This window comes from Martes martes, assembly GCF_963455335.1.
Source record: "Martes martes genome assembly, chromosome: 3".
Lineage (NCBI taxonomy): Eukaryota > Metazoa > Chordata > Mammalia > Carnivora > Mustelidae > Martes > Martes martes.
Window position 1 is genome coordinate 44,832,768 of NC_137890.1, and position 1,153,433 is coordinate 45,986,200.

The 1,153,433-nt window shown below is 38.0% G+C and overlaps 3 protein-coding genes and 1 pseudogene across 8 annotated transcripts; 2 read left to right on the forward strand and 2 right to left on the reverse strand.

The window, feature by feature from the left end:
• Positions 1-3,680: 3,680 nt before the first annotated feature.
• TDRD3 (tudor domain containing 3) lies at positions 3,681-165,676 on the reverse strand. Of its 2 annotated transcripts, XM_080798603.1 has the most exons (15): positions 165,392-165,676; positions 109,542-109,626; positions 103,982-104,047; positions 90,690-90,850; positions 84,613-84,754; positions 76,157-76,228; positions 73,749-73,898; positions 67,969-68,109; positions 65,025-65,181; positions 64,012-64,137; positions 43,276-44,126; positions 39,785-39,910; positions 28,443-28,528; positions 9,016-9,141; positions 3,681-3,938 (listed from the first exon to the last, which is right to left on the reverse strand). In XM_080798603.1, the coding sequence occupies exons 1-15, from the start codon at positions 165,430-165,432 to the stop codon at positions 3,908-3,910; spliced, it is 2,361 nt and encodes a 786-aa protein (XP_080654729.1). In that variant the 5' UTR covers positions 165,433-165,676; the 3' UTR covers positions 3,681-3,907. The 2 variants fall into 2 exon arrangements, with proteins under 2 accessions (XP_080654729.1, XP_080654730.1); XM_080798604.1 differs by lacking the exon at positions 28,443-28,528 and having other exon boundaries at positions 165,392-165,635.
• A 105,942-nt stretch (positions 165,677-271,618) lies between these two features.
• LOC308340218 (protein BEX1-like) lies at positions 271,619-272,025 on the forward strand (annotated as a pseudogene). The gene has a single exon. The product of its transcript is annotated as a protein BEX1-like (transcript).
• A 108,233-nt stretch (positions 272,026-380,258) lies between these two features.
• Positions 380,259-876,891, forward strand: DIAPH3 (diaphanous related formin 3; the record flags this gene model as incomplete). 4 transcript variants are annotated; one of them, XM_080798920.1, is made up of 28 exons in its annotated part: positions 380,279-380,640; positions 408,409-408,441; positions 428,133-428,300; positions 460,063-460,167; positions 505,293-505,423; positions 529,329-529,403; positions 529,494-529,563; positions 533,957-534,093; positions 536,133-536,238; positions 551,533-551,643; positions 551,930-552,043; positions 552,868-552,989; positions 557,143-557,261; positions 559,237-559,301; positions 565,348-565,452; positions 568,686-568,994; positions 569,763-569,877; positions 605,894-605,989; positions 612,273-612,367; positions 616,660-616,761; positions 654,009-654,248; positions 669,722-669,851; positions 687,601-687,727; positions 695,758-695,920; positions 717,291-717,426; positions 751,665-751,760; positions 752,242-752,301; positions 875,630-876,891. In XM_080798920.1, the coding sequence occupies 28 exons, from the start codon at positions 380,464-380,466 to the stop codon at positions 875,890-875,892; spliced, it is 3,570 nt and encodes a 1,189-aa protein (XP_080655046.1). In that variant the 3' UTR covers positions 875,893-876,891. The 4 variants fall into 4 exon arrangements, with proteins under 4 accessions (XP_080655047.1, XP_080655046.1, XP_080655048.1 ...); XM_080798921.1 differs by lacking the exon at positions 408,409-408,441 and having other exon boundaries at positions 380,259-380,640; XM_080798922.1 differs by lacking the exons at positions 408,409-408,441; positions 460,063-460,167 and having other exon boundaries at positions 380,297-380,640.
• An 89,726-nt stretch (positions 876,892-966,617) lies between these two features.
• On the reverse strand, positions 966,618-967,060 carry LOC308340407 (small ribosomal subunit protein eS24-like; the record flags this gene model as incomplete). The annotated part of the gene is made up of 1 exon (XM_080799585.1): positions 966,618-967,060. One exon carries the CDS (start codon positions 967,058-967,060, stop codon positions 966,665-966,667), a length of 396 nt encoding a protein of 131 aa, XP_080655711.1. The 3' UTR covers positions 966,618-966,664.
• Between the last annotated feature and the right edge of the window lie 186,373 nt (positions 967,061-1,153,433).

The window sequence follows — 1,153,433 nt, forward strand, 5'->3', positions numbered from 1 at the left end:
GTATTTTTCCTAACTACAGCTGTTCTAAATTTATCATTAAATAAACCCCAACAAACCCTACCTAGAACCCACAAGATGGGAAGCTAGTCTCTTAGAGCCTTGTATAAGACTCACTGAGCGGGCTCCAGCAGTCTCTGAGGTGAATCATTGTATTATTTCACTTAAGACCACCTTAATATGAAACAAAATATGATGTCATTATAGTTCTCTTAAATTATAATGTTTACTACCCTGGATTATATAGTGTGTACCTGACAATACTAGCAAGCAATGTCTTGAGATTTTAACCTACATTATCAGTCTAACCATGGTCATAAACTTTGCTATCTGGAAGGAAGGCAGATGGAAAATTGGCAAACAAAAGAGAAAGGAGTTAACATGTGCCAGAATAATCCAACCACTGTCCAGAGACCACCCTCAGATCATTTAGCAAACTCTTAACAGAAGAACTAATCATTCTAGGATTTCTACATTCTGGGTGGGGTTGGGAATTCTCCAATATGCAGGTGGCCTCATCTCTTGGAGAATGAGAGCTGTCACACACGGACAGGATCTTGTTCTCCTGCATGGGCCAGTCGCGGACAGGGATTGTCACAGGGCAAGCGCCTCTCTGACGAGTACCAGGCATTTTCCTCCTTGTGGTTAGTCCTTGCAGTCAGCTGAACTAGACACGGGGTTAGGGATGGTGTGTTAGCTGAGTCATGAAGAAAGGCCCACAGGAGATGTAACTATAGAAACACTAGAAAAATATATGAGCCTGGAGGTGTTGCCCTTATGGCCCAAGCCTGGAAGGTCAAGTAAGCTACAAACTCGTTATTTAATGGGATAGAGACAGTCTTTCCATGCTATTAGTCCTAAAAACTTGAAGTGAATAATTAGGGAAAGAGAAGGAGGGAAGGAAAGAAAGGGTGAGAGGAAGAAATAGGGAGGGTAGGAGGGAGGGAAAAGAAGATAGGAGGGGCTCAAGGGAATTCTCTTCTGGCCAAAATAAGTGATAAAATTTTGTGCCCTGCTTTGAAGAAGAGGGCCCAAGAAATTCTCTCAACTCTTAGTTTTCTTCACTTTTTAGCCAATAGTTGTTTCTACAGTATCTTACTAAGTGCAAGTGGTATGGGGGGTAAAGACAAGGTTAGCGGCACTGACCACCCCTCATATCATGCGTCAGGTCCACCTGGAGAAGTGGTGGAAGTCGGTGGGGAGCCTCAGGTGCTTCCCCAAACTTTGAAGACCCTTTTCAGAAAACTAATACCCACAGCCCAGAGGGGGAAAATATTTTAAAATTAAAAAACACTAAAAAAAATAATAGAGAACAGAAGGTAAAAATATTAAAACTATAAATGGATAATTTTTAGAAGTTTAGCAAAAATAAAAATCAACAAAAAACATTTAAGAGATGCCATTTATAATAAATAGAAGAAATGTGAAAAAGGATAATATGCAGATGCAAAGCAAACTGATAAAGGGAGCTATACCGTGAGTACTATGAGACTGGAGATTGTGTTGGTCTTGTTTACAGCATAGAGCCCAGGACACTGTCAGGTCTCAGTAAATAGCTACTGAACAAATAAGTAAACATTAATTTTTGAACTGTAATTAAAACCATTTTTTTTCTTTGAAAGGAGAAAAAAGAATTTGAGCTAAGAATATGGAGATGGAAAATCAAAGGAAAAGGAGGGTTTGCCGCAAGAGGGACAATGGGAAGAAAGGAGAGGGTGAGCGGGTTTCTAACCAAATTCCTTGGGGGTACTGCCTGCTTTGAATCCTGACTCTAACACTTGTACTTTGTGTCCTGGAGTGAGGATCTCTCCAAAGGAGCTACCAGAGCTACAGAATGGAGACAGAAATGCGTTCCTCATAGAATTGTGGTGAAGATTACAAATGGTAATGAAGGAAGAGAATTTAAGCCAATGCTAGCATGTAGGAAAAGTTTGCAAAGAATAATGAGTATTTTAGGATTGTACACCCCATCCTCACATCCAGGCCCGCAGAAGGCCTTTAATAACAGAAAGTCACGGAGAAGCTTAGCTTTTTGTACAGTTAGCCCAGCATATCGTGCTCTGTCAGCAAGGGACTCCTTCCCCTCAGTGCACCAGCAGCCACCAGCAGCCAGGAGCACAGGGAGGCTGGCCCATTTGCTGTCTAACTTAAACCTTTCTTGAGATCTTCAGGGCAAATCAGACATTGCTCAAATTGTCATTCAGAACTGTTCTTAGGGACTGAGTGCATCCACTGAGGGTCTATTCCAGGGAACACTGGGTGTTATTAGGTATTACTGTTTCCATCTGTTAAACAAGAAAGTGTGTAGAACTAGTACCTCTATTGAAGCTCTTCTGGCTCTTCCCTCATTGACCTATTAGCTGTCAAATTCATTAAAACTACCATGGGTCTTCCTCTGATTCTCAATCCAGGACACACTTTATAGTTTACTTGGAGATCTTTTAAAAAACACCATGCCCAAGCCATCCCCTTCCATAGCTATGATGCACAGCAATGAAAAAGAACAAAAAACAAAAAACTCAACACTGTTAGCCATGTCATTTTCATCTGTATCCTTTCACTTATTATGATGCTATAGAAACAATCAACTGTGGGTTAATAAAGAAACTGCAGAATTCACAGGCCCTGAGTAAGAGCCTGAGCCCTCCCCTTCAAAGCCAAGTAGGACATTCTCTTAATTACTTTGGCCAGAGGATTTGTTTTCTCCTTCCTTCCTTCCTCTGCCTTCCTTCCTTCTCCCTGCCACCCCCCTTCCCTCTTATTCTTTCTTTTTAACTGTTCTCTTCTGGCTTCACAAACTGAGACTACGGGAAGATTGTCTTTGTCATATTACACGAAGTTTGTAGTTCAGACATAACTCCTCTCTGTAATGGACGTTCTGGTCTCCCTTTCCTTTGGCAAGAACCTTGGCTTGTGGACACATGTCTTCTGTCTGGAAACATGCTTCTGCCCCCACTTGTAATGTCGGGGCACTAATCCACAGACCCTTGCTGAAGTCACTGGTTCACAGGCAGGGAAGCAGCACAGCCTCAGGAGAAAGGCTTCTTTTCTCTTCTGAGTGCCCTTCTGGAAGTGACCCTAAGCCCATCCCCGGAATCAGTAGCTCTGGGAGTTGAAACCATCTCATGATCCCATGGGGCAGCCTACTGTAGAATGCAGTGGACGCCAGAGAAAGCAGAAATGAAAGATGCAAAGGATCAGGGTCTTTTGTGACAACTCTGCATCACTGAATCAGCTGAAACCTACTGAGCTTCTGGTAGTTCAGTGAGCCAGTAAATTCCCTTTAGTGTTTAAGCCGGATTGAATGGGGTTTTCCATTATCAGCAACCAGATACATCTTGAAAGATCCGTCACAAATTTTAAAAGGAAGGGAATGCTTGGTTTTGAGTTGAAATACACTCCAAAAAGCTAGCCGAGTGCTAAAAATAATACATTCAAACTTTAAATACTTTTTGCTAACATACTTAGCAGCTACTACCTTACTAAGAACTGCTATCCAGTTGCAGGTTGTTTTGCAGGAAATGTGGCAAGCTGTGTCCGTCATTTTATCTTGTAATTACCGTGGTGGTGGTGGGGGGACTTCAGTATCCTGTGATTGTTACTGCATTCTATACTATGGGATTAATATCAGACGAACAAGAAAGATACCATTCAGCAAAGAAAACATACAGTAAAACAATGTATATAACAGCGCATTGGTTTTATTGATGGCAGAAGAAAAGATTCTCTTTCACTTGTAAAAGGTACTTGCTCTAGTTAACTTAGTATTTTTTCCCCATTCTTTGTGTGAGCTGGATTGTATCCCCTTTAAAATCTGCTTTTCCATTCTCCAATAATAATATTCATCATGGCTGCACCTTATTCTGAAGGGAAAGTAGGAAGTCTATCAACAGGTCTTGACCAGGATGTTTCAGTCAATGGCTCCTTTCTTCACAAAGACTCTATTTAAAAAGAGAGGAGAAAAGTGAGATTGGATCCTCAAATTGACTCTTCTGTACTCAAGATACACTTCTGCTGAAACATATGTACATGTGAAGTGCTTGTATAAATGTTAATAGATCCCAAGTAGAAAAAATTGCACACTGTTGTCTAGTTTATAAACATAATTTCTATAAATCAGAATATAAACAAAAAGCAAAATCAAAATAATTTTTCTTCCTGAAATTCTTAGAGTACATCTCTGTCATTGTGAGCCCCATTATTGCTGGCATGTCAGTTTCGGGAATTTGGATTAACTAAATGGTATTTAACATAGGATGACCTGGAGAAGATGCAGTCTGCCAACAGGCCACTTCCACCCCCATCCCACCCACCTCCAATTTCCCCCTGGATTGGTTCTGGCTGCACAGGTAATTCACATGAGTCTGTGACCTGCTCCTGCCTGCTCCCAACATTTACCGGCATGGCTCCAGTAGAAGTACTTTGGGGGGTGACCACGGACAGAGCTGAGAGAAGTGGGTAGAGAAGCCTGTGTGCCAGAGCCCTGTTTCAGCTGCCTGCGGGAAACTGCACTGGGCCAGCAAAGGCACAGCGCCCCCCACTGCATACCAGCAGCTCCTACCTCTTCAAAGCAAATAGTCTCTTGGCCAGAAAATGAAGCCTACCTATCCTGCGGGCACCAGAGGGTTCTGCAACAGCTATCTTTATAGCAATCACTTCCTTGACCTTGATTTCAAAAGTTTTACAAAGGGACGCTGGACCAGATTGTTTAAAAAAAAAAAAAAAAGACATTAAAAAATGTATCTTTTTTTTTTTTTAAACCAGCTGAAAATGCTGTTAAAACCTGTATTTTAGAAAATAAAATCATGACATTTCTGTAGTAGTCAATGCTTAGCTCTTGGCTTCAAGGTTTCTGGTTGATATGTGAAATTGTGAGGACTGTTCTTTCATCAAACAAGAAACTAGCAGTGAATCCTCAGAGTGACTCAGCATTCATTAAACTATTTTCCATGTGGAGTCCTAAATTTGGTGGCCCTGGGGGCTCCAGAGTCTCCCCACACAGGTCATTTCTGTCTTTTCACAGCAGGATGTGACACTCTAACCATGCCTCGACTGACTACTACAAGAGCTTCTTAGCTTCTTCCCCTCCTGGTGCTGTAATCCAATATCTGACAGCAATACCGCCTAAGCTTAAGTTTGATCGTATTAGTCTAATTTGAAGTTCATTGCCACCAATACAGCTAAAGCTACACTCTTGTGTCACCACCAATACATATGCCGAATATCTGCTGAAGCTGTGAACTCTGCTTCTTTCCCTCTTTTTTTTTTTTTTAAAGATTTTATTTATTTGACAGACAGATCACAAGTAGGCAGAGAGGCAGGCAGAGAGAGAAGGGAGGAAGCAGGCTCCCCGCTGAGCAGAGAGCCCAATGCGGGGCTCGATCCCAGGACTCTGGGATCATGACCTGAGCCGAAGGCAGCGGCTTTAACCCACTGAGCCATCCAGGCGCCCCTGCTTCTTCCCCTCTTTAAGCATTCCTTAGCCTTTAGAATGTCTTCAGGGGACTCTACTCCACCACAAAAATGAAGCTTCCGATTTATTTCCGAGACCTGCCCCTACTAATTGGTATCCAGTTTCCAGGACTCCAGTCGTGTCAGAAACCTCTTCAAATGCACATAGTTTTGGCCAGTTTCACGGATTAAAGAACTATGAATATTTCTTCTATCCATATCTACTCATATTTATGAGTTATCTGGGATGATTATGACAAGTCTAGGAACTAGAAGTTTGGAGTTTGAGCCCTCATTCCCTCATGGCTCAGATCTGACTTACCACGACTTTGTCCCAGACTTGGGCCCATTTCCCCACATTGCTCCTCAACACCTCCTTCTCTCACCCATCCTGGACTCCGAGGCATCTCCTGCTTTTGCTAGTCATTAATGTTGTGCTTAGTACCAAGTAGAATCCAGATTCCTCTCCACCTTGGGTGAAGTATATATGCACGTGCAAGGAGGTGGTGGTGGGATAAAGGGCTTGTAAAGAAAACTTTTTAGGACAATCAAAGAATGTGTAAATTACACACCAAAAACTTTATCAAAATATACTAATTTAATAAACATTTACTGAACAGGTGCTATATGTCATTCATCATCTAGAAAAGTACCCAAAACACTATTAAAAAAAAGTATGACTATGAAATTAGGGTTTTTAAGTGAGAACAGAAAGTGCCTTAAGTGTTTCTTATATTGAATAATTTTAGATAACAAAACCTGAGAAAAATTTCAGCATATATTAGAATTCATACTTATATTTGCTGGGAAGTCAAATGGCAGGCAACAATGTGTATCTTTTTAAACACTTAAGTTAATGGAAACCAGGAATGAGGAAACAAAAAAATCTTTCCGCTCAAGAATAACATATTTTCGGGATGTCTGGGTGGCTCAGTTGGTTGAGCGGCTGCCTTTAGCTCGGGTCATGATCCCAGCGTCCTGGGATCGAGTCCCACATTGGGCTCCCTGCTCAGCAGGGAGACTGCTTCTCCCTCTGCCTCTGCCAGCCACTCTGTCTGCCTGTGCTCACTCTCTCTGAAAAATAAATAAATAAAATCTTAAAAAAAAAAAAAAAGAATAACATATTTTCAAGAACAAAAGGTATAATTCTTATTATTGGTGAACCTCCCATTCAAAGGTAGTATATCAAAAAGAAAATTCTACTTCATAATCTTTCATGTTTAAATTAAAATTTAAAAATTACTAATTTTTTCAACCAAGAGCACATGTGTTTTGCTTATTTATTTATTTTTCAGAGTAAATTTTGCAATGAGAGGTTTTTTTTATGATATCATCATGAGATTGTCCCCCTTTCTTCCCCCACACAGCAAAATTAATTTTTTTTAAAGATTTTATTTATTTACTTGACAGAGATCAAAAGTCGGCAGAGAGGCAGACAGAGAGAGAGGAGGAAGCAGGCTCCCTGCTGAGCAGAGAGCCTGATGCGGGTCTCCATCCCAGGACCCTGGGATCATGATCTGAGTTGAAGGCAGAGGCTTTAACCCACAGAGCCACCCAGGCGCCCGCAAAATTAATTTTCTTATCAATGTCAGGAATCCAAAATCTGTCACACATTTCCCACATCAACAGTACAATTCAAAGCAAGCAAGCATTTTGACTTAGGGAACAGAGAAAACCACTAACATTGTGATGTTTCAGTTGATTGGAAGTAGCCTGCATCATAGTATTTGGTATTGACGAGCTATAATTACCATGGAGCTACGGTTTCTGATTTACTTTAAGTAGTATGTTCTTTTTCAGAGGGTATTTTCTGTGGAAGCCTAATCTAGAAAACATAACGAAAGAAACTGAAGAAGGGCTGAGAGGATGGGAGTTCCAGCCCTGCCAGGCCCTATCCACCTTCTACCCTGCGGCCTCGGGATATCGCTGAAAAGTATTAGTCCTGCATCCACTGTTAGGCAACCTAGGGCAATCAGGGAGTTGAGAACCTTTGGCTTTATTTTAAAACATTGGTTTAACCAATTTAGAAGCCCTCAGGAAGCTATGAGGGAATTTCCAGTTTTCATTCACCTTAATTTTAAGCACCCTGAACTTATGTTCAAAGTGGATGTTCAATCTCACACAATGTAAAGTTGTGTAAGTCCTTACATACACTCGGAGTCTGCTCTGGTCAGTGCTTGCTACGGAAAAAAGCCCAATGTCGTGAAGCAGTCCTTCTGTGATAATTTGGACGGTAGGTCCTGGGTGTTTACTCAGTGGCCTTGTATTAAGCACGAAGAAAAGCCAGTGATAAGACAAAGAAGATGCCACTCTGGCCCACTGGGGTAAATCAGAAGTCAGATAGCATTGGACTTCCGCTCCAGGCAGACTACTTCATAAGGAGCTAATGACTAGAACATAGAAGAAAACATTCCTTCACTAAGGTGACAGAGCTAATTTGTAACCAGTGAACGAGCTTTGGGAAAGCTGAAGGAGATCTAAGACTCCGGGACAGTGCTGCCTAGCACAAATACAATGTGAGACACATATGCGATTTTAAGTTTTCCATTAGTCACATTTTAAAAAGTACAAATAGGTGAAGTTAGCTTTAGTAACATATTTTATTTACTCTATCAGAAATAGTCTCATTTCAATACATAAACAATACAAATTATTGATATTTTTTTTCCTAAGTCTTTAAAATCTGATATGTATTTTTCATTTATAGCACATCTCAATTCAGACCAGCTGCATTTCAAGTGCTAAAAATCCACAGCTGGTTTGAAAAATTGAGGGGGTCACTTAGCAGGGGGAAAATACAATGTGGATAACAGCCTTAGCAAAATGAAGAGCTGAAATGAGAAATTGAGAACAATTTCTTAAAAATTCTCAATGGTCTTGTTAGTGAGAAGAAACTGAGAAAAAGGATACAGTTAAGTCTAAAATACTCTCATAGTCTTTTGAGTGATATGTAACAAAAGCTGTAATGGGAAAACTCTCAAAATATTCAAAAGTCCTAGCATAAATAAAAAATAGAAATGTTACTAAAGGTGACAAAAGTATTTTTTTCTTATATTTCTCAACCTTCCTATTGAAGATGATTTCAGAGAGCAACTCTCTGAAACTCTAAGATGAAAGTTTCTGGATCAATAGCACAGGGCCCCCAATCCCATCTCTATAAGCAATCACATTATCTTCATCTAATTCCTGAAGATACACTATGAAAACATTTCCTCTTTCTTAAAAAGGACTGAAATTAATTAAATAATAAAAAACTTAATTATCCAAGTTGGTGATTATCTGGTCCTTTGTTTCCTTTTATTTTCTTCCTGCTTTCAAACTTAAAGACATTTCACTGGTTGGCATCACCTCCAATAGAAGAAAGTGGGTATAGAGAAAAAAATAGGGGTAGAGGTAGCATTTGTGGGGAAAGTTTTGGTGGAGAAGTAGGTTGTAGCCATGGTATAATCTTATATACTTCATAACTGAAAGGTTTGAAACATCAGTTTTTTCTATTATATTATGATGAATTATTAACAATTAGATTTACATATCCAACATAAATCCGTCTCACAATGCCAATTTTACCTTCTCATATTAGTTCCGGGCCCGGGGAGGTTGGTAAAACTGCTGGGTGGGCCGAGTGGATCTTCTTGGCTGGCCATCACCTCCTCTACGGAACTCAAGTGTTTGGTCATAGGTGCCTTCTTCCTCCTATTTGCAAAGAGTAGTGAATTAAACATGTTCAGAATAGCTTAAAGTTTCCTAAGTTAAATACTTTATGGTGCTGATTTTGATACGCCCTCTTAAGCTGCCCTGGGATTCACATCTGTCAACTTTTATAACAGAGGGAAGCAAGGGGAAGGGAAAAAAAAAAAAGCAGGGACATTGTTAAAACTCTTTGGTTCTTGATAATAGAAGAATGAACTTGACAGTGGTAAGATTAGAATCAAATTTAATTCTAGAAGAGGAAACTATTTCCACATAATAGCATGATTATCTCACCAAATGACTTGACACAAGGGGGTGAAATCACAGAAAAGCAAGCATTATAATAAAAATTTTCCTGAATATTTGGGCTTCTTAATATTTCTAGGTATTTGTCATGGAAAGGGATTTTGGTAAGATGGAAAAGGGGTTGAAGAGCCAGAGAACGTTCACCAGCTGTCTGTCCTCATCTGATGAAATCTCCAACATCGTTAAGAACCTTACATCTGGAGACAGGAAAAAATAATGGGTTGGAATGAGGAGGGAATACAATTTACATATAAAGAAGCTTCATGCAAGACATAGCAATGGCCACAGTAAGACACAAACCATTTTCTTCTCATTTTCTTTCTTACTGAGGGGATAGATCTATCAGCTCAAGGAATAGCATGAAAAATTAGGATAAGCAGATTAAATAGCAGAAAGAATACAGTTAATTATAATATTTGAAAAGAACTTAGAAGCAACAGAAACGTAGCCAAAGCCACACTGGTTTCTTACTGAGTGCTGCCACCCTGTTATTTTAGTATTTTTAAATTAATGCAGCTATGAAGTATGTTCCCTTTTAAAGACAGGAAAAAAAAAAAACCCTGGCTCTCAGTTTTGTTTATGAAAGAAACAGCATCTATTTCAAAAGTAGGGTTTACATTCCAACTGAATTATCAGAGCACAATCATTTGCATCATTTTGGAAATGTATCCCACTTCTTTCTCCTCCTCCTCACATTATCTCTGAACCTTCTTTCCCAAAAGATTGCTTTCCTTTGACCCTATTAATACCATAAAAAGTTATACAAGAGACTGAGTTCTATTCTTCAAATTTTACAGACCCAACTACTGCAATTTTACCTGAGAGAAGCAGAAAGATGCTAAGATAATTTGATAAAATCCTATCATTTAGAAATGATATTTAATATGTGGCACGAACGTAACTCTCATTATCAGGCATCCTCCATAGTATTCTTAAGAAAAAAAACCATTATTTCCATTTTATACAAAGGACACTGAAGCCCAGGAAAACTTTGTGACCTTGCCCTGATACTTCTAAGGTAAACCTGATACTTCTAAGGTAAACCTTTGATTCAGATGAAACTGCTTAAATCTTTACATTTCAGTCTGCATGTCAAAGAAATAAACCAACAGCCAAAAATTAATGATCATCCTTAGGGGCCATCATCACCTAAATAAGAGAATGGAGAAATGTGACAATCTATCAACATCACTCAATAACTACATTTTAGAGACAAACTTCCAGATTAGCTCTGCTTTCTCTACGCCCCTTTCATTAACAGTCTCAAAATGGTTAAAAGTGTCAGGTATTATGTCTATAATTTAGTAAAGCAATTAAATGCAGGAAGAAAAATTAAAAAGTGTTCAGGAAAGGAGAGAATTATTTTTCATTATTCTGGTTGCTGTTCTGAATGATGATTGTCAAGTATTATAGCTAAATTTGAAAAGGAGCTATTTAATTTTATGACATATAACAACATTGAAGCTCTGCATTTAACTGAGAAGAATGAAAATATATTTGCTACTGTAGTAGATGAAGTAATTATTTCAGGAATTTGAATTTTTTTTCTCCACACCCAGCCGTAGAACTGGCTAGAGGACATCTAAAAATCTATCCTTTATCAATAAAAAACACTGTTAAAGGTAGGAAACTACATTTGCTGAGGGAGGGAGCTGGACTTATATAATATGGCATTGGTATTTGAAAAGCGGTCTCTACTGTGTTTAAAGACTCACAGACTGTACTAGCCAGAGCCAATTAAATGGTTTTGTAAAGATGACTGACCATGAGATTTCTTTCACATTATCTGATGTCTTCACAATCTTTTTATACAAAGTAGGAGAAAAAATAAAAATGATTCTGACAGCTTGGTTGGTTTTCAGTTATTGTCAAAGGCATGGTCTTGCTTTTTTAACTTTTAAATATTTCTCTTGCAGAATACTCGAGGGCAAAACTGGTCACCCATAGAAACTACTTCCTATAGCATAGCTAGTAATTGTTAGCACTGCATGAGTACCTCTTTCCATTTTATATAATACATAGCTCAATTTAATAGATGAGTTTATTTGGAGTCATCTTTTGATGGCATTTATACCTATTTCTTCCTTCTAACTAGCTTCTTCCTTTAGGTATCGCTACTCTGTAACAGATTTAAAATTTTAAAAAATTTAAAAATTTTATAGTTCATAAACATTTTTAAAAATCTTGAAAATTAAAAAAAAAAATAATGGGGCACCTGGGTGGCTCAGTGGGTTAAAGCCTCTGCCTTTGGCTCAGGTCATGGCCCCAGAGTCCTGGTATCGAGCCCCACATCGGGCTCTCTGCTCAGCGGGGAGCCTGCTTCCCCCTCTCTCTCTGCCTGCCTCTCTGCCTACTTGTGATCTCTGTCTGTCAAATAAATAAATAAAAATCTTAAAAAAAAAAATAACAACATTCTGTTTGAGTTGGCATAGTCCTGGAAGGCCATACAGTCTGTCCCTCCCCTTAGATCTGAAAACGAGGAATCTCTAAAGCCTGAGAGGTGAACTCATTTTCCCATATCACAGGGCTTATTCAAGGAAGAGTCCAGACTGGGGTCATTTTGTTTCTGACTCTCAGGCAAGATACTTTAAAAAGCTTGTGATACCTTTCATAAAATGAAACTGACCAAAGTCATCTTCATCCAACCTTTGAGATTCAGAACTATTTTATTGGGACTCAGACTTTTGACCACCTAAATCCGGTTTAAAAATACTAAATAACTAAAATTTGAATATCTACATGCCCTCTTTTCATACCAATATTTACTAATTTATTGTTCCTTTTAATGAGAAGATACAAAATGCAATAATCATTGTGACATTAGGCATGAATGAATTATTTTGAAGAAAACAGAAGAGTTCCAGCACCAATGCATAAAGAAGATGTACAACTTCACTTATAAAACATGTTCAACAGGTCACAACATCGTTTTGTGAATCACCTTCAGTGTATACTATATCTGGAGTGAGAACACAGACAAATACATAATCCCTCATTTATAAGTGAGCTGTGGTATAAAAGCTCATTGTAAGTCAGTCACTCGGAACCTGGAACATATCTCAGTAAAAGGTACGTAACATTAAATAGCAGTTGGGTTTTCTCATTTTTCAAGGTGAAGTGCAACTAAGTGTACAAACCAGTATTTGAGGGAACGTGCTAGGTCGGCGGTTCTCAACTGGGAGTGATTTTTCCCCCATTGTCTGGTGACATTTTTGGCAGCCACATCTGAGGCGTGCTACTGGCATCTAGAGGGGCTAGAAATATTTTTGGTTCTTACAAACTGAGGGGCTAGGGTGTGGGGGAGCTGTTACTACATCTAGGGGGTGGAGGCCAGTGATGCTGCTAAGCATCCAAAAAGCCCACACAACAAAAAATCACTGAGTTTTAATGCCAACAGTGCCCAGGTGAGAAACCCTGGTAGGCCAATGAAGGAGGAAGAAACTTCCTACTCCTAAGTGCCAGGGCAGCCTGGAAAATAATTCTGAAATTCAGGAAGTTTGGGCTTGCTACCCTTCCACTTTTTCTTTTGGAACATTTCTTCTGCCTCTGTCTCTAAGGCCTGAACTCTGACCCAAATTCTCTATGGAACTTTTGGGGGATGGAGGGCTCTATATGCCCATAATGTTACATTTTCCTCTGTTCCAGCAACACATTCATATTATCTTGCCTTAAATTACTTCAGCATTTTCCCATGGCTATAACTCTATGAGGAGACAATCAGAGATTATTTGGTTGGTGAGAGTGGGGAGAAGGAATGGACATTCTCTTCATTAAAAAAAACTAGAAAAACTTATTAATACTGTCATGTGTCCTTTAATAGCTATCTTGTGTGCAACTTAATAATGTTTCTTCTAGTCCGTCCCTTCTAACAGAATTTGTGTAGTAGTTACAAAAACATAATCCAGTATATGAACTGCATACCGTGTACTCTCAACAATAAGCCCTGAAATTTAGGGTATTCTGAATAATGAAATACTCATGAGTAGATATCTCCTTCAGTGATTCACATATGAGCTACTCACTCTGTGAATTTCCAGGCCACCTTTTATTTGCCTCAGGAGCTAGCGTAGTCAGTTTATAGAAATACAAACTGATTTTAATATAAAACCTAAGCAAAAGTTAAAAGACAAACTTGCTTTCCCAAAACATCATGTAATAAAGGCAAAACTACGCAGATAATAAAAAGATTAGTGGTTGCCCAGGTTAGGGGGAGCAAAGAAATGAACAGGCAGAGCACAGGCAGTAAAACCATTCTGTTATGATACTACTACGGTAGATAGGTGTTATATTATACATTTGTCCAAAACTGAATCTTAATGTAAACTATGGACCCTGAGCAATAATGTGTCAGTGTAGATTTATCAGTTACTACAAAAGCACTGTCCTGGAGGGAGATACTGATAATGTGGGAGGCTGGGGGGCGGGCAGTGCAGGGAGCATAGGAAAAGTCTCTGTACCCTCTGTTCCGAGGTACTGCTCTAAAAAAAACAAAGCCCATTAAAAAAAATAGACTGTAAAATAGGCCATGTCAGTGGGATACTTTGTGCCTTGTATAGTGCTGATGATATGGTAGGTCCTTAATATTTGATGAAATATTTCTTGACCTGCCTTCTTAAAATGACACATTTTCAATCCATTCAGATTCTTCCTGTGGTTATCAGTAACTAGAATACGACAATTAAATTCCTTTCATCCTTGGGATGCCAAGAGAATTAATTAATGTGTGAAAATCACTTTGAAGTTTACTGAGCTTTCTGAATTGGTTCTAGGTTGTCCTTAATTTTGATTATACCTTGGATATTCATAACATTTCCTCTTTGTTTCCACTGAAAAACTCTGACCTTTGATTTTACGTCTCAGTCCAAACAGTGAAATAAGGTATCTCTGCCCCATTCAAAAACAAAAAAAGAAAAAAAAAATCACGTAATGGACCCGGAAAGTAGAACTTAAAATATTTTTAAGTAATCTGTTTTAGATCAATTATACTAATATTCTACTATATCAGAGTAACTTAAAATTGAAAGTAAAAGCTGGATCGGCTTTTATTTTCTGTGAAGGTTACGGGTAACACCTGAGCCCACAAGAATCATGTATTCTGATCAACGCTGAACTTTAGTTTACCAATTATTCTCATTTAAGAAATATATTCCAAGTGAATATTTATAGCTCTATCACAAAATAAACCAGGCTTATGGTAGTCTAGAACCACAAAATATAAAACAGAAGTTTCTGTAAAGAAGGGTAATCCAAAAAACTAAGAAACGATTATTTGTTCAAGTAAGTAGTACCATAACCTGAGGTAGAACACAGGTCTTATAATTCATAGTCCTGTCTGCCCTTCACTCTGCCCCCAGGTCATGAGGGTGAGGAATACAGTTACAGTGAATTTCAGAATTGGAAGGGGAAATTGGAGATAATCTGAGCAGATTAAATTTAAAAAATATTATTATTATTATTTGTATTTTGGGTAAATGTGACACTCTTCTTTCAAATGAAATTTTACATAGAATTTCAAAATAAAGTAGGTGGGCCGAGGTTAGAGTGAGTATATGCAAGCAGTACCGCCTTGGCTTTCTCTTCCTCAGTCCCTCCATGCTCTGTAACTCCCAAAGGGACAAAAATTAAAACCTCATCTACTCCAGCCTCTGCTGTACTCTAGCAACTAGCTGGGTTGACTGACCTGTGTAATATAAGAAAGCGAGGAGATGGGAGAATAGGAACCGAAATGCAGGCCTCTAACTCTGAGCTGAGCCCTTTTCACCTTTGCCTTCTACCACAGAGAAAACCTAAACTCTTCTTTCCACTTCTATGAACTAAATGTCTTATCTGATATTAAAAACATACCTAAGTGTGTGTGGGGGGGGGGGGGATGCAGATTTTATTAACATATGAGAAAGTCATTATATAAAACCAAAATAAGTAAATTTTATAATAGACTTATTTCTTTGTTTTTGAAACTTTGAGTAAAATAAGATACCATTTGAGAATAAAATATAATGGGGAATTATAGTCTCCCCTTCAGAGCAGATCTAAGATCATCTCTTTAATATGTACCATGTCCAGGAATATTTTATTTAAACCACATATTTTATAGCAGAAAAGAAAAACACTGATTCTGGACACCCACCCCCAAAAAATCTGATTCAAAATCTAATTACTAAACAACTATTCCAAAATGCATGGCTGATAGAACACAATGTTTTTGTTCCTGTATCATGCAGGATTTCATAACTGTGAGACATTTCATTGTGGTTCTGATCTCCTTTCAGAGAAGACTACATTTTCTAGAGTTACATAAAAATTGAAACTGTTGATGATTCTACAAGACATTAGGAAATCAATACCTAGTTCAAAGATTTACTCTATGCTCTGTGAACAAACACACAGTACTTTGCATCACAGTCCTTCCTCTAATATCATTAAGACCAACTACCCCTTAACACAGAGTAAACAAGCTATTTTTGGCAGCTTAGGCACCCAAGGAAATTGAACTAATCTTCAAGAGGCTGCATCCATAGTTTAACTATGAGAATATAATATGAAAAAGAGACTAGTAAATATGTTACCCTTATTAAACCGCAAATGATAAAAGTATAGACACTCTTTCATTCAAAAACACACCTGAGTTTACCCAAAACTTGGAACGTAGAAAAAGGGAATGAATGTTTATTTCACCATGTGTCTGACATTGTGCATTATATCTCATTTAATCCTTCCAACAATGCTTTGAACTACTTCCGCTCACCATTCTACAGATGAAGAAAAGGCGGCTCAGGGTAATTTACCCAAAGTTATGTAAGTTATGTAAGTGGCCATGCCTGTGGCTGTCTACTCCAAAATTCTTTCCATTGCGTCACATAGTATATATTTACCTATCTTGCTTCAGACAGTTTTGCGAATTTTTTCTGATAGCTAGCTCAAGAACATTTTCAAGTAAATGGATGGCCTCTGCCCTGAGGCCTAGCATAAACATTGTTAACTGGTCATAATCTTTGTTGAAATACTAAGTCCAAAGAATGAATATACATTTTCTGAAAATATACACCTCTTTAAAACTCATTGATTATTTCAGCTGAAGGTTAAACAGATTCCAAAAGCTTGCCCAGAAATCAAGGCAGAGAGAGTATCCTGCTCCCAAATATGCCAGTCGACAAGATTTCCTTGAGATATACTTCATGACATGGGTATTTGAGACTTCGGTCTCTTCAGTAAGATTTAAGTCTGAGTTTAGACTCTACCACTTCTAAGCATATTGCTCACTTCTCCTGATTCCAGTTTTCTGACACAGAAAACAGTAATGAACTCAGAGGTTTACATGGAGAGCTGCAGGAGGTAATACCTATGAAGGGTTTATGAAATAAGCCTTCTATGTTGTCTACTATTCTGAAATAAAGAACCCTTTGACAATATAATATACATGCCCATTTCAATCAAACTATCTAGACCCATGGACTTCATTAAAATTTAGGAAGTTTGTTGCTAAAGTATTCCTCAAATTGCTTTGGGCAGACAAGGAAAGTGGAAAAGCCACTGGGAAAAATGAAAGAGCAAATGCAAGAAGGATTCTTGTACCTGCTCTCCGTTTATTTCTAAGGAAATTAAAAAAAAAACAACAAACAACTATGCACTAAAACTAATAATTGAATATTCTAAATCACTCTATTGTTACCATTAGTTTTGTTTCTTTGAAAGGAGGTCTTTTTTTTTTTTTAAGATTTTGTTTATTTATTTGACAGAGAGAGAGAGAGAGATCACAAGCAGGCAGAGAGGCAGGCAGAGAGAGAGGAGGAAACAGGCTCCCCACTGAGCAGAGAGCCCGATGCAGGGCTCAATCCCAGGACCCTGAGATCATGACCTGAGCCAAAGGCAGAGGCTTAACCCACTGAGTCACCCAGGCGCCCCTCTTTTTTTTTTTAATTACAGATAGAAACGGCAGACAGAACAAAAAAGGGGGGGGAGGAAATTAGCAAAGAAGCATTCTTGAAATCAATCAAAAGTTATAGATACTATTTGCATAAAATCTGAATATTTTAAGAGGAAGCCAAAAATAACTTAACATGATCAACCTCTTTGAATATCCTGCCTTTTTAGATCATACCCTTGGAATTTTGGTAAATGCTATAAAAAAGAACCAGTTAGAAACACTGCTTAAAAAGTGGAAGTACAGGGCACCTGTGTGGCTCAGTTGGTTGAGCCCCCTGCCTTTGGCTCAGATCATGATCCCAGAGTGCCGGGATCGAGTCCCACATTGGGCTCCCAGCTCCACGGGGAGTCTGCTTCTCCCTCTTACCTTCTCCTTTCTCATGCTCTCTCTCACTCTCTCTCTCTCAAATGGATAAATAAAATCTTTAAAAAAAAAAAAGTGGAAGTACAGCAATGACTATTAGTAATAGAAAATGCCTATCTATGTTGCTACGCTTTCAGGTCAATGACTACAAACTATCTTTGCAAAAACAACTGCTTTCTTATATATGCTAACCGAACAAATGTGTTTTAGAATATTTTATGGTTAGACATATGAGCATTAATCACAACTGGTTAATCATTTCACTCTCATAATTTATATCATTTCTACATCTTAAATGGGCAGGCTAATACAATTTAAGATAGGTTAACTCACTCTTTCTCTAGGTAATAATTACTGCACAATCATGCCAAACTATTTCTTTCTCTCAAAGTCAGCCCAATGCATATTATGTAACTGACCACCTGAGACAGTTACGGTATGCTACAGTGACCTGTAATATAGATTTAAGAAACAGAGATAGAAAAAACAAAACAAAACAAACCTTTCATGTCAAATTGATGAAATACAGACCAGATCTTTGCCATTAAAAAGTAGAGAGGGTTGGAGTGGGGATGGGACACATGATTTGACATGCTTTATATAACTATAAGAAAAGAACTGTCATGCCTAATAACACAGAAATAAAATCACTGCTGATGTTTTCATCCACTTAGTGAAAGTAAAGGAACATAAGACTAACAGGAAAAGAATTAAACATTTAAATCTTAAAGCAGATAGCACCCAATGTGACGAACATCATTTCTGCATTTAAATTCCACTCACACCTAAAAACCCACACTAACAAAGTCTGCATAATGAACTAAAAATATTTCTCTTTGGTGAAACATAATGATAACAGATGTTTAGAAACTCTTATCAATTAACAGGCTAGTTAGCAAAGCCACAGTTTTAGAAATGTGAAGTAGTCCAGGAGCCAGTGATCTGATGTCCATGGTTCAAGATCCACCCACCACCTTCAGAGAACTCCGGTGAGAGGAACTCAGGCTTCCTCAGGCAGCCAACTCCACTGCTCTGTGTCCTGTACAACAAAGGACAAATCTGCATTTCTACCTACATTTTCTCACTGAGCCTGTTTCCTTTGCCATATGAAAGACTATAAGCCATTTTAAAACAAGTATTAGTTTTCTATTTTCTAGAATTAAAAGACTCAACTCTTGGAATCACTTGTCAAATACCATTATTTCCAGAATCTCCCATCATCTTGATCATCTTTTCCTTTATGCATTTTAATATTTACTCTTCTATGTAACCTAGTTTTCAGAATAACATTCCAAGTAGGGTCTGCTTGGAACATAATACTATTATTTCCCATGATGAGCAAACTCTGTATAATCTGTAAGTGTAATCTAACCTTATTTTAATGTTTTTAGCAGATGCCCAATCACTTCTTGTTCATATTGTGCTTGTCATCAAGTAAAATCACTACAACCTCCTCCTCGGTCTACGTCATTCTATATTTGAAAATAATTGTTTTCACAATCTAAATCTAAATCTTAAACTTAACCACAGTTGAAACCCATACACTAATGAAAGATATTATTTTGGCACAGTATTACCATTGGTTTATTCTGAATAACTATAACATTTAAGTCAGTTTTTGGACAAGTTATTTTGATTTTTTTTTAATAGGGAAAATTAGAGAACTATCATGTAAAAGGGTAGAACCTAAATAGATGACTAAAATGTCATTTAACCTTGAAACTAGATTCCAGGGAAATTTAGAAGATGAAAAGAGTCTTGGTGTGAGATTAAACTCTCTTACCAAGAGAATAGTAGGTTAAAGGAATAGGTTGATTTTTCTCTGCCCTATGGAAAATGCTGTCTAGCCTCTTGAGAAATATGAGCTGATACTTGTACCGCATATATCTTCATTTTTTAATTTAAAATTTTCTAAATTCATAAGAATTAAGATTGAACTAGACGTTTGAAAGATACCTTAAATTGGTATATCACACACTGAGCACAAACTTACTACAATGCTGATTATTTTTATATACTACTTCATTAAGCTCACACAAAAATCCTCAAGTAGCTTGGTATCATTTATCTTCATTTACAGGTAAAATGTAGGATCACGTGCTATGGTGTTAATAGGTTGAAACTTGAAAATCAGCTCTGCAGCTTACTAACTCAATGATTTTAGGCAAGTTACTTTATGACTCTGAAACTATATTTGTTGTTTTGCTTGTGTGTAAAATGGGAATACTAATAATTATTTCATAGGTTTCTATAGATATTAAATCGATTAATGCAGGTCAAGAGTTATACAAGGTGCCTGGTGGGTAAGTGTTCTAGTTATAATCAGGTTCTAAAAAGAAGGACTCTAATTTTCATATTCTCAACCATTTATTCCCTTAACCTCAAAGTGTTAGTAGAGAAATAAAATATCATCTTGCTGTTATAGAAATATAAATTACTCCCAGTATGCTTAAATTTATGGATTTCTTTTCCTCATGTTGAGATTTCAAAATGTTCAGTATATGAAGAGTTAGCTTATTCTAAAAAAAAAAAAAAAATTATTCTCTTTCCAAGTTTAGGAGACCTTCTCAATCATTTTTGACGGTTAGATGGTTGAGGAAAGAGAAAGGAATCACAAAGATTTTCTCCAAGAATAATAAGGGAGAGAAACTTATCTCTGTCAACTTAGGTAAAGGAAAATTATACAGTGTATGTGACCTGATCTAATTAAGGCTATTAAACATACTATATTTTCCTGTAATAATTTCTAGATTTACTGAAATTCAGGAACCCTGCTTCATATATTCAACACAGGCTAGAGGAACTGATAACATACGCTTGAGAGTAATTTGCTCATCATTTTATACAAAGGGAGAACATAGTAAATGTTTATTCCTGTTAAATATGTGTTTTGTTCTTGTTGTTCAAGAATGAAGCTATTTCTCCTTGTCCATAGAGCCACAGTGGAACAACAACAGCAAGGACAAGTTAGGAAGTATTACAGAGTCAGGAGATTTTCTTAGGTTTTTCAAACACTTAATATGTACTTTTCTGAAAAGTATTAAGGTAAAACAATCAACTTTTTAAAAAATTCTAAATTCATCGAGATTATTTAGTATAACTACTTTATGCAACTTAAAACTCCTTCCCTCTTCTCTCCCCCCACCCAACCCCACACACAATGTATGAAAATAAAAAGTAAGGCAAGTAGATCCTACTGGACTAGAAGAAAAAGGACAGGAGACAACCAATGATAATGTCATTATTGTACAGGAATTTGTAAAACTGAGGATTACTAATTAAGGCTTAGTGAAAAATCAGTAAGACTAGGAAAGTTTACGGTATTCTTAATAGTTTATAAACTCTGAAAGTTATAAAGTGTATGATGATAGTCAAATTCTACCTTCATTATCTATGAATAAGGATGTGACAGTCTTTTAAAAGCTGAATTGAAATGAGGAGAAAAGCCTGTCCAGGGTTAAACACTAATTTATGCAATCCCCGGTTTCGACAAGAATCCTGTCAATGTCAAGCAGCAGGTACACTGACAGCAGGATGGGCTGAACAGCTTTGTGTCAGAACTAGGACGGAAGTCACCAATTTATGAAGGCTGTTACAAACATAGGACTTCAAAAGTGTGAAGAAAAACGATTTTGCATAAAGAAAATGATGGGAATTTTTATAACTTTGCAGGCAATACTATTACCTTAAAGGAACACAGTTCTTTCATTTTGCGGGAAAAACTAGTATACTTTAAATAAAGATTTATGGATTTTTATTTTAGGCCTGCATTTTAGGAGTCCTAATATAGAAATTCATTATACTAGTAACATACATTGTAGTTGAAAAGAAAATTTTAAAAGGAAATATAAGAGAAAAAGGAGTTAATTCAAAGAAAAAGATGGTGCAAAGAAGCAGTTTGGGTTTCCTTCCAAGAGAGATAATTTGGGATGCATGCCCAACTCTTGGTTTGAAAGTTCCAATCAGCAGCTGCTGGTGTTGCAGTCCAGGGTCAGCAAACATCACTTTGAAAAGATGGACAATAAGGGAAGCTGCTCTTACCAAAGCCTTGAAAGAAAGCTAAAGAAGTGGAATCAACATTAATTAAGAATCTATGTGCCAGGCATTTCAATTATTCAATGACTGAATAAAATGTTTATTGAGCAGTTACTATGAACTTTTCAGCAACTCTATAAAATTGCATATTTTTGTCGCTATTTTTCAGAGGAGAAAACAAAAGTGAGGTTAAAAAAGGATAATATATCTTGCCCAGGTTATGTTGCTCTTTCCGCACATCCCAGTGGATGCTGAAGGAGAGAATTAGATTGATCATGGGAAAGTCTTGGAGGCGTATAGAAATAGATCAAAATCAAGTGTTTTCCACCTCACTTGCATTTTAAACACATCATGAAATTTATAAAGGAGGTATAATAACATTTAGGTGCTACCTTTCTTGCTGTAGAATAAATTATCCATAATGCTAGCTACTCTGCAGGGCTCAATTGAGGGAACAAACGGCCCTGAGATGGCTATACTCTCTGTAAACAGTTACTATACTTTAAATGAATTAATGTAAGTAAAGAGCTTAGAATAACATCTGCTGCAAAATTAAGTGTTCAATAAAGTGTGCTATTATTACTACTTCACAAATGTAAAGTTCTATTCTTTATAATGTCACATAAAACATAAACAGTTTTTTCCACTGGTTTGAGTCAAGCGATTTGATTGTATTATCCTAGTGAATTACAGAGGTTGAAAACCTAACACCCAATGCTAAATGAGCCTTTAGGTGGCACTTTACATTTCCAAAGTGATTTTTAAGTTATTGGTATTAATAACCAATGTGACATAAAAGAGAGGCTAAGAAATCTGGTCAATTAGCAAAATGTTCATTTTTCTTCCAATGAAAACAGAACCCAGAGGCAATCATCTTTACTGGGGCAAATCTTACTAGCTTACCAAATATAGTAATTGTCTTTACAAAATTCATCCAAGTTAATGTTCCCCATCTTGGTATCTATGGACAAGGAGCATTAACTCCCCAGAGAACATGACTCCTAAGAGGGAAAGTATAATAAAGCAGTAAAATGTACCAATACAAACTATTATATGTTCCAAGATATTTATCCTCAGAAGCTTAGGTGAACACAAATCATTCTGTCGTATACTTGACCGTCAATGTCCTAACTTTACCTAAAAACTTAGAGCTATAATATATTTTAAACAAGGGATATTCTTTAATTTCATAATTTGATAAACTTCACAATATTGTTATGCTTTTCTGAGTGTTATCACATTCAGCAACATAAACTTAGAGAGACACTATTTTTCTTTTTTCTCTCTCAAGATTTTATTTAAATGCAAGATAGTTCACATATAGGGTAGTATTAGTTTTGGGAATAGAATTTAGTGATTCAGCAGTTGCATATAACACCTAGTGCTCATTACATTAAGTGTCCTCCTTAATGCCCATAACCCAGTTACCCCATCCCCCCACACAACTCCCCTCCAGCAACCCTGTTTTGTTCCCTATATTTGAGGCTCTTATGATTTGCCTCCCTGGAGACACTATTTTTCTAAGTGCTCTCTGGTCTCTGGGAGAGTCTATATATTATTTAGGCTCTTTTTAAAAACTTTATCAATAGTGTGGTGTGGTATGTCCATGATGGGCCATCCCCTTCAATGCCAGAACAAGAATATTCCATGGTAGTTGATAGGTTGACTCTATAATCACGAAGAGCATATGTTCTTAACAGGATTACCTAGTTTCTTATTTAGATTTTGTTTTATATTTCCACAGCTAGTAGGGGACAATTCTTTATAAGTGTCATGAAAAATTATGAAGAGCATTAAAAAAAAGTCCTCATTTAAAACTGTGTTGGTGTTAGGAAAATCTCTCTCCGCGAATAGGCCAGGAATAGATGGATAGATCACAGATAAATAAGGTCTCATGAGATTAAATGTTTTTTCTTTTATTTCCTACCTTATTTTGTTCTCTAAATGAAAAATTTAGTAACTATCACAGCTTTTTAAACACTGATATCTTTCATGTGTTTCCATGTGTACACACACACACACACACACACGTGTCTTAGAATGTTCAAGTACCCACTTAACATTTTTATCTATTTAATACATTACTACCTGGCATGAAGATGAGTTCAAGAAGCTTGGTAATAGTCCTAGGATTATATTAATGGTAACGGTTTATGCATAAATGCCCACCTTCACAGAGCATTTTCCAATACTGAATTTCACCAAAGTCGTAGGGCAATAATATAGTCATTACGTTTAGGCAAAAACTTTCAAATACCAGGTTCCTAGTGAGAGCCTCTACCGAAAACTGGCTAGGGGTTAATTAACTATTAGCTTCTGCTTAATAAACATGGGAAGTTCTCATTTGTATATACATTTAAACTTTTCTAGTAGCTACTAAAAGACTAGAAACTGAGAGTGAACTATCATAGTATGCTTTACACATGATTTTTACTAAGGGTTGAAAATTTTTGCTGTGAAAATACACTCTTGATCAACTCCCTCTGCCATGTTCCTGGGCAGTTTCTAAATCTTTATTTTACTCTTCAAAATTCCTCTCCAATTCTTGACCTCATTATTTTCAACTGATGACCTGCTTTTACTTCACGGAGAAGAGAGTTCATTAGAATTATCCAGCTTCCTTCCCTGAAACCCAACAATTTAACCTCACCACATCTATATTTACTTCTCTCTCCTCCTCTCCCTAGTGTTCCTCAAATACCCAAAGTCACATGTGAGTGTGCCCCACTTTCTTATCATGACCTGGGTTTTTAAAAACCTTTACTCCTATTATTACGACTCTCCTTCTCTCTTTGCTTTGCTGTGCCTTTGATGTAAACAGGCTTGGGTTTTTACCCTGAGTTCTTTTACTCTTTATTCTCATCCTCTATGCTTTTTATCTTCACAACCAAGATCGTAAAAATAGCCTACACTTCATTTTCTTATTTCCCACTCATTCTCAAGAAACCGTAAGTTGCGATACACATGCATCATTCCACTGGAAATGCATTCTACAGCTACCAGTCACCTACTGATAGCCAAATCCAACAGGTGCTTTCCAGTTCTTCTCTTTCCTGATGTTTCCAACACTAGATATTATGTATTCAGCACCCATTCCTGCTGTCCTCCTGGCTATACCTTCTCAGTTTCCCTTCCCACCGCTTAACTGTGAAATTCCCCAGGAGTCTGACCCCAGTCCTTGTCTTTCTCTTTTTGCACATTTTCTCTAGGCAATCTCACCCATACTCTTTATTTTTACCTAAATGCTGATGACTCCCAGGTCCTCACCTCTTGCCTTAACTATTGTAATAACTGGTCTCCACACTCTCTGCTTTCACTGAAACCCATTTTCTATACTAGGGCAATAATCTCTCTCTCAGATTTTATTTATCTGAGAGAGAGAGAGCAGTGGGTGGGTGGTGGGGGGAGCAAAGGGAGAGGGAGAAGCAGACTCTCCTGAGCAGGGAGCCCGATGTGATTGCGGGGCTCGATCCTAGAACCCTGAGATTGTGACCTGAGCTGAAGGCAGATGCTTAATTGACTGAGCCACCCAGATGCCCCAGGGCAATAATCTCTTAAAGCAAAGATCACATTATGACACTCTCTGCTGAATATCTTTCAGCAGTCCCTATTCTGAGGGATGAAATTCCAACTTCTTACCATAACCCACCTTCCTCTTTACCCTGTGGCCCCACATGCCTTTTCAGCCTCATCTACTGACATCAATACATAGACCTGTTCTGTTGCCAATATACCTCCCTCTACTGTGCCCTCTAGAATTTCCCTGACTTTACCCTTTTCTTACTTTCCTCCCCTTTCCCCCAAGCTAAATCCTAACTACTCTTCAAGACTTTCAAGACTCACATTAAACTTCAGTTATCCAGATATAACAAATATTTATTGAGGGTGCCTTATTTTCCAGGTACTGTTCTGGATGCTGAAGTATTAAGCTGAGACAAGGTACCTGTTCTCAAACGGATTTAATCTAGGGGTTGGAGCCGGAGCAAGATATGCAGAAAACAAAGCAGGTCAAAGGGGCTAGAGAATTTGTGTGATGGCACACTGCTGTTTTATAATCGGATGATCAGGAGGGCCTTGATTCCTCCATGAGTCAGTTCTAGACTGAGTTAGGTAACTCTGTGCTCTGCTCATATAAACAGATGCTGGCTTACTTCCCGGGCTAGTCCGGGACTCCTTGAGAGCAGAGACTGCTCATCTATGCATTTCTGTTGTCTAGCACATAATCATTCTAAGGACATGTACCCAGCACTGTTCTGGGTGGAGAGGTCAAGCCACATAATAAGTGCTCGAAAAAACAATGTTTGGAATAGACTGATACATATTTGAAATGATAACAGGAGAACCTCAAATATAAAAATTTCACTTTATACTTAATATTTCAATAATATATCAATACTAAAACAGGGACAAAGAGTTAAACAAAATAGTAACATATTCCTGAAATTATGCATGGTAGGGAAGTACAGATTCAAGAAACATTTCATAGGAGAAATGTATTTTGCTCTGTATTTTAAAGCACTTGGAAAAGACTAAATACTAAGGTGTGTTAAGAATTTTGGAAACAATGTAATTAAGGGAGAATTTTGTAAGGAGTTGGGAAATAGGTTGATGTATAGAGTGAAAGTAGGTGATAAGACTGTATAGGTAACTCTATTTGTTTAGTTGTGGGAGTATTTCATTTACTAATGATAGATAGGAACAAATAAGGCTAATGGTATTTTATCATGAAAAACCATAATCATGTTGCTGTTAACCTCACTGAAAGCAAAGGCAAAATTAAAAACTGAAAGGTGATGTTTTATCTTATTTTTTTCCTCCTATATTTTCAGATCCTTTTTGTAAATTTCTGGCATTTTTTTTAAGACTAAAACTCCCTAATTATGATCAACTTTCTTCTTGCTAATTTTATTTTGCTTGGTTTTACTTTTTCCAATAAAAAATGTAACTCAAAATTACAGAAAGTGTATAAAATTGAGAAAAAAATGTATGTATACACACACTTAGAGTATATATACTTCTACTACACTAAACCACTTCACCTTGAGTAATTTCTCATTCAAGTCTATACATTGCTTTTATTCACTCATCATAAATATTTCTATTGATATTACAGCCTTCATAATGATCTTTCACCACAGCTGTAAAATATTTCATCCAGCAGATGGAAGATCACTTATTTTACCATTCTCTTATTGTTAGGCATTTAGGTAACAATGTTGCAATGATTATCTCTTAGCAATTAGCTTATTTCCTTTGCTCTTTCCCTAGGAGAGATTAACAACTGTGGGATTATTGGTTTAAAGGGTATGAACACTTTTAAGGTTTGGGAAAAAATCAGAAGGATCACATCAATTTACACTGCCATCACCAATGTATAAAAGTACTCACATCACTGCATCCTTGCCAGTATGAGAATTATCTAATTTTTTCCCATTCACTCATACATTTAACACTGTACTTAATTGTTTCAATTTGTATTTGAATACTACTAGAGTTCAATATTTCTTTCTAATTTTTAGTTATGAAAGATGACACTGCTACTTCAGCAAGAAACCATATTGAGCATAAGTCAACGGTTCAAGGCCATAAAAATAAAATAAAATAAAAATGTTTAAGTTAATTTAATCATGGCATGATTAACTGTTATTGTGCTCCATGATAATTAGGCATTAATGGCAAGCAGTTCATGTAAGTGGCTATTATTACTATTATTTACACATAGCCAGATCAAGCATCCTTAGATTAAGGGAGGGCTGGACCAAGTAGGGATATAAGGTTTTTTTAGGCCCCCATAAAGATCCCTTGATCTGGAACCAGATGTGACCCAGAAGGCAAGTTCTCTTTCTTCCTTAGCTCAACAAAGCCTCTATAAACCAAGCACCCAGAAAGATCACAGGCACTATGAACATAGTCTGGCTGAAGGTAGACTAGAACTTACTTTATTGACAAGCAAAGATGAGGCCCAGTCAGATATAACTCAAAGAGTTGACCAAAGAAATGCCCATTAAATCTCTTGTCTCCTCTTTCTATGATTATTCCTTAAGCTAAGGATCTAGGTTTTCAGCAAGACTTCTGAAGAACTTTTAAATCCTGAATTATTTCCATCTCCTTTCCCATAGAGAAAAAGAAAGGACCAGAGGCTCAACATATTCCCATTTTCCCAATCAACCTTATTAACTTATGCAGGTGGGATCTGGGTAACAGGATTTAAAGGACTTCCCTCTGCCAAAAACCCTTCTCTCCAACACTGTCTGAATGCCCATGCATTAGATTCTTGATGTTTCTAAGCACATAATTCTGGGAAAATTAGAGAAAGTTAGGTGTATGAAGGGTAAGAAGGGGTAACAGTAACCCACACTTCACTGTGAAATTAATTTAACTAGACTGATTTTATGTTCTTAGAATACTTTACTCTGAAGCATGCAGAGGACAGGAATAAGAATTCCAATATGGAGAGGACGTAGTGAGAAGCAAAACGAATTAAGTCATTTTGAGGTTGCTTAAAAAATAACATAGCTGAGGACAGTATACTACAGAAGGCCAAGCTTTTGATAATAGAAAAGTATGTTTCCATACACCTTGGGAGTTTACAAAGCCCATTACCATTTACCATACTACTTAATCCTCAGAACAACCCTGTACTGAAACTGAGACCCAGAGATATTGAGTAACTTACCCAAAGTCACATAGGTAGTAAGTGGCAGAGCCGGGACTCGACCCAGGTCTTCTGATTCCTCCTGTGCATTTCCAGCTCCCCTGGAGCTGAAGCAGGGGCAGAAAGGGAGGTGGAAGTAATTTGCCCAAAACCAGCCTTGCCCTCTCCCCTTCTTTTAAAGGCCAAGCAGAGCAGACATTTAACTCTTGCAGTGACCCCTTTTTATCAAATTCTCTCAGGATACAGCACACAGAAATCTGAAAATGTATCTCAGCCTTGGACTCAAGAATGGCAGTAAGTAGTAAATGATGTCAGAAGAAATTTTGGCAGTACTTTGCCACTGATGTGAAATTTACTGGAATCTCAAAGTATAGTAAATCTCATTTTAGAAAGCAAAACTTATTTTTATAAGTGAAATTATTTAAAGCGTATGTTTGAATTTTTTTGTTTAGCAGTTTCAGTCATACCTTTCAAATTATACCATTATAAACATTATTTTGAAAAATATCTAAGAACCAAGACACCACTTCTACATTTAACCTACTCTATGGCCATTTTTGTTTACCTTAATGATCTTTCCTCAGTGATTATTTTCACTAGAGCAATTAAAATAATTAGAATGGACAGAATATTCAATCTTTTTATAGCCAATTTCAAGTATTTTCAACAAATTAATAGGAAAGTGTATCATCTTCTTGAGATGTAAGTCTTATGTTCATTTCTAAATTATATCTAAAATGTTCCTAATGTAACCTTTTATAATTAATTTTCTATGACAAAATTTAGAGTTTTCAGTCTCCAATTTCTTGAATAGTTCCCTAATTTTTCTTAGGGAATTATATATTTTAATTTCTGATCTCAATTACTCACATTTCTAATACATTTTAAATACATTCAGTGAGAAATTTTTCTCTTCTTTGCTTATTTCCTAAGAGTGCAAGGATACAATTTAAATCAACTGGGCACATTGATTTGATAACAACTTTTTACCATTTCTAGATGTTTTTGTACTCAGCTCCAGTACATCTGAGTCTCTAACAGTCTTTGCATTTATGAGAACTACTATCAGTAGGGCTAGGTGTTAAGTAAGCATCAATTATAAACAGAGATTATAAAAGATCAACCAGGAATATCAGTTTATTTGTGGCCAAAGCTTTTAGAGGCTTTTGAACTTGAAAAGATGCCCTATTCAACCAGACCTCATTTGAGGATCAGTCTTGTCTGAGATGGAACATACTCAACCTAATATAATAGTTAAAAGCTATGTGAAACCTTTAAGATGAATAAAAAAGCAAATATTTGACATAAAAACAAAAAAGGAAGAGGACAAGGAGGAGGAGTCTGGATAAGGAGGAAGAGGAAAAGAAGAGAAGGGGAACAAAACAGAAGAGAAAAAAATGCTTACCTAGAATAAACAAAAAAATTTGAATAAGTACTAACACGCTCAAACTCTTGATATGCCTTCCTTTTCCCCTTGCTTTAAGACTTCAATTCCATATTTTAAAAATTTAATTGTTTTGCATACTCATGGTCAAATTCAGTAATTCCTAATAATAATAATATTTATATTCTCTGATCATTTTATGAGGTAAAAAAGGGTACTTTTTCCATGTTATTTTCAGCCTTATTTACATAAGTCTCTTCAAGATAAAGGATCATTGTATTCTCTCAGATCATTCATTACATAGTACTAAAAGTGGTTACCAACATTAAAAAGAAGAACACAAGTCCATACATCTTAAAATTTGAACCATACAGAAACAGAATTAAACTGACTCCTAATATCTTACTTTGTATAATAAGTTCATATCTTATCTTATCCTAATATCTTACTTTGTATAATAAGTTAAGCATGACCAAGAGGGCTTACCCTAATTTCTTAATCACATGATCTGGGGGAAAATGAGCATACTTCAGGCAAGATAAAAATGCCAATAAGAGGTCATTAAAAAGTTAATACTAGTTTTGGAAAGTCAATGTTAGCTTTCCCAACTTACTTCCTTCTCGTTATCCTATTCTTTTAATGTGCATAACAAAACTGTAATCAAGAACCATGCCAACAATGGTTCCCAGACTGGAACAATCTCAGTCTGATGGAGGCCTTATTAATATTTATTAGGTGGCTTCTGGAAGGAAAGAAATATATATCTTCTACTTCTCTTATATCTTTTTAATCCCTTGGGTATATAGGGTAATCTGCTGTCCAAAATAGCTTTGCTACAAAAAGCATCAGAGAATATTTATTGAAAAACTATCCTATTAAACTGTTACCCTTGGGTTTGATGTCTGACAAAGGACTCTTCAGTAATAAAGGTGACCACCAGAACTGCATAAATCATTCAACACATAATTTCTGACCTCCTTCCACTGTTTTAGTTATCAGGACACTTCATGTGCTCACTGAAAACTCTAATCCCTTCAAGCTCTAAAAGACCTGGTACTTACAGTATGTATCTACCCCTTATTTATAGAGTTCCTATGCACTCCCACTAGCTATTACCCAACCATAAATTCTGCCCTTGCTTATAATTGTAAGTACCTGAAAAGTGCAGGTTTCTTAAAATAAGAATTTTTTTAAAAATTAGAATTTTTGCCCCTCCAGATCACTCAGGTGAGCTCTGGAATTACATCCAAGATTATCAATTCATCTCACTTAATTGCTGGTACCAGGAAAACAGAACAGAAGATCAAGAGCAGTAAAATACAAGAGCCTGCTCATTTTCTAGGAGGTTTTTAACAAGCTTTTAACTAATTAAAACAATGTTACTGAAAAGCTTTAGGACATGCCAGCATATTAGTAAAAAAGCAATATAAATGTTGAAACAAAATAGAATTTTTAGTCTTTGAGGATTCTCCTTCACTTAAGAATGTTCACTTACCCAGTGGAATTAACCTGCTTTGACACTTTCTTTTGAAATGTCATCTTAACAAAAAAAGGGATTTCACATTTTGCCTTAGACTAGTTTATTGGAGAATAACAAATACAAAACCCAAGTAAATGGTGAAAATGCATTACTGCTGGAACATGTAAATATCATGTGGGTTATTAGGTGAGAATTACAGAGAAGGACAGCAATATTATAAAAGCTATAATGGTAGTCTTCACAAATGACAATTTCTAAAAGTTAATAAATACACGTTTTCAGAATCAGAGTTAATATAAAATTAAAAGACCAGTGAGTTATGTATTTGCAACATAAGATCTTAATTTTATTTTTATGTAATAAAACACTATTAAAATGACACAAGTACTTAGAAGGGACCTAAAATTTCAGGAATATATTCTGTCCTCTATTCAAAGAAAGGTTAAGAATCTAAAAACATATTTGAGGATAAATTGTCTTTTATATATTTAGTCTCTATTTGTAACACAAAAATTGAATATTATGTTACTAATAAGACGTTTGGAACATCTAAAACAATATATTTAAACATAAATCTTCATCCTATTTTAAAGCTGGGAAATTTGAAAACTAGAAGGAAAGTAACAAGACAGCTAAGATCTTTTCCAAAATATATCCCATAGACTTTCTGTCAGGTTAAAAAATAAACAAACAAACAAAACCCCAAAGAATTCCATGAGCAAATAGGTTTGTGAAGCAATATGCACTACTTCTCTCTCTTAGAGATTAAAATACATATCACTGGTATGAATGTTCAACAGTAATTTCTAAATAAAAATAATCAAAAATAAAAGCACTCAAAGCTAATAAACATAAGCTCATAGATCTAATAAGTGATTTAGCAAGGTTGCAGGATAACTACAAATCACTGAGGAAGGAAATTATAGAAGACCTAAGCAAACGGAAAAAAAACAAAACAAAATAAAATACATATTGTCTTGATAAGTCCCATAATAAAAAAAGCAAACTTAATTTTAACCCAGCATTTTCCAAATTTATTTAACCAGAAAGTGGAACTAATGTTCTTAGAACACACTTCAGAAAACCCTGAGCTAAATGAACTAGACATTAAAAAATATACACAGAAAATTAGCGGCTTTTGTATTCTTATCGTGGTTTAAGTTGCTTAACTAGAGCCTCTTCAATTATGTTTACTCTTTTTGAAGATTTTAGCGAGAGAGGGAACACAAGCAGGGGGAGTGGGAGAGGGAGAAGCAGGTTTCCCGCTTAGCAGGGAGCCCAATGTGGGAGCTCCATCCCAGGACCCCGGGATCATGACCTGAGCCCTGAGGCAGATGCTTAACGACTGAGCCACTGAGGCACCCCCAATTATGTTTACTCTTAATAAACTATGGGTTTCTTTTTAAGGCAAATAAAATGTACTCACTGTTGTAGTACTTCCTTTCCCTTCTGAATGGAGCTCTCAGTCAATGACAGGTTGCTAAGGGAGTTATTTCAAGTCAAGCTGTAAACTCTTGCTAGTAGTTCTCAAGTTTAAAAGAATTGGAAGCTCTATAACACTGGAGTATTTCTCTCAGGGAGACAGATCAACTCCACTCTCTCCTAGAGATGTGATAGTGAAGCCTATTGCTCATGATTCTAGAATAAATAGTACATGTCCAGTAAAGTTCAGAAAATTAAGATCAGGAGGAAGGGTAGTCCATATACATCAAAAGATACCACCTTCTTCTAAAGGTTAAAAAAAAGCCAAGAGGATACAAGGCTGTTTTGAAAATAGAGTGAAAGAAGAGAGATATGACTAATAAATGAGATGGCCAAAGTTAAGAATATAGAAAAACAGTATTAAGTAGAGACACAAGATGACCATGTAAAATTAACAAAGAGAATCAACAACTGACAACTGACTATGGTATGCAGTTAAATATGTATCCTAAGTCCCCTTGTAGCCAGTCACCATCAGGGTTCACAATCACTGACTTCAGAGGAGATGTGCTGCGTGCGCTCCATCTGAAAGTGAATAAAGTCTGTGGCACAATGAGCAATATTCTTTTTCTGCTTTTTTAGGTGCAGATGGAAGAGGGTCAGAAATTTACTCAAAACTACAATAGAACTGAGTGCATTTTTAAAATTCAAGAATGCCCCTTCAAATTTATAACAATCTTTAAAATACACTGACATGAGTGTCTAGTCAAGGTAACATGCCCAATGGAAAAGTGACATATTTGGAAACAGAAATAAAATCAAACAAAAATATTCCTCAGATTCATTTATTTTACTACTTTATTTCCTGTGCAGTGAGTATATTAGCAAGTCTTTTGCATTATACGCAAAGGAATGGTAAAATTCAGTGCAGTTTAAAATTACAGTTTTAAAAGTCCTGGTAAATAAAATAAATGAAAAAACAAAAATTTACACTTAGAAGAAAGCAAGGCTTGAGCCCTACTTAATCAAAAAAGTCAAAGGAAAAATACTTCACCTGACAATCCCAGCACCCTTCAGCTAAAGGTCTCACCCATGATGCCTCCTTATGACTACTTTGAAGGAAAAAGTAAATCATATAATATTCAGCATAAATCTAAAGCATCATGGATTCAATTCCTAATTAACGAACATCATAATTCAGGGTTCCACACTTTAGGTTGCTATTAATAAAGGTGAGACTTAGAAGAGAAAAGATTAACATATTATCTACTGGCATTCACTTATACAAAAAGAAAATGTTGCAGATTTTTCAGTTATGCTAACTTGATTCTTAATGTTAATATTCAAATAATTTAAGGCTTGAATTGCTTTATGAGTTATAATTAAAGTTAGAAACAAAATCATAGTATGACTATAGTAACTTTAAAAAGACAGACAGCACATCTTCGGTAATATCGACATGTTACTTCACTTTGGAAGTTATTTCACCTTCGGAAAAAGTAACATGAAATAATAATATAACCTGTACATTCATTGCTCAGTAAAGAACAACTCAGATTACCCAGAAATCTTTTAAAGATGTTTTGATATATATAGTTCCTTTGAGTAGATCACAATATATTAAGTTATCAAATAGCAAAATTCAAACAATACTTTTTGTACAGGCTCTTAAAATTATTAGCTAGCATATTATTCTCTTAGTATTAATTTAAATGGTGAAATAAAATGTCTCTATTGAATAATAGAGCAGGGACAAAACTAGATGTCAACATTTTCATAATAATCTGTTAGGTTTGGCCATCACAAATGAAATATGGGCTTCAGGGGGTAGATACCAACAGTATTAAGTTGACATATCTATGCATATGGCATGCATTTATGAATGAATAATCTTTCCCTCTATGTGAGCAGCTTTCATATCTCCAGTAAAGTCCTGAATATTCTACTACCTCCAGTGGGAATTGTGAAAGGCTGGGTCACTGATGAAGAAATAAAGGCTATCAAATACAACCAAACTTTGTTAAATCAAAACTTGAAGATATTGCATGGAATCCCCAACTGCATCATCTGTGATTTGAAAATTGTGTTCTTAAATGGGGCTAAGCTAGCTGTACAGTTTCATTCTGATTAACTCTGTTTACAGCACAACAAAACAAAACAGAACACAATGAGTTCTGCCCACATGACAATGTTTGAAAGGAAAGTTTCCTGAGATAGGTCTGGTGGAAGAAAATGTATTTCAGTGTTTCAGTGACCTTAATCAACTTATGCTTTTAGTGCAGAAATTTAAGTATGGTAAATTATACCCACTAATTTATTTAAGAATTATCAGCAAGAATGAAAAACCTCTGGACTATGATCAAATATGTGCTTGTACTTTTTATTGGATACTAATTAGCAGAACCTCACTGTTACATAATTCTAATTTTCCTTTGAAGTTAATGATTTCTATAACAATTGTCCTCTTTTTAATATCTATTATGATCTTTTGATATCAAATACAAACTAGTTATAGCCTAACTTTATCACTACATCATTAAAATTACTAACATGACCTTGTTCTAATACATTTAGGATCCATTTTAACTCATTAATTTATGTATCATAACTCTCAATCTCCTTCCTCATTAAACAGCTTAGGGCTTTTTTGATTATATGTTTCTTTTTAATATTTTTATTAGTGATAGAATAATTTATAGTTTTTTGTGAACATCATTTGAATTTAAAAAGATAACTTTCAAATGTGCTCCGAGGATGTCATTACAAAATATTTGTGCAAAGTTACTTCAAAAGTAAAACCTGAGATAGCTTCTTTTGTAAAGTATACTAAAACTGAAAAAAATATATATGTATCATAATTCTTAAAAAAAACAGAACCCAAACCCTCCTAAAAACAAATTTTACTTTTTAAATAGATAAGAACTTTTAAAATAGAAAAAAATCATTAAGCCATACTTTTTTCTTCCACATCAATTTTATATTCAAACTAAGGTGGAATAAAGACCTAAACATTATTTAAATTACAACTTCAGGAAACAAGATTTTTTCCACTTGTATTTTATCTTAAAGCTTCAAGAAGAAATAAAAAAGGCCCTCATGAGATATTTGTTTGTTTCACGTAACTGGAACTATAACTTTCTTCTCACTTTGTGCAGTGCACACAGATTTTTGTGTGTTTTGTGCACTAACATATATCCGTCACCTAGAGCAGTGCAGCACCTAATAGATGTACAATGAATATTTGTTGAATAGATGAAAACAGAAAAACATTTAAAATAGGATGATCATCTAAAAGGCAATAATAATCCATCTGTCTAAAATTAATGCGTAATCGCTTCTCGGCCTTTTGGCTAAGATCAAGTGTAAAATTAATGCCTAAGATGGTGTATATGTTAAGGCCTTAGAACTAAGCATTATCTACATAATCACAATTATTTTTGTTGAAACAATAGCTGAACCAGATCTTTTCCTGATATTAAGAAGTACTATGAATTTATAAAAAAAAGTTTAGAAACCAGCAAGTTCAAAAACATTTCTTGGGATATAAAAGCCTCCACAGAATCCAGGTCATAAAAATACTTGGAAAATCAAGACCTGACAAGTGTCTCTCCAGGGTTAGGAAAGCAATTCAGAAGCAACTACACTTTAAAAACACAAAAGGTTTGTCTCAGCAGCAGCACCAGGGTATTTTACAGTAATTCCAAATTGCCTGTGGCATCTTTTTACTGGTTTCCCGGTATAGGCTTTAGAGTTAAAAGGAACCAATTTGGAAAGGGCCTGCAGGAAACACAAATAGCAATTTGCTCTGCTCCTAATGTTTTCTCATACAGTCACCAGAAATAGAAAATAATGCACTTTTCTTCCTATATAATTTTACAAATAATATGAAACTCACTAATGCTTCATCTACTTTGGAAAAATAAGGTAAATCGTATAATGTTTAAAGAACATTGGGGGGAAAAAGTGACAGCATTCATCCAGTTAAGAAAAGTTATGAACCCCACCCTATGTGGGATATTTAGAGAGCTCATTATAATAAAGACACTAAATTTAAAAGCTAATATTTAATGACAGCTAAAAGAACCAGGTGAAATCTAGCTAGAACACAAAAAAATCAAAGATGACTTACCAAAAAGTTTACTGAATCATTTCAGAGGAAATAAAACATTTAATCATAATTAGAGCATGTATTTTCACCATCTAAAATATCATCATTGATTATGTTCTGGAAATAAAAAGATGTATCCAAATGGAAAGGGAAAATAAGTATTTAGTCTACAGAGCAAAGGTGAATAACTCCTAAACTTCATGAGAAAAATATTAACTCTTGGATTTAAAGTATTAAATTGATTTTTATTTTAATTTTCCATACGAGAGACTATGAACTTAGTCTCTGAGTCTCTTTGATTTCATGCTTTTTATTTAATGATTTATCCTTATGCCTTTAAGAGACATTACAGGCAACTGATTTCTATAAAAGCTTTTGGTTTTTATGCAAGTTTTTGGGTTGTTTTTCCAGCAAACTATTAGAAAACTCTTCAATGAATGATCATTGCTACATTTAGGAAAATGAGGTTCTTCCAAAATCTTACACCAATAACAAACAAAACACTTTCATAAAAGATACAATATAATATCATAATTAAAAATAGTGCAAGAGTTAAAAATTAAAAATTACACAATCCATGGTGTGAGTGAACAACTGTGTTAAGGCTTCTAAAAACTTCACTGTACCTTTGCAGCCCTTTAATTTTTCTAGTAGGACTTGTCAATTAGCATTATCTTCTTATTGATTTAGTGAATATTTGCTTCTGATTAATTTAAAACTCGTCACAAAGAAAAAGTGCTCATAGACTCCAACATTAATACTCTCAGAGGCCAGGAGAACACAACACTAACTCTACATTAAATGTACTGACAACTGCATGCACTCTTTTTCTTCAGGGGCTTTTTATGGATATATGCACATATGTATTTTTTTTTAAATGGAGATGAATGAAGATGATGGTGACATCATCTGCATATCAAGGAGATGCTTCTACAAACTAAGTCAGTTATTCAAGCAGATAAAGAAGAATGATCTTGTCTCCCAAAACAATGTTTATGATGCAAAAATATCTGCTATATTAATTTACGCAAAATCATAAAATATCAACAATCACAGGAGAGAAAAATACCAAAATCTTCAAAAGATTTAGTGATTCTATCCTGCTTCTTTCTGTAAAATACTTCAAGCATTTTACAAGATTTTTAAGCTGATTGCAAAAAAGTAAATTGGTAAAAAAATGGAATAAAGCATAGATGAATATTCACAAATGGGTAGAAAGAATATGAAAGTATTGCTGTGGTTCAGAATCACTACATGGGCTGTGACATCTGATAAAGTTATTGTCCAGCTAAATTTACATGGACTTAAAATCAATGATAAAGCAATGAAGATTATCAAGGCGGGGAAAGGCAAAGCCACTGACTGTAGAAAGAAAATTATCACTCAGTACCAAACACCTTTGAATGGAAGAGCTACAGTGAGGAATGACAAATGTGCTCATCAGTTATGGCCACCCTGAAACAGAAAACGGAAGTAGAAAAGAGGTGAAGTAAGGAAGCAAAATTTTCCTCTAGGGAGAAAAGAATAAAATCAATCTCTTATCAAATCCTCTAAAAAATTAAAAAAAAAGCTAAAAGTAAAAACTCTATTTTGACTCTTTGGCTGTAATAGTTAAACACATTTGAAAGCACACTATGAACACCAAACCCAGACTCATCTTCTAGAAATACAGACTTAATAGTTACTTTTACCATCAAAATAAGATTAAGAGGTATTAATGGAAAAAAGAGAATGAAAATAGCCAGTCATATGAGAATCAGAAGGGCAAAGATATGGTTACATCAAGTTTCCCCAAGAAAAGAAAGACATAAATTAAGTACTGATGGTATTTTAGTCTTTTAGAGAAAAAGTGTCTAAACTTTAGACAATGAAAGTGAGGGGAAAGATCTCTTATTAAATATATGAAACATTAGTAATATGTTATAAAATATGAAATGATAAATTATCTAGAAAATGATAGTTTTTCTAGAATAAAAAGGTAAAGAATAAAGTTCCATAGCCCAAAGCACAATTACTGGTACTAGGCTTTTTGTTGTTTTATTTCTCTTGAGGAGAAGGGATGGGGTAGGGGTAGATGACACTGAGGTGGTGACAAAAAAATGTAAGAAGACCAAAACTAAACTAAAGTCAGCAAATGAGAAACACTACATATTTCAATGATAAGGCTAATGTTTGAATAATACAATTTCACAGTATATTTTGATATTTTAGAGAAATAGAAACAAATTAAACTTCTAACGATAAGTTTATTAACAGCTACCTATAAATTAGAGAAGGGAAATTAAAAAAAAAACTGTATGAAACTAATTTTAATATGCCTTACCCTCCTGATTTTCTTGAAATGTAGCTGAGAATCTACCTATATAAAGTCACATAAGTCCTTATATGAAATAGACTCCCATAAGGCCAATAGTTCTAAATTACATCATCAAAATTATCACAGAACTTTGTCATACATTGGGCAACAAAATCAAATAATTATTAAACAGATACTATAATCAATCTGTACATACACATATGTAAATATATATGTAGTAAATGCAGCATGACTTCATGTATAATTTAAAGTGTTTTTCTTAATTTGATATGTAACTAAAAAAATAAAGAATATACACGTATCCAACAGGGATTTAAATCTGACAACTGCTGCACATAATTTAGTCAAATTTAAAGGAACAAGCGAGGAAGGAACAAAATATGCACAAAAACTTGCAAACGTAAAAAAGGGCACCTATTTCCAAAGCATAATATAACAAAGCATTACACAAGAAAAGTTAATTCCAATGCATTCACTTTTATTGTAGTTCAGTGCAACCAATTAGAATTTTATTTTAGGAGTAGCCAGTTTCAAGCAAATTCAAAATATTTTTTTCCACTGGCAAATTTTTTTATTGCTATGACTAATCTTTTAGAGCTACGCATTTTCTTCAAAATAGCTTATGCCTCCGTACAGAATTTGGATCACGTACCCATGCCTCTGTCTGAATGGGCCTGACGTTGCTTAGTAGCACCTCTTCATAGTTTCCATAATCAATGAATTTAACAACCGCTGTCATACCTGAAGAATGGAGAGCTTCGACTTCTGCTCGGTAAAACTGAGGAGACAAAAACCAGTTTTAAATATGACAATCGATATTGTCTACAAAGGGCAATGTTTGATGGAAATGTAAATACTCAAAGTGTTACAATGTGCATTTTTTTGAAAGCTCATTTTTTAAGATTAATTTTTAGTGAAATACATATATATTGTGAAATGATTACCACAGTAAGTTTAGTTAAAGTCCATCACCACACACAGTTAACAAAGCTTTTCTTCTTGTGCTGAAAACTTTCAGATCTACTCTCTAAGCAACTTTCAAACACACAATACTTGAAAGAAAATTTTTAAGGGAATAATATTTTTAAGAAAGAAAACTTACCTTTAGATAATCATAAGTTGTCTAAAAAAAGGAGAGAAATGCTCTCAGCCATAGGAGTTCTGACATTAATTAAGATTTCAGGACAGAAGGTAGAGGGTCAGTAGAGAAGACTATTCACATGTTAATGGGTATAAAAAGAACTAGTGTTATGTTTTGTTGTTAGCCACTGAAGCCCTTTGACAACATTAGTAAGACAATTCTTAGTCCTGATCAGAAAATATAACTATGGAGCAATTTATGTAACAAACAGAAATAGACTACAAAAATAAATCTCAAAGAAAAAGGCTCACTGCCACAGTCGCTGCAGGCAGCTGGGGTGAAGTAGGGATATCAGATAAGGAGTAAACACATTACTTAGATCCAGGATTTACAGGATTCGACACACTGCAAGACCAGACAACTTTATTTTATCAGTTTACCTAATGTAATTTGGCTCTGGAAACTAATTCACATTAACAAACTCACAAGGAACTGATTTACATTACAATAACAATCAAATTTTTTTTCTGTTAAGGTAACTAGAAGTAGGTCAATTAACTAATTGAAGTACTTCTCTACCACAGGTCAACCCATTCGGGACCCAAATTATAGGTCTGAATGTTGCTTAGTGAAGATGAAATGAAAACAAAAAACTATTTACTTTTAAGGACTATTTCTTTCAAACTATGGCAGTTGGATGCTCTTATTATAACACCACCTACTCTAACAGTATCTCTTCATAAGCTCACCAAAATAGAAAATTGTTAAAGACAACACAAATTCTTATTGTCTACATCCTTCTAAAAGACATTATCCTGACTAAACCAGGGAAAAAATATCTGTTTTTACTGATTAACGTCACAAAGTTTATTAAGTTAATCTATAGTGTTTCTTTCCTAGGTCTGGATGCTGGCAAGTTTAGAGACACCATGTTGGAATTTTTCTTTTCTTTCTTTCTTTTCTTCCCCCTCCCTCCCTTCCTTCCTTCCTTTTTTCCTTCCCTTTCTTTCCCCTTCCCTTTTCCCTACCCTCCTCCTTTCCCCTCCCCTTCCCCCCCTTCTCCTCCTGTCCCCTCTCCTCTCCTTTCCTTTCCTTTGGAAGTTTTCTTATATTAGAGTTCTTGATATATGTTCACATCTCTCTATCCCTCCTTTATTTCTTAACCTCAAACTTCCGTGATCTGTGAATTGCTGTATTTCTGGACCTATGCTTCAATTGTAAGCTTCTCGGATAATTATGTCAGTTCTGTGAGCTCAACAAACAAGAGTTATAATATATCCGAGGAAAACAAATAAGCTGACATCCTTTTAGAAGCTTAAAGTCTAATAAAAACAATCTGTGGAAAAAATGCCCTCTATATAACGTGGACTGCACTGTACTAATGGTGCAGTAATACCGCACTTAATAAGGCTGAGGAGTTTGGGAAGAACTTGCTGGAGCAGATGACAATGGCTCTAGTCTTCAAGGATGAAGAAGGTTTAGCTAAGTAAAAAAATTGAGGAGGGAGTTCCACAGAAAGTTAATGAGACATAAAATATGGAGATGAGTGCAGGAAACTGGAAAAAGTTTAGAGTTAATTATGGCATGATGTGAGAAGGGCCAACCAATAGGAAATTAGATGGGACAAGAAGATAAGGGCCAGGAGATGGAGGATCTGTATGCATGCTATAGCCTAGATTTGTTTCACAGGTGACAGATTTTAACTAGAAAGAATGACATGGTATAAGGCCAGGATCAGTGATAGTAGTTTCAATGAGAAATTGAAGAATAAGGTTTAAGACAAGAAAACCATTTTGGAGGTTGGTACAGTATTCCAGTTGAGAGGTCAGAAAGAACTGAACTAATTATGTCAGTGGAGAGAGAAGGAGAATTGTCCCAAATTCTCAAATCCTTCTATGGAAATAAAGGTTGAGAGAAGGCAAGATACTGTGAGGAACTTTTTAAATGATAGATTATACTAATTAGTTGATTATCTTCATTATAGCACTATAATGCAATTAAGATTACAGTTTCTTAACAGCAGTTATAACTCATGTCTTTCTTAAATCTTTGTCTTGGTTGGTCTCTGGTTAGAAAATTGGAAAACTGATTATTCTTGATAAAACACTTAAAAGCTATCTTTTAAATTAGGTGTTTTCAGAAGACAAGTAATCCCATCTCTTTCAGAGGGTGGATATTATTTGTTTAAGGGTTTAATTTTAGAGAGCCCACAGTCCCTCACTCTAAAATGAGAGTACACATTCAATTAAAACCAAAATAGTCACCCTAGATCATCCAATTATTCTAAGAATACTCTAAAAGCTCAAAACATTTTGGGAATTGTTAGGTACTCTCTTTCACAAACTACATGCCATTATATTAAGTATATTTAGAAAAGGCAACAGATGAATTCAGTATTATTTGATTTTTTGAGATAACTAGTTAAAAATAAAGCTTTATTAATAATTTCATCTGATCCACTGTATTCCTTCTTAACTTAGTATGTCTTTCCCTTCCCTTTCTCCATGATTTCTTGCTTTCTACTATAGCCAGCATATAACATAGAACTAAATAATGTTTAAATTATTGGATTAATAATTATCATTAATGTTAGCTAAATAATTAACCTTCCTGTCTTATTTTTTAAGTAGGCCAATTGCATATTTTCTTCAATTTAAAAACGAAATCCGCAGAATTTAACTCTGTATCACTCAACTCATTTTCTTCCTTGTGAATCAGTATAACTTTACTAGAAAGAAAAGTAAACATTGATAGGTCAGTTGATGATAAATGAAGTAACTGATCAACTTCACTTAATTACTTTTAAATACTGTTCTGATATACAATCTAAAATCAAACCTTACCTAACCAAATTTTGAGATCGATTCTCCCTAACCATTCATAAAAATATTAGATATTTTATTTTTCCTTTTATAAATTACATATCTATAAATCTGTCCAAAGACTTTAAACAGTTATGGCCATAGAACAAAACTCACAGTCCCAAAGCATGGCCTTCTACACTCTCACTGGAATGTGACATTTAGCAATATTAGTATATGATAACTTCAGTGCATGCATACCTTGTTGTCTTCCCAGTAAAGTGCAAAACATTCATCTCCAGGTTTCCACAATTTTGCATACTCCATAGGAATAGATGATTCTAGTACTTTCTCTGGTTTAATAGGCCCAGATCTTCTTTTGGGCCCACTACTGTAAAACACTTTATCATCATAGGGCGTAGCTGTGATGGGTCCTGCTGGCTTAATAGGTCCTACTCGCCGGCCCTTCAGTGGCATGTCTGTCTCTCCATTTGGAACACCAACGAAACTATTAGTTCGGACAGGATTCTGGAAATCAGTATTTACATTAAAAGGTTTTTCAATTTTTACACCACTGAAAGTTTCGTTAGTTATTGTTCGTGGTTTCCTGTCATAAAAATGATCAGGATTTGCTGTTTGGTTTTCTCTTTTCCCACGTTTTTGATTATTATAATCAGTGGATTCTTGAGGAAGTGGATTTTCTTTTGCCTCTGCATAGGACGGACCTTTTCCTGATCTGCTTTGCATAGAGTTATCCCTTTTTTTGAAAGCACCATCACTGTGCTGAGAACTTATAGGGTATGAAGTATCTTTAGTTCTGTCATATCTAGAATAGGGTCTATCACACTTGATTCTCTCTTCAGCCCATACTTCAGATCCTGAAGAAGTACTTGGTCTTTCAGAACCTCTGTTTCTAGGTAATCCACTGCCTTCTAAAACCGACTTTGAATTTTGGGTGTCTCTTTGAAAACGAGGAGGTTTCTCATTTCTTGGCTGTCTGGTATCATTTCGAGGAAGATACCTTGGTTGATTATTATCTTTTACTCCATTTTGCTCAGTATTTGACAATCTGTATTGTCCCTGATGAAGCTGCTGCAGCTGTGATTTAGGTTCTGAAAAATAAAAGTTTATTATATATGTATTAAATGAAGGCTCTGCATTAGAACTGAATTATTTAAAAATATCTAACAATTGTTATGTTAATATGAATTATCAAGCTACTTATTCTACCACCTTCCACTATCTCCCCACCTCGTTATCTTAATCCCTCTCTGCTTCCTTCAAGTTCTGTATTCCTAATGTATTTCTTTTTTTTTTTTTAAGATTTATTTATTTGACAGACAGAGATCACAAGTAGGCAGAGAGATAGAGAGAAAGATAGAGAGAGGAAGAAGCAGGCTTTTTTTTTTTTTTAAGATTTATTTATTTGACAGATAGAGATCACAAGTAGGCAGAGAGAGATAGAGAGATAGAGAGAGAGGAAGAAGCAGGCTCCTGGTAAGCAGAGAGCCCGATGCGGGGCTTGATCCCAGGACCCTGGGATCATGACCTGAGCCGAAGGCAGAGGCTTTAACCCACTGAGCCACCCAGGCACCCTCCTAATGTATTTCTAATTTACAGTTTTCACTAATGTGGCTGGCTAGCCACATCAGTGAAGTAAAACAATGATGTGAACCATGAGACAATGGTGGAAATCTAGAAGGAATCTGTCTTTGTCCTTGAATGTTTGCATTCTTGTAATATAGCTAACTATATATGCTATTCTAGTAATTCATTTTCCAAGACATTAATGAAACAGAATTGCAAACTGCTAAGAAGCTGCTATGAAACTGTACAACTATTGCTCAACTCTTCCCAAAATTCCACTTCAATTTAAATACATATGCTATCATTGTCTGTCAAGTTCTAGCCTCTGCAAAAATGTTACTTCTCAACTCTGTCTGGATCTGGAATTGTTACGTGTTCAGATTATAAATAGATACCCTACCATAGAAAAGAATAAATAATTTTTTTGACTTATCAAAGTAATTAAGAGCTGGTAATACTTGGAAATTCAGAAAAAAATGTCAAAAATATGAGTAAGCACAATAGTGCAGAGATAATGTCCAACTAGTAACCCAAAGCAGTAACATAGTAAATAACATACTAATGGATAATTTACTGTCTATATTTCATGTAGTGATTTTTATTCTACTTCAATCTATAACTTGTCATTTATACTTTCTTCATTGTTTCACACAGCATGTTTACAACCTCATTACCAAACATATTGACTGGCCTTTGGTGTACATGTCTTGTTTCTCTTGTCATATACAAGGGTTACCGTATTTCTCAACAGTGGCCTATTGACATTTTGAGTGAGACGCTTTCCTGCTTTTTAAGAAAATTAACCTTTCTCATATCCAAGCACTAAATCCCAACGCATCCTCCCTAGTCACTCTGACGTCCAAAACTTTTTCCATACATTTTCAAACACCCACTGAAGGCAAAGGGTACCAGGTAAAATGTCTCAAATGACAGGAAAAAGAGAAGACCCTTAAAAGCTCCTGAGTGACAAAGTAAGTCACAGACTAAAGATGAAGACTCAAAATGGCAAGATACTTCTCAATACAACCACTGGAAGCCAAAGCCAATCTAATAGGCTTTACATGTCTTTGAAATTAAAGGAAAATTATTTCCTAAGTACAATTCTATACCCAGCCAAATCACCCATTAATTTTGACAAAGAATACACATTTTTTCAAATATGCAAGATCTCAAAGAGTAGCCAAGACTATTTACAGAGATAATTTTTAAAAATCGCCCTTTCTCAAGATCTGCTTTATAAATATAACACAAGTATCTTATTTTTAACCACTGCAGTCAATATTATATTTTTCTTTAGAGAGAAGAAAAATGGTCACCTTTAGTTTCTGCTGGCACTACTATCCAAGAATGATAATTGAGGGAGACAAGAAGAGTGAACATAAGTAGGACACAAATGAGCATTTTCAGCAGAAAGCATGTACTGGCATTTGTTCCAGTCATTCTTAGAGAATAAAAACAGCAGTTGCCTCTTGCTGACTATCTGCTATGTATTAGGCACCACACACCGGCCTTTATATACATTATCAATAGTCCTCACAGTAGTCTCAAGATGTTAAGATTTATGTAACAGAGAGAGGTCCCTTGCAGAGTGCACTGAAGGAAATTTTCAGCCTCCGAAACAAGTAAAATATGAAGGTATTTTATTTGCTGTCAATTAGGTTTGAATAGATATTTGAGTAGTATGAATTTTAGAACTGCTATGTTTAGGAATCAATTTTTAAGTTATTCCAATTAGGGCCACCAATATCTATGATGGTCAGGAAGTACAAATAACTTAGGGCACCACGAGAGCAACCAAGTATCCTGGATTACAGATAGGGATCTGGATAATCATGTATATATAAAAAAAAAAAAGAAAAAAAAAAAAACAATGGACAATCATGTATACAGAATGTAGGTATGGGAGAGTTTGATTTCAGTTCTTCTAAAAGAAAAAAAAAGGACAAGATTTCCATATTTATTTGATGATGTACATTAGATTATAGAATAAAAAAGTAATTTACTAATTTTGAATATACTTTATTATGCTGAGATAATAATAGTGAGAGAAGAATTCCTACAGAAAATTATTGTTTAAAATAAAAATTGCTCTTAGAAATAAACCTATTTTAATAAGGCAGAAAATACAACTGTGCTTTTAAAAGAACACAGTTTTCACATACAACCATTTTTTTCAAAAAAAGAATAACAGTAAGTCAAGAAAGGAAGGTCCTTAAATGTTTCATCGTTCTTGAATGTGCTTAAATCTGGTATCTTTTCTTAGGGTGTTATATAATGAAGTGAGATACAAAGTAAGTATTTTCAAAGTGAGCTAACCTATTAAATAAGTAACAGAATATGCTCAATTACTAAATTGTGGAAAATTTGATTTTAAATAAAGAAATAGCCCAAAAATCAAACAGAAATAAATCTCCATAGTTCTCCGCTCAGAATCTAATTGCTCTCTGCCACACTTCTTCAGAAGGCATGATGATTTCAAACCACCCAAAATACTACTCAACACCCCATGCCACTCTAGTAATAAATATACTGAGATATTTTTCTATATAGGCAGTGGGATAAAATGCAGGGTTTTTTTTTTTTTTTAAATGACCTGAAGAAGAAACATGAAACAAAAACATATATAGAAATCGGTAACATTTAATTTTAAGTAGGAGAAAAAAGGGGGAGATTAGCAAAAACAATGGAAAAATTCATCAAAAAATGGACAAAAATGTGAAAACATCTAAAAGATCAACGTGATACCCTCTTTTTTTTTTTTTTTAAGTGGGCTCCTCACCCAGTGTGAGGCTTGAACTCATGACCCTCAGATGGAGAGTCACATGCCCCACTGACTGAACCAGCCAGGAGCCCCTAAAAGAGCAAAGGGATAAAAGCTCAAATGAAGAAACTAACAAAAGATTGCTGTATGAGTTTAGTCTGACTTGTGATAAAATTTTCCTATCACACCAGACCATTAGTTTCTAATGTATGTTTTTAAGATAATTGATTACAATGTTTTACATTCTCATGATTTGAAATGTAAGGGTCATTAAAAATGAATTTGCTAAAAAAAAAAAATTTACTAATCGCCACAAATTATTTGGGTTTGTATATAGGAATGTGCTGAATTAATCGGGCATCTTAAAATATTAATACTTCCTCACTGAATATTCATTTTCCAGTATTAGTTGTACCTGCATTTTATAATTAAAAATCTGGTATATTTTGTTTCCTGATGATTCTTCAACTTATTCTGAGATATCTACCAGAAGTGACTTAATATTTATTAAGATTTTACTATGTGCCTGACTCTACTCTGAAGGTCTTTTGCCTATATTATTTCATGTAATTCTCATATTCACCCTGAAGAGCAATATCATCTTTATTTTCCAAATAAAGAAACAAAGAAGGCTAGAAGCTAGAGAATGTTGATGCCAGAATTTAAACTCAATTCTACCTGAAGCCACTATTTTCCACTATGCCAAGCTGCCTGCCCAGAGAAACAAAACAGAATGCAACCAACGTGTTGGCTACAATTTTATCCCCTACATCTGTTCACTTCTGGTGAGATGCAGAAATCACAAAGGCTTTTTCCCAATCCCTGATGGGCTGAAAAAATAAATCTGGATACTAGGAAAATTTGGATACTACCAGAATCCTGACCTAAAATTTTAAGTCTTTTATCAATGCAGAAAAAACCTAAAACCCTTATTAAGAGTTGGACTGGTATCTGGAATCTCACAAACTGACAGAGACAGGACTGTGTCGGGTACAATCTCTGGAGAAGGACTGCATAGGTTATAACACAGCTCGGACAGGTAATAGTTTTGTAATCTTCAACAAGAGATAACTTTTCAGAGCCCCCTCTTTAAGACAGGGATAACAGAGGATTAACTAAGTTAATATATGCAAAGTACTTATGACAATACCTGGCTTTAATAAGCATGCAGGAAATGTGAACTGTCACTGTTACTATTATGATTATTATTAGCATTATATTAATGCAAAAAAATTTAAATACTTGGATGATAAGTTGCTTCCCTATTTACACATCTCCCCTACTTCCAACCCCTACCTCTAGTTAGGATCCTTTCTTTGCTTTATTTATTTTTTTCTTTGTGCTTCTTTTTGTTGTTGTTGTTGAAAATAGGGCAGAAAGAATGCTTTAGTAAAAACTTCACTGTCAAATTATAAAAAATCATATTATAGAGAAAATTCAGATAGATCAGGAAATCAAAATCTTACTCTAATACTGTTTTTCACTTAAAATATTATAAACATTCTCCAGATAAAATTCTCTTATACACCCTTTGAAATTTTTCTATATTAAAAAATACTAAGAAATACTTTTTAAAAAAGTAAAAAATCACTCATAATCCTATCATAAGAAATACAAATAGAATGAAAGTACTACCTTCTGCCTACCCATGCCCACCTCTAGGGATAGCCAATATTAACATTTTCAGAGGTTATTTTTCCTTTTTATATAAATTCATACAGACATATCTATGCATATTTTATTTATTTTTAAGCCAAAAAAGCAGACTCATGCACATCTCAACAGCTGCTGTATACTTTTTAAATCAACTATATATCAAGGCCATCTTCCCATTTTCCATGCCCAGAGGCATCTCATTCATTTTGACATTCCATGTTCTTTTTTTTTTTTTTTTAAGAAGGTACTTTAAATATTATTATGTATTAACCAAAATGAGGGTGGGGTGTAAGTTTTACTCAGTATTGTTTTTTCTAGTACCTAGCTGTAATATAGTCAAACAAATGGTATTCAGTAAGTATTTATTAAAGGACAGATAGAGTTACTAAAAACAATGGGAATGGGATAGCTTCTAAGTTCAAAATCATTACCTGTTTAACACTGTCACCTGGGCTCAGCTAAGGGGGCAACACTGAAATAGAAAATACACTTTCTGTAAGAAAGGTTTGCATCAAAGCACATTAGGACAGAGATCGAGTTCAGTGATTATAGAGAAACACTGCACAACATAAAAACACTGAGCTCAAGCCAAACAAGTTCATTCTCCTACTTCTGAGTGATGCATCTTTGACAAAGTCACAAAGAGCCCCAGTTTCTTCATCTGGAAAGTGTGGATAATTATAATTATTACAAGATTATGGTGAAGAATCAATTAGGAAGTAGTTGTGAAATTGCCTTTCTCATGGTCCGGATGCGGTCTTTGGAATTAGACTGACAATTGGAATTAAATCCCAGCCTTACCACCAAGCAACTGTGTGACCTTTTAAAATTGGAATAATGCTACCTACATATTTCCTTCATTCAGTTATTCCATACTATAGTTAGGTGAGCATGGACTCTGGAAAAGCATCAACACTGCTCTAGTCACTTTATACAAAGCAGTGGTAACACTCATAATTTATCCTGTGGTGCTTTAGGTATAATGGGAAGAAGCAGACAACAAATAAGTAAACTAATAACAGTTTAAAATTGTGATAATGACTAAGAGGGAAATATATAGACTTCTGTATAAAACTGGGAGGGGTGGGAGTATACCAATTTAGGAGGAAAAGTTCTGTGAAGAAGTGTGCTTTGGCTGCACCCTAAAGAATGAGAAGCAATACAATTAAAGTCAAGAAGAGTAATCCAAGAAGCAACACCACACATAAAAGTCCTGGGCTGGAAACTTGCCTCATAATGTGTCCCTGAAAAAATCCTTGCAGGCAGAATTTTAGATAAAAACATAATCACCACTAATTATTAATTTCAAGGGGGAAAAGGTTACATATACATATCAATACCCCAAAATTGATGTCCATTATGCTATATAAAAACAGCAAATCCCAGGAACCCCTGGGTGGCTCAGTTGGTTGAGTGTCCGTTTTTGGCTCGGGTCATGATCCCAGGGTCCTAGGTTCAAGCCCCATCGCCGGGCTCCATGCTTCTCCTTCTCCCTCTACCATTCCCTCCACTTAGACTCTCTGGTTCTCCCTATCTCTCTGTCAAATAAAGAAATAAAATCTAAAAAACAAACAAAAAACAAAAACGCCAGCAAACCCCAGAATAAAGGACACAAAAATGAACACTGGTAATCTAACATGGCATTTTTTTTTCATTATTCAAAGATATAGTTTTTTTATTCTCATGATATTTTTTCATAATTGTGACACACATTAAGCTTAAGGCTAATCTCACAAATAAACCTATTTATCATACTCAGTGTTCACAGAATTAATCCTTTAGTATCTCAAATCCCCTTTAAAAAGAGAAAGAAAAGTCACTGAAAAAAGAGGGGGGCGTGAAGCATAAAATCATTGCTGCTATAAATGAACAAATATGAGAACACTGAGAAAACACACAACACGCATCAGTGATACACCTGCAAAGATGTTCCTTCTCCAGTCATACTCAAAAGGCATGCAAACTCCAAGCCAGTTCTTACAAACGCAAAAGAAAACAAAAAAAAAGTTTAGCTTGGGGAGTACATAAAATTCCTCATATAGTTAAAAGACCAAATGAACTTAGCTCAGGGTACAACTATAATAACATTCCCATTTTACAAGTAAAGAAGTTGGAGAAGCTTGACCAGGGTCATACAACTAACTTGGGTAGAGCTGGGATTAACCAAGCAGTCAGGTTCCAGACTCCAGTATTAACTTCCCTGCTATACCTCCTCAACAAAGATACCATTGTGCTAGTAGCATTAAATCATTAGTAATCATGAGTCATTTTCAGTATTTCCTCATGGAACACAGGTTAGGACTACCATAAAAATATAAATCAATTCATTAAATGAGAATACATATGTTTAACTTGGCTGATTTTCCTTCTTTATAAACAAATTGTAGGAATATGGCTACATCTCAAGTTTCATACGTAAAATATGTCACTGGATTAATTTTCCTTCTACCTCTAAACACATTAAAAATTTTGTTACATCCTAGCCAGAGGGCATTTCTAGCCACAATTTGGCCTTTTCTCCATTATTAACTGAGAGATATCCTAAAACAGAGTTTCGCTTCCTGGAAAATGAGAAAAGTCATGTTCTGAGTATTTTCAGTGTATTATGATCACACATGCATCCATGCCTGCACAGTGCCTGAACATGTCCCAGGAGTCTTCCCTCTAGCCTCTCTCTGGTTCTCAGCTTGATTTCACTTTTCCTGGGAGGTCCTTCTCCTCCAACCCCACAGAGACTGAGCCAAGCACCCTCGCTCTGTGCATAGCAATGTACACAACAGCACAGAAGAGAACAGCCAGAATCTCTCTCCTGCGCTAGACTTTAATATCTCTGAACTGTGTTTTTTTACCAATATATCCCTTCTAACATAGTATCATGCCACAAGTTAATATTGTAGAATGAATAAATGATCATTCACTCTTTCCCAGATTGAATATACACAGCTCTTATAAAAGAGAAACCATTTTAAAAAATAAAGGGCTGGTTTTGGTAATTACTACTGTATGTTCATACCACCATGGTAGCATAATCTCTTATAATCTGTATTTTCTAACAATTTCAAGAAGAAAAAACATTTTCTGGGTCACCCCTCTATGGGTATAATGCTTGTTTCTTCTAACGAAGGAGCATTAGAGAAGATGAGGTAATGGGGTATGGTGACACTGCTTTGTGGAGCCTAACGTGTTCCCTGTAGCTGTGCCATTTTATCTGAGTCATCAGAGCTCTTAATCCTAATGCATTAAACACTAAACTATAAAGGACCGTTCCTTATTTCTTTTCTTTCAACCAACTCTGATAGCGAAATAAGCTCTGTCAGTCACATTTCTGTGTTTTTTTTTTTTTAAAGATTTTATTTATTTACTTGACAGACAGAGATCACAGGTAGGCAGAGAGGCAGGCAGAGAGAGAGGAAGGGAAGCAGGCTCCCTGCCGAGCAGAGAGCCCGATGCGGGGCTCGATCCCAGGACCCTGGGATCATGACCTGAGCCGAAGGCAGAGGCTTTAACCCACTGAGCCACCCAGGTGCCCCATTTCTGTGTTTCTTATAAAACTCCTCAGAAACTGGATTATTTCATCTTCCTAGCATATCCTGGACATATAATAAACACAAGAATTTTTTTTTAAGATTTTATTTATTTGACAGAGAGATCACAAGTAGGCAGAGAGGCAAGCAGAGAGATGGGGGGAAGGAGGATCCCTGTCAAGCAGAGAGTCTGTTGTGGGGCTCGATCCCTAGGACCCTGAGATCATGACCTGAGCTGAAGGCAGAGGCTTAACCCACTGAGCCACCCAGGTGCCCCATAAACACAAGAATTTTTAATCAAACGTAACACTGCATTCTTACTCTCATCCCATACTACTCACTGCCATTAACGCCCTTAGTTCAATTGTGCACTAGTGGACTTGTGCAAGTCAGGTAATGTTCCCTTCCTGATAAACTGGGCATTTATACAAGAGATGCTAAACTTGTAAGTCAGAAACCATTTAGAAATAACAATTTATATTATTTTTGCCTTAACTCAAATATCAATGTTTACTGCAGAAAATACACTGGAAACACCAACTAAAATGTCACGTATTATCAAACTTGCAAAAACCAAAAGGATAATGCGTCAAAACAACTAAAGCTCTCATATAGGAAGCATCAGTCAAACGTAAGAAACTAAACTTAACTTGTGTAATATTTTCTTCCAAGCTGATTAAAATTTCCCAGGATCATGAGTATGATAATTTTAGATTCTACATTATCTTTGTAACACATTTCTTGCAAATTTTATAGAAAACTATAGCAAAACAAAAATGAGAACTCTTACAACTTGAAGTCAAAATATGCTAGTGAAATTTAAAGCTACTTTATTTTCAGGGACAAAAAAAAGAAAGTAAAGAGGATTTTTATAAAGAAAAAGCAAAGGAATGTCCACTTTTGGCTAGAACACTGTTTTTTAAAAAGCCACAGTACCATGGTACAACAGGTTACCTACTGATGTCTAAAATGATTCAAGTTGAATAGCTGAAACTACTGCAGAGTAATCCTCCAAGAAGCAAAACAAAACAGAAATAAATCATTAAAGGTATTTGTTACAAAAAGCTGGTCTCAACTAACTGGTATGTGAATTCACATTATAACTGAAGCATAACACTTTCTAATATTTCTATGTCTATATTTCAGCCACTTTATACATAATTTTTTTTACCTCAAAATTTTCAACAATACAAATCAGGACTTTTTGTATAAAATATCTTTAGATGTTATGTATATTCTGTAATGATCATAAAGTTCTTTAGCTCTAAAAATTTGTCTGTCAGCTCGAAATTTATATACTTGTTTCCTCAATAAAAAATGACTTCCTCTACAAATTTATTCTGTATGAATTCTGACTTAGATTATAAAATATAAGACTAAGGATTATGTCTCATGCCTTGCAGGTACATATAAACAGAAGTAGTTATTAAATGATTGTTTTCCATATATCATAAAAATAAAATACAACCTTTTAAAAATATAATGTGATAGGCAGCAAGAAAAATCACCCATCATCCCAAGCATACAGCTTAACACATAACTTAAATATGCTCTTTCTAACCAGTCTCTTCAAAATAATCATTTTATTGTCCCTATAACATTTATCTACTGGATATTCTTCAGCTTGTCTTCTAACTCCACCACTTCACTGGCAATATTTTCGTCAAGGTCTTCAATCAGTGGTATGCTAGAACAAACTTAAACATTGTACTACAACTGACATTAAATTTTCAGAAAAATCTGGAAGCCATTTGTTAAACTACTGATAGTCTGAAATTGGCAGCAGTGAAAATATTTACACCACAGAAATCAGGAAAAGCTAAAAAACAAGGACATTCCCCCGCCCCCACCTCTTCTCCCAGAGCCTGCTGTTAAACATTCACCTGTACACTGCTGATGCTCAGTAAACTCAATGGACACTTTCCATCCTTATCTCTCACTTTCTCCCATACTCCTACTTCTTTGGCAACTGGCTTCTCAGCTTCCTCTACTGGCTCCTCCACCCCTACTTGATCTCTAAATTTTACTGCATGCTTGATGTCTCTCCTTGATTTTTAATAATTAATGTATCTTAAAATTAAACTCCTGACTGCTCTTCCCCTCTAAAACCAATTGGTGCTTCGAAATGGAGCACCATAGAAAGAGTTCTGAGTTAGGAATCAGACAGACAAGGGGCCACGTTCCACTTCTTGAATTCTTATGGGTAATATGTTTTATCCCCTCTAGCCTATTACTTATATGTCAAATGGAAATAACAACATACATTTTTTATTTGCAGATGATTAAATGAATTAACAGTATGCAAAGCACCTAGAACAGTTCCTAGCATATAGAAGATGCTCAGTAATGGCTACTTATTCTATTTTTATGGTCAATAAATGCTTAAATGAATGGACCATTAATTAAGGAGGAAGAGCAAAATAGAAGAATGGGAAAAATGAAAAAGAGGCTAGTGTGTCCCAGCATCCTGACAAAACCTATATCTATCTTCTATAGATCTAAATACCAAATAAAATCAATTATATATCACAACAGATAGCATGGTTAACAAATCTTAAAACTATGTATGCCAAATAATTTGATTCCTATACATTTTCCTGAAAAAACAACTATCACGATGTAAATAATTTAACTAAAATATTATTTTGGCAGGTTATTGTTATAGCAGAGTTTAGAAACTTTTAAATTACTAACAACATCAATGGAATAATAATTGATTACTATGGAGCCATTAAAAATTATGCTGGCAGGAATATATAATTACATAGAAATATGGTTATATTTTATTGTTAGGACAAAAAGCATCTGTATATAAAAATGATCTCAAACAGAAACAAAAACAGAATATGGTGATGACATCATGGGCCATTTTCCTTTTCTTTTATTACTTATATTTTTAATTTAGTTTTTTCCTAAATTTATCAATTAACATCTATACAACAGGAAACAACACACTTCTGCAGTACCTGATCAAGACATTTATTAACCTCAATTTTTGGTTTTCTATTCTTAAAATGCCCTTCTAAGATATGTTTTTAAAAAGTGCATTTCAAATTTGTGGTAAGCTGATTTAAACCAATTTTTCTTTGTATTTCCTTTAAAATTTTTCACTAAGATTATCCCTAAATTCATATACAGTATTTTACATATAATTATTAAATTCAAATCACTACCAAATTTACATACATAGTCGGGACATTACATGTGCAGCAGCACTGTAGCATATTTTTTATTTCACTATTCCATAGATTATGTGAGATATTCAACACTTTGTTAAAGAATAAGCTTTGTATTAGATAATTTTGCTCAACTCTAAGCTAATATAAGTGTTCCGAGGACATTTAAGTTAAGCTAGGCTAAGGTGTATTAAATGCATTTTGACTTATGGTATTTTCAACTTAAAACGGGTTTATTAGGTTGTAACTTTATCTTAAGTCAAGGAAGATCTGTATTTGGGTGATCCTTTCTTGAGGAAACCCTTCACAAGAACATCTGGCCTAAAACATACATATTCTCTTTGACTTAGTTTCCCACCTTTCCAATTAAGCCATTACTACTATATCAGATTTCCCTCCTACAGCCCCTTCTTCCTCAGTTTTCTTAATTTGAGCTACAAATCTTTAAGTCAAACTATTTAAGCTGATTTGAAACTTGATTAAAATAAAACAAAAACAAAAAAGATACCTAACAACTATCAAAAGCCTACAATGTCATGTCAATTACCCATCAAACCACCAATAATATATCTGTTAACATCTAAATATATTATTCATCTCTCAGTATTATGCAGAATTCAAAATTATGCAGTAATGTTAATTAAGTAAATGCTACTTCTCACAAAATTCACAGGAAATAGTGATGGAACACCACAAAAACAGTGTATGTAGTGGAATCTGAATATTTTTCTCCCACTGGAAAGAGATAATGGAGCATTTTAAGCAAGGGGGTAGTAGGATCAAATTCATGTTTTTGCTTTGTTTTTTAAAGATTTTATTTATTTATTTGAGAGAGAGTGAGATCACGAACAGGGGGGAAGGGTAGAGGGAGAAGCAAACTCCCCGCTAAGCAGGTAGCCCAATGTAGAACTTGATCCCAGGACTTAGGAATCATGACCTGAGCTGAAGTTAGATGCTTAACCAACGAAGCCAACCAGGCGCCCTCAAATTTTTAAAAGATGACTGACCACGCTATAGAGAATAGGATGATAAAGATCTGCAAAGATTCAGTGGAGCACTGATGAAGGCCTGGAGTAAGATAGTAGGGGTGGAGATGAGGGGATGATGAGTGGAGGAGGCTGTTGCTGCTACTGCTAATCATGACGATGATGATGAATGTGGTGGTCGTGGTAGAACCGCCTTTATAAGGAGCCTTATGTGCCAAGCACTATGCTTAGCACTTTATGTGCATTAACTAATTGATCTTTTCAACAACCTTGCAACTTAGGTGCTGCTACTATTTCCCAATAAACATATTAAGGTTTAAGAGGTTATGTAACTTGCCCAAAGACATACAACTGGTAAATACAGAAGTTGTGACTCGGGGCGCCTGGGTAGTTCAGTTTTAAATCTTAAAAATAAAGATTTGTGAGTGAAGTTAGTAAAAGAATCAGTCGTTATTTATCTGCACCAGAATCCTATCCAAGTCTCTCCTTCTTTTGATAACAGAATCCTGCTTTGAAGGGGAAGGTAGTTGTGGGAACTACTCCTTCCTCTTTACATATAATACTGATGCAATCAATTAAATCAATTAATCAATTAAGATGTCCTGTGCTTTCCTGACCTACAGGCCTTTCCTGACTAAGAAGGCCTTTTCCTGTCTGACTTCCCAGGTACGAGGACCATTTCCTTGTTTCTGAAATATATTTTTTTTAGTTACCTTTTATCTCATATTATAAATGAAGATTTGACACACCCATACCTAGTGTGCTCATTCCCCAAGTTCTTTGGGCTTCTATCCTAGCCACTCCATATACATGAATGCCAAAATCCCCAGTAGGACTCAGTTGAGCTTGGGTAACCAATAATTATATGATTAAAGATATTTATCTTTGCCCCCTCAAAATTTCTTTGCAAAGTTGAGTCTTTTTACCTCCATATATGCCATTATATATTGGCATTATGTTACATCTGGAGCTACCTGAGTCAATCATTGCTACCATGTGGAGACACTCTGTCAACAACAACAAAACAGCAGAATGCAGAGATAGAAAGATTTCCCAGTTACCGAGCAAAAAAATTCTTTTTTTGCTTATTTGCGTTTCTTCAGCTTATATCTTAAAGCAAACTAATTTAGAAGTTGGTGCCAGAAAATAGGATGATATAAGTGACAGAATCTCTAATGTAAAATGTTTTAGCAAAGAAAGAGTGCAGGAGAGTGAAAATCTCCTCATCCCCTAACAGGAAATTGGAACTCTTTACTGTGCATTTAAACTGTAGCCTATTGTCTTGAAACTGAGTCTGTCTGCCTAACTAAGGACACTGACGCTTTAAAAGAATGTGGTATGAAAAGAAGGTGCTGGTTTTTTCTTACTGCCTTCATGCCCTACAAGAAAGACACAAGTCACCAACTTTGGAAGTACAAGGGACACAGATACAACTAGGTAAGAGGTGCTCTTCTCAATTACCACCAATAAGCCAAAAAGGCAGAATCAGATAATCACACTTCTTGAGGAATTAAGAACTCTATGAACCAGGAAACAAAAGAGGGAAAGCGGGAGATAAGACTGGATCCTGGAAAGAGGAAGCTTGATCACCTATGACTATGTCCAACATTAATAAATGTCGGGTGAGTTCTTAGTTCCTATATTTATTTAATTTAAATCTTATCCTTCTCCTAAAAACATCTCTATTTGAATTCTCTTCATATTTTTTAAGTGTTTACTCTGCATATAACTAGGTTATATTCTTTATTCTGCTTTCTAAAATTTTGATGCAAAATATGAAGAAACATATATAAAACTGACAACATAAAATTTAGGAATAAACTACACAAAAAAGGGAATGGTAGATTAATACAGATGTAAGAGAGTTACTATGTCTACTATTCTCACAATGCCTCTTGTTCCCCATTCAGAACAAATTAAGGTTATCCTGTTCTTATTTAGATGTAGAAAGTTAAAAGAGTAAAGTCACTATCTCAAGGCATTCCTACCCCCATCTCTGGCCAACCTAACTATCTTCCATAATAATAGAAAGAACCAAACCTACTCTTTCTGTCTCAAGTTGAAATTTAAAATACATATTCTCAGTGGACATCGTTTTAAGTGGTAGTTATATATGGAACAAAAATTGATTTTTGAAAGTTGGCTTCATTATCTAGCCACCAATTATAATATCTAGTCTGTAAAACCAAATCCAAAAAGAAAAATCTATATACAAGAGCCTTTTGGAACACAACCCTATCACAAGCTGATCAATTAAATCTTCCCAAGTTGACATCAAGTCATTACATATCACATAGAAACACTTTAATTAGTGATTACTCTCAGAGAATAATGTAATCCAACCTCATTTTTTTTCAGAATACTGATAAAAATGTCAACTAGAATTATGTTTGATTCCAATTTAAATGTTATAAGAAAATGTCTAAGTACATGTGATGATCAATGACCTCTGACAGAACTTTTAAAAAATTAGAATAAAGAAATGATGGCACCCTTTTAGAGAGGATTATATGATATAATATTAAGGTAAATGTGTTACTAACCTGCCTTAAATTTGTCAGAAGTATATTCTTAAAGGATGCATTTTTTCCCCCAAGAAGCCTGACACATTACACAGAATCTGCTATGATAATAACAAGTCCATCCAGGCCTACATTTACTCAGCTAAAAGATTATTTTTAGGGTATTAAAATTAAACAAAATCCTGACATAGTTCATATTATACAAAACATAGAAGCAAGAAAGATTTGGGCACCTGGGTAGCTCAGTGGGTTGAGCCTCTGCCTTCGGCTCAGGTCATGATCTCAGGGTTCTGGGATCGAGCCCCATATTGGGCTCTCTGCTCAGCAGGGAGTCTGCTTCCCCCTCTCTCTCTGCCTGCCTCTCTGCCTACTTGTGACCTCTCTCTCTCTCTCTCAAATAAATAAATAAAATCTTAAAAAAAAAAGTAGCAAGAAAGATTTGATAATTCAACTAAATTAGAAACAAAAATGTAAAAACCCCAAATAAATGTATCACTCAGTCATGATTATTTATAATCAATCTGGGACCATAACAGACCCATATAATGACACCAACATTATGAACATTGAAATTATAATATCCTCACTTCTTTCATTAGTTGTTCATGAAGCATTCAACTCTTATTTTCAGCACAGAGCAGACTTTATCCTGAAAAGCCTCCTAAATTTTCCTTATAAAAATGGCCAACACTTTCTCCCATCAATAGAGTCAATTTTAGAACTCAAGATTTATAGAACAATGACCAAATTCTGAGAGAACACCAAAGTGGAGATTCAATTTTATGAAAGTAAAAAGTTATTTTAGGCTTTGTTTCCAATTTAGAAAACACATAAAATCATAAAATGAGCAGAAAAACAATTCAGTGCATTTCAACAATTCAATCCATTTACTTACTATGAACCCCAGTTTACCTAAGAAAACTGTAGTAGCTTTGAGGTTGGCAACCACAAGCGAGCATTCACATCTCTCCTGTCACCTTCACTGTAATAGGATTGATTACATGAAGGCAGAGCCATGGCAATGTAAGAAACATCTATGAGTACAATAACCTTCAGTGTATATGTGATACATACCAATTTATCGTCTAGCTGTTTATGGTCATGTGTGTTATAATCAATCTCTTACGAGTCAACATCATCAAAGAAAAAGTTTTGGGTAGGAAGAGCCGCTACTGACAGAATCAGCTTTTGGTCAAACATTTAAAACAATGAAATATTAAACCAAAGAGTATTTTCAAGTCTGTCTGATTAAAGTATTACCCAGCCATTCAAAATAACTGATTGGTCTTATTTTGGCAATAAAACTTTGAAGTAGAAGATTAAATATTATTAAAGATTATAGGAATACCTCATTTTATTGCACTTCACAGATATTACTTTTTTTTTTTTTTTTTACAAATTGAAGGTGTGTGGCAACCCTCCTAATCTACTAGTTTACTAGCACCATTTTTCCAACAGCATTTGCTCACTTCATGTCTCTGTCTCTCATTTTGGTAATTCTCACAATATTTTAAACTTATTCATTATTATTATATTTGTTATGGTGATCTGTGATCAGTGATTATGACCTTCTGAAAGCTCAGATAACAGCAGTTTTTAGCAATAAAGTACTTTTAATCAAGGTAAGTTATTGTTTTCTAGACATAAGGCAATTGCACATTTAATAGTCTACAGTAAAGTATAAACATAACTTTTGTATGCATTGAAAAACCAAAAAATTTATTTGACCCACTTTTTTATGATATTCACTTTATTGCACTATAAGCTTTAGTGTGGTGGTCTGGAACTGAACCTACAATGTCTCCAAGGTATGCCTGGAGAAATATGTATCATGTCTGATTGCTGTATTCATAACTGCTTCTACTAAGCCTTTACATTTTGTTCAGTGTTGTTTACACTAAGTAAATGATAAATCCTTTCTAATAAGTATTTCTATGCCCCTTTAATTTGTGTTTTTTTCTGTCTCACAAACTAGACAATAAGCTTCTTTGGGGCGAGAGCTACAAGATCCCTCTATTTCCCCTAATGTTTAGAAAAAGCTGTTTTATTATGTCCTGTATCCCCACCACTAGCCATAGACCTGGTATAAATAAATACTACATAAAATACATTTATAGAATGAAGAATTCCTCGTAACCCATAGAATGCAGTCTTGCTTCAGTCTCAATCCCATTTTCCACCTTGCAGAAGGAGAAAAAAAAAATTGTTTTCATGAAGGCACCAAACAAACTTCATTGCTCTCATGCCAAAAACCCTTTCACAGTTTTGCACTGCCATCTAGATAAAATAAAAATTCTGTAGGGCAAAATCCTCTGTATCTGTCCCAGCTTACCACTTCTATCTCTGGCCCTCTATCCTCATCTCTCCCACACTGTCCCAAAGACAGGAAACTGCTGTACTGCTGTCTCCAAGCCTAGACACACAGAGCTCCCTCTACTTGGACTGTCCTTGATCCAGCATTGCTCTGTGGATTTGTCTAAGATGCCACCTCCTCCAAGAAGCGTTCTGCTCATCTCCCATCTTTTTTAGCTGGCTTGCCCTCACAGTGCTTCTAGGAAAGAATGAAAATTTTGCTTCTCTGAGAATAGTGGTCACCAAATAGGACAGAAAACGAAGGTGCACCTGGGTGGCCTAGTCGGTTAAGCATCTGACCCTTGATTTTGGCTCAAGTCATGATCCCAGGGTCATGAGATCAATCCTTGCATTGGGCTCTGCACTGGGTGTAAAGCCTGCTTTAGATTCTCCCTTTTCCTCTGCCCCTCTCCCATGCTTATGTTCTCTCTCTCTTCAAAACCAAAATAAAAACAAAAACAAAAACTAATATAAGTTGGAGGGGGTAATTTCTGGTGTTAGGATGACTGCAGAACATGTGATTTGGGATCAAATTTAGAGGCTGTACTGTACAAATATTAAAATATATAATTTCTTGAATTTAGGAATTTATGAAGGTCACAGATTATATTCTCTGTAAAAACTAAGGATCTGGAATATTACATATATTTTATAATGTCTGTATTTTTCTCACATGCTAGGAGATTCTGTCATATTAATAACAGTGACATAAAGAAAACACATCTATTAAAACACTCGCCTGTATTACCATATGCATTCATAAATTTCTGTCTCCTTAGAAGCCAATCTCTCTAACACTGATTTTTTTAGTGTAGTACTTATGTCATGTATCTTAACTTTGATAACTTTTTGCAAATGGAATGCTAATATTATTTCATTTTGTTGGTATAAAATATGCTCTGTGAGAACTGAAGCCTTATAGGTACACAAGTCACCATAAAATTACCATTTTCGGTCTCAACCTCATTATGATTTTGGAGACACTCAGGAATCAAAAGCAAATGTACAGAAACAGAAGGATAAGCGAAAATCACAGAAGTTCTGATTGGGAGAGTATAAAGGAAGTTGTGATAAAAATATCAGGAAGTCAGAGATTTGAAGAAGCAGTACAGAGTCTCTTGTTGGCTTTATAGAAGCAAAGAAACCTGTTGTGAACTGCTTATGGAGGGGGTCAGGTGGCAAGAACCCGACAACTTCCCAGAGCTGAAAGCCTCCCCAGGCAACATCAAGCAAGAAAACGGGAACCGTGATCTTAATCTGTAAGGAACTAAGTTTTGCTAACAACCATTGAGTGTGTAAGAGGGTCTTAAGCCTCTGCTAATATCATAGCCCCAACTGAAATCTTAAGCAAAGGCCTCAACTAAGTTTGCTTAGACTCCTGACCCATAGAAACTATGAAATAATTTGCATTGTTTTAAGTCACTGGCTTCATGGTAATTTATTAAACAGCAATGAAAAACCACTACCTTATGCTTTATAACCAAGAATATATTACTGTTACATGTGTCTGCTTACAAATCACATCTACATCGAACATTTTTTTTTTTCAAAATACACTGCCTTATCTTTATAATCTAGCAATAGGCTTCCATTTTCATGAAATCTGGACACTGAATTTGTTATCAAAGCATTTTATCTCCAAGCTTTCATTTAATTAAAAATATATCTGAAAGAGAAAACTTAATTTAAAAGTGTATTTCCCTAGTTTTTGGAATCATATTTTATTTTTGGGGGGCAGGGGGTGCTGGAGGAAGGGGCAGAGAGAGAGAGAAGATCTTAAGCAGGCTCCATGCCCAGCGCAGAGCCCAACATACGGCTGAATCTCACAACCTGAGCCAAAATCAAGAGTTGGATGGTTAAACAACTGAGCCACCAAGGCGCCTCTGGAGTCGTATTTTAAAAACATGTTATTTTAGAAAACATCTATTATATCCTATGCTTAGAAAAATACGTACTTATTTATCTTTTCAGTATTTAGGATAATCACTAAAATATATCATATTAAGGAATACATCATATTGTGACAGCATATTGACTCATTGTGTGAACATTTTCATATGATATATAATATATGGACAAAGAAGAGATAGACGATTCACAGTCAAAATGTCATATAAGATTATATAATATAAATTCTCCAACATAACCATCTGTTTTCATAGCTAAATCTGTCATCTAGTAAAGGTGGGGGAAAGAGTTTGGTGATATCACCCTTCATACAATTAGAGGGCAAAATAAGCTATCTTTTAGTATTTTCAGAATGTAACAATTCAAATTTTATTCTGTGCTTCTGTCAAACAGGAAATTTGTAACTAAAATTTTTAACACCCACAACAGAGGTTTGTATTGTTAATTGCTTTATTAACCTTTTTTTTGTAGAATTCCAAATAAAGTTTGGTCTTTTAAAAAGAAATCTACTTTAAGTTAGCCTACCTTCCACACTCAATGTCCCCATTTTAGACTCCAGGAAATCAAATAATGTGCTTGGTGCCGATGGCCTTGCATTTCCCAGTTCCTCTTCTTCTTCAGATCTTATCCTCCCCCTTCCTTTTCCTTTGCCTTAAGAAGTAAAGCAAGATATATTTATTGTGCATGCAAAAACAAAAGGAGAAAACACACCAAAATATAATCATCAGTCACCTTAAGTTTGATTTTGTATTTCTTTTCATATTTTTCTGTATATTCTGTATCTTTTAAATTAAAAAGTTTTTAAACGTAATATACGTATTTTAAAGATTTTATTTATTTATTTATTTATTTGTCAGAGAGAGAGAGAAAGAGAGAGAGGGAGGACAAGCAGGAGGAATAGCAGGCAGAGGAAGAAGCAGGCTCCATGCTGACCAAGGAGCCCAGTGTGGGACTTGATCCTAGGACGCTGGGATCATGACCCAAGCCAAAGGGAGATGCTCAAACAACTGAGCCACCCAGGCATTCCTTTAAATGATTATATTAACTAACACCTTTAGTCCTCTAAATGATCTATTTGGAAATTTGAATTTGTTCATGTTCTTTTATCTTCTAAGAGAAAAAAATCATTTTTATAAAATTTTTCTTTAAACGCTTATCCTTTCAAAGAATATAGGATTAAGGCTTGAATGACTAAAGAATAACACTAAGTAAAAGTTATGCACTTGTTAATTTTAAAGTTTACAAACTAGTCATTTATGTAAGGGGCATAGTTTAGAAATTATGAATAGATCTACTCACTTCATATCCTATTTTCTCTACTGCTTATCATAACCCTGTTAAATATTATTAGACCTACTGTACACAAAGATGAAGATAAACAGACTTAGAGCAAGTTAAACAAGTCTCTGTGGTTCCAAAATTGGCGTTCCTTCCACTTACCACAAATAGAAATGAATTTATAACTCCCACTCCCTCATGACAAACCCCAGCCAAAAAAGCAACCAATATTATCTGGCACATTGTTTAATAAATTCTACCTCTCAGAGGTGGTCCTGTAACAGGTTTGTGTTTATTGCTGTTAAGAAGTACATTCAGTGCTGCTTCTAAGTTGTTGTCATTATCCATAAGAGCTTGCCTCGATGCTTCTTTACTGAAGCCCATTTCTGTTATGTGTTTCAGAGCCTTCTCATCAACCTGTAAGAAATTAAGAGCAAAGCTGTGCTGATGACCATAAATAAACAAGGTGTAAGTTTTTAACTCTATACTGTTTTTTAACTAAAAATTACATCTCCTGCTTATGGAAAAATGTCATACTAATACATCACTCACTTTCTGCTTTTTTCATATCAACAGTTAAGAAAAAATCTATATGATATGTGGGGTTGTGCCTCTAGTACTCTTTGACTTCACAACTACCATAACAAATGCAAGAAAGAAGGAAAGGAAGAACATATACATGCAAAAGAATTTGGTACTTAGTCATTAGAATAATTTATGTACATTCAAATTTACAGTGGTATTTCCTTTTGATGGTCTCCTTCAGTTTTGAATAATAGCTTTGTTGGATAATAATTCTTGGTTAACAGGTTTTTTTTTTCCCCCTTTCAGTACTTTCAAGTTATCATCCCACTGAGTTCTTGCTTTCATAGTTTCTGATCAGATATTGGTCATATATCTTATTCAGGATCTACTGAATTTGATGAATTGCTCCTCTCTCACAGCTTTTAAGATTTCTCTGTCTTTAGCTTTCAGCAACTTGATTATGTGTCTTGGTGTGTCTCTCTCCCTAATTTTATCCTATTGGAGTTCACTGAACTTCTCAGATTTGTAGATTCATAATTTCATTGAACTGAGGAATTGGGGGCCATTATTTCTTCAGATAGTCTTTCTGTTCCTCTGTCTCTTCTCTTATTCGGATTCCCATACATAATGTATATGTTGGCACATTTGATGATACTCCGTTAAGCCCCTTAGCCTCTATTTTTCTTCACTCTTCTCTCTTTCTGCATCTTAGACCTAATAATTTCAATACCCTATATTAAAGTTCACCAATACTTTCCCGTACCTATTCCAGTCTGATGTTGAATCTGCTAATTAGATTTTTTTATTTCAGCTTCTATACTTTTATGCTTCAGTAATCCTATTTGGTTTCCTTTTATAATTTCTCTTTTTTTTCTTATTATATTCAGTTAGCCAACATATAGTACAGGATTAGTTTTTGGTGTAGTGTTCAATGGTTCATTAGCTGCTTATAACAACAAGTGCTCAGGTTCCCTACTTGTTCATATATAATTTTCTCGATTTCTTTTAGTTCTTTGTCAATAGTCCCCTTCAGACCTTTGAGCATACTTAAGATAGTTTGTTTAAAGCCTTTGTTTAGTAGGTCCAATGTCTGGGCTTCTTCAGGGATGATTTCTCTCATTTCTTTTTTTTCCTATGAATGGGTCATAGTTTGCTCGTTTTTGATATGCTTTCTAATTTATTGTTGTTGTTGAGAATTAGACATTTTGAATACTGTAATGGCAATAATTTGGGAAATCAGATTCTCCCTCCACTTCAGAGACTGCTATTGCTACTAGATGAAAGCTGACATTGTGAGGTTGTTCAGTGTCTTTTCCAGACTTTCTTTGCAAGGATTATATTCCTTGAAGTCTCTGTCCCATTATCACCATGGTCAGCCAGTAACCAGCCTCTTTAATCATCACTCACTATTCTGGATACTTAAGTGTCTGACTACCAGGCTCCAGAGTTTTAAAATAGTTGTTTCAAAGAGTACTTGTCAGCTCAACAGTTGTTTGGGTGGCGGGGCCAATTCCTGGAGCTCTCTACTCCACCATCTTTTTGATGTCACTCTCTTTATGTGTTTAATCCTCACCACAACCCCAGACTGCTGGTCTCTGATGTTCTATGGCAAGACATTCCTTAAAGCAGTATTCTCAATTTACTAAAGTTTGAAGACTTCTTTAGTTAGGGACCGTATTTTTTCAGCTCACTGTATCTACTCTAACCTGAATATGTTCAAGGGTGAGACAGCTTGGCCCACATTTATAAACCCATTATCCTTGGCCAATGACTGATTTAGAAGCAGACATGTGACCTAGCTCTAGTCAAAAAGACATGAATGGAATTTTCTGAAGATTTCAGAAAATATTTTCTTATCTGATAAAATAGACCCATACCCTTTCCTTCCTGCCTTTGAACTTTTTGTGTGAAGTTTTAACACACAGAGAATCCTATAACCCTGAGAAGAAAGCCAAAAAATCACAGAGATTCCCACCAGAGCTTCAACATTGTTATACTGCTGAATTTATCAAACTTTATAACCATCTACTTCTGAATTTTTAGTTATGTGAAATAATAAATCCCTATTATTTAAGCCAGCCTTAGTATTCTGTGCCCTACAAATAAAATCACCTAAAGTCATTTAACTTCTAAAGGCAGAGCAAAATGAATTCTTGTCAGTTCCCTTATATCTGAGGACACTGCAGCATACCAGAAATAACACTGACGCCTACATTTATCTTAAAAATCCAGGTATATCTTGCAAATGAGACCATAATATACATGAACTTGTTCTAATATATTTTTCCCAAGGAGTGAAGCAAAGCAAAACAAAATTACTTCAGACAAAATGTGAGAAAGATGTGGGGAAGGGAAGGGATGAACCTGGTGCATCATCTCATAGACTATAATCTCTATTAAATGTCCTCTATTTAATTTGATGGCTTTTTATCAATCCATTCCAAAAGGTGTTATTTGGACATTAGAAATTTAAGTAAAATGGAGGTTTTAAGTAAATCATCTTTCAAATAATCCAAATTTTCTATAGATTAACTATAATCCTTAATGAAAACCTTCTTAGAATTGTGAAATCTGTCCATAATACACTGAACAAAGCCAGTGGTAGTCACGAGAGAGAATAGAGAAATCATCAAGGCAAGGAAGAACACATTAATTTTGTGGTTGATTCTTTAGCCTTACCAGTTCTCTATAAACACCTTCATGTTTCCCCTCAGATTTGGTTGACTTTTCCTTTTGTAAAATTTCCCTATTTCGGTTACCAGCAGCACTCATGTTGAGATTACTTCTAGCACCACCACCACCTCCTCCAAATGTCTTGGTCTTGTAATAAGAGAAAAACAAAAGAGATGTAAGTAAATAACATTTAAAAATAGCTCTAAAGACTAATCTACAACGAAAAACACCTAGTAAAACTGAAGCACCTAAAAGCTTCTTGATTATGTTTTACATGAAAAAAATAAAATGTTAACATTATTTTTAAACAAATACCTACTGGCCATAATCTCTTCTTTCTACATGTCCAGACGAAGCAATAAAAAAATTACATTAATTGAAATCTTTAAATCTTCTAGGCAAATCATCAGTATAAACTTAAGTAGACAACAATATAGAAAAAAATAAAATAGTACCAGCATCATGGACATTAGGTGTTAAAATTCTAGGGTATAATACTTTACTGATATCATGAGACCTGGGTTGTATAGCAAGTCTATCTTTAGCAAGGCACTAAACATGTCTAGGAATCAGCTACATTATGTCTGTAATCCAGTAATATGGTTATATAATCTTTTTTTAAAAGACTTTATTTATTTGAGACAGAGAGAGTGCGTGCGTATGAGTGGGGGAGGAGCAGAGGGACAAGTAGACTCCTCACTGAGTGGAGAGCTCATTGTGGGGCTCAATCCCAGGATCCTGAGATCATGACCTGAGCTGAAGTCAGATACTTAAACAACTGACAGCTTAACCCAGGTGACCCTGACTGCATGATCTTAAAAAGTAAACAAATATTATGAATTTTAATACTAGATTAAAATCCTCATTACTGATTTATTACTTACATTAATTATATAATATGCCATCTTACCAACTATGTATAAAAACTTTAAAGTCCATTATTTATTTTGCCTGATTTGCTTGACTAATTATGTTTAATCACCTCTGAAAATCAGATTTGATCTCATTTTTATTAAAACTATAGTGAAAAGACCAGAATGTAAAGAACATTAGTTTGGAAAGATACAAAATCATGACTGAAAAGCAACCCACAAGCTGTTACTTGTACAATATCAAATTAAACATCTGGTTATACAATATCTTTATAGTTCTAAGAGATCTAATAAAAGAGGAAGAAGTGAACAGTTGCTTTTTATTAGTGATAATAGTAGTTTTACACATGTTTTAAAATGACGACACTAAGAAAACATCCTAGATATACATTTACATAACACCGGGAAATTGTTTTGAATCAGATGAAAATATAAAGAAACAAAACCTGAGAAATAGAAAAATAGTATGAGATAAGCATTAACTACTGATTAGGAGTTGATGCGCCACAATATTTAAATTTGATTTAAACCAAAATTAAAATCACATCTTCAAAGACCATTCATTCTTTGTTTATGCAATAGATTTGGAATGTCTTGAGGGTCATCACTTATAAAACCATAATGAAAAAATGTGAGTTTATATAACTGTGATCTAAAGTTAATTGGACTGGAAGATGGTACAGTATAGTTAAGAACACAGGCTTTGGAACTTGACAAGACTGGGACTAAATCTTTACTCAAACAGTTCCTATCTCCTGCCTTGAGGCAAGTTACTTCTACCTTTCATAAGACAGGTTTCTCATTCTTAAAACAGGGATGAGAAAACCTACCTAATTGGGACATTGTAAGAATTAAATGACACTAACACCACAAAGTGATCAATTTAGTAACTGGCACATGGTAAACACTCACAATCCATGGCAACATTAACTGTTTTGCTTAATATATTAAAACATAGTTACCTGGGAACTCTGGACACTGATGTATTCCAAATTAAATATATTTCTGGAATTTAAATTCCATAACTCCAAAAGTACTCTTTCTTTGGGTACTAGTGAAGCAGTCCCATCTTCTGGATGCTTTTCTTTATTATTTTCTTCCCATTTTTATGGATTAAATGATAGGATAAATTTTCAGAATTGCTTTTCACTGTTTTATAACAGTTGCCACTCACTAAACATATAAATACCTAGAAACAACACAACTTAAACATTATCCATAAGGTAAATGGTGTTGTCCTTTATGAGTGACACCATCTTGTCGATACTGTACAATTTAGGAATCCGTGAAATCATCATGACCATGACATTCAAGTGGACCCTTAATGCTCCCTAGCAATCTTACTATATTTCCCTAGCCCAATTACCTTCCCCGTCTACTAGACTGCTACTTTACATATTCCCCTTACTCCTCAAACCTCCAACATCTTCTCCTCCATTGTTACTATTGACCTTGCTTACTACCTCACTGAAAAAAATGAAATAATCATTACAGAACTTGCATAGATTTTCACCACATCAACCCACCCACCAATATCTGCATACTCACTTTCTCTTAGCACTGTATATTTTATCTTACTACCATCCACATGAATGTCTAGAGGAATCTAGAGGAAATGAATCCCCCAACTCTACATTATTTCTCAGACCACATCTTACACGATCTTTCAAAAGCTTTTGACGAGTTCAATACCCCTTTCTCCATGATGCAATTTCTGTATTCTTTTGTTTTGATCCTATCTTCCTGGTTGCACCTTGGCTGGTTCAATCTCTTTCACACAACCTCTAGTGCTACAAGGGCTCATTTGTTACCCCTTTTATTTTCCCGTCAGCACTCATTTGGTGATCTCATTTGGCCTCATGATTTTCAAAAGGCATCCATATATGTCTACAACTTCCAAACGTGTATTTCTTCCAAAGCTTACTTTTTCAATTATACTCTCCTGTCTCACTGCCTATGAAGCCACATGGATGTCTCACAGGCACACTTTGACATTAGTATGTTCAAAACAGAATACCAAATCTTTATCCTCAAACCCATCCCTCCATAGTCTTCTCCAATTCAAAGTAAGCAACTCTAACCTGCCAACTTCCTAGGGCAAAACACTTGGAATTTTTCATGACACCTGTTCTCAGGTACCACATTCAATATCTCAGAAATCACGATAGCTCTACTTCTAAAATTCCAGGATCTGACCACTTGGCACCACCTATACAGCTGCCATCATCATCCTGGCTACCATTATTTTTCCCTCCCTGGATTACTTTAATAATTTCCTAATCATTTGATTCAATTTTCTCTAAAATCCACTGTGAACCTAGCAGCCAGAATTAGCTTTTTAAAGTTGATGTTACCACTGTGCTGAAAACCCTCTAAAGACTCTCATTTCTCTCTGAATAAAGGTCACTGTTTTTAACATGACTTAGAGAGACCTGCATAAGCTGACCTCCATTATCACCCTTGACTTTATATTCTACCTCTGGTCCCTTTGTTCTCTCTGCTTCCACTGGCTACCTTTCTATTCCATGAACATATACTCTTGCTTTAGAACCTTTGCAAAGGCTTTTTCTTCTCATGTAACCATATAGCTAATTCTCTTACCTCCTTTAAGTCTTGGCTCAAATCTCATCATCCTGAGACCTAATCAAATTACTATATTTAAAACTGAAATCTACAACTTACTTATTTAGCATGTTTATATTAGTGTCCTTACTAGAATGTAAACTGTAAAAAATTTTAAAAGAATTTTCAATTTCTGACCATCCTATTTTATTTATTTTTTTTAAAAGATTTTATTATTTATTTGACACAGCGAGAAAGATAGTGAACGAGAGAGCACGAGCAGGCGTAGTGGCACACAGACAGAGGAGAAGTAGGCTCCTGGCTGAGCAAGAAACCTGATGCAGGCTCAATCCCATAACCATGGGATCATGACCTGAGCCAAAGGTAGCCACTAAACCAACTGAGCCACCCAGGCCAGGTGCCCCTGACCATTGTATTTTAAAGTGCACCCTACTCTCAACTGGCACTCCCAACTTCCCAATCTACTCTCTTTTTTCTTCCTATTGCACTTAACCAACATCTAACCTACCACTTAACTTACTTACTCAGTGCGCTAATAGTTTGTCTCCTTTACTAAATATATAAGCTTAATATGGGCAGGGATCTTTTGTCTATTTTGTTCATTGATTTAACCTAAGCATTTAAAACACTCCCTAGGGGGCACCTGGGTGGCTCAGTTGGTTAAGTGTCCAACTCTTGATTTCGGCTCAGGTCATGCATGATCTCAGGGTCATGAGATTGAGCCCTTGTGTCAGGCTGGGCATGGAGTCTGCTTAAGATTCTCTCTCTCTCCCTCCCTCTGCCCCTCCTCACCCCTCCATGCTCGTTCTCTTTCTCTCTCTCTCAAAAATACAAAATAAAATATAAAACACTTCCCAGCATATAGATTTTCAAAAGATATTTGCTGATTAAGGAATAAAGGAAAAATAAATGAAAATCATGGCTTGATCATGTTCAGTAGACTCCACCAAATCCATGTGTTTAAATAGATATCACAAAACATCTTTTCAGAACAATTACAGTGTTATATCATTTTGCTGTTCAGACATTTAAATATAAATCTGTATGTGTGTGTGTGCATGCAAGCATACTTACCTATATAGAAGGATATATAGATATTGGGATAATGTACTACAATGCACATAGGGTTAGTCCTAGATTTGCAAGTAACACTAAGCAAGTTCGGTTAGTTTTGAGCCAACAGCAGCTCTCTCATACACAAATTGAGAAGTTTGAAGTTTTTTCAGAAAACTAGAATTCTTTACTTATCAAATAGTATGGAAAATATAATGTGATCAAATGTGACTTTAAAAAAATGAAGCATATTACAGTATAACTATATTCCAGTAAATAGCTATAACCATATCAAATAAAATTTTGGGAGGAAAGTTTGTGTGAGAAAAATGTGCACCAAAAGAACAACTTTCCTATAATCATTAAGGAATTGATATATACCCAATATACTCTTTTTAAACTTCATAATTTTAATAGCTTTTTGGGAAAGAAGACATTTACTTTATATGAACTATGCAAAATGCATTAATTTCAGAATCATGAAAAGTGATTTTTTAAAAAATGTACCTGAGCACATAGGAAATACTGAAGAATAGCAATAGTCACATCTATTGAGTGCTTTTAGTGAAGGAAAATTTGATCTGTGCCATGCAGGATTCTAAATGTTTTAAAGATTATCAATTTAATTCTCACAGCAACCTTATGAAGTGGGTACCATTATTATCCTCTTTTCATAGATGAAGGAAAATAAGGCACAAAAAACTAAGTAATCTAACAGCAGGGTATGCTTCTGGGCTGTCTGATTCCAGAGCTTGTGCTCTTGGACTCTACAAGTGACAGATGATGGAAAGACATTGCAGGAAGGGAGATAAGGGTAGTCTGTTAGCAAGAATTGTCAAGGAGAGGGGTCTGGATAGCTCAGTGGGTTAAGTGTCCGCCTTCAGCTCAGGTCGTGATCCTGGAGTTCTGGAGTCCTGGGATCCAGTCCTGCATCCTGAATCGGGCTCTCTGCTCAGCAGAGAGTCTGCTTCTCCCTCTCCCTTGTCAGCTCCTCCCCCCATCCACCCCATGACTCATGCTCTCTCTCTAACTCACTCTCTCTGTCACAAGAAAAAAAAAGAATTGTCAAGGAGATTAAGAAAAAGAACAAAGGAGCAAAATGTGTAAGCTTAAGACTCCAAAAGTTACTGTGGCATTTCTATTGATAAAATATGCAAGAAGAAATTTAATTTTGTTGAATTAGTTACCTTACATGAAAAGACAATAATGATTATGAGTAACCTAAATAGAACATACTGACAAGAAATAAGAGAAATTTATAATGATTTAGTTTCTTACTTCTTTGCTCTTTGCAACTTCTGCAATAGCAGCAGTCCTTTGCTTTTCAAATTCATCATTATCATTTGTAGGTTTGACAGGCATTGTAACTTGCAATGTCTTTCTTCGGTCAAGTTCTCTACTATCCACTTGGACATGAGATATGCACTTCTGGTAATAATAAATAAAAACAAAACACTTCAGTATTTCCAAAAGAGATTCAAGTTTTTCATAAGAAAGGAATACCTTAAAAGAACTGTTTGTGTCACTGACAACTGAGAGCTCATAAAACTATAATTCTTTCTCACAGATTAAAAAAAAGGTATAAAAGTGATTAAATTAACTTTTAAATAAATGTAATAGGTAAATAAAATGTAGAGCTACATAAAAGTGTGGCTATCTAAAATAGGGCACATATTTAAAATACACATTGAACCAAGAGATTTAAGTTGCATTTGAAACAACTGAAACTTGAAACAATTATAAATTTCAAACAGTCTATACTACTGTACAAGAAGAGATAAGGTCAGTTTTTTATTAAGAGTTTGATTTCTGTATTATGCCACAATATGCATATGAGGATTATTTTAAGTAGGGTTATTTTAAATATAAAGAGCTGTCTCTGAACTTATAAACCAAAAACTAAAAACATACCTGTTCTCTCAATCAGGCTACAAAGTTTTTGATTCTTAGTTTCATAAGATAAATTAAGAAAGCTATCACTGCCTAAAAGTAAGCCCCGAGTTCTGCTCTCCCTTCTAATCCTCGCAGTAAAAATCCTATAAAATGAACTTTGTCTCAATTTAATAATAAAAAGGAAAACATGCTCTCAAACAAATATGTTAAGCAAATACAGATTTTCAGCAATATAAATATATCCTGTTGATAGCAGAACACATCCAGCATTATCTATCTTTAACCCATGTACAAGGCTAAGATAAACTGAATAAGAATTTTTCAGAATGGACTTAATAAAAAATAATATGACTGAAACCATAACTTTTATTATATTTCCTAATTTAAAAAACTAAAAAACACTCTTCATAATCTTGAAAATAGATTATAAGTCTCTCTCAGCAATTCATGAAAGAAATATTATCACCAAAATGTTTAAAAGGAAAGCAAGTTCTTGCAAACATGTATTTATTAGATTCAAATGAAAATTATTAGACTGTTTATGCTCTGTTTCCATTCTGAAGGTTTACTACATTGGTAGAAGAGAGAACAGCATCAACATGGGTCAGACTATAGGGCATCATGCCTCCTTTCATTTTGACAATGCCTGGCTCCAAAGTACGGTAAAATTGGCATATTTTTAAAGTATTTTCAAAATAGTCATGATGCATGAATGACTTTAATTTTGAGTTGACCCTACAAAAATATTTTTGGAAAAGGATGCCAGTCAACTGACTGTACCCATTTATCTGCTGATCAGCCAGATGTTTTTTTTTTTTTTTTTTTTTCACAACAAACCAAACCAAAACAAAACTGTTATGATGTAGCTCTATTTCCCACCTGTTGTGTCCCCAACTCATCTTCACTCTGAGCTAGCACTCTCGAAGAAAAATAAAGAGCAAATGTAAGGCAGATTACTAACAGCTAAATGCTGGTGCCATCATGAAGTAAAGAAAAAGCTGCCACAGGCATTATTCTCACACTCAGCAGGGATAAAGTAGGGAAAGGCTGCAGGAGACTGTTGTGAATACAATTTGATGCTGAGTACAATCAGGACGACCCAAGATACACGCCAGCCAAGGTGTTACTTCAGTGTAACATTTTGCAGAGGCTGGGTTGAAAAATAGGAAGTTGCACACTTTTAGCGTTTTTGAGAGAAGGATCAGGGCTGCTGTGGTTTAAAAAAATAAGCACCAAATAGAAATGAAATTAAGTTCTCGCCTGAGATGGGTATTTGGATCAAGGCAGAAGAACAGAATCCAGGGGAGGACAGCTGGGACAGCAGGCCCCACTGAAGTGCAATGAGGCCCTTCCCTGCCTCTGCGTTCTCAAGTTTATGTCTCATCCTTCTGATGAAATGTTCATTTTCTCTCTCTCTCTTGTGTTTCTATGACAAAGTGGGAAATTACAGCATACATTTGTCCTCTTACTCTTGAATTTCTTCTCTCTCTCTCAAAAAAAAAAAAAAAAAAAAAGCCACCCCATCCTATCTTAATTAATTCTAAGTTGCTGCTCTTCAGGTGTGCCTCTTAATTGTTTCAATCTCTGGGTTAACAAGCACTTGGGAAAAGAATCTACACCAACAATTTAATTAAGAAACTCCACAATTATTAAATTTCTGTATTTAATATATTTCCACATAACTCCCATGACCTCTAAATGAATAGTTCAGCATAAAACTAAACAAGTTTGAATACAAATGAAAAACAATTTTTTGCTGATTAAAATTCATCTGCCAACATGAAAGTCATTACCTGTCCAAAAGGCACAAAAGGAGGTGGTCCACCTTCAGTTCCAATATTACTTCTATTGTGTTTTGACAAGCTCTGTGAGAAAAGTGAGTCACAAAAGAGAAATTATACCATTTACAATGTACCAGGAATCCACTTACTTTAGTAGATTATACAGAACAGGAAAAAAAGCCTTCTATAAATTATTTCAAACCACATAAAATATTTTATGTAATTAGGCAATAACTAGGCAAACGTTCTCCTCTCACCTCCCCATATTAAACTACACAATCAAATACAATTTTGAGAAGCACCTATTAACCTACTCCCATAAAAGGAAAACTTAACTAGTTAAAAAGAACAAAACAAAACAAAACCCTCCTCAACAAGGGGTAAATTCAAGACAACAAACATTGGTAATAAGAATTTTACTTTAAAGCATATTAAAACTATAATCTGGCAGACAAACATTACCTGGAAATGATCTTCAAAATAAATTTTTAGATATAAAAACTATTAGCAAACAACATACTTGTGATAGTGTGATAAAAAAAAAATATATATATATATGTGTATATATATATATACTTGGTCCTCCTCCCCAGTTCCTGGAACAGAGCTCCTAAAACTCTTTGAATTTCCTGAGTGATAGGGGTGAGAGGAGCATTTTCTGTTACTCATAATAAGCTTCTTTGAGGATACCTGAGTTTATGCTAATGAGGCAACTATTGATGGGTCCCCCCAGTAGCTCCAGGATGGGGGCTGGTTGCTAGAGGCACCAATAATGTGATTAGAAGGTAGAAGACTAACAAGATGGGATCGGGAGGGAGACAAACCATAAGAGACTCTTAATCTCACAAAACAAACTGAGGGTTGTCGGGGGAGGGGGGTAGGGAGAGGGCGGTGGGGTTATGGACACTGGAGAGGGTATGTGCTATGGTGAGTGCTGTGAAGTGCGTAAACCTGGCAATTCACAGACCTGTACCCCTGGGGTTAATAATACATTATATGTTTATAAAAAAATTAAAAACACACACACAAAAAAGACACACACAAACAACAAAAAAGAAGGTAGAAGACTGAACTAATCACCAGTGTCCAGTGGTTTAGCCAATTATGCCTATATAATGCACCTCCTCTGAAACCCTAAACAACAAAGTTCAGAGAGTTTCCAGGCTGGTGAACATATCCATGTGCTGGGAGGGTAGAACACACCCAATTCTAGAAGGACAGAAACTCCTGAGCTAGGGACGCTTCTAGGCCTTGTACTTCTTCATCTGGCTGTTCATTTGGATCTTTTGTAATATCCTTTATCATAAACCTGTAATAGAAAGTAAAGTGTTTCCCTGAATTCTGTGGGCCTTTATAGCAAATTATCAAAACTGAGCAGGGAGTCATGAGTAACCCTAATTTGTAACCACACTGGACTGAACCTGGGGACCCACTATCTGCAACTAGCATCTGAAGTGGTGGACCAATCTTGTGAGATTGAGTCCTTAAGCTGTGGGGTCTGTACTAACCGCGGGTAGTGTCAAAATTGAATTAAATTTTAGGATATCCATGTGGTGTCTATAGAGAAGCGGAGAATTGCTTGGTGTGGAAAGTACATATAGTTGGTGTCAAAGTGTGATTAGCAACAGTTCTTAGGGATACTTACGATAAAAGTGATTTCTAATTATTTAAAGAGATCATATTATTGTAGTTTCTGATATGGAGGTTACTTTAAATTATGGTTAAATTCCCTCAATAAAGTCTTGTTTTTCAAATCAATTTATACTTTGAAGAAGTAATCAGCCCACTGTTCTTTAATAAAAATAAGCTTCCAAACCCCACCAATTTGTTTCCTTTATCTCCTTCTTGCATTTAAGACTAGAGAGATAACAGTGCATTATAAAAATGGGGAAAAAAGATCCTCCTAGTAAAACAATTTCTCACATCATAAAATCTTTCGAAAACATCACAAGGAATCCTCTGAAGGATTCCTTTCAGTCAATTCCTCTTATGTTTTATTTTTGAGGTGTTAACAAATGTCTGTTAAGCACTAGTTGTCATTTAATACATCTTTTCAACTTTAAATTTTTTGTGCACCTTTAATAATTATCATTAGAAGTTGCTATGTTTAAAATATGTTGTTAAATAGTGGGTGGAAAGAAGTTTTAAAAAATCATCATGTGCACTTTTCAAACATGTTCTAGAGTTCCCAAATTATATAAAGAATGCTATGCATTTTAGGTAATTTATATAACGAATGCTAAGACTAGGGGTGCCTGGGTTGCTCAGTTGGTTAAGTGTCCAACTTAAGAGATGGTCCAACTTATAAGATGGAGTACCACATTGGGCTCCGAGCTCAGTGGGGAGTCTGCTTGAGTTTCTCTCTCTCTCTGCCACTTCCCCCATTCACGCTTTCTCTGTCTCTCAAATAAATAAATAAATCTTTTAAAAAAGAATGCTAAGACTGAAGGCAGTAATACTATTCAGTTGATTAAGCAGAGTAATTTAAACTGCATAGGAATTTCATATTTCTTTACAAGCTAAACTTAAGATTTTAAACTACTTTAAAAAAAACAGCAAATGCATACAATTATCTAGGGTCCTTTTCTCAGCTTCAGTTTAGATATAAGAATAGGATTATTCAAACATCAATCATTTCAATTTATACTATAATTTCCTCAAAAAACTCACATAAGCTGCTAATAATACCATCTCCCAATATACATTATATAATTCAAACATAGAATTTCTACTTCTCATCCTGACAAATGCACAAAAGTCAGACTTCATCTCCCTCTATAAACAAGTAGGAATCTGGACAAGATGTAAGAACCAACTGTTTGAAGGCACAGGACAGTAAGTATTGCAGGACTATGATCCCTGAAAGAAAGAGAAAAAAACAAAACAAAACAAAATAGATGAGCTCAGCATTTCTGCTCAGAAACACGATGCAGATAGAGAGCACAGAGAGCAACACTGAGAAAATGAATTTCGTAATACACGCAGGCTGACGCAACTTGAAGTTGTAGGGCAGAGTTTTGTAAAAGAGGGACCTGTAGAGAAAAGAGGCTCCAGAAACCAACATATGAATTCACCGAAGTCATTACTGAGAACCAGAATGAATGAAAAACAAGAGCAAGTTGTAAACTTCCATTTATAATAGCATCAAAAATACTTAGGGATAAACTTAAGTAAAGAAACCTATAGACTGAAAACTATAAAAAATGCTGAAAGAAATTAAAGATGATAACAGTAAATGTAAGATATCTTGTGGTCATGGATTGAAAGAATATTGTTAAGATGTCGATATTACTCAAAGTGGTCTAGAGATTCAATGCAATCCCTATCAAAATCCCAAAAATTTTTTTTTGCAGATACAGAAAAATTCATCCTACAATTCATATGGAATCTCAAGGGACTGTGAATAGCCATAACTATCCAAAAAAGGGCTCACACTTCTCAATTATACAACTTACCACACATTACTATAATCAAAATAGCACGGTACTGGCATAAAGACACACATATGGAATAAAAGAATAAGGAACCCAGCATAAACCCTTGCTTGCATATATGGTCAAATGATTTCTGATGAGGGTGGACAAGACCATTTATTGGGAGGAGAGAAATGGTGCTGGGAAAATGGGTATCCACATGCAAAACAATGAAACTGGACCCTTAACTTGTATCATATAAAACATTAATTTAAAATGGATCAAATACTAAATTCAAACCCATAAAAGTCTTAAAAGAAAACAGAGAAGTGAAGTTTCAGGACCCTGGATTTAGCAATGATTTCTTAGATGTGACACCAAAAGCACAGGTAACAACAACAACAAAAAAAACCCTTGAAATTAAACTTGACCAAAATTAAAAACCTTTATGCATCAGAGGACACTACTGACAGAGCAAAAGGCAACTCACAAATATGAAAAAATATTTGTAAGTCATCCATCTGTTAAAGAACTGATATCCAGAAAATACTAAGAATTCATACGATAAAAAACTAAACAAACCAGTTAAAAAATGGACAAGGACTTAAACATTTCTCCAAAGAAGATAAACAAATGGCCTGTGAAAGGCTACTAAATATCACTAAGAATTAAGGAAATGCAAATCAAAACTACAATGAGATTTCACTTCACACCTATTAAGATGATTATTATAAAGATAAGATAAAATAAAAATGATTGGCAAGGATGTGGAGAAATTAGATCTGTTGTGCATTGCTGATGGGAATATAAAATGGTATAATCACTGTTGAAAACAATATGGCAGTTACTCTAAAAATTAAACATAGAATTACCACATGACTCAGTAATTCTACTTCTGGGTTACATGTCCAAAAGAACTGAAAGCAGAAACCTGAAAAGATATTTGCACAACCAAGTTCATAACAGCACTGTTCACAATTAGCCAATAGAAACAACTCTAATGTCCATCCATGGATGAATGAGGAAAATGTGTGTACACACACACACATACACACACACACACACACACACACACACACACACACAAATGGCATAGTGTTCAGCTTTAAAAAGCCAGACAATTCTGACACATTCTATAACATGGCTGAACCTTGAAAACATTATGCAAGTGAAATAAGCCAGACACTAAAGACCAAATATCCTATGATTCCACTTATATGAAGTACCTAGAGTAGTTGAATTCATAAGGACAAAAGTAGCATGGTGACTACAAGAGACCAGGGGTGGCTGTAGGAGGGTTGTGAATTTACTTCTTGGGTATACAGTTTGAGTTTTGGAAGACAGAAAATCTAGATATGGATGGTTGTGATAGTTGTATTAACAATATAAATGTATTTAATGCCACTGAATTTTACACTTAAAATGGTTAAAATGTCAAATTTTATGTTATGTATACATTACCATACATATATACCAAAGAAAATAACTAACCCAGATCTGTCATGGGAACAGGCTGAGGGGCACTAAAATGTTATAGAAACGACATTACTTGGTAAATTACATTTGGTTTAGAAATCTCTAGAACTTGTCTTTGTCCAACATACAAAACATTTTGAGGTTTGAGTTTTTTTTCTATTCATCACCTACGACCAATTTGTTACAGCTATAACACCTGCACATGGTTTAAGTACTACCCAGTGGGGCACCTGGGTGGCTCAGTCATTAATGTCTGCCTTCCACTTAGTTCATGATCTCAGGGTCCTGGGATAGAGCCAGGACCTGCTCAGCTGGGAGCCTGCTTCTCCCTCTCCCACTCCCCCTGCTTGTGTTCCCTCTTTCACTGTTTCTCTCTCTGTCAAATAAATAAAATCTTAAATAAATAAATAAATAAATACTGCCCAATGTCCCCTATTTATTTTACAAAACAGTTAGGGCCCTCTTTCAAAATTAACTCTATGGTTTATGGTTTCTTTGTGTACATCTAATTTCTAAGTGTACCACCTGCCAGATGCTTATTAAGTAATTGAATTCTCCATGGTTTCTACATCACTATGGTTACCAAATCAAAACAGCAATAACAACTATGAAACCAAAGAGAACTATAATCGTATTAAGATGTTTTTTAATGCTTTTTAATGTAAATTTTTATTGCCTCCTAACAAGAAAAATAACACAGCTTTCAGGAAACAAAATGCAAACATAATATAATAAAACATTACAAGGATAACTATCAAACTACTACTAATGTGTGTGTGTATGCGTGTGTAGTGTATGTTTTAGGGGTGAGGAAGTTTCTAGAAATGTTTAACTGACTTATAGTTAGTGAAGTAGTTCGCCAGCTGGGGTTGGGTAAATAAGGCACTGGTCTGACTTGAGAGCATCTTAACACATTTTAAAAAATCTCTAATAATAAAAAAAATAATTTATTAACTTGTGAATAGAGCAATAGGAAATGGGTGGGATTTCTTTAGGAAATTCAAAGTTCATAAACGTGGCTATTTATGTAAAAGTATCAAGCCACTTCTGAATTACTTGTTTTTGAACACTTTAAACTAAACAATGCAGTTATGGAACATTATCTTATACTGCATAGTACTTCAGGCCTAAATGTAGCACATTACTATCATAAGTAATGCATCCTAAGGAATAAAAAATATCCCTAAATTTCTTTACTATTTACCTCCCGAAAAGAGGCACTTTCAAACTATGAAAATAGAAAAGAATAACATACCATAAAAAAGCAAAAGCTTCTATTGCTAGGCCCCTTGGCTCATTCTAGGTAACAGGCAAGATTTGAGGGTAGCATAAGAACATCAGTTTTATCAAGGAGTAGTTAGTCTTATGGGTTTGTAACTTATTCATTCCACAATCATTCGTTATAATGTTTTTTGTATGTAAGGATCAGGGTTCTGCTTTAGATACCAGAAGTCTGAGATCTATCACCTACTAGCTCTCTAATCATAAAATACATTATTTAACAGTTCTTTAAGTCCATTTCTAGTCTATATGGACATAATATTCCCTCATAAGACTGTTAGGAGGATTACATGGTATACTGATGCAAGAGTCCAGCACAATACTACAGACTGGGGAACCTGGGTGGCTCAGTGGGTTAAAGCCTCTGCTTTCGGGACGCCTGGGTGGCTCAGTTGGTTAAGCAGCTGCCTTCGGCTCAGGTCATGATCCCAGCGTCCTGGGATCGAGTCCCACATCGGGCTCCTTGCTCGGCGGGAAGCCTGCTTCTCCCTCTGCCTGCCACTCTGTCTGCTTGTGCTCACTCTCGCTCCTCTCTCTCTCTCTCTCTGACAAATAAATAAATAAATAAATAAATAAATCTTTAAAGCCTCTGCTTTCGGCTCAGGTCATGATCCCAGGGTCCTGGGATCGGGTCCCGCATTGGGCTCTCTGCTCAACAGGGAGCCTGCTTCCTCCTCTCTCTCTGCCTGCCTCTCTGCCTACTTGCGATCTCTGTCTGTCAAATAAATAAATAAAATCTTTAAAAAAAAAAAACCAATACTACAGACTGTTCAACAAATACTCAAGGAATTGAACAAAGGCACAAACAATTCTGACCTAAAAAAGCTTGCAATCTATTAAAGAAGTTCAGTAGGGGCGCCTGGGTGGCTCAGTGGGTTAAAGCCTCTGCCTTCGGCTCAGGTGATGATCCCAGAACCCTGGGATCGAGCCCCACATCAGGCTCTCTGCTTAGCAGGGAGCCTGCTTCCTCCTCTCTCTCTGCCTGCTTCTCTGCTTACTTGTGATCTCTGTCTGTCAAGTAAATAAATAAATAAAATCTTTAAAAAAAAAAAAAAAGAAGTTCAGTAAACATAATTTTAGTGTTAAGTAAAAAATAATATGCTTCCTGATAGAAATAAAATGGTCCAAGAATTCCATAAGGAGAAACTACTTCACTTGGTAAAGAAGCAAGCATTTGACCAGGGTATAAAAGTGTGGGGACAATTTGGCCATGCAGAGATCAAGAGAAAGAAAACAAGATAAATAATATAAATGTGGGGAAAGCTTTTCCCCCCAAAAGTATAACTGAGGAAAGCATAGAGAATCAAAGAAAGAGTAAGTAGTTCCATTTGGCTACAACAAAATCCATGTAAAATAATTTAGAAAGTTAAAAAAGAAAACTGGAACCAGGGCTAGATTGTAAACAGCCTCTAATGCCAAATTAAGGCATTTGAAATAAAAGCAGGGTATGTTGTGTTCTGAGTGATGCTGAAGGAAGATAATCTTGAATAAATAAATAAAATAAATTAGAAGATGGTGAAAGGGTATATGGAGAGACCAGCGAAAAGGCTACGGCAATAGTTCAGGTGAGATATGCAAAAGACTTAAAGTAATCGAGTTGTGAATATTTTTAAAAATTTAAAAAATAGGCTAAAAAAACAAACAAACAAAAAAACAAACTATAGCAACAGCAATGGACCTGGAGAGCAAAGGACCAATTTAAGGTCTGACTGCAGTGGATCTACAGAATTGATTGCTGGAAGCAAACCAGAGACAAAATCACTAGATAACCTGGATGACTCGGAGAATGAAGATATCACCAATATAAATGGGGAAAACACCAATTAACACGCCTAGGAAGACAACGTGATAATGATCTCTCCATTAATGTGAAAATCTATAAATACAACTTGCTTTCAGTTGTATATATGTGTGATTGTACATTAAGACAAATACACATTATATACATGTATATCTACAAACACTGGTTTTTTGCAGAATTATACACAGATACATTATACATAGTTTATAAATGGTATCTTGGGAGTTTTGAAAACTTGTCAGTAAAGAATTACTTTTTAAAATATGTAATAAAATGTAGTAAATACTGAAAAATGACATCTGCTCAAGACGAAGAATATACTTAGATAAAGGTAGATAGTTTTCTGTAAAGATCACTGTCTTCCATTTGATTCAACTCTGACACAAGAGACTAGTTTTACTGTTCATTAAGGGACAATCTCCTTAAAACACAGAATGCCATAAAAAAAAGTGAAGTTTTTTTAGAAGTTCAAGCCATTTTTCTTAGTTTACACTTACTCTCTGTAATTCCCATTTCTCAATAAGGTGTTCTACTTCACCACCAAGAACTGTAGTGTTAGAGTCATTCAAGAGCAGGAATCCATTTTTTACATCCACAATGCCTGAGAGCTTCACTTTAGTTCCAGGTGGTGTGTTCAGGCTAAAGAAAGGAGGGAGAAAAAAAAAAAAAAAGAGTTAAAACACACTGCAGCTCCTTCCCCAAACTCAAATTTAGTCCTGAATCTGGTCAAGTTCTTCAAAACACACTCATACAAACACTTTTTTTTTTTTTCAGGAGACACTGGCTATACAGTGCAAATAGATTATGTATAGGTAAGAGGTCAGAAGACCAGGTCCAAGGCTGTCACTTTTTACCTTACTGACAAATGAACTTCAGTTTCCCCATTAAAAACAAAACAAAACAAAACAAAAAAAACCTCACAATGTGGACAATAAAAATCACACCTCAGAAACTTGTAAATATGAGTTATGAAAGTACCTTCTCATGCTGTACTCAGCATGCTGTGCAAAGAAAAGATTTGTCATTTTTCCCTCTGAGCTTTGACAATGCATTGCAAAGATATACTATGTGCAAAATTAAGTTTCAGTACACAAAAAGATATCTGACCAGTAATAATCCTAGGAATTTTACATCTTTATGAGCTACCATAATCCATATAAACAATGCTCTTTTTCTTAGTTTACACTTACTGTCTCTAACTCCCATTTCTCAAAAAGGTGTTCTACTTCACCACCAAGAGCTGTAGTGTTAGAGTCATTCAAGAGCAGGAATCCATTTTTTATATCCACAATGCCTGAGAGCTTCATTTTAGTTCCAGGTGGAACAATGCTCTTTTTTGTTAACCATTTAGTTAAAGATCAAATGAGTTGTTTAATTTAGTTTAATTTAATCTTAAAAGAACTTGTCTGTAATAGGCTAAATATTATTAGACTTAAGGCAAACAGTACACCATGATCCGTTTTACAAAAACCAGAGAGAAAATGTTTATACCCCTACCAACTGTTCGTTAGAAGAAATAGTGGAAGGAACCATTTCATTACTGAGATTTATCCTAAAGTAAAAGCACAGATACTGAGTTCCACCCCATCTCTTTGCATATGCGGCAAGGGATCAAGTACTCTCAACAGGAGTAAAGACCATTCCCGAATACTTAGGACAAATTAGAAAATAAGTCTGAAATGGTTTCACGTTGTCCACATTTTTAAAGCTCAGCATATTCACCATGTGCTGATATATGCAACAGCAAAATCAGTGGAAAGCATCAATATCGTCAGTCTATTTTGAAAAAAAGATGGTTTTAAAACAGTTATTAACAAGAAGAAATAGAATCCACCTGTTTTTAAAGCCTCAACGATCTCATAGAAAGTAAGACATTATCTGGTAAAAACTATTCTGAGGATCTCAAGCTTTGTCATCACATGTAATTCATAGAACAAATGGTCATGAACAGCCATGCCTAACCTAACCCTTAAGTGGAGAGCTCTGTGGTGGTAAATAACCAAGGACAATATTTATCAGACTTCAGTATCAGCAGCAGTTGAATACAGTTACACTAAGTGAAGAAGTTTTTCTCAATTTTAGGCATTCAGCAGATCCAGATTTTCATAACTCTGTATCAAAAAAAGTTTCAACTACAGATGCCACACTCTTTACTTTAAAGAAACTACTCTAATTACTGAATTGTATCATTTACATAAGACTTATACTTCAAAACCATTTTTAGCCAATAATTTCTTACAAACTGATGAAGTTGAAAATGCAATGAAAATCTAGAAACATAAATTAGCAGTAAAAGAAACTACATAAGAACTTAAAAGACCAGATGCAAATTACAGGGACATTTAAGTTGTGATAATATAACTTGAAAACTAAAAGCTAATCTGAAAACAAATGATAAACTAATTTTTGTATGAAGTGACTGTACCTTTCTCAAACTCTCCTTAAAGGTTAAGAGAAAAAGTTGTCAAATTATTTGAAGATGTACTTAAAATTTCATTAGGATAACTGATAAAAAGTTCCACTCACCAGATTAAATGATAGTCCTATTCCCACAAAAGGATAAATAAATGTTAAAATTTTAATATAATTTTTAATATAAATCGCTGCCAAGGCCCTAACTAACCCTTATTCAGAGAGCATATTGTGATTTAATTACTATTTTTATTGGCACCCCAAAATGCCTCTACTCTCTCTTCAATGCAATTTTTAAAAAGCTATAACAAGACAAATAAACATAAAAACAGTGAGAACTGGGTGTTTAAAAGTTGAAGCCAATCAGGAAGTAGAACAGAAGAATTGAAAAAAGCACCCCAAAGAAAGGTAATGTCCACTGAAGACAACACAGTCCCCATCAGATCCTGGTGTATCCTCTCTACTGAATTATTCTACTTTGCTTCTAAGCTAACCACTAACCAATTACTTTGATAAAATTCTCCCAGATATTCACATGTAAAAACATTTCTGCAGGCTGTTGTTTTCACAGCAGCAAAAGTAGACATGCTACTTGGACGATAAGTCAATGAGCAAGTGGTAGTATTTTTTTTTTTTCTCCAATTGTCAAATTGCAATAAATTTAACAAAAGAAAACAGTTAACACCATAAGGGACTCTCCTTCCTGGACGATCTTGTGTCTTCACTTAGCTCAGAGAAATACAGAGCAGTAAAATCAGACAAGTCAAGTCTTATACGGCAAGTTTTTCTGAATCATTTGTGAACTCCTTTGTGGGGGCTTTGACTGAATTTGTCAAAGGAGAAGAGGCTGTCTTTCACCACAAAAGTAGGAAACCTTCCACTCTTCAAAAAGACAACAGGGGCACCTGGGTGGCTAAGTCAGTTAAATGTCCAACTCCTGATCTCAGTTCACGTCTTGATCTCAGGGTTGTGAGTTCAAGACCTGCACTGGGCTCCATGCTGAACGTGGAGCCTACTTAAAAAAAAACAAAAACAAAAAAACCCATAATGCAAAATCAATAAAACCTGCTTTGTATATGAAAACCAGCATTTCAGGGGCACCTGGGTGGCTCAGTTGGTTAAGCGACTGCCTTCAGCCCAGGTCATGATCCCAAGGTCCTGGGATCAAGCCCCACGTTGGGCTCCCTGCTCAGAGGGAGTCTGCTTCTCCCTCTTTCTCTGCTTGCTGCTCTACCTGCTTGTGCTCTCTCTCTTTCAATAAATAAAAGCTTTTTTAAAAAAAAAATCAGTATTTCAGACAAATATCTATCTTCTAAGGAAGGAACTTCCTTTACCAGAGGCAGATACAGATTGAAGAAAGAATAAAAAGAAGAAAGAAATTATTGAGCATGGCTTAGAGGCCTCAACCAATCACATTTCTTCCCATATACCACCACCCCAAATCACCAAAGCTCTTCCAAATGGAACTTTTCACTCATTTGTTTTCGGAACAACATGTCTCTGCATGCACTATTCCCCCCTCACTAGTCTCGAAATACTCATATTTTAAGTCTTATTCCTGGCTCCCTTCAGTAGAGTAAATTTTCTAGACTCCTAATTCTTTTTTTTTATTTTCAATTTTTTTTAAAGATTTTATTTATTTGTCAGAGAGAGAGAGAGAGAGTGAGGGCAAGAGAATGGCAGGTAGAGGGAGAAGGAGGTTCCCTGCTGAACAAGGAGCCTGATGTGGGACTCCATCCCAGGACCCTGAGATCATGACCTGAGCTGAATGTAGACACTTAACTGAATGAGCCACCCAGGTGTCCCAACTCCTAATCCTTTTAGTTGACATATTTATTATAACTTATATGCTTATGTGCCTACCTCATTAGCAGAGGAGCTATTTGGGGGCAAAAGTCTAAACTTTTTTTTTTTTTTTTTACTTTTGTGCCCTAGTACCAGATAAAGGGGCTAGAACACAGCAGATGCTAAACACTTGTTAAATGCTCACTGAGGACAGAAATATGGTCTAGGAGTTTACATTAAGTGAGAAAGCTCAAAGGACCCAGAGCAGCAAACATGAGCATACAGAACACCACTACAAATATCCAATGAAAATTCCCACCTTGGAAAATTGCTCAAACTGAATAGTGGGGACACTGATGTTAAAGGAAACATTTCCCCCTTCTTTCTCACTGCTTTTCTCCATCCCAACAGGAATGCCAACTCTAAAAAGTTTCTCACAGAAATACACAGAGAACGGTGAAATTGGACCACTGTCTCACAATACTCACAAAAATTAACTTGTAATGGATCAAGGCCTTTAATATAAAGCATGCTACCTAAGGCTCCTAGAATAAGACACAGAGAAGAAGCTTATCAGTGTTGGTCTTGGCAATGATTTTGTAGACATGACACCAAAAGTACAACAACAAAAGCAAAAAATCAATAAATGGAACTACATCAAACTCAAAAGCTTCTGCACAGCAAAAGAAACAAAATGAAAAGAAAATGTACAGAATGGGAGATAATTTTTGCAAACCATATATTAGATAAGGGGTTAATATCCAAAATAAATGAAGAACTCTGTCAACATAATAAAAAAAAAAACAAAACTGATTCAAAAATGAGAAGAACTAAGCAGACATTTTTCCAAAGCGGACAGCAAAATGACCAAAAGGCAGGTGAAAGCTACTCAACATTATTACTCATCAGGGAAATGCAAATCAAAACCACATGAGCTATCACCTTACCTCTCTTAGATTGGTTTTCATCAAGAACACAAAAGACAAGAGATGCTGGCGAAGATGTGGTGAAAGGGGAACTCAAAAATTGTTGGTAGAAATGTAAACTGGTTCAACCAGTATGGTAAACAATATGCAGATTCTTCAAAAACTTAAAAATAGATCTACCATATAATCCAGCAATTCCATTTCTGGGTATATACCCAAAGGAAATGAAAGCAGGATTTTTTTTTTTTTAAGATTTTATTTATTTATTTGACAGACAGAGATCACAAGTAGGCAGAGAGGCAGGCAGAGAGAGAGCAAGGGAAGCAGACTCCCCGCTGAGCAGAGAGCCCGATGCGGGGCTTGATTCCAGGACCCTGGGATCATGACCTGAGCCGAAGGCAGAGGCTTTAACCCACTGAGCCACCCAGGTGCCCCTGAAAGCAGGATTTTGACCAGAAATACATACTCTCAAGTTTACTGCAACATTATTCATAATAGCCAAGATTTGGAAACAACTCGAATGAATGGATAAAAAAGATGTGGTATATATATATATATATACAATGTAATATTATTCAGCATGAGAAAGGAGAATATCTTTCCATTTGCAAAAACATGAATGGACCTTAAACTATTATGCTAAGCAAGATAATTCAGACAGAGAAAGACTATATGATATCATTTATATGTGGAATCCAAGTAAGTTAAATCTGTAAAAAGAATAAAATGGTGGCTATCAGAAAATGGTGGGGAGGGATAAGATTAAAGCAGTTTAAGGGTACCAATTTGTAATGAGCCACAGAGATCTAACACACAGTCTAATAAACACAGACAACAATATTATACTCTAATTATACAATGCAATAAATATTGTTATTAGGGATATTATATAAGGGTATCAAAGTAAAATGCTATACAATTTAAACTTATACAATGTTACACATCAAATTTATGCAAATAAAAATAAAAAGTTCTCATAAAAATAGCCAAAGAAGAATTTGGAAAATTGTTCCTTATGGAGTTCCTTGTCCTCTCAGAAAGTAGAATGGCACATGTCTCTGGTTTCAATAATTTCCTAAGAAAATTCATTAGTCTATAAAACTTTTCTAGTGTGATGGACACAGCTGCTGAAGAAGAAATGGTAACATATTCAGAGAAATTGTTCCTGGAAATTTCTGACCTAAAATTTACTGAAAAAAACAGAAATGATTACTTTCCATACAAAACCACCTTGAATTTTTAAAAAAGTAATTAACATTTAAGGAAAGAGTAACTCCATTCCTATTTTCCTATACAGATGAAGTAGAAATATAAATTCTTTACTTTCTTTTGAAAAATCATAACAGGCACTTATAATAGTTCATTACTTCTTTCTAAAATTCGTAAAACAAAATCCATTTTGAATAGCACCTTCACACTGCAACACATACAGAAATTAAAGTGTCAATCACCTTATTTTTGACATATAACTAAATTCCACAGCTGTGCAACTTATATGCCCATCAGTCATCTGCAAACGCAGCATTCTTGGTGCAGCCTGAGATTCTTCATTGTCTTTTGGTGCAGCAACATTGCGAATTTTTTGAATTTGCAAAACACATGGACCTTCAAGCTGTCAAAATACAAAGGAATAAATATCACTTTCTAGTCATGGCATTGTTTTCATTTATTCTGTTTCCCTCTTCCTTAATGGTCATACTTCATGATTTATAATAATTTCAATTAAATAAGGTCAAAAGTAAAATTACATAACATACATCAGGATTTGGGGAGATTTAAAGATAAAACTTCAAAAGGGTCTCCTGAATTCATTAATTCTGAATGTATTTTCAGAAAGTAATGGGAAAACCAAGTTATATCTCTGGATTAAAGGTGTATTAATAGCTGTTTTTAGTATTATGTGCTCTAAATTATTCATAAGCAACTCCCCCCAATCTTCTCCCATGTACATTAAGGGACAATCTAGAATTAAAGAACTTGGTAATATATTTTTTAGAGATTTTATTTATTTGACAGAGAGAGAGAGATCACAAGCAGGCAGAGAGGCAGGGGGATGTGGGGGGGAGAAACAGGCTCCCTGCTGAGCAGAGAGCTAGATGCAGGGCTCTATCCCAGGACCCTGGGATCATGACCTGAGCCAAAGGCAGAGGCTTAACCCACTGAGCCACCCAGGCATCCCTAAGAACTTGGTAATTTTTTAAAGGACATCAACTTAACACCACCAGTTGGAAGGAGTATATACTGTTTAAAAACAGCAGGTTTAAAGCATGCCCTCTTCTGGCATTAATGAAGAATACAATACTCCAAAATTTAAACAATATAAAGTTCAAAAAGTGTGAGCTGTACTGGATGTATTTTCACATTATCTTTTTAAGTAAATTTAAATCTAATGCTGTATTACATGCCTGGCACTAAAGAGAAGAAATGCTCTCTCTGTTCACATTTCAATCAAAGCCAAAATAAAACTGATGGACTAATAAGCTCTTAAAAATTTTATATAATAAAATGCCTATGATATAATTGGGAAATGCTGGTAAAATCTGTTTACATGGCTGAAAAATAACTTTATTACAAAGTAATATTTTCTACATTATAAAATATTATACCTTTCAGTAGTATCATACCTACAAAGGAAAAAAAAAGGCTACTTTTTTGTTATATAGTGTTAAGTAAAATCTTTCTGTGCATAATAATTTATATTTTCAGCAAAGAAAAATGTGAAATGACTGACAAACATTTACACTTAATTTCTTGAGTAAGCATGTCCCAAATTAACAAATTTCTACTTCACATTTACTAGTATTTTGCCTATAGAGAAATAATTTTGATATATATTTAGTCCTAAAGAATATAATTAGAAAAAAGAGACTACAATTTCTTTTTTTTAAAAGAGACTACAATTTCATCTAATTTTCAGTTACAAAAAAAAAAAAATTCCAACTTAAAACAAGTCCAAAATCTTTAATAAGTACAGATAAGCTGTGAATTCAGGATGAACTTTTTCTTTTGCTTTGTTAATGTCATTAAAATAAGGACATTTAAATTAAACCATAGACAGGTTATAGTTATTATAATGTTTACCATTCTCTTTTCTTTTTCTACTCCTAATATTTTTAACTTAGACATTAATGAATATACAGCTTGTGCTGTCCAACCATATGTGACTACCTAAATTTATATTTTTTTTTTTTTTTAAGATTTTATTATTTATTTATTTGACAGAGAGAGAGAGATCACAAGTAGGCAGAGAGGCAGGCAGAGAGAGAGGGGGAAGCAGGCTCCCTGCTGAGCAGAGAGCCCGATGCAGGGCTTGATCCCAGGACCCTGAGATCACGACCTGAGCTGAAGGCAGAGGCTTAACCCACTGAGCCACCCAGGCACCCCCTAAATTTATATTTAAATTAATTAAGTGAAATTTAAAATTCAACTCTTGAGTAACATTATCCATATTTCAACCATATGCAACTCTCGAGTAACATTATCCATATTTCAAATGTTCTGTATCTGGACAACACAGATATAAACTACCTACATCACTACAAAAAGTTCTATTAGATGATCGATGATCTAGATTTATGTGTTCCAAAGTGAGACACATGTATTTTAGGGAGAGCACATCCATTGAATTGTGACAGGAAAACTTTTGCTTCTGTTTAATTCTTAGTAAGAAAGAAATTAAACTTTCCTAGGATTTCTTATCCAGCATGACAAGGGCACCCTAACTTGGTCATATGAAATACAGATCACAATGTATCTTTATGGAATTGCGGAGTCCTACAACCCTGCTAAGACATTGATTTTAGACTTCTGGCCTACAGAAATGTGAGAGAATAAATTTTTGTGTTTCACACCACCAAGTTTGTGGTAATTTGTTACAGGAACCTTAGGAAATGAATATACCCACTCATGGAATGACTTATCTGATTGGGAAAAATATACCATATATACTGGACTCAAACTGGGCTCATCCTCACCCTTCTTTTTCTTGGGATCTAGCTAGGAACTCTGAGGATTTACTCAGGCTCTTCGCTGGATTGACACTACCATGAAGGAATGTCTAAGTCTGTTTGGTTTGTGGTTCAGATAGTCCATTCACCTCTCCCACTAAACCACATCTTTCAAAGTAATTTTCATTAATAATAAAGTTGATACTTTGGCCCACATCTCCCACACTTTACTTCTCAACTGATTCAAAAGCAAAGCAGAAAAGGAGGTACTATTTATTCGATTCTTCTTAGAAGAGTCTACAATCTTTTCATGGTCACTTCTCCATGAGAATCATCAAGCCTTAATATTAGTTATTCCACAATTCAGAAATGTTCTATATGTGAGCCAACAGATATAATGAATATTTTCATTATTATGTTTACAAAATTCAGTTTATTATACTCTGTAGTAAACAAAATACTAGAAGTATGAGACCTAAATAAAACACAAATAGTAGGATAAAATGCTATAGTTCTAAGATTATAAATCCTAACTTTATTATTATTTTTTTAAAGATTTTATTTATTTATTTGACAGACAGAGATCACAAGTAAGCAGAGAGGCAGGCAGAGAGAGAGAAGGAAGTAGGCTCCCTGCTGAGCAGAGAGCCCGATGTGGGGCTCGATCCCAGGACCCTGGGACCATGACCTGAGCCGAAGGCAAGGCTTTAACCCAGTGAGCCACCCAGGCGCCCCTAAATACTAACTTTAAATCCTGAATCTAAAATCATCTAAAGGTGGGCGCCTAAGTGACTGAGCTGGTTGAGCATCCAACTCTTAATTTTGGTTCAGGTTAAGATCTCAGCATCATGAGATCAAATCCAGCTTTGGGTTCCATGCTCAGTGGGGAATCTGCTTTCCCCTCTCCCTCTGCCTCTCCCCCTGCTTGTGCATTCTCTTTTTCTCTCTCTCTAAAATAAATAGATAAATCTTAAAAAAATAAATAAAACCATCTAAAGGCATCCACAATAATGAATGAAAATTAACCTCAAAATCTGTGTCCAACTAGTGTCAAGGGCAACCCCAAAGTAAAAAAAAGATATAAATTCTAGATGAAAATAATAAAAAACAAAGATTAATCTGCATACAGTGTTAGAAATTTCAGAACATTGGTCACATTATCCATTCAGGCATCTACAGTAAACCTCAATTTAGTGGACATTTTCCACCAGAGAAGATCTATGTGTGCTTCTGGCAGTAACAATCCTGCAATTGAGAGAGCCTCGACTTTGGGCTAGTTGAAAAGTAGCAAAATTAATCTTAGCCAAAACCTCATAGCACCCCCACTAGCTCCAGATATCCCTTCTAGAAGAAAGCACTGTTGATTCAGGTGCCCATAATTCCCCATAGACAGATCAAGAAACATGAAATCACAAGAAAATATCAAGAGACTCATAAGGAAACAAGCCATAAAGCATGAGAATCATAGAAAAATTAAAAATTAAAAAAATTAAGTCTCCAAGGCCTGGGGAATTTGGAATTATCAAAAACAGACTACAAAATAATAAGCCTGGTCTAGAGAATTTATATAGCTTGTATTAGAAGAGAGAGAAGAAAATTAATGAGCTAAACTAACAAGTTATGAAAAGAACAACAGACTGAGCTCAAATGAGGTAGAAGAAAGAAGATAATATAGAGAAATTAATGAAATAACAAACAAATTCAAGCTTAGCAAAGACTAGTGTTGATTCTTCACAAAGACTAATGAAACTGATACTGAACAGGACTGATCAAGAAGCAGAGAGTAAAGATGCCAATCAGTGACTTAAGAGATAATATTAATAAAAACATTCAACATACTTTCATCAGCAGTAAAAAAATACAAGAGAACTATGCAGAGCAGTCTAAATATCTATCAACTAGTAAATGAAAAGAAGAAAGTGGTATATCCTTACAAAGGAATACTACTCAGCAATAAATAGAAACAAACTACTGACATATTAACCTCAAAAACATTCACTAAGTTAAAGACGCCAGATACAAGAAAGTATATACAGTGTGTTTCCACTCATGTGAAATGTCAACAAAAGGCAAATTTACAAAGAAAGCATAAAAGAATATACAGATATAATATTAAGAATAATAAGTACAAGTTAGCAGAATTTAAGATCAATAGACAATTATCAGAGAGAAAAATCAGTAATTTTTTAAAAACACCATTTACAGCAGCAAAAATAAAATACTCCAGGAATAAAGCTTACAAAAGATACATGGGGCGCCTGGGTGGCTCAGTGGGTTAAGGCCTCTGCCTTTGGCTCAGGTCATGATCCCAGGGTTCTGGGATCGAGCCCCGCATTGGGCTCTCTGCTCAGCGGGGAGCCTGCTTCCCTTCCTCTCTGTCTCTGCCTGCCTCTCTGCCTACTTGTGATCTCTGTCTGTCAAATAAATAAATAAAATATTTTAAAAAAAGATACAAGAACTCTATACTTTCATAAATTATAAAACTATGGAAAAACTAAATAAATGAAGAGATACATCTAAGAGTGTGCTAGAGGCAGCTCATACCAGTTCACAAGACCCTATTATGCACATTTCTTCCCAATTCTGGCATCAGTGATGTCATGGTGTAGCTTATAATCAGCCATGGTGATAATACTCTTGCTACGAAAAGTAGCAAATGCTATGCATTAGGGCTTTTTTCTTCTCTTCACAGAGGCAGCTTATAAGCATTTCACTGATAATATGGTAACATAATGATATCAATTGTCTTTAAACTGATTGGCCCAACAGACACATGAAAAAGTGCTCCACATCACTCGGCATCAGGGAAATACAAATCAAAACCACAATGAGATACCACCTCACACCAGTCAGAATGGCTAAAATTAACAAGTCAGGAAATGACAGATGTTGGCAAGGATGTGGAGAAAGGGGAACCCTCCTACACTGTTGGTGGGAATGCAAGCTAGTGCAACCACTCTGGAAAACAGCATGGAGGTTCCTCAAAAAGTTGAAAATAGAGCTACCTTATGACCCAGCAATTGCACTACTGGGTATTTACCCTAAAGATACAAATGTAGTGATCTGAAGGGGCACATGCACCCGAATGTTTATGGCGGCAATGTCCACAATAGCCAAACTATGGAAAGAACCTACATGTCCATCAACAGATGAATGGATAAAGAAGAGGTGGTATATATATACAATAGAATACTATGCAGCCATCAAAAGAAATGAAATCTCGCCATTTGCGACGACATGGATGGAACTAGAGGGTATTATGCTCAGCAAAATAAGTCAATCGGAGAAAGACAACTGTCATATGCTCTCCCTGATATGAGGAAGTAGAGATACAACGTGGGAGGTTTGGGGGATGGGAAAAGAATAAATGAAACAAGATGGGATCGGGAGGGAGGCAAACCATAAGAGACTCTTAATCTCACAAAACAAACTGAGGGTTATCAGGGCGAGGGGGGTAGGGAGAGAGTGGTGGGGTTATGGACATTGGGGAGGGTATGTGCTATGGTGAGTGCTGTGAAGTGTGTAAACCTGGCGATTCACAGCCTTGTACCCCTGGGGCGAATAATACATTATATGTTAATAAAAATTGAAAAAAAAAACGGATTGGTAAATTCAGTGCAATTTCAATCAAACTCCACATCTTTTTTTTTTCTTTTTTAAGATTTTATTTACTTATTTATTTGACAGAGAGAAAGATCACAAGTAGGCAGAGAGGCAGGCAGAGAGAGAGGGGGGAAGCAGGCTCCCTGCTGAGCAGAGAGACTGTTCTGGGGCTCGATCCCAGGACCCTGAGATCATGACCTAAGCCGAAGACAGAGGCTTAACCCACTGAGCCACCCAGGTGCCCCAAAACTCCAACATCTTCTAAGAACTTGATCATTTGATTCTAAAATGTATACCAGTGTGGGGGTGGGCAAGGACAGAATAGCCTAAGGAAGAGTAACATATTTTACAACCACAAGATCAGAAAAATTTGATCATTTCAAGTGCCACAAATGATAGAGATTAATGGTATCTCACACATACTACTGAAGGTAACATAAATTTGGTGCAACTACTTTAATAAATAATTTGGCATAATCTTATAAAGTTCAATACTGGCTTAGCACTAGAACATAATAATTCAATCCCTGGTTATGTTCCCCACAAAAACTCTTACATACATGCCTCAAGAAAAATACACAAATTTGTTCCTAAAAGTAGTGCATCTATTATAAAAACAAAAGAAAAAGAAAAGCATTTAAATATCCATTAACAGGAGAATGAATAAGTAAACTGAAGTATATTTACACAGTTTAGTATTATATAAAAGAGAAAAATGAATGCATAACAGATATATGCCACTTGGACACCTATTAGACACAGAGCACTGAATAATAGAAGCAAATTACAGCAGACAGTATGTTAACGTTTTATAAAGCTTAAAAATAAAAATATATATTGTTCATGAACAATGCCATATGACTAAAATATTTTTAAAAGTAAAGTTAAACTCAAAATTCACAACAATCTGCTCTTGGTGTGGGAGGGAGGAAGCGCTAGGACACCCAGGTAGGCAGAGTGGTGCTGTAACGTTCTAGTTCTTCTACCAGGCTGAGACTTCAGACGTGTTCACTTTATTATTAAGCTTAAAGCATATATGTTTGTATATGTTAAATATTACATTAAAATAGTTCAAATAGTTTACATATATTTTGAAATTAAGACATTGGGTAGTTCACAGAAATATCAGGAGAATTAAAGAACTAGGTCTGCTGCCTACACAGAGAGAAAAAACACGCATAATCAAACCATAGAAATGGTTTAGTGGCCATGGTGTGTTGGTAAAACAACAGTTCTTGGATGGGGAGGGTAGAGGAGAAGCCTTAATATTTGTAGCATCTGCCAACTTTCATGGCTGATTTCAACTACCAAGATGTTACTGAACTCTAAACTAGGAAGACATGCTGACAGTCAGCGTTTGTGAGCTCCAACGAATGGGACCCAGCACGCTCCAAGCGTCTAGGTGTACACCTGTTCCATCAGCCTCACTGGCCCTAGACACACCTACCCCAGGACTGCTGCAGCTACTACCCTAGAAACTCAAACTCGCTGTAGCTTCTACCACTAGCATTCACTATGGTTCCTGCTTATTTGAATGATTAGCCCAAGTCCATAGAGGCTACAGATGACTAGCAAGAGCTGAGGTACATATGCATGGCATAGTTGCAATGGAGGCTGCAGAAAATGTGTCTGGCATTTTCCTTCTCTCCACCACCATGACTGGAAAGATGGGACATTCCCACACATACAGGAAGAGAACTCAGGTTCTAGGAATCACAAATGTCCACTATACTTATCTTCCGTGTATTGTTATCAGTCAAGAATTTGTCAAGCTGTTTTTTATAGTTTGTACAATAAACCTTTTCATTGTATATATCGTATATATATAGTATTATATAATATGTATTGTTATAATATATATTATACTAGTGCGTGTGTATATATGTATATATATACACCTATACGCACATTCACTCTCCTATCCTAAGATTTTGAATATGCCCCCAAATGGGGATCTGCCCACTATTACCTCACTGGGAAGCACTCCTCTAAAAACTAATGGTCTAGCAAGAAAAGCAACCTCCCCACCTCACCAAGCTGAGACAGCTGCCCTTTCTTTACAAGTACTTCTGACATAATATTGATTTCACTACATGAACACGTAAGTTTCTTGATCTCTCATTAGGTTATGTGCTCCAACAAGGCAGGGGCTGTCCTGTTGATAGCTGCATCCCTTGAACTTAGCACAAATGTGCATTCAAAATTCCTTGATAAATACAGTATTTCCTTTGTCTTCAAAATAATTTGCCTTAGTTTACCTCCAGATCTATAAAGTGTGATAGGATCACTTGTGTATCTTAAATGAGAAAACTGAGAGCAGAGGGTAATGTATTCTGCCAGATGTTATTCAGCTAGTAGGAGGGAGAAATAGGATTCAGATTGAGATCTGTCTTATACCAAAGTCTGTCGTCTTTCTTTTTTTTTTTTTAAAGATCTTTTTTAAATTTCTTTTATTTGACAGACAGAGATTACAAGTTGGCAGAGAGGCAGGCAGAGAGAGGAGGAAGCAGGCTCCCTGCTGAGCAGTGAGCCCAATGCGGGGCTCGATCCCAGGACCCTGGGATCATGACCTGAGTTGAAGGCAGAGGCTTTAACCCACTGAGCCACCCAGGTGCCCCCTGTCATCTTTCTATTACGCATTTTAAAACTATAACAAAATTTGTTTACAAAGCAAAAGCAGATACAGGTCTAAAGGGCAATGGAAATACTGATGCTTAAAAATTAATTCTGCTCAAAAGGGGTCAAGAAAATTAGGAGAGAAGTGGAATATGAATGGGGATTTACAGAATAAATAGCAGTTTGCCTGGAAGCATAGACAGATTTTAAGGAAGTTAAGTTCCTTCATCTCTGCAGTAAAAAGAGGGCAGTAATCACTTCTGTTTTTCTGAAGACTACAAAAATAGCGCATATAAACTGCTTAGCATTGGATATAGCAGACCAGATTTTCAGTAAGAAGGAGGAGGAGAAGAAAAAGAAGAGTTTGCTGGAAATCAGGGCTCTCCCAGATAAGTTAGAAGCTTGTACCAAAAAAGATCAAGAAAAAAGTAAGTCAAACGCACTGGGAATGCTGGAAAAAACAGCTTTGCAAAGGTAGTCCCTCATCCCTATCTCAAATTTTTCAAGCTATATTCACATACAGCGAGAGTATAAATGTAAAAAAAAAAATTATAGGGGCGCCTGGGTGGCTCAGTGGGTTAAAGCCTCTGCCTTCGGCTCGGGTCGTGATCCCAGGGTCCTGGGATCGAGCCCCGCGTTGGGCCTTCTGCTCAGCGGGAAGCCTGCTTCCTCCCCTCTCTCTGCCTGCCTCTCTGCCTACTTGTGGTCTCTCTCTGTCAAATAAATAAATAAAATCTTTAAAAAAAATTATAAACAACAGTAAAAAGAAAATTTCTGAATCCTAAATATGGTAATACCTTTACTAGAAGACGACCTAAAAGATTCCACTCCTCAGACATTTTAAAAACAGAGTATCATAAAAGCTTATTAAGTGAGAAATAGATATAATCTTGAATAGGTTCTTCCAAACTTGAGATCCCCTGTGAAAAGCATCAATTTATACATCGAAGTATGTAGCACAGAACATAATTTCTCTTATTCAATCATTCAGTGCAATTATAGCAAATGAAATATGAGGAAAACACTGTGGGGACCCCCTCCGTCAAAGGTAACCCTTCTACTACGGTATCATTGGCCTATTTCCACACCTCTATCCTTCACCTTTTTAGCTTTTTGTTCTCTGGGAGAATTTAAAAAAAAAAAAAAAAAAAGGTGAACAGTTTGTTTTTCAATTATCAGAAGACTATTTGCCTATTATATATTGTTTAGTACAGTCATTTTTAAACTCCACAGAAACTCCACAGAAGTTCTACTAATATTTGCCAATAAACACTTGTAAATAAAGCAAAGTAAAATCAATATTTCAGAGTAATCCATTGTTCTGAAAAGTAAGAGTGCATGTTTAATTTTAATAACTCACCAGAAGGAACACTGACAAATTGTATTATTTACCAGAGAATAAATTAACATACATAAAACATGATATGATTTTATTTAAATTAAAACTTAAAACTTTTTTCAATTATTTTTCTTTTGAAAAACATCTAATTTTCTAGACTGATGGTGAAAGGGCATTCACTTTGAATTTTAAGGCAGCAAAGCCATCTTGTGGTTGATGTCGGTACTGCTAGAGCTTTGAGTGCATCCCTCCCATTTGTAAAATTAGGTCTTTAATCACAGTTTGACCTTTAAAAAGGCATACACAACCTGTCATTTTTAAAACTTAGAATGAAAAAATACAGACCTGAAAGTCTTTCCTTTTTAGGGTTCCACAGTAATGCATAAGGTCATCACGTAGCTGGACTGGTAAAGTATTTTTATAATAACCTCTATAATTCTATACTTTGGTTCAGAGGCTTAAGCTATGAAAATCACTACTGCAAAATATTAAGCTTAAAAAAAGAATATGAAAAATACTAAACAGTTTTGTAGAAATAATAGTTTTACTTCTTTTTTTGTAATGACTTTGTTCCATGATTTTTAGCTTATAAGCCACCAGGTTCCAAGAACTTATAATATCTAAGAAATGCAAAGTCTGCCCTAAAACACTCAGAAAAAAAGTTGCAAAGGTAGCTTCCCCACCACACCTCCCTCCACTCTCACAATCTAAACCTCAAAGATAAACTGCCTATGGGAAGACATGGCTTAGGCTTGGAAGCCTGGAGACAGCAGTCATCTTCCCCCTCAGCACTTTTTTTTCCTTTTTAAGTATTTTTCTTTTTTCTTTTTTTAACACCCTGGGAGTGGGCGTTAAACTCATGACCCTGAGACCAAGACCTGAGCTGAGAGCAAGAGTCAAACACTCAACTGACACCCAGGCACCCCATTCCCCTTCGGCATTTTTAAAATTTGTTTGAAACCTTTTCATTAAGGTCATGGGCAACCTTAGGGAGAAAATATAGGAACTGAAAAACAATGTTAAGAGAATGGAAGGAAAGAGAAAAGAACCTGAACAAAACTATTATATTAATTAATGATTAAGTTACTTGTACTTTTTGCCATTCTACTTTCTTCCAAATTAACAGTGATAACTAAAAACAATTATTAAGACTTCAGCCTCACACCCCAGATGACAATGCCTTTCTGAAGGCCCCAGATTTGTCTTAGAACAAAAAAAGATGTAAATTCAATGCATCCAGGATTAACTGTCTTCTAACTACAGGCCCACAATCTTTCTTACCTGATCACAGTTCAATCAGCTCTCCATTTTTCCTTTCCACTCTCAAATTCCTAAATGCTAAAAATGGTATTATCCAAGACTTAGTAAATATATTAACAGTACACACCATGTGAGCATTTACTTTTGGCCTCTTTTGGGAGAAGTCTGAAGACTCTTCTCTACACTCCTTTAATCTACCTCCAAAGAGGATTACTGCTTTGATGTTAGTCACTTTTCCTATAAAGAACACTTGTACTCATAAGACCTATCCAAGACTGCTGCCTAATCTGGGATTCTATAGTCCAGAAACTTGCTAAGTATGCTTCCCAGACCACCAGAATCAACATCCCATGGAAACTTGTCCAAAATACAGATTCTCAGGCTCTATCCTAATTCAATGGAATCAGAAACTGGGGGAATCAGGGGGTAAAGGGGAGGGGCTGGCCATCTGTGTTTTATCCAAGTTTCACGGTGATTCTGGTATACGATGAAGTCTGAAAACTACTACCAAAACCAAAAAAAGAGATGTATGGAAACTGGAGAGAACTCTGAGAACAATGAAGTTGAATGGAAAATTTGAGACAGAATAAACAAAGGAATCAAGATAACTAGCTTTAGCAAAAGAAAACTGTGGCAATGACATTTACAAGTCCTCAAATATATGAAGAATTATTCTCAAGAGAAAGTAAGCAGATGTTCTCCATTCCCTCTGAGGGAAGATCAAGAAGACATTACGAACTTTAAGTTGTAGCATAAGAAATTTAGATTAGGGGCGCCTGGGTGGCTCAGTGGGTTAAAGCCTCTGCCTTCAGCTCAGGTCGTGATCCCAGGGTCTGGGATCGAGCCCCGCATCGGGATCTCTGCTCGGCGGGGATCCTGCTTCCTCCCCTCTCTCTCTGCCTGCTTCTCTGCCTACTTGTGATCTCTGTCAAATAAATAAATAAAATCTTTAAAAAAAAAAAAAAAGAAATTTAGATTAAAGTAAAATTAAAGTTTGCTGACACAGAGTATTGTTAAATATTAAAATGAATTGCTGAGGAGTTTATAGAACCTCTTCTCTGAGTATCTGTCCAAAAAATGAGAGTAGATTAGAATTCTCATATGGCTCTTTCCAGCAAAATGATTACCATCATTTATATAAACAGATTAATACTTAGAAAATGTGAGAAACCTTTTTACACTATATACCTTTTACAATTATCTAATACCGAAGTGTTAAAATGGTAAGAGTATTTATCCAAACACAAAACATACACACTGAAAGTTTTTTTTTTATAGATAATGACGTTCTTTAATAGTTCAAAAAATGACCAATAGCACATAAAATCCTTGGCTGACACAATTCACATGTATTTTCAAATAAAAGAAGAAATACATGTAAAAAAGAAGTGAAAGATTGAGTCGTTGGTATCTAAAAACTGTATCCCTGCACAATTAAAAAAGATCACTGCACAATTCATAATATGAATATATATATGAAATTATTGAATCTATATGACATGTATAATACATACATATTATGTATACTATGCACTAATAAATATATGTGGTACAAAATGGAAGCAATAACCAAATGCACAGCTTTGATGAACTGCTCTTAATAACCTCTCACAATCTTACAATTTTATAAAATAAGTTCATTAAATAAACATGGAAATAGGTAACTAAAATTAAAAGGTACAAAAAGGCCCTTGTCCTGTATTCTAGCAATATTTGCTAAGTCTCACATTAATGAGCATATAATTCCTGAAACTGACAGGTTTTTTTTTTAAATGTTTTAAAGTCACCAAAAGTTTAGAACTTCAAGTCAATAATTTTCCATTTGTACAGAAAGTCACTAGGATAACTCTGTGACCTAGTCACTTCTAAAATATTTTGCAGTTGCAGTCTTTACTGACAAAATATAATTCCAATAATTTAGTAAATGTTCATATTTATTGTAGTTAGCATAATTTAGGAAGTTAATGTTTTTCTTTACCTTTTCTACCTTTCCACCATTGATGTCACTGGGGAGGAATTTCTTGCCAATTGTTCTTAAGTCTGTCTAAAATAAAAATATTATTATTAAAATATAATTATAGAGAAAAGTAAATCTAAATCTAATCTTACTCATAAACAAAAGATGAAATTTACTAACACCTGTAGAATAAAATTTAAATCAGTATCTTTTAGCTGATTATGAGATCTATACATACAATCGATCTTTTCAAGTAACATAGTACCATACATATGTTATTGCACACTGGTAAGCTGAACAGTAATGTTTAAGGCCTTAGTTCTGGTTATATTCCTTTCAATAACTTACTAAATCTTCTCTATTAAAACCTAATACTTGAATTTATATTACTGTAGTCTTACTAAAAAAATAATGCCCCAACCCGAGGCCAACTGACTACTTTTAAGTATATAAACAGAATATATTTTTGATAACTGAATCCTATATAACACTCATATGAAGAGTCATGAAAACACATTATTCTTTTGGCTGTGATACCTATTACAAAGCTATGTAACATACAAATATCCTAGGGAACAACACCACTGCAAAAGCAAGAATAGGAAGACTTTACTATAGTAAAAGTCCGTATTATTTGCTTAAACAAATTACAGAAGTCAAAGTTAGTGAACAAATGACTAAGTATATGAAAGTGCAAACCTGGGCAAAGCAAAAATGAAAACATATGAACTAACAAACAAAGTTACAGCATTTCTGATATAAAAACAAAACTTCAACTATACAATTTACAAAAAAGCAGAACTTTTAAGGATATTGTCCTCTTTAGGAAGTAAAAACTGAAGGAACAATAAGAAACTTGCTCAGAGGAAAATCAATACTCATGAAGAAGGCCTAATTATTTAAGCTAAGAAATTATCTTGATGACAGAGTGTGAGGTTAGACTGATAACTGAATTTATATTGTTCCATTTTTCTTTAAAATATAACAAGAGCTCTTCATCTTCTTCAGAGCAGAATAAAAGAAAATAGACTTAGAGTGCATTTAATCACAAAAACTGTAAGGCAGAAATTCATGTTAGACTTAGGGGGAAAACACTAGATGATTAAAATTACTGTGACATAAAATGAAGACATGGAGAGAAGTAGGATAACAATCTACAATAACAGAATGTCCTCTTATTTTAAATATCAGTATGTGGTCAGTTTAAGAAATGAGCATGTAAATTACACAATCCCCACAGATCTTTCTAGTCTTTTACTACCTTAATTCATATTTTAATTCTCAATGTAAAGCAAGCTAAGCTAAAACTCACCAAGTGGAGCTGCCAGGCAAACTAAGCCCCAAATCCAAAACACTTGTGTAATAATATGTTAGCTTTATCATCTTTGCAGCCTCCATTCAGTAACAGAGTGAAATTATAAGCATACCTTTTCACTCTGAAAATACTGAGTAGCAATGGGAAAAAAATATTTTTATACTAGCCTTCTATATATTAGGATTGTTTTATTCCTAATGTTAATTACACATGAAGTACTTGGTACAACGAATTGCAAAGAGTAAACACTTAATGAATGTTAACTATCATGTTTACTTGTTAATATAAATATGTACATTTTGTTATCTGAACATGAATAATCATCAAGTTAGTAATACAACTAACAGTTCATAAAAATATAGGCATCATTTTGAAGTCACTCAAAGGCTCAAATATTTAAATATGTATGCAAAACAGAATATGTACAAATTTTATGATATACCACTGTTTCTCATTTCTGGTTTTTAGCAATAATTATGAAATTTAATTTAAACCAAAATGAGGCATCAATATAAAGTTGAAATAAACACTAAATTAAAATCCTAAACTCTGAATCATTACAAACTGTAATTAACTAATAGGACCATGGACACCGCCACAAATTCTCTAAATCCAGCTTATTCCTCTATAAAATGGAAAAAATATCACCAAGCTTATCTCATAAAGTTGTTATCAGGCTAAACATTATATTCAAAGACATTATATTCAAAGTTTATATGACTTTTAAAGTGCTAAACACATATATAATGAATATTATTTCATTATTCTCTGAGCAAGATGAAAATGACCTACCAAATCTTTAAACATCTTAAAATCAAAATCAAACTCTAAGTACTCCAAAGGCAATTTCATGATTCAGATGCCAATATATGAGGATCACTAGTAAAACTGGGTCCAAAAATGCATTTATATTGGACATAAAAAAATTACGCAGGAGAAATATTTAATCTATAACAACATATGCACTTGTGCACACATACAAAAGATTCCTGACTATTTACTCGAGTAAGTTCAATGGAATATCTATTTGACAAGTCATTTCATATTATGCAGAATCTTAAAAGAAATTTTTGAAAATCTGTTTTTAAATTTTTACTAATACATAGTATTCAGTAATTTAAGACTGAGCTATCACTTAATTTACTTGTGAATAATTCAGGTATTTAAGCCCAAAACTACATGCTGGATTTTAATGTCATTTCTTAGTATTTTTACTCCCCATTCTACAGAGCAAAAAATTAAGAACCCTCCTTTCAACATAAAAATCTATACAGAAATGAGTTATACAGCAGCTCTGAGGCTGCTCTTTTTAGAAGGGCTTACTTTTACAAGGTTGGCTCTAGGCTGGAATGTGGGAACTTGCACTTGAACATTTCCTAACTGAAAATGTGGTTCACTGCCTAGACTATTTATATAAACAGTGTGATTTGCGGTGAACACCTGCTTTTTGGGGGGGAGGAGTCTTACAACTGTTCATTTAGGCAGAGAGTGTCTCTATAAGCAGACCAATAAATGCACTGGGTGCGAGTCCCTAGTGGACTTCCCTGGGCAGAAACACTGTACAGTTACCCTTGCTTTTCAAAAGTTCACATTATGCCACTTTGCTTTTACAGAAGACCTACACGAGTTTTTGCTAAATGAAAGAAATTCAAAGATTTTCATTTTATAGGCAAAGGAGAAAAGCAAAAAAAGTGTTCAGTGATTTTATTATATTGAGCATTTATAGAAACAGAATGCACCCCAAACAGCGAGAGGGGCACTACCAAGCTTCTTCCCCAGGAACTATACTCAGCATCTCAGCATCAAGCTGCAAGAGTTTTGAACTGTGTTCTGGGCATCTGTGCTTTCTCTTGATTTATTTTGTGTATCCTTTAGCAAGATATGCCCTAAGGTAACAGAAAAACCTGAGAGGTTACTTTTTGGGTCTGGGAATGCTCTAAAATCTTTCCATATAAATTAATGGTAATTACTTCTTCATTCTACACCATTTTGGCTTACAAAAGGTTTTGCCCGAATGTCTACATATTTTTTTTAATTTTACTTTTTTTTTTTTTTTTTTTTTTGAGAGAGAGAAAGCGCGCACACACATGAGCTGGAAGAGTCGGGGTGGAGGGATAGAAGGAGAAGGAGAAAGAGACTCTTAGGCAGGCTCCACACCCAGCGCGGAACTCAAGAGTCAGATGTTCAACTGACTAAGCCACCCACATGCCCCAGGAATGTTCTACTTTTGGGTAGCGCGGAAAACCTATACATATATTATTGCATTTTCATTGCTAGATAAAGGAACAAGCTCAGTGTGTCCCGAATGGGAGGAGGGGGTCATAAGAAAGCTTATGAATGGATTATTCTCCCAATATGTAATAAGTTATATATAATAAGAATCAATAATACAACTCTTTTTTAACAAATGACTAATAGCCCCTAATCTTTCAAAAGCTGAAAAAAATTCCACAGAAATACTACAAATGCCTGACTTTATTTAAAGGTCATAAGCTTGAAAGGTAAATTATCTGTCTGGTATAGACTTCATCCTAATTAAAGGTAATTCTTTTTCCTATTGTATGGCATGAAAGCTTGGACTGGCATATTCAACCATATATTTCAGAGAAAATTATAAAGACAAATTAATTCATAAAATAATGGTCATCATGTACCTCTTATATACATAGGACAAATACTTCATCTTGATTTACTTTATTTATAGTTTCACATCCAATTATAGAGAGATCATTGCTATTTACCGAAGTTCATAAATAAGAAAAAGAAGAGCAAAAATAAAAAGAAAAAAAAAAGGAAAGGAAGAGAAGACTGTCACAAAATCTTCATCATCTTTAGAATTTTTCTTTAATGAGTTCTTTCAATATTTTTTAAAAGTAGAACTCACTTATTAGGGTACAAATTTAAAAAAAAAGTTAAAGTGTATAGGGAATATTTCCATTTGTAGTCATAGACAACATGCATAATTTCTAAAGTTTACTTTTTTTTTTTTAAGATTTTTATTTTATTTACTTGACAGACAGAGATCACAAGTAGGCAGAGATGCAGGCAGAGACAGAGTGGGAAGTAGACTTCCTGCTGAGCAGAAAGCCCGATGCAGGGCTCAATCCCAGGACCCTGAGATGATAACCTGAGCCAAAGGCAGAGGCTTAACCCACTGAGCCACCCAAGTGCTCCTCTAAAGCTCGCTTTAAAAAATTTTATTCTTTTATTAAAAACCTACATTCTTAGCTCAGAAACAAAAAATGACCTTGTTAATTTTATTGAACAAAATTCAAAGAAGCTGAAAAAAATGACAGAATTCAAAACATAAATTTTATCTAAGTCCATTTAATGGTATATAAATTAACATAAAAAGAAAAACTTATACACAGTTATATATTTATTCATATTTTAAATGTTATCAGTTGCTGCCATTTCTGCTTCACATTATACCTGTGTTGCAGTGATATGGTGGATCTGTCATTCTCTTATGAATAAGAGAATAAGTAATTCTCTTATGAATTTTGTTGACTACTTATCACAATGTATAAATTTAATTTATAAATTATACATTTAATAGACTGTTATTATACAGATAATTTGAAAATGCTCCCAATGGGGTAACTGGAAAGATGAAAAAAAGAATATTCATTTACTTACACCTAAATTTCAAACAATTTTTATAACTCTTCAAAAAAATCCAAAAGCCAATCCCAATTATGGAAAAGATACAGCTATAGAGATACGTTAGAAGGACAGAGATTGAAAAGAAATATATATACAACATAACTGTAACTATGGATAGCCTTAATTTTCTTATTTTACTTTTATTTTCTGAAGTGTTCTACAATATACATTACTTTTATCAACAGGATAAGTTATTTTGAAACAAAAAATACAACTGTCAAAAAGCTATAACCTACCTGGAGTTCCTATGTTAATAAAGTGATTTGTTTTAATAAATATGAACAGCAGTTTCTGCTATTATATATCTAATGTAAATGTTATGAAAGTCTCTGATCACTGGGGGGAAATGGGAATCTTAATTGCATTTTTTTCCTTTCTTATTGGACTCTATATAACAGTTGTTATAAGAAACATAAATTTCTAAAAATTGGGTTGATATGAGATTACCGAATTCAAAAAACATCACTGTAACTTAAAATACACAGTAAAACCAAAAGATGTCCTCCATATACTTTTCTCAAAATCCAGATTATTCTGTAAGACATTTTTCATGAAAGCTTCTAGATTTAAAATGTTTATAAGTTAATAAATAAAACCTACATTGAGAGCAATCAGGATGATGTCATTTATATTGACTTTGTCAGGAGAACTTGTGCAAGCTTCAATGCCTTCATCTGAAAGATACCTGTTAAAATAAAATAAATGACTTAATATTTCCTAAAATCAAAATTAACCAAATTATATTCTTTAGTCAACACGCAATTTTGTTCCATACTATAAAAAGCTTCTACCATAAATATTAGGGAAAGAGCTCTGGATATTCCATTTATTTACCATTTCTGATAGAACAAATGTGTAACACAAATTTTCCCTCTTTTGTATCCTTAAAGGGATGCTGTATTAATAAAATTATCCATACGCTTTCTGAGAAAAGCCATTTAAATATCAAAATACTTCTTAATGAATGTATGAGCTACTCTTACTCTTATGCAAATATAGTATCTGTCTTAAATATTTGTTAATACAGAAGTTCTTAGAGACTTGAGATGTGCTATAAAAATAGAACTAAAAATAACAGATTTAAACTTAATCCATGACAATTTCCTATCTGCTACTTTCTTATATTATCTTCTCAGATTCCCTTTCCTGGACATAACATTCCTGAGAAAGATTTAGTAAATATTATTGACTTAAAGTGGCACACAGATAGGCAACTTTTTAGCTTATACCTTTTACTTTTCCTGTTCTCTTTCAGTTTTTTTACTCATTGTCTTATTGCCTTTTGATCTTTTATTCAGTCTAAACCAGTATCACATCTGTTGCAGACAATAATTAATTCAAGAGTAAAAAGATTATTGATTCCAGGGAGAGAATCATTTCTACCCATTCATTCATGCTCAATGCAGGCATTTTAAAATTCTTTGATAAATTCTAGAATTCAGGTATTATCTCCCCCAAAATCCACCCATACAAATGCCCATTAACATCTCACATCTTTTACTTTTTTTAAGATTTTATTTTTAAGTAATCTCTATACCCAACATGGGGCTCAAGAGTCGCACACTCTACCAACTGAGTCAGCCAGGCACCACCCATCTCACATCTTTTATAATCAGTATCAACTACTTTAACAAAAGGGCTGGTGCCAACATTGCCGCTGCAGGCATTCTCCCACTGAAAAGATACAGGAGTGTTAATCTGACAGCAAGCTCATTCCTGGTAGCCAGCAATTCGACCACCAATACCCAACATTGGAGTGATTCTAAGACACGTATCAATTTAACTCTACCTGGAGACAACAACCAACGAGTCTTTAAGGAACACAGACTGAATAATTTCTCAAAAATGAAGGAGCAAGTGAAAAGAAATGTAAATTGAAGAATGCAAAAGAACAATAAGAGATTAAAGTTGATAAGCCTAGAACAAGACCAGGGAGATAAAAGTATACATATCAAAGCAAGAATGTATTAAAACAATTATATAGTATTGTTTTACAATGATGAAAGAAGGCAAGTAGTTAACCAGAAGTGTTAAGTATGTACATGAGTCAGTAAGAATGAATGCAGGGGAGACAGTAATATCATAGTACACAAGTGATCAGGGAATACAAATGTCTATAGTCAGCATAGACGGTTGAAACACTGCTTTAATTAAAAATGGCTGTTAATTTCCTTACTATGTTGTTAAATTTTCATTGGGCCTATCCACTGACTATATGTCATTAATCATCTTACAAATTCAGTTTTAGAAATATTAAGTCCCTATTCCTGTGAAAGGTAGTATGTGAGTCAGTAATAAGATTAGTAAAATGATGAAAATTAAACACCTGCCTTCAAGGAGTTCACTGCCTCATAAACAGCACAACACAATAAATATATAAACATGCAAGGCCAAAATATTATAAATGAAACATTACAGGGACTCAAAGCAGCTAGGGGATGGGAAACAATGCACAAAAGGGAATAGTATAAGCAACAACATAAAAGTAAAAAGAGTAAAGTAGATTCTAGTGATAATAACCTGTAATATTCTGGCTGGAAAATGGGGAAGAAATGAGAGACGAGTATAGATTGAGATGGATTATAGAAAGCAACAGTACACAAAGAGATATGGTGATTGATCAGATATGCTGATTGAGTAATTACAAAAACACAACTTTCAAAATTCCTACACAATGTGGAAATAATATGCGATGACTAATAAAATACTTCGTTTTTCTAGAAAGGTATACCTTTAGAATTTAAAAGGTCATAGGAAGTTAGATGATCTGGAATAAATCTTTAAAATAATCAAAATTTGGGGCACCTGGGTGGTTCAGTGGGTTAAAGCCTCTGCCTTCGGCTTAGGTCATGATCCCAGGGTCCTGGGATTGAGCTCTCTGCTCAGCAGGGAGCCTGCTTGCCTTCTGCTCTCTCTCTGCCTGCCTCTCTGCCTACTTGTGATCTCAGTCAAATAAATAAATAAAATCTTAAAAAAAAAAAATCAAAATTTACCTCTTCAGTTCTAGAGATGAGGAAAAGAAGGCCTAAAGATGTTAACAGAACTTCCCCCAAATAGAAAATTAAGTGACACAAAGTTAAAACAAGAATGCCCCCTGACTCCCAGTTCACCAGTCTTTTCATTACAACATACAATTCTTACTTACCAACTACAACTGCTAAAGTTAGAAATAAGATCTTTTGACAAATGTAAGCCAGTATCCGCACAAATCAATTTCCTGGTCCACTAGACAATTTTACCAAACACACAAAAAGGGACAACTAGGCAAACTCAATCAGTGAGCTCCACAATATATTAAAGAAGAATATATCTAGGGGCATCTGCGTGGCACAGGTCCTGATCTCATGGTCATTAGATTGAGCCCTGCATCTGGCTACATGCTCAGCACTAAGTCTGCTTAAAATATTCTCTCCCTTTTCCTCTGCCCCTTGCCCCTGAGTGCTCTCTTTCTCCCTCAAATAAATAAATCAATCTTTAAAAAAAAAAAAAAAAAGTCTAGTTTCATAGTAAAAGATGAGAGAACTAATACTAATAATTAGAGATTAAAAAATTGTAAAAACATAAAAATACCTATCTCTACATAATATAAAAAGGAAAACTCTAAAATTGTAAAGATAGAAGCCATAAAGAAGGGGAAATTTGACTTTATACATGTGTAAGTCAACTATCATGTGATTTCTTTCAAATAATGCCTATTAAATGCCTCCTGAATATAACAAATTTTAAAATATGGCTCAGTCTCAATTTCCACATCTTACAAGTCTCTCTTACTCACCCTTCATATTTTGAAAAATCAAAGGATTTGAGCCTTACAGCTATACTCCTATCAAGGAACAGTAGACCTATTCATAGCTCTCCCCAGTAACATCTTGGTGATCCTTCTATAAATACTGTACCATTTCCACTGAAGGACTGCATGAAAATTAACCATAACTTGGGACTTACAAATTCATCTTGTTTTTATAAACATTTAAAACTCCAACACTATCAATGAATAAAACAAATAAAAACTAATAACTAATAAAAGTCAAATTCCCAAATTGGCTTCAACTTGTGTGACAGTAACGCAATAACTGAAAGACACAAAATTCAGCAGTCTTAATGTGAGAAATTTGGGGAAAGACAAGAATTGAAAAATTAGAGCAAGCGTGCCAGATCTGATCCCTGTACACGTCTGCACGATGGACCTGGAGGGAAGAGAATTATAATCAGTTTCCATGTACCATCTCAGAGCACGTAAAACCCAAGGGCATACAGACCTTAAAGAAGAAACAAACCCCAGAGAGCTCTTGTTTACTAAAACAGCAAAAGCACATATTTTTCCATTCTAGTAGAGATTTTGGAACAGTGATGTTATAAAATCATTCATTACTATTCTGTACTAAAAATACACTGAAATACGTTTTATTGACATGCAAGGCACTAAGGGCTAAATTTCTTCATGATACAGAATAGACTAACATTTCTCACTAATTTTAATTTCAAATAATGTCATTTTAAGTCACAGTTTAATAAGTGCTCAAATTAAAAAAGAGATTTTAGAAACTTCTTCCTTTTTTTCATAGATAGAACATATAAAAAGTCCATCTTACTCAGAGTCACTTAATTTGTAATCCTGAGCAACTCTTTTCACTTTAGAAGTGAAAGCTTCAAAATTATTATCCACCAATTTGGGGAGAGGGATTTCCTATTACAAATAACAAATATATATTCAATGAGAAGGGTCACACACAGCCTAAGCACTACTACCAGAACCCTCTTCATTTCATGTTCAAAAGTCACCTGGGCATAAAACAAACAAACAAAAAAACCAACCATGCCCAAACTACACTTCAAGAATCTCAAATGATAGAAAACTGTGATAAAACAAATATTTTAATTATTTTTAATTATTTTAATCTCATTTATTTGATTGAGATAGTGGATCACCATTAACACCTCTTATTACTAATAAGGGAAAAAGACAGCCAATTTCCCTTTCATTCATTCCTCTGAAGCAGGTAAAATCCTTGAGCCTAACTTATTCGCTGGCTATGATGGGCACAGAATGTGGAGGACAAGGACAAACTGAATACTACATGCCTCATCTACAGGGAGCAGCCTTAACTTGCCTCTAGTTGACTATCTGTAGGAGGACAGGTAAAGCAGTTAGTATTAGAGCTTCTCATTTTTAGCTTTTAGTTTTTTGTAAAGCAATATATAAGCCAAACAAAACAGAGTTCAGCCTGCATGTGGAACACACACTGTTACTTTGTACTTACTAATCATAGTAGTTTATTAAAATTATCTGCTTATTTGTTCCTGTATATTTTGTCTATCTTTCGCATGCAAGTTTATACCAAAGTGTCTCTCAAATGATGTAATATTCATGGCTGACTTGGGTCACTTTGTATGACTTGTAGAAAGCAATGAACACAACTATGTAGGTAACAAATGCTCTTACCAGAGTTCTCTACATCAGACTACAAAATGTCAAATCATTTAGTTTGGCGGAAATATTTTACAAACTGGACATATATGGAATTGATCCTTATTTCAGATTTCCAGACTATATAGGGTTTTTTTGTTCTGTTTTGTTTTGTTTTTGTTTTAGGGAAGAAGAATATTCTAATTAATTGGCCAGAAACCCTAATAAGCAAACATTGGTTTTCTTCCCCTCCACCCACTTCATCCATTCAAGCAGTTTGAACTAAGACCTGAATTCCTAAAGTAATGAAAGACAGAATCTATTACTGCACATACAAATTAAGTTGATGATACAAGAAAATTCTTTAAAATGCCAATGAGAAAACTAAGAATGAAAACATTCTTCCCAAATGGATAGAACAAAATAAAAAAATAATGGACATATCTGGACAAAAACTTACACAGTAGTCTTAACTATCTCTGAATAAAATCCAAATCAAATGGCCTCATATGGTTTTAGTGGTATTTGATCTATATATGATTATTTGTTACCACATTGAGATGAACAGACCAAATATGTAATCTGAATATCAAAATGGGAATTTTAACAAGTGAATTCTTGTTTAAACACAAAGAAAAATAACTAACTTTCAATTACCTAAGCTCATATGGGGAAAGAAGAGGATAAAATATGAAATAATTAAAAAAAAAAGTTACATTCAAAGGTATCTTTGGTCCTGTCTAATATGGAAGTTGACAACCTACTGCAAATTCTCAAAACATTAGAAAATATATATATATATATATATATATATTTTTTTTTTAAGTAAACTCTACTCCCAACATGGGGTTTGAATTCACAACCCCAAGATCAAAAGTCACATGCTCTACCAACTAAGCTAGCCAGGTGCCCCCTCAACACATTAAAAAATATTTTACAAAATTGCCTGAATAAAGAGCTCTCTATTCTCTCTGCCTATCCTGTTTCCATTCCCATTGTGTAAGTGGACTGTAACATGCTTGCCAAAAAATTCAGTTCTTGCTATTATTCTTATACCCCAGAGACACTGAAATAATAACTTGCTAATTTCCTCCTCTAGGGCAGGAGAAAATGACTTATAAATACCTATTTGTGAATACAATTTGGGAAAATATAATGCAGGCATACTTTGTTTTACTGTACTTTGCTATACTGTGCTTTGCAGATATCGTACTTTTTACAAATAGAAGGTTTTTGGCAACCCCGTGTTGAGCGTCTATTGGTATCATTTTTTCCAATAGCATTTGTGTACTTCATATCTGTTGTTATACTCACATTCTCACATTATTTTAAACTTTTTAAAAATAATATTTTATTTATTTATTTGAGAGACAGAGTGAGTGAGCAAGAGAGAGAGAGCACAAGCTGGAGGAGGGGCAGAGGGAGAGGGAGAAGCAGACTCCCTGCTGAGCAGTGAGCCTGACATGGGTCTGGATCCCAGGATGCCAGGACCATGATCTGAACCAAAGGCAACCGCTTAACTGACTGAGCCACCCAGATGTCCCAATATTACAAACGTTTTCATCATTATCATATTTGTGATGGTGATCTGTGATGATGATCTTTGATGTTACTATTGTAATTGCTTTGGGGTGCCATGAACCACACCCATATAAGAAGGTGAACTTAATCGATAAATGTGTGTTTCCTGATGGCTCCACCAACCATTGCTCTCTCCTGTCTCTCCCTTCTCCTTGGGCCTTCCTATTCTCTGAGATACAATGCTGAAATTAAGCCAATTAATAACCTCACATTGGCCTCTCAGTGTTCAAGCAAAAGGAAGAGTCACCTGTCTCTCACTTTAAATCAAAAGCTAAACATGGTTAAACTTAGTGGGGAAGGCATGTAGAGCGCTGAGACAGGCTGAAAGCTAGGTCACTGCACCAGTTAGCTGAGTTGTAAATTTAAAAAACAGTTGTTAAAGGAAATTAAAAGTGCTATTCCAATGAACACACAAATGATAAGAAAGTGACACAGCCTTATTGCTGATATGGAGAAAGTTTTATGTTTGGATAGAAGATCAAATCAGTCACAACATTCTCTTAAGCCAAAGCCTAATCCAGAGCAAGCCCCAAACTCTCTTCAATTGTATGAAGACTGAGAGAGATGAAAAGCTGCAGAATTAGTTTGAACTAGCAAAGGTTGGTTCATGAGGTTTAAGGGAAAAAGCTGTCTCTGTAACATTAAAGTGCAAGGGGAAGCAGCAAGTACTGATGGAGAAGATGCAACAAGTGACCCGGAAGATCTAGCTAAAATCATTAATGAAGGTGGCTACACCAAGGAACAGATTTTCAATATAGATGAAACACCCTTCTACTCGAAGAAGATGCCATCTTGGACTTCCATAGCTAGAGAGGAGAAGTCCATGACTGGCTTCAAAGGTTCAAGGAATAAATAGGCTGGCTCTCTTTTTAGGGGCTAATAACACCACTGGTGATTTTAACATGTAGTCAATGCTCGTTTACTGTTCTGAAAATCCTATGGCCCTTAAGAATTACAGTAAATCTACTATGCCTATGTTCTACAAATAAAACCACAAAACCTGGATGACAGCACATCCTTTTACAACATGGTTTATTGAATATTTTCAGCCCAATGTTGAAATTTTCTGCTCAGTAAAAAAGATTCCTTTCAAATTACTACTAACTGAATGCACCTGGTCACCTAAGATCTTTGATGGAGATGTACAAGATTAATGTTGTTTTCATGCCTGCTAATACAACATCTATTCTCAATCCAGTCTGCAGTCAAGGAATAATTTAGACTTTCAAGTTTGTTATTTAAGAAATAAATTTGAAAAAAAAAAAAGGAAAAAGAAATATAATTTGCAAAGCTATAGCTGCCATACATAGTGATTCCTCTGATGGATTTGGCAAAGTAAATTGAAGACCTGTAAAGGATGCGCCATTCCAGATGCCATTAAGAACATTCCTGATTCATGCAACAGGTCAAAATACTAACATTCACAGGAGTATGGAAGAGGTTGATTCCAACCCTCTTGGATGACTTTGAGGGGTTCAAGACTTCAGCGCAAGAAGTAACTGCAGATGTGGTAGCAATAGCAAGAAAAACAGAATTAGAAGTAGAGCCTGAAGATGGGACTGAATTGCTGCAATCTCATGATAAAACTTGAACAGATGAAGGCTTAATTCTTATCAATGAGCGAAGAAAGTGGTTTCTTGAGATGGAATCTGTTCCTGGTAAAGATACTGTGAAGATGATTATAGTGAAGACAACTTTTATATGCACTGGGAAACCAAAAAATTAATTTTACTTGTTTTATTGTGATATTTGTTTTACTGTGGTGATACGAAACCAAACCCACAATATCTCTGAAGTATGCCAGTATTTAACCACGTTGAATAACAAGATTAGTAAGATAACAAAGCTAATAAAAAATTTGCTTCGGATCACTTGGTACAGATGAAATTAATATATTCATGATAGTTTATAGATACACTGGGGTAAAAAAAATCACTTTTTAAAATTTTTATTTATTATTTATTTGACAGACAGAGAGAGAGAGAGATCACAAATAGGCAGAAAGGTAGGCAGAGAAAGAAGGGGAAGCAGGCTCCCTGCTGAGCAGAGAGCCCGATGCAGGGCTCTATCCCAGGACCTTGAGATCATGACCTGAGCCGAAGGCAGAGGCTTAACCCACTGAGCCACCCAGGTGCCCCAAAAAAATCATTTTTGAAAACACAAATTGATATGCCCACAGAAAGCTGAATGAACCCACGGGATTCTTTGTCCAAATCCCTTTTAAGCAAATAATTAGGAGGACCAAAACACAGTAATTAGGAGGACCAAAACACTAAAGATAAGAGGACAAACCATAACACAGAAAAGGTAAAAATCTAAAAAAAGGTCTTTTACTGCATTTCCATTAACAACCAAGTCTGAAATCTACCATCTTCTTTCTTTCTTTAGGTAAAGTAGCCATCTACTTTATGCTAAAATAAATACCACTGAATTCTTGGAATCTCTATTGCAACAATTATAATAAGGACCTGAATCAAAACTAGCTTAAAATTTAATTTTCTCTATGGTTTATGTATGAATGTATCAGATGAGTAAAGTTATATATTATTTAAAGTACTTCTAAGTACAATCACTTACTGTTGATCTTAATCAATATAGTAAACTACTTTTAATACAAAATTTATTTTATCCAGAAATAAATTATTTTTAAAACTACATTAATTTTTCAGTTTTCACTTTTTATGATTTCTTTACATATATAAAGGTACACTATTTACGTTTGGTTAACCTATGACATTAAATTTCTTCTACATGTACAAACTTACTCACATCTCAGTAAATCTATTTTAATTTCTTTTACAATTTTTCAAATTGTTACATCATCAAAATAGCAATACCAAAAGCAAAGATATCAAAGATATTTAATATTTTAAATGCAATTTTTTCATAAAATAAACTGGCACAAAAACTGAGGATGAATATGCAAAAATTAAAAAGAGAAAATTTACTTAGTACTAGAGAAGCATTTTTTTCCCTAAACAAACAACTTCTTGATATTTGAAGCATTATGAAAAGCCCTGATATACACCATGATCAATACCCTACCTCAAATATTTCAGTGACCAGACAAAAATTTTTTGACCCAACGTTAAACACTGAAAGTTGGAAATTAGAAAAAATTATAAGGAAAATCCTTCGAAAAGTTATATCTAATTTAAAACACTTTGAAGGGTGCCTGGGTGGCTCAGTGGGTTAAGCCTTTGCCTTCAGCTCCGGTCATGATCTCAGGGTCCTGGGATCGAGCCTTGCATGGGTCTCTCTGCTCAGCAGAGAGCCTGCTTTCTCCTCTCTCTCTGCCTGCCTCTCTGCCTACTTGTGATCTGTGTCTGTCAAATAAATAAATAAAATCTTAAAAAAAAAAAAAACACTTTAAATTCTGAAAAACTGAAACCTACGTTTATTTTTGTTAGGCACTTCCCTTTAAAATACTGAAGATTTATTAGCAAAATCTGAAGGCTGTACTACTTGAAAACACCACTAGGTGATAACCTTGCTTCACAAAGTGAAATACCATCGCACCACTACTGAAAGGTAAACCTTCAAAGTGTACTAAACTAGCTTTCAAATAAAGGATCTGACATTTACCGGCTTTTAAGGGGTAGGAGAGATATCAAAGAAAATAAAATACACTATTACAATTTTAAAATTTGTATTTGCTATAAAGATCACTCAGGGTTTAAAAACAAACTCATTTAGCAAGCATTTAAGAGATCTCTCAAGAAGAAAAAATTCATTATCAAAAGGTAATTTTCTCTTGTATTGTCTCCTATGTGCATCCTTTGAAAACAGAGACTTATAAAAAGTACACATAAATTATTAGAGAATAAGGCTTTTTTGCTGTGGAGTAGTCACAAAGAGTATTTTCAACATTATTTCAATAGTTGCTTTTCTCTGACATCAAAATAAATAAGCATGACAATTTTAAGATAATAACCATAAGAGGATAGGTAACAATAAACTACAAGCTTCTATTTTTTATAACCCATTTCCAGATATTAAAATATTTTCCCTATACATAAACTAACCTATGATGATATTAATCCTGGAATGCTTATTTAGTATAAAAAATTTTTACCAGCTGAGCAACTAAAACTTTGTAAATAATTCCTAGGAAATTCCATAATAGATATATTACAAAGAATAGTGGCAATGGGAACCTATCTATGTTATTATTCATTTTTGCTAACCAAGCCTTCACATAAATTTAAAAGTATAAAATGAAGCCTATATATTTTTACTTTCATTGGAGGTTATAATTTATATCCTTATCCTTATATAACTTATATCCTAATTCAACATTTTCATACCTTAATTCAGAAGCAGAGCTAAGGTTATGTTCTAGTAACTCATATTTTAAAGTGCAAGAGTATTTGATATTTCTATCATCTTTTCCTCAGCACAAAGGTGACAGCTATAAAACTATATACCAGGTGGAAAGCCTCACTTCAGGTCCCACGTCCTGTGCACTGACTATGGCAAGAGAGGATCAGTTCCTGCATAGTCTATGCCAAGAGCCTCCCCAGATTAATCACGGGAGATTGCATACTCAGGTTTGTATAAGAAATGTTATTTAAAAATATAAGATATATAGCAAAAATTAGAAGGCATTTTTATGAAAAGCTTGGAGAGATTATCATGCGATCTGTTTAGTAAAGCAGAACTAGATGCTCATCTCAGTCTCACCCTCGAATACAGTGGAATTTCAGGCAATTTAAATTTCTGCACCTCTGTTTATTTTCCTAAGGAAAAAAAATGGAGATCATACTGAAAATATTGATATACAGAGTTATGCTCAAGAATAAATGAGACAGCAATGAAAAACCTAGCATATGCTTGGTATAATGTAGATGCTAAATAAAATACTTGTTTTCTTCCTTCTTAAACACTGTACCCTTGGTGTTCTGGAAAATGTTTTCAGAACATGATACTCAAAGATGTCTTTGGGTTCTTAGAAGAAAGAAAAATAAGAATTGACAAACAAACAAAAACAAACAAAAAAAGAATTGACAAACAACAAAGGGAATTTCCTTAACGGCTACAACTAATAGTCAGAGGTGTGTGTGTGTGTTTCTGTATGGTTCTTTATAGGAAGCCTGAACTACACATTTCTAACATATTTAGAAAGTTCACTGAGAATAGAGGATAAGTGTCAGCAAAGGAATTTCATTATTTAATTTGTGGATATCTTCCAATTTTGCATACAGATAAATATATACAGTTTATAACAATAAGAAAATAAGTTACTCCATGAGACTGTGCAATTATTTCTGCCCAAAACAGAATTTCCAATGCAAAATACACTGCCATCATTTTTGTCCAATCTGCTATTTACATCAAAATTTAAAACACTGTCAAGAAATAGCTGGTGAGTAATAATCTTAAAATTCTTTAGCACAGAATTATAGTTGTAATAACTAATTTTAAAATTAGGCATTTTATAATTTACTTATAATTTATTTAAATGCCATTAATACATTTATTTAATGGTTTTTATTTAAAACTTTAAAAATGAAAATCTACTTCAATTATCATAAGCAATTATGGCAAATACCTACTCATTCGTAGTATATGTAATCATATATTTTACCATCTAATAGTATAACAATTCTCCATAAATTAAAATGAAATGAAAATGAAAGAGGCCTAAAATAAAAAGAGCAGTCACTTAAATATGCTACCAAATCAAGTAAATATTAAACAAATAAATGACTTATTTGCCAAAACAGTGGTGCATATATATATGCCTTCATATATATATATCCCATTTATATATATCTTAGCCCATAAGATATATATTAGTCAATAAATATGGATTCTAGCTTTCATTTCTTTAAAATAAAAACTGAAGAGAGGTATAATTAAAAGCTGGAAGTGGCCCCTCCCCAATTTTCCTTCTAAAAAATAAACAGTATTAACAATCTTAGACCTTGTATATCCTTGTAATATATATACACATAAACTGGAGTGGAATTTAGAAGAAAGTATTTGCTTATAAAAATTAATCATTTTACATAAAAATTTTTGCAGTAATTTTTTTCATTTAAGAATATATCACAGCCAACTTTCATTTCAAGCACATAGATTATCCCATCTCATCCTTTTCAATAGATGCAAAGTATTCCTTTCCACATAGGGGCTATAACAAAATTTAATTTAACTATTCAGGATGTTTCTAATTTTCTGTTAACAATAATTCCTTGAGTATATTTGTAGATACACAATAGAGGACAAATATTAGTATTTTTATAAGAGGTGTTTCTAAAAGTGGTACTGCTATGTGATATTATATGTGTCAGGACAGAGAAAAAGAACTTTAAACTTTGAAATTATGAAACATTTTGTGCTTCTGGAAATAATTAAATGTTTTAATAAAAATGATTGTTTATAAAAAATTTCTAATTTTAAGAAATCTTACTTGATGAAAAAATATCCCTAAAGAGTTTTACAATTAACAAAGCACTCTCAATGACTGAATAAGAATTTAGGTAAATGACACGATCCCTCCTTACCCTCTCTCTGAGTCTTGTGTGCTGAAGTTTACATACTCGACTCCTGGGATTCCCATACCTATTAGTTTGTGTGTGTGTGCGTGTGTGTGTGTGTGTGAGAGAGAGAGAGAGAGAGAGAAAACACCACTTAAAAAGACAGGAATCAATATATATTCTTTAAAGCGCCAGTTCTGGGTATGATGGAGTAAGAACCTACTAGATGTATGATGATACCCTCTGCCCCCTGCAGAAAATATCCAAAAAGGTAGAAAAAATACAAAAATCAACTCCAGTTACTGCAAAGTGAACAGAAAATACTGATGGGGAACGCATGCTCATTTGGATGTGGAAGACTGGGAGCTACAAGTTACTTATGGTCTCTGGTGCTTTAAAATCTAGGACAGAGTGCAGTCCAAATGGCAGACCAGCAGCAGGTGTGTACAAGGACATACTGATAATCTTTATGCTCTGGGGAACAGAAAAAGGAAGTAAAGAAACCAGGTCCACTGAAGAGTGGGGGAAATCTGGTAAGGGAAAAACCCAAAAAGGGGTCTACAGACTCTGGCTACCCTCCTCTCTGATGACCTCAGAATGACCCACGTGCAGAACACTCACAGAAATCCAGATAAAGACAAAAGATTTGAACAGAGAATGGAATTGCTGAACAAATTAAGACTCTACAGTTCATGCCTGTGAAAAAAGGTGCCATCTACAACTTAGGAAACAATATCATTGGTGAAAAGCAGCAGGATCAAAATCTCCACCACTCAACAATTCATAACACCAAGAATACAATCCAAAATTACCCAACAAAGAACCGAAAAAAAAAAAAAAACCCCACATTCTCTAGAAAAAAGAAAATCAATCAGATTTGAACCAAGATGAACCAGATGCTAGAACTAGAAGACAAAAATATTAAAATAAATGTTGTTACTACTCTCAATTAAGAAAAGATGCCTTCAATACATTAAATCTCAGCAGACAGATGATGTTTCAGCTGAGAGAGAGAAACAATCAAAAAATCAAGTGGAAGTTCTAGAATAGAAAACTAGTTCTGAAATAAAATGAAGTTAACAGCAGGATGAACATAGTGGAAAGAGTAAGTGAATTATAAGACAGATGTTACAATATTTCTATATTTTAGTTAAAGTAGTACAACTATTAACAGTAAAGGCACTATGAAAAGTTAAGAATATTACCTAACACAATCCTCAGCAAAATCACCATAAAAATAATGTAAAAGAGAAACAATAGCATATGTCTACACAAAAATGTATACATGAATGTTCAAAGCATCATTATTTATAATTGCAATAACTATAAGTAACCCAAAAGTCCATCAACTGGTAAATGGACTTTCTTAAAATTGCAATATATTTATACCACAATAAAAAGAAACAAAATACAAATACACACAATGGTGTGAGTGAATCTCAAAAACATTATTCCAAGTGAAAGAGGGCAACATACAAAAGACCACACACAGTATGTGATTCCATTTAGATAAAATTTTAGAAAGCAAAACTATCTGACAGAAAGTAGATCAGAGTTTGCCTGGGGTTGGGATAAGGAAGGACATCAAATACAAAGGAGTTGGAAGGTAAGAAATCCCTTTACACAGGGGCGCCTGGGTGGCTGAGTGGGTTAAGCCTCTGCTTTCAGCTCAGGTCATGATCTCAGGGCCCTGGAATGGAGCCTCACATCGGGCTCTCTGCTCAGCAGGGAGCCTGCTTCCCCCTCTCTCTCTGCTTTGCCCACCTGTGATCTCTGACTGTCAAATAAATAAATAAAATCTTGGGAGGCCTGGGTGGCTCAGTTGGTTAAGCAGCTGCCTTTGGCTCGGGTCATGATCCCAGCGTCCTGGGATCGAGTCCCACATCGGGCTCCTTTTCTCGGCAGGGAGCCTGCTTCTCCCTCTGCCTCTGTCTGCCAGTGCTCACTCTCTCTCTCTCTCTGACAAATAAATAAATAAAATCTTTAAAAAAAAAAAGCCATTTACACAACTAAATATGTTACCAAATCCATCAAACTGTACTTTTAAGATTGGTGAATTTAATTGTATGTAAACAATACCTTAGTAAACAGAAGACAGGAGAATTTCAGAGAAGTTTGCTAATTTACTGATACCTAGAAAGTGGCAACAATGGATAAAACAAAAACCTTTGAATCCTTAGTCCAGAGCAGCCTTACAGCATTTTTTATTGAAAATGATGACGAATACATTCAAAATATAAAACTTAATCAAGGTATGAGCCTAAAATTAAGTACAATTAGAAAGAAGCCAATTATCTATATGTTAAATAAAAAATGTAACCACACTAAAATAAAAAGCTAATCCTGTAAACATTAAATTAAACATTTAAATTAAACATTAAAAACTCTAAGCAAATCTTGAACTCTAGCAGTTTTCTTTTTCCACAGTGGTATAGTTGTAGCACTCTGAAACTACTCTGAGCAAATAAGTAAATACACTGATGATGTTAGGAATCAGGGTTCTCAGTGTTGGAGACGGGAGATACAAATATAGATGGTAGAAGGCTAGAAATAAACATCTGGTGTTGGACTAGAAATAGTAGTTTCAGGATAAACTCATGATTTTATATTTATATATCAACTTATTCGTTCTCATGTGTGTGGATTGTCCAGAAACAGCACTCCCTCATGTAACAGTTATATTTTTATTAATTTCATCATGAAAGAAGCCTTGATATGACTTTCAATTTTAAAAGGGCAATAACAGGGGCACCTGGGTGGCTCAGTGGGTTAAGCTTCTGCCTTCTTCCCAGGTCACAATCCCAGGGTCCTGGGCTTGAGCCCCGCATCGGGCTCTCTGCTCAGCAGGGAGCCTGCTTCCTCCTCTCTCTCTGCCTGCCTCTCTGCCTGCTTGTGATCTGTCAAATAAATTTAAAAAAAAAATCTTTTAAAAAAAAGGGCAATAACACATTTTTAAAACAATATTTGGCATATAAAACTCAATTGTTACAGATTACTAAAACCTGAACATTTCTAAGCCATCACCATTTTACAATAAAAACATTTTCCCACTTTAAAGATGTACACGTCAACAAAGATAATATTTACCTAAATAATAGTCACAAATAACTAAATATATGCATTTCTATAAAATATATGTTAATAATAATCTTAAACTGAATAAAAGTCAAAAAGTCAGACTGGCAAGAGGTCAGGTTATTCAGCGAAGTATTATTTTAAAAACACACCTACACAAAAACTGTATGTTTGTGTTTTTTTAAGGATTTTATTTATTTATATGAGAAAGAAAGAGTGAGAGAGAGAGCATGAGAGGGGAGAGGGCCAGAGGGAGAAGCAGGACTAGATCCCAGGACCCCAGGATCATGACCCGAGCTGAAGGCAGTTGCCAAACCAAATGAGCCACCCAGGAGACCACAAAAACTGTATGTGGACAAAATGTATTTTGTGAATCTATCCTTTTAACTTCCATAATTTAATAATAATTTTATAATTTCAAAACTTTCATAATTTAGTAAATATGAAACCCATATTTTGACAGTACATTAATCCTGTAGGTAATGTTAAATAAATATTCTGACCTTGTTATTTTATCTGTCAAAAAATCTGAAACTTCACTACCAGTGGATATAGACACAACTATAGTTTCTGGTGTGTGTAATAGCACTCATATATCAATTAGTTTACAGGAATTAGGTTACAAGAATTTGGCCTTTTACAGGACCAAAAACATTAAGAAATATTTTTTCTTAAGTTTCCTTAAAGCTAATTCAGCCTCATGAATTATTTTTTCCTTCCTTCAGCAAAATTTTTATTTGGGACTTATTTGGCACTACAAGTAATATAAAGTTAAAAGTTCAGACACATCTTCAAGAAGTTGATGGTCCAGTGAACAGGCAGCCATGAAAGCAAAAAATTATAATGAACAGAAACAAAAAATTCTAATGTACCCTGTATGAATAAGATGAACTGGGCAGTTAAGTCTGCATGGAAAGATCAGGGTAGCTTCTGAGAAGGAAGCAGTATCATGAGCTGAGATTAGAAATAACACAACCAACTGTCACTCATTTCTGTGCATGATAAACCTCGCATGAGTGCAAAAAGTGCTGAGTTGTGAAACAGATAGGCAAATTGTGTAGTCAAAAGTATTTTCTATATCCAAACTGTAACATCAGTAGTACATTCCATAACTGCAATGTTAAACTGGTATATAGCATCATAAAGTCTTTGATAAGTAAGAAAGGTATTGTTTGTTGATTTTATACCTTTCTCAATTAGCAGTTTTCTTATTTTACAAATATGAAATTTCTTACACCATCCGCCCTAATAAAAGATTTCATTTATAATTGAGACATGCTAATATAATTCTAAGACAGATGATTATTATTCTACAAAACCCAGTAGATCACCATTTGCCAAAACAGCTAGTCTCTGGATCAGTCTGGCTAGTTACCATATTGCCCCTTAAGAAAGTCACAAGACAAGCTAACATAATTTATTAAATGCTCTGAAGAGTCCTGTAATCAACAACCTGTTTCTTTTTTACTTTTTTAAAAAATTTACTTATTTATTTGACAGCAACAGAGAGATAGCAAGGTAAAGAAGACAAGAAGGGGGAGTGGCAGGCAGAGAGAGAGGGAGAAGTAAGCTCCCGTTGGACAAGGAGCCCGACCCGGGGTTTGATCCCAGGATTCCAGGATCATGACCTGAGCTGAAGGCAGATACTTAACCAACTGAGGATGGGGAACCACCCAGTTCCCCATTCCTCTCTATTTTTTTTAAATACAGAGTTAATCAGACAAGGGAACCTAACTTCGCCATTTAACATACTTAGAACATATTTTATATTAACATATTACTGTGACAATTTAACACTATTTGTAAGTAACCCAGTAAGTCTCAACATAATAGTGTGTAATTTTGCTAAATCACAAATTTCAAGCCCATCTGCTGAGTGGCTGCTTAATAGGAATGAGTCACAGAAGAATTCTGCCAACCACTGCATCTCAGAGCAGCTCTTCAGTACTCTACAGTGGTATTCATAAGAAATCAGGTCATATTCCTCACCGATAACAGAGGTAACTATAATCCTTGTACACAAGTGTACAACTATAACACCTGCACCATGGCTATTTCCTTACATTGTAAAATGAAAATATTAAGTAACATGGTGTATAAATTAGGCCACAGGCATAATTAAATTCAGGATGCCTTACATTAATATATGACAACAGTGCTAATGCTTTTTACTATGTGCTAGACATTGTTTTAAGTGCTTTGTTTATATTAACTTATTTAATCCTCACATCAACTTTGTGAGGTATGTACTGGCATTACACACTTTTCGGCTGAGGAACCTCAAATATGAAGAGCTTAATTAAACTTTCTCATGGACACACAGTTTACAAAAGACAGAGCTAGAATGCTATCTTCAGGAGTCTGGTCCCAGTCTATGCTCTGATTAACCACACTTAAACCCAGAGTAAAAAAAAAATGCTCAAAGTCCACAATCTGGTTTCAGCACTAACTCAGAGTGTGACCTGTGCTGTTTCAGGTCACTCATATATAAAATTAGAGAACTGGAAGAGATAATCTTTAATGTCTCCTCTGGGTCTCAGTCATTAAAGACTTCTAAAGTCCTATGAGGCCTTTTCCAGCTTCCGACAACTATAGGTCCACCTTTCTAGGCTTGATGGTCCTTTTCCTTTGTTTCTCTAACCGTTTTCCTGAAAGCACCTCATCATGCCACCATAAAACTTGAATTTTAACAGTCAGGATAACATTGTGAGAAGCTTTGCTTTTGCAGGAAAAAAAAAAAAAAAGAAAAGTCTTTTCCTCAGACCTCTTCCTTTTCTTTAACTATCATGTGGATAAACTAGGAATGTGTTAGCTGTGTACAACAGAAAACCAGATTCGGAGGGAAGAAATATTGGAGGTTGAGACACTGATTAGGAAGCCACTACATCAATCCAAATCAGAGATGAAGATGGCCTAGAACAGGGCAGTGACAAGGAGGGTATAGATAAGCAGCAAGATGCAAGGAGCACTTAGTGATCAAATTCTATAGTACCTGGTGACTCAGGGGAAATTAGGGAGAGTGAGGATGGATGATGAGAGTTAACAGAAAGTTTCTGGAGAAAGATGAGTTCAGTGTGGGGAAGGTGTGATTTGATGTGTCTGCAAGATGGCAGACATTCAAAAAAGGTGTCTGAGCTGGAGATAAACAGGGGAGTAAGGGGAGGGGGAAAATGGTACAGGAGAAAAATGGCTGACATTCTCTTACCCACCACCTCCCATACTCAAGGGCATACATTCAAATTCTGGCAACCAGGCTGCAATATAAAATAAACACAAAAACAAGAAAAGAGAAGAGAAGAGGAACACATAAAATCAGGGTTTTTCTTTAAGAAGCCAAATGATTCCTTTGGGAAGACCCAAGATGGCAAATAAGGACACTAGGTACCACAAAACAAACCAGCTCACCCCACTGCAGCATTTACAGGTCCTAAAGTGAGTTATTAAGTAATCCTCTTGGTCACTCCAGAGCAAAGCCTTTTGGTCTAAGAGTCCCGCCTAGGTATACATACTTTTTCTCCTGGCTCATTTTAATCTGTGAACTAATAACCAAATACCAAGGAAAATTGGGAAAAGCCTATAACATGAAACAGAGACCAAGAACAACAAACAGGAAAAAAAATGGCACTAGAGGAAACAGAAATGATTCCAAAAGGGAAAAGACCTTTGATTACTTCCCTCAGAATCAAAAGATCAAAGAAAAACAGAGCACCATGAAAAATATTAAAGCATCCATTAAAGAAGACTCTATAAAAGAAGAATAGGGTATTATGAAAAAACGTTAAAGGGGGTTCCTAGAAATTAAAAATATTTACCCAAATTAAAAACCCAATAGTAAGTTTCAAAAAAGTTAAGGAACTCTCTCAGGAAGAAAAACAAAAAAACCTTATCTCAATAAATTATTTTTTTAAAAGAAGGAATAACTGGCTAATATAACTTAAAATCCGAGGTTAACTCTTTAAAGTGTCAGGCAGGAATGGATCCTGGGGCTATAGATTATCATTCTGAAAAGCAGATAGTCTCAAAGAAAGAAGGATAAAACTATAGGTCCAGGATGCAGAGCATTCAAAGGAAGGAACACAAAATGGAAAAATTTATCAAGAGAACTTATTTTAAAATCATGATTTTAAAAGTTAAAAATTTTAGGGGCGCCTGTGTGGCTCAGTGGGTTAAACCTCTACCTTCAGCTCAGGTCATGATCTCAAGGTCCTGGGAATGAGGCCCGCATCAGGCTCTCTGCTCAGCAGGGAGTCTGTTTCCCTCTCTGCCTGCCCGCCTCTCTGTCTACTTGTGATCTCTCTCTCTCTCTCTGTCAAATAAATAAATAAAATCTTTAAAAAAAAAAGTTAAAAAGTTTAAATTTATTTCCTACAATCCAACAATTCCAACTCTAGGTAAGCAATCTTGATAAAATCTGAAACACAAGTATAAAGAGACGCATATAAGGGGGCTTCACAACACTGTTTATAATAAGAAGCATGGAAATTAGAAATGATCTAAATTGTCAATCTGTATGGGAATGAATATATAAAATGTGATATGCAGTATATTCACATAGTTACTACTACATAGCAGTTAAAAATACACTATACTGATTCATTTAAGAAATACACATCGAGTGCTAGCTGTATGTCAGTTACTGATCTAGGTGCAAGTGATTTCACAATGAGCAAGACAGTCCTTGCTTCTAGGGAATTTACAAATAGGTCTACATACACCAGCACAGACACAGGATGGAGAGTAAGCTGTGAAATATTAACTATATAAATTCTTAAATTATTCACTGAGCAATCCTACATATTATTTATGTACACATATAGGTAAATGTATTCTTTAATGATCTTAGAGAATACATGCAAAAATCATAGTAAGGTTGCTTCTGAAAAGGCAAAGAAGGAGAGAGAATCGAAGATGTGGATCAAAGGGAACTTCTATCTGAAAGTTCTGTTTTTTGTTAGGAAAAAAGTCAATTTACCAACTAATAATAGTCAGTTCTGGGTATATCCAACATTCGTATTTATTTTATTAACCTCTCTGCTTTATTTACTGCCAAAAAGTAAGAGGCCTAAAGAAATAATCCAGAGGGTCCTATAACCAGTTAATAAAGGTTCTAAAAAGAGTAGAGTATAGAGGAAATTGCAAGGAAAAAATATAAGAGAATTTCCCAAAGCTAAAGATATAAATAATGACACTGAAAGAACTCAGTAAAAGAAAAGTTCCCAATACAATAAATGGAGGAAAAAATACCCAGATACTTAATTGTGAATTTTCAGGATGCCAGGGATATAAAAGAGGACTCTAAAACACATAGCAAATAAGAAGGAAGAAGGAAAAAGGAAGAAGAAATAAGAATGAGGCTGGCACCAGACTTTTTTGATTAATGCCCTCAAAATTGGGAAAAAAATGGTTTCCACTGGTAATTCTACAACTATCCAAAACATCATTCAGGTGTGAGGGCAAGATAAATACAGTTTCAGACATGTAACACCTAAGAAAATTTACTTTTATCCATCCATTCACAGGAAATTGAACTACATAAGGATGTGAACTAACAAGGAAATAGAATAAACTAAAAAAGAAAATGGAGGGGCACCTGGGTGGCTCAGTGGTTTAGGCCGCTGCCTTCGGCTCCGGTCATGATCTCAGGGTCCTGGGATCGAGTCCCGCATCGGGCTCTCTGCTCGGCAGGGAGCCTGCTTCTCTCTCACTCTCTCTGCCTGCCTCTCTGCCTACTTGTGATCTCTCTCTGTCAAATAAATAAATAAAATCTTTTAAAAAAAAAAGAAAGAAAGAAAGAAAGAAAGAAAATGGAACAAGGAAATGAATCCAACACAAGAAAATGATAAACTGAAATCTCAAAAGAAAGATGCACAGCAGAACTTAAAAAAAAAAAAAAATCACTTCAGATTAGAAAAAGAAGGGAACACTTCAGAAGGGAGCTGCCCAGTGGGGAAAAAACTAAAGGGAAGAAAGCATTCCACACATGTGATAATTTTTTTTTCTCAGTCTTACATATTAAAATTTTGGGTTGGATGATTCTTTATTTAGGGGACTGCTTTGTGCAATGTAGGATGTTAAACACATTAGATGCCAGTGGTGCTCCCCAAGTTGTGACAACCAAAAATATCTCCAGACATTACCAAATATCCTGGGGGCAGGGACGGGTGTTGGGAAAATGCTAATTTTAATTGAGAACCATTACCTTAAGAGAACTGAAAAATAAATAAAAGCAAGCAATGTAAAAAAAAAAAAAAAAAAAAAAAAAAAAACACCAAACCCCAAAAATGACAATTAGATATTCCAGGAAGTACTAGAAGCTGTATAAGAAAGAGAATAAAATCAGAGCTATTTACATGATTTTCTATACAGAAAATTTACAGTCATCATAATAGAAACACTGTAAATTTAAATGTGGCTACAGTGTCAGCTAGTGTAAGATATATGGAAGACTTCATTATAGTTACATGACAAAATGTACATTTCGTCTATCCTGACACTGAGAAAATAAAGATAAGGGGCTTCTAAAAATAGTAATATATTTATTACGGAGGGCAGATAAGTAGTTGGACAGGCTAAATATTTATCTATCCCATGAATCAACAGATAATAAAATTAAAACGAAGTCAAGACAGCTTGATAAAGGCATATTATAATTTTTTAAAATACTTTATTTATTTATCTGAGAGAGAGAGAGTAAGAAAGAGCATGAGAGAGGAGAAGGTCAGAGGGAGAAGCAGACTCCCCATGGAGCTGGGAGCCCAATGCAGGACTCCATCCTCGGACTCTGGGATCACTACCTGAGCGGAAGGCAGTAGCTTAACCAACTGAGCCACCCAGGCGCTCAAAGGCATATTATTTTGAAAGAGGAAAATAACCATCAGAAACATTTAAGAGTTGAAGTAGTATTGGGAGGAGGAGAGAGATGGATGAGCAGGAACTACTCTTGTTTTTTTTCAAAGATTTTATTTATTCATATGAGAAAGAGAGAGGGCACAAGTGGGGGGGGGGCAGAGAGAAGAGGGACAAGCAAACCACCTGCTAAGTGAGGAGCCTGACATGGGGCTCAATCCCAGGACTCTGAGATCATGACCTGAGCCAAAGTCCGATGCTTAAACCAAATGAGCCACCCAGGTGTCGTGTCCCAGGAACTACTTCTTTTCTTTTTTTTTCGGAACTACTGTTTTTCATTGTAAGTCCTTCAGTATCTTTTTTTTTTTTTAAGCTACAAACACATATTACTTTGATAGAAATTTTAAGTAATTTTTTAAAAATCAATTAGTATCTTTTAGAAGAAATAATTATTTACATAAATAAAAACAAAACAGTACCATTAGCCATTCGTTTACTGAAATTTCACTGTAATCTCATTTATAATTGCTATAATACAGCCACTGATGCAATTTATTCATAAAATATTTAATAAAAACTTACTATAAATTTTGAATTTGTTGAATAATAAGTTAAATAAAAGCCAGTGTTGACCACATGAGCAAGGGAGAGATATTCTTGAAATGGGCAGAGTCCTAATTAAAAGTTCTCCCCTGAGGCACCTGAGCTGCTCAATCAGTTAAAGTATCTGCCTTTGGCTCAGGTGATGATCCCAGGGTCCTGGGATCAAGCCCTGAGTCAGGATCCTTGCTCAGTAGGAAGCCTGCTTCTCTTCTTGCCCTCCCTCTCACTCTACCTGCTGCTTCCCCTGCTTGTGCGCACTCTCTCTCTCTCTCTCTAATAACAAAATAAAACATTTTTTTAAGTAAAAAAATAAAATAAAAATAAAATCTGCCTCAGGTAGATTAGTCTGAAGTATAAAATTTTTTTTAAAGATTTTATTTATTTATTTATTTATTTAAGAGAGACAGAGATAACAACAGAGATAGCAACAGAGCATGAGAGAACATGAGTGGGGAGGAGAAGGAGAAGCAGGCTCCCCAGTGAGAAGGGAGTCCGATGCAGGGCTCGACCCCAGGACTCTGGGATCACGATCTGAGTCAAAGGCAGATGCTTAAATGACTGAGCCACCCTGGTGCCCCTAAAAAGTGCAAATAAATTCCATCACGGAAGTTTAAGCGTAAAGTGTTAAGAAAGTGTGTGTAGAATATGATGGATGGTCATTGTCAGAACAGGCAGAAGTAAAGTTGAGGTGAAGATAAAGATGATGATGATGTTGATAACAATTACAATGACAGATACTGTGCCTTTAAATGCCAGATATCACACTAATTATTAGATATATGTCATTTGTCCTAATAACCCCATATTATTTTATCAATAAAAAAATTCAGATTAATTAACCCACCAGAAGTTATACAGTTAGTAAACAGTGTAATGGTATTTAAGAGAAATGGCAAACTTAGTAAAAAGTGACTGGAGGAAGTACTAACCACTATTCTATTATATTAACCTGTCTTAGGAACGGTATAAGTCTTGATTTATGATTCAGTAACTATACACTACTTTATACCATAAAGGATTTGAGACAGAAGGAAATAAAACAGAGAGGTAAGTGAAAGCAGAAGAAAACTGGAAGGAAATTTAAAACTCCATAACTATATTTATGGCAGACACAAGAAAAAAAAATCAGAGTTCTTCAATGTTTTTTGTAAAAGGTACAAGAGACTCTAGTTATCTAAGGTAACTTACAACTGGGTCAACATTTCCTAAAGAAAAAAAAAGGAAGAAAAAAGGCTTAATTGGGCCTGTACTTTGTTAAAATAAAACAAATGAAAGGTTTATTTTATATTTTTAATAATGTTGTTTTTAATGGCAAATATGTACTTACTGAGGGACTCAGTTTTGTTTTATTATTTTATTTGTTTGTGTGTTTGTTTGTTTTACCTGTTAGAAAAGCTTAGTGCCTTCTGGCAACCTAAAACTTTTTCTGCTCTTTTCCACTTTCCAGTTGTTTATAAAAATATCAAACAAACACAACTTGTGCTGGCCCCTATTCCTGGAATACTGCACTTTACATTTTTATCTTTCTCTGACTGAACAAGTAGCCATTCAATGCTAACTATTTGTTACACATCTGAAATGGTTAGCTTTTCATTTTTCATAATTAAAATAAACTAAAATTATTTGTATTGGAATCCTGTATCTCAAAAATTAATATCAAAGTCCAATTTTTATGCTGCATAAAATAACTCAAAGAAAAACATTATTCATGACTGCTAATCTGTATTTTAATTAAATAACCCACTACATACACAGTATTATCAACAGTTTTAGTTAATGTCAATGTAACACGTATTAAATCCATTTATATATATGATCCCATTTATGTTATAGGAGAAACAAATACAAATAATTAGCACCCAGGGAAATAATGCGTCTTTCTAAACATTTTAAAATTCAAATTAACATCTGAAAAAAGAAGATAGCCAGAGCAGACTAAAAATTATAAAGTGGAAATCTAAAGAACAAAAACACCACACTAAAGACAAATGGAGGAAGTGCAATAGCTTCAAATAACCAGGAATTACCCTCAACCACATTATGGCCAGCTAGAACACAGCCATATTTTCCCATGGCCTCAACAAAGGGGCTGGACCATGTAGTCTCCAACTCAGCATTTCCATGCCACAACTATCAAGGTACAGTCAAAAGAACCTTTCTTTGCTTGGGGATATTCTAGGGCAATGAGCTACATTCTGTTATTTCAAATTAAGAGTAGACACAGTTAATATGCCACCTCAAGTGTATAAAACTTGTAATATTTGGGCACCTGGTTGGTGAAGTTGGTTAAGCACCGGAACCTTGGTTTTGGCTCAGGTCATGATCTCAGAGTCCTGAGATCTAGCCCTGCGTCTGGCTCTGCACTCAGTGCAGAGCCTGCTTGGGACTTTCTCTCCCTCTCCCTCTGCCGCTCCCTCCCACAAGAGCACTCTCTCTCTAAAATAAGTAAATCTTTTTAAAAATTAAAAAAAAAACTTTTAATATTGAAGGAAAATATAAGGACAATTTAAACATCAAGGGAAGAATGATTCATTGGTTACTAATTTCACATTTTTCTCACTATGAAGACAGTTCTATAAAATCAGAAATTATCAGGAATAGAAACAGTTCCACAAAGCAGCAAGAAACCATTATCCTCAACTATTCAAAACAAACTGGAAAAACTACACATTCATGGTTTTTAAACCCATAAGAGAACTGAGACCACAAAGAAACCTCTACGAATTAAACTCTAGAAAATGATTAGTCCTTCACAGGAGAGAAGAGAGCCACAGTGATTCCATCCCTGATGAAGTAAGAAGAATTTAACACACTTTGAGTAAGGAAAAATCAGCCAAACTTTTAACAAATTTCACAGCCACATATAGTCTGGCCTCAAAGATTAAAATCCCAAGGATTTCCAGCCACAAGCAAGTCTGCAACTACAGGCCATCTCACACTGGTCTTTACCAAGTGCTCAGGTACTGTAGCCAAAAGCTGGAACGCAGTGGGGGATGCAGGGGGAGAAAGAGAGAGAGAGAGAGAGAGACAGAAGTCCATCAGATTAACTCTGGACTTTAAGGCTTTCAGCTACAAATGACTATGGACAGGGCAGGAGAGAAAAAAGAACTTCTTATCTCCCCACCGCTTTCCCTACTCTTGAATCTCCAGGTACTCTCTTAAGTTTTCAAGTCTAAGAGTAAGGCAGGGGATGAAAGTAACCATTCCAAGGCACTCCAGGCTTTAACAGAGGAAAGACACAACAGGGCTCAAAGAGGCATAAAAAGCAGAATATGAATCATGAGTCTGACAAATTAGACAGCAAAACAGAGAGAAACAGAACTCCCACAGTTTTAAACCCAGAAGCTTAGCTATGAAGCGAGAGTAGAGCCCTGGAATTTGCCAGTATTTGGATTCCAGGTCCTATTAAAGACAAAGTTGTGACCCTATCCTCACAGCATCTGAACCACTGGCATTCTGCCGCAAACTACAACTGGAAACAAACAAACAAAAATGGTCACAAAAACCACTAAGCAGATAAACTCATCCTTTCTCACCCCTACTACTCCAGATCCATGAAATGAAAATGAGTGTTACTTATTTCATTCTCTACAGTTGTTTTATACAGAAACAATGCAATAAAATATTACATGGCATATAATAAAGCAAAAGTAAATGTAACAATCAAAAGACAAAACAGTAGACACAGAACAGAGGTGAGTCAAATGTCAAAACTGGTAGACACTTGAAACGAGCTCTTCTATAAGTAAAAAGACATGGAAGAACTGAACATTAAGCAGGAAGAGATAAGGAATTTCAAAGGATAAGTATCCTACAAAAAATAGAAATTCTAAAAATGAAAAATATAGGATCAGAAATAAAGAATTCAATAAATAGGCTTTAGAGCAGACACAAAAGAGTAAAGGATTAGTGAACCTGAACATACGTAAAAAGGAAGTAGCTAAGTTTAAAAAAAAAAAAAGTGAAAAATGAACAGAATGGAAAATCCAAGATAACCAAGTCTAACATGGAGTGTCAGTAAAGTTCTGAAAAGAAATGAGAAAAAATGAGGCAGAAAAAGCATATAAGAAGATAATATCTACATAATTTCCAACATTGATCAAAAATTCCAAGCCAAAGATGCAATAGCTCAACAAACCCCACAGTGACTAAATGCAAGAAAACCGCAGCAAGGCACATCATAGACTGATAGTGAAAAAATAGTAAAAAAAAATTTTTTTAATAGCAGTGAGAGAATAAAGACACATTACACACTGAGGAAAAACATAAGAATTTCCACTAACTTTTCTTCATAAACAATTCATTCCCAAGAAAATAAAGCCACATCTTATAGCACCTGGGTGGCTCAGTCAGTTAAGTGTCTCACTCTTGATTTTGGTTTAGGAGATAATCTCAGGGTTGTGATAATGAGTCCTGCGTCAGGCTCTATGCTGGGCATGAAGCCTGCTTGAGATTCTCTCTCTGTCCCTCTACCCATGAAAAAAAATGTTTTTTAATAAATAAATAAATAAAGCCACATCTTTAAAAAAAGGAGTCAACCTATAAATCTATACGCAGAAAAAATACCCTTTAAAAGGAAAATGAAATAGATAAAAGCTGAGAGAATTCATCACCAGCAGACACACAATACAAGAACTGCTAATGGAAGTTATTAGTCATAAGCAAAATAATACAAGATGAAACCACAGGAGAGAATTAAAAGCATCTGAAATGGTAAATACATAGGTAAATACAGAATATGTTTTAAACTACCTTTGTGGGGCGCCTGAGAGGCTCAGTCAGTTAAGCGTCAGCCTTCAGTTCAGGTCATGACTCCAGAGTCCTGGGATCAAGCACTGTGTCAGGCTCCCACCTCAGTGGAGAGCCAGCTTCTCTCTTTGCCTGCTGCTCCTCCTGCTTGTGCTCTCTCTCTTTCACACTCACTCTATCTTAAATAAAGTCTTAAAAATGAGAAAGAAAACTTTGCATATATATGCAAATTTCTTTTAGACTATAGATTGTTTAAAGTGAAATAGTAAAAATACTATGGAAAAAATCAGAAGGACAATGGGCAGGCAGGGAAAAATAAAATTACACTATTGTAAAATTTTTACACTGTTCATGAAGTATTATTATTTGGAGGTAGATTGTGATAATGTTAAGATTCATACTGTAATCTTTCTAGAAGAGCACTCATTTTTGAAATGACACTAAGAGGTGTAATGAAAGTCAATATAGGAGACAAAGCAGTATACTAAAAAATACACACTGCACCAAAAAGAAGGTAGAAGAAGAGGGCACAATGAACGAGGATAAAGAGAAAATAAATAATAAAATGGGAGACTAAAATAAGCTACATTAATAATTATACTAAATAATGAATTAACTCCAGACTTTCAATTACTAAAAGCAACAAGTGGGGCAAAAGAATTGAGAGAAGTCCCCTGAGAAGCTCATGGTGTTCAGCGACCAGAGGCTTAAGGCTCCCGGAAGAAACAGGAGAAAGCACTGGAAGGCAATCCAGGCTTTCAACCTGCTGGACCAGACTGTCCTCTACAATAGTTTTATCAATCTGCATTCACCACAGCAACTTAGGAGAGTCTCTGTTTCATCACAACCTTGCCAACAAAAATATTTTAAAATTTTTGCCACCATATGGATATTCTAGGATATCCCAGTGTCACTTTAATTTGCATGTCTCTGTAAGTGTGAAAAATTTTTCATGTTTGAGAACCATTTTTCTCTTTTTATGTGTGAATTGCCCTTCCCACATTTTCTTCTACTACATATATGGTTCCAAGTAGACTGTAATCAATTTGGGGTTTCTTCTGTGTATCATACAAAGACATGGATATAATTTTATCATTCCCCAAATGGCTACCAAGTTGTCCAAATAACGTGCTTTCAAAAGTGAGTCTTCACTGTACTGCTTTGAGATGTTGCCTATTCCAGTAATTAGTTTTTCAGCCCCAAATTCACATTTTGTTACCTGAACTGTGAAAATGAATCTGAGCCCTTTACACATATTTCCTGGCCAGCTGGGACCATGTCAAGCTTTGTCAGCAGAGGGCACTGGGGACTGCAGGATAAAAGGGTTTTGCTTCGTGATTCAAGTGTGCTCCTAGGACAGGCTCCTACAGGGCAGAGTGGCTGGCAGGGCAGAGTGGCTGGCAGTATCACGCAGCACCGTCCCTCAGGTGGTTGCATACTGGAGTGACTCCAGGAAGATTTCTGCCTTGTGAACAGCTTTTCCTTACATCTTAATATAAATTTCCACAAGTTCCAAAGAAGTGATTTCCAGCAAGTTCTGCCAGTGCAGGAACACAATAACTCCACTCCCATTCACTGTCCTCTTCAATGTGATGTGAATCTCAATCCTAAGGACAGGGGAAGTTCTTCCTCCCAAGAGGGGTAATAGCTGCTCTTTATATCTGCTATTCCTAGATTCTCTGGAATTCTCTTTACTTCTTACTAGATAAGGCTTCACTACTCCAATATCCTGTTACACTTCATAATTTTTATATCAAATTTTCTCTGTTCAAATTACTATGTGGGTTTCTCTCTCCTTATTGGAGCCAGGCTGATACAATACCTTTGCCACATACAAAGTTTCCATTTGTACTTGCGTCTAATTCAGGACTTCCTGCTCAATTTACTAGTCTGCTTTTCTATTCATGCGACAGTACCACACTGCCATAATGTTTGGTAGGACTATTTTCCCTACTCCTGTATAGTTTTTTCAAGTATTTCCTGGATAGTCTCACATGTTTTTAAAATGTAAATTTTAGTATCAACTTGCCTAATTCTATAAAGTAGCTTGTTGGTATTTTTACTGTGATTTTATTGAATTTATAAACTAACTTAGGGAGAACTGACATCCTTATAATGTTGAGTTGTTCCATCAACGAACAAGGATGTCTTTCCAATTTTACTTTTGAGTCTTTAATGAGTGTTTTAAATTTTTCTTCATATAGCTTTTGCACATTTGTTAAATTTATTCCTACATATTTAATCTTCTTTGTTTCTATGATAAACATGTGCTATCATTTTTTCCTATTTATAATTGGTGTGTATGAAGGAATTGATTTTCATATGTTAATTTTATATCCTGCTACTTCTCTAAATTATTTTATTGTTGGATTTAGTTTTATCATTGGTTCTCTGGGTGTTCCAGGTATATTATATCATCTGCAGACTGAGACAGTTTTACAACTTCTTTACCCTGATTTATCTTGTATAATACACTGGCTAATATCTTTGTACAGTGTTGAATAGTTAAGAGTAGTGGGCATCTTTGCCTTGTTGATGATTTTGTATGTTTCTCCATTAAGTAAGATACAGGCTTTAAAACTAAGTTATGTTATATTTTATCAAGTTAAAGAAATATCCCTTCATTCTTCTTTTCTTTTTTTTTTTTAAGATTTTATTTATTTATTTGACAGAGATCAAATAAGTAGGCAGAGAGGCACGCAGAGAGAGAGAGAGGAGGAAACAGGCTCCCTGCTAAGCAGAGAGCCCAATGCAGGGCTCGATCCCAGGACCCTGGGATAATGACCTGAACCGAAGGCAGAGGCTTTAACCCACTGAGCCACCCAGGCGCCCCCATTCTTATTTTCTTGAGTGTTTTTATCATGAGTGGATGCTGAATTTTCTCAAAGATTTTCAAAATCAGCATCAATGGAGATAATATGATTTTTTCCCTTAGATTTCTTAATACAGTCTATGATACTAATAGATTTCTTAATATTTAACCAAACATGTATATTTCTTTCTCAATGTGGTACTGAATTCTATTTGCTATTATCTGTTAAGAAATTTTGCATCAATATCAATGAGTTGCATTTGTCTATAGTTTCCCTTCTTCGTGCAATTTGTATGGTTTAAGTTTCAGTGTTATGCTTCCTTCATAAAAGGAAATTAGGAAGTTTCCCATCTTTTTTTCTAGAATCATTTACAAAACATTTAGGATTATATTTTATGGAAGGTTTGGTAGAATTCTCCTGCAAAACCACTTGAGCTTGAGTGCCTTTGGGAGTTATTCCTTGATAATTTTCTCTGTTGCTTCTATGGTCTGCTCTAATAGGGTTGACTTTAGTAATTTGTAATTCCCTAGAAAATTACTTATTTCCTATAGGTTTTCAAAAGAATTTGCAAAGTGGCCCCATGATATTTTTAATTAATTAATTAATTAATTTTTATTTATGATATACTTGTTATTTCCTATTCTTTATATTTGTCCTTTCTTTTTCCCTTGAATAGGTTAGACAATGATTTGCCTGTTTTGTTAACTCTTCAAAAACACCAGTACTGTTCATCAAGTGATGAATGGATATAAACAAAATGTGGTTAGTCCCATAAACAGAGTACTATTCAGCCATAAAATGAAGTACTAATACATGCTACAACATCAGCAAACCATAAGAACATTATGCTAAGTGAATGAAACCAAACATCTAATGTCTATCGTGTGATTCCATTTATATGAAATATCCATAGGCAAATCCACTGAGACAGAAAGCAGATTAGAGGTTGCCCAGGGCTTGAAGAAAAAGGGGTGGGGAATGGTAAATGGGTACAAGCCTTCTTGTTGTAGAATCAGACTGTAGTGATGACTGCACAACTTTGTGAATATGCTAAAAGTTACTGAACTGTACACCTTGAAAGGGTAAATTTTATGATATCAATAAAGCTGTTTTTAAAAAGCTACTGCATGGCTAGGGGGGAAAAATTACCAGGAATCAGGTTTATTTATTAGAGTTACTGTTTTTCTATTCTCCCTCATCAATTTTTGCTTTTATCTTCATTATTTTTCTTCTTTGTGCTTTCTTTGACTTGCTTTGTTGTTTTTCCTCTAGTTTTTATTTTTTTTAACTGGAAATTTAATTCACTTATTTTTATTTTTTTCATTTTTGCTGATGACAATGTTTAGTGCAAGAATTTTTGACTGATCATTGCTTTAAATGTATCATACATTATGACATGCAGTGTCTTCACTGTTGTTATGTTCAACTCCATGATTTTAATTGTATTTCCTTTTATCAAGGAACTATTTGATAATTTTTTTAACTTAGAGATGAAGAGAACATTTTACTTATGTTAGTAAACTCTAGTTTGATTGCAATGTAATCAGAATGTTGCTTGTAATACTTCTACTTTATAGATGTTACTAATGCTTTATTTATAATACATAATCTATTTTGTCAATGTGCTTTAGCCCTGACAACCACTAACGACTATAGTACTAATTATACAGTACTAAACACTACACATTCGATCACAGCCTGCCATAGGCCCTCAATAGAAATGTGTATTCTCTATTATCAAAGTGTAACATTTTATATGCACCCATAAGATCAAACCTCATTGATTATATTGTTTAGATATTCTATCTTCTTATTTGTCCACTTGATCTACTTAGTAATGAAAGCAGTGTAGTGAAGTCCATTATTTGTATGCTTCTATCTATGTGCCCCTATACCTCCTGTAGGTTTTGTTTCAGAAAGGTAGTTTCTATGTTATTTGATGCATAAATATTCATAAATGTAGTATCTTAATTGCCAAGGATAGGTTTTAGCATTAACCTTTTTTGTCATATTTAAAACTTTTGGGCTTGAATTCTACCATATCTGATATCAAGATCACTATCCCTGTTCTCATATTGTTTCCATTTGTCTGCCCTTTTGTCCAATTAATACTTTTGTGAATCTTTTCACTTTTTAGCCATTCTGAATCATTTTATTTTAAAGTACATCTCTTATAAATAGAATATGGTTGGTTTTTGCTATATGAGCCAATCAAAATAAGTTAAGTGCCTAAAGCCCATTTACATTGATTGTTGTAACTGATATATTTGGTTTCAATTTTAGCATAATATTTTATAAGCTGTGTATTTTGTTATTAGCATGTTTCTTTGTCCATAAGATGTGTATCTTTGCTAATTTTGTTAAAAAAATTTTTTGTTTTTACAAAGTTCTGTATTTTTGTTTTAGCAGTACTTTTGTACTTTTACCTTTTTAAATTCCCTTGAGTACAGTTTCCTCATTTAACTTTTTCACACCTGGCTTATCAGGTGCTTTTGATATTCTTTTATACCTATTGCCTATTTTCCTCTTTCCCTCTCCCCTCTACTCCTGCTTTCTAGTTTCATCATTTCTAATGTTCTCACCATACGTAACATTTTTACATTAGTTTTCCATCCTCATCCCCACCTTTCTTGCAGTCTTTTACATATAATTATGTATGTTTTTAAATGCTCACCATCAAAACTTTTGGTGAAGAGTCCCTAACATCATTTGGTTAGATGAAACTCATCTTCCAGATTTCTTAAAAGGCATGAGGAGTACAGAATTACTTAAGCTATGACATACTGAAAACTATTTTTATATGGCTTTAATATTTAAAAGATACCTTTAAGTGCACACAGAACATTTTTCAGAAGAGATCACATGTTAGGCCACAAAGCAAGTCTCAACAAACTCAAAAAGACTGAAATAATATTGCTCATTTTTCCAGACTACACTGGTATAAAATTAGAAATCAGGGGCACCTGCATGGCTCAGTGGGTTAAAGCCTCTGCCTTCGGCTCAGGTCATGATCCCAGGGTCCTGGGATCAAGCCCCGCGTCGGGCTCTCTGCTTAGCAGGGAGCCTGCTTCCTCCTCTCTCTCTCTCTCTGCCTACTTGTGATCTCTGTCTGGCAAATAAATAAATAAAATCTTAAAAAAAAAAAAAAAAAAAAACTAGAAATCAACCACAAGAAAAAAATCTAGAAAGAACACAAATACATGGAGGCTTAATACATGTTACTAAACAATGAATGGGTCAACCAAGGAATTAAAGAGGAAATCAAAAAAATACATGGAGACAAATGAAAATGAAAACACAATGGCCCAAAACTTTGGGATGCAGCAAAAGCTGTTGTAAGAGGGAAGTTTACAGCACAGGCCTACTTCAAGAAGCAAGAAAAATCTCAAATAAACAACCTCACTTTACACCTAAAGGAGCTGGAAAAAGAACAAAGCCCAAAGCCAGTAAAAGGAAGGGAAAAATAAACATTAGAGAAGAAATAAATGAACTAGAGACTTAAAAAACAGTAAAACATATAAATGAAACCAGAAGGTGGTCCGTAAAAAGATAAACAAAATTGATAGATCTTTAGCAGACTCATAAAAAGAGAGAGAGAGAGGAAAGAGAAAGAGAGGGAGGATTCAAAAAAAATAAAATCATAATTGAAAAAGGAGAAACAAGCACCATCTAGGAAAAAAAAAAGATTATAAGAAAATAATATGAACAATTATATGCCAGCAAACTGAACAACCTAGATGAAATGGATAAATTCTTAGAAATATATAACCTTCAAAACTGACTCAGGAAGAAATAGAAAATTTAAACAGACCAATTACTAGCAAGGAAATTGAATCAGTAATCAAAAAAACTCCCCAAAAAAGACCAGATGGCTTCACAGATGAATTCTCCCAAACATTTAAAGAAGAATTAATATCCATTTTCTCAAACTATTCCAAAAAAAACAGAAGAGGAAGGAAGGATCTATCTAGTCTATAATTTATTTATTCTATAGGACTAACATTACCCTGATATCAAAACCAGATACTAAAAGAAGAGAGAGAACTACAGGCCAATTATCTCTGACAAACATAGATGTAAAAATCCTCAACAAAATATTAGCAAACTGCATACAACAATACATTAAAAAGATTATTCACCACAATCAAGTGGGATTTATTCCTTGGATGCAATGGTAGTTCAATATTTGCAAATCAATGTGACATATCACATTACTAAAATGAAGGATAAAAATCATATGACCATCTCAATAGATGCAGAAAAGCATTTGATGGAATTCAATATTCATTCATGACAAAATTCTCAACAAAGTGAGGTTAGAAGAAACATAACACTGCACAATAAAGACCATATATGAAAAAGCAACAGCTAACATCATACTCAATGGAGGAAAAATAGAGCTTTTGCTTAGATCAGAACAAGATAAGGACTCTCCACTCTCACTACTTCTGTTCAACAGGGTACTGGAAGTCCTGGCCCCAGCAATCAGACAACAAAAAGAAATAAAAGGCATACAAATTAGTAAGGAAGAAAACTTTCACTACTTGCAGATGACATGATACAATATACAGAAAACCCTAAAGACTCCACCAAAAACTACAGGAACAGATATATAAATTCAGTAAAGTTACAGAATACAAAATTAATATGTGAATCCTCCAATTTTGTGGTTCTGTTGTCTTGTAATTGTCTAATTCTTCCTTTTTCTTCTTTGCCTTTTCACAATCAATGGCCAAAGGAAGCTTTTTCCTTCCTTTTTGCCTTTTTTTCTCTCCCAGAAGCGATATAGTTGAAGGATCATCCTTTTAACTCCTATTCTTTAAATTAGTCTTAATCTTTTAAACAGAGTCTGCCCTTTTAAATCACATTCCTTTTCCTTTATATGGCATTTAATACTTTCTAAGTTGTATAGCTGCTCACTATACAGCATCTCTCACTTTAAATCTCCCACCTGGGGCCCTTAATTGGAACCAGTCCGCTTAAGATACACATACTTTAAAATACTTTCCTGAAATGCCAAGTTACCTTAGTATTTTCAGATTTGGGGTAGATTTCATCTTTCTGGTAGTCATTCCTATTCACTCTCAAGCCATTTCATTTCCATCTCTACTCTGCTTTTCCAGTAGTTTAAAAGGTCTGCCTTGAATCACTAAAGCCCCACAATAGGACAGGATTGGAGTGGTAGTGTGTGGAACCATGGTGCTGGTTTTTGTTAATGTTTTCTTTTTACCCTCAGCTATTTGATAGTTTCACCATTCTCTGTCTTTACATAATGTTGAGAGTGTGTTTTTTACACAGAGTTTTCATATGTGTGCAGTTATTTATACAGTTCAAAAGATTTGGGGAGTTTGCTCATGACACTATTATCATTTTCTAGCTATCAAAAGTCTGAGTGTACTTTGTTCAATAAGTAGATAAGCTGATTCTAAAACTCATATGGAAATGTAAAAGATCAAGGATAGTCAAATTACACTGAAGAAAAGATGAGGGCTTATACTAATTGATATCATTACTTCTATTAAGTTTCATTAATCAAAACAGTATGATATGGGCATGGGGAAAGTAAACTAGAACAAGGCAACAGGATAGTGCCTAAACATAGACAAACAGAATATGGTAAGTAGATCTTCAACCAAAATGTCAAGTCAATCCACTGGGAAAGAAAAATCTTTTTAACAAATTTATTACTGAAACAATTGAATATCTGCATAAAAATAAAGAAATACACCAGTCTCTTTCCCAGTCTATACACAAAATTAATTAGGACATATATCTAAATATAACCCTAAAGCTTCTGGAAGCAACCATAAAAGAATATGCCCACAAACTTGAGGTATGCAACAATTTTTAGACAGAACATAAAATGTACTAATCATAAAAGAACTGACAAAATTGATCTTCACCAAAATTAAACATTTCTAATACCAAAAGATGTTACTAATAAAATAAACCAAAATAAGATGGAAAAATACATTAACATCAGATGTAATTGCCAAAAGACTTATAGCTAGAACATATAAGTAATTCCCACAAATCAACATTTTAAAGTCAAACAATTCAACTTTTTTAAGTCATCAAAAGACTGAAATAGATACTTCATAAAATAAAATATACAAATGGCTATTAAGCACATGAAAAAGGACTCAATATCTTAATAACTTTGATCATCAAGAATATACACTTTAAAACCAGAATGAGATATCATTTCATATCAGCATGAATGGCTAAAATTAAAAGGACTGAAAACACTGAATTTTGATGACAAAGTAGAGAATCCACATGTCCCACACATTGTTAGAGTGTACAATGTCACATTTGTAGAAATAAAGTAGCTATTTCTTATAAAGATAAACACAAATCCATCCTACGATCCACCAAACCCACTCCTTGATATTTATTCAAGAGAAATGAAAACACAGGCCCACGAAAATACTTGTCCAAGATGTTCACAGTCTTATTCCTAATAACCAGACACAAAAAAAACCCCCAAATGGCTATCAACAGGAAAATGACTAAACAAATTATAGCACAGTTAACACGTAATACTACTCAACAATAAAAAAAGAATGAACTACTGGTACAGGCAAGACCATGAATGAATCTCAAAAACATGTCAAGCTTCTCACATGAAAAAGTGCTCCACATCACTCGGCATCAGGGAAATACAAATCAAAACCACAATGAGACACCACCTCACACCAGTCAGAATGGCTAAAATTAACAAGTCAGGAAATGACAGATGCTGGCAAGGATGCGGAGAAAGGGAAACCCTTCTACACTGTTGGTGGGAATGCAAGCTGGTGCAACCACTCTGGAAAACAGCATGGAGGTTCCTCAAAAAGTTGAAAATAGAGCTACCCTATGACCCAGCAATTGCACTACTGGGTATTTACCCTAAAGATACAAATGTAGTGATCCGAATGTGCACCTGAATGTTTATAGCAGCAATGTCCACAATAGCCAAACTATGGAAAGAACCTAGATGTCCATCAACAGATGAATGGATAAAGAAGAGGTGGTATATATATATACAATGGAATACTATGCAGTCATCAAAAGAAATGAAATCTTGCCATTTGTGATGACATGGATGGAACTAGAGGGTATTATGCTCAGCAAAATAAGTCAATCGGAGAAGGACAACTATCATATGATCTCCCTGATATGAGGAAATGGAGATGCAACGTGAGGGGTTTGGGGGCTAGGAAAAGAATAAATGAAACAAGATGGGATTGGGAGGGAGACAAACCATAAGAGACTCTTAATCTCACAAAACAAACTGAGGGGGGCGCCTGGGTGGCTCAGTGGGTTAAAGCCTCTGCCTTCAGCTTGGGTCATGATCTCGGGGTCCTGGGATCGAGCCCCACATCGGGCTCTCTGCTCAGTGGGGAGCCTGCTTCCCCCTCTTTCTCTACCTGCCTCTCTGCCTACTTATGATCTCTCTCTCTGTCAAATCAATAGATAAAATCTTAAAAAAAAAAAAAAAAAAAGAAAGAAAGAAAACAAACAGGGTTGTCGGGGGAGGGGAGTAGGGAGAGGGTGGTGGGGTTATGGACATTGGGGAGGGTATGTGCTATGGTGAGTGCTGTGAAGTGTGTAAACCTGGTGATTCACAGACCTGTACCCCTGGGGCTAATAATACATTATATGTTTATAAAAAATAATTAAAATAAAACAAAAAACAAAAACATGTCAAGCTTCTAAGAAGTCAACAAAAATAATTCCATTTTTATGATGTCCAATTAGAGGAAAATTAATTCATGACGACAAATGCTAGAAAAAGATGACCTAGAGGGAATAGGCCAGTGGAAGGGACAAAGCATGAGAAAACCTTCTTGGGTGACAGAAATGTTTTGTATTTTGTTTAGAATGTTACTTCCAATAAGTGCACACAACTATGAAAACTTATTGCACTAAACACTGAAGACCTACACATTTTAAGGTATGTTAATTACAGTACAATTAAAAAAGAAAAGTTACATCACTTTCTTTATTCTGTAAACACTTGAGCCCCTAGTCCTAGGAATTCAAAGATAAAAAAGAACATGGTCATTGACTTCAAATAAGTTCAGTTCCAGTGAAGCTTAGCTGACTTGCAAAGACAGATGAATAATTATAGCATAATGACCTAGAGATAAAATGTTATAGGAACTCAAAGAGAGGATACCTTCTTCTTGTTAGAGAAGACTTCCTATAAAAGATAATAGCTGCATTTTAAAATCAAAGGCAGAGCACCTGGGTGGCCCAGTCAGTTAAGAGACCAACTCTTAATTTCAGCTGAGGTCATGATCTCTGGGTCCTGGGATTGAGATCCTTGGCGTAGGCATTGGCATGGGGCTCACCACTCGGGAGGGAATCTGCTTCTGTCCCTCTACCTCTTCCTCTGCTCCTCCCTCCCTCCTCCACTTGCAAGCTCACGCTCTCTCTAAAATAAATAAATAAGTCTTAAAATGGGATAAAATAAAAGAGAGGCATGAATCAAATAACTTAAATGGAGAAAAGCATTACACACAAAAAGAGCAAGATGAGAAATGATATAATAATCAGATTCAATATAGTGCACACATGAGAGACCAATAAACAGGCTGATATTGTTGGAGCGGCAACTACAGAGAGGAAGGAGCAAGAAAGAAAGCCAGAGACAAACAAGAAGACATACATACAAATCTTTGTAAGGAAGACAGACTTCATCCTGTAGGAGACAAGAAACCTAAAGGTTAAACAACAATTTTAGATAACTTATTCTAACAGCCCTAGAAAAGATGGATTTGAGAGAGGAAGAAGACCAATCAGGAGGCTCCTAATGTCCTCCCAAGAATGAAGGCCTTTAGTGGGAAATATTTAGAAGGTAAAACTGTCAGGACTGACTCAATTTAAATATGAGAATGGTAAGAGGCAAAACTGACTTTTAGGTGACTGGTGAGATGAATGTACCACAAACTAAGTCAGAATATAAAGAGAAGAATTTGGGAGACTGGGGAAGAAAAGCACAGTTAAAAGCATGGAAGTCTGAGGTGCCTCTGTGATACTGAGTTCAAACTGTACAGCAAGTGTTTCATATACAAGCACACATTTTGAAATACAGGCTTAGCCAGATTTAGGAATCATCACCATGCAGAAATCAGTTTAAAATGAGATTCATCAGTTAAAGTAAGAAAAATGAGAAAGTGAAACAAAAACAAAACTTTCGTAGTACCAACAGGAAAAGTGAGAAAAGGCAGAAAGAGTGGGATAAGAATACTATAAAAAGACAGCAAATGAATAATAAGAAAAGGATAAAGAGAACAAAAATTCTGCAGTGTTTGGGGACACAGGGAACAGTAAATTTCAAGAAGTGAGTTGACCAGTATCCTCCGATGCAGCAAAGAAGTCAGTAAGGGCTGTACCTCACCAACAGGTCATTGATAACTTCAGCAAAAGCATTTTGTGTAGTGTGGGAGAAGCACAAGTCAGACGGCAGCAAACAGAAAAGTAACAGTAGGCACAGGTGAAAAAGTAGAAAATAACACAAAAAGTGGTGATAGACTTCTGCGTATGTGCCATGTATGTGATAGAGTCAGACATGTGCTCAACATTAAAGCAGCAACTTTCAAAAGAAGGAAAAATACCAGAAAAGGCATTTATAAAATATTTTCTCAAAAAGGAAACTCAGATCTCAGAGAAAAAAAATGTCTTGCTTAAAAATATCTACTTATTAAATGACTTTTAAATATAGCTTCATTCACATACTGGCTTGGAAATAGCACTAAAATAAGAAGGGAATCAGTAGTTGATCCTATCAGCTTAGTCATGAGAAAGGTAAGCGCAAGTATGCCCACCTGGCATATGTTTTTAAAACTTCATTAATTAGGAAAAAAATAACATTCCTGTTCCTCTTCAGAAATCTAGATCTAAGAATTACATTATGAGGTCCTCCTTTTCTTTTCTTAAAAACCTTTATACTTCAAAATACCTTCTTTTTTGAAGTATTTTTATATACACATAAATGCAAATATAAATTATATATATTATTTTTAAGATAAATTTTCAAAAGGTATTTTAGTTTTGAGGCATCAAACAAACTTAGGAACTTTTAAGCAAAAATCATCAAAAAACCACTAGCACTACACTAATAGAATAAGTATTAACTGATTTTATTTTTAAATTGTGGGAGAGGAAAGAAACAAGTCAAGGGCACTGAGAGCAAACTAGAATTATCAATTCCTTCAATTTCCCTTAAGAAAAAATTCACTGATGAAGTTTATCTCTAAAGAATGTTTTCCTTTAAGTTGTCTCTACCTGAATGCTGATCTCTCAACCCACCCTTGAAATAGAAGCCAGAGTGATCTTTGTAAACTCAGCAAATCTGGTCTTTTCAAGCCCTGATTTAAAACTCTGAATGGATCTCTGGACCCAGGGTGGTACTTGGGGAATCCACCAAGTCATCAATACAAAGTTTGGCCATTTGAAAAAAGAGTGATTTGCATATATCTTACAATTTGATATGTAAAATTAATCATAATTTTTACAGAAAAACTAATACACTCTTCAAAACTATTATACTCTTTAAATTTGTGGATGAGCTATCAAGATTGCAGTGGTCTATATAATTTAGCTAAAATTCAGGGCCTGGTTTTCTCAGTGATGCCATTTGTTTATGTTGGTTACATTTGTTAAATGGCATACTTGGTTGTTATCACTATATTATTTATACCCCAGTATACCAAAGTGGTTAGGTGAAATGTAAAAGTTCCGATGAAACATTCTATAATGAGAATAATGTAAAAAATGGAAACTGTGAAAAAATAGAATCTCAGTGAATATGAATCTCTACATGGTGGGAATGGCAACTCTACAAGTTTGAGGATTCATATCCAAAAAGGAAAAATATGAGTGAATATAAGAATGAATATTGAAAAGCTGGATTTTATTAGACCCTTTGTGCCTATTCCCCTGAACACTGTTACAATACTTCCCCTACAGGGACACCTGGGTGGCTCAGTAGGTTACACATCTGCCTTCGGCTAAGGTCATGATCCCAGGGTCCTGGAATCAAGTCCTGCATCAGGCTCTCTGCTCAGCAGGAAGTCTGCCTCTCTCTCCCCATTCTGTTCCCCCTGCTTGGCTCATTCCCTCTCTGTCTCACTCAATCTAATAAATAAATAAAAAGATTTAAAAAAAAAAAAAAGACTTCACCTATAATTTTTGTCAAATCAATGCATGAATTTTTTTCATGAATTCAATTTCTAATCTAAAACAGCTTATTACTGGGATGCCTGGGTGGCTCAGTCGGTTAAGCATCTGCCTTCAGCTCAGGTCATGATTCCAGGGTCCTGGGATAGAGCCCTTGTCGGGGTTCCTCCTCAGTGAGAAGCCTGCTCCTCCCTCTCCCTCTGCCTGCCGCTCTCCCTGCTTGTGCTCTCTCTCTCTTCCTCTCTCCCTCTAAAATAAATAAATAAAATCTTTAAGAATAAATCAATAAAAAAAACACAAATTACAAATAAATTAGGTTAATTTAAGTATAACTGGCTACCAAATAGATTTTGTTATTTAAAGACAAACTTCTATATTTTACTCAGGATTGATATGTTTTAACAGGCTTTTCAACCTCACATCTGTTTCCTTCCCTTAAGCAGTACTGATTTGATAAAAACTATCTGTAGTCTAGGTTTTCTATAAAATCCAAAAGTTGTCCAGGTGTGATAGAAATTCTCAATTGAAAGCAATGAAGGATTTCTATCTGCCCTAGGACATAATGGAAAAGTTCTATTAAAATCAGTAGACCATTTCAAAAACACCTGACAATTCTGTATTTGATAGAAAGTCCCACTGCAAGTAGTGGCACATTCCTATCAAATAGTTAGGATTTACTAATCTGTGAAGCAGCACCATTCATACCAGTCATTATAAATAAGGACACAAACAAGAATCATGGTTGTTCTGGAAAGTTATTTTTGACAAACATTGGAAAAGTAGCATGTACAACTTATTCCAACCTCTTCTAAGTAATAATGAACTAATAAATCTACTTCACTAATTACTTAGGACAGAGGCCAATAAACTTTTTCTGTAAAGGGCAGATAGTAAAAATTGTAGTTTTCCTGCAGGCCATACGATCTCTGTGACAATTACTCAACTCTGCTCATAGCACAAATACATGGTATAGCTGTGAATTAATAAAACTTTATTAACAAAAGTAAGCATGAAATCAAACTGGGCCATAGTTTGCCAACTCCTTACTTAGGATAAAGCTATATAATCTTTTTTTTTTTTTTAAATCTAGACTCAAAAGATGTCTCTCTTTAAAAATGTATTTAGTCTTCAAAAAATTTATATTGTTCCATAAATTTACATATTACAAAACTGGTTCCAAACATTTAATTTTTAAGGAGGACATTCCATTACTCGTTAAATGAAATCCTTATTTATAAAATTAAAAGGCAAATACTTAATAACAATGCAACATTTCAACAATATTAAATTACCTGCCTTCAGCTTCTGAGACTTACTAAATTCACATCCAAAATAAGAGATTGAATATTGATAGTTCTCTCTCTCAAATGTCTTTCTATTCTTCCTGTACAAGTGAAATAATATTATATGAAATATCCTATCTGTATTACTTATCTTTAATTTGAGGTACCAACATTTATAAGATCACCAAATGGTAAGACATATTTTATAATGAGATTCAAAACCTATAAGATATAAGGATTTTGTCTTTATCAAGATAATCCTTTAAGAGACTATAAAAGATATTCTAAAATAAAGGACGACTTTTTTCAGAAATAACACAATATCAGAAATCCATATATGTGCAAATTACATTAATTTATTTATAGGCAGCAGTAAGTTATGAGAATCCAGGCTTAATATGCATTAGAAAGGACGCAAATATTTACTAGGCACTCAGCATATGACAAGCAGTGTTCTGAACACTTTGTGTGTATCAACTCACTAATCCTCTTAAGTACACTATGGGTTAGGTGCTATAATTGGCACCACTTAAGAGATGAGCAAACTGAGGCAGCAAATACTTAATTAATGTACTCGAGGCTATAGTTAATCAGTGGCAGAACCAGGACTGACCCTAGCGCAAGACAGTTGGACTTCAGAGCCCATGCTTTTAACCATGAACCCCACTGCATCTCAAGAGGCAGGTATATTTGTGTGGCCAGCCACTTCAATTACACCTTAAAATTTAAAAATAGTAAGTAGGTATAAATTTAACTGAAAATCAAGGATACATGTGGTGTTTTCACAACTATTTTCTTTTCCTCAGTAATCGCTCATGATAACCCAGTTTTGTGATGTAATTCTAATTAACCAATTCTAATATAAATTAACTATTCAAAATCATGTAATTTACTAATTTCAGTTCCAAACACAAATCAATTCCAGCTCGCAAGCCTGTTCCTCCTCCACAATGCTGACTTCCTGCTGACTTCTTAGTTCATGTACACTGGGTACTAAGGCAAAAAAGAAAAAAAAAAACGGCTGCTGCGGGGCAGTACCAGGCAAGCTGTAACAGCAACAAGCAAGCTGAATATAACAAAAACATTCAGTCAAACAGCCTATTTTTCCACTTTGAAAATACAAGTCTTGGATACACAGAAATCTATAATCATACATTTTTTAAATATACTTTTGCTTAAGGCAGTAGAGCATTACCAGTAACGATAAACAATTCAATTTGCACATGAAAGTTATTGTGATAAGGTAAAACATTTAAAAGACCACCAACAGTCCAATTCAATTTTACTTTCCACGAAAACATGTTTAGGCAGGAGTAATTCAAACCATGTCAAGCAATGTTAGCCAATATGACAACGGCACAGATAAGTCTCATAACACCAAATGTAAACTAATATTAGTTCATATTAATTCATAACTAAAAGTGTAAGAAAGCTACAAAATACAGTGGAAAGGTATTACCTCATAACAAACATGACTATTCTTTAATGTGTCATAATAGGTATCAACCACATGATTAAACCAAGAAGGCTTGCAATCCCCTTTGATAAGCAAACATAATACATACATACTTACTACTTATTATTATGGAGTGACATATAATTAGGGAAAGATGGCTTGGCAAACTAAAAAGTCCTTTACAAACATAAGATTATCACTAAAAATAATAAAAATTTTTAAGTAGAATATTAATAAGTAAATTAAATCAAAAGTATAAAGTAAAAAAAAAAATTCCTCATTCATTCATACCAAATTCATGCAACTTTACCATAATTTGAATAGCATCAGTAAGTAAAAAATTCAAAATGTCTTCACGTAGAAGGGAACTACTTCAAGTGTGGTCCCTGGATCCATGTCAGTCTTCAAACTCTTTGTTACTGCTTCATGATGGAATAACTGAAGGGAGCATTTAAAATCTCTTACAGAAATTTGAAATTGCTACAAAATTTTATACTTTACAAAAGTACTGGCATGTGAAAAACTAGAAATTTTAATAACTGGCAAGAGTTTGAGAATCAGAGAGCTAGACCACATTTCTCAGAATCCCATTCACAGAGGTGAGACTAAGTTCTTGGAAACCAAGGAAGTGATGTGTCTCACCTTTCCCATTAGGGACCTGACTCTATGGCTCTCAGCTGTCCTTACCCTTCCTGCGAGCTAAAACTCAGATGTGGCAGCTACTTTGCTATATGTGTGGAAATAATGACAATACCCTAAGCGATGCTTCTCAAACTCTGAGGTACAAAAAAGTTACCAGGAGAATCCTGTTAAAACACAGATGCTGATTTAATAGCACTGTGGTAGACTGAGATTCTACATTGCTAACAAGCTACCAGATAATGCTAACGATGCTGATCTTAGGACCATACTTGGAGTAGCCAGTGTTAGCGGAAAACTAAACAGTAAGATTGAAGGAATCTGGTTCCCTAAATGACAGCACAAAGCAATATCACCATCACTGTAGGTTGTTTTGTGATGAGGAGGGAAAAAAGGCTATGATTTTTAGAGCTTTGTAATGTGGGGTCTTTGTACATCAGCCTAGATTTCAACCTAACTAATGTAGATCAGTTCTGTAAATATTAGAAGGATGTACCTCAGGCCAGTTTTGTGTTTTAATTAAAATAATGTCAATATAAATGCTTATTCACATAAGTATAAACTGGTAAAAACTTCAACGCCTTATTGCCCTTTCAAAATAATCAGACTCCAGAATACACACTATGATTTCTGTCATGTATCATTTAAATATTATTACTCTGTACCCATTAACATCTAAACCACTACCCTGCACTATCTTTTTCATGATGTCAAATCAAAATTTAATGAGTATAATGGCAGGTGTCTCTGTATAGCCAAGAGCAGCTTGATGTGTTTACCAACAAAGTTAAATGTAAATTTTGGGTGGTTACTTTGCACCAATAATGATGTAAACACAGACACAAAAATGGGCACTGAAATTTCATGGTATTGATAGAGCAACCATATTTTTAATATACGTATTTAAAATACATTTATTTTTACCAATGTTTAATTATCAAAGAAACACCTAATTAACATATGCTTAGAAAGACTTCTGATAAATGTATAACTAAAGAAAAAAAAGTAAAAACAAAGCAAATAATCACAACCAGAAAAAGCAGTCAAAAAATTTATCAGCAGCAATCAAATAAAGAAGTACACCCTAATCCTGTAAAACTTCAAAATGACCAAAGACGGGTCTGATAGAGCCTGGGTTCTAACCTTTTCCACATCTCCTCAAAAAGCACAACTAAGGAAAGAAGTAAATCAACACAATCCTGGAGAACTCTCACTATTACTCACAATTTAGAGTGAAACAAACCAAGAGACTCAGTAGGCAGCCTGGACAAAAGATCATGGCAAACCCCCAGGAGGAGAAGCCTCTGCATACCAACTGAAGCTCTCAGCCCCAGGGGAAAGGCTCAATAGTATTGGTCATTCTCAGTATGGTAGACAGAGGAAAGCCACAGAGAAGAAGCCTATTTTACACATTTTGTGACCTAACTAGCAACATATACATGGTCTTTTTGCTGTTCATAACTGAAAGTTAACAAAAGAACAACCTATGCTTGGCAGGGTCCTCATATAAAAACCCAGTGGACTGAAACCCTATGCCAGCTTACTGAACTGGAAGGTGTCCCAAATGCCTACTGCTTTGCCCTATCAAAGGCCACAGAATGAATTACAACCTCATCATCCTAATGCCTTTCTAACCAGGGATCCCCAGATAACAAGCAATTCTGAAATATCAAAAAGAAAAGTAAAAACTTTAGCACCTCATAAAATATCAAATGAGTAAAGAAATAATTAGGACCTAGGACAAACTTACACTAAAAACAAACTTCTGAAAATAATTTCTATTAACAATGCTTTGAGAGAGAACATTTCAAACCCCTACGGAAACAAGTTGGTTGTCCCATTCAAAGAAATATTATCAACATATCTGTAAATGTATGTGTTTGTGTTCCGTCAGAATTATCAACAGAGAAAGCTTTAACAGGTTATTTCCTGCATTTCTGTAAAAATAACAAATTTTCCATAAAACTGATATTTAGAATTTCACATTCATTTCACAAGTAACAATTTCCTACTCTATACAAAGCCTGAATAAGTTTCATGTTCCCTGCGAACACAGAAACAATATTATGAAACATCCTGAGACTAATTAATTACGATGGTACTAACAACATTCATTCCACAAGCATTTCTGTGTCTACTGTTGACCTCACACCCTGCTAAATGCTAAGAATGCTATAGAAACATGAGAAGACTTGATCCTTGTCCCACAGGATCTTACAAAACAAGACATCAAACTATTTTAACGAAATAGAAAAATTGGATCTAATCTAATCTAATAATATTAGAATACATTTATGGCAAAAGGAATATACACTTATTTCTTTCGGTCTAATAATATTAGAATATATTATGGCAAAAGGAAAAATTATTTCATTCACTTTATCATGATCATCTATCAACTTTCTGGACATTTAAACTTGCATACATCCCTATTTCTCTTTCAAAACAAAACTTAAACTGAATTAATTCCAAAAGCCATTTTAAAATGTTGTCTTAATTTATTTAGTAAGTTTTCCCATCAACATTTATGTTTAATGTTTCATATTATGTATTTTTAAAAATCTACCTTTATTAATTTTCAAATATCTCAAGGTCTTGCTTAGGAATTTAGTAAAATAAAAATGTTTTTTCTTACATCTTCACTTAATGTCTACAACAGACTGTCTTCTGAAAAGCTGCAGCTGAATTTTATTTGCATTTTGTTTTTAAAGATTTTATTTATTTATTTATTTGAGAGAGAGAGAGAAAGCATGAGCAGGGGGAGAGGCAGAGGAAGAAGCAGGCTCCTTGCTGAACAGGGAGCCAAATGCAGGGCTCAATCCCAGGACCCTGGGATCATGACCTGAGCCTAAGACAGAGCCTTAACAGACTGAGCCACCCAGGTGTCCCTATTTGCATTTTATATTTAAAAGAGTTTTGAGGGGATGGGGGTGGGAGTGGGGTGGGGGGGGTGGAATTTTTTTAAAAAGGAACATTCAGATACCTAAAATTATTTAAAAAAAAAAGTTTTAAAAACTGATCTGTATCTCTAGAATCAGCAAGTCAGTAATATTGACCTAAGCAAATAATCTTGTCACAGAACTCTTAAAGATATGCCCATTTTCTCTTTTCAGAAAAGTCAATGATTTCCTTCCAACGCTTTTCCCCCTCTCTGGCAGCTCCTAAAAGGCTAACTCTCTTTTAAAATGCTGAAATTCCTCAGTGCTTGAACCCAGCCTCTTATTTAAAGCCTGACTTTTTAGATCATAGATCAGTGGCTATCTAACAGAAATAAGATGCAAGCCACATTCATAACAGTAAAAAGGAACATGTGAAGTTAAATTAATAATGTATTTTAACACAATATATTGACAGCATTATTTCAATATATAAGCAATATAAAAATGTATGAGAGATATTTACATCCTTTTTTGTTCTAAGTCTTCCAAATCCAGTCTGTATTCTACATGTACAAGTATTTTACATTTTACAAGCATTCAGCAGCCACATGTGGCTAATGTCTACCATATTGGATGGTGTGGCCTTAGATGATCTCATCTGCACTGCTTCAATTATCAGCTATACTTGAATGATTCCGAATTTATATCTCTAATCCGGTCTTTTTCCTAGCGCAAGATTAGTATTTCCCAATGTCTAACTGGCATCTTCTTTTAGATAACTCACAGGCACCTCACAGCCAAATAACATCCAACTTCAATTCCACCCGTCAAAAGTGTGTTCCTTTTCTAATACTCCCTATTTAACCTTATTGTAATCAGTTCAAGTATAAAAGCCAGAAACCTAGAAATCAACTCTTTGACACCTCCTTCTCTCTTTCCCATATACAATCCATCTAAAAGTTCTGTCCATTTTACCTCCTAAATATTGCTCAAACCAATTTCTCTTCTCCATCTCAATCATCACCACCACTTTATCCATCCGGCGACTCATGCCAAGCTCTGAGCTATTTTCTTCAATGCAAGCATTTCTCAAAATTTAACTATGATGTCATCCCTACTCCAACCCCTGACAAAACTTTCCAACTGATTTCTATTGCCTCCAGAATAAAAGCAAGGCCCAAGCTACATGATCTAGACCCTAAGTATCTCCCAGTCTCACCTCCCTATACTGTCCCTATCTTGTCCATTCATCCCAGTCCTTCAGACCTTTGTACCACCATGCTCCCTACTGCCCTATGAAATCTTCATCTGCTTTTTTAATCTTACTTATCCTATATAATTCCCACTCATCCTCCAGATCTCAGGGACGCATTCTACAACCACCACAAAGACACCAAATTTCCATTCCATAAGTTCTTCCAGAACCATGCCCCTTTTCATCTCTGGTGTGTTTACAGATGCAGTGTTTACAGTATATAGTTAATGGCTTTCTCCCCATAAGACCACATCGGATTGTACTAAAGAAAGTGTCTGCTACAAGATGTTTAATAGTTATTTGTTGAATGAATGCATCAATGAATCTGCCTTGTTTTTCCCTAGAAAAGGACTAGACACCATATGAGATGGCATATACAACATATCCTACTTATACACCGTTAGTTCTGGAAAGCCTTCCAGACTTCCCAAGTAAAATACCACTGTATAGCATGTTTAAATTCTGAGGGACTTGTATATCATTGCAAAAACAAACAGTGCCTTGTGTATAAGAGGCATAAACATTTACTACATGTATTTCAGTAGACACATTACTATATAGGGTTACATATTTCTTTGCATTATTGCAGAGACTTACTGTTGTAAAAATACCATACCTTCAGCAGCACTATCTTAAGATGAGGGTAGCTATTTGTCTCCACTATAAAGGCTGTAAAGCTGTAATAAGTTTAAGAAGCACTCACACATGCACACAGACTCACACCCACAGAGTAAGGTTGTGAAACCTGTAGAGGTTACAGTACTAAGGTACACGTAGGATCTGTCCAGCCCTGGAGTGTGATGTGGTTCTTTCCCCTTTCTCTATATCACTAGGGTGTTTCTTTTCTATTCTCAGTATCTTTGATTTGACACCCCTGTTAATATTTTACCTTATCACCACACATTTTTTGTCCCCTCTTCTCTGCTTTACTTTGTTTGCATTCTATGACTTCACAAATGTTTCTCAATTTTTACATAAATTCTTTTGCATTACGGGGAGTGCAGTCTGCTTCTTCTAAAAATCATCTAGAGGTAAAGCCTTCTTCAGCTACTTCCAGATCCTACATCTTACAAAAAGTCAATTTCTAGAGAGATGGGACTTAACTGCAACATGATAAGTCAAACTGCCAATATCCTTCTTTTGTCAAAAGGAGAAAATATAAGCCAAAAAAGTTGATATAGTTATATTTTTATGGTTCTTGAAATGTTACTATGTAATTTTTACTTGATTTAGCAAATGCTGCTGTGTGAGAGGAGAAAATTATTTTCAACTTGCTGAGGTAGCAAGTTTCTTTTTATACCCCCTTTATGCTTGAGGCAGTCAAGTCTACAGGCAGTTGAAACTAGATTTATAGGTTATTCACCAAAAAATCACTGCAAACAGCACCTTGAAACCTTAAAACTTGCAGTTTAACAGAATATCCAGGCATTTTTAGCAGTTTATAGTATCAGTAGAAGCCACCGGGCAATATGTAACATATTTTAAGACAGAAGGTCAACAAAGCTTATTAGTATTGAACTGTAATTTCATAAACAACATAAACCAAAGAGATAGTTACAAATGCTCATTAAAAAATAGGAAATGTTTCAAAATAGGATGTCTCTGATAAGCTCCCCTGAAAACTAAATACAAGGCAACTGGCTTCTTCTAGTATTCTTCAACATGATCTATTATTGTTTTGGTTAAAAAAGTGTTTTAATGGTTCTGATCCTTTCTGAAACAGTGTACTAAGAGTATGTTTATCTCAAAGCGGTAATGATAAAATATTTTATAATTCTAGATGATAAAGTATCTTGCACTTAATATGCCACCTTATAAAGAACTACCAATATTCTTTACAAATGGACTTATGCCTAAGAGTTATGTCGGCATATGAGGGAGCAAAACTTCAGACACCCTTTGTATAAACTTCTCTCATATCACTGTTAGCAACAGTGTAGCAGGTAAAAGTAAAGTAATGCTGATGGTGCTGTAAAGGTAGCTTCCCATTTGAAGACAGATCATTCACCAGCAATCTCCTGGGGAAGAGGTGTGTCTCTCAGAAAACAGAAGCCATACAAGAAAGGTGCAGAGTGGGCTACAGAACCAGGAATCTGACTTTCTTGGTCTTGATCATTAATGTTTTGGGGAGGAAGCTTCTACATGATGGCATGTGAAAAGAAGCTCTCCATCTGTGGATAGGTCAAAAGTTAGAAATTAGAAATTCCAGCAAATTGTCCTAAAGTACCACTTTGGAATAGCAATCTCAAGGCAACATGTGGAACAGGGCTGGCTCCTCAAGACAAAAGAGCATTCACTTTATACTCCACACTGCCATTGTGCTTCCTATTTTATTTCTCTAACAGTTGTTCTTCTCTAGTACTAAATTTTCATAGACTTTTTTTTTAAGCTGTAGTCTTTCTTAGTTGTTCAAAGGTGAAAGAAAGGGAAAGGAGTTTGGTGGTACACACTTGGGCCAGAGAATGGTCAGTATGGTGGTAGCACCAGTAATCAAAGAGGTAGAACACAAAACAGAAGGTGAAGTTCAAGGGGAACAAGGTAAGAAGACTTGTGTGTTCATCCTTCTATTTCCCCTCTAACCTTTCCCTCTTCACCAAAAACACAAAAACAAAAACCCCAGAGCACATCTGGGTTATTAAGCCTTGCATGTTAGAAATCTGGAGTTTCTAATGAACTATGTTCCTTCAGAATAAAATGGAAACACTATTTCTAATGCTACCTTACGGTGTCTTCAACTCAAAACTGCTAGGTAAGGCAAACACATATTATATAGTGCCTTACCTTTCAGATAATCTTAGACTTTGCAAAATACAGAACTAACCATTTTCAGGTAACTCTGATCAGCACTTAAGTGAGCCACTGCAAGATAAAGCTTTCTTTGTTTTCAAAATCAACCACTCCTAAGCATAAGCACCTTACATTTCCCAAAGGAGAAAGTAAATTTACACACCACAAAATGCTTTAATCCAATTTTCTATTTCAAAATGTGTTATTTTTGATCAACAATTTAAATTAGAAATGGTCACCGTGGCTTGATGAAAATGAGTTTTGAATCTTTATTCCACACATTTGAGTAGTATTCTTGGATCTGCTACTTATAACTGAGCAAATCTTTGATTCTCTCTGTGCTTCAGTATCCTCATCTGCACACAAGGGTGTTAAGCTATGCCATCACTTATTCTATGGAAAATACCTTTTTCAAAAACACAATCACATTTAATTATGTTCTAACATGTTTCTATTTTTTAAGGTTTCAAAAGGTTGATATTTCTATAAAACTTCTGAAGATTCAAAAGGTTAGCAGAAACATGCAATTCCCCATTACGGGGAATCTCCAAAGAGAAAAAACAAGAAGGCATTAAGTAAATCTGTTATTGAGACAAACTGAGCCAAATCTCTCATTGTGAAGTTTATTCCACACATATAACTAAACACTACAAGAGATCAATGTACTAGTTGGTGCATTATTTAAACACAACCACCATACTGTGAAAATCCCTGAAACTTTTAAGTTCAAATTAGCATAACCTGTTGCTTTCTAGCTACTCATCACTAAAGAAAAAAAAAAATATATTGTAATGTCTGCTGGAGTGGCTATGCTGGAGATGTATTTTAAAGTATTGATTTTGTGGGGGTCTTTAAGATAATAGACTTAAGAGGGGGGAAATTTACTCAAAACAAAAACAAAAACCATAAACTGGAATTATGTATCAGAAACCTAAGCTTTATTTTTAAGATAAAATATTACCCTAACCTATTATTTTAGGTGAAGATGATAGAAAGGATTTAATAATAGTTTAGGTGTTTTAACATCTATTTCTTTTCAGGTCCTGTAAGTAATTAAGTACATAGACCAAGTACTAAGAAAAAAGTGGTTTTGTCAGTGACAATAACAGAATCCCAAGAGTTAGAGGAAACTCAGAATGTCAGAACTGGAATGAGTTGGTCAAAACTACTCTATGGTCCTAAATCCCTCCAGTGCTCTTCTCTGCCTAAACTTTTGAGATTCTACATTTTAACATAGTAAGACTCTACTTAAACATAAGATCTATACAGGCTACTTGAACACCTTAGGAGATCCTCTTTCTCTTCTTTGGAACAAATCTTATCTGTTCAAGACCTATTAGGAATTACATGGTAACTCCTAGAAAAAGTCTTATTAGACCCACAAATTACTATTGCCTTTGTGAGTCACTGCCATATAAAAGCAACAAAGTCTGGTGGAAGAAGAAACATGTTAAACAGATCATTTGCAATGCAAAGTGACAAATGTTACAATATAACCCTGCTAGGGACTTATAACAAAGTAACAAAAAAAGGAGGCACTATCTAAACCTGGGTAGAGACAGGGGCTATAGAATCTGATTAGCAGGGGCATTCCAAGGTCAATTGTATCAGAGTTTACTGGGAACCTACACTGTAGTGGCTCCCTGGCAGTACAAATATACAGAAAAATAAGATGCAGTTCCCCACCCCTAAAGAGCTTGTAGTCCAGAAAAGAACAATTTAGTATGTGTTTAGAACCAAAATAAAGGAGACTAGCCTTTGGAGGTGCAGTCATGTTGGAAAGAAGTAACTCAACAAGTTTGTAAATGAAATCATATAACTAGGTTGAAAAACCAAGGCTCAATTTAATGAAGAATGGAGAGAAACTCAAGTAAAAGAGTGAGCCAAGGTTATTATCCAAAACATTCTTGTGAGGTAAAGAAACTGAAGGTAGAGATTCCAGAAGAAAAACAGAACTGAGTATGGTGACTTTTTACCTTCATAGTCTGTTACCCTAATGGTGTTCTATGCAAAAACCATGGGAACAACAATGCATAATGGTTAAAAGCACCAGATTTGGAACCAGCCCCCCTGTGCTCACCTTTGAACTCCACCACTTCCTAGCTAGGTCAGAAAAGTTACTTAACAGTTCTGTGCCTGAGTCCTCACTTTTAAAGTGAAGTGCCTGCACAGCCAGGAGCCCCTTTTTCAAAACACAGGCGTTATTAATCATTCCAATCAAAAACTTTATTCACAAAATCAAATCCATATCTTTTAGGCACGTGTAGCCGCCATAAACTGCCCGAACCTTTCTGGTCTTAATCCTCACTGGACACCCTCCTACTTCCAGGAACCACAAGGATCTAGTGTCAGTTCTGCAAACCAATAAGCACTTTCCTACTTCTGTGTCGCCTCTCCAGTGGCTGTCTAGAAAGCCTTTTTCCTCACCACCTTTCAAAACCTGTTTCTCTAACAAATGAACTCTCCTTCCCCTCCCAATTCCATAGCCCATTTGCATGCTCTCTGTACAGTTTGCCACTGTTTTCCGTTTTTATGTTTGTTCCTGTAATGCCTCCCTCTCTCCTCTTTTCACCAAGATAGTGAACTTCCAGAGCGCTGGGGCAAATCTTTTTCATCCTCCTTCCCACTCCTCCTCTAAGACTGTGCCTATGTAGGCCTGCAAAAGCGTTACTAAATTAAACTGGATGTTAACAACTGTAATGGCCTCAGTTCCAGAAACTGTTAATTTCGCATTTTTTTAAACTGCTTTCAGATTCTAAAATCTTAACATAAAACGTCTTTAAAAATCAGAACGCTGCCATCGCTTCAAGAAAAGTTCCACGGAGCACCCACACGGGTTGACAATGAGGTCATTCTTAGCTTCAGAAGTTGTGTGTGTGCCACGGAAGGCAGCTTCACACTGGTCGGTACACCCTACTCTGAAATTAGAAGAGACGGCCCGGTTGCAGCACGGGCTTTGCCTCGGTGGGCCCTCAACTTCCTGAGGGCCCGCGGGCTCCGACCGCGCTCGCCCCTCTCCGCTGCACTGGGTCCCTCCAGCCCTCGCCTCCCCTCGTCCCGCCGCAGCAACACTCCCCAGAGCTTCGCGGACAGCGGGGCAGGTCCTCCCGGGCGAATGCGCTCGGGCCTGGGCCGCCGGCCACACTGCCTGCTCGGCCCGCAGCCCCCGGCCTCTCCCCGGCCCGCCGACCGCCGCCCGGGGCCCAGGCCGCGCTGCCGCCGCCGCCCCGAGGGAAGCTGGGGGACTCGCTCCGCTCCGCGTGGCGCCGGGGGCGGAGCCGGCCCGGAGGGCCCGGGGAGAGGCCGGGGGCGGGCGGCGGCCTCCGCCTACCCCGACACGCACCCCACCGCCCCCAACCCCAACACTCCTCTGGTCCCCGGCCCGCGTCCGCGGCCGAGCGACCAGCGGGACTCGCCACTTACCAACCCGCCTGGGACAACGCCGCGCCGGGAACCTCAGACATGGTAGCTGCTTAGGCCAGGGGTGGTGGGGGGCTGGGGTGGGGGTGGGGGGGGTAGGCCTCCTACTTGAGACCAAAAAAAAAAAAAGAAGAAGAAGAAGAAAGAAAGAAAGAAAAAAAAAAACCGAAAGAAAAGAAAAGAAAAAAAAAAAACTCCTCTGGTCGGCTCTACAACTGGGCATGCTCAGTGCGGCCGGCGCTTCCGCGTGCGGGTTCCGCTCGCCGCGTTTTCCGAGCGGCCGCAGGGGCAGGCCTGGCGTGGGGCTTGGAGGTTGAAGCCCGCCGGGGGCCGTGATGCCTCGCACACCGGCTGGGGCCTGGAAATCGCAGGCCAGTTTGTGAGCAAGGACTACGAGACTTTGCCTACCACCGAAGCCTGGTTATTTTTTTTGTTGGCTCACTTTTCTGAGTTGCACACCTTGGACACTAATGTGGACTTTTTTCTTTGTAGAGCGGAAAGTAACGGCCGCTTTCCAGCGCCGACAGCCATCCACTTCACCAGAGGCCAGGGTATGCCGGAGTTGAGACGGCGGGTCGGTGGAGGGGCAGTGCTTCCAGGCTGGGGACAGTGAAACTCAACGAAAGAGGTGTTGCCAGCCACTGTGCATTGGAGAAAAGTTTACTTTCTTAAAATAAAGACTCGCTCCATTCACTCTGCTTTTCGATCTGCCCCGACACAAAGAAAAGAATAAAGCCGCATTTTTTTCGAGTCCCCACAGGCAGATCAGTTTGTAGGAGGTTGGAACACAATGAATGGTCAACGCAAGAAAACCTGAACCTAAGGGACGTGGGTAAATCGGGCAGTTGTGTCAGTGTTTGTTTTCTCTGTCGCTCTGTCACGGGTCTCGCTCTGCCACTGGACCCGTCCAAAGTCCCAGCGCGGCACCGTCACAGCTGGCGCCGGTGTAACCGCGCTTGGGTGGCTCCACAGCCCCCTCGCTGGTGTCCTCCGGATCTCAAGAGGGCTGAAGCGCAGGGGCGGGTCCCCGAGTGAGCCTGCGCGGCGGCGTCGCCGAACGGCGCGTTAGACGCTCCAGCACGATAGGTTGGCTGAGACTTACGACAGCCAATCGGAGAGGAGAAGGTGGAAGGGGGGCCTCGGGCCGGGGAGACACTCCCTAAAAGTTTGCTCCGCCTTCCATGGTTTACCACCTCTGTGGCTGCTCCGGGTAAAGACGCTTCTGTGTGCCTCGGTCCCCAACTGTCAAGTCACCGGGAGAAACCGAGAACTTAAGCCCCATCACCCGCCGCTGCCTCATCTGAAACCATCATCCCAAACACAGACCTGGAGCAGAGACTGCGGAACTGGACAGAGCCGTTCCTGGGATTGGGGAGGAAATTGACAGTTACAGAAGGAAGGAAATAATTGCCATGGGTGGAGCTAAAACTCAATACAAATTTTTCTCCTTTTAATTGGGGAAACTCCGTTTGGGCTTCCCAAGTCATAGTTTTAAAATCGCGATGCTTCTAATGCTATCGAAATATGTTTTCAAGCACCTTGCTTAGGTACTTATTTTAATAAAAGATATCTCCAAGTGTTTAGAATCAGAAGTAATTCCATCCTATTCTTTGCGATTTGCCGTAGTATACTGTGTTTCGGCCATACACATGCTACAAGTATATTTCACTTTAATAGCACCAGTTAGCCTGTTCAGTAGTCAGGAAAAGATTTGCCCTTCTGAAGGTAAATAGATGACTCAAATTGCTAATAATTTTTATTGGCTGTTAAATAGGATCTACTCTTACCAATTATTTACATTTTGCAATTAGTGTAAGTTATTAACCATAAAAATGATATGCTGTCCTAGTATCAGAATTCTTCACTGGCTAAATGTGAATCCGTTACACGTTTGTTCTCACAGTGCAGTGTAGTAAGAATTTACCATTGCGTAGCGCTTACAGTAACTTTAATAAAATGCTGAAACATTATCCCCTTACTTTAAGAAGTGTTTTGAAGAATGGGTTGAGGATTCCCACTGGAAAAACTTGGGACAATATTACCATCAAAAACAATGATGATACTTTATTGAATTTTAAAAAATAGGTAAAATACATGCTTTCAGAATGGCACTAAAAACAAGTGGTGCCTTGGCTGGCTCAATTGGTAAAGCATGTGACTCTTGAGCTTGGGGTGGTAAATTCAAGCCCCACATTGGATATAGAGAGTATTAAAAATAAAATCATAAAAAAATAAAAGGTGAAAGGATGAAAGCTTTTCTTTCAGAGGTATCCCAGAGAATAAATGTAGAACAATTGATAGAATTAGAAAAATGACCATTTTCTGATTCATTCACAATTGATTGAGGCAAAGTTCATCAAAAGATGCTAAAAGCCACTGGTGAAAAATCATAGGAGTACAGGATCTTCACACAGTCTTAAGGTATCAAGCCATAACTTAATTATTACAAAAGAAAAAATGTATCTTTGCAGTAAAAAAGAAAATTACTGCCTTAACCAAATGACTAGAGCTAGAATCACTAATGGGACAATCTGATATTATGTGCTTACTGATGAAGCACATGATGCAAAATACACAACATCTTCTAAGAAATATTCTTGCCAAAATTGTTGAACCTGAATTTAATCAAGCTTCTAGACAGTAGTTCCCAACCAGGAGCTGGCACCCCACTCCTTATCCCTTACCCAAGTGGGTACATTTGACAATGCCCAGAGACATTTTCAGTTGTCATAACCTGGGGGGTGGGGAGTGTTACTGCATCTAATGGGTACTGCTAAACATTACACAATGAACAACACAGTTTTCCCACAATGAAGAATTATCTGGCCCAAAATGTAAATAGTGCCAAAGCTGAGCAGCCCTGGTCTAGATATAAGCAAAAACTTAAAGGATATATAAAGGATATTGAAGCAAGTCAAACAGGAAGAAACAAGCAGATAAATCCAGAATGTGGTATATTCTGTAAGAAACCTGGCCTGACCTATTCATTGAGCCAATATAATAATAATTTTTAAAAATGTCCATATTAATAAGACTTGAGAGATCTAACAACAAAGTAGAATTTTGGATCTTAAAAAAAGAGAGAAAGATATTTTGTGGCATTATACTTAATCTTGGAAATTTTATGCCAAAGCTTTTATGGCTGAGGAGTTGTGGTGTCTACAACTTATCTCCAAGTGACTCAGAAAAAATATGTATGTTGATACAGAATATATATGTAAAATAAATATACATACATATGTGTATGTATATTAAAGAGGGAGAGAGGGTAAATGTGGCAAAATGTTTAAAATGGGTGTGCTCATTATATTATAACTTCTAACTTTGAAATTTTTCAACGTAAAAAGCTAAAAGATAGATTATACCAATTTTTTTCACATCCAAAACTTTTAATTAGAATTAAGGTCTGTATAAATATGTTAGTGCCATGGAAAATGGTAGCAGCTGACTAAACCAAAAAATATTAATAACAATTTTCATTTTTAATAAGATGTCACCAATTTACAGAAAATATAAAGTCTACAATTAGCTTAAAGTTGGGCAAAATCCTAAGGATGATAGAAAAGCTTAGCAAGGCAGGGCGTCTGGGTGATGCATCTGGTTAAGTGTCAGTCTTCAGCCCAGGGTCCTGGGATTGAGCCCAACATCAGGCTCCCTCCTCAGCAGGGAGTCTGCTTCCCTTCTCCCCCTATCTTACCCCTTATCTCCCCTTCCCCCCACCTCTCTCCCTCCCCATGCTTACTCACTCTCATTCCCTCTCTCAAATAGATTTTTGAAAAAGAAAGAGAGCTTTGCTAGCTAAGGAGAATAAAAAGGAGGAAGTAAGTTTATTCGGAGTCAATGGCGTAAGTTAACAGAAGAGAGAGAGACAGAATCCATTCATTTCTGTTTTGTCCTTATCATCTCAGTGAAGAAAGTGGTTCAGAGTGAAAAATGATAGAATATGGAAAAATAGGAATAGGAACCATGATAAAAAGTATACCTAGTCTTTCTAAAGCACATTAAATCTTTTGATCTTAAGCCATTAACATCCCAGAGAATACTAAAATAACCTGTGAATGACTCAGATGTTGAGTTCATCCAGGAAATATGGTAGTAGTCTGGAAACAAGCAAAAATATTTCCAGCTTTAAGAACAGGAAAAAAGTCTTTAAAATATATGGTGCTGGAACAACTGGATATCCACATACAAAAAAGTAAAGTTCCTTATATCATACACAAAAATTAAATGAAAGTAAATCGTATATTTAAATGCAAGAGCTAAAAATATAAAACTCTAGAAAAAGAAAAAGTAGAACCAAATCTCCATGACCTTGGATTAGGCAATAGATATGACATCCAAAGTACGAACTAAAAAAGAAAAATTAGATGAAGTGCACTTCATCAAAATTTAAAACTTTTGTGCTTCAAAGGACACCACCAAGACAATGAAAAGATAATCTACAGAAAGGGAGAAAATAAGGGTTTAAAGCAAGAATATGTAAGGAACTCTACTGACTCAATAGTGAAAAGATAACTCAAAAATGAGCAAAGCATTTAAGCAGGAATTTCTCCAAAGAAGGTATACAAATGGGCAATAAGTGATGAAAAGATGACCAACATCATTAGTCATTAGAGAAATGCCAATCAAAATCACAATGAAAAGCTTCACACCCACTAAAATGGCTATAGTTAAAAAGATGGATGATAACAAATGTTGATGAGGATGTGAAGAAATTTGAATCTTCATACATTGTTGGCAGGAATGTAAAATTGTGCAACCATTTTGGAAAAGAGTTTGGCAGTTTCTCAAAAAGTTAAATATAGAGTTTCCATATGACTCAGCATTTCTAGTCCTAGGTGTATATATCCAAGAGAAATGGAAACTAATATTCGCCCAAAAAATTTGTATTTGATGTTCATAGCAGCATCATTCATTATTGTCAGTAAGTGGAAACAATGTAAATGTCCATCAGCTGATGAATAGATAAACAGAAGGAGTGGGGTTTCACAAACTAAAGACAAGGGAATTTGTTGTTCACCCATTAATCATGATCCTAGAACATATGATTTAGGAGATGAATTTTTAGGAGGAAGAGTGACCGAAATAGCTGACCTTCAAAGAATAACTTCTAGAATTCTATGATTCTGAATCATGCCAGATGAACCTCATTTTACTTTTTCTTTTTTTAAAGTTTCTGAACTAATGAATACAAGCAGTACAGTGTGGCCCTCAGGACAGACCAGGTCATTCCATGACAATAAGCAACCACAAAATACTAGTGGCTTTTAATTTTTTAAAAAATGTTTATTGGGACGCCTGGGTGGCTCAGTTGGTTAAGCGGCTACCTTCGGCTCAGGTCATGATCCCAGCATCCTGGGATGGAGTCTTGCATTGGGCTCCTTGCTCGGCAGGGAGCCTGCTTCTCCCTCTGCCTCTGCCTGCCACTCTGTCTGCCTGCGCTTGCTCGCTCTCTCTCCCTCTCTCTCTCTGATTTAAAAAAAAAAAAAAAAAGTTAATTTTTCTAAAAAGAAAGAAAAGAAAAGGCAAGAAAAAAGTTCATTTTTCTTTCATGTTGTATGGCCAGTGTAGGTATTTGGAGGGTGGGGAGGAAGGTCTCTGCTCATGATGGTCATCCTCATTTCAGAATCTTGACAGAGCATTAACTATCAGTAACATTGCTGATTGAAGCAGGAAAGGGTGAAAAGGCTCTGGAGAATCTCACACAGGAAATTAATGCTTTGCCAGGACTGGATATATGACAACACAGGAAGTCAATCACCAGATGCTAGGAGGTAGAAAGCCATAAATATTCAATGAGCAAGATTAATGGCTGTGGTACCAATATTATTTGTAATAACAATGACATACCAGTATTATTTGTAATAACAAAATCCTGAAGGTAACCAAAATGTTCATCGATGAGGGAATATTTATTTATTTCTATTTTTTTATTATGTTTAGTTAACCACTGTACAGTACATAATTAGTTTTTGATGTAGTGTTCAATGATTCATTAATTAAGTATAACACCCAATGAGGGAATATTTAAGTAAGATAAAATGGGTGCCATGTAGACATCACAAAAAAAATGAAGTAGATCACTATGTACTAAGATATATTAGCCAGATATATATGTGGAGTAAGAATAGAAGCAAGTTTTAACATGATGAATTACTGTAAGTCATTAAGAAAAAAAGTGAAAATCCCATGAGAAAAATGGGCAAAGCATCTGAATAGGCAATATACTAAAATGAAATCTAAGTAATCAATAAATATGTGAAAATGTTTAACCATATTAATAGCCACAAAAATGAATTTTTAAAATTTTATTGAAAAGTAGTTGATATACAATATTATATAAGTGTCAGGTGTAAAACATAGTGATTAAAACAATGGGATATCAATAAAATTCCACTTTTGGAGTGAGGGGTGGCACCCTCGTTTAAGTGGCTGACTCTTGATTTCAGCTCAAGTCACGATCTCAGGGTTGAGGGATTGAATCCCACATCAGATTGAGCACAGAGCCTGCTTGGGGATTCTCTCTCTCCTCTCCCTTTATCCCCCCTTCTCTCTCTCTCTTTCTAAAATAAATAAATAAATTTTTAAAATAAATAAATAAATAAGTAAATTAAAATAAAATAAAATTTCATTTTTATCTAACCCAGTGACAAAAACTAGTAAAGAATATCAAATGTTGGCAAGGGTATGGGGAAATAATTCTTTAATACATTGTTCATAAGAATGAAGTTCATACAACCACTTTGGAGAGTAGTTGGCAATATGCAGCAAAACTGAAAATATGTATATCTTATGGTTGACCATTTCCATTTTAGATACTTATTCCAGAGAAAGATGTTCATTGACACATTGCTTTAAAATAGAAGAATGAGAACAATTCCGATGTTCAATTGAGAGTAAATGGGTTAAAAAAAAAAGTGGTATAGTCATAAAATGAAATGCTCTATGCCAGTTTAAAGGAATACACTAAAGCTCTCTTGGTGCAAATTTGGGTAGGTCTCAACAACATAATGCTGGGTTAAAAAAAAAAAAAAACAGGCTCCCTGGTAAAGTTTATTTCTTTAATAAAAGAATAGAAGCAATTATGATAATATATAGATGTTTTTATATTATTATTTATACTTTTTATTACATTTTAAATACCTCAAAAACACAAGTTGTAACACTGTTGTATTCCATCATACTTTATAATAATAATAATAATAATATTAATATATTTTATTTTCTGCAACAAACTGTTCTGTCGTCAATATAATCAAAATATAAGTAATATGAAAAAAAGGAAGAAGAAAGGGAAAGGAGGGCAAAAACCCCCAAAACTGTAATAGTGACCTTCAGAAATTTGAAAGACACATGTACAAGAAAATTTAGACTTGTTGTCAGTCCCAGAGTGTAGTTGTAAGGACTAAAGAGAAGATTTCATATTAACATGATAATCTTAATCTAGAGCCAGTCCAACAAGCAAACAGGCAGCCTCAGAACAGAGTGAGTTCCCCAGTGATGGAGGTGCTTACTCCTTCACTAGATGCATATTACAGAAAGGAACCCAAGTGGTTAGACCGGTTCAGTGGTCTGTCAAAGGATTTTCTAAGGAGCCCAAGTGGCTCTACTTGGTGCCTCAAGAGCCATAGTAGTTGACAAGGGGAAGGGTTAGGAATGCAGAGTCTAGACCTCTAAGCCCACTCAAAGCTGACTAGCACTCCTTTAACTTACTTTACACACTGCATTTTGATGAAAGATTTAATTTGAATGAAGGATTCAATGAATAAAAAGAAGTTATAAGAACCATGAGGCTAGATGAATAAATCAGTTATTCATTCAACAGGGACTTATTAAACCCATACTATGAGTAAAACACTGAGCCAGGCCCTGCCAGTAATATCAGTAGTCATGAGCCCTGCCTTTGGAATTTAGTCTATCTGAGGATAAAAATATTAAATTATATATACAAAGTTAGTTAATTACTATTATAGTAAGTGCTATGAAGAGCGAACCAAACTGCATCCTATGTATGATACTATGAATCCATATTCTAATTATTAAAATGACTATTGGGGCACCTGGGTGGCTCAGTGGGTTAAGCCTCTGCCTTTGGCTCAGGTCATGATCTCAGGGTCCTGGGATCAAGTTCTGCATCTGGCTCTCTGCTTAGCAGGGAGCCTACTTCCCTCTCTCTCTCTCTGCCTGCCTCTCTGCCTACTTGTGATCTCTCTGTCAAATAAATAGATAAAATCTTAAAATAAAATAAAATGAAATAAAATGACTATTAATTAAACTTGATTTCATGCTATGTATATGTGTGTCCTGGAATTAGATTATTCATTCAGATATCATTTTAACAACATGTATTTACTTAGGGGCTAGACAGCAATGAGTAAGACCATGGAGTCTTTGTCCTCATAGAGATTTCATTCTGTTTAGGGGGAAGGAGTTAGGATGGCAGAGGAGTAGGTGATCCTAACCTGGCCTCATCCATTGAACACAGCTAGGTAATTACCAAATCATTCTGAACACCCAAGAAATCATTCTAATTGTTCAGGGAAGATACCATGTGTTTTATTTAATAAATTAAATATTAGAGGTGATCACTGTGGTTTTTGCCAATTACTATAAACTATAATAAAATATGAGCATAATTGGACATAAATACACAAAATGAGTTGTAAGTGATGAAAAAGATTAAGAGGACATATACAGGGGCACCTGGGTGGCTCAGTTGGTAAAGCAACCGCCTTCGGCTCAGGTCGTGATCCTGGAGTCCTGGGATCGAGTCCCACATCAGGATCCCTGCTCAGTAGGGAGTCTGCTTTTCCCTCTGACCCTCCCCCTTCTCATGCTCTCTCTCTCTCAAATAAATAAATAAAATCTTTTTTAAAAAAAGACATGTACATAAATATTACTAATGTAGATATTTGGGTGATGGTAGAAGTATGATTTTGTGTCCTTTAAAGGTATGTGTATTTTCCAAAATTAGCATGCACTACTCACATAAAAACATACATAGGCCCAATAAGAATAAGAGTGAATTTATGTGGCATCTTTTATTTTCCGAAATCTTAGTGTCCCACATCTATGTGCAGTATGGTTGGTGGTCGTATCAGTTTGAAGATTCTTCTACCCTTGTCAAGGATTTTATTATCTAATATACTGCAACATTTCTCATGATATGTATTTTATATTTTTGTTTATATTATTTCTCTTTGTTATTTGTTATGGATGACATGAATTCTATTTATATATTGAAACACTATTTCTCATTTATACTTTACTTGCCCTGGGTATCCTACATATCCCTTTTACTTAATCATTCTTTATAAGTAACTGAGTACTTGAAATTTGTTTTAGATTTCACCAAACATTTCCAAATTTATGTTAAGTAGTTCTGATAGTCCCCTGAAAATGTAGTAGATACAGAAGAATGTTGTTTCAGGCCTCTTCAGTTTCAATAACACCTAACTCAAGTAAAAGACATTTTTTTCAAATAGAATGTATAAAGATATGGGGGTCCTACAGAACCCAGGAGCACAAAAACAAGAACAGGAAACAAGAGCGGATGGCCGCCAGACTCGGAGGCAAAATCCCATCTCTACACTTCTGTGGCCCTTGACACATCTTCTTCCTTCTTTCTCTTTACTAATTTGTATGACAGTGTATGTGCTTAGCTCCTGCGTTTTCATATTAAAGTCCCATCCCCCACGGAAAAGAGATACTCTCTCACTCTTGACCCCAAACAGAAATATCCAGGAAGACATCTAGCCTGGCTTAATGTGGGTAAAGAGCCCAGCATGGGGTTCAGTCAGTATGGTCAGAGGATGGGATCACACTTTACACAGAACCTGCCACAGGACTACCACTTGAGAGAAGCTGGCAATTGAGATGTTTACCTGAGCAGACACCCCAAAATCTATCTACCACAGTTGTATTCCTCCTCAATATTTATAAGTCAAAATTTTAAGAACCTACAATTTGAAAGAAGGTTAGTTTCACCCGATATAATTGGTCAGCACTATTTAAAGTATCTTCTGGATATATTCCAATTTTCCCATAATCATTTTTACTTAAATAAAAATCATGGACAGTCACTTTGCACCAACTTTACAACATATACAAGTTTCCTATGTATGTACAAGAGGAATTGGCCCATTTTTCTTTCTTCATGTCACAAAGTTAGGCTGCATATATTTTCATTATTTCATTCAAATAATAATAAGCTTCAAGCACTACATTCTGTCATATTCCTTAAAGCCATTAAACTTACATTTTTAAGCTGTTTGGGACGTTTGGGACAGAGGCCATATGTATTTGGTGTCCACACATGAGCTAAAACAGTGCACAGGGTGATTTGTTTTCAAAGAGAAGTGGAAATTGCCCCCCAAAATCTTTGTAGACTTAAGCTGTAATATTCATATTTAATGAAATTTGCCAAGATTACTTCCCATATTTTCTCACCTTTGACAAAAATTACCCTATAAATATTTTACAAATCATTTACTCTCTTCAAAGCTTGCCGCTAACCCCAGACCTAACATGCCGCTCCCTCTTCCGATCTTCCCCAGAGTTCAATCACTGTCATCTGTCCCTGCTCTTCGGTACTTAAGCCACTTTCAGCATGCTGATAAGACTTATCTAAACTCATTTGAATCAATTTAAGAACTAACATTTCACGGGAAAGTACAGGAAAGAACACATAAATATGTTTTATTCTTCCCCTTGTTTTCCACTCCTTGCTTTAGAGTGGTCAGTGAGGTAATACAACTCAGCATAAAATGGATGTCAGCTACATTTCTTTATGGGTATCTCTTCCACTCTCCATTTCTCTTGAAGTTTTGGGAAGTTTTAACCAAGTATATACACCCATGTATTTACTAAAATATATATATAATCCAGACATATGTATATATTTATTTATTTAGCAAGCTCTACTGACAAGTAATCTTCAGTTAAATTTATAAATGGTAGAGCTAAGATTCCAGAATATTCTGACTCCAAAGCACACACACTTAGCACCAGCGCTCCTGAGAAACTGGAAAACAGTGGGAGCCTTGACAAGGAGAAGAAGATGAAACGGACATGCTGATTTTAGGTGTGTTAAAGCTAACGTGACGAAACCTGCCAAATATCATATTGAAACTGGGCCTATAAACAGACGAAGGGCAAATTTGGTTTTTGGAGTCATCTTCTTACAAGAGATTGTTCGAGCCTTCTAAGTAAACAGGTTGTGAGGGATGATGGAAGCACGGAGAAGAGGCTCAGACATGAAGCCTAACGTGCGACCCCAGTAAAGAACGGGAGGAAGGGAAAGGAGCAAAGAAATAACAAAAGCTGTAGTCAGACGGCCAGGAGAACTGTGTTGAAGGGTAAGTGGTGGATGGATGATTAAACCAGATAAACAATTCAGTTAAAATCTATTTGCTTGACAAGATGCAGATGACACCTTAAGAAAACAATGGCAAAACACATAGAGTCTCATCCTGTACTTTGATATTCACATACCATCATCATCATCATTATCATCAACAACAACAAAATTTATTGGAAGTGCTAAGTATTTTTTAAATGCAAATGAGGAAATGGGATAATAGTGGTAAATGGCCTTTCCAAGGTCACTGTGCCATTAAATGACAAAGCTGAGATTTAGATCCATGTCCATCCAACTGCTCAGACCACCTTCTTAACCAATATCCACCATTCCCAAAATAAGGGGCAATGGTGTTAGAGATCATTGCTAGATTTCTATCATGGAATTTGTATTATTTCTATCACAAACATTTCTATCATGTTTGTGGACATGATTTAAATAACACTGACCCAATGAATATTTATTGTATCAATAATATAGTGAGAAAGTTGTTCCCATTTCCAATTCTCTTTCAGTTTGTCTAATCGCCTCAAACAAGTAGTGTCAGTTTGGAGCAAGTATTTCTAACATCCCTCCAGCATTTGCCAACTTCCATTTTTTAGCAAAGAAGATAGTAGGCCTGCCTGAAGGTCAGGATCTTCTGTAGACAACATCTAACCAGAATTTAATAATGTTGCTGTTAGCTATTCGTGGCAAATTATTCTATTTTTCCATTTACAGTGGTGAATAAAGTTTCCTGTCTAAATACATGTAAGATTTTTAGAAGTGGCTCTGTTTAAAAACATATATTAAGCAAATGATACTACAGGAAGTACGTGGATATGACAAAATTGGGAGGGTAGCTTGTGGAATGACTGCAATTAGGAAGAACTACATTCTGTGAAACACCTCTTCCCTTTCTGTGAAATCCTTAATCATAACCTTGATCTCAGGGACCAGTTAGTTATTTCCCTCCCTCCACTCATTTCCTTCATTCTTTGTGTAGCACTGTTCTAAGCAATGCTTTCCATGTGATTGCCATTTGTATGCTAGGTCTTATCTTGTCTTGACTTTTCTTTTTCTGCTCTTCTCTTTTCCCTCCCTCTTTCTTTCTCCCTTCCTTTCTCTCTTTCTCCTTCCTTCCTTCCTTCCTTCCCTCCTTATTCCTGCTCACCAGCTATTGGGGCGCTAGCTGGCATACTGCACTTGGATGGAATGTTAGGAGGCCAAAAATTTGAGCTGAGCTGTGAGACTGCTCTCACAATCTAAATCCCTTCATTGGCTTTCCAGGGCTAAAAATAGAGCTCTGAATTACCAGCCAGGAGTCACCTCTGATAATTTTTGCTGTAAAGGATTAGAAGGAGAATTTTTTAAGCCCAGGGGAAATAAAGCTGGTTCACATTCACTTTTATGCCTAAAATGTCTTAGTAATAAATAAAAGGTTGGTTATTGCTTTTCAGAGCTTTGTTGTTTCACCCTCCTGCTCATTCAAAACTATCCTATTTTCTGTGTTCCACTTCTCGAGAAAGATCTTTAGGCACAGATGATCTCATTTAGAAGAGGATCATGTGATCAGAGATTAAGGGAGTTGCTGGGCTGACTGGTTCTATCTAGTTAGTGCTTTAAGAAGATAAAACTAGGCTCCCAACTCTCATATGAGCTAGGTAATGGGAGTTCTTATAATGTGTTTTACACCTTTCTATATATTGGCTCACTTAATAACAAAGCTATTAGAGATTGTGTGTGTGTGTAAAATCCCCATCTTGCAGGTAAGGAAACTTGAGGTCTGAATTTGTAGTTGGTCAGTGACAAAGCTGGGGTTTGAGCCTAAACTTCTGATAACAAGTTGTGCATCGTCCACTAGCTACTCAATCCCATTCCACTTGTGCAGGCCATTCCAACAGCATTTTTGTGATTTTTGTTAACTCCCAAAACTACCCTGGATTTTGGATGGCAGAAGTCTTAGAAGTGAGAGAAGAAAGGTCAGGTTCTGGGAACAACAAAGAACAAAACAATAAATAAATAGATAAAACCAAAAATGGAAGAGGCTGTGGATCTCTACATTTCAACAAAAAACTCTATAATGATGTTTTTAAAGAGTTAAATGCTTTAGTCAATGTTTTCAAAAAGGGTGATAAATGGAATAATTTTATAATGCCTCTGCTTGACTCAGAACGAAAGGAAGAGAAATAACAGTTCTATATTTTAGACATAAGTCATCCAAAATCATTCCTCCAGATAGATACCCATCAAAATTCTGAGAAGTCAAATAAAGTCATTGCTAATTAAATGTTAATTATAGATAGTTTATTAGTATGATCCAAATGTTCACAGACCTTATCTGCCTGTGGGTTCAAATTAGGCTACCTCAGCTTTTATACGCCAATTTTGCTGTCACTCTTCACAACACAACTACGAGACTTAAGCATGACTTGACTTTGACCGTCCCCTCCCCACTGCTGCAATAATTGATCCTAGTTTTGCAAGGGTTCTTCAGATGCTGTGTAACACATGAGCAGCAACCATACTTCACTGTCTTCTGTTCTGGCCTCTTATTCCTATCCACTGACTCACAATCCACTACAGGAAAGTATTTGGATGCTGTAATTGCCCCACAACCTCTCCGAAAATGCTGGCTCTCTATCTAGGAGATTGTTTATTATTGCCCCAAAGTTACAAAACCTCAATATGTCAAATAGCAATGTGTTCCTCCACTGTGTCACATACATAAAATGGGGACCGCCCCCCTCCAAATCCTGGTTGCACTTGCATCACCTGGGACCCAAAATAGCTCTACTTGCTCTGAGTCTTACAGATTCCTTTGAAAAAGCTTTTGCTTCAGCTCTTGGACTTCTTCAAGCTCAAAAAGGAAACTACATGGAACAGGGTTGAGGAACAGACGCTACACCGTCCTCTCCATTCTTCTGTTTTGCTGAAAACCACCTCATACATCTAGTTTATCCAAGCAGATGTTAGGGAGATCACAAGTCAGCCTGTTTAGCAGACACATGTATACCTTTTTAACCCCAGCTGGGAAACATTCTGCCCCAAATTAGTTTCAATAATTCAGATTTCTCATATTAAGAATTGTATTTTTTTATACATATGGATGGTTTTAAATACATTAAGCCTTTTATTCTTTTTTTTTAAAAAGATTTTATTTATTTATTTTATTTATTTGATAGAGATCACAAGTAGGCAGAGAGGCAGGCAGAGAGAGAGGAGGAAGCAGGCTCCCTGCTGAGCAGAGAGCCCAATGCGGGGCTCGATCCCAGGACCCTGGAACCATGACCTGAGCCGAAAGCAGAGGCTTTTTAACCCACTGAGCCACCCAGGCGCCCCTTAAGCCTTTTATTCTAATCAATGAACAAACTCAGACACATTTAATGGGATATTTATACAATAGCTTACTATAAAATCGAAATTCAGCAAACCTGGCTTCGACTCCTGACCCTAGAATAACCCATTGATGGCCTCACTCAGACCATTTACTTCTCCAAGACTCCAGAGAGTTTTTTCTCCAAAGCGTTGGATTTCTGAATAATTGGATTACAAAGTCTTTAAGACCCTCCAGATTTGTATGATTTCAAGTATAATTTTATTATTTCCAATTATTGGTTGGTTGGAAAGTTGTATTTTCAGAGATGGCTGCACAAATACGTATTTCATCCCATACCCTCTGTGACAGTCACATGTCTCCACTGACAAATGGAGTTGATCATTTCCTCCTTTCTGGTCTCTACAACTCCCTTGACCATTCCAATATAGGTGAAGGAAGGCTTCAGAGATTTCAGAGACTAGACCATAAAAGACAAAACAGCTTTGGTGTAGCCTCTCCCTCCCATTCCCAACCCCTTGCGCCATCTATCTTATGCTTGCCTTTAGACCCCAACCACCATATTGTGAAGAAGCTCAGGCCACACAGAGAGGCCATGTGTAGAGTTCTAGCCAACAGCCTTAGTCAGCCCCCCAACAGATCATCACCAGCAGCTGCCGGACATGTGAGCAAACGAATCTTCAGATGATTTGGGCTTCAGGTTTTGGTTCTTCCCACTGAGTCCTCAGACACCATGGATCAGAGGAGAGTTGAACCTGCCGTGTCCTGTCTGATTTCTAGTTTCTGACCCACAGGAACCATGAGAAAGAATAAGTGACTATTATTATGTTAAGCCATTAAAATTGGGGGTAATCTCTTAGGCAGCCACAGCAATCAGATCCCAGGATATGAGAAACTAACATGTATAAATTGTTGACTGTGTGCCAGGCACTCTGCTAGTTCCCTGATTTGTATCCCGCATCCGTTAGTCTATACTATGACTCAATATTTGCTTTTATGCTATGTTACTGAGCATATCTGTAATTTATTTTATTCCAAGTTTTTGGTCGGTAATGCAACTACCAGATATAACCTTGTCCCTTGGGAAAAATAATTAATACTTTAAGATATTCCGTTTTCTAGTGCTGTTCCCAGAAATGCCTTGTGCTGCCTGATTTGTACAAAGGAAAAACTACTGTGAGGTAATGAAAAGCCATTGCAGGGCTGATGCTCAGAGAGAAATATTTTTATGTTGAGTTCAAAAAAATATATTTTTTAAATTATTGAAAGTGAACTCTACAATACCTTCCATCTCTAAGGCTTAATTCTGCAAAAGTATCAATATATTTATTTTTCAGATGTCTTTTAGAAAGAGGAATCTCTGTTGCTATTATAAAATATTTCTCCTGCCTCCTCTCTCATAATAACTAATATCCATTTTTCTTAAGCTTTGCTGAAAGTAAGAAGTATAAGAAAAAAGTGGCCAATGACATAGAGATGTTTACTCTCATAATTTTAAAAAATATATATGTTTTAGATCAGACACCAATTGTTTACAGAAATGTAGCTAGAGCATATAGCTAGTGTTTCAGGGGGATACCTATTTCCCTCAGTCTCTACTCTGCAAAAATAAAAATAGTTAATATTGCAATATAGTAAAATTACTTATATACACATAGATATTTTTATATAGATTAATTTTATGCATTCATTATGATTGTTGTTAATTAGTATCAGACACAAATACTATTATTATCAATTATAAATATTTTAAATATTATTTCAAATATCGTTATTATTATTAAAATACTTGGGGAAGAAATTCCACCCATATTGCGTTTCAAAGCAGCAATTCAGACTGCTTTGTTTTATCGGTCATCAACAAATGGAACAGATGCAGTTTTTTGTTGACAGATAATATTCAGCAGTATATTGGATCTTGAGCTAGAAACACTGGTGAATATTAAAGTCATAAATAATTCAATCCTTTGTAGCGTCGGTGTATGACCTCAAAATAACCCTGTTCAATCTGAAACCACTGGTAATGGCCCAAAGTTCGGCAAGGCCAAATCATACCCTGCCATATATAGTAACACACTGTAATATAGAGTTTCAACAAAGAAAATACAGTTAGCATAATAATGAGGCATTAGCTGAAATGCACACAGAGTTGTTGACCTGAAACAAAAAATCTACAGAAAGAATGTGTTCTGAAGGATGCTGACAAAGTAATTAAAATAACTAGAAAAATAGACCTAACTTAAAACTTAGCAAGTCATAAGTCCTGTCTTAGTCACTTAACCTCTAACTTACGCTCCCTGACCCCTACAAACTGCTTTAATATTCAGTTATTCAATAGAGTAAATTCAGAGCATTGCTGTATTTAATTCTAACACTCCTGCCACCAGCACCTCTACCCCAATACCAAACTTTGCATGACTTCCATAATAGGATAATGTCTTTTCCTCTTTGGTGGCTCTTTACTAACTGCACTCTTAGCCTCAAATACCCCTTCTTTCCTTTGTGCCTCAGGCTTCACTTCTGGAATGCTCACTTGACTGACCCAGGCACAACTGTTGCCTCCTTTGCCTGTAGGCACACAAGTCATTTTGTATATCTGTTTTCTACAGTCCTCACTTCACCACATTGAAGGCAATGACGTATCTATTTATCCATGTCTCCCTTTCCACTGTAAGGTGCCTGAGGGTCATCATTTCACCCTTTTACTACCCAGCATGGTCACAAAGCGTGGTGGTCAATAGTAGGGACTTGGAAGTTAGACACCCAAGTTAGATCTGAGCTCCACCCTTTATTAGCAGTGTGATCCAGGGAGAAATACTTAGCTTCTGACCTCATAATCTCTGAATGGACCATCCTAGCAAGGATTGCTTGGAAGACTAATCGAGGGAAAATACAGGTACAGTACCTGTTACATAGCAAGTCCTCAACAAACATGTGTTACTGAGTGTAGTAAGTGTTTGCTGTCATTTGATTAACTTGAAATGTTTATTCTAGGTTAGATCAGACTATTAGGCTGGAATTTGTCTAGTGATGCCATTTGTGCTTTCTGGATTAAGAGAATTTTATGCACTTATGAATGTTACTCAGCACATCTGCAATGCATGGAGATTACTGTAAAGAGAATCCATAGAGATGTCATTTGACTCAATACCTTCACCTGTCCCTGGACATCTTCAAAACTACAAAACAATCACTGTCATCATAACGGTTATCAAATTCACTCTCCATGATCTTTATTAATATGGTAGTACACTTAAATTAACTTGTCAAAATTAAAACTTATATTAATTTTATTAATAAATAAATTTCAATTTTAAATTTTAAAACTGAAAATGAATTCAGTATTACTACCATAGAAAATATTATTTTATTATATATGAAATATCCAAAATATATAACTATTTAGTATCTTTAGAAATGGTGACTAATGGTAAAGAAGTAGGTACAATAGAGCAATAGTTTTCTATCATGTTTTCTTATATAATAGCATTGGCATTATACCTAGCCCTATTAAATGATGCAAAAGTCTGTTTTCTAAAATGGGCAGCTACAGGTTCACATGAAGCATAATTATGCAGCAGAGGCCACCATCAAGGATGTGATATTCTCAGTGTGTGGGAAAGCAAGTGAACTTGGTATGGAATCTGCTCATGCTTTTGCTACAGGGCCAGAAAATCGAAACATTCGGCATTTTTTTCCATATCAACCTCACTGAGGATGAATTTAATCTGGATAATTGCCTGGATGTAAATTAACCTTAGTCATGGACCTGAACAGTAATAATAATGAGCTGCCAACTGCTTGAAGCTACAGTCCTGAACTCAGAGCAGTGGCTGAACAAAATGGAAATGTCTGTGCAAAGAAGTCCTTCTCAGGCAAACTGGAGAGCTGAAATAGGAAAAAAAAAAAAAAATCAACCCTTTCTGTCTCATCCATGCCCACCTCTTTGTCATCTAAAGACTGAAGATCATTTCCTCCTCTCTACATGAAAATGCAAAATAACACCAAGGACAGCTCCTACTTCTTAAAAACAGCATGCATGTGGTAGGAGGTGAGAACTGAGCTAAATAATAATACCATTCAACATCTCCCTCCATTATCACTGCTCTTCATTTCTTCTTGTACGTAAGCTCTTTTCAGAAATGTCAAGCAAATAGCCAGAATGATATTACCTGAAATGCACACTGTATCTACAGATAGTGGGGGGGTTTGATCCTTATTATATATAAACTGTAAGGCTTTTAAAATTCAAGGCTCTTAAGAAAAGCCTAAGTAAATCCATTCATTCTCAAATTTAGACCTTCCAGCAGATGATAACTTAAAAATTGGTTATTCTGACTTTAACAACCTAAAAGGAGATTTCCCAGTAACTATTCATAAGTGGAATTAAACATAATAGATAAAAATGTAAATAGATTAGGAATGCCTTGAGTTCATATAATTTTTTTCATTACACCTGAAATTATTTATTAGGGTAGTTTAGTTCTTGTTGCAGCATTGTATAGATATTCTTTCAATCTTCATGTTAGTTATAAAAGAACTTTATATATACATATGCATGTATATATGGGAAATTAGGTAACTGTCTCTTGGTCATTTGGATGATAAATGAGTTAAAAGGAAAGCTCAGGAATCCTGAGCCATTCAAGTCAGTAGATATACAAGCTATCACAAATTCTCAACCAGTAACCCTGGCTAATAACCTCGTTACACTGTTGACTAACTGAAAAAAGTTAAAGGTTTCATTTTTGTTTTTGCTTTTTAATTCATTCTTGTAATAGGTGTCATCAGGTGATATTAAGGGAGGGCTCTCTAGAGTAGTTACTGGAATGTGAAGGATTCATAGAGAAATACTCTTTTTTATTAAAGGAAATATATTTAGGGACATGCAATCAAAAACTTAATGGGGGGGTAGAAATAATTTTCAAAGCTCTTGGCAGCAGAACTCCATCAAAGACTGACTTTCTGCAATTCCTCTCCCATTCTAACCTAAATCCACTCCATTTTGCCCCATGACACCATTGAAACTGCTCTCGTCAAGGTCATCACAGACCTCCACATTGCTAAACCCAATGCTCACTCTTTCTGATCTACCCAGCATTGACTTTAAGTACATTAATCTATCAGCCTCGACACTGAGCACAACTGAGCATTTCTTCCTCCCTGATACACTTTCTTCACTTGGCTTGCAGGATGCTATCCTCTTGACTTTTTTCTGCAGTAAAGACAAAAACTTCCTAGAAATTGATGCCTTTGAAAGATTAAAAAAAAAAAATACATCCATGCTCAGGAAGGCACTCTTCATCAATGCCCTATAGTCCAAAAGACCTGAGAGGCCAGTGATCTGAAGGTCTACAATATCATAAAAACAAAATTTTCTGTATCAAGCCAGAGAAATGCAAACAAAACGGGAGGTGGGAAATCTAGCATGAGATGAGACTGGCACTTAAAAATGTCTAATGCTCAGATTCCTACCTGGCATCTCTTGTTATGAATTCTCATCTTGCAAAAGGGGATAATTATTCTAATTTCAAATATTCAGTGGGCTTGCACCTTGGGGGCTAAAAGCTGCTTGGTTGTTATCTCTTCACTTGCAGACCATATGTTCACTGTGCTGTGAGACAAAGGCCAAGAGAAAGGCCTTGACACTGAGGTCTGGGCAAATGAAGAAACCGAAGGTAGTTGCTAAGACGTACAAATTCCCTGCCCGTATTCTGAGTTGAAAGACTCTAATTTAACAAGATAAACAGATTTGGTGATTAACCCATGGAATTGAAAACTCAGAGTCAACTAAATTCTTAAATTGTAATTGCTAGAGAAATCTCAAATTTAGCAAACAAAAGTTGGTGATTGCTCAACTCTTAAGCCCTAAATAATCCTTGGATTTTCTCTCTGTGACATTCTGATAAATGGTAAAACTGGCTAGGGTGATGATGATTATTAATTTCTGTGGTATAAATACTTCCACTGTGGCCATTTCAAATTTCTGTGTGTGTCATTGAAGACAGAGTTGGGAAGAGATAATACACAACTGATTCTCATGCTCCTGCCTTCTTTGCCACAGGATGAAGTGGATTGCTAAAGACATACATACACCACAAGAGGACTTCTTCCTAATGTTCATTATCTGTGGACGATATAGTCTAGGGAGATCCTTCCAGAGAAAGGACCCGAGGTAGCCAGACTGACTAAGGATTTTCCTTTATTCCCAAGCACAAAATCCCATATTGTTCTTTATCTGCAGGATATGATATGGAATCAGTGGCAACTCTCAGTTGTTTCCTATTCTATCCTCCTCTCCATAAAAGTTCTAAATTGAAATTGCCTGATTTCAGTCTGCAGTTGCGTTAGGAGTACATCAGAAGTGATTAGGTTTTGCATTTATGCATAGGTTCTCAGACCATGAGCATTATATCTAGACCTATTTGAAAACATACATCATCCAGTTATCTTAAATTTAGAGTGTGATGCAGTAACCAGACCAAATGCTGAGTTGTCTCCCTTGGGAAGGGCAGGAGTACACTTGGGAGTGTATGACATTTTGGGCCAAGCCAGAACATATTTAGACGTTTCTATATGTAAAGAAAGATATATATTGGTGTTGATTCACCAAAGGGTAAATTCCACTTTAATTTCTCTAACAGTCATTCTCCCTCTTTTGCTAACAGTATCATATTTGGAGTTTTGGGGGATTCCTATGTCTCTTCCACTCTCATCCATATGGGTCAAGGCACAATTTTATCTCTCTTCTTGCAGAAAACTAGGGGACTCAAGCCTGGCCAGTCAGACCACTGCTTTCTTCTAGAGACTAATTTGATCCAGTAAGGGTGTAATAAAATCTAGGACTTTTGCAGGAGTTACTGGCAAGAGATGTTTTCTCTGTTCTTCGGGACTTGAATCTTGAAAGATACAAGCCTGGAGATCCAGAAGCCACCACCTGGAGCCTTAAAATGATGCCCCACAATCAACAGCCTGGTTGAAAGGGCAAACTGATTTCAGTGCCTGGATCAAGCCAAACCTGAAGAAAGTAGACTACATGAGCCAATAGGTTATTTAGCCAGTTTGGATTATACATATATATTTTTAACCTCTTCGGGCCATTTCAAGTACTTAGCTTACTTAAAATTGAAGAGAAAAATTTTACACTAAATTAATAGAAGTTTTGTCTTTTAATATTTAGGCTTGGCAGATTCCCTTAGATTCCTTTAGCCACAATCTCCTTTTTTAATTAAATGGAATACTACCGTTTCACAAAAAAATCAAATCACATTTAAGCGAGATAGAATTCTGATTACTTTATTCCCTATCTGCTACCTTTTTACAAATGCCAGCAAATTAATGCATAAAACAAACACGTCCATATTTTATGCTTACTAAATTAAGTCAAAAATTTGAGATTTCCACAGTAGCTGGTTTCTGTGACATTGCCCCAGCCCTGTCATCTATGATCAAAAATTCTGCTGCCATCAAGATCCTGTCTCCACTGTGTTCCATTCAATTTTATTGACCCTCAGACCTGTCTCTACAGAAATCAAGATGACAAATAGCTCATATAATTAACTTATATTATCATAAGAGGAGAAGGACAAGCTCCAGTAAAATATCCCTTTTGCCATCACATATAGAAATATTTTGGAACAAGTCGACCTTTTGATGTCCTTCATATCCAAATTGTACTGGAAATTCCCACTTTGCCAAATTATTGCGACAATCCCAGTGACTTCTTTTTAAGTCGTAAGTTAAATATGTCTTGAGAGAGCATGGGATTTTGATTACGACAAAGCTTTATTTACATACAACAATTAAGTGTCAGCTGACACCAGGAAATCATAATCCAAACATAAATTAATGTGTCTGTTTCTCACATTCAATTATCTATAACCTAAAATAAGACATTTGATCCTTCATTGGACAAAGATGTTACATTTTCTTTTTCTCTTTTTTTAACTGTATGTTTCTGTAACATTTCATCTTTCCATTCTCAGATTCATAAGGAATGCTTTATCCCCCCTACTACATGAGGGTCAGATAAATTCCCAGGTTGTGTCCTGAGCTATCAGAACCCAGCTGGTAGTCTCAAAAAGTCTATAGTTTGAACAGAGGAAGGCAAAGAATTTGTACAGGCCAGGAAGGAAAGAAATTAGGCACCAAATTTATATCTTAAGAAAAAAAAATAAGTACTTAATGGGATAGAAATCCAGGAAATATTTGTTCTTAATCAGCTGTGCCAGGGATACACCCATACTCATGCAGGGCCCTGAGGACATTTTCAGGGAACAGATAAATTAACTATAATGTTCCATGTACTCCTCTGGCTTCAAGTTCCTTCTCCTTAACATAAAAGTGGATTTATTGTACTTGTTTTATAAAATCTGCACAGGGAAAAAAAAAAGGATATCTTACAATTGTGGTGTCTAAATGGGGTGTCTCTCCCAAGCAGATGAGGGCTCTCAAAGGTGGGCCAGCTGATCCGGCGGAAGCGGTGTCGCAGGTGGTGAAAGCATTCACCTGGGGCAGAAAAAAGTAGATAGAAGGTTATTGAATACATTGCAAAGGAGCCCCAGACAGGACAGCAGAGGACAGGCAGTGGCAGCAGGCTGTATTTAAAGGGGGAAGTTGAGGAGGTATGGCGAGGTGGTATGGATGGAATTCTCCCTTTTTTGGCAACTGTGCCTGGTTATACGCAGCCCATTGGGTACTTAGGACCCGTGAGTATTTTGAGGTGGGTGGCCTGAAGGGCCTGTCTGTTCTCAGCCAGGGGGTCGCTATAGCCCCTTTCTATATTCCATTGCTCAAGCCGTTTGCCTAAAAGTGGCCTCTACAACAATCCATTAAAACCACTGCCTCTTTGTACTCTGCAGGCATTTCAGGGATTTGCCTAATGGGAATTGAGTTGGGGATATAGTTAGTTTGGGTGTGGTGGCATGTATTGATGTAGCTTGTAGACACTTCCCTACATAGTTGTTATGGCTAGCTATGCCGAGTACGAATGACTTCCAGGAATCTTCCTACACCCCACGGTGCAGACCCACCCAGCCTGTGGTACAAGGACGTTAGTGATAAATCGGTTAATGAGTGCTACCGGACCTGTCACTGCCTAGGAGATCTACAATGTCCTGAAATCCTATAGTTAATTTATGAAAAAAACATAATGGAGGTTTCCCCAAATTTAGCAGGAATATTAAAATTGTACATAGACTTTATCAGCAAGCAGTTATGAAGCTGAGTATTTTCTAAACTTACAATGAGAATAAACAAATTTAAATTAACTATGCTAAAGAAACGCCTGAATTATCTTTCTGTTCTCTGAATAAAAAATTGTATTCTGAAATTATTGTCATATGAAGGGACAATAAGTATGCAGCTAAAAGGTGTAGGGAAAGAAGTATTAGAGACACATATCAGGAAGTTCATCAATTAAAAGAATTTTGTTAATTTTCTGCATTTTGTGATCTTTGTAATTTTCAAGCTTTTGAGATTTGTAATTTCTCATGATTTCTACTTTCTAAATGAATAATTTCTTACCATATTTTGTATTTATAATATTATAATTTTTTTCTTTAAAAAAAAAAAAACATCTTTTCCAAACCGTATAAGCTTCAGGACACACAAAACCTGTATCCACACATGCCTTCAAAATAAATATGAACAAAATTTTATCTATCTGAATGCAAAGTAAAAAAAATTCTGGCTATTCTCCAGGAATTTCCAAATATCTAGATGATTTGCTGACTTTTTAAAAAATATCTCTCATCAAAATGACTGTCTCATCAGATAGTCATAATCAATGACTGATATTATAGGGGGAAAAAAAACACATCAAATCTGATATATAGTCTCTGCCAATTCCCCAGACAATGAGACCTCATTTCTTTGAGGGTTGAATCCCACTGAAAATTAAAGAAAATTTTAAATTACTCTGGTTATCATGGAAAATCTAATTCTGGCTCTTTGCCTCCTTTTCATATGGTTCTTCTCATCTAAAGACAGCAAGTTCTTCCTTTACATTTTTATTCAATATCTTTTGGCGAAGCATAAAACAGTCTCTATCAATTTCTCACCAGTTCCTGAACATTCCTAAATTGAAATTATTTTAGAGTAGTTATTCATGGGGCTTGCAAGTTGAAATGAAAAAGCAGTGAAAATCAATTTCTTTATAAGCTTTGAAGTAAAGGGATGTTGCATCAAAAACTTGACTGGTTGGTAGGTGGTATTTGCTTATTTTATTCTGGAATGCTACAGCACAGCAGCTTTTAAACCACTGAAAAACCCAGCTGGTGATACTCTGAAATACATTCCCTGTACATAATCAGGGAAGTCTCAGCTTGACTCGGTGTTTTCGCACAGAATTCACTGAAAAGAATACATCTGTATTATTTCATGGCGGTGACTTCATTTATAGCATTATGTACTTTCCTTCTCATAGAGGGTGCTTCAGTTAATGATCCTGTTCCATAGCAGGTTGGATATTTTCTCTGGTGAGTATCAAAATAGAGAGACTAGCAAACAGTTCTCAAAACCCTGAGGACAGTTCAAAATTCGAAGTTTGCAGTACTTAATGGGCCAAAAGCCTAAGGTTTTGAAGCTATGAATACACACAAGCAACATGAAGTGAACACTTAATAATTGACACTTAAAAATTTTAGTAGTTCAATGTGTTACTAACTTCTATGGGAAACCAGAGCTCTTCCCTAACTCCATTCACTCCGACTAGTGAAAAGAGGAAAGGGCAAAGTGGAGTCCCAAGTATACACAATATAGAACTTGATATCAAAAAAGGACAATTTAGTGGAAATTACAAAGTCAATAGAATTTAAATGAGACCATCATCCTTCCTTCCTATGCCACTGGGCTGGCTTTTTTCACTCTCTTCCTTCACTTTGACTAATGTCAAGGTAGAGCCTGCGGTTGTTTTCTGTCGGGGAACTTCACCCCAACCCAATTTAAACAGTGTAGTCCTTTGGAGTACTGGGATATCCAGAGCTAACTGAGAGCTGTTTACCAGCAGAATCCTTATAGAGGATGCCTTAACTTTGGAAGGTCTATTGGATGGCTGGGTGGAGCCAGGAAAAGAAGACATGACAACTCCTCTCCAGCCCACAAAGACAGGGCTCTCTTTCTGCCAAGCTCTCTAGGTGTTATTTCAGCGGCCTAAGGTCAGTGCTTTAAGCCAAACAAAGAAAGACCCAGGCGCAACCCCAATCCATCTCTGGTATAATCTGAAGGAATGGATCTCATAGATCTCACAGATCTTATGTCCAACTACTGCCCCAAGCAGATGGCCAGATAAGGGTTTTGTCCAAAGCCCAGGCATCAGGCTTGCATATCACAGTACCTGTGGGTATGAGGAAGGTAACAAGACTGAGCCAGGCAGGCCAGGCCTAAGGAAAATAACAGCATGAGTGCCATGATAAATGATCAATGCCACTCACCTTCAAGGTCAGGGGAGAGGAGTAAGTGGTGGGATTGTGGCAAACTGGAATGCTTGTCCTGTCCAAAGTGAGTTACTGCCCCTCTGCTCCAGCTGATTGCTGTAAGGCAGCCTAGATTTCAAGGGAAACTGGAAATCTGGATTTTTTAATGTGTTATCTACTGTTTTTTTAGCTTTTGTCAATTACTTGAAATTTATAAAACAACAACAACAACTTCGCTGGCGGATACCATGCAGGTCAAGCAAATAACTGCAAACAGGATATGAATTATGGGCCAAAAATTTGTAGTCTCTGCCAGGTGTGTATCACGTGAAATTGATGTCCCTGTGACTCTGTGTGGCACTACTTTGCTGTTTGAGGAATCAAGAAATCTGGGGTTCCTCTCTTTTTTATCAGGTAGTAAAAATAACAGTCCTGACTTAAAATAATAAATTCTAAAAAACAAAATGGGGAGATTAGAATTTGTAGTAATATAATTATTATATTACCTTGAATTGGAACTGAAGGTGATAATTTCGCTTTTATTTTCATTTCAAAAGCTTGGGTAGAAAGAGAAAAACCAATGGGATATAAGCCAAACTACAAACTATAGAGAACTCAGAAAAATTTGAGTGCCATAACACACTAAATTTGACAACACCTAATGTGAATGAGATTCTGAGGATTAGTTTCTATGCAGTACTCAGAATTGTTGTAAAAGGTGATGCTAGTGCCCAGGAAAAGATAAATTATATTAGATTTGGAAGTAAGAATAGGAAGTTCTATCTATAGAAAATCTGAAAGTGTACTCCTATTATATGAGCTATCACAAAATGATTCAACTTAGGGGGAAACCCCCCAAAAACTATAACACATTTACTTCATTTTACAAATGTAATAAAATAAGTGCATTTATTTGGGGGAAATTCATGGATTAATTTAAAGGAAATAAGCCACAGGCTCTCTGCAGATAATTTAAAAATAACTCAATGGAAGCTCAAGAAAATGTGTGGCATACATTAAAAGACCAGATTTCTGGAAGAAAAAAAAATTCTTCATGGTTGATTGCCATGTCTAAAATAATGCAATGTCAAAGATGCTATCACAGAAAAGGATAAAGCATTTCTTTTAAAATGTAAAGATTGCTCAAGAGGAAGATTAGGTAAAAATAAAATTATGTGAAGAAAAAAATATCCACAGCTAACCTTGACTTAGTATCTCAATGATGTACAGAAGCATGCATGCACACACACATATGCACACATGAAATGGGAAACTTGGTAAGTCAATGGACTGGTCAATGTAAATATGTAAATATACTTCTGATATTGTACTATTGTTTTGGAAGGTGTTTCTATTGGAGAACTTGGCTGTATTTTTTACAACTGTATGTGAATCTGCAACTATGTCAAAATAAAATTTTTAATTTTAAAACACTAATGTAAACTATCAAGGATAAGTTTTTAGAGTATGAAAAGGTAGGAGTTTTGCTAGATAGGAACTTAATAACCACAGTGTACAACACGTACAGAGTGGAATAGAGAGAGAATAATGAGTTGTTTGCTTCAGTCAGAGAAAGACAAGGAGGGAACTTCTCATTTTTCCGTGTTGTCTTTTGAAAGAGCAAAGTAGCTGGTACTATATCAAATATTGGCCACTATATGTACTAGCCTCAAATTAGTAATAGTTAGGTTATGGTAGTTCAGAACCTGTGACTTAGAATTGTTAGCCACTGTGAGCTTCAGGATAGTTACATTACATTATTATCTTTATATACCTATTGCCCATGAGAGTAACCCGGCACATAATAGGAACTCAAAAAATGCTTATTTTTCTATTAAAAAAAAAGAAAGAAAGAATGAGGGAGTGAAGGTCTGAGGATTAGTGAAATGCCACGGTAAGGAATGTTGTCAGGAGACAGTGTAACACAATAATTAAGTGAATGGCCACAGGACATGGACTGAGTCCAAATTCTGGCTCTGTCCTTAACTATCCAGGGAAGTGATCCAAGGTCTCTATCTCTATCTATCCTTAGATAACCACCCCTGAAGTGAGGATGATGGCAATAACATCACTTATTTCACAGGTTTATGAGAAGTTCAAAAAGATAATGCAACAAGAGCACAGTCTCGTACACAATAAAAGATCCTCAATGAACATTAGTCATCACTATCCTTAGTACCTTTGAGAATTATAGGCCAATAATCTTTCTTTGTGTTGGGCAAATTAGCTAAGAGTAGAATAATACTAATCACTAGCAACTAAGAAAAATAGAGCAAATGCAAGAAGATAATCCTTGCACATTTACTGGAGTTCTTCACAAGCACAATTGTTTATTAAATACTTAGTAAATGGCAGGTGTTTTGTGAAGTATCTAAATTAATTTTAATAGTAACTCTAAGAGGTGGGACACCTGGGTGGCTCATTCAGTTAAGCATCTGCCTTAGGCTCAAGTTGTGATCCTAGGGTCCTGGGATAGAGTCCTACATGGGGCTCCTTGCTCAGTGGGGAGCCTGCTTCTCCCTTCACCTGCCACTCCCTCTGCTTGTGCTCTCTCTCCCTCTCTGACAAATATATAAATAAAATTAAAAATAATAATAATAGTAACCCTAAGAGGTAAGTACTATTATTATACCCCATTCACACATGAGGAGAGCAGAACAAAAGAAGTCAACTAGTTATTCAATTAACAAAATCAAACAACTTAAAATTGGAAAAGCCAAACTTTAAGTTGAGTGGCTGCACTGAGAACCCATGCTTTGACATCCACATGACAGTTGCTCCTTTTGGGGAATAAAGAAAATTAAAATGTGATCAAGGATCTAAATACCAAAAGATTACTGTAGATTATCAGGCAGTACATACTTTATTAACTAGTAAACTCCAGAGATTATGAAAGCAGGAGTCTCAATTAGTAATAGAAATTACGTGCAATGGCTATTTAACTGGTATAGAGACAGTTTTATAAACAGGCAGTATGTATGGTTTAACTTCCTAATGCCTCGGTGATTCCAGGAAGAAACAACTAAAAAAATGAAGTAATTCCTGGAAGACTAAGCAGAAAACTAGTGATTTAGTTATCTCTGAAAGAATGTAGGTGATAGGAAGACAGAGAGGAGACTTACCCTTCACTATATATCCTTCGGAACTTTTCCAATTTTTTTTCCTACTCAAAAAGAAATGACTGGAAAAAAAAATACTATGGTTGAGGCTTGAAGAGTGTGTTTGAATATCCAGTTTGATACTAGAGAAAGCTAAAGTATCAAACACATTATCCCTGGGTAGTTACTGGATTAGATAGAACTAGGCTTCAAACCAAGTTTGGTTTATGATTTTTCTTAAACCTGAAATTTATTAATTATTGGATCAACTCTAGATTTCATATAATCTCACTATTAGATCCTAATAGTCTTTATTTCTATACCATTTCAGCCTTTTGGTATTAAAGTCTAATTAACGTTTCAGAATCTGGTCTCAATTTTACATACTTCTTTTCTTGTCTAATGTAACAATAATGAATTCTGTGGTAGCCTGAAGGAAGTCCTCCCCAAAGATGTCCATGTCCTAATCCCCGGACAGAGTCCCTAATCCTCACAGAGAAGAAGGGATTTTGTAGATGTTATTAAGCTAAGGATCTTGAGATGAAAGATTGTCCTGGATTCTTGTGTGGACCCAATGTAATTGCAAGGGAACTAAAATGAGGAAGGTGGAATGGTCGAAGAAGATGTGAAGAAGACAAAAGCAGAAGTAAAAATTATGTGGCCATAAACCAAGGAATAAAGGCAGTTTCTAGAAGCTGGAGATGGCAAGGAGTAGATTCTCTCCTACAGCCTCCAAAAGGTATATAATCTGCCAACACATAATGTTAGCCCCATGAGATTCGTTTCAGACTTTCGACCAGCAGAACTGTAAGATAATAAATTTGTGTTGTTTTAAGTTGCTAATTTTGTGGTGACTTGTCACAGCACAATAGGAACTAATGCAAATGCTCAGTTTCCAGCGTTTTGAATATTGTAAATCAGACAGCAGATATATGGATAATAGCAAAATCTAAAGATAATACAACACAGTAAATAAAGATTTTTCTATGAGCAAGAGGATACCCACAAAATTCAAGGCTACTATAACAGGAAGAAAAATCAACAAAATTAATTACATCAATAATAAATTTATAAACACTAAATAATTATCTTGGAAGCAAAAACTCATTATTAAAGTTAAATTTCACAGAATAAATATTTACTGACACAAACTGGGTGTCTAGCAAGGTCTGAGGTCCAGGTGAGTTGAACAGGTCTATATAACTGAGCAAAGAGACAGAGAAGAAGAGACACTAATGGGTGGGCCCCATGGCCATGCAGTATGGAGTGTTTGCAGGGGCAGAGCAGAGAGGGTGGTCGAGATGCACTAAAGTGCACAGTGGAGGAAACTGTAGGTAAGATAGAGACCTGTAGCACCACCTGTGGATAGGATGAAGTTGTTAGGATTTTTCCAAACAACTAGAATGGTCATAGTGATTTGCCCAATTTGTGATTTTATCCTTTAGCTGCTACCCAATCATCTACAGAAGGCAAGCAGTCTTTCCATTCAGACCCAAGGTATGAGAATAATTAATCCCCGGTTTTGGCAAGATGTTGCAGGAGTAGCAGACTGAGATGACATCAGGTCACAGGAGTTCAGCTAGATAGCTATTAAACCACTCTGAACACCTACAAACCCAACAGGAGATTGAAGAGAAGAGCAGCAATTCTAGAAACAGAAAATCGACCACTTTCTGAGAGGTAGGACATGCAGAGAAGTGAACCTAAAGCAATGGAAGATAGACCGTGGTGGGGAGGGGCCAGCTCCTGGCAAGTGGCAGAGCAACAGAACACAAAATTTGAACTTTTAAAACTCTGCTCCACTTAGGGACATTGCTCCAGAGGCTAAGCGGGGCTGGAGCCCTCATGGGGACAGTGTGGTCTCAGGTCCCATGGGGTCACAGAAAGATTGGGGGTTTCTGAGTGTAGCAGAACTCACAGGTATCAGAGCAGGGAAGCTGACTATAGAGACAGAGCTGAGGAGTGAGCTCTCAGCTTGGGGTTACTTTAAACTGTGATCTGCGGCACAGTCAGATCACTGCTCTTTGAGCAGGGACCCCAAAAGTGGCAGTTCCGGGGAAACCCCCTTCTTCCTCTACCAGGAGAAGCGGTGCAGGAGCACGCAGCAGGAATCAGCTGGGTTTGGAGACTCCAAACGGGGCCATGTCCCAGAGATAGAAATCCTCGGTCATAGGCAGGATGAACACAGAATACAACTGGAAACCAGGAAGACAAGACTGATTGACTACTTTTCTCTGAGGGCACACTGAGGAGTGGGGCCCTGAGCTGTCAGCTCCTCTGGGCTGGAGATTGGGAGGCCGCCATTTTCATTCCAGTTCTCCAGAGCTCTATAGAAAGCGACCAGGGAACAAAAGCTACCCAGAGTGAACCCAAGGAGATTACTTAGCCTGGCCCCTGGCAAAAGTGGTGCAATTCCGCCTCAGGCAAATACATTTGATACTCACTGCAATGGCCCCTCCCCCAGAAGATCAGCAAGAACATCCAGCCAAAACCAAGCTCACCAATCAAAGAGAACAGTGGAACTCCAGAGCTAGGGGAAACCAATACATAGAATTCATGGCTTATCCCCCATGATCCTTTAGTCTTCCAAAGTTAATTCTTTTTTAAATTGTTTTCTTATTCTATTTTTTAACTTTTTCTCTTTCCCCTTTTAATTTTTTTAACCAGTTTATCTTAACAATACCTTTCTTAAAAAAAATATCCTTTTAACCTTCATTGTTATAGTCATATTTTTTCCCTTCATCGTATTTAACTTAATTTTTTGTATACATATAGGTTTTATTTCTTTCATACTTTGGGATACAATTTCTTCTAATAGAGCAAAATATACCTTAAATCTAGCACATGGCTTTGTTCTAGTCTCCAGCTTGACCACATTATTTTTTCCTTTTCCAACCAACTTATCTTTCAATTCCTTTTTCAGAAATTTTTAAAATTTTCATCTTTACAGTCATATTCCATCCCTTCATCATGTGTACTCTTTTTTTGTATATATATATTTCTCTTTCTTTAAAATTTTGAGAGGGAGTCTCTTCAAAGAGACCAAAATACACCCAAAATCAAGCGGGTGCCTCTGTTCTTTTCACCAGTCTAAAATATGTATGTATTTATTTATTTACTTATATCCCCCCCCTTTCTTCTCCCTCCAGTTTTGGGTCTCTTATTTGGTGAGCATACATTTTTCTGGGGTCTTTGCCACTCTTTTAGTATTTTATTCTCTTGTTCATATATTCTTATCTGGATAAAATGACAAGGCAGAAAAACTCACCACAAAAAGAACAAGAGGCAGTACCAATGGCTAGGGACCTAATCAATATGGATGTTGGTAATATGTCAGAAATAGAGTTCAGAATGATGATTCTCATGGTGCTAGCTGGGCTCAAAACAGGCCTGAAAGATATAAGAGAAACACTTTCTGGAGAAATAAAATCCCTTTCTGGAGAAATAAAAGAACTAAAATCTAACCAAGTTGAAATTGAAAAAGCTATTAATGAAGCGCAATAAAAAAGTTGAGGCTCTTACTGCTAGGATAAATGAGACAGAAGAGAGAATTAGTGATATAGAAGACCAAATAATGGAGAATAAAGAAGCTGAGCAAAAGAGAGACACACAACTACTGGACCATGAGGGGAGAATTCAAGAAATAAGTGATACCATAAGACAAAACAATATTAGAATAATTGGGATCCCAGTAGAAGCAGAAAGGGAGAGGAGGGCAGAAGGTATATTGGAGCAAATTATAGTAGGGAATTTCCCTAATACAGCAAAGGGAACAAACGTCAAAATCCAGGAGGCACAGAGAACCCATTCAAATATCAATAAAAATGGGTCTGCAGTCCATTATCTATTAGTAAAACTTACAATTCTTAGTGACAAAGAGAAAATCTGGAAAGCAGCTCAGAACAAGAAATCTGTAACATACAATGGTAGAAATATTAGATTGGCAGCAGACTTATCCAGAGACCTGGCAGGCCAGAAAGAACTGGCATGATATATTCAGAACACTAAGCGAGAAAAATATGCAGCCAAGAATACTACATCCAGCTAGGCTACATTGAAAAAGAAGGAGATAAAAAGCTTCCAGGACAAACAAAAATTAGAAGAATTGGCAAAAACCAAACCAGCCCTACAGGATATATTGAAAGGGGTCCTCTAAGCAAAGAGAGACCCTAAAAGTAGTAGACCAGAAAGGAACAGAAACAATATATGTAACAGTCACCTTACAGGAAATACAATGGCACTAAATTCATCTTTCAATAGTAACCCTGAATGTAAATGGGCTAAATGCCCCAATCAAAAGACACAGGGTATCAGAATGGATAAAAAACCAAGACCCATCAATAAGCTGTCTACAAGAAACTCATTTTAGACCAAAGATGCCTCTGGATTTAAAGTGAGGGGCTGGAAAACAACTTACCATCCTGGGGTGGCAATCCTTATATCAGATCAATTAGATTTTAAGCCAAAGATTGTAATAAGAGGTGAGTAAGGACATTATATCATACTTAAAGTGTCTTCCAACAAGAAGATCTAACAATTTTAAATATCTATGCCCCTAACATGGGAGCAGCCAATTATATAAACCAATTAATAACAAAATCAAAGAAACACATCAATAATAGCACAATAAATAGTAGGAGATTTTAACACTCTCCTCATCGAAATGGACAGATCATCTAAGCAAAAGATCAACAAGGAAATAAAGGCTCTAAATGACACACTGGACCAGATGGACATCACAGATTTACTCAGAACATTCCATCCCAAAGCAACAGAATATACATTCTTCTCTAGTGCACATGGAACATTCTCCAGACTAGATCACATCCTGGGTCACAAATCAGGTCTCAACTGGTACCAAACGATTGGGATCATTCTTGCATATTTTCAGACCACAATGCTCTGAAGCTAGAACTCAATCACAAGAGGAAATTTGGAAAAAACTCAAATACATGGAGGCTAAAGAATGAATGGGTCAACCAGGAAATTAAAGAAGAATTGAAAAAATTCATGGAAACAAATGAAATGAAAACACAACTGTTCAAAATCTATGGACACAGCAAAGATGGTCCTGAGAGGAAAGTATATAGTGATACAAACCTTTCTCAAGAAACAAGAAAGTTCTCAAATACACAACCTAACCCTACACCTAAAGGAGCTGGAGAAAGAACAACAAAGAAAGCCTAAACCCAGCAGGAGAAGTGAAATAATGGTCAGAGCAGAAATCAATGAAACAGAAACCAAAACAACAGTAGAACAAATCAACGAATCTAGGAGCTGGTTCTTTGAAAGAATGATAAGATTGATAAACCCCTGGACAGACTTATCCAAAAAAAAGAGAAAGGACCCAAATTAATAAAATCATGAATGAAGGAATAGAGATCACAACCAACACCAAAGAAATACAAACAATTATAAGAACATATTATGAGCAACTAAACGGCAGCAAATTTGACAATCTGGAAGGGATGCATTCCTAGGGATGAATAAACTACCAAAACTGAACGAGGGAGAAATAGAAAACCTAAACAGACCATAACCCAGTATGGATATTGAAGCAGTCATCAAAAATCTCCCAAAAAACAAGAGCCCAGGGCCAGAAGGCTTCCCAGGGAAGTTCTACCAAACATTTAAAGAACAATTAATACCTATTCTCCTGAAACTGTGCCAAAAAATAGAAATGGAAGGAAAACTTCCAAACTCATTTTATGAAGCCAGCATTACCTTGATCCCAAAACCAGACAATTACAGACCAATAACTTTGATGAACACAGATGCAAAAATTCTCACCAAAATACTAGCCCATAGGCTCCAACAGTACATTAAAAGGATTATTCACCATGACCAAGTGGGATTTATTCCAGGGCTGCAAGTTTGGTTCAACATCTGCAAATCAACCAATGTGATACGCTACATTAATAAAAGAACAGGAACCATATGATACTCTCAATAGATGCTGAAAAGCATTTGACAAAGTACAGCATCCTTTCTTGATCAAAATTCTTCAAAGTGTAGGGATAGAGGGTACATACGTCAATATCATCGAAGTCATCTATTAGAGCTTTTCCCCTAAGGTCAGGAACATGGCAGGGATGTCCACTATCCCCACTGCTATTCAACATAGTACTAGAAGTCCTAGCCTCAGCAATCAGACAACAAAAAGAAATTAAAGGCATCCAAATCAGCAGAGAAGAAGTCAAACTCTCACTCTTTGGAGGTGATAGGATACTTTATGTGGAAAACACAAAAGACTCCACTCCAAAACTGCTAGAACTCATACAGGAATTCAGTAAAGTGTCAGGATATAAAATTGATGTACCCTAGGGAGAGGGTGGTTGGGTGATGGACATTGGGAAGGGGATGTGCTATGGTGAGTGCCATGAAATGTGTAAGCCTGATGACTCACAGACTTTACCCCTGGGGCTAATAATACATTATATGTTAATAAAATTAATTAATAAAAAAATAGAACAACAAAAAAAGATAAATAAAATAAAAATCTTCACCTTGTGAATAAAAAATAATGAAGAATAATTGATCCCCAACAATAGCCATATGTTAGGACAAGAATCAATATGTGGGAAATCAGAACTTTTGTTCCATCCCATGGTTCTATGAAAGAATAAAATAATCCCAATAGTTAATTTCTGTAGGACGTTCTATGTCTCTTATTCCCTCTTTCCCCCACTCTCATTTGGTTCTTGAGCCCAAGAGATGGAATGCAGAACATGTGTAAGAACCTATTTGATGCAAGTTAGTTATTACTTTCTTTACCATGAGTTTTTGTAAATATAAGTGATAAATGTTCCAAGCATTATGTTTAGTTTAGAGCAATTTACTAGGAATTACTTAAATTTATCTTTTCTTAGGTGTTAAAAATGGAAAGAAGAAAGTGTTGCTAAGTAGAATTATCATTCATTGGTTAAACAGAGTTAACATTTGCAGGGTACAAACATGGAGAGTTACCTTTCATATAAATTGACTAATATAATCATTTCTATTTTACTGTCTTGACTTCTCAAACAAATTAGCCTAACTTTTGAAACAAAATGGAAAAAGTTGGAGTTCTTAACTCATTTAAAAGTAGATTAAATATGTTGTAATTAAATGGGAAAGTCTAATTATAAGAGATAATTCAGAGAAATACTTGTATTCACTGTAGTACTGTTAAAATTTAACTTATATTTATTGTGTTCAAATTAACCACTCTATTATCTTCATTTTACAATTCTCTACACTTAGTTAAACACATGGTTCACAATATATTAAAGGATTATACCTGAAAATAAGAATTAGATAAGCTTATGATATGATCAGTGAATCAAATTAAGTTAAATCCAGATTAAATATAATGAGAAAAAACTATCCTTTTTTTATTATTGAGATAAAATTGGTATATAACATTGTATAAGTTTCAAATGTATAACACTGTAATTTGACATCTGTATGCACTACAAAATGATCTCCACTAAAAGTCTAGTTACCATCCATCACCATAAAATTGACTCATTTCATCCACTTTGTGCATCTTCCATGCCCCTTCTCCATTCTGGTAACTATAAATCTGTTTTCTGTATCTGTGAATTTGTTTTTATTTTGTTTGTTCATTTGTTGTTGTTATTATTGTTGTTTGCATTCCACATATGAGTGAAATCATATGGTATTTGTCTTTCTCCATCTGATGTATTTCACTCAGCATAATACCTTTAAGGTCCATCCATGTTGTTGCAAATGGCAAGATATCATTCTTTTTTAATGTTGAGTAGTATTCCATTGTGTGTATATACCACATCTTCTTTATCTATTCATCCATTGATGGACACTTTATGTTGTTTCCAGTTCTTAGCTATGAGAAAAACTATTGTTACAAGGAGATGTTAAATCAAGAATGTTAAGTGCTGGGGCACCTGGGTGGCTCAGTGGGTTAAGCCTCTGCCTTCAGCTCAGGTCATGATATCAAGATCCCAGGATAGAGCCCCGCATCGGGCTCTCTGCTTGACTGGAAACCTGCTTCCCCCTCTCTCTCTGCCTGCCTCTCTGCCTACTCGTTATCTCGTCTGTCAAATAAATAAATAAAATCTTAAAAAAAAAAAGAATGTTAAGTGCTTAAACTTTCTGTTCTCATTTATAGAGTTTTGTATCCTAAAGCTGAGATTAACCCTTATCCTTAGCCATAGTTAGATATTACCTAAATTTTTGTTCCTCTGACTCATACTTTATTGTATTTTACTTGTTTTAGAAATAGAAAAAGATTGTACACTTCGTGTGTTGGGATGCAGGGAGGTATCTTGCTATGGACTCTTGCTCCATGAATTGACTTCCCCAGATGCAGTGACATATCCAGGCAGAAGCATTCATCCCATGTCTGGCTGTTTATGCCACCTCACCTCCCTGGTACAGCATTCAGCCCATGCCTGGCTGTTTATGCCATCTCACCTACCGCTAGATTGCAATGGACTAGTGACTCAAGATAATCCCCTGGAAACCTTTCCCAGGAGCTGAGGTTTCCTTCCTTCAGATTGATGAAACTGAGAGGAAGTGAACTTTGGGTTGGGCTTCTGTTCTCCTCACTGCCCAGCACTGCCTTTTGAGAGTCCCGATATCTTCCAATCGACAAAGCATTCACTTTTCTCTTCCTCGACTTCTCAACAGCATTCAAAGCATTTAATCATTTTGGCTGCAGGTTGACACCTTTATCTTCTGTAGAACTTTTCCCTTGCCTTCTAGGACTCCACACTTGATTTTTCCCTACATCACTGGCCATTTTTTCTAAAGCTCCTTGGCTGCCCTTTCCTCCTCAGCTTCTCTAAATGTTGAGTACTGTCAGATTTTTTCCTTTACTCTCCTCTCTTTTCTGTTTACACTCCTGCCCTGGAGGTTATCGAGACCCTGGGATTAAATACCATCTATATGAAAATGGAACCCAAATCTTTCAGTCTCCACATCCACCTTCTGACTTTTGTCTATTTGACATCTCCCTTAGATGTATCTGGAATTTGGGACAACTGGGTGATTCAGTTGATTAAGCTTCTGTCTTCGGCTCAGGTCATGATCCCAGGGTCCTGGGATCGAGTCCAGCATTAGGCTCCTTGCTCAGTGGGAGCCTGCTTCTCCCTCTCCCTCTGCCACTCCCTCTGCTGGTGCATGCTCTCTCTCTCTTTCTCTCTCTCTCTCAATCTCTCTCTGATGAATAAATACATAAAATCTTAAAAAAAAAAAAAATGCCTCCGGAATCTCAGACCTACCATGGTGGAGCTAATTTGTGATTCTCACATTCTATCCATCCCCCAACCTAAACTATTTGTTTTCTTCTCAGTTTTTCCACCTGAGTAAATAATACACCACCAACCCAGACCTAGCTGGTAGAATAAAAAATATTGGCATTACCCCTAGTCCAAGATACCATTATCTCGTACTTAAACCACTGCAGTAACCTTCCCAACTGGTCACTCCACTTTTGCTCTCTATGTACATCACTTCTTGCCATAGCATCACTTGGCAACTTGTCACTCAGATTCAATTTAAATTTCACCTCCTCAGAGAAATTTTCCATGGCCAGTTACTGTTAGATAGTCACGCCACCAAGTTTTAATTTTTTGGCATAGCTTTTTTCTCCCTTTTCATCTCTCTGTCCCTGTCTCTGTCTCTCTCTCCTTAATTTACAGTTTCCCACAGTTGGAATCTATGCTCCAAGTCTTATTCACCGCTGTACCTTAGCTTCTGGTACAGAGTACAGACTTGATAAATATCAATTTAGTGACTAATTGAAGGAGTAACTGTACTCTCTGGATATTTTCTGAATAATTTGAAATCCTCATAAATCCCCTGCCCACCCATAAACCTTCCATGTATTTAATAACAGCTCTCTACTCTTCTTTTCTTTTTTTTTTTAAGATTTTAATTATTTATTTGAGAGAGAGAGAGAGAGGACACGAGAGTGGGGAATGTCACAGGGAGAAGCAGAATCCCTGCAGAGCATGGATTTCCACACCCCTACCCCTTGTAGGGCTCCATCCCGGGACTCCAGGATTATGACCTCAGCCGAAGGCAGACACTTAATTGACTGAGCCGCCCAGGTGCCCCAAGCTGTCTATATTTCTGTATCAAGTTATCAACCTTGTCCCCATCATAAACTTACTAAGATGTTTCTAAGAAGCACTGAAGTTTACAAAACCGAGGTCTTTATCTTTTACTTATTGATTTGAAAGCCTCTTTATACATTAAGATATTACCTTTTGTCTATCAGATTGCAAAATTTTTCTCCTATTTTGCTATTGATACTTTAAATTTGTCATTGGGCTTTAATTTTGTTTATGTATTTGTTACTGTATAGAAATTTAAATTTTTATGTTACTGTCTTTAGTGCTAGGCTTAGAAATACTTTTTCTTCCCCAAAATTATATGGATATTTATCTATTTGTACTTTGGTATATATTCTCTGAAACTTGTTTTGCTGTCAGGTGAGAGGTAAGGATTCAACTTTATTCTTTTTTTTTTTTTTAAGATTTTATTTATTTATTTGACAGACAAAGATCCCAAGTAGGCAGAGAGGCAGGCAGAGAGAGGAGGAAACAGGCTGTTTGTGGAGCCGAGAGCCCGATGCGGGGCTCGATCCCAGGACCCCGGGATCATGACCCGAGCTGAAGGCAGAGGCTTTTAACCAACTGAGCCACCCAGGTGCCCCTCAACTTTATTCTTTTTCAAATCATAAGTCAATTGTCTCATTACCAGTTACCAATAAGTCCATCCTTTTGCCAGCAATGTCAACTTAAGGCAGTCTGTGCGGTGGTCAAAAGAATGGCCTTGAGTTCAGACAACATGGGTTAAAACCAGGCTGATCCTTTTATTTGTAGGCTTTCTAGTGTTTTTAAAATTCACCCTCTTCATCTGCAAATATGAGATAATAGTAGTATCTACCTCAAAGTGTTGTGTAAGAATAAGATAATTGTGAAATACTCAACATGATTCCTGGCACATGGTATGCTTCATTACTATTATTAACTTTTTAATTTCTTAATTTAACCCTTCAACTTCAAATGGAATTTTGGTTGAAATTGTATTGAATATATAATTTTATAAAATTGTCATATTTATAAAGTAAAGTCCTCCCATTCAGGAGCACAACATATCTTTTTAATAGGCTTTGCTTTCTTTTCTCCCTTTCTTTTTAGGCTTCTTCCCAGGAGATATATAGCTATAGATATATTATATATGTTATATTATTATAAATATATATTATTGCTCTTTTTTAAAAGATTTATTTATTTATTTGACAGACAGAGATCACAAGCAGGAAGAGAGGCAGGCAGAGAGAGAGAGAGGGAAGCAGGCTCCCTGCTGAGCAGAGAGCCCGATGCGGAGCTCGATCCCAGGACTCTGGGATCATGACCTGAGCCTAAGGCAAAGGCTTTAACCCACTGAGCCACCCAGGCACCCCTATTATTGCTATTTTTTTTATTATTACTATTTTTAATAGGATCTCTTTTCTCATTCTGTTGTCTAATGGATTAGTACTTGGAATTCTATCACTATTTAAAGATTTTTCTTTGCATTTATAGTCATATTTCTTCTTTACTAATGATATATATTTCTCTTTCCTTTCTTTTTTCATTGATCAGATTTATTTGATGTTTGCCTACCTTATCAGTGTTGACTTTACATGTCAATTCTATTTTTATTTTGTCTATAGTATTGTTCCTCCTTTTAATTTAATCTATTTTTCTTGATAGATTTATTAATTAATTTTTCCCACTTTCTCTTTCTTTCAAGTATTTATTTAAATTCCAGTTAGTTAACACACAGTGTAATAGTTTCAGGTGTAGAATTTAGCAATCAACCCTTACATATAACACCCAGTGCTTATCATAGCAAGTGCCTTCCCTAAAACCCATCACCCATTTAACCCATCACCCTGCCCACCTCTCCTCCAATAACTCTGTTTTTTTCTCTATAATCAAGAGTGGTTTTTTTGGTTTGTCTCTCTCCTCCCCTTTCCTCCACCACGTTTATCTGTTTTGTTTCTTAAATTCTACATATGAGTGAAATCATATGGTATTTGTCTTTCACTGACTGACTTATTTTGCTTAACATAATACTTTCTAGCTCCATCCATGTCATTGCAAATGGCAAGATTCCATTCCTTTTTGTGGCTGAGTAATATTCATATATATATATATATATGAATGTACATATATATGTGTATATATACACATATGTATATGTGTGTGTATATCTATATAATTATACATATATAATAATATATAATTACATATATTATAATAATAGCATAACTCGGCTATTGTGGTAATGCTGTTAAAAACATCAAGATTCATGTATCCCTTCAAATTAGTATTTTTGTAACCTTTGGGAAAATCCCTAGTAGCACAATTGCTGGATTATAGGGTAGTTTAATTTTTGACTTTTTGAGGAACCTCCATACTATTTTCCAGAGTGGCTGCTCCAGCTTGCATTCCCATCAGCAGTGTAAGAGGGTTCCCCTTTCACCACATTCTTACCAACATCTGTTGTTTCCTGTGTTGTTAATTTTAGTAATTCTGACTGGTGTGAGGTGATACTCATTGTAGTTTTGATTTGTATTTGCATGATGATGAATGATGTTGAGCACCTTTTCATGTGCCAGTTTTCCTGCTTTCTTTTTGTTTATGTTTTTGGGTCTCCCTCCCCATGTTTTAGTTATGTATACTATTTATTTAAAATCCAGAGTTGGTTATAACCCACAGGTTTTTTCCCCCCTTAGGACATTCTCATTGCTAATTTCTAAATTGTCAGAGATTTTCACTTCTGGTACCTCTAGGCTAGAAAATTCCACATTCCCTGGGAAACAATAATGTCCTTAAAATGTTACTAATTTTTGATGTGCATATATATTTATGTCCTATTCTACTCTATAATTTCATTTTTTATATTTAGGAATTTAGAATTTCAGATATATATTTGTTATCTCTTTCTGTATAACAAACCATCACAACTACCACAACTCAGTGACTATTTACAACATATATTTATTATCTCACAGTTTCACTGAGTCAAGAGGCTAAACATAGCTTTACTGGATCCTCTACTCAGGGTCTCACAAGGCTGAAATTAGGTGTGAGCCAAGCTGTGACCCCTTCTAGAATTTGGGGTTCTCTTTTAAGTTGGTTGTTGACAGTTCACTTCCTTGTAATTATAGGGCTGAGAATCCTCTTTCTTATTATAGCTGTAGGCCACTCTCAACTCTGAAAGGTCCCTGCAATTCCTTGCTAAGTGCTCCCCCCCAGAGGACCTCTCGCAACAGGGAAGTTTGCTTCTTCAAGGCCAACAGAAGATTCTCTGACATCTAAGCTTTCTGTTAAAGGATTCACCTGATCAGGTCAGGCCCACCCAGGACAATCTTCATTTTTATTATTTTAAAGCCAACTGATTAGACACCTTAATCACATTGGCCAAAACTACTCACATTTTCTGGTTTAACCTAATCTAACCACAGCAGTGACACCCATCATATTTACAGGTCCTGTCCATGGTCAAATGAAGAGGATTATACAGGAAGTGTATAAGGGGCAGGAATCTTTACTATCTGGTAAGAGTAGTTCTACCTCACAATTTCTTTTTAAAGAATTTTTGTGTTTTATTTTTTGCTTTTTAGTTTTTCAGTGTAAGACTTGGGAACAACTTGTCTAGGAAAAATAAATCTGTTGTACTTTATTGGGATCATGTTAAACTAGAAATTAACTAATTAACTGAGAAGAAACTGATTTGAATCCTAACCAGACATATAATCTGTATTTCCATTAGTTCAAGTGTTCTATATGTGTCCTTCCTTTGTGTTAAATTTTATTTTATACAGACATTGCAAATTTATGAAAAAAATAGACTTGGAATTTTAATTTTCTTGAAATAATTCAATAACATTGGAGTTCTTTTTTAAAAGGTTTTACGAAATTCCTGTAAAATTGCCTGGTCCTGGTAATGTTTTTAGAAGATCATGCTTCAACAACCTATTTTTTTCTTGGAAATTGGTCTGCTTATATACTCTATCATTTTTATGGTAATTTATTCATTTCATCTAGGTTTTTCATTTTATTTACATAGAGTTGAGCAGAGTAATCTCAGAATTCTTTGTCCTCCTTTCTGGAGTTATTTTCCTACTGTCATTTCCTAATCTATGTAGTTAAACTTTCCCTATTTTTTCCTTGATTAAGTTAATTTGCTTATTCTATTTTTTTCCTCAGGTTTATTTTTCCTCAATCAGTTTTATTTTTCTATTCTTAAAATTATTGATCCTATTTTCAGATTTATTAATACATCCTTCTATTTTCTTTCAGTTTATTTTCTTTTTCTTTTTCAAACTTTTTAAATTGGTAGTTTAATTCATTTATTTTTATTTCCTTTTTTTTTAAAGGAATTAACATATTTAGGGCTATGACTTTTTTTAGCATCGTGATATAGTATTTTCATTATAATTATCATTATATTTTTTAAATTCTACAGTTTTAGTTTATAGCTCTTCTTTGACCCATGATCCAATTGTTTACAATTTTTTAAAATTATCGGAAGAAAGGACTTTTATTTTCTTATTTATTTCTAGTTTTATTCTATTATAATCAAATTTATTGGTTGGAGGTTACTCTTTGGTCTAATTATAATCAATTTCCATGACTACTACTTAGGTACTTGAAAACAAGGTGGATTTTATATTTTCAGGAACAGAGTTCAACATGTATAAAATAGATTTATTTAATAATGTTGCTTAAGTCTTTTAGAACTTACTCTCCTTCATTTTATTTTTTTTGTCTATTTCTCCTTGTAATTCCTATCATTTGTGCTTTATGAATGTCACTGCTATTTTGATTGGTGTATAGATTTTTATAACTTTTATATTTTTACTATCAAATGTCCCCTTTGGCATTATAAAGGAATTATATAATTCCTTTTATCTTGAATTCCATTTTATCTGATTTTGACTTCTCAAGACTTCTTCAATTCCAACTCTTTTGAAAGTTTTAGATGTCTTCTGTATACAGAACAAAGTTTTTCTTGGTCTCTAACCTCAAAATATTTTTTCCTTTAATAGATGGGTTAAGCATTTACATTTGTCAATATAATAGATATGTTTGCTCTTCTGTCATATTATCTGATCATAGTTGTTTTTAAAAGTCTTTCCAATGTAATTTGCTTATTTTTGAGTGTATGTAGTTTTTTGATGCTTGAAAGGGTCTAAATTTTTATTTCTCTATTTACCTTTGTTTCTTTAGACACTATTAGTTTTCTATGAGGATCAATGATACTATTAAAATATTTTCCCCTCCCCTTGTTTCTTTTTGTCCCTTTGTGTTCCATTATGAGTCAATAAAATTATATTTCTTAGTGTTTGTTAAACTTTCTTTTATTTTCAGTATTTGACTGGCAACTTGAAGTAATATCCTTTGACTTCCAGATATTATTGATGGGGCAATCTATCTCTTTCTACCCTGACTCTTCCTATTTGCTTAACTACTTAATTTGTAAATTGTAAGGACGTATGTGACTTATTTCTGTCATTCTAGTCTTATTTGTTTCAGTCTTTGTTCTACAGTTAAATATATTTAATTTGCACTGCAAGTTCTTTTACTTTTCTTTCCCTAGTCTTCCTTGGTTGATAAAATTTATCCTCCATTAATTTCCTCAGTAGAGGCTCATGGGCATTCTTATTTCTTGAGTTCTTATGTGTTTAAAATATTTCTCAAGGTCTTGAAGGCAATCTGGGTGGCTATAAAATCATTAGCTTAGTAACTTCACTAGGATATGCCCTGGTATTGACCATTTTAGGTCAATTTTCCATGAGCCAGGGTTCCATGAATCCTTTTAACAGACTGATTAAAAAATTTTTATAACCTTAAGAATTTCTTATATTATTTGCCATTTCTAGTCACCTTTAAGCAGTCCAATAGTGTGTACACTGGCTCTTCTTTGCCCGACTTTTCTATTGTGTTTATTCTAGTTCTTTTAAACACCTTAAAGTTTTTTTTAACTTTTCCCATTTCTATTTCTTGGTCCTTTATATTCCCATGAATTTTCCACAGTGTCTATTATTCTATCTTTTGCAGTTCATCTTCATTTCTGTAATGGTTTTCCCTTTTCTATGTTTTTGAGTTCTGTCACTTCATATTTTACTTTTCTGTTATTTCACAATACTCATATATAGTGCTTCCACATGGTTTTTTTTAACATAAATAATTGTTTCTTTTTTTAAGATTTATTAATTTGAGAGAGAGTGTGTGCACATGTGGGGGGGAGGGACAGAGAGAGAGGAAGAGAGAGAATCCCCAGCAAACTCCCCGCTGAGCAAGGAGCTGGACGTGGGGGTTGATCATGACCTGAGATCATGACCTGAACCAAATAAAGAGTCAGACGCTCAACTGACTGAGACACCTAGGTGCCCCCAAAATAATTATTTCTTTTACCATTTAAAAAAATACTCATTATGAAGTACTTTGTACCAAACACCACTCTTCTATGGCATTATTTTTTGGAGAGTATTGAGTTCTCAATTGATATTACTACTCACATCTTTTTTCTGTAATATCTTTTTATCAATGCTGTGTCAGTTTCTTTTCCTAATCAATGTTTTTATTTTATTTTTTTAAAGACTTTATTTATTTATGTGACAGAGAGAGAGAGAGAGTGAGGACAAGCAAGGGGAGGAGAAGAAGGAGAAGCAGTCTCCCCGCTGAGCAGGGAGCTCGGTGCAGGACTTGATACCAGGCCCCTAGGATCACGACCCAAGCTGAAGGCAGACGCTTAATTGACTGAGCCACCCAGGTGCCCCCAGATAAATGTTTTTTAATGTGTGACATTTTCCTGTTCTGACTATTTGCAGTTGTTTCCTATGGAAGGGTTCAGAGTGTTGTTATTAAAACCAGTGCAACTATATTGTCAAGGATAGCTTACCTTTATTTAACACATGCAATTAACAAAGCAATTTGGACATATGCTCTTGTTTTTATTTTCATCCTGTCAGGACTCTATGAACCAGATAGGGTAATTATTATACCCATTTCTTAGATGAAGAGATTTGGAATCAAACAGATGATAAAACTTTTCTTAATAGTGATTAAAATCTGGTTCCCAAGTACAGGCTCCAACCATCAAATATACTGAAACTAGTAACTGTCTTTGCATAGGTATCTCTCCTTTAGGTGTTTGTAGCCTATCTTAAAATTGGCAGTGAGAAATAAAGTAAGTTTTATTTTTTGTTATGAAATGACTAGGTAAAAGAGTAAATTATTTATTATTCATTTTCTTCTTATTTGATCTTTATGTAGAATTCAAGATGATTTTTTTTAATTTTTATTTATTTATTTAAGAGAGAGAGCATGAGTGGAGGGAGAAAGAGAGGGACAAGGAGACTCCCCACTGAGCATAGAACCCAGTTAAATCCTAGGACCCTGAGATCAAGACCTGAGCCAAAGGTAGGTGCTTAACCAACTGAGCCACCCAGGTGCCCCCACAGGATGATCTTCAGGAAATATTGTATTTATTTCCTGCTCAATGGGTAATTAGCTGGTTATTTAACTTAGTGGCTCTCAGTTTCTTCACCTTAAAGTACCTAGGCTTAAACTCAAATATCTAAAACTAGTATTCAAAGAGTTGAACTCTCAATATCTTTTGAACTGAGAGAAGATATCTTGAATCAAATATAAGATTGAATCGCAAGATGAGACGCTTACAGCTCTACTTGTCTACAACAAGGGTAAGTACAGAGCTTCCTTATGGGAGGAGACAGCACGGGAAAGACAAGAGAACATTCTACAGACTCCTAATATGTTACTGTCAACCTTATTTCTCCTTCCTGCAAACAGTTCAATTTTACACAGTATCTCAATCTCACACAAACTGAAACTAATGTCCTAGGTAATTCCACGGGACAAAGCACTAGAAAGGCTCTTCTTCCTCTCTTTCTTCTACAGTTTGTTCCCATCTCTGGCTCTCCCCTCACTGCCTTCCTCTGTGAAGTAATGTTGCCTACTGTTATACTTCATTGACTCAATAAACACATAGTTTGTGCCTAACACATGCCAACACAGTGGTAAGCACTGGTGTTAGTGCTTGAGAAATAACTCATACCAGAAGTTATAAAATTTTGATCTATTCTGAGGAAGAAAGCTATGGAAATTCAATCAATAAAGGAGAGAGGCTGTCATACTACAGCTTATTGTTATCTCCAATCTGGAAATGTAACAACAAACATACTTTGTGGTTTGCACAGTTTTTATTTATTACATATTTTCTCCTTCAGCCAGATTTGTGGCTTATAAAAATAACCAAATATTTGCTTACAAATTGTTATAATGAAAATCTGTAGCCTGCTGCAGTAAGATTCATGGTCATGGTAACTTTGAAAGCATTTGTTTGCATTTGGAGTGTGGGGGAATAATTTAAATTTTAAATTTTTGCATAAATTATTTATACGTTGAGTCCAAGATGCAGTGCAATTACGACAACATTTTTTAGAAGTCAGGCAGAAGTTTGAAATTTATAAATACCTCTTTACATTTTGGCGGCCCTAGATATAGTTTTCTAGAAAGCTGTATTTTTTGTTGTTTGAATAGCAGTTAGCTGTTTTCATTCTCTCTAACAGATGGAACCAAAGCATTGTGAACATTTTTATTAAAACAGCAAATGAAGCTATGAAAGAAGTGTCACATTGCCAAGTATTCATCTTGCAAATTAAATTCTACAACTTAGCAGGTGGTTTAAGTTCCCTTTAGAAATTTAAAATCAGCTTATTTCATTTCTGTGTGGCTTAACAGAGACACAGGTTCACTTCTGCATTCACTTACACAGAATCTGTTTGCACGTTTCTTAGAATTGACAGTTGGGAAAATATTTGCCAACTCTCACTCAAAATGGCTCATGATTGCCACATTCAGTTGGTTGAGGCTTCAATTTCCTTCTCTATTAAAGTCTACTCTTTGTCTTTGGAATCTGTTTGCAAGGCCCTGCTGGATCCCAAAATTTAAAGCCCAAATTCAGCATGGTTTTTTGCTAATTTTTTTAAAAAATATTTTTATTTATTTATTTATTTGACAGAGAGAGAGAGAGATCACAAGTAGGCAGAGAGGCAGGCAGAGAGAGAGGAGGAAGCAGGCTCCCTGCTGAGCAGAGAGCCCAATGCGGGGCTCGATCCCAGGACCCCGGGATCATGACCTGAGCCGAAGGCAGAGGCTTTAACCCACTGAGCCACCCAGGCGCCCCGTTGCTAATTTTGATATACATTATCATTCAGTGTACTGGCATGATGCTACACAGGATAGAAAATTCCCCAAATTAGGTGATAGTTGTTATGGACTGAGAGTTTGTGGACTCAAAATTCATAAGCTTAATTCTGATCTCCAATGTGATGGTATTGGAAGGGGGGCCTTTGGGTGGTGACTAGATCATGAAAATGGAAACCTCATGAATGGGATTAGTGCCCATATAAACGAGACTCCAGGGAGCATTTTCTTCCCTTTCACCATGTGAAGACAACAAAGTGTTGTCTATAAACCAGGGAGCAGGTCCTCACCAGACACTGACTCTTCCAACACCTTGATTTTGGACTTCCTAGCCTCTAGAATTGCAAGAAATAAGGTTCTGTTGTCTATAAGCCATCCAGTCTATGATATTCTGTTACAGTAGCCTAGATGGGTTCAAGTTTAGAGAATGATAGTCAGTTGACATTTCCAAGTCTCTATAGGATTGTACTGATTAACTATGGTAAATCAGACACACTAAAGAACTAGCTATAGTGGGCATTTCAGAGGTGATGAAGTAGAAGTACTTTTTACTGCTTCTAATGTCACTACCATAAGATTAATTTCACAAAAGCATCCATTTTCCTCCAAAAAAATTTTTTTCAATGTTTTTCCACAACTACAAAGTGAAACTTAAGACTCATCATTCACATACTTGTTTCACCCACCAGCTGTTTTTATGACTACTTCTCAACAGATCTTGTTCCTGGTAAACTGGTCTATTTATTGTTTTCCAAGAAAGTTGGCACTACTTTGTGTACTTCTGTATTCACCTTTACCCTGTACCTTCCTTCTTCCTTTTCATTGCCTACATCCTTCTTTTCCCTGCAGGCACAACTTAAATCATAATATGGTGAAACCCTTTTAACCATCCTAGATTGCCCCTACTCTCCTCTAAGCCTGTTTAGCACCACTTATCACATGGTAGCTTGCATTGTTTATTTTTCATGTATACATTCTTTCTCTTCAAGTCAAATGTAAGAACAGTAGAGACGCCATTTTACACACTGAATTTCCAGCACCCCAGTACCCAAGACAGTAATCAGTAATCTGTGTCAATGTAAGGTAACCAAGATTTCTCCAGGCTACATCAAGAAATATATCACACAATTAGGGCTGGCTGATAGCCCTTGGGGTTTATAATTATACCTAAGTTTTGCTAGCCAGGCATGTTTTCTCATTTCCCTTCTAGCCTTTCTGGAAACTCTACCCTTACTGTGTGTAAAGTTGTCAATTTTAGTGCTGTATTTGTCAGAACAAGCTAGCAAACAAGCTCATGTTATTAATATGTTTAAACAAAGTTTGAATTCTCACTCACACTATATCTGGTGTGCTTCAGTTTAGAGCTCTCTTCTACATTATCCTTCCTCTGGAATTTAGGTTAAGATCCCAATCCCTATCTGGAACATTACTAATGAAGAAGCAGAGGAATAAAGTGTAGCAAATTTTACACCAACTCTTCAAACTTTCATGTGGATATAATACACATGAACTGGCAGAAAGCTAAGCATACAGACCAATGAAATAGAATTGAGAGTCCATAATTAAATCTTTACATTCATAGTCAACTGATTTTTGACAAAGGTGCTGAGAAAATTCAATGGTGAAAGAATAGCTTTTGCAACAAAAGGTATTGGGACAATTAGATATCTACATACAAGAGATTGAAATTGAATCCCTACCTCACACTATATAGAAAAATTAATTGAAATGGATTATAGACCTAAATGTTAAATCTAAATGTAAAATGAAAGTATAAAATATAAGTGTAAAATGTAAAGTTAAACGTAAAAACTAAAATTATAAAACTCTTGATATAGGACTAAATCTCAGGTTTCTTTTTTTTTTTTTTAAGTTTTTTTGTTTATGTATTTGACAGACAGAGATCACAAGTAGGCAGAGTTAAGCGGGGGGGGGGAGGGGGGAGAAGGACTCCCTGCTGAGCAGAGAGCCTGATGCGGGGCTCGATCCCAGGACCCTGAGATCATGACCTGAGCCGAAGGCAGAGGCTTTAACCACTGAGCCACCCAGGTGCCCCCAGGTTTCTTATATATGACACAAACAACAAAAGAAAAGAGAGACAAGTTGGACTTCATTAAAATGAAAATCTTTGAGTTTTATAGCATCCTACCAAGAAAGTGAAAAGACAACCAAGGAATAGGAAAACATATTTGCAAATCATATCTGACAAGGGATTGATATCCAGAATATATAAAGAATTCTTACAATTCAGCAATAAAAACACAACCCATTGAAAAATGGGCAAAAGATTTGAAAAGGCATTTCTCTGACCAGTAAGTACATGAAAAGATGTTCAGCATCATTAGTCATAAGGGAAATGCAAGCCAAAATCATAATGAGGTACCCAAAGGATAGTTAAATTTAAAAGACAGAAAATAAGAAGTGTTGGTGGAGAAACTGAAACCATTATACTTGCTAGTAGGAATGTAAAATGGCACAGCAACTTTGGAAAACAGTTTATCAGTTCCTCAAAAAGATAATCATAGAGTTACCACATGATCCAGCTGTCCCACTCCTGGGTATTTACCCCCCCCCCCAAAAATGAAAACCTATGTCCACAACAAAACCTGTAACAAATGTTCCTGGCAGAATTATTCATAATAGCCAAAAAGTAGACAACAAAAAGATGGACAACCAAAATGTCCATCAATGGATGAATGGATAAACAAAATGTGGTAAGTCTATACAATGAAATATTATTCAGCCATAAAAAGGAATGAAGTACTGATTCATGCTATAAGTTGGGTGAACCTTGAAAACTTCGTGCTAAGTGAAAGAAGCCAGTCATGAAAGGCCACATGTTTCTAGCAACATCCAGGATAAGCAAATTTTTGTAGAGACAGAAAATAGATTAGCAATTTGTAAGGAAGGGGGAAGAGGAAATGGAGAGTGACTGCTAATGGGTATAGGGTTTCTTTTTGGAGTGACAAAAATGTTTTGGAGTTAGATAATGGTGATAGTTGTACAACCTGTAATTACACTAAAAACTACTGAATTGTACGACTGAAGAGGATGGATTTTATGGTATACAAATTATATCTGGATAAAGACTTATTTGTTTTTTTTTTCTTAAGTCAGACTAAACCATTTCATCCACTTTCATTTGTCAAAGAAAATCATATATCCATAAGTTTCTTCCAATAGGACAGGGAAGTACAATCCTATCGTGTACCTGGAAGGAAAGTGGAAATATTTGGCGAACAGGATTAAGGACTAAAAAAAGATGCCTTCCATCTTTAGCTATACAGGAAGGCATGAGCTGCAGGGTAGACCAATTATGATACTACACCCTTCTGGATGCAATGATTGGTCCAGTTGTGGACCTATCTTAGGGTTACTAGATAGGAGGATGGAGGTCTGGCACTATCCAAAACTGAACTACAAAATATCATCCTTGTGAATAGAGGCTGCATCCAGCTGTGACTTCAGCTCCTAGATGTTCAAGATGCAGAAGATTTCTGACTAATGAGTCATTAACAGTAGAATGGAATCTAATCTTATAATTCTTCCCCCAGCAGAAGTCTCACATGATTTCCTAAGAAATCTTGAGAGTATTTCTTCTGTCATCTCCTAGAATCTGCTCTCTCCCCCCACTATTTCCAGTGTCTAAAGGGAAGGATTACCCTCCAACCCAGTCTCTCATGATCCCCCTTACCTACAACCTCAGGCTCCATATTCGATGGTGTCCCACAGTGAAGGATTTTTAATGGGGTTTATTCTTTCTGTGTTTTACTGCCTGTGCTCAACAGTTTCTAAAATAGCTCCCAGTGATCTCCAACTAGTCACACAAATGTGTAATCCCATCCTCTCCAGAGTGGGCTGGGCCTAGCTACCTGCTACTAGCAAAGAGAATAAAGCCAAAGTGATGGAACATCACCTCTGAAATTAAGTTACAAAATGACTTATTTCTGATCTGCTTGCCCTGTCTCACTTTCTCACTTTCTCATTCTGCTAGAGGCTATGATCTGCTGTTAACTGGAGAGCCCCACATGGCAAGGAACTGAGGGAGGTCTCCAGCCCCAATTCTGTAAGAAACTAAACCCTGTCCATATCACTTGAGTGAACATGGAAATGGATATTCTCCCAGCTGAACCTTGAGTTTTCTGCAGTCCAGGTGATACCCTGATTTGAATCCTGCAAGAGACCTCGAGACAGAGGACCCAATGAAATCATGCCCACATTTCTGACATGCACAAACTTCAATACAATAAATATTGTTTAACTCACTAAATTTTGGGGTAATTTCTTATAAAACAAGAGATAACCAACACAGTGCCCCTTCCTCAAAATCTTGACACAAGTTCTCTACAGGTCAGGGTTAGAATTTGTTGTGTATAACTTTGTTATAAACTGCCCTCAGAAATTATCCTTACTGACTCCTTTCTCAAGGCCCTGAACCAACCTGATTCATGTGTTTCTCTTCCCTTCCATGAGCTGCTTCCTTTCCCCCGTATGCTGCCTGGGGAGGTAAAAATAGAGTTTATGCCTCCTCCTTTGCTTGGTGGTTTTAACCAGAGTGTCAGCCCAATGTGCCCCATAGTTTATTCTCCCAAGGACACAATATTGCTCTCACACCGTTAGAGCCTCATTCTTTCTGCACAATCTCCAAAACCATCCCATTTGCAGTGAGCATATAGTTAATCATCCACTATAGGAACCTCCTTATAATAAATTCTGGGATTGGATGAGAATCAAGATAGTAGTGAAGTACAGAATAGACTTAAGTAGGCTTTTTTACATAAGCAAGTGACAGTTCTACAATCAGGATCTGATCATGTCACTGCTAGTTTCAATCCTCTTAAGGCCTGTCAGTCTCCACTCCTGATGCCCCAGCTACTTTGTGTTCCCCCTCTCACATCGTGCCCCACCCTCCTTCCTCACCTCCTGGGGTCCGGCCATGCTGTGCTCCTTGGTATTCCCTAGACTTGTGAGGATCTCTCAAGCCTGGTGTCTTTGGTGTAGACAAAGAAGTCTACTTAGTCTACTAAGAAGACTCATTTCTAGGTTTCCTCATGTTCAAAACCTAGGTCGTATAGCACTCTCAGGATCTCCAAGAAGGCCAGACCTCCTCTCCGGATACAGGCATATTGTTAAGGCTGGTCATTTGAAGGGCATTTCATTGATCACTGTGAGAGCAAAAGGGTTATGAGGCGAATCCATGTAAGGTGGTCCTTGCGGTTCTATGATTGCTGAAGAGGTGCAGTGAGCCCAGAGATAATTCTTGCTGCCTCAGCCTGAAGGAGCCTGTGGTAGGTGGGAACCATGGTGAAGGACAGGACAGAAGTAGACAAGGATTCTGGGGTTGCTTCAGCTTGAGGTAACCTGGCTTACATGATCGTTATGGTCTATCCTAACTCACTCATTTCAAATGATTTAGGGCCAAAGCTGATCATTGGTTTCTGTGTATACATTTCTCTGTAGGAATCTGTAAGAAAAGATTACTGGTTTAAAAAGGATTTGGTAATTCAGGACCCCCTGTCCCAGCTATCTGTCTCCTTCTATATAATTGTATATTGCTATCTCATTTGATATGACTTTCTTCCTTTGGGAAGCTGACTGTGGCTCCTAGGCTGAGCTGGGAATCCTCCTCCGGGCTCCCCATAAGACTTTGTACTCACATCAGATATAACAACTTGGGCTTTGATTATTCTTTAATGCATGTGTTTCTTTTCTTTTTTTTTTAATTATTTAATTTTTTATTTGACAGAGAGAGAAATCACAAGTAGGCAGAGAGGCAGGCAGATAGGAAGGGAGAAGCAGGCTCCCTGCTGAGCAGAGAGCCCGATGTGGGGCTCGATCCCAGGACCCTGGGATCATGACCTGAGCTGAAGGCAGAGGCTTAACCCACTGAGCCACCCAGGTGCCCCCAGACAGTGATCTTCTTGAGAAAAGTGACCATATCATTCAACTTTGTGTCCTCAGTAGCTATTATGATTCTTGTCCTATGGTATACTCTCAATATGTATTTAATATATGTGTTAATGGTCTACAAGGCCTTAGTTCTTACCTAATCTTTGTTACATTTTAGCAATCGATCACATATTTTCTTATATTATATTATAATATATGATATCATATTATCATGTATTATCTTGACTTGTTCTTAACAAGTTAGCATTTATAAGTCTCATCTCCTCATTCAGAAATTGAAATCAGGGGTAGGGAGAGGGTGGATGGGTTATGGACATTGGGGAAGGTATGTGCTATGATGAGTGCTGTGAAGTGTAAACCTGGCGTTTCACAGACCTGTACCCCTGGGGCTAATAATACATTATATGTTAATTAAAAAAATTTTAAAAATTTTAAAAATGAAAAAAAAAATCAAAATCAGGATAATCGGTCAAGATGGCAGAGGAGTAGCAAACTGGGATGGCATCAGGTCACAGGAGTTCAGCTAGATAGTTATCAAACCATTCTGAACACCTACAAACCCAACAGGAGTTTGAAGAGAAGAAGAGCAGGGATTCTAGAAACAGAAAATCGACCACTTTCTGAAAGGTAGGACATGCGGAGAAGTGAACCTGAAGCGATGGGAAGATAGACCTCAGGGGGGAGGGGCCAGCTCCCGGCAAACAGTGGAGCAACAGAGCACAAAATTTGAACTTTTAAAAGTTTGATCCACTGTGGGACACCTCTTCAGAGGCTAAGAGGGGCTGGAGCCCTCGTGGGGACAGTGTGGTCTCAGGTCCCACGGGGTCACAGGAAGATCGGGGGTGTCTGAGTGTAGCAGAGCTCACAGGTAACAGAGCAGGGAAGCCAACTAAAGAGACGGAGCCGAGGAGTGAGCGCTCAGCTTGGGGTTACCTTAAACTGTGATCTGCAGCACAGTCAGGCCACTGCTCCTTGAGCAGGGACCCCACAAGTGGCAGATCCAGGGACACCCACCTTCATCCACCAGAAGAGCAGAGTGGCAGGATCTGCTGGGTTTGGAGACTTAAACAGGGTTGTGTGCCAGAGATAGAAATGCTTGGTCACAGGCCTGGTGAGCTCTGAGTGCTGCCGGAGACCAAGGAGATGGGAGTGATTGAGCACTCTTCTCTAAGGACACACTGAGGAGTGGGGCCCTGAGCTCTCAGCTCCTCTGGGCCAGAGATTGGGAGGCTGCCACTTTCATTCCCATCCTCCAGAGCTCTATGGAAAGCACTCAGGGAACAAAATCTCCCGAGCAAACCCTAGAAGATTACTTAGCCCGGCCCCTGGCAAGGGCAGCACAATTCCACCTCGGGCAAAGACATTTGAGAATCAGTATAACAGGCCCCTCCCGCAGAAGATCAGCAAGAACATCCAGCCAAGACCAAGCTCACTGATCAAGGAGAACAGCAGAATTCCAGAGGAGGGGAAAGCAAAGCATGGAATTCATGGCTTTCTCCCCAGGATTCTTTAGTCTTGCAAAGTTAATTAAAATTTTTTTAATATTATATTTTTCTTATTCTAGTTTTTAAAACTTTTCCTCTACCTTCTTTTAACATTTTTTAATGAGTTTATCTTAATAATACCTTTCTTTAAAAAATCTTTTTAAACCTTCATATTATAGTCATATTTTATCCTTCATTGTATCTGACTTTATTTTTGGTATACATATAGGGTTTTTTCTTCCAAAAATTTTTGGGATACAATTACTTCTAATAGATCAAAATATACCCTAAATCTAGCATAGGGCTTTGTTCTGGGAGAAATGGATGTATTCCTAGAGATGTATAAACTACCAAAGCTGAACCAGAAAGTAATAGAAAACGTGAACAGACCCATAGCCAGTAAGGAGATTGAAGCAGTCATCAAAAATCTCACAAAAAACAGGAGGCCAGGGCCAGATGGCTTCCAGGGGAAGTTCTACCAAACATTTAAAGAACAAGTAATACCTATTCTCCTGAAACTGTTCCAAAAAATAGAAATGGAAGGAAACTTCCAAACTCATTTTATGAGGCCAGCATTACCTTGATAAGGTAATGCTTATCAAAGACCCTATCAAAAAGGAGAATTACAGACCAATAACCTTGACAAACACAGATGCGAAAATTCTCACCAAAATACTAGCCCATAGGATCCAACAGTACATTACAAGGATTATTCACCATGACCAAGGATGCAAGGTTGGTTCAACATCCACAAATCAATCAATGTGATACACTACATTAAGAAAGAACAGGAACCATATGATACTCTCAATAGATGCTGAAAAGTATCTGACAAAGTACAGTATCCTTTCTTGATCAAAACTCTTCAAAGTGTAGGGATAGAGGGTACATACTTCAATATCATCAAAGCCATCTATGAAAAACTCATAATGAATATCATTCTCAATGGGGAAAAACTGAGAGCTTTTCCCCTAAGGTCAGAAACATGGCAGGGATGTCCACTATCACCACTGCTATTCAACATAGTACTGGAAGTTCTAGCTTCAGCAATGAGACAATAAAAAGAAATTAAAGGCATCCAAATTGGCAAAGAAGAAGTCAAATTCTCACTCTTGGCAGATGATACGATCCTTTCTGTGGAAAACCCAAAAGACTCCACTCCAAAACTGCTAGAACTCATACAGGAATTCAGTAAAGTGTCAAGATATAAAATCAATGCACAGAAATCAATTGCATTTCTATACATCAACAATGAGACAGAAGAAAGAGAAAGAGTTGCTCCCATTTTCAATTGCACCCAAAACCATAAGATACCTAGGAATAAACCTAGCCAAAGAGGCAAAGAATCTGTACGCAGAGAACTATAAAGTACTCATGAAAGAAATTGAGGATGACACAAAGAAATGGAAAAATGTTCCATGCTCATGGATTGGAAGAACAAATATTGTGAAAATGTCTATGCTACCTAAAGCAATCTACACGTTTAATGCAACCCCTATCAAAATACCATCAATTTTTTTTTCAAAGAAATGGAACAAATAATCCTAAAATTTATAAGGAACCAGAAATAGCCAAAGGAATGTTGAATAAGAAAGCCAAAGTTTGTGGCATCACAATTCTAGACTTCAAGCTCTATTACAAAGCTGTCATCATCAAGGCAGTTGGTACTGGCACAGAAATAGACACATAGATCAGTGGAACAGAATAGAGATCCCAGAAATAGACCCTCAAATACATGGTCAACTAATCTTCGACAAAGCAGGAAAGAATGTCCAATGGAAAAAAGACAGTCTCTTCAACAGATGGTGCTGGAAAAATTGGGCTGCCACATGCAGAAAAATGAAACTGGACCATTTCCTTACACCACACACACAAAAAGACTCAAAATGGATGAAAGACCTCAATGTGAGAAAGGAATCCATCAAAACCCTTGAGGAGAACACAGGCAGCAACCTATTCGACCTCAGCCACTGCAACTTCTTCCTAGAAACATCACCAAAGGCAAGGGAAGCAAGGGCAAACATGAACTATTGGGACTTCATCAAGATCAAAAGCTTTTGCACAGCAAAGGAAACAGTTAACAAAACCAAAAAACAACTGACAGAATGGGAGAAGATCATAAATCAGTTGAAGGGCTTGTATTCAAAATCTGTAAAGAACTTATCAAACTCAACACCCAAAGAACAAATAATCCAATCAAGAAATGGGCAGAGGACATGAATAACATTTCTGCCAAGAAGACATCCAGATGGCCAACAGACTCATGAAAAAGTACTCAACATCACTGGGCATCAGGGAAATACAAATCAAAACCACAATGAGATACCACCTCACACCAGTCAGAACGGCTAAAATTAACAAGTCAGGAAATGACAGATGCTGTGAGCATGTGGAGAAAGAGGAACCCTCCCGCACTGTTGGTGGGAATGCAAGCTGGTGCAGCCACTCTGGAAAACAGCATGGAGGTTCTTTAAAAAGTTTAAAATAGAGCTACCATATGACCCAGCAATCACACTACTGGGTATTCACCCTAAAGATACAAATGTAGTGATCCAAAGTGGCACATGCACCCGAATGTTTATAGCAGTAATGTCCACTATAGCCAAACTATGGAAAGAACCTAGATGTCCATCAACAGATGAATAAAGAAGAGGTGGTATATATATACAATGGAATACTATGCAGCCATCAAAAGAAATCTTGCCATTTGCAATGCCATGGATGGAACTAGAGGGTATTATTTTGAGCAAAATAAGTCAATCAGAGAAAAACAATTATCATATGATCTCCCTGATATGAGGAATTTGAGAGGCAAAGTAGGGGGTTGGGGAGTAGGGAAGGAAAAAATGAAACAAGATGGGATCTGGAGAGAGACAAACCATAAGAGACTCTTAATCTCACAAAATAAACTGAGGGTTGCCAGGAGGAGGGGTAGTAGGGACAGGGTTGTTGGGTTATAGACATTGGGAAGGATATGTGCTATGGTGAGTGCTGTGAAGTGTATAGCCAGATGATTCACAAACCTGTACCCCTAGGGCTAATAATACATAATATGTTAATTTAAAAAAGAAAATTAAAAAAAGAAATCTAAATTGGTCTATATTGATGTCAGTCTCTGTCCTCTTTCCAGATGGTCTTGATGGCTCCCTGCATCTGTAGTCTGCTCTGCCGTGCCTCAAAGTTAAATGAGAAGATATTGAATCTGCCTACCAACTTCCTCATCCAAGGAATCACTAGGGTGTGAAAATATTCAAGCCTAAGCCAGAGTTGCTAAGTGAGCCCATGAATTCACCTAGGAGAACCCCATAAACAACTGGGGGGTAGGCTGCCTCTCTGACTTCTTCTGCTGAGGTTTCTAGGATTCCTGTGTCCTAGCCAACATTTCCCACACACAGACACCTGATTACACACATGCAACCTTAACTATATGGGTCAGTGCCCGGGTTTCCCATGGAAGTTCAGCAGTGTCTCCTGTCAGCAGTGGGGATCTGCCCATTATCTTGTTCCTGCCAATCCTATTCCCCGGGGGATTGGGTCCAGCCTGCCCTTCCATGACTTGGTGATGCTAATGACATAAAGGACCTAGCCAGTGCCTAAAATACAATAGGCAGTTACCATTTCCCCTCTTTTGTGTTACCCCAGGTTACCTGGGGCCCACTTTCCCCTTAGACCCAAGAGAAATTCCTGTCCACAGCTCATTGCCCTCAACTCCTCTGGGAAGGCTTTCATCTTTGCTTCATTATGTCCCAAACACCCATCTCAGCCTTTACACCAGTTCCTACAAGAAATCCAGCCAAGTAAAATATTTTGCAATTTTATGTGGATTTTTATTCAAGTTGGAAGGCTCAAGGAGCATGGAGGTCTCCAACACAGTCTTTGATCTTCCTCTAGGTGTCCATTTCACTCCTTGGTGTTCCCCCTGGTGATCTAACCTGTTGAGCACAGCCCTGGTGACATGTGTCTGGCCCTCATACCCCAGTGCTCCTGCCAGCAGTTTTGGTTTAAGAAGTTTCTCCTTCCTCATTATATTTGTTTTGCTTGCAGTTTCTCGTATGATCTGATGCTGTATCTCGTAATAGTTCCTCCTGTGTACATCCCTCCACTTCTCACCTATTCGCCCACTCTCTCCCCAGGAGCAAAGCGTTGCTTTTGGTTCCCACACTTGTTCTAGAGCTGGGCTGCCCCTGCCATGCCTTGCCTGTGCTGCCTTGTTCCCTGAGATTCAGTCTCCCTTCCCCGAGCTGATCCTGTGTTGTTTACCACTAAACCCCTGCTTTGGGAAAACCTTAACAGTTGACTGGGACAGCAAAGCTTTTTCCATTTCATAGATGTGTGTGCTGAGCCCGAGGCGGTGTTTCCTCCTAAATCTGCACGCAGGGAAGCAGATTAATCACACAGATCTGAAGTAGGCACTGTTTGTTTTGCATGAACAAACAGCAATTGCTCTTTGTTTAAATTTAATAGTTAAAAATGAACAGTTCTAGTGATAATTACCACATATTTATATTGGCATTTTACTTTTTAGGTTCCAGAAGAACAGCAGTTTAACTCAATTGAATCATATTTATTAAGCCAAAGGTTAAATACTACTGCCTTTTAAAATTAGAGAAGATTGTGAACTTGCTAAGAAAATCCCCTAAATTAATAGTCGTGTGTAATAGACACATCTTTTGTTGAGGGGTGGGTAGCGAAGAGAGAAACAAAAGCAACTAACGGTAGATCAAAGTAAATATAACATTTGTTGACTAATACAGGGGAATATATATATAGAAAGTCATCATTGCTGCTAATAGTCACACAGGCTGACTTTGGTCAGTGGACCAATGAAATATGTTTGTCATAGAAGACACTGTAGTACATACCAGACACTAAAACCTTTTCACATCACACAACTAATCTTGCTGATGCAGCACTTACCACATTTACAACGGAGAGTGTTGACAGTGGCATTTTTAATAAGAATATTGTTCATGATAATTTCATGATTTACAAAATACATTACTGGCTTATGAATCACGCTTAATTCTAAATTCTAATCCTGTTTCTAACCACTGCAAAGAGGATGAAATTGTCCCTTTTCATTGCGACAATCTATTTGCACCTCTCTTGAAAATGTGTCTTTCTGGTGCATGGTACACAGACATTTTAATTAAAACTTACCTATGTGGGAGCTTCCTACCTGCTTCTAGAAAATAATTCCAAATAAGAATGTTGGAACAGGGGTGCCTGGGTGGCTCAGTGGGTTCAAGCCTCTGCCCTCAGCTCAGGTCATGATCCCAGGGTCCTGGGATCGAGCCCCGCATCGGGCTCTGCTCAGCGGGGACCCTGCTTCCTCCTACTCTCTCTCTGCCTGCCTCTCTGCCTACTTGTAATCTCTGCCTGTCAAAAAAAATAAATAAAAATCTTTAAAAAGAATGTTGGAACAATGATCAATTACGAATTTAAAGCAATCATCAATTTGGAATTAGAAATAGAGTACATTTCATATAACGTGTTTATTTAAAAAGTGTCTTTAGTTACTTTACTTTCAAAACTGAAGGTATAATTTAAATTATGGAATTATATATCTGGAAGAGCTTTATATGAGAGATCAACCCCTCCTCACTTTCCTAGAAAGGCAATGAGAGGTTAATTACATACCTGAGACCAATAACTGATAGAAGGGCTGGAACTAATACAAAAAGCTCCTGATTTCTAGATTCACATTCTTTCTAAAACCTCAGTCTTCTACTAGTAAATAAGATTAGTCTGAAGTAGTATGCTTCATTGTGCTTTAATAGATCAATTTTCTAAATGAAATTAAGATATCAATATTTCAACTAGTCAAACCATTGACTTTGTGCGGATATATTTTCATGTTTATAGTATTTTGCATATTTAATATTCAGGATGGTCTTTCCATAGACCCAATTTTCAATCCCTACAATTACTCAAGGTTGAAGGAAGGATAAGACATAGACTTTCAATATTTGCATCTTTTATGCCAAATGAGAGCTCAAAAAATTAGTTTCAGTGAGGTTTTAATATTAAAATGTGACTTGAATTGTGGAAGAATACATTAATAGGAAATATATATTCATTCTCAGATAAGTAAAATGCTTAATCCATTATTTCTAAGCTGATCTTTTTTGTTGTCTTATAAGATTAGGTTGTTGATTCCATTTTATTAGGAAAGTGCTTTACAATATTCGTTGAACAATACTTCATACAAATAATCCTTCTTGAGAATTTGTAATAAATCGGTGACTTTCTGACAATTAAAAATAGAAATAGCCTTCATATATCACTGTATCAGATAAACTGCTTCTAGCTACAAGTAACAGAAATCCTAAATTAAACTGACAAAACAACAGGGGAATGTATTAGCTCACAGAAACAGCAAGTTTCCTTGGGTGGATCAGCAGCTCAACTGCGTCACCAAGGATTTTTTCTTTTCATCTTTTTGCATGGGTGTCCAAAATGCCAACTTCAACCTCTGTAACGTAGGTCTTAGCGTTATTCCCATTTTACAAATGAGAAGACTTATGGCCTTAAAATGATACCCACATGGTCCCTTCATGGTCATAAAATGGCTGCCAGTAGCAATCAGGTTATATCCTTAACATCCAGTAGGGAAGGCAGACAGTAGCTTCCTGTTGTTCTCTCTTAAGAGCAGGGAAGAATTCTCACAGACATCTCTAGAACACTTCTTGCATCTCATTGACCAGAGCTGAGCCTCACATTCATTTTTGTATCAGATGTTGGCCAGGGGGTGGGACAACTTTTGATTCTGTGTGACCGGACCCTTGAGCCGGGGGCCAGTTCTCCAACAATTCATCCCTGCTACAGTGTGGGGAGGGGAGAAATTCTGCATTGAGAAGAGGAGGCCCCAACTCCCACTGAGACATCCTTCTCTCTTGACTTCCATGACGTTCCACTTTTAGCTTGCCTTCTGGCTCTCTAGTCTCCATGTCTTGGACTCCTTTCCGGGCAACTCGTCTTCTTGCCTCCTAAATATTGGAGCTCTGCATTCCTAGGTCCCTCTTCTTTTTTCTTTCTCTAAATCTCTCCCTGGGTTATCTTACCCTTTCCTATGGTTTTGGCTATCACCCTACATTGATAATCTCCCACTCAAAACTTTCTCCTGAACTCCAGATTCATATCCAGCTCTATTCCAAGTGCCATGTTTAGGAACTCATGTTTCTTTCATTTTGTGTCTCCTCTTTCTCCTACAACCAGTGGTTCTCAAACTCAAGCATGCATCAGAATCATGTGGAGAGCTTGCTAAAATACAAGTTGCTTGGTTTGTCCTCCGAGTTTCTGAGTCAGTAAGTCTGGGTTAGTATTAGAGAGTCTGCATTTCTAACCAGTTACTGAGTAATGTGGCCACTAATGATCTGGGACAATGCTTTGAGAACAAGTGTCCCAGAGGGTTGCCCTGGAATGTCCAAAGCTGAGTCACGGCCACAAAGAAGGGGTAACCAGTGGGAAGGGAGGAAAAGCGAAGATAAGGAAGGTGCATCCACTGCCTGAGGCATTGGCCCTAAAGTATTTTTCATCATTCCCACTGACATTCTGTTGGCTCCACCTAAATGAAGGGAAACTGGGAAATGTGATGCAGTTGGATAGTCATTTCCTGGCTACATTCTAGTGCCATAAAAGAAGAGAAGAATGGGTTTTGGTGAACTTCTAGAAGTCTTCACTTCTCTCCAGTCTGATAATACCAACTAATAAGCAGCCATGCTTGCTTTCTTTTATTTCCTCCAGTGTTCACCAAGGATTTTCAGACTTGCTTCCACACTGTTCTGTGCCCAGGTCTTAATTTATGAAGGTAACTGAGTGACACCATAGAAAAGCCCATGCCATTGAAAGAAGATTTTTATTACTTACACTTCTCAAGACAAAAAGGAACACATACCACATCACGCAGGGCCAAAGGGGAGGTGCTAGGTTTTGGTCAGGGCAGAAGACAGGAGAGGAAAGCCTAGATCAAAGTCTTTACTGAGGTTTCCACGGGAAGGGAAGGCAGGGCATACAGTTGAGGACTGGTTAGTTTGAATCCTGCAGCTTTGGAGGTGGTCTCTAGTTGGCTGGTAATCTTGTCCTGGGATGATCTAGGGCAGGGGAAACATTGCCTTGGTGTGCGAGAACTAGGTAAAGTACAGTATTTAGGAGTACAGATTCAGGCAGGTTGGTTTGCATATGAAAGGAGTGCTCCTGGCTGGGCCCTTTGCTACCTCTAAGAACTGGTGAGCCTTGGGAGGGGTAGTCTTTTCCTGTGCCTGTAGAGCCCTCAAAATGTCAAAACATTTAAGACGCAGAAAATAAAAAAACATGATTAATACACACACACTCCTCTCTGCTCTGCATATGGCTGATTCATTCTCATTCTTTCGTCTCAATTTAAGTGTCACCTCCACTGAGGGGGGTCCTTCCAGACATACTTTGTTTCAGCAGGTATCAGCCTACTTCACAGATCCTGTTCATTTCCTATTTATCACTCAGCACAATGTATTATTTTATTTTATTTTTAAATTTAGTATCTATCTTGCTTGCTAGGAATCAGCTTCATCAGGACAAGAACATGCTGTTTTATTCATCTCTGTATTACTTACATAAGAAGACCATTTTTGTTGGTGACTCCAAACCATGTCCCTTCCCTTCTTTCTTACTAGCAGAATCCTAATTTATTTTGGGTTATGGGAGATTCTTGTTCTTAGGGAAGATGGAACTAGAGGTCTAGGGATAGGCATGTAATCCAATGCTAGCCATTGAAATACAAAGAGAAATCTGGGAAATCTTCTGTGAACTGTATGAGGATATAATGTCTGGAGTTGCAGCAGTCATATTGCAACCATGAAGGAATGACAAGAGAATTGCAGAGATACCAATCCTGAGATCTGAGATCATTAAGCTGCTACACCTGCCTTGCAACCACCTATCATTGTTAAGGGACATAATAAAAAACACTACATATTTAAGCCACTTCCCGTTGAGGTGGTTGGATGGAGCCAAATGTATTATGACTCAGCATTCTGCTTGACAATATGAGCCACATGTGTTCAATTAATGCAGGTATTTTTTGTTGTTGAACAAATAAAAGACTACATAGCTAACGTAAAATGAGAAAGGTTGAGGTAGATATCCAGATATTTCAGCTCATACAAAAGACATAATTTTGCTTTTGGGGATTTAAAATTAAAGGGGGGAGATGGTGATGCAGGGGACATATTACACAGACTGGCTATCTTTATTAGCAACTTAGACAAATACTCTTGTTCATTTAAATAAAAATTTAATGAGGACTTACTACTTTGAAAAGAACTACATTAAGGAGTCATATAGCATACTGTTTGAAAACACAGGCCACATAAATACTTAAATACAGCCACTTAAAACATGGTGACCTTAAGGCAAGTCACTAAATCTCACTTAATTTTAGTTTACTCCTCGTTAAAAAAGGAAATATTTACACTTTAAAAAGAAATATTAACACTTTTAAAATGTTAGTGTGCTGAGATAATAAAGTGTTCAATGTCCTACATGTCTAGAAAATAATAAACACTTAAAATACAGCTTTATAATTATTAAGCATATTTGAAAGCAACATAACATATAGGTGAAGAATAGATAGCCCTTTTCCATAGCTAAACTATTAGAGAACATTTAGGTAATATAAAATAGCATGAGGAATGCGAACGAAGGAAAGGTCTTTCTGCCTTGGGTGGTCAGACAATGTTTCAGTAGAAAAGACATTTGACTGGGACTTTTTAGGAAAGGTTGCATTTTAACCTGCAGAGATGAGCAGGGAAACATGTGTGTCATGGGGACTCGAAGAGGGAGAACTGATCAACAGATCACAGGCAATAAAACATGGGGAAAGGAGAGTAGACAAGTACAAGGTAGTTTATATAGTGGCTGATAGGATAGCATGGCACCAGTATAGACTTACAGAGGAGGCCCATGGAGATGAGCACATGCAAAGGCTACGTTGTGGAGGAGGCTCAGAACCTGAGAAGGCGAGATCTTTTGGGGTAGGCAATAAGATGGCACAAAAGGGTTTTGAAGCCAGGTAGGAAAGTGACATGATGAAAGTATGGCAGACACTTAACTGTCTCACCACACCCATCCTACTTTTGGTCTGCCAAGCTTTAATAGGTATTGATCACCAGTTTTGACAATGTAACACAAGTCTGAGCAATGAGCTGTGATGGAAATCTACTGGGTGCTTTTGGAAAAATGAATTTTTTTTAAAAGAGAAAGATAAACAAGATATGTCCTTCTATATCTGGTTCCCCTTACTGAACTCATGTTGTGAATTCTGTTGTGTAGGGATATGATGCTTAGAGCTTCAGCAGCAATCTTGGGTCCATGAGGAAAGATCTTTCTCAAACACTGAGGATGGTTAAGTGGGAAGATTAAAGAAACCTGGGTCTTTGAGGACATTATTGGCCTGTTGAATCAATTCTGGGCCCACCTGTACCCCGATGACCAGTTAAGTAAGCTGTTTATATATGGTTTCAGCCACTAGTGGTCAAGTTTCCCATTATTAGTGGTCAGAACATTCCAACTAAGGCTGAGGAGGATGTTTGAGGAAGACTTGTAAGGGATCAATGGGAATGGATTGAGGCAGTGATGAAACTGAAAGCAGGCAGTAGGGAAAAAGTACTGAGCTCATCTTGTGTGTAATTTTTAAATTAAGAGACATGTACAGCACTTAAATGTACCAGGCCCAATGAAGCACTGTGCTCATCTAATTCTCATGAAACCTATATGAGGTAAACACATCATTATTACCATTTTCACGTGAGGAAACTGAGTTGTAGAGAGGTGAGACAATTTGCTCAAGGACACACAGCTAGTTAGTAGCAAACATTTATCTAAGCAGTCTAGCTCCAGGATCTGTGCTCTTAAACACTAGTATTTAATTTACACACAAGCACTATCTTACTTCCATATAACAATTCCTTTTTTTTTAAGATTTATTTATTTATTTGAGAGAGAGAGAGAGAGAGAGAGAGAAAGCACGAGAGTGAGTGTGAGTTGTTGGGGGTGGGGGCAGAGGGAGAGAATCTTCAAGCATACTCCCTGCAGATCAAGGAGCCTGATGACATAGGGCTGGATCCCAGGACCCTAAGATCATGACCTGAGCTGAAACCAAGAGTCTGATAGTCAACCAGCTAAGTCACCCAGGCACTCCCATATAACAATTCTATGAGGAAAATGGCACCAGTATTGCCATTTTACAAATGAAGAAACTGAAACAGGGAGGTTAAGAAATTTAAGGTCACACATGTAACAAGGGATGAAGCAGAAGGTTAAGCCCAGTTCCACCTGACTCCAGAGTTCTAACCTTGATGCCAAATTCCCAGTGAGGAGACAGTTTCAGACATTTGCATTGGAGGAGTGGCTTCAGAAATGTGAAGGGAGAACCTTACATAAGACAGATTGAGAAGACAGGTTAGTAAGAATTAGGAATAGATGCTATGTAAGGGGAAAGGATGAAAAGTGATTGTTTTTACAAAGCTAAGTGAAAATATAGGGTTACGATTTTTTAAAAAGGAAATCTAAAAAATAAATATCTTAAATTCGTTGTCTGAGTGAACACTTCAGAATCATCATCAGTATCTCCAGTGAGTTAGGATCAACTCCAGAAGCAGAATGAAGATGAACTGTTACTTCTTTAAAGAGCAATTTCTACATGCTTCTGAAAATGTGGTCCAGGAGAATGGGTAGGTACCTCTTCTACTTGATCATTTTATAAATTAAAATCCTTGAGTCAGTCCTTTAAACAAAGCTCCCTGATATCCCACCTCCCCCAGAGGTAGGATGGGATTGTCTGTCCCCCAGCTCAGGCCTCTGCCACTGCCACATATAGTCTCCCTTGGCATAGGACACATGACACCATTTGTTTTCAGAACACAACACATCACATTGCTATGGAAGAAGTTCACGACAGGAACTAAACTCACAGAGTCTCTCTGGGCTATTCCCAGGGCTTCCTTCCCCAGGGCTAGCTGCATAGTAACTCCAATCCTTAATCACTTTGCTCTTTCCTCTTGTAGAACCCTACTTCTATCCCTTGGCCAACACAGATTATTTTCTTAGTTTCTGTAGTTCCTATAGAAGGTTAGCTCTAGGTCAAGGTTTGGTCTTGGGTTAAAAAATTACTTTTCTCATCTTCACCTGAAGCTCAATTTAGTGGCCTCCATAGGTTCAACTTAATTCGTTCAACAAATAAGTAAAATTACAGATTACTAAATACCAAGCACCACACTAGAAGCTTAAAGCCTAGGAAAGTCTGTCTGTAATGTGCAGAGGAAACACCTGGGCATCTTGTTAAAAATGCAGATGTGAATGCAGTGGGCCGGGGGTGGGGCTGGACCAGATGCTGTATTTTTTAAAAGGCTCTTAGGTGAGATCCATGCTGCTCCCAGGCAAGATCCATTTTGATAACGATGAAGGTAGATGGGAACATAAATAATTAAGTTCAAGCAATAAAGATTTATAGATATAATGATACATAGGTGAGAAACTGAGAAAGAAGGAGGCTCCCCAAATTCCTCTACTCTGTGCTGCTTCCTCAGGAACCTCCCTTAGACCACTCCTGGTTCATTTCAGTATTTCTGATTCTGCTCTAAACCTCTGCCATCAACTCCTACTCTAAATGCTTGCTGAACACCCACTCACAACAAATATTCTCTCCACATCTACAAAAGCATCCCTGCATTTCTCCAATACTCTTCCATTTTTCCACTTAAACCCTTACCTAATTCCCTCATTTTGGCTTCTAACTCCTCATCCTTGGTCATCAGTCACTCCTTAGGAAAGTCCACTTTCCAGGTATACACTGCTACATTCTGTGATCTTACCTTATGAACATTAGTAGGGCATGCTATAAGCTTACATTTATATGTTAATTCTTTATATATTATAATAATAATAGCTAAGACTTATGGAGAGCTTAAAGGATGCCAAGCACTGTGATACTCATAAAAGTCTATGAGGTGGGAATTAATATCACCTTATTTTGCCTGTTGAATATAATTGAGACAGAGAGGTTGAGGTCACATTGCCATTAGCTGTTGGAGCTATGATTTTGATGTTGGAGCTATGATTTTGATGTTGCATCAGCAGGTAAGTCTTCAGAGAATGGTGCCATTTAAAATAAAACTAATTACTGTACAATCTATTCACTGTTGTGATAAGGTTGGGAATGCGTGTTAACCATTTCTGCAGCATGGGAAATCATCATATGGAAGCAACTGGACATATTCTCTGCCTGTGAGTGGATGGGTACTGAGGAGATTTGGTATCTAATCAATGTGCTTTCAAACCTGGTTAAGTGGCTATGCCATGGTAACTTACGGTCCTAGATGAGTCTCTTAAACTCTTAATTCGCTTTTGCTTTATATAGATGAGAAATTCACTTTTATTTGATGCTTCAGGTTCTGATCAAGACTTTCAGTCAAGTGTCTCAAAATGCAAATACATATTTTGGTTTTATAAAATCATCTGGGTTTAGCAGGAAATCTGATCTCACTAGAGAATTGTATCATGCTGGGTTCTTTTTAGGCTGTTGCTATAATTGAATTGCCTTTTGCCAAAAGGATTATTTTGAACTCATGGAAAACTCCTTAAAAAAAAAATGACAATGAAAGCCCAAAGGACATTCAATATGAAACCAAATTATTATAGCATTAAAGGATCTAAGTTAAATCCACAAAGGCAAGAAAATTCAAAGCAGGTTTTAGGAATAAAATTCCTTCAGTTTCATGCCTCGCTGCACGTGCATGACCACTTCCTTAAACATATAGGAGGGAGTAGAGGCAGTGAAATTATTTAGCTGGCAACTCCCATGGACCTTTAGATCAGTTAAGGAACTCAAAATATTGGTAATAGGAGCAGGATCATAAGGAAATAATCCAATTTTTTTCTTTTTTTTTTCCCCCAGAACGAGAACTTCTGTTGTTACTATTCTCTCATCTTTTCCTTATCCTTGGTATTTTCTTCAGCATGCTTCCCAGATGCTATCTTTTGGCCATCTAAACCATACTGCAAAAATGTGATTCCATTTCAACTGCTATTACCATCCCTTCACCTAATCACTTAATCATCCCCCGCCCCAACCATTACTGCCTCCCAGATTCTAGCTCCTCTGTTAACTTTCTTTCTCTCTTTTGGCTTATCCTAACAAGAACAATCTTTGTTCTTTTCATTCGGGCCCCCTGTTAAACCTCCCATATAATCCATTTCCCATGTCGGTGCCTTCCCCAGATCTCTGTAGTGTCCTGATGACCAGGTACGACTGTTTCAACATGCACGCATGTGGGGTGTTCTTATATAAACAGGCAAGGGGAGAGCTCCTGAATCAGTAGGCAAGTAGTAGCTTTTGTCTCTTGTACCAGGTCATTTAAAGAGCCTTGAACTTAGCTATAATCTGCTTCATACTGAGCCTACAAACAAATGTTTTCTGGCTCTTCCTATAACAAATTAAAATATATATTGTGGAGTCACTTTCATTCGTAGAAGATATCTCATTTCTGTAAGTGACAACAACCTCTGTCAGCTCCCTGGATTCTTTTTCTATGACAAGTAAAGGGTGTCCCTGCCTTGCATAGGCTCCAGTGAGTACACAGTGAGGTATTTATCCAGGGTTGAGAACAAGTCCTTCTCTTCTCAACTGTATGTAGCACATCTTTGGTTCAGTCACATATATAGCTTTGCAATTCAAAGAATCAGGCATAATTTATTCCTCTCATTCCTTCTCCCTTTGGAATCAAAATGTTTTGAAATTTGGTAATTCCTCTTGCGTGGTTTCTATTCAGTATGTTAACCTTTCCTTTCTGGTTATTATCCATGCTACAGCAAAACCTGGGAGGATGGCGAAACCACCTAGATTCTATTTTTTTAACATTTAGTCTAGCTGAGTTAACAGAAATATGTTAACTGATCTTTATTATGCACAACTCTTTAACTCAGTATTCCTTTCCCCACTTACGTCAATTCATTCAAATGAGTTAATACGATGCAATTCTGCATCTTTTTCACAAGATGGCACTATAACTTTCTGTATTTATTATTGAGCAGGGAAATACAAAAGAATTCTAAAATTTATAGTTTAAATTACATAAATTGTAGCTGAATATTAAAAGGACTATAATAGCACAAAACTATATGGTGATCTAATTTTCTTTAAGATATGGTAACTCCCTTAAAAAAAGTAATCGGTGAAAATCAGAATGAACTCAAGGAAATTTGTGTTTTTACTTCTCCCTTGTTTTTAATATCTACTAAATCAGGAAAGCCTTTTTCTTTTCTTTTCTTCAGAATAACATGATATGGTATTTCCAGTGGGCGAAGATGCTAGGCCTCTATTTAGCTTCTGCTTTCTTGCTTTAATTTTTCTAGTAATGTAGCAAATACTTACCTGGATATCAACCATTCCATTGTTATTAATATATAAGAATATCAGATTTTTTTTTTGAAATTTCGTTTGGGAGAAAATCACAGAATTATGCGTTCAAATTGGGATATTGCCATCTCTGAGTGTGACCCTATGAAGAGTAGACATCTTTTCAAAATAAAATCTAGATAATGGAAGATGTGGGGGAAACAAAAAAAAGTAAAATGAATACATAATTATTTAAATTCCCTTATGCAAAGACCCTGAAATATGCATTTCATGTAATTCTATGGAATCATAATAGTTAACATTTATTGAGCTCTTACCCTATGGTATGCACTATGCTAGATTCTTTACATGCATGAGCTCACTTAATTCTCAAAACCCTATGAGGTGGTTACTGTAATTATCCATATTTTACTTGGGTGGAACTGACATTTAGTAAGATAACTCATTCCTTCCTTCCTTCCTTCCACAAGTGATTATTGAGTACCTACTATGTGAGTTGAACATTTTAATGGGGAATTTAAACCCAGAATCTGCTGAGACCAAAATCCAAGACTCAGTCACTTAATTATAGAGCTATAAAGAATCAGTTTCTCAGATATGCCTAAAAGGTAAATAAGTGGGGAAAAAGAAAAAAGAATCCACTATGAGCAAGCAATTTGACACACCACACACAACAACATTAGTTTCTTGCTCTATGTGTTTTCCATAATGTTTATTTAAAGCTGTTTTACACAGGGTTCAACCTGCCCAGAATATAATATGTACTTTAATTATATAACAATTCAACAACCATTTCTTGAACACCTAATTTGTACTAAGATAAAAAACACTTTTGAGCTAAAGCTGTGCCTGGCCTAATTTTGCCCTTCTGCTTAGCCTACCATCTAGCCTACCAATTAAGATGGTAGGCTAAGTAGAAGGGCAAAATTCCTCTATCCTTTTAAGAACAACAAAAAATACACAGAAATCTTGATAAAACATTTTAAAATAGTATGTAGCCAAGCTCAACACTACAGAAAAAAAAACAAAAAACAAAAAACAAAAAAAAATCTCTCCAGGTTACATAAATGAAGAAGGGATTCTAAGGCTCAGAGTAAGAAGCAGTTAAAGTTGCACAGCCCATGAGCCCCCAGATACCATAACTGGGACTTTAATACGTTATGGAAGTAAGATGTAAGGTGCAGATCCTATAGACAGCAAGAACTCCATCTTCTACCCAAAGAGAAAAGATGAGAAAGAATTGTATGGCTGTGTGACCAATGGTCCTTAGATATACCTCACAGACAGCCACCTGGCTGGGATGAGGAGGAAATAATCCATATGGAAGAGTCTAACCTTTGCTCAGGTGAAAGGATCTAAATTCACACCATCCACACTAGTTAGTTTGGATCCTCAGTAGAGGTGATGTGAAACCAGCCCTGAGGGGTCCTCCTGGGCCCATGAGAAACTGCTAGGAAAGATAAATCTTATGGAAGATGAACTCAAGCACAGTAATTATGTGACAAAGCTTAGTGGCAAACAAGAGAACCCCCAGTCCTAACAAAAAGGAGATCTCACAGTGATAATAGCAAAGCAATCTGAAGGGGACTTGAAAATAAACATGTTTTAAATGTTTAAAGAGACAGAATATATGTAATTTTAAATGAACAGATCCCTAAAGCTGAACGAAATTGGACCATTGTGGAGTTGGGTGAGCCTGGTGGTGGGTATTAAGGAGGGCACATAGTGCATGGAGCACTGGGTGTGGTGCATAAACAATGAATTTTGTAACACACACACACAAAATTAAATTTAATTTAATTTGAAAAGAAAGAACGGAAACAACAGAGTCACTTTAAAAAACTCAACAGACTTGATAAATAATGGTTTAGTTACAGTATAAGAGAAAATTAGCAAAATGAAAGATATATCTCTGGAGATAACCCAGAACATAGAGAAATAAAAAGACAGAAACCATGAGAGAAGAGTTAAGAGAAGTAGAAGATAGAATGAAAAGATCTGGGTAGGAAGAGAAGATGGCAAAGAGATTTCTAGAAGTGAATCATGACATGAGACCTCAGACTGAAGAGATATACATTATTCTGAGCAAGATAAATAAAAACAAATTCATTCTTAGACATATAATACAATTGTAAGGTAGAGTGATGAAGCTTAAGAATAATGAGAAAATCTTAGAATCAACCAGAGAAAAGACAGTTTAACTTCTAAAATGGACAATCAAGGGGTGCCTGGGTGGCTCAGTCAAGCATCTGCCTTTGGCTCAGGTCATGATCCCAGGGTCCTGAGATCAAGCCCCACATTGGGCTCCCCACTCAGCAGGTCTCCCTCTCCCACTCTCCCTGCTTGTGTTCCCTCTCTTGCTGTCTCTCCCTGTCAAATAAATAAATAGAATCTTTAAAAATAAAATAAAATAAAATGGACAATCAACATGGATGTTGCTTTCCATCAGCAAGAGATTTGTTTGTTGGTTTTATGTAGGCTCCACACCCAACATAGGGCTCAAACTCATGACCCTGAGAGTCACATGCTCTACTGACAGAGCCAGCCAGATGCCACAAAAGAAGGTGTATATATAAAGAAAAAAAAGTACCAAATACAAAAGTGGTGTTGAGTGTACTAAATTTTATTGTAAAGTGTGAGCTAATTAAAGACACTTCTAGTTTTATTTATAACATCTGAAAGAAGTATGAGTTGGTCAACATGTTCCTCTGGTACAGGCATGGCTTCCTCGTTAATGGAAAAGTTGCCAAAGTGGAGGTGGGAACTGACAAGTACCAAAAAGCCCACTTCTGGTTAAGGAAATACGTAACAGGTCAAATGATGGGAAATATTTCCTCTTTCATTGTCTGTCCTGCTAAAAAATGTTCTTACTTGCCTCCCTAAGAAACCTTCCATACATGAGTGAACAAAAGATTAAAAAACAAAACCAAACTTAGGTTTCACTGAAACAAAGAGGGTTAGAAAGCAATAGATTTTTAGACTTCAAAATGTCTACAATAAAGGTTTTTCTTTATGAGTTTTTGGCTTTTTTGAGTGTATTGCTTTTTCTCCAGCTTCCATTTCTATCCTTGGGTCAGGGGTAGATAAGGAAGTACACTTTTAGGCATTTTAAATTCTGGGCAAGCTAACTCCTCCTTTTGTGGGTCTGTTCTGCACATTGCAGGGCATTCAGAATCTCTGGCCTCCACCTACTCATGGCCAATAAATCTTCTACCCATGCCACTTACTTTGGCAACTAAAAATTCCCACATATGTTCTGAGGACCAGTTCCACTGCACTGCAACACTAATTGCTTTTCTTTTTCCAGTCATCATCAGAGTTACCATCAGCCCAGTACCTATGTAAAGACATGCTCTCCAAAATTGCTAGAACTCATACAGGAGTTCAGTCAAGTGGCAGGATATAAAATCAATGCATAGAAGTCAGTTGCATTTCTATACACCAACAATGAGACAGAAGAAAGAGAAATTAAGGAGTTGATCCCATTTACAATTGCACCCCAAACCATAAGATACCTAGAAATAAACCTAACCAAAGAGGAAAAGGATCTGTACTCTGAAAACTATAGAATACTCATGAAAGAAAATGAGGGAGACACAAAGAGATGGAAAAACTTTCCATGCTCATGGATTGGAAGAACAAATATTGTTAAAATGTCTATCCTGCATAGAGCAATCTACATATTCAGTGCAATCCTTATCAAGATACCATCAACTATTTTTCATAGAACTGGAAGAAATAATCCTAAAATTTGTATGGAACCAGAAAAGACCCTGAATAGCCAAAGGAATGTTGGAAAAAAACCAAAGCTGGTGGCATCACAATTACAGACTTCAAGATCTATTACAAAGCTGTAATCATCAAGACAGTATGGTACTGGCACAAAAAGACACATAGATCAATGGAACAGAATAGAGAGCTCAGAAAGGGACCCTCAACTGTGTGGTCAACTAATCTTCAACAATGCAGGAAAGAATGTCCAGTGGAAAAAAGATAGTCTCTTCAACAAATGGTGTTGGGAAAACTGGACAGCCACATGCAGAAGAATGAAACTGGATATTCCCTTACACCATACCGAAAAATAGACTCCAAATGAATGAAAGACCTAAATGCAAGACAGGAATCCATCAAAATCCTAGAGGAAAACGCAGGCAGCAATCTCTTCAACCTTGGCCACAGCAACTTCTTGCTAGGCACAACTCCAAAGGCAAGGGAAACAAAGGTAAAAATGAACTATCGGGATTTCATCAACATTAAAACTTTTGCACAGCAAAGGAAATAGTCAACAAAACCAACAAAGCCAAAAGACAATTGACAGAATGGGAGAAGATATTTGCAAATCACATATCAGATAAAGGGCTAGTATCCAAAATCTAAAAAGAACTTACGAAACTCAAACACAAAGAACAAATAATCCAATCAAGAAATGGGCAGAAGACATGAACAGACATTTCTGCAAAGAAGACTTCCAAATGGCCAATAGATACATAAAAAAGTGCTCAACATCACTTGGCATTTGGGAAATCCAAATCAAAACTACAATGAGATACCACCTCACACCAGTCAGAATGGCTAAAATTAACAAATCAGGAAATGGCAGATGTTAGCAAGGATGTGGAGATAGGGGAACCCTTCCACACTGTTGGTGGGAATGCAAATTGGTGCAGTCACTCTGGAAAACAGTATGAAGTTTCCTCAAGACATTAAAAATAGAGGTACTCTTCAACCCAGCAATTGCACTCCTGGAGATTTACCCCAAAGATACTAATGTAGTGATTCAAAGAACACCTGTATCCCAATGTTTATTTTTTATTTTTTTTAAACTTTTAAAAAAAGATTTTATTTACTTATTTGACAGAGAGAGATCACAAGTAGGCAGAGAGGCAGGCAGAGAGAGAGGGAGAGGAGGAAGCAGGCTCCCTGCTGAGCAGAGAGCCCGAAGTGGGGCTCGATCCCAGGACCCTGGGATCATGTCCCAAGCTGAAGGCAGAGTCTTTAACCCACTGAGCCACCCAGGCGCCCCTCTCCCAATGTTTATAGCAGCAATGTCCATGATAGCCAAACTATAGAAAGAGCCCATACATCCATGGACAGATGAATGGATGAAGAGGATACATGTATATACATACATATATATGAATATATATAAAAAATATATATAAATATATATATATATTAAAAATGTGGAGTATTATGCAGCTATCAAAAATGAAATCTTGCCATTTGCAACAATGTAGATGGAACTAGAGGATATTATGCTAGGCAAAATAAGTCAATCAGAGACAATTCTCATATGATCTCTCTGATATGTGGAATTTAAGAAACAAAACAGAAGGTCATAGGGGAAGAAAAGAAAAATAAAACAAGATGAAACCAGACAGGGAGACAAACCACAGAGACTCTTAATCATAGGAAACAAACAGATGGTGGCTGGAGGGGTGAGGGATGGAGGGATGGGGTAACTTGGTGATGGACATTGGGAAGGGTATAATGTTGTAATGAAGACTGGGTGTTATATTAGCCTGATGAATCACAGACCTGTACCCCTGAAACAAGTAATACATTATATGTTAATTAGTTGAATTTAAATAAAAAATAATAAATAAATAAATAAAGACATGCTCTTATCACCGTCATCCTCCATTGTCTTATCACGTAACCATTTAAACAAAGATGGCTACAACCAGCATAGCAATTTTGTTCCAACTAATGCTAATTCCCAATCTTAATCCAATAAACTAGAATGTTCTCTAATTATTCAATCATATTAAAGTCAAGTTTAACTCATGTTAAAGTAGAGAGGCTTACCCCCTTGTCGTCTTTCTGTTCCCCTGTCCATGGAAAAATCCTTCAGCTTGTTCTTAATTCTGAGCCCTGAGTACAAAGTCTCTCAACCTCTTATCCACATACAGCGCGCCAAGAAATTCAAATGCAGGTTCACAACGTGTGGTACATTTTGGGTCAGAAGTCTGGGAAAATTAATATTCAAGGCCATTTGAAAGTCAGTGAGAAAATTTGGCAGGAGTCATATTACTTCTTTCCTTGAGACAGAACATTTTCAAAACCATAACTAAATAACAGGCAGAAAGGAGTAAAACGTTTCCTGCTGACCTGCTCATCCCAGACGTAACTAACTGAGCCAGGCAAGAAAGAAACCAGTGAGAATCTTAGAAACAATGAGTTTTCTTGGTCTCTTTTCTGAATGCGGTAGAGATCTTCAAATAGGAAACCAGTCTACTTTTTAAAAAAAGTATTTCTCAAGGAGCTCCTACCCCATGGGAGAACAGAGTGAGAAAAAAAGTAATCAGTAATATCAGTAACAAAGTGAGGAAGCAAGAGGCTGGCTTACTTCCGTGGTCAGGGCTTTTTTGAGGCTCGTTGAGATTGTGTAGCCTGGGCATTGGAGGCAGACAGCATAGAGGGACCCTCTGTCAGTGCAAGGAGAGGAAATGCAGCAAGGTGTCAGACTAAGCCTGAGGCTTAGGAGGAATCCTACAAGCGAGTGACAACGGACAAAGCAGCCACCTGGAAAGCAGGCCCTTAGTCCTGGGTTACACAGGTAAGATAAACATCCAGAGAAAAATGTGCAGCACAGCAGAACTGCCAAAGGAAAAAGAAAGAGAAAAAAAAAACCATGCCTACATCTGGGATATTTATACCTTAGGCCACTGAGGATTGAGTAAGGATCAATGATTCATTCTTTCATCTGTCCATTTATGCATTCAAGTTTTTACGGCATTATTATAGGACATGCTTGGTGCTGTGCAAGGTGCTACACAAAGACGACAAGATAAAATCCTTCAGGGTTTGGTGAGGAAGACTGGCAAGTAAGCCAGCAGGATGAAAAGAATGTGATCAAGTGCTAGAGCAGAGTATAGGAGGCTGAGGGAACTTTGAAGAGAGATCGAGGTGATCGAGAAGGCTGGAAAATACTTCACAGATTGTGTCTCTAAGGGGTGAACAGAAAAGCTAACACAGCAGTGCCTGGGTGGCTCAGAAGGTTACACTTAACTCGATTTCGGTCTGACTCGATTTCGGTTCAGGTCATGATCTCAGGGTCATGACATGGAGCCCCTTGTGGGGTTCTGGGCTGGGTGTGGAGCCTGCATGAGAGTCTCTCTCTCCCTTGCCCTCTACCACCCCCACTTCCCCCAGTATGCACTGTCTCCTTCTCTTTCTCTCAAAAAAAGAAAAAAAGAAGGAAGGAAAGAAGAAAAGCTAAGACATAGACACATAGGACAGGATACTGTGGTGTAGGAACTACAATTAGCCCATAATGGTCAAAACCCAGGTTGTCTGTGGGATGGGATAGGCTGGGGTGGGGGATGAGGCTAAAGAGGCAGGCAGAGGCCTGTTTATGAAAGACCTGTGCCACGATAAAGAGGCTTGACTTCCTTTTGTAAGAAAACCAGACAAAGTAATAGATTCCAAACATAGGAAATATGACCAACACTTATTAATGAACTAACCAATAGCCATTTTCAAATTCCTTCTCGCCCATTTCTCTTTCTAGAAGTTGGAAAAAACAATATAGCCATCTTGCTGGTCTCCTTTGCAGCTTACTTAGCCATAAGACCCAGTTCTGGTCAATGTGACATGAGAGGAAGTCTTCTTGGTAGGCTTCTAGGGAAGATTTTTTCCTCCCTGATAAAAGCAGACAGGCAGGAGAGAGAAATTCTCTCGCCATCCTGGCCATACCCTTGCTTCTTGTCTTTTAATTCTGAGGCCCGAGGAGATGGATGTCTGGTGCCTGTAGGAAGACCTAGAGAATCACGGAACCATCAACAAATTGCCCTAAAATTTGGAGCTGCTGATCTGATCCCCAAACCATAGGCATGCAAGCTTTTGTTACATAAAGTGTATTGTTACTTATGGCTTCAGCCAGTTTCAGCTGGAGTTTTTTGTAATATGGAGCCCAAAGCATTCCTAATTGTTACAGAGAGTGAGTTATTAAGAATTCCTAAAATGTGGAATTTATGAACTAAATTATGCTGATTCTAGAATTTACCAAGGACTCCAAATCAGTATTCTACTGGCCGTTCAACAGCTTTGCAAAGTGTTGACTACTTACGTGTTGCAGATACTTGAAACTCCTCCTACTGTCTGAAAGTATCCTTTATCATCAGTATCTCAATGATGTCACATTGGATTGGTCACAGTTCTTATTCACCATGATTCTTACTCTTTAATTATGTAAGACAATTAGTTTTATCATTATCAGGTTAGTTTGTTTTGCATTCTTCAGTTACACTTACAGCATAGGCTTAATTTCATTTGATATTTAATTTTCCAAATACTTGATTTTAGTTCACATGTGCATGCACTGTGGTTCAAATAGAACTTAACCACGTTGCTATCAATGAAACAGTAACTCTCACCAAAAACTTGTTTGTTCAAGGTGATTTGTAATATGGATTTGTGATTTTTAATATGCAAATGCTATCAGGGTGTCATAAAACTACATATGATTATAGAAGCTTAAATACAAAATCATATTTGTATTCTTTTCTTGAAACATAAACAATTCATATGTGTTATGAAATACAAGAGTTTCCTAGTTCCCTCTTTTCCCCATTCCTAGCATTCTCTACTCTATATGGTAGCTAGGTTTGGCCTTACATTTCTCTAGAATGCTTCTCGACAGTTGTTCCTATTGGGACCACCCAACAGTACTGCCAATCATGCCTTGGAACCCTGACCCACAGTCCACTTCCCTGAGGCCACCATTTTTCTTTGGTTTCTTCAGACAAGTACATCATTCTGTGCAGGTATCTGCAAATTTCTCTACTAGAGTGCTAGCAGGGAAAGTATAATTTTCTAGCTAACATAAATTTTTTTATTTTGGCATCAAAAGGAAGGGCACCAGAGACATCTACCTTCGCAAGGAGGTCAGTCTTCCCTCATAGCCTGCCTCTCCTGCTTACAGGATAAGTCATGCCCTCTTCTTCAGTTCTCTCCACCTGCAGCTCTGCTCTCTTCTCCTGGGAACACACCACATCTCTGCACAGTAAAAGACCCCATTTCCTGGTTTCTTCCCCTTTCCCATTACACGATACCCCAAATATATACTAACGTCCAGATTAGGGTTTGATTCCATTTCCATATGTGAAAGTGAACATAGATTTTCTCTTCTGAGGACTTCTTCTATTTTCTTGGTGGTGTCTTCACTTGTAACATGCGGATAATAATAGTAGCCACTCTCAGAGAGTGGCTAGCAGGCTTAGGTGATAGCTCACAACTTGTAACAGTGACTGACCCATAGAAATCACTGCAGAGGAGTTGGTATTGAAAAATAGTGTGGGAGTTCCTTTGACTAGTGTATCTAATTAAGGTGTGTATATCTCCTAATGACAAATACTAATTTCTTTCTGAACTAGAACAATCCAGTCCTGTACCAGGGCTATTAGTTTGTTTAAATGAATGAATAAATAAATAAGTACTAAGATTCAAATAGTACCACTACAGAAAATACAAATGCATGGGGAAAAACTGAGACTGGGAAAGGCCATTGGATTATTTTAAAAACAAAATAAAAAGAAAATAATGAAATTCAAGGTGAGACACAGAATGAGAAACATAGTAAGAAAACATACTACAGAAGCACAAAGAGAAAAGAGGATGAAAATCAAGTTGTTTGTTCCATTAAGCAAGCCTTGGTGTTAATGAATCTAGTTTCCTGTGGATTATGGCCAGGAGAAAATGAACAGTTTAGGTAACAGCCAATCCTCACTGGATGCAGAGGTCCAGAAAATTGCCAAGGCAATAGCAGCTATTTCTGACATTCTGGGAAGAAACGGATATTGGGAATTTCTTTTTATTAAGCAACCGAGACAATGGCAGGATACTATCAAATGATGGAGGAGAGGAACAGAGCATGTTCCAAACTCACCAGAAATGCAGTCAACAGCAATACACCTGTCAGGAGTGCTCCAAGTGTTTCTTGAATTGAGCTGAGTTGAGCAATAAAAGAGATGTAAGAACAGTGCAAAGAAATATGGAAACTAAAAGAGAAACAGAAGGAGAAGCTCTGTGCTTTACAGCCTCTCTAAAGATGGGACATGGTTTTTAGTGCCAAAAGCAAGTTGGCTTCTAATCTGAACCGTGTGTCACTGGGCAAGTTAAATACTGAGAACCTCCATTTCCTCACCTGCGAAAACAACAGCAACAACAACAACAAAGAAGACAATATTGGACTACTGTTAAGAATCTGAGGGAAAATGTTATGTTGTCCCTGCCTGTTTTATAGCAAGTGCTCTATAAATTATAGACCTCTTCCCTTTTCTGTAACCAAACAAGTAACCTATTTTTTAGTGGAAAATTAGCATCCTAAAAAAATTAGAGGTCATGAAACAGAAAAAAAAAACACATTTTTAATAGTATTTGTTTGTGTTTGGATACAATCAAAAATGTAAAATCGCTGAAAGGGCTCTGAGATTTATGTCAGTTCTTTAAGAAATCAAAAAATTAGGGGCACCTGGGTGGCACAGTTGGTTGAGCAGTGGACTCCTGTTTTCAGCTCAGGTCATCCTCTCAGGGTCATGATCTTGGGGTCGTGAGATCGAGCTGTACCAGGCTCCCCACTCAGCAGAGAATCTGCTTGAGATTCTCTCCCTCTTCTGCTGTCCCTCTTCCATATCCTTCCCTCCCCACACTCCCTCTCTCCCCTTCTCTCTCTAAAATAAATAAAATCTAAAAAAAAAAAAAGAAATCAATGAATTAAATCACCAAGCATAATCCTCCATGCAGTATATATGTGTAGTTTAAGCCAATCGTAGAATAAAATTAGCTGTATACTTATATCCAGCTCACACATCTATATCCCCCATTTCCTAAATTATATCTTTACTTGAATCTCTCATAGACATCTCAAACTTTGCATGTTCAATACCAATCTCCTGAGTGTCTCAACGTAGAGATCTCTTTAGGGATTTCTCAGAACAATACAGGGCACCATATTCACTTAATTCAAACACCAAACCGAAGAGGTTCCCTTGATTCATCCTATCCTTTAGCTCCTACATCCTTTTCATCCTGCCTCCAAAATCTGCCCATTGTTCTTCATGTCTATTGCCACCCTCTGCTCCAAGCCAGTACCATCTCTAGCCTGGAATCCTGCCATGGGCCTCTACCCAGCTTTGGACATCCAGTCTTGCTTGCTTACAGTCTGTTCCTTGCACAACCATAAGAATGATCTTTTGGGGGCACCTGGGTGGCTCAGTTGGTTAAGCGTCTGTCTTCAGCGCAGGTCATGTTCTCAGGGTCCTAGATGGAACTCAGCAGTGGGCTCCCTGCTTCTGCAGCACCCTCTGCCCCGTCATGTGCACAAACGTGCTCTATTTTGTTCTCTGTCTCTCAAATAAATCATCCAAAAAAAAAAAAAAAAAAAGATCTTTTGAGCACATAAATCAGATGATGCCATTTGGAACCTAAAAGCCTTCAATGGAGTCCCTTGACCCCGGAGTAAAATTGCACTCCTTTCCAGAACCTACAAAGCCCAAAATGATGTGGCACATGACTGCTGCTCTACCACCTCTCACGGCACTCTCCCCCAGGCTCACAGACCTTTGACTACTTCTAGAACATGCCTCACTTGTTCTTATTTCTGGGCTTTTGTATTTGCTCTTTCCTTTGTCTGGAAAGCTTTCTCCCAGCTCCTGACATAGCTGACCCCGCCCTTGCTTTGGATGTCAGACCAGCCTTTTCTGAACATCCAATATAAACAATTCCTCCTTTTCACTTTCAATCACTATCACAACTTGTAATTATTTATTGATTTATTGCTTTAGCTTTTACTTATCTCTCTCACTAGAATTTCAGCTTTATCAGGGTAAAGACTGCGTCTGTCTTATTCTGCAGTGTATCTCTTACATTCAGAACTTGCCTGGCACTTATTAGATGCTCAATAACTATTTGTGAAATAAATGAAAGTTGCATGTGTTTCCTATATTTCTCTCTCTATAAATGTATATGTGTAGTTGTATACATTTACACATATATGCAGTGCTTTGGAAAAAAAAAAAGTTAAGTCCCCATGAGAGTGCAATCAAAAGTTTTTCTTCCTTTAAATTTCCCATCATTTTAAAAATATTTGCATTTTGTTGTTTCTGTGGTTATTCAAGCCAAACATGAAGATTACTTTCTCCCACAGTAATTAGCTCCTTCTGGGAAAACTTTTTAGAAAATTTCTTTGTGGTCTTGCCCAATTTGAGCACTGGTCTTATGTAAATTTTTTTTTTTTTTTGCCCTTTATATTTCATCTCAACTGGCAAAAATACTGATTGACAGCTTAAAATCCATGTCCCTGTCTTGGAGTGGGAATTGATATAGGGATTAGGAAACCCCAGTACAGGGTAAGAAATCCAACTGGCTGCTACAGATTTGAAGTCCAACAGAACACCCAGGCCAGATGGTTTAAACGTGCCTTGTTACTAATAACTTAGTATAAAGGAGATAATAACTCCCTTGCTAGATAGCATGTTTCAAATGGTTTTAGAGACGGGAATTAAGGCAATAAAAGCCAGGTGAATAAACCAATTTTTCTTGTTGAAAATGCAGGTGGTACTTTCAAACGCAGGTGCTATGTTTTAAGGGAATGTAATAGTAATATACTTTCCTAATTTTATTATTTTGGGAAACTTGATCTTTGTGAAAATTTGAGACATTACACAAATGCAAGACATTATGATAGTTAATATTATCAACTCTGACATTATCGTTGGTATTAGTTATCAATGGCCGTTTACAGATTGATCCCCAAACCTTGGTTGGTTAATGCAACAATATTTATTATCTCAGTTTCTAACTGAGATAACTCTTAGGTCCTTTGCTCAGAATCTCTCACAGTTCAGCTGCAGAAATCTCAAGGCTTAAGTAGGGAAGGATCCATTTCCCGGCTCACTCACATGATTGTTGGTTGGCAGGACTCAGTTCCACATTCCTGGGGTGTTCCTCAGTTCCTTGCACTGTGGGCCACTTCATAGGGCAGCTCACAACATGGCAGCTTGCTCCATCAGAGCAAGAGAGCAAGGGGGCAAGAAAGAGCACTGTTAAGACTAAAGTCAAAATATTTTAAAATCTGTTCAAGTGGCATCACATCATTCTTGCCAAATCTTATCTGTTAGAAGCAAGTCATAAGGTCTGTCCTACACACAGAGGAAGGGGATTCTATGAGGGAGTGGACACCAGGAGGTGGGGGTTGTTAGGGCCTTTTGAGAAGCAAACCACTATATCATTATTGCTTTCAGTATGCTGAAGCAATGTCATCTTGTATTTAAGAAAACAAGTTTTGAGGTTGGAGAAAAGAGATCGAATCCGTGATCTGTTCTTTATTAGCCATATGGCTGGACGTGTTGCTTAACCTCTGTCAGTGTCCATTTCCTAATCTCTAAAAAAACCTTTCCATAGGATCAGAAGGAGGATTAAATGAAACATCAAAACAGAGCACTTAGCACAATCCTTGGCAACCAGTAGGTGCTCAGTTGGTATTATCAGTTATTCTCAGTATAATATGAGACCCTACAAGTGACAGGGCAATCAATATTTAGGATTCATATGTGAAAAACCCAAAACCTGAAACGATGTTGATTATTTCAATATAAGCTATACATTTGACCCTGACCAATATGGGAGTTAGGGAGTTGACCCCTCATGCAGTCAAAAATCCACAAATTGGGGCGCTGGGTGGCTCAGTGGGTTAAAGCCTCTGCCTTCAGCTCAGGTCATGATCCCAGGGTCCTGGAATCTAGTCCCACATCGGGCTCTCTGCTCAGCAGGGAGCCTACTTCCCTTCCTCTCTCTCTCTCTGCCTGCCTTTCTGCCTACTTATGATCTCTGTCTGTCAAAAAAATAATAAATAAAATCTTTAAAAAAAAATCCACAAATTATTTTTGACTCCCCCCAAACTTAACTACTAGCCTATCATTGACTAGAAGACTTACTGATAACATATACAGTCAATTAACACATATTTTGTGTGTTATGTCTATTATATACTGTATTCTTAAAATAAAGTAAGCAGCAGAAAAGACTGATATTAAGAAAATCATAAGGAAGAGAAAATACATTTACAATACTGTACTGGATTTATAAAAAAAAAAAAAATCTGCATATAACTAGACCTGCACAGTTCAAACCTACAGTGTTCAAAGGTCAACTGTATTAGATAAACAATACATCATTAGGTTCTGCAGGTTCTACCTCCAAAATATACCTTCAATTTATAGGCTCTTTCTTTTTTCTTGGACACATTCTCTTGCAATATCATCCTAATTAGTCTTCCCGTCCCTCTCTTTAATGTCCTTCACTGAAGCTTCTATAGAGCAACCAAGGTAATCTTTAAACTATTTTAAAAGACTAAATCACTCCCTAACTTTAATACCTTTCAGTAGCTTCTCATTTAACATGAAATTCAAGTATTTGTATATGAGCTACAAGGATCTGCCTATTTTTCCAACCTCACCTTTTCCCACTTTACCTTGCCCTTTATACTCAGCCATACCCACTTTCCTTTAACTCCTTGAACTTGTGGAACTCTTGCATGCCTCAGGGCCTTTGCACATGCTTTTTCTTTGCCTGAAATACTTCCTCAAATACTTCATCTAGCTAACTCTGGTCATCCTTCATCAGTGCATATTACTTTCTGACGACAGACTCTGTCACCTTCCTCCTCCAACCCAGGTAGGGCTTCCCATTATTATTTCTGAGAGTATCTTTCTCTTTCATTATTTCTAACCTTATATTCTAGGAGAGTGTAAGTTCAATGTCTATCTCTTGTGAGAGAGCTGACACTGTTTTATTTACCATGTTTTATTTACCATTTCATATTCAAGTCTAAGACAATATGCAAATCATAGTAGGTGTTTATTTATTTTTTTTTAGTAGGTGTTTATTTTTTAACATTAGTTCTACATATTTTGAGAAGCACTTAGGTGCACAAAGGAATTGTGTAATGTTAGAATGATAATGTGAACAATATTCATGGCTCAGCTGATGGAGAATCTAGTGTCCTTTTAGGAAACAGAAGACATTCAAAAATTGCTCCCCCGTTTCTATTAACAATTCTCTAAAAATAAACATCTCCATTGGATACTAACATACAAACTTAAAATAAATATGTAAATCAGAATTGCTTGCCATTTTCAGATTGCTTATGTGCCAGAAAATATGCAGTCGATAAAAAAATACCAGGGAGGTGGGCACAAAGACTCTCTGGGTTTGTACGGCAGAAATGAAAATCACTTCCATAGGTAGCAATTCATGAAGAAAGAGGCATCCTTGGAAAGCAGTAGCACAGAAAGATGGCAGGTCACAAATCTGGTGATCAGATGTACAGTAAAGCCCATTTCCCCCAGCATCTTATTCAAGGACAAAAGAACAAAATCTCAATACTTGAATTGTACCATATTTCCTAACACTAAATCTCCTCACTTGTAACCTCACCCTATCTTCAAAGAGAATCCTCAGTGAGAAGAGGCACCTAGACTTTCTACATTTCAGGACATCTATATGCATCAGAGAACAGCTTTCACCCTTTTTTATTCCACTTTAAGATATAGTATTTGATATTTAAAAATTAAGTGTTTAAAGGTGCCTTGGTGGCTCAGTTGGTTAAGTGGCTGACTCTTGATTTCGACTCAGGTCATGATCTCAGAGTCCTGGCATTGAGCCCCAAGTTGGGTTCTGGGCTCAGTGGGGAGTCTGCCTAAGGATTCTCTCCCTCTCCCACTGCCCCTCTCCCTGCTCACACACACTCTCTCTCTTAAGGAAATCCTTAAAAAAAAAAAAAAAAAAAACAAGTGTTTAAAAACTTGGAATAGTCTTGTTGTTTTTTAATTTTATTTTATTTTTATCTGAAATAATAACATTGAGTTTTTAAAATAGAGTCAGTACTGGGGATCCTGGGTGGCTCAGTGGGTTAAAGCCTCTACCTTCGGCTCAGGTCATGATCCCAGGGTCTGGGATTGAGCCTCGCACCGGGCTCTCTGCTCAGCAGGGAGTCTGCTTCCCTTCTTCTCTCTCTGTCTGCCTCTCTGCCTACTTGTGATCTCTGTCTGCCAAATAAATAATAAATAAAATCTTTTAAAAAATAGAGTCAGTATCTTTTAGAGATATACACAATACTTACAGCTGAAATAACATTTGTCTGGGAATTGCTTCTAATGATTTAGGGCAATGGTGGGAACTATAGGTTTAGATAAAATAAGATAGATAATTATTGAACCTGGATGATGATATACAGATGTTCATTACACTATTCAACTTATATTTATTTGTTCAAAATTGTTGATAATCAAAAGTTAGAAAGAATCCTTACAAAATATCTTTTCAGCCGCCTAGATTCAATTCTCCCAATCCCCCACCCAAGATTATAATGCTGACCATACTGCACTTAAAACCCTCATCATAGAGAGTCTGGTCTGGTCCAGACTGCTACAGTTGGGGTCTTGATTCTGCCACTTACTAACATGTGTTAATGGTACATCCTGGGAGAGGCAGCATAACCTTTCTGTGTCTCAGTTTCCTTTTCTGTAAAAGGGGGAGAAAAATGCCAATCTCATACTATTGCAAAGGTACAATACAATCATAAATGTTAAATGTACATAAATGTTAAAATGGCCCATAACTGCTTATTCAGTTAATAATGGCAATCATTTATAAATTAATTCAATCAATTGTTTATTAAGGACTTACCCTATGTCGGGCTTTATTCCAAAGGTAGCTATTATTATTCTCAGATTTAGTTATCAGTGAAAATACACAGAAACACTGAGCAAGAGGAGAGATTTGCAGAAACTGAAGAGTTGGGCTGAAAGAGGAAAAGCATTGAAGAATCAGAATGAGGGAATAGGAAATAAGTCATGGGTGTTGGTCTGACTATGTTTTCTTCCTTTGTCCCTGTCGCTTTAAGCAAGGAGGGAGCGATAACAGGACATCGTTGGTTTCTGAAGGACATAAGACTCCATGGTCAGAAGATGTCCTTTGAGGGTCCTCCTTACAATGGATAAGAACACAATTGCCTGGTTAATTAAAAGAAAAAAATCTATTCGCTGGGAACCCTTATCCATTCCGTAAGGACAAGCCCGGGAGAATTTTTATCTCAAATTCAAAACCTAAGGGAAAAGAGTCATGAGTATTTGAGATGCATTTGTTTTTCAGGCTTCATCCAGAGGAAAAGCCCCTCCTGTGGTCACGTGTCTCTGTTGTACACGTACCTGTAGCCAGTGACGCTAGAGAAAGACTCAGACTCGAGGGCAGGAGGGTAGTTTCTTCCAAGGATAAAGTTCCATTGATATGTTGAGTACCATGCGTCACCTCTCTGATTGCAGTTGCCTGGAGCTGTTCCTGTCCCTGACTTCTCAGAGACCAAAGACCCCATGGTGTCCCAGGCCTGATAGGGATCCTCCTTATTTCCTCGTCTTCTGCTGCCCGCTGGTCCCCTGGCCACCTGCTCAGGCCCTGCAGCCCTCCTGGCCCGGCGCTGTCTACCCCTCCGCTCTCCAGGTCAGCAGTGCATGCACCTGCTGCCACCTCACACCTCGGTGCTGTCAAGAGGAAGCCAGAGCAAGAACCGTGACCTTGGAGATGAAGACTTTTAGCAGCAAGAGAATTACTGGGAGTTGTATTACACACTAGAAGGAGAGACAAGTACAAAAGAAAAAGCCTTTTTTTTGGACAGCATATCAGTTCTTTGTTTAGAAACTCTTTTAGAATTCTTTTAGAGTGTGTTTGAAAGACTTAGAAACATTAAAACTTTTACACAAATCTCAATTACGTAATCTAATTCAGGGTGAATGCAGGGTGATCCTGGTTTAGGTGAGGAGCCAGGCTCCTCTCATTGTCCACCGTATTCTTTGAAGTCATTTCCCCTTTGACGATGTGTGTCAATGATGAGAACAGAAGGCTGGCTGAGGACAAAGCAAAAGCTGACACCCAGCAACCTTCTCCCACCCCCACTCCTGGGTGGGACATATGTGACATTCTTTAGGAATCTCCCAACTATCTTAGCTTGCTAAAAAAGGGCAGAATGACCTTGGCAATGGCAAGGGCTCTGGAATCCGGTATCTTATAGGTCCTCTTTAGCATGTGGAAGTTCTATTGAAACCTCCCTTTTCCTTGCCCCACCCCTATGGTACGTAACCTGCCACCCCTCACAACCCTGGGGCAGCACCCTTCCTGCCCACGGGTCCTGTCCCTGTGCCTTAATAAACCACCATTTTGCACCAAAGATGTCTCAAGAATTCTTTCTTGGTCATCGGCTCCGGACCTCACCCCACCAAACCTCACGTATATTCTAGAACTTCATCATCAAGATTTGAATTAAAGTCTACTTATTTTTTAAGAATTCCTTCTTTTCTTTATTTCATTGCTTAAGCTAACAGCTAGGGAGAAAAGAAGAATCATCCCACCACGTCTACTAATGGGCACGCGTAACAATTGCAGGGGAGAACTGGAAACTCACTTCGGCGGATGTGATCTTTTAAAAATTGCTATGAATTTTATAGAAAAACCGATGTTCCCCAGAGACTTTTTTTCTAATTTGGGTGTAAGGGAGTAGGGGGAGTTGGCAGAATCCCCACATTGTGAATCCTGGGGGGGAAACTGCTAGAATCCAGTTACCTAAGTGCTCAGTGTTCCATGGTAACTCTACCCCTCCCACACTGATTTCCTACTGACGTCACCAGAGCAGCCTATTTGGACATTTGCCACTCTCCCGAACACCCCTCAACCCCCCCACTTCTCTTTGACACCATCAGGGCAATAGAAGGGGAGCGTCCTGAGCTTTCCTCCTTTCCGCTGTGACACTGGGTATCTGTATCATCTCAGGGAAAATTAAAATAAATGTGTGTTGGGATGGCAGGAAAGAATGTTGTAAAAATGCTAGCACTGGTATTCTCCGGTAGGGCAGTTATAAGCCATTGCTACGTTCTTCCTAACATTTCCATCCTCTGCACATTGTCAGGAAAGAACAGTTAATTTGCTGATCAGAAAAAAAACCAAAAACCTGTTTTGTAAATGACGGAAAGAAATCTCTTTTTTTTCTTCCCTTCAATTTTTCTCCTCTTTTCCTTCTTCCGTCACCTCCTTCATTCCTTAAAAGAGAGCCAGTATCAATTTCAGAGAAACACTTCGGGGGGAAACATGTATTTTTGAGGCCTCAGAAGAAGTGGTTCTTTCCCCTCAGCCCAGTTTTTACAGTTTCCTCTTCATTTCTGTCTGTAGTCCCAAGACTCTCTCCATTGTTACCCCTCACCCTCTGGTCTTGTTCCCGGTCCTTTTTCCAGACTCTATCCTTTACACAGTGCCTAATCTTATGTAATCCTTCACCCTTTCCTGACTTCTGTTCGCCCTTCCCATGCCTTCTAGATCCATGATCAGCAAAATTCCAGGCATCTGCACCTTCTTGAATGTACCTGGCTCTTCCCTGAGGATACCACTCCCTGGCACCCCTCACACCCACCTCTCACCTCAGGGCTAGAAGTAAAGCATTAAAACGCTTCTTGATTGCATACCCAAGCCATTTCTCTTCCTTCACAGAACAGATCTTTTGATTCTCCTGCCTTCTTATTTGCCACATTTGCTTCCCTTTCTTGGCTATCATCTGTTGACTGCCCTCCTAGACTTTTCTCTTAGGACATTTGTGTACACTGTCTTCTCCACCCCTACAGCTGTCATTATTCTCAGTGACATTTGACATCCACAAGGATGGCACATTCTGGACTCTCTGGTCTTGGCACCCTCCCCCAGCCTCCACCCCCAGTTCCAGTATGCTTTTTCTTTACCTCAACCGTCCACACCCATGGGGATGACCCTGGTCATCACCAGTAATGGCACCCCTCAAGAAGCTGCACTTTTACTGCACTACTTCTTTTCTTTCTTTCTTTTCTTTTTTTTTTTTTTTTTTTTTTGACAGACGGAGCTCACAAGTAGGCAGAGAGGCAGGCAGAGAGAGAGAGGAGGAAGCAGGCTCTCCTCGGAGCCGAGAGCCCGATGCGGGGCTCGATCCCAGGACCCTGGGATCATGACCCGAGCCGAAGGCAGAGGCTTAACCCACTGAGCCACCCAGGTGCCCCTGCACTACTTCTTAAATACCGCCTCCTATCTTTCCAGCCCACTCGTTCCTCTACACATGGTACTAATTATTTGACCCTCACCCCACCACCCAACATATTAAAGTAACCACTTTCCACTATTCATCATTCCTTTTCTGTTTTCACATCCCTGTTTCTGAGATAAGATTTCATGGTCCATCCCTCCATGGCAACCACACTCTTCAAACGTGCCCCTCTGATGAAGACATCACATATGCCTGTCAAAATTCCAACTTGCTTGAACACACCCCTGCACCAAAGTTGTTGCTAAACATTGCTAGGAAAATGACATGCAGGACTTCTGGGGTGACTGGTTACATCCAGATCATGATGACAAACCCCAAATGAACACCTGATGGTACCCAGTTGATGAGGGAACAGAAGGCAAGCTGAGCACAAAGCAGAAGCTGACACTCTGTAACCACCCCTCCCCCATGGGATATATGTGACTTTCCTCAGGTGCTCCCGGCGGCCCTAAAGGAAAAACAAATAGTTAACTTGTAGAGACCACAGTCCTGCCAAACCTGAGTCTCCCTCAGTTTACAAATGCCCTAGTGATTTACAAGGAAGGAGATTTCTTATCAATAACCTAACTTCCAGAGATCCATAACTCAGTTCCTGAAGCCCTAAGATTGCCCACCTCTCCATAAAACTGAGGGAGGCTGAGGTGGAAGGAAATGTGAATAAAGCTGAATTTCTTCTAAACCCAAAGCTCATTGACAAGGACGTGTGATAGGAGGGGTATGACATTCCACCAGGAAACTCCCAACTGTCTTCATGTTCTTGCCTCATCAGAAGGAAAAACAGCCTGGGCTCGGCAATAACCAGGCCTCCAGTATCCCAAGAGTCTTCTTTACCATATGACAGCCCTTCTGAATACCCGCTTTGTTCTCACCTCCCCAACTCCTGAGTATATATATATCAGCCATTCCTCAGGAAAGCAGGGTAGCGGGACTTTCTGCCCATGGGTCCTGTCCCCGTGCTTTAATAAGCCACTATTTTGCACCAAAGATGTCTCAAGAATTCTTTCTCGGTCATGGGCTCCAGACTCCACCCCACTGAACCTCATCTATATTCCAAAACTACATCACAGGGAGTGTGCTTTCCCACTGTGTGAAACCACTCTTACACCTTTTCACTCCCTCAGTCGTGCTTTCTTCGCTCTTTACTGATAAAAAAAATTGAGAACTCTTTCTTCTTACTATTACCAAATAGAAAAACCTACCCGCCACTCAGGTTCTCTGCCTTCCTGTATTCCCTCTTCCTCTTCCTACCTTCCTCTTCTTGGCGTCTTGGCTACCATCTCCTCTGTCCTCCTCAGAGACTTCACTCCTTGGATTATTTCCTCTCACCCCAACATTATCAGTCTCTCTTCCCACAGGATCACTCCTGTCAGCAGACCAGACACGCTCAGCTGCGTCCTATTTAAAACAACAACCGCTCTTTACCCCCGTTTCCTTTTCACTTTCTCCTTATTTCTCATTTGCTTTTCTCTGCAAAATATTCCCAGGTGGGTTCTACAGTTACTGTTTCTACTTCATTATTCTCATTTTTTTTCTTCCAATAATTTCAGTCCGGCTTCTGCCTCTACCATTCTACTTCAGTGTCTGCTGTGTATCTAAAATTTATTTGTCCAAAGCATCCTCCATCCCTCAAAATCATCTGTCTTCTAGTCTTCACTGTTCAGACAGTGGAACCACTCGTTCCAAATATCTAAGGGGCTATTTTTTGCCCCCAACTTGTTTCTTCCTCTGCCTCACTTCAACAAGGATCTAGAATCTGCCTCTGTCTTTTTTCTGTTTACATTGCCACTTTCTTCCAAGACAATGTTCCCTTCAAAGGGTTTATGCTTCTAACCCCCAACCAACTCCAGTCTATTTTGCACAAAACAGCCAGGAGGAGTAAACTGTTTAAATGTAAATTGCACGTTTTAGCACACCCTTTAATGGCATCCCATTATACCTACACTACACTCTTAATCACCATACCTCAGACTCTTCCCTTAGGGCACAGCCCAGAAGTCACTCTCTCCAGATCCGTGTTCTCTCCACCCTCAAGTCTGAACCAGCGGCCCTTCCCATAGCCACAGGACAGCCAGCTCTTCCCCTATACTCTATCCCACTCTTTGCTTGTTGTCTGTCTCTCATAATGCTGCAAATTCTCTCAGAGCTGGGAAGATGCTTCCTGTGTTCATGATGATGTCCCAAGCTTCTAGCACAGTGTGTAACATATAGGATTTCCTTAATAAATACTGATAAGTAGATGAATGACTCTCCTTTATTAGGTTCTCTTGTAACCATCACAGTTCACAATTAACATCTCTCTGGTACACCATTCTCTCCACACATAATTCATAAATAATCCTGTTACTGATTTAAGTGAATTTTTTAGTCAATACAGGCTTATTGACCCTTATCTGATGAACACAAGGCAAATAAGATAAGCAAGCAATTTCTGCAGTGCATAGAAGATCCAGAGACATGGAAAGTTTCTGCGAGGGAACTTTGTCCTGTAGGGCCAGTCACCATAATTACAGGTGGCATGGTGACAGATATGCAGGACCTTCAGCCTCAAGTTGATGTTCACACAAGGATCTATCCCAAGGGTCTACATCCAGGGACGATATACAGTGAAAAATATAAAATTATAGGAACAAAAAAGAGTAAGAACTTTCAACATCACAGTTTTTCTCCTAGGTATATCTTAAAACTAGTTCAAAGCTCAGTATAAAGTGTATTTCATTTGAATTCTTTTGAACTTTATTGTTTTCAAAACACCTGCAATATACATTAAAGAAGATAAAGTTTATTTTAATTTAATTAATTAATTTATGCATTCAATAAATATTCATTGAGACCTCCGAGGCATAAAGAGCACTGGGCCAGGTACCAGAAATGCTAGAGACAAAGACCCAAAGGGTATCTGCCTTCATTGAGTTTACATTTGAATAGAAAGATACACATTAAACAACTAATTATGTAATCCATTTTGTAGTTGTAACTGTGACAGGAGCCATAAATAAGAAACCAAGAAACTGTGAAAGCCCATAATGTAAATAATCTCCCTTGGCCCTTGCATGTGCATCTCTGCTTTTTCTGCTCTTCTCTGTGGCCTGGGAGGCTGACCTCTTTGGGTTGCACCCAAGACTTTCCTTGTTGTCTGGCTCCTTGGGTTCAGCCGAAGATAGGAGGGCAGAAGGGGATCAAGGTCACAGGAAGTACCTCCCAGCTCCCTCCCAGCCCCACCACAATGAGGCAGGAGTTGCATTGCTTTCTTCAGGCCCTGGGAACCACTTCATTTTCTTGCCACTAAAGCCTAGGGAGAGTCACAGCTCCCATGTGCCAGTCTGGCATTCCTCACCATCCCTGTTGGTTCCCCTTAACCCTGCAGGCATCTTTGCAAATCATCTCCTTGTTGAACCCAACAGTTTCCCAGTTTGTGTGTGCCACCTATGTCTTTTAGGGATCCTGACTAACAGAGCAGAGAGGGCTGGGGAATCTGACCTAGTTTAGACAGAAGGGGTAAGGACAAAGACTTCCTGACCAAGTCGTATTTAAGAGGGCTGACGGGTGTTGTTTTCCTGGTTGGTCCTTCTTCTTCTTCTTTTTCATTTCTTTTCAGCGTAACAGTATTCATTGTTTTTGCACCACACCCAGTGCTCCATGCAATCCGTGCCCTCCCTAATACCCACCACCTGGTTCCCCCAACCTCCCACCCCCAGCCCCTTCAAAACCCTCAGGTTGTTTTTCAGAGTCCATAGTCTCTCATAGTTCGCCTCCCCTTCCAATTTCCCTCAACTCCCTTCTCCTCTCCATCTACCCTTCTGTTCTCTCTGCATCAACCTAGAAACATCCGCACGTCCAGAGGAGAGTGATGGGGTATCAGATCAATTGCTCTCTCCTTTATCCCTCTTTTTCCACGACCCTCCCTCAACCCTAGCAGTGAACACTTTCTCTTTCTGGCTTGTCTAGAATGGTCTTTTCCCTGGATATCTTTATATCTTCATGTCCTCTGAGATCTTTCCTCCTTCCTTGCTCTTCCTCCCCGATCTTTCATGTCCTGCCAAAACCCCTAACATATGTGCACCCTCCCCAACGTGACCCACGATGTGACCAGAATATGCCTTCTCTCACCGCTCCTGTGGATTCAGCCACGTGAGATACTCGCTGTTTCGTGCCTTTGTTCTCAGTTTTTCTTCTTCTGGATCATCCTAACCTCATCTGTCCCCTCTGTCGAAATCCTATTCAGTTTAAATGCCACCACTCCACAAAGCCTTCCTAAAGGTCTCAGCAGGAAGTATTCACTTCCATTATTTTTTTGTTCCCATAAATACTTTTTAACCTTTCTTGCACTTCCCACATGATTTATAGTTTTGATATTTGTGGAAATGTCTTATTTCTCTCCGATGATCATTAGCTCTGAGAAGGCAGGGACTAGTTTATCTAGGGAGCATCCACACCAGTGCAGCTACTACGATGTCCAGCTCCTAGCAGGGCCACGGTGGCCTTTAGTGTCCCTTTACATATATTTTACCATCTATGGTGTAGAAAATCATTCTAAGATTACTCTCGTATACAGCAAAATAAATGAAAGCATTAGCATGCTCTCTTTGTATGTGGTCCTTGGCATGGTTACTTTCATAATGTGTTTTTTTATTGCAATGTAATTAAACTATACAGTTAAACCAAATATAGCTAAGGGAAACAGAGTTAAGAATATTTCCTCCAGTGATAGCTTGAAAGGTCTGACTTTGTCCTTCCATTTCCAGTCTTTCAACATTCGAGAATCAGTCATGCCAAAATATTTAGCATCTCAGGAAAAAGAAAATAAAAATCTTTTAAGGGCCTCCAGACACCATAGAGCTGCATGGAGCTAGACAAGTTGGAATGGGGCATAGACAGATTAATTGAGGGGGAAAGGAAAACACGCATCCCCTAGCTTCATGTTCCACACTTCAAACTGAGATTGCTAAATGTTCTCCTCCAGGAGGTTTTTGTTATGTCTATTGTTTGGTTTGATAATGTTGGAAGATGAGGAATTGGGGAATTTTAACTCCGGGAAGACTTCAGTTCTATGCATTCTGTGTAATTAGATTTGGTTTTAAATGGTTGTTGCTTTATTCTAAAGATGTATTTAAAATAGGGGCATCTGGGTGGCACCATTGGTTAAGGATCTGACTCTTTGTTTCGGCTCAGGTCATGATCTCAGGGTCCTGGGATCAAGCCCCAGATCAGGCTCTGGGCAAGTGTGGAATCTGCTTGAGAGTCTCCCTCTCCCTCTGCCCCTTCCACTCTTGTTGTCTCTCTCTCTCTAAAATAAATAAACACATCTTTAAAAAAAAGAAAAAGAAGATGTATTTAAAATAAAACGCTGATAATACCATGTAATTATCATTGGATAACTCTTTTAACCTTATAACCAGCTCCAATGCAGATATCATTCCCATTTCACAGATGAGGAAACAGAGGCTCAAGATATTATCTAATGGTCCTATGCCAAGGCCCATTTGTCAGATGGCAGGTCTCTCTTGGTCCAGTGCTCAGGCTCTTAGACACTATGCAGCCTTCCTAGGACCCGGCGTTATCACTGGAGTGAACGCACATTTGTTCGGCCGTGCTCTGCGGCTGCTGCAAAGGTTCTACAGCTCTCTGAAACCTATTGCTGCAGAAAGCCTCTTCCTTAGCGAGGAGAGCTGCACAGAGAGCTAGAGAAGAGATGGCCTGGCCAGAAACATGGCAAGAAAATGGATGCACCCAGAATGGACCCGTCCCATTCAGAGTCCTGTTGGGGCTTCCTTCGACTGCTAAACCAACCATGGCTGGGAAATGAGTGTGATAATTTTCTGGGAAGGAGAGTCTGTGGGAGCACAATAGAAGGACTTTCTGCCCTGCACACACACAAGGAAGAATGCTCTGAGAGTGTATATCATCTTCTATTTTAAAAATCACTCCTGTGAGAGTTGGGTTTTAAAATGGTTGGGTGGCAGATTTTTTGCATTGCTTTCTATGCATATGTAAATACGTTCCCTCCCTGCCAGTTGTTATAGAAGTTGTTTAAACCTCAAAAGCCTCAAAGACATAGAGACCCGAGAAAAATATTTTTTATTGAATTGAGGTGATATTTTTTTTTAATCGAGAAAGCAGTCATCTAAGTGGTTTTCCTATTTTCTATCTCACGTATAACAAAACACCTCAACAGTAACATGTGAGACAGTATTCAGAAAGCAATTCCAAACACATTAAAAGAGCCGCTTTGGAAAAAATGAGTCAAGTGAGTTTTTTCCCCTTTAAAGGCCACAAATAAAGAAACACCCTTCTAACAGGGTGCTGGGTTGAAAAGGGGATAAGAGGGGGAACACAATATCTCATCTAAAATCTTGCAGGCAAGAGCGTTTATTACTGCAGGAAGCAGAAGGTGAGCCTCGCTTATAAATGAGATCCTGCAGACGAGGGAGATGTATCTTGCTGAAGTATTACTGTACAGAACGAACCTTTAAAGCTTGGACTCTGAAGGCATAAACCATTGTCAAATAAATCTAAACCGATGTATTCATTTTTAATAAAAGAAAATGTGACATAGCATGGCCACAATAATATGTAATTTCATCCTTGCATTTCAATTCTCAGGGGTTATTTAATTCTCCTTAAAACATTACAGAAAACTGCAAGGGGTGAGATGAAAATAAATATTCTCACCTAGAATGATCTTCATTTCATCAGCATTTTCCCTGCCACGGAGAAACAATAGTGGAATCCTCAAATATGAAGCCCCAGCTACAATTTAACTATATAATAATTTTAAATACCCAGTTTGACACATAAATAGTTAGGTGAAGGGATGATTTAAAAAAAAAAAACGATTTAAAGACCTTTTATTTGGATATTTAAATTTCCAACAAAGAAGGTAACTCCCACAGGAAAGATATAAATATTAATTGTGAAAAATAAAGAGAATTGAACAGACATGGGAGTATTTTATTAAAAATGTCTCTCAAGGTGAATAATCCACAGGGTTAATTGACAAGGCTGTTTTTAAAAAATGTTTTCCTTCATGTGACATTAGGTTTTGAACCTCAGGGTTTTTTCTCTCTTTTTCTCTTCCCTGTTTTCCTTCTTGCATTCCTCCCCTGCTGTTTTCAAAGTAGGATTTGTTAGTTATATTAAAAACACATAAACAAGTTGGTAAATGAAATAGAAATAAACATTCCTTGAAACTAAGAACCTTACTACAAGCCTCCATACAACTGTAGATTCTTTCTTCTCTGACAACGCAGCTGAGTGAGCTTTATGGCGACCCAGGCAATGTTAGGCCTTATTTTTCAACGACCAGAGTCATTAGTTATGTCCTCTCTACCAATGCCCAACATATCACAGAAAATTCTAGCTCCTGTTATAGAACTGTATTTGACGTAAGGATGCCTTTCTTGAAACTCGTATCATTCAAAAGAACAGATACGATAATCAAATAATTAATGAATTTGATTCAAAAAATTTCCAATGCAATTGAAGAAGCCCTAACTTTCAGGGATACAGTGTCTAAAACTTTAGTTTCCATGCTGAGGAGAACCTCAAAAAGTTAAAGAGGAAAAAAGTTTGGCAGGTCCCTCAAAAATTTAAACAGAGAATTACTACATCACTGAGGAATTCCACACCTACGTTTATACTCCCCAAAACTGAAGCACGTACTCCAGCAAATACTTATACATCTATACGTGCATGCTCATACCAGCACTCTTTCTAATAGGTAAAGGTGGAAACAGCCCAAATGTCCATCAGTGGATGAAAAGATACATGAATTGTGGTCTATAAACACAATAGACTATTATTCAGCTATAAAGAGGAATAAAGTTCTGATTCATGCTACAACATGCACAAACCTTGAAAACATGCTAAGTCAAGGAAGCCAGGAACCAAAGGTCCCATATTGCATGATTCCATTTCTAGCGAATATCCAGAAGAGTTCGATCCAGAGAAACAGATGAACACTGGTGGTCCCCAGGGGCTGGGAATGAGGAGCAACTACTTAATGAACACAGGATGATGAAAAGGTTTTAGAACTAGGTTTCCCAATATTGTGAATGTTCTAAATGTCACTGAAATGTTCATTTTATTGATTTTTTTAAGACTTTATTTATTTATTTGAGAGAGAGAACGAGCATGAACAGGGGATGGGGAAGGCAGAGGGAGAAGAAGACTCCCTGCTGAGCAGGGAGCTCAACACGGGGCTCAATCCCAGGTCCCCGAGATCATGACCTGAGCCAAAGGTAGATCCTTACCCAGCTGAGCCACCCACGTGCCCCTGAAATGTTCACTTTAAAGAGGTTAATGTAATGTTGTATGAATTTCACCTAAAAAAAAAGGTGTGGGGGGGGGGGCAAACAAGCAGCCTTCCAAAAAAAATGTTAAGGAATGAAAACTCAAAGCCACTGAAATTTTAGCTCAGAAAAACATGAGCAGGAAGCACTGGACAGTCAGAATTTGATGTAAATGAATATGTGATAAGATGAGAAAAAAGAAAAAAAGTGAGCCCAGTGGCAAATATATTATCAACAAAAACTTTCATAGAAAAACATTCTTAACAAGAGCAAGCCCTCTCTATTTAAAAAAATATATATATTTATTTATTTGCAAGAGAGAGTGAGCAAGTGAGAGAGAGAGAGAGAGAGTGCACAGAGGTAGAGTGAGAGGGAGAAGCAGACTCCCCACCAAGCGGAAAGCTCGATGTGGGGCTTGATCCAAGGACTCTGGGATCATGACCTGAGCCAAAGGCAGTTGCTTAACCAACTGAGCCACCCAGGTGCCCCCTAAAGCAAGTGTTCTCTAAAGCAAACTTAGGAGAAACTCTTTTTAAATGAATGACATGTAAATAGTAGATGTTTTTAAAATCTCTATTTTTGAACCAGTTACCTAGTAAAGGTCCTAATTCAATTGTTTTGATTGATAATCGATAACTCACTTATTGTTCATTAAATTATGTACCTATCATTAAATGTATGATGTATACTTCAAGGAGTTTAAATGCCCTCAATCTTATTTACAGTAGAGTTTTGGTCTATATAGCCCATTTTCTGAAAGTAATGCAAAGGAAAATTTCAGTCTATCTTTGGTTCGTTGTTAAAAAAAAAAATCTGGGGACGTTAGGTTTAAATAATTTTAGCATACGAAACAAAGCACTCTATCAAAATAAGGGATGTGGAGCCACTCTTAGTACAAAAAGAAGACTAAAGACGTCCACATGTTGGGTCTGAGTTATAGAGATGGCACGATAGAGTTATTTCAAATAATTTTAATGATTAGGGTAAGTTAATCTGAAAAAAAGGAGGAAAGCAATTTGAAAAAATGGAGACCATGTTGAGTACAATACAGCAGGATAAGAGAGCAAATAGGAAAAAGAAATGGAAAGTGTTCAGGAAGCAATTACTCGCTATCCCAGGGTTCTGTGAGTGATCTAACAGTAGGTGCCCCGGGAGTGGAAAGGGGCCACGGTGAGTGAATAGGACCGGAGGGAAGTAATCAGAGATAAGAATAACGAGTATCAGAGGCACAAGACACAGAATAGAGCGAGACGATGACAAAGTTTACAGCCTGAACTTCAAAGACATGGCAAAATAAAGAAGAAAGCTAAAGCTGAGAACGGAATAAAGGGTCTGCTCGCAAATATTATGAAAATGTAAGATGATGGAATACAAGCTTGCCGAAGGAGGCCGTGAGGGCATGTGACAGAAAGCCCAGAGATGAGGTGCAGAAAGCAGTAACATTATCAAAAGCATAAATGAGTTTTTAGCCTTCACGTTCAAATGTGTAGATAGGAAAGGTGACTAGGTGCTGTGGTTCAGAACATAATTTTCAGAAGAAGCAAGTTTGGAAAAGCACAGTCTCATCTTGACTGCAAAGTGGGTAATTAGTCACTGGCAATCAGGGATATACACAGGGACCAGAGTTTCTCTTCTAGAAGTTTCAAGGAGATGCCGTTAACAGAAACTAAAACAGAAACTTAGAGCCTTTCCCAGACACTGACCATGTCCCTGGGGAGAAACCAAACAAATAGCACAATGTAAATAACCATAGGGGAAGCAAATCACTAAGGAAAATGATGAAAGAACTCATTTGTTATCCTTTATCACGTTTAGAAACAAATGTAAAAATCAAGGAGCATATTTAACTATTTATTTGAATTACACCCAAAATAGATCTACCTCTTCAGAACCCATTCAAAAATATTTATATTTATGTATACATATCGGTATCAAGCCAAGTGTGCTGTCTTAATGACGGTTAATTACGATTTCAAAGGTCAAACGATATGGTTTTGCATCCAATTTTGTCTCTTCCAGCTCTGCCACTTAAATACTTCGAAGTGTCAGTTTTCTGATCTGGGGAGGAGCTAAGGACACCTCCAGTATGTGCCACTTGGCATTGAAAGGACAGTAGGAGATGATGTTGCGATGCGCTCTGCCATTGACGAAACACTGTATTAATTTGGTTGTCACTATTCGTATTAGTTGTCATTAATGGTCATCTTGCCAGTATGTCTTAGTCAACATGGAAAGAGGGAAAAGAGGTTGTGGTCAAAAACAATATAAAGCTTATTGGGGTCTAGATGTAACACGATGCTAGAGAAAATAACAAGCTCACTTTTTTCCTCCAGAGTTGTTTTAATTAAATGCTATATTTTATTAACAACCATAGTTTTGTCATAAAAGAGGGAAGACACACATTAAAAAAATGCTTCAAACAGAAATTAGTCCAGTGTAATTAGTGTGAATTATCAAAATACCAGCACATAAGGGCACATGTGCCCTATTATAAAAACCAGGTGTTTAAACAAGATAAAACTGCCTCCTGAATCAATAGGGGATTTGAGCTGAGTTATGCTTTTCAAATATAGAAAAGATTGTTTCTAATTGCTTTTTCCATAGGTACCAAATTTGTGCACATTATAAAAATGTTTCAAAAAGAAGTTATCCATGTGATGTGAACATTTGTATGCATTTCAGCCACTCTCAATGTATCTTTGGCCCTGACTAAGAAAGGGAATTTAAATATCAGTCTAGTATAGAATAATAGAAGGGAAGATGCTAACCAAAATGGAAGGGGAAAACATTTCTTCCAAAATCTTGAGTTTAGCATAGACATTTCTGCATAAATTGTAAACTCTGGATAGGGCATGGAAAGATAGAACAAGGTCCTGAGAGAGGCAGAGGGTAACGGGCTCAAGAGATAGGTGGTGGCTTTGGCCTTAAAAAGAAAGGACTACCTGAGCCTCTGGGACAAAGGGGAAGGGGGGAAGTGCAGGGGTGAGTGCAAAGAGTTTATAAATAGGGGGCCAGGATTTGAGAAAGATCATACTAAATGGCCTCAATTTTCTTGATTAATTGGGAGACAAGATTATCTTCTGAGAGTGGGGCAGGCAGGGGCAGGTGGGGGGAGCTAAAATTAAAAGCAAAACCAAATGAAGCATTAGTCATTGTCACGGATCCAGGACTGGGATTCACCCTAAGAAAACTGAAACTTTTTTTTTCCTTTTTTACATCTTTTCCCAAAGATGTAAAAGATTGCAATCCAGAATCCTCAATCTTTCACATGACTGTCAGATTATCCTTCAACCATCTATGCCACTTCCATATTCTCTCTCATACATATTCTTCAATAAGAGGCTAAAGACACACATAGTGGGGCACCTGGGTGGCACAGTCAGTTAAGCGTCCAACTGTTGGTTTTGGCTCAGGTTGTGATCTCAGGGTCGTGGGATGGAGCTCCGTGTCAGGTTCTGTGCTGAGTCTTCTTGGGACTCTCTCTCTTTTTCACCCTCTCTCCCTCTGCCCCGAGCCTCTGCATGCTCTCTCTCTCTCAAATAAATAAATTATTCTTTAAAAAAGAAAGAGATACACACACAGTCTGTGTTCTCTGATTGAAATAACTGAGGCATTAATCTCCAATGCCCCAGGTTACCCATGCTTGCAAAAACTGGTTCTCCTCAGATTGACTGATAAGAGAGGTGACTTCTAAGGCCCGGAGCATGAGGCTGTCTCTTTGCAATAACAACATTATGAATCCTCGGTTCCCACTAAACATCTTCATCTCTGAAGATAATATCCTGGGGGAAATGCCTGCAAGCTCTAATTACTACAGGGTTTCACAGGAAGTGGTCTGAGGGTAAAGTTGGTTTGCCCTCCTCCTTACATTTGCCAAGAAACAACTTCAGGATCTTGTCCCTTGCATTTTTACCAAAAGAGGTAGCAGATAAAGAAAAGTCTGAGAGTATCTTGCCAACGAAGCCCACCAGTCTGTTTACTAATAATAAGCATCTTTTGACACCTCAAACATTTGCAAAGATTCTGCCCTTGGCCCAAACTCTAATCAGGCTCCTTCCCTGAACTTTCAACCAGGACTCAACTTTTGAACTACTGGTTCATCTCTGCATTGTCCAATTTCAGCAAGAATCCTGTTAAGTTAGTTTATCCCTCATGCTCTACATATTGTCACCTCTGATAGCCAATTTCATTTTCTACCATCTCCCAGGTGATCAGCAAGGATCCTGGTAGGCCAGTTTTGCCAGAATCCTCTTACCTCTGATGTTTCCTCTTGGTAATTTGCCATCCACTGACTCCCACCCTGTTCCTTGACTCTAAATTCTCACTTCTTCAGGTTGCAGTCGGAGTTGAGCCTATTCCTCTCTTGCACTGCGAGACCCCACTGCAGGGTCCCCACACCTATGGTGATAATCCCCGTGAATAAAGTCTGCCTTACCGTTCTCTAAGCGTCATGATTTTTTCTCTTTAACAGCATCAATATTTAGATGCAGATTTATAAAATGATCAAAACTTCAGTCCACATAACATAAATCTGCATCTAAATATTGATGCTGTTAAAGAGAAAAAATCATGACGCTTAGAGAACGGTAAGGCAGACTTTATTCACGGGGATTATCACCATAGGTGTGGGGACCCTGCAGTGGGGTCTCGCAGTGCAAGAGAGGAATAGGCTCAACTCCGACTGCAACCTGAAGAAGTGAGAATTTAGAGTCAAGGAACAGGGTGGGAGTCAGTGGATGGCAAATTACCAAGAGGAAACATCAGAGGTAAGAGGATTCTGGCAAAACTGGCCTACCAGGATCCTTGCTGATCACCTGGGAGATGGTAGAAAATGAAATTGGCTATCAGAGGTGACAATATGTAGAGCATGAGGGATAAACTAACTTAACAGGATTCTTGCTGAAATTGGACAATGCAGAGATGAACCAGTAGTTCAAAAGTTGAGTCCTGGTTGAAAGTTCAGGGAAGGAGTCGGAGTTGAGCCTATTCCTCTCTTGCACTGCGAGACCCCACTGCAGGGTCCCCACACCTATGGTGATAATCCCCGTGAATAAAGTCTGCCTTACCGTTCTCTAAGCGTCATGATTTTTTCTCTTTAACAGCATCAATATTTAGATGCAGATTTATAAAATGATCAAAACTTCAGTCCACATAACATAAATCTGCCAAACCACAATGAAGTGGGACCCATGATATCACAACATCTGGTGACATAATTGTCTTACTTTTGAGCAAGTTCCCTAAGTGGATCGAAAGTTGTTGCACTGGTTTCTGGCTACATTGAAGGCAAAGACGTTGATGGAACCTCCAGGAGGGAAGTCTATTGCCAATTCTATGAGAGGGCCCCCTTGAATCTTTGGTTAACCCTTATCAAGTGCTGTAAGAGTTGTTCAAAACAGCTGGTCAGGAAGGATTTGGGGCTTCTGGGGCTAGAATATATGTGAAACTATTAAATGTTTTAGTACCATACATGCATAGAGAAGACAGGAGCATATATGTCTGCTAACCCATTCTGAAGGCACAGTTTTGTCACCAGCTCTTATCCATAGCGAATCCACATGGAAAATCATATTTGTGGGTTGTCTACACCAAAATAGCAAAGCCCTAGATGTATGGCCAGGAGAAAGGAAATGATGAAGCTGTACAATGTCTTGGAAATAGCCGGGACTTGCTTCAAAGAGATAGAGGCTCTGTTACCCAGGGCACAGCCTGTCTTCTCACTAACAATCAACCCATGAAAGGCTGTCGTTGGGGCTCCTCCTACATGTGTCGGAGCTCTGAGAATCGTCGGTTTGATAGCGAGCGTTGAGTTGAAAATTATGCGTCTCAGACATCAGCAGAGACCCAGGAACCAATCAAACATGAATACCTGAGGACAGACAAAATGGGATGGCACGATCGGATTTAAGCACATTTACTAACTCACCTTCCAACCATCCGACTATTAATAATTGTTCTTCAACAGAGAGGAAAATGCATTAAAGAGGCTGCTGTGAGTCACTTTGTTTCATCCTAGGTGAAAACAAATGTAATCTAAGAAACTCTTCCTTTGTCATTATAAAATAACATCCTTCCGTCTGTTCATAGCAGTAGATCTGTGTTGATTTCATGATTTTAAGAACATATTATAGTTACTTAAGAGGTGGCTATTGGTGAAAGCTGGGTAAGGGATACACAGGAACTCTTCCGTGACTTCTTATGAGTCTCACATAAGAGGTTTTTAAAAATCAATCAAAACAAAACAAAAAAAATCCTTCTGCATACAAATTTGTCTCATTGTATATCCAGTGACCAATGAGAAAAAGATTATCTACATTATTAGTGAAGTGCTTCCCTTCCTATCCTTGTTCCAGATTTCTACGTTACCTATTGTTTCAAGGTAGTAATAGAGGAGGTGTGAGAACTCGGTCCAGTCTATGCAGGCACAATATCAGGGCAGAAACGTATGAAGACTCTTGGATACTTGTCACTGGCTGTCGCTCACTCCCTTCCTTCTCAGTACCTGCTCCTGGGGTCCCCAAAGAGTAGTAGGCAGAGTGGAAGCAGGGTCTAAGTGTCACAGTGGCCCACTCACATTGGTGTCAGAGAATGGAGAATGGGGAGGAGGAGACGGCAAGGAGAGGCCCAGGAGGAACAAGCAGTAAAAAATCTCAACGTGGACAAGACCAACCAGGAAAATGAAAAAAGAAAAGGATGAAAAGGAGCAAGTTGCTAATAAAGGAGAGCCCTTGGCCCTCCCTTTGGAAGCTGGTGACTACTGTGTGCCTAGAGTAAATCCTAGGCAGTTCGGTGTTAGGCGGCCCATCCGGCAGTGTGGCTGGGACACGATTCCCAGGCTTGGAGCCGCAGGCAAGGATGAGAGAAGGGAATATGGAAAGGTCGGGGGAGGAGGTGAGACAGCGGATGGAACAGTTGAGGGAAAAGCAATTCAGTCACAGTCTGTGGGCAGTTAGCCCTGACCCTCCTCACCATGACCACCATGGGTTTTGCCTCGTGCCTTGAATCCTGATTTTTCTTTCCCCCTGAAGTTAATTGGATGACACTCATGCTTCCTAAACTTACATGTGCTTGATGTACCTTTGTTGTAAACCTTTTGGTGTCACATGTCTCCTGTGGGTCTCCTGTGACCAGCTTCTAACTGAATGTCGCATTTGACCCAATCTGTAAGATTCTGTCAGATTGAGAGTTTTACCCTATTGCATAGCAAGGTGTTCGTTATATATTATGAAGTTAATAAAGCAGTTTAAAAGGAAAGAAAGAAACAAGGATGGAAGGAAGGAAGGGAGGAAGGAAGAAAAGAAGGAAGGAAAGAAAGAAAGGGAGAGAAAGAAAAAGAAAGAAAGACAAGACTTTTGGATATTTGTCATATGTGAAGAAACAAAATTCACAAAGCCCATGGTTTATGAAGGTGTGGTGCAGCTGGGCCCATTTATGACTCATACCTGAAGTGGACCTTGGTTTGGCCCAGGGACTGGCATCCTTCTCAGTGGTTATGAAGGGAATGAAGGTCAACTTGTTGACCATTCTACCTCTTCTATTTATATGCCCTCCATTCTACCTCTTCTATTTATATGCCCTCCTCATCCCTATGAGCTAGATAAAACAAGCACAGGTCCAGGCCTCACTGGCTCACCAAAGGCTGACTAGAAATTGTCCTTCTCTGAACTGGGTCATGCAGCCTGATGATGCTCCCATGTAATCCCCACCGCTCAGTAATGCAGGCCCACCCCCACCCATGGCCAGACCTTTCTCTAAATTCCCACCAGGCCAAGGCAAGGCCCTGTTGTTAGACAGCATCTAACTGCACCTTTAACTTCTTAAATTGGCCTGTCTTGTTCACGGTCGTTCCACTTGTCGTGACCCTACCACAGTTGCTTGGATCACCTGTTCTACCTAAGTAGTTGATCAAAGAGAGGTAGAAGAAAGCATTAACACCATACTTGTCTCTTAGCCAATTTGGACACTGATCCCAAGTCTCCAGATATACGCAAGGGACATGAATAGGAGAGGTAAGGGTCCTCATCTCCATATGCATCTGATTCCCACAGTATCTGATGCTTAGTTACCCTGTGTGGCTGATGTGGGAAAGGTCTCAGGATGAGTTATGGATAAAGCATTGAAAGAGAGTGTCATGAATCTACTGGCCAAGCCAGTTCTTCACTGTGACAGTGGCATTGAGAAGTGATGGGTAAGTGTGAGGAAGACAAACCAGAGAAGATGCTAGCCATCAGAAGACAAAAAGAGGCAAGACACAAGAAATGGAATGTAAATGTACATGTAATATTAACCATAGCCATTTGTGCAGGTCAAAGCAAATTATCTGCTATTTCAGAGTATTTAGCCTAGTAAAAGGAGGCCTGGTATGGTCTCACTTATGATATACTTCAAGAAATAAATCAGCTATGTCAAGTCACTGATTACTTTATCTAACCATGTAGTCATTCATTTAACAATAATTTATTGAGCTTCTACTATGTGCCAGGTATTGTTCTAGGCACCAGGATTTAGCAATGAGCAGGATATCCAAAAATCTCTGTCCTCACAGAGTTGACATTCTGGTAAAGAAAGATAGACAATTCACAAATTGTGTGTATATGTATGCATGCATGCACACAAGCAGGGATTACATATTATGTTAGTATTTATATGTACATATAGTATCACTATCTAACATAAATCTTAAATTTTGTATGTATGTGTATGTGTGTGTTATGAAGAAAAACACGTGGGCAAGAAAGGTAACGAGGGACAGCAGTTATGGTATACAACTGTAAATAAGGTGAGTGAGAAGGCTTCACTGACATTTACCCTTTGAGCAAAGATCTAAAGGAGAAAATGCAGTCATCCATGAAACTATCTGGACAAAGAACTTTCAGGCAGAGGAAACAACAGAAACATCAAGGTGTCCACTCAAAGGGACGGAGCAAAGAAGAGCCTAATAGGAGGGGGAAGACAAACCAGTAATGGGCGCCATATCATACAGGACATGGGAAAGATCTGTCTTTTACTCAAAGTGGCGAGGAAGCCATTAGAGGATGTTGAGCAGAAGAGAACAATGCTCTGACTTATATTTGTAAAGAATCACTCTGGCTGCTCTGTTGAGAAGAGACCCTGTAGGAGCAAGTGTGGAAGCAGGGGGAGGAGTTAGACAACTGTTCCTTCAGGGGAATTCAGGGGTGAGGGCAAGGGATAGTGACAGTCGTGGGGAGGCGTGGTCAGATTGGAGGCCTAATCTGAGGGTAGAATGAATAGTCTTTATGGCAAGATGGGACGTGAGATGTGAGAGAATCAGAGAGGTAAGGAACACTGAAGTTTTTGGTCTGAACAACTGACTGAATGGGTGAAATGGTAGCAGCAGTTATGGGGACATAAATTGAGAAGAGTTCAGTTGAGATTGTGTTGAATTTGAGATATCTGTTAGCTATCTAAGGGTCATAATATGATCATGTTTGCTCCAGAGCCAAAGCCATAAACATTTTCACATATGTGTATTTTTTAAGTCCCCTCAAAGGATCATGTGGCTATATAAATACCTAGTTATTTGAAATTAACTTTATTTTTATGTTATCCCATATGTTAACATATTATTTTTCCAAATGAACAGGAATTATAACAACTGACTGCAAAGAGTGTTATACAAGAATAAACAAAGTAGAATTTGAGCCAACTTATTTAGCATATTAATCACACAATTTGGAAATCTTTGCACTAAAAAGAAACAAACATGAACACATTCTTCTGTTCCGGCTAATGCTGATTTCATTTTCAAAGTCATCTGTGTTGTTAATACTATAAAAATTAAAATCTATTGATCCGAGTTCATCCATATGTACATGAGAAGTAAAATCTGGCTATTTCTATTTTTTTTTTAAATTCATGAGAATCTATCTGGTGTTCAGTCATGCAGGACTGTAATTTGCTCATATGTTCTCTTTATTTTTTTAAAGTTCAGCTTATTTGACTCTCTGGTGTCAGAACAAATGCATCCCGAGTCTTCCAAAAGCATGCACGTCGTCCCTTTTTCTTTGATAGAGTCCCACGGAAGTCAGGGTCTGAGCCCTGGGCGCTCAGAACACAGGTTGTGCTGACCCCAGCCCGTTGGCTTGTGGTAATGACCGCGACTGTGGATCAGAGACAAATGGATATGCGAAGCAGAAATACAGTTATATGCATGTCAGTATTTCTGTGATTGAACTGGTTTAACTTGGGCATTTTATCACATCAATCATTTGTTTCAACAGCCTTTCAGTAAATAGTAAAAAGACCCTGGATTTCAATTAGCAGGAGAAATTCTTGGATGGCCAAAAGAATGAAAAGAGAAATGAGGGAGAGATGAGGTGTAGGATAAGGATAGAATCTTTTTTAAAAAGAGCAGAAGGGGGGCACCTGGGTGGCTCGGTGGGTTAAAGCCTCTGACTTCAGCTCAGATCTTGATCCCAGGGTCCTGGGATCGAGCCCGCATCAGACTCTCTGCTCAGCGGGGAGCCTGCTTCCCCTCCTCTCTCTGCCTGCTTCTCTGCCTACTTGAGATCTCTTTCTCTCTGTGTCAAATAAATAAAATCTTAAAAAAAAAAAAATGACTTAAAAAAAAAAAAAAAGAACAGAAGGTAACAGGGCACCTGGGTGGCTCAGTTCGTTAAGCGTCTGCCTTTGGCTCTGGTCATGATCCCAGGGTCCTGGGATGGAGCCCCATGTCGGAATTCCTGCTCAGCAGGAAGCCTGATTCTCCCTCTTCCACTCCCTCTGCTTGTGTTCCAGCTCTCGCTGTGTCTCTGTCAAATAAATAAACAAAATTAAAAAAAAAAAAAGAAAAGAAAAGAAGGTAGGAAGAAGGGAAGGAAGGAAGAAAGGGAGGGACGGAGGGGAGGAACCAGTGACTCCCCAGATCCAGCTTTGTGTTCATTATGTTTTCCCCAGTTTTTATGTCCCGCCTAGTGTCCTAGCTTTTGTGGTAGGTAGTTTTGAAGATTCTGATTAGGCTGACTTTGTGATTTCCCTCCATTTCCTTCCTCTCCTCATCACCCCTTTATTCTATTAATCCCCAGAGAGAGCTTTGACAGAGATAGGCATGCCTATTAGCCTAAACATAACATTTTGATCTAAATAAAAATACAGTGTGAGTAGCTGATGATACAATTAACAGCATACTCCATTTTAGCCTCAAGGTGACCCGGGATTCCTTCCCAATACCTCCTAAGGAAAGAACAGACTCATAGTCAGCAATACATCTATAATCTTTTGCTCAGCCTGCTATGGGAGGAAATAAAGTACTTGCATAGGGAAGGCTGCAGACTGGTATTTTTAAATTAAATCATCCAGATAATTGCACAATTCTTGATATCATTACACTAATATACACATAGACCGAGCTAAAGGCTGTTCTGCCACAGTAACGTTTTATGCAACCACTTAAAGGCTTACGTGCAACCACTGAGCTCACCTTCCTATATTCTTTTTCAGTTGCTAGATTTAAAAGAAAAGTAAGCACATCCAAAAAAAAAAAAAAAAAAAGCTAGAAAGAAGAAGGAAAGATGAGTGATTTGATCATCACGAACCCCAGAGCCCTGTTAAAAAGTATTTGTACTTTAAAAAATCTTTTTTGCTGAAAGCTTTTTCAGGAGAAATAAATTATACTGACTCTATATAAATAAAAGCAGAAAGAGCAAAGACGAACATGAACATATATTACCAATGCCATTCATCAAATATAGTTGACACTTCAATCTAATCCGGCAAATGAAAACACAGAAGTTTATAGAGTTATAGGAAGTAAGCAATTTAAACACACCAGGGCACAAGGTCATCCAACAGCACAACTAGGAAGATGTTCCCTTTTCTTTTCTCTTTTTCTTTCTTTCTTCAGTCTGAATCTCTCAAATCCCAATGGATACCCATCCTCCTCACAGGGCGAGGGGTTCTTTAAATCAGATAATTAATAAGAGCAGTCCAAAGGTTCCTTAACAGGTCCACCTTTCTCCAGTGTCATAAACTAAAAGGACATTTCATGCATTTTGTACTGTCACTATGGTACCAGGTTTCCCCTTCCATAATAAATTCATACATTTCTTAACTAATTAGCTCATTAATTTTCAACGTGATTCCCAGTAAAAACTCTTAGAGATAGTTAATCTTTCTAAAAGTGTGTGAGGTTGTAAAAAAAAAAAAAAAACAGCTCTTGGAGCCCCGTCACCCCCAATCACCAACGGTCTGCATGGGCGGGGCAACGCAGAGCTGCAAAAACACATCACATTTGTTTTTTGGAAGCAAACCTCTGAGGCCGCTTTATAACCAGAAATCATATCCGTGTCATGCAGATGCCGTGGTAAACTTTACGGTTCCAATTAGGAACGGACAGTTTTCAATGCGCTGCTCAAACACTTCGCTAGTCTATATGTAAATACTTCACTAAAACCACTGAACGGTGATGGGGTTCAATATTAATATCGCAAATTAAAGATGACATCGGAATGCCTACTATCCAGAAGAGCGATCAGCGCTCGTGGCGAGGCAATAATCCGCGGCTTAAGCAACTTTCAAGCACCGTGGGGGAAAAAACAAATGTGATGGAGCTTGGAAATTGCACTGGTGCGTGAAGAACATACTGTATTAAAGAGCGACTGCTGATTGACCCGGCGATGAAGTGGAGGATATGACCATATGCTTCCATAAAGGACATTTGGAAATGGCTCCCAGATGATCCCCCGAGAACTCATGACTATTACCTGGTGTATTCCCATTAATCGACAATGTAAACTTTATCTGTAACAGGGACATAAGCTGTCACAATAACGGCCTGCCCTCCTGGGAGGAAAAAATTACCTGAATAATTACCTGGCCCAGCATATCTTCCCTGACAGAAATATCAAAGTGTTATGATGGCTGGATTTCCCTTAAGTGTTGTGGGCATTACCTTGGAAAGAGGAATGGTCTCGACTTCTTTCCTCAGATACTTCGAGAAAGGGAGAAATAGGTATGTTAACGTGGGGACTGGGAGCACAACACAAGAGGTGGGAGGAGATTATTCAAAGCAGCGTTTATAATCCCAAGCACGAGGCTAGGGATTATATGCCATATGCTAAGAATACAATTCTGGGTCTGCTTCCTTTGGTAAATCATGGTTTCCCCAGAAAAAGTCATAATAAAGACCGTGTACACTGATGGCACCAGGCATAAGGCCTAAAGCCAAGAATCTCCATAGAGGAAACTGAGCAGTTCTAAGACATAGCACCAGTATTTCTTCCTTGATGCTGGGACAAAGCCAAGACACACATGTGAGTAGATGTTGTGTACCCCTGACGGTGTCAGCAGGGGGTCTTAAGAATCAGCTCTGGAGAAAGGCTGCTGGATTTCAAATCCTGGCTTGGCTACGTCCCCGCTGTGTGACTTAATCTCTGGGCTTTAGCTTTCCTCTGTAAAATGTAGCTTCCTTACAGGTCAGAGGCTGGTGAACGTGCTTTAGCCACCACCTCGGATCACTGTTTCCTGCCCGAGAGCAGTCTAAGGATATTTTTAGAGGCAACATTAAGAGTCCCGTGGTTCTTCTGACCTCCGTTCATCCTCTCTCTGCTTCCAAAGTGGGAAGAGAAATGTTGAGACTCTCCCACGTCCCCCTTCGGCTGTGTCTGCCTGGCTCCCCCAGGGAAGCCACACCCTCGGCCACTGCTGCTGCTGAAGCCGCTGCTGATCCAGCCAGGGATCCCCCACGGGCACCCTCTCCACCAGGGGCAGAGGCCTGAGTCATCGGCTGGGGCCACAAGCACCTTTTGCCCACACTGCCTTTCTTTTAACTACGTCTTCCCACAAGTTACTCTGCTTCCAAGCACAGGAAGGTAGACCTAGCACCATGCGGAACATGTAGCCACCCTGCTGTGAACACCTGTTCTCCCACTTCCCCTATAACTATGGAAAGTTCCAGTCTCCTGAATTGGACAGCACCGACTCCACTGGTTTCCTGAGATGGCCTCCTAAGTACACAATTTGTGTTAGAATTCTTGTTCCAGGGCCTAAGACACTTTAGTTGGTGCCTTTTCTGATGGAGTTACAGAGCCTAAAATGGGTTGGGGAACCGCAGTGGCTGCGCGGGTTTGGGTGTTACAGATGCTGTGTCAAGGGCGACAACAAGGCAGGGAGCCGTCAGCAGGTGAGCAGAGTAAGAAATGACCATCCAGGGGCGCCTGGGTGGCTCAGTGGGTTAAAGCCTCTGCCTTCGGCTCAGGTCATGATCCCAGGGTCCTAGGATCGAGCCTCATACTGGGCTCTCTGCTCAGCGGGGGGCCTGCTTCCTTCTCTCTCTCCCTCTGTCTGCCTCTCTGCCTACTTGTGATTTCTGTCTGTCAAATAAATAAATAAATAAAATCTTTAAAAAAAAAAAAAAAAAAAAGAAATGACCATCCACAGTGCTGTCTTATGCAAATCCGGATGACTTCCATTCACAGCCTTCCCTTTTCCTGAACATTCTCATTTTCCAAGAGGCTTTCAACTCAGGTTAGAAGAAAAGAAACCGGAAATGGAAACGGTACCAAAGAGACGGTGGCTTTGTACTCTAATTGCCATAAGTGGAGAGACTGGGTGTGAAGAACAGTGGCCTCGTAGGGTTGAGATTTTTCTCCCCGGCACCTTCTCCAGGAGGCTGACACAGATGGGAGGATGTGACATGAGAGCAATCTCCCTGGAACAATCACCCACCGCAACTACACAATCCATAATGGCTGGAATAGAGAAAGCCAACAGTAATAAAGGCACATTATTCCCTTGCCTCTGTGAGATCAAACAATACTCAGGTTGATGGAGGGTATACTTTCATGTCTCCTGAAAAGTCCATATTTCTGGATATCACTGAACTACCAAGAGTTTTCCTAAGGTAAGGTTAAAAAAATAATTGTGGTTTAGGCATGTGTTTCAAAAGGAGAACCAACTGCTTTTTAAGTTCAGTCCAAGAACAACAGAGACCCTGAATATAGACAGAAGGTCTGACCCATTGTATAGCAAAAGAAAAATAAAGCTGCGGCCGCCCGTGAATGCCTGCCTTGAATTCAGGCGTAGTCCGAGTGGGTAGGACAGGCAGGAGGTGTGATGATTTTTTAATGGCCGCTTCAGCAGAGATGTTCACACCGGCATTGTTCTTGGGGAAAAAGCTTCCATTCTCTGAGATACTTGTCACACTCCAATTAAAAACAGATTTATTGTCAAGGGGTTGTAGATTATCGGTTTCCTTCCACCTGTAGTTTGTCTATTGTTGAAAAATCTTACATAAAGAAAAAGTTAGAGGCCGAGAAGAGCTTTTTTATAAGTCCAGAGTGGGAAAATATTGCCACTTAAAAAATACTATTTCTGAGAGAAAGCAGAGGTGTCAGAGACAAAGAGAAAAAGAGGGAGATGTGTCAGTCAGTCAATAGTATTTATTGAACACTCACTGTGTGGGGAGAACACAAAGGGCATAATAGACTCAGCACTTGTTCTCCAGGAGCTTGGAAACTGATGGAAGGACAGGCATTAACAGGAGGAAACCCTTGTAAAGCACACGATTAATTGCAACTCTGAAGAGGGGTGTGTGTGTGTGTGTGTGTGTGTGTGTGTGTACGGGTGTGTAGGCGCATTCGTGTTTGTTTGTGTTTAAAAGGAGCTTGAAAGTAAGAAACAGCCATGGTAATGAAATCAGAGAATAAACGCCGCTGAACACAGGAGAAATGATATGAGAATACAAATTATCCTGTAGCACCTTTGTCTTTCAGTTGACTCTTCTCTGAGTGTAAATCAGACGCGGAAATATAACACGGGATACCTTTCTTGTCATTGGGACATCGAGTAACTGGCATCCTACCATGTCTGATAGCTAACGCTTCAAAGATATGCATCATATGTATTACTGTTTCGCCTCACGGAAGTGATCTGACTTGAAAATGCGATGACAGGGAGCCATATTGGGGAACAGAAATTGTTTACGAAATTGCTTGGTCTGTTGGTGAATCCAGGCCCTCATTTAGAATTCATTATTTTATAAACTGCACAAAGGGATTTCCAAGTTGTCAAGCTTGGTTTGTAAAAAATAAAATAAAAAAGATATGATAAAATGTCTGGCACAAGCTTTTCTGACTTTAATTTTTTCTCTCCGTACTATTCATCTTCCCAGTCATAGCGGGTACTCCATCAGCTGTGATAGCTGCTATTTTCTCTGGATTTAGATCAAACAACCTCAGAACATCCATCAGGGCCATTTTTACATCCTTTCTCCTTTGATGCCAAACCCCAAAGATTCCCCATCATGTACAGTCTGCAAGTTGTGGGACTGACAAGCATTAGTAACCTTGGAATGTCACCCAGACACGAGCTTTCATCCTGGAGGAGGCTAATGAATTTTGCTGCAACCAACTTGGTCTTGAAATGATTTTTCTTCAGGTCACCTTTCATAGTTAAAATAGTTTGCTTTCTTATAGTTTACTTTTCGTCTGCTGAGTGAGAGCGGCAGAGAGGATGGAGCCAGGGGACAGGAGCGTCTGGAGCACAAAATTGTGATAACTGCTTTTAACGCTGTGTATTTTTAAAGCAGCTGGGCAAAACTCTAATTTCTTAGTGTCCTCATTTGCTAAATGTCATTATAAAGGTAGAGTCTGCAACGTGGGATTTTCAACTTTTTAAGCATAAGATTCCCTTTAAAAAAATATATATATGACTATAGACACATAATCTGCTTTGAATATATGTGAGTCTAAGAAATTAAAGTTTGGCCCAGATGGTTAAAAAAAATACACCGTGTTAGACACAGGGACCAAAATTTTGTGCCCCAGATTCTTGTCCTCAGGTTTGATCTTTGCCATTTTTACTTAGCAGATGAAAAGTAAACTACAGGCGAGCCTGGGTGTCTCAGTCTGTTAAGCATCTGCCTTCAGCTCAGGCCATGATCCCAGGCTCCTGGGATCCAGCTCCTGCTAGCTTTGTCTCTGTCTCTCTCAAAATAAATAAATAAAATCTTTTTAAAAAGTAAACTACAAGAAAGCCAATTATTTTAACTATGAGAAATGACCTTTAAAATTTTTCTCTCTCTGTCTCTCTCACACACACATACACATTCCCATCCAGAATTATCTATATTTGGTACACCTTAAAGGAGAAAATGCAGAATGACATAAAGTGAACTTAATACTGGATCTTATTAAGAACAATAGCCACTCCACACTCTTGAACAGGCTAGTACACACACATGTGAGTTGTATCAGGGGTCAGTGCAGCTGGGGCATGCATAAAAATTTGCCTGTTCTTCAAAATAACATCGTCGCAGATTTAAGAGCCAGTGCTCTAGGCCTATAAAAGGCAATAACCATTTCAGGTCTATAACGTGCTCACCGTAGAGCAGTGTTGATGTGGCCCAAGTCACGGGTTCGAAGTCGGGATTCAGGCATTCACGCAGTTAATATTCATTGATGAGTAGCCACACGCGTTCTCCAGCGTTTACCCACCCATTGCTTAACGACACAATAGACCCTCGAAATTTCAAATCCGAATAAATTAATGCATGCATCCTTGTAAACTAAGTTTCCTTCCCTCTCCCCAGGGCACGGCTGCTCCCATAGTCATCTGCAGGTCCAACATCTTCACGGACTCCCGCCCACCCCGACACGCCGCAGGCCTGGGGCCCTTGGAAAGCCGCACCCAGCGGGAGACTGTCTCCGAGCCCGCGCTCCCGGACTGCACGTGCTCCGCCGGGGCCCGTCTCACGCGCGCCGCGCCCGCAGATCCGCTTGAGGGCGCCAGCGCCCTCCCTGAGAAGGTGCGCGCGCGGGAGCTCAGAGCCGCAGGCCAGTGTTGGCAGGGGACTGTCGCAGTCCCTGAGGACTTCGCATCCTCGCTTCACCGTGTTGGCCCCGGAGAGGAGGGAGTGCCTCTCCCACTTTGTGTCACCCTTTCTCAGCCAGGCATCCAAAGAGCAGGTGTCTCACCTAACCGGCTATGAAAACAGCTCCTCGGCTTCGCCTGCCCCCACTATCCCATCAGTGTCTGAGATGTGCCCCGCGCTGTCCTCCCAGGCCTTGTGGCCTCCACGCCTGTCCGGCACCTGCACCCCCCACTGCAGCGTCTTGGGGCAACTACCGTGGTGCCTCTTGAACTTTCCTGCATCCAAATCACCTGGAGACCTCGTTAAAATGCAAATTCTGATTTAGCCAGGCTACCCTGTGCCTGCGTTCATCAGCAGGGACAAGGCTCAAAATTTAAGGGGCTACAAAAAACTCAGTAATCAAGATAAATAATATTCTAATGCAATATTCATAATACCTAATGCAATATTTGAAATGTAATATTTATTTATAATTAAGCTACTTTAATATATTAAAATTAATGTTTATTACCCATTAAATATTAACAGAATAAATATTTGTAGAACTATTTAATTAACACAATATTGATAATATTTAATGCAATATTTTAAAAAATGCAAATCAATACCCCCCACACATCTGTGATGAACAAAATATCCAAATTTTAAGTACAGGATTAAAGATCTCAAGGGATGTTGACCACATTTCCAGCAGGGAGGCGGCACAGCAAAAAACACTGTTACTTCCTCTGAGAGGTTACCCACCCCCACCCCACTTTACCAATGAGGCATCAGTCTGCTAATCGGGGTGCAGACTAAGACCGTTGAGAGATTTAGGACATCTCATCTTACCTTGCAACAACGATGTGAAGTAATTACAATTAGCTGAGGAAGCGTATTCTGAGCAGTGGTTCTCAACGAGGCACTTAGCAGTGCCTTGAAACGTTCCCGGTTGTCACAGATCTTAGTGGCCTTCTGGCATCTAGTGGGGAGGTGGGGAGGTGGCGAGGTAGGACTAAGCATCGTATAACACACAGGACAGCTCCTCACAACAAGAATTATGTGTCCCAAAATGTCAATAGTGCCAGCGCTGAGAAACCATGCTTTAAAAATAGGGTACTATATACAGATTACATCATGGATATTAGATATGGTAAGTGAGTTCGAACTCAAGTTTTCTGACTTGGAAGTTTTTTTCTACCCATCATCTACCCCCAGCAGAAAGAAAGCATTTCTGCTTTTCACCCTGGACATTGACTTAGTCACAATAAATATTTCTTCTGTGTGTGTAAAGGTACGATATAAGAAAATTAATACTCTGGGAGTCTTTGGGGAAAAGCCTATTGGGTGACAAAGAGCAAAGGTTAGGAAGAGCTGCTAAGTATTACCAATTTAGAGCCAATTAAGGATACAAGCCCGCTGTGGTTCTCTAGAAAGTTGGCTTCAACTGTGTTTAATGAAAGTAAACCTTGAACCACATTCTCTGGTGTGGAATTTGGAAAGCTTAACTTACCCTTAAATTTGATAACACCTTAGATTTGAAGCCAGTGGAAACTCATCTAGTTCTCTAAAATATTTTCTATCTGTCAGTTGACTCACGATATCAGATGGGAAAAAAAAAAAAAACCCGCTTAGAAACATTTCAATGTGTGAGTATATGAATTAATAAAACATCAATATAGTATTTTCATTTTTCAGGCTCCCATGACGTCTACCTTCTGTCAAGTTCTCTAGTGGAAGCACAGACTGGAGGTTGGAACGCAGACGGAAGGGAAGGTATTTCTGTCTTGTTCCCTAGTTTCTGGACACCCCAAGCTCTGGGAGCCTCTGGATTCTTTTGACACTCCCAGCACCAGACATGTCATCTCCCCCCAAGGAACTAACACCAGCTGTGGATGACATAGGGACCTCCTGTGAAGTCTGAGGTTCTGACGACCTCTTCTCTTGTGCTCTCTCAGGCCTGGGGGTGGTAGCTGCTCCCGGCAGTGACTAAGATCGGGGCTACTCCAGCATTTCCTTCCTGCTCTTGCAGACTTCGAACTCTTGTATAAATAATTCCGTGTATGCAGGCCCCTCTGCTTAAAATACCTATGCTGACTTTTATTTCCCTGACTAGAACCCACACTCAGGATATTGTAACAGAAAAGATATAACAACAAAATGTACACAAGGGTTCTGGTTACACCTCTTTATATAAAGCTTATCACTGTTGCATTTCTCAATGACCCTATTAGAAATAACATATGTCAAACATGACCTAGATGCTTGGGACAGAACTGGTGCTCATAAAAAGGAGATCATATATCTATATCTATATATATTTTGTCATTCATGCTTTCCTTTTCCCCCACCCAGAAGAAGCTGAAAATTAGGTGGATCAAAATGATTTTTAAAAAATTCCAGCTGTTCAACCAAAAGAAGCTAGGTCCAGAATGTATTTCAATAATGTATCTCAACCAGATGTTAACTAGAGTTTTCTCCTCTTTAAAGAGCAATGATGCCTGTCCAAGAGAAACACTTTAATCATCCCACTCTCCCTTTGGGACTATGGAAAATTGCCGCATGCAAATGCTGCAGACCTAATTGATCATGTGTGAGTGTGGATATGTGACTGTATATAACTTCGGTTATTCCATTTCTGACTTGCCTGTTTCATTATAACAATACTTCTACATTTTCCAATAGGACCTGGATGTTCTTTTTCTTAAAAAAAAGTATTTATTTGACAGAGAGAGAGAGAAAGAGAGAAAGCAAGAAAGTGCAAGCAGGGGGAGTGGCAGAGGGAGAGGGAGAAACAGGTTCCCTGCTGAACACAGAGCCCAATGCAGGGCTCAATCCCAGGACCCTGAGATCCTGACCTGAGCTGAAGACAGATGCTTAGCCCACTGAGCCACCCAGGCGCCCTCACTGGATGTTCTTAAGTCTTAACTTGAATATTTTGGCATCCTGGCTTCAGTCATCTAAATTATATGGTGACATAACTATAAACGTTTTCTCCAAAACAGAGAATCCTAGGAATGTTGAAATTTTCTGACTAGTCTGACAATCATTTTATTCTATATAAACACAGCAGTTAGTGATTTTATACCAATTTCAATGACATTTGGTATGTAGATAGAAGATAAATAAATGATTGTGTCTTTATAAAGCCAGTTAGACGTCTTTTAAAATATAATACCTTGTCGTTCATGACACTCACGTTAGAGGAAAATGTTTTCCTTGCCTTCATTCACTTGACAGCCCTGAGGTCTGCAGTTAATGGGACTATTTATATGGCCACTTTCTGCAGGTTACAGTGGTCCAACACTGTGAAATATCCAGTGAACGCAGAACAATATTTTGGATGCTAACAGGAGTGCCAAGGGAACATATGATCTGGGTCTTGCTTTATTAATCAATACTCTCCAGCAGAAAATAATAGGATAATCATGGGTCTTTACATTAGTGTGGTAAGATTTGTAAATACATGCACTTGTAGAGGGCTCTTTGTGTTGCACTAGCCATACAGAATGATACATAATCCATGGTAGTGAGGCCATGCGGAAGGTAGGGGAATAGTTACAGTGACCTAGGGATATTACTCCATTTTCTTAGCCTAAGTTCTTCCCAGGAGAATAAAGCTCAAGGCTTGAGCTTTTTGCATGTAGTTTATTTTGGAAAGTGGTGCCAGGGACCAGGAGTGAAGGACCAGGGAGAGTCAAACCAGGAAAATGGAGAAGAAAGCAAATCAAGTGTGTGTTATTGAGTTGGTCACAACTGTGGGCAGCTGGAGCTCTACCCTACTGGTATCCTACGAGTGGTTGGATAGAACAGTCCACCCAGGGGCACCTGGGTGGCTCAGTGCGTTAAGTGTCTGCCTGCGGCTCAGGTCATGATGCCAGGGTCCTGGGATCAAGCCCTGCATCGGGCTCTCTGCTCAGCGGGGAGCCTGCTTCCCTCTCTCTCTGCCTGCTTCTCTGACTACTTGTGATCTCTCTCTCTGTTAAATAAATAAATAAAGTCTTTAAAAAAAAAAAAAGTCCACCCATAGGATCACAGGGAGAAACACTTATCCATTGGCTCTCGGATCTTGCTTGGATCTCCTTTGGTTGAGGGTTGCCCATGGAGAGTTAACTCACTCCGACTCCTGAGGGCATAGAGTTCCCACCACAGAGCACAGGGAGCCCAGGGCAGGTGGGAGAACGGATGTTGTCGGCATAAAATGGTCACATCTTATGCACATTCGTTCCCAGTAGCCAAGGCTACAAAAGGACGTAAGATCAAGAAGATAAAGCGCAGTGCTGGAGGGGAGTCTGACAGGGCGCAAAGTCTCCTGACTGGGTGTAAGCAGAGAGGTCTTCTGCAGAAGAGATTTGGCCCTATATGCTACAAGCAGTGTTTTAATAAGGAAGTTTCTATCAGGAGGTCCTGGTTTATATTTTCCTATTTTTGTAAACCATCTCATTGCCCGAGATATTTCACTACTAAGAACTAATTTACTTCTTAGCTCTTGTGTCAGTGATATGTCCTCAACTTTGAAGAAAGGGAAAATTTCTCGTCTTTTAATCTGGCTAGGATTGTGATCCTTATTGTTTATCATAACAACCTACAGGACCACCCCTACTTTGTGAGGGGAGCAGATATTTCGTTTCAAAAAGCAACTGTCTATGCAACCAATTTGAGTTACCCCAAATCAACTTGTTAGCACTATTCTAATGGTCCATGCATTCCTTTAAAAGAAATACTGAACCTTGGGCAAGAATGATTTGCTCAACAGGCTACCATCCAAGACTGAGCAGCTGACCACAGGGACCCAGGACAAGCCCGCTGATGTGCACCGAGGAGCTCCTCAGAGCAACCGGATAACCTCCACGCCTGGGGGGACCAGGGGAGAGGATTGCAGAGCACTGCAAACAGGAGCAATGGAGCCCAGGGCCCACGCAGGATCCTCTGGGTCAGGGCACCTTGCTGGGATGGCACCGCCCTCTAGCTGGTCCCGGCTGCCAGAGGAGGACTTAGACTATTTTGAGGAATGTGCTCCAAAACACAAGGGAGAAGGAGGCCGGAGGACCCGAGATGCCTTTGGTTGAGGGTCTAAGGGCAGTACTACCTTTTCTCCTCACCTGCTTTTTCAGAAGCATCTTTACTCAAGACCAAATCAGTTATTCTGGCAGACTAAATGCTGGGAGAAATGGGCTTTCCTTTGTGTGCTAATGCCAAGTGTTTATGAATTAGGTTTTTTGCAGTGCAGAAATATGTCTTTATTGGAAACCAGTTTTTATCTGCAATGCAACCAAGGGGCAACTCATTAACAGTATTAAAACACCATCTTCGTGCTTTATATATTAGTCTGTAGACATTCATATTCCCCTTAGAATGTACTCCTGGTTTGAGCAGGGATGGAATGTACCTCTTGTTCATCTGATCTGTAATGGAATCTATAGGTTATACTGTATATTCTTTGTGTTTGAAGATGCCTCTTTATTATTTTACCCCTTGGTTACTGTTTCTTACAACCCCTATTTATACCACAGATTCTCCCGAAAACAACATTACCAAGGTCAGATGGTACAGATATCGTCACACATACCCTTTCTTAAGACAGCATTAAAATGCTGCTGTTACTGTTGAACTGTTCCTGTTTCCATGAGGTTAACATATAAAAATGCATTATTCATGAAAGAAAATGCATTTCATATATTTTGCCAATTGTTATTATTGTTCTAGAGGGGCAAATAAATGAAAATGGTGGTAGTTGTGGAAATGCATCCTTATTCAGAACTTAATATACAATACCAATTTAGACTACTTACCTTCTTCAACTTTAAACCTTCCATTAAACTGCAAAGCTTGATGTCAGCTAAACTCTATAAATGTTAATTTAAGGTCAAGGTGCTCCTGGGAAGCATTTGAATGCTTAGAGCAGAGCCCAAGAAAACTTCTTTTCAAAGATTTATGGGATGATATGGCTCCTTTTTGAAAAATAGGAACTCTATTTCTACTTTTTCCAATCACTTTCTATTTCAAGCTCTAGGACACACTTTTCTTTATGGATCTTTCTGAGATATTTAATAGCATTCTGGAGATGTTAAAATGCAAATTTTTTCCATGTGTAATGTATAGTGTCTCTCCAATTTAAACTTCATTTAGTAATGCCAAATGCTTTGTATAGTGAGGGATGAATCATCCAGAACTCGGGAGTACTTTCGTCCATAAAGTAGCCAAAACACAAATGCATCCTTTTCAATATCCAAATTATCATGAGGTAGGATTTTTAGCCAATGATCACTTTTTCTGAATCAGAATCATGTACCAAAATGCATTCAAGGTTTGGTCCAAAGAGACCTAGGGTCCATTTTTCTTTGTTGCCTAAGTTACTGTATGGAATAAAGCTGGGTACCAAGGAATCTAAACATGCCCCCCTCCCTTTTAGGCCACCAAAGTCTCTTTCAACGGGGAGCTGGAATCTTGTTGAGGCCATGGTTGGGGCGAGCAACACAGTTTCTTCTTTTCTGGAAGCCATGAGACCATCCGATCTAGGTGGCCCCTTACGCCATCATATACCATTGTATATGACACCCATTGTATATAGAGCAAATGATGGAAAGCCAGCAAATATATAGGCTCTCCAGAGGTCTCGTAGGTGGTCTGACACAACAGCTTCATTCAGAAAGGGATAATGGTCACTAGGCAGGGCAATGAGATTTTTCTCTCAGAAATTTGAAAGTGAACAACAGCACAACTGAGCAATTAGCAGAGGAGTTGAAGGTGAAAGGGTACACCGGGAAGGCTGTTAGCAGAGGCCACGTAGCAGGGAAGGTTGTGAGCGAGCAGAAGCTCTAATAATGCAGTCATAAAGTAGAAACTGGGCATGAGAGGAACATTCCTCTGAAACATCAGGAGAGAGAGGAGTTAAGTCGTGGTTAATTACAAATCACCAGAATCAAACCAACTCGGTGAGGCTTGGTTATAAACCTTTCCCTAATTCCCTGAAACACTTGCTGTCTTTATTTTCTGTTTTTGCACAATTTGTTTCTTTTTACTCGGGATAACCTGAGTCATCTCAGGTTGCGACTGAAAGAAAGAGACTCTCAAGCCCGCCCTGCCAACCATGGAGCTCGACCCAGTGACTCTGAGATCAGGACCTGAGCTGAGACCAAGAGTCAGATGCTTAACCGACTGTGCCACCCAGGCACCCTGAAGACCGTAATTTTAAAAGCTGAGGGTTTCTGTTTTTACTCTGACACCTCCACAGGTTAGAGCCCTGCTCTCCCTGTCACAGACTCGGGGATGGAAAGGAATATTTTCCTAAGAACTTTGCAGTTGTTGACTTCAATTACAATATGGTAACTTCCAAGGTTGTGGATAGAGCTGTAAATATTGAGCCATAGTCTACGCGGCCTCTATAATATTTTGACCTAATCAGATTTATAACATGCATATGAGAAAGGATACAATTCCCTTTAGTAGGCAGTGTCAACAACGGCCTATAGGGCAGGCTGGAAGGGCCAGCGAGTTAACTCTCCTTTTGAACCCTCCGGCAAAGACTGACCAGAGCTGGTATATAACCGTTCCTCAGGTGGGATCATTTTCCCTGGTGGGATTTGGCTCCAGCTGCCCACAGTTATAATCTTCTCTAAACCTGGGTCCCCTGAACCAGCATCCATCCTCAATCTCCCACCTGTTCAATGTCATGTCTCACGAGGAGGAAAGCCCCTCATGGTCGAATATTCCCACCTGACTTGGGCTTCTCTGACAGATTCATGCCCCTAAATAGAGAACATGGGCTTGTTGGTAGTTGTCTTGGTTTGGGGTTTCCCTAGAAGCAAACCCTGCGACAGAACTTGGAGTTTATGGCAGGAAAACATGAAGGGGCAAATAAGGCAGGGAAACAGGAAAGGTGTGTCATCAAGCCCCCTCACATTTCGGGCGGCCAGAGCCAAATCTCACTGGACGCTCTGTGAGCCAGGGCAGGACACAGGGCCTAAAGTTACCCCACCTGAGGGGCAGTCCTATACCAGCTCTGGTCAGTCTTTGCCTGAGGACGGAAGAGGAGAGTCAGTTGGTAGGCTACAACGTGGGCTCCGGCAGCATGAGAAAGCGTGAGGCAAAGGAATATAGGTGCTCCCGGTCAGAAGTTTCAGAAGCAGTAAGGGTGAGGAGATAGGATTGGGGGAAGAGTGGGTCTGTTATGAAGACGCTAAAATGTTCACACTTTTCTAAGTTGTGAAAAGGAAAACCAAAAGCCTGATTCTCCTACGCTCAGCTAAGCGGCCCCGTGTTTTGGCAGCTTGACGACGCTCGCTAAACTCGGCTACTCTGGCTAGGGAGGGATATTTCGCTTTGCCACTGCACCTTCAGCGTTTTACCTTGAAATGAGAATGTTGCCCGATTCAGAGAAAGAATCAAGGAGCGTGATCTTTGCTGCCCACAGGTAAGAAATATTCGTTTATTTACTGAGACGTTGCCTCCTTCTAGAACGGATCTAAGGCCGATCCATAGCATCATTGTCTTCTAGAAGCTTTCAGAATTTTTGAAACGGTCCCTCCACTGAGATGAGTGACTTATATTTGTATGCTGACAGGGACAGGTATCTTACATCCTCATGTTTTTTAAGATAGCATTGTTCAAAAATTTCTTTACTCATTTGTTAAAAAAAATATAGGGGCACCTGGGCGGCTCAGTCAGTTGAGTGTCCAGCTCTTAGTTTCGGCTCAAGTCATGGTCTCAGGGCTTGTGACATGGAGCCCCGCATCTGGCTCCGGCCGCAATGCGGAGTCTGCTTGAGACTCTCCCTGCTCCTCCCCTGCTGGAGCGCGTGCTCGCTCTCAGAAAAAACAGCCGAGCACAATACAGTGTGGTGAGCTTGTTGATGAGGTGCACACAGAAGGGGTACACTGGGGAACCTGGGTGGCTCAGTGGGTTAAAGCCTCTGCTTTCGGCTCGGGTCATGATCCCAGGGTCCTGGGATCGAGTCCTGCATCGGGCTCTCTGCTCAACGGGGAGCCTGCTTCCTCCTCTCTCTCTGCCTGCCTCTCTGCCTACTTGTGATCTCTGTCTGTCAAATAAATAATAAATCTTTAAAAAATAAAAAAATAAAGAGTGGGAGCGAGACCTGGAGGTGGGAGACCGAACCTGAGGTGGCTGCCGAAGGCAGAGGAGAGCTAAGGGCTTCCTGGAGGAGGCGGTGGCCACCGAGATGGGGAAAAGTGGAGGTGCTCCCAAGGCACCCCAGGCAGGGGCAGGCAGCCTGCCTCGGTTCTTTAAAGAAAGATGAGAACCAGATGTACCTCTGTGGTCCCATGTCTGGTAACCTATTACAATGTTGGCTGGTGTATATATTTCTCCCCCGGTGGTAACATTGCCGCAGGGAATAAATGCTTATTTTCATCTGTGTCCAGTCTGCCAGCTTCGCCTGGCACATGGTAGTTCCCTAGACGTTTGCTGAGGGAGAAATATGTATCCCTTATGCATTCATCCATTTTTCTAGTTGTACACTCCGCAGCTATAGGGAACGTATTTAAGCCTGTTTTGTATTTAAAGTCTCTCCAGAGCTCCCCTATCCACTTCTAGGTTCAGTAACCTAATCCTTTCCATGGTTGTGTATCTGACTTGGTTTTGAATCCTTCCCTATCCTAGTTCATCTAATGACAGTAAACTCCTAGGACTGTGCATCATACTTCTAGAATCTTGAGAGAGAAAAGCCAAGTCCTAGAAGGCGAGTGCGACCGAGGAAGTTAGCCAGTGCTCTACTGTTGGCCAATGTCCACTCCTGTCTGCGTGATCCCTTTCTCCAAAGTCCAAGCTGGAGACTAAAAAAGAAAGTCCTTCAAAGGAATGAACAACTTCCTCATACATTCTACAATGTCCCCTGTGTGAAGATTGGGGAAGGGGTAGAGAGACGGGAGGAAGGGTCACGTGGGCAAGGGTGTCTCCTGCCTGAAAAGCAAAGAGGACAAGGAGAAACAACAGTTGAAATGAGAACCCGAGAGGGTCTGCATTGTAGTTTATCCCTTAGGCTGTCAAAGCACAGAATATCAACTTCAATCCCACTTACAATTTACCAGCCGTCTCCTTCCCACAAAACTAAAGCATTTAACATTCCTTGTCATTTTCCCTTAGATATACATGTATAAGCACATACTTGCTAGCAGGAGAAGGAGAGAGACAGCAATATTGAAGAATAAAAGTTCCATTGTTCTGTTGCCTCTAAAGTAAGTGATGGAAATTATAAGCTAATTTACATATGGGAGATTAGCAGGGTATCCCTTTATTCCTATTAATATATTTTCCCTTCCTAATTATAAAGATTTGAATCTTTTTAAAACAACTTTATACAAAACATTTGTGTGGATATAAGAACTGCATGTTAAATGCTAATTCTGGATGAGTTATTTGCATAACCTCACAAAGGAGCTAAATTGCTTGTATTTAATAATAAATAGAGAGTTTAAAAAGGATTGCGGATATCTTGAGAGAATGTGAAACAGAGAAAAAATTTGCTTCTATTTTAAGATATGGAATTTTTTTTCCCACTTTGAATTTAAAACTACTTCTCCATCCTCTAGGGAAAACTTGTCCTAACTTTCCGATAAGCTTAATATTCCAGGGCTCCTACAATATGGCGATTCAAATACATTGAAGGTGAAGAGCTAATAAGTTTTTAAATGAACATGGATAGTTTTCAAAAGAGGATAAACTGCATTCAAAATAGTTTTTACATTTGGGAAGTGGAGACTTTTGAAGATTATAGTGTCTGCATATGCTAGCAAAATAGAAAGAATCATAGAAGTGATGCAGAGAATTCAGGGATAATCAAAATTCAGAAAGGAAGAAAGGTGAAAGGCTTTTCTTTAAAGGATGGGAATTTGGGGCGCCTGGGTGGCTCAGTGGGTTGAAGCCTCTGCCTTCGGCTCGGGTCATGATCCCAGGGTCCTGGGATCGAGCCCCGCATCGGGCTCTCCGCTCAGCGGAAAGCTTCCTCCTCTCTCTCTCTGCCTGCCTCTCTGCCTACTTGTGATCTCTCTCTCTCTCTGTCAAATAAAATAAAATCTTTAAAAAAATAAATAAATAAAGGATGGGAATTTGACAGTGTCCCTGACTTAGAGATCAGTAGTCATTTCTGCAGGTGAGCAGGAAAAATATGCACGTAGGGAGATCATGCGAAATAACTCAGGTGATAAACATCAAATCGAAATGAGATGTATTTCTGTTGTTTGGAAGACTGGAACGAGTCTCTCCTCAGCGTGTAGGATGGTAGCCACTCCATCCTTCCCTTTCCCCTCTGCCCCTCAGCTCCCTGCTTCATGGACGCTCTATTCTCAGTTAACTTGCCATCTCTTTGTCAGTTCCTCTTCGTTCTCTTTTGCAGGCCCCTCTTTCTCTTTCTGACCTTTAACCCTTGACCTCTAATTCAGTCCTGAGCTTTCTTTTTTTCTCCTGCCATCCACTCCTGAATGACCTCTTCAGTTTCCATGGCTTTACATTGTATCTCTGGGACCTACATACCAAACTGACACCCTAGCACCCGCCCTCTGAGCTGCGGTTTGCAGATGCCTGCCCGTCACCTCTTCTCAGGTGTCTGCCTGCATCCCGCGTGCAGCAAGCCTGTTCAGAACACACTCCTGACGTGGTCTGCCACCCACACCTCCCCAGACTTCTCCACTCCAGCGGCTCGTATCCCATCTACCCGTTCTAGCTGCCCAATAGCAACACAACATCTCTGTCAATTCTTTTTTTTTTTTTTTCTTAAAATTTTATTTATTTTAGAGTGTGTGCAAGAGTATTGGGGAGGAGCAGTGGGAGAGGGAAAGAGAGAATCTCGGACTCCCCGCTGAGCACGGAGCCCCACACAGGGTTTGATCCCACAACCCATGAAATCATGACCTGAGCTGAAACCAAGAGTTGGCCGCCTAACTGACTGAGCCACCCAGATGCCCCTCTCTGTCACTTTGACGTGGAAAAAGCCTGTCAGATTCTTCCACCATTCATTTCTACCACCGGCACTCCAGTGTAAGCCTCCATCTCACACAGACAATTTTGTTGGCTTCTCTGACAGCTACTGGCACTTCCATAACCAGTTTCTTCAACAACAGCAACAAGAACAGCATAATCTTTATGTCCTAAATTGTTACCAGCTTCCTCTCCTTATAATTAACAGGCAGATTCTATACCCTATACCTACTCTGGGTTACTGCAAGTTTGACCTGACCTATGAACATGCCACTTTTCTATTAAAACCCTTTCAATGGCTTCCTTTTGCGCAAGAATAAATCAAAACTCCTTACAATGGTGTAATAGACTGAATGTTGGTGACCCACCCCCCCCCCAATTCATATGATGAAATCCTAACCCCCAAGGTGATGGTATTAGGAAATGGGGCCTTTGGGAGGTGATTAGGTCATGAGGGTAGAGCCCTTGTGAATGTGATTGGTGCTTTTATTTTTTTTTTAAGATTTTTTTTATTTATTTATTTGACAGACAGAGATCACAAGTAGGCAGAGAGGCAGGCAGAGAGAGAGGAGGAAGCAGCTCCCTGCTGAGCAGAGAGCCTGATGCGGGGCTCGATCCCAGGACCCTGAGATCATGACCTGAGCTGAAGGCAGAGGCTTTAACCCACTGAGCCACCCAGGTGCCCCTGTGATTAGTGCTTTTATAAGAGAAACCCCAAACAGCTTCCACACGCCCTTTTGCCATGTGAAGACATGACAAAAAGACAGCTGTCAATGACCCTCACTAAACATTGAATCCTCTGGCACCTTGATACTGGACTTCCCTCCCTCTAGAACCAGTCTCTGGTATTCCGCTATAGCGACCCAAATGGACTAAGGCAAGTGGTCCACAAGGACCCCACATAATCTGGCCCTTGCCTGACAAAATTCACCCATCTCCTGTGCTTCTGTGTTTCTGACTTCCCTCCAGCCATACAGACCTTCTTTCAACCCCTTTAATGTCCCATGTTTTTCCAGTGTCTGAGACTTTAAACATGCTTTTCTTCTGGAAGTACCCTTTTCCCTGCTTTTTATGTAACTGACCCTTTGAATTCTCAGTGCTAACGCCACTTCCTCAGTGAGATCCTCCTGGCCTAACGGTTCTGAGTAAGCTTGCCCCTACGATTTACCATGCAGCACACTACCTTATCTGTTTCCTTCAAAGCACTCATCATAATTTGCATTTAATATTTTTTTATTTACTTGTCTCTTGACCACCCCTTCTACTAGACTGCTAATACCTTAAGAAGAGGGATTATATTTGTTTTATTATCTGAAGAGCTTAGTATAATACATGTCACTTACCAGACTTTCAATATTTGTAAAACAAATGAAGAAATAAATAAGTGAACTTAGGGCCATTATAGAAGTAAGGTTTTCTACAAAATTCTTGGTGAGTGAGTAAAACTAGTCAATTGCTTAGTATCTGGAAATTCAGTGGCCGTAGTTTGCTACTTCAGGACTTAATACAGTTTAGGGAAGAAATTATGACCTATAGCAATATTTCCATGTCTGGAGAATATTAAAGGTTTTGGAATGTAGCCTTTCAAAATGTCAAGTGCCTATTTTATTGAGGTTTTTAATGTTTTCAAATGATTTAAGCTAAATTGCATTCTCATTATTTACTTACAAAACACTTGCATGGCCCCAAGGAATAGAGTCAAGCCCTACGATGAAGACAGGGGAGTCGGCACACGGAGACTGAAGGGGGCTGCCTGTGCACACCTCCAATTTTCCTAGCATGAAACAGAAAAAATCATGGCAAAGTGACTCTACAGTAGAACTATACACCAGGGTGGTCTGGGACTAAACAACTTTAGCTCTGACAATATATGATTCAATGATTGTCAACATTCCGTGAGTTGATATGGTTCCTTGCATTTCTATGCCATTTTCTCTGTTCTAATATCATTTTTCCTCAAGTCCTGAATATTGCTTCTGGAGTTATCCAGAATAATTATCTATGCAAGGATGATATCAAACCCGAGGCATTTCCAAAAACAAAACAAAAATAAAACCCCAAAACCAAAAGCATTGTGACCTGCTAGGGAATAGCCTCTGCCCTGCTGATTCCTTTGAGTGACATTTCAAAGCTGATTACTTAGCTCTATTCAGACAGATATCCCACTGCAATCAACATCCTTCTTGTGTTTGCCTCAATAGGGATTTTGCCTTAATAAGAAATATAGAATTGGGTTCTTAGTGATAATTATGATAATAATTTTCAAAGGACAAGTCTTTCCCTTAATAAATAATCCTTCTCTAAAAGCAAGCATCCTTGAATCTTATCTGTGCTGTCTTTCAAATGAACATTTAAAAAAATCAATTTTGATACTTGAGACTGATGCAAGGATAAGTGGAACTCTGAGATGACAGACTCCGCTTTTATGTGGATATTAATGTGTGCCTAATGCCAACATTGGCGGGGCGGGGGGGACAAGCAAATTTATTAAGGCCTTCTCTAATCCTCCAATACCAAAGATAACCTGAGATTTATTTTCCATAAAATAGCCCATCTCCATCCTAAATCACTAATTAAAACCAACGGAGGTTACCAGATCAACATATTGCTACCATTGTAGTTTAATACAAGGCAGGTGGTATTTGGATGGTTTGAGGTGATTTAGCGCCCATTTCCACTCGCCATCCGTCCATCTACCTCTAATAATAGATAATTCAGTAAAAACAGAGTATTTGCTAGGCTATCGCTATAAGTCCTCTGGCCTTTCTTGAATTCACATTGCTGCCTCTAAGCTGCTTGTATATGGGAATTCTGGACCCACTACTGATCCAACAAAATAAGCGTACCCTTAATCCTTTTTACCTATTACACCCTTCCCTCCACCCACCTCCCCTCTGGTAACCAGCAGTTTGTTCTCTGCATTTAAGTTTTTTTGGTCTCTCTCTTTTTTTCTTTGTTCATTTATTTTGTTTCTTATATTCCACACATGAATGGAATCATATTTGTCTTTTTTTGAGTGACTTATTTCACTTAACAATATATCCCCTAGGTTCATTCATATTGTTGTAAATGGCAAGGTTTCATTCATTTTTATAGTTGAGTAATATTCCAGTGTGTGTGTGTGTGTCTGTCTGTCTGTCTGGTCTGTGTGTGTGTGTGTGTGTGTACCACATCTTCCTTATCCATTCATCTTTCAAAGAACACTTAGGTTGCTTTCATATCTAGGCTATCATAAATAATACTACAACAAACAGGTGTGTATACGTCTTTTCAAATTGCATTTTCATTTTCTTTGGGTAAATACCCAGTGGTGGAATTACTGGATCGTACAGTATTTCTGTTTTTAATCTTTGGAGGAACCTCTATACTGTTTTCCATAATGGCCGTACCAACTTGCATTCCAACCAACAGTGCAGGAGGGATCCTTTTTCTCCACATCCCCACCAATACTTGTTCTTTCTTGTCTTTTAGCCATCTGACAGATGTAAGGTGATATCTCATTGTGGTTTTGATTTACATTTTCCTGATGTTGAGTGATGTTGTGTATCTTTTCATGTGTCTGTTGGCCATGTGTATGTCTTCTTTGGAAAAATGTCCATTCAGGACCTCTGCCCATTTTTTGGTCAAACTGAGGGGTTTTTGTGTGGTGAGTTGTATGCAAGATCTTTATATAGTTTGAGTGTTAACCCCTTATTGGATATATCATTTGCAAATATCTTCATTCAGTGGGTTTATTTTTTGTTTTGTTGGTTTTTTTTTTTTTTTCTGTGAGAAAGCTTTTTGTTTGGTGTAGTCCCAATAGTTTGTTTTTGCTTTTATTTTTCTAGCCTGAGGAGATAGATCCATAGACATGTTGCTAATGGTGATGTCCAAGAGATTACAGCCTTTATTTCCTATTAGGAGTCTTTTGGTTTCAAGTCTCACATTTTGAGCTAATTTTTGTGAATGGTGTAAGAAAGTGGTCCAGTTTTATTCTTTTGCATGTAGCTATCCAGTTTTCCCAGCACAATTTGTTGAAAAGGCTGTCTTTTCCCCATTGTATAGTCCTGCCTTCTTTTCATAGATGACTTGATCATGTAAGTATGGGTTTATTTCTGCGCTCTCTATCCTGTTTTATTGTTCTATGCATCTGTTTTTGTGCCAGTACCTTACAGTTTTGATTGCTACAGCTTTGTTGGGTATCCTGAAACCTGGGATTGTGATACCTCCAGCTTTGTTCTTTCTCAAGATGGCTTCGGCTATTTGGGGTCTTTTGCGATTCCATATAAATTTTAATATACTTTGTTCTGGTTCTGTGAAAAATATTGTTGATGTTTTGATAGAAATTTCATTAAATCTGTAGATTGTTTTGGGTAGTGCAGACATTTTAGCATTATTGGTTCTTCCAATCTATAAGGATGGAATATCTTTCCATTTGTTTATGTCATTTCCTTCATCAGTGTTTTATAGTTTTTAGAGTACAGATCTTCCATGTTCTGGATAAGTTTATTCATAGGTATTTTATTTTGGTGCAATTTGTAAATGGGATTGTTTTCTCGATTTCAAAGATCTGGTTCTTTGAAAAGATTAATAACTTTGATATATTTCCTGTATGGCAAAGAAAAGAGAGAGAAGACAGATTACCAATATCAGGAATCAAACAGAGGCTATCACTAAGAACACTGCAGACATCAAATGATATTAATAATAATAATTATTATTAATAAAAATAGATATACACACAAATTTGGCAACTTAGAAGAAATGGACCAATTCCTCAAGAAACACAAATTACCACAATTCACCTAATATGAAATAGATCATTTGAATAGTTCTGTAACTATTTAAAAAATTGAATTCATAATTTTAAACATTACCCCAAAATAATTCTCTGCTCCTAAGTGGTGCTATGGAGAATTCTACCAAATGTTTAAAGAATTAACACCAATTCTACACATGATCTCTTCTGGAAAATAAAAGAATAAAGAGCACTTCCTAATTCATTTTATGAAGCTAATATTTTTCAGATATCAACACGAGATGAAGACAGCACAAAACAAGAAAACTACACACCAATATCCTTCATGAATATAAATGTAAAATCTTTAATAAAGTATTAGCAAGTAATTCAGCAATATATAAAACAGAATTATCATACCATGCACAAGTGAGATTCATTCCAGAGATGTAAGACCAGTTCACTATTTGAAAATTATTCCGTGTAATCAATTTGATATAATTTACTGTATTGAAGAAAAAAATAACATGAAATTAATCAATACAGAGCATTCCTTGGACAAAATTCAATAATCATTCATGAAAAATAAGAGTAGAGGGGAATTTACACAACTTGATAAAAAACATCTACAAAAAAATCCCTACAACTAACATACTAAATGGCACATTACAAGGATGTCTGCCTTTACCAACGTTATTCAGCATAGTCCTGGAATTTGTAGCCAGTGCGATAAGACCAAAAAAAAAAAAAAGACCTAAAAGGCATATAGATCATAAAAGAAGAAATATAGAACTATGTATTCTATTATAGAAGATATAATTGCCTATGTAGAAAATTTCAAAATTTGCTAAAAATCTCTTAGAACCAAGTGAATTCAGCAGTGTGGCAGGATGCAGGATTCACACACAAAAATTAATTGCATTTCCATATACTAGCGAGAACATACAGACACTAAAATTGAAAACACAACACCTATACATAAGCTCTGTGTGTGTGTGTGTTTGTGTGTGTGTGTGTGTGTGTGTAAATCTAACAAGACACGTACAGGATTGTATACAAAAACTACACAATGCTGATACAAGATCTAAATAAATGGATTGAAATACAGTGTTCATGAGTTAGAAGAGTCAACATAATAAAGACCGCAATTCTCTCAAAATTGATACACAAGTTTGACACAATTTCTATAAAAATTCCAATGTTTTTTATTGATATATATAAGATTATTCTAAATTTTATATGAAAAGGCAAAGGAACTAGAATAACTAAAACAATTTTGAAAAGAGAATAAAATGGGAGGAAACAGTCTACCTTGTTTACAGATGTATAATGTAGGTATATTAATTGAGACTATGGTATTGATAGAGGGATAGACACACAGATCAGTGGAACAGAATAAAGAACCTAGAAATACATCCATAAAATATGCCCAATAGATTTTTGACAAAGGTGCAAGTGTGGGAGAAAACTAGTCCATTCAACAAATAGTCTTATGGGAATTGGAAATCTTAGATAAAAAAAAAAAATACACTTGCCCTAAGTCTCACACCTTATTAAAAAAATTAGCTCAAAATGGGTAACAGACATAAGTGTTAAAAATTATAAAACTTTTAAGAAAATCTTCAATAATGGGAGCTAAGCAAAGACTTCTTTGACTTGATACTAAAAATATCCATAAAAGGAAAACTTGATAAATTGGACTTTGTAATTTTTTAGGAGTGCTGGGTGGCTCAGTGGGTTAAGTCTCTGTCTTTGGCTCAGGTCATGATCTCAGGGTCCTGGGCTCGAGCCCCACAACAGGCTTTCTGCTCAGCAGGGAGCCTGCTTCCCCCTCTATCTCTGCCTGCCTCTCTGCCTCCTTGTGATCTCTACCTGTCAAATAAATAAATAAAATCTTTAAAAAAATTTTTTTAAATGTTTGCTTCATGAAGGACCCTGTTAAGAAAATGAAAGGACTAATTACAGGCTGGCAGAAAATATTTGTAGATCACCTGACAAAGGGCTAGTATTTAGAACAGAAAAAGAAATCTCAAAACAGATGAAAACAAACAATCCTATTAGAAAATAGACAAAAGACACAAAGAGACAGTTCACCAAAAGGGATATAAAGTGGCAAAAAAGCACATGAAAAAATGTCCAACAGTATTAGCCTTTAAAGAAATGCAAATTAAAACTGCAATTAAGTATCACTGTATGCCTATCAGAATGGCTGAGATACTGAAAAGTGACAATTCCAAACATTGGTGAGGATGTGGAGAAATTGAATCACTCATATGTTACTGGTGGGAATGTAAAATGGTACATTCACTCTGGAAAACAGCTTGGCAGTTTCTTAAAAGAATAAAATAAACATGCAGTTACCATATGACCCAACAATTACACTCCTGGGCATTTATCCCAGGGCAATGAAAACTTATGGTTACACAAAAAACCTGTACCCAAGAATAGATCGTAGCTTGCTTCATGATAGGCAAAAGCTGGAAACAATCCAGATGTCCTTCAGCGAGTGAGGGAGTAGACAAACTGTGGGCCAGCCATAGCACAGAATACAAAGGAATACAAAGGAATGTTCAGGAATACAAAGGAACAAGCTGTTGATCTACAACAACTGGGTGACTCTCCAGAGAATTATGCTAAATGGAAAAAAGCCAATCTCAAGAGGTTAGATTTCTGTAGCATTGTTGAAATGACAACATCATAGAAATGAAGAACAGATTAGTTGCTGCTAGGAGTTAGGGAGTGCAGGAGTTAGGGAGGGAAGTGGTGTGGCTTTTAAAGCAACATGAAATATACTTACTATCATGGAAGTGTTCATTAACTTGACTGTATCAATGTTAATGTCCTGATCCTGACATTGAATTTGAATTTCAGTTTTATAAGATGTTACCTTTGGGGGAAAATGGATAAAGGATACCCAGGACCTCTCTGCATTTTTTTTTTTTTTAAACAACTCTGTGGATTGACAGTTGTCTCAAAAAAAAAAAAAAAAAAGGTGTCTGCCTCGGTAGTCTCTTATACCACTTTTCAATTCACTAACTCATTCAGTTATTATTTGTGTTGAATTATTGTAAATACAAAAAAGTGTAAACTTTAGACATAAAGGCTAATTTAAACTAATAAATTCTTAGCATTTATGACTACAGGAGAAATAGGTTACTGATTTGGAAATTAGTAGACCATATTCAAAATGGCAAATTCTCCTTACATAATCATCTCAGGTTGAGAATAACAACTTTAGGGTCAATTTGTGATATTCTATCTGCAATAAAACAAAAATCTCAGATTCATTTCAAATAATCCCATAAAAAGCCTGTGAAAAAAAGTTCTATCACACACATGTGGCCTGGTAGGATGACAAGGAGGGAATGAATGACAATTTCCCAAGCACTGTAAACATGCTCTTCTAAAGAACACAAGGTTACATAAATACTATATTCTTTCTGGTAAAAACAATAAGAAAACAAACTGCACACATCAAAATAATACAAAATGAAACAAAACCCAACAACCTATTTGCTCGGTATAGCTTTTTCTGAATGTAACTCATCCATTCATTCTGACTGAACTCTTAAGCCAGAATTTAGCAGGATATGGGCTAAGAGAGGATGAGCTCACAATGTGCTATCTAGTGCTAAATTTGTGTCAAGAATCATCCCTCAGGGTCAATACAAAAGAGAAAGTTAGGCAGGCAATCCAACTAATTGCATTCTGAGAAGTCCAAGATAGGAGGTGAAGTCCAGACTTGAAGCCACAGGTCAGAAACCAGGAGGAATAGAAATTCTACCCAGAGTAGTTGAAGCCTGAGGTAATTAGCCACACTATTGAGGCATCACCGAAGATACTTCTGTAGGGTACGTGTGTTTTCACTACAGGTAAGAGAGCTGCTAAAAATTCCAGGTCAATTCATACATAGTTATTTGACAGATATTTATTAAGGACCTCCTGTCTATCTTGGGCTTTATGATAAGTATTGGGGGAGCAAAGGACATTAAGTTCTTACAGCTCAGTTGAAGAGAGGGGTAAGATAGCAATGGCCAAGACCTATGAAAAATGGGAGGCAAGCATGGGGGGACATGTGTGCCCCCAAAGATGCATTTGTGTTGTTCTGTGGGTCTGTGGCAGTAGAGAGACAGAGAGGGTGGCAGGCCAGAGAAAATGTTCCCAAGAGCATGCCAGTTGAACTGGGTCTTCGAAAGACAAAACCTTTCAAGGAGAGAAGCATTGGGAGAGAAATTTCAGGCAGAGGGAATAGAATCTGAAAGAGATGCTGAGGCTTGGAAAAAAAACATGGTGCCTCTAGAAAAATTGCATTCCAGAAGAAATTGACCAGGTAAAGCTGGGCCTTTGGAGGACACTAGCTAGAGCCACTGATAAGGGGAGGCAGAGAACTGAAGGCAAGGGCATTAAATGGAAGCCTGCACAAAGCAAGGTGTATCTTGGTTGTACTCTTGGTTCAGAATGCCAGCTTCCAGGTTTTACCACCCGAGGTAGTGGTTCTCAAACTTTAACGCATGTTTGATTCCCCTGGGATGTTGTTAAAATGCACATTCTGATGTGTTAGGTTTGGAAAGGGCCCTAAGATGCTACCTTTCTAATGGGGCCCCGGATGATGCTGACTCTGTTGGTCCATGGACGAGTACACTAGTCTTTAGAGTGGATGTGGAAACGTTCCTTTGGAGTGAGGGAAGAAAATGTTATAACTTACATTTATAGTCCTTGTCAAAAAGGTAGGAAATTAAACTTTGCTACAGCAATACACAGATCAGCTCTGGCCCCTTCACTCACTCTGTCTGCTAGAGAGGTGACATGTCTAACATCTAAAGTGTCCCGAAGGAAAGGGAGGCATTCTATCACTTGGAGGCATTGACTGTAACACCCTTTATTCTACATCTGATTTCAACCTATAGCCACATACTACGGTTGTATTGTTCAGTGGATATCTGGATTACATAATCTAATGACAATCTAATGTTCATAAAATGAACAAGCGGCTTCAAAGGACTCCTATGCCCAAACCACTGACTAGAAATAATATTAGGAATATAAATGCAAGTGAACAATTCAGTGGTTGTGAGAATGCTTCTATGCCCGGGTGAGCTCTTGAGAACCACACTGTGATGTCAAAACAACGATTCCAAGATCTGACTCCACGTTGGTTAGAAATAAGTAGAAATGATGAGTAAGACTATTTGAAGTATGGATTTGCATCTAGCAATAGCAACTAATTCAACCATAAGTGTGTAGTAGTGGGTGCCTGGGTGGCTCAGTGGGTTAGGCTTCTGCCTTCGGCTTGGGTCATGGTCCCAGGGTCCTGGGATCGGGCCCCGCATCGGGCTCTCTGCTCAGCGGGGAGCCTGCTTCCTCCTCTCTCTCTGCCTGCCTCTCTGCCTACTTGTGATCTCTGTCAAATAAATAAATAAAATCTTTAAAAAAAAAAAAAGTGTGTAGTGTTCCCTGGGATCTCAGTGAAACCATCACAATTACCAAGACTTTTTAAAACTAACTTCATAAGGCAGACCTCTACCATTTTTCAGCTAGATTTAAGACACGTGGTACTCAATCTGGGACAACATTTCATTAAATCTGATGAAACTTCTTAAAAAAACAGTTTTACGTTTTCTTACATAATAGTGGAGGCAAAAAGTCACCTGTTGGGGGATGGCTTCATCTTTCTGGTGGAGTAAGAAAGAGCTGAAAGACCACATGAAAACAATATGGTAGCCAGCCACATCAAATACCAGTGGCTCAAGAACCCCAGGTCCTGGAGTCATCTCCATTCAGTGAGAAGTTGAAAAAGGTACATGGGAGATTTTTGACAGGACTAGAAGTGGCTTATATCACGTTTGCTCATATTCTATTGGCCTACCTCAAAACTTGACACAACTCACTTCAAGAGAGGCTGGGAAATACTATCTGCCAACATTTTCAAAAGAACTGAGTTTGAAGTCAACAACTTTATCAAGTAAGACTGGGGGCTGAGAAGAAGTGGGTCAGGGAACTATTGTATGTCTTTATGGTTACACTGTGTGCATATGGATTTTTTGAAAATTATTTCAAAAAATAAGTTAAAAAAGATAATAATGATAATAATAAATGGGCATCCAGTCAGGCATTTAGAACTGGCAACCAATCTGTTCTAGTGCATGATTTTCTTTTTTAAGGCTCTATTATTTTTTTGAGGGTATGCACATACTTAGACCTACTTGAAAGTGTGGATAAGGAAACAGGAAAATAATGCTTAAGGTCTGCTAATATTTTATTCAAAATAGATATAAATGACTTTCTACTAGATTCCTATAAAAGTATTGACAACATTAATAGATTTTAGGATGTATTATGAAGACTAAGCATTAAAATATATGAATCTAGATGGGTTTACTTTCTTTCAAAATTAGTCTATAAACTAGTATGTAAAATACCCATTTCTGAATGCTTAATTGATATCTAATAATATTCTCTAGAATTTAGGGAATTAATCTAATTAATTTTGCTAGGCTGACAACAAGAAGCATAGAAAACAACTCAAGAAATGCAGACCATATAACAGATGACTATTCTTATTACCTCTGGAAATAATAATTCCCAGGGAAGATAAAACGTTCATCATACTGTTGTAAAATGAATGAAAGCTGCAATTTAAAATTCCAAATCCTGATAACATAACTGTACAAGAGGGGAAAGTGAAATTTACAAGGAACAATTAGAAAAATTATAAATACTTAGGTTTTCTAAAATTATTTTATAATGTATTTGATCGCTGAGCTATTAAGATTTTTCTCTCATAAAATTATAACAAATCCTAGGCAGTCTGAAAAATCCTATCAGCAGGAAGCATGTGTCTTTTTTAATGCAATGTGGCTTTAAAATGAGCAATTCCCAATTATTAACCTTAAAACATCTCAGCAGACAGAAATAGAGATAAATGCTTTGTTTTTCTGGAGCTCCACACCAGGCACTTTCATCCTCTCCTCCTTCCTTCATAGGAAGCAATTAAATCTTTGCATAGAAGATTAACAAGTCTTTGGGAAAGCAAAAATCATTAGAACAAAACCTGTGGCCATTTGAAAAAAGGACAGGTTTGCCCCACTATCCAAAAGTAGAGCCTTCCCATAAAACATTTCATAATCTAAAATGGACTTAAGGAAGGAAGCAATTACCATTAATTTATATGGAAAATTTTTGAGCATTCTGAGACTCAAAAACTAACCTCTCTTAGGCTTTTCTGATACCTTGCGACACATCTTGCTAATGGATGCACAAAATAAATTGAGATGAAGCACAGATGCTCACAGACACAGTTCAAAGCTATGGTGGCTGGATGCTGAGTGCAGTTCCTGGGGAAGGAGTTCCGCAGTGCCCCTCTCTCTAGAAAGAGTGAATGCTGTCTGTATAAAGGCTCACTCCAAAACAAATGCTGAAAGCTATTTTCACTTTTCACCTTTTTTTTTGTAAAAGCAAAAATCCTATTCAGATTTCTTTCCATTAACAAAAACACATGCATGTAGGTCTTCTATAAAAGCAAAGTGACATAAACTTTTGAAAAGCAGGGGATATTTGTATCAGGTTAGGTAATAACAATTGAACTTTTGAGTTATTAAAGAAATAAATTTTTTAATCAATTTGGGAAGTATGATGAGTATCTGAAATCTTTACTTGGTATTAAATGATTTTTCTCTTCTAAGACAAGAATTCTCAGACTGACCTCTTCAGGTTTCTTCCAGACCTAACTCAATTATTGTATTTTTCTCTCAGACTTTCTAGAGCAATGAAGTATATTTAAAAATCAGTATGGCATTTGTCTTATTTTGTATATTTATGGTAGTTAGCTGTCAAGCAAATGTAGAATACTTATAAACACACTTCTTTTAAACCTGACATGATGTCTAGAGTTGCTAGAAGGAATACCATTATCCCTGCTCTAAGCAGAGCTCAGGTGAACATGTAATGATGTTTGGCAGGCCATAGTTGATGATCTCATGTTGGGACAGTCCCATCAAGAAAAGAACGATGGAAGGCTCTCAACAGATCCAGTTTTAAATGAAGCATATTTGAGGCTGCAAACAGGATCTGGGAAACCAAGATTGGAATTTGTTTCAGATCTTCTGGGAAACTTCTTCAGCTCAAGAGAGTGCAAGCACCATAAAAAAAATCTTTCAGTTGTCGAACAGCTGAATGCTGATGAACGTGCACCTGAAGTGCTCACACCAGCAGATTTGCTGAATCTGCTACTATTTTGGGGAGTCAGCACATGCTGTATACTTTTGACCTGCCAGAGTCCAAGGACAGGCTGCAGCCCAAATACATGAGCAGCAGAAGACACAGTTCAGAAACACAGCTGTGAGTCATGACCAACTCAAAAATGTCCCAAAATATTTTCAAAGGGATGAAACCATGTATTTGGCAGCTACTTTCAACAAAACAAAAATCTTTATAATACTGCCTCTATCCTTGATTTGACCTGCTATGAGCCAAATGTCTGTGTTGCTCCAAAACTCATATGTTGAAATCTTAACCTCCAAAAGATGGTATTAGATGGTGCGGCCTTTGGGAGATGTTCAGGTCATGAGGGTGGAGCCCTTATGAATAGGATTCATGCCCTGATAAAAGAGTCGCCACAGAACTTTCTAGCTCCTTCTACCATATAAGGACATGAGGAGAAGGTGCCAGCTATAAACCAGGAAGAATTCCTTCACCAGAATGCAACCATGCTAGCGCCTTAAAGCTTCTTAGACTTCCCAGGCTCCAGAACTGTGAGAAAGACATTTCTATTGTTTATAAGCCACCCAGTCTGTGATATTTTGTTATAGCTGCCCAAATGGACTAAGACATGACCATTATATATTTTATTAGAATTACTGACTCAACCCCCCATCTCCTTCAGTCTCTTCCATGACTTCTCATGTTTGAGTGTGAGTTCTTGCCAAAGCAATCTTCCTAAAAAGATATTCTCATGTTTTCTTCTCCCCGCCCACAACTTCTGTACTTCAGTGAGGTTGGCCCATGTGGAAGATTATTTGTAAAAATGGCTGCTCCCTGAAGTCTACACCATTGGCAATGTGACTTTGCAGCTCCTTCCATTGAGAAATGGAGTCTAATTCCCTACCACTTTAACCAGGCTTTGTGATATGCACTGACCAAAATAATGTGGCAAAAATGACAGAGTGCCAGGTTCACATCTAGAGGGCTTGGCATGCTTCTGCTCTTGTTCTCTTGTGTCCCTGCCCCTGCCAAGTGAGAAAAAAACACACAGTAGTCAGCTAGAGCATGAAAGACTGTGGAGACAAGCTTGGGCACTTCAGCCAAGAGCCAGCTGACAAACCAACCAGCAAGCCTAACATATAAGTGAGTTATTCTAGACCAGCCAGTCCCCAGCTGACCTAGTTGACTATAGTCCAACTGACAGTAAGCCCAATTAAGATACACTGAGCCAAGCCCACACCAGCAGAACCACCCAGCCAACCTAGGAATAATAGGCAATTGCAAATGGCCTTTGTTTTAAGTTGGGAGATGATTCGTTACAGAGCAATAACTGAGGAAAGTAGCCCCCATACAATCGATGTTTATTCCTAGCTCTGTGTTTATATGTTGTTCTTCATAGAATGCCTCTTTCCTCCACTTGCATCTGTTCACTTTTAAGACCCAAGTCAAGTGCTGTCCCACAAAGGTTTCTTTGACTGCAACCCATATAAATCTCTCTTTAATCGAGTAACACATTTTTCATTTTTCTCTGTAATATTTCATGTATCCCATATTCAATTATACAAACCCTGAATTATATCAACCCCAAACACAGAGCTAGTTCGTTTTGGAGACTTCATAAAAATTTACTAGCTAAAAACAAACAGATTTGCTGTTCTCCTCACCCATCCAACCCATGGCATGGTTTAGGCATCAATACCAAATGCCACAACTGATTAACAAGTGCAAGAGTTTCCCTGCTAAAGATCTTTATAAAGAGCATTGATGGATATATAAATATTGTTTACTTAAACCATCAGTTTCCTTTAAATAGAAGAACTATATTGATAGATTTTTTTCTCATATATATGTGTGTGTGTGTGTGTGTGTGTGTGTGTGTGTATATATATATATATATATATATGAGAGAGATCTATATATCTCCTTAAAAGAATTCTGCCTTTGTAAGAGCTATCAGTTTTTGTTTCTGCTTATTAAGGATGTACTTCATATTCATTTTATTTGACACTATAGGAAATTGTGCATGACTCAAGCTACATAATTCTGAGTTTATTTCTGAGATGCTTTGTCTATTATTTCAAATTGTCACAAGGTCGGTTGACTCTTTACATGCATCAGGTAAAGTAAGAAATATGTATTACATACCAATTTAAATACCATAATAAATTCCCAGATTCAGTATCATCCATGACCACCTCATGTTCTAACATCATCTTTTTTTTCCTAGAATGTATGCTACTTACACATAAATGCATAAATGCAAATGTTACAGCATTGGAGTTTTAGTGGAATAAACAGTTACACCTATTTATCACTTTGAATTCATCCATCACCTCACTACAATTCCAACAATTATACCGAGTAATTTATTTAAAAATTAATTTTTGTTTAAGTGTAGTTTTACAGGCTTTTCCTTAGAAATCAAGAAATGAGTTTTCGTTTATAAAAAATAAACTGTCAGCTCAAAACTCTTATGCTAAGATTAGTGTTAAATAATGGTATTACTGAATATTATATATAGGCCACTCAAGAGGCAAATTTAAGCCAATTTATAACTTGACTCAGAAATAGTTATCTGTTAGAAGTGGTACTGGTTAGAAGGGATAAGGTAGCTCTTGCTTATTTAAAGGCAACCATTTACTGACTTTTGGCTGTGTAGCAGGTACCTGTAAAGAACTTTAGCTGCATAATATGATTAAATCCTACTATATTCCCACAAAATGAGGATTAGTATTAGTATGAGGCATTAGTGTTTGTAAACAAGGAAATGGAGATTCTGAGAAATATCTTGCCCATAATCACATAGATAATGAACTATGGCTCATTTTTTTCTCTTACATGCCTCCCAGATTGTTCTTGTTTTCAGAAGTCCAGCTCTATCTCTAAAGTTCCTCTTGAGATCATTCTGATGGCAAAACTTCTTCCTGTTTCCTGTTTCCATGGCATGTCACTTTATCTAGGTAGCTGCTGACTTCTGCACATAACCAGAACTGGGGAGTGGGTGTGCAGCATATACGGCTTCCTTGTGCATATAATTATAATGCGTCTGTCATGATTTAAAAGCCTGCTCAACTTACTAGTGCTAAATTACTAGAAACTGGAGGATTAAGCCTTTGAAAATATTTTTAAATATTTTTAAAAGAAGATAACAAAAAGCAATTGCTTAATCCAAAGGAAGCAGTTATTAGTGATAGAATTTTAGGCAGCTCTGAGGATATATAATTAGATCAGTGGCTCTCAGTTTGGGTAGAACTTTGGAATCACCTGTAGAGCTTTAAAAAAAAAAAATCTTTACTGAGCAATCTCCATATGTCTGATTCAATTGCTTTGTGTGGTGAATACTGAGTAGCAATGTGTTTTATAAAAGCTGCAAATGTAATGATAACAGTCAACCAGTATAGAAAGCCAATAGTTTGGACAAGGAAGTCACAAAATACCTACCTATATAAAAAAATGGATCTGCCCTTGGTTTTCCTCAGAGGATGTGTCAGTCTGTGGCACTGAGTTTGCTCTTCAAATGAAACAAATTTCTCACCACCATGCCTGTAGGTAAGCTTCAAGATTTTTCAAAAACTTTTTCTGTGGTACTGCTGGAAGGACACATGGGGGGAAATATTTGTAACTCAGAGGTGTGAAATGCATGTTAGACAAATTTCAGAAGCCAAAATGAAAACAATTGATAGGTAGGTTATAATAGGATCAATTATTTTGGCATAGCTCAAATCACCACAAAATCCAAAGAAAACTCTCAAACTGAGAAGAGTTATTTGTCACTTTTTGACAGATCTGTCATTTTGTTAAAACACAGAGATCTTAAAAGAGTTGAGAGGGCTGGGTGCAGCAATACCCTAATATCAGTGAGCACACCTGGCAAGCAAATCTTGGTTTCTAAATACCATCCTCCATGAAAGGAATGAGGCTCCATTGAGAAATGGCTGAGTCCACTGCCAGAACGGCAAAGGACAAGATAAGCGTGGGCCATTGTGCCAGAAAGTAAGGAAATGCTAAAAGAATGAGGATGACACATCAAAAGGAAACAAGAAACAGGTTCAGGAGAACCCCACTGCCTAAATCTGGAACAATTTGAGTACAAAAATAAATACAATAACTTACTATAATCCATTTAATAAAATAAGAATCCATGAACACTTACTGATACAAATTTTAAAAATGAAAGTTAAATGAGGGACAGGATATTTACATAGTCTTGAAGCATGTCCCTGCAGAATACTTATTAATTAAAATAGGAAACATGTAACTTTATAGACAAGGCAGGCAGACACCAGTTGACTCAGGTGATCAAAGTTAACATCATCAGTAAGGAGATGAATCAAAGTCACATTCCATCTAATAGGATGCAACGAGAACAGCACCTCTTCTGTGATATTCCTGCCAAAGTTGCATAACATGAATCTAATCATGAGGAAAGAAAATGAAGGGGACTCTATTTTTTAAAATAATTATTCTGTAATCTTCATAACTGTTGAGATCCTGAAAATCAAGGAAACTCTGAGGAACTATTCTAAACTGAAGGATCCTGAAGATACATCACAACTAAATGTAAACTTTTCTATAAAGGACATCAATGGGAAAGTTGGAAAACCCTGAATGGGGGCTGAGGACTAGATGGTAGGAAAATGTCGCTTTTGATCTCCTGATTTGCGTATGTGTTGTTATACAGGAATATGCCTTTGAACTAAATATTTGGGGATTATAAAATATCAAGTCAGCAACTTACTCTCCAATGGCTCAGAAAAAAAAAAAATCTCTGCATTGTATTTGCAGTTTTTCTGTAAGTTTGAAATTGTTTCAAAAAAATTTCAGTGCACTGGAATTTATTAGGAAAGCTCAGTGAGGTAGAGAGTTGCATTTACATGCTTTTCCCCAAGGAAAGCAGGAAAATAACAACCCTCTAGATACTAGATATGCTAAACTACATGAGAATTTGCTAGGTAAGTATAAAAAAATCTAACCTTCTTGAGTTTCCAATCACTGGTCTTACTTTGCTTCTAACATTTAGGACTCCTGGGAGGAGAGGGAGCTCTCCTAAGGAGTATGACTATTTTTTTTCCTTCTCAGAATTCAGTGGAAGAAGGAAAGCATCCTTCTGAAGGAGTGAAGAGAAAGATACGCCAATAAGCAAAGCCCAAAGTTTCCACAGCAACTCTCTAACAAATTTCAACACTTAACTGAAGTTAAAAAAAAAATACTTTAAGTACAGACATTTATGAAGTTTCAACAAATATTTCACATATTTTTTTCAGAAGTACACTAAGTTTTTTGTTGTTTTTTTTAAATGCTACTTCTTCTCAGAGATAATAAAAACATACTGTTCATTGTATCAGACCTTAAAGAGACCTCTGGAGCTCATCTAACCCAAATACCTCCTGCTGGATTAGAGCCCCATCCCTTTTGTTCTGCCCTGGTGGGTATAGAGAACAGATGGAAGTCATCCTCTGATCCTGTGAGCTCCAGGGTCGGCAGATTGAGAGCCTGACCCCCGGGCAGGGGGCAGCCATGCCGTGCCTGACTCCCTGCGGATCTCCTCCAGCCCACGTGGATGTTGATATTTCGTGGTTCACAAGCTCCACGGGCAACAAGTTCTTTGGGACAGCAATGCTTACCTCCCAGCTGGTGGTGTTAATCCTCCTGAATTGTGTCGTTTGTGGACCAAGCTAAATGCAAAAGGGCGGAAACTGACTTTCATTATACTCTGAGGCTATGGAGGGGACACACAATGGTCATAGTTCAATGCTTCCCAGAGTACAATCATCTTTCAAACAGGATGGCTTCTGAAAGTCATGTTTCAGCGTCTCTTCCCAGACATCACCTACCCTGCAGAAAGAACATACATTCAGTCTCATGCTCCTCCTTCTTCACCCCATATCTCTATTAACCAGCCACCAAGTAGATTGACTGAATTATCCTTTCGATTTTTGCTGTCACCTGTTAGGAGAAGAGCCCATGATGTGGAAAGCTCCACAGGAGAGGGAAGCAAAAGACAGAAATATTGCTAAAAATAGAGAAATTAGCAGAGAACTCTGTCCCTGGGAAACCTGAATTCAAATGTTTTATACCTTAAATAAACCCCAGGAAATCAATGAATCTTCATAAAGCCACAGAGCAGGAAAAGACTGTGTCGTCCTTTGTTTCAGCTGAGTCCTGTTCACCATGGATATTCACAGAAGTTCTTGATCTATAATCCATACTTTTCATTTACAAAAGCCTTTTTCTTTTTCCCTTAAATCCAGAGGAAGCAAATGTCTGTAGTATGACTGAGTCCCTGTAATTTAAGTCCTTGCCCTCTAAGTGGATAAGGATGTATAAACTGTATTTCTGAAGCCACTTGACCTCCTTATGAGTTAGGAGCTATTATTTCCTCCATTTCTCAGATGAGAAAGGGGATTCTTAGAGAGTTGAGTCCCTTACCCAGGGCCACACAGCTTATTAGTGGCAGAGCCTGGAGTTGTGGCCTGAACTATCTAATTCTGACTAAATTATTTTAGTAAACTCATTTTTGAAAAATAATCACATCTTTTGATGTGTACAAAAGAATGTATGTAACATACAGTATTCCTGTTATCTACGGCAAAATAGACCACTTCAGGTCATTTGACTTAAAACAGCAGTTAGTTACTATCTCACAGTTCTAGGGATTGATTCAGTTCAGGGGGGCACATCCCATAAGTTTCTCATGTTATTGCAGTCCGATGGTGGTTGGGGCTAGGATCATCTGTAAGCTCAACTGTGCTGGACATGTATGATGACTTCTTCACACTTCTCTCTGGTGCCTCCACTGGGATAGCTGGTCGGACATCTCCCTGTCTCCATTCAGTCTCTCCATGTGGCTAACTTGGGTTTCTTCACAATGTAGTGGTCTTGGGGTAGTTGGACTTCCTACATGGTGGCTTGCTTCCCTGGAGTGTGTGTTCTGGAAGGCTATGAAGGCAGACCCAAGTCTTCTTAAGACTTAAGCTTGTAAGTTGCACAGTGTCACTTCTGCTGCATCTTCTTGATTATGCCCCCAGGTTTAATTGTTGTTCTCCAGGGAAGGAACAACATGAGAGCATAAGTATTAGGAAGCATAGTGCACTGGGGAACCATCTTTGCAGACTGGTTACCAAATATAAGTTGTAATGTATAATCAAAACAACAGCAGCTATCAACCGAAGTTTTCACCGGACTCATCCCTTTATGCTCTAGAAGTGGTAAATGCTATCCCAAATTGCATGTTTTTAAATTCTCACATGGTTGAAAAACTGTGTGTATATACAGACTATTTAGTTTTGCTCATTTTAAAACTCTGTTTGAATAGTATCATACAGTATATAGTCTTCCATTACCTGCATTTTTACCCTCAAAATCATTTTTAAGATTAGCTTATTGTGTTGCAAACAGACTTGACTCACTCATTTTCATTGCTGCGGAATATTCTATTGTGGGAAGATACCAAAACGTATCCATTCTTCTATTAGTGGATATTTGGGTGTCTGTTTTTTGCAACTAGACACACCACATCTGTGAACATTCTTGTTTATCTCCTGAGGTCCATATATTAGACTTTCTCTCAGACATATCTCTAAGAGGGGATGCTGGGTTGTGGGTCACAGGGAAAATAGACTTTTAATTGGCCTTTCTGTCTCTAGGCTCCTGCCTCTCTAGTCCATTCTCTACACACTTGGTAGGGTGATCTTTCTAGAATACAACTATGGTGTTATTCCCTTACCTTAGGGCCTTCAGTGGCTCCCCACTGACTATACCAGTTGTTTTCAAACTTTTGGATAGATTAGAAGAACCTTAGGGGTTTGTCAAAGCCATTGGTGTCTTGGTCCTGCCACTGGAGATACTGATGCCATCACTAAGGGCAGACTTTTATGTTTTAAAAAGCTTCCCAAATAATTCTGTTGCATATCAGAATTTAAGAATCACTGGATATATGATTAAGTCTCAACTCCTAAGTATAATGGAAAACCCACGCCACGATTTTGTTTTCCTCCTATACCTCCAGCTTTAACTTTTGGCCCAACCTGTCAAATACCCTGGGAGCAAGCAAGACCAAAGGCTTGAAGTTTTTGAAATGCTCCCATCCCTTCCATTTCTTATTTTTGTACCTGTAGTACCTTTTTCCATTTCTTATTTTTGTACCTGTAGTTCTTTATTGTGATTTTTTTTTTTTTTTAACTGCCAGTCTCTTTTTACTAAGGGGAAAGAACTTGGAAGTCAAGAGGACTTTCCTATTGCCAATGTATGTCCAAACATCTTGCACAGTACCTAGGTGCTAAGGAATATTTATCAAATTCATTGATTTTCCCAAGAACGCAAAACCAGTTAATGGTGCATCTGGGATGAGAAACTGAACTTCTTCATTTCTAGCCCAATGATCATTCTGTACCATGTAGTGTGTCTAATGACGAGGCCACGTTACTATAATGTTCTTAGTACCTGGACTGAAAGGAGAAGGATGACCTTCGTTCCCATTCTTAAGAAAGGAATATGCATGCATTCCTGAAAGATTATATTGAAGAGATTGTAGAAATAAATGTAAATCCTCAGACCTCAATTTCACTCCCAAAGGACTAGATTATTTTTCTCCAAAGCATAGGAAATTTTGCTTCGATTTGCTTTGGTAAACACCTTAACTTGGATAATCTACTATTGTTTTTAAGGTTGTCTTTGGAAAATCATATCAACTTATGTAACCACTCATCTTGTTCCTATTTGTTATAGCCTTATTTACCTTCACTTACCTTATACATATTTACTATATGATTCACAGTAATTTCCATTGTTTTAATAAAAACCCAGACAGATAGTGTGGAATCTGTATAAAACTCCCCATATTTCATAATGCATTTTTGAGAGATGTTTTTTGAAGATCCTCCATTGAGCAGAATGTGAATGGGTTGTTATTGTTGTGCTTTGATTTGGCTGCTAGCTTTAGAATTCTCTCCAAATGCTTTCTCAATCAGACTTTGCAGCTCTTCTACAATGTAGTGTTTTCATGCTTCTGAATTCCTGCTCTTTGTAGAAAAGCCGTCCTATATGCAACTTCAAAGAAAACGTAACCAATGAAAAGATTTATCTGGAAAATCAATTAAGGTGATTATCAGTTAAATGAGGTTAATTCCGTGTTGAAAGAAGCCAAGATATTTCCCCTTTAGTGACAGATCCTATTTTGCTAATATAAATTCTTGCCCTGACCATGAGCCACAGAAGACACTTAGAGACAAGAATAATGAATTAAAAGATACATTTCACGAAGCGGATGACACTGGCAGAGTAAGAAAATAAGCAAAGTAGAAAGGTAAAGCAGAATTTACCAACTAAAGATAAAGCACCAAAAAACATTCAGCCTTTTCTAGTGCTGATGGTATTTTCTTCTGAGGCCCAAAAATGCAGAGAGCAATTCAACCCTGTAGAGGTCTGTTTTTCATCAGCTTTGATCTGAAAATTGAGACAAGCGTTTGGAGTACTGTCGCTGATAAGGAGGAACGTGAAGGCTGGAAGCGTACTTGAACAGAATGTGGTTACTCACACCCCGAACGATTAAACACTCACTGCATTTTTTTTAAAAGGCAAATTCTGCGAGTCACACGGTTTCAGAAATCATTACAGAGAAAAAGAACAGCACACACAGTACTTTCATAAGAGCAAAAGCTGTCATGACCACAGAATACCAAAGTGTAAGCCGTGCACATATTCCCAGTTTCATCTTTAGTTTTTCTTATTTGTTTCTAGACGCTGTTTTCTCTGCCACCGACAGTGTTTATAGGCTCTGGCTGCCACATAATGAAACAGAAGCGGAAAGCCTTTATTATGGTGTTAGTACTTTAGAAAGATACCAGCATAGCCGGGTATCAGACTTCCTCTTGTTGTTGTTGTTTTATTATTATTATTCTGTTTTTATTCTCTCTTCTGGGGGGATGTTATTTCCTTGATCTGAGGCTCGTGGGGAATCCTCGGTCAGCAGGTTGTTGGTAATTGAAAGGTCAAATTCATAGACCAGTTGCGTGGTTGAGATGCAGTCCAGTTTCTCCCTAGAAGGGGGAGAGACCTTCCATAAGCCAGCCCCTCACTAGACTCCTGAGGCCTTAGGGTCCAGGCAAGAGGTAGTCTGATAAATGGTGAAATTTCCCCAGCTGGCCTGGTTCAGCTTGTGGAAAATCTGACCGTTTTTTTTTTTTTTTCAGGACCCCTCTCAGGTTTTAGGGAGGCGAGTCTTCACACTCCACAGCTGAAACACAGAAACTTCTCACTTACCCATAGGGCTTTAGTCTCCTCTTTTGCATTAGCAGAATGTGTGAAATCTCTGTAGAGTGGTACCTCTTTAGTATCTGTGCTAGCTGTGCATGTGAGACAAAGCAGTATCATTAATGAAATCATTGAAACATTCCTCAGCACCCACGATGTGGCAGATACCACAGGGCACCAGAGACACGAAGAAGAGTAAGAAAGAATTATGCCAGGCTTTGAGCATTCAAGGTCATGGCTGGGAAGACAGATCTACAAACAGCCCATTACAGTCTAATGACAGAGTGTGGTAACTGCTAGAGCAGGGCCTACACAGGGAGCTGCGGGAGCAGAGAAGGGGGTGGTCTCACTCTGCTGGGTTTTGAGGAAAAAGGAGCCTGGGACCACGGCACAGAGGAAGGGAGGTATTCATCAGCTGAGCTTGTGTTCTCCCAGTAGAGAGGGCTCAGGAAACCCTTACAGAAACAGAGAGCTGCAAAAGCCAGGGTGGGTTGAGTGGTTGAAAAGGTGCATGGGAAGCAGATAGTTTGGAAAGTTTCCTATCAAGTGACCTCTTCTCATAAGAGGAAACTTTGGAGAAAAAAAAAAAATTAATCCCCACCTGTCACAGCAGCAGATAGATGAGAGCAGATAAAATGAACATCAGAGCTGCTTTCTGAAAGAAGAGGTAGAGATGCCTCATCACGAGCAGCACCCCCGGGAGAGGAGTGGAGGGGAGGGTTAAGCATGCCGTGGGCCAGTGCCCTTTCTTTCTCAGCTGTTCCTCCACCCATACACTTATCTGGTGGATTCTGTTTTTTTTTTCTTCACACATTACCTTAGCAATCTGGTCTTTGGAGCAGTAGTGATGCCTTGAGGGTCTGGATTCAAAGATGTTTCCAGGCTTAGCAAAGTCCCAGGAAAAGTGTTGTCTAAGAGAGAGGTAGGCTAGAGGTCTTCCCAGAAGAACAAAACTAGAAGAGGGACAAACACTCCCTCCATAGAAATGGGGATCTCAAGGGGGTTGACTCTTTGGGAGAACTGAGCCTTTGACACCAGTAAAATTGAAAAGAAAAGCAGAAGTCTGTTACCTGAATAACCAGGGACACCCAGCCAGAATTATTACTGATGATGAAAATAGTGACTGAGGAGATCGAATTTCCAATCCAGCTGGGGGTCCTCAACAAGATTAGGGGCAGATTGAAATTTGAATGGAAGAAAAATTTCTCAGGGAAGCCTTCCCTTATCCAATAATGGATCAAGATCCTTTGTTATAGTCTCTCCAACAACTGCTCCTCTTACACCTTAGCACTTACCTCAGTTTAGATGATTCGGTTTCATTTTTAGGATTCTCTCCTTAATGTATTTCTTTGGTGCCATTAGACTATAAGCTCCATGAAAGAAAACTCTTTGTGTTCATCACCCTGCCCTCAAGTGCCTGGTGCAGAGCCAGGCACATAGTAGGTGCTCAATAAATAGTTGATGACTAATTGCCAAGTCGGCTGCCATCTTTTGGGAGATTGATCCATAATTATCCATGTGATCATAACTGTACAATACCTGGTATGTGTTTGACCTATGAGAATGCTATACATGACTTGCAAGGAGGAGATGAAGACAAGAGTAGAATTTGGTAAGTGTGAGCACCAAGGGGGGAACCCAAACCTCTGGTAATGTTGCTGACGGCAGGTGTCCTTCACTCAACCTTTTCTCCACTTTATCCTCCACCACACTGAATGTCTTTTCATGCCTTGAAGGTGGCATGTTCTCACTGTCTCCAGGTCATCACACGTACCATTCCATCTGCCACAACTGATACTGTATCACCAGTTTCTGAAACTGTTTTATTGAAACACAGTCATTACCCCTGGATTTAGTATTGTCTATGGCTGATTTTTTGCTACAGTGGCAGACTGGAGTAGTTGTGACAGAGAACTTACAGCCCATCAAACCTCAGATATTTGCTATGCCTCCATTTTTCCAGAAAAAGCTGGCCAACTTCTGTTCCAGATCTGTCTTACAATTTTCAGGAAATAGAGTGGATGTAAGATCGAGTTAAATGATGCAACAATGATGCAATCAACCAAATCCAGAATGTGGCACATTCTACCCCAGTTTCTTCAATAAATCAATTGCATTAAAAAGAAGGGAAAGATACGATAGTACACAAGAGACTGAACAAACACAAATGCACATGAGGGGACAAGGAGGAAAAGAGATGAGTAAAATTCTGTCACATATAAAACAAGAGGGAATGAGTAGTAGGACCTAAATGCATTCAAACTCAGATTATATATAGATATATATTTATTTATTTATCATGGCTCCAACAAAACACATTAACGGACTGAATTTGACCAGGTCAGCCTGATTTGTGAGCTCCTGTGTGGCAGAGGAATGCTCCTTAATGCAATTGATTGCTATTATTCGTTTCTCAAGCTTCTTTGTATCAAATATCTATGATTTTATTGTATTAGTTATTAACAGGTCTATTTATCACCCCCCAAGCCCTGTGGAATTTTATCCTCTTGGATTTCTTTTGACTTGCAATACCAATGTTTTTCCCCTGCAATGAGTATCAGTAGGTGTTTTCCCAAGATGAATCACATGTCATGATCATCTACCCACACATTTGGAACCTTGTTAGTTCCATATGTGCTGTGTTTCTATTCTTCCCTCTGTTGAAAACACCTCACTTAGTACCATCTGTGAAATTTAATAAATTCTTTATTTGTTCTTTCATAGAACTCACAAGGATATTAAATGAAACCTTTTAAATAGAAATCAGAAATTGCACAGCTCAGTCTTTGACTAGGTATGCAATCTTAGTGAAGCTGTTTAATCTGATTAAATCTCCATTTTAGTACTTTTCTCCATTGTTTCACTCTTTCTACTTGTTTATTACCTTGAGTGCAATGACTTAAGAGGCCCTCTCCTGCTTTTTAGAAGAATGAGTGTCAGAGTCATAGAATGGCCAAGTTGATATACTTTCTTTTTTAAAAATGTTTGTTTGTTCTAAGTAAATATTTCATGAAGGGGTTGCATGAAGGAGTTCTCACATGAATTTGTTTCTTTGGTTCTGCTGTGTCACTTAGCCACATTGTGATAAAGATGTGTGCTTATACAATGCAAACAGCATTAACTACAATAAAATATGTGAAGTGCCCTAAATTTCTTCTAGTGAAAAAAAAAAACATGGGATATGTACACTAAATGAAACTATATAAGATAAATGACAATTTATCAGGTAAGCAATAGAATGTATATAGAATTTCAAATGACTCATCTATAAAAGGATGTCTAAATAGCCCATTTGCAAGTTGAGGGACAAAAAACAAAGAACTTCATAGAAAAATGGGAAAAGATACAAATAGCAATTCCCCCAAAAGATATAAAAATGGTCCGTGATATAAGAAAATATTTTCAATATATGTCTCTCATAATTAGAGAAATTCAAGTTAAGACAACATTGAGATATAAGCTGTAGCCTATGGAATTGGTGGGGTTAAAAAGTATAAGAATATATTCTGTTGGCCATTCTGTGGGGCAACAGGTGCTCTCATATACCTCTGGGAGAATGTAAACTAGTACAACCAGTGGGGGGATAATTTGGCAATATCTAACAAAATTACAACCCACTTCTAGGAATTTACCCTGATGATATATCTTTAACAATATGAAGAAGTACTTGCACACAGTTATTCATTTCAGCATTATTTATAACTGCAATGTATTTGAAACACCATGAGGCTATTGAAAAAAAAAAAGTGAGGAAGATCTTTATTAACTCATATGGATTAATTTCCAGGATATACTTTTAAGTGAAACATCCAAGTGCAAGAGAATATCATAATATATATAATACAGCATGGGAAAATATATGTGTATGTTCTCATACAAACAGAAACATAAGAAGGATAAACCAGAACTAAGAAGATTGACCACCTAAAGGAAGTAGGAAGGGACTGGGTGGACAGAATGCCAACAGGTGTAAGGACTGAGGGAAGGGACACCTCTCTGAGTAGGTATGCATATACATATACATATATATGGTTCTGACTCTGGGAAACATGGTAGTTCCATGAGTAATGTTAGCCATACTCAATAAATAGTTAAATCAGGAAGCAGAGGAAATTCAAAATACACACAACAACAAATTTGGAGAACAGTCTTTGAACTCTATATTGTAAGGCTAAAGGAAAAAAACACTGGGTTGTTAGTTACTAAATTTGTTTTTCACTGGGGTGTGGGTTAGCAATTCAATAACTGTGTGTATTCTAGAATGAAGCAAATAAATGAATATACCCTGGATAATCAATGACTAGTTTTTCACTGTTGGAGAAAGGAATGAGGCAGAGTAGAATGAACCATGAGGTGAAGGTTTGGAATCAGAGATTTCAGTATGAGCTCATGGTCTTTAACATATTTAGAGATAGAGAAAAAGATAGAGATGAGTGGGTATGGAATGTATATACAAATACACATGCACAAAGTTCTTCTCTCTTTTCTCTACAAGAGCCCAGGAACAGTGACACCTCAGTGAGCCCAACTGGCACTTGATTCTTCAATAAAAGGAGCCAGGGCTCCCTGGCTGATTCCAGGGATGAGGCAAGAAAAATAAACAAAGCGTGTCTGAAGTATCTTGTGGTGCCAGAAAGTAAAGGAATGCTCAGAAAACTGATGGGGCCATGGGAAAAGGACACAAGTGTTCATTTGAAGGCACTCCCATGGTCAAAGCTGGGAAAAGCCACAAAATATATAATGAGATTAATAGATTATAATCTATAGAATAAAATAAAATTCCACGAGTTCATGCTAACCCGAAGCAAATAATTACTATTTTTTTAAAGATTTTATTTATTTGGCAGAGAGAGAGAGGGAAGCAGGCTCCCCGCTGAGCAGAGAGCCCAATGCGGGGCTTGACCCCAGGACCCTGAGATCATGACCTGAGCCAAAGGTAGCGGCTTAACCCACTGAGCCACCCAGGTGCCCCAAATAATTACTATTTTTATGTGAACTTTTCTTTCCCACAATATCTTCATCTATACAGATAGAGCCAGTAGTATTTATCTTGCAATATTGTTGTAAGGATGCATTGAGACAGAGGATTCAAAACAACAGTTCAAAACACATGGAAAGTATCTGTAAATGTTGACTTCTTTTCCCACCCCATTTTTTTTTTTTTAACACAGTCCTCTTCCAGAAAATCAGAGTTCACAATTTTGAGGTTAAATAGCTGGTAGAGTTTTGATTTAGTTTTAGAAACATCGCCTTAGTCCATTTTAGCAGCCTCCTTCAAAATGGTACCTTCTACCTATTGTCTTGCTGGTGATAGTGAACCTAGACTAGTCACTAGGAATCCATCATTTCCCTATGTATTCTGCCACCTGCCTCATTTTCCCTCCAGGTAAGTGGTAGAAGTGCTGCTCAGACTTGAACTCTGTGATTCTGTGCACAGCCTGGAGAGCTGGCCATGAGAGAACACTGCAGGCTTGGAAGAGGTGACTCATCTCTTCCTTGGAGTACAGCCCTCTAGGTAGAGCAGCTGTCATCTGCATAAAGATACCGACCTACCATGGGAGAAGTTCAGCTGGGCCCTTTAGCACTTTTCCTTTTTCTGCCTTAATATTTGGGTGGTCCCTTTTTAGGTTGGTTAAAGTGTTTGATGAACTTGTATTTTCTATGTGTATTGTCTTCTCCTTCAGAGTTAGTATGATGCTTAAAGGCAGAGAACGTTTTCTACTTTGCTAATCCTTTGGCATCTAATAATAATCTGCACACTGGAATTGACACTATCAATCCAGCTTTGGGTGCAAACTAATCTTAGGAAACAGATATAAATCCAATTTTTCTGTAGGAAACAGATATAAATCCAATTCTTCTGTTAGAGAGAGATAATACTACCTGTTTTTTACCTTTTATATAGAGATGTGTGGTCACGTAATTTTGTAAGTTAGAAAAACATACTATGATGTGTGTATAAGTGCTTGGAATCTTTGGCATAAAGACAGATAATTCACTGAATGTACTACTACTTCATTTATTCAACAAATTTTTACCAAGCATTCATGACAGCCCTGGCACTGTGTTACATAGAATAAGAATAAGTCTCAGAGGCAAATAAATGATAGTATCTGACCTCACTGGGTTTGGAGTCAAATAGAGCAGGACAGATGTATAAATGTTTGCAGTGAAGTGTCACACTGTATGTACTATGATAATCATCTGTACAAGATACACTAAGGCACAAGGAAGGTCAAGTAATTCCACCAAAATTATTGAGAAGGGCTTCACCAAGAACCTATCAATTTGAGCCAAGTTGGAAAGATCATTCGGCAGCGGCAGGAAGAACAAATAGAGACCTGACTGCAAGCAGGGAAACCGGTTAGATGACAATTGCAAGAGCCTAGGCTGGAGACCATGACATCTGGAGAGCAAGAGAGTGGAGAGCACCCAGCACAATGCAGAGCTTACAGGAGGGGCTGAGTAAATATTTATTGAATATGTGTAAGAGAGAACTAAGAAAGACAATAAATGATCAAGTAGATGTGACAGAAATTCATCATTCATTCACCTAACAAGTATTTATTATGCATCTACTAAATGCCAAATACTGTTCTAGGTGGTGAAGACATAGAGTTAATACAACAGACTCTACCATCAAGAAATTTATATTCTAACAGGGAAGGGAGAAGAAACAAATTGATAAATATGGACAAGTCAGGCATGTGTAAGTGCAGTGAAGAGAAAGGGAGCAGCAGGACAGGAGCACTGGAGGATAGGAGGGGAGTGGTTGCTATTCTTATTTGAGGTGGTCGGGGAGGGCCTCTCTAGTAGAGTTTTCTATCAGCAGACAGCTGAATGAGGGAAGGTGGGGAACCATGTGAGTATCTGAGAGGAGAAAAGTCCAGTGAGAAACAGGAAGGCTAATATTTGTGGCACAGAGAGAGTACAGGGGAGAGTGGCAGCAGAGGAGGACAGAGAGGAATATTATGATGGGAGGATCTTAGGCAGAAAGCTGGGCGGGGGGGGGGAGGTCTTTTCAAGAGAGCAGGTGTCCTAAAGGTTCTGTGAGCAGATATTGAAGGGAGTTCTGGGGCCTCCACTGACAGCTCCATTTTATGGCGGAGGCATCCCTGGGAGCATACAGGACTGAAGAGCCCCAGATCATTGAGGAGAGGGAAAACCAATAAGTGTCCACTGATCCATAGATAAAACTATCACACACACACACACACACACACACTGGAATGTTATTCAGCCATAGAAAAGGTAAAATCTTGCCATTTGCAACAACATGGATGGACCCTAAAGACATTATGCTAGGTGAAGTAAGTCAGACAGAGAAAGACATATACCTTATGATTTCACTTATATGTAGAATCTAAAAAAAACTGAGCTCATAGATACTGAGAATGGACTAGGTGTTGCTGGAAGTGGTGGTAAGGGAGGGTGAAATGGGTAAAGATGTTCAAATGTACAGACTTTTGGTTATAAATAAGTTTCTGAATATAATATACAGCATAGTGAGTATAGTTAATCTTGTGTTGTATATTTGAAAGTTACTAAGGAATAGTTCTTAAAAGTTCTCATCATGAGAAAACACAGATTTATAACCATGTATAGTGATGGATGTTTATTAAGCTTATTGTGGTGATCAATTTTAATACATATATCAAATCATTATGTTGTATACCTAAAAACTAATATAATAGGTCCATTATTTCTCAGATTTGTTAAAAAAAAAAAAGTGACTCCAGGCTTCCTTATTTGATTCTCCGTGCCATCCAACCAAATATTTAATACAGGGAATACAAACTGGGGAGGTGCAAATGATTTCAATTTGGATATATTGAGTTTGCGGTGTCTAGGGGATGGCCAAGAGGAGATGTTTAGTGAACAGTTTATATAAGAAACTGTAGCTCAGAGAGACTTTGGAGCTAGAAAAGAGAGTCGTGTACTTATTTATGACAATAATATCATGGGAATGGATGTGGTCACCAGGAAGTTGGGGGTGAGGGGAAGATGACTGAGGTCAGCCCCTGAGGATTACCAACATTGGAAGAAAGGAAAGAAATAAATGAGCCTGCGAACAAGACTGAGAAGGAATGCTGAGAAACAGGAGGAGAAATGATAGAAGTGTGGTATCAAAGAAGTCAAAGAAGAAGAGATTCCTCAAGAAGACAGGAATAATCAGCATTGTTTCCTGAGGAAATGCCAAAGGGGAAGGGAGAACATAATGATATTGAGCATGAGTTATTTTTTTCAAGAAGCGCTAGTGTAAGAGGAAAATGTGAGGGAGGTGTTAACTAGGAGAGAATCAAGGCAACTTGAGCTTCTTTGGAGATGAAGACTTCTTTCAGAGGAAGCTGAAAATCTGGGGGAGAGGAAATGGCTAACGGAGCAAACTCACAGGAGCCAAGAGAGAATGGGAACAAGAGCATTCCACTTGGAAGACTGGTTTACAAGTGAGAACACCCACCCTTTTTATGAAATTATGATCCTGTCATTATTTTAAAATTTGATATTCTAAAAATTGTGGGTTCTTTGCATGAATTTTGATTGTTTAAACATTAAAATTTTTTATTTAATTTAAAAATATTATTTATCTTGATTATAAAGGTTTTTGGTGTCCCTTAAATTTTGCACCAGAAGCAAGTGCCCCATTTGCTTCATCCCAGGGCCTGTTTTATACAGTCATATACCTTATCCACCAAGGAAAATGTTGTTAGGATTCATCCAGAGAAGAGGCTATTCTAGAACAAGCACTTGGGACTGGGCGTATAGGACTTAGGCAGGGATGGACACCAAGGCTTAGGGGTGTCAGGCCTGGAGTCCAAGAACGGAGAAATGCTCAGTGACTTGTGGATGGACACTATGCAGAAAGGCACCCACAAGCACAAGAGACCCCCCTCCCCTGACAAATTGGCCTGGCTTTGAATGTGAGTGTATGTGAGAGTCATTAAGTATTCCCTCAGTCATTCTTCTGTGATCTGACTCCTGTATCTTCAGTAAAGTCTTCTTTCTACCAGTAACAAACTGTTTACTGCCCAGCAAAAATATCACAGAATCTTGATAATGAGCTTACATTATTACGAAATTATGAACCCATGCAGTACCTTTCCTTATTTCGGTACATTTCTTTCCTTCCACATAGTACAGTTTGTGTCCTTCCTCTTGTGATGGCTTTTTCTCCATCTCTGTCTGATACATTCATGCAATAGATTTATGAGTTTCATATCTTTACTCCTTTTCTAACAGTATAAAGTGCTACCCACACAGTTGATTGGCATAGTTTTTATTTCTTGTTTAAACCTAACCTAATTCTTTATTGCTACTGACTTACAATTTTCACTGGTGATAAAGAGAGAACGAGGGAATCCACTTGTGTGTATCAGAGTTCACAGCATTATAAAAATAGCTAGTTGACGGCAAAATGTCCCACTAGCCAGTCATGTAAACGGAAGTAATTGTTTTGTCAGGTATCGGCAAAGGAGTAGATATCTATTCATATGTTCCTTGCCAGCATTGTGATTGTAAACATTTAAAAACCAGCTCTCCAGGAAATAAAGCCCCAATTTTTTTGTGTTTACCAAGTTCAATGTTATAAATCTATGACTGATTTCAAGCTGCCAACCTGACAGGGCAGGATATGAAATATGCTTGCACACTATTGTATGATATTTCCACCATACAGATACAAGGGATGTATCAGGGTAGAGGTATTTGTGAAATAACCAGGAAGGGGTGAGTTTTGAGCATCTGCTACTCTTTTCTGCAACCAATTTTATTTAGTTCTAAGTTTATGCAATTTAATTTTTAACAGTAGCTTGCAAAATTCCTGAAAACTTAATGATCAGCTCAAATGAGCCTGTGATTTCCAGCCCTGGGACATCACTGCCCCTTCCTGACTTGAGTGAAAAGGAGTGGGTTATGAGGAGACAGACCTGAAGCGTAAAATTCCTTATGCAAAGGACTAGCAGCAGTTTGAGGGATGGTGGCTGCCTGTGTTAGAGAAACTGGAAGACTCAGGAAAAGAAACTTTCAATGCAAGGGGTACAAGAGTAAAATATATCATGTGACTGTCTTGTCCTCTGAGAAACTCATGACACATCTCGTTTTGTGCTATACCAGCAGGGCCAGGCTCCTGGATCTGCCTCATTCCACTTCTCTTCTGGGTAGTTTTCTTTAGGAACTGGAAGGTTTTTCTTCTCTAAGTTTATAAAAACCAAAGATCTCATTCTGGAGTTGGAAAGTGAAGGCTTATCATAAAGATGGCGAGTCTTCTTAAGAATAATACAGGGGGTTAATACTTGTAGAGCAATGTTTCTAGGATCAAGGCTCTTCTCTTTTCTTTTTCCTTTCCTTTCCTTCTCCTTTCTCCTTCTCCCCTTCCCTCCCTCCCTCTCTTTCTTTCTTTCTTTCACCAAAATAAGACTGGGCACTTGGATAGGAAGAAAAGTTCCATCTTCCCCCATCTTATGTCCAAGTCAGAGCAACTTAGGAGATTGTCTTTGTACTACCTCTGCTATAGGTACTTCCGGATGGGCCATATTCCAAACATGGGCTGTGCAAATTCTATTTATTGGGAGAAGAGTCATCTGGGAGAGAGGCCAACTGATTCTGTGTTGCTCCAGAGCTCTAGCTCATCACACCTGGAGGAAAGTAGGAAATGCAGACTTGAAAATACAGTCTTAAACCCTTCACCTCTTCTATTTCTAGTGAAGCATAGTGAAGCATAATACTGTAACGCAACTTTTTCATAAATGTAGTTACTACACATTATTAGGTTCTATTTATGTGCTACTTAATTAATTCCCATTCTCTGAGCAAATCACATTTTGATGGCTTCTCTGTTCTGGCTGTGAACTCTGCCCATCGAACAAGGCACTTTTGCTACAGGGCAATGGTTTTCCAAAGATCTTCCTGATAGGAGATACTTGCTGAGCAGTTCCACTCTGCTGTTGAGTTCTGAGTAAGAGTCTATTTGATAAAAGAGTTTTCAATACTCAGAAGTCAAGTCTGAAAACCACCAGTAAGAGAGAAAAGAGGCTCTACCTGTGCTGCATGACAAAAGTGAGAAAGAATTAACCCAGAAGCATTGGAAAATCACTGTTGGAATTTAGACTATGATACAGGACAGTTGGTTTAAAGCTAAAAGAGATGTGAATAAAGCCCTTAATATTAAATTGAAGATTGTTGTCCTGATACCATTCGTACTCAAGGACTATTGATTTTTTTTTTTTTTTAAATCAAGCTGTTTAAAAATGTTGTGCTGAGGATGAAACCATATTCAATGACAAATGGACTGCATGAACTGTCTTCACTGGGGCCTTATCAAAGCTTTTCACATGGTGCTTGGATGGTTTGTTTTGATGGGCAGAATCTGAGTCAGGCACCCTTATCTGTCTTCATTATTATGGATATGAACATGGTTCCCGAGACTCTCACTAGTTCCACAAAAGGAGATTTTTTTAAAATGCAGCCTGATAAATTCTCCATTCAATGAGAGCAGGAGAATGTTTTCTTCCACTGCACCATAGCTTAAAGACATCTGACCTGAGTTTCTGCAAAAGTTGCTTTTTATAGGGAGAATATTGAGGTTACAGTGTTTGAATATTTCTCTCCTCTCTTCTCTTTCTTCAAATGGGCTTTGAGAGATCCCCCCACCTTCCACATTTAGTAATCTAGGAGAACCTACATATGAAAGACAGCCATCAGGAAAGATGAGAGTGCTGCCAAACATCTGGAAAAACATCTGGAACATCAAGCTCACTTCATCACTGTATTAACTCAGATCAGTCCAATTCACTCAGAAAAAAAAACAGAAAAGAGTCGCTTAGATCTGAAGCCCCACAGCATCACATTTTCTGCTACTGATGCTTCCCGTTTGTAGGGTTGTTCTCTTCCGTTCTTTCATAACTTGAAAGTTGGAAAGTGTAAGGGCCTATTTAGCCAGAGCGGCCCCACCTCGGTTGAACAGCCATTTTGTTGTTTATGCAGTAAAACTTAAACTGACCCTGCCCCCGCCACCGCCCCCCCCCCCCCCCCCCGCCCCAACTTACTTAAAAAGCAAGTCCGGGAAACCCATCCCAGGTAACAAAGCCCAAATACAAGGGTGGGTCAGGCCAGGTGGAGACATCCAATCAGTGGGGGCGCATACTGTCTCCTAGCTACCAAGGAGTGTGGGCCCCGCCCTTGGGGTGCCTTTTGGGCGCCCATTCTGACTAAGGTGATAGGCTAGTTCAAATAGCTACTATGGGGTGAATTGTAGTTCAATTGGCCACCCGTGTGTGACCTAGCATGACTGTGCAGCTTTCTCTGTGTATTGCAATCTCATTGGCCACCTGTGTGTGGCCAGGCTCAACCACATGGCCTTTGCTCTATAAAAGTTAGTCTGTGAGGCAGGGAGGGGTCGCCCTCTCTGTAAGGGGTGGCCCCGACCCATCTGTTTGATGGTCGGTTTGATTCTTGATGCTTGGTGAAAAATAAAGCTTTGCCTGACCTTTGCTTTGTATCAGTCTCGCTCCTTTGACCATGGACCCAACATTGGGGACCCAACAGAAAGCACTTAACATGGAGGCTAGGAGAAAAGGAAGCCTGTCCTTGATAGGAGCAACATCAGGTTTTCCTTTTACTGGCAGATATATTCACTCCAGGTGGGTGCTGTGCAGAGATAATCTGATTTCCTTTGGTTAACAACCCTGAGGAAGGACACCTTATTATCCCTACTTTGTAAACTGTGAAGTCGAGACTTACCCAAAGTCACTCAGCTGGTAAATGGTGGAAAAAGGCTACAAATCCAGGCTGTGGGACCCCAGGCTCTGAGCACTGAACTGCATACAGGAGTAGAATCAAAGGAAGTGATAGGCAAGTTTCCCAGCCACAGAGACCCATGCAGGGATGGAGAGACCTTGGAAAATGGAGAACAATTGCTCTTCCTCCAGTAGAGCCTATTTTGAGCCTTGCTTCTGAGCATTCATCTATGCACTAGACTTCTTTTTGTTTCCCCACATAATGTGAAATTTTCTACATTTCTAAAACTGCATTAAGTGCCTCAGGTAATCATTTATTTGTATAAGGTCAAGTTTGTTTAAGTCAAGTGCTGAGTCATCCAGTGAGCATCTGTACATCACTATGCTTTAACTATGTTGAAAGGGAAAGGAGAAAGATGGGGAGGATAGGCTTTTTTTTTATTTGGAGACTCACAGGGAAAGTACTATATGGCACAAAGAAGTGGGAATGGGAAGGAAAACAGAAATGATGCGAGAACAGTGACTGGAGAGAGCAAGTTAACGCCTACATGTACTAATGCTTCAAAAGCCTCATGACTTGGGCTTCTTTCTGTGTAATTCACAGCTCATGCTAAAAGGAAGTCTCATTTATTCATTCTTTCATTCAAAGAATATTCGGCATGAATTAGTCATTGCCCTTATACATTCCCTTAATTCTCATTTCTTCCCTGTGTTGAATACTTTCTAGAACATTTGACCAGTTCACAAGAGTCCCCTTAACAGCCCTTATAAGTGTAGATTCAACAGTCATTTTGTACAACCTGAACCCCCCAAGGACAGCCAAGCTCTTGTTCCTGGCCTCATCATAGACTGTTGTGTTTTGCTCCAACACAGACAGAATTCAGCTCTTTCATAGTTTCCATGACAATTTCTGGTCATCGGGAGTGTCTTAGAATTTTTGTAGTTTCTACAGTAAGTTGGGTGAAAGGGAGATGGGTCATTCAGACTCTTCCCTCCCTCTCCTTAACTTTCTTTCCTGAGTCACACTTGTTCTTCTCCTTGTGTCTGCAAAGTAGTTTAGAGTAATCATCTTTTGCAATTTGAGCGTGCCCTGAGAGCTGACCCCCTAAGCCAATCAACTTATCAAAGTATTACTTCCAAGCTAGATATTCTCCCTCAGGGGAGCTCTGGTCAATATAATGATCTTCTTCAGATAGGTTTGTCCTTGGAAGTTGTGACCACTTTTATAATAGCACTGATTGGTGAACAAAAAAATTCAATCTTTAGGAAAAAATCAAGAGAAGTAGACAGCAGAGTGAGAAAGAGAACACTTCTTGGGGAGGCAATGGCCCTCCAGCTCCTGGATTCTGTTCTCCCTAAGGTGGGGCTGCATTCCACCCTTTGTGTTCTGTGAAATAGTCCATTACCTAATAATTCCCTTTTTAACTTAGATTAGCTAGGCTATTTGCTTGTCATCCAATAACCTTAACTAAAGTCCTTCCCTATGAAAAAGCATCACTGTTTATTTTCATTGCCAGTTATTTTGTATGTACTTTCCACTTCACTGAAAGCTTCTTATGGGCAAGGACAGCATTTGTCTCGCTCACTGTTTTATTCTCAGCACCTAGCATATTTCCTGGAAACTGAGTAAAAGTATTTGATTGACTGCGAACCAGGTACCAAGCACTACTTTGTGTACTTTGATTATCAAGATGAAAGACATGATCCTAGACCTTCCATGGTTTAGTCTAAATTATTCCCAAATCAGCCCAGTTCTACTGCTATTCTAGTTATTCCTTGTACTAGTCTGGAATCTTTGAGCTTCAGTCAAGGGGCAGTGTTGGCTCAAGTGATCAAATCTCACAAGGGAGGGGGAAAAAACTGGGCCTTGAGGACAGCTGGAACCAGAGACATATGTGGTCAGAACTCTTCTCCCTTTCTTGTCTTTATCTATGGATTGCCTTAACCATGTCAGACTTCTTTCCTCCTGGGTATGTAATAGTAACCACTAGCACTTTCATGCTTCTGTTATTCCAGCTTCATCATGATTTTCCATGGTTCTACTTTGGGGGAAAATCCTAGCGGAGTCCCCCACCGCCACCCCCAGTTGGTTCAGCTTGTGTTAAATGTGCTTTTCTGGACCAATTACAGTTGAGGGAAGGCACTGGGATTATTTCAGATTGGATCATGACCAGTAGAATCTGTAGGACAGTGGGAGCTTCCATCTCTGGCCCATGGATGGGCCATGGCCAGAAAGGGGGTGGGTGATCTTCTGGGTAGACAAAATAGTAGATGTTTGCACACTCTATCCCCTTATCCTCACATCCACCAACTTCTTTCCTTAGCTTTATTTAACAGGTACCTATTAAATGCTCATTTAGTGCAAAGCATTGTGCTAAGCTCTTTGACTAAGCGCTTACATTTTCATTCTCAAAATTGATGTTTTCAAGGAAAACAAACATCTCTTCTTAGTCCTTATGATCATAACCTAGTTTTTCCTGCATTTATTTTTCGGAGTCAAAGCATAGCAAAACCTTCAAGCACTGGCTTATTTGGACCATCCCAGTGCACATGAATCAGATGATTTTATCTTTTGTTCCTATCCTTGCCATCCCTAATCTGTCAGGCAGTCCTGAATCTATACCATCAGACTTGTTTGTTCTACTTTTCTATCCTTTTATCATGGTTCCATTAACTCACATCCAAGGATGTCAAGAGAATAAATAGCCCAATAAAACAAAAGAATATACTTCCAGATTTAAAAGGAAAGAAACATACAAGAAATACATAAATCATGCTATATGACAAGAGCCTGGAAGACTGCATGGGAGGATCTTTGTGTTTTCTGTAAAAGAAAAGAAAAATGGAATTTCCATGCCTTGCATCAGCACTTGACAGCAGGAGTTACAGTATATTGGGCACCAAAAAGGAGGGATGGTCTTCAGGAATAATTTGCCTGAGTAAGCATAATGGAGGATGACAACACATTTCCTCTGGTGATCATCTTATAATCAGGGATAATTGAAGCACGAATCTAACCTATGAGTTGTCTAAGAAATTACTAATCATGAACATTTCTTCCTCATAAAGCGTGGCTCCTTACAACATGGCTTTGGCATGCCAACGTCTTAGCACTTAATGTCACACCTATGTAATGGAGACTCATGTCTCAATGCCCTCTTTCCAGATAAACAGAAGGTGCTTGTCCAAGAGTAATAAACACCTGGCACACAGGTTGCTAAGAGCTCAAATAAAGATAAATTTGTTAGCCTGACCTAAATGTTCTCAGGATCTCAAATTAATCTAATGTTATCTGACATTTGGTACTAAACCAAAAAGACCACTCTTTGATCAAGGTTTCATTGCTGTTTCTCAAGAAGCAATTGTAACTTTGCCTCCTGGTGCTCACCTGCAACTCTGATCTGATGCTTTGTGATCTCCAACTGTGGCACCCAAACTTAAGCAGAATATAATTCCAAGGCATTCTGAATTAAATGTTTGGTTTTTGGGGTCAATACTAATGTCAGGCTAAGCCTAACATCAAAGGGGAACTTTTTTTTTTTTTAAGATTCTCTCATGACTTGAATTTGAAATATATTACATTAGCATTTAAAAATGTACTTTAAAGATCTCTTAATTTAAGCTCATAGTTTTACAGTTGAGGAAACTCAGATTCCAAGAAGTAATTTCCCCAAGGTCACACAGATCTTCGTAACAGCGCTAACTTACGCTAGAATATAATTTTGTTTTACCTTCATTATGGAGAAAGTAAAACTATTTAACTGTTCAAAATATGTTCTATACATTTTAATATGTTAGTTATTTAATATGTTAGTTATTTAATATGTTTAGTTATGAAAAACAGAGAATTTTTTCCCCCTGTCAATAGAAAGCTGGACTGGCACGCAGCCAGCCAGCTTACCTGTCACTTTCTATAGATTCACAAGTTAGTAATTACCTTACCTTTCTAGGAAATAGGATTCAGTACACCAGGCTCTGAGAAGGAAAAAGCAGTGCCAAGGGGGAGAGAAACTACTGAGAAGGTCACCAGCTGTGCACATAGTAAACACCTGCCCCAATCTCCTCATTCAATAAGAACAGACTTATAGTACTAATACTATTACTACCATGACTATTATTATTTAACATAATCTAACTTTGGGTGTCGTCCTGGAACAAGCTATGAATGCTCTCAATGTTTGCAACTCTTTGGAATTTCTTCTCCTTTCCTGACCAAAGCCTATCTGCTATTGTCTAGAAGCCTGAGGTTTACAAGCCTGAGGTCACTCCCACTAAAACCTAATCTGATCTGATGCCTGAAACAAGGAGATGGCTTTATGATAGGGCCGAACAAGACCTGGAATCAGGCTGCATGTGCCTCACACCCAAAGGCATGTGTGATCACCCTCTGTTTCCTGAAAAAACTTCCGGGCTTGCAAATTTCCCTGTGTACCATTTTGGCAGGCTCTGCCTACTCTCTGCACAGGATCACCACACACGGCTACAAATTTCCTCAAGTATCTGGCCATTTTATTTATTCAGAAGTACCAGGTCTCTAGCTGACTCATCTGAACTCCTATCGGGGCGAACTGCATTTAAGGGAATTTTTATATTATTATTATTTCAACTTTCTCCTCTTAAGATAGTTTCTTTAATCGTGCATTTGTTTAACATCAGAGGGAAATTTAAATAAAAGGAAATTTGCTAGCCTTTTTATGTTCTGCAGGAGACAGATTACAGAAATTTTAAGTCCAGTGACAATTCTACAAAGCAATGAAAAAGACAGAATCCTCGTTACACGCACATCATGGATGAATCTCACAGAAATAATGGTGAGCAAGAGAAGGGGGACGTGAAAGAATACAAGCTGAATAATTCCATGTTTATCAAGTACGAAAGCAACAAACCTAATCTATGGTGATACAGGTTAGATAGTGGTGGCTGTGGACAGGGCTCTCAGGAGAGCTGTCTTGATCTGGGTGGTGACAAACTAATGTATACTTATATAAATACTCACCCACTTACAGACTTAGGATTTGTGTACTTCACTATATATGAATGTATAGATTGATATATGAACACACACTTAAAATATTTATATATAATGTATACTACACTCATTTGTATATACTATATAAGTATACATTTACTATGTATAAATGTATATAGCATGCTTTAATTTTTTAAAATTATAAAAGTATACCTCTATTTTTTAGAGAAGTTTTTTAAAGAACTTAGTGACATGCTTCAGTCTCCAATACATATAACGTGCATTCTTTAGGCTCATCATTCCTGTAATTACAAATTTCCTTTTCAGGCTGCATAGTCTATAGTCCCAACCTTTGTTCCTGGCTCACTCCCAGCATGACTGCTCCTCCGGGGAGACCCCAGCCAGGCTGCTATGCAGAGAAGGTGGGTTCCCCATCTTCCTTGTGGCCCTCGGTTTGGTTCTCCAGTGTCACTATGATCACCTCGTGTTTTCTCACCTTGCGTTTTCTCCTGGTCAGAATCATCTAGACATCTGGGTCACCCATACGTCTTTCTGGATATGCAAGACATAGCCAAAAGAACAGTCAGAAATCCTCCTTAAGTCCTCCTTCAAATATTTAAAATGGATTTTACTTCTTTTTTTTTTTTTAGAGAGGGAGAGAGGAGAGAATCTTAAGCATGCTCCATGCCCAGTGCAGAGCCTTATCTCACAACCCTGAGATCATGACCTGAGCCCAAATCAAGAGTCACTTAACCAACTGAGCCACCCAGGCGCCCCTAAAAATTGTTTTATATATAACAACAACATAGCATCAAAGAACATTGTGGTGGATTCATATTCCTCACAAAACTAATAGGAGAAACACAGGAATGGGATCCCACTGATTACAGCATACTAACAAATCACTTTTTTTTACTGTGTCCCTTTTCTTCGTCCAGGTTTTCCTACATGTATAAATAATTTAAAATATCTAATTATTCATATCTATAACATCTTTCCTTAACAAGTCATCATAGAATATTGGAAAAATATTTCATACTATTATTCAACTCCCTACTCTCATTTTGTAAAATGTTTGATGTGTTTTCACTTTTTTTGGAAAGAGTATCTTTGAGCATGCAACTTTTTTACTGTTTTGACACTGAGCATAGCCTAATTTTCTAGGTACAGGATTATTGTAGGAGAAGACTTATACAGCTCTTGGAACATACAGACAAATTTGTTTTAGAAAAGGATTGTACTAATTCTTCAGATGTTAGTAATGTATAATATCTATTATATATTGTTCATGTTGTATAAGACCAGTTTCGCCAGTCTTGCCAACATTAAATCATTTCTTTTTTAAAAAATAACAGCTTTATGGAGATATTCATGTACAACCCACACCTGTTAGCAGTCACTCCCCATTTTTCCCTCCTCTCAGCCCTTGGCAACCACTGATCTACTTTATGCTTTTATGGATTTGCATATTCTGGACATTTCCTATAACTGGACCCCTACAGCATGTGATCTTTTGTGTCTGGTTTCTTTCACTGAGCCTATTTTTTAGGTTCATCCATGTTGTAGCATGAATCAATAATTCGTTCCTTTTCATGGGTGCATAATATTCCATTGTATGATATAATGCACATTTTTATTAATTTATCAGTTGATGGACAACTGAGTTGTTGCCACTCTGGGGCTATTATAAATATTGGTACTATGAGGATTTGTGTACAAACTTTTGTGTGGCTATATTTCAAATTCTCTTGGATATATAACTAGGAGTATAATTGCTATGTTGTGGTAATTCTATGTTTTACTTGATGAGGAACTGATAAACTGTTTTGGAGAACATCTGTATCATTTTACATTCCCACAGGCTATGTCTCAGAATTCCAATTTCTCCACATCCTGGCTAATGCTCATTATTATCAATCTTTTTTTATTGTAGCCATCCTAGTGCATATGAAGTGGTATCTTATTGTGGTTTAATTTGAATTTGCAGAATGACTAAAGATATTGAGCATTTTTTCATGTGTTTCTTAGCCACTTACAAATTTCTTGCGGAGAAACACCTATTCAAATCCTTTTCATTTTTGATTGGGTTACCTGTCTTTTTTTGTTGTTGTATTGTAAGAGTTCACATATGGTTTGTAACTGTTTTTGTCCATTCCTTGGGTTATTTTTCACTTTCTTAGTAGTGTCCTTTGAAGCACACATGTTTTTAATTTGGATGGAGACCAGTTTATTTATTTTATCTTTATGTAACTTGTGCGCTTGCTGTATTATCTAAGAAACCATTCCTTGATCCCAGGTCATAAAGATTTATGCCTATGTTTTCATCTAAGAGTTTTATAGTCTTAGCTCTTATATTTAAATGTATGGACCATTTTGAGTTAATTTTTTTGGGAAGTAGTATCCAACTTCATTCTTTTATGTGGATATTCAGTTGTTCTAGTATTCTTATTGAAAATCAGTTGGTCCTAAGTGCAAGAGTTTATTTTTGGATTCTTAATTGAATTCTATTGATCTATATTTCTATCCTATGCCAGGTACACACTGTTTTGGTTACCGAATCTTTGTAATGAATTTTGAATTCGAGAAGAGTGTAACCTGCAACTTGATTCTTTACCAAGATTGTTTTGGCTATTCTAGATTTCCTAGATTTCCATATGAATTTTATAAGATTATCAATTTCTACCCCAAAAAGAGCAGCTGAGATTTTGATACGTATTATGTTGAATCTGCAGATTAATTTGGGGTATGTTGCCATGTTGACATTAAATCTTCCAGTACATGAACATGAAATATCTTTCCATTTTTTTCAACATTGTTTTCTGTGTATAAGTCTTAGACACATTTTGTTAAATTTACTCCTAAGTACTTTATTCCTTTTGATGCTATCACAAATGCGATTGCTTTGTTAATTTCATTTAAAGATTGTTCATTGATACTCTGTAGAAATTATAGAAATACAACTGATGTTTGGATATTGACCTTATATCCTACAACCTTGCTAAACTTATATAAGTTTTGATTGTTTTTTTTGTGAATTCCTTTAGATTTCCTATATATCAGGTGATGTCCTGTGCAATACATATAATTTTACTTCTTCCTTTCTACTTCTTTTTTTTTTTCATTTTCTTGCTTACTTTTTCAAACCTCTAGTACAATATCAAATGGAGGTGGTGAGAGCAAACATTCTTGTCATGTTCCTGATTTTAGGGGGAAGCATCTAGTCTTTCACCATTGAGTAATATGTTACCTATGGGTTTTTATAGATGGTCTTTATCAAGTTGAGGCAGTTGCTTTCTACTTTTAGATTATTGACCGTTTTTCTCATGAAAGCATATTGGGTTTTGTCAAATGCTTTTTCTGTGTCTATTGAGAATATTATGTGTGTTTTTCCCCCTTCATTCTATTAATGTAGTTTGTTACATAGATTGATTTTTATGTGTTGAACTACTCATCCATTCCTCGGATAAAACCTATTTGATCATGGCATATAATCTTTTTTACATGCTGCAGGATTTGGTTTGCTAGGATCTTGTTGAGGACTTTTGCATTTATATTCATAAGCAATATTGGTCTGTAGTTTTATTGTGATGTTTTTATGTGGTTTTAGTATCAGGATAATGGAAGCACACAGAAGGAGTTAGGAAGCCTTCCTGCCTCTTCTATTTTTTAGAAGAGTTTATGAAAGATTGATGTTTATTCTTTTCAAACACTTGGTAGAATTCACCAGAATATAATTTCCTTTATACATCTAAATGATATGGTATTAACACAGTGTTATTTTAGCTTGTATTTTTTTTTTTGATAACTAACAAGGTTAAGCATTTTCCCATATGTGTCCTTGCTAATTATCTCTGTTGGCATGTATTGTTTGTTCATGTCCTTTGCTCATTTTCATATTGGGGTCTCAGTGTTTTTCTTATCAACTTTAATGAGCTTTTTATAAAAGTGACTCTCTGACCATTATATTTTATTCTAGTAATTTTTCATTATCCAGAAATACTAATGTGTTTTAGTCATAAAGAAGATAAGTCAGATTTTAAAAACTTGTTTACAATAATTTTCTCACAGTTTATCCTGTTGACATACAAAATTATTTCATATTTAAGGGAGGAAACAGGAGGTCACAAATCTAATTGACATTTTTATATTCCTTGATGCCCAGACTAATTTTTAAAAATTTGTTTTCTTGAATATTTATTTGTTTTTACTATACCAAGCTAGGCATATATATCAGACATATCAGATCTATAAAGTTTTATCCTTCCTCTGAGTTCTTGCTGATAGTTCCATGTGTGGTTTTGACTCATTGAGTACATGCTTACACACTCAGTTCAACATCAGCTTCAATGTCCTCTGACTTTTTTACCCCAGGAAGATGTCAAAATGAGAGATAAACAATTTAATCAATATGTACATTAAAAATTTAATTTTGTTTACCATGCTAATGAAGAGGACTTGATGAGTCCTCTAAGGTGTCTGTCAAACATTTGATTAAGAAGACCAGTTGGCATAAAGTCTAATTAGGGGATTTTAAGCTATTATAGCATTCCCCGTAGGCCTCTCACATGTGCCTAGGACACCTCCCATTGGAAATGTATTATTAATGATTAGATCTGGAAAAGTCTTATTACACATATACTTCATATGTAGGGTGTGTGTGTATATGTGTGTGCGTGTGTGTGTGTATGTGTATGAGAGGGAATGTGAGTGTGTGAATTTAAATGCAGAACAAGTAAAACTCTCACAGGCAGAGGGTGCATTTTTGGTAGCACAGATTAGGAACCGAATCACTCTTAGAGTCTGCTTTAAGAAAGTAATTTAAACTAGCTAGTGTAGATGTTTTTTGGTGTTTTGCTTTTTATCTCTGCATTGTCACCAAAAACAAATCACAAATAGCAGCAATAGGAGATTTTTTATAAAATGTTCTTCACTAATGTATTTGTTAATTTTTAAAAATATTTTTAAAAATTTACTTATTTGAGAAAGAGAGAGAGCACACAAGTCAGGGGAGCAGCAGGCAGAGGGAGAGGGAGAAGCAAAAGCCTGATGGGGGCCTCAATCCCAGGACCTTAGGATCCTGACCTGAGCAGAAGGCAGACACTTAACCGACTGAGCCCCCAGGCACACCGTGTTAGGAAATTTTCATCTCTGACTCTCTTGTCACATTGTATAGGTATGTACACAGTTATATGTCATCATTCCACATCTATACAAAACAGTATTCATGCTGACTATACGGAAGGTGGGGATAAAATTTTGTTTTAATCATTCCCATGTTTTTCCTTCCTCTTTGGTCCATTTCTCCTGATCATAAGTGTTACTGTTCCTATAAATTTTATTCCTTTAAGAAGCATCTCCACAAGAAAACATCTCTATTTGTGCAATTTAATCAAGCATGGCTATTGCTAGAAGCTTGCTAGACACTATATTTGACAAAATTCTTTTTTGCCTAAGTTTTTCTCATTCCATGTTTCAAACTAGACAAGGCTTCATGCTCTGTCATTTATGTCTACATGATCCTTGTACAAGGTACCTAACCTCTCTGGGTCTCAGTTTCCTCTTTCTTAAAGAGGATAATTCTTTCCTTTCAAGGTTGTTGAGAGAGTCCACCACATGTTTGCTTCAGCCCTCTTGGCACATGGCAAGAATAGAAGCCATTGGCCAAAGGACAGATAGAAAGCAGCATAGGACAGAAGGAGCATCATCAAAGACCCAACCCTGTCTTCTCTGCTGCCTAGATTATTTATGACCCTTGCCCATTCACTGAAAAATGACTCCAAGTGAAGGGAAGGAGTAAAGAGAGAGAAAACAAATCCTGAAATAATGTGAGTATGTAAAACCATGAGTAAGCCAAAGAAACACAGGATTGCCTGAGTTCACCATGAATTGGCCAGATTGACTTTTCTTCATTAACCTGCAGTTGTAAGGCTCCTTCCATATAGTTTGGTAAGTGCCTCAATCCTCAGTATTCTCTGCAATCATAATTGGATCTAGCTTGGGAGACTAGCTGAAAGATTTGGGGAGGAGGATTTTTAACCCCGTTTTTATACCCTTTCTCCTTATTATATCCTTCATGGGTAGCCTATCCATTATTATATCCTACGTGTTGACATCAGCACTCAGGCATCTGCTTCCTTTTGAAGGAGAAAAATCTGTGAGTCACTGCTTGGAAAGTTTTCTCCAATCTTAAGTCACCATTTATTTTGACCTATTACTAATGGAAATATCCTCCCAAAGTCCAGGGCAAATGTCCCCTTTACTCACCTTACTCCCATAATCATCAAATTATGGAAGTCTCTACAGTCCTGACTAAGTGTATCAACACTACAAATAGTTCCAACTAGGTCATCACAACTTCAAATAGTAATAAGCGGTACCATTAGCAAGAGCCCAGAGAGCAGAGGTCAGGAGTTAGGTTTTCATACAAACTAAAGGCTTCTGAAAGCTTTTACATAGGAAACTGTTTATCAACTCTTTACATCTAGTCACATGGATATGTTTTATTCATCCGGGGAAGTACATATCAGTGAGGCAAAAGAAAAACTTGCCTCCCTAAAGACAACTTTTTTACTGCCATTGGTAATTATGCTTCCTGATAAGAGTCAACACTGCGCCTTCACATTATGTCTTTCTACAACTGTGAGAACCATCCCGCCACATCAGCAAGAGCAGGAAAATGAAGAGCGAATGATAACCTGAAAACAACTTGAAGAAAACGGAAGCACCTCCTGTCTCATTACAGAGTTTAATTGAACTGAAAAGTTCTCCCAGAGTTTGGTGCAAACTCATTTGGCAGCAAAACTCGAACTGATATAAGACTGTTTAAGGATTATTTATCCTACTTAGTATGAACATTCATTTCTTTATGGGCCTAAATAACAATGTGCTTGATTACAGGACACACACCATTGGGGACGTTCTATCTCCACACATGACATAAGGCATTTAATTACCTTCCTGAAACTCAAAAGCTTCTGAACCCTAAAACTCTTCTAGTCTCAAAGGTTTCAGATAAAGAAGTATGAATTAGTACTAACTTTTCCACTTAGGTTATGTAGAATTACTCTAGACATTTTTTTCTTTATATGCCATTGTACTTGGCCCATGTTCCTGATCCTCATTTCTTCATCTGTTTCCATAAATTATAACATATCTAAATGAGAGTACTAAGTAATTAATGATAATTAAGCACTTAAAATGATACTATGTGTGCAAACATATATAGAAAACATATTTATGTTCATGTGTATACAAATATACACCTTGAATTTAGCAAACACAAAGGTTATAACTGATACTTTGATTCAACAATCTGTTCTCAGAAGCAAAGCTTTAATCAAGAGCCCTGGCAGTAGGTAGGAAGGAATACGACTGAAATGTTTGGCTTTAGAGTGGCTATCTTCAGGCAGAGAACTCACAAATTTCTCTTCAAATTGCTAAATATCTTAGGGGAGACTGATATTCATGGAATCTAATCTATCTATATCTGGTTTAAAGAGCTTATATGTGGCATCTATGTCTATGCCGAGCACTGCAAGCATTTTTTCTTGATTTTATTGCAGGAGCAGCTAAGGTTTACACGATGGTTTTCAAAGAGCTACAATATATACTCTCTATATTTCATTTTGCATAATGTGGATAATAATAGCCACATCAAGAGTTGTTTTGCTGATTGGATAACACATTAAATGTCAAGCCCCACACCAGCCACAGGATACCACTGAGAGGTGATACAGTGAGCATTATTATCCCCAGTTTACAGGTGAGGACCAGGAATTGTAGGTGGCTTGCCCAAGGTCGCATGACTAGTAAACTGGAAAACTGACACTTAATCTCATTCTGCTCGTGGCAAATTCAGTGTTTTTCCCATACCTTCTCACTATTTAAGATAAATAACGATATCTCTTACAAGTTTTTGAAAATGGAAATGGCTTTGTTGTTTTTGTTATTATTCAAATAATAGACACTATTATATAAACAATTGCATAGTTCTAAAATTGGACAGATATAAAGAAGAGTACAATAAAATAACTCATTATTGAATCACCCAGAGAGAGCCATGTCTAATTAGGAGTATAACCTTTAAGACATATTTTTCATGCATAAACACATGTAAATGCAAATGTAACACTTAAAATAGGATAATATATATCATATCTGTAGTGTGCTTTTTTTCATATAAAATACATTATAGACATGTTTCTAATAAATGTTTTAATTATGAATTTCAAAGTATTTACTAAAGATGTCTAAAACTGTACCTTTTTAAACAAACAAAACAGAAACAGAATCATAAATACAGAGAACAAAGTGGTGGTTGCCAAACTGGAGGGCTTCTGGGGGGTGGATGACATAGGTGAAGGGGACTAAGAGGTACAAGCCTCCAGTTATAAAATAAGTAAGTCACAGGAGTGAAAAGTAAAGCATAGGGAATACATTGTAATAGTATGGTGAAAAAGACCTGTACCTTTCTGAAACACTACTTAATTTATTCTTAAGGTCTACAAGTCTCCTCTTTTGCAACCCAGAACTCATGGCTCAGTATGAGTTTTGATACAGATAAGAAGGAACAAGATCTGGGGCACCTGGGTGGCTCTGTGGGTTAAGCGTCTGCCTTTGGCTCAGGTCATGATCTCAGGGTCCTGGGACCAAGCCCCGCATAGGGCTCTCTGCTCAGCGGGGAGCCTGCTTCCTCCAATCTCTCTCTCTGCCTGCCTCTCTGCCTACTTGTAATCTCTCTGTCAAATAAATTAAACTAAATTAAATTAAATTAAAATTTTTTTAAAAAGGTCTACAAGTCAACCTGTCCAATTCATGGCAGAATCAGTCACTCCTGTGTTTTCTTGGTTTTACATAGCTACATCACTTTAGGACTTTTGTTCTCTCTCTCTTTTCCTTCTTTTCACTTGGGGCAATTTTTCACATCATGGGCAAGAGCTATGAATCACTGAAGGCAGCAAAGACAAGGTTGGACACTTGATGATGCCCTTTTATTCTATGTTGCCTTTTACCTGCCTTTTGGCTGACAGTTCTAATCTTGCCACACCTGCTAAGAAGGTTGCAATCATTTTTTGACAACTGGCTGTCAGATGGTACATTCTACATCCACCTTATTCCAAACTCAAGGTCTCTTCAAGTTTTCCCACCATCCCATCTGTCTTAGTTCAGTCTGCTATAACTAAAATGACATCAACTGGGTAGCTGAAAAAATAGATGTGTATTTCTCATAGTTCTAGAGGCTGGGGCGTCTAAGGTCAGGCACTAGCAGATGCATCAGTGCCTGAGGAGATCCCATTTCCCGGTTCATAAACAAGTATCTTCTCGCTTTGTTCTCACACAGTAAAAGGGGCAGGAGAGCTCTCGGGAGTCTCCTTCATAAGGGCACTAATCCCATTCATGAGGGCTTCCCCCCCCCCCACATGACCTAATCACCTCTCAAAGTACCTCCCTCCTGAAGCCATCACATTTAGGGGTTAGGATTTCACATATGAACTTCAGGAGACAAGAACATTTTGTCCATAACCCATCTGTGTCCTCTCAACTGCTCTCCACGTGCCAAAAGATGTTGCCTATGGGGCCACCTGCTGACAGTCACTGTTATTCTACTACTAGGGTACCATGTTGTGGTAGGCTGAAAATAAACCCCCAAATATTTATATTCTTCTCCCCAGAACTTGTGTATATGTTACCTTACATGGTAAAGGCACTTTGCCTTTTACAAAAGTGTGATTAATTAAAGATCTTGGTAAGGAGAGATTATAGTGGGTTCTCTTGGTGGGCCCAGTGATCACGAGGCCTTTCTAAGAGGAAATCGGAAGGGTCAGAAGCCGAAAAGGAGAAATGATGGAAGCAGAGAGAAAGAGAGAGAGACCAGAAGATGTTATGCTGCTGGCTTTAGAGATGGAGGAAGAAATCATGAGTCAAGGAATGTGGGCAACCTCTGGAAGTCAGAAGAGACAAGGACAGATTCCCTATAGCCTTCAGAAGGAAGGCAGCCAGCCTCTCAGCCGCCTTGATTTTAGGCCATTGAGACGAATTTTAAAATTTTGACCACTAGACTTAGGAGATAATAAATATGTATTGTTTCAAGCCACTAAGTTTGTGGTAATTTCTTGTAGCATCAAGAGGAAACTAATACATGTATGAAATGTAGAGTTTCTTTAGAAGTCCCACAGTGTCCCTGGGCTTTATCTAGGGAAATGAAACATCTCTGTTGGTCCTCCCCCAGCCTGCTGCCAATCTCAACTGGACTTCTATTGTCCCCAGTCATCCCTCCTTCAGAACTTGGCCAAGAGAGGTGGAGAAAACTACATTCTTCTCAGAGGGCACCACCAGCAGCCAAGTCTATTATCCTCTTCTCTGTGAAGAATGAACCTGTTTCCCTCCTTGACACAGGAAATAACTGGCCAATCATTCCTCCAAATCTATCATTTGTTTTAACACTTCAGGGTTTTGGCTTCTAATATACAAAGCCAAATTTTCAAACTAAACCACTTTCTCTCACAAAGTCCACTCAGGCAAACCTAAAGCTTCTCGATTTGAGTTTAAAATTTCATTCACAGGGGCGCCTGGGTGGCTCAGTGGGTTGAAGCCTCTGCCTTTGGCTCGGGTCATGATCTCAGGGTCCTGGGATCGAGCCCCGCATCGGGCTCTCTGCTCGGCATAGAGCCTGCTTCCTCCTCCCTCTCTCTCTGCCTGCCTCTCTGCCTACTTGTGATCTCTGTCAAATAAATAAATAAAATCTTTAAAAAAAAAAAAAAAGATGGTAGAATTCTTAAAAAAAAAAAATTTCATTCACAAACATATGCGTTCTGTTATATTTGTCCTTCTCCTGAGCCAATGAAGGCACTGCTTCAGTGATGTGTGAAGAGAAAAGCTGGGCAGATATCATGGCAATTGAACCTTGTTCACACAGACCTCCATCAACATTTTTAATATTTGCAGAATATTTCATTATATGGTTACTCCAGAACTTACTCAATTCCCCTTTGATGAGTATTTTGATTGTTGTCAAATTTTTACTAGCATAAAAAAAAATGCAGACATGAATATTCTTGTATATCCATTTCTGAAGAGAAAAATAAAAGAGTATAAAATCATCTCTTTAAGGAAAAGCCTTAGAAACAGATTTTCTAGATCAAAATTTATGCATATTTTACATTTAGGAACTTACTGCCCACTTGCTTTTCTTTTACAGCGGAAGTAAAAGAGGAGTTATCTTCTGGTTGTACCAATGTTTTCTTTCGTCTGTACTCCAGTGTGTGAGGTCCCAGTCTGTCCATACTCTGGCTAATTACAGGTGCTATTCATTTTTCCTTTATCCTCAGTGGACCCAAAATAAGATCAAACTGGTATTTTACTTTGTCTATCTTTGATTATTAGTCAGGCTAATATTTTTTTGTTTATTGGCCATTTTTATTCCTTCTCTAGATTCACCAATCATATTCTCAGCCCATTTTTCTACATCTTCTTCAGATTAGTCTTTGTACACCATCCCAATTTCCCCCATGCTTGTCACTTACCTTTCTCTTTGTATTTATTTTCCCTTTTTCATTTTCCTTTTTTGTTGTTGTTTTTCTTATTGAAGCATAGTTGACACACAATGTTACATTAGCTGCAGGGGTACAACATAGTGATACCACATCTCTCTATGTTATGCTGTGTTCGCCACATGTGTAGCTCCCATCTGCCACCATACAAAGCTATTCCTATACCATTCCCCATGCTGTGCCTTTATTTCTGTGACTTACTCATTCCATATCTAGCAGCCCATGTCTCCCACTCCCCTTCACCTATTTTGCCCATCCCCCAACCTCGTTCCCTCTGGCAACCATCATGGGTCTGTTTCTGCGTTGTTTGTTTTGTTTTTTAGATTCTACATATTTTGTTTTATTTTAAAGATTCTAAATATTTAAAACTTTACTTTTATGGCTTCTCTGCCCCGTGAAATTGTCAAGTATGTCAATCATTCCTTTAAATGTTCTGATTTAGGTAGTACTCCAGCTTTTAATTTTAGTGCTGTTTGTGATTTGCAGAATGTGGTATCTGAATGCTTGGATCAAGGAGGCATGTTTAAAAAGAAAAACTTTTTGGTGACATGTCAACAGGCTTTATTTCATAATAAATAAATAAATGTACTTTGATTTAATGGAAGACTCGGGGTCTTTAAAAGCTGTCAGTCATAATTGAATGACTTTCTGAAGTTATACAGTTATGTTTATAACAGCTTGTCCCCAAGAAAGCAGTCATTTAACGTTGTGGTTCAGCTAGCAAGTTATGCTTCACATTTGGCATCTCTTCCTTCTACAAACTAATAGCCTTTCTAAAACCCATTCACCTGACACTTCTCTTCCTGCCATGCCTGTTCTTTGCAGAATTGTTTAGATTTTCAAAAGAATGTGGAACGCTTAGTCTCTCGACAGTTTCTCTCAATGTAGCTTCTTGCTATTCAGACTTACAGGACTTGAATCACTGTTGAGCCTACCAGAGCTACCTATGTGTCCACTGAGAGGCTAGACTGCTTTGTTAGGTAGGCATGTATCTCACATCTTTGAGGGAAATGTATCCTCTATAGTAACCAGGAGGAAGGAAACCCTGTGAGGGTGTTGACACCAGATTGCCAGATCAAACATCTGGACTAAAATGAATGGTTAGTTCAGTGAGGGGATTTACCTGGCATTTACTGAAGCAGTTGTTGGTGTGGATTAATGGAAACAATCTGCGATTTGGTATTTTATGAATAGAAATCCTATTTTGGATTTCACAAAATTGAAATCACTGTCATGGCCTTCATATTTTATTTCGATACCCTGTTGTCTTGATACTCTGGAGTGTGTGTGTGTGTATGTTGGGAAGGAGAGGCAGGTGGTAAAGAGAGAAATCAATGCAATTGTTTTGTAGGTAAAAGTGTTTCAGCATGGGATTTTTTTTCAAACATCAGTAATTCCTTCAAAGACATTCTTAATTAACTGATGTTAATAAACAATTATCTAAATAAATACTAGTGTTATTATGTTCCAAACTGAAATATCCCTACTTAAAATAATCTAAAGATGCTATGGAATATTACACAGCCATTAAAAAGAATAAACATAAATTTAAAACTCATGTTTGTTGAGTTTTTTCCCCCTAATGTACTTCTACCAAGTGAAACCTACTAAATCCAACTGATAAACATTTAAGACTTTTTAAACTATGAATGGAAGCAAAACCAATGCATTATTTTTTTAAAAAAATAACTTCTGGCTCAAAAATACTATATTGAATATTTTTAAATGTCAGATAACTGGAATGCTAGAAATCTTTAATTTGATTTTGCTAAAACAGCTTGGTTAAAAATTGAGTCCCTAGGTACTATGTTTTTCTCCTGATAAATTCAAGTAGCTTGTATGAAAAATATCTGATATGTTTTCATCTTATAATCTTTTCTATAGACATTCAGAAAGCTTTGGTTCCTCTTGACCACATTCTATCTAAATCAAATTCATTTTGTCCAACAAAAAGTTCAGGAAGACTGCACAGAAATATTATTAATGTTGAAATACCAGACATTTTCTAGATAATTCTATAGAAAAGATAATTCTGAATAGGATTTTTTTATCTTGATAATGTGCTGTTATTCATTTCTCTTGGAACTATTTCTTCCTGATATATACAGTTTTTATCCCATGCTGGTAAAACCACTATTTTGTTAATAGTTAACAATGTATCTTCCACATGGTCATTCCCTCTGCTTTGGTTCCTTGACCTTTTTCTTCAACAGTGCAAATTTTTTTTCAACAGATTCTTCCTAAAGTTATCCAATAACTTTTAACAATGAGATTTCCAAGGAATCCAATAAACCCTCTGTCTAATTGCTTTTCATCTATGACCAAAGTGTCATTTTTGGCTGCTGATTTATGTGTGTCCAAAATACCTAAATTCCTTATGCTTGTTATGAATTGTTACTTTGGGAAGATCTTTTCTATTTCCAAATTACACAAATTCCTTTTCATTTCTATTGTTAAAGAAAGATGTTTTTTAAACCAATTTCAGTATTGTAGACATTTAAGGGACATAATTAATTTCATGCTTGTCCTCATTTATAAGCAAGCTTGCTTCCTTTTTTTGTGTCTCCTTCCCCTGATGTATTTGTTAACACCTCACTGAATAGTGTTAATCCTTTATATTATTAGAATATTTTGTTTACTTGCAAACACATATCTTTTCAATGAAAGTTGTCTCCTTATCTGATCTGTTCACTTGGCTTCCTTCTCATCTTCTTGTTTCCCAAACAGATTTGGTTTATCCAAGTCTTTTAGTGACTTTTAGTGACTTTAGCAAGACTTTTACCAAAGTCATGCCACTTGTTCTGTAGAGTTCTTTTTCCTGATGGAGTTAAAAGATAGGCTGGGTTTTCATTAAAATCCTTTAAGCTAAATAGGTCCTCCATACCCCTTGATTTAAATACATTTATTTCCTGAACACTTAGATTATTTGGGATTTTTTGTGTGAATTATTATATACTGAAGTTTCTACTGTTATACTGGAATCAATGATTTTCTGCACCATATCTGCTTTATATCCACAATATTTTATAAAACACCAATTTATATTTCATCAACAAAATATTTTTTTACTTTTTAAAAGTTTTTATTTAAATTCCAGTTTACATACAGTGTAATATTAGTTTCAGTTGTGCAATACAGTGATTCCACACCTCCATACAACATCCATTGCTCATCACAAGTCCACTCCTTAATCCCCAACACCTATTTAACTCATCCCACCCACCCACCTTCCTTCTGGTAACCATCTGTTTGCTCTCTACAGTTAAGAGTCTGTTTCTTGGTTTGCTTCTCCTCTCTCTCTCTTTTTTCTGCTTTTGTTCATTTGTTTTGTTTCTTAAATTCCACGTATGAGTGAAATCATATGGTATTTGTCTTTCTCTGATTTATTTTGCTTCTCATTATATTCTCTAGCTCCATCCATGTTACTGCAAATGACAAGATTTCATTCTCTTTTTTGTTGGCTGAATAATATTCCATTGTGTATATACACCATCTCTTCTTTATCCATTCATCAGTCAATGGACACATGGGCTATTTCCATAATTTGGCTATTGTGGATAATGCTGCTATAAACATCGGGGTGCATGTATTCCTCTGAATTAGTATTTTTGTATTCTTAGGGTAAATACCTAGTAGTGCAATTGCTGGTTCATAGGCCAGTTCTATTCTTAACTTTTTGCAGAACCTCCATACTGTTTTCCAGAGTGGCTGTACCAGTTTGCATTTCCACCAACAGTGCATGAAGGTTCCCCTTTCTCCACATCCTCACCAACAATGCTATTTCTTGTCTTTTTGATTTTAGCCATTCTGAGAGGCATGAGGTAGTATCTTATTGAGTTTTGATTTACATTTTCCTGATTAGTGATGCTGAGCATCATTTCAAGTGCCTGTTTGCCATTGGTATATGTTCTTTGGAAAATGTCTATTCAAATACTGTATCCATTTTTTAATTGGATTGTTTTTATTGAATTTTTATATGTTGGATATTAACCTCTTATTGGATATAGCATTTGCAAATGTCTTCTCTCATTCAGTAGGTTGCTCATTTTCTTGATAGTTTCCTTTTCTGTGAAGAAGCTTTTTAGTTTGATGTGTTCTCATTTGTTTATTTTTGCTTTTGTTGCCCTTGCCTGAGGAGATAGATCAAAAATATATATCTATCTGATAAGATAAATATCAAAGAGCAAACACATTGCCCATGTTGTCTCCTAGAAGTTCTATGGTTTCAGGTCTTATACTTATGTCTTCAACCTATTTTAAGTTTATTTTTATATATTTTTGTGTATGGCATAAGAAAGTGGTCTATCTTCATTCTTTTGCATGTTGCTGTCCAGTTTTTCCACCATTTATTGAAGAGGCTGTTTTTCCCCCATTATGTATTCTTGCCTCATTTGTCACAGATTAATTTACTGTATAATCAATCATGGCTTTATTTCTGGGCTCTGTATTCTGTGCCATTGATCTATGTGTCTGCTTTTGTGCCAGTACCATTCTGTTTTGATTACAACAGCTTTGTGGTACATGTTAAAATTTGGGATTGTAAGACCTCTTTCTTTGTTTCTCTTTTTCAAGATCCTTTTGGCTATTTGGGCTCTTTTGTGGTTCCATACAGATTTTAGAATTATTTGTTCTAGTTCTGTGAAAAATCCCATTGGTATTTTGATAGAGATTGCACTGAATTGGTAGATTACTTTGGGTAGTATGGACATTTTAGCAATATTAAGTCTTCCAATCCATGAGCACAAAATATCTTTCCTATTGTTTGTGTTGTCTTCAATTCCTTTCATCAATGTCTTGTGTTTTTCTCCATCTAATGAGATGATCATTATCCTTTGTTTTATTAATGTGGTCTATCATATTGATTACAAGAAGTAATTTTGAGAATAAAATAAGTGCATATTATTAAAGGAATTATGTAAATTGCAATATACTCTGCATAAATTATTTTTTATTAAAACTCCCTCTGTTTATGTAAGGGATCAGAAAATGTGATGTTAATTGATTTATTAGTGAAAGTTTGATCTAGGGAAAGTTTATACATAAAATAAGATTAGGCACAGGAATTGAGGTTGGAGAAATGAGGGAATAGAGAGGGTTTCCAATTCTCCTTTTGGAAACTTTAACTCTCTTTTTGTCACTTCTGAGTGGTTAAAATTAATTAAAAGGGCTCCTGTAATCTCTCCCTCCATCTTTCTTTTCTACCTTTCTACCTACTCCATCAGCTCAGAATATCTTTGACATTGAGCTAGACAATGCAGCCAGGTCATATCTACACTGTAAGACAATGTATCATTATCACTACCCCAAGGAGCCTTCATAGACATTTTGTACCTAATTACCTCTCCCCCATAAATATTTAATACTCTACATTTAGTGTGTATATGTTTCTGTACTTTGGGCCTTTGGAAAACCACAAACCATTGCAACTAACTATAATTTTTTTGGCTCTAATTATCAATTTTAACCCTCTAGAGGATTATTATTGTCCCCATGGAGAATGTGTGATGGGGAACAGGTGAGAGAACTAGTACTTCAGTTCAGCATCGTTCTCCTGTCCAATGTCATTTATAAGTCTCCCTTTAGCTGAAAACAACTGAAAGCCAGGAGGCAAAGGAGTTCACAGATAGTCTATGCAAGTCAACCTCCTACAACACAGAGCTGGATGGAGAAGGATCAAGAGTGGATCTGGATGGGTGCATAAAAAATATTAACACAGACAAAAAGCCAATAGCCATGAAATACATTTTCAATGTATGGTGGTTTTGAGAACAGGTAAAGTCAAAAGTCGGAAGAGCTGATATATCTAGCAGAGACAGGGCGGATGGGAAATGAAAGTAATAAAGAGAGCTTAAGGGGCACCTGGCTGGCTCAGTTGGTTAAGTGTCTGCCTTCAGCAGTTTCATGATCCCAGGGTCCTGGGACTGAAGCCCACATCAGGCTCCCTGCTCAGTAGGGAACCTGCTTCTCCCTCTCCCTCTGCTATTCCCCCTGCTTGTGCGCGCTCTCTCTCTCTCTCTCTCTCTGTCAAATGAATAAATAAAATGTTAAAAGAGAGAGAGAGAGAGCGCTTAACACAGAAAACAAATAACAATGGCTAGACTGATTCAAGGTCTAGCTCTTCTTCTGAAATCTTAAATGCAGGAGTCCTCAAGCCTCATGCTGCAATTGACACTCTCCTGGTATCTCACTGGGCTCTTAGTTCATGAAGGTTCTATTAGGGATGTGGTACAAGAGAATTGATTGTAATATTTCATTTGATAGAAAGATAAAAGAGGCTCAGGGGAAGTGAGGTGCTGGAATGAGAACTTGTGTCTAAATCTCTAATAGGCCCCAAGACTTTCCTGTACATTATACCACTGTATAGCTCTTGCTGGCCCAAATTTTCGAGCTCTTCCCTGAAGGCTTCTTCTTAATTTTTTTCCATTTCACTTGCCTTCTCTTTAGCTCTTACATGTAGTAAGAAAGTCATAAGGAAGAGAAAATACATTTACAGTACTGTACTGTACCTATAAAACAAAAAAATCCATGTATAGGTGGACCCACACAGTTCAAACCCATGTTGTTCAAGGGTCAACTGTATTGATAAGTTATAAACATTGACATTGGGAAATCACATGTAATAAATTATTCTCAAGCATTCACAAATTTGACTTTTCTCCTTATGACTATGAATGACCCCAAGTTTTCATGTCACAGAGTAATTTGTAATTTTGCTAGGGGTGCTAGTTTTAGTTCTTCGTGTTACAAGGTGGCTGTCCTTTAGCTAGTGAGTAAAGTGAGCTTACTGTCCTGCATTCACATTCAAATCAGCTTTGTGTTTAGCGACTTTTATGGCCATATACAAAATGAAACATAAACACAAAACCTTTGTGTGTAGTGATTCATATTGTCATTTTATGGCAACAATTATGCATTATGGTGGTATTTACAAATGGAGGGATTTGCAAAGATATGGTGAAGGTCCACTACAGTTGAAAATCTAAGGCTATAAAACATAAAAGAAAGATTTTCTCACAGGATTTTAGTTTCTTTACTGTTTTAGATAGCACATAAGAGAAGTCTTCAAAAGTGCACAGTTAGAAAGAAAAAAAGAAGAGAGACTGAGTCATTATTTTTCTCCCTTATAAAGTCCTAGAACAAGCTGAGTTTTCTTAATTTATCTAAAACCATTTATAAGAGGCACAAAAATGAAACAAATGGTAATTTTAAGAGAATAAATACTGACTCTGTTCCACTTAAAATAAAATTACATATTCTCTTGTAAAAGAAAAGATGTCAGAGTTAGCACAGAAGAATGAATTCATGTTATTAAGAATTCACAATTAAAATATTAAAATTCTGACATTATAAAAATGCTCATAAACCCACAACCATCACTTGATGTCAAGATGATATTATAGTCATTAAAAAATAATATTACCTAGACATTCCATTCTGAGCAAAGACATTAGATATAAGAACTTTATTAAATAAAATTAGCATTTCCAAAGATGTTTGAAATCCACTCTGAGTAACTTCTGTGATTATGAACTGTAAATATGAACATTAAGTACATATTTAAACTAGGTGAGTTACATTGACTTTTTATTTTAATCACATATTGAGTTCTGCAATTTGTAGGGAATAGTAGCAAATTTATATTCAGAACAGCTTTCAATGTTTATGTGCATATTTAAATGTTAGAGGTACATTTCTTAGCGATATGACACTTCAATAGACACTATATATAGCCAACTTAGCACTGTGGATAAATTGTATTGATGTATATATTTACCAGTAAAATAGAGAACATGCTTATTTACTTATTTTTGTCTACGTAGTACAACAATATTGGCAGGTCGTCAACGTTTCAATGAACATCTGAACCTATCCCTTAGGTTCACTGTCTGATATTAGAAGCTAGAATCAACTAGTAATGAAGTTTACACAGTTGGAAATGTGTAATTTACTTGCAAACTTATTTACTAACGTGTTTAATTACACAAATGATAGCATAACAATAAATGGGCATCTTATAACTCTATTTTCCCCCATGTCATGTAAAATAGAAAAAAAACCATCTACAGACCATTGCGAAAAATCAACTTTTTTTTCATTTGCCAAATTTCTTTCCATTCTAGGCTATATGCATTAGCAATAAAATTCTCCAAAATGCATTAACAGAGATATCATTTGGTGGAAATGCATCTTTTTTCTTCATGACAGAGAAAATGATATTTACTAGTTTATAGAGCATGACATTTGGCATTACCATACTGCAATGTGGAAACAAGGATTTTATGAATGGTTTTCTTTTCAGATTTTAGGGGATAGTTAAATTTTGTATAACAAAATTACCATTTGTGATATACTCCAAGAAACTGTTATTCTCAGTGCATATGTTGACTCTCTAAGGAAACCTATTTTGAAATCTCAAGGTTCATTATAGTTCTACTACATATATCTTCAGTTTAACAAGAAATGTCTTTGCAGATCATACCATGTTTCTTTTTTCCACATCAGTTTTTGTCTCCATGGTATACATTTTTTTGAGTTCATGATCTCCCTTAATTTGTAAATAAGGCAAATATGTAAGTTCTACCGTAAAAATATCTTAGGTACTTTGAAGCAGAATGCTCCAAGACATAGGACATTCTGACTTCAGTTATTTATTCTACTTCTATGATTAGGAATTAATATTCCATACTTTCTTTTTCACTACCACCCACATAATATTCCTTTTCTCAGCCAAATATATTTCCTCACCTTCTTCATAGTCTTCCTGAAGTTTTATAATTCTTTTGTAAACTTTTTCCAAATAAATAGAATTATACAATCACTTTTCCTGATAAATGACAATAGATATTGACCAATGTGGAAGGCAGAATAATGGCCTACCGAAGATGTCCATGTTCTAATCCCTGGAGTATGTGAATAGGTTGCCTCACATGGCAAAAGAAAACTAAGGGTGCAGGTGGAATTAAAGTTGTTAATCTGTTGACCTTAAAATAGGGGGATTATACTTAATTATTACTTAAAAGCAGAAAGGGAAGACTGGAGAGTCACTGAAGTATGTGGTGTTACATGAAGAGATAGGAAGATTTGAAGCATGAGAGAGTCTTGATCTGCTCTTGCTGGTTTTGAAAATGTAGGAACAGGGCTGTGAGCCTGGACATGAGGTGGTTTCTAGAAGCTCAAAACAGCTTTCAGCAGACAGGAAGAAGAAATGGGACTCTCTACAACAACAAAGACATGGATTTTGCCAACAACTTGCTTGAGCGTAGACAGGAGTTCTCCCTTAGTGTCTCTAGGAAGGAATGTGGCTCTTCTGATATCTTAATTTTAGCCTGGTGAGACCCATTTTGAAATTCTAACCTTCAGAACTATAAAAGAATAAATTTCAGTTGTTTTAAACCTAGTTCGTGGTAATTTATGTGACAGCAATAGAAAACTAATATGATCATATTCACCTCAAAGCATTAATTTTATTATTTTTATTAACATATAATGTATTGCTTTATTCAGGGGTACAGGTGTGTGATTCATCAGTCTTACACAACTCACAGTGCTCACCACAGCACATACCCTCCCTAATGTCCATCACCCAGCCACCCCATCCCTCTCACCCCCCTCCACTCCAGGAACCCTCAGTTTGTTTCCTATGATTAAGAGTGTCTTATGGTTTCATCTTGTTTCATTTTCCCTTCCTTTTCCTCTGATCCTCTGTCTTGTTTCTCAAATTCCTCATATCGGTGAGATCATATGATAATTGTCTTTCTTTGATTGACTTATTTTGCTTAGTGTAATACCCTCTAGTTCCATCCACGTCATTGTAAATGGCAAGATTTCATTTTTTTATGTCTGTATAATATTCCATTGTATATATGTACCACATCTTCTATATCCTTTCATCTGTTGATGGACATCTAGGCTCTTTCCATAGTTTGGCTATTGTGGACATTGCTGCTATAAACACTGGGATGCAGCTGCCCCTTCAGATCACTACATTTGTGTCTTTGGTGTGAATACCCAGTAGTGCAATTGCTAGGTCATCAGGTAGCTCATTTTCAACTTTTTGAGGAACCTCCATACTGTTTTCCAGAGTGGCTGCACCAGCTTATATTCCCACCAACAGTGTAGGAGGGTTCCCCTTTCTCCACATCCTTGCCAACATCTGTCATTTCCTGACTTGTTAATTTTAGTCATTCTGACTGGTGTGAGGTGGTATCTCATTGAGGTTTGATTTGTATTTCCCTGATGCTGAGTGGTGTTGAGCATTTTTTCATGTGTCTGTTGGCCATTTGGATGTCTTCTTTGCAGAAATGTCTTTTCATGTCTTCTGCCCATTTCTTGATTGGATTATTTGTTCTTTGGGTGTTGAGTTTGATAAGTTCTTTATAGATTTTGGATACTAGCCCTTTATCTGATATGTCATTTGCAAATATCTTCCCCCATTCTGTTGCTTGTCTTTTGGTTTTGTTGACTATTTCCTTCACCATGCAAAGGATTTTAATCCAGTTGAAGTCCCAATGTTCATTTTTGCCTTTGTTTCCCTTGCCTTTGGAGATGTGTCTAGCAAGAAGTTGCTGTGGCCGAGGTCAAAGAGGTTGCTGTCTGTGTTCTCCTCAAGGATTTTGATGGATTCCTGTCTTACACTCAGGTCTTTCATCCATTTGGAGTCTATTTGTATCTGTGGTATAAGGGAATGATGCAGTTTCATTCTTCTGCATGTATCTGTCCAGTTTCCCCAGAACCATTTGTTGAAGACACTGTCTTTTTCCTGTTGGATATTCTTCCCTGCTTTGTTGAAGATTAGTTGACCATAGAGTTGAGGGTCCATTTCTGGGCTCTCTATTCTGTTCCATTGATCAATGTGTCTGTTTTTGTGCCAGTACCATACTGTTCTGATGATCACAGCTTTTTAATAGAGCTTGAAGTCTGGAATTGTGATGCTGTCAGCTTTGGTTTCCTTTTTCAACATCCCTTTGGCTGTTTGTGGACTTTTCTCATTCCATACAAATTTTAGGACTATTTGTTCCATTTCTTTGAAAAAACTTGATGGTATTTTGATAGGGATTGTTTTAAATGTGTAGGTTTCTCTAGGTAGCATAGACATTTTCACAATATTTGTTCTTCTGATCCACGAGTATAGAATGTTTTTCCATCTCTTTGTGTCTCCCTCAATTTCTTCCATGAGTATTCTGTCATTTTCAGAGTGCAGATCCTTTGCCTCTTTGGTCAGATTTATTCCTAGATATCTTACGGATTTGGGTGCAATTGTAAATAGGATTGATTTCCTAATTTCTCTTTCTTCTGTCTCATTGTTGTATAGAAATGCAGCTGATGTCTGTGCATTGATTTTATATCTTGCCACTTTGCTGAATTCCTGTATGAGTTCTAGCAATTTGGGAGTGGTGTCTTTTGGGTTTTCCACATAAAGTAACTTGTCATCTGCAAAGAGTGAGAGTTTGACTTCTTCTTTGCTGATCCAGATGCCTTTTGTTTCTTTTTGTTGTCTGTTTGCTGAAGCTAGGACTTCTAGTACTATGTTGAATAGCTGTGGTAATGGTGGTGGACATCCCTGCCATGTTCCTGGCCTTAGAGAAAAGATCTCAGTATTTCCTCATTGAGAATTATATTTGCTGTGGGATTTTCATATATGGCTTTTATGATATTGAGGTATGTTCCCTCTATCCCTACACTGTGAGGAGTTATAATCAAGAATAATCAAGAAAGGATGCTGTACTTTGCCAAATGTTTTTCCTGCATCTATTGAGAGGATCATATAGTTCTTGTTCTTTCTTTTATTAATATGATGTATCATGTTGGTAGATTTGCAGATGTTGAACCACCCTTGCAGCCCTGGAAAAAAATCCCATTTAGTCATGGTGAATAATCCTTTTAACATACAATTGGATCCTATGGCTAATACTTGGTGAGAATTTCTGTACCCGTGTTCATCAAGGATATTGGTCTATAATTCCCCTTATTGATGGGGTCCTTTTCTTGTTTGGGGATCAAGGTAATGCTAGCCTCATAGAATGAGTTTGGAAGTTTTCCTTCCATTTCTATTTTTTGAAACAGCTTCAGAAAGATAAGTATTAATTCTTCTTAAATGTTTGGTAGAGTTCCCCTGGGAAGCCATCCGGCCCTGGGCTCTTGTTCATTGGGAGATTTTTTATTACCGCTTCAATTTCCTTGTGGTTATGGTTCTGTTCAGGTTTTCTATTTCCTCCTGGTTCAATTTTGGTAGTTTATACATCTCTAGGAATGCATCCATTTCTTCCAAATTGCCTAATTTGTTGGCATATAGTTTCTCATAATATGTTCTCTTTAAAACTTTTTTTAAATTTTTTTCAGTGTTCCAAGATTCATTTTTTATGCACCACACGCAGTGCTCCATGCAATATGTGCCCTCCTTAATACCCATCACCAGGCTCACCCACCCCCCACCTCCTTCCCCTCCAAAACCCTCAGTTTGTTTCTCAGTGTTCACAGGCTCTCATGGTTTGTCTCCCCCTCTGATTTCCCCCAACTCACTTCTCCTCTCCTTCTCCCAATGTCCACCGTGTTATTCCTTATGCTCCACAAGTAAGTGAAACCATATGATAATTGCCTCCTTTTGCTTGACTTATTTCACTCGCATAATCTCCTCCAGTCCCATCCATGTTGATACAAAAGTTGTGTATTCATCCTTTCTGATGGAGGCATAATACTCCATAGAATATATGGACCATATCTTCTTTATCCACTTGTCTGTTGAAGGGCATGTCAGCTCTTTTCACAGTTTGGTGACTGTGGCTATTGCTGCTATGAACATTGGGGTACAGATGGCCCTTCTTTTCACTACATCTGTATCATTGGGGTAAATACCCAGTAGTGCAACTGCAGGGGCATATGGTAGCTCTGTTTTTAATTTTTTAAGGAATCTCCATACCATTTTCCAAAGTGGCTGCACCAACTTACATTCTCACCAACAGCATAAAAGGGTTCCCCTTTCTCCACATCCTCTCCAACACTTGTTGTTTCCTGTCTTATTGATTTTGGCCATTCTACCTGATGTAAGGTGGTATCTCAATGTGGTTTTGATTTGAATTTCCCCGATGGCTAATGATGATGAACATTTTTTCATGTTTCTGTTAGCCATTTGTATGTCTTCTTTGGAGAAGTGTCTGTTCATGTCTTCTGCCCATTTTTTGACGGGATTATCTGTTTTTTGTATGTTGAGTTGGAGGAGTTCTTTATAGATCTTGGATATCAGCCCTTTGTCTGTAATGTCATTTGCAAATATCTTCTCCCATTCCCTTGGTTGCCTCTTTGTTTTGCTGACTATTTCCTTTGCTGTGCAGAAGTTTTGATCTTGATGAAGTCCCAAAAGTTCATTTTTGCTTTTGTTTCCTTTGCCTTTGGAGACGCGTCTTCAAAGAAGTTGCTGTGGCCCATGTCAAAGAGGTTACTGCCTATGTTCTCCACTAGGATTTTGATAGATTCCTGCCTCACATTGATGTCTTTCATCCATTTCAAGTTTATCTGTGTGTATGGTGTGAGAGAATGATCAAGTTTCATTCTTCTATACATAGCTGTCCAATTTTCCCAGCATCATTTATTGAAGAGACTGTCTTTTTTCCACTGGATATTTTTCCTCTTTGTCGAAGACTATCTGACCATAGAGTTGAAGGTCCATATCTGGACTCTCTACTCTGTCCATTTGTCTATGTGTCTGTTTTTGTGCCAGTACCCTGCTGTCTTGGTGATCACGCTTCATAGTAAAGCTTGAAATCGGGCAACATGATGCCCTCAGTTTCATTTTTTGTTTTTTGTTTTTTTTCCAACATTTCCTTAAAAATTCGGGGTCTCTTCTGGTTCCATATAATTGTATTTCTTTGGTGTTGGTTGTGAACTCTCTTCTTTCATTCATGATTTTATTTTCTTATGTTCTTTCTCTTTTCTTTTTGATAAGTCTGGCCAGGGGCTTATCAATCATATTAATTCTTTCAAAGAACCAGCTCCTAGTATTGTTGATCTGTCCCATGTGGGTTTTTGTTTGTTTGTTTGTTTGTATTTCATTGATTTCTGTTCTAATCTTTATCATTTCTCTTCTGCTGTGTTTAGGTTTTATTTGCTGTTCTTTCTCCAGCTTCTTTAGGTATAACGTTAGATTATGTATTTGACACCTTTCTTGTTTCTTGAGAAAAGCTTGTATTGCTGTATACTTCCCTCTTAGGACTGCCTTTCCTGCGTCCCAGAGGTTTTGAATAGTTGTGTTTTCATTTTCATTTGTTTCTGTGAATTTTTTTAAAATTCTTCTTTAATTTCCTATTTGACCCATTCCTTCTTTAGTAAGATGCTCTTTAGCCCCCATGTAGTTGCGTTCTTTCCAAATTTCCTCTTCTGATTGAGTTCCAGTTTCAAAGCATTATGGTATAAAATTATGCAGACAATGATTCCAATCTTTTGGTACCATTGGAGACCTGATTTGTGACCCAGTATGTGATCTGTTCTGGGGGATATTCCATGTGCACTCAAGAAGAATATGTATTCTGCTGCTTTAGAATGGAATTTCTGAATATATCTGCAATGTCCATCTGGTCAAGTGTGTCATTCAAATCTCATATGTCTTTATTGATCTTCAGCTTAGATGATCTGTCCATTGCAGTGAAGGGGTATTAAAGTTCCTTACTATTATTGTATTATTATCGATGTGTTTATTTGATTATTATTAATTGGCTTATATAATTGGCTACTCCCATGTTAGGAACTTAAAATTGTACTTAAAATTGTTAGATCTTTTTGTTGGATAGACCTTTTAGTTATGACATAGTATCCTTCTTCATTTTTTTTTTTTAAAGATTTTATTTATAGGGGCACCTGGGTGGCTTGGTTGGTTGGGCATCTGTCTTTGGCTCAGGTCATGATCCTGGAGTCCGAAGATCAAGTCCCGCATCGGGCTCCCTGCCCAGCGGGGAGCCTGCTTCTCCCTCTGCCCCTCACCCCACTTGTGCTCTCTGTTGCTCTATCTCAAATAAATAAAATCTTTTTAAAAAAGATTTTATTTATTTATTTGACAGAGAGAGACAGAGAGGCAGGCAGAGAGAGAGGGGGAAGGAGGCTATCTGCTGAGCAGAGAACCAGATGCAGGGCTCAATCCCAGGACCCTGAGATCATGACCTGAGCCAAATGCAGAGGCTTAACCCAGTGTGCCACCCAGGCGCCCCCTTCTTCATTTTTTATTATAGTCTTTGGTTTAAAATTTAATTTGGGGTATGGAGAGAGTGGTTGGGTTATGGACATTGGGGAGGGTATGTGATATGGTGAGTGCTGTGAAGTGTGTAAGCCTGACCATTCACAGACCTGTACCCCTGGGGCAAATAATACATTATATGTTAATAAAATAAAAGAAAAATTTAATTTGGGTATGAGGACATAAGGATTGCCACCCCAGCTTTTTTTTTTATGACCATTAGCATAATAAATGGTTTTACATCCCTTACTTTCAATCTGGATATTTTTCTGGGTCTAAAATGAGTCTTTTGCAGACAACATATCAATGGATCTTGCTTTTTTATCCTATCTGTGCATGTCCAACCCTGTGTCTTTTGATTGGGGCATTTATCCCATTTACATTCAGAGTAACTATTGAAAGATATGAATTTAGTATCATAGTATTACCTGTAAAGTGACTATTACTGTATATCATCTCTATTCCTTTCTGGTCTAGGTTACTTTCAAGCTCTCTCTTTGCTTGGAGAGTCCCTTTTAACATTTCTTGTAGGGTTGGTTTGGTGATCTCAAATTCCTTAAGTTACTATTTGTTATGGAAGATTTTTATCACTTCTTCTATTTTGAATGACATCTGAACTGGATAAAGTATTTCTTGGCTGCATATTTTTCTCATTTAGCACCCTGAATATACAATGCCAGTCCTTTCTGGCCTTCCAGGTCTCTGTGGATAGGCGTGCCGCCAATCTAATGTTTCTACTCTTGCAGTTTACAGACCTCTTGTCCTGAGCTGCTTTAAGGATTTTCTCTTTGTCTCTGAGATTTGTAAATTTCACTATTATATATCAGAGTGTTGACCTAGTTTGATTGATTTTGAGGTGGGTTCTCTATGCCTCTTGGATTTTGATGCCTATTTCCTTCCCCAGATTAGGGAAGTTCTCTGTTACAATTTGTTCCAATATACCTTTTTCCCCTTTGTCTCTCTTCTTCTTCTGTGATCCCAATTATTCTCATATTGTTTTCTTTATGGTATCACTTATCTCTCAAATTCTTCCCTCATGATTCAGTAGTTGTTTATCTCTCTTTTTCTTAGCTTCTTTATTCTCTATCATTTGGTCTTCTATACCACTAATTCTTTCTTCTGCTTCATTTATCCTGGCAGTTAGAGCCTCCATTTTTTATTGCATCTCATTAATAGCCTTTTTTATTTTGACTTGATTAGATTTTAGCTCTTTTATTTTCCAGAAAGAGATTCTCTAGTGTCTTCCATGCTTTTTTCAAACCCAGCTAGTATCTTTATAATCATTACTCTGAACTCTAGTTCCAACATCTTACTCATGTCCATATTGATTAAGTCCCTGGCAGTCAGTACTGCCTCTTGTGCTCTTTTTTGAGGTGAATTTTTTTTTCTTGTCATTCTGTCCAGAGAAGAATAGATAAACAAGAGAACAAAATTCTAAAATGTTAACAACAACATCAGAGAAATATACACTAAACAAATCAGATGAGAGCCAAAATCAGAGGAAAGAGAGGAAGAGAGAGAATATAACCAGACAGGTGAACAGAATAGAGCAATACTGGATTCTGTATGTATTTTGGTCTGTTTTTTAGAAAACTAGATCCCAAAATTATAAAGAAAGAAAAACTTACATACATTATAAAGAAAGAAAAACTTACTTACATATATGTAAGTTTTTTCATTGTGAGTATCCTTGCAATGAAAGGATAGAACGTAATTGTAAAGATGGAAATTTAAAGATAAGGAAAAAAAGAAGAGGAAAAAGCCCCAACAATTTAAAAAAAAAAAAAAAAAAAGGAAAGGATATAAACAGACAGGTGAACAGAACAGAGCAACACACTATCTCCTGAGTATATTTTGGTCAGTTTGTTAGAAGAAACTAGATCTCAAAATTTTAAAGAAGTAAAAACTTATATATACACAAATAGAATACATTGAAAGGGTGGAATGTAATTGTAAAGACAAAAATTTAAAAAGACTTTAACAAAATAAACAAAAACAAAACAAAAAAGAGAGAAGAGAAACAAAAGAAAGGAACAACAAAAAAGAGAATATGATCAAACAGGTGAATAGAACAGAGCCATACATGAGATTTTGGGTGTATTTTGGTCTGGTAGAAGAAATTCCATCCCAAAATTATAAAGAAAGAAAAACTGATATATATATATACAAAAATAAGATTAATTACAATGAAGGGATAGAGTATGATTGTAAAAATGAAAATTAAAAAATATTTTTAAAAAGAGTTGATAAAATAAGAAATTTGTTCAAAAAGGAGAGCAAAACTTTTAAAAAAGGAAGATAATAAAATAAAAAAAAATTAATGTTGAAAGACTAGAGAATCATGAGGAAAAAGCCATGAGTTCCATGTGCTATACTACCCTAGTGCTAGAGTTTTGCAGTTCTTTTTGATCAGTAAACTTGGTCTTGGTTGGATGTTCTTGCTGATTTTCTGGGGGAGGGGTCAACTGCATTGATTCTCTAGTGTATTTGCCCCAGGTGATTTTCATTGCCCTTGCCAGAGGCCAGCCTAAGTACTCTTCTCCCATTTGCTCTATATGGCTTTTGTTCCCTGAAGGCTTTCCACCCAGCTTTAGAGGATGAGAATGAAAATGGTGGCCTCCCAATCTCTGGCCCCAGAGTGGAAAGCTCACCACTCCTCTATGAGCCCTTGGAGAAAAGCAGTCAATCACTCCTATCTCGCTGGGCTCTGTCCACACTCCGTGCTCACCCAGCCTGTGACCAGGTATTTCTATCTCCGGTACATGGCCCTGTTTGGATTCTCCAAACCATGCAGACTCCTGCTGTGTATTCCTAGGCTGCTACTCTTAGGGGAGGAAGACGGGGGGCATCTCTCTGTTGCTTTTTGGGCTCCTGCTCAGAGACCAGTGGCCCAACTGTGCTGCGGTTCATGGTTTATGGCAACCCCAAGCTGAGAGGCCACTCCTTGGCTCCCTGATTTCAGCCAGCTTCTCCATTCAGAATGCCTGGGAGCTCTGCCTCACTCAGTCACCCCAAGTCTTCCTGTGACCCTGAGAGTCCTGAGACCACACTGTCTCAGCTAAGGTTCTGTCCCCACTTAGCAGCCTGAGTGATGTCACTCACCAGAGCAGATTTCTAAAAGTTCTGATCTTGTCCTCTGCTGCTCTATCACTTGCCAGTAGCCAGCTGAAGGAGGCTCCCTCCCCCTGTAGTCTATCTTCTCATATATGGTCTTGGATTCACTTTTCTGAACCTCCTACCTTGTAGAAGGTGGTCGATTTTCTATTTGTAGAGTTGCAGCTATTCTTTTCTTAGATATCTGGTTAAGTTCACAGGTATTCAGATAGCTATCTAGCTGAATTCCTGGGAGCAGATGAAATTAAGGTCTCCTACTCCTCTGCCATCTTGGACTCTCTTATAACCATGTATTTAAAAAAAAAAAAGTTTAATTGTGGTAAAAACACATAACACAAAGTTTACCCATTTTAATCATTTTAAAGTACACAGTTCATTAATGTTAAGTATATTCACATTATTATATAACAGATCTCCAAAACTTTTTCATCTTGCAGAGCTAAAACTCCATATCCATTAAGCAAAATGAATGTTTTTTATGTTTATACAATCATGAAGAAATATCAAAGGATTCTTAATCGGCTGTAAACATTTGTTAATGGGGAAAGGCTATGTTTCTGAATTGAGGGAGGGAAAATTACGCAAAACAAAAATGAAAATAAAACCCAGGAAAAACCACATTAAGACAAAACATGTACCATATTAGCACATTTATGTGCTTATAAATGCAAAAATATTTGTGTGAATATATATAAATAAAATAAAGGTAACTAATCAAGCAGAAATAAAAGATTAGCAAAAATTGAGCATAGGAGATAGCAGAGGGAGTAAAAGTAAGATAGTTTTCTTTCATAATAGAGTTGGTTGATACTGTTGAGTACCAATAAATTTAGAAAACAAGGCATAAGTATAATATTCAGTAATATAGAGGTAATGACCAGAAGAACTTGAAATTAAAATGGCTAAATGTGGTTATCTTGCTAAATAGAAATAGGAGTAAAGAATGGGAGATTTTTGCTTGGTGTTTTATAATCTTCTGTAATCCTGGATTTTTTTTATTACCATATTTAATTCATTTTTATAATTAAAAAATGGTAAACTTAGTACTTATTTGCTGGGTGCTTACAATGAAGTTACATACCACATAAGAATTAAAGTCCCACATACAGCAGTATCATTCCACAATATAATTATCTGTTTCTAAATATGTGTATAATATGATAATTTTTCCTTACAAAGTGAAGTTTAGTAGCAGCATTAATAAAGAAAAAGGAGGCACTACATTTAAAACTTCAATGATCATTATGCAGACAGTAATGTCTAACACCATAAAATACTAAGATGAATTAAGGTGAGTAACAGGACAGCAGTAAGAACATTAACCTAAAATTTGAAACCAGTTTAAATATCTTATGGTCAGCTATACTATGTAATGAAAAACCATGTCAATGTCCTCCTAACATGGATCCAGGCACTTTAACATCACTAGTATTAGTCAGACATAATAGAAAAATGGATCCTGATCTAAAAGGCTTTCTAGAATATGCTTGATGTTGAGTAATTTTAGTAGAAGTCATTCATTTCTTTCAAAATAGTCACATGTAAATTATGACTTTAAATATAATTGTAGGCAAATTTCCAGATTTCTAGAGAATACAAATATGGGAGGGGGGTAGTGATCAAATTTGCCAGAATTTGTGAGTAAAAATCAAATCACCTTTTAAAAATGTTAAGTCTAACATGATAGAGTGCTAGCAGCTGTATTTGTTTGGTTTCCTGCCGCTGTTCTTAAAAGAGTGCTCTTTGGCATTTTTGTACAGACCTAAAGAATGGTGTGGGTTTTTAATCTGTGCATGGTGTAAGGTGGTGGTTCTTTTCTGTAAGTTTTGGTATCGAAAGATGACATATTAATGTGAGAAATTAGATTTTGTTTACCAAGAGGAGCAGAAGATTCGATTACAATTTCTCAATACTAATTTTCAGAATGAATCATGTAAATGGACAGAATGAAATAAATTAGCAAACCACATGTAGGAGAACATCTGTTGTCCAATCTTATACATGGTAATTAAGGCAGATAGACTATTTGTTTGATCCCAGCTTTCTCTGAATGCATGTGAAAATCCAGCTTGCAGCTACTGCTTTTCCAGGACCATTCATTACAAAGGCTTTGAGTCCTTGGAGTTGAGAGAGAGAGCGAGAGAGGGAGAAAGAAAGAGAAACATAGGTTGTATATTAAACACTTAGCATGCTTTCTCCATGAGAAAATAAGGATTAAAGAGATTAAAGGATAAAAGAGAAGGCTCCATGAATCAGGACACATAAAACTTTACATTTTCAAATATATTTTATATTTTACAAATATGCACACACAAGAACCTGCTGATCGTCTACCATGATTAAAATGTTTTCTACTCGGGGCGCCTGGGTGGCTCAGTGGGTTAAGCCTCTGCCTTCGGCTCAGGTCATGATCCCAGGGTCCTGGGATCGAGCCCCGCATCGGGATCTCTGCTCAGCGGGGAGCCTGCTTCCCCCTCTCTCTGCCTGCCTCTCTGCCTACTTGTGATCTCTCTCTCTCTGCCAAAAAAAAAAAAAAAAAAAAAGATGTTTTCTACTCTTCATTTTAGTTCTGAAGGTATAGTCCATATTAACAAAAGTAAAGTAGAGTCGAGGATTAAGGTAGTTAAATAATTTTCAGAATGTTTAAGCTTTTTAGAAATGTGGCTGTTTACACTGTTGATTGGGCAACTTTCCATGTTACTCTGTGTAATGAAAACAAAACATTGATTTTACCTTTATGTTCTTCTTTTACCAATTCTCTTGTCTGTTCAGCTTCCCTGTTCAGCTCTTCCTAGAAATTAAACATAATTCCTTTCTCTCTGAAGGTGTAGAGAGCTCTTTCTAATCTTCAGCAAATTTTCAGTAATGCATGGGTTAAAGTATACTCACACGTAAAAATAAAGGAAATTCTGGAATATAGCTCAAAAGCTGAATGAGAAAGGCCCAGACATAAAATAATCTGGATACCTGAATAGGTGATGGCAGCTGGGGAATGTCCACAAAAGGACTTTGTAGGATTCGTAGGAAAGTTGTACTTGGTAAATTTGTAAAATTCCCTCTTGTTATCTCCAAATCTTCATAGGAGTTTTGTTTGTCATTACAGACTGTTCATCTTTACTGAGGGGACTATATGACTATGCTGGTTATATGCTTCAATTTTATTGGTTCCTATGAGGAACTCCACAATTCTTTATGGCTTGAATGCATCTGTGCCTCCCAGGATCCCCCTTGTGGCATTCCACCTCATACTGCTGGCTGCCCGCAGCAAAGTAAGGCATTTCACTCTGGTGTGATCCATCAGAGCTCTCTCTCAACTTAATTTGCTTGAATTAGCGAAGAAGAATGATTGGCTAAGCCACTACAAGAAGGACAGAATGAGGAGGAAATCATAAAAAAAAAAAAAAAAAAGAAGAAGAAGAAGAAGAAAGAAAAGTAGATGGGAGAGATGTCAGGGAGAAAGTGAGAAGGGAGGTTCTGGTTGACTCGAATCTTTAGCAGAACTAGCTTTACGGGCACACAACCTGCACAGTCATACAGGATTCTGAACTCGGAAGGGCTAGTGCATAAGGTTTCATGCTTTGCTATCGTCATCTTGAAATTCTCAATGATTTTTAAACAAAGACATCTTGTTTTTTCATTTTGTGAATTTTGTAGCCAGTTCTGAAATCAAGTTCCTTCTATAATGTGAATGTCCTTAGTAGTTTTCTTTGTTTTGTAGGAAAATAAAAATCCTTCAGTGTTTATGCTAGTTTGAGTTGAGAATTTGTAACTTGCAATGGAAACAGTTGCGACAAACATGTCTTCAAATCTGTGCTTTTTATCAGTCCTCAGGTTGTGATACCAACAAACCCTGATTATCTCTGAAGAATAAATTATTCACTTATGAATGATTTATGACACAGTTTTAACACTAAATCTTGTTTTCCTGCCATCTGTCATGCCTTTAGCTGACTTCACAGCATCAATTAGATAGTCCATGGAATGAAAACTAATGTTAACTACTCCTTAAAAATATTTATATGTATATATATTTCATTTATATGTAATATTTTATTATATAATATAAATACTTAAAATATATTTTTGAAAGTAGGAATATATATGATACCTATATAGCATGTAACAATACATGTCAGGGAAAATTGTTACATTTTTAGAGTATTTTCCAGTTTATAAAATGCTTTTACACAAAATGTATTACTATAAGAAGTTCTCTATTTTGAATTAAACCACTGGGCCATTGATGGGTAAGCCATCTCCCTGGTAGTGGGTCCATTTTCTCATTTTAATATTTTGAAAACAAATGAAAATGGTATCTTACTGCCATATAAAAGCAGGTTTTATCTACATCTGAAATTCAGTTTGTGGTACTGGTCATCATAAGTTAGTACACAGAAAACTCCATCTACGATCAACCAAAACAGCAGAACAGATCAGGTATTGCTTTATGGGGACAGAACTCAAAGACACGGATGTTTTCGGAGGACATGGTCAGGACGCAAGAAATCACATGCATTCGTTAGATGGAAAGCTCATGTGCTTCACATTCTGAAATATTATAAGGTCCTGTCCTCTGAAACCTCACTGTAGTAAGCTTGGTGGAACTAGAAGTACTACTTAATTTCAAAAAGCAGACGGACAGATGTATTAGGTACAGAAACACACAGTTATCAAAGTAAATAGACCAGGCCTGAACATTAAGGTTTAATGTAGATCTGATGGAGGGCTGACACAGGTTTCCACAGCTCTGTAGTTTTATCGTTCAAGAAATTTCTGGTCTAGACAGCTCTGAGGGTTCATCTAGCCAGAGGACTTCAGCAGGGCCCTGGGGTCTCAGAATTGCCTTCCCAGCGCCGTCCATAGCTCTCCTTGTTTCTTCCTTTGCATCCTTGCTTGAGACCACTATCCAGGAGATGGGTGAGGAACAGCTCTTCCTTGTCACAGTGTAAATGAAGAAAGGATGTTTTATTTTGTTTACAACAGTTCACTCCCTCCTGTTAGTAAGAAGTGGAAATTAGGTTGAGGGACTCATATAACTGAGAGAGGTGAGGAATAGAGTTATCGAAATGGCAAGACCTTAAAATGAATTCAGGATTTAGTAACCAGCTGAAGGACAACAGCAGATGGTAAGTTTAGAGGTGTACAAATATAATGGGAGGAGGTCAGATGAATTTCGATAGCAATTGCAGAAGAACTGCGTGATAGTTTTGAGGAATAAAGAAGAGAAGAGAAGCCATATGGTGAGATGATAATTAGGCTCCAGTGTTTGCCTTTAAGAAAAGGAAAACCTTGGAAACTTATTTATGAAGACACAACCTAAGGTAAAGGAAAAGATTTATTGGAAAAGGAAAGAAAGAGAGGTGGCAATCTCGGTCTAAGCTGCAAAGTCGGGGAGAGATTTTACAGTAAAATTAAAACAAGAGACATGAAGACAGGAAATACATAGTAATGGAAACAGTACAGAACTATGAATCAAGCTTCCTTATTACAGGAATAGAATAGCACTGAGAAGTGGAACAGAGTTTACCAAGAAATTATTTGTACTAAGTAATCAGAAACATTTTGACACTGACAATAAATGAGTCAATTTGGTGCTTATTACAATGCAAATCCGTTCTTCCTGTCCAGAAAAGTCAACATCACCTTAGAGTGCAGAGGGGCTAACCTTTGCAGAGTGTGGTGGCCGGGACCTTCTGAGTGCATGGAGGGATCAGAGTGGAGTCTGAGAAAGCAGACTGAGGCTGACTCAGCCGGGAGGGTGGGCACGTGACAGAGCCTGATCTGAGGCGGGGACAATACTGTGGAGAGAATGGGTTTCAGGGGGGATTGAGGAGGAAGAATCGACAGGATTTAGAGACTGGACGTGAAATGGAGCAGGTCTCTGTTTGGATAACTGGGTCGGCTGTGTTGCGATCCACTGTGGTGAGGTCACAGGGTAAGAGGCAGGTAGAGAAAGATGCCGAGTTCACTTTTTTTTTGGTGGTGCATTTTAGCTGTCTGTGGGATAGTGTTGTTTTTTTCTCCTTCCCATTTCTGACTACCAAACTCTTGATGAACACTTTTTTCTTTTTCTTTTTTTAAAGATTTTATTGATTTATTTATTTCTCGGAGATTGAGAGAGAGAGAGCACAGGCAGGCAGAGTGATAGGCAGAGGCAGAGGGAGAAGCAGGCTCCCCGCCGAGCAAGGAGCCTGATGTGGGGCTTGATCCTAGGATGCTGGGATCATGACCCGAGCTGAAGGCAGCCGCTTAACTGACTGAGCCACCCAGGCATCCCGATGAATACTTTTCTTTACATGGATTAAGATACTCTTGACATCGAAGTTGTCAGTCTTCTAACCCAGAGATGACGACAACAACAACAACTACAACAACTTCCCATTATCTGCTAATTTAATTAGTTCTATTCTTAGAGAGGCAACCTTACTTCATTTCTCTTTCCCAAATTTTGGGGTGTCGCTCACTGTTCACCCTATATCTCCTTGACTTGGGTGTAATTCATCAGCGAAAAGGAAAAGTCATAGAGAACTTTCAGGATTTCTGCTTGGAATCATGAAGAAGGGTGGTGGTGTTGGCAAACACTGGCAGTTGGACATGGAATTGTGAGAGGTTCAGTTTTGTTAGGTGTTTAAATGAGGAATATCCAAATGGGATTTCGTAGAATGTCAGACTGAATAGGGATATCAAGGGAAGGAAAATTAACACTTATTGATCATAAAATATGTGCCAGGCACTTTGCCAGAGCTCTTTCATATATGTTACCTCAATTAATCTTGATAACATGCTTGAAAATTATTTCTCCTGTTTCATAAATAGAAATAAAGATTCTCAGAGAATTAGTAAGTAGCTCAAAGTCACTCAGTTTTTCAGGCGGTTATAAGAGTATTTTGAACATAGGGGGAAGGTTGATGTCACCCTTTGTGCCCTATACCAAAGATATGAAAATTGTTTTTTTGGGGGGAGAAAAAATGGTCTCTTTTAATATATTAAACACTTTACAATATATAACACACTGATGTATACATATCAGTGTTTTACATATATGTAAACAAATATATTGTATATTTAAAATATTAAAATTTTACGGGGGTGTATAAGGAAAAATGTCTGTAATAACTCTTTAAGGGGGATGAGAATAAATAAAAGGTTGAAAAACACTGATAGAGGCCCATTTCATTTAATAAAGTTTTTATTCTTTTTTCCTTTTTTGCAGAATTCTTTTTTTGTTTCATGTGAAATCTCACATTAAACCATAATACATACAGCAGGTAAAAACAGTGTTGGTTTAAATGTCACTGGGAAGAGGGCCTATAAACATGCCTTTTCCCTCACCTTCTGTGGCAGCCCTTGAGGTCATGATACGAAGGTTAGAACTTTGAGTATCTTAGTTGGAATATCTAGAGGACAAAATTCAACCTCTTTATTATACAGATGAGTAAACTGAGGCAAGCTTGTAATGTGTAAGCATGAACTCCTATGGTAGTTTTATTGTTCACACAAAGTGGAACTGAATCAGGCTTTCTATCCTGAGGCATACTACGGAGGTGAGACACACAAAGAGGAAGAAAAGTCTGAGCAGAAGGCAGGTAATGAATGTTTAGAGAGATGATGAGAGAAATAAGTGAGAAGAGATATTTAGGAAGGATACTATCAAAAGAAAAAAAATTGGGGGGAACTGTGTATGGTGACTAAGTGTGATGAACATATCACAGTATATACAAATATCTAATCATTATGTTGTATATCTGAAACTAATACAATGTTATATGTCAATGATACCTCAAAAGATAAGTTAATTTGAAAATTAATTTGAAAATATTGTACTTAGCAGCAGCAAATGGAGAGGTCGCAGTTTCAGGATGCTGTGTGGGCAGAGCTTGGTTTCTGGATATTTCAGACACCATTAGCGAATAGGTAAGGATGTTAACTTTGCTAACTATTGCAACTAATTACCCTTCCATGATCGAATAGAAACATCAATACGTTAATCACAGCAAATTGAGAAAACAAATTTTAGTCTATTGTATTAAGATGGATTCAGCTAAAGGATTAGAGCACAAAACAAACAGTGAGCAAAATGGATGCCTTCAGGACAGACCTCAATAAAGACAGTTCTTATGTCCTTATGTACATTTGATTATATAGAAAGTCTGGAACACAGCAATTCGCCTGAGGCTAAAAAAGGGAAAACAGAGATGATGATGAGATAGAGACATGGATAAAAGGAAAAGAAAATTTGAAAATCTCTCTTGAGCACCACAGAATTCTTTCAATTTATTTTATATGCATTTTTAGCTTTGAGTGACATTGTTACTATTTGCTATTGTCAGACAAATTATTATCCAAGTGACTCAACAAATTGTTTTTAGTATGTAATCGTGCTTTAGTATGAGGGAATTAAACTATAATCTTACAAGATTCTTAATAATTACTTAATTCTTTTTTTGCTATTTATTTCCAATATTGGGAGTGTGATCTGGTAGTGACATCTAACATTTTCAATTGAACCTTAGTTAAGTGTCTCACACTAATAGGAATATTCCTGTTCCTCTTTACACAGCTCTATCATCTACAAACATGGGCAGATTAATTTCCTAATCAAAGCATTCTGGGAAACTATTAAGCATGACATTAAACTCTATAATACTAATTATATTCCCTATGAAGAATTTCTATCTAAACTTACAGCATAAGACCCTGGAGAAAACTTATCAGAGCACAAATTGCTTAAATGTATTTTAAGAAGAATCACATACCCATATAATAATTTTGCTTTTTGTCTCTACCTTAAATCAACGCTGTCCTCCACAGTGATTCATTATGGCAGCAAGATCTTGTTGACCTTGTGAAACAGATTTTTTTAAAAAGGTGTTAAGGCCTGTGTAAGTGTGTAACACAGCAAAGGGAAGTATTTAGCTCTATTGTGAACATGTGTCCAAAATTAATAGTTGCTTCTTACTAGAATACTACTCTCATTGAAGAAATAGAAATAACAGAACAGAATTAATTGTGATTACCAAGGGTGTGTGTGTGTGTGTGGAAATCATTTAGCGGTGTCAGAAAAAATTTTCCATAAAGGGCCAGATAATAGACAGTTTAAGTTTTGCAGGCCAGATGGTCTCTGTTGCAACTACTCTGGTCTATAGTGTACAGGAAAAGGAAGCTCTGGACAAGAATGTAAAAGAATGGGCATAGCTATATGCCAATAGCATTTTAGTTACAAAAGGAGATGGCCAATCAAAATCACAATGATACCACTTCAAACCCACTAACATGGCTAGATTCAAAAAGTCGGTTAAAAAAAAAAAATCAGTAATGATATGGCGAAATTGGACCCTCATGCTTTACTGGTGGGAGTGGAAAATGGTGCAGCCACTTTGGTCAAGTCTGGCCGTTCTTGACAGAGACTTGCCATATGGTCCTGCAATTCCTTTCCTCTGCATATATTCAAGAGAAATGAGTAGTTGCTACCCACAGAACACCAAGCACATGAATATTTATATGGTATTATTTATAATAGCCAAAAGAAACAACCCAAATGTCCACCAGCTGATGAACTGCTAAACAAAAGGTGGTATATCCATACAATGGACTATTACTCAGCCCCTTGGGGAATTTCCGCAGTCTTGTGGAATTTTTGGTGACATCTAGTGGCCGGGGTTAGAAATACTGCTACACATCTTAGAAGGCACAGGAAAGCCTTCTGTTTTTAGAAGGCACAGGACAGCCCTACCCACCCGTTACAAAGAATTATCTGGCTTCAAACGTCAATAGGGCCAAGACTGAGAAACCCTGGTTTACGTGCACACATTTTATGACTCTATCAGTGAGCGTTCTGTGCATATAATTTGCTCTCTCCCCATCTTACATTCTGTTGTAGAACAGCGGCAATTTAAACCAAGACGGACAAGCAGGTGGAGAATGTGGAGGGAGCCAGCCCTCAAATCCTGCAGGGGAAGCAACAGTAGTATACCCTGCTACTGAAGGTTTGAAATCAAGGTGCCAAGTCAGTGCTAATGGCCAGCTAATTATTCTAACACCCTGTAATTAAGTCTGAAGTGCTATAGAACTTTTGTACAATGAGGTACGCTTCCACTGCAGTTGAGAGGTAAAGCAATGGAAAAAGTGAAGTTACGTAAATTAGGCTTTGAATTAGGCTTGTAATTATGTTTCTTGTTCTAATCCACTGACTCCTTGGAGATCATGCACGGCAAAACACTGAATTTGTAATTTTTTTGGTAGTGCTTTTGTAGAACTACAAAACTTCTTTTGTAGAACTCAAATTTGTAGAAAAAATTCATAGAAAGAGGTTTTTTTGGTTCCTGGTTCTCTGTCTTTGTATTACTTTAAGAGAGAGAAAGAAAATGATGTGATAAGAGAGAATAAAAGAGAGAGGAGGACAAGTAGAGGGAAGGGAATAGATTTTATTATTCAAAATTTAAAAATATTAAGGTCATTCTAAAAGGAAATTATTTTACTTTTCCTTATGTGCACTTAATAGCTCGTTGTGGTCTCAATGCCAATAAATGAAGATTTTTTTTGGAGGAATGGAAAGAGTTAAGGTAGCTATTTCCAAAGTTCCTATATTTCTGTTAATTTGTATATTTTGTTAAAAACTGAATATGAAATATTTCTGATAAACAGAAAATTATAGAAAATAGTAAAATAGATGCAAATACAACCACCGCTGAGATTAAATACTCATATTTTGCTGGATTTACTTCAGCTCTCTCCCTTTTAATAAATAAAACATTACAGATACTATAGCTATAGAGTTGCAGCTTTGATTTCTTGCCTCTTCTTCCTTTACTCTATGGAAGTAGGTGAAGTTTTGGGGTACATTTTCCTTGTTTTTTTATGGTTTTATTTATTTTAAAAAAAGATTTTATGTATTTGTCAGAGAGAGAGAGCGAGTGAGCGAGCACACACAAGTAGGGGCAACAGCAGGCAGAGAGAGAAGCAGGGAGCCGGATGCAGGGCTCAATCCCAGGACCCTGGGATCATAACCTGAGCTGAAGGCAGATGCTTAACCCACTGAGTCACCCAGGTGTCTCTTCCTCATGTTTTTATACACACAAATGCACACACACACACCCCCCATATCTATATCTATATCTATATCTATATCTATATCTATATCTATATATCTCCACTTGATTTTTCTCTTTATTCTTGAGGTATATCCACAAGTAGACCTAGTTATTTATTTTAAATGTAATAATGGATTCTACCATATAAGAACCCTTTGTGTGTTTTATTCTTTCTGTGACTGCAGGCTGGTGAAATAGTTTACTCTTTTTTGCTATTATGAAGCAAGAAGTATCTTCATATGGTATCTTTTTTTTTTTTAAGATTTTATTTATTTATTTATTTGACACAGAGAGAGAGATATCACAAGTAGGCAGAGAGGCACACAGAGAGAGAGGAGGAAGCAGGCTCCCCATGGAGCAGAGAGCCCGATGCGGGGCTCGATCCCAGGACCCCGGGTCATGGTCCTGGAGATGAAGGCAGAGGCTTTAATCCACTGAGCCACCCAGGCGCCCCTTCATATGGTATCTTTGGGCATCTCCAGGGAGATATGTAGCCATAGAAGTGCTGGGCCACAGGTGCATGTACCTTCTTCTCTCCTTGGTCCTACGAAGTTTGCTGCCCAATGTGGCTGCAGTCGTTGTATATGCTGGTCATCTTTGTAGGAATCCCTACATCTTGGCCAAAACTTGGTGATGTGAGACTGTAATATTTGCCAATCTGATAAGGGTGAAATGGCATCTCATAAAATTGTCATTACAAAAAACAGACTGGGAATGATCCATCCCTTCCCTCAACTTTTTGCACCTTTCTCTCTTATGTAGCCATTGAGAGTGAACTCACAAAAGTTGCATTCGTAATTAGATGTTGAGACTGAACAGAAATGATAAAGAAAGAAAACGTATTTTTGGATTCCAAGCTTCTCCAGGCCTGCCTTTTATCTCATTAAGTTTTGTCCTAGCCCCCTGCACCCAGCATATTTGGAGCATTCCCAAAACTGTTGACTCAGTGAAGTATATCATCTTCCTGTGGGGCGTGTCAGAATGAGAAAGAGTACATGCTGTTGTGAAGTTTAAATAATAAATTAAAAATGTACTTTTAAAAATGTAAAACTTAGGCAAAAGTATTATTTTCACAGATGCATTGCAGTTGCAAAGAATTTCTTTTTCTTTCTCTCTCTCTCTCTTTTTTTAAAGATTTTATTTGAGAGAAAGCATCAACAGGGAGGGGAGCAGAGCTAGAGGGACAAGCAGACTCCCCACTGCACAGAGCCTTATGTGGGGCTCAATCCCAGGATCCTGAGATTATGACCTGAGCTAAAGTCAAATGCTTAACTGGCGGAGCAACCCGGGTGCCCTAAGGATTTCTATAAGAAAAATTTCAGCGGGATCTATGTGAAGCTTGAAAATTAATTATAATAACTTCTGTTGATAACTTCTTTATTTATACTTAGTACCTTCTACATGCCAGGGACATGAGAAAGAAAAGCGCAACCCTTCACATAAGGTAACTAGTTTGACACTTACAGCAAGGGCCCAATGTTTTTAAAAGCTAGCCTGACACTCACAGCTAAGCCATGTTGTTCTCCTCATGGACATAAACAATCTCTCAGAGCACCAATATCAGATAAGGTCACTCTGACTGTGTTGACGTGAGACAGAGCAAGACCACTTCTAATTTTATCTACGTACAAACAACAGCAAGGTCAAGTGCAAATCACAAAATATCAACCCTTCCCTCCTGATACTATGAATTACTGTTGTTTTGTTGTCAGTTACAACTCTAGCTTCATTCATTACCTGTCATTCTTCTAGATAAAATTTATCAAGATATCCAGTCACTAAACTGTCCCCAATTCCTGACAGTACTGAAATCCAGAGTAACCCTCCCCATTCAGTTTCTAAGGAGCCTTCCAAATCACCTAATCCAAGTCCAAATCCTTTCAGTCCTTTCTAAGACTTTCTTAGTTCCCCATAGAGGATGGTCTCATCCCCAGGGAGTAATAAACTCCACCTGTTCAATTGCAGGTCTTTCTCCTGGTGGTCTTTGATGGGAAGGGTTTTCATAGCCATTCCTAAGAGCTTTACATATGCTATCTCATTTAAGCCTGACAATACCCCTGTTAGGTATTATTATTATTATTATTATTCCCTTTTGCAGATGGAGAGGCAGAGAAAGTTTAACATCATCTCCAAATCTCATAGCTAATAAATGACAGGAATATAATTTGTGCTTGGGTCTAATGGTTATTAAGACCTAATGAACTGCTTCAGTTCTATGGTTCCTGATGGTTCTAATTCTCCTGGACTTTCTCCCCTGAAGATTACATGCTCTTTAAAGATAGAGACTGGTGCAGAAAGTCTGGCACAGTATAAACAAAGAAACATTTAAAAACAAGAATTAAAAACAAAACAACAACGTAGCCTGAAGATATACTTGGAACTAAAGCCTCTTTTCTGAGGCTCTGTGCTTATCTCCCCAGAGTTGTTGGAGTTGTTTCTTTTTTTTTTTTATTTTTTTTTTATTTATTTGAGAGAGAGAGAGAGAGAGAATGAGAGAGAGAGCATGAGACGAGAGAGGTCAGCGGGAGAAACAGACTCCCCATGGAGCTGGGAGCCTGATGTGGGACTCGATCCCGGGACTCCAGGATCATGACCTGAGCCGAAGGCAGTCGCCCAACCAACTGAGCCACCCAGGCGCCCTGGAGTTGTTTCTTGTACCCAAATCAGTACCAGACGTTTACCAGAATCTTGGCCCACACCACTTCCATGTAGTCAGAAGATGGATAACTTAAGGAAATAGTTCAAAAGAAAAGATGACTTTAAAGGCGGGAAAAAGCACACTGATGTGTGGGGAAACTGCTTTAGTCTTGAGGCTTGACCTTGGGTTTACACAAGGAATTCTTGGGTTGCAGCTCAAGGCCCTTCATTGTAAGCTCTTAAAGTTTTTTCAGCTTTTTGGTCTTGAGTACTCCTGGCCTTGCTTCTAACCTCCAATACCTTATATCTAATGTCCTGCCACTCTTTCCTGCCTAGTGAAAATCCATGGGCTCTTCCTTTTGCCTTTCCAGATCTGCTCCTTCAGATTTAATATTCCTCCTCTTTGTTCTCAATGAGTCTTTAAAATAACTGCTATACGTGTATATTATTTTGTTATTTGTGTAAAGATTTGTGAACCACATACTGTCCTTAGGGACGTGGCCAAGCCCCTTCTGATTTTTGGTGGACCTCTCTGCCACCCCACAGCGGGCTCTCAGCACTTAGGTACTCAGCAGGCGTTCAGTATGTCCAAAAAGCATCCTTTTGGAGCGTCATGGTTGCTGTTGTTCTCCCCTTCCTAGCACACTTCCAAGTAATTACAGATCCTAGAACTACTTTTCCTGGTGGCCATCGCACCAGGGCTTCCGGAGTGGGGCAAGGCAGGGTTAGCAGATGATTTCATATTCCAGCGCTGCTCAAATAGTGGTTCAGGGGGTCTTGCCTGCCTTCCAGGTTGGCAGGAACCGTTCTCCATATTCCAAATAAACCCACACTAGCACTAGTGACTTCTGGTAGGTTCTCACGCTCTTCCGACCTGATCCTTGCGGTGCCCTTAAGACGAGCGGCCAGGACCGCCAAAGGGGTTGAAAGGCGAAACGAACGGGCCGCGCAGCCAATTACGTTTCTCTCTGCCCGGAAAAGGCGGGTCCCGGGAGTGTCATTGACAAAGCCGCGCGGGATTGGCGGGTCCGGAGCGGTCCGGGGTGGCGGGAGTTTTCGGATGTGTTGGCGGTGACCTCGGCGGCAGCGGTTGGGTTGAGTTGGACCGGAGGGGCGGGGGGCGGAACCGGGAGCGCCAGTCCGCCGCGGATTTCTGAGCTCCCGTCTCGCGGGTCTCACTGCGGCCGTCTTCTTTCGGTCCCCCAGAGCTGCGGGGAAGGATGGATCGGCACCGGCCGCGGCTGCACCACCCGAAGCAGGGCTCCGCCGCCGGGGCCCCCTACCCAGCCTCTGCTTCGCTCCGGAGCTGCCGGGAAAGCAAGATGCCGCGCAGGAAGGGCCCCCAGCACCCTCCGCCCGGCGCGGCAGAGGAGCCTGGAGAGAAACGCCCCAAGTTTGTAAGTTTCGCCTGGCGCTGGGGTGGCGCAGCTCCTGCCTTGCGGAAGGGCTGTGGCTCATGTCCTGGGATCCTTCAATTTCGTTACTCTTTGACTGGGTTGACGGCCGTGAGTGGATCCACGGGGCCTGGGTGGGGGAGGATGGGTGGGGGGTAGGATTTGTTCTAGGTTTCTGGGGCTGCCAGTCTCCGAATAGATTTACGACGACAGGGTCCAATTCTGTTTGGATCCTCTGACAAACACACTTGACCACTGTGTTGCCCCACGTTTGTTCTGGCTGAAAAGCCGTTCAGAAGTGTCTGTACTGACGTCACCTAGGTGGACGTTGCATTTTTTAAGTCGAAATTCTCCCCACCCCTCTAGGGTCTTGAGGGTATGACACATAGCAAAGTGAACTTTTAGGTGATAAGAGTGTTTTTTTTTTTTTTTTTTTTCCCCTGGTTTACTATTTTAATCCACGAAGAACACTTTAAGGCAGATGTAATTTTCCAAGTACAAAAAAACTCGTTGCAATAACATGGCGGGCTATGTAGTCATTGGTAAGGAATGTTTCGCTTAGATTGGAAAGAAGTCTAAGTATTTGAAATTCGCTATTCTGGTTGCTTCTCTTACTTTGGCACCCAAGGGAGATGTCATGATAAGCGGCTTGCGAATCTTTTTGTTGGTGTCATCTAGTGATGCAATGCAATGATGATTGTTTTACATACATAAGTGCAAATAAATCACTGAAGGTTGATAGCTCTGGGGTGAATCTAACAATTGAAAATTTAATACCGGACCCGTCCATTTTACTTAGGAGTACGGAAAACTTTTTAAGTTATTGGTAAAATTATACAGTACTGCATGTGCCCTCTGTGAACAAATAAGCACTCATTAGGAACTTAAGTCAGGATACACATATTAATGGAATAGAGATTTGTGGAGGAGGAGTGAGTTGCTAAGTATACAGTTAAAAATGATGGTTGGATAAAACTGGGAGCAGAGCTACGATATGTATCAGAATGCTGAAAATGAGGGACAACATGGATTAATTTTGCTAAAGTAAGTATCAAGATGGCCATAGGCCCAGGTGAAGTTTTGCAGGAGCATCAACTATGTTGTTACTGTTATTTTAACAGAGTTGAAGAATAAATGGGATTGAGTTAAACTGACAATGCAGGATTCTAGCCAGTAGGAAACGAATCCTGGGGCAGTGATTTTTCTTCCTTTTAGAGTCTATTCTCTGTTAGTAATGTCATTCTATTTTGTTTCTCACTCCTATGCTCCAGAATGCATGGGATGTGATTTTCTGTGACTCTCCCATCAAGAACGTCATGGAAACAGAACCTAAGCTAGTATTTAGGTTTAGTTTCATTTTAGGATGTATCAGGTGATTTGGGTTCTAGTCTGTTTTTCATTTCCTAAGTACATTAAAAGGGTTGTTGTAAAGATGAAAAGAACTCTAAAAGCAATACTTTGAAGCTTTAAAGTTAATAAACAAATCTAAAACAGGGTTTGCTTTTATTTTTTATTTATTTTAAGATTGATTTATTTATTTGAGAGAGAGCATGCATGTGGGTGGGGAGAGGCAGAGGGAGGGGGTCCCAGGCAGACTCTGTGCTGATTGCAGAGCTTACCACCAGGCTTCATCTCACCACCCTGAGCTCACAACCTGAGGGGAAACCAAGATTCTGTCCCTTAATAGACCATGCCACCCAGGAGCACTCCCCTCCCCCCACAGTGTTTGTTTTTGGATAGGAGTCTGATTTGAATCATGGCTTCCTAATTAATTTAGAGGTAATTTGGACTATTGATAATCCCTGAAACTAATTTAGATTCTTGCTGACATGGTAGTTTCTTTAGCTATATTTTCCATTTCACTGATTCTCTTATCAGCAATGTTTAATCTGCTATTTAACTTGTTTGGAATATTTAAGTTTAGCAATTACAGTTGACTCTTGAACAACATGGGTTTGAACTGCACAGGTCTAGTTATGCATGGATTTCTTACAGTTCAGTACCGTAAAGTTATTTTTTCTTATGATTTTCTTAATAGCATTTTCTTTTCTTAGTTTTTTGTAAGAACAGAGTATATAATACATATAACATGCAAAATATATGTTAGTTGGTTATGTTATCGGTAAGGCTTCCAGTCAATAGTAAGCTACTGGTAGTAAGTTTTTGGAGAGTCAAAAGTTATACACAAATTTTGACTGCATGGAAATCCATCAGTGCCCCGAAACCTTGTGTTGTTCACGGTCAACTGCATTTTTTATTTCTGTAGTTTCTATTTGTTTCTTTTTCAGATCTGCGTGGTCATTCCTGATAGTTCTTTGTTTATTATTATTATTTTTAAAGGTATTTCTTATGTGACTCTTTTTATTCTTTCTTTGATAGTTCTGGTGTGTGTAATTTTTCGACTGTCTGTGTTGACTTGCACTCATGGTGGCTTACTCTCTCTCCTCCTGTGCTTGTAGATCTTTAGAAGCTCATTGCTTTATCTTAACCTATCTTTCAATAGGCCTTAGTGGGGATGCTTTTCTCTGGAGTGCTTTTCTGGGAGTGCCACCAGTTTGGGACCATGCTTAACCCTAACTCTGTTCCTGGCCTAAGGCTTGGTATGTCAATCTTAAGGCTGCCTTCTGAGCAGCTCTTCCCAGTCAGCCTAGTTCCACACTGCTCTCAGTCTCACCCTAGTAACTCTTACTTTGAGGTTGGAGATGGTCGCTCCCTCATGAGATCTCAGCAATGCCTCTGTATGTGATCTGTAGTTCTGTTTGCTCTACTGCCAGATGTCAAGTCGGTTCTTGGCTTTCTTTTGATTTCATATGGAGCCACATTAGCCTGAATCTCTTCCGGCCACCTAGTCATTAGGTCACCTACTTGCCTGGGGCAGCTGCTTTTGACTGGAATAAGTAAGGTAGGTCAGTGATGTCACAGGAATAGGGATAATTTAGGTGTTTGGTGTTTTACATAATCCATAAAGCTGCAAACTGGCAGTTGAACTGAATGGGAAATTGGTCCCTTGCCCCAGTTTTACATTAGGAATGCATAAATTCTGATGCCCACTGAAATCCTGGTTTAGTCTGAGCCTTGATAAAGCAGACACATCCTTGTTTTCTAGTGTAGATCTAGTCCTGGGTCTCAAGTTACTTTTGAATTGTGTATACAAGTTTGTGGTATAGAATTTCTCCCCATAGATCTGTGTAAAGAGTAGAAATTAGTCTGTTGAAAATGTATGCTAGTTTGGCTACACAAGAAATCACTGACTTTTGGGCTGTTTGGGAACTAACCAACTTGACTTCAGTAGAAAATATGGTAAGCAGTGAGGTGGTTTTTTTTTTTTTGTTTTGTTTTGTTTTTGTTTTTTTTTGTAAGCAGTGAGTTTTGAGATGCTGGGGATAGATACTGGGGGCAGGATGCACCTATTGGAGGCTGGGGGTGGGGGAACAAGGCAGGTGTCTGGATGAAGGCTTTGAGAAGGTAGATAGAATTCAGGAGGATCATTAAACTTTGTCCTGCCCTAGGTCACACTCTCGGTACCTGAGCTGAAGTCCTATTTCCCTTTTAGAATAGAACAAAACAGTTGCCTATTCATCATGAAATGCCTTTCAGTGATGCTGGGCACTTTGTTCTTACCTTTCACTGCTCTTAGAAGCACACAGCACAGGCAGTGGTGGCCTCCACATCCAGACTGAGAGCAGGATGTGTGGCTTCTGGAGAAGTTCCCATCTCTAGGCTGTGGGCCTGTTTTTTGAGAGGAGGCCTGTGCATTTGGTGATCCTGTTGGGAGAGCAGTTCTTCTTTATAATTAGGAATATCCTTTAAAACTTCTCATAGACTTTAGTGTAAATCTTGCATCTAATCTTATGGTTTCCATTGAACGGATTGTTAATTATTGTTTAATTATGTCATTACAGTACTTTAAATTTTGGTTGTGATTTTTCACCCTGTCCAGTAGTAGCTGTCCAGTAATACCTACCTACTATTTTGGACATCAATAATGATAATAATTAACCCTAATGATCGAACCAAGTTCTGTTCTAGGTGCTGTACACTCACTCACTTACTCACTAACTCTTTTACCCCCTACAACAACCCTATGAGGTGTGTGGTATTACTGGCCTTGTTTGCTGGGTGGGAAAAGTAAAGGACAGAGGTTGAATTGCCTTAGGTTGCACAGCTGCCTGTTGGTGGGATGGGGTTTGAACCCAGACAAGCTGTCTCCCACATTTTTAGCCACTGTCCTGTATTATCTCCCATGCAGTTGGGAATTTTAATCTTTACTATGGTTCACAATCAGGAGCCATTACAAATACTAGCACCTTTAATGAATATGGAATTAATGATTTCCTGATCACAGGCAGTTTGTAAGGTGGGAAGAGGTAGGAAGTTGGAGAGCTGTTTGTTGTACTGGGAACTTGGGGGAAGTTAAATCAGAGTAGACTTGAAGAGATTAGTGCATGCTCACCTCGTTGTTGTTTCCCGTGTATTTGGAGGCAGGTATGGCAGGCTGAATAATGAGCACCACCCCCCTTCACCCCACCCCAGAGATATTCATGTCTTAGTCCCTGAAACCTGTGAGTGTTACTTTCTATTGCTAAAAAGGACTTTCCGTGAAGGCTTTTAAAACGGGGGAAATTATACTGCATTACCAGGCCCGGCTCTACCTGCGCACTAGGTGTCCTTGTAAGAGGGAGGCAGAGGGAGATTTGACTGCAGAAAAGGAGATGGTGATGGGACTCTAAGGCAGAGATTGGTGATGTAGTCCCAAGCCAAAGAATATTGAAAGCCACTGGAAACTGGAAGAGGGAAGGAACTGGTCTCCACTTGAGCTTCCAGAGGGAGAGTGCCACTGTGAACACAGTCGCTTGAGCCCAGTGCAACTCATTTCTGACTTTGGGCCTCCAGCACTGAGAGAATACATTTTTGTTCAGCCATCTGGTCTGGTAATTTGTCTTGGCAGCCCTAGGAAATGACCAGAGCAGGTATGCTTCTGAGGGTGACCACACTGAAAGGTGTGGTTTAACAGTTTATTTATGAAGTATTTTAGGAGAACCATCAGATTCATCTAAATCTCTTTGTTGTAGTATGGTTTTATTTTGGACTGCTTGTGATTGGGGTGGGGCGGATAGAAGATACATACAGTTCAGTCCTCTGGAATAGCAACTAGAACTTGAATTCATCTTGTTCTGCTGTATCATTTTCGTAATTGCTGGAAAGCGGAGCAAAGGTGGAGGTAATTTCTGGGTGCTTTTTTTTTTTTTTTTAAAGATTTTATTTATTTATTTGACAGAGAGAGATCACAAGTAGGCAGAGAGGCAGGCAGAGAGGGGCGGGGGGTGGAGAGAAGCAGGCTCCCTGCTGAGCAGAGAGCCCAATGTGGGGCTCAATCCCAGGACCCTGAGATCATGACCTGAGCCGAAGGCAGAGGCTTAACCCGATGAGCCACCCAGGCGTCCCTGGGTGCTCTTTTTGAGTTTATTTCTTCATTGAGTCCTCAGCTAAAGTGATGCTTTCTGTGGTCCTAGAGTTAAATTGGCAAGAATTGGAGACAGTGTTGTTATTTGCAGGCTTTAGGCACTTGAGTGGCATTCATGTCAAAATCCACCTAACCCATCTGACACAGAAACCTTCATAAGTAAGATCATTTATTTTATTCAGGTCAGTCTTCTAAGTGAATTGCCTGAATTGCCAGACTTTTCTTCCCCCACCGTTTACCCTTCTGAATAAGAGAAAAGAAGTTTTTTGTTATTGTTGTTTGTTTGTTAATATATGACTTATCAAAAGAAACAAAATATATCAAGTGGCTTTTGGGAGTACGTTTAGTTGCTGAAAATAGATGATATATGGCTTTTACTTCTGGATCGCTCTGGATCTTTTGTGTGTGTGTGTGTGGTGGGGGGTAAAAAGGGGTGGGAGTAGGGATAATTGTCTCAGATTTAGAGTAAGGCTTAATTGCTTTTTTCAAAGACTCATGTCTTTAATTATGAAGCAAGCAAACTGACATACATTTATTACACGATGAAACCTTGCATCTCATCTAGTCTGTCTTGTAGCAATTGCTTCTGAACAGATGTTACCTGAAACACCTTTGTGCAGTTGGTAGAATGCTAAAATTTGTCATGCTTTTATTATTGTTGTCGTGAATTAACTCTACTTTATGGCATAACTTTATTGCTGTGTCCTAGAATCTTTATATATTTATTGCCTTATAAATTGGATTTAAAATTGGCTTTTTATATAGAATGTAAATTAACATGTGTATAACTTGTTTATGCTTACAGAATAATCCAAGAAAAAACTGCTACGTATTATACTAATATAATTGTCTTTAACTCAGCACATAGTATCCTCCAAACAGGAATAAAATGAATGCTACAGAATATGCTTACCATCACACTCTGCTTGTTTCTCCCAGAAACTGATTTGACTTTTAGATCTATAAAATATAGATTAAGCATAACCTTTTACTTCATGGGATATTAAGGATCAAAGCACGAGCTTTCTTTGAACAGGATCTACAAAGGTAACTTTTCTCTCCAGAGCAGCAGGGTGGCATTGAAGTGCCTTATCGCTGGGAGTAATTTTCTCAAATATCAAATCAAATAATCATTATTAACTTAGGGGAGGATTTAAGAGTTTCAATAAGTTAAGTTTTGGTGTTGGAATGTTTCAGTTACTAGCTAATTAATGAGAACTCTTTGGAAATGCTTGCCATAGATGGTATTCTTTAAAAAGACCCGCTGCCATCCTTTCTTACAGTTTTTTGTAAAATTGGGAATAGCATTTATGAGTGGTGACGTGGGCCACTGTTATGGCTCGAATCCTGTATCTATGTTTTGCATTCATTAGAGCTAATTCCTTCTCTCTGGGCCTCTGTTTCCTCATGGGTAAGATGGGATTGTTGGGGAGATTAGAAGCTACTGTGTGATAGGCCTGGAATGGTACCTGGCTCATTGTAATCACGATGTCAGTCTTTGCCATTCATAGGATTGTTGTTGTTGTCATCATCAGTAGCAATAGTAGTAGCGCACTGTTTTCTAGGTTTTAGGGCCTTGGGGATATTACATTGCGTATTTGAATTACTTTCCTAAATTGGAAACTTTTCACAGGGTCAGGCTTTTTCCTCTTGTTGTGTGTGGCAGGAGCAGAGTCCTGCCATTCTCGGTTCTTTTCCTGGGGTGCTGGGTAACAGGTTGATGCAGGTTTCTGGTTGTGATGGCTGCATAGTCAGAGCAAGGTTCTTAAACTTTTTAGGCATTATGTTTTTATACGTAAAATGGGAATCATGAAACTATGACACTTGCATGCAGATAAAACTTAGAAAAGAAACCCACAAAGGCAACAACCTCAAACTTAGGAAACAAATCCTTGTGATGCTCCAATGTGGACTTGAATGATAATAAAAATAATCTTACTTATATATGCATAGATATAAGCTAAAAATATGACTCCTTATGTTTATGGCTCTTTTACAACTATGAAACTCAAACAGATTTTCACATAAAACCCAAAACAAAACTATAAAACCAACAAAATTCAAATGAATAACAACATTAATTTAATGTGATTGATGATGATGTTTTGCTGAAATTAAGTCATCATTGTTGGACTTAATAGTGGGAAGATATGTGTATGGTTTGCTGTTTTCCTTTTTGTCAGCTTGACTTTTGGATGGAAGTGGAATCCCAGAGGCTGAGGAAGCAGAGGACAGTGATAAAGCCAAAGACTCAGTCCCACACTATTGGTAGAGACCTGTCATCTACCATTATTGTCTTTTTCACAAGCTCTTAACTTGAGGCTTTGGGTGAAGCAGTGAACCCTTATAAACCTGATTATGATTAAAAAAAAAATGTAGCCATATGTAGATATTTTCTACTCAACTGTATGAAGTTGATGAAAAGGAGCAGAAAGAATTGGAGCCGAGACCACCAACATCTATATTCATTTTTCTCTTGAAATTAACCTTGCCATAGCTCTGAGTATTTGGTTCCTTGAATAGGGTCATTTTGGAATTATGGACTACCTTTTGGAATGGAATTCTTCCTAAGTAGAAGAGATCGTGAAAACCTATGTAGTGTGATTATTGTTGTTTGGGCTTCTTCTAGTGCCCTGTTGTGGTGTACACACGCACACACACACACACACGCCCACACGCCCACACGCAAGTGTGGCCACCAGAAGCCACACTTCTGTTGGAGGGACCATGGTGTAGAGTGGTCATTCAGATTGTCCAGATGATGCTTATTTTCCTTCAAATGTTTAAGATAATCTTGGAAAAATACAATATTTAAAAAATCGTCTGGACCTGGAGAGTCTGAGAAGGGATCAGCAGACTCAGTTTGAGGAATCCAAGAGGTGACTTAAGAAGTTAGTTGAGTACTGGAACCTGGCAAAGGTTTTGTACCTTTAGTTCTTCATCTAGCAATGAGCTCAAAGTGATTAGTAAGTGTTTCTCAGTTGTGAAGGATGTATACAGTGTGCTTCAAAACAGTTTACTTCTTCTTGGGGCACCTGGGTGGCTCAGTGGGTTAAAGACTCTGCCTTCAGCTCAGGTCATGGTTTCAGGGTCCTGGGATCTGTTCAGCAGGAAGCCTGCTTCTCTTCCTCTCTCTCTGCCTGCCTCTCTGCCTACTTGTGATCTCTGTCTGTCAAATAAATAAATAAAATCTTTAACCCCCCCCCAAAAAAAACAAACCAGTTTACTTCTTAATAGTTTATTGAGGGAAGACATTTCCCTTGCAATTAAAAAAAATATATATAGATAGATATATATATATCTATATATCTTTTTTTTCCCCCTTTGGTCATACAAAAGAAATATAGAATACCATGTACTCACAGTGAGTGTCAGAAATGAAGTTTTGTAAACGCTATTGAAATGTCTGTTTTCTCCTTTCCTATCAATATTTCCTTGTAATCTTTGCTCTTCACTTCTTTGAGGTAGAGGCTGTTTACAGGGCTTTTTATTTATTTCATGAGGGACCTTCATGGTTTAAATATGGCTAACTACCTGTTCAGCTCTCCAAGGAAATTATCATTAATTCTAGGTTATTCTGGAAGTTAAAAAAGAAAAGTACATACTTCTTTTGGAGTTACGATGTGGAATTTCTTGAAACTCATAGTGAGATACATGGATTAGTCTAATTATTAGATCTATAATAGTGCATTTATTTGGCTTATTTTATTATAAAGTATCTTCCCAGGATGTGGGGAGTTTATCCTGTAATTGCTGCATTTTCCTGAGGTGGGTTGTTTATTTGGGCATCAGAAAATGTAACTTTGTAACATTCAGTTTTTAAGTAGGATTTACAAATTGGTGACATTAATTATGGATTGTACTATATTATTAAACTGTTGTGTTGGTCAAATCCTTGGGTAGAATGCACTTTGTAAGGACAATTACGATTCATTTCTAATGTAAAATCTGACAATCTGAGAAATGAACATGAGAACCAGAATGCACATAATCTGCAATCAGAAATTCAATGTGACAGTTTCATTTCCTTATAAAAGGTGATGGTCTCCAATTAAAACCAAGCTCAAACCCTTTTTCAACCTCTCTTCTGAAGGTGTTATTTTGCTATTACTGATATGTTATCTTGAACCTGTTTTCACTTACGTTATGCACATGTCTGTGAGCTTTTGGAAGTCACTTTCTCTCTCTGCAAAGCTTGGCATAGGCTTGAGCTTACTACAGTAGGTCTGTGAACGCTTGGCTAATTGAAAATCTATGCAAAATTACTCCTGTAACCTTACACCACCTGGTTCATTAATCTATTCATGATTAATTTAAATTTAATCGTTATTGATATACCCTAAATGTCTATTTCTTTTTATAAAAGATTTCAGTGGTGGTGGGGAAGGACATGTAAAGGCTACCAGAAACATATCTGGGTCACTGGAGAACTGAGCCTGCCCATTCAGGCTCCTCCAGGGGCCAGCAATGTGGCTTTCAAGCCCTACTGTGGTAAAGAGGGTGTAGGATGGATTCAAATATGCCTGTGTATCCTTGGGCAAATCAATGAACTTCTGTGCCTCAGTTTTCCTATCTGTAAAATGGAGTAGATAACCACAGCATGGCCACTTGTAGCTTGTTGGGAGGATGAATTGAGGTAATGGATGCTTCAGTAGCTTGGGTACAGGGCTTAGCAGTTAATACGTGAGAGCTATTGTGAGTTTTACTCTTTTAATTCTTTCTCAGATACAAGAGTAGGGGGGACTCTCACCTGAAGTGTTGAATTCTCTAGGGCTGATCATTTGGAAGGAGATGTGATGGGATCTCAGTTATTGGCAGCATTTTGATGATTCTTTTCAGCTTCCCACCTCCCTTTCTCTCTGTGTTCCTGCTAGACCCCTGCATTGTGTCCCTGAACCCGACCTTAACTGGAGTGGGGAACACACCAAGAGGTTTGGCTCCTGGGCGTACACCCCTCCTTTCTGTTTCCTCTAGCCCTCTGGCCCCTTGACCTCTCTTTCTTTCCCTGTCGGTTTCCTGCTGACTTCCTGCTCCACACAATACCCATACTCCACAAAAGTAACCCTAGCACTTTTGAACTAGGATGGCTTCGCATTCCTCACTTCCTCAAGCCTGCCATAGGGTAGACGGTAAATAAGACGTAGAATCTCTGGTTTCCTTGTCCGCTTGCGCTGATCGCCAAGCCTGCAGCAACCCGACAGGCTCCCTGGGTCTTGAAGTGGGCTGCTACCTCGAGGTGGAAACCCTCCCAGCTCTGTGAACTGATTTCCTTAACATTCTGTATCTACTGGTCGGCTGATTAGCTGGGTCCTCAAAGCTGGAGATAATCATCATCATCACAATAGCTACATTTATTCAGCTCTCCCAGTGGGCTGGGCGCTCTCTTAATCACTTAATCCTAATTCACTGCTTTGAAGGACGCACTCTCATCACCCTGGTTTTGGATGGGATGGGACTGAGGTGAGGAGAGGGGTTTGGGGCCTTTTCTGAGCTGCCACAGCTGGGGATGGGGGTGATGGATACCAGCAGGCAGGTCTAACTCCAGAGCCCTGGCTTTGAACTACCTCTCTGGTTTCCTTTTCTATTTCTATTAACATTATGCTAAACCCTTATCATTACTCTCTTTACCTTTGCTATGGGCCTGATTCCTTTTTGTCGTGAGTAGTTTTTTAAATTGAAAAAGTAATGTATGCACCTCTTAAAAAGGCCAGCAGTGGAAGAGTACAGTCTTGTTCCGAGACTTCCTTACGTCCCAGACTACCAAATCAACTTGTTCCCAAATGGTGGCCGCGATGACTTCGATTAATTTCTTTTGTATCCTTTAATGATATTCTGTGTGTATGTATAAAATACCCACTTGTATCTACATGGGAACATTCCACCGCTTTCCTTTAAAAGATCTTAGAGATGGTTACCCCTGACTCTTAGCACTCCCCTTGACACCTTCTTCAGAGAGAAAATAAAGGCCGTTTTGCTTGAACTTGCTCAATTTCCTGCTGTCTGCACCTGTAATCTTCTCTATCTGCAGCTCTTCCTCCTTTCCCCCTCCAGTATCCACAGAAGAAATGTCTGTTTTCCTGTTCAGGGTTAATCCCTTCACCCCTGTTCTTGACCCAGTCCCATTCCATTAGGTGTGTTTCGCTCTTTATAGGTTGCAATCTCTAAGAATGCTCCGGTGCTTCCCATTATAAAAGAAAAAGCAGAAGCAAAACCAAACAGCCTCCCTCTCTTTCTCTTGACCCTTCTCCCCCTCTGAATACTATGCTCTGCTTCCTTCCCTTCTAGTCAGTTAGTTCTTTTTATTTATTCAGTAAATACGTGAATGCTCTTTATACCAAGTAGAGCACAGGTAGATACAATTTGGTCCTTGTCTTCAAGAGGCTCCCATTCAGTTTGGTATGAAGAGAGGTGTGAACCAAGTGGAAAGTGTCACCAAGGAGTCCATTTGAAGTCATCTTGAAGGACTCAGGTTTTGAAATAACCTGGATTTAAATCCTGGTTCTGTATTTGACAGCTGTGTGACCTTGGAAAATTGCTGTGTTTCTTTGTTTCTTCATCTCCAAGTATGGTACATTGGATATGATGACGCAGCGTGTTAGAATGAGGGTTGACACATAAGGTGTTTTTTTTTTTTGAAGATTTTATTTATTTATTTATTTGACAGACAGAGATCACAAGTAGGCAGAGCAGCAGGCAGAGAGAGAGGGGGAAGCAGGCTCCCTGCTGAGCAGAGAGCCCGATTCGGGGCTCGATCCCAGGATCCTGGGATCATGACCTGAGCCGAAGGCAGAGGCTTTAACCCACTGAGCCATCCAGGCGCCCCGACACATAAGTTTTAAATAGTTCTTAGCCTGTTGCTGCTAGTATGATGGCATTGGTGAAGGGTAGAGTGTTCTTGTTGAGGGATTCAGCCAACTCCCATTGGTTCCTCAACCTTCCTTTGCTTCTGTCCATTCCACTGAAATTGCTTTGGCAGATCCACAATTACCAACCTGGTTGCTGATTTTCAAACTTCATCTTACTTGACTTACTTCACAGGATTAGCACCGACGTCTTGCTTCTTAAAAGCTTTGCCATGATGTGTACTTCTCTTCTGGTCTTTGCTCTCTCTCTTTGCACCATTTTAAATTAGTATTCCCAAGTACTGTCTCCAATCATCTTCCAGTTTATGCCTCCTTTCAGACTGAGCTTATCTATTTCCTTAGCTTTTATTACTACCTAGATCAGTGTTTTTCAGGAGGACTTTCTGTGATGAGATATTCTGTTCTGCCGCCCCTTAGTGTCTTCTCCTGTAACTCAGCTTTCCCGATGGCAATGTGATGATTTAATCCTGTTGGAGAACATGCACATCTTACTCTGGCCAAGATGGTGCACTTTCATAGACCCTGATGCCACCATCAGCGATAGGTTTATGAGCCAAACAGCATTAGCAATGACAGAACCAGGTGTGGGATCACACCCGTTAGAAGGGTTGTCATCAAGAAGGCAAGAGATAACAAATGATGGTGAAGATATGAAGGGAACCCTTTGCACTGTTGGTGGCACTGTAAATTGGTTCAGCCACTGTGGAAAACAGTGTGGAGGTTCCTCAAAAAAGTGTAAATAAAACTACCATATCATTCAGCAGTCCCACAGGATATATATCCAAAGGAAATTAAATCAGGATCTCGAAGAGAAATGGCACTCCCATGTCTATTGCAGCATTATTCACAATAGCCTGGATATAGAAACAATCTAAATGTCTGTCAACAGACGAATGAACGAAGAAAAGATGCACTATATATACACACACAATAGAATATTTTTCAGTCATGAGAAAAGGAAATCTTGCCCTTTGCAACAACACGGATGGACCTGGAGGACATTATGCTTAGTGAGATAAGCCAGACAGAGAAAGATATTGTATGATATCACTTATAATGTGGAATCTAAAAAAGCCAAACTTGTACAGACAAGAGAGAAGAATGGTGGTTACCAAGGCCCAGGGAGGTGGGAAGGATGGGGGAACTGGAGAGATGTTAAAGGCTACAAACTTCCAACTAACACCTAAGTTGAAGATCTCCAGTGCATAGCATAGTGATTAAACAGTACTGTATCATCTACTCCAAAATCGCTAAGAGACCAGAACTCAAATGTTCTCACTACAAAAAATAAGTGATAATTATGTGATATGATAAAGGTATCAGCTAATGCGATGGTGGTAATCATTGTAATATATAAATGTATGAAATCAACACTTTGGGCAGCGTAAGCTTACATAATATTAAGTGTCATTGATATTTCAAAAAGAAAAGAAATAGGGGAGGATTATCTTCACACCCTTGTAAGATCTGCAGTCCTGAATAATTTGCACTAGTTTATTAGGATCATTGGGTGCCTTCTCATGGCTGTGGCTGTCAGTTGAGCACTTCCCCATAATCCTTGTTGACCTGTTTTATTGGTGTCCTTGAATGGTGCCATTATCAACATGGAACCATGGACTTTTAGAAGTACTTTGCAAATATACTTGGGCTAATGTTAGAAAGAGCTGGATTTTGGCATCGCTGGAAGATTGCCAAGGGCAATTAGGCTGAAGTTGCTTGAGCTTGCAGCTTAACTGCAGAAATTGGTGTGTTCAAAACCTAACGTTTTGAACATAGAATGCCATGTGTTGGAAATTCATTGTGCCGTGATATGTCACGGTGCAGATTTGGTGCAGTATTGGGCTGCTCTGTATCTGATCCCATTCAAGGATTTATCTTTCTGGATACCTCAGGATGACAAGTGCAAAGAAAAGCATTAAGATGAGAAAACTTTGTATTTCAGTATGGGTAGTCCTCGCAGGACCGTTACTTTGTGATACTATTTTTTGAATCACCAGAAAGAGAAAATAAGTGACCCAGGCTCTTTATTTTTTTCTCTAGATCCTTTTGGGTTGTTAACTCCTTCAGGGCAGCTGACATGTATCATAGGTCTTTTTGGGCCAGGCCTACTGTGTTGTTGGCTTAGCTTAGATGCTAACTGTATAACCAGCTTGGGTAATGTTTCTAGAAGAGATGTAAAATGAACTACATTTTATGCATAATACTAGGACCTGATGTAAGAGTTGGGATTGTGCTCTTTTTCTGTTTTTCAGATGTTAACCTTGTAATATGCACTCATCCTTTGGGCTCATTTGCAGTGAGGAACCAATGTAGACACTAGTAACAAAAAGTAGTAATCAAATTATACAAGAAAAGTTTTCGGCAATTTAGTTATTGTAGAGTTCAAACTTCATCAAGAATTAAAAATACTTAATTTTCTTTGATTGATGTTGCCCTGTAATTTTTGATTTGGATGTGTGTGTGTGTGTGTGTGTGTGTGTGTGTGTGCTTTTTCTTGAATGTGGATATTTTTGTGACTTACATTTTAGTCTGAATTGGGAGGGCATGGTTTTCTAAGGCTTGTGGTATACACTGCAGTTTAAATTCTACAAATTAGAAATAAAACTACTTACTCCATCTCTATTAAACCCTTAAGAGAGCAACTTTAAGATATAAAGGGGGAGAACTCCCTAGCAAAACATATTCTTGGGACACCTGGGTGGCTCAGTGGGTTAAGCATTTGACTTCAGCTCAGGTCATGACCCTGGGGGGTCCTGGGATCGAGCCCCTACTTGGGCTCCCTGCTCAGGGGTGAGTCTGCTTCTCCTTCTTCCTCTTCCTGCACTCACGTTCTCTCTTCCTCTTCCCCTTCCCGCACTCATGCTCTTTCTCTCCCAAATAAATAAATAAAATCTTAAAAACAAACAAACATATTCTTATTAGTTTATAGAAATCACAATCTGCCCCCTCCTCCCCCCAGCTTGTTATACTCACTCACCAGAACTTTTAAGGTGTAACTTTGTGGTCAGTGTTATAACACTTAATAATCACCCAGTTGGAATTGTGCTCGTTTTTCTTGTTAACATTTCATTTTCAAATTTCTTTGCCTCAGAAACTGCTTTATTTCCACTGTGAGCCCTCCCTAGATTTGGTAATAGCGGCTGTCCCATCATAGCAGTGGGGACTGAGGGAAGGGGAATGAGCCTGGATTTTGTAGTCACAGGGACCGAGGGTCCATTTCCAGCCTGATCACTTTTCACTCTGGCAAATCACTTCTCTGACACTTCATTTTCTGATGTCTAAGATGGGGATAATGGCTAATTAATAGGATTGTTGGATATGTTGGTAATTAGGAAGAGTGCTCAGGAAGTGGTGGTGATTATGATGAGGTGGGCTACAGTATCTGGGTACTGAGGGTCTTGGGTTTTGTCTCAGTCAGAGCCTTTTTTGACTTAAAGAAACAGACCCCCATACAATATCTAGTTTGAAATTGGAAAGGGCAGTTGTAAAGACACAGGGGGGTATATTCTTGGATCAAGCCTAGTAAATGTAGCTGATCCTCCCAAGGGTTTGGAACCAAGGACTGAGAGCTGGCAGCTTCTGTCATTCTCTCTTTTCAGGGGTCAGACAGCCTTGTTGTGCTTCTCACTAGGCATTTGTTCCATTGCTGTGTCTCCACAGAGCACAGCTTCTGTGTCTGTGATCTTCATACAGCCAATCTCAGAGCCTCGCAGTTCCAGACCTACATGCTCTCAACCCATGTGAGAACAGATTCTCATTCTCATCTCCGAATTCCAAATCCAGATTTTTGATAGAGTGAGGATCTGATTGGCTCTGGTTGGGTATGGGGGTTGAACTCTGCTCACATCTGTGGTCAGGCCTGGCTCACAGAGAAAAACGAAGCCTGCTGGGTCCACCCTGACGACATAGGGAAGGGGTTCTGTGCATGAGGCAGAGAAGCCAACGAGTATCTACCATATGGACATGTGGGTCTTTGGAGATTCCTTGATGATAGTCTTGGCACTGGAAGACTGAGCTCAGAAGACTTTGTCCAAGCTAGTTTTTTTTTTTTTTTTTTAAATTAACATATAATGCATTATTTGTTTCACGGGTATAGACCTGCAATTCATCAGTCTTACACAGTTCATAGCACTCACCATAACACATATCCTCCCCAGTGTCCATTCAGACACCCCATCCCTCCCACACCCTCCCCTCCAGCAATGCTGTTTGTTTCCTGAGATTAAGAGTCTTGCGGTCTGTTTCCCTCTCTGGTTTCATCTTGTTTCATTTTCCCCTCCCTTCCCCTATGATCCTCTGTCTTGTTTCTCGAGTTCCTCATATCAGAGAGATCATATGATAATTGTCTTTCTCTGATTGACTTATTTCACTTAGCTTAATACCTTCTAGTTCCATTCATGTTGTTGCAAATGGCAAGATTTCTTTTTCTTGATGGCTGCATAGTATTCCATTGTGTGTCTGTCTATCTATCTATCTATCTATCTATCTAAAACATCTTTATCCATTTAACCCTGGTTGCCCATTAGAGTCACAAGTAGTTGTGACAGGCTTTATAGGTACTTGTGACAGTCTCTACCTTCAGATATTCTGATTCAGTTGGTTTGGAATGTTAAGAAAAGAAAACAGAAACTCTTCAGCTGATTCTCATGTATGGTCAGGTTTGAAACCACTGACCTACAATGTTCCCTGTACTAGGTCTAGGTATTCAAAGATGAAGAAGAACCAAAGTCCCTGGCATATTAAAAACAAAACAAAAAGAAAACCAAAGACATGAACATAAACTGCAAACAATGATCAGTGATCCAAGGGAATTGTAAACAAAGAGCTTTGGATGAAGAGCGGTGGGCTCATCATTTTTTGCTGATAATGAAGGGTGACACCCCCCACCCCCACCACAGGTTTATACATGCAGTACCTACTCAGGTCTGCTTACCTCCATGTCATTCACCCAGCTATCTGTCCCTGTCCTGAGGCCCAGGCTCTAGGCATGGCCTTGGGAAACTGCCACTGCTTGAGTTCTCAGCCCCAAAGAAAAATGACAACATTGCGAGGCCTCAGCAGCTGTCAAGAGAATGGTCCAGTATAACTGACGCCCAGCAAATAGAGCTGCTGGCAAAATGACCATGACAAAAATCCTGCTCTCAGGAGCCTATGCCCACTTTGGGGAGGGGATCTGCACACATTTACAGCAATAACAAATGGATTTAGCTGGATTAGAGGATGATTTCAGCACCCAGTGAGGGGAGACTGTTGGATGTGGTTTTAAGGAGAGTGATGGTGACCTGAACCAAGGTGATGCTGATGAAGTTATAGAATCTAGGTGAGGTTCGGTGGGGCGTGGCCCGGAGCCGATGACCAAGAAAGAATTCTTGAGACATCTTTGGTGCAAAATGGTGGTTTATTAAAGCACAGGGACAGGCCCCGTGGGCAGAAAGAAATGCTGCTGCCCCGGGTTGTGAGGGATGGCAGGTTATGTACCCTGTGGTTGGGGGAAGGTGAGGGAAAGGGAGGTTTCAACCGAGCTTTCATGTGCTAAAGAGGGCCTACAAGGTGCTGGGATACTGGAGGTCTTGTGGCTTGACCAATGTTGTCTTTTCCCTTTTGGCAAGGCATTAACATCAAGATAGTTGGGAGGTTCCTAAAGAATGTCACATTTGTCCCACCCAGGAGTGGTGGGGGTGAGGGGGAGGTTACGAGGTGTCAGCCTTTTGTTGGAGTGAGGGGGAGATTGCGAGGTATCATCAGCCTTTTGCTTTGTCCTCAGCCAGCCTTCTGCTCCTTCTTCATCAATGCTGGTGGGGATGTTAGTGTGGGAAGGAAGGGGACTTGTAGTGATTTTTTCAACTAAGGCTTCAGACAAGCCTGTGAGGACAGATGCTTCCTACTCAACTGGTACCAGGAGAAACTGATGCTCGGGGAGTTTCAGTGCCTGGGGTCACACAGCTGATCCCTATTCTAGCTGGATTCCAATCTAGGTGAGTTGGCTTCTAGGACCCAGGGTGTTAGCCTCCTGCTGGGGAACGCAGGGCAGTATATAAGAGTCACGGAAGAGGTGTGCTTGTGGGTAAGTTAGAACCTTCAGGAAGCAGGCGGTGTTTGAAAGGTGAGTATGTGGGCGCCTGGGTGGCTCAGTGGGTTAAGCCTCTGCCTTCGGCTCAGGTCATGATCTCAGGGTCCTGGGATCGAGTCCTGCATCGGGCTCTCTGCTCGGCAGGGAGCCTGCATCCCCCTCTCTCTGTCTGCCTGCCTGTCTGCCTACTTGTGATCTCTGTCTGTCAAATAAATAAATAAATAAATAAATCTTTAAAAAAAAAAAAAAAAGGAAAGGTGAGTATGTGAAGGAACCGAGTAGCAAACTGAGTAGCAAACGGCAGGAGCACGGGTATGGAGAAGGACGGGACTAGGACAGCCTCTCAGTCAGAGCCCAGACAAGAAATAAAAACATTGGTGGATCAGTTTAACAGGGGAATTGCTTACAAAGTGTTGGAGGGGAAAGGGCAAAGAGGGGATGTTGCCTGAGAGGGACCCTGTGGCGGGACTCAGATATCTGTGGGCACTTGGCTCTTTGTTGACCCCTTGTGGGAGGACCCCCTAGGGCTGGGGCTCAGACTCCTGCGGGGTCTGAGGGATTATGTTATAATTAAACTGCTGTAACTAAAAATTTTTCTAACTTTCCTTTCTCCAAACATGCTTGGCTATTCCTTTGACTACCTCCGCCCCCACCCCCCCATCCTCTAGTCCTATATTTGAAAAGTTTTGTTACTGCAATAGAACTAGCTGAGTTGGTCCAAAAACTGCCTTTGTGGGCTTTACAGGGTTTTGAGAGTATTTCTAATACTTCTTAGTAAATAACGCCTGGCAACAAGCCCCTTAAGGAGCCCTGAAGGAAATGGCTGAGAACAGCCACTGTTCCTTCCATTCCCTCTGGGGCTTACCCTCTGGGGCTTACCCTCTGGGGCGTCTTGTATCTCTTGTATTCAGCTGTTGTTTATTGGTTAAGTTGATTATTCATAGCATGTTTTTGTACTTTTTGTATTTGTGACTGTTCCGTAAGAGGAATAAAAAAGCCCCTGGCCTTAAAGTGCTCTGGTGTCCACCTGCTGCGGTTCCCTCCCTTTCTTCTGTCTTGTTTGCTGTAGCTGTGCTGGTCCCTGTTCCTTGAGCGCCCCAGACTTCTTTCCGGGGGCTGCTTTTCCTCTGAGCTGCTTTCCTCCATGTCCACACAGCAAACCCCTTAGTCCGCTTTGAGCTCTGCTCCAGTTCCACACTCCCTGTCAGACCTCTGTGGCCCAGCTCCCCACATTTAAAATTACAAACTGCAAACGCTCCAGCCTGGCTTTCTAGCCTCCCTTCGCCATGCTTGGCTTTTCGTTTTAGCATAACAATCGTCACCTTCTAACATCCTCTGTAACTTATTTATGGTGTTTACGGTCTCTTCCCCAAGAGAAGGAAAGTTCCTTTAGGACGGTAGTCCTTGTTTTATTTACCAATGTACTCCTTGTCAGGAATATAGTAATGTTTAATAAACATTTGCTGAGTGCCTGCCTTCAGATTCTGTTATGCTGTCAGAAGAGGAAATTTTCTGTTACAGGTTTTCCCCGAATCATGGCTGAAGATGAACGTGACTTCAGTCTTCCATCATGGTTATAATGTTTGCCTGTTAATAGCATGTATTTAACCAGATGCAGTTAACAAGGAGGGATTGCTTTTCCTTCTGGTTGCCATTGAACAGCTCTGATGTGTGCTGCCCTCACTGGTTCTCACCGTGGTTATTGTCTTTCCGCTCTTTTGGCTTTAAGCTTCTCTGGGCAGGGACTGAGTCCTCTTCATTTTTGACGTACTGTCTTGCCCCATGTTAGCAGCCTAATCATGCAGTAGGAAGATTAGGAGTAGGAGATTAGGTTTTTGCTTAAAATCCTAAATCCCGTTTTATTTTGGTACCATGTCCTCCTTTGCATGAAAAAGTTACCAGGTGAGTGGTATTTACCTTAACATTCTCAACATAGCATGAGATCGTTTACATTTACAATAAAGAAAAATGATAGATTTCTTTTATCTCTGCCATTAATAAGTGTCATAAAATAGAAAAATAAAGCTAAGTCAATATGTTATTGCCACAGAAATTGAATTTGTGTCAAAAGGATTTGTGCTTGTGATGTAGTGATTCGTATATTTTTCTTGGAATTAAGTCTCCAGCAGGTTGACAACATCAATAATTCACAAAACCAAGGAGCTTTTTGAAATTGGTTAATTTATATATATGAATTACAAAACCAGTGAATAATGTGCTTAATGTATTCTGACATATTTGCAAATATGTATTAAAAAAACCCTAGTCTGTGTTTACAATATTAGATTTTTTAGATTTTTTTTTAACTTCATACATTATTATTTGAAAAGGAACTTATGTATATTTTCTGCTTCGTATGGAAAGTATTATCCATAGTAATGTAAAAAAGCTTTTCTCATTATAAAAATAAGCTTATTCTAGACAACTGGGAATATAGAGGAAAATGTGGGGGAAAAAATTGCTCCAAATCCCACAATCCAGATATATAAAATTAAAAATAGTTCCTGTCTTTTTTTCCCCATAGGAGTGTTTATTAGTGGAGTTGGAATTATATTACATATGCAATTTTAAATGCAACTTTTTTTTTTCATGTAACAATTGTATGCATTTTCCTATGTAATTATAGTCCAAATGGCAGGACTATAGTTATATAATCATTCCCATATTCTGGGAAGTTTTAGGTTGATGACAATTCTAGGTATTTAAGATAAAATATAGTAACAAATATTTGTGTACACTCTTCTGTTTTTATTTTCTAATTCTAGAAGTAGAATTACTAGGTTAAAGAATGTGAACATAGGATTTATTTCACCAAATCCTTCTCTAAAGAGGTTCAACAAAACTTAATTTCCTTATGGTGATGCCAGAATGTAAAAAAAACAAAATCCTTCTTGAACCGATAAGAAGTGATGCATGGTGCTGTGTTAGCTTTGGGAATATTCAAGCTGCATTGGTGTCTGGGTAAGACCTCTAGGAGACTGACTCATGCTCAGAAACAACTTATCTAAGTTTAGATAAGCTTCAAGGTACTCTAGGACCATTTTTGGCAGTGAATACTTTAAATACTTCTCAGCATTCTCCAGATGACTATAAAGGTCTTGGATTCTGGTGACCTAGAACCAAATCTACTTGTAGAGCTGCTCAGAGATTTGAATTGCCTTTTCTTGGACCCATTGCATAGGAGTTTTTGATGTGGTAGTAGAGGTGAAAAGAACTGGAATGGCTGAGGAGAACATCTTAAAATAGGTATTAAAATAAGTTCAAGCTGTTGCTAGAATTAGCCATTCTGTTTTTCCTTTCGTTTTTCCTCACCATTGAAGTTTATTGAAGGAATAGGAACGCTGGAGTTGAGTTAGAATTAAAAAAAAAAAGACTTGTTAGGTGCCCAGCTCCTGTGTTGTGTCGTTTAGGAGAGAAGTTCAAGTAACAATTTGATAATTGGTTTTTCTAGAGAGGTGGTGGTTTTCTAGCAGTTCTGTTGCTGCCTTTTGATCCTTTTGAAAATGTTGAGTTTTCTTAGGAATTATTTTTTTCACTTCTGTGAATGCTTGGCTGATGTCTCTTCCTGCAAGCTAATGTATCTCGAGGACTCTCCTTTCCCAAAGGAGGAATTATGGAGAAGGGAGGTTAGATTCTCTGGCGAGTGAGAGTAGAGAAGACTGGGGTAATGGCCAGGTGTTTATTTTTCTGAGGTAGGCACAGTTTGGTTTTGAATAAATGAACAGATCAAAAGAAGCTGGAGAGATTTTACTCATTCTCACCTGTCCCTAACATGTCTTACTTTCTCTACGGGGGACTAAAAATATGACCGCATGAAAAGCCAGTCAAGAGCTTTTCTTCAGGTTATCAAAGAGCCAGCTCTACTCTTATCCGCGGTGCTATGAAAGCTTCAGTATTATTTTTGGACGTTTCTGAGCTGTTAAATATGGAGTCCTTGAATATTTTCACATCTAGGAATGTTGTATCGTTGCCTGGGAAATGAACCTTAGGCTCTGTAGGTGTGGTTAGTGTCATGATTAGTCCTACACCTTTACATTCCTGTGGTCTTCACAATTGGCATTGACATTAAACAGGTGTGTGGGCCAGAAATGTAGGATAAAGCACACGTTAGTATTTGGTGGAAAGGAATAATCTGGAATTGGAAACAAGTGTGAGCAGTGCATTACCACAGCATCACCCACACCTTAAAATTAAAAGAAGTTTGATCCATTTTTCCTTTTGGATGTAAATTTGTTGTGTCAGGAACCTATTATGCACGTACTTTGACAGGCAAATAGTGTTATGTCCTGGTTTGATCTAATGAGCAAGCCTTGATCCTTCAGTACTGAATATATGCTTACAGGGTAGAATTATTGTACCTTTAGGGATAGACTAAGCATTTGAATAAATGACGCGATAATTCACCCTACCCCCTAGAGAGTGTTGAATTCTCTTAAAACAGTACTAATTGGTGCCTCTCACTACATGGCAGTAAGACCTGTTCCAATTGTACCAGCTCAGTGTTTCTCACTTTAAAAAATGGCTTGTACTTTCTACCTGTACCCTTCATTTAGCTTGTTTCGGGGACACTGGTTTTTAAGAGAGCCACCTGATGAGAGTTTCGAATGTGTGCAGGCTCAAGGGATATTTCATGGCTGGTGACGGTGGAGTGCAGAGCGGTGTTTCTCACGGGGTCCTGGGCTGGTGGCTGCATTGCCACTTGGAGCCTGTGGATGCCTAAGCCCCACTTTAGACCTACTGAGTCAGAATGTTGAGAAGCCGAGACCTTGTCGTCATCTTTCACAGAGAAAATCTTGGTGTGTTCTAGTGCACACAAACAAGGTGTAAACCAGGTGGCCGAGAGGGTCTCATTGATGAAATTGGGTTTGAGTCAGGCGCCTTCAGAGGCTTTAATCTACAAGTTTTCCTCGTTCACTAACGATTCGTCATAATGACTTAGTTAAAGGATGTAAATTGATGAAATTAAATTGCAACAGCTAAAAATTATTAAAATAGTACCGTGTATTTGACTTTGACAGTGATCAGAGCTTATTAGCTTGACATTTGGTAGTGGGTGCCATGTAACTAATGACATGAATGGACAGATCCTTTGCTTCCTGCCGGTTGCAGTGTGCTATCCAATGAAAGAAAATAGAAAATTTGCTAAAAGTCTTGGGCTACAGCTTGGATTCTTCTTCTTTGTCTTCTTCTTCTTCTTTTTTTAAGTGTATGTGGACCTTGGGTTTTTATGTTGCTTTGTATTCTATAGTTTAACTGGTCTTGTTTATTTCTTTGTAAACTAAGTTGGCTGGGGACGGGCCCCTTGATATTTGCAGCATTTCATACAGTGCTCTGCAAGCTCTAGATCTATTTTTGACAGCATGTATGGTCTTCAGTAAAGGTTTTGATGCCTTGCTTAAATGTGAATGTAGAGACCTATGTTCTGTATTTCTACCTTTTCTTTCTTCAAAAGAACATAGGATCCAAAAAAAACCCCAAAAAACAAAAAACAAAACTATAAAGACCTTTTCTCTTTCAGTTCCAGAGTGATCCTCTTGACCATTCATCCTAGGAATTGTCATTACAAAAAACATTCCTCCCTATCTATATGAGGTGTTCCTTACTTTTTTAGGAGAAAGTAGAATTAGTCAACTGAGCAACATAGGAACACAGGAAGAAAGGTGAGTTTTTTTGGCTTGGGAAAGGAGCCCTGACGTGCTTTAATACCACACCTGAACCATTTGCCAATGGTTCTGCATACAGAACTGTTTTTGAAATTATTGCCCATTTGATTTATCCCATTGCCATAAAGCATAAATAACACCTATGCAATCATAGACCAGGTAATGTAACTAAAGATCACAAAATCACATTTAGGTATGAATGTTTTAGTAGGTCTAAAACTGTATGCTTTTCAATTTCTGTGTATGTGTGTGGAGGTACAAATACAAAAGTTGCTATTAGGTTACTTTTAAAGTGGTCACATCTGCTTCCATTGAATGTTTCCATTCCCTTCTTGGTATGGGTATCAGCAAATGCTACTTGTGAGGTGGATTGATGGGTGCAGTTCCTACTTCCCCCAAGCAGAAGCCAGAGTAAAAAGCATTGCTGATAGCTATCAAACAAACAACTACATTTTTTTAAGTGTCTTGGCTAACCAGACATAAACAGTACCTTCGAGTAGCAGTAAAAAGGCTGTAACTTTTTATAATAAAGTTCTTTCTTTTTTAAATTAAGGATGTCACCCTTGTAGTTTTAGATCTACTACAAAAAGGCCGAAACCCCATAGAATTACCTGAGGGTTTTATGTCTATTCTTTCCTTTCTCCTGCCCGTTGGACTTTTTAGGAGTCTGTGATCTAAACATCGACATAATGTCCACTTCATAGAAAACTTGACTTTGCAAATATCTTACAAAAAGGTACCACTTGATAAAACTGTACATTTTTAAAAATAAGCCATGTCTATTTTTCCTTTGGGTCATGTTTGAAGTCGACTGGGATTGGATATTTCAGTTTTTAGGGAAAATTACTCATGTATAGATCTATTTAAATTTTTGAATGCTGATTCATATTGCATGCATATAAACAAATAGCTATGCAATTTCTCTTTTTTTGAAAGCTAAATCTTGAAATGACACTTATTCTGGTTTCCCTGTTTTGGAATAGGAACCAAAGTTTTTGGATTGGTTTTCCAGCTCTTTACTCTGTTAGTCACTACCTGCGGTCCTGTTGAGTGTCCTTGAATTTGCCATCACTTCCTGCCCTACTGGCTTCTCTGGGTCTTGGTATGGATGGTGGGGAGAATTGATAGGCAGGTGCTTTCCAGAGAAGGAACTTGTTGGCCTTGGCCTTGTTTTGACCTTGGCTTCTTGTTTTTTCTCTAAGACTGTTGTTAAACCTTGGCTTCTTGTTTTTTCTCTAAGACTGTTGTTAAACTTCCTGCACTTGGATCCCTTTGAGTTTTCTTACCCCTGCATTATAATTCTGTCATAATTCATCACATGTTCTTTTTTGTAGAATATTGTTCATAATATAGCTAGTAACTGGTCATGCCTATGTGCTTACATAGTTTTGAAAAAACTAAAGCATTGAACAAATGGAGTCCTTTTAAAAGCTAGATTCTTTAAGTTTTTATTTGAGAGAGAGCGAGCGAGCGTGAGCACATGAGCAGGGAGTCCAATGGGGCTCGATCCCAGGACCCTGGGATCATGACCTCAGCTGAAGGCATTCGCTTAACCAACTGAGCCACCCAGATGCCACTAAAGCTAGATTCTCAGTGAGATGGTTTCACCATCTAAAGAAGTTTTGACCAAAAAAATTGATCTTACGCATCTTTCTTCTACATAAGGGTGACTGTTATATTCTGAGTTGCGAGTTCAACTCTAACTGAAAGGGCTATGTAGCTTTAGACCTTCGAAGTTTTACAAAAAATGTTGTTTCTGGGTATTTACATGTTCTATGTTTTGCATCCTGTAACCTCCACTACCCACTTTTCCTGTTTGGTATTGTGCTTTCTGTATCTTTTCTGCAGTCTTTAGATCATGAATCTTCCTTGGGCTCTACTCTAGTTTTTAAAAATTGTTTCTTTCCATTCCCTCGCAGTTGCTTTTATGGCATTTTCCTCGGGCAACTCGAACTGGTATTTGGGACTATTTCACTGAGGAAGGTGTTTTCTTTTTACCATAGTGTACTTCTCTAAACAGGATTCCAGCCTTATCCTTTTTCTGTGGCCTGACTTTTTAAGCATTAGGTCACCTAGAATGCCATTGTCTTGGTAATCGGCTGTCGTCCTCTCCTCTTGTGAGAGGAATGCAGAACGACCCCTTTCAGGTGCGATGCCCGATGCCCATTATGATTGGGGTGGTATCTCTGGCAGAAGAATAGAGATGTGTTAACCATGGGCAGTGGGCTGGAAATCTCTGTTGGCAGGAAACTGGCGCATACAGCAGGCAGTTAGAGGGAGGGGCACCCCACACAGTCTTTCTACTGCTCCTTTTCCTGTGAACTTGAGAGCCATGTAGACTGGTGTCTAATTGTAGTAATGGCCTCTGGGAGGAGACTGTGACCCTAAGTACCTCAGAAATCTTAATAGTTCTTCCCAGGGGTATATCCACTCTTAAGGACTTCTGTGCTTGTTATTTTCAAGGACTGAAGGTAATATTGAAGACAACTTCTAGCCCAGAATTAAATACCAGTTAATTCAGTACTCTCCTTTTTCCCCAGTTGAACAGAACATTTAGGCTAGAACCTAGTGGTGTGGCTATTAAATGTGGTGGGTTAGTTACTCAGCTTTGGTTATACACAAAGCTTTCTCTGGGCCCCTCCAGTTACTGTATTCCTTGCCCTAGAGGAAGGAACGTCTTGGTCAAAGAGCAAGAGAATCTGGGATAGTGATTTGTTCTGTACAATTTTTTAATCTGTATCATCCCTCAGGTAGATTGATGAGCATAAATATGTATTCCAGTATACAAATATGAATGACAAATTTCATCCCATCTGCATTGAATTCAGTGCCACTCAGGCTGTTAGATGATGAATGCTAACACATGTTCTTTTATACTTCTAAAATAGGATCTATTTAGGAATGCACTTGACCCTTTCTCTGCCCTTTTAAATGGTCTAATGCTACTGAATAAGACAAGGAAGCATTGGAAATTGATTCCGGCTCCTTGAATACAAAATCTTGCCTGACTCCGGAATTTATAAAACTTAGATTTCTGGTTGTCTTTTTTTCCTCTAAATACTTTTTTCTTTTGAACACCACTTTGTAAGAAACTAATTTATTCACTTTGTAAAGTGGCCTTATGTTTGTCTAGCAGGGAAATCAGCAAAAGGGTTCTCAAAGAAGCTAGCAATGAAATTGAAAAGTGTCTACTGTCACCACTGGTGATAAATCAAACTGATGTTAAAGATGCAAATAGTCATTCCAGTACTCTCTTCGTTACTAGAATTGTTTAAGTTAATTAAGCCAGCAAAGTACTTCATTATCTACTATGCTGCATGCTAATGGTAGATTTAAAGTTTCACTGTCTTGTAGTTCAGATTTTTTTTCATGTTTTAAATCTCCCTATCCATTGTGTTCTAAGTCCATATACTTAATGGTAACAAATATTGTTAATCAGGAATATATATTTGTTGTAGCACAGGTTTCTAGTTTATCAGGTTTGCAAGTCCAAGAAATCTTGAGAAACGTTTGAAACTACGCTATTCAGGGTACCTTTTGTCCATCTTCTTGAGAAGGTGATTAAAGCAATATATAATTCATTTTTATTGGACTGTCAGGAATTTAATTACATTCAACTTAGCATTGTAGAATTTTTAAACGTATTCTATTAACGAAAATAAAAAAAAGCTGTTATAAATTACTGATATGATTGGTTTCTTTCATTTGCAGCATTTAAATATTAAGACACTGACGGATGATATGGTAAGGTTATGCCCAACATTTCTTCCATTGTGAATCTTAACTAACCATGTAATGCGGATGCCATGCTATGCTAACACCTTTGAAACTGCTTAAAAACCTGCATGTTTTGGAAATATGCTGTTTTTTATAGTGCCAAAGTAAGAGGCAGAACGGATTAAAAAAAATACATGACATTTTTTGCTTTTAAGTAGTAAAAGGAACTAGTTGATATGTTAATTTAAAAAATTTGTTTAATTACAAATTGTTAGTCAACTTTGAATCATTCAAATCAGCTCTCATTCTTTGGGGATGATTCGCGCACTTCAGAAAGAGGTTAAAAAATAGCTAAAGATATTTAGCGTTTTGAAATATGTAGTTGCTAATTAAAGTAAACCAGACTAAAATCTCATGCATGTATTTAAAAAAAATATTGTTCAAAAACAAGAGAACCTTCCTATTTGTTCTGCCTATTGTTGCTTATCAGTAATGAACACTTTATAGCACCGTTACAGATTTCTTGTTTATTCGAGTACATGTTTTTGAGAAATAGATTTTTGAATGTAACTCATGGCTAATGATAAGGGATAATAAGAAGAGCAACAAGGTCCACCCAAATAATAATATAAAAAAAAAAAAAGTCAGCATGGTGGGACAAAGCGCAGTGCCCTGTTGACCTGGTTTTGAATTTGAATTCAGCTTTAATATGAAACAGGGTGCTTAGAACACAGTAAGCTCTCAAAAAAAATGTTTGGCACCTATGTGATCCAAAGGACTATCTTGGGTACTTGGATAAAGTGGACATGTGGAGTTGAATGAGATCTAGATCTTGACATGCAAGATGGAAGAAATTCAATTAGAATATTCTGTTTTATTTCTCTGGGTAAGATCTAAGCAAAGAAGGTTGATGTAAGCTTTTCTGGATAATGTTTTTCATATAACAGCATTTAGAAAGTTGTAGTGATATGGAATGCTTACATAGAGGACATGTAATTTCTTACCTCGTAAGGTAGATGTTGTCCTCATCTTGGCCCTCAGTTATACGGAGGGTCAGGTAGGTTAAGTAAGCAGTTTGCCCAAGTATGTGCAGCTGGCCAGGGGTGCAGCTATGGCTTGAATCTTGTTCCACAAAGCTCCAAAACCCTATGCTTACTGTGCTGACTTAGCCTTCAAATGGCTGCTTAGGACTGATAATAAAACCACCTGCAATTTTTGGTTCGAACATCCATGAGAATATACAATGATAGAATTGTAAGAGCCTTCTTAAAATACAGTTCATCTAGCATATAGTTCACCCATGTGAAGTGTACAACTGAATAGTTTTTGGTGTATTCAGAGTTGTACAGGCATCGCCACAATCAAATTTTAGAACATTTCCACCACCCAAAGAGAAGCCTCCTACTTATAAGCAGTCACTCATCCCCAACTCCGTCAGCCCGAGGCAGTGGCCAGGCTACATAATCTAGAGACTGCCACTTCTGGACATTTCCCATGAATGGAGTCATGATACGTGAAAGCATTCAGTCACAAAAGACCGCTTTGCATAATGTTTTCAAGGGTTATCCACGTTGTAGCTTGTATTGCTACTTTGTTCCTTTCTATAGCTGAATGCTATTCTAGGACAGGTGAGATTTGTTCATATTTTATGGCCACTAAGCATTTTTTTCCTCTCTCCATTTAGCTGCTGCTCTTACCCTCGTTAGGATTGACCTTGTACATTGCCAACCCACAGCCTCTACTCTAAGTTCTAGAAACAGTCCTGTTTCTTTTCTAGAGTGGCCCCAGCAGGTCATTCTGGAAGCCGCCTTGCTCTGATCTTATGTTAATAAATGGGCTCCTCCTCAGTGAAGACTGTAGTTTTCTCTCTCCCTTTTGCCTCCATCCCTGCTCTCCCCTCATCCTTGTAACCCGACTTGGGAAGGTCAGAACTTTTGCGAAGTTACCATAGTGTCTTGTGTGGTATTTTAATCAAAGCAGTATATCACTTTATGATCTTATCAGTTTAAACATCTTCAAGGAAGAAGTGGTATTTTAATTCCAGATATGCTGTCTGGTACATGGTAAGCATTTTCATTAGTTTTTCATTGAAAGAATAAAAGAGTGAATCCCTGTTTTTGATTACTTGCCTAGTATTGTGGTTTCCTTGGACATGGGGATAGCTTGGTCCTGGTTAGGCTTTCCAGAAATGGACACTTGCCTTTGTACAGGGTAAAGAAGCTTTAAAAACAAAACAAAAACAAAAAACAGCTTTGGTAAGAGCTTGCTGTCAGACTTTTGACCACCTGCCTGGATCCCTGATGGTTGCCTTGTCCCTGCTTTTATCTTCAGTGTGCCTACAAATGTTTCTTCTAGATTCCTCCTTAACCTTTTCCCTCTTGACCAGCTGACTGGTCTCCCCCGCTCCGACTGCTCACTTCTGCTCTTGTACTTTAGCCTGGCTCTTGAGTAGGCTGGGGCTCTTGAGTAGGGAAGGATCAAGCAGGCGGCTGGATGCTTTGCTGTAGAGCATAGAGAAGAAGCCTGGCTCTGCTGAATAAGAAGCTCTGAAAAGCAAACCTTACTCATTGATTGAGGCACTGTGGAAAGGGCATTGGATGAGGAATCCGGAAACTCTTGTGGAAAGACCGAACTTCACCTCTTAGCTCTTTGACCTTGGCAAATCAATTAACTTGATTGTTCACTTATTTGTAAAGCAGGACTAATTATACCTTCTCTACTTTCCTCATAGAGTTCCGAGTTTGGCTTAAGCTGAAATGTGTTGAATGGCTGCATTCATTTTTGTCCCTTTTACACCCCTCTAAAAATATTTTCCAATGTATAGACAGTGGGGTGATGTGATGCATCTGTAGTTGAGCCTTATACACTGTGTCACAGACCAGTGTACAACTTGGAGGAAAGGAGGTAAGGGTAGCTGGTTATCTTAGAGCCTCCGTAAAGTGTTTCTGGGGAGTTAGAGCTCAGGGAAGCATTTGCCGTGGAAGCTTTAGTGTGTGCTGCCAATGTTTTTTAATTAAAGTGGCTGCCCCACATACATGTTGCATGTGTATTCTTGATTTAGAACTTTTTAAGAAAGATTTTATTTGACAGAGAGGGAGAGGGCACAAGCAGGGGGAGAGGCAGGCAGAGGGAGAGGGAGAAGGAGAAGCAGATTCCTCGCTAAGCGAGGAGCCTGATGCAGTACTGGATCCCAGGACCCTGAGATCATGACCTGAGCTGAAGGCAGACGCTTAACTGAGCCATCTAGGTGCCCCAATTTAGAACTCTTTAATGTGAGAATAGCGTGTTTTGGGCAGAACTTGAGAGAAGGTGCATAAGAATGGTGTCACCTATAGTCACATGTTTGAATGAGTATTTTAGAAACATTAAGTTGAAACATTCTGGGAAGCCTTAATGTTAAAAATCCATCTCTTTTTAATTTGTTGTGATGAAGGCCTACAAAAATATTTCACGTTTCAAGTTATTTCTTGAGTTACAGTCAGGATTTCATAGAACACTGTCCGGTTGTGGGAAGAAAGTCCTGCTCTGGTGTGGAGATCCCTGGGCAGAGTTCATATACTTGAAACCATGTTCTTTCTACAAATATTTGAGCATTCACGATGTATAGAGAGCAATGCAAGGTGAAAAGGTCGTTTAGTTTACAACCATCCATTGTCTCTATCTGGGTTGAAAAGAACTCTTTCCGTGAAGAGACAAAAGGATTGAGACAAGGACAGTGAAGGGAGCCCAGTTTGGAAAGGTAAACAGAAAGCAACTGAACATGGGCGACACGATGTTGAATTCTCCATCAGTGTGTCCGCGGAGTGTTTTTGTGGTCTAGAAGTTGTTTTAACTTGCTTACTGTCCCTCACAACCATTTGTTTAAAGTGTGGGGCTCCTGCTGATTGTCTTGTCTTTTATCCCTCCTGCAGCCCCTATTACTATCATAATCTCTGGTGTGGCCTGCAGTAATTTACAAACTTTCTTGGCCAGGACCTACAGTAAGAAGTACCCTTCATTTTGTAGCCCAGCACACATACACATATAAATTCTCCCACAACTGAAACAATTTTATAAACAATTATTTAATGTTTCTGAGCATTGCGAACTCTGATCTTTTCCACTCTTTTCTATTGCATTTTTACTCCTCTCCATTCCATTAAAAAAAAAAAAAAAGTTACGGGTGCAGATCAGATCCACTGCATTGATTTCTTGTCCCACACATGGCTCACAACCGTAGCTTGAAAATGGACATTGGCTTAGACAGCAACCAGAAGAGGTCCTCCGGTCTCTCCAAGTGTCTGCTCTTCACTTAATGACCTGTGGTTGAAAGTGGAAGTCTGGGTTCAGGTGCTATTTCTGCCACTTACTAGCAGTGTGAATGCGCAGGACTCATTTAGCTGTGGAGCCTTGGTATCCCTGGTGATCGAGCTTTTTAAGGGAGAAACACTGCCAACATGCTTGGTGAACTATGCATTCACTGTACTAGTGGTATAAGTAGGAATATGCCTTTTTTTTTTTTTTTTTTTTTGAAAGGGGAAGGATTTACTTAGAACATAATGCACCAATTTTATGGGTGTAACCTGATGAATTTTGACAAATATATGCAATCATGTATAGACAATGATTATGATAGAAAAGCTTTCCATCACCCTCAAAAGATTCCCTTTGTGCTCTTTATGGTCAATCCTTCCTGCCCTCCCCTAACCCCCTGCCCATTTTGGTTCTTGGGAATCATGAGTCAACTTACTGCACTACACAATTCAGTTTGTAGGTTTCATATAAATGGAGTGTCTGGCTTCTTTTACTTAGCATAACGCTTTTGAGACCCCTCTTGTGCTTTGGTGTATCAGAAATTTGTTCTTTTTATTACTGAATAGTATTCCATTGTTTGGTCATACTACAGTTTCTATATTCAGTAGTTTGGGTTTCTAGTTTTTGGGGACTAAGTAAAGCTGTGAACATTTGGGTATAGTTCTTGTGGACCGGTTTTCATTTTGGAAGGGGAATCAGGTGGTAACTATGACTAACTGTGTAAGAAAATTGACAAATTGTTTTCCCTAATGACTAATGATGTTGAGCATCTTTTACTGTGCTTATTTGCTATTCCTATCTTGTAATGTCTATCACAAGATACAGGGCCATTCAAATCATTCTTGAGTGGGCTTTGGGCTTTCAAGGAATTTTTTCATATCTGTATTTTGAATTCGGTTTTTGTGATATTGCCGTATCCTTTTATATATAGTATCTTTATTGATTTTTTTTTTTCCCCTTTCTAATCCTGATTAGTAACTCGTCTTCTATCTGCCCCCCCCCCCTGCTGCTTAGTCTGGGTAGAGATTTGTCAATTTTATTGATCTCAGAAAAACAGTTTTAGGTTTCATTAATTTCTGGATGATAACTTTGCTTTTATCTTTCCTTTTGCCTTAATCTTTTTATGGTTTCTTAAAGTAGAAACTTACATAATTGATTTGAGGCTTTTGCTTCCTAATATAAAAAAATTACACTATAAATTTTCCTCTGAGAGCTACTTTAGCTGTATCATTTTCTGAATATTCAAAATATCTTCTAATTTCCTGTTGATTTCTTTTTTAACCCATTGGTTTAGATCTGTGTTTAACTTTTAAATATTTGGCTTTTCCTGATCATTCTGTTACTGACTTAAAACTTAATTCTCTTGTGGCCAGGGACCATAGTTTGTGTGACTTCAATCATTTTCAGTTTTGAGTCCTCTCTTTCCAGAATGTGACCTGTGTGAATGTTATGTGTGCATTCTGCTTGTTTTAGAATTAGTCTGTAAGTCCTATTGGTTGACTGTTTATATATTCTGCATTTTTCTGTTCACTTGTTCTAATAATTGAGAGGGAAGAGGGAAGTTTCCAACTATAATTTTGGATTTTTATTTCTCTTTTCAGTTCTATAAGTTTTGCTCCATATATTTTAAAGCTCTGCAATTAAGGGCATATACACTTGGGATTGCAGTAAATCTTTAATCATTATGAAATGACTACTTTTATCCCCAGTAATATTCATTAAATAATAGTCTTTGGAAATTTACTAGATTTATTGGCTATACTTGACATGGTTATTCCCTTCCTCTTTGGACAAATATTTCTTGTTTTTAGGGACACAAACTTTATTGATTTTTTTGTATCCCTATGATCTTTTTGTATTTTGTGTGGTTGTCCCCTGCCTGTCTTAAACTATTTATCAGGTTTCTTTCCTTTAGCCACTGCTCTCCTCTGTGTATAGTACTGGACTGGGGTGATCCCCTTAGTCCATGTCTTTGTCTATGACCTTTAAGTTGAGACCTATTACCGCATTGGCCTACTGAATACCTTTTGTATGGATGTCTCATCGGTACTTGAAACTCTACATGCCCCAAATGAAACCTTTGACTTTCTTTCCTCTTAAGCTTGTTTCTGTTGCTATATTCTCATAGAAGGTAGCTTCTTGATGATGATTTTTTGAATCTATATCCTTTTCTCTGTTCCTTCTATCAGAGCACAAGGCTCCCTCTCTCTTGTCAGGATTTTCAAGAAACTTTGTTGCTCCTTAAAAAGTCAGCTTCCTGCACACCAGGCTGACCCATCTAAATTATATATCTGACTGTATTTTACCTCATTTGAAACTGCTTAGGTGTGCCTGTTATCTGTAAGTCAAGCCTGAGCTCTTTAATATGACCTATAAGGCCTTTATGGTAGGACCCTGCCTCTCTAACTTGATAGGCATTTCTTAGTCAACATAAAGACCCTCTAATTGTTAGCTTTATGCTAAGTAGTGTTCCAAATGTTAGCTTTGTAAATACTTAATGCCCCATTAGAAGCTTGTGAAAATTACTGTTCCCATTTTGAAAAATGGCAAAACTGAGCAAGAGAGATTTAATAACTTGTTCAATGTCATGGGGGCGGTGAGAAAAGACTATGACAGACTGATCCCAGAGAACATGGTCTTTACCAAAAGAGTTATAAATACTATTCCTTTCTCCACTGAGAGTGCCAGTATAAAATCTCAAAGTATATTTTCTTGTTTTCTGCTTTTCCCCCTTGAAGCCACTTATATGAGACTTCTGACCTTTAAATTGATAAGGAAAAACTGTATCCTAGTCATTGATCTTAATTCTGAGAATTACAATTGTAAAAATATTCTAAGAAGTTTTCTGTAATTAGAAATGAGTTATTTATAGTATTTCCAGTAAACAAAACTGAGAGACCTTTGTGTGTGAATGAGAGATGTCAATGAGTAAAGGATATGAATCTTTTTTTTTTCCTTTTTTTTTAATTGTAAAAGACATGGGAAAACTGTGTATGGAAAACCACTTCACGGATCTAGTAATGGCCCCAGATATAAGTAGGGGCTTTTCTGGTTCCCCTCAAATTTCCCTTTTCTGGTTCTCCTCAAATTGAGCTATTGAAGGTAACACCTGGGTGTGGGTTCTGATGAGTGCTTTGAGAGGCTTTCATTGTTCTCTGTGGGCCTTGTGACTATCTCGATATAACAGCTACCAGATGACTCCAGCATGTTCCTAACTAAGTGTGTTATGTGAGTGTGATCTGCTCAAAGAAGATTTGCCCAGATGAATATGCTTAACAGGACTGTGTTTGGCCTACCTGCAGGCTATTCTTGGATCTCCCTAGATGTGACCTCCCTTGTGGGATAAATGCTAAATTGGACATTGTACTTATGAAAGAAAATAATCATTTTATCTGATTATGTGCCTCACTTGCAACTCACTTAACATAAATCATCAACTTTAAAAAAAGAGCTTAACTTAAAAGAATTACTTAAATTTTCTTTATTGGCCTAATGGGACATAAAAGTTTCTGTACTATAATTTAAGTTCATTTTGCATTTTTATGAACTTCTATTTTCCTTGGTAGGTTTAAAAACCATGAATAACAATGCAGAGAGTGTGGTATTTTCCAGTTTTTCTTTGAAATGATATATTCAAAAGAAACTTTTCTGTGTAAAGTAGATAAACCAGCATGGCCTAGGACAATTGAATGTATGTGGTAAAATACATCAAATAAGTTCTATAAGCTTAAATTATTCACTAAGTCAGGTGAGCCTTTCTGAGCCCATTAATATGAGTTAATTAGAGCTTCCTGTACTTAGGTTTTCAGTAGTAACACTTAAGTACTGTCTTAGAATCTTTAAATATTTATGGGATAGTTTAGAGAGCTCCTACTCAAATCAGTAGAAACTTGGGAATAAGATCAAGAGCTCTCAGAGTTGAATATACTAAGATGTAGTGGGTGTGCAGACTCATTTATTCATCCTTTTCTCCCTTCATTCATTAAGCATTAGAGTGGTTAGTACTGTTATAGGAATACAAAGATAAATATGATTGTCTCTGCCTCTGGGAACAGTGGGAAAGCAGATGTGTATGCAGTTTACAGTTTATAGGTATACAGTAATACTGTTCCAGGCCCATTGCACTGTATTTAGTGTTCACTGGAAGTGTAATGTCAGCTTTGATGTTGGGAGAAGACTTGGTAGAGAAGGTGACTTTTCAGCTACTTCTGAAGCACAATTTGGAATCTAAGCTGGCAGGAGTTGTAGTAATTTTTTACCCTGATAATTTTACTTCTTGGATACTAACTGAATGGATTCCTAGTGGAAATGTTGGGTTGGCAAATAGAAAGCAATTGTTGATGTTTTCAGGAAATTTTGTTTATCGGTATTACTCATCTATGTCTTCTAAAAAGTGTAATATTTATCTACAGAGCTAGTTTATATTTCCTTTTATGTATATAGTATTTGCATATAAGAAATTAGAATTGTACTTAAAGATGTGAGTAGGTGTAACTTAGGGATTGTTTTGATATTCTTTTTAAGTGACTTTTTTCCTTTGAGTGGATATTTTTCTTCTCAAGTGGTATTGCATTACAGAAGTCAAGGTTGTGTTCAGTCTAGGGGACTAATACTCAAACGATCAGTGTTGGGAAGAGTCTAGGTTATTCTCAGTATATAAAACCATAACACTTGGAGTTCTTCTTGATATTGTTGGGAAGGAATTGGCAAAGCAAGAAGCAATGGCTTGTATCCCAGACATGGAAGATAGAAAGCTATTTATTATTCACTTAACAAAAACGAATAGAACACCCATTATATGCTTGGATGATGTGGAATTCTAGGAGTAGGTCCAGTAGTGAATAAAATAGTAATTCTGTTCTTATACCCTGGTTGAGTAAACATATGATAGAGGTAGTTTCAGAATAGTGTTGTTACTACCTAATGGCAGGCACCAGACTTGTGGGCATCTTGCCCAGTCTTGAGTCAGGAAGGCTCCTACCTAAGATAGTTAACTGAGAGCTGAAGATGGAGTTGAAATGAACCAGATTAAGGGGATGGGATAGGAGTTGTGGTTGTGGATAGGTTTTAGGCACGGGGAACAACATGCACTTTTAAGAGACTCTGGCTTTTTCATTACATCTGGATCCTACAACGTAAGAGGGCTGGAATGGTGAAGAGATTGGAGTGAAAGTGCAGTTTGGATCAAGCCGGACCTTCTTGAGCCATGGGAAAATTGGAATGTCCTTCTCTGAATAATGGGGATGCAAAGGTTGAAAGGTTTTAAGCATAGGAGTGAGGGGCAGGATTGGATTTACATTTCAGTAAGATCAAAATGATGTCAATATAGAGAGTAGCTCAGAGTGTTTGGGTGTAGAGGGACAGAGCAGACTTAGAGGTAAGTGAGGAGGCTGTGGCTGTTGTCCAGGTGTCCAGAAGCAGGACAGTGGCAGTAGGGACAGAGAGAAGATGATTTAAGAAGAGTCGGTCTGTATGGTTTCATGATTTGTTTCCTTATTATACAATTCAGATGATTTTCTGTTGATCTAAGTCAAAATCAGAAGTCATAGCTCATCCATATCAGCACCTAGATGCCTCTCTAACCATTCAGGTCCATTTATTCTTTTTCTCTGATATCCTCTCCCAACTCCTCTGGTCTTCTCAAGCCCTCCTACTTTGCCCGTTGGCAGTCAAAGCCTGTCTTTGAATGTTTGTTTTTCCTTCTTGCTCTAATTGAAACCTAGATGTTCTTTGAAGACTTTTCATTCCTGTTAGCATCTTCCTTCAAAAGCTTCTAGCTGTTTTTGAGCATTTCTGGTGCAGTTCTCCTGGTTGGTCTCAACTTGAGGTCTTGTAGTTTCTGCCACCAGTGCATGAAAGGCATTAGAACTTGAGTTGTTTACTTTTCCACCCTGATTTCTGTTATTCTGTTCCTACCAGGGGTTCTTAAACTGCAGGCCATGGACCACCAGGAGTCTGTAGTAAAATGCATGGTATCCTTGAACTTGAACAGAAAAAAAATTAATTTCTTTATCTTCATTAATCTTTAAGTAAAACTTAGGTTTTTTGTTTTTTTTTTTTAAATTATGAATGTAGGTGAAAACAAATTCCAAACACACACATACAGTAGGATTTGACCTGTGAATTTATTATACCACAGAAAACAGATATGTTCAAAGCACAATAGTGAATGAAGATACTTCAAAATGTGGTTTGTGTTCAACACTACGTTGAAATTAGATTTCCTATTACCCGTGTTCTATGATGAGTTCATGAAGACCTATTACTATAAAATTTTAAAATATTTTCATAATACTGTTTTTGTTATTATACCTATTTTAGGCATTTAAAAGTATCCTATGAGGAGCTCTGTATTAGTCTTCTGTTGTTATATAATTATCCTAAAGCTGAGTGGGTTAAAACAAAAATAAATATATAACATTTCAGTTTCTTGGGTCTAAAATTTGGAAGCAGCTTAGTGGGATAGTGGTGGTTTGAGGTCTTCCGTGAGATTATAAGCACGGCATTGGCTCAGGCTGCAGTCATGCTAAGTCTTGCTGGAGCTGGTGAATCCATTTATAGGGTGTTCACTTCTGACTGGGAAATTGGTGCTGGTAATTGTTGGGGACCTCCGTTTTTTCCTGTGTGGGCATCTTCACTGGCAGCTCTGCAACAGTTGGCTGTAGAAGGCATACTGCATATTGTAATTTATTTTATTTTATTTTGAAAGATTTTATTTATTTATTTGACAGAGACACAGTGAGAGAGGGAACACAAACAAGGAGAGTGGGAGAGGGAGAAGCATGCTTCCACTGAGCAGGGAGCCCTATGTGGGGCTTGATCCCAGGACTCTAGGATCATGACCCGAGCCAAAGGCAGACGCTTAATGACTGAGCCACCCAGGTGCCCCTACAATTCATTTTCAAGGAATTTTAATAACCTAGTGAGTATGCTTCTCATTGAATAAGATAACTATGAAATTTAAATGTGAATAAACTACTGTAGGTAGGTACATTTCGGTGGGGTGGGGGTTGATGATAAACTTTCTTGTCAAAGCCTCTGGCTAAGGAATATCTTAGAATTTCACTAAAACCTAAATTTAAGGGCAAGAAGGGCTATTTCTAACACTGAGGGCTATTAAAGTTAGAGTGTTATAGTGGGTGGCTTGGTGGGAATTGTTACTGAATGCTAGGATGTGGCCTCAGACTGGGATGTTTAGTTCTTCACACCTGTAAGGATGAATGCCCAATTTCCCACTGACAGAGTTCTATCTTAGTCCTTGTGATGTCACCAGCATTTCAGTTAAGACCATGGAACAGGCAAGCATGTCTTTGGACTGTCAACGTGTACCATCTTCCATAATTCTCCCATCAGCCTCACAGGATTCCCTGATGTATCCTCTTTTCAAGCCTCTTTTTGAGATTCCTTCACCCCAGAATTAATCACTTATTCCTTTCTGTTGCTAGTTTATTTGGCTTATGATTTTTTTTCTTGGGGGCATCTATGTATTTTATCTTTATTTATAGTAGCTTCTCCTGTTTTTTCCTTCAGTTGGCGAGCCTCTTCAGGGAGGGTACTGTATCTTACATATTTTATCCAGTAATTGCTCATTCACTTACACCACGTGCTAATTGATTGCTAGCTATCTGCTAGGTTCTGTGCTGTAGGCCGAACATACAGCAGTGACTGTAACAGTTTCCTGTTGCTGTGTTAACAATTACCCCAAAACTTAGTGACTTAAAACAGCAATCGTTTAGTTTCTTGCACTTTTTCTGGGGGCAGGAATTTGGTCGTTGCTTCGGTATGTGGTTTTGGCTTGGAGTCCCATGAGACTGTAATGAAGATGTTGGCTCGAGCTATATAATTCTTACTCTCTGAGGATCTAGTAGTCCTCTGTTACTATATAATAAGTCATCTGAAGGCTCAGCTGGGCTTCCAAGATGGCACACTTGCATGGCTGTTGGCAAGAGGCTTCTCGGTCTCTTTAGTTTCTTTAGCTCATTTCTTTGCCATGTGGACCTCCCCCAGGTCTTGAGTGTCTTCCTGGTGTAGTCTTTCATGATCTGGTCTTGGAAACCACACTCCATAATTTCCACGGTATCCTACTGTTTATACAAGTCAGAATTATTTGGGACCGTCTTAGAGACTGGCTACCACAGTGACTAAGACAGTTGATGGTTTGTCTAGCATGCCTCTTATATTTTAGTGGGAAAGAGACCATCAACTTTCTCAAAATAAATGAAGAAATTACATGTTTTCATAAGTCTTGTGAAAGGACACGAAAAGGGAATAAACTGTGTGTGGTGACGATGGGGAGTAAGGGATCCATTTGATAGAGTGGTCACCGAAGGCATTTCAGGCCTTAACCCAAAGCAGAAAGGTGAGAAGGAGCTTCATTTCCTACTAACATCTCGCCAGGATAGGTATTATCAAGAAAGATTTAAGTAGCTTCCTTAGCGTGACACAACAAGCAGGTGGCTGGGCAGGATCCAGAATTCAGACTCAGGAGCCCACTTTTTTTTTTTTTTTTTTTAAAGATTTTTTATTTATCTGACAGAGATCACAAGAAGGCAGAGAGGCACGCAGAGAGAGAGGAAGGGAAGCAGGCTCCCTGCTGAGCAGAGAGCCCGATGTGGGGCTCCATCCCAGGACCCTGGAATCATGACCTGAGCCGAAAGCAGAGGCTTTAACCCACTGAGCCACCCAGGCGCCCCAGGAGCCCATTTTTTAATCAGCAAGTTGGCTTGTTTAGTAATAAAGTTAATTAAAAAACCAAGCGATTTTAGCTGTTAGGTTTTTTTTCCCCCCTTCTCCTTCCTCAATTTTTTAAAAAGATTTATTTTATTTTATTTATTTATTTTTTAAAAAGATTTTATTTATTTATTTGACAAACAGAGATCACAAGTAGGCAGAGAGGCAGGCAGAGAGAGAGGAGGAAGCAGGCTCCCTGCTGAGCAGAGAGGCCGATGCGGGGCTCGATCCCAGGACCCTGGGATCATGACCTGAGCTGAAAGCAGAGGCTTTAACCCACTGAACCACCCAGGCGCCCCTAAGATTTATTTATTTTAGAGAGAGAGCACAAGCCAGGGGGAGGGACAAAAGGAGGAGGGGAAGAGAGAGAGAAAGAGAGAAGCAGACTCCTCCAGGAGCACAGAGCCCAGACCTGGATGAGGAAGTCCATCTCACCAATCCCCCTCCCCAAAGATCATGACTTGAGTAGGACACTCAATTGACTGAGCCACCCAGGTGTTTTATCTTCTTAAATATAGTACAAGTTTGCGTGAAAATTGGTAGATAATTTTAAGTAATTTTTTTCCTAGATTTCAGGTATGCATTCACACAGAGTTGACTTATAATTACAATGAACTTTTATTTGCTTAATTCTCTTGGATTGCATGAAAATAGGTACTCCCTTAGAGGTTCTAAGGAAGTAGATTTAGGATACTTTTTCAGGCTTTTCAAATTTAAAATGGCTAATAATTACAGTATCTTCCTTTTGTTTTAAATTAAAAAAAATCACTGCTGTTAGTATTTAAAACACTGTAAAAGAACTTTGTCACTATTATAGTGTTATACTATAGCTTAAAATCCAGATAGTTTTTTAGAGCCTGTTTTTGGTTTAATTAATTTTATTTAAACTGTAATTACTGATTATCAGTGTGAGATAATACTCAGTAGGGTGCTCATTTAACTTCCCGTGAAGATAAGTGATATTAATTTATAAAACTCTGTACACCCCAGACACAGCTGAAGCCATATTAATTAAGAGTGGTGTACCACCTCCAAACAGCATTAAAATAGAATTCTCTCAGTCTTCTGTGTGTTTAACCAGTTCTTCAGCAAAGGCAAGTCATTGATATAGTTTACCTCCTTGGGTTGTGTTTCTAGCTGAAGTTTAAGAGAATTCATGTAAAACGAAAAGTAGCTATGCAAGTGCACAGATTGTGAAACCTCCCAGTGAAATTGCTGAATACAAAATAACCAAATTCTAGTCAGCATAACAGGGATTCATATTGTGTATTTATGGACAAAATCATTTAAAACTTTTGCTCTTGGGTTCCATTGTGCCTTCAAGCAAATTGAGTAATTCTGTGAAAGAAAAATTAGGAGTGTTTCTCACACCCACCCTCATTTCTGTGTGGAATCACAGCATCCTTCCTTGAAACAAAAACAAACCCTCCCTCCCCCACCCCACAACTTTAGAACGTTTAAAATGATTTGATAAGTAAAGTTCATTTTGTACCTAGCTTTGTCAGTAGTGCCCAGATGATGGGAATATAGCCATAGGGTTCCGTAAGAGCATCACATACCTGGGGATGCTTTTACTCTAAGCCCGAGGTACTCAACAAATTCAATTTACTGTTCCAGCATAGGAGGATTGTATGTATTTTTCTCCTACTCCTATGGCTCTTTGTGATCATTTTTCCTACCTTGCCTTTAGCTATCCTGGTGGTAATGTGTGAAATTGTTTTCCACTTGAATAAAATCCAACCTTCCCCCAGAGTTTAGGTGCTAAGCCTATGCGAGCGGTGTGCTCATTCTATTTTATTGTTGTTGTTGTACAAATTATGATGCTGTTTATTGAAACAAATGCAGCTCTACTTCTAAAAACGTAATGGAATTTTTTTCATTTCTGGGGTTGTATAAGTTAAATACTATGAAATTGTTATGTATAAAAGTGTTTTGGAGCTCATCCTTTATTATTTAGCCAGGCAGTTTCCTTATTTTAAAAATTAAATGTAGGACGCCTGGGTGGCTGAATTGGTTGAGCGTCTGCCTTCAGCTCAGGTCGTGATCCCATGTTCCCAGGATCGAGTCCCATATCAGGCTCCTTGTCCAGTGAGGAGCTTGCTTCTCCCTCTGCCTGTCGCTCCTCCTGCTTGTGTTCTCTCTCTAAAATCTTAAAAAAATAAAAAAAAAATAAAAAAAATTAGCAAATGCATTCAACCTGACGCTGCCTTTCAAGCTCTTAACACAAGTGTATAAAATACAGAAGGGGCTCAGTGACTTTGAGAGAATCTTATAAAGTTTTGGTTCGTGGCAAAATTAGAATTTTTTTGGTAACTATCACTGATGGAACCGGTGGGTTATATATTTACAAATTAACTTGTGAATTGCTTACGCTTACTATTCCCATTCATTGACATGTTTACATTTATAATATTGATGCTGCATTAATGCTGTTTTGCTTAATTTCACTTCATTATGAGTTTAACATATTCAGCTACTTTGTGTGTGGTGTGTGGAGTCGGCATGTGTTTAACACTCAGGAATTGATCTCTGTGGAGAAGTTACAGCAGTGAAGTAGTGATTCAGAGGACAGGGAAAGGATCCAATTCCAATTCTTAAATTTTTGGTATAATTTTTTAAAACCAATACCAAGAATTGGGGTACTGAGGCACATAGAGTCTCTCACTTTGGGACCTCTAATCACGTGGAGACAATTGTGTATTTCTCGGTTATTTCCAAAGTAAAGGAGTATTTATGTGGACAGGTTGGGTGCCCTTTTCTCTGCTGCTGTAACTCATTGTCCATACCTCTTGCTAAGTTTTTTTATATCCATATAGAATTGCTTCTTTATATGCTTGTTTCTGCCACTGGATTTTTACTCAGCTTGAGTAGAATATAGCTTTTCGTTTTTTGTTTTTTTTAAATTATAAACATCCGACGAAGTAACATCTCTGTTCTTCGTTTTATAGATCTGGGATTCTATCTGGTGTCATTTTTTTTTTTTTTTCATCCTGAAAAACTTCTTTTGACCTCTTTTGGAGTACAGGTCTGATGGAGACCGATTCTCTCAAGTTTTAGCTGTCTCAAAGTGTTACATTCCGCTTCTTTTTCTGAAAGGTATTTTTACTGGATATAGAATCCCACGATGACTGTTGTTTTCTTACCAGGACTTTTAAAGATGCCCTTCCATTGTCTTTTGTTGTAGTTTCTGGTGCGAAATGAGTTATTTGTGTCATTTTTATCTTGTATAAAATGTGTGTTCATATGTCTGGCTGTGCTTTTATGGTTTGCCCTTTACTTGGGATTTTCAGCAGCTTGACTGGGGCTACCTAGGTGTGGGCTTGTTTGTCTGGGTAATCTTCCTCGGTGGCTACGCTTTTGGTAGTCATGAACTGATTTTTAGAAAATCAATTATTTCAGTCATTATCTCCTGAAATAGATCTCCAATATCCTTTTCTTTTTCTCGTCCTCAGTTACGCTTGTATTACAGTGCTTCACACTGTACCACAGCCCTGGGGTTCTTGGTTCTTTCTTTTTTCTTTCCCTTCTTCCATGGTGTTTGAGTTTGCATGCTTTTTGTTGGTGTGGGTTTAAGTTCACCAGTTCTTTTCTCAGCAGTGTTCTGGTTATTCTGAAGTTCATCTAATGAATTTTTTTGTTAATACATCTTACGTTTCTAACATGTTCTTAAGATTTTATTTATTTATTTATTTGTCAGAGAGAGAGAGAGAGAGAGAGAGAGCGCGAGAGAGCGCATGCACAAGCAAACAGAGGCGGAGAGAGAAGCAGGCTCCCTGTCGGGCAAGGAGCCTGATGTGGGATTCGATCCCAGGACCCTGGAATCATGACCTGAGCCGAAGGCAGCGGCTTAACCAATTGAGCCACCCAGGCGTCCCTCTAACATGCTCTTAAAAATAATTTCCATGACTTTATAAATTGCCCATCTCCTACATTGTGTCTGTTCTTCATTATGTCCTTCAGAATTTTTTTTTAAAGATTTATTTATTTATTTGACAGAGACAGAGAAAGAGGAAGAGAGTGAGAGAGGGAGACAGCAAGAGCAGGAACACAAGCATGGGAAGTGGAAGAGGGAGAAGCAGGCTTCCTGCCAAGCAGGGAGCCTGATGCTGCCTTTGATCTCAGGACTCTGGGATCATAACCTGAGCCCAAGGCAGACGCTTAACGACTGAGCCTCCCAGGCGCCCCCTTCAACATTTTTATAAATATCTTTTGAGATGGTGTGACCCGTAAGTCCATCCAGGCCATCTCTAGGTCTGCTTCTCTTTGACTCTGGGTGACACTTTCTTGGTCCTTAGTGAATTCATCAGTAGTTGATTATATGGTAGACATTTTATTTGAATACTGTGAACATAATCCTTCTAAGAAAGGGAGTGCCTTTCTTCAGGCTGCTAAAATGGGGGACTGAGTCCATGGGGTGTCTAGTTGAGACGAGCTTGGCAAAGCTGCCTTAATTTGAGTAGTGTCCTCTGGGCCTTCAAGGTTGTTCAGAACGAATGAGGCTCTGGCATTTTGCTTTTAGCTTGACGACAACTATTCGTTTTCAAGACGGGGATAACTCTGCTTTGAAGTTCGGATGCCCTTTTCAGGGTTAATGTAAAGTTCTTTGTGTTTTCAGTTTCTTCAGGAGATACCTTGCTAACTTGGTGTCTGCCCCTGGCCTTAAGGTGGTAGCTGTCATTTACTCGCTGAACATCCAGAATATGTGTTGGAGTCTTCTCTCCCATCTTTCGCTTAGTTCAGAGTGTTTGGGAAGACAGTCTCTTTACCTAGGGAGAGGCCTCCTAGGACATTTCATGCCTGGGGATATCTTGCCCTCCCTCCAGCTTTTGGCAGACTAACTCATGCAGTTGGTGAAGGCCTGAGGGAAAGCCTTGGTAGGTGGGTGTAGACTTGCTCCATGACTGGGGCTCCATGGAATTCCAGTTTCTCATGCCAGAACCCATGCTGTCAATAGTTCATTAAAAATTTGGCTTTTTTTTTTTTTTTTTAAATCTTTGTTTAACTTCTTAGTCTGTAACTGTTTGTCAGGGATCAAAGCAGCTTGTAGCTTCCCAGTAGTCCTTCCAGGTTTCCTTATGTCCTCAGCTGCCTGATGGGTTGAAAACAACACTAACTGTAACTTGGGAGGTTTTCTGGCTTGTTTTTGTTATGAGGATGAGAACAGTGGTGGTATTTTGTTACTACTTTCTAAATCCTGCTGGAAGCTGTCGTATTCTCAGGACTTTCATGATTAGGTCCTGTTAGACGGACCATGTGTGAATGTAGTACATGGCATTTTTTTCTAGGCTTTGTATTCACAGTGCATTTGAAGATCTGTTTTGAAAGCTAAATATCTTTTGTGTCTTACTTGAAGAAATCCTATTTCTTTTGTGAATTGATACTGCGACTTTTTGTCCTTTTTAAATTCAGTATTTTGTATCACATTTCTCTACTGGGCTATACTAGCGCTACCCAATAGAATTTTCTGTTGGAAATGCTCTTTATGTGCTTTGACCAGTATGAGAGCCACCAGCCACATGTGGCTCTTGAGGGCTTGACATGTGCTGGTGCAACTAAGAAACTGAACTTATAATTTACATTTAAACAACCATACATGGCTAGTGGCTACCATGAATAGCACAAGTCGATAGATTATATACATTATGGCAAAAACAGTATAAGATATAGTTGCACTGAACAATTCACGGAACCATTGTGGTTTCTGAACACACTTCTGTTAACTACTTTAAGACATTCTTTGCCTTTTTGATACCACTTGAAACTTTGAGTCTGGGTTTTTTTTTTTTTTTTTTAAGATTTTATTTATTTATTTGTCAGAGAGAGAGAGAGAAAGAGCGAGCACAGGCAGACAGAGTGGCAGGCAGAGGCAGAGGGAGAAGCAGGCTCCCCGCCGAGCAAGGAGCCCGATGCGGGACTCGATCCCAGGATGCTGGGATCACGACCTGAGCCGAAGGCAGCCGCCCAACCAACCGAGCCACCCAGGCGCCCCTGAGTCTGGGTTTTATGTGAGGAACAGAATTTGTGAAATCAAGCAATTTCCAAAGAAAAAATAATTAGCTTTATAAAGTAATATCTATATACTTGCAAATATCAGTGAACTATTTGATTTAATAGAAGAAATCTCATCGCAGCAAAATCCCCAGCTTTATCTCCTGAGGCTTTAGCCATCCTACTCTATAGCTGCTCATGAAATTCAAACACATACCAGCCTGAATGAAGAGAAATGTGTTATTTATCGGACCAACAGGCTCTAGAGATATAAGCAGAATTCAACTCTTAGTGCATTCTATGAAATGTGATTGAGGAATTCTGTGAAAAGGGCCCTGGGCAAGGGGGCTGAGAGCTAGGACACTAAATATTGGTTTGATTGCCCACCCCCAAATTAGCCCAGTTACCTTTGTAAAACTGCTTAGTTTGCTAATCTGTAAAGCAAAGGTCACTTGCCATTAAATCTTAATTCTGTAATTTAAGATTAGAAGGAATCTTTGGAGGTTGCCTGAACTCTTTTCTGTCCTTAGATAAGATGGTTATGGAACACTTTTGTGTTTTTAAAAATCTTAAAGATTCTAGTGCTGAATGCCTTCTGATGAAATCATAGTGATAATGGGATCGACCCTGTTGGGGGGGGTTATTTTGGCAACTAGATACACGTTGTTGGAGGAAATATTAACGCATGTGCTACTTTACCTTTGTAGCTGGACAAATTTGCCAGCATAAGAATTCCAGGGAGCAAGAAGGAGAGACCTCCGCTTTCCAACCTGAAGACTGCGTTTGCAAGCAACGATTGCTCTTCCGAGGTGATGGAAAATATTCCAAAGCCACTGTCACAGAATGAAGTCTTAGAACTTTTTGAAAAGATGATGGTAAGAATTTTTTTTTTTCCATAAAATGGTTGATGTAAAAACCTTACCTTGTTAATGGACCAATGAACATTTAAGGCTTGTGTTCCATATATGATTTCTGATGTACTTGAAGATAGCAATTTAGGCATACAGAGCTTTAGGATTACAAAAAAAAGGAGAGGAAAATTGGCACACTAGGTTGTGTGTGTGTGTGTGTGTGTGTGTGTAATATACAGAATACATAAAAACCCTCTCAAGTATCATAATGGTACATTTTGAATCTTAAAGATTATCTAAGTGGTCTATTAGGGTTTGTTTGCATTTTAGAATGATCATCACAGTGCTGTGTATGTGTATGCTGATTTTGTTCATCTTTTTTTCTTGTTTGATTCCTTTCTTAGTTCTCAGGATAACCAGGTTCATAGAGTCCCAGAACATTTATATCTGAGGAGACTAGAACTTACTTATTTCGGGGTGTGTCTTTTCTGGTGGAGACAGTGCTGTTAGAAGCCGCCTTCGGTTGGTTCCAATAAACGGTGATCCTGACTCTGCTCATGGGTAAACTAATTTGACCAACAACCCACTGTGTTAAGTACGTTCAAAATCGTTTATCACAAAATGAATGCTAATTGCATCTAAATAGTTTCACATATAGTTCTTACCCTCAAGTTGCTTATCTTGGAGGAATCAAAATAAACATTTTGAAGAATTAAATGAGTAAGAAATGCCAGAGGGTTCTAATTAATGGTTAAGTTCCTTATAAGTTCAGAGTAGGAAGAAATTAATTTTTGAGATACCTCATTAGCTTCAGGGGAAGCCAAAATTGAAAGGTTATTATAGTAGCTTAGGGAAATTTCATAGAGCAGATGGACTTAGAGGCAGGTGTGGCCTTATAGGGTTGGAATAAGCAGAGGGAAAGGGCATTCTCTTAAGATGGGGAAATGACAGTGAACCAAGAGAGCAAGGTACAAATAGCTCAGGGGGAACGTGTGAGAGGTTTGAAAAATTAGACTGGAGTGATAATTTAGGGCCGATTATGAGAGGATTTTTTTTATACCGTTTTGAAGAGTTGTATAATACTTCAACTCAGGATTTATTTTCTCTATTCCTCTATTGTTTTTGACAGCCTTATTAGTTTTTAGGGAAATTGACTTATTTAGCGTATAAAATATGTTTGAAATTTGAGAAAGTTAATAGCTAGTCTCCTCATTATTCAACTGGAATCAACAAAATATTTACCCTTATACTGCCTTATTTTCTATTCATCAAATATTTGTGTTCAGTGTTATACATGGAGCTTTAGAAGGCCCCAGAAAGAGAGAATGCCTAGTTTGTGTCTCCATAGGTTTAATTAGTGTTAGCGATTCCTAACTTTTCATCTCCGAGCATACGTTAGTATTGTTTTGCATGAACCCTAGACTTGGGACATTCTTACCTATTATGTTAGTTCTTGATGAAGGGCTAATTTTGTTTTTAATTAGCCACACATGTGTAACTCCTTATTAACTCTTTCGTTTCCATGGGTTGGTATCATTTTAGCCTTGAACAAAAAACCTTTTCTTTCCCCCCAATTTTAGTGTATGTGCCGCCAAAGTGAGAACTTTTGTTTGTTTTTGTTTTGTATTTTGCTGGCCTTTGCCTCTGTTAATGAGGCTTGTATAATGGTAGTTCTCTTCAATACCACGTTGGAGGACTCAAGATAATAAAGTGCCCTTAGCTCCCTTCTCATTCCATGTACCGTATGTGGAACCACTGACCTAAATTACCTAGGAGATTCTAGAATGGTACTACTTTCATTTCCTGGTGACTACTTTGTTAAGAAGTTTTTCTTTTTGATCATGATTGCTAGTGGCATCTGAGTATGAGTGAGTAGGCTATTAATGTAAGGTGTTTACGAGGCCACATCTTAGCACCATAAGCCATTAAAAGTATAGCTACCGGGAGTACTGAATACAGTTCACGGTATTCTGTACTGACCGTGATTACTTGAGGTATTTTTCAGTTACTGTGAAAAGGGTCAGTTACCCAGAGAAGGGTAAGACTTTCAGTGTTTGTAGTTATGAATAGGGCAGAAGGATATTGACATTTCTGAAGTGTTCACACAATACATATTTAATAACTGGGCCCGATCGCTTGTTAAATCTTAACAGGTATCCCTGTTGGCAGAAAATCGTTTGCAATCAAACTCATTTTACTCAGCAGCAGTAAAATGAAATTTTTGATGGGTCAGGGCTGCCCAGTTTGCTAAGTGAGTTTGTGAGAACTAAGGTCTTGTTTTTAAAAAAAAAAAACAAAAACAAAAACAAAGAGAATTAGGTTCTTCTTCCCTTTCTGATTGCTTGACTGACAATACATTACAGGGGAAAATCCACTTCTGGTTCCGGAGCTGAGGAAGTTCTCCTCCCTTCCCTAAATGTAAATGAGTGATATCTGTCAGGCTTTACAGGGTACTGCATTTTTGACAAATTTAAAGCTGGTCTATGTCTGTAGAGAATGCTAGATGAAGCGTTGAGTTTGAATTTTTCTATTTTTACTTACATATTTAGTACTTCTTAAAATTTTTAACATTTATTTAGTGAGTGGAAGAGTGAGAGAGCAGGGGAGGGGCAGAAGATGGAGGGACAGAGAGAATCTTGAGCAGACTCCCTGCTGAGTGCAGAGCCCCACAGTGTGTGACCCTGAGATCATGACCTCAGTGGAAATCAAGAGTTGTCACTTAACCAACTGCGCCACCTAGGCACCCCTGTCCGTCGTACCTCTGTCCTTTCGAAGAAGCCGCATCAAATCCACAATCTTAATGTCTTGGCGTTTGCCGCTACAGGGATTTTCTATCATTTAAAATTTACATCTAAATTCCTAGTTTTGACATTGTGTAATTTTTACATAAAGTAAAAACTGTTCTTACAGAACCTTTTTTTTTTTTTTTTGTAATAGTCTTCAGTGTGCTGACTTGATAATGAGAGGTAAGGGTATAATGCTTGAATATTTGTAATCCTTTCATGTTTATTTTGGAGATGGATTTACTTGGTCTCTGGGAAATAGTTTCAGTGGGTTTTCGGTCGAGGTTGGGTCAAGCCTTATTATTTATTTATTTATTTATTTGAGCCTTATTTTTTTAAGCAGTGATGAATGTTGAGACTACTTAAGGGCTCTTTCTCCCATTTGTCTTTTGGTAAAAGTGAAATTGTTATCCGAAAGCCCCTATTGGTTTCTGTGTGGATCTAGCTTTGTGAAATAGCTGTGTGAACATCTTGTATATACAACTTTGATTCCTGGAAGTCAAGTTTCAGTGCTTACTGTTGGACTCACTGTAGGTCTATGTTAACTGGTTTTTGAATGATTTGAGCATGGTAGATACAAGCTGAAAGTGACTTGATCATTTTAGCTGTTGCCTCTTTATATCAGCCCCCTTGGCTTATCCTTGTGCTCCTAGGTGAAATTCCAGGCAGTTCTCAGAGCTTTCTCTTGGCTTTGAGATTAAACAGAAAAAATAATAAAAATAATTTTGATCTAAAAAAAAGCTCTCCCTTTCCCCCCTTACAGGCTGGCTTTACTTCATTCAGGTCTCTAGTCGGGGCAGTGGTTAGGGAATGAGCTTGGCCTCTTCTGTTTCTTTACCTTACTTGGCTGTGTTCTACTCTCCAGACTGCCAGCTGTTTCCTCCAGGACTAGATGGGAGGTGAGGAGAGGAGGAATAAGAGTTTGCTTCTGGTCTAGGGTGTTTATAATCTGGCCTTGGTGCTCTGGGGTGATATTGGTTTTTATTGCTGCTGTAACAAATTACCATGGATTTTGATGGCTTAAACGCCAACATACTGTCTCCTAGTTCTGCAAGTCAAAGTCCAGGTTGACTCACCTGGTTTCTCAGGTTTCACAAGGCTAAAATCTATGTCCAAATAAATGGCTGGGATCTTACCGGATGCTTTGGGAAGAACCTATTCCAAGTTCACGGTGGCAGAATCCACTTCCTCCCTGTTGTAGGACTGAGGTCCTGGTTGTCTTCTGGGGGCCGCCTTAGCTCCCAAAGGCCTCTTTCCTATCCTTTCTGTGGGCCCCTACCTCTCTGTTATATGAAATCCATCTCCTGTTTAAAATTTATATGCCTTCTCCTCCTGTGGCATCTCTTGTCTGCCTCTACAGAAAGTTCTCTGCTTTTAAGGACTCATGTATTAGATTAGACTCACCCAGATGACCCAATAGTATTGATAGTATTGCAGAGTCCCCTTCTAACAGGTAATGTAACTCATTTATAGGACCAGAGATTAGGGCATGGACGTGGGGGATTGTTCTGCCTTTTACAGGTGTAGGAAATTACGGATGCCGATTCTTTTCTCCTGTAGCATTTTTGTGCTCCCTGGTGCCCAGTCTCACCCGCAGTTCCCTTGTCGCTGTCACTGGTGATGTATCCTTCGGTCTTCTGCCCTGGTCTTCCGTGAGCCTATTCCTCTGCGGGAGTCGCCTTCTGGATGCAGGACCTCTCAGAGGCCCAGGACTGCTGCTTCCCTGGGATGTATATCCTGCCCACAGAAAGCTGATGTATCCTTTGGCCCTTGCTCTTGTCCTTTATCTCATTCCCTTCAGAAGTTGCCCTCTAGGGAGTATAAACTACTTGATTCTTTCTTGCTATTCCAGATGTTGACCCTCCTAACTGTAAGTGGCTTTCTAATCATTAGATCTTATATGTAATACATTCTACTCCCTCTTGTCTGCAGCTCTCTTTCCTTTAGTTACCATGACATTCCTTTCCTTCGGATTGTCCTGTTCTCTGGACAGTTTTTACCAGGTTCCATTCTAGGTTTCCTGATTCTGATTTTCATTTCCTCAGGGCTTTACCTCTGGTCCTCTTAGCTTTTCTTTGTCCACTTTGGTTCCTTTCACATTTCTCATGAGGGATGGGAGCCCTTTCATGTTAGAATATCCCCAGTATTCTGATGCTCCGCTGTCTTCGGAAGAGCAGTTATAATCAAACTCTGTAAAAGATGCTAAACCTCAACAAACCAGAAACTGATCTCATTCTTTTCTTTTGGTATTTTTCCAACTTTACTGAGATACAATTGACCTATATAGCATTGTGTAAGCTTAAGGTATACAATATGACTTGATTGATGCATACACACACACACACACACACACACATATATAAAAATGCTTTATAATGGCCCAGATATTTATTTTATTGAGGTACAGTTGACATACAATGTTAGTTTCAAGTGTACTACATGGTGATTGGAGCATATATATTTCTAAATGATTACCACAGTAAGGATAGTTAATATGTCTGTCACCTCATTTAGTTACCCTCAGTCCCACAGTCAGAACTTTTTTTTTTTTTTTTTTTTTTTTTTTTTTTATTTATTTGTCAGAGAGAGAGAGGAGCGAGAGTGAGCACAAGTAGACAGAGTGGCAGGCAGAGGCAGAGGGAGAAGCAGGCTCCCTGCCGAGCAAGGAGCCCGATGTGGGACTCGATCCCAGGACGCTGGGATCATGACCTGAGCCGAAGGCAGCTGCTTAACCAACTGAGCCACCCAGGCGTCCCCCACAGTCAGAACTTTTAAGATTTAGGGGAGCCTGAATGTCTCAGTCGGTTGAGTGTCCGACTCTTGATTTCAGCTCAGGTCATGATGTCAGGGTCCTGGGATCCAGCCCTGTCTCTTCTTGGGCTCTGCGCTCAGCGGGGAATCAGCTTGAGGGTTTCTTGCCCTCTGCCCTTCCCCACCCCTTCAGATAAATAAATTAAAAAAAAAAAAAACTTTCAAGATTGACTTTTGAGCAATTTTCAAGTATACAATACAGCATTAGATTGACCAAGTTGTACATTAGATCCTCAGAATTTGTTAGTCTTAGAACTGTAAATTGTACTCTTTGACTGCCTTCATCCACTTCCTTCCAGCTTCCTTCATCCACGTCATTCACCAGCTCCCAGCAACCACTAATCTGTTTCTGGGAGTTTGTTACTTCTAGAATGCACATGTAAGTAATACTATGTAGTATTTCTTTGACTTACTTCACCTAATGTAATGTCCTCGGGGTTCATCCATACTGTTGCAAATGGCAGTATTTCCTTTCTTATGGTTGAGTAATATTCTATTATATATATGTATACACTAGTTTCTTTATTCATTTATCTGAATGGATACTTAGTTTTTTTTGCCATTTTAGTTTCATAAATAGTACCGTAAACATGGAGGTACAGGTATCTCTTTCAGAGAGTGATTTTCATTTCCTCTGGATGCATACCCAGAAGTGGGACTGCTGAGATCAGACAGAAGTTCTGGTTTTAATTTTTTTTTTTAAATTTCTGTACTATTTTTCACAGTGCCTGTAACAATTTACTTTCTCACTAACAGTGCACATGGGTTCCCACTTCTTCATTCTCGCTAACACTTGATATCCTTTTGATAACTGCCATTTTAACAAGTATGAAGTGATACCTCTTGTGGTTTGTTTTTTAAAGATGTATTTATTTATTTATTTGACAGACAGAGATCACAGGTAGGCAGAGAGTCAGGCATAGAGAGAGAGGAGGAAGGAGGCTCCCCGCTGAGCAGAGAGCCTGATGTGGGGCTTGATCCCAGGACCCCAGGATCATGACCTGAGCCAAAGGCAAGAGGCTTTAACCCACTGAGCCACCCAGGTACCCCTGTTCTTACTTTTTAATAAGATTTCTTTGTTTGAGTTGTAGGAGTTCCTTATATATTTTGTATATTAACCTTTTGTCAGATGTGTGGTTCGTAAATATATTCTCCTATTCTGTAGTTGCCTTTTCATTTTGTTGATGGCTTTTTTTGCTGTGCAAATTTGATGAAAGCTTACTTGCTTATTTTTGTTTTTCTGGCTTGTGCTTTTTTTTGTCCTATCCAAAAAGCATTGCCCAAAACAATGTCCATGAACTTTCCCCCTGTATTTTCTTCTTGGAGTTCTATAGTTTTAGGTCTTAAATTTATGTCTTTAATCCATTTTGAGTTAATTTTTGAGTGGTGTAATGTAGGGGTCTAGTTGTATGCTTCTGTGGTTACAGAACCACAGTTCTGTATAACTGTGGTTAACCAGTATTCCCAACAGTATTTATTGAAGAGACCATCTTTCCAATTAAGTATTCTTGGCTTTCTTGTCAAGTGTTAGTTGACCATATATGTATGGTTTCTCTCTGGGCTCTTGATTCATTTGCATTGATCTATGTATCAGTTTTTATGCCAGTATAGTATTTTGATTACTTTAGTTTTGTAATATAGTTTGAAGTCAGTAAGCATGGTGCCTCCAGCTTTATTTTTCAAGATTGCTTTGCTTAATCATGGTATTCTATGGTTCCATAAAAACAATGTAAGACTGTTTTTCTATTTATATAAAAATGTGGTTGGAATCTTGATAGGGATTGCATTTACTTTATAGATGGCTTTAGGTAGGATGGATATTTTAACAATACTAATTGTTAACTATGAGCATAAAATGTTTTCCCATTTATTTGTGTACTCATATTTTTCATCTTTGCTTTACATGTACAGATCTTTTACCTCTCTAAATTTATTCTTGTTTTATTGACCTTCATCTTATTGTAAATGAGATTGTTTAATTTCTTTTTCAGATAGTTCATTGTTAGTGTATAGAAATGCATCTGATTTTTGTGTGTTGATTTTATATCCTGCCACTTTACTGAATTCATCTGTTCTCAGTTTTTTGGTGGAGCCCTCAGGGTTTTCTATATATAATATCCTCTATAAATAGGTGACAGCATTACTTCTTCCTTTTCAATCTGGTTGCCTTTTATTTCTTGCCTCTGCTCTGACTATGACTTAGAGTACTAGGTTGCTTTAGGTGAGAGTAGGCCTCCTTGTCTTTTTCATGATCTTGGAGGAAAAGCTTTCAATCTATAATCAGTTGAGTACAGGTGAACTATGGGCTTTTCATATGGCCTTTAATATGTTGAGGTCTGCTTCTATTCCCAGTTCACTGAGTTTTTATCACGAATGGATGTTAAATTTTGTCAGACGAATCCCACTTGTTTGTGGTGTACAGTCCTTTTAATGTTTAATTTGGCTTGCTAGTATTTTGTTAAGAGTTTCTGCTTCTAGAATGGATAAAGAAGATGTGGTGTGTGTGTGTGTATATATATATATATATATATATACACACACATATATATATATATATATATACACACACACACACACGATGGAATACTATGCAGCCATCAAAAGAAATGAAATCTTGCCATTTGCGACGGCATGGATGCAAATAGAGGGTATTATGCTTAGCGAAATAAGTCAGTCAGAGAAAGACAATTATCATATGAGCTCCCTGATATGAGGAAGTTGAGAGGCAATGTGAGGGGGTTTGCGGGGTAGGAAGGGAATAAATGAAACAAGATGGGATCGGGAGGGAGACAAACCATAAGAGACTCTTAATCTCACAAAATAAACTGAGGGTTGTCAGGGGGAGGGGAGTAGGAAGAGGGTGGTGGGATTATGGACACTGGGGAAGGTATGTGCTATGGTGAGTGCTGTGAAGTATGTAAACCTGGCGATTCACAGACCTGTACCCCTGGGGCTAATAATACATTATATATTAATAAAAAAAATTAAAAAAAAGTTTCTGCATCCAAATTCATTGGTGATAATGGCTTAGAGTATTCTTGTAATGTCCTTGTCTGACTTGGCATTAGGGTAATGATGGCTTGGTAAAGAGTTAGGGAGTATTCCCTGTTTCCCTCTTCTTCAGTCTTTTGGAAGAGTTTGAGGAAAATGGGTGTTAATTCTTCTTTAAATGTTTGGTTACCCAGTGAAACCATCCAGTCTTGACTTTGGGCAGTTTTGGTTATTGATTAAACTTCAGTGTTCTATTGGTGTGTTCAGATTTTTTGTTTCTTCATGATTCGATCTTAGTAAGTTGTGTGTTTGTAGGAATTTATCCATTTTTTCTAGGTTGTCCAATTTGTTGGTGTGTATATGTAGTTTAGAGTAGTCTCTTATGACCTGTGTATTGGTGCTAGGATTTGTAATGTGTCCTCTCTGATTTCTGATACTGAGTGTTCTCTCTTTATTTTTTATTTTTAATTTTTTTTTGATATGCACCACACCCAATGTTCCATGCAATACGTGTCCTCCTTAATACCTCCTTAATTTCTTAAGGAATCACCAGGCTCACCCAATGCCCTACATACTTCCCCTCCAAAGCCCTCAGTTTGTTTCTGAGTGTTCAGTCTCTCATGGTTTGTCTTCCCCTCTGATTTCCCCCAACTCACTTCTCTCCATCTCCCAATGTTCTCCGTATTATTCCTTATACTCCACAAGTAAGTGAAACCATACGATAATTGACTCTCTCTGCTTGACTTATTTCACTCAGCACAATCTCCTCCAGTCCCATCCATGTTGATACAAAATTGGGTATTCATTCTTTCTGATGGAGGCATAGTACTCCATTGTATATATGGACCATTTTATCTACTTGTCTGTTGAAGAGCATCTTGGTTCTTTCCACAGTTTGGCTACTGGCCATTGCTGTTATGAAGATTGGGGTACAGATGGCCCTTCATTACATCTGTATCATTGGGGTACACACCCAGTAGTACATTTGCGGGGTCATAGGGTAGCTCTATTTTTAATTTTTTAAGGAATCGCCACAGCGTTTTCCAAAGTGGTTGCACCAATTTGCATTCCCACCAACAGTGTAAGAGGGTTCCCCTTTCTCCACATCCTCTCCAACACTTGTTGTTTCCTGTCTTGTTGATTTTGGCCATTCTACCTGGTATAAGGTGGTATCTCAATGTGGTTTTGATTTGAATCTCCCTGATGGCTAATGATGATGAACATTTTTTCATGTGTCTGTTAGCCATTTGTATGTCTTCTTTGGAGAAGTGTCTGTTCATGTCTTCTGCCCATTTTTTGACGGGATTATCTGTTTTGTGTGTGTTGAATTTGAGGAGTTCTTTATAGATCTTGGGTATCAGCCCTTTGTCTGTAGTATCATTTGTGAATATCTACTTCCTTTCATTCCATGGGTTGCCTCTTTGTTTTGTTGACTGCTTCCTTTGCTCTGCAGAAGCTTTTGATCTTGATGAAGTCACAAAAGTTCATTTTTGCTTTTGTTTCCTTTGTCTTTGGAGACACGCCTTGAAAGAAGTTGCTGTGGCCGTTGTTGAAGAGGTTACTGTCTATGTTCTCCTCTAGGATTCTGATCGATGCCTGCCTCACGTTGAGGTCTTTTATCCATTTTGAGTTTATCTTTGTGTATGGTGTTAAGAGAATGGTTGCGTTTCATTCTTCTACATATAGCTGTCCGATTTCCCAGCACCATTTATTGAAGAGACTGTCTTTTTTCCACTGTATATTTTTTCCTGTTTTTTCGAAGATTATTTGACCATAGAGTTGCAGGTCCATATCTTGGCTCTCTACTCTGTTCCCCTGGTCTATGTATTTATTTTTGTGCCAGTACCATGTTGTCTTGGTGATCAGAGCTTGGTAGTAAAGCTTGAAATAAGCAACGTGATGCCGCAGTTTTGTTTTTCAACATTTCCATAGCAATTCGAGATCTCTTCTGGTTCCACACAAATTTTAGGATTGTTTGTCCCAGCATTTTGAAAAATGGCAGTGGAATTTTGATCAGGATGGCATTGAAAGTATAGATTGCTCTGAGCAGTATAGACATTTTAACAATGTTTATTCTTCCCATCCATGAGCATGGAATGCTTTTCCATCTTTTTATGTCTTATTCTCTTTCTTTCATGAGTGTTCTGTAGTTTCTTGAGTACAGATCCTTTGCCTCTTCGATTAGGTTTATTCCAAGGTATCTTATCGTTCTTGGTGCTATAGTAAGGGGAATAGATTTTCTCATTTCCTTTTTATATTTTCATTGTTAGTGTATAGGAAAGCAACAGATTTCTATGCATTGATTTTGTATCCTGCCACATTACTGAATTGTTGTATGAGTTCTATTAGTTTGGGGTGGAGTCTTGGGTTTTCCATAGAAAGTATCATGTCATCCACGAAGAGAGAGAGAGTTTGATTTCTTCTTTGCCAATTTGGATACATTTTATTTCTTTTTGTTGTCTGACTGCTGTTGCTAGGACTTGTAGTACTATGTTGAACAGCAAGGCAAGAGTGGGCGTCCTTGTCGTGTACGTGATCTCAAAGGGAAGGCTATCACTTTTCCCCACTGAGAATGATATTCGCTGTGGCTTTTTCATAGATAGGTTTTATGAAGTTGAGGAATGTTCCCTGTATCCCTATACTTTAAATCGTTTTAATCAGGACCCGATGCTGTATTTTGTCAAATGCTTTTCCTGCATCAATTGAGAGGACCGTGTGGTTCTTCTCTTTTCCCATATTGATTCGTTCTATCACATTGATTGATTTGGGAATGTTGAACCACCCTTGCATCCCATGGGTAAATACCACCTGGTCATGGTGGATAATCTTTTAATGTACTGTTGGATCCTATTAGGATCTTGTTGAGAATCTTGGCATCCATATTCATCAGTGATATTGGTCTGAAATTCTCCTTTTTGATGGGGTCTTTGCCTCGTTTGGGGATCAGGGTAATGCTGGCTTCACAATAAGAGTCTGGAAGTTTTCCTTCTTTTTCTGTTTTTTGCAACAGCTTAAGGAGAATAGGTATTATTTCTTTTTTGAATTTTGGTAGAGTTCCTGAGGGAATCCATCAAGTCTTGCGCTCTTGGGAGGGTTTTGATCACTGCTTCAATATCGTTACTAGATATTGGCCTATTCAAGTTGTCAATTTCTTCCTGATTCAGTTTTGGAAGTTTATAGGTTTCCAGGAATGCATCCATTTCTTCTAGGTTGTTTAACTTATTGGCATATAACGATTGATAATAATTTCTGATGATTATTTCTGTTTCCTTGGTGTTAGTTGTGATCTCTCCCTTTCCACTCATGATTTTATTAAGCTGGGTCCTCTCTCTTTTCTTTTTGGGTTGGTTTGGATTAGATTAGATTTATCAATCTTATTGTTTCTTTCAAAGAACCAGCTTCTAGTTTCGTTGATGTGTTCTACTGTATCTCTAGTTTCTAACTCATTGATCTCTGCCCTAATCTTGATTATTTCCCTTCTTGTGTGGGGTTGGCTTAATTTGTTGTTGATTTTCCAGTTCTTTAAGGTGTAAAGAGAGCTGGATTTTTCAATTTTTTGAATTCTGGATTTTTCAATTTTTATATTCTGGATTTTTCAATTTTTTTGAGTGAGGCTTAGATGGCTGTGTATTTCCCCGTTAGGACCGCCTTTGCTGTATCCCACAGGTTTTGGACCAAAGTGTCTTCATTCTCATTGGTTTCCATGAATTGCTTAAGTTCTTCTTTGATTTCCTGGTTGATCCAAACATTGTTAAGCAAGGTGGAATTTAGCTTCCAAGTGTTTGAATTCCTTCCAAACTTTTTCTTGTGGTTGAGTTCCACTTGCAAAGCATTGTGGTCTGAGAATATGCAGGGAATAATCTCAATCTTTTGTTATTGGTTGAGCCCTGATTTGTGACCCAGTATGTGGTCTATTCTGGAGAGAGTTCCATGTACACTCGAGAAGAATGAGTATTCTGTTGTTTTAGGGTGGACTATTCTGTGTATATCTGTGAGGTCCATCTGGTTCAGTGCGTCATTCAAAGCTCTTGTTTCTTTATTGATTTTCTGCTTGGACAATCTATTACTGAGAGTGGCATGTTAAGATCCCCTACTGTTAATGTATTCATATTAATATGACTCTTTATTTTTTTTTTTTGAAGATTTTATTTATTTATTTGACAGAGATCATGTGTAGGCAGGCAGGCAGAGAAGAGAGAGGGGGAAGCAGGCTCCCTGCTGAGCAGAGAGCCCGATGTGGGGCTTGATCCCAGGACCCTGAGATCATGACCTGAGCCGAAGGCAGAGGCTTAATCCACTGAGCCACCCAGGCACCTGACTCTTTATTTTGATTAGCAGTTGGCTTATGTAGTTGGCTGCTCCCATATTGGGGGCATAAATATTTACAATTGTTAGATCTTCTTGGTGGATAGACCCTCTAAAGATGTAGTGTCCTTCTGTATCTTTGACTACAGTCTTTAGCTTAAAAATCTAATTTATCTGATATGGGAATCACTACCCCAGCTTTCTTTTGAGGCCTATTGACATGAAAGATGCTTCTCTATCCCTTCACTTTCAGTCTGGATGTATCTTTAGGTTCCAAATATGTCTCTTGTAGACAGCATATGGACAGGTCTGTCGTTTTATCCACTCTGCAACCTGTGCCGCTTTATGGGAGCTTTTAGGCCATTCACGTCAAGAGTGATTATTAAAGGGTAAGTTTTTATTGACATCATGTTGCCTTGAAGTCCTTGTTTCTATAGATTGTCTCTGTATATTTCTGTTCTATGTCACTCTTGGGTTCTTCTTTTATATAACCTCCCCCTCCCCTTAATATTTCTTGTAGTGCTGGCTTGGTAGTAGCATACCCTTTTAAATCTTGCTGGTTTTGGAAGCTTTTTATCTGTCCATCCAATTTGAATGTCAGCCTTGTTGGATGAAGTATTCTTGGCCACATGTTCTTCTCATTTAGTGCCCTTTCTGGCTTGCCAGGTTTCTGTGGACAGGTCTGATGTTATTCTGATGGTCCTTCCTCTGTATGTAAGGAATCTCTTCCCCCTAGCTGCCCTTAAGAACGTCTGTCTGAAATTATGATTTGTGAATTTCATAATTAAGTGTCTGGATGTCTTTCTAGACTTGTTGATCTTGCCTCTAGGACACGAACACTTGTTCCATTCCTCAGATTAGGGAAATTTTCATGTAGAGCGTGTTCAACTATATCTTCTAGTCTTTTCTCTCTCTCTACCTGCCCAGGGATCCCAATAATTCTGATGCTGGAACATTTCATGGCATCATTTATTTCCCTAATTCAGTTTTCATGGCTTCTAAGCTTTTTGTTCCAGGTCTCCTCCTGATCCTTCTTTTCTATTAGTTTGTCTTCTAGATCACTAATTCTATCTTCTGCCTGGTTACTCTAGCTGATAGAGTATTTAGATTAGATTGGATCTCATTGATAGCATTTTTAACTTGTGCCAGATCAGCTCTCACTTCCTCCCTTAGAGATTCTATGTTGTCACTAATGGTCTTCTCCAACCTAGTCATTGCCTGGATAATTGTTAACTGAATTCCCTTTCTGAATACTGTTTATGTCCATATCCAATAGTTCTGTGGCAGAAGGCACAGTCTCTGGATTTTTCCTCTGTTGGGTGTTTCTCCTCTTAGTCATTTTGGTGAAAGGTGGTTGAGGGGATCTATGACTGAATATATCAGTCATGATCCAGGGAAGGTGCACCCTTCCATCTACTAATAAGATATCCCTGTGATTCGGGGCGCCTGGGTGGCTCAGTGGGTAAAAGCCTCTGCCTTTGGCTCGGGTCATGATCCCAGGGTCCTGGGATCGAGCCCCGCATCGGGCTCTCTGCTCAGCAGGGAGCCTGCTTCCTCCTCTCTCTCTGCTTGCCTCTCTGCCTACCTGTGATCTCTGTCTGTCAAATAAAAAAAAAAAAAGAAAAAAAAGATATCCCTGTGATTACACTCCGGGTGTCTCAGTAAGCTGGGTGATGTGCCTTGATCTGAGACCAGCAGATCTGATCAGGCTGACATCCTGATCTTAGACTCCCAGCTTCCAGAACTGAAGCTTGCTCATGAAAGCAGTCCTCAGAAGGGTTGCAGCTCTGAGTTTTGCCTAGCAAAAGAAAGGTTATTTCTGAATACTCAGAACACTGAGTGTTTCTCTTTAACCAAGAGTTGATCATTTTTTTTCTTTTCAAATCTACCTCTTTGTTTCATGACTTTTCCCCCATTTAAAAAATATTTTCTTTTTGAAAAATTTTTTTAAAGATTTTATTTATTTATTTGACAGAGAAACAGACACAGCAAGAGAGGGAACACAATCAGGGTTGGAGAAGCAGGCCTCCCGCTGAGCAGGTAGCCTGATGTAGGGCTGGATCCCAGGACCTTGGGATCATGACCTGAGCTGAGGGCAGACACTTAATGACTGAGCCACTCAGCCACTCCTAAAATATCTTCTAATCCGTTCTAATCTTTATTATTTCTTTAACTTTGGGCTGAGTTTATTTCTTGCTTGAGATATAAAGCCAGCTTGTTAATTTGGGATATTTCTTTAAGGATTTAGTTAGTTATTTTAGAGGGAGAGAGAGTATAAACACACACACACACACACACACACACACACACTCACTCACTCACTCACTCTCTGGGGGACGGACTGAGGGGAAAGAGAGAGAATCCTTAAGCCAACTCCCCGATGAGCGCTGACCTGGATGCTCTGAGATCATTACTTGAACCAAGAGCTGGCGGCTCAACGACTGAGCCACCTGGGTGGTCCTAATTTGAAATATTTATTGTTTAAGGTAGGTATTTATTGCTGTAAACCTGTGTCATACTGCGTGGCTGTATCCTACTGGTATTGGTATGTTGTGATTTTGTTTTCATTGGTCTTCAGGTAGTTTTATTTTTCCCTTTTTGTTTCTTCTTTGTCCCATTGATTGTGCAAGATGGTATTGTAAAATTTCCACATTTGAATTTACAGCTTTCCTCTTGTTACTGTTTTCTAGTGTCTCACCATCATGATCAGAAAAGATACTTGATAATATTTTATCTTGTTGAATTTTGAGGCTTGTTTTGTGGCCTAACATATGCTAAATCCTGAAAATGTTCCAAGTGTGCTTGAGAAGAATTAGTACTTTGTTACTCCTGAATGGTAGACTTTGTATATATCCATTCTATAGTATTGTTCAAATTTGCTCTTTCCTGACTAATTCTGTCTGTCTGGATCAGAGTGTGGGGGTATTGTATTGTTTAACTATTGTATTGCAGTTAATTTCTCTTTGGTTCTGTAATACCTACTTTATATAATTATGTTCTCCGATGTTGGGAGCATAAATAGTTAGAATTGTTTTTAGCTTCCTGATGAATCGATCCCTTTGCCATTATGTAATCTTCATCTTTTGTGACCATTTTTAACTGAATTCTGTTTTTTTCTGATAAAACTGATTTAAAAAAAAAATTAAAGATCTTATTTATTTGAGGAAAGTGAGAGCGAGAGAGATCATACATAGCATGAGTGTGGGGAGGGAGAGGGAGAAGCAAACTCCCTGCTGAGCAAGAAGCCAGATGCGATCTGGGAGTTGATCCCAGTACCCTAGGATATATGATCTGAGCCATGTAGGTGCCCCCCAAATGCTTTCTTTTGGTTACCATTTGTTTGGAATACATTTTTTCATTCCTTTACTCTCAGCCTATGTATGGCCTTACAGCTAAAGGGATTCTCTTGTAGGCAGCATATTATTGGATCTTCTTAAAATCCATTCAGCCGTTTTGTGTCTTTTGGGAGAATTTTATCCATTTGTGTTTATTGAGAAGGACTTTCTGTTGCCATGGTAATTGTTTCCTTTAGATTTTTTGTTCTTGTGGTGGTCTTTTGTGATTGACTTTTTGTGGCAGCATGTTATGAACACCTTTATAGCCTTGTGCTATATAAAAGATTTTCCTTTATGGTTACCATGAGGCTTATAGTAAATATCTTAGAGTTAAAATATCCTGCTTTATGCTGACAACTTTAATAGCACATGAAAACTTTATACTACTTTCACCTTTTGGGTTGTGAGTGTTACAATTGACATTTCTTTTAGTATTGTGTAACAATAACAAATTGTAGTTATAGTTCATAGGTTTAACTTTTTAAAATTAGCATAAATGACTTGCAAAATCAGAATTTGACATTTTCTTATTGGTTTCTTATTTATTTTCCTATATATTTTTGTAGGGATCAGTGTCCTTTTATTTCAGCTTGAGAATGTCTTTTAGCATTTCTTTTCTTTTTTTTTTACACATGTATAAATATGTATTTATTTTTTTAATTTTTTAATAAACATATGATGTATTATTAGCTCTTTTAGTATTTCTTATAAGACAGGTTACTGGGGATGAACTCAGTCAGCTTTTGTTTTGGGAAAGTCCTGTTTCTCCTTTATTTCTGAAGGACACATTTGCTGGATATACTATTCTTTGTTGACTTTTTTCTTTCAGCACTTTGAATGTTTCATTCATTTGGCTTATGAAGTGTCTAATGGGTAATCTGATAATAGTCATATGGAGTTCCCTTATTTGTGACTAGTCCCTTTTCCTCCTTATGCTTTCAGAATTCTCTGTTTGTGTGACTTTTGTCCATTTAATTATAATGTGTCTCAGTGTAGCTTTTTGGGTTCAACCTATTTGGAAGTTCTTGGACCTTTTGAATCTGGATGTCCATTTCTCACCCCAAGTTAAGGAGGTTTTTAGCCTTTATCATTGTAGACTTTTTTTATCCACCCCCCACCCCCCACTGCTGCCAAGGTTTATACTTGATATTTTGTTTCTCTTGTTGGTGTCCCATAGACATTTTTTCTTTTTAATTTTATTTATTTATTTTGACAGAGAGAGATCACAAGTAGGCAGAGAGGCAGGCAGAGAGAAGGGGAAGCAGGCTCCCCCCGCTGAGCAGAGAGCCCGATGTGGGGCCCCATCCCAGCACCCTGAGACCATGACCTGAGCTGAAGGCAGAGGCTTTAACCCACTGAGCCACCCAGGTGCCCCATGTAGACAATTTTTATTTTCATTTTTCTCCTTTGACTAGATAATTTCAAATGATTTATCTTTGTATATCTTGACTTTTTTTTTCCCCCTTTTGATGGTTTCTTTGAACTCATTTTGCTCATACTACCTTCTAATTTCATTTAGTTGTCCGCATTGTTTTAGAACACTTCAAAGAAGATTATTTGGAATTTTTTGTGAGCTGGTAGACTTCTGTATTTTTAGGATCGTTAACTGGAACATGTTTCCTTTATGTGTCCTGTTTACTTGATTTTAATACTATCTTCACCATCTCTTCAGTCAGGGACATGCTAAAGCTTTACTCCTTGTTTCTGGGATTTTCACAGTACTATCTTGCCTATGGAGAGTTAATGGCCTTTGTGGAGGGTATTATTGACTTTGGCAATGACCTATGTTGCCATATTGTTGACCTCACCTTTCTGTCTTATTTTTTAAACAAAATTCCCCCAACAAATTATTTCTACCTTAATTCTCTCTCAGAAGCCCACAGTGAGACACTGAGATTGGGGAATCCTTCTTGACCCCTCCTTGGATGTTGGTCACATGCATTCATTTCTGTCCATAATAGGTCCTGATTTTGTTTCTTCTTTGATGAACCTTTCATTACCTCTTCCCTGGGTAATTGCAGTGGACTTCCATCTACCCTTCCATACCTCTGCTCAAGAAACCTTATTCACACTTTAAATCCTGGCCAAAACATTACTTTTCTTTGATGCTTTCCTATATTCTATCAGGCCTAGTACTCATTAAACCTGCTTCTCACAGCTGCTATGTGTAATCCCTTGTAGAATTTACCCTTTGTTATTTCGATAGGTTTTCCCTACTAGATTAAATTCATGCAGTATCATTCAACTGGTTATCTTAATTGCCTGTTAAATGCATATTCCTAACTTCTAAGATTTCTAAGATCCCACATTATTTTTACCTGCAGTTCTATGTTTGGATGGAAATTAGCCTTAATTGCTAGTTTTCTCAGTTACACAAAAACATTAAAATAATGAATAGGAAGAGAGATTTCATGCATTCATCCCTTCCTGTTTCATTTTTCACTTCTCTCTGAAAGAATGAAAGCTATGCAAGAAAGGTCAGTTATCTAGATGTGATCATTAACAGGGATTAAATGAGTGCCAATGATGATATAATTCTGACAAAGTTTTTAAATTCTGGACTTCCTGTCATCACTTGTAAGTATGGAAGAAAAATGGTCCCTAAATTGCACAGAGTAGCACAGAGTACGTAAGTATGAATAGTGATGCCCTAATCTTTTCTTGGGAAGATGTTTGTCAGCCTTTATCTAAAAAGGAGAGAGCACATTTATAAAATGTCATCATTATCTCTTAAGCGTGTGCTTTATGTGTCTACTAGTATTAAGAGCTTAGATGACCTGTTTAATACATATGTCGGCTTTTAGTGTGAAGAAACATAGATAATTGTAAAGGCATTTACAATTTGACTTTTTGAAACTATTTTCATTGTATAATGTTGAATCTACTTGTTGAAAGATGCTTTTTTAAAATAAGATATTTCAAATATACAAAAAATAAAACATAACCAACTCCACCACAGATATCACTGAAGTGATTTATATATTCATAATTACGTTCTTCTTCCTTAATTTCCAAAGGTGAATAAAACCCAGAATCTGATGGTTTCATTCCTATGTTAAACTTTTTCTCTGTAGTTATGACCAACGTACAGAAACTTTTTTTTTAACCATTTGTTGGTAGGTTGCTGACTCCATGTTCCATAATCTCCTAATTCCATAATCCTCCTACATAACCACAATGCAACCACCCAAATCAGAAAGTTAATAGTGATCAATTTCTATCAACTAATCCTCAGACCCTGTTCACGTTTTCTCTGTAGTACCAAAATCGTCTTCGTAGGAAAAGAGTATAGTTTAAAATCACGTGTTTCATTCAGCTGTCAAGTTGTTGTTGTTGTTGTTGTTTTAAAATCTCCTTTATTTTGAAATAGTCCTCAATTCTGTCTTGTATTTTATGAAGTTGACATTTTTGAAGATTCCAGTTGGTTAATTTGTAGAATGTCCCTGAGTTTGCACTGGTACTATAAAGCTTTTTAATTATAAGTCTGTTCGTTGTAAACAGGTTACCTCCTACTTTAAATAATCCATTTTTTAATGATCATGAGAAGTTTGACCATCTCACACATTTACCTGCCCTTTGGTTTATTCCTTCATAAATTTCTTGTTCATATCTTTTGCCTGTTACTGGGGTTTTTGTCTTTTTTTTTCATATTGGTTTGTAGAATTTGTCACTATTTGGACTAATGATCATGTGTGTTTATCAGCTGTAAAGCATCCTTGTCCAAGTCTGGGTCTTGTCTTTTTACTCTCTTTAGGAGTAGATGGATTAAAGTACAGAACTATAAAATTCCATGGGGTCCGATTTATCCATCTCCTTATGGTATTGGCTTTTTGTATATTTAAGTAATCCTTCTCAATACTGACATCATAAATCTGTTCTGTATTTCAGGATTCTGTATCTTTATTTCTGTGGGATATGGATGCAGTTTTTTTTCTACATGGATTAACTGTTTTTTTCTGTCAGCACTGATTTAATAGTCCTTCTTATCCTTTCATTTATCATACTTCACTGGTAAACATCAAGTTCCCGCATGTATGTGGATTTGTTGTGGAGGTTTGATTTTGCCCATTAGTCTATTTGTCTAGCTCTCATTTACATCCATTGTCTTAATTACTATAGCTGTATAATAAGCCTTATTATCTAAGACCCCCTCCCTCTATTCAAAATCATCTTGACTATTCTTGAGCCTTGTTTTTATATTAATTTTAGAATCAATTAAGTTCCATTATAAACCCTGTTGGGATCCTGGCTGGAATCGTAGTGAATTTATTGATTTAGGAAAAATGGATATTTAGTGATATTAAGTTTCCCCATCTGTGATAATTGTATATGTTATCTCTAGATTTTTTGGTTCCTAACAGAGTAAATATTTATTTTTCTCCCTAGGGGCATCACGCATCTTTTAGGTTTATTCTTTATTTCTAATATGTAACCATCTTAAAATTTTTTTTTAATGAAGAATATTGTCAATTTTTGTTAATGAATTTTGGTATCTGGTAATGTTACGGAATTCTCATTTTTATTTGTAGATTCTTTTTTTGTGTGTGTCCTATCAGAGTATCTGTGAAAGCCTTATGTTTTTTCTTCCTTTCTTTTTCATTGTACTGAGTAGAATCATACAGTAAAAGTTAAAAATTTTCTTGGAAGTGGTGAATATTTTTCAAAACTGAGATTTCTCTCCAGACATAATCTCTAAATTAGGAGAACTGAGAAGCTGCTCTTATTTCTTTGTGCTCCAGCTTCTTAAAGTCCTCTTCTGCCTCCAAAATGAGGATGTAATGCAATCCATTCCATAAAGCTCTTTCTCAAAACCCTAGACAAGAGTCACTATGTTCTATTTTTTTTCCTCCCTAAAGTATTTAGTGAAGGTCTTTTCTCATTTTACATTCCAGTTACTTGAGTTATGGCTAGTTCCTGAGTTGATTGGCCTTCCATTAGAGTAGATTCTTGATCCTGCTAAGTATTTTTTAACTGCGTGTATCCTCTATTACTGACTAAATGAGTGACTCTGATATTTGTTTTAGTTGATTCATTAGAACTATAAGAACTTCTTTAATGAGAACTTTGATATAAGAATTTTTTGTAAGAGTATCGTAGAGGAGTATGGATAGTCAACTTTACTCATCTTGTCCCCTTAGTGCCTTCGCAGTGCTTATTGGATGTATTGTCAAGTGAGCTGATCTGTTCCCACCCCCTGCCCCTTGGTAAACACTATGTTTAAGCAATCAAATGATAAAAATTAGAACAAATACAGTTAAATACTGAGATGTTTTTTTATAATCAATTCAGATGTATTTGAAGCATAAGGTCCAGAGGAAGAAAAAAGAGCTCAGGTGAACTTATAAAATCAAATATGACCATGTACATATGTTTTGATACTTACCGTAGATGGTGGGAGGAGGACTCATCTTGCTAACTTTTTACATTTTTAAAGACTATTTGAGTGAGGGAGTGCAGGCCCAGGGGTAGGTGGCAGCAGTGAGAGAGCGAGCGCACATATGTTGGGGGTGGCGGAGAGAGGCAGAGGGAGACAGAGACTCTCAGGCCAACTCTGTGGTGAGCAGGAATCCCACGCGGGGTTGGATTTCACGACCCTGAGATCATGACCTGAACGGACACCAAGAAGTCAGTCGGTTAACTGACTGAGTCACCTAGGTGCCTCATCATCTCGCTAATTTTATTCCATGTTCCCACTGTTTGGGTACCTGCGAAGGACAGTTCCTCCTTTTTCTTTCCCTATCATATTTTCTCCTTAATCCTTCGTTGCAAGGATTTATGCATAGCTATTTCTTTAGTTGGCTAAATGCTTGCCTGTTGTGTCGAATGTGTAGGTGATATCTTACCCAGGAGTGGGAATGAAAAGAGAAACCAACAAAGACTTTTGTGTTAATTATGTTTATTGACTGCTATAGATTCCTACTAGCAGTTAGTTTATTTCAAGTATTAGCATTCTTTACAAATCTGCTTTTCTGTATCATGAGTATTTTTTTATTTCTTAAGAACTTAAACAGTGTATTTAGGGTTAGCCAGATAAAATGAGAGTGGTTGTGTGGGAATGGTTTGTTTTGATCTATAAGTTGTCACCTTTTCCCTTTCCTTTAGGTAGAAATTGAAAAATTTAGGGAAAGATGGTTTAAAAGCAATCCGAATAATAATCTAAGTAAGAGGAGGAGGGGGAAAAGCGTATAGAAGTATAAGGCAATTGTCAAGTTGATTCATGGGTTGTGTTTGTCAGGGGGGAATAATGTCAATGCCTAGTTGTTTCTCTTTAGATCCAGATAAATGAGAAAATAAATGATTTAAGAGCAATGGATTTTGCCTGATGGGAGTTCATTGAACCAATAAAATGGTTAGAGGAATTTTAAGAAGAATAGGTGTTATGATAAAGTTTAGGCATGCTTTTTCACCAATTAGGAAGTGTGCAAGTCGGTTCTTTCCCAACAGCGAGGGCTTTTTCTCAATCTTCTTTCATCTCTAGAAAAGTTGACTTTTGTCTGTTCGTTCTATGACTATTTATTTATCCTTCAGGTAATTGGTGAAGATACGGCTATTTATTTAGAAAAGTTGAAAAGCAAATAAAAAGTTTTATCACTAGCTGTGTTCTTACCTAAAAGATCACATAACAATTGGTGATTATTGGTGCTTATGTATATGCTTGAACAGTTCCAGTAAGATATTTCAAAATAAATTGTGCAGTTCCCTGCCTATTAATTTTATTTCTTGTCTATTCAGCTAAAACTTATATGGAAGAAGAGTGATGCTTGAGGTTTCCCCCTGCCCCCCCCCCTTTGTTGGCTTTTGGACAAAGTGAAATTTGGTTTCAAACTGAGCTACTTTACACTTTCTGTAAGCTCTAGTTAGAATATTTGGTCAAACATTTTATGTGAGTTCTTTGTCAGTCTCTGGATAAATGCTGTTTTTTGGCTGCTGTCCTGTTAATGAGCTAGCTTGTGTGGTTTCTGATTAATTTTAATGGGGATTGAGTAAAAATACTATGGATAGAACAGTGAATATCCAACCTCATTATTGGCAGAACCAAATTTTATATGTATGTGTGTATACACACACACACACACACACACACACACACACACACATAAAACTTATCTATAATCAAACTGATAAGTAAAAAAGTTGCTATGAAGGCATATATAAGAATATAGTAAAAAATCAAGAGAAAGATCAGCTATTCTGTAGCATTAGCATATTTATAGATGTGTTGAATATAAAGTAGTAATAAAGTTAATTCTGAGTTCTTTTTTCCAAAGTTTTTCTAATTTTTCTAATTCTAAAGGTTTTCCCATTTTATGATTTTTTTCTAATTTTATGTAAACCTGACTTAAGAATAAAACAAATTGCAGAACTAGATAGATTCAGTTAATGGGCACTATTTGGATATATATAACGATCTGGAATGAGATCATGAAGTCTTTCACTTTATTTGGCACTAAACTGTTCATGGTGGTAAACGGTACCTTAATGTAGGGATAAACATTAGCAAGACCTTTTGGGCACATGGTATGGAAGGTGAATTCCAACGTGGTTGAGAACAGAAGAACACCTTTAGAGGAAATACAGGTAAAATTGTGCTTATAGGTTGGTGAGCTTTTAAGTCTCAGGAGAAGTAATTAGGGGATCTTGTGGACCTCTTAAAATGCTTAACCAATTTGTTGCTGCTGTGGTAAAAATGTGGGCACAAGAGAGACTGTTTCCAACAACAATTCGCTTGGTTTTAACCCATGAAACAGAAGCCTTAATACGCTCTTTAAATGAGAGGATTACTTTTGATATTGATATTGTTTTGATATTGTTGTGCTTCCAGTTTTTACCTTCTGATATGATGCTTTTTGATGCACATGAATGTTTGGATCTAGGACTATACTATCTTCCACATACATTTTCTAAACAGTATGCCTTTGCGTGTCTGTAGAGTTTTTCCTCTCTGGGTGAATTTCCTCAAACCTGACCATCTTCAGCTTGCTCCCTGTACATACTTGCTTAATTCTCCAAATAGTCAATCATTTTAAATTTAATCTGACTCTCCATGGTGTTAACTATCCCACTCAACTTGATGTATGTAAATTTAATGAGCATGCTGTCTTGTAAAATCCACATCCGTGAATGAAAATAGACTAATGTTTGTAACTCGGTTGAAAGTATGTCCATTCTGTTTGCCATTCTTTGCTTGATTGCTCCTTAGTGCTTTAACTAGTTGCATGTATGTGCGGGAACATTAAGATTGTATCTTTTTTTCCTCCCCTCAGTTTTGCCAAGAAAATGTGGAAAATATTTATTTTTACCAGTATTTTGTCAGTCTAAGATGGGGTCAAGGTGTGTGAAATACAGTAGCAAACTTGTGACTTGTTGGTGGGAACTAATGACCCCATCCAGCACACAAACAGAAGAATCCTTTGCAGTAGCTTAAAAGCTGCTGACTTGACTATATTCCTTTGACTTGGTTTCTAGGTCAGGGCTGCTTTTGACACCTAGGGTGTCTGTGTGCAATTTAGAAAAAGATGTATCCTCATTCCTCTGGGTGGACACAGTGCATCATAGAAACGGACACAGTTTGAGGGAAGTCTGGAGAATCTCTACTCTGTTCACTCCTCCCCAGATGCCACCGTTGTCCCAGGTCACTAAGGTTGTGTACAGTTCTGCTAGTGCTTCCTGAAAATGTCCTGGATTTCAGCTTGGCCATATTTACCTGTGTCTGAAGAATCTGTCTCTGGGGCTGGACCTTGTTTCTGTCTTTTTTCTCAGCTAGGGAAGTGAATGTTATCTCTAGCTCCAGTTTCATCCTTCAGAAAATTATCTTCATCTCATGGTTTGTCCCGAAATAGGATTAGCAAATTCTGTTTGCAAACTTGTGTTACGTCTAACTTAAGAAATACCTGAAAGGAAATCCACTGTGGTCTCTGCATTGTGAAAGTGGCAGCGAGTGTACAAAGAAAGTTCTTTAAAAGGTTACCTGTGAAGGAGAATGAAGGAAGCCATATATAAAGGAGAGCTAGGGTTGAGGGAAGGCTCTTTTTCTTTTTAATTTTGATCCATTAAGGATTAACGTGTTTATGTATTGAGACCCAACCAACTGAGAACAATTTAGTGAGACAGGATTGAAAAAGGATAATTGATATGCAGTGCCCTTTCAGGAGGTGAGAGGAAGGAGGAGCCAGAACATAAATGAATGGAATTATCTTTGGATGCATGCAAGAATTGATAAAGAAAGATTAGTGTGCAAATAAATTGGTAATATAGGAAATGGGAAATTGAAAGCTTTCTTTTCACAGGGGAAATTGAAATTTGCTTACTGAAAATGATAGGTGAAACGTAATAGTTTCATAGTTCTCTGGGAAGGGCAAATTTGAAATAAGGACCTGGGGGAATGTGAGAAGGAAAAACTAGTTGGCTTTTCCATAAATGTAGGAAGTGATGGATCATGGAATTAACCTGCTTTGGGAGAAAATAGAGGGGATCAAGGAAAGGGGTTTTATTGAGGTCAAGACCATGGTGGTTTGGGAATAGGACAAGTGAAAAGAGAGAAGATGGAGGTCAGAGAATAGAGTCATGGAGATTATGATGATCCTTGATGTGCAACAGTTTTTACATAATGAAAAGGTCTAGGTGTGGTCATGAAGACTGTGGTTGAGAAAAGGGGAAGTAAAGACTGCTGGTGGTGCGGAGGCTGAAGACTGAATGGCAAGGCATGGGATGGAAGAGGAGTCAACACCAGGTGCTGGCTCACATAAATGTTAAGTCTGATAGTATTAGCCCCAAAGGAAATTCGATTTTAGATGATGATGGAGACAAATACTGTGGGAATAAGAAGGGAGAGTTAAGATAGACCAGAGTTCAAATTTCAGCCATAGGACTACGGTCAACTGAAAGAATTTCCTAAGCTTCCATTCTCTCTTCAATGAAAAAGAGGCTATTATATACTTCTAAATGTTGAGCACCATGCCTTTCCCAAGAACTTATTTAAGATGACGGGAATACTAAATCTTTGTCAAAAGTTGTAGAAAGAATTTTGGGAAGAATGAGGATGGTTTACAGGGCAGGTTTGGAATGAAAATGGGAAGAAATGTGAACAACTTGAATTTGGTTTGGGAAAATTCCAAAGGGTGCCTGACCTTTAGATTTGGAATGGAATTCTGATACCTGTGTCTTAACTCTACCTTTTAGTAACCTCAGATTTGTTTTGATAGTGGTTTCTGTACTTCCTTCCCCTCTGTCAAGTCTGCATTTATTATAGCCAAATACACTGCAAACGTACATTATTTAGTAGACGTAAAAAAAAATTTCTAAGAATGAGGATGTTCCATTTCTTCATTCTGAACTTATTTTAATGGCAGAAATTCTATAAATATTTCAATTTCATCTTGCAATAAGATTTTGAAACAATCTTAGATTTATAGAAAGGTTGTGAAGAGAGCACTGACAATTCTTAGATACCCTTTACCCAACTTCCTCAAAAGTCAACATCTTATATAACTTGAATGCAGTTATTAAAACTGAGACATTAATGTTGGTATAGTACTAAATTACGTTATTGAGGTTTTGCCCGTTTTTCTACTTGCATTTTTTTCTGTTCTAGGATCCAATCCAGGATCATGCCTCGAGTTCAGATTACCATGTATCCTTGGTCTCCTCCAATCAATGACATTTCCTTATCTTCCATGACCTTTATACTTGAGAAGAATCCTTATTTTGTAGAGTGCTCCTCCATTTGGGTTTCTTTTCTGCAGCATTTTTTCTGTTTCTAAAATCTATCCTTAGTTCCAGTCAGATTCGCATAGTAAAATAGCACAGTGTTTCAATTAAGGTATAGTTTTTAATTAGAAAGTAATTAACTAAAGGAAAATTAGTTTTTGATGTTGCAACTCCCAGTTTCCCCAGGCAAAACCGTGTCTCAACATGTATATGAAGGTAGCACTATAAGTGAGTTACTTTATAATGTATGTTGATATTTATAGAACATTAACAACAATACTCTTCAGACAATTTTGATTTGATAACTGCTAAGATATTTTTGAGATCTAGTCACCTAAATAGCCAACAGATAACTAGAAGTGGGAAAACTTTATCTTCTATCCACTAAATATTAGCCTCATTCAAATTACTCATCTGGTCTTTTGCAATTACGTGTTCTCTGTATTTCCTGTTCAGTATTTGATTTAAATATTTAATGAATTACATACATATGTCTCAGTACATTGATACATTGAAGTAAACCACATTTCAGGTATCTCTTAAAATCTGTTCCTGCACTATCTTTTTGTCCCTACGCAGTGTAGTAGAGGTCTCAACCTATGTTTGAATGGAAGAATTGGTTCATACCGTGGTTTGTATTGCTTGTTGAGGCCATGTATGTGAGTTTCTGTATTATTTGGTTCTGTTTAAAAATAAGCCTTATTGGGGCGCCTGGGTGGCTCAGTGGTTTAAGCCGCTGCCTTCGGCTCGGGTCATGATCTCAGGGTCCTGGGATCGAGTCCCACATCGGGCTCTCTGCTTGGCAGGGAGCCTGCTTCCCTCTCTCACTCTCTCTGCCTGCCTCTCTGCCTACCTGTGATCTCTCTCTCTCTGTCAAATAAATAAATAAAATCTTTAAAAAAAAAAAAAGAACTTTAAAAAAAAAAAATAAGCCTTATTATATAGTAAGTTGTTTTCAAAAGGTGTTGTGGGTGCTGTTGTGCCCCTATAAGACACCCTTTACCAGGCTGGTGCATGCAAACCCCAGTTGATTCATATTGGTTCCTAGTGGCTCACAGCTGCCCTCTCCAGAGATCTGGCCTCCGGGAACCATGATCCTGTAGCTAACTGACTGATTTGGAGGTGTACAACTGCCCTCTCGCTCTAGGTAGTACTGATAGCAGTGCAGTTCGGGCTGAAGCAAGACTAGCTGAGGCAACATTTTCACATGTGTCTTTCCCCAGCTCTGTCTTGCTTTTTTTAATTCACTATCATGAAGGCATCCCCTCCATTAGTACTCTGCACCAGAATCCCTGTCTCATACTCTACTTCTAGGGAACCTGACCTAAGGTAGTAGAGATTCTATGTGATCATTTTGAACAGGTGTAAACTGAGTAACATAAAAATTGATGACTTGCTTTCAAGGGACCTATTAGAATTACCTGGAAGCTACACTAGACTGGGAGTTGGGGCTCCGGGTCTCGAGTTTCAAATAACCAGCTACCCCTGAAAAGTCGTCTGATTTCTGTGAGCCTGGATTTTCTGTTCTGTAATTCATGGAGTGTAGACAATGTGATACTCAAATTCTCGCATTGAAAATTTTCCCCGAAGACAGGGGGTTATTACGTGAAGATGCTAGGCTCCCCCTGAACCCCACTTCCCCACTCCTGTTTCTGGGATACCCTTCAGAAATGCTCAGCTTAGCTCCTCTGGAATTAAACACAAAAACACTGAGTGGTTCAGAGCAAGTTTCCGCAAAATGTGTCACTTTGACATGTGCACTATTTGAGCTGAAGGCATTTGAGACCCTATGGGCTTGAGAGAGATTTTTTTCCCCTCTCTGAACCACCTAGAAGAATCTAAATTGGGAGTCTTTCCCAGAGAGGACTTATGAGAGAGAAGTTTTATCTGAGTGACCTGTGTAGGAGGACAACTATCTGATTACCAAACTTTTCTTACCGCCTGTGAATTGCCCTCCTTCCCTTGAAACCCAGGGCTCCTGTTCCATTCCTTACCTCAGTATGGCGTATAAGCCTCATTTTACCTTTCTGTCGAAATCTTTCATGTATGTGATTTTCTCCCATTAATCTGGCTCATGACAACTTAATTCTTAAATTAACTAGAAAAACCTATAAAGGGTGGAAGGAAATTTTGTTTTTCCACTATAACATAGATGTGCATTTGTTTTGTAAAAAGCTTCTGCTACATTTCTCAAGGACTTTGTAGCCCCTGACCCCCCAAATCCAGTGTCCATGCCCAATAGGGCTCTCTTCTTTCAGACTTTTTCTTTGTAGAGGTAAATTTTGCACTTTTTATGCACAAAAACACATTTTTCCTTTTCAGTGCTCCCATATTTCCTTTTGTAAATGGCAGAATTTCTTTTTCCAGTGCCATTTTTTTCTGATCAAATAGAGTTACCTGCCGAATGAGAAGGGTCCGTGGTACTGCGTAGCTGATTCCAGACTTCTTAGTGTCCTTTCTTGTTTCCTTTTTGCTTTTAAACTGGTACTGTCATGAAGCGAGTGCTGTATTTAGACAAGAGAGGTGGGGTATGGCAGAGGAAACGGGTTGGGAAAACTCTGGGTTTCTTCCTTAATTCCAAATATACCACTTTTGTATATGAGCTGCTGTCATCTTGAATATACCTTTCCAAAAAGAAAGCATTAGACTTTGTAGTTTTTCTCATATTCTGTATTTACTACATATTTTAATTTGCTGGTAAAGAGGCTGAGTCATGTTTGCCCGTTGGACAGAAAATAAAAAATACAGTGAATAATTAAATACAGAGGTTCTCAGTACTCTCACGTCCCTTGCCTTTTTAGAGCAACTACTCCCGTTACTTCCCTGTAACTTTCCCATTACTTTCTTCCAGTGAAAGTCTTTATAGGTAGTAGAAGCTATCTACAATCATAATTTTAAAAATCCATTTAATGTCTTACTGTACTGCATAATACAACCACATACATTGCGATGTAAGCAATTGGCCATGACTGGTCAGGAGGTACAATAAAGTCATTCTTGAATCTTTGTTTCACGTGAGTATAATAGCTATTGTGCATGTCAACATAGCTTTGCTGTTCCGGTGATTCAAATACAACAACCAGTGTCTTCCTGGGATACGCAAATTATAAAAATTGAGTACAATTGATGGCAAAGCTTATTTAAAACAAAACCAAAAAGCCAGTAAAACTATAACTTGCAGAGTAGTTGGATTCTTAGAAAAATCAATGTCTATTAAAACCACATACTGCAAAGTATTTAATCAGTAACAATTTACATATTAATTCCATTTTATATTTAATTCTATTGGATTAGTCAAGGCTTAGGAAGTTTTTGTGTTTTGTTTTTTTCTTTTTCTTTCCTCTTCTTCTTCTTCTTCTTTTTTTTTTTTTTTGGTTTATGCATCTGTCTGTGGGACACAGAATAGTTTCTTATCATGCAGAATTAGCCCAGGTGTTGAAGAATGTCTAGCACACCTTAATAAATGCTGATAGCATCATCTTAGTCATTGACAACCAAAATATTTCAAAATATTTTTAAAATCCTAAGTGGTATTAAGGCCTATTGAGAGTCCCTGGCATAAAGTAAAAAAGAAAAAAAAGAGGGAGAACAAAACAAACCATTATTCACATAATAAGATATTTCCAACCTGAATGGATAGGAGTGACATTACTAATTACTACCTTTTATTAGGGTCAAGTGGAACAACTTCTAAAATCTTAAATATTTATATGAAAGTGAAATGAAGGAAATTTTGACTTTTAAGTGCTTGAAGGGATTAGTAGCCAAAAACTGAGTCAGCTCAAGGCATAAATGACAGTGTCTGATGAGTTGTAGCACTTTTATAAAACATTTATAAAAATTTAACCTACTGGACTCCACAGGTGATCCAAAGTTCTGATTTTTATACACACCTGTTTCTGAGTAGATATAGGGTTGGTATACATTCAGGTGTGTTATATTGCATATCACAAATGACCAGGGCTAGTATCTGGAGGAAATCCATTTGAGCTGCCCTTTTAATTCAGTCATTTTTGTCTCCCTGTAGGCTCCTTTTTCTTTGCCAGAGCAGCCTCTAAATAAGACAGCTTGTAGCAATTCCCACATTTAAGTGGGCATTCTTGACTTGTATTTTTAAAAGTTAAAATGAGACCTGTAGCACAATCTAGGTTACTTAAATCTTTATTTTGATGGGTGCTGTTGAGAAATGTTAGATTTTCGGGTAGTACCTCTTTTTATGAGTACAACTCTTAGATGATTTAGAACACAGAATAGACTAAGTAGTTAATGGATATTTTTGATATGGGTAGACAAGAGACCACTATAGAATGCTTTGCCTTTTGCCAGGATCTATGCCAGGTATTTGGTCATATGAGCTTATAGCTACACAATCTAGAAAGTGGTTGGCTTATTTACCTTTTAATTTTTGATACATGGAGCAGCTGTTTCAGAAATAGTGCAAGATAGCTTCAGGTACAGCTATTTAAAAAAAACAACTATAGTTGTGTGTGTTGTGTTTGTGTGTGTGTGTGTGTGTGTGTGTGTATTTAAATTGTGACTCTGGATGACCTTATGAAAGGTAGAAATCTAATCTAAGTGTCTAATTATCTGTAATGATGAGAATGTAATTTTACTAGCTTGCTGTGAATTTTAAAAAGATTTTCTGGTAAGTGTTTTACCTGTTAAAATGATCTAGAACTTATTTTTGTCTGTATTTCCTGCTCTTTCTTTTCTCCAGGCAGAACTACGTGTAAATCATTCCAAAACAATTAATGCTGCTTTAGTCACAAATTATTGATTTTTCCGTTCCTAGGGTATGTAGAATTGCTACTCTACTTAGATTCTAAAATGAGGCTTTTTAATTGTGTTTTCCAGGAAGATATGAATTTAAATGAAGATAAGAAGGCACCATTGCGGGAAAAGGACTTCAGCATCAAAAAAGAAATGGTGATGCAGTACATTAATACTGCTTCCAAGACAGTAAGTAAAACTGTCAAGTTGAAAAATACTGCTGAACCGTGTTATAGTGTGGAAAACAACACATTTGTCTAACGAAGTGCTTAAATTTTTGAGCAACTGGAATCACAGGGCTTTCGAATGTATAAAGGCCACAAGTAGGATGTTTGTTTAATTTAAAAATATTTCTCGTACCTTCTAAGACTGCTTTTGCTTTTTAGCCCCTCACATTGTTGAGGAACATGGACTGGGTTGGTTTCCTCCAAGACTTCTTTCCTTGTTAAGGAAAGTGGATTAAGCTGGCTATTGATCTCTGATGTCACTTATAAATTGGGATAATGTTTGTATTATAGAAAAGTAAGGCCGGTTTTATTCTAACTACCTTAATCAGTTCACGTAATAGCGGCTGAGAGGCATATCTTTAATGTGAGGTTCCCTATGGATAAAATTATCTTGTAACAAATTATAAACGTAGACGTTGAAAGGAGCATTAAGCCTCCACGTGGCCGCCAGTTTTTCAAGGAAACATGAAATATGTGGGTGGAAGTAATGAGTAAATGTCGAAGAAACCATGACTGGCGTGCAGAATCAATTACATTTATTTCATGGGACAACAAATGAGCTTGACCAGTCCTATGGAAATTGAATTGATGGATGGGATGAAGTCTACAAAACGGGAGCTAATGAAGAAGCAATCAGAAAGACAGTAGAAAATGATTTTGGCTGAATTTAAAATAGAATTGGTTGGAGAAGAATAACTTAATACGCTGTAGTTTTCACTGGATACTTTAACTAAAGGCCAAGTTACGAGAATATAAGTTACTTATACATAAGCTCTATTTATCTACTAGACCAGTCAGTGACTTGGAGGATTTTCTTTTAGAAGAAAGACTCAAGTGATGTTTAATTTTTAAACATGCCTCATGTTCTACAGTTTGATGTTGAGTTGTAGAAATCAGAGTACTGTACTTTTCTGGCTCCTTATGTAAATGGGCATTGTTTCCTGCTATTGTGACAAAAATTGCTTTCGCCCCTTAATGGTCGCTGGATATCACAAATGAGTGTTAGGGACTTAAGAGAGCACTTGTGCTGTGGATTGACTTATCATCCACAAGATGGGACTTACAGCTATATCATATGCTTGTTGTTAGAATTTAATTGTTTATGGGGATCCTGGCTCACTCAGTTGGTTAAGCATCTGCCTTCGGCTCAGGTCATGATCCCGGGTCCTGGGATCTAGTCCCGTGGGCTCCCTGCTCAGTGGGGAGCCTGCTTCTCCCTCTCCCCACCCATCTCCCCCCACCCCCACCTCCTTCCGGGCTCATGCTCTCTCTTTCTGTCAAATAAATAAAATACTAAAAAAAATTGTTTATTTCATGAGTGGAACATAACAGGTTTTATACCTGTGGCTGCCTCTTGTGGTAGCAGTGGTGGTGGTTAGCAATTGTTTCTTATTTTTTCTTTGTGATTTGTTCTTGCTGTTGAAATCATTACACCATAATTATTGATGGACACTGACTTATATTTTTGAAAATACAAATTGACCATTAGTCTGCATCACATTTATTAAGTGTCTATATATCAAGCAGTATTCCAGGCATTGGAGTTGGAGTATCAAGGTGGTCAATCATGGTGACTTACGGAGCAACATAAGACATGTAACAGAAACACACAAACATAGGTGATAAGTGAAATGCGATGTGGAAAAAACATAGGGGATGTGGAGATGGTGTTATTTTCCTTTTTTTATTGAAGTGTAGTTAACGTGCAGTGTTACATTAGTTTCAGATGTACAAGAGGTTTCACTAATTCTCAACATTACTCAGTGTTCATCTCTGGTAAGGGTACTCTTAATCCCCTTTATCTATTTTTACCTGTCTCTCCACCCCTCCCTGTGCTGTAGCTGTCACATGGAGTGATCAGGGATGACTCCCCTATTAGACAATTTTAAATCCAAAGAACATAAATTCACTTAATAAAATTATAAGAGGTACTATATTAGTTAGAACTGGTTTAGAAAACATTGGTATAATAATGCATTTTAATTCTTGAATTTCAGATAATAAACAGACTTTTTAGAACAAACTGCTTTGAACTTCATTAGAGTGGATCTATTTCAGTTTCCATACACTGATTGTAAACTTTAATCCTCTAATCGTTTTGGACTGAGGTTGGAATTTATTTACTAGAATTAGATAATTAGATTATCAGGATTGAAATAGATTAGTTATCTAAAGTATGATTAAAGCATTCACTCATTTAATTAGTGTGTGGAGGATCATGGCTTTTCCTAGGAGGATGCTGAATAATTTGGCAGTTGGTTAACATTGTAGAAAGTTCAAGCTGACCAGTCATCTATTTTTGCTCTGGAAGTAGAAACACATTAACTCTTAGATACAGACTTTGTCATACCAGTGTATTGAGGTTAATGAGGACAAAAAATCTTCTCTGAGGAAAAACCGTCAAAATTTACAGATGAGTTGTTCTAGAGAGCATGGGGGTGTTTGTGTCGGATAAACTTTTGTTATAAATTTAGCCTTAGACTTTACTTGGAGATTGTTTTGTAGAGAAGCATTAATATTTTTGAAAATAGCACTGATGCCTGCAGTTGATAGTCTGAAAATGCTTTAGAAATATTAATGTTCAAACCAGCCCTAAAGTAGCTAAGCTGGATTTTTGGAATGGAGGAAAAATAACAAATCCTCAATCAAACTAGGTTGTTTCTAAGACCGTAAGTTTGTTTCAGTAAGCCCAATGGTAATGCTGATTTTTTTTCAGTTAGAAAAGATTATTAACTTTTTTTTTTTTTTTAAAGCAAAGAGCCTATTTTAGAGGCTGAAAAATGCCAAAGTCACATTTTTCCAATTTCCTACAGCATGGGTATGTGAGCCAGGTTTGGCCGGTACTGTTAGCTGGGGGCTTCTGAGGAAGGTTTCCCTCCCTCACAAAGAGATCCAGGGCAGAAAACCACTTTTTTCCCCGTTATTTGACATGGTTGTGAGAGGGCGTGGGATAGTTGGCACATGACTTCTTAGAGTTGCTGCTCTGGCCTTATACAGCCCTGCCTCCAGATTATTCTGTCATGTGAGGTGATGCACGTTCTTATTTAAACTACTTTAGGTGGGGATTTTGCTATGCTGTTGTGCATGTCTGGCTGGACCGTCCCTATAGTCTTTTGCCTGTGCAGGGTCTCCATCTCTAATTCATTCTGGAAATTACTCCCCTCATCAAGTAGACTCTGCATACATGAGAGCGGGTAGTACAGGGCCAAGTGGCCATTCCTTGGTAGATGACTTGCCTTAGGTGTTCAGTAGCAAGTTTATTAAAGAAAACTTGTTTCGGAAAGAATGAATACAGTCTTGACTTGTGTTTGATTACTAGGGGGCTGGTAAGTATTCTGCAGTAAAGGGTAAGGACCTTGAAATGAGGCTCTAACATGATAGTCCAAATGGAAGAGACTCCATAGTTTCCCAAAAAAAAAAAAAAATTTAAGAAGAAAATTCTGAAACCAAGACCCAGGAGATCTTAAGGCACAAATTGCGTAAAAATTTCCCCTGTTTTGTAAAGGGAACTGTAATTTAATAAACATCTACCCTGTAAATGTATTGAGTGATGCTTACCCTGGCTTTGAGTGTTGTTCTCGTTCTTTATTGTGGTCTAGCTATTTTCCCCTTTCAAATTCTGAAAGCACCTCTGCAGATAACGTTAAATGATGGTTTTGTTGTCAGGAATCCTGTACCTTGAAGAGACAAACCAGGTTTTGGAGATAAATCCTGATAGACGAGCTGCCCTCACCAAGTTTTTCTCTTCTTGGTGTTGGTATATCCTCCCTGTGTCTGCGATACCCGTGTTGATGTTGGTGTTTATATTCCTGCTGGTGCTTGAGTTGTATTCAGGGTGAACTGGCTCCGGGTAGGTGATGTCTGGGTAATGTGAAAGTCACAGGAAGCCATGGGTTACTTTAAAAACCACTGGAAAAAGGTGTTAAAAAGGATACCTTACAGAGGGGAGGATTTAGAGCAATAAAATACTTCCCTTCTCCACCCCTCCATCACAAAGGAATCCTAAAAATAAAAAAAAAAAAAATTCTACTCCTTCCATCTTTTAAGAAGAAAGAATCTTCTTCGTGCTGTTTCAGTTGGCTGCTTTTTCAGGGTAATCTGTGGCAATACAAACTGGAGGAGTCCTGAGAAGTGAACATCTACAGCCCTGGAAGTGAAAGCAAATCCCCGGGAGAAGAAAGCAGCTCAGAGGGTGTGAGAGGGAGGGAGCGAGGGGGTGGAATGTAACAGCTTTGCCTCCAGGAACTAAGTAGTGGGCTTGAGTGTTTGCTTATCAGTGCTTTTGGAGTTGACTCCCCCTCCACCCCCCCCCCCCAACATATACTTATTTAACTTATTTATTTGACAAAGAGAGTGAGCATAAGCGAGGGAGCTGCAGGCAGAGGGAGAAGGAGAAGCAGGCTCCCCAAAGAACAGGAAGCCCCATGTGGGGCTCGATCCCAGAACCCTGGGATCATGACCTGAGTGGAAGGCAGATGCTTAACTGACTGAGCCACCCAGGTGCCCCTCCCCAATTTATGTTTAAACAGAAGATGATGAGACAGCCCTGACAGTTTACCTCTATACAGATGACAACCAGACTGCTACCTGTCAGCATCTGGTCTTATCTTTTGGGTTGTACCATTAGGCGTCGATAAAAGGCTCAAATAATTTCTCTTCCAAATACATACATCTAGTTCCTTCTGAATGCATTAGCTTGGAATAAAAAATTCCTCTAAACTCCTGCTCCTGGACCTCCCTCCCTCCATGTGCATGCCATAGGAAGCTGTATCACACCTGCAAGTAAAGAGCTGATTTTTAGGGGGGCTAATGACTGGTAGGGCCTAATTTCACATTTCTCAGCTTCTTCATTAGAACATCCGTCCTTTATTTCCTATTTATATTTAGTTTTTTCCTTTTTGGTCCGTCATCCGTCTCTCCCCACCTCTCTCCCAAAGAAGCAGAATTAATCTTTCTGCTCCTGGAAGTCTGCTAGCTTCTTTGGACTTTGTTTTCAGCTTTTCTCTTTCCTAGTCATTCGTGACCACAGATGACTGACTGCAAGGCTCCTCTGAGGCGTGTATTGGAGAAGTTTACTTCGTGTTGAGCTCTCCTCCTTCAGCCCTTAAGTATTTCTGTAGTTCTGGGTTAGATTTATTTAGTAAGAAATAAATACCAAATATTAGAACATAACTTTAAAAGGCACATAGAAAGGGTAACACACTTTTTAAACAATGTGATAAAATGTGCCTACATAGAGTTCGTAAAGGTAGGATTGTAGGCTCTTGTATGTATGTGTACCTGTGTGTATATATAGTATATTTTGAAAGGTGTTACTTGGTACCTCTTGTCCTAGCCCAGTAGGGCATGATGTTCAAGTATGAATGACGTGGTTTTGTCCAGTGTCGTCCATCTAGGCATGTCCTGATCAGGAAGGAATTGTTTTGGGAAAATACTAGTGATGTTCAAATTTGTATATTTTTCCCTAGGTAGAAAACCTGGAGTTCATCTCTCTTAGCCCTGATTTGTTAATATTGTATTATATTGGTGGGGGCATTTTCATACCTTTCAGAGTCTTTTTTTTTTTTTTTTTTGGAGGGGGTTCATTTTCATGTTAATTTTGGAAAACATTGTCAGATGCAGATAAATCAAGTTTTGTTTTCTCTCACTTTTCATCGTTGTTATTCTTAAAAGGGTTATATTTCAAGCACTGGGAACTTAGATGAACCAGACAGTTCTACACATTTTTGCTAGTTAAAGTTAACGTGGATTATTTTTTGGCTTCCATTTCAGGTTAGGGATTTGATCCAAGTGCACTTGTAACAAAAGCTTAGTAAAAATTTGTGGCTGGTACTTGGTATAAGACGCTTACCTATATCAGCAGTGCCCTTGCTTACATTATTTTGTCTGTTTGTCTCCAGGTCTCTTTCTTGCTGACTAGGAGGAAATATCAGAGCCCCAGGTCAATGAACCAATTTCTTGTTAGGAGTATTTCTTAATAATCTAACTGGCACTTTAATTTCCATTTCTGCCTACATAGGACAGGTTTTATTTATGTACAATTAAAATGATCTTCCAACAGTTCAAATCCATCCAGCTTCATTATGAGTTGTTTCTGGGCAGCACCAGAGGCGAATAATGTGCTCCTGCTATTACTGCCCTGTGTTCTTGCTTAGGCAGGAGATGATAATGAAGAACCCAGTCATCTTTTCTTCATCTTTTTTTTTTTTTTTTTTAACAAGAAATTATATTAGGTTCAAATTAGAATTGTGTATTTTTGGTCTTTTAAAAATCTTAAGAGTGCCTGGGTGGTTTGGTTGATTCAGTGTCTGTCTTCGGCTCAGGTCATGATCTCAGGGTCCTGAGATCTAGCCCCTCATCAGGCTCCCTGCTCAGCGGGGAGCCTGCTTTTCCCTCTGCTCTCCCCGCCACATCGCACCCTGCTGGCACACACACACTCTTACTTTCTCTCAAATACGATCTTACCAAAACAAACCCACCTTAAAATACCTTTTCTTAAAGCGATTTTTAAAAAGACTCACCTGATAAAGAAATAATGTTATTTACTGGTAAAACCTAGAATTTTAGAACCTGATGTGGTCCCCAATGCTTATACCAGTTGTGGCATTGGAGATTATCTGAGGTGGTTTTTATCTTTTTCACTGAATTGTTTCTTGGTCGGAGATAATTTGCTCTGCTCTTGCTTTTTAGATTTTGCAAATGTAATTACACTTATGACCGATTACAGCAAAAGTAGTAAAAACTTGGAAAGTGCCAGAAAAAAGAGGCACGTGATTTGAGGGAGATGAAAGTGATGAGCAATAATAGCCCTATGGAATGAACCGTTTGAAAGAAGAAAGAGTTCTGAAGGAATATGTGAAAATGAAAAAAAATGTTATGTATCTGTGGTTGCCTTTCAGTGAGTGAAGGGGACAGGTAATTCATGAAATGAGTGGGGAATGAGAGTGGACAGGAACGTTGCTTCTGAACCTTGATATCCATTAGAATCTTTTGGAGAACTTAAAAAAAAAAAATCTCTGTGTCTGAGCCCTAGCATTTAGCAAGTTAATTCCTGCAGGTAGGATCCAGGCACCTGGACTTTGTGAAGCTCTCTTGGTGATTCTAATGTATAATCAAGGATGAAAAACTCTCCTGGGCTGTATACAAGATGAGCCTCATCGCTAGAGGTCTATGTAGTGTAACATTAATTCAACGAAAGACTAGGAGTTGATAGAATTTAGTTATTTTTATTTTTTTATTACTATTATTTTTTAAGATTTTATTTATTTGACAGAGATCACAAGTAGGCAGAGAGGCAGGCAGAGAGAGAGGAAGGGAAACAGGCTCCCCGCTGAATAGAGAGCCCGATTTGGGGCTTGATCCCAGGACCCTGGGATCGTGACCTCAGCTGAAGGCAGAGGCTCTAACCCACTGAGCCACCCAGGCGCCCCTAGGAGTTGATAGAATTTAAAGGCAAAGCATAGAGCATATTTACAAATAAAGCCACTTAGGATTTAAGGCTAGTTTGCCTGGGCATCAGATCAGAATTGCACACTGTAGCTACGAAGAAATCCTAATGATTGGCCACTTAACCTTCCCCTCTTCTGATTCTGTCTACTATGACAGATGGAAGGACCCGGTCTGTTTTGGGACATGTCCGATGGAGTATTAGCAAGGAGGAAAAGAGTATACCTGGTGTAAAAGCTTCAATGGACCGATTGATATTCCTAGTTGGGGGCTGTAATCTTAAAACCCTCCTTAATTTAGTTTGGGCTTAAGAGACAGCCTTTCAGTTCTTAATTATTCCTAAATAGAATACATTCTATACATACTTAAATCCTTCATATGTTTAATCATCTTGATGTACAAAAAGCATTAATTCTTAATTTCATGTTTCCCTGACTTAACACCATTTCCTAAATGGGGCAGTATCATGGTTCCCCTCCACTTTGAAGAAAATAGGGTTGGTATATCTTCTTACCTTCAATGTAATACAGAACTATTTGAAATCCTTTCAATATCAGAAAGCCTTCCAGGGATAGACCAGGTAAACTGGGAACTCTATCCTTGGGATTCATCAAAATCTGAAAAAATAGTCCAAGAGTAAATTTAGATGTTATCATTGTTAAGCTAATTTTGGGGGGGGGTGGGGAGGAGGGTGGATTTTTTTCCCCCCTGGGGAAGGCTGTTCTATCATTCTCCGTGACTTAAGTCATTTTCTGGCATGATTTCTGTAAAGAATGGCTTCATTATACTCACTTAGTAGACATTTTTAGAGTTTATTTATTGTAGGTCTAGAATATATCTTAGTGTACCTTTACATTTTGAGCATGAGTAAAGGCCTAAGAAGTGACATCCCTATGTTCTGCAGTTAGAACTAGAAACCAGACCTTTAAAAAACAAAAAACGGGGCACCTGGGTGGCTCAGTGGGTTAAGCCTCTGCCTTTGGCCCAGGTCATGATCCCAGGGTCCTGGGATCGAGCCCCGCATTGGGCTCTCTGCTCAGCGGGGAGCCTGCTTCCCTTCCTCTCTCTCTCTCTCTGCCTGTCTCTCTGCCTACTTGTGATCTCTGTCTGTCAAATGAATAAGTAAAATCTTTAAAAAAAAACCAAAACTTTTTTTATTGTAAATTAAAACAGTTCTAGAAAACACCAAAAACAAATATGCAGCTTAGTGAATTATCATAAGGGAAACACCACCCAGGTTAATAAATGGAACCTTGCCATCTACTCTAGAAAGCCCTTCAGCTACCCTGTCCGTTTCAAATCCCCCTGTCCCTGCATTTTTTGAACTCCCAATCACTACCTTGACTTTTATAGGATTCACTTCCTTGAATTTCTTTATAGTTTTATTACCCAAAAGTACATCACCAGACACCATAATTTATTCATGATTTTTTAAAAATTTGGAATGTCTTTAAAGTTTCTCCCCCCCATCCCCCCAATCTTCAGGAGTCCCATCTATTTATTTTTATTTAGGACAGTCTGGCTTTTGCTGATTGCATAATCTTGTTTCTTATGTTTCATTTCCTGCAAAATGGCAGCTAGATCAAGAAGCTTGATCAGACTCAGGTTTGATCCCTTTAGCAAGACCATAGGAAGTATTATGTTTTATTGTCAGGAGGTTCTTCATGTCTGGTTTATAATTAAAATTCTATAATTTCATTTCCATTTATTAGTTGGAATACTTGTTCAGTCTTAGGTTTATTTTAATTCCAGTATAGTTATTATGTAGTGTTACATTAATTTCAGGTGTAAAATACAGTGATTCAGCACTTCTGTACAACACTTGCTGCCCATCACAGGTGCACTCCTTAATCCTCATCACCTATTTCACCCATCCCCCCACCAATCTCTCCTCTGATAACCATCAGTTTTGTCCTCTCTAGTTAAGAGTCTGTTTCTTGGTTTGTCTCTTTTTTTCTTTGCTCACTTGTTTTGTTTTTTAAATTCTACATATGAGTGAAATTATATGGTATTTGTCTTTTTCTGACTTGTTTCACTTGGTATTATACTCTCTAGCTCCATCCATGTTGTTGAAAATGGCAAGATGTAATTCTTTTCTATGGTTGGTTAATATTGCATCATATGATATATATAACACACGTATATATTATATATATATTTACGAGCTCTTCTTTATCCATTCATCTATCGATGGACACTTGGGCTGCTTCCATAATTTGGTTGTCATAAATGCTGCTGTAAATGTAGGGGTGCATGTATCCCTCTGAATTGGTGTTTGTGTATTTTGGGGATATTTACTCAGTAGTGCAATTACTGGATGGTAGGGTGGTTCATTCCATTTTTAACTTTTTGAGGAACCTTCATACTGTTTTCCACAGTGGCTGCACCAGTTTGCATTCCCACCAACAGTGCATGCGGGTTCCTGTTTCTCTACATCCTTGCCAACATTTGTTTCTTGTGTTGCTGATTTTAGTCATTCTGATAACAGGTGTGAGGTGATATCCCATTATAGTTTTGATCTTTATTTCCCTGATGATGAGTGCTATTGAGCATCTTCTCATGTGTCTGTTGGCCATCTGTATATCTTCTTTGGAGAAATGTCTATTCATGTTTCCTGCCCATTTTTTATTGGGATTATTTGTTTTAGGGGTATTGTATAAGTTCTCTTTTGGATACTAACCCTTTATCAGATAGGGTTTGCCTTCTAGTTTTGATGATTGTTTCCTTTGCTGTGCAGAAGCTTTGTATTTGATGTAGTCCCACCAGTTTATTTTTGCTTTTTGTTTGCCTTGTTCCAGGAGAGGGATCTAGAAAAAAGTCTCTGTGTCTGATGGCAGAGAAATTACTGTCTGTGCTCTGTTCTAGGATTTTTATAGTTCCAGGTTTCACATTTAGGTCCTCAATCCATTTTATTTTATTTTAATTTTAAAGATTTTATTTATTTATTTGACAGAGAGAGGCACAGCGAGAGAGAAAACCCAAACAGGGGGAGTGGGAGAGGGAGAAGCAGGCTTCCTGCTGAGCAGGGAGCCTGATGCGGGGCTCAATCCCAGGACCCTCGGATCATGACCTGAATGGAAGACAGATGCTTAACGACTGAGCCACACAGGCGCCCCCCTTAATCCATTTTGAATTTATCTTTGGATATGGTATAAGCCAGTTTTCCCAACACCGTTTGCTGAAGAGACTGTCTTCTTCTCGCTGCATATTCTTACATGGAATACACTTATAAAGAGACATTTCCTCTCAAATACTGACTACTTCATGATACAGGAAATTTAGGATAAATACTTGATTCTTTTCCATTGCCAGTTTTCACTATAGTGGATTGGTTTCCCAACAACCTCTGAAGGTAACCAGTTATTTTTAATATTAAGCTATGATCATTATGATAATTTATGCATTACAATCACTATTCTTAGTGACTCTCAAATTGCCCCATCTTTGACTAGTTGGATTCTAGTCATTTTGTTATGACCCTAGGAATTTCGGATTGTTCATTCCTGCCTGGTGAGTATGTTGATTCTTCCACACTATGTCTGGGACCCATCTTTTCCTTCAGTGGGAAATGGTATTTCAAGAACAGTCTGGGCATAAGGATGCTTATTGCTGGTGGATTAATCACTGTTTCTGGGCCTCTTCAGCAGAGAGATAGCAAAGGAAAAACATGGTGTGGATATGTTCAAAGACAGTGTGGATATGTTCAAAGACATTGTCTCCACCTGCTGCTTTTGTTGGACTCTGTCTACATTGAGCTGTTACGTTTTCTAGTTCTTTCTAGTCCTCCTGTAGCTTTCCTGTCTATGAGTAACTGAATTTAGCGCCCCCCCTCTTATTTCTGAGTAACTATATTTTAAGTCTCCCCACCAGTCCTTAAGTCCTTATTTCCCTAGACGTTTGTCTGAAGTTTGCTCTGCAGTGGATTCCTCTGCAGGGCTTCTGGGAAGAGCATTTCCTGATTATTGCATACGGATAACCGTATACGCCTTCTATCATTTAGTCAGTTTTATTGGATATAAAATCTTCAGCTCATGGGGTTTTGTTTTTGTTTTTGTTTTCGGATCTTAAATATATTCTTTTCTTCTGGCATAAAACATTACAAAAGTTCTGCTGGTAACTAATCATTATACCTTATGGGTTACTGGATCTTTTTATCTAGTTGTTTGAGTTGGGATTATCTGATAAACAGTGTACTTTTATTATGTATTTCTTAAATCTTAAAAAAATTTTTTTTCTTAATTTTCATGAAAATGTTCTGTTGACCTGCATTGGGCTCTTCTTCAGAGATCTTATTATCTGTATGTAAGATTTTTGTGTATCCCCAATATGCGCTTTGTCCCAAATCTTTCTTATCTTCTGTATTTTTGTTGTTCTTCTTCTTCTTTCTAGTTTAGTTTTTACTTCTGAAGTGATTTTCTTAGTTATTCCCCAACGCCCCGCTCTGAATTCTCTCCCTCATTTCTGAGGATTTTGAAATTTGTTTTAATTTTTTTCCACTATGTCTTGTATGTTGTCTCAATGTGTCTTCGCACAGTTTGAAATTGTAAGTTACTTTGCCATGTTTTATGGCTTTGTTTTTGTGGCAACTGTTCATCTTCTGCAGGAATATTCTGCTCAACTTCAATTTCACCGTCAGCACTTTCTCTCATCATGCTGTACTCTCCTGCAAGGGACCCCAGGCAGCTCAGTGCCAGGAGTTCACGGGACACATCCGCCCCAGTCTCCTTCGTTTTTTTTTTGCCACGTGAGCTCATCCATAATTGGAAAAGGCCAAACTCCACCTAGTTTGAGCTGCTGTCCTCAAATTAGCCTACTGAGGCTTCTAATGAAGACCTCTGGGCTATTTTGGGCTTCTGGTGCTTTCATGTTCATCTGGCGGCATCTTGCCTCCTCTGTTTCTTCCCACACAGACGTTGATATTGTGTAGATTTTGTGGTCATTAGTGGTTTGTCTCCTACTGCTTGTATTTTGAGGATCACAGAGATAAGTTGTTGCTCGCATTGTTAGGTCTGTGGTTTTGCCCTTTAGTTGTTTTTTTCTGTAGGAATCCAGTGAGTTTCAAAACCTGTACTGCTGCTGCCATCTGCCCAAAGCTTCTAGTTTTCTTATTGTGAGTTTCATATTCTTGATGTGATGCCAATGTATGTCTTTGGTAAAAAACAATTCTGGATTTTCAGGATTTCTTCTTCTTGCCTGCCCCCACCCTCCTTGACTCAGGATGGACTATCATGATCGATTAAGGAATGACATTTCTTGATGTGACCTTAACTGATAGCTCTGGCTTTTGCTGTTCTTTCCACCCGTAAAATTTCATCAAACCCCGTAATGGTCTGTGACCTACAAATAGATTTAAATAAAACACTAGTTTTAGTTTTAATTTCTATATTATGTTTATGCAGTGCTATCATCTTCTCAGATGATTTCGATAAGTTGTGCAGAATGCTTCCTTTTTTATATCCCAGTGATAGTTGGAAAACTCACACTGCCCTTCTGTACTTTACCCCACCCCTGGAAAAATAGGTCTCATCTGCTTGTGTGTGTCTATAAATTAGTGAGTGTGTTAAATCTATCACAGCATGAAATCACTTCAAGCACTGTGAAAGACCATCTTAAAGAATTTAAATTGATTGCAGATGTTGGTGCAATTAAGCAGGCCTGATGAGCTCAGAATCCTGTTTCTCAGATTTGAATATGAATGCATTTTTAAAAAATTACAGTGATGTACTCCATGTAAATGGAGTTCACAGGCACCGGAGAGTTTATTTCACCTTGGATTTTAAAATGGTTCGGTGATGTGAAAAGTACTGTGTGACCCCTTTTGCAGATACCTGTATTACTTCGAGAATGTATTACTAATGAAAATGTATCACTCCTCTTAACGATATAGTTCCATGCCATCCTTAACCAACCAGAAGTGGCTTTGAATGATTATTTCCTTTGTTATTTCATTTGTCTACCAATTTGTTGATCTATTTTCTGTGTCTGTAATTCATTTAAAAATTATTCTATAGACAGAGAAGTAGAATAACTCCTCCCCATTTTTAAGGGAAAGAAAAAAAGGTATAACAAGCCAAGGGAATTGGCTTAGAGCATGAAAGCCTGGGACCTTTCTTCCCCTTGAGGTCAGACTTTGTGACTATTAGAACTCCGCCCTCCTGTAGTTGCTTTGGCTTTAAACTGCTGAAACGTAAAAGAAATCTTCTATCTTAAAATATAGCCTACTGGGTTGCAAATTAGAAAGTGAATTCTGAAACAAGACTAACAAGATTAAGTAGAGTGTACGGTGCGTTCATTTTCAATTTATTTCAAATTGATCTGTGCACATTAAGTAATTAAACTCATCAATTTTGGTAACACATTGTAAAATATTATGGACATTAGGACTTTATTATATATACAATAGTAAAATAGATTACAAAAATGGTAACTGTATTTAGATACTGCTTTTAAATACTAAGAAAATTGCTGAAATATTATTTGAAGTATAGTAATATTAATGACTGGAAATAGGAACAAAGACTACATTCTATCTTTTCTGGAAGGTATGAATTATTAAATTTGTGTTCTACAATGTTTTATAAAAGCTTATTTTACTCATCATGGCAGACTATGTCTTTTTGAGTTCAGAATCCCGCTTTGTTACTTTTAGCTCTGTGATCTGAGAATTCATTATCCCTAAGACATGCCTTACTAAATAATAAAATTTTAGGGGCGTTTGTGTTGGAACATATACGACGGGAAGTGGGGCAGTGATTACATACGTTCAAGTCATCAAAGTTTGAAGTGTCAAATGGCACTGGGCAGCTGTATGCTACTGCTGAAGCATTCTTACATTGGCTTCATAATGGAATAAAGTTGAATAAATTACTAAAACCAGGCATCATAAAAATTATTTTTGTTCCTACTTAAAAAATGAACGTATATATTCTCATGTCAATCTTTGGATATAGGACCACGTCCTTTTCTCTGAGTAGGAGTGGCTTCTACTTTGGTTTTTCCTGCATAAGGCATGCCCATGAAGCATCGTCTGTGACCCACTGTGTGTTTAAATTTGACGAAGAATGTATACTTACTTTTTTTTAACTTAAATTCAATTAGCTAACATATAGTACATCATTAATAAAGCAGTCTAAATTCAAACATAGATTTGTCTGATTTTTTTATAGTATGATCTTGTCAGTTATCTTGCCCCTACTTAATTTGAAAACAAGTTTGTTTTTTTTTTTTTTTAAAGCACTCATCCTAATCTTATCTTTTCCAGGCATTAAAGTAATTTATCACAGAAACAATTTATCTTTCGTTCTCCTATGTGATTATATTAACTGGAACAGATATCACAGCTCATTAGCAATTTGGGGCACAAAAAATCAACTCTGGGTAGTCACAGAATTCAATTCATAGGGGTAAGTTTGTGTAGTTACTATGTGGGGCTACAACATGTGTTGGGCACCTGTCACTGTAAGTTACAGAATAATAGAAAGCTCGATACTGGACATCTATATCCAGTACCTTAAGGAAGTCACACTTGAGTGGATTTTCTTCTTCCCTTTCTCTCTCCAGTGGAGTCATAAAAATATAATTTTCCATAATTTTATTTTTCTCTTAATTGTTCTACCCTCTGTTAGAAATAATGGTTTCCGCTCAATTGTACTCAAAAACAGGAACATATTGGCTCGCGCATCTGAGAAGCTATTGGCTTCAGATGGCCTAGATCTAGGTTTTCAAATGACCTAAGGACTTAGTCTTTCTACTTCTCTTAGCTCTGTTTGACTGTGTCTTGGCTTCATTCATGCAGGTTTTTCCCCCATGATATATCTAGATGGATAGCAGAAGTTTCTGGCTTAACTCCTATATTTTAGATTAACAGTCTCTATAAAAATTCTTGATCACTTACCCCATCAACTTAAAAAAAAAAGATTATATATGCCAATAAATATTGGCTTACTATAAGCATGTCTACTGTACTAGTACTTCATATTTGTTCTACTCATTTTATGTATAAACTAATGTATTAATATTTTATCTCAAGTGTGTGACGTGAATTGAAAATATTACGATGGAAATGATTTCATTTGAGAATATTGCCTCCTTCACAAATGTTTGGTTTTTCTTTTGTTATGAACACATTTTAGCTATGCCAGATTGATGATATAAGCTGATAAATATGCCCTTAATCTTCTCAAATGTTTTTATACAATCTACAAAATTATTTAGTGACTTGCTGTTTTTAAGAACTATAAGATTTTCTGGGCTTGGTACCCTTTTTAAGATAAAAGAAAAGTTAAATTTTTTATCTGTTTTCTTCTAAATATTATACTCCCACCCACCCTAGATTTAAATGTCTTAATTTTTAATTGCCCATCCTATTTGTTCTAACTGAATCAATCCTGTCCATTCAGGAATGTTCTGGGAGCATGCACCCACCTGCAGTACCCATTGCAGTTCTCTGAAGTTTATGTTGACTTCCTTCTTACCCACATCAACCTTTTCTTATTGTTGCCTCTACCGGTTTCTTTGTGGTACCACGAACCAGGTCTCATCTCCATTTAGCCACATTGGAAGACTTGCTTGAATTCGCTCTCATGCTGTCCCCTTTGCCACCTTTTATGTGTGCTGGGTTAGTGCTTCAGGACTAAGCTATGATGTGCCCTGACTCTGCCTTATATGTTATACTTGGAGAAAAATGTCATTAAGGTCCTGTGTCACCTGGACAAGGCCGATCCCTTTAGGACAATCTTATCTTTGTGAATTTGTGATTGCCCATGTGTGATCGAACTTGAAGGCTCACAAACTTGATTGATCAACATTGTAAGACTTAGCATACATTTTGTGAATAGGTATACATTCTAAGCTAATAAGAGACTGTATAAGAATGCAAATGCCATTTTAATGACTTAGAAATATCATTAGGGAGGAAATTGTTTTCTCATCTCTTTGTAGGCTAGTCTATATAAGAAGCCAAATGATAATTATTTACTTGGTTTGTTGGATGATGTGCTGTGAAGATAATGGGGTGTGTACCCCTGGCACTGTGTGCTTTTCCTACCTTAACTGTCCTCCTACTTCATGTAGTCATCCACTGAATTAATCTGATAGACTAGAAGATCCATGAAGACAGGGAATAAGCGATGCAGCACAAAGTAGGTATCTGTGTTAGTGTGCCTGGTACTACTCCCTTTCCTGGAAAGTCTCAGTGGAGCTCTGCTGAATTCTGGACATGTTACCAGGTAGCCAAGCAGACTGCTTCCTCCTACATTAGAGTACCCTGAAATGGCTAAGGTCATATTTTTTATGGTTAAAAAAATGCATTTTATCTTGAGGTCATACTTGATCTTGGTGCACATGTCTAATCTCTTGAGACATTTTAATAGGCTTGTATTTGGTAAATTTGGTTTTTCTGAATTTCATTCTCTGAATTTAATTGTAACTTAAGTTTTGTGGGTGTCTCAGAGTTGGCAAAATGCATCTCCCCTGAGGTTCATTGCTATTAGAATGTGACCAGAACTGATGTTTTCACTTTATTTTTCTCAATACATATTTAAGTTTCATAGCTCATGATTTTTATATATTTCCCCCTATAATTTTGAGTTTTCTTAGGACCTAGAGTGTTTCAATGACTAAAGTGATTAGAAATTCTAAGATCAACTTGTTTAGTAATCAAGTAACATTGCAAGTGTCATTCATTTATTCATATGTTCAAATTTAAAATTATTAAAATCAAAGATACAACTTAAGATAAAATAGCACTTAATGTGATGGTCTACAACCAATGTGGAAGAATTTCTGTTTATGGCTTTGTTCTCCAGTGAAAAAAGATAGATGATTTCTAAGTACTTTTTACATTAAAAGTTCTGGAGAAGGAATACTTTTCTTGTAAGTTATGATCAGAATTCAAATGCCATCTTAAAGCATAATAAATAAATGAATAAATGAATTGAATGGCTTTAAGTAATTACTTTTGTATAATGCTTATTTAAAATTAATAACAGAATCTAAGTTAAGAATGTGACTAATGGGAATGCACTAAAGAAAGGTAATTTAAAACAGTAATTTTAAGTTTTTTCTTACTTCAAAAAGGATGCATTGCTATAGAAAACTTAGAAAGTACAAGACATAAAGAAGGAAAAAAAAATCCTACCAATCCAAGGAACCAGCTGAAGTATTAAGGTGGTTTTGATTTCAAAACAGCCTAAAAAGGTATTAAGAGAGTAAAACTAAAGTTTCTATAGCAGAAATGTTAACTGTGGCTTTTCCTGTTGTGTCAGTTTTGTGGAAGTCTAGAAACTAAAGATAGCAGGTGTCAGACTATTGTGGTCATGGGAAGAGATTGTGAGAGTAATCCTGCTACTGTTAACTTGTCACTCAGTTCTAGGCTATATGAGACTAGGTTCACAAATGCTTTAAAAAATGGAAGATCAATCAGGAGAGGCTTTCTTTGGAGAGAGTGGTGTCAGGGTGCTAAGGCATTATCTCTAACTCTTTGTGAGGGAATAAAGCCATATGGCTGGCCCTTTGAGAGAACTTCTCAGAGTTTGACTGTATCCCTTTTATTATGGGGGCATGATGATTGGAAAATGACTCTATTTGCAAATGGTGGACTCTAAACACAAGAGGCTATGGGAGCTGCTCTGGTGCAAAGCAAGAATAAAAAAGTAGACTTGCTTTTGGAACAAGTTAGACTTGTACCAAAACATCAACTGGATATGGACCTCTCAAAAGGTAGTCGGGTTTGAGAGATCTTAAGGGCTTCATTTAAGGGGACGACCTGCGATGACCCCAACAGAGTCTATGTAGAGTAGACTTAGAAAACCCAGCAAATGACTCTCCGAGTAACCCACATATGCAAATGCTGCTTCCTGGGATGCTTATCAGCCACAGCTGGAGGACAATGGCACCCGAGTATAACTGCGATACGATACCCGAGGACAGCAATTTCCTGTATCTTACCTCTTCCCTCCCCACTGTTCTCAGCTCTGAAGGTATTGGAGAAAACCTGATGAGTTGGGATAATGGATTTGAAGAATTGGGAAAACAATGAAGACCCACAGCTCCATTCAACACTATTTCCTGGTCAAGGTGATGGTCACACTGAGGAAGGGGAGGAACTTTAAGATTGAATTTTATGATACTCTACTTGTTTTTTGAGATAAAAGAACTCCCTCTTCCTTACTATGTTGGATAAGTGATGTGAAATGTAGAATATTCTGAAGCAAAATAATCTTGAGGTGAATATTGTTAGGTACGTTAAATTCCAGAAATTGTGAGGAAAAAGATTGGGTATGTTTGTTAATATAACAACTAAAAATTTCCATATGGGTGGTGGTGGGGAGAGAAAGTGAGTAAATATAAAAATTTAGAAGAAATAAAAAAAATGGAGTAAAATATTTGCTCTGTATCACTGCTGGGTAAAAAATACCCACATATCATTAGGAAAAAGACGAATAACCCAATAGGAAAATTTTCACTTAATATGAATAGGCAATTTACCTAAGAAGAAACATAAATGGTGAATGGCCATTTGAAAAGACATTCAATCTCAATACGTAAATTAAAATCGGTATGGAGAGCATTTTTCATCTGTCAGAAAAGAAAAGCTAAACAGTATTGCTGACAGTAGTGTTTGGTGAAGGAGTAAAAATATATAGCAATGCAACCTTATTGGAGTATAATTTGGTAGTGTTTAAATAAAAAGCTGCTATACCCTAATGATCTAACAAACCCCACTATTTTGAATCTATTTGTATAACAATAAATTGAAAGTATAAAGTTGTACAAAGTGAGTCCTTGCAGCACTGTGTAAAATGTCAAGAAACTTACCCCAAATTCCCATCACTGGAAAAGTGATGAATTTATAGTATATTCATATAGCAATGGATAATACAGCCATTCAAATGAGTGCATTAGATATGACTTGGAAAGTTAGCTGATTAGGAAAAAAAATAGAAGCAGGTGGATGGTACAAGTTTGTGTTTAAAGAAAGTTGGTGTGTGAGTACATATGTGTATATGTGAGTGAGTAGGTGGTCTGTGTGTCCTCTACCCATTGAAAAGGAAATGCCTGATGGCTTCTCCCCAAACTTGCAAAAGCACTCACAGTGTCCTCTTAGGCTGTGGTTGGAGAAACTGAGGCAAGGACATCAATTTCCTTGTATACTTAAAAAGGTCTAGTGGGATTGTGGGTGACTTGTAGTTTTTGATATTTTTGTGTGTTTCTTAGGATAAACAGGTTTGTTTTTTTGGGGGGGACCGAAAATGAAGAGGATGATATGGGGAGAAGAGGGAGGGCAACTATCAGCCAGATTATATCCTACTTCTGGATGTAGTGAGACATGAACAATGAACTTCTGTGCTTGCCCCTTGACCTTTTTTTTTTTTTTTTCCTTTTTTTAAGGCTATAGCAATCCATTCTATGCATAAGAAATTTGGGGAAGCTAATGTGAATAAGACAAGGTCTTTAGCACTTTTCGCTGTAACAGTGAAAAGAATACAATGGGATATGTGGGCCGTATGTGTATAGTCAGGTGCTGGATTCTCGCCTACCGCACTGGGTGGAGAATGCATTCTACTCTGTCTTGGGGAGTTGGTGAGGGAGACCCTGGACTTGCATCAGTCCCCAGCTGGCATCCAAGCAACACCACAGACTGCTGCCGCTGTGGCTTCCTTCTGCCAAGTCTTCTGCCTTGGTCCCAGAAATTGTCTTTTTAGAGGAATATTTCTTAGCAGAAACAAAATCTGATGTTGTTCCTGACAGAACACCATTTTTGTCTTGTTTACTAAGTCATTTTGCCACGGTGCAGATGGCCTGATAACATGGACCACATTTCAATTACAAAAATAAAAACAAATTGGCAGAGCTAATAGTGTGCTGTTTGCAAAGCTTTTAAATGTAACTTGGAATAGCGCACAGCTTCATTTTATACTCTTGGAGTAAATTGGCACCCATTTTATAATCACTTTTATTTGCAGACCTTAAGTTTTGGAAACATCTGGATAAATCGCTAAAGAAATTAAATGTTCAGTTTGTGATCGTTGCCAAATAGCGTTTATTAAGCCTTTACCTGTGTGTGACAATGCCGACTGCTGTAAATACCACACTAAATGAGATAGAACCGGGAGGCTCGATTCATGAGAAAGGTACATTATTACATTGAAGTATATGAAAATTCTTATTTATATTTGAAGTATTTCATGTGACTTTTCTGTGCCTTAACGAGTTATTACTTAAACTGATTTTTTTTTTCCAATCTTAAAAATTAGGGGAGTAGATCTGATAACCTCCAAGTTACTTTCTGTTTCTGACAATTCTTTGGTTCCTGCTTTTACCAGGAAATGTCCCTCCAGTACAAACCCTGCTTTTGAAGCCATTTAGTTGAAAACTTGATGTCTTTATCTTAGTGTTTTCACTCAGTAATGTTTTCCTTAAGTAATGTATAATCCTTGCAGAAAAAATGTACAAACCGAAAAGAAGAAAATGAAAACCATAATTCCTTTGCCAGAGAGACGGGTTGTTAGCATTTCTGGTTACTTTTCTTCGAATCCTGCGAAAGGAAGTTGAGAATTTCAACCTCAAGATGCTTGTGAAGAGTAAATGAAATTCTGCGTGTTCCTGGGTGTGTGGTGTGTGGCATATATGTTAAGGATTCAGCAGTATGTACTGATGATAGGTGTGTTTTCCAGTAATTTCTAAAGTGTCGGTCTTATTTCTGATATTTCTTATTCTAATACTATCCTGATAATGTTCCATCTGCTTTTATTCTGAGGCTTATGAGAGACCCTTAATAACTGTGACTTGTAGGAGATAGTGTTAGGCACTCTTCGAGAAAAATGCATTTGTCATCTAGTGTTTTCTGGTCTTCTCCATTTCGAGGAAAATTTTAGTGTTGGTATATATAAAAGTGACGTGTGACAGAACACTTGGCCGTAGAGAACACCAAGGTGTATAGATTTTTCTCTGAAATCCATGAAATTGGTCATGGCATGCTGAAGATTAGTTCTCACATTATTGGTGTTAAAGGCATGGTTGAAAACTTACCAATAAAGTTAGGTTAGTAAGGAGAGGAGAGTAGTAGAGACATGGTGAAAGCCTCTGTTAAGTGGGGAAAGAGGAGAAACAAAGGAGAGGATTTTGTGAAGCTGCTACAGCTAGATCTGCAGTTTTAGGGAAGAGGTAGGGCAGTCAAGAAGGATTGGACGGGATAGTGTTAGGGAGAGGAGGGCTCAGGTGGGAAAATAGAACAGAGTTGTGCTTCAGGGAGATTGTTGGCTGGGCCCTGAGGTGAGGCCCAGAGATGAGGTATTCCTTGATGGTTATTGGTAAGAGAAACCCTAGGAGAGATTTGATGGGGCGGGTAACCAAATCTGGGAGGGCTTAGGAGAAGTAGATGTAGTGAAGAAGGGGGACAGTGAGATTACACCATGCTTGTCAGTTTTGTTGGTGGTGATAAAGAAGAAAAATAGTAGCCTGATAGGAAGCAAAACTGAGGGAGGTGAGCATGGATATGGTTGGAGGGTTTGTGGATAAGAGATGCTTGGACTAGACTGATGGTTTAGTGTTCTGTCTTAAAAATAAGGAAGCACACAGTTTTGCTGTGTGGGCAATTGAGTAAAGCTAGAAGAATACGGATTTTCTTGGTAGAGGAAAATGGACTCAATACTGCCTAGTGTTGCTCTTTTCACAGAGGGAGGGGCGAAGTCGTGTGTCAAGAGTAGGGCAGAGACAGTTTCAAAAAGAGCCGATGGGTTTTGAACAGGTATTAAAGGGATGGAACATGAGTAAAAATATCTGAAAGCTATCTTGAGGGCCATTTGAGGCTGGGAAATAGAAACAAATACTATTGAAGAATAATGACTTCTAAATTCTGTTTTGTGAAAGAACCCTTTTTATAAAAAGGTAGTCTTCCATGACACTCCATTAAATCGCAGATAGAAGCATTAGTTTATCTTAGAGGCCATAGTTAATCCTCATATGGTCAAGCTTGAGGCTCAGCTCCTGCAGCCTAGAGCTTCAAGGGACCCTGTCCTGGGAGGAGACATGTAGAATGCACAGAAAAGATGATCTGGATAAATTAGAACCTTGATAATCCCCTTCCTTTTGACTATGAATAGGCCAGAACAATCGCTATTGGGCAAGTAATGCCAATTCAATGATCCTGAGGTCAAGGCTAGGCTGAGGAGCAGATGCCAGAAGATCAAGTCAGAAGCTGGAACACAAGCCAAGCAAACCACCACGGGAAGAAACAACATGTGGATCTGAAGGGTTTGCGTTAAGGAAATGGTTCCACAAGTCTGGGGAGCAAAAGCTCTGGAGCATAGGAGGTTAATATTGCCTGGTTGATTTTCAGCTTGTTTTCATACATCAATTGGGCCATTGTAGACAGGTAACAGAGTGTGGAATGATGAGTGAGTGAGTGTGTGTGTGTGTGTTCTTGGGGTACACGAGGTCTGGTGGCTAAAGGGAAATGCTGCTTCTGGAATCGTGGGTGGCTTTTGTTGGGAGAGGGTACTGGAAAGCTTTCTCAAGATCCCACTTCACAGGTGCTGCTCGCAGCACCTGTGATTCAGTGACTCTCGTTGGCTTTGAGGTTGGCTTCTAAAGCTCAGGGAATGAGTTGCAAGTAGCTTCATTGACTATTGGGTAAATAGGTAAATCGAATGTGAGCATTATTGTAACTTCCTAGAGCTCTCGAGAGGGGTTCATGGATTGATTTTTGCCTTAGATTCACAGTCTTTCATGAATCCTCCTTTTGCTGACCTGTTTGGTGAGCCTGCATATCTGATTGTTTCTTTCCTCCAAGCGTGAGATGATCTCAGTACAGACTATTTGGGGCAGCAAAAGGTTGATAAAAATTTTCTCTTATGTAGTTGTTACTCAATGGTTATTATGTAGTCCAATTTTTTTTCTCTTCTTTTAAATTTTAAGAAGGTAGAAGGGCATCTGGGGGGGCAGTTAGTTAAGCATCCGCCTCTTGGTTTCAGCTCAGGTCGTGATCTCAGGGTTGTGAGATCGAGCCCTGAGTGGGGGCTCCTTGCTTAGCAGGGAGTCTACTTGAGATTCTCCTCCTCTCCTTCTGCACCACCCCCCGCCTCCTCATCATGCTTTCTCTCTTTATCTAAAATGAAGTAAATCTGAAAAAAAAAACCCAAAAAACAGAATTATGTAGTAATAAAGCTATTAGGAATCTGGGTTTTAAAGTGAGAACGAACATGTAAAATTATAAGTACTTTCTAAAATTAAGTATTAGCCATCATATCCATAGCTTGTGAACCCGGGTATCTGGAAGTAAAGCTTCTCTCACTTCTGGTATAAAAATATAGAACATTTTAAAGGATAAAAATTGTGTGAAATTGTGTTAAGAAAACGACACATTTGTCAAATGGAAACTCTAAGTGTATTATTACCATAGTTCTTAAGAGTAATTTAAATAATACTGTCAATTATACGTAAGTCTCAAAAGCTTTAGCTATTGTGCATTAAGAAATAATTAGATTTCATTTTTCTTAAACCATGTAGTGATATTTTCTTTGTATAAACATGTGGAGACTTAGGAACACTGACATGGGTGGCGAGAATGGGGAATAATTTATATAGTACTGATTTTTTTTTTCTGATACATGCATAAAACCTACAGGGTATCAAATGTAGCAATTCATTTGGGAGAGTACATGACAGTGTTAGTCAGACCTGTGCTGGCTCAGTTATGGAAGCCCAGTTTGAACTCCCTTGAGCAAAAGAGGCAATTTGTTGACTTCTACCTGGAAGAGAAGGGATAAGTAGAATGAGGGTCCAATGCCAGGAATTTTCCCCTTCTTCCCTCAGCCTCTGGATGTTGGTGTCTTCACCCCGACTACAGCACGGCTTTCTCCAAGAAATGGGAAGCTTGCAGCTATAAGAGAAAACAGAGGCATAATTAATTGTTAAAGCTAAAACCACTTGTTTAACAAACATCATAGGCAAGAGACAAATAATCCTGTAAGAAAAATAGATTTCTAATGGTTTTGACAAGAGATTAATACCTATATCCTAGAGTGAGCTTTTATGAATTGCTAGAAAAAAAAATCAATAGAAAAATGGGCTAAGGATCTGAAAAGACGATTCAAGAAGAAGAAATATAAATAAATACAAATATCTATAGTTGTGGGTATTCAAACTAACACTTTAGTTTATACCCACTTTATATCCATTGCATATTTAAAATTTTTTTATTTACTTGAGAGAGAGAGAGGGTGCGTGCTGGATGTGGGCTCTATCCCAAGACTTTGGGATCATGACTTGAGCCAATGGCAGACGCTTAACAGACTGAACCACCCAGGTGCACTCCCTCCCCTACCCCACCACTGCCATTGCATATTTTACTATTCTAGTGGCAATGTGGGGGAAAATTACCTTTATACATGGCTGGTGGAACTGTACTATGATATAGCATTTTGAAAAGCTATCTGAAATGTCTATGAAAAAGAAGAAATGCACATGCTTTTTGACCCAGGGTTTCCACTTCTGGGATTCTATGAAATAGAAATAAAAGCACCAATAGATGAGGACATTGCACAAAGGTGTGTTTTCTTTAGTAGTAGTTCCTATGTTAAAAACCTGGAAACAGAAGGGAATAGGTAAGTAAATTACCTGTATCATTGAATATTCTGCCACTATTAAAAAGAATGAATTAGAATAATACTAGATAATTTGAGAAACTTCCATGTGGTATAAACCAGAAAAGATGCAGAGAATTATATAAGATGATGCCATCAAAAAATAAACTCTCTAGCTGTATAGTTGTTTATGTGTGTGAATATATAGGATTATGTGTGCCTGGGTTAAAATATGGAAAGGTACATACCAGACTTTTTACATGAATTGCCTTACAATGAGAAGGGGGATATAGTAGCTAGGTCAAAGAGAAAAATAACTTTTATGGGTTTATGAAACATTATATTTTTTTATATAAATTATGTATGTCACATTTATTTAAATTATATATTAAATATATATATGTATATATATATACACACACATACACACAAATGAATAAAGAAGTTAAACAAGTTTCCAAAATTAAGAAAACCATATTAAAAGGGCAATACAATTTTGGTTACGCTAAAAAAAAGACTATTAAGGGATTATAGAATGCCACATTTTAATTCTGCTCAAACTGAAGTAATTGAGAAACATGGAAAAACCCTAACCTGTGGGCATAAATTGAAGATGGCAAATAGATTTACTGTGAAGGAAATAAACTTGAGGTAATTCCTTAATCAATCTGATATTTCCTTCTCCTAACAAGAGATCTGCTATTCATATATCTGGCATGAATAACATGAATTCATTCAATCTGGCATGAATAATATGAATTCTGGTAATGAATGTTGGTTGAAGAGAGTTGTGTATAAGGCTTATTAACCAGTGTATGTGTGTATAAAATCAGACCATATATATATATTGCATTTAACAAATACTGGTTGAGTAAATGTATTGAAGGCTGTAAATTGAAAGAGAAATGGACCTTCAGGAAGAAAAAATTTTAAAACGCAGTCTAGAATACCAGTTACATACATATAATCATACAACTCATCAGGAAGCAGCTTAAATCCATTGACATTTGATACATTTTGGTTAACTTGGTACTTCATGTGGCGATGGGGGTAAGATGAGATTTGTCTTAGCTTTTTAAGTGATTTCAGTACAGACGGCTTTGTGCCGTTCCAATTTACACAAAAACCGTGACACACCCAAACACAGGGGTTGTGTCATTGCCCTCATTCCTCCATCCCAACCTGGAAGGTAGTGCAGGCACACGACGTTATCGAAGGATTGATTTCTGACTACAGCATGTGCCGTATACATATCAGTCTAGCACGATGTACTGTGCATTAGGTGTTCTAGAGCTGTTTGCCTCAGTGATTGAAACTGGCCGCCAGGAAGTATCTACATAGATAGAGATTGGCAAACGCTACCAAAAAGTTCTTTTTCCTGAGAGGTGGCTGTGAAACACTTTCCAGCAATATCATTTAATTTAATTATGAATCAAGACCTGTGTCATGGTGACTAAAAATTGGAAAACAAATTCTACATTTCAGAGTTTAGTTGTGATTTTTATCAAGAATTAAGTAGGACATACAAAATAGGGTATTTGCTTTTTAAAAGTGTTCAATTTTATTTTGATATTTAATAATTAGTAGAGAATATGTAAATTTCTGCAGGCGATCATCAGAGTTATCATTCTGAAATACATCATTTAAACGATGATTAAGCAGTGCCTCCAGGATCATGTAATTCCTCCTTGGTTTTTGGAAAGATACTTAATTCCACAGCCCTCCCCACCCCCCCGGCCTTATACCTGAATTTGTGCAGGTTTTTTTTTTTTTAATTAGATCTTATTTATTTATTTGACAGAGAGAGACACAGGGATAGAGGGAACACAAGCAGGGGGAGTGGAACAGGGAGAAGCAGGCCTCCTGCTGAGCAAAGAGCCTGACCCTGGGATCATGACCTGAGCCGAAGGCAGAGGCTTAACAACGGAGCCACCCAGGCACCCTTGTGCAGTTCTTAATAGAGAATCTCTTTTTGTTGCTTAAAGCTGTGATGAATGGGCATTTCCCTCCTCCTGAGTTAGCAGTGATTTGGGTAGTTAATGACAGCCTATTTATAAACCACTCTGAGAATTTAAGATCAAATCCAGAGATGAAAAACATGTCGACAGCTTGACAAAAGGTGTGTCTCTTGAGTCATGATCTTTACATTGAGTCCTTCCAGGATCAGATGAGTAGAAATAGTAGATGAGTGGAATTGTTTAATCTCATTCATATATTCTTCATCCCCCCCCCCCACAAGTATTTTGTGCCAGGCCCTGTTCAAGGCAGTAGGGATAACTATGATAAACAGAGCCGACAGTAAGTACCCCTGCTCTAGTGTAGCCTACATTTTAGTGGAGGAAACAGATGTATAATAAAAATATAAGACCAGGTCTGGGAACACAAAGAATTTGTATTTTTTTTTTTTTTTTTTTTTACTGTTGAGGCCTTTGTTCAAGTTCTTCCATAGTACTATAGAGCTTGACATTTGACCCTTTGATCTTTTCTGTTGGGGCAGGTGTCCTTATTTATCCATGTGATTCAGGAGGGGGTGGTGCCTGTGGATATAGGAATGTGAAGTATTTGAAGAGAAGTACACTGAATAACTAGTCTGGGCAGTGATAATACAGAAACTACCCTGGAAGGGAAAGTATTACCCCCCAAATTGGTAAAAATCCCACGAGCTCATTTCCAAAGCTAAATAGGGATTTTTGCTGGTTTTGTTCATGATTTGTAATGTGTGAATCACTGCTGGCATTGGAGGGCTGCTCAGCAGATACTGTTGAAGGAATGGGTGTAACTACATTGCTTTAACCAACTGCCCTTATGTGGTTTTGATCAAGGTGGGATTTAAAAAAATTTTTTACACTGGTTTTTGAGCTCCTATTTTCTGCATTGCATACAAAGATGAGCCCAACATTTATCTTATTTTCAATGAGGTTTTAAATCTGCTAGGAGTCATATAATATATATATATATATAATATATTATATATATATATATATATATAGTCTGCTAAAAGAAGCTAGAAGTAACTAACGCACAATAAGAGAAATAAACCTTAAAGTGGGAATTAGGAGGTTAAGATCATTTCCTGCTGAGGTGAGAGAAGAAGTTTCCATGGGGAGTGGCATCCAGCAGGATTGGACAGGTAGGGATGGAACCGTTTGGAGGTAGGGATGTGGAAGTCTGCTGGAATAACACCAGCAAAGATGTATTTCATGTGTGGGAAACCATGATGTGCATCTGTGCATTGGAAGTTGTTTATTTTGTCCAGAGTGAGGTTCCTTTCAAAGAGAACAGTAGGATATGAGGCTGAAAAAGCAGGTTTGGAAATATTTTTTTTCCTCCCCTACTGGAGCACTGAATATTTTTGAGGAGAGTGGGATGGTTAGAGAGAGGCTCCTTTGTGTCTGTTAACAGGAGAAACCGTTCTCCCTCTTTTGTCTTTTAAGAGCCTTAGAGATACAACATGTTAGGTCCCCTTGTGCGAGACGAACACACTTTTGTGCCCAACTCTAGTAACACTTTCCAGCTGTTTCTTTCTTCTTCTTTTTTTTCGATTTGTTATTTCTTTTCTTTTTTTTTTTTTTTACAGGTTATAATAAAACTGAGAAGATGAAATCTTTCTTACAGGTTCACCTGAACTGGCCTTGTGTCTCTAACCTCATAGGCTCATGACTCTGTCTTCCTCACTGTTGCCCTAGGATCTTCCTGACACACAGCCTTTTGGTATTTGATTTCCAATTAGGCAGTGGCTTCCTGTTAGCTGTGAGCTAAAGTTGACTTCCTTTGGGGTGAGGTAGGCACCGTCCACATTCTGGTGCCTGCATGTTTTGTGCCTTCATTGTCTTCACTCCCTGCACCATCTGTAATGCAGCCATCTAGTTCTAAAGTGCCCCATCTCTTTCACCTTATTTTGCCCGTGTTGTAAGTGTAATTCTTTCCGCTCCCCATCTCTTAACACCCAGTTCTTGAATTACTTTTACTGGTCCACCTTCCCTGATTTCCTGGGTGACACTTGGGACTTGCCCCCCTTTCTGCCCACCAAGGATGGATTCCCATCCAGGTTCCCCAACCTTGTAACTGTCCAGGTGCTCTTTGTCACCTGATGATGATTGCCTCAGGGACAGAATTTTCTCTTACTAGTTTCTGAGTCCCATTATTGGCCGCAATGGTTGGTCCATGATAGATCCTTCTAACCATCTTTATTGAAGGACTTGTGAGATGGGTAGGTAGGTTTTACCAGACACCTTAGAAACTATGAACTTGTAACATTGTTACCATGAGACTATAAAAGTTTTTAAACTTAGCATTTTTGAATGCTCTTGGCAGGAGCATAGTAGTTGAGTAAATTTAGAGTCATAAACTTTTTGTCCTCTCATTCTGGGAGATAGAAATATGAGACAGTTTTAGCTTTTGCGTGTATGTACTTTGTTATAAGGTAGAACACAGATGAAAAATTAACTCCTTTTTGTTGGACTTCAGTTGCTTCTCCTCATTTTAATCAATTTGTTAATTCATGTTGCTTCCTCACTAAACAACTCTCCAGACTGTGGGTCCCTCCTTTGCTTTGCTCTATAAACTTGCACAGCTTTAAAAATAGTTAAGAGGAATATATGATTTTCTGTGACCAAAATCACATCTTCCTCTCTGCTATTTTTTGTCCCATATTTAGCTGTTATACATGTATTTTAAAGATTATTTGAGAGAGAGAGAGAGAGAAAGAGAGCAAGGGAGCCCACTAGTTTTGGGGGTGGGGAGGGACAGAGGCAGAGGGAGAAGCAGGCTCCCCGCTGAGCAGGGAGCTTGATGTCCGGCTTGATCCCAGGACCCTGGGATCATGACCTGAGCCAAAGGCCAGTGCTTAACTGACTGAGCCACCCAGGCCCCCCTATATAATATATTTTAAATATTTTATTTATTTGACAGAAAGAGAGAGTATAAGCAGTGGGGAGAGGCAGAGGGAGAAGCAGACTTCTTACTGAGCAAGGAGCCTGATGCGGGATTCAATTCCAGAACCCTGGGATTGTTAGGTCCGTTATTAAACGAAACGAGACTGAGACAAAGTGAAAGTTATTTAAAGCTTTATTTTATGCCAAGTATTAGAAGTCAGACCGATTGGTCAAGGGAACGATACCAAAACAAAGTTAAAGTTATGCAAAGCTTTGTTCTATGCCAAGCATTAGAAGTCAGACTGACCGGTCAGGGCCGCCTCCGAAGAGAGCGACCCCTCCCAGCCTCACAGATTAACTTTTATAGAGCAAAAGCCTGGCCACACATAGGTGGCCAATGAGATTGTAACATTGTATAGTCATGTTAGGCCACACGCAGGTGGCCAATTGAATCACAATTTACCCTTTAGTAGCTGTTTGAATTAACCTATTACTCTGGTCAGAATTGGCGCTCAAGTTTGGCGCCCAGAAGGCGGGGTTTACATTCTTTGGTGGTTAGGGAGATAGTATGTGCGCTTTACTGATTGAATGTTTTCACATGGCCTGACTGGTCCTTGTATTCTGGGCTCTGTTATCAGGAACTGGCCGACCATATTTTACTGGTTTCCCAGACTTGCTTCTAAGTAGGTTTCTCGGGGTTGGGGGGGAGGCAGGGTCAGTTTAAGTTTTACTGCACAAACAACAAAATGGCTTTTTAACCAAGATGGAGACGCTCTGGCTAAATAGGTCCTTACAGGATCACGAACTGAGCCAAAGGCAGATGTTTAACTGACTGAGCCATCCAGGGATCCCTCATGTTAACTACATTAAGAACAATCTGAAGAATGTTACATTTTTTTTTTAAACTTTTTTTTTTTTTAAGATTTTATTTATTTATTTGACAGACAGATCACAAGTAGGCAGAGAGGCAGGCAGAGAGAGAAGGGAGGAAGCAGGCTCCCCGCTGAGCAGAGAGCCCGATGCGGGGCTCGATCCGAGGACGCTGGGATCATGACCTGAGCCGAAGGCAGCGGCTTTAACCCACTGAGCCACCCAGGAGCCCCAAGAATGTTATATTTTGTGCCGTTGTATATTGATTTTTTTTTTTTAGGTTAGATTTGTAGGTTGGTACATGTATATGAAGAAGTTGGTTTTCTTCTGTAAACCAAGAAAAAGGAAAAAAAAAGGCTTATACTGTAAATATAACAATGACACTTGAAAGTGCTCAGAGTTGTGGAGGCAAATAATTACAATTACCTGGAGGGACTGAAAAACAAATTGCCTGATTTTAAAGACTGGAACAGCTGGTGTTTTCTTACCTCCTCCCCCCTTCTTTTTTGGTAAATGCCCAATGAAGTTTTGTTGTTTTTCTTCTTATATAAACATAATCAACACAATAAAGAAGATAATGAACCAATGACTAAGAGCATCAGCACATTTTTTTTCCTCTGTTCAGATGTGCCAAATAGATCTTTTATCCTTCATTGAACCATCAAATAGAGGCTGGCAAATTAGAACATCCATGTTTATTTAATCAGCTCCCCCCACCCAACTTTTTTCCTTTAATTTTTTTTTTTTTTTTTTTTTTTTAGTTTTAAAGTGCAATTTGTTGTTTAGGTCGAACTAAACATTTTCTAGTTTTAAAAGGTATGTTGAAGATGCTAAATATAATCCAGTGGCCTCATTTGACAACCTGTATCTTGTTTCATTTAATTTTATTTTCAGCAAGAAAATATCACATTCACGGTAAGACCTTTTAAATGGCATGCTTTGAAACCCAAAGATTTGAAAGGACTTCAGCTCAAATGTAACTGTGTAACCTTAGAAATGGAATGAAGCATAAAAATTAGTCAATTTGAATAGGGTTTTAAAGTACTTTTAAATGAAATTTACATAATAAAGTTGACAAATCTTTAGTATACTGTTGGATTAAACAACAGAATAAACACATGCGTATAACCATTACCCAGCTGGGGCAATGGGACACTGTTGGCCCGCGTGCAGCTCCTAGTCCTTCTGCTTCCTTCTCTTCAAGATAACAGCCGACTTCTAAGACGACCAGTTTTCTGTTTTATAAATGTTTTGTAAAACTTTTTTTTTTGTGGAAAAATCTACATAATACAAAATTCACCATCTTAACCATTTTTAAGTGTACAATCCATTACATTTAGTTTCTTCACAGTGGTGTGCATCACCACAGTCTAGTTCTAGTACCTTTCCGTCAGCCCCAATGGAAAACCCCTGCCCTCGAAGCAGTTACTCCATATCCTACCTTCTTGCCTATAGAAACCAATGGGAACCCCTTCAAAAGGAACCAATGGTTCCTCTTACCTTTGGCACATCCTTACCGTTCTGTGAGCACTGCTTACCATCTTGTGAAAAATCTTCCAAGGTCCTCCTGTAGTGTCCTAGCCCCAGCCCTGGAATCAGTTCTTTGTCCAAGGAATAGTTTATTTTAGTGGAGAATGCTATTTAGAAATCAGGTCTTCTAATGGGCACGCACACACACACCATGCACGCACGCACGCACACACACACACACGTATGTAGATGTTCATATGTTTATATGCATAAGACACGTGCGTGTGCGTATTTGGAAATTGCATATATCTATGTATATTAAATATAAATCCATATATAGCAAACCTATAGTCTGTGTGTACACACACCCATTTTATATCTATTTTTTAGCTAGCTGTATCGAAATACCTCTTCCTTTGCCTCAAACCACAAGTTTATACTGTTTCCTTTGATTTTTATATTCTAGCTGATTTCTCTGCAATAAATATCTATTTGAAATACAATTAGGTTCACTTATTTGGATTCATCTTACTTTAGGATTTTCTTCCTATTCTCTTTGATTGTATTTTTTTCCTTTCTGAGTATATGAAAAAGCAAAAGTCAGAACATACACAGAGGTAGACTCAAAGCATTATCACTTACCTTCTCTCTTAGGTGTTCTACCCTCTGTCTTACCTCTTATATTCCCATCTGCTCCCTGAAGGTATACAATCTCCTGAATGTTCCCGATTATTTCTTCCTGCTTTTTATAAAATAAACAGATGTTTATTTTCTAATACCTTTTCATAAACACAGTTATTCTTTGCTAATTTTTCCACTTCCAACTTTATCATGAAAATCTTTCCGTAAGGTTCAGAAATACTTTTTTTCTTAACTGCATGTTTTGGTTCATGCCATGTGTTCTGCTGTGTGGCTTCTGTTCTCTGGCTATGGGTAGAAGCAGTTGACTGTTAACTGTTAACAGTACATCCTTTTGAGGTTTAAAAGCTAAAAGAACAGGGGCACTTGGTGGCTCACTTTTTTAAGTGTCAGGCTCTTGATTTCAGCTCAGGTCATGGTCTCAGGGTCATGAGATTGAGTCCTGTGCTGGGCGGGGAGCTTTCTTAAGATTCTCTCTCTTCTTCTCTCTACCTTGTCCTGCCTGTGTACTCTCTGTCTTAAAAAAAAAAAAAAAAAAAAAAGCCCCCAACATAAAAAAACAAAACAAAAAAACCCTAAAAGAACGCCTCAGTTCTGGTCATGGTAACCAGGTTGGAAGTGCTATAATAGCAGGATATCGCATTCAGCAGTTGAAAGAAAACTTCTTAGATACACCAAATAGTCTAAAAATTCAAGTCCTATTGAAGGCAATGGGCTAATGGGAGCATGCTTTCCTGTGAATAGTAGGAATGTCGATGCTAGTTAGGTATTGATGGATAATAGGAATGTAACGTGCTGAATTTCTTTCATTACTTCAGGTTAATTTCTGAGTTGCTAAAATTAGTGTTGGATCAGTCTGGTTTCTTTTTTAAATCACGTTTCTTTATAAGATGTACTTGATAATTCTAAACGTTTAACGTATGCTATTTTTAATGTATACTAAAAGCAGCCTCCAAAATTATAGGCAGAGCTCTTGGTACATAATGGTGCTCATTAAGTGTTTATGGAAAAAATATAATAACTCCTAAAAGGAACTCTTTGCTAAACTTTTTTTTTTTGCTGGTGAACGCCCCTTTCTGCAGTACTTTTCATTGCTCGTAGTTGTCTACTATGAGTTTGCATAATATCCTCTCTGAATAACAGATTTTATTGGTACTGGAACTCTGTTGGGGTTGTAAATGTTCTGAAAACAAGTAATTCATAGAGCAATGACAGCTTAGTGTTTCTGTTGATCAGTGACATTAGAGATGCTAGAAATCATTTGAAAAATGCAAGAAAATTGTTGCAATGCATTTTAATAGCAATATACATGATAGTAATTTAGATTATAATTACCCCCTTGGCAGCAACTGTGCTTACCCTTATTTTGCACAGTGCTGACTCTGCAGTTTTCTTAAAATACTGTCATTATCGGTGCAAACTATTTCTTTAAATAGTCTCCACATTTCATATTGTCTTATTTATCTCTGCTAGTCTCATCACCTAAATTAGGTACCAATAATACAGAAGTTACAATGCTAAAGAGAAACTGAGACAGTTAACTTCTAGTTATTGACATACAGAGAGAAAGAGGCACACATCCCCCTCCCCCCCAGGTAAGACTGTGTGTGTGTGCCTGCGTGCGTGCACGTGGTGCGCATATGCACGCACACACACTTATAGCACTATGAGAACTTAGGCTTTTTGACTCCTTTAGCATCACATTGTTGGGAATTTTTTGTTCTTTGCAGAATCTTTTGTTCTTTACCTGCTAAAAATTACAAAGTGAATGTCATGGAGAGGGATCTGGAGTCTAATAACTGCATATAAAAATCAGTTAAGGTTTTAATGCTTTCTTACAGTCTTTCCAGATTTTAAGTTTTTAACCACTAGAGGTTATATATTTTGGGTCATGTTAAATAAAACATGCTGATTTTTCCTTATGGATTTAGGTGTAAGCGACTGTTACCTGTCATTGAGGAGGTAGCACAGGATATTTGGGTACAGGCTACATTCTGTGAGGAATAGGGTATGATTTAATGAGTTTAGTAATAGTTTATAATGATTGTAGTTGTGTGTAAGAATATAATTTCTAACTTCAGTGATGTCTCAGGTAATGTAGGAAACTTGCTTAAAAAAACTGTCATGTATTAGACATTCTACTAGGACTAAAAGTTGATTGTCCTCTAAAAGTTGATTGTCCTCACCCACATATACCTTAGGGGGTGTCCTCTTCCTACAGAGCATGCAGAGTTTCTAGGGACAGCTTTTTTGACTATTTTTGAAATCAGGTCATCATTAAAGGGTGGAGTCTCCACGCTTGTGTGGGAATCATTCAGTTATTTGAAAAAGGAAAGTTCTTTAATACTTTCTACTGGTAACTGGAAAGGGGATATATTTTTAATTTATCATAGAAAAGGTATTTCAAATTCTGCAAACAAGTTAATGAAATAGGATAATGGAGAAACTTAGTGAACAGGTCTCTGATATCTGAATGGAGATGAAATGCAGGCATGGGCATAGGTACAAAAATGACTACCATTACCTTGAACAGTACGTAGCAAAAGAAGGAATATTTGGTTTTAGAAATACAGAAATTGTGAAGGAAGTATGTGATGAAAGTACGTATTTTTTTTAAATACCTTATTACTTTTTGTACCTTAGAATACATTTAATAAGAATCTGACAAGGGAAATGTTATGTACTTTTCTATCTTGCATTTGGTATTTCAGAATAAAATTTACTAGGGGATTAAAAGATTTAAAAATTATGTTGGATAAATAGCCTTCTAATTTTTGTGATGTCAGGCAGACATCCTTATCTCACTAATGTGTTTTGATACCACAGGGGATAAAGCTTTCTAAGTATTTTCATCTTCATGGCTAATGGAATCAGAGATAGGCAGACGTGAGTGTCCTTCCTCTCCCTCCCTACTTCCTGTTTCCTTTGAAGTTCTGTAAAATGAAAGAAACACAAGAAGAGCTGCACTTAAAAGGAATATTTCTGATTATTCATATATCCTATTTCTCCCCACAATTTCATTTCTTATGTACCTGTATGTTGATAGTACTCTAATAAAAGGGAGAAATCCTGCCAAAAGCTGATCACCCAATTATCTGGTCTACTTACTATGTCTTTAATTTGAGATCTTCCTTTCTAAGTGTTCTTTTTTCCAGAAATTTTTCATGGTGACTTATCTTCCTCTCCTTTTTTGTTTTAATCCTTAGTCTATGCATACCTTTGATTTTATTACAACCTTTCATTCATTCATTCACTGAATGCCAGGCATATTCTAAGGGACTAATGGCACAGTCATGACTTAGGTGGCAGAAGATACTGTCCTATTTGATGCATTTCAGTGGAGAAGGCCTCACACAAAGAGGTGTTGGCATGTACTGACAGACTCCTTAGTCATAGCTCCCTTCTTACTCATATAGCTCCCGGGCCTTTGCTTTTCCTCCTGCTACTACTGCTGCCCTGCTGACATCATCATTCACTCAGAGGATCCATCCAACGTTTCCATCCTCTCATTCCTCAAATTTCTCAGTTCCAACAGTCTTTGTTTTTCTACCCAATCTCAACCACTCAGTGCCTCGGGTTAAGATACCACCTATAAATATGGTCTACAAACTTTCTTGAGCATTCTCGATTTTTCTGCTTTCTTACTATTCCCACTGTAAGAATTCCATAACCTTTTTAGAACGGCTGATCCACTGACTCTACCATTTATTTGTATCCATTGCCTTCTAACAGCCATGCCCCTCTTTTTTTATTGACCTTAGACACATACTCTGTTGTTACCTTGAGTAATAATCTGTTCGTTTGTCTCTTGGTCCATATAAACCCTGCCCTTGGTTAAACTCAACTTCCTCCTTCCTCTGCCTTTGCATCTCTGCACAGCCTGCACCTGGGAAGAAGGATGCAGCAACACTGACTAGTGTTTTCTGAATGAGCGCAGTCGACAGGTAAGCCCGTAACCCTGCCACATGGCCCTTGCCAGTGTGCTTCATGACTTTCTGAAACAAATTTCAGACCTTTTCTTCTACCTCTAACTTGGCGTCCTCACTCTTAGCTGATTATATTGCTATTTCTATCCCCAAGAAGGTGGATGCAATCAGAAGAGAACTTTCACACCTCATTTCCTGATCACCAGGTCTAATAGTCTTCCTGAATCTTTCCCCTTCGTCTCTGCTTTGGCTCTTCTTAACAGTGTTAGACCTTACTGGTGACGGTGTAAAACCAACCCTTCCTCTCGTATCCTAGGTCACATCCTGTGTCATCTGCTTTAGTTTGTTTCCTTGTTTCTTGTCCTGCATATGTTGTACCTACGTTTGCTTTTTTTCTTTCTTTCTTTCTTTAAAAAGGTTTTAGTTAGTTATTTCACAGACAGAGATCACAAGCAGGCAGAGAGGCAGGTGGAGAGAGCGGGGTGGGGGGCGGGGAAGCAGACTCTCTGCTGAGCAGAGAGCCTGATGTGGGGCTCGATCCCAGGACTGTGAGATCATGACCTGAGCCAAAGGCAGAGGCTTAACCCGCTGTGCCACCCAGGCGCTCCCATATGTACCTGCCTTATGCATTATCAGTTTCTTTCCCCCTGCTTGGTTATTCCCATCAGCATGCAAACATGGTGTGGTTCCAACCTCCTCATCCCCCAAAAATCCCACTGTAGGTTCCCTTCCAGCTGCTGCCCCCATTCTTTGCTCTCCTTTATGGGAAATCTACTCTAAGGAGTTGTTCATTCTTCTTGCTTTCCCCTTGACCTTCTGACCAGGTTTATCCCCAATCTACGACTCATGCCACTATTGAGAGGGTCTCAATGAACAAGTGGATGGCAGTTCTGCTCACTTAATTGTTAAGACCAAAAAACTTTGGCATCATCTTTGAATTTAACTTCTTTCACGCCTCACCTCCAGAGTCTCAGCTAGTCTTGTCTCATCTAACTTCATATTGAGCCGATCTCATGCCTTCTGTCACAGGCTCCTTACACCAGGCTGCTGTCAACTCTTGACCAGACAGTATGCTAGCCTTCTAATTGGTCATCTTGTTTCACATTTTACTACTCACAGTCTGTTGCCACACAGTAGCTAGAATAATCTTTTAGAAGTGTTTGATTTTAATAGATCTTAAAATTTATCTGCTGGGTATCTTCTAGTAGCTTTCCATCCACTCAGAATAAAATCCAAAGCCCTTATCATGGTGTGTAAGACCCATTAGGGACTGGCAAATTTTTGTATGAAATGGCCCGACAGTAAACATTTCAGGCTTTGTAAGTCACCCAGGGTTTCAGTTACTTGTACTGGTGTCCGTGTTTTGTCTTCCTGCTCTTCCTTTTTATAAGCTTTTAAAAATGTAAGAAATGCTCTTAGCTCCAGAGTCCTATAAAAACATTTGGCAGTCAGGCTGCAGTTTGTCCGTCCTCTACCTCTGGGACCAGACACCAACCAGTTTATTATGTCTCTCCTTGTCCTTTACAACACTTTGTCACGTTCCCTGGCATTTTGAGTGTCTTTTTGCTGTCCTTTGAATCCATCCAGCTCTTTCCTGCCTTTTCCTTTGGCTCGAAACTCCCTTCTTGCAGATGTCCCTTATCTCCCCCTCCTCTTCATTCTGGTCTCTGTTCAAATGCTATCTCCCACCCTACCTCCCTCCCTTCTTTCCTCGCTCTTCCTCTCTGCCTCCCTCCCTTCTTCCTTTCTTTCTGTCTTTCTCTCTTTTGCTTCCTCCCTTCCTTCCTTGATTTATTTTTTTTTTTTTTTTATAAAGATTTTATTTATTTATTTGACAGAGATCACAAGTAGGCAGAGAGGCAGGCAGAGAGAGGGGAAAGCAGGTTCCCTGCTGAGCAGAGAGCCTGATGTGGGGCTCGATCCCAGGACCCTGAGATCATGATCTGAGCCGAAGGCAGAGGCTTTAACCCACTGAGCCACCCAGGCGCCCCTTCCTTCCTTGATTTATTTATTGTAGAGAGAGAGAGTGTGTGTGTGTGTGTGTGTGTGTGCATGATTGGGAAGAGGTGAACAGAGAGAATTTCAAGCAGACTTTTCTCAGTGCAGAGCCTGATGCCGGGCCCAATCTCATGACCCTGAGATCATGACCTGAGCAGAAATCAAGAGTTGGACACTTAACTGACCAAGCCACCCAGGTGCCCCTCAAATGTTATTTCCTTAGGAAAATGTCAGTTGCTCAGACTTGGGACTCTCAAATAGCTACTTCCCTTACCACTTATTTTACTACTTTCACCTTCCCCATTTAAGCAGATAGCATTACATTTTGGCTTGGGCCAAAAACCTAGATAGGAGTGGTCTTTGACTTGGACTTTATGTATACAAGGTATCTGCATTGTATCTACATCAGGTATCTACATCATGTAAACGCTGTCTGGAAAGAGTAGGTGCTCAAAATGTCCTTTACATAATCAATAGTAGTTAAAATTATTTTAATACAGAGTGGTGACCATTAAGAACAAGGAATCCATAGATGGGGGGTCACATCTTGTGGCTCACTAAAAGCCTGTTCCAGGAAGTTAGTCTCAGTCCAGGAGTAGACCTGTGCCAGGACGCAGTAGTGATGGTGAGGGTTTGGGTAAGGGGAGGGTGTTAAGAGGAAGGAATCTCAGGTGAAAATGCAGTTTTTATATGATAAATTGCTCCAACTGGAAACACTTAACTATGGCTGAAATAAAGAATTATTTTTAGCGAGATTACTCTGTCTTTCCCAGTTTTGACTGGTAAAATCTACTTACTGTCCCATTTAAAATATTCCCTGTCTTTACCCCCGTCTTTCACCCAAACACAGTAAAAACTGTTTACAGATTTGCTTCTATGCCTTGAACCAGAGACTGTTGCTGGACAAAAGATTGACAGGTTGGTCTTGGTCTTTCATATACATACAACCTACATTATGTAATTTTTCTTGCTTGATTTATCTCAGCAGGGTTTTGTTTTTGCTTTTGATTCATCTGTCTGGTTGCATTATCAATGAATTTTTTATTGTTGCATAGTATTCTATTGTATAGATATACCACAACTTGACGAATGCTTGGGTTGTTCCCAGTCTTTGATTCTTATGAATGAAGCGGCTCTGCACTTTGTATGAATGATTTTTTGTTGTTGTTTTATTTTTCCTTCTGTGCAGGGGCTCCTGGATAGCTCAGTGGATTAAGCCGCTGCCTTCGGCTCAGGTCATGATCTCAGGGTCCTGGGATCAAGCCCCACAACAGGTTCTCTGCTTAGCAGGGAGCCTGCTTCTCCCCCTCTCCCTGTTTCTCTGTCTACTTTTGATCTCTCTCTCTCTCTCTGTGTAAAAAAACAACAACAACAACAACAACAAAAAACAAAAACCACTTAGCTGTGCAATTGATGGCCCACTATTCTGTATATATTTAAAAGAAACTGCCAAACTTTCTGTCAAAGTGGCGATACCATTTTACATTTCTATCAGTAGTGTAGGTGAGTTTTAGGTGCTTCACATCCTCCCTATTCTTGGGGTTGTGCAGTGATATTCCGTTTGTAGTGTTTTTTGTTTTTGTTTTTGTTTTTTGTTTTTCTTTCTTTTGTTTATTTTAAATTTACATTCTGGTTTTAAACTGAATTACCCTGGTGACAAATGATCTTGAACATTATTTAATGTCATTACTGGCCATTCATATATCTTCTTTGGGGGAAGTCTTTTGATCATTTTTTAATTGGGCTGTTTTATTTGTACTGAGTTGTAGGACTTCATTAAATGTTCTGAATACAAATATTTATGCAATACATTTATTGTTGGGAGAGACAGTCTGCCATGAGCCCTGAGTATCCCTGTATATTTATTCTGGTTACCCCAAGAAGGCAAGGCCCAACTGCTCCTTACCCAAACCATTTCTCAGTGTTGCGTTTGCAGTGAGCTGCCTTTAGAGGTGGTTAGGTCTTCTTGTAGACAGTGAGCAGACTTGTTATCAGTCAGTAAAACATTGGGGAGTCCCCCAAGCTTAGTGTCCTATAATGCAATCCACTCCATATGCAGGCATCTGTCAGGGAGCCCTGTGATGCCCCTGTGGGACTTGGTGGGTTGGAGAACCAGTAGAGGCATAATAAAGTCCTTTGTCTCTAACTGAGGACTCCTGTGTTTTCTGCCAGCACTAACAAACCAGTAAGGGGCTTACGTAGCTTGTCATGTTATGTAGAGTCTCAGACTGCACACTTCTTAGCTTGTATTGCAGATATCTTCTCCTAGTCTGTGGTTTACTTTTCATGGTCTTAATGAAACTATCTTAAGAGTTGTTTGCAAAGCGGAAGGTTTAAATTTTGATGAAGTCTAATTTATCAATTTTATAGTTAATGCCATTTGTCCTAAGAAATCTTTGCCTTCCTGAAGGTAGTGAAGATTTTCATCTATGTTTTCTTGTAAACATTAAATTTTAGCTTGTACATTTAGATCTAAGGTCTAGGTTCACTTTCTCTCATTTGGATGTCCAGTTCTTCCAATACTATTTGTTGAGGAGATTCTTGCCTCCATTGAATTACATTAACACCGTTGTTGAAAATCATTGACCATGTAGGAGCAAGTGTATTTCTGGAGTCTGTTCTATTGATAACCATTCTAGCTTGATTACAGTAGCTTTATAGTAAGTGTTGAAATCAGGTGAAATCCCCCAACTTTATTCTTTTAAATTATTCTCTTTTAGGTTTCCTGCATTTCCATATATATTTTATTTAATTATTTCCATATAAATTTTAGAAGCTGCTTCTCAATTTCTGCAAAACTTGCTGATATTTCAGTGATGAATGCATTGAATATATAGATTGTTCTTCAGAAAATGTATTTCTAAACAATGTCTTAAAAATATCAAGTCTTCTGCTGACATGTCATGAACCTGGCATAACATCATTTGTTTAGGTCACCTTTAATACCTCCTCACAATGTTTTATAGTTCTTAGAATATAATTATTTCTCTTCTTTTGTTAGAAATTTTCCTGAGTATTTTGTGAGGGCTCTTTGGATGCTATTAAAAATGAGAAATAGTAAAATTTTATTTCTCCAGTGTGAGTAGTATTTAGAAATAAAATTAGTTTGAGCTTTTATTCTGTGATCTTGCTAAATACATGTAGATGATTTCATTTGCAAATAGGCAGTTTTACTACTTAATTTCTAAACAGTGTAGCGTCGTTGCCTTACCACACTAGCTAGTGTCTCCAGTACAATACTGAATAGGAATGGTAAGAGCAAGATGCCTCTTGTGTTCTCGCTTTTAGGGGAACCAACGTGTTGGTTTAACCAACATGGGAATTATAGGAGCTGGAAGACTTTATGAATGGGGGTATATGATGTTGTATTTTGTATCATGAAACAAACTAAAGAATTATTAAGTTCGGTTATCCAGCAATCTCTGAATCTGCTAGAGCTTCCATTTCATGGAATTGACCTCTTTTGGCTCAATTGAGTTTACCCGTAACTATAGTCAGATGGTGGAAGAGTACAAATTCCAATGTTATAAGATGACTAAATCATTACCTTTCATAATAGAAGTCAAAGGTAATATTGAAAGCTTACAAGTTTAAAGAGAGCAGAGTAAACATCTGATTTAGACATATTAAGTAGCTGTCAGTTAAGGGAATGAAATTGATTGCCTCTGAAAGATAGGGTTAAGTGGTGGGGCAGGAGACTGCTTTTTTATTTTATTTTATTTCAAATTCATTTACTGTTTTTTATTCTTATATTTGAAAAGTATTGACTATATGGTCTTACCCATTTATTATTGAAGGGAACCAGTTGATCTATTCAGTTTTGGTTTGTTTTGAACCCCTCTCCCTTCCATCATCATTATTTCAATGATAAATTCAGAGTACTGAATCAAATACTACAAATATCAAGTACTCCAAGAAGATCATCTGGTTTAACTTCTGTTGGCATACATTTGGATAAAAATATTGGCCTGATAATATGCACAGGAAACTTGAAAAATTAAGATACCAAGAAATTGCGCTAGGCAACCTACATGCCCAATGATACCAGTCTAAATTAGGTAAGTAATTAAGTATGTTAATAGTCTGTAGGCAGGAAAAAAAATTTCATTGAAGATGCTAGGATGTGTTTATGAAACATGACTAAAAATAAAAGTAGCCTACCGAACAGTGTGTGTGCTAGAATATTTTTGAAAGTAAAGTAGAGGTGTTTATGAATGTATATGAGATATTATGTACATATTCTTGTATGAGGAAAAAAACACCTCAATACCAAATATTCATTTTGAGGCACTTTGTTTTCCCCTATTGCTTTTTTGTTTTCCAGATTTTCTGTGTTGAACAGGCAATACGTTATTTAAAGCAGAAAAAGATGCTGATAAACACTATGTCAGGACAAGTTAAATGCATTCTCTTTAATGATACATAACGTAGTCACTGATTTTTTTTTTAAAAAGTACTTATTTTCACTGTTCTCACCATTTCAGTTCTGCTTTCCACTTTATTTTCTTTATTCTGAGGTTTTGCTCATAAAATTTTCTTTAGTAAATTACCACATTGCTATTGATGAAAACCATCAGTCTTTCCCGTGCCAATTTGTTTTGCATTATTGGAAAGTTTCCTTGGACAATATTATGGCAAATTAATAATAAGAAAGAAAAATGAAAAAGTGCATCTGATTTCCTGCCATCCCTACTAACCTGCTTTTGAACATGTATTAATTCCTTCCCCTTGGATGTATAATCTGTAATTGATATAGATACAATTCCGGACTTGACTGTTTGTTTATCATGCTCATCATTTTCCATCTGGACTATCTGTGTCTTCTTAACGGGTCTTCTGATGCTACTGATCTGAGAATAAAAGTCAAAGTTCCTTTGGTGGCCTGTGAGGGTACAGTTCCTTCCATCACAACTTTTCAGTTACCAGTATGCTTACTTTTCTCTCCTTCAGATCTTTACTCTAATATTCAAGTTTGAGGCCTTCAGATTCTTCTGTGAGTCTTTCCGTGAGCACACCATTTGAAATTGCCAGCCGCCTCCTGGGCTCCTTAATCCTCTTCTCTGCTTTTGTTTCTCCGGAGCACTTTCTACTAGCCACAAAGTAACTATTTTAACTGCTTATTTCCTTTACTGTCTGCCTGGGTTTCTTCTCTATGGAGAATAAAGCTCCATGCATCTAGGGATTTTTGTCCCTTGTTTACTATTCTCTGTGTAATGCTTAGAACAGTGTCTGGCACTTAGTAGGCATTAAATATTGCCTAATGAGTGAACCCTTAACGATCTGCCAGAGTTAGTCTTCCAGTACTGCCCTGGAAAATCTAATTGGAGAGCGGTGCTCTGTCCCTCCATAATCTGGCTGCTAGCTTCATTCTGTTGTAAGTGCTTCTGGGTTTTTTGTGGTCCTACATACGTGCCATGTGTTAGTCTGGAAGGAGTTCCTAATTCTTAGTCTTCTTAATTGATTTCCTTCTCCGTGTTACTCAAGCTTCCCTCCACCAAATTAGGACTTTGCCTCATGGCTCTGAGTGCCTTGGTACCCCATTATAGGAACTAGACTGCACTGAAAAGTATTATTCACTTGCTTGCATTTCTCTTTCCAGACTTAGGTTTTGATAATCTCTGAGTTTACTCTGCTTAGAACTAGGCACCTGATGGTAATTGAGCCAATTAATGACTTACCACCATTTTGGGTGGTGCTCAGAATACTAATTTAAAAAAAATTTTTTTTTTTAAGGTTTTATTTATTTGCCAGAGAGAGAGAGAGAGAGAGAGAGTGAGTTCACACAAGCAGGCAGAGAGGCAGGCAGAGGCAGCAAGAGAAGCAGGCTTCCTGCCGAGTAAGGAGCCCGATGCGGGACTCGATCCCAGGACCCTGGGATCATGACCCGGAGCCGAAGGCACCGGCTTAACCAACTGAGCCACCCAGGCATCCCCAGAATACTAATTTTAATAGGGTGATTCCTGTATTGATGTTTGTTTTTTATTTTGCATGGGCCTAAAATGGATGACTATATTTTCAGATATTTCTGTGGTAAGTACTATCACTCTTTTCCATGACATTTGGGATTTGAAAAAGTCCTTTAAATTTGCAAATCTTTTGGTGTTTTTATCTTCTGTGAGTATCTTGGATTATGCTCTATATTTGTGGGCAGAAGGAAATCATTCCCTCAAGATTGCTCAGGGTAGCTGTGTGCAGCTGCTAATATGAAAGGTTGGATTAATGTAATCGATACTACTTTAATGAAGATCAATTTATTTATTTATTTATTTTAATTCACAGGGAAGTCTTAAGAGTCGGCGACAGATCTCACCTCACGAATTCATCCATGAATTGAAAATGGGGTGTGCAGATGAGAAACTTGTCACGTGCCTGGAGTCCCTCCGCGTGTCTTTGACTAGTAATCCTGTGAGGTAATTTATCTGTCTGAATGTCATCAGGGCATGCTAGTAAATGAAACAGATGTCATTAATCTGTTATTTTTATTTAATACTTTCTTCATAGCACCTGTAAATAGGTGGTATATTTATCAATGATGTCTCAAGGTAAAAAATGAATATGTAATGTTTACATGGATGATGAAATACGGTGTCAGTAGGACTTTTTGTATTTATTACCAAGTGATAAATAGCCTATGAACTTTAAAACAAAAACTTTTATTTATTAATTTTTTTAATTTAAAAAAAAAATGGGGTGCCTGCTTGGCTCAGTGGGTTAAGCATTTGACTCGTGATTTCTGCTCAGGTCAAGATCTCATGGGTTGTTAGCTCGAACCTCACATTGGGCTCCGTGCTCAGTGGTTAGTCTGCTTGAGATATTCTCTCTCCTTCTCCCTCTGTTGCTCCCCCCCCACTCACGTGCATGCTCTCTCTCTCTCTTCCCTAAAATAAGTCTTAATTTTTTTTTTTAATTTATAGTGGTTTTTAAATGAGAACAATCATGATTAGAAACTGAGTTTCATTCTGAATTTTGTTATTATATATACACTGGCTGAAATTTTGTTTGACATAGAAATACCATTAATTAACTTTTCCTTTATTGGAAATAATATCTTTATAGGAGTACATAGGTTAATATTGCCAGATTTAGCAAGTAAAAATAGAAGATGCCCAGTAAACTCTGAATTTCAAACATACTAACACTAAAAATTTTTGTTGTTTATCTGAAATCCAAGTGTAATTAGGTGTCCTGGATCTGGCAACACTAAGACAGGTGTCTCTGTAAATCAGGTTTTAGACTTTTAAGCTCAGAATATTTTTGAAAAACTTCAAGCAGAAATTGTTTAAAAAAAAAGAAAGCCTGAGCAGTCACAAAATCAGGATTTCAGAGCTGCAAGGGTCTAAGGTAGATCAGTTTTGGCTGCTTTTGTGTAATAAATGAATGGTTGTTTCTGTATGAGAATGTATCTGTTGTATATATATATATATATATATGTATATATATATATATTCATTCTTAGGGCTAGAATGACTGACTGTGGAAGGTAATATATAATAGAATCTCTTTGATATCCTCTCTGATTAGTACTTTTCTGGACACTTCTGAACTTTGGCTACAGTATGAAAAAATCCTTGGCAGTATGACTATTTAAAACAAAAAGACCCTACCTGCTGAGACATGAAAGTGAGTGAGGTTTAACTGAGGTGTATGAAGAGTGAACAAAGTATAGTTCAGTATATTTCAACTGTATTTTTGCTTTTCCATATTTCCTCACTTCCAGACTCTTCTTTAGATGGAAACATGATGGGGAAGAGGCCAGGAACTTCGTATATCTTATTTATTTCTCTTTACCAGGCACTGTGCACAGCACATTTAAGTCCTCAGGGAAGACCTGTTGATTGAAACATGAAGTTTAATTTTAGTCTCCTTCAGTTTCACCTTGGCTGTTGTTAGAGACTAGGTTGAATTGAGATTTTGACAGGTATAATCATACATGAAGAGCTCTGGTTTCCAGTTTAATATGTACCTGTTTTAATATATTCATTTAAAAAGTAATTATTCAGTATCTGATACTTACCAAGCACTAAGATGAGGGGTTTGGGTAAATAGCAAAGCAGATCTAGACCCTGTTCTTAAGGAGTTTAAATGTAGGAAGAGGGTGTTTTGGGGTTGATTGGGAGATGCACTATTGTTTTAGTTTATCTGGCAGCCACTGAGCAATGGATTAATTCATGCTTTTCAATTTAATTAGAAGTAGACCCTTCAGGGGGGTGCCTGGGTGGCTCAGTGGGTTAAGCCTCTGCCTTTGGCTCAGGTCATGATCTCAGGGTCCTGGGATCAAGCCCCACATCGGGCTCTCTGCTCAGTGGGGAACCTGCTTCCCACTCTCTCTCTGCCTGCCTCTCTGCCTACTTATGATCGCTCTCTGTCAAATAAATAAAATCTTAAAAAAGTACACTCTTCCCTTTATCTTCATAATTTGATTAGATGAAAATGGTAGCAAAAGAAAAACTGTGAGAGGTTTTTATGAATTCATGTGTATTCCAGTGGATACAATTATGTGTGATTTCACCTTAAACTACTGAAAAATAATGGCATGTCTCTTTCACTTGAACCTTACTTTAAAAAAAATTGTAGTTTCATTTTTCTAAGAAAGACCAATTCTAGAATGTAGTATCAGCAATCCACAAGCTTTGCATGTTTCCTATTAAAGTCTTTTTAATTGGAAATGATAGAAATCTTACCATTGGAGATGTTTTCCTGAAATTGTGGCTCATGATGTAGAGAGAAGAGGCTTAAGAGTATCTCTGTGTGTGGTTCTCCAGGTTGAGGAATGACTTACTTCGATGTGTAAAAGTTGAAGTTATGCCTATGTTCAAAGTTTTGGACTTGGCTATTAGTTTTGTGTCTGCTATTGTTAAGTCAGTTTTTCATATTTTCTTATTTTTTTTAATGTATACTGTGTGACTCAGTTTCAAGAGAAAAAGACTTTTTGTCACTTTTTGAGATCATTGTTAGACCCATAGTATTGAGTAAATCAGCGTTAAAATTCTTCAGTGTCTGTGACTAGAATTAAGAGGGAAACATGTGAACTGATGAATGATGATTCTGTAACACTGGTTTGGGATTGGGTTTTATTAAATAAAAAATCAAGTAACAAGAAGGAAACCTCCCTCTACCCCACCCCCACCCAGATAGGCAATACTTTTAGAGCCATTTATCTGCTTCTGAAACTCTGCTTACCAATTATGTGCCACATCAGCCTTTGACCATCCAGACAGTGAATTGTATGAAAACCAGCACATTAAATACCATGTTATTTGCCACCATTTATGAAGAGTTGATTTGAAGATCACAAAATTCTTCTGTTTTGAAGTTTTATTGATTATTCAATATACTTAGTGACAGTTTTAAACTAAAAGACATAGTTGCTTTACTTTTGGAACACAAGAAAAGACCAACTTCAAATTGTCAATTATAACTTTCAGTGGATCTTGGCATAGGCAACAATTATGTTCGAGCTATCGAACACTTTGAGGTGGAAACATAAAAGAGTAGACACTAACATTATTATGATTGATTTCTAGCATTGTAGTCCATACTCATCTATGTATATAGCAAATTAGTTACAGAATACATCTTCATTTTCTCAATTTGATGCAGCTGTCAAGGGCACGATTTCTGTCTCTGAAAATCAGTCTATCAGGTCCTATGTTTTGTGATCTTAGGCATTATTTTTCATTTTTGTTTTGTTTTGTTTTTTAAGTATATGTGCTGCTGAAGTGAGCACTTATATTCCTTTACTTACGGTTAACCTGTGCATTTTGAAGTTTACAAGACCTATTTTCTTGCTAACATCTTTTAAATTTCTAAGGAGGTTTTGGAACTAGGTCTGATGAAGTGAGTAACTAAGCTCAAAAAAAAATCACTTTAGAGAAATGTGTAGTAAAATGTTTACTGCCAAGCAAGTGAGTGGACTTTGTGTGTCATTATTCCACTTGACCAGTGTCATGTTAGGAATCTAATTTTTCTCCATTTCTGGGCTTAAACAGAAAACTGGTAAAAGAACTTAATTTTGGAATTGACATACTTTGTGCCATGGACCACACGTGTGAGGAGACGAATAGTTAAGTTTGTGGCAAACAACGAGATCATCATACTCATTGGTATCAATGTGATCTGGAGAAAAAAGTCAAGACCAATATTTTGAAATTACCAATATTTATTAAAAATCTTATTTTTTAAAATGTTAAACATATAAAAAAGGTTTCATCATTGGAGTAAAACAGGTACCCACTTGCCTACTAATGAGGGCAAGCTAGAAATACTGCTTGTAAGTTTGAGGTTCCCATGCATCCCTGCTAAACTTTATGTCCCCTTCTTCCACTGTGCTGTGGTTAGCACTGTTTTGAATTTCGGGCTTATCTTTTCTTTCTTTTTGTTATCATTTCACCATATATGTCTAATTCATCATCATTCATATGTCTGTGTATGATTTGGTGTTTTATCTTTTTGAACTTCGTGTCAATAGCAGCATCTTCCATGCATTCTTCTGGGGCTTTTTCCCTGTTTCTTAGATTTATATGTGTTGATGTGTGCAATCACTCTCATCATCACAGTTCGTACTGTTCTATACCTTTATTTTTTTTCTAATGTTTTAGGCGTAGCTATTGTAAATAGCATGCAAATGTTTTTTTAAACAATTCTGATAGTCTTTATCAGGCAGATGCTTTTTAAAATAATTCTGATGGTCTTTGTCTTTTTAACCACTGTAAAAAAGTATTGGAACCTATGTCTGATGTTTCATTCTGAATTTTCACTTAGTTTACACTTCTTTTACCGTGTTCGTCTCCCTTTCCACACCCCCTGTGCTGCTCTTTGCTCCTTTTCTGTATTCTTTCTCTTCTTCCATAAATTCTTTTGGATAGATTTTTAATCTCTCATGTCACTTTTTCCTTACTGACTAATTTGGAAGACCTATTGTCTTTCTGATCGTAGAAAAGAAAGTTAACTTGTGCGTACTCAAAAAGGAAATTTAATATGCATGTACATAAAAGGGACAAAAATCAGCAGTATCCCTTATTTTGAACCTAAGAATAACACAATCACCCTCAGTTAATTTGCATGCTAGTTTTATGTGATATTTTAATTGTATATTTTCCTTTTAATATCACAGATTAGCTATTACTATTGAGTTAAACTACAGATATGCGTATATGTATACATGTTTACACATGCATATAATCATTCCCTTTTAGGTCTTGTACTTTTGTCTCTGATGATTTTATTCTTGCTTCAAGTATATGAGTAGGTTCCCTTGGGGAAAGTCTTTTGAGGGTAAAACTTTTGTCAGAAAGTGAATTTATTTGCCTCTACTTTTTTTTTTAAATTATTATGTTATTTAATTTAAATTCAGTTAACATATAGTATGTTATTAGTTTCAGAGGTAGAGTTCATTGATTCATCAGCTGTTTATAACACCCAGTGCTCATTACATCATATGCCCTCCTTAATATCCATCACCCAGTTGCCCCATCCCCCCACTACCGTCCCCTCCAGCAACCCTTAGTTTGTTTCCTATAATTAAGAGTCTCTTATGGTTTTTCTCCCTCTCTGGTTTCATCTTGTTTTATTTTTTTCCTCTCCTCCACTATGATACTCTGTTTTGTTTCTTAAATTCCACATTTCCATGAGATCTTAAGATCTTATGATAATTGTCTTTCTCTGATTGATTTATTTCGCTTACTCTAATACCCTCTAGTTCCATCCACATCATTGCAAGTGACAAAATTTCATTTTTGATGGTTGAGTAATATTTCGTTATACACACACACACACACACACACACATCTCCTTTATCCGCTCATCTGCCAATGGACATCGGGCTTTTTCATAGTTTGGCCAATGGACATCGGGCTTTTTTCATAGTTTGGCTATTATGGACATTGCTGCTATAAACACTGGGGTGCAGGTACCCCTTCAGATCACTACATTTGTTAGATCTCTACTCTAATACAAGGAGAAAAGGTATTAAATTTGTGTGCCCCAAATCCAAATTTCTCAGAAGGGTATAAAAAGAAAAGTAAAAGCCTTCCTCCTTTCTGTCATTTGATTTTTGGATCTGCTGGTCAGTGGTGAAATCCTGTGAAGTTTCTTGTGTGTTTTTGCTCCAGATTTTTTAAGTGCATATGTTAATATATTAATATTCTCATTTTACTTTACCTTACTCTTGCATACTTTATTTTTTTTTTTAAGATGAACCCTTGAAGTTGCAGTTTTATTGCGTTGCAGGATATCAGTCTTGTAGTTAAATTGGCATTCTTCTATCTATTAAGTCACCTTAAATTCTTTGATTTTTCTAGTTCTTTTTGAATCAGGGTCATCATCTTGCTGTTCCTTCATTACTGTGGTGAATGAATATTTGACATTGCTCACTTTATCTGGGTGAAGTGATGTTTATCTTTTTGAAAATCATGGATTGACATTAGAGGTTTGTGGAATGTGGTAGTATTCCTCAAAAATTACCCTAGAAATTCATGGAGGGCGTGAATGGGTAGAAAGACTGGGTTTCCTCCATCCTCTGCCCATCCCTGGGTAGGGGGAAGGGACTATGCATATGAAAAGGTAGGGTGTTTCTTGAGTGAAGAAGACCTAGTGTCCCTCCTTGATTGCCACTGCCAGTCCTCCAGGCCCTCATCCTTCTCCCCTGCCCACCGAGCCCCTGCTCTTCGTCAGTGGATCTAAATGTTGATGTGCAGGGTGAGGTGGGGGAGGGGGTTATGGGTTCTTCAGAGCACTCAAACCAAAGCATGGGCAAGTCAAACCTTTCTCTTACCAAGATGGACCTCTTCTTAAAGCTGAATTTTATTGCAGTATGATCCTAGAGGAGTCTCTGTGGCTTTTGTCAACCTTACCAAAGATGTTTTTCTAGGAAGGAGATGGAGTGGAACCAGGATGAGACTATGCACATGCATGTATGTATCTGTGTACAGTGTATATGCTGTCAGAGTCCTAACAGGAAGACAGACACCAGAGAGCATGCTGTAAGGTTGTTTTTTTTTTCTTTTAAAGTTAACACCAGAAATTGGTTAAATAACTGATGGAGAGACAGAAGAACCAAATAGGAAACAGTGAGGCCCTCGATTAGCAGCAGCAGGAAGCTGCTCCCACCCCTGTGCTAGAGGGAGAGAAAGAGAACTCTGTTCTGGAAGGTCATGGGCTGGTGTCAAATGGCAGAAACTGCATTCATGAGGAAGCTGCAGCTGTTGCCAGAGAAACCTCCTGAGCAGAGAGAGAGAGGGAGAGAGTATTACCCTTGTTTCTCTCTTCTTCCCACTGCTCAAACCTAGCAGGGAACAGATATCACAAACCCTGGGGAGCTGAAGACTGCGGAGTCAGCCCCGTTGAAACTAGAACAGAGCTGCAGAAGGGGATGAGGGGAAAGCGAGGACAGGGGTCAAGCATCTGTATGTTATTTAGGGGGACACAGTAAATGCTGAATTCTAGTTTCTTCCAGTTTTTAGTTTTGTTGGATATTTAGGTTCTTTGTCTTACTACTAGGAGCTGTAAATAAGCATTCTCATAATATGCTACAGGACTTGAGTCTGGTCATAAACTTTCTAAGGATACAAAGGACTATCTTGCTCCGAATTTCCTGAAACTGTCTTGATTTGAAGGTAGTCAGCTGGAGTCCCGTGCTCAGATCCTACATTGCCTCAATACTTTTTCTGAATCCCACTTTTGTTTTGCCTCACAAAGATCTTCTTTTTCTATTTATGACTCATCCCTTGATTCTATTTAAAAAACAAAAAAAACTTTTACTGTTTATTTCATTTTCTCTAACAGCTGTCCTGTTTCACACATACACATGCAAATGACCGGTTTTGTGGAGATACTGATAGACCTGGTTGTTGCCCTTGAGTTCCAAATATGTTAAAGCAGATAGAGAAGTAAGGTTAGGAATAACCTCTGTACCGATAAAAGACTAAGTTGCAGAGCACAACTGGGACTTCTGAAGGTGAAGTGTAGTTAATCTCATCGAATCAAACTTGCCCACATTGTCATGAGTAGGAAGAGCAGACAACTGTAGGTCACAGTCAGGATCCCTTCCCCACTTTCACCAGTTGTATAAATCAGTCCTTCTGGGTAGTGGTGGTGGTGGGAAAATCTTCTGGGGAACATAGTAGAAGGCCTCTTCCTTTGTAGAAATGAGAGGAAGAGAATAGTAAATGTTCTCAGTAATAATACACTCCAGCTTATTTTTATTCCCCTGATATGTTTTAGAGTTTTAAAGTAAGACATGAGCTATAAATTTTTTTTTTAAAGCCTTAGAGAAAAGTTTGAGAATTAACAATGTACAGATGTATGATGTTATTAATAGTGATAATTTCTGAAGTGGACAAGAGTAAGGTTTTCCCTCATGATCTACATTCTTAAATTTCTTCCTTCCTTCCTTCCTTCCTTCCTTCCTTCCTTCCTTCCTTCCTTTTTTGTTTTCTTTCCTCTAACTAGTGATACCAGAGAGGTAAGTCATTCACATGTTCTGTTTTCCTTTCTGTGCTGTTTTAGTAAGGTAACTGCTAGTTAGTTGTGGCATTTAAACTGATTAAGTGTGTGGGGGGGGGGCGGGGGGAGATCCAAAACATTTCAAGTGCTCAAGAGGCACGTATGGCTAGTGGCTAGCAAATTGAACAGCACCTATATAAACCATTTATATCACTGTAAAAATATTCTATTAGACATTGCCGCTTAAACACCTTGGTTCCTGTGTGTAACTGCTTTCTTCTTTCACCTAAGTACTGCATGATGATTATATCCCCAAAGTTAAGTTCGGGACTATGGGAATATATAAAAGAATTGAAGTCTGGAAGATTAAAGGATTTTTAAAACCTCTAAGGATGAGTGAGCATTTATATCAAGGGTCCTGAAAGAAGAAATGAATGATCTCAGAGAGACTCCCTTCAGTGGAGAGTGCTGTCTTGAAAGGATAAGGCAAAGGGAATGGGCTTCATACCAGCTATTAAGGGATAGAAATGGAGAGGTGAGGTGTGTCTGACAGACAGTCCAAAAGCTATGATCCATGACAGACTTCAATGTGGCTGGCTGTAGCCCGGATGAGGGAATCAGCAATATGGCACTCCATAGAAATCGTAAAAACATCGTCTTTGGTAGGTTAGAAATATTAGTTGGATGCATATTTATTTTACAGGACTTTCCTGAGGGAGATATACTTTTATCTCTTCAAAGTAGTTTTTCTAGGTTGTTTCCAATAAAAATTCATAAAGTTTAGGTAAGTTGTTAATATTCTTTATTCTTTAGACCATACCATATATCTTAGGATATGCTTTGTATTATTTATATCTAAATTAACATTCAGGATCCATAACTTTTATGACCCTTAATATTGCTTATTAGAGAAATATTTGTTGGAAATGCCCTCTAATTTTAGGTCATTTTGCAGTCCTTTCCAAAGTGTTTTATAAGAATGAAATATTAATGAAAAATGCCCTGAAAGAAAATATTAATGTTTATAAATGAGTACTAACCTGCTATTTTAAAGGGCATGCCAATACATTCCAGTGCTTTCACAGTTCTACCAGAACTGGTGTAATTTCTTTGAGAGACCTTCCAGAAGACTGAATGTTCTACCTAAGTAGGAGACTTTCTCTTTTGCTTATTGTCATTCATACTACAGCTTGGTTTTGGCTTGTAGATATATTAAAATGTGTTATAATTATTTGGTTTCAAAGTTAACTCTATCTGTGTCTGAAAAGCTTTGACTTTGCATGCAAGGTTAACAGTAAAAGTACAGTACATTGAAAATATAGTAATTGCTTTTAACTGAGAAATACATATTTTCTGTACATGGTGACTAAGAGCTGTGTAGCTCAATTTATACTTGACCTGAAAGGTCCTAGAATTGTAAAATCCTCCCAATCTACTTTATAATATAAATATCTCCTAGTCTATTTAAAATAAAATATAAATTGCCATTTGAATAGCCAAGATTAAATTTTAAAAAGAATTCTATTCAAATGTAAAGTCAGTCACAATTAACATAGGGTCTCAAACCTCTTTTAAAATACAGTAGTTTGATATTCAGCATAAAAGAAGGAATATGTGACTGAAAACTAATTATTCAAAAAGACTAGATTACTGTTTAAAAGACAACGAAAGAATAGAGTGTTAAACTTATATAGTTGCTTCTGACCATAGAGATGAAATTCGAGAAACTTTGCTTTTCAGTGATAATTGTCTGTGTCCTCAGAGAATGTAAGCCTTCTATGTTCAACCTATAATAGTTATCACTATGATGACACTGAATACTTTGGTTTCTTGCAAAGATAGATACATTCAGTGGAAAAATTACTGAACTGAAGACCCTAACACACACTGGTTATTTAGAATCCTACATTCAGAGAATCTATATAGTTTTTTATTTATACTAATTTTCCCGCCTTGTTACGATGTTTTAAAAGTATTGCTTGGTGTGGGGTACAGAGGTGGCTCATTTGGTTAAGCATCTGACCCTTGATCTCGGCCCTGGTCTTGATCTCAGGGTCCTGAGTTCAAGCCCTGTGTTGGGCCACATGCTGGGCCTTCTTTAAAAAAAAAAAAAGAAAGAAAAAAAGAAAAAGAAAAAAGAAAGTATTGCTTTGTGAGCTAAGTAAAGAATTAAAAATTCAGTTTTTGTCTTGGACTTAGGAATGGAATTTATACTTAAATCCACATGTCACTAGGGGCTTCCCTTTTGGACAATAGTTTTACAGATGAGAAACTCATGTGATATTCTTGGTGCGCTTGTTTTGAGCCTTTGCATTCTTGAGTCTCTAAGTATGGGGGCTCTCTATACCATGCTGTGGATTTCTGAGGTGGTGCACGTAATACTATGTTGTTGTGGAACTGTAATATGGAACTTTAGATCAGGGTGTTTGTTAAATGGAGTTGAATAGTAAAGAGAACAGAGAAATTAAAGCATGAAATAAAATGCATGAGATGATATACTGCTCATTTTCCAGGACAGGGCATCAAGTATTTTGAGTGCCTTACACACTTCTCTGTTGGAAAACTAGTAGAGGTACAAGAGCTTCTCCCTGTCTTCAAATTACTGAGATTCCATTTGGAGAGAAATGTCTAACACATCATAGAGCAAGTGATATCACCAGCTCTTACCTAATTAAATCTTTGTGTGGTTTGGATAAAATGCAGCAGAGTAGCAGAGGATGTATTTGTTAATCTACTCATGCAACAAGAATTCTCAGGTGCTGTGCTAAGTATCACAGTAATGAGGCATATGGGGGAGAGATCTAGAAAACATGTAATAAGTAGAAGATACAACTTTAGTTAAAATAAGGGACTGAGAGTAATGGATAGAGGGCTTTTAGATGCAAACTGGTCAGAGAATGTCTTTGAGGTGGTAAATCTTAGGAGCTTAAGAAGACAAGGAATTAGCTAAGAGCAGCTCAGGCTTTGGTGCAGGGCCTGGACCACCCCCTGAGCAGCAAAGACCCTGAGGTGGGGAAACAGTGAGGCAGGAGGGTGGAGAGAGGAAAGTGGAATCCCAGAGGCCATGGAGCCATCAGAGAGTTGGACAGTGTCCAGGTCATGAGAAGTCTTAAGGTGATTTGGGAGAGAGATCAGATTTTTAGTTTAAATAAGTGTGAGGCTGTTAATGAGTTTTACACAGGAAATGACCTATTTCTAAATGTACTTGTTAAAAGGAACTGCTATGGGGAGAATGGATTAAAGGGAGGAAAGAGTGGACAGGGAGATCAGAAAGGAGACTATGGCATAATCACAGGAGTGATGAGCATGGCTTGGATGAGGATTGTAGTAGTGGTGGGGCAAGGAGTTGGGTGGATTTTACAGACAAATTGGAGGTAGAAACTGTAGGGCATGTTGACAGATTGGATGTGTGGTGTAAATGAGAAGGAGGAATCAAGAATGACACTTAGATTGTGTGACCTGAGCATAAGTGGATAGTAATGCCATTAACTCAGATAGGGGAAGATGCTTTTGTTACTAGTCTCATGCATTTTGGAAAAAATCAAAATATCTGTTTTACCATGTAAAGTTTGATGTGTTTCAGTTTCATAGTTTGAGATATCAAGCAGCTAGATAATGGGGTCTGGAGCTCAGTGGAGAATGTACAAATACTTACCTATTGTTTATATGTAGACTGCACATAAAGCCCTGAGAATTGTTGAGAATTCAGGTAAGACAGGGAGGGTGTGTGTGTGTGTGTGTGTGTGTGTGTGTGTGTAAAGATATAGAAGAAGGCCCAGAACAAGTCCTGGGGATCTCCAGCAATTTATCCATGGTCTAGAAAGGCAAGAGGAACCAGGAAAACAGAGGAAAGAGTGGTCATTTGGGAGGAGGAGAACCCAAAAAGACTGATTTCCTGAGCGTAAGAGAAGGAGAGTGTTTCAATAGGAAAAGTGATAAACCACCCAGAATGTTCCTGAGACCTGGTGCAAGATATTACCTTCAGAATTGGCAAGAGGAGGATGGTTGGTGACCTTTGAGAAAAGCAATTTTGTGGAGTCTGGGTGGCAGAAGCCAGATTAAGTGAGATGGAATAAATGGACGGTGAAGAACTCCTGACGATTCTTGTGATGAAATTGAGACATTTTCCTATAAAAGAAAGACAAATGTGCATTAACTAGAGGGATATCTGGGCCAGGTGGGTAAAACCCAGTAAGCCAATGGAGAAACTTAAATTAATGGGAGTTCAAAGAAGGACACTTGAATTGGCTCTTGAAAGATGAAATAGTTTCATTTGCAGCTGAGTGAACGTAGCAATGAATTTGATAGAATCAGGAGCAGATGATAGACTTAATAATGAAGTTTATGGGACAAGTGTTGGGCAGCAAGTACTTAGGGTGAAAAACAGATGAAGGAAGACCTGCAATGTAATGATTTCTTCTTCCCCATACATTTGTGGTCAAATTAGTCAATTTAAAATGAATAATTCATTAATGCTTTCCTGAAGTAATGATTTTTTGATTTGATACTAAGAAACCTCCTTACTCATATTTCATACATTCCCAATGATTGCTTTTTCTACAATGTTTCTTTTGGTAGTGGACTGAAGTTTTGATCAGAGCACATGCTAGGATATGTTATTTTACCTCTGTAGTTCTCTTACTTTTTTCATCTGAAGATCAAGAGCTCATGTTTCTTATATTGGTCATTTGTTTTTCATCACTGCACTTCTTCTGGTTTTCTTTTCATTTTATTTTGAACACTTTAGACATTTTATACCTTCCAATATATTAGAGTTAAAAAGTAAGCAGGAGAATAAACTTGTTAGTTTGTTATTCTACTGTTTTATCTAATATCGGAAGTGAGAATAAGTGACTGGTTTAAAGTACCTAATTCCTTTAAAAGTCAACTCCCAGAAAATATACATATGAATGATTGTATTTTGAAGTTTGGTAGATTTTTAAATCAGAATGTTATTTAGTTGCTGAATTTCTGAATTCCCTGTCTGGCTGTATAATTTAGTGTAATCTTTGTGGATGGGCCATTGGTTGAGATGTGGGTATATGTTTGTTTTGCCCTACAGGGCATGTTAATTGCTTTGTACCCCCCTCCCCACCCCGTTCATTTTAAATATTTAGTCACCTTGCTTAGAGTAGGTGAAAATGAAAGGTAAAATAAGCTATAATTATATTCAGCATTGGTGATATATTACTCTGACAGAGGAATGTAAATTGGATTTGGATATTACATAGTATTAAAGCTGACCTTCTAAGGTTAAGGTATAAAATTTGTTACTTTGTCACATGTGACCAGTGATATTATTTTCCTGTTTCAGGATGTTTCTTATATTGATTTTTAGCAAAATAACTTTGTGTTTCCCTAAGCGTTTATGTAAGATTATTCTTTGGGGTAATTAAAAATTATTTTTTTCCTCTTTTTTAAAAATTATTTTTCTTATGGAAAGAGTTCATTAGAGGAAAGTAGATGATACATAAAATTAAAAAAAAAGTACAATACTGCCTACTTAGAAAGGCACTGTAACTTCTTGGGTGGACGTGTGTATGTGTCTACTGAGGACGTCCTTTTGTTTAATGCTATTAGTTTTTGGAAAAATGAGCTAAAGCAGGAAATGATAAATGATTCACATATATCCTAAACATCCTTTGAATTCAAAAGATTAAAAATCCATTTTTTTTTCCTTCTAGATTTTTGATGTGGAGGTCAAGGTAGTGTCTACTCCATTTCTTAGTAGAAATAGATGTGGAGGCCAGACTTTACCTACTCTACTTCTTAGGGTAGACACAGGTTGATTATAGGTCGATTATATAAACCACATCCATGATGCATTATTTTCTTTATATTGGTACTTAAGGGTGGAAGAGAAATGTAGAGAGTCTTATAAAGTATAGAGTATAGAATTCTTAAAAAGTGATTCTGCTGATGTCTCTTAGTATTACACACTTGTCTCTTAGTATCATACACTTGTGTCCACATCTACTTCTATGGCACTTTTTAAAATGTCACTGAAAAAACTTTTTCAAAGCCTTAGGCTTAGTTCTCATAGAAATAGCTATTTTTACAGTGATTTGTCTGTTTATGTAATTTTAATTAAATTATCTAATTAGGGTAATTAATACAACTGGCAAAAATAGATTTGGAAACAAACCTCACCTCCCATTGGTTCCAGTGGAGGTTACTTGAGCATAAAGAAGCAGTCTTACTTCTCCCTGCCAGGGAGGTTCATGGACGCCAGGTGGGGAGCTCAGACTCCCAGTTATGTTCAGCAATAACAAGAAATCTCTTCCAGGCATCTGGGTGGCTCAGTTAATTTTTTTCCTGCCTTCCACTCAGGTCATGATCCCAGGGTTCTGGGATCAAGCTCTGTATTAGGCTTGTTGCTCAGTGGGGCATCTGCTTCTCCCTCTCCCTCTGCTGCTCCCCCAGCTTGGGCTTTCTTTCTCTCTAATAAATAAATAAAGTCTTTAAAAAAAAAAAAAGGAAGAAAGAAACCTCTTCCTAAAATGTCAATGGAGGCCAATTAGAGATCATAGACCTCTGTTTTCACTTGGCAGCATTGAGGTGATACCTATCCTTCATCCACTGGAGCAGAATCATAGGATGCAACCTAAAAAAATAAAGAGATTGAAGTAAAAAATGGAGTATCATAACATAATAATCTAAGTGTCCAGGTTTCAGTATAAACACTTGGCTTACTAAAAAAGCGGAAGATCACAAGCTGAATGCCAACTCCATATCCATATCCATCCATTAATAATAGATGCCATTATTATTAGATGCCAATATGGAGTTGACAGAGATATTTGAATATTCTGTTAAAAGATTGTATTTATTTACTTTAGAGATAGTGAGTAGGAGGAGGAGCAGAAGAAGAGGGGCAAGCAGACTGTTATCTGAGCAGGGAGTCCAGCACAGGGCTTTATCTCACAACCCTAAAATCATGATCTGAACTGAAATCAAGAGTTGGATACTTAATTGACTGAGCCACCCAGGTACCCTGATTTATTTGAATATTCTGATAAGGATGCTTAAAGGAGCCATCATAAAGGTGAACAATTATGAATATGCTGGGAGAAAAAGAATAATCTCAACAAATATGTAGAAGAAACTTTATTCTTTTTTAAAGCTCAAATTTCAGTTTTAGAATTCAAAAATACAGTAACTGAAATGAAAAACTTACTGGAAGAACACAACAACAAAATGTAGGGATGAGAGGAAAGAATTGGTGAACTGCAGTATAGAATAATAGAAATTACCCAGTCTGAACAGAGAAAAAATTAAAAAAAAACAGAGCCTCAGTGACTTGTGGTGCTATAATCAAAGATTTAACAGTTTCTTATCCAAATCCTAGGTTTTGGGAGAAAAGGCAGGATAAAAAAGTATATGAGGAAATAATGGCTAAATATTTTCTGTATTTGGCAAAAGATATAAACCTACAGATTCAGGAAACTGAATGAATCATTAATAGGATGAACCCAAAGAAATCCTATTGAGAAGCATCCTAGTCAAACTTCTGAAAACAGAAAGAAATCTTGAAAGTAGCAAGAGATGCTGCTTTAGTTACAGGGAGAACCAAGGGAATGATACTGGGTTTCTCATCAGAAACTATGGAGGCCTAAAGCATGTGGTAAAGCAGTTTTTAAATAAAGAAAGCAAGGAACAGTCAGCTCAGAATCCTAAATGCTGTAAAAGTATTCTTCAGGAATGAAGGGGAAATCTAGACATACTCAGATGAAGGAAAACAAAGGGAATTTGTGGCCGGAAAATTCACCCTAAAAGAATGGCTAAAGAACATTTTCTAAATGAAGGAAACAATAGAAGAGGGCATTCTTGAAATATTGGGAAGAAAAAGTGTGCAGTGTCAGTAAAAATAAGCATAAGTATATTTTTCTTGAATTTTATAAGTTAAGTTTGGTAGAAGCAAAAATTGTATTTGTCTGATATGGTTCTAAATCTATGTAGAAGAAATATGTAAAACAACTATACTCTAAATGGGGAGGGTGAAGATGCATAAAGGGAGGTATGTTAGCTTGGGCTGCCATAACAAAAATGCTGCAGGCTGGGTGGCTTAAACAGAAACTTATTTTCTCACAGTTCTGGAGGCTGAAAGCCTTAAGGCCATGGTAAAGTGCCAGCAGGGCTGGTTTCTTATTTGGCCTCTTTCTTTGGCTTGCAGATGGCTGCTGTCTCGTAGTGTCTCCACATGGCCTTTGCTCTGTGGGTGTGCAGTCCTGGTATCTCTTCCTCTTACAAGGACAGTAGTCCTACTGGATTAGGGTCCTATCCTTACAATCTCATTTAACCTTAATTATCTCTGTAAAGGCCTTATCTCCAAATACAGTCACAATGTGGGTTTGGGTTTCAACATGTGAATTTTGAAGGACACTGTTTGATTCGTAACAGGAGAGAAAGTTTGTACAATTCACTCAAGCTTGTAAAATGATGATGCCAGTAAAAGTATTCCTGAAGAATACTTTTACAGCATGATGTCAGTAAACTTTGATATATTATGATGTACGCAGATTGACCTCTAGAAAAGCTATATGAGCTATAAATAAAAAATGTGATAAATAAAAATTTAAAAAATGGCATTCTAAAACACGTTTTAGTAAACCACAAGAAGACGGAAAAGAAAATGAACAAACAGAATGAACAGTATAAAAAAAATATTAGAGTGAAACCTTAACATGTCAATAATTATATTAAGTATAAATGGTTATGCCAATTAAAGGAGATTGGCAGAGTGGATGAAGAAACATCACCTGATTATATGCTTTCTATCAGAAATTCGCTTCAAATATAGTGATATAGACAGATGGAAGTGAAAAGATAGTAAAACATACTATGCAAACATTAAAAGATGCTCATGGCTATTTTAATATCCTATAGTGTTCAGAGTAAAGAAAAAGATGTATTTTTATGAATCAGTCCATCGAAAGACCCATCCTAAGTGTACACTTCAAACCTCAGATGTGCACAGTATATGAAGCAAAAATACTAGAATTGAAAGGAATAGATATATCCACAAATAGATTTGGAGACTTCACAATTTGGTTCACAATCAGTAGAACACCTAGTTGGAAAATCACCAATAAGAACTTAACACTACTATCAAGTAAAAGAACATAATGTGTATTTATAGAACATTCCATCTAGCAGCAGAGTACACATTCTTAAAACATATACCAACATAGACCATATCTTGGGCCACAAAGCAAACCTCATCAAATTTTAAAAAATTAAAATCCTACCAAATGTGTTCTTCCCCCAAAAGGGTCAAACTAGAAATCAATAACAGAAAGATAGCAGGAAGCTATCCAAACATTTGAAAAGTAGATAACACATTTGTATATAATCCTTGAGTCAAAGAAGAAATCTCAAAGGAAATAAAAGAAATACACTGAAGTTAATGAAATTACAACCTTTCAGAACTTATGGCATATGTCTAAAGTAGTACTGGGAAGGAAATCTGTGGCATTGAATACCTACGTTAGGTAGAGAAAAAGAAAAAGGGCTCAAGTCAATAAATTTTAATCCAAAATAAAAACATCCAAAATAAATAGGAAATAATAAAGAGTAGAAATCAATTAAATTGCAAACAGAGTAACAATAGAGGAAATCAATGAAACGAGGATGTAGTTCTTTGAGAAGATTAATAAAACTGTTAAATCTTTATCGGTGAAAAAAATAGACAAATTACTAGGGTCAGCAATAAAACCGAGTATCACTGCAGACCCTGTGTCACCAGAGTAGTAAGGCAGACAACAAACTTTAAAGAGAAATTGGAGAACTTGAAAGACCAGTTCTTAAAAGTACTACAACACCCCATGGGGAAAAGAAAATTTGAATTGTTCTCTATTAAGGAAATTAAATAATGATTTTTAAGACTCCCTAAAAGATCTTCAAGTATAGATGTCTTCCCTGGAGAATTCTACCAAAGATGTGAGAAAAGATTAATATCAATTCTACACAATCTCATCCGAAAAATACAAGAGCAGGGAATAAAATATATTTTATGAAGCTGGTGCTGTTAGTAAAACCAAATAAAGACAGTAATAAAACAAAACCCCAAACCCCAGATTTACAAACTCATGTCTATCATGAATGTAAGCATGAAAATCTTCATCATAATGCACTTAATAAGGCTAAAGAAGAAAAATCATGTATCAATAGATGCAGACAAAGCTTTGACAAAACTGAACACTTACTCCTGATAAAAACTGGGGAAAAATAGAAATGTTGTAGATTGAGTTGTGTCCTGCAGAAAAAGGTTTTTAAGTCCTGATGCCTTAGAATGTGACCTTACTTGAAAATCGGGTCATTACAGTTGTAATAAGATGAGTTTATAAAGGAACAGAGTAGGCTCTTAATCCAATCTGTGTCCTTTTGAGGAGAGAGACAAAGTGTCATATGGTGAGAGGTATGGAAATCCTGGATTAGCCATTATTCCCAGAAGCTAAGAAGAGGCAAGGAAAGTTCTACCCATAATCAGAGAGGAGGCCTGGCCCTATTGATTTTGGGCTTTTAGTCAGAACTATGAGAATAAACTTCTCTTTTAAGTTTTCTACTTTGTGGTACTTTGTTATAGCTATTCTAGGAAACTAATACAGAGGAATACTTTCTCCACTTGATAACATGAATCTACAAAAATTTTAAAGCTAACATTAAAAGTGAGAAATTCAAAATTTTCCCCCTCAGGCTGCGAACAAGGCAAGGATGGTTTGCTCTTGCCACTCTTGTTCAACACAGCGCTGGAATTTCTAGCCAGAGCAATGAAGCACAAATGAAACGAACAAAAAGTATTACTTTATTTACTTTATATATAAGTAGTTTACTATTTATATACTTTACATATAAGTAAAAAAGGAAGGGATATTAATTGTCCCTATTTGTAGATGGCATGGTTGTTTACATAGAAAAGTTGAAAGAATCTCTAAAATCTAGAACTAATCAGTAAGTTCAGCAATAGTGCAGATTTTTTTTTATTTTCTCTTTTGCTGTATCAGATAACCACAGCTCCTGGTGTCAGGCCATGGGCATCTTTCTGGGGGTAGGGGTAAAATTACTCTGCCTACCACATAGGCCTAATGGTTTCCCGTTGCCCATGACATTGTATAGAGTTTTTTTCCAGAAGTTCTTTCCTACCTTTTGGGTTTTATCTGATACAGCCACCTCTGGTAGTCAGCGCAGGCACATCTTTCATATTTAATATGTTTGTATGTATTCTCCCTCTGCCTCAGAAACCGCTCTTTCTCTGACTTCAAGACTGAGGTCAGACCTCAGTGAATTTGTTCCTGGGAGAGGTAGATCCTTTTTCTGTTTCCTTAGCATCATGATTATAACACTTATTACATTATGGAGATAATTTAGCTCAACATTTGTTTCAACCACTAGTCTGTGATCCTTTCAAGGACGGAGAACATGTTTTATTCAGTTTTGTATTTGTCATACCTACTGCAGTCTTGGGCACACAATGAGCCCTTCCAAAAGGCTGAGTGGCTTTGTTAACGAACATTTGTTTCAGTGGTAATGAACATCACCCTTTGAGCGGCAGTCAATCAAGTCCTAAAGTATGATAAGGACAAGGACTCTAGATTCATCATCCTTGGTTCAGTACGGATAAGTACCTGTTCCGAAATCAGAACTGATGTTTTTGGCATGAAGGTTGAGAGGCTCAATGAGAACGCAGGGGAGGCGTCACCGCTTTGTACCTTTTTTTACATCTATAAAGTAAGGCTGTGAGCCCGGGCACTAGCAGACCTGGATGCTATTTCTAAGTGACCTTAACCTCTCTCTGTGTGTTCTTTACCTGAAATAGAGAAATGGAAGGAGATTCAATTTTAAAACTGTTACTGTGCTTAGTCTGTTCCAGGTGCTGGGGAATTTAAAGACCTATTAGAAATGGCCTTTACCCTCCTGGTGTATGTAACTGGTCAGGTTGCCCTTAGGATGTGGTGGGTATTATTCCAGCTCTGACTATCTCTGATGCCTTTGTCTTTCTCCTCCTCGGAGCACATTTGGGAGGAGAGAGGGTAACTCACTGTAGCCTGTGGGAAACCCACAGGGGTAGTGTTCCTTTGGCCAGGGAGTAAATCTGAGACCTGATGATTGCCTCTCCTGCTCAATGAGGTGACTGTATTTGCTTCATAAAGCCAACAATACCTAGGAAACCACTTTGCATACCTTTGATTTCATCCTGAGGAAGGAATAACTGAATTTCAAAGGCTAAGCTGCTTTGAACATTTATTTAAAGATGGTTTGAACGTTTAATCCTGGAGACCTGCTCTCCTTCTCCTTTTTTTTCTCCCCTTCTGTTACCTCTTCACCTCTTCTTTGCTCCTTCTTTGAGCCCCCTGCTAGGAAAGTGCTAAATGGCAATATACTTAGAAGATTTTTTTTTTGAAGCAATTAAAAGAGAAGAGTTTGATATTTCCTGTTATAGAATTTTAAGAGGTAGATTTTGTGTTAAATTAGTACTTAGCACATTTCTTTTTGCTGTTTTAAAGCAATTTTTTCCCAATACAAATGACATACTAATCTCTATGTCATTTCTATTCATGAAGAAGAAACATTTGCACAGTGCTCGTTCATCCATGAATGCAGTTTGTAGCTAAACCACATAATGCCTGATGGTACTGTGCTGACAGGCACAGAAGAAACAGAACAGATTTTGTTTTCTGAAGATTGATCATTTATAGATCAGTTGATAATTTTTTCTCCAGGTTGCTTCTTACATTGATGATGAGAAATTTTTTACTTTTGTACGAAGCTATGGATTTCAATGAACCTCTGTCAGTGCTGCAGACCTACCTACTCAATATCACTTTTTATCTTGAACATCTTTTCCAGAAAAGATAAGAAGTAATATTGGTCCCTCATTTTAAAAGTAATATTGCTGAAAATAGTAAGGGTGGGGGGGTCGAGGTTTTGAGAAATTGAGTTTGTGAGTGACAACTTGTTCGTACAACTCTATCCTGGCCTGGCAAATTTTTAAGAAAACAGGGAGCCTTATTATGCATATCTAATTTGTGTTTTAATATTACTTTTCAGTAAGTACTTTTACCAGCTTTTTACATTTAAATATAGTGTTTCTTTGTTATTAAGCATCTTTGCTTCCTCCCTGGTGCCCTGTCTTCAATTGCTTGTTTTTGGTGTTTTATGAAATGTATAGTCTGACTTTCATTAGGTTGTTAGCCTTCTCTCTGATTTTATTGAGAGTTCTACCATGAGTTAAAGATTGTAGTACAAAGTAATTTGGTATAAGTCCTCTTTACATTCAATTTATTAAGTTTATTTTATAGAGAATTAGTTTGTATGTAATATGCATGAGTGGATGTAAGTTTTATTTTAATGACTCACAGTCTGTAGTGCAGAAGAGTTATATGGTGGGTCCAGAAATAACTGATTTGAGAACTTCTGTGTGTCCCACTATTCTGGTTATAATTGTTATATTCAGTGTGATTTAAAAAAAAAAAAAAAGGATATGTTCTATTAATTACTCAGACCACAAGACTTAAGTTGATTTATTTGGTTTGATAGGCTTCCTAAATTTTTTTTTTTAAGATTTTTATTTATGTATTTGGCAGACAGAGATCACATGTAGGCAGAGAGGCAGGCAGAGAGAGGAGGAAGCAGGCTCCCCACTTGAGCAGAGAGCCCGACGCGGGGCTCGATCCTAGGACCCTGAGATCATGACCTGAGCCTAAGGCAGAGGCTTTAACCCACTGAGCCACCCAGGAGCCCCGAGGCTTCCTAAATTTTATAGTGGGCTCCAACATAAGCATGTTAAGTGAAACAAAGTCTTTTGTTATATTAACATAATTAAAAATTTTTTTTGGTATAAGGCAGTTTTAGGAATAGTGTCTCTATTTTCCACAATGATTGAAGGAGATGGTAGTATGAACAATCCTAAATCATATTAACTTTAGAATATCTTCATGGATATACTTGGTATATAGAGATTGTTAAGAATTCACTTCAAACAAAATACTGATGTCCTGCTGTGGGTTTAGTAACACAACAGGGCCTGATGAACAGAATCTGTTCTTGTGTCTCCGTGTCAGCCCAAGTAACACTATCAAATTACTTCCTTTTTTTTTTAAGATCTTATTTATCCATTTAGAGAGAGCAGAGGAAGGGGGAGAGGGAGAGGGAAAGAGTATTTCAAACAGGCTCCACGTAGAGCCCGACACAGGGCTTGATCTCACGACCCTGAGACCATGATCTGAGCTGAAATCAAAAGCTGGATACTTAGCCAACTGAGCCACCCAGGTGACCCTCTCAAATTACTCTTTATGTGTTTGATTTCAAACTTTTCTGCTTCATTTGAAATAAAAAATACAGAATAGGATGTCAACAAGGTAAACAGTTAAGCAGTTGCTGTAGGTGTTTCCATGAAACATGAAAGTGAGATTTGAAATGCCTTCAGGTAACCTGTGTGTTGTTGACAGTGGAGAGTAAACTCATCACTTTTGAAGTAGCACCCGGTTTCAAAACACTGACTTCTACTTAAGTTGTTTTTCTCACCTTCACTGTAATAGTGATCTTTAGGCTTTTCCTCTGTAGGAATCAGTATGTTTATTGCTTAAGTACATTCCTGGTTTAGTTAGGTGGTGGGGAGAATCAGATTCTGAACACTGATAGTTAAATAAGCTGTATTCACAAGTGTATAAATGAAGGTGAATTTTTTAAATAATATTTTTATTTTTTTCATTTAAAAATGTGTTTCATTTTTATTGTTGTCGTGGGGAATGTTCTATCGTGTCAAGAAAATGATATTATATACCGGTATGTGACTTAAACATGTTCTTCATGTTTAAGAATTGCTTTTAATTATCGGATGAAATTTTGCCCTTAACGTTCCATTTTTCAAGGGTTACACACAAAACCATACATGGAAACATATACAAAGAAATAAAGTTATATATCCTATCTTTTCCTTCCTCCCTCTTTTTTGGAGATAGAATATATTCTTTATTGTTCGGGCTTTTTAAATCACTACTAGAAAAGTATATTAATATCCGTTAAGGTAGTTTTTCTATAATCAAGGTGAGCTGTTGACTTTTGGTGGTGATGTCCTCCTTATATTACAGTATTGTGATTATACCAGTTGGTTTATGAAAAGAGGTGGCTTGGTCAAGATGAATATATTCATTTAAAAATAACCATGAAGTTCTTTAAAAAAAAAAATTGAACTTTGAAACTTGGGAAATTAACATTTGTCGAATGCATGTCAGTGGTTTGAGAAATTTTCCTAAGACATCCCTTTTGATATCTTGAAATTTTTTCAGCAATCTTTATGTAGATCTGAGTCTTACCTCTTTCTCTTTTTTAATTAAAAAAATTTTTTAGGATTTTATTTTTATTTGTCAGAGTGCGTAAGCAGGGTGAGTGGTAGGCAGAGGGAGAAGTAGATTCCCCACTGAGCAAGGAGCCCCATGTGGGCCTAGATCCCAGGACCCCAGGATCATGACCTGAACTGAAGGCAGATGCTTCACTGACTGAGCCACCCAGGCATCCCTGAAGCTTCCCTCTTTAAATCTTGCCTGATTTCTGCTCTCTGGGTCGGGGGAGATGCTCTCATTGGCAGCATTTGCTGATTTCTGTGGTATAAGACTTCTAACATGGCAGATTTTAGTTACTACATGATGTCACTGGACACAGAGAATGGAAGTGATTGGCACAGTCAGCTCTCACAAGCTGTTTGATTCCATCACTACTCCTCCTTTCACATGATGATGAATCATGATTGATTTTGCACCTGGTATTATTCTTGGACCTGGTATTATTCAAATATTTGTGACTATATAGCGTTATTGTGATATTCCAAACTAGAATACTGACTATGTGTAACTGCCTTTTATTTCTGTTTATCAGTTGGGTACAAAGCTTTGGACACGAGGGGCTTGGATTATTACTGGACATTTTGGAAAGACTGATTACTGGCAAAATGTAAGTATATTGTTCATTTTTATTTTCAGTTAAGCTACATTTGTGTGTCCAATTATAATTCCAATACTGATATTTTTTATGCCAATGCAGACAAGAAAAAATTGTAAAGAAGAATCAGCATAAAGTTATACAGTGTCTAAAGGCTTTGATGAATACACAGGTATGTACATAGGTAGTTATATTGTATTCTTCACCAGTTCTTAGAGAATTCCTGTGAAATAGAGTTGTATGTTGTGGAATTTGTACTAAAGAGATGTACTGCTTTGATAAGCTTTTGCGTACATAGAGGACAAAATATTACATTGCATTGACTTCTAGTTTTGTATCAAATCAACCATCTCTCAACAGGAGAAACTTGAGAATTGAGTAGATCCTCTCCTGATGCTTAAATCCTCATGTGCACATTAATCCTCCCTTTCTACTCTTTTTTGTTCCCCTCTCTGGCCCTCCCTTCCTTTTCAAAGTATAGCATGAGTAAGTTTTGAAATCATACATGATAATCAGACATGGTCTGCAGTAATACTTATTACCAAAGAATCAAGTTGGAAAGACAGTTTTTATAGTCTAGGAACTTAAATCTGCAAAGAAATTAATGTGAACCAATAGGAAACAGGTCCCAGAAATGGATCAGTGATGTGTAATGTAAATAATATTGAGACTAAAGGTAATAGGGCGGGTCTGCCGAGTTTGTAAATGTGTATCTGACAGTGTTTCCTTTTTTAATAGAATTTGTACTGTTAATTGTGGAAATTAGCTCTATCCCATGCCATGTCTTTAGCTTCAACATCTAAACATATCTACCTCATGATGGGTGCAGTAATGATAGGTATTTTAGTTGCCATTAGACAGCAGGAGAGGAATTTTACCTATGGTGTTAGGATGATTTGCGTTTTAGAGAAAAACTGTCTGTATATTTCTGATTAATTTTTAATATTTTCACATTTAAAAAAAATAAGCCTTTAGAAGACTACACCCTTAAGTACTGGTACTTAAATTATTAACATTCATATTTCTTTTTACTAAATATAGCAAAGACATATTTTCTGGTCGTTTCTGTCTTATTTTTCAGCATTTTCTTGAGCTGAGTTTTGTTTTTAACCAATGAAATATTTTTTTTTTTAAAGATTTTATTTATTTATTTGACAGAGAGAGATCACAAGTAGGCAGAGAGGCAGGCAGAGAGAGAGAAGGAAGCAGGCTCCCTGCTGAGCAGAGAGCCCGATGCGGGGCTCGATCCCAGGACCCTGAGATCATGACCTGAGCCGAAGGCAGCGGCTTAACCCACTGAGCCACCCAGGCGCCCACCAATGAAATATTTTTTACCTCCCTGCCTTCTCTAATCAGAGAATATTTTCAAGCAGACTATGTGATGTAGAAATCTGCTCTATGTTGTTATATATTCAAATATATTCTAGATTTGAACTCATTGTTCTGTAAGAATTCGATTCCAGGTATTGTGAATGATCTTGTGCATCATTCTTTGAATTTGAGAAAACCATAATTAAAGAGAGGTGAAGTGGTTTATATAGACCATAATATTCCTGCTCGATTTGAGACTGAATTGGAGAGCGGGTAAACTTTATGTATTTAGGTTCTAATTGATATAGTGTGTTCTCTTATAAGAGACTGCTTTTGCTTATAGTTTGTATCTGTGGAGCTAGAATATATTGTCTTTGTGTTGATTGATATCACCTGTACTCACACGAATAAAAAGTTACTGATACTTGGAATTAGTATTATAATGTCTGAGTTCTAACATTAATAATATATGAAATAATTTTTCAATAAAGACTGTCCCGGGATTTGTTGATGATTTTCATTTATCTCACTGTGCAGTACTTATAGGAGTTCTTTGAAGGATGGAAAAAATACAGGTTTTAAGAGAACAGTGTGGTACCTTATTAGGTACTAGTATTTGGTTATTAATATAATGAACAAATCTGGTAACAGGTGAAAGTAGATTTCATGTAATAAACTAGACTAAATAATATTTTCTAAGTGGAAAAAGACTGAATATCAGGGGGAAACAAAGGGATGAGAAGTTAAATATATTTGAATTAAAAGATAATTAGAACAAGGGCTTCATTCTGGTCAGTTAACTGTTTGAGTGTTGCTTTAAAGTGTGCACCCGCAGCGAAGGTGTTTTGCTCCTGAAGCCAGCCCCATTAGCAGTCCCAACCGTCTCTTTGCTCCTTCTCTTTGCTCCTGGGATTAACTCACCATAGGGAATTATTCAGCATCAGTATTCATGTCTTGTTGATCATCCTCCACAGGGATCTAAGGTCTTCCCCTTCTCCCACTGAACCCCCTTGCAGTGGCTTGAAATTCCATCTATTAGGTAATAATAGGTCTCAAGTAGAATGCAAAGGGAACCTGGCTTTAGTCTATAGTTTAGAATACATGAGTTTTCTTATAAACCTGGGTGGGTCCTTGACATTCAGTAGAGAGACATCCTTAGACCTTCCAAAATTTGTCACTGCCTCTAACCTTATAATAGGCTTCATTTAATGCACTTTAGATGCTAGCACTGGTAAGTTGATGATTTGTCTCAGAGTCGACAGTTTTTGTTTGGTTTTGCTTTGTTTTTTTAAATAACTGAACAAGAGTAATTTTATTCAAGTAGGGAGCAATTCTGTCTGTAGTTCTAGGTGCTCAGTAGTGCTAACCTGGCCTCATTCCAGCCTTAAAATGAGCACTATGTGTGTTTATGTTAGCAAAGTCAGAATACTGCTGATGATGAACCTTCCAGGGGTTAGGGGGGTGCTAATCAAAACTATGAAATCTGAGAATGCTCACATTCTGCTCTCCCCACATTAATGGTTTAGGGCTGGAGGGCTTCGCAGCGTACTCGGCAGTTCGGTTTTCTTAGGACAGAGCCAGCCTTTGGTTCTTGGTAATCATTGATTGACTCTTTGAATTGGATCTAAGTGGTGGTACTTTCTATGCTTCTGATAATTCCCTGGAATGATTATTAAAGAATGTTGTGGTTCTTGGCCCCATGCCTGCTTTTTTTTTGTTGTTGTTTCCAGTTATGAGACAGCCCAGGGCGTCACAAAAGTGATCACTTCCTGGCTGGTTTCGCAGTCTGTTCGTAAACTTTTCCCCATCACCGATAAGAGGGGGAAGTTTCTCCGGGAAGCATATCTTGGGGCCCTTGGCTGCCGTGCGGGTGCTGCTTCCTTCATACCTGTGTTCCTTAGAAAGCAGTTTAAAGCAAATGGGGTATTTTAGCACAGTTAACTAACGGCTTCTTTATATAAATGGCATCTGTGAGATAGGAAAATTATAAATAAGATTTCATTCTCACAGCATTTGGGTCTAAGCTTGTTACAGATTTAACTTTGATACTTATACCTTGTGTTAATTTTGAGTTAAGCCATAGTTCATAGGTCTGTTATTGGGATTAAGGTCCTTTTTTGTGCTCAGTAGTAATTCTAATCAACCAATTTCTCACTCTTTAGAAAGATCCTCCGGGAGGCATGGAAGATAAATCGTATCGTTTTATTGCTTCTATTTATCCTCTGTTATTTGATACTTATCTTCCATAGATTGTAAGTGGGCCCTAAGAGATGTATACATCCTTAAATCAAAACACGAAGTCATTAACATGACTCCTTATCTTCTAATTGGATGTGACATCCTAGCAGTAGCAAACAAACTTTATCCTTGTCTGGCATCATCCCATTTATTTAATGTGTTTACAACTGCATTGTCTTTCTGATGATAAAATATCATTCTGATTAGAATACTTATGCTCCTCATGGCAGTTTCAACATGGTATCTGCCCAAATCATCTTTCAACTTGGGCCCATCTTAGTAACTCAGTGTTACTCTTTAGGTCTGCCCTGTTGTTACGTAGTTACCACATGTGGCTGTTGAGCACCTGCAGTGTGACTTGTCTGAATGGAGATGTGGTGTAAATAGAAAAAAGACACCGGATTTTGAATATGTAGCAAAGAAAAGAAATAAAATAATCAACGAATGTTTTATATTGACTGTGTTGAAATGATTGTATTTTAGATATATTGGATTAATTTCATTAAAATTTTACTTTTGGCTTGGAAACTTGACATTGCCCCTGTGGTTCTCATTCTATTGCTGTGGGATAGAGTTGATTTGTGTGTTTACTTGTGATAGTGTATCCCTTATCCACCTTCCTTCCCAGGAAAGCTGCTCATGCCCTCAGGGTCTGGTTCAGAAACAGACTGTTCATTTTGTGTGCTTGTGTTGGGAAATCTCAGTTTTCCTCACTGCTTCTCCCTTTCTCCAGGGGGTTACTTATCTTACTTACTTAATAGTTATTAGTCCTACCATTATCAAATCACCTTTGAGAAGTTACTTATATTTGGTTGACTCTCCTACTTCTTGATATGAGTACTTTTATGAATTTTTATTCTTTTAAAATTTTTTATGATATTCATTTTCTGGCTTTTACTAAATGTAAAAATAGAGTATCCTATCAGCTTTTTAAATAATGATGTTTCCTCTAGGGTGTTATTATTTTTTTCAATAAACTGCTAACATTTAGCCTCTTATTTCCAAAATGTTTATAGTATGGCTTGGAAAGAATTATGAGTGAAGAGAGGAGTCTTTCTCTATTAGCCAAAGCCATCGATCCCGAGCACCCAAGTATAATGACAGATGTGGTGAAACTCCTGTCTGCGGTATGCATTGTAGGAGAGGAAAGCATGTAAGTCTTCTCAACTCATTTCTCTAATACTATGTAACAGTATAATTTGATTTATTTAATGTTTTCGTTATTCTAGACTGGAATTTATTGTTAATAAATGAATACTACTTAAGCAACTGATTTAGATTCATAATTGGCTGAACAGAAATGTTTGAGTAATAATGATTTCTCAGTATAGTAGTTCTAGGCTAACATGTTTCTATGAAAAACTGATTTTGTCATATTTATTTTAAAATGTTCTGATTTCAAACCCTAAACAAAAATTCTCAGTGAAGACTTAAAAAAATATATGAATGGATCCTATTTCTTACATATTTTTGTTTTTCAGATAGAGTTAATTCAAATTCATGTATATTCCCTTATAAAAGCAAACATCATACTATTTGAAAATCTATTTATAACACAGATTTGAAAAGTGTTCTATGAAAGAGTAGTACTTTACTGGTTGAGGGTACATAATCTGACCATAAAGTATATCCTGAAGTTTTAAACTTTAAAGACATTATCCATATATGTTAAGGTTGTAACTAAAAGACCATTACATACGTATTAACAGATAATTATAAAGGTAAACCTTTTTTTTTTTAAAGGTTGGGATACTTATTATAAGATGCATTTAAAAATTATTATAAATGCCTTTTAAAAAGACTGAAGATAAAGGCACTTGTGATGAGCACTAGGTGTTACATGTAAGCAATGAATCAATAAATTCTACTCCTGAAACCGCTATCATGCTATATGTTAACTATCTAGAATTTAAATAAAAACTTGCAACAAAAAGCAAACAGAAAGGATTAAGACAGTAGAAAATGGAACAACTAACAGAACAGAAAGAAATAGCCCTTTCATGAAGGCTGGGCAAAGGCCTGTAAGCCGAACCTTCTGCCCACATTTGAAACTTGTCCTTGTGGTGAACCTGTGTGGGGGCTGAGGAGTGTCAGGCTGTCCCTGTCCAGGGTGGCCTCACCGGAAAGTCTGCAGGCCCCACTCTGGCCTCGCCCTCCAGTTGTCTGCACACAAAGCTACAGCGCACCTCCGTGGACGAGGAGGTCCCCAGAGGCAGCCCCAGCACACAAAGCCAGACACAGCTTCAGCACGTTCCCTTTCCCGTTTTCAGAGTACCCTATTAATCGTATCACAGAACCCTAAGAGTTTACTTATCCCCGACGCACAGGTTGCTCCTTCCGCTCTCTGTCCTCCCATTCCATCCTCCTCCTCCTCCCTCTTTCCCCTCTTGTTTCTCGGTTCTTCTCTTTTCCTTCTTTCTTCCTTCCCACTTTCTCCTTTCCTTCCTTCTTGTCCCTCTGCTTTCCCTCTTCTTTCTTTACCGTCTCTTTTTCCTCCTCTTTTTTTCACTACCTCCTTCCTCCACTTTGTATTTATCATTTCTTGACTTCATAGGTTATCAAGATGATGAAGATAATGTTAACAGCCTACATGTCTGTGTCTATGAACTGAGTTTCTCCAGTACGCTAGGTTGTGTTAACACACTGGTCTTTAAAGGAGTAACAAGTATATTTCTTGTGTTGACTATAAATCCTTACTAAGATGTATTTTTGGCTACCAGACTTCTTTATACTCAAAAGGAAGGATGGTGTAGTGGTTAAGAACGCCAAGACCATGCTCACCACACAGACTGAGTTCAGATCCTTGCTCCATTTAGGAGATGTGAGACCTCAGACAAATTGCTTAACTCCCCCGCTCCCCCGTTTCCTAATCTATAATAAGGGATAATAAAACCTACTTCATAGAACTATATACATTAAAAAGAGTTAATATTTGTAAACTGGTTTAAATAGTGCCTGATGCGTAGAAAGCACTTTATAAGTGTTTGATAAATAACCCTCATCATAGGGTTATTAGGAATAAATGAATAAAAACATGTAGCTAGTACTTGATACGTGCTATGTACTTAGCTTTTAAAATGTTGCTTCTTGCTTAGGAGTAGTGATTCTGGAGTTCAGTAGATTAAGCAGTTGTAGTTAGGCATTTGGATTACTTGCTATTTGCAATTTAATTAATTTCAAAATTTCTGATAGCCTTGAAGAGGTTTTAGAAGCTTTAACATCAGCTGGAGAAGAAAGAAAAATTGACAGATTTTCACCTATTGTGGAAGGTCTCCGACATGATTCAGTTCAACTGCAAGTAGGTTTCATGTCTAATCCTATGTACTGTTTTGTAACTGTTAGCTCACTGGCTTATATTCAAATATGAAATCCTGCATGTTGTCCAATATTTTATAATATTTCAAATAACATATAGAATTCTAATAATGTATCTTACAGATGTAACTTGGCATATACCTATTATTATTTCCTTAGGTTACTTTCTTAGAAGCTGACTTACTAGAGATCTCTCTAAAACATATAGTCCATAAATTATTTATTCTTGGTTAGTCTCATTAGTTGACTATTACAAATTTTAAGTTTGGGCAGTTAAGTGAATTATGGCTTTTCATTGTTCTATTAGTTTTTATGTTGGAAAATTAAGACTTTCCATAAATAATAATGAGGCCAAGTTACACTGAGATTTTCAAAGATATTTAAATATTTAAGTTCTCAGTCACTTTTAGACTTAACCATTATATTGTCCAAGCTGTATAACTAATATTCATTTAATTTCTCCTTTTTTTTTAAAAAAAAAATTTTTTTTTATTACTGTTATTACTGTTACAAGTATTGCTAATAACCTGAGTATCTTTAAGGAAATAATAGATACCTGACTCCCACTTCCCAATATTTTTAGAATTTAATTGGCGTGACCTGGCTTTTGGGATTTTTAAAGATTCTCAGATGATTCTAATGTGTAGCAATATTCAAAAACAAAGATGTACTAATAGCTATAAAGTAAATTTATTTCACACTTAATTAGTAAAAAAGTTAGTTGTTTTTTTTTTTTTTAAACATTATTTATTTCATTTATTTGAAAGAGAGAGGGCAAGAGAGAGCACAGGTGAGAAGGGGGAGAAGTAGGCTTCCCGCTGAGCCAGGAGCCTAGTGCTGGGGCTTGGTCCCTTGGGATCATGGCCTGAGCCAAAGACAGACGCTCAACTGATTGAGCCACCCAGGTGCCCCTAAAAAATTACAGTTTTAAATTTTATTTTAAAGCTCTGGGTAGCTTGACCTTCATATTGTTTCTCAATGTGGTAGCAATAGAAAAACCAAATCTCCATGTTTAATTTTAAAATAAAATGGTATTTGATTCCCAGGCTGAAAATCTTAAGGATAGTCAAATGAATAAATTCACTGTGGCATTTCTAATGATGGTATTTGTGACGGTGATCTTCCTGATGACAGTCTTTGTGAATGGCTAGCACAGAACCCTGTTTTCTCTGGGCAGGAGGCAGACCTGGAGATTTGAGTGTGTGGTCCCTGTTGCGTAAGTCTCATTACCGGAGCTTCTGGAAAAAAGCCCCTCCTGACTCGTCGGGGCTTGTCAGAGAGCATAGGAATGGGAGTCTGGGATGTGTTGTCCACTCTGATGTGGACCCCGCTCCTTCAGTTTTTTTGATGTGTGCTCTAGATTCTTTTTGCTTATGCACCGTTGCTCTCATTTCCCTTCTCCTCTCATCTGGCTCCAGAGCTCCCATTTGCCACAAGCCCAAGGAAAAGCAAACTAAGAAGAAACTTTGTAGAGAAAAGCTGAACACTTACCTTATCTGAATTTTCCTTTGGTAGCCAGGTTACTTTTTACTCATACAGTATTTGTACAAATAGCACCCGGTTATCAGATTAATGAATTTGTATAGCATATTAGAGTTCATGTACAATTCTTAAAATTTCACTTAGGAAATGTAATAATCACATGTAAACATTATCGCCTAAATACTTCTTATGCTAATGTATACTTTTTTTTTCTTTTTAAAGATTTAATTTTTTAATTTGAGAATGAGAGGAAGTGAGAATGGGTTGGGGATGCATGGTGGGGGCGGGTATGGAGCAGGGAACTGGATGCGGGTTTCCATCCCAGAACCCTGGGATCATGACCTGAGCCAAAAGCAGACCCTTAACCGACTGAGCCACCCAGGTGCCCTTACTAATATGTACTTTTTGATCTAATAACACACATGTCCCTAGAATGGGAGGAGTGGTGTCTTGTGATGGAAGGACTAGAGTTGTGAGTTGCGCAGCTTGAATTTAAGCTCCGGCCCTTGGCATCCTGGCTCTGTGACTCGGGATCATGCCCCAGACCACTTCTATGCTTCAGTTCTCTCACTTGTAAGAGAAGGACAATATTTATCACTACCTCATTGTGGATGTGGGGATTACATAGATTAATGTATTTAAAATGTTTAGTTTATTTGCCATAAATGTTGAGTAAATGCTAGCCTTACAAAATAATTTTGTTAAATTAAAAACGAAGTCAGTGTAAAATGGAGGTTGAAGGGGATCTTCCTTTTTCAGAAATATTAGCTGTGTTGATATTAAAATTGTTACATAACTATAACTGAGCAGTTACACTCATGAACATAACCCAGATGAATGAAATGCGGGTTCTTACACATCCCCATACCCATATTGTTATAGCAGCTTTATTTGTCATAGACTCAAATTGGGAACAATCGAGATGTTCTTCAACAGGTGAATGGTTAAACTGTGGACACCCATACCGCAGAATACTTAGTATCAAAAAAGAATGAGCTATTGATACACCCAACAACTTACATGAATCTCCAGGGAATTACCTTTCTTGAAAAATGCCAGTCCTGAAGGGTGACACACTGGATGGTTCCGTTTATATAGTAGCCTTGAAAGAACCAAGTTTTAGAGATGGAGAACAGTTTAGTGGTCGCCACAGGTTTGGGATAAGGTCTGGGAAAGTAGTGGGTGTGGCCATAAGTAAATGGCAGCAGAGAGTTGTGTGTGGTGAAACAGTTGTGTATCTTGATTGTGGTGATGGCGGCAAATTTGTACATACAGCGAACTTGCACAGAACCTTACTTGGACACACAAATGAGCGTAAGGCTGCTGGAATCTGAATAAGCTCTTGTGCGTTGTACCAATTTCAATTTCTTGGTTTTAGTGTTACATTATAATTATGCAAGAAGTTACCATGGGGCAGAATTTTGCCAAGAGTACCTAGGACCTACCTGTAAGTTTTTTCTTTTTGCAACTTTCTGTGTATGTACAATTATTTCAGAATAAAAAGTTTAAAAAGACTTGGTAAAAGTGGGGTCCCAATTTGTTTGCAGCAGTATTATGGTCACTTAATATTTTAAAGCTCTGAAGAGGGGCACCTGGGTGGCTGTTGGTTAGGTGTCTGCCTTTGGCTTGGGTCGTGATCCCAGGGTTCTGGGATCAAGCCCTGTGTTGGGCTTCCCGCTTGGTGGGGAGCCTGCTTCCCCCTCTCCATCTGCCTCTTCCCTCTCCTAGTGCTCGCTCGCTTTGTCAAATAAATAGATAAATCTTAAAGCTTTGAGGAAAAGGGTAAAGAATGTCTTGTTAAGAACAAAGCCATGTTTCATCTAGACAAATAACATGATTGACTTATTAATTGAAAGATGGCAATTACAACCTTAAAATTTTTGGTAACATGTGTATGAAATTTGTTTTGGCTATTGAGGTAGCCATGTTTGGCAATGGCTAAACATTGAGGTAAACTTGTCTAACCTTGTATGATTATCATTGATTACCATATGAACCTGAAGGCAAACTACATGTATCAAAAACGTTCCTGGATATTTCTGTTGGTCAGTTACTCTCAATTTATTGAAGGTGCTACCATTTGGAAAATAGATATCTATAAAATTCTCTGAAAGAGAATGGCCAGTTAAAAATTGAGAATGGATTATTAGTTTATAGAAGACACTAAGACTTGAAATTAAAATATATTTAAAGATTTGATGTAATTTTGAAATGATTCCTTTTTATAATAGTTTTACTGAGATAAAATACACATATCATAAACGTTATCCATGAAAAGTGGACAGTCCTATAATTTTGTATAATTAGAGTTGTACAATCTTCTCCATAATCAAGAACATTCTCATTACCCCTAAAAGAATCTCCTCACCCCCTCTCCCAGTCCCTTCATTGTCACCTTGTAATACCCTCATTCCCTTTAGCTCTAGGCAACTGCCAATCCACTATCTCTATAAATTTTCATATTCTGGATTTTTGCTAAAAATCATACAATATAGGGTCTTTTCTGACTGGTGCTCTCAATATTTTCGGTGTTCGTTCTTGTTGAAATATGTATCACAACTTCATTTTTCCCCCTCCAAATATTGGGCTATTGTGTGGATATTCCACATTGTTTATCAGTTAGTTGTCAGTTGGTGGAATTGTGAGTTGTTTCTTTTTGCCTTTTATGGATAATGCTACCTGTGAATATTGGTGGAGATGATTTTATTTATTTATTTATTTATTTATTAAATGATTGTGTGTTTGCCGTATTTAGTGTTAAGGGAATAAGGACTGGGGGCATGGCTAGCCAACAACATTTCCCTTAGATAGTTGTTGAAGTCAACCATTTTCCTCAGTTCTTGAAAAATTTTACCAAGACATGGGTGGCTGCTTGTATTTGCTCTTTTGAAACTAATTGCCTTAGTTGTGAGTAATTACATTTTTTTATGTTTATGTTTTTTTATGTTATTTTCCAAAACACTAAAATGTCTTGATATGGGTTTTAAAGTTTAATTTTCATTGAAAAGTAAAAGTTCATTTTAGCATTACTTTTTTCATTTTTTTGATAAGTTCAGATTAAATTTCCATGTTCTTGATTATGAATAAATGATGGGAAGAATTTTTAAAAATTTTTTATTTTCCTACTCAACCTTTTTATTCTGGGTCTTTACTCTTGAAGGAAGGTTTCTCATTACTAAGCCTAAACTAGCAGGTGGAAAGCTTAAGTTAGGTGTTAAAGGTATTATTTTCCAGATAGCTAGTTAACTTAGGGAGTTCAGGGGTGGTGGGGAAGTAAGTAGATTGTCTTTCCTGGGACTGCTGGTTGTTCTCTCTTTCCTTTAAAAAAATTAAGCAACCCTTCTCTTTGAGTGCTTCTGAATTTTCTGTAAGTAAAGTATATTTTAGAGCTAACTGGTTATCAATTTTCCTATTAAGCTATTGTTCTAAGTGCCCATTTTACCATTACCTTTTATTTTGTATTTATTGAAATGTACTAGTCTGGCTGATATTAGCAAGTGACCAAATTAAAAATAAAACTTGTTTATTGTTGAATAAAAGAGAACCCTATTGTTTGCTTTTAAATTGGAGGAAATGGAAGATAGTAAAATTTAAAAAATTCTCATTGTTCTTTTATATATAACAAAGTACTGTATAACAAAGTACTTTTTCAAGGAGGATTGTTAGATTTTTTTTGAGTCTGATAATAATAATAAGATAATGTGACTGTCCATGTTTCTGGTAGAATTGAACATCCTTTCATTCCTCCTACTCATATGGTATAGTAAGACAGAAAAAAAAAAAAAAAAGCGAGTGTCAGAAATAACCTAAAATTATTTTCAGGCCTTAGAGAGTCTTTCCTCTCAGGAAAGAAAGTACTAATATAAATATCAGACTTAAATATATACTACTCTTCTCAAGTACATGAGAGAAGGGCTTTCAGAGTCAAACAGCATAATCCACTATGGGTAATTGAAGCAGGAAATGTACTGGGTACCTTAACAGAATTTTTGGCAGGCCTGGGGAGCTCCATGTGGATGATACTAGCTGGAAGTAATGTAGAAGTGCCAGACCACATCCGGGAATGTTCTAAGGGAAACTCCATGCCCAGCATTCTACACTGGTTAGCACGTGGCACACTAGGCCACATGGCTGTGTTTCTGCCACAGCAGCAAACCTTGCCTCACGCGGCTCAGACAATCACTTCTTCATGTTGGCTCAGTCTTCCTTACTAAAAGAGGGTCCAAAGAAGTGCGGGTGAGCCGGTCTCTAGTTTCAACCACGTGTTGAATTTATCTGTTATTTTCATTTTTTTCCTTTTATTTTTCTTTACTATGTGTGTCTTGTCTCTTCTCTTTTTAAAGCCATCCTTTGCTAGAGTATCAAACATGAGGTAGATTCTAAAGAGTTTGTCTAAACGCTTGGTGTTGGTCATGGAGCTGTTTGAGTTGTGGTAGATTTTTGTCAGGAAAGGAATCAGAGTGGGAATCCTGAAGTTCTTTGGGTGGACCTTTGCTTTTCTGTGCATTTGTTCTCAGGCCTGTGGTGATGGCATGCTATGTTTTCCTATGGTGTCTTCCTCTCAGTCCTTTTGGACCCATGGGAGGAAGTATCAAGAACATGATTTTTACGTCACCTGTTAGTCTGTCGTAGTTTTATGGGTGCTGTGAGAAGACATGGATCCCTCGGTCAACAACAAAGGACTTCATTACCCATAGCAACAGTAGTGTTTTGTATCAGCCTCGGTTTCCAGTTGCAGCAGGTTGTGCTTCAGGAGAGAAACCCTGAGTATAGGAAATTCAAGTCTTACATCATGGGCAGTACTTACTCTGATGGATGCAGGCCATGATGAAATCAGTTCAGTTTCTCTCAGAGTATTTAATTAAGGCTGTTGGTCAGCCAGACTCCAAGCAGCAGGTTGAGGCTAACCTGCAGTATGGACCCCAGCCAGGCCTTCCAGGTCCCAGATGGAATCAGCTGAACAAATCCCACAGACCACCAGGGTCTAACTTAGAACAACAGAATCTTAATTTTTTCTATTGATCTTTCCAGTTTGGCTGAGGTAGTCAGGTACAGAATGATGTATTAGTGATTGCACAGACTTCCCTTGGTTCAGCAAGAAGGAAATCCAGGACAATTTTTTTATCCATAACAACCCTAGTGAGTGAGCTGAAGCCAGGTGTTTTCCAGGGCCAGTGCGGTTATCAATTTTAATTTCAACTAAAATCAGGGACAGATATCTTACCTCATTTTCTAATTGGGCAACTCCCATCATGGAGATAAATGCCTGCAGGGTACACATATATAGTTAATTTTTTCTGCAGGACCAGTGGTAGCCTCAGTTTGGAGAGCCTTCATGGCTGTCTGAGGACTGCATGGTGTAGCGCTTGTGTTTGCTTAGACGCTTGAACATCTCTTAGAATCAGCTCTGAGGTGAAGGGCAGCATTTTTAGAGAGACAAGCAAGTTAACACCTGGCTGCTTCATAGCATATATAGTCTTGAAGGTCTACATGGTACTTCTGGAAGGAAAGTATTATTTGTAGTTATTGGGGTCCTCCAATGACCTTTATCGAACAGGCAGCTATTGGGTAATAGTGCTTTCACTGTGGCCTCCCTACTGGCTGATAAACTGTAGGATGCTCAGTTCAGGATAAAATTGAGGCCAATCCCTGCTTTTGGAGCATGTGAGAACTTGGTGGAGAGGCCAAGTTGTGCTATAGGAGAGAAACTCTTGAGTTTAGAAAACCTTAGTCTTTTATAGTGGGTTGTAATTCTACCTGCCTTTTGCTCCAAAGAGATATTATCTTTATTATTCTGGACATGAAGCATGCCTACCTATTTGCTATTCAAACATCCTCGAAAAGAACAATCAGAAGATGGCCCACCAGTGCCTCTACTTGCAATGCACCCAGAAATCTAAGAGACTCAGGGTGATTTGTCCAGTGGTGGGGAACAGACCACGAAACCTTCTCCTGTCAGCTTCTTGACTTTGCCTTCGGTCTGATCCTCTTGGTGTTTTTTTCCTACAGATTCATTGCACCTTGAAATAGCTGAATAGAATGAAACCTTCATTTATTTTGGTTCATGTGATACTACAGAGTATCTTCCCTACCTTAATTACTGACTAAAGGGACATTGGACAAGGGTGGTAGGTGATATCCTAGGACTCAGGGGACAGGGATGATTGGTATGTCTTTCTAGGATTCTCACAGTAGATACTGCTCTATCCTAGAAGGTATTTTTTAAAAAGACAAAAGGCAGAAATATAATCTAAGTCTTTGGTATCTCTAGAACTGTTATTAGAGGAATGTCAAATTTCAAACATATTCAGATACCTGGCATGCACGTGGTCTTAACAAATATCTCAAGGTTACATATTAAAGTGCATAAGGTGTTCACATTTAGAGAACAGGAAGAAAAAGTGAAAGTGTCCTGTTGAATATGAAGTTGCATTTATAATACTTATGAATCATACAACTTGAAAACGATATTCTTGCTGAAACTTGCTTTGTAGAGCAAGGCTGTGTTAATCTGGGTCTTCTGAGAAGGAAGAGATTTAGTATGCATGGCACTAGGGGGAAGGCCTTCTAGAGGGCCTGGAGAGGGCTGGGGGAGGTGAGGAGATGTCCAGCTCCCTGCAGACCTGATGCCAGGTGGAGGAGAGAAGGAAGGAGGGTTGAGGGAAGTGTCTTGGGCTGATGTGCACTTCCAGGAGAACTTGGCAGGTTTGTTTTGTCCTCAAGCCAAAGCCCCCTTGGCTTCCCATTTTAGTATTCTTGCTGTGTGTTCAGACATTGGCTGGGAAAGGCCCGTGGGGAGCGTGGCCTCAGCTCACCTGTTGTGATGGATTTCACAGGGTAGCAGCTGGGGCTGGGCTGTTGGTCATTTATACTCTCTGCAGCCAGAGATTGAGAATTGCATTCCCGTGGCTGCCGCAAAGACAGTTTTTCTTAAAAACAAAACCGAAACAAAACAAAACCTCTTCAATTTCTGTATTTCATTCAATTCAATAACAGAATAGATATTTGTAAAATTGATTGGGTTACATTTTCTTATGTCTCAGTAAGTAGGAACAATTACCTTTAATGGAGTTATAGTCACTGTACTTTGAAATTTGTTACTGGGCAATAATTGAGAAATATGACATTGAAACAAATTATAGGTTACAATGACTTTTTAGATATAGTCAACTTTATTTGCTTCTCTTTCTTTTTGTTTCCTGTACCCCTTCAATGCTCAAAATATTCCCAAGTTTAATTTTGCTTGAGACCAAAGGTCTTACTATAATGAATAGTCATATCTTAATTTATTATTTGTTTTTGTTTCAAATATCTCCACTTCCCCCTGCCCCACCAAATTACTAACCAAAGTTATTTTCAATTTCAAGTAACTTGTCCTCACTTGTAATGAAGAACCAAATAAAGAACAAAAATGGTAGAAAGTTTTTATATTTAGGACCAGTGTTGGGGCATCCCAGAAGGAAGCAGAGATCAGTTTGTTTTAATTCCTCTCTGTTTTGACTACTTCTGTTGAGGTTTTCATCAGTAGGATTAATATATCAATATAAATCCAAATGCTAAATGCATTGAAATGGACTGGTAAATAATATGCCATTAAAACTAAGACGTTAGAGAATCACAGTGGAATAATAGTCTAATGTGAACTCACGCTGTCCTAGGGAACACACATCTAAGCATAAATTTGTGGTGAAAATTTTTGTCTAGAACCTACAGCCAATTTTCTGAGCTGACATAATAAATTTCTTCACTTACGCTACAGTAGATCACCAGAAAGATAAACTTACCTCATGCTTCAAAGGTAACTGCACAGAGTTTCATAATTAAGCAGTCAATTAGTTAATTGTTCAGCGACTGCTGTGCATTGAGTTATACAAGAGCTATACAAGAAGTACGTTCCTGCCTGGGCCACCTGTGTGGATCAGTCGCTCAAGTGCCTGCCTTTGGCTTAGGTCATGATCCAGGGCCTTGGGATCTAACCCCACACATCCCCGTCCCTGCTCAGAGGGGAGCCTCCTTCTCTCTCTCCCTCTGCCCCTCTCCCTACTTGTGTTCTCTCTCTCTCTCTCAAATAAATAAATAAAATTTTTTTAAAAAGTATACTCCTGCCCTTAACAAGCTTATACTTGGGAATCTGAAGCTAGCTAATGTTTCATAAGTAAAATGCAGTAGGAGGAGTTCTAGCAAAATGCATGGGAGGACACAGAAGAAATGAATGCTGTCGCAGTGGGGAGTGTCTGAATAAATATTTAAAAATCTGTTTGTTTTTCCAATATTCCCATTCATATAAATTGTAGCTTTTTGAATTCTGCGCTTTATTTTCTGTGTTTGTATGGGAATTATGCAGTTACCTCATGCTCTGATTTGTTCTCTTACTGTGTCGATCATTTGCAGAATACTCAATTGGAAGTCTAAATAAAATTAAAAAGAACTTTACATCTGCTGATCTACTTTACTGTTTCTGTGTTTGTCTGCTTAATGTAGGCTGGTTAGTTTTTATTCTGAATTAACGCGTGTGCTTTTTAAATTCTTTGGAGTTTCTTTGCACTAGCGGCAAACTGTTTCTCTGTAAGCATCATTTACTCATTTTAACTTGATAAATATGGAATTTGATTGTACAAAGAGAAACAGATGATTTCTGCTGTGGGGTAGGGAAGATGAATAGCAGACTATGTTGTATCTTCCAGGCCCAGATAATAATTATTCACGGATTCTGATAGAATTTTTATGTAAGTACTTGACTGGTACTTGTTTATAGTGTGAATTTAGGTTATAAAACTGATATATTTTCAGTGTCGTATAGTCATCATTTTACTTGTAAAAACACCTACCTGTGTTCAGGATGAACACGTTGACCAAAGTGTGAGCTTTCTAAAGAATATTCTTGCGTTGGCTGTCAGATACCTTCTCTGTTCCTTCAGCACAGTCACTGAGAAAACATTTGCTCTGGTGGCCTTTGAACAAATTGGATGAGCTTTATGTTTGAGCCTCTAGGCATCACACCTGTTACGGTACCTTGAATTTTGTGCTTCGCTTTCATCTGAAAGGGTCAAAGGTTTTGCGTCAAAGTTTAAAAATGCATAAAGTGTTTATTTTTTCTCATCTTTGCATTGAGCCTGGTGACAGGGGTAAGTAAAATTGTGTACTGGAGGAAATTTAGGTGATGGGTATTCACAGATGAAGAAACCTGACTGTTTTCAAGGGCAGAAAGCTACTTTGCTGATGAAGTGTTGGAGATAGTGGCATGTTCCTTTCTTTGTCTTGCTCATTAACCTCTTTCTAGGTCTAATGATTTTTCTTTGATCATTTGCCTTGTTCCTGAGATTGCCTTTGACCAGATCTATTCCTCATATTGACTATCTTTGAGATTTCTGTTTACGGTTTATTTACTTTGCCCCCTGTTGTGTGTCTGTGCCTTCTAGTTTACTGCATTGCTGACATTTGTTGCACTATTTGTAATTACACTCTGGCTGCTCATTTTCCTTGGCTTGGTCTGTGGGCTTGGCGGGTCCTAGTCCTTGCAGTGCACCTTCTGTTTGCTGCTGCTCTTGAGGGAACCTTCAACTACCCTAAGCCCTAGATGGACACCAGTGCGCGTGAGCGCATGCATGCAGCACGCACGCATGCACACACCCTTCCAACTATAAGTTATGCTAAAGATACTTTTTCTCATGTGAGGTTCCTTCTTGATAATTGAGACAAGAATAACAAAATGAGCTTGCAGTATCTGCTTTCCAAATCATTAGAACTGAGTCCATGATTTAACACCTAAAGAGAAGTGTCATATATGCTGAGACTAAAGGTTAATAAGCAGCATTCCTAAAGTATAGATGAGTTTGGAGGAAAGAGAGTATTTTAGTGCCGATCATCTTGGTTGCATATGGTACATATGAGAAGGCAGGTGTTTTCCTACTTGGGACAACAACTCTGTCTCTTTATAGAAACTGTTTTTGTCAAGTCACCAATTGGCCTAATGCAGTGGTAATTTATTAGTCATCTTAGCTGACCTATTAGATCCTCTGACTCAGTTGATCATTATCTCTGTTGAGACTGTTTCCTCCCATAACTCCTGGGCACCCAAGTTTCCTTTTTCTTCTACCTCACTGATGCCTTTTAGCTTTATTTCCCCAGCCTTTAAAACAAAATCTGCAACTAAAATGTCCAATCAGCTGCTGTACCTCTTTTCTCTCTGCTACCATTGGGTGGTTCCACGTAAGACCGTGAGTTTTATGTGCAGTTGTTGTAGTCATGTTTTTCTTGAACCTGGGTCCCCTATAGCCAGTTTCCTTCTCCACTTTTTTCAATGCTGATCACTAAAGATATTTCTAACTTAACATCTCTAAAACGCAGCTCCCCTGATCTGTCTTCCCAAGCTTCTTTCTCCCATCTTAATGAATGATTTATTTTCCACCCTGATCAATGATAATCCCATCCTTCGAATTGCCCAGGCCAAAAACCTTGCAGCAGTCTTAACTTTTCATCTCTGAGAGTGATTTCTGTCTTTTTCCATAGCTGTATCCCTAGCACTTAGAAGTGCTTAGTGGGCACCAATAAAATAGGCTTAGAGGGAATGAAATGGTTGAGCAGGTACACAGGGAATTCTGTATTTTGATTTTCAAACATAGACGCTTTAAATTAGGATATTTCCAGGAGGGCAGAAGCTCTTAGTTTTCTTACCCTCATCTATTCCACAGGGAAGTACATTTTGTGATGCTGTTGGAACAATATTTTAAATGCAAATTAATAAAGATTATAAAGGTTACATCTTTGAAACCTCAAGCAGCATGGGAATTGTTTGTGATGAATATCACAGTGCCATTATTTCCTTGAGCTTTTGTTAATATCTCCAGCTGACACAGTCTAGGTACCCACTAACTAGGGTTTTTTTTTTTTTTTAAATGAATGAATGAGTCCTAATGTACGTCTATTTTTCATTTTTTAAATTTTTTTAGAAGAAATTGTGGTGGGGTCAGAGGGAGAGGGAAGAGAGAATCTTAAGCAGGCTCCATGCTCAGCAAGGAGCTGGATGTGGGGTTCTATCTCATGATCATGAGATCGTGACCGGAGCCCAAATCAGGAGTCAGACGTTTAACCAACTGAACCACACAGGTACCCCTCCTAATATACATTTCAATCTCAGAATTTTAAAAGCGGGATTTATCCTATTCTCTAAAACCTGTTTCTCTCCTTACATTTTATAGCTCTGTTAATGGTATTACCTCCTATTTAGTTGAAGAACAGAGGTGAGGAGGCTCTTCTGAATGCTTCTGAGTCAACCCCATGTCCACCCAGCAATTCTATCAGTTTCTGTTACATTTTTAATGTTCAAGCTCTTGTCATTGTTCACTCAAGTTGCTTCTACAACAGCTTCTTAAGTTACACTGTTCCCTCTACTGTTCCCTCTCCTTTACATAGAATCCCTTGTGGTTTCCCCTGTTTCCAGCTGAGCCTGAATTTTCTGACTTGGCACATGCAGCTGTACCTCACCTGGCCTGTCTTCTTGTCCTGCCTCATTTCTTGTGACTCCTTGCACTGCTCTCTGCCTTCTCACCCTCACAAACTGCTCAGGAAATCAGAATTCCTTGTAATTCAATGGAAGGTCCCACGTTCTCTAACAGGTTCATTCTTTAGCTGTTTTGAACATCTCACCTCGGTCCTGCATCAGGCTGCTTTCCTCTTCATCCCTAAGGGCCTATGCTTTACCCAGCTGTCCTTGTCTTTAGTTTCTCCACGTTCCTGCTATCTGTGGAACATATCTCTTCTACATGGTATATTTCTACCATTGTATCTATCTTCATGAGGGTAGGCAGATATATCCCGTTTACCTTCATAGTTCCTACTGTCCGTAGTAACTGATTTCAATGACATAGTTGCTATATTGGCACCTGCTTCTGCTAGTATGCTGTTTGTATGAAATTCTAAGATCAAACAAGTCTATATATCTCAGTATACATGCTAAAAACCTAGAAGGAACTCATTGATCTTTACCTTGATGATAGAATTATTTTTCTGTAAGGAAACACTACATTTTGCTGTATGCTTGCATATGTTCATAGACATATATTTACATGACATCGATTAAAGAGTGGTTATAGGTCATAATAATGGCAAATTACTATTAGAATTGGAAGGGATTTTAGATAATTAACTTCATCATTTTAGCTTAAATCAATTTTCTGTTTTTCCTTTTATAGGTTATTGCCGTTTAGGGTGTTTCCTAGAAATAATTTGGATTATCCTTTTCCCTTCTTTCTCTTCAATTTCAGGCTACTATTGTTCTGCATGTATTTACTTTACATTTAAGTCCTATTTCCTGCTAATTTTTTATGCTGCTTATTTTTGCTGCTTTGAGTTCTCTATAATTCACGTCTTTTCCAGAAACCTAATGACTAATACTAATTTAATTGCTCTGAATGTAGAGAAACATTATTTAAATATCCTTTGAGATCTTTTAAAACTACATACTACTGCTGAAAAACTATTTTTGTGGTTACCAGGTAATGATTGGCAAGGAGGTAGAAAGAAAGCATCTTAAACTTTGTGATGTGAGCCAGTTACAGCTGAATGAATGTGGAGTGGAAAGGTCACCTTCATTTTAAGTTTATTCTTTTTTTATTTTAAATGTTTCCCTTTCCCCTATTTATCTTCTGGCACATTTCCTTCCTCCAGTTTAAATAGTCTTAAGTTTCGACAGTAGAGGCATGCTGGTCAGATTTTAGTATTTAGACATCAAATACAATAATTACGATATATTTCAACCAGCAGGACCTAAGACCCCTGTCGGTGTCTTAATCCAAAAAAAGCATTTTAAATTCATGTAAACCTTGCCTTAAGGGATGGAGAAAGGACAATTTAGGGAACAGCATGAGGTTAAACATATTGATCAGTAAGCCAGTCATTCTTGTTAGACTCGGGTAGAATGTAGACTTAGAAAAATAGCATCATCATCATCAACAAAGAATACTTTGCTTTTCTTAGAGATGATCACTTTTGCCTCTGATCTCTTTTGCTTTGATTATATGGATTTCAGACAATGAAAGATAAATTTCAGCTGGGGGTTAAAAAAAAAAAAAAAGATCCACTTTGGAATTTGGAGTGTTAAATAACTGGAAAATACAGGTATTATTGCACTTTCACCATTGAAGGTATATACCAAAGAATTTAATTAGTTATGTAATTTCTTTATACCTTCAGAATAAACATGACATATATTATTTTTTAATTCTTGCCAAAGTGTTTGAACCATTGCCTGGTTAATTCTAATTAATTGTGCCATGTTCGTGAGATAATTTTTGGTTATAACAACCCCATTAACCAGATTCAGGAAAATTACTGACCTTCAGGTGTTTGGAATTTTGGGTTTCTCTTGATGAATGGCAAGTTACCATTCTATTTTAGGTAAGTATTTTATATCCAGTAGAGATCTATAATTTTTCAAGTAGGATGTTCAATTTTGTGTTGTATGTGCATGGAATGATATTTTTGGACAAGAACTTAACGTTCGGCTAGAGTGAATTTTTTATGGAATGGTACCAGTGCCTAATGTTTCTCTCTCTTAATCCACAAGAACTCCCAAACAAATGGAAAATTAAAAAAAAACAAACACTCCACTGAAATGATATTTCTTACTTAATTTGTAATTGACTAAAATAATTTACATATGGATTATTGTTTTAGTAGGTTCTCCCCTGAAGGAAGATATTTCATTCTTGGAACAAAACCTTGATATTACAGTTCTATGACTCTTTTCTTTAATGTTGGAATCTGAGCCTTCGTCTCACTGTGCAATCTATTGTAGGTAGCGTGTATGCAGCTCATCAATGCCCTTGTTACATCTCCTGATGATTTGGACTTCAGGCTTCACATCAGAAATGAATTTATGCGTTGTGGATTGAAAGACATCTTGCCAGTAAGTGCCCTGCAGTCTCCTTATTAATATTTAAATTAGAGGAGTACTTGAATAGGGGGAAATTTAGATAAATTACCTTCAAGAATAATTTATCTGTGGGGGAAAAAAGGCTCGACTATAAAAATTTGTGAAATATAGATAAGATGTGAGTATTATTTAACACTTTAAGTGTTTGAATGCTATAAATCCAGCCAAATGGTTGGCTTGTTGTTTGTGTTTTTCATTAAGTTTTTTTGCATTATTAAAAAGAAAACCATTGATTGTCATTTCTATTTAATATCTCTAGAATTTAAAACGTATGAGGAATGATGGCCTGGATATCCAACTTAAAGTGTTTGATGAGCATAAGGAAGAAGATTTGCTTGAGTTCTCTCATCGCCTCGATGATATTAGATCTGAACTTGAATATCCTTTTGTTCTGAAATTAGTGAAATATGAAAAATTCTTGCTAACCCCCAACAACCAATCTTCACCCCCCAAAATATTAAACTTCTGAAGCCATTTTGATATAAATAGTATAAAGTCAAACCTTTATGAATCAGACTGATTTTTATATAAACTGTTCTAGTTAGTTTAATGTGTGTATTTCTGAGTACATGCATATGTAAATCAATGTTACAACCTACAAATGGATTTTGTTAGGCCTTGTGTGTGTGTGTGTGTGTGTGTGTGTGTGTACACTACCTGTTTTTTCTTTTCATGTTTGGCAGCTCCTCTCCTTTAGTGCTTTCCAGCATTAGGAGAAGGGTGTCCTTAGCTTGCTTGTTGGCTCCTGCCCTACACCTTGGGGGAACACTCACATGGCCTCTGTTAACTCTGTGTGCTTTTCCAGAAATCCACCAGGTTCCTGGCCTCTGCTGGGGCTACTCCATGGTGGATAGTGCCTGGCATCAGCTCTCTTGGTAAAGAAAATTTAATATAGTATTTATAACCAGTTGCCTCTTACTCTTGTCTCCAGCAACGTCTTGGCTTGAGAGAGGCAAATGATGGAGTTGATGGTGGAGGAGAAGCCAGGGAGTGTCAGGTCAAGTTGTCATTTGCAAACTGTTTTCCTCTACTCTGAAACCTAGAGACCTGTGTTTTATTTGATGTTAAGTATACATGATGCCCACTTTAGGCTAAGGCACATAATAGTCTTTTGAAGCCTTACAGAGTAGATTCTGTGCTATGTTATTACAGTCGTTTGGTGTAGAGGATGAATAAATTCGTATATTCCTTAATCAGTTTACTGAAGCATATGATATTTACAACGTGGTGTGGAACTCAGTTAAGGAAACCAGAGCGGAAGGATATTTCATTTCTATTCTTCAGCATCTTTTGCTGATTCGAAATGATTATTTTATAAGGTAAGAGGAATTATTTTGTAAGGTAAGAAGAAGCTCTGTTCTAATGTTTTCTTTCATTAACGAAATTCTGTTGATTGTGAAAATCTGATGTTTAGTTTGGGCAAGCAAATAATTTTCAGATACTTATTTATGCCGTAATACTGACTCATAGGCGTATATTTAGACAGGTGATGGTAAAATGATATTACTGTTATGTTTTAAGCTCCAACAGATTCTTGGTAACAAGTTTTCGTCTGAATAAAAATGCACACTAGCAACAAATTACTAATTTATCATGTGATGGATACTATTTTCTGTTTAGTGTTTAGGTAGTAGGAGTGATGTTGATAAGTTTCTTTATATAAGTTACATGAAGGGTACTAAACATTGCTTTTATTAGTGTTTAAGTAACTAGCAAGTGTCTTGATAATACACTAGCAACATTAGATGCAACTGTATCAGAAAAGCGAGACAAATGACATTTCAAGTTTGGTTATATCCTAGCCATCTTGAGCTTAACAGATTGTTTATCTCATCTGTACGTTGTCTATCTGTAGCTGTGTGAAGTTATTAGCACCTAAGTTGCTTGGTTGTTATGAAGATGGAATATAGTAGCCTGGGTAAATCTCCTAGCCAAATATCTGCCACATGGTGTATCCTCAGTAAATGCTCTCTATATCCGCTTTCCACCTTGTTACTGTTTTATGAGGGAAGCTGAGATCCTTGAATTTAAAACCATTTTTTTTATCGCCTTTAATTTAGCTTTCCTGAAATTTCATTCTCAAGTACTTTGGGCAATAAGTATTTTCTTACTCTAATTTCATGTAGAAGAATTTGCTAGACATGTCTCATTGAGGCCGTGTCCTCTGGGTGATGTCAGAGGGTGTAATTCTGGCTTTTTATATAACTGACAAGTGAATAGAGTAAGAGTCAAAAAAAAAAAAAAGGTAAAACTTTAGGTTCTTTGGGATAAGTATAGATCATTCATCTTATCTCCTTTTGTAAATAGTAATGTAATATATTAATATATGGATCAAAATATTAGTGAAAATACTAATTTGATTAAAAATATCTATACATTGATTAAATAATATTTTTAAATATCAGAGTATCTTGCTGGTAATTATACTACAATTTTTTCCCTAATATTCTTAAAAATAAAATGAAAACTTCCATTTACTCTAAAGTACCCCATCCTTTTCTTGATTCCCGTATGGTTGGTTCGGTCAACCTCCGATTGTTCAATACTGTTTGAGTTTTCAAGAATTCAAGAATATTATTTGCTTTCAAAGTTTTCCATGTCTTAGTGCTGCTAGGGGGGTTATATCTTATTTTTGATCCTTTCATTTTAACCTAATCCCTTAATCTGTGCTTCAAGAGCATAGGCGGTTGTGTCTACCTTTAAAACAGATTGAAAAGTGCAACTCTCCTAGGACCTGCTCAGGCAATTCTATCACTTCAGTGGAATTAAGAGTCTCAGAAAAGTATTAAACCATAGTATCCCCAGAGCGACTTTAGTGAGGTATAGAATGTTAGTTATTTCAGTCATTTTTCAAGTATCACATTTTAATTTGATACTTAACCATGCCGCATTCTTCCTTGACTCTTTAAGCCCCAGGACCTTGGTCTTTGTTCCAGATATGGTCCCTGGGAAGGCATCGTTCTTCCTATGACTGCTCTAATCAAGACAGTTCCATCCATTGTTTTGCCCATGTTCTCAGATTCTCATAGGTATTTGTTATTGTTATTTATTCTAATAGAGAATATATTTTTATTATAAGGTTGAGTCAGATTAGGGTCACTTAAGTTTTCAAGCATTCATTTAAAAATTATTTAACTTTTTATTTACCTACAGTAAAATTTTCATTTCATGGTGTGCAGGTCTATGGATCTTGCTCTTTTGGTTTTAGCTTCATTTTTTTGGTTTTCACACTCTTAGAAGGAGCTGGCTTATACCTTTTAGAAATCCCTGATTATTGGAACATTTTTTTTTGTTTACTGAACATTCTAAACACATACTGATATTTTTAAAAGGTTTTTATAAATGACATTATTTTAGAATGCAAGTTATTCCCATTTAAAAGAATTAGTGGATTGGGAAATTAGAAATTTTGCTCACCTTCTCATTTGGAACATTTGTTCCTCTTGGAACAAGAGGACATTTTACTGAAATGGAACTAGATTGGAGACTGTACATGAAAGGTAGCTCCTGATCCCAAGAAAAATCAAACGTGGAAAGATAATTGGAGGGTGGAGTAGAAGATCAAATTCACTTTTGTAACAAATACTCAATGGCTTACATGTGCAAAATATTCTGCTAGTTGAATGTGCATGGGAGATAATTTGATATTTGGTAAAAATACTAAAGAGAAAGTGAAGATGATTTTAAAATTCCTGCAACAAAAATGATGTATCAGTGAAGTAATGACAATTTATGTTCATCCCTTAATTAGGTTATTCACATATTCCTCTGACATAGTCACTAACTCACCTATATTGTTCATGGAGATTATTTTCTAGATTTATTTGTCTGGAATCCAGAAGTACATTATTTTATTTTATTTTGTTAGTGTTGCCTTTAAAGAGGTTTTGCATGAAATTTCAGCTACTTTGTAAATGAGCTTATCATTGGGAGCTGTGGAGGTGAGAAAACATACTGAAATTATGATTTTAAAAAAAAGCCACAAAATTGCCTATGTTAATTTAAAACCCGTTCATATTAAAACAACACTAGGATAGGAATGCCTGGGTGTCTGAGTCGATTGAGCATTTGACTTCAGCTCAGGAAATGATCTCAGGGTCCTGGGATTGAGCACCCCCTAAGTCAGGCTCCCTGTCCAGCAGGGAGTCTGCTTCTCCCTCTAACTCTGCCCCTTCTCCTCTTTCTCTAGAGCCTCTCTCGCTCTCCTTCTCTCAAATCAATGAATAAAATCTTAAAAAAGCCAACACTAGGATAGCTTTGAATAAGAGGAAAAAGGAATCAAATGTTTTCATCTCATCTCGTTTTCAAATATGATATGAATGTGTGCAATTTATGCACTTTAACTGTAAATGTGGTTGGTTATTATGGCAACACATTAGGGAATGGGAGACTACTTTTTTAAGAAAAGTTTAGAACATTGAGGAAAGCATTAGTAATACTATCTTGCTTTGATATGTACCCAAGAAAAGTGTCTTAAAACATTTTTAGTTTATGACAGTCCATGACTATTTGTCATCTTTGCTAATGCTGTGAATTTTATTCAGCATAATGGGTCATTTATTAGATGTGAAATAAGTAGATGAAGGGCAAGTAGGTCACGGTGTCCGGGGAAGAGATGCTCAAATGACTAGAGGCACCATCACATACATGACGAGAAAGATTTGGCGAGGAAATGTGTGCCAAAAGTCATTGAGGGAAGAAATAAGTCTTGGGGCTGGCTGGGGATGAAGGACTGACCTCATTGAGATATCATCTACTCTTTCTGTCGCTTTAGTTTGGTTTTGTCACTGTAATCTGCTGGGTATTTCTTTTAAATTTGTTGGCTTAAGTTTTAAGGGACGTTTTTTTGCTTACTACAAACAGGTGGACTGAAAACATGATCCCAATTGGGGATTGTAGTTAAACTTTAATTTTTGGACCAAAAAATGTTATACTAGATGTTTTTCAGTTGTCTTTTGAGTAAGAAGTATTCATTTGGTATTTATAATTTACAGTATCAGTTTTTAATTGGGTTCCACAAACATTCTAAAAATAGTATACTGTATAGTTTTAAGAGCCTTTTAGAGATTTTTTTTTTGGAGAAAAAGGTATGTGTTTGGCTTGTGTTAATAAAATGAATAGTGATAGCTATGGTAGTGGCAGGTTGATCTCTTTTGAGGACTGCTTTTAAGCACATATCACTTCATCTTCTTATTCTTTTTTATTGCTTACTAATTAAGTCAAGATTCTGATTTTTGTAAGCAAATCATCATTAAAACACTCTATTTGCTAAAAGAACAAAAATTTACTCTCTTAAGATCATTAGAAGGAAAGCAATGCCTGTTGAGTTTCCTCTCTCATGTTAAATCTGGCATGTCAATTGTTGAAACTGCAGAGGTGCATTACTGAACTTAAAACGAGCTTACCAAACTGCTTTGATGGAGAGTTGCACTAATAACCTGGATGTCCATTCATTCTTCTTCTCGGTTTTAGGCAACAATACTTCAAATTAATTGATGAGTGTATATCTCAGATTGTATTGCATAGAGATGGGATGGATCCAGACTTCACATATCGAAGAAGACTAGATTTAGATTTAAGTCACTTTGTCGGTGAGTATTTATCTAATATTTAAACAGAAATCTTTTATTATCTCTTAACCCACAGGTCAGCTCTGCAGCATTGGTTCTCATCATGTGACCTGTAGAGCCCTGAGCGCCCCGGATACCCTCCCTTTCAGGGGATCTTAACGATCCTAAATTGCCTTTTCCATTGTGTTGATACTTGTGCTGGTGATGAAAACAAAGGTGGATCAAACTGCTGGCCCATGGTTAGCAATCAAGGCAGTGACACCAAATTGTGTTAGTAGCCATCATATTCCTCACGCTGAGTAAAACAAAACAAAGAAAACTGCCATATTTTACTTGAGTGCCCTTGATAACTGATAACTGAAAAACATTTTGTTAAAAAATCTAACCCTTGAGTACACATTACTTTAACATCCCCTAAGACAAAACAACTTGTCTTTACACATTTAGTACTTCCAGGTCACCAAGTACAATGAGCACATAGCTGTGAATTTGCTTGAATTACAAGCTGAATTGGTTGATTTTTTACATTGAAGGAATGATTGTCATGGAAAGCTAGGGCTACTCAGGCGTGATTGTTTTGGCACACACTTTTAAAGAAAAGCAGGTCTATAATGTCAGGGAAAACAACGGATATAATTTGTTACCAATGATCAAATTCAAGCTTTCAAGTAAAAATTTGAGTTTTGGAAAACCTGCATCTGCTACTGTTAGCTTGACAGCTTCCCTGTACTCAAATTTGTTTCTGATGAAATCAGTGGTGATTATTTTGATATCATACGATGAGATGTGTCAGTGTTTGCAGACTCTGCAAACCACTCTTTTCCGAATTCCAGTGCCTGATAACCAATTCTGCATGGGTAAAGAATTCATGGATTTTAAAGTTAGAGAACAAAATAATCATTGATATGTGATTCCACATAACAACTAATGTGGAAGGAGTATGTGTATGTCAAATTTTGGCATGGCATGAAAAAAGAATATCCCTTATTTGAGTGAGGTGGTTTTTTTCTTCATAGGATGTTTGAGTCCAGGAAGAGGTATGGAATGTGTAAAATGAGAAAGAAAAGAGTTAATATTAGTGGCACTGATAAAGAAAGTACTTATTTCTCTCCACAGGAGAGAAACAATGAGTTCCCGATAGTGGGAGGGACAGAGGAATAAGGAAAATCATCTTATGAATACGAAGCAAACTAAAATGTGGAGCAATTTTGAATAGTATCTGAAAATGAAGTTTATTCTACCTGGCAATTAGGAATGCTTTTACTTGAGTAGATGAGAGGTTTTAGACATTGAACTCTTGAGAAGGAAATAGACGCCATGACTCTTACTTGGCTCTATGAGTGAAGCATATTTACATAGTTATAACAAATACATAGTATGTGTTGATTTTAAATATTTACAAAAAACTTAGAGGCACAATGCAGAGGACTTATAGAAGAGAATGTCACTGTGTTCATGTGAATGAATAGGTGAGTGTGAGGACCTGGGGTCGGACATTAGGGTAGAAAGATGATGGAAAATATGGGGCGCAGATAACTTCAGATATTAGAGTGGAAATCAGGAGATGCTGTTTTCATAACAGAGATCAGAGGTTTAAGTATTTATTTAGTGTTCTAGAGTCAGCCATTTTAGAAAGCAAAATTATTAAAATAAATAGGATTAGACAAGGAACACCATTTTCATCTTCTATTACAGGAAGCTATCTGTAATATATTAAATAGATAAATCAAGAAATTATGGTATATACATTTTATGTAGAGTTAGGAAGCTAACTGCCAGAGTAATCCAATAAAAGAAGACCTGTAAGAGGTCGCAGTTTAGAAATGGAATTGAGTTTTTAGTGTAGTGATTTGTTGTTACTTTTCATCATAAGCCTTCTGTAATGTGTTTTTTAAAACTGTGTTTATGTATTTTATTTAAAAAAGGAAGGCACTATTAAAGTACTAACAATTTCAAGAAGTACCAGAATAAAAGAAAATTGTCATTGCAATTTTAGATACTTGCATAGACCAAGCCAAACTAGAAGAGTTTGAAGAGAAAGCATTGGAACTTCACAAGAAAGTAAGTAATTTTGAATAACTTTGGAAGACTCTGTGAGGAGACTCTTCAGGCATGTTTCTGCCTCAGGGACTTTGCTTGGTGTTCCCACTCTCTCCTTTACCTCCTTCAGGCAGTGCAAATGCCATTTGAGAGGAGGATTTCCTAGACTATTTAAAAATTCTAACCTTCCACGCCCAACCCTCACTCTTTCTCTGTTATGTTTTCTTCTGTTGTATTCATTATCTGACATGCCACATGGTGTCCGTGGATGTATTGTCTCTTTCTTCCTCCAGAGTAAACTTTAGGAAGGATTTTTGTTTGTTTGTAGGTTTGTTTGAAGGATTTTGTTTATTCACTGTCCCCGTACCTCGAACAGTTCCTGGCCCTCAGAATTAACAACAACAACAACAACAACAACAACAAAAATACGTGAATGAATAAATGAACAAAATGTATATTCCTCAAGAAATCCTTTAACTTAGACCCTTAGGGTTGAAATTATATCTAAAAGTTTTAAAGCTTAATTTTTGTTTTGGGTAAAGTTGCTTCCTTAGGTCTAGTTGAACATATAAAACTGTCATTTTTATAGGTCAAAAGTATCTGATATAGCAGTTCATTTGTTTCTACCCAGTATTGCTGACAAGCCATTCCCTACTTTTCTTTAAGGTGCTGTTCTGTGGTTTCATCTCTCCTCAGCATGGACCTGTTGTAAATTTTTCAAAACAGAGAAAAAGTCTGTTTGTGTTCTTTACATTTTAAGTAGTCATTCTGATTTAAATTCTTGTGGCTGGTTTACCAGCACCTGAATGGACATACACTAAATGAATATTTACTCTGTTTTGTACCATGCCTGAGGGGCTATTTTTTGGATCTATCAGGACCTAGATAAATCTTGAGAGAATTGTACATTTTTATAACCTTTTTTTTAAAATAAGATTTTATTTATTCATTTGACAGAGATCACAAATAGAGAGGCAGGCAGAGAGAGAGAGAGAGAGAGGAGGAAGCAGGCTCCCCACTGAGCAGAGATCCCGTTGTGGGGCTCGATCCCAGGACCCTGGGATCATGACCCGAGCTGAAGGCAGAGGCTTTAACCCATTGAGCCACCCAGGTGCCCCATAACCTTTTAAGATACTATAACTTGCAGATGATAGGCAGTCTTTCATTAGTTACTGGGAATTTATGAAAAACTGTAAATGTCCTGTGTGAGAAGTCCTGAGATTCACCACTTAGTGAGAGATGACTAACTCCCCGGCCTTTGGCTGCAGGCTAGGATAACAACTGTGACTATGCTACTGTCATTGCCCTGCAGTGATGTAGGAAACAAATTAGTGGGTCATTTAAGTGTCATATGTGCTACAGTTGATTGGTGATTGTGTTGTAAGGTGTCCCCTCACCCTGATCTCGTATTCCAACCTCACTACTTCTCTACTGTTTAAACTTTTCATGAGAAAGTAGTAGTAATCTTTCAAGTACTTGATTTGGTTGCATCCCAGATAGTGTAAATTTGCTTTTATAATCATTTTTAGGTATATGGTATATATGAATATTGTTAAATGTGATACCCTTCTCAACATATTGTTTTAAAATTGTAAAGTTTAAGTGTAAGTGGAAGAAAGACCTTGTTCAAGGTTACTTGTCTCCTTTTAGTCAGAAGTTATATGTCTTAGGTATATTCAGAAAATATTGTTGGCTCCATAAAAGATTTCTATTGCCATACCATTTTGTATATATCAGCAAGAACTTCTTTCTGATAGCTTTATAAGGACACATGTAAATACTTTGCTTTAGGCAGGAAGCTATCATAGTTGCTAGACACATTCTTTATTTTGGTGCATAAATTTGAAAAATGAAGACCAGAAATGTCAGAAAGTACATAGAGAATATTGAATTATCAACCTTCTTGTACAGATGCACTAATACATTTACCCTAGGGAATGAAATTAAGCAGAGCTTCAGCCTTAACTGTGTTTCTTGACATTTTTGCGTGTAATTTTGTAAGCGTAATATTGCTTTAGTAACTCTTTTTGGAGAAGAAGGCTATCATATTTGTTTTTATAAATTATGTCTTTAATGGAGATTCATTTTATCCCCAAGGCTACTATGATTTGACTATAGATATTATAAAGATGCAAAAGCAAAGTTTTTATTTTGTCTGATCCTGTTAATAGGGTAGGATGTAGAAATTTCTCTTTGTTAAATAATAGAGATACTTTAAGTAAGACCAAGTTAATAAATTCCTTTAGAGTATACTAATTATGAGTCTGGTGGTTTTGGTAGTTTTATCTTTTTCCATTAAGTAATCCTTTTTCCTCCCAAAAGTTACTCTAAGCCATATGAGATAGGATTGTGTACATATTGATATTGTGAAGAAGACTTCATTTTAACTCTCATAAGACTTTAATTTTTTATTTCTTGCTAAGCAGCAGTAAACATTGAGCAGTCATAAAAGGGAGAATGGAGAACATGACCTCTCAAAGATTTGTCATGCTGGGAGATTGAGGAACTTTAATATATGATATTGACATATTTATTCACAACATATAAAGGGAGATTTGACAGGAATTGGCTCCATCTGTTCATTCAAGAAATATTTATTGAGTTTAGTTTAAAATGTAAGGCTTTGGAAAGGTGATGAATAAAATGCGTTCTCACTATTAATAAGCTTCCAGGTTGGTGAGTGTTACTGAGGTATGTGATAGTGCATTTCAATATTTTTATATTACAGTGTAATAACTGTGATGGTAGTTAAACCCTCTGCTGTGTGTGTGCCTATAAAAAGGGTTCCTCATCTAGTCTTGGGTGGCCAAGGGAGGCTAACCCAAGGAAGTGATAACTAATATGAGACGACAAGCTGAGATAGTCAAGACGGAGGTATATGGAAATTTATTGCGAATTTCCTATAGGCCTCTCAAGATTAATATTTCTGAAACCAAATTCATTTTTCTTTTCCCTAAAATGCCCTTTCAGGAGCAGCTGGGTGGCTTAGTCATTTACACGTCTGACTCTGTGATTTCCATTCAGGTCACATGGGTCGTGAGATCTAATCCTGCGTTGTTGGGTTCTACTCTTAGCGGGGAGTCTGCTTGAGATTCTCTCCCTCGGCCCCTCCCCCTGCTCTCTCGCTCTCTAAAATAATCTTTTTTAAAAAAAGTCTTTCCCCCAGGTATTTTATATTCCTATTTCCCCCCTAAAATTCTAATATTTAGTTTCCAGCTTACAAAGCAATAAAACACCATCGTCATCTTAGATATACTTCCCTTATTCATTTCCTACATTGTTATACACTATTTAGATTCTGTTTTTTCTGTTTGTTTGTTTTGTTTTGTTTTCTTACAGATTTTATTTATTTACCAGACACAGTGAGAGAGGGAATATAAGCAGGGGGAGTGGGAGAGGGAGAAAAGCAGGCTTCCCACTGAGCAGGGAGCCCGATGTGGGGCTCAATCCCAGGACCCTGGGATCATGACTGGAGCCGAAGGCAAACACTTAACGACTGAGCCACCAAACGCCCCAAGATTCTGTTTTTTGTTAGTTTTGTTTTGTTTTATTTTAAAAGAGCAAAACGAAGACCTACTCCCCGCCCCCCCCTCGCCCCATTCCTCTGTCTTCTCCCTCTGTTGAGATAGGCCTTCAGCTCTTGCTTGAATAACTGCAGTACCATCCAAACTCATTTTCATGTGTCTGGTGTTTCTCTTTCAGACCACCTTCCACCCTGCTGCAGGTTGGGTTTTTCGAAGGGCAGATTTGATCATGTTAATTTCTTATTTATTTATTTATTTATTATTTATTCTCCATGGTTTTCAGGCAAAAGGGTAAACTTTTTGGCTTACTGTAAAATTCCTTTGAACAGTTTCATTCCTGGCTACATCCGTGACTTCATCCCTTGCAACTTCTTTTCCTCCCTCCTTTTATGGCCCTGACATGTGGTTGCTTGTCTTTTATGCACTGTGCTAGACCCTCGATTTGAAGTGCTAGCTGCTCTTCTCAGCTGCCTACTTAAGTTCTTTAAATGTGTGGTCAAACACCATTCCTCCAGGAATCACTCGCATGCCAGCAGTCTCATTTCTCTATTGCTGGTAATTTTCATAGGTTTTGGGTTATTAGTTTGCTTTTATTTTGCCACCAGACACACTACACATTCTAAAAACAATCACCGTATTCTATTCAACTGTGTATCTCTAGCACGTACCACTTTGAGGAACACACCAGACACATGCTATTACTTACTATATAATAGGAAATAGGTAGTTTCGGGCCAAGTCCCAGGAGATTCCTAGATATAAGGTTGAGTGTAGTCTTTAAATAAAGCCACTGAAAGTTAAGAGCAAAAGGAGTCATGTTTTTTGAGCCATCCTTTAGAAAGAATAGCATTCAAAGAAGTTTATGGGGGGGAGGTAATACTGGTTTTAAAAATACTGGTCTTGTTTTTTTGTCTTGAAAGATGTTCATTGACTATTTGAAAATACATTTCTCGACTGATTAGCGGTGGGGAATTCAGATGAGAAGCTGGGTTGGTGGTGGGGATTTGGACACCATCGGTGTATGAAGGGAGATTGGAGCATGTGGGTGTGGAAGATACTATTCTATTAGACATGGAAGTGAGACCAGCAGAGGGGTGAAGGAAGAGTCCTATAACACAGAAATGTTAGGTAGGACTGGGGAGTAGGAACTATAGAAGAATTGGTAGGAATAGTCAAGGAGTTAGTAGGAGAACCAGAACAGTGTGTTGTAATGGAACACACTGGCACACAGAGAATGAATATGGGGGCAAATTTGCTTACACTAAATTGTGGGGGAGGAAACACATATGGGGAGGTGGGTGTATGAAAAAGTCTTTGGAACTTTTGCCTAATTTTGCTGTAAACCTAAAGGAGTTCTAAAAAATAAAATCTATCTTAAAAAACAAACTATGAAACTTTACCTAGATGTAAGTTGTAAGAAGGTGTTGTGTGTTCATCTAAACTCGGGGTTGGAAGACAAAATCTGGCTTTTATTTTCACCTCTTTACTTATTGGCTGTATGATGAGGGACTAGTTAACCACTTCTTTGAGTTCAGGACAAAATAAGATTCATAAATTTTTAAGTGCCTTTTGTAAACTGTTGATTTTTATATATTTTTTTTCATTAATTGAGGTTTGACTGTATTTTAAAGTTTAAAGTGTATATTTGGGAAGTAGTTGTATATTCTTTTGATTTTTTTTTCTTTTTTCTTTTAAAAAGAGTCAAATAAATGTTCCTGGTTGTGAGACACTACCCTAATGAAATTCCCCTCTGCTAGGAGAGGTTTTCAGTCATGACGATGGCAGGGTGAATCTATTTGAATGATAGATGGGAATTGTGATGAGGGGCTATATAAATTAGAAAACTCACTGGATTCACCAAATTTTACTGTTTGCCTTCCTTCCACAAGGTATTGTACCAGGGTCTTTGAAAGATTAATTTACCATTAATCTCTCAAAGATTAATCTCCCAAAGATTAATGGTAAATAACACAGATTTTATTCTCTTAAATTATTGTTGAGGGGTTAGAACTACATTGGGGCCCTTAGCTCTCACGATGGTGTAAGAAAAAGTGACATGTTTACAAAATGGAGTCATTTAATTATAAATAACATTAAAATGGAATTCTTTTAATTCCTATTGATAAGCTTCCCATAAATTTTAAGTAGAAGTTTTTGCAGGTAGGGGTCACGGAACTCAGTGCAGTGCTTTGCTCTCTACTATTGTATACAAAGTTGCAATGATATTTAGGGACTTTTAAGAAAAATGTCAGTGTTGAAGATACCTCTGGGCCACTTTGCTCTGCCGCGAGGAGAAGGTCACAGACTCCATCTCTGGCTTTGTCTGCTCTCTTGCAAATTGAATGATTTTTGGTGGGACCTGGAGGGACCTAGAAAAAGACTTTGGGTGACTTAGCAAAATCTGCCATTCTTTTCATAAAAAGTTTGTGTTCTGACAGATCATTACAGTCATATTTTTCTATGAAGAATAGTACTTTTCAATGACATCTTTCTGTCTCCTGGTTTGTTTTTGTTTTTGTTTTTGTTTTCTCCCTTCTCTGCAGTTTGAAAAAGAGTTTACTGACCACCAAGAAACTCAGGCCCAATTGCAGAAAAAAGAAGCAGAGATTAATGAACTTCAAGCAGAATTACAAGCTTTTAAGTCACAGGTAAAATACCATCTTTCTTGATTGAATTTGGGTATTGAAAGCTTACCAGGGAAGCAAAGGTCATGTCATATCTTCATAGCTCAAAATGTTTCAACTTTAATTTCACTAGTATGTTTTCATGGTATTGTTTCTTTGTATTTCTATTCTGTAAATTTTTTAAAAAATGACTTTGCCCCCCTTTTTTTCTACTTGCATTTTTAAGAAATTTACTAATTAATCTACTTCCTTACATTTCATTTGGGTTTTGTTCTTAATGTCACGTGTTTTATATGTAACCATAAAGGGTAAGAAAATATTTTGCTCTTCGATTTGTCATTCATCACTGATCTTTATCCCACTACAGGAAATTATTGCTCAAGCTATTTATTTTTCAAAACCTTCAGCCTATGGGTACCTTGCAGTGAAAGATAACCTCTAGCTGAATGAGAACATTTTCTGATAATTTTTCAATTTCCAAAAGTAAACAGATTTAAAACATGACAAAAAAGAGAGCAAATCTGGATTATGAAGCAGATAGCTCACATACACCCTCCACACATAAAACATTTAGATAGCAAGAAATATATCATCTGCATGTTGTAAATGGATGACAGTAAGGAGTAGAATATTCATAGCTAAATTTCTTCATGCAGATTTACATATAGGATGATGAGCAGTATGTATAGTTTTGGCTCATTTTCTTTCATTCTAATTTATGGTTGTGTCAAAATAGTCTCAGATGTACCATTTCCTATATTGGATTACTATTTCCCATATTATTGGCTGTTTTGTTTTCTTTTAAATACTTAGTGGATAGTTTTGTTACGGAGATTGTAAGAAGGTACCCGAAGACATAGTTCAATGTTAAATGTTCACTTTCAAGGGAAAAAAAATCTTTTCTGTAAGAATATGACTCTCACTGATCTTTCTTTAGTGTGCAAGAAGGAAGTAACGATTTATTGAAACTTTTCATCTTTCCCATGTGGCTCCTTGTCTCTCACACTAAAAGAAACATTTGATTGTGTTTTATATTTCAGATTGAGTTATAGGCAGGGGCTGAGATATTTATGTGCAGCTTCTCTTGGTCTGGGCTAATAGAAATTTTAAAAAACTTTTTAAATTTCTTCTAGTTAAAGGATTACTTGTAAATCCAATCTAAAGAATTCCTGTTGATTGAAAAAAGAAAATAGCCTCCAAGTTTGGATATATTATTGCTGCTTGTGTTTTATATAAATAAGGGAATGAATTTATTTTACAACTGAGATTAAGCCCAGGAATCTCCTACGTTATTTAAAAATGTGGATAAGGATGACTACTTTTGTACATCAGAAGCAAGCCTGAAATTAGAGACTTAGTATCGGCCACCATATTAATTTTTGAAGAACAATAGGAAATTTTTTTTTTTTTGATTGGTGTGTGTTTCTCATGAAATCCATTCATTTGTCTTAAGATTCATCTCTCTGTTCAAAACCATTTTAATTGTGAAAGGTATGGATAAGACATATTCTGTTATTTATGGTTTTATTCCTTTATTCTCTTAACAACCAACTAGTGTCAGGTGCTGGGGATATGACGGTGAGCAGGTTAATCACAGGATAATCTGACCTCCCAAATGATATATTTAAGTCAACCATACTCATCAAATGAGCTAATATAGAGCAGAAATCCAACCATATCTTTAAGACATTTCTAGTTAATTATAAAATGCATATTGAGTGTGAATATAACATACATACTTAACATTCAGAGGGCAGTAGTATCAATTCTATCAGCAAAGCAGCATAATGCTGGATTCATTCTACTGTGTAGTTAATGTTTTTGTTAAGATACATGCTTTGATTTGTGGTTTCAGTTTCTTTTATAACACTTTTTCTTTGTGCTGATCTCAGATGTCAGTTTCAGGCTTTTATACATGATCTGTTTTTCCATAATTGTGCCATGAAACTTTTAAAATGATTTACTAACATTTATTAAATGCCACCATTTGCAAGGTGGTGTGTGTGTGTGTGTGTGTGTGTGTGTGTGTGTGTTTCTCAGAACTGAAGTAATTACAGGAAAATAATCCTATCACAAAAAAATTATCAATTCTCATCTTTATAATAATTACAAGGCATTTATTCTTACCATGGCATGGAGACAAAAGGACAAAAGTGACCAGTGACCATATTTAGCTCTTTTTCACTCCTTATTTTGCATTGCTTCTCTGTGACTTTGGACGCTGTAGACCAGCACCCCCTCCTTCACATGTGACTCATGAACCTGTACTTCTCTGCTTTTTCTCTCACCTTTCATTCATTCATTCATTCTACACAAATTTATTTCTTCACTGGCTGTCATTTGCCAGTTGCCACTTTCAGTGCTGGAGAAAGAGTAGTAAATTCTGTAGACTTCGTCACTTCCCTCATGGAGGTTATAATCTTTCAAAGAGGTAAATGCTTATGATCCAGTGCAATCCAAGAGAAATACAAAGTGCTCTCAGTGTAAGAGGAGTGGTCAGAGCAGGCTTTCCTGAGGAAAGAATGTGCTAGCTAAGACTGAAAGGATCAGCGGGGAGTGAGCCATGTGCCGAGACTCGGGTTCCAGGTGGAAGGAATAGCATGTGCCAGGGCCCAGAAATCGCTGTGAGGTTGGCATCTATACGGAACTGTATGTGAAAGCCACTTGAAAGCCAGTTCACGAGGACCATGATGTGCCCCCTACGGGTCCTACTTAGGAATTTCAGATTTTTTTTTTCCTTTCGAGGTAAAGACATGATGATCTAACAATGCTATTAAAGTCTGTCTTGATCTTTTTGTTGTTTAACTTCTCATTTAAATGCTAGTGTTCTATAGAATTCTGTACATAGACTTTGTTATATGCTCTGATCATACTGAGTGAACTTAGCTACTCTCATGACTTGAACTATCACCTAGATACTGCTGATTTTTAAATCTTCTAGACTTGTATACCCATATCCTTCTTGGACATCTCTTCCTAGATGGCCATAACCATCAAAATAGGAAATAATATTTTTGGCAGTTACAGTTTTATGAAAACAAAAGTGAAATTCTTTAATTGGGGGAAAAACCCAATTTGGTTGGAATTTTGCTTTGTTTTGTTTTGTTTTTTTTGTTTTTTGTTTTGTTTTGTTAACCCATGTGAAATTGCTGATAGTGAATTATCTTTGATTTAAATAATAATTTTTGAGGAAAGTGTACCTTTACATGCATTGTAGGTGTTTTTAGTCGTGTTTCTTGTTTCTTCTTCTCCTCTAGTTTGGTGCCTTGCCAGCTGGTACAAATAACGCTGTGCCGCTGTCCAAAGAAAATGGAGCTGGTCCCCCAGCACTGGCTCCTCCCCCGCCACTGCCCTCCTGTGGAGGCGGGCTGCCTCCACCCCCTCCACCACCTCCTCCTCCACTTCCAGGAATGCCAATGCCCTTTGGTGGTCCTGTGCCCCCACCACCTCCCCTGGGATTTCTCAACGGGCGAAACTCTCCTCCTCCACCAACTCTACCATTTGGATTAAAACCAAAGAAAGAATTTAAACCTGAAACCAACATGAGAAGATTGAATTGGTTAAAGGTAAAACAGAACTAAATGAAAGAAAAATACACTATCACCTACATTAAAATTTAATTTTATATTTGCTTGTATTTAATTTCCAGTGGAAATTCTAATCACAGTGACATTAAATAGACAGGCATTATTTGAATTAACAAAAGTGTTGAGGCAAAGCCCTTTTCTCTCGACTAAGGCTTTCTAGTTTAGAAATTTGGTAAGAGTTAATAATTGTTAAATGGGATTTGATTCATCATCAAATTGGTAATTCAGCATTACCATTGAGCCCATTATGAAGTGTTTCTCAAAAGTACAAAGAACGTTAATGTTCTTTGGAACTTTTTTGTGTTGGTAGCCATTGGAAAAACCAACACTAGTTGTCGAAGCTAATATTCATTTAGTCAGGACACAGAAATTCTGAATCCTGCAGAAAGATGGTTTCTTGGTCACACAGCCTTGGAAGGGGATGTGTAATGTATCCTGCACTTGAATTGTTGCTGTGCACACAAGCATATCAAAGACTCTGAGAGGTATAATTAAGAAGAAACAAATTTTATTTCACTCTGCTTCAAACCCTCAACTATGTGACAGTGGAACTTTTTTTCCCCCCTTAATAAAACCTTAGCTTCTCGAGGAGCTTGGATTTTATTGAACACACTTTGGGGAAAAATATTACAGGGATTACTTCATAAACATCTGCTGGCAGCTATGGGACCCTGGGTCTGAACATACTGATTGAGCTGGGACGGATGAAACACCCAACTATTTAGGAAGCTGTCTCTCTGATTGCAGATCAGACCTCATGAAATGACTGAAAACTGTTTCTGGATAAAAGCAAACGAAAATAAGTATGAAAATGTGGATTTGCTTTGTAAACTTGAGAATACGTTTTGTTGCCAACAAAAAGGTAAGCTGAACATCATGCCTACTTGTTAATTTTAGTACAGTAATGTTGCCAATTTTTATACATTAACTTCTAGAAAACATTATTTTAAGAGTCTTGGAGATATTTTTGCTTCACTAATGGTTAAATAAATTATCTAATGAAAAATGTTTAAAATACAAATTTTGTTATTCGGATTACTGCATGAGCAATCTTTAAAATGCTAATGTTTAATACCAAACTTTGTCAAATTTTCAGTATAGTATCTTTTTTGAAGATGTTATGAATTGGACTTTTGAAAAGGAGGATGTTTTCATGGAGAATTTCGGCATGAGAATCCCTTTTAGGCAATGGGGCATAGAAAAACAAAAATGTGAGCCTTTTTTCTAGTCAGAATTTTACCACCCTTTAATATTAGAGTGATGGTCACAATAATTATTATGAATCACATGGGATAGAAATAACAAATTTATAGAATACCTTGAAAGTTAACTTAAAAAACAAGGATATGAGTAGGTTATATGATCTTTTCATTAAAAGTAATAGCATTCATTTCCAATTATTTTTTGTGATAGCTTTTACTTGTTTGGTGTGATTCTTGTTTTGTTTTGAAATGACTCAAACATTATTCTTGTCCGAACATTGAGTTTCCACCACATGTTTCAGAGTTGATACCCACTTAAGCTATTAAGTTAATTTTTAAATTATGTAATGCTTACATTTTAGGTCTATATTACAAGGTACTTAGATCAGTGATTACCTTTTAATTTTCAAAAAGGAATCTTTTTCACCATAAACTATGCTGGGCTCATTGAACACAGAGAGCTGGAGAAGAGAAACTATATTCCAGCTGGAGATGGGAAGGCTTGCTGTAGAGAGGGAAGAATTAACTTCTTAAAATACCTACTATGGGGGCACCTGGGTGGCCCAGTCAATTAAACATCTGCCTTTGGCACAGGTCATGATCTTGGGGTCTTGGGATTGGGCCCCATATTGTTGGGGGGGGGGTCCTTGCTCAGTGGAGAGCCTGCTTCTCCCTCTCACTCTGCCACTCCTCCACCCCATTTGTGCCCTCTGTCTCTCTCTTTCAAATAAAATCTTAAAAAAAAAAAAAGATACCTACTAAGTGATAGGCACTATGCTATGTATCTGATTTAACTTGACAATCATGTCAATGAAAGGATATTGACAGATACTAAAAAAAAATTGCATTCCTTTGAAATGCTTGTAAAATAGAACTATAAATTAGAATCTCTTTCTAAAAAGTAATTGTAAGTTAGAAGCTCTAAAAGGTAATGGTGAATGAAGGTGGTTTCCCAGAATTTGGGGTAAACCCAAAGCCTTCAGCAGATATTTTTGGGTACTGTCCTTGTTCAAAATAGTAAAACTGATGCATTTTGATCTCTGAAAACAGTAGGAATTTTCTCAGCAAGCTTATCCTAGGAAAACTTGTGAAGTAAGCAGATCTTAATTTTACCTTTTGATTATGGAGAATGAACATTTTCTTTGAATAAGATTAGTGCACTCTTCAGGCAATCAAGGAAAATATATGGCAGTTAAAATGTGTATTTACATGTAAAACACTTCAGAATTTCAGATTCCATAATCTGGAATTGATTAGTTTTCCCTTCGCTTTCCTAGTAGGTACAAATGGTGGTACCTTAAAGCTATTTAAGTAATACTGCCATCCAGCTACTGTCTCTTTTTTTTTCTTCTCTTTACTCTGATTACTTTCTTAATTAATGAGGCTCAAAAGGGAAACTTGTTAGCATGTCTTTAATTTAGCTGTAGTGTTAGCCCTAAATGAAATAATTGGACCTTTAAAAAATTCTTAAGTCATCTAACTTTAGCCTTGAGATTCAAGGTTGGAAAAAAAAAAACAAAACAATGTATTTGCTGAATCTAATGTTAGTTATAAAAGGTAAGGTGAAGGAAGGATGATCTTTTTCTGAGTGTCCTGTACCTGCATCCTTCTCTTCTTTGGACATGCTGTCCCCTTGGCCCAGAGTCTCTCATTTGACTTAGAGGCTGTCAGGGACCCATGACTTCTATTGTCTAAGCTCAGATGCTACCTTCTTTCTTCTGTGACAGTGGAGGATACTTCCATGGATCAGATTTCCAAGGTTGTCATCCTGGGCGATGCCAGCATTTCACAGTCACAACAGGAAACAGGCTGAGAAGGTGACAACTTTCTGGTCTGGATTTTAAAGAATAATTCTTAGAGAACATTATTCAAGGAGAATTAAGAGCACTTTTTAGCATTCCTAGTACTTAAGATTATAGTGGAAAACAAAATTGTTGCTTTTAGCGAAGCAGGATTTCCTATAGCCATTGTGTAGAAAAGATCAGGAAGGAAGGCCAGAGGAAAGTATCTGGAAAGCTTAGGCAAGACTGAGGGCTGGTGGAGTGGACATGTCTCTCCTTGTCTCTTTATTCACAGCCTGGCCCCTGAGGCTTTAGGTCCAAGTCTTAACTTTTGCCCATCTCTTGTGACTCTTGAGGTTACTTTGAATCAATTTTGTGATTTTCGCAGAATTCAAAATTAAACCTCGTCACTTATTATTCAGTCCAAGGTGGCCCTACAGTTGCTCTGCTCCCTAGCTGTGGGAGGGGGGGAAGGTAGAGGCATTGTCTACTGGCTGATCTTTCATCACTGGTTTGGATCACAGCACAGCTCAACAGGGAAGGTCACAGGATTCCCATCACTGGAGACTCTACTGGGTTTTAGAGCACTAACATTATCTGGTTTTCACTGCAGTAATTCTTTTGCCAAAGGACTAGGGCATTTTGTGACAACATGGATGGGCCTCGAGGGCATTATGCTAAATGAAAATAAGTCAGACAGAGAAAGACAAATACTGTCTGATTTCTCTTATATGTAGAATCTCAGAACAACAAACAATAAAAGCAAACTAAGCTATGGTTACAAAAAACAGATTGGTGGTTGCCCGAGGCCTGGGTAGGGGAAATGGGCGAAAGGGGGTATAAATTTGTTAAACAAAAAACCCAGAGCTATTTCTCTGATTACAAAGGTGGAAGTTCCATCCCAGGAATTTAAAATGGTAAATGCCAATCAGTTGTGCTCCCTAAACATTTGAAACAGGTAGAAAGTAAAAAGAACTGAATTCAATCATTTACTCCCTATCTGTTCTAATCACATACTCTATTTTTTTTGATTACTTATTATTATTGTTATTTTATTATTATTTTATTATGGAAGACACTGCTTTGGGTTTTACAGTCTTTCAGGTTAAGATGACTGGGTTTTACTGGTTTTAAACCCCTGAAACTTGGAAAAGGAAGAGGGCCTTATGGTAGCCTAATAGTACCCATAAAGCACCTGTGGTGTACCACTCCCTGAGCTGGGCCGTCTTCATGTTACCTTGTCTAATCAGTACCACATCTCTGCTGAGACCTTTCTCCTGCACAACAATGCTGAGTCCCCAGAATACCACCCTGACCCACGCTCTGGTAGACATAGCAAGGTATTCCAGCTGTGAGCTTGGACATTTCCTCCTGACTCATGTTCTTCTTTATTATATCTCCATTTCGCCAGCTCCCACCTGTTTGATTTTAATAATGTTGTCTTTTAAACTAACCTGTGATGTTTATAACATTGCTTTAATGGGAAAGTGCCTGTGCCCTATCTTGAAGAGTATAAGGAAATTCTCTCAGCCTTTTCTTGTGAAATCAAGACCTTTCCCTGATTCAGTTTATCACTTTCTCTTTTATACCTTATTTTGCTGTCAGGTATCACTTTGGTTTCCTCGCCTTTCTCAGCCCTAAATTTTCGAGCTCTATCTTAGCTTTCCATATTTTAAAGTCTTCCAAAAATAACACGTAGGCACTTTTCCTGGCTATATTTCTCTTTTTCTCATTCTTCTTCATTCATTGCTCTGGCCTTTTCTCTTTCTTATATTTGGCTACTGATGTTCAAGTCAACAAATATTTATTGGGTGTACATTGTATGTTAGGCCTTGTGATTGGCACTGGGGCACTGTAGAGAGAAAGGCAGACATGTGCCCATCCACATATTGCATTCACAATCTCTGTGAAACTGTCAAGTTCTCAGTCATGTTGAAGCATAAGAATGAGGAATGGAAGACAAATGTTGATTTTGATTCAGAAAGGACTGCCATGATTTACTCTCTTGGGCTCCTGTTAAAATTTAACAAGATTATAAAATAAAATCGTGTATATATCTCTTTGAAATTTAATCACAATATTCATATATTGAACATTTGGTATCATCAAAATAATGCTAATGACCTGCATATTTTTTTACCAGATTGGAAGCATCTGTTGGCTGATTTTTACAGGCTGTTGGAAAATGGATTAACGTATACTAATAGGTTATTGGTGTTGGATTTATCAACTAAAATTAATATTAATTACTTTCATTATTCACAAACTGTTAACTTAATAGGGATTAAAGGGCTTTCTGAAAGTACGTGAATAGTCTAATTCACTTAGACTGATTTATTATAAAAATGTGATTCCACAATTGTTAGCTTTCTGAAGTAATCACATTGTATAACAGGTGCATCCTATTTGCCAGATAGGGCCAATAAACTCGTTTATAAATAATTTCTCAACTGAATAGTTATGGCATATGGAAACAGTTAATGGATTATGCACTTAAAAACAAATCAAGCTTTGATTTCTGACATCATAGTTCAGTGGACAAAGTGTTGGGGTAGGGAGTGATAAACCATGGATTATCCCAGGGACTTGACTGTGTTCAGGATGTCGCTTTGTATTTGAAACACAATTTATTCCTCTGTATGAACAAAAGTGTATTAAAAATAAATCCTAAACTACCTCACAAGCCTACATTAAGATGAATAATATAATTGATAACCGTGTATTTTGGGAATCCATGTTAAAAAAGTGATGCCAAGATGAATGCAACGTATCTTAAAGTTTTCTGAAAAGGCATTTGACAAACACCAATTTGGAAAGATTGAGGAGGAAGTGTGTGAAGAATTAAATATTTCTCTAGGGATTTATCCTTTGGTTCTTGTCTGTGTCTGAATCTGAAAAGAACTAAAGACTTAAAAAAATGATAGTATAGGTCAGGAATGTCTTGCTTCACCATTAGGAAGTATCTCATTGTTACCAATTATTTGTATTTTGTGTTAGGTTGCTAAAGAAACAGAATTGTATTCTGAAAGCTTTAAAGAAATAGAACTTAAAAAAAAGGCTAAAGAGAGTGGGTTTAGCTGGAGCCACAGGCGACTTTCAGGTCCCAGAATGGTTCAGTTACATGCTTAGTTATACAGCATATCTTTGGCATAGTGTGACGGGAATTTTAAGAGCCCGTGTAACTAGGCGTATTACTTGTGTATCATACAAACGTTGCAAACGGAAAGGGAGAAGGCTTGGGCGAGTGCATGGTGGGGGGAGGTGCTTCCCCCCACACCCTGCCTTTTTCCCTCTTCTCTCTTTTCCTTTTAACATTGGAGAAAGGAATGGTGCTGGGGAGCACTGGATTCACTGTAGTCACTTCATTAGTAGTACCGTGTTCCTTCTAGGTCACAAATCACCTTGGTGTTTTAATTCTTGTTGTTTGCACCTATAGCTGTCCTCTATTGACAACATTGTGAGGTTGTTGCATTTTACCGTCCTCAAACATTTTTTCACCTCAGGACCTCTCTTCCATTTCCTGTATCTTCTTTCTTCTCCTCGTTGACTCAGGGCATCTCTTGTTGCCCTCTGGTTGCTCAGTGGACACTTCCCTACTTCAGGCGGTTCTGCTTTGCCTTGTCTGCATTATGTTCTAGCACTCAGGACTCCCAGTCATAATTAGTGTACAGTATTATTCTCCTGAAAATATAATAGAGACTCATCCTTCTGGATGCACGATTTTAATCTTAAAATAATTTCAATAAATCTGGCTGTTCACTGCCCCTTTTCCCTCCCTCTTCCGCATTCTTCCCTGTCCCCCATGCCTACCTCCACACACACTTGCCAGGCTGGGATGGAATAAGATCCCATGGCATGAGTATTGCAACCGACGTCACCGTTGGAGCACAAGGAGAGAGTGGTTGTGGTAGGAGAGTCCTAAGGAGCTAGGTGTGGGAGGCTTCTTGCTGGATTGCGTGCTGTTGGAATTGGATGCTAAATAAACAATGTAGTAAATTCTTCTGTAACGGGGGGGTAAAGAAAACCCTTTATGAAAATAACTTTTTTTAACCTTGAATTTCCTAAGCTAGATTTTGAGGTAATTATATATTTGTGTTTAGGTGAGCTGGGTGTGTTTTGTCCCTCAAAGTTAAATCATTTAGTCACAGCTTATAATTTGTAACATGATCTGTGCATTTAACATTCATGGGTTTGTTGGCATCTAAGGGGAAACACCAGGTAGGAAAACTTTGGTTATCACAGCTCTCGCTTGTCTAGGTGTTTGTGTCTTAAAAGAGTGATTCTTTCTGAGTCAGACATACTCTAATCCCGGGGTTCTTAACTTGGGGTCTTTGAACGTGGTTAAGGAAAAATAATCATTACTTTCACTAACCTCTAATTGAAATTTAGCTTTTCCTTCCATTATAAATACAGGTAACAAACACATCCACACCTATGCCATTTCTACCTCTAAAGTTTATATATCCTTTTATTTATATCCCATTAGAATTATTTCAGATATATGAAAACAGTGTTGAAACCCCTCACTACTTCAAAATTAGGGTAGTTATGAGACCTGCAGCTAGATCTTGTTGTTCAATACATTAATAAAGAAGCCTCTTTTGTCAGTTGTGTCCTCCAAGAGCAGATGCCGAGAGGTTGGAGTACAGGAGATTTTCGGGGGGTATGCCGTGGGTCATGCACATGAAGGGTGGAAGGTGGAGAAAACAGGATTGGGTAGAAGAAATTCAAGCCCTGATGTACTAGAACAAATCCTCAGCCACCGTGGTTGGGAGGGAGCTCTGGTGCAGAATGCCTGTTAGGGGAGTCCCAGGGTAGGCGCTGGGGGCCTGGGCTTGTGCTCCTGCCATGCTCAGCCATTGGCTCAGGCTGCCCAGGAATTGTGTGGCCTGGATTCAGAAGCTAAGGAGTATCCTGAGGGTGGTAACAGCTTGGACCTTGTCAGCTAAGTGTGCTCCTTTCTAAAGGGAAGTCTCCTATATATTTTATTTTCTGCATTTAAGAATCATTTTGAGAAGCCATGCACCTCTCTGACTGCCAGTGGGGGCCCATGGCAACAAAGGTTTATGAAGCCTGCTCTAGCCTTTCTGCCTTGTACAGTGCTGGGCGTGAGGTGGGGTCAGGGGCCTTGGCCTGAACTTGACTGCTGCCTATTTACATATATGCAATTTTAGTTTGTTTGTTTTTAAGATTTTATTTATTTGAGAGAGAGTGTGTAAGCACAGGCAGGTGGAGGGAAGAAGACTCAAGCAGACTCTGCGCTCAATCTCAGGGCCCTGATATCGCTACTGAGCCCAAACCAAGGGTCGGAAGCTTGACCAGCTTGACCAGCTGACCCAACCCCAGTTTTTTGTTTTTTTTTTTTTTTTTAAATTCAAGGGACCAGTACCTTCTTTGTAATGAGAATGAGTTTCTTCATCCAACTAGGAATATCATTTTACAGTGACTTTAACATCAAGTCGTCCATTTTGGGGTCCACTTTAACAGACTTCTGTAAAGCATTTGTTAATACAAGCATTATGTTGAATCTGGCGAAAATACAAAACTCCTTAATTAGGCAATGACACAACAAGTATACAAGTATTGATAACATTTTTTTTTTTTTTTTTAGCATTTGTGTTGACCTCCTATCATTTTATTTATTCCCCAAAACAATCCTGCAGGAGAATCAAGGCAAATATCGCCTAGATTTTATGTGTAAGAAAAAGTTGCACTCTTGAAGCAAAGTTGAGCTAAAAGGAGCTGCCACTCTGAATGGAATACAGATCTGAGTCTGAAGCCATTGCTCCTCTGCTGTGCCGTGCGGCTTCTCTGATTAAAAGAAATCCTATTATGTTTTATTTAAAGTGCTCTTCTTTGATTTAAAATAATTTCCCTCTCATCTCCCGCCACCTTACCGCTGCCCCACAGCAGTTCACCCTCATCCCACAATTTATATGAAAGACTTTAAAAACTTGCCATTTTTTATTAAGACCATCTTTCATCATTTGGTCCCTCTATTCACTTCTGTAAGTATTTGAGCTGTAAATACTAACACCATGCTGTGGCATGTACAGGAGGAGAAGAGAGACTGTGGAGTCGCCCCCACACCCGTGTGTGACCCCGCCTTTGGCAGCCGCGGTTCTTTATCACATGGAGGAGATGATACCCATCTCACAAGGTGATGTGAGGATTACAGCGTGAAGATTTTAAAGCATCTTTTGCAATGCCCAGCTCATTGTAGTTGCTCAGGAATTATTGGGCAAACTTAAATTTTGAGAATGCGGGCTCATTTCCACTTGTAAAATTTTGTGTACCTCCTGTGAATCTATGATGGGACCTGGCCAGCTTTAGCCTCACTTCCAAATGAATTTGCCTGTCAAACCATAGGACTGCTGAGTGAACTGACCTATGTCAGTGGTCACTTCAGAAGTTTTAGAAAATACTCATAGATTCTGTACATCCGGTTTCTTTCATTTTTGTCTATGTCTTCACTGTCAAAAGCTTTATTAAGTTCGGGAGAAAGAGGGATCTGTTGAATCAGGAATAAAGACCTGTCCTTTTTTTTTTTTTTTTTTTTTTTTTTTAATTTTTTCTGAGTTTTTCCATGATTTTTTTTTCTTTTGGTTTACAAGTCATGAATGGAGCTGAGCCAATAATTTTTGTGATTTTATGAAATTTAAAAACAGGATTTTTAACTTTTAACTTGGTTTGATCCAGGTTTCGGATGTTGAGCTAATGATTCGAGCGTGAACTTGAAAAGCTCAGTCCATACTTTGTAAAATCTGACCGGTTCTTGTTAATTATTCATGATTATTTTTGATAGTTATTTACGGTTTCAAAGATTAGCAAGGATGGTATATTTGGCTTAATGTAATTACAGAAGTGTGATGCGTTAAGACACAGGGAAACCGTAGTTGATAGGCAAATACAAGAGCCAAGTAAAGCTTATGGCCTAAATCCTCCCCAGGGTTTGTAGGAAGATAACTGTTAATTTTCTTATTTTCGCGGAGTGCTAGCAGAAGGTTCAGAGGAGTGATAATTTTTCAAGAATAGGTTTTTCCCCCTCCTCCTCCTTTATGTTGTAAGTTAAAGAAATTATTTAGGCAAACCATATACAATTGTTGAATTTCTGCTGTTTTGACCTATTAAGAACTTGATTGATTCCGGCCAATTCTTGTTTCCTAAAGTGGTGACTAATTAAGGAAATACAAAGAGCTGTCTTTATGACTTAACTGATAATGAATATTGGTATTTCTACTTTTCTTATAGCATGTCAAATAATCGATGAGGGGGTGGGTGAGAAGTATTTATTTTGGAAGACCTTACAGCCCCCAAATCTAAGATTGGAAGACAACCTTGGAATTGTACGTGCTGTATTGGTGTATATAAATCAGTGTTTCCTGGTGAATCTCTGAGGAACTTTGCCTGCAGGAAATGGTATCCAGCTGGAAGTGATTTACACAAGAAGTCTGGTGGTTGGTTGTCTCAGATTTGGTAAATCTGTCAGGACTCAGGATAAGCTTCTCTACTTTTTTAGCTTTCTGTCCATTTCCAGCATAGAGTAGGAGGAATCATTATGCTCACCAGTGGGGCTTTGTATTAATTTCCTATTGCTGCTCTAATAAATTAAATTTGCATTAAGTTGCCAAATTCACAGTAGAGTTTTACAGTTCTGTTGGAAGTGCATTATGGTCTCACTGAGCTAAAATCAAGGTGTCAACAGGGCTACATTCTGGGGGGCTCTGGGGGAAAATCTGTCCATTCCTTACCTTGTCCAGCTTCTGGAAATGCCCACGTATGTGGCTTCCTTAATTATATCCTCCTCAGACTCTGACCTTTGCCAGAAAAGTTTCTTTTGAAGAACCATGTAATTAAATTGGGTGCACCTGGCTAATCCATGCCCATGTTCCAATCTTTGGGTCTCTAAACTTAACCACATCTGCAAAGTTCTTTTTCCATGTAAGATAACATATTTATGGTTCTAGGGATTAGAACGTGGTCATCTTGCACAGAAGAGGGTGGGTACCAGGATGAGTGGTGGTCACAAAACTGCAACATTTCACAAAGTACTCGGCCCTGTTAATTCCACTCACTAAAATTCTATCTTCCTCCTTAACTCTAAGTTCCGTTTACAGGAATGCTATCTTAGGGTCCTGGAGTATTTTAACTTTATAAGTTATTTGTTCTGTTCACTAAATGTTACTGAGCTTCTGATCTTTACTGATCGTATTAACATGTTTTGGTTACCACAGCTAAGTGCCTTTCTGGAGTTTTAGGAAAAATCCTTATATATGTCTTTCTAAGTGCCAGCAAAGACTTTTTTTCCCCTTCTTCATTCAGATATACTGTGTTTAATGAGCAACAGGTATCACAGTCTACTATGTATTTCCTAGTTTGTAATGCACACTATAAATTTCATTTTTTTGAGAAATTATTAAATTGTGTGTGTACATAATTTTTTTTCTTCAACCCAGGAACATCCTTCCAAAACCTAGAGTAAAGAACCATTGACATTTTTAAAAACAAATTGGTAGGGTGCCTCGGTGGCTCTCTTGGTTAGGTGCCTACCGTCGGTTCAGGTCAGGATCCCTGGGTCCTGGGATCTAGCCCTGCATCAGGTTCCCTGTTCAGTGGGAAGTCTGCTTCTCCCTCTGACCAGCCCCTCCCCATTTGTGCTCTCTCTCTCAAATGAATAAATAAAAAAATCTTTTAAAAAATTGTTTTTTTTACTCTTATTTGTTACTATGTTTTTTAAGAAAGACTGGTTCTAATTTAGAAAAAGAAATGTGTACTATTTATACATTACTAACTTTTGGGAGATAACTTATGATTACGTTATCAACTTTCTACACTGCCTGTTGAAAAGCAATTTCCTCACTTTGAAGTTTAGTTAAATATGTTAAAATACAGATCATTACTCTTGTTCTATGATGTTTCACAACAAATTTTTCAGAATAATATTTGTTTTGTGATAGAGACCCTGGGAAGAGGAACATTTTCTTGGTCCGGATCTTACTCAGACCTCATAAGCTTCTAGAAATGGATATGAACATATAATTTCATTACTACCTGGAAAATATATGTTGTTATAATTGCATATTCCACTGGGCATGTTTCAAATACAATAGATAAAAAGTTTATTTTAATTGGAAAAAATTCATCACTTCGGAAATCCCATTTATCAGAAAGATCTAATGCAACCACATTTCACACAAAATAAGCAATTTATTTTAATTTAATTGTTGGCTCTTAGTCATTTGCCTGTCGACTCTTCCATCATGACGCTGCCTTAGCCTCCTTCTTCCCGGAGCAGAGCTCTTCTTCCTCCTTTCATCTTCTCCTCTTTTTCAATTAGAGAACCAATTATTTTTCAGGGTTTCACAGGACACAGTGAGACAGTTTGGCGCTCCGCTCCTGTAGCATAAGATTCAACCCAGAGGAGTCAAAATAGCCAGGAGAATAACTGTGTGTGTTTTTAAATGAGGGATAATAGTGTTGGGAAATTTAATGTGTGTCAGTTTTAAAATTATGCATTTTCTGAATAATACTTTTCTCAAGTTTTATTGTGCTTCCTTTCAAATCTTGCTTATCTATAGAAAAGTGAATATGAGCTCTTTCCACTGACCAATCATTTGTATTTCCATTACCCGCTTTAGTAGATTGGGCGGTGTTTTCGGTACTGATAATGAGGAAAGCAGCAGTCTGTACCAGGTTCTGTGTGGTAACAATACTTTGGTCATAGAATTTCCTAGATATGTGTGTGTATGTGTGTTTTGTAAACTTGTGTGTTTATGAAAGAATATCTTCCATAAACCAGATAATCCAAAATTGATCTTCACTGGATTATGGCTTCATTTTTTACCATCTGTTTTCCTCTGCAAGGCTGTGAGGTACACAGAAGGCAACTGATGGGATCATCCCGTGCCCAATTTTGTATCTCTGAGGTGTGCTTTATCAAAAAAGCTATTTTCGCGAGTGTGTTCTTGATGAATAAGCATAACTTACAAACTCAATAAATCAAAATTTCTCATTATTCTTGATTATATTAGGGTTGTAAGAAGTCCAGAACAGCTGTTGGAAGCAAAAAGCAATGAGAGAAAGGAGCTGACTTAAACAGTAAAAGGGAAAAGGAATGCCTGCTCGGCCCTAGTAACTGTGCCCACTCCTTACCCAGTGAGATTCAGGCCTTCATCCCATGTTCATGTGCAGAAGCTCAGAGAAGTTAAAAATCTGGCTCTCTAGGTCACATCACTATCAAGGAGCCGGAAGTCCAGAATTCACTTCTTCCTGCCTTCATACCTTCTTTTCCCTCTCTGCTGGTTAGACCAAAAGGGAAGGAGAGAGAGAGTGTCAGTGTAAGTCCACAAGCGCTAGTCTGGAAATGCCCTTGGTTTCCGCTCCCCGGACTACCTGTATGGCACAGTGACCTCTTTTCTTGTATTCCTTTTAACCTTCAGAAGCTCCGATAGCCATTTCACCCATTACATACATACTTCCAAACTTTTTTTCCCTTAAATACCTTTATGTTGTTTCTGCCTATTCTTCCTCTTCCTAAGACAGTAATGCCAGCTGTCTGCAGATTTTCCACCCCTACAAATAGCACATTTATTATATCCCATGTGTGCATGTGTTCTAAAGGATTAAAAAGAAAAAAAAAAAACCCTTCTCTGTTATTGGTAGCTTTTTGGGGTCTGGTCCAACTTGTATTTCTAGCTGTATTCTCCTTGTTCTTTTTCTGCTTTATACACTAGACTTCAGTTCACTTTGGTCTATTTTTTCACCAAGTTTGGCTATGCATTTCATTGCCTTTCCCTGTGTCTTCATCCTTTACCCTGAATGTTTTAATTTGCAGTCTCTACCCATTCTTCATCTCCTAGGAAAATCTCCACAGGAACTGCTTGCTGCTGAGGTCTTATTGGCAAGAATGTCTTCCACCGGGTTAGGCTTGGAGAATTTGCTTGGGTTCTGCCCCTGGCTGCCGCCTTGTGTGCAGTTTTTTGCTTTCACATGGTTGAACCCTTTCTCCTTTCCTGGGAGAGTGCCACAGCCTCTGGAAAGCCTTCCCTCTCCTGCTGCTCTGCTCTCTCTCTCCATCTCCTTCTACCTTCTTTGTTTCCCTTCAGCCACACTGGAGAGCCCCTGAGACATCCCCAGAGGTTCCCCTCCTTGGACATGGGAGAGGAAAAATTAAGTCTCTTATCATCTCTGAGTCTTGACTCCAATGTCACCTTTGCAGCGAGGCTCCTGCACTTGCTTTCCAACTCAGTACTGCCATGGTTTTCCATGCGCTCTGCCCCTAGGTCCCTGTGCCAGTTCTTTCTACCTGGGTTGTTGCTTTCTTCGTAAAAATCGTTTATCAACTTCTGGTGTATTCTCATTTACTAAGCATATGTTTATCTTGTTTATTCTCTGCCTTCATTGGAATTTAAACGTCTTTCGGGGAGAGATCTTTGTTTTCCTTTACTGCTGTGTTGCTATCACCTAGCAGAAGCCCTGACATGTTAGTGGACCGTGAATTAATGTTGGGTGAATGAATGAATGGGTTCTCATTCCTTTAAAAGGGAAATATGATAATTTCTTCCTCTTCAACAAGCTATCTTTTTTTTTTTTATTTAAGCAAATAGTAATTTTGGATAGAGAGTAGAAATATTTAAGTGATCAAGACTCCAATTAACTCTGCCCCTGATGACTTGAGCTCTGAGTGAATAACAAGCTCTTCTGTAAATTAGGTAAAACAAACAAACAAACAAAAATTTGGAACAATGAAAGTGGCTGAGAGTGGGATGGGTTCAGGATCTAGATGTTGAAATATCTTGCTTGGTTTAGCAGCAAGAATCTATATAAGAAGGAGGGAAGAGTTGAGGTAAATTTTGTCTTATTGTTGGATGGACCTTGATTCCATGTGTGCAAACCAAGAATAACTGTTAACAAATAGATTGTAACATATTTTATAGTCACCACCCCCCCGAAAATTGCACCTTTGTTAGGTATTGATTTTTTTTTTTTTTTGGTATAAGATGAATTTCATATCACATAAAAACCATTTTTAAGTGAATAATTCCGTGGCATTTAGGACATTCACAGTGGAGTGCAACCACCACTTCTGTCTACATTTAAAACATTTCCATCAGTCCAAAGTGAAACCCTGTACCCATTGAGCAGTTTCTCACCCTTTGTCCCCGTCCTTTCTCTCCAGCCCTGGCAACCACCCATCTGTTTTCTGTCTACGTGAATTTATACTGGGTGTTTCATAGAAATGGGAGACCTGCAATATGTGACCTTTTTGTATCTAGCTTCTTTTACTTAGCATGATAGTTTTTAGGATCATACACATTGTAGCAGATATCAGTATTACATTCCTTTTCTGTATATACTATTGTGCTTATATACCATCCTGTGTATATATGAAGTTTTTATTCATTCTTTGCACATTGAAGCTGCCCCCCCTCCCGCCTTTATTTGCTATTGTGACTAGAGCTGGTATGAATGTGTGTGAACATATATTTGTTTAAATACCTATTTTCCATTCTTTGGGTAACAGACTTAGGAGTGGAATTGCTGTATCACTTGGTAATTGTGTATTTAGCTTTTTGAGAAACTGCCAAACTGTTTTTCAGAGTGGCTGAGTCTCTTTACACTCCCTCTAGCAATGCATAAGGGTTCTAATTTCTCCACATCCTTGCAAACACTTGTGTTTTTTTTTTCCTTTTCTTTCTTTTCTTTTCTTTTCTTTTTTTTTTTTTTTTTGGATAGGTGTTGACTTTAAGCTTTTAAAAAATTCGTAATTTACTTAAACTATTCTTATGTAAAGATTTGAGCATAACAAACTGAAGTATATTAACTCTTCTTATAGAGGCTAATAGAAGGTTTAATCAAGTGGAGAAATCTTAGGATACAAATAAATATTATTGCCAGTTTGAACAGTGCTAGAATTCAGAGGTTTTTTTGACAGTGTAGCTTGCAAGTTTACATGAAAGACACATGTATTATGGGTTATTCTATATCATAACTATAAAATATCACCTGTGAGTGAAGTAGACATGAAATATTACTTATGCTGTTTAAAATTTTGTGAAGATAAGTGTTTAAACTGCTATAATTTGTTCAACATAAAATAATCATTACAGAAAGTTGAGAAATGGATGAAAGAAAGAAGTACCACCCTAAACTCTACTACCTTACCTGAAATCAGTGTAGGGTCTGCCTCAAAATATGTGTTTGTGATATATTTTCATGTTATTTGCACATATACATTCTATACTATTAAACTGTTTTTATTGTATCTTGACTGACCATATAGTATTACATTTGGTCATTATATCACAGCGGTTATACATATTTAAGAATCTATTGATTGAAACTAGATTCATTAGAAAAGATCTCATGAGAGGAGGTAGCTTCACCTTGCTGACCCCAAGCAAACTCTCTTTCTTTGCTCTAGTGTCATTTCCTTTGAGAAATGCCTTCTAGCACTTTCCAGATTGGGATAGATCCCTTTGTAATTTAGTCCCACATAGCTCCTTTTCATTCATAGTACTGGCTTGTGATTCTTATAAAATTCTCATATGTTTACTTCATTTTCTCTTTTCCTAATAAACTGTAATCTTTCCATGGGTAGAACTAGGTCTGCCTTCTTTCCACTGTATCCCCTTCACTGAGGCCAGTATCTGATGCTTACTATTGCTTCATAAGTTTGTTGGATGGGTTAGTGATTGAACACACAGGGAGAAGGAGAAAATGAATAAAGACATGGACATGTGTGCTGGATGTATTTGGGGAAATTATGTAGGCTTGGGAGCTAAAGAGTGTAATGTTGTGTCCTTCAGTTTCCATGGGATTGGCAGAGATGGAACATGAACCAGGACACAGTTGTGTCCATATTATGGAAGTCTTTGTATGGAAAATTCAGGCATTTAAATTTAATCTCATCATATAAATATTAATAATTTAAAATAGTAAATATATTAAATTCTGTCACGAACATTGAAATGTATCGAATAGAGATAAAATGTGATTCAATCCCTACTTTACTATAACAAGTCAGTATTGGACAACTCCGTGTTGTAGTAGGTAAAATCCACTGGCTGGGGTACCATTAAGAGGCCATTCTAATTACCCAGGGAACTGGTGGTAAAAGGCCAGAATCTGGGTTCCTTCCATGGGAGTACAATAGATATGAGAGAGAGTTGTGGAAGTAGAATCAACCAGGTTTAGGGGATCATTAGCTGGTGGACTTTGGAAAGAACTGCAGACCATAGGCTGATTTAGGGTTAATAGCATGAATTAAGCTGGTGTCTATAGATTTTAGACTGAAGATAAGCAGCTTTTAATTTTACCCAGTTGACTTGAGATACTGTTATGGATTCTCATTATAGGTTGGCAAAGCTTTTCTGTTTAGTCCACAGAGTAAATATTTTAGTCCCTGTGGGCCATATGATCTTGGTTATAGCTACTCAGTTGTGCCGCTACAGTGCAAAAGCAGCCACTTACTCTATGTAAACTAACGGTCATAGCTTTTTCTAGTAATATTTTATTTATAAAAACAGGTGGCAGCTCAGACTTGGCTCATGGGGCTGTAGCTTATTGAGCACTGGGTTATATTACTGAGGTTTTATTTCAGATTATAGTATTAAGTTATAGTGTATCTCAATGTGAATTATGTGATTTCTTTGGCCAGTGATCACTAACTGGAAGTAGGATTGGAGAAATGGGCTCTCGTATTTACTTAAATTTGGCAAATCACCTCATAGATATCTGTGACTAAATGTCATGGAAGTAAGATAGAGAAAAGGATATAGTAGCAACTACCTGAAGATTGGTTGGAAAGTCTAATTTGGATGGTGAGAGAAATGAAGGTAGAGGGATGTCAAAGGGAAACTAGTTAAAGTACAAAGACTAGAGAGTATATGAATTTTAAGAACAGGCTTCTTGGACATGACAATAGTGGGAAAATGTAGAATTTTAAGTGCTGTATCTTAGAATAAAGACCTTTCAGGAATTGGTCTAATTCTAGAGAGTCAAATAGTTTATAGCCAAAATGCTGGAATAAAATAATGGAAATAGAAGCAAGATTCTAATATCAAAAATTAACAATGAAAACTTCATTTTTGAAATTAGAATACCTAGTTGGAATCTTGTCTCTGATTTTTTAAAAAAATTTAGATGAATTTGCATTCTTTTTCAGATTAATTTTCTCATCCAAAAAGAGGTTAGTAGCTATTCACAAGATTATTAAGAGACAATGTCTTCTGAATGCCTACCATAATACCTGATTCACATTACTTCATAAATGCAAACTCTGATTACTGGTTCACAAACTGGTTCCCTCTTCACAGAGGGCAAGGAGAGACTATAGAAGGAGGCAGACCATTCCAGATTGGTAGGCGGCAGGTTTAAAAAGCAAGGGAGCTTAACTTTTAAGACATACTTTGTGCGGCTGCAAGATGAGAACATGTCTGTTCCTACCCATCAAATCTTAAAAGTTTATATAGAGGCTTTAACTGGGTTCAGTTATGTATATATCTGGATAGTTTCAATAGAACCCTCCTCTCTCAAGGCTATGTTTTCGGAACAGCTCCCACTGTGGAACAGTGGAGCATGCATTCCAAGGACACAGATGAGGAATCTCCAGTTGTCTGGGTCAAGCTTGCTGATCGACTGGGGATCATGTCCTCGTGATTACCTTTTCCAACTATTATACTAATTTCATTTGTATTGCTTTATGGCAAAGAAGAGTAGCTGTTATGAATTAGACATTTGGATTGGATATTCTCTAAGTTCCCTTCCATAGCTAGGATTCATTTTTTATTGATATTTAAGGTTTCTTCAGTGATAAATTAATATGAATTCATCTTTAAGACCTAGTATTCAATGCCACTTTTTGGAATAGTAATGATCTTAGGAGATTTAATATAAAACAACTGTTGGGAAGGTGTAAAATGTTCCCTTCCCTTGTGGTGGTCTTTAAATTAGATCGTAAGTTTAGATCATATCTGACTCTACGACATCAAAATGGCTGTTTTCATTCATGAAATGGTACAGTTACTGGGGTCATTGGTTTATATCAAAATAGTGAAGCATTAAGAGAATCAGGCAGTGAGCCATGCAGTGTTAAAGTTAGAGGGGATTGCTGTTTTTGCTAATGACATTTTCTTAACTTTTTTTTTTTTTGAAAACTATTGAACATGAGCATATGACTCTTTATACTAATTGTAATGCATTACTGTATCCCATAATCTATGAGAATGTTCACCTCTGCACTCTGCCTGTCCAGCTGTTGTCTTGAACAATTATCAGCGAGTTATTATTCCGGTATGAGCTGTGTCATGCTCGAAAGTGGCATAAAAAAAATGTTAATGAGCATGCATGAATGTTGGTTGATGAAGGTTAAGTGCTTGCAGATATGCTCTCTGCATTCTTCCCCGTGAATGTTCAGACGGAGGCAATGGGTTCTGATGAGGGATTACAAACAAATGGTGCTGATTGACAGTTCTTGATTTAACATTAAAATGGTATCTAAAGGCAAATTCTCTATTTCCGCTGAATAATAGACACAGTGTTGTAGACCTCTGGTGCAGCTCTTCATCATCGGTTTTATTTCACAATTTCTTTTTTTTTTTTTTTTTGCTGTTGTACCAGATTTTCAAGTTCTCTCATTTTGTATTACACATTATTTTAAACTTGTGCCTGGTGAGGGTGGTGTAGTTTAAAGAGAAACATTAACATGTCCATTATGTACTTGGGTATTTAGAATAATAACTTTTCAATTTTAAGTATGAACAAATTAAAATACATACAGTAGCTTTTCAGGCTGATAAGCATGGTCCAGTACTCATCAGCAATATGTTCTTTCTCTTTGTGTCTGTTTGCATGTAGTTTTAAATGACGACCCAAGTGCTTTTTCAGCATTTGTTATTTGTATGCTAATTAAAATTAGCTGCATATATATTCTTTAGAAATTTTTGGAGTTGATTCTGTGAACATTGCATTTCCCGTGCTATATATTGAACTTGAACTTCAAATTTTTTTTTTTAAAGAAATGACTATGCAAGGAACAGTATTAAGTAGTCTTGATGAGGCTTTTTTTCTCATCATTTTGTCCATTATTAATAATCCAGAACTTGGTGTTTCAACTGGAGGCTGTCCTTTATGAAGTGTAAAACGTTACACAAATGTTTGTTTTTAATCAATTTTAGCTGAAAGGACAACACAGAGGGATCACAGTGCTTTGCATCTTGTAATGAAAGTGGAAAAAGTGGGAATGTTGGTTAGGTAAACCGAATTGTAAAGTTAGTATGATCTATAGTAATCATTTTATCATTTAATAGATAAAAAGTGTGATGGCTGAACACAGGATTAAAACCTTTGCCAGTAAAACCATCATTGGTTCATGTCTAAATGATGTATTACTCAAATATTTTCTATATGCGTCCTGTGGAGACAGCACCCTCTAATTTGGTGCCTATTTAGGAGATTTTAACAATATGCTAGAATGTTCCCTGTTTTTTGTATTGTCCACATGTTTTTAATATGTGAAGCTTGGTTTGTAAAATTTATAGGGTTTTTCCTGATAAAAGAAATCATAATTACTATGGAAAACACTGCTACCTTAACTCTGAATTCTGAAGGAAACAGGACAGGAATACCCACCTGTACGTCTTAGCACCGGTTCCCACATCTGTCCTGTAGATCGATACTCCTCTGCAGAAGAGGGCCTCCTTATCTCCTAGCCCAGCAGCTTTGTGCTTACGGACTTTTTCTCCTTGGAGCTCCGTAATCCCTATTGTATTAAGTGCTTAAGACTTAGTGCTCGTGTGGCTTTTTTTTCTGTCAGCAAGTGAAATTGGATATACAAATCATATTCCCTCAAGGCTAGCTGCTACTTAATACTATGCCTAGGATTGCAGTTATCTGCCATCAATCAGCAGGCAGAGGCTCTGGTTTGGTTATTGAATCAGTCATGGCAAATCACGCAGCCCAGCCAACCAGCCAGTCAGCCAAACGACACATTTCAGATGCCCCTCCCCTGAAAGGTACTGTCTTAGCTCTGGAAGGGAGTGCTGAACAAGACAAATAGAATTTTTGACTTCTTGTAGTGGATTTTCAAATGGAGAGGATAGAAAATAAATCGGTAGGAAAAAAAAAAAAAAACAGCAACAACAACAACACAGTTATTTTTTAGCGTCCTGTGCAAGTAATGAGCAAGTTACGGTAGTAGGTGCTAGATGGAAGAGGCTGGTCACCGAAGGCCTCTGAAGCCCCGACATTTAATTGGAGACCTGAAGGGGAATTGAGAATTCTCCAGGCAAGCAAGGAATTGAGAGACAAGCTCTACAGATGAGGGAAACAGCATGTTCAATGTCCCTTACGTTGGAAAGAATCTGTAATCTAGAATCCTTCAGACACTCAGTGTGGCTGGAGCATATTATGTAAGGAGGAGAATGGCAGGAGATGGGGTTTGAGGTCTGGATGGTAATGGAAAAGCTTCAGGCCAACATTTGAGTTGTTTGGGAGGGTGAATGTGGTTTATGAAAGCAGGAAGGAAAAGAGAAGTCTAATCCTACAGAAGGAATGGTTGCATCAGAGAATTTGGCACACGGTTGCTGTGTCTGCTGGCCCAGGGCACAGGACCTAGAAGGTGTTGCTGACCTGCTAGGTGTGGTGGTAGGTGATGTTACAAGGCTACAAAGTGGCCTGCTATGAGCCTAGAATAAGTGAGGCTAAGGACACGTTCTTTATAGATGCTTTGCCTCTCTCCTTTCTGAAAGATGGTGTAAAGGATTATAGCCCCCTTTTTTTCTTCTTTAAAATTTTATTTAAATACTATTAATTAGCATATAGTATTAGTTTCAGGTTTAGAGGTCAGTGATTCATCAGTCTTCTAGAACATGCAGTGCTCATCACATCACCTGCCCTCCTCAATGCTCATTGTCCCGTTACCCCATTCCGCCGACCCCCCCCCTTCCAGCAACCCTCAGTTTGTTTTCTATGATTAAGAGCCTCTTATGGTTTCTCGCCCTCTCTGATTTTCTTGTTTTATTTTGTCCTCTTTTCCTCTATGATCCTCTTTTGTTCCTTAAATTCCATGTACAAGTGAGATCATATGATAACTGTCTTTCTCTGATTGACTTAATTTGCTTAGCATAATACCTTTTAGTACCACCCACATCATTGCAAATGACAAGTTGGTTTTTTTTTTTTTTTTTTTTTGGATGGCTGAAGCCCCTTTTTTCTAACACATAAGAAAGTTATTTGAAACAAGTTGGTGTTAAACATAGCGGTTTTGACTTAACTGTGCTTTAACAAACAAAGATGTATTTCAATAAACTTTCAAAATCCTATTGCATACAAAGCACGGGTGACAGTAGAAATCAGATGTCTCAGCTCCCCTCTCCAAATCCTGTTGTTGGAATTCCACTTCCCTCTGAGGACTGGTTTGCCTTGTATCTCTGAGATGCATGATGAGTTCATGTGTGATGGTCATTCTTGAAATAAACCCTTTTGTTCTTCAACTGCCTTGTGCAGAATGAGACTGGAAAAGACTGAAGCTCTTCTCTTTTGGATTTATGTTTATACTAAGATTTTTTTCTATACTTAAAAAAAACTTAGAACTGTAGTTTACTTCTTTGTATATATGTATATAAACTCAGATATTTACACCTAAAAAGTGACTCTTCAGAGCGAGAGGAGAGGGTTGCATTCTAATCCTGTCTCCTGTTCAGCTTTCAAGGGCCACACCTCAAACCGCTTATTCCACGAAGATTTTCCTGACTAGCCAGATTTATTTTTTGCTTCTTTGAACCTCCATGCGTCATCTCCCTTCATTGGTCTCATTTCTTTCAGTCACTCAAAAATTGACTAATTTTTCAGTTAACTCTTTCAGTGGGCTTCTGATAGGTTATCTCTCAAAAGACCCCTTTAAAATGTTTCACTTTATATAAATGATTCTACTATTATATAATTTTTATCTTTGTACCTATTACTGCTCTAGTTTTAATTGAAATCCTTTAAGGACCAGAATTATGTTTTCGTCTTCTCTATCCTTCCTTGGATGTCTCAGTGCCTTATGAATGAGTGAGTGATTGAAACTGCTTAAAGTAGTCTTTGCAGTGACAAAGGAGCCTGTCCTGTCCTTGGAGGAGCTCTGTATTGACAAGGATTGCAATTCTAGTTGTTTTCATTGCTCCGACAGGACTTTCATTGCCCTGGGTGTCCTTTTTCCAAAAACGGAGTTTGGTACAGTAAGAATAGCCTAGAACTGAGAATCTGGTTTTTAATCTTTTTTTTTTTTTTAAGATTTTATTTATTTACTTGACAGAGATCACAAGTAGGCAGAGAGGCAAGCAGAGAGAGAGGAGGAAGCAGGCTCCCTGCCGAGCAGAGAGCCCAATGCGGGACTCAATCCCAGGACCCTGAGATCATGACCTGAGCTGAAGGCAGAGGCTTAACCCACTGAGCCACCCAGGCGCCCTGGTTTTTAATCTTGAATCTGCCACTAGGTAGTTCTTTGGCCTTGGAGAAGGGCAGTTTTCTGGGCCTCGGTTACATATCTATGAAATGGGAGTTCTAAATATTTGGGATTTTTTACAACTACTTATCTTCATTAAAATGAAGAACTAAGCTACAAAAATAAACTTTGGGAAAATCACTTTAAAATCCATGTATCTAGGCTTAATAGAGGAAGAACTGTAGTAATGATGGTAAGCTTGATCACATATCTTTTCTCAAAAGGGAATGAGGTTATCACTTAGGCATACTACACTGGGGATTCAACAAAGGCTTATATACATATGGAAAAAATACATTGCAAGAATGTTTACTGTAGGGGCACCTGGGTGGCTCAGTGGGTTGGGGCCTCTGCCTTCAGCTCGGGTCATGATCCCAGGGTCCTGGGATTGAGCCCCACATCGGGCTCTCTACTCGGTGGGGAGCCTGCTTCCCTTGCTCTCTCTCTGCCTGCCTCTCTGCCTACTTGTGATCTCTGTCTGTCAAATAAATGAATAAACATCTTAAAAAAAAAAAAAAGAATGTTTACTGTAATAACATTGATGGCAAAAATTTGGAAACACCTTCAATAATCATTAGGGAGAATAGTTAATTATGTTAAAATAGGGTACATGGGTGACATACTATGGAGCTTTTTTTTCTTCTTAAAGATTTTATTTATTTATTTGACAGAGAGAGAGAGATCACAAGTAGGCAGAGCAGCAGGCAGTGGGGGTGGGGAATTGGCTCCCTGCTGAGCAGACAGCCTGATGTAGGGCTCCATGCAGGTCTCAATCCCAGGACACTGAGACCATGACCTGAGCTGAAGGCAGAGGCTTAACCCACTGAGCCACCCAGGCACCCCCTATTAAGCTTTTTTAAAGAACATGGTAGATCCATACATATGAACATGGAAAAATATCCAGTGTTCATTGCTTTATCAAATAATAAAATGTAAAACAACATATATGGTATAAGCTTATTTGATTAAAAAGGAAAAAAACCCTTAAGTCGTATATTTGGATATGTGTATATGCATCTGTTTGTGTTTACATACACACTTAGATATGTATATTTATATTTTTATGTGTAGCTTTTTAGAAGATACTAACAGTAGCTTTTGTTACTAGTAACTATTTTTACCAGTAGGTTTTTTTCTTTTTTTGGAGGAATATTTATAATAAAATTTAGTAGGGTAAAGGAACCTTTGCTTTATTGTTTGAATCACTTTACAGTGATGTTTAAAAATTCTTTTTCCTAGAAAACATTTTCAGCATAATAGGACAATTAGCTGGATTTTTATGCTTAGTTGTCTTTTTTTTTTTTTTAACTCTGTGTTTTATATGTTTAACCGGAAAGTAAAAGGTGACTTTGCCTTAGTCAATGTAAATGAATCTCAAAAATTGTAACAAGATATGTGAGTCATTTGTTTGATTTTTTAAACAGTTACCGCTTAGAAATGACCTTAGCTTTCCAAAGTGAAAGAAATTTTTGTCAAGTATATTACATACACAGGGTTCCATTAATTCAGTAAACTGCATTCAGAAAGCAGTATATTCGATAGTTAATTATTCCAAATGGTGCCAGTGATCAGAAGGGACACCCATTTGTAATGAAGGGAGTCTGCGTAATGGTTATCCTGAAGAATGTTTGCTCAAGTGTGAGGATAGAAGTAATTGATGAAGTGCAAGTTGCATATATCTTCCTCAGGCTTTAGAAGGAGAGCTTGTGAAAAGCTGAGAAAGCATTGTGAGTATCAAGTAACCAAGTAAAGAGGACTCAGTATAGGAATAAGATTTTAAATTTCAAATCATTTGATGTCAAGTATTCTGTAAGTCAATAGAAATGCATATGTTATAGGTCACGTTATTGAGAAGAGTTTTTGCAGTCCTCACTGACTTTGTAAAATTTAGATATAATATTTGTTGCTGGTGTATGTCTTCCTATTGGAATTGTAGGAGAATTTATCCAATGTGAGTTTCTTTTATTTGGAAAGTCTACTGTACTATAGCCTGTATTTCTGAAAATAGCATGTCTCCTGACCCGTGAGCACCTACACATCTCCCATTCACCACTTAAGGAACAGGATAGCCTTGTAGGCAGGTGCACTTGCTGTCTCAACATGCTGTGCACTGCACTTGCTTTCCAGAGCTTGTGGCATATGGGTCGAAGGCCATTCTTCCTATGGAGAGCCAGATAGGAGGCGGGGCACAAATACCCTTTGCTCTTAGGTTTCCAAACTCTATTCCGTCATCTTTTACCTCAGACCTTTCTCCCACAGCCCATTCCTATGTGTGGGAGGAGGAAGGGAACACAGCCTCTATGGTTGGGTCTAAATTCTGATCCTATTGCTTCTGGTTTTCTGCAAGCTTTCTCTTGGTCTTCCTTATGCCTGAGACTCTGTCCTTACCTTCTCTTCTGCATCTTTCCTTTGCAGTGCGGGCAGTGGGATCCTGTCCTGTTTTAAGTAAAAGAAAACATGGTGAGCTCATTTAAGCATATTCTCCCTGTAAGTACCCAGCTCCTGAATTGAACCACATAGCTTTCAAGACCATCGGCTCAGCATAGATATTAACAGAAACCTAATTTTACACTCCGTGTTGAGGAATGACCTCTTACTCTAAGCGTTATCATTCCACCAGAGGAAATAAATGCCATTGATCCTGAAATGGCAAGGCAATGGGAAAAAATCTCCGGATAGAAAAAAAAATTAATCTTCAGTTATCACCTCCAATTATTATCTGGCTTTACTTTCTCTGCAGGGTAGAATGAATCTTTGTCATTCTTCCTTTAATTCCATTCAGCCCACATGTCCTCACATTTGTAGTTTCTGCTGATGGCCACATTGGCTCTGAATGGCCAAGATGATCAATTTCCAGAGCAGAAAAGGCACAAAAGTGGGAGTTTAGAGTCCTGATGTCCATTTGCCGACTCTTCGCTACTCTGCTTCAGTTTTTTTTTACTGTAAAATAAGATCTTTATTAGGTGATATTTTACTATTCATTTTAATGGGAGAGAAAGGATTTGAAACTTTGAGAAATTCAAGTAATCATTTGAAATACGGATACCATGTTTCTTGGGTAAACAAAAATTAAAATAATAAGAATAATGATATGATTTATTAAAATATTTTAAAGTTTTGATATTTTGACATGCACCAGAGTCCCCAATTAATGGGTGTTCCTACATGTCAAAAATATTCTTAGTATTTCATTCTATGTTCTGCATTGGCTTGTTGGTATATGTATTTTGAACCTTAATTTTTACTCTTTGACATTTTTGTGAAGCATTTAAACCAGAGATAGTTTTTAATTAGTAAGATTGGGTAGTTTACAGTAAGGGATATTTCATTTCCTGTGAAGATTGTTCTCTACTAAGATGTTAATGCTTCTCTGCTCAAGTGTCAGGTGGCCCAACATAATGTGAAGTAATTGAGTTTAAAGTGAAATTTTCTATTAGGATTTAAGCTATTGCACTCCCATTAATGAAAAGTTTCTTCCCTTTTCCTTTCACAGAATGGTTCTGTTAAGTACTTTCTTCTTTTTCATAGTCTTTTTGGTTAGTATGCTCAGGATATGATGTTTTTGTGAGGCAGGCTGGAAGATACTGGAAAATGATGGTTTTATACAAAGCCTATAACTTTAAATATGGACATTAGGAAGGAGGTGGAAATGTTGCTTATCTTAAATTCTTCAGAGTTTTCATGGGAGTTTTGGGGATTATAAAACATCAGGACGTTTCCGAATCCTGTCTTGATTCAGCTCTCCTTTTTTCCGTGGTAAGATATCTGTCTAGGGATCCACAACAAAGGAAGATAAAGCACCATTTATTGTTAACATGGTTGCCTGCAGATACTAAAGACTGCCTCTTTCTCTAGAACGCAATATGATAGTTTCTCCATGTGCCCGCAACTTATGTGGGGCAAAGACCAAGGAGGTGAGAGGGTTGGTTTCAGTGATGGAAAATGTCAGGCTCTCTTGCCCGTGGCGGCTTTCGAAAAGGGAAAGAGATAAAAGATGAGGGGGCCACACTGCAAAAGGGGCTGAACCTTTCAAAGTGGAGGAGTAAGAAGATGAGGGAGAGAGGAGCTACTATCTGCTTTCCATGTCAAAGACTACACTTGCTTTCTCGCTCATCCTCCCTGATGACAATAGTTGACCTGCGTGGCCAAGTCTTAGAAATCTGAGAGCCGGGTTGTGACATTGGAGAAACTGGAAATGGGATTAGGTTCTTGAGACCATGGATAGCCAAGAAGCAAGGTCCTTACACAATTTGGAGAGGTAATCCAGACTGAGGTAGGAGAAAGAATTCTTCCAGAGCTGCATTTTCTGTGCCATCTCATGAGCAGTCAGACTGAGTCCATGTTTGAGGTGCACTGTGTCTTGAAGAAGCACAATCTCTGTCCTTGAGCAGCTCTTGAGAAAGACCCACACACATTTTAAATGATCCCAGTTTGATTTGAGAATTTGAGGGTCGCTTAAGATTTATTGTCTTATCATTAAAAAAAAAATCACCTAATCCCTACATACATTTTTAAAGCAAAAAGCGGTCAAACTCATATTATTTTTAAAAAAGTGGTTTGAAATCCAGCCAGTCCAGCCTTACTTTTTTTCTATTTTTTAATGCTTCGTTAACATAAAATTTTATCACTTAAAGCATGCTTACGTCTACAGTTCTTTTTCTTTAATTTAATTTTATTTTTTGTGTTCCGAGATTCATTGCTTACATACCACACCCAGTGCTCCATGCAATATGTGCCCTCTATAATAACTACCACCAGGCTCACTTAACCCCCCCAACCCCCTCCCTTCCCAAACCCTCAGTTTGTTTCTCAGAGTCCACAGTCTCTCATGGTTTGTGTCCTCCTCTGATTTCCCCCAATTCACTTTTCCTTTCCTTCTCCTAATGTCTTCCAGGTTATTCCTTGTGCTCCATGAGTAAGTGAAACCGTATGATAATTGACTCTCTCTGCTTGACTTATTTCACTCAGCATAATCTCCTCCAGTCCTATCCATATTGATACAAAAGTTGGTATTAAGTCTACAGTTCTACGGCATTACATACATTCGTACTGTTACATAACCATCACCACTGTCCATCTCCAGAGCTTTTTCATCATCCCCTGCCAACACTCTGTACCCACTAAACACCAGCTCCCCATTCCCTTCTCGCTCATGCAAAGGTCATTTTTTAAAACATTTCCCTCCTCTTAGTCTATACAAACCCTGTTAGTCCTCCTTAACCACTTCCTTATAGTTAGAAGGTACACAAGGGGCATTTGGGTTCCATATAGAAGAGTGATACACTGGAAAAGAGGTCTGAATATGAGCCAGGAGTTTTGTATGACTATATAAGATCTACACAGTATGAGATCTAGCTTGAAGGGATGATAATGTAGATATGTATCAAAAGCCCACATTAAAAAAAAAAAAATCTTAAGTTCAAGTTGTGAGATAGAAAAGAGCACTAGTTGATTCTAGAAAACAGACCAGGCAAATAATGGAACTCTAGCAAGGTAGACCAATTGGAGACCAGAATGCTCTGGAATACTAGCTTGGAGCACCCTTGATCACAGAGGAATAAAGATTTAATAACTGAGACATTGGGGAAATGACTTGAATTTTCAACTGAGCTATCAGAGATATGAACATGATTATCAGAGGGACAGAGTAACTACTTACCAGAAAGGTTGTATAATAAAGGCTGTGTAATAAATAACTGAATAGATACCTAGGTATTTTCTCTACTTTCTCCTCTTTTACACATGCTCACACACAAACACTCTAAAGTAGTTTTTTTAAAAGACTTTATTTATTTATTTGACAGAGATCACAAGTAGGCAGAGAGGCAGGCAGAGAGAGAGGAAGGGAAGCAGGGTCCCCACTGAGCAGAGAGCCCGACATGGGGGTCGATCCCAGGACCCCGGGATCATGACCTGAGCCGAAGGCAGAGGCTTTAACTCACTGAGCCACCCAGGCGCCCCTAAAGTGTTCTTTGATCAGAGATGATGTATATACTTCTTTCCTAGGGCAATGTTAAGCCCATAGTTGAATACAAGTCCATGGTTCTTATGATAGGGGTAGGGTAAAAACTTTATTTTTCTAATACTAAAACAAATGTTAATGTGAAATATGCATTGATGCTCTACATTCTGATTCATTTTTTGCAAAAACACAAATCCTGAAGAATACAAGCATGCTGTCATTGAGTCTAATTAAGATCATTGTAAAATTCTGCCGCTTACACCTGAAATTCTTTCTCATTATTTTGGAATAATGATCATTTTTATGTCTGATCACATTTCTTCTATCAAGGTTTAGATAATCACTCTCGCCATTTTGATAAAATTCTGTCTTTGTTTTTCCTATCTGATACTCTAGGGATGGTCTTCTCACAGTTTAGTACAGCATTGCTTCTTATCTGTTAGTTAAGACAATTTATTGTCACTTTTTCTATTCCCAAGTTGCTTAGCACTGTGTGTACAAATACTAATAAGTTGGCTTATTAAGTCTTTCCATTCTACAACATACTAGATATCCTGAATTTCCTGTGTCCTCATTTGGATTTAATCCTCCTTTACTGAGTTCTCATTCTTTTTATAATAGGTTTTCCCCCCCCTTTAGTACATTTTCTTGTGTATGCATTATTATGCCATGCATTAACTTTTTGAGTCTTTGCTCTGTAATTTCTTTTAGCAGGGATGTATTTTTACTTTCTAATATCAGCTGAGGGTAAATGGGAGTAGGTTGGACTGGCAAAAACTAATAGCTAGTTGAAAAATTATGTATTATGAGTACATGTTGTATTCCATGACTGGGAAACAGTAACATCCAAGAATAATTCCTAGGGAGCAGTTCCTTACAGCTGGGAGATTTTGAGGATACGTAACAAAAAAAGCTGAGAGATGTTTTTATGAATCGTGATGAGCCAAGAAAGATCATGTGACAATAGGCCTCAGTGTTTTTTTAAACTGAATTTTTAACTCTTTCCTGATTCTTTATTTTCTTCACTGATACCTTTAGTCTATTTAATCAAAGTTCATCTCAATTTGTAACTTAATTTAATTATAACATTTTTTTAAAGATTTTATTTATTTATTTGACAGAGAGAGATCACAAGTAGGCAGAGAGGCAAGCAGAGAGAGAGGAGGAAGCAGGCTCCCTGCCGAGCAGAGAGCCCGATGCGGGACTCTATCCCAGGACCCTGAGATCATGACGTGAGCTGAAGGCAGAGGCTTAACCCACTGAGCCACCCAGGCGCCCCTTAATTATGACATTTAACACCAATATGTACATGACAAATAAATCTAACCGAATCGGTTATTTTTCTCTCCAGTGCATGGCTGGTTAAGTTAAACACTTTGTTGAATATGTGAATTTTAAGGATATTTGTATTTTCTTTGGTTTGAGCTCCTGTATTTCTGTTATCTCAATCTTGGTTAAGAAGGGATGTTTATATGCTAGGGAACCTCAAGAATGTGGTTCTTTTAGTTTGTGGTGTAAATACCTTTGAGATGAGCAGAATTGCTAATTTCTATGATTACAAATGTCCTTAGAAATGGAGCAGTTTTTATAACATTCTTCAATTGGCTTATTATTGTATATGGGAATAAAGAGGGGGGAAACAAATTTTAGGTCAACTAAGTAGAGATCATTATAGTTTCGAAGTGTATTTTTCATGTTGTTTTTTTTTAATAGACTGTATTCCCCATACCTTAGTGTTCCTCTTGTACATGTAGTAACTGTTAAAAAAAAAATTAAAAAATAAAAAAGGATGCAGCTCTAATGAAAGATTTGTGAAATAATGAAATCCTTTTCCCTGTCCATGGAGGGCTTGAGTTGTAGAGAAAAGTCCTTGAAGACTATTTGTTTTGTGACATTGGTTACTGAAATAGAATGTCATATAAAGAGAAATATGCATTTGTTTGCTATAGTTTTGATGATTGCTCTAGTTGAAATAATCTATTCCACAAAATTTTAGTTAGCGTGTTAGCCACTCTTCTTATTCTATCATTCTTAGTCTGGAATTGCCAGGCAGACATCTCTTTTCTAGTAAAATACTCTGATTAGTTATGGCAGTCATATATTAATATTTGAGTAGGAAGATAGCCTATCTGTTTCTCCTCTGTTTATTTTCTATGTAGTTAGGTTCATAGTCATTTATTTATGTGCCTAGAAATACTAAAACTGGGTTTGACAGATCAGATATGACTAAAGCTATTTATACAATTATGGTTTTCAATACCAAAGCATTTACTTTGACATTTTGCCAACGGGGTATTGCCAACTTAAAAAATAATTCATTCCAAGTTTGCACTTTCTTCTATGTATTCCATATCTTCTGCCTTCAAGCTGCCTAAATCTTCTTTGAAAAATATTCTCCTATCACAACTACCAGTAGTAGTAACTCTCAAAAATCTATTTTCCTTCCCCAGCTATTAGATTATTCTCAAATTCTGGCCCTTGAGATTTCCAGGTATATATTCCTTTCAGAATGTATTGCTAGCTAACTGAACCACATTCCGTTAACCACCATTTGAAGAGAGGTAGTGATGGGTGAAATTAAGAATTCCCTTTGGAACTGTACATTTTTTCCATAGCATTAAATCCTGTTCATTGTGCTCAAGAAACAAAGCATCTCTCTTCCCCGGGATCCATTCACCTTCCTGCTTTCTCTCCCAGTGAACATGTAATACGGGGGAAAATTCTATCAAGTGTCAATGCAAAACTTATGTGCTGGGTTGCAGATCATTTTCCTCATGTGGACTTCCTGCCCCTGGCTGCTCTTGGCCTGTAGTGTGGCAGTCAGTTTCCTTGTCCCCCAAGGGGGCCGGTCACCGCCTCGCCCTTTGTGTCACTGTGGGCAAGTAGATCATACACTCTATGCTTCGGCTTCCTCATCAGTGAAATGAGGTGGCTAAACGTCACAGATGGTTCTTCTAGAATCTGGACACTATAAAATCTTTTTTTTTTTATTTTTTTTTATTTTTTTTATTTTTTTAAAGATTTTATTTATTTATTTGTCAGAGAGAGAGAGAGAGAGCGAGAGCGAGCACAGGCAGACAGAGTGACAGAGGGAGAAGCAGGCTCCCTGCGGAGCAAGGAGCCCGATGTGGGACTCGATCCCAGGACGCCGGGACCATGACCTGAGCCGAAGGCAGCTGCTTAACCAACTGAGCCACCCAGGCGTCCCTGGACACTATAAAATCTTGATACTCTCTGTTAGCATCTTAGAACCTCAACATTTAGAAAGCTAGAAGAAAAACAAGTGCAATTATTGCAAAGAATCTGTAGTTTATGGATGTCTTCCTGCCTCTGCCTTTTGCCTTATATGAAGATTGTGCTAGGCCTCAGTTGTCATTTCCTAAATACATGATATATGCTTGCTTTATTTCTGTAGCTGAGTTGATTTTATTGGCTTCTCTCAGTGTCACGGAGAATGCTTATTTAATCGGGTACACTTCCTTTTATCCTCTCAAGGCTAGTGTAATCTAATGAACAAAGGTAATTTATTGTGAACATCTAACACATAAAATTTAATAGCATTTGTGCCAAATGAATACCAGAAAAAAATTGAAATGTGTAGTATTTTAAAAACATACTGACATGAGATATGTTTAACCAGGAAGCACCAATAAAAATAGAATAAACAATTATTAGTAGCATTCATTGATTTAGAATATTCCATTATGGAAAAAGAAAACTGTGCTATTACCTTTTGTGCCTCCACTAGCTACTTACACATTTAGAACTGCGTGTTCTAGAGGTTTTTGCAATGGTGAGATAACATATGATAGAATATGTGGAATCTTAGTCCTGAAAAAAGTCACATTTTTAATGACTCTGATTAGAACATAATGGAAAATGAACTGGAATAAACTGTATAACCATGTACCGTGGAATTATGATTTTTAATGGAAAATTTAGTATGAAAGCAAAGATTTTGAAAGGAGATTCTTTATATAATTTTGCTGCTATTTTTGAAACTTTGAAAATAGAAAAAAAGAATAAAGAGAAAATGTAATTAAAAAAGACTTTTTCAGTTCATGGCTCTTGGCAACATAGAAAGTTTTGTCATCTTTGACTTCATTCTGACATAAAACCCTCATAAAATGCGGTATATGCTGTGTTAGTGATCAGAACCGCTTTTGAACAGTATTAATCTTCTGTTGGAAAAATGCCGTCTTACACAACATCTCTAGGAAATAAGATTAAACACAGACCTCTAATGGCAGAAAAGCTAGATCACAAGTATAGACAGCACTAATAGTCTGACTTTATGATGCAGAGCTTCATCTTGAGAATATCGAGTCTTTTTAGTGAAAGTGTATTTTATAATAGCCTTAGAAGAAGAGCTCTACCAGTGGATGGGATGAGTCCAAAATGTCCTCTGTCAGCTCATGAACTCTAGTTAGGCTCTCTGATTCTTATCTCTTATTTCCCTGTCACCGTGAAGGCTGAGGGAATGTTCATTATTATTCTATTTCCTTTTCACACCTCCTCTTTGAGGTCCAGTATCCCCAGGTCCTAGAGGAGGGATGTAAGCCACGGTGAGGTTCAGTGGTGGGTATATGGTGGGGCTGGAGACGCAGGACCTGGTTGGAGACGCCCAGCCCGAGTTGCCTGCAGGTCCCCGCGCTCTGTCCTGGCTAGTAGCTCAAAGATATGATGTCACCATGGCTACATGAATTAAGATTTTGTGTTTGAACTTCATTTCCATTAAACATCCTCATTTGTTCATATTCCTCTTGAACGCATCTTTATTGTTGCTGACAACATTTGGATCCTGCTTTATCAGGACTTCTGCATAAACATTTTCACTGGTATTACCCTGAGTTGAGGCAGTCTGTTATCTGGCTTCATTTTTTTTTTTTCTCAATCTCACATTTTATTATTTTTCCATGTTGAAGGCTTTATCCAAATCAGTCTATTTGGCTAATAGAGTGATTATCTGATTTCTACTGTGTGTGTGTGTATGGTTTTGTTTGTTTGTTTTTTATTTTTTGTTTGTTTTTAATCCTGTTTTGTCTCTCAGAAAACTTTGCTGCTTCTCATCCCTTTGTCCATATTCTGCTCAGTTCAGTTTCAGTGAAGGTGCCTGCCATACATCCAAGTAGAGATGATGTTGAGAGTAGGCCCGTGGATATTCAATCTGGAATTCAGGAAACTGATGTGGGCCGGATTCTACTCTTGGAAATCATCCCTTCTTTTCATCCCAGTGGCTGTTGCTATAGATGAGGGCACCAGTTACTCTCCTTTGGATTTCTGTACTACTTTTGCCATTCTTTCACTTCACTTTGAAGAGCCTGAGTTTTTTCTGAAATGCAATTCTTTTGATGTCTGTCACATACTTGAACCTTGGTGGCTCTTTTCATTGTGTGGAGGATAAAATCCAGATTTATTAACCTCACTTAAAAGGTTTTGCATGATACGGTGCCTGCTTGATATGGTACCTATCATATTGCATGGTACCTATCATATTGCATGATATGGTACCTATGGTCGTTTCTTGTGTCCTTTACTTCCACACAATATTCTCTGCCCTTATTGTTCTCACTTCTTTCTGTGCCTTTCAAGTTCTTGCAGCTTGAGACCTTGAGACACTATCCTTTCATTGTCTGATCCTTCCTCCTACCACCCCAAAACCTTCTCTCATGCCTAACTCCTTTTCTCTCTCAAGCTTTTGATTAGGTATCAATTATTATATGAAGACTGTCGCTGATAAGTATGGGTTATGAGGTTCTTTATTTTGGTGTGGTTCTTATCAAAACATTGCAGACTTATCTAGGTATTGTAGTTGACATTTGCTTCCCATTCACCACTATTGGTCTCCAGATTCTGTGAGGCCAAGATGTCTCTATTTTGTTTAACATTATATCTATTATTGCCTAGCACGGTCCCTTTTAATTGGTGTTTAATATTCATTTAAGTGAAAGAATAAGTAAAGTTGCTGATTATAAAACATTTATGTAAAATTCAACAAAGTTTCTATATTCCAGCAGTAACTAGTTGTGAAGTACAGTGAGAAAGGTAGAATTAACCAATCTCTCTGTCTCCCATCTGAATACTTAAGAGTATATAATTTAGATATATCTCAGGACCCCTAACACAAACAATGAATGTACAGGTTGCCGACAGAGAACACTGTGCTGAGTTGAATAATTATAAACACATGTCATGTTGATGACTGGGAATTTTGAAAATTGTCAACATATCAAATCTCCTTGAATCTATTTACAAATGCCTCATGAGTCAAATACAATTCAAATGAATTTTATTTCTGGAACTCTTGAGTTGCTCTAATGGTCATGTGGAAAAATAAATGAGAAAAGGGAAGAAAATTTAAAAACGGAAGAAAAATAATTTGAACATTCAGTTAAGATATAGTACTTCAAACAGCGAAACAGAATTAGAAGCCCAGAAAAACAAGTATAGGATAAAAGTGTAATATGAAATCAGTTGAGAAAGATGACTAATAAAATAATTACTTAATAAATATTTTGAAAAATATAAAAGTTGATCCCTGTCTCACACTGTGTACCAAAACATGTAATTATAATAGTCTTTTTTGACATAATGTAATGATAATGTGCCATCTTATATATATGAAGATGCTTTTGGAAGCTCTTTTCCCTGGTATTCGTGATTTATTTGGACATACCTAAAACACTTCAGTCCATTATTTTTGTTATCAAGATCCTGATTTTGCAAGATGACTGGCTTTGATCCAGAAGTGGTATCTGTGGGTACAAAGGAGAGGGAAGAGGATAGGATCACTATTGGTTCCAGCTCTTAACCTTGACTGTCCTGTACCTTGCTGTAAGGACAGGTCTTGGATTGATATTTAGCATGATACATTTATTCTCTGGCTTTTTACTAAGGATAGGGAGGTCAGATGCATTTGTTACTTCTGAAGCCCTCATATAAAATAAGCTAAGCGTCAAATTTTGGCTGTTTTCAAAGATTTGGAAAACAAATTATAAACCACCTACTCTTCCAGTTTAGTAGAAGCTATGTTTTTTAGTAAGTGTGATCTCTCAGACATAAAAGAACTGTGTGATTGCTTAGCACTCTTAGAGCTAACTTCTTAACCTACCTTAAGTATAAGTATACTCATTTTTATAATTGTGTCCTGTATATTGTTCAAATAAGCTAAGTGAGTATACTCATTCTTGTACCCAGTGGCATTGGTTTCCAGTAAAGCACATCAGTTCTGTTTTTGCTGTTAGACATTCCAGTATCTACTCTAAGGTTTTGTAGCGTAAGAACGACCAGCGCCTATCTGAAACAGTCTAGGTCTTGGGGTGTTATTTTTCTAACAATGTTATTTAAAAGAATTCTATCTTTTTTTTTTTTTTTCTTAATAGTTCACAACCTGTCCTTTTGCTACTGAATGCCTTACTGACATGGATCTATCCTTGGTTTTACAGAGAGAAGAGAAGAGGAAGATTTTGAAGAGAAGAAAGCTATCAAGAAAAAAATTAAGGAGCTTAAATTTTTAGATTCTAAAATTGCCCAGAACCTTTGTACGTATGAAACTTCAGTAATATTACAATAGCAAAACACTGGAAGTGGTTCCTGTAAATTATTTCATTTTCTTTATGACTTCTTTTTCATTTCATTATTTTAATATTTTATTATTTGCATAATAACTTCAAAGATATTTCCTTTCCTTTAGGCTATTTATGGGTTAAATTCCTCAAAAAATTAATATGTATTAGAAAATAAAGCTACGAAAAGTATTTAGAATAAAAATATATCTTCTATAACTAAAATCTATATATTTTATATATTTTATAAATATTTTATATATATTTATATTTTATATATTTTAGACATATTCTAAAATCTACTAAGTATATAAATAAGTATATAAATAAAAAGTTAAGAAAATTAGGTGATGACATCACATTTTAAGAAGTGGTAGCGGATTTTTTCTTTTATGCCTTTGAATCTCTATTATTTTTGATACTTGATCACACACAAAAGAGGTTGGAATATTAATGGAAATTAGGATGATGAATAAAATGAATTCCATTATCCCATCTGAGCAGTTCAAAGCCTTTCCTCAAAAGTAATGACTGGAAATATTTTAGATTTAATTACTGTTACAGGAGCTAAATACTTAGTATTAAATTGTCTCCCTGACTGAATTACTATGGGAGGAGAGGGCAAAGAGTTTTGCTTCTAACTCATTTCTAACCGTAACTTAAATGCATCAAAGATAGTTTGCTTGGAACTGAGATAATACCCTATGTATATATTACTTTCTGATGTTGTGAGAGGAATACAATGTGGAGAATGTAGAGGCATGGAAAGTTAACATGGCTTTTAGTCTGCCTTTCAATTATTACATGCCTCAAGAGAGCTTTTAACACATTGGAAACAAAAATTCTTTGGTGTGAGGCTAAAGATCCATGCTATTGATTAAAGAAGGAATTATGTTGGAGGCAGTAAGTGTAAAAGACAGAGTTGGCATTCCTTCTGTGAAAGTTTTGAGATCTCCTTCCTTTCTTGCTTACTATGACAGGGCCACCCCTTTCCTGCATTGTGGGTGTGCCAACATACTACTCGGTTTCTGGGCACAAATTGATTGCACATCTCTACACTCTTGAAGGTAGATGTCACCATGTGACTTGCTTGGGTCAGTGACAGTGTAAGTGGAGATGAGGTAGCTTTTGTGTGGAAGCATTTATTGCTGGTGTGAGAAACTCCAGTGTTCTTTCTCCTACACCCCAGAATGGCAGTCAAAATGGTGTCCATCACCCTGATGTGAAGATTGTGTCAGGACTCTTTCTGATGTGTAATGGACATGCAGTCTGAATTAGAAATGATTTTTGTATGTATGTGTATATGTGCGCATGCTTAGACTACTGAGATTTTGGGGACAGTTACATAATACAGGTATTTCGGGGAATTTTCCCCTTTAAAGGAAGATTGACTTCAAAGCATTATTAACTTAGATAATCTCAAAAAGTTCTATTCTCTGGGATCGGAAAGAGATTTTTTCCTGGAAAGTGTCCATGACTTGGGTTATTGATTACTAGGTTGAACTCTAAATAACCTCGTTAGGGATCCTGAAGAAATACCATTTTATTTATTTATTTACCTGCAGATCTATTTTTTCATTTGAGAGAGGGAAAGAGAACGCTTGGACAGGGGGAGGGGCAGAGGGAGAGAGCCAAGCAGACTCCCGTGGAGCAGAGAGCCCTAGGACCCTCAGATCATGACCTGAGCCAAAGTCATATGCTTAACCAACTAAGCCAGCCAGGCACCCCAAGAAGTAGCATTTTTTTTTTTAAAGATTTTATTTATTTATTTGACAGACAGATCACAAGTAGGCAGAGAGGCAGGCAGAGAGAGGGAGGAAGCAGGCTCCCTGCTGAGCAGAGAGCCCGATGCAGGGCTCGATCCCAGGACGCTGGGATCATGACCTGAGCCGAAGGCAGCGGCTTTAACCCACTGAGCCACCCAGGAGCCCCAGAGGTAGCATTTTTAATAGAATTCTTTTCAGATGGGTCAGCCATGATAAGTTAGCACTGATATTCAACTCAAAGTTGCATAATTGACTTTGGTGTTCTTTACATGTGATAGAACATGTGCTAAATGGGATTTCAAATTTAACAATGGCTAATGATTATCGATTACCTTTATGTTTTAGTTTTATATTTGGCCCTTTAATCTTTACTATAACCCTATCACAGAGGTAGGAGCATTGACGTTATGGGTGGGTATAGCAGTTCAGTGACTTGAATAAGGTGGTTTATTTTGAAAATGATCAGTAGGTATAGGTTATACTATTCCTGTTTAGAGATAACAAAATCATATTATACAGAGGATATTATTTTTGTTTTGTTTTGTTTTGTTTTAGCTAGAGGATATAGATCCATCCATTTTATTTTTAAACACATTTTAAAATTTAAGATTGAAAAATCCAGAATTTAAACCACGTCATATTATGATGTAATCCATTTCTGGATTCTTCTTGCCCTCTTCGATTGTAACAAGTGTTATGATTCAAGCTTTAAGAAGCTTTAACAAGGGGCGCCTGAGTGGCTCAGTGGGTTAAAGCCTCTGCCTTCAGCTCAGGTCATGATCCCAGGGTCCTGGGATCGAGCCCCACATCAGGCTCTCTGCTCAGCAGGGAGCCTGCTTCCCTTCCTCTGTCTCTGCCTGCCTCTCTGCCTACTTGTGATCTCTGTCTGTCAAATAAATAAAAAAATCTTTAAAAAAAAAAAAAAAAAAAAAAAAAAAAGAAGCTTTAACAACCTATAATTATAGTCTGATTCACAGCTGGTTTTTGTCTGTGAAATTCAGTCTTTTGAGATACTGAATTCTGAAAAGAGTCTTGTGATAGTGATAAGGCTCTATGTTGTCACTTGGAGATCTGAGATACTCTTAGATTTCTCTTCACTGAAATATTTGATAGAATTTTGAAGAAAGGATCTAAAAATCTACTCCTTTATTTATCTATTTACTCAAAGGTGTGTTAAGTTCTCCCTGTATTTGAGTTCATAAAGGGTTTGGCAAAGACCCTGGGCTCAGCATAAAAGGTAGAATTGCAGCCACTCCAGGCTCAAGAGATGCTCTAGAAGTTTTATAAGGTTCATATGCTTTACCAGATTTTTGGAGTATTAGAGCTATAAAGGGAGGAACCCTGGAATCTATGCATTAATGTAAAGGTTTAAATATTTATAAGTTCCCTTGAAGAAAACATGTGTGACTGGTTCCAAATCTGCACACTTTACACTTCTTCACTGAACTCAGTTTCCCACTGGGATCTGTATAATCACATTTTGAAGGATAAGATGCATGTTAGTAAAAATACTCACTTTAATGGGTCTTTTGGAGGCTTTAAATGATATCTCATATTCTCAGTAACTTTTAATTTGTTTTTTAAAGGTCTAGGCTTGTCTTTTGAATTTTGTGTTATACATTAGACCATTTTCAACTCTTTTGTCATTTTTTTTTTTTTACCTTAGAGCAAATCTTCCTAAAATCTTATTCATAAGTTATAAAAATGACATAGTTCAGTCTTTATAAATACAGACATGTTATTTAAAACAATAACATGATGTGTATGTTATTTTAACTATATAATAATCAATACCTGAAAGCAGTGGGTGAATTAGAAATACAGAAGAGGGGCGCCTGGGTGGCTCAGGGGGTTAAAGCCTCTGCCTTCAGCTCAGGTCATGATCTCAGGGTCTTGGGATCGAGCCCCCCATCAGGCTCTCTGCTCAGTGGGGAGCCTGCTTCCCCCCACCCCACCTCTCTGCTTACTTGTGATCTCTGTCTAATAGATAAATAAAATCTTAAAAAAAAAAGAAATACAGAAGAAAGACAAGCAATAAATTATGTCCATTCGCAAAGTAAACTCTTCTATTAGCCTTTTATCTTATTTTGAGATGTTACTGTATTCATTATGCATGTTGTATTATTTATATTTATGCTTATATTGTATATATACTTTAAAAGTGTGTGAGCTCACATAAGGTTTTTATCTGCAATTTTTTTTTTTTTTTTAATCTCCAAGGCCATCTTTACTTTGGACACCAGTCACAAGTTTGGGGGTCCCCAAGACCACTCTTAATTATGATAATTTGTTAGAAGGACTCACAGAACTCAATGAAAGCTCTTTGACTCAAGCTTAAACGATACAGATTAAAAGTCAGCTGAGGAAAGAGGTACATGGGGCAGAGTCCAGGAGAGTTCTGAGGGTCAAGTTTTTAGCCATGGACAGCTCTAGGTTCTCCCAGCAATGATGAATAATAATACCCACTAATTATTGCCAACCATGAGGCTCACTTAAGCCTTGGCATCCAGCATTTTTACTAGGTCTTGGTTATGGGTGAACCCCTGCACGACTGAGCTTATTTTTCAGACCCTTGAGAGGTCAGGCTAATACTGTGACCCAAACCCCCCACCATAAATCACATTATTAGCATAGTCTAGATAGGTATTTCTTGATTAAGATAAAAACAATATCCTTTTCAGGATGGAGGAGATAGATATTTCAAGGGCTTTTTTCTCCACATTGCCATAATGGCTTAAGCATATAAAAGTATATATATTTTTTTCTCTCAATAACAATGTTATGCTTCAGAGTAATTTTATTCTTTGATCTTTGTATTTAATGTTACAGTCTTTTCTATATTTCTGTGTTGTATCCATAGACTAGGTTTCTTGAGTGAAATTTATTGCTTCTCAAAGGGAATAATTTCAAAGATTCTGCTTAATCTTACTAAATTTGCAATTCAGGTATATTTTAACAATTTACCTTTTCAGTTTGCTTATGTTAAGGTTTAACAAATTATTACTTTTCTTCTTTTGTGTTTTTTTTTCTTACTCTTTTAATAAAGGTTACATATATTTTGCTCATTTTACTTTTTAGATCTCAGGGTATCCTAAATGAAGAAAAAACATGCTTTCAATCTTGAGACGGGTTTATCCCCTCAACTTCCATGCTTTTTAATTATTTCGGTGCTTCGATGGGTTTCCCTTTTATGGTGTCAGATACCAATCTTTTCACATATTTTCCATCAACTTTTATACTTAAGATGTTCTCTTACCATAAAGAAGCTAAATTGGCATGTTAAATTTCTTTTAGTATTCGCTTTTATTAATATTTGCATTTAATTCTACAGTCATATACAACTTGTTTTGTACGTGATGTATAGATTTAGATTTTTCTCTACCCATCAATTACTTACTGATGATTTCTTTGAGATCATATAGTTAGCGTATATTTGTGCTTTTTAGTGTCTTCTACAGGGTTATCCTGTTATAATTCCATTAATCTCTGTTGCAATAACATTTATACAATTTTGTTATCCCATTTTGTTGGGATGTTAAGGGTTATACCCATCCATAGTTTCTAGCACTGTTTTCCCATATTTATGACTATCTGAGTTCAGAAATGTGTCAACAAAACTGGTGATGAGAACACAGACGGTACCCTTGTTGCTTATCTGTAGATGATCCATGGTATCCTCAGGTATATGGAATGTAGCCTTCAGGAAAGAAGTAGACCATGTTTTCTCAGCCTTGCCAAACATGTTGTCTATGAAAATACCTACAGACAAAATGACATAAGTTCAGCATATAAAATAAATTATTGGGCTAGGGGTAGCTCACTACTGCTAATGTAAAGTTGAAATTCTTAGTAATTTTATCCAATCTATATTGGATATATTACCCAATCTAATCCATTTGGATAGTTTTCCAGGAAAATTTGTTTTCCAATATTGGATATTCAAGCTTTAGTTACATACAGAGGCTATATTTCTGGGATATTGTGTATAATATTTTGAAACAGGAAAGTGCTCTTATAACTTATAATAGTGTTAATGCACTACTTAGCAGTTTTCTTAAAATATTTTTTTGTGAACTACTTAGTAGGGTTGGAAGATATTATACAAGCTAATAACATACATGTTTAGATAAATATTACATGTGCATCTTGGAGTTTCATAGTTCTTTTTATTACAATCTGATATTTTTATGGCATACCAAATATATTTCAGGATTTTTTTTTTAATCACATGAAAATTGGCACCATTCCGTGATAGGCTAATAACTAAGCATTAAAAATCAACCTTGTAACCAGCATAATAATAAAGGACTGTTGCTTAAATAGTAGTTCTAAAGCTAGAGTAGAAAATGTGCTAATGAAAGTTTCCCCCTAGTAATTACGTTTAATGTTTCAAGTCTCTCATTTTATGAATTATTTTTGATTTTTTATATAGAACTATGTCTCAAATTCTTTCCTTCCCTTACTCATCATGAGCCTCTCTCTCCTCCTTTTAGCAATCTTCCTGAGCTCTTTTCGGGTGCCATATGAGGAAATCAAAATGATGATACTGGAAGTGGATGAAACACAGTTGGCAGAGTCTATGATTCAGGTAAACAAACTGGCAGAGAGCTTAAATTCCAATATTTCATTGCAAGCTTCTCATTAAATAGAAATCTGTAAGTGAAGCAAAATTCTTAAACCAAACCATTCAACTGGAAAATCATTGCTGCATAATTAGTTTTAGCATAACTTCTGCTTTGCCAGGAGATAAAACTCTGTATCTTCTCTTAACTGCAAACCAAATATAATGCTATCAAAATGATTACATTTCAATTATTTTAAATGACTCTTTCTGAAAGGCAACTTGTTTAATTTTACGTATATGTTTTTGTTTTGGTTACAGTTCAGTTTAGTAATATGTTAATTAAAGTTTATTTGTATAATCCTTTTAGAATATGTTTTTCTTAGACTTTTGTCTTATGAAGTCATATTATGATTTGGTATAGAAGATAGAGGGAATGTTCTCTTTATTTGAAGTTAGCTTTATGGACAACCCTCCCTTAAGTCGTTGGTGTTCCTATGAGTACTAGAAATTGTGGGCGTAGCATTCTGAATCCATTCAGGAGGCTACGAGGTTTTTTAAATGGTTTTTACCCACAGTAGTATTTAAGGAACACTAGTGTGGAGCCAGAGTTACTTGCTGAATTCCACATAAGGCATCAATAATGCATATCTTGATAAAATGTAAAATTGGTGAATCAAACCACATAATATATAGGGAGAATAATCTGTTTACTATCTTTCATTCTTATAATGGATGTACTTGGAAAAAGGATTTTTTTTAGCAATAAAATGAAACCAGAGATTATTTGTTAGTGTCAGCACATCTTTAAAATTATTTCAGACATTTACATCAGTAGATGGTATCTTCAGCAGCCTTTGACTTCCCCCTCCTACCTTGTCTTCCCAATATTGTTGTGACATAATCCCAGTAGGAGTTTGCCCTGTGAGTCGCTGAGACTCCCAAACACATGATTCAGTAACTCTTGAAGGTTTCATCCTCTGGCACTTTCTTTTTACTAGATTTTTGTCTAATTTACTTTTGACTGTAAATGGATCTTGTTGGGAATAGACTTCAAGTTCCTTAAAGGAAATTTTTCTATTTAATACATGTTTGTGTTTTTCCTAATGTGTTTGTTGAATGTTTACAGAGTAGCTTTTAACTTGATTACATGAATGTGTTGGATGTTCAGGTGGCTCTTGGGTAGAGATGGGGAAGAATTTGGATTTTTTTTTTTTAAAGGAGTGGTTTGTTTTTTTTTTTAAGATTTTATTTATTTATTTGACAGAGATCACAAGCAGGCAGAGAGGCAGGCAGAGAGAGAGGAGGAAGCAGGCTCCCCACTGAGCAGAGAGCCCGATGCGGGGCTCAATCCCAGGACGCTGGTATCATGACCTGAGCCGAAGGCAGAGGCTTTAACCCACTGAGCCACCCAGGCGCCCCAGAATTTGGATTTTTTTAAGTTCATATCCAAAGATCATCCAGTTCTGTAAAATTTCTTGATATATTAGTTTTCTATTGCTGCTATAACAATTTACCACAACTTTAGTAGCTGAAAATAACACAAATGTATCAGCCTACATTTCTATTGAACAGAAATCTGGTGTGTGTTTTACTTACCATGCTTAAGTCAAGGTGTTGGCAGGCTTACATTCTTTTCTACAGGATTTAGAAAAAGATTCTTTTCCTGGCTCCTCATGGCTGCCCACATTCCTTGGCTTGGGATATGTTTCTTCAACTCTGAAGCAATGTTGCCTTTCTCTCTTCTTTCTTTCATAATCACATCTCCCTCTGGCTCCATTATTCTGTTTCCCTCTTTCACTGGTAAGAACCTTTGTGGTTACATTTGGCAGTTCAGATAATACAGAAAAATTTTCCTATTTTAAGGTCCGCTGATAACAACCTTGATTTCCCTTTGCCATGTAACCTAATATTTCCACAAGTTCTTGGGATTAGGTGTGGACATCTTGGAGGATGTGGTTTAGGTCATCCTGCCCACCACACCTACTAATATAAAATGAGTTTTGGGGATTTAAAATTTAAAGACTTAGTTTGAGTATTTATATATTAAAAAATAAGAATTTCATGCTCTTTGAAGTCTGATTTTAAAAATATGTTCCTAATTGTAAAGTGAAGAACTGCCGATTTTGAAAAGGGCATGGAGAAAACATTACTCGATAATAATCACCATTTTGGTAAGCTCTGTTCACAATCATAACTTTCTTCCGTCATTTCTTATTACTTATTCGTATATAACCAGATGTCAGTAATACGCTGTTTGTTGTTGTTGTTTTTTAGTATGCTGTTTTTGATGTCAGCTCTCTACCTCATTCTTTACCCACTTGCCTTCATTTGTCATCTAGTAATTAATTCATTTAGCAAATATTTTATTATACCTACTATGTGCAGGGCATTATGTCAGGCTCAGTTAGACGTGGAATTTATAGTTTGGCAAGGGAAATGACATTTGCATAAACATGAAATAAACATGACTGGATCAGGATTAATTGATTTTAAGATTTATAGGCTGTGTTAGGGGAGTGCTGTGCCATGTGTGGAGGCGAGGGTTCTTACATGTGTGCATGTGTAGAGGTGAGGGTTCTGCAGGGTTGGATACAGTATGGATGTAGAAAAGGCAGTAGGACCATGTGAGTAATGTAGCAGGCGTCAGTTATTCTGGCCCTAATAATTCCCTGTGCTGTGAGGGAAAAGCTGGGGGGCGGGAGCAACTGCAAAAAGTTTAGTTTGATAAGACCTTAAGATTTGTGAAAGGATGGTAAATTTGATAAAGGGAGAGACCAAGGAAGTTTGGGCCTCTATTCTTACAAATCATAAGAATTTCATTACAAAGCAAAGCTAATGAAGTGAAAAATTAATAAATTCATGATAAAAGGTTAATTATATGTGAACTATAGATATCTAAGGGGATTTGATGGTCATCTAAAAGGATCCTGAAGAAATTCTGAGGCCTGGTTAGTAAATAGCTCAAATAATCCAGCTGTCAGCTAGAATGGTTGAAGGAAACATAAATAACCAGGTCTTTGGGCCTCAGGCAATTTTCATAAAGGAAATTTCTATTTGTATGGAAAAATCCTCTATTGCTTTTATTCAGTTGGTAGTTTTAATAGTAAATACTTTTTTAGGGATGATCTTAAATTGTCACTTTTTTTGTTTGTTTTTGGCCAGTCAACCAAGTTTTTTTCCAAAGGTACACAGTGAGTCCAAAACTTGTTCTTTGATCTAACTCCTTTGATATAGAATGTCCTCTAACATTACTTTTAACTAATGACACCTTTTGGGGGGAGTTTTTCCCCATAAATATATATATAGCATGATGTAGGCTTAATTATAACTTATACATGACTTGGGTTTGTACAGAGTATACTGATGTTATAATCTGGAGTTGTGAGCACCAACCACTCTTTTTCTTAATTTTAATATCAGGACACTAACTTGCTTATAACACTGTTATAGTCAATTATATTTTGACGCAGAGGATCTGTATAGACTTTGTCTCCAGGGTTGTGAAATCATTAAAATTCTAACGGAAGATAATTTGTGTGTTTATTTGGCCTTTCTCCATTGGGAGTGTTTCTCTTGTCTAAATGTGTGGCTCGGGAAAGGCCAGGGATAAAAGGCAAAGGAGCTGAAATAACCCAGAGCCTGTGGTTTCTGGACAGCTGATGATATAGGCAAAAGACCATGGGTACTTAAGTTCTTAAAGGAGCTCCCTATAGGCTTTTTATCTGCAAAGTGTATCATTCTGTGTCTTCAGTGCCTTCCCAAGTTTACCTTCCCATCAGAAAAGTTTGTTTTAGAGATACTTTAATTTTTATTATTAAAACTGTAATCATGTTCATTAAATCTTGCAAGCAGTTTCATTAAAATTTCCTCAATTTCATTTCTTTTTCTTGCCTTTTAGTAGCAGTATGATAATTTCTTTTATCCCCTTGAATGAAGCGTTAAAATGTTTGGCTTTGCCTGAAATTTCTGACATTTAATTCCCTAAAGCTGAAATGTAATTGATCACATTTACCCAGGTGAGAAATCTGTTCCTTTGGTGTAGGTTGAGTTTTTCTTTCTCAGTTTTATGGTTAATCAAATAAACATTCAGTAGCACTTGATTTGAATATATAACTCTGGAGAGAGAAGAGGAAAATTGACTGCTTTCAGGATGCAGATAATGTAGTGTAAGGCTGAGTACAAGGCTGAGGTTACCTAGAAACAAAAGGAAAGGTTGACTTTTTCAGTGGTTTCTTTCCCATAGTTAATTAATAAGTCTTTCTAGAATTCAAAAAGCACATTTGGTGAAGATATTTTCTTGTGGTTTTAATTTTTAGAACCTAATAAAACATCTTCCTGATCAAGAACAGTTAAGTTCATTGTCTCAGTTCAAGAATGACTATAACAACTTATGTGAACCCGAGCAGTTTGCTGTTGTGGTAAGTACCATCCATCTCTCAGCGTTTGCTCTTCTGGGTGGGGGTTTTATACTGTGCCACACAGGAAAGGAAAGGTCAGGCCTTTTCCCATCAGGATTGTTTCATAAACCTTCAGTGTCCATCTTGCCTTTTTTAAACCTCAGGATATTTATGAAAAATTATCTTGATTTCAAATATATATATTGAGAAGCATGAGCATGATTTTGTGTGTGTGTGTTCTCTCTTTCGTGTCAGAATGTAAGGTGAAAACTGCACTCCTATGGCAGAAGGGTATATTTATGTTTTATTCTGAAGCTATGTATTCCAACATATTGCAAGAATAGCTTCAGTTTCTTGTTTAGTTGCTCACCTCCGTTCATCTCCTATTTTGGACTCTGGAATTAGAAATACAGTCTCCTTCTTGGCAATGAAGATGAAAAATGAATACCTTTTTAAGAAAAAATTTTTGAGACCCCTTGATAATCATCTCATTCCAGCCTCCTATTTTATAGAAGTTGGGGTCTGAAGAGGTGAAAATACTTGCCAATGTTATATATTAGCTGAGTTGCAACTTAAAATTAAGATTTTATCAAGCTTTCTTCTGTTCTTTTTTCCTACCATTATCATTTTGAGGTTGGTTACGTTTAGTCATCATGACAGTACTTTAGTGTTTCATTTCTTTTTAATTTTTTAAAATATTTTACTTACTTGAGAGAGAATAAGATAGAGAGAGAGAGAGAGAGAGAGAGAGAGAAACAATCAGGGGGAGGGGCAGAGAGAGGGAGAAAGAGACTCTTCACTGAGCACGGAGCCTGACACAGGGCTCGATCCTTGGGATCATAACCTGAGCCAAAGGCAGATGCTTAACCAACTGAGCCACCCAGGTGCTCCCATTTCTTTTTTATATGTAAGATTCTTTTTTCCCCTTTTATCTTCAGTTCTATTACCAACCTCCAGGGATATGATAGAATTGTATTTGATATAATTTTGAAAATTTGGGTTGGCTAACTAAAAGACTGACTGTCTGCATACCGTATTTTGCATGTTGTAGGCATTTGCTCTTAAACTACTTCCTGTTCCTTCATAAACCCATTCTCCTCACCCCTCTCCACAGCACCTGTCCCCTTCCTGAGTTCACAAAACTCTGATTAGAACACAGAAAGGGGAAAATAAAGGGTTTTCCCCTATTCATTGTCTTAAAATTTTGATTATGAAGTTTTTTTAACTTATTTACAAAAATGTTTTTCTTTTTTCTTACCCAGTTCTCTAGAGTACCATTTTATCTTCTCTTTTTCTTTCTTCTGTATTTCCTTCTTTGCTTTATATTCTATTACCTGATCACATTGTCTTTCTTTCGATCCCTATTTGATGCTCTACCTACACTATCTTCCATTGGGAATAAGTGAGTAAGGGAGAATTTGCATTAAGTTTTTAACCACAGACTTTTTTGCCCATCTTTTTTGACTCTTGAATGAAGATTACAAAATGTAAAATTACAGTTTTAAAGTATTTCCCATTCACATTAAATCTGAAACACACACAAGCTTATGTGAAAATGCATATTTAGCAAGTAACATTTTACACTGCACATCATCACAGAGAAAATGTAAAATTCTTGCCATGTTTTAGTGATTTTCACAGAAGAATGAGCTCAAACTTGCAGTTATTTTAGGTGTATTTAAAATAGCCAGATTATGCCCTCCTTCAAAAATCTGGAGTTCACTTCAAAGAGCCATGATTTACAAGCAGTGTTATCGTAGTGCTAGAGGATATAGTTTTGATTTTTAGACAGAGATGGACCACTTCCATTTCGAGACATTTTGACTCAAATTTGACCTTGAGTCTACACATTCTATGCTGAGTCGTACCTGATTGCAAATGAAATTTAATGTAGAAATGTAGAAAGAATAATTCTATTGAAAAACATTGGCTATAAATAATATGAACAGTGCTTTATTATATGTTGATAGTGAATATTCTTGAAGAAATTTTAGTAAGTTTTAGTTTGTGTGGTACTAAAATTTTAAGATATAATTGCTTTCATGAAGAAAGGAAAAAGAAATTTGAGGGGGGAAATACAGTGTGTGTGTGTGTGTGTGTGTGTGTGTGTGTGTGTATTTATTTATTTACTTATTTTGTCAAATAGTAATGTTCTTCAGCTTTACCTTCTTCCATGGCGACTTGTCATCACTGCCAATCTCCCTCTACTTCTCAGACACCTCTCCCCCTCACCAAAAAATACGATGGCCAAAAATTATAGAACACTGTGGAATGCCTGAAGTTTTTGGTTCTTTCTGAATTAAAAGCTCAATATTAAGTTTCTTAAAAGAGTGGTATTTTTTTCAGTTTATCAGGGTAATATAAGTAACATGATTTGGTGGTTTTAGGGAACTGGTTATAATGATTATGTATATTTCTTTGATTCCGATTATACTGTTTCACTTTTAAAGTAATAAATTTAATTATGTTTTTATCAAAGATGGGCTATTACTTTGGGGTAACTGCAGATTCCTACATGACTTTGATCTTGTAGAAAAATATTTACTCATTAACTAAACTTAGATTTAAAGTACTAAATTATTTTTACCTAAAAACCATCAATGTTTCACAGATAAGGAATAGGCAAGGGTTAGGATAGCCTTTGCACCCCCCCCAAAAGGCCCATACTTGCCTTTTCATTTTCACCCAAGAGAGACTGACTTTTAGCTCTGTGTCGTATTCAGGTTCCGTAACCCGATAGTGATTTCTATATTGTTTTCATTTTAACAAAAATCGGTTAAGGGTAGCTCAGCCAGTTTGTTGTCCCAACTCTTGGTTAGGATCTCAGGGACTTGAGATCATGCCCTGCATCACGTTCCACATTGGGCGTGGAGCCTGCTTAAGATTCTCTTTTCCCTCCCCCCTTCCTCTTGCTCTCTCGCTCTCCAACTCTAACCTAAAAAAGTCAGTTAAAACTCTACAATTATATTATTTGCCAGTTTAAATTTTCTTTCATCAACTAATATAAATTTCCTGATTTGATTCATGTGAATTACATACAGATTTCTCAGAAAGGTGTGTCCATTTCAACCAGCATCAAAATTTGATACCATAAAATCACTATAGTTGTTTGTGTTATATAATTGACCTTAATTCCACTAAAGAATTATGTAAAACAATAAAAAGCTCCACCAGAACATTGGCATCTGTTTATTTTCTCTTTGATAGAAAGGCAATGTGCAAAAGTAAACATCCAAAATGCTAGTAACCAATGTCAACTGAAGACCAGTTCGAATATATAAGATATAACATGTAAGTTAGAAATATGCTTTAACTTTTATCATGTATTACTTAGATACAACTTTTTAGGACTCTGTGTCCTGTTATAGAGTGTGGTATACAAATAGGCTATTGAGAAATACTATGCAAATAGTCATGAAGTTTTATGTTCCTGAAGCTTTCTTTTTAAAATATATTTTATATTTTATTTTTTTAAAATTTAAATTCAGTTATTTAACATTAATGTATTATTGGTTTCAGAGGTAGAGGTCAGTGATTCCTTAGTCTTATATAATACCCAGAGCTCATTACATCATGTGCCCTCTTTAATGCCCATCACCCCGTTATCCTATCTCCCAACTCCCCTCCCCTCCAGCAACCCTCAGTTTGTTTCTTATGATTAAGAGTCTGTTGTGGTTTGTCTCCTTCTCTGATTTTGTGTTGTTTTAGGATTCCCCTATGGTACGCTGTTTTCTTTTTTAAATTCCACATATGAGTGAGATCATATCATTGTCTTTCTCTGATTGACTTTGATATGTCTGTATTCTCTCCTGGTTTTCTATAACATAGTATTTCATATGCACTTTATTTTTCCCTTGAAACTGGAAGCAAAATTTTTTAATGGAGATACTGTCACTATCCAAAAAAAAGTTTTTAATGCTTGAATACCAGATACAGGTACTTCCGTGCTATGAAGAGTTTAGTCACTCATCTGTTACTTTTAATAATTCAGAGTCTTGAGGTACCTTTCTGAACTAATTCTCTTTTCAATCTTTCTGACTTGGACATTGGCCAGTTAAACTAGGACAGTTGTTAGCTGCTCTGGGGCTGGTCCCATCTGTGCTCTGTAGTCTAGTTGTGATGGTGATGCTGGTGGTGGTCTGGTACATTTTGGAATTGATCCTCCAGTGCTGTGAATTCAGGGTCTAAATAGTCTAATGATACTATTAAGTTGTTTTTGTAGCTGAGTAGACTATACTTACATGTCCTGTGTTTTCTGGAAGATGTTGACATATGAGAAATAATATCTCTCAAAAATCTTAATTTGAAATATTCTTTCCCCTGGACAGTTCAGGACTCTTTGTTGTTGAGATACCTTTTTATATTTGGTATGCCCTCTCCTCATCCTTTATTCAACTTAACTTTCCATCAGTAAGTGAAGAAGTGAAAATATACCTGCCTACCTCTTTTCTTGTATTTCTTCCTTCCCTCTTCAGCTCTAGTACCTCCTCATTTATCCTCCCAAAATATTGCCTACTTACTGAAGGTTTACTCCCATTGAGTAGAACCAGATTTTAGTTGTATAACTATTTTTTTATATTTGCAGTTTCTTTCATCAGTAAATCATTAGGTAAAATCACTGTTCTCACAGTATCATGGTTTAACTATGGGAGAAATCAGATATGTGAATATTCAGTGGGATCAGAAGATGAGCTGAAGTTTGGAAAAATGCCTAAAAATTTGCATTTGAAACTTGATGCATTAGACTTTCTTTGATTAAAAATTCTAGGTTTTTGAGTATTTGTCTCCACATTACTTAATTCTCTTAAGCTGTCTGTTCTTCAAAGGGATTAAAACATTTATAGGAAGGTTGAACCGAACAAATGCCCTGTTTGTATTCTGTATTTTGAGCTGCCACCATTTGGTGTCACTATAGGGCAGGGTTTTTAAACTTTGTGCAGGAGAGCCCTCCGTTGTTTTGTTTTGTTGTTGTTGTTGTTGTTTTAATCAAAAACTGTTGTAGGATATTTATGCATATTTCCCTGCATTAAAAATGCCCGTTTTAAAATATACCCTAATATTCTTGTTGTAAAACATTCAAATAACGTATAAAAATAGTGAATACAATGTGGAAGTTCCTTGTATCTCACTAGCTCACTGCATTCCATACAAATTATTTTCAACATTTTGTTGGACTTCCGATCCTATTTCTTTGTATTCCCAAATACATGTGTGTCCATGTGAACATTTAGAAAAATATACTGTTCTGAAACTTTTTCATTGTAAAAAATATATTTTGGAGATAGTTATTTTCATGATGTACTGGTTTAAAAAAATTTTTTTTTTAAGATTTTATTTTTTTGTCAGAGAGCGAAAGCACAAGCAGGGAGAAGGGCAGGCAGAGGGAGAAGCAGACTCCCCACTGATCAAGGAGCCCGATGTAGGACTCAATCCCAGAATTCTGGGATTGTGACCTGAGCCAACAGAGCCACCCAGGTGTCCCTGGTTTTAAATTCTTGAATGGTATTTTATAGTCTCTACTGTGACTTTTTCTTTTAACTATTCCTCTAAAGAAGGTTGGTTAGTTAGAGCGTTTTAAAATAATTTTGTATACATCTTCCTGTATGTACTTGAAAATTTTATTCAGAAATATGTCAATGCCCATTTAAAAAAATTGTATGTTCCCAGGGTTTTTTAAGAGAGTAATTCTGCATTCATCTTTATATATCCATTTGAAGGCAGTGCATCTTAGATGTTGTGAGTGTGGACTATGGGTTTCAGTCCTAGACCAACCTTATTAGCTGTGTGCTCTTGGGTACTTATTTTCTGTACCTCAATTTTCTTATTTATGAAATGGGACTATATTATTTCCTGGTACCGCTATAACAAATTACCCACTAACTTAGTGACTTCAAACAACAAAAGTTGTTTGGGGGTCAGAAGTTCAAAATGAGTCATCAGGGCTGCATTCCTTCTGATGGCTATGGAAGGATAGTTGTTTCGTTTTTCCAGCTTCTGGAGACTGCTCACATTCCTTGGCTCATGGTCCAGCATCACTGTGGCTTTTATCATCACATCTTATCTGACCCTCTCCTCTCCTTTTATAAGAGCTCTCTGATTATTTGGGGCCTATTTGGATACTCCAGAATAATCTCCCCTTCTAAAGATCCCCAATTTAATCACATCTGCAAAGTCCCTTTGACATGTAAAGTGGTAGGGAATAGTGGTTATATTTAAGGGATCATCATTCTACCAATCACAATGACAGTAACAGTGCCTATCTGCATTGTGTTCTCCTGAGTATTGAAAATCAATACAGTGAATATGTGTAAATCCTCCTAAAATGATAAACTCTTTGTAAAAGTTAGCTTTGTTATTAATATTATTTTTTTAGGAAAGAGTCCCAGAATTTCAACTGCTAGGTTAAAGGTATTTTTTATCTTGATAGTTATTGCTAAATTACTTTTCCAAGATACACGTGTCAATGTATACTTTTAGAAACAATATGTGTGGATTTTTGTTTTCCCGGTATAGTCACTGATATTTAATATTATCTTTTTTTTCACTTGTTTGTATATATTTTACTTTATATTTTTTTGGTTATGAGATGTTATTGAAGCAGTTATTATATATTATTTTTCTTCTTAGAACTGCCTATAATATCTTTTGTTTTACTCTTTTTTCCTTCTAGTTTGTAGAATCTTCTTATGTAATCTTTTTGTTACTTCTTTGTAAATATTTGTAATTTTTCTTAATGCTTCTCTCTTGTCTCTCTGCTTCTATTTATGATGTCTGTTGTTTTCTGGCATTTTCAAAGTTTGGTTTTAAAAGTAAGTTGAGATAAAGAAGACCCATGTTACTCATTTAATGACAGGAATTTATCCTGGGTATACAGACAAAGCGTGGTCCTTTGTATATAAGAAGAGCATGGCTCCTTATTTATAATAGGACCAGGTGATTCAGTCTTTAGTTTGACTGCAGGAAACATCTATAAAGATATAAAATGAGTGTGAAATACCACAGACTATCCTTCACTGCCTCCCTAAAGTTCTTCATTTGCTTCCCATTGCTCTTACATGGATGTCTGCAGTTCTTTCAAACAGCATTAGACCTTAAAAAAATCATGGAAGTATAATTGATATACAATAAAATGCACATATTTAACATTTGTAGAATTTGATTTTGTAGTATATAATGAAATAGATAATGAAACCATCACCATAATCAAGATAATGAGCATACCCATCACCACCAAATGTTTCCTCAGGTCTTTCTAGAAGCCCCTCCTTCCCATACACCAAGAACTCAGTCTTTAATGAAGCATTCTTGCCTCCCCTCCTCCTCTAGTCTTACTTTTCCCTTCTCTGGAATAGTTTTCCTGTAAAGTTCAGTATCCTTCCTCTTTGTTACTGTAATGTCCTATGCATATCTCCAAATGGCTCTTAATCCCCTAGAACATAAGTGTTCTTTTACACAGGACGGTCTTCATTATGTTCAGAATTTTCTATAAGCTGAAGTAGCTCATGTTTATCTTCATATTTCCAACACATAGTGTATCTTCCAGCACATGGTGACCATATGATAGTAACTAAATGCATGTATGAAATAAGAGATGAACAGAAAGGAGAGAAAAATATATGGTAAGAACAATAAAATAACAAAATTTGAAGAGTTTTTTAAAGAAGATTTTGCTGTTTTAAAGCAGTTTTTGGTTCACAGCAATATTGGGGGGAAAGGTACAGAGATTTCCCATATACCCTCCCCCTACCACATCCATGGCCTCCCCTGTTATCAACACCCCAGAGTGGTACATGTATTACGGTTGATGAATCTGCACTGACACATTATTATCACCCAAATTCCATAGTTTACATTATAGTTCACTCTTGGTGTTGTACATTTTCTGGGTTTAGATAAATGTATAGTGATGTATATCCATCATTACGGTATCATATGGATGTTGTTATTGCCTTAAAACAAATGTCTTTTAAAATCACTTTTAAAAAAAGTTTAAATTTAAATTCCAGTTAATTAACATACAGTGTAATATTAATTTCAGATGTACAATACAGTGGTTCAGCACTTCCATATAACACCTGGTGCTCATCACAAGTGTACTCCTTAGTCCCCATCACCTATTTAACCCATCTCCCCACCTACCTCCCTCTGGTAACCATCAGTTTGTTCTTCATAGTTACAAGTGTTTCTTGGTTTGCCCATCTCCCTCCCTCCTTCTCCCCCTCCCCCCATTTTCCCCTTTGCTCATTTGTTCTGTTTCTTAAATTCCACATACGAGTAAAATCATATAGTGTTTATTTTTCTCTGACTGACTGACTTTACTTAACGTAATACTCTCTAGTTCCATCCATATCATTGCAAATGACAAGATTTCATTCTTTTTTATGGCTGAGTAATATTCTGGTGTGTGTGTGTGTGTACGTTTGTTTGTGTTGAAACACATACGCACACCACCTCTTCTTTATCCATTCATCAGTCGATGGACAGGTGGGCTGTTTTCAAAATTTGGCTTTCATAGATAGATAAAGCTGCTGTAAACATTGAGGGGCATGTAGTCCTTTGAGTCAGCATTTTTTTATTCGGATAAATACGTCCTGGTTCAATTGGTGGATCATAAGGTACTTCTATTTTTAACTTTTTGAGGAACCTCCATAGTATTTTCCAGAGTGGCTGCACCAGTTTGCATTCCTACCAAAAGTGCGTGAGAGTTTTACTTTCTCCACATCTTCACCAATACCTGTTGTTTCTTATGTTGTTGGTTTTAGTCATTCTGACAGCTATCAGGTGATATCTCATTGTAGTTTTGGTTCACATTTCCCTGATAAGTGATGTCAAGCATCTTTTCATGTGTCTGTTGGCCATCTCTATTTCTACTTTTGAAAAATGCCTGTTCACGTCTTCTGCTCATTTTTTAATTGGATTATTCATTTTTGGGGTGTTGAGTTTGGTAAGTTCTTTGTTTTGGATACTAACCCTTTATCACATATATCGTTTGTAAATATTTTCTCCTGCTCCATAGGTCTGCCTTTCAGTTTTGTTGTTTCCTTTGCTATGCAGAAGCTTTTCATTTTGATGTCCCATTAGTTTATTTTTGCTTGTGTTTCCCTTGCCCCAGGAGACATAAACTCACTTTTTAAAATGAAAATGTTAAGCGTTTTTGAGATAATTATTTTAATTTTTGTTAAAGTGAATCTCCAGATAATGACTTCTCAATGGCAAGAATGGGTGAATTCAAAAGCAGACCAAGTAACTTATAAGCATAAAAATCTGAATTCACTTTTTTTTTAAGAAGTGGAAATTAGGGGCGCCTGGGTGGCTCAGTGGGTTAAAGCCTCTGCCTTCGGCTCAGGTCATGATCCCAGGACCCTGGGATCAAGCCCTGCATCGGGCTCTCTGCTCAGCAGGGAGCTTGCCTTCCCCTCTCTCTCTGCCTGTGTCTCTACCTATTTGTGATCTCTGTCTGTCAAATAAATAAATAAAATCTTAAAAAAAAAAAAAATAGAACTTAACCGCCCTGTGTAATGCTGCTACTTGCTCACTTGTCACAATATGTTATGTTCTTTGATATCACACCTACATCGGACCCTTACCTTGTTGCTCTTTTAACTCAGAAGGCCATTTTTTTTTTCAAGTACATTGAATATTCAGGGTATCCTGTAGAGTATTTCTTATGGTACTTAGTGGTTTTATTTTATATAGATGTTGAGGAAATTGTGATTTGGTGTAAGAATCATGGTTTATTGAAACACCTTTAGGAAAGACTGAGCAAGAGAGGTAAGGAATCTGAAAGCGTATATCCACTGAGCTATTGCTTTTCCAGACTAAATATCTCCAAAGTCTGTGTTTCATACTTTGAGTATTGGTTATTTTGAGAGCTTTGCAAATGTCCTGCTGCAAGATCAGTCATGTTTCACAGAGTTCTCACTTTAAAACTAGTAAAAGATATGAAGCTAGTATGATACGATTTCTTTTCCATTTTGGTTTCTTGCAATTATTTCTTCCTTTTCTCTTTGATATTTCATCTTCCATCTCGTCTGTCAATGAGAGAAATCTTGCTAATCTCTTCTCTTGGAATATAGAGTTCTGTTTTGTCTTCTGCTTTTTGGTGCCTGTCCTGGAGTCCAAGTTCTCTCAAATTTCATGATGCTTTAGACAGCACTTTGGCAAACTCATCTGCAAATCTTTCACTACCCAGGGAGGACATTTGTTTAGAATAATAAATGATTATAACTAGAGTCATAGCTATTTAAATCTTAGAGGTCTGCTTCTCTTATGATCCTAAACATTCAGCTGTTGTTCAGTTATTCTTGTCACTCTGCTTTGCAACCTTCTTGACATGCTTCTACCAGGATCCAGGACTTAATATAGGCTCACTAGCACAGATGGTTTTTCTTTCACCTAGTTCAAGGCTTATTAATTTAGCTTGCTTTCAATTCTCATTGATTTGCAGCTAAAATTCTGCAGACATTTAGAACTTCTGTAATTTTTCTTATGTTCTGATTTTTGTCTTCTGTCACCTTCAGTAGTTTAAGCCAAAATATTCACAATTCCATTAGAAGTTTTAATTAAACTTAAAGAAATTTTGTTGGTGTGAGTAGTTAAAATCAGTTGTCAGCTGGAAGGTATTTTCACCTTGCCCATCCTACTCTAATATTTTCTTAGAAGATCTTGTTCCACAAAGTTTTTTTGTAGTTCTTCGTACACATGACACAATGGAGTTAGACATTGACAAAACTTTTAAAAGTCCACTTAACGTCTTCTCTTTACAAGTACAATAGGTAATACACAATAATGTATAACAGATGTATCGATTCAACCAACTATACTGAAATATACAGAAAATTGGAGGTTTTCTTATGATTGAGTTTAACATGGCTTCACTGCCAATAGATTGAGTATATTTAAGAACCATTCTAATATTGATTGGAGCTTGCATTAGATTCTCAAGAAATGGCTCCAGGTAGCAATTTTTCTAATAGCGTAGGCCCTGGCCTTCTGATGTTACAGGGGGCTTAGATCGCCAGATACTTTATGGAAGAATTGTGACCTTGAAATTGTATTGGTAACTGCACTACCATCTATCTGATCTTTTTATTTTAATACTTGTCTCTTGAGGTTCAGAAATGATTCATTCATTTGTGCATTTGATGAATACTTATTGACTACCTACTGTGCACTGGGCATTGCTCCAAGCCCTGGGTGAAGTGCATTGGATGTGTCTCTTATTCCTTGTTGGTCTAACATTTCTGAAAATAACAATATACACATAGAAACATAAGGTAATACCAAGTAATAATAAATACTTCTCAAGAAGTGGGGGTGAGGGTCCATACGTGTGTGTGTGAGATTAACAAGGCCAGAAGAGATAATATTTAGCCAAAACTCAAGTGACTATAGTTAGCTCTGTGGCTGTCTTGGGGAAAGCACGGTATAGATGGAGGGAACCACAAGCACCAAGGCTTTGAGGGATAAGTGAATCTGGCACAGCCAAAGCCAGTGGTTGTGGCAGAGTAAGGAGATGAAGGGGGATGTAGGGGTTGAAGTTAGACCACTGAGCCTTGATGTCATGGTGTGAGGCCTGTGGACTTTATTCTAAGAAAGTCATCAGAGTTTGAAATAAGTGAAATGATCAGACTTTGAGTATTATTCTGGCGACTGTGTGGGGGAACAGGTTGTGGGGAGGGGGCATAAATGGAAGGCAACGGCCAGTTAACATGCCATTCTAATGATGTAATGATGAAGGTGAGAAATAGTACTGGCTTCGTAGGCTGGATGGCACTGTAACTGGAGAGCAACGGTCAGAATCTAGATGTATTTGGACAGATTGGATTCCGGATATGAGAGAAATCAAGCTGACTCCAAAGTTCTTGACCTGTGTAACTAGAAAGATAAGCATTTCCAGTCACAGAGATGAGGGGAAGGCTTGCAAGAGGAACAGACTGGGACGGAGCATCACTCAACGTGTCTGTAGACCTCCAGGTAGGCATGAAATATGAAGTTGGGATGGAAGCTGGGACTTCAGGGCTGAAGGCAGAGATTTGGGGCCAGGGTATTTAAAGCTGTGGCTCTGGAGGAGATCACCTAGGGAGTGAATTAGAAACGCAACACAAGAGGCAGTGAAGGGCAAGGCAAAATATGCAAACCCTAGTGTTTTGTTTTGTCCGTCCCCCCCCCCCCCCCCCCCCGCCACCCAGTCTTCTCTCAAGAGAGGGACTCACCATCAGTGAGGTTTTGTTTGTTTTTACAGCTACCACCTCTCTGAGGAAAATTGTAATCCCCGGTCTAGGGGAATTGTACCAGGTGATTTTATAGTATGACACTATTGCAGTTTGTTTCAAAAACTAAGTGTGAGCCGGGGTGAGAGGGCTATTTGGCATTTGTAGAATATAATTCATCAGGGACCTTTGGAAAGAAGCTCACGTTCATGAGAATACGGATCTGTGGAAAGAAAGACAAGACTTCTTTTGCCTCTAAATTTTGTTCTTGTATGAAAGAAAATGGGATAATCTCTAGCATATCATCTCACTAAAGGTATAGTGCCTGTATCATAAAATAAGATAAAGTTAAAATGCTGAAAGTATGTAGGCATATTCCATGATAAAATAACCCTCTCATTTCATGAAGGGATTGAGTTCATTTATTTCAAATCGACATAAAAATAGTAATATCAAATCCTGCCAGCAAGGGGGAAAAATCGCTCCCATACTACCAATTGTATTCTCTGTAGAGTGGGAGGGTAAGTTGAATTGAGCTCTAAACGAATTCTCTTATGAGCTTTTGTTACCCTTGTTCCCTTGAAATTAGTAGAATGTCAGCTATATTAAATAACTTTGCAATTCCTTAATTTATTAGAACTAATGAAAACACAGCATGATCAGAATAATAAGCTCTTTCAAGGAGTTCCTAACTGTTGAGTTTCTCACAAAGTTTGAATTTTCAGCTCTGATTTGTCTTGATCCTCCCCCTTTATTCACTTGATGACAGAAAGGTTCAGTGTTTCCTTGTGTTTTTTGTATAACATGTATGTAAAACATGTGAAAGATTTGATATTAAATAGTCCCTAACTCCATTTATCTTCAACCAGTCTATTTTTAACACAACAGCCAGTGATCTAAGTCAGATAATATTCTCTCTACCTATAATCCTAGAATGGCTTCCCACCTCAGAGAAAAATCCCAAGTCCTTTGCAGTGGTTGACGAAGCCTATGGAATCTGCCATTGCCTCGGTGTTCTTGGCTCATCTTCTACTGAGCTCCCTTAGCTAACTCTGCTTTAACCACGTGGCCTCTACTATTCCTTGCAATGCCAGTCACATTCTTGAGGATTTTATATTTGCTGTTTACTCTCCTTGGACCTTGCTTCTACCAGATATCCAAAATGGCATGCTTCTTAATGTCCTTATAGTCTTTGTTCCTATGTCAACTTGTGGAGGTCTTTTCTGAGTACCCTTGCCCAAAGCACTTCTTTTCCTCATCTCTGCTTTATTTTTCTCGCAAGTATTCCTCGTCTTCTCATTATATGTCCCTTAACCTATCTATTAAGTATCATAAGAATATCATCTTAGGAGTCATTTTTTCAGTTACCTTTTGGTGAATTCCTAATGTCTTGAACAGTATTTGGCATATAATAAGCACTCCATAAGTATCTGATGAATGAATGAATGAATTTTCCATAAGGTACTTTATGATTTATTCTAAATATGGAAATACTAAAGCTATCTAGCTCTAGGCTTACTGCGGCTTGCTATGCAACATATTCCTAGTAGTGAAACATGAATCTGGGTTAAAAAACATGGTCTTGGTATTCCAGATCCCTTCAAATATCCTTCATTGCATTTCTAGCCCAATTAGTTCTGGGTTTGAATAGTTAATTTACCATATACTAGCTATGAAACTATAAATAATTCTCTTAACACCCCTCAATTTCATTTTCTGTATTTACAAAATGTATGTGAATTTAGAACGTACCTCCTTAGGTTGTGGTAAGATTTAAGGAGAGCATTTGTGGGTGATCAGTAGTGAATCAGTACCCAATTCTGTTAGCTGCTATCCTCCTCCTCATCAGACTTGTGTTTTAAATATTTTTCTTCTCATATGTTGAGATCCAGTTGAGGGCTCACTTTCTTGCTTTGACTCATTTCCTGAGGTACAGTTGGAATGTTCTCTCCTGTTCTCTGATCCTCTTGCATGTTTTATGCGTGTTTTCCTCCCATAATGTGTTAAGAATTATTTTCAGGTTAGGCACAACCTTATAATTCCAAATCCAATGTAAGTCTTCTTGTGTATTGCCTGTAGACTCTGAACCTGTGGTGAACATTTCACCCTGTTGGCTTTATCTACTCGCTGCTTGTTTTGTCCTCTGGCTCCCGTGTGCTGCTTGTCTGACTCCTTCCCTGACTCTTTTCCTGTTTCTTCTAATACTTAAATCAGCATCTTAGTCAGATTCTGTCTTGTCTGTTTCCATAACCTCCTCTTTCTCATTGATTTTATTCCCCCCACAATTATTTATTAACTCCTCTTGAACAATGTTTAGATATTCTAGACTTTTTGTACCTTGTATATTTTTTAAATACACAGTATTCAGTGTTGCACAAAGCAGCCAAGGCAAGGAGAGGGTGTGAGACAAAAGTAAGAACCGACCAATGAACGTTCTGGTTACCATCAGTTATCCTGACCCCCAGATCTTGCATTGAGACGTAGTGCCAGAATGGTTGTTTTGTGTTGATGGGAACAATCTTTGAGAGTACCATTCCAGATACTGAAGACCAGATTAGGAGACGTTTCCCTTCTGATATTGGATATATATGTTAGAGCCAGAAATATGAGCTAAGTAGACCTGACTAGGTCTATTCAACTGAAGACCTTAGCCTTAGAAATCCCCTGAAATTAAAATCTTCCAGTTGCATACAGTAACAAGTTGATGGTTGTTATAAAAAGTGTGCTCGAGGACAAAAAAGATACTAGAAATTGAATTTAACTCTATGAGATATTACAACACAACAGGTTGGACCTCTGCTTGTAAGTCATCTCATGCAGTGGGATGGCTGGAGATTAGAATCTGACTCCACGTTAGTTTAGTGTGATTATTTTTTTAATATAATATCTGGGACTTGTTACGCTTAGCTGAGGGTTTGAATGATAGCAGGGAGAGTAATTTTGGAGTTTTAGTTCAATGATATAAGTATTGCATCAAATGAGTTACCATAGAGCAGCCAAGTAACTACTTGACAGTTAAATTATTTTGACTTTTCTACAGTGATAATACATTTGCCTAATATATCCCTCAGGGCCCCCCTTTAGGATTGCAAGAACTGAAACTAGTGTAGAGTAGGTGACCTAACCCCCATATCTGATAAACAGAAGAGGATTCATATTCAGGTTTCTGTATTATATTTTGTTTCCACCATACCGAGTTGTTTCTAGGTATAAGGTTCTTGATATGTTAGCAAAGAAGTAGTTGTATACAGGAGGTGGGCAAAAGGCAAATGAAGGGAAAAGTTTTTTAAAAAGCTTTATCTTATATTGCATTTTTGCTTAGACTAGTTCTAGTCCTCCTTTTCTTTGCAGAAACCAAATACCATTTCTTTATCTTCAGAAAGTCAGGCCCAAATGGGATGGAAATCTTCTGTCCTTCCTTGAAGAGCCTGATGAGTGTAGATGTTTCTGGAATGTGAACTGCCTTATCAGGCTCATTACTCTTGTGGCCTGACGACTGACTTCATTGAGAAGCCTTTTCCTCATTTTCTGGCCTCTGTTTGACAGAAAACTGGCACTGGGATGCAAAGGGTTAGAGTCCTTGAAAACTTTTCTGGGATACCCAGAATCAACTGTATAGTTTCATTTAACTTGATTTGTGCAGTGGTCCTGAGACAGAAGGTGATGGTATTTGGTCTTATATTTTTTCTGGTTCATTATAGTACTTACCTGAGTTTTGTTTTGTCTTTTCCTTTACCCTCTTTGCTTATATTTTCATTTTGTATTGAATTGTATGTTTCATTAAACATCCTTATCTTCCATACCCAGACGTGGCCCTTTTGAAAGGATAAATGTGTTTGTTTTCTTTCCTTTAACATTGGGTCAAGTTTCCTGTCCTGCAACTCAACTATTATCCATTATTAATGTTATTTTTCTTTCTTTACCACAGATGGCAATTTTGTATCTAAGTCTACATATTATATTCATTTAAGTGATGGGATAGGGAACAAAGGGATTTCCCAGCCCCCTCTGTTAAAGAGCTAATGTTAAGTTTTATACCACCGGCCTCATCACTACCAAATTATGTGACATATTATATTTGTCCAAGTTCCCATCTTCTAGGAAAATCTAATTGTGTGTGTGTGTACTGTAGAACTTACAGTACATTAACTTATACTGATACATTAAATAGTCACGATTTAGTATAAATTTTAATATGTTTAGGAATTCTTATAGTTGGTGGCTTTATGTTAAAATTGTGATTGTCGATTTTTTTTTTTTTTTCCTATTTTTTCTCACTGATGTCACATAATGTGGGTCTCCCTGCAGTAAGCCGTGTGGCATTACTGAAATTTTATGCTCTGGGCAAGTAGAGTTTGTCAGTTCTATTTTATCAATGTTTCCTTTGAAGGTAGCTACCCTTGGAACCACTAGCCACAGCAAAGCACCTAAATCATTCTGATCAAATCAATGCTGGTATGTTCTGAAAGGATGTAAGTTTCCAGCAGCTTTGTAGTAAGATTTTTTTTTTTCCTTTTTTGGGGGGGGGGTATTACCCTTTTTTTCCATTTAAATTTGTTTATTTATTTTTCCTTTTTTTAATTATTATGTTCAAGTAGCCAGCATATAGTACATCATTAGCTTTGACATAGTGTTCAACAATTCATTAGTTGCGTATAACACCCAGTGCATCAACGCATGTGCCCTCTTTAATACCCATCACCATCACCCGGTTACCGCACACCCTCAACCCTCTCCCCTCCGTAACCCTCAGTTTGTTTCCCAGAGTCCCGAGTCTCTCACGGTTTGTCTCCCTCTCTGATTTCTTCCCATTCAGTTTTCCCTCCCTTCCCCTGTAGTCCTCTGCGCTATTCCTTATGTTCCATGTATGAATAAAACCATATGATAATTGTCTTTCTCTGCTTGACTTATTTCACTTAGAATACTCCCCTCCAGTTCCATTCATGCCGGTGCAAATGGTCTAGGTTTTCTTGACTCTGTGTTTATGCTTTGTGTAAGTTCTGACCCAGAATTTTTTTAAAGTGTTCAGTAGTGTGAATGTAATTAAGAGAAAACCAGTTCATTTAGCTTCATGACACTCCTTCCCTTGTTTGTTTAATTTTCTATCTACCATTCTGTTCTCTCTCATTTTATTACTTGATATACTTTTGTCCTTGTTTACTTTTCTAAGTTTTTCTCTTAGGAGCAGCTATATCTACTATGTTCTTAGCCCTTATTTCTCACTAGATTCTTAAAATCTTCTTTGAAACTATCTGTAATTCTGACTGCTGGTTTTTAGTAGTTACCTCTTTTGCCAGTTAAAGACTACACCCCCCCCCCACTTCATCCTCCCCCAAAATGCAGGTTTCCACTTACTTTTCCCTAATCTTGGCTCTGTGCCATAGCCTGAACCTTGCCCTCAGACTGCCCTTTGTCTCACCACACCTTAATCAGTATCTCCATAGTTCTATTGTTTTACCTGAAATGCAGATACAGACCCGCTGCTCTGGTGTCTTCTAACAAAGTAACAGATACACTTAATGACTAAAGATACACTTAATAACAGTGGAAGAGTTGCTGGAGGAGTTGCTGTATCACAGTGATTTGGTTTGAATGCTCCCAAACTCACCCACCAAATCAATGGCTTGAGCTGAAACCTAAACCCAAAAGCCAAATGCATTTCTGAAAGGCCATTGATTTTATTTTTAGAAACCCATGAATGAATTTTATTTGTCCTCATGTACAAACAGAGAATAAGAACTGCAAGCAATCAATACTAAGAAACACAGTAAGGTGTCATTCTTAATGGGTTTATATTTGAAATAATACAGAGACATCTTTGCTATTAATATTCTGGAATTGGAGAAAGAGCAAGAATTTGTAAAGTGGCTTAGGAGAAATTAAAGTGAAGGCCAGGAATTGGTCATTTAAGCATATCTGGGGACAGTTGTCATCTTAAACTATGAGGTAGTTTGCAAATGTTACAAGAAAAGGCCCTCTTGTTCTTCATTACTTTGGGATAGATAATCTGATCTACAACACCAGTTTTTTCCTGTGTCCCTATCTCTTACCTCCACCACCCCTGACCCTGCTTCCCCCGTAGTACCATCCAGAACTTGAATGTCTGCTAGTGAGATCAGCTTCGAGAGATAGAGATAAAAGGGCCAGCTGGCTAGAATTAACATCTAAGGATCTGACTGTGAGGTATATATGTGTGTGTGCTTGTGTGTATCTTTCAGTTACAAATTTCTCTTTTACTCTGTGACTGTTTTTATCTGGTCCACTGATCAATCTTGAGCATGTAATTAATTAACCACTTGCAAGTGTAGAGGATTTAGCCAAAGTGGCTCTTAAATGTAAGTATCATGTTTATGGTATTTTGATGATTTCTCATAATCCCTCCTTTATTAAATGAAGCCCTGAAAGTCAGGCAGGGATTGCCATGCCTAGAAGGCTTTTGTTTTAAACGTAGTAATGAATGGTAATGGGGAAGCCAAATTTAAAATACAATAAAGTGTGGGTATTAATTTTAGAATGATATTATTGACAAAACATAAACCCTCAAAGATGGTGATACTGGACCAGTCTGTCATAAGTGCATATATTTTTGTTTTTTCGATTTGTTGATTGTCTAGTGTGTTTTGGGCCCTATGCCTCTTGTTCTAAATGTAAAGTCCTTTTCCACAGAGCTGCTAGTGATCTCTTATTATAAAACTTAATGGGAGGGGCCCTAAATGACATGTCACCTCTAAGCTTAAAATACTCTAAATGTTTTAAAATTTACTTTTTGTTGTATTAATACAGCCACTCCAGCTTTATTTTGATTAATGATAATGTGGTCTATTCTTTTCATTCTTTTCCTTTTAAGATACTGTTGTTACAGGCAGCATATAAGTTTTTTATTCCAATTTTTAAAAATTTTATTGTGTTATGTCCATCACCATACATCATTTAATTTTTAATTTTTAATTAATTTAATTTTTAATAATTAATTTTTAATGTAGTGTTCCAAGATTCATTGTTTACATATAACACCCTCAGAGTTATCGGGATAGAGGGAACATTCCTCAACTTCATAAAATCCATCTATGAAAAACCCACAGCGAGTATCATTCTCAATGGGGAAAAGCTGAGAGCCTTCCCACTGAGATCAGGAACAGAACTAGGATGCCCACTCTTGCCACTGTTGTTCAACATAGTACTAGAAGTCCTAGCAACAGCAATCAGACAACAAAAAGAAATAAAAGGTACTCAAATTGGTGAAGAAGTCAAACTCTCTCTCTTCACAGATGACATAGAACTTTATGTGGAAACCCAAAAGACTCAACCCCCAAATTACTAGAACTCTTATAGCAATTCAGTAATGTGGCAGGATATAAAATCAATGTACAGAAATCAGTTGCTTTCTTATATACTAACAATGAAACTGTAGAAAGAGAAATTAGAGAATTGATTCCGTTCACAATAGCACCAAAAACCATAAGACACCTTGTAATAAACCTAACCAGAGAGGTAAAAGGTCTACACTCAAGGAATTACAAAACACTCATGAAAGAAATTGAAGAAGACATAAAAAGATGGAAAAGCATTCCACGCCCATGGCTCAGAAGAATAAACATTGTTAAAATGTCTATGCTGCCCAGAGCAATCTATACTTTCAATGCCATCCCAATCAAAATACCAACAGTATTTTTCAAAGTGCTGGAACAAACAATCTTAAAATTTGTATGGAACCAGAAAAGACCCCAAATCACCAAGGAAATGTTGAAAAAGAAAAAACAATGCTGGGAGCATCATGTTGCCTGATTTCAAGCTTTACTACAAAGCTATGACCACCAAAACAGCATGATACTGGCACAAAAACAGACACATAGACCAGTGGAACAGAGTAGAGAGCCCAGATATGGACCCTCAACTCTATGGTCAAATAATCTTCAACAAAGCAGGAAAAAATATCCATTGGAGGGGGGGACAGTCTCTTCAATAAATGGTGCTGGGGAAAATTGGGCAGCTATGTATAGAAGAATGAAACTCGACCCTTCTCTTACACCATACACAAAGATAAACCCTAAATGGATGAGAAACCTCAATGTGAGACAGGAATCCATCAAAATCCTAGAGGAGAACATAGGCAGTAACCTTTTTGACATCGACCACAGCAACTTCTTTCAAAACATGTCTCCAAAGCCAACGGAAACAAAAGTGAAAATGAATTTTTGGGACTTCACTGAGATCAAAAGCTTCTGCACAGCAAAGGAAACAGTCAACAAAACAAAGAGGCAACCCATGGAATGGGAGAAGATATTGCAAATGACACTACAGACAAAGAGCTGATATCTAAGATCTATAAAGAACTTCTCAAACTCAACACCCAAAAGACAGATTATCAATTCAAAAAATGGGCAGAAGACATGAACTGACACTTCTCCAATGAAGACACATACAAATGACTAGCAGACACATGAAAAAATGATCATCATCATTAGCTATCAGAGAAATACAAGTCAAAACCACATTGAGATATCACCTTACACCAGTTAGAATGGCAAAGATTAACAAGACAGGAAACAACAAATGTTGGAGAGAATGTAGAGAAAGGGGAAACCTCTTATACTGTTGGTGGGAATGCAAGTTGGTGCAGTCACTTTGGAAAACAGTGTGGAGATTCCTCAAAAAATTAAAAATAGAGCTACCCTATGACCCTGCAAGAACTACTGTGTATTTACCCCAAAGATACAGATGTAATGAAAAGAAGGGCCATATGGTTTCTCTTCAGATCACATAAATCTTTTGCCTTTTTAATCCAATCTAATAATTACTTTTTTCAGTGTAGTATTAAACACTTTCTTCTAATGTGGTTACTGATATGGTGGGGTTTTGAATCTATTATCTTGTTATTCTCTCTCTATTCTTTGGTACTCTTTCTCTTGGATTGAGTATTTTGGTGACTCTATCTTTTTGTTGACTTTTAGTTATTACTCTTTGTTTTATTGATGGTTGTGTTAGTGTTTATAGTCTCTATTTTTTAACTTCAAGTCATATTATACTACTTTATGTGTGATATAAAGTCTTAAAACAACGTCTTCCTGTTTTCCATTACCGGTGGGCTTTGTGCTCTTGGTACTCTACATTTTACCTCAGCATGGATTTAAAACTCTTAACACATGGTTACTGTTTCTACTTCCAACAATCTGTTTTTTATATCTACTTACATACATAGCATTTCCCAGTATTCTTCACTTATCTGTGCAAATGTTGACTTCCATCTAGAATACTCCTTCTTCCTGAAGAAATGCCTGTAACATTTCTTCCAATGTTAATAAATTCTTTCAGTTTTTCTACGTCTGAGCAAGCCTTTTTTTCATCTTCACTTTAAGAAGTGTTTTCATGGGTATAGAATTCCAGGCTGAAAACTTTTTCTTTTAGTCTTCCAGATGTGTTCTACACATGTTACTGCATGGTCTTCTTGTTTGAATTATTTCGGGCAAGCAAATTTGCCATCATTCTTATCTTTATTCATTTGTACATGTCTTTTTTCTTTATTACCTGTTTTCAAAAATTTTCTCTTCCTCATTAGTTTTGAACAATTTGATTATTAGGTACCTTGGGTGTAGTAGTTTCCTTTATATTTTGTGTCCATGGAGTTCATTGAGTTTATAGATCTATGGGTCTATAGTTCTCATTGAATTTGAAAATTTTCGCCATTACTTTTTTTCAAATACCTTTTCTCTACCTACCTCATGTATCTCAGGGACTTAAACTGTATATATTTTATTATTACATATATATTAGTCCTTTTGAAGTTGTTCCTTACTCACTGATGCTTTTTTGGTGTACTTCTTCATCTTTTTCATTTGTGATAATGTCTGTGGCTATGTATACAAGTTAGTGTTTTTCTTGTGTGCTGTCTAATCTGCTGTTTTCCCCATTCAGTCATCTCATACATCATAATTTTTTCTCTAGAAATTCAGGCTTGGGTATTTTTAAAAATATCTTCCACCTCCTTAAAATTCTCAATTTTTCCCACAACCTTCTCAAACATATGAAATAGTTTTATAGTAACTTTTGCCTGTTTATACTTATGTCATTTGTGCAGTTCTGTATCTTTATTCATTAACATTTCTCCTCAATAGTTACATTTTCCTACTACTTTGGGTGGCTAGTGATTTTTGTTTGGGTGCCAAAATTTTTTCTTTTTAACATATTCTTGAGCTTTGTTTTGGGAGATAGTAAATAATTTGCCAATAGTTTGATATTTAATGTGGCTTATATTTAAACTTTGTTCCATGGAATCAGACTAGCTTTCAACATAGAGCTTATTCAACCCCAAGAGTGAGGCAATACTCTTCAGAGTATTCTACTGAATGTCCCATGTATTTTGAAGTTCTCCCACTCTGGCTGATGAGAACAAGTACTCTTCCCAACCCCGTGTGAGAATCAGCATCATTACCTCTGGTGCTCTTAGATGATACTTTCCTCAGCCTCCAGTGGCTTTTCTCACACGAGTGTGCTGATCAGTACCAGAGCTAAAAACATAGGAGGAACCTCTTGCGGTCTCCAGAGGTTTGTCTCTGTGCTATCTTTCCTTTCTGGTATTCTGTCTCAAGAACTCCAGCTGCTTTAGGTTTATCATATTCCTGTCTGCCTCTCCTCAATTTATGGGGAATCCCTGACCCCACCTGGCTTCCTTCTCCTTGTGCCGGGCTTCAGAAACACTTTCCAAAAAGTGAGTTGGCAGTCATAGCACTCACCTTGTTTCCCCTTTCTCAGGAGTCCCACACTGCCTGGTGTCCACTGTCCGAAAACTATTTTTTTTTTTTAATTTTTTTATTTTAATAAACCTATAATGTATTTTTATCCCCAGGGGTACAGGTCTGTGAATCGTCTGGTTTACACATTTCACAGCACTCATCATAGCACATACCCTCCCCAATGTCCATTTCCCCACCACCCTCTCCCATCCCCCTTCCCCCCCGCAACCCTCAGTCTGTTTCTTGAGATTGAGTCTTTTATGGTTTGTCTCCCTCCCAATCCCATCTTTTCATTTTTTCTTTTCCTACCTCCCCCCAAACCCCCCCACCTTGCATCTCCACTTCCTCATATCAAAGAGATCATATGATAGTTATATTTCTCCGATTGACTTATTTCGCTAAGCATGATACCCTCTAGTTCCATCCACGTCGTCGCAAATGGCAAGATTTCATGTCTTTTGATGGCTGCATAGTATTCCATTGTGTATATATACCACATCTTCTTTATCCATTCATCTGTTGATGGACATCTAGGCGCTTTCCACAGTTTGGCTATTGTGGACATTGCTGCTATAAACATTCGGGTGCACGTGCCCCTTCGGAGCACCACGTTTGTATCTTTAGGATATATACCCAGGAGTGCAATTGCTGGGTCGTAGGGTAGCTCTATTTTCAGTTTTTTGAGGAACCTCCACACTGTTTTCCAGAGTGGTTGCACCAGCTTGCATTCCCACCAACAGTGTAGGAGGGTTCCCCTCTCTCCGCATCCTCGCCAGCATCTGTCATTTCTTGACTTGTTAATTTTAGCCATTCTGACTGGTGTGAGGTGGTATCTCATTGTGGTTTTGATTTGTATTTCCCTGATGCCGAGTGATGTGGAGCATTTCACTGTCCGAAAACTATTGCTTCAGGCATAAGTCTAGTCCCTGTTTCTCCATCTTTGGCCAGAAGAGGAATTTCTCCTTGCAATTTTGAATGGTTTCTAATTTTATTATAGTTTGTGAAATGATGGAGTGTCTGTTTCTTGAAACTCATAGTTTACTGCTCCCTTCCTTCCTGACTGTGTTGCAGTCCTATTCTTTTGCTGTCCCCACTTCAGACTGACCTTTACTCTTGCAGCTGCCTCTGCTTCAGCCCAAACGCCACTTCATCATGGAAGCACACATCAGAATGATCTCCCTCATCATTCTCTATCTCCTATACCCTACTTAGTCCTAGCACTTGTCCTTCTCTCAAAGGATCTTGTCTACTGCTCTTTTTCTCTTCCTTCCTTTGCCTGCTTACTTATAGTACACTCCATTTGGACAAGGAGGTCCTCTTCTTATTTTTAATGGGAATCTGCAGGGCCAAAAACAGTGAACATAGTAAATGTTCATTAAATATTTGATATATAAATATTTGATATATCAAATATATAAATATTTGATATATAAATATTTGATATATAAATGTAAGAGTAATTTTTATCTAACTCCAAAAGTAGGTATTACCATTTCATAGACGAGGCAGCTTATTCACTCTACCAGTAAATATTACTGCTCTGCAATGAACTCAGACTTTCATGCCACTAAAAGGTAATTACTCCTCTATTTCTTGGGCTGGCCACTGATCTTGTGTTTCTGTTTGCTGTAGGTACCCACTGTCCTGAGGTTGTTTTTAGTGGTGGTTTCTGTATGCTTCATTACTGGAGCAATTTATTTTTAGTATTTAAAGATTAACTGTGAGATAATAATAGATGCAAATTACTTAGAACTTTCAAGTGGGAGCTGAAATTGTTGAACTTGAAATTAAGTTTTTAGAAATTTTGGCTTTTCTTTTCTTTGGGATTTTAAATCTTCTAAGTAGACAACCGAAAAGTGGGGCATTTAAGCCCATAGTAGGAAATGTGGTTTCTTTGTTGCTTTTTGGTATGGAAACATGATGCTTTCTAGTTTAGACCCTCTATGTAGTATTGAAATTTTATGGCCCAATCTGCTTAATTTGTTTCATTTGCAAAAACAAAACGAAACATCATTACAGTCACATACTAATTACTAGCCATACATCATTCATTTGAAATAAAGCCTAAAGCATTTTGTAGTTATAAGCAAAAAGGTCTCTTATGATTCATCACTTTGCAAACAACATTGTTTTAAGGGTGCTTTTTTAGATCCAAGTATCATCTAGTGCCTGGGAAACATTTTCTGTATTCTGCAAATCTCATTACATATAGGTTTCCATAGTCTCTTCTGAGACTGCTTTGCAAACATAATGGAAGGGGGGAAGCTGAACTCAAGGAATTAAGTCACTGTGGAGCCAGGCAGTTGCATCACACTTGTGACTTAAGATGTAATTGTGGCTGTTGGCTGCTTTGTGTCTCATTTGTGAGGCCTTCTGTAAGGGTCTTAAAGTGCATTTTTAATAAAATCATGTAAATACTGTAATATTCTACTCAGTGGGCTGTCCCCACTAACACAAAGGTGAAAATTTGATGAAAGTGTATTATATACATACTATTCACATAGACTTTAAGTATCTCCCTATAAATTGTTTATTTTGTTAGAAAGGAGAAGTATAGTCACTTTACATAGGAAGAACTGGCGAGCATCACTTTAACCAAGTATGTCTGTGTGTGTGTGTGTGTGTGTGTGTGTGTGTGTGTGTGTAAGATGGAGAGAGAGTGTGTGAGAAAGCAGATAGGACAGCACAGAACTAGCTGAACTAGCTGGTTAATTTGGATAAAGTCTCTTTTTTTGGTCTTCTTAAAACAAATTATAAGTTTTTAAAATTCCATTTACAGTAACATAAAAACATAAAATACTTAGGAATAAGTTAACAAAAGCCGTGTAAACCACTAGCAAAGATAAAACGGAGCAAAATATGCAAGTCATCTATTATAAGGCAGTAGGCAACCAGTAGAGGAAAAATTGCAAGCCTCAAGAGAGCAAACTAATCTTAACTTCAGGAATGCCCAGCTTTTGGCCTAGTGAAAATTTATAGTTAACAGCAGAGAGAGCTGGAGTTGAAATAGAAGTTGTGTTTTTCTCTAAGCAGAAGAGGCAGAGATCAGAATATATAGCAGTAAAAACAGCTGAAGTCTTCTGGGCATTGAATGGGGTGGGATTGTGCAGAAAGGAACTCCGGTCGTCCTTGTGCAGATCTCCACAGAGTCTGCACCTGGATCCTGGGCTGTTCCTATGCTGAACAAGATTTGTCACACCGCACCTGCTACAGGTTGTGAGTGGAGCAGAGATCCTAGAGGTCCAGCACTGCTGGGAGGCTTGGATTTCTGGCTCTGCCAAAATAGAAAGGTTGTCTTAGCACCTCATTTACTTACTTGGCATTTACTCAAACTGGAAAGGTTGTACTTTAGGAATGAGCACCACACCCTAAAGAAGTAACTACTCTAGACCACCTTAAGGAAACCTATAATCCAGCCTTACAGACTCCTCTGGGAAGATACTTGGGTGGTCATCCGACCAAGTTAGAGGAGCTAGGGCAACTCCTTTTACTTCCACGAGCTATACTAACAATGTATAACTCAGGCATGTACAACTTACGGTGATCACCCAGTGATTTGCCTGCTAAAACAAGAATGAACATTCCTTGACTGACTTTTTTGCTTAGCATAATATAAGTCAGAGAAAGATAAATACCATATGAACAAAACAGATGAACATAGGGGAAGGGAAGGGACAATAAAGAGGAAAACAGAAAGGGAGACAAACCATTAGCGACTTTTAACTGTAGGAAACTAAGGGTTGCTGTTGGGGAGGTGGGTGGGAGGGGTGGTGTAACTGGGTGATGGGCATTAAAGAGGGCACTTGATGTAATGAGCCCTGGATATTATATGCAACTGATGAATCACTAAATTCTACCTCTGAAACTAATAATATACTATATGTTAATTGGAATTTAAATTAAAAATTTTTTTAAAAGAATGAATATTCTTTTTTTTTTTTTTCCCGAGAGAGAGAGATCACAAGTAGGCAGAGAGACAGGCAGAGAAAGAGAGGAGGAAGCAGGCTCCTCGCCAAGGAGAGAGCCCGATGTGGGGCTCGATCCCAGGACCCTGGGATCATGACCTGAGCCGAAGGCAGAGGCTTTAACCCTCTGAGCCACCCAGGGGCCCCCAAAAATGAATATTCTTTAAAGGAATATTATAACTCAAAGTTGTTGTAATATTATAATATTAAATAGTAAAAAAAAATAAAATGGGATTTATCATCAAAAGAAAAAAAATCAAACCAGACATACGATGGCCCAGATTTGGAATTTCACATGCAAAGCCTTTACTGTGGATATTATGAATATGTTCAAAGAACTAAAGGAAATTATCTTCTAGGAATTAAAAAACAACAACAACATGGTTTTAATTGAGAAATCTCTGCAGGGAAATGAAAACTATAAAAATTCACCATATGGAAATTCTCAAACTGAAGAGTTTAATAACTGAATTGAAATATTTAATGAGTATGTTTAATGGTATATTGGAGAGAGCAGAAGAGTCAGTGTATTTGAAAACAGCTCTATAGAGTTTATTTTATCTTAAGAGCGTAGGCCAAAATAATTTGTGTAAAAAGGTGAACAGAACCTTAGGTATTGTTGGGTAAATACCAATCATTCCCAAAACACCTATAATTGGCATCCCCTAAGGAGAAGAGAGTAAGATTGTGGCTGCCAAAATATTTGAAGATATAATGACCAAGAAATTCCAAATTGAGTGGGAAATAGAAATTTCAAATTCAAGAAGCCCAGCATACTCCAACGAGGACAATGTAAATAAAAAGTCACCTTGGCACATCCTAGTCAAACTGCCTAAAGCCAGAAATGAAGAAAAAAAATCATGAAACTAACTTGTTGCAGATTGTGGGGTGAGGATTGGTGGAGGAGGCACATTGCTTATGGGAAAATGAGAGATTTTTGCTGACTGCAGAAATAATGGAAAGCGGAAGTCAACAGAAAGATGTAAGGTGTTGAAATAATTAAAAAAAAACATGTAAACTCAATTTTTTCTCTGTAATAGATACCCTTCCCCAAACAGGGTAAAATAAAGACTTTTCAGTGAACTGAGAGGGTTTGTGGCTGGCAGATCTGTCCTACAAGGAATGCTAAAGATTGTACTTCAAGCCAAGGGGAAATGATACAGGACGGAAACTCAGATCCTCAAGAAGAAATGAAAAGTGCCTGAAATAGTAAATAAACTGTTTTCCCTTCTTCTCTTTACTTAAAAGAGAACTGATAATTTAAAAAAACAAAACAAAACAAAACAAAAAAACCACTGCAGGATGGGACTTATAATGTACATAGACTTAAAGAATAGGATGGTAATTGCACAAATGATGGGGGCACAACAAATGGAATTATGCCATTAAAACATTATATGCTGAAATGAATCAGGTGGTGTGAAATGGAGGAAGGCTGAGGCAGGAAAAGGAAAACATGTACAGATGCCATATGAACGTCATAGTAATGCTAAGTAGACTGTTACAGAAGGATGTATCAGTGACGTAAGGATGCATTTTGTTAGTCCTAGAGCAATGAGAAAAAATAAAATGAAGAGTCAGAACTCAGGCGCCAGTAGAAGAAATAAAATGGAATACTAAAAATTGCTTGATTACATCTCTCTCAGCTTTTTCCCCGCTTTTGTAGTTTAGAAGAAGAGGGGACAAATGGGAACAGCAACAATAAGAAAAATATCCTAGCTATGGCTAGTTCAGAGAAGGTATACTTCAAAGCAAAACCTATTAAAAGAAATAGTGATATTACACAATGACAGAAAGTAATTTACTAGGACTAGTCATCTTAAACATATAAGCTCCTAATAACAGTATCAAAATTCATCAAGCACGGAGTGGCTGAATTAAATGGAGAAATAGATAATTCCCTAGTCCTAGCCTGTAATGTCCCTTTTTCAGTAAATTCTAGAAAAAATATAGACTCCCCCCCCCCCAAAAGTAAATATAGAGAAAATCAAGACAGTTCTACCAACTCTCTTGTTCTAGTATTTGTGGGGCTTCCTCAGAACAACTGCAGAATATGCATTCCTTTCACATAGACATGGAACTTTCACCAAAGTAGACCATTTGGGAATGTAGAATATATCTTGGTAATTTTCAGAAGATTGAAATCTTGCTGAGTTGGTTTTCTGTTAAAACTTAACTGGACAATAATAATGGAAAATCTCTGAAAATTGCATAATGTGGTTTTTAATTACTTGTGGGTCAAAGAAAAAGTCATTTTGAACTGATTGCAAACACTGAAAAACAAAACCAGATTTTCAAATTACAGATATCAAGAGTCAAAAGAATTTCAGTACAGAGAATTAGACTTGAACATATATGCAAAAATTAACAAAGTATTTTTGTATCAAATATTTCAGTGCATGAAGAGTATGTCATGACCAAGTGGTACAAGGTTGACTTAACATTTAAAAATTAATGTAGTTAACCATATTACCAGAAAAAAGGGAGAAAAATCATATTATCTAAGTAGATGCAAAATAAGAATTATTCAGAATTTGAATTTGTGATAAATAAAAATTCTTAGCAACTAGAAATAGGAACTCCTTCAACTTGATAAAGGACATCCCACGGAAAACCTGTAACTCTCCTCATAACTGATGGTGAAAGCTTAAATGCTTTGTCATTTTGTGATTGGAATTCAGGCAAGGCTATCTATTCTTACACTTCTATTCAGCATTATAATGCATGTTTTAACCTGTATAGTAAGAAAAGGAAAAGAAATTAAGGGCCTGTGCATTGGAAATGAGGAAGTAAACCACCTTTATGTGACCTGATCATTGTAAATCCCTTATGAATTCACATAAGCAAACTTGGTTGAAGTAACCAGTGCATTTAGTAAGATCACAGAATATTCAGGTACCCGAATAAGTTGTATTTTTCTCTATAAGCCATGATATACTAGAAAGCAAAATAAAAATAGTGCTATTTACTTTAGCTCCAAAACTTAAAATACTTACAAAAAAAAATTCACTCAAACCTGCTAATTTTCTACATCAAAAGCCGTAAGACACTGCTGAGAGAAATTAAAGAAATTGTAAATGAGATATTTACCAGGCTTATAAAGTGGAAGGCTCACTATTAGTAAGATTCCATTTTTCTCTCAAATGATCTTAGATTTCTAATATATGATACACATTCCCAATCAAAATCCCAGCAGGTTTTGTTAAAGTAATTGACAGGAAGTTAGTTACAAAAAATTTGTATGGCATGCAAAGGACCTAGAAGAGTTAAAAATCAGTTTTGAAAAAAGAACATACTTGGAAGACATAGACTACTGAGGCAGTATCAAGGCAGTAACGTTTTGGCTTAAAAATACACAAACTTTTTCTAGAAAGTTTCAAAATAAACCCACGAAGATACTATTATCGACTGATTTTCAACAGAGACTTCATGGCTAATGAGTGGGGAAAGGAACTTTTTTGCATCTAACTGTACTGCAGCGCTTGGATATCTTACGAACGGAAATAAATCCCAAGTCTTGCATCATATTACACAGGATAATTAATGAGGAATGGAATATAGACCTAACATGCAAAGATAAAATATCAAACAGGTTTCAAGTGGTAGAAACTACTTAGCGAAACAGTTTAACAATTTCTTATAAAGTATACATTTATACTGTTTTTTTAGATACTTAATAGAAATGACAAGATTCATACAAGAATATTCATAAGGTCCTGTATTAGTTTCCTTGGGCCTCAATAACAAATGCCCACAACTGTGATGGCTTAAAGCAACAAATTTATTCTCTCACATTTCTGGAGACCAAAAATCCTAAATTGAGGTGTTGGCAGGTTGGTTCCTTCTGGAGGCTTTGAGGATGAATCTGTTCCCTGCCTGTCTTCTCACTTGTGGTAGCTGCTCCCAGTCACGACTCTGTGTTTCCTAGCTGATAGGATGACTCCTGTCTCTGCCTCCTCCCTTGCATCGCTTTCTCCTGTGTGTCCCCTCCCCCCACCTTTTTAAAATTAAAATGACATCAGTTACTTAATTTAGAGCTCACCCTAAATCCAACATGATCTCATGTGGAGATCCCTAATCACATCAGCAAAGACCTTCTTTCCAAATAAATTCACAGGAACCTGGGGTTAGAACTTGACACACCATTTTTCCAGTCCTTGTTTAACCCAACCCCTACAACTCACCTCAGACTAGAAAATAAGAGTCCCCCAACATGGTATCTGTCTGGTATATTTTTACAATGAAATCTTGCTCATTAATAAAAATGAATAAAGTACCTGATCACAGTACATGTATATGAATCTCAAAGTCATTTTGTTCAGTGAGAGAAGCCAGACATGAAAAGTGTTTACTGAAAGTTTTATTAAAATAAATTTCAAGAAGAGGCGAAACTAAGTTATTGTGATAGAAATCAAAACATTGGTTTCCTGTGGTAGGGTGGGAATTGTCTGGAAGCAGACATGAATGAATTTAAGACACCAGAATGGTTCTGGGTTTTATGCCAGCTTTTTAATTCATCAGATATGAAACTTCTGTGTTAAGAGTATTTGCTAAGACTGCCAATTTAAATAAGAAGTCTCTCGCTCTCTAGCTTTCCCACTTACAGATCCTGAGCATCTACAGAACTCATTTGGACCTCCTGTGAAATCCTTAGTGGTCCAGAATTGATAAGTACTTGTAAACAAAGATAAGGCAATATCTGATGACTATAACCAATGTTCTATTTCTTGACTAGCTAGAGGAATATACGTTTTATTCTTTTAATAATTTTTGTATAATTCTTGGCTTTGCTCCTATGAAAAAATATAAAAAAACATACCATATGTACATTGCTGTTCTATAGTTTTTAAAAAATAATTTTAGCTTCAGAGCTTTAATATCATAAGGGCACATTTATTAAAAAAATTTTTTTTGTATTCTGAGCACTACACAAGCATAAGGTGCTATTTAAATAGCTATGTTTTTGATACATTTCTTTTTTTTTTTTTTAAGATTTTATTTATCTTAAGAGCATGAGTGAGTAAGTGGGGCGAGGGGCAGAGGGAGAGAATCTCAACCAGACTCCCCACTGAGTGTGGAGCCCAATGTGGGGCTCAATCTCAAGACCCTGAGATCCTGACCTGAGCCCTAATCAAGAGGGATGCTCAACCAACTGACCCACCCACAGACCCCTTTTGATGCATTTCTTGACATGAAATGAACTGTTCCCCCCCCACCCCGCCCCGAGCATTCTGGTAGTCTTGAAAATAGTGGCCAACTAATAGTAAGGGGTAGCTATTTTTTATGTAGTTTAGCAAGAAATCAAGTTCAAACCTTTTTTCTAAGTGTCTTAATTCTCTTAATAGATTCACATTTCTTAGAGGTCGCTTTCCTCTCAGCCCTTCGTCATTTTCTTTAGTCTTGGACAACGAAGCATTTGTTTTTTCACATCCTCCTTGCTTATTGCACCTCTCCCACAGAGAACGGAAGAATTAGCTAATAGGGAAGTATGAGTGGAGAGTGCAGTGTGAGGGGCTAACAAACACGAATCTGGAAAATACTCAAAATTCAGCACAACAGGAGGTAGTCGGGAAAGGAAAGGAGTCTGAAGTAGTAACAGGCAATGCTCACAGCAGGGTCATCTCCATAGTGTTTTGTCTAATAACTACTGCGGCGCAATTAAAGTCCATCGTACTCCTGGAAAAGCATAGGAGTAGGTTGAGTATCAGATGGTTTTTAAGTTGTGATTATTCATTTCCACACTGTGATGCTCTGAGTGGCACGCACACGTGATTGGCGGCAAGTTAGCTTGAGGGCTGTGTCCTACTGGCGTGTGACCTCGAAGGAGTCCTTGAACCTTTGCGAAATCCTATTGTGTTATTCCTGATACGTGCACAAAACATATGAAGTAAAGGTTTAAGTCAGTTAAGACTGGAGTGAGTGGCTTTTCAATCAGTTGGTTACTTACAGGGTTAGCCAAATGAATGGTTAAAATAGTTTTAAAACAGCCTTTGGTAAGAATAACAAATATGCAGAGCACGTACTGAAATTTCTTTTGAGGGGAGTCTACGCAAGTCTGCAGGCAAGAAGGTGGGGGGGGAACCCAGCAAGTTTTGTTTTTTGTTTTTTTTTTTAAGATTTTTTTAAGATTTTATTTATTTGTTATTTGTTTGGCAGAGAGACAGCACAAGTAGGCAGAGTGGCAGGCAGAGGGAGAGGAGAAGCAGGCTCCCTGCTGAGCAGGGAGTCAGATGCAGGACTTAATCCAAGGACCCTGGGATCATGACCTGAGCCAAAGTGGACTGAGCCACCCAGTGATATTCAGAAGCTCTCTCCGGCAAGTTTTGAATAATCTGGTTTCTGAATATCTCTTATCTATAAAACAAAGAGAACAAAGAGAATCAGATATGGTATTATACATAATTGGTATAAAAATGTCTAATTCTATTTTTTCCTCAATAAAACAATGGATGACATGGGAAAAACATAATCATAATGAGATGATGGAAGAGGACATCTTCCTGGGGACTATTACTACTTTTTACCCCCCCCTTTTTTTTTAAAGATTTATTTATTTATTTGACAGAGAAATCACAAGTAGAGAGAGAGACAGGGAAGTAGGCTCCCCACTGAGCAGAGAGCCAGATGCCTCCATCCAGGACCCTGAGATCATGACCTGAGCAGAAGGCAGAGGCTTAACCCACTGAGTCACCCAGGCGCCCACTACTTTTTACCCTTTAAGACAGATGGAAGGACTTGGATGATCTAAAGGCGGCAGTCCTGATTTAGGTGACTCTCTCAGCGCTGAGTGGGCTCCCAGTCAGTACCTGTTGGTTCATTATTCTCCAAAGGTCTTTCATTTCATCTCTTCTCCGACAACACTCATGTTGCCAATAAACACAAGTGTGACTGTAATGGTTACCCATGGTGTTCCAGATATTGCTTACGGTTTGATTTTCACCAGTCACTGTTTGAAAGGTATTCTCATTGCAGCACGGGCCATCTGTGGTCATGCGGTGGGGAGATTGTGGGAATCCTGCCCCCTGCTTTCAAACAACAGTGAAATCAAAGTATTTTCACTTTCACTTTTACACCTTTAGATTGATCTTCAGATTACAATCCATCGATTTGGTGGTGCACGTTTATATCACTAAGACTCCGTAACAATAAATTGAAAGGCTACCTCTGTGAAAGCAGAATTCTAATTTCTTCAAGCATTCTAATTATTAGCTATCTTATAGTTTAATTTGTATAACTCTTCTCCTCCTCCTCCTCCTCTTTAGTGACTTTCTGTTACCACTGAGAGGGAAATGGAGTGCTCCATTTCTGCATCCAGCCTAGCCTGTGGCAGACAAATAAGAGGTTCCTTAGCAAGCCAACAGAATGCAAATCTTGTGTTGACGGATCACAGATCACATAAAGTGACAAACATTCTGGAATTTTTAAAAAAAATTATTTTCTAGTTTTTAACCTTTTTTCTTTGATCCAGTGTGACAAAAGACTTTGGTTTGATTAATGACAAAGAGAACCCTGTGATTATCCTAGATCTTAAGATTTAGATCTTAGAATGTTAGCGTTCTTTCCCGGTTTGGTTTGGTTGTTTTTTTGTTTTGTTTTTTTTTTTTGTTTGTTTGTTTTTAAAGATTTTATTTATTTATTTGACAGACAGAGATCACAAGTAGGCAGAGAGGCAGGCAGAGAGAGAGGGGGAAGCAGGCTCCCCATGGAGCAGAGAGCCTGATGTGGGGCTCCATCCCAGAACCCTGGGAATCATGACCTGAGCCGAAGGCAGAGGCTTCAACCCACTGAGCCACCCAGGAGCCTGTGGTTTGATTTTTAAATAACAGGGACAGCCAAGTGTCCTGGAGGATCCCAGTAGGCTATTTTAATAGAGAACTCAGGACCTTAACAAGTGTCAGGTGATCTCTCAGGTTCTATTCCAACTCAGTGATTTTTTTCACTAAAATAAAGTTTATTTCCTATGCATCAAAATGTTTTTTTGAAATTTGGAAGGAAAAACAATATGCAAAGGATGTCTAATTTTAAAAGATGTTACTCCAAGATGTGTTTTGCAGGATTCCTTTCCTGACTTTGCTTGGTCAGGCTTTTTCATGAACTCGTAGCATTTTGTTCTGCATTACATCATATACTTACTCTATCTTTTCAAAGTACCTGTCCCCAGTGCCAGGTAGACTCATTACTCATACAAATCTAGGTTATATTTTTCTAGGAAAATTAATTACTTTATACTGGCTACATATGGTTAGCTTGTCAGCAGGAAAGCTTCAACATATTTTGGGTCAGTATAATATAAGCATTTAAGCAGAGCTTTTTCTCTTTGGGCATAAAGTAGTACATTAATATAGGTTAAAAGTAATATGTTTTGTAATACTGATATTTTCCTGGGATACCTCGCATGTTTACTGCAAAGTAACAAAGTATCATGAATGAGGATACAAGTCGAAAACATGCCATGGGCACATCATATACATTTTGAATGACCATACTATGTGTATTCAGGTGATTACTCCTCTCTCTTACTTTTCTTAAGGATCTATTAAATGTAATAGAACATTATACAGAATTGGCCCAATATAATATGAATGCCATTTGCAATGTTTAAGGATAAAAATGTAGGGAATTTAGCCTATTTGGGAACATTTAAGAACCATGAAGCAACTTGATGAGAAATAATCACCGCTGAACTCTACTTCATGTGCTGGACCTAGAAGTCCGAACAGAAGGATTCATGCCCATTCACAATTGGTATTCTAATAGGGCTTCATTTTATCTTTCTAATGTTTTATATTTGTTTTATGGAGCCATTATTAGTTTTTGCGCCCCCCCCCCTTTTTTTGAGTCTTATTTGAGCTTACAGTCTTCCTACTTTCTCGTTGGAAGAAAAAAAGTTTCCTCTAGACAGGCAAACTTGAGATATTTTTTAGAGCTCTTTGTAGAGAGGAGTCATTAACTACATTAGTCGAACTCTTAGGATCTTGGCTGTATACACTTAAATGTTTAATCTGTCAGGTGCCTGGGGAGAACACTAAATGTGACTTACCTCTTTATATTATTTACTAAGAAACTTTTCAGTCACTGTATGGATTTGGTCCATCAGACAATGTTCTCTCAGCGCTATGAACAGAGAGAAAACCCCTAATGCCCAGTAGTTGTTAGGCAGGGCTGCTGGGCTGTACTGTGAAACAGCTAACCAGGGTCTGGAATAGCCTTTTGAATCTAATAAATTCAGGGCTTTGTCTGGTCTACTCAATTTTAAATAAGTCATTATATTATGAGCAGATAGTCTTGTGCCTCCAGAACAGAAATCCTATAAGCTTTGTGTGACATTGTCCTTTATTTTTTTCCTTTAGGGTCTGTGACTGACAGAACTCTTCCCTATTTTAACCCTCTGGTGTTCTGTCACTTTTTTTTCCCCCTGACCTTGCCTCTCACTGCCTTTGATATTTATAATAGTTGTTGAAATTCAATAGTTTTACTGTTAATGCCTCATCAAGGTGTTTTAAGTCTAAATCCCTAGTATATTTGCCCAAGGAATGCATAGCTTAAATGCCTTTTGTCTCCAGCCTTCAGTTAAATGGCTCTTCTCCCCCCTTGTGATAGAACACTGGGGAGGAATCTCAGGCAAGAACTTGCTGACCCTCTCGCCTTTTTGTTCTTTTTGTGGTCTTCAACCCCTCACATTCACAAGGGAACCCCGAGTCCTGAACAGCGTTCACGTGGCATGGGATGGATCTGTGGCTCCGCGAGGCTTCTCTCTCCGGCTACGCCCATGTTCCCTAACACAGACCCTGCTCATTTAGTGTGTGTCAGGAGTCATTCTACTTGGCCGTGTTTCTCAGGAAAGTCAATTTAGTACAAATTGGGACCTATTTACTTTCCCTCCATCTAACACATACTGTTAAGTCAGCAGGGCTTCTGAGGACAGCGGTTGCTATTTGAAGAAAACAAACCGACTTTGGATCTTTCTGAATGCTTTAAACATGACCCCACATTTTCAATATTGAACAAAAATTAATGGTAGACCTGCTTTGTAATTTGTTGCCTCTGTACCCTGTTACCGTTTGAAAATTCGGTTTCTGTTTAGCAATTATGGGCACTCGATTACTTGACCATTGTCATCGAATTAAAGCTTTCTTTCCACTGGGCATCTAAATTTGCGAATTTTTCTTCTCTGAGGAATGACTCTTGATTGCTCACAAAACACAAGCAGGGCTCTTCTCTCTCCCTGCTATCAGTTTGAAGGGACATATTGCTTCCTCGGCACTGTCATACCAATAAATCATCCCAGATTACTCGCAGTCATACAGTACTAAAGTATACCATGCATTTTAAAGGAAATCTGCTATTTTCTTTTCCATCAGATGAGCAATGTGAAGAGACTGCGGCCACGGCTCAGTGCTATTCTCTTTAAGCTGCAGTTTGAAGAGCAGGTGAACAACATCAAACCTGACATCATGGCTGTCAGTACTGCCTGCGAGGAGATAAAGCAGAGCAGAAGCTTCAGCAAGTTGCTGGAACTTGTGTTGCTGATGGGAAACTACATGAACGCTGGCTCCCGGAATGCTCAAACCTTCGGATTTAACCTTAGCTCTCTCTGTAAAGTGAGTTTGTTTTTTAAAAACACATATTTGCCTGAACACTTCTTCTGAAATGTCAGCCCTGATGACATTGTTTAAATATTTTTAGTTTGAAGTGCTCGTTATCAGGAATTTGAACGAAACCATGAACCCAAACCCAGAGTGAACTGAGCTAATTTACTTAACCTTGGAGCTAAATCCAAATATTAATTTTCTCTGATCTGCAAATTCAGTGGAAGGATTTTGTTTAATAACAGAATTATGTTGTAAACCCAGGCTTTCCCAAACTAATGAAATGGGACATCAAAATATTATTAAATCTAATATTCAATTCAGGTAGCTGCAAATGATGGTATAGACATATTGGGAGTTGCTTAGGGTTGCCACTACATTTTTTTTACCTTTAGGATTTAAATATTTAGTTGTTTTGTTTTTGTTTTTGTTTTTGTTTTGGCAAGCTGACTAAAGGCAGAAAAGAATGAGACTGCTTTATATAAGTGGAAAATCATTAGGAATAAACATGCCTCAGGAGTCATTGATGATTTTGAAATGTTTCTATCTAAATATAATTTTAAAGGATGTGAAAATCAAGGAAGTTTAGAGATTTTTTTTTTTTTTTTTCTCCTGGGTTCTTCCACAGGTTAAATGTCCTTATGGCAAATATATTCACTGTTTTATATAACAGGAGCTCTTTCCTCAGAAGCGGGCTATAGTAATAGCACTTTATTGATCTGCTTACAACAAATTCTTCTCTGTTACACATCACAAGAAAAGCTTTCTTTTGTTCTTGACCTGCTAACATCTATACTACCTGATTAAGGAATTTGATGACTGGTTTTCCCCACTGTCCAGAAGTTCACTTCACGCAACTTCACTTGTATGAAAGACCTACCTACATTAGTATGCACCTGTTGCCAAACTGAAATCCGAAGAGGATTTCCGCTTTTACGAAGTGGTGATTGCTTCTCTGCTTTATACTATTTGGCTTATGGAGGGTTTCATGGGAACGTTCCGCTTTTGGGTAGCGGGGGAGACCTGTGTTGCTATTTATTGCCACTTAGGGAAGGTGAGATGCAAATCCAGTTTTAGCTTTAGGTTTGCTTGAAGAGTTGATCTCTCAGTGCTTTCATGACTTTCCTTATACATTTTCCTGACCTAAGCGTCCTGTTGGTATAACAGCTTGTGAGCTAGCTTCACTCCATCTCCACCTTTTTATTTTCCTCTCATTTCCTGAGCCGGATATATTTCGTTAAGATCCCTAGCATGGGGGCTGCAATTCATAATCCATGTATTGAAGACTTCGCACACATATGGAGTGCTTACTTATTCCTGTGCCAAACGCTTGACCTCATCGTCTCATTGAATGGATTTAATTATTTATGTGGCATACATGGAACCCCTGTTTTTCACATGTAAATCATTATGATTAAAATTTTTAATAGAGCTGTATCCAAAAAGTTATGGCAAAGAGTTGAGAGAGAGGCTAGCTCGGTTAAGAGAGGACAGCTAACCATTCAGAGAGGAATAGGAATTTGAGCTGGATCTGGAAGTATGAGTGGATATTCCTGAGAAGGAAAGGCATTCTAGGCGATAGCCGTCAGTTGGCATGTGTGGTCATATCATGGCATATGTGAGTTCACCAAGGGATCAGAAGCTTAGGTGAGAGAGGCATAGGGAAAATGGAAATGGAATAGTATATTGGTCTAGATTAAGAATCATCTCCAGTGGTACACCTGATGGTAAAGATTAATGGAGACATGTTCTTTAATTCATATGATATTCTCAGAGATGTCCCATAGCAACCTAATTCTAATAGCAGTATGGAAGAAAGTTGAGCTGCTCTGTCCAGCCCTGGTACCATGAGCCATGTGGGGCTGTTTACGTATAAATTAATTAAAATTTAAATAAAATTAGGGAATACCTCAGTCACCCTTGCCACGTTGCAGGTGAATAAGTGTCCATATGTGTTGGCAGTGTAAATAGAGCACATTTCCATCACGGTAGAATATTCTCCTGGACCACACTGGCCTAGAGGGTTATAGTTGGGGGAGACTCGGTGACTGGCTGACGTTTAGCAAGTGACTGAGGAACTAAAACTGAAAAGATAGATGGGGAGGATGACAGAAGCTGCTTTCATTATTTAACAAGTATTATGAAACGGTGTGTGTCTATTATTAAACAGTGACTGTAGGTCGAGACAGTGGAATTACAAGCTTTGGTAGTGACAAAAGGGTTTGGGGTAGGATGGGAGACGGGGCGAAGGGGAGTGACACAGTTAAGGAGCATCTAGGGAACTGTGAGAATATGGTGATAATGAACTTGGAGGTGGAAGGGCGAGGAGGCAAGCACAACTGCCAGATTCAGGCTTTTCCTGAGCGGGAAGCAAAGGAAGACGAGATGAAGAGCAAGGTCAGGGGGACATTTACAGCAGCATATCAGCTGGAGTTTGTTTCTTTTTCTTTTTTTTTTAAGACTTTATTTGTTTGATAGAGATCACAAGTAGGCAGAGAGGCAGGCAGAGAGAGAGGGAGGAAGCAGGTTCCCCGCTGAGCAGAGAGCCCAACGCGGGACTTGATCCCAGGACCCTGACACCATGACCTGAGCCGAAGGCAGAGGCTTTAACCCACTGAGCCACCCAGGCACCCTGGAGTTTGTTTCTTAGTGTTAACTGTCTATTCGTCTTGAGAGCTTGCATCTCAGAACTCCAGCCAACTTATAAAAAGTTGACCATATGCCCTCCCTCATACTTTCCTTGCAGAGGAACTGTTGACAAGAGATGAGGTCCGATTGTTGAGGTAGAGTAGCCCAATACCGTGCCTGGTGCATAGTAAATATCTGAGTGAATGACATTGCGATAGACAAAATGGACACAAATTTGTCCCTCTTAGTTATGTAGTTGAAAGTAGACGTCCTCTCATACTGCTATACAGTGCCTGATGCATAGTAATTACAAGTGCAATGCATGTTGCTATTATTTTACTATAGTTAATCTGTAAACTAGTTAATCTGTCTCCAGATAAGAGTCTGCTGTATTTTTAGGCAATGATACTAGATACTTTGATCATCCGTATTAGAAGCCTTCTATTGTGCAAGAAACAAAATAAATACCACAACTTTATATTTTTTATTAGCCTACATGTCAAGTTGAAAGCATATATTGAACCAGATGATATCTCATCATGTTTGTTATCAGAAGAAGCAGCTTGATCTCTGACTATTGTGATTGAATTTTCACACTGAGTATAAAGCATTTGGTTTGACGATAAGTCCATAAAAGGAATTCCATATTTATTTGACAGTAGAAAGACAGGGTAATGTTTTAATCTGTTAAAACATGCTGGGTAATTATATGACATCTAGTATTCTATATTCAAAATCTTTAGTTTTAAATACCCTTTATAAATTTAGCTCTAGAATGAAAAGTGTAGAAAATTCATATTAGGATGTTAACTTTACATAGTTTAGAAATAATTACATGAATAGTGAAATCTATATACATTATAGTTTAGTTTGGGGGGCTACAGTACATCTTTGCATATTTTTATAATTGAGATAATTAAACAATAACTGAGTTCAGAAGGTAAGTTTTGTGAGCTTTTTTTATCCTAAATATTTGATGTGGCCTATGATAAATAAACATAAAAGTAAAATATGAGATATAAGAGAAACACAAGTGAGAATATGTTAAGATATAGGTGTTTAGGTTTGAGACTCAGTGAAGTGCAAACATGGTAATGAAACTTTACATGAGCTAAAGATGAGTTTTCTCTCATTAACCAAACCTGAACTTCACAAGAAAATTTGGGTGTGTATTGTTATAAAAGAAAAATACGATATTGAGCCGCGGTCTTTAAAACAGGAAACGAAAGAATCAGTTACATTAGGATCTTTCTTTTAGAATTATCTCTCGTCCCCTCCTCCTTTCCTTTCCCTACATGTTTGGACCAGAGCCTCTTAGGGCCTGACACTCCAAGAGAACCCTCATGGTAGGATACAAACGTACTTTTCAGTTGCATAATGCTATTCCTAGTTGAAGTAAAATGGTGTAAGTACCTTGCTTTCTGATGGCTTGGCTATTTAAAAGGATAAATCTTAGAATATATAAAAGAATGGACGGACTTCTTTTCATCCATAAAGTCCTCCACAGATATTGCTAGACTTTAGATAAGAATTGGATATGCAATTGGAAATTATATTCTTTTTTCAGGACCTGCTATTGATTAAATGGAAACCCATATCCTTAGAAATTCAGTCAGTAAATGGTAGGTGATCGCCTGACCAAAGTACCCACCTAGAAAAAATGTGTGTGTGCTTTGTGTTGAAGTTAATTTTCTTAGATATGTTGTTAGGGCAAAGATCCTTTTTTTTTTTTTTTTTTTTTCCCCCTTCTTCAGATAGATCAGTATTCTAGAATAAGAGTGAGTTGACCCAATCATCAAAGTTTAACACCATACTAAAGTATATGAGAGGGTTTTAACTTATAAATTTAAAAAGCAGATGTTATCAGTCTATACACAATAGGTATAACATGTGTTTAATATTTCCTAATGTCTAATGATAGGTAATTTCAGAGTAACAAATTATCCTCATCAACACAACTGGATGATGTAGCCATAAAATGTAGCTCTTTGTTCTGACTAATTAAATAAACTATATCAGGATATAGATATAAATTTTGGAAGAGTTTACAAATCGTAATGACTTTTGTCAGTGTTTATCCTGGGTTTTTTTAAAATTGATTCCATTATAAATGTATCAGTATTAATCACTTCGTAAGAAACTTTTCTATTTGGCTGTAGAACATGCAGTGAGTTCATCTCAAAGATGTAGTCATCAAAGGATACATAGTAATGAGAGTGTGGAGGGGTTAGAAGTTAGGTATTAAAAGGGTAGGCAGCAGGAGACAAGATTTGTTTTTGTCTCCTCTCTTGATTTTGATTTTTTTGTCCATTTAAAAGATTTTTTTTTTTTTTTGGTCTGTTCATTGAAGTGCATGAAATTTTTATCTCATCTCCTATATATTCCTTTTACAAGCACAGGCTAACCAAAAGTAGAATAAAGCTGCCCATAGCTGTGATGGAGAAGATTTTTATATTCTTTCTTTCTTTTTTAAAGATTTATTAATTTATTGTAGACAGAGAGGGCTCGATGGTGGGGGTGGGGAGGAGAAGCAGAGGGAGAGAGGATCCTGAAGCAGGCTCCCTGCTGAGCGCAGAGACCAAATGGGGCTCTATCCCAGGACCCTGAGATCATGACTTGAGCTGAAATCAGGAGCCACCTGCTTTACTGACTGAGCTACCCAGGAACCCCTGCAGAAGATTTTTAAAGGAAAAAAAACAAAAACAAAAACTGTTTAATTTCTTTTTTGCTTAGTGCCCCCACCAGCTCTAGTGGGTGATTTCTTGAAATTATGAACAGCTCTTTTTAGAGTATCTTGATTCTCAACCTGGAGTACTCTTTAAGAAATACTGATGTGTCAGCTCCACATTGGATCAATTACTTCAACATGTATGGATATGGATCTTGATAAGTGGCTTTTTAAAGGTCCCCCAGGTAATTTTAATGCACAAACTGAACTGAGAATCACTTTGTCTTCTGCCCTACTTCTTTATCCCAGCCTGCAAAATCCCTGATGGGTGGTGTGGAACTAGAGAACAAACATACAAAAACAAAACCCAACCAACACAAGAAAAAAAGAAAAAGAAAAAAAAAAAAAGAAAGAAACAGCTCCTTGTCTTCACTTAAGGATGAGTGGTGAAAATATTTCCAAAAACTGCTGCTTTTTTTTCATGCCAAGCTGAACATTACTCTGAAAGTGAAGAAAAGGAGTGAGTAGAGTGTGACTCTCAGGCACACAGCAGAACTGAAATAAGTTGATGGTCGGCATCCTGAGTTATTTTACAGGGCTCTGTCTTGTACAGGTAGAGTTTCAGTCATTATTAAAAGCAGGAGACGAATACCTCTGCCTGTCAACTGTTAACAGCCGTGTGGTAATACTGTGAAGGTTTTGTGAAATTTTGCTTCTCCTATATGGCCTTTTCCTCACTGTATGAAGTTATTTTGAAGAAAGACCTCTGCCAAACAAATCCATTGTTCCATCTGCATTGTGTTTTAGAAGGATTTTAGAAAGATTTTTATTCTTTATCGGATTGGTAAAATCACACCAGTGAATTTTGGCACCCTTTGAAATTAAAGCAATTTTTGGCCAAAGACTTGCAGATAACAAATGCCATTCTTACTTTACATCCAGCCAATTAAGTCACTGAAATACAGACTTCCAAAGCAATGTGAAACTATTTAGGATTCTTAAGCCCTTTGATTCATTCATTAACATAATTAATCTATAGCATTTTCTAAGAAATATTTGATTGGTTTTGCTGTCATAAATTTTATTCACATTACCTTTGTTTTCTTTTAATTGCTATTAAGCATTGTAACTTGAAATTATTCTTTCACAAGAATTAGAGTGGCTTTGCTTGTGAACAGCAAATACACTGTTTGTGTGCTATCATCTCACCATTCTCACAAAAAGCATAGCTAATCTATCAAACTCCCTTTGCCCCAACACAGAGACTCAGCATTGTCCTTAATACTGTACTTCTAGACAGCTACTATCAGTTAGAGGTAGCACCCAAGATGAATCTTAGCAAGCATCCCTTTTTTTTTTTTTTAAAGATTTTATTTATTTATTTGAGAGAGAGACAGTGAGAGAGAGCATGAGCGAGAAGAAGGTCAGAGGGAGAAGCAGACTTCCCATGGAGCTGGGAGCCTGATGTGGGACTGGATCCTGAGACTCCAGGATCATGACCTGAGCCGAAGGCAGTCGTCCAACCAACTGAGCCACCCAGGAGTCCCAGCAAGCATCCCTTTTTAGTCCAGTCTCCTGTTTTTATACATTTTAACAATGAAAAATAAAAAATTGAATAAGATCCTCTATTCCTGGAGGAATTTATTGTTTACCTCTTCTTTGTCAAGGGTCTGCATTGCTCTTATGTTTTTGGGATAGAGGCAAAACATGCAGCATTATTATCTCTATAGTTCTAGTTAAACAGTGGCATTTGTGAACATTTGTTTTTAGGTGGCAGAGGTGGGGGAGTATGATGATAAAATGGGTGTACCAAAGGCAAAGACATTACAAGAAAGGAAAATTATTGGCCCATATCTCTCATAAACAGATAGATGCAGAAATTCTCAGCAAAATTTTATAAGCCAAAACCAACAATGTATAAAAAAATTACGTACCACAACCAAGTGAGATTTATTAAGGTGTGGGAGGCTGATTAAATATTTGAAAATCACTTAACGGAATCCATTACATCCACAGGCTAAATAAGAAAAATAATTTGATCATATTAATATATGTTGAAAAGGCATTTGAGAAAATCCAACATCCATTCTTGCAAAAACTCAACAAACTAGAAATATAGAAGGGGGCTTCCTCAAGTTGATAAGGAATATGTACAAAAACTACAGCCAGCATCATTCTTAATGGTAAGAAACTGAACATTTTCCCTCTTCAGTTGGGAAAAAGGAAAGGCTGTCCCTGCTCACCATTCTTACTCAACCTGGTGTTGGAAGTCCTAGCTAATGCAGTAAGACAAGAAAATGAAATAAAAGGTATTTAGATTGAGAAGGAATAAATAAAAATGTCTTTGTTCATAGGTGAAATGATTGCCTACATAGAAAATTGCCCCAAATTGACCAAAAAGGGGGGAAAAAAAACACTTCCTGAAACTAGTAAGTGATTATAGCAAAATTTCAAGATATGAGATTGACATAAAAAAGTTAATCACTTTCCAAACACCAGCAATGAACAATTGGAACTTGAAAGTAAAAATAATATCATTTATGTTAGTGAAAAAAAGAGTAATACTAAAATATGAACAAGATTCTTATGAGAAAAACTATAGAACTTTGATGAAAGAAATCAAAAAAGATCTAATAAAGAAATAGGTATTCCATGTGAATGGAAAAGAATATTCAATATTGTTAAGATGTTTCTTCTTCCTAACTTGATCCAGAGATTCAGTGCAATCCTAATGGAAACCCCAGTGAATTATTTTGCAAATATTGAAACCTGATTCTTACGGTCATATGGATATGTAAAAGACCCAGAATAGCCAACACACAACTGAAGAATAACAGAGTTAGAGGACTGAACTACTGGACTTGAACACTTATAAAGCTGCAGTATTCAGAACATTGTTGTATTGGTTAAAAAAAGTAGATCAATGGAACAGAATAGATAGCTCACAAATAACTCCACATAAATACAATGAAATCTTTAGCAAAGAAGCAAAGATAATTCAGTTAAGAAGAATCTTTTAAAGAAGAGATGCTGGAACCAGTGCACATAGACATGCAAAAAAAAAGTGTATCTACATACAGACTTCCAGCCTTTCATAAAATTTAACCAAAAATGGACAGAGACCTAAATGTAAAATGCAAACTAGAGAACTTTTAGAAGAGAAGAGAAAATCTAGGTGACCTCAGGTTTGGCAGTGACTTTTTAGATAGAATACCAAACGCATAATCCTTGAAAGAAAAATATCACTATGTTGGATTTCATTAAAATTAAAAACTTCTGCTCTGCAAAAAAACACTGTTAAGATAGAAGATACACCATAGACTGGGAGGAAATCTTTGCAAAATACCTATCTGATAAAGAACTTGTATTCAAAATATACAAATAACTCTTGAAACTCAACAACAAGAAAACAAAGGGTCAAAAGACCTGACCAGACACATCACCAACGAAGATTTACAAATGGCAAATAAATATATGAACAGATAATCAACATCATATACCAATAGAGAATTATAAGCTGAAACAATGAGATAATACCACACACATATTAGAATGGCTAAAACTTGAAACACTGGCCAAGACCAAATCCTGGCCAAGACGTAGTACAATAGGAACTCTTATACATTACTGAAGGGAATCAAAATAGTACGTCTACGTTGGAAGACTGGCAGGTACCAAGTTAAACATAGATTTTTTTTTTTTTAAGATAATTTATTTTACAGAGCATGAACAGGAGGGGCAGATGGAGAGGGAGAGAGACTTTCAAACAGACCCCACCCGAGCACAGAGCCTGATGCAGGGCTCAATCTCATGACCATGGGATCACAACCTGAGCTGAAATCAAGAGTCAGATGCTTAACCAACTTTGCCTGCCAGGTGCTCCATGCTAAACGTATATTTAACATAGGATTCAGTGATCACACTCTTACTTACTCAAAGGAGTTGAAAACCTGCACAGAAATGTCTATAGCAGCTTTATTTGTAATTGCTAAACTTTGGGAACAACCAAGATGTCCTTTAGTAGGTGAATGAATAAACTGTGATGCCTGCATACAACGCATTATTATTCAGTAATAAAAATAAATCATCTCCCAAGCCAAGAAAAGACTTGGAGGAATCTTAAATGCTTATTAAATGAAAGAAGTCCATAAGAGAAGACTACATACTGGATGATTTCAACTATATGTGTCTTTTTAAAAGAGACAAAATTATAAAGATTGTAAAAAGATTCATGGTTGCCAGCGTTGTTTTGGGGAGGGAAGAAGAAAGAGATGAAAAGTGGAGCACAGTGAATTTGAGGGAGGGATGTGTGTGAAACTATTCTGTATGACAGGGTAATGGTAGATATATATTATGCATGCTTCAAAATCCATACAACTGTAGAAGGCAGAGTGAACCCTAATGTAAACAGTGGATCTTAAGTTAATGATGATGCATCAGTATCAGCAAATCAGTTGTGTACCACACCTAATATAAAATGTTACTAATAAGGGAACTGGTGTGGAAGAGAGGATATATGGAAACCCTGTTATTTTCTGCTCATTTTATTCTGTAAAGCTGAAACTGCTTTAAAAAAAATAAAACGTGGTGTTTAAAAAATAAAAAGTAAAACATTTAATTTAAAATTAACGTATTTGTTTCATTTATATTAACTAAAGAACAGTGAGCTGTTTTAAATGTCTCATGGAATAAGGGGACTGTATAAACAAACAGAACATCGAACGATATAGTAGATAATGTAATGAGCTAAAATTTTCACTGCATTGCAAAAATGTTTTTAACACTGCAGTTTCTGTGCTTACTAAAATCTAAGAGAAATAAGTTTAAAACATAATTCAGGGAAGGTTGGGGGATATGGAAGAAATCAGCTTATAATGATAGGAATCCACATTATATAAAGCATTTTCTTGCTTAATAATGTTTCAGCTCTCATCATTTTGAATGAACATTACATAATATAGATTATTTTTGTATATGAATATCACAAAGTATTTGTCTAGTAACTTTTTTTTTACCTAATACCAATTGATCTCCATCTATTTTGAAAGTCATTGTGAAAATTTTATTACCAGTATTAATAGTTATGGCAGTAACATGGATGATGCTTAGCATCTTATTTTATTTAAATTATGATTTTTATTTCCATTGTAGGGAGAACCAGTCTTTTTAAAAAATTTAATCAGGATGCTGATTATTTTCTCAATGTGGTTACATATATCAAAAACATTATTCATTGTATAATTGTGGTTTTCACTAGTGAGTTTTTACTGGCATATTGACCCTCAGTCTGAGAAAATATATATTCTCTGACAGTATGTGTTAGCACATCTATTTTTATATGAATACCTTTAACTTAAATTTAGAGATACTATTTTGTACATACAAATCACTTTATTCTGCATAGGATTTAAGATGGAATATGATGTTAATACATGTACTTGTTCAGGTCTGTTAAAGGTTAAACAGCTGTCTTTTCATCTAACCATATTCGTATAATATTGTCAGCACTAATATACTAGCAATGTTGAAAGACTTGCTGTTTGAGTGATAAGATTCAGGTGGCATTTTATTCAATTTATAGATAAAACAGTAGAAAGAACATCATGCTCCCAGAACTAGAGATGACCTCAGGGTAGAAGGTGTCAGTTTTAAGAGGTTTTCCAGGCTAGAAGTAGTAAGTTATAGGACTTCGGTATTTTAAATTGCATTGATGTACTTTTGTTGTCTTACTACCATTTTTGTCCACTGTGGTTTTGAGAAATTTGCTTCTTTGACACATAATAAACTCAAGATTTTTGTAGAGGAACTGTATTTTGAGGTGGTTATGAACTTTGGATTCACACAGACATGGCCTCAAACCTTGGCTTTACCAGATAGTAGCTATATGATGTGGAGTATGCTGCATGATCTCTCAAATCTTTTTTATCCTCTTTAGTTATGGGTATAATACTAGTTCCTCATAAAGATATTATGTGTTTTAAGCACTAAATACATCTTTTTTTGGCTACCCCTGGTCTCAGGATAAGTGCCATAGAAGAGCTGTGGCTATAATAATGTCAGTGGTATTAGTGATAGTGGTGTTAATATTGACTATTGTTAATATTTATAATTTAAAATTAATCTGATTATTAATATTGATCATTATCAATATTAATGGTATTAATTCCATTTACAAGTTAGGGTCTTCTAGAATGTTCATGGGGCAACTACAGATTCTCATAATTTTGTCATGTTATTATGTTCAGCAATGTCTGCCGCAGCTAGAGTGTCTCTGCTGTTTGAATACATACTTAGATAATAGAAACACAATAATGGGAGCAAAGTGGCCAATTTCGCATTCTTATGATTTAAGCGTCATTAGTCAGAGTAAGGGGCCTTTGGATTCTGAGGATCACCCAAAGTTTACTCAGTTTTTATTTTAGGAATTTTCCTTGTGATTAAAATAATGGGATATTCTTTAGATGTCATCCAAATTTGTGCTGAATAGCTTAAAAATATTTCAAAATACTGCATTGTAGCTACAAAGGAATTCTACTCCAGAGTGACAACTAGGCTGTGATTTATTACAGGATCTTCTTTTAACATTATTTTGTCTGGAATGAACAGAGCAGTTGAAGAAACTCCATCCATCTTTTTGTTTATTTGACATCCATGCTGCATTAAATGTACCTCAAAGAAACAATATACAAATAAGAAATTCTCCTTAACAGCCATGATTACTCATCAACAAGATACATCTCTTGGCAATAAAACAAAAGGAAGCCTGTCAAGCAATGTCTGTTAAAATTTAAATAAAGCATATTTTTTAAACCTAAGCGAATTTTTAAAGCAAATATTTTAGCTTCATTTTCTTTCCAAGAGTTAGTGTTACAAAGTATGCTGAAGTGAACTGTTCTTTCTCTTCAATAAAATTAGACCCATCCCCAAGCTTTCCTTATTCTACTAGCTCAGTCGCTGATTATGTATGATATGAGTAATTAGTGGAAATAGAATGTGCCTTTTATCAAAAACTGGGGGGGGGGGGGCACCTAGGTGGCTCAGTGGGTTAGGGCCTCTGCCTTCGGCTCAGGTCATGATCCCAGGGTCCTGGGATTGAGTTCCGCATCGGGCTCTCTCCTCAGCAAGGGAGCCTGCTTCCCTTCCTCTCTCTCTGCCTGTGTCTCTGCCTACTTGTGATCTCTGTCAAATAAATAAATAAAAATTAAAAAAAAAAACTGGGAAAAAATTGAACAAGTAGATAAAGACATTGATAAATATTCCATTGTGCATTCATGCTTTTGGAAGGTGACCTTTTCTCATTCTTTCTCATAAAGAGACTTGTGGGGGGCAGGGAAAGGAGGAATAGAGTAATTGGGGCAGGAAGAATACCTTTGTGTACTTTTTCCCGAGAATGTTAGGACCTGAATGAAGATTTTCCATCCTGGAATTTAAAGCCACATAGCAGTTTGTGAATGAGACACTATGTTATCAACAATTGGTTGCCATCTTTGTTTCTTATCTGAACTTCTCATTTATTATGTTTACTTTCAATTTTATTTATTTGGAATTTTGATTTTTATTTTGTCTTACAGTTAAATACAGATTCTGAAAGGATGGGAGAATTTTGCTTCCATTTACTATTCAGTAGATAAACTTTTTCAATATTAGACTGTTGCCAATACTCTACTTGCTAATCAGGTGACATTTTCAGTAACAAAGCCAGTCCAGCACCCTCCTCCATGAATTACTGTCTAGCTTTGTGATGGTCTCTGAATAACTTGAATCTTTGTTTGACTTGTATACTTAACATTGACTAAATCGATAGATGCAATAAACTATTATATTCCAGAATTCTTAATTCTGAATTTTTATTGCTCATGAATAAAGATAAAGATTGATCCAGTTGGTTGTTAGATCATAGGGATTTCTTGATCTATTAATCCTAGCAGTTGCTGGCTATTTAGTTGCATCATACATGGTACTGGAAAGCCCTTTCCAGGCTTTACAAATTATAGAGGTAGATGGTGCTTGGGCTAATCAACATTCCATACAAGCTGCACATCTAGTTTCACAGAAAAGGAGCATGGTGAAGAAGGGTTGTAATTAGTGGCAGTTGGGAGCTGAGAGTCCATAGAAGGGAATGCTATTCCCTGGGCAGTCATTGCTGTCATGGGGGTAGGAGGGATAGAGGAGTTCACTATTAGGGTGCTTTAAAAAATAAAAAATAAAACCAAAGGACAGGTTTTATGGTACATCTGGGTTATACAAGAGAAAATGACTACATTTATGAAAGTTTGCTAGTTTTACTCGCCCTATCCGTTAAAGATGATAATGTGAAGGAAATTATGGATTGAAAAGGTAGCTTAATCAGATTAGCATTCTCAATAAATGTGAAAACAAAGATTCTAACTGTACTTAGCATGCAAAAAATAACTTGTGAACTAGGATTACAACTAGATCATATACTTGTGTATAAATATGTATCTCCTTTCATCCTGTGTACCTGTTTGGGTTTGTTTGATCAACTTTTGAACTTTGGGGGCTAAAGGCTCCGCAGTCTGGAGGGCTTAGGTCATCACACTCCTCTGAGCTCTAGCCAGGTATGCTCAACAGTTTCCCAGGGGATAGAAAATTGGTTCTTGGGAAACAAAAGTATCTTGCTATTTTTATGTGCAAAGCATAGATATACATACAGTACAGGAGCAGATACATAGGATATCTATGATTTTAAAATTTCATAGGTACACATGATTAGGGGGGAAAAAACCTAAAAATGCTCTTTAGCCAACAATAATGAAAGAGAAAGATTGAGAAACATTTTTCTACACCTGTGTCAATCTACATCCTTTGTGAGTATTTTTACTTGGATGTTACTTAAAAGCTTCAAATTCGTTCAAATCTGAAACTCATCTCTTTGCGCACCGCATTCCACCCAAATCTGTTTCTCTGTCTTTCCGTTTACTTCAATTAATGGCACCACCTGGGTCTCCATGGCCCCTCTGTCCCATTATCTCCATCCCCATGGCACTGCCCTGACTCAGCCCCTTGTCTTTCCCTGCCTGGATTGTTGTTACCGGTTTTTAAGTTACTTTCCCTGCTTCTGTTCTTTCCCTTGGTTTTTTGTCTTTTATCCACACTGTGCTAGAGGGAGCTTTTTCTCAACTGTAGGTCTCATCATCTCTTACTCAGTTTAAAAACTCCCAATTCTTAGGGATCAAAATCCTGTTTTCTGGTCTTTTCCAGTGTTCCCAGCTTTGTATCTTTCTACTCTCTCTATTGTCCTCCTCAACACACTTCTTTTTCTGAGTCACTCAGACTCCTCAAATGTGTCTTCTTCCTCCTCAAGTGTGGCGTTTTTCAAATATTGCTCCATCTGCTTGTGGTACGCCCTTTGGAATTTTCTTTTTCCCTTCCCTAATCCATACAACTTCCTGTCTACCAGTGTTCCAGATGTCCTGTTCCCTGAGGTGTACTTTTTGATTATTTTTATTATACTGTTTGTCACACCAGGGTAAATGTACGTGTGTGTGTGTGTATGTGTGTGTGTGTCCCCCCCCCAACAGCTTCTTGAGGAACAGCTCTGTATCTTGTTTGTTGTTGTATCTCTGACTCCTACAGCCTCTAGTAGGCATGTCATAAATATGTACAACTTTATTTTTAAAAATTTAAAAAAGGGGAGGCGCCTGGGTGGCTCAGTGGTTTAAAGCCTCTGCCTTCAGCTCGGGTCATGATCTTAGGGTCCTGGGATCGAGCCCCGCATCGGGCTCCCTGCTTGGCGGGGAGCCTGCTTCTTCCTCTCTCCCTCTCTGCCTACTTATGATCTCTGTCTGTCAAATAAATAAATGAAATCTTTAAAATAAAAAAAAATTTAAAAAAGGAACAAATGTCTGGGATTGTTTTAAGTACTATTATTATATAGACTTACAGGTTATTCTGTTCTCCTAAGTGCTTATCATGTATTTTTTCCCATAAAATGTTGCATAATAGATTGGATTAAGCTTATACTTTCTTTTCAAAAAATGTTAATGACTTCAAACAACAATCCATAGAGTAGCTTTTCAAGTACTTAAACATTTGCAATTCAAAAACAGAATTGACTAATTTTACAATTCATTTACTTCTTACCTACAAAATACAGTATTAACATTGGGTAAGTAGACAGTTTACCAAAATATTTTTGACTGTTTTTTCTCCCTCTTGTCCTGTCTAGCTAAAAGACACAAAATCAGCAGATCAGAAAACAACACTGCTTCATTTTCTGGTGGAAGTATGTGAAGAAAAGTACCCTGATATCCTGAATTTTGTGGATGATTTGGAACATTTAGACAAAGCCAGTAAAGGTTTGTGCTTTCACAGAAAACATTTCACAGCTCTGGGTCTTTAGTTAGTTCGTCAAGACAGAAAATAATGCCTTTTATTTGAACATACTTGCTACTTTGCCTCTGTGTTTTAAATATGTTTTTAAAAATATACAAGGTAGGTAGTTGTATAGTTTAAACCTTATGACTACCTTCCAGCCCCTCCCTCTGCTGCTCAGCTGCCTCCTCTGTAACCATGGTAATGCTCACTTGAGTCAGGATCCTTCACTTGGGGAGGATCATTGTGTCTGGGCTAAGCCCCAGTAATCAATGTCCCTAGTTAGCCTAAGTTAAATCTGTGTCCACCCACACTGAAGGTAGAGACTGCATCCTTTGTTCTAGTAGGGATCAAACAGCTAGAAATTCCCTTCAGTCCTTTCTAATGCCCAGATATCTCATCTGCTTCTGTCCCTACTGGATTTAGATCAGGTTGCAAAGGGTTAGGATAGGACAGGATCTATTATTAATAGTCATAGTATGATTTAAATGCAATTTTTGGTGACTTGAAGATTCCAGTTTTTATTTATATATCCTATTCTGTGGTAAAAATTTTACTTGTTCCAACCACCAATGTATGCATACACATTTCTATGAATATATGCGTACAGACGTACATACTTCTTGGAAGACAACTCATTTGAAATGGTGGGATACCTGTATTGTCATTGTGTTGAAAACTGGTCATTAGAAATGGCAGACTGTTTTTGTGTTGTTTGTTGTTTATTGTCTTCCTAAAATTAGAACTTGTCAACTTAAGAATAATTCACCACCATCCCCCATTTTAGTGACTACTCCTTAAAAAAAATTACTTTTGTCATTTTCTACTCCTTTTGTTTCTTCCATAAAATGAGGATTGTAATACTCCATCTGCAGAGTGGCAATGTGATTGGATGAGATGTTCTTTGACAGTTTTTCCTGAGATGTATGTTTCTTCGAAGTATGTAACTCATACAGCCTTTTGAGGTGGCAGGGAGGGTAGGGGAGAGTTAGAAATAATTAGTCTGGATTTTTAAGACCAAAAATAAGCTTTTTACTTTACTTTTTGCTCCTGAATGCTAATGTTGCAATGATGTTGGAATGAAATACTTTGCCCTTGTGCTACCTAAGAATGTCCTTGACATAAGAAGATAATGATCATGTGTGTGTGTGACACACACACATATGTGGGTGTAAGTGTTTTAATGGAATTTAGGAAGGGAAAATAATTAAATTATTTTTTATACTAAACAATGAGATAGGGCAGAAGTGCATAGAGGAAAAAGAACATTAAAGTAACTCAATAATACTCAAAATAGCTTTTAAGTGATTGATTCATTAATTCAGGGACGGTAACGTCTCTAAAATGAGATTTCTGAAATTTGGGGATAAAATTTAAGTAAATGGGCCAAAAGAGAATTGAAAGTGGGGAAATTGAAAGTGATGAATGGTAAGCATGATAAGTAAAAGAATAATAGATGAAAAAGTTGTACATAAAGTCTTGAAACATAGGGAAAGCTTTTTTTTTGGAGAAAAGATAGCTGAGTAGAGTAATAGTTTATATCAACATTATGTCTTTGGGAAGAATTAAATCCATGCAAGCATTTTATGTTAATAACAGTTTGCATTCCTGACCACGTCACCATCTTTTTTCCTGTTTCTAAAACTGAAGAGTGAGCTGGAACACACTTCTCTTTCAGATGTACATGTTAGTATAGAATTCATTTTCCAGCAGTGGTGCTCTAAATTAAGTTTTTAAAATATCATTTATCTATTTTGACTTTCTTGATTGTACTTAAAATTCTGTATAAATAGTTTATTATTTTGCTTTTGAAAACTAACTTTGATAAGGGCTTGTAGAGTTGTAGCTTGATAATTAGATACTTATGTTTGTTTTCTTTTTTAATGTCTCTACCAGGGCATTCTAGGGCTTGGAGATTTTTCATTTCCATCTGTTATAGTGGAGGCATGCATATGTGTATAGGTCAGCAGATAGCATGAATGTGTTATACTGGGAGCAGCCAACTAGATATTTGAAATAAAAAAACCATCGCTGAGATAGATAGATAGATATAGATATAAATGATATAGATTTTTTTTTTACATAGTGTAGGTGATTGTAGAGCATAATTTCTTCGTGTGATAATATTACCCTATTAATGAATGAGATTTTAGAGGAATGAATGTAATAGTTTTGGATGAAGTAAGTCTATGTTTGCTTTGGAAAAGTTCAGTGCTTTTACATTACATATCATCATTTAAAAGTTTCCATATTTGAAGTCTCCTCAGTGAGCTATCACATGAATTAAAAAGTACCTTTGTTTTTGAGACATAACAAAATCCTGGCCATTAAGTCCTCGTGGATCAGCAGGGGGATCTTTCATTGCAACTAATGAGCTTTCCCGTATGACAATTTTCAAAAATCTACTTCATTAGGGCTGCTTCTTTTCTAAGAGATAATGGCTTACAGCTTTTCTGTTGTATTTCAATGAAAATATTTTGGGTCATTATTGTATTTCTATATACCATTGCAATATTTCTTTTTTTTTTTTTTCTTTTTCCTGGTCTTTGAAGGGTTGAATACATTGTTCTCTTGTCTAAACAGCTGAAGTTAATGGACTCCAATCTGTGAAGGTTTTATTGATTATTTCATAATAACCAGCTTCATAATTAACCTGGAATGGTATTTTATTAATGAGTAGAAAATATGACAAAACTCGGGGAATTTGCGGAGTATATTAAAGTAAAATCAAGGCAAGTTTACAGTGTCACCTTGTTCAGCCCTGTTTTAGGGTTATCGTATCTCTGCCATATATTTCTCTTCTTCCCTAGAGAGTCTAAATTCTAGGAATGCCATGCAAGTCCAGTCTAGAACTCACTTCTTCATTTGATAATCAGGTGTTGTGTGATTACTCAGTGTCAGAAACTGTGCCCTTGTCTTGGTGGTAACACAGGTGACCTCACTGGCATCTAGCTCCTGTCCTAACTGGCTCCTTTTACATTCTCCGGGTCCTTTACTTCCTCCTCCTCTTTGATGAAGCCTCTAACTATTGCCAGTGTTATTAGCCTAATACTGAGCCCTTCTTTTCCTTTCTCCCCATAAATCCTGAGGTGATCTCTTCAGCTTCCAAGGGCTTACATACCATCATTTCATTAATGACTTACAGATCTGTACCCCCAGTCGTCCCTTCTAAGCTCCATGCTTACATATCCAACAGCATACTTGTCATCTTGAGCCACACCACACACATAGATCAACAATAGGCCCATAAAACGTGCTTTTCATTCCTACACCCGTTACCTCTCCTCCTCAAACTTTATTTACTTGAGAAAATCCTTCCTAGCACCCTTTCTTTGGTTTCCCTCTTTTCATTCGCCTTGTCTCTTTACAGCCTTCATTCACATCAACTGCGAGCCGTGTGGTAGATTCTAAGTTAAATCTATGGGAAATGGTGGCTGTGGCCTAGAATGTTGCCTCATCCCCTCCCTCATAGAGCAGCTTAAAAGTAAATGTCATTTTCCCTCTGGTGCTTTTTTCTTGGTTGTTCTGGGGAGCGTTACCTAAGTTTCAGTGGGCTCTAGTCTTTCTTCAAGGATAAATTCATATGTTTTCCAGAAAATCTTAGACCACTATCTAAGAACTCAGAGTCTAGATTAGAGAGTTTATTCCTGCAATTACTGTAGATGGAATTAGCTTCTAGAGAATGGGCCACCTTCGGTGTATTGTCAGAGTGGATTTAATGATTCCCCATTTCTAATGTTTTTTCACTTTTTTCCATTTCCACATGTTTAGCTTTTGGGAGCATTCTTTGATATCTTACATTTGATATTTGTCCTCTCCCTTTTATTGACATCTCTGCTTTTAAGACTATTTGTTTGCTTTTGGCTAGTAACTCCTTGGTCTGACCCAAATATTTGTCTACTCAAATACATCTCCAATTCCAGTGCCACATGACTTATCAACATTTTATGATAAAATGGCTTACTAAATACTAAATGTTTATCTTTTATTCACCTACTGTGAGCACTTAGAACACTTCATTTCCAGGTGGCTGCCACCTGGAAATGTATAGTGTTTGAAATTTCAAATTCATGTGCTCTAACAAGCAGAAAGCATTTTCAAAGGCTCCCATTAACCTTCTTATACTCTACACTTCTAAAAATGCCAATTAAAATTTATTAGTTTGATGTATATATTTTGAATATTCAGGATTAGTTGTTAATTCAGTTGCATTTTAGACATTAAGTGTGTACTTTAAGTACATAAAAATATTCATTGTGCGACAGACTTAATAACATAAATAACATTATGTTAGGTCATAGGTTGGGGCCTCATAATTTTGTGAGATAAATCATTCATCTGATATTTCAAATTAACTGTAGGATATTAGAGTTTTATGAAAATACTCATTTGTGTGCATTTCTGCCAATATAGTGAAATCATTTGAAAGCTCATGGTGGGGGGGTATTTATAATAAAATAATTGAGAGATGACAACCACATAAGGTATTGCTTTAACTGAATTATCAGTAAAGGGCACAAAAATGTATTCTGGTAGGAGCTGAATTCTGTCCTCCTGTGTCTAAGCCCTTCATATTTGGAAGCCTTAATCTTCAGTATCTCAGATTGTGATTGAATGCAGAAAATAGGTGTTTAAAGAGGTGATTATGTAAAACGAGTCTCTTAGGGTAGGCCTAATTGTGAATTGTATCCTTATAAGAGGAGGAAATTTGGATAGATGGACACCAGGGGTTCGCATGCACGCAGACCGACCATGTGAGGAGACAGCAAGAGGCAGCTGTCTATAAGCTAAGGCCATCTTCCTGCTTCAGAAGAAACCAAATATACTGACACCTTGATCTTAGACTCCAGCACTGTGAGGAATGAAGTTTCTGTTGTTTAAGCTACCTAGCCCTTGGCATTTGGGATACACCTCTAGCACATTAAGAGAATAACTTAAGGCACTTTTCCTGCTTAGAGTTTTTCGGCTGTAGAATAGTGTATACAGAATATTGTTTTATTTGATCAGATCACTTAAAGAAACAGTCATAGCCCTGCTGTGTTAGGTGTTCACTAGTAAGCAATTTCGGAATATCAAAGGTTCTTGTTCAAACCATGAATTACCACATGAGTTTATAAAATTACGAGTACGCTTCAATTCCTTTTTTGAACAGACACAACATAAATTTGCACATATATAAGGAAATATTGACGCAATCTTAATAAATATATTCATGAATATTCACATTTAATTTCAGAGTTAGATCTATGATATCTCCTCGATTTTATTTTAGAATGCATTTGTTTACACTGGTATATTAAGTTTTTGTTCTGTTGTTTTTTCTTTGACTCATCCCTATATATATATATTTCTTTACCACCTACCTCTGTTTTGCTACTTTAATAGTTGTAATTTTATTATAAGCAAGTAGCCAGTAAAGGCTAGTAATACTCTGAATTATCCATTGACTCTTTTCCAAAAGAGAAGTGTGGATGGATGGTTGTACTTTTTTTTTTTGCATTATCCTGTAGAAATAATGAGGACATTTGGTATTTCCTACCTATGTAGCCTGATTCTGCAGCTAGATGGTAGAGGTACAAGTTATGTCTGGGAAACTACTTTATGACTCCTGTGTAATTAGGTCTCAATGATCTATTTGTATAATCTGTACCGATCTAGTAAGTATACTTAAGAATTGGAGAAGAATTTTAATGTCACTACAAGCCAAATGTAATAAAAGATAAATTTATTTTTAAAATGTAATTCATGTATAGGTTTACATATATGTACTAAAAGGGCAGTATTTGTAAGAATTTTCTATTCAAATGAATACTTTTAACATAAAAAGGTAGCAGGAAATATATAACTGGGTCCTTCACAAGGTAGCTACAAGATATATGAAAAATACACGTAGTATACTATGAGCTCAGTGTGCTGGTAAGGGGCCACAAGGTGTGAGTTGTCTGTTGAATAGGATTTTGTTTAAATTCTCCCAGTTAATTTCCAGGGATTAGCTCTATAGAGTTGGCGTCCGAAGTTTATATCAGAGACTCGCATGTAAGGTTGTATTGCACTGTTGCTCTGTGCAAATATCAACTATTTTGAAAAGCAGCATAATGGAATGTAGAAAGAGCATGACCAAAGTCCCTCAAAGGATTAAGGATTCTGTAGACTGATGCTGAAGAACACTAGGCATGGAGGAACTACACTTCCAGCTAAAGATTGCTTTTTGAGATACTGAGCTGAGAACATTTCCTGAATCGGCTGCTGCTGGGGCTGATAGATGATGATGAAGAAGAAAAACACATCAGGAAGACCTCTATATCTTTTTGGAGGTTAGCAGACTGAAAGTGGCATCAATACAGCATTAATCTTTTCAAGAAACTAACAGTTTACAGTGTTTGCAGATTTGGGGCCAGCTACGGATTTGAAATAGCTCCTGGAACACTTCCATCAGTGTCACCTATGAGCCATAGCTCACATCAAGTCACAGGACATCAAGTCACAGGACAGAATCAACAGTGACAAGCAAGGTCTCAGAGCTCTTCTAGACGGCTGGCCACAAAGCAGTATTTACGGCCCCTCAGTGTTGCAACAGGAAGTGGGAAATTATAAACAAGGCGGATGGACGAAGATTTCAGAATGAGAGCATTCTGAAGGATAGCTTACCATAACAAATCTGTGCACTCTGAGGAAGCCTAAGCAGGGGATGAAACACGCTCCCTCACTGCAGTCTGCTGAATGTCTCTGCTTACAAGGTCGCCATGTCACCAGCTGGGTGGAGCGCTATGGGGGGGCTCAGATGCTACAGGCAAATCTGCCAGCTGCTCCCCAGAAACCAGGCTGTGTGTGGCTTGCCGAGTCTTGAAATAATAGTTGTATGAGCTTCGTAGGGTTGCCATAATGGATGAGCACACGCTAGGTTCCTTTAACCAGTAGAAGTGTATGAATTTATTCTCTAATTATTCAGGAATACAGCGGTCTGGAATCAAGGTGTTGGTAGCATGGGTTCCTTCTGAAGTCTCTCAGGGAAGAGCCATCTCGTGCCTCTCTCTCAGCTTCTGGTGGCTGCCAGCAACCCTTGGTGTCCTCTTCTCCTCCCTGTCTCTGTCTCTCACCTCTCTTTGTAAAGACACTAGTCATTTGGTTTAAGGCCACCCTAAATCGAGGGTGATTTCATCTCGAGATCCTTAACCGATTCCCTTTGCAGAGATCCTATTGCCAAATAAGTCACATGCTGAAGTGCTTTGTGGCCGTGGATTTGGAGGTGACGCCTATAGTCGCCTATAGTCGTCCTTGTCCTCACTCCCATAACTGCACACAAGTAGCACCATCCTCTCTGAGTGTCACGAAATGGTGAAGCAGTTACACAGATCGACATACATATGGAAAGCAGTTCGCATTATGTCGTGAAATGTTTTGGTGTTTAAGGGTTATTGTTGATGAGCTTCTGAAATACCCTTTTCTTGCATCATCACATGCAAATACTAAAACATTTAAAACTGAAATCCATCATATGCCTCTGAATGTAAGGAATTTTTATTAACAAGCAGTGATAATTACAATAACCCCAATAAATAATTTCAATGGGCAAAATAAAAAATGGGATCCCCATGAGATTTTGGAGATGTTATATTATGGAGGAAGTTGTTACAGTCACAGATTCTGAAGTTAGACAACTGGGGTGCAAACCCCATCTCTGCCCGTTGCTGGAGGTATAACCTTGGATGAGTTCATTATCCCCATTGGGACTCAGTGTTCTTACCTGAAAATGATAACAATAGTTGTATTTCATTCAGAGGTTTGTTGTAAGGTTATAGGTTAATATGTGCAAATAGTTATAAAGCTTGTATAGCATACCATAAGGACTATGTAAATATTCTCTGTATTTGCTGTAGTTGTAGCTGTTGTTTTTCAGTGATTATTTCTTACTGACCCACAACTGCCTATTCCGTCAGTAATAATGCAGATAAACATGAGTCTCGGTGATAAACATGAGTCTCTGTGAATAATATAATTACGTCATTTTAACGTGTATTCTCAATAGTTATTTGAACAGATCCCGACTGTGTCTTGCCTGAAACTTATGCAATCTTTTGAATTTCATGGATCTGTGTTATTGAAAAATTTATTTACTTTTCTAAAAATTAAAGAACGATATACACATAGGAAATTGCACATATCTTCTTAAGTGCACAGCACAATGCATTTTCACTGGTTGAACATCCTAGCAAAGGGAAAGGAATTTGGAAAATGAGTTCTATTTTCCTTCCTCTGCTTCAGCCTGAGTCACCATTTTTATTTCCTGTTTTGAACTTTGATAAAAAGATTTCTTTTGAAAGAGGGCTTCTACTATTAAAAAGCTGTAAAAAGTATCTAGGGTCCAACAATGCTTCAACAACTTGGAGCTTATTTTTTTCTGGAAGCTTTTGCGTGTCATTTAAAAAACAGATTTACTAGCCTGGAATTATTAAGGAATTAGTTGGAAATGTTTTCCATTTCCATATGAAAATGTGAAATAAAAACGAACACTTAAGATAAAATGTTGCAAGTGATAGAAACATCGAAAAAGATATTTCTTTGCCTACATAGAAAAACCTAAAGAAAATGTGTTCTGGATAACCTTCCCCCCTCCCCTCAGAAGAGGTCATCTTCAGATACAGATTTAAATCGATCAGCAGTTGGACTCTTGTCGTGTAAACACATGTGTCCTGTTTCTCAGCAGCTGTCTGTCATACCATGTATTTGAAGGAAAAAAGTACTAGTGCTCATTAATGGTTTTGGGTATGTTTTGACCCCACAAGGAAAGAAATCTTTCCTTATTGAATTCTCACGGCATAGCAAACAAGGTGCTAGGCACTTGCGTCAATAAGGATCAGACCTGAATTTGACAGTGAAAAAAATGAAACAGTGGCCTAAATAAGATGGCCTCATTCTTTTTTTTTAAGAGCCATCTCATGAGTGCCTCCTCTGTCCAGGCACAATTTGGAAGACTGGATAGGGCTGTAAGCATAAAAGAAAAGTGTCTGCTCTCTCGAAGTTTGTGTTTTATGGAACATCTGTCACAGGAAGAAGTGCATGTATATTATGTCATATGGTTAGCTCTGGAATTCCAGTGCAGGGTTTTGTTTTTTTCCCCACAATTAAGGCTGAGTGGTCAGAGAAGTCCCCAGAAAGAAGGTGGCCTTTGTGAAAAAATGTGAAAGAGGTGGGAGGAGGAGGCAAGGCAATCTGGGTGTCTGAGAGAAGCATTCTAGTCAGTAGAGCCCTCTAGAAGTCCCAAGATAGGCAAGTGAGACTGGAACAGAGGGAGGGCATGAGAGATGAGGTCAGAAAGGTCACCGATTCTGTAAGACAGGACTCATCGTTAGACAGATTTTGACTTTACTCTGAGAGGGGGGGCCATTAGAAAGGTTTCAAGCAGAAGACTGACATCCGACTTGTATTTTCAGAGGATTGGTTTGGCTTCTGCTCTGGGGAAAAATCCAGAAGAACAATGGCAGAAGAAGTGAATCCACTTAGATGTTGTAAGAATCATCCAGGGAAGAAAGCATGTTTGCTGGGACCAGAAGGGGGTAGCTACAGCGGTGGGAAATATTCTGATTTTGAAGGTAGAACCAACAGGACTTTATGAGTGGGTGTGTTGGGTATAAGAGAAAGAGGAGTCACAACACGAATTGTTTACTGAGGTGTAGAAGCAGATTCAAAGAGGAAGATGTGGGGCGCCTCAGTGGCTCGGTGGGTTAAGCCTCTGTCTTTGGCTGGGGTCATGATCTCAGGGTCCTGGGATTGAGCCCCACATCCAGCTCTTGCTAAGCAGGGGCCCTGCTTTCCACTCTCTCTGCCTGCTTGTGATCTGTCTGTCAAATAAATAAATAAAATCTTAAAAAAAACAAAGAGGAAGATGAGTTCCAATTTGAAAATGTGAGTTTAAGATGCCCATGAAATATTAAAGAAAGAGGTTCAATAGGCATTTGGCGTTCAGCAGAAGGATACAGGCTGGAGAAAAAATTTGCAATTTTTCAGGTCTAGAGATACGCAGTCTAGGACATGTTAGGCTGCATGGTCTCTTGTAGTCATATGTGGAAGTTTATCTTAAAATTTGCACATCGTCCAATCTGTACTTAATATTTACCATGGGACACAGTAGAAATGGTAACATCTCCCTCCCATACACATGCACACAAAAGCATTATCCCGAGGGAATGTTTTGAATAACGTGACAGATGTCTCTAGGATGGACCTCTTTTGTGTCCTGTTTACTGTGTTCTTGAACATCTTATTTGCAAGAAGGAATTTTCAAAATCTCATAAACACAGTCTGTTAAAGAGGTTTGTTTTTACTACTACTACTGGTTTCTATTTTTTTTTTTAAGATTTTTAAAATTTATTTGACAGAGAGAAATCACAAGTAGACAGAGAGAGGGGGGGAAAGCAGGCTCTCTGCCGAACAGAGAGCCCAATGCGGGGCTCGATCCCAGAACCCTGAGATCATGACCTGAACCGAAGGCAGAGGCTTAACCCACTGAGCCACCCAGGTGCCCCACTACTACTGGTTTCTAAAAAGCTGACTGAACTTTAACACTCTCTTTATGATTGTAGAGGACGAGGCTGCTTCTCTCCCCCAGATCGGGGAGCAGGGGAGGAAGTGGAGGGTTCAGAAAACCGACCTGAGCTAGGCCCTTTCACTGGGCTGCGTTCACCCTCTCACCTCTGCTTGCTTTCTACCTTTCCTCTTTCCAGGTTCCATAGTAGACATAGGCCATTCTCTAGCAGCATGATTTTAAAAAAATAAAATAACCACAAAACTCTCATTGCATATAGTACAGTAAATTAGGAAATGCAAGTTAGGACAATTTAGTATAAGGGGTCCCATCAAGAATGAGAACAATGGGATAGAAGGAAGACAGCAGAGGAAGGTCAGTGCTTAATGAGGATAACTGACCCTTCATTCCCCACTGCTGCTTTCAGTTTACCTTTGCCTGTTGCGATTTATTTTGAGTTTGTTCTTTTCTGTCCTCTGGTTTTAGTTGTATACTTTCTCAAAATAATCATGGGTTTCACAATGCTATTCTAGAACTTAGAGTTTTGTTAGAGGCCCACTTAATGTGGAGGTTTTTAAAATGCTGGCTGAGGTTTTTGTCCATCTTGTCTGTCCAATTTATTGGGTTTTTTTAAACTTGCACTTATAAAATATTCTTAGAGCTTCATAAAATACCTTTATTTGGTTGGAAGCCTGAAATGCTTTAATGCCTAGTTTGTTGCCCTCGCAAAATGACTGTGTTTGTGAGTACAAGATGGTTCATTTAGGTTGAGTGTTTGAATTCTTTAATGGTAATAAGTTCTTGTGTAAGCCTTCTTTAAAGAGATCACCTTTCCTGGAATGTTTTCATGATAGGTAAGAATGAATGTGATACTTCTTAGGATGCTTGTTATAAAATAATAACCAGCATCTCCAGGAGATATTCACAGAGGATTGTTATTTAATTGTAAAAATTACATAGGTCTATGTAATTTCTACTCTCCTTTCTTGAAATCTTAGCAAATGGTGGAGGCCATAACTACAGAAAGTCCATATTCATGATTACTTTAAACTTAAACACTTACGGTTGTGACTTTTAACTTTTATACTTAATACCTCTAATGCATAATTATCATAATGACAAGGCACTGAAGATAAATCTGTGTGCTGAATTTTAAGGTTTTAGATATTTACTCTATTAGCCTCAAGAGGTGAAAGCTAAAGCCAAAATCCATTACTTCAGCAAATATTTGAGTGTCTGCAGTATGTTATGTAACTGAAGATACAAAAATTAATAAAATATGGTATCTTCCCTCAAGGAATTTGTGGTCATTTGGGAGAGGAAGGCACACCCAAAGATAAAAGTAATGGAGTGTAGTAATTGCAAAGATAGAGATAATTACCAGGTATGATGGGTGGGGAGGGCACCTCACTAGGGGGCCTAGCTAGAGTTTTTGACCCTTGTTATTACGTCTGAGTAGGAATGATCAAGGGGTGCAGTGGACAAGGCAAATAGACATTTTTTTCCAGTGTCAGTACCGACAGAGTGGATGAAGAGGGGTGGGAGGAGGGAAACTAAAAAGTGGGGTCTCGCTCTAGAGTAAAATGTAGCAGCAGAGCATGAAATAGTCAAGGCAGCTTGTGGGTGGAGCTCAGATGTTGTCATGAAAGCAGTTTACTGGCTGACTTGAAGCCATGTTTAAATTCGTGTTTGTCTGGAAACTCCTAAGTGCAGTGTGGAGAAGGCAGAAACACAATTCATGGTTCTGCGGGCCACCAGGATGTGGAGATTGCAGATGGGCGGTTGCCTGGGGGCTGACACACGTGACATCTGAGGTGACTGAGAGACATCCCATTGATTGAATATTAACTGAGTATAATGCAAACGTGGAAATTGCCCTTAAAATAATCTAGTCAACTCTGTTTGATGACGGCTGTGTTTTGTTACTTACAAGTAATGGAAAAGAATAAAAAAGATTAATTTCTTGGTCAAGGAATGTGACAGTGTTGAAAGATAAAATTCATACACAGGTCACATACAAGGACACCAGTAAATTAACACTTCTTTGAGGGTGTACAATTTAAAACTCTGCTGTAGTTGGGATTTCTAGTACAAAATATATATATATATAATCACTGAGCTCAAAGAACTTGACAGTTACAAACAGTGCAGTTAAAATTATGTTTGAAGATGTATAAAGGAATTATCTGTGAAAATAGAATTGCTGAAAAAGAAAGACACCGAAGAAGTTCTTATATATTCTTTGGTTTTCCCTGTTGGATGGCCCAGACATGATTAGCCTACAGTTTGCTCACATCTTTCTCTCTTACAAGTGTGCTTTGGTCCTTACTTAAAAACCAGTGAAAGTTGGTTACTTAACTTAAATCCTCTTACAACGTCAACGTTAAATGTTTGAATATGCCCAAACAGTCCTATTAATTTATCCTTAGAATTAGCAACTTTCCCTGTTTAGAGTGACTTCTACAACACTGTTCCTGGCCTGATGACGATGATTCTTTTTACTTATTCTCTGAGTCTGCTATTACTTCTTTCAGCCTTTAAGCTCTTCATTTCTTATTGAGTGCTAAGAGTAACACTGCATCGTGCACTCTCTTTAAAAAAAATTCTTTATCCTATGTTACAGCATTTGATCTTTTATGAAATGCTTATAAGCTAAAAATAGGAGGTAGGATTCTTCCCATTTCACTGATGTGAAAATGAAGCCACTGAGAAATTACTTCAAATCACAATGACAGTAAAATATAATTTCTGACCTGCTAGGGAACAAAGAATTGGATCACTTCATACAGGCTTCTTAAGCCTTTCTCTCATCGCCCTGGGAAGTGCTCATCACTCACGGGGATGGCTCTTCAAAGGCAGCCCACGTAGGGTTGTTAGACCCTTCTGAGCAACACAACTCATGAATCAAAAAATTTACTTTTTTTTTTTTTTTAAACACCTCCTCACAGGCACTGGGGTTCTGCCTTTTCTCCAGACATGTACTTCTATATATCCATGTGGTATATTAGAAATATGTATTTGGTCATTTTCCAGTTTCTTGGTATAGAGGACCTAAAACCTAGACTTTTTTAAGTGATTAAAAATTTGTTTTGTATGCTAATGAGATAACTCAGGCAGATGGGGTAGGGGAGGAGGAACCTAGATAGCTCCAGGATGGGAGGCTGGTCACCAGAGTCAACAAGCATGTGATTGGAGGGTTAGAATTATCAGCCTACCCTCTCCTCTGACCTCCAGGGGATGGGGAAAGGGACTGGTGATAGAGTTGAGTCACCACTGACCAATGATTTGATCAGTAATCCCCATGTCATGAAGCTTCAGTAAGAACTCTGAAACAGGGAGGCTGGGTATATTCATAGAAGCCATGGAAACTGTACTACCTCCCCACCCCCGTTCTTTGCTGTATGCATACCTTCCCTTTGGCTGTTCCTGAATTGCATCCTTTATATTAAAACTGTAATAACAGGTAAGTGCTTTCCTGAGTTCTGTAAAACACTAAATGATAGAAAATAAGTGGGGGGAGGGGCATGGAAACCCCTGACTCTATAGCCAGTCAGAAGTGTGGGTTATGGGTGATCTCTAGGTCTTGGGATTGTTTTCTGAAGTGAGAGCAGTCTGGTGAGGCTGAGGCCTTAAAGTCCATGGGGTCTGCATTAACTCTAGGTACTTCTGTTAGAATTGAAGTGGAAGACTACCCAACTGGTGTCCACGAATCAGAGAATTGATAGGATAGTTATTGAAACATTGTATTAGGTGTCAGGAAAAAAAAAAAATAAGGAAAGAATCCAACTATGTTCCCTTCCAGTGTGTGTTCCCTGTGTTCCCTTCCTTGCCTGGTGTTTTTTGTTACATTGGAGTCTCTTGGACTTTTATTTACCTTTTCTGTAGGTATTTCCCAAAAATGACATGTAAGTGTAGTAAATTGGATTAGTGGACTAATGGTATTTTAAGTACGTGGCTTTGTTCCATGGTATATGAACACATTAAGTTGAAACGTTCATTTAAACAATATGGTAGCATATCTGTCTGTCATCCAGCCATCCATCCAGAGTGCTTACATCTAGTCCCCTGAGTTTGGGCATATGTGGATTACTTGTGATTGCGCGAGGCAAGATTATACAAAAAGACAGTCATTGTGTGAAAGCCACATCTGTGTATTTAAACACTGTTACTGGCAGATAGGTAGCAGTTGTAAAAATAAAATCTCTGTAGAGAAAAACAGTTAAAAATGAAGTCTGAAATTTAATTGCCTGAGTTTGAATTCTGACCTCACTACTTTTCGTTGTTTGACTTTCACTCACTCAACTCTAGTTTTGTTATCTGTAAAATGGGGTAATAGCAATGTCTATTTCATGATCATCCCGTGAGTATTTTAAAAATTAATGGAATATCCCGGGTGCCTGGGTGGCACAGTTGGTTAAATGTCTGCCTTCAGCTCAGGTCATGATCCAGGGTCCTGGATCAAGTCTCGTATTGGGCTCCTTCCTCAGTGAGGGAGTGCGCTTCTCTTTCTCCCTCTGCATTCTCTCTCCTTCTCTCTCTCCCATAAATAAGTAAATCTTTAGAAAAATTAATGGGAGAAGCTTAAGACAGGACCTCAGAACACTCAGTGTATTATAGCCACTGCGGCTGTTATCCCTACTACCATTACAACTGTCACTACTACTGCTTTACTACTAATAAGCTTGTTTTGAACCTGATTTACAGCATAAAGTGGCTGTACAGCTTATACATTGTTGTGAGCACATATTTACTCAAAATGATTTTATGTGTTTTTGAACTTGTATATTTTTTTAAAGATTTTATTTGACAGAGAGATCACAAGTAGGCGGCAAGAAAGGGGGAAGCAGGCTCCCTGCTGAGCAGAGAGCCCGATGCGGGGCTCGATTCCAGGACCCTGGGATCATGACCTGAGCTGAAGGCAGAGGCTTAACCCACTGAGCCACCCAGGCACTCTTGAACTAGTATTTTTTTTTTTTAAGATTTTATTTATTTGATAACGAGAAATCACAAGTAAGCAGAGAGGCAAGCAGAGAGGGGTAGAGGGGAAAGCAGGCTCCCTGCTGAGCAAAGAGGCTGATGCAGGGCTTGATCCCAGGACCCTAAAATCATGACCTGAGCCGAAGGCAGAGGCTTTACCCACTGAGCCACCCAGGCACCCCTGAACTTGTATTTATCTAATGAGGAGTTTCACAGTTGAGGTATAAAAGTGACTGAACCACCTGTAAGACTTCTTGAGAAATGATAGAGGAAATGCTAATGAAATACTAGATAAGAGATCAAATAGACTAGGAGAGCAAAGGGAATCTCTTCTTATAGTGCAGATACAGAACTTTGAAAGAAGCAAAAAAAAAAAAAAAATTGGAAATGCAAAGAGTAAATGAAACACCCCAGGCCTAATTAAATAGAGGTCTTGCTTGTGAATAATTGACAAACAGACATAAAATTGAAAGAGCATAGCATAGGAACCGTGTGTTACCATCATGAGCAATGTACAGCAAGATTTGGTTACTTGAGTTAAATAGATTGAATTAATTAATGCACTAAATGCTGTCATGATAGAAATATTTCATGTACTCTTTTATCTGTGTTTTTGTCTTAAATGTAAGGCTGACAGAAAGGGGAAGTATGAGTAGCACAAAACTAATGAGAAAATATGCACCTACTGTAACTTTGAAATGGCTTCACTAGAGTGGGAGGCAAAGGTTGAAGTATCATCACTCCCGGCACAATCAGCTATTTATTGTGGCTCTCGGAAGAGTTCATTCATTGGCCTCATTGAACATTGGCACCGGGTGGCTCGGTTGGTGACTCTTGATTTCGTCTCAGGTCATGGTCTCAGAGTCCTAAGATGGGGCTCCCTGCTCAGTGGAGAATCTGCTTCTCTGCCCTTACCCCTGTCCCCTCCTCATGCACACCCTCTCTCTCTCTATTTCAAATGAATTAAAAACAACAACAACACTGTGTCTTCAAATTAGCCTGCTAATTGATTTTACAACAAAATATGTAAAGATTTTATTAACAGCTAATTAATATGTTAGAATAGCTAATTAATATATTAGAATAACAAATGTTATTTTGTATACGGCTAGTTTAAAAAACAAAACTCCATGTTCTCATGCAACTTTCTTTTTCATGCTTCCCTTCTATTCCATTTTATTGAATCAAGGCTATAAATGTATATTTTTTAACTCAGTCCCATTTTGTTGGGCATTTAGGTTGCTTTCGAAGATATTCCCGTTCTTACAGGTGAAACCTGACTCATGTCAATTCCTCAGGATTAATTGGAAGCCTAAACGTGGTAGCATACTTAGAATTATTATATGCGTTTTTCATCATTATTTCATATAGTTCACAGTAATGGTAAGCAAAAGAAAAAGAGTTTTAACCAAAATTCATCTGAGCACCCAATCTTGGTTTGGGTCACTATATCTTTATATATCATTATATATCATCATATAATGATACATAAATATATCATTTATATATCGTTAATTTTTTTTCCTTGATGTCATCTAAAACTATGCATAGATTTTAGGCAGTGATTACTCAGTGTCCTGCTTGGTGACCAGTACATTGTGATAGGGCCTTAGCGCCCCCTGTACCATTTGTTCATGTACATTGTGAGAGTAGCTCCCCGTTAAAGAAGGAAAATTGTCCTTAGATAATAAGCACACATTTGTGCTCAGGGTACCAGTCAAGAAAATGTGACATTTGTTCTACATGTTGCTAAAGTAGCTTCTGCTACCTTTTCATTCCTATTAGAGATTAGCTTGGACAATAGAACACTCTTTTCCCTGTCTTTTCCACATACTCATTGTTCCCTGTCGAGAGATCCTGATTTTGAAAAATGTTAAAATTATGTTGAAATGGGCTTAAAGTTTAAGAGTCCGTATTTGCTCCTCTTTTTCTGAATGGATTTTTTTGTAGTGTTTATGGAGGTCAGGGGCTCTAATTTAAGTAAAACTCTATTAAATGTGGTTTGTTCATGAGAGCATTTCCTAAATTTCATCTTACGTTTTTTTAAGTAGGAAATTTCCTTCATTTTTGCATTTGAAAACATAAAGGTTTAAAAAAAATTAGTGTAATTTATCTTTAGTAGAAATGTATTTTATTATTGTAAGGTTTTTCACAAATGTTTTGTTGTTAAACTGTTTTACGTTTTATATATTATAATTTTGTCCTTTGAAGGCATTTAATATACTCTCTTTTAGTCTCTGTAGAAACGCTGGAAAAGAATTTGAAGCAGATGGGAAGGCAGCTTCAACAGCTTGAGAAAGATTTGGAAACCTTTCCCCCTCCTGAGGACTTGCATGATAAGTTTGTGACAAAGATGTCCATATCCTTCTGATATCTAAATAACTTAAGTCACTAGTCTACTAGAGTTACAATTTATTTAATGTTGTAGGTATATTTGCATAAGCAGTGGTTATTCTATAGTGCCAAATAGCAGTTTAACTTTCTCTTTCTTGTGGGAAAATTTATCAGTGTGTTTGCCTATCATGAATAATACAGAAATGTGCTTTCAATTCTTTTTTTTTTTTTAATCAATTTGGATATTTTCTCTCATCTTTTCCCTTTCATTTGCCCTCTTTCTTTCTGATGTTCATGGTAAATTGAAAGGACATGAAAACTGAGTTTTAGGAAGTTTGAATCTAACTCATGATGTGATTTAGATAATTCTGAAATGTTTTAGGAAGGAAACAAAAGCTTTGTGAACTGGTATAACTAGTCAGCTTAATTTCATGGGTTGTTATAAAAAATTATCTCATGTTCCAGAAACTTTAATATTTCCTTTAGAAATACTGCCTGGTTCCAAAGTGAAAATGGAATTTGTCATGATCACTACTTGTATAGGTCTTCTCCAAACCGAAAATAAAATGAGTGTGTGTGTGTGTGTGTGTGTGTGTATAAATGAAACTTGTGTCCTTAATTTAAGGTTTCTTTTGAATTCGATTATCTTTGGTTTCACTAACTTTGTGGCTTAATCTCTAATGAGTAATTGAAGTAATAAACTTTTTTTTAATTTCCTGAAATGAATGTTGAGTTGCTTTGCAAACCATTCTGTGAGATTAGAGACTGATATCTTTTGTGTTATAATAAAGTATTACTACTATGCATTATTAAAATCCCATATGGACCTCAGAATTTTATATGAAAGGATAACCCACTTCCAATGAGCTCTTATATATAAATAGACATTCCTAATACTTTAAACTGAGATACTTGAAATCAGATAACTACATTTCCTCTTCCCATATCTGCTCCCCTGAGATATAGCAAATCACAAAATTATTATTTGGTTTGTTGTAGATTTTATTGTATATGCTTTCAGCTTAATTGTGAATTAGTTCAATTTTTAGCTTTCTTCACTGTCTCTCTTGGGAAATATCATAAAAATGCACTCCAGCAACAATCAATTCAGGCTAATGTGTTTGTTTCCTTTCATATCTCTCCTACCCATCCAGTTTCTTGTTTTATTAGATAGGGTACTGTTATCACTTCATTTGAGAAGGTTTTGTTTGTTTGTTTGTTTTTTGTTTTTTTAAGCTAAAGGTGAAATCTGTATTTACCCATCAAAAAAATACTTTCGCAGCACCTTCTCATTTGGCAATGTATGCTTTGTAAAACTAAATTTGTTATTGCAGAGTTACATTGGCTTCATCATTCTTAGCTTCCCGCCCCATCATTTTATCATGTTAAAATATTTATATGTGACAGTTTATTTTAATCATTAAGCACTGTTAATTGAAGTACTTTCATTGTTCCCTATAGAGAGAACACATTTTAGGAAAGGGTTTACTTGCATACAGTTTCTGGTAATACACTGTGAGTGTACTAATTGGGAGGCTCGGTTTTCTGGAACCTATAACCTAAGATAAATTCCTGAGCTTGGAGTGAAGGTGGTAGAATCCCGCTCAGCAGACGATCCCCGGACCTATCCATACTTGTATTCATATGACACAAGAAACTGAATGATGTTGGCTTCTTGAAAGGTATGCAGCTCATAAAAAGCAACCAGCAGGAAATCAGAAACAGGAAAGATGATGCTTTGTTGGAAACAATTTTTCATTCTGAGTACAATTATACTCCATGGACAAGAAAGCTACTACATCCTGTCGCTAAATATCACAACCTAGAAGCCTCTAATGAACTGATTAGCATTCATGTATCTCTTGGAAGTCAGATATATGAACAGTTGGTGCACTTTGCTATTGACAAAGCTTATAATCATAAATATTCTTTGCTGAGATTAGATTGCACTCGTTTGCTTTTCATCTTGGTTAGACATACTAGTTTCGAAGTAATTAAATTCATTCATTGCAAAGCTTTGTTTACTTTAATTAGGACTGACAACAAGTCACATTTTGAATATTAAATGGATTTATATAGATCTTATTAAAATGGCAAATTGTGAGCCTCTTATCAGATCTCAGAAAATGAAAGAATTCAGAAACTAAAATGCACGATGAATAAAAATGTATTTAACTAAAGTTTGGGTTCTTAACGCTCAAACTTTGTCTTAAGTTTTAGTGCTTATTAGTTGAAACGCATGTCTAATTGTTTGGTTCATCAACAAATTCTGAAAGAATATATGTATTATCTAACTTGTTAGGGATGCATTTTACAAGTAAATATTTAAACAATCATGACTTAGTAACTTAAATAATCTGTTAATTGAATTGTTTTAAATTATAATGATAGAATTCTGTTATATGAAATTTCGCTATTAGCATTCACTTACAGTATATTGTAATTTTATTCCAGTGACTGCTTTTTATTTATATAACTACTGAGTATAAAAATGTGAATTTAGTACATCCTTTTAAAATGCATATACAGTTATTTCATATATTCACATTGACTTTTTAGTAATGCTTATGTTACTTTCCAATTGCTAAGCCTGGGTCAGAAATACGATTGGAGTTGACCGTTTCCACTGTAAATATTTGCTTGAAAAATTTGGGACATGAATTTGAGGCAGGGCCACCAACATAATTACATGCAAACTATTACATGTGAAGCATCCACACTTAGCTCTTCTATGTGAGAAAATTAGGAAAATACCAGGATTGGTGTCATGTGGTGCCTGTTCGTTTCTTTTGAACTTTAGATTCTAGAATACTTCTTATTTTAAGGAAAATAACAAATAGATCCTAAAGCATTGCCCTTGAGTTTCTCCTTGCCCCGCATTCACCTTTTCTTCTCTTCCTACCCCATCTCCTGAGTCTCTTAGAAAAAGTCATTTTGCCAGACATTTATATATTTTTGTATTTGCCACACTTATGTTATAATCACTTGGCTTTTTCTCATGTTATAGTCTTTAAATTTCTTCACTGCAATCTTACTTTATTTTCATACTTTTTTTTTCTTGTTCTCGTATATAGCAATGTGTTAGGCACTTTTGAATTATTACATAGATGCTAAAACTATTCCAATAAATTCCTTGAAAGACTTAGATCTTATAGCTGTATTCCACACTGTGTAAAACACAGCATCTTTTAGGTAAAGGAATTCAGTACCTTTCTATGTGATTGAACAGCGGTTAGAAAGTAAAATAGAGGAATGGGATCTGTGAAATATAAACTCGTATAATACATGTCCATTTGCAAGAGTGGGAGTTTGGGTAATTGGGTGATTTGTAATAGAAGATTTTTCTCTTGAATTTCCCCTCTCTCCCTCCCTCCCTTCCTTCTTAACTTCCTCGTCTTTCCTTCCTCATCTTCCAGTCAAATTCTTTTTTTTTTTTTTTTTAAGATTTTATGTATTTATTTGACAGAAAGAGACAGAGAGAGAGAGGGAACACAAGCAGGGCAAGCGGGAAAGGGAGAAGCAGGCTTCCCACTAAGCAGGGAACCCGATGTGGGGCTCAATCCCAGGACCCTGGGATCATGACCTGAGCTGAAGGCAGCCACTTAACAACCGAGCCACCCAGGCACCCTTCCATTCACATTCTTAAAAAACTTCTAAAACTTGTATTAAAATATCCTGCTCCTCATCCAAATCGGTAATGATCTTTTCCTTCCCTGAAGCCTCACTGTGCTGCAGCTACAGCACTTGGTGCTTGCGGCTCTTTTGCTGTAACACTCCGTTTGTCCCAGGCCATGTCACCTTAGCCAGGAGTTCCCCGACAGCCCGACGTAAACTAGCCTCTCTCCATCTGTATAATATCACACACTTTTGTTTTCATCATTACACTTATCACTATCTGACGATTCATGCATTTTCTTCTTTATCCTCTGTCTCCACTCTCCAGCAGGTATGTGTCATGAAAGCGGGGATTCTGCTTACCTCATTAACTAGTGTTTTCTCTATTGCCCAGAAGAGAGAGGTGCAGTGGAGCCTAGTGAATACTTACTGAACGGCTGGCTGGCTGCCTGGCCGGCTGGATCCCAACTACTTAAGATCTATGAAAGGTATTAGCCGTAGAGGACCAACTAAAGCTGGTCCTTGTAAGATGTGTCAGTGGAAGTGATAGCTATCCTTGTTGGGGGAAGCACAATAATCAGGGCAGGACAGGAGATGCAATGTGGAATGTATTTGTGCTGGGCGGTTGCACCGTCGCTCAGTGAGGGAATAGCCCATCAGCAATGATGTGGAGTGCCTCATTAATGTAACCGTTTATTCTGACCTATCAGGCAATCCTTTTAAACTGAAAATTAATTTGACATTTTCCCAAATTGTTTCTGTTCAGTCACAATTTTACCGTTCTTGTGGGTAATTCCAGTTATTCAAAGCTCCACTTCATTCCTTTGGGAGCAAATTGTTTCACAGATAACAATGATAAGAAAATTAACTTAGAAAGCTCTCTAGCTGTTAAAACAAGAACCATGTCATTCCCATGGTTTTGGATCTTGGTTTTCTTTCCCATCATATCTTTTTAGTTTATATAGAATTGCAATATTTTTATTAAGAACATTCAGGCAGGCACCTGGTGGCTCATTCAGTTAAGCAACTGACTCGATTTCAGCTCAGGTCACAATCTGATCTCTTGTGAGATCGAGTCCTGTGTCGTGCTCTGTGCTGGGTGTGGAGCCTGTGGAAGATTCTCTTTCTCGGGGCAACTTGGCATAGTTGGTTAAGCACCTGACTCTTGCTTTCAGCTCAGGTCTGATCTCAGGGTCCTGAGATGGGGTCCAGTGTCAGGCTGCCCACTCAGTGGGGAGTCTGCTTGAGTTTCTCTGTCCCTCTCCCTCTGTGCCTGTATCCCCATCAAATAAATGAATAATTTTTTTTAAACTCTCCTTCTCTCACCCCCCCAACACTTTCTCTCTTGCTCTCTCTCAAAAAAAAAAAAAATGCTCAAGCATATTTCTAATGTTTTATTGACCTGTGATTACTATCTGAAAATCTTAAGAAGTGTAATTGGGTAATACTTAACAGCTTGACTTTAACCTGTTGACCAAATTGATTCTTTTTTAAAAAAATATTTATTTATTTGAGAAATCACACAAGCAGCGGGCTGGGGAGGTGGTTGGTAGCAGCAGACAGAAAGGGAGAAGCAGGGAGCCCGATGCAGGGCTCGATCCTAGGACCCTGGGACCATGACCTGAGCTGAAGGCAGACATCCAACAACTGAGCCACCCAGATGTCCCCAAACTGATTCTTGAGAATGGGCATATTCCCAGGTATTAGGATAAAATGACTAATATTTGTGAAGTGCCTGTTATTAAAATGCAAAGCCTTACCATGCAGTGAGGGGGAAGAAAAGGAGTAGCTTTAGGACTATGCAATTAGCAACACCCCTAAAGCAGTATACTTAGCATGTTGTCCAGCACATCTATTTTCAGGGACTCTGTTGGGCCTTAGCATTACATCCAAATTGTATGTGTGTGAATGTGTAGATAAGAAATTTTTTGAATGGAAGTTCCATAGCTTTCATTGCACTTCTGAGGAGGCCTGTTACCCTTGCCACCAAAGTTTAAGAGTGATGGCACACTAGGGGAAAATGAATAATTGGCACCAATATTTTGACAGATGAGTAGACTTAATGCAGCCAAGAATATGAAACACAGCATCTACAGAAGGGACTGACTGTCAGAGGTGACTGTCCTCTAGAAATGTGGTAGGACCCAAGCCCTAGTAGGGAGTTGGACTAACAGGAACAACTCAACTCTGTTCTAGCAGAATGCAATGGATTACAAATGCTGCATGTTCAATGGAACGAACTTACAGCCATAGAGATGAGAGAAAAAGGCTTTGTGAAAGAGGAAGAATTGAAGGAAGCTTTGAATGATAAGTTTGGACAAGCAAAGGCAGCAAACAGTTTCTCTTTTAGACAAGAGTTGAGAATATATAAATAATCCATATGGATATAGCCTGCGTCTGGGACATAAATAATTTTAGGTGAGAGTTATAGATTGAATAAATAAACTAATGCTGATTTCTGACCTTACTATATAAATGACGGAATGATTATTTCATGTTACAAATGAATCACCATATGGTCCATTTAATGTTAGTTCCTGAATGTGTTTCAAATGTTTTTTAATTTACATAAATTCACTTTATAATATTTCATGAATATGGATATTTCCTACGACAAAGTGATTGGAAATCCGTCACGTGTGACTGTATTGTTACAATTTCTTACGATTTTGTGATTTGAGTAATTATACAAAATCTTTTGTTACTCATCCAAGCATTAAAAACTGATACTGCACATAAATTCATCAACTGCTTCTACTATTCTGATCTAGATTCTAGAAAATATAAGGAGGCATTTTGCTATTCAGATGAATATAAACTGAGCCACAGGAAGATCTAAAGATTTTCTTAAGGTTGTTAAAAAATATCAACTCTTGCATTAGAATCCAGACTTCCTAGTTTATTTGTTTTTTCCTAAAATACTATATATAAAAGTAAGAAGAGCAGAGTATGGTGGGGGAAAGAAGAAGAAAGAAAGAACCAGCATTAGAAGGGTAGTAGGTAATCTGTGGTCTGACCCTAGACATGGGTATAAGTGAGCTGTGATTGCCTGGGATGCCTTTCCTTTTGGGGAGCTTGGGTTCTAAGTGTCAGAAATTTTCTGTTCAACTTGGATATTACTACGCATCTGGAACCAGTGCTGCCTCTTTCTCAAAGTGAAGAGCTTGGATCAGTTTCCTTATTTTATCTTCCACTGGGAAATACTCTGATCAGAGGAATCCTATCTTTTAAAATTGTGGAAAATCTTTCCTTTAGGTTGTAAACATTCCATGTTTGGTTTTGTTTTCTTAGTCTTAATCTAGTTCTTACTACTGACTTGTAAAAAAAAAAAAATACCACTATTTTTTTTTTACATTAGAGACAACAAAATGGCTTTCATAAGCTTAATTCTATATGTTCCATATCTTTAAATGTCCCAGGTTAAAGGAGCCATAGAGCAATATGAATGATACTCTTAACAGAGTCCTCTTTTCAGAATGAGGTATGGTGTATCTAACTGCATTAGTGATCTGTCACACCACAAAGCAAATGCTATGGTTTGTTTAAAAAATGTTTTCTAATGCTATCATTACATCCACTGTTAGCCTTCTGAAAATCAATGTGCTTTGAGCTGTGTTGTCATAAATAAGTGAGAGAAGAACATTTCTGTATGTGCAGGTATATGTGCCAGATCACAATTTTAAATCATGTAATGCATAGAATAAGGTATGTACCAATTTTCCAAAGGAAAGTTAAAACATGAAGTTACATATATTTGAAGTTCTTAACATAACTCTTAATTTATTTTTGGATTGATTTTAGAAACTTAAAGCTTAAAATGAGTAAGTGGGCAATAAAAAAAAAACTAAGTGTTTACATTTACTACAAAGTGCTATTCATCTCTCAAAGAACTTAGCATTATTAACTCATTACTCCTCGCAACCGCCCTGTAAAATGAGTAGTGTTCTCTTTCCCATTTTATAGATAAGGAAATGGTAGCACTGGGAGATTGAGGCACTTGCCCATAGCCACTTAACACCAGGTGCAGGAGTCTGAAATTGACCCCAGTTGTTCTGTTTAACCTCTGTGTTCAGTGCCCATGCGGTTGATTTCAGTATCTTTGAAATTACTCCATTTCAGCTATTGAGCTCTACTTTAAATCACACTGCATGATCTGAATAACATAGATATACAAGTTGGAAGTAGAATTTCCTGGAACTCAGTTGTAAAAGAAAAATATTAAATACTTAAATTTTCTGATAATTTTGACAAAGTTATGAGATTGAAGTTAGGATTTCACTGGTTCACAGGATAGATTGAGTTGTAAGAACAGCGACCTGTTAGAGGTACTTCTGGCATTTCAGAGATGTGTAATAGTGCCTAACAGTTCAAACACTGGACTCACAGATTTGTCCTAAAACTTTACTTGGTAAATTTCTCAATCCCTTAACTATAACATACAGCTTTGTTATCACTGCAAAAGAACAATACGAGAAGCTTTTACAGTTACATGAAAAGATGGAGAAGTTATACCAGAGTCTGATGGGATACTATGCCATCGATGTGAAGAAGATGTCTGTGGAAGACTTTTTTAATGACTTAAATAACTTCAGAACCACATTCATGGTATGTTAAAATTTTTAATTTGTTTTCTGAAAAGGTGTCTGGGTCTATACCATCGTGTCAATTATTACTTTAATTTCATTACTTTATTCCACGCTTGTTGTCTGTAGTAAAAACCTACCTTTCCCTATGTTGAAAGTTAGCTTTAAAAATTTCTGATTTTAATACTGTTGAAAAATAGGAAGTTTGTTCTCTTTTTGGCCTTCCCAACATTAAGCTGTAATTGGAAATTTTGATTGAAAATGTGACAAATTCTGAAGTTTTTCATAAAGACTCCCCTCCTGGCCAATTATAGAGCACTTTTGTAATATGTTTTTGGCTATGAATTTGTTTCTTTATACTTAAGATCAATTTGTATTTTTGTGGTGTAATTTCACCAAATTCCATGAAGCTCTTATGAAGCTCTTTTTCTTTTTTTTCCTTTTCTTTTCTTAATGCATTGTACAATAAGCTACCTGTGATTTGCCTCTGAATGGATTTTACATTCCTAGGGTTTCCTTTAGATACTTTAATAGGGAGGTCAGGTCTTTGATGTGGAATCCTTTCATTTAGGCATTAAAAAGATCTTTTGAAAAGTATTAGCTGATTAGATGAGGAAAAAAAACCACACACATATTAAAGTGAGAAAGCATTGTTGCCTCCCCAGGGAAACTGGTGATACATTTCTGCAATAAAAATTATGTTATTCTTAATAGATGGGTAAGTCATTTCTCTATTTCAGCAAATGTTTGTGGGGATTAAAAAGTTTCTTGAAGGGTAAAGAAAACTTGAATTTTAAAGAAGCTTTTCTTTTTACTCCTAGGAAAAATTTATTGCTGAGTGTATTGCACTTGGTTATGGTGAAATAGTCCTTTAATCAAAACTCAGTATTTTAAGGGAAAACTGGTCTACAATAAATACATGTTTGCCCATAGATTTAGTTTTTTCCCTCTACAAATTCAAAATGATTCTTTAGTTTTTCACTACCAGAAGTGGAAAAATTGGATTCAATTGATAAGGATATTTATTATGTCTCTATATGTGTGAAATATTATACAGTATATTTCACTTTTATATCTTATGAGGCAACATGGCCTTAGTGGAAGTAGCAAAGGCTTTGCAGTCTAAGAAAGTTAGGCTTGGATTCCACACTAATTATGTGACCATGAACTGATGTAACCTTACTGAACCTCAGTTTCCATATTTATAAATAGAAATATTAATTCCTTTCTCATAAAAGTGTTTATTAAACCAGCTACTATATATTAAATATTTATTGAAGCTCTTTGCACATGATAGTTGTTAAATAAATTAGTGTCTGGTAAAGGATTAATTTAGTAGGCTTGAGGTATTCCAACACTGCGTATTTCAAAGAAAGTACTCACCCTCCCCTGGCTCCTGGGAGGTCACCTGTAAGCCCTTAGAATACCCCGTCTCCTACAGATCAGATGTTTTTGGATGCCTGGGGCCTTGGACCAACCTATAGATTGTTTTGTTTTGTGGTTTTTTTTTCCATTTTATTTTATTTTATTTTACTTCTTTTCAGTGTGCCAGTATTCGTTGTTTATGCACCACACCCAGTGCTCCATGCAATACGTGCCCTCCATAATACCCACCACCAGGCTTGCCCAACTCCCCACCCCCCTTCCCTCCAAAACCCTCAGTTTGTTTCTCAGAGTCCACAGTCTCTCATGGTTTATCTCCCCCTCCAATTTCCCCCAACTCACTTCTCCTCTCCATCTCCCAATGTTCTCTGTGTTACTCCTTATTCTGCATAAGTAAGTGAAACCATATGATACTTGACTCTCTCTGCTTGACTTATTTCACTCAGCATAATCTCCTCCAGTCCCATCCATGTTGATATAAAAGTTGGGTATTCATCCTTTCTGATGGAGGCACAATACTCCATTGTATATATGGACCATATCTTCTTTATCCATTTGTCCATTGAAGGGACAGTTCTTCCACCATCTTGGTTCTTTCACAGTTTGGTGACCATTGCTGCTATGAACATTGGGGTATAGGTGGCCCTTCTTTTCACTACATCAATATCTTTGGGGTAAATACCCAGTAGTGCAATTACAGGGTCATCGGGAAGCTCTATTTTTAATTTCTTAAGGAATCTCCATACTGATCTCCAAAGTGGCTGCACCAACTTGCGTTCCCACCAACAATGTAAGAAGGTTTCCCTTTCTCCACATCCTCTCCAACTCTTGTTGTTTCCTGTCTTGTTAATTTGGGCCATTCTAACTGGTATAAGGTGGTATCTCAATGTGGCTTTGATTTGAATCTCCCTGATGGCTAATGATGATGAACATTTTTTCCTGTGACTGTTAGCCATTTGTATGTCTTCTTTGGAGAAGTGTCTGTCCATGTCTTCTGCCCATTTTTTGATGTGATTATCTGTTTTGTGTGTGTTGAGTTTGAGGAGTTCTTTATAGATCTTGGATATCAGCCTGGGGCCTTGGACCAGCCTACAAATAGTTTTTGCTAGAAATGTGATTTATGGGGACACCTGGGTGGCTTAGCGGTTAAGCATCTGTCTTCTTCTCAGGTCGTGATCCCAGAGTCCTGGGATCGAGCTCCATGTTGGGCTCCCTCCTCGGCAGGAAGCCTGCTTCTCCCTCTCCCACTCCCACTCTCTCGCTGTGTCTCTCTCTGTCAAATAAATAAATAAAATCTTTTAAAAAAAAAAAAAAAGAAAGAAAGAAAGAATGTCCATGCCTATGTGACTGACCTTCCCAATAAAAACTCTCGATGCCAAGACATGGGAGAGTTCCCTTTTTTGGTTGTACTTCCTATGCATTGTCACATGTCATTGCTAGAATAATGTAACTCCTCTGGGAGAAGTCAATGGTGATTTTAATCTGTGCCCTTTCACTGTAATAAACTGTAACCATGAGTACAAGAGCTTTTTTGGGTTCTGAGTCCTTCCAACAAATTATCAAACCAGAGGGTGGTCTTAGGCACCCCTGACACAATTATGCATAAAAATATAAAATAGATATATGGAATAATAACATCTATCATATATTGAGTGTTCTGTGAACCAGATATTCTTCCAAATGCCTTATATATGTTATCTCAGTCAATCTTCATAATAGTTTTCCATCTTTCACTGTTACCATCCCTCTGTGGCACAGAGATGGAACATATATGGCTTAATGTCATGTAGCTATAAAATGGTAGAAAAAGGGTTTGAACTCACCCTGTATGGGCTTCCTCCAAGAGCCTGTACAATTAAATGTTATGTGGTGCTCCTTCTCATGTTTTATAGCTTATATTCTGTTTTACAGATAAGATCACTGGCATACAAAGGGTTTTCTAATGAAACCAAGGGTGTACTGTTTTTAAGCATTTATATTGGCATTTGAATCAAGTCTAATTCCAAATTTTTTTAAAGATCTGGCAGGATTAAAGGGCTCTTGGCATTCTGGGGGTAACTTGGCCATTGTGTTACTAAGTGATAGGCAGAGAGAGAAAGTGTTTGAGTGGGGAAGCATTCAAAAGAGGAGGGTAATAGAGTGGAACAATACTTTGTTTATTTCTGAGTTCATATGGGTCCTAGAAGTAGATGCTGTCACACACATATGCACATTGTCCTGAGTTAACCTCATTAGAGCTAAATATAAAAAATGTTTTATTTTATTTTTTTAAATTTTATTTACTTATTTGACAGAGAGAGAGCACAAGCAGGTGGAGTAGCAGGCAGAGGGAGAGGGAGAAGCAGGCTCCCTGCTGAGTAAGGAGCCTGACGCAGGGTTCGATCCTGAGACCCTGGGATCATGACCTGAGCCAAAGGCAGTTGCTTAACCAACTGAGCCACCCAGGTGCCCCAAATATATTTTATTTAAATGAATAATTTGGAGCGGAAAGTTTCTTTTGCGTAAAAATAAAAGACTGGAAGGAAGTGGTTATATCAAGGTGGTGAATTTGGCACACACTTTTTATTGTTTCTTCCTTTCTGGTAAATATAGTTATACTGCTTGAATTTTAGACAGTGTATGTTTAAAAAGATGACAGTGTCAATATTGGCAAAAATTTTTGACAAATGGTTTGTTTTCTCAAATTCTCCTGATCCCTTATGTTGCTATTTAATTCCACACTATTCAGCTTTGAAAATCCAGTTAACTTCACTGAATCAGTGTGCAAATTTTAGCAACAGATGTAGTACTTTAATGTGTTAGGTTCTGTTCTGGAAAGGCATATCAATACAATAAGCAAAAAAAAAAATTTCTTTTTTAAGAAAATACTGGTAAGATACATTTATATTGTTACTTCATCCACTGGTCTTTAGGAATACTCCTGGCCACGAATGAGCAAATTTTACCATTAAAGTGGAGGTCCATTTTGTATTACGTACATGGAGTTGGAGCTACTGTCCTCATTCCATACCTGCCCACCCCCCCCACCAACTATGGCAGTTTTCCATGGAATGTTTTCTCCAAAGTTCAGATCCTTCTATTTATGGTTTCCTATGCCTGGAGCATTCTGTCCATATTTTGCCTGGCAGAGTTACTATACTCACCCTTCTGCTCTCTGCTCAGACTTTGCTTCATCTAGTTAGATGTGTGTCTATCTTGCTTACCTTTGTTTCTCTATTGTAACTCATGGCATTTATCTATTACTCAACAGATGGGTAAATTTGTTGAGTAAGAGTCTCATCTACAATGGGGGCCAGGCTTTATTAGCTAATACATATGATGCTAGCCAAGTGCCAGGTGCCCTATTCATTCATTTAACCCTAACAATTACTAGATGTCATATCCATGTTGGTATTATTCTCATTTTACAGATGAAAAAACTGAGGCTTATAGAGGTCGTGACTTGCCAGCAACTGACGGAGCTGAGGGGCTAACCCAGGGAGTCTTGCACCAGTTTATGCCATAGATGCTGAACTCTATTAATTCCTATTAAACATGAGAATTACATTTAAATGACTAACAGAACTAACCTGAAATTTAATACCTCCCCAAAATAAAATATGTGACCACTTTTATTTTTTTGCCACTTTTATTTTTAATAGTGATTGGTTTGTGAATAATTTATCCAAAAATATTTATATTTTAGAATTGTTCCAGAATTTACTCTTAAACAATTAAAGCCTGGCTCATTTTTATTTAAAGCCCTTTGCGATACCTTTTACCAACTCATGTAATCTCTTACCAGTGTTACTAAGATCTTTTAACTACATTGTTTGTATTTAGCTGTTCAGGTTCTTTTATATATTTATTTTTTTCCTTTCCTTTCTGAGAGCCCCTGCACAATAGCTAAAGAAGGAACATCTGTTCTAGACTGCTGCCTCAAGCCATGTAGACCAAGAGGCAAAAGTTCCATGATTGTGTAGCTTCCTCCGAGGAGCCCTGCTCATTGTGACCGCAGCTTACCTCACCTCTTTTCTAGTTGGAGATTCTCATCTGGCAATTCATTTGTTGTTGTTTTAACAATCTACTCTAGGTATATGGTTTCTATTTAGAAATACTGATCAATTTCCAAGAAATAGGGAATAAGTTTCCATTATCATCTTATTTAGCTCTATTTTTATTGTTGTCTTCAACAAGACAAACCCCAAAACAACTGCCACTAATCGAGTGCCTGTTTCTTGCTAGAATCCATGCTAGATGCTTTATGTGCATCATCCAGCTTTGTCTCCCCAGTGTTCTTGTGAGGTACAGAATGTCACCCGTGCAGTATTGAGGGCTGGGGGGGGGGGGTGGTGGCAGTAAAGAATCTGAGTGCCTTTTCAGAAGGCTTCAGAATTGGTAGGGGCTTGGATTTGAATGGAAGCCTGCCCAACTCCAAAGCCTGTACTTTTGAAAATATTTCCAAGTAGACTATTGCTCAGAGAGTTTGGAAGAATTGTTAAAATGTGATTTTTAAGGGCATTTTTGGTAATTTACTAGAGGGAATCAGCACAAGACCTACTTTATATCCTCATTCCTTAATAACTTTCTGTCTACATTGATGGGTTCATGGTACAGAATGGTTGCTGGTCTGGTTCTATTTCACAGCATAAAATGTTCTCTTTTAAAACTAGAGGACTGGGGCACCTGGGTGGCTCAGTGGGTTAAAGCCTCTGCCTTCAGCTTGGGTCATGATCTCAGGGTCCTGGGATCGAGCCCCACATCGGGCTCTCTGCTCAGCGGGGAGCCTGCTTCCCTTCCTCTCTCTCTCTCTGCCTGCCTCTCTGCCTACTTGTGATCTCTGTCAAATAAATTAAAAAAAAAAAAAAAAATTAGAGGACTACTAATGTACCCAAAGGCTGAGGATGAGGGTTAAGGTTAGGGGTAGAGAGTCAACATCTTCCTGTAATAGATTGTTGTTTCCTGTAGGACTCATGGGAACCATAGAATTCAAATTGGAGATACTAGGTGGGACTACTTGACCCCACACTGTAGGCCGAGTATGTTGGTGTCCTCCCAGGCATCAGGCTTCATCGGGTGAAGTTTATGCCTTCTGTTGTGTAGTGTTGGACAACAATAATCATCGTTTTCCACTTGTAATTGGTTTTAGACTCATTGTTACATACAATTACCAATGTACCCATTAAAGAGGTGTGGGCTTCTATAGGATGAATTGAGCCCATTACGGAATTCTCATTGGCTTTACTAGGACCCTCCACCCACCCCCCATCCTACCTAACAGCTCTAGCATGTTCACCTTGGTTCTTTGAATTGAGACCTAATTTTCATGTGTCTCGTTGGGCCCTGTGGTCTTGAAGCATAATGTTTGTCTTGGCCCCACTTCTCACTCATATTTATATTAGAGAACTTTTCTCAAAATGCCTTTACACACACCTGAAGCTTGTGGTCTCTTCTTTTTTTTTAAGATTTTATTTATTTACTTGACGGCCAAGATCACAAGTAGGCAGAGAGGCAGGAAGAGAGAGGGGGAAGCAGGCTCCCTGCTGAGCCGAGAGCCAGATGCGGGGCTCGATCCCAGGACCCTGGGATCATGACCTGAGCCGAAGGCAGCGGCTTTAACCCACTGAGCCACCCAGGTGCCCCTTGTGGTCTCTTCTTTAACATTTTTGTTTCTTATCTTGGTGATGCTTTCCTTTTCCATCACTGAAAATTCTTTTGCTATTCTTTTTCTTTAACCAGAGTTATTAGCACAGTGCAACAACACTCTTAACTCCTTAAGCAAATTTCTACTGACACCTTGTTTATTTTGCTTAATGACCTCATCCTAGAGAAATACTTCTGAATGCTTCCCCTCTTGGCTCTCCTTTGTTATTTGTTCCCTTATAGATAACATGTTTGAAAACAATTTTCCTACCAAATTGTACTTAAGAATAGTCATTTTTCTGTGTATTTGAACTATAATTGATACACAATGTTATATTGATATCATGTGTACAATGTAGTGATTCAGCACCTCTATACATTATGCTATGCTCACCACAAGTGTAGCTACCATCTGTCATGACACAACGTCATTGACTATATTCTCGATGCTGTATCTTTCATCCTCATGATTTGTTCATTCCGTAACTGGAAGCCTGTATCTCCCACTCCCCTTCACCCATTTTGCCTGTGCTCCCAGCCCTCTCCCCTCTGACAGCCACCAGTGTGTTTTCTTTATTTGCAGATCTCTTTCTGTCAATTTTCTGTTTTAATTAGACATATGTAAGCACTGTGATGACCATCTGAGTTTACTATTTCATATATTCCCATACAGAATTGGTGTGATTGCACTTAAAGAAGTCAGACTTTTTTTTTTTTTGCTTCATGTAGTTCCTTTTCTGCTCATTTTCTGTAGGGATTGTAAAGTAGCAAAAAAGATCAATGGACATCCTTCTTTGTCTTTTCTCAGACCCTGCATATCTGGGCACCCCACTTTAAGGTTAAGATTTTGAAAATGAGAAAAGCAGTCCTGCCTTAAAAGCAATTACTAATGCATACACAAAAGGTGGGGTAGCCTCTGTTAGATATTTTCTTTTTCATGCACTGGATTTGGGTGTATGTGCTGAACATTGCAATTTTTCTTGTCCCTAAAGTTGAAACAGTTTCTCCCTAAACTTCCTTCCCTGCATAGAACTGTGTAATGGCTGAATTGTGTAATGACAATCACAGAGGAAGAATTCACTCTCATTTCTTCAGATCTTAAGTGATTTATGAACTTGACCTACGGGAAGCCTAACCCTGGCTGCTTATTTTTGATGGTGGTATTTTGCCATCTGCCTTATTTTTGCGAAGATGGCGGTGGCTGAGAGTGCGGGCTCTGGTATCAGAGCATGTGGGGTATTAGAACCATGGGCAATTTACTTAACCTTACTGAGCCTGTTTTCTGTTAATAACACCATGTGTTCCTTAGGGATGTTCCATATTGAAGATCAAATCACATAATGTACACGCACCCTCAAAACAAGTTAGCTTTCTACAAAGAATAGAAGTAATTTTTACCTTCACCATGTCATTATAACAGGATCAATATTTTAAGTATTGTGTCCCTTTTTTATTTTATGCTTCCACATAGACACTTTGAACTAAATGAATAGTTGTTTTTCATCAATAGCTCTGTGTTTAGATTATTTCTTCAATTTTGTTCAAGTTATGTTTCATCCTGTTAAAGATCCTTCATTCATGCTACTTGAAGACTTTAAGTTAATTTTTGGTTCATGCAGGTGAAATACGCTGTGTAGTGAACAAATGTAAAATCAGTTATAACTCATTTAATCTTGCTGCATGGATTGATCAAATACAATCTACTGAATACTGAAACTAAAGTAGTGATTTGCCAAACAAAAATGAACTCATCCAATGAGGGGATATTTTTAGTATAAAATTTTCTTGGTAAAGAGGGCAACCAGAACAAAACTGATTATTTAGGTCACAAATTTGATGCTTGTCAACTTTAAATGTCATTCCTGATGACCATCGTATGGACTAACTAGCTGACCCATAGGAACGTCGAAGCACTACGCTTTTCCCTGTGTGCTCTTTAAATCTTGTAGATTGACTCATGGTGTTATCAGACCAATGAAAACCATGTAAAAGTCCCATGGTTGGATGTTGAGCCCACTTGTGTAATTATTATAGGAAATATCTTCTCTCCTTGCTTGTTTTGGTGAGTTTACGGCTTAAAAAATGTCTTTAGTGGCAGTATTGCTTTCTGAGATCATACTGGGAGGTATAAAGCTCCAAACCTAGAACAAAACAAATATTTTAGCTGTAGGATGTTTTCTTTATATCCTTTAAATCTGATTTTTTAAAGAATTAGAGCTATTCCAGGTGCTGAATATTTTGGGTTTACAACCTTGAAAAAAATTCTGATAGGTTCTTCTAATCTTTACTTTTTAGACTTTTCACAGTGAAATGCAGCTAGACTAATTGACTTAAATTTTCTCTTTACCAATAGGATTTATTCTTACTATGCCTTACTCAGTGGGGTTACAAGTACATCTGATGACAGGTTCTATAGGATTAAATGACTGGTAATTTGTACTTCCCTTTTACTTTTTAAATATCTTGTTCACTGAAATAATAACAGCAAAAGGTAAAGACTAGATTATTCTAATAAAATGATAAGGTCAACTGTTGCTAGGCAGTGGAGGGAAAAGAAATAAACTAATACATAATAATAAGTATATTAACCGATGTAATTGAAAAGACAACATTAAAGTAGGGGACTACACACAAAAATGAATAAAATGGTATCCTCTTTGTACATCAGATACACTGGTCTTCTACATTCTGAATGGAGAGAGAGCACACACTGTTTACTTAAGCCTACTTTTAATGTTATGTCTTAAACATTTCCAGATTTACATGGAAATTGTAGGCCTGTAGCTGGATGTTTTCCTTGAATAGGTAATTAGCAGTAGCTCAAAAACAAACAAAACTACCCTATCGCTAAGCCTCCCTTTAAGCACTACACTTCATGACTACCTTCTTTTGCCTAGTTGTGCCTTTATTTAAGCCTCACAATTGTGGAAAAACAGTATTTTTAGACTACTTCAGAGCATAAAGGAAGAAAACACATTTAATGGAAAATCCGGTTATACTTTGGGAAACCATAATTGTGAATATTCCATACTTCTTCTATTAAAGAAGTTGTAGAACAGATTGAACTATCTCATTTATTTGAGAATGTTGCAAAATGTATGACAAAATCACCAACAAACTCATTGCGTAATTATATAGGTTCAATAATGTTAAGTTCCTGATAGGCTTATAGGTAATTTGCTGTTTCATCTGAAACTGATTTTTACCAAAAAGAGCACCTTGAAGCTGAAATAGTTTAATCATCAGGACCTGCACATTCTTGGGGACATTCTCAAAGAATAGTTTCCCATTTTCCTAAGTTTCATGGACATGAAAAGTTCAACCAATATTACCTTATATTGAATGTTAAGATGATGAATTGTTTGTGCCAGTATATAGTATATCATGCTTTCCTGTTCTCACTGACAGCATTTTTTTCATTGAATTTGGTAATACCAGAGAGTGTAATTAAATTTTTACTGTCATTCTAGATTCCTCTCTAAAGCATCTACTTATACTGTTGGAAATAGGGATTTCTAAGAATAACTCATTTTCCACAAGGTAGTTATAGTCCATCGTTTCTGGGTGTTTTTGTTTTTGTTTTCTTATTTTTTTGTTTTTTGTCTTTAGGGGAAATTTTGTATTTAGTTACAAAAGAAAATCTTAATGGAAAATGGGCAAATAGGTCACATATGTTTTATATTCTTTTTTTTTTTTTTTAAGATTTTAGTTATTTATTTGACAGAGAGAGAGATCACAAGTAGGCAGAGAGGCAGGCAGAGAGGGAGGGGAAAGCAGGCTCCCCACTGAGCAGAGAGCCCGATGCAGGGCTCGATCCCAGGACCCTGGGATCATGACCTGAGCCGAAGGCAGAGGCTTTAACCCACTGAGCCACCCAGGCGCCCCTATGTTTTATATTCTTAAAGACTGTTGTGACTGGTGTTAATTATAAGAAAAATAATTCTTCCGTGTTTCGGTATAGGAATATGTACGGGAATACATATTTAAGGTTTTCTTAGTTAAAATATTTCCCATTTCTTCCTGAAAATGTGATCATCAAGAATTTCTAGAAAGCAGTCATTTAGTATGTTTGACATTGAGTCTTCTCAAAATTGAGTAAACTGCTAAAAAAGCATTTAATGGGAATGTGTTGGACCCTTGCGTGGTTGTTTACTCTGAGAGAATTAGCCTGTGTTGTCATAGTACCTGATACCCATCCCTCTGGAAAGCATGCAGATTTAAATTCAGTTTGTCTAATCTTATTTTAGGGATCTGAGATAAAAGTTAAATACTTAAGTAAGAAGAAAAAGTTTTGAGTTTAGTGAAAACTGAAGAGATCGCTGGTTTGCATAGTTTAAATATTCATTAATGTTGAAAGAAATATAACTCTGAACAAGAAGACATTTATAAACTTTTCAATGTTTTTTCATATAATAAGCTCTCCAGTCATTTTCAAAGTTAACAATATATATAGAATATTATCATATGTTGAAAATGTTGAGTTGGGTAGACAAAATTGTTTAAATGAGCTAAGAGTCAGAAATGGAGTTGCAGTATGATTAAAAAGTGTCTGTGGAAGTCCACTTGTGTTTTATATTCTCATTTTTATACTATAATTTTTCTCTTTAAAATAAGACAAATATTTTTGACAAGAAAAAGTATGTTTGGAATATAGACTACTAAGCTTTTTCGGAAGGAGGCGATACAAACATCAATTTTTTAAATTTTGCTTTTGAGGGGAAGAAAACTGAATTGTGTCATTGGACACATTTTTAAGTTAATTTATCAAGAATGTTTAATTTCGGGCACCTGGGTGGCTCAGTGGGTTAAGCCTCTGCCTTCGGCTCAGGTCATGATCTCAGGGTCCTGGGATCGAGTCCTGCATCGGTCTCTCTGCTCAGTAGGGAGCCTGCCTTCCCCCTCCCTCTTTGCCTGCCTCTCAGCTTACTTGTGCTCATTCTCTCTCTGTCAAATAAATATATAAAATCTTTTAAAAAAATGTTTAATTTCAAAAGCAAGCAATGCCTTGGGGGGAAATACTGTAGGAAACTAAACTCTTTTTCAGAATAAAATCTCATTAAGTATATTAGATTTAGAAGTATTAAAAACATTGTATCTATAAATGAAAATATAAATATATAATTTTTTAATGGTAAATAACTAGACTAGAGAATAAGAGTATACCTTGCCTCCCATATTTAATTCACATCTGTACCTTCCCTGCCAAGTAATCCAGCTATATTAGATGTATGCTTTGGAGGAACTTCCTATCAAGTCAGTGTACAGTCATATTCCAACATCTCTGAATGGAAAATATTTGTATTCTTATAGGGACCCTGAGAATTGACACTCCTCCATATGCTTTATAGAAGCGTATATAATCAATGCAAGCTAAAAAGTGGCTCTTGCTTGAATTGTTGCTGGATAAATAATTGTGTGGGGCATTTCACCAATGATATAGTAATGGAAATAATATAAGTTAGTAATATTGCTAATATTATTAATAATTGCTGCATTTATATAGGTTTTACTGTGTGCCTGGCACTTAATTCTTATAATATCACCATAAAGTGGGTGTTATTTTGCCCATTTTACAGAAGAGGAAACTGAGACACAAGACTTTAGATTTCTTACCATGTTACTACCTTTCTAAGAAGCAATAATAAACAGATTTTTAAAAATCATTTCTGAAAGTAATAAAATGTCATTCTTACTGTATTTTTGATGATATTCTTGATTGTCCGGTCAACAAACTTATTTGAGTGACTGCTCAGGACCTTATATGGTTGTTCAATGATGAATTGTTTACCTTTGGATCCTAAAACACGTATGCATAAGTTGCCCAGAAATATATATAGTGTATAAGAACTGCCACATTATACAAAAGTATTTAAGAAATAAAGATCTATGTGTTGATCAGCCTTTTATAAGAACCTACTTGTGAGAATTTTCTCACAATATAGTATAGACTCAAAGATCAATCCCACTACAATACAAGCTATTTTAAAACATGGCTGTCTTGTGAGAAAGTGGGGGAAATCTTTAAGGGCAAAGGGTTGTTTTTCATGAACATCTCTCTGTTAAAGGAGCTCCCAAAGCAGGGATTGGCTAACCATTTAATGGGCCAGGTAGTAAATACTTGCAAACCAGATGTTAAAAATTACTCAGCTCTGCAGTAGCAGTATAAAAGCAATCGTAAGTGGTATGTAAGTGACAGGGTGTGGCTATGTTCAATCCAAATATTTAGAGAAACTGCTGGCCAAGCCACAAGTGTATTTTGCTGACCTCTACTTTAAAGAATATATTTAAAGAGGCAACATTTTTTTTCTTCAGAAAGAAAGAATTGAGAGACAAATTTCATATCTATTATGAAACTAAATATAAAGAAAGTATACAATAAAACAATGTTTAACTTGTTTTTTAGAAAAGGGGGTTCAGAGCTTAACTCCTGGACAGAATTGTGAAATAAATTGAACGAGGTATTTGGAGTTCAGGTGTTAATATTTTCTGTATTGTTCAAAGGAGAAGAAGGGAGATAAAGCTATCAGTGAACTTTCAGGTCTTGTTAAATTAATTTGTGTGATAAAATTACAAGGATAACCAGTAAAAGGATAGACGTATCCGGTATACATTCCAAATCACAGAGGGAGAAATTGACCGAGAAAGACATACAAAGAAAATTAATAAGATGCATAAAGAAGAGCCAGTAGAAGGATTAAAATAAAGTGGTAGAAACAAATATTTTATAAACCACAATAAAATTTTTAGAAGACTAAGATTGGATAAACAAAACCTAGCCTTATGCTGTTTGAGACCTACCTATAAACCAGGTATGTGGCAGTTTGAAAGAACAGCTAATGAATACAATATTAACCAAAAGAAAAAGGGAAACTATGTTGATAACAGACAAAATAGACTTAAGACAAGGGAATGTTACTTCATGATAGAAAGCTTAATTCATCAGAAAGATACAATTCAAAAATTGGCATGAGCATAATAACATAGCACCAAAACAGACATGTAAAAATTTATGATTTCTAGAGATAACTTGGCAGATTTGGCATTATATTGGGGGAAACTTCAACAAAGTTCTCTAATTGATATAGCATTAAAGATATGGGAGATTTAAACAATTCAATTAATAGAGTTGATTTGATTAATATAGAAAGAACCCAACTTGACAATTAGGAGTACACTTCTCAGTCATAAGTGGCGCTTTTACCTAACTAATCATGTACTAGAGACCATGAATGAAATCTTGATAAATTTCTAAGCTGCAGCTTTCTTCATTAACTACTGTAATATGCAATTAGCAATCAAATTTGAAAAAGGATGAAAATTTAAAACCTCTGTTTTGAAAATTCTGAAATTACATGAAATAACTCATGTTAAGGAAGAAATCATAGAGGAAAATTCGTCCTGAACAATAGTGAGAATACTCCACGATTTATGGAATGCAGTGATGGTGGTATAAAAAAAATTGTACCCTAAGTGCTCATGTTAAAAGATTGGAATGACTGGAGAAAAAAAATAAGCATCTGACCTCACAAGTTAAAAAGGAATTGTATAACCCTAGAAAAAAATAAGGAAACAAAGGAATGAAGGAAAAAGGACTTAGAGAATTTTTGAAAAGCCAATTTGTCATTATTTTGAAAAGACAATTAGGGGGCGCTTGGATAGTTCAGTGAGTTAAGAATCTGCCTTTGGCTCAGATCAGGATCTCAAGCCCGCTCCCTGGGGCTCCCTGCTCAGGGGGGGGGGGGTCTGCTCCCTCTCCCTTTGCTGCTCCCCCACTTGTATTTCCAAAAAGATTAATCAAGAAAAAGGAGCTATTGAGGATATAACAAGGATTATAATTACAGATACAGAAGATAGTAAAAAGAGGCAAGCATAATTTGTAGGCCAGTAATTTGTAGGCAAGTAAAATTTGTAGGCCAGAATTAGGTTGATGAAATAGGTAGGTTCCTAGAAAAACTACTATATATTGAAACTACTTTAAAAGAAAAAGAAAGCTTGAATAAGCCTATAAGATGATTTCTTTAGAATCTTTGAACAAATTAAATACTTGGCTCAAAAAGTCTTAGAGATGAGTTTTACCAAATTTAATGAAATGATTATTCTAAACTGATAGAATATAAATATCTATGCATAATGACCAAATGTTCAAAAAGAAAATGCTTCATGTCCAAGTTGAGTTTATCCCAGAAATGAAAGTGTGGTTTAATATTAGACTATCCATTAATATAATTTACTGCATTAAGACTTTAAATAGATTGAGGAAAACATTTGATAAAATTCAACCCTTGTTCAGATTTTAAAACAAGAACGATAACCAGTCAAACCCTCTACCCCTAAGTAGAGTACTAGGGACAGAGAGAACCTTCTTAGCCTAATAATAGGAATTTAGTTCCTGCAGTATGATAAAACAAGAAATAAGAAATAGAAAATTTGATAACCAAGTAACCATTCTTTTTTTTTTTTTTTTAAAGATTTTATTTATTTATTTGTCAAAGAGAGAGAAAGAGTGAGCACTGGCAGACGGAGGCAGAGGGAGAAGCAGGCTCCCTGCCGAGCAAGGAGCCTGATGTGGGACTCGTTCCCAGACGCTGGGATCATGACCTGAGCCGAAGGCAGCTGGTTAACCAACTGAGCCACCCAGGCGTCCCCCAAGTAACCATTCTATATGGTTGTCTATTAATAATATGAAAAGGAAGCCACAAGAAAATTATTGGAAATAAATTTTATCAATGGAATATATAAAAGGTGTATTAGTTACAAAACATTAGAAATCATAGTTTTTTTAAAGACACCATTTAAAAGAATAGTAGAAAATACAGAGATTAAATCTAACATAAAATGTCTAAGACCTAGATGGAAAAAGTATAATTCTTTTTCAAAAGACTTTAAAAAGGCCCAAGTTAATGGACAGCCACATTATGTTTATAAATAGACTCAATATTATGAAGATACCAATTTTATTTACATAAAATCTGCAGAATCAGAGCAAATCCTGTTCAAAATCCTAATAAGCCTTTTCAAAAACTGCAGTAAGTTTTCTCTGCAAAATAGGTAACTGAGGAAAGGCTTAAGAAAAGGGAAGACAATTCTAAAGAAGAAAAATCAGGCATAAGCTATAATATTTTGGACAGTGTTACTGATGCAAACAGGGATATATTGGATCAGATGGACTGAAAGAGTCACCAGCAACAGCACATATATGGCCACTTCAAATCCAGAAGAGATGACTTTGCCAATCAGTGGGCATAGAGTGGGTTAGTTGTGAAAGTTACAGTTCAACCTTTTTCCATAGGAAAGAGTAAATAGGTTCCTTACCTCACACCATTCAAAAACAGTGACTCCAGATAAAGTAGCTACTAAAGTGTGAATAGGATTATTAAATTTTTAAGAAGAAAGTATAGAAGAATCTCTTTGTCTTTGAAGTAGGGAAGGATTTCTTAAATAAGGTATAAAAGGTGCTAGCATTAAGAGAAAAGATATATTTGACTACATTTAAGAACTTCTGTTTACTGAAGGACTACATATGTAAATGAAGTATGACAGCTAAAATCTATTTACAGAATAAACTGCCTAAAGATTACTATCGAGAATATTTAAAGACCTGCAAATTAAGAAAATGATAACCTAATAGAAAAGTGGGTAAAAGATACAATTGGCATTTCACAGAGTAGGAAATACAAATGTTTCATAAACATGTGAGAAGCAACTTCAGCTAATAGCAACCATAGAAATACCAGTTAAAAGCACCATGTGATACTATTATAAGCTTGCCAAATAGAAGACTGATGATAACAATTTGGTTAGTATGTAGGCTATGATTATGCACTGATGGTAGCGGTATCTTTTGGCACAACCATTTAGGAAACATTTTGACACCATGTAGTAAAATGGAAGAGGAACCTCTCCTTTTATTCACCACCCAGCTCCACTCCTACCTGAGAGAGGAGTGGCTTTCAAACTATTTTGGTCATAATCGACACTGTCAAATAATATTTTACAAGGGGACCTAGCACTCCTTAGAACAAAAACAAAAAGCATCAACAAAGAATACTTATCCTTACTGCTTGTGTGTTACATTCTAAAACGTTCAGTTCTCTTTCACTTAAAGAAACTGTCAACAATTTCTAAACAGATTTAAGAACCACCTAATGGGATCTACCATTAAAAAACTCTTACACAGGGGCGCCTGGGTGGCTCAGTGGGTTAAAGCCTCTGCCTTCGGCTCAGGTCACGATCCCAGGGTCATGGGATCGAGCCCCGCATCGGGCTCTCTGCTCAGTGCCTCTCTCTGCCTGCCTCTCTGCCTACTTGTGATCTCTGTCTGTCAAATAAATAAATAAATAAAATCTTAAAAAAAAAACAAAAAAAAAAACTCTTACACATAGGTACAGGGAGACATGTGCAAAAACACTGCTTTCAGCATTTTTCATCATAACCAAAAACCCAAAGCAGTTCAAATCCCACCGATCGGTGAGTAAATAATAAAATAACTTAATATTATAAACAATGAAAATGAGATTCTGTTTATATCTAAAAATGTGAATGAGTTCGAGAAATATGTTGAGTGGAGTAAGAAAGTCACAGAAATTTATAAAAAAGATGATGAAATTTTTTTTAAAAACTCAAAGATAATGTTTAGGAGAATAGTCACAGCTTATGGAGGATTACATTCTGTCAGACTGTTCTAAATTCTACAAACACACGCATGCACACACACACATGTGCTTATTGAAAGTCATTGGCTTTGGGTCATTTTGGTTTCTCTGGGACAAAAAGGTGTGATGCTATAATGTATATTTAAATTAGTGGCAAAGTTCTCATTATATTATGCAGAACACAAATTATGGGAAATAATTGTGCGCTCATTTTCTTTTGGAATACACACACATATGTACATGTATTTGACATTTATCTCTATTTGTATACACTTATTTATTGACTATGTATTTTTATAGAGCTATTTTAGAGTCTCCTATTACCATAAAATGCATGTGAGCCTTAGGAGCTCAGGTAAATTATTGATTATGACTTTGAAGTGAACAGTCAAAATGTGACTGAAGTTTTAAAACTGTCTGTGGTCATTGCCCAGAGATCTTTCAGGCAGGAGCATTTGCCAGGTTATCTCAGGGACATTCTGCAAGCACCCAGAGAAATTTTTTTTAGCACTGCATAGCTGAAAGTACTTGGTACAGTTCAATTTATTTGCCAGTTGACTAAATAGAAAACCAGGTCAAGAATAAGGTAAACATCTCATAATGTATATAAACTCGTCAAATCACTTAAGTTGTGCACTTGAAACTAATGTAATGTTGTGTGTGAACTATACTAAAAATAAAAAATTAAAATGAGAGGATTAAAAAATTAATGTCTTACAGCTATCTTCATGTACAGCTCATAACTTTTCTTTCTAGCTTTGTATTGAGAATGGAAGTAACCAAGAGGCAATTGTATCTAGAAAAATATGGTTCTCTAACTGTTCATCTTTTCTGTTTTCTGCTACTTTTGCTTCTCAACATTTAGAATAAAAGAAAATTCCCAATTACTGTTTGAACTGGGATATTAGTTTCAGACTAAATACCTATTTCTATGCTGTCTGTTAGTATTTTTCCAGCCAAAATTCTTCTAGTAGTTATAATGTCAGAATAAGATATGTTTTAAATGAGATTGGCTTTTAAATGAAAATCAATAGTGCATTTTCCATAAAACAAAATAGCTTTAAGAACTACTTCAGACCTTATTCCTTAAATGTAAACATTATTTTTATAGGTCTCAGGAAGTAATTTTGACTTTTTATTGCCCAGTGGAATACTAAAAGGGTGTGGCAGTTATGTCTGGTAATAGGTTGTCTATTAAGTGTTCTCATTGAAATGCATCCAGTCATTAAAGTAGAAAATTTAATTGGAAAATTTTGTACTTTAATAAGTTTAATAAGTATGCTACATGAAATATATCTTTTTTATTTATCGTAGTTTCCTCTTACTCATTTCCCTGAAGCAAGAAATATAGTTTTGATTTCTGAATAGTTACCTTTTTCTCTACCACAATCCAGTCTTTCCTGTCTCCCTTACCTATATGCACATGGCTACCCATGTGCGTGCATGCACACACATGTATACATGCTTGTCTTTGAAACCACACTCGTCTTCTACTTTAATGCTCCCTTTTCCTACCTTTTTTGTGTTGATTTTTATAGCAGCCATTGTCTTAGAGTTGATGCTTAACACACACTCCCGTACGTCTAAAGCAGCGTGGTGGAAAGGACATACCCTATAGGCAGCCTTCCCGTCCTGGCTCTTCCTGCATTCATGACAATGAGCAACTCTTGAACCATTCTGTGCCAAATAGAGAATGCAGAATCCATTTTGAGGATTGGAGGGATTGCATGGGAAAGAATCTATTACTGCCGCTGGCATTTCTTAGCTTAGCAGTAATAGTGTTCAGGTAAGTCATGAACTGTGAGGAGTAGGAGAAATTAGCTTGTTAGCCTGCCATCGTTCCATGAATGTTGGCAGAAGATGCAAGACTGTCGAGTCAAAGGATTTAGTACAGCAATAGCACTAGCCAGAGTCAGTGGTTGTATAGATTCCGGAGTCTATATTCCCACAGGGCAGTGTGAAGAAGGCGATTTCATACCTACATGCACAGTGGTTTGTATTATTGTAATGAAATCCTGAACTTAGGGAACCCAATCTTTTTGAAGGGTAGTAAGACAGCCTGACCTTTGCCCCGGCTTCCCTACTGGCTGTTGAACAAATCCATTTACTTAGGAATGAGACCCTATCTCTATCTTCCAAGACTGTTCATGATATAAGTATCTTTGAAAAGATCATTTGGAACAAAGGTTCTTCTTGTACCTTAGAGTGCTTGGTGTTGCACTCTCCTGCTTAAAAATCTCCAGTTATTTTCCAAGAAAATGCCACCTCCCTATCTTGGCGGGCGCACCCTACGTGATCAAGCTTCAGTGTATCTCCTCACCTCCTCTTCCATCATCACACTGGCCTTCTATCTTTCTCTCAAACCCACCAACAGCCTTTGCATTTGTACTTGCCCCAGGTTATCACCTAGTTAGTTGTTTGACATTGAAGATTGAGCATGAATCAAACAGTGAGTGAAGCCTTATCTGACCACCTCACTGTAATGTAACTTCCCAAGCATTCTATCACATCACTTGTTGTTTTTTTTTTCATGTTAGAATATTTCTCAAACTCTTTTTATTTATTATCTATCTTTGCTTCTTGGTCCATCCTATCACACAGAATAAAAACTTGTTTTAGACCTATAGATACATCTATGCATATATTTGTCATATACAAATATGGACACATACATGTAGAGTGCTTTTCAGAATACCACTTACTACTCAGTGTTTTGGTATTTATTGCATGAAGGGATGGGTGGATGAATTCATATGGCCTCTACTCTAGGCTTTTTTTCCTCCTCTTTCCCCATGCACTTTTCATCATTTTGGTCAACATATTAAATTTTGCTATTTGATTTCTAATGAAGACCATGCACTTTCTCTGGGGTTAACACAAGATTATGACAGTAGAGAAATGAAAGTTTTCCCCCAAAATAACATAAGCCACCTACTTATTAAAGTTTAGTTATATAGTTTTCTATTTAATACTATTAGTGATAAATGAACAATTAGATAGTCTGTTTGAATCCCTTGGTACTGAGAACACAGTCTTTATCAGAGACTATAGTATGTGCTATCCTGTTTGTTGGTACATAGAAAAGTCTTTGTCTACCTGTTAATTCATACTAATGGCAGGTGAGAGGAGTTTCTTGATTTGTACAAAACTTAGAAAATAAGAAATTAAACCACGTATCTATTCAGGATCCTATAGTTCACATGTTATTGGTTTTGAGGAGAAGTTAGTGGTCTAGCTTTGAAATGCCAAATATTCCTCTAGTCATCCTATGACACTTGTCTTCATGTGAGAGAAATTGTTAAGTAATGGACTGTAATATGAAACCGTCATTGCAAAATTTCAACTCTTTTCTGTCATTTCTTTGACTACTTTTCTGGTACTCAGTAGTTTACCTGCAGAAGATGTATGGAAGGCTCTAATACGTTTGCTAGACCCTCTTTTGGAAATATATATAAGGAAGCAGCTTTGATTTGTAAATTAAATGATTTTTATTTTTAGTTTCTGTCTCCCTTCTCTTAGTTGATTCCACTAAGACGCAGGTGCTTCAAACATAAGTTGTATTTATGGATCCATATTTAACAAGGGTTTCTGTGCTAATCTTTTAAAAGACTGTGTTACTAATATTAGAAATAGCCATTATCTAAAAGATATTTAATCACGGTTCTACAGATTAATCATTTTTGTGGAATCGCTGTGGTTAAAAATTGATCATTTTCCAAAATTTGTTTGTAACAGCAAGCAAGAAAGGAGAACATCAAAAAAAGAGAGGCAGAGGAAAGGGAAAAACGTGCTCAACTAGCCAAAGAATTGGCAGAGAAAGAAAGACTTGAACGCCAACAAAAGAAAAAGCGCTTATTAGAAATGAAGACTGGTGAGTACTATCAGATTTGCTATTTGTACTGGTTATTAGCAATTTAATAAACTACTGTGAAAAAAGAAGGTGGGATCACGTATATGTATAGTTAAACTGTAGAGTGTTTCCCCCTTTAGTTTACTCACAAGTAGTGCTTTTATTCTAACTGGTCATCGGTTGTAGATGACACTGGTCCCTGGTCTATTCTTGTAGTCCCAGTATATTCACACTGTTATAGGACTTGTTATAGAACAACTTATAGAAAACTGGGAAATTCTATTGGACAAGTAACTTGTTTTTTTCAACAAAATACTCTCAGGGAGGGAAAAAGTGATGGAGGGAAATGTATTGATTAAAAGAGTCTTAAGAGACTTATCAACCAATTGCAATAAATGGAACCTACGTATATTCTAATCTAAACGAGTATGGACAAAGGCAGTCTGAAAAATTTGAATACTTTTTTTTCCTGTAGACATGACAATGTTGTCGCGAATATGTTATAAAGTATCTTTTAGAGACTTATTCTGAAATTTTACAAATAAAATTTGCCTGAGATTTCAATCAAAACAGTCTAACTTGACCAGGGAAATAGGCAGGTGTGTAGATGAAACAAGATTAGCTATAAATAATAATTGCTGAACTTGTGTGATGGGTGCTTGAAGGGAAGGGTGTGTTCACTATACTGTTTTCTCTACTTCTATATATTTTGAGATTTGATAAAAAGCTCTTGGAAAAAATATAAAAATTACAGTTTTACAAAGATATATATGCATATATTTCAAAACTAGAAGATACCACTAACTTAGAAGCAAAAGAATTAAGTAAATTGTAGTTACGTTTCATTCCCTCAAAATTCTGGGTCTTCCACCTCTAAGCCACTAAGGATTGCAGAAGGCTTTAATTAAAATCCATCAACTTCACTGCTAAATTACCATAGTTTACAACTCAGGGCTGCAAATTCACCTAAAGTTTCCCCAGGGGTAGACAGAGATGCCTTTTTTGCCTTTTTTACTTTCACTTTTACAGACATATTTTATCTTTAATAAAGCAAACTGAGTACCTTAATGTATCACACATGTTTCTTCCAGGAGAAAAAAAAAAAATCTTCTAAGCACAGTTTCTTGTTTAAAAGAGTACACTTGAAATTCATGAAGTGTCCTCAAAAATATCTTAAAGTATTAACTAAAATGGAGATCAGAAAGGTTTAACATTGATTTTAATGTTTCTGGAAATTCTTTTAAGATAATTGACTACTACCTAATTTACCAGTCATTCTTATATTTGAATACCGATTCATTTAGTATTGGCCTAAGTGTCATCTGGATGAGTTGATAGCAAGCACAAGGGCTGTATTGTTTGTGCAATTTGCCCAGACACTCTGGTCTGTCATACAGAGCCTCTTTGCAATTCTCTATTCTATCAACCTGGAAAGTTAAAACCTGATAGGAAACAAAAATTTTTTTTTTATTTTTTTTTTAAGATTTTATTTATTTATTTGACACAGAGAGAGAGATCACAAGTAGGCAGAGAGGCAGGCAGAGAAAGAGGGGGAAGCAGGCTCCCCGCTGAGCAGAGAGCCCGATGTGGGCTCGATCCCAGGACCCTGGGATCATGACCTGAGCCGAAGGCAGAGGCTTAACCCACTGAGCCACCCAGGCGCCCCAGGAAACAAAGATTTTTAACGAAATATTAAATCCAATGTCATCTCAATATTTTCATTTAAATTTTCCTTCTCTTGGAGGCATTTTATTTTTAAAAATAACCAAGTTCATTCTGTTTTTCCAATTTAAAAATAATACTGTTGTGTTACAGAAAACACCTAAAAACTGGTTGATCAAAAGACCATTTACCCACAATCCTCCTATCCAAAAAATCCCTTTTAATATTTTGGCCCATCTTTCTTTCAGTTTTAAAATTTTCTACCTTTTAATAATAGCTGTATGATAGTAGTGAATATGCTGTTTAGCATCTCACTGAACTTTCTGAATGTTTCCTGTTATTTTTGTGATTCTTAATTTGTAATTTGCAATACCTATGTCATTGCATTCACTGGATATATCATATCGAATGTAATTTTCATTAGTCATAATGAGGTCATAGAACACAGCTATTGCCATCTTTTCAATGTGATACATTTATGCATAAATGGTTAACAAATATTTGTAATTCTTATGATATCGATTAGAAAAGGATAGTTTAAGACTTTTTGATGCATGTTGCCAAACTGATTTCCAAAGGCATTATTCTAATTTCACCAACTTTTCATATTAGTTTATGAACATGCTTTGGTTGAATATTCTCATTTTTAAAGATTTTTGTTAATTTAATAAAGCAGAACATTTTCTTTTATCTTAATTTACCTTTCTGTGAGTACTAATGAAGTTGGGCATTTTTTTAAGTATTTATTAGTCCATTTGTATTTCATTCTTTGTGAATTGTGTTCTTAGTCTTTTTCTTATTGATTTACACACTAGCTCATTGAGCATCAATATTTACCTTTTAAATATTTTTCCTCACTCTATTTTTATATCTTTATATATAAAAATGTTTTATAATTTTTGCTTTTGTGTTTTTTTCATCTTTAAATTTAGAAAGTCATCTTTACAGCAGCTTTGTATCCATTTCAATTTTTTTCTGGCTTCAGTTATTCATAATACTATTCTGCTCCACTTACTGGTAATTCTTAATCATTCATATACTAGGGTCCATTTCTGAAATTTACCAAAACTGTTCTAATACTTACCCACCAGTTATGGTTAATAACTGGTATTTATATTGGTTTCACATAGGTAATTTTGTGTTGAAAACATTAGTTCTCTTTTCCTCCAATATAGTTAACATACATGTAATATTAGTTTCAGGTATACAATATAGTGATTCAACAATTCTTTGCAACACCCAGCACTCATCACAAAACGTGCATTCCTTAATCCCCATCACCCATCCCCTCACCTTCCTCCTCTCAGGTAACCCATCAGTTTGTTTTCTATAGTTAGGAGTCTGTCTCTTGGTTTGCCTCTCGCTCTCTCTCTGTCTCTTTGCTCTTTTTTGTTGTTATTTCTTAAATTCACATGTAAGTGAAATCATATGATATTTCTCTTTCTCTGATGAATTTAACTTAGCATTACCCTGTCTAGCTCCATCCATGTCATTGCCTATGGCAAGATTTTATGGCTGAGTAATATTCCATTGTATATATATACCACCTCTTGTTTATCCCTTCACCAATCGATAGACCCTTGGGCAGCTTCCATAGTTTAGCTACTGTAAATATGCTGCAATAAACACAGGGGTGTATGTATCCCTTTGAATTAGTGCTTTTGTATTTTTTTAATAATTACCAAATGGTGCAAGTACTGATCAGATCATAGGGTAGTTCTATTTTTAACTTTTTGTGGATGCTCCATACTGTTTTCTACAGAGGGTGTAACAGTTTGTGTTCCCAAGAGGACTGTACTTTTCTATTCTTCATTGTTAAGTTCAGTATGAGTTTTTTTTTAAATAATGGTTTCTCTGCATCTTTTGTGAATCCTAGAGCTTGTCTTATTTGACCTATTGAATTATCTTATAAAACTTTTGTACTATATCTTCCCAAACGTAATCTGGGTCTCAAATAAGTGTAGGGTTCTCACTTGATTGACACTCCCCCCAAAACCTTAATATCCTAAGGTCCCTATATGCCCAATATTTTGACATTTTGCAGGAGAGTGTTCTTCAAAGGATAGTCTGGGTAACATTAATTTATATAGATGATATTAAATAAATACTTTAAGACAATATTTCTTTAGATACTCTATATTATGTGTGAATATTTTAATAGATTTACTCAGAAACTCATTGGATAGGAAAGAAAACTATCACATAGGAAACTACTTTTAAAAACATTTGAAAATTTTGGAAATCAGCTTTGAATTTCTTTTTTTTCCTATAGCCTATGGACTTTTAAAAATCTAGAGATAGATCCCAAATTTCAGAGCACCTAAACATATAATATCCTCACCAAAGGGAAACACCTCTTCTAAAACCCTAATACATGATGATTTCCCAAATAGATTTTAGTTTTCCTTTGAACATACGGTTGCTAATATAGAAGAACAGTGTAGTCAGTCTCTTACTATAGCTGCTATAGCTAAGTTAGTCATATAAGTATTAAATGTATTATTATTTGTCGATACCTTTTTTACATTTAAAAATAGTACACATATGCAATCATCTTTTCCTTTCCATGTTAGATGCAGAATATGCTTTTTGTCAAATCATGATTTTCATAAGTTTGGAGGTTTTATGAAATAGAAGTCAATAAAGTAGTATGTCTAATTAATGCTTAATTATGAAAATACTCTTATGCAAAATATCAGTTTTTGATACTCTTAACAGATACACTGGATTTCATGCATTTCCTATACTTGACAAATACTATCTTTAGTTAAAATATTGTATCACTATGAAAAATATAAGTGCTATGGTTTTCCACTTCATTAGTATAGAAAGGAAATTTAATAGGTCACTTTTGTTTTATTTAACAAGAAATAGTTTTTGTATTTAAATGCTGGGATTACACTGATAAATAAGAATAAATGCAGTCCCTGATGGAATGAAGTTTGTAATTCTAATGGGTCAACCAGACAACGACATGTAAAAGATAATTTCAGATTGTAAACAGTTATCTGAACTAAAACGAGGTGGGACAACAAGACAGATGCTGTTGTGGTGGGTGGTGGTGACAAAATTTGGTCTTCAAGAACTAAGAGTACTACTAATTTATTTAAGAGTACATGCTAATTTAAAATATTGGTTCTGAAACTCCTTAGAAATTGATAGGAGAAATAACCAGGTTCATGTTCGTATCTTATACTATATATGCTAATATGGTTTATTTTTTAAATACTGCGATCTAAAACTCTGTCTTATTTTTCCTTGTGGGTGTTCTATTTTAGTACAGAATGTTGTACTGCTTCAATCTTTTTGGAAGTTGTCAGCCTGGCTTTCCTAATCTTAAAAAAAAAAAAAAAATGTAGAAGGGCGAACTGTTGAATTTACATTAGTGCTTTGTCACCTCTCTATACCAGGAACTTTTTGTTTTATCTTATTTTTGTATGTGGGGCACACAGCCCTGAATGATAGAGAGAGAGAAAAATGTTCACATAAACCCACAGGGAGCTTCCTTCCATATATTTTCATGACTTTAGTATTTTCACCATGCAAATAAGAACTGTGTTTTTTCACAGATGTACAAATTCTTGTATCACCACCTGAGGTAGTAGAGTAAATTAAATCCCTGCTCTTTCTTATCCACCATAAATCATTACTTGCCCTTGGCGAAAGAGCAGGTAACGATTTTCGAGTCTACTATTTATTATTGCTATCATTTCAGGATGTGATTTTTGTTAATAGAATGAAAATAAAAATAGACTAGTGGGCTAAATTTCCCTAAGAAGAAAAACGAAGCGTTGAAAATCCTTTTGCACAGCAAAACTAAGAAAGCGCAGAATCTCGTATTGTCATATTATAGCTTTAAGAGGTCATTTTTCTCATTTTTGTTTTCTTTAAAAATGATGAGCCTGGAGGTCTCTTAAATATTCACACATCCAGTTTTGGTTATTTCTGTTGAATGATTTGTTATTACATTAAACAAGCAAAGATATTAACTACATTTTCATGATGTCTTTTTTTAAATCGATATGTGAATTTTGACTACATTTTCAGAGGTTGGTATTTACATTTGAATTATTTTAATTGAGAAGATACCCAAAGTATTAAACATCTGACGGAGAAACTAGTACATATAGAAACTAGCATTTATTTGTTTCAAGTGCACAGCTATCCTTATGTGTAATCATTTCTAGTAAGACAAATAGTAATAGCAATTTTATGTGATTATGTGCAAGTTTTTCGAGACTGCATTTCTGTTTCTTAATCATGGAAACAAAGAGGGCATTTGATAATAGAATTCAAATATTATGCTTTAAGACTTCCTGAGTATGTAAGTTGATTCACATAATTTTTAAATAGCACATCAGAATGGCCTTGAAATGGACCCAGTGTTGTATAATTATGTTTTGTGGGGGAAGTAAATAAGAGCTTATTTAATGGAGCAATAAAAACTATATGAGCAGCTCCTATATTTCAGTCTTTAGGTTACAATTTGTTTATTATTTATTAGACTTAAATGTCTCATTTGGTACAACTTCAGTCTATTAAATAGAGAGATAATTAGCTTTTAGAAATCTGTTGTTTACCCACATGGCCAAAACGGCTCCTTTGTTTTCCATTCTGCAATTTAGAATAACTAAGCAATTAGGCCTCCATTTTAGAGGAAATGCATATTACATAAATACTACTTGGGAATGTCTCTGCCAATCTCAACAGATAGGCAATTAATGTGTGTACTTGCTTTCATAAAGGCTTTGACAATTACCCTGTCCTCTGCAGATATCATAAAACTTAGATTATTTTCCATAATGGTGTATATTCTAGTTTTGTTCAATGGTGCTTTCAGCTTTTTTGGAAATTGATCCATAGAAATAGGCCAATGGTTTTAATCATTTTCTCTATTTAGAAGACTAGAGCAAATAAGATTGTACTCACTCTGATATATTCTTTTCTTACCCTCATCTTTTATTGGACAGTAATAGTAGCAACACCCACTTCTGCCACCATTTATTGATCACATATTATTTGCCAGGCTCTGTATGTCCCTTATTGTGTGTAATGCTTACAGCAAATTTATGAAACTATTTTTATCAACATTGCTTAATGTCTTTGTACGTGGTCACAGATTTAGCAAGACCTGAAGCCAAGTTTTCTGACCAGAGGGCATATTTTTCAACTATTGTGCTATTATGCCTTTACCACTGATGATCTAACCATAGTGCAGAAAAAAAAGGGACCAAAATGAAATTTCGTGATTAATAACTAGCACTAGACTCTATACCTCTGTATGGAGGTTGAGAATTATCTTCTCTGGAAACCTTGAGTGCGAGGGACAGCTGTCTTTGGTATCATAGTCAATGGTTTTAAACTATAGAAACCCTCTTCCTTTGTGTTGGAAGGTTTGAGGAGGATTGTCAAATTAGGAAGGCTTTTCGAGTCTGGTTCAGATTCCACTTTAATTCTTCCGATTGTTCAAGCATTGGTTTATCCCAGTGCCCAGAACCCTGAAGACACCATCAGCACCATTCTTCCGCTCTAGAAAACGTTTTTGTTTTGTTTTGTTTTGTTTATGTTTTTTAATTAACATATAATGTATTTGTTTCAGGGGTACAAGTCTGTGATTCATCAGACTTAAACATTTCACAGCACTCATCATAGCACATACACTCCCCAGTGTCCATCACCCAGCCACCCCATCCCTCCCACCACCCTCCCCTCCAGCAACCCTCAGTTTGTTTCCTGAGATTAAGAGTCTCTTATGTTTTTTCTCTCTCTCTTATTTCATCTTGTTTTATTTTTCCCTCCCTTCCCCTATGATCTTCTGTCTTGTTTCTCAAATTCCTCATATCAGTGAGATCATATGATAATTATCTTTCTCTGATCGACTTATTTTGCTCAGCATAATACCCTCTAGTTCGATCCATGTTGTTGCAAATGGCAAGATTTCGGGGGTTTTGATGGCTGCATAGTATTCCATTGTGTGTGTGTGTGTGTGTGTGTGTGTATATATATATATATATACATACACCCCACACCTTTATCCACAGAAAACAGTTTTTCAATGGTCTGAATAGTTCAGGACACAACTGAGTAGCCAAAGCTCAACAGTTCTGAAGGGGTGGTGTGGAAACATTTGTATTATTTTCATTACATGACCCAATTTAGAAGAGAAAGAACCAGCAAAATCTGTTGCATAGCCCTTTGTGGAAGGGGCACAAATACCTTGGTGTGCTTTATTCAAGAACAAATGCCCTTAGACACCCTCACCCCCACTACCAGCTCTACCATTTAACAATTTATTTGCTGATGGTATTAGGAGACTGATACTCTATGAATAGTATCAAGGAATCTTCAGTGGGAAATTTTTCCAAGAGTGTTACTAATAGTTACGCAGGTTTTCATTTGTGTGCAGGAATCTCTTTCACTGGAATAACACAGTTTCAATGGGGAAAACTACTTCAGAGTCTAACCTTTGTTTGCACTAATACACGTCTTCTCTGTGCAAGGCCCATACACCATCCTCTGTCTCTTTACAAAAACCCTCTGAAAAGAAAAATAAGGAGAAGAGGCTCTCAGACTTCTCTAGCCCAACATATCTTGAAAAAAATTTTTTTTAACTTTCTTGAGTTGTGTTACTCTTTGTGAAATATCTTCATGGTACATCCTCATACTAATTGGCTTACTGTTTATCCAGTATTTAAGAAACATTTTGAAAACGGTTTTCATCCCCCTTCTGAGTATTCTCTAGTATTAGCTGTATGCCAACTAGAAAAGGACTCCAATTTGTTGTTGTCATTGTTTCAATTTGTTTTGTAATGCAAGATTAAATGTCCATTGTAAATTTGGGGGGGGGCAAAATAATTTCAATCTTTATGGTGTTGCATGGGTTACTTCTAAGAATTTTACCAAAGAAAACTTTTTATCAATGTCACTTAACTTGTGACACATTCACCCTGCTCATATTCAAGGGCAGAAATCCTACCAATCCATTGTTTTAATCTTAGTACCATGTGGAGAACATTTTAACTTTGACAACATAGGCTGCAATCACAGTGCATCTTTTGTGTGTGTGTGACATTGACTACTCCTTAGGTAACTGTCCCTCCCAACCCTTACCAACAGGGTATATACTTTCCAAACCAGTGAACTGTTGTCGTGATGAGGCCCCGCGTGTCGCATTGCGAGTTCTCAGTAGAATTAGTGTTTGTATTTGAAGTTATTTTTAATTTCAGAGATAGATTGTGAGTATTGTCTTACTTTCAGACATAAACATAGATCTCATGTTTTTTTAAGAAACTTGTCCCACTTCTACTCCTTAAGGCATACTCTCTACACATAAGGTAAATGTCTTTCTTTTCTTTTTTTTTTTTTTAAGATTTTATTTATTTATTTGACAGACAGAGGTCACAAGTAGGCAGAGAGGCAGGCACAGAGAGAGAGGGGGGAGAAAGCAGGCTCCCTGCTGAGCAGAGAGCCCGATGCGGGGCTCTATCCCAGGACCCTGAGATCATGACCTGAGCCGAAGGCAGAGGCTTAACCCACTGAGCCACCCAGGTGCCCCAACTGTCTGTTTCTAACAGTTACCCTGATAAACACAGCCCTCCTGAGAGAGCAACTTTTGAGCTTGATTGGTGCCTGCATAGTGTCCAGTCCAATGCTTCACAAAAAGAAAAAAAAGATTCTATCACAGTTGCAGAAGAGGTGAAATGTATGCCCCCCACCCCCACCCCTTAAAGCCTGTTACTTATTGGCACCAGTCAAAAAGCTAGTAACAACCAATCAGACAAAATGGTAAAAGAAACTGGATTGCTTAGGTTTTGGGGCAGCTAAATCTACTCTGTGTCTCCAACCCCATTGCAATCCAAAAATGCAAATTTGCCTCAAAAACTGGAAGTTTTAAAAAAAAAAAAAACAGAAGTTTTTAAGTAACTTCAGTGTCCAAGCTCATTTGATGCCAGACCTGGCCTGAACTGACAGGAGGCCCCATCAAAGCAGAAATAATAATGAGTTTAATTAGAGGATGCTGCCCTAGGTTATTCTGGATGTGGTGTTGTTTCACACTGTAGACACCTTTTTGACCTTCATACAGTCTGCGGAACAGATTCTAAAACATCTCACTGTAGAGTTTGTGGATATGCACTTCTCAGTGACTGCTCTCTGACTCCGTTGAACTGCTTATACCATTCACTCTTTCCCTCAGGCACACTCGTTCCTACTTCTCTGTGCTTATTTCTAGTGTCCTCTTTGCCGTAAATACCTTTCCTCTATGCTTAACTGAATCTAACAAAATAGTGTTTGTTTTAAATCCAGCGTTCTCTAAAATGTCTTCTCTGAATATTCATCCTTGATGACAGTCTCTTTTTTGTAAACCATTATAGTCTTGCTACATAGCTTAATGTATGGAATATTTGGCTAAACTCATTTCATTTGCTTTAGTATTATGCTGTTAATCAATTGTACATTTTTCAAGAACTTGGCCTTCAGCATTCTTTATCTCATAGATCCTAGCACGTGGTGTGCACATAGTAAATACCACAGAAGACACGTATTAGATTTGTCAAAGAGTTGGTAAAAATATAACCGGTCAAATGACATCTCTTCTATTTTGTGTTCAGCTTAGCTTGTTGTTATTTATGTGTAAAGGAAAAATATAGATCAAACTACAGAACCTTGAGCCAAATTAGCCGGCACCTGTTTTTATAAATAAAGTTTTATTGGAAGATAGCCGCACTCATTCCTTCACATATTGTCTGTGACAGCCTTGGTGCCACAGGTGCAGAGCTGAGCAACTAGGACCCAGACCATATGTCCCACAAAGCCTAAAATATTTGCTATCTTGTGCTTTACAGAAAAAGTTTACTAACCCCTGATATTGATCGGTAATCTATAGAGACTATTCTCTGATTTTTATGCCAGAATGTAAAAAACAAAAAACAACCTATTCCATCAATTTTTCTCTTGTCTCCCTGGAACCAAAAGTATGTATTTGCAAAATTACCAGTGTTTGTTAGCAAATAAGGATCTTGGGACACCTGGGTAGCTCAGTCGATTTAAGCATCTGCCTTTGGCTCAGGTCATGATCCTGGAGTCCCTGGATTGAGCCCCACATTAGGCTCCCTGCTCAGCAAGGATTCTGCTCCCCCCTCTGCCCCTCACCCCACTCGTGCTCATTCATACTCTCTCAAATAAATAAAATCTTAAAAAAAAAAAAAAAGAAATTGAGTATCTTGTAGTTAAAAAAGGATGTTAATTGTTAGGGAAAACCAAATCTTTCAGCACAGGGAAAGAATCATGTGATTTTTAGATTCTATTAATTTAAAATGAAAAGTTGTGCAGTTGAACTTTTGAAATGCTAGCAAGCATCTGGACTGCCAATTGTTCCAGTCACCAATCCAGCACAACTATTGTGCTCTTATCCTTTTATCCCAGCTTATAGTCCCCAGTATTGCTGTACTATTGTTTGTATATCTTTTGAGATGAAAATATCAATGTGTCAAAAGGTCATAGGGGAAGCCAGGTTTTTTATTTCTTTATTAATAGGCTGTCTCTTTTCTCTTCCTATTTTTGGTCATTTTGACATTAAATTCTTAAGGTTGAAGGAAATCCATTCACTGATGGTGAACTTGGTCATGAAGGTTGCTTCGTCTAAAGTGATTATCTTGCCATTTTAAAAAAGGAACTCAGTAGTATTTGACTTTTGATGATGGATAAATAAACCCTAGGGCAGATGGGGAAAATTAAGCAGAGAAATTGAATATTTATGTGTTACTTGAAAATGGTATAAATAAGCATTAGTGCTTAGATGAAATTAGACATTATTTTGTAATAGAATTTTAAAATATTGTTTCCTGGATCGCTTCCTTCCTCAGATATCCAGTGTTCTTCAAGAAAATTAGAAGCAGCATAATATTAACAGAGTTAACATTGAGGGCAGTCTTAACACAAGCTTGGATGCCCCAAGGCAGGAAGAATTTGACAGACTAGTGTAATAACAGAAAATAGATGACTGACTGTTTCTGAAATGAGCAATTCTTGGGAGACCATTGCCTGGGTAGAATGAACTGTCTCTATAGAACTTCCACCGGTAATTATCATTAATGGTTAAAAGTGACAGTAATTTCAGTACAGCACAATCCTTTGAAGGTTTACTTTTAAACTTTTCGTTCTACCCATGCAATAACTCTTGTGAATTTGAAACATTTTTTTGGTCAAATTAGTGTTGAGTTAGAGGCTCCATCAAGAACTTTCAGGTGTTGTATGAAGATTCAGGCCTTTAGAAGCTGGATAGTCTCTCTCCAAAGTCATCCTGACTTTGATGCTCTGACTTGCCTGTAGTTTTAATATGCTAAACGTGTGACTGTTCCTCTTTTTCATGGCAAAGTGCCCTCAAATGTCATAAAGTCAAGAAGGTTGGTGAACAAAAGGGACTATCTTAATTCAGAAGCCAAGAATTAAGAGAAAGGCTGTCTTTTTATTGTAATTCAGGTATGTTTTAGAAGCATTGATTCTGCTAGTGCTGAATTGCAATTATGATCTCTTGTTTCCAGTGGATAGTCTTGATGCTAATTAGATCGTATTATGTGAATAGAAGGGGTCTTTTTGTTTTGTTTCTGTTTTCCTCTGCCTTCATTTATTTTAATGTTTGTTATGGAACAATGTTGATCTTCCACTACATTCCAAAAATGTAGTGCTTTTTGGTAGAGTCACTCGGTATTATTTCTTGAATGCATGGAGAGTTTTTATTAAATAAATATTAAATTAGTCAATAAATAAATCTAAATATTTTAATAGATTATCCTACCATTTTGCTGTGCGTCTGTTGATTACACTATGATTTTAGCCTTGGTAGAGGAAAATATCATTTGTGGTAATTAGAAATACCTTTCATTTCTTGCAAAAAAACCCTATTGCTGCTTACTTTCCCCACAGACTGCAACCTTTTTAGGGACATTATCCAGGGGATTCTAAAGGAACTTGGCCTGAGGAAACATGGCATTTGGGTTATACTGTGTTCTGATCGATTCCTGCATTTTGACACTCTTAAGACACACAGCATTGAGATCTGCATGGTATCTGTTGAGACTGAATGTAAAATGTCTTAATGTTCTCTTTGGAGGCATAATGGAGAGTTTAAAAACTGTTCCTTCCCTACTTGGAAAATTAAGAGAGCTCAAATGATACTGAGCTTTGTTCAGAGCTGCTTTATTCATGGTGTGGGAAAGCTTGGGAAGGAGTACTGTTTTTCAAATCTTTCCACTCCCCCATGAGAAAAGTCCCATTTTATGTTTGGCACTGTCTTATTTCTAAAGCATCACACTTGGGATATAATAGAAGTGGAATACTAACGGAGTTGCCATTCATCAACTCTAAACAGGGAAAGGCAAGAAAGGAGAAATATCTCCAGCAGTTCTTAGCAATGTTAGAATCTTAGGAACCCTTAGAGATATAAAAATTTCCATCCGAGTATTACAGCTTTGCTAGGGAGCCCTGCTCTCATTCGAGTGCAGTTACTATCAAAAACAGAAATAAAACATCTTAAGAATTTGGCGTGTCCCTCCTAGAAACTCATCAGAGCCCTCTATGGAATAAAGGCTTAGCTTAATTCATTAATTAGATGATATTTATCTTTTGTAAAATGTGAGAAAAGAGGAAAGTGATTTAAACATTTACTATAGTTACTTTACGTGATATTTCAGTTAATGTTCTAATTTGGCTGTAAAAGATTTGCTTCTTTCAACAGGAAAATCAAACATAACATTATTTCTCAATAAATCTTACAAAAATAAAACTCTTGTATATAAAATTAGCCATATTTTTAAAAAAGAACCTTTTAAAGTGAGCTGTTTATCTTTCCATAGCAGGTATTTAATAAGCACTTTTAAAATATTTATGGAATTCACGTCTGTGGGGCGGAAATTCCTTACTTGTACATACTCTCTCTGAGATGACCACTTAGAGGTACATTTGGCTAAATCCTAGGACGAGATATGGCATCTGTCCGGTTTGTTGTATGTATTCTTGTAGTGTCGGTAACAAACAGGTATTTCATAGTCAGGAGTACAAATTCAGGTGTGCAAAGATGTAAGTAATAAATGAAGTTTCATTTCTGACTCTGAAACACCCACCCGCCTAATGGGAAACAACGTAGTCATTTCTCTCTGATTATGTGTTTCAGCTCAGTAATGCCAGCATCGGATTCAGTTACTCTTGTCAGAAATCCCGTTCTGTGCTCTCTTCTCATTGTCCTTCTCTCTAAAACGGATGCCAAGCTTGAAAGCCAGCCTATGGGCACTTCTTATGGCATGCACTCTTCTTGATTGGGTTCTGTCTGGACCAAACCAGCCTCTTGACGTAATTTCTTGTGTCTTCCTTCAGTAAGGGTGAGGTCTCTTCTGCTCTTGAGTGGGGGAATCCAGGAGATTTTGCTTTGGTTAGACACCTCCTCTGTTCCCGGATAGTGGCAAGTCTAAGACATGTCTCCAAATTCTTCCCTTGGATTTATACTTTCTCTCTGCTCACTTCTTTTTCTCTCGAGCCAGTACCCCTAGAAGTCACTGTGCTCCTCCATGGCACTCATCTGTGGGGGCTAGAACCTTTCGCTTAGGTGTGTCCCGCAGCCACCTCTCAGGAGTGTGTACTGCACAGTGCTGCCAGGGACCTGGTGCTTTCCCAATGCCACAGGCTGGATGCAAGATACTTCCGCTCTTGGATTCCATTCCCTGTGACTCCATGTGAAATCCTACCCTGTGAGCCTGATTCCTCCTGTAATGAGGAATGGTGTTCAGGGTTCCTACACTGCAGGAAACCTCCTCCCTTCCTAGTTTCTCCCAGCAGATGGGGGCATCTTTTCCATTTATGTACATCCAAGAATGTGATGTGCATTCTCTCCTCTGTGGATAGTTCCAATACTGTGAATAGACCTTTCAGCCTCTATCTTAGGGTAGAAGCCAGGAAAGGTGGGTCAGCTTCTGAGCAGTAGTGCTCAGACTTCTTTTGGTCCTTTGAAATGCAGAATCTTGAATTAGGATGATACCAAATGAACACAGTAAAATGAGCCAGGGCTTCCAAGTTTGGAAGTCCACTGGGCTGTGTAAATTAAGACACGGAGGCATGAAAATTCATATTTGGACAGCAACAAATAATGTAGCAGACCTGAAATGATCTCTCGGTAGGGCTGTAGGAAGGGGCAAAGCTAAATGGGAAATCGGGAGAGCATGCCCTGTGCATTGAGCAGAGCAGTGATGGGGTCTTCTTTTAGAGAAATGGCTCTGATGGTAAGAATGCATGTAGAAGGCTTAGAGGATGTGGCACGAGTAGAAAGAGTGAGACCAGTTAGGAGACTGTTGTAATTTTGTAGGAGCTAAATGCCAATAACCTGAACTAGGAAGTACTGAGAAAGGGAAGACAGTGTAAAGTGGTACCAGTAGGGTTTTGTAGCTGACAAAGTGTGGGGACACGGAAAAGTTTTTGTGACAGTGTCGATGGTACCTGTCTGAGCTTTAGGACATGTTGATTTTATATCGCTAATTTAAAGCCCTTTTATCTGGGGCATAACTTCACCTGAAAGGGTCTGGGATAGAGTATGTGACCCAACTGCACATAAATGTTAACTTCTTTCCTAGAGGAAGAAAACACTCTTCTTTGTTAACAGTTTGAGCGTCTTTTTTACCTATGCCCACCAAGAACATTTGAAAACAAATCACGTTACCCTGTGAGAGTAAACTGGGGGTGGGGCTTTCAGGGAGCAGCTGATGGAAGCTTGGGATGCGTATCAGGTAAAACAGAACATATTCCATTCTCCCCTCAGAGGAAAGAGGGGCAGTCCCACTCCTTTCAGCTGAAATCAGCTCAGGCCATCAGTTCCAAGACTCTGGGATTCTCGTTATTGAAGTTTGCATTCACATTTATTTTTCAGTGCTGTGTGGTATTGTTTTAGTTCACATTTTGTTAATTTTTAAAAAGCATTGATCACACCTTACCTACCATTTCAAAAGACATTCCCAAGCCTCCTATGTGATTTGTTCTTGTGATTTTACATTTCTGAAAACCAATGATAAAAATTGGCCTTGGAGTACCTCCTTTATTAACAGAACTGGTACTGTGATGGTTAAAAGAAATTCTTCCTATGAAAAGGTTTTTTTCAACAAATGTTTATTGAACACGTATCATGTTATGGGTACTTTCCAAGGGCCCTGAGGCTATATCAGGGAACAAAACAAGCAAATATCCCTGTCCTTGTGGGTCCTGATGGAGAAAACAGACAACATTTAAGATATATAGCGTTAGAAGTCAGTAAGTTCTGAGGAGGATAAGACAAAACAGGGATGAGGGATAGGAAGTAAGCAGAGAAGTGACATTTTAGATAGGGTAGTTTTTTTCCCTTGCCAAAGTTCTGGGTCCTATGGACAGTGTTGTTATTCTCTTAGAAAGCAAACGGGATCCTGTATAAGGTTGAGTGCTCCAGCCTAGGGGTTGGGTGACCAGTACTCCAGCCTCCGAGCCACTGGTAGCTAAGTGATAGTAAGCAGACCAGTTAGCTTTCCAGAATTTAAGTCTCCTTATCCATCAAAGAAGGTTCCTTCTAGCCTGCAAATTCCATCTATATTCTTCTATAATTCAGTTTTTAAATAAAAACATGCCTGAGCAGTCAAAATTTGTCTAGGCCCTCCACTCATTTTACAACACTATCCTCTGTTAAAATAAAGATAGGAAATTAAGAGTCTTTCTCACCATACAATAGGTTTTTGTTTGGTTTTGCTTTCCATCGAGTTATAGGACAATTTTTTTGAAAGTTAATCTGTTTAGAATGTTTTCCCCCAAACTTTTGATTAGTAAAAGAGAGACATGGTCTTAGAAAAAGGTACTAATTGGGGGGAATTTAGGGAAATGCATACATATGCCAGTATGTATAAGGACAGATCTTTTCATAAAGGAATTATCTCTTACGTCAGTTACTAGTTTGCTATCCATGCTTTCCTAATTTTCTGAATGGAATGGTTCAGTATATATGTAGAACACAAATGAAAATGTTATATATTACAGAATTGGCTGACCTTTTTACAGACTGACAACTTCCCATTTTCCATGACAAGTACTCAATCAGCACTTCAGTCTATTAAGAGCAGAGCTCATTAACATGCAAAAACTAGCAGCCTGATCTAGTTATAATGCATCTTTAATGTGTGACTTATACAGCATAATGTAGCTCCTTAGTCTTGTAATAAAAGGTAGAGTGTCCTCCAGTGATCAACAGGGTTCCGAGATCAATTTAACCTGGGTAAAACCTTTATCCATAACAACTGTCGTTAGGAATGACTAGCATTTCAACTAATTAGCCCACCATTTACAACCCATAAGCTTCTCACAGATGGTAAATGTTTATAAACACCCACAGATGTGTGCACAGCTGACTCTCAGTTATCCGCAGGAATAAGGGACATAGATAATTTTGATTCACTTACAATACAAACCACTCATTTTAGCTAGTTCCAATCTCTTTTCTCTTTGGACTTTTTATGACAGCTGTTAATAAAATAGCAAATCAACTAATGTAATTTCAACTTCTCCTCCTATTGATGCACATACCCTATGGTGGAAACACTAATATGTACATATGTGGCCACGAGATGGCTGTCAAGAAGATGAAAATAGGACCCATAAGCTTAGATAAATATATTAAGCATTGGAGAATTGTTCCTATGTGCTCTTGGCTGAATGTCTAGTCATTACCTGACCTCCTTGGATCAGAGGAGAATAGATCCCTAAATTTGAAATAAACAAAAAAAAAAACACCGTTTCCCTTGGCACTTTGTGTCCTGTGGTAACAATCACTTTTTTTCCAGGTAATTCTTTCCATAATTTAATCTCAATTTTTCATTAAAATGTCAGCCTATCTACTGTCTCGTACTGAATGAAGATGAAGAGATATAAATATAAGCCAAACACCATGAAGTTATTTCTTTGCCTTATATCCTTCAGTCTAAAGAGTCTTGGGTCTTGCGCTTCTTTTGTACATTCTTAATCTAAAAGTTTCGTTTATTCTCCTCTGTACACTGGGTGTATTTCACTTGTCCAAGCAAGTTTAAAGGCAATATTTGATAGTGCTCACCCAGAAACAAGAGCTGTGTGAAGATAACGTAGTCTACGGAATGTATGGTGAAGGGCAACCATTTTGTTTTCTGGCAACCTGCAGAATGTATACTGTCTTCAGGCGGAGGCATTCATAAGTTAATATAGCTGTTTTCCAGAGTTTCCTTACTGGAGAAATATTTATTTCAACTTATTGGAAAGAAAAATTAATCATTCTGTAACTGCATTTTGGGAATATTTCAAGGTGTTTAAAGAAGAAATTGTGTAATACATTAAATGGTGACTGAAATTAGTGTCAAGAACTTGAATGGTGGAAGAATGTGGCACTGAAGAAAGAAACCTTGCACTATTGGAGTGTGCCAGTAAGCATGTAACTTTTCAGAAAAGTGATACGCTAGTTTTTACTGTTTTTCATTCAGCAGGATTTGTAAATACTAATAGGTTATATAGGAATCATGAAGGATATTTCCCCGGAAAGAAAAGTAACTGGAAACTCAGTGCTTTGAGATACTGAGATCTTTTATACATATTTGCCTTTGACATTTTCCTCTGCTTGAATAGGTGATACCATTCACTAAGATAAGAAATACAGGCGGAAGTGGAATTTGGGGGAAAATGGTAATGAATTCCATTTTGTAGATGTTACCTTTGAGATACCTATAGAACACTTGAGTTATCTTGACTCAGGGATTCAGTTGGGATGAGGGTAATTCAATAGTTTGCCTGAGACTTTCCCAATGTTAGCACTGCAAGTCCTTTGTTCAAAGAAACCCCTTAGTCTGGCATATGTGGATTGTTGGTCACGGGTGTTGGGACTCAGGAGTGGAACTTGTGTTGTTGATAAAAACTTGGAGTTCTTAATATACAAAGCTGTGGGATTTAATAAACTGCTGATGGAGAGTGTGAGGAATGCTGTTACGTATGGGTGAAGGAAGAGGAACCAAGAAAAGCTTGAGAAGGAGTCACTATGAAAGTTGTAGGGAACAAAAATTCTGACATCATGGAGGCTAGGGAAGAGATCATTTCAAAGGAGAAGAGTTAGTCTGCGATGTCAAATGTTACCAAGAGATCATGTAATAAAGAGAATGACAGTTGTCCCATTGATTTCAACTCAAAGGAGAGGGTTAGAAGGTTGATAAATGAATATGGGAAGTGAGACTGAGATGTAAGAAGGGTGGTAACTCGAGGGGATTTGGAGTCAAGAGAGGACCAAGCAGGTGTTTGAATTTGTTTGAATATAGTTGGGGGAATGAGATGGGGAGGAAGACTACGAAGGACACTTGATAGAACAAGGTCCTGAAGGATATAGGAACAGTGTAGAGAGTAAGGTAACAGTGCAGTTAGAGGAAATTGTGTTGGAAAGCAACCTGTTCTGCTATTGTGATGGGTGGGAAGGAGGAAAGGCTGGGTCCAGGTATAGATACGCTCATAGATTTGAGGTTAAGAAGTTAAGGGTATTTTCATCAAAGGGTTTCTTTTTTATATACGAAATAGAGGAAATCCTCTACTGAGGAAGGACAGTGGTTGGTTGAGAAGTGTGAAGAAAGTGTGGAAGCATTGAAACAACCCCTATAAGGGAGTGGGAGTGAGAGCCTCCTGGTGAAACATAGGAGGAGTGTTGGATAGCATTAAGAATTCAGTTGCGGTTGGCAACTGTGATTATGTACTGGTCCCGATCCTGCAATATTATTTTTCACCAGGATTACTCAGCAGCTGATATATAGTTTCAAGAAGATGGAATCTGGGGTCCATTCATGTTTTACCAGGAGTCTGAAAAAGGACCTCAATGGAAGAAGTAAGATACTGGCAGTTGAGCCATGGTCAAAGCAATGAACCAGAGTATTAGCAGACAAACAAGGAATGAAGACCATGGAGCCAGGGCTTTGGAGATTTCCAAGGACATGTAACAGAACTAGTAAGAGAGAGAGAGAGACTATAAGAAGGGCAGAAGTCAGAACAGTTTATACAATTTTAAGTTATTATTAATAAAATAGTTGTGGGTTGTGGCAAAGTTCAGTTATGGATGTGAGAATGGGTAATGAACCGTTAAAGAGAAAGGATTGGTCCCTGGAGATGAGGGAGTCAAAGAACTCATTTGCTATTAGATTAGTTATCCACATGGGGTTGAATTCATGCAGGATAATGGCAGGACTTGGCTGGAAAAGGAAGATTGAACAGATGACCACATCTATCTTGAATAGAGGGGAGACAAGTACACCATTAGGTGACATTGACCCAGAGGGATGGCAATGATATAACCAAATGACATGTTTCTCAAAACACTCTTTTTACATCCAGGAAAAGAAGTGATACTCTGATGTAGCAGTAAAGATGAGGGAGAAAACTACTCCCCTCTCCCTTACCTACACTCCTACATGCACATAATGTAGGAGAGGATGAAGGATATCTGCTAGGAAGGGTCAGTGAAGATCATCTGTCCAGTTTTCGGTAGAGGTGAAAAGAATGTTCAGTAAAGACATTGAGGCAGTAGAAAAGTTGCTTATGCTAATAAATACTGAGGAAACAAAGGCCAGGAAGAACTTAAATTTGGGCCAAGAATGATAGTGATAGTGGTTTAGCTGGCTTCAAGGTTTTAACCCAACTCTTAACAGTCACCCAGTGAATGGGTTGTAGGGAGGGACCATGAAGCCACAGACAGACTAGACTGATTCTAGTATTTCCAGATACTCCTGGTCCTAGGAGAATTGGAAGATGTCTCTGGCCTTTCTCTGTGGGAAGGGAATCTTCTGTGATCTGCATCTCATTTATTGGCAGGTTCCAGAGAAAGGGAGCGGGTTTCTAGTGAGGTGGGGGAAACTTAGTCTGTGCTTGTTGGTTGAGTTACCAGCTACAAAAGCCACAGTCTGTACCTCGAGGCATTTCCTGAAAACACCTCTAAGTACAACTCAGCAAAGCTAGGGATCTGAGCACTTCTCAGTTAGCCGGCAACATCTCTATGTTGAGAAAAGTATATAATGGAAAGAATCAGAAAGATACTGGTTCAGACCATCCCTCTGTTACTTACCCATGGGAGAGCTTTGGGAACATTTACTTCATTTCTTGAGCTTCGGTTTCCCTGGCTTTAAAATGGATGTGATAAGTTACTCTGCAGGGTTGGAGTGAGAATTAAATCAGAAAATTCAGATAAAAAACTCCACACAGGTGTTCATTCAAAGCGATGGTTCCTCATATATCTTAATTCATATTTAGATTTTTTTACTCGTATTCTTTTCTAGATAAAATTGTGCTCAAACATACCTAATATCAGGTTTTATTTGGGGGCTTCTGTATTCATTTTGTTAGTTTTTTTGTAGTTGAGAGGAAAATCTTCCATTGTTCGCTTGAAAGAGTTTAGCACATTTTTGCCTCCAGTTTCTTTGCAATTGTTAATGAGTTCATGGAAAGTTCAGTTGTCTCCCACTTTCTTCTCTTTTCTGTGATACTTGCTTTCTCTGGAAGCATATGTCAGTTCCTTTCCTCTCCACTTTTCCTCTCATTCAGAGTTGCCTATTGTCTTTGCTGACTTCCTTTTTTGAAAAGCATGTTGCTGTTACTCTGATTAGGATTTTTACATTTCTTCAGTGTGTAATATTAATGTCACATTTTTGCATCTGATTGGGGAAGGAATGGGGAGGGAATACCATATTTGTGCAGAATAAATCTGTATTTCTCCTTCAAATGAACGGGAAAAAATATTACTTTGAGCCACAAATTTGTATTAGAAATGAACCTAGAACTCGAATCTAGTAAACGTACTTTGGGCAAAATTGGCAGCAGTGAGGTGGCATTTAAGAACCTTCCTGGCACTCAAAATGCTCAGATACAAATTTCCGCTGTTTAGTGTGTTATCCATAGAGTCTTTTAAAGTGCAATTAAAACCCATCTTCAGAAATTTAAGGGCAAATACGGGTATCAAAGAATAACCTCGACGTCATCACTGGGCAGCCACAGCTGTCCCTCTAATCCACTGTCTCTACAGGAAGCAGTCTCATAGTGCTCGCTTTCTCTTTTGGGACATTTGTCATACAGGTAGTCACAAATTTTGTGTTGAAATTGCCCTTAGACTGTAAGTCCCATGAGAACAAGGGCTGGGGCTGGTTTCAGTGGCTGCCACATGTTCCTTAGTGTTTCTGTGTGGGATTGACTTGAAGTACAGATTTTATAGTTGCATATTTCCAACCACTTCTTGGACAAAGCAGTCTGACTATTCTGCCAGCACCTCAAAATCAATTCATCTAAAACCGAACTTATCACGTTCCACATAAAACCTGATTTTCATGTTCTCATTTTGGGTTAATGATACCACCAATTTCCCAGTCACCCAGGCTTGACACTTTCACACTATGCCAACTTTAATCATGGTGAAGTACAATTTTGATTATTTCACACCTTTCAAAACCATTCTATGGCAGTTCTTCAGCCTTGAATCCCAGCTCCCTGGGCCTCTCTTCCCGACCTTTTCTCCCCCTCTTCCTGTGTTCACCATATGTTGCTGTCAGCACTTGACTGTTGGGGCCCCTCTGGACACAACTCAGCGTCCAGCTATGCTTGCCGGAAGTGGCCCCTCATGGCCTCAAGTCCATTTGTCCCAGCTTCTCCTGAAAGAAATTCCTGTGAAATTACTACTATCCCCTAGTTTACCTTCCTTTTTTTTTTTTAAATTCAGTGTATTGAATTAAACATTTTCATTTTCTGTATCTGAAATCATTTTATTCTTTGTTCAAAACTTTGAGAAACAAAGCCATTGAAAAATACTTTTCAAAATTCCTCACTCGTATAGTGAGAAAATATTAAGAAAATATGAAAATAACCTAGAAAATGTTAAAATGAGTCTAAAACACATCCTAACATATTTTCATCAGAGAGTAAGCAATTGCCAAGTGTAGACACTGCCAGACTAATTTCTCAGAGTAAAGTGAAGCTCTTGGGGTATAGCAAGTGAAGCTTCTACTCAGAAGTAGTGATGTTAGGCCATGTAATTAACCTTTTGCTGTCTCGGTTACTGTGTAATTAAAGGGTCATGGATGTTCGCTGGGTGTGAGTCACGTCTTGTTAAATGCCATTGTCATTTTGCATCTACATATATATTTAAATAGATACATTATCTTTCCCTTGACATTTTATGTTTTTGCAACTGAAGGCATCTGTTCAGGATCCTCGTCCCTACACAATACATGAGGATAACTTTGGCGACATTATTTTTTTAAACCAGAGTCAACGCTGGTTTTTAAATTTTGCCTTCTTTAGTAATTGCTAGAATAGGTCACCGTGAACAAGCTAATCAGAGTTGGCACTTGAGTGCTTACATGGGAGACATTTTAAAACACATTTAGCACTGGAAGAATGATTAAGTAATGCCTTTATCATCACCATGTGCTAGAGTAATAGCTAAGCAAGAAGTCTGAAAATATCCTCTGTTTTATACCTGATATCTGTGAGTGGTCATACAAAAGTGTATATCCAGTGTCCTTATTGGTCAAATAAGTAATTGACTTTTTTTCTCTTGGTATATTTTGGAGGTAGTCCATATGAACAATTTAAATATGCTTTGGGGTGCCTGGGTGGTTCAATCAGTTAAGTGTCTGCCTTTGGCTCAGGTTGTGATCCCGAGGTCCTGGGATCGAGCCCCAAATTGGGCTCTCTGCTTGGCAGGGAGCCCTGTTTGGGCTCCCTACTCAGTGGGGAGCCTGCTTCTCACACTCCCTTTACCCCTGCTTATGCTCTCTCTCTCAAATAGATAAAATCTTTAAAATAAATATATACCCTTCATTATTTTTTCATCTCTCAGTATATTTTAACTTATGAATATCATACTTTATCTAGTCTCTTGCTGATGGGCATTTAGGTTGTTTCCAATCTCCTAATACTATAAACAATGTTATTATGAGCATCCTTGTACATATTAATATCTTGCACATGTAAGTTATAAGTAGGATAATTTTCTTAGAAAAAAATTATTTCAAGTGGTATGTGCAATTTTTTTTCTGATAGATTGCTAAATTGCATTCTAAAGAGGTTGTATTAGCTTATATTTAGACCAACGTGTGGAGTGACCTATTTTCCAGCCTATACCAATTATCCTCATTTTTTATTGCCATGCTGATAAGTGAAAGATGATCTCTCACTGATGTATTTAGAATAGCCTTAATTATGAATGAGTTTGAGTATGATATTCTCTGTATAAAAGCCTTGCTTATTTATTTTAATGGTGGGTTTCCTGAACATACCATTTGCTTGCTTTTTTGTTTTTTTTAGTTGATTTTTTTTTTCTGAGTCATAATTTCTTTATCTCAAGAAAACACGTCTTAAGGAATACCTGTGTTCTAAATTATTTTCTAGTTTCTCCTTTTATTGTTTATGTAAACTTTGTTCTTATTATTTTTTTAGTTTGCAGACATTTAGTGTAGTAAAATCTGTATGACATTTGGGTATTTAGATTTTTCACAAGATCTTCCCATTCCAGGAGTAATGAAAAATATACTTTTACATGCTGTCTGCTGTACTTTCGCGATTTAATTTTTTTAATGTTGAAATGTTTTATCAACTTGGAATTTATGTTGGAGTAAGTAGCAGAGTGGGAGCCAGATAAAACATTGTCACCATAGTGGTTATTGAACATTTTCTTATCCTCTACTGATTTGAAATGCCACATTTATCATAAATCATGAATTAAATTTTGGTATGTATTGGATATAAATTCCCAAGGGCACTATATGCTACACATCATTTTCCAAGCTTATTTGACCACAGAACCACCCTCCCTTCCACAACAACACACACACACACACACACACACACACACACACACAGAGTTCCTCATAGGACTAGCATTCTGTGGTACACACTTTGGGAAACTCTTTCTTATTGAAAATTTTAATATAGGATGTCTATTTAATAACAGCCCAGCTAAGTTTTTGCTGTATTATTTTGTAATAACAGTGAATGAAATCTCATTCTTTGATTTTATGGTCACTTGTAAATCTTGTGCCTTAAGTATGTTGACATTCCAAAAATTGTGTGCCCTTTTTATTTGAAAGGAGAATTAAGTGAGCGCATACTTAACTTATTTTCCTGTAATTTTGCCATTTGTTTACATTAGCTTTAAAAACGAAAGAGCTCTAATAAAAGATTTCAGAAGAAGATAGATTGGATATCTTCATGAGTTGAACTAAATGACTATGATACTGAAATCATTTTCTTACATCAGAATCTAAATTATAAGAATTGGGAAGTTAAAAATTAATAACAACGCAATATGATTTGTTACAGCATATTTATATTGCCTTTTTTGCCTGGTTGTTTATGTAATTAAAATCATACTTTATGCATGACATCCAATATGGGTTTTTTTTTTTTTGGAGACTGAAGAGTTTGTATGAGAAAAATAGTTATTTTACAAATACATTTTTAACTTTACTATACTTTATTTATGACATGAAGTTATTTAGATTCTGATTTGCATACAATGTAGTAAATAGTATAATAATCATGGTGTATACATTCAAATGTACCTGTGAAATATGTTTTACACAAGCTTTGAAAATATAGCCTATATTTTATCCACAGCAACTATACAAATGGCTCCATAGTCTGTGCTCAGAGTTATAAGGTGACCGTCACAGGTCCAAGCATATTCAAGATAGCAAGAAGTAAGTAGTAGCATGTGATTGCAGACAGAGTTATGTCACAGCTCCAGAATATATTCAAAATTGTAAGCAGAACTAGAGAGATCATCAACTGTTCTATTTTTAAAAAAAAGAAGAAGAAGAAAGGAGGAAGAAAACAATAAAAACTTGTTCCTTTGTGAGAGATTCTATTTTTTCCTTTTAACTTACAACAGGAAATATGTTGAGTTCAATTTGTACAAATAATAAATAGTAGAGAAAAATAGGTTACAATATTGTGTTTTTTTAAAAATGAAATTCTACTTATGGTTGAGCCACTTACAGTATAAAAGAAAACTGTTCTAATTATCATTTTATCAGTTAAATCCCAATGAAAATTGGCTTTCCAACTCCCTTGCCTCAAATTTTCAGTTTCACATCTAGATTAAGACAAGTTCAAAGACTTTAAGTTATTCCTGTCTTTTTGCTGTCTGGTTTAAGTCATATTTTGAGCTTTGTTCTAGGTTAAAGACTGAACTGGGTTACCAAGTAAAGCAGATACAATCTGGTTCCCAGAAGGTCTATAACCAGCAGCATAGAAAAATAATTCATGTAATTTTGTAAGGGCAACTGTCACTGTTTCTTTTAGAAAGAGTTGGGTTAAACTGTGAGCCTATGAAATTTGTGCATCAGCTGCACACTTCCGTCACTTCTTGGGAGAAACTGAGCTTTTCTTCTCTAGCCCCACTCCCAGTCCAGGTGATTATCGTTCCAACTTTTACCGCTACTGAAACCCTGTAAAATGTGGTATGAGTTAATGTAGATATGTAGCAAAAAGGGGAGCTCTCAAAGTGCATGCACAGTAAACATGATGGAAAGCAGAGACTGAAAACACTCATTTCTCCCCGAAATACCCTTTACATGTTAGTTTGCCTTGTGGCTCACCCTCAGCGCTTTTGTCACTCACCGCACATATCTTCCTAAGTGAGCTCACGCTCTGCTCTATCAACAACCACAACAGAAATCAACTGAGACGAAGCTCTTGCTATGTGCCAAGCTCCCTGCTGAGCACTGCACACCATGCACGTCTTTTAATCTTCCAGTAACCTCGTGAGGGCAGGTTCTATTCTTATTTCCACATTAAATTTGAGGGGAAAGAAAATGAGGTTTAGTAAGTTTCAATAAATTGCCCAGAGTCGCACTAGTGTCTAACTGGAAAGCCGGTATTTCAGTCCAAGTCGTTTGAATTCAAAACGTGGGTTCTCTACCTTTTCGCTATGTTTACATTCTTTCTGTAGCTTCAGGTACAACCGCTGTGCTTCTAAGTTAAACCTGTTAGTGGAACCACTTCTCTTCCCTCTTGCGTTAAAACTGGGAAACCATCAGCCTCTGAATACCTCTTATCACCTGCAGTTGGATGTGTCCTGCACATCTCAACATCCAAACATGGATTCCTCTCTAGGCTCAGCCCCCTTCCACCACCAAACAAGAACGATTCAGTACTTGGTGAAGGATATCGGTACATACCTAGTTAGCCACACTGGGTACCTGGAAGTTTGCCTCAGCTTTATTTTTTAATACTCCCATCTGTGCCCACCAAGATTTTTCTGTTCATTTTCTTTCACGTTTTCACCACCTTCCATTTCTTCCTTGGGCCCTGCGATCGCGTTTTGCCACGATTGAATCCTCAGACCTGCTCTCACCTTACTTTCCTTGCCCTTCATTTTGTCTCTCTCCAGAGTGTTCTTTCTAAAACAGGAATCTGACCATGTTATGTCCTAGGTTGAAATAATTTGATGGCTCGCTCAAAGGCGAACCCCAAATTCCCGTGCCTTACTCAGTGCTTGGGGCCGCCGGCCCCTCCCTGTGCCCTCGGCTCCTCTCAGCTCTGCCCCACAGGCACTCTGCTCTCCGCTGCCATACACACCTGGGTCTCTCAGGTGTTTCTTGACCCTCCGCCTGTTCTGTGAGCTTGAGCAGGGCCTTCCTTGTTGAGGCATCTGTGACAGACAGAAAGCTCTTTTTTAAGTCTTAGGTATCCAGGAGGCCTTCTGGGACTGCTGCCCCTTCTTATGCCCCATACCAGCTATCCTTCCTGGTCTGGAGAGCTCCGTCACACAGCTCACCATGTTGTGTTGCATCATTTGTTACCTCTCCACTTCCCCTTATCAGAGGAAAGCGCAAGTAGGTCAAATATCAACCTCTTCTTTCATCTCTACTTACCTGGTCATCTTTTTCTGTCATGAGATCTTTCATTGTCCTTATCTTATCGACATAATGACTGCAAATTCCTAAATGAAATATGTTAAGCTCCTAGCGTGATAAAATATATGTTCCGTCTTTCCTCTCAACTTCCTTCCATATCTTCCTGCTTCCCAGAAGCAGCCAATTTCAATTCTTGGGATTTTTTTTTTCTGGTATTTATTTACCTCTTCTCTATTTCTTGATACTATGCTTAGACTACTGTTAATTTATTTTATGCATTAGCGCATTCCTGAGAAGTGAAGATTTTGTTCTCTTTTGCTTTCTCCCCACCTTGTATTCCCCTTGTATACCCCTTCTCCTCCACCCCTCCTGTCCTCACATTACTATTATCGCAAATGATAGTCCAAAAAAATGGTGTTTATAATATCACAACTGTGGAAATATTCCTTACCCCTCCAGTTAGTGTTCCATGATTATTTCCTGTTGGACAACAATGTCATGTCTAGGTTTATATGAACAATTTCTTTAATTTGCTCAGTATTTGTGTACACCTGTTCCAATTATATCTGGACTCTCAGGTCTGTGAAATTAACAGCAGTCATTTGTGCAAATGGCTCAATACAGCAGGTTTGCTTTTAGTTCCTTGGCCACGGCTCGCTCCTCCAATCCAGCTTTCTCCCATGTGTTCTGAACTGGCTGCTCTGGGCCTGGGACACAAGTGCCATCCTGAGAAATATTTTTTCCACTTTGCTGTTTTGTCCCCTCACCTCTCCTAGATCCCATATTTGTTCCTTTTTCTTACCTTCTTCTTTTTTGCCCAGGCACATCTTCCAGTAGCTTTCTAAGAATGAGTGCTCATAAACTTGCATGTTCCTTTTCTGTCCTCCTCTTAGAGGCAGTGTAACGATTTCCTCATCGGAAATCATTTCTCTTCAGAATTTGAAATCCATATCTTATTTTCTTGAGCTCAGTGTTGCTTTTGAGGAATTCATTTCCATTCTGATTCTCTACTTTGTGGTGCAACCTATTTGGTTTGTTTTTAACGTTCTTGAGCCTTTTACGATCTTCTCTGTATCTGTAATTATCTGTAGTTTCCATGTAGTGCCTTGGCTTGGGAAAAGAAGAACAAAGGAAAGAATATACCTTTTCGTGTCACTGCCTTGTCTTTTTTCTCCTCCTGGTTCTCAAGATGGCCTCTCCTGATTCAGTCATATGCACTTCCAGAGGACCATATAAGGCAAGAATAAAGCCAACCCTAGTATTCCCAGGACCTTTCCCAGGGTCTGGCCCACAGTGCTGAATGAGTATCTTTTGTAACATAGAAGTGACTTCTGAAAATATCATCAAAATTTTTGTCTGAATTTGAGGCCAGAATTTCCGGCTTACTTTCAGAAGTTACCAGGAGGTCCCTGCTAGCACCTTGCACTCACGTGTCCAACAAAAAGCTCATTATCTTCAACATTTGTTGCCCATCAAACTGAATATTATTTTAAAACATTTTCATATTTTCTACTCCTTCAGTCCTAGGCCCCTGAGACCTCAGACTTGCCTAACTCCTCAGTAGGCCACACTCTGCTTGTCTGCATGTCCTATTGATTCTGCTTTAGGGATATCTCCTCCTCAGCTCTCTCTCCTCCATTTCCCTTGACACTGTACGATTTTTGTAAATACCATTTACTAATTAAACAAGGTGATGTGTTATTCAGACATAGCAAAGCTTTGACTATTGTAGTTTGTCTGTTGATTTAAAAGAGTTCATAGCAAGAGAAAGGCTATAAATATTTTTAATATGAACTGACTTGTAGTTAGAGATGTTGAATTCCAGTCTACAATTTAAAAATACCTAATTTTTATTTCTCTTTATACAGGAATAATGTATTCAAGTGATGTAAATTTGAATTATTAAGTTTGCATTAGAATCATGTAAATATAAATCATTTCAGTGCTTGACTCTAGCTCACTTGTGTTTTTATTCATAGCTTTTGCTTTTGTACCTGCCATTCCTTCTGCCAGGGATGCTATTCTCTCCCTCATCTTTGCCATGACTAAATACTGCTTATTTGTCAGGTCGTAATTCACTAGGAAACCTTGTTTCTCCAGTACTTCATATGGATCCCTCACATACCTTTCACACTGTTCTGCTTCTTGAGATCAGAAAACATGTCTTATTAATCCTTGGGCCCTAGGGAATTTTAGTGCCTAATAGTGTCCTGGCCTGTAGTAGGCCCTCCATAAACATATGATGAATTATTATAATCTAAATGTAGTTGAAATATTTGGAATAACATTTCCATTTTATGTCTTTATCTTACACATTGGATTATTTAGAGACTATTTAAAGGGTGTATTTCTGATCAGTTTCCCTGAGAACTGATGATAATCAAAGACATAATAAAATACACTTAAAGTCAGTTAAAAGTCAGTTAATTTATATTGTATCTAAAACAACACTTGAAACCTAATCAAATATTTCATAAACTTCCTGTAGTCTGCTATGGAATTCGTTTATGAATTTATTTCCCTACATTTTTATATCACTTGGCAATTTACCAAGTGCTCTCATTTGTATTTTCTCATTTGATCCTCTCATTAACCCTAGACAGGTATTCTTTCTATTAGACTTCTCAGGAGCAATGTATGTAACGAGTCCCGAGTCACATAGGTAGTTGGTTGAGAACTCAGACTAGCACGCATGTCTTCTTACTTCCATAATATATTCTTCCCATTGGGAATAATATATTCTTCATTGGGAATGAAGGCCAAGAAAAGCCATGAGCTCTGGGGAACAAGAGCACAGAGGTTCCAGCTGGGCAGGGAAGGATGGGAGAGAAAAGGTGTGTGAAGAAAGTTGCCTTCAGCTGAAGAACAGGTTGTGAAATTGAAAGAGATAAGATTGGAAACACAATTGGAATCAAGTGTAGGGGCAAGTGAAAGAGTTGGGACTTTATATTGTGGGAGGTGAGAGATAGTGGAAATTCGTCACTGGGAGACTGAAGATCGTGGCTCTGCTTTTGAGCTGACCTGTGCTGTATGGAATGAATTCGAATTTGGGATTAACTGGATGCAGTGTGACTCCTGGCAACTCATGTGAGATTTCAGGTGAGAAGTAATTCAATTCTGGACAGTGAGCTTAAAGTTCAGTCAGAAAAGGAAACAATCGATCAATTCTTGAGATATCGGAGCATGTGCGTGAACAAGGTTTGGCACCTGAATGGTTGTATGAGACAAGGGAAGAGGAAGAAACGGTGCTGCACCCTTTACAGTGGTGGTGGGAATGTGCTCCCACCACTTCCCAGGCCCCCTTCCCACCTGTGACCTACATTTTCCTGCATGATTACTCCTACCCATTGGCCATAATGGCGCCTCACTTGTTATTTAGTCAACATTTATTAAGGAACACTTTCTGTGTAATACTGACATTTTGCTAGGTATTAAGGATAAACAAAAGCCGTAATCTCTGTCCTCAGTGAACTCAGTCTGGTGGCAGAAACTGTCAAGTAAATTATATTGTAAAGGATTTATTGCTGCGGCTACCCCATTGCCATTAAGACATAGAGGGACACCTGGTTCAGGATACATACGTCAGGGAAGGATTCTCATTTCTGTCTTAGAGGAGGAATTAACTTGGCAAAGAAAAGGGAAGGATGTTCTGTGTAAAGAAGGCAGCATGTTCAAGAGCATGAAATGGAGAACATGAGACAGGGGCATAAGTTGTTTAGTGAGCCTAAGTGTGTCAGCAACTATTTCCTGAGAACAATGGAATTAACCTACCTAATGGTAAGATAATTATCATATTCAGGTAACTTAATATTTGTATAATACAATTGTGTAATATCCAGTCCATTTAAAAATTTCCCCAATTTTCCCAACAATATCATTTATATGATACAGTCCAAGAGCTAATCAAAGATTGTGCATTACATTTGGTTGTCCTATCTCTTGAATCTCTCTCAGTCTCCCTAACCTCTTCTTTCTTTCCTTCCTTACTTGTTTTTCATAATTGATAGTCTTTCAGAACCCAAACCAGTCACTTTACAGAATGTTCCTCACTTTGGGTTTCCTTTTTTGGGGGAGGGGGGTTAAGATTTTATTGATTTATTAGAGAAAGAGAGAAATCATGAGCAGGGGGGAGGGGTAGAGGGAGAAAGCCCAAGGTGGGACTTGATCCCAGGACACTGGGATCATGACCTGAGCTGAAGGCAGATGCGTAACTGACTGAGCCACTCAGTCACCCCTCACTTTGGATTTCTATTATAGTTTCCTCACATTTAGATTCAGGATAAATATTTTTGTGCCAAGTACTACACAGGTTGAGTCCGTCTCAGGGCACCCTTTCAGAAGGCATTATTGTCAGTATATACCATTACTGTCACATTTGATGTCAGATTTGATTATTTAGGTAAGGTGACATCTGCCAGATTTCTCCAAATCCTGTTCCCTGACAGCCTTATACCTAATAGTTTCTGTACCCGTTAATGATTTCTGCCTCAATCAGTTCTTACTATGTGAATTATGTAGTAAATTTTATGTTTCCCCCATATCTTTGACACCTGTTGGTTGACATTCTTCTGTAAAGAACTTTCCCTTACTCCATATTTATTTGTAATTTTTTAGTATCAGTATGGATGCATAAGTGTTTTTCCCCCCAATGTGTAATAATCCATCCCTATTATTACTCATTTAGTGTTCCAATCACCCTAAATTTGGCCAAAACTGTCCTTCAGTCTGGCCCCCTCTGTCCTTTTGACACATTCCTGCTTGTCTGTGAGCACTTTCTAATTTTCTGGTACATCAATACATTCCTGGCTTTTTTCCCACTTTCTTGGTCTCTGCCCTATAATCAACTATTTCTCTAAGTATTCTGGTTTGCATTAGTAATGGTATTTAGAAACCAGGATCTGGAGACCAGGCATGTTCATTGCTGCCACAGAGTCATTACTTCTGGGTTATTTTGGAAAGCCAGAAAAAGTGTTTTTTAAGTTTTTTTGTTTTTGTTTTTTGTTTTTAAACCTTGAGCCTATAGGATACTTGTAAATGCGATCCACCGCTTCATGGTCCTTGCTCTCCTCCTATTCCATATTAGTATTTCCTTTCCTACAGTGAGTTTACCCATCTGTTCAGTCTTGTAATAAACACATAATGGGTTCAGAATCACTATGTCAATACCATTACCAATAGTAAACTTACTAAGGAAAGTCCACATTTTCTTTGTAGTTCTTTGATTTTAGTTTTGGGTTTGTGTTTATTCCCCCCCCCCCCACCAAAGTGTATGTCATTAATCTCTTGCTTGCTTTCTCAAAGTTTTAGATTTTTAAAATGTTGTCTTTTACTAATGAAATACATCCCTTCAATTCTGAATATCTGGCATAACTTGCAGTTCTTTTTTTTTAAAGTTAAGCTTGAGTGTAAATTTTCAAAGATATCTCATTACTAATTAAGGTGTCTGTAATTTTTAATGTATTTTAATTAAAATAGCCATCAAGCCACTTTAGAATTAAATTTATCTATAAGTTAACCTTCAGATACTCTACCTGTCACCCAGCTTTTTTTTAAATTACACCCACAAACTTTAGTACTTTTCTAAAAATATGAGATAGAACCAGATGGAAAGAGGCCAATATATATTTATATTTATATATGTGTTTATAAACTGTAAATGAATTTGTTATCTGTACTCTCCTGCATTTATTTGTCATCTGTTCCCAATCAAGGGATTGCATTGCAGTAAAAAGAAATAAGAAATCCAGAGGAAAATAGTTTTCTATTACATAAGATGTAACTATACCAGCCATACAGTTGCGTAGAGAATCCTACAAATAACCTCTTCCTGAGGGACAAAAAAAGCGTATTTCCTTGAATTTGGGCTTGGATCAGTAGTTTCTTTGAAGCTTCCCCCTGCCACTTCCTTTGAATAATATTTAGCACTGACAACTATAGATAACTACGGATATTACAAGATAATCTGTTCTTTGGAGAGAGGATTGGCTCTATAACTACAGCCTCCATTAAATAGATACAGAATATCAATTTAAACTAATCATAATTGGGTGACAAATACTTCAGATATTTGAGAGCCTCTTTTGGCTTATTTTTCATTACAGAAGACAAACTTTTCATACATTCTGTAAGAGTTTGTAGTCATTGTTCTATGTTGCCTAAAGTCAAGGCACAATTATCTTCTGATATAAAAAATCAGTTGCATATTCACAATAGTTGCATATTCACAGTAGTTAACCTGGAAATACAATTTCGTGCAAAAAGTTTAGGCAGCAGAGTCTTGGTAACAGCAACAAAACATTCTCACACACCTGGTCGATTTTAGAATAGAAGTTGATGCTTTGAAAATAATCCATTTCTACAAGGGAAATGTGATTTATGATAACCTGTGACACAGATATGACTAGAACTGCATTCTATTTAAAGTTATTGGGCCGCCAGACTATAAAAGCAGTCCTGTGATGTGAATCAGTGGAACCTGGTCCTCTTTAGTGGATGGCAACACAGGCACTAATGAGCCCAATTTCATTAAAAGATACTTGATTTATGAGAGAGTTGAAGTCCTATCTTATTTTGAAATTGCTGGTTTCGCCCTGGCATCTGATCTTTCTTCCCCCTAACCATCACCATCACCAGTTTTTGTGTATGCTCTGACATTGCTATGGTAACCCTGAGGGCTGACGGAATTCCCTGCATCTCTTTTCACAGAGGGTGATGAGACAGGAGTGATGGATAGTCTGCTTGAGGCTTTGCAGTCGGGGGCTGCCTTCCGCGACCGAAGAAAAAGGACACCAAAGCCAAAAGGTGAACATTATACTTGTTTCATGTTACTTTCTAGGGAACTATCATAAAGAACAACTGTTTTTTTTTTTCCTTTTAATTCTTTTCAAGTCATGTGTCAAGAATGTAGTGCTCTGGGCAACAACTCTTCAGAAGTTTCATGAGTTTGCTTAATCCTTCCCTTGCAACGACAATTGTCAGAGAAGCATTCCAGTTGGGCAATGGCAGTAGCACATTAACAAACCAAAGCACTGAACCTAGAAAATCCTGATTAGTGTGACAAGTCTCATCTAAAGAACCATATGCACCTTATCCCCGTGGAGTTTACAATAGCATAATTAAATGGGAAGTTAAAGTCATAACATCATTGCTTCAAGTATTTCAGGGTATTGAAGCATTGCTTTGGGTCCAGACATATTTAACCTTTGAAAACTGTCTAATACTGTTAACATTTCTTGAGATGAACAGACCTCTGTATTAATTTTCTCTCTCTCTCTCTTAACAGATATTCGGCAAAGTCTCAGTCCCATGTCTCAGAGGCCTGTTCTGAAAGTTTGTAACCATGGTAATAAACCGTATTCATAAATTGCACATTCTTCTTATCTACTTTTATCCTGTTGATCTATTATTTTAATAGGCTGCTGTGAAGGTTCTCAAGTTTAAATATAACTATAGGAGTAGAAATGTGCGGATGTGCCTGTTGCCCTGAGATTGTATATTCATAATATTCCATGCTTAAGATATGGCCTGGAGGTAGTATCTAAAGTTCTTCTTTCAGGTCGCAGATGAATTTTCCAATTTATTATTATTTGAAATTATCTCACACATTTTTGATCAGTGTTGCCCAGGGTGTCCTTTCAGAAACAGTTTGCTCTGAAGTACTATTTTACATAGTGGATTTGCTTTACATCAAGATACATTTGAAATATTAAATCTGTTAAACTATTTTACTCTACCATATTTGCCAGTATAGTTTGAAATACTGTGACCAGCATTTTGGCAAAATCATTAATACAGGTGAGTTTCATGTGCTCTTTTTGTGGAAGAATGTACTAGAATCACGAAAAAGGTGAGTAACTGAGTTTCTGATGTTTATCTGAGATCGACTGCTTTCAAAAGTCCCTAAGCAGCACCTGCACACCCACCCGAATGGAGCCCTCCTCTCTTCAAGGTGCCAATTCCTGCTGACCGAGTTTTATTTACATTGGTTTCCTTTCTCACTGTTATGTGTTATGGGGTTCTGCTTACCTTCCAAGGTCATAAGCACATTTATCAATTACGTTGTCATTTATTCAGAGTGAGATTGTCATCAAAACTTGCCAGATTTATAAATGGAAAAATACTTGACAGATTTTCATTCTAGGGTTGTTATAGATACAGAGGAGTTAAGTTCTGGAAGTGTTAATGTGTGGCTAAGTACAGACATTTATGTCAAATTTCTAGGGTAGCCTAGAAAAAACTATGAAGTGAATAAGAAAAAAAGTGAATGTGGGTAATAAATCTTAATAGATGGGTAGATGTTTATTGCTCAAGGTAAAATGTTTAGTTGGGGCTTTCTGGTCTTTTCATCAATATGTTTTTGTTCTTGTTTGGCCTTTCCCTACACTAACAGCAGAAAAGAGGAACTGTATTATGTTACAGATACTCATTGTGGATAATTAAGTACTTCCTAACTTTGGGTTTATGATTTGGAGTCATTGCGACATAGTAAATAATGGCAAATGTCTAGAGAATAGAGCTATCCTTGACCCTAGAGATTATTTTGTTTTGTAGATGAATAAATGGAAATTCAGAGAAGCCGCAAACCCTCCCAAGAGTGCAGAGCTAGTTAGTGACACAAATATGACCATAATGCAGTTCTGATTCCCATCACGTTTCTTTTTTTGATTACATGTGGGTATTTTGAATTATTTTTTATTAATAACAAAATATGTAAGATAATGCAGTCACCATTGTGTGTCATTAAAGACCCACAGCCAAAACCATGATCATAAAATGATTATAATGGCATACATATATCCATCCTATGCTTAATTTAAAATAAGTATTTTAGTTATTATGTAGAGGAAGATTATGTAAGGTAATTTTGTGCACTGGCCTTGGGAAACCCAGTCTTTTCTAACCGCAATGTCAGTAAAGTGTCCGGGCTACAAAAGCTCATCTATAATTACTTATAAATTGTGGTGTTTTGGTCCATTGCATAAAAGCAGATGAACCTTGCATTTCTGTCTTTACTCAGGTTGACATGTACTATCTGAAGTTATAAGGCTATTGTGATAATTAAACTCATAGGTTGTACAGCAAGCCAAAGAAGATATATCATAAAGGTCAAATTCTTTTCTAATATAAATGTAGTGGATTAAAATGTTTTTTAACACTTACTTTCTATCAATATTTCTGTTGTGTTTTCCTTTCATATATCTAACCAAGTGGGAAAAAATCCAAATGACCAGTTAATCTTTAAGAACTCTGTATGTAAAGATAGATTTATTAGACTAGATGTTGAAAAGTGCAGAATTTAAGGAAAATATTGTCACTGAAACAATGATCATGATTATTATCAGGAAAAAATTATATTTCAGAGTATTTTGTAATCTTGCTATTTCTAAAAATTGCTTTTTGTTTTAAAAATGCTAACCCTACAACTCAACTGAACTATGTGAATTAAATGTAAGTTGAGCCTATTTTACTTTTTAATCTGCTTTCATGTACTTAAACTAATGTCCGACATTTCCTATATGCCTATAGTGGTTCATATTATCTCATAACCCTTCGTTCTGAAGGCATAGATCTTCTACAATTATTTTAAACTTGCTTATATTCTAAGTAAAATAATATTTTTAAGCATTAATAATAATCTAATGCCTACTGAGTTATTTGGCTTACTAAATACCAAACACCATACAGAATTTTTATACATATCATCCTGTATCTTCACAATAATCTTATCAGATAGTCAATATTTTTATCTCCATTTTGTTGTTGAAAAAATAACTAAAGATTAAAGAGGTCTGGTAATTTACTTATGGTCCTGTGCCAAGTTTTGAACCTGAGTTGACTTTGAGTCCAAGTTCTTAATCTTTCTGCCATGTTGTACTCTGAATACATGGCTTGAATCAGCCTCTATTCCTTTCACATCCTTGGGTTATAAGCAATCTACGTGCCTTTTTTCCCCCCTCTTCTTGACATAAGGATGACCTACTGAGAAAGACCCTTTCAGAGGTTTTCTAGCCTGTAGTGTATCTTCTCTCCTTTTCCCAGATTTAACTGCTAGGTAGCACTCTTTTCCAAGAACATACCATCTTCTGGAATTATAACCACTTTTTATTTCTTTTAATAAAAGAAATAATTTGTATTAGGGACATCTGGGTGGGCTCAGTTGGTTAAGCATCTGCCTTTGGCTCAGGTCATGATCCCAGGGTCCTGAAATCGAGTTGCACACATGTCAGGGCTCCTTGCTCAGCAGGGATCCTGCCTCTCCCCCACTTGTTCTCTCTCTCTCTCTCTCTCTCTGACAAATAAATATATAAAAACTTTAAAAAAATTAAAAAATAAACTCTGTATTAAAACATCTATATTAATTTTAGCCAACTTATACTCTGTTACAAAGACTATGGATTGTATAGATTATAAGTACAGATTTAGATTATACCTAAAGATAAAAATGCAGTAGCAGACATAGATCATCTTTTGTTTCAGAATTAGAAGATCCTGGTAGAGTATCCTCTGAGACCTTGCAGCTAAAATATCCCAGGATATATTTTGGCAAAAGATGACCTCAAGCGTTCTAACTGCTATGGCCTTCAGAAGCACGGAAATTCTACATGCTGAGTAATCCAGCCCTTGTTCTGTGTTCCAAACCTCTGCCAAAAAGACCTTGGTTAAAGCCATTAATTGTTTTATCTTTTTCTTTGCCTTTGATAGCCTCAGCAGAAATTAAATGCCCAGTATTTTTCCTCATTAAACCTTTATTCATTCACTCATTTAGCAAAAATTATTAAGCACTTCCTAGGCACTTATAGAGATAGTCCCTAAGCGTTCATCATCTAGTTTGGACAGATGAGTAACAATTCCCATACATTTGGTTAATGCCAGGATAGAGGCAACACATAAAGTTTTGGGAATACCTACAGGTGGGGAAGACCAATCCAGACCTTCTGAGGATAATCCAGACTTGACTTCTAGAAGGACCTGAAATCCAGGCTGAGTTTTGAGGGATGAATAGAAGTGAGGACAAAAGCCCAAGGGCAAGTGTGGGCCAAGAAAGAGCAATAGGTGTGTGCACTTTCTCAGAGGTTCTCCAATGAACCCCAGTCTACAAAACTGTATATTCTAATAACCCCAATGGCTTTCCCATTTTGCAGTAGTCATTTTCTATTAACTATTCAATGTCTGCCCCACTACTGGTGAGTCCCATCAGTGTAGGGACAAGGGGATAAAAGATGCCCAACTTACATACTGCTGTAACCTCAGCACTTGCTCCGTCAGTGCCTGACACACGGATGTTTAGTAAGAATGTGTTGAATGAACAGACATGTTTATGTTTAGGTTTGAATGGAACAATTAATGTACTATATTGAGCAAAATCAGGTTGCTGGATGTCACCCAAATAAGTGGGATTTAATATGCTAATTGCTAAAGCTCCTGCTGTGAACACTGTTAACCCCTTTCTCATCTCCTCCCTAAAATGTTATCTGTCATCAGAAGAAGCTATTTGATCATCAGTGGTCTGTGCTTCAAAAGGTGTTGTATCAAATAGAGAGGATGCGGTTCGAACTTGATTGGATTATTCACTCCTTAGAAGTGGAGAGTTGCTTATTAATTAGATTTCTTTCCCTTGCTTAATCAAGCAGAGTTTAACAACAGTAAATAAAACAAAGGAAAGCTTCTGCTAATGAGTACAGGGCATTATCTTGTGTCTTTCCACAGTGCATTCCAAATCTGAAGATTTTCTGTAGTCTGTGGAAAATAGTAAGAGTTCCTTTTAAGTTAAGATAATCAAAGTATTTATTAATGCGTTTTTATAAAGATCATACCATATTTGGGTGTTAGTAAATCAAACGGTCTGGTTAAAAATGAAGGACCAGATAGGAAAGAAGTATATGGAAAGTCTGATGCACGGCCAAGAAATTGGACTGTTGAGGTTTTTGAGCAGGAAAATAACAGGTCTGAGCAGGTTTTCTGGAACTGAAGTGATAAATGTAGGAGAGAAGAAAGACTCAAAAGGAATTCATAGCCACCCTAGATGCCAACATCGATCGGTCACAAGGGACAGCGAGTGAATCAAAGAGCTTTTTAAGGTTTGAGGGAAGAAGCCAGGTCCAGAGCTGTGAGTTAAGAGACCCCCACAGAGAACTAATGCTACTTAAGCTAATGAGTTCTCTAAAGAAAAATATTTAAATCTAAAGGATGGCAAATCAAGGGATACACCTCAGGGGTGGACACGGGTGGGTAATGAAGTGAGCAAGAGGCAAAAGAGAGATGAAGAAATCGGGGAGATTGCATGATAGTCGAGCCAACATTATGAAGGGGGAAAGGAGACTTTCAAGGACTTGGTTTCCTCATTTTCTGTCTTTTGTTGTTTGTTTCCCTGTTTCTACAACGCAGTGGTATACCACTGAGTAGCCAGTGCATTTAGCATACTTTACTTCCTACTCTTTTCCAGGACATCTCTTCCTCTGCACACAGTGGAGATGCTGTAAAGTGTTCCCAACAAAGGTTTCACAAATAGGAACGCTGTAGGTGTAGCCACACCTTATGGTACATCTGCCTGCGATTTGATTGCATCTTCATTAGAAGGTTCTCTTTTCATTAAGTAGTACAGTGGGGTTTTTTTCTCAGTTAAATGGATATAGAGTAATCAGAAAGAATTCTATAAACTGTATGCAATTAAAGTCCCTAATGATAAAACTATTTAACTGTGACAAAATAAGATAAAACATAATCAAAAATTTAGGCAAACAAGTATTACACATTTTTAGTGAACATCCATAACCTAAACAAAATCTTGCTATATTATCTTTACACTAAATCAATTCTTAATAGCCTTAATTTGGATTTGATTATCTATTTTTACTCTTCTACTTATATGTGGAGCTTTGAGAGATTTTTATAGAAATAAGATTGTATTGCCGCCAGGCACAGCTGCTCTGCTACTCGAAGATTTGAAGTCAGAATTAAATGTGAAGCTAGTTCGATATCTTTGAATTAGCATATTTCTCACGAAATAAGGGAGGCAACACAAGACAGGCTTCATTGTGGATCTCTCAAAACTTCACACATAATCACCCCCCCCCCCCAATCCACTCAGTCGTGGGTCCTCTTTATTTCTTGACCTGCCTTCCCCCAAACAACAAGAATTTGTCTTGAGGCAGAATTATGAAATTAGTAAGGTTTTCAGTATTGTCTACTGAACACTAGCTACCTTAAGGCTTGTTTGAAAACAATGAGGACAACACCAAGCCACTCCTTGTCTAGAAAACTGTATCTTTCAAAGCGAATGTTGACAACTACCATTTTTTATTTCTTTGAACTGTATCCTAACACAAAGTAGAAAAGAGCCTAGGGAATAATAAAGTAAAATTATATGATTTTGCCAAATGTCATTGGCTCATGTTCTTGAGAATATTTTTTGTTCTCTTTCTGATGAACTTCTGCTGCTAAATACCTAAGAAAGAAAGGGAGCTATTAAAATGCTAATTGTTTTTGACACCCTTACACTGGAGCTTTCAAGCAGAATCAAATGCTACCTGTAACTGTCAAAAAAGACTTAAATATTTTTTTAAGGAGATTTTTCTAGGCCAGGAGTGTAAAACAATTTGGATGATTTCACATTTTATTCAAATATCAGTCTCTCCTATTTACTATGTAGTCAAGCAAAAGGAAGCAGGGACTCAGCAGGGCTCCTGCCTAGGTAAGGATGCCCTGTGGGCAGAAGGGAAAGGCCTTTCTAATTTATAGTCAAGGCAGGGACAACCTTCTGGCTTAGTGAGTATCATATACGCTCTTAAGCACGAACAGGTTAAAAAAATCCTTAAGCAGTGAGGACTTCAAGTTGTTTTAAAAGGACATTTATGCAAGAAATAGCAAATGCCTTTCACTTAATGAGCATTCACAAATGTATGCTGAAGGCTGGAACTAAATTGAGTGAAAAGGGATAAAGGACTACTGCATAAGGAAAGGAATGTCCTTGACTTCCCTGAAATAGTTGTTATGATTAATATGTCTTTTGTTGTGTTTGTGTGCCATAGTGGACTATAATTACATGATCTTTCAAAATTTCTGGCCCACTCTAAATTTCTCCCTTTCCTTGTAGTACGAGTTCAGAAGGAGTTCGTGGAGAGATTTTAGAAGCTCCTAGAACTCGGTCTTTTTGTTTTAGATTTTGTGTTTGGGCATATTTTCTTTCCTGGTGACAGGATCTCTTGATTTAATCAAATTTCACCCCGCAACTCCCCAGAAAGATTAAAGAAGAATTTTTTATTTTGTTGTTTGATTACTTTACTTTTCTCTTTTTCCACATGTTATATTTTTACATGTATATCCTTCAAATGGAGCCACTTGTACTGTCATTTTGTCACTTGAGAACTAAAGTTGCATTGACATAATCACAAATGTGAAAAACATGTCAAATGGTTGGCACATCTACAGTTTTAATAACAAATAAATTGTTTAAGATAAACAGTTACAATTCAGTGAAATGGTGCTACTGGGAAGCTTCTCCCAGGATACCGGGAGGAGAAGGCATCATTTGTGCCTGGGATAGCCATTAGTCTTACTGGGTCTTCTGGACCAGGTGGTGTACAGGGCTCGTCTGGGCTATGCAGCTTGGAAGGAGCAGGCAAGGGAAAGAGGAGCCTGGGAAAAGCAGTCATCAAAGCCATAGGCTTCAGGGAAGCCAGGCTAAAAATGATGGGGGAGCACCTGGACACAGACTGGCTGGCAAACACGGGTGCCGTTGTTCACTTCAGGAAGAGCAGTTTCGATAGAATAGTAGAAACTGAAGCCAGACGACATTGGTTGGAGGAGGGTAGGCTTCTCTTTCTAAATTGCCTGGGTGTGAAAGAAGAAAAACAAGAGAAATAGCAGGAACCAGAGCGAGTCGTGGTGTAACGAGTAAGTTATGTCTCTTTGCCTTTTACGTGCCCTTGGCTTTACTGTCTTTGTGTTCTGGAGGGGAGGGATGAATATGTACTGGGGCCGTGGATAGAGTGAGGTTCTTGGGGGATGGCATGGGGGAGCACAGGTGTGGAGAACCTGGAGAGTGAAAAGGAAGGATATACAGAGAGAAGGGGATACAAACACTGAGTAAGGGGGAATCTGAAGGTCTCACCTGGTGACATCTGTTTTCCCTGAGAACTAAGATAAAAGGTCTCCTCCTGAAAATCTGAGTAGAAAGAGAGGCAAGGGTGATGGGGAAGGACCCATGGCATGTGTCCTGCGTCGACTGCGAGAGGTAACTCTTCAGGGAGACAAAACCATGTTTGCATCAATCCTGCTGAAAAGGGAGAAAATTATGTAATGATAGTCTGTAAAGTCTGGGGAGGAGAAAAGTGGTCGGAGTGCTTCCCAGGCCCTGAGACAAAGGGCAGTTGGTTTCCCGATAACCTAAAGGTTCTAAAAGTTTCCCTCCAGATGTAAGCATAGTGCTCAGCGTGACGGAAGGCAGTCTGCGCGTGCTTCAGAATACCAGTCAAGCAGAATCCTCCCACTTTTTAAGAAGTAAGATATTCATACTTTAAAATAGTGTGGTGGTTATTTAGGAAAGTAACGGAAACTCTGGTGGGTCATCTTACACGATGTGTGTTTCAGCATTGTTGGCGGTGCTGAGTTATGTATGAGGCAGGCGTTCTAACAGGGATGGAGAATGGTGACCCTCGCGTAGCTGGTCTCCTTCCCAGTGTGTGTCCACTATATTACATATCTGAGATCCTCTCCTATGAGAACAACACTTGTTGCTCCCCTAGTTATTGCTAAGGTACCATTAGAATTATTTTTATATTTTATCGGTCCTCATTAAATGTCAGTTTGGAATAGGCAAATACAGAAACCGTTTCTCAAGATGGTTGTATTAAAAGTAAATCTTTTGCAAAATGCCTGCCACACACAGAGTAGTTACCTTAAAAAAGAGCAGTAGTTGTTCTTATTCACTGACTATTTGTGAAAGCATAAAACTAGCCAGATTTTTGAATTTTCTTTCTAGAATCCTTAAATGATCTAGCCAAGCAGTTTGACCTTGAAAGAGAGCGTGGTATCAGGCTTGGGATTTAGAGACAGACTGGTCTTGGTTTGACTTCTTGACTTGTTAAAAGGGTGATGACAGCAGGTTATTTAACTTTTGAATGTCCTCCTCCTCTGTTGTAAAATAGAGAAATTACACGTTTCATAAACTATTAGGACAATTAGGACGATTTAGTAAAAGTATGGGAAAGTACTCTACTGCAGTATCTGGACTGAGTAGATGTTCAATAACTTCAATGTTAGTTCCTCTTCGTTCTTTCTGCTTCTCCACCTACCTTCTGTAGGTGGCGATGCATTTGTCACTAGAGAGTTATTATAAATTTGTGAGTAAAGTGACAGTAGTGTGCAGAACGGGTGTACTAATTAGAGATCGAAATTAATTTTCTTTCTATGAATAGTTCCTATATTGCACTTAAAGTGCATTAATTGGTATGAACTGGTTTAGAGGGGAAAAAAGGAAAAATTAAAAGACTATAGAGATTTTTAATTTTAAAATAGGGGCGCCTGGGTGGCTCAGTGGGTTAAAGCCTCTGCCTTTGGCTCAGGTCATGATCTCAGGGTCCTGGGATTGAGCCCCGCATCAGGCTCTCTGCTTAGCGGGGAGCCTGCTTCCCCCTCTCTCTCTGCCTGCCTGTCTGCCTACTTGTGATCTCTGTCTGTCAAATAAATAAATAAAATCTTTAAAAAAAAAAAGAATAGTAAAGATGTTTTAACCTCTTTGTCCCCTTGGGAGTCACCACAGAGGCACTAAGAGAAAGAGTAATAAAAACCAATCTCCAGTCCTCTGAAACCAAGACATCTTTCACCTGGAACAACATATGACAGTGGAGAAGAACATGGTGCCAGGAGAGAAAGCTAGAATGCGGGTGTATTCATTTCCAAGGCCCCCATGACAAATTACCACAAACTGGGGAGCGGGCGGCGGGGGGCGCTTAAAGTAACAGAAAATTGTTCCGTCACAAATCTGGAGGCTAGAAGTCTGAAGGTGTTGGCCAGGTTGGTTCTGTCTGGAGGCTCTGGAGGAGAATCTGTCCTCTTTCTCCTCCATGCTTCTGTTGGTTGCCGACAGTCCCTGGTAGTCCTTGGCTTGCAAGCCGGGTCACTCAAATCTCTGTCTCTGTCTCTTCACATAGTCTTCTTAGAAGGACATTAATCTTTTGGTTAGAGTCATGCTAATCAAGTTTGAGCTCATCTTAACTCGTTTATATCTGCAAAAGTCACATTCACAGATACCAGGAGTTAGACTTCAACATAAATTTGGGGTGACACAATTCAAATATTGGGGTACCAAAATAGGTACCCCAATGAGAAACAGACTGATCTACTCCTCACAGCTCCACACGAGGGTTCAGGAACCACAGATGGGAGGAAGGAGGCATAGAGCTGAAAATGCAAAGATTATTAGGGAGCTGTTCTGCCTCCAGCTAGGCACGGTGGCTCCAAATCCAGACTTGTAACCACTATGCTGCACTTACCCTACCACCCCCCCACCCCCGGCCCCAGCCTTTCCTCCGCACCTCCAGGGAATCAAAAGTATGCTGTCTGGAAAAATTGTGCTAGAAACTCTAGAATTAGAATACAAGCCAGAGCTAAGGTACTCCACCAAAAACAGGGATTACATGAACATAGAGGAAGGTTTTTGGGAGAAAAGGGGAGAAATGAATGACAAAATCTTCTTCTGACCCCATCCCACCACCTAGTCTTTACTACACAGGAGCGAAGCTTATATTTTAAGTAGATGTCTGAATTTTCTTCTGTAGATAATGAACAGACCAGAGAAAAGGCCTTCAGATAATGGCATTTCGGCTCCTGTCTCTCAAAAAATGCTAGCTTCCTACAAGAACATCCGATGGAAAAGCTTGCTAGTTAACAAACCTATTCACTCATTCCAAGTGTTTAGTCTTAAATATTAATTTAAGCCCAGGATTCATCAGCTGACATTTGAGGAAAATATTCAATATGAAAAAAGAAGGGGGAAAAAAAAAAACAAAGAAACTCTTAGTAGACAGAGAAAATGTAGGGAATAGCATCAATTAATCTATATTAAATCATAATAATATATATATCATCCTCTTCTTTTTATCATTGAAATATAAAAAGTATGTATAAAAAAGATTTAAGAACAACAAGAACTCTCAGATATGAAAAATAAAGTAGCAGAAAGAAAATAGTACATATTTGGAGAAGCATAAACATAGAAAGTTCTAGGGGAAGATCAGGAGGGAAATGTAGAACTTAAAGATAATCTGATCCATTTGGCTATGTGTACATTTGTATTAGTGTGTACAATTGTATTAGTGTATACAGTTGTATATGTATAATTGTATATTTGTGTACAATTTTATCATAGAACTTTGGGGACAAGTATGGGTAGGATGGTAAGTGCTAAGAAAAAAAGAAGAGCCGAATTTTTTTTTTTTTAATTTATTTATTTGACAGACAGAGAGAGACAGTGAGAGAGGGAACACAAGCAAGGGGAGTAGGAGAGGGAAAAGCGGGCTTCCTGCCAAGCAGGGAGCCCGATGCGGGGCTCTATCCCAGGACCTTGGGATCATGATCTGAGAGGAAGGCAGGCACTTAACGACTGAGCCACCTAGGCGCCCCAAAAGAAGAGCCAATTTTAACTCCAGGGGGAAATATGGATATATAATTGTAGTATATTACTTGAATTTGATACAACCTTGTGAGCAATTTTACAGTCATAATAATATAAACTCTGTGGTAGCCAGGCTCCCAAGATGGCCCCAATGATTACTGCCTCCTGGTGTTCGTATCCTTATGTAATCTGTACCACCTCCACAAACGTTTTCCAGGGTTAGTCTGTAACCAGCTGAATACAGCAGAACTGATGGTATATCACATCTGAGATCAGGTTATGAAAGATACTCGTGGTTGCTCTGTCTTCCTCCCTCCCTCTTCATTCCGGGGGAAGCCATGTTGTGAGCAGCCCTTTTGAGACAACCGAGCTGTTAAGAAGTTAAGCTTTGGTCTATCATCCTAGGAAATCAGTAAATAATGTCTAAAACTGACTACTCAGGAGATAGCAAGAGAAACATGAATAAGGCAGAGTCCGAGACAAGGAATTGCTGTCTTATTGGAAGCCTTTTGCATTTCTTTGGAAAATAACCATTAACCTTAAAGAAAATTAAAATTAGAAATATTAAAGGTCTTAACTTTTAATTGCCTGCAACGGGGCAGGCAATCGAGATAGGAAGACCTCTCCAAGAGTATCTTAGTTTGTTCCCATTAAAATACAAACAGAAGCCAAATCTCTTCTTTCATTCATTAGTTACCTAATACACTTTTCTCCTAAAAGATGCTGACTGCATTTGTATTTTTCCTTTTTCCTTTTCCCTCTTCCAATACTGTGAGTGAACCTGAAGGAAACGTCTGTCTGTCCTAGCTCTCAGCTTTTCATTTTTATGTGACCCAGAGTTGAAAGTGCATTTCTAAAGCGTCACAGGGTATGATGAAGAGTCAATAGTATACTGCCTCTAGCTCGAGATAATGAGTGTGCTTCTCCACATAAAATGGACACTCTCCCCCACCATTTTGTGTGTGTGCTGGAGCTAACATTGGCCAGCGATTTTGTAGCACATCTCTGAATCTTCTTTCCCTTGTAATTCTTTTTTTTTTTTTAAGATTTTATTTATTTATTTGACAGAGAGATATCACAAGTAGGCAGAGGCAGGCAGAGAGAGAGAGGAGGAAGCAGGCTCCCCGCCGAGCAGAGAGCCCAATGCAGGGCTCGATCCCAGGACCCCGGGATCATGTCCTGAGCCTAAGGCAGAGGCTTTAACCAACCCACTGAGCCACCCAGGCGCCCCTCCCTTGTAATTCTTAATGTGAGAGAAAACGGTGATGGAAATGAGTAATCCAAAAAATCAAGTACTACTCTAGTTTGTTTCTTAGAGCAAAGGTAGCCTTCCAGGGTGTGTAGGAAGAGCCTGAGGGCTAACCTGGACCTACTGAGTCTGTAGAAAGCAAGAGAGTGGGATGAGATCAGTATTTTGAAACAATAGCATTGGTTACAGTCACTGGATCTTTGTATATAAGTGTCTTCAGCCATTACGCTGGAACTATTTGTGCTTTGGAGGGAAATGGTGGTATCACTACCTATTATGTAGTCTAGGTAAAAAGATAAATATTTTTTACTTTAAAAGGGTCTATAAATTTATTGAAGAAAGCACTGACGTGCATTAAGAAAGCTGCATGTCCCATTGATTCCCAAGTAAATTAGAAATTATTAGCATTAGCCATGATGTACATTATTGTGATGTGACAGCATTTGGCTTAAACAGTTTCACCATTTATTACCACTGATATTAGAATAAATGATAATGATCATTAAGTGCTATGTACATCATCATTTAACTAATCATGCTTGCAATCTCCTTCTATTAGTCAAACCTCCTTTGGTTAATTAGTCAGAAGAGCTGTCTAATCCCGATTTCTAGAGGAATAATGAAATAAGGGAATATTGAAATATAGTAAAAAAAAAAAAAAAAGTGCATCACCATTTACATCATGTATCAATTTTATTTACCTTCACCTAGTCCATTATAACAGCCTCAAGGTTAAAAGATTCCAGCTTTTTTTTATTTGAAATATGATGATTAGGCCTGTTAAATTATATGTACATACTTTTCCCATTAAAACACTTATGCAGCAGAAAAGTGCTACTATGATATGCAAATACAAACAAAATCTTCATTTACCAACATACCCATATTGAAAGATGAACCAATAAATACTGTTTAGATTTAGCATTAAAAATGTTAATAGCATCTTATATTTTAGTCCTGACAAGCCAATAACTCAATCTAGAACTTCAAGGCTACAAATGTAAGATACAACTAAGAAACTTTTATCATCAGTCCTTTTATTACTTCTTATTAATACAGTTAGCCTCAGGAGTTCTTAAGCTGATGTTTGATAAACCATGCACTAGGTTTTATTTAATTCAAAGTGTATTTTATCACTGGGTAAAAAACACCCCATATTTTCATGTCTTTCTCTTAATATTCCCCATGGCCCAAAGGAGAAGAAAAAAGAGAAAAGGATCTTTTAAAATTCATTGTGATCTGCCATCAAGCAACTACTTAAATAATGATGATGATGGGCTACCTTTAAATGAGCAAATACCAGTGAAGGAAGGCTGGGGTGTGTGCAGAGATCCCTTTGACAGTCTCACAGGCAGAGGAAGGCGTCGCCAGCAGCTCCTGTGTCCTGGGCTGCCCTGGCCACCCGTGGCAGTAGCTTCGCCTCTACTAGGGATTGGGGTCGTCTTCATTTTTTAGACACTGTTTGCTCCTCTCTTGCTGGAAACCAGACATGGCCCATTCCTCTCTGTCCTGTTAACCTCTTCAGTCACTGATCCCCATTCGCTGCTTTCCTCTAAACATAAAAAGACACAATTTGCTCAGGGTGAGAAATAAATAGATTCACTCCTGGAATGAGGTAAGGAAAGTTAATAAGTCTGGGTACTATGTTGTTGAAATTTTTCTAGGAATGAACTCTATGTTTCCTCCATATTTAAAGTCAGCAGAAGGGAGGGTTTTGAGAATAATCTTTTAAAAATTATTCTTTGGTAATGAGCTGTTATATCCTGCTCGTATGCTATCCTTGTGGTGGTGTCTGTGGCCCGGCCCCCATGCCTATCTGTGCTGAAAAGTGTAATTGATTTTTTCTCATTCTAGGCCCATATGGTTCATCACATGTTTCTCTTCTAAACAGATCTCCACCCGTCTCTAGAAGCTCTTTGTCATTTTGCTCTAAGATCTTCTTTAACCCTGTTACTATCCTCTCTCTACAAATACCAAACACTATTTCTACTTTGAAAATCAGGAACAAAAGCCTATAAATGTACAAATTCATGCCTCAGCAAAGCTCTCTCTGTTTACTTAAGTACGTGGTGTTAAGTATAGAGCTGAACGGGAAGGTTTTATTTTATTTTGTTTGAATTTTCTTGATACTCTTTTGCTTCTTCCCTCATTTTAAATGTAAACTTCATGTTGAAGAGTGACATAAATAAAAGGAAGTACACAGTTCCCAAACATGTGACTTGATGAAGGTTCATAAAGTGAACTTACTATGTAACCAACACACAGATCAACAGAGGATATTGTTAGTAACAGGGAGCCCCTCTTGCTCCTGTTCATAACCTCATATCCCACACGTACCCTCACTGTGACAGCATCAACTGGTCTTGCTTTGTTCTTTTTACAAATCGGATGGTATGCTTTGTGTCCACATTGTGTGAATTTGTAATTTGTTCATTCTTATTATTTTGTACTCCACTCTGATTATACTGTATTTTTCCCCCTTTGTAGAGAATTCTGTTATTTCTTGATTTTCGCTACTACAAAATAGTCCTAAGAACATTCTCATGGGTGTCCTTGGGCTCTGTCAGCTGTCCACCTAGGAGGGCAATTGCTCTTTCATTGGGTAGACCTAAATTCAGCTCTAGGAGATACTGTACTGTAAACTTCCAGAATGATTGTAGCAGTTTATACCTCCACCAGCAGTTTATACCTCAACCGTTTCATTTCAACGGTTTTTATTTGCATTTTCCTCCTGAGTAACTTGAGCACCTTTTCATATGCTTATTGCCTTTTCAGATATCCTGCTGTTGTGAAGTGCCTGTTCATGGTGGGTTTTTGTTGTTGTTGTTGTTGCCTATTTTTTTCTATTGGTTCACAGATTTTTTTCCATATTGAGAATAGATTTTGATATGACTTAGAATTCCATCCTAAAACTTAGGTCACACTTCCCATTAAAGGAAAGGTTGTGTCATTTTATAGTTTTATAAATGTTATTGGTCCCTCAGATCTTTCAGTAAGTAGCCCTAGAAGGACAGGTCTGCTCAGGATTCTATACAAAAGAGCAAGCATGTTGTAGACTGCGGCCTGCCTGTCCTCTTCCACTAACTACCTCTGGTCTATCTGTCCTTGTTGTCATGTGATAGCCCAGAGCCTTTCTAGGAAGCTTCTCTCAACTGCTGACACTCCAAGAACAGTCTTCTAGAAAAGCTGACTGGGCTTCTCAACTGCTAAGTCTGATGTACACTCCGTCATGCCTCAGTATTTACTACTAATCAGGAAATATTGCTGGTCTGTAGTGAAGTGTTGTCCTGAAATCTTGTCCTCAGCTTGTAGCTCACAAACGCAAATGGGGTTTGAACTCTCCAAGTCACAAACTTTAAAACGTGTTTAGGTGTTTAGGTTTAGTTTATGATAAAATATGAGTGGCTTCTGTATAGACTACTTTTAAATAAGTAGTCTATTACCAAAGAAAAAATCCTTCATAGTTACCCCAAACACATGATTCTGCTGTTGATGAATTTGTTTCAGAATTAAGCGACTAAATGTATAAGTTTACCTAGAAGATTACTCATGTATTTTTCTCAGAAGAGTATACGCTGTCTTCTAAGGCCAAATTTGCAACATACTGCGATAGTTTTACATTGAGAAAGAGTTAGTGTGAAGTGAAAGCTGTTCTTTTTCAATGTTGACTCTTTTCTATGGAAGGCAGGAAAGATAGGTGCCTTGCTAAGTACGTGTTCTAAAATCCATCACTTACCATGCTTCTTCCTCAGTAAAATGTGATATTAGACTAGTAATTATTCTTTTACAACTTATACCTCCCACTCTTTTTCTTTAGACCTATTTGATTCATAGTTATACCACAATCTATAGATCAGTATCTATAGATATCAGTATCTATGTTGATTGCTATATTTGAACCAATTAAGCTGCCACCTGGCATCAAATATATTCATTAAAAGTAAGCATTGAGTTCATTTAGAAATTAATATATTTGAGGGACACCTGAGTGACTCAGTCAGTTGAGCATCTGCCTTTGGCTTGGGTCATGATCCCGGGGTCCTGGGATCTAGTCTCATATCGGGCTCCTTGATCCACGGGAAGTGTGCTTCTCCCTCTGCCCGCTGCTCCCCCTGCTTGTGTGCTCTCTCTCTCTGACAAATAAAATCTTTAAAAAAATTAATATATTTGAGTTTTCTCATGGAATTAGCTATCAATAGTAGAATATTTAAAAAATAGAAAAGATTATAAGGGGGAAATAAAATCTACCCGTAACCTGACTACTCACATATACACATTATTAACATTTTGACATCACTTTTTCTAATTTTTAACATACATATACTTTTTTTTAAATTGAGACATGTTGTACAAAGTAACTTGTGTAAGGAGTTTTTCCCATGTAATATGAATTCCTCTTTGAATAATTTTTAATGGCTGTGTAATATCCCTATAGTAAGCCTGGGCCATACATTATTTAACCAGCTTCCCTAGGGTTTGACCTTTTCATGGCTTTTAAATTTTCATCATTATAATAAATAGCGCTATTTCTTTAGGATAAGTTAACAGATAGGAACAATTTTAAGGCTTTTTATACATATTGCCATACTGACCTGGGTAGAGCGAAGGAATTATATTAAATTATACTTCTCCCAGCAGCCTATGACCGTGTCCATTCCTCAAACCCTCAACAGCACTACGTGTGTTTAAAAACTTTTACAATTACACAAAATGATGTCTTTTTTTAACATTTTTAATTAGAAGTGAAATTGTATATTTTCTTATCTTTTAATAAAACTGACAAAATGTGAGGAACAGGGAGACCAGAAACGGAGGGCAGTGGGAGAGAAACTTTCTGGGTATTTTTTTATCAAAGTGCCACCAATTAAGGAAAAATCATAAACTTTAATATTGTTATCTCCTGTCTTATTTCTCCACTAGGGGCAATTATTATTACTGTTTATCTGTGACGATATTTCAATGCTGCCAGCCAAGGCATAGGTCTTATTTACACAGTTTGACCATTAATACTAATACATGCAACTAATATTTGATTTATTAGAGTAATGAGTTAGGAATAGGAGAGGGAAATCAGAGATTGACCTAAATCCCAGCAGTAGCTAACTGGTTAAGGCAGGAGTAGCTGGGCTATCACCTGGACTGGGGCTTCCTTCGCAGGGGTTTTGGGTCATTGGGCAGCAGCTTAATAGATCTGTAAGGATGCTCATGACTAAACTTTGTCTACTTGATGCCCACAGAGCCCAGTGAAAAGAAACTGGCCCAACCATCTAATTAATTTTTCTTCTGGACTATTTTTTAACACCAATTTTAACAGACTTTTTTTTTCTTCACTGAATTTACCATGTGCATCCATTTAATGAAAGATATTTCAAAGATAAAGGTATTTGTATGTTATGATCACTGTTAAAATGTGATTCTTTAAACTTATAATTGATATATGTGCTTCTAGGAAGATTTTGAGACAACTTTCAAAAGAAGTCATGTAACATCCTGCAATTGTAAGAGAAAAAAGATACTATAATGAAACAAGATAAAGTTGGCTCCCTTAGAGCTGTGGTTCTCAGCTTTGGCGTGTATTAGAATCACATGTGGTTGGGGGGCACCTGGGTGGCTCAGTGGGTTAAGCCTCTGCCTTCGGCTCTGGTCATGATCCCAGGGTCCTGGGATCGAGCTCCGCATCAGGCTCTCTGCTCGGGGGGGAGCCTGCTTCCCCCTTTCTCTCTGTCTGCCTCTCTGCCTACTTGTGATCTCTGTCTGTCAAATAAATAAATTAAAAAAAAAAAAAAAAGAATCACACAGGGGCTCGTCATAGCGCAGATTGCTGGGTTACACCCAGAGTCAGTGATTCAGTAGCTTTGTGGCAGTCACGAGAATTCATTTGCATATCTCATAAATTCCCAGATGCTGCTCCTTCAGGAACTGTGCTTTGAGAACCACAGATGTAGATGTAGTGTCTGGAATAATTTTTGATATTAATGTTTTTTTATTGAGTAGTTTATAAACCATGTATCTGGTCATACATAATGATAGCTATGTTCTTAGTTTTATAAGGCTCTTCATATGGATATAAAACTTGTGATTGATTGTATGTCCTGGTGGTTCTGAAACATGGCCACATTAGAAACACCTAGGGAGTTTTTCAGTACACCAACATGGAACCTTATCTCTGATTTAATTGGGCAAGGACAGAGCCTAGGCACTATATTTTTTAAAACTCCCCTTGTGATTTCAGGGTGCAGCCAGAATTGTAAGCCACCAATGGAGAGAAAAACAGTCCATATTGCCAAAAAAGAGTCAGCTTATTTCTTTGTGGCTGGTTTTTGTTGTTTGTTTGTTTTGTTTTGTTTTGTTTTGTTTTTCCATCAGTGTGCCTAGCCAGTCATTACCCCCCCTCTTTTTTTTAACCTGTGGGATGTGTTTTTGGTTCTTAAACACATGGTTTTGTTCTTCTCTTAATTGAACTTCATCCAGTTTTTGATGAACCATTTCTCTAATCTATCAAGGTCATTTTAAATTCTGTTTTTTTCTTCTAGAGTATTTAACCCCTGCCCAACTAAGTATCATCTGCAAGTTTAATGAGATTTTCAATTTCCTAATTGAGACTGTGCTCATTAAGTTTTAATATTTTATAGTTTTATTGCAAATTATTTCCACCATGTGGGTGATGCTACCTTCAGTTTGCCCTGGTCATGCACATTTTCTTCATTATCTGTGAACATTTAGTTAGTGCTTAGAAGTTGTGTGTTACTGAGTCAAGTTCTATGACTTAGGGGCGCCTGGGTGGCTCAGTGGTTAAAGCCGCTGCCTTCGGCTCAGGTCATGATCCCAGCGTCCTGGGATCGAGCCCCGCATCGGGCTCTCTGCTCAGCAGGGAGCCTGCTTCCTCCCTTCTCTCTCTGCCTGCCTCTCTGCCTACTTGTGATCTGTCTGTCAAATAAATAAATAAAAATCTTTAAAAAAAAAAAAAAAAAAAAAAAAAAAAAAAAAAAAAGTTCTATGACTTAGAAATAGTTGAAAATCAATCTGGTTTCATATACTTTTTACTCTAAGGAGAATATGTATATAACATGAGCTGCATGAGCAGCACACAACACGGAAGCATATACCTACAAAAATTGAACATGGATAATATAGTTCATAGGTCAGATGGATGTAATGAGCCTAACTATGACTATATAGAAGTTAAAGTACCCGCTGCTTCTTTTTTTTTTTTTTTTAAGATTTTATTTATTTATTTGACAGAGAGATCACAAGTAGGCAGAGAGGCAGGCAGAGAGAGAGGGGGAAGCAGAGAGCCACTGATTAGAGAGCCCGACTCGGGGCTCGATCCCAGAACCCAGAGATCATGACCTGAGCTGAAGGCAGAGGCTTAACCCACTGAGCCACCCAGGAGCCCCCCAGCTGCTCCTTATTAGCTGTGTAACCTTGAGGAAGTTACTTGCTCCATGTGCCTAGGTATTGTCACCCATCGAGTGGGAGCTTAATAATTCCTCCCTTGATTTGTTGTGAGGATTTAAATCAGATATTGAGTGTGGTGATGAGCACTGGGTGTTACATGCAACTAATGAATCACTGAAAACCAAAAACTAATGATGTACTCTATGTTGGCTAATTGAACATTATATTATATATATATATATACACACACACACACACACACACACACACACATATATATACACACACATACGCACATACGTATATGTATATATATATAAATATATATATATTAAAAATAAATGAACAAATCAGATAATATATGGAGAAATCGCCACAGAGTCTACCACATAGCAACAGTTCAAATAAATGGTAACGACTAAGAGTCAGTTGAAGAATTGATAGAAGAAGACATTTTAGGTTTGGTTGGAAAAGACTGATAATAATCCAAGTGGCACAAGGATGATTGGTCTGGGATCTGCCTTCTTCATTAATGAATGAGACTGATCCTGGAGCCTTTGGTTTTTCACAGACTTAAGCAAGTTTTCCTATAAGCAAATAAAATTGAGATGTTTGCTCGCCGTGTACTCTGTATATTATTGGAAAGTGTGCTTTTATAGATAATTATGGCTACCAACTGGCAGAGCAGGATTCAAACTCGGGACTTCTGTCTATAAGCTGATAACTGCAAACTGGTAGAAACAAAGGGAAGAGCTTGTCCCTGGCAAACAAAGTGAAGGAAATAGGAATCTGGTTTAGAAAAATAAGGTTCTCAAATAATAAAGTAGCCAGTATTTGACCACTTACTGTGTGTCAGACTTTGTTGACTCACATTATTTACATTGTCTCGCACTGAGACCTAGAAACCTTAAGGAGCTTGCCCCAAATCATACAGGTGATAAATGACAGAGCCCAGATCTGTGTCATCAGATCTGGAATGGGCCCAGAGCTATCTAATTCTAATCAGGAATTAGGCCCAGATCTGTGACAGCAAATTCCATCTCTGAATCACTTCGATAAATTGCCTATTTTTGGATGGAATCAGGAACTTACTTTTTCCAGGAGGAGATACACTCAAAAAGATCAGAGTTAGACTACAGAAAGCTAAGGTGGAGCCGGGAGCTGTGTTTAACTTCCTAGCTATTTTGTACAGAGTAAATGGGGAAAATCAGCTAAGGGATATTTTCTCTGGAGTTTACCATGTATTTAAATGAATTAAATGGCTAAAAAGTGAAGGTGTCCCAGAAGAACGAGGCTGAAAATGGACCAGAAGAGGGTTTATAGATTAGGAGGGGTGGGGGAGGGGGGTGAGTTAGAAAGGTAGACAATTTATATACTTCCTTTCTCCATTGATTTACTTAAAATAAGTAAACATCAAGAGTGATCTCTCTGAGCCCATAAAAGCTAACACATTTTTGGTGAAACACACGTTTTCATAGCATTTTACAGTTTTCAGAGTGCTCTCACATGCATTATTTTGTTTGATCTTAACATATTGGTGAGCACTTTAACAATTTTGCTCCTATTATCCTAAAATATCCATAAGTACAAGAAATATGTCTATATCAAATTGGATAGAAGTCGCAACTGTACTGGAGTTTCTTTGCCCATATCTTTTTAATGCATTTATGTCCTTATAAATGACAAGTTTAGTTGTGAGTAAAATTTAAATTTAGCTATTAATTGGGAAACAGTAGCCATCAGGCAGTGTCATAGAAGATCTTTGGTTTTCTTCCCTCTCATTTTACACCTTCCTTTTCGATCTCAAAAATCTCAATATTGCCACTGCTCAAACATGTTCAAAATGAAGTAATTTTCCCTGTATAATACAGTTTTGAATCCCAAAATACCAGTTTGCTAAAAAAAAAAAAAAAAAAAAACAACTATTTTTCAGGCTTACATTACTATGGCATTTGGAGTCATTTAAAAAAAAAAAAACAACTGTACTGTACTGCATTTTATCTGAAGTATATTTACAAAAAGTCTTTATATAAATTAGAATCGCATATATAAATACTTAGTGATTCCTGAAAGAGTAGAAACCTCTGATAATGAATTTCCTGGAAAGTCTTCCAATCTTTCCCCTGTGTCATTAGATTAGACTTAGGTTTGTCTGTTTACAAAGAAGATGGGTTTGTTTGTTTGTTTGTTTTCTCATCATTAACTCTAAAATTCTTTTTGTTGTTTTTGTTTTGCTTTGTTTTTTTCACCTGGCTTGATTAACATTAACCCAGGAGCTAAGTAATACAGTGTGCCTTTAACTACCCAGATAGAATTTAAGGAGCTATAAAGCAAGATATTTCTGACAGTAAAATTCTTACCTTTCATTAATGGCTACTTACTGAGAAAGTGTTTACTTCCTAAAGGAATCATTTATGAAGTGAAGATAAAGATCTACATCAGTTATTAAGGGATACAATTTCTGTTTAGACTGTTTATATGGATCTTTTTAAGCATTTGGTTCTGAAACGAGTGCCAGCAGTGTGGTCAGTGAAGAAGTCAGTTCTCTCTTTTAACTCACCCACATCCCTAGATAATTATTTAAGAAATTTGATCAAATTGAGTGTCATTATGCTCATACATACTACCATTATTTTTGTCACTTAGACTTTTCCCATTATAGAATCTCTACTTCCTATTATTCTGAAAGGACTCCAGTTTTAAAATTACTACTTTATTACCACTTATGGTGTAACGCTTACAATACCCTTGAAGAAAGTCCTGGAGGGCAGACTTGGTTTCGAATTCCAGCTGTGCTGCTTAAATGCTGGCAGTTACTGAATCTCTCCGCACCTTGGTTTCATCATCTGTCAATGGGCAGAAATCATACACACTTTATAATGAAAACGAAATGGAACACACCATGCAAAGCCATATACATTCAGTAAGTGTGAACTCTTCTTAACGGTGATAACATTCGGCCCTGCGCTGACAGAAATATTGGCTGAGAAAGAGACTATACTCTGGAAATGGTTGAGTATGGGAAATTTTAGAAAAGAAAGAAAAGGAGATCGTCATCTGCCAAATTACTCCAGGTAGCCACATTGTCCTGTTGGTGGCTGAACATATCCCCCTTCTTGGCTCATTAAAGGATGCTCCCACCTCCGATCCGCAGAACGGCTTACATGACTAAGAATGGCAATGATCCAGTCATGCAGCTTGACTGCAGAGGTAGCTAATGGTAGCCAAGGTAGCTTATTTTTGTCATTTAGATTAACTGTTTCCATTCTACTTGTACTACCAGGAAATAAATGTCAAGATATTATCAGTTTTCTGCTTTGAAAGTTCATTTCATAAACACTGTGATATTTTCCGATTTTATTTTTAAGCAATACAGAAGACCTATAAGATTGTATTTCCTGATATAAATTGCTTAGGTATTGTTGCTCCTCCTTTCATACAATTACATCTAGAGTTTGGTCGAATATCCAAGCTTAAGGAAGTGCGTGTTAATTTTCCACAGGTTGTATACATTTGTATCATAGCAACTGATTGTGGCCAAAAAAAGGCGGGGGGGGGTTGTAAATAACCCTGTTGTAGAAATAAAAGTAAGGAATTCTTACGGCTTCTTAAGGTCAGTAATAGGAAAATCAAGTTCAGAGGAATCTAATTTAATCATTCTGATTATTTTACTGGATTTTAAAAGAATGGATCAATAATGCTATTTTGTTTCAGTCTATTAACAGCCAGAACCTTGGCTCCCAAAATTAAGATATCAGTTCTTGTTAATTAAACTTAAATATGATGGCAGAGATCTTTGTGCCGTGAAGCGAGAACCCGATCTCTGGCTGTTTTGTTCAGTTCTTGGTATAATGCAGTACCCTGTTCTCAGCCAAAGCCCTGTGTTGTCTGGGCAACTCCCGTTGCCATAGCAATGAAATTCTTTCTCGGAGCAGGGCGGATGCTAATTGTAGCCATTTGTTGTTCCTTCTGTCGATCCCTTAACTAGCACAGTTGCAGAGCAGCCAGAGACTCTGGGTGAGCAGCAGAGTGCCCCCAAAAGCATCACGGCTGAAGGCAACCGGCTGCTCTGCTTAAAAAATCATTTGAGCCGCCAACAGTGCTGACAGTGCCACTATGTGGGCGGAAGCACAGCCTGACTCAGACCCTGACAACTGTTGATCTGGGACTATGAGGGAAAGCGAAGACTGTTTAAAACCTGTTGAGAAGGGACTGATGACTTGGAGATTAATTTGACACCAGTCCCTCAGAGGTAGGTGCAAGGCGTATCACAACAACTGTTTATCCAGGCTCGACTCAATACTGGGATGCCCAGAGGCTGTGGGCAACCGATCAATGGCTCATCCTTTATTTCCATCTGAAACTGCGTTCCCGCGGCCTAAGGTAAAAAATACTAAAAAAAAAAAAAAGTAAAAAAAAAAAAAAAAACTCATTTGGTAGAAAGCAACCCATTGTAATTCACACAGGTATTAGATTCAGTCTGTATTGGTAACTCCCTCCTCAAAAGCCCGAAATGAGCTGAAACCGAAAATCAGCTTGGCGTAAATGAGAACAGGCACCCTTTGCAAAATAAGAGACCAAGTGACACCTACCAATTGCATGGTCTTTCATGCAAGTGTAATTGGAGAAAATGTTCTTAAACCGGGCATGCAGTAATTCATTGTAAAACCTAATTGCTGTAGGTACTTGGGAAAATTATTATAATGGTGAGAGGGAACGTGTGAAGCACAATTATATTATTATATCATATCTTCCTTTAAAAGTATATTGACTCATAAAAATGGTCAGGTTCGTGAGATTTTTAAAACCAGCTACTGGGTAAACACAGTCAGAAATATCAAGGTAGGGTTTTTTTTAAGTATAAATTTAATGTACACGTCTCCTAATCGAGTAGACTGAAGAAGGTGCATCCTGGCTGAAATGGTCTCAAAATGCAGAGGAACTAATATCACACACTTGTTAGACTGAGCTATTCCTTGCTGTTTGTATTCAGATGGTCAAAATTGTTCTAAAAGTAGCCCAATCATAACTAGAGATTCCTCTTTTTATTGGAGAACAGGGAAAGAAGGCCTTTCAATTTAATATGATTTCTTTTCCCTGAAAGAACTCCATGCAGATTTACTCTTTTTATTCCCTTGTCCCGCTTTTTCCAGTGAGATAGCCACCAGCCTATCGATCAGTGCCCAGAAGAAATTCGTTTCTGATGACAGTGATCATGAGTCATTTGTGTGCTTCAAACGCTAAACAAGTTAGTTCCATCTCAGTTAAAATAAATACTCAACGCATAAATTCCAAAGAGAAAAGTCCTGAAATTGTTGAAATTTTGTAAGATTTGTCTGTTTTCTTTTTTTCCTAATTTGTAATTAAGCCGAAGTATCCATACACTAGGTAACAAATACTATTTTAAGTATTATATATAAGATATACATATGCAAAATATATGTATATCTTATGTGTGAATTTTGTATGAAAGATACCTCAGATATTCCCTAATAAGCCCTATGAAATATATTTTTAATAGGTTATTTTTATTAAATTCTCAACTTTAAAGTTCTTGGTTCTACTCCTGCAACACTATATTGCCAGCATAATAAAGAAAAGCTCCAAAAGGTAAGAAAGACTCTTAATTCCTCAGTCAAGAGAGATCAGATTACTGTCAAATTTGTCACCATTCATGGCTTCCAGCCTCCTCAAATGATTAGGTCTCCCATAGGGTTCTGAGAACAAATGAAGTCTAAAATACCCTTACGATGAGGCTGCACGTTCATTTTTCCTTGGCAGGGAGGATTTGTGTTAACACAAAACTTAGCAGTGGACTGGATGATAACTGGCAGGATAAATTTCCATCATGATCAGGGCGCAGTAGCCCTCTGGAGAAATAAGAGTAGACAGTCCATCTTCCCTGTGCCAAAGTTCTTTTCCTTAATGGCCAGAGAGATGAAAGGGCTGAAACCTGAATATGGGATGAGGCATGCTCTAATGTCAAGGAGTGTTCTGAAAGCACATAATATTAATATTAAGCCTCATCAGGAAAGCCAGCTCTTTGTGGTACCTAGAGCTTTCTGCTACGGGCAGAATCCTAGCCATAGCTGACTACATTCCATAGCCTTCCAGTGTAAAAAGGTGCTGCCCATTTTGTCTTACTGGATGGTTTGTAGACCTTTGCCTTTAGTCATGCAACATGCCCACCATCTGGCTAGCTAAGCTCATCGGGGCCAAGACAAACCAAACCCTCCCCAGACAATCTCTAGTGGAAGGTGACAGTCCATAGGCTTTCAGAACCAGGTCACTGGCTTGGAGTGGGACTTACCCAAGGACTGCCACCTTTTAAGGAAGAGTTGACTACGAGGGAAAGGAATCCAGGGGCCCAACTGGTTCTCTTGTCCTTAGTGTGGTGTGGATAGTGGGATAATCACTTCCTGAAATGAGAAGAATGCAGTCACCTGTCATTCAAATGTGCATCCCCAGAGGGATGTAACTCAAGAGAGCCAAGAGGACATGTTGTCTGTGTGCTTATGAAATTAGATGACCATCTCTTTCAGCGTGAGATTAATTCTGAGACTGTCTCTAGACCAGAACTGATATGGTTTGAATCACTCCCCTGGGAAGATGAGAGAATGAGTGACCTGAAATTTAAAATTCCACTCTTAAAAATTCTATTTTAACTCTTGCTCAAGCCACTCATTTCTTGTCCCTCCTCTTAAAGAAATGAAGCTTAAAGGACCCACGTCCCCCATTAGGTCGATGAACCACTCTATCAGTGCATTGATTGAAGCAGGCTGATATTAAAATCTTGCTGTAAAATCGCTATCTTATGTGAATGTTGATTAGAAGGCTCAGTCTCCCTTGATCTTGGCCATAGTCAAGCTTTCGCAGGACAATATCTGGAAATGCCTTCCCGAGTACATATGCCTCAAAGACAGTCCTGACAGAATAATGGTGATTCCCCCCACCCCCCATATATTGGTAATTGGTAATATCGGTCAACTTGGCGACCTGTTAGATTTTTTTGTTAGTTTTGTATTTTATAGTTTGGCTCACTTTTATAGTTATTTTCTCAATTATTTTCAGCCAAACATGTCTTATTCGCAGCTTAGCAATGTTATATGATTTATTTTTAATTGTGCCTAGCATTAAACAATTTGTTTCTAGGAAAACTGGTTCAAAGTTTTTCCAACTACTAAGTATATATTCTTTTTTTTTTTCTTTCTTTCTTTCTTTCTTTTTCTTTTTTTTCTTTTTTTTTTTTTTTGTAGTTCAATTTGATTTTATAACTTCAGGTGATGGTAGTTCAAGCTTTTAATTTTTAAAACTTAGATTCATTTTTCCCTTTGTCAGTCATTGCTTGAAATGACTGGTTAAGGGCGCATGGGTGGCTCAGTCAGTTAAGCAACTGCCTCTTGATATCAGTTCATGTCTTGATCTCAGGGTTGTGAGTTCAAGCCCTGCGTTAAAAAACAAACAAACAAACAAAAAAACGAGTGAAGCCAGAAACTAGCATTATTTATATTATACTTGATGAGAAAAACTGTCAGTGGTTCCAAACCTTGTTGTGTGTCATAATCAAGTGTGTAGCCTCTTTAAAAAATAGTTCTCTATGTCTCATTCAAGACCTACTGAATCAGGATTCCTGGGGGTAGGAAGTTTTTAAACAAATTTCTCAAAAGATTATTGTGTGTACCTGAGATGTTCCTGGTTAGAAAAGGAACATTTTGGAAACTATAACCTAGAGTAATATTTCTCACCTTTCAATATCAGATTTCAGTGTGAAAACAAAGCTTAAAGTCTTGATGTTAGTTCCGGGGCTATACAAGACAACTAGATTATATTTTTCTTTCTTTTTTTTTTTTTTTTTTGAGTTTCATTTCATTTTATTTTTTTTAGTGTTCCAAAATTCATTATTTATGCACCACACCCAGCACTCCATGCAATACATGCCCTCCATATTTTTCTTTTGAGTCCCTTGTTGATATTTGTTTCTCTTTAAAGGGAAAATATTTTATATATTTGAATATAAATATATTTGCATAAAGCATATTAAAATCGATAATGTATTAGTGATTGAAAGTCAATTTAGAGTATAAGTAATATAGAACATGGACAGAATTGCCATTTTTAAGATGTGAAAATTTCTTAAATTTTTTTTTTTTTTAGCCCTAGAGTCAAAAAAAAAAAGCCATTGCATGAGCTAGTGTTTGGAAAGATTTGTTTTCAATCCTTAGCCTTCCAAACAATTTACTTAGAGCTTGAAACATAGTTTCAACATTAATGAAAACTATCAAGCAGAGCAGACATAATTGGCTGAAATTTAATTAGAAAATTTGTTTGAAAAATAGTTTTTAGAAACTCTTAAAGTGTGTATTGATTGTGTGCATTCATTTTTGATCTGTTTGCTAGTGATGGGTGCCTGGGACCTGACAACTCTAGGTCCAGCCTCCTCTCCCCCTGCTAACAGCAACTCATTGTTTCAATAAAGTCTGGGCTGCTGGTTAGTGGGATTATAATTAATGACAGTTTAATTTAATCTATGTTTATATGTGCAGCCTTGTTTCACCTGATATGTTACAAACCTCTGGGAACTAGTAACCATTGTCTTGCAGGTAATTTTCATTTGAGCAAGGAATAGCTCTACGGCACACGCCAGCCATTAGTGAGTGTTTCTTCTTTCTATCCACTAAAATCATGAGAGAAACCAACATCTTTGACTCACTTGTTTGCAATACTTCTAAGAAATTTTGCTCCCCCATTATTGGAAGTACCCTCTCCAGATATACCAGAAGAAATTGCTAAACCTCTGGCATTCGCTTTTTAAAAGATAGCTAACCTCCAGGGTAAACAATATTCACACTTGAAATAGTATTGGTTTCTGCCATGTTGGGTTTTGGTCTCCCTTCTATTTTGCCTTCTCTTTCACTTTCTTAGCTTTTGTTCTCGTTAAACGTGCTGACAAACCTCAGGCTGTGTGTTAAAGCTAGAGGAAAAAGAAAGACAAAAAAGTAACTAAGTTTTAAAATACTTCCTTCCTGGCGGGCTGAAGTTGTCAGTTCTTATGACAGCAACTACTGCAGGAAATCTTTCTAGAACAAAAAGGTTCTGAGTTTTACAAGTTGTCCATAAACTCCATACTAGTCATTCCTAACTAAAATGCTTTGGTCGTTGCACATCTTGGGTCATTCTCTCTGATTTAGATTCTTTTCCTTCCTTGTTGCAGGCACACTCTTAGCTTCACAGATTCTTTTTTAGATGTCACCTTCCAGCCCTCCTCCCTACTCCTGATAATCCCTGCTGCTCTGTGCTGCAACCCTGTGTTTTATCTCTATTATCATTTGGTGGGTTGTTGATGTAGTTGTCTCTCTTACTGGAATATGAGCTGAAGGCAGCAACTGTCTTTATCTTTGGTTCTTTGATGCCTAGCAGAGTGCCTGACGGGTAGTATATATTAAATGAGTTTGTTGGTTTTTATTTCTGCCCACAATGTCATCCGTCCCCAGTGTCAGGGATGAGAGAGTATCTCTATGCGTTGTGTGAATGGAAGTCTCTCTCCTTGGATTCCCGACAAGAAGATTTACATGGGGATCTGTGCTCAGATCAAAGATGGCCAGAAGGAAAGTGGCAAGGACAAAGCAGTTTATTAAAGTGAAAGTACATTCTCAAGGTGGGAGAGCTGGCGGGTTCTGAGAAATGGAACTACCCCCTGTGTTGTTTGGAATTGGATGTTGTTGGGTTTCTCTGGGTTTGGAGGAGCTATATGTATAGTGGGGTGAACTCTAATGGAGACTTCTTCCAGACCTTTGGGAAACTCCTGCAAAGGGAGTTTCTGACCCTACAAGGTTTATACCCTAAACTTCATGTCAGCCTTTTTATTTGTGAGGGGTTGGGGGGAGTGGATAGTTCTCATTGTCCCTGCCTCCAGCTTACTTCTCTGTCATTCCTCCCTTCTAGGACTTGGGACTTGGCCTCAGGGTGTTCCTTCCACTGCTCATATCTAGCTTCTACTCAACACTACAAATTTTTTTTTCAGATAATTGGTAGCATCAATCTAAATATTGGATTTATATCTTCATCCGGTATCAGACTTACTCATGATCATTTTTAAAAGTTGGGTTTTACTTTTGATTGTTCTTTTATTTAATTATTATATACATACAGAAAATGCACTAATCATAAGTGTATTATAATACAGTTCAATGTATTTTTACAAAATGAACTTACCATGTATCCAGCACCCATATGGTGTTTTTGCAAGATAGAATTTACCAGAGAAAATAAAGAAATTGATCCTATTATAAATTCAGTGTAGGAATAGTGTGGTCTGCCGCCATTTTACTTAACTGTGTGTATATCCGTGTATATTTTGAGACAAGGAGGTAACAGTGATGCCTGTGGTATACAGACCTTTTTCCTCTATTAAAGTGCCTTTTTATTCTCCCTGTTGCAGTCCCTTGGCAATTTCAAAGGAAATTGAATTTAAATATGCTTTTCTAGCTGCATTTAAATGTATGTAAATGGATTGTAAATAAAAACTTTAAAGGAAATGAAAATGCTTTACAAATATCCCATTAATTCCCCAAGCATCTTTATATGACTGTGAAAAAGGCAGTTGTCATAGAATCAAAAGGCTAGAAGGGACCCTTCAGTAGATCTGTGAATAGCCATTACACAAAGATAATCGGCCACTTTTTCTAAAATGTTCAGAAAAGATTACCTCTTCTTTTTTTTTTTTTTTTTTAAGTCCTCAGATTGGGCTGTCACGCAGATCTCATAAGGGGTAAGGCAAGGGTGAACATGTTCTCTCTGGGTGATCACCCCTCAGGTACCCTAACAGGCTGCTTCTGGTTCCTCTTATCTCACCTCCTAACTCCACTCCAGCTTGCTCTTCATTTGCTCCCCACCCTGGAAACCTCCTCCCTGACTCATCGCCACCACCACAACATACACACCCCATTGGTCACCAGTACAATTTTCCCATCTCCTTAAGGTTGCTTAAATACGGCCTTTCCTCTGAGTGCTGCTGCCTTCTTTCAGGCCATAGTACTTTCTAGATACTTCTACTGCAATAGCAATCCTGTTCACACTCCGTTCCTCCCGTGTTCCTCCCTTCCAATTCATTCCTTCATAGTGCTACTACTGGAGAGATCATCCAAAAATACAAATGTTTTTGTGCTGTGTAAATTCCAGTAGTTTCCGATGTAAATTTCCCCCATTACCTCTTGTGTTTCTCCCCAGGCTCATCTTTATGTATGCTATGGCCAGATTCCACCACTTGGCTGCACGTGGCCATTTGTAGTTCCCCGTGGGAATCACACTTTTCAATGTGTACAATTCTTTCATCTTTTAGGAATGTTGCCCCTGTATGTTACATTCCAACATTTCATTAAGATTCAGAATGTTCATCTTGAGACGCCTGGGTGGCTCAGTCTGTTGAGGGGCTGACTCTCAATTTCAGTTCAGGTCATGATCTCAGGGTCATGGGATTGAGCCCGAGTGGAACTCCACACTCAGCGCAGAGTCTGCTTGTCCCTCTCCCTTCCCGTCTTCCCCTCCCCACCTCGTGCTCCCACGTTCACTGTCTCACTCTCAAATAAATAGTCTTTTTATCTTAACATTATAACTACTTGCATTAAGAGTTATTAATGCTCTCTTTGAGAACACCCACCCCCAAAATCTGTCATTTCTTCAATTTTAATGAGTCTTATTATGATTCATGAAGGGTGAATTGTCAAAGCTGCTTAAATATAAACAGAAAATATGAGAGAATAAAGTAGAAACATGACCTACTGTGTAAAGTAGACAAGTCTTGATCTGTTCTTTTTATACATTCCTTTTCTCTTTTTTTCCCCTCCTTTTAGCAGCATCTATGCTTAGATCACATGCTGGTCTTTTGAGATTATTCCTCATCCGTGGATTGCTGAAAATAGTATGGGGAGGATTTGAGGGGTGGGTGGTGAGAGCGAGTTTGTATAATAATCTCAAACTGAGATTCAGATTTCCTCAAATATTTTCTTTTTGTTGCCCTGGGTCTTCTCACACTTTTCAGTGTCCAAGTAGTTGTGGCTCTTCGTAGTGCCCTTTAATTCATAGACTATTTATGATGGAGCCTAGTGGTCTCACTTCTTTACCTGTAGCTTTCTCCCTTGGCTGGGAGGGTGCTTGTCCCTGTTGCTTCTCCTTCAGCCCCATATCCTGTCCCATATTTCAGTGCAGCTCTGGTCTTCCTTCCCCAGCTCTTCCCTCACTTGGCCAGTGAATCAAATGCCTTCCAGACTCTGGAACCTTAAAAAAATCCATATTTTGCTGAAAATCAACAGAGGTATGTGTCAGCAATTAGCATCCCCCACTTGGGTGTTTTTGCAGATACGCCTTTCAATACATTATGAGCCTTTCCGTTTTTCAGTGAAATATGAGGGGTTTTTTACATGTTCACTTAACCCATTTTCCAATTTTAGTTTTAATAGTTATGGATTTATTGTTTCATTGTTGAGCTCTTTACTGATATATTGCATGCATGGAGATAAATGCATAAATTATAAAAATATATAGTTCAATGTAATTTCTCAAAATGCACACAGCATGTAACCCCACCAATACCAAGGAATAACACACCACCAGCACCCCCAGAAGCACCATTTTCTGTCCCCTCCCAGTCACTCACTCCTCTCGTTTCCCACCTCATTTCCCAATAATAACCATTTTGTACACTTTAGGACCATCAGTCCTTTAGTTTATTTGGGAACTCCATATAAATGGAGTATCACAGTCTGTTCTCTTTGGAATTTGCCTTCTTTTGCTCAACCTGTCTGTTACATTCAATCATAATGTTGCACAGGACAGTTGTTTGCTGATTCTTACTGCTGCCTAATATTCCATTATTTGAATAGTGTATGATTTACCCAACCTGCTGTTGAAGTGCATCTCGTTGGTTTGCCATTTAGAGCTGTTCTCAACAGTGCTACTCTGAACATTTTCAAACATGCCTTTCAGTGCACATAATTACACATTTCTGTCGAGTGTGCACCTAGGAGTAGCATTGCTGGATCATAGTGTGTGCTCATGTTTCACTTATGTGAATATTACTAGCAGATGTTCCAAGGAAATCTTACCAATTTTTGCTTCCATCAGCAGTAAAGGAGATTACAGTCGTTTCATATTCTCAGTAACACTTGGTATTACCAGTCTTTTAAAGTTCTTTTTTTTTTTTTTTTTTTTTTTTAGCCATTTTGCTGGCATTTATTAGTATTACACTGGGGCTTTTTTTTTTTTTAATTAATTTATTTATTTGTTAGAGAGAGAGAGCGAGCACAGGCAGACAGAGTGGTAGGCAGAGGCAGAGGGAGAAGCAGGCTCCCTGCCAAGCAAGGAGCCCGATGTGGGACTCGATCCCAGGACGCTGGGATCATGACCTGAGCCGAAGGCAGCCGCTTAACCAACTGAGCCACCCAGGCGTCCCGTACACTGGGGCTCTAAGTTGTATATCCTTTAATTCGTAACCTCTTCTATGAAGTGTCATGAGTAAGTCTTTCTCCAATTTTCTAAGGAGTTGTCTTTTTCTTACTCATTTAAGGGGTTCTCAATATATTCTGGATCTGAGTTCTTTGGTGGATATTCTGTAATGCAAATAAGTTCTTCCTCTCTCTAGCTTTCCTTTTCAGTTTTTCCTTGGTGCTTTTATGGACACCTTAATTTTAATGTAGTTCAATTAATTAACCCTTTCGCTTTGGTTAGCACTGGTAGTGTCGTATTTAAGAAATCTTTGCCTATCTCAAGGTGATGGCTGTATTCTTTTTTCTTCTAAAGTTTTTTTAATCTTCCATATTTAATACTATTATCAAGGATATAGTGTTTTGGGGGCACCTGGGTGGTACAGTCGGTTAAGCATCCCATTCTTGGTTTCAGCTCAGGTCATGAGATCAAGCCCACATTGGGCTCCGTGCTCAGTGTGGCAGCTGCTTAACATTCTCTCTCTCCTTACCTTTTTCTCTCCCTCTATCCCAACCCCCCACATGCTCACACATGCTCTCTTTCTTTAGAATAAATAATCTTTTAAACCCTATTTTAATCTTCTATTATTTATTTATATCTTTATCCTGTGTTTTTCATTTTTTTAATATTTTTTATTTTGGTGAAATATACATAACATAGATTTATTTTTTTACCATTTTTAATTAACCATTTTTAATTACCATTCTGTGGCTTTACATTCACATTGTTGCACAATCATCACCACTGTCCACCTCCAGAACTTTTTCATCTCCCACGATTGAAACTCTGTACTCAGAGGCGGAGATGAACCATAAGAGATTGTAGACTCTGAGAAACAAACTGGGGGTTTTAGAGGGGTGAGGGGGTTGGGTGAGGCCTGTGATGGTTATTAAGGAGGGCACGTATTGTATGGAGCACTGGGTGTTATACATAAACAATGACTCTTGGAACACTGCATCAAAAACTAATGATGTGTACTGTATGGTAACATAACATAATAAAAAATAATAATAAACATTAACTCTCCATCTTAAATATTTTTAAATAATATTTTTATTACTTTCTACTTTTCTTATAACAAAGGTAAAAATTCCAGATCTGAATATAAAAACATATTTTAAAATCTTAATTACTATTTTTTTAACAATTCCCAAGTATGAAGTACAAGCTGTCAGAAAAGAATATAGCTTAAATATTTGAAAATGTTTTATTTTTTGTTTTATGTATTTTTAATTTACTTTACATAATTTTGATTCAGCACTGTTATGTTGAAACTACATAGAGCAGGCAGAAAATATTGTTACATTAATATGAGACACTATTCATGATGAAAAAAAACTTTAAGAAACTGTGAATGTGATTGAGATACAAGTACTTTCCATGGATATTTTTTTCTATTTTAAAATTGTTTTATGTTACATAATAATCAAATAGGTTAAATTTTGGAATTTAAGAGATTTTATAAATGTTTACTATAAATATATTAGTTATTCTTGAATTGGGGCATAGATTTTATTCTTGCATAAAGTCTTTATTTGTCTACCCAGTCATTTTTAATTTAAGACATAGAAATAATTTAGCACTATAGAGTGGAATGTACATCTGAAAAAGTAGCATTTTGCATATCTTTCACTTGCTACCAGCAATACTTAGAGCTTTGCCTTCCACTGGTATTCTTCTGTCTGAAATGTGCTGAAATCTGTAATATGTTCCTTATGTAGATATGAGAAACTCAAGTAACTATAGTAGCATAAGTGCTATTAGGATATATTTTTTCTTTCCCATTAATACATATTTACTCACATTTTCTCTTTGTGCATTTGTCTCCACCACATGCCTCTCCCCAAATGTCCCTGTAATGTGAAGAAATTCAAGGGGAAAAAAAAAAAAAAAACCCTCCCTACAAATTTCTTCTTTCTTAACTACCCCCATTCCTTGTACCTGTTCTCTATCTTTTAAACCACACCTGCTTCATTTTAAAGTTTCTTTAAGTTGGTCATCAAGAGTGGCAGCTTGTTAAACTGTAAAAATGACCTGTTAATGGCGGGGGTAAGACACGGGAAATCACGAGCCGTCTTGCTTTAGTGCAATTCCAGGTCAGCCCCTGACCTCACCCCGACTTGCTCCTCATCCCCATGCCTTATTTTTCCTTTGCAGCCTTGGATATGGTTTCCTTGAGCTACTTCGTTGTTCTCGAACTCCGTTTGAGAAAATGCCCCCCATGCTTTCGGGCTCTCACTCCTTGGTTCATCTTGCTCCCCCATCCCCTTTTCCTCGTTCTCTCACTATAGTGCAAAGAATAGGAGGAGAAGAGTACTGTTGTTTCTCTAATTGAGGTCAAATGATTTGAACATGTAAAAGAAAGGTAGATAAGATACTTCATTCTAGATTCTTACAAGTTTCTTGATCCTTCACCTAAAGCTTGTTGAAGTTTTTCTCAAGTCAGAATGTACCTTGCTTTTATTCTCCTCCATGGCATTTTTTTTCGCTGCTTTACGTACATGTCCACTGTTTGCTAATTCCATCGGCTACAGAAGGCCTTGGTGCGTGATGTGACACTTAGCAGGTGAGAAATCCCAGCACACGGGTTAATTAAATGTCGTCAGGACAATCGTTACAATTAGTGTTAGGAGATATCAGTTACAGAGCACTGTCTATGTGGCAAGCACTGTGTACTTGACTCTTGCAATGGTCCGATAAAGCAAGATAAACTACTCCTAGTTACAGGGTAAAGGGGTGAAAATTGTTTGTATTTGGTTTCATATGTAGAGTACAGCAGAGGTGAATTGGCACTCAGAAATTTGACTCCAAGACCAGCATTTCTTAAGTTCTGTATTTAAAATGTTCCTGAATTATTCTTAGACAGGAATATCTTTTCCAAGGAATTAAGGAAAGAATATTCTGAAATAATTCTGCAACCTACCCTTGAGTAAGTAGGTAAGGTGGGCATATATGTGGTATCAAAAATGTAAATGGTGCCTGTCTCCTGAAGTGTCCTGACTGGGATGTAAGTATCCCCTTGTATATTTTCTGGTGCTCCCCGTTGCATTTGGTGATGCTTAACCAGAGTCACTGTAGCACGGTGGCAAGACGATATGCACTGGGATAAGCAGACCCAGGTTCAAATTGCAGTTTTGGTATTAATTTTAATATTGCTATATCTGTTTTCTTTAAAATCCATAAATAAATGTACTCTGTAAGTACTAAGTAAATTCTGTGTTTAATAGCTCTTTACAGAATTCCGGACCCAGAATAATAGTTACAGATATGAATGAGCATGGAGGCTATTGTACTTCTCATGCCAGTAGTACTGGTGGTATTTTCAGTGATGCTCTGAACAGCACCGGGAGGCACTCATATTGATATTGGTATTCCCAATTACTCAACAGTCATTAACTGACCAGCTCACGTTGCCACTTTCAGAATAGAGAATTTGATTCTTCCATCTGATGTGCTTTTTCTGCTATGGCGTGCAGCCTCTGATAGTTCAGTATTAGAATGCTAAATACAGTCAAGATTCAAATTACGATTCAGTAGGTGAAACGTGGTTAGTTTATTTTATACAGCATGTTATTCTACAGGATCACATTCTTAACGAAATGCAAATTCGAAACTTCAAATCCATCTACTAATCCCTCTACTAACCGTTGTTAATCTTGCTACTTTGGACCTGAGGTTGAAGGGTAGGTCTTTACAGCATGGTCAGGAGAGACAGGAGCCCAGTAAGGAGAGGCTCAACCTCACCTCTGAAACATCTTAATACGTGAAATTCTATTACTTCACGACGGCTAGAAAAAGAAAAGGCATCAAGAAGCGGGAAAGCCATTGGTTGTAAACATGTAAATACAGGTTTTTGTAGACACATGCTATGTTGGTGAAAATATTTCAGTATGCAAAGAGGCTAATAGAGAATATGTGCAATGGTCAAGCCAAGCATTTAAACTTTAGAAAGCTAGGTTTCAAGTCAATCTGTAACTGTTCCTGGAAGAGAGGCAGAACTGACCTGATCTACAGAATTCCCTTATGGGTGCTGCAAGATATTATATGAAGGACTAGATTTTTAAAGTGATACCACCTTAAAAATATCTTCATGAATTAATGGGATTATATATATATATATAATATATAATATATATTATATTATTATATTAAATATATTTATATTATTATATTATATATTATATATTTATATATATAATATATATAATATAATTATATATAATAATTATATATATAATTATATATAATAACATCATATAATGTTGAGGAATATATTATCTCATGCATATTTTCTTCTTGGTAGTTTTAGTATTTGAGAGTAGGTCAAATCTCTCTTGGCTGAAGCCTGCCTCACACAACAACCCCTTCTTCCCCTAGCACACGGAAGGGAAGAAGCAAGCTAAAAGCAGTCTGGCCATTCATAAGCAACTTAGGTACTGCTTTGGCTACCTGGTAGCACGCTCCGGGTCTGAACAGTGCATAGAGCCCAGTCTCTGGGGCGGCTGCTCTCCCGAGCCCTTCCTTCTCCTTCAGCCAGCTCTGCCAGGGTCCCCCACCCCATGCACCTGCGTCTTCTTACTGCTGTGGTGCCCTTGCTTTGGCAGACCACCATCCTGACCAGGATCTTTATTCAAACGACCCCAGACCATTATTGCCGGGCTTCCAGTTTGGTCAGGTAATTCTACAAAATGGGTAATTTTGCATTTTATTATTTTTTTTAACTTGACATGTTAAATGAAGAAGATAGATCTCATGCATTTACAAGGGTGGAAATTAAACTTGGAAGGTCCTTTGAAGGTGGTGATTTGTGGATACAGGGGAAGTGAGGCTAATATTTAAGGATCAACTACTGTATGCCCAGTGTTGTCTTACACAGGTTAATTCATTTTGAGCTCCAATTCCACCTTTTTGGGGCAAATCCTTTTTTTCAGATGAGAAAGAGGTGAGTTTAAGAGAGCAACTTACCCAAGGTCACACAACTTGTTAGCTGAATTGAGATTGAAATCAGGCTTTTAACCATACACGTGTTGGGGTTTGAAGTTGGTAGCATGGTCACTGCCTTAGTTACTGTGAGGTTCTTTTTTTATATGCCATGGCTGATATGACCTCCTCAGATTTATGTCTGCATTGTTTATCCCAGGGTGTGAGCTTCATTCATTTTTCTACGTGTAATCCTTACCTTAGCATAAGCCATATAGTAGGTTTCAATAATAATAGGTGAGTAAATGATAAATGACCGCACAAAGAATATAGGCTTTAAAATCAAGCAGAACTGTCTTCCAATTCAGTTGGATGTGACCCTGTATCTGTTTTCTACATTGGGAATAAAAATGCCACCGTAGAGTTTTAAGGAGCCAATGAAATCATGTAGACCAAGGTGATATGAGTACTGTATGTGGATGCTTAATATATGTTTCTTCCCTTTCTGTCTTCTCTCCCCCTGTATAAATGCTTGATGTTATCATGACTTATCTTTGTTTTACTCTTATTGTACAAGATGCCTGAAAGACTCATTCATTCCTGCCTACCTTAGCATCCTACCTAATATGATGTCAAATGTATCCAGATTTTTTATTAAGTATTTTTTGATGTTGAAAATTGCAAAGTAAGGTGTTACAGACTCTCAAAGTGGTTTCCAGATTCTGCAAATTAGATCAGTGTTATTTTCTTTCCCTGCAAATGACTAAGGTGTTTTCATCTCCACACAATAAAGGATATTGGTCTCAGTCCATAAGTAGTTTTTTCAGAAAATTGTCTATTTTCCTATCTGCAAAGTACGTTCTTCTACATGCAACAAATATCAAATGCTTATTGACTGATATTTATTGCATTGAAGTTTTTACTTCATTTTTGCCATGACTTTCCCACATAGAAAAATACAATCCTCTTTTTCAAGGTATTTTGAAACAGTCAGTTAAAAACATGACAGCAGATCTGAAATAATCTGAAGGGAAGTGTCATTTTTCTCTACTAAATGTAAGATCACGGGATTCCAGAGAGTACGGTTTTCTCTTTGAAAGTTTTAGTGACATTTTAGGCATTTGGAAATTGAATTAAAGAATAGGAACATTATGTGGTATTAAGTTATGTGATACTTAAATGTGACATCCAATACTTCAAGAAATAAACTTTTGGCATTGATCTTGTTTAATAGTTACATTTTCAAAATTTGAAGATAAAGTGAGACTGCGCGGGCTAAGTGGCCGGCCCCTATCTACAGCGTGCAGGGGCTATTGATTTATGACAAATGCCAGTACAAGCAGGCAGGGACTGGCTTGTTGCTGTCGGATGAGAACTGAAAGCAGATAGGTTTTGTTATCAATCACTGGTTGTCGGTGTAAGACAGCAGGGCCTGTTATAATTGATTTGATGGCTTTCAATGACTTGAGCTTTAGTGGCCAAAGCGGATTGTGGCAACTCAGCCATGCAAGACATTGACATGAAGAGGAAGTGACATGACTCCTTGGAGGCAAAGTTAGATGGTTTCAAGAGGCAAATTTACTCACCAATTCAATAATTCATAAACTTTAGCTTTTGATATGAGATGATGTTGATGAGCCAAAAAGAAAATTCAGTATTTGTTTTTAACAGTTAGGCTTTGAGATGCTTTTTGTTGAATTAGACTAGCCTCGTGTGTTTTTTTTTTTTTCACCTCCCCAGACCCTGTTGTCCATAAATAATACTTATTGTATTTATTTCCATGTAGAACAGCATGTATTATGTGTCATTCCATTACTAAGCTATTTGATGGGAGTGTAAATTTTACAAGAGGAAAAACAAAAAGGAGATTGTAAGAACCAGGTATCTACTTTCATATATGACCTTGATTCTTGAGTTAAGTAAGTTGGGTTTTATTAAATCAAGCACCTTCAGGAATGAACACAGTAAAAGGTCTGAGTTAACAGACTGTATCATGACTCATTGTTACCTAAATCAAACCAGATTTCTGAATGCATGTATGTTTCAGTCAAGTGAACATACAAGGGTTGGGGGGTGTATATGTAATGGTAACTTGGTCTCCGTGTCAAAGTTCTCTGACACAAATGGATTCTGATCTGGGTGAGAAAAGAAAAAGGTTTCCTCTCAACAACATACTGACTCGCATTACCTTCCTGGAGCACACTGGCTTAGGAAAGTCTCAAGAGGAAAGAGCATTGTGCTCGTTGAGTGATGAGTGTGACGGTGCTGGATAGGGAAGTGACATGCTCTATCCCACACATTTGTACCCTCCAAACAGCACTTAAACCTTTTAAGGCTGATAGTGAAAAGAGATTGGTATCAAAATGTGCTTAGGGATTTCTTCTCCTGAGCCAACGTATGTCCGAAACCTAAGGACTATGATACTGAAGGTATAGAAGACTTAGGTATAATTAAACCCTCCTATCTTGAGCATCCTTCTTCAAATGTTAGCTGTAATGAATTCATCAAAGTTTATATATTTTCCTTTTATAAAGACTTCTCCCAGAAATCTTCCAGGATATTTTTATTTCAAACTTTAGAATAAGACGATAGGACACACCAGTTACGCTACCTTTGCAATAGGAGGTTTTATTTTTGTCTCCTCAGTGGTTAGATTAAGGTGTTCCAAATTAAAACTTCTTAATGAAAATTAAGCTCTGGCTTTGTTTATTTTGAGGAAAAGAAAGTGCTAGAAATCTATTTCTTTCAGGTTTTATTCCGTAATGAACATTTTTCTTATGAATGTGTTTATTTATGTATTAGAATTTTTTGTAATAGTCTCCTTTGGATGAAATTGCATGTGATTCAGTAATAGTTCTTAATGAGCAGTGACGTAAGAAGAAAGGTTAACACTTAGGTGAACGCCTTAGAAATTACAGAACGTAGATATTGAAGGAAACTAAAGATCTTCTATCCCCAATGTCTTAAAAACTTCTTTGATTTCAGCCCACATTTAAAACAAACAAACAAACAAACAAAAAAAACCTCAAGACCCAATACATACATCTGCACACATACCTACCAAAAAAATCTGAAGATAAAAATTTCACAATTTTTGCTTTTATTTTATGTAATACAGTTGATTTTCTAATCCAACCTACTCTAATCTACTGTATTCCATTTATAAAACAATATATAATGCCAGCCTTGGTGGATAGGGACCTGGAATGTAGAAAATATCATTCTACTCTAATTCTTTCATTTTACTAATTAAGAAACTGAAGCCAAAACTAAGAGATTTCTTTTGTTGCAAAAGCCACAGTCTGCTCTTCAGAATAGAAATCAAGTTCCAGACCCTCGAGGAATTTACAAACTAAAATGTAAATAGGACAAATACAATTAAATATATTACATCATTAACAATCACCCCCTTAATACCAGGTGATAGCAAATAGAATTGCAAATAAATACTTAGATTATACTAATGAGAAGATTATAGATAGACTGGATAGACTATAAACAAAATATTTGAACTACATTTTGAAGAAATGGAAAAACATAAGCTATATTTTTCAGAAAAGGATCTTTTTAGGAAGGTGTTTTAATAGTATTCTGTGCAGATATGAAAACATGACACATCAGGTTTTATAAAACAATGAAGGTCAAAGTTGGAGATTAACGCACTCTGGCTCTATCAGGGACCTAATGCAGTTGTTCTGAATTAATCTGATATCCCACAAAGACTCAGTGTAGTTTAGCGTAGTAGATAAGTTTTCACAATAACAGGCTTTTAAATATTCTCACCAAGATTCTGACAGATGATCAGTAAAGACCATCGAGATGCTAAAAAATCTTTAAATTCAAGTGAAACCAGCAGAAACTAAGCTAGAAATCTTTCTAAATTTAGGTACAAAAATTTTCATTTCAGCTATAAAGAGCTAAACAACCTGACTTTTTGGTTCTTCTTGCTATTTTCCTTTATATGTATATATAAAACTATATTGGACTATAGCTAACAAGCAGCCTTGAATGGTCTTCGAATATGGCAATTATGGCAATTATGTCTTCTACGTTGATTTACTGGCTCATTCTCTTTCTAAGCTTTTTAACTATAGTGATCGGTGTAATTACAGAGCTGCCTCTCCTGTGTGAAGGTACAATTTGCAGGTCAAAAATGTTATACAGAAGTAGGTATGGTGGCTGTCTAATTAGATTGCTTAATATTTATCAAAATAGCATTCTTTGTTGTTCTTGTTGTGCTTTGCTTGTCTCGGCGTTCCGAATATTCTTTCTTAATATAATTACATGATTGAATTTTCTTTTTCCCTTAATGAGACATTAATCAGAGCTAAATGTTTAAGCTCAAAATATGATTTGCAGTTGGACATAAAATCTCCACTTTCTTCATCAGTGTTTTATAGTTGAGTTCTGAGACATTCCCTCAGTAGATGTTCATTGTGTAGCCCCCAGGGTTGTCTCTTGTAGTTGCTAGGGCTCTGCTATTCCTGTCCTTGTGGACCTTACAAGCTCCACGTTCTCTTGCGATGGCAAATAGAGAAAAGAAATATCAGCTTATTATAAGTGCCATGAGGAAAATAAATGAGATGTGATAATCAGCTGGAGACTTTCTTAGTGACATTTGAGCTACAGCATGAAGGGAGGGCCCAGAAGGTGACAGCTAATCAGAGAGCCGAGAAGGAGCAATACTGAAGGAACAGAAGCAGGAAAGATCTGGGCCTGTTAGAGGAATCAACAGAAGAGTGGTGTTGATGAAAAGGTGATAATTGAGCAGTGAGGGTGAATGAATGGAGGAGTCCGAGGTGTAGGCTGGGACTTAGGATAGTGGTCTTTGTAGGGAAGATAAGGAGCTTAGTTTTATGCTGATCGCAGTAACACTATCTGATTTTTTCCTGGGTACTTACCAGGTGCCAGAAACTGTACTAAGTATTTTACTCGTGCATCCCATTTAATGATCAGCACATCCCTGTGAAACAAGTAGTAATATCTCTGCCTTATAGGTGGCAGAAATGAGACTCAAAGAGATGAGGAACTGACTGCTACACCCCCTAGTATAAGGAGGAATCCCAGTAGTCCAGTTCTAGAGCTCACATCCTCAACTACCACAGTCAACTTTTCACTCAAACTTCATTTGACCTTTCACTAAGGCTATATTTGTCTTCCTATTGATAACTTTTTTTTAATTTATTTATTTGACAGAGATCACAAGTAAGGAGAGAGGCAGGCAGAGAGAGGGGGAAGCAGACTCCCTGCTGAGCAGAGAGCCCCATGTGGGGCTTGATCCCAGGACCCTGAGATCATGACCTGAGCCGAAGGCAGAGGCTTTAACTCACTGACCCACCCAGGCGCCCCCCCATTGATAACTTTTAATACTTTACTGGGGTTGCTCAATGTATGAGCAACAAAACAAATAGCAGACTCTACCTTGATGAATTTCTGCCATCAGTTTTTCCTTTTATAGTAAAAATAGTTGAAAAGGTATTAATTTCTTCCCAGCTTATCATATTTTTGTTTTATGTGTCCCTTATGTAGTCAAATGGAATGTTTTCCATTTGTAATTTTTTTTTATTTATAATTTTTTCAAGGATTTCCAGATTTGTGAAACATGAGGATGTAAAATTGTCCTCCTGCTTAAGTAAGGACAAAAGCTAATACAGTACTAGAGACCAGACACCAACTGGAAATGGACACCCAAGCGGAGGCTGAAGGGGATTGGAGACTCTGTCCTCAGTCTGTAGAGGCAGCTGCCACTCAACTCAGCCACACAGTACCTGGGGTGCCAGTTCTTCTGGTTCCCACGAAAACCCAGAAATCTCTATTTTTATGTAAAATCCCGCAATTTAAAAATGTTAGCTCTTTCTTAGAGCAACTCTGACCACATAAAATTTGTCTGCAGTTGTCTGTACCCCGTGGGCTGGTACCTTTCAACTGCTGCTCAAAAGCCCTGTTAAATTTTCCTTTCATTTTTAAGAAGCGTGTTTAATTCTGTGATCCATCTGAATTTTATTTTGATTCATAGTGTTTGCTGTAACTTGAAAATTTTTTTGAGCTATTTTGAAATAATCATATTCACAAGAAGCTGTTTTAATAGTAGGAAGAGAATCCATGGACTCTTCATCCAGTTCCCCTGAATGGACATGTGTTGCGTAACTTTAGTACAAGGCTGAGAAATTGGCAAGTTGACATGGGTACATTCTGCAGGCCTTATTCAGATTTTATGGGTTTCCATACATTCATTTGTGTATGTGTGTTAGTATGTGTGTATAAGTCTGTGAAAATTTATCACATGCAAATTTGTGTAACTACTATCACAATTGGCATAGGATTCCATTACTACAAAGATCTCATGCTACCCCTTTATGGTCCATTGATTTTTGTATGCTCCCCCAAAACACACACATAAATAAACACGCAGAAAACTGCCCAGAACCATCATGGCGTGTATTCCTTTATTTACTCTCTAATAATTCCTTTCTAATCCCTATTTAACTATTAATTGCTTCTTTTTTTTAAGATTTTATTTATTTATTAGAGAGAAAGAGAGCGTGCACAATAGGAGAGGAAGAAGTAGACTCCCCACTGGGCAGAGCCTGACATGGAGCTCGATCCCATATCCCGAGAGCATGACCTGAGCTGAAAGCAGACACTTAACCAACTGAGCCACCCAGGTGCCCCTAACTATTGATTGTTTCTGTATTAGAGTTTTTTCTGGTTTACATTGGAATTCCAACTCTTACCTCTCTATCTGCTCAGGGTTGCTACAATCTTACCAGACCAGAAAGACTATATGATCTCAGACCAGCCATTCTAAGTAATTTTTACATAGGCTCTTGTTCCTTCGAAGGTGAGCCTATCCTGGGCCGTGTTTATTGAGCTGGTGCACTGCAGTTAAGCTTCCTTTTCTGCATTGGTGGAACTTCCAAAGTCTACACCTTACCAGGAAACCTGGTGCTTCTTTTCTTCCCCACATGAACATTTCAGTCACAGGCCGTTTACCTGCATGTATATATTGTGCCCTCTGAGTACCTTGTCATAAGTGAAGTCATTCAGAGATTTCAACGCCCTGGAGTTAGGAGGGGTTCAGGATGCATAGTCAACTCTCCTCTCAAGATGTTCTTTGACCTCTTACATCCCTTTGGAACTCTTCCTACTTCTTACAGTATCTCCTACTTTTGTGAAACTGTTCCTTATTTATAGGTTCCTATGTATGTGCTTTTCTGTTTATACAGATAGAGAAAAATCATCTTAATGGAGAAAATCAGTACACATAAGTGTATTGGCTTTTCTCCATTAAGTATAAATACACCCTTATATATTAAATCAGTAAAAATCAGTATTAAATCAGCAAAAAATTGAACATTATCAGTAAAAAAATTGAACATCCTATTATAATCACCTGTTTTTATACTCATGTCCTAATACTAACATTTTTTTAAAAATGGCACGTATGCTGTAATTAACTAGTTTTATACATATTCACCTGGTTCCAGTAAACTGTAATTATATTCATTTTATAATTTATCTTTAATAGGTAAATGTATTTTTATGGTTCAAACTTTAAAATTTACAAAAATTGGATCCCACCCCTGTCCTTTATACAGTTTCTTTTCAGAGTCAACTGATGTTACCAGTATATTTTCTATCTTTTCTTTTTTTATATCTCTTCTGTTTCTTTATATTCTTGTTCTATCTTTATGTTATTTGGCCTTTTTCTTAATTATTTCCAGGAATTCTTTGTATATTAATTCTTAAAGTGTTTGCTTTACGTTGTTGTAAAGCCAACCTTAAACCATTTACAATAAAAGTAGCTACCAAATTTTACCTAAAAATAGATAGGCTAATTCTAAAATTGGAATGGAAAAACAAAGAAGCAAAAACTTAAAAAAGTAAAAAGAAAAGAAAAAAAGAGAGTGACCTGTGGAGGTCTAGCCTTAGCAGATATTACAACATGAAGCAACAAACAAGAAAGTAGGACAATATATTTTTGACTACAAAGCACAAATTTCTCTTTTCTTTTTGATGTTCCAGTTGTCTGACTTATCCAGCAGAACCCTCTTCAAGTCTCTGTGTCCTTGTAACACCATCCCAGGCATTTTTTAATATGTCCATACATTTGGGCAACAAGATGTCTCAAACTCCTTTTGACTATTTTTTTCACCTGCTGCAGAACTTGGAGTCAATTACCTTCCATAGACACTTTAATGGAGAAGACTCTTAGAAACCAAAATGTGAGCCTTAGGACTACATGTCAAATTGTGAGGGAGGTGGCGGACTAGCCACAGCCAGGCCTCTTTTATAACAACTGGGTAAGAGATTCCCTAAGGTACCTGGGTGGCTCAGTCGTTAAGCATCTACCTTTGGCTCAGGTCATGATCCCAGGGTCCTGGGATGGAGGCTCCCTGCTTGGTGGGCCTGCTTCTCCTTCTCCCTCTACTGCTCCCCTGGCTATGCTCTCTCTTTCTGTCAAATAAATAAAAATATTTTTTAAAAACTCCTTTTATAAGTTACTAAGTTTACAATGTCTGAATGTTTTCTCTATATCACATCTTCCTCACAGTAGAAAAAACAGCCAACATCTATGTAGCTCCTACTATATATAGGCAGTGTTTTGCCCTTACGTGTAGTAACTTGTTCCATTATCATAAAAATCCCATAAGGCATACATATTTTATACACATGTAGGTATTTTCCATTCACTTATATATAAGTGAGGAGCTTTAGGCACAAAGAGGTTAAAAAGCCAGTAAAAATGGCAGAGTGGGATTTCAACCCATGCATTTGTCCATATTCTTAAGATGGATGGATGAGGGTTAAGGACTCCTAGAAGAGTTTCCAAATTCCCTGGTTCATTTTAGGCAGACATTTGGGGAGGAGGCGGACTATGTATCAGCCCCACACAAGTTCTAATAGCCCTCTTCCTTGGATATCAAATAATTGTTTACTCTGTTCTGTGTGACCTCATCTAATTATCATCCCAGTTTCCTAAACAACAACCTATCGCCCTAAGGAGCTCTGGCCTGGGTTTGACCACCTAGCTATTGCCAGGGGAGAATAACCTCTTTGGGAACCCCTTTGTTCCTACAGGTCATAGTGACCTTGTAAGTAACCCACAGGGGATGGCTTTGTTTTTGAAGAGCTTTCTTCGAATAGAACTAGTTCACTGCCTCTGTTGAGAGACATGGTAAGGAATAAAACATTTAATGTGAAAGAAGAAGGTTTTCGATCTTTTCATAGGAAAGGTAATTTGTATGAAAGGCCTTTATCAACTGAGTAGATTTTATTATCATCATTGATTTCTAACCTCTAATCTCTACTGCATTTTCTGAGAGCCCTTAGCCAACAGTCCTAAATGCTATTATCTTTAGTATGTTTGTATTTACTTCTTTGTACCTAGGGCTAATTATTATTATTATTATTATTATATTTCATTTTAAGATCTGCTTGCCTGTTTTTGTGAAATGTCTAATGAAAATACCTATAATAGTTGAAGACTGGAAATACTCAAGCAGGAAGTCAGCTGATCACCACTATTTTGAGTGAACCGGCCACCAGGTCGGCCATCTGCAGATAGGTGTTAGATCAGTGACTGAGCGGAAACAGAAGTAAGTGAAGGGTCAGGGATGGCTGGGTTGGTTCACTGGACCAGGAGTCTCAACTGTCTCATGAGTTCCTATAGGATGTATCAGGTTCTATGCACATGGTACAGACTCCAGTGATGGAAAGGTCAGGGAAATAAGAGCAGGTGTATGGACCTATTGCCTGGGGGACCGATAGTTACCCTATCCTGAGGTGTTACGTTCAGATTAACTCGTTTTAGCTGTGAACAACATAGTCACACAAATTCAGAATTATCTGATACATTGATTCCTGTCTTCTTATACGTGCGTGCTGGAGAAGACATCAGTTTCATATAAAGAATTACTGACGTGTGTACATATGTAAGTCCATACACCCCCCCACACACACATTATTTATATAGGAATGGGAAATAACTGGCTTTGTACAAAATTCCTTCTATAAATTTGGTTATATAAATAATAAATGCAAATCTATATACTTAATTCTAGAATACTCGTAAAGTTCTAATTTGTGTAATAGAATGGGCTTTGCAGTCTATTAAATGTGGCAGCTATGTTTTCAAAAGGGAAACTTTCTCACCAAGTTAATAATAATCAGATTTGAGTTTTAATAAGTAATTATAAACTTTTAGCAGAGAAAAGGCATCGGTCAGCAAAGCATATGATGCTATTTTTTTCCCCGTCTTTTACCTTTGTAATAAGGCTTTTTCTTAAATTGCTTTCTGCCTTTCAAAATGGTAGCATTCGTGTTCTAGCAATAATTGTAAAGGTTTGAGTTATTATAAACTTTGAATATCAATTCCTCCCCTTCTGTGACAGTTCTACCACTAGGGAAGTCAGGCTTGCAAGGTCTAATTACTGCAGCGTTTTGATATCCCCAGCTACACTATTGGCAGGAATTTAAGCTATGGTAGAATTCATTGGTGACACCGTTGTAACTGAAAAAGCACAGAATCTGTTTTCAAGCTTGTTCAGGATGGAATCAAGTATTGGATGATGTCAAATAGTCCTGCTGTAAGTTCAGAAGTGCCTTGGATGATTCTAATATGAGATGCTAATTATTTGCAATAGAATGTAAATAAGGTGGCACTAAGTCTTATTTGCAGTGACTAATGAAAGCTGTTGTACTGTAATCAGTGAGATACAGAGCAACAGGGCAATTCATTAGGAAAACCATAGTTGACAAGCAGTTAATGCATGCCAGTCCAGACCTTTCCTCTTGCTTCTGTTTGCCTCTATTATTTCTTCTTGTTGATAATAATAAGTCCCATATGGAAAACGGGTAACAAGGATAAGAAGAAAACTAGCAGCTAAATTTTGCCAAGCTATGCCGAATATCTACAGATTGTAAGTCTTCCTTAGCTTTTCTTTGCCTATGAAAAACAACTGCCATATTAGGCTGATTGAAAATATAGTGATTTTCTAGTCAGCAAATTGCTAGTCTGAGGGTTTTTCGTGTGATCTCTCCAGACTTGAGCAGAACTTAACTATGCTGCAAATTATTTTATTTTCCAGATATATATTACATTTCAAAGTTAAGCCTCATTTTCACTTCTCATAGTTGAACAGCAGAGCGCTTTTAACAAATAAAAGCACGAAATTGCTTGATACTGCTCTCTTCTCTGTTATAGAGTACATGCCTTGGTAAAAAATAAAAGTTGGAGCTCTGGAAAAGCTTTTCTGCTCTGGGGCATACATTCATCACAGCCAACAGTAGTGCAGGATACTACCCTGTTTCTAAACTTGGATAGCCAGATTTCTAACTTCTGTAACTATCAAGTGGCATAATCATTATGTTTTCTTCCCCACAGATGGGAAAATTAGGAAGGTGATTTCTGTTGTGTGTCATTTTTAGAACCGTTTCTTTCACTGGTTATCCATGGATGCCAGAGAGGAACGCCAGCTCGCTTGATCCAACAATATTGTACGACCCATCACTTGTTTTAAAAGAATCTGAGGTGGCTTGTCTATTTAAAGAATGAAGAAGAAATGGGGACTTATTTTTGATCTTCCAGGCAGCCAGGGGGAAGAAAAGAAGCAGCATGGTTATAGAATGCCAGAATGTGGGCTACATCCTCTGGGCAAGAGTATATTTGGATCTAGGTTCAAGAAAGCAAAATCTAGGAAATAGCAAGAGTCTGAGGCCAGTTAAGAGTTTCATTTATTTTTTATCCCCTGTTAAATAAAATGCCATAAATTATGCACACTGAGCTCTTTGCTTCTGCCTGCAGTTGGGTGTCTTAAATCTTGCGACACTGCCGGGCACCTAAGCTCAGTCTAAGAAGATCACTGCGGAGTTGTAGTGCTTGACCGCAGTGTTCCATAATTAGATTTGTTAGTTAAAACACAAGATGGGCAGTTAAATTGGAATTCCAGATAAACAGGGACTACTTTTTTTTTTTTTAAATCACAGTATGTCCCATAAATACTTTTTATATGTACATATGTCCCAAATATTACATGGGATATACTGATACTAAAAAATTACTCATTGCTTTTCTGAAATAGTTGTCAATCTGAAATTCAAATTTAACTGTTTTAATTTTTGTTTTGCTAAATCACACCACCTTACCCACAGCCTACAGGTAAACCTCACAAACTGTGATAGGGTGATCGTCCCTTTATCACAAAAACTGAGGGCCCACAAGTGACCGTCCACATAGTCAAGTTTTTTTTTTCCTTTTTTCTCTTCTTTTAACCTTTGTGAAAATTTTTTAACCTTTGTTTTTAACCTTTGTTAGGGGACCCTGGGTGGCTCAGTTGGTTGGGCAACTGTCTTTGGCTCAGGTCATATTTCTGGAGTCCTGGGATTGAGTCTCACATCGGGCTCCCTGTTCGGCAGGGAGTCTGCTTCTCCAGCTGACCTCTCTCGTCTCATACTCTCTCTCTCTTTCTCATTCTCTCTCTCTCTCTCAAATAAATAAATAAAATCTTTAAAAAAGAAAAAATCTTTGTTAAAAAGGTTAACAGGGATAGATAGAATGATCATTATTTTCTGGCAAAGAGAGACTTAAAGAATCTTTAAACAGTACATAATAATTAAACCAAAAAGACACCTTTTATCAAGACACTTGAATATTTCAAGTGAGCTATGGTTTGCTTAGGGCAGTACACGTGCATGCGCACACACATTAACTTTCCAGTCAAAATAGCCAGAGAGAGAATGGCAGGGGGAAGTTAGCCGGCTGCGTGACAGGAGTGGGTGTCGCTTATCTCAGAACCCCATTGCCTCTAGGAACTAATGGGGGCCTGTAGCCTCCAGGACACTTCCCCCGAAGTAGAGTCTCATTGACTCTGAGAAGCTTTGTTCTTACTGCACTCGCTGTTCTTTTTTTTTTTTTTTTTTAAAGATTTTATTTATTTATTTGACAGACAGAGATCACAGGTAGGCAGAGAGGCAGGCAGAGAGAGAGGAAGGGAAGCAGGCTCCCTGCTGAGCAGAGAGCCTGATGCGGGGCTCGATCCCAGGACCCTGGGATCACGACCTGAGCCGAAGGCAGAGGCTTTAACCCACTGAGCCACCCAGGCACCCCTGCACTCACTGTTCTTTTATCCTTGGGGTTTTAAATCTTGGATATTCTACTCACGGTCTGAACACTTGGCGTCAAGGGAGCATTTTAAACACTGATTTCCCCTGGTCTTTGAGCGCAGCACTCAGTGTCACCAATAGCACATCTTCATTTTACGCTGGCACCCAGGAGTCCCAGACCGTTACTTTGGAGTGCGCCACTCCCTGCGAACCTTTACACCTGCATTGCTCTTCCTCTCCACGATGAATTGGAAATCCATTCCTTGGAAAGGTTATGTATGCACTGGCATACGTAGAGATCAGGGTTCAGCTGTAAAGACCAGAATCCAGTTTCGGCCGAAGAGCATTTCTAATAGCATATTAAGCGGAATACAGTCTCATTGGGATAAACAAAGAAACGATCTGGATTGAACATTGATAGGTAATCTCCAAAGCAGTGACATAAGTACAGGGCAGTTGCTCCCTCCTCTGTGATGCAGAACTGCCGGCTGAATTTTGGAAGCTTCTATTTCAGCTCTTGGCTCCAGAACCTCACTGCCACTCCCTGACAGAAAGTCCCTGTGTGTGATCAGGGAGCAACCATCATCCCTGCCACCTGCAGAACCGGGCAGTGCATGTGACTGTCTATGCCAGCAGAACAGATTGCCATCTTCCTGCCTTGCAGCACCCACAAAGCTAGTAAGCAGATATTGGGAGTTCTACTAGTGTTAGAAGAGAACTCCAAATGCTTCCAGTCACACTTGCAAGGAAAACCAGCAAAGACATGGCCTCTACTTCACTTTCAACTTATTAACCTTGAGCAATATGGAGATTGGCCACGCCTAATCACAAACTACAAGAGCATCCTTGATGTGGTTTTTAGCTTTCCAGCCAATACAGTACAAGACAATCCAGTGGGTGGTTAAAATGGGCTGTTGAATGTCAGTGCAGCATAACCAGGGTGTGTAACCTTGTTTACAAGTGACAGTGACAACGTATTAATTCATCTGCACACTATAGAAAGGAAAAATCAATAAAGGCCGTGTCGTAAGGATCTCAGATGCCATTTGGAAAATGCTTCTGAGGTCTTCTGTAACATCATTATTATTTCCGTCTATAAGGTCATCTACCAATTCTTGAACAATGGCAAGCTTTTTTTCTGGCCTTAAATTCCTAACCAGTTGGAATGCAGAACTTACGACAGATAATCCCATGTCTTACTGGCAGTGTTTCACAACCATTTTATATACAAGGTAAAGCTTCCATATATGGTTGTATCTTTATTCAGAAGCTTTTGCTGTCAAATGAAGCCTGACTCCCAAAAGGACCCTAGGTAGGCAGTACTATTGTGGCCATTACTGTGAATGGGGCTCAGAAACTGATTTCAGAATTAATCTACCTTGATGTGTTCTACTTTGGTTCCTCCAGACACAAGCAAGTAACTTGATGGGACTGAATTTCCTTCCCTTTTTCACCTAGTTTGATGATGGCTAGATTGATGCCAAGTGGGCCATACTCAGATCTGCTCTATTTTGTTTTGTTTCTGGTATAGCCATCATTCCCACTGTCATTACCATTTTTTTGTCAAATGGATGCAAACTGAAAAGCTTCTTTAGGAAATGGTGAGAGGTAAATAGGTTAGAATTAGTGATCATCCAGAAATATTTATAAGGCAATCACACCTGTTTTTTCCCTTGGGATTTTCATTTTGTAAGGCATAGAGAAATCCACATCATCAGTTCACCTAGTTTTTATACAAATGTGGAAATGTTGGCAAATAACTTCAAAAGAAACATCAGTTAACAGCTTGAGTATCGAAGTATGGTTCCTCCTCTTATATTACTTGAGGAACCATTGTTGTGTAAAAATCGCAGTGCAATAAATGCAATAAAAATCATCTTTATTTATCAAAATAACTTTTATTACCAAGACATGAAAAATGAAACTGACAAAGTAAGTTACATATTCCTATCAATCTTTTGAAAATTTCATGGATTTTCTCAATAAAAAGTCCTTACTTGCAAATTCCATTTGAGCTATTCTAATCAAATTTTTATATAAGCTGGTTATAATTGTTAACAGTCCCTTTTGGGGAGATAGGTGATTTATATATATATATAGAGAGAGAGAACAACAAAAAGGTATTATAGTGTAACTGTAAAATGTAAATCAAAATTCTTGATTTATGTAATATTTAGAGAGTTATTTATGGAATTTTTTGGTATGAAAATTTTGCCAAGTATACATTTAGTAAGTTCTATTCTTTTAAAATGCTATACTAGAATAAAAATATTAGAAAAATTAAAATCATGAGAATTAGAGCAAAGTTCCTGTCATAATTCTTTAATAGCAGCCCTGTGCCCCACCCAACATATTTTTTTAAACTTTCACTTGGGATTATTATGAATGCTCATCAGTCGATGAATACTTGCAGAGGAAAATGAGTTATTGGAGCAGATTAATCATTTGGCTTATAATGTTTGCTTACTGGCTTAAATAACTACTAATAACTGTTCTGCTAAGCTTCTACTCAAAAATCCTAATCTTTTTTCTTTGTGTTTGCCTGTCTTCCACACACATTCAGTTGTATAGATTACTGTCAGGTACATACAGAGGAGAGCACTTGCAAGGGTAATGTATTTTCTGGTATTTTAGTCATTCAACCAGCATTTTTTAACACCAACCCACATGCAGAATCCCTGACTAGTGGCTCTTATTATAAAGGCGAACATAATGGTTCCTATCTTAATACACTTAAAAGTTCTGAGAAGAATCTTTGAGGTTTATATCATATTGCCCATATTTTTAAAAATATCTATATCCAGATTTTTATGAACTTTTTTGTAGAATAAAATGTTTTCGTTAAACAAAAACAATTTCTAATATTTCAAGTTTTCTTAATTTTTTAGAATTTTTTTAATTAAGTGTAATTTAATTTAATGTCAACCAAGCAATTCACATGGCTCAAATTGAGATTTTTAAAAGAAAATATAGTGAAAAATCCCTCTCTTTCTCCTGTCCTCCAACCAGCCAGTTTCCCTTCCCCAGCAAAAGTGAATGTTGGTTTGGGTTAGGTTCAAGTGCATATAAAAGAAAACTCACATTTTATTGACTCAAATACTTAAACAGAGCAGTTCTACAATGTCATCAGGGACTTGGATTTCTTCTATCATTTTCATATGCAACTTTGTAACTTTATTTGACAATCAGTGGTCAGCTCTTATCCACAGTGACTAGATTTTTGAAGGTGATGACAGGTAAGTAGGTAATCCACATACAGAGCTCATTTGGTCAGTCTTCATCCTCACTCTCTTTTCTGGATAATCACACATGGATTACAGTATAGGACATTTCTGTTCCTTTGGCCCAGGCAGCTTTGTTGAGTCTGGTGTCCATGTGCACATCTGGATTTTCCATCTTCTTCACAGCAAATTTCCAAGCTCTTTGAGTGCCCAAGGTGCAGGCTTGCAAACATCACCACCTCACTGAAGGCAGGCACTACTCTCCTCACCATCTTTCTTCGTGGGAGCCATTCTGTCAGGCCCAGGTTAGGAGGGACAAAAATGGGGGACTGCCCCTTTCTGTTTCTATCTATCTCCTTTAGCTTCTAATCTCAATGCTGCCTCTTGGTCCAATTTGGCTGCTGGAATGCCATCTGTCATTTCTGTATTCCAGGGCGGGGAAAGAAGCCAAGAGCCAAATGGCATGGCTCGATAAAGAGCTTTTTCCAACACCCAGAAGAGGAGATGTAGGGAGACATTCCGATCCCAGGGTACTTCATATGAAAGGCTTGCCTGTAGTAGGAGGGCCACAAGCAGCGTGACAGAAAGTAGTACCAGCACTGGAATGTCACCAGGGCCAACAGTGGCCGAGGACAGGCTTCACTTATTTATCCAGTTTGCCTAGGCTCAGCTTTTTTTCATCACTTCTATGTAAAATAGCTTGCCTTTTAATCCATTCTCCATTTTAGCAGAACGTCTTATTAAGTAAAATTTTACTTAAAAATATGAAATAGAACTAATATCGAGTATTGTATTTGATAGATGTCTTTCCTAAGTTAAAGTAAATGTAGCTTTTTGTACATGCTTTGGTCCAGCTCAGGTTACACATGTACCTATGTCCCATTTCACTAATACTCCTTTTCAAGCAGGACATTTTAGTGGCTTTAGTGGCTTAATTTCAAGGGAAAAAAAATTCTGGAAAGGAGGAATAATATGAGGTATCACAGAAAAAGAGCAGTCTACTGTTTATTTGTGCTAAAAACCGTGAGGGCTTTTAAGAGACACCCATTTCCTTTCCAGAGGCTCCATGAGCTAACCCTCAGTCAAAGAAATGGACTCTCAGTAGTCATTACGGTATACTTATTTCAGGGCTGAAATTCTGAATATATATTTTTTTATATAAATTATCAGAGTTAGGGGGAAAAGCTTTTTTTTGAGATGGCAGTGTCATTAAAATACATGAATGTGAAATATCTATTACTTCTCACAGAGACCTTCATAAAACATATGGAAATCTGTTCCTTAATCTGTTTTCTTTTTTCAGCTTTATTAAGGGATAATTGACAAATAAAATTGTAAGATATTTAAAGTGTACAGTGTGGTGATTTGACGTCTATACATTATGACAGAATTTCCCCACTGAGTTAATTAAAACACCCATCAGCTCACATAGCTACTCCCCCCCCCCACTCAAATTTTTTGGTAAATACTTTTAAGATTTACTGTCTCAGCAAATTTTAATTCTGCAGTATAGTGATATCAGTTTTAATCACCACATTATATATTAGATTCTCAGGCCTTATTCCTTCTATCACAAAGTTTGTACCCCTTTACCAGTTGCTCCCTAATCTTTTTGATAATTGAAAACCAGCTCAAAGTGTTACTCTTTTGGAATACAGCCTACCAAAAGGATTTAACAAATAACAGTTACCTTATAAAAATAATATTACTTGTTTCTGCCTTTCTTGACATGTCCCTACCAAAAATGACTCAATTATACGTACTGTATGGCATTAATATATGTTCATTTTTAGAAGACATTACCGTTTGACTTTGGAAGCTTGCTTATGGTGATCTCCTTTCTGCCTAGTGTCGTCCTAACAGGGACATCACATTAAGCTAATTTATTAAGCGTTTAACATTCAGTAGTTATGAATAGGATTAGGTAGCTGTTTTATTTAGGCCACTTTGGTATTTATAATTTCTAATGCTTTTCCTTGAATAAAACACTGTCACTATTTCTGAAAATTTGAATGGGTTGTCAAGTGCTAAACAGATTTGATTTTTTTTTTTTTTTTTTTTTTTTTTTTTTAGTTATTCAAATAGATTTCAGAACAAGAGGAATTTAGCTTTGTTAATTACAAGGACATATCATAGTACCTTCTTTAAAGGTTTAGGGTCTTATTAGAGTTGTTTTTGTTCCGTGATACTCTTTTTAAACAGAGGAAAGTGAAGTGTGGGATTTTTTCCTCACCGCACGCAGCGTGGTATCAGGAAGGTGGCCAACAGCATGACCTTGGCCTTTAAGCCCATTTCCTCACTGTAAAACTGTAATAATAGTTCCAACCCTGAATGGTTGTTATGAGTTTGAAGATGAATTGACATCTGAAAGGACCTAGCTAGCGTCTGGTATAGACAGTTCAGTAACCATTGATTTTTCTTTCTTTCTAATGTTAAAATTTCATGTTGTGTGTTTAGTGATCTGTGTAGAGATGATTAGAGATAAAAAGTTCAGTAGTGACATATAAGATTGTCCATTTTAATAACTCTCTCTTTTTGATTTGGAACTCCAAAGCTAGTGCTTTGGAAGATTTATCCTCCTATACCTATAATTCTCTCCATTGCTACCACATCAATGGTGGCAGTGTTGGGGTAGGTTGGTGGCTGTGTGGGAAAGTCACCAATGTTTTTCTTGGATGGTAACTGAAAACATAATCATGGATTTTTGTTTTGTTTTGTTTTTTGTTTTTTTTTTAGTTCTGTAGATATATTCTTACTGCATAATATCCAGTTAAAGCCTAATGATAGGCACATTGCTAGAAAGTGAGATTTCTCCCCAAGAGTCCGAGTGACTGATCAGACTGTAGACACTTGGCCTTGTTTGGACCAGAACGAGTGGGCCTTTGGGTGACAAATTAATGCAGGACTTGTAACTAGACAAAACAACAGAGACCACAAGTTTATGCCACTGTGGATCACTGTTTGGCACTGAAGGCGACTGGCTGACAGATGGCTATCCTCTGTGCAGACTCTTAACTAGGCCCCTGAGAAAATTCTTAAAAATACTTCAAGTATTTACAGCTTAAATCAATGCATCTAGATTAAAAATTGAAAATTTAGAAGTTGTACTAATATGTTAAAAATTCTTAACATTTTAATGATAAGATTTTTTTAACCGTTTCATAAACTCAGAGTAGTTATAAGATCATTATAAACTTACTGGGTTCTTTTTTTTCTCCTAAAATTCTAGTTACCCTCATTAGTCCTCTATTTTGATTCCTATTTCAAATACCAGCTCTCCTGGAGTGTTCTATCAGAGATCTTTGATATGTTTTACAGATAATATGTGCATGCTTGATGCCCACTGCCCTGTATTTCTGCTGCATCTTGTGATCGTTACCACAGTGCAGAAAATTTTCAAGATAAAAAATTAAATGACAATTTTTTTATTATTGTTACCTTTTATTTTTTAATAGACTCGCCTGTCACTGTAGTCACGGTCGCCATGAAGAAATGCTGGCGTATGATGTGCATTGTGAAGCAGTCAAGTATTCCCCAGTTGATAGATAGTTCATCTCATTTAAAACAGAAATCATGGACTGAATATATTTTATAGTAATTCTGTCAGACCCACTCATTTTATGTGTTAAGGAACCTAATGGAGGGAGCGTAAAATCAAAGAGCAGGTTTCAAATCCAGCTTCCGTCACTTATAGTGTGACCTTTCTTGAGTTATTTAAGCTAGCTTAAGTTAGTTTCATATTTGTAAGATGGAGATAATAACTATAAAATGTACTTCAAACGACTTTTATGCACACTGGAAGCTATTCAGATGTGAAGGGTTTAGGATGTCGCCTGGTACCAGGCGACATCCCCAGGAGAGGGACACTTGTATTTTTGTTGTTGACATCAGCTTCATTATCATTTCCTTTGAATTAACATTTCTTATATGCCCAAGCCCAGCATTATTCCTGTGAATGTAAGAAAGACAGAATTATGACTATTCATTTTAATATAAAAATTTTCATCAAAATATTAATAGGTCAGTAACCAAATTCTTATAATATATAACTGGGGGTATCTGTTAAATGACATTTGTGCATTTAGATTTTCATTATAATTGACATTCATATGGCTGGTCCACTTAAAAAAAATTTTTTTTATAAACTTACTCTTACCCTTTTGCAAAGAGTAGTCTTTACCAAGTGCTCGGTGATATCATTATATTCTTGCATACCCTGAAAAATGTTTTCGTGTGAGCAGGTGCTGTGTGCTTCTACTTCTATACCTTATTTACTTCTCGCAATAAATGCAGCAGGTGAGGATCCCATGGTCATCTTCGAGAAAGAGAATATGAGTCTCAGAGAACTTTTAGGGTTTGTTCAAAGTTACACCTGACCTTGTGTCACTGGATCACTATTAATTTCATTAAATCACCTCTACTTTCCAAAAGTGCTATAACTGGGACAATCTGTGGGAATTTCTTCTCTGTTAACTGGGGAACAGACTGTGCCTCACTCTAAAGAACATTCTAACAGTATCGTACAATGATGGGCTGACCTCCCTTAGCAGTTGTGAGATAGCACAGACAGCACTGTTGCTTGGCAGGAATGTATGAAGAAATTGAAATTTATATGAATGACTGAGTTTATATGAAAGACCTTCCAAAGCTCCAAATCAGGACTTGCTAAAGATTTGTTCTCTCATACCCTCCTCTAATCAGGTGCCATATCCAAAAGATCTTGCCTTCACAAGTTTTCTTTAGAAACCTCAAAAACATAATGCTACAGAACAGATGCATTAAACAAATATTTGATTACCTACCATGTGCCAGGAACGTGGCTAAGCAGGTAATTTGTGACTTCTTGAGGTGAATTTTGAATAATTCTTTGAGGGCAGAGACAATGATGTGCCCTCATTAACATCTACGTAATAGATGGTTCTGTGATAAACGGTAACAAATGTCTACTCACCAAAAGCATTTTTCTTATAAAATGAGCTGTACGTTACTTGCTAGCAAATGGAATTGCATATGCTCCATACACCCAGCCAGCTCCTTGAGCACCACAGTCAGCCTCTTAGAAAACAAAAAAGCTTAGATTTCTTAATGAATGAGATAATAAATCTCCTCTTATTTAAGGCACCTTAAGTCACAATCTGTCTCTTGAAGGTAGAGCATCCTCACTGATGGAGACAGGAGGAGTGGAGGGAGCACTCTGAAGGTAAGGTTGAGGATGTAGCATCTTGTTAGAGGAAGAAGGAGAAGGAAAAAAGTAAACATATAAAAAGAGATTTGAGATCTTGAAATTTAAGTAAAACTTGTTTTTAGATTTCATTGAGGGTGCGACGGCATTATCAAAATTTTGGATTCTTTTTAACCTTCCTCTTTGCTCCCTATGGCTCTTGTCCTTGGGCTCATGGACTCATGCTTGCAAGATAATTGGCCTCATCCACAGTCAGCCATGTACAGAGACACGGGGTCTGGGGAAGGGTTCTCTTCTCTTGAATTTGCGTTTTTAGGAAGGCAAATCTTTCTCAGAAGTCCTTTAACAGATTTTGTAAGTCTCAGTGGCCAGAACTAGGATAACTCTTCAATCCAAAAAGCCTCTTTCCTGGAGTATTCTAACAGCCCTGCCAATTACTCTTCCTCCCTTGAGTCGTAACGCACTTGAATCCAACGAGTGCCACTATAGTTTTCTACCCAAGACACAGATCAAATCACATCATTCCATTGTTTAAAAATTGTTGGGGGCTTCCCTTTGGATACTGTTCCCCCACCCACCCCTTCCCCATCCCAGATCACCCAACACAGTGCATGCATTATGGCAGTCCTCAATGGAAGTGGATTGTGTTCTAGTTCTATTAATTTTGAACTATTCATAAACATATTTTAGATCAGATATTGAGGTTCTTTTTTTATTTAAAAAAATAGATCTTCAAGTCACTACAGATGGTGTATTATAGAAAGAAATGCGATTTATTGAACAAATATTTATTTTGCACTTCTTGTGGGTCACGTACTATACTTGGAGTCCAGGATTAAACCAAACACAGTGTTGACTTCAAGGAGCCTGCAGTCTAGAAAGGAAGACTTATTAGAATAAACAAGTAATTTCAAGGATGATAAGTGGGAAGAAAGAAGAGGGCGACAAAAGACCCAATACCAGGAAGACTTTGAGCTTCCCCAAAGAGATGATGTGTTAAATAAGAACTGAATGTGTCTGCATGCTGAAGGTGGGTGTGTGACGTAGGGTCTGGGAGAAGCAGGGGTAGGTTGGCTGGAGGACACTAAGGAGGAAACTGCGATGATCTGGATAAAAGATCGTGGGGGCTCAGACTACAATTTCCTTTTTAAGATTTATTTATTTATTATTAAGGGTGGGAGGGACAAAGGGGAGGAAGAGAAAGAATCTCAAGCAGACTCCCCACTGGGTGCTGAGTCCCACGTGGGCCTTGATCCCACAACCCCGGGATCATGACCTGAGCCAAAATTAAGAGTCCGACGCTTAGCGTCTGACTGAGCCACCCATGTGCCCCTTGGACTAGAATTGAAGCAGTGAGGGTAGACAGAAAATACTGGACATGGTAAGGGGTTGTATGTGCAGAATAAACATGGGACTAATGAGTTACTGACTTGAGCAGATCAATAAGACTATTGTTTCCCAAGGAAAGGATCAGGGCTTGGTTAGAGAAAGAAGATCTCAAAAACATTTGAAAAGAGTATGTCGGCAGCCACCCAGTCAACCACTTGGAGAACTAAAGTGCTGTTCAGGATATTGCCATTGCCACAAGGGTGCTGTGCTTTCCTGATGATACACCCTCTTCATGTCTCTGCCTCTGTTTCTGTTGTCATTGCCATTAGATGTAATGTCTATACCTTTCTGGCATATGTTGACCCTGGTTTTCTTGACTTTATGGCTCTAACTCACTGCCTTCTCTCTGTTTCTTGATTTTAATGTCCCTATACTTTTTGAGCCCCTCTATGTGTTTCATTGTCCCACAAGACGAGTTGACAGGGTGAGTTAAAGAATATGAAGTACAGAATGTCCTGTAGGGCAGCATCTCCTACCCACTGCTGCAGAACCGAAAGCATGGCAACTTTTTTTTTTTTTTTTTTTTTTTGTCCATTCGTGCTATAAATTGTTTTTAGCATTAACTCTGTCTAAGTAACACTAGGTCATGGGAAGAACACATGCCTTGTAGTTATTAAAACTTTGATCTAACTTCTGGCTTTTCTGTTCCTCAAATATATGAACATGAGCCAAGAATTATTAAGTTCTCTGTGCCTTGATTTTCTCATCTGTAAAAGAGATACAACATATCTTGGCTTGTTCTAAGGATTAGAGGGAGTAGTCCAAGTAACGGGTCTAGTGTATTCTTATCTGGCATTAGGGGTAGTGGTAGCAGGAGTGATAGCCAACGAGGGAATCACTGAGGCAAGGGGAATAGTGTGATAGGCATGGAGGTGATGGTAGCTTGTGATCATGACACTTGTGGGGGTGGTGACAGTAGATTATACACAGAAAAAACTGCCCTTGGCTCAGAAGGGCTATGGGTAAGAAAGGCACTCAAAGCTTCAAGGACTGTCCAGTACAAAGGAGTTTTTAAATTTAGTTGGGCTCTATTGTTAGGAAACAAATCACTATGCTCACTTAAACTTGGACCTTGGAGAGTGTATTTTATGAGTTCAACGCTGAATTACTTTCACAGTTCAAGAACACTGACAAAGTGACTTAAAAGTGTACAACAATTATCTAACTATTTCAGAAAGTCAATTTAGGGGTGGAAAGTCTGTATTAAAATGGAAAGAACAATGCTCACTTGCATGTACTTTAAAGAGCAAGTTAAAGCCTCGCTTCTTGGCCAGAGTGCATTATAGTCATTCAATTACATCCTTTGAGCTTTTCTGTCTTTTTGACAGAACAAACTGATTTCAAAGTATAGCTTTGTTCTCTGTAATAAACTGTTTTGTGTAAAAACTTGCAGGCAGAATTCAGATCACAGTGTGAATATTCTCTTTGTTTTAATTATTTTCAATACTTGTTCACTTGAACAGCTTTAGTGAAAAAAACTTTTCAGAAATAAACAACATGCAGTAAACATGTTTAAGAAAGTAAATATAAGGATGTTAATTCTAACACTTGTTAAGCCTTTAGTTTATAGACCAGTCACTATGCTAAGATATTTACATATATTATGTTAGTAACCATAACAGTCATGAGATGGAAACCAGTATTATCTAAATTTTAAAGATAAAGAAACTAAAACTTAGACTTCCCCAAGCTCACGTGCCTTGGGAGAGACAAGACGTGCCTTGGGAGAGACAAGACGGAGCCAGCATCCACACTTCATGTTTTTAACTACACTGTTGATTGAGCAAGTTCTTTATTATTCCCTCTTCCTTGATTGTTTAGCGATAATTGGATTAGTAAGGACTGAGTTCAAATTCAATGGAAGTTGGATCCTATACTTTGAGAGTTGAATCTCTGATCTATTAATATGCCCCTAATCTCCTCCCATATTTTTAATTGCATGCCTTTTTCAAATTACGGTTTGGGTTGTCATTTGTTGTAGATTAAAGGCCGAGAATACATTTAAAATAACAATAATGAAGTCTGGCTTTTTTCCTTGAAGTCTATAATAGTAGTCTGTAATAGTAAGATGTTTGCATGGTATTTTTTTTAAAGCACGACTTTTCTACCTTAGGTGTCCTCATTCCGTTATTCAGAAAGACCAACTTAATAAAAGTAAATCATGTTAAATTAATAATTCTATAAAATTACAGGCTCATTTGGAAATGAAATTTACTCATTAAGAATATGAAAGAGTACAAGGATTGTGCCCATTTAAAAATTTTGATTAGGTACTATTTCATTTCAAATGGCTATAGATCTTCTGCATTTTTTCATAGATTCTATTGAGTTTCTATGTGTCTGAATGTAGTTATCTCTAGGTTATGGAAAAACAGATGATTTTTAAGTTTCCTTATTCATTTTATCTCTCATACCTAGCAATTAAGAAAAATCTTTGTCAGTAATGTTTTTTTAAAATAAATTCCCTTTTAAATTAGTTTTGATTGTCCACAACAAATAGAGTTGTATTTTGGGGGTTTTTTTGTTTTGTTTTGTTTTTTAAAGATTTTATTTATTTATTTGACAGAGAGAGAGATCACAAGTAGGCAGAGAGGCAGGCAGAGGCAGAGGGGGAAGCAGGCTCCCTGCTGAGCAGAGAGCCCAACGCGGGGCTCGATCCCAGGACCCTGAGACCATGACCTGAGCTGAAGGCTGAGGCTTAACCCACTGAGCCACTCAGGCACCCCTGTTATTTTTTTTTAATCCGGAAGGAAAAGCAGCATTTTATTTTGTTTTTTTTTGAAGGGGTGAGACTATAATAAAAACAACATATTTACTTAAAATATTCAGAAAATGTGTTTCAGAAACAGGTCAGAAATATGGAGATAAAAATTTGGGAATTCTCAGTAGATAAATGGGTACAGTAGATTACTTTGGAAGTAAGTGTGGATAGAAAGGAGATAATTTCCAAGGACTGAGCCCTGAGATTCCCTAACATTTAGGGCTCAGGATGGTGAGGAGGACACATCAGAACACTGAGAAGGAAAAACAAGCAAGGCTGATATCCTGGAAGCTAAAGGGAAGGACATTTCAGGAGGGAGAGAGGGAAAGCTGTGCCCAATACTGCTGAGCCGTCAAGGGAGCTGAGAACTGAGAAACCACCATTGGATTTATGAACCAGGAGGCACGTGACTGAGGAGGCTGGTTTGGGTGCAGTGGGTAGGACACATACTAACTAAAATGTGTTCAAGAGGGCACAAGAGAAATTAGAAACTGAGGTTCTAGGTAATTCTTGGAAGGCAGTTTGCTATAAACCGAGAGAGAGAAATGGGTTAGTAGGAGGAATCAGGGTCTAGGTGAAGAAATAGTATGTTGGTTTGCTAAAGAGACCAGTGACATGAGGAGAAATTGATGGCATTAGAAAAAGAAGAGCAGATTGCTGGAGCTTTGTCCTCAGATGAGAGACTGAGGTCTGGATGCAAGTGGGGAGGTTGACCCTGCAAGTCTGTGTAATCCGTGAGTAGGAATGGGAGGGAAGGTAGGGTATGTGGGCCACAGTGAGGCAGGTGGAAAAATGTCACGGATGAAGAGGGTTTGTGGAAGGGATTGTCTCCCTGGTGGAGTAACTAATTTTCATTTCTTCTCCTGTAGATGAAGAATTTTCTAAAAACTCTTTTCCAAATGGTAGTTTATTTAAGCCATCTTCACAGACATATTAAACCTTGCTATGAGATGTATCATCAGCTCTTCTGGGTTAGAAGCTTGGGGGAATTTAAACTTTCCAGAAATACCAGATTTTCTACTTCAGTCCCTTTGATTCCAATTGCCTTTAATATGTTCACCCAATTTTAACTTTCTAAAACCTTATTCGGCAGTTTTCTTCCTGATACATTGTAACTGTGAGAAAGTCCATTTTACTTCTCGGAGCTTTCACATTTAACTTGAGAAAGCCCTGTTTTCCAGATATTTAACCAGTTTCTAAATTACTTAACCAGGTGCCAGCGTAGTGCATTTAATGTACCAAGTAATGATTACTGATTGCTGGTCAATCCATATTCTAATTGCTATTCTCCTCAAGGTATTGTTCTCTTGGGGGAAATTGTCAGCTGTTCAATGTTTTGAGACCAGAAACATTTAAAAATGCATTAAAACTTAAACTTGGAGCTTGCTAGAAACACATTTAGCTGGCTTTACTACTAGGTTCTAATCACTTCTTTCATGTAATGAATATGACTTCATTTTGTGTTAAAGTCTGTTTTCTCAGGCAGATGGATATAACCATTTTCTGAAATTATTGCCACAATAACTGCTAATAATATAATCATAATTACTTCCTTGGATTTATATGTATGTGTCAATTCCACTCAATCAAAATATTCCCATGGAAAATATGCTGGTAATATAAAATATTAACATATTTTTGTTGGTTGTTTCAATGTGGGGAAATCAATTTAACTCTATTGTCCAAAAATGCTAATATAACAAATCTAAATTATCAATAATAATCTGAGAATGACTAACAGGAGAGGAAAAGGAAAAAAGGTAACCTCTCCTGGCTACTTTATTTCCTGTTATTTGTAGCAGATCTCTCATAGTTGAGGCTTATTTTGTTCAGGAATCTAGATAACAAAAGAAGTAGTCTCTTAAAGTGATGGCTTAGTGCTTACGGACTAGCGCTTATGTACTTTTTTAATAGTCGGTGAATAAGAATGTCACAGCATTTTGGAAGGTATATGAAGAAAATATAATGAACTAACTTAATCACCATTATTCACAACAAACATTCGGTTTCATACATTGTATTTTATTCAGGTTCTTAATGTTTCTCTTTTCTTTCTTCTCCCCTATTTGACCTGGTAACTTCTTACCTGAAAATGGGAAAAGTTGACTTTCTTTCTTTACTGCTGTCTCTTGTTAGACACATTATTAAGTTTGCAGGTGATTCAGAATCGGAAGATGTAAAAAAATACATATATGCATGTGTCTTAAGTGGGTAACAACAACATATGAGGAAAACTGCAGCATTATGGGCACAGCTCAGTACAAGGAAACACAAAATAGAATTGTTAAAGACCTCCTTACTAAGATTAGCATAGTAAAGTGTTGCTGCCTCAGCTGTGAAATACAGGCTTTGTGAAATCTAGAAACTTCTTGTACCATCAAGAAATTCCTTTTACCATTCTTAATATACTTCTGTATTCTTAATATATGAGTTGTTCCTCCATGTATTCTTTATTTCTCACTTCACTAGCATTGCATCTTTTAAACTGTGTGTTTAACCATAGACTACGATAATGAAACGAAATGCTAAAATACTTATTTCAACAATATTTTGACTCTCACACACATTCCAGTTTCTTGAAATTACCTTCAGAGTCAGTTTACAAGCTACACAAGAAAAGGCCTGTTTACTTCATAGTCTTTCCTCATTGATCAGAAATGATTTTATGAGGTTTTTTGTTATCGTTGTTGTTTTTTTAATCAAACCTTCAAAGGGCTTCTAATTTTTTTTCTAAGGTTAACTCTACCCTCAAGGGGAAAATTTTCTGCTACCATTGAAAACAGAGATGCTGTGGCCCTGAGGGCAATTACAGAAAAATTGGCAGATTGTTCTGAACAGGGAGAGGAGCATCAAGGGAGTAAGAGTGTGTCTTCCCCCAGAAACTTTTGAAGGGGTTTCTTGTTAGTCAGGGTGCTCAAATGTTTAAAACTCTGTCATTATTCTCTTGCCATGAGTCAAGAAAGTACATTTTGGGTTTTGAGATTTTTTTTTAATCTCTTTTTTTGCTCATCTGTTTCTTGGGGGAGGGAATATGCTGTATTCACTTCTGAATGCCCAACTTTTAATACACTGTTTGGCACATAGCAAGAGCCCAGGAAACGATGGCAGAATAAATATCTATTTCTTGGGAAGACAAATCAGTTCATCTTTACTTAAGAATCATGTTTATTTAGGTTTTTCTTGATTTTAGCAATGCGGTGGTCATAAATTCATTCTTCCAATCTTTTCACATTTTTGGAGAACTGAGGATACAGATGTGAAAAAGAGACATAAACCCCCAGCCCTCCCAGAGAATAAATTCTAAAGAAAGAACATGATAAACTAAATAAATAAAATACATACTATATTAGATGATATAGTACACTATGGAAAAATAAGCAAGGAAACACCTGCTTCGGGATGGTGGTGGAGCTGGTAGCCAGTCATTAGCCCGCCTGGATAATAGAAGCACTGAGGACCAGAGCAACTACCATTGCGGAGAGGAGTCTACGTATCTCTTAGAGCTGCAGCCGAGGCGTGTATACCTGCCCCTGTGAGGTGATGTCTGTAGCTACTAAGGCTAGAGACTGGGAGTCACGCCTTGACCCCGGAAGTGGGGTATCAACTTCAGAGCAGTGAAACTAGCCAAGTTTTGGCAGTTGTATGCAGCTGAACCGGCAGAAAGAAAGACTGGAAGGGCCTCAGCAAAGAGTCGGTTCCCCCTCATGATGTTTACTGTATTCTGAAGTCCAGGACAGTGAGGAGTTGCACAAGATTAAAAGTAAGCAGAAAATGTTTTGTTGACGTTTCCTGACGTTCCTGCCAGGAAATCGCATAAAGCTCTAGAGGACTATATCCTAGGAGCTAGGAACTGGGGCAAATCAGAACGGACTCTTACTTAATCTGTTACTTCATCTAGAGTCAGCTCAGTCCCTGACAGGATTAAGGTAATCATTCCCCTCTCCTAGAAGAGGAAAGTATGAACCCTGGGTAAAGGACAGTGTCGTTTGAGGCATCCTGTGCCTTGTTTTGATCTTCGTTTTTTAATATGTAGATAATATCCAGACTTCTAATAAAACATTCCTAGGGATGTCAAGAGATAGGACATATGAATACACACACACACACACACACACACACACACACACACAGATTAGTAATATGCAGAGAATTCTGACATTAGAGTTATTAGACAAAGACTTTAATTGAGATTAAAATATTTAAGAAAATAAAATAGATGAGAAGATGGAGTGTTTTACTGAAGAATTAGAATCTCAAAATTAAGAATAAAATGGAAATTCTAGAATTGAAAGATACAAGATTAGAAATTAAGTAGATGGGTAAAATGATGAATAAATGTTAATTTAGACAAACAGTAAACAAAATTGGTGAGCTAGAAGACAGCTGGAAAATATCCAGTCAGAAGCATAGAAAGGAAAAATAGGAAACACAGAAAAAAGTGTAATAGATGTGAGACGCAAAAAGACTTAACAGCACTGTCCAGTAGACATGTCATGGCAGGGCACATATGTAATTTAAACAGTTGAAATTAATTTTAATTTACTTAACCTTATGTATTCAAGTATCATTTCAATATATAATTAGCACATAAGTATTAATCAGTTACTTTGTTTTTATTCATGTGAAGTCTTTGAAATTGATACATATTTTATACTTCACTGCATCTCGTTTTAGACTCTCCATTTCAAGTGCCCTGTAGTCATATGTAGCTATGGCTACCATATTGGACAGCTCAGATTTACATCCTTATAATTAGAATCCCAGAAGGAAGAGAGGAAAGAATCAGAAGCAATATTTTTTTAACAGTGGGTAGGAAAGGGGATAGAGAATTAAATATTGACATTGGGGAGGACACAAGGAGATACATAGTTTTAAATAAAGACATGGAGGGGAGGTGTCTGGGTGGCTCAGTCATTTAAGCATCTGCCTTCTACTCAGGTTATAATCCCGGGGTCCTGGGTTCGAGCCCCACTTGGGCTCCCTACTCAACTAGGACTCTGCTTTTCCCTCTGCTCTTCCCCCAACTCATGTTCTACTCTTTCTCTCTCTCTCTCTCTCAATATAAGTAAATAAACTTTAAATAAATAAATTAAGACATGGGAGGGCCTCCTCACAGGGCAATATTTGAGGATAGAAATGAAGGAGATGGGGAAATAAGTGAGCCCTGCAAATGGATGAGGGTAGAAGACTGAAGGCAAGGGCCTGAGGCAGGAGTATGATGGGATTTTTTAAAAAACATTAAGGAGCCTGGTGTATGATGGAGGGATTAACTGGGAGACAAGGAGATTATATCAGAGAAGCACAGCGAGCCAGATCATATAAAGCCTCAATAGACTTCTTAACGTTTATCTAGAAGTAAGGAATACATATATTTGCATATTTTGTTTACTCACTTTATAATAAGGGGTGGGGACTCAAGTTTTAAAAATTAGCTTTGGTTTTTCTGCTGTTGTTAATTTAAAAAAAAGGAAATGTGTCCTGAGAGTGACTAGTACAGTCCTATAATGCCTTTATAAGTATACCACTAAGGATGTAGTGTGAAGAGTAAGGGAATATGTGGGGGTTTTTTTGAGGTTGGTTTTCAGAAATCCATTTCTTTTTTCCCCTAGTCCCTAGAATATGATCAAACTCTGTTAGCATATTTTTTTAAATAACACCTTTTCCACACTGTGAATATATCTAGCAAGAAAATCAATACAGTTATTCATTTCCAGATTTGTTACATGTGGGTTGTTTTTGTTTTTTTTTTTTAAGATTGAAAATAACCACATTCCATTAGAGAGTTAAGCATGGATTCTTTTTTTTAAATTGTAAGTGCCTCAATCTACAGTACATTATATGTTAGGATCAAGAAGAGATCTATTTAGAAAGGTAAGACACTTCCTTATCTGACAAATGAAGGTTGTAAAACTGAGGATGCCTAGCTACTGTATATGGTCTTCTTGCTCGGAAGTATGTAAAAATGTAATTCCTATAGCCAATCTGGGAAAATAAATATGAATCTTCATTTTCTGAGGTTGGATGAGACAATTATGGTAAAGGATCTGTCTTAGAAAAAGAAAAGTGATAAGAAGAAAAGGTTGACAAGTGTGAGGACTGAGTTTCTTCAAGGATTCATATTAGCTTGCTTTACACTTCTACATGTAATCTAGAGAAAAGTAGGACTCAGTGAAATAGAGGTTTTAGAGAACACAGAACTTTCTAGTACAAAGTCAATAAATTGGTAAGGGTCCTTGGGAAAAACCATGCAGCTCTGTGTAGATGGGCATTTGAGTGTTGAAATGGGCAAATGCAACATTCTATAGCTGGTCATTCAAAATTCAGTATAGATATATCCCTGTATATGACTTTGAAGCAGTGGCTTTTTTCCTTTTTGAAAGGTACCTGGCCAGTTCCTTTGAAAATTCAATTAAAATTATGAACCATTTCCCTAGGGAAAAAACTGAAAATCCCCATGATAAGAAGTCAGGTTTAAAGGTAGCGGTCTTAAATTTGCTAAAAAGTAACAAAGTGATTTTCCTCAATCCATTCACTCAGTAAGTGAACAAATATTTATTGAACTTCAGTTATAAACTTGGTCCTAAATTAAGTACTGGAAATACACAGAGACCAAGACAAATTTGGCAGCAGACCTCACATAGGTTACAATTTGGGGAAAGAGATAGATAAGAATGCATTTATGTCATAATGTGATAACTGCTGCCACACCCTTGCCAAAAATGTTTTGGACAACTCTGGAGAGGCACCTAATTCAGACTGAAGGGTGGACAAAGGGATTTCAGAGATAGTTGTGAGGGGCATCTAACTGACATCCAATGGTTACTTTCAGTCAAATTTTTAAAAATTCACAGGCACAATGTTATTATATCTATATTATATCTATATTTCAAAGATTTAGTAATTGTATCCATCAAGATGGATAAATGGAATGAATAAAAACTAAAATGAATAAAAGGATAAAAACGATTTTTAAATGCATGATTTTTTTGGACTTGAAGATAGAGGCTGAGTGAGAACACAATAAAATAGACATATACATGCATACACACATGAAATAAGTAAATTAACTTATTTAGTTAAACAGGCCTGGAGAAAACTGATATTGTGTTAACAGAGACTTATTTACCAAATCCCCCAATACTAGAATAAAAGATAGTATCCTTGAAGCTTGATCTGAGTAACTTCCTTTACAAAGTAAATATTTTTGGACTCATTATCCCAAAGATTTGTACTAGAAGGGATTATTAATGGAATTGAAGATTTTTTATAAATTACAGAAAGACAGGAATACTAAAATACTGTATTTTACATTTAAGGTTGATTTCACAAGGATGACCAAACAATCTTTATTAGTCAGTGTAAGAAAGACTTCCTGTCATAGCAGACAAGCCCTGGAACCTCGCTAACACAGGACAGTAAAGGTTGCTTTCTCTCCTCCACGAGATGCAGTATGCGCCGAGCAGCCTACCTCTATCATATAAGGAAATCCTCAGAAAGACCACGGTTTCTTCTGAAGGGAAAGAAAGGTGGAGAAGGTACTGGCTCTTAATCGCTTGATCCCAGATGTGACACATGTCACTTCAACTCCTTCGAAGAGATCTGAGGTAGTCACACAGCCCAACGTCATTGTAGAGTAGTCCCGGAAATGTAGGAAGGCCTGTGGAATATTTGGAATATTTGGTGATCCCTGCCACACCCTTCGTCATTACATTCTTTGAGGACACTTGTCAGTAAAAATATTATTGAGGCCTGACAAAGCAATGAACATGTATGTGCTTGTGTTACATACCCCTCATGTACATACACATCCTTCTTTTCCAGGGTTCTCCAAAACAGGAAATTTTCTCTCCACCAGAGAAATATTTGACTCCTATTACAAAGCTCTGTGGCCAAGTGATCACAGGATGAGAGGGAAGGGGGCACTTCACTGTTACACTGTAGAGAGATACGCTGTTATGAGAATTGTTATTTCCTCCCCTTTATCCTTCCTCAGGATGGAAATAATGGGTTAAGTAGGAAACCGTGGCACCATTAGTCTGCATTTAGACATCAGGAACTGGAAGAGGGAGGAAGAAGAGGCAACATTCTGTACACAGATAGAAACGGAGACCTGTAACTCAAAGAAGTGTTTAGCATAGAGGGGTAAAGTTTGGAGCTAAAAGTCACAGGTTGAGACCACAGAGCCCCATGCACCCTCCAGCGGAAAGACTCACATTTAGGGTTGATGGTGGGAGAAGGTGGAGTAAGAGGATCACTGGGGCAAAGAGAAGTGGATGAGCAGAGTGACCTCCGGGCCAGCAAAGATTCTGCTAAGAGGTCTGGAAGGAGACGGAAGAAAAAGCGTAGCTCTTTCCACCCAGTTTAGAGATTAGAAAATACAAATGATTCTGGATCCACTCCAACGGCCCGTGCAGGGTCATGAACAGCCAGTCCTTCCCCAGTGGGCTCTGCTTCCAAACACTGAACTCTACACAGTCCACGAGCTGCGAGGAAGTCCTGGAGAAAGTCCAGCTACCGAGTAAGACAGTGAACGACAGAAAGCACTTTTTCTAATAAAAACCTGGAATTAAGAACCATCTCTGCCTAAAAGTGTTTCTGGAGAGACTGGGATGCAGGGAAATAGATTACGAAGTCAGTATTCAAATGATGGTGGTGGAATTACCATCTCACGATCTGGGCGGCTCTCAAGGAGGAGAACAAATCTAGTCACACCATCTCTCATGCAGATTATTAGAGTTGTCTCTTCCCTGGCCTCCCAGCTTCTCTACTGTCCTCCTCCGGTCTGTTTGAGCACAGCACCCAGGGTGGGCTTGCCTGAGTGCAGGTCAGATCAGGTAACTCTTCTCAGAACCCTTGGTGGGGTAATAGATGTACAAGGCCAAACCATCTATCCCCCTCGCGTCTCCAGCCTCACTTCAGCTGCTGCTGCCCTGGCTTTGTTCTTTGCAGCTGTCTGGCTGCCTTGCTGTCCCCAGAACACATTCAGTCTGTGTGCGCAGTTCCTGCTGCCTGGAACATTTTTCCTTTTAAGATATATGCACGCTCACCCCGTGGGTCCCTGCAGATCTCCGCTCCATTTACTTTATCCAAGAGCTTTCTTCTGACCATCCTTTGTAAGATAGCGAGCCGGATCATCCGCGTGTCTGCCCTGCCTGGGTCTCTCTGCATGCTGACTGCCCTCAGACGTGGTTTGTATGTGTCTGTCTCTGGACCCTCCTCCTGCCTTACCCCCAGAACACAGGCTCCAGAAGGGCAGGCGTCTTCTCAGTTTCCCTCTGTTCTTCCTAAAACAGAGCTTGGCCTGTGATAGGAGCTCGAGATGCTTTGCAGTCACCTATATTTCTTTTTTTTTTTTATTAGAAAAATATGTATCTATACCTATATTTCACTTTTTAAGTAACTTGAAGTAATTTCTACCCCCAATGTGGGGTTTGAGCTCACAACCCTGAGATTAAGAGTCTCACACTCTACCCCTGAGCCAGCCAGGAGCCTCTATGTTTCACTTTTAATAAGACGCTTTTAACACTCCCCCAAAAGAGAACATAATGTTAGTTTAGATTTGTATAAATTTAACTTTAGGCATCATTATTTTGCTTCATTTTCCCTCAGCGAACACTTGCAAGCAGCTGCTGGAGACCATTGCACTCTGCCATCCCCATTCTCCTAGGCCAATTAATCCTTGCCATGTACTATTTGTGTTGTTCTTAGGAAATAAATTACTTCAAGCTGACTTAAGGAAATAAGAATAGTGCTGACTTTCTGTTTCTTTTAGGAAAGTAGGAATATGGCGTATCGCACTATTCCTTTTGTCAAGATCTACAACGACAACACTTTTTCATGCAGGAATGTAACGACCCTTGTTTTTTGACCATTTGCACCACAATGTTTGTGGGGCAGAGATTTTTAAAAAGATAGATAAGAGGGATATTTGCTGGTGCTCTGTTCTCTTTCATTTTGTCAGATATTATGTACTTATTCAAGTTACGTCATCAACTGCTATGTCCTCACGTTCTGACTTGCTGATGGAGCTGTTGTTGTATGCTTCCCATCACTTTTACTTTCTCCTCCTTTTATTGGTTGTATTGAGGCAGTAGAGGAGTCTCGTGTTTCTTCATTAGAAAGATATTTTAAGTTATTCTGAGTCCTTGAGAAGACCGTTTACCACAGGGAATCAGAGATAGCAGACTGGAAAAGACTTTAAAGCCCCACATTAAGCTCAGAGTGAAACTGTCATCAGACAACCAATTATTTAATTTTCTTAACGATGCACTTTATAAATGTCAATGCAATAACTTGTCATAGGGAGAGAAATAATAAAAGCGTGAAATGTACTGATAAATGTAAAAAGCAAGAAGATAGATCTTTGAAAAGATGCTGCCCCCTATTTCAAAAGCCATAGAAGAGGCATTCTTTGGCTTATGCACATTTGGATGTATGTATTTTGTTGGACTTTCCTGAGAGTTTAATTCTTGTCAATACATAATAGAGTTCTCCTTTCTTTGACTATTGTAATTGGAGATACTCATTTTGTTTTGTTTTGTTTTGTTTTGTTTTAAAAGGCCAGGAGCATTATTTACTTCTAAACCAAATTTTATGTAGAAGCAACCATTGTTTACAAGCACAATTAACATCCCAGAATGAAAGTGTAATTATCCACTATTTCTAACCCCTTTCTTGGAAATATAAAACCATTAGCACAATAAACAAGTAGCTGTTAATCAGTTGGATGATTCAAAGTTGTTTCTAAACATCATGAACACTTGTTGTTCTTTGCTTTTGTCCATAGGTAGTCTTTATTCACAGCTTGTGTAGACCTGAAAACCCAGCTTTCCATCCTCAGATTCAAGGTTGTTCCAATTATCAAAGGGGAGTCACATTCACTAAAGGGAGAAATGATTCTTAGATCTGTCACATGTTTACAACCCTACATCTGTCACAGCCAGAGGAGTACAGTCTCCTGGTAGCTATGATGACTAGTGGGCCATTCTCTCTCTCACACACACACACACACAGAGCACACACACAGGTGAATATTAGAGATATTGCTACACAAGCCTCAATTCCTTCTTTGGAAAACCGTTCTGCTCTCTTTCCGACCTTACGGGCAACATGCGGAGCACTTTGAGGAGGCATTACTATTTCATTTTGATGTGTCTGAATTTTTTCAACCATCATTAGGTTATCCACCCGTCGAAGTACCACATGCCAGTCAAGTTTTTAGTCAAGTTCAATGATTCAGTGGTTTGGAATGAAATCATCCTAATCTCTTGGGAATGTGCGATTCCTTAATTCATTTGAAATACAATTAAAAGTTCATTTTGCAAGTAACTAGACTAGAATTGCAAGTTTACTTTGACTTTCTTTCAGGAAGTAAAAGCAAATACATCTCAATTAATACAATGAGAGTCTGGTTTCTGGTTTCTTTATTAATGGTTTGCACAAGATCAGGAGCCTCATCATACACAAACAGAGAAAATATAAAGCACTGTAGAAAATTCAATTTAGCGCTACAGGGATTACTGCAACCTAGCAGCTCTTTATCTGTACTAGTATATAAAAGCACTCCTAACAGTGCATCAATTTTCACAACCATTTAGTAGATTAGAAAGCAATTGTAAACAGCGTAAAACCCACATTAACTCCTGTCAACATCCTGCCTTGTGCTCAGTTATGGATTTGTTTGAAATAACAGATCTGAAGTGATGGCATCGACATCACAGATTGTATTATAAATATGAATGAACCTGCCGTAATGAGATGCGTAGCACTGTACGGCAGGAGTCTGTCCTCCCTGTCATGGTAACAGGTTTGTGACATAAGGGAATGTGGCGTTGTCTCTAAGAAATAACTCCACGTGTTCTCAGATGGTAATCGTGTCAACTGACGTGTTTTCAGATTGCCCTAAATTTCATATTCTAATATTGTACCATTAATAACCATCTGCTGTTTAATGTTCAAAAGTCAGTCCAGATGATGTGAAATCCGTTGGGCTATTCTTAAAAAGTGATTATTAATTTAACTGAAATTTTTGGTTTTGGGTAGATTATCTTGATTGATCTCTGCCTAAAAGCATAAGATCAAATAACCATCTCATCTGAATAGAAAACAGGGAATGGGACTGGGTAGTGTTAAAATGGAAATTTCTTTGCATGACAGACGAGAACTGCATCCTTACCTTTTAGGCTTCTTCAGTAAGGATTTAGTAAGCTCTTGTTTTCTTCTATGTGAAAGATGAGGGTGTATATCTTTCTGATTTTTGTTTTGCTTTTAAAGATAACCACATAGAGAGCTTTTGGTGGTTGAACAAACAATGTTTTTAGGAGACATCTTTTCATACTGTTAGATTAGAAGAAAGGGTACCAGTGCATATCTTTTTAATTGCTTGATTCAGCCTGAATTGTCATTCTTTTTTAGATAAGGGTCATTTTATTCTTCTGCTTAATGTCTTTTTTGTCGGAATTCTTGTATGCTGGCAAAGTTTCATACTCACTTTTTAAGTACATATGTTAGTCTTCAGGGAGAATAAGTCACATTTTAGTATCGAAATTGCGAATCCAGTGGGATTGTGACCATTCATTTATTAGGATTTACCCAGTTGTCCACCTCTCTTCTTTGTTAGGAACTTTGCAGGTACAGTTTTCTGAGGCTTAGAAGGGGGAGCAAGTAGTCACCTGATGGTGACTAATATTTGTTTAGTGACTTACTTGTTAAGTACTCTGCTTTATGCTTTATAACATTGTATCATCCCACTTAACACATTCTCCTTTTACCTGGTGAATATTTGAAGGGGGGGAATTGGGAATCATCTGGATGTATTGCAATAGTGGTTCTTCCCAAATACAGTTGACTTGCAAAAGTAAATTCCAGGAGACAGAATATAAGCTTAGTGTTTTTCTCTTGGCTTCTCTGGTTCTGACTGTGGCCGTGACTCAAGGTCTGGTATGGGGGAAGAGGAAGATCGTACCATGGTGCCCCTCTGAGGGAGAGACAGGTATGCTTGCCTTCAAGTAAATAACAGCTGTACGCACGAATATTTGCTCTCACCCTTTTTCCTCTAAAGAGAGCGTTTATGGGACTGGCCACAGTATCCATATGGGAATCCTGTTTTTCCCGTTGAAACCACGAGCATAATGAAACCTAACCAGTAACCTACAAAATATATTCACTAGAAGCTGTGGCAGTGGTTCCAAGTTAGAAAGATGATTAGTATATTCATTTTTATCAACTGTAACACTTTATGATGCTTATGGAAATATTCTTAGTAAATTATTCAATCAAATAAATTTTACATGAGGGTTTTACTAACAAGTCTAAAAAATTATTTTCAACTAAATTCAGTCAGACAGATGGATTTTGTTCTCCAGGTGGTTGCGTATTTTTTGCTTGATAACCTATTTGGCAGCACTCTTTTGAACCTGTGAATATTTATATTTCAGGGCCCTCTCAATAATTAAGAAATCCACATTCAGTACCAGATGTTTCAAATGACTAAACAACTTTGTTTCATTCTAGAACTGTAACATTTTTTTTATTCTGTTTTCGTTTTTAGTAACACTTTTCCAAGATCAGAAACAAAGCAAGTATTTCCTAAAGTCTTAGGTTCACTAAGAAACTTTAAGGTTAATTTACCTTATTAAGCAGAAATGTAGGCATCCCAAAAGCATTATTTATTTTTACAACTAAGTATTTTAGAAGCTTTAAAATTAGTCATTTTATAATGTTTTCAGTTACTTTTATCCTTAGGTTGTTAGAGTCCCCAATTTAGACACAAATTTAACTTAGAAAACTAAAAACATGCTTTCTTGCAATTATTACCTTTTTGGTAGACATTTACAATTTTCTTTTAAGAATTAGGCAATGAAGAATGGCATAGCTTCCTTTCTACTAAGCTAGACCAAAAGCAAAGTTTATCAACCTCATATATATACTTATTCTTGGTATAAATACTGAACTAAGAAGAGATTTTTTATTTCTATAGCCAGTAAATCTTGAGTGTTTTGTGGATGTCGGGGTTCATAAATAATTCTGATCTTTTGGGGGGTCTCCTATATTATTTTACCTTGATTAGATCCATTCTAAGAATTATTTTTCTTAGTGTTACTGGGGTTGATTATTGGTTATTAATGTTAATTTCAAAGTCAAAAGATATTTCATAGGATCTCATACCTGTGCTTTCTCTATAACCGTAGGTTAAATCAGAAGTGGAGAATTTAGAAGCGTTGGTTCATAAGTAGCACCAAAGAATAGTTCAAAATCAGAAAAATAAAATCACTTACTTGAAAAATCATGTTTCAGGATATTACAAAGGTTTTTTCTTTATGATGACTTTAGAATATTATATACTAAATCATTTCATAGTTTATTTCAGATACTATTTCCTTCAAAATTCATTTTAAGCCTTTTAGAAAATCATCTGAAATTCAGATTAGAAAATATCATTTCCAATAAAATTATGATTTCAATTTGATTTTGCAGATGAAAATATCAAATTTGTTATAGAATTTTTAACAATTTCCTTTGTCTTTTTATAAAAATACTGTATTATTTTCATTACTTTGAAGATATCACATGCTTCATGAATTTTGCAGAAACTTTATTACTTTTTCCTAACTTCAGCACTGCAGTTTGTTCTCACGTTGGATTGTAATCCTAGTATACCATATATTACATGGTACTATGATACCATATAAAAACTGTCAGAAGAGCTTTTGCTTCAAATTGTTTTTACAAGTAAGAGAGAAGGACTTGCAGTGATAATTGTCTTCATTGTTTAGACTCATGACATATCCTCTTCATTTTTTAATTTAATTTTATTTTATTAAAGTGCGCATGCGTGCGAAGAGGGGTGGGGAGAGAAAGAATCTCAAGCAGACTCTGCACTGAGCCCCATGGTGGGGCTTGATCTCACTACCCCGAGATCATGACCTGATGGATACTAAGTGTCCCATTCTTTGAAAATTGAGTTCTGTGACAAAGACCATCAGAGAGACACATATCTGGCCAGGTCACACTCCCACCTAACATCTTTTTAGTGGCTTCCCATAGTTCTTGGAATAAAATTTCACACCCCTCCAGTCTCTGTCAAGTCACTCCTACCTTTGGTCACTATATCCCACACAAAGGAGTTTTCCACCAGTGGGCTTCATGCTGTTCCTTCTGCCTGGAATGCTGTTCTCCTGCTAAACCTGTCTTGCACACTCTTGGGGTATCTTTCTGGTCTCAAATATTATTTTCTCATGGGAGTTTTCCTCTTGCTGCCTTGCCTCTAAAACTTAAATCAGGTCCCCCGTTACACTTCATAATTGCATCCTTTACTTTTCCTTCATTGCTCTTACAAGTTATAATTACATATTTGTTTGATTATTTGTTTAATGCCTGCCTCTCCCAATAGAGTGTAAGCTGTATGATTAAAGAAAGAGTTGGAGTCAGAGGAAAGACTTTATTATAATCAGTATTTCACACTTTGACAGGTAAATTAGACCAAAATAACTCCCAGGGAGCAACACACGGCCTGATAACCATGAAATCAAGGCGAGGCTGTGTGGCGTAACACAGGAGATACACAGATTTCGTTTTCAGAGGCCTCAAAGAATAGGAGGCTGGTGATGGGGGGAGGAGGGTTTACATAGAAGGAATCTTTTCTTAATAGTCATTTGGGTTTGTCTTTTGCCCTCTCTGGGCCTCAACATCCTTGTCAGTAAAAGGAAACCTAAAGTTTTGTGACTGGAATATTGTCAACCACAAATAGAATAAGATGAAACTTGGGCTCCAGTATTCTTCCAGAAGATAGGTTACACTTGTGAATCACACCAAGGATTCCAGAGACAGGCAAGAATATAGAGCTTCAGGAGGGCCTGGAAGGATGTAGAAGGGCTGGAGGGAAGGGTACAACTAGGAATGAATTGTGACCTCTTAGGCTCCAAATTCACACTCTTTCTTAGCCCCCTAGTCTTAAATCTCAATCATTTCTCCAACCAAATTTCGTAGATAAATTATTAGGATTAAGAAAAAGAGCTAAGAATTCAACTACAAAAGCTAATATTTTCTTTTAAAAAAATAAAAGACGCAACTGATAATTTCTCAAAGCTATGAGGAATCTATACCAAGTAAGATGGGTGGGGGGGAGTTTTATTTTTGGTTATCAAAAGCATAGAACAAAGAGTACCATCAACTACAGCTGTGATATTCTATACACTAAATTCTATTCTTGGCTTTTTAAAACCCTTTTTAACTCATCTGAGGCCGAATGAGATATTTTAGTCCTAACGTGTACATTGCATAAGCTTTATACCAAAGGGTCAGGATTATTTTTAACTAATGTTTACAGGGGATCAATGGACTGTATCCTTTTGTTTGTGTTACACATGAAAGGAATACAGTTTACTTAGTCCTAAACACCCTCAGTCAGCCATCTGCAAATGGATTATGTACTTGAATATTAAAAAGTTAGTGGTAAATTTAGAATGTACTTGAGCTGAAACATTCTTTCCTCTTTGTTTCCTCCACTTATTTTATTAGTTCTACATGGATTAATAACTAAAATTGATCTACATACTGACTGACATGTCAGATGAAATTTTCTGAATTTTTCTGAAGCAGGTATTTATACTGAGACAGTTTCTTAAAGTCAGAAAGAGTATACTTTTGCTAATAAAAAGCATATTAGGTTCACAGAAATAAGCATGAGGAAATGGTTAAAATATGCCAGATTTTGAATTCTAATCCTTTACTATATTTTCTGAAACACTAAATAATAGACAAGCTTTATAGTCTGATTTAATATAGTTCAACAAAAGATTGGTGAAGGTTGATTATACAACATGAGGAGACAAAAACAATACTAATGACCTGAAAAGCAGAAATTGCAATCTTTCATGCGGGGCACAGGTCTATATAATTTTCTCGATCTAGTCATCCTCTTTCCTTTGGAAATTCCGAGGAGATTAGCTAATTTAAGATGCCCCCATGTGGACTGAGTTTGCTTTTATGCTCATTTTGATCCTTTCTTTATCAGGCCTTTCTCCAACAATTAATTTTTTTATGACTAAAAAACATCTGACAGTTCACAGCCCAATCCCCTCCCCCAGTACTCTTGTCATTTTCCCTCAGACCCACCAGAACCTTTCACACCTGAGTACAGATCTTCCTCATCTTAACAATGGAGTTACATCCTAACTGAATACATTTTATACACCTAATGCATTTAATGTACCTAAACTACCAAACCTCATAGCTTAGCCTCACCTACCTTACACCTGCTCCCAATACTTCCGTTAGCCTGCCGTCAGGCCAAGTTATTGAACACAAAGCCCATTTTATAATAAATTGTTGAATATCTCATGTAATTTACTAAATACTGTTCATAAAGTGAAAAACAGCACCTGTATGGGTACAGAATGTATCGGTTGTTGTGTATTGGTTGTTGACCCTTACGATGGCAAGGCTCACTGAGATCGCTGGGAGCGGCCACTCCCTGCTGCTGCCCAGCATTGTAATAGAGTATCATCCTGCACGGTACTATCCCAGCAAAAAGTAGTAATTCAAAGTCTGAAGTATTGTTACTGTTGGACAGACATTGCTTTGCACTATCATAAAGTTGAAAAATGTAAGTCCAACTATCGTTAGGTAGAGACCCTCTGTATTTTGTGTCTGTTCCTACTTCTACCTGAGATGTCCTTCTTACCCTTCTTTAGTTGGTAGGTTTGGACTTACTTGTCAAAACTCAATAAAAATGTTATTTCCACAGTCAGTTCTTTGGAAGCTTAGTTCCTCTCTCTCCTGTATTCTTGCAGCATTTTTGTTCTTTCATGGCTGTTTTAGCATTTATTTATAATTTATTTATTTTAATAAGATGCTTTTCTCTGCTATATATGAGTGCCTCAGGGTCTAAGACCTCCTTCATCTTTGCATCCCCAGCACAATGGCTGGTAGGTACATAGTAGGCAGTCCGTTATTGTTGCTTCGATGCATGAATTAAGTAACCAATTACATGAAATATCTGACAGACAATCTTCTACTTTGAAACCAGTTGTATTCCCAAAGTTAATTTTTAAATCAGTTGTTTTGGAACTCACAAAGCAATTTCCCACAGAAACAATGTTATAAATGTTATAAATGGTGGTTAGGTTCCCAGGCTAGCCCTCAAGAGTCTATTTAACCCATAATGTAGCTGAAACACAATGCAGTTGTAATGAAAAATAGCAGAAAACAGCACTGTTACAAATGTGCAGTGTTTTCATTACATTAAGTAAATACAATTCCTCTTCTGTATAGAAACTGCAATCCAGGGCAAATTATACCAATGGGCAGGCATAACATGACCTAGCGACAAAAGCATGATCACTGAATGTAAGCCAAACTCTTTCACTAACTTGTCTTGTAGATCATTTAACTTTACTATGCCTGAGTTTCTACAACTCTCACCCCATCTTGGCATTTGTTGCCTGCTCCCCCTGAAGAAAAAGCAAGATAATGTGTATAAGTATTGAAACGTTCAGAGCACTGTGCAAATGGAGTGTGTATCCTGGTATAAAGTACTCACAAGTGAAATTAAACTGAATTATGAACATTTGATGGAATGAAAAAGAAAGTAATGCCTGGAGTTTAAGCTTCCATTGGCCTGACCCCCAAAGCCTGGAAACTCGATAACCACCAGGTTATCTTTCCTCTACCCTGACCAGCCCTGAGACTTATAAATTAATCTCTCTGGAAAATAGTCTCCTCTTGGACAAAACGACATTTGAATTAGATGACTGTCCGGTTCTTTGAATCTGATTGTCTGTATTTACCATTACTTGGACAGACTGGCAATTTTGGTGGAAGCAAAAATGTCCTGAAGGGCTCATAAATACGATCTGAATTTCTTCATTGTCTCTTCCGTGATGAGTTTGCTTCAAGTACCACTTGGGTACATTATCTCTTTACTGCTTGATACAGTTTCTTCCTTCGTCTGCTGATATGTCCACCTTAAAGCCAGTTTGTTCCCCAACAACCACCATCAAAATCTACATAGAAACTAATTTCTGTCATGTAGTGTTTCCATTCATACTTACAGAAGAGCTGTCTTCTCGTTCCTTCCTTCCTCAGAATTCTGGTTTCTCCTACGAAGACTCAAGTTTTCCCTCATGATTTGCCTGAGAGATTCTCTGAAAGTTGATTCTGGTGCATTTGATCTATGTTCCAGCTAACTGTCTAATCAAACCTTATTCTCTATTAGGAGCCATCTGTTTGCTGATGACTACTGCTTTTTATTTCTGTGCAATCCATTTTAGTCTGTTTATACCATACCACCTGCACTTCCCACTTTCCTACCCCTTCTTCCTTTCCTGTGGGTGAGGGAGGGGACAGAAGGTGGCCAGCAGAGGTCCACTGTCCTCCAAACAAAATGCTTGAGGTTCAACCCTTTCTCTCTGGCCAAAATTCCTCCTCTATCAACTTTATATTCTGCCCTGTGTTTGAGCTTCCCCAGAAATCTTATGACTTTGAGGAGACTTTTCAGGAACAAAAGAAAGAAGTTAGTAATTATTAGAATCTTTAACTTTTTTAACAAGAGATTCACATTTGTCTCTTCCTCAGTTGTTGCTTTCCTTCTCTGCCCGAGGACTGAGTAGTACATAATAAATATGTAACCCCTTCTATATAAACAATTGTTAGTGGATCTGACTCCATTACAAAAACATGTTCTGTGTGAAATTCCCAATACAATTTGATACTAAAAATATTTGTATTAGATGACCAATGTAAGGTGTTTGTTCTCTTCATTGCCTTCATCTGTTCATCAGCAAAGGTGTCACTTGCTCTAAATCCTAACATCTATGAGATAGGACATTTGTAGGATTTTTAGTAGATTTCCCCTTAGGTAGGATTTCCTGCATGTTGTTTCAGATGTATCTTAAGTCTTCCTGTTATTGCAAAGCTCGACTGAGACCTTGCCATTGTGAAGCCTGCCTTCACTTCACTATCCTGGTTTAGACCACACTCCTCTAAAATCCTTTTGCATTTATTGTGTGCACATCTCATTTGACATTTCCATAACACTAAAGATGAGCCAGCATAAAGCTCTTCTTTTGTCCATGGTGCTTTTCAAGTCAGCAGGAGTGCCTTAAACTTCTTGATAGTATCTAACTCTTGTAGCTGGTACGTGTAGGTGCTCAATAAACATTTATTGATTCATTATTCAATTACATATTGACTTATTTGTTAAGTTGAAGTTTTCAGCTGATCCATTTTTGACCTTTTCAATTATTAGTTTTTTGTCAGTGTTTTGATTACTCAGTTGCATTTTTACCATCAATAGGTTATGTCTATGAATAGAAGTCTAGAGACATTTTTAATGTGTTTGGGAAAATAAATTGAATAAAGAAGTGCAGATTTTAAAATTGCAGATGAATATTATATTAGTGATTAACTGTAGCAAACATATTTTGAAACCATTTATATAGCTGAGAAAAAGACAACAATAGAGCCATCCCTTGTGACCATTTTCAATGGCTTCCTTCAAAAATAGTCATTTTGAAGTTTTTGTTTCCTTCTTCCTTTAATCTCTCATGTTATGAATAATATTTAGTTGAACTCCCAGAGCAACTGGGGAAAGAAAATCTTTGGTGTTGATTTTGGATAAAATATGAGACATTTACTTTTGTGAATGTTAATCTCAGAAGACTTTAACACAGTCTTTTGTTCTCTGGACTCTTGTGTCATTCAAAGATTTAAATTTAAACACCAGTGTGGTTTTGACCACAAGAAAGCCCACTGGAACACCTAAGTATGAAATTTTTAGTCATTGGTATCTATAGAATTTCATTATTCTTTCAATTACCATTTCAGCAATTCTCAGATGGGTAATAATACATTTGGTTGTCCTGCCTGTCTTCTATAGGCAGTTTGTAGAATAAGCACCCTCATGTTATACCACTTTATAGTTTATTATTTCTCTGAGCATTTATTTTACCCATATTTGCTTGGCAACCTAGTTAACTGATTAAAAATTATATTCTAATTAGTTACTCTGTGAATCCTTTAAATCTCTCATTTCAAAGCACTAAAAAATGTCAGATTTTTCCCTGGTTTCATGTCAAGAATTAAAGCTCTACTTCCTGAATTTTTGACTTTATAAAATCCTTTCTGCCCATAAATTTCCAGATCTTATTGATCACAAAGCCCACTAATCTGAAAATTCATGCGTCCTTTAAAAAAAAAAAAAAAAAGTGTACTTGTTGAGGGCAAACACTTGTAACACTTGTATTAGATCAAAAGTTTGATCAGCTACAATTCCTTCGATGATTGTTTTTAAGAAGTCCAAACGAAGTTATTTCTCTCTGGTTTAAACATCTTGGCTGATTTTTAGAGTTGGATGAATTTCACTGTAAATTGCTGGTCGATGTGACTCGAGTACCCAGGAGCTGTCAGGATGGCTCAGTGATTTAGCGTTGGTGTCCTGCAGCTTTGACTATAATCAGCAGATGCTGTGGTATTACCATAAATGTTTTCCTAACTGCTTCTGTCAAAAAGAGAAAATTCTTCCTGCACTGAGTCTGCTGCTTCTGATTAAATTCAGTTTGCCTTCTTTTGCATAATTAATGTCCCATGATGATCTCTAACCTTTTGTTTTTAATATTGCCTCTTGGTCTAGATTCACTCTTGATGGGGAAGCTCAGCTAAGAGCAGACAAAGGGAAATGGATGGCGCTTTTACACGAACCCCCAGCACCTCCATGGCTCTGAAGTTGTTACTATTTTATACACCACCGCTTGTCAAAGATCATGAAAGGTTCTGGTCTTTGCGATGTTTTTCATTGTTGTGCCACGGCTCTGTTCTACTTCTGAAGGCTGTTTCTGCCACGCTTTGGTGCACATGGTTTTGCCTGAGGAAGTGGGATGATAGGATCTGCTTCCAGTGTGCTTACCCCGGGTGTGTGTAAACTGTGATAAACCTCGGGCACAAACGGGGCACAGGGCTTCCTATTCTCCTGCTGAACTTTCTATACCTGGAGCCCAAAGCAAGTCAGGCGCTACACTGGCCACAATAAAGTCAATGTATTAAACACACACACACACACACACACATAAATATGTTAAAAATAAATGCCCTATTTGTCAGTGAAAATATTTTTTGTACATTTTCCCAATGGGATGAGATCTTTGAATTTGATCAGCAGTACGTTTCTCCTAAAAAGCCCAAATCCTTCACCTTTTTCCTATTTATCCTTTTAGAACCCATGAATACTCCTGCCTGGTAACCACCTGTGAGTTCATTTTTTTTTTCTTTTTCAAGTGCAACATTGATGTGAATAGATATCCTTTGTGATTTGGTTCTTACAGTTTAAGATTAAAAAAAAAAAAATACACGATGTCTCCTAAGGTACTAAATCAGACCAGCAGTAACTGGCAAATTTACAGCTTAGAACTGCTCTGGAATCATATTTTCTGTTATTAGGATTCCGTCTCTTCCCTTTGTTTCAGAAGAAAGGACAAATTGCTGAGCCTTCACATTTTCAGTGGCTTACCTCCTTCTTTCTGCTGTAGGAAATTTTACTAGCAAATATTTATCATGTTACTTATTATTTTCTTCCTAGAATCAAAGAACTTTAGAATGGGAAAAGATTTTAGAAATGTGGTAATTTCATGACTGATGAAGCTAAGCCTATATGAGGAAAAAACCACAAATCGTGGCATATTTGGTTTGGTGGGTTTCCAGCCATTAACTATTAAAATGTTAACTTTGAATGTAAATTTTAGTTTATCTCAGATTAAAACCAAATAAAAGGGAAACAAGAATTCTGAAATAAATACATCATTCCCTCTGGGGTATCCCCAGTCAGATGGGAGCTGGCTTCATGGGTAGCAAAAGAATTCACCCAAGGCAGAACAAAGGAGAGAGGGTGCCTAGGTGGCTCAGTTGGTTGAGCGACTGCCTTCAGCTCAGGTCATGATCCTGGAGTCCTGGGATCGAGTCCCACATCAGGTTCCCTGCTTGGGAGGGAGTCTGCTTCTTCCTCTGACCCTGCCCCTTTTCATGCTCTCTCTTTCTCTCTCTCAAATAAGTAAATAAATAAATCTTAAAAAAAAAAAAAAAAAAAGAACAAAGGAGAGAGATAGAAGTTTATTGAATACACTGCAAGGGAGCAGCAGTCGGGACAGCAAAGGAGACACTGCCAGCCACAAGGTGGTGGTGAGAGGCTATAGTTATAGGGCAGAGTGAGGAAATATGAGAGCCTATAGAATTTTCCCTTTTTTGGTAACTGTGCCTGATTGTAAGTAGCCCATTCGTTGATTAGGACCCATGGCTGTTTCAGGAGGGGTTGCCTAAGGAGCCTGTGTGCATTTCAGTTCAGGGAACGTGGGCCCTTTTGTCTTGTTGTGGTTTCTATCATTCAAGCCTGTTGCCTATAAGTGCCCTCCACAATCCCCAAAGAGATTCCACATAAAAGCAAGTTACGGTCAACATTAACTTTTTCTTATGCAGACTGTGTTACTATAAACTCTTTAAGCATACAGTTGCTTAGATCTCCTGCATATCCAGTACATCTATGCATGGATGTATGGGTGTGTGTTTCCCCCACACAACCACCAGCTTTTTGCCACAACCACTATACTACTTCTCCATCTCCGTTCATCATCACTTTGTATTAGCCAACCACTTCTACAAGAGAGAGCACTCCCTTCAGCAAAACAGCTAATCTGTGACCCGGGAGACAATGGCAGTGTGCCAGGTAAAACAGAAAGACTGTTAAGTCTTCATTGTGCATCCCCTTTTCCTTGGCTCTGTCACTAAAATAATCCACTTAACTTCTGGTCTCAATTTCCTTGTCGATAAATGGAGATAAACAATAACTACCTCACAGGAGGATTAAATGTGTGCTAACGTGTCCATATCCCTGCTTCTTTGGGACTTGCATTTGACAGCCAAAGAGAACCAGGGAGACACGGAAAAGGCAAGACTACAAGAACAAGAGGGCTTATATTTAATTAAACAACTGATTTCAATGGTTCTTTTAGTCTGTTTCCTTATCTCAGTTGATTCCTGAATATAATGTGTTAGTTCCCACTCAAAACAAACAGACAAAAAAGTCACAGATGTGTCTCCTTCAATGATATTTGAAGGTGACCATGGAAATCACTTGAAAACCCCAAGATTTTAGGAAAATGGGAAATGTTTCTCTGACTCTCAGAAGAAAGAATCTCCTTACCGCCCTCCTTCCCTCCCCCCACATAAAGCTTTTCATAATTTTTTAATAACTCTAGATGACCTGAGATCCTCAAACTTGGTTTTTTTGTGTGTTTTTTTTTTATTAACATATAATGTATCATTTGCTCCAGGGGTACAGATCTGTGAATTATCAGGCTAACACATTTCATAGCACTCATCACAGCACATACCCTCCCCAATGTCCATAACCCAGTCACCCTATCCCTCCCCCACCCCACCACCCCAGCAACCCTCAGCCAAACTTGGTTTTAAATGTATTGTTGTCATCATGCTTTAGGGGGAAGCTGTCAGATTATTTTAAATGACAAAGAGCTTTAATGCATAAGTATTACAGCTGCCATTCTCTTCGGATATATTCAGCATTTAGATATCCACCCACTTTATCCCCAGCAAATTAACACATAAATACACATCTCTGGATTTATCACTTTCACTGTGAATTTAATGATACTACATGTAAGCATAAGCCGTTTTTTTTTTTTTTTTGTCTTTTTTTCCCTTTTCTTTCTTTTCTTTCTTTCTTTCTTTTTTTTTTAAACATTAAAAGACATGTCTGGATCAATTATTCCAAAAGCATCCGTGGCTCTGTTTCACCCTGTGTTCTCGGACTTCAGGAGTGTCTGTTACTAATCCATCTGCTGTAACCAGAAAAGAGGCCCAAATACAGCCAACTTTTTTTTTTTTTAAAGATTTTATTTATTTATATGACAGACAGAGATCACAAGTAGGCAGAGAGGCAGGCAGGGAGAGAGGGGGAGAAGCAGGCTCCCCGCTGAGCAGAGAGCCCAATGTGGGGCTTGATCCCAGGACCCTGAGACCAGGACCTGGGCTGAAGGCAGATGCTTAACCCACTGAGCCACCCAGGCACCCCAACACAGCCACTTTGAAGGTTTGTGATTAGAGGACACCTTACAGTGCCTTAGAATTGTATGACGGTCTGTATTTATCAAAGACTTCTTACGTATGTTGTTTTGGTCATAAAAGTCCTTTGTAGAGTTGGTTTATTTAATCTCCAATAAACAAAGAGAGGTGCTGAAGTCTAGAGATGAAACAAATCATTCCACGTATAAAAAGTGAATGATAGAGCTAAGAAGAAACCCTTACAATTTTTCCTTTTTAAATATAAATTAACTCCCTAATAGAGCACCCTCTGATCTACAGATGTAGAGTTTGCAACCAAACAGATGAACCAGGGAAAATTGTTTTTGTTCCTCTTTCATGTACACCCAAATAACAAATCAATGAGCGTGCACCTTGGTAAATAGAAAGGTTGTTCCGTGACAGTTAGCTCAGTTAAAATCACATCTGTAGAGACAGCAGGGAAGGAAATAAAGCTACACTTGCCTCCCGCCAAAGGGCCTTTAACGTGCTTGAGGAGATCATCCGAGCCCTCTGCTCTCCAGGAGACCCAGAAGAGAGTCACAGCAGTAAAACTAGAAACATTGTCATGGTGTCCCACAGAGTAGCTGACCTCCCCGCCTTGACTTTTTCCCTGTATAATTGGGATATTAATAACAAATTCATAGAGTATGTAGGCATTAACTAGGAAAATGTTATTAAAGCAGCTTGTCCTGCCTGCGAGCACTAAATGGTAGTATTGTCCCCACAATTCAGATAAAGACCCCGGGAAGGGTTTCTTGTGTCAAATGTAGTAAATGAGACCAATGGAAAATGCAGTGAAGGCAAAGAACGAGGTGCTATGAGACAGACAATGGAGGGTGTGGGCCAGGGGTTCCTCAGAAGTGACTTCCTGTGCCAAAGCACTCTGACCTTGGTTCGGACTAACTATGGAGAAAAGGGGAAATTGGAACGCCAGTTTTTTTAGAGACTTGGGTAGGATGATGAATTCAGATCATTCTTCTGCATTTATTATGACATTGGCAACAAGGAAAAAAAATACGGCATTAGCAACAAGGGAAATAATAATAACAGGTCAACTCCTTCGAACATTGCCGAGGGAGCCATGATCGTTAACCACGTCTGGAGCAAAAGTGTTTCAAAATCTGAATTTCTGATTACAAGTTTATTTTTTTCTTCATGTGTTCTGCAAATCCTGTCCATTTCCCCTTCGTAAACTAGGCCCTATTCGATCACCTCCATACTTGTACTTCTACATAGCTTACTTTTCTCTCTCCCTGTCTCTTGTCTTTCCATCCCCCAAATTGCCTTGTTCACAAACTTTCCTTAGATTTCCACTAATTAGGCCCTGTTACCTCACATTTCTTGTGTTCCCTACATGTGTAGCCCACTGCCACAAATGAAACCCCCACTAAGCCCTAAGCATTTTCTTTTGAAATCTAGCACACCTATAGGACTTTACTACACATTTGTGTTTTGTATTTACAAGGCATGGATCCTAATTTTGCTAAAAGCCATAACAGATACCAGGTCCAATAATGCATTTTTTTTTTAAGATTTTATTTATTTCTTTGTCTGAGAGAGAGAGGGCACAAGCAAGGAGAGCTGCAGACAGAGGGAGAATCAGGCTCCCAGCTGAGCAAGGAGCCCAATGTGGGACTAGATCCCAGGACACTGGAATCATGACCTGAGCCAAAGGCAGACAGACACTTAACTGACTGAGCCACCCAGCTGTCCCTCCCCTCAATAATGCATTTTTAAAAAGACCTAAGTGACTACACAAAACACCTTGATTTTTGCCATTTGTCCTTGTTATACAGAAAAGATAATAAGCAAAGATCTCTATAGATACCAATATATCGATGTGATAGATTTTAGGTTTCCTGTAGGCAGGAATCACATGTGCACATTCTTTGCTACACTCCTGACAGTTACACAGCATGGCTCCCTGTGTTTACTCCCAAATGAATGAAAGCACATTGTTCATCTTGCATCCTGCACTATGCCAAAGTATTAAGAGACATGGCCTCTACCCTCCTGAATGTAGAATCTTAAGATGCAGTGTCCCACATGCGCATGTGAACTACTGCTTTAACACCACAAGGGAGGAGGAGAAGACAGACCCTCCAAGTAGTTTGTGATCTTCTCACTCGACTCTCACGTGAGGCAAGGACACAAAAAACTCTTACCACCAAGCAGACCAGGGTACATAATACATGAGAGAGGGACACTGAATGTTCATTAGAAAGTGACATCACCACCTGTTTAGGGGAATGTGCAGGGAGCATTTGATGAGATCTGACAGGTCCTAGGTTATTATAGACAATGGTTAGGACTGAGGATTAGCAGGGGCTAGTATTACATAGCTCACTGCCTAACTACAGCTAAAAGAAGTTAAAATGCATGTCTTAGTTGAAGGAATTGTGCCATTCCCTAAAGGAATGGTAGGTTCCCAAGCGTGGATTAACAGTGAGGGGAAATGAGATGCTAAAACTGTAACACTTTGGATAGATTGAGGTTTGGGTGTTCATTTCTTTGTTTTTAGAAGATAATTTTATAACTCTGGGCTCTCTGCTTAGCACCAACTGGGTAGTATTGAAATGTAGAGTGTTTTTCTTTAATGTGTAATACTGTCAAAATAACTAGCTTCGAGTATTTTCTAATGTACCGATGAATCTGGGCCACACATTTTGCTTCCTCTGTGAGTCACTAGTTGCAGTTGTAAGTATAGGTCATACTTTATACCAAACAAGCAAAAGCCTTGGGAAAAAAAAATACTCCCCGTTCTGTTTAACTAAAGAGCCGAATAGATATTTAAGGCATTTGTCACAAACAATATTGGTAAAAAGGAAATATCACATAAGTTACCTTTGACTCCTTGTATTAATATAGGAATGCAATCTACTCTTCCTTCAGCATTTATAGTTTCTTTTTCAAAAGTCAAATATAACAGGGGTGCCTGGGTGGCTTGGCCAGTTAAGCATCCAACTCTGGTTTCTGTTCAGGTAGTGTTCTCAGGGTACTGAGCTGAAGCCCCACATCAGGCTCCCCGCTCAGCAGGGAGTCGGCTTGTCCCTCTCCCTCTGTTCCTCCCCAGCTCATGCTCTCTTTCACTCTCCACCCCCACCCCCAAATAAATAAATAAGCAAATAAATAAATAAATAAAATCTTCAAAAGAAAAAAAAAAAAGTTAAATACCACAGCTGTAGTTTGGTGCCTGGAGCTGAATCAGAGGTTTGGGGCTTGCATGGAAGCTCCGCCCAAACTCGCCTCCTGCCCTGGAGCCAGTCGCTTAGTCCCTCAACTTCTCCTCCTAAGCTGTGAAATGGAGAGCAGAAAAATTGTCCTTCACTGGGCTGTCAGGAGCTGCCGAAAAAGCCCTTCCTACAGCTGGGGTACTTAGTAAATGCTCAAACACGTTCACATTGTTTTTATTATTAGTCTTTCGTAACATAGAACCTAAAATGGGGGCCAGGGGCTTGCAAACAAGTATCTTACCAATAACGGAGGAAAAGTGACTATTTTTTTGTTAGAACTGAATCTGAGTTCTCTCTCTTTGGGGGTCATATTGAAAATTTTAACAAAACGTTTGTATTTTGTCACATAGTAAAACTCACTGGACAAAATCATAAGTAATTCTTTACTCTGGTACATAGGGCCATAAACATGTAAGATCGCAGGACTTGTATATTCCTGGAGAAAACAGGCACAAGGTAGTTCATTAGAGAAATAAAATGATACATGTTGGAATTCCCACGAATGTTGGGGGGACCAAGTGGACTTGATGAAACTGCAGAACACATTGCTTCTATGTTCTACTCCAGAGGATGCCTTCTCGTGTCATGGGATTCCATTAATTGTAATTTCTTTCTTCTTCCAGTGAGAACCAGTATGGAAAGGTACTGAAAAATCCAGGACCTTTAGAAACAGAATAAATTAGCAAACATATTGTTATTACAGTGTAATAGTTGTAAAAGAATATATTCTGTTCCATATTTTTTTCATTTTATTTTATGTTATTTCTTTTCAGTGTTCCAAAATTCATTATTTATGCACCACATCCAGTGTTCCATGCAATACGTGCCCTCCATAATACCCACCCTGAGGCTCATCCAACCCCCCACCCTCCTCCCCTCCAAAACCCTCAGTTTGTTTCTCAGTGTCTACAGTCTCTCATGGTTTGTCTTCCCCTCCGATTTCCCCCAACTCACTTCTCCTCTCCATCTCCCAATGTCCTCTGTGTTATTCCTTATGCTCCACAAGTAAGTGAAACGATATAATATTTGACTCTCTCTGCTTGACTTACTTCACTCAGCATAATCTCTTCCAGTCCTGTCCATATTGATCTAAAAGTTGGGTATTCATCCTTTCTGTTGGAGGCATAATACTCCATTGTATATATGAACCATATCTTCTTTATCCATGCGTCCGTTGAAGGGTATCTTGGTTCTTTCCACAGTTTGGCGACTGTAGCCATTGCTGCTATGAACATTGGGGTACAAGTGGCCCTTTTCACTACATCTGTATCTTTGGGGTAAATAGTAGTGCAATTGCAGTGTCCTAGGGAAGCTCTATTTTTAATTTCTTAAGGAATCTCCACACTGTTTTCCAAAGTGGCTGCACCAACTGGCATTTCCACCAACAGTGTAAGAGGGTTCCCCTTTCTCCACATCCTTTCCAACACTTGTTGTTTACTGTCTTGTTGATTTTGGCCATTCTAAGTGGTGTAAGGTGGTATCTCAATGTGGTTTGGGTTTAAATCTCTCTGATGCCTATGATGATGAACATTTTTTCATGTGTCTTAGCCATTTCTATGTCTTCTTTGGAGAAGTGTCTGTTCTTGTCTTCTGCTCATTTTTTGACATGATTATCTGTTTTGTGTGTGTTGAGTTTGAGGAGTTCTTTATAGATCTTGGATATCCAGCCCTTTGTCTGTAGTGTCATTTGTGAATATCTTCTCCCATTCCATGGGTTGACCTCTTTGTTTTGTTGACTGTTTCCTTTGCTGTGCAGAAGCTTCTGATCTTGATGAAGTCCCAAAAGTTCATTTTTGCTTTTGTTTCCTTTGCCTTTGGAGACATATCTTGAAAGAAGTTGCTGTGACTGATGTTGAAGAGGTTACTGCCTATGTTCTCCTCTAGGATTTTGATATTTTAAGTCACTAAAAGTTAAGGTCCTATAATGCCCCCTTAAATGTAATGGTTCATGACAGTTATAATGTCTGACCTCTAGAGGCTGTAGCTTGTAGATGCATCTCAATTGATAGGGTTTTAAAAAATAAGGGGCGCCTGGGTGGCTCAGTCTGTTAGGCATCAGCCTTCAGCTCAGGTCATGAGCTCAGGGTCCTGGGATTGAGCACCAGGTCAGGCTCCCTGCTCAGCAAGGAGTCTGCTTCTTCTTCTCCCTCTGTCCCTCCCCACTGCTGTGCTCTCTCTTGCTATCTTTCTCTCTCTCTCTCAAATAAATCAATCTAAATAAATAAGTAAATAGATAGATAGATAGTTAAATAAATACCACAGGCAGGCTATGGAAAGAAATCTCAGATTCTAAGAATTGAGTTCAAAATGCAAGCGCACTCTTACTATCTTCCCTGAAGTTCTAGTCTAATTGTTGAGGTAATGACTCAAAGAACAAAGTTTCAGAACCGACTTTGTTCATCAGTGAGTTCATCAGATGTATCAGCAGATATATGTATCTGTTGTATTTTGTATGTATTAGCAGACCCCTGCCCTGAGGCTCAATAGCCAAGTAACATCTATGGCATTTTTAGTTGACATTCTGAGGTTCACAGCAAGCTTCCAGCATCAACATTCAGCATTATTTGATTGGTTTTCCTGAAATATTTTTAAAATATCGACAGACTAGCGATGTGTATTTTTTATTAGATGTCTGTATAAGCAATATGTCTTTGATAATGTGTAGATGTGTGTGTTTTTATGAATATTTTTGGATTTAAATTGAACAGCCTTTCTGTACGTCATGTACTCCATCAGAGTTAAGGATGCTATTTGTGACCGTTGAAAAGGTTGGAATTAAATTCTGATTATTCTGAATCACTGAGCTAAATGGACATAGATTCTACATTTAATATAATTTCCTAAACTGAAAAAGACTAAAAACAATTTATACTGAGGTTGAATAATAAAAAAGAGCATTCTGCCATGTGATTGGAATATCTTTTCCTTTGTCTTTGACATATACCATACTGGAATATTTTATTTAATTTTTTTCTTTTTATACTTTGTATCTCAATTAATGGAGAACTTTTATCTCAATAGTTTAGTGACTTTAATAAATTGCTACTTATTTATGGCTCATGTGGATCTCCAATATTTTTTTTATTTCGAATACCATGTGATTTGTAAAGTTTCCTGTGTTTTAAGGTTCTGTGCTAACACTTGTAGCTCTTTAAAGAGAATATGAGAAATGGAACTACTAACAATTGCTACAGCTTGTCCTCTGTCCATTTTCCTGCCGTCAGCACCTTCTTGAGCTTACCAAGAGTACTGCACTTTAATTTCTTTCTTTTCTGTCTGCTGTATGGTACATTTCCAGTGTTTTGTGTTTCATGTTGCCATAGAGACAAGAGGTGCTCCAAAGCCCTGGGAAGACGAATAGAAGCAGGTCTTTGAGGAAACAGTCCCTGCTGGCGGGAGAAGCCTAAAGCAGGAATCTATAGCAGTAAATGGAAGGAGGGAATTGTGTGGTCAGATCTGACTGTGTGTCCGTAGAGTCTTAGGAAGCTCACAGGCCCAGCCATGCTGCATTCAAAATGAGTTGTTTACAGAAACCAATTTTTCAAAGATCTCAGGGCAGCCTGGGGTTTCTTAGGAGCCAAACTTAGTGTTTTATTTGCAAGAAAACAACTGAAGTGACATTGACCTATTCCTTTTCCTGTTTCCTCATTAAAAGGGAGCAGCTTCTAAGAAAGGTCCTCTTTGCCTGACTTACTTTGCCGATCAAAAATCTCACCTTTAAAACACAGATCGATATTCTTTGACTCAGCCGAAACCATCAGAAGTCAGATTTCAGTCTCAGCACAAGAGACTCTAAAACCAGCATCCAAATCATTGATCCAGATATGCTAGTTCTAGAAATGGGTAGTTTACGTTTACGTTAAATTGTCATGTACTCCTTCCATGTTTAGATATATAACAAAGATTCTATGCTTTTTTTTTTTTCTGATTTAATGACTTGTTAAAGCTCTGGCTATATTATTTTAACTCATAACTGTTAATATCATTTAGACGAAGCTGCTAAGAGACTTTAAAGTAATATAGATTTTTTTTTTCCCTCTTCCTTTTTCCAGATAAGTATGCAGTAAGCCTTTGAAAGAAAAGGGGAAGAGAAAAATGAAAAACTTAAGGAGAACATGTGACACAGATCTTTAAAAGAACAAATATTATTTTGTGAAAAGCCAGTTTTTTCCCTTTTTTTGGATAAGATCCATACTAAGAGTGTTTGCTGCATTTTCTCACAGATCTAATATCTAAGCAGGAAAAGAATTCAGAGAAATTTTTTAAAAATCAGCATATCTTCCCAGGTTACTGGTCCAAGGGCATAGTATGCAAAATTGTACTTTGGAGCAAGTGGGCCAGTGATGTGTAAAAAGTTTGAGGGAAGATCTTGGAGGCTCTCATTTTCCTCCAACTGACAGTAGGAGGCAGTCGTGTACCAGCCTGAGCTGCTTTCTTTAAGGCACTGCCTGTGACTCATGCCAGAGTTCTTTTTTAACTCACTTTCTACAAATACATGAAGCCAAAATCTTAGAGGTACTGTCAGATTTCATAACGAAACTTAGTACGATCAATCCAGTACAAGATAATGCTGCTGGGCTATGAATAGAACTATCAAAAAAAAAAAAAAAAAAAAAGGCGAGTCTATCCCTTTCTGAGTGGCAACTCTGTGCCCCTTGGGCCCCATTACAGGTCATGTTCCAATTTGAATAAAAATAGAAAGAATGGCGAGAAAGGGCAGTCACGTTTTGGAAAGGAAAGTCACATTTAATAAGGTAGAGCCTTCTAATTTTCACTGACTTCCTAAAATGTATGCTGGACAATGAAGTAAAAGAAGAGTCCCTGAAAGGTAACCTGGCCTCCCTCTGCTTGGGTGGCAGGAAAAACATGTGTCAGAACTTGGCCCGTAGCAGCAGGAAGCACTGCCATTATTGGCACACAGCTTTCACGACTGTGTTCTACATCTTAGCCATCATCTGTTCTACCTCTCATGGCAGCTACATAAATCCAGATTACCAAGCAATGCATAACTGTTCCTTCTTTATGTAAAACAAAATCACACTGAAGTGTTAAATTTTGGAACATTGCGTTCTTTCACTTGTTTTTCATGTAGCTACAAGATGACGTTGGGAAATGCGTTTTCTTTAATGACGGATTTCATTAATAGGTTATCTTTTACTCATCGTCCTAATCTCAATAGGTTATATATTTTGTGGGGCTTTTTGCCAGCATGAGGAATGTATTTATATCTGAAATTTATTTCCCCATGTAATTCAAACGGCACTGTTTATTTGATAACTAACCACAGTTAGTGTACAATCTGTGACCACAGGGCAAAGCCAAGTCTGCCAGTATGTACAAGGATAGAGCGAGCTTAGGATCTTGATCTTGTAACTTTTTTGCTCTAGCCAAGTGAACTACACATTCTTATACGGTGACTTACAAATAAGGTATAGAAGTATTTTTAGGGAATACAGAAATATGAACAATGTTAATTTCCATTAGGATACGGATTATTCCATTTGAACTTTAAGTTTTAACTAAAGCTTTTAAACTTTGGTTTTTTTAAACTTTTTAGCTTATTTTTGTCATAATTTCTAAACCATTTTTATTAATAATTACCAGTTTTCTGATAGAGGAATATCCAACTTGAAATAAAGTCACCAAGATTTTCCATAAGGATCTGACTCAAAAATGTTACAGGTAACAGCACTGGGAGAAACCCCAGGTTCTAGTCTTACGCTGTCCAGTACAGTAGCCAATGGCCTGATGTGGCTAGTCTGAATTGAGATGTATTATAGGTATAAAATACATCTTTGATTTTGAAGACTTAGTACATAACAAATCAAGAAAAAAGGCAAGGATTTCATTAATGTATTTTAAATTTGCTTACATGCTAAAATGATAATATTTAACAGTTGATTAAGAGAATACATTATGAAAATTAATTTCAGGTGATTATTTCCCACTATTTAATGTAACCTCTAAAAAATTTTAAGTGGCGTATATAGCCCACTTTTGTGGCTCTCACTATATTTCTATTGGACAGTGCTGTTTTGGACTCAATGCTAGGTCTTCAGAGGGCCAGAAAGTACAAAAATATGTATTAAACAAAAATGATATGTCCTCAGTTTGTTACCCAGGTAATGTTATTCCAAAGTGTTTTCTTTAGAAAGGACTAATAGAAAACATTAAGTGAAACAGGATAATAAAATTATGCCATGCTTAGGTTCAGTCAAGAAATTATGTATTGAACACTCATAAGGGAGGCACTGTTCTAAGTACTTGGGATACACCAGTGAATAAAACAAAGGTCTCTGCCTTCATGGAGCTTACATCAGAGCAAGTTAGGTCAGATTCACATGGATATGAGCTTGTTTTTCTTTATCTTTGAAGATATTACTATCTTTTAGATATGGCTAATATTTTAATAATAGGCTGGGGAGAAGTAAAGGAACATTTCTATGAATACAATCATACATTAAATTATTTGAGGTTAAAACAGTATTCAACACAAATGTGTCTCAGGATGGAATTCTCCAATGAATAAAAATAGATTGTTTAAGAAGATTTTATTAGGCACATATTGAAAACCAACCTCACTATTAAGTCCACACTGTAATGTTTTAAAGTTTGGATTCAAAATGATTCTATGGAGCATAGAATTCTATTATTTTATGGTATTTGGTATGGTAGTTGGGTTTGCCCCCCACCAAATTTCGAACTACTAAATGGATATGATTTTGTATTTCCATAATTTAAGTGATAGGATCCTAAATGTTTGAGGGACTCAGCACCTACCATGGTGGCTAAACCCTCACTGAATTAACTAATAAATTGACATAATCGTAACTTCATCTCATGATCTCTAGAAGAACAGTTGAAGAAGCTGTGGCTGTTAGGCTTGGCAAAGAGGTTGGGGAATAGGATTACTATCTCTAAATAGTGGAAGGGCCAGTGGGTGGAAGAGGAATCTGACACCCTTACCACATCCCTAATGAAAAAAATCAGTAGGCCAGTGATGAAGATTTCAGGGAGATAAGCACTAGATAAATGTAAGGTAAAACATTTAATTATTAGACCAGTCTGAAGGACAAATATATTATCTTGTGAGGATCTGACTTGAGGTCTTCAAACTTAGATAAGATGACCATGTGACAGGATGCTGAATAAATTGAATTCAAGTATTGGACTGACAGTTCTACCAAGTAATTTAGGCTCTTTCTAACCCTGAGATTATGTGACTCTGTGAGTCAAAATGAAATGGAGTCAAAATAGTATAAATTACTTGTTTAGAAGGGACATCTGTACGTTGGAAATATCTAAAAGTGTTGAATTAGGGAAGATAAGTAAAGGAAAATACTTGAAAACACACTATAAGATACTACTTAGAAATGGCTTCAGGAAAATATTTAAGTCCCATAGTATTTATTTAGCCGGTTATTTTCCAAGATAGCTTCCAAGTCCTTAGCATTGGAAATCAGCCTTTCCTCAAACCCTCGTCTCAGTGAAGTGCTCTTCATTTCACAATGGGTCTCTTTTCCGTGGTCTAATCATGTGCCCCAGAGCCATAGGGGTAAAATTGTGACTGAGCTTGCCAGAGGTAAACAGCAGAGTCTCTGTGGACTTCACAGTTTATGGACTTCTCAAAACCTCCATTTCCTCAGTTATAAAACCAGATTGTTAATACTTGTATTTTAGAATTGTTGCAAAAATTTTTAAATAACATGTAAAGGGGTTTATCAGAAATATAGTATGTATTCAATAACTATAATATCAAACCTTATCCCAGTGTTATTTCTCTACCTCTTCTCCATGAAACACCAAGTTATTTACTGTCTGGTATTAACTGACAGACAAATGCATAATTGAGAAATATTTACTTAATAGCTGCTAAGCCTCACACTGTGACCACAAGTACATAGTAGCATGGGACTGCTGTCAGGAACAGATAACAGGACTGGCAAACATGCTGTGGTTGGTTTTTGTATGTTAGTATAAAAAGAAGCTGCTTTGGATGTGAGTTTTGTTCGAAAATGTGTTGTTTGAAATAATGGTAGGTCATTCAAGGCAGAAATGCTTCAGGAACCCAAGATGAACACAGGGTTAAGGTTCTGCCATTAGAGCTGCAGTTGCAGATGTGGGAGTCTTCTTATTAGCAGAGACGGTTGGAGCTGTGAGAGCTTGGTGAAGAGAATGTAGAATGGACAGAAAAGTGGGCCAAGTATCTAACCATGAGAAATGGCCACACAAAGCCACATTTCCATTTGAGAGGGGCTAGGAAGGTGGAAGAAGTTACCAAAGATTAAAAATAATCATCAAAATGTGGGAGAATAAGCACAGTAAAGGGCATTACCATGAGAGAACATGCTCACAAGCCATCTGAAGACTTGAGTTTTGTCTCTGGCCTTGCCTGAAAGTTATGTCTGCTACTTCAGCTGTATGTAAAACAAGGTAAATATATCATCTCTCTCACAGAGGTGTTACGAGAATCAAATGAGTGAAGTATAGGGAAAGTGTGAGAACTGCAGAATAGCCATATATCGAGGTAACATGATGATACTGACATTATCAATTATATAGTATTAAAAGTTATGAGTAACATTTGATAATGACTTATGACACCAACTATCCAGAGTTAAGCCAAGCTTTAGAGGGCACAGTCCTCTGAAAAACAGCCCTCACTTCAGACACCCGCTGTAAGTTTGGGGGTCCCCAGGCCACCCTCACTTCTGACCAGCTGGCTATGAATTCAGGGGTTTGCACTACACCCTCTGGTTCAATAATTCATGACAATGAGTCCTAGGATTCAGGAGCTTACTGCTCAGCTCAGCTTACTATTACAGCTTTATTATAGTAAAAGGACACAAGTCAGAAAACCAGCCAAAGAAAGACACACATGGAGTGAGGTCTAGGAGGGTCCCAAACATGAAGCTTCCATTGTCCCCAGGCATATTTTCTTTTTCCCCAGCACATCTGTGTGTGACAATCCACATCATATTACCACCCAGGAAAACTCAGCATCAGTGTCTAGACTTTGTATTGAGGCCTTATTACGTAGGCATGACTAACTTAGTCATTGGTCAAATGATTGAACTTAGTCTCTACCCTCGTCCCCTCCTTGAAGATCAGGCTTATATCACTTGACTCAAAACCCCAGCATTCTGGGGCACCTGGGGTGCTCAGTGGATTGGGCCTCTGCCTTCGGCTCAAGTCACAATCTTGGGGTCCTGGGATCAGGCCCCATATTGGGCTCTTTGCTCCGCTTCCCCTCTCTCTCTGCCTGCCTACTCGTGACCTCTCTGTGTCAAATAAATAAAATCTTAAAAAAAAAAATTCTAATCGGGGCACCTGGGTGGCTCAGTGGGTTGAGTCTCTGCCTTCAGCTCGGGTCATGATCTCAGGGTCCTGGGATCGAGCTCCGTGTCGGGCTCTCTGCTCAGCGGGGAGCCTGCTTCCTCCCCCCTCTCTCTCTGTGCCTGCCTCTCTGCCTACTTGTGACCTCTGCCTGCCAAATAAATGAATAAAGTCTTTAAAAAAAAAATTCTAATCATGATTGGTCTTTTGGATGTAGCCACCCCCCGCAATTCTGAATCACAATTACTATAAACTATCTAGAGACCTACCATGAATGACAGACACACTCTTATCACTCTGGAAATTCCAGGAGTTTAGAGGCTACCTCCCAGGAAACTGCATAAAGGCAAACCAAATTCTTTTTTTTTTCTTTTTTAAGATTTATTTATGTATTTGAGAGAGAGTGTGAGTGGGAGGAAGGGCAGAGGGAGAGAGAGAATCCTGAAGCAGATTCCCCGATGAGCGCAGAGCCCCACGCAGGGCTTGATCCCAGGACCCTGAGATCATGACCTGAGCCTAAATCAAGTCGCAGCCACTTAACCAATTCCAGTTGCCACTCCAGTGTCTCCCAATTCTTTATTATACATATTCTAAAATGTTGCAAATTGCATTGAGTTTAGGAATTTTCAGCCTCTTAGGTCTCAATAGAGAGATGTAGATAAAAACCAAATTAAAATTTTCTAAGAATTGAATAGAGATGTGGGGAAAAGGGAAGCAACTATAGAGAGGGACATTCAATTCAAGTAATATATTACAAACAGATTACATATCAGAAAGATAAGGAATTGAATGGAAGGGTTTACATTACTATTCACTATAGAAAAAAAAAAAAAAAAAAAAAAAGAGGCTGGACTTAACCTGGATGCTCTGTAGTCAGGATCCTGCAGCATCTTGCATTCCTTCCAGCCTTACAAGCAATTAGGAAGGCCCAGGACAGGAAATTGTAAAATGGAAGTGTTTTCTTGAATTTTTATTTAAAGGGCAATGATATGAAACAAGACTGAATAAAAGTGTATATATGATGGGTTTCCAAAAAGCAAAAAAAAAAAAAAAGGTTCTAATTATGTTGAACAGTTCAACTAAGTAAATTTGAAGATGAAACTGGCTTTATTCAGCAATTTATGAATCAGGCAGCATCCCATGTAGCACATAGAAAGGAACTTCGATGAGCTGTACAAAATGGAGTTCTTACAGGAAGAAAAGGGGAGAGACAAGGAAGCAGTGAATTGTTTCAGGCAAGGTCATCTTCCTATGAAAAGGGTCTGTTGGGTGGACTACTTCACTGGTGCTGACCAGGTAATTCCAGATTGAGTGGTTAAGGGTCATATTCCTGCTGCTATAAACTGCTATTAGGTTAGGTATTAAGTTTTGGTTTGCTGATATGGGACTCAGCACAAGTGACTCCATTTTGGGCCTGTTGTTAACTTTTTAAAAAGTTCCTCCCCCTTTTTTTTTTTTTTTAAGATTGTATTTATTTATTTATTTGACAGAGAGAGAGGGATCACAAGTAGGCAGAGGGCAGGCAGAGAGAGGGAGAAGCAGGCTCCCCGCCGAGCAGAGAGCCTGATGTGGGGCTTGATCCCAGGACCCTGGGATCATGACCTGAGCTGAAGGCAGAGGCTTTAACACACTGAGCCACCCAGGTGCCCCCAAATTTCCTCCCTTTTGATTAAGCTTTCAACTTAACTGACAGATGTTGATGAGGAGAACAAAGACAAGAGAAATGTAGATAGAATTATATTTCCTTACAACTTGAGGCCATTGATAAATGCCTGACACAGGCAAAGTGTGACATTCCTCACGGGATTCACAGCTGCCTTAATGTTAATGCTTCTCTAGAGACTAAAAGCAACTTTATCTTGACAATAGCCAGACACTCAGGATCCTGTAAGTGTTCTTTAACATATGGAAATCTGGAAATCCCTTTAGAGACTTCCCTTATCACTACCTCTCCCCAAACTTAAAAATATATAATCAGTTACTTCACACAATCACAAGTGCAATTCTTTCTGCCCATGGGTCCTGTCCCCTGATATAATAAAAGCACTCTTTTGCACCATAAAACATCTCAAAAATTCTTTCTTGACCCTTGTGCTCAATGGCCCTCCATCAATGCAACCAAAATTTAAGCATTAGTACCACTCTCCACTACCTCTCTGTAGTTCTCATAGCTTTTGTTGATCCTCTGTGTGGTATTCACAGTTCATGATGGGTCTTGCTTAGCAACAACTTCAGATTTACAATTTTTAAGTTGGCCATTATCTTTGTTCCTTTTCTGACATTCCAGTCTCAGGTGGGTCATTTGTTTGGTGGTTAGGGGCTGGGAACATACATTGAAAGCTCTTGAGAATAGAGCACTCCAGCGAGATTGCAATAATTATTTTAAGTAGAATAATTCCCAATGTCTGGAGTGTACTTGGGAGCCATGGTCCCCAGGACCCAAACCAGTCAAAATCAGATGACTCCAAGAATCCAGTGAGGGAGTCACCATTTTAAGCCACGTGGCTTGCTCAGTGATCTTATGTAACTGAGTTTCAACTTCCCCAGAAATATTTTTTTTAAGATTTTATTTATTTATTTGACAGATCACAAGTAGGCAGAGAGGCAGGCAGAGAGAGAGGGGGAAGCAGGCTCCCCACTGAGCAGAGAGCCCGATGGAGGGCTCGATCCCAGGACCCTGGGATCATGACCTGAGCTGAAGGCAGAGCCACTGAGCCACCCAGGCGCCCCTCAACTTCCCCAGAAATATTAATCAAGATGCAGCAGGTGGCGGCCATAGCACAGATACCTCCCTCTTTGAAGATAATCAAGAGCTATCCAATAATCAAGATCAGCTTTTACCAGTCTAGGGCTTTACAGCTTTAGCAGCTGATTCAGCACTGCTTGTCAGGAATTAAGGAGAAGTTCCAGATCATAGCCTCATTTGAATTCAGTCCTGAATTCAGTCCTAACCAGGATGTAGGGGACCTACATGGTCATGAACTCTTCCTGGTAGATCTTTTCTAACTTGACATTGTAAATTCAGGGAAGCTGAGCAATGAGGTGTCTTACTCTGTTTATGACCAGTTAGGAAACAGTTCAGTAACCTCAGAGCCATTGCCAAGCATGTGTCAGCCACCTAGGCATTCCTAGGCACAGAAGAAAGAATCACAGCAGTCAAATGTAAATTCTGTTGGGACATACACCATTTCTGCTAAGGTGGCACTCTTAATGTTTTTAGTATTGTAGACAGATTGGAGTTTTAGAGGACAAATCCAGCAGTCTGAAAAGTTACTCCTCAGCAATGGCCAGGGAAATGTGGGTGATAAAGTTATCTTTCAAGGCCATTGCCGGGGTAAAGGAAAGGAAGAGAAAAGAAGACTGTTTTCTATTAAAGTAAGAAGTATTGATCTGGCATCTTTGGTGGAGGCCGTCTACCTCAATGTGAGCTACTGCTCTTCCTCATCAGTTTGATTCAGAGGTTGCCAGCATCTGCACGGGCCTATATGTCAGGTGGAGCCTGCCTTGGCTGTGAGATGTGTATGTGAAGTTCAAGTCCCTGAAGTTTGGCTGCCATCTAGGTTGTGAGAGAGATCTGGTATAATCCCTTCCAAGGAGATTCAAGGACAGTATTTGTTCTTAATTATTCCACATCAGAAGGGTGAGAGAAAATTGGAAACATTAGTTTTGAGTCATAGCCAGATATGTGAGGAAACAAGAACAGGATCTAGTCTTAGTTTACAGGTGTAAAACAAAATGTCAAAGACAATAGGATTAGAATTATCTGCAAAGGTACAAACATAAGTTTTCTCTCTACAATTATCCCCCCCCCCTTTTTTTAAACCAGAGGTAATTATAGTGAAAGTGGCTTGTTTGCATTAGACTTGGTCTGATTATTTACATAAGTGGAGCAGGAATAGTGATTGGCCATATAAACTTTTTTTAAAGACTGCTTCGATGGAACATTTCATAAGGAATCTCAGATTGACCTCTTAAAAGCTATTAGATTTTACCTACAAAATTTGTACTTTGAATGCCTCTCAAGTTCCCTAAAAAAATCCTCAGGTTCCTGGGCCTGCCAGGCAGTGACCATCCTTATTTACCTGGTAAGGCTGCTAGGAACCCTCAAAGCAAGATACCAGGTCGATCTTTCCAGGCATTTCCTCAAAGCTCTCTGGTCATATCTCAGTCTGTACACATTTCTCTTAACTGCGGTGTTCCAGTCAAAGTATTGGAGGGATAACCAATGCTTTCCAGCTGTGTCCTGTTATGAAGAGAAAGATTCCTACTGAATTTATGCAAATAATCAGTTATATCGCCATGTAAAGAATATTCAAGAGTTTTCAAATTCTGGATGAATCCAAGAAAAAAGTAAATGTTCACTCTTCATTTAGAAAGATAAACTTTAAGCGTGCCTGGGTGGCTCGGTCGATTAGGTGTCCAACTCTTGATTTTGGCTCAGGTTATGACCTCAGTGTCCTGAGACTGAGCCTCCCGCAGGGCTTGCACTCAGCACAGAGTTGGCTTGAGAGATTCTCTCCCTCCCCTCTGTCCCTACCCACCGGCTCATGTGCTCACCTGCTGGCGTGCACGTTCTCTCTCAAATGAATAAAAAAAAAATCTTTAAAAAAATGTATATATAAATAAATTGCTCTAAGTCATAGCTCACTTAAGATTTCCTTAAATTTGATAAAGCAAAACCAGCACTGTTTCAAACAAAACATCATAAAGAATTATAATCATCTTCCTTAGTTCAATCAGTCCTGTGTATTAATTAGTTGTTCTGCTTGAATCTGGTTTTCTGTTCGTTCTGGAAATTCTTACCCAGCTCAATTTTTATGATCTTAAAGGTATCAGAAACTGGTACTTGTCAAAAGGCTTTATATGAATCTCCTTGAAGACGATGCACTTTTGTAGGAACACTTTTGCAAAAGCATCTGAGTAAAACAATAACTGTCTGCAAATGACAAAATACTTGAAAAATTCCCATTGTAAAAGATGGGATGAGAGTTGATTATAATGAAATTGACAAGGAAATTTGGTTATTTCTCTGACACACATTTTAAAATAGTAAGTGGAATTATGATAATATTGTAGCAGGACATGGGAACTTAGAAGACTTTAGGAATTTAGAAGACTCGGTTTTTCTTAAGTAATCAAAGATCCAAAGATAAAGTTTAACCTGAAGCATAGTAAATTTTTGCCTTAAGATGCAAAGTCTTTGTTTCCAATGCAGATTACTTAAAAGGTAAAGAAACTTTCACAATCCGTTAATAAAAGCAGACCCAAAGTCCAGAAGAACTTTGTCCTTTTAACAGAGAGAAAGCCAATTATAATTTTGCACCAGTGTACTTTTGTTATTAAAACGCATCTTTTTTAACTTATTCACATTTTAGCCAGCTTGACTACCATAAAATTCCTTTCCCAAGATTCAAACCTTCTACAATTTTGTCCTTTTTTTTGTTTGTTTAACTCTTTCACTTCTGAAATAACCAGTCTCACTTTAGGACAAATTACTTTTTTCCTTAACAAAAGTACATCTCCATATTTCAGACCTTCCTTTACTAAAAACACACATCCTACTTTTCTTACATATGGAGATGTTTCCCTTATATTTCTAGCAGCTTTAATTACATATATTGGTATTTTTAACACTGAAAACTGTAATTTTTAGTGAAAATAAAGAAGTAAGCAATAGTGAACTTTTACATGAGCATTCTGTGGCTTGACGAATTACAAATAATAATTTTTAATTTGTAGAAACATATGCTTTCTTCAGTGTGGCACACAACATGTTTACTAATATATCCAAATATCTTTAGTTCCTCTGTAAAAGGAAGCCAAAAGTGGATAAACCTGCATTCAGTAATTGTTTCAGTACTTAATCTGCTTCAGAAATAATGTCGGTAATTTAATGTCTATCCATCATTTAAATTAACTTAGCAGACTTTAAGCTTTCAGGCTCCAAAAAAGATTTGGGGACACTATTTAAAAAGTTGACCTAAAACCCTTTCCCCGCTCTTACATCTATCTAATTCACTGTTCTCAATAATTATGTTTAAATTACCCACAAAAACTTCTTGAGACAAACTCAACCATCATCTCTTGCTCTTTCTTGCTGACAAATTTTGTAACAGAGATAATATGACCCAATTTGACTAATAAAGTCAAGTAGAATAAAGTTATATGCGGTTATATATGTCTGCATTAATTTTAATGCTTATAATTCTAAAGACATATCTATTTTAATGAATCCAACAAATTTCAACTATCTTCTGTTTACCAGAGATTATCTCAGATCACATGGACTTAAAAAGCATCTGGATTAGGGCACCTGGGTGGCTCAGTCAGTTAAACGTCTGCCTTCAGCTCAGGTCATGATCTGAGGGTCCTGGAATGGAGTTCCACATGGGGCTCCCTGCTCAGTGAGGAGTCTTTTCCTTTCTTGCCCTCTACCCCTCCCCTGACTTGTGCTCTCTCTTATTCACTCTTTCTCTCAAATAAATAAATGAATAAATAATATTAATTTTAAAAAGCATTTCGGTTATTTTCTACTCTATTTCTGAGAGTTTTAGGAGTCCTTAATGCATATGAGTGCTTCATTCTCTTAAAGACAATTATGTAGAGCTCTTTTAAAAATTACTTTTAATAACACTATCCAGAGGTAGAAAATACCACATCTCTATAGTACATATATAGAAAAACAAACATAAAGACAGACACAGAGACCTTGTACCTTCCATTTATAATCATTGGTTACAAAAGATGTTGAATCCAAATTATGTTTCTGGCAGATAAAATATTTTGAGGTCATCTGCTTAGATGGCAAAAGCCTTTTAATTATATTTGTGAGAAAGGTGCAAGGTTTTTCATTTGCCCAAGTTTTAAAATAACCCTGTCTCCTTTTGTTTTTGTTTTTGTATTTTCTGGTATTTTCCTCCTTGAGGTTGGTATTTTATTTTTATTGAGGAATAGTTAACATACAATCTGACATTAGTTTTAGCTATTCAACCATGATTTGACAACTCTATAGGTTATGCTGTGGTCATCATAAGTTACCACCTGTCACCATGCAGCAATATTCTAATATCATTAACTATATATTCCCATGCTGTGCCTTTTATCCCTGTGACCTATTCATTCCGTAACTAGAAGTCTGTTCCTTCCGCTTCCTTTAGCCCATTTTGCCCATCTCCCCACTCCATCCCCTCTGCCTACTTTTGTTCTCTGTATGTATAGGTCTGTTAATGCTTTTTTTGTTTGTTCATTCATTTGCTGTCTAGAGTCTACATATTATTAAAATCGTATGATATTTGTCTTTCTCTGACTCATTTCACTTAGCATAATACCCTCCAGGTCCATCTATGTTGCTTCAAATGTCAAGATCTCTCTCTCTGTCTCTCTTTTCTTTAATGGCTGAGTAATTTCCTATTGTACATATAAACTACATCTTCTTTATCTATTCTTCTATCGGTGCACACAAGTTGTTTCCATATCTTGGCTACTGCATATAATGCTGCAATAAACATAGGGATGCATAGCTTTTTGAATTAGCATTTTTGTTTTCTTTGGCTAAAAACCCCATAGTGAAATTACTGGATTGTATGGTATTTCTATTTTTTATTTTTTGAGGAACCCAAATTATTTTCCACATGGCAATATCAATTTATATTCTCACCAACAGTGTACCTCTTTGCCAATACTTGCTATTTCTTGGTTTTGGTATGAAGTGATGTCTATGTGGTTTTCATTTGCATTTCCCTGATAATTAGTGATGTTGAACCTGTCTGTTGGCCATCTGTATATTTTCTTTTGAAAAATGTCTATTCAGATCCTCTACCAATTTTTTAATCAGATTATTTGGGGTTTTTTTAGTGTTAAGTTCTATATATTTTCTACAATAACCTCTTATTGGATATATCATTTACAAGTATTTCACCCATTCAGTAGGTTGCCTTACCATTTTGTTGATGGTTTCTTTTGCTGTGCAAAAGTTTTTATTTTGGTTTAGTCCCAGTAGTTTATGTTTGCTTTTATTTCCCTTGCCTGAGGAGATATATTTAGATAAATGTTGCTAAGGCTGATGTCCAAGGGATTATTGTCCATATTTTTTTCTGGGCGTATTGTGATTTCAGGTCTCTCATTTAGGTCTTTAATTTATTCTTAGTTTATTTTTGTGTAGGACATAAGAAAATGGTCCAGTTTCATTCTTTTGCATGTAGCTGTTCAGTTTTCTCAATGCCATTTACTGAAAAGACTCTTTTCCCCACCATATATTCTTGCCTCTTTTGTCATGGATTAACTTACCATGTATGCATGGGTTTATTTCTGGGCTTTTTATTCTGTTCCATTGATCTATGTGCCTATTTCTGTGTCAGTGTCATATTATTTTGATTATTATAGATTTGTAGTATATCTTGAAATCTAGGATTGTGATACCTGCAGCTTTGTTCTTAAGATTGATTTGACTATATGGGGTCTCTCGTGGAGCTATACAAATTTTATGATGATTTGCTCCAGTTCTGTGAAAAATGCTACTGACGTTTTCATAGAGATTACATTGAATATGTAGATTGCTTTAGGAAGTATGGACATTTTAACAATAATTCTTCCAATCCATGAACATGGTATTTTTCCCATTTGTGTCATGTTCAATTTATTTCTTTCTTTTTTCCCTAAAGATTTTATTTATTTATTTTAGAGAGAGAGTAAAAGAGTGTGCTTGAGCAGGGAAAGATTTTGGTGGGGTTGTGGGCTCAACACAGGTTGAGCCTCTACGCAGGACCTGAGATCATGACCTAAGCTGAAACCAAGAGCCAGATGCTTAACCGACTGAGCCACCCTGACGCCCCATCTTCAATTTCTTTTATCAGTATTTTATAGTATTCAGTGTATATAGGTCTTTCACCTCCTTCGTTAAGTTTATTCCTATGTATTTTATTTTTGGTGCAATTGTAAGTAGAATTATTAATTTCTCTTTTTCCTACTTTATTATTAGTGTATAAAAACAACAGATTTCTGTATATTAAGCTTGTATTCTGCAACTTATTGGATTTATCCTAATAGTATTTGGTTGGAGTCTTTAGAGTTGTCTACGTATACTATCATGTCATTTACAAATAGAAACAATTTTACATTTTCCTTACCAATTTGGATCCTTTTATTTCTTTTTCTTGTCTGATTGCTGTGGCTAGGACTTCTATTTTATTTCCACCAATAGAAATAGTGAGAGTGGACCTCCTATCTCATTCCTGATCTTAGAAGAAAATCTCTGTTTCTCATCATTGAATATGATGGTAGCTGTGTATTTGTCATATATGGTCTTTATTATGTTAAGGTATGTTCCCTTTAAGCCCACTTTGTTGAAAGTTTATATCATGAGCAGATGTTGAATGTTGTTAAAGGGTTTTTCTGCATCATTTTATTATTTTTCTAATTCCTTTAGGTGCAAGGTTGAGATTGTTTATTTGAGCTTTTTCTTATTTCTTGAGGTAGGTCTGTATATATTTCCCTCCTAGAACCATTTTTGCTGTGTCTTAAAGATTTTGAAGCATTGTGTCTTCATTTTTATTGGTCTCCATTTATTTTTATTTCCTCTTTGATTTCTTCATTGACTTTTAGGGTTTTTAGTAGTATATTATTTAGCCTGCCATTTTTCCCATTTTTTTCTCCTTCTAATTGATTGCTAGTTTCATACCACTGTGGCTGGAAAAGATGCTTAATAGGATTTCAGTCTTCTTGAGTTTATTGAGATTCGTCGTATGGCCTAACATAATCTATGCTGGAGAATGTTCCATGTGCTTTGACTTTCTCCCTGTATGATCTATCCATTGATGTAAGTGGGATTTTAAAGTCTCCTCGTGTTATTGTACCACTGTCAATCTCTCCCTTTATGTCTGTCAATATTTGCTTTATATATTTAGATGCTCCAATGTTGGATGCATAGATAGTTAAGCAACTGTTATATTCTCTTGTTGGATGGGTCTCTTTGTCATTATGTAAAGCCTTTTTTTTTTTTTGTCTTTTACTGCAGTTTTTGTTTCAAAGTCTATTTTTTCTAATTATTACTACCGTAGCTTTTTTTTTCCACCCTGTATCTATTTGCATGAAATATCCTTTTTCTCACTTTCCATCTAAATATATCTTCAGGCCTGAAGTGAGTCTTTTGTAGACAGTACATAAATGGGTCTTGGTATTTTCCACTCCACCATGCTATGTATTTTTATTGGAATATTTAGACCATTTACAACTAACTTGGTCGGTATGTACTTCTTGCCATTTTGTTAATTATTTTCTGGTTGCTTTGTACTTTTTTTTTTTTTTTTTTACATTCTTTCCTTATGGTTGATGACTTTCTGTAATATTATGCTTGGATTCCTTTTTATTTTTTGTGTAGCTGTTACAGGTTTTTGGTTTGTCATTACCATAAGGTTCATATATAACATCCTAAGTGTATAGCAGTCTACATTATATTGATGGTCACTTAAGTTTGAACGAATTGTTTTATGTATATGTTGTCATGTTTTATGTTTTTTTATTCTTCAAGTTCCTTTTACCAATTGTTTACATATAACTGGTTTATTGCCTTTGTCTTTGAGTCTTTATGCTATCTTTATAAGTAAATGCTCTACTACCTTTTCTGTATATTTGCTTTTACTCATTAATTTTTTTTTCCTTTCATAGTTTTCTTCTAATTATGACCTTTGGTTTTTACATTTAAAGAAGTCCTCAACATTTTTTGTAAGGCCACTTTTGTGTTGATCACCTCCTTTAATATTTGTATGGGAAACTGTTTATCTCTCTCCTCCAATTCTGAATGATCACTGTGCCACACAGATGTTTTTGGATGTAGTTTTTTTCCTTTCATCACTTGGTATATATTATGCCGCTCTCTTCTGGCCTGCAAAATTTCTGCTGAAAAATCAGCTGATAGTTTTATGGGTTTTCCTTGTACATAACTAGTTGCTTCTCTCTTGCTTCTTTTAAAATTCTCAACCTTTAAGCTTTCACATTTTAATTTTGTGTTGTAGTGTGGACCTCCTTGGGTTTGTCTTGTTTGGAACTCTCTTTGATTCCTGAAAATGGATGTCTGTTTCCTTCCCTCTGCTAGGGAACTTTTCAGCTATTATTTCTTCAAATAATTTTCTGTCCCTTTTTCTCTTCATGTCCTAGGACTCCTCTAATACATTTGTTTATTTGATCTTGTCCAAGAGATCCCTTAACCTATCCCTTTTCTTAATCCTCATTTTTGAATTTTTTTGTTTTTACTATTCAGCTTGGGTGCTTTCCATTACCCTGTCATAGGGATTGCTGATCTGTTTTTCCACATCCTCCAATCCACTGCTGATTCCTTCATTTGTATTCTTTATTTCATTTGTTATATGCTCCATCTCCGATTGGTTCTCTACCACTTTGTTGAAGTTTTCTCTGAATTCATTCCTCTTTTCTCAAGTCTGGTGAGCATCTTTATGATCATTCTTTGAATTCTTTATCAGGTTGATTACTTATTTTCATTTTATTTACCTTTTTTTACACTTGTCTTAGTCTTTTGTTTGGAGCATATGCCTCTGTCTCATTTTGCTTGACTTTCTGTGTTTATTTCTATGATTTAGGCAGAAAAGCTACTTCTAAACTTGAAGAAATAATCTTGTGTGTGGTCATTCCCTGTGTAGACTGTGTTTATCTGGTGACTTTGGCTGGCTGGAGCTTGGGCTGTCATGGGCTGGGGTTCCCTGGGCCCTCTGTGCTAGGGCTGCCCTGGTGGGATGACCGTAACTGAACTGGGCATGCCAGTGCAGTTTCGAGGCTCTCTCCATGGAGGGTGCCCTGGCAGGACAGCTAAAGCTGAAGTGAGTACAAGCCGAGGTATCTCAGGGCCCTCCGTCAGAGTGCACCCTGGTAGAGTGGCTAAAGTTGAGGCATGTGAGGGCCAAGGGCTGCATTCTTCCCAGGTGGCAGTTGGAGCCCAGGAATACACAGGCCAGGACCTCCCAAGGTGCTCTGTGCTGAAGGTGCCCAGGCAAATTGTCTGGGACCAGAGTACGGGTCTGGAGTGTTTCAGGGTATTTTGTACCTATATCATCTTGGTGAGAGGGCTGAAGCTGTAGTGAGCACTGATTAGGGGTTTCCCAGTGTGTGCCATATTGGGTTGCCAGGGAATGGCATGGCTGGGGCTAGTGCAGGCTGTGGGACCCAGGGTTCACTGAGGTGGTAGGCCGGCTAGGGTGCCTGAACCCTGGCTGTCCATACTATAAATGTGAAGGGGAAATGGAAACTGTACCACTTCGCAGCCCATTCGTCCTGGAGAGCTCTCGTGCTATTTGGCCAAGTTCCAGGGTTAGATCCTTTATATTCTAGTTGCTCTTTTAAACCATGCCATCTGGGGCTGCTATGGGCTAGGTGCCCAGGGCTCCCAAAGGTGGCAGTCTGGTTATCGAGCCTGGACCCTGCTCCCATCTGCACTCTCAAGGTGGAGGAGGAACATAAACAGTGGCACTTGCCAGCCCCTCTGACCTGGAGAGAGTTCCAGCAGCTCTGCTTCCATTTGCTCTAGGGCTGGTTCCTTTATATGCTAGTTACTTTCTTAAACTGTGGTGCTTTTTTTTTTCCCTGTGTCCCATAGCAGTTGAACCTGCATAGGTCCTTTGTCTCCATCTCTCTTTCATTCTCTATCTGAGCTCTTTTGTTGCGCAGAAACTTTTCATTCAGCCCTCCATTCTTCAGGAGGAATTATTCTATAAAGAGGTGTAGATTTGGTGTGCTCATGGAGGAGGTGAGTTCGGGGTCTTCCTACATCCACCATCTGTAGCCACTCATATTCCTGAAGTTGGTATTTTAAAGAGATGACCTAGGTAAGAATTCCTAGAGGGATCTAGTAGATCTCAAAGGCACAGGGAAGGAATGCAAGTTACTCTGTGCTTGACTTTTGTTAACTAGGACCAAATTTTACAACATTTACAAGCCTTTCGAGATAAATTGAGGAGGTCTGGGGATTGATAGAAAGAATAGATGGGCTTTAAATTTTTTCTGGAGCTACTTCTCTGGTTTTATAAAGATTTGTAAGGTAAGGACAGTTGCTTTTAAATAAATCTTTTTGTGAAGGTGCTAGAAAGTTTTTCTTGCCTTCTGATTATATAGTTCTATTTTTTTTCTTTTTTTAAGATTTATTTATTTATTTATTTGACAGACAGAGATCACAAGTATGCAGAGAGGCAGGCAGAGAGAGAAGAGGAAGCAGGCTCCCTGCTGAGCAGAAAGCCCAATGTGGGGCTTGATCCCAGGACCCTGGGATCATGACCTGAGCCGAAGGCAGAAGCTTTAACCCACTGAGCCACCCAGGCACCCACATAGTTCTATTTTAGCTAAGGGGAGAAAGACTTAAAATTATTCCCATCAGACTCCGCTTTTCAGCTTCTGACCAAAGAGCTACTTAATTCGAGTTGATGTTAAGAATTTGCATAGGACCTTTGAGTACACTTCTTTTTCCAATGTCCCAGTTGATTACAAATGAAACATTGACCCTTGGGCTATCATTCTAATGGTGATGACTAGAGAGTGCAGTGTGGGCAGCCAGGGGTTATCTCAGGTGCGTGACCTTGGATCTGTTTTAGCTGTAAGGTCACTCAGTAGACTTTTGTTTGCAGTTGTGTTCCAAGTACCTTACACAGTATTCAGCTATGGATGTGAGTTCAGACACACCAGTGATCTCCAATCCTGGTTCTGCCTTTTTATCAAACCACTTAGGAGATAATGTATTTACTACTAAGGCAACAAGAGCAGTTTGGGTGATGTTTATTGTATGGAATCTGAAATGCTGTAGGAAGATAGCTTCCAGACAAGCTATAAGGTTGGCCACGGATTTAACTTTTGTGTTTGAGTAACAAACCAATCCCTGCAGGCTCAGAAGACCCCAGGAATGGCTTGTAAAAGATTAGTTGCTATTTCGTGAGCTTTTATTGGTCCATGAGGGAACCATGCTGAAAAATCAAGCACCTCAAAAGTCTTCCTGGGTGTTTTGCCATTTTGCTTCCCACATCTGTTCTTGGGCTTCATGGGGTCCCACCATCATTTGTACAAGCTGATAAGGATCTGACAGATTGGGGTCAGAGGCCCCAATAATGACTAAATTCTTCAGAATATTTTAGGAGGATCCTACCTTTAGGAAATTTCCATCATTATGGCCCTTATTTCAAGTTTTGACCAAGGAGTGAGAGATACCTGAGAAGGATCACCCATAACTTTTGGTGGTTTTATCGTAAGGGTAACTGTTTGTAGTCTCTTCAGAGTGGAAAAGGCAGTTCAGAGTTACAATGTGAGTACTCAGGTAATGGAAGGTACAGCAGTAGGAGTCCTGTCAGTGTTATCATCCTTTATTTTAGGCACCTCTTATGTCTTTAGTTTTTCATGATCCTTTTGCTATAAAATTTTTAGTGGAGTAATTTGGAATCTTGAAACCTTTTAGAACATACCCCATTCTGTTTAATTCAGGAACTCTTGATTTTGAGTGCACTTTTTAAATGAACGATCTTGGTTGCCATTAGTAAGAATTTGCTGTTTTTGTAGATATTTATATGTTCTGTAACCATAGTTCTTAGACGTGAACTCAACAGGTATGCTGGAAGGTGGCACACTCAACTTTTTGGAATTTAAGGATCTCATTTTTTTTTTTAATTTTTTTAAAAGCTAAGCCTTTGGATCTCTGGGAGTCAAACTAATACCTAAAAGGGATGTGCCTCTGTGGGTTGTGTAGTGTTTGCTGTGTACCTCACTGCACAGAAATTGAGGTTGTCCAATGACAACCTCAACTGGTCAACCTGACCTGTCCCATGACCAACTTATCTTAACATGAGTCTTTAGCTAGGTGGCAAGAACTGTAACAGCTTTTAAATGCTAGACCTTTCCTTGCCAATTTTGAAGTTGCTTCCCAGACTCCTTTTGTGTAGATAAAGGCTACTACTAAACAAGACAGACAAATGTGTGCACCTTAATACACCAGCAGTAACCAAAAGATGTTGCTGCAGCCCAGACAAGAAGAGCCCCTGTGTGGCCACTGTTGTTCCCACCATGGAACCTTGGACTGGGGGAAGTACTAAAGCATCAGACTTCAACAAATGGGGACTGGGGGCTCCATATAACTGGGGAACTGCTAACTCCCACTAAGAGTTCCCGTGTGGATTTGGGGACTGAATCAAGGGCTGGGAGTTTCCACCAATTAAATAAGAATTGTGGCCTAAACTACCAGCTAGCTGCTCCCAATGTCTAACTGACTAGAAACCCAATTAAATTAGAAACTCAATGCAAGAGCTGAAGTCAGAACCAAGAGGAACTTAGAGCCCTCAGAAATGGCAAGGAAAAAACTCAAAAAACATTCATGGGTACCATTCCTGTGTTTTTGGTGGTTTCCAAAGCTCCCAAAAGTTCTCTTCATATCCCATTGCTGCTATTAAATCTATTCGAAAACAAAATTCAACTGAGTAAATGTGAAGATCAAGCTGGCCTTATTCAGAAATTTATGAATCGGGCAGCATCCCATCTAACATATGGTAAGGAGCTTCCAGGAGCTGTAAGAAATAGAAGACTTTTATAGGCTGAAAGGGGGTGAGGTGAGGAAAGGGTATATTATTTCAGGCAAAGTCACCTTCCTTTGAAAGGAGACAGAAAGGATTGATTGGGTAGATTACCTCGCTATGCTGGTCAGGTAATTCCAGATTGATTGGTAACCTTTAATTACGTTCCTGGATGAGGCTTAAACTGCAGTTTGGTTAGATATAAAGTCATGGCTTGGTGACATGGAGCTCAGCACAAGCGGCTCCATTTTGTACATGTTTCTTTAACAAGTGTCAAGTATTTCCTCTATTCAGATACCTTTTATCATTCTCTTTGTCTTTTTTGAATTGGGGGAGTAATTGCTTTGTTGTTTTTTGTTTTTATGTAATGGGTTTCCAGAAGAGTCTCTTGGCACTCCCAAAAGATTCTGACTGTATACAAAATGCCCTTTGGCTCTTTTTGTCATTTTTACACATTTTCAATACAAAAGGTAAAATGAACAGCAAAATGAAACTAAGGGAAGACAATTATTTATAGCATCAGTAAATCAACAGTAAGGAAAACCACAGGGAGATGGGCTGCTGGTGGCCGCACTAACTTCAGTTATTGCATAGATTAAAAACATATATTTGTCACACACTTTACTATCATGTACACCCAGTAGTGCTTTAAAAATTATATTTATGGGTTATTTTTTCCTCACACCAAAGTAAAGCCATTTCTGGGGTGAAACAAACAGCTACTTAGTAGGTCAAGGTAATAGTTAAGAGCAAAAGGTAAAAAAAAACGGGGAAAAGAGACCAAACTTCGGGAAGGCTGAACAGAGGCAGTCAATTTAGGACACCAGAGTCTTGTATTCTTCCTCCTGTCAAAGCTGCCACAGGCTCACCAGTGACCACAAAAGGCAGGAGCTCAATTTTATATTTCACCTGAGAGTTGGCACTTCTAAGAAGCCAGTGCCCATTAGAACCACAAAATGATGGGGGGATCAATATGGACTTAAAGGGAATAATACCGCTTTCTAAACCATAACTGAGATTTCCTGCTGCTGAGAGGGTTTTCCCCAAGGGCCATCAGCCAGGGCCTCAGCCTGGTCTTAGCTTAAGCATAACAACTGTTGGCTGGACGAGTTCCTCATCTGGAGGCCTAGTCGTGTCCGTTTATGTTTACTCTCTTGTCAGCAACTTTCCTAGTTTCCTGTGTTACTCGGGGAAACAAGGGGGAAATGAGCTCAGGATGGTAGGCGTTTTTGTTTTGGCTTTGTTCTGTTTGTTTAGTTGTCATCCACATTTCTAGTCTGCCAAAGGTCATGTGGGATCCAGCCCTAAATCTAGTTGAAGGTTTTTATTCTCATGTTTAAGTCCAGGGGTTTCTCTGTATTTAAGAGCCATTCAACTTTTCAACAGGTTTCAACTTCTCACACAGTTTTAGTGGGTAGGGGGGTGGGGGAGGAAGCCCTTGTGGGACTCCAGAATCAACTCTTAGAATGAGAATCATTTGAGGAATTAAACTGTAATTAAGGTTTTTGGGTGTTGGTTTTTTTTTTTTTTTTTGGTCTTAAAGGAAAATCACATGTATCCCCATAGTTTATTTCCACAGAAACTTGGAAGCAAGATGTGTGGATTAGATTCCCTTACTGACCTACTGCTAAGAATAGCAGCTGGTTCTTGCCATCTGTACCATAATCACCAATGGTCCTGGGTATTGGCCATAGTCCTAGATATACTTCCCTTCACAAACATCCATTTTAACATCTTGTAAAGCCCTGGATTTGATTCATAAAATAATAGCACAACCCTCCTCTCTTTGGAGAGTTAAGCAACCATTCTGCTTTGCCTTAATATGTTTTAGTTTCCATTTAAGAATATATACTGGCAGGGATTTGAATTGGTGGGATAAAGAAAAGTCTTTTTTTTTTTTTTTTTTTTTTGATACCCTAGGCTTATCTTTCATTGAAAGTGTCCAAGTGTGTCATCTTGTATTTGGAAAGTTCTATTTTCTTGGGAAAAGGCAGTGAGCCCACTGGCTTCAAATTATGATTTATTTTATGCCTTTGAGCACCTATGGAGAGTTCTCTCCAACTTAAAGCATTGTGCCATCCCCCAGTATTTGAAGCGAACCATTTAGAAACCAAGTGCATGTTTTTGTGTGGAATTTGTGTGGGTCAGCCCACACAAAGGCACCAATACCTGATGTTTACTAGTAATGGCAAAAGCCACCTGGCTTTGAACGAGCATTATAATAAAAGTGAACGAGCCTCCCTCCTGGGAGCTTCCTTCTACCTGTAAACATTGTGGCTAGTGGCAGCGGGATGGGAGACTCCTCCATCTCAACTTTATCAGCTTTGCAATTTCAGATGAAACTTCCTCAGCTCCACAGTTTGGGACTCCCGTGACTGGGAACAAAGTGAAGAAAAAGAAACTGCAATAGTCTCCCACCTGGAGACTGCTGAGATGTGGAGAGATAAATGTGAGGGCTGCAGTGAAGAGTTGTTATCTAAGAACTCCAAGTTCAGTCTTAAAGAAGCCCTGGTGCACTTTCTTTTTTATTTCTTTGGTGGTTTCAGGAATGGCCGCTCTCCGTTTTGTGTCATCTTGTCTGTCGCTTCTCATAAAAGAGTCTCCACCTGAAACCACAGAGGAGTTAAACGCCAGCTTGGTTTTTCTCTTATCTGTGGGCGTGCTATAGGAACAAAATAATATTTGGAGTTTCCTTAAAAGGGTGGAAATGCTCTTGCCTGCATTGACCCGCCCAGTGTTATCCACCTAAGCCTCCAAAGAAGTTCAAAGAGCCAACAGTTAAAGAAAAGCCGGGTTCTGCTAGGCATTTCATCCTTGGATCTGGCATAGGCTGAGTGAAGGAGGACTAAAATATCCAAGTGGATATACAGTCCTTGCTGTTAGCAACACACAGTTTATTAGTGACCTTGACGAAAGCTGTTTCAGAGGAGTAAAGGGTCAAAAGCATGATTGGAGTGGGTTCAAGAGAAAAATAGGAAGAGAGGAACTGAGACAGTAAGAATGGGCAATTCTTCTGAGATGTTTTGCTATAAAGGCAGTCAACAATTGAGGTAGTAAATGGAGGATGTGGAGTCAAATACATTTTTTTTCCTCTAAAGATTGGGGTTATTACAACATACTTGTATGCTGAGGGGAGTGATCACATGAAGAAGGAAACCTTTCCTATAGAGAAAAGACACAGCTGCCAGAGGGATGTCCTTGAACAGACAAATGACAGTAGTATGTGGTACTCACTGTGAAGGTTTGTCTCAGAGGGGAGCACAGAAGACCCTGAGGAGGGAAGGAGTCTATATGCAGTGAGTAGATAGATATCGGGGACGGGTGGAAGCTTATGGGAGTTCTTTTCTGATTGTTTCTCTGAACGAGTTAAATGACAGCGTAGGGAAACACGTTGGACATTTGATAAGAAAGGAGAAGGTGTGCAGTATTGGTCTAGGAGAAGAGAAGAATGAATGGACGAGGGAATTGCAGTAGTAGGAAGGTCATACTTGAAATTCACTGTCACAAATTTCAGTAAGACCCAGAAAGAAAAGGAGCATATGTATGACCTTGGACATACTGTACTGAGGTAGTTTACGTGGGTCTGTGATCTGCTTTACATAGTTATTGAGAGAATTAAATGTGACAGAAAGCATTTTGAGGTATAAGCACAGGATATGATTATTGTGAAACTTAGCTTGGAATTACTTAGCACTTTTCTTTGGCAAAAAGCTTTTCAAATTTGTTTAAGACAGCCTTAGTATCTCTAGAGACAGCATTTGGCTTCTGCCACTGATTTACTCAGTAACTAAGTCTAACCAAATGCCTTAACCTCCTTTTGCTTTTACTTCTCAGTCTATAAAATGAGGGTGGTAATGTTTAGAGTGCAACAAATGCATTACAAATAAAGGTACTATATAAATGCAAGCTGTTAATAAAATGATATTTCAGGCCTCACCGGTACAGTCACCAGAAAGTTAGAACGGTCAGCTTTGGGTGGTAGATGCATCCCTTAAGAAGCTTTTATAGATGGGTGCCTCGGTGGCTCGGCTGTTTAAGTATCTGCCTTCAGCTCAGGTTATGATCTCTGGGCTCTGAGATAGAGCTCCATCGGGCTCCTTGCTCTGCGGGAGTCTGCTTCTCTCTCTCTCCCTCCTTTTGCCCCTCCCCACTGCTCCTCCTCTCTCTTAAGTAAATAAAATCTTTAAAAAAAAAAAAAAAAGGCAGCAGCAGCAACTTTTCTGGAAGTGGAAAACAAGTATCTTGAAGCTAGTGTTGCCCACATTGGTTGCATTAATTCTCACAGCTACTCTTTGATGTTGATTATTAGAACCTAAGACACAAAGTTTAACTTGCTAAAGCCAAGCAGAAGTGTGGATTTCAATCCTCAAAATCCCATGCTCTTTTTTTCATTTTGCCACATATGGAATTGGGCTTGAACCATTCATAGCCAGAGAAGGTATGGAATACTTTGTGTCTATGATGCACCCATATTTCAGTCAACTTAGTGTCATCTTTGCCATCACAACTGAAGCTAGAGTTGCCCAGCATCAGAATACCAGCGACTTCATTGGCGGCATCCTCCTGATAATGTTGTTTACCAGAAATCAAATGACAAGAAAAGACAGGAACATCTGAGGGAAAGGAGCAGTAAGCTGACCAAAGATTTCCACTTAGCTACAAATGCAGTTCTCAGACATTCTGGGGACAGGTGGGTGGATACTATAAAAGAGAAATAATAATAAATTTGCACAGTCATGCGAACTGCAGGAATACTATGACCTCTGTCCTCTTTAATGCAAACACAATATGTACATTATAAATTATAAAGCATAAACAGCTCTAAGAAAACAGTGCTCTGTTAGATTTTGATTTTTGAGTAACAATTGGCCACCTGATAGAGGAGGTGATAGGAAAACTGTATTTATTTTCTTCCAACAGCTAAAAGGTGATCATACTTCTAAAATTTGTTGAGATTGTCCAGGAAAGTGTGTAAAATACTCATCCATCACTGGAAGCCCCTGGTCAGGAAATGACAGGGCAGTAAATATCTTCAGCAGCCACCTTTTAATGTACAAGCTGTTTTCGGTTGGAATTTTCAGCACTCACATAAAACACACTGTCATGAGTGACTGCTTGTGCTCCAAAGTCATTACTATTGGGATAATGGAACATCTCTCAGCGAATAACCAAAAAACTTTAAATGTCATGTCAAGTTTGTTGAAGCCATTTTCAAGCCCTGTTCAAGGTTACATGAATATTGAGGGTGTCTGTATTTTAACAGCTGGAGGTCTAATAACTCATAAGGTTGTGCGATAGGCCAGTCAGTTAATTAAAAGAAAATCCAGCATTCCCTGTGAAAGTCAATCAGTCAGAGCCATCAGTCCTGAGCTATTGTGACTCTCCCCTTCCAGCCTTCCACACCGGGCTCAGTGTCACTTATCAATAAAAGAATACATGTGTGCATATGTATACAAGTCTGTGAATATATGTGTGTATATTTGATGGAATAGGCCATAGTTTTAATTTGCTAGGAAGGTTTAATTTGCCTGCCAAATGCAGTATTACTTTTGAAGGAAATCATGGAGTTTTTAAAAACCTAGTAAAAAATTTTCCTTTCTGTTTTAGGTTTAGGGGAAAAAAAAAATCTCATTATTATTCCAGCTAACGTATATCTTGGGTCCTAGAGTATGGAGAGGATTTCCTTACCCAGTACATATGGAGCACCACTTTGCCCCAGGGCCATTTTAGGCCCCGACATTAAAATGGTATTTAGAACAATGTCCCTGTCATCTTGGAGCTCACATCCTAGTAAAAAGACAGACCGTGGACCAGTAAACAGGTATATGATGTGTCTGGTAGTTAGGAGTTCTATGAAGAGGAGTAAATGTGTGATGGAAAGGGGTGGTGCTCTTTCTGCTGAATGGTCCTAGAAGGCCTCACTGCTTAGTAGAGCATTTGAGCAGAGATCAGAAGGACAACAGCATGGGTGCTAAGGAAAGGGTTGTCTATTTATACTTTATTCTTAAACTACATGTATTTATTTCCAACCTACCTTTCTCTGAATATTTTAAGAGGACTTGAGAATAATTATTCTAAATTAATGTTTCATAATGTGCATAGTCCTTCCTATCACAGTGATAAGTTTCTGTTTCTCTCTTCCTTACTGTAGAGAACCAGAAAGTGCATTTGACAGAAGGGTCACGTTCACACTACAATATCAATTGCAACTCAACGAGGACTCCAGTCGCCAAGGAGCTTAATTATAATCTAGACACTCATACGTCTACGGGGAGGATCAAGGCAGTTGAGAAGAAGGAAGCCTGTAATGTAGAAAGCAACAGAAGAAAGGAAATGGAACTTCTTGGCTCTGTTTCTAAAAACGAATCTGTTCCCGAAGTTGAAGCCCTGCTGGCAAGATTACGAGCTTTATAAATTAAACTGGTAAAAAATGATTAAGCCAAATATAAAACCATGCTCTAAGCGATACCACTTGAAAAAAATTGCTTTTTATATAGGTGACTTTATATAGTTTAAATTATGGTCTATATTAGAAAAATAAAGCTAAATAACATGATTGCAGTGCTTTTTCTATGTACTTGAGGTCTTGGCTTATTCAAGATGGTAATGGGTTTTAATGCTTTTCTTGTCTCCTGGTATTCATGTGTTCTATATTTGGTGGTGAAATTATACATAATGCTTTAGAAAACAGGTAGGTGGCCATGTGTTCAGCAATGTGTCCTGAAGAAAATACCATTTTTCTAAGTCACTGTAGTTTTTACTGTACTGTTTTCAGCATTAATGAATCTCAAATCATCGGTGTCAACTCTTGATATATATACATATATGTATGTACATATATGTGTGTATATATATATATATCCCATGCGTGTTGTTTATATGGGTCCAAGCTTCTCTTTCATTGGATCTTCAAGCTATAACATAGCATCAGAAACATAAAATGGAATGTAAGAGAGCTGTGAGGAAATGCATGTAAGCTCGTTGCTATCATTGTTGAATTCGTGTTCATTAGACCCTGTAAGAGACTATAAGGCCATTGGGCACATATCCAAAAATGATGTACTAAGAATGTATGCACTTTTTGTAAAACACACCTGCTTCTGTATCAAGAGGATATATATGATATTACAGTGCTGCCCAAAGTCTGAACTGAGAGAGAATTTTTCCCTTGGTAATTGTGACTCTGGGATAGAATTGCCATTTTGAAACTTCCCAAGTAACAGATTTTTTTTTCTGTGAACAAACTTGAAATTGCAGTTTCTTTGATCTGACAATCAATAAGTTTAACAAAGATCTAAAGTGTGTCAAGGAAGGTTTTCCTATGTAAATGTTGCAATTTTACCTCATTTGGGGCATCACATTAACTCTTAATTCTATAGTCAAGAAAATAAAACTTGCTACTTGCACTAAGTGAAAAAAAATTGGGTGTTTTTTTTTTTTTTTTTGCAGTTAGCATATTCTGTGGATAAGCTGTAACTTGACTGTGCTCTGCTGTCTATCTAAGCATCTATTTGGCTTTATTATGTGCAGTAAGTAAATGACTGCTCTTTTACCTTCAGTTAAAAAGCAGTTATGTGGAACCAGTCTGTGAGGTCCACTGCTTTTTATTTCCTTGTTTAAGTTGCCACCTCCTTTCAGCTCCAAGTTAATAAAGTTAATTAATTAGAACTATGAACCAGGCCCCATTTACAGACATTGGGGAATGGTGCTATCCACAGCCTGTGTAGGAAGAAATGGTTCTCCTATGCATTGCTGAAACAGGAATTGCAACTGGAGGACAAAATGCATATTTTCCTGAGAACAAATCCTCAAACTCAGAAAGGGGAAGGACATTGACACATTTTAGCAGACAGGACCCTAATGACAAGAAAAGAAGCTAAATAAAAGAATGCTGACTGTCAGTTCTTCAAGTGATTCCGCAAAGACTGGGGCTTTTCAGAGACAAAGCTGAAATCCAACCAGATAGTTTGGACATACCGGGTGGCAGGTAAACACTCCAGAAACTTGGGGCCAGGGAGCAGTCACTCGGGAGCAGCAGCCTGGCAAGTAAAGGGAAGTGAAGATGACACAGACCCCCGGGGCAGAGAAATGCAGGCCAGGCCTACGCCGGAGCCGTCAGGCCCCAGAGCATCTGTCTGCAGGAGCCGAAGGACAACCATCTAGCAGGAGGACCAGGAGCCCGAAGCTAGCAGAGCACCGGCGGGGGCTGGCCTCCTGCAGCTTAGCAGCCCACTCTCTCACCATCACAGACAGGAGTCTGAGCAGGCCTGAATAGGGGACCATGTTTTTTATTTTCCTCTCCACAGCTAAAGAGTTCACAGCGGTAAGAGCCAACCAAGAAACAGTCAAGTGCTTCTGCAGAGATTTCACTGATAAATGTGCCTTCAACAATGGGTGGGAAGGTACGATTAGGGTTTTATGAAAAACTCTTAATATTCCTTTAGCCAACTGTAGCTGGGAACTATAGTGATGACTTTTCATTGGAGGGCAGACACTGAGATACAATTTCATGTTTTCAAGCAAACAGTCTATTCATTTGAATTAGCAGGTCAACTTGAAGCGAAAACACAGCTCAGCACCTGTGATGAAGATGTTCCACCCAGGCCAGTGACAAACCCCAAATAGGTTCTCAACCCCTCTCTGGTCAGTGTAGAGAATTTGGCAAAAACACACAGAAAGCTAAGTGATCACTGAGTTGTCCAAAAGCAAGGACCTGCTAATAAGTTTTCCGAGTCAAATAATTGAAATGATTTAAAAAATAAGGGAAGCAATCTAATCATAAAGCACATCCCATCTCTCCCCACCACCCCCCCATCATCTTCAGGGGATAGATTCAAAGACAAACCCCCCAGGGGATGCCTAAAATCGCACATAATACCAAACCCTATATATATTGTGCTTTTTCATATACAAAGTTTAATTTCTAAATCAGGCACAGCAAGAGATTAACAGCAATAACTAATAATAGAATAATATGCTATAATAAAAGTTACATGAATGTAGCCTCTATCAAAATATCTTAACATAGGGGCACCTGGGTGGCCCCATCAGTTGAGCATCTAACTCTTGATTTTGGCTCAGAGCTATGAGATTGAACCCCATGTCAGGCTTCATGCTCAGCAGAGTCTGCTTGAGTTTCTCTCCCTCTGCCCTCCCCCCACTCACTCTCCCTCACTCTTTCTCAAGTAAATCTTTAAAAAAATCTGAGTGTAATCATAGTGTACTATACTTATCCTTCTTGTTGTGATGTGAGATGATAAAATGCCTCCCTGATGATTTGAAGTGAGGGGAAGGACACAGACATAGTGTGAGCCTGCTATTCACCTCTGATCTTATGTCAGAAGGAGGATCCTCTGCTTCCAGATTATTATTGAACCACAAATAACTGAAAGCATGGAAAGTTAAACCAGAAGTGGAGGCAGGGAGTGTACTACCCTGTATGCATGTATGTCCTTTGTTAACATTTAAATATTCAAAAAACTATATCAAAGTTTATATGAAGAAGTAGATATTTCAATACTTTATATCAAAAACACTGATAGTTAAAAACAATCATTTAGGCTATATCTATGCTATATTTCATCACATTAAACTCTCCTTTATGGGTAACCACAGGTGGGTTGGGAGCATATTTCATGGCTACTTTTGTGTGACTATGTAACTTTTGGAAAGTAACAGGTCCTAAAAAATAAACAGCTAATTTGATTGAAACTCATAAAGGGGCATTCATATTCTTTCTCTTCACATTAATTATTAAAATTCTTGCAGTCCATCAATTGAAATCTGGCAGTGTAACAATACTCAGTTTTGTCTAGTTAATTGTTAAAAGTAGTTGTTACCTGTCCTTGCCAGACAAGAGTGTTCTTAAAATGTGTACTAGTGCCAAACTCTGATGCCATTTTGCTCTAAGAGTTACACTTTAGCAAAAACATATGATGTTGCCAAAGAACCACAAGACTGGATGGCATTTCAAAACTGAATCCAAATCTCCCCATAAAACCTAATCAATACGGACATTAGTAATATGGCAGAACTGGAGTATAGAATGACAATTATCAAGGTGCAAGCTAGGCTTGAAAAAAGCATGGAAGAGACTAGAGAATCACTTTCTGGAGAAATCCCTTTCTGGAGAAATAAAAGAACTAAAGTCTAATCATGTTGAAATCAAAAAAGCTATTAATGAGGTGCAATAAAAAACAGAGGCTCCTACTGCTAGGATAAATGAGGCAGAAGAGAGAATTAGTGAGATAGAAGACCAAATGATGGAGAATAAAGAAGCTGAGAAAAAGAGAGACAAACAACTACTGGACCTCAAGGGGAGAATTGGAGAGATAAGTGATACCATAAGATGAAACAATATTAGAATAATTGGGATCCCAGAAGAAGAAAGAGAGAGGGGGGCAGAAAGCATATTGGAGCAAATTATGGTAGAGGATTTCCCTAATATGGCAAAAGGAATAAGCATCAAAATCTAGGAGGCACAGAAAATCCCCCCTCAAAACCAATAAAAATAGGTCCACACCCTGTCCTCTAATAGTAGAACTTACAAGTCTTAGTGACAAAGAGAACATCTTGAAAGCAGGTCGAGACAAAAAGTCTGTAACATAGAATGGTAGAAATATTAGAGTGGCAGCAGACCTATCGACAGAGACCTGGCAGGCCAGAAAGGACGGTGCAATGATATATTCAGAGCACTAAAAGAAAATTACACAGCCAAGAATACTATATCCAGCTAGGCTGTCACTGAAAATAGAAGGAGTGATAAAAAGCTTCTAGGACAAACAAAAACTAGAAGAATTTGCAAACACCAAACCAGCCCTACGGGAAAGGTTGAAAGTGGTCCCCTAAGCAAAGAGAGAGCTTAAAAGTAATAGACCAGAAAGGAACAGAGACAATATACAGTAACAGTCACCATACAGGCAGTACATTGGCACCAAATTCATATCTTTCAATAGTTACCCTGAATGTACATATGCTTAATGCCTCCAATCAAAAGACACAGGGTATCAGAATGGATGGAAAACAAACAAACAAACAAACAAAAAACAACCAAGACCCATCGATATGCTCTCTAAAAGAAACTCATTTTAGACGCAAAGACACCTCCAGATTTAAAGTGAGGGGGTGGAAAACAATTTACCTAGCTAATGGACTTCAAAACAAAGCTGGGATGGCAATCCTTTGATCAATTAGATTTTAAGCCAAAGACTATAATAAGAGATGAGGAAAGACATATATCATACTTAAAGGGTCTGTCCAACAAGAAGATCTAACAATTTTCAATATCTATGCCCCTAATATGGGAGCAGCCAATTATATAAACCAATTAATAACAAAATCAAAGAACACATCAACAATAATACAGTAATAGTAGGGGACTTTAACATTCCCCTCACTGAAATGGACAGATCATCTAAGAAAAAGATCAACAAGAAAATAAAGGCTTTAAATGAAACACTGGACCAGATGGACATCCCAGATATATTTAGAACATACCTTCCCGAAACAACAGAATACACATTCTTCTCTAGTGCACATGGAACATTCTCCAGAATAGATCACACCCTGGGTCACAAATCAGGTCTCAACCAGTACCAAAAGATTGGGATCATTCCCTGCATATTTTCAGACCACAATGCTTTGAAACTAGAACTCAATCACAAGAGGAAAGTTGGAAAGAACTCAAATACATGGAGGCTAAAGAGCATCCTACTAAAGAATGAATGGGTCAACCAGGAAATTAAAGAAGAATTGAAAAAATTCATGAAAACACAACTGTTCAAAATCTTTGGGACACAGCAAAGGTGGTCCTGAGAGCAAAGTATATAACACCACAAGCCTTTTTCAAGAAACAAGAAAGATCTCAACTATACAACCTAACCCTAGACCTAAAGGAGCTGGAGAAAAAACAGCAAAGAAAGCCTAAACCCAGCAGGAGAAGAGAAATAATAAAGATCAGAGCAGAAATCAATGAAATAGAAACAAAGAGAACAGTAGAACAAATCAACGAAACTAGGAGCCGGTTCTTTGAAAGAATTAATAAGACTGATAAACCCCTGGCCAGACTTATCAAAAAGAGAAGAGAAAGGACCCAAATAAATGAAATCATTAAAGAAAGAGGAGAGATCACAACTAACACCAAAGAAATACAAACAATTATAAGAACATACTATGAGCAACTACACGCCAGCAAATTTGACAATCTGGAAGAAATGGATGTATTCCTAGAGACATATAAACTACCAAAACTGAAGCAGGAGGAAATAGAAAACCTGAGCAGACCCATAACCAATAAGGAGATTGAAGCATTCATCAAAAATCTCCCAAAAAACAAGAACCCAGGGCCAGATGGCTTCCCAGGGGAATTCTACCAAACATTAAAACAAGAAGTAATACCTGTTCTCCTGAAACTGTTCCAAGAAATAGAAATGGAAGGAAAACTTCCAAACTTATTTTATGAGGCCAGCATTACCTTGATCCCAAAATCAGACAAAGACCCCATCAAAAAGAAGTACCGATGTCCTTGATGAACACAGATGCAAAAATTCTCACCAAAATACTAGCCAATAGGATCCAACAGTACATTAAAAGGATTATTCACCAAGACCAAGTGGGATTTATTTCTGGGTTGCAAGGTTGGTTCAACATCAATCAATGTGATACATTAATAAAAGAAAGAAGGAGAACCATATGAGACTCTCAATAGATGCTGGTAAAGCATGTGACAAAATACAGCATCCTTTCTTGATAAAAACTCTTCACAGTGTAGGCATAGAGGATACATACCTCAATATCATCAAAGCCATCTATGAAAAATCCACAACGAATATCATTCTCAAATGGGGAAAAACAGAGAGCTTTTCCCCTAAGATCAGGGACACAGCAATGATACCCACCATCACCACTACTTTTCAACATAGTACTAGAAGTCCTAGTCTCATCAGACAACAAAAATAAATAAATAAATAAGTAAATAAATAAATAGTATGTAAATCAGCAAAGTAGTCAAGCTTTCACTTTTTGCAGATGATAATACACTTTATGTGGAAAACCCAAAAGACTCCACTCCAAAACTTCTGGAACTCACAGGAATTCAGTGAATGTCAGGATATAAAGTCAATGCACAGAAACCAGTTGCATTTCTATATACCAACAGTACAATAGAGAGAAATTAAGGAGTCGATCCCATTTACAATTGCACCCAAAACCATTAAAATACTTAGGAATAAACCTAACCAAAGTGGCAAAGAATCTGTACTCAGAAAGCTATAAAATACTCATGAAAGAAATTGAGGAAGACACAAAGAAATGGAAAAACTTCCCATGCTCATGGATTGGAAGAACAATATTGTGAAAATATCTATGCTACCTAAAGCAATCTACGCATTTAATGCAATCCCTATTAAAATACCATCACTTTTCAAAGAAATGGAACAAATAATCCTAAAATTTATATGGAACCAGAAAAGACCTCGAATAGCCAGAGGATTGTTGAAAAAGAAAACCAAAGCTGGCAGCATCACAATTCCAGACTTCAAGCTCTATTACAAAGCAGTAATCATCAGGACAGTATGGTATTGGCACAAAAACAGACACATAGATCAATGGAACAGAATAGAGAGCCCAGAAATGGACCCTCAACTCTATGGTCAACTAATCTTCGACAAAGCAGGAAATAATGTCCAATGGAAAAAAGTCTCTTCAACAAATGGTGCTGGGAAAATTGGACAGCCACATGCAGAAGAATGAAACTGGGCCATTTACTTACACCACACACACAAAAAGACTCAAAATGAATGACAGACCTCAGTGTGAGACAAGAATCAATCAAAATCCTTGAGAACACAGGCAGCAACCTCTTCGACCTCAGCCGCAGCAACTTCTTCTAGGAAACATCGCCAAAGGCAAGGGAAGCAAGGTCAAAAATGAAGTATTGGGACTTCATCAAGATCAAAAGCTTTTGCACAGCAAAGGAAACAGTCAACAAAACCAAAAGACAACTGACAGAATGGGAGAAGATATTTGCAAATGACGTATCATCAGATAAAGGGCTGGTATCCAAAATCTATAAAGAACTTATCAGAGGGGAGGAGTCAAGATGGGGAAGAAGTAGCAGGCTGAGACTACATCAGGTAGCAGGAGATCAGCTAGATAGTCTATCAAACCATTCCAGACACCTAGAATTCCAACAAGAGATCGAAGAGAAGAAGAACAGCAATTCCAGAAACAGAAAATCAACCACTTTCTGAAAGGTAGAACCGGCGGAGAAGTGAATCCAAAGCGACAGGAAGATAGACCGCGGGGGGAGGGGCCAGCTCCCAGCAAGCGGCGGAACAACGGAGCTCTAAATCAGGACTTTTAAAAGTCTGCTCCACTGAGGGACATTGCTCCAGAGGCTAAACCGGGGTGAAGCCCATGCAGGGCCAGCATGGCGCTAGGTCCCGCAGGGTCACAGAAGGATTGGGGATGTCTGAATGTCGCAGAGCTCGCAGGTATTAGGTGAAGCCGGCTACAGAGACAGAGCCGAGGAGTGAGCTCTCATCTCAGGGTTACCTTGAACGGGTCGCAGGCTGGGTGAGCCCGGAGCGCGGCCAGGGAGACAGGAGTGATTGGGATCTTTTCTCTGAGGACGCACTGAGGAGTGGGGCCCTGAGCTCTCAGATCCTCCAGGCCGGAGACTGGGAGGCCGCCATTTTCATTCCCGTCCTCCAGAACTCTACAGAAAGTGTTCAGGGAACAAAAGCTCCCGAAAGCAAACCTGAGCAGATTACTTAGCCCAGCCCCTGGTAAGGGCGGTGCAATTCCGCCTCAGGCACAGACACTTGAGAATCACTACAACAGGCCCCTCCCCCAGAAGATCAACAAGAAATCCAGCCAAGACCAAGTTCACCTACCAAGGACAGCAGCAGAATTCCAGAGGTAGAGAAAGCAAAGCATGGAACTCATGGCTTTCTCCTCATGATTATTTAGTCTTGTGGTTAATTTAATTTTTATTTTATTTTATTTTTTTTTCTTCTGCTAATTTTTTTAACTTTTACCCTTTTCTTTTTTAACATTTTTAAACTAGTTTATCTAATATATATATATTTTCTTTTTTATACTTTTTCCTTATTTTTTCCTTTTTTACTTTTTTTTTTTTCTGAACTTCTTTTTATCCCCTTTCTCCCCCCCACGATTTGGGGTCACTTCTGGTTTGGTTAAAGTGCATTTTTCTGGGGTCTTTGCCACCCTTTCAGTATTTTATTTGCTCCTTCATATACTCTTATCTGGACAAAATGACAAGGCAGAAAAACTCACCACAAAAAAAAGAACAAAAGGCAGTACCGAAAGCTAGAGACCTAATCAATACATACATTGGTAATATGTCAGATCTAGAGTTCAGAATAATGATTCTCAAGATTCTAGCCTCCAGATTTAAAGTGAGGGGGTGGAAAACAATTTACCATGCTAATGGACGTCAGAAGAAAGCTGGGGTGGCAATCCTAATATCAGATCAATTAGATTTTAAGCCAAAGACTATAATAAGAGATGAGGAAGGACACTATATCATACTCAAAGGGTGTGTCCAACAAGAAGATCTAACAATTTTAAATATCTATGCCCCTAACGTGGGAGCAGCCAACTATATAAACCAATTAATAACAACATCAAAGAAACACATCAACAATAATACAACAATAGTAGGGGACTTTAACACACCCCTCACTAAAATTGACAGATCATCCTAGCAAAAGATCAACAAGGAAATAAAGGCCTTAAATGACACACTGGACCAGATGGACATCACAGATATATTCAGAACATTTCATCCCAAAGCAACAGAATACACATTCTTCCCTAGTGCACATGGAACATTCTCCAGAATAGACCACATCCTGGGTCATAAATCAGGTCTCAACCGGTATCAAAAGATTGGGATCATTCCGTGCATATTTTCAGACCACAATGCTCTGAAGCTAGAACTCAATCACAAGAGGAAATTTGGAAAGAACCCAAATACAGGGGCGCCTGAGTGGCTCAGTGGGTTAAGCCTCTGCCTTCAGCTCAGGTCATGATCTCAGGGTTCTGGGATCGAGTCCCGCATCGGGCTCTCTGCTCAGCGGTGAGCCTGCTTCCCCTCTCTCTCTGCCTGTCTCGCTGCCTACTTGTGATCTCTCTCTCTGTCAATAAATAAATAATATCTTAAAAAAAAAAAAGAAAGAAAGAAAGAAAGAAAAAGGAAAGAACCCAAATACATGGAGACTAAACAGCATCCTTCTAAAGAATGAATGGGTCAACCAGGAAATTAAAGAAGAATTGAAAAAATTCATGGAAACAAATGATAATGAAAACACAACGGCTCAAAATCTGTGGGACACAGCAAAGGCAGTACTGAGAGGAAAATATATAGTTGTACAAGCCTTTCTCAAGAAACAAGAAAGGTCTCAAATACACAACCTAACCCTACACCTAAAGGAGCTGGAGAAAGAACAACAAAGAAAGCCTAAACCCAGCAGGAGAAGAGAAGTCATAAAGATCAGAGCAGAAATCAATGAAATAGAAACTAAAAAAACAATAGAACAAATCAACGAAACTAGGAGGTGGTTCTTGGAAAGAATTAATAAGATTGATAAACCCCTGGCCAGACTTATCAAAAAGAAAAGAGAAAGGACCCAAATAAATAAAATCATGAATGAAAGAGGAGAGATCACAACCAACACCAAAGAAATACAAACAATTATAAGAACATACTATGAGCAACTTCATGCCAACAAATTTGACAATCTGGAAAAAATGGATTCATTCCTAGAGATGCATAAACTACCACAACTGAACCAGGAAGAAATAGAAAGCCTGAACAGACCCATAACCAGTAAGGCGATTGAAACAGTCATCAAAAATCTCCAAACAAACAAAAGCCCAGGACCAGACGGCTTCCCAGGGGAATTCTACCAAATATTTAAAGAAGAATTAATTCCTATTCTCCTGAAACTGTTCCAAAAAATAGAAATGGAAGGAAAACTTCCAAACTCATTCTATGAGGCCAGCATCACCTTGATCCCAAAACCAGACAAGGATCCCATCAAAAAAGAGAATTACAGACCAATTTCCTTAATGAACACAGATGCGAAAATTCTCACCAAAATACTGGCCAATAGGATTCAACAGTACATTAAAAGGATTATTCACCATGACCAAGTGGAATTTATTCCAGGGCTGCAAGGTTGGTTCAACATCCGCAAATCAATCAATGTATTACAACACATTAATAAAAGAAAGAACAAGAACCATATGATACTCTCAATAGATGCTGAAAAAACATTTGACAAAGTACAGCATCCCTTCCTGATTGAAACTCTTCAAAGTGTAGGGACAGAGGGCACATACCTCAATATTATCAAAGCCATCTATGAAAAACCCACCGCAAATATCATTCTCAATGGAGAAAAACTGAAAGCTTTTCTGCTAAGATCAGGAACACGGCAGGGATGTCCGTTATCACCACTGCTATTCAACATAGTACTAGAAGTCTTAGCCTCAGCAATCAGACAACAAAAAGAAATTAAAGGCATCCAAATCAGCAAAGAAGTCAAACTATCACTCTTTGCAGATGATATGATACTATATGTGGAAAACCCTAAAGGCTCCACTCCAAAACTGCTAGAACTTGTACAGGAATTCACTAAAGTGTCAGGATATAAAATCAATGCACAGAAATCAGTTGCATTTCTCTACACCAACAACAAGACAGAAGAAAGAGAAATTAAGGAGTCAATCCTATTTACAATTGCACCCAAAACTATAAGATACCTAGGAATAAATCTAACCAAAGAGACTAAGAATCTATACGCAGAAAACTATAAAGTACTCATGAAAGAAATTGAGAAAGACACAAAGAAATGGAAAAATATTCCATGCTCATGGATTGGAAGAATAAATATTGTGAAAATGTCTATGCTACCTAAAGCAATCTACACATTTAATGCAATCCCTATCAAAATTCCACCCATTTTTTTCAAAGAAATGGAACAAATAATCCTAAAATTTATATGGAACCAGAAAAGACCTCGAATAGCCAAAGGAATATTGAAAAAGAAAGCCAAAGTCGGTGGCATCACAATTCCGGACTTCAAGCTCTATTACAAAGCTGTCATCATCAAGACAGCATGGTACTGGCACAAAAACAGACACATAGATCAATGGAACAGAATAGAGAGCCCAGAAATAGACCCTCAATTCTATGGTCAACTAATCTTCGACAAAGAAGGAAGGAATGTCCAGTGGAAAAAAGACAGACTCTTCAATAAATGGTGTTCGGAAAATTGGACAGCCACATGCAGAAAAATGAAATTGGACTATTTCCTTACACCACACACGAAAATAGACTCAAAATGGATGAAGGACCTCAATGTGAGAAAGGAATCCATCAAAATCCTTGAGGAGAATGCAGGCAGCAACCTCTTTGACCTCAACCGCAGCAACGTCTTCCAAGGAACATCGCCAAAGGCAAGGGAAGCAAGGGCAAAAATGAACTATTGGGATTTCATCAAGATCAAAAGCTTTTGCACAGCAAAGTAAACAGTCAACAAAACCAAAAGACAACTGACAGAATGGGAGAAGATATTTGCAAATGACATATCAGATAAAGGGCTAGTGTCCAAAATCTATAAAGAGCTTAGCAAACTCAACACCCAAAGAACAAATAATCCAATCAAGAAATGGGCCGAAGACATGAACAGACATTTCTGCAAAGAAGACATCCAGATGGCCAACAGACTCATGAAAAAGTGCTCAACATCACTGGGCATCAGGGAAATACAAATCAAAACCACAATGAGATACCACCTCACACCAGTCAGAAAGGCTAAAATTAACAAGTCAGGAAACGAAAGATGTTGGAGAGGATGCAGACAAAGGGGAACCCTCCTACACTGTTGGTGGGAATGCAAGCTGGTGTAGCCACTCTGGAAAACAGTATGGAGTTTCCCCAAAAAATTGAAAATAGAACTACCCTACGACCCAGCAATCGCACTACTGGGTATTTACTCTAAGGATACAAACCTAGTGATCCGAAGGGGCACGTGCACCCGAATGTTTATAGCAGCAATGTCTACAGTAAATAAATAAATAAATAAATAAATAAATAAAGAACCTAGATGTCCATCAACAGATGAATGGATAAAGAAGAAGGGGTATATATACACAATGGAATACTATGCAGCCATCAAAAGAAATGAAATCTTGGCATTTGCGACAACGTGGATGGAACTAGAGGGTATCATGCTTAGTGAAATAAGTCAGTCAGAGAAAGACAACTATCATATAATCTCCCTGATATGAGGAAGTGGAGATGCAACATGGGGGTTAGGGGGGTAGGAGAAGAATAAATGAAACAAGATGGGATCGGGAGGGAGACAAACCATAAGTGACTCTGAATCTCACAAAACAAACTGAGGGTTGCTGGGGGGAGGGGGGTCGGGAGAGGGGGATGAGGTTATAGACATTGGGGAGGGTATGTGCTATGGTGATTGCTGTGAAGTGTGTAAACCTGGCGATTCACAGACCTGTACCCCTGGGGATAAATATACATTATATGTTTATAAAAAAATTAAAAAATTTAAAAGAAAAAAAAAAGAACTTATCAAACTCAGCACCCAAAGAACAAATAATCCAATCAAGAAACGGGCAGAAGGGGTGCCTGGGTGGCTTGGTGGGTTGGGGCCTCTGCCTTCGGCTCAGGTCATGATCCTGGAGTCCTGGGATCGAGCTCCGCATCAGGCTCTCTGCTGAGTGGTGAGCCTTCTTCCTAGTCTCTCTCTGCCTACTTGTGATCTGAAGGGGAATGTGCACCCAAATGTTCATAGCAGCAATGTCCATAATAGCCAAACTATGGAAAGAACCTAGATGTCCATCAACAGATGAATGTATAGAGAAGAGGTGGTGTATATATATATATGTATATATATATATATATATGTATGTGTATATATATACATGTATGTATATATATATACACATATATATGCATGTGTGTGTGTATATATATATATATACACACACACATACATACAATGGAATACTATGCAGCCATCAAAAAACTGAAATCTTGCCATTTGCAATGACGTGGATGCAACTAGAGAGTATTATGCTAAACGAAATAAGTCAATCCAAGAATCATCATATGCTCTCTCGTGAGGAATTTGAGAGGCAGGGTGGGGGATAATGGAGGGTAGGAAGGGCAAAAAATGAAACAAGATGAGATTGGGAGGGAGACAAAATATAAGAGACTCTTAATCTCATAAAACAAACAGGGTTGCTGTGGCTTGGGGGAGGGATAGGGTGGCTGGGTTATGGACATTGGGGAGGGTATGTGCTATGATGAATGCTGTGAAATGTGTAAGCCTGAGATTCACAGACCTGTACCCTTGGGCCAAATAATACATTATATGTTAATAAAAAAGAATAAAAACAAACAAATCTCCCCATAAAATGAAAATAATGGAACCTAACCATAAAAGTTCATTATTCCTAAACATACCTTTGCTTTTTACAATGGGTATAAGGAGAGTATATCTCAGGATTTGGGAAGATGGCAGAGTAGGGGGATCCTGAACTTACCTCCTGCCAAAGACACATCAAGTCTGCAAATACTTAGAGTGCAATTCACTCAGAACAACCCAAGCCTAGCAAAACAGCTATTCCACAGCTAAAGATATAAAGAGCAATGTTGAGATGGGTAAGTGAGGCAGAGACACCGTTGTGAATAAAATCCCCAGCACAGTGACTCACAAATAGGAGTGATAGCTCAGACAGGACATCCTCCCTGAGGAGCAGAGGGATCAAGCCCCACATCAGGGCCACATAAGACCTATCCCCTCATGGAGATGTGCATTAGGAAGATAAGCCCTCATAATTTCCACTTTGAAAATCAGCAGCGCTTAATTCTGGACAGCATGAGGTCTCTAAGAAACAGAAAATCTTCCCTTAAAGGGTCATGGTACTCTATCACTCACTCCAAGACCCAACCAGAGACAGCAATTTGAAAAATTTGAAAAAAGCCTGAAGAAAATTTATTGGCTAATTTTAGGTCATGTGCGACCCCCTCCAGAGCAGCTCCTGCCCAAGGAAGTGGAAAGCCAGCCCCACCAACCAGCATACCCAACAGCTACATCCAGGCCTCTCAGCCAACCACACTGAGGGCTATCCCTGTCCAAAAGTGTGCCCACAGCTGTCACTGCCCCCAGCTTGGCTGAAGGTCAGCTCCACCCACCAGTGCACCTGCAGTAGTCATGACCTAGTCATGACAGGATAGAAAATGTCTCTGAATGACATATTAGACCAGATGGACTTCACAGATATATATGGAACATTTCATTCAAAAACCACTGAATACACATTCTTTTCAGGGCAACATAGAACACTGTCCAGGATAGATCACATGTTAGGCCACAAAACCAGTCTGAAAAATTTTAAGAAGACTGAAATCTTATCAAGTATCTTTTCTGACCACAATATATGAAACTACAGATTCATCACAAGGAAAAAAAAAAAAACTAGAAAAAACACAAACACATGAAGGCTAAAAAAACATGCTACCAAACAACCAACAGGTTAATCAAGAAATCCAAGAGAAAATAAAATAAAACACATGGAGAGAAATGAAAATGGAAACGCAATGGTCCAAAATCTTTGAGATGCAGGAAAAGCAGTCCTAAGAAGGTTTATAGTGATACACACCTACCTCAAGAAGCAAGAAAAATTTCAAGCTATCCAAGCTTACACCTAAAGGAACCATGAAAAGAAAAAACAAAGCCCAAATTTAGTAGAAGAAAACCAATAACAAAGAGCAGAGTGGAAATAAATGAAATAGAGACCAAACAAAAGAAAAGATCAATAAAACTAGGAGCTGGTTCTTTGAAAAATAAATAAAATTGATAAGCCTTTAGCCAAATGCATCAAGAAAAAAGAAAAAAAGAGAAAGGACTTAAAGAAAATCAGAAATGAAAGAACAGTACAATCAACTGAAATTAAAAAAAAAAAAAACCACCACAGTACAATCAACACCACAGAAGTACAAGGAATCATAAGAGACTACTATGAAAAATTGGACTATTACCAACAAATTGAACAACCTGGAAGAAATGGATAAATCCCTGAAAACAACTTCTAAGACTGAATCAAGGAGAAATAGAAAGTCTGAATAGGGACGCCTGGGTGGCTCAGTCAGTTAAGCGGCTGCCTTCAGCTCAAGTCATGATCTCAGGGTTCTGGGATAGAGTCCCACATCACTCCTGGCTCAGCAAGGAGCCTGCTTCTCCCTCTGTCTGCTGTTCCCCCTGCTTGTTCTAGCTCTCCCACCCTATCTGACAAATACATAAAATCTTTAAATAAAAGTCTGAACAAATAATTACTAGTAATGAGACTAAATCAGTAATCAAAGAACTCCCAGTGAACAAAAGTCCAGGACCAGATGGCTTTACAGGTGAATTCTACCAAATGTTTAAGGATGAGTTGATGTCTATTCTTCTCAAACTATGAGAAGAGGAAGGAGCAATTGCAAATTCATTCTATGAGGCCAGCAGTACCCTGATACCGAAACCAGACAAAGACACCAACAAAAGAAAACTCTAGGCCAATATCCCTGAGGAACATAGATGCATACATCCTCAACAACTTTTAGCAAACCAAATTCCACAATACATAAACATTCACCACAATCAAGTGGGATTTATTCTAAGGATGCTAGAATGGTTCAATGTTTGCAAATCAATCAATGTGATACATCACATTAATAAGAGGAAAAATAAAAATCATATAATCATCTCAATAGATGCAGAAAAAGCAGTTAACAAACTATAACACCCATTCAAGATAAAAACTCTAAACAAAAGTTGTTTTAGAGGGAATATAATAGAGGCCATATGTGACAAACCATAGCTAATGTCATATTCAGTGGGAAGAACTGAAATTTTTCCTCTAAGGTCAGGAATAAAACAGGATGTCCACTTTTATTCAACATACTACTGGAAGTCCTAACAACAACAATCAGACAAAGAGAAATAAAAACATCCAAACTGGTAAGGAAGAAGTTAAACTTACTTTTTGCAAAAGACAACCCTAAAGACTACCCCAAAAAAGGAAAAAGCCTATTAATAAATGAATTCAGTAGAATTATAGTACAAAATATACAGAAATATTTTGCATTTCTATATAACAAGAACAAAGCAGAGAGATTTTTTTTCTAAATCTTATTTACAAATACACACACAAAAAAGAATAAAATACCTAGGAGTAAATTTGACCAAGGAGAAAAAAGACTTATACTCTAAAAACTATAAAACATTGATGAAATAAACTGAAGATAACACAAATGAAAAGATACACTATGCTTATAAAGTGGAAGAATTAATAGTTAAAATGTCCATAGTATCCACAGCAACCTATAGATTATCAAATAGGAACAATATTTTTTACAGAACTAGAATAAATAATCCTAAAATTTGTAGAGAACCACAAAAGATGCCAAACGGCCAAAGAAATCTTGAGAAAAAAGAACAGAGCCAGAGGTATCCCAGCCCTAGATTTTAAAATATACTACAAAGTTACAGTAATTAAAACCGTACAGTGTCAGTACAGAAATAGACACAGATCAATGGGACAGAATAGAGAACCCATAAATAAACCCACACTTACATGGTCAATTGATCAATGACAAAGGAGGTAAAAATACACAATGGAGAAAGACAATCTCTTTGATAACAGTGCTAGGAAAAACAGGACAGCTACGTACAAAAGAATGAAACTGATCACTTCCTTACACCTTATACAAAATAAACTCAAAATGGATTAGAGAAATAAATATGAGGCACAAAACCATAAAACTCCATATTTTTTCCAGAAACTGTTAAATGAAAACATAGGCAGTAAGCTCTTGAATATTAGTCTTAGCAACATTTATGGATCTGTCTCCGCAGGCAAGGGAAACAAAAGCAAAAATATGCAATATGGACTATATCAAACTAAAAAGCTTTTGCACAGTGGAGGAAAAAAAACAAAACAAAAAATGGTAACCTGAATGGGAGAAGATATTTGCAAATGGTATATCTGATAAGGAGTTAATATCCAAAATCTATAACAAACTCATATAACTCAACACCAAAAGAATAATCCAGTTTAAAAATTTGACAGAAGATCTGAATAGTTTTTTTTTTAAACAAGACATACAAATGGCCAGCAGACACATGAAAAGATGTTCAACATCACTGATCATCAGGGAAATGCAAATCAAAACCACAATAAGTTATCACCTCACTTATGTCAGAATAATTAGTATTTAAAAAAAAAAAACCCAAGAAATAATAAGTGTTGGCAAGAAAGTGGAGAAAAGTGAACCTTCGTATACTGTTGGTGGGAATGTAAATTGGTGCAACCACTGTGGAAAACAATAAGGAGGTTTCTCAAGAAATTAAAAATAGAAATACTATACAATCCAGTAATTCCATTTCTGAGTATTTACCTGAAGAAAATAAAAACACTAATTCAAAAAGATTTATTCATCCCCACACTTACTGCAGCACTATACACAATAGCCAAGACATGGAAGCAGCCCAAGTGTCTACCCATAGGTGAATGGACAAAGATGTGGTATATATATGCAACGGAATACTACTCAGCAATCAAGAAGAATGAGATCTTACCAATTTTGACAACTTGGATGGACCTAGAGGGCATTATGCTAAGTGAAATAAGTCAGAGAAAGACCAATACCATATGATTTCACTTATATGTGCACTCTTAAAATCAAATGAATAAACAAAATGCTGAATCAGGCCTATAAATACAAAGAACAAAATAATGGTTGCCAGAGGGAAGGTGGGGGTGGGGGGATCAGCAACATGGGTGAAGGGAAGTGGGAGGTACAAACTTCCAGTTATAAGATAAAGAAGTCACAAGAATGAAAAGTACAGCATAGGGAATGTAGTCAATAACATTATAATTCTGTATAGTGACAGTTGGTAACTACACTTGTGATGAACATTTCATAATTATGTAAATATGTAATCACTATGTTGTCACCTGGAACTAATACAGTATTGTATGCCAACTATACTTCTATTAAAAATTTTAAAATAGGGGCACCTGGGTGGCTCAATCAGTTAAGCATCTGCCTTCAGCTCAGGTCATCATCTCAGGGTCCTGGAACCAAGCCCCACGTCATCCGGTTCCCTGTTCAATGGAGAGTCTGCTTCTCCCTCTCCTTCTGTCCCTTCCCCCCTTTGTTCTCTCTCCCTCTCAAATAAATGAATAAAATATTTAAAAAAATAAAATGGTGTAAGGATGTTACAACTAGTATGAGAGATGGAGTTTGAGGTAGATGAAATTTAACTGTGTCCTCTGGGATTAGCCCATAGGTGCTTCTTTGTCTTCTATTCACCTTACTAGATTTGAATGTAATGTTTGACACTTCAACAGTACCCTCCCTTTCTTTTTTTTTCTCACTTTCTTTAAAGACTTTATTTTTCTAAGCAATTTTAGTTTTACAACAAAATGGAGAGGGAAGTACAGATTTCCCATATACCTCCTGTCCCCACACATGCATAATCTCCTTCACTATTCACCTAAATGAGTACCCACCCTGGAGGCATCGTCAAGGGATGAGAACTTAAAAGGAATCTTGGTTTCTTCCAGTAAATCTTAAATTTTCCCCCCTCTACTATCCACTTTGAAATTCCAACCATTGGACAAAAAGATATTGTAAAATTTCCAGATATTTCCTCCTTGCAATTAATATCACCAACATTCTCCATGTTCTCCCAAGTCTACATTAATACATATTTCATGTTTGAAATCTTAATATTTTAAAGACAAGCTGATGACAGAACTGGAAACCAAATTTATCTCCTCAGGGCAGCTTATTCATTTTCTTTTATTACATCATTCTAAAGCATTTGGGTAAATTCCCTACTACTAACTTAACTTTTATTTTTAATTGTATCTAAAGTTTATGGCTATCAATCTTTCTCCTGACATTTTTGTCCCATGTTACATTTGTATTATAAACCTATTTTTAAAAATTTCTCTTTTATCCTTACTTTCTAACTATGAGTTACTAAAAATTTTCTTCAATGATTTCTAATTGGTGTCAATCTAATCTTTTTTTTCTTAATTTTTAATTTTTTTATTTTAATAAACATATAATGTATTTTTATCCCCAGGGTACAGGTCTGTGAATTGCCAGGTTTACACATTTCACAGCACTCATCATAGCACATACCCTCCCCAATGTCCATATCCCCACCACCCTCTCCCGTTCCCCCCAGCAACCCTCAGTCTGTTTTTTGAAATTGAGTCTTTTATGGTTTGTCTCCCTCCCGATCCCATCTTCTTTCATTTTTTCTTTTCCTACCTCCCTCCAACCCCCCCACATTGCATCTCCACTTCCTCATATCAAAGAGATCATATGATAGTTGTATTTCTCCAATTGACTTATTTCACTAAGCATGATACCCTCTAGTTCCATCCATGTCGTTGCAAATGGCAAGATTTCATTTCCTTTGATGGCTGCATAGTATTCCATTGTGTATATATACCACCTCTTCTTTATCCATTCATCTGTTGATGGACATCTAGGCTCTCTCCACAGTTTGGCTATTGTGGACATTGCTGCTATAAACATTCGGGTGCACGTGCCCCTTCGGAGCACCACATTTGTATCTTTAGGATATATACCCAGTAGTGCAATTGCTGGGTCATAGGGTAGCTCTATTTTCAGTTTTTTGAGGAACCTCCACACTGTTTTCCAGAGTGGTTGCAGCAGCTTGCATTCCCGCCAGCAGTGTAGGAGGGTTCCCCTCTCACCGCATCCTCGCCAGCATCTGTCATTTCTTGACTTGTTAATTTTAGCCTTTCTGACTGGTGTGAGGTGGTATCTCATTGTGGTTTTGATTTGTATTTCCCTGATGCCGAGTGATGTGGAGCATTTTTTCATGTGTCTGTTGGCCATCTGGATGTCTTCTTTGCAGAAATGTCTGTTCATGTCTTCGGCCCATTTCTTGATTGGATTATTTGTTCCTTGGGTGTTGAGTTTGATAAGCTCTTTATAGATTTTGGATACTAGCCCTTTATCTGATATGTCATTTGCAAATATCTTCTCCCATTCTGTCAGTTGTCTTTTGGTTTTGTTGACTGTTTACTTTGCTGTGCAAAAGCTTTTGATCTTGATGAAATCCCAATAGTTCATTTTTGCCCTTGCTTCCCTTGCCTTTGGCGATGTTCCTAGGAAGAAGTTGCTGTGGTTAAGGTCAAAGAGGTTGCTGCCTGCATTCTCCTCAAGGATTTTGATGGATTCCTTTCTCACATTGAGGTCCTTCATCCATTTTGAGTCTATTTTCGTGTGTGGTGTAAGGAAATAGTCCAATTTCATTTTTCTGCATGTGGCTGTCCAATTTTCCGAACACCATTTATTGAAGAGTCTGTCTTTTTTCCACTGGACATTCCTTCCTTCTTTGTCGAAGATTAGTTGACCATAGAATTGAGGGTCTATTTCTGGGCTCTCTATTCTGTTCCATTGATCTATGTGTCTGTTTTTGTGCCAGTACCATGCTGTCTTGATGATGACAGCTTTGTAATAGAGCTTGAAGTCCGGAATTGTGATGCCACCGACTTTGGCTTTCTTTTTCAATATTCCTTTGGCTAGTCGAGGTCTTTCCTGGTTCCATATAAATTTTAGTATTATTTGTTCTATTTCTTAAAAAAAAATGGGTGGAATTTTGATAGGGATTGCATTAAATGTGTAGATTGCTTTAGGTAGAATAGACATTTTCACAATATTTGTTCTTCCAATCCAGGAGCATGGAATATTTTTCCATTTCTTTGTGTCTTCCTCAATTTCTTTCATGAGTACTTTATAGTTTTCTGAGTACAGATTCTTTGCCTCTTTGGTTAGATTTATTCCTAGGTATCTTATGGTTTTGGGTGTGATTGTAAATGGGACTGACTCCTCAATTTCTCTTTCTTCTATCTTGTTGTTGGTGTAAAGAAAAGCGACTGATTTCTGTGCATTGATTTTATATCCTGACACTTTACTGAATTCCTGTATAAGTTCTAGCAGTTTTGGAGTGGAGGCTTTTGGGTTTTCCACATATAGTGTCATATCATCTGCAAAGAGTGATAGTTTGACTTCTTCTTTGCCAATTTGGATGCCTTTAATTTCTTTTTGTTGTCTGATTGCTGAGGCTAAGACTTCTAGTACTATGTTGAACAGCAGTGGTGATAACGGACATCCTTGCCGTGTTCCTGACCTTAGCGGAAAAGCTTTCAGCTTTCTCCATTGAGAATGATATTTGCGGTGGGTTTTTCATAGATGGCTTTGATAATATTGAGGTATGTGCTTTCTATCCCTACACTTTGAAGACTTTTAATCAGGAAGGGATGCTGTACTTTGTCAAATGCTTTTTCAGCATCTATTGAGGGTATCAGATGGTTCTTATTCTTTCTTTTATTAATGTATTGTATCACATTGATGGATTTGCGGATGTTGAACCAACCTTGCAGCCCTGGAATAAATTCCACTTGGTCGTGGTGAATAATCCTTTTAATGTACTGTTGGATCCTATTGGCTAGTATTTTGGTGAGAATTTTCGCATCTGTGTTCATCAAAGATATTGGTCTGTAATTCTCTTTTTGGTGGGATCCTTGTCTAGTTTTGGGATCAAGGTGATGCTGGCCTCATAAAATGAGTTTGGAAGTTTTCCTTCCATTTCTATTTTTTGGAACAGTTTCAGGAGAATAGGAATTAATTCTTCTTTAAATGTTTGGTAGAATTCCCCTGGGAAGCCGTCTGGTCCTGGACTTTTGTTTGTTTGGAGATTTTTGATGACTGTTTCAATCTCCTTACTGGTTATGGATCTGTTCAGGTTTTCTATTTCTTCCTGGTTCAGTTGTGGTAGTTTATATGTCTCTAGAAATGTATCCATTTCTTCCAGGTTGTCAAATTTGTTGGCGTAGAGTTGCTCATAGTATGTTCTTTTTTTTTTTTTTTTTTTTTCTTTTAAAGCGAGATCACAGTAGACAGAGGCAGGCAGAGAGAGAGAGAGGGAAGCAGGCTCCCTGCTGAGTAGAGAGCCCGATGCGGGACTCAATCCCAGGACCCTGAGATCATGACCTGAGCCGAAGGCAGCGGCTTAACCCACTGAGCCACCCAGGCGCCCCTCATAGTATGTTCTTATAATTGTTTGTATTTCTTTGGTGTTGGTTGTGATCTCTCCTCTTTCATTCATGATTTTATTTATTTGCGTCCTTTCTCTTTTCTTTTTGATAAGTCTGGCCAGGGGTTTATCAATCTTATTAATTCTTTCCAAGAACCACCTCCTAGTTTCGTTGATTTGTTCTATTGTTTTTTTAGTTTCTATTTCATTGATTTCTGCTCTGATCTTTATGATTTCTCTTCTCCTGCTGGGTTTAGGCTTTCTTTGTTGTTCTCTCTCCTGCTCCTTTAGGTGTAGGGTTAGGTGTTGTGTATTTGAGACCTTTCTTGTTTCTTGAGAAAGGCTTGTACTGCTATATATTTTCTTCTCAGGACTGCCTTTCTTGTGTCCCACAGATTTTGAGCTGTTGTGTTTTCATTATCATTTGTTTCCATGAATTTTTTCAATTCTTCTTTAATTTCCTGGTTGACCCATTCATTTAGAAGGATGCAGTTTAGTCTCCATGTATTTGCATTCTTTCCAAATTTCCTCTTGTGATTGAGTTCTAGCTTCAGAGCATTGTGGTCTGTAAATATGCAGGGAATGATCTCAATCTTTTGATACTGGTTGAGACCTGATTTATGACCCAGGATGTGGTCTATTCTGGAGAATGTTCCATGTGCACTAGAGAAGAATGTATATTCTGTTGCTTTGGGATGGAATGTTCTGAAGATATCTGTGATGTCCATCTGGTCCAGTGTGTCATTTAAGGCCTTTATTTCCTTGTTGATCTTTTGCTTAGATGATCTGTCCATTTCAGTGAGGGGAGTGTTAAAGTCCCCTGCTATTATTGTATTACTGTCGATGTATTTCTTTGATTTTGTTATTAATTGGTTTGTATAGTTGGCTGCTCCCATGTTAGGGGCATAGATATTTAAGATTATTAGGTCTTCTTGTTGGACAGACCCTTTGAGTATGATATAGTGTCCTTCCTCATCTCTTATTATAGTCTTTGGCTTAAAATCTAATTGATCTGATAGAAGGATTGCCACCCCAGCTTTCTTCTGACGTCCATTAGCATGGTACATTGTTTTCCACCCCCTCACTTTAAATCTGGAGGTGTCTTCGGGTCTAAAATGAGTTTCTTGTAGGCAGCATATTGATGGGTTTTGTTTTTTTATCCATTCTGATACCCTGTGTGTTTTGATTGGGGCATTGAGGCCATTAACATTCAGGGTAACTATTGAGAGATATGAATTTAGTGCCATTGTATTGCCTGTAAGGTGACTGTTACTGTATATTGTCTCTGTTTCTTTCTGATCTACTACTTTTAGGGTCTCTCTTTGCTTAGAGGACCCCTTTCAATATTTCCTGTAGAGCTGGTTTGGTGTTTGCAAATTCTTTCAGCTTTTGTTTGTCCTGGAAGCTCTTTATCTCTCCTTCTATTTTCAGTGATAGCCTAGCCGGATATAGTATTCTTGGCTGCATGATTTTCTCGTTTAGTGCTCTGAATATATCATGCCAGTTCTTTCTGGCCTTCCAGGTCTCTGTGGATAGGTCTGTTGCCAACCTAATGTTTTTACCCTTGTATGTTACAGACGTCTTTTCCCGGGCTGCTTTTAGGATTTTCTCTTTGTCGCTAAGACTTGTAAATTTTACTATCAGGTGATGAGGTGTGGACCTATTTTTATTGATTTTGAGGGGCGTTCTTAGCATCTCCTGGATTTTGATGTTTGTTCCCTTTGCCATATGAGGGAAATTCTCTTCAATAATGGTCTCCAATATACCTTCTGCTCCCCTCTCTCTTTCTTCTTCTTCTGGAATCCCAATTATTCTAATGTTGTGTCGTCTTACGGTGTCGCTTATCTCTCAAATTCTCTCCTCATGGTCCAGTATTTGTTTGTCTCTCTTTTGCTCAGCTTCTTTATTCTCTGTCATTTGGTCTTCTATGTCACTAATTCTTCCTTCTGCCTCATTTATCCTAGCAGTGAGAGTTTCCATTTTTTATTGCACCTCATGAATAGCTTTTTTTATTTCAATTTGGTTAGATTTTAGTTCTTTTATTTCTCCAGAAAGGGCTTTTATCTCTCCGGAGAGGGTTTCTCTAATATCTTCTGTGCCTTTTTCGAGCCTGGATAGAACCTTGAGAATTGTCATTCTGAACTCTAGATCTGTCATGTTACCAATGTCCATATTGATTAGGTCTCCAGCCTCGGTACGGCCTCTTGTTCTTTTTTTTTGAGGTGAGTTTTTCTGCTTTGTCATTTTGTCCAGGTAAGATTTGCTTTCTCCTCCTCTAGAATTCTGCTGTTCTTGGTGAGTGAAGTTGGTCTTGGCTGGGTTTCTTGTTGATCTTCTGGGGGAGGGGCCTGTTGTAGTGATTCTCAAGTGTCTTTGCTGCAGGCGGAATTGCACCGCCCTTGCCAGGGGCCGAGCTAAGTAATCTGCTCAGGTTTGCTTTCCGGAGCTTTTGTTCCCTGAGTGCTTTCCGTAGAGTTCCAGAGGACGGGAATGAAGATGGCGGCGTCCCAATCTCTGGCCCGGAGGAGCCGAGAACTTGGGGTCCCGCTCTTCAGTGCGCCCTCAGAGAAAAGCGCCCAACTGCCCCACCTCCCTGGCCTGAGGTCGTGCCTTGAGGAAAGCAGTCAATTGCTGGCACTTGGAGAAAAGCGCCCGGTCGGTCGCTTCCGTCTCCGTGGCCTCAGGCCACGCTCCGAGCCCACCCAGCCTGCGACCGGCACAAGGTAACCCCGGGCTGAGAGCTCACTCCTCAGCTTTGTCGCTGTAGTCGGCTTTCCTGCTCTAATACCTGTGGGCTCTGCGGCACTCAGACACCCCCGGTCCTTCTGTGACCCCGCGGGACCTGGGGTTACACTACCCCGCCTGGGCTTCCCCCTGGCTTAGCCTCTGGAGCGATGTCCCTCCATGGAGCAGACTTTTAAAAGTCCTGATTTTGTGCTCCGTTGCTCCGCCGCTTGCCGGGAGCCGGCCCCTCCCCCCGCGGTCTGTCTTCCCGTCGCTTTGGATTCACTTCTCTGCAGGTCCTACCTTTCATAAAGTGATCGATTTTCTGTTTCTGGAATTCTTGCTCTTCTTCTCTTCGATTTCCCATTGGATTTGTAGGTGTTCACAATGGTTAGATAAGCTATCTAGCTGATCTCCTGCTATCTGATGTAGTCTCAGCCTGCTACTTCTCTGCCATCTTGACTCGTCCCCCTCGGTGTCAATCTAATCTTAATATTTTATATATAATCTAACCAGGTGTGATTGATGGTCAAACATGAAGCTACAATAAAATAATTAAGCAGATTGAGAGCACCTGGCTGGCTCAGTCCATAGAGCATGTGACTCTTGATCTCAGGGTTCTGAGTTCAAAGCCCATAATGGGCAGGCACATACATACATACATAAACAAACAAATAAATGTCGGTATATATGTATGTAAATAAAAACAAAATAATTGAACAGATTGAAACAAATGTTCTGGTGAATTATTTCTTGAGAGCAGGACCGAGTCCTCCAATAGCTATATTCCAGTTAATGTCTCTGTACAATGTCTGTTTTCAGACAGGCTGGGTTCTGGTGAAATAGGCATATCTTTGCATCAAAAAAACAGTAGACTAAGTATAAATAATAACATACATTTTTAATTTAAAACATTTAACATGTATCAAGACAAATACAGTTAGGTATGAATATATATTAATAATATAGAAATGTCTATTTATATCCTTTATAATAATTTCAAGGCTCAATATGTATAAAGCATTCCCTGGTAAAATACATCAAAATTAGGCAACAAAAGTTTAGATCACATAACTACAAGTACTCAACCTCTGAGGGAAGTTTGATTTAAAAAAATGAAGTATCTCTTTCTTTCCCTTGTATCAACCATACATACTTGGCCCTTACTGCAAAACCAACTAGTTACCTAATAAAAGCCAACAGGTGCCTTTCCACAGGGGGGCAGTCAAGGTTGTGGCAGGAGGCATTTTCTTTGCAGGGTCTCATCTTGATTCCTTTCCTTTTCTTAATGACCTCACAAGAGCCATTCTGATGATCATAAGCCACGACTGACATCCCATACCTGTGGCCTACCCAGAGCATGAGAGTCCAATTTGACTGGGATAATAAATAAAATCTTGTCGTACTATTATAGGATGTTTGGCAAGGACAAGAATTAAGGCACCCTTTATAACTCCCAAAGGAATCTGGTGATATTTCTAACGTGATCTCACACATCATTCTGTCCCTCCTGACCTTCCTTGTATCACCCTCCTGAATTATAGCTTGTATCTGTTACCCTCTCCTCCTTCCATAGTCTCTCCCCAAAATAAAGGACTGCTGACCCGAGAAAACAAATCTGATTTTTTTCAATCTTTATAAGAAACTCAGTTAAAATGTCCTACAAGTCACTCCATATGTTTTCTGCAGAACATTTACTGTATCCATTAGATTAAACGTCTCACTTTATGAAATGAATACTGAAGGTCTCTTAGAGATTACAAGACCTCTTTAAGAAGGGTCCAGCCTCATTCCTTAATAATTTCTGGGGTCCTGGGATGTTGTAGGACACATTATGTATTCCCCAAGTTCAATTTACCACCTACTTTTTCAATGATTAGTTCTTTACCCTAGCCGACACTGGGGAGAGTTGTTTCTCAGGCACTTCCTCATGAATCCACCTAGAAAGGGAGTTTTTGATATGTTGTAATAGCTTTTCTCATACTCTCCAGAGAAGCTTAACAGCTTCTGTTCTGATGAGCCAAAGGAGAGTACACTTACATAAAAACAGACACACTTCAAGGACGCTGCTAAGCATGAAGGTGCTCATGTCGCATGGGAATGGCAGGCATGCCTGTGGAGGCCAGAGACCCTGTTCAAGTAGGATAACCTCAGTTAGGATGACTATTTTGGGGATGTATCTCAGGTACTACATCAGCCTCAGTGTTCTCAAGAAGCTAGGCTTTTGTTATCCTGTGGCTTCTCTCTATCTGAGCCTCCTTTGAGTTCTTTAAATAGATGGTAGCAGCAAAGTGTTACCCTTTCATGAGAATATGTACATTTTAACTTGCATCCCATCTAAAAGGATTGAAAGTTTGCTGATGGAGAATTGAGAAGCCACAAACTGAGGGAATCTACATTCACTTCCTAAGCTGTACCCTGAACTGAAACTTCCCCTTGTACTTTCTTTCTGAATACCCTTGTTACGATCACCTTGACTTCAAGGGAACCTTCCACTTTAATGCTGAGGTCAGAGCATGGGCAAAAATCCTTTTCTTTCATTCTCTTTTGCAGACTTGAGACAAGATGGGACTTTTAAAAGACTTTACCAAAAAAAAAAAAAAAAAAAAGACTTTACAAAGCTCTGAGGAGAAAAGTGAAGGGATAGCTAGAAGCCACAAGAAACATAAAGATACCGTGCTAATAAACAACAGTCCTCCTCCTCCACAGTAAAACACCCCTCCCATTTTGAGAAGCTGGGGAGTGTACTTCTCAGCTAGGCCCACGGGGATGAAGGGGTCTAGTGGTGCCTTTGTGAGGAACAACTCCACGCTCTTACAGCTTCAGGTATCCTACAGAATGGCGACCATTGATTCAGTCTCAGAATGATATCCCACATACCCATAAGGATTGTCTGGGCACCCTAGCCTTGCCTGAACCTCAGAAATGAGATACCAGCCTTGCCCAAATTACAGAGCATTATTGGCCATACCAGTCAGTGGAACCCTTGAAGTCTTTGTGGGAAATGGGTATGCAGTTCTCTTGCTAGAAGCCACACGATGCTGAATGGCAGCCACCGCCAGAAGCCACACACGCCCCGGGGCCAACACTGCACTGACAGCAGGGTGTGGCTGTGAACAGAGATCACACACAATATGCGGAGTTAGGATAAAGGCAGAATAGGGAGAGTGGGATTGAAGGAAGTTTGCTGGGTAGTCCTTCATGAAAGGAGTCCTCCATGGTAAGGCCTGGAAGCAACGGAGATGCACAGTGTGTCCGACCACGTTCAGAGAGAGGGAGGACACAAAAGACAGGCTAAGCACCTTCAAATCTTTCAAAGATCCATATGAAAGAGACACTGAACGTGTTTGTGTGTCTCTAGAGACTAGAGTTCCGCTCAACAGTACATATGAAGCAGTGTTTTAACTGGAAAGCTGCGCAGTGATGAAAGGCCATGCTTCAAGAGTATGAATCACTGAATCCTAGAACACAAGCAAGTCCTCAAGAGAGATGCTGGCGACCATCTAATTCAAACTCTTGATTCTCCATCTGAAGGGTGAAATGACCTGCCCACCTTGAGAGCCCATATTCCTTGCTCTCTGCACTCCCTCCCTAACGTAAGGCAGTCACATTAGCAAGTTACCCCTTCCCTCGATAAGCAGAGGCCAGACTCTGCTTGATTGGGAGATAATGAAAGAATCTATTACTTGGGTAAAATGTTGGCATATATGAGCACTGAAGGACTTTATCTCTCTTAGAATCTGTGTTCTGTGATTTTTATAGAATCATAAGTGGGCACCCTTGCCTTGGGGCTTATCACCTTCCACATGCCTTCACATATCCTGCTTGCTTATCTCTTGGAGGGACATAATAACTGTCTTCGTTTATTCATGTTCCAGTGCCAGCTCTAACAACTGAAATAAATCAGCCCTACTCTAGAAAGAAGTGATCTGAAAAGGCAGAATTTCTTGTGGGAAAGAATGGCTGCTTAGGACCTGGGCTGGTGCTCGGTTGGCCTTGATCCGAGTGATAAGGCAGCTCTTTTCCAGCATGTAGAAATGTAGCGAGGAATGAAAACATGAACGTGAGTTCCACACATTTGTGACCTCGTGAAAGGGAATTGCTGTTGGAGCCCATTTTACCAGTGGAGAAGCTGAGTCAAGAAGTAGTTTACCCATGGCCAGAAGCTAGTGAGGAGAGAACTTGAGACTAAAGTCTAGGCATTCTCCAACTCCAGACCTCATGATCTTAAGCCATACTGTCTCCCCGCACAATTCAAAGCTACCCCCTTGGGAAAAACACCAGGGATAAGAATCAAACGCCTTGCCTCCCTCACAAAACTTGCTGGTAGTTTTATAGCTGCCCCTTATGTAAGATTCATCACTCAGCTTCAGTATTTTGGACCAAAATGCTTATGATTTCTCAGAATCTCCAATACCTATATACTGAAGACGAAAGTGGACACATTTTATAAAGTATTTTCTCATATACATCCCTATTATTGCTGCTTCTTCCTGAATAGAATACTGTCAAATAATCATGCATATAAATTTAAGGTGACTAAGTTTAAACATGAACATTTGCTGCTCAAGTTGGTCGAAATGACCAACAGTTGTCAGGAACTCACGGTCCTCTGAGATTAGCCAACGTTCCAAGCACTGCTCCCGCTAGGAATGCTTTTCTTGCACAGATGAGCAGCTTGTCAAACCCTCTGTGTTTGGGAGACTCCTGAGATTTCTGTAAGTATGGTATGTACAAGAGATGAGTCCTTCCCCAACCTCTAGCCTCTTGGCAAAATAACAATGTTCATCATTTTTGTTTCTCCCTTGGCTTCCTTATTTCTTTCCCTCCTTTCTTTCTGAATTTAGTGGGAAATAGAAGCATGATACGTAAGCAGTAACTTTGACAAGACTTCTTTTTTTCCTAAAATAACTACTTTGTTTAAAATAAGCCTTTTGATATGTAGAAATTTGAGTGCTTTGGAGTTTTGTTTCTTTAAAAAAGAACTTCAGAATGTATCAAGTGTTTAGATTTAGTCCATTCATCAAGGTATTTCTTTGATTAGTAGTAAGCCATGCATTTGAAATGATGTATTTGAAGAGATTTCTGAATTTCATCATTTGAATAAGAGGCAATTTAGGTTTCAATCCTATTGAAGTTAGGACATTTATTGTGGATGAACTGAACTTGGTATTGGCCTCCCATAGGTATGCTTTTTCCATTCCATAGCCAGCAATACTGACAAATAAATAATTGAATTTAAGACAGCCTAAATGAAATGCAAATTTGCCTGTTATTACTAAAGCATTCCAGGATAAAGTTTCTATTAGTCCTTCCTTTTTGTTTTCACAGTTTAATCCTTCTAAAGTTAGAAGTTGCTGACATTATCTTCAGCGCACAAGTCTAAGAGTGTATGTATCCATTATCTGACTTGCTTACAGGGACGAAGGACAATGTATTGTCAATCACCATATCTTCAGTGCTGTATATGATACCTGCCACAAAGCTCAATAAAATTTACTTTGACTGTGTTGAAAATAATTCATGAGCAATCTGTTTAATGAAAGAAGACCAAAGGATCCATTAGGGAATGATCTCGGTTTATTCTTGGACAACCCTTATTCTTCTGCTGAAATCTCCATGTACCAAAACAAAATAGCAATTACATATGAGAGTCCATCATAAACTGTTCAGATGTCAATCCTTAGCATCAGCCCATTAATTCAGTAATGCCAGGGGCTATGCAAAATACTGGAGATATAAAGCCCGACAAACAAAGATAATCCCTACTCTAGAGGGGTGTATAATACACCAGGGAAGAATGAGTTTGCTCAGCATAGGAATGCAGGATTTGAGAGGCAAATATAATGGGAGGCTGCATTGATGGGGTGGGGAGGGAGGGATCAGGGAAGCTCTCCTGGGTAGTGACTCAAGTTGAAACAGAGAGGATGGGCAAAATTATGTGGGCAGAGAGAGTGCCAGGTAGAGGGAATAGCACATAGAGAGGCTTTAAAGTGAGAAACAGCACAAAATGTTCACTTGGGGGTACAAAACAGATCAAAGTTTAAGGGGAAGCCAATCAAGTTAGCATACTCCTTTCTCTATAACACGAAAACTCATACTACTTTTCCTAAACAATTCTAAAAAAAATTTTTAATAGGACAGGGTTGTATAAATTTCTCTAATCCACCTCCAAAAGGAAAACAAGTAGCAATTACTTGTGGTATTGAATGCCCTTAAGTTTTGTTTCATAAAAGTAAAATATAATTAGATCAGGAGGCTTCAAATGTTCATAAATTTTACATACATCAAGATTTCTATGTAAGGTAGTCCAAGGTGAACACCTGTTATATTAATTATTGCAAAAATCATTCTGCACTAGAAAACTTGGTATTTAAGGCGAGTGTATCACCTTCCTACTTGATACATTTTCAGTATATGGTTCATATACTTCATGTACTATATTCATAGGTTTATTTTAGAAAATAACTATAGGATTTGAGATTAAGTATGTCACCCTAATTTTTAACACTACTGGTATAAAATGCCATATAAAATGATGTGATCACTCACATCATTGTGGGATGTACATTCTTTAGAAATGATTTTTCCAAGAACTCTCTCTCTCTCTTTTTTCTTCTCCAGAGATGCATACTTTTCTGACAAATACTAACAGTGGTGTTTTGTCTAGAATCCATGCAGGCAAGGTTGTATCCACTGGGGATTTTCCCAGAGACAGTAATTTTCAAACAATAGAGCAAAAATGCATAGATCAGCCAACTAATTTATGTTACATCAATTTTACATACCCAGAAAGCATGAAACTTTAATATGATCTCACCAAAGTCAAATAAGCCAAACAGAAGCTATCAAGACAGGCCTGGCCCTTTTATCTAAACAAGCTGATGTCATGCTGCCTTTGAGAACGCAACGTATTTGGTAAAGGGCAGGGTGGCCATGCTTCTATGTGCGTGTTCTATTAGACAGCAAAGAACTACAGAAGATGCTCAAAGCAAAGTGTCCAGGAACCCAATTTGTTTAATGTGATCCTTTATTTCACTTCAGGGGTAAAAGACTGGAGGGATAAAAGACCATAAGCTCACTTGACTACTGTAAAGGTCGCAAAGGAAATAATAGTAGGTAACATGAAGTTGTCAAGGAGACCAGAGACTGGTACTCACACATGTGTGGCAGAGTCTCCAGCAGGGGAGGGCCAGGTGGGCTGCCAATCATCAGAGGGTTCGGTCCAAATGAAAAGGGCAGTGGAAACACAAGCCCCTAGAACACACCACGTTGTTGTTCAGGGCCCTATTCCCCAGTAAGTGAACTGAACCAGATGAGGGAGGGGGATTCTCGGTTGCTAGGTCAGAAGACTTTGGGTCTTCACTGTGGCCAGATAGCTCACATTCTGCTCTCACTGGCTCACGGCAGTCACCTGACACAGGCTTCCAGGTCCACTGAGACATAGAGATAGCAATGGTGGGTAATCACCAGCATTCCCTGTTGGAGAGCAAGGATGTGGACAGAAGCACAGTCATCCTAGGGCTGCGGCAGGTGCTCCCACCGGTTTGCTTTAGGGAAAGCTCTGGGCAACCAGCTTGAAGGAGTGCCTATCCTCTAAGATCACACGAAGAAGGACAAACATTCCTTACAGAACTGCTCTTTTATGAACTCCATAGAATTAGAGTCCTGGGTGACATAAACTGAACAGTTCTCAACTGTTTCTATCAGTGGATTGGAGCATTAGTCAACTCTGCTCCCCCCAAAAACCTAATAACTAAGAATTATAATAGATACTAGAAAAGAGCAAAGCCTCACCCTTTCCTAAAACCTTCCTAATTCACTTAGTTAGAGGTTATGTGACTGTTGGAGAACTAAGAGCTTCTTTTTAAAAGGTTGAAAAAGCATTGGGGCACCTGGGTGGCTCAGTGGGTTAAAGCCTCTGCCTTCAGCTTAGGTCTTGATCCCAGGGTACTGGGATCGAGCCCCGCATCGGGCTCTCTGCTCAGCAGGGAGCCTGCTTCCCACCCCCTCTCTCTCTGCCTACTTGTGATCTCTATCTGATAAATAAATAAAATCTTAAAAAAAAAAGTTGAAAAAGCATTAAAAAAATCATATGATCAATAAAATCTCATAAAGTGTATATATCGATATGACAGGAACAAAGAAAAACTATGTAAGAATTCACATCTTCTTTCCAGGCCTGCCTGCATCCCTTTCACTTCCTCGCTCCGTGCAGGTGAGGACACTGAGCCAAGAGTGGGATATGTGGGGGTACTGTTGAACAGGGTAGCAGGGTTTCCACTGAAAAGAACAGAGAGGGGCTAGCAAAAGGAGGGGAGGAAGGGAGAGAAGAGCATAAAGTGATTACCATGGGGGGAAATGGTTTTGCAGCCCCTGTAGGGATTTGGTGGTGATGGGTGAGCAGAGAGGAATCTGAAGACATTTTTCTGTGTGGACCATGTGTGAAGTCCAGCAGGTCTCCTTCCCCCAGACCCTTAAAAATTATCTCTATTAGTTCTCAAGGCTTTGGGAGTCAGACTTGTGGGCTATGTATAAACGGCTCTACCATACTTGGGTAACATCTGAGACAGGCTCAAGAAAAGTAATCAAAACAGCAGGCGTATTCTAGGAGAAGCTCTTCTGAAATTTCTGCAGACTATCCCAGAACAGCACATGTTAGTTTTTGTTATAACCGTCGTTCCAAACCTTTTGTTTCCTCTAAATAGAAGACTTGTTGCTGCTATTTTTGCACTTTGAAAACTGCCATTTCAGCTTCCAGATCACACTCCCCATCCGTAATTGTAACAAGCCAAATGGCTCTGGTAGAAAATGCTGCTCTGCTCAACTTTTGGCATCTGAGATGTACCCCACAGAGTGTGCCTCTGCATCACACTGAGCAAAAAGACGAGCGGCTTCGCACCCAGGAGATCAAATTAACTAATGGGGTAAATCTGACATTCATGGGTGAAACAACACACAGTGTTTAAGGACTCATCTGAAAAGAACTTTACGAAAAGTCATTAAAGAAATTTCATTCTCAGGCCATTACAAGCAGATCTTGAGAATTTGCCACTTTTCAGTTAGGGTAGACAAGACAGAGGAAACAAAGAGACCCAAAGGCTCCTGACTCAACATGATAGCAGTTAGCTTTCTGCTCACCCAACAGTCTGGCGGGGGTTGAGGTTGGTTGGTGTGAGGGTAGAATGACCCACATAGCCGTGCAGAGCCCAGGTCAGTGGCGGCTTGGTCATTTCAGCCTGTGGTTTTGCAGTTACTGTGGGTGGGGTAGGGAGAGGGAGGAGGGACCGAGGACCTGAAGGGGAAAAGAGCATGAATGAGGGGACACGGGAGATTTTCCTGGCCATGCTTGGAAGTAGCAGACACCATTGGCACTCACATTCTGTTGATGAAAACTTAGTCCCTTTTCTATAAGAAAAGCTGAGAACTGTACTCCAGCTACATGCCCAAGGAGGGGAGAACAATAGAAATGCTCATAATCTCTAGCACAGCCATTTCTCTGATTCTATTTTCTGCCCTGAGAATATTTTTTACATGTACTGTGTGTCTACGGATATACCACCCTGAATAAACCCGATCCTGTCTGACCTCGGAAGCTAAGCAGGGTCAGGCCTGTTTAGTACTTGGATGGAAGAATATTTTCCACATGTACTAGTAGTTACAGAAGGCCCACAATGTATGGTCCTCTGTCATAAGGTGACATAGTATTATGTAACAATACAACTTATAGATGTGTTTTATTAAAATGATCTCTTGAGGGAAGAATGATTGCTAAATACTACCAAAACAGTATGGTACTAGCACAAAAAGAGACACATAGATCAATAGAACAGAATAGAAAGCCCAAAAGGAAGCTTATGAGCCTATCCTCATAAGGTCAATTAATCTATGACAAAGCAGGAAAGAATATCCAATGGGAAAAAGAGTTTCTTCAGTAAATGGCGCTGGAAAAATTGGACAGCTACATGCAAAACAATGAAACTGGACCACTTTCTTACACCATACATAAAAATCAACTGAAAATGGATTAAAGACCGAAATGTGAGACCTGAAACCATAAAAATCCTAAAAGGAAACATTGGCAGCAATCTCTTGGATATCAGCCTTAGTAACATTTATCTAAATAGGTGTCCTCAGACAAAATAAAAGCAAAAATAAACTATTGGGACTATACCAAAATAAAAAAGCTTTGCGTAGCAAAGAAAACCATCAAAAAATGGTAAGGCAACCTACCAAATGAGATAAGATATTTTCAAATGACATATCCAATAAAGAATTAATATTCAAAATATATAAAGAACTCTTACAACTCAATACCAAACACATAAATAATCTGATCAAAGGTGGGCAGAGAACCTGAAATTTTTTTTTAAGAATTTTTATTTATTTGACAGAGAGAGAGAGATCACAAGTAGGCAGAGAGGCAGGCAGAGAGAGAGAGGGGGAAGCAGGCTCCCTGCTGAGCAGAGAGCCCCATGCGAGGCTCGATCCCAGGCCCCTGGGATCATGACCTGAGCTGAAGGCAGAGGCCTAACCCACTGAGACACCCAGGTGCCCCATGAATAGATTTTTTTTTTTCCCCCCAAGAAAGACATACACATGGCCAACAGACACATGAAAAGATCCTCAAGATCACTCATCATCAGGGAAATACAACTCTATACCACAATGAGATACCACCTCACGGATGGCAGAGGGGCTAGTATCAAAAAGATAAGAAATAACAAGTGTTGGTGAGGATGTGGAGAAAAGGGAATCCCCTGCACTGCTGGTGGAAATGTAAGTTGGTGCAGCCACTGTGGAAAATAGTATGCAGGTTCCTCAAAAAATTAAAAATAGAGGGGCTCCTGGTGGTGCAGTTGGTTAAGCATCAGACTCTTAGTTTCAGCTCAGGTCTGATCTCAGTCATCAGATTGAGCCCTGTGTCAGGCTCCATGGGGAGTCTGCTTGAGTTTCTCTCTCCCTCCCCCTCTGCTCCTCCCCCCACACCCCTCCTGCTTTCTAAAATAAATAAAGGAATCTTTAAAAAAAAATGTAAAAATAGAAATACCACACAATCCAGTAATCCAACTACTGGGTATTTACACAAAGAAAATAAAAACACTAATTCAAAAAGATATATGCACTCCTATGGTTTTTTGTTTGTTTGTTTTTTAATACACTCCTATGTTAATTGTGGCAATATTTACAACAGCCCAGATATGGAAGTAACCTAAGGGCCCATTGACTGATAAAGATGTGCTGCACACACACACCCCCCCTGCACACAGTGTAACACAACTCAGCCATAAAAAAGAATGAGATCTTACCCTTTGCAACAACGTGGATGGACCTTGAGGCTATTTACTTATGCTAAGTAAAATAGGTTAGGGAAAGAAAAATACCGTATAATTTCACTTATATGTGGAACCTAAAAAAATAAAACCACTAAACAAAAAAGCAGAAACAAACCTATCAATACAGAAAAGAAACTGATAACTGTCGGAGGGGAGGGGAGCAGAGGCAGGGGCAAAATGGGTGAAGGGGTGGGAGGTACAGGCTTCTAATTATGGAAGGGTCAAGGTGTCCTTCTCAGTCCCTTTTGCCAGTGACTCCACTGACCCCCAGACTAGTGGGGACCATGCAGAGCAGCCATACTCTGTGTCCAGCCTCCATAGCCTTGCTCAATCTTGTGTTCATTGTCCCCTCACTTTTCTTTGTAGTTTTTCCATATATGTATACATGCATATATGAATATATACGCATATATGAATATATGTATATATGAATACATATATTCCTAAACAATGCATTGTAGCTCCTCTCCACCCACCCCTAACTTTTCTCACTTCACTTCTCTCCTCTTTAAATTGGGAAGTTACATTCTTATTCTTTTAGTAGTTTCCCTAGCTATCTTGATAGCTAAACTTTAAAAGTCTGAAGTTAGTTGATTACTTATATTACTCTTTGTGACAGGCTTAGTGTTTTTCCTTCTCATGTAGGGAAAAACCCAATTCTTCCCCCACCATGTTTTTATCCCTTTGCTTCTCAGAGAGAAACTGCTCCTTTGCTGCCTCCTTTGCCTCCTTTGCTTCTCAGAGAGAAACACATCACCTTTGACACTTCTGGTCACTAAATGTGTGGAGTTTTCCCCCCACAACAACTAGCGAGTCTCAGACACCATGTAGGTTTAACTCAATTCTGTCACTATTTACCCAGAAAGCATCAGATCCTACAGGTTAAGAGCTCAGTCCCACAAAACTGCCCCCCTCTCCGCCCCCCAACACACACATTTCAGACACCAGACCTCAACACAAGTTTGTGCTTCTGACCAAGAGGTTATAAATTGGGGGTGCCAACACCCACTCCCTGCTTTGGGTTTAATTTGCTAGCATGGCTAACACAACTCAGGGAAATATGCTGACCAGTTTATTAAAGAAAATGATAAAGGAGACAGATGAACAGCCGGATGAAGAGATACAGAGGGCAAGGTGTGGGGTGTCCTGAGCACAGCAGTTTGTGTTCCCTGTGGAGTCGGGCTGCATCACCCTCCTGGTGTGGATGTGTTCGCCAATCTAGAAACTCTTTGAACTCCCTATTATTAAGATTTAATGAAGGTTTCCTTGTGAGGGCATGATCAATTACTAGCTCCATTTCCAGCCCCTCTCCCATCTCTGGAGGATGGGAGGACTAAAAATCCCAAGCTTCTAATTATGGTTTGATCTTCTGGGTGACCAGCCGCCATCCTAGAGCTGTCCAGGAGCCCACCTAGAGTGTCTCATTAGAACAAAATATGCTCCCAGTGCTCTTATCACTTAGGAAGTTACAAGGGTTTTAGAAGCCCTGTCAGGGATGAGGTCAAAGACCAAATACAGGAACAAGAGATGTCTCTAGTGTTCTTATCACTTAGGAAATTACAAGGGTCTTAGTAGCTCTGTGCCAGGAGCTGGGAGCAGAGGCCAATATATATATATATATATATATATATATATATATATATTTCTATTATTTCACACGTTTCCCAAAAAATGTAACTCTTTAACATTAACCCTTCAAAACTATATGCTTAAGTTGTCCAATATTTTTTCTGTGATTTTCCTTTAACTCTGTAAGTTAGACATTGTTATCGCTGTTTTATGCATTTTTTTTCATTTATCATATGTTTACTAGTATCTTTGCTTATTGTTTCCTTTTCATATCATATCCTTCTGGAATTATTTTGCATCTACCTTCAGAATTTCCTGTAGCAAGGAATTATGAGTGGTAAACTCTTTTGATTTTTATTAAATTAGGAAGTTCTCCTTATCTCACTCTCATTCTCAAAAGATAGATTTTACATGTGGGTATTTTCTTTTACCACAGTGATATTGTTCCACAAGTTACATTGTTGCTGTTGAGAGATCAGTTGTTGGTCTAACTGCTGTTCTTAAGAGGTAATCTTGCTTTTCTCTCTGAGTGTTTTAAATTTATCTTTGGAGTTCTACAGTTTTGCTGTGACTTACTAGGTATGGCTTCGTCTTTATTCTCCCCAAGATTCACTGAATTTCCTGAATTTGACCTCTGCTGTCCACAATTCTGGAAAATTCGGGATATTTTCTCATTGAGTATTGCTTCTTTTCCGTTCCATATCTTTTGGAACTCCTATTAGATCTGTACAAGACTTTGCCTATCTCCTAGGTCTCTTAACTGTGCTTTTAAATGTCCTATTTGACACTCTATGTGGTACTCTGGATAATTTCTTCCACTCTATCTTCCGGGACACTAATTTCTCCCCAGCTGTGTCTAATCTTCCATTTAACCCACCCACTGAGTTTTTAATATTAACTATTATATGGCTCATTTTAGAAATCCGTTTGCTTCTTTTTCAAGTCTGTTTGGTTGCTTTTAGTAACCTCTTCTTCCTTTCTCTCATCTCCAAACTTCTCTGGTATTTACCTACATGTATTAAATATGTTATTTTATAGTTTGTGTCTGATAATTCTGATACCTAAACACTTTGCCAGTGTGTATCTGCTGGCTCTTGCTTCTAGTGCCTTATTTCCTTTATTTTTGCCTGTAAGCTCATTTTCATTGGAACATTATCTCTGAGAATTCTTCGAAGCTTGGGTTGAATTCTCATGCCCTCAGAGAGGATCTGCACTTGCTTCTGTCTCTTGCCTGGTGCCTCTGTCAGCTTGAAGTTTCTTGGACCAACTACAATGGATAAGGAGAACTCCATATTATAGAGTCCCAAAGGTTTGGCGAATTCCCAGGGGAAGATTTTCCATTCAGAGGCAACGGACTTCCCGTTCTGCACAAAGATTGTCACAGGCAACTCTCCTTGCTCGCGCCTTCCACGCAACAGGACCTGGTTCTTAGGACTCTTCACAGTAAAGGTGTAGCCTTAGCAAGCCGAGTGCAGCTCTTGCTCTGTCTTGCCCCCCGTTCCCTGTATGACCACCAAAAAGAGAAGATTCAGGGCAAAAGTTTGGCAGACACCCTTAGAGTGAAAACTGTTCCAGTCTAAGTAAGGACTTAGCTCACAGGGTCCTACTTTCTCTTTAACCTCCCCAAGCACTTTATTTTTATCCCAGTTCCACAATACATTGAAAGAGCTTTAATTTTTTTTTTTTTTAAAGCCAGCACTTTTAGTTGTTTTCAATGGAAAAAAATTTCAGGCTGTTCCACAGAAAAGTTCTGTCTGTAGTTTTTCCTCAAGTATGTCCTCTTTTTAAGTATACAGAATTCTGTATTTTACATAATAATGCACCTTTTATTATCCTGTATTTGCTTGATACACTTAGAAACACCCATACATATAATCTTGTTCTAAGATTATAAAAATGTTTTAATATGTGTTCTTCTAGTATTTTTCCTATCTTTTCTTCCCATTAAAATCTCTCATCCCTTTGTGATTTGTTGGGATGTAAGTAATGAAGTTGAGAATCCAGTTGGATTTTTTTCTTTTTTTTTTTAAACAAATGGCTAGCCGGTTACCCTAACATACCTTTTCATTAACTACATTCCTGAGTAGTGTTTCCAGATTTTCCTGTGTGGGCTCTCCGTTCTCTTTAACAGATCTGTCTTCTTGCACACAAGTGTTCATTTGTTTCAATTAGTGAAGTTGTATAACCAACTGTAATATCTGCTAAACTGAGAGCTCTGTCATCACATTTACTTTTAAATTTTTTTTTCCTTCGGAATTTTCCTGAGTCTATTCTTGAGTATTTTTTTCTTCCAGATGAAATTTAGAATTAGTCTATCAAATTTCCCAATACACCTGTTAAAATTTTGGCTAGGATATGCACAGTTATTTCCAGACTCCCCTTTACATTATTTTACAAATGGCATCATTAAAACATGGCTGTTGTTTCCTTCTGGGAGCAGTCAGAAAACAGATGGCACCCTTAAAGGGTTTCGCTGAAGAGCGTTTAATGAAGGAACTGCTTCCAGAGGTATGGGCAGGTCTGAAGAAAAGAGTAGGGAGTGGGGGGAGCACCCAGGGGCAAGCTACTGGACGGACGTCCTTAGCATCTCTGAGTCTGCAGTGGCAAAGGGAGAAAGTCTGCAACTGGAACCCACCAGAAGGGCCAGCTGGCAGAACACAGCCACTACCCAGATCCGGGCAGGGGAAGGAGGGGGTAGAAAGCGGACAGGGAATCCGGTCTTCAGGTCTGCTGGTGTCTCCCTTTGGACGACCCAATGGGAAGCCAGAACACAAGGAGCTTCGGGGAAAAGGTTTAGAAAGGTCACCCTCTCGAGCAGCACAGACAAGGCTGGAAAATGGATCTGGAAGGGTAAGTGGCAAATGCCTAGCACAGCTCAATTTATGGCCTGGTAGCTTTTACACTTGCAACACTGTAGTGTTGTTACATTTTGAAATGTATTCACAGAGAAACTCTATCGAAAGTCATTCCAGAGAAATAACGGACTCATTATCCTGTAGCCAGATGACTTTGTGAAAATCAGATGCATTGTTACCTGAATTGGTAACAGTTGTTTTTCACTTGAAGTATGACATGTTCCAGGCTGCAAACCTTCATTGTCAGATGGCGAAGCTGAAATTCTTCTGGTGACAGAGAACAGCAGCGGGCGTGCCGATTGCCTGTTTCCTCCATCCCTTTGCTCTGCAGACAGAGTCTCATATCCCATCTATTACAGGCTGATCTCTCATTAGCTTCAACTTTGAAACACAATTTTCTACTTCCTGATTGTAAAATCCCCAAAGATGCCTCAGAAGTTTGTATCTTTTTCTTCCAAGAAATGCAGAACGGTAAATCTTCCCACAAAGAAAATCCACAGAAACTAATAAACAGTAGTTTAAATTCAAGAGCACTTGGAAAGAGTGCAGAAATCAGCAGGTGAGAACAAATTGGGCTCTTTCCAGGAAAGGTTATTTGAGATCATCGCTTTCCTCCTTCCGCTAATTTCTCTGCTGGCCTAACCACACGAATCTGTGGTCAGATGCCTTTGACTTGGAGAGTGGGAAGTAAAAAACCCAGAGAAATCAGCCTTTTCAGTGCTCTCCTGGATGGGCTTTATCCCTTCTGATTTCACCCAGGGCCAGGGAGGAATCGGAGACTTTGTTCCAAAGAACAGGCAAAGCACACTCTGCTTGGAACACAAAGACAGAGTGAGAATGCGGAGCAGACCATCCACGGAAGGGCGGATGTGCGCTACAGTGAATTCCAGCCCAGCGTCACCAGCAGTCACCTCCCTGTTATATGCCAACAGGGCGGTGTTAACCAGGAGCCGTTGTTTTCCAGGGAAAAAACTGGCCTTCAGTTCTGATAACATGCTTTGGCACCAGGGCATCAAAGCAGAGAATGCCCCCATGCTGGTCTTGGCTGCTCTGACAGATCGCCCATCAATAGAGTCTCAGAAAGAGACTCTAGCAAACAAACAGATTATTGAATTTTTTCAGGTCATTTGAAGTATGGGAACCTGCCTAGGGTACATAAAGCAAATAGGTCTGTATCTTTTCTGTGTTGTGTTCTCTGTGATGAAGTTTCTTAACTGTAAAAGGGTGGTGCCAACCCTAAGACCAGGCTCGGTCTGGCTCATTTTAGTATATAATTTCTGGTTAATGCACCACGTTGTGGATAGATGTTCTAATAATCCCAGAAACAGAACTGTTTCCTGTTTGCTTTCTGGAGATGGATTTGTTCGGGCCTGATTTTACTTTTCTTTCTTGAAACTCTCCCTGTTTGCCCCCTGTGGCCCTCTGCTATCCTGGGTCACTTACTAAATCTTTCCTTCTTCCACTCAGTGTCTAAATGAAGATTATTTCCAAGGTCTACTCTCCTTCTGTCCACTGTCTCAGCCTTTCACCTAAGTCGGTGCTCACAGCAGAAATCCCTCACCTGAGCCCTAAATCTTCTCTCATCCACCATAGGTTCTCCTCACAGCTTGGGAACCTGGTTGGCCATTTCTCCCCAACACCAGAACTATTCCTCCTCCTCACATCCCTGTCTCTCCCCTACCAGTCCTGTACCATTTTCTAATACCCAGGATGAAAACAGAATTAATTTGTACTTTTCCACACCTCTTTACTTTCAATCTCTTCAGTTGAAAAACTCTTATCTCTTACCAAGATTATTACAGTGGACTCCTAAGTGCTCCTCCCCTGTCTCTAATCTCTTCTGATTCACCTCTGATTCATCATCAGAGGATTCTGCCAGATTAGCGATACCAAAGAACCACTTAATCACACACTGCCTTTTCCCAAAGACTTGCCATGGCTCCCTATTACCTGTCTTGGAAGTTACTAACTCCACAGCTTAGCATTAAGGGTGATGACCAGCCTTGTATTAAAACCAAACTATTTTTCACTGCTTTCCAAACAGTAAGCTCTGAAATTCCCATTCATACATTCTTCACTTTTCCTGGAATATTTTTTCCTGCCCCATTTCTACAACTGCTTAAAAAGTCTCCTCAAAGGTCACCTTCGAATAAGACAGGGAACTTGATTTAAATCAACGAATCAAGACTCTTCTTTGAGGCCATGATGGAAATAGGTGAGCAAAGAATTAGGGGTGAGAAAATTCCACAGTCAGGGAGCAAGTGGGGAGACAGCCATAGTGCAAAACAGAGCTTGGCACATCTGAGGAACTCAAGTGAGCTCATGTGTCTGGTTCAGAAAGCGAGGAGGAGTGTGGAGGTGTGTATAGGTGTAGAAGGCTGAGAGGCAGACAGGGGCCTGATCAGGAGGAGTTTTGGAGGCCATACCAAGAGTTTGATTGATTGATTGAATGACTGATTTTGAACCTGGAAGGACATGCTCAGTTTGCTTTAGTTTTAAACTCATTTTGGCTCCTGTGTAGAAAATTGATTAGAGGGGATAGCAAAGCATGCTCTCCATCATTTAACTCCCACTGTACTTTATTAATTCGCTCACGAGTTCCATCACCTTCTACCTGTTATAGTTATTTGCCTAATCTTGTACACTGCACTCATGTGTACAAGAATGTGTACAATGTACAATGAACGTGTCCCATTGCCCAGCTAGATGGTAACTTCCTAGAGATCCTGAATTCTTACCAATTTTAGAGTCTTCTACACCATCTGCCACAGCACATCGCACAAAGTAAACACATAATAAATTGATGAAATTAGTTGAATTAGTTGTCCAGATTGCCCTGAATTCACAAAAACTCCACATTTTTCTGACCCATAATATTTAGGCTCAACTTTATTCATTTGTCTCATTGGAGAGGAACTGAATGTCCCTTGGGTATCTTTAGACGAAGAAGCAAGGCTGATGGGGGAAAGTCAGAGTTGATTTGGCCACAGTATTGGGTACAATAGGAAGTGTATCTCTGATGAAATGAGTGTTCGCAATGATGGAATCACCTAGTCCTGTGAGTTGCAGATCATTACAAGTTTAAACTGTGATGGCCAGAGATGCTATAATGGATTTCATGGGTTGAATGATGACTCCCCAGGAGATATGCTTATTTCCTAACACCAAAAACATGTAACTAAGACTTTATCTGGAAAGAAAGATCTCTGCAGATATAATGAGCATTTTCAAGATGAGATCATTTCGGATGATCGGAGTGAAACTAAATCCAGTGAGAAGGGCTCTTATAAGGCACAAAGGCTGAGAAGACAAACACAGTGGTCAAGGCCACATGAAGAGAAGGCAGATGTGCTGCCAGGGAACACCTAGAGCCACCAGAAACAGGGAGAGGCAATGGCAGATGCTCCTATGGACAGTTTGAAGTAACCATTACCCTACGGACACCTTGATTTTGAACTTTCAGCCCCAAGAATACTGAGAGAATACATTCCTGTTATTTTTAAGTTTGTGGCAATTTCTTACAGCGGCAATAGGAAACTAACACAGATGGGATTCCTACATGGGGAAAGAAGTTGGCCTAGATCCACGGTTTTCAAGTTTTTTAAGGTTTAGATCCCATAGTTCAAATGGAAGATTACTGATAAAACAGAGACATTTCTCCTGCTCTAGTTGAAAGCAGCGGCCAGAGTCCTGCCTTCTTGACCTGATCCCCACTCTCAGGTCTCTAGGGAGCTAGATGGTGTAGAAGGTCTAGTCCAATTATGATTCAATGGGTCAGTGTTTTATATGATAAGAGAAGACAGAGTCCAGGGGACAAGTGTGTAAGGCTGTGTTCCCCCAAAAGCAGACCCTGTGTTTATTTGGGAGGTTATCACAGAAGGCACTGGCAGGGAGAAAGAAAATGAGACGGAGAATTGAAGAAAACCAATATAGGGTACATTAGTAAGCTGGTTACTTCTGTGGGTGATGAAGTTAAATCCTGTAACACGCAATGGGAGATAGTGTAGAAAATGCCTCAGAAGGGTTCTACCTGAGAGGCAAAGAAGATAGGATATTGATCCACTCTTACAATTCATCACTGGGTAGGGCTGCTCCAAGGGTGGTAATGGCTCTGTGTTTCTGACATACCCTCTGATCAAGCTCAGCATGCACGTGGCCAGTGGATATTCTTAGAGCCCTGGGTGCTGGCAGCATGAAGTCATTCACACATACTGGAATGGCGTGAAGTGAGGGGACATGACTGGGGCTCTGCTGTCATGTCTGGGAAACACTCCAGTTGGCTGCAGATACCCGAAGAACCAACACTGTGTAAGACCATCTATGCTGTCCAGGAGGAAAACAGACTGAATAAGCCCCTTGTCTCCCATTGTTAATCTTAATCCTGGAATGGAAACTTTGCTCTAAAATGGGCTTCTGTCCACTCAGTCAATTAACTGTCTGCATAAATAAATCATAGAACAACTGAGCATTTGCAGCACACTAGTGACACATAAAACATATGGGTATAGGAAGGAAAGGAATAGAAATGTTAATTATCCAAAAAAAAAAAAAAAAGAAAGAAAGAAAGAAAGAAAGAAGAAGAAGAAGAACCATTTTTGTTTTAAATAAGTTACCAGGAGAAAGACCTAGAAACCATGTTCCTAATATTTGCTAGAGGGTGTTGAGGATAAGAAGCCCTTAAACTAAAAGAGAAATGGGCATGTTTATCAGGCTCAATGGTGGGATACCAAAGACACAAACAGCACACAGAACTGGCATATGGTATGTGCCAGGAGGACAGTGTCTGGTTGGCAGAGTCCATGGGTCACAGAATACTTGGAAAATTCACAGAGCCCAGAACAACAAAGGGAACATTGTATGGTAGTTAAAAGTAGCTAGTTAATCCCCTACCAGACCTGGGACTGAAACCCAGCCCCACCCATCACTGGCCTTGAACAAATGACATTTTCTCTTGTGTAACGACAGGGGCAGTTTAAATTCCCACGAGGCCATGGGAGGGACACACGGAGACTAATGCTTACTCGTAGTGGGTGCTCCAAACATCATTTTATTCACCTCTGTTACATACAAGGTACTCAAGCCTTTGGTTTATGTGTCACTAAGGGACGCACAACCCAGAGAACAAGCAGAGAGAACAAAATTTTAAACCTCCCCCTCCTGCAAGGGCACAGGGGAGGGATAAAGACTTTAAGTTACCGTAGGTCTCTATAAAAGACAGTCAAACCCAGGGTCTACCAGTTGGTCGATAGCGTGTTAAGCAGAAGCTGAAGAGCCAGAGCAAAATTGAAGTCTGCAGAAAAGAAAGTAACATCTGTGCCCAGGAATGGGATTTCCCGAAAGGCCTGGAATTCCCTGGACAGAGGGGAGATGTGTGGTTTCTGGTGGCCAGGCTCCTGTGGGGAGCTTCTGGCTTACTCATCAGCCTTGTCCCCCCTTTCTAAACCGTGCCCCTGTTGGCTTTCCCTCAAGCATCCACATTTCCCACCAACTTTGCAAAAATGCCCCCACTCTGAACTCTTCCCTCCAACCCACCAACTGCTCAGAAGTCTGTTAAGCAGATATAGTGGAATTAACAAAATCTATTTATAGGATTTGTTTTTCTTGAGGAACTTGAAGATAAAATTTGAGTGACGCAAAAGCTCTCCTGGAGCTATTCCCGTACCTGCAGAAAGGTAGATTAGAAAGAGGACTGTCATCTGATGAATGGTGTGAATCGTCTTCAGGCTAAGAGCCCGGAGTCCCCGTGCAGGCTGTGCTGCCAAGCCACTGGCGGCCAAGGCGACACTCGCTGTGCCTCAGTTTTCCCATATGGAAAGTGGAGATAAAAATATACTTCCCTGCCGGGGATGTTCTAAGGATTACCGAAACAGTATCAGTGAAGCACTTTGTGGTGTTACATACCCCAAAAGGTATTACCATTATAAAAATGCACAATGCAAAACTCTATTTTTTACTTTGTGACTTTGATGGCATGAACAAACTTTACCCTCCAGCTTTTTAATATGCTTATAAGCCCTTTACAAGAATACAGCTTTCAGTCTGCACAGCAGGATACATAATATTTCTTATAAATTTAATTTAGAGAACGGCAGGAAAATAATGTTAAGGATTTGCCTTAAACCTACTAAAGCAAGGCAATTCCATTAATACTGCCACTCCATCTTTAACTCGACACATTGTGCTTTAAGATGACAGTCTTCTAAGATCCCTGCTTTTCTTTGGAACAATAAAGGTAAACTCAAGATACAGGACACATTTTTGTCTCTGAATTTTTTTTCCCCCTAATGCTGCTGACTCAGATCCCTAACAAACCTCTTAATGTTTCTTTCTTCTTTTGAAGTGGGGGTCTGAAAATTTCTGAGATAAGTTTCCTGTTGACTTCCAATAAGGGATGCGCTTCCCTGAGCATTCCGCTGCTCACTTAGAACTTTTGAATGCCTGCCGTCAAAGGCAAGGCATTTGCCCTAAGGGAACGTAGAACTGGGAAGCTTTTAGCTTTTGGTTAAAGATGCGAATGAAGGTCCTCCCTTCAAGGACTGGGAAAAAAAAAAAAAAAGATTCACTATTTTGGACAAATTGTCCCCGGTCGGAGGGCCCCTATATCTCCAAACGCAGGTCCCTTTTGAGATGTTCTCTAGGACTACTGTAATAAATTATCACCAATTCAGTGACTTAAAACAGCACACATTTATTATCTTACATTTCTGTAGATTACAAGTCCAAAATGGGTCTCACTGGGCTACCATCAAGGTATTGGCAGCTCAGTGCTCCTTCTGTGGGTTCGGTGGGGAGAATCTGTCCTTGACTTTTCCTGCTGTCTGCATTTCCTGCCTCACAGCCCCTTTCCTCCATCCTCAAAGCCAGCAGTGGTATAAAAAGGACTTGCCCTATCACTGACCCATTCTGCTTGTGATGACATCTGGCCTACCCACCTTATCGAGGAGAATCACACCCACCTCCTGGTGATCCCATATGTTACCTTTGTTCTCCTTTCCCATGTCATTGTACGTATTCAGTCTCCAGGGATTACACACGGGCATCTCTGAAGGTAGAGGCTATTCCTCCTGCCACGGGATGCACATATATTCCCTAACTCTTATGGGGGAATGGATGGACTCATAAGGACGGCATGGGTCCCACCAACTCCAGGGATAGTGTGATGGGATGTTGTCCCTGGTGTTGGAAGGCATGCTGGGCCACTGACCTTCCCTACCCCTCAAGTTTCCCGTCCCATGAGCAATGACTTTTTCCTTACCAGGCCTTGTATTCCTCAAATCTCAGTCTCCAATCTATTCATGGGTGAGAAGCTCAGCTCATCACACCCAGGTCAGCGCCCACCTGAGTATCTCGTGTAGGCAACATTTATCTTCCTACAGTGATCTGAATAGGTTTCAAAGGCTCTAAATACTGAGTGCTGAGGCAGAATCCTCATTCTAGACCTCCGTTCTACATTTGTTGAAATAGCAACTGATTTGGGTTTTTGTGACCTTGACCGAAGCCGAGTCTGGCCACAGTTAAATTCCACACTGAGTGGTATTTGTCTCTATTCTCACACAGCTACCCAGCCCCCCAGGCACTATGGGAAGCCCTTTGCATAGGGGATAGTGTGTACTCTTTCTGATGTATAGATCTGCAGAGAAGTAACATCTCTCACCCAAGTCACATAGTCTCATCACCCCAAACAAACCCAGATTACTCTGACTCTAGGATCACATGGTCCCCTCACTTGGGCACCCACGACTGACAGGTACCCCCTGCCCTTCTAGGTCTCAGGACACTCCATCCTGTCTTCAGTGCACTTTGTTGTCCTCTTCACGTTCCCCTTGCATACAATCTGTCTTCAGGCACTCTTTGGCTGAATACAATTAGTTAATTATTCTAGGACTACCTTATCCTTGCAAAGAAGCCTCTAGGATCAACTGAAAGGGGTAGGAGTTCCTACACCCTGACATTCTGAATAGAAGAGACCTTTGGTTGCCAGGGGTCCTTGAATCCTTCCAAAGGGCAGCTGTCTCGGCTTCAGCCCCAGTTCACCCCCCCACGTGGAAGCAAACGAAGCCAAAGCATTGCCTCTGTGAGATTCTATAGCATTCAAGGAGGGAAGTGAGTTACATTGACTGGCAACCAAAGATTAATTGGGTCTGTGTGGGTAAGTGGTTGATGGGACAAGGTCAGCCTCTGCTCTGTGTCAGCTTGAAAGAGGATGTTGGGAGCGGAGTCAGAAGGCTGTGAAGGGCAGCCTCAGGGTCAGAATGACAGCAGCTCGGGGAAGGCTCTGGGCTGTGAAGTAAAACAACCACAAGTGTAAATGACCCGGGGCTCTGATGATGTGCAGCAGAGATGTTGGTGCTTTTAGACTGACATTCAAATGACTGAAATATCACCCGCCTCAGCGGCCTGATCGACACCAAGGGAAAGTGAACTCAGATCATCAGCCAAGGGTTTGCCGTTTACTAAACAGAGTGTTAAAAGGTTTCTCGGTCCCTAAGGTCTCAGGCCTTTGTGATAATGTCACAGGAAGGTACAGTTAGTGCACCGCATGGGTGGCCCGCTTAAAATATTTACCTCCAAATGAGCCTATTAAATTTCTAAAAATATTAAGTCTCTAACAGAGATAGCTCTTTCCCCCAAAGACAGATTAAAAGAAAAACACATCAAATGTATCGGCGGGCATCACTCCTGATGCATTTGAAGCTCTCCTCTGTAAAACAGTGCCAGCCATTTTTTCCTCCTATGTGGATATCTGTTTTCAAGGGGAGACTTGGGGGAAGGAGGTAAAGGAGACACAGGAAATTTCAGGTATAGGAAGCGTTCTCCTGCAGAGTGGTTACAGTCCAAGCACACGATTCCCCATGGCACAGCTGGGAATGGTTGTCCACAACAGCCTGGTGCCCCCCGTTCCCCTCCCCCGGGGGGGGGGGCAGTGAGCTTCCTTGCTGTAGCCACTAGGCCAGGGCCCACGTGTCAGCCTTGGAGACCCTACAACTTTTTTTTTTTTTCCCCCAAGAGATCAGTAAGTTCAGGGGACAGATTTGAGCAAACCAAATTGAAAGAGACTAAATATAAACCCACCGTTATCTTATTAATATTCATTGGAAAATAGGCTTTTATTGGCAGCCAGGATACTGCTCTGTCAGCTATGTAGGAAGTCAGGGAAATATTCAGAGTTTCTTGGTTTGTGGAGAATCACATCAAAAGAGGTGAAGGCTATCAGGGCACAGTTCCTCCAGGCCATGGGGTGACTCAGTAGAATGAAGCAAGCCCATAAAAAAGCACGACCCATGGTATACTAGGATGGGGACGTTTATCTAGCACCCATCCTGTAACAGGCAGAGCACTGGGCAGTTTACACGCTCACGATGATTATTCCTACTTTACGGAGAGAATTGTGGCTTCAGATTGATAACTTGTGCGAGATCACATAAACTACGGAATGATAGATTTGAGGTTAAACCCAGGTCTGTCTGACTCCAAGCCCAGACGCTTAACCGCCATTATATACTTCCTCTGCACTCACTGGAATGCTCAGACTCTCAGATTTACTGCCTCTCGCCTGACAGTGTTGGAAAAACACTGCCAAAGCCTTGCTTTCTGACTCCTCTTTGTTTAAGCTGCCACACTGACCATTCCTTTCTGTTAACATAATTTTTCTTCTGTCTTCCCTCTTCTAATTCATGCTTTAGACTGCAGCCATAGTGATCCTTCTAAAACACAAACCTGATCCTATCACTCCCCTGCTTAAAACTCTTAATTGGGTTCCGTAGGATAAAGTGCAAATACTTTTGCTTGGTTCCCAGACATCTTGACGCTCTGTCGGGTGCTTGCCTCTCCATCTTCACCTTTCCACCCTCTTTCCCACCCCACCTTACACTCTTGCCATATTTAACTTTCTGTCCTTGGAATCTCAATCTTAACCTCAGTTCATTTCTCTCACGGGCTCTCTGGCTCTTGCGTTTCTCCCTGTTTGGTCAACACCTTTCCTTATCCAGCTCTCCTTTTCTTCTCAACTTTTCTCCCTCCAGCTCAGTCCCCCATTCACTCCACTGAGCACCTAGGCTGAGCACCTAGTACATCATCGTGTACTGTTTTAGGCACCACAGTTAGCCAACAGACTAGGTAGACATGGAGCTTCCATTTTCGTGGTGGTAGACAAACCATCCAATAATGAATAAAGAGGGAACCCCCGAGGTGGTGATACGTGGTATACAGAGAATTAAAGTGTTAGTGATAGGATGATGAAGGGAGAGAGTGAGGAAGAGTTTGAGGATGTGACTCTGTGTGATGAGGGAATCAGCTACATAAAGATCAGAAGGACTAGCCTGTACAAAGCTCAAGTTTGGGATGGAAATTGGTGAATTTAAGGCACGAAAAGGCTAGTACGGCTTGTGGTGGTCCATATTGGTAAGAGTTGAGCTAGGAGGGAAAGTCTAAGGCTACTGCCTATGTGCCTCGATCGCCCTCAAGGGTGTTTCCATATGGGGGGAGCCACTTTACACTGGCAAGTGTAAACAGTCTGGTTTCCTTTGTTTTAATTGAGATATAATTGACATAACTGGTTTCCATTTTTACAAGTTCACTCTTCCTGTTGAGTTGAGAATGCATGATACATGTGTGGGAGTTGGAAGGGAGAGTAGAAGTAGCGAGACGGTGAGGACTCAGTCGTGTGGGTCAGGGGTGAGATGGTGGGGCCAAAGATCAAGACTATGGAGGTCCAAGGAAAGGGGAGACTCAGGGTGTGTTTTGGAGTTGGCAAAGTTTGCTTCTGGATTGTGTTGGGGATGAGAAGTTGTAAGGTTTAAGGTTGAAGGAGAGAAGAATGGAGAAGAACCCCCCCAACTGGGTGTTGGGAACTAAAAGATGTGGTGATATTTCTACCGCTGGGAAAAACTGAAGGAGAAACTGGCCAACAAGTGCTCTAAGTTTTGTGAGGGCAGGGAGGGGATGCAAGCAATAAATATTTGGTGAGTAAGTTCATTCAGTTAATTATTTCAACTACTCCTGTTCACTGTATCTGGATTAGAGAAGGGCCTCCATGAGATACCAGCATGTGTGTTTATCGGCTACGTATTTGAACATCTTGGCTGGGTGCAGACAGCTTTGTGAGAGCAGTCATTTCTTTATCTATTCATCTCCTAGCTTTTGATTCTAATTTTACTTTTAGCAGCTGCTGAGGGTCCTGTGGAGGGCAGGAGCTATGATTTGTTTTATCACCAGTACCTTGTGCACAATCTACCATGTGGCAGACGTTCAGTAATAATTTATTAAATGAATAAATTGACCAACATCTAAAAAAAATACTTGGAGGCTGACTTCATCTATCAAATATTTTATAATAATTGGGGCATTAGTGACGGCAATCTGTCATCTTCCAAATCTAAATTTTTCCCCAATAGAGATGGCTAGGTGACGTAACATATGTTCTGATGAAGGGAGATTATTTAAAGGAACGTATTATTTACTAAGAAATAAAATGAAGTTTCAAACATTCCGAGGACTCTATTTATCATCATCTCTTATCTTATGGGAAAATCACCCGGAAACTCCTCGTACTGAGGAGGAAACCCCTGGGAACAAAATGATGCTCTGAATGACCGAGGTAGAGACTTCCAAATTTATTTCAGGTAACTCAATTCTTCAGGGGTCAAGGGACGGATCAGATCGCTTCCTACCTTCTACCTACCTATTTCACGGAAACCTCAATGTGAGGACTGAGAAGAGAGTGTAAAATAAACAACTCTGCCTTAGCAAGTGCTAGTTTTGCAGGATAACCACCAGTCAGATCAGCATCCCTATTTATCCAACGAAGTCTGCCTTCTGATAAGCACTTGGTTATTCCATAACGCCACAGCTCAAGTCATCTCAGCTCCAAGTTCTAAGGTGGAATAAATACACAAAGCAGCCTGATACTGTGTGTGGGGTCTGGACTCCAGAACAATTTTGGTCTCCATTTCAGTAATCAGGCTCAGGCAAGACTTGGTTGTGAAACTGTCATATGCTGAGGTTTGTTGTGGTTAGAGAACAGGTGACAAAAACTCAATACACACTTGAGGACACAGAATACGCACTCTTCTGGGAGTGACAGAAGTTGAAGTTCTTTCCAAGACTAATTAGAGGTTTTTAACATCAAGGAAGGAGATTCTAGTCTTAACAAAATTTTCCCTGGGAGCAGTGACATTAAAATGATGAAAAGATCATGTAAGTCAAGCAACCAGATTATATCTAGTACTGTATTTAAGTCTATCATTTCTGAAGTGTTTTTTTTTTTTTTCATTTTAAGACTTTATTTTTCTGAGAGAGAGAGAGAGAGAGAGAATGAGCATATGTAGGGGCAGTGGGAGAGAGAGAAGCAGACTCACCACTGAGCAGGGAGCCCCATGGGGGCTTGATCCCAGAACCCTGGGATCATGACCTGAACCAAAGGCAGACACTTAACTGACTGAGCCACCCAGGTGTCCATGTCTCACTTTTATTTGTTTTCTGGAAAGAAGACAAGACTCTCCTCTGAGCTTGAGAATGGATACCAAGGCAGACTAACTGGATAATTGGGGATTTTTTTTTTTTTTTTTGGGCAGCAAAGGAAAAACAACAGCAACAAAAAAGCAGGAGTTATCTTGTTTTTCCATGCAGGAAAACAAAACAAACTTCAGTGTAGCTAAGTCTTGACGATTTTGTCTTCCAACAAACCCCCAAACATAGATAAAGTGCTTCAAGTGCCAATTTGAAGTTGGCAGGCAAGTTGGGCTGCAAATGATCTAATTTATCTCAATTCAAATCAGCTTAGCAAATTTGGAAGATGCTACATGAAAATAGGTAACATGGGAGTCACAAACACATGAATTTTAAGGTCTTTAAGCAAAAGTGACTTCCCAAGCCCAACTACTTCCTGTTATGCTCCCAGTAAACAGTGCACACGGAAACCAGAGAGACAGGACAGGCTACCGGGTTAAAAGCTTGCCTATTTAAATGTTTGGCTCAAAACTAAGAATTACAAACCACCTGCCTCCTTTTCAGAAGCAAAGAAACTTTCAAAAGGCAACAATCTAGCTGAAACCCTAGGAAGAAGTGGGAGTACAAAGAGAGGGCACAGTGGGAGAACACAGTAATTATTCAATAATTATTGGCAGTGAATAAAATGCATGAAATGCAGGTGTAAATTATAATGCAAGAATGCCATCACATTCTAATGGCAGTGCTGTCTCAGTCCAGGAAAGAGCACCCCTATGGATTCCTTTTCCAAACCCTTTACTTTGCTTAGGGGAGATCTAGAAAGGGCAGCAGACTATGGGTTTATAAAAGTCACAGCAAATTTAGTAAGAGGATTGGGGCTCAGGTCACCTAAGACTGTTCTCATTCCACTTCCCTTTTCTGAGTTTGGCAATTTTCGTATAAAACTTAAACGATAATGGGTGATTTGGTTCCTTAACCTAAAAACAATAACATGAAACAGACCAAAAGAAAATTGCACCAAAAAAAAAAATTAGTCTTTCAGGCATGGGCAAATGTATTGCTATTTTTATGGCAATTAAGGTACAGCAAACAAGCGATTAGTGTTCTACAGTGCCTGAGGTTGGCACATTGCTTTAAGGTTTACACATTGCTTTTAGATCCACCTTGTGTGCAGCGCTCACAGCAATCCTGCTCCAGGCAGGAATTATTAAACAACATGAGAAGCATAGAAGGTGTCTGTCACGTGCTCGGCACATAGTTGGCGCTTCCTAAGTAAAAACACGGGTCCAGAGAAGTGAGAAACCCAAGGTCACATGTCCTGTCTGTGTCCAAACCACCTCAACTCCAAGCCTTCAGATCCACAGTACGAACCATCCTTCCACTACCTCATCCTGACCTTCTGGGTTCTCAGGGCAAAGAGATAACTTGAAAACTCACACTTAGGTGAGGGTTTCTGTTGCTTCCCTCTACAGAAGCTGTTAATTGGTAGTAACATCAAATGATTTACATATCACCTCCTTATTTCTTTGTCCTCCTTCTAGAAGTGATGATGGGTTGGAAAATGAGCCATCCAAGGGGGGAGGGAAGGGGCATTTCCCGCCCCTACCCCCGCCTCATTAAGGAGTCCCGCTCTACTCAAAAACTACAGAAGAGTCAAGACTTTTTCCACACATTCATTTCTCGGTATACAATCTCACTTGAGTAATGTACCTCTTCCATCTGTGCATTGTAGAAACTTTGTCTTCCACTCTGCAGCATCTCGGTGCCCATCTAGCATAAAAGGAGGATGGGATTTGGAAGACCTGAGATTGATTTTATCAATATATAAAACTAGAAACCTCAGGACTCAGAGGGGAATTTCATAACTGAGTATCTCAGTCTGCCCTTCAATATTCCCAGGGACATCTAGTAGGAGGCGATCTTTCCAACTAGAGCCTGGCTGAGACTTGAGTGTACCCTTCCCGAGAATTATGCCTTCCTCTGCATGTCCCACCCATCCCCACGAGACACTTGCTGAGCTCCAGATCCCAGCCCAATCGGCTCCTGGTTATCTCTACTTTCATGTCTCCTAGACGATTCAAAGTCAACATCCTATATGAAATTCATCTTTCCCTCAAAAATGGTTCTTGCTCATCATTTGTGTCTTGGAGGATGATTGCACCATTCAGACATTCTACCTAAAACCCAAGAGGGAACAGCAGGGTCTGAGTGGACCCACAGAGATCCAAACACCACACAGGAGAGGACCAGGCAAGACGGAGGACCCTAAGATCACATGAATTTCCAGTGAGAATATTCTTCCTATCACCCTTCTCCTGTACCACTTCTGCCTGCTTTATTCCACCAACTGCCTAAATAACAGTCCCTAGAATTCATCGACCAACTCCACCTAAGGCAGGGGTCAGCTCACTGCCAGTTTATTCCAGTGAAGCATTATTGGGATCCGAATTCATTAGGCATGGTCGAGGCTGCTTTTGCTCGGCAATGGCAGAGCTGAGTGATTGTGACAGAGAACTCAGGTTCCACACAGCCTGAAGTGTTTACTATCTTACAGAAAAGGTTCGCCTACCCCTGGCCTAAGAGAACATCAGATTAATCCCAGGATTCCCTACCTCCCTTGTGACTGTAGTCTCCACAAAAAGCCCAGGCTCCCAGGGCATTAACCCCATAATAGCTCTGTGTAGCTCTCTCCTTGCTTAATCTCCAGCTCCTCCAAGCCCCTACATTTCACAGCTGTATTCTCTAGAACTCACAGAGTGTCATCAGCAAAATCCCCTAAATCCTCAAAGTTCCTTTAATCTTCTTACTCTTGTGAAATCCAGCTGTCCCTTGAAGCCAGTGCTTTCCCTGTAGCTCTCTTTAAATGATGGCTGTTATCTTTCCCACCACCCTATGTAGCGCCATACTGAGAGTAGTAGTGCCTTGTATGACCATGTGTTACCATTATTCTCCCCGCACCCCACTCAGATGCCCGTGATAGTCCTATTTGATAACCTGCCTTCTAATAATCACTTACCATCCGTCCAATCTTTTGTTTTCATTTGTTGAAGAATTTTGGTGCTGGATTACTATAAGTTTCCCCACCACTCTTCAGTTAGCATCCTTTATGTTTTTAAATATCTGTATTGGATAATTCATTCAATACCTTGGCCTTACCTCCAACAATTTTATCTTCCATTACACCTTAGTTATCCACACCCGTGGAATGCTTAGTTACTCGTACATAGATCCCCTCCAAAATCTCATTTTGAGACATCCCACTCTGATCACTAGTTCCTATTTTTCCAGTTTGCTTACTTTAATACCCTCATATCAACAATTTTCTTACCCCCCCCATCTTCTATCCATTGACCCTACCTCTTTCTACTGTTCTTCACTGGCCCATGCCCTCAGTTCCCTTCTTTATCCAACTTAGATGCCACAGGCCATACTTAGAATTTCTCCCTTGCATCACCCGCAAATCCCTTCCCTTCTCTCTCCATTGTGTTCACATTCATTCGAAACCCTAACCCCGATTAAATCCAACTTATCACACATTCCCCATTACTTTTCCCAAGCAGCTGATCATGGCTGAGAAAAAACACACACCCTGCTGGCTTTAAACTAATGACTACCATCCTCAGGGGCTTTCAATATTGCCCAGGACATTTTCAGAGTCAATGCATTCTCTCACTTTCTTGGATAAACATTTCATCCTTACTTTTCTTTCTTATAACCACTCCCCCTCCTCTTCCCTCCCACACTCACATTCACCAATGTCTTTGCATTTTATTCCACCAGGAAAGTAGGTACAATGTACTGGTCTCTCTGTCTCTGTCCCTTCCCCCTTGTTCTACCTCCCCCTCCTCCTTGTTAACAAGGAAAGAAGGGTCTCTGTTCCTTTCAGACTAACCTCTCTACTTGTGCACTGGATTCTATTGTCCTCCTGCCCAGTCGGGGACTATGCCTCTGCTTTAACCCTTTTTCTTCCTGTATCGTCTTTCCCTCTTCTTTACTATACTGTTCCCTTCAACACACAGACTTGCTAAAGTCTCTCTAATTTAAAAAAAAAAAAAATTCAAAACAGAAAAAAAAACAAAAACAAAAACAAAAACCCACCTTCTTTGACCACACATTTCCTGTTGGTCCCTTCTCTTCGTTCCTCTTTGGAATAAAATTCCTTGATATTCTCCACACAGCATCAAATGAATACTCAAAACTGTAAGTCCAATCATCCCACACCTAGCCAATCCTTCAGTTTTCCCATCACACTAGGAATAAAATTCCTAGTCTTTACATAATCAAATCCCCTATTTTACCTCATTTTAATTCCTTTTTGCCCAGTCACTCTTTCTGTTTATGTTGCTTTATTTGTCTTCACAGTAATCAGTACTTGAATGTTGTTGGTTTAATAATAGTCCCCAAAGATGTCCAAATCCTCATCCCCAGAACCTATCAATAGATTTGTTACCTTACATGGTGAGAGGGACTTTGCAGATGTGATTAAAGGGAGATTATGGAGGTGAAGAAATCATCCTGGATAATCTGGGTGGGATAAGAGTCCTTATAAAAGGGAAGCAGGAGGTTCCAGCCAGAGAAGGAGATATGACAAAGGAAGAAGACAGAGGGACACCATCATGGAAAGGGGGCTGTAACCCAAGGAATGAAGATGATCTTGAGAAGTTGGAAAGGTGAGGAAATAGAATCTCAGAAGTAATAGTCTTGCTAACACTTTGATTTTTAACCATGAGATCAGTTCTCAAATTTCTAAACTCCGGAATGGTTATAAATGTATTTTGTTATGGCAGCAAAAGGAAGCTAATACATTGATACTGTGTTGTTTCTTTACCAGTTTAATTATCGGTCTTCCTAAATGCAATATAAGCCCCATGAACTAAGGGGTTCTCTTTCTCTTTTCCCTGCAATATGCCCAGCAGAGTGATGGATATTTACCAAATTAAAAACTATATGCAAGATTGTAGAAAAATGAATGGAAAGCACTTCCTTCCTGGCTGATGTATGACTTTCATGCTTCCTTTTTGCTATGTGTCACTGGTATCTGGGACCAAAGACCACAGTAGACTGCCCAGGGTATCCCTTTGACTGCCTTGTGTCTGGATTTCCATGTGGAGTCTAACAGTATCAAAAAATGGGTCTTGAACTGCCCCAAGCACCTAGCTAATCTGCCTCAAGGATCACCATTAGAATATTAAAGAGTTCATTTTATTTTCTGGAAAATTGTCCATTTCTCCTATATACTTCATGATAAATGAGAAGACAAATTAATAAGAAAAGCATTAACTGGAGATGGAGTTTGAAACTCACTTAAATCCATTTGTTTTTCTTCCTCCCTACACTATAAACTCATGAGGGCCCTAAATGTCTTATTTGCTGCTTTATCCTCAGGGCCCAGAAACATGCGTTGTGCTTAGTAGGCTCTCAATCAGAATTTAATAAATGAACAAGTTTTAATTTCTCCTCCCCTCAAACTCAATCCCAGACAATCTCCAAATCCTATAGATTATCTTTCTTAACAGGTTTAATCTGCCCTCTCCCCTCCATCTCCTTTGTTCTCACCTTACCTTGGAGTCGCCAACCTCTCGTGCTGGGATGAATGTAGTATTCTCTACCTTCCCAACTCTTCTGCACATTGCCGTTAGAAGACCTTCCCCAGATATGATCATATTAACCTCTCTCCACCCCCAACCCAAGAGGTCAATAACTTCCATGTTGCCCATATGATAGAGCCCTTCCCCCTTGATGGGGCATCAACAAGCATCCAGATCCCACAGCTTTATACCATGCTCTCCTCCTTTCCCCTCTCATTAGTCTCCATGAGCCTGTGATGCCTAAAGTCAGGCTGTTGTTTAGTGTCCCCTGTGCCATTTCTTCGGCTTCCTCCATTGTCTGTGTTCTAGTTTTCTATTGTTCATAAGAAACCACTGTAAGATATTAGGGCTTAAAAAAACAACAGTCACTTACCATTATTACTTTTCACAGTGGTAGAAGTTGATTGGGCTCATCTAGGCAATTCTTTTTTTTTTTTTTTTTTAAAGATTTTATTTATTTGACAGACAGAGATCACAAGTAGGCAGAGAGGCAGGCAGAGAGAGGGGAGGAAGCAGGCTCCCTGCTGAGCAGAGAGCCTGATGCGGGGCTCGATCTCAGGACCCTGGGATCATGACCTGAGCTGAAGGCAGAGGCTTTAACCCACTGAGCCACACAGGCACCCCTCATCTAGGCAATTCTTAATGATGTTTTCCTATGAGTTTGCAGTCAGATGGTGGCTGGTGCTAGAGTCATCTCAAAGGTTCCCTCTTTTATAAGTTTAGCAATTAATAATTTGTGCAGTCTGGGAGATCGGCCAGGGCTGAATGCTGGTGGCCCTGGGCTCCTCTCTACGCAGTCCCTCTTTGTAGCCTGGGCTTCCTCACAACATGGTGCCTGTAAAAGCAAGCATCGCAAACAAACTAGGTGCAAGTGGCATGGTTCTTTCCTACCTGCTCTAGAAGTCACACAGTATACTTTTGCCACATTTTACTCATTAGGAGGCATACTAGGGTCAGCCCATATTCAAAGGTAAGGAAATTAGCTCTAGTTCTTGATGTGAGGAATATTGTGAATGTACATGAGGCGCATAGAAAGAGGGAAAGAATTGAAAGAATGGACTGTGACCATCTTTGGAGACTAGCTACCAGTCAGGAATGCTTTCTTCTCTTTCACTCTACAAACACATCATTTACCTTTCATGGTCCTCTTCATCCCTGACTCCCATACCAAGAAGCAGAACTAAGGCCCCCCTCCTTTGTAGGCTTATTCTTCCCTTTCGGGGCTTCTCTCCTGGAATCTGACATATTATTTAACTTACTAATTTACACTTCTGCCCCTCCTAAACACTTGAGGACTTGACTCTGTTTTCTCATCTGTACCTAAGAAGGTGTCAGATAGAAGGTAGGTGCTTAAAAACATTTGCTGGAGGAAAAAAAAAAAACCAACAAACCTGGGTGTGAGGATTAAGTTAACCAGAAATATATTTCACAGTCAATATTTGAGAGAAGGAATTGCAGGTGGAGATGCTGACGGGTGAGTCCTAGGAAGCACACACACCTGCATCTCCATGTATATTGGTAGGATTTCATAGGATTGTGGGCATATTCAAGACAAAAGAGAAAAAAAGATTACATCTGTCAGGAGGTATTTTCAACTCTTTTGAAGAGGTCAAGGGTCACAGCTGTCAATGGAACCCTCAGCTCAAGGAAAGGGGAATTTTGAATGCCGCTGAGCATTTCAGTGCTCATGGGCTGGAAATGCCTTTGGAGGTAGAAAAAGCTTTAGTGCTTCCCCTCAACCCCAGTGGACTCCTGCTGTTTGTGGTGAGTACCCACAGGGCGCCAGGGCACCTACAGAGATAATGGGCAGGCTCTGGAGCTCCAGCTGACAACACCACTACAAATGATCCCCAAAGTTTACCCACTGATCAAGTGTATAATAAATTAAGAGAACATTTATTCAGGAGTGATAAGAGAATCTGAAATACTTCTCTGTTCAGATTTAATTTTCCAAGCAATAAAGTTTCTAATATTAACAAAGGTTGTGGAGCTCCTAAATTATTTCTTTAAATCTTTAAAAAATTCTTTGAATATCTCATTCCAATGACTAATCAGAAGATGACACCAAAAGAGCAGGTGACTTGAATTTTTCCATCAGCGTTACAGAGCCAACATTTTATGGATTCAGTCCTTTTGGATTTAATTTCCTAATTAGCTTTTAAAAGACAAGTGCAAAGGTTAAAAGCTGCTGCCTTTCTACAATTCAAGTATTTAAAATTCCACTGCCAACCTGGAAACTTAATTTCAAAATTAAAGCAATCTGTACAGAGCATCTAAATAAATATCTAATAAAATCTGTTTATAGATCAACCAGACTGAGACTTATGGCAAATCTTGCTACGATCTGCTCCTTTTTAAATTCAGCACTTTGTGGGCATAAACAGGGTCTTCAGAAACCCTATACTAAAGCTTATTCTATGCTGTTGGCAAGGTGTGAAACAGCAATTTTATGCATCTGTCTGATATTCTTCCAGCTGGTGCTGTAGATCAGACTAACAAAAGGTGCTGAATTTTTCTATCAGTGCTTAGAGGAACAGGGAGGAGGTGAATGGGAAAGGGCAGGTTTGGAGACCTAATGACTTGTATTCCTTGAGAAACCTATCTATATAGTACAATTTTATTATTAAGTTTAACTAAATTTTCATTTTCATCCATCAAATGTATTTATCTTTCCCTCTTGTTTCTTTCATGATTTTATATCTGGAAAACTCTTCCAAATTCAGATTTTAGAGCATGTACCCTCATATTTTTTCTGTAATTCTATTCATTTACATTTTTATTGAGGTGAAATTCACATAATTAAGTTACCAATTTTTAAGTGACATTTAGTATATTCACAACGTTCTATAACCATCACATCTAGTTCCAAACATTTCACCACCCCCCAAAGCAGACTCCAAAACCATAAAGCAATCACTCCCCACTTCCTACTCCCTCAGCCCCTGGCAACCATGAATCTACTTTCAGTGGCTGTGAATTTACTTATTCTGGATATTTTGCATAAATGGAACCACACAATGTGGAACTTTTTTTTCTGTCTGGTTTCTCTGACTTAATATAATATTTTTGAGATTCAGTCACCTTGGAGCATGTATAATACTTCAAACCTTTATATGATTATATGATACACCATATTTTGTTTATCCATTCATCCATTGATAAGACATTTGGGTTGTTTTCATTTTTGGCTATTGTGAATCATGCTGTGATGAACATTCATGTACCAGTATTTGTGTGAATATCTGCTTTTCATTATTTTGGGTGTATACCAAGAGTGTAGTTTCTGGGTCTTAGAGTAATTCTATTTCAACTTTTTGAGGAACTTATTTTTATGTTTAACTTTTAAAATTCACCTGTAGTTTCTAAATGGATTATTTCTAAATTGTCAAGTTTCCCCAAGTCATTTGACTAATTTCTTCCTTATCCTATAAGTTTATGTTTGTATTGTTTTGCCTGAATCTCTTTTCAGAACCAGACACTTTAAAAATTACCGCTGTGGCCCTGAAGATTTTACATATCTGCTAAAGAAAGACTTCCTTTAACATTCATGTGTTTCAAGATTTTCTTGGCTAGTGTTGCCTTTTATTTTGTCAGATTAAATTTAGAATCACTTCTGTCAAGGTAAAAAAAAAAATCGCTGCAATTTTAATTGAAATTGTATTTAAGCTATATGTTATTTTGGAAGAAACTGAGATTGTATTCTGTTTAGTTAGTATACCTCTCCATTTATTGGTATTTTCTTTGGGATCTTTCTGTAAACTTTATATATATTTTTTAAAGATTTTATTTATTTATTTGAGATAGAGAAAGAGAGAGAACAAACAGGGGAGCAAAGGGAGAGAGAGAGGGAGAAGCAGGCTTCATGCAGAGCAGGGAGCCCATCACGGGGCTTGATTCCAGGACTCCAGGATCATGACCTGAGCCGAAGACAGATGGTGAACCCACTGAGCCACCCGGGTGCCCCTATACTTTCCTTTTAGAGAAGGTTAAAAAAAACCCTCTTCCTCTATCCTCCTAGGTTCAGTGGCTGGGGCCTGAGAATCACGCTAATAAAGACAGATTAGCAAGAGAAAAAATAATCTTAGTTACTTACGATAACTGATGATTGGAACTTTATGTAGAAATAAAACTCAAAGAAGTGGTCAGATGACTGGAGCTTCGGTGCCAGCTTACGCCAAACAAAGGCCAAGGGACTTGGGGCTTCTGGGCCGAGGAGGCAAGTTACAGGAAGGGGAAGGGAGGAATTGTGTGATAAATAAGGCTTGTCCTACACAAACAAAAGTCCCTCAGGTGCCGAGAATCATCTCAGGGCTAGTTTATGTTCCAGGTGGGGATACTTTCACGAATGGAAATTTTCTTTATAAAAGGGAACCTTTATGCTCTATTTTTTTAGGTAGCTAGGGAGAGAGGTAAATCCCACCTTGGTCAGCCCTCACTGGTCTTTAGATCAAAATAATCCATATGCCCAAGAGGCATATTTTGGGGTGGCTTATTCTGGTATCCTTCACCTTTGTTCTGGTGTTGCATAGTCCTTGGTAAGATGCCTAGCTAGCTATTTTAACTTTTTATTACTTTATGAATAATCTTTCTTCTCAATGTTAATTTGGAGACATTTATGTTTTTTATCTCACTTGTCAATTCTAGTTCATTTTCAGTTTACTATCTGATTTTTTCTACGTAAATTACTATCTACATAAATGTACATGGTCTGTCAGTAACGTCAACCTGCATAAACGGGTAAACTGAGACAAGCTCGAAAATGTCAAAAAGATGAGTTTATTTGGGAATAGCAGAGGAATTGCAATTTGGGACATGCAAACCGCTGCAAGCTACCGGTGACTGTGTGGAGGGTTTGGGGTGGGTGATGTTTACCTGCCGGGAATGTAAAGAGGAGAGAGTTGAGTTAGCCTGTTAAAATAAAAAATGAGCGGAGACCAGCTTTGAGAATTCCCTGAGCAGACAAAACCGATCAACTCACACAAACAAAGCTCAGTTCAGCTTATTCGGTGAGACCAGCCTGACCTGCGTTGTCTCTTGTTCATGACTCTGGAAACCGTAAGTAAACCTTCCCAAGGGTGATGTAAGGCAACCCATGAGCAACTCCCTTAGCATTTTTAAGAAAATTCCAACATTATCAGTTTTCTGTAAATCACGTATTCAAAGGAAATCTGTGTTTCAGTCTTTAAGTTTTGTTTTCCTGAGGGCAACAAATGCATGAGGTTCTTAAATTTTATAACCTCTGGTTCCATTTGAGATTGAAATTCTATCACATTAATGATTTTCTTTCTCGTTTCCAATAGCTGTGTCTTTATATCTTTTTGTTTGGTGAGACCTTTCAAGACAATAAGCTATTTTGTTCATCTTTATACCCCCCAGTGCCTAGAAATATGTATGGGCTTAATATATATTTTTGAATGAAGAAATGCGTTCTGTGTAATAATTTTGTAGTAGGCATTCTTGCTTCATTCAGATTTTACTAGAAATGCTTACGTTATCTTACCATTGAGTATATTATTTTTTGGTTCGAGACTGGTGTTCATCATTACAGGAAGGAAAATGGTTTTTCTATTCCTAATTTTTAGAGACCTTAAAACTAAGAATGGGAGTACATTTTTATCAAACGTCTTTTCAAAATGTACTATTATTCTACAGTATTTCCTACTTATTTTGACTTTTTAAACAGTGCACTAACAAATTTCCCATACAAATATGCTTGAGGATGGTGGATTATTATTTTACTGTACTGTTGGATTTAATACATTAGTACTTTATTTAGAATTTTCACATAAAGTTTCAAAATTAGTTTGGAGGCTGGAAAGTTCAAATGCTTGCCTCTGAGTTCACTTCCTGCCTCTCTTCTCTAGGGGATGTGGTGCATGTGCTCCTGGAAGGAATGGAACTGATATCAGAAAGCATAGGATTAGCACAGTCCTTTAAGGAAGTAGGGCCCTGCTATTGCACACTGGAAACCAATGTTCATTTTCTTCAAACTCTTGGAATCCACAGACTGGCATCACCTACAGTAAAGGCTGATATCTATTGTTAGGTCAAAGCTCTTCCACCAAGCTCCAATTGCCTACAGAGTTTTCTATGGTCATTTCCTTGAAAGAGACTTGAGCTATCATACAACTTTTTCCCATTTCTTGGGGTAGTATTATTATTGTTGCTTTTTTGAGATTGGTTCAACACCATCATTTACATACATTTTGTTGGGCATTAGGAATCAAAACTCATTCAGCAGAAGCCAGAATAACTGGTAGAAAGAGGATTAGACCATTCATAAGCAGAGCACAACCACACAGGGTAACCTGAGAAGAGTATTACCAGACTCAACCATCTGGTGTCCCAAAACCACAAGCATAGTGCCGAGAATGCATAATGTAACTTACCCCACAAATTTTTGCAGCCTCAGAGTATGGAATAGTGTTCAGGGTATGGGGAAAATCATCTAGTAACCATAGGGGAAAGAAAAGTTTCTGCTATAAGCAGAGCACTTTTGTCATCTACCACCTCTCTTCTTTCTCACTGCCAAATCCATATGTTGAAATTCTAATGCCCAGTCCAGTGTGTCGGTAATTAGGATGTGGGGGCCTCTGCAAGTTGCTTAAGTCATGATAGCCAAGCCCTCGTGAATGGAATTAATGTTTTTATAAAAGGGACCTCACAGAGTTCCCTCTCTCTTAACATATGAGGACGAAGATAGTTTCAGACATATTTTTTTATTAATCACTGCCATCCATGGCAGCATTGAATGGAATATGCATGTTTTATAACACACCCCAAAGACAAACAGAAATCATTATTTTTAATAGTATACCAACTTGAGTTATAGAAGATATTATTCCCTCCTTGTAGATAATGTAAAGTTGACTATAATCTAGGTCCATTTCTATATGCACAGTGGATATGAAAAAGGCTAAACTAATTTTGGGTTGAACAACATTATCTTTCGGCCATACCGGAGGTGGGGGTTGTTGAAAACATTTCTTATATTCTTAGGCTGTTAGGACCTGCCTAAACAAGTTGTCCTGACCCAAAGTTAATGTCAATCTACTTGATGTGGTATTCACAATGTCTGGCGTGTTCTAAGTATTCAAAAAATATTTGTGGACTAAATAAAGGGGCATTTGTCATCAAAAGATGCAGGCAAATGTTTGAAAATATGAAGAAAGTGACCAATATTTTCTATCCATTTGTGGAATGCTATAATCTTTGACATGAAGAGCTAAAGAAAAAAAATCACCTCTTCTATGAAGCTTCTTAAATAAAATATGGCCAGAGACCCTGGTAGGAACAGCCCCAAAAGTTATGCATTCAAGGTTTATGTTGGCACATTCCCTTCCCCTCCTATCTTCTTACTAACCAAGACAGGGACAGGAGTGGGTGGGGGTGGGGTGGAAATTCAAAATAGACTTCAGGGAAGAATAATAAAAATGGTGAGCTGGTTAGATATGATTGAAGGGAAAACTGAGGGAATCAGAACTCAGGTGAAAAAGGAGAATGAGGAAAACCTAACCTTTTTCTTCAAGAATATGAAACATTATAATAAGGAAGGTGTGGACCAGCTCTTCTTTACTGCTGTAGAGATCAGAACTAATAAAAAGAGGGATACTTTATAGAGAAGTAATAGAACATCATAGTAAGGATCCATTACCAGAGCAGGTGGGGGAGGGTAAGGATAAACAACAATTCCTAAGTGTTGCTAATGGACCAACATCCTTAGCATCACCTAAAAGGGGTCCTAACCGCCCCCTGTTAGGGGATGGTTAAATTCTGATAATTGATGCCATGGAATATTAGGCTACCATTAAAAAGAATAACTTTTTTTTTTTTTTAAGGTTTTATTTATTTCAGAGAGCGAGCACAAGAGAGATCACAGAGGGAGAGGGAGAGGGAGAAGCAGGCTGCCCGCTGAGAAGGGAGCCCCATGTGGAACTGGATCCCAGGACCTGGGGATCGTGACCCGAGCTGAAGGCAGATGCTTAACCAACTGAGTCACCCAGGGGTCCCGAGAATGAAATTTTTTAAAACCACTGGCTTGGAGGAATTTCCATAATGCACTGTTAAGTGATAAAAGATGAAGGGAAGGGGCACCTAGGTGGTTCAGTGGGTTAAGCCTCTGCCTTCGGCTCAGGTCATGATCTCAGGGTCCTGGGATGGAGCCCTGCATTGGGCTCTCTGCTCAGCAGGGAGCCTGCTCCCCCACCCCCCGCCCTGTCTGCTGCTCTGCCTACTTGTGATGTCTCTCCCTGTGTCAAACAAATAAATAACATCTTTAAAAAAAAAAAAGATGGGGACGCCTGGGTGGCTCAGTTGGTTAAGCAGCTGCCTTTGGCTCAGGTCATGATCCCAGCGTCCTGGGATCGAGTCCCACATCGGGCTCCTTGCTCGGCAGGGAGCCTGCTTCTCCCTCTGCCTGCCACTCTGTCTGCTTGTGCTCCCTCTCGCTCCTCTCTCTCTCTCTGAACAAATAAATAAATAAATAAATCTTTAAAAAAAAAAAAGATGAAGGGAAGAATTTATAACGTTTTTATTGAAAACAATGACAACTCTCCCACATAAGTGTACTTATTTGTGCATGATTATACTAAACTGCATAAGTGTGGAAGCAAGCCAAAATATGTTAAAAAAAAAGAAATAAAATGAACATGTTTAATATGGTCTTATATAAAATTATACAAATTGTATATTTATATGTAGGAAGATAATTAAAAGTTTGCTAACAGTAGTTCTCTTTTGGTTGTAAGATTAAAGGGGATTATTGATTTATTCCCTATTCTTTTACACATTGCTTGATTTCTTCATATAATGAACATGCAAAACATAACTTTACTGTAACAACAAAGAAAACACAGGAGGAGAAGTATACAAATGAATGGACTCCACTAGTTGCCATCCTTTAGGAAGTTGGAAGTGGAGGGGATCTGTGTTGGAAGGTAGCCATAGCCGGATATCACTTCTCCAGAGAAGCACTGACCAGGCTGGAGAGGAAGGACGGAGCCGTGAGGAAACCTAGTGGAGGAGGGAATGACAAGGTAGTGGGGAGCTAGGTAGTGGGAGGCAGCAGGGCTCTTGGTGTGTGGAACTGAACGCACTCTGAGGAGTCCTCCCGTCTTGGGACCACCGTGGCTGCTGCATAAGCTTTGCTGGTTCTGGGGAAGCTATGAGTTAGGGTGTTTTCAGGAAGCTTCCCTGCTGATCTCTGGCACTAACGTTCTCTGTCCTCTCTGACTTCCAGGATTCCTATTCTTCCCACCTCCCTGAACATTCTCTGCGTGGCATTACTACTTGTGCTTCTGAACAACTGAGGCCGTAAGGCTTGGAGAAAGAAAAGTAGGAGAGCTGATCCCTGACTCTCAAACTCCCCTCCCCTTGTCCAGCCATGGGGCCCCGGTGCGATGAAACTGATTTGCCTTCTAATTGTCTGTCAAAACACCCTGTAATGGGCTTCTTTTAAGGTACTTACCATGGTTTCTAATTTCCTATTTGTTGTTGTTACAGTGTCTGTAATTATCTTTAGAGTTCTTTAACGTTACAATAGGATATGATAAAATGCAAACCTCGGGTTAAAGGGATACCCAGGGATTGATGTAGAAAGCAAGGTCAAGAGATGGTCAGCTAAGTGTGTTAATTAGGTACAGCGGAGAGGTCAGATAACATTCTATCAGGAAGGATTGGACTCCAGAGGTAGCTACCACAGGCCCTCATGTTATCCACATCTCCACCAACAACAGATTGTTTTAACTAGCATATTTGCTGTCAGAAACAGGTCTTGATTTACGTAAAATGTAGCCTGTTGCTTAACGTGGGGAATAGAAATGAGCTGTTCGTTGTGAAATTAAGGCATTGAATATACACTGAATGTTGAATAAAAAGCATGAATAGGGTATAAGAATCCAGCAAGCTTTTGACTGTACCCTTAGGGTTTGCACTTAAAAAGATCTGGTTGTAGCCATGAATTCTGTATTCTGTCTGGGTGTTGGGGTGACTATCCTGCCTCTGGAAATTTGCCATTGAACTAGGAGGAGCTTTGCATGCAAAGTTAATGGTTAAAGCATCTGAAAGGAAAGAGAGTAGAGGCCTTATCCAGTCTATAGAAGTCCTACAAATTTTTTTTTTTATACTTGCTTTGCTAATAGTTTCAGTTAGTAAACAGCTATTGGTGGGGCACCTGGGTGGCTCAGATGGTTATGTGTCCGGCTCTTGGTTTCGGCTCAGGTCATGATCTTGGGGTGGTGAGATCAAGCCCCACGTCAGGTTCTACGCTCAGTGTGGCGTCTGCTTGAGATTCTCTCTCCCTCTGCCTATCCTCTGCTCGTTCTCTCTGTCTCTCTCTCTCAAGAAATAAGAAAATAAAAATAGACATCTATTGGTCTGAAACTTTCTTTTAGCATCAACTGTTGTAAGGAAATAGCCTACTTACACACTTCAAACTTCTTGGTGGCTACCACAACCTATAGAAGACCCCAAGGATTGTGCGTATGATCAACAGGTCTGTTTGCAACAGTTGGTATTCTTGTTTATTGTCTTCCTCCTTCCTTAGACTGTAAATTCCTCATCTGGTTTATATACTGGCACCTAGCAGAGACTCCTATAGTACATGTGTGGGAATAATTTGGTGCACGCTGTAAATCAATTGGCGGACCTCTCCAGCTTCTTTTCTACTCTTTTCCAATCTTCCTGCTGAAAGTAATCAAACGGAAGCTTCCCTGCATACAACCCAAAGCTTCAGTGGTTCTGACAGGAAGAACGACTCTTTGCAGGCTGAGAATCCTAACCTTGGGTACTGGGGAAACGTGTATTGTGCCACGTGTTTACCCAACCTTCTTTTCAGGAGCGATGGTGGCAGACTGGATAGATGGAACATCTGGAAATGGAGTAATGCAGTGACGAAGACAAGAAGAAGAAGACAAGTATAGAATCAAACAGCCTACTGGTCCTCCGCTCATTGGTATGACTGTGGGTAAGCAGATGCCTCAGTTTCCTCATAAAAACTTACAATGACTTCTAGGTCTGTTGGGAAGATTAAAGGAGATACTATGTGTAAACTACTAAGAAAAGAGCCTGCCAGACCCGAGGTCAGCCCTAGGGGATAATTAGCATTTCTTATGATTATCATTATTTACACCAGGTCACACAGATTTGGGAATAAATTGTTCTGTGCCAGGTGCTCCTTTCTCTAAATAAGTGTTTTTAAACTGGAAAGAACATTGAATTATCTGCAATGCCTATTTAATATTTGGATTTTCAGCCCCTGCCCCTGGAGACTGATTCACAAAATCTGTGATCTGTAGACAGAGATTCGCCTCAGGTGATCCTTCTGAGAAGCCAAGATGGGGAAACACTGCTTTAAATTAGTAAAAAGATGAATTTCTAAGCACCTGCAATCATCTGGTTAAAAGTTGGCTTCTGATTAAGAAACTTGCCTAAGGCAGTCTTTGGTGCCTCAGGGTACTGTTTGGTAGTGAGAGCTAATTTTCTTAAAGCAGTAAGAGTATGGACTTTAGTCTCCAAAAACACTTGAGTTTGATTCTGTTACTGGAGTATGACCTCCATCCTTCTCATCTTCCATTGCCTTATCTGTAAAATGTAAACAGTGACACTTCCTTCACTTCTGGGATTCTTATAGGATTAAAGGAGATCTATAAAGCACAGTTCCTACACAGAGTAAAGGCTCCATAATTATAAATCATCATTAGGATCAGTCAGGGATGCCTGGCTAGTTCAGTCAGAAGAGCAGGTGACTCTTGATCTCAGAGTCATGAGTTTGAGCCCCACGTTGGATGTGGAGATTACTAAAATAAAATAAAATAATTAGGATTAGTCATAATCAGACTTCTCCTTCCAGAATGGATGAGTCTCTCCTACTGAGCCTCACCCCCCTGCTGATAACTGTAAGTTCTGAACAAAACAGAAAAACCAATAACTTAAGGGCACCAGAGAGTGAACAAAAGCAGGCAGATTCTTGAGAGGAGTCAACACTTTAAAAAAGGGCACTTAATGGAAAAATTACCCATTTTTCAATAGTATTTAGTTTGGGGGCAAGCCAAAGTTGGCACCAACATGTCAGTAAAATTCTGAAAGAAAATTCTCAATTTTTTTGTCTTACAGAACCAGAGGACAGATCTATTGGCAAGTGAAGGGGAAACAGACAACCAGAGCTATTGGCAAGTGAAGGGGAAATCCCAGAGATTTCAAGACAGAGAGCAAGTTCTATTATAAACTCTGCCTAAACCTCTGGCTGTCAGACCACGCATGCGTTGGGGAGATTCCCGCTAAGGATTAAAGAACTGATATAACCTATAAGGTGTTGCCCAGGAGGCAGTGTTTTCAGTTTGAGTGCAATCAAATAATTGCTTGATAAAAAAGAAAATCTACATTCTTCACAGGAACATGAAAGAATTCAGTGTCTAAAACATAATATTGAGGATACAGTCCCAAATAACTTGAAATTCAAAGAATCAGGAAAACAGGACCCATTCTCAAGAGAAAAGACAAACTTTGAGGTGAGCAAGATGTGAGAATTAGCAAAGATTTTAAAGCAACTATTAGGTCATGCTTAAGAACATAAAGAATAATACATTTGTAGTGAATGAAAATACAGGAAATCTCAGCTGACATAATGAAGAATCACATGTGTGTTCTAGAATTGAAAAATGCAGTATCTGCAATTTAAAAAGTTACTGAATGAACTTAATAGTAGAATATAGATAATAGAGGAGATTCAGTGAATTTGAAGATGGATTAATAAAAATTATCTAATCTGAATAATAGAAAAGATGAAAAAACTGAATGGAGCCTCAGGGACATTTGGAATGATATAAAAAGGTCTAACATATGAACTTGGAGTCTTGAAAGCAGAGGAGAGAATGGAATAACTTTTTTTTTTTTTTAAAGATTTTATTTATTTATTTGACAGAGATCACAAGTAGGCAGAGAGGCAGGCAGAGAGAGAGAGGAGGAAGCAGGCTCCCCGCTGAGCAGAGAGCCTGATGTGGGGCTCAATCCCAGGACCCTGAGATCATGACCTGAGCCGAAGGCAGAGGCTTTAACCCACTGAGCCACCCAGGTGCCCCGAGAATGGAATAACTCTTAATTCTCGTCCTCATGCGATGAACAGAGATGGGTAAAGATAGGATGAAGCATGGAGAAATTTACCAGAATTTTCCCTGTGTGAAGAAACTCTTCAGATGTCTTACTCTATCGTCTGTTAAAACCCTTCAAACTTTCGATGTACAAAAGCATTTCCTATTTGAAGGGTTGATTTTTTTAAAAGTTCTCTTTCTCTCTCTTCCTTCCTCCCTTCCTCCCTCTCTCCCTTCTCCTCCTCTGTTCTCTCTCTCCCTGTCAGCAAGTGTTTGAGTCCCTACTATATTTTCTGAAGAACAGAAGCTTTATTGAGTTCCTATGCCTAGTCCTCCACTAGAGAGTACCTGGAAGGCTCTTTGATTGTAGAAGCTCAACACTGCTTGAGTTCAGTTGGAGTAAGCTTCCACAGTGTTTTTCTCTTGCTAGACCTAGTTGAGATGTGAAAAGTTGAAGGCAAAGGACCACCACTGGAGAGTCCCTCAGAACTGCCCCGGAGCCTGGTTTTCATGGCGTCATGGATGTTGATGCTGTAGATGCTGGTTTGGTTTTGTATAGCATGGTTGGGAGGCCTGCAGTTGTCTTAGCATCCATCCATCATCTTTGGTTTATTGCTGCCACAAGCTTTCTTTCCTGTTTTCCTTAGTCTCTAGCAAAACGTCTCTTAAACTTCTTCTCTACTGGGCAACTGGAGTCTTTTCTTTTTTTTAACCATGCAACATTATCTTTTATTATGTGTGGGTTTTTAAAATTATTTCCTTAATCTCTCCATACATAGGGAAAAAGCAGTATACTGTTTAACATATTGGAACTTGCAAGTATTGATCATTGTCTAGAGAAGGAAAAATTCTCTCTAAAACATGCTTAACCAGGAAGTCGGCTCACTCATCTGCCAACCTTCAAGAACATGGAAATGAGCATGATGGACAGACAGTTCCCCATCTGAACCTTTATTCATTACCATTTGATAACCCTTCTACAGGCCCATAGCAGCGGCACATTTTGTGCCAGCAATGATTAAATGCCAAGAAGACTTTCATCATACCTTCTGCTACAGAAATCTGGGATATGTTTCTTGGGTATCACCAAAAAATGTGTTGGTGCTTGAGGGGAAATGTTATGGACAGCAAGGCACTGGTTGCTCTCGAAAAATGATTTTGGCTGGGATTTCCTAGCAAATGATCTTGCTGAAGATTGTGTGGCTACCAGGCCAGGTGGCCTGAGACTTGATGATCACAGCCTTGGCCTCCCTCCTGTGCAGCCACCTGGGGACTGGAGTGTTTTCTTTCTGATCAATGTAACTCCACTTTAAAATTTTAGTTATTCATGGAGTCTGCCCAACAAAGTCTAAGCTTTTAATTTTTTTAAATTCAAATGTAATTGGCATACAATGTTATATTAGTTTCAGGTGTACAATATAATAATTCAACAGTTCTAGACATTTATCAGTACTCATCAAGATAAGTGTACTTTTAGTCCCCTTTATCTAGTTCATCCCTCTCCCTACTCACCTTCACTCTGGCATCCACCAGTTTGTTCTCTGTTCTTCAGTGTCTTTTTTTTTTTTCCTTTGTTCATTTGTTTTCTTTCTTAACTTTCGTATATAAGTGAAATCATATGGTATTTATCTTTCTCTATGACTTATTTTACTTAGCATTATGCTCTCTAGGTCCATACATGTTGTTGTAAATGGCATGATTTCATTCTTTTTTATGGCTGAATTATATCTATATATCATCTATATCTATAAACCTATATCCATATGTCTCCACACATACTGTCTCTTCTTTATCCATTCATCTATTGATGGACACTTGGAATGCTTCCATATCTTGGCTATTATAAATGATTCTGCCATAAACATATGACTGCATGTATCTTTCAAGTTAGTGTTTTTTCCTTGGGTAAATATCCAAAGTTGAATACTGGATAACATGGTAATTCTATTTTTAATTTTTTAAGGAACCTCCATACTGTTTTCCACAAAGGCTGTACCAGTTTGCATTCCCACCAACAGTGCCCAAGAGTTCCCTTTTCTCCACATCTTTGCCAACATTTGCTACTTCTTGCCTTTTTGATAGTAATCATTCTTATTTGTTTGCAGTGATATTTCACTGTGGTTTTGATTTGCATTTCCCTGATGATTAGTGACATTGAACATGTTTTTTATGCATCTGTTAGCTGTCTGTATGTATTCTTTGGAAAAATGTCTTTTCAGGTCTTCTCACTTAAAAATAAGATTATTAAGGTTTGTGTGTGTGTGTGTGTGTGTGTGTGTGTGTGTTGAGTTATATAAGTTCTTCATATATCTTGGATGTTAACTCCTTACTGGATATATCATTTGCAAATATCTTTTCCCATTCAGTAGGTTGCCTTTTTGTTTTGTAGATGTTTTCTTTTGTTGTATGAAAGCTTTTGACTTTGGTGTAGTCCTAATAGTTTAATTTTGCTTTTGTTTCCCTTGCCAAAGGAGACCTATCTAGAAAAATGTTTTTATGGCCCATGTCAAAGAATTTACTGCTTGTGTCTTCTTATAGGAATTTTATGGCTTCAGATCTCACATTTAGGCCTTTAAATCCATTCTGACTTTACTTTTGTGTATGATGTAAGAAAGTGGTCCAATTTCCAACATCATTTGTTGAAGAATATCCCCATTGGATACTCTTGCCTTCTTTGTCATAGATTAATTGGCCCTGAAAGTGTGCGTTTATTTCTGTACTCTATTCTCTTCCATTGATCTATGTGTCCATTTGTGTAGCAAAACCATATTGTTTTGATTACAATAACTGTAGTATATCTTAAAATCTGGGATTATAGTACCTCCTGCTCTGTTTTTTCTCAAGATTTCTTTAGCTATTTGGGGTCTTTTGTGGTTCCATAAAAATTTTAGGATTAGTTTTTCTATTTCTATGAAAAATGTTGTTGGTATTTTATTAGGGATTGTATTAAATCTGTAAATTGCTTTAGGTAGTATGGACATTTCAATAGTATCAGCTTTTCCAATCCATGAACATGGAATATCATTCAATTTCTCTCATCAGTATTTTATAGTTTTCAGAGTACAGATCTTTCACACTCTTGGTTAAGTTTGTCTCTAGGTATTTTATCCATCTTCAATTTCTCTCATCAGTATTTTATAGTTTTCAGAGTACAGATCTTTCACACTCTTGGTTAAGTTTGTCTCTACGTATTTTATTCTTTTTGGTGCAATTGTAAGTGAGATTGTTTTCTTAATTTCCCTCTTGCTACTTTGTAATTAGTATATACAAATGCAACATATTTCTGTACATTAAATTTGTATCCTAACTTTACTGAATTCATTTCATTTGTCAGTTCTACTGTTTTTTTGGTGCAGTGTTTAGAGTTTTCTATATATAGTATCATGAGATGTGCAAATAGTAACAATTCGTGTCAATTTGGATGCCTTTTATTTCTTTTTCTTATCTGGTTGCTGTCGCTAGGTCTGTCAGTACTATCTTAAATAAAAATGACAAGAGTGGGTATCTTGTTCATGATCTTGGAGGAAAAGCTCTCATTTTTTTAAAGATTTTATTTATTTGTTTAGAGAGCACAAGCAGGAGGAGGGGCAGAGGGAGAGAGAGAGAATCTCAAGCAGATTCTGTGCTGAGTGTGAAGCCTGACCCAGGGCTCAATCTCATGACACTGAAATCATGACCTGAGCTGAAATCAATAGTGGTACACTTAACTGACTGAGCCACACAGGAGCCTCTAGGACTGGACTTTTGTTTTTTAGGATTTTTTTTTTTTTTTTTTTTTTTTTTATGGCTGAGTAGCATTCCTGTGTGTGTGTGTGTGTGTGTGTGTGTGTGTGTGTGTGTGTGTATCACCTCTTCTTTATCCATTCATCTGTTGATGTTCTCTTCCCATAGTTTGGCTATTGCGGACATTGCTGCTATATACATTGTGGTGCAGGTGCCCCTTCGGATTTACATTTGTATCTTTGGGGTAAATAACCAGTAGTGCAATTGAAAGGTTATAGGGTAGCTCTATTTTCAACTTTTTGAGGAACCTCCATACTGTTTTCCAGAGTGGCTGCACCAACTTACATTTCTACCAACAGTGTAAGAGGGTTCCCCTTTCTCCACATCCTTGCCAACATTTGTCATTTCCTGACTTGTTAATTTTAGCCCTTTTTATTACTTGGTCTTCCAGATCATTGATTTGTTCTTCTGCCTCCTCGAATATGCTGTTGATACCCTCTAGTGGGTTTTTTAATTTCAGTTATTGAGTTCTTCATCCCTTTTTTATATTTTCAATCTCTGTGTTAAAGGTCTCACTGATGCCCTCCACTGTTTTCTCAAGTCCAGTGAGTATCTTTTTGACTATCACTTTGAATTCTCGATCAGGCATATTGCTTATCTTCACTTCATTTAGTTCTTTTGCTATTATTTTGTCCTGTTCTTTCATTTGGGACCTATTTCTCTATCTCCTCATTTTTATCTTTTTTCTTTTATTAGGAAATTCAGCTCCATCTCCTTATCTTGAAGTAGTGGCCTAGTATAGAAGAGTCCTATAGTGCTCTGTAGCACAGTACCCCCTGTTCACCAGAACCAGGTGCTTTAGGGGTATGTCTGTGTGGGTTGCATGAATCTACTGTTGTGGCTGAGTTATGCTTGCTTGTATTCCAGTCAGCTGCAATGGCCCACTTCTCCAGTTGTTGGCAGAATTTGGTTCCTGTGCTGTTAATGGGTCAGTCTGGAGCTGCCCCATTTACAGTTGGGCCATGTCAGTGGTCAGAGAGATCCCTACCGTCATCCCATTTGCTGAGGCTGCAGTAGCACCAATCAGCAGGGTGCTTGCCATGCCTTGTCCTCTGAGAGGGTTTTGTTGGTGGGCAAGGCCAGCAGTCAGACCAGATGCCAGTCTCTAATCCATCTGTTGGGGCTTCAGTGACCCCCAAACTAAAGGGTTCTCTCCCTGTGCTGCCCACTGAGACGTTTTGTTTTTGGTGGGCTAACAGATCACATGCCTGCCTCCTCTGTGTGCTGGGGCTGCAGCCAAACTGATGTATGTGGTTATCTTCCCTTCTCACCAGGGCAGGAGTCACTCTGGAGTGGCACTGGTCCCTGCTGGGGCTGATTGTGGGGTGTGTCAGGGCAAGAGCAGCTTTGGAGAGATACCTGTTGCGTCAGGTGGGTTAATGTGGCAGATCTGCAAAGAATGTGGGGACTGGGTATGCTGTGTTTTCAAGATAGTTGGAAAGTATTCTCACAAGTGTCTGCCTATCTATGATGGCATGGGTGGGGGGGAATGCAGCCCAAGCCAGCTCCTTTATTCTTGAAGAAATCTAAAGATCTGTGTCCCTCCAGCATATGTAATGAAGTTAGTAAATGAATCTCCATACATACCCCAGGCACTTTTTAAACTGCTGTTTCTATGCTGTATCTCCTCTTAGGATCCTCCTACTCTGCCATCTTTTCCAAGAACATAAGCTTCTTATTTTGAGATCTAGGGTCCTTGTGACTTCCAGGCTCATTTTAAGCTCATCAACTAATTTATACCCTGTGTCCCCTGTGGCTTCATATCTCCATGTTTTCTCCTCCCCTTCCCTTTATTTGCTTGACGGAGACCTCTCTAGCAATAAAACAAAACCAAACAAAAACAAAAACAAGAAACATGTTCAGGCATGACCTCATCTGAGAATTATCCCAGATCATCTTAGAGAAAATTAATCATTTATTCGTTTATACTCTCATATTAAGTCAGATCTGAGGCACACTATTTGCCCCATGCCTTTATCATTGCTGGTGTCTTGTGATCACTGGTGGCCAAGCAGCAGTCATTGCATGCTTGTTGTTTCACACATGTACGTGGAGTTAGTTATTGCTTATGGAATTATGACTGAACAACTACAAAACCCTCAGTGTCAACAAACCATTTTAGGAAGGCTTTCAAAGAAGGATCATGAGTCTTAATTGTTTGGAATCTTTTGTCGACAACTTCTTTTTAAGGTGTAGAAAGGGTCATCATCAAAACTTGCAGATACTTGCAGAAAGAGTATCAGCTTGAAAGAAAATCCAGTACTGGGTTGAAGGACACAGACATTAGAAAATCTGATTCAAATAGTGGTATTAAAAAGATAAACTTTGAACTGAAGGAGATTGAGAAACACCTTAATTTATTTCACTTATAGTTTCTTTTTAATGTATATGCAATATGATAGAGCTCTACATCTAAACAAGTTTTAAAAGTCCTTTCAGTAAGCATAAAATAAAGATTCTAAGTGATAAGAAAGCATTGTGTCATAACTTTTTCTTAATATTTTTCTTATAACTATTTCTTAAACAAAATTTGTAAAGAAGATCAAGAGCTGAAAAAAAGTTTTTCTTATAACTATTTCTTAAACAAAATTTGTAAAGAAGATCAAGAGCTGAAAAAGTCACCATTAAAAAGATCAGATGGGTCAGAACTAGTCCTAGGTCAAATGTGCTCCAGACGCAAAACCTCCTTGACTAACCCTCCCATTTAGTCTTTTTTTTTTTTTTTAAGATTTATTTGAGAGCGAGTGAGCGAGTGAGCGAGAGCTCACTGCCAAGTGTGAGTGTGTAGAGGGGCAAAAGGAGAGGAAAATGGAAAGAAGCAGACTTCTGCTAAGCTGGAGCCTGGTGCCTATGGGTCGGGGGCACTCCATCTCATAACACGGAGATTCCAACCTGAACGGAAATCAAGAGGCAGACACTCAACTGACTGAGCCTCCCAGGCTCCTTCCCCCCATTTACTCTTTGTCTAGATGACAGTGAAAGTCTTTTTGTCTCCACACCCAGAACACCTGACTCTAAGACTGGCTCTAGGGAGGTCCAGTAGTGACTAAGACAGAAGTGGAAACAGGAGAGAGATTGAATCCTAGAAGTCCAACATGAGTGGCTATGAAGTCATGTGGTGGTGATAGATGGTCAGTGCCCAGAGTGGTCTGGGGAAGAAGGGCAGTTCTGTTAGATACTGGGCTTATGTATATGGTCTTTCAGCATTTTTTGCTTAATTGACTTCCCAAACATTTTCAAATTGATCTGAAAGATTTTTCATCATAAGTTTAAGTAATTGCAAAGGATGAAATTTCTGGTACTTTATAAATACTTATATTTAAATATGAAACTACTATATTACTATTTAAAATTTTTTACAAATTTTTATTTTTGAAAGAGAGAAAGAGAGAGAGAGCACAGCAGAGGAAGGGGCAGAGGAAGCAGCAGATTCCCTGCTGAGCAGGGAACCCAATACAGGACTCCATCCCAGGATCGTGACCTGAGCTGAAGGCAGACACTTAACTGACTGAGACACCTAGGCATCCTACCTCACTATGTTTAATGTATCCAATGGGATTCTAATATCATAATGATTTAATAGACACTATCATCCAGTTTAGATATATATGATTAAGCTCTTCTTTAATTTGGAAATTTTTACAATTTTCTCTTGTCTTCCTGAACTTGAGTTTCCAATTTCAGGAGAGTATATACCAAAAAGACTTTATCAGACTTACCAAATGGAAATTGTACTTATTATTTAAAAATTTATAAGCACTCTGTTTACCCAAATACAATACACACTCAGAAAGGATGGGGAAAATAAATATATTGTTAATTTTATTCTATTTTGCTAGAATTATATGTTTGATAAAATACTTTTATCATGTGACTTAGTTTTTCTACTTTAAAGCTTAGAGTAGAAAATTAAGCTCATTAATGATCAACATAGATCTTATTGAGATAGCCATAGCACATTGTCAAACCAATCAACCAAATCAGACTTCATCTCAGAAGATGTCTGACCCCATTTTTTAAATCTAAAACTAATTATGAGATAATTACAGATTCACAGAAAATTGCAAGCGGAGTAGAAAGATTTCATGTACTCTTCACCCAGTTTCCCCCAAAGGTCGCATCTTACACATTAAAACCAGGAACCTGATATTGGTACAATGTGTGTGTAGAGTTCCATGTCATTTATCACATGTATATATTTATGTAACCACCATGACAATCAAGATACGGAACTGTTCTATAACCGCAAAGATATTCCACATGTTACTCTTTTTTCCACTGCCAACCTTAACATTTCTGACTAAAGTGTGTCATTTTTCGTTTGTTTTTTATTTGATCCCTCTGGTTTTTTATGTCTTTTTCTTATTTTTCTCCTGTTTCCCCATGGGTTTCTCAATGTATTTTAGAATTCCATTTTGATTTATGTATAATGTTTATGAGTACAGAGCTTTGTGTGGATTTTTTTTTAGTGGTTACTCTAGGTATTATATTATATATAATATATATAAATATATATAATATACATACGATCGGATTGAGTGAATTGTAGAAACCTTATTTCCCTTTAAGTCCTTTTGCCCTTCCCCATTTGTAATATAATTGTCTTAAATATTTCCTCTACATACAATGAGAACTATATCAGAGAACATTAAAATTTTTGTTTTGGCCATCACACACAATTTAGAAAACTCAGAGCAGGGAGGTCTATTGTATTTACTCATATTTTTATTTTTTCCATAGTTTTTTCTTCTTAATGTTCCAAAATTTCTTCTTTTATTATTTCCATTCTGTTTCATAAAATTCCTTTACTACTCTTTTAAGGTAGATTTACTGGTAGCAAATTCTCTTATTCTTCCTCCTTCAGTGAATGTAGTAATTTTCATTTCATTCCTGAAGGATACTTTTGTTGCATATAAGATTTTGGGTTGAAAATTCTTTTCTTATAGCACTTGAAAAATATTTTACTATTTCTTCTGTCTTCCACGTTTTCTGATGAGAAATCTTAGAATTCCGCCCCTTCTCCCAAGTAAGATGTTTCTTGCTGCTTTCAAATTTTTTCTTTTCCTTTAGTGTTCAGAAGTTTGATTATGTCGTGTCTTGGCATGAATGTCATTGGGTTTAATCTGCTTAGGGTTTGCTCAGTTTTTTGGTTGTAGATGTATATCTCTTGCCAAATTTACAAGATTTTTAGCCATTAATTCTTTGACTACTTTTTCAGCACTATTCTCTTTCTTGTCTTGTTCTGAGACTTTGGCAACATGAATGTTAGGTCTTTTGCTTTAGGCACAAATCCCTAAGGCTCAGTTAATTTTCTTTTTTTCAGCCTGTTTTTTCTGTTTATTGTTCAGATTGGATAGTTTCTATTGTTCTATTTTCCAATTCACTGATTCTTTCCTCTGTCCTCCATTCTGCTGTTGACACCATCCATTGGGACTTTTATTTCAACCATTATATTTTGTAAATCTGAAATTTTCATTTGGTTCTCTTTCATATCTTTTTATTTGCTGAGATTTTCTATTTCTTTGCTGACCCTTCCTTTTTTTTTTTTTTCATTTGTTTAAATCACATTCATAATTGCTCAAATATTTTTATCATGGCTGCTTTGGAGTATCTATCAGATAATTCTACCACCTGTGTTATCTCGGTATTGGGGTATATTGGTTATCTTAACTTAGTTAAGATTTTTTTTGGTTCTTGTTGTGATGATTTTTAAAAATCATATCCTGCACATTTTGAGTATTGTGTAATGAGACCCTGAATTTTGTTTAAATGTTTAGTTTTAGCAGATCTCTTCTGACACCATACTGGTAGGGAAAGGTGGACATCACTCAGATGTTCTCAGGTAGGGTAGATGTCCAGGTTCCATTGAGACCCTGGGAGAGGGTGCCTCCCTGTTGGGCAGGAGTCGACATTTAGTCTCCCGATGTGCACTTCATTGACACCATGGAAGAGGGAGCTCTCCTTACCCCTGGTGGTAGTGAAGTCTTGGCCCTATACTTGGCCTTCTCTGACACCACCCTTATCATAGGAAAGCACACCTTGTTATGGCCTAATGAGCTGGAACTCTAAGCTCTCCATATGGTCTTTCCTGGTGGGAGTGGGAATGTGGCCTCATCTTTTCCCATGGTAGTCAAAGTAGGGCAGTTGTTGGCCTATATTTTTTTCTCTTGATAGGCAGCCCTTTTTTGATCCTTGGTTAGAAAGAACAGATTTTTTCCGCCCTTTCCCTGTTGGTGTTTCTGGCTTCTTTAGTGCCCAATACAGGGTCTACAAGGCAAACAGAAAAAGCAGGAAACTTCATTGGTTTATATGTCCAAAGTTCCTTCATTAGAATGCCTTCTTCATTCCACTTTTCAGTCTTTTTGTGTTTTATATAATGTCCAGAGTTTTTAGCTGTACTTAGCAGGAAGGATATAGAGAAGTATACCCGACTCCATAATTTTCTAGAATTGCAAATCTGACTTCATTTTAAAAACAAATCAATGTGCCAATAAGTAGATTTTGAGTTATATACTAGACTATGAAGAAAGGAATTATGGAATGCACCACATAAAAATGATGAATAAAACAGTTGAATCCATATTTAAATATTTTTAATCAAATAGATCTAATTTATCCTGTTTGTACTAACAAATACAAACAAAATAACTCAATATGTAGTTTCTCATTACTTAATTTGTAAAAAGGTAGCATAATGTATAGGTAAAAATGAAGAGTTGCCAAAGAGGTAGAGATTATAGTCAAATTCGTGGCATTTCTTGGGTAAGTAGGTGTGCATGTGCATATGTGGTGTATATGTTAAATTTTGATGTCTGTCTTTTAGGTATACTTCAATAATGTTCGGGTATAAACATAAATAACACCATAATTTTAGTTTGACCCTAAAAAAAATGTTTAATAGGATCAAAGTTCTTACATATGAAACAAAAGAGAAAACTATATAAACTGCTGAAAATGAATTGCTATGGCAGCTAGCATAATTTTATGTTATTAATAAGGGGTGGAAATATTAAACTTTTTATAAGATAAAGATTGGAATATTTCAAAGTATGATTAAATAAAAATAGATTTAACTGCCTTATTTAATACTAACACAAACCAAATCCTAAAAGAAACCGTACAGAAGTTTATTGGTGGGTTTTAGCCAATATACCTTAAAAAATTAGAATTCTCAGAAAACATTCCAGTAACATTTAAAAGAGCTAGAGCACTACTCATACTGTTTTGGCTGATGAAAGGTACTTTTTTTTTTTTTTTTTGGCTGATGGAAGTTGCTTTTCCTCCCCAGCTAATAACATATCTTAGGGATGAGCATTGAGAATAGCTGAAAAGAAGTGCTTACATTTAAATACATAAAAAAGGGACCATTTTTGGTATCAAATATTTCCCACAGATGCTCTTTTTGCCTTGCTCTCTACAGATTCTACCTCATGAATAATGAATTCTTTGATAATAAGGGATAGACAAAGTGAAGTCATTAAATAAAAGTTATCATTACTCCCACTTTATTTCATTTTTATTTTTACTATGAGCCCCTTTTTATTGTATACAATATAAAATACAATATTTTATATTGTATTGTATATTTATTGTATATTTAGATTGTATAGAACATCTAAACAGAGACTCAGTTTATTTTTTTTATTTTTAATGCCCACCTTTATTCTTTTTATTTTATTTTATTTTATTTATTTATTTGACAGACAGTGATCACAAGCAGGCAGAGAGGCAGGCAGAGAGAGAGAGAGGGGAAGCAAGCTCATTGCCAAGCAGAGAGCCCGATGTGGGGCTCGATCCCAGGATCCTGGGATCATGACCTGAAACGAAGGCAGAGGCTTTAACCCACTGAGCCACTCAGGCGCCCCAGCTCACCTTTATTCTTATCAGGAATACATAAAAGAGAAGGAACGACTGGAGCCCTAACTTAGAGTGTCTTGAGTAGTCATGAAAGGAGGTACTTTCACCTTTTTTTTGTACCCTGACAGTTTTTTTTTTTTTTAAAGATTTTATTTATTTATTTGCCAGAGAGAGAGAGAGAGAGAGCAAGAGCGCACAGGCAGACAGAGTGGCAGAGGGAGAAGCAGGCTCCCTGCGGAGCAAGGAGCCCGATGTGGGACTCGACGCCGGGATCATGACCTGAGCCGAAGGCAGCCGCTTAACCAACTGAGCCACCCAGGCGTCCCTGTACCCTGACAGTTTTATACTAGAGGTGGGGAATCATGTCTTGGCTCATTCTTGGTCAAGTGAGAAAGGGGCTATTGGTGAACACAGGTGCATGATTATGTAAATCTGTTTTAGGAAAGGGTACGAGTTGAGTTTGAGAAACTGGAAATCGATTTCCCAGAATTATAGGGGAATTCTGGTTCAAGGTGGCAACATGGGATCCTGAACTCGCCTCCTCCCACAAACACACCAAATCCACAGCTACATATGGAATAGCTTCCTCTGAGAAAAACCTTAAAACCAGCTGACTGATCAGGTTTATATCAGGATTGACATTTTGTTTACATCAGGTAAATCAAAGAAGGCCCACAATGAAGCAGTTTGGACGGGCTGGGACACAGTTTAGTCAAAAATTTCACACAGTGTGGGGACTATAGTTAATACTGTGTTGCATATTTGCAAGCATCTAGGAGGATGAATCTTGAAAGTTTTCATTAGAAGAAAAAGAGATTTGCAACTAGGTATGGTGATGGATGCAAACTGGACTTAGTGTGGTGATCATTTTGCAATATACACAAATATCAAAATGTTTCATTGTATACCTGAACCAGTATGTTATGTCAATTCCATCTTAATTAAAAAAAAAAAAAAGCATGCTTAAAAAAAAAAAAAAACTATAAGAATTTCTATGCCTTTTGGAAGGGCTTTGCATGTTCCCAGATCTGTGAGTCTCCCAGTTTGACCATCGCCACACAGATCACTGCTCAGTGTATGGGCCTTGCGATGTGAGAAGGAAAAAGAGAATGGAGCTGATATTAAGAAACTATGAAGAGTGACTCTTCCAGTATTCTTCCAGGAATAACTTGATTTATTGTGCCTCACTCTATCATATTTTGCAGATGCTGTCCTTTCTACAAATTGAAGATTTGTGGCAGCCTTGCCTTAAGCATGTCTATTGGCACCGCTTTTCTAATGTTATTTGCTCACTTCATGTCTTCGTGTCACATTTTAGTAATTATCACAGTATTTCAAACTTTTTCATTACTATCATTATGGTGATCTGTGATAAGTGACTGCAAATCACTGAAAGCTCAGACAATGGTTAGTATTTTTTCACAACAAAGTAATTTTTAATTAAGGTATGTACATTTTTAAAGACTTATTGCACACTTCATAGACTATAGTGAAAATTAACTTTTATATGCACTGGGAAGCCACAAAATTCATTTGACTTGCTTTATTGTGATATTCACTTTATTATGGTGGTCTAGAACCAAACCTGCAATAATTCCATTTTATTAGATTATCAGTGTGTTTGATGACAACACTAACACAGAAGCTGTAGGAGATACTAGAACACTTGCTGAGTTTAAAAACTTAGAATTGGTTTTTTTCACATTGGTTGGAATAACTACATATTCCATTTTTTGAGCACTCTTGTTTATTTCTGAAATTTTGAATCTCTTCACTGAAGTTATATAGGGTAATCACCCACTGACAGACGTTTAAAATTAGCGGGAAAGGTACCAGGGTCACTAATTGGATTAATCAAATCACAGGATGAAGCTCTCTCAGGGCTAAAAATTCTGTACTATGCTTCCTTTCTCATAAAGGTGGTGAGTTTGACCTTTATTGATAACATTGGCATTTGTGAAGAAAAAAAGACAAAAAAATTTGCTGGTTGCTTATCCAGCAGTTAGAGAAATCTTTAGAATTTTTGCAGCTGGAATTAAAATCTATGGGTTACAGATGATTAACATTGTAAAAATCAGAGCCTGGAAGTTGGTGGTGCATAACACCCTTGAGTAGGAAAGAGTGAATTGACTTCATCACTGCTCCTGAAAAGCCAGAGTCAAAAACTTGCATGACAGAACCCACAGGCATTTATTTGATCAGCCTTCCAGTCCTCCAACCCCCCACTCATTAGCTTCATCCAGGCCCAGCGTGGTTAGTTTGCAACTTGTCATTTCCCTTCTTTGCAAAGTCTTACGAGAAGCTTATCAAAACATTTGAAGAGAATATAAGATGGAAACTATACAGAGTAAAAACCAGGTAGCTGAGAGCTATGGTGGTTATCACTAAATATGGACACTTTTGACAAAGTCAGATTTCAGCTCCCTGAAGATAAATTATGCATTGGGGTCTAAGAACTTTGTGTCTGGATGTCATCTATTCACCCACTTTGTTCTGTATCCAAAAAATGATTAGTTTGGGGAGCAGTATTTCTATCCACTCTGGAAGAACCCCCCCTTTTTTTAAACTTAAATTCAATTAGCCAATATATAGTACATCATTAGCTTCAGATGTAGTGTTCAGTTATCATCAGTTGCATATAACACCCAGTGCTCATCACACCACATGCCCTTCTTGATGCCCATCACTCAATTATCCCTCCAGCAACCCTCAATTTGTTTCCTATAGTTAAGAGTCTGTCATGGTTTGTCTCCCTCTCGGATTTCTTCCATTTGGTTTTTCCTCCCTTCCCCTATGATCCTCTGTGCTCTTTCTTAAATTCCACATTTCAGTGAGACCATATGATAATTATCTTTCTCTGATTGACTTATTTCACTCAGCACAATACACTCTAGTTCCAGTCACGTCGCTGTAAGTGGTAAGATTTCATCCTTTCTGATGGCTAAATAATATTCCATCATATATATGAGCCACATCTTCTTTATCCATTTGTGGATGGACATCTGGGCTTTTTCCACAATTTGGCTATTGTGGACATTGTTGCTATTAATATTGCGGTGCAGATGCCCCTTCAGACTGTATCTGTATTTTGGGGGTAAATGCCTAATAGTGTAATTTCTGGGTCATGAGGTAACTCTATTTTTAACCTTTATACTGTTTTTCCAGAGTGGCTATACCAGTTTGCATTCCCACTAACAGTGTAGGAGGGTTCCCCTTTCTCTGCATCCTTGCCAACACTTGTTGTTTCCTGACTTGTTAATTTTAGCCATTCTGACAGGTGTGAGATGGTATCTCATTGTGGTTTTGATTCGGTATTTACTGATGATGAGTCATGTGGAGCGTTTTTCATGTGTCTGTTGGCCATTTGTATGTCTTGTTTGGAGAATTGTCTGTTCATGTCTTCTGCTTGTTTTTTAACTGGGTTGTGTGTGTGTGTGTGTGTGTGTGTTTAAGATTTTATTTATTTATTTATTTATTTGAGAGAGAGAGAGCGCACACACATAAGCAGGTGGAGCAGCAGGCAGAGGGAGAGGCAGGCTCCCTGCTGAGCAGGGAACCTGACTTGGGGCTCAATCCCAGGACCCTGAGGTCATAACTTGAGCCAAAGGCAGACAGACACCTAACCAATTGAGCCACCCAAGCACCCCTGGATTGTTTTTTGGGTGTTGAGTTTGATAAGTTTTTTGTAGATCTTGGATACTAGCCCTTTATCTGATATTTCATTTGCAAGTATCTTCTCCCATTCTGTAGATTGCCTTTTAGTTTTGTTGACTGTTTCCTTTGCTGTATAGAAGCTTTTTATCTCGATGAAGTCCCAATAGTTAATTTTTGCTTTTGTTTCCCTTGCCTTTGGAGACATGTCTAGCAAGAAGTTGCTGTTGCCAAGGTCGAAAAGGTTGCTGCCTGTGTTCTCCTCTAGGATTTTGATGGATTCTTGTCACACATTTAGGTCTTTCATTTATTTGGAGTCTGTTTTTGTGTATGCTGTGAGGGAATGGTCCAGTTTCATTCTTCTGCATGCGGCTGTCCAATTTCCCTACACCATTTGTTGAAGAGACTGTCTTCTTTCCATTGGATATTCTTACCTGCTTTGTCAAAGATCAGTTGACCATAGAGTTGAAGGTCCATTTCTCCACTGATCTATGTGTCTGTTTTTGTGCCAGTACCATGCTGTCTTGATGATTATAGCTTTGCAGTAGAGCTTGAAGTCTGGAATTGTGATGCCACTAGCTTTGGTTTTCTTTTTCAAAATTCCTCTGGCTATATGAGGTCTTTTCTGGTTCCATACAAATTTTAGGATTATTTGTTCCAGCTCTGGGGAAGACGTTGATAGTATTTTGATAGACTGCCTTGAATGTGTAGATTGCTGTGGGTAGCATAGACATTTTAACAATATTTGTTCTTCTAATCCATGAGCATGGATTGTGTCTTCCTCAGTTTCTCTCTTAGGTGTTCTGTAGTGGAAAAACTCTTCTAAAGCAGGAAGTGGAATGGAGTACTTGATGCTTTTATTTAAAACATGACCAAGACTACAATTTTGTTAGGTCCTTCATTAAAAACTCCTTTGAATAAACTATAATTAATTTATGCCAGAAGACAACAGAAATTGTGCTTCTTTTCACATGTTATGGCTGAGTGAATTGATTCTAATCAGTGAAGCTGTATATTTGAATTGTACTTTTGTGCTTTCCTCAGTAAGCCTATAGTAGTGATGAGCTTGGGATGGAGGGTTTATAGAGATATCTTTTAATGGATTTGATGTAAAGCACCAAGAAAGTTTATAATAATTTTAATTGATAATAAGGAAGCAGAGGAGCAGAACAGAAGATAGTGTCTTAGTGTTTAGAGACCTTGAATTTATTGTTTCCTTTTGCAAAATCAATTAGTCACCTCTGACAAGAAGCCTGCAATTTCAGGTGCTCCCACTTGCTTGACCCTTCAAAGCTACTCTCTGTGGGCTCCTTATGTGGCCTGGCTGCTGGAGGCGCTGGCTGTTTTATACCCATTATTTGATTAAAGATTTAACAACTTTATTAAGGAGATATTTTCCTCATTTTGCATCTGGGAATTGTGAGGTTCAGAGAGGGTTTGCCTGTGGGTCACAGCTAGAGTCACCGTAAGAGTAAGGATTCAATCTTGTTCTGCTCAGACTCAGCTGGACATTTTTGTCCTACTGTGTTTTTCTACTCACCATCCACTGATGCAAAGGGCTGAGTGAACCAAGTCAAAGGTTGTCAGGAGCTACCTGACACTTTATGTGAGATAGAGCTGAGAGCAGACAAATCCCTAAGAACATTCCTCACTGAGTAGTGAATCCCAACTAGTTCCCATAGTCCTGGCTTGTAGAAGAGGTTTGAACTCTAAATTAGGATTCACTGCCCTAGCTCTATGTCTCCTGCTCATCCTTTAGAGGTTTGCCTAGACTTGATTACTTCAAGAAAACCTTCTCTGACACCCCTCTAACGTGGGTTTCCAGATCACAGTGCTTATCATGTGTTTAGTCATCTGTGTCACCCATTACATTTGTGAGTGCCTTATTATTATTTTCTTGGGACCTAGCAAATTGTCTGGAGCTCAGATGTTTATGGAATAAAGGAAGAATGTCACTAGCTTCTCAAGAGACTTTGGAAAGATATGTGTCTAGCTCTCAGTTTCCCCAGTGAAAAATGGAGAGCTTGTCCTATGTGACCTCTAAGATCACTTCAGATATAGTTTTGCAATGCTAGCTGTACACTGTGCATTCTATTAGAAGATATTTGAACTCCTTGATCTAAATTCCTGGAACCTCTTCTTACTTATTTCTGCAGGGAGGGGAAAGCACCTATGTCTTATTTCCATTTTTTCCCAGGACTTATGTTACATGCTCAGTATATACCCATTGAATGGTTGGATCCTTAGTCTTTAGTTTCCAGCATCCAGTGTGCAAAGACAACAGACTCTATTTTATTGGCATGACCATGTGGCCTCATACAGGCAGGATTCTACATCTGGCTCTGGCACAAAGTCACAATGCTTCACAGCTGCCTTCATTTAAAGATATCTAGTTAGAGGTGGTGGGCAAACTTTCAGTGTCACATTATGCCATAAAAATGTAGGCCTTTAGTGACTTTGAATATTGTATTAACATTCACAGCTGAGGAAATCTGAGATCCTTGGAACTGGAGTGATTTTTCTAGGGTCCCGTAGGCAGGAGTGGCAAAGCTACAGTTCTGTGGCAGGCCTTCTGACATTAACACTAGCACATTTTTAAATTTCCACATTGCTTACAAGAAGTCAATTATTTTGGTTCACCGAGACTAGCATTCTGAATATGCGTGTCCCGATCCCATACAAGAATAACGTGTTGGGGCGCCTGGGTGGCTCAGTGGGTTGAGCCTCTGCCTTCGGCTCAGGTCATGATCTCAGGGTCCTGGGATTGGGCCCCACATTGGGCTCTCCGCTCGGTGGAGAGCCTGCTTCCCCCCCTCTCTCTACCTACTTGTGACCTCTCTCTCTCTCTGTCAAAAAAAAAAAAAAAAAAAAGAATGACTTGCTGTAAGCCCATTTCCATTCCTTGAAACAATGGCAGACGTATACCCTGCCCCTTAAAAGGACATCTTCACAATGGAGAGGAAAACATGCTCATGGGGACTCCCGTCCATACAAAGCCTTTCTTTTCTTTCTTTCTTTTTTTTTTTTCACATTAACATTCTTAGTTTATTAATCCTCTCAAGAAAAATCTGCACAATCACCACAGATAAAGCCACTGCAGCATCTTTACTCCTTCTTCTTTTTGCCAGCACCAACATTGGCTTTCGCAGTCCCCCCGACTTTCTTCATTCTGTTCTTGTGTTCTTTTTGCTGTTTTCTAGAGGTCTTTTTCTTCTCATACAGACCATGTCTTGCAAGTCTATGTTTGGGTTCATTTTTCTTTGCATAATCCAAGGAATCATAAATCATGCCAAAGCCAGTTGTCTTGCCACCACCAAAATGGGTTCTGAATCCAAATACAAATATGACATCTGGTGTGGTCTTGTACATTTTGGCTAGTTTTTCCCGAATTTCTGTCTTAGGTACTGTTGCCTTTCCGGGATGAAGGACATCAATAACCATTTGTTTGTGCTGAAGTAGTCGGTTAGTCATGAACTTCCTGGTCCAGATAGTGTCGTTCATGATGGCGGCCGAGCTTCAAGCAGCTGGAGAGGAAAAGAGAAAGCCTTTCTTTAATACTGCTGAAATACCCACTGGGAACTAGGAATTTCATGCTTCTCTTTACCTCCTTCTTGAGGAGCACTGAACTAGTATGATCTAGCTCTACACCAAAAACTAATATTACACTGTATGTTAACCAACTGGAATTTAAATAAAAACTTGGAGTTAAAAAAAAAAAAAACCCCAAAAAACCTAGTGTGTTGTATCCATCAATATTGTGTATGTTCTCCAGATGGTCAGACTCCTGAACACAGTGACCGTGAGTATTCTGCTTGAAAATCCATGTCCATCACAATAACTATCACACTGAAATGCCCAACCCATGGGTGCTAAAGAGCCTGGAGAAGTAAAGTGACTTGTCTCTACGGAATTAGCAGTAAGGAAGTTATAAATAAATATTGTGTTATTGAAACAAAGCAAAAACTAAAAGAATTGCTTATATAAGAAATGCTGTTTTCCTTCAACAATAGGGACCCCCTCCAGCCTTGCCAATTTGATTCCTGAGACTGCCGTTTCCTTGGCCGCAATTCTGTGGATCAGTCTCTCCTGCTCCATCAATTGTCACACTGTTTCTCTTTTAATGCCGCATAACAAACTATTTTAGTAATGCATTTGTTATACAATGAGATCCTCTTAAATCTAGTTCCGATGGCCATTTAGAGACACAATATGCTTATATTCTCAAATTTTACTGTGGGAGAAAACTGAAATCTGAATATTTCCCTATCATTCTGACAAATTTTCATCATGGACCCTCATGTGAATACTACAATTTAGCCAATGGCCTCTTATAGATAATAGACCAATATATCAGAATTAAACAGAGCTGAGTCCATGCATCTTTTAAAATCATCAAATACAAAGTCCTCCTGGTCACATAAATATAAATGAAAGCTTGATTATATCACAGTCTGCAGGCATACAGCGTGTGTGATGATAGTTGGCATGCCAGCATAAGCTATTGATTATTAAAGTCAGATATGAATTTTTCCAGCAGTGCCTCCAAGTTTGGATTCTTTAGTTTCCTCTTGTTGGCCACATTTTGTAAAATCTCTATTTTTTCCTTCCGTGTGCAGGAGGGAGGGATCATTTTTAAGAGCCCAGGACAGTGCTTTGAATGTCCACATAAACTCTGGTATAAGAGTTTGTGTGGACTCCCCTCCTACCACCATATGCTAGCAACTGTGTCCTCAGCACAAGACTGGTATGGCTCTCAGTGGGGAGCTTCTGGGAAGCTGAAGGAGGATTGCATACCACTGCACTGGTTCTGACACAGGCTAGATTGCTGATGGCTTTTCTTAAGTCTTTTCCAAGAAAATCCTGAAGTTCTTCAGAACTCCTTTTCATTTCTCCTACAACTCAACACAAACCTTCTAGGAGGGAGAATCCACAAGTAGAGCAGGAGGCCCTGGGGATTCAGAGATGAGCAACAGGTGGCATTGGCAGAAAGAGTGGCTTAGAATGCCTTTCCTCCCTATGACCTCAAGAAGAGACACATTCTGGATGTGAGTCCAGAATTTTGACATTAACTTGAACCAAGTGAAATAATTTTTATTCAACTCTTCTTGACATATAAAAAGGGTTATTTAATATGGTTCAACCTAACAGAAAGGGCTTGGGAACAGCAAATTGGAGGTGTGGACTTGGAAGGGTTTTAATTGCATGTGCAAAAAAAAAAAAAAAAAAAGAAAGAAAAGGGAAGCACTAATGGAGATTATTGGGTGGGGGCACTGAAACCCTCTCTGTAGCAACCCTTTGACACCACCACCTGTTCTGGGCTTGATGAAGAAAAGGCAAGTGGGTGAAGGGCCATGATATAACCATCAGTAGCTAACACTAGTTCAGGGGACTTTCTCAAACACAAACACACACTCTACTGACCTTCCCTTTTCAGTTCTTCCTATCTTTCATTTGCCAGTGACCCAAAAGGGGAGATTCACAAGGAATAAAAAAAAAAAGTGTCCCAAATATATCAGCTATAAATAGAGTCAAAATTCAGTAAAGCAGAATCAGACATCTGAGTCATAAACTGTGATTTTACTAGTGCAAGCATTTATGGGATTAATTTTTCTGTATGGAAGAATGTATTTTGAAAATTAAAGAAAATATACTAGAGGAGCTCAGTGGCAGAGTTCTGTGTATCCCAAGAATGCTGGCTGTACAGACCATATGCACATGGCACCGAGAGGGCCTTCTCACCCTCCCGGGGCTCAGCTTGGGTGTGTGTATGCACACAGAGGAATACATTTATGTTGGTGTGTACTTAGGACACTATAAACACAGTTATAGTATATAAGCTTCTTTGTGAGTCCTCTTTCTTTACCCCACCTCCCAAATATTTCTGCTTCAGCCTTGGAAGGAATTTTGTGGAAAGAAAAGTCCTAGTGTTGTGTCCTCAGCCCAAGATCAGCTAAAGCCCTCAGTGGGATGGTCCTGGCATGTTAAAGCTGTTCATTCCACAATTTAAATCCTCCCTAAAATATAACCATACCTAGGAAGAGCGACACACATTGGCGTTTTCATTTCCATCACCTTCAATCTCCATTCCATTATCAAATCCAGCTCTTTTTAATGTCCTACATGGGCTTTCTTTCTTTCTTTCTTTCTTTTCTTTCTTTTTCTCTTGCTGGGTCCTAGTATCACTGCTTTAGTTCAATCTTCTAACATCTTTGTCCTGGACTCCTGAAACCATCTCCCAGTGGTATCTCTGCCTCCAAGTTTCTGGTCTTGTCCTCCTCAAATACATTCTCCACACTTTGGCCAGGGTGATCTCTCTAACATTCAGAGCTGACCAGTTCCTCAACTGTTCAAAACCCTTGCTTCACAGGATAAAATCTAAGTGCCAGTCTCTACATACAATGGTTCCCTCTCCAGCCCCATGATAGGATCCCCTCTCTTCTACTGTCCCTTCACTCTGGTAATTTGCCACATCTATCATGGTACTTCATACCTTCTCCCTTTGCCCAGGCCCAAAATGACCTCCAAACCCCACAATATTTATGCCTAGTTACACCAATGAGGAAATCTGCTTTTATAAATTCACTCATTTCCTCATTCTTTCTATCTCTGCTTCGTTGTAATGGATAGAAGTCTAGGCTGTGGTGGTGCTGACCTTCTACCTCTACCTCTGGATGAATACTAAGCTTTGGGGTAGAAGGGAAGCAAGAGGGTACTTGGGTTGGGATTAATTGTCTAATATTATTCCTTAGGCATAGGTTTTTAACTTAAAGTCCATGCACCTTGTGTGTCAATGCCTTTCTTTCTGGGGCAAAAGTCCATAGCTTTATTTAGATTCTTAAAAGGATTCAATACCTAACAAGACTAAGAATCATGACCCCAGAGAAAAGAGTGTGTGTGTCTATGTGTGTGGGTATGTTCCAACCACTCCTTCTTTTATTCTCGGAAAAATTTCATTCCATTTCAGACCATTTCTACTCACATGCTATTTGCAATAAATTGCTTTTTTGGTGCATTCCTACTTACGACTCAATTGAAAATTCCTTACTGAAATTTTAAGCCATTCTTTATCTTTTCCATAAAACCATATTATTAGTAAAAACAGATGTTTGACAGCCAATAGAGAACGTTTATGCCTGGACTTCAAAGTTTGTGAAAAATGTCAGATTATAGAAATAATGATTACTTTTATCACAGATCTATTACTAAAATCAAAGTCACAAAACAAAATTTGTCAACACAAGTTAGAAAAGGGTAAAACAACAATGACAGCAGCAACACACATAGAAGAAAATGCCTAAGGTGGTTTAAAGTACTGTTTCTGAAAATCTATATTTAAAACTAACACAATAAAACCAACAAAGGACTGTGCAGACTAAAAACCTATCAAATGCTCAGGTTAAACTATTATCCAGTAAGACTATGGAAGTAAAAGAGGATTTTTATTTTGAAGAAAAAAAAAATTATCTAGGGGGTTGAAACTGAGAAAATTTGTAAAGATTGAATGAAGGAATTTGTTAACACTTCCCTTGATATCTAAATGCATATGTTTTACAGTGAAAGAATGAAAGTTTGGAATTTTAAAAACAAATGAGAGAAATTGATTTTTTTTTAAAGGATTTATTTATTTATTTATTTGACAGACAGAGATCACACGTAGGCAGAGAGGCAGGCAGAGAGAGAGGAGGAGGCAGGCAGAGAGGGAGGAGGAAGCAGGCTCCCTGCTGAGCAGAGAGCCTGATGCGGGACTCGATCCCAGGACCCTGGGATCATGACCTGAGCCGAAGGCAGAGGCTTTAACCCACTGAGCCACCCAGGCGCCCCGAGAAATTGATGTTTTTATGTTAGGGAGAATAATTTAATAGTCTCAAGGCTATTTTATTGTTATTGTTTTTTTATATATGTTGAGTTTCCTCTGACCTAGTATGCTGGCGGGGGGGGGGGGGGTCGGGGTTTGGTAGGATGAAGGTTGCTCTGGGAAAATTAGGTAGGGATTGGGCTTCCCCCAGGATGAATAGGCAGCAGACGGTTGAAACTACAAAAATGATGAAGAATGTGCAAAGTGAAGAAGGAGAAGAAATAATTAGAAGGGGAAGGAAAAGAGAGAGAGTAAAGGAAGAAGAAAGGGTCTAGAAATAAAGGGAATTGGGGCGGGGAGAGAGAGGGAGGTGGAGGAGGGGAGAGAGAAGTTGAGAAACTGCTGTGACCTTGGCCTCTCAGAGACCAGTTGGCAAACTGAAATCCCTTACTGTGCTGATTCTGAGCAGTCTTGAGAATTGTCTTCTTTGGCTCCCTAAACTAACTGGAAAATTTAAGGAAAGAACTATGTAAGGCCAGAATCCCCAAAAGCTGCCCATTTGAGAAATGTAAGATAATTGCCCCTAGTTGAGGTCTGTGCTGGGGCCAGAGCTGACAGAACAGAAAATTTATTTCAGAAGAAAAGACATGAGCCAGTGTGCTTGGGCCATGGAATTACTGGCTCTCCTGTGTATTGAACCATCCGGAAGCAGCCGGCCTGATAACTCTTATCAGTGGAACGGTCCATTGAAAACTCAGATACCACTCTGGCTGGGTAGGTAATAGCTCCTTGTGCAGGTTGTGTGATATTCTACAGATGTGTTTAACTCCAACCAGGGACCAATATCCGGTGCTGTTTCCCCCATAGCTGGAACACAGGGGCCCTGAAACCAGGAATGAAAGTGGGTGTGGCATATGCCAGTATTATAATTAAATCACTCGGATGGCCTCTTATTTACTCTCCTTGTATCTTTGAAATCTGGATTAAGGGTGTTAGTAACCCTGAAAGTTTTCTTTCATCAAGTGATGCAACAATGTTGGAAGCTGAGATTGCTAGTTGGCCATCTAGCCTTCCTCTTGCTTCTGGAAAACAAGCAAAAATAAGGGTTCCGTGTTAACTGAAGTGGATGATCCCTATTATCACTGGAAAATGGTGTTGTGCAATGGAGACAAGGAAGATTTTACAGGGAACTCAGTGGATGTGATGTCTCCTAGTTTTTCCTTATCTGGTGCTAAAGATAAAACTGCAGTAACCCTTTTCAAGCAAGATTACTATGGGTTTGTCAATCTTGGGAATGAAATGTGGGTTATGTACTGGGCAAAGAATCCTGACCAGCTGAGGTACTGGTTGATGACAATGGGAACGTGAAACAGGTAGAAGAGAAAGGATAAAAAATAGTACTATAACCTTTTGACCCCTTCAGAAATAAAGACTATTGTAGCTACTCATATTTTGTTCCTCGCTGTTTTATGCATATCCTTGTATATTTTAACTAACTGTTCCTTTCTATATTTTATTTAGTGTGAGTGAAGTTTACAAAGTAGTGCACAGAAAACTCCAGAAAAAGACTCCACAAAAAAATTGTGAAAGATGTAGAGGAGAAACAGACTTGACTCAAAGGACTTGGATTTGGACTCTAGGAAGTCAGTAGCAGTTGAGACTTTGTCTTTTGGGGGATGCCTCATACGCAGGACTTATTCAGTGGCAGTGTTTTGTGCTCGATAGTTGCCAAATCTGTTGTTATTTAATTTTAAATATGGAAAAAGCGTGTGTATATTAATGTTTCAGAGCCAAATCCTTCAGTAGGTGTTTGTCATGTCTTGGGGCTGCCTAGAATCTCTTGAGAGCTTATTTGGAGGTTCTAACAGGAGACAACAGCTATTCATAAAACCCTTGACTGAAGAATGATCCTCCTCTGTTGGGGAAGATCATCCCCTTTGACCAAGGAGCACTCAGCTTGGGTAGGGATGCACATGGAGTGATGAGGCCGGGAATACTCCTCTCACCAGCCCGATCAGCTGAATCAGGATATCACAGTCAGATTGTCCACATATCCTGTCCACTATCTCTTGAAAACCTTCTTATATCTGGAGAAATATTCGGCTTCATGAGTCCTGTCTCCTACATGTAGAAGTCACAATACCTCTTCCCAGATTCCCTTGCAGTTAGGACACAGACAGGTATCTAGGCCCTATCAATCAGACATGGGAGAGTTTGATTCAGAACATAACTGCACAAGGAAGTAGGCTGTAAGTGGAATCCATTTGATAGGAGATGACTGCCCAGGTATTTGGCTGTTACTAAAAGCAATGCTACAACATCATTTTGGGGCATAATAATTCTGAGAGTGCTAATGGCAGCCATGGGTGCTGTCAAGTTGAGTTTATGGCCGATGTGTGAATGACAGCATCTCAAGATGGCAGGAGACTTTACTGGTGATAGGGATGATGACCATAACCATGATGGACCCGTGGTTTTTGTGGTGAGGCTTGAGCGTTGCTCCAGAAGCTTACCCTTGAGCTCATTTTCCTGTCCTCGGCCCCCCCCCATTTTATTGAGATATAATTAACATATAATTTTCAACAGTACAAGATTTGATATGTGCAATATACTGTAAAATAATTACCACAGTAAGTTGAATTATCATCCATCACACTACATATTTATATTTTTTATGAGAATTTTTAAGATCTATTCTCTTAGCACCTTTCAAATATACAGTATTGTGAATTATTATCATCATGTTGCACACTACATCCCCAGAACTTATCTGTAACTAGAAATTTTTACCTTCGACCACCTTTACCCATTTCTCTAACCCCCACTCTGATTACCATCAATCTGTTCTGTTTCTATGAGTTTGACTTCTTAAAATTCCATATGTAAGTATGATGATATTTATTTTTCTCTGATTTCACTTATCATAATGCCCTCAAGTTCTGTTCATTCATGTTGTCACAAATGACAGTCTTTCCCTTTTTACAGCTAAATAATATTTCGTTGTGTGTATGTGCGTGGGCACGTGCGTGCACATGCGCGCATGTGTATCTCCAATATTTTATTTATCTATTCATCTGTTGATGGACACTTAGGTTGTTTCCATGTCTTGACTATTGTAAATAATGCTGCAATAAACATGGTAATACAAGTATCTCTTTGAAAGAGTGATTTTGTTTCCTTTAGATGTATACCCAGAAGTGGGATTGCTGGACAATGTGCTTTTAATTTTTTGAGGACCCTTCATACTGTCCTCTATAGTGATTGTACCAATTTACAGTCTTACCAACAGTGCACAAAGAATTGTTTTCCTTCATATTGTCACTGACACTTGTATCTCTTGTCTTTTTGATAATAATCTTCCTAATAGGTGTGAGGTGATAGGTCGCTGTGGTTTTAATTTGAATTTCCTTGATAATTAGTGATGTTGAGTCCCTCTTCATGTACCTGTTAGTCACTTGAATATCTTTTTTGGAAAAATGTCTGCTTGGGTCCTTTGCCTACTTTTTAATCAGATTTTATTTTGTTTTGTTATTGAGTTGTATGGGTTCCTTACATATCTTGGGTATTAACCTTTTATCAGATACATAGTTTGCAAATATTCTCTCCCATTCTGTAGGTTGACTTTTCATTTTACTGGCCATTTTCTTTGCCATGCAGAAGCTTTTTAGTTTGGTGTAATCATACTTGTTTATTCTTGCTTTTGTTGCTTGTGACTGAGGTGTTGTATCTTGGCAAAAAATTACTGCCAAGACTTATGCCAAGAAGTTTACCACCTATGTTTTCTCTAAGCATTTTATGATTTGAGGTCTTACATTTAAGCCTGTGATCCGTTTCAAGTTAATTTTTGTGAGTGGTGTATGAGAGAAGTCTAGTTTCATTCTTTTGCATGTGAATATCCAATTTTCCCATACCATCTCTCTTTTAAATATCCCTTTAAAAAATCCTTAACATTTTTTTAATTAAAAAGAATTTTTTATCACCTTTAGGTGATAAAATGGCTTTTGTTGCATGTGATCAAGAACTCTGCCTGATGTGCCATCCATTGCCCACCTCCTACCTTAGAAAACTAAATCATTTACAAAATTAGTAGTTTATGAAGCTATTTTATTTAGGGGATTGGGAAGATTCCTGGCTGTTGGGAATTGTAGGCAAATGGCAGTTTCTAAATATTATTATGACACCTGTTTTTATAGATGGGAAATCTGAGGCTCACAAAGGTCGGGTAACAAGCTAACAATGTTGGGCTGCTCTATGGTATAATACTTTTAACTACCCAGAAGAGATGGGAGGAGGAGTTGTCAGATCCCACAGTATGTACAAAGTGCATTTTAAGTTCACTGTTGTCAGAGCGTATCAATATTCAGTTGAAAGATTTGTCTGTTCTCAGTACACTTGTTACTGTGATGAATAAGCTTCTTGCCATCACAGGAAAATTAATTCTTAGAGGACCCCAGGAATATGAGTCAGAGATCTTTTCTAAGTATTTCACATAACATATGAGTAGAGACTTTTTAGGATTGGAAGGAGGGGTTTTGGAATGCATTTTCTGTAATGCATTCCCTTAGCTTTGCAAGGCCAGGCACACAGCTCCTCATCTCAAGGCCCTAGGGATTTGTCGGTTCTCCTGAGCTCCGGATCTTTGCTTTCCCTGCTCTTTGTTCCCTGGTGGGCTAATGCTTTTCCTTAAACTATCTTACGATCCTTTCCATTACTGCTCTTCTTCCCCACAGGATGGAATATTCTAGAATGTTCTTTGTACCCATTGCTTAGATCTTACAGTTTTTTTGTGGCTGAGAAAAAAGTTTCCAGATATTTCTGAAATAATGTCGTCCTTAACTTCATTATTTCTAGTTACAGACCCTTTCCCAAGACTAAATAGTTGCTCTTCTTTGTAGTGTTTGTAACTTCCAAATAATTGCAGACTTTTTTTTTAGTCTTGAAATTGTAAATATTTATTCCCATTAACCTTTTAATTTGCATCACACTTGGTGATTCTCAGTTCCGCTTTTGTTCTTTTTCCTGACTCTTCCAAGCTGAATAAAGGGCTCCAAATTAGACATGCTGTTCCAAGTTCAGTTCCATTGCAGTTGGGAGGGAGGGACACGGAATTTTCTCTTTCCATAGGCACTGTCTTCATCTTTACTCTAATCTAGGTCTCCCTTGTAGGGGCAGGGTAGCTTCCATATACCATCACAAAATGTGTCTATTCTGTATCCTTTCCCCTTTTATTCCCTGTATTTTTAACCATCATGAGTTTATTTATTACTGTGTTGTCTTTACTGGTATTAGCAACAGCTCTTAATTTAGCATCATCTGCAAACTTCATTTAAGTACCATTTGCTGTCTCTGCAAGATCATTAATAAAGATGTCAACCATGTAGCAGCTTGGAAAGTTGCTACCACACTTCTTCATCTTCAGGAAAAAGTGAAGATGTAGAGAAAGTTTTCCTTGACATAAAATATTGAGGTCCTCCTTCTCGTTTGCTTGACTTTCGAGGCCCTACCAAATGTCTGCTGAGAGGCAGCCTGTACGTTTTGCAGAGCCTTGGCTGCATGCTGCTTCTTGTCATGTTTTCGCTGCATTAAAAGGAGTTTTCTTAAGTAAAAATAAAAATTAAAAAAACCCACGAGTTTGTGTTAAATTGACAGGAAAAATGTCAAATATTTCTAAAAATTTGAAATGTTGATGTTTGGGAAGTCAGATAGGCAAAGAACTGAGAAATAAGAGATTTGATTCTTGAAAAACTGATTTTGAGAAAGAGAGCTTTATTCTCTTGGGAGAGGGAGGATGGAATGGTAGAAAGCTGTCACAGGAATGCAAGGAGTTCATTTACCTGCCCTGGTTGCGAACTGGGTAAAACTTACATTTTTTTCTTATGCTGAGGTCTCCCTGTGCTATTCCATATCCATCTGGTGACCGATGTTTTGGTAATAAATAAATGCTCTCCAAGCTTCATGACAGCCTCCAGATTTCTTTATCTCAAACCACAGGCAAACTTTGTAGTTACAGCAATCAAATAGGTAGCCTTTTCCTCTTTCACATTTTCCTCTTGCTGCTCTCCCATTTTTATCCTCAAGGAACTCAGACACAGATACATCTCTTAGGTGCAGGTTATCTGACCTTTTCAACTCTCTAAAGTCTGACCAATCATGAGGAACCAAGCACAGTGAAAAAAATCTCTGTGAATTTAAAATAGTTCATACATAGACCTACACATACCCCCAAACGAATGCATGTAAAATCTGGTGAAGCTGAATAAGTTTGTGGTCTAGTTAGCAGTTTTCTGCTATTATCAATATGTTGGTTTGGAAGTTGTATTATAGTTTGTAAGATCTTACCACTGGTGGAAACTGGGTAATTTTACATGGGACTCACTGTACTATTTTTGCAACTTTCTGTATATCTACAATTATTGCAAAATAAAAAGTTAGAAGTATTAAATAAAAAATAATTCATATACTGAATTATATTGTTTTGATTTTACATCTAATTTCAGAAATTGGTGGCAGATCATTTTTATAGGTGATTATTTGTGGGTTGTTTGCTATATTCTACCCTCCTTTCTCATTTTAAGCCACTAGAAACTTTGCAGGGTGGAAAGCAGTCCTTCTTAAGGGCTAAAGCATTTTCTGCCATTTGTAATGTTAGTCTGGACTTTGGGCTTTCACAATATATCCCTGATCATAACAGAGGGAGAAAAGAAAGTTTCACATGAAACTGAGAAGGTCAAAACAGATCCATAGATCAGGAGAGGTGAGGAAGATGGTGGAGGAGGAGGACCTGAGGTTACATCGCCCTATGGATACACTGAGCTAACGGCTGCCTCTGTACAACTAACTCTGAAAATGACCCAAAGATGGGAAGAACAGACCTTCCACAGTTAATACAGAGAGGAGGCTACATTGGAAAGAATAGGATGGGTAGACATGGTTTGGAACCAAACTCCTGGCAACACTAACCAGAAACAGGAGGGATACCACATGCATGGAGAAGCAAGAGGTTAAGACTCCACACCAGGTACCACAGGCACTGGAGACCCACACTGAGAAGATGAGTCCCCACAATATTAAGTTTTGAAAACCAGTGTGTTTACTTTCACAAGCTTTAAATATCAGCAGACTTAGTTCCAGGAGAACCAGAGGGCTATTGGAAACTGAGTCTCCACCCTTAAGGAGCAAGTATAATCAATAAGGGGAAGGGCTGGGATCTTCAGGAGACTTCTCTAATAACAAAGGCACTAGCAGGTGCCATTTCTCTTCCTCTCATCCTGATTAGATAGCCAGACATTTGTGGGGACCAGTGCAAACACTCTCTGCTCATCTTGTTAGTACTGTGTGCCCCAACCTCACATTCCCCTGCGGATTTAGAACACCCAACCTGCCCACCTCTCTCCAAAGCAGCAGCTGCCCTACCACATCATACAAGCATCCCCAGTAGGGACAGGTGCCACTCCAAAGTGACCCCTGCCCTGCAGAGAGGGGGAGGAAACCCCACACACCAATGTGCCTGCAATTCTAGCCACAAGTCTTTCAGCTGGCCACATGGGGACAAAGCCCTGCTGTTTGGTGCACCTGAAGCCCTAGCAGAGAGACTAAGTGCAGACACCTAGTCTGCATGCTACCCCTGCCCATCTAAAGCTGACTGTGGCCTCAGACAGGTCACTCAACAGTGCAAGTACTGACTGCTGCCCAGTGCACCAACAACAGCCAAAGCAAATCACTGCAATGGAATGGATCAAAAGTAAATGCAGCTCAGCCACAACAGTAGGACATACACAACCCAGAGAGGAGACACTCCTAGACTGCCTGGTTCTGATGACTGGGAGACATTGTGCTATAGGGCATCACAGGGCCTCTTTTATACAAGGCCACTATTTGCAAGACCAGGAGATGTAGCTGACCTTTCTAATACATGGAAACAAACACAGAGTTAGACAAAATGAGACTGAGGAATATGTCCCATATGAAAGAACAGGACAAAATAACAGCAAAAGAGCTAAAATAAATGAAGATAAACAATATGTCTGAAAAAGAATTTAAACTAATCGTCATAAAGATACTTACTGGATTTGAGAAAAGAATGAAGGATCTCAGTGAGAACTTAAACAAAGAGTTAGAAAATTAAAAAAAAGAACCAGAGATGAATAATTCAGTTATTGGGGAAAAAAAATACATTAGAGGGAATCAACAGCATACTAGAGAAAGCAGAAGGACAGATCAGTGACGTAAAGATAAGGTAAAGAAAAGCAACCAAGATGAACAACAAAAAGAAAAAAAATTGTATCCTGCAACTTTAATGAGTTCATTTATCATTTCTAGTGGTTTTGAAGTGGTCTCTAGGATTTTCCATATACACTATCATGTCATCTACAAGTAATGACAATTTTACTTCTACTTTACCAATTTGGATGCCTTTTACTTCTTTTTCTTAGCTGATTGCTACATGCAAAAGAACGAAATTGAATCACTTTCTTACACCACACACAAAAACTAACTCGAAGTGGATTAAATACCTAAATGCAAGACATCAAAGTATAATATTCCCAGAAGGAAACATAGGCAGTAATCACTTTGATTTTGTCCATAGCAACATTTTTCTAGATATGTCTCCCAGGAAAGGAAAACAAAAGCAAAAATAAACTATTGGGACTACACCAGAATCAAAAGTCTTTTGCACAGTAAAGGAATCCATCAACAAAACAAAAAGGTGACCTATTGAATGAGAGAAGATATTTGCAACTGACATGTCCAGTAAGGGGTTACTATCAAAAATATATAAAGAACTCCTACAACTCAACATAAAAAAAAAAAAAATTAATTAAATAATCAGATTTAAAAGTGGGCTGAGGACCTGAACAGACATTTTTCCAAAGAAGACATATACATGGCCAACAGATGGACGGAAAAGATGCTCAACATCACTAATCATCAGGGAAATGCAAATGAAAACCACAGTGAGATATCACCTTACATCTGTCAGAATGTCTAGAATCAAAAAGACAAGAAATAACAAATGTTGACAAGGATGTGGTGAAAAAGGAAACCTTGTACAGCCACTGTGGAAAATAGTATGGGGGCTCCTCAAAAAATTAAAAACAGAAATACCATATGATCCAGTAATTCAACTACTGGGTATTTACCCAAATTAAATGAAAACACTAAATGAGAAAGATATATGTACTATTTAATGTTTACTACAGCATTATTTATAATAGCCAATAGATGGAAGCAACCTAAGTGTCTATGAATAGATGAATGAATAAGTAAGATATAATACACACACACACACACACACACAATTCATTATTACTCAGCCTTAAAAAAGAATGAGATCTTGCCATTTGCAACAACATGAGTGAACCCAGAGTGTATATGCTAAGTGACATAAGTCAGAAAAGATCAATACCATTTGATTTCACTTATATGTGGAATCTAAAAAACAAACAAACAAGTAACCCAAAACCAGATTCTTAAATACAGAGAACAAGCTGGTGGTTGCCAGAAGGGAGGTGGGTGAGGGGATTGTGAAATAGACAAAGAGGCTTAAGAGGTACAAACTTCCAGTTATAAAATAAATAACTTGCAGAAATGAAAAATACTGCATGGGGAATACAGTCGATAATATTGTAAAAATGTTGTTTAGTGACAGATGGTGACTACACTGTGGTGGTTGAGCATTGAGTAATGTATAGAATTGTTGAATCATTATGTCGTACGGCTGAAACTAATATAGCATTGTATGTTAATTATACTGCCAAAAAAAGAAAAAAGAAACCAAATCCAGAGGCCCTGCCTACAGGGTTCTGGGAGTTGTTCCCTGATAGTACTAGGGTTGGATGGGAATTGATGGCAGAAAGATCCCAGAGGTAAGACCTGTGTCATGCACCTGTGGCCTCAGAAATATTCCTGTTCCCTGTGCAGAGGACAGCACTTGAAGGAACCCATGACTAATGTTTATTGACGCCTGATGGCCATGGGGGCTTGGTGGAAGTCTGTGACACAACCCCAGGAGAAGAGTCCAGTAATACCTATGAGTGAATTTTTTACCTGGAAGACTGCATGGGTTAGAGCTAGATTTAAATAGAGTTGAAGGAAGTAAAGGAATATGGTTACTTTTTCTCACCTAAGTTTTTGATCTGAGATTTATCCTTGCTATATTTGATTATCTAATTACTCAGTTAACAGTAAATCAAGGTGGGTGGCTCATTCACTGACAGTCACAGTTTCCATTACTGACATAAAGCCAAACAACAACAACAAAAACAACAAAAAAACTTAGATTTTTGAGAAACAGTTAATAAAGATTTCCTGAACAGCCATTATATTCTAGCAGATGTGGAAGATATTATTTTCTTTAATTATCCCGTCTCTTCTCCTTTTAAGTCATAGACCATATTCCTCTCACTCTATATTTTAACCTCCCTTATGGCTACGTGTGACTATGTGATCAAATTTTGGCTAATGGGATATGAATAGAAGTGAGGCAGGCAAATTTTGCTACATGTCATTAGAAATAAAGTTGCTCAAACTTGTTCTTTTTTCCTCTTTTCTTTAGGCTGGAACAGGGACATGGCACAAACTCAGCTTTCAGGAGGAAAGAAAAATAACCCAGAGGAAGGCAAAGAACAAGATAAAAAAAATCTGGTTCCCTGAAAATACCTTGCAAAGTGGGGCTAACCCAACAAGCCTACATCAGCCAGACAATTACATGAGAGAGAAATAAACTTATTGAAGCTGTACTTTTTGGTGTTTTTTGTTATAGCAACTTAGCATTTACCTTAACATATATAGCAGATACCAATACTATATCTTTTTCAAGAATGTAAATAATAAAAAAAGAATGAGACAATGATGTTAATTTCCTCTGTTTAAGAAGTGGAGACTGAATTATCAAAACTTTGAAAGATTTAAGTTTTGGACAATACCATATACATAAACATTAGCTTTGTCCTTGAATTTTGCATTTAATATACGACAAGTATCTTCACCTTCCTTCCCTCCATATCATCAAATATTCTTTGGAAACATTCTTTTTAATGATACAACATCTGGATATACATAATTTATTAATGAATCTCCATGTTGTGGGGTATTTAAATCACTTCCAGATTTTTGTGTTATTTGTAGTGTTGCCATAAATATTTTGGTACATAAATCTTGGGCTTTATCTTTTATAATTTTGTAAGGATGGAATCTTGGAAGTAGAATATGCTATTCTACCTTTCCCTCTTTTTTCCAACCCTGGACCACTCAAGACCGATTTTCAAACAGTCCCAATACCAAAACTTCTCCCCATGTACCCAAAATATAAAATACTTTACAACCAACTCATCCAAATTTGTTTCTAGAATCAAATCTATTCTCTATAATGCAGATTCTGGGGACCATCCCCAGTTAGCCCACAACTTACCTTTTACAGCCTTATCTTTTATTATACTTGTATGTGAACATTCTATTCCAGTTTACTCTTTCTACCTTAACATTTCCCACCTTTATGCCTTTTTGCCTGAATGGAATCACCTTTTATCTTCTTTCCAAAGCATCATACACTACTCAGTCTTCAGGATATCACTTAATATCCACCTCTTCTATTCAGACTCCCTGGAGTTTCAGTGAACATGGGTATCTGCTGCCATGAATTATTGAAGAACTTTTGTTTTTACTACCTATTTGGCATATACCTCACATGACACCTCTAAAATGGCCCTAAATGAGCACTTGTACGGTTCTTGAATATTTATACATGCATGTACATGTATAAAGGATATGTTTGGAGGTACTTACTTTCCCACAGCCCTATAAAGGTCAGCTGTTCACAAACCTCCAGTCAAACCAATTAACAACAGATAAACTTCCGAGCCAAAGTCAAACAATGCAGATGGACAATAATGGTAAGGAGGATGCTGCCTGACAGATGAGAGGGACAATGCTGGTCATCACAAAGTGATGAACTCTAGAGTTAAGAACAAGTCTGTTTTGGCCATCCTCAGATATGCAGGCAGAGGAAACCAGGCAAGACAGAACAGAATTCAAAGCAAAGAATCCAGAATGGTAGAGATTAGAGAATTTATCATCAAGAGAGGAAGAGATGAAGTGTCTGCCTCAATTCCTAATGCCATCCTACTTTGCAATTTTAGTTGCCCTGAGATGCATCCATATTACCTTTTCTTCTTTGAAATAGCCTTATAATAAATCACCATTTTACTTGAGTTATCTTGAATGGGTGTTTATTTTATGTGATTTAAAGAAACTTGAATAGGACAAGTACAACTAGGGGTCCAAGTTCTTTAACAGTAGGAAGACCATCTTATACTTTGTTGCCTCTCCTGCAGCACTGTCCTATAAATTAGCGATTTCTTAAAATTATGTTTGTCTCTTTATAATCTCTTGTTTCTATAACAAATGGTATTCTCTCCAAGAATGTACTGTATCATCCATATATTCTTACAACTTTAACATTTATATGGGTCTGATTGGATTGGAGTCCCAGTTCTATCATTTACTAGCTGTGAAATCTCACTATAAAGTGAGAGGATTATGCCAGAAGACTGCCAGAAAGCCATTTATACCACTGGGATTAGAAACCATGATTAACCACCAGGGGAAGAATTTGAGTTAGTGGCCTAACAATTACATCCATAATTTTCCCACTGAGCAAGAGCCATGCATAGAATAAAAATATAGAGCATATGAAAATATTACTCTGTTTAGGGTGGGAAGATGTAGCACTCAGATAAAGTGTGCATTTTTATAAAATATCATTTAAAGGAAACACAATTGAAGGTAATTGAGATAGTGCTACCAGATGAAATAAAACAAAATCTAAAACAGATAATAAGATCTTTAAGGTAATGCATTACCCGGTTTGTTAAAATGTTCATATTTAACAGATATCTTCATTTGGAGAGTGTGATAACAAGAGCTCTTACAGAGTTCTTCCTATGTGCTCATCATTGTACTTACTTATTATATGTATTATATAAATCAACCCTCAAGCAATCCATTCATATGACTTCTGTAACATTTCCCATTTTACAGAAGAGAAAAATTGAGGTGTAGGCAATAAAATTATTTGAACATAATCTCTGACTTATTCACATCAGAATGTATCACTTCATTCATAGTGTCCTTTTGACATGAAAGAATGAAGAACAACAACAAGATCTTATAGATATAATGATGTTTCCTGCTCATGTCTGCTAGTATGGGACCTCCAGAGCCTTGTAAAATTCAGCCTAGTTATTTCAAGCAGTGTCCAGAGGGTGTTTCGTATGTGTTAATGACCAAATCTGATTGGCCACCATGGGGTGTAGCAATTACTCGGGGTCAGATAATTGAAAGGACTCACAGGAGGGTATACTCATGAAAGATTTATTACAAGCAAAGATACACAGCACCAGGAGCAAGAAAGCACAAAACAACATTGCAGAGGTCTGGAACATCAGGCACAGGCTTCCAGAGTCCTCTCTGAGTTGCTCAAAATATGTTCCATCTGGGAATCATGATCCACCAATATGAGGATTTAGGGAGGATTGAGGCACAAGTTTGCATGGAGGTTTTTATACTGCACGGGTCTCATGTCAGAATCAGTCTGAGCCACCAGGTAAACCAGGTGGGGACCATCAATCTCTACATTTTTCACTAAACAAGGCAGACTCACTGACACTGGGTACCTCCAGGGGAATTTTAGGCTTTAAACAGCATATTATAAATCATTAGCTAGTATGTTTCATTCCCACCTTGGCCAAAGATTTATACCATGATCCTTAGGCATCCCTAAAGATCCCTGGAGATGAGCTATACTAGAATCCCATTTCTACATATGTGGATTTGTCATTTAAGAAGATCTTCCCTTGCTCTAGCCCAGCATGGTCCAATAAACTTTTTGTAAAGATGGAAACGTTCTTTATCTGTGATGTACAATATGGTAGCAACTAGCTGTAGCAACTTGTAGCAACTTGTGAGTAATGCATGCTTGAAATGTAGGTGGCGTGACTGAAGAACGGAATTTTAAGTTTTATTTTAGCTCAAAGAACCACATGAGGATCATATGCAGTTATGGTCTCCCTGTGCTGGACTTGGCTGTGTCTGGTGGGCACACTGTATCCACTGGCCCCACTGAGAGAAACATACTGCCTTTCCTTCTGGGGAGTGCTGCTGCTGGTGGGCATTGCCACCACTTCTGCTAGTGATGGCCCTGTCGGCTGGGCACTGCTATGGCCTCTGCAGGGTACGGTGGTCGATGTTCTAAGACACCGAACGCCAGTGGTAGGCACTGTGGATTACCTTTCCAACAGCTATGCTTGCTTGCTGGCAGAACTTGCCTCCCACTGTAGGGACTGAAAATCCTAGGTTCTCATTTTTCCACCGCCTTTTGCATGGGACTGAACCCTGGTGAATGTGACCTGAAAGAATGTCTGCTTTTGGGGCACCTGGGTAGCTCAGTGGATTAAGGCCTCTGCCTTTGGCTTGGGTTATGATCTCACGGTGCTGGGATCGAGCCCCGCATCAGGCTCTCTGCTTGGCGGGGAGCCTGCTTCCTCTTCTCTCTCTGCCTGCCTCTCTGTCAAATAAACAAATAAAGTCTTTAAAAAAAAAAAAAAAGAATGTCTGCTTTTGTGGCCAAGAATAGTTTCCTCTGCAACGAAATGGAGATGCAACTCTCTTCAAGTAGACTTTGAGACTGTGCCAATCCCCATAGTACTGCAAGGGGCAAATCTGAGGGTTTAGTCAGTGCTCTGTGGATGACAGGGTAGGAGGAGCTTGGCTCCTGATGACAGTGTTACATGACTGAACCCATCCTGGTGGTCGCTATGTCCTCTTTTCTCATAATGTTCAATGACACAACTGTGTTTCAAATCTCACAGTGGTTTTAGGTAAACCTCCTACTCTCCAAAGACATGACTGCAGGTGGGCTGGGGTAGAAAACATTTTAATTGGTGATACGGTATTTTACTCAGAATTACTCCTACTGAGGCCTTGTTAGTTAAAAACACCACCACAAGCAACTTTAAAAGCTGATGGGAAGTAAGGAAATGCCACTCTCAAGCAGTGTGGCAAAATGGGACCGTCATTGGAGGGAGGTAGAGTCATTGCAAGAGCATGTTGGAATGCTGATGGAAAACCCAAACAAACATGACACCCAAAACAACGAGTGGAAAACAAAACAGAAGAGAAGTGAAAGGAGAATGGAGGAACTCTATGGAAGGCCCAGGTGTTGTCAGAAAGAGGAGCCCAGGGGCGCCCGTGTGGCTCAGTTGGCTAAGCAGCTGCCTTCAGCTCAGGTCATGATTCCAGAGTCCTGCGATGGAGCCCTGCATTGGGCTCCCTGCTCAGCAGAGAGCCTGCTTCTCTCTCTCCCTCTGCCTGTCACTCTGCTTACTTGTGTTCTCTTTCTGTCAAATAAATAAATAAAATCTTAAAAAAAAAAAAAAAAGAGGACCCTATCTCTGATTTTAATGTTATTATTGCTGTTTATGCTTATTCTTCTCTTTCTTGCATCTTTAACTGCTTCTTGCTTTGTCTAAAGGTAGTACTTCCCCTCATTTGCTTACAAGAAATAAAATACTCTAGAGCGGAAGCACTTCCAGGATCATTCTCTGCTCTCATTGTCCTTCCTCCAAGAGGCAACCACATTCTGAATTGTTTCTTTTTCCCGTGTGAGTCATTAATTCTTTAGCACACATTTATGTATAAATAAAATGTAGTATTGCTTTCTATCATACCCTATATCTCTTTCTGCAATTTGCTGTTTTGTTTTCTTGCTTAGCATTGCTATTAACCTTTATCCACCTTAAAACAGAAATTTTCACCTGATTACTTTAAGAGTTATAGAAAAACCCATTGATTAAATATACCATTTACTTATTTTTCTATTGATAAAAAAACTACTTATTATTCTTAAAAACTAACTTGAAAAATCAAAGTGCTATACATATAGAGTTTCAAAGACTCGAATTGTTCTACAAGTCTTATTAAATCACTTGTTACCCCTAATCCAGAATACCCAGAGATAACCACATTCAACTTTTGTAGCTGATTTGTTTGGTGTTTATTTCCAAAACTCTAAATGTTTGTAACATTATTTATTTTTATAATTTAGGTTTTATCTATTATCTTTTGATTTTCCGCTAATGGAAGACAAAGTTTTAACTCCCTGTTCCACAAACACCTGCCTCTACCACACATTGCCATTCCTTCCCTCCATCTGTTCAATATAGTTCTATCATAATTTCAATTAGATCAATATATAATGTTTATTAATGACTCTGAAACCTCTGAGATGGAATTATATAGTTACCAATGATTAATTTTTTTTCCTGTGCAACTTTTTGTTTCCTATGGAGTTACTGTTTTATTTAGTTTTCCACGTGCTTATAATTAATGCACACCCAGAACCTCTCCTGTTGTATAAATACCTTCTGAATCCATATAAACACAGTTGGCATTCTCTCAATTTCATTTTAAAGCAGTTTCTATCAAAACCCTATGATCTACTCCAATGGAGAGTGGTTGCCTTCTGTGTTGAATGACCTGCAGGCTTGGTATTTGATATGGCATTGTATTGGTACTATACCATTGATATGGTATTGGTATTATGATATGCTTTATCATAATCTGAGTTCCAAGAAATGGCACTAATTCCTGGTTTCAGGATCCCATGTCTTCTTTTTTTAATTTTTTTTTCTGATTTCAGTGAAGCCCACTATCAGTTTGAGTCAAGTCTCATGGAAGTTTACATTTTTTGAGAATTTATTCATAACTCACATTTGATAATTTCTCTGGGACTAGAATTCTAGGCAAAAAATAATTTTCCTTCGGAATTGTACCAACATTGAGCAATTGCTCTCTAGTCCTCAGCCTATTTACCAAAGTCTAATGCCATTTTGATTCTTGATTTTTTATGCAAGTCAGAGGTTAGCAAATCTAACATATAGGCTATTTTTGTTAATAAAGTTTTGTCAGAACATAGCTGTGCTCACTCATTGACCTATTGTTTAAGTCTGCTTTCCCACTATAACAACAGAGTTGGATAGTTTTGGCACTTACTTTTATGGCCCTCAAGTTCTAAAACATTTATGATCTGGCTCTTTATAGAAAAGTTGGCTCATCCTGGGTATAAGTCCTGAGTTTGTTTCCTCTCTAAAATTTTGTAAGATTTTTGTCCCCAGTGTTCAAAATATTTTAGCTTATGTTCATTCATTACGTGGAGCACAGTGTCCTTCATTTCTGATATATCATCTTGAATTATTCCCACTAAAATTTCTTCTCATTTTATAATTCCTTTTTTTCTTAATTTTTGGAAATTCCATCATTTGAACCATTCTCTATCTTTTCCCTCCATTTTTGTTTAAAATCTCTGAGTTTTTTACTCTAAATTTAGGGATACTATTTTCTAAGGTTTCCATTAAGGTTTTTAGTTCTGTTATCATGCTTTAATTTAAAAAAAAACGTTCTGTTCTCACTGCAATATATTTTCCTTATTCTCAACAGATAGTTACTATTGGTGTTCTTTTTGACATTTTCTTCTTTCCCTCATAGCCTCTGTCTTTCATGTTTTTTTTTCTTTTTGTTTATTTTGGGCTGTGATTTCTATGTTTGCTGCCTCCCTCAAATGTTGATGATCCTTGGCTCATATTTAATGTAGGAAATTAAATAGTTTAAAGCTTATGCCCATGTATAGGGTTGCCATTGTGGATTCTTTATAAAGTGATCTGACGGGGACATTTCCTGGAGAAACCCCTGAGATCAGTATCTCTAAGGACTTTTCACTTGGGCTAGTCAGGTTTTCTATAAAAGGCTCATCCAGTGTCTGGCTCAGGGAGTTTAATCCCAGAGTTAAATGGGAGGAGAGGTCTAATATATTCATTTTTTCCCTCACCACCACATCTCCCTACTCCCCCATATGAATAACTGTCTCCTAGCCATCATCTCTATTTGGCGTTCCAGTCTAAAAACCATGCGTTCTATACCTCATCTTCTGCCTATAGAGGGAAGGGTAATTGCCCAGTTGTTCAAAGGGGAGTGGGATCTGGGAGGATGGCTCTATGCTGGACTGATGGATAGCAACTCAGTTCCAACATTTCTCTTGCTCTCTATATCACTGTGATTCTTCTACGCTCTTTCTTATATTGCAGGAACTAGAAGCCAAGGAACTATATTTCCAGAATAATCTGCTGGCCAAGTTCTGGATTTAAGTCTGCCAATGAGAGCCTACAAAATTGGAAGGCATAAGGAAGGTAGAAACCATATTATTGCTTTCTGGTAACTGAAGGCAATTTATGGACTTTAGCAAAGATGAGATTTTTCAGCAGCCGAGGAGCATATCTTTGCAAATCACTCGCTATGATGCTTCAGATAGTTGTGATATCTTTGGCAGCTTCCTGAAGTTCCTGCAATGCTTGATTCTCTGAAAACTGCCAGTAAATCTAAGAAGTAGCCATGGCTTTCTCGGACTTGTGCCTCTCTAGTTCTTCCAATGGTTTTATAAGTGGCTCATTCTCTGTATTGAACCCTTTCCAGACTGGTACAGAGTCTGAGTGCTCCTTGAATGGGCTTTCAACGACTCCTTCTGTGCTTAGCCTCACTTTTACCCCAGTTCTAGAGGTAACCTGGTAAATTGGGTCACTTCTCAGCCTTTCCCCACTGCAGACTTTCTCAGATTTGATAAATCAATCACCCTTTGCTCACGGGCTTTGCAGAAGCAAGATATTTTGATGCCAAGGACTCCTCTGCCTCTCTTTTTGTTCTGGGGGGCTTACACCTTTTATAACAATTTTCTTTTCTGTCTGTCATTCTTTAGGGAGGTTTTGGGAGGAAGCAGAATTCAATCCTGCATTCAGTCCACCACCTGTTCTATATCAATTCTTCCATTCACTCTTCAACAGCTCCATCTTCGACACTGGTTTCCTCTTCAGCCTTATTTTGTACTGTTTTTTCCTTTATTCCAGCTTCACTGACCTTGGTGACCCTGAACCCCCCAAGGTCTTCCTTGAGTCAAGATCTTTTGCATATACAGTTGCTTTAGACAGGTCCCCCTTTCTGTCCTTGACATCCCTAAATAGGCACCTGCTCTTTACATCTCTCAGAAAGGCCTTCCTTGACTACCTTCACATATAATCTCCTTTTTTTCTGTCATGGAACACAATCCTTTTCCTTTATTGCACTTCTATTTAAAGTCATATTTATTTATTTAATGTCTATTTATTTATTTAATTAATATTTATTTAATTATTTAATGTCTATCTCTCCTACAAGAGTATACATTTTATATTTACTATACATAAATAAATATCTCTATCAATAACTGAATAAAGAAAAGTGATTTGTAAGAAAACTTACAGAAAAAGAACATTATGTATTGCCTGGCCTGGCTACCGGGATAGCAGCAATACTGTTCAAATGGAAAGGACACTACAAAAGTTCGATTTCTTAAAAGACTCAACCTCAAAATATATTTTTTCCTATCCTGTTTTAATTCCACAAACTATCATCAAGGAAAAAAGAGAACAAGACCAATTTATAGGCTATGAGGCTTAGCATCCCCATAAGCCTTTTTCTTCCTATTTTTTTTTTTTTTAAACCAAAGAAACCCATTCATTTTCTCTTTCATCCCCTTAGGCTTAAGCCTGTTGAAAAAACTTCCTTAATAATGTTGAAATTTTAAAAAAAGGAAAAGGAAAAGTGATGAGAAAATTAATATAATGAAATAATCAATGCAAATGACATTCTATTGTCCAGGAAAAACCCTCAATCAACTCTCTTAGAATTACTGAATCTGATGGGTAATTGTGGCTTAATTTCTAATTGTAAGATCAAGGCATGCTATCAGAAGTACTGCCAACATTAAATAGACATTTTATGGTGTTCATTTTAAGGTGGAACTTTAAAGAAATCGAGAACCATTAATCAAACACATAAATCATCCACACCAAGTATTAACTGAAAATCCCTAAATCTGGTAAAACTAAAATTTATATTCAGCATCAAAGAACATGCATCAATGCTTTATTTTTCTCAAGTCTTCAAAGGCGGGAAAAGTTTGGGAAAAAATTTTTATAATTTCAAACTCTCCTTACAGGATGACTACCTTGAAGTGTGTCCACAGAGCTAAAGAATCAGTTTTTGTGGTGAGAAGAAATTTATTTATATTATTTGCTCAATGAAAATATAGAACAATGTGTCCATTGTTTAAATTCCCCTATGTTGTTTGGAGAAAACAATCTAACACTATGTATGCACATAGTAGGTAGGTTACAGTTTATAAGATGTTTTCCATATATCACTCATTTGACAATAGATTTTTATGATGATTTCTTAAACTCATTAGACCTTATAAAATGATAAGAGTGGGTTAAATAATCATTAAGTTTCCTTCCAGCTTTGATTCTATTAGGTTTTCACAGTGGCACTGCCTAATGGCAAACACAGCTCAGTAAATTCCTCTCCTCTGTGTGTTTCTGTTTGTCTCCGTCACTTTGGTGTTCTCCCAGTAGACACACGGAGGGGCATGCTGATTAAATTAGTCAAATTAACTCTTTGCCTGACTCCATCCTCATTAGGCTAATGAGCACACTCAGGAGTACATCTGTATGTCTCAGTCGTCTTAGGTCAGAAGTACTGTCACTAGGAGCACCAATGAAAAGTTGTAATTGTGACACTCTTTAGGAGTTGGGCTTTTTTTTCGTCTTGTTTTGGTTTTGTTTTTTGGGGTTTTTTTTTTTTTTTTTTTTTTTTTTTGGCTGGCAGCTCATTTTCCATCCTATCTCAAGAGGGAGCATGTGGCTCTGCTGAATAGAAGCTGTAATGCGTTGGGCAATCTCATTTTCTCTGCTGGATCATTGTAAAAGAAGGTGTAATTTTGTTTTCTCCCCCAGGAAAGGGTTTCGTGCGTAGGCAAGTGTGAGAGATGTTGAACAAGAATTAATCAAAGGGGGGAAATCCTATTATAACCATAAGGTGCTGTGAAGTGATAGATCTTAATGACAGAGTAGCCGTGCGAAGAGCCGCTCCACAGATTTGTTTTGATTAAGTGTGTGTTTGTGTGTAGGGGATAAGAGAAGGGGACTTGGAGATAGATTTGGGGGAAAGACAGATGAAGAAGGGAGAGGGAACAACCAATTTCAAAGGTTGAGTGCCCTCTGATTCTAAAAGGCATACCCTGTCCAAATTACACAACATGGTGTGGGTTTCCCCTGCTATCTGAAAATGAAGGCTTCCTAGGAAAACTTTTGTGAGCCGGAATGGTGTGACGTGAAGGAGCCATTACCATTAACTTATATGGAAAAAAATTTTGAGCCTTCCCAGACCCCCAAAATAACCTCTCTTAGCCCCTTGGGATACCTTAGGACACATCTTGCTAACAGATGCACATAATAAATCAAGATAAAGCACAGACCCTCACAGAGCTCTGGCCACTTGGTGTGGAGATGCTGGGTGTCAGCTCCCCGGGAAGGAGCGTGGTGGCGCCCCGTTGCTCCTCTGGGGCCACATTACCTCTATCACTAGTGGAGGCAAAACAAATGCTGGACACTATTTTTACTTTTCGCCTTCTTTCATACTAGTGCAAATCTCTTTGGATTTCTTTCGGTGAGTGAAAACAGGTACAAATGTAGGTCTTTTGTCAAAGCGAAGTGGTGTGAGGTAAACGTTTGAGGAGGGGAAACCTGTATTCATTTGACTAGCATTTCACAGACTCACTAAGCACAAATCCTCCATTTTTACACTGATTAAATGATTTTTCTGTACTTGGATACATTTATAACACTTAAAACACTGAGGGCTAATAGTAAAGTGGTTTGCACATGGTAGGTGCCACATATATGCTTTTGAACTAACAGAAGGACACCATGAACAACAGTTAAGCTCCTACAGCTGGCTGAGTACCGGTGGGAGCTGGCAGTAACCCATATAGCAGCTTCCTCTGGATGAGCAAATACTGTGGCTGAAAATATAGCTATATAACCAGGATTGTGGTCCGTTTAGGACAGAAGCCCTTTATTGGTTTTCTAGAAGGAAAAAAGTTTGCCATCTCTAACCCTGGAATACTGGGTGAGGTAAAATGTTCTTTTCTCGGGGTGCTCAGGGGTACAACTTTATCACCACAGAGGCTTGGGAGTAGAAAATGTGCATAGATACAGGCAGACATCTAATATTCTGGAAATTATGAGAAAACTCTTTGAATATTAGACAATTTTTTAAAAAACTATGGCTTCATAGGGCACAACCCCCCCCCCCTTTTTCAGTTCAAATCTTAATACTTCCTTGTTGTGCGACTGTCTCCTAGACGGCTCAGAGCACCAATCAGTAGATCCCTGTGTTTATGGCTCTATGGCAGCTGAGAAAGTTGTCTGTTGGGAGCTATAGCTGATCCAGGGAATCCCTGGCCCTATGCCTACATCAATAGAGTCTAAGTTTTTACACCTCCTGACTTTTTATTTGCCCACATCTTGCCAAGATGCTTTGCCACTGTGGAACACCTAGATCTATCTTTACAGTAGGGATCAGGCATACTACAAGGGACAACTTCCATGGGAAAAACAAATTTTTTGGTAATGGGACGCTTTTTTTGGTCACCACACTGTTTTAGATTTCACTAGAGGGGCACCTGGGTGGCTCAGTTGGTTGGGCATCCGCCTTTGGCTCAGGTCATGATCCCAGGGTCCTGGGATTGAGCCCTGCATTGGGCTCCCTGCTCAGCAGGAAGCCTGCTTCTCCCTCTCCCACTCATCCTGCTCATGTTCGCTCCTCGCTGTCTCTCTCTCTGTCAAATAAATAAATAAAATCTTTTAAAAAAAATAAAATAAAAATAGATTTCATCAGATTTATGTCCTGGCTCCAACTCCTACCACTTGTTTGTTCTTACCGTCAGTTTCCCTATCTATAAATTGGAATAATTAAACCCCCTACATCATAAGGTTATTGTGAAGGTTAAATGAAATAATCCACACAAGATGCTTTACACTCTGCCTAGCATGTAGTAAGCACATGGTAAATGTTAGCTGCAATGACCAATGTAAGCCACTAGGGCTGGGATTGTTCCTCGAATCTCAAAGTATTAAGGTGATTAACGACCAAACCTTTTTCTTTGATGAAATAAAATCCCCTGGCCAAGAGGATGTCATAGCTACTGTGGGCCTATGGAAATAGAATGGTTCCTTGAAGATTGGTTACTACATTGTCACCCTTGCAAACTATTTTTCTCCCTTGGAGGAAAGGCTATGCCAGCAAAGTGACGTAAGCCCCACAGAACAATTAGTTTTATAATGTAGCTCTTTTAGGGACCACGGGCCCATGCCTACCATGTGAGCACAGAGGAATGGACTTTTAAAGTGGTACTGAAAGTTTTGTAGGAGTTTATTGGGTATGGTGAGCATTTCAGACCATATCATGTTCAAAGGCCCAGAAGTTTAAGAGCATAGAACAAGCTCAGGGAAATATGAGGAAGAATGGTTGGTGGTATATTACATGGGGCAACAGTGAGGTACAGCTGAGAACTTGGAAAAATTACCCTCCAAATGTTTCTATGAAACAAACATTTAATATATCAGAGCAAAGATATAGGATTACCTTAAAGAGGTAGAATACCTCCCAGGCTAAACCTGAGTAGAAAATATTCATATGACAAAAGAAAAAAAAATCATAATCTGAAAGCCAATTGACCAACACTAGGGCAGGTCAAAGGGGGGCAAAGATAAACTTTCTACCTCTAGCTCTGTCTAAAAGACTGGGTTTCCTGAACCATGAGCCAAAGGACCTAACCTCTGATGTGCAGATGTCCCATAGAACTCTAGTGACTTGGCAACCATTCAGGTTAGGCAGTAAGTTTCTGATTCCAGATCTATCAAACAACCTTCTGATGAGCATTGTGTGTCCAGATCTACCCATGAAAAGTTAGTTTTGATTATAAGTTAATAAATTGACATTTTAGATTTTTAATGACAGACTTATGAGTTGAGTTGGTATGACTCATGTGCCTGAGCCCAGTGACTTCTGATACACTAACGCTGAATTTCCATCCTCCATATCCATGACCCAGACCGTTGAAAACCATACCAGTGTTCTCCCTCTCTATGGGAACCTGTTTGAGGCCAGTTGGTTTTTCCCAGGAAGTATTGCTTGGTCTCTTTTGAACTGCATTAGACATAGGACATGACCATTAAGGGAAATCAAGGCTTTTATCAATGCAGGTAGGGTAAATATTATTGTTACCATCACCACTGAAATACCTATGGAGATTTAAAACTTGTCTCTGAATTGGAACTTCTTCCCAAAGGCTTCCAAATACTAAAAATGAAAGTCTCTACAGCAGAACTTTTCTACTTATAGAAACACAAGGACAAAAGGCAAGACCCTTTGCAAAAACCATCTCAGGTACTATTTTTGAAATCAGAATGTATTAAGATGAAGTTTGAAAAATATAACTAATGTCAATGCTGTCAACTGCAGTGAAATACGAGCCCCAAGCAGATGCAAGAACGGTCTCTGGCACCTGTGATCAATACAGTATCCATCTCTTACATTTGTAAGTGCTTTTAATCTTTTCTAAGGCTCCTTTACTTAATTCAGATCATTGGATATTCCTAACAACCCAATGAGGTGGTAGATAAGGGACTTACCATTTCTACGTGAGAGCTGAGGAAACTAAAAGGGAGTTTATGGGGCTTCCCAAATAGGACATCAAATTGGCTGGTTAGTAAAGAGCAGAGAAGGGGGCGAGGCCTCACCTCATTCCCTGTGTGTTTCTTCCCAGCACACCATACTGTTTGCTCGGGCACACTTTGGCTGTTGACAATGACCATGGCTGGGGAACTGATGGTGGAACAATCTCCACAGACAGCAACAAGGAGGAGATTTTGCCATAATTTGTTTACTTCCTGTCTGTAGAGTGTCGTATAGCTAGGAAATCTTCAGCTCTAATAATCATTCAAATTAGTCTGTGGGAACAGTTCTCAATTAACATGATCACTATGACCCTTAATTATGCAACATTTTCCCACAAACTGTCATGGCAACTCTGTATAATCAGTTTTATATTTCCCCACTTTTTCAAGATGTTTTGCCAGGGATGGAAGTCTAGTTTGATGTCATGGAAAAGTTTGATTCTCACAGAGGCATCAAATCTGTAATTCTGGTCTTTTCATTACAGTCCCAGATAAAAAATATCACCTTATCCTTTCCAACACCACTCTCAAAATGGCTATGTATTCTTTTATAAACCCTTTACACTTTGTTGCAGTTTCCTTTGGAGACTTCTGTTTTCCACTGATTCCACTCCGGTCAGTTGAAAACGCTAAAACATTTTTCTTTTTCATCAGATCTGTTCTCTTCAAATCCCTCTGCTGCCTTTCCAAACCACAATTAAACCTTTTGGGATTTTTTTTTTTTTAAGATTACTATCAAACTGAAGTTTTAAACTAAAAGGAATAATGACTATAATATAACTCCTCAATTTTCAGCAATAAATAATTTTGGCAAGAGAAGGAAAAGAAAATTAAACTGCTGAATGCATTTCCATACTATGTTGGGAAGAATAACTGCAGGAAATTATTGGATTCTCTTCTGTAAATGTCTTAGTATAGAACCTGGCATTTTGCTAAGCTTTATTTTTCCCCAAAGTATGTGAATTATCTAGCCAAAAATTTCTATAAAGGTAAATGTGAACTAAATGGGGAAGGGGAAGGTGGGGGGAGAAGGAGGAAGTGGAACTCAGCACAAGGAGGTGTTATGCAATCATCAGATAAGCTACTGCCTAGTAGGGGATCAGCAGGATTTTTTTTTTTTTACATCTACAGAAGCAGGAAGTTTAGAAACTTTCTGGGTTCTTTAGAATAGCATGTGATGGCTCTGGCTCCTGCAGTTTCTGCATTTGTCCCAAGGAATAGGAACGTGTGTATAAGGAGTAACCACAGAATAGTTCACTGGAGACTTGTAATCAAATTAAAAAAAAAAAATTGAATTTTCATTCTTCTTCCATTTTGTGAATGCATTGTTTACTGAACAAAATGATCAAGGCACTCTACACGCATTATAAATATTTCCACAGGCAGTCATAAAGGATATTGCCTCTGGAGACAAATGCTTGTGGTGTTTTCTATAAATATGCCCTAGGTCAAGCCCTGTCGATCAATGGTATTTTGAGCTATGTTACTGGAAGTCTGGGGCAGGTGGGATATGATCTAGTAAACATCAGTTCATTCCGAACTGACAGCAATATGTAACCTGATATCTGAATACCCAGGATAAAAGGATATTTAAATCGTATCAGTCTTCCTTTAGTAGGAACTGAATGCAATAAGCTTAAAGTTTTCAGAATTACTTTGTGGAAAATGACATAAATCAGAAGAAATTAAGATAAAGTACAATTTTGACCAGAGTACATTACAATTAACATTAACCATATTGACTGGTCTATAACCAAGCACCATTTACCAATGCAATCCAGATGCATCTGCTTTTCTGAAACTGCTTATTATTTTGGTGGAAGTTTATGAGTTTTCTATGCTGAGTGTCTTGCTTTAAATCTTTTTCATTCATGTTAGTAAATAGAAATAAGAAGGCTTTCCCTTACAAATTCAGACCAGAAGATCAATGGAATGCCGGTGATATGTTTTTCATGATTAATAGAGGTTAATAAAATGAAGGTAATAAAATTGCTAATTAAATTCAGAAGGTAGAATTGCGACAAGAAGTATTTTTCAGAGGGTTTAAAAAATTACTCTTTTGGGGATGCCTGGGTGGTTCAGTCAGTTAAGCATCTGCCTTTGGCTCAGGTTATGATCCCAGGGTCCTAGGATCAAGCCCCACATGGAGCCCCACATTGGGGGGTGGGGAGGTTCTTGCTCAGCAGGGAGCCTGCTTCTCCCTCTGCCTCCTCTCCCCCTTCTTGTGCTCACTCTCTCTCTGTCAAATAAATAAATAACATCTTTAAAAAAAAATTACTCTTTTATTCAAAAGAGGGAGGTTGGAGGACAGTCCTAATGTTGGGATCTAGAAGGACAGAACTTTCTTTGGAAAGTTTCCATTTGTTGGTTTATTGAACCCTGTATTTGTAACTTCTTGGAGGAGGGTGCTCAGTTTTCTTAGACTTTCTTCTCTGTTGCAAAATGACAGGGCTCAAAATTACTTGATTTCAAATTTATACTACTTGCTCTGGAAAGCTACAAAAGGCAGCAGGCAACAATTATTTATGCATTTACTATTTCACTGCCCGTGCCCTATTACCTTCCAACTGGAACTGCGAAAAACAAACATTTCACATGTGCCAGCCTTCACCATGATGGTAATCAGTAATATTTACTACTGCCACCTTTGCAGATGTGTGCGTATGCATACATACATCTCTCTGTATATCGTTGGAAAAATTCAATTAAAAAATGGTTAGAACTTTGATTTTAAGATAGGATGCAGAGAAATACATTTTTAGCCTTAGGCCCACTGTCAAGATAATTTGAGGCCTAGGCGTTACAAGTCTTTCACTATTATACTTATTTGCAGAAAAATTCTTCTGGGAATATTTAGTAGATGAGGAATTCAGGGACAGTGAATGAGTCCTACACCTTGTCATTTGCTACAGTATCTAGTAAATGTTCTGATTACCTTACCTGGCAATCTGTCAGCTTCTTCAAAAAGTATTTAAGGTAGATTACCACTGAAGACACATATAGAGCAGAATTGCTAAAAATAAAAGCAAAAAAAAATTAAAATTTGATAGGCGGGTGGAGAATTATGTCCCAAACCTGGCTAATATTGAATCCTACAATTTTAGCTCTAAGCTTCCAGAGACAAGAAATAAAACATGATGGATAAATATTTCTCATTATTGAATGCAAGTAAGTAAATCACTTTGACAAGAGCAACAAAGTTTTACTGATTAAAAAAATCTGAAATTAATTCATCACATGGATTTGTATGGGGAGAATATTGAGCTGCATGAAGTCTATCTTGAAGAGGAATTGTTTCTTAAAGCAGAGAGGTTCTTGGTATGATTATTTCATGTGTTTATACTTGGAAAAAAAAAGTACACATGCTTGTCTATTATTAAAATATAACTCAGCAGTCATCATGAACAAAAAACACCGCCTGGAAAGATTGTCACAACCTAGATGGGAGATGTCTGCCCAGAGAGTTACATAAACAAAGAAGAGTTGGAAAGACCTCGGCGTAATAGCAACAACAGCAAAAATAAACTTGAGCGAAAGGGCACCAAACAAAAGCCTCACCCGGGCAAACAGCCAAGGGAAGTTACTCAGACCGGGCAGAACCTTTCCTGAGAGACCTCTGCTTCCGATGGGGAAAGCTCTCCCTCAACTCTGGAACTTTTCTAGCCATTTTATCTAAGAATTCTGCCCAGGAAATAGTTGTTGGGCTCCACCTCGGTCACCTCACCCTATCCAGACACCAGGTAAAACAGCTCTCTTTTACCTCGATTCCTTGGCACACACGGTGGCCTGTGGTAAAAAACCTCCACCTTCCTCCACCCTGCCCTCGCCCCCACGCTGGGCCAAAACCTACTTACCAGCCCTGGGGTAGCCTCTGCTTAAATACCTTGTACCTCATGAAATCTTCCCTGACTGCACTAGTCCACGTCAGGTGGCCCCAGCTCAGTGAGTCTCATCCCTGGCTGTGTGTTACAATCACCTGGAATGCACTAGGAACTCGCCAAAGCCCTATCTCCGCTTTCAGAGATTAAAACTAGAAGGTTCCTTTTGAATGCTCTGGATGAGGCATAGGCATGTAATATTTAAAGTTCCCTAGGTGATGACAATGAGCAGGAAATGGTATGAACCTCTGTTCCTTAGGATCTATTAGCACTCCGGATGTCCATATCATGACGCTTACCAGTTCAATTTACCCTAGTATTAATTTATTGAACATTTACTATGTGTAAACAATGATTTTGTAATAATGAGTAAAATAGGATTTCTGTTTCTTTTAAGATTTGTATTTATTTATTTGAGACAGAGAGTGTGTGTGCACACATAAGCAGGGGGAAGGGGCAGGGGGAGAGGGAGAGAGAAAATCTCCAGCAGAGCAGAGCCTGACATGGGCTTGATTCCACAACCCTGAGATCATGACCTGAGCTGAAATCAAGTGTCAGGAGCTCAACTGATTGAGCTTCCCAGGCATCCCCAGGATCTCTCTTTTTTTTTTTTTTTTAAAGATTTTATTTATTTATTTGACAGAGAGAGACACAGCGAGAGAGGGAGCATAAGCAGGAGGAGCGGGATAGGGAGAAGCAGGCTTCTCACTGAGCAGGGAGCCCCATGCGGGGCTCGATCCCAGGGTCCTGGGATCATGACCTGAGCCAAAGGAAGGCGCTTAACGACTGAGCCACCAGGCGGCCCAGGATCTCTGTCTTTATAGAGCTTACAGAAGAGCAGGGAGACAAATACTGAACAAGTTATTTATGATGAATAATTTAAAAGGGAGCTCTATAGGGTATGATGATCTGCTGTAACAAAAACAGTGATCTAGTGTCATAGATTATTTACATTCTGCACTTTCCTATTGGAAATACAAATTTCACCCTCTACCATGTAACTTGGCAGTGTCCATGCACATGAGGCTCTTTCCTGCTCTGCTGATGTTGATCTTGGTCATGAGATTTGCTTGGGCCAATGGAAAGTTAATGAACGTCATGGAGCAGACATTTTGCCTGCTCCATGAATTTGATATTTTGTGTTTCTGTGATCCACCATGAGGAGAGCATGCTCTGAGAAGCCTATGCCCTAGGATAAATACAAGTGTCTTAGACTTGAACCCAAGTAACAGTGAGGAAGCAGTGCCAGCCATCCTTCGGCCTGATGCAGAACCTCCCCTAGGGGTCCAGCCTGGTTCCTGCAAACTATGGAGAACCTGCAGACTTATTGTAAGTCACTGAGTTTTGGAGTGGTTTGTCATATAGCATTACTGTGGCAATGGGTAAGTAATACACTAGCCTGGGGTTTGGCCACACTGCATTTGCCTAAATAAGCCATGTTTACCTTGTTCATCATTGTTATTTCCTGTTCATAACACACTGGGTGATATGTAGCAGGTGCTCAAAAAATATGTGTTGAAGGAATGAAAAGACAGTTCCTGACCTTGGTGATCTCATAGGCTACAGGTAAAGCAGTTCTGTGAACAAATAGTTACAGTATGAAGTGATAAATGCAGTAATAGAAGAGCTATTATAGCATAGAGGTAGAAAGCCTTCAAGAGTGTGTTACCTACACCAAAGAAAAGTGTCAAAAACCAAGCACTCAGATTTAAACATAATAAGAACCACTTATTCTATCATCAGAAGCTTTTATTAAACTTGCTGGTGCAAGCTGGGCTACTCTCAAAGTCACATAAATAGACTTATAGTTCCTACCATAAAGCAATAAACTGTGTGGTTAAAGATTTTCAACATATGTACCGAATAAAGTGAGATATTTATAATCTATGTTGCATGCAAATTAAAAGGGCAGTGGACTGGAGGTAGGGTCTAGTGAAATGAAATACCAGAGAATAGTAGATTGGAATGGATGTTTACCCAAAAAATGCAAGTTTTTGCTTTATGAACCAAAATGAGAACTCATAAGAAACTGGACAGAGGGATGGGGAGTGAGAGTTGGAAGGAGGAGAGGAAGACCACAGTGCAGGATATGCCTACACACTACATCTTACTTCTCATGAAAAATAAAAGGCCTTCACAAATAACCAGTGACCAACCAGTATATTCTCTCTTCCGACTGAGAGTTCTACTTGACCCATCCACCCTCTTTGCAGGTGGCCCTTTGAGAACTTATTAATTCTTAACTTGGTCAATGATGTCATTTTTTTAAAGGGTGAAAGAAAAGTAATTAATTGATCAACTATTAATTAAATTGAAATATATTTGACACATAACACTACAAATTCAAGGTGTGTTGTCATTCTTACATGGGTATTGCAGGGAGAGATACTTAAGAAAGGTTATCTATAATGAAGAAATAGCAAGATATTTCCATGGCCAGTGACTCCTATATCCTCTTTCTTTTTTTCTTTTTTAAAAAGATTTTATTTATTAATTTGCCTGAGAGAGCACAAGCAGGGGGAGCTGCAGGCAGAGGGAGAAGCAGGTTCCCTGCTGAGGAAGAAGACATGCAAAACTCGATCCCAGAACCCTGGGAGAATGACCTGAGTCGAAGGCAGATGTTCAACTGACTGAGACACCCAGGCATTCCTCCTCTGTCTTCTTTCAATCTTCCAAGGAATATGTTAAGATCTCTAATTTACTGAGATCTCCTCTCGCACTCTGTATTTTCTCGGGGATTAATGCCCTTTTCCTGAAATTTTAGCAGGATTTGAGGAAGCAGAAGGCTAAATCTTTTTTTGCACCAGAAATCCAAAATATGGTTCACTATGCCTAACAATTTCAAACAACTTAACATTTCCCTAAACCAGGAAGTTGTTGAATAAATCAGGTGTATGTGTATGCTGAAATAATATGTAGGTACTAAAAATCATGACTTTAAGGATTATTTAAGGACAAGGAGAAATGCTCAGAATAGAAAGTGATTACAAAAGTCAGAATGTAGAATTCTCTTCATCATCTGACTCCCATATCAAAACGATAATAATTGTTAGTATATTTGGAGGGTGGGATTATAGCAAATTTACTTTATTTCACTCTTTTTGCAATTCAAGATTTCAGATTTTTTTCATGTGTTATTTTATCATCAGAAAAAAATAATTTGAAAGAAGCTTATGCTAATCATTTCTTCATATCTACTTTTTTTAGAGAGACAATCTCTCCATTCTTGATTATAGATACTTAAATCTGTTGGTGAGTAAAGCGATCACAATTTGATTATTTTACTGTTCAATTTCCAGATGAATTGATTACATTTTTCTCAAAGCCTCAGCTTCCCACAACTTATATGCTTAGAAGTCTCCAGAATACCTTTTCTTCTGGGACATTTTACTGCTTTCCACCACTTTCTAGATAAATAAGAGAAGGTGGTAGGGTCATGGAAAGGTCTTCAGAATTGAGCACTGCTAACACAGATACACTTCTTTCAGTCATCCGCTCTTATGCATTGTTTCACACAACTGGGTATGAAAAGCATTCATGTTTCATCTACATTAAATGTTGTAAATTATATTCTCAAAAGTCCCTGAGGTGTACCTAACAGTCACACTATTACTTTAAAATAGCATGAACAAAGCAGGAAGTTGCATCCCTAAATAAGACAAGAGGTTGTGCTTAAAGCGTCACCATGGGACATTTCATTATTTTGAACTTGTATGCAATGATTTGTTCATTTCTAGGTTTTCAGATTTCAAGCAAATCTTCTAAATTATAGAGGTGAATGTACTAACTTTTTGTCTAGGTTGTTACTTTTCATAGCTCAAGTGAGAGGTATACCTATAGTCAATTACCTTTAATGTCATGATGTTTCTTCTTTTCCTCCACCCTGTCCCCCTCCCCCTCCCCCTCCTCCCTCTTCTCCTTCTTCTCTTTCTTCTTTTTTCAGAATCTTTTGTCCTTGCATACACATCCAAGCTTCCTGCCATGTTATTCGAGGTTCTGTGTTTGAAACTGTAAAGATAATGTTAAAGGAATGAACAGGGTCTTGGTGGGATGGCCGGAGATGACCTCTTCCGTGTGAAAGATAAGAATAGTGTAGGGGTGCCTGGCTGGTTCAATTGGTAGAGTATGAGATTCTCAATCTCAGGGTCATGAGTTCAAGTCCATTTTGGGTGTGAGGCCTACTGAAAAAAACAACAAAAAAAGAATAGTATAGAGAAGAACAAGAGAGTCTGTGATGTGGTGGAGCTTGGCGTTTTCAAGGAATGGAAGGAAAACCACTGTGGCTGAAGCATAGGAAATAAGGGAATGAATGGAAACTCATTCAACCTGTGACTGGAGAAGTTGTGACTTTTCCACACAACCAAGACCTCTGATGTGGACATTACTGACTCTTGTGTAAAGTGTTGGTCCAATTGCCCTGTGTTCTTAGGAGCCAATGCCACATGGCTCCTCCTGCCAGCTTTGTGCCCAGCAAGTCGGCACTACAGTGGGTGAGCAGGAGACACTGTGATGCACTCTGGTTCCAGGACAGGGTTCCATGTAAAAACCTTCCCTGCTGACTCAAGACAACTTTAGACTCAGAGCTATTTCTTACAAGCCTGCAGGATTCCCCTGCTCCAGACTCTGACAAGGAGAAATTTAGAGATAACCAGAAAACAAAACAAAACAAAACTATGACTCATTCAGTAAGCACGCAGTCCAGTTTGTGAGAAATTCATGGATTTTCCCACACAGGGATAGGATGAATGAATGGGAGACATGGGGAAAGAAAACATTAATGTCCATATCGTCCACTTAACTGTAAATCCCATTAAGAAAAGGATGATGGCGGGGCGCCTGGGTGGCTCAGCGGGTTAAGCCTCTGCCTTCGGCTCGGGTCATGATCTCAGGGTCCTGGGATTGAGCCCCACATTGGGCTCTCTGCTCGGCGGGGAGCCTGCTTCTCTCTCTCTCTCTGCCTGCCTCTCTGTCTACTTGTGATCTCTCTCTCTGTGTCAAATAAATAAATAAAATCTTTAAAAAAAAAAGGAAAGGACGATGGCTAGGTTTACTTACTGTCATATTGGTGAAGTCTAGAAGAGTGCCTGGTACATGGCAGGTACTAAAATAGTGTTTGCAGAATAAATGAATAAATAGCTGATTGCAGGGCTGAGAAGACAGGAGGTGAGTCTGGATCATCCTGCTAGGCTGGAAAATAAGGAAGTGATCTGCAAATGCATGGGCATAACAAAAGCATCCAGCTTGAAGAGACTTTCACTAGCCAGATCAGAGGCAATTTTAAGCATCAAAGTAAATAAGGACAGTGACCCAGTAAATAAAATAGAAACCTATGAGTCTATATTAGTAATAATTAGATAGTTTAAAAGACTGGGAAAAGGGAGAGCTTTTCCTTAGAAGGTAATTCACAGGTAAGTGTGAGTGGGGTAGTAGAATTGGAAATTCACCATTTTTCAGTTGTCATAATAATTTGGGCAAGGATCATCAATAGATACTAAATCTGGGGGAAGAATGTGATGAAGAACAGGTTATTTATATGTTCTTCACATGACTAAACTTCAGAATGCTTATTGGTTGTAATAATAAGTGCCAGCTAAAGATATGACTGAGACGAAGTGCCATCTAAATACAATGTGTGATCTTAGACTGGATTCTGCACTGGAGGTAAAAAAAAAAAAAAAAAAAAAAAAAAAAAAGCTTTTAAAGGATTTTATTGGCACAACCAACAAAATGGGAATATGGACTGCTTAGATAAAAAGTACAGTAACAGGGTTAAATTTCCTCAAGTTGGTTACTGTACCATGGTTCCATAAAGCAATAGCTTTATTCTTAGGAAATACATACTGAAATGTTAAGGGATAAAGGGATGTGATGATGCAACCTATCCTAGGGAAGTTCAGAAGGAAAATATTATACGTAACACAGGTATACAGACAAAGAAAGAGATGACAAATATGGCCAATGTTAAAATTTGTGTATCCAAAGAAGGGTGTTATGCTCTGTATTATTTTTGCAACTTTTCTGTGAGTTTGAAATTATTTTCAAATAAAAGTTTAAATAATGTAGCAAATGCATAATACAAAACAAAATAAGGTCAGAGAGGGTACAAGTCAAGTATTACTGCTGGTCAAATAATGGGAGAAATTTTGACCAGAGGAAATGAGAGAACAAGGAGGTCTTAAAGTCAGGAAAAAACAAACAAACAAAAACCCAAAAAACTTCAGGAGCAAAGATAAGGAGGGAAAGTAAAGGCCTAAGGGAGAAAAGAGTCCCGTTTAGCTAAAGGGTATGAAATTATAGAGATAAATCAACAATAGTAATTTGGAGATATTTTGTGAAAGGATATCTTGAATATCCAACTGCATATTACCAACTCAAATTCATGCAATTACATTATTAATAATGCATTCTGTCTTAATGTATGATAAATTTCAATAAAGGCCATAAAGGAATTTTTGTTAGTATGATTTCAGAGAACAAAAGATTATTTCCAGCTCTTTCTAAATCTAAACAAAAAACAATCAAATAAGAAAGTCCAAATATGCTGCTCATATATTTAGCTATGAAACTAAAACCCACATAGGCCGCTCAGAAAATTAAAAACAACACCACAGAGGCAAATTATTACAGCGAGCTTTGGAATTCAAATTCTCTCAAAAATTTCATTTTCTACAACTATTTGTTAAATTGCTGAGAAATTATTTGAAAGAAGGTCTGCATGTGCTGATCATCGGCAGCTCTTTTCTTTCCTCAAGTTACTTGAGCCTGCACGATCAATCCTTTATTCAGCTTTTAAATGAAAAACGAATTCTCATCTCGAGCCTCCCCTCTTTTAGCTGAGAGCTCCTTTGCAGCATGCAAAATACTCCAGTTAGCCAGCTGCATGCTGACTCCTCTACACTCTAGGCAAGGAACACATTCCGCCTGGCCCTGGTGGGAGTTACCAATTGACCCAACGACACAGTGTTTCACAAGATCAAAGGCAGTGGTGAGGTCAAGGGGGCTGAGGCTGGTGCAGACTCCAGGAGGCTCAGCCCCTGAGGAGGGTGTAATTGGTCGCTTTGTGTTTCAATAGAGTGAAGTGGGTAAAAGCCGGATTAGAGAAGGTCAAAGAGAGAATTGGAGGAAAGAAACTTGGGGGAACTGGTGTGAACTTTAGCCTAAGGAGAATGACTTAACCAAAAGAACAAGGTTAAGAGGAGAAATAATCAAAGTCCGCGGAGTCCACAGGGGATATTGTACTCTCCTGGGATGTAACTCAGGGTCTGGGCAAGATGGATGTAAGGGAAATGCTGTCTTACCAGATGAGGGAGTTGAAAATAAGGGCTACAGGAAAAGCTACTGATTATGAAACAGAGTTGGGAAAATCAGACCTGGAGAAGTTGAATCCAACAGAGTGCAATAAGAAGGGCATTTAAATCCATATGTCAGAGTGGTTAATGGATTAGAAGCTGTGAAAAGTACAAGTGGGACAAGGATAAAAGAGGAAAGAGTGTTGCTAAAGAAAAAGGAACAGAGGCTTCCAAGAGGAAATATTTTATGTTAAAAACAGTGGCTAAGCCAACAAAAGGAGCTCAGCACAATGTTCTTTTATACAGGTGCCTGTAAGATTTGTTATTTAAAAAAGTTTTAATCACAGAATATTTGTTTCATAAAAAGATGATGTTTAATGTACATAAAAAAACAGAAGGTATTTTAATAAAATGAGTACTCATAAACCTACCACCCTAGCTTAAGAACTAGAACATTATCAACACCACATAAAAGGAAAGCCTAAGCTCCTTCCTCTGACTCTTGGCACAGAGGTAATGTGAATTCACAAATATGGGGCTTAGCCACTCCTTTTTAATTAAAGATTGTATTTATTTATTTGCCAGAGAGAGCATGAGCGGGGGAGGGGGGTAGAGGGAGGGGTAGAGGGAGGGGCTCCCTGAGCAGGGAGCCAGAATGTGGGGCTTACTGCCAGGACCCCGGGGATCATGACCTGAGCTGAAGGCAGACATTTAACCATCTAAGCCACCTAGGCGTCCCTAACCGTTCCTTTAAAAATACTTTTTCCCCATATGTATCCATCTCTTAACATGATATTGTTCAATTTTCCTTCTTTTTAAGCTTTATAGGTATGATTCTGAAGTACCATTGTATGTGGTTTTATATACTTTATCACCAATGTTTACATTTTGTATTAGTCAAGGTTCTCCACAGAGGAGACCCAATAGGAGATATTACACATAGATACACAAAATTTAAGGTAAAAACATATTTTATGCTTATTTATATTATGTTATATTTATATTAATTTATATTAAGAAATAGATACATCTTGGGGCACCTGGGTGGCTCAGGTTATCATCTCAGGGTCCTGGGATTGAGCCCCACATCAGGCTCTCTGCTCAGAGAGGAGACTGCTTCCTGCCCCATGAGTTCATGTCCACTCAGTCACCATTTTATCATTTCCTCATTCTCCTGTCAATTGACCCTCAGGTGTTTCCATATCTCTGGTGTTATAAAGAAAGCTGCACTAGACATTTGTGTGCACATTCCTTTGAGCGCATATACAAGAGTTCCTCAAGACTATAGGAATGGAACGGATAGTAAACACAGTATGTAAATTCAACTTTAAAAAGTTTGCTACAGCGATTGTATCAACCTACATTTCTCTCAATACATCTAAGTAGGCAGAGTTGTGCTTTCAATATTCAAGTTCCAAAAAATGGGGTTAGATACATGAAAGCAGTTAAATTCATTTGACAATTTGATCTGTATCCACTCTCTCCCCCCTTATACAACCATACTTATCCCTAGACTATTTAGAAGTTGGAATGAGAAGTGAGGCAAGTTTGATGAGATGGTTTAATAGAGACATTGTAAGCCATTCCTTCCTGCAGCAAGTATTTATTGAGCATATGCTATGTACCCAGCACTGTGCTGTGCATTGGGGAGGGCACATAATAGATGCCCTGTCTATGGTTTCAAAACTAAGAATCTGGAAGGGAAGTAGATGTATTAATAGGCAATTATAACAGTGCTAAGATGGAGTAAGTATACAAGATGTCATTCACGTGCATTTGCCACATGAGACAATTTATTTCTAAATGACCCGCTCCTTAGAATAATAAGCATTGATTTCTAGGGTAGTGGTTCTTAGCCTGTTGTTTCTTTGCTGCATATTTGTTAACAAGTATATTTATTAAGGATGCAAGATCTTTCCTTTGCATAATTCATTTTCTGCAGCTACTCTTCATAATCAGGTCTTCGCAGTCTGTAATAAGCGTCTTTATAGGAATGCATGACTATAAAAATAGGCTAAAATTCAATACACAGAAACAGTGAGCTTTAGACCAGCTACCAGGAAGATTTATTTTAGCAATATAGCTCTATGCGAGGCTGCTGCCCGGTACTTTTTATCCAGCTTACAACATTTTATCTCCTTATGTTGGCCAGAGTTAGTCCTAAGAGTAGGATTCATCTTTAGAAAACCGTAAGTGTCAATAAACTACACTGGTTTTACAGAAGACTCCAGCCCCATGATTTTGAGTATGGCACAACTTCCCCAGAACATAACACCTCCTTCAAGCTCCATGCTTTACTGTCAGTTTGTCTGTCTCCTTCTGGGAGTAACACAAGGTGTCACAGGACTTGTAATGATACCACAGAAGGTGGGAGGAGGGAGTGGGTAGAGCACAGAGCTGAAAGCAGGGCCACTGAAATGTACTAATCTTTTGAGTCATTGGCTGTCTTCCCCTGCCCTACTTTTCCAGAATGCTGATAGCTGGTCATGTGATGTCTTTTCACCAAATTCCCTTGCACCCACCAGGGGATTAGACAATTTTTGGAGAAACATAATCCTTCCAGAGACGAGATCTCATACTGATGATATTTCTTTCTCACCAAAAGCCTTGTTTACTTCACAGCTAAAAATCTTCCAGTTTAGCTCCTAAGTGGACAAGCCATGCCCACGTATGTCACACTTCCAATAGTGGGCAAGTCACACGAACGCTGAGCTTCTAATCAACGACTTTGGAATTGCCAGCCTTAAATGTGAATGTTCAGCTAAGGATCACTATATATTTGAGGAACTCATCCAATATTAAAGAGAAAAACAAACAAATAAACAAAAGGACCCATAAAAAAACAGAGACGATGCAGAAGAAAACAAACAAAAATCTATATTTAATATCTTCAGAGCAATAAAAGATACTACCTCTATAAAACAAACATAAGAGGCTATAAAAATCAAGGAATTAGAAAGAGCTCTTAAAATTAGAAATATGGTAGCAGAATAAACAATTCAATAAAAGGATTGGAGAGTGAAATTGAGGAATGCTCAGAAAACAGAACAAAAAGAGAAAATGGAGGAGACTGGAGGAAATTAGAAAATCAATGCAGAGCATCTAACATCAAACTAATAAGAGAAAAATTAAAAAGGTGGGGAGATTACCTTATTATTATTATAAGACATTATAAAGAATTTTCCAGCTATACAGTTCTTTAAAAAAAAAAAAATGGGTCTTCCTTTTTCCCTTCTTAGGAGGCTGCTGGGAGATACATTCAAGCAAAGTAAGGAGTAAACAAAGAAAGAGCAAGATCAAGAAAAATGAGTATGCATCGAACATGAGAGTAGCAGGAAAGGGAAGCCCTAGGAAATTCTGTGAGGAGGAGTTAAACATCTGGAAACACAAGAGAGAGAGAGAAAAAAGAAGAAGCAATGATTAACTTTTTAGGAAAAGTACTATACATGAAAGGAAACGTAAAAATAGCTCCCTTTTTGACTCAATCCAATACCTGCATAGTTATAATAATAGAGAATAAAGATTGCAAAAAAACAGGACTGGAGGAAGAGGGGACAGGAAGTAGGGATGAGTGGGGATGATGATGCAGAAGAGTTGAAGTCTCAGCCACCATAGTAAGATCAACGTACATCTAAAACTGATGAACCAAGAAGTAGCAGGATAAGCATAATATAGAAAAATAAGGGGGCGCCTGGGTGGCTCAGTCGGTTAAGCGTCTGCCTTCAGCTCAGGTCATGATCTTAGGGTCCTGGGATTGAGCCCTGTGTCGGGGGGGCGGTGGGGGGAGGTCCCTGCCCAGCAGGGAGTCTGCTTCTCTCTGCCCCTCACCCTACCCTTACTTGTGCTGTCTCTCAATCTTTCTCTCAAATAAATAAATAAATAAATAAGATCTTCAAAAAAGAAAAACACGGAGTGACACATCAGAAGAAACCTATCCAAGAGCAGAGAGAGGTGGAATCTGAAGAATGGTCTTAGGGAGACAGGAAATGCTGGAGCAGGGGCTGCTGTGTTAACCATAAGCCCTATAAACTTCATGTTTAAACTGTGCGCATGTATTTCATTGGTAGAATTAAAAATTAACTTTAAAAATAATGTGATAGGAGTTCTTTTATGTAAACTGCTCTACACAGTTCTAATTTTTTTCCTTAGACTTGATCACCAGAAATGGAATTACTGGGTCAAAGGATTTGATCATTTTTGAGGCTTTTTAAATATATTCATCTCTGCAGCTCACTGGCAATGCAGAGTGTACCGTTTCCTTACATCCCCCTCAATGTGGGGTATCCCCTCAAAAAGTTTTTCCCCATCTGATGAGTAAAACCATTTTAAAATTGGTTTAAAAAATTATTTTAGGACACACACACACACGCACATATTTGGGTGGATGGGCAGAGGAAGAGGGAGGGAGAGAGAATCTCAAGCAGGCTTCATGCTCAGCATGGAGCCCGACGCAGGACTTGATCTTATGACCCTGAGATCATGACCTGAACCGAAACCAAGAGTGGGACACTCAACTGACTGAGCCACCCAGGTACCCCTAGACTTAATATTTTATTTTGTTTTATTTTATTTTACTTTAATTATTGGTAGTGCCTTAGACAAATAGAATACATCTATGATAAATGATTCAAGCCTAACATAAGTATGCAGATTGAAACACGATGGTGACCTTTTAATCTCTTTATTCTCTATCCCCTTGCCTAGGAATGACCAGAGTTAACAGATTTCAGTTCATTTCCTTTAGATTATATATATGTGTGTGTGTGTGTATGCGTATATATACACACACATTTATGTACATTTTTATATATATGTATATACAATGTTACATTTATATATATAAACAAACACTATATGTAATTCTTATTTTTATATAAATGGAATTATACAATCCATGATGTTCTGCAAATTGCTTTCTTTTTTTTTTTTTTTTTTGAAGATTTTATTTATTTATTTGTCAGAGAGAGAGAGGGAGAGAGAGAGAGAGTGAGCACAGGCAGAGGCAGAGGGAGAAGCAGGCTCCCCGCCAAGCAAGGAGCCCGATGTGGGACTCAATCCCAGGACGCTGGGATCATGACCTGAGCCGAAGGCAGCTGCTTAACCAACTGAGCCACCCAGGTGTCCCTGCAAATTGCTTTCTAAGCTTGACTATATCTTGGAAATCTCCCCAAGTCAGGTTTTTAAATTTTTTTTAAGGTTTTATTTATTAATTTTTCATAGAGAGAGCACAAGCAGGGGAATAGCACACAGAGCAGGCAGAGGGAGAAGCAGACTCCCTCCTGAGCAAGGAGCCCAATGTGGGACTCGATCCCAGAACCCTGGGATCATGACCTGAACCTCAAGCAGATACTTAATCAACTAAGCCACCCAGGCATTCCCCTTTTTTTCCCCTCCAAGTCACATTTTTTAAACGTTTAAACATTTTTTAAACACATTTGCTCTTACACATTTTAAACAACGTGCTGAGGTCAATCCATGGAGGTAGGGTGGACTCCTACCTCATACTAGTTGTGATCATTTCACACATGCACCAAGAGGGTGTGAAAAGTTTATACTACACATATTGAGGGTCTCTGGCAAGGGCAAGGCAGGCTCTCAAGCTGGTCTGACGTTCTGCCTTGAGAAGGCAAAAAAGGGAGGTTTTATGGTGGTCATGGGGTGTGGCTGGGGTACGGTTTCCCAGACGCAGACTGTGGCTTGCATGGTTTGAATTTGCTGCTGGTGTCAAAGGAGGGAGCCCTGGGCTTTCTTATCAGCTTGCTCAGCCATGGGGTAGGGAGCAGGGGAGTGGTGGGCCTTGAAAACTGTCAGCAAACATCAAAAATGGAGTCAGACTCTTTATGACACAATATTTGCTATTCCTTGAGAGCTTAGTTACACAGATCCTTTTTACTCTTGGAAAATGATCTTCCCGATTTCAAAAAAGTATATTGAGTTAAGTGACAGACAAAGGTAATGAATTGGTGTTTTTTGTTGGTTTAGTGACCTCCCATGCATGACAGCCATGCTCCTGATGGCAAAGGAATGGCAGTGACAAGCCACCGTCACGCTGGCACGCGTAGCAGCATACAGCACCATTGAGAGTCTCCATCTGGAGAGCCGATGCCCTCGTACTCCTTTGGCTCAGGTATTATTTTATTGCTTTGTGCAAAGCAACCAGCCTCATACCTGAGAGTCCATTGTGCCGGCATGGTTGTGCCTAGCTTCCCAATGTGACAAGCGTTGCTTCAAGCTTGTTTTCCATGTGCCTCTGCACAGCTTTCTCAGTCTCTTTAATGGAAGTGAGTTAGAGTCTGCTTTGGTCCCAGGAGGAGGACTCATCTCTGGTCTTCCCCCCTCCGAGTTCTGTAGTCACAGAGATTAAAGGTGGAAGGAGGCTTTCTATTTTTCCAATCTCAGAACCACAGAACTATTGTCTACTCAGCAAGTGTAAAGGGCTAAGCGACAGTATCCAGAAGGCGAGCCGACTGAGGCCTAATCACTGAATTTTGGGTAAAAGCTTGAAAATGGCCTGTTGATAGTACATAATAGCCAGAACAATTATTCTCTCCCTTGCAAAGCATTGTAATTAAAATGGAAATGTGGAAGAAAAGGCTGAGTTGTGAGCAGAAGGGCTAAGGCATGAAGAGCTTGGCCTCCCCAACAGCACTAAGAGCACTAGGAAGTGTTTAGGCCCAATTTGACATTTCAGATCAAGCCGATTAAAGCCCATGGCTTTTTCCACCTGGCATAATCCTAGCCCGTGGAAGCCACAGTTAATAATTATTTCCCTGAGCCTAGAGAGAGTTCCACAATAGAATACCTTTTATCCTGGCAAACCGAGCATGTATTGTGGCCAGCGTTTTCAAAGCTGGCAGACAAAGGTTTGGCCTGCTCGGGGTGAAAATGTCTTTGGCATGACAAGTGCTTTTGTTCTCTTGTCCTCTACCACTGTCTGACCACCTTTGCATCACTAATTTCTCAGTTCCACTGTGCTTTAGCGCTTCAGGCGGACTTTGCACTTGGAGGAACTTACGGGCCCATGGAGAAGTAAGGAGTGTTCTTATGACTGAACATGTTAAGGACTTATCAGCGGCAGGTGCACCGGGGGTCTTGTCCGGCCTTGTTCAGTGAAGCGTCTTGGGAACCTGACGTGCTGATAGACTAAAGGGTAAGGATTTGGTCACTCGTGAGTGACAACAATGCAGGGTCACCCCACACATAAGAAGTTAGAATCTGAGGCAGACCCACAGATGAAAGTGGGTACCTGCTCTGTCCAGGGTGCTGAGCCAGGTATGAGGGGACATTCAAAGCAAAGTTGACAAGATGGCAGACAACACTCCTAGAATAAAAAGCTCTATGCCAGAGTTTCTGCCATTGACTCACTGTTATCAAACCACAGGCACTGGCTTGTCACTCTTTAAAGATAAATTTTTGCTCAGTTGCTTTTCCTAGAGGTAAGTCTTTGAAGACAGGTACTAACCCACTGATTATTGCAGCTTCTTCCTGGAGTTGTAAGAAAAGGTCACAAATACCATCAAATAAGATAATGTGTATAAAGCACAGCAGTGGGCTGGGAACACAGTGCTTAGTTAACCATTGTTATCATGTACTTAAAGATATTTGTTTTATTCCTTCTATTTCATGCATTTACACCTTCCTTTCCCACTCATGTCCCTCGTCCATTTCCTTCCTCTCCCCTTTCCTCTCAATGACAGATCTTGATATTATTGTTGGCTATCTCTCTACACAGATGCTTTCTCTTGTTTACTTGGCCATAAGCTCTTGAGGATAAAACCTGTGTTTCTTATCTCTACTCAAATCGCCTAGCACGCTAGCCTCACTGGTGGTTTGATTTAGACACACCAGAAAGTGGCCTGTAAATACAATATCTTATCCCAAGAAGGGGTTACTTCTCAATGGGAAATGCCCTCCCCATTATATTTTTACTCAGCTTAAAGTGGGGCTGGATACTAAGCCCAGAGTCCCTAAGTATCAACACCTTGCCCTGCCCAGCATGTGTAAAATGATGTGGGGAAGGGAGGAGCCAGGCATATGTGTTCCTAAGCAACTGATATCACTCTTTTCCTGTATTTTTTTTAAAAAGATTTTATTTATTTATTTGACAGAGAGAGATCACAAGTAGGCAGAGAGGTAGGCAGAGAGAGAGGAAGGGAAGCAGGCTCCCCGCTGAGCAGAGAGCCCAAGGCGGGACTTGATCCCAGGACCCTGGGACCATGACCTGAGCTGAAGGCAGAGGCTTTAACCCACTGAGCCACCCAGGTGCCCCTTTTCCTGTATTTGATGGACTTCAAACCTGACCACACAGCCTTCCTGAGGAAGCTTGTAGCAAATGGATGGGAGGAGGATGGTTTGTTTGGGAGCTTTCTCTCTGTTGCCTGAACTCAGAAAAAGATTTTCTAAAATCATGGGCTTTTTGGCTAAAGGATTGACCACCTGCAGGTAATACATGCCCAGAGAAAAGTCCTGGGCAGGAGTCCTTAAGAAAGATGCGGAAGTGTTTTTCCCTTTTCTGAATAAGAAAGAGAGGATAAAGGAAAATGCTTCCTAGAGATAGAATTTTCCTCTGGAGGAGGAAATACCACTCATTGGTCATTTATTCCTGGGTTCTGGTATGTGGATATCAGTCACTAACTCCAATCTTCTTTTATCAGAGTCTCTTTCCCTCCATGTTCCAACCTATTTGAAGCACTCATTGCTGTCTCTCCGAAGCATGATTTCTATCCAGACCTTCAGATTCCAGGTACCCACTGTGGTTCCTCACCATGTCCAATGACTCCTCCCTCATCCTACTGCATCAGTCACATCCATCAAATATTATCTTTCTCTTGTGCCATTTGTTCAGGCCCTGATTGCTGACTCGAAATTCATGCAGAGGATTCCTTGGGCCATTCCAAGGCCTAGCCTCTGTTGTATAACACATTATTTCCATTTTAACAAGTTTCTCCTGGCAACACAATGGTTCAAATCTAATAAACAATTCTTTTTTTTTTTTTTAAGATTTTTAAAAAAATTTATTTGACAGACAGAGATCACAAGTAGACAGAGAGGCAGGCAGAGAGTAGGGGGGAAGCAGGCTCCCTACTGAGCAGAGAGCCCGATGCGGGGCGGGGCTCGATCCCAGGATCCTGGGATCATGACCTGAGCCGAAGGCAGAGGCTTTAACCCACTGAGCCACCCAGGCGCCCCTCTAATAAACAATTCTTAATGGTGAAATTTTCAGGCATAAAGCCAGACTAGTGGGAATGGTTTATCTGGGTGGGGAAGGAGATGGAACTCCAGACTTCGGTGTTCCATTTCTCACATCAGAGCAAAGCTTTACTTTGTAACCCTCAGCTACCATTACTGAGAAGTACCCTAGTGTGTGCTGAGAATGATTTTCTGGCTTGGGCATCAGGAAACCTGAGTTCCAGTTCCAGTCTGTAGCTATATGGCTGTGATATTAGGAAAGTCTGGGTCTGAGCTTCTCATCTCCAAAATGAATATGAGAGATTGGATAATCTGCAAAGTTCCTTTCAGCTATGATTCTATGAGTTTCTGATATGGAGCTTCATAGGATTTGATTTAAACATGGCAGTAGGAGATAATCAAATGGTACTTAGAGAGGAAGGATGAGTGAATATGAAATGCCACTGTAAATCTGGTAGTTTTGTTGGCTCTGTGAAAGGCAACTTCGGAGGCAGTCCTTTCCTCAGCAGCTCTAATTTGTATGGAACTTCTGTTGCTGAAGTAGAAAAACTCAGTGCAAACACTTTCAATTAAGTTAAATGACTTCATGTTCTGTTAAGTTCAGGCTGGCTAGAAATTTCATGACTTTCCCTGACTTTATTACAATAATGCTTAGCACTAGGTTCACATGGGTGATGTCTACTCGACAGTATTTTCATAATTGTACAGCTATCATCAAATTATGTTGATTCATGGCTGAATGAAAAATGACAGTGAATAGCATAATTGTGAAATTTCACAAGGCACTGACATTTGTGTTTAAAGCACAGAAAATTTAGCAAGTATGACTACTACAATGGAAGTGCAATTGTGAAGACTTCATGGAAAAGTTCACGGATTCAAATGTAATTAAGCATGAATTAAACATGATGAGCTACAGGGCTAATTCCTGCACGGCAAAGCTACATTATGGAAATCTGCTTCAGAAATATGACCAGCTCCTTTTTTAACATATGTCAGATGCCTAACATATGGTCTCCTAAGGCCTCCAGCATACCTTGGGTGATCCAGGGCAGTCAGCGTATGCTTGGCACTGTTGAAGGTCTAGCTTATTGAGCCAAGAAACTAGGGAACATAATGGGAAATCAACCCATGCTTGTCAGAATCTCTCTGCTCCTTTAGAACAAGTATTATAAATTCAAAGAAAAATTTGAGCCTTTGTAGGATATAGTGCCTTCTTCTGCTTTTCATGCTGGTGCAATGAACAACAAATCATGAATATAGACTAATGCCTACTTATAATTAATTATAGAGATGATGACAAAGTAAAGGGGGAAATTTCATAAGCCACACCTATAAACAAAATAAACTGCTAGACAACAATATACTTTGCACAGGCAGAGGAACTCAGACAACCTGGGAAAGAGCTTCCTATACTATCTCCCTTTCCCTGACTTCTCTTGCCACTGTTCCCCAGCTTCTTTTGCACCCTTCCCTCAACCTCAAAGAGAAAGAGTAAGACGGTAGGAGTCTGAAAGGTAAAATTACAGGCTCAAATCTTTCATTGACTGCTGTGTACTGCTTCTTTTGGTGTCCGTTTCCTTATATGTAACATTAGGATAATTACATTACCTTTCCTGACTGACAGGGCTCCTAAGTGAATGTGATGTTGTGATAAATGCAGAAGTCTTTCATCTATATCCATATATTCTTCCATCTCTATCTTTATCCCCATCTATTACCTAAATAGAAGACACACTTGTGGTTGGCTCTGGTTTTGGTCATATCCCCAATGGACTATGGGAGATGATGATCAGAATAATGAAAATTAACAACATCGATGATGACCATTTATTACATTTACTGTGCCAGGTAGTTTATAAACACCTTATACTTGCTTTTTATGTTTACGTAGAGAATTTAACTATATGATATGATTCTTTCTGAATCCTGGAACAGTGAAGAGTCAGAAGACTAAAAATGTCTAAAATTGAATAGCTAGTTTTTCTTTTTAAAACAGTGTACTTTTCTGGCCATAATTACTAAAGTGAAATACATTTCTCCATTACCAGCAGTGGTTTGTGGTCTTTGTGTTAAAAGCTGTGGCTATATCCTGTCCCAGTGAAAGATCTGGGGGAATATTAGGTCTTTTGTTGTCAGATCTCATAGTACTAAAAAGGAAGTTTCCCCACCCAGCCCTTTTTGTTTCCCCTCAAACCCAAGTACACCCAAGTGACCTCTTTCAATTTGAAAGAGAGAAGTTTGGAACTTAAGAAGCTCACTGCCCACAAATGGTGAAGGAGACTAATAACATAAACAGCTTGTAGGCCTACTTTAGATAAATAACAATGACAGATCATTAATGGAAGTTCAGGCATGTCTTAGAGGTTAATGTGAATGAGCACAGAGATGTCCTTTTGCAGCATAAATTTCAGTGCCTCTGACAGAGACAGGGTCTGCCACCTGTGACCCTGCAAGACGGTTGTTTTTTTAAGTAAAATCTTCCTTAAGGTCGTAAGGGTTAGATGCCTCTTTTGGCAGCCTTATGTAACATAGGTGGGTGGGAGAGGGGGATTCTGTTGATTAGCACGTTCTCATCATCATGTACCTGGAGAACATCAGTTGGAACTTCAGTATCCACTGTGTGCAGTATAGTCTTTTCCATGCATGTGTCTAGGCTCAAAGATTTCAAATAGGTGAAAATGCAAAGAAAATGGAATTGAATCATTCAATTGAAATAAAAATAAGAAACAAAGAAAGAGATATTATAATGTGCTTTTTAATCCCAAATTGCCTGTCTACCCTGATATGGGTTGCAAAAACCAGAAATACAGTTTGAACCAGCAAGGTCCTTAACTTGGCATCATATTAGCAGTTTTTCCCTATTAGTTTGGAGTCTGAAGCCGACTGTGCCCATACTTGGCTTTCTGTGTGCCTGCACAGCTCTGGGATACAAATCATGAAATCCTCTGCTGATCATCTCAGTTATCATTTATTTATTGAACATTATTAAGTTCTTATTAGAATATTATCTAATTTTTCTGAGCATTCTCTTTGTACGAGACACTCTCCTAAGCATTTTATATGTATTAACTCATGTATACCTCACAAAAATCTTGTGAAGTAGGTATTATAAATATCCAAATAATATATTATTAGAAGTAGTATGGGTGTTCTTTAGATTGTGAATCATTTGTATGACATGCTAAGAAGTTTTGTTGTTTCCTTTATAGTATGTCTTTTAAGGAATAAAAGCAGAGAAGAACTCTGGAGGATATATTTAAGAAGGAGAGACAATGGGATATGTAGGAGTCCAGTGCTTTACTTTCAGGAAAGTAATGATGAGAACCTGACCATGGTGATAAAAGTGGAGACAGACAAGAGTAGAGCTGTTAAGTACTTAAGAGGCAGAATCAATAGTGTTTGGGGACCAATTGGGTGTGAAGGACAAAGGAGAGTCACTTAACTAGTTGGACTCTCGGGCTCCTGCTTTGGGTGACTAGGGGTGATCCAAGGAGTGATCAGGGACAGGCTTATCAAAGCAAGCATTTTTGTGAGGAAGCACATTCATTCAATTTGGGATGGGATGAGATAAAAAGTTCTGGGAACTCCAAATAGAAATTTTTATGAGCTTTTTGGAGCTTTTTTAGTCTGGAACTAAGGAGATCAGTGTTGCTATTTGAAAGTTCTATATGTATAAATGGTCTGTGATGGCTGGTATGGATGAGATTTTGTAGGTAATGTTACACTGTGAGAAGAGAAAGGGGGCAGAAGGACAGACATCAGCAAAAGAGACTACAAGGGAATGGAGAGGGGAGAGAATAAAACCGGGCAAGATTAGTTTCAAAGAAGCCAAGAGAAGAGAAAGTGGCCGATATTTTCAAATGCAGTAAGTTAAATAAAGAGAGCAAAGTGTCCATTTGATCACAAGCACGCTGTTGTTGATCTGGTGAGAGCTGGTTCATTTGTACCAAGTAAATAGGAGGTAACAAAGTAAAAATCTTTGAATGCAGGCATACCTCAATTTATTGCACTTTTATTTACTGCACTTTGCAGAAGCTGTACTTTTTACAAATTGAAGGGTTGTGGCACCTCTGTACTGAGCAGGTCTATTGGCACAAATTGTCCAACAGCATTTGCTCACTTTGTGTCTCTATGTCACACTTTGGTAATGTTCACAATATTTCAAGGTTTTTCATTATTATATTTGTTATGGTGATCTGCCATCCGCGATCTTTGATGTTACTCCTGTAATTGTTTTGGGGCGCCACAAACTGCACCCACGTAAGACAGCAAAATTGATTGATAAATGTTGTGCATGTTCTGACTGCTCCACCCACCAGTCATTCTCCCATATTTCTCCCTCTCCTTGGACTTCCCTATTCCCCAAGACACAATTATATTGAAACTAGACCAACTAATAACCCTGCAAGGACTTCTAAGTGTCCAAGTGAAAGGAAGATTCATGTGTCTCTCACTTTAAATCAAATCTAAAAATGATTAAGCTGGTGAAGAAGGCATGTTGAAATCCAAGATAGACCCAAATCTAGGCCCCTTGCACCAGTTAGCCAAGTTGTGAGTGGGGGAAAGAAAAGTTCTTAAAGGAAAGTAAAAGGGCTACTCCAGTGAATGCACGAATGATAGGAAAGTGGAAATAAGGAAATAAGGAAACAACAATAAGGAAAGCCTTATTGTTGATATGATTTGAGTGGTCTGGTTCGAAGATCCAAACAACCACAATATTCCCTTGAGCCAAAGCCTAATCCAAGAGCTGGGCTTCAACTCTCTTCAATTCTAGGAAGGCTGAAAGAGGTGAGAAAGCTTCAGAAGAAATGTTTGAAGCCAGGAGATGTGATTTCATGAGGCTCATGAGGTTTAAGGAAAGAAACCATTTCATTAAAATAAAAGTAAAGCAGCAAGTATTGATGCAGAAGCTGCAGCAGGTTCTCCAGAAGACGTGGCTAAGATCGTTAATGAAGATGGCTATGCTAAACAACAGATTTTCAATGTAGACAGAACACCCTCCTATTAGGAAGAAGATGCCATCTAGAACTTTCAAAGCTAGAGAGGAGAAATCAAGGCTTGGCTTCAGAAGTTCAAGGTACAGGTTGACTCTCTTCATAGAGGCTAATGCAGCTGTTGATTTAAGTTGAAACCATTGTTATTGGCCATTCCAAAAGCCTATGGCCTTTAAGAATTATGCTAAATCTACTCTCTCTGTGCTTTATAAGTGGAACAACAAAACCTGGGTGATAGCATATCTGTTTATATGTTTTACTGAACATTTTAAGCCCACTGCTGAGAACTACTTCTGGGAGGGGGGTGGGAAAGATGGCTTTCAGAATATTACTGCTCATTGACAAAGCATCTGGTCACTCATGAGCTCTCATGGAGAGGTACACAGAGAGATTTATGTTGTTTTCATACCAGTTAATACAACATCCATTCTGCAGCCTGTGGATCAAGAAGTAAGTTAGACTTTAGAGTCTTTATTTTAAAAATATATTACATAATGTTATAGCTGCTACAGATTCCTCTGATGGATCTGGGCTGAGTAAATTGAAAACCTTCTGGAAAGGATTCACTGCTCTCAGTGCCATTAAGAACATTCATGATTCATGGAGAGAGGTCAAAATACCAACAGTCACAGGAGTTTGAAAGATGTTGATTCCGACCCTCATGGATGACTTTTAGGGGGTTAAAACTTTAGTGGAGGAGGTAACAGCAGATGTGGTACAAATAGCAAGAAAACTAGAATTAGAAAAAGAGCCAGAAGATGGGACTAAATTTCTGCAATCGCATGGTAAAACTTTAACAGATAAGAAGTTTCTTCTAATGAAAGAGCAAAGATGGAATCGACTCCTGGTGAAGACTGTTGAAATGACATTAGAAGGTATTGAATATTACATAAATTCAGTTGATAAAGCACTGGTAGTGTTTGACAGGACTGATTCCAGTTTTAAAGGGAGTTCTATTGTGAGTAAAATGCTATCAAACAGCATTGTATGATACAGCAATATCATTTGTGAAAGGAAGAGTCAACTGTCGTGGTAAACTTAGTTGTCTCAGTTTAAAAACTTGCCACAGTCCCCCTACCCTTCAGTAACCACCCCCTGACCATTCAGCAGACATTAACATCAAGGCAAGACCTTCAACCAGCAAAAACATTACACCTGCTGAAAGCTCAGATGATGGTTAGCACTTTTTAGCAATAAAGTACTTTTAAATTAAGTTACGTTCACTGTTTTTTTAGACACACTGCTATTGCACAGTTAATGGTATAAATATAACTTTTATATGCCTAGGAAACCAAAAAGTTCATTTGATTCACTTTATTGTGATACTTGCTTTATTGCAGCTGTCTAGAACTGAACCTGCAAAATCTTTAAGGTGTGCCTGCATGAAAGAGCCTTTTAAGTCACCTGGGAAAGTAGGGAATAAAAAGTTAAAGGGATAACTTAATTCTTTTAAAGAGGGAGAGACTTCTTTGCTAAGAGTATGTAGCAAGAAAGAAGTTGAAGATAGAGGAAAGGAAGGGAAAGCCTTTGATGGAGCAAATTCTCTGAGAACTTGGAGAGAGTGTGATCCTGAATGCATGTAGGGGGTTCGGCTTTAAGCAGCAGAAGAACTGCCTCTTCTCAAGTAGAAAAAAAGAAAGCAAAGATCTAGGCACTTTTTCAGGTCAAGTTGTAAGGGCAAGAGCTTGAGGTATTTCTTGCTCTATGGCTTTTATTTTCTCCATAAAATAGAAGGTGCATTTAGCTGAGAGTCGGGGTGGGAATGGGCCCTGATGGGAGCAGAGACAGTTTAAAAGAGTCTACTTGGATGTGAACATTTTTGAGTGGGACCTTGAGAAAGATGACTGCATACACTGGGAGCTTGGATGAGGGGGGGAGGTCATTAACTAGTAATTGTGCCATATTGGATAGTTAGGAGAATTCTCTCTTGGGGTACATGATCACCAGGCCAGCTATATGAATGGAAAGTAGCTGGCTGAAATGCTCTAATGTTGGGAGTTTTCCTAGCAGGTTCATCAGAGAATCAAAGAACAGAACATGACCCATTAAGATGACTGTCATCTTATAGAATCTCAGTAAGATTCAAGGACAAGTGACTGTGATAGGGAGGGGGAGAGTCTGCCCTGTTGACATTCTATCCTCTGTTTCTCATTGTTCCCTTCCCACCATTCACAAACCATTTGCTTGGCCAAGGACCTCGATTCCATTTTACTAGTTCCCACTATCCTGTTTTTTAACACTGAATTCCGCTTCTAGCACCTTTCATAGTCCATGCCTCAGGAACCACCTGATACACAGAACTTCTACCACCTGGAAATCCCTTGTCATGCTCAGCCGGCTCCCTGGGAACAAATCCCTGCATATTGACTCCATTCCAGAGCAGACAAGCATTCACTACACATGCTGTGCCCAGTGTTTGACCTATTGGATCCTTCCTGGAGGTGGTGTGTTTCCTCTCCAGGTAGGTCATTCTTCTGCTATCCATAGTCCACATGGTCAGGATATGATATTTTCATGGGAACTAGAAAAGAGAGGCTCAGAAAGCATTATCCTCATTTTTCTCTCACTAAATATGTCATCTGGAAATGGCAGAAAGAAGAAAAATCACTGTTGAAACATGTAGTCTCCTGCTCTTTGAGATTGAAAAGATGATAGCAAATTGTCAGGTAGTACTGAGTGGCTGACAAATGGTCATATATTCAAATATTGGTCATATATCCAAATTTTCTGGAATAATTCCAGGAAATGAGCCCATCCCTTCTCTACATCTTTACCATGTTTTACTGGACCTGAGAGGGTCAAAGCCAGAGCTAGCCTTGTATTTTATGGATGTCAACAGGCTGCTGGCTCTCTGCCTGGAGTGTTCTGCTCTCTGCTTTATATGCAGGTCATATCTGAGAGCCATTCTGTGAGGATGCTGCAGGGTTTCCATCTGTCTTGAGCTCAGCAGAACTTCAGGGATCGCAATAGGAGATGCACGTGCACTGACAGGATTTTTATTCCACCTGCTGTTGATGGTTGATAAAGAAGACAAAAGTGAAAATTCCAAATACTTAGACTATTCTTTTTCTTTTCAATATTTGTTCAATAAATATATATTGATCACCTACTGAGTGCAAGGTACTTACTCTCCTTGGTGCTAAGCATACTATAGAGAACCCAAATAGACATAATTCTTTATAGTCCAGTAGAAGTAGAAAGACAGAAATTAAACTTTTTTTTTTCAAATAAATGCAGAATTTCAACAAGTGCTATGAAGAAAAAGTCCATTGTATTTTGAGAATATGTGAGAGGTAGCCTGCTCATTATGTGGGGGTTAGGGAGGATATCTTAGAGGAGGTGGCAGTAGAGTTGAGATATGAATGATCATTAGGAGCTAACCAGGTGCAGCAGAGTGGGAGGGATGGGCAAAGGACCTGAGCAGAAGGAAGCATTCCAGGGACTGAAGTATGGTTGTGGGCTTGAGTTCAAAGAGTGAGGTAAAGTGTGGGGTAAGATCAGTGACTCTAGTGACTCATGTGGTCTCTCACCCACAAGGAACAGGGAGGCATTGAGCACTCTTTAAAAAAAAAAAATGAATAATGTGGTGATCAGCTTCTATTTGTGAAATAATCAGTCACTTTGGCCTCAGTACAAAGGATGGATTCAAGGTGGGAAAAATGAATATTGGGGAAAAGAGTCAAGGGGCAACTGCAGTGGTCCAGCTCATTAATGACAGTAGGCTGGATTACTTTGTGTCTGTCATGCTACATTTTGGAGATAGAACAAATAGGACTTATTGATTAAGGTGCCCTAGGGCAGAGAGAAAGTGAGGAATAATGGATAATTTCTAGGCTCTGGCTTGGGTGACTATGTGGGTGATAGTGGCAGTTACTGTTCAATCAGAAGACTGGGGGAGAAGGAATTTTGGTTAGTTGAATCCTGAAATTAATATAATACAATAATATGAGTCCCCCCCACCCCATTTCACATAAAATTCAGAACTCATAAATTATTACTATTAATTTTTAGAATTGGAAACAAGTTATTTGTGAAAAGTGTACTTGTGGGTCATTTGACATCATCTTTAGAAATGCTTATAGTCAGAGACAAAACAACTACATTTCCGTAATATTTATATGGAAATGTGTAGAGCAAAAACAAAAAAGGAAGTAGGAATTTAAGGCTCCCACTAAGGAAGTGTGTGTGTGTGTGTGTTTTTTCTGTGTGTAGGGGTATATGTGGGCAGATCATAGTCAATAGATGAGCTTATTTCCTTAGCTACTACACCCATAAATTTGCTAGTCTTCCCCCACCTTAGTGTGTCATAAATATAGTAGACCTTATCCTCCTGTGTAATGATAAATTGAGACAGATTTTCTCCTTATTGGTTTTAGGGATATTTCTTCTCTCTAAAATCTGGAATAATGTTTTTTCTTTAAGTTACTGTAAATAACCATTCAACGTCAATGCTGAGTTTTTCAGCTCTTCCCCACCCCCACCCCCCCAGTTCATTCCTATTGCTATTTCATGTTAGATGGGGCACTGGGTCCAATTATAGCTTTGCATTTAATTACAAACTTTGCATATGTGTGCATTAATTAGAAGATTTTATTGCTTTGTATTTTATGACTAGAGGTTGTGAACTATAGCAATCCAATATACCACTTAAGGGGATAATACAAATTTAGAATAATAAAAAGAAATTTATAATGATCATCTCAGACATTCAAACTATTGTATAGAAAAATAATAAAGCATAAATACAATATACACAGGAGTCAAGCCCATTCTCCTTCTTTAATTAAGAGGTTTTATCTTGTAAAGAAGACACTTAAAAATCTGGCACAATATATATTTGACATTTATTTAGGCTAAGAATCTTAGCCTAAAAGTGGGACCTTAAAAGTATGTTTAAAGGTGTCTGCCTTTTAGAGAAAAAAAAAAGGATCATGATGTTAAAACCCAAAGCTCTACAGGCATTTGCATATGGATAAAATGGGTCACAGGACTGTAAGGAGGACTATAGGTTGCTTGAAAAAGACTTCAGAGTCAAGAATCCTCCTGCTAGCAAAGAATAAACCTAAGTAACTTTGGAAAACAGTATTTTGATTGAATACTGTAAGACTAAATACAAAAATAACTGTATATAAATGCTGTAATCAAGGTAATAAATGTGTTTCTCACAGGGGCATGGGATAGAAATTCTGAAGTACTTTATGTCTACTAGAGTTGAACAAAAGAGATCATAAATTTAGTTATATAATAAATAATAAGGGAGATAATAACCCAAGTTTCTCACTATTGGAGAAAGACATTTTAGATAAGGAAAGGGGGGAGGCTAAAATAAAACCTGTGGTGTTGGACTGGAATTAGAGCTATTAGTATTTATTCATGGACTTTGATATACAAAAATATATCAAAGTCCATGAATAAATATATATATCTCAAACTGTCATGTCAGTAGCATTGTGTTAGGGTTGGGAACTTTTATTTGCCTAAAACAATGCCTGGCACATAATAAGTTTCTCTCCATATTTTTGACTAAGTGAATAAGTGATATCCCTTGAACTCAGCATAGACTATGTTATATATATTACAAAAATACAGATACATATGCATGTATGGGTTAGTATTTCATAGATCTGCTGTGAGGGCCCAGAGCAATGCCACTGCAGTAACAGTGAGTACACCTGGTGCCCAGGTCTTGGTTCCTAAACACCATTCTTTGAGGAAGGAAATCAGGGCTTCATAAAGAAATTATTAATTCCTGGGGTAGGGCAGGAAAGTTCAAGATTAATCTGGATTACCTTGTGATAATGAAAAGTGCTCAAAAAGGAAGGGTGCTTATTGTAAGGACACAGGAGTCAACCTGAAGGAACTCTTACTGACTAAAGCTGAAACAATTTGAGGAAAAAAAAGTAATTAAAACATTGGATTATAACTAGGTATCCTCAGAGAGAGTGCCTAAAAAGGGACAGACTTCATTGAGATGAGCTGATTCTAGAGACCATAAGGAATCCCAAAAAAAGAGCTTGGATTCAGGCAAGGAGCTTGAGCAGAAGTTTTCTCCAGTTGCCTGGGGAAAAGGGGACAGAAGCAGCCCCTGAAGAAGCAGAATCTGAAAGGGGCAGTGATCACAATGGCTAAGTGGGGCAAGAGACACTCGAGCTCTGAGGAAAGCCCAGCATTATGTAGGCAGAATGGGTTCAAATGGGAAGAGTCTGGGTTATGCTGGGTCATAGTGGTTGAGGAAAAACTATCCCACTCTCAGGATTTGGGACAGATAGGCCAAATGGTCCCCCTGTGTCTTTCCAAGAAAAAAGAAAGTTTCCTTGGAAAGAGAGTGGGAAGGGGTTTTGGGCACTGGCATAAACTAGGTGCCTGACCTGCACCTCTCCACAGTGAATATATTGGCTCTTCTCTGAGTGTGGGGCCTCCAGAAGGAGGACCGAGAGACCTGATGTTCCCCTACCTTGGGGCTCTCAAGAACTCTGAGGGCAGAACGTGAGGAGGAATATTACAAATTATGCTACGGAAAGCTGATGTTAATCAGTGGAATATGATCCCCTGCTGTCTTTCTTCAAGCTCTACTCAGACTTCTCCAGGTGGGGTAGTTTGAATAGCCAAACATCAGCCTAATGGCTTTCCTTAGTTCCTTTTACTACTTCAACTAATTGCTTTAGATCATCCTGATTATTTCTAGGAAAAAGCTCCTTCTTATTACTATGTCAACTTTAAGTTAATTTCTTCTTCAGAATTATAAGGGTAAATTATATAAAAATATTACAAGAATCGGAAGAACCAAGGATTAAATAAAGCCACTGGACTTATAGCACTGGTAACCTCCCTTAAACATCAAACGATGATAGGATGGTTGGATGAATGGATCTGTGATGACAAATTTCTAGAAGACTGGTCCTCCGATCAAGATTCTTAGCAAGAAGATCCAAGACCAGTAATCCCTTCTAAGACTCAGTATGATCAAATCTCTGTCTTTTCAAAGGTACCCCAGGCCAATATTAGTGACAGTGGTGGTGGGAAACTGGGGTTGAGTAAGGATGTTGGTTGCCTATTTAGCATTCACTTCCAAGACTCCCATATTCTTAACATAACTCAGTTTTGTTTAGTAATCCACCATCCGCACTGCAGCCACAGGTGGAAGTGTGTCTTACCTCGCTCCAAGGGCCTCAATGGTTCAAGGAGTATCATTTGTTCAATTACTTAAAAATATTGAGGGAAACTTCTTATGTGCCAGGCATTGTTTTAGGTAAATAAAAAAGTTCCAAATCCCAAACACAATGCAGTTGACATGATAGTATGTGTGTAAAGAGAATGCACAAATAAAGCAAAACATATGGCAATAAAAGCTAAGGAGGAAAACAAGGCCTTGGTGAATTCGGAAGGGAATGCTGGAAGACAAGTGTTGGGGAGCGGTTGTGATTTTAAAAGAGTGATCAAGGAACAGCTTGATGCAGTGACATGTTCTCCTTCCTCGTCTTGCTTTAAAATTAGGTCGAGTCTGCTACTGAAACCAGAGGGGAAGTCTACCAGGGAACTCACAGGAAAACATTTCCTCAAACAAAGATAGAGGCACAAGAACAATCTCTTTTCTTCCTCCAGATGTAGTTATAATTGGATGCGATGCCAGGAAGAGCTGCAGATACCTTGCTACCAGCTTGATGACCCCAAGAAAGGCAGGGTGGAGAGAGAGAGGGGGAATGAAATTGGGACCTTGATTATTTTTCTGAGCCACAGAATTAATTAATTCTGAAGTCTGATCTCTGGCTGTGCTCCCTGTGATGTGAAATAGTAATTTTTCATACCGTGTGTACCTGTTTAAATCAAGATTTCTTTTACTTGCAGCTGAAGGCATGCTAACTGATATAGAATGGGTCCTTGTAGCTTCAATCAACTGCAATACACCAGTTTGCAAAATGCCAAGTGGCTAGGGGTAGGAACTTGTGACATTGGTTATAACACAATCTTTTTCCTATACTAAGTTCAACCACCTCAGGCTTGAAGGAGTTGGGCTAGAAAAATGATGACCCATTAGAGCTCATTTCCCCAAGATAATGACATAAGGCCTCTCGACGTCATTTTGGAAAACCTCTTATTCAGGGAATCATGGCCCACAAACCCTAATTTACAACTAAGTATGGAGAAGAGCTGGGTGATAGAGGGGTCCATAGATGTAGGTGGAGCTCACTCTGCCATAAACGTAAGAGTGGCGTTCCAGAGGATGCAGGGACATCAGAGTGGCTGTCACGGCAGCTGGGGGAGGGGCTGGGGGGGTGGGGGTGCAGCCACACGGAGAACTGGCATTTAGTTTTTTGTTTTTAATTCTCAGTGTAACTGAGAAACACTAAGAACTGATTTTATTGCCACAAGTTGCCACCTGTGTTAGAATACTTGGCCCCTTCCCCACAGGAGGTCCATGCCCTAACCCTAGAGCCTATGAATAGGCAATATTATGTGGCAAAATGGACTTTGCAGACATAGTAAAGGTTATGGGCCTTGAGATGGGGTGATTGTTCTAGATTATCAGAGTGGGGCCAATCTAATCACATGAACCCTTAAAGGCTGGAAACTTTTCCTGACTGGAGTCAGAGAAATGTGATAAATGAAGATGCAGCAGAGATTCTAAGTGTAGAAGGGATTTGGCCACCTTTGCTGGCCTTGAAGATGGAGGAAGGGAACCACAAGCTGAGACATGTGGGTGGCCTCTAGAAGTTGGCAACAGCCCTTAGCTGCCAGCCAGCAAGGCAATAGGGATCAGTCCTCCAGCAACAACAACGAACTAAATTCTACTAACCATGTGAATGATCAAGGAAACAGATTATCCCTTAGAGGCACTAATAAAGGAACAGAGCCTGCCAGAACTGATTTTCCCTGGAGACGTGCGTCAAACTTCTGGCCCACACGTTTTGATATAATAAGTGTGTGCTGTTGTAAGTTGCTAAGTTTGTGGTAATTTGTTATCACAGCAATAGAAAATGAATACACCTGCCTAGCACAGAGTGGTGTCCGTAGTGGATGAAGGTCTTGATCGAGTTACTGGATGGTGTGGAGGGAGGAGAAAAATGGAGTGCGGCTTTGAAGCAGGAGACAGGAGACAAAGAGGTGGGTTTGAGTGTTGATGCAGAGAAGACATGGCAAGTGGCTAGGAGGCATATCTGTTGTATATAACAAATTACCCCCAAATTCAGTGGCTTAAAACAACAAGTATCTTGACTTAGCATCTTGGACTGTCTCAGCTCTTTGGTTCTTCTGCGGGGCCCAGTCGGGCTCTTGAACAATTGTGGTCAGCTGCCAATAAATGAGGTAGCCAACTCTGGGGTTCACCTCACCCATTGTGAACGGATGAGTCCAGATTTGTCCACCGGGGGGCTCAAGAGCAGCAAGCGATACTTTTCCAGTTGTTGGTTGTGTCATAATTGCTATTGCCCCGTTGGGCAAAGCAAGTCACATGTTTGGTCCAGGGTCACTGTAACTGTTCGGTAGGGCCACCATAACAAGATACCACAGTCTAGGTGGCTTAAAGAACAGAAACTTACTTTCTCACAGTTCTGGAGGCTTGAAATTCAAGATCGAGGAGATGGCAGGCTTGGTTTCTTCTGAGACTTTTCTCCTGGGCTTATAGAGGGCCTCTGTCTTGATGCTTCTTCTTACGGCTTTTTCTGTAGGTGCATCCTTGGTGTCTCTTGCTCTTCTTACAAAGACTGCGGTCCTATAGAATTAGGGCTTCACCCTACAGGCCTGAGGGGGGGTTGTTTGTTTGTTTGTTTGTTTTATAGTCACCTCTTTAAAGGCTTTATCTCCAAATGTGGAGACACATTCTGAGGTTAATTGGGACATTAGCATATGAATTCTAGAGGGACACAATTCAGTCCATAACAGTCATTATGACAGGAGACTACCCAAAGTTACCGCAGGACAGACGGTGAAATGCATGAACAAATTGGGGGGGGGAGGCATTACTAAGGATCTACCACAGGTTATCAAAATGTGGGAAAGGAACTGAAAATTCACAGTATTTCCCAGGATTAATTTTGCTTAAGACACAATGTCTTACAGGAGGAATCTTGCAACTATGGCTGTAGGCTAAATCTGGCCCCCAACCTATTTTTGTAAATAAAGTTTTATTAGAACCCAGAATCCCCATTTATTTGGGCACTGTTTGTGGCTTCCTACTCTAAGGACCAAGCTAAATAGCTGTGACAGAGACTGTACGGTCTGCAAACTTTTAGCCTCGTCACTATTCACAGAAAAGAAATTTACGGATCCAGTGTTAGAGAACAATTAAGAAGGGCATGCACCCGGTGAAAAAAGGGTAAGCAATCAGATAACCAACACCAGAAACATACGGTCCCAGGGAGGGAGGGAAGGTGGCAGGTACAATTTTCCTTGCTTAACTTTAGGTAAACAAATTACCAGGTAAACAGCAGCTCTGGAACTGTTACAAGGATGGGTCCTAAAGTGTGGCTTCTGAAGTGCGCTGGAACTCTTAGAGCGTTGATTTACACATGCCTTGGCCACCCATCCATCTGTTGCCCACACATCCTCGTCCTTTCAAGTATTATCTAGAGATATCCAATTGTCGAACATGGAGAACAAAGCGGGAGTCTCAGCTTTGATGGGGATTCCCCCTCCTATGATATTCCCTACTAAGCCTCATTCACACCCAATACGAAGGCAGTGCTGCTTTTAAAACCCATTTCACGTTTTAAAGCCAATTCTGTTAAGCATGACTTCAGCTGTCACTTCTTGTTATTTTGGGAGAAGCTTGATGCTCATAGGTTTGAAACATCCCATCCATTTGTTCAATGGGCTTCTGATAACTATCCCTGCCCATTGGGTATGAAGTCGACACCAATTATGCAGCTGACTGCCTTAACGATAGAGTATTTTAGAACAGGCCACAATGTCTTGCCGTTCTTACCATGTCTGGAAAGGCCTCCGAAACCGGTGCAATTTTACTCCTGCTGCAAGTGCAAGGTGCAGGAGACCTGGCAGAGTGAATGAAAGTAGATAGCAGGCTCAGGGCTGTCTGCACGGCCGATGTGGTCTATAACCCCACTGGAATCAAGAGAAGCAGGCTTTTCAAACACTTGCAACAGCAGCCTTGTTCTCGCTCAAGCAGACCACTAGAGATGGAGGTCCTGACGGGTGGCTGCTGATGACAGCTCACCACCACCCAGCTCTCCAGTCAGGTACACTGATATGCATATTCACCCTACTGGAGGAAAAAAAAAAAATCATCTCCTCTTCTACCCTGGGACACTACTTCTGTAGCCTCTGAATCTGCTATTTTACACCCACCCGCTGGTACGATATAAACAGCCACAATAGGCATCAAGTTATGAAAAGCTCTGAGGAGCACGACTGCAGCGCGAACTGCTTCCTTGCTCTGTACTGTTTGGTGATTGTAAGATGGATTGCCAGATTAGCACAGGCACACAGTGTTTGTGTAAGGAACGGGGAGGGTGATTTTTCCCTGCTTCTCCTACCAGCTATTTCTTACCAGTCCCATTGCTTCCTATAAAAAACAAGGTATTCGTTAATGTCATTTCTTAGCAGAAATCCAAAGGACAGGATCACTGACTCAATCCCAGAGTGAAACTACTCTGTTTCTTTCTGCCTTCCTACTGCCAAGTAAGAGCTTCTGATGCTCCTGGCCCAACAGTCCACTGGCCTATACAACTGCTGGCTCATGGAAACTTCCAGCACAGCCATTTGCAGTCCTCCGATGTTGTATATCATGAACTAAATAAACACAGCTACCTTTCCCAAATGCAGAAAGTTGTTTCCGAACACAAAAACAAGTTGATGAAGCAGGTAGAACTCCAGGCAGCCTGGAGGCTGCCTCCTTCTTTTGGAAGACTTCTGCAGTCCGTGTGGGTAATCTATGTTAACATCTCCTGTTTAAGACATTGACCTCACTTTGATTCAGATATTCTAGAAAAGGATTCATTTCTTCTCCATTTCAAAGCTGTTTATCTGGCTCACAAAATAGCTGCTTTAAACAGAAGCCTTTACACTTGTCTGGGTAAATTCTGTTCCAATTTTTGTTTTGGCCACAAGTCAAAGATAACAGCTGTGCGCTTGTGGGTTCACTGAACTCTACGTGCTTGTTGGCTGCATCACCAACCAGAGGGAATAACCAATAATTAGAACGTTTCGGGTCATCTTGGGAAGAACAGAGTTTTCTCATGTTTGGAAAGGTGATGTGACCTCCCTCTGATTTTCCCAAACGTGGATCTGTCAGCAAGTGTGCGTGGCGCTGAAGAGACGAGCTTGCTCTCACGGCCACCGTGTCCTCCCTCTCCCAAAATATCACCTGATAAATGGAGGCTTAGAACTATATTTAATGTTTTCCACTTCTCTCTGGCTCTGCAACAGGCCTGAACTGTGATAACAAGCCAAAGTACTTGTGTATTCCTAGCACTTCAGCATTTCTGATCATAATGATTTGTGACTCAGACCTTGAAAGCTGTGGGGTTTCTTCCTAGTTGAATCAATACAAGTTTACATAAATATATGTTTCTGTTTTCCTTTTGTTCTTGCTTCAGCATTTATGTTTACTTGCTGGCAACAACAGACTATGGGAGGGTGGGGGAAAAGAGAAGTGGAGCAGATAGAGAGATGATTCAGAAGAAATTACTTGGGTGGATTCTAATTTTTTTTTTCCCTGATTATGACTTTTTTTGTTTGTTGCATTTATGAAAGGTAATGCCTTGGGATTTTCATTTGGAAAGTATAAAATTTATCCTATGTCTTTAAAGAATATAACCCTTCATATATTAAATTTGGTTATAAACGAAAGCCATTCCTATAACAGTATAACAGATATTACCACCTTTATGTTACATTTGATTACAAACTATAGTCCTTCCTATACAAACTGCTCGTGTATCAGGGTGTTGGGTGTGCTAGAGCTTTTCATATGGTGACAGGTATTCTAAAACATTATAATCCAACAGTGAAGTGGAGGCTAGTTTGCTGCTGATGGAACGAGCCAAGTGAGCATTCCTTCTGCATTTAAAATCTCTCCCAGTCAAGGAGACAAGTTTAGCGGGAGATACGGTGATTATTTTTTGCTTGATTTTATGCCATGGATGGCAAAACCTTTCACTTCTGCTTGAATAACCACAAGGATGAGGCAGAGGCCACATTTTTAAAGATTCGCCCGTAGGACAGTCCCTATTAGGAAGCAACAGCCCACTACTGATTTCCTCATTCATTCTGCTGTGGAATGTGCCCTGAGCACATGAAGGCCTTCCTGTGGCTGTGCTGTTTCCGCTGAGCTCTTAGGTGGGGTCTGAAATTCAGAGCCCCCTTCTTCTCAACCAACTGGGTCCATAGGGCTGCATCTGCTCAGGGTCAGGGTGGGGATGTGTCCACATTTTCCTTTGACTTGTGGCATCTCTGAGCGTGTTTGTACTTTCTCGTGTTGGTTTGAATACAAGACCCACCCCTGATTTTCCTAAGTTTATTAATTTAATTTAATTTATTTTTTTTTATTTTGCTAGTTTTAAATCCTATTCCAATAAGAACGCAAATGAATGACTAGTACTATTGTCTAATAGAGATAAATTTTCTATGTTTGGGTTCATTTAGGTCAAGTCCAGCTACATATGGATATTTGTGTGGAGTAGCTACATATGTCCCCTTTATTTAAGAATACTTTCAATGACATTTTATGCTCCAGGGAAAAATTAGGACTAATTTGAAGGCTATGTGCAAATATAGCTCACTCTATGAACTCTATGAACTCACTCTATGAACCAGCATTTGATCATCGAGATAGATTCTTAAAGTGTAACCTAGTCTAGGACTGATAGTCCTGGTTGGTAACAAGGAATCGTGCCTACAGTGCCATGATAGGAAAACATCAGTTGCATATCCTGGTCCTTGAAGATATATACTCAGAACACAGAGCACCCCACCAAGCAGTTTATTGTCTTTGTGCCTCTGAGGGCTGCTTCCTAAAGTGGTCTTGAGAACAAAGGGCCAGAACTGTTCAAAACTTTCCTCAGAGATGGAATGTGTGAGTTCAACTGCACAAGACTGAGAAACACTCATCTTCCTGAAACAAGACACAAATGCGCTGCCGCACTTCTGGGTCACATTTCCTGTCTGCTTGGAGCATCCCTCTAGGACTGAAGGAACAAAGGGAGGTGGTAGGGAAAATTTATCGAATCCCGGAGATGCCTGTGCTTGCAAATTATTTCTGCACAAAGATTTAGAATCCGGGGAAAGACAGGAACGTGTGCAGCAGGGATTTTTTTTTCCCTCCTCAGCACTTCTAGCCATGGACAGATTGGTGTGAGAAATCAGCTGTCCTATGGACGGTTAAGTGTAGCATCGCAAAGAGTACTTCAAGACAGCCGTTGCTTCTGTTACTTTGATCTTGAGATGGTGGGTCCTCTCTAGTGGATTCCCTCAGGACCTTTGTCAGCTTGTCACACAGGGGATGTAGTAAACAGATTGTGGGTCTCTCTCTACTAATATGCTCCATCTGATTAATTGTTATGTTAGTGCCTTTTCCTCTTTCATTCCTCAAAGTGCCTTTCTTTCTTTCACTTCTGGCAACACCACATAGGTGCTCATTTAATGATGAAAAAGGCCCTCCGGAACGTCTCCTTCTGTGGTATGAGCTTAAATGAATTTAGTGACTACGGAGGAGCACATCTCTTCCTAACATGTAGGAATAAATCATAATTTAGTTTTCTAGGGACCAAAAGAGAAAAATATAGACATTTCCATTAAAGAAACAGAGGCTCATTTTCTTACATATCTGAAGTTAGGTATTATTAATGATCATTACTCTTATTATCCTCATTGTAGTCCCATGTTGAAGGCATTCTTTCTTTGTTATGAAAAACAAGCATTTGGGAAAGGGATAAATCTGTCGATATGGTATAGGCAGCAGTGTCTTAATGATAGAACCAATTCCCTGCTTCTCATGAGAGCTTTACCTTAAATAATTAGTCCCTTAACAGTGTTTAGTAAGAGCTATGTTTAGCTTAAGGAAAGAAAGAAGGAAATAAATATTTTTTTTAATGACCTACTATGTGTCAGGCACTTTGCTGGGTGACTTTTATTTGTTATGAGGGAACTGAGCAAAACAGAAGTGGGAATAGAAGAAAGGGGAATTGGAATCTTAGTTGTTAATCATTGGGTTCACTTTAACAAACTTTCTTATCTTAGATTTGTAGAGGTCCTCTTGTGGCATTTGGAAACGGCAGAGAGGGTTTTATAGCAAAGTCAAGACCTGCGCCCAATGGGAAATCACAAATACACCGTTGGATCCTTATTTCTGAGCCTTAACAGGGGGATCTGCTGGTACAGGTACACATGTGGGTGTGGGCCATGGCCCAGACTTCCGCTTTGGGCATATGATGACATAACTCCACCCAACTCAAGAGTTCTTAAATCCTGGCTTCTGGGCCAGATACTGTTCTCATGGCTCAACAGATTTCAATTCATTTAACCCTCAGAGACTATAAGGAGGATGCTAACATTATTCCCATTTTACAGAAGAGAAATCTGAGGTAGCATTTTAGTAGCATAGAGGTTAAGCCACTTGTCAAAGGCCACAAGACTAGTAAGTAGCAGAATTAGGGTTTGGTCTGAGGCAGGCTGGCTTCAGAGTCACAGCTGTTTACCACTTTGGTTGATTGCTTTCACCCAGGCCTTTTAGAATTGTCCTTTGGGAAGGTGACTTTCAGGGATGAGGTTCCTGTCCCCATGCTTATTCATGTAGTATTTAAAATTTCAAATGTGACTAAGGTAGTAAGTGAAAAAAAAATCACAATTCTTTAAATGTCATTTCATTCAGAACCACACATTGTTTCTCCTCAGCAAGTGGGGAAATGAAAACTTTCATTCTGAGGGAATCCTTCCTCCTCCCTTAGAGGGACTTCAGCTGTCGTGAAATCCTGTTTTCCTTTTCTTACAGAATGGACTGTACATTATGGGCTCAGCGCCCTTAGAACCCAAATTGTTAGCCACTGATAAGTTGCTTTCCTTTCTTAGAAGGCAGGGAGGTCTCAATCTGAAATTAGGAAGTGAGTAAAAATGTTTGCATTCCATCCTTTGAATGTATAGAGAAAGAGAGGAATGACAAAACAGTTGAATTTAAACAAGTCACTTCTGATCCTGCTACAGAGATAATCAAAGAGTAGTCCACACAACTGTAAGAAAAGCTTAGGTTCTGGTATCTGCTTGGATTCACATCTCCACTCTTCTACATAACTAGCTGGTTGAATATATAACCACTCTTAATCCTGGGCTCATCAACGATAAAACAGGTGTAATTTCTAGCTCACTGTGAGAATCAACGGATATGGTATGTCTGTGTAAAATGCCCGTCACAGCGCCTGGCAGTGGTAAGCTTTTAATAAAAGACATTTTCAGTAATTACGGTTGTTAAAGTCCTGGATGACTAAAAACCTGGTAAGGCTTTTGCGTTTTAACTCTACAGATGCCTTGAACACACACACTGTGATCTGGAGTATTTGAAGTTGGTACGTCCCATGGTCTGACAGTGCCTCTCATATTCCCCACTTGGCTGCATGGGAAGCACTGGACAGAGGACTTTCCACACACCTTCTATTCTTTGTGAGCTTCCCATGGGACATGTACCTCCCTAGCTCCACTTGACTCCATGGTTAAACCCTTACTCCAAAGTGCAACAGCCGGGAAGGAGCAGAGACGGAATTTGAATCCAGCGTTCACATCTTGACCGTTATATTTCACTTCTGGCCTGAAAGAGAACCAAGATAGCTCAGTCACTGGAATCCCAGTTTTGGATGCAGCCATTTAGATTCCAATTCCTGGTAGCTAAGTGAGATCAACTGTTCCGAACCCTTCTGAGCCTCAGTTCCTTCAAGTATAAAATGGTGATAAGATGACCAATCCTGTAGGGTTTTTTCCAAGAAACAAATGAAGTAACAAACAGAGTATGGCACGGATGTTCAATGGTCTAGTGTAGAACAAGACTCATCTCCTAGAGTATAAAGCACTTGAAGCCGGAATGGGCTGAGGTATTGCTGTCGTCTTGCATCAGGGGAAATGAGCAATGGGTTTACTTGGTATAATGAGGCTACTTCAGGAAAAAGTGATCTGCTTGAAAGATAGTAGGGCAGGCAGTATATTTCCACAAAACCTACCTTTTAAATTACAGACGATGACAAAGAGAATATTCTAAATATGGCAATCATCAATGACCAATTATCTTCTTCAAGGGGTAAACCTGCTTCTTCTATGATGTGAAACTGTTAATTACTTCTAGCTCAGCAGTTAGAATAATGTGGTCATGAAACTAAGCACGGGCTAGATCCTGAAGGCATAAGATGAGGATTAAAAGAACTGAGGTTAGGGTAAGTGAAAACTTGGATAAATTTGTAAAATATTGCCCAAAGACCCTGCATTTTCTACTTGCTCAGCCTTTTGATGCCATTAAATGTATCATTTTGACAACAGACATAAAAGGGTACGTTGAGTCGGTGAAAATTTCACTTCCTTGCAAGGAATTTTACTGGTTTGATTTCAAATATGTAGGGAAGGCTTATTCATGTAGTATTTAAAATTACGAATGTGACTAAAGTAGTAAATGAAAAGAAAAAAATCATAATTCTTTAAATGTCATTTCATTCAGAAGCACACATTGTCTGTTTCTCCTCAGCAAGTGGGGAAATGAAAAATGTCATGTACACGCAAGTTTGACAAATTGATTTTTCTTTGTGAGTACACATCTTGGCGTTAAGAATCAGAAAAAAAATATATTTGTACTTTGTAGGTTTAAATGCTGAGTTTATACCATTTGGCCCACTTAAAAATTGCTAAGAAGAGCATAGAGGTAAAACATCAATATTTCTGTGCTGTTTTGATATTTACTGGTGATGCTTTCTTAAGTATCACCTGCTCCACTGAAGCTGAATTCAGAAGGTACATCATAATTTTCAGGTATTATTACTTATTTTCAGTGTTTCCAGATAGAAAACATAAAATGTTAAAAATACTTCAAAAATGACTTGATACGTAATTTTTTTGCTCTTTCAAAAATGACTTTCTATGTAATTTTTGTTCTTCTTCACTCAGAATTCCTCGATCCACATATGATTTTTGCTCTCAACTCTGCTCCTGTGAAAGCCCAACAGCCCTTGGAATAAATACAAAATAAATAATTTTTCCCCTGAGGCCACCTGGATGCTGATTTCCCAAAAGAACAAAAAAATTGCTTTTAAACAAAGGATAAACATGGAGTTTGGGAAAGTCTGATTAAACATCTTTGAAAGTTTTAAGCCAAGGCAAAAGGGGACAAGTGAGATCGTAATGGAATTCATCTTGCCAGCAGCATCATACAGCATTTGCTCTCCTGAACACTAACTTCAGCTGTGATTTATTAGGGGACCAAGTTCATGTCATTGCGCCTGATCTTCAGAGACCTGGCTTCAAATCCTGATTTTACTCACAATTGAAAATGAGGCTGGTGGTCAGGTCCTAGCCCTTCTTGACATGATTGTCAGCCTGCACTCCGGAGAATGGCTGTCTGGAAAAACAGGGAGTGTTAACTTGCAGGTCAGGGACTCAGGCGCCCATCAGTGGAGTTTTTAATCTGCAGTAAGACTGGGAGGGGCTTCGGGCTCCTGACCCTCTCAGTGGGATACTTATTAAACTGCCTGACAAAGGAGCGTAATACAATCTTAATGTCCTCCTAGGAAGCTTTTTCTTTTTCTTTTGTTTTCTTTCTTTCTTTTTTTTTGGTCACAGCTGAAGAAAGTGACCAATTATTAAAATTTTGAAAAAGAAATAGCTCTGGGACTTGGGATGTCTGTGTAAAATCTTAAAGGCAGCCAATTTTGCTTCCTGGCATTTACTTGCCCTGTGCAGCTTATAAATAGTTTCCATGTGGCTGCTGCTTTGGTAGAGACCCCTGAGAACAGGATGGGGAAATTAGTTTTGTAGAAGTCTGTCAGTCCAGGTGTAATGTGTATACCTAAGAGTAATTTTTATTTTTATTTTTTAATTAATTGCCTAGAGATGAAGGGTTGTTTGCTAACTTTTGTGGAGAACAATAGGAAGAGCAAAAGATTTATAAAATATTAGTTTTATAGTTGGAGATAAGACAAAGCCAGTCAATGCAGTTGCATTTAAGAGAGGGCCATATAAAAGGATATGGCTAGGCAATCAGAGAAAGACAATTATCCTATGGTTTCACTCATACGTGGAATTTAAGAAACAAAACAGAGGAGCATAGGGGAAGGGAGGAAAAAATAAAATAAGATAAAATCAGAGAGGGAGACAAACTGTAAGAGACTCCTAACTGTAGGAAACAAACTGAGGGTCACTGGAGGGGAGGTGGATGGGGGAATGGGGTAAGTGGGTGATGGGCATTAAGGAGGGCACGTGACATGATGAGCACTGGGTGTTCTATGCAAGCGATGGATCACTGAGCTCTACCTCTGAAACTAATGATACATTCTACGTTAATTAAGTGAATTTAAATAAAATAAGTTTTAAAAAAGGATATGATGAGAGTTTAATGCTAATTTGCTATCAGATCTTGGGATCTCTATTCCCTTCATATGGGACTGCCTCTTCTGGTTGAATTTAGAGTAGGGGGGAGATGATGAGCCCCACCACAGCAAGAGTCTCTTGGGAAAATGTATCCCATTCATTATGCTGTAACTGGGGGAAAAGGGACCACGGAGCTATTATATTTGAATATAAACTGAGGGGAACTTTTTTGATAGAGCAGGAGGCTACTTGAGACAGATGGTTCACTTCCCTCCTAGAAAGGTCATCTCATCCATAGAAAAAGCAGATGTTATCTGGAACAAATTATGATTCAGCTACCCTATCTTGATAGACATTAAGTGGAGGTCATGATACTGACTTTTATTTAATATAGCCCTTTCAAAGCACTTTCTAAGGGCCAAGCACCATCCTAAAGACTATACATACATCGATTTATTGACTTCTCATAACAACCCTATGAAGTAGGGAGTATTTTTTATTATCCCCATTTCCCAGATGAAGAAACTTACAGAGAGAGATCGAGCCTAAGGTCAAATATCTAGGAAACAGGAGAGCCAGGATTTAAACCCAGGCAGTCTAGCTCTGGAGTCTTGTTCATTCTAAGCTGCTTGGTGGTGATGCACCCCCTAACTAGCTTTTCCCAGTAAACCAACCACAGACTGCCTACCACATACTGGTTACATGAGAACTTTCTCCAGTGCTGCAGGAGTCACCCTAACTATAGGTTTTAACCTTTGCTGAATTTGGCATGTGGTACTGGGATAACTCATCTTACACGACCACGACTTTAAACTCATTAGTCAAGCTCTCGGAGCTGGTTAACCCTGCCTGAGCATCTACACTATCCAAAGCCTCCATCAGAATGGACTTTGAAGAACAACTAACTTTTGGAGGGATTTCCCCTCCAGTTGGTCAGGAAAAGCTACCCCTGTTATACCGATAAACCTGTATTACAAGTACCCTCTCCCTATTTATCTTTCTCATAATACGTAAGTTGTGGGAGACAGGGTTCATGCCTTATTTATCTTCTTCTAGGCTCTGCCTAGCAAAACCCCTGACCTGCAGTGGGCACCCAGAGCGGTTTGTTGACAGCTTCAGACCAGCTTCACTTTGCTGCCTGGTCTCTGTGCACTTTCAGGCTGTGCCAACGGACAAAGACTGTCTCCTCTCCACCTCCGGGGATAGAGCTTATGACTGATTTTACAAAGTTAGGAAATAACTTTAACTTGTGGCATTCCTTGTCAAACAAAATTTAATGATTACTAGAAATGGGGCAAATAGAAATGAAATAGAAATGGGGCAAATGGAATTTGTATTTGGAGAAATAACCCCAGAAGCTATTAAGTACCAATTTCACGGAAGTAACTAGAGGGACTTTTAATTGCCTCTGGATCCATTTTGCCAAGTCTAAGGAGTCTTAAAAAAATTAAAATAGAACCAAGTAAGAGGTTATTGTGAAAGTAGAAGAAGTCATTTAGGAGGAGAAAAGCTTCTCTCGCATCTGTGCTATTTGTGATTTGTGATATCTAAATTATAGGACATGGCATAGTAACAAACCTCCCTTGACCTAATGTCCAACATTTCCCAAATAATCTAAGTATTCTAACCTCTTAGCCCTCAACCGACGTGCCTACTCACTCTAATCATCTCTGCTCCCTGCAGTCTTCCAAGTCCTGTCTCCTTTGCTGTCATCTGAGGTAATTTTCAATTTTTATGTGGTTGCCTGTCTCCCTCCTACATGACTGCCCATGGGCACATGTAAGCGTGCACATGCGTGTGCACACACACACACACACGCAGGAGAGATTTTATCTTCTTTTAGCTCTTTCCTCTCTGCAGTTTCATAGTAAAGATCAGAAGATAGGAGGGCTGTTTTGTGGATGTGTGGGGTGGGGGGATAATTGAGGGTTAAAATTGGCTACTCCTCACCTTCTAGATGTGTGGCATTTTCTTATCTGCTTGTAGATAGTTAAGCTTTACTCAGCTAGTAAGGAGTTACTTTCAAAAGTCCAGAGGATTTTCCAACAGGAGCGGGTTGGACTGTTTGCTGAAGCAGTGGAGATTACAAGCAACCCAGACAGGGCGTTCGTTGTGCTGACCTCTAAGTGGAGATGCACATGTTAGCTATGGCCTTGCTCTAAGGTTTCTAAAGCTAAGCTATTTCTACATCTGGTGGGTACATCACTTTTTAAGAAATAAGTTACAAATTTTGAGAATAACCACATCCTTGACAAGATGTATCCTTTTCTACAGAGAAATGCTGCAGCTGTTTAACAAAGAATTACAACCCTCCACAGCTGTCTGGGCAGGAAATGAAGAAAATGAGCCTGGCTATCTCAAAATGGGTGTTTGGGGGATGGAGGAGGGTATAAGAGTTGCCACAGACTATTCTAGAATTGGGGCTCTGGGCCTGCCAGATTAATTTTATCTCATATTGGAGGGTCCTTGGCTATCAGATTTCAAGTAGCATTAAAAAATTTGAACCATCTAAAATTAAGCAGAACGGTTACATAGATTCCAGACAAAGAATTAAAGTGAAAAATGTATTTTTTCTTTCAGCAACAACCAGGTTTCTCCTCTTCATCTTCTCAACCAGTGAATAAATTACATTAAAAAATTAATATCTGCATTACCTCAAAGTCAAACGTGATGAAACTCTGGCTACAGGAATATCATGTAATAATCATCATCCCAGAAGACAACTGTTCATCTTTTTGCAAAGAATGTGGTCAGTGAAAAGCTGTCTACTGAATGGCCACTTTGTGTGTCCCCCATGGGGCTTTACAAAGGTGCATTTCCCAAGCACAGCTAAGGTCAGATCACTCCTCTCCCCTAGAAACCTTCAGTGGCTCCCATTGTCTTTAGCGGTTTTTCTCAAAACATAATGCATCTACGAATCACCTAGTGATCAGGTAAAAATGCAGATTGTGATGCTATTGGCCTAGGGTGGGGTCTGGGCTTTTGCATGCCTAACAACTTTCCAGGTGTTCCTGAGGCTGCTTTCCTTTGCCAAAGTCTGAGTAGTGTGGGTCTACAGGACAGGCCTGACAATGGTTGCAGTGCCCACTTAGCTTCCAACTGTCTTCCCAGGCCAACTGCCCTGTGTTCTCTTGACTCTCCAGAGCCACTCCACTCTCTGGCCTCCTAGGGCTATTATTGTTTTTCCAGACACATACACACCTTCTTCTATGCTTTTGAGATGTTAGTACTTATCAATTTCTTATTTGCTTTTATTAATCCAAAGAGCCCACACTTTCATAAGCCCTTTTCAGACTTTCCCTGATGCTCTTTCCCTGTCCTGCTCTCCTCTTGCATTTTGGCTGAAACTTGATTTCGCCACCTACTTATCTGCCAGACTCTTAGTGTATGGGGTGTGTACGTCTCTCCGAATGAACTATGAACCCGCAGTGGACAGCAATCTCATCCTATACATTTCTGCCTCTTCGGCAGCATTTTGCACAATTCCTGCATAGAACAGGTGTCAATAAAAGTTTGCTGGCATGGGATAAAATTCACAAATTATATAAAATCACTTCTCTGGGTGGCTTTCTCTTGAATAGCTGAACCTCACTGGCATTCAGATAAACCTCCTCAGTGTTCTTTCCTGAAAGGATATGTCTTACTCCTTGGTAGTTAGGGATCACTCATGGGTGTTTTTTAAAAAGGTTTTGATTTAGAGGATCTATGAATGTAACTATGTGGGCTAAGCTTCTTAAAGGGGCAACCCAGCTGAGACTCACAAAAGAAAGCTGAGGCTGCTTCCTTTGCGGACCATACAGGCTGGTTTTTTCATTGTTGCTAATGAGAGGCACTGGTGTTGACTGTCTAACAGAAAGTATCTTAATCCTTTCTCATTACACTTCTAAAATTAGCCTTATTTTTCCCTGCCTGAAAAATCATGAGATGTGCCACCTTTCCAGTTCTAGTTGGGATGACTGGAGATTTGAAGATCCAGGACTGTGGTCTGGAAGGACATTCCTAGCTGGGTGTATTAACATGGAAGCTTTTGGAGTGAACTGGGCTCTAATTTTTGTACATCGTGTGTCAACTTTGTTATCTTGAACACATTATTTAGCCAACTTGAGCCTCAGTTTTCTCATCTTATACTGGGGTATATCACACCCATCTAAAGAACTGATATTGAATGGAAGAATATGAGTCGATTGTTACGGATGTAGATGTGCAATAAATCATGGTGGGTGTTATTATAATTAGCTTTCTGACATATTATCAGTGCTTAAAGTCCCTCATCCATGTTTACTGAACATATCTTAAGTATTAGAAGTTGGGGATAAGACAGGGGCTCCTGACTTACGTGTTTAAGTTCTTCTTTTTATAGATCCGTGGACACTGTGTTGCGCCCTATTATTGGCCCTTTCTCATGGCAGAAGCAATATGTCATTGGTGACTTGATTACATTCCAAGTCCATTGAAATTGGGACTTTTTAATCTCCTCTAGATCGTGGATTCATTTCAAAATCTCATGAAAGCTATTAAGAAAAAAATGCATGTATTCATGTAATTTTGCTTTTGTCTTCTGGGGGTTGATGAGTTCCAGGATGAAAATGACTGGTTCCTAGATCTGCTTATAAACTTCTGGTTCCTCATGAGGTGAAAAGCCAAGAATAATAAAACAAAGTTGAATTGGCACGAAAGAAGACCAGGAAGCTTAGAGGGAAATCACCCAATCATTCCCCAATTCATTTCCCCTGCTTAGGAAAACCTAGAAAAATATGGATTCTTGAAGTGGGGAAGGGGGTGATCTGATAACCTTTTTTTTTTAAACTATATCTTATGCTGAGAATTACTATCAAACATATCTGGGTTTCTGATATAAAAAGGTTTATGATAGGCGGCCTCAGTGGCTCAGTTAAGCATCTGCCTTTGGCTCAAGTCATGATCCCAGGGTTCTGGGATGGAGCCCCCTGCTGGGCTTCCTGATCAGCTGAGAGCCTGACTCTCCTTCTCCCTCTGCACCCTCCCACTCATGTGCATGTGCACACACACACACACTCTCTCTCTCTCACTCTCTATCTCAAATAAATAAAACCTTTTTTAAGACAAAGGTTTATGATATAAAATGATGATCTCAATAAGGGTTGCAATGAAAGTGAATAATAACCCAAGTTAGAAGATGTCTTCTGTTTAAGATGTGGAAGGGAAGTTGCCCAAGCAACAAGGTATACTGTTCACCATTTATCTTGGTCCAGGTGGTAGATCTGTGTGCAGGCTGACTTGCATTAATAAACATTAACACAGTGGATGTGGAAACATGTCCAGGCTTTGCTCATCAGTTCCCATTTTCATACTTCCTGAGTAGGTTGGGAAATGTGGAAGGACAGCATGAATTCAATTTAACAGTCCAGTAGGTGCCAAAGAAATGATCACATCTCTGAAACTAAGTGTTTCAAACAAGATTTTTCAGATGGTAAAGAAAAGACAAATCCCTTGTTTGGTAGACAGCAAACACGTTGTACATTAATCATCCACCAGACATTAAGTATAATCAAAGGTTCCGTTTTAGTTCAAATACAACTTATGTTCCCTAATTAATTACTTACAGGACTATGTATTTTGCATTTTTAAGTAAATTTTCTGCTTCCCAGATGTCTTCTTACAGGGACGTTGTGACCCTTCATAGAGAGGCTGGTTCTCTTATCACAGTGTTTTCAAGGCCTCTTGGGGTGTAAAAAAATAGAGTTTAAGTACCACCTGCCATGTTGGATCCAGTAAGGAATTTGTGAATTTGGAATGCAGTTCCTACACTTAAGTAGGTTATATTCTTGGCAAAGAGGCTGTGAGCTGAGATGATGTAATTCAAACTTGATTTTTTTCCAGAGAAACATTATTATAATGGAGTTATCTTCCTGATCAAGTGTCAAGTCTTAGTGGATTCACAGAAACGAAGCTATCATACTAGTAAGGAAGTTCAAAGATAATCTGGCTCAGTCCTCTTTCTTGAGTCAGAAAAGTGTTATTCTCACTCTTCAGATGAGACAAGTGAAATTTATTTAGAAGCTCAGAGTTCTGCTAATATGCCAACTAGGGGTGGGGCTTTAAAGGATGATGGGAGGATCTGAAATAGTCCTGTGCAACAGAACTTTCTGCAGTCATCAAAGGTGATCTATATCTGCACTGCTCAATTCAGTAGTCACTAGTTACATGTGGCCGCTGCATTCATGAAACATAGCTAGTGTGACTGGGGAAAGTGAATTTTCAATTTTATATAATTTTAATTAAATTAAATATAAATATAAGTAGCATGTGTGGATATCACAGGTAAAATAAACTGAATTTCAGGTATTTTGAAAGGCAAGGGCTAGGTAACAAAATAGAAAGTATAGCCAAGAGAATAAAACCTGAAGAGATAACTACCTCTTTGACTGAATCGGTTGTTTCATAATGAAGTTTAAGGATCATCAATCTGCTGGTCAATATCAAGGAATTTTAGTAGTTTATAGCATGATAAAGTCTCAGAGCCATTTAACAAATTTTATAGTACAAGGAAGAAAAGATACATGATGAATCCTCAGGGCATGGCCAAGTACCAAGTCAACAATTTAGACTTAGGACAAGAAACAAATGCTATATCTCATTTTAGAGTTACGAGTACTTTAAAGAAAAATTTCCTAAGGATAATAGAGGAAGTTACCATGAAAAACTGTGGAATATATCTTGTTTTTTTTTTTTTTTTTAAGATTTTATTTATTCATTTGACAGACAGAGATCACAAGTAGGCAGAGAGAGAGGGGAAAGCAGGCTCCCTGCTGAGCAGAGAGCCTGATGTGGGGCTCGATCCCAGAACCCTGAGATCATGACCTGAGCTGAAGGCAGAGGTTTAACCCACTGAGCCACCCAGGCGCCCCTGTGGAATATATTTTGAAAAACAAAATCCAAAATGGTTTCGACTGTGTATAGCCATAAGTCTAGAAGCAAAAACTATGGTTCTTATAATTCTTTCTACTAATTTGATTTCACTTTCTATTTAATATATCTAGTTTAAAAAAAAACCATAGTAAAAAGCATGAGACCAGTCTCCTTACAAATTTGTAAGTGTACATCATAATATTGGTAACTATAAATATTGGTCACTAGAATGTTTTCATCTTACATGATAAACTTTATACCCATTCAACAGCAACTCTCCATTTAACTCTCCTCCTAGCCCCTGGTAATCACCATTCTACTTTCTGCTTTGATGAGTTTGACTACTTATATACCTCATATAAATGGAATCATGCAGTATTTATCCTTTTGGAACTTGCTTATTTTAATTTGCATAATGTCCTCAAGGTTCATCCATGTTGTAGTATATGACCATATGTCCTTACTTTTTAAAGCCTGAATAATATTCCATTGTGTGTATAAATCACATTATTCATTCATCAGTCAGTGAGTATAAGGTTGCTTCCATGTCTTGGCTATTGCAAACAGTGTTGTAATAAACATGGGGTTACATATATCTCTTGGAGATCCTGATTGCAATTTTTTTGATAAATACTCAGAAGTGGGATCGCTGGATCATATAGTCGTTGTATTTTTAATTTTTTAAAGAACCTCCATACTATTCTCCATAGTGGCTGAGCCCTTTTACACTCCCACTAATAATGTTAGGGTTCCAATCTCTCCACATCCTCACCAACACTGTTATTTTCTATTTATTTATTTTTATATGGCCATTCTAATAGGCATAATGTGATAGCTCACTGTGGGTGTGATTTACATTTCTCTTATGATTAGTGATGTTGAACTTCTTTTCATTTATCTGTTGGCCATCTGTAGATCTTCTTTGGGGAAATCTCTATTTCAATCTTTTGTCCCTTTTTAAGTTAGGTTATTTGTTTTCTACTATTGAATTGTGGGTGTTTTTTGAATATTTTGGATACTAAACCCTTATGATATATACACTTTGCAATTATTTTCTCCCATTCCATAAGTTGCCTTTTTACTCTACCAGTTGTTTTCCTCACTGTATACAGAGATTTTTCATTTGAGATAGTCCTATTTATTTATTTTTGCTTATGTTGCCTATGCTTTTGGTGTTATATCCAATAAATCATTGCCAAGATCAATGTCACAGAGTTTTTTCCCCTAAGCTTTCTTCTATGAGTTTCACAGTTTCAGGCCTTGCAGTTAAGTCTTTAATCCTTTTTTTTTTTTTTTAAGATTTTATTTATTCACTTGACAGACAGAGATCACAAATAGGCAGAGAGGCAGGCAGAGAGAGAGAGGAAGAAGCAGGCTCCCTGCTGAGCAGAGAGCCTGATGCGGGGCTCGATCCCAGGATGCTGAGATCATGACCTGAGCCAAAGGCAGAGGCTTTAACCCACTGAGCCACCCAGGGGTCCCTTTAATCTATTTTTTAATTGATTTGTGTGTATGGTAAAAGGGTCCAATTTCATTCTTTTGCATGTGGCTATACAATTTTCTCAACATCTCTTGTCTTGTTGACAAGATTATCATTCTCTTTTTAAATTTATTTTTATTTAAATTCAATTTATGCCTTCTCTATTGTGAATTCTTGGCACTCTTATTGAAGATCAGTTAACCATATGGGTAGGGGTTTGTTTCTGGGCTTTTTATTCTGTTCTATTGGTCTATATATCTGTCTTTATGCTATTGTCATAGTGTTTTAATTTTACTGTAGCTTTGTAGTATGTTTAGAAATGAGGAAGTCTGAGGCCTCTAACTTTGTTCTTTCTCAGGATTGTTTTAGCCATTTGGAGGCCTTTGTGGTTCCATGCGAATTTTAGGACTTTTATTTTTTTCATTTCTGAAAAAAAAAATACCATTGGGGTTTTGATAGAGATTGCATTGAATCTGTAAATCATAGTGGGTAGTATGGGCATTTTAACATTATTATGTCTTTCAATCTACAAATATGGAATATCTTCACATTTATTTTGTGTCTTAGTTAATTTCTTTCACAATGTTTCGTAGATAGATTTTAGTGTACAGGTCTTTCACCTGATTGGTTAAGTTTAATCCTAAGTATTTCTTCCTTTGATGCTATTGCAAATGGAATTGTCATCTTAATTTCCTTTTGGATTATTCACTGTTAGTGTATAAAACACAACTGATTTTTATTTGTTAATTTTGTAGCTTACAAGTTTACTGAATTCATTTATTAGTTCTACCTTTCTGTGTGTGGAATCTTTTGGTTTTTTTGCTTTGTTTTGTTTTTGCATACAAGATCATATTATCTGCAAACAGAGATAACTTTACTCCTTTCTGATTTGGATGACATTTGTTTTCTTGCCTCTTTGCTCTGGCTAGAACTTTGAGTACTTTAAAAGTGAATACAAGCAGTGAGAGTGGGCATCCTTGTCTGATTCCTCATCTCAGAGGAAAAGCTTTCAGTTTTTCACTGTTGAAGAGGATGTTAGCTGTGTACTCTTCATACATACCTTTTACTATGTTGAAGTATGTCCCCTCTATTCTTTTTTATTGAATGTTTTTATGATAAAAGGGTGCTCAACATTTTGATAGATGCTTTTCTGCATTAATTAACATGTGAATTTTTATTCTTTGATTTTATGTGATTTTTATTCTTTACTCTCTTAATATGATGTATCACATTAATTGATTTTTCATATGTTGAACTATATTTACATCCCAGGGATAAATCCTACTTCGTCATGGTGCATGAATTTTTTTTAAGGTGTGTTGAATTTGGTTGAATTGATATATATCAATCCTCAACAAAATACTAACAAACCAAATATATATATATATATAGTCTCCTATATTCATCAGGGATATTGACGTGTAGTTTTCTTAATAGTGTCTTTTTCTGGCTTTGGTATCAGGGTAATGCTGGCCTTATAAAATGAGTTCTTAATTTTTTGGAAGAGTTTGAGAAGAACTGGCATTAATTTTTTAACTGTTTGGTAAAATTTACCAGTGAAGTAATCTGGTCTTGGGCTTTTCTTTTTTGGGAGAGTTTGATTACTAATTCAGTCTCCTTACTAGTTATGGGTTTGTTTAGATTTTCTATTTCTGCTTGAGTCAGTCTTAGTAAGTTGCATGTTTCTAGGAATTTATCCATTTTTTCAAAGTTATCTAGTTTGTTGGTTTATAAGTGTTTATAGTTGTTTCATGATCCTTTTTATTTCCGTGCATTAGTTATTACTATCTTCTATTTAATATCTTTTTTATTTGTTTGAGTCTTTTCTCTTTTTCTGTTAGTCTAGCTAAAGTTTTGTCAATTTTGTTGATCTTCTTTTAGAAAAATAATAACAGTTTTGTTGACTTCTTAAATTATATTTCTGTTCTCTATTTCTGCTCTAATCTTTAGTATTACCTTCCTTCTGCTAACTTTGGGTTTAGTTTGCACTTCTTTTTTTAATTCTTTGAGTTGTAAAGTTAGGTTGTTCACTTGGGATCTTTTTTTGTTTTAAACATAGGCCTTGTCACTATACGCTTCTCTTTTAGTACTGCTTTCTCTGCATCCCATGCATGTGGGTATGCTATATTTTTGTTTTCATTTTTCTCAAGATTTGTTCTAACTTTCCTTTTGATTTCTTCTTTGTCTTATTGGTTGTGCAAGAGTGTGTTGTTTAATTTCCACATATTGCAAATTTTTCAGTTTTCCTTCTGTTATTAATTTTTAGTTTCATTCTACTGTGGCTAGAAAAGATGCTTGGTATGAGTTTAGCCACCTTAAATTTGTTAAGTTATTTTGTGTGTTGTGATCTAAAATGTAACCTATCCTGGAAATGTTCCATGTGTGCTTAAATAATGTATATTCTGTTGCTGTTGGGTGAAATGTCCTTTATATGTCTATGAGGTCCACTTAGGCTTTAGTGTTATCCAAGCTGTCTGTTTCCTTTTTGATCTTCTATTTGGATATTCTACCCATTATTGAAAGTGGAGTATTGACATCTCCTACTATTATTGTGTTGCTCTTTATTTCTCTCTTCAATTCTGTCAATGTTTGCTTTATGTATCTAGTTATATATACCTCTGATGTTGGGTGTATATATAATTGTTATATTCTTGTGAACTGACCCTTTTTTATTATATATAATAATATATAATGTCTTATCTTTGTCTCTTTTGACAGTTTTTGTCAAAAATAAAACAGAAGGGCACCTGGGTGGCTCAGTGGGTTAAAGCCTCTGCCTTCAGCTCAGGTCATGATCCCAGGGTCCTGGGATCGAGCCCTGCATCAGGCTCTCTGCTCAGCAGGGAGTCTGCTTCCTTCTCTCTCTGTCTGCCTCTCTGCCTACTTGTGATCTCTGTCTGTCAAATAAATAAATAAAATCTTAAAAAAAAAAGAAAATTCTTTTTTTTTTTTTTTCTGATGTAAGTAAGCATGGCTATTCTTGCTTTCTTTTGGTTACCATTCACATAGAACACTTTTCCCACCCTTTCGTTATCAGCTTGTGTGTGTCCTTAAATCTAGAATGAGTCCTAGTTGACACCACATAATTAAATTTAAAAAAAAAAAATTCATTCAGCCATTCTATGTCTTTTGATTATGGAATTCAATCCATTTGTATTTAAAGTAATTGTTGATATGGAAGGACTTACTATTGCCATTTTGTTCATTGTTTTCTGTCTATCTTGTAGGTCTTTTTGTTCCTTATCTTTGTTTAGGTTATTACAACAAAAGATCACAGATTGGGTGGCTTATAAACAACTGGAATTTATTTCTCACAGTTTTTTAAGCAGCTGCCTCATAAACTCCCCTGAGGGGACTGGCAAGTCTGAAATCTGCTGGGAAGGCTGGTATACTGGAAACTCAGGTAAGAATTGATTTTGCCATTTTGTGTCCAATATTAGTAGGGTAGGTTGGAAGGCTGGACAGTCAAGCAGGTTATGTTACAGTCTTGAGGCAAAATTACTTTTTGCCTCTGGAACTGTAGTTTTTCTTTTAAGGCCTTTAACTGAATGAATAAGACCCACTCACATTGTTGAGGATAATCTTTACTTAAAGTCAACCAATTGGTAAATTAATCACATCTAAAAACTATCTTCACAGTATCATCTAGTTTTAACCAAACAGTTGGACACTATAGCCTAGCCAAGTAGACACATAAAATTGACCATCACAATGCTCTACATTACATAAATTGAGTAACCTAAGGTCACAGAAAATCAAAGATTATCAGGGTAGAAAAGGACATGAAAGATCATTTGGTTAAGGTCTTCATTTCACAAATAAGGAAACTAAGGAACAATAAGGTGGAGGCAATGTGAGGCAATGTGAATGAGTAAATAGAGGACTTTGAAGACCGAAAGATATAAATATGAGACTCAGGTTCATCCTTTATCAGTTGTGTATCTTTTGCCAAGATATTAACCTCTCTCTGCCTCAGTTTCAACATCTGTAAGATGGGAATTATCTACCATTCTTAACAGTAACATTTTTTAAGAACAGTATGTAGTAGAGAGTAATTACTCAATAATTAGAAATTAATTATCACTATTGACAACATCGTGGGGACCTAAAATGTAGCTTTTTAACTTGCTTAAGAACTCAGCTAGGAAGTGAGAAAGAGTATCAACGTCCAAGTCTTTTGTTCCTTATCACAATGGTGCTTTCAGTAATAATGTGAAATTATGCTAACTGTGATAGACTACCCAACCACCTGCATATACTTTCAAATCCATATATTCCTTACTTATTCATTACTTATCCATATTCCTTACTTATCCATATTGAATTTATTATTCCTTACTTATTCATACTGAATAAGTATCCATTCCTTACTTATCCATACTGAAACAAAATCAGGCAATGTTCTGTCAGTTGCAGATTCATATCAGGGTTGGGAGATTCAGGAAGGTATTCCCAGGCAGAGATTGAAAAGTATGTTGAGGACTGTTCTTGTGGGGAGGTCTGAGTCCACATCAGATGAATTTCTGAGATGTTGATCCAGGGCTGTTTATTTTGTGGCTCTCATTTTCTCATCATGAATGTACTTTTGTAAGCATGGGCCTTAGAGATCATGGTACTGTCCTCTCTTAGAATCAGAATGTCTGCTTTTGCTACCTTGAGCCATTGGCTCACCAACTTAGGAGCTTCCCGGTGTTTGTGGATGTTATGTAAAGAAAACCTGTGTTGGCAGAGGTGGACCTAGGTCTTTCTTGTGGAGAATTCTCCATTTTTGATCCTTTACCATCTTGTTGCTTTACAATGTCAAGAGCCTAAAAGCTTTGGTTTGAATGGTGGCCAAATGCCTAGACATTCAGGACTGAGTTTGATCCTTAATCCACAAAATCAAAGATTCCTCTCTCAGCCACAGGTCCTGCTTGTTGCCTTATAAAATTGGATTACTACTGTCACTAGACCACTGCCTTTTTCTTCCATCAGTCATTCTAAAAGCTTGGCTATAGGTGTGCCAATAAAGTAATGAGACAGCCCCCACTCCCCACAAACAGCGGAAAAAGTGCCAACTGAATTTGTCTTTGAAAGTCATTTTTCTTCAAACATTTTTGGATCTAACTGTTTAGAACTGTTTTTAAAATGTCTTGTAGTGACAGTTCTAACAAAAGAAAAAAAATTAGTGTTGTTATGTTGTAGTCATAGGACATTCTTCTAGGCTCTGCTGTATTTTTTCCCTTTCATTTTTTTCCTCTCTTTCATTTCTTCTTGGAGGATGGGAAGTGGAAGAAAGAATGGGAGTCAAGGTTAAGGAATCAAAGGGAAGCTGGGGGTCCTGAATGGGGAGCATTTCAGAAGGACTACAGAGGGTAATGCTTTCCAAACGTTAATGTGCATTGAAATCTCTCGGGATTGTGTCAAAATTCAGATTCTGATTCAGTAGGTTAGAGTGCAGATTGAGGGTCTGTATTTCTAACATGTTTCTGGGTGATGTCATTTTTACTGGACCATGCTCAGTATTCTGAATAAAGGACACAGGGAGAGAGGGAAGCCAATGTATAAGAACCACTATCAAGGAGACATCTTTCGTGCTCACTCAGGTACTCCTCACAACAGCCCTATAAAGTTACTTTTCCCTCATTACAAATAAGGTTGTAGACTCAGAGAGGTTAGGTAATGAACCAAGCTGGATACAAAGATGGCTTTTGGTGACATCAAGGATCCCAGTTGGCCTCTCAGTGCTGCCTCTCATTGTTAATATGTGTGCTGCCCTCCTTGCTATGGATGTTCCGTCCCTAGCAGAGTGCCTACATTCTGCTCCACAGAGATTTCTCACAGCCTTTTCCACCCTTACTTGCCCAGGGGCTTTGGTTTGGTTGTAACTCCTTTTCCTGCCCCCAGTCTCTTTTTCTCTTCCCAACACCTTATACACTACTGCCAGAGGGACTTTTTAAAATTTCTTATTTTTAAAAAAGATTTATTTGTTCTGGGGGGAGGGGCAGGGGAGAGGAAGAGAGAATCCCAAGCAGACTCCGTGCTGAGTATGGAGCCTGAGGTGGGATTCAATCTTATGACCCTGAGATCAGGACCTGAGCTGAAACCAAGAGTTAGACCCTTAACCAACTGTGCCACCCAAGCACCCCCAGAATGATTTTTAACGTGCAACTCTCATCAAGTTCTCCCCTGTTTGGAAAACTTCAGCATATCTGACATGCTCTTTGGCTTGACACTCAAGGCTGTCTATGATATCCCCGCTTCCCAGGTCTCTCCTGGCATATCTGCTGGATTTCAACCAAATGGGCTACTCCTTTTTGCTTGAATAGACCCTGAGTTTCCCTGCCTCCCGACTTTTGCTTATTTGATCTTTCTCCTGCAATCCTCAATCCTCCATCTCAGCATGTTAGTTAGGATCATTTCCATGCCTTGTCTATCTCCCTCAGCCAGATACCAGTGCTCCATTCTTGGAAATTTGCAGAGTCCTTTCCTGACAGGATGTCTCTTATTCCATCTCAGGTAGTATCAACCCCATTCTAAAGCAGGATGTGCAGCAGTCTTCATGAACATTGCCATCATTTAGTACTTGTGTAATCCCTTCTCTTTCTGGGTATCAGGGGCCCAGAGAGCACAGCAAGCACTAAGCCATATTTCGTGAATGAAGTTGTATGTGTAAGACTGGAACCATGAATGAGATTAGATGGTGAGTACATTGTAAGTTAAGTACTCTCGGAATATTAGCTCTTTGGTTTTTGTATGTTTGCTTTTTTTGAGACTTTAATGAGCTAACTAAAGAGTGGAATAAAACCTACATATTTAAGCAGTATGTAATGTGTCCAGAGCTCATTCCTATCATCATCTGTAACATGCAACAAAGAAATCCCCCGTTCCCAGAATATCAGGGGAATTCTCTGAATGTGAAGCCATAGAACACCTAGAACAGTGCCTGGCATGTAGGAGAGGCTCACCAAATGTTGCTTTCTATCATTTTGCTCTCTAACTTAATTGCATAGGACTGCTGAAGGGATTTCTTTGATCTGGAAAGCTTGCACAGCAGTGAGAAGGAAGCATTTGGTTTTCAGCTTTTTTTTTTCTTAACTGCCAGGTGTAGAAATATCTTGTGAAATAGAAAGTGGGAAGCCACATCTCCCTGGAAACCGCTTGATATTCTTAGACAAATCAGAAGAGCAATGAGTAGCCACTGGTAATAATAATAACTCACTAGGCACCATGTTCCTTTGTCTTGGCAGAATGTTTTGGAATGACTGCCAGTCTTTGTAGTTCTTCCATAAAGCTATCCTCCTGCTATGATTCAGTTTAAGGGAAGACTACCACTTGTTCACCTATGGTGGAGGCTGAAGAAGGAAGATGAAATGCAGTACAGATGCCAACTTAGTAAGAAAATTATTTAAATCACCAGCCCTCTGCATTACTAGAACTGACCTTCATGTCACTAGCACTGGTATCAAGAGAGAAAAGATTGTTTCCTATGTGAATTTATAACAGTGACCCTTAAATTAAAATGTACATAAGACTCACCTGGGAAGCTTGTTAAAAATGGAAGTCTCTGAGAAGTTCTGATTCAGTAGTTATAGAGCAGAACTTAAGGATCTAATATAAGTGGTTCTTGGACGATTTTACAGTTTTCATACACAGTTGGGGAAATTGAGGGTCAGATTATTAACCAGGAAAACAAAAATGGAAATGCCAAGTGATTTTCCAAAGTCCACATGGATAGAAATATAGAGGGGCCAGGATTCCATCTGGAGTTTTTTTTTATGCCAATCTACAGTTATTTCCTTTCACTGTTGCCTCCAATTATCTATGGATGTATGTCTCAAAATTAAGGTACATACACATCAGCTGGAAAACTTGTCAAAATGTGGATTCAGATACAATAGGTCTGAGGAGGGGCCAGAGTTCTGCATTTCTAACAGACTCCTGGGTGCTGCTGCTGCTGTTCTGTGCACCACACTTTGAGTTGCCAAAATGTAGGCCATCACTGGGCCTGGATTGAAACATTTAAGTAAATGAGAGATGGCCATGAGCTAAAATAAAATGGCCCTTTCTGACTCTGTAGCCTCTATTGTAGATAACACAGGACTGAGAAAATAGAAGGCCAGTAGATAAATAAGAATACAATTTAGTTGCTGAAAGGCCCCGGGGAATCAGGTGGTGGCCCTGAGTAAAGCTTGCCTTTTTTCCCTCTTTGGTGTAGTTTTCATGGTGATCTGTTTCCCTGGGAAGCTATTGAGTGAGTCTGATGAAAGCAGATGATTGTTCCTAGAAATATGAGTGAAGTAACGGGAAATGAAGAAGATGCACGAGAAGAAATAGAACAGAAAGCATAGTTGGAGTTAATGTGAATTTTTTAGATTACAAAATGACCTAAAAACAAAAATGAAATGAAAAACATTTATGTGTGTTCATAAGTATAGTTAACAGGGTTTCAAAAAATACCATAAAATTAGGTTATGGAGTTGAGATTATTAAGCAGGAAAATAAAAATGAACACATAAAATTACCTGCTTCTTTTCCTAAAGTCTTTGAGACTAGTTATATTTTATACCTTTTCAGAAAAGGGAAAAGAAATAAAAATTCAAGTAGAATTACTTCTGCATTGAAGGAGAAGTATTTCATTTGGCATAACAGAGAAATTCAGAGTCTCTAAAGACTGAAAATAGTATATTGGGGGAGGATACAGACACAACATTTTTAGAAATTTTTAGAAAGCAATGTTTCTTCTCTGAAGAACTTTAATCAATTAAGATTTGAGTTCCTATTATGTGCCAGACACTAGGCTGGTTACAGGAATACTGCAATGCTAAGATACAGTACCTCTCATGAGGCAGGAAACAGATGTACAAATAGGTAACTGTAATGCGATGGAATGAATGAAAAAGTGAAATTGTGACCCAAATGCAGGAAGTGAGAAAAAGAACTCATTTTATCCAGGTGAGTTAGGGGAGTCTTCAAAGAAGACATAATATTTAATATAAGCCTTGAGGGACAGTAAGAGATGGCCTATAGAAGTTTGTTAATATCCACTTCAGCAAATATTATTTATTATTACATAAAATGGGTAATAAAGACTCGTTGTGAAAGCTGACAGTCCTGAGTTCATATCCCAACTCCATTGCTTCACGATGGCACAGCCTTGGGCATATTATGGAATCTTTTTGAAGCAAGATTTTCTCTTTTGAATGACAATATGGTATGTTCCATGAGGAAATAAATAAGATAAATGAGGAGACAGTAAGCGTATGACTTTCAGTGTTCTAAATATACCTGTATTCCAGTGTCAAGAAATTTAGGCCCAAACTAAATTCCTGAACACATATTCTTTGGAATGAGGCTGTTCCTTTGGAAAGTGCCGCATCTGTTGGTTAAATTCTCTGTTCTAAGACTTCCGTTCATTTCCCAATCTAGATTTTCCCTCATGACATTTGTACCAGCTTTCACAGTGTTTCCTACAAATTCCATATCCATGCAGAACCTCAGACTGTGACTTTATTTAGAAACAAGGTCTTTGCAGACATAATTAGATACATTACAGTGGGGTCATACTAAATTAGGATGGGCCCTAAATCCAGTACGACTGGTGCCCCTATAGGAAGAGAAAAAGGTGCACAGAGGCATGAGGAAGAAGCCCAAGCAAGGACAGAGGTAGAGATTGGAGTTATGCTGCCACAAGCCAAGGGACACTAAGGGTTGCTGCCAAATGCCAGAAACTAGAAAAGGCCAGGAAGGATTCTTCCTGAAGCTCCAAAGGTCCTTTGGAGGAAGCATGGCCCTGACAAGACTTTGATATTGGATTTCTAGCCTCTCGAATCAGGAGAGAACAAATTTCTGCTGTTTTCAACTACCCAGTTTGTGACACTTTATTACAATAGCCCTAAGAAACTAACAAGACACCTGTACATCAGCTGCTTTCCACTTAAGAGTCATGAGGTTAGTTCTGAAGGCACACAATGGCTTTGCAACTATTGACTTGACTAGGCTGGACTGCATTCCCTACAATTCTCTTCCTCATATGCTTTTGGTTAAAGTGGGCCACAAGAGACATTTTTGCACAAACTTTGGGGTTCACCACTGTAACAGCAGCAGCCATATTGTTTCTGTGCTCAGAAAGTCGGGCCAGGGTCACCTGGTGCTTTTGTCACTCATACACACTGGTGTAGGGCAGCAGTCTGGTCCACAGCTGGACCACAGTGTTACTTCCCCCTGGACACTCCTTCAGCTTCTCTTCCTCCTAGGCCAGGTATGTTAATTAACCCTGAGGAAGGATCCATTTTCTCTTGTGGGAGACCATGAGAGAGTCCACATGGGTTCTAGTTTGTCCTCTCTCTCCCTACTTTACATCCATCTTCCCTTCCTAGCTGCATGGCCCACAGACATCAAGCTCCTGGATCAGTGCAAAGACAACAGCCTTGCAGAAACTATTTCCTGGCAAACTCAACTTTGTAAGGTCAAGTCCCTATAATAAATTACTTTTGTGATAGGGTCCTCACAGGTACAGGCCCCTGGTGCCCCAATGTTTAGTCCGAAGGTTTCAGGCAAGATAATCTCTCCCTGTCTACAGATGAGATGGCTATATTGTAAAAATCAGTGCACCTGAGGTTCTTGAACATACCTGGTGAAATGCCAAACAGTGATTTTTTTAACTTACCTTTGGAGTTTTCAGCCTCCGGGAAATTTAGTGACTCAGAATAAAGATCTCCCATTTCTTCTCCTTCATGTTTGTGACTTTTTTTTTTCTCCTTGCTTTGCTACCAGAGAAAAAGAAAATTATAGTCAGCTCCTACTGTTCTCTGCTTCTACTCCTGCTGGGAGCAGTAGGCTCCAGGGTTCATATTCTGTTTTATAATGGCTTTTTCAGCCATCATTCGGGAAGACCTTGGCTCAACTGTCAGCATGGAGCATGGCTGTCTACAGCTGGAGCCTCCGAGGAGAGCCCCTCACTCTGTAGTGACAACCCCTTCCCTTCAACCTTGTCCTAGATCTCTTCCCTGAAAGCCAGACAATGTAATCAGAGACGTCCTGATGCTAATGGGAAGAAGATGAATCACGATAATAGGCGTTGCATTTTTTTAAGTTCCCCTGCACTTTGTGCATAAAAGCTGGCCATGACATTTGCAGCTGGCTCTACCAGGCAGTTCTTCTTGTGCCAGCACTGAGTACAGTCTCATAATATGGCCCATAATGAATGCTTCATGCATTTATAATGAAGATCTTGTAGCCAGAGTGAATGACTCCATTCACTGCAAACATAGAACTTCCTATGGATGTTCAATTACATTTGATGCCTCCTGGATAGAGTAGAGAGGGAGGTGAATGGTGATGTCATCTTGGGAGAAAATGGGTTAGAACAAGCAAAAGGAGTCTTGCTGTTCTCAATTCTAGTCAGCATGCCAGTAGAATGATGTCTGCAACACGGCACTCTACACTTAGTAGGTTATTGATACCAGTCTTTACTCAACTTTTTTTTTTTTTTTTTTTTTTAAGAGAATCCTTCCATAGCTCCCTTTGGCCCACAGGGCTAAGCCTCAATTCATTAAATTAGCATAAAGGGCCCTTCCAATCTAGCCTTAACTTAGTGTCTCCAAACCACTGACCATTTCTTTAGAACACCATTTGCCTGAATATTTCTGTGCTTTATTTACCTTAATTTTTCTGTAAGGATTTTTCTTTCCTCTTTTTCTACCTTGGGAACTCTAAGGTTTTAAGAACTGGCTCAAACATTACTACCTTTGATATCCTTAGACAAAACTAAGAATTCTTTCTACTGTGTTCCCCGTAGCATCTTTTATAAACTTCTATTATAATCCACAGTACAAATCATGTAATCATTGATTTATCTAACTTTTTAATTTTGTGTTTTTTTGGTGGAATTGATGGATTCCTTAGAATCTAGAATAGTTCCTGGAACTAATGTGGAATTAATAGTTTCTCTTCTTGAAGAGAATTGAATAGTATTGGGAAGAGAACAATTAACTTGGCTAAAAATGTTTAAATTATGAGTTTGGGCATCTGGGTTCTAATCTCCATATGACCTTAAAATATTTTTAATGGCTGGTCAGAGCTGAGTGACACTGACAAGTATGGAAAATCTCAATTTCTCCTTGCCTTGATGTCTTCCTTTGTTAATTGGTGAATGTGATATCTACTGTTGCTAACTCATACAAACGTCTTGTGAATCAAATGAAATAAGAAGTATGAAAATGACCATACCCCCCACGACTTCACTACCCGTAGAGCAATGCTGGGTATTTTCAATCACATTTTCCTTGTATCTAGTTCAGTAGCTCTCTGACACTGGGCTGTTAGAACAGGCTGACCCAGACTGAGGGTTTGTTCTTCCGACACCCATTACTGGTGGGGAGAACGTCCAGTGAAGGCCAGTGGCTTCTGGAACTTAGGAGAATGAACTTTGGTATGTGGTTTGTTTGTTGTGCACTTCTCCTGTTCATTCCCCAGGCTTGTGCCACACACTCAGTCAAGCTAGTGGTGATCAGGAGGAAGATATGAGTTTGAAATTCCAAGTCAGTTAATGGACTGCACTCCCTAAGAATAGTATTGAAATCAATAAACATTTCTTGGGAGGCTCTGAAGATCGCTGAGAGACAGTGTGGCTCTTCCCAAGTGTTTATGAAGGAAGAAATTCTTACTGGTCCAGGATGACTCAGCACTCTCTTATTTGAGGCTAGCTGTTTCTACCTCCTCCTCATATATGACCTGGAATAACTATTTTCTTGGCAATTAGGTTTATGATAACCCAGACAAAACCTTAAAAAAAAAAAAAAAACAGATAAAAATGGTCTCTGGTGTCTTCACATCCCCCTTAAGTACTTTCTCCAACATTCCTATAGGCTTTTCCCTTACCTTATAGCATGCAGGGGCCTCATTTCCCCCATGGCTGTCCAAATATCACTCCTTCTTTTTGCTTTTCCCCAACAGTAGAAAAAGAATTAGTAGCTTATTGTTCTAATTATGAAAGCTGATCACTGCTTTATAGATTAAGGTGTCTTTATTTTCTGTGTCTCCAGGTTTTTATTGGGGTAATATAACATAATTTCAAAGCAGACTATAGTGATATAAACCATGGAAGAATGTTTTTCTCTGATAATTTCAATACCTTTGCTCATTAGTATTTGCAGACATCTGCACATTAGATTATGATGTGTATTGTCAGAGTTTTAGTGATTTCTCTTGTGTCTACAGAGAAAAGGTGAACTTCAAACACTCTCAAAATTGAGATTCTTAAAATTAGGAAACAGTTCATACCTCTTGGGCAAGTCAAAATAAGATGATTATTGGATTGGGGGAGGCAGTGGTAGACATAAGATAAAAGGAACAGATTTTGTTTTGCTTTTGTATTAATAACCCAGATGGTCACACTACTGAAGACAATCACATCTTAATAAATTATAGTTACACTGGTAGTCATGAAGAAACTAAAAATGAATACAAAGGGAAGGGATCCTGCTTTCTCATGAAGTTGAGTAATAGGAGTTGCCATTAACATGATGCATCTTCAACTGGTCAGGTAAAAATAAAATTTGCTAATGAAATATGACCATCTTAAATAAGGCACATGGAGAGAATTCACATATTAGGTACAGAAAAAAAAATGAGTCTTCGAGTTATAAACACAAGATATTTGTATCTCCTCAGCAAAAACTAAGCTTACCCATAGGTGATAGCCTCGTTATATCAGTGACATCGAGTGTCTTAATTGTCATAATTCCGTAGAAGTGCCTTCTACATGTTAGCAAAATAGACTAAGAATATCCCCCCTGTGAAAATGAACAATTTATTGCTATTCCTTGGAGAAGAATGGTTTCATTTAAAGTAGTAATGAACACCTGACATTTGCTCATCTCTACTTTTTTTTTTTTTTTTTGGTCCAGCTTCTGTCTCCATTTCATAGGCTCTTGGTTGGAAAGGAATAGTAAAAGGGTCACCTTGTTTATCCACTCATTTGATGCTTGGATCTTTTCCAAAGAAGAACGAACAGAAGGACTTGAACTATGCTGGCAAGTGACCTCCTGAGGTCACCTATTCTGCCTTTTGATGCTCCGACTGCTCAAGGTCTCTCTTTCCTGCACCTCCTTCTCACTGGCCCTGGCTCTGCTCACTGGCACTTCATAGCATAGTGCCAACCCTTCAGGAAAACAACAGCCCTTCAAGTATCCGTCAGGTCATGTGGGGCCTTTTTCTCCCACCTCAGGCTAAACATTCGGTGCCCTTCTAGCATTCCTCCTACGACAAAGTTCAGAGTCTCTTCACCACCCAGGCCACTTTCTATTGTCCACATACTTCTTAAATGTGGTATCAAACGGAAGGGGCGCCTGGGTGGCTCAATGGGTTAAAGCCTCTGCCTTCGGCTCAGGTCATGATCCCAGGGTCCTGGGATTGAGCCCTGCATCGGGCTCTCTGCTCAGTGGGGAGCCTGCTTCCTCCTCTGCCTCTCTGCCTACTTATGATCTCTGTCTGTCAAATAAATAAATAAAATCTTAAAAAAAAAAAGAAAAGAAAAGAAAAGAAAAAAAAACCGGGAATGCACCACCCTGGATGTGATCTAACAAAGCAGAGCAGGACTATAATTTCCTTAGTCAACTTAAAATGAACACATATTAATGCTGCTTGGGCTCAAATTAGACTTTTCAAAGTCAGTTGAGACTTGATTGGAATCAGTGATTTTTTAAAATCATATAGCTGCTAAACAATGTCTTCATTCCATTCTGTTCTCATCCAGTTGTTTTTATAGACCCACATGTCAGACCTTTCATTTATTCCTAGTAAATTTAATTTTAGGCTTGATTCATTATTCTCACCTATCAAATTTTAAGAAAATATGTTAAGACATTGAGAGATCTAGTCCAATCCCAGCCAAAGGTATAAAGTTATTGACTCCAAGAAGTGACAGGGTCCAAGCTCCTAATGCTTCCGTGGTCCTTCATTGCTTACAACAATCTCTCCTCTCAGCAATATTGCCTTTCCCCTTTGGGTTGTCGAATGATTGATTTTATTTTATTTTATTTTTTAGAAGAGGAAAAAAATTCTTTTTTTTTTTTTAAAGATTTTATTTATTTATTTGACAGAGAGGGAGTTCACAAGTAAGCAGAGAGGCAGGCAGAGAGAGAGAGGGGGAATCAGGCTCTCTGCCAAGCAGAGAGCCCAACGTGGGGCTCGATCCCAGGACCCTGAGATCATGACCTGAGCCAAAGGCAGAGGCTTAACCCACTGAGCCACCCAGGTTCCCTGAATGATTGATTTTAAAAGCCCACTAAACTAAGCTTGGACAACTACAATAGAGCATTATTATGAAAGATGCTTTTTCTTTTCCTTTACAGAAGAAGTCTTTTTTTATTTTTTAAGATTTTACTTATTTATTTTAGAGAGAGAGGGAGAGCATGCGCAGGGGAAGGAGCAGAGTGAGAGAAAGACTCTCAAGCTGACTCTACACTGAGCAGGGAGCCCAATACGGGGCTTGATCCTGAGACCATGAATCAAGCTGAAATCGAGAGCTGGACACTTAACCAAATGAGTCGCCCAGGTGCCCCACAGAAGAAGTCTTGAAATGACATCCATTCTCTAAAATCCAGTCTACTCTTGACCTTTTGGAAGACAAAGTTAATGATCATGCTGATTAGTCATCACTGTCCTCAAATTACAGTTGCCTTTATAATAACAATAAAAAGAAGAACCTCTTTATAGTTGAGATTCAAAAAATATTAATTCCAACCCTGGCAGCATCTCCTTGGACAAATGAGATAATCTCTCTAGGCCTCAGTTGCTAAAACCAAAAGAGAGTAAGTTTCTTGGCCTCAGGTCAGTGCTTTGGCTATTTATAGAAATACCATAGTTTCCTTATTAGGGAAAGATGTTCAAAATTTCATCATTAAAACTCTATGCTAAAGCAAGGGTTCTCCATTCAAAACCAAATACTCCATGGGAGAGTTAATACATTTAAATTAGCGGTTAATACTTTAGAACACAGCTTTTTGGAAGGTTGCCAACTAAATAACCGAAGAAGCTTCGAATTGGATGAGAGTCATAGTAAGAAAGTATAGGTAGGAGATAGTGCAGAAGCCCCACCCTGGGGAATAGGCTGAAATCAGAAGGTGTAATATTCTATATGAGGGTATCTCGCCAGCTAGAGATGGACTTAGAAGCTGTGAGCCCAAGTGTGGAAGGATGATGACAAATTATTGTAGGGACTGGAAGGGAATTAGGAAAGCAGCCAATTCAATTCCTTCATTTTACGGATGAGGAGACTAAGCCTTCAGTGCCTTGCCCAAGGTCATGGAGCTGGTTAGCGGTGGGGTCAGGTCCCTGATTCCTGCACAGTGCCTTTCCTCTATATCATGAAGACAAACTACACAATTTTTTGCTTAAAATGGCACTGCTCTCAGGTTCTAGCACCATGCAAAGTGAGCGAGATTGATGAGGTGGTTGAAGTAGTCTATTTGGGAGTAGAAAATGCCTCTCCCTGAGGCCGCACAGCCATTCTGTCAATAATGTTTGGGTAAATACATCAGTGTGGTCTGTCTCTGTAGAGATTGGCAGAGAACATATAATATTCACACGTTTATATTGTTTTTACTGATTGATTGGTCTCCAAGTCCTGGTTGAGGACACACACAGGATGCTTTTGCTGCCGAACATGTAGTCCCAGATGAGGACAAATATTGCCAAATGGATCCTAGATGAGTAGAGAATGGTTGTGGAATGGTGTGTGGAAGCCATCACTGATGGCAACTTTAGGGAGGTGACCAGCCACATCATCTTTGCTCTGTCCTAGGGCAGATGCTGAGTGCTTGTACAATTGGCACTTTTAGAGTTTGTTTCTGAAGCATTGCCTTTTTAGAATATCTCTTGAAGCATCAAGCTTCCTCACTGTGGCTGAATAATCATTGGTCATCTCCTTTCACCTGCCTTGTTCTCATTTTAAAGAAAGGCTTTCAAGGACAACCCCCACACAGACCTAGTGTGTGGAACTTGGAGCCAAAGACAGTCTTGTTTCTCAAGCAGCCATCCAGGCAGGTGCTCCTCAAGCACAAAGGCACATATGAACCACCTGGGCATCTTGTTACAATGGAGATTATAATTCAGTATGTCTGGGATGAGGCTAGAGATTGCGCCTTTCAGACAAGCTCTCAGATGATGCCAGCGCTGCTGATCGGCAGATCCCGCTTTGAGTAGCAAGGTTACAGCTTAGCCTCGGCCTGACTTGGGGAGACCCTTGTGAGGTCTGCTTGGGCAGGCTTTTCCCCACTCCATTCATAGGAGAGTGTTTAACCAGGACCTTCCTGGGCCCAGAGGGAAAATTATTGAGCCTATTATGCACTAGCAGTGAACATGGATCTTTGCACCTAAGCCTTCTTAATCAAATCTGCAATATTTGTGGGTGGGACTGTTTGCTTGCACAAACACCCTACACTTGCCCACAGTAATTAGGTAATTGAATTGCAAACAGTAATTAGCTGCCTAACTGCCTGCTTGTTCATGCAGGTATCCAATTTGCTTTTGAAATGTGGGCTTATACTGGTGAGAATGGAAGCTACCGTTAAAGACTGCAGACACAATTAAGAAGGCCCATTGAAAACCTGGCTCTGAGTGAGCCGGCTGTTGCCTACTTCTCCCTTATTATTTTTTTTTCCTCCCTGTTTCAGTTACTCTGATTACATTTTTTCTCTGTGACTTGGAGAATCTCAGTTCCATTGTGTTACTTAAGAAAAATGAGAGGTGGTATTGGATGCCTGTTTTCATGTCTTCGGGATAAAATTAAAAACTAAGCGTTGTGTAATAGAGTGACAGCTGGTCTGCTGCTTTCTTAGTGAACTGACAAGCTTGTTTACTTCCTGAGAGCTTGTCTCTCTGCACAGCCCATCATGAAAACAGGTGAGGGCTCCTGATGCCGTCTCTCCCACACAAGTGGGATACGTGCTCCAAAACATGGCCCCCCAAAATGCGGTTCTCTTTTAACCCATCCGTGTTTGTTTTCATAACAAAGAAGAAACTAGAAATCAGAAACATCTGCCTTTCTGATGAAGCGAGTTCATGTCCGGCCTTCCGATGAAGCTTCAAGGACGATGTTAAGCGATATCCCTCCAGCCATTTGAAACTATTCATTCTTTTAAAACATGCCTCCCAATCCACTCTACCCACTTACCTCCAATGTCTGAGATTCGGACTCTCCTCTGTCCTCAGCTGTGGGTCCCTGGGCGTCAGTGCGCCAAGCTCTGCTGAGGGCCGTAGAGCGGTGATCCGATTCCCATCACGCCCTTGGGCTCTTCCAACGTAGCTTCAGAAAGGTGACCTTGAACCTGCTGACCTCCAAAACCTTGTCCAGCTGAGCCAGCCCATCCTTTCTAAAAGGTGAAAATCTTAAGAACACACAATTATTCCTAATGTAGAACAACAGAGAGTTTTCAGATAGCATAGCGCAATCTTTGCAAATTATGACAGTATTCATTTACTAATACTGCATGCAGAGTCATGGGGCTTTTCAGTTCTTTAACATAACAATAGTTTTGATTCGACTCGACTCCGCACACAGGCTAAGTTTTTAGAAGAACGTATCGTGCAAAATCTCCCTTCCTTTTCTTTTTTTAAAATAATTGGCAGGAAGACCATTGTGTGGTCCCCAGCTTTAAAAGATGTCTATAAAAGAGGTTTTAGAAACATTTAAACTAGATTGTTGAAATCCATTTAGTTTTAATTTCATTATGAAGTGTACTAAAGGGCCAGTGGTCAAGGCTGTTACTGGAGATTTCAGAGGTGGAAATCTGAGGCGTCATTAGGGAAAAATTAAAAGGAACAAAAATCAAGGGCATTTTTATACTCAGTGCAAAAGAAAACACTTGGATACAGAAAACTATGACTATTAAAAATAATAAGGAGGCAACTTAGATGTTAAGCTGAGAAATTAGAACATTAATGATGGTTGCTCTCATTAGATAAAGGAAGAAGTGAAGTGTGTAATTTTAAGACCCCTCCTCCCTTCACACAATAATCCTCAACAAGCACGCTGAAAGTCTCCTTAATATTGTTTCTTATATATTAGGGAGAGCAAAAATCCCGAGGATTCCTCAGAGAGTTTCCTTTTGAATTGATTTTTTGAAGAGCAGGGAGTAAGCTTTCCTGGTGAATAATCACAAAATTGAACCCGGTCCTTCCTCTTCAGCCCTCCTGGAGTGGCCTTTGTATGGCCTTCATCATTTTTCTTCTGGACCATGACAATCTCACTGAATTAGCCATGCCCTCATCTTTTTTTCTCTTCTCACATACACTGTCCACACTGTCACCAGAATTATTTCTTTGAATCAAAAATCAGCATGTTACTTGAACAGTTTCCTGATGCTCAGAAATAAAATCCTTATTGTAGGGGCACCTGGGTGGCTCAGTGAGTTAAGCCTCTGCCTTCAGCTCAGGTCATGATCCCAGGGTCCTGGAATAGAGACCTGCATCAGGCTCTCTGCTCAGCAGGGAGCCTGCTTCTCCCTCTCTCTGCCCGCTTCTCTGCTTACTTGTGATCTCTCTCTCTGTCAAATAAATAAATAAAATCTTAAAAAAAAAATCCTTATTGTAGCTGGGAAGGCTGTTCACATCCTGGCTCCTCCCTATTTAGGCAACTCTCCCTCAGTGGCCCTCTACCCAGCCATGCATCCCGCACCCTGGTCATACTAAAACTCTCAACAGTCCCTGAATATCACGTGTTCTTGTTACACTCTGTCATTTGGTGCAGGGGTCAGGGAATCAGACTGGGATAAAACAGAGACCAGTTGTAGGGTATGGTCAAAACTCATAGGAAGGGGAGAACTTATGGGCAGATAATTGGGAGTGATTGTACTTTAATCCTTTCAAAGGTTTATTGAGTAGAAAGAACACTTGTCTAAATAAGCTCAGTGCATAGCAGTTACCCATATCACATTGCTTTATAACCAACATTCAAGGAATTATATTAGCCTCTTGGCTACAGAGCATATGGAAGTCCAGATGGGTGTAGGTTTTTTTCCCTTTTCATTTTGTTTAACTTGTGCTGACGGTATCAGATTTTCCATCTCCAGAGTCATAGCTTGTACTTGTAAACATAGTGAGTTCAGTGGAAGAGGAGAGGGAAAGGCAAAAAAAAAAAAAAAAAAGTGTTTTATGAGGAGAGGACAGCGTTTACCTTCCTTCTTAATGTCCAGTAATACACAGGTATCCGTGAAGATCAGCTCCTCTCTAGCAGGAAAAATTCAAGGTTTGGTGCTCTTTAGGAAACAGACAGTTTATAACACCTGCAGCCTCATAGAACTGAATAAATTTTTTGATTAAGTTTTTCTTTTAGATAATCTATAACCTGGGAAGGAGAGTGAAACGTTTGGACAGTCTCCAGTCTCATTTCGCTGCTTGTTCTGTCTTTCTTCCCTGCTACCCTGCAGGTCAGGGGCCTTTGGTCTTCTAGCAAAGAGAAATGACCTTCATTTCCAGGAAGCTGGAGAGAAGAGGAAGTCAGGGATCAGGGCTGATGATGGGATCTTCTTATAGTTGGGAGATGTCTCTACTGCTTGTTTGGTGCTTCTTTCCTGGGAATGGAGGCAAACAAGGGTAGTAAAATAGTCCTTCCACTAGGAGGTAGGAACCTGCATGGATACAGACTTTATCTTTGCGTACACCACAATAAAAATGTACATGGACATAGTCTCTTTAAGGTCACACAGTATAAGGGAGCACATGTCCACCCACCTATTAGGAGGGTACTTTGGGTCACTTTTCCTGAGATATTTATTAAAAGGGATCATGTTCATTTAATTTAATTAGAAGAAACAAAAATTACCTGTGTTATGTAAAGTATAAAAAGCACACATACCCTTACTGCCAGCCGTCCTCTGGTGAGGACCCTCCCGTGACTGGGATTCAGACTACTCAAAACAAGCAAGTTCACTCAACAGAGAGTTACTCATGTCCAGAGTTGTCTCCTTTAGCTAGATGAGAGTGTTGAAACTAGACTGATAGAGCAATGGGGGGAGGGGGGGCTTGGAGAGTGAAATACCCATGATTTCTGACAAAACCAAACTGCCTTTCTTCCAGCTAGAATGGGCAGAAAATCTTAATCTGATTACTCAGAAAAGCTGAAGGCAGTGATTCTGGAAGCACAGAACGTGCCTCCCCTATAACTGTGCTAGCTCTAGAGCAGCCCTTTAAGGGGGGGGTGTATTTATTCATTGGGTGGGTTCTAAGTAAGTGATTGCTCTTGTATCCACTACCATGCCAGGAACTGGGAAAAGCTAATGAATGTGCTAAATCTCTGTTCTTTTTTTTTTTTTTTAAGATTTTATTTATTTATTTGACAGACAGAGAGCACAAGTAGGCAGAGAGGCAGGCAGAGAGAGAGGAGGAAGCAGGCTCCCCACAGAGCAGAGAGCCCGATGTGGGGCTCGATCCCAGGACCCTGAGATCATGACCTGAGCCGAAGACAGAGGCTTTAACCCACTGAGCCACCCAGGCGCCCCTAAATCTCTGTTCTTATTGGGGTTGCTGTCTGATAAGAAACAGAAATGGGGTGGAGTGTGATGGGGCCAGTCTACTTGGAGATACAGGACTCAGGTAGCTTGTAACTATACCAGACACTGTGCTAGTCAGGGCTTTGACATCCACCAGTAGATCCCATATTCTAGTTCAAGATTTCTAAAGTTCTGACTCTCATAACCCCTACTGCATTGATTTATTTAGTCATTTTATCTTTATTTGAAGAGCAGAAGGGAGAGGCTGGCAACCTTCAAGTCCTGAAGAAAGTAATGCTGCCTTTGTAGGTCACGTTTTGCTAATTCTTCCTTCATTCAGTCAGATCATAGAGTTGTAGCTTGTACGGTTGAATAAGATGCCATCTACATTCATCCTTCAAGCAGGAAGAATGTGAAAACTTAATAAACAGGGGAGTCGTGATCACTGAGACTAACAAATGATCCCCACCTTGCCTGCTGTTATGGTAGAATGATTCCCCCACCGCCATAATTCATATGTTGAAGTCCTAACCCCCAGGATCTCAGACTGTGACTGTATTTGGAGAAAAAGCCTTTAAGGCAGTAATTAAGTTAAAATGAAGCTGTTAGTGTGGGCCCTATTCAGTCCACCTGGTGTCCTTATAAAAAAGAAGAGATTAGGACACACAGAGAGAGACATCAGGAGTAAGCGTGCATGAAGACCACATGAAGACACAGTGAGAAGGTGGCCATCTGCAAGCCAAGGGGAAAGGCTTGGAACAGCTTCTTCTCTTGTTTTCTTTCCTCTGTTCTCAGAGGAAACCAACCCTGCTGGCACCTTGATCTTGGACTTCCAGCCTCGAGAACTGTGAGAAAATAAATTTCTCTTGTTTAAGCCACTCAGTCTACGGTATTTTGTTATGGCAGTTCTAATAAGCTAATATATTTGCCTTTGTATCTTTTGAATATGCTGTGGTTCAGTAACTTGATGGACTAAACTTTCAAAAGAAAAGAACCATACGTCTCCTTAGTTCCCATTCAGACAAGGAAAGGTGCTTGAATTATTCTTCTAACATCTCTCATGGTCACTAAACTGGACACATCATGAACACTGTATTTACTATTTGGCAAGCTCCCAAATCCAGGGGGCACTATTAACTTTGTCTCACATGGATTGAGTTCTTTAAGGGTTGAACCTGAGAAGTCTTCTAATATTTGATATTTTAATATTGACATGCTTGAAGAGAGGGCTCAGAAATAAATGACCACTTCAGATCTGTTCTGGCTCAATGATCCACAAGTATATATACCTTGAAAGGACTTTGATCTTCTCCAAGTCTTTATATAAATTCAAAGTACTTAGTATTTTTAAAATATCATCTGCCATTAAAATTATTTTTTTCTATTGGATGTGGTTGAAAATCACATAGATAATATTTAATAATCAGGAGATTGACATGTAAATCACCATTGTTTGAAAAAGCTCACTGATGCGAAGATGTAATTTTCTTTCTCCTCCCCAAACCAGTAAGAAAGCAAATAACAACCTTCTCGTAGTCCTGTGGTTAATAGATTGAAGATTTGTGTTGGGAGAGGGGGTATAAAAATGCTTTGCTTCTGGTGCTTTCAGGTTGATAAAGTGTTAGATAATCCAGGCTTTTTACCGAAATTCATTTCCTCTGCTTAATGACTAATTGTGGCAAAATAGACATGGCTTCAGAATCCATGTCTTTTCTATTTGCATTTTTTCCTTCTGATTCTTAGATTTAAAATTCCAGTTGTGCTAGAAATCATGATATGTCTAACACTTTTTGAAAATTATATAGATCAAAAGAGAAAGCATGTTCATAAAAAGCTTTGATAGTCTCCTTCTAATAACCCCCCCTTTTAGACATTTTTAATTTATACAGAAAAGCAGTGTTCAGTTGGGAAATGCTCAGATATTGTGCTTTAAAGCCTTAATTTATGTGATCAGCTTGATCCACATGGTGCACATTATCCCTAACTTGTTGGCAGAGGGAAAAATTTAGCTTGATAATATTTTCTACCCTTTGTGAAAAGAAAATATGCTTATTAAGGAACCTGGGAGGCAATGTTGGGCTTCTACTAGCACAGGGACCAGCCCAATGTGGGTAGAGTTGCTGTGGGGGTGTCAGGAGACCTTTGCCTGTTCAATTTTCTGTTGCCTGGTCCCTCGGAGATCACTAATTCCTTTTTTATGCTATAGCCAATCCAATACCAACGAACACAACATCTATGTTCGATAGGTATATTTTTGCCAGCTTATATTAAATAATTCATTATAAATGTTTGAAGGGCTGAAATTAGCCCTTATTAAATATAGAAGTAGGCATCATCAGCATTCCCTGATGAAAGCAATCAACCCCTTTAATGATTCCTCTCTCCAAGTGGTATTGTCAGGACTGTTAATTTTAATTTTTTTAGAGCATTTCTTGTGGGTTATAGGTTATGAATCATGCCCCCCACACCCCGCCAAAAAAAGGTGTTGAAGTCCTAAATGCTGGTCGGTACCTGTTAAATGCGACCTTATTTGGAAATAGGATCTTTCTAATGATCAAGTTAAGATAAGGCCATTTGGGTGGGCCCTAATCCAATATGACTCGTGTCCTTCTGAAAAGGGGAAATTTGGACGTAGAGAAAGACATGTCTGGAGGGAAGGTGACGTGAAAACATAGGGAGGATGCTACAAGCTGAGGAAGTCTTTTTTTCTTTTTCCTTTTTTAAAAAAGATTTTATTTATTTATTTGACAGACAGAGATCACAAGTAGGCAGAGAGGCAGGCAGAGAGAGAGGAGGAAGAAGGCTCCCTGCTGAGCAGAGAGCCCGATGCGGGTCTCCATCCCAGGATCCCAGGATCATGACCTGAGCTGAAGGCAGAGGCTTTAACCCACTGATCCACCCAGGCGCCCACAAGCTGAGGAACTCTTGAGGCTACCAGAAGCAAGGCAAGAGGCACAGACTACGTTCTTTCTCATAGCCTTTGGGAGAATCAACCCAGTCAACACCTTGATTTCAGATTTCCTAGCCTCTAGAGGCATGAACCAATACATTTCTGTTTTTAAGGGCACCTGGTTTGTGGTACTTTGTTAAGCAGCCCCAGAAACTACCACACCAACGAAGTCTCCTCTACCAGGGTTAGGATGTTTTCACACATTTGAAGTCTTTGCATGGATGCCATGTGCTTCCACATTAAATAATCACTTCATTTAAAATGGCACAAGCAGACATTTTTTATCTCCATTTAATTTTTCTCCTCAGCATTTACTGTTTAATGCACAATATGTATTACTTATTTATACTTTTTGTCATCTTTCTGCTCACTTTAATGTGAGTTTCACAAAGGGAGTGAGTGCTGACGATTTTGCTTCAAGTACAAAGCTGATCCTCAGATAGTTCCAATATAAGTGATTGAAACAATTAGCTGCTTCCTCACCTCACTCCATTCCATATCAACTTCAACACCTATCTTACTCTGAACACAACCACCTCATGAAGACCACTACAAGCAAAAAACAAAAAGGATTGAAAGGGTGTTGCCTATTTTCATGTATGATTTTTTCTTAAGGTTTTATTTATTTGCGAGAGAGACAGAGAGAGAGTGAGCACAAAAGCAGGGGGAGCAGCAGACTCCTTACTGAGTGGGGAGCATGATGTGGGTCTTAGTCCCAGGATGTAAGGATGACAACCTGAGCCAAAGGCTGACGCTTAACCAACTGAGCCACCGAGGCACCTCTGTTGGCTAGATAGTTTACTGCTATGTTTGTAGCTTCTTTTTTGCTTTTTTTAATGGAATCTTTTTTTTGTTTTGTTTTATTATTAACATATAATGTGTTATTTATTTCTGGGGTACAGGTTTGTGATTCATCAGTCTTACATAACACACAGCACTCACCACAACACATACCCTCCCCAACATCCATCACCCGACTACCCTATCTCTCAACCCCCTCCCCTCCAGCAACTCTCAGTTTGTTCATGTATGACTTTTTTGTTTGATGTGTATGTACTTTGCTGGCAAAGTGTCAGATTCAATAAATGAGATTATTTTTGCAAGATAAAAAAAAAAGTAAGAAAGAAAGGGTGTTGCGTAGGAGATGCTGGGAAATTTGCCTAATCTAGGATGTAGTTCATTTCAAGTTATGAGTAGTAGAAGAGTAAGACAGATGTTTTTATCTTTCATTTCTATTCATCCCCATACCTTGGTGTCAGCCCCTTTCAAGTCTATGAGATTTCAGTAATTTTTAAATAAGTAACATTTCTGAAAGGCTAGCACAGCAATTTTGAATGTTCTTATTTTATTCAAAATCTCTGGTTTTAGATTAACTGCTCAAAGGGAAAAATCATGGATTTATAATCTGCTTGGGTTCAGATTTTCATCCAGGACACTTTGGTAGGCACTATGTGTGAGTAGATGAGTGTTTTTCATACCTGTGACCTTATGGTCTCATGGGAGAGTGAGCAATGTTCCACAATACTGGTCCCTGAAGGCAGAGTATTCTATTATTTGGATAAGGTTATGGTGTCCCAGGCCGAGCCCCTTCTTCAATCTCTTCTAACCTAAAATAGTATGGTCTGGGCTGCTCCAGGGTTTTGTTTAATTTCTGTCAGGGTTTGTTCCATACAGTTATGCCTAACTGATCACCATATTTTTATGTTGCTTAAAGTAGAATTTTTAATTCACTTGTGAGTTCTATTTCCAACCCCAGAACAGAGAAAAGCAGTTGTCTGGGATCAGAATGTCTTACCACTCATACATATGGCCCTGGGCAAATTATCTAGTCTTTTGAAGCCTGTGAAAAGGGATAACCATTGCTAACCCTACAGGATTATTATTTAGAGAAAAAAATGTATATAAGGTTCTGGAACATGGCAGGTGTTCTGCCAATGACAGAGATTGCTATTTTCCCTGTGGGCTGGCAAATCCAACAATATATGTACTTAACCTACAGGCTCTAGGCTGCTCAGATTTCAGCGGAAATATTAACAGCGGAGCCTTCCCTCACAGGTTCAGGCAGCGAGGTTATGCCTCTAATCCAATTTGCCTCTTCCATATTACAGATATGGATGTGATTCTGTCCCGGAAATTTGGGTTGCAGGTACCAAGAAAGCGTTATGTGTGAGTGCTCAGAAAGAGGCTCGAGAATTCTCTGGTAGAGTCTTCCATAAAATCCCACTTGGACAATGCCCCAGTGACCAAAAAACAAACCAACCCCGAACATCCCAAAACCTCTTGCTTTGATAGTAGCTGAGATTGACCCAAACATACAGGGGATCTGTGAGTCCACGGCCGTGTTGCTCGGGCAGAAACACTGAGTGTGTCCTTGAGCTGCAAGCTCCCCTGTTTTTCTCAAACAGTACTAACTCCCAATTCCACTGAGGTGGGTGGATGTTCATTAAAGCATTTCACTAGCATACAGAGAAAAAGGAAATCAACTTGAAAGATAATTTATGAGCAACCTTTTTTAGTGTTTGAAAATATGCCAGCACATCTAGCAGCAGCCACTCAGGTTTTTATGGATTTTTTGTTATTGTTGTTTGTCATTTTGGTACGATAACCACCTGTAGTCATTAACGCTCCCCATTTCTAGCAAGGGTCTCAAACATCTGCCACTGCAGCCAAAATGTCCCTCAGTGGACCTCAACTTTATGTCCCTGAAATGGGAATTTCATCTCCCAGCGCTGGAATTATGCATATGTCTTTGTTAGTGGGCAGCCTGGTGATTCTCACCTCCAGTTCCAAATTTCTAAAGCGGTGTTCCCTGCACCCCACTCCTCTTGGGAACTGTACTTCAGTTTTTAGGTAGTCCCCTAAGTATCTTATCTCTCCTGCTGGACTTCAGGCGCACTGAGGGCAAATACGAAATTTCCTGCAGTTTTATATCTCATTCTGCACCAGCAGAGTTGGGGGCTCAGTAAATGCTTTTTGAATATATTTTGCATATAGTTCTATAGACATAACAATACTGAGCAGTAACAGACAGGGGAGGAAGGAGAGGGAAGACGCTAAAAGAAGTCGTTTTGGTTGTTTCTTTCAATGAAAAGATTTTACATCATCGTATGTTGGTTGAGGTCCTAAATTTTCACAGCTATTTGAATTATCCACACTTATAATAAAGGGTGAAAATTCTATGTTTATATATAGGAGGTCTTTTTTTTTTCTTTCACCCTAAACATAAGTTCTCAAAATGAAGGATGCTAGATCAAATTTTCCCTGTAAATGGTTTATTCTGGAAATCTTTTCTTTCCTTAGTGCAACGCTGGGTATTTACAGCTGCTACAGCTCATCAGTCTCACGCCAGTAAATTATCCTGAGAGATCATAATATTGAGGTTTTAAAGATATTAACATTCTGGTATGATGCTTTTCTTTCTGTATTTTCCTTTTCCCTTTTTTTTTTTTTTTTACTGGAAAGAAACTAATGTAATTTGACCTTAAAATATGAAAATGTGATCCTCCACTCAGATCAAACAGAGGCTCCATATCTCATGGACCACATTTCCAGTAAATGGCCTATGTGTGTTCTAAAGGATGTGTTTTTCATGGTCCCTAGGTGAAACTCAAATCACGTGTGCTCAGAAACGTTGTTTTCCTTTCCAGAATATCCTGAAGGCTTAAAAAATATTTACAAGTATGAACCTCAATATGAATGTAATTTACCATCTAGGTGACCGATATGCTGACTAAAGAATAAATGTTTTTTATTTTCTTTAGATACAGATATATTATTCTTATAAAGGATGAATATTATACTTGTGTGTTTATAATAATGACAAATGTAGAAAATTAGGCAAAAAGGCAATGGTATAATTAAGTCCACACATACCTCTGTGGGATTCCCTGGCAAGCTGTAGTCCCTGTCCTGGTGTATACACTGACTTTGTCCAGGCTTAACACAGGCAATTTCTAAATGGGAAACCAGATGAAGCTAGGAAAACCAAAATTTATTGGTTTTGCTTAATTTAAGACATAAAAAAATCAGGACATCATCTGTAGTTGCCAAGGACAATGCTGCCCAAGGCCCCATTTTAGGCCTTTTGAGATAGCCCTCCTGGCACACTTACTGAGCTCAGAAAAGATCCAAGTTAGTCTGGAGAATGAGAACTGTTTCTGTCAAGTCATTAGAAATGGAAGGTTAAGGAGATTTGCACCATTCCTTTGCTGCAGCCTCAGGATTCCTGACCATGTCCAGTCTGTTCAGAGAGGCAGGAAATAAAGAATGTAAAGAAATTTTAGTGAGCATTGCTCAGGGCCGGACTGCCTGAGACTTTGGGCTGTTTGTGCCATAGACGAGCTGCTTGACTTTGGGCAAGTTACTTGATCTCTCTGTTTCCACCCTTATGCAGTGGGTATGATGATAATACTTCTCAATGGAGAATGAAGGTCTTTGGGAGGATGAAGAAGTTAATATGTAGAAAGCTCTTAGAATAGTGCCGGGCACTGAGTGAGTGCTGTGAAAAGACTTCGCTATTATTTATATTATCCCAGGACTCTCACGGGTCTCCATATTCCTTTGGGATGACTTTCCCCTTCATATACATGTTAAAAATCCTTCTGGTCCACCTTAACTATCATCATCAGAGCCAACTATAAGAGCTGAACTAAGGAAGTATTATAGGTCAGTGGTTTAGTGCTTGGGTAGGGATCAGAGAGATCTGAGGTCAAACGCATTCTCTATTCTATATCAACAACTCCTTTTTAAAGTGTAGCTTTCTCGTTAGTGAACTACTAATGAGGTACTACTAGGCCCTCCCTTTTTGGATACTGCCCTTGTTAAATGAGGTAATGTATGGGAAGCCTGTGCTAGAATCATCTCCTTCATTTTGATTCTCTTGTCATTTCTTTTTCTTCTGGACATACACACACAATTATCCTCCTTGTGTTATGCTTGCCTGGCGCATGTCTGGATTATATCAATTATTTTTCTTTCCCTCCATTGCTTAGCCCAGTGCTATGTTCGTGAGAGCCCGTCAGAACACATTTGTGGAAAAAACAAATAATAAGAATGAAAGAGGAATCAGAAATGAATCATGAACTTCTAGGGTCAGCCTAAAAGCCATTACTGTAAGAATATATAACGATATTGATAAACATTCAAAGAGCTGCCTTTAAAAGTTTCATAGCTCAAAGATACCCTGAAATCTTTGGAAGGCAAAAAAGACTTTTAAGAACCTACTTTAATTTGTTTTCATCCCCCATTTCTTTTGTTGTCATGTGGTGAGGAAGGCTGATTCTCAGGGTCATTGCAAATTGATTTTGTGCTGTGCACTTAAAAGAACTGAAGTAGGTTCTTAGAGTTTTGTTCACTATTACTGCTCCTAAGGATTCTCATTCTGATCATTGATTTAATTTTTTTCTTTTGGTAATAGGTTTTTGAACTACAACAAAAAATTATTTTAGCAAAAGTATTAGCCCTGTGGATAATTGCTATGGGAATTTTTTAGTGTTGTAAATATATGTTTAGGTATATTGTAATTCATATGATCCTCAAAAATCAAATTTGTTGAGTACAACAAATATGATATGTTTTTGCTTGTTATGTTTTGAAATGCCGTTAAAGATCTTTGTATAAATTGTTATAGAAATTTTCATAATCTCTGGTAGTAGTCAAAGTATGGAAGGTAAGAGGGAATGTGTATAAAATATTATATTTTATCATTTTATTACTTATATATCTTAAAGAGAGTGTTTTAAAAACTGGTATTTTATTCTTAATTTTTCTCATTATACTTGAAAAGTGCTTTCAGGTTGCCTGTTCTAACAGTTTATAGCAAAACCCAACAATCGCCTTTGTAAATATCAGAACTGGTGCATAAACTCCAGAGGGACCCAATCTTTAGCAGCCCGAGTTGGTCACTGGGAGATTGATTTTATGAATTGGTATTCAAAGTGTTTCTTGCCCGGATAAAATATAGCCTCTTCCTCCACCTGAATAGGGTTCTATAATCCACCATTTTCTCAGATTCTTCAGCTGTTTTTTCAGATAATATTCTGCTGGGAGGCTGTGTCCAGCCATCCTACGAAACAGTAATAAATGGACCGTCTGCCCTTTGCTGTGGTTTTAGTCAGCACCTTGGAGAGCAGAGGTTAAACCTTAAAAAAGGAAGTGATGGAGAATAAAAAGGGAAATTTCACAAGGTGATAAAAAAAAAAAAACCATTCCAATTATAAGTGGGAGATGTATACAAATGCTCCATTGATGAAATGGCTTTCCTTACTGTGTGAAAATTAAAGAATCCCTGGACCCAAACCCCTTTAATACCCACAAACAAGACTCCTGCCACGGCAGGAAGTCAATTATCTCCATGGCAACCAAAACAAATAGTGAATATTGCCTTAGCAGACAAGATGGATAAAAGGTGCATCTAAAATTAATTTATGTCTTGGGATCAGACACTTGAGATGAGAGAACTGGTCCATAAAGTACCCAAGAGGAGCTATTAAAAGAGAAACAAAATAAGTCCCTTGTTGAGTTCCCAAGGGAGCCATGGTTGGAGCATATAAATCCTTTTTGCTCAGCCTTTAAGGGGAAAAGTTGTCAATATTTCCCCATTTACATGCCAGCTTTGATGATGGCCCCCTGTAAATCTCAGGCCTGCCAAAGAATGTTTATTAAGAAGAGACTTCAAGAGTGATCTCTTAATCCATCCTCTTGTACAGTTGGGGATATTATTATTATTATTCTTGTATACCTCAATTCTGAAATGCAGAGATGCAGATTAAAGTTCAGAAAATTTAAAGACTATAAAAATCTTGCATTAAAAAAAAGAAGAAGAAAAAGAGGAAAAAGAGAGAACACCATCACCAGCACACAGACTCCTCAGAAGCAAACACGGAGCTGTAAATTTTTCATTAAGTGCAAAAATTTTAAACACTAATTAAACCGCTGTTTGGAAAAGAACTCCAAATCTTAAAAGGAAATTTTCAGGAGAGAAAAGGTGTGTCTGCTCTTCTGTGCCTGGCGATGTGGCTTTTGAAGTCAGGGAGACTCCAGCAAGAGTTTCCAGTAAGAGTCCATTTCTTACCCTAAGTAGGAAGATGGTGGGACAAGAAGGCTGAGTGGAATGCAGGTCCCAAGCACTCCCTGATAGGGCAGAACTCTTCTCCCCAGGCTGGAATCACATTTAATGATTAAGCAGATTTAGGTTTCCTCTTTCTAGTAGACAAATCCCACACCCTTTCTCCAAGGTCACAGTTCCCTCTTTCAGATGCAACATTTAATCAATCCCACAGGAGCTGTCTCTTTCTTCATGGGATCTCTTGTCAGTTTTCCCCTCCTTTCTATCCACACTCATAACTGCACAGCTAGGTGATTATTATAGTTTCCTAATTTACCTAGCCACCTTCTCGCTCTTCTCACCTGTATCTTTCCCACGCACTTGGGTTCATTTTTCCAGAAGATCATTTTATTTTTTATTCCTTTACTAAAAACACGACAACAAAACAAAACAAAACAAAGAAAAACAAAACACAATGACTTCCTGTTGCTTGTAGCATAAAACCAAGATTCCTCTGTGTGACATTTACGGTTCTCCACCAGCTGACCTTAACCTTTACACTAACATATCTCCCCACCAAGTGCTTCCACGAATCCATCATTCTAGTCATTATCACTTACCACAAATGCCTTATACTTTCCCATGTGTCTTTACTCCAGCAATTCTTGTTACTTACTGGAATAGCCTCCCCTATGGGCTTTATTTCTTTCTCCCCAACACAAAGAGCACCTCTTATACATCTCTTAAAAGCCAACTCATATTTTACATTTCTGAACACTTCCTAACCCTCCACTTCCTAACCTCGTGATCTCATTTTCCTCTGAATCCAGTGGTACTTAGTATCTGTGGTGGGCGGAATAACCTCAAGTCCCTGGAATCAAGTGATGTGTTATCTTACAGGGTAATAGGGACTTGGCAGATGTAATTAAAGTCACAGACCTTAAAATAGGGAAAAAATGGTCTCAATCTAATCACAGTGGCCGAGCCCTTAAACGCAGAGATGGCTGCAGTCAGAGAGATGTGATAGAAGGGAACAGTAGAGAGATTCTTAAGTGTGAGGAGGATTTGAGGCACTGTTGCTGGCTTTGAGATATAGGGGCCCACGTGTGAGAAATGGAGAATGTTCTCGTAAGAAGTTAGGCCTTAAGGGTGGTCTAGAATTGACAGCCAAGAACAGAATGGGAGCTCAGTCCCTCAGCTTCAAGGAACTGGATTCTGCCAACAACTGGGATGTAGTAGGAAGAAGGTTCTTCCCAGAACTTCTCAATGAAACCCCAGCCTTGATTCTAGCTTTGTGAAACCTGGGGCAGAGGAACCAGCTAAGCCAACCGCAACTTCTGACCAATTGTACCGTGAGATAAGAAATTTGTGCTGTTTTAAACCCCTGAGTTTGCGGCTATGTGTTATGAGAACAATAGAAAATTAGTACAATGTCCTTACTGTGCATTTCACAAAGTGGGGTGTTCAAGAGATTGGGGTTTAGAATTGGACTGTTGGTCCAGAAATTGCATGACCTTAAGGCAAGTTACTGAATCTTTTAGGTTCTACAGTTTCATCACTTTTAATAAGGAAACCCATCATCACTCATGATAATTCATAGGATTATAATGAGAATCAACTTAGATATGACATATGAAGGCATTAGAAACATGCCTGCCACATACCAACATTCAATAATGCTATGCCTTATGGCTATTTATATTAATGATGAGTTTCTACAAGTAGATTCCAAGTTCCTGAGATATAGACAAGCAATGGATTAAAAATGATCACAAAGTCTTCACAGTTTTTCCCATGAAGTGACAAAGCTGCTTTTTCTCCATCAGTTGCATCTGGGCTGGTCTTTTTGACTTTTCTTGTCTAAAAGAGTATGATGGAATTGATGTCATGAGAGTCTCAAGAGGACCTGCGGCTTTTGTTTCTTTGCAATGCTTCCGCCATCATGTGAAGAGGCTGCGGGTGAAAGATAGGCTGGGGAGAAGCCTGGCTACCTCCGTCACTTCAGAGAGCCCCACCAACCATCCTCCTTACTAACCATCAGAGCATCTAGCACCAGCCAAACCCCCAGCTCACTGCAGCCACAGAAACCAGAGCAAGAACTGCCCAGTCCGCCCACAAGATCCCGAAATATAATAAATTGCCGTTTTAACCTGCTCAGTTTCACTTTTGCTTGGGCAGCAATACATAGCTGATGTGGGAGATTACCTTAACCTTCCTTGCATTTTCCCCAGTTGCCTCCTGAGAACTTAGCTCAGAGCCTTGTACATTATCAATACTCAAGTGTTTATTAATGTAATTACCTACTCTTTTTCCTTGAGTTTTTTCATATTTTATTTATTTATTAAATTAAAATTTTAATTTAGTCTGGTTATAAAGAAATCTAAACATGTATTTGCCAATGAGTTTCATCATTTGGGTAAAAACACACTTGTCCTTACACTGTGTAGTCAGGACAAGGCAAGTAAGAAAGATGTTATTGATTATAACTGGATAAAAGTGTGAGTAATATATTTTTGACTTATGCTGATTCTGTGCAAGTTATATAGCCTCTATGGGCCTTGGTTAGCTAATCTGTAAGTTGGGAGGCTTGTATTAGAAGCTCTACACTCTTTTCCAAACCCCACATTCCACCATGGAACCTTCTGCCTATGGATCTGGCATAGAAAGCTGTGCCCAGGGGGCAGAAGTGCTGAGTTCATTCCAAGTTTAAAGCGGTTGTCAGAGAGGAGAGACCAGCCTTTGTGGTAGAAGCCAAGACCCAGTGGTCCCCGTTTTAAGCAATTCTGCTTCACGATATATTTTGTCATTTGTTGGGAAGGAAATTAATTGGTGGTCTTTGTCTAGTGTCCTCTGTCCATATCATAAAGTACATCACAATTGGCAGATGGCTGGCAACCTCAGCAGGGAAAAGAGAACATGGAATCATTTTAAGAATGAATGGGCCTCTTATACCTTGCCTCGTGGCACTTTCTTTCACATTTGTGTTGCAATAAACGCATGTTCCAGCAATGCTAGAAGATGCTAAAACTTGTTCTATGTTTGGTCAGTAAGGGGAAGGAAGAAGGTAATTTTCTTAATCTAAACTAATCTAAATAATGTCTTATCCCTCTAGGGAGATAGTTTATGAATACAAATTATTTTTTGTTGTATGATTACTGTGCTCTCCTAGTAAGTGCATGCTGCTGATCACAACAGAATGAAAACGATCTATCCCTCTAGACAAAGTATCTAAGTGCCTCCTAATGGAGAGTCTCTGAGGTGTTCCATCCACTTCGAGGTCTGAGGATACACATAGCTGCCGCCTTTGGCCTCCTGTTCTCTACTCTAGACCACCTTCTTCTTCCTCCCCCCCTCCTCCCCCTCTTCCCCCTCTTCCCCCTCCTTCTTGTCCTCCTCCTCCTCCTTCTTCTTCTTCAATATTTTTTTAAAAGATTTTATTTATTCATTTGACAGACAGAGTACACAAGTAGGCAGAGAGGCAGACAGAGAGAGAGGAGGAAGAAGGCTTCCCACTGAGCAGAGAGCCCGATGCGGGGCTAGATCCCAGGATGCTGGGATCATGACCTGAGCCAAAGGCAGAGGCTTTAGCCCACTGAGCTACCCAGGCGCCCCTCTTCTTCAATATTTTATTTATTCGTTTGAGAGAGAGCATAAGCAGGGGGAGAGGCAGAGGAAGAGCGAGAAGCAGACTACCGGCTGAGCTGGGAGCCCAATATGGGGCTTGATTCCAGGACCTGGAGATCACGACCTGAGCCGAATACAGATGCCCAACCATCTGAGCCACCCAGGTGCCCTACTCTAGACCTTGTAACTGTGGCTGGCTTCTCTGGTCTCCATCCCATAGCCATGAATATGAACCTTCATTCTTCTTCTTCATCATTCCCATCTCCACTTCTCATTCTACACTAGTGTCCTACAGTTTGAGAACCACAGACCTTCCACCCCTGAGGTAAGTCCAGGTTTCTGGAACAAATACCTTATCCCTGGACTGGGAAGTAAAGATGAAACATCTTTTTTTTTTTTTTTAAGATTTTAAAAAATTTGTATTTGAGAGAGAGAGAGAGAGAGAGCATGAACAGGGAGGGGCAGAGGGAAAGGGAGAAAGAATCCAAAACAGACTCTGCACTAAGCACAGAGCCTAATGGGGCGCTCTACCCCACAACTGTGAGAATATGACCAGAGTCCAAACCAAGAGTCGGACTCTTAACAGACTGAACAACAAAGGCACCCCAAGATATAAAGATCTTTTAAAGTTCATGTAGCAATAGAGAAAAGTAAACTAAATCGCTTAAAAGTTTTCCACATCTCTAGCATCCTTCATGCAAATAGAATATACTTCTACAAATCAATCAGATGGAAACAATTTCAGAACGCAGCATTTTCCTGTACCTTTCATCATGAATTGTTATAGACAGCCATGTGACACACACTTGCACATTGTATCTAACTTCAGTGTACTTCCCATAGCAGTCTTACAAGTAATTATCAAATATTTTTAGACTTTAAAAAATCAATGTGATCAAATAAATGGTTACCAGGCCATCAGCCAAACGTTAATATAGATTTAAAATTATAATCCTTTTGGAAAAATTTTGAAGACCCTCTCCCAAACCAATATAAATTGAGGTAGACTAGGGAGCTTGCCATGGTTGCTGAACTTTAGTTTTTATCTCTAGTTTAGTTTTTATCACTAGAAATAAAAATATACTTCAAAACTCTTGTGAGTACTTATGCTCCTAGCAATAATGTATCACAGGGAACATAATTACCCTTAAACAACTAGATGACCGGATAAGATGTATGAAACAATGATATTCAACCATTGGAGCCCACGTAGAACACAAGAGTGATTCCTGAGAGAAGGAAAACAAATGAGGTGTGTTATATAATTGCCCCAGTTTTCAGGCTACAGAGCAGGGAGGGAGAACCAAAACAGAGCCTGCAGGTCCCATGACTTCAAGATACTCAGCTCAGAATTTAGGACAGATAGGATCAGGGCCAGGACAAGGGTGAGCAAAGTAAGGACCTGCCTTAGGCACAAAATTTAGAACAATGCCCCAAACTGAGTAGTCAAGATAAATAGTATTTTAATCCAATATTTTAAAAATCCAAATTAATGTTAAAAATCACAATGGACAAAATATCAAACCTTTAAATAAAGACAAAATCTGACTCTGAACTTGCACACTTTGGCTTTGCTTGCCTCATCCTAATCCTGGCCCTGTCCATTTTTAATTTTGATGAAATCCAATTTATCAAAAAAAAAATTTTAAGTAGGCTCCACATGAAGCTGATGTGGAGCCCAATGTGGGGCTTGAACTCATGACCCTGAGATCAAGGCCTGAGCTGAGATCAAGAGGAGGACACTTAACTGACTGAGCCACCCAGGTGCCCCTATTTTTTTTTTTTTTTTTTTTTTAATGCTTAGTGCTTTGCCAATCAAGTTTACAAAGATTTTCTTCTATGTGTTCTTCTAGGAGTCTAACATTTTCACTTCTAAATTTAGGTAAGATTGCAATCAAATAAATTTTTGTTTATAGTGTGAGGCAGGAGTCAAGATTCGTTCTTTTTCATACTGATATCTAGCGGTCAAGGACTCATAAGAAAGTCCATCTCAACCTTTTGAAGCCCTCATTCTGTGCTACTTCCATCTCTGGGGTCCTAGCCCTGTAGAATTCAGCAGCTTCAGCTGCCCCAATTCTGATCTCTGCCTTCCCAGCTCAGATCAACTTCCATGATCTGCTTGGATTCCAGCTTACTGCAGTGTAGTCAGAAACTTGTTCCCGGTTCAGTGTGCAATAAAAAGACACATATCACGAGTTCTTTTTCTTAGGGATCCCAGCCACACACTGCTTGTAGTCCAATGCCGGAACACTGTTGCCTTGTGTATTTGTCTCAGTGTTATGCTAGTTTATGATGGGAGTGCTACTTTGGTACCAATTACTCCACCATTGTTAGAAATCATCTTTTTTTTTCTTTTTTTTAAGATTTATTCATTTATTTGTCAGAGAGAGAGAGAGAGAAAACAAGCAGGGGGAGGGGCAGGCAGAGGGAAAAGCAGGCTCCCCATTGAGCAAGGAGGCTGATATAGGACTTGATTTCAGGACCCTGGGATCCTGACCTGAGCTGAAAGCAGAAGCTTAACCGGCTGAGCCACCCAGGCAACCCGGAAATCATCTTTATGCAATATTAATGAAAAAGCTCTTTTATAGTTGTTTGATATAGTATTTTTAATCATACTGATCATGAATCATACATGATGATCACATACCAGTCCTTTGTGTACATGACAAACAAAATATAAGTGAAGTTGGATAAGGTATTACTGGAATTTCAAGCTGTTTTGAATTACTTTAATTGAAGTTGTTGGTACTTGTATTTTCCCCATGCAATAGTGGTCTCAATGCCTCTGAGATCACTGGCAATGCAGCATTCCTCAAAAGACTGATCTATTGGGGCATGTGGGTGGCTCAGTGGGTTAAAGCCTCTGTCTTCGGCTCAGGTCATGATCCCAGGGTCCTGGAATCGAGCCCCGCATCGGGGTCTCTGCTCAGTGGGGAGCCTGCTTCCCCCTTCTCTCTGTCTGCCTCTCTGCCTACTTGTGATCTCTGTCTGTCAAATAAATTAAAAAAAAAAAAAGACTGATCTATCGATTCTGTGGTTCTCTTCCAAGTTTCTGTCACTTCTAAATTCTGATGTTGGTACTTTTAAGGAGGGTCAATGTGCAGGTGGTGTCACTGTGTTATGAGTGCCACCTGGTCCACTGTAATTATTAAATGTCATGAATAGTAAGAGCGCATCCAGATTTCAAAGATTAGAATGTAAAAAAAAGTGTGTATTAGAATTAGTGTGATACACCACTTGCTGTTTAAACTATATGCATCTGAATAGTGAGAAAAGTAGAAACCAACTATTAAAAACAAAAATATTTTCCTTATATCACGGGGACTATAGTTAGCATAACTTGAGAATTGATCACCAATCTTTACTGTTGCAACAAACACTTATTCCACTGGTCATTTTTATTCCTGTGGCTAAATAGAGAGTAAAAATTAATTTTGAATGCCAGTATGAAAAAGAAATGTGTAGAAGAAAAAAATAATATCTACATACAAGAATCATCTCCTGACAAGAAGTTAGGAAAAATGAGTTCTAAACTTGCATATTAGTAGCTAATGTGTGCTGCCACTGTTCAGGGAGCTTTCAGTAGAAGCTTCCTTAACCACCTGCATTTAAAGATTTATTTATTTATTTGAGAGAGAGAAAGAGAGAGAGGGAGGGAGGGAGCACGCATGAGCAGGGGGAGGGGCAGAGGGAGAGAGAGAGAGAGAGAATCTCAAGCAGACTCCTCTCTGAGTGTGGAGCCTGACAGCTCCATCTTTGAGCCCTGAGATCACGACCTGAGCTTAAAACAAGAGTCAGACACATAACCGACTGAGCCACCCCAACCACTTGCACTTAAAAGACAGCTTAAATTTCTGCATTCCATCCACAAAGAACACTGACATACTTATGGCACATCAATAGTCCCAGGGTGGGCCTGTCTCCTGGAAGCTGATCAACATTGCTCCCCCAAGTCAAGGTGTAAGTTATTGAGTATCAGAGGGGTATGGACCCAAATCTGATTATAACAGTTGCACCTGTTAATGTAATTGCCTCTTTTATTAAATATAACACAATTCAGTGAAATAAGAATTCCAACAGAAAAAAAAGGTTATTTTTATAAAAACTAAGTTGAGTGCACAGGAAAGATTCAATCAATATGATATGTTTTAAAAAATGTTGTTGAATTAGGTACAGGTGAGATGACCATTACAAATTTGGAAACCGTTAAAAGCCGAAAGAATCCTGTGCATAGGTTGACTCGTGAATGTCTTTAAAATTGTTGTGCTCCTTTGAAGGAAGGAAAGCTTTATGGATGACTAGAAACCCCATCAGAGGGCCCACACTCAAAGAAAAGACCTTGGTCCTACATGAAATATAAGTAAATGAATACACACACACATGCACACATATGTAAAATATACATATTTTATATTTATATAATATATATTATAAAAGTATATATTAAAATATATAAGACATATATATAAATATGTCAATAAAATTTAATAATCTGATAATATATTAGGTTTGTATGCATGTGTTAGATTAAATATATATACATATAATACATGACTCAGTGTTTGTATTTATCGTGAATCACCACTTACACTGACATTTTTATATACTTGTCTTTATTATGTTGAATAAGACGGCTTCTACACTACTATTAGTGTCAGTTTTTCAGACAAAGAAAGAGATTGAAACCAAGACCAAGAACATGATTTGTTCGTGAGCACCAAGTGACGAAGACAGGATGACCACCCTGCGGAGAATCCCAGACCCTTCAACCTCAAGCTTCACAGCCTCCCACTGACTTGCTATGTATACTTAGAAAAAATGCCAGCTTCTCCAAACTTGATTTTTTTCATCTATAAAATAAGACAGTTTTATCAGATATCCTAGGTCCCTTCTACAACATAATTCAAAAAAATTAACTTCTATGACCTAATTCTCTACCACATAAATGTGGCATTGGTGTTTATGTTCTTCATGACTACTTTTGCCAGATAGGTCCCTACCAACAGCAGGTGAGGAAACACACCCCAGTCTCTCCTTGCATTATCATTGCTTTACACCGATAACAGCATGGCTACATTGAAACAATCCTACTAAGTGATCCCGAGCTTTTCTTTGATTATTTTTCACTTATTTCATGTTTCAAAATCTTTTTTTAAGAGCTCAAAAGTCAGGGCAGTGATGGGGTAAACAAGCTGGAGTCTAACCAGTGATGGGTTTGAGGTATGAATCTCTGACAGAAAAAAATGACTCCTACCAGGATGGCCGGTATTAATCTTTGGCCTCTCCTTAGGATCCTTCTCATATTAAAGCTTGCTTTAAAATGTCCCTTGTCAGATGTCCTATAACTAATGCCATTCAAGTTTGTGGTGCCTGAATTCAAATATCTTTTTTGAGTAATGGTCACACACTATTCCTCTGGTGGCCTTATTAATCTTTTCTGACTTTGAATAATGAATGTCCTTTGGTGGATGTCTAAGACCACAGTCTAGTAGCACAGCACTTGTTACTGAACCTTCCAACAATCTCTCTGTGTTGGTCAATATGTATAAGGTACTCTCATTCACTTTAATCATAACTAAAAAATTCACCATTATTTAATTTCTTCAAGGATTTAACATTGTCAGCCTCTATTAGGCAGCATATAAAGACGAGATTTTTCCATAAAACTGGGCATGTTTGGAATCCTAAGTGTCCTTATAAATAAAATTGGACTAAAAATGTATGTAAAATAAATTATGTTAATCAGTCTAGAATATCATTAAAAATGTATATAACACTACTTAATAAAACAGATATCACCAGGAAAGTACAATTTTGCAGTGTATGAAAAGAATTCTATTTTCACATAATTTATCATTTGATTTCAGTCAGAGAATTTTCTAATTAATTCCCAATCAATTTTTGGCAAAGTTTGTTGCTTCTACTTCCAGAAGATAAAGTGCATAGCAAGAATAAGCCATTTCTGAATTTTTTTCATGGTCTTGTATTCTATTACCTTAGCCCTGCATTTATCTCTAGGTGTTCATGTACAATGATCTAAATGAAATTTTTGAGATGAATATTAGTTTTTCACAACATACCAACATCTGTTCCCAGTCAAAGTAATAGGGTTATAGTCAACGGGATATAAACAACTCATGGAAACATTCATGTTGAGAAAGAACCTTCTGGGAAAACTGAAAGATAGATTTGTCGTTTCCTAGGTGAGTGGCTTCCATTCGAGGCTGGGGAAGCAGTGCTACTAGAAGGCAACACAGATGAGAGCTGATAGGAAGATAAATTTCCCGCAGGATCTAAGATCAGCCACCCACGGAGCTTTGTTTATTTTTAAAATGGATTGTTCAGATATGGTGTTCCTTACGTAGAAAAATGCAGTAATGAAAAGACAGAGAGAGAAGGGTGACTATTCTCAGATAAGCCTGAAAAATTTATTAAACATTGTTTTATCTTAAACATTTCACCAGGAGGGTGTACGTGCAACATAGACTTAATATCAGGATAGGGACTAAGGAAACTAAACAAGCGTATACCAAAATATTTATCTTTAAACAAATGCTTTAGTTATTTTATTTTTTTAAACAATTTTTTAAGGGTTTTATTATTTATTTGAGACAGAGAGGTACAGAGAGAGAGAGCATGAGCAAGGGGAGAGGCAGAGGGAGAGGGAGAAGCAGACTCCCTGCTGAGCCAGGAGCCTGATGTGGGGCTCAATCCCAGGACACTGGGATCATGACCTGAGCCAAAGGCAGACACTTAAACAACTGAGCCACCCAGGTACCCCATGTTTTAGTTATTTTAAAAGGAGACTTTGTTTTGGTCCATGTGGAGGTCACAGGTTTGAGGAACAATATGGGATAAGTTACTAGCAAATGCAACCAAAATAATTATATACTGTCTTGGCTTTTTATATTTGTTAAGTTTGTTTAATTCTATTTTAAAGTGCTTTTGTATCCAATGGTATATTGCTTATTATTTTCAATGTAAAACCCAAGTAAGGGTGAGGCAGTGTGTTTCTGGATGCTCTGGTCTCAGAGACATTGTTTTCTTCCATCCTGAGACAAACAACATAGGAATGTTTGCTGCCTCCCTTTTCCCAAAATCCCTCCCTCTCTGACAGAGATCACAAACTATGTCTGAGGATATTGTAAGTACTTTTGCCCCCCCTTTATCCAGGGAGGTTATGTTCCAAGACCCCCCCAGTGGATGTCTGAAACCGCCAATAGGACTCAACCCTACGTATACTGTGTTTTTTCCTATACCCACATGCCTATGATAAACTTTAATTTATAAATTAGGTCCCTAACAGATTAACAACAATAACTAATAAGAAAACAGAACAGTTATAAAAATTACTGTACTAAAAGGTATGTGAATATGGCCTCTCTATAGAAGTATCTTAGCGTAGTACTGTACTCACCCTTCTTGTGATGACCTGAGATGATAAAATGCGATGGGTATTGGGGAGGGCACGTATTGCATGGAGCACGGGGTGTGGTGCAAAAACAATGAATACTGTTACGCTGAAAAGAAATTAAAAAAAAAAAAAGTTTAAAAAAATGCGATGAGTGAGGGGAATGGCACAGGCATTGTGACAGAGCCTTAGGCTACTATTGACCTTCTGACCCTAAGTAGAGGGAGGATCATCTGCTTCCAGGTCAAGGTCCACAAGCTTCCTTTGTCACAGCTCTTCTAACAGTGTGACTGGCTGGGTTTCCTCATTATGTGAAAGAAAACAATGTTTAGTCTATATCCCCTGGAGCATGCATAGCCTCTGGAAATGTTTTTGAATAAGCACTGTTTTTTCTCCCGTGACTTTTTTTCCTTTTAGCTCTTTGTCATTCTTGGAGATTGATACCCCAGAAGCTTGGCTTCCAGGCTCTTCTCTGCCAAGAATGCAAACAATGCCACCCAGTTTAGGTCATCCTAGCACGAATAGCTACTGCTTTCTCAAGGAAAGTTCCCTGGTCACTTATTTGAGATTGACTAATGTAGGCACTGCTAAAGATTTCTCCTCCAGTTTAAACGTATAGGAGTCTGTGGAAAATAAAGCCTCCTTCCTTCTGCCTCCAGCCATTCCCGTCTATCCCTATCCTAAATGGAAGTAATCTGTAGGATCTGAGACGGTACCTCCTGAGCAATTCACCCTTGCATTCTTCTCTCTGCCTCAAACCAGAAAGCCGCTTTTGAAGCTGGGATTGTCTTTAAGCAGAAACCTCAAAAGTGAACTCTAGAAAGGAAATGCATATGTGTGCATGCCTGTTCAGGGATAGAAGGAGAATAATACCTTTTAAGAATTTCTTACAATAAACTGTTAATTAGAAAATTTCAGAGTTCACCTAGGTCCTAGGGGAAGTGCATGGACAAAAGCAGGCCCCAGATGGTTGGATTCTTCCAGAACCTAAATTATTCTTAGGGTTTTATCAAATGGCTTTATCCCTTAATTATATGAACAGTTTTTGAGCATGGGTAAGTCCTGTGAGGCACCACTTAGTTCATTGTAGTAGTAATTTCAAAAATGGCACCCAGGTGACTTGACAGATTTTATGCCATTTTTAAAAGTGCCAAGTTTCTACTCAGACACAGGAAAAATCTGGAATGTTATCTGCATATACCTTAAACAGCTCCTTCCTCTCAAAGAGAAGACAGTTACCAGTGTACTACAAAACCAGGGTTTCTGAAGATGTTGTCAGTGCCTTTTCACTGAGCTCTCAGGATTAGTGACCTTGGTTCACCTTGAAACTATGATGCCTTTGCCGTGTTTTACAAGGGTTTCACCTCCACGACGTGCTTTCACTGCCCGACTCTTAACTCAGTGGAGAGAGTCAGTGCCAGTGCCCCACTGACATTTCGAGAGGGTAAAGGAAAGAACTCTCAGCTCAGGTCAGAGGTGTCAGGATTTAGAGACCTTAACACTGGGCTCAAGGCCTGAAATCTGGTTTGAACAGGAGAAGTCAAGACGAAATGGCCCAACATTGTCCAACCTTTGCCTATCAAGTCACTGTTATTCAGAAAGCCATTTAGAGAACACACGGGCATAACATAGAACAGGAGGGTGTTGAGTCGAAGGACAAAGTACAGAGAGGGTAACTGTGGCATTTTCAGAGTTGCTGGCATGAGTTTAAATAACTTAATGATTTTGAGCTCTAATCCAACCCTCAAAGCTTTCTTATTACTTACAATTTTGTTTCCCCATTTATTGTAATATCCTCCTTCTGGGATTATGGTGAGAAAATATAGAAACATTTTTAAAGTGTGTTTTTTTTCCCTCTGAAACAAAATATTGCTATTTAAACGTGAAATAAGAGTTTCTGGTTTCATAATTTATTTTGCTCCACCTAAGGTTGAAAACTGTTTGAGAATGAACCTGTCAACCCACCTAAGATCTTCATGAATCACCTTCAGTATTCAGCCTGGGTTGCAAGATGTGTTTCCAGAATGCTCAACAGATATCCAGTAGAATTTCTCATGCTTCAAAGTCTATAACACCTGGCTAGTGATTAAACAGGTTTGTTTTTTTTTTAGCGTAACTAAAAAATATGTCAATTATAATAGATCTTTTATTCCCTACAGTGTATGTTCAGAGCAGATCTTTTTTATTTTCTTTTTCTTTTTTTTTTCAGATCTTTTGATCAGTAGATTTCTAGAGAGAATGAGCTGTGTGCTTAATTGTGTGCATGGGAATGGAACCCAGGCAGAATCAATTTCAACCCTCAGGATAACGGAGGCATCCTGTATTCTTCATGCATTCTTTCCCCAAATCCCATTACCATATTATACACAATAAATGTGTTTTGGAGACTTGACTTTCTTTCCTCCACCCCAGTAAAAAAGAGAGCATAAATTTTGTAGAGTTACTACCACTTTCTGTACTTCTATTCACGGGAATTTTTGGTTACAGGACTACCTCCTTCCAAGTCCCTGTGGCCAAGAGCTCGATGATTAAATCTCGGAGGGAAATGGTTTTTGGCTGGGCCTTTGTCACTGGGTGGTAGGACTCTTTGGGGAGTCTAGGTATTCATGAGACCTAAGTATTTGGTGGTTCATACTGACTGGACCTACTTTCTTTCCTGGGAAAACAGACAGCCCTTGTTTAGGATGGTATCTGAGGATTACGGTTACTATTGAGCAGGAGAATTCTTCATTGTGGGAGACTTGTCCTGTTCTTTGCACAATATCCAGCCGCATTCTTGGCCACTCGCCTGCAGAGGCCAGTAGCCCCACTCCCCTGCTCCCAATGTGGCTATCAAAAATGTCTCCAGACATTGCCAAATATCTCAGGGGCAACAGAATCACTCCCCTCATACCGCCACCTGAAAACCAATGGGTTGAGAGGACTGTTTGACAACATCCTGGTGTTAGTACTTGGATTTTCCATCTCTCTGGAGTTAACACATAGTAACAGTGTATTGCATATATAATTTGCAAACTGATTTTCACTTAGAGCATTATATTTAAGTCTCCCAAGAGCTCAAGACACATTTGTTGATAGTCTTTTAAAAAGGAGAGACTGACTCAGGACTGGTAAGTAGGTACATTCTTAAAGTGACAGGTGACAAAACACTTCCGGTGGGTTTTCTAGGACACTCATTTTGGACCCAACCCCCACACTCCTGTGGTTCCCTTTCTCTGATGTAACTGTGCACTGGTTTGTCTTAGTAATTTCTCTTATGCTCATGCTGGGGAAGGGATGCTAGAATTTTTCTGGTCCATCTTGCATCTTGGGAGAAAACTGAGTTGTAGTGGAAATAATTAGGTGACTAGTCCAGGTAACAAATGTTCCAAAGTTGGGACTTAAAGCCAAGTCGCTGAATTTCTTCACCAGTGTTCTTTCATTAAGTGCTACTTGGTCAGTATTACAGAAATAAATGAAGAAATAAGATACAAATGTTTTAGGGTGTGTGTGTGTGTGTGTGTCTGTACACGCGCGCGCATGCATGTGTACGTATACGCGCTGATGAGGGTAGTTCTACTGGCTGTGTTCTCGGTGTTCAAAATGGTTGTGGCTGATCTCTTCCACTATTATTAGGCATCATATTTCTGCCTTGAAATGACTATCAGATGGGGGAAAAAGGTGGTGGGAGGCGGGAAGCCCTTTAGGGAAAGACTAATTACTGTGCTTAAGAAGACAGCCTTTCTAGTAAACCTCTTTCCACACCCCAACTCCCTAACCCCTTCCCTTATTGTCGATGAGAAATTGTCAAATCCTATAAACTCAACGGGTGTGGTGAAGGTGCCGGATTGTTTGCCAGGCTGGGCTGTCTGAAAATCCGAATGCTCTATGCTAATAGCACTCTTGTCATGCACACTGATCCTTTGTTTCCGTGCCCCCAAAGTCTTTGGTATGCAAATCAAACCACAGGGGCACTTTAACATGTAAATCACATAATCTCCCCTCACGTGGGATGAATTGACAGGATTTTAAACTCCCTGACTGTTGGGAGGCAATGAACGGTACTTATTTAACCGGCATTATTGCGCTGAGCACATCTCCTACACTGGGCTTTACTCGGTGGTACCGCCACGCCGGGGGAAAACTGGTGCGATATTAACATTGCTGTCAAAGGAACCAGTGGACCTCAAACTTCAGAAATTCGGACCCCCGCTTTAAAGAGGAAAATAAGGCACTTCTCAGAAACGGTGCTGAGTTCTGTGTCCCCCTTGAGGGCGGGTTTTTCTTCTTTGATTAGTGAATGAACACTGAATTTTCCCGGGAATGGCTGTTTCCAGCCTGTTTCACAGGTAACAGAGCCAAGGAGAGTTAGAGGGACTTTTCTAGCCCCGCAACTGGGGGGGAGTCCAGGTGGAGGTGGGGAGCCAAGCCCACTTGGAGGCTGGGGCTGGCTGTGCTTGCACCAGCTGCCTGCTACAGACTTGACCCCTAGTTTGGGGCTAAGTCACTTCGGCGCCTCATGCCAGCTTCCTTCCCAGAAAAACAGGGATAATGCTAGGGATAGAGAGAGCAGTGACCAGATCCTGTTTGTAATGACAGCCGAGCTGCCTGGGCGAGATGTGCTTGTTCCGGAAATGAAGTGTGATTCCATTAAAATGTGTGATCTCTTGAAACAGGCTACCTTGTTTTGGAGTGTGTGGTACTGGATTTATTTGTGGGGAACAAATTGATGAGAACAATATTTTGCCCTCCAGCATCAGTTTGTACCGGGCACAGTTAAAAGGCAGCTTCAGCTCTTAATGGGCTGATGCTCTCCCTACGTGTGTTTGAAGGGTTTGACAATTGTAACATGCTCATTGCAGCCATTACCTGGGTGGCCAGCCCCCCAGGCACCCTTCCAAGACTTCTTTTGAGCTTTTGGAACTCAATATACATTTTCCCATAGAAACAATGGCTATAAGGCTTCTTGGACGGTGGACAAAAAGCGATTGGACCCAAATGTAGCCGAAATACTGTGCATTTGCAATTAACAGCTAGCAAGAAGAATTAGAAGCGAGTATTAGAAATTATCTTTTTTTCTCAAAAAAAAAAAATCGCATAATCTATTTAAACGTATCAAAGCACTGCATTAAGTTTTGCAAAGTTAAAATCCCAAGCTGTCAGTCTTGGTCTAACACTTTTGAAGGCTTGGAAACAGGAGTCTACTGGAGCATTTCCCTAACACACCACTAGAATTTAGGACAGAGGAAAGGGGATGAAGGAAATGCTGACCTAAATAGGGGAGAAAAAGCAGTTAAATCACCCCCAGCCAGATAGCCTCCACCCATCGGGCTGCTCCTCACATTATTGGGGTGAGAGGGTATGGATGCTGCTTGGGGCACTGTTTGTGTCCTCTTTGGTCCAAGACACCCATTGCCCAGATTCTGGGGGTGTCTCTGCTGAGGCCTCAAAGTTGAGCCCTCCCCAGGGATTGCCTTCCTTCCCCAAGAGCTGCCTGGCCCAAGGTCATGACCCTTTTCTGGAGCAGCCATCACCTGTTCATCTGTCAGTTTAAGAATATAAAGCCCCGCGTCCCTGCCTTAATATGGGACAACACTGAAAGGGGATGTTCGCTTCAGAGGTCCCAGTAAGATCTGCCTCTCCGCTGATTCCTTATCAGTTCAACTTCTTCCTCCACCTGGATCCTGTTTGCTACACTTCCTCGCGCAGGTGGGTGGAAGGGCTGATAACTACTCCAGAGGAAAGAGAAGAACCTGTAAGGGTATTAGCAGAGAGAACAGAGCACTAGAAATAAGAGCTCTTCTGGCTGGGTACTCATTTAATATCATTTCTAAGTGAAATAGATCCAATGCTTTGGCCAAAGCTACCACAGATCCTTACTCAAAGGCTGGTAGAGAATTCGAGCGAGCGAGTCCTTTCTGCCTCCAACCGTCTGATCTTCCCGCAGAATTTCAGCTGTGTTGATTGACACAGCTCTGTCTCTGAACCAGTTCGGGAGCCTCCTTGCTTTCTCGGGAAGATTCTCTAGGTGAGTTCCAAGCCTGATATTTCTGAATAGGATATTCAAAGATCATTAATCACAGAAACATCTTTTCTCCCAACGACTTCTTGCTGCCAGCCGCAATCAGTCGTGGTGCCAGGTCCGGGTGGGGAGTTTTGCGCCTTGTCAACCCGAGGTCTGAGTCACAGTGGCACTCATTCCATAGCTCTAGTTCTTAGTTTCATCCCTCTGAGCTTTTCCCTGGGTGCCAGACACACACGATAGGAAAAGGACAGTCCAAAAAATATCGTGAAGATTTGTGAGAGCTAGCCGTCTTCCCAAAGGCTGACACTAAGGACTGTCCAGCATGCAGTGGACTCTCAGCAGCTGTGAGTTCAGAGCGCCGTGGGAGGGTTATGGAGGTGAGTCCAAGAGCCTGAAGTCGAAGTGGAACTGTCTCGCATGCTTGGCTGGCTGGAAGGGTCCATCACCTCTTGTTTTCAAAGTCTGTTTCCTGAAGATCAAATGTGGTGCATTGCTATTATGGGAGTTCACAAAACAATCCGAAGGCCAAAAAAAAAAAAAAAAAAGAGGAGAATTTGACCTGACATGCTTGGCAGACCCCTGAACAAAAACATTATTTCATGCTCTGATGTTTAGCTATTGTTTTCCGGAAGGATGAAAAATGTAAAACTGTAGTGGTAATGCCCATCCAAGGATCAGCAGCTTGCAGAAGGTACAAGAATGCCCAGAATTGTTGTGGAGGCCAGAGTGGATTAGGTTTAAACTTGATCTTCACAAATCCAGCACTGTGTTGGCTGGTCTGCAAGGGCTCAGTTTTAGGAGGCAACCTGAACGTAAACCTGAATTTTAGGGAAGAATTATGTGGATTGCTTCAGAGAAAGGCTCTCTTACCATGTCAATAACAGATCATTAAAAAAACCCTCTGATTTGGAACCGTGGGCACACTGTGATGGTAAGACGAGGATTATAATATCCTCAGAAAAGGCCTAAACCCATCATTTATTAAACAAATGTCACTGAAAGCTAACCATGTGGTGCTGAGCAAATGTTTGAAAAACTGCGAAAGTGGAAATTTCCTTCCAGATAGTTTGCAAATTACATAAAACAAATGATTCCAGTTATTATTAATTTTTAATATCTTAGGAACATTATAGCATTTTTATGGATCTCAGGGTAAAATCTAAACTTCTTACGAAGGTTTATCAAAGACCTATTGTGACTACCACTGCTGATTCACGTGCTGGGCCCCTCCCATTTGATAATCCACTCAGTGTGCACCTGTTCTCCGCTTGGCAAACATGCTCCGCTCAGTACCCTCCCCCAGCCCTTCTACCACCTCTCCCTTTGACTCGCTAGCTCTTGCTCATCCTTTAGAGCTAATAGTAAATTTCATTTTCTCTTAGGAGGACTTTTATGATCTCCTTTGATTGGGGTAGACACTCCTGTAACGCTCTGTGATCTTCCTATTGTATTAGTCAGCTGGGGCCGCCATAACATAACACCACAGACTCCATGGCTTAAAGAACAGCAATTTATTTTCTCACATTTCTGGAGCCTGGAAGTTTCAGATCAAGGTCTCCCAGCTTTGGTTTCTTGCAAGATCTCTCCTCGCAGTTTGCAGACAGCTGCCTTCTTGCTGTGTGCTCGCCCGGTGGAAAGAGATCTCTGTCACTTCATGTAAGGACCGTAATCCTATCAGATTAAAACCTAACTCTTTGACCTCACTTGGCCTTAAGTACTTGGATAACGGCCCTCTCTCTGAATGTAGTCACATTAGGGATTGAGGCTTCGCATATGAATTTGGGGGGTCACAGACATTCAGTCCACGATACCCATTATATTTCTCATTCCGAATACCACTAACGTTATGATTTGTATTTAAGGGAAAATGCAAATGCCCACTGACCTAGAAAACAATGTGCCCTCTAAATAGTGCCCTCAGCACATCACACTGCACTGCAGTAGATTGTTGACTTGTCTTTAACCTTTACTAGAACTTAAGCTTCAGGCGGGCAGGATGATGCTTATCTTTTTTATCACTGTCTTCTCAGTACTGACCACAGAGCTTCATCAATATAGACCCTCAGTGAACATTTACTGAGTAAACGACCTTGACAACAAACATAAGGAATCAAACCTGTTTGCAACATTTGCTCCATTCCTTTGGGGACCCTTGATGTTCTTGGATCATGCGTGCTGGTACGAAGTCTTTCGCTACATCCTCCTGTCCTACTATTTTCCTCAAATGGATGTCTTTATCAGTTGCACTTTCTCTAGAATGTACTTTACTTTCCTTCCAACATGTTATTTCCTCTCGGATGTTATCTTCCTCCACCAGCTTACTTTTTCCTTTTGTGCCTCACAGGTTCCGACTATCTTGACTTTTAATCTTGACTTCTCCAGATGTTTCTGTGAAAATTTTTATAGGTAGGAAGAAACCCATAGAGGTTGAGACTTCCCCAAAGCTGTTTGGTAATGCACAGGCAGTGCTAAAACTGGAAACTGTGAGAATTTTGAGCATGGCAAGACAGAAGTATTCTCAATCCTTTGGAAATTTTCAAGCTTGCTTCTCTATATTAGGTCAAGTGGTGGAGGGGATCGGGCAGGGGAACCAGAAACAAAGTGGGTGGTCAGTGTACTGGAAATAGCACTCAGCTACCCAGGGGCTATTTGAATAATTGCTACAGAGCTAGGTGGAATAGAGCTATGAAAAAGCATTCTTGGAGATTATAACCATTTGGAAGATGCACATTTATGAAAAGTTAATCTTTTAACTATCCAGAGAACTGGAATATTAGGAGTTAAAAGGAGGATGATCACCCTGGGCAGGAGTAGTGCAGAGAAGTGTTGTCTGTGAGGTAGACCTAGAACTTTTCCTAAAGGATGGCTTTAGAAAGGTTGACTTTATGGGCACCGGGGTGGCCAGTCGTTAGGTGTCTGTCTTTGGCTCAGGTCATGATTCCAGGGTCTTGGGATGGAGCCCCCCCCCCCCCAGCTGACCCCCACCCTGGAGCCCGGCCATGAAGCCCCACCATCAAGCCCCATGACACCTGCCTTAGGGATCAGGTCATGATCCCAGGGTCCTGGGGTCAAGCCTCACATAGGACTCTCTGCTCAGCGCGAAGCCTGATTCTCCCTCCCTCACTCCCCCTGCCTGTGTTCCCTCTCTCACCATCTTTCTTTCTGTCAAATAAATAAATAAAATCTTAAAAAAAATGATTTAGAAAAGTTGACTTTAAATGCCTTTCCAATTCATCCTTTCCATTCAAGGTCACAGAAATAGGTCATTTGGTCATTACTTCTCTAATTTTCTTTAAGTTTTACGACTCAAAATTCTCATTTAAAAAAATCAGAATATATACAGTAAAATATGAAATGACATATAGGCACGTAATGAAGATTTAAAAAAACTAAAAGAAGATCATATTATATAAATTATTTTGCAATGAGGTTTTACTCATTAAAAATATTCCTCTAAAATATTTTTTATGTCAGAATATACAGCTCTTTCTTTTGACTTCCTTATTGTGTGGATTCTGGTGAAAGACTGTTCTACTCACTTCTGGCCTATCCTGGTACATCTTCTTCCCAGCTGCTACAAGTAATATTTTTATAAAATATATATATATATATATAGGGGCGCCTGGGTGGCTTAGTGGGTTAAAGCCTCTGCCTTTGGCTCAGGTCATGATCCCAGGGTCCTGGGATTGAGCTCCACTTCGGGCTGTCTGCTCCGTGGGGAGCCTGCTTCCTCCCCTCTCTCTCTTTGTCTCTCTCTCTGCTTACTTGTGATCTCTGTCTGTCGAGTAAATAAATAAAATCTTTAAAAAAAATAAAATAAAAAAAATATATAGTGTTATGCTGTTTTGCTTAGAGTCTTTCATTGATAGCTGTATCAGTTAAAAATCCTTTTCTTGAAAGTAACAGAAGATAGAACTCAAACTTAATATAATAAATAGAATTTTATTGGTTCATGTAACTGAAGATTGCAAAGTAGGTGGACTTCAGGCAAAGTTAAACCCAGGGGTTCAAGATAGTCATCAGGAGTGTGGTTTCTTCCTGTCTCCCCAGTGCCTGCCAGTATGTCAACGTTATTCTAGGGCTGTTCTCCCTGTTAGCCACAAAGCTTCTTGTACAGTTGTTTCTGTATCAATAGTGTTCTTGGGTTTCATACTGTTTGTACAACCCCTAGGGCTATGCAAATCTCCAAATGAAAACAAGGAGATGATAGAAAGTGCTGAAGGTATGCTAAGGCAACAATCATATATTTGCACTAAAGCACTTAATTGTTTTAAGAGTAAAGTGCAAATTCTTTGGCCTGGTTTGCAAGGCCATTCACCATGTAATCTCTGTTTATCTTTTCAATTTCATTTTTCTGTTTTATATATACTTTATCTACTATGGCAGGGGCACTCTTGCAATGTCATATTCGTTTCATGTATTCTCATGCACTTCTTCTCTTTTCTGAAGTGACCTAGATTCAATATGACCTCTATGAAGCTTTGATTAACCTTTTTCTGTTACCAGCAGGATTGCTGTGTATGGCTTCTTGGGTGGTACATTACATGCCTCTAGGGTTGTCATCACTCACATACACAGGGACATGAAGGTTGTCCCCTGGGTTGTGCAGTGTAAAACCTTCACCGCTGTACATGGTGGCCCTGGCCTGCTTTCCTTAATATCACACTACATTCTAAAGGTTCATTGAAATGTCCACTATCCTTCACGTCTGTGAGCTTCATGAAGTCTGGCACTGTATCTTAACGGGACAGCTGTATTACTTGCCTCTTCTAGATCTGTATTTTTCTTATCTGTCTGCTGCTAAAAATGGTAAAGTGTTTGTTGAATGAGTGAATGAATAAACAGCCATAATTTTTGAGTGCTGTTATTTCTTTTAAGTTTATTTAACTATCACAGCACTGTTAAGAGGTAGATGTTATTTCCTTTATTTTGCAGCTGGGGAAAGTGAGGCTCAGAGAAGTTTGGTCAGTTGTCCAGGGACATACAGGTGATAAGTAACAGAACTGAGTCTCTTTCTCTCTCTCTTTTTCTCTCTCTCAAGTCAGTTTTTCTGTTGTGATGAATGGTGGACATAAAGTTTCAGCTTTGAGAATGAATGATAATGTCTTGTTCAGTTGCTTTAACTACATAGTGGAAAGACAAATCATGCAATCTACCTCACCGAGTTCCCAGGATTAAGTGAGATTATGTCTGTGACTGTGCTCCAAATCACAGGGGTACATAACACTATGCAAATACAAGATAATATTTTATAATGATGGCTTGGTATTAATAGCTTCCAACTTCATAATTAACTTAGGATGCATGTTTTAAAGAGATGCATGTTTTAATATTTTTATGGATGCACAAATGGAATCTTGAAATACATTTGCAGATCGGGGCTGCAGCCCCAAAGGGAAGAAAGAGGCAGCCTAATCTTATGGCCCATGTACAGGGCCAAGACCAAGCAGTCTTGCAAGACATCCTCCTTTGCTGTTAGTTCTCATTAGCTGAATTCAAATTCCAGTGGTGATAATACATAATTCTTCAGCTGCATATAGATTCTGCCTCTATAAAAGGAAAAAAAAAATCTATAAATGTAATCATCTCTCCCTTGTCAGCTAATGTAACACAGTAGTAACTATAAAACAGTTTTCTTTAGGTTCTTTTGTGCGATTTGTTCCTCCTGGCATGGATGGGGATATGAGCAGCATTTTGTTTCAATAGAGCTTTTCTGTAGCTTTTAACCAGTTACAAAAGGTGTCTGTCTGTACCTGGACACAATCCGGCCACAGAAATCAAATAGGCTTTTAAGCCTTGAAAGAAAGGAAACTAGAAGGCCAGTGGCAAATATTTCATCATTTTATGGGGGCAAATATTATATATCTGGGAAAAAGATTTTTTTTAAAGTATATAATTTAGGAGTGTCTAAAGGTGTTTTGTTAGGTCAATTGTGTATCAGGAATTGAAAAGGAAGGGCCTATACATCTTTAAATGCCCCCCCCAGATAAGGTGAGCCTAATCTATTGTAAATTATACTTCCCACTCTCTGTTCTGGGAGAAAGGCTTTCTGTCTCGCTTTCAGTATTTAAAATCTGAAATAATACAGACCTGACTACCCAGGGGTCTGCCTCTTGGCCTGGTGCTTTGTCACCACAATTGAGAAGGGCAGGTTGGAAGCAGCAGCGTGTCCCCCAGTGTAATTCACGAGAGCAAGAGACAGTGTTGTCTGCGATTTTTCCAGAGGCTGGCTGTAACTATACTCCCCTTGAGTTTCTGCCAAGGCACATCACTAAATAAGAAGGAGGTAAAATAAGAATAAGATTTAACTGCTTCTTTCCAGGGAAGCTTGGAGACAGTCTCACTTCCTTTTTTAAAGTTGGAGGCAATTTTATTTGTTTAGGCAAATCCTATGGGAAATGAATAAGTAAGGTACCAACTGACATGCTTCAGTAGGGCTGAAAATAGATCCCAGGACAGGATTTCTTTTTTATTTATCAGCCACATGTATTTATTCCGGGTTTCCTTCTCACAGACTGGGAGAATCAGAGATAGTAATAGCTAACAAGCACCGATTTTTTTTAGTTTGTTTATTTTGGAGGTTACCTCCCAACCTTTTTACTTTGAAAAAATTTTAAACCTACAGAATAGTTGAAAGACTAATACGAACATTTTGCACGTTTGCTTTCTCTCTCACTCTCTTTTTGCTTAGAGTATGAAAGTAAGTTTCCTGCAGAATCCTGATAGCTCATCTCTAAGTACTTCAACATGTATTCTTCAAAGAACAAAGACACCCTATCATGATTATAACCAAGGAACTTAACACTGATATAATATGTTGTAACATACAGTCCACATGCAAATTTCCCCCAGTTATCCCAATAATGTCCTTTATAGTTATTCTTCTGTTGAATTCAAGATCCAAAGAAGGAGCACACATTATATTCAGTTATCCCATCTCTTTGGTCTCTCTATGTTCAGAACAGCCTCACCCCCAGCCCCGCCACCTAATCTGTCAATTGCAACATTAATATTTTTGAAGATTCCAGGGCAAATGCCCTATAGAAATACCTATTTCAGAATTGTCTGCTAAGTTCTTACCAAGTGTGTTGTCAGACTACTGTGTTCAAAACCTACTACTTCTCTGTGGTTATATCATCAAGTTGCTATGTGGTTAGGTTCATATTTTTGTCTGTATTCAATTTTAGGTTTTGCCTTTGGTTTATCTTTTTAAATTTTAAATTTAATTTTTAGATATGTAAAACATTTACATGGCTCAAAAGGCAAAAATTAAAAATAAAATTAAGCATTAAAAATACCCACCAAGAGAAGTCTTCCTATTACTGTCTTTCTCCCAATTCCCATCCACCTCTTATGAGTAACTATTTTCATTAGTTTCTGGTTTATCCTTGCTATATTTCATCTTGTAAAAATAAGTAAATATGTTACATATATATGCATATGTATGTTTATATGTATATCTATGTGTTTATATATGTGCATATGGATATATATTTCTGATTTTTATTTTTTGATTTATATTTATTAATTTTGATTTATATTTATTTTTAAAAGATTTTATTTATTCATTTGACAGACAGAGATCACAGGTAGGCAGAGAGGCAGGCAGAGAGAGGAAGGGAAGCAGGCTCCCCGCCCAGCAGAGAGCCCAACATGGAGCTTGATCCCAGGACCCTGGGATCAGGACCTGAGCCAAAGGCAGAGGTTTTAACCCACTGAGTCACCCAGGCGCCCCTCTGATGTTATTTCTTATGATGAAGGTTATATAGATACATTACAATATTATTTTACATTTACTTTTTTCATTTACTATATTATAAAAATCCCTCCATAGCAATTCATAGAAGTACTTCTAATTCTTTTCATAACTGCACAGTACTTCATTGTGTCAATGAGTCTTCTATGATTACCCATTTTGATTTTTTCCCAATATTTTGCTATTACAAATAAAACTTTGACAAATAACCTGTATATTTGTTGTATTATACTTATGGAGGTGCCCTTATAGGTGTGATGCTGGGCCAAAAGGTAAATGCTTGTGTAATTTTGTTATATACTGCAAATTTCTCTCCATAGGGTTGCATTATTCTGCACCTTCCCAAAGAATGTATGAGCGTGTCTGGCACAAAGAGAAATACCTTACATTATCTTACCGAATTTTCATTAGAATCTTCTCAGGAAGATATTTTCATTGTCCCCATTTTATATGTAGGAGGGTAAGGCTCAGAGAGCTTGACAAACATCTCTAGGTTCACATGGCTAGAAAATGGCACAGCCAGGATTTGAACCCAAGCTCATGCAACTAACACCTCACTGTGCCATGTGTCACCTGAATTTAACTATATGAATCATAATTTTGTATCTTGACAAGATTAATGGAAAATATTTTGTTTCAGGAATGGTTTTCTTGAAAATATCAAGGGATACTGAGGAATCAAGAGAATTTATAATCTCAAGGAATGTTAGATAAGTAAAAGAATAATCTTCATGTTTCTTAAAGAAGTCAGTGTTCAATCAAAGTTTCTAGGTATGAGCCAAAGATTCTGACCTAGTGAGTTTAGCTATGACAGCAAGAGTCTCTTAATGATAAGAATTTTCAGGAAGACCCCTCTGTGGAGACAAGGCATGAGGGCATAGAATGCCACCGTCTGAGACAGACGGTGCTGGTAAGAGGAAGACAGGGATCAGGGCCAAACATGATCAGCTCAGGATTTTAGACAGGTTCCAGTCCCAGTAGAGAGTTGAGGGAACAGACCAGAAACCTGGAGAGAATCTAGGGACAAGACTCAGATGATCAAGATGAAGGAGGAAGCCTCCCAAGGTGGGGAGAATGAGGCTATCCAGGGACTGATCCAAAGGCAGACAGCAACAAGTAAATAAATAATGTCAGATATAGATCAGGTTCTGGTCTAGCACAATGGCACAGGATGTTTAAAGAAGACCTCTCCAAGGATGTGTCCTTTGAAGTCAAACATGAATGATGAGAAACAGCTAGCCATCTAAAGATTTGGGGGAAACAACTTTCCCAAAGAGGGAACAGCAAATGCAAGGGTTCTCAGGGGAAAAATTAGCCATGCAAGTCATGTAACATATAGACTGATATAACTATAAGATGTTAAATAAAGCAGAGATAATTTATGAGAGTGGGTGCATGGACAGAGCAGGCAGGGCCTTGTCAGTCAGAGTAAAAGAGTTTGGATTTATTCTAAGTGCATCTAGGCAGGTTTAGGGGAGGCAAGTTCCAACGGACTCCTGGAATGAGTTGCATTTTAGTCATTAGAGAATGTATTTAAATTCAATTCTATGAGATATGATGAGTTCCAAGGAGATAGAAATAGAAATATGACTATTGATTGCCATATATATATTTATTTATTTTTAAGGCAGAGTTATTTTTTGTAAAGCAGCCTATAAAATGAAGCTGAACATGAAGTTTGGCCAGCAGTGTGGGTTAAAGGACATTTACACAAACATAAATACATTGCTATTTACATTTGCCACCTCCAGATGATTCATCAAGAGATGCATGCTCTTCATATTCAAGTATGAATAACTATTTGTTTCAGGGAAATATGCATAGTAAACACATTTCATTTCATGGAAAGAAGTAAGAATTTTAAAATTTCTTGTAATGTGCCACATGTGAAGCTCGGAATGTATGCCACTGGTGATTGAAATAGACAGTAGCACATCCCCATCTTGTTCATCAAATCTTCATATTTTTGTGAAATCAGGTAATAGAAACTGTCTTTTGATTATATCTCTCATTTGGCACTCACTATTTTTTATAGATTCCTGAAATCAGGGAAGTTTGTAACATTAAGTAAGAAATCAAGCTAAGTTAAAGACATAAATCCTTCAGAAATAAAGAGTGAAAAAAGTTAATGAAAGAATGACAGTAAATATATTTAAAAAGGCATGAGAGGTATGCCAAAAATAAGGATAATTTAGTATCAAGTCAACTTATAAGAAAAATAACCCAAACATATTATTTAACTTTTTTTTTTTAAGATTTTATTTATTTATTTGACAGACAGATATCACAAGTAGGCAGAGAGGCAGGCAGAGAGAGAGGAAGGGAAGCAGGTTCCCCGCTGAGCAGAGAGCCTGATGCGGGGCTCGATCCCAGGACCCTGAGATCATGCCCTGAGCCGAAGGCAGAGGCTTTAACCCACTGAGCCACCCAGGCGCCCCCATATTATTTAACTTTAAAGCAAAATCATGATTGGCCAAGTAAAAATTTAGTAGGAACACTAAAAATATATAAATATGCCTTGCATATCCTAATTTTCTTTCTTTCGTAGCCTGAACTATAAGATATATCAGAGCTCCAACTATTTTTTTTTTTTAAGGTTTATTTATTTATTTGAGAGAGAAAGAGCATGAGTCAAGGGTGGAACAGAGGGAGAGGGACAAGCAGACTCTCTACTAAGTGCAGAGCCAGATGCAAGGCTCAATCCCAGGACCCCAAGATCATGACTTGAGCACAAATCAAGTTGATTGCTTAACCAGCTGTGCCACCCAGGAACCCCCAGGTATTTTTTAATATCTAGGTGTTTGATTTCATGTAAACCAACATGCAGACATTTGACTGAATTTTGTACTTTCAGCTAACTATTGAAAATCCTATAGAGGGACACCTGGGTGCTCAATCAGTTAAGTGTCTGCCTTTGGCTGAGGTCATGATCTCAGGGTCCTGGAATTGAGTCCCGTATCAGGATTCTTGCTCAGCGGGGAGCCTGCTTCTCCTTCTGCCTGTCACTCCCCCTGCCTGGGCTCTCTCCTTCCCTCTCTTTCTCTCTGACAAACAAATAAATAAAATCTTCAATAAAATAAGATAAAAACATATGGTAATAGCCTGAGCCTCCTTTCTAAATCTATAAATTACGCACAGATAATTTTCCACATAGGTAAATATGATGTAATGAAACCTGAAGAGTGATCATGCAATCAGCTGAAAATTTTAACTGGTTGATTATGGAAGAAAACTACCATAGATTTATTTAATAAGAAATTTTTAAAAAGTCTTTCTGTGGAAATGAATCTGTGTGGTTGCTGGAAGTACCCACTGAGACAAGAAAAATATTCAAGTTATTTTCAAATTATTTAAATACAGGTAAAAGATTGCAACTTACTGTGTATAGATGGCCTTCTCTCTAGAAGTACAATAACCCTCATGGTCAGAATGACTATTTCCTGGCCCTCAAATCCTCCTGAGAATATCTGATGGGTCCTGACAGTGTGTAACTGGGGTGAGGATCACTTCAAGCTCTTCCATGACACTTGCTCCATTTTTGGAGAGATTCCCTCTTGGCTTCCACTATGTCTATGGAGACTCTGGCTCCGTGCCTTCTCTCTTTCCAGTATAGCACTTTCCAGAGTGTTTGCTGTGAGACTGGCTGAACCATGGGCCAGCTGTCCAAGCATCCCATCCCCCTAATAGGTCTATTCCTATAGACTTTTACCATTATTTTAAAAATAATGATCAGATCTACAAAACAGAAAAGTGAGTTCAAGGCTATAAAATGTAGTCAGTCTAATTGGCTGAAGTCTAATGAAACCCAGGGTCTGAGTTAGGAGTTTAGATCTGGTGTCTGGTGGGCAATAGGGAGTCACTGTATATTCCTGAGGAAGGAAGTGCTTCCTCTGTGGACTGACCTGGAGATGGGAGATATGGAAGAGAGGGAGAAGAAGGGATAACATGATATGTATTGTTCTGTCACTTATCTTTACTACCTTTGGTTTCAACGATATTCTCACCTAAGTTATAAGGCTGGGTATAAGGTTTTTACAGGTGATCCTGCAGAGAGGTTAGAAGCAAGGGGAAATGGTTGGTGACATCCAGGTATAAGAGACTAATAACTAGGAAGCTTGGCATGGGTACTAGCCTGTGTGCTGGGTATCATAAATAGAGCAGAGTGATCAGAGGACACTTGCATGGGCATTCTTTGACAGAACATGATTGAGACAAATGATGAGCTCAGGGCCTCTTCCAGAACAAAGACATATACATCTTGAAATTTGGAGAAGCTAATGGTGCATACTCATAATACTGTCAAGAGCACCATTTCATAAGCACCTTTTATGTGCTAGGGAAAGTTATGAATATTATCTCACTTACTTTTCATATCTGTGGAGTGAGGGTAGATATTATTATCTCCATTTTGCAGATGAGGAAAGATGAATCAGAAGAGACATCTAATATGACTGGTAGATCATGATTCAAACCAAAGTCTTTCTGATTCTAAAGCATAGATAGTAAACTACTCTTTTGGGTTTGATTCATGATTTTTAGCTCTATCAAATCTCTTAAAAATAGCTGTTGGGTATTGCTTTGGTAAATTTTTTGCTCTCAACATCGGAGTGTGTGTCTACAAGAACATGGGGAGAATCAAAATTTTTCTTGAAAATGGAAACGCTCACTCAAAAAACAGGAGCTATTGCATATGGGGACTTTGCGGCAACCCTGTGAATGCTCTATTAAGTTATTCAAAACAAAACAAAACCAAAGCAATGCTTTCTTTCTCCTATGTATGCTTTTTCTTCTGGGTTATTTTGTCCTTTACTTGGTGGTTTTAGCATGTTGTAAGTCTTCCTCAAAAGTTTGATGATATTTGGTTGATCATTCATACTTTAGTGTGAGTCACTGAAAACCTAACGAAACCTGTGTTTTGTTGATAGAGCTTGTTGGGGTCTTTTGGCAATTTACTGACTTTTGGGGAGCAGTCTCTAAGTATCAATAGCTGTAGGTATTTTCTCTGAGTACTAAAGTAGAAAAGCAATTAAATTTACAGAAAAATTTTAATAGTGCAAATATACATTTTTCTCCCCTTGCGCCATTTGAGAGTAAGTGACCGCCATATTTTTGTGTGTATTTCCTATATACCATTTAACCAAATTGTATCCATCAAAATCAGGATATTAACATTGCCACCATCTGATCCCTAAAAACCCATTATGTCCATTTAAGGAAAAGTCCAGGAAGAACTATATGTTGTCTTTTGCTGTTATCTTTTAGTCCCCTTCAATCTAGAAAATTTCATCAGTTCTTGCTCAACTTTTATGTTTTTTTTTTTAATATTTTTGAATGTCAGTTATTTTGTGAAATGTCTTTCAGTTCTATGTTTTGTAAATATTTCTTCATGATTTTTTTCCAGTTATCATCTTCAGCAGAAATATCACAATGGTGGTTTCTTACTGCATATTCTTGTGGTCGTGCACAGTTTTCATTTGTTCTATTATTAAAGATACTGAGTTTGATCACTTGAATAAGGCAGTGTCTGCCAAGGTTCTCCACAGTAGTGTTACTCTTTTTCTCTTTGTAATTAAGTGTTTTGTGTGGGAGGTACTTCAAGATTTGTAAATATCCTGTTTTTCATCAAATTTAATTAATTAGTTAATATTGGTATGAACTTACAAATTTATATTTTGTTCAATGTTTATAATTTGTTACTATATTAATTTTTTTTGATGCTTAAATAATCTCAGATTTGACCAGTAGGAGCCCCTTTATGATGACCTCTGTTTCCTTTTTTGAACCTCACCTGTTCTTACACTACTTATGTTCTAACTTCCCATGTGCTGTTTCTGTGGCTTCCCTCCTTCCTGCAAAACTACCTGCCCAGGCTGGCCCCAGATGCTGATTTGAGGTGAAATTTTCAAGACAGGAATAGAAGGAGAAGACCTAAGACCCATATTCTAGGTGAAACTTTCAGAGGAGTGGAGAAACTTCTAGAATTTGGAATGGGAAGGCAGAACCACACTGTTGAGCTCCACTACAATTTCAACTCTAAGAATACATACACACAGACCTATGTACACATTTACATGGTATACAATCTCTAAATCAAGTCAATTATATTAACAGGTCCTCAGCTAAAATGGAACAATTTTTTTCCATATTCATTGAGTAAAACATGGCTATAATGGATTTATCTAAAGGTGTCTTAGCTTGGATTCCCCAGAAGCTGCCTCTGAGACAGGACTCAAGTCTACATAATATATTTGGGGGGGGGGGGTCATCCAAGGAAACACTGGGAGAGTGGAGATGTAAATCAGGAAAGGGAATGAAGACAAATAAAAGGTGTATTCTGTGCCACTTATCTGAGGATATCCAGCTCAGCTCCTCAAGGGAACTCTGGAAGACAGTGAGAACACATCTAATTTATCCTGATTGATGGCCAAAGAAGCAGTGATATTTACCTTTCAACTCCTTGTTTGTCATTGGTTAAGGATTCTGAGAGACATTAACTCTCCAGACTTCTGGTTGACCCCCACCATAGGCTTGAGGGTGTTCCCACTGACAGATGAAAAGTCCTTACAGAAAGTTGCAGGTGTCTGCATCCAGTAAGTGATGCACAGAAAAGATATCAATGGGGCAGTGACAGTTTGTTGAAGATGTTTTGTCTTTTCAAGGCTCTGTACCTGAGAGGGTACATACTACTTTAGGGAAATTTTCAAAATCATGTTAGATTATGCTGTAATTTGTGTGATACCCAGATGAGACTCCAGTGAACCAGAAAGAACTAATAACATATGAGTAATAATAGCTTATGATATCTCATATTTTGAGAGCTTACTGCAGTGTTGTCATGTTTTATACAGATTAGTTAATGACCAAAGCAACTCCTTAAAAGCCAACATTGTTAAGTACTTACATTTAATGTATAGGGAAAGGAAGACTTTGAGGGGATTAGCAACTCGTTCAAGGAGACACTACTGGTAAAGGGTGCTGTTGGGTTATAAATCGAGGCCGGGTAGCTTCAGATCTCACAGTCATAGTCATTTTCTTGGTTTACTAAAGCAAAGCCGTCAGAGTTTCCTCAAAAACAATAGAAAGAAGACCTCCAAGGAGGAACCTCTGAAATGCTCTCACAATCAATCATCTAGTGGAGAAACATCGATCCAGTGATGAAGAGAGCTAGGATTTAGACAGGAGGCCTCTAAATGCAAGTAATCAGCCTTAGGTTCTAATTGGAGCCCTGGTGTAAAATTTTACCTTGAAGAAACCTATTGAGTTCAAAGCATCAGTCCCTTCTGTGGAGCTCACTTCCAGCTTCTGGGAACTGCTAATGAGAGCATCCCAACAAATGCAATGGGGAACTTGAGGCTGATGAAATGCTGTTTGCAGTTCCAGCACTCTGAATTGAAAGCTGATAAGTGCAAGCCATACATTTGGGATCATATACTCATTTTTCAGTTAAAAAAAAAATTTTTTTTTTTAAAAAGTCTTTTGATCCGGATTCTGACAGGGTAGAAATTCTTAAGGCAAGTAAGACTCCTATTTGCAACATAGAGAAATAATTCTTGTCTCCAAAAAATCTAAAAAAGAATGGAAGATGAGTATCGATTGAAAAGTCAATCTAAGTTTCATTCTGGATGGAAGTGATTGAAATCCATGTTAAGATGCTATAGGATAACATCTTGCATTTTAAATGTCTCTAGGAAATTAGCCAACTGTCCTTAGAACATAGGTGCAGTACGATGTGAGTAATTTTTGGTTGAAACTAGGTCACTTTCTGTTTTAATTAGGAAACTTCTGTTTCAGTTTGGTAAATGCTTCTGCTAAAGAAGGGGAAGTAGATAAAAATTACCAGAGAGTCATGAGGAAAAAGAAAACTATGGGAAGGATGATGCTCACATGACATCAAAAAACTATTTGTAGCCTCCATACCACTGTCTACCAGACTTTTCACACTGTAAAGCTACCAAATAATTATCTAATTTTGCAGGTCCTCAACTGGCCTAGTGTGTAAGTCATTTAACTTTGATCACTGTGAGGACCTAAATGGAGTAGGAAGACATGTTTTGGTTATACTCAATCCCATGGAAAAAAAAAAATGTGTACCCAAAAAAACCCCCACACAAAAAAAAACACAAAAAAACAAACAAAAAAAAACCAATGTTTGTGCCTTTTATCCTTGAGGAAGATGGATACATTTTGGAAGTGCAGATCTTGGCTTTACTGAGACATATACTCCAGTGATCTAAGTGAATAAGTGCTAAAAATTTCCCAGTTCATTTCTATAGATCTTGAGCAATTGTCTTAGCTTCTTTCTTAACCCTGTAGAAGGAAACTTCCAAATAGTAACCACTAAAATCCCAATAAAGTAAAGAGATAATAAAAAAAAAAAAAGAAAATGTTTCCATCTGAAATCTCTTCAGATTTCAGGGTGAATAAATTGGCAGATACCTGGTAGAGCCCTGGGGCCAAAAACTGAGCTGATTTTGTTTCTGTTTTCATTTCTCCTTTTTTTTTTTTTTTTTTTTTTTTTTGCCTTGTCAGTTGAATAACATCTCTGCTGATTTTCTGGAGACTCAAGTCTTCCCAATGGCCATTTGTCGCTCCCTTAGCTTCCATGGCTGCTGGCTATGGGTACTAAAAAAACACCAAGGTGAAGGGAAAAAAAAATCGGGGAATAATGTAAATCTGAATGTTCTCTTCCAGAATTTCAACTAAATTTGGAAACCGAAGCCAAGTGGCAAAGTAAAGGTTTTCTTTCAATGGATCCTCTAATTGCCTCAAAAAGGCAGCCCTTGGGAGCGTTGCGGATTTTAAGCATTCAAGGTGTGTTGACTGTGGACTGGTAGTCCTAAGGCAGATGGCAGGGAATCTGCTGGAAGGCTGAATTTTCACTGGTGCCAAATAGGGCTGACTGCACACTAGTTAAGTGGGGTAGCTGTCAAGGAAAGAGACGCTTTGCTTTCCCTCCCCTACAGGGACAGTTGAACCACACACTTCCCTCCTTCTCTGGTTCCCAGTTGCCCTGGGCATTTTTCTCTGTTACAGCATTTCACTCCTGAAATGAATGGCACTTAGCAGGGAAGGTGTCTTTGGTAAGTATTTTACAACAGCGCAGGAGTTAACAGTTTCTTTTTTCATTAAAAGTGAGTTTTTGGTGGCTTTGTGACTGGCAGCCTGGAAACTTCTTACTTCCCTTTGATGCAGTGATCTCATAAAGAGTCTCCTTTTCCCAGACATCTGCCAAAGGGAAGGTTATGCTCCTTTCCTCCCTTCCTTCTGCCTTTGTTCCCTGCTTCCCTTCCCTCCCAAGAGTCATAAGAGAGATTTTTGTAAAATTCCTGTGAATATGCACCAGTGATAGATGCCAGGTAATGCCACAAACAACACACCAGATGATTAGTTTATAAGGGATATGTGTGTTAGGGGTGGGCATGGGGGGGGGAAGTTTCCTAAAAAGCTTGGGGGACATGGGAGGTAGTTATAGCTCATTCAAAAAGATAGCATAAAGAAGAGGAGAAGAGAAAAGTAGTATTTAGCCACCTTTACAACATCAGTGGACATACCAGTGGTAACTTTTTAAAATGTAGATTTGCTGCTGTTAATATTCCACTTACAGCCAATTAAATATTGACAAGGTAATTCTATTGCAAGGCGGATAACGTAGTGTTCCAAAGTCAGAATGTGTCCTCCTTAAGGACGGGCATTATATCACACTTATTACTGCTGCCCAGAGCTTACCACAGGGCTTGGCACAAAGAAAGCACTAGATAAAGATTTGTTAACTTGAATTGAAAAAAAAGTTAGTAGATCACTACATCATGAACTCTGCAAAAGTATTTATGAGAATTAGGATAGCGATTATGTGTAAGTGGAAGCTGATTTATCTGTTATGCCTTTGACCCACACTTCATTAGCACAATCAGTCTTCTGCAGGACGATGCACCTGAGACATTACAAGGGCTTAAAGTATCATCTGAAACGTCCAAGAAAAATCTGATTATATTCTGTATAATTTTAATACTTTTCGTCTTTGGGGTATTTTACTCGACTTTAATTCTTTGAGAATTAGCAATCTATTAATGATATATAGGATAAATTGCTCTAATCAGAGGCTGTGATTAACCAGAATGTCGAATGTGTAGCGATTAAAAAAATGTTTTTAGGTGGACGGAGCTGGGTTGGAAGGCGGATTTGGCTGTCGCTAGCCTTGTGATCTTGGGCAGGCCCTTGAGCCCCTCTACACTTTGCATTCCTTGTCTCAGAAAATGGGAAGAATGACATTTTCTCCCTCCAGGGCTGTTGGAAGATTAAAGGAGATAATGTGTGTGCTCAGCATGGTGACAGGTATTTGGCAATCCCTCACTAAATAGTTGGACTAAGAATAAGTAGCCACCGTGATGTCCCTCCTGTGTTCCCCACTTTGCTGTGTGATTATTATACCGACCATGTACCAGGAAAGAGGAAACCCTGGGTGTATGCCATTGGGCACCCTATATTCCTGCTCTAGGGTTTGTAGCTTTATACTAAAAAGAGAAGTGTTAGCTACTGAAAGAGCTTCCCCTGTGTTTGGCAGCATGTTATTAGTATCACAAGTGGAATTAGTCTAGATGTATATTTTCCAAATATAATTTGTTATTTTCTAAGGTGGATCTAGACACATACCTGTATTTTTTTCCTCCAATCCCACAAGCAATTTCAGATCCATTCACGGAAATGCCATCTGTTCTTTGTAGTCAGAAATGAAAAGAAACTGAGTTTTCAGCATCACTATGAGATTTGCATTTGAATAATAGGTGTCAGATATGTTGGTACCCATTTCTTTTAAGTGGGAGGTTAAATGCTGGTGACTTCACTAGTGTTGGGAAGCAAGATGTTAATATTGCAATTATCTTTTTCCTTAATGAGTTGATATTGAGAAGCAGGTTTAGAAGAATTTACTGAATAAGATGCTGAGTAGGAAGGGAAGATGGGTTGGCTGGCTTTCCTTTCTTTCTCTTGGTGGAGCCCAGGTTAGAGAGATGGAGAAGAATCTATGTGTTGTTGCTTAGAAACTTGAACTACCTTTCGTGGATCCCCAGATCCCTTTCTGTGAGCTGGATAAGGACTGAAAGTCTTAGAGGAGACTTTGCCTTCTAACAACAGTGCCATTTTGTAGAGATAAAACCCTCAGAAAGTCACTGTAGACATTTTGGAGACTTCAGATTCTCTCCCCCGTCCCTCTACCCATCTCCACCCGCAGTTTCAGGAGTCCCTAAGACCACCCTCACTCCTGACACCGAATGCAAGTTCTGCATTCCCAAGACCATCCTCAAGCTCAGTAGTTCACTAGATGGACTCCCAGAACTCAGAAAAGCTGTTATACTTAGGGTTTGTTTCAGTGAAAAGATGCAAATAAAATTAACGGAGGAAAGACAAGGCATGGCGCTTTGGTTTTTTCCCAGCAAAGTTATGGAGGACAGCACCCGTTTCTCTCAACAACACATGAAGTATCGCCAACCATGAAGGCTTACTTGATCCTGGGTGGCCAAAATTTTATTGGGGCTTGGTCAGAAAGACATGGCTGACCATCCGTGCAGCTAACCTTATAAGGCTCTCCACCATAAATGACTTTGTTAGTTAGCATAGCCTACCTAGTGTGGCTCAAATCCCTCTGATGAACAAAGACATTCTTATCAGAGACGACATCCCAAGGGTTCAAAGATTACTTCTGGAGAGTTAATGGCAAACACCAAACCTCAGTCTGGGCAAAGTTAATCCTGTACTGCACACAGCCCTGTCCTCTTCCAAAACAGAAACATACTTTAAGATCCTGCTATAGAACTCAAGTGAGGTGGCTAAACAGAGCAAGTCAAGAAATATCACATCCAGGCTAGGTTCAATACATTTCTGGTCCTTGATCTCCTCAAAGAAATTGCAATTGTCAATGACACTTTCTATGTAGGTGGGATCCTACCAAAACTGAGGAAAAGGACAAATTTTTGTAATTTCACTGCCCATTTTACTCAGATATTACCTTACTGCACCATAAGACACAGTCTGAGAATCCATGCAATTTTGATTTAAGAGTTATCTATAAATATTATTTTCCTGATCCTTGAGCCAAGTTGAGCACTGGAAAGCAACAACCTCATATTTGAGAGAATGTGCCTATCACTGCAATGTCTACTGAAGGAGAGAATTCCAAGTATGCCGGTTTACTCATACCCAATACTGCAGAAGGCTCTCTTGGGAATAATCAAGAAAACAGAATAGCTTCCTTCCTTTAGGTCACCTATTTATTCATCCATATGAAGAAGGTGTGGGAGAGGGAGCCTTAATCAAACTTTGCATTTTCTTACTGCATTTCAAACAAACCTAGTATTAGGATACTTGGAGCTATTATCAAAAGCTCATGTTCCTCCATATCTCGCCTCCCTCTTGGGTCCAACTTTATACTCAACTTCGGGATCATAAATCCAAATACCCATGGAACTAGATGAGCATATCAACATGTGAAGTGTAACAAGAATGTGATAATAGATATTACTGGAGAGTGTGGCAAAGTGGATATTGGCAGACTGAGTGAGAATTCATATACACATTTTAAAATATTTTTCAGGCAAATCAGACACATCTTTTGGTGGACATAGCCCACAAAGTACAGGTTTGGGACTCCCATAACAGAAGGATAGAAGAGCAAATATCCAAATATCAATAGGATAAAAGATAGAACTTATCCTTTGCCTCAACATTTCAAATATTTTCAGATTATGCAATCTGGCTTAATGTTGACTATAAAGATTCAGTTTTCCAATTTTCCTAAGAAATGTAAAAGAAAAGAAAGTTAAACAAAGAAATGTACTCAGTATTGAATGGGAACATCAAACAAAAAGAATTACCTTTGCTATCCTATTCATCTTTTATTCTTAATGGTATGGATTTGACCCAGAAAGGGAGAGCCAATGAAGACTTTTGATTTAAAAGCACCTAAGCTGCTCTGTGATGGGAATAATAGAAATACACATTTTAAAGTAATGGAAGTAAGTAATAATATCTAATCTTTAAATTAAATTCTAGACAGTGAAATAAGAGTGGTAGGGAGACTTACACAGTAACATTTTTGACATTTCCAGTCTAAGGTCACATGAAGTATACAATCTGTAAAATATATTTATGGAGAATAAATCTAGAATTATCTCCTGGAAATTGAAGAAAAGTCCAGCTTTTTACATTTCCAGCACATAGTAGGCATCCAATAAATCTTTACTGAATGAATTTTTTAAAAAATACTTGTTTGCGTCCTTCTCAGGGCCCTACTGAGTTTTCTAATCATGCATAACCCATGTCAAATGAAAGATAAACTGTGCACAGTGAACAATGGCCATTGTCTTTTCACCTTACCCAAAATAAGAACCATAAAGGCCAGTCTTTGAGGGGAAATTATTCTCTTGATAAAACTCCAAGTATTTGAACTTTTATAAGGCAGGCCTTCCCAGTGAGATTTTAGATCCAAAGAGTTTCAGTAAAGAGTCCACGTAAGCACTCACAAGTTTGGATGCTTATCCAAACTGAAATTAATCTATGAACCTTTTGAGGCTTTCTGCATTCTAAAGAAAGCTGAGAAAGCCAGAGAGGGCAGAGAAATCACAGAGAAAAACCGAGGAGAGTGGTCATAGGAAACGCTGCAGAGGCCAGAAAGATCACAGGGGTGAGGGGGAGGGGAGGAGGGCATGGAAAGGGGTTCCAGAAATGGAAGAGGAAGAAAACGGAGGAGCAGAGGTAGCTTGGAGGGAGCCAAGGAGGCCAGAGCAATCACAGCAGAGATGCTGAGGGCAGAGGGAGCACTAAGAAAACAGAGCTAAGTGGAGAGATTACAGAGGTGCGATCAGTACAGAGGAGGAGGGCAAGAAACGTGCCCTCAAGAAGGGCTCCACTTCAAACTCCGACTGCTTAAAGGGAAGAACTGCAAGACCTTTCATTTGGATTGTGATCCTTTGAAATCTGGAAAAAATTTTCCTCTCTCTTCCTTTCCTCTCTTTTCTTCTCCCCTCCCCCTGTCCTATCTCCTCTAAAAAAGAGGTAAGAGAGGAAAGAAAGGATTCCATTTTTTCCCCCTAGTTGTTTTGCAGTTTGATTACCAATATGTCATGCAAGACTTAAGATGCAGTGCAATGTGAGGCTTAAAAGATGAAACTGACTTGAAACAGAATATAAGCGATCTTTCTTCCTTTGGAAAATTGCCCATCCTTCTTCCCTCTGAAAATTCAAGGTGAAGAAACTACTGTGTTTGAGAAGAAGCAAAAAAGCCTATTTTTAAAAAAATAAACAAAATGCTAGTAATACTACAGCAAACTAAGTGTTTGAGTGTTTAAGTATTAAACGATATTATTATTTACTGGACAGGCCCCCTTCCTTCTACCGTGAGAGAATAGCTTGAGTGAACCACTTCAGTGAAATGCAATGTGTTGTGGGCTATTTAGGCATGCCCTAGTGCCTGGCGCCACAGCTTTAGCTGATCTCCTTGGAGTGTACATCTTTTCCCAATTCAATCCCCTCTTTCACAGGTAGAGAAATAGACATCCAGAGAAATTGGCATTCTGTCTTAAGGCCACTACTGAATAGTAAGACTTTAAACTCTATCTGTACTACACACAGTTCTGACAAGATGTGTAACTTTTTACACCTTCTCAGTGTCTGAATCATGATTCATTTGTGGGCTGTGTTGAGGTAGGCTGTCAGAAGTAATTGAAATTAGGAGCAGAGAAGCAGCTATTTTAGTCTGACCCATAAAATAACCCCCTTGGCCTAGCTTCTGGGTACTCTTGGTGGGACGTCTGTTCCATTGTAACAGGTTGATAAAAGCCAGCTCTCTTTTTTTCCCCCAGATAGGTCTCACACGGACACCCTAACCCAGTCCATCCGGGTTTGTTTTGTTCTGTTCTGTGATTGTAAATGTGTGATGTTTATTGAGACTCAGGGTAGGAGAACAGGGTCAAGTAAGAGAGTACATGAATAAATCATACCTATCACCAGTATAAAAACATGCAACTAAGATTGGAACAGGGAAAGGCAGTTATCTTCATATTCAAAATACCATACGGAATTTTCATTATAAAACCTTTCTATTCTCCTCCTTGTTTTACTGCTGAATAAGAAACCAAGATGGTCAAAACCTGAAATCTTGCCATTTGCAACAACGTGGATGGAACTAGAGGGTATTATGCTAAGCGAAATAAGTCAATTAGAGAAAGACAATTATCATATGATCTCTCTGATATAAGGAATTTGAGAGGCAGGGCAGGGGTTTGTGGGGGGAAGGAAGGGAAAATGAAACAAGATGGGACCAGAGAGGGAGACAAAACGTGAGGGAATCTTAGTTTCAGGAAATAAACTGAGGGATGCTGGAGGTGGGGGTAGTGGGGAGGGATAGGGTGGCTGGGGGATGGACACTGGGGAGGGTATGTGCTATGGTGAGTGCTGTGAATTGTGTAAGACTGATGATTCAGGGCGCCTGGGTGGCTCAGTGGGTTAAGCCTCTGCCTTCGGCTCAGGTCATGATCTCGGGGTCCTGGGATCGAGTCCCGCATCGGGCTCTCTGCTTGGCGGGGAGCCTGCTTCCTCCTCTCTCTCTGCCTGCTTCTCTGCCTACCTGTGATCTCTATCAAATAAATAAATAAAATCTTAAAAAAAAAAAAAAAAAAAAAAAAAAAAAAGACTGATGATTCATAGACCTGTACCCCTGAAGCAAATAATACATTATATGTTAACAAAAATAATAAAAGAAAGAAAGAAAGAAAGAAAGAAACCAAGATGACACAGTCCTTACTCTTCCTGATTTCTTAGACTTGCTGGGTCTAAGACTTGATTTCTTAGACTTAGCACATGACACTGTTAAACTCCATCACTAATTTTCATTTCAGATTTTTTTTTTTTTAGATTTTTATTTATTTATTTGACAGACAGAGATCACAAGTAGGCAGAGAGGCAGGCAGAGAGAGAAGAAGGGAAGCAGGCTTCCCGCTGAGCAGAGAGCCCGATGCGGGGCTCGATCCCAGGATCCTGGGATCATGACCTGAGCCGAAAGCAGAGGCTTTAACCCACTGAGCCACCCAGGTGCCCCTTCATTTCAGATCTTGGTCCCAAGTTAACACAATGGAAACTTTTTTTTTAGATCTTATTTTTTTATTTGAGAGAGAGAGAGCAAGTGGTGGGGAGGAAGAAGGATAAGCAGACCCCATGCTGAGCGAGGAACCCAATGCAGGGCTCAATCCCGCAACCCCAAGATCAGTCTGAGCTGAAATCAAGAGTTGGATGCTTAACTGACTGAGCCACCCAAGTGCCCCAACACAACAGAAACTTTTAAAATCGCTTCTAACTTTCAGCAACAACTGGACGACAATAGCTCCTCAAACTAAAGCATTATTGTACTCATCAAAACTAACCTTTTCCCACCCATTCCAAGATTCTATCAATGACTTTATTAACTATCTATTCTTTTCTCAACAATAATTTAATAATTTCTTTAGTAATAATCACATGCTAGTCATTTATTGGAGTGAAAGGATTCAAAAAGTTGGAAGGTGGTGACTGTTTTCAAGTCTCTTCTTGGGAAATAAGAGGGAGCTATGTGAACCCTTGTTCTTATTTATATTGATGTACATACATCTGTCTCTTCTTCAAACTGCAAGCTCTTTAAGGTTAGAGAGTTTGGTTTCTCCTCCTTGTCTAACTCCCTCTAGCCCATGGTATGGCATACAGAACACAATCATTGTGATTTGTTGGCTAATAGGCTTCTGCCTAGTCTCTCCAGGATGAACCATCACTAGGCTTCTTCCTAGTCTTTCCAGGATAAACCATCAACTTGGTATGGGCAAGCCAGCTTGACTTTTCTCAGTTACTATCTCATTGTTTTCCTCCTCCTTATATTTTCCAGAACATATCCTGGTGGCTATTTGATTTTCTCATGCCTAGTTCTCTGTCTTTTTTTTCCTGACAAAATAACACCTGCATTACTTTGTGGACTTGCTGGAAGGACCTAATGCAATGCTGTATACATTTGAAAGGTAGGTATAGAAAACGTTACAAGCAGGTGCTATTTTTATAGAGCTGTTTCCTTTGGTGTGAAAGTAGAGAATATAAGCAATGTACTTGTGAAACTGGATACAAATATATCATTCATAAATTTGGGACATAGAAATGCTAGCAATTCCATACATTTAATAGCAATTAAAAATGAACTTTTATCAAGCCGACCATCAGTAATGGTAATCATGAAAAACAACAGGTAACAGAAAAGTAATTTTGTTTTACTGTTCAGCGGACCAGAGATGTGCAATTAGATGCAAGCCCCACTTAAGTGTGCATGATGCATGATTGTATTCATACTCCGTTATCCTTGCAGGCTCAGTAAATACTGTCAGGTAAGAGTGCAGACTCTGCAGCAAGATTGCCTAAGTCAGACTCTGTCTCTTTCACTCAGCAGCTGAGACCTCTGTCCCCTGTTCCCTATCTGTGAGAGGGAGGGGATGGAAAAAAGGAGTACCTACCTTTTCAGGTTGTTGAGCTGATGAAATGAGATATCTATACAGTAATAATCTTAGAAAATGTTCTGACATATAGCAAGCACCATGTAATTGTTAGCTGGAATTATTCTATTATCTTACAACATCTCAATGAATCATCAGGAAGGTAACTAGCCATTCTAGGTTTTGTTCTTTAAGACATTTAACATCAGGGGCGCCTGGGTGGCTCAGTTGGTTGAGCGACCGCCTTCGGCTCAGGTCATGATCCCGGACTTTCAGGATCGAGTCCCGCATGGGGCTCCCAGCTCTTTGGGGAGTCTTCTTCTCCTCTCTCATGCTCTCTTTCACTCCTTCTCTCTCAAATAAATAAATAAAATTTAAAAAAGAAAGAAAGAATAAAAAGACATTTAACATCAGGCCAGGGGAATATGTCGATGGTAAGGTGGTGCAGCATGTTCACATCCAGCCCTGGCTGAGCTTTCCCAGTGAAGGGGTCAGATTCTGGTTTCTTTCTCTCTTTTTTGTTTTTTTTTAAGATTTTATTTATTTATTTGACAGACAGATCACAAGCAGGCAGAGAGGCAGGCAGAGAGAGAGAGAGAGAGAGAGGAAGGGAAGCAGGCCCCCCACTGAGCAGAGATATTTTTTTTTCCCCATGCGGGGCTCTATTCCAGGACCCTGGGATCATGACCTGAGCCAAAGGCAGAGGCTTTAGCCCACTGAGCCACCCCGGCGCCCCCAGATTTTGGTGTCTGCTGAATGAATGAGGCTGGTAAGGAGCAGAACACAGTGACTGTTGTGTGAATGTTGAGCGAACGTTGTACAAGATAAAACCAAACTAGATAAGCTGCCACTGCTAAATGGCCAAGAGCACAGGCATTGGAGTTACCTCTGGGTCCTGATGGCAGCTCTGCCCTTTGACCACCTGCATGGATGACACGTTCCAAACTAGGCGGCTGGGTTTTGTAAGCCCAGCACTGAACACGGAGCATGGCTGCTAAGGCATCTGCGTGGAGGTTAGTTTCTGTTCAGCTTGGCCAACTACACATGGTTCTGTTTTGTTTCAACTCTCTGTCTTTGCTTTAATGACTTGAGAGAAACAGCAGATTTCCATTCCTTTTTGCAAATATTTTAGCACTTAAAGATTGTCATTCGCACAGTTGTTACATCGATAACAAAGCGAGCCTGAGCCCTGCTTGAACAGGGTCTGTTTCTGGGGAAATAGCTTGTCTGTTTCTGCTTTGCCTCATCTGCCATGTATATTTCAGTTGTTAATTGGAGATGGAAACGTTTCCAAGCTTTCTTCTTCCCTAGGTATTGATCTTTTGGGTGAACATAAAGTCTTAACCCCTTAAGCTTTATCACCATGCTTCCTCTACCTTATCAATTCAAATGGATTTAGCACTATTATCGGTATTTAGATCTTGACTTTCTTTCTACTTCTTTCTCCTTTAAAGCAATCTGTCTAGCTGCAAACCTCTTGTTAGAAGAGATTATATGATTGTTTTTTGGTTTTATAATCTGTTTGAAGAAGAAGTGGCTGCACACTTGAGGATTTAAAATGATGTCTCAACAGGAAACAGCTTTTCTGTTGAAAACCCGATTTCTCACAGAGCTGCCTTTTCTTTCTTTATAACAAAATTTTCAGATTTGATCACACTGCTACCGGGACATTTCGTTTTATTTAAATGCGACAACACAAACATCACTAATCTGGTTTCCCCAAATTCATTTGCGTGCTCCCTGTCAACAATGGTTTTATCAGCCATCAAAATCTAATTGAAATGGCAGTGCCGCATGTAGTCATCCAATAATTATAAAATAAACAGACTGAAAATTCAGATGCATTTGAACAAAAGCCATCAAAGTAACATAAACAGGAGAAAAGGTAATTAAAGAGCTTTCTCTCCTCAGCTTTCAACATTACAGGTTTATTTAAATGCAGCTCTAGCAGGAGACCCGAGGTGGATTGATTGGCCAAATTTGTTGGCTGACGCTATTCTGAAATGTGTCCCATTAAAAATGCGGTGAAGAAATTTAAAAAGCACGATTAACAGGGCACCTCAAAAAGCATGCTTTACTTCCTCCTCTGAGAACTTCTGTGGTCATGCGCACAGGTGACAGTTAATAATAGATGACAAAAGGCACTGCCCTTTATCATTTAAACACCACATCTTCAGAGGCTGGGGCAGAGAGAGCAGTCTGGTCCCTGCCTATAAAAGTGTGACGTCAAAGGGCTGCTCAGCATTGCCTGCGCAAACCGTCACTTGAATTTTTCACCTTCTAGAGGAAAGGAAGCTGCCTATCAGAGGCTGTAATGCTTGCATGCAAGTGGTTTAGCAATAAGAGATTCAAACTTTTGAAAGAGAGGTAACAAAGCCCTAAGAATAAGCCCCGGTCATGAATGTATATATAGTCCCAGGGCTGGTTGGCATAGCAACTGTTTCTGAGAACCCCGGTGCTGCTTAAGTAAACAGCTGAAGCACAGAGCGTACCTCAGCTAAGCTGGGTCCATCTGTAGTATCAGCATGTGGGGATCAGAACGGGAACATTTTCTCCCGTGAACTGATGATATTTTGATGTCTCCTCCTAATAACTCCATTGTTCTTAGCACTTCGTGGCAAGCCTCTGGTTCTGTTTTTCCGTGTGGCCCTTTTGTCGAGCAATCTCAACGTAGGTGAATCTGACTGAGTTGGTTTGGGGATAACTAAAAGGGATCCAGGCTTAGTACCTGGCCTCAGTTATTTGTCAAAAACTTCCAGGGAAAACGAATCGATGATCCAACAGATGTGATAGCTGCCCAAGTTCTTACTTGGAGGTTCAGCACGCTGGGTCATTGCCGAAGTTTTGGAATCAGCCCAACCTAGCTATAGTTTCTGGTCCTGCTATGAAAAGTGGTGTGGCATTGGGCATATTGGGCATGTTATCAATCCTTCCAGCAACTGTTTTCTCAAATGTTAAATGAAGATAGTGATAAATACCTCATGGGCACTGGAGGATTAAAGAAGATACTCTATTTAAAATTGCTACATGCAATACTCAAGAAATGGTAGTGCTCACACACCTTCCTGGGTTCTTACCCAAAGGCATTTTAGAACTTGACCTGTTCAGGGCTCCCTGGGTGGCTCAGGTGGTGAAAAATCTGCCTTCGGCTGAGGTTGGGATCCAGTCCCACATCGGGCTCCTTGCTCAGTGGGGGAGCCCGCTTCTCCCTCTGCCTGCTGCTGCCCTTACTTGTGCGCTCTCTCTCTCTCTCTCCCTCTCTGAAAAGTAAATAAATAAAATCTTAAAAAAGGAAAAAAAAAAAAAAGAACTTGGCCTGTTCAGTGCCTACCCTTTTTCATGTGATTCTGCAGTAACTCCTGACTCGTCTAAGCCAAGTGTTGTTATCTAATTCCCCTCACCAGTAGCTGATGAGTGGTCCTAGTTCTTGTCACTGTTATAGGAGGGGAGTTCTTAGAAGACAGATTACTGGTAAGATATTAGATCCACTTGGACTAGAGTAGTAAGAGGTCCCCACAGGATTCACGGTTACAAAATAGATGAGAATACACATTATGAGAGCTCTTATGTGCTTGTAAGTGAATGTCCTTATTTTATCTAAGATTTGTAAATAACAAGTGGACATTTCTGTTTGGGCTAGGCTTCATTATATGCGATACTCTTCTGGAACTGAACTGTGCAAACCATCGTTTTAGAAGCATTTTAAAATCACACGCTATAATGCTTTGAAAAAATATGTAGTTGAATAATTCACCGGTGTCTTATCCCTGTGGAGAAAGAAAAAAAAAAAGGCAACTCTATCTCTTGGAAACTTGAGTTCTTTCCGGAAAGTTCTTTTTAGACTTGTGAGAGAATGTAAGGGTTATAACTAATGGGTCATTCCTTTCTTGAGGATCTGCTCTACCACCCATTTCTGATGAGAGAAGAGACTTTAATGGGAAAGGTCAATTGGAGTCTCTTTTATTGATATCAAAACATCTGAGCTTCCTGAGAAAAATGAACTGAGAATCATCGTAATTCTGAGAGTCTGGAAAAGAATTCTGAATGTTTTATATTCACACTCCCATTCCTTGATCTCCCTTATAAATCTTTGCCCCCACAATAGTCCTTCTCAGTCCAAAATGATTTATTTTTATCTTGCTTTTACCCTGATAATTTGAAAGTGTTGTGTTTCCAAAAATTCGTATTGTTTTTCATGAATCACATCTTTTTTCTGAATATTGTAAGTTAAGATTTTTCTTACCCTGTACAACTCAGGATTCTACAAAGAAGGATGAGATAACAAAGGAGGAAAGTTGGCGTCCATTTTTGAGCCGTGACTTCTTTTCCCTGGGAGTTTCACTGAATAATCTGGTACTAATATGATGCACGATATTGTCTTGGCAGTTTATTATTTTGAGGCAATAGAACATAACAGATTGGAAGGAACTATCTTGATCTATTATATCAAGAATCCACAATTTATAGCTCTGTCTATTTGCTGGTAAAAAGACACTTCCCTGAAAGTAGAAGACGTGTGCATCTATGTAGTGATAAGAATGCGGTCCTTTAAAAATGTTTTGATATCCTTACATTTGTACCGTGCCTGTGATTAGGGACAAAATTCCTTGTATTTTATGTAAACACATGAAATACATGTATTTGTTACATATATATTATTACGTTGACTCTCCACAATGACCCTGTGTGGTAAGTTCCGTAAATTGTCAGTGCAGAGATGAAGAGCCTGAGGTACAGAGGAAGTTAGATACCTTGCCTAAAGTCACGTAGCAAATGAGTGGTAGAGGGACTCCACCCTGGGGTCTCTTGATTCTTAATGATATCGTTCAATTTATTTTTTCTTCACAGCTGCTTCTACAGGTACGTGTGGTTTAGCCTAGGGCTAACACTATTTATTCATAACCCCTTATAATACAATTTTTTGGAGATGCTGTCTTTGCCTGGTTTAAAGTCCATGGCTAAAGGCTGATCAGTTTCCCTTTTCAAAGAGAAACAACTAGTTCAATCCACATGTCAGTCCTTATGGAACCCCCACACTCCCAGGCTACTGTGCATTCACCCCAATCATGGACCAGACACCAGACATCTTGGGTGGCCCCTATGCCCTGGAACATGAGGAATCATTCAAATTATCCTGTCCACAGAAAACTCAAAAAACGTAGCTAACCCCACCCTACCTGCCTTACTTAAGCCACCTTCTCCATCTCCAACCTACTCTTATGCTTCCTCTGTCCAGTTGCCTACGTGGCCCTGCTTGGTAGACTTCTCTCATTTGGACTTGAAGTAATAGAGATCTGCCTTTCATTTACCCGAGTTTCATGGGGTTGTGTCTCGCCCTCAAAAGAATCTTTAAATCTTACACAACACCACTTTGGAGTTTAAATTTGTCTCTAACCTTTTCAGATACACTGTGATATAACTGAAAAAGCTTTGGATAGAGACAGGTGTCTGAGCTTCTACTACAGGATTTGTGTGGCCTTGAGCAGGTTCACTTAACCCCTTGGAGCCTCAGCATTCTCACCTGTGAAATGAGCAATCACCCTCAGTGTAGTGGTTCCTGTTCTGGGTTGATCTATCATTTTGTGGTATAAATGGGTGGGATAAATCATTTGGGGTATAGATTTCTATCATTGTGTGGTATAAATTGGTGTTGCCAAAGTGCAAGGGTATCCGAGGACAAATTGTAAGAGGAATATTCGCCTGGAAGGCAGTGCCTACGTCCTGTAGATGTGAATCTTTCTGTATGGCTGATTCACATTGAAGTCATGATAACATGATAAAAGGTATCATGAAGAAATCCTTTTGTCTAAATGACAGAATAGCTCACAAAACTGGACTCGAGCTAATAAAACAATAATGGCCAGTATCTCTCCAGGCTGGTTGGTCACCCATCATTATAGCACCAGAAACTTGCTTGTTAAGGGGTTTTGAAAGTCTCCTTTGCAAAATGTAACCTATGAATTCTGAGACCATATGTTAAAGTTCCTTTGAGATTTTTTTTTTTTTTCATCTTCTCCCTCTCTCTCTCTCTTTTTCTTTTTCTTTTATTTTTCTGGTCAGGAACTTCAGAAGCTGCTGAAGCTGCAGATTTTGGTGACATTGACCTGCCTTCCTCTTTGTTTGGTGGTTGATGAATCCTTGGGGAGAGGTGTCTGCAAACCTGATGGAGGGCCAGAAAATAGAGCTGCTGTGAACGGCAGTTCCTGGACGCCTGACTTTTCTGAAAGATAGGCTCTTGATCAGGCAAGCGGGACTTAATGATTTATGCCTTTATGCTCACCTCCAGATAAAGTTAGACTATATCCTAAAGCGTATGAAGGAGGAAAAGCTATTACATACAGCACTTGGCTTGTCAGTGATAAATTTTTAAAAAAAGAAAAGAAAGAGAGAGGGAGAATGAGAGAGAGAGAGAGAGAGACATTAAATAACCTGTACTTGAAATGATTTCCAAATTTCAGCAACCTGGAAATAATGATAGAAGAGAGAGTCTTAAAACACTTGTGTGGCCTCATCCTCCTCCACCAGGCTTTCTTTTTATTCAAGATTGAACTCGGGGTTTTATGATGTATTTGTATTTCAGAACCAGAATGGATAAAAACTAGCACTGTGAAGGCTTGGAAGAAACATGAGATTTTTTTTTTTTTTTAACCTCTCCCTATCTCTTTTCTAAAGACAAATGATTGTGTTTTAATAACCTAAAAAGACATGGGTTTGAGATCCCTCACTGGGATTAGAAATAGAATTAAGAGTCAAAGTTTTAATACCAAATCATCCTAGAGTGCCTGAGAGGTTCTGCTAGTTTTGTAATTGGTTAGTTCTCCCATTTAGATTCTTTAAAATACTTTCTCCTTCTTGTCTAGCCTAATTTTCCCTATCCTGTAAGGGTTGGTACAGGTGAAGAGCCATCTCCTTGAAAGGAACTTTCTCTAATAGAGCAGACCTTCATACTCCATGCAGATGGTCTCACATCTCTTCACCATTTCTGTGCGCTCTCTGTTGGTTTCAGTGTGCTCTTTCTTCTGACCATGGACACCTACTTTCTTCTATGGAGAACTTCCCCTGAGCTATTGTAACCATTTTGGCTGCATACTCAAGAGACTTTGTAGACAGCTGGAGTGCCCCGGCACTCACCTATCCTTCAGGGGTCCTTGGCCAGTGAGTGACTGGTGTAGAAGTATGGAAGTTCATCTCCTCTGCCTTGGTACATTCCAGACTCCCCATGCAGGATCAGGTTGAAGCCATCATTTGTGAGACTTTGAAATATTACCCTGGCTTGTCTTCTTCCCCATCCCAGTCCTGCTTTCCTCCTTCCCTTAGCAATTTATTTTGAGAGTACATTCCTAATGCAAATCCTATCTCAAGGTTTGCTTCTGGGGAACTTGACTTAAAACACCTTTCTGGCATCACTTTTCTTGGAATTCTAATAGTTTCTATGTGGTTGAGCACTAGTATTAGACTGTGTCACATGACTTGCTCTTTTCCCTCCAATGAGATTGTGATCTCTCTGATGGTTGATGGAATCCTATCTAGTGTCTACTATTTTTACTTTATCATTTTATCCTGCATCTATTTCAAAAAAGGCTTTTGGAGCTTATAATAAATGAGTAGGTAAAATAAAATCAAAATCAGTGGACAGAAGATAAATGATGGGAACCAAAAAATAAAGGGAGGAGGAAGAAGGAAAAATCAACAACTCCAGACTGAGGAAAGCTACCAAAATCAAGAATAATATTTAGCTTGTACTTCTTAGCAGCTAGCATAAAGATAAATATGATTTTTTTGTAGTTTTCAATGTTTCATGGGATGAAGTTGTCTTAGTTATCCATTGCTGTGTAACAAATTGCCCCCCAAAGCAAGCAGGTTTTTTTTTTTTTTAAGGTTTTATTTATTTATTTGACAGACAGAGATCACAAGTAGGCAGAGAGGCAGGCAGAGAGAGAGGTGGAGGCAGGCTCCCCGCTGAGCAGAGAGCCTGATGCGGGGCTCGATCCCAGGACCCTGGGATCACGACCTGAGCTGAAGGCAGAGGCTTAACCCACTGAGCCACCCAGGCACCCCAAAAGCAAGCAGTTTGAAACAACAAACATTTATTAGCTCTCACAGTTTCTAAGTCACAGGAAATGGGGGGCAGCTTAGTTGAATGGCTCTGGCTCATGGTCTCAAGCTGCAGTCAAGCTGTTGTAACAACTGCAGTCACATCAAGTCTTGACTGGGGGTGGAGAATCCATTTTGAAGCTCACTCACATGGTTATTGGCAGGCCTCAGTTCCTCACTAGTTGCTGTGCAGAGCCCTCCCTTCTTTGCCACATGTGTCTCCTCACACGTGGCCTGAAAGTCCTCAAGACATAGCAGCTGGCTTTCCCGGGGATGAGTGATCTGAGAGAAAGCCAAAACAGAAGCTGCAGTCTTTTCTAACGTACACTGGGAGATGATAGACCATCGCTTTTGCTCTCTGCCACTGGTCTCACGGACAAACCCTCATGCAGTGTTGGAAGGACTACACAGTGTACAAATGCCGGGGGTGGAGATCCCTGAGGCCATTTTGGCGGGTGATAACCGAAGAAGTATATCAGAGGTGTACATTTCTCCTGAAAGCTGAAAGAGTGAAAAAGATAGTTCAAAGGAGGGCCACTATGTGTATAATTTTTTTGGTATGCTCCGTGTACTTGTCATATAAAGGGTTCTTAATGAGTATAATGTATACTCAAAATATACGAGTCTTCCAGGATATTTTCTCCATAATGAAGAGTAAGTCGACTAAAAACTATTGAGGACATAGTATCTGTACTAGATACTACATTGGATGCCGACCTGGGTACTTATAAGTCAATCTTTTAAAAAGTGCTGTAGGTATACCACTTCCTCTATGTTTCTAATGCTTGTACTCTAAAGTGGGTGCTCAGATCACTTCCATCCACCTTCCTCGGTCTCAATTATCTTCATCCTATACTTCATTTTCATCATGTCATTATTGCTTAATGACTCATTACTAATATAATAAAATCCAATCACCTTGACTTTTCCAAAGCAAAATTTATCTACTCAAGTGTCTGTTCCATTGCTTCTTCCGTGATTAGCCCTTGTCTTCAACCTGGAAGTATTCTCACTGTATTCCAAGTGTCCATCTAATTCTTAACTCATACCTTGTTCTTGTTACCATTTCACCTATTGAGAATTTCTTAATTCTATTGTTATCTCCAAGTCCTGTTGAGTTGTCTTCCTGAATATTTCCATATCTTCACCACTTCTGCATTAGTTCAAGTCCTAATATTTCTTAGGTGGATTATTATCTTTTTTTTTTTCAATTTTTTAGGTCTTTTCTGCTCCAATCCATTCTCCATATTGCTCCATTATTTTTATAAAACATTATGCTAATTATATCATTTCCTTGCTTAAAGTGAACAAATCACTTTGAGGGCTTGGCATTTAGTAGGTGCTCAGTAGTTGTTAACTGCGTGAATGAAATGACCTAGCAAAGTCCCACTCTCTATTGCCATGAAGTCTTCCTTAATTCTGACTCTCACTTTGATCTTTCTCTCTTTTGAGGTCCTGTGATTGTGTTGTCTCTCACTTATTTTGAAGTTCTATAATGTGTTTCTCCTGTTATCACTTAACTCTTCCTTTTTCTAAAGATTTGTTTATTTTAGAGAAAAAGAGAGAGATCTTGATCTTGGGACCCTGAGACCATGACTTGAGCCAAAATCACGAGTCTGATGCTGAACCGACTGAGCCACCCAGGCACCACCAACTCTTTCATTTATTCATTTATTCTTCATTTGTTTATTAACTCAACACATTTCTTTAGTACCTAATATATGCCATACACCATGGCTTGGTCTTGGGGTACAACGATTAGGAAAAACAGAGAGACTTTCTGCCTTCATGGCCCTTAGAGTCTAGTTGCAAATAAGGATGAAATTAAATAATTACAGCAAAGAAGGTATAATGACAGACTGAGGAAAGTGCTATAAAGGAGTGGTTGTATGAAGGCATGTAACACTGGACCCAGCCATGGACTCAGACCTCAGAGAGTCTTCTCTGAGGAAGTGATTTTTGAGCTAAGATCAGAATGATGAGTAGAAACCACACAACCAGGAGAGCTGGTACAAGGAGTGAGGGTAAAAGACCCTGTTGTAAACCATGCAGTGGAATACATAAGGACTGTGTAATGGGATAAGAATTTATAAGAAGAAAAAAAAATTATAAGAAGGCCAGGTTGATTGGATCCAGGAAGAGAAAAAGGACATTAATGGAAAAACTGGTAAAATCTGAATAACGTATGGCATTTAGTTAATAGCAATGTACTAGTAGTAATGTTAATGGTTTCTAAGTTTTGACCAATATTGTAATAATGGAAGATGATAACATTAGGGGAAAACGGAAACAGAGTGAGCAGTATAGGGGAATGCTCTACTCTCTATGTGACTTTAATGCAAATCTAAGATTATTCCCAATTAAAAATTTATTTAAAAAATCATAATAAGGCCAGAATGAAAGAAACTGTAAGGGAAGAAGGGTGCAAGATAAGGCTGAAGATTAAGACCAGGCCAAGGTTTCTGCAGACCTTGTTGCACCATCTTAAGGATGTTAGTCTTTATCTTGTAGTAAGGGAAGAGCCATGATAGTTTTCAATAGAGGATGTCATAGCAGAGCTGCATTTGAAAGTATCAGTGGCCTGGGGGCAGTGCAGTGAGTGTATTAGAGGGATTCTGGGGTGGGGCACTCTTCCAGTCAGACAAGAAATGAATCAAATAAAGGTGGGGCAGACTCTTCTCAGTGACATATATATTTTTGGACTTCGTTTACCTTTTATTTCTCTTTAATGTCTTTCTCAGAATTCCACACATAATATCTAAGGGACACATATTTATTGAATGAATACATGAATAGGTAAATAGATGAATTAATGAAAAAGGATCAGATCAGGTTAAGCAGCCCCTTGGCAATATCATGGTGACCCTGTCCAAAACACGAGGGCTGGGACTGCTGATTTCTGACAGAATCAATAGGCCTTCCCCCAGAGTTTCCTCTCTTGCTTTCAAAAACCCTTACTTACTCCAGAAATGAATGATTTCTCATCTCATTTTTGGAATACCCAGTGCTTGCACAAAGGTTTAGGGAGGAACACTGATGGAAAAGCGTAGGTTCAAGAACACTTTGAAAGAAAACTTGGAAGCATCTGATACCTAGAAATGCAAGAAATCAGTTAAGACGGGGCGAGTCATCGGCACAATGGCTTCTTTTTTTGAGCATTTTCGTTCTGTGTATAATTCCTATTTCCCCCATGCTGCAATAGAAATAATCTTAGCTTTCTTAGAGACATCCTTAATTAGGAGTTCTTCACCTCCTGGGGGAAAGTTTCTAATTTCCCAGTAGATAAAGGAAGCCCAGGGAACGGCTGCAGTGTGTATATGAGGAAGGCACCATACCATGAGTTCTGTTCGCTCACTTCAGCCGAGAGCCAGCAGGTTAGGCAGTGGCGGGTCTGAGTTCTCTGCGAGCCTTTTTCCTTTGAATAGACAGTGCAGGTTTCTGAAGAACCATCTCTTGAGCTAATTGGTTTGAAGATCAGGAGACTGCTGAGTTCCTTTCAACCTAGAGAAGGAAGGAACTAAGAATGATTAACATTCCAAGATCGTTTCAGCCAGGTAACCCTCAAGGTCCCAGTTTCTGTCCTAGAATCTTTGTTCTAACATTTGTGCTCAGTGTTTGGGGAAGTCCATTCCTGCGCATGTTTGCTTTCTAACACATGGCCAATTTTGGCCAATGGAGCTTCTGTCATGGATCTCAGAGGTTAATCTTTTCCTTTTCTTGTCTCCTCTCCTTCCTAGACATGCATTCATTTGACTGGCAGCCTGGAAAATTGAAAAATGCCACAGGGGTTATTAAGGTTGAAATCGTTTCTGCTCTTTGAAGCTCTGCAAGCTAGTTATTGCTGCACCTATAATATCCAGGCATCAGAATAGCACGTATTGTTCTTAAGCTTGCCTGACACAGGCCCATATCAGCTGTAACACCCAGATAGAATGAAGGGGTCTCAAGATGTCATTTCTCCACTCTGAAATATATCCCTCCAGTCGATTAAAACAGAGTCCCTGAAGTTATTAGAATGTATTCTGTGTCTTTGTGCACACACGTTTGATTTACTTTTGTTCTTATTAAAAGGGTAAGCCTAGAGAAAAGGAGAAAAGAGAATCTTCCATAATCCATATTTTAATAATTGCCTGAGTGCACATTTACTCTACAGAGACTTTCCTGTTTCTGTAACTATTTACTTGGCTCTTCTGCAAAATGTGTATTACTTAACTGGCCTGGTAGACCATGACACAGCTTCTGGCCTATCATGTAATCCTGCATTCGGTTCCCCCTGAGCCTTTATGGTGTTTTGAGTCTGTCTGTAGTATGGAGATATTATTTCAATGGGTCTTTTTTTTCCCACAATAATGGCTCCATATTGTATAAATTGTATTGAGTCATTATGATGTTAATATATAAATATTAAGAAAACCATTGGGAAAAAGTAACTGTGTAATTGAGATAGCCTATTTTCCAATGTTAATAACTTCTTCTTTAATTTTTTCTCCATAAAAAATACTGAGGGAGTTTAATCCACATAAAAACTTACAAACATTTATTAAAAAAAAAAAAAAGAAATCGTTTCATACCCTACCTCAGTAACAGGAAACAATACTACCTCATCTGCTGGAAAACTTCTATGAATCATTTAAACAAAACAAAGAAAGAAAAAAAAAACACCCTGAAACCAAAGTACACTATGGTAACAAGAAACTTCCGAGATTCTTCGGGAAAAAGAATTTGTTTGTTTCAATTTAGCTTTAGGGCAATCTTTTTTACCATGTTGCTTCAGGCAAATGATTCAATATTAGCAGTAATACATACTTATGACTAAGAATAGGAAGATGTAAAATCATCTATAATAACGAACATCCTGATCATGAAAGTGAACTTAAATTCATGTTTTCAGGGGTGCCTGAATGTCTCGGTTAAGCATCTGACTCTTGGTTTCAGCTCAGGTCATTATCTCAGGATCAAGAGATTGAGCCCCGTGTCAGCCCCATGTCCGTGCATGTCATTGGCCTACTCCTATATTGGTAGATCAGTCAGGGTCCCAGTAGGAAACAGAACTCATTCCAGATGGTTCAAATAAGAATTGGATGAAAAGATAACTCACAGAGGTATGGGGGCTGCCATCCAAGGGAATGCATGAAAGATAAGTGAGGTGTTTCCTTTAGTGACTCAAAGTAAGAAGCCATTACCACACCCTCCACTGAGGGGCGGAGTAGAGGAAGTGGTGTAACTGGAACCCAGGAAGCACTGGAAGTGTGGAGAGAAGGCTGCTGTCACAGTGAATCAGCACAGTTGCCACCGTAGCTGTGGTATGAAAATAGAATGAGTGGGGAAGAAATGCTCCAACTTCTGTCCTTCTGCCATCCTTCTCCTGCTGTACATCTGTTGGACAACCTCACCCAGGAGGCAGCCAGAGAGAAAGCCCAGGAGATGTGGTCTGCCAGGGCCACCTCCTGAACATCAAAGAAAGGCAGAGCAAAGAAGGAAGGGAGCACCAAAATGAGTAATATTCAGAACAATTGGTTTTTACATTACTAGAATTAACATTATTGATGTCTAAAGAACTAAATTATTACTAAGGAATTATACTTTTTACCCTCATGAGAAAGAAGCTAGAAGTTTCATATATTCTTTCACATGAGGTAAGGATTTCAAAATGATCTTTGGCAAGTTTTTTTATTGCTTTGCAAAAATATTCAAAAATTTATCCAATAGTCTAATTAATATCCATATAGGAAATGGCAATTTTCAAAGGATTTTATCACAGAGGGTATCTCATTTAACCCTAACTGAAGCCCTAAGAGGTAGCTATTATTTGATTTATTTTCCAGATGAGGAGACTGTAGCTCAGAGTATCAAATGACTTTCCCAATATCCTAAGTCAGAATGAACAGCATCAAGATGCAAACCTGGGTCCCCTGACTCCAGCCACCTGGTTCTTGGCATTATACCATTCTGCCTTTCTCAAAATAAGAATGTCATACACTTGTGATGGCAGATACACTGGAAGAACAGAACTGTCTGTACTTTGCAGGAAATTGCATTTGTAGGGGAACTAGCGTCTTCGCATTAGATGAGCTCGGTCTCAGGAAGTCAAGGGCAGTTTGAAGCATCGAGGCCAGTGGAAGGAAATCGTTCAGGGAAAGATGCAAGATTTGAGGCAGAGACTGGAGTTATATCCTGAGGAAATAGTAAAAAGGAGTCTTTCATGAGGAATGTACATTCCTGAGAGTGGTTGGGAAGAGAATAGTAAGGATATAAAGCAAAGCTTCTCAAGGGTTATACAGACTGCTGCAACATTTCTCAAAATATTGTTCATGGACCACTTCCGTCAGAATCACCAGGGTTACTAATTAAAAAGGTCTACACTGGATCCCCCTCTGACTTACAGGGTCAGTGTCTATTTGAGAGGAACTACACGGTATGACATTTTGACATCTCCTCTCTATTAGCCCCCTACTCTTCCACTGCTACCGCACCCCCTCCCCAGTGACGCACACACAGAGGTTGAGAACAACTGAGAGCAAATTCAGGCAGCTTGACGAAAAAGAAGTCTGTAACAGGACTGTAAATATTTGGTCTGGCATAGCTGAAGATAACCCATCTGATTACCCATCTATCATATCAACTTCTGTTTCTTTGCTTCAATCATACCTTTTGAATAAGCTTTTGAAAATGTATTTTCTAATTTTATGCTTTAATTAACAAGGTATATTAAAGATAAAATGACTTTTCAGACTCTTCCAGTGCCTTGAGTTAAATATTTTAAACATCAATTATGGTAAACGTTGAGGATACGTACATCTTTAGTAAATCTGTAGTAAATTGAGAAATCTGGTTGAAACTGTATGGATGCTAAGATTGCTTTTAAAAAGGAATCCCTAAGACAGGCATGTGTTCTTGTTATTTAATTTCATTTTCATAAGAGTAATGTGAAAAATAAGCAACTGCAAGACCTCTAAAGTGAGATAATATGGCTGTCTTTTTTTTTTAAATAAAATTATCAACAACAGATGAAGTCACTTGCAAGATGTTTTCTAATCAACACTAAAAGCTTCTTCTCTGTTTTTATCATCATCCTTTTGCATCATTCAAAACATTATTGTTTCGGCATCAATAACACTTCAACTTCCGGTTAGCTTGCTTTAGACTCAAGTTTCTGGGTCCCAGATATCTGAGGTTATTGTGCTTATGGGATGGGATGGAATATTGATTTTCATTGTTTTCAGTAAAGGTTTTGTTGTCATTTGGAACTTCATTCTGTAGAATATGGGTGCTCTACCTTCCTACCCTATGAGAACTTCCTTGTCAGTTGGAACCCTATAATCCGGGTCATATCTCAAACAAATGGCATTTTAAATCCTGTTTATTAACAGTTTTAAAACAAACAGTGACTAAGGCTGGCTATAACATAACTTAACTGTGAATCTACAGGCCATGTCTACAAGGCTGTAAATCAGCCTTGTTGATTTATAGAGAGGCACAGATACTTTATAACTAGTAATCCTAGGTTGAATTTGAGCCAATTGTAGAATTTTCCTTTTTTATTGCAGTTCAGAATGGCAAACATGGAGGTTTTTTTTCTCCCCTAAATGATGGTAGCATTATTGATCAGCCACAAGAACAAGATATACTGGTTGATTTTTTGCTCCATTAATGGATCATTAGGGAAGGTCTTTATACTTGGAATTGTTTTTAGGGAGGGTCTATGTACTCAGAATTGTTTTTCCAGTAATGGTCATGGTTTTTGAGTTGATCCACTTATACTAGAGAGTAGTCCCTCTTGGACGAACATCTGTGGTTTTGAGTTGGCTGGCCTGGGTTGAAGCTACAATTTATAGACATGGAAGTAGATCAAAATAAACAGCTTATTCCAGAATTAACTCAAGAGTTTGACCTCATTTGCAACATGCTCTACCCCAGAGTTTATTGGTTTTAACCTAATGGGTATTTTTAAAATTAAAGTCCTTATCTTTGGGGACTTTTCCAGAAAATCCAGCAATTACTTTTTCAAATATCCATTATTTCTTTGAGGACATTTTTGATAAGAGACAGAAGAAAATATAAGCATTATATATTTTGGTATAAAGATAACACAATGCAATCTCTATAGTAATTTCCTGTAAGTTCTTATCAAAACAATTTAAAGCAAACAATTGGAAAGTGAAAATTATATGTGATCACTCTTTTAGGAGAGATATGTTCACAATGCCAATTAATCAATTTTATTGATTTCCCCCTTTCTGAGCTAACCAGTTTTTCTGGTTCCCCTCAGTATCACCTTAGTATGTCTCTGAGAGGTCTCCGTACATTAAGAGATTCTTAACAGGTATTACCACTGGACCAGGCCACTATGTCTACCATAGCCCTTTTATAAGACATGACACTTACTTGAGTATTATTAATTCTTAGACTGTACAAAAAAAAATCACTCAGCTATTCTTTTAAGGTTTAATTACATATACACACGAGTATATGCTGTTTCTCACACCCAATTTTCTTTGCCGTCTGTTATGCTATTACAGGAAGGCAGATGTTTATTATAAATTATATTTCTTTAATATATAGCAAAGTAAAGATATGGGGTTGAATTATTTATTTTTTGAACTTCTGCCTAAAACATTAAAACCATACTAATATCAACTCTGCAGAATCTGTTTAAAAATAGGAGCAACTGGGGTGCTGTATTTCATGACTGAATGCCAAAGCTTTCATACTGAAAGAAAGCCGGGAGGTAGGAACAATTGAAAGACTCCAAATGCATCATATCTAAAAAAGCCAAAAGACAAGCTAAGTCTATAAAGACTTCCTGTCATATTCATTTCTTTTTTCCATTCATACAGTAAGGGTACTGTAAGGCTATTGAGTTCTTTCAAATCTCTTGGCTGGAAATTTATTTTCAAACCATAACAAGTTATTTATTTTATTTTATTTTATAAGTAGAGATTCTTTATTCTTAATTTGGTCATATCCTGAAATCAAATAAAATTAAGGTACAGCCCAAGACTTTCTCCCAAAGGTATCTCTCCTTGCACTATTCGATGGAAACTCAGCAAAGGACTGCTGACGGTCATCCCCTCAAGTTGACAGTCATTGCTATTTTTCCTTTTTCTGTTTACCATTTGAAATTTTGGCATTTTTTTTCCTTTATATTGATATGAAACAGAAAAGCTTGACATGACAAGAAATTGAAACTATTTATATATTTCTTTCCTTGTGGTTTAAAACATACACAGTTCCCTGCATTGTAAAGCAGTGACTTTCAACAGGGAGTGATTTTGTAGCACGTTCCCCTCTTCTCTACCCCGCCCGTCAAGGACTTCCGGCAGTGTCTGGAGACATCTTCTATTGTGACTTGGGGCTGGGAGGGTCTACTGGCATCCAGCAAGTAGAGGCCAGGGATGCTGCTAAACATTCTGCAATGCACAGACCAGCTCCCACAATAAAGAATTATCTAGCCCCAAACATCAATACCACCCAGATTGAGAAACCCTCTTCTAAAACAAGCCCTCTGAAATCTTGCTTGGCCTTTGTCTGCAACTCTGGCTTTCAACTGCCAAGCTTTCACTGCTTATTCGGCCATTTTCTAGTTATCACTGGCAATCCCATTTCACTTCACTCTTGGGAGTAACAGTTTTATAAAATTCAAAGGCTTTGATTTTTTTTTTTAAACCCCACCTTCTCTAATTGTCGTGCATTTGATTCTTTCCACAGATCTTTCTCTGCATTTGTTTGTTTTTTCTGATCTCTTCATGCCTCTGTTACCACTCCATTTTTATGTCCTTTCGGGTCTTCCTTATGTCTTTCTATTCTCTAAACCACTGGAATCTTTGACATCCTCTCTCTACTGCATTTCTTGTGTGCCGGCACACTCCTGACCCTAGATTAGCTATGTTCTTTTCATTAGGCAGCACTGAACCCCAGATTGCTCTATTCTAGATTGTCAGGGACCTGGGGAACTGCCCTACTGACTCTATTTCCCTTATCCCACTTTGGGGTCACACCTGAGGAGGTTCTGGAGCCACGGGATATCAATCTGTGGAGGACGTGGTGGTAACACTACTAATGTTTGTTGTCCTTCGTAGAGTACTAACCGTGTATGTTAGGCACTGTGTGAAGTGTTCTTCATACATTATTTCCCGGGGTAGACATGACCAACCCTGTCTGCCCCCAAGAGGAGAAGAGTCAGAGAACTTCAACAAGTAGCTGAGGACATTGGCTAGCAATGGGTAGAACTAGGACTTGCACCCAGGACTATTTGATTTAAAGCTCGCACTCTTTCCGTGGGGTCCTCTTGCCTCCGTGTCTGGTAAATAGTTAAGGACATCCTGACATGCTTAGGTTTATCTAAGGTAGAGGTTGGTGACTTTCTCTGAACTATAAAAAGTCTTTCGGGGGCACCTGGGTGGCTCAGTGGGTTAAAGCCTCTGCCTTTGGCTCAGGTCATGATCCCAGGGTCCTGGAGTCAAGCCCCGCATCAGGCTCTCTGCTCAGCAGGGAGCCTGCTTTCCCCTCTTTCTCTCTGCCTTCTTCTCTGCCTACTTGTGATCTCTGTCTGTCAAACAAATAAATAATATGTTTGGGAAAAAAAAAAAAAAAAAGAAAGCTTTCAGATGACCAGAAAGGCTTAAATCGAAAGGACTTCATATTCTCAGAACTGGAAAATATTTCATTGGTTCTACACTCTTTTTTGAGGCCAAAGCAAAATTGGCTTCATTCACTTATTTCATATGTAGCATAATCCAGCAATTATGCTAGTTGCTGCAGTCCTTGGCAAGTCAGAGTCATGGCGGTGCCCGGGAAAAGCCAGGGCTCTGCAGTCCGACTGGCTGGTTTGTGCACCAGGCTGCCCCTCCGTGATATGTTCCATCTCAGTCACCTGACTTTACTTCTCTACCCTTCAGGCTGCTCACCTTTCAAATCAGAATAATACATTTCAAATCACAGCATTGTGGAGAGCCTCAAAAGACCCAACGCGTGAAGACTCCACAGACAGGGAGTCAGCAGAGAGTAGAGCTCCCATTTTCTCCTCCCTCATGCAAGGTAACAGGACAAGGGTCCCCGGCAGGGTGTGCATGTGAATCAATAAAACATCCACAAATTATACGAAGTGCCTTGGCACTACGTGAAACGGATGCCACTTGCTTGATAACAGCGCAGAGAAGAGAGAGGTGAGATATGGAAGGTGAGTGGGAGATTCTTTAAGTAGATGCACTCTATTCTTAAAATCCATTTTTGTAGTTTTGCTCTGAGGAAAGTGGTTTCTCTTCCCTGCTTAACCGGTGTCAGAGAATTCCTGTGTGCAGCATGGCGAATTACTGCTATATCCTGTTGCAGAGACGGCTGCTCTTCTGTCATGGGTGGAAAATTTTCCAGTGCATGAAAGTGTGAAAGTATATTATAAGGGTGTGAATGTTTTTGTAAACAAGATATTCTAGATGTTATTTCTACCCACAATTTACTTTTGTGCTCTGTGTGTGTGTATGTGTGTGTGTGTATGTGTATGTGTGCTTGGCAGGATCTTTCAAAATACCAGCCAGAGAGTTTCAGTTCCTCAAACTAATCTCACCATCTCCCGTATTTTCTATCATTTGTCTGTCCAATGATAGCAGGCATTGACCTTTGGTAGATCATCAGGCATTCCCAACCTCTTTCTGCCAGCCATTCTGGAGACTGGAAAAACTCAAGGCTCACCTAATCAGCTTCTCTGTGATAGAGAAATGAGAACAGTTCTGGCCAATAAGACAGAGGGAATGGGGGCTCTGGGAATGCTTTTACTTTTCCTAACAAAAGTGGCCTATGCTACATATACCGTGATTTCCTCCTTTCCCCACTCCCATCTTCTATTTTCTTTTTTTTTCTTTGTTTTTGTTATTATTTTTGCCTTGAATGAAGTTATGATGACTGGAGCTGCAGCAGCCATCTTGCAGTCGAGAGGAATGACCAAGAAAATTACAGACATTCCAGCTCTTATCTTTTAAGACTGCAAAACAGATACCAGCAGCTTCCCATCTCCAGACTTTTTGTTTTGTGAGACAAAGGAATCTCCATTGCTTCAAATTGCTGTCCATCACATTTTTCTGTGAACTGTGTGTGGCTGGGTATATTCTGATAACAGTACCTTTGAACAACACATTGCGCTCACCTGTGAATTATCATGGATCTTCTCCATTGATTCCTTCTCTGCTAAAAACTCTCTTTCAGGGAAGGTATAAATGATTGAATCCACGTCCTCATCTCAAATATATTCTCTTCATTTCATGGTACTTACTGGACACCAGCATTGGGCAAACCTTTACTTTTGACTTTTCACTATTAAGACATTGCACTCTGCAATATTAATGCCTTCTATTTGTTGCTGTATTTCCCTGAAGAGGTATTTTTCTTTTTATGTTTTGCTTTTTGTCTTCGAGTCATAATGTCTAGTTGTTGTTGTTTTTTAATTCCCTTAAGATGCATAATACTGAGTTCTCTTATTAGACCCATCAGAAGATATTTTTGACGGATGGACACGCTGCACACAGAGTTTTACCAGCTGCTACTAGGCAACCAGAAAGGGTGTCAGTGTGTGGCGGTATTCACACACACAGCTAGGCCTAGACGTACTTTCATAGTGTCACTTACTTCAGCTGGGAAAGAGCCAGACTTGAATCTGGCTTTGCCCCCCTCCTCTTTTGCTCAGAACTGCTTTTCTCAATAGCTCCCCACTGCAGGATTCCTTTCAGAGCTCAAGCCCTGAACGTTTATGTGGCATGAACATTAAGAGAGTTCTTTTTTTCAAAGTACAGATCCTTTCTTCTTGATTTGGCATCTGACTGTGGTTATTTCTATTATTAAACATCAATGATTCATATTATATAACAGTAGTTATTTAGAATGAGAAGGTATAATATAAAGTAATAAGGTACCTTCAGCTGTGCATTGCTTCATGGTACCTGGATGATTTCATTTTTTTTCATATTTCATTTTTAGCTATCCCTATCATTTCCGTTGAATTGTACACATAGCATTTCCTTTTTTTTTTTCTTAAAGAAAAACATTGAAAAGGGCAAGAGATTCCAACCCTTTGAATGTTGACTTCTTTTCTTTACACAAATACTTGAAAACCCTTGTTAATTAGAAACAAAATAGTAGGTCCCACATTCATTTGGCTTCCCTGCGTCATCTCTGACAGTTATGAGAGACAGATACGTTTCCGCTCATTACTGGCACTGTTCAAGCAGTAAAGCTCAGGGAGAAGAAGATGTGAACAAATCAGTGAAATATGGTCATGGCTCACACACACAATGATTTAATCCCACAGGGAGACAGGAAACACCCAACATCATCCTATTTTTCCACCTCATCAAGAATTTGAAGTCTTAAATAGCTTTCCTATGTCATTTCTTCAGGAACTGACTTCATATCCTTGTTTCTGATCTGAAAGAGATAAGGGCAAGGCAGAGAGAGGCTTCTGTTTTCCTCTTTAAACTCAAAAGGAATGAAAGCTGGGAAAGACTAGTTGGAATGGGTTGTTCAAGCCCATGAGGAAGATCAGGACACATCTTTAAAAACTCTCATGCTCTTTGGGCCCTCAACGCAGGACTGTCCCACACTTGTCCTACTGACGTAGACAAAAATCTGACTTCCAGTTAGCTCCTTTTTAGGAATCTTCCTGCTAGATTCCCTCTTGAAGGGCAGGAAAGCTGCTGGCAAATGCACATGACATACAACTGTGCTACAAAATGAGGGTCTATGGATCTAGCACTGTGCTCACACCCCCGCTCTGTCTTATTTTCACTTACGCCTCCACTGTCTACACATAGCTTCCTGGCAGTCCACTGGATTACAGTGTAGAAATATCCAGAGTCAAAGTCGGGCTTATGTCCTGATCTACTCGTGGAGGTTGTTTCTCCTCCCTCTGTATACTGCTCTGTTTTGACCTCTTTTAATGAAAAGAGCGGAATCTTTTGACTTCTGAATTCTGGATTCCACTCTCTTTTGCTGTTAATACGTGGCAATGTCACAGCAAGGTTGCCTGGAAACGTGTTGAGAAATGTGTTGAGAAAATGTGAAGAGAAAACACTGCTGGCTGGAGACACCCCTGGGCATGTCTGCCTCAGACATCCCTCTGGAGATCAGAAGCCTGCCACCCAGAGCACACAGAGCACTCACGGCTGCCACCTCCATCACCTGTTACCACTGCAGTGTTGTTTCTTTGTAACCAACTTGCCCTGCTGCATTGCCATCTCCTCATACCCAACTGTCTCTGTCTTTGTAAACATGGCAGGAGCATCCGTTATTGGTAACGAAACCCCTTGCCCAGCTTATCTCACTTGTCGCTCTGGAAAGGATTGTTTCCTGAGAATAGTTCCTCGGAGTGAGTGGGTATGCTCTTCCTGAACTAGTTGTGGGAGAAAATGTTTGAGAAGTCACGAAGAAGGGCAGCTGCCACTAACGTCTGGAAAGGCCTTGCCATTACAGAGTACCATCTCATAGAGCATGGAATTCTGAATCCTTACACAATCCCTCCCCAAAAATGAGATTATGCAGATGGTGTCATCGTACCCACTTTAAAGAGAGAAGACACTTTAAATAAGTCACACATCTAGTGAAGTCAGGACCGGAATGAAGTCTGGTGCTGATGTTGTGCTCTCGGCCATGCCATCCTATCTCATTTAGAATAGCGATTCATGATCTTTCTGAGCCCATCTGTGCCTTTGAAAATCTGATAAAAGCTATGAACATTTCTGAACCTATAGGCACATATAGTTCTACATAAAACATTTTCATACAAGGTTAACCTGCTTATGGTCAACTGCACCCTATTTATGTGTCCTGATCTGGAGAAAGGCAGCCATATTTGGGGATGGGGAGGTAGAAACAGCAATGGCACAACCCAGGCCACTGATAAGGTCTACCCGGGCGGGGGTACTTATGTATTTCAAGGATGTTTTGGATTATTCAATATTTTTATGTCTATTAAGGGCTTATTTGTGTCAGACGTTCTGCTAAGTGCTTCCATCTCCTGTTCATTACAATTCTTTAAGTCTTACTGTCCCGTTTTTCAAAAAGAAATGAGGTTTAAGCAGTATACCCAGTGTCACAAAATCATTGGGCTTGTCAGGGACTGAGCTGGAATTTGAACCCAGGCAGTTTGCCTCCAGATCTTACCTCCTCATCCACCATACAAACCTTTTCTTTGAGTTATGATATGAAGCCAACCCGTCCTCATTATGACTTAAAGGAAGGTGTGCTGGGCAGTGAGCTCACCACCAGTCCTTTGCACGCAAGCACCTAAATTGAGGGCTCTGTCTTCTCTGCCCAAGAAATACTGCATTATTTTATTCACTATGGCTTCCCTTTTATATCAGTGCTGTTCTCCCTTTGCCCTAATCGACTATATTTTGTGACGGGGATGATTTTTTCTTTTTAACTTAAATTGCAATCTCTTGGGTGGGAATCACATCTCCATACATACTGTATATTCTAGAGTTAGTGCTCCCCAGATTTCACCATGTACACTCATCATTCAGGGATCTTGATGAAATGCAAATTCTGATTTAGTAGGCCTGGTCGGGGCCCAAGAGCCTGCATTTCTAACCGCTCCCCGGTGAGAACGATCCCACTGGTCCATAGATCGCCATCTGAGTGGCGATGTTCTAGAGTATACTATGATCACTGTTAAACTAGACAAGTAGCAAAGAACACAGGAGACGGGCTGTCTATATGCTAGAACCAGACTTAATTATTCAGCAAACACTTACCGACTCCTCCTCCGTGCCAGATATTAGAAACAGTAGACTTTCACTCAGGTTCTCCCATCATCAAATTCAAGGATGACAGAATGAATGATCTTTTCTCCACATTATGAATGGAGTAAGGACATTTGTTCTCAATAGCTGGGAGCTAGTATGGTACACTGTAGGAGGAAGGCTTTGGAAGCCAGGTAGACTTGAGTTGTAATCCCTCCACAACCCATGACTACATAGCCATACGACATTTATTTATTCCTGAGGGAGTTGATAAACTTTTGCTGAACACCTTCCAGGGACCAGACATTAGGGTAACCCCTGGGAGTCTAAAGGGCTTGTGGGCTTAGTGCAGACACTGGAGGAAAGACACTCAAGCCAATCAAACAGTGTAGATGAGCATGACGAGTGGTGTGATACAGGCTGTTTAGACAGAACACTGACAAGCATCTAAATCAAATTATGGAGTAAGGAACTTTGAAGTATGAGTTAGCCAAACAGAAGGCAAGGCATGACGTGATACATGCTGAAGTGGACTTTGGAGGTGGGTCTCAGGGCATTAGCCCTTAATTCAACTCATGGCTGTGAAGAACTGGGCAAGTGTCTTAACTCTTTAAATCTCAGTTTCCTTGTCTATAAAATAGTAATAATCACTGTAGCCTTTTCATGGGGATTATATGAGCAATTCACATTGAGCACTTGGCACAATGCCTAGCATATGTGAGAACTCATCAAACAGAGGCTCGGGTGGGAAGATGTAAGTGTGAAAGAGCATGTTGCATGTGCAGACTGGAAATTGCTTCCATCTGGCTGGGGTGAAGAGCGAGAGCAGAGAAAAATGCAGGAGGTGATGGGAAGGAATGCACTGAGAAATCTTTTTTGTACTACGATAAGAGGTTTGAGCAGAAATGCACAAAGATGGGAGTGAGGATGGGGTGAGAGTAGGGTGATACGGGGGCTGATGGGGGAATTAAACAAGATGGAATATGGTTTTGGTCAGCTTTAGTTTCCCGTTTATATTAGAGCTTTCCTGAATTTAGATGAAGCACCTTTCTCAAAGCTTGGTGGGTCCACTGGTCTGAGGGCCCAGGTAATCTCCTTGGCTTCATTACTTTGCTCAGATGTCTGATCCTTGACTTTCTTCTCATTCACCTGAATTTCCGATTCCTGTTGACTGCCTCCCAGATATATCACCTTTGGCCAGCTGGACAAGGTTATCAGTGAAGTCACTGAAAAGCAGTGCTTGAGCTGGGAAATTGTAGGTGTTCACTCTTCATGAATGTTGAATGGGTGAAGCATGGGTATTTAATAAGGCCTTGATGAATACTTTATTTGTCTACACCTTGTCTTGGCTGATTTTCCTAAACTGACCACTGCTTGATTTATGCCCCTTGTCTGACTATCTTTCATTCACTGAGACTCCCACAGAATCCTACTTGGAAAGATTTTTCCCCCCGATTCTAACATGAAACATATTCCCCCTGAATCAAATATACTATTATTTAGTAACTATTAAGTACTTGAACCTTACAAAGAATGAAAAAAAAATTTCAGTCTCTGGGTTCTCTCTTTGTGGATTTGCTATATAGCTTTGTTTTGTTTTTTGTTTTTTTTTTCCCTCTCTCTCTTACACGTGTGTGCATACATGTGCTTATGCCAGGCTTCATGAGAAAAGTATGTTAAATTTAGAATTTGGTAATTAATGTGTGTGTGTGTGTATGTGTGTGTGTGTGTGTGTGTGTGTGTTTGGGTGGAGTAAACTATGTTTCCACAAAAACAAATCCATAATTTATTTGAACTTGGTGTCAATGCAACATGGAATTTTGGTTTTGTTCTTTCCAGGATTTCAAAGTGACTGGCTCCCGGCTTCAGTTGTCTCCTTATAAAGATTTGTTGTAAACTTTGCCTGTTTAAATCGTGAATATAGACTTCCTCACAGAAGAAAGTCAGAGACAAGGCTGCAATATGGCTGCAGAGAATAGTCTGTGTAAAATGAGAAACGCCAGACAAAGAATGTTCATTCTTATTTTCAGTTGATCTCTTCTGGCTGTTTGGCTGATGGCTGCTCCTGGGACAATTTGGCTTTCTTCCTACACTCCTGTTGCTTGACCTGTCCATGCATCCCCTCTGACTATGAGAAAGAAATCTCTCTCTCCTAGGTTTCATTGTCTCTGCTCACTGAACAGCCTGAGTTTTCTTCTTCCCAACCCTCTCTATAAGAAGGTCAGGTAAAAGTTACTGTTCCTAGTTGATTGCTGGAATCTTCACTGGACTCATACCAGCCATAGACTTTCAAACTGAGCTTATGAGTGCAAAAAGGAAGGATGCAGGTAAATCCAAGATGACTAAAATTAAACCTTAACATAGGAATGATTTTAGTGGCTGGGTCACTTGAAGTTTGCAGGACCTCTTTCTTTTTTGGGTTTGTAACAAGGTGTCCTGTCCTATGTGGCTTGCTTCTCACTGGTCATACAAACCTTAAATGAGAAACTGAGACTGTTATAGTGACAGATTCGGCTCCTATTATTTACATTTTTCACTTTACATATTATTTTTGAGTCCAATATACATCAACAGCTTCTGAGACATACATGGTAGATAACTTTATGGCAATTGGAATGACATAATTCTATCTGCCACCTTTAAAAACTGTCATAGCTTCAGTATGTTTCTCCCTTCCCCATTGCTCATTTTATTCCTTACTACCAGCCATTCCTTAAATTGGTGTTCTTTATTAGGTAGAAAAAGAATAGTCCAAATTCCAATACTTGAAAATTCCCTACAAAAGCTACATTAAAAATAAACTGTTCATAAGGAAAAGTGTAAATTTTTTCTACATTAACTGTCAGTACAGCTTGGGACTTTATTTTCCCCTAGATGCAAAGTCAGTTCATATATCAGCACCTGACTGTTCACTGGGAGTGCCCTGCTGTGTGTTGTGTTGTGTGTGCGTGTTATGTGTGTGTGCGTGTATTTCAATGAGATAATGAATTTTAGTTCATTCTGGGAAAATAAGGATTCTCAACTCAAAATCAACCTAAACTTTTTATGTTTAAATCATAGCACATAATCAAACTAAACCCTTTAAATCATTGTATGAAATTACTTAGCTCGGTATTTGTATGGCAAAAACTCTAGGGGTAGTATTTATAAAATTTTGTATATGTAGAGTCAAGAAAGGGAGGTTAAAAGGACTCTGCTGTGGGTCATCGATCCCACCCTGACCTGGAACAAAGGTCAGACTTCTGCGTCTTTGTCTTTACTGTCGGAACAAGTCAGTAAGTATGTGCTCTTGGTAAAGATGGAGGGAGGATAGAATCACGTATAATTTTAATGCTTTCCCTGCCGTTTACCAAAATGTGTTTCAAATTTTTCTGAAAAAGCATTTACTTTTCTGAATTGTAATTGCCAGTGCTTATGCAAATATTGCATAAACCTTAATTTCTTTTTTGAATGCTTTCCACATCTGGTCTTTGCCCTTCTTTTTATTATTTAACTTCACAAGGCTTAACCTTACTACAGACAATATTCTCCCCCAAAATTGCTGTGCTGAAGTAGACTGATTATCATTGCATAAATATCATCTCCAGATAAGATTTATTGACTGCCCACCCGTGGAAGGCACTGAACTAGGCCTCGCAATAAATGTTATTGAATAGCTTCCACCTCTGTTCATAAGATCTGTGCTGCTCAAAAAGTAAGGCAAAAATTACCTCATATCCTATTTCCCCCGCTGTACTCTGAATATAGATTTATAGTTGGATTTCTTCTTTCTACTTTGTGATCTGGAAACTCTCATTATGAAGTAGTTGTTCTTTCCATAAACTTTTTAGATCTTTGTGAGCTCTCTTTTATTACTTTTTTATGCTGATATGCTCTGGCATCAAGGAGTCCTTACAAGGGATATCTACAGGCCTATTCCTTGGTCATTATAAAAAGTAAGACCTTTTTCTTTTCATCAAAGTAAGAATCTGGTGCAAATGTGAATCATAACCTCAAGTTTCCTTCATTCATCAGAAAGTTCATCACTGTCCATCTATCTGATGATGTTTCAGATACTTTTGATTTTTTAAAAAAGATTTTATCAGATACTTTTGATTTTAAAAATTATTATTATGTTTGGATGCAGGATTTATATTCTTTGAAACAGTAAAACAAGTTGGGTTTAAAAGAAAAAAATTAAAAGCATGAAAGGCTTGCTTGAGTTGAGCATCATTTAGGAAATATATTAAAGGATTTGTAAGAGAACATTTTGGATGTAGGTAAGTCATAAATATACCCATAAATTTGTATCTTGGAGGACATTATCTCATTTGCTTTTTCATTTTTAGAGAGTATTTTATTCAGTATCACACTCAGGGCATGGCACCAAACAGACTAATTCAAATCGTGATTTTTGTCCTGCTTTATGGCATGACTTTGGACAATTCAACTTTTCTGACCCTCAATTTCCTTACCTCTAAAACTGGAGCAGTGGTATCTATTTAGCAGGGAGGTTGTTATGAATATTTATAGGTGGTGTAAAATGCCATCTACCTAGTCAGTCTTAGATATATTGGTAACTATTAGTATAGCTTTTAGCAGCCCTTGAAAATGTGTTTAAAAAATCATTTAGGCCTTCAAAATTATATTTGATCTCTAAATTTTATTAAACCTTTTGTGTTCAGAGTGATGTCCTTCCTAGTGTTCTTATTGCTGTATATTGCTTTCCCTAACCAATTAGTTTATAGAAAATATGCAGTATGTAATCACAAATGAATTTTTAAAAAGCCTACATAGCAGGACTTAAACATCCAAATGAGTCCTTCAAAGTGCCCCATAGGGAAGCTCTACATCACACTAACATCACTACCATTGTTTCAGATCATCTTCGAGCCTCCCTTTGAAAAATGCCTTCAAAGTCAATATGCAAACCACCTAAGAAAATCGATGACATTGCTTTAGAGTCGCTCCTTATTCGAATCGAAAAGAGAAAGTGTCACCTCGCTTGACTCTTCGCTTTATTAAGATCATGTTTACCCTCAATCATGTCTAGCTCTTCCCCTTTTCTTCCTTTTGTTTTTGTATGTGTGATGGTGAATAGTTAAAACAGCTCGAGTAGTAAAAGGCATCAAGGCCCTCAGCAAGATGGACATCCAAACATTTGCCTGGATAACCATTTGAGAACCATTGTCAGGGTAACCTGACATGCAACAAAGGATGTCAGGACCTCCAAAATAAGCCACAATTAGATGACCATCCCCTTTAGCATCAGTAATACTGGGGAATCTCTGGAAATCTAGGCTTTGAAGTTTTAAGTAGCACATTTAATCTCTCTGGTCTTCACACACATGCTTGACCAGGCAGTAGACATTCAACCTCTTCCTTTTTCCTCAGAGCAAGTCTTGAGTGTGAGTGTGTTGATGCTCTTGGGGGCAGTTTTGTGGGTAGAAAAGACCAGTCAGTAGTTATCATGCTTTTAAGGAATAGTGGTCAATTTATTCAAGTTTGAGATTTAGAAGCCTAGTTCTTCCTGAAGCTTTTAGGTTCATTTTCTAAAACTGACTTTATGTTTGTATGTCTACAGTAACATTTAAGGGCCTTTGAACAACATTTGGATCTGTTTGCAAGTGTATATACCTTTGAATCACTTAAAATTCATGGATAGATCAAACATTTTCTTGTCTTTTCTGCTGTGATGGTGATATGATTAAAAGGTCTCAAGAACTTAATAATTTCTTATGAAATCTAATAAATTAAAAGTACAAATATGGAAAGCTCTAAGTTCTTCTAAACGATCTGATATTATGTAAATGCCAAAATTTCTACTTCAAATCAATATATTTAAATTCTGCTTATACGGGGCTCAGTGGGTTGAGCCGCTGCCTTCGGCTCAGGTCATGATCTCAGGGTCCTGGGATCGAGTCCCGCATCCGGCTCTCTGCTCAGCAGGGAGCCTGCTTCCCTCTCTCCCTCTCTCTCTGCCTGCCTCTCTGTCTACTGTGATCTCTCTCTGTTAAATAAATAAATAAAATCTTTAAAAAAATAAATAAATAAATTCTGCTTATACATTTTAGCTCAGATTTACAAGGCTAAAATGTTACTCTAAGAAACTAAATTCTCCTAAACTTAACACATATTTAAAATACTAATTGTTCACTGATTCACTAAGAATGCACTAGGTCTGATACTTGCTTGATCTTTGCCCTGTATGCTAGACATCTCAAAATTCTCTTGAATTTTGAACTGAATTTTGAATTGAATATTGAATACACAGCAATTTGAATTTGGATATCGAATACACAGCTCAAACTTACATTCAAAACTAAACTCTTGATCTTCTACCCTAAGCATGCTCTCACTGCAGTCTTCCTGTACCTATAAATGGCAAATGTATTCTTATAGTTGCTCAAGCCCAGAACTTTGGAGACCTTTATTACACTTCACACTGACATCTGGTCATGAAATTCTCTGATTCCACCTATAACATATGTCCATAATCCTACCATTCTCATCACCTTCATTACCAGCCCAGCCCTCTTGTCCAAACCGTTACTATCTTTTTTTTTTAAGATTTTATTTATTTATTTGACAGACAGAGATCACAAGTAGGCAGAGAGGCAGGCAGAGAGAGTGG

Coding starts and splice junctions, on each gene's coding strand:
- TDRD3 (XM_080798603.1), bottom strand. CDS start 165,432: ATGTCTGAGGTTCCCGGCGCGGCGTTGTCCCAGGCGGGTTG. Junction 84,755..90,689: donor AGTTATATGTCAAAAATAAG/GTGATTGACACT, acceptor TCCTTTCTTTAG/CCTGAACACACCACCTGGAA. Junction 3,939..9,015: donor CCCGGAACTAATATGAGAAG/GTAAAATTGGCA, acceptor CTTTTTAAATAG/AGTCTTTGTGAAGAAAGGAG.